The following is a 979,770-nucleotide window of genomic DNA, read 5'->3' as shown; positions in this document are numbered from 1 at the left end:
GTGCCCTTCTCCCCGACCGACAGCCTTCGCATAGCCCTCCTTCTTGGGAACCTGCTAGGTGAAGGAGCCCGCAAGCCTGGGTGGGAGGGCTCATTGGAGGAGTGGAGAGGTGCAGTCGCACGGGCACCGGCGGGCCCAGCTGTCTCCCCCGGAAGGGAGAGGAAGGCTGAGGTGCAGCCTGAGCAAGACGCAGGGGTGCCAGAGCCTGGAAGTAGTGGCACCCCTCGGAACGGTAGTTCCAAGCTGCTGCAGAAATGCGCTGGGCGGAGAGGGGTAACGGCATGGCACGCAGAGCCCGCGGACCTGCCACCCGACCCCTTCCACTCAGGTATGACCACTGGGGGGCAGTCTTTGCTGTGCTGGGCAGGGTGAAGGGCCTCCTGCCAGGCAGCAGGCCCTCGAGTCAGACGGTCCATGCGGGGTGGAGGCTCTTTGCTTGAAACAACAGCCGAGGCTGGCCAAGCAGTGCATCCCTAAACGGACCGAGAGTACCCAATCGATCGGAGTATGGCCAGGGCCTCCCCTGGCAGGCCGCCCTGTGTGTGGGATGCTGGCTTCACATCCCTGCCTGCTCCCGGGGTGAGCAGGCTCGGAGGAAAGTCCCATCGGGAAGAGGCTGAGAGGCAGGCACGGACCCAGGTCCCTGGGGGCCCCGGCAGGCAGGCCCGGGTTCTGCCTTCCCCTGTCTCGGAATCGCCAAACCTCATGGAGGTCTGACTGACCCTTTCCCTAGTAATCCAGAGGAAAATTACCTCCCTTTCTTGTAATCTGTGCACACAGCGTGACAGAGGGGACCCAATGTTCCCAACCTCCTGGAGCCCTCGCTGGGGTCGGGGAGGCAAAGGAGCCCTCATCGGGACTTCCAGGGAAGCTCGGCCATCTGGTTGCACCATTGGAAAGCATTACGCGCGACCACATGGCCGAGGGGAAAGGTGCTACCAGATGGCCCTGCTCGGGAGGGCGGCCATCTGGTCGCTCTATGCCCTAACAAAAGGGCGAGCGGGTCCCGAGGCATGGGGGGGCTGGAGACCTGGGGCCCCAGCTGGGCCTCAGCCATGAGGCTGCAAGGGGGGGAGCCAACAGGCCCTTCGACCCGGGGCCCACGGACACTTTGACAAGTAGGCGAAGCGGGGGAGGTCTGCATCAGACCGATGGACCCCCGTCCCAGGCCCATGGCATAGAGGCAGGCTGGGGGATGGGGCCCAGATCTGGAGCATCCGACCTGGGGCCAGGCGGGGCCCCTACCCCCAGCCAGGGCTCCCAGGCCGAGAGGCACAGGGGAAGCCTCCCCGGGGTCGTGGGACCCTGTCCCGGGCACCGTGCCATGCAGCAGGCTGAGGACAGAGCCCGGGGTGGGGAGCCCGCCTTCCCCGGGGCCCCAGCCAAAGCTCCTGAACCCAGCCTAGTAAGGGGGGCTCCCCAGGCATGACAGAACCCCATCTTGGGCCTTTGGCATAGCGGCAGGCCGGGGAACGGGCCCAGGGCTGGAGCCCCTGACCTGGGGCCCAGCGGGCTCCCAGGCCCAGAGGCGCAGGGGAAGCCTTCCCGGGCCTGTGGGACCCCGTCCTGGGGCACTCTACCACACGGCAGGCATGGGGACGGTGCCCGGAGTGGGAAGGCCGCCCTCCCGTAGGCCCTCAGGGGCCACGTCCGGAGCTCCTGAACCCAGCCAAGCGAGGGGGGCTCCCCAGGCACGACGGAACCCCGTCTCAGGCCTTTGGCATAGTGGCAGGCCACAGGACGGGGCCCAGAGCTGGAGCACCCGACCCGGGCCCCGGCTGGGCCCCTGGACCCAGCTGGGGATCCCGGGCCCAGAGGCACATGGGAAGCCTCCCAGGGACCGCAGGACCCAGTCCCAGGCTCCCTGCCACGTGGCAGTACCAAGGATGGAGTCCTGGCCCATCCGGCTGCCAGCTGAGGACCGCTAGGCTGAGAGGGGTTCTGGAGTACCCGGTCCTTAGTAATCCGGAGGAAGGGTACCCACCTTTCTGGTAACTCATGCACACTGCGAGACTGAGGGGACCCTAGGCGCGGACATGCTCGACCTCCTGGAGCCCTAGCTGGGATCGGGGAGGCAATCGAGCCCTCATCTGGACTTCCAGGGCAACCCGCCCATCTGGTTGCCCCATTGGAAAGCATTGCATGCGACCAGATGGCCGAGGGGAAAGGCACGACCAGATGGCCGGGCCCAAAGGACGCCAATCTGCCCGCCCGAGCCTTCACGTGAGGGCTCCCACCTTCCCTTGCAAGGCTTGGGGCTCTGCGTCCCGGGGGCTCGCAGACCGCAGCTGGGCCTCAGGCACCGCGAGGCCCGGAGGAGCTCTCGGGCCCGGACGCCCAAGGGAGGACCATCCGGGGCCCAATGGAGCCTGTCCCGGGCACTTTGCCACGTGGTGGGCCGGAGGAGGGAGCCCTGGACAGGGGAAAAGGTGGTGCCCGGGCCTAGCCCATCTGGTCCCTGGCTGAGAACGCCCAGCCCGAGAGGGGTTCTGGCATACCCTGCCCCTAGTAATCCGGAGGACAGCTACCCCTCTTTCTGGGAACCCGTGGGCACCGAGTGACGGAGGGAACTCTAGGCGCTGAGGTGCCTGACCTCCTGGAGCCCTGGCTGGGATCGGGGAGGCGGACGAGCCCTCATCGGGACTTCCAGGCCGGTCCGGCCATCTGGTCGCCCCATTGGAAAGCGTTGCACGCAACCAGATGGCCGAGTGGAAAGGTGCGACCAGATGGCCGGGCCCGAACAACGGAGCCCTGGGTGGGAGCACTCGGTCAAAGCTCTCGGGCCCGGACGCCCAGGGGAGGACTGCCCAGGACCGATGGAGCCCGTCCCGGGCACTTTCCACGCGGTGGGCCGGTGTGTGGAAATATGCCTTTTTAGGTGCACACCGGTGCAGGGGTCACCCTTATCTTTGTCCACAGGTCCATAGACCAACAAAGAAGAGATTGGCACTGAAGCTGAAATTCAAAATAACAACTTTATTCACTCATGAGTGAGACCACATCCATACAACACCCTCAAGTGTTCCAGGAGGTAGTGGCTTGAATACACAGACCATGGTGATTTTATACAGAGTTTTCTGCACTGGTAAGCATGGGGTTACAAATAGAAGGTACAGGCCTACACAGGAATAACTACAGACAAACATGGACAAATGGGAAATCCTTTAGTCAGCAAAGTGGGAGGGCGAGCAGGAGTGCTTATGGCAGCACTAAGAGATTGACAGTTGAGTCTGAGACCAGGTGTTCTGGCAGCTACAAACTCTTTAGCATGCATATTGCTAGAAAGGGGCGTATCTTGTAGGTCAACCCTTTGTTTGTTCTTCAGTAAGGGATATACAATTATGTAACTCCTGTGACTGAGACTGAGTGGCTGGAAATGGCAATAATGTAGCAGGATTCAGAGTCAAACATCTTTTCAGTGTGATATGAGGAGCCAAAAGTGTCAATTCATAGCCTGTCAAGCACGCACTAGTCAAGTGTTGTGTTTTCATTTGATTTAGCAGAGCATCAACTGAGTGGGGTACTAGCACAAGCAATCTATGTGACAAAACTATTCCCTCACTCTGACGTATGGACACAGCCGTTGCCACCACCGCTCGAAAACACCCTGGCAGTGCACGGGCGACTGGATCAACGAAAGCTGAGAAATATTCCCAAGGACGCTGCTTATCACCGTGTGTCAGTACAAAAACTGAGAGAGCACAATCGTCCCTCTCGTGTACAGAGAGTGCAAAAGCCTTTGTGTAGTCTTGAGTTCCTAATACTGGTGCAGAACAAGGGGCTTGACGTAACTGTTGAAAAGCATTTTGGCATTCAGTAGTCCATGGGAGGGGCATCGGAGTATCTTTAGTCAAAAGGGCCAACAAGGGTTTAATAATGTACGAAAAGCTAGGAATCCACTGCCTACAGAAAGAAGTAAGGCCAATCAGTGCACGAACATCCTTCTGAGTACGGGACACAGGCGTGCCTAAAATAGCTTGAATGCGGTCTGGTGTAAGTGCACGTCCCTCCTTAGACAGGAGGTGACCTAAGTAGGTAACCTGCTGTCTACAATATTGCAATTTCTTCCGAGAGACTTTATGATGATGAGAAGCAAGGAATGAGAGCAATGACAGTGTACTTTCTTCACACTGTTCAGGGGTATCGGCAGCCAACAAGATGTCATTGACGTATTGAATAAGAGCCACCCCTTTCGGTACAGGAAAGGAATCAAGCTGTCTTTTCAATGCCTGTCTATAACTGCTAGGACTCTCTGTATACCCTTGTGGAGCTCTACATAATCTGAAGGATCGATTATTCAAAGTGAAACCAAACAAATAACGGCTGTCAGGATGAATAGGTATTGAGAAAAATGCATTTTTCAAATCGATTTCACTAAATGTAGTTGCAGTAGGAGGAACCATAGTAAGAAGTGTCGTGATGTCAGAAACTACCAGGTATTGGGGCACTACAATTTTACTGACTTCTCGTAAGTTAATGATGAATCTATAAATTCTAGTGTCAGTGTCTTTTTTCAAAATAGGAAGAATAGGGCTATTACAGGTATTGTAGGGGACTTCTTCCATAACCCCCACTCTGATCAAATCCTGAACGATATGTATTCATGCTTCTTCGCCTTCCTGAGATATTTTATATTGGGGCAGTTGAGGCAACGAAGCACCTTCGTTCACTTGAATATGTACTGGTGGGATAACCATTTGTCCTACATCAGTATCTGATGTAGCCCACAAAATACTAGGTAACGATGCCAGAGCAACATCCTCTTTAATGAGACAAGACCTCACAACCATTAGATAGTTATCATTTAAAATAACACGCACACCTTCTGGGGAACAACGTATTGTAGCACGGAAATGTTTAAGCATATCGATACCCACAATGTTATCCGACGTGTTAGGGGAAAGCAAAAATGGACATGGTGCAGTGAATTTATCAAGACTAAATGCAAGTGGCTGTGACAGTGGGCTAAGTGTAGGTGTCCCATCGAATCCTATCGATGTTATCATTGCGCCAGACAGGGAATCCCTCGGAACCAATTTTTTAGACAGAGCACTACGAGTAGCTCCTGTATCAACCAGAAACTGATCAGTAGAACCCAAAACGTTTGCATCAACATAGGGACCCTTCTGATCTACTGGGACCTCAACCGGTTCCTTACCCCATCCTAGGAATTCCTATGCATAATCAGAATCCTTAGGACCAGCAGCCGAATAATCAGACATTTAGTATTGGTTTCGTCTATCAAAGGTAGTAAAAGAATTTGGGTTGTTTTCAACTGCCTCAAATCTGGTACGATTATCCAAGCCTCCCCTATTTCTCGTGTTCCCTGGGCGGCCTCTCATGCTTCCTCTACCTCGTTGATACTGCTGACCTCACAAAAGGGGGCACTTAGAACGCCAATGTCCACTCTCTTTACAATAAGTACACTGATCAGAAGACAAAGTTGCTCGAGGGAAAGGGGGTACACCAGGGCGATACATCACACGTCAACCTCTTCCACTACCTCTAAATGGTGGACCATAGACTTGAGCCAACATAACTTTCGTTTTTAAATCCTTAACCTTTTTATCTTCCTTGCCTTTTGCATCCAATTCCTGACGCTCATAATACTGGGCCATTATCAAAAGGGAGACTGGGGAAGACGTAGTCCATGAACTCTCGCTGGCCTTTAGGTGACTAGCTATTTCTGGCAACATGTTAGCGACAAATTTGTAGACAAACAGATTCTTACCCATGTCATCTGTCAATCACTGCCCACTAAAGTCATGGAATGTCTCTTCAAATCGTGTAAAGAAATCGGAAACTGACTCATCCGCTTTCTGTTTACAAGATGCTAACGTAGTCCAATCTATTTTCTTAGGGGGTATAAGAGTTTTGAACTTAGTTACAATAGCTTTGGGAAGATCTAATATTACCTGTTGTGGTTTCTGCACAGGCTCTCTAGCAGCATCTATTTCCTTTAAATGCACCCAAGTATCACCATAAGCTGCAATATCGTCTACCTTCCGAATTGTTCTCCACATATCAGGGGGCAAAATAAGTTTCAAAAAACATATCGATATGTGGCAAAGTCATAGTACAGGAGCTAATAGCTCCTTCCACTTCTTCATAAAAAGCGGCCGGATTTTTCCGTGGGTCGGGTAAAGCAGCTTTAAGAGCCATAACATCTGCTCTACTGCAAGAGGTATAAACCCAATTATAAATAAAATATCCCTTTGCATCATCTGAAGTTTTATCGTCTTCTGTGCCCGCACCCTTCGGAGGAACATACAGAGGCACAGCATCGCGCATTGGTTTCACAGTAATTACAGTATCACTACTGTCTTTATCTGTCCCTGCAGCTCCTTCTTGTCACGCCGGGGACTGAACTGTTTGTTCAGTTCTGGTTTGCTAGCTGCTTTTTTTTCCTCTCGCAGGCGGAATGTGTCAGTTTGCAATTTAACCACTCCCCTAATTAGATCAGGCACCTGTGAAGGAAGAAAGGTGCCATCACTTAATTGTTTATAATCAGAATGTATATCAGAGGGCTCTAGATCATCAGAATGTTTTCTAAAACTGAGTATTACTTCCCAAGTAAATGTCTCTACAAAATATAACTGCTCTAAATCTATACACTGCTGAACCATTGCTACGAGTTCTGGAGCAGAGGCACTCCCACGAGCTGCTTTATGAGCAGCGGATCTAAGAGTGGCCTTGCATTCAGTAGTTAAAGTACAACGAGTCAGGCGCCCATCTTGCTTAACTATATCTTTCTCATCTGAGGACAAATGCTCCTCATCAGAAACCTCATTCTCAAGGGCACTAGGGAATTTATACGGGGGTGGAGGTCTATCCAACAAGATGGAATCATCCTGAGGTCTATTAAGTATGGGATAAATAGGGCGCCTAATAGGGTACTGGCCAGTTACCTCTAAACGACGCTCCCTTTCCTCTTTTTCTTTTATTTCCCTCATTTCCTTCTTTTTCAATTCCAACTCTTTTTTATATATAGTTTTTCGCTGTTCTTTTTCTGCTATAGCTTCTTCTTTCCTCACTCTCTCATGCACTTCTTTCTCTCACATTCGTACACAATCAAACATATCTTGTTGACTCTTTCTTTTAAACAGACACTGCTCAACATACTGAATCTTTTTGAAATGTCAAATGACCCATTCACAGGCCATCGTAAATCAGGATCCTTTTTCATATATTTGTTCCACAGTGTACTATACATTATGGAAGAAATACTGTATTTAATATACATGTATCGATTAGGTGTCCCCTCTAGGGGAGCCGGCTGACTTCTTTCTAAATCCATTTTGGTACCTCCAAGATAGCAACACAACCTACGAGGTGCGCTAGGAGCAGGCATGCTGCCAAATTATAGTAAAATATTGCTATTCAAAAATCTTCAAACGCAGAGAAAAATCTCCACATTACCTGCCTTTATTTATTGCAATAAATAAACAAACAAACAAAACCAGAATCTTGGCCAACCAAATCCAAGATCAAGAGTGCCGCTTCAGCGACCTTACCAAACAAAAGTCTCCAACCTCCAACTGCCAATCTCTTGGTCGACCTAATGGTCACTGCAAAACTTGCACCAATGGAGATCTCAGTCGAGACCGGCCACCACGTGGAGGGTCAAATCGGGAAAACCGGAAAAGCACTTTGGTCTGCAAAGACAAGGGTCTCCTCGTGCAGGACGTCTCCTCAGCAAAATTCCATTCCTCCGTCATGACCACTCATTCGGGCGGCTGCGTCTCCGATGAGCCCCACGAGTCGGGTGCCAAAACTGTGGAAATGTGCCTTTTTAGGGGCACACCTGTGCAGGGGGTCACCCTTATCTTTGTCCATAGGTCCTTAGACCAACAAAGAAGAGATTGGCACTGAAGCTGAAATTCAAAATAAAAAGTTTATTCACTCATGAGTGAGACCACATCCATACAACACCCTCAAGTGTTCCAGGAGGTAGTGGCTTGAATACACAGACCATGGTACTTTTATACAGAGTTTTCTGCAGTGGTAAGCATGTAGTTTCAAATAGAAGGTACAGGCCTACACAGGAATAACTACCGACAAACATGGGCAAATGGAAAATCCCTTAGAATTCCATAGCTGATAAAATGGATGCCAGAAACAAGATGGTTTCAGCTTATGCTAACAGAGATTATCTGTGATTTCCACAGGTGGAAGGAGCCCCGGGCAATGGGGAGGTGTTGTCCGGGCCTGGCCCATCTGGTCCCCGTCTGAGAACAGCCAGCCCGGGGGGCCTGTTCTGGCATACCCTGCCCCTAGTAATCCGGAGGAAAGCTACCATTCTTTATGGTAGGCCGTGTGCACCGAGTGACGGAGGGGCCCCAGGGCACGGGGGCGCCCGACCTCCTGGAGCCCTTACTGGGATCGGGGAGGCAAACAAGCCCTCTTCGGGACTTCCAGGGAAGCCCGGCCATCTGGTCACCCCATTGGAAAGCATTGCACATGACCAGATTGCCGAGGGTAAAGGCGCGACCAGATGGCCGGGCTTGAAGGACGCCATTCCGCCCGCTCCGAACCTTCACCGGAGGGCTCCCGCTTGCCCTTTAGAGGGCTCAGGGGCTCTGGACAAGGGACCCTTGTCCCAGACAGAAGGACCCTTGGCAGTCTGCACGACGGGGGCGCCCACACCCCAGCCCCTGGCAGAAACCCAGGCCCCGGGCCCGGTCCCTGCTTCTCAACCCAGCCAGGCCGGGGAGAACTGGGAGCCTGCCAGGGCACGAGGGAACCCGTCCCGGGCACATGGAACCTCGGCTGGCCACTAGACGTGAGCTCCTGTTCCACAGATTTTTTCCATAGCTCCGTGGAACACCGTGTAGTGGCACTACGCCAACTCTGCCCACCCCTACTTTCGACGTGGTTCAGGACTTGACGGCCCGTGACCTGGAGGAGAATCATACAGATTTCATCCCAGAATGCATGAGCAATCCCAAAACAAGTGGAGCATGTCTGCCTGGGAGGCACGGCATTAAAAGCAATTCAGCAATGCCACAGGGTAGATTTTGTGGAGCTTACCCGGTGTCAATTAGGTTCTGTGTACGATATGATGACATATGTATGTAAGACATCTTACATGGGTATATGAGTGCCCTATCCCATGCTTTGGGTTTCAGGGTCGACCATAATCTAGTTCCCACTTCTGTCGGAGCGGGGCCAGAATATCCACAGATTTATCTGGTATGGCTTTGCCAATTCAAGAAATGTCTCCATCCAGAACCTATTGTGAACATAACTTGGGTTAGCGGATGAGCATGGGGCTCAGAAACCACAATCCCCCAAAGGCGCTCCATTTCATCTAAGTGCCAGGAACTGTCCCGCCAAGAGGCCGATCTGCTTAGTCAGTAGGTCGAAGGGGATCAGGGAACTTTCCTAAAATAGGTCACCAAATGTGCCCATTCCCACAGACTCCAAGTACTCCATGCCCTCGCAACCCACCACGATTCTGAAGGCACACATAGATCTCAGGGGTATCTCAAGTGCATAAGGTGACACCCCGGGAGAGGTTTACAGTGCCCATTTGTAACTACCATGAGCTATACAAAGCAAGTTACTGGAGACTGCAGGTAGAATCGATTTTGGTAGGAACAGTTCACGAACTTTGTGTAATGCACTCTGCTCATTCCCTGTGCATACCTCCCTAAGTTGCGGCCAAACAGCCAACGAGCTGGCCATTGGAGTTGCATGACCAGATAGTAGTTCTCAAATATAGGGTCTCCCAGTCCTTCTCTGTCAGTTGTAGCTCTGCTCTATGCAACTCTACTCCCATCTTTATTCCATATCAGGTCACCCAGCATGGTGTTTGATGAACGAAATGTGCTGCGAGGTATCATAATGGGGAGTGAGTGCCAGAACATGATTTCAGGGCGGAGTGAGGAGACTGCCTTCATCAGGTTGCTATTTAGAAGATCCTGGGTGGTGTGGTAGATGTTGATGCCCAGGTATCGGGTGAGAATTGACTATTATAGTATGCATCGGGCAGGTGGGATGAATCTGGAACAGATGGGTTCTACCCTAATTGACCCCTAGGCCCGAGACTGCCTTGAAAGCACACAGTATATGTGCAATGTCGTCTTTGCCCTCATGGATGTCTCTGACATATATTTGGCCGTTATCTGAATAGAGGGAGGCAGTGTGCATCTCGCCATTGAAGTACTCCCCAGGTTCTTCCCGACTGATAGAGGTGCTGAGTCAGCCGCTCCATCCCAAACTCAAAAAGTAGAGGCGAGAGCAGGCATCCCTGGAGCATGCCGCAATTCACAGGAACCGGTTTGGAAATCAGTTGTCCAATTGGATCCCTGGCCATCGGTTCCTGGTAGAGGAGTTTGATCAGCTGTAACATCCTACTGCCTATGCCCATCTTTTAGAAGACTGTGAACATATACAGTCGTAATCAAGCATGTCAAAAGCTTTTTCTAGGTCCAGTACTAAACAAGCAGAGTGGGGCCAGTGAGATTGTGCCTCCTCGTTGCGCTTGTGCAATCTTTGTATATTGAGGGATGTAGATCTGTAGGGTGTGAAGTGTTTTGGTCAGAATGAACTGATATGCAGTAGATGTGAACTAACCCCCAGACAGTCCTCAGACAACCAGAGGATGTTGCTGCAGGTGCAGGTCCACCGCCAGAGCTGAACAAAAGCTAGATGTGCTAGGTGAAAAGGTGTTCTCTGTTTCTTCTGTGGCCATACCCTTGACCTCCCCTCTGCTAAGTGTAAAATTCTTGCAGGCCATAGGCTGACCTTATGAATCTTTTTACAACAGTCGCCTAGACACAAAAGATCTACCCGCTGCTTGTGGCTTTTGTGGACCCAACCAGACACACAACGACCGAAGCTACTCAGTTTTCAAAATAAATGGCATTCCGAAGTTTCTGAATCTAACTGGTAACTGTTTTTCATATTTAGAAAACTGACTAGAGACTGTTTTCCCCAGGATCACAGGTATTCCTGTCTTCTTTTCTATGTGAGACTCTGGGACAGTTTTTTTCTAGCAATCTCCTAATTTCGACTGTCTTCCTGTGCCTCTGCCAATAATATCCGTCCCTCACCCTCTTTAGTTGTCTCTACACCTCTTCTTATAGTGTTGTACCTTTCTTCATCTATCCACCAGCAGTGACACAGCTTTAAAAACCGAATGGTAAAAGAGACTTAATGCTGAGAAATATGTTAATACTCATTACATTTTTTTTGTAAAATAAGACAGGAGTATAACCCATAAACCACGTTGAGATGTGGGTAGGTGCGAGAGAAATAACAACAATATCTCAACTGGTATAATTATGGAGGACAGTTAGAAATGCATGTCAAATACATTGCAATAAAGAAAGAGGAAGACTCTTGGCAAAAATGTATTTGTTTTTTTGTAAGGTGTACTAGGCATCGTATATTTTCAAAGCATAATCAAGTACAGTTGTAGCAGCACTGTAGGCAAAGAATTGCATAAAAACAACCCAAAATTGGACTTGGTGCTTAATTGTGTAAGTGACACAACAAGTGGCGACGCAAGTGACAATGTGTATTCAGCGGAAAACGGCGCAAAGTGAAATTGGTGAACTAATATATACAGTGAATATTGGTGGTTCCGATAACGATTTCAACACATTTGTAAATAGAGGCAATTGTTCGATAGAACCACAACGTATAGTGCGCTATTATTTGCGCTGAGCGGTTGACGACGTTTCGATCTCTATCTCAGGATCATCTTCAGGACCGGGTTGTTGGTTTAAAGCGGTGCTGTACAGGGGGGGAAAGAGAAGACAGGAAAGGGGATCAGGGAGGAGGGAGAGGTGTTGGTGCAGCGCGTGCAGATCAGCGCCGAACGAGCATGAATGTCGTGGGGGTTAAAAGGTGGGTGAGCATTAGAGCAAGGGGAGAAGGGGTGGGGGGGAAACGCGCTTGGATAGGAACGTGGCTAGGGCGAGGAAAATACTAATGTGGCAGGGGTAGCTACCTGGAATGGACACGATCCCGTGTCCAGGTCAGATGAAGGGTAGTTGGGGTACTCCGGACTCCGGATAGGATGTCCTGGGGAGAGTAAGTGAGGAGTGCACGCAGGTAGCGGGAATTACCTGGAAGTACACGCCGAGACGCGTGTTTTGGTGTATGCCGGGTTGCAGTCAGGCATCGGCATGAGGCGAGGGCGAGAAAAATCACCCAGTCATCAAGGTACCGCGAATCGGTGCCGGAGGTGGAGAGCTGGGGGAGAAAAGGAGGGATGCCGGTCGAGGGCGGTGGTACATGAATAACGCAAGGATACCTGGGTATGAGTTAAAAAATCAGAGAGGAGTGCACGCAAGTTGGCGGGAATTACCTGAGAGTACACGCCGGGACGTGTGTTTAAGTGGAAGCCGTGTTGCAGTCAGGCATCGGCATGGGGCGGGGGCGGGAAAAGAATAAACCCGTCTTCGAGGAACCGCGAATCGGTGCTGGAGGGGGAGATCTGGGGGAGAGAAGGAGGGAAGACGGTCAAGGGCTAGCCGGTGGGTGGTGGTACCTGAATACTGCAAGAATACATGGGCAGGGCAAGGACTTACTTGGGATGCAGGAATGAATCCGACCGACCAGGGGTGCCGGGGCTGGCGACTCTCCGCTGCGAATGAGTGCAGGTGGACGAACTAAGCGGCCACGGTGGTGTTTAAAACCAATACGCCGTGCTTCTGTGTCATGTGACCACGAGGAGCTGATGAGTGTGGTGAAGCCCCGTGATTGGTGGCTTTGCGGCGTGGGGGGTGGGAGTAGGGCATGGAAAGGTTGGAAAAGGAAACAACTAGAACACATATGTTTGGTAACTAGCGGAAATGGATGTCATGACAATCCCTATTTAAAAAGAAAACCATATTTAGAAAATCACTCCTGGTATAAAAAACATGTACAGATGTCATGAATCTGTTGGGTGGCAAGTGGTTAGAGGGGGAAATTCTGACACTTGTCATGAAGGTACAGTCCTGCTGGGAGACCTATATTACATTTCTGCCTGAAAACAATAGACCGACTTAACATGGCTAACAAAGTATACAGAGTGTGACTAAGACGAGTAAATAACATGGAAAGATATGTGAAAGTTAAGGGGGTAAGTCACGAAGGTACAGTCATGCTGGGGGACCTATATTACATTTCCGCCTGAAAACAATAGATCGACTTAACATAGGTGACAACGTTTACAGAGTGTGACTCAGACGAGTAAATAACTGGAAAGATATGTGAAAGTTAAGGGGGCTAGTTTGTGACGGGATAAAGTACAGGTAACAAGGTTACAACATATGAATGTTAAACATGAGAGTCAGGAAGGATGAGAAACAGTACGACAGAGGCGAGATCAGGGGAGGGCAGGAGAAGGTTACAGATCTGCCGAGGGTACTAGGCCCCACTTGTGTGGAGTAGATGGAGCATGTAGCGTGTGGGTGAAAAGATCAAGGGATAGTTAGAGTGCGATAGTACTATTCCATTCGTCTATGGTGTTCAGGCCCATGTGAACAGAGTCACAGATAGTCATCCATTTGCATTCGAATTTATTGAGCAATGCTTTCATGTTGCCGCCTCTGATCAGGAGTGTGGGTTGGTCTATCACTTGCCAGGAAATGTCTGTTTTGCAGTGATTCTTATGAATGTAATGTGCGACCAGGGGAGCGGTGAGTGCTTTGCAATGGATTCTGCTTTTGTGTTGGATCATCCTTTCTTTGATCATTTGCGTAGTTTGTCCAATGTAGACAAGGTCGCAGGGGCAGCGGATCGCATAGATGACATTTTGGGATCTGCAGTTGGTGAGGGTTTTCAGTTTGTAGGTGCAGTTGTTGGTTTTGAAGTCTTTAGTATTGACTGTGAGATCACAGACAATACATGCTTGGCATTTGTAATGACCCATAGCAGGCGGCCGTGATCGTGATCGTGTTCCTGCCTGGTGCTTCTATTGGCCATTTGATGGCATGGACAAGATGAGTGGCCAAATTGCTGCCTCGTTGGAATGAGAAGAGAGGAGCTTCTTTGAATGTTTCAAAAGGTTGTAGCAGCTGCCAATTGCATTTAATTATCTTGTTGACTTTGTTGCTGCAGGGGCTGAATTTAGAAACAAAGGGGATCCTGGTCATAGTTTTTTTGGGGTGTGGTGTGAGGAGATGTTCTCGATGGCAATACCAGGCTCTTTTTCAAGCCCCTGCAGCAACAAAGTCAACAAGATCATTCCAGTTATTTACTCATCTCAGAGGATAGCTGTTCTTTCCTTACTTGGTACAATCCTTCCCCCCCTTCCTCCTGCTCCCTTGGTACATTCCTATAGAGTTCACGATACAATGTTGACATCTCTGTTGTGGAGAGTGGATGATTGGAATAAACAGTCCAGCATCTTACCTTCGTGTAATTTGCCTTCTTTCTTTGGACTACAACACTGGCGACGAACTGCGAAGGGGGCAGCCGATCATCTCCCCTTTGTGTACTCTCTCCTGCTTAAGAAAGATTCACCTTGAGAGGACTTTGCTTCCGTCAAGATTTCACCGCGTCGGAGGAGCTGTCTGTCCATATGGAAGTGCCACCTGCCACCTGCCCAAGGCTAGTCTGGTAAAAGAAACCCTTACTCAGGGCTAGTCTAAGATACTGGTGCCACTAGCTCCTTCATTTACTCGTTCTTCGAGCTGTGATCAGGGTGTTGTGAGTGCATACAGCCCGGTTCCGGTGGTGTTTCAGCGTCAGCATTCTCAAGCTCCTTGGTCCTGTGTGGCACTCTTAAGATTACTGTATATTTGACGTTTCAGGATTCCTGGCTAGAGTGCTGCGCGGCTCGACATTGTGCGGTTGGACTGCGGGGTGTTTCCTCAGAGGTGTGGGGGTGGTTCCCACCTCTGCTCAACGTCTCTGCTCCATTGCCTAGTTGTGTGGAGTTCGGAACACTCCTGTCAGCGGCTCCTCTAGACTGTTACTACGGGCGGAGGTGCATTCCTTCTGCGGAGTGCGTTGCTCCGCCTACTGGCTTCCTGCCTGCCCTGGAGCATTCCCGGCGCACCAACCTGCTTCGGGCCGGTCCACTACAATCAGTCTCCTTCGCACAAGCTTCCTGCCTGCACCGGTGCGTCCCGGGCGCACCAACCCACAGAGGACCGGTCCTCCTGAGTCATTTCTGCCGGCTCACTGCTACGGACCTTCGCGTCGACCCCTGTGTTCCTGTGCCTCCCTACCAAGTAAGATCTTTCCTTTCTGCATTATTCTGGGGGTCTAGAGATACCGACTCAATCACCGAGTATCCTGTACACTGTGACACGCTCACATTGTGCGTCTCATCCTAGGGCCTCCTCTACTTTCGCCTGTGAGATGCAGGCGCATGATACTCAGCACCCTTGTGCAAGTTGTAGCCATCAGGGAACGCGGTGACACACTCACCTCCTTGTATGTTACTCTCTGTGACACACACACACATCTTTTCCTTACTCATCCTTCATCAGTTCCAGTGGCACGCTCTGCAATCATTTACGTTATCCTATTCCTGTTGAGTCTCTCGCGCCACCCTCATTGAGAGCCCTACCTCACACGCTACTATGGGCACTCCAGATATAAGCCAACCACCGTCCTTCTTAAATGAGTGCGGAGGCCCTGAAATCCACTGGAAGGATTGGACTAAGTTGTTTGAATCTTACCTAATTGCGATGGGGGGTGAAAAGTTTTCAGCTTTGCGCAAACAACACATTTTACTACATAATTTAGGTGTTCATGGTCGCAAAGTTCATGAAACCTTACCTGAACCGGATTTGGAAGATGATGATGATGCTGATGCTTACGAAATCACACTCATGAAATTAGAGACTCACTTTGGTGATAAAGTCAATGTGGTGCTTGAACGCCACAAAATCTTCAGCAGAGTACAGGGAAAGAGTGAATCCATTAATAATTATATTGCGGCTCTAAGAGGTCTCACTCAATTGTGCGAGTTTAGGGATCTCAACGATTCCCTCATAAGGGATCAACTCGTTAGATACACTCACTGCAGCAAAGTTCAAGAGAAGCTATTGGCAAAAAACCCCACTCTAAGAGATGCGATTTCTATTGCACAATCGATTGAACATACTGCTAAGTGTGTAAAGGAGATAAAAATCAATGAAGAAGTAGTGGCATCTGTTCAGGTTGAAGCGTCCAGTGGCGAGGTACTCAAAGTAGCTAACAGAGTGAGCACTAAAATTGTACCAACCAATAATTCTACTAAGGAGGGCCATGGTCTGAAATGTTTTAGGTGTGGCAGCAACAACCATTTGGTCAACAGTCCCTTTTGCTCTGCACGAAGCGTCACATGTAAAAAATGCAACAGAAGAGGACATTTAGCTAGAGTGTGCAGAGATGGTATGAGTAGTACAATAAAAGTAGTCAGCGTTAGTGAGGAACCACAGGCTAGATTCATTTTTCAAATAAAAGACACTTATGAATCCTCCAAGCCTATCTATCCAAAGTGTATAGTACTTATAGACAACAAACCCATAGAGATGTATGCAGACTCATGTTCCCCATTCACGTTGGTAAACCTAGAGGACTTTGAGAAATCCCTGGGTCGCAACAAGTCTATGTTAAACCCTCCTGATATTTCGCCCGAAGGATACACCAGAGATCCCATTCCCTTAGTGGGCATGGTGAATAGTCACATAGACTTTAAGGGGAGATCTATTGTGGGTAGCGTGTATGTTGTTGAGAGTGGGGCGAACCTTCTGGGTTGGCAACACCAGAAGAAATTGGGAATCATTCTGGACCCCAATGACAAAAACCAAGTCATTTTAGATATTCCCAACAGCAACAATCTCCTGCGGGATGCATTTCCTAACCTTTTTACTGATAAGTTAGGTAAATTAAAAGACTTCCAACATAAAATAAAAGTTAGGCAAGGAGCGAAACCTATAGTGCACAGAACACGTCCTGTACCTCTTCGTCTAAGAGAAACCCTCAAAGCTGAACTGGATAAACTGTGTGACATGGGGGTCATCCAACAATACCCTCTGTTTCCAAGATGATATACTTATGTATGGTTCGACGGAGGAAGAACACGATGTCATCCTTAACACTGTGTGCCAAAGACTCTCTAGAGCAGGGTTAACTGTGAAACTTGACAAATGCAAGATCAAAGTCACTTCAGTAGACTATTTGGGTCACACCATATCCAAAGAGGGTTTCAAACCTAAATACAGTCTAATCCAAGCAGTCAAGGATGCCCCGTATCCTTCTAATAAAGAGGAACTCAAACCATTCCTCGGACTGGTAGAATACATGTCCAAGTTCATAAGAAATTTTGCCGATTTATGCGATGGGTTACGTGACCTCCTAAAAAAAAACAAGGAGTTTGAATGGGAGGAAAAACACAACGAAATGGTTGAGACAATGAAAACAACGTATTCTTGAATCTCCAGCTTTAGGATCTTTTGACCCCGAGAAAAAAACCATACTAACAACTGATGCATCCAATAAAGGGTTGGGAGCGATGCTTTCTCAAAAAGGAGAGGATGAAGAAATTGTAATCGCATTCGCATCACAGTCCCTCAGCTCATCAGAAAGAAACTACTCGGTCATTGAGAGAGAAGCGTTAGCATGCTTCTGGGCAGTGACCCATTTAAAAATTTTCTTATGGGGTATACAATTCGTTATTCACACTGACCACAAGCCTTTAACTTTCATGTTCTCATCCAAAAATACTCAAAACAAGTCTCCTCGCATAACAAAGTGGGTTCTTGGCCTAGAGAACTACTGCTTCAAGGTGGAATACCTTCCAGGGCCAGAAAATGTAATTGCGGATTACCTATCCAGGTCCCCACTCTCGACCAACCATAGTGAGGACCAGTTAGACGTTCCAATTTTAACCATGCACCTACCCTCACTAACCAAAAAAGAGTGGGAAGAGAATATGAGGAATGACAAAGACATGAAGGTCCTCAAAGACCTCATTCTCAATGGATGGCCCGAGAGTCGGTCTGAAGTTCCAGATTCCGTTAAAGACTTTTGGAAGGTAAGGTATGAACTTTCTCTGGTGTCTGGTATGATACATCGTGGGAGGAGAGTAGTCCCACCTAAGGATTTGAGGAACAAAATAATCGACCTAGCCCATGAAGGACACTTAGGCAGGAGCCTCACAAAAAACAAGGTCAGAGGTTGTTTTTGGTTTCCAAGAATGGACTCTATGGTAGAACTCAAGGTCAAAAAATGCACTAGCGGGGGCGTGGCCAAGATGGCGGGGTGAGCGGACGCTTCCTCCCGTAGCTCCTCCGGCCCGGCCAAGCTTGAGCCCTTTTCTTATGCTTTTCTCCCCCCGCTGAGGCTCAGCGTGGAAGAGGAGCGTGGCGGAGCACCTGGTGCGCACGTTGTTGCCGTTTTGGTTCTGATCGCCTCGGGGGAAGCCCCCAAAAAGTCCGATCAAGCTCGAGGAGCGAAGGAGGGCCTGAGGGGCGGAGCGCATCGGAGTGCTGTCCGGGCGCCTCGGCTGGGCCTGGTGCTGAAAGTTGCGATCTGGAGGGAATCTGGCCCGTCGTTCGACGGAGGGTGAAGGAGCCCTGCGGGAGGGGACCCGACGGTGCGGAAGACTTCGGACGGGTGCTTTGGCACTCAGACCTGTGTCGGCGACGCTTCGCACTGTGTAGGCCCCTGTCCCTTGGCCGAGGTACGGCGGACTCTCTGTTGGGGTCGGACCATCTGGGCCCCTGCGTGTGATAGACTGAAACCGGCGGTGGAACCTATTTGATTGCTGTGCGTTTTGGGGGCCCCGGTGGTGTCGCCGGGCCTGGTCGCTCTGCCCTGCCTCGCCCTGCCGCCATCTTGTCCCCGTGGGATCAGTGGTGTTGGCCTTCACCGGAGCCCTTGCTGGTGGATGTATGTGACCGCCGCTGCTGCCGGGCTGACTTTTTGGGGGATGTGCTGATGAGGAGCCCCCCACTGTAGCTTCCATTCCTGTCTCGGATGGGCACCCGCGGCTGGTGGTGACCGGGCTGGACCGCCATCTTGTCACCTGTGACGCAGCGACCCTGCTTGTGGGGGACACCCACGTCGAGCGCTTGCCAGCAGCTGGGCACCCCTGGGGCGGCTGGATCAGTGCCCGACCGCAGTGCTTGCGATGTCTGGAAGAGGAGGCTCGAAGAAGGGGGACCGCACCCTGCCAGACATGCTTGGCAGGGCCCAGCAACTGCGGGACAGAACACAGCCTTCGCCGGGGACCTCCCGGGCCTCGGCGGACGTGACTGGGGGGGAGCCACCCGTCACGAGGACCTTTATGGAGGAATTGTTTAGCTCCCTCAGGGAGGACTTCCAGACACTGAAGCGGGAGGTGGCCAGCGAGGTCCGGGAAGTGCGCAGGGAAGTGGAGGGCCTTGGTGAGCGCGTTGAAACGGTGGAGACGGAGGCCCAACGCCGGGAGGAGGAGATAGTCCATCTTCAACAGGACGTTCTCCGCCTCCGGGAGCAGTGTGTTGAGCTCCAGGCCCACTCTGAGGACCTTGAGAACAGATCACGGAGGAACAACATTCGAGTGCGTGGTGTGCCGACTGCAGACGAGGGGTCCGATCTGGGGAGCTACCTGCGGGACCTGTTCCGAGAGATCCTGGGGGAGGCTGCGGACTTCCCCATTAGCATTGATAGGGCACATAGGGTTGGCCGGCAGCGCCAATCATCGGCACCTCCACCGGACATTCTGGCCTTCCTGCCCGATTTCCCGCTGAAGGAACGCATCATGACTGAGGCCCGCAGGAAACAGCCCCTGACTTTCCGGGAGCGGCCGGTGGCGCTTTACCAGGACCTCTCCGCCATCACGTTGCAGAAACGCAGGTCCTTCAGGATTGCCACTGACTTTTTGCGCGAGCACGAGACGCCGTACTCTTGGGGTCATCCCTTCCGCCTGATCTTCCGATGGAACGGGGTGCTACACCAGCTACGCTCCTTGCAGGACATTTGTGGAGTCCTGGGGCTTACGGCGGCGGAGGAGGAAGGAGCTACACCGTCGTGGAGGGCCTCGGAGAGACGGAGCCGGCGGAGGTCGGCGAGGCGACGATCAGCGGCCAGCGCAGGGCGTCCTGATTCCCCTACCATCAGGGCGGACATGGCCGACGCTTTGAGGGCGGCGGCCAGGGACTCGGCCGGCTCCACCGGCGTGGCCTTGACGGCCTAACACTCACTCCGGGGGGAGATGCCTTTAGCTTCTTTAAATGCTGGGTTCGGGGCGGGGGAGTCGGGGGGGAGCGGCTGGAGGTGAGTGGCTGGACGTCCACTTCGTTCCTTTCTACGGACTTGCCCGTTTTGGGGCTTGACTGGGACAATGGGGTGTTTGAGTTTGCGTTTGGCTAGTTGCCAGGGTTGTGTTTCGGGTGGGTGTAGGGGTTGTTCTGGGGTTGGGGAGGTCCCGTCCGACGTTGTCCATGCCCACGCTTGGTCTGTTATGGCTTGTCCTGCGCGGCTGCCCCGCGCGCCCCACCCGCTGAGCCCCTGCCCATTGCACGGCGCTCCCGATCCCCGAGAGGAATGTCGGCCCTAAAGGTAGTGACCCTTAATGTTCAGGGTCTGAACAACCCCGTGAAGCGCAGAGCGATCTTATCTTTGCTGGAGGGGACGCAGGCGGACATTTGCCTTTTACAGGAGACCCACTTATTGTCCCGGGATTGCCATCGACTGCGCTCTGCTAAGTTCCCTACCCATTTCTTCTCCTCGGCAGCGAACAAGACGGCGGGGGTAGCCATTCTTCTAGCGAGCTCCTTTAGCGGGGAGGTTTTGTATAAGTGTGCTGAACAGAAGGGGAGGCTTCTTGCGTATCGCATGCGCTTAGGAGGCATAGCGTTTACGGTTGGCTCCGTTTATAGCCCAAACGACCACCAAGAGCGTTTCCTAGACTCCGTGTTGGTGGATGTCACTGCTTCCCCCGACCGCCACGTCATTCTGGGGGGAGACCTTAATATTGTCTTCGATTCTGTGATGGACAGATCGGCGCAGCGCTTCCCGCAGACGGGGGAACTGTCCCAGGCTGTGAAGGCCCGGATTGCGGAAATGGACTTACACGACCTTTGGCGCTCCATGCACCCCACGGATAGGGACTACTCTCACTTTTCACACGCACATCGAACCTACTCACGGCTGGATTACCTTCTGGTGAGTGGATCGATGCATGCCGCTGCCACGGCGGCGGACATCGGGGTCCTGACCTTGTCTGACCATTCACCAGTCACCGGCGTTTTCCAGTGGCCGGCGGCCTCCCCCTCTCGGGGGGTGTGGCACCTCCGGGATACCCTTTTACACAAAAAGTCTGTAGTCAGCGCATTGGGGAGGTCATACAGGACTACCTAACTCACAATAGCAACACCGACACTTCGCAAGCGACACAGTGGGCGGCATTGAAGGCAGTCCTCCGGGGGGAATTTATCTCTATCTCCGCAGCCGAAAACAGGGAGCGGCAACGGAAGAGGGACGAGCTGACCGTTCGGGTCCGGGAGCTTGAGCAGGTCCACCGCCGTACGGGGGCGCCAAGGGTGTGGAGGCAGTTGAAGGCTGCGAGGAAGCTCCTGTCGGCATTGGATCTTGATAGAGCGGAGTATGCCGCCTTGCGCTTGAAACACGCCTTCTACACTGGGGGGGACAAATGTGGCAAGCTCCTAGCACACAGGCTCCGGGTCACGCAGCAGCGTGGCATCGTGAAGGAACTGGTGGGCACGGACGGGGTGGTCGTCTCCGGGGACGCGGAGGTAGCGGAATCTTTCCGCGGCTTCTACGAAGTGCTGTATGCGGAGGAACCCTCCTCGCCACAGGACGCCGAAGGCTATTTGGAGTCGGTGACCCTTCCGGTGCTGGATCCGGCTCAGGCGGACCACCTGGAGCGGGATATCCATGTTGAGGAGGTTATTTCCGCTATCGCGCGGCTGAAGCATGGTAAGGCCCCGGGCCCGGACGGGTACACGTCTTTGTTTTATAAGACTTTTTGCACGGCTGTGGCCCCTGTCCTTACTCGGCTATTTAATTCCTTTTCCGAACCGGGAGCCATCCCACCGGATCTCCTGAGGGCGACGGTCGCGGTAATTCCGAAACCGGGGAAGGACCGGGCCCTCCGCGGTTCGTATCGACCCATCTCGCTCTTAAATGTCGACCTCAAGTTGTATACAGGGATTCTAGCGTCCAGGCTGGGTCCACACCTCCCCGGATTGGTGGAGGCGGACCAGGCTGGCTTTGTACCCGGCAGACAGACGGTTGATAATACCAAGCGGGTGGCGCATGTTCTGGAGAAGGTCTCGCGGATCCCGGGGGAGCGGATGTTGCTGTCCGTCGACGCGGAGAAGGCCTTCGACAGAGTTCACTGGCCGTATCTCGAGCTGGTTCTCAAGAAATTGGGAATCGGGGATAAGTTCCGCACCATGGTATTCAACTGTTATAAGCATCCTTCAGCATCGGTGCGGGTCAACGGGTGTAGCTCCGGTGGATTTGCCATCGAACGCGGCACAAGGCAGGGCTGCCCCCTCTCGCCGCTCTTGTTTGCCCTCTACATGGAGCCGTTTGCTCAGAGGATTTGCGATAACCCGGATGCGGTTGGGGTCCGGATGGGCCAGTATGTCCACACTGTCAGTCTCTACGCGGACGATGTCCTGTTGACCTTGGACGACCCTAGGAGGTCGCTGCCTGCTTGCCTCCAGGAACTAGACGCCTTTGCCTGTGTGGCCGGCTTCAAAATGAATATGAGCAAGTCGGTGGCGTTAGACGTGTCCCTGGCTGCGGACACCAGGAGGGACCTTCAGCGACTCTTCCCCATGCAGTGGTCCTCCTCCACGGTGCCATACCTGGGGATTCTGCTGGCGCCCACATTACCGGAGATGGTCACGGCTAACTATGCCTCCCTCAGCAGGAAGATCAAGGAGGAGCTTGGTCGCTGGAGCAAAGGCCTACTGTCCTGGCTGGGGCGAATCGCGGCGGTTAAGATGACGGTGCTGCCCCAGATACTGTATCTTTTCCGGGCCCTCCCTCTCCAGCCCCCGGTGGGCTGGATACGACAAATGCAGGCTGACATCTCCCGCTTTGTCTGGCAGGGCCGCAAGCCACGAATGAAGAGGGTCCTCTCCACGCTTGCTCCGGAGGCGGGGGGCCTCGGTATTCCGGACCTCCGTAGGTACTTTCAGGCGGCACAGCTGCGATATTTGGTGGAGTGGAGCAGGTGGGAGTCCGACAAACACTGGCTCTTTCAGGACCAGGCAGTGGCGGGCCGCACTTTACAAGAGGTTCCATTCTTGCGCCGCGCGCACCGCCCCCCTAACCTTTACGCTTCCTTTATTACGCGGGTCCCCCTGCGGGTGTGGGACACAGTCTGTGAGGCTCGGGGCCTCACCACCTTCCCTTCGCCGTTCACACCTATAGCGGGCAACCCGGACTTCTCCCCAGGGATGGAGCCGGGAGTTTTCTCCCATTGGGTGCAGGCGGGCTGCAGGGCGCTCTTCCAGATCTATGGCCCGGAGGGAGTGACTCCGTTTCAGCAACTCCGCCAGGAGTTCGGCCTGACGGAGCTGGACAGATTGCGCTACATGCAGGTTCGGCATTGGGCCCTCCAGCCCCAGGTGCGTGACACCGCTGCTCGTCAAATTACACCGTATGAGAGGTGGCTGGCTACCCGGACCTCCGACGCTAAGCTAATTACCGATCTGTACAAGTACCTACAACCCCCGCCGTTTCACTATTACAACCCGGGGAGGGAGCGCTGGCACAGGGAATTGGGTAGGACACTCAGCCACAAGGAATGGGACAAAATGGCGTATCGGGCGCGGCACTCTGCATATCACACGGGCCTTACGGAGACCTTCACTAAGGTGTCCACTTATTGGTATTACACCCCGGAGCGACTGTATGAAATGCATAAACACACTGACAAGGGGTGCTGGCGGGGCTGCGGGCAGGAGGGTACCCTCTCACACATTCTTTGGGATTGCCCCGTGCTGACCGCTTACTGGAAGGAAGTTTTGGACGAGGTGGATAAGCACTTTGAGATAGAGCTGCCGCGCTTCCCGGCGTATGTTCTGCTGGGCCTCCCCAATGACTTAATGTACCCACTGAAGTCCCGCAGGGGTAGGCAGATCGCGATTGCGCTGGGGTCTGCGGTCCAGAACATCCTTATCCACTGGCGCACCAACACTGTTCCCTCCATCACGGGTTGGTTGCATAGGCTTTGGCATGTGCTGGGAATGGAGAAGTTGTCGCTCACGGTGGCGGGGGAAATAGACCAATTTGAAGAGCTGTGGCAACCCTTTCTAGCGCTGCTGTCCACCGAATTCCGGGAGCTCACCTGTCCGAGGTATCTTAGGCTTCTCAGGCTGACGCCGCCGGTGATCCCGGCGGACTAGATCACATGTGAGACAGAGGCCTCCGGGGGGGGGGGGGGGTGCGGGGCTTTTTGGGGAGGACTAATCTGACGCGGGACCATAGGACGGGGGGGTGGGGTATTATTTTTTCTTTCTTCCTTTCTTTACTGGGGGGATGGGGGATGGGGGGGGGTGGAGTGTGCTTTGTCGAGTTGCTGCTGGCTTTCATTGCTCAGATTTGGGGTGTTGGATATGCACGCAGGGATTCCACAGTTTGCATTTCTAGCCTTTCGTTTACTGTGCCTTTCCCCTGGCCCATCGAGCTATCCATCGCCAACCCTCTTGAGTTGCACCTTTTTTCTTTGATTGTATTAACTGTACCCTAACCTCCTACCCCCCTCCCCCATGGTTTGTTTTGTTTCAATAAAAACGTTTTAAACATAAAAAATGCACTAGCTGTGCTAAAAGTGACAAAAGCAAAATTCCACGCAAAGCTCCTCTATCTCCGGTCGAAGTTCCGGACGTTCCATGGACAAAACTTGCAATGGACATCATTGGTCCTATGGAGGTCATGGGCCCACAAAAAAAGTTTATGTTTGTACTTGTAGATTACACCTCACATTGGGTGAATTTTAAGTTCACATCCTCCACCACGACAAACAACCTCATCTCGTTCTTGAAAGGTGTCTTCGTCTATGAAGGAATTCCTGCCACATTAGTGACTGACAATGGGGTGCAATTTACGTCAGAGACAATGAAGGCATTCTTGGAAGATCTTAACATAAGACATGAGAAAACTGCACTCTATTGTCCTAAAGCGAATGAGCTAGTAGAAAGGGCGAATCGCTTAGTGAAAGACCACATTCAATTGGCCATCACCAATGGGTTCAATGTCGAAGATTCCCTAAGAGAGTGCATCTGGGCATACCATACCACACCCAATTCTATCACGGGACTATCACCTTTTGTTTCCTTGAGAGGGAGGGAACCCTGCACTAAAATGAATCCACATTGGTTGGGAGTTGGGAAAAGTGTAGTGCCTGATCTAGAGCGGAGCAAGGTGAAGATCAATCAACACCAACAAAAATATAAGAGTTGGTATGACCAAAAACACGGAGTCAAGGACCACGAGTACCAAGTTGGTACCACGGTGGTTGTCAAGAAACCCACTCATGTGCAACCAGGCTCAAGCAAGTATCATGATCCCCAACGGGTGGTAAGAAACGGAAAGAATGTGGTTCGCCTAGAAAATGGACAGACGTGGAGTAGTGACAGACTGGTGGACTTATCCTGAGTTAGTGTACCTCTGTCCTTTTTGTTCTCCCCTATATAAGGAGATGTGTTGTAATCTCAGAGGATAGCTGTTCTTTCCTTACTTGGCACAATCCTTCCCCCCCCTTCCTCCTGCTCCCTTGGTACATTCCTATAGAGTTCACGATAGAATGTTGACATCTCTGTTGTGGAGAGTGGATGATTGGAATAAACAGTCCAGCATCTTACCTTCGTGTAATTTGCCTTCTTTCTTTGGACTACAACAATGTTTTTTATACCATGAGTGATTTTCTGAATATGGTTTTCTTTTAAATAGGGATTGTCATTACATCCATTTCCGCTAGTTACCAAACATATGTGTTCTAGTTCTTCCCTTCTCCAACCTTTCCCCGCCCTTCTCCCACCCCCCACGCCGCAACGCCACCAATCACAGGGCTTCACCACACTCGTCAGCTCCTCGTGGTCACATGACCCGGAAGCACGGCGTATTGCTTTTAAACACCACCATTGCCGCTTAGTTCGTCCACCTGCACTCATTCGCAGTGGAGAGTCACCAGCCCCGGCACCCCTGGTCGATCGGATTCATTCCTGCATCCCAAGTAAGTCCTTGCCCTGCCCATGTATTCTTGTAGTATTCAGGTACCACCGCCCACCGGCTAGCCCTTGATCGTCTTCCCTCCTTCTCTCCCCCAGCTCTCCCCCTCCGGCACCGATTCGCGGTTCCTTGAAGACGGGTTTATTCTTTTCCTCCCCCGCCCCATGCCGATGCCTGACTGCAACACGGCTTCCACTTACACACGCGTCCCGGCGTGTACTCTCAGGTAATTCCTGCCAACTTGTGTGCACTCCTCTCTGATTTTTTAACTCATTCCCAGGTATCCTTGCGTTATTCATGTACCACCGCCCTCCGGCTAGCCCTTGACCGGCATCCCTCCTTTTCTCCCCCAGCTCTCCACCTCCGGCACCGATTCGCGGTACCTTGATGACGAGGTGATTTTGCTCGCCCTCGCCTCATGCCGATGCCTGACTGCAACCCGGCATCCACCAAAACACACGTCTCGGCGTGTACTTCCAGGTAATTCCCGCTACCTGCGTGCACTCCTCACTGATTCTCACCTATTGATTTTAGTACTCACGCCCACCTCCTCTCCCCAGGACATCCTATCCGGAGTCTGGAGTACCCCGACTACCCTCCATCTGATATTGGACACGGGATCGTGTCTGTTCCAGGTAGCTACCCCTGCGACATTCGTATTTTCCTCGTCCTAGCCACGTTCATATCCAAGCACGTTTCCCCCCCACCCCTTCTACCCTTGCTCTAATGCTCACCCACCTTTTAACCCCCCACGACATTCATGGTCGTTCTGCGCTGATCTGCACGCACTGCACCAACACCTCTCCCTCCTCCCTGATCCCCTTTCCTCTCTTCTCTTCCCTCCCCTGTACAGAACCGCTTTAAACCAACCACCTGGTCCTGAAGATGATCCTGAGTAAGAGGATCGAAACGTCGTCGACCGCTCAGCGCAAATAATAGCGCACTATACGTTGTGGTTCCATCGAACAATTGCCTCTATTTACAAATGTGTTGAAATCGTTATTGAAACCACCAATATACACTGTATATATTAGTTCACCAATATCACTTTGCGCCGTTTTCCGCTGAATACACATTGTCACTTGCGTCGCCACTTGTTGTGTCACTTACACAGTTAAGCACCAAGTCCAATTTCGGGTTGTTTTTATGCAATTCTTTGCCTACAGTGCTGTTACAACTGTACTTGATTATGCTTTGAAAATCTACGATGCCTAGTGCACCTTAAAAAAAAAATTTTTTTTTGCCAAGAGCCTTCCTCTTTCTTTGTTGCAATATATTTGACATGCATTTCTAACTGTCCTCCATAATTATACCAGTTGAGATATTGTTGTTATTTCTCTCCAATACTCATTACAGGCAGTATAAAATGTGACATATAACTTGTAGCATAATTAATGATTAGTGGGTTTGTGAGTTGATTTGGAGCGGGAAAGCTCATGACAATCACAATGTAGGATTAAAGTACCAATAGAGTGGGATATAGGTAAGCACAGAGACCATGTGCAGCAAAATAATAGTGTTGAAACTGTATGCAGAGATGGACCTAAGTTTTGAGAATTACCATAGCATGTAGTTAACCGTAAAATAATCTGAGAATTTTGAAAGATGAACTAAGAGAGAGTAAGATAGTTGTAAATAGTCAGTGGGAGTAATGGAGAGACCTGGGAAATAGAACCTGTGACAGGTAGGAGGATGGAAGTAAAGGAAAAATTGAGAAAATGGAGGTTGAGAGTGGAGGTGGTATATGGCGAGATAGGAATAATGGGATTAGTTGTTGGTGTCACTGAAGTTTGGAAAAGGGAGGCAGGGTGCTAACAGGGGTAGAGGACACTGAAAGGGTAAACCCCATGAGATCAGAAAAGTTATTAGATGTTATGTGATTAGGTAGTTTTAGGGAATTTGCTGAATAGTGCTAGGGAGGGAGTTAGTCGGATCTGAGTTGAAAGGGAATTCTAAATCTTAAGGCTGCTATTTGAGAAATCTTAAGAGTGCTCCCTCGTGGACTTTTTCTTGAACTGTCTGCAGCCACAAGATATGCTGAGGTTTGTACTTGCTAAGAGGCAGTGGAAACAGTTGCCAACATACTCAACTCCCTTAAAGCCATTTCCTATGAAGATGATGTCTTGACCTCATCTATAATCAGAGTTCCATCCAGGGATGTTCTCTCACCATTACTCTTCAATGTCAATGCCTCCCTCACTCAAGGCATCTTCCCAGAAGCTCTCATGACAGGAAGACCCTCCCACTCCAAAAGGCACTTACACTAGACCCAGATCACCACTCCAACGACCGGCTCATCAACTCACCTACCCTTTATTGGCAAGATCATACAAAAAGCAGTCTATGTTCAACTCCCAGATCACTTCAATTCTACCCATTCCCTGCACAACTACAAATCTAGCTTCAGATCATGCTGCAGCACAGTAATCAATACCATACATATCATAGATGATGCCCTCCTGACCACAGATGATGATCCCTCGCTACAGATATTGATGGACCTCTCCGCTGCCCTCAACACAGTCGACCAAGCCACCCTCACCCACACCCTGGAGTCTCAAATGGGATTCACTGGCAATGTTCACTGGTTCTCCTCCTGCCTTTCCAACCAACCAGTTTATTCAGATGGGCACCTCTCATCTGCAACATATCCAGACCTGGCTGTTAGGCACCTATCTAATGTTCAACCCCACCAAGGCACAATTCATGTAAATTGCCAAGAACAACCAGCAAGAAGTAATACAAACCTGGCTCAATGACATGACACAGGAAGGCACTTGAATCACTTAGATTCAGCCTAGACACAAACCTCCGCAACAAGGAGCACATTGTCAAAAAACATAGACAAACTAGTACTAGCTCTCTCTTCTAAAGAAAGTGAAAACAATTCTTACAGAAAGCGACTTAGAAACTGACCATCCAGCCCTTGTACTCATGCATCTGGATGGTGGAAATGCCCTACTCCATAGCCCCACAGACTGCACATTGAAACCCTTAAGGGCACCCTACATGTGCTCAGGCCCATTTTCTTGTCTGCCAATTATCTACAAGAGCCCACTCTGGTCGGATGGAACTTTTTACTTGCCCAATAGCGTGGAGGGAATAAACACAATTATCGAAGAATGCTGTCCGCAATTTGTCATAATCAAGGACTCGAGACTTAATCTCTTGGCTCTCTGGCTTTTATTATCAACATAAAAATTTGAAGATACAAACTCCTCAATACAAGGCACAACAAATACATAGGCACTAACACAAATGCTACTCTACGAAGAATCCGCATACGACTAAAAATAACCAAAAGCACAATTTCTAAAAGCATGAGGTAGAAAACTACCAAGCCAATGTCGATATTAGGGACACTGGACCATACCATCTCTGTCCCTACTCTGTACTAGATGTCATCCCTACTTAACAATCCCTTGAGACCCTCAAATCGAGAAAAAGGCGTCAGAGTGAAACTTCCTAAGAAGTCTTCACTTGGAGAGCTTGATCTATAGATGCCCCCTCTAGCTCCTCGCCTAACTCTTCTCTGCTCCAATCTATTCTGTTCTGCCTCCACCCTCGGGGCGCTTTCCCTAATACAGAACCCCAAATCCTAGAACACGCCCTTTTGCACCTCCTCTCTAGCCGGGTCGTCTTTCAGTAATTTTCCATTGAGCGCTGTCCAGTTCCATCGTCCATCAGCTTGGCCTTGAGTCCCAGACACCATCCGCACTAGGAGTTATGATTGGCACATTCCAATGCACTCCCATGTCTGGCTTTAACTACATAAGTCAATGTGTGAACAAAGAACTTCTCTACTAACGAAGCAACTGTCCTTGCACCTGGAGTGAGATCATGGAATGCAGACATACTTCACATCTTTTAACTTTGCCATTTACTACAGCCTAAAACCTCTACTAGAATAAATCCTTTTGGCCTATTGCCCTCGGCTAACATAAGAAAATAACAGGCCTTTCTCCTTAACGATATATGTGAATTCTGGCCACTACTCGGTTACACAAGCATGTCTAAATCAAGCTATTGACATTTACGTCTTCCCTTTCATGTATGTTTTAAGCAATCTTCATGAACGTTTTCTAGGTTACACGTTTAACTTCACATTGCGTTCATATAAACTAAAACTCTATGCATTTCTCTAAATACATTCACAATATGCTTGTACATTGCTGACACTTCTAATTTAAATCGATACCTTATACATCTCTTAAAACATTTCACACACAAAATACCTGAGTACACATTTGATTATATGCGGGTGCCAACTAACAGTGAATATGACGCACCCCTACAATTTTCAACCTTTTAAGCGCTACATCAGTTCCCCCCTTTGATGACATCTGTCATCACACCATTACAATCTCCCTTCTTTAGAGACTGATTTAGACGGTACTTGTCATTACCCTGCCATGTCGAATTCCCTCCATTCTCTTAAGATTCTCATATTGTTGATCCTGAAATTTCGCCATTCTCTGCTCATTTGCTCTAAGAGCTCTTTCAACCTTGCCTCCTTGATACCACTTCCAAGCTTTCACACATCCCCACAAACAAATCACACAAACCACAGCAATGATAATTGGCTTCAACACCGATCCAAGAAATCCCTTCCCCAAATTCGCAAACCATGTTCCCACTCTACCAAATCCCTGTCCAATCTTTTCCCACACATTCTCCTCCGTCAAATCCATAATTTCCTTGTGAATAGTTGTGATGTTGTCTATGTACTTCCCCAACTCCTTCGTATTGTCTGGAATATATGTGCAGCATTCTTGAACCTTCAGCAATTTACAGACTCCGCCCTCTTTTGCTAATAACACGTCTAACGCAAGACGATTCTGCATAACCATATTCCGTATCGACAACATCTCTCCAGTCACCAACAACAAGGACCTCGCTGTATTCATTGACAGCTCATCAACTACTGTCGCCAACCTTCTGATCTTCACGTCATTCAAAACCACACCCATACTAGGTATCATTGCTCCATATAGATCACCAATCACTGCACCTGCATTTACAGTCCTACGTCTCCTAGAATGTTGTCTCGTCTCTAACAGCTCCAAGTCCTCCGTGTGATAAATCTTCGGGAATATAATAGCCAAATAACATATGCCATACCAATTTGCAGGCAATCTTACATAAGCATTCTTCCCACATACATAATACACTGTCGGAATCACTTGTACTGCACCTTGCATAAAGTCCTTAACAGAAGTCTCCATAGTGAAGGTATGGGAACAGGTGCTATGTCCCACTGAAACCTTCTCAGTAGCTGATTGAGGACGTCCAATACACAAATTCCCTTTCTGCGCTTCATCTAATGCAATTGGTCCATAGCTTCCCTTGGACTTGTGAGATTTCTCCTCATCGGTCCAATCTACTGAACTATCTCCGGTATCTCGAGTCTGGGTCAACTTTCTATATCTGTCCTCTACTTGGTCAATGAATTTCTTCTCCGTCTAGGACAATGCACATGTCAGGTTATGCCTGTGAGCATGCGCAGTATCCAACCTCACAGTTGGTCTAAAATACTTCAGGAGTCTGTCCTCTTTCTTATAATAATCGTACTTATTCAAATGCTTGATTGCTGGAACTTCAGGAAGTACCGTATCAAAATTTGAAAAGAAATACTCGAACTGCCTCCTGTCGTAAAATAAACTAAGCAACAAACTACAAGAAATCCCATACATCAATGGGAGATGATGATACTTGATACCCTCATCCACTGAAGCAGGCAACTGCATACACACATAGCAATCCTTCACATCCATCGCATCAACATACTCGTACAACAACTTCGCATAAGCATTGAGTTTAAAATCGCCCTTCGACAAATCCATGTGGAGTCTACGATCCTCTTTTAACTTTAATGTTCTCTGATCTCTAATATTAACACCTCTCTGCCCTGGAGTAGTAGGTGTAGGTGCTCCCTGAACCTCCCCCTCCTGCCGGTGGGCCACCATGTACGAACTTATCACTACTGCAAATATAGTAGCTATCACTACCCCTACCAATGTGCCTACTATTAATCTAGCCCTACGATGTGAGTTTCCAGGATTTGCCATCTTTGGAATATACTCAATGTTCAATACAGTCTCTGGGATGGTAAGTCTCTTTCTCATTAATGTCTCTTTATGAACTTTGGCAGACCTCCCTAACTTTTCTTCGTTCTACAACGGAAGGTCCCTAATTTTATTCTTCTTCCCCTCGGATCTAGGTTATCTTCTTTTTCCTGCTTTACAACACTCTTGAATCAGTCCAGAATAACTGCTGGTCCCAACAGTTCTAGGACCCCCTGCAATATTTCGAGCTTAAGAATGGTCAGTTCTTGTGGAGGTGGCGCAACTGTGAATGTCGGGAAATCCAAGGTATCCAAGATCAGACCACGAATAATTCTTAGAAATGGCGGATTCGGGAAGTTGATGGTCAGGATTCCATTGATCTCCAGTCCTGGAATTCTCAGCAACACTTCCACTCTCGGAAACGGAGCACTGCTGACCAATGTCATTGACCTCAATCTTCCCGTGCTCGGTAAACCTGGCATCACTCACTGGATATGCCCACTCCGGTGAAGCGTACTTCTGACTTGGCACTCTAGTTCTCTTTGACCTTCTCAGAGTACCTTGAGGATGCTCCTCATCACTCGATTCTGCTTCTGGCTCCTCCGAAACTGGTGCAAGATCTGTGCTCGGCGCCAACCCCAAGTTTACCCGTTTCTGTCTCGCGGGCCAAACCCTTTCTGCTTCTGTGGCACCTCTGGTCTCTCCCTCGATACCCTGTGCACTGCTCTCTCCTTCTTCGGCAGAACTCGATTCAGTACTGCCCACTGGCCCTCTTACTTCTTCCCCTGTTTCTGGTTCTGGGCTTCTCTCACGTTCTCCTTCAGCTTGATTCAGTGCACCACCAGCTGCTTCAGCAACCCTTACAGCTTGACTTGCCCTCTCAGATGGCTCGGCCACCTCAGCTGGATTTTCGTTCTCGAGAGGGGCTGTATCTTCTAAGGGTGCTGGAACTCTATGGGTATGGGAAGCATGCACCCAGTTCGGTAAACCTCCACACTTGACTGCTGTGTTCGTGATGAGGATCACTTGAAACGGTCTTCGCCACCTAGCATCCAGGCAGCTCTTCCTCACGTGCTTGCGAACCAGGACCCAATCGCCTGGACATAGGTCGTGGCACAGGTCACTCGCAGCTGGAACCGTTGCTGTCTGCACCTGCTGAGACACAGAACGGACCACGTCAGCAAGGCCTTTACAATAGTCCAGGATCATATCATCAGTGATATTTATCAGAGCAGTGGCAGGTATTGCTGGCAAATGCATCGCCCTCCCCATAAGGATCTCATGGGGTGACAATCCAGTCCTTGTATCAGGCACACTTCGGAGGCTCATGAGAACTAAGGGTAATGCGTCAGGCCATTTCAGGGACGTCGACGAACACACTTTCGCCATTCGGGCTTTTAAAGTTCCATTCACTTGCTCCACTATCCCTGAAGCTTCTGGTCTGTAGCTACAATGTAACCTCTGATCTATTTTTAGGGCGGCACAAAGCAACTTCATGACTTCACTGTGGAAATGAGTTCCTCTATCTGATTCAAAAGAGGTCGGGAAACCGTACCTCGGAATGAGTTCTCTCAATAATAATTTTGCTACCGTGAGTGTGTAACATCTGCGTGTAGGGTATGCCTCCACCCACCTGGAAAAGACACATACTATGACTAATATGTACCTCAACCCATTACACTTCGGCATTTCAATGAAATCCAGCTGCATCCTATTGAAAGGTCCACCTGACCTCCCTATGTGACTCAACGTCACAGCTGTCCTCTTCCCTACATTCATCTGTTGACAAGTGACACACCTCTGGCACACGGTTTCGGCCACCGCCCGAAACTTCGGGTTGTACCAAGTTTGACGAAACACTCGCATCATTGCGTCTCTACCAAGATGTACAGCACCATGTATCAACCTCGCCATGGGATTCAACAAACATTCTGGCAACACCGCTCGTCCATCATTCGAAACCCATATATCCACATCTCCTTTCTCACATCCAGCTCGTATCCAGCTGTCTCGCTCCTGATCCGAAACCCCTTCCTGAAGCTGTTTCAGTTCCTCCCATGAGTCTGCCATTGCTAACATCTGATCATACACCGTTATCTCCACAGTTTCCACAATGTGGTTCTCCGTGTAATTACATCCCTGTTCTGCACAAAACCGGGCAACTTCGTCAGCATAATTATTACCCAGTGAAACAAAATCATTTCCCTTAGTGTGTGCAGAACATTTAACAACAGCAATTTCATCAGGACCTTGCAATGCTTCAAGCAATTTTAGCACATAGTCACCATTTCTAATGGGTGAACCTGAAGACGTCATGAACCCTCTCTGGGACCATAGCTGTCCAAAGTCATGAACCACACCAAACCCATATTGGCTGTCTGTGTAAATAGTTACACGGATCTTATCAGCTGCCAAACAGGCACAAGTCAATGCAATAAGCTCAGCCACCTGCGCGGAGTGTACTCCTTCTAGACAAGCGGCTTCAACCACCCCCGTGATGGTACATACAGCAAACGCTCCTCTTAATCGACCGACACTGTCTCTTAAACATGAACCGTCCACAAAGAAAATCTCATCTGAAACTGGGAGCGGTTCATCAACAATGTCTGGTCTCGGTTTGGTGCATAGTTCAGTCACATCGAGACAATCATGGTCCTCACAATCTTCATCATCATCTACATTTGGAACAGGTAACAATGTAGCAGGATATAAAACAGCACACCTCTTCAATATCACATTATCTGCTGCAAGGATGACTTGCTCATAACGAGTCAGCCTATTATTCGTGAGGTGCTGTGTTTTAGTCCTAGTCATCAACAGTTCAACGGAATGTGGCACATGTACAGTAAGAGGATGACCCATCACAATGCTCTCACATCTCTCGATGCTGACACCTGTTGCCGCAACGGATCTGAGACATCCGGGCAACGCAGAAGCTACTGGATCTAAAGTAGCTGAAAAATAGGCAACTGGTCTACGGACACCTCCATGATTCTGAGTTAACACTGCTAATGCGCAACCTTCTCTTTCGCAGCAGAATAAAGCGAATGCCTTATTGTAATCCGGCATTCCCAACGCAGGAGCGCTACATAAGGCTTCTCTCAGCCTCAGAAATGATTTCAAACAGTCGTCGTCCCATGGTACCGGATCACTTACATCCTTTCGCGTCAGCCGCTGTAAAGGCTTCGCTTCAAAGGAAAAGTTTGGGATCCACTGGCGGCAATAACCCACCATTCCCAAAAACATTCTAACCTCCCTCTGCGTCGAGGGAACTGGCATTCTCAGAATCGCATCAATGCGATCTGGAGACACCTTTCTTTTACCTTTCTCAATTCTGTGCCCCAAATACTGTACCTCAGGCAAACAGTATTGCAGCTTGTTTGGGGACACCTTGTGACCATTTTCTCCCAGGAAATTCAACAACGCAACCGTATCAGTTCTGCAAGCGTCTTCTGTTTCCGACGCAACAAGCAGATCATCAATGTATTGCACTAAAACAGAGTTTTGTGGCAACACGAGACCTTCAAGGTTTTTCTTCAAGAGTTGATAAAAAATAGATGGACTCTCGGTATACCCCTGTGGGATACGACACAACGTTAATACACGGTTCTCTAACCTAAATGCAAAAAGAAATCTGCTCTCTTCATGTAGGGGAATCGAAAAAAATGCTTGACACGGGTCAATCACTGTGAACCATTCAGCTTCACATGGGATCTGAAACAGGATCACAGATGGATTCGGTACCACTGGACAACATGGAACAACTATGTCGTTTATTTTTCGCAAATCCTGTACAATCCGGAACTTCCCACTTGGTTTCTGCAGTCCCATAATGGGCGAATTACATGGACTACCCATGATTTCCGTCAGTATTCCCTGCTTAATCATAGACTCGATCACAGGTTTTATCCCTGCAATCGTCTCAGGAGATAACTTATATTGAGGTGTCCTCGGGAACTCCGCATTTGGCTTGATCTGTATCCTCACTGGATCCACTTCCCTGACTAAGCCAATCTCTTCTCCACTTAGGTCCCACACATCGATGGACACTGAGTCCCTCAGGTCGGGTGGGAGCTCCTCCACCGTCAAAGCTGGGTACATTTCCACACACACCCGCTGATTCGCAACCTTAAAGGTCGTGTCATCATCTCTTGTCTGTACCTCTACTCCTCTCGGGGTACAGTAAATTGTGCAATTGAGCTTGCACAATAAGTCTCTCCCTAATAAACAAACAGGACTAGAATCGCACACCACAAACTGGTGTCGATCCCTAAAATTTCCTATCCTAATTGGAATCGGTTCTGTCAAAGGGCTAACTAGCCTCTTATTCGCCACCCCAACAACCTGTATACTTTCCCCCGAAAGCGCTACCCCCGGAACTACTGCCGATCTTATAGTCGACCTAGTAGCCCCCGTATCGACCAAAAAGGTAGTAGGGTGTCCGTCAAGCTCTGCTTCCACAAAGGGTCCTCTCTGATCTACCTCTAAGATGGCCCTAAGTATGCAGTCATCGTCTTGGCTTAAACTCAACCGGGCCAGCAAATCCGTATCCTTCTCCTCGCTTACTTCAAACATGGGCATCTGCAAATAAGTTCGAGCTCCCTGCTGTATGTTCTGTATCCTGGGTGGCTGGGGAACCTGCACCTGTGGGACGCCTGTCCCCACTTTCATCATTCTCGGTGTAGTCACCGTCTGTACTTGTTCCGCCCCAGGGACCTGAGCTATTCCTCCCTCCGTCTGTGGCTGGTTCCAGGGATTCAGGGGACACTCGCGTCTCCAGTGTCCCACCTGGTGACACTGGTGACAAGCAGTCGTCCTTTTCAGTATCGCTACATCCATGCCAGTCCTAGGGTCTATAGGCCTTGGCCTCCCCTGCCCCTGTACGTTCTGATTTCCTACTTGATAGTTCCCCTGTCTCCTTACCACTGGTCCCCCATTCGGCGGTCCCTGCGCAGCTTGCATCTGTATAAACAACAAATTGTCCTTTAGCTTTTTATGTTTCGATTCAATCTCATTCGTGCAGTACCTGGCGTACCGTAAGATTTCATCCACGGGCTTATTCTGCCAACAGATTAAATGCTGCTGTATCATGAGACTAACCTCTGGCTTCAAACCCAACACAAACTTAGAAACAAACTGTCCCATATCTTTCGTTTCCAGCTCGTCTAGGCCACTGTACTGCTTAAAAGCCTTTAAGAGTCTCTCATAAAACTCATGTACTGTCCCCTTTGGTTCCTGCACTGTCCTGTCTATTTTCACCCAATCAATGTCTTGTGGTGAGACCTTCGATTTCAACCAAGTAATTACTTTATCATATAGCCTCATCACCACTGGTGACGGACCATTCGTAATCGAGTTCCTATCAGGCTCATAGTCCGGCCAATCAACGGCAACCTTGCATGCGTTCCACAAATCTCCCGGAACCACGATATCAAAAAAGGTATTCAGATCGATCCATAATACCTTCGAAATCTTAACAAAGCTCTCAACTTGCTTGTACCACTCTGCAGGCTTCTCCCTGAGCCTGGGGAAATTATTCGTAAATGATGACAAATCACCCCTGCTCCATGGTACATGCACGTATCCTCCATTCGCCACTTCCCTCAAAGGGAAGGTCTTTGCCAGTGGCAACCCTCCACCCGGGGTTCCTCCTGCCGCTCCCTTAGAGTTCTTTTTCTTAGACCATTTCTCCTCCCATTTATCAAGCATCAGCCATATTCGCATGGCTAAGATCAGTTCTCTGGTATGTGATCTTAAACCAACAACCCTTTTCTCCTCCAACTCCCGCTCAGTATAATGCATCCTATGACTCCCTTGCAACGTTCTAGTTTTGGATAGATCCACCTCATATTCTTTCCCCAATCCCCTTAGTTTCTCGTGTGCAATTCGTGCTTTGCGAGTCACATCTTTCGCTACAAAGAACAGCTCATCTGGGTTGTATGTTACTATTCTCTCAAGAGGTAGAGTTCCAGCTATTATTTCATCTACCTCTGCTTTGAGCCTTACGACATCTATCGTCCCTACTTTCAGAGCTCCCTTCAACACTTGACAACTCGCTCCATGTCTCTCATCATACTCGCATTCCAATTCCTTCCCCCTACTCTCTTCTGGTGCTTCCCTCACCCTACTCTCTTCTGGTGCTTGCATAGGAGCAGAACGGTTCAAAAAATCAATCCGATCCCTCTCCAATTGTGCCATACTTGGGTTCCGGTGCTTCTCGGTTGGTACCCATGATCGCAACTCTGATTCCGACCCCATCAGATTCATCGACCTTTCGGGTCTCCGTCCACCTTCGCCCCTAGATGAATCTGATACCGCTACCAATGGTGTGCTCCATTGTACAGGGCTTGGAGTTCGGGCCGTTGCCCCCTCCAACCCACTTTCCTCGCTTTCCCTCCTCGTTCTTTCAGCTACCCGTTCGGACCTCTCCATCTCCTCCGATTCTGGACTATAAATCGACACAATCGGTCCAATGGTAACCGGTACCCTCAGTGCATCCGGTAACCTCATCTCTCTCTCGATCCTCCCACTAGCCTCAGACTGACTCCGTGAACTCTTTGTTCCGAACGAGACCATCCCTTCTACTCGAGTCTCGGGTTGAATTGTTACCCTTCTAGTTTCCCCTCTCTCACCCCACCTGTCCTCTGTCTCTTCTGGGTTGTAAGGAGGTGGTCTCTCCTCCAGCATTCTTTCCAATACTCCATCATCGGAATCACTTTCCTCCTCCTGTGCCTTCACATGCCTTATCCCCGTCGAGTCTATTAATAAGGGATACAGTTTTTCTTCCTCTATCGCCTGCACTCTCCATCTTTTCTCCGCTGCATCCCACCTAGCATCTTGGAATGCCCTAATCGATTTTCTCACCCTTTCCTGATTTCTTCCCTTTTCCTTATCATGCGCTGCTCTAATCCACGCATGTAGTGCTTCGAACTGTGTTGGCCTTGGCAAGGGTCTTAAGGACGCCATCACAGACTTCTGCTGATACAGCACCGCTAGTCTGAATGTGCCGTACCTCGGGAAAGCTAGTTCCCCTTCACCTTGTGTAATCTTATGCCAATTCTCGATCCAAACTATGGTATGTAATCCCACATTCTTTGCCATATAATGTGCTGGGGTATCCTCGGGAGGGGCTTCTTCTCCCTCTCGAGTAACCACATGCTTGTCACCTCTACAAAATTCTCGCAAAACCCTAAACCACTTATTTATTTATTTATTTTATTTATTTTGCACATTTGTAGAGCGCTCTGATACCCGGAGGTGTCCTGGCGCTAGAAAGATAGGCTGGTAAGTTGAAGCGTGCTTACTGAGTGAAGAGCCATGTTTTTAGAGCTTTTCTAAAGGCCATCAGATTCTGGATTTGTCTAAGCGCAAGGGGAAGTTTATTCCAGGCCTCTGCGGCCCCAAGAGAGAAACTCCTGCCTCCCCAGCGAGCTTTTTTAATTCTGGGGACCGTGACCAGCGCCAGTTGTCCTGACCTCAGAGTTCTTGCTGGTTTGTGCCAGCGAAAAAGGGATTTCAAGTGCCGAGGTCCCGAATCGTGGAGGGCCTTGAAGACCATACAGACTGCCTTGAAAATGATTCTTTTACGGACCGGCAACCAATGAAGCTTACCCAGCTCCTGAGAAACTGAGGCAAATTTGGGTGTGTCAGTGATAAGACGAGCGGCTGCATTTTGCAGAAGCTGGAGTTTACTTAATACGCTCTGCTGGGCGTTTAACATCAGGCTGTTACAGTAGTCTAGGCGAGAAAGCACTAGACCCGTAACTATTGTTTTCCTGTGTTTCTTCTCAAGATAAGGTAGTATTTTCCTGATGGTTTTGAGAATAAAATGGAGGGAGGAGGAAAGAGCATTCACCTGGGCTTTAAAGGTCAGGGAGGTATCCACCAGAATACCGAGATTTTTCACTTTGTCCACCGGATCTGGGAGAGGTCCCAGTTCGTCTGGCCACCATCTCGGGGACCAAAAGTTGTCTCTGTCACCAAAGAGCAGAACCTCGGTTTTTGAGGAGTTCAGCTTGAGGCAACTTTGTGCCATCCAGCGGCCGACTTCAAGCATGCAGTTTCTGAATCTGTCAGCGGTATTTTCTGTATTTCCGGGAAGGAGGGACACCACGATCTGTGTATCATCGGCGTACGCCGTAAGTTGAAAGCCGAATGATCGAATCACCGGGGCGAGGGTGGACACATATACATTAAAAAGGGTTGGGCTCAACGAAGACCCCTGGGGAACTCCGCAAGGGAGCACAAAGGAGTGAGATTCGTGGCCGCCCAGCGCCACTGTCTGAGATCTGTCAGACAGGCGAACAAGTTTGATCTCGCGCTCTGTTTACTTCTTGCTCTTAAATCCTCCAATAACAGCGCGACTCACACCAACCGGCCTATCACAGCGCGACACTCTCTGACGTCACCTTCCTTCGTTCGCAGCGGTTCCCTTCACCAGACACGTTTCACGCCTACACTCGTCCCATTCGTACACTGAAATAACCGATTAAGTTACTTCTCTGGCTGTCCGGCCACAGCCTCTGACTGTTCGTCCACAGTCTCTCGACCTTGTTGACCTCGATTGGCGACCGTCTGCCCCCGTCCGGCCAGACAGGTCGCCCCTGATAGGTTACTAATACTCCGATACACACACAACAACCCACGACCAGCGTTAAGTTGCCATACACACACACGTTCGCTCCCCCTATCTCGGTCCAGGTGATCGCTGGTACCTCACAATCTCCTTTGGGTGGTCAACAAAATCTATCTCAGGTGTCTTCTACACCACAACTCCCGGGCTGCGCGCGCTCACAGCCTGATCTCACAATCACTCGACATACACATCAACTCCGCAAGACATCACACAACAACTCAACACCGCAACCTACAACATCTCGTTTTGTTCATACTCACTCCTGGAACTGCTGCTTCCTGCCGCACTGCTACTCGCCGTCGATGCTCATCTGCCGCCGTCGTCTCCCGCTCACCATCTGATGATTCACCATCACTTATCGTCTATGGGCCTCAAGGATCACTTATCCTTATCTAATATAATCGTCCCTCGCTATCGAAAGTAACCATCCGTCTCTGCTACCAACTGCTCAGGCCCATTTTCTTGTCTGCCAATTATCTACAAGAGCCCACTCTGGTCGGATGGAACTTTTTACTTGCCCAATAGCGTGGAGGGAATAAACACGATTATCGAAGAATGCTGTCCGCAATTTGTCATAATCAAGGACTCGAGACTTAATCTCTTGGCTCTCTGGCTTTTATTATCAACATAAAAATTTGAAGATACAAACTCCTCAATACGAGGCACAACAAATACATAGGCACTAACACAAATGCTACTCTACGAAGAATCCGCATACGACTAAAAATAACCAAAAGCACAATTTCTAAAAGCATGAGGTAGAAAACTACCAAGCCAATGTCGATATTAGGGACACTGGACCATACCATCTCTGTCCCTACTCTGTACTAGATGTCATCCCTACTTAGCAATCCCTTGAGACCCTCAAATCAAGAAAAAGGCGTCAGAGTGAAACTTCCTAAGAAGTCTTCGCTTGGAGAGCTTGATCTATAAATGCCCCCTCTAGCTCCTCGCCTAACTCTTCTCTGCTCCGATCTATTCTGTTCTGCCTCCACCCTCGGGGCGCTTTCCCTAATACAGAACCCCAAATCCTAGAACACGCCCTTTTGCACCTCCTCTCTAGCCGGGTCGTCTTTCAGTAATTTTCCATTGAGCGCTGTCCAGTTCCATCGTCCATCAGCTTGGCCTTGAGTCCCAGACACCATCCGCACTAGGAGTTACGATTGGCACATTCCAATGCACTCCCATGTCTGGCTTTAACTACATAAGTCAATTCGTGAACAAAGAACTTCTCTACTAACGAAGCAACTGTCCTTGCACCTGGAGTGAGATCATGGAATGCAGACATACTTCACATCTTTTAACTTTGCCATTTACTACAGCCTAAAACCTCTACTAGAATAAATCCTTTTGGCCTATTGCCCTCGGCTAGCATAAGAAAATAACAGGCCTTTCTCCTTAACGATATATGTGAATTCTGGCCACTACTCGGTTACACAAGCATGCCTAAATCAAGCTATTGACATTTACGTCTTCCTTTTCATGTATGTTTTAAGCAATCTTCATGAACGTTTTCTAGGTTACACGTTTAACTTCACATTGCGTTCATATAAACTAAAACTCTATGCATTTCTCTAAATACATTCACAATACGCTTGTACATTGCTGACACTTCTAATTTAAATCGATACCTTATACATCTCTTAAAACATTTCACACACAAAATACCTGAGTACACATTTGATTATATGCGGGTGCCAACTAACAGTGAATATGACGCACCCCTACAATTTTCAACCTTTTAAGCGCTACATCAATGCTACACTACGTCTCATTCATGGCTTAATGAAATATGACTATATCACCTGCCATCCCGATGGACATCCCTTGTCTCTTGTTAGCCTATATCTCCTTCAAAACCAGTGGCATAATTTACAAAGCCATTACGCCCAGCACCTCAGCTTATCTTACATGCATATTCACCATCTTGGGCGGCCCTCAGCACTCCCACAGTCAGGACACCATCAGACTGGAAACATCTATGCACCCAGGATCTGAAACAATATTCTTCAATCCATCAGGACCACCCCAATGTGGCTTCAATTGAGGAAAGAGCTGAAGATTCCCCTCTTTAAAGACCATTACATCACACTGCAGTAACAGTACACTTCTGCTCCTACAATCCAGCACCTCTCCTATCACTTGTTGACTATATGCTTGACTGTAACCATGTACAGTGCCCTCCTGATTTTTAGTTAGGTTTGCGCTATACAAAACTAGCCACAAACATACATACATACATTTGAGACTGGAGTGATGTGATTGAAATTCCTGGGCCAAGAAGTAATTTTGGTAGTGGAAGGTAAATCTGTTTTGAGAGGGGCAAGGCACGCATTGGTGAAACCAGTGACCACAGCATTGCCATAATCGATTTATTATATGACGTTGGTCAAAACTGTAAGCCTTGGATCCACTTTCGAGAGGAATGTGCTTTGTATGATTTATCGTTGAAAATTGGCACTTCCGGCTATGATTTTGACATGAGACTCAAAAGTGAGTTTTGGGGCAACACTGAAACTCAGAGATTTGGCAGAAGTTATCATTTTAGCTCAGAGATCTAGAAATATCATACGGTCAATCTGTTCTGTGCAACAGCTATATTTGTGGTTATGGGGAGAAGAAATGTGGGCTATTGTGGGTTACTTTTTAACTTAATTTCACCCATCTATGTGTGTATCTCAAAAATGAAAGTTCTCAGGGTGTAGAGGCTCAAGAGACCTAGGTCGGAAATGCAACTTTGTTTTCCTTATTGCTTATTTCTGGAATCTGGTGCCATGTGTCTCTCTTGGAGTGTCCCCCCTTCCCAAGTAAATGTTGTGATGTAAGTTCACAACTGAGGCTGGATGTAATCTCTGGGTGTATTTCAAGTAGTATTCAATTTGTTTGTTGATTTTTAGCTGCACGTTTTACTTACATGTTAATAAACTCAAATGTCTGTAACATTACAATTCTGTATGCTGTACTTGAGTTGGCTACACCTCCCACCTCCTAACTAAAAACGGTCCTCTTTACTTTGCTACTCCTGGATAGTCGAGAGTCCAAAGGTAAAACCGTGGCTATCCAATTGGATTGCAATGCTATTGGCAACTTTGATACACTGTAGTAAATGAAATAACTACTTGCTGCCACAGGCTCACCAAAGTAAAAGCCTAACATTAATTATCAAAGTACTTAATTGTAATAATAATTTCATTGTGCCCTCTTATCCATGGTCACGTTACTTGTGTTTCCATCATTTCACTTCCTGTTGTCATATTATCAATGAGATTGATTGACTTGTTTATTTAATAGACCATGTGAATGTTAGGACAGGGAACCTGTGCTCCATGAAGAGGAGGGTTTCTGCATTTTTATTTGGAAGAAAAGAAAGGATGTTTGTTTCCTGGGTAACTGTTCCTCATTAAAGTGTGGCGAGGAAGCGAAGAGTTACTTGTAACATACATTATTAGTAAGTGATGACAGCATTACTTTCACGCACTGTTAATCTATGACTGAACTCAGCTACCTGTATTTGAAAGACCCAAGATCCAAGGAAAATATCCATAACTTTGCACTTCTGAGAACAAATACCCCATAACCCTCCAGGCAGAGCCCACAAAAACTATGAGCATGTAATAAATGAATGTCAACATGACTGGAAAATAATGGAAGAATCATACCATGTACCTAATTTGTTCATGGTATGCTTCATTAAGTGTAAACATTTCAAGAAAAACACAATAAGTAATACTCTTTTAGATCAAAACCAATAAGCAAAAAATACAGATGCAGTCTTTATTGAAAAGATGTAGAAGCCTGTTGGGACGGAAAAGTCAGCTGCATGGTGATGGACGTGTACCCCTGATCTGAGTGCCCCAGCTGCATAGATATCCGGCCCCTGGTACTGCTTTTTGGTCATAGGCAAACATGGATCGTGTGTGCTCCATAATGTAGGCATGTTTGATAGTAATGCGGTCTTGTTAAACAGGGAGGAGCGCACCAAGAGCTACCATCCTTGTGGTAGAGGGTGTGGCATAAGTGAGGGGGTGGCATTCCAGTTTTGTATCTCATAAGAGTCAGTGGTGAACAGGTCATTTTACCTGTATCACTGGAGTGGCGCCTACCGGCCCACTCATGTAAAGGGATGTATGTCGTTACAACGCACACTTTTACAACGCATGCACTTACAACGCATTTTTTACAACGCACAATCCATTGCAACGCATGACATTACAACGCAGGACACTACAACGCATTTTTAAAAACTACCTTTACAACGCATTTCCATTACAACGCATACTACCTTTACAACGCATACCATTACAACGCATAATATTAAATTGCATTTAAGGTAAGTATTAGATAGTATAGGGGTAAAAATTACTATTCTAACTCCAGGGGGTGCAACAGTAGGGTAAGTGTTGGATAGTATAGGGTTAAAAATTACTATTCTAACTCCAGGGGGTGCAACAGTAGGTTAAATGTTGGACAGTATAGGGGTAAAAATTACTATTCTAACTCCAGGGGGTGTAACAGTAGGGAAAGTTTTGGATAGTATAGGGGTAAAAATTACTATTTTAACTCCAGGGGGTGCAACAGTAGTGTGGTAAATAATTTAATTACCGGGACTTAATTTGATACAGAAACATAATAAAATAGCTCAGTAAATAAGAGGCAGAATCCGTGGTATTAGAGGTTCGGAATGGGCTTTATTCCAATGATCGATTATAATCGGTTGCTCCAAGTTCCATCACCACGGAGGTTCAGGAAGTGAAGTACATACATTATTGACAAGAAATGACTTTTATAGAACATACATTACAATGAAGCAAATGCGGTAGGCGTAACAATTGATAAGGAAGATGATAATTCACATACGTAACCGAAAATGGGCGTAATGAGGAATAAAAAGGAACATAATTGGTTATGATGTCATATATAGGTGGATCTATAAGATTATACTTGGCATAGATGCGCGCGCAGCAGCATGACGTGTGATTGACGTGCAACTAGGGGGTGAAGGGGACTTGACATTTAGCTCTACATGTGGAGACAAGAAGTCTGGGGGGTCAAGTCAACCTAATCCCAAATCATATCTAACATCCTATGTTTAAAGAACTATGTTATCCACAAAGGAAGGACTCTTGTACAAAATCTATTCTATACTGACTGTGTGTGCGTGCACAAGCGTCTAAGTGTCTATATGAGATGCAAGGGGCAGAAACTTTCCATGGTAACAGGGCTACGAATTACTTGCATGAGGACAGAGAGGCCGGGCCCTTTGCTCGGTAGCTGAAGGAAATGTTTACCTAAACTACTAGACAGGAATGCATCGGCTGAGGGGCGAAGCAGATAACTCGAAGGTGAAATACAGTTTTTGGCAGGCAGGCAAACCGGCCGAGGCAGGCACCGTTAGCCGCACAGGGAGTAGGACAAAGTTCATGGATACAGATGCGAGCTCAAGCTGAAGCTGTCAGAGGCAGAGAGCAGAGAAAAGCTTGATGGCAGAATCGGGCCTACTCGCCTGAACTGCAAAATGGAGTAACTGAGCCATATAAGGTCGATGGCCTTTCGTACTTAGGAATCGAATATCCAGCCCATTCATGGCGGATCTGACAGAGGACATGTTGACGGTGGACGCACATGTGTTTGCGTCTTCAGAACTGGAACTGGAGAGAACATACATGTACTTGTGATTCATACATGGAACCGTTGGGGTCCAAGATAGGGGACATAACTGATCAGAAAAATCCATATTTCCACATTCCCTCCTTGTCCCCTACTTGCCCGTTAAGAGATATCAATCTTCATCAATCCATTGATCTGTTCATATAGCATCATTTGTTCTTCTTTCTTCTTCCGTGATGAATGAAATCCTGGTGGTGGAATACACGACGTGGCACACAGACCACAGATCGCTGGTCCACATTGTAGACATAGACAGCAACTGAATAGTATGAGAAGGCCAATACCTAGGAAAGATAGGACCTTCCATCCAAAGGTAGATAATACACTCCAAAACCAACCGGACCAAGTCCAGGTGCCTGGGTTCTGGTGTATCTGGCTTACAATCTTATGAAGGCGAGTTATGGCTTTATATACAGATGGCGAATTTTCTGGTATGAAAATGCAACAGCTTGATCCGATGACCCTACAAGCTCCGCCCCTATCAGCCAGGATGACGTCAAGGACAAGACGATTTTGAAGCACAACAATCCGCATAGCAGACTGTTCTTCTGTTAAATTGCCTAAAGCGGAAATAGTTTCATTCACTACTGCTTCAAGGGTTCTAGTTAATCTACGTATCAGCTTACTATTAGTAACAGTACCTATATAGGGAAAGAGACCTTTATTGAAATCTGTGTATTTTTCCCATGCTGTTTCAGTGTAATCGACTATTGGGAGATCTCTCCTTACTCTATTATTTACTAAATGAGTGTTTCTGTGATAATCAGGAGGAGCTAGAAAAACAGGTGGCAAAAGGAATCCAATGTAGCAAGTACCATCCCAGTCTAGAGGTAAACGTACATATGCCGTCTGACCACATATGAAATAGGAATGGCGGGAAGCTCTAAATGTGGACTTGCCTTGATCACTAAATTCTACTACAGTCGTGCATTTACTATGGCCCATATGTATGGAACCATTTTTCCTTACACATAGTTCACCCTTTACTGGAAATATTGACATAGCGGGCAAAATTTGAGTAGCTTCGGATTCGATATTTAGGATCATAAGATTAAGCGTAAAATTACCTAATCCATACACTTCATTTTCTAGATCAGTTCCTGTTCTCTGGGGAAGTCCCTCCTTGTTGGGGTAGCAGACCTTAAACAAAACTAAGTTCAAATTTCCCCATACCCAGTTATCTTGATAAACTGCAGAATTCGAATCTAGAGAATTAATTAAACTAAACCATGCTCCACAGGAGCCGTTGTGTGTGAACGGGTATGGAAAGAGAGGTAAAATTCCTTTATAATTCTGGTAGGGAGGGAGTCGGCCACATATCCAACAATTTGTAGCATTGCTAACCTGATGGGAATGATGTAACATACTAATAAAAGTGTTATTGCGCAGCGCAAATCTATAAGACAACTCAAGCGGAGGTAATTCACTAAAAGAATGTTCAGCAGTAACATTGTAAACATGTCTAGAAATAGGATAATATATGTGCAACAATATACTTGCAGTAATTATTAAAAGACTCAAGAAGAACAAAATTAATAACGTCACTATGCAATGACTACGCAGTGATTTACAGTACGCCTGTCGTTTCAACATTTTTCTGGTGCTTTCTCTATTCAGGTCCAAGGGATACATGTCAGAGACAATTCAACCGCTTCACCTTGGAGAGGACTTAAACAATCAAATTGCTTGACTGGTTGGACCTAAGCTTTAGTTTATAAAGTTCAGAACTACTCTTTTCAACAAAAGGAGGTTTTGAGTCAATGGGTGAAGACACACGAGGTGCGATATTCACATCGGCTGGTAGTCCATGAAATTTCTTGATATGACTTGAATGAATCCAGCCTTTCCTGCCCTCGATCTTCACGGCTGTTCTTGTGGTGAGCAACACCAGCTGAGGTGACCTCCACCTAGGTTCCAGCTGAGTCTTTCGATCAAAGTTCCTCACGAGGACCAAGTCTCCCGGAACTACGTCATGGGGTTTCACCTCGGTGTTGTCGGGAAAGGCTGCAGCTACCTGTGAACGACAAGATTGTAGTGCAGACATCAAGGAAGCCAAGTAATCTGTCAGCATGTTACAGTCAATATCAGTTATTTTGCGTGGCATAGGCGTCCCCCACATATTTGGCGGTCTGCCGAAGATCACTTCATACGGGGATAGCCCTGTTCGAGAGTGTGCTACCATTCTCGTGTAAAAGAGTGCAACTGGTAGTGCTACTACTCAGTCGACACCTTTCTCCCTGCATATTTTGGACAATCTAATTTTCAGGGTCTGATTATGTCTTTCTACGAGACCTGCTGCCTCAGGGTGTCGGACACAGTGGAATTTCCACTGATAACCTAACAAAAGTGAAACATGTTTCATTAATTCGGATGAGAACGGCTGGCCATTATCTGAGTGAACAACACGTGGTAAACCGTATCGTGGGAAGAATTCTCGAACCAACTGTTTGGCAGTAGTCGGGGCAGTGTAATCTGAAACCGGGTATGCCTCCGTCCAACGGGAAAGAGCACAAACAACTACGAGAACATATTTAAATCCTCGACATCGTTCCATCTGGATATAATCCATCTGGAGGACTTCAAAAGGGTGATCAGGAGGATGAAATCCACCCTGTTCTACGGGAACGCTTTTTCCTGGGTTGAACTGGCAACAGATCATACAGGTACGGACCTTTTGTTTGGCTGCTGCTCGTAAATGTTTATTGAACCAAATGTGTTGAATGCTATCTAGCATAGCTTTTTCTCCTAGATGTGCTGGACTATGTATAGTGTTAATTATAACTTGGACCATTGAATCAGGAAGGAACCACACAGACTTTTCCTTCATCATCCATCCTTGATCCGTTTGGATCCCTCCTAATTCGGTCCATTTCTTTATTTCATCTGGTGTAGCATGTGTCTGGATGTCAATTACGTCAAGAGTAGGATCTTTAACTGTCATACAATGTGTCGGCGTCAGGACTATTGTCTTTGTCATGTCGGATGTTTGTGTTTGAGCAGTCTGTTTAGCTGTTCTGTCGGCTAGATCATTGCCCTGAGAAATGATATCAGTGACTTTCGTATGAGCTTTACATTTCATAATTGATATTGCAGTGGGTAGATGTATCGCATCTAATAAGGCATGAATGAGGGGTCCGTGCTGAATGTGGGCACCGTGGGAAGTTAAATAACCTCTCTCTCGCCACAGCACGCCGAAGTCATGTACAACTCCGAATGCATAACGTGAATCAGTGTATATGTTGACTTTTTTATTTGTGGCTTGAATACAGGCTTGTGTCAGAGCGATGAGCTCTGCGGCTTGAGCTGACAAAGTATTTATACGATTTGTTTCAATGACTTCAGTATCTGTTGTGACTGCGTAAGCAGCCACTAACTCTCCTGTATTTGTTCTCATACATGAACCATCTACATACAACGTCAGGTCTGGATCTGACAATGGGACATCGGTTAAGTCTTGTCTGGGTTTCGTCGTTATTGTAATAACTTCAATACAGTCATGGGCTAGTGGGTCTGTTCCGATTACAGGTAAAAGTGTGGCAGGATTCAATGTGTTACAGCGTCTGATTTCTATATGTGGCTGGAACAATGTAAGTTCGTACCCTGTAAGTCGCGCTATAGTCAAGTGTTGTGTTTGCGTTCTATTTACAAGAACCTCTACTGCGTGTGGTACTTGAACTGTCAATGGATGTCCTAACACTATCGCATCGCTTTGTCTGATTGCTAAAGCTGTCGCTGCTACTGATTTTAGGCATGCAGGCAAAGCCTGAGCTACGGGATCTAATGTACTAGAAAAATAAGCACATGGTTTGTGTGCTCCTGCTTGTTCCTGTGTGAGTACTGACAAGGCAGTACCTTCGCGTTCTGTAACAAAGAGTGTAAACTGTTTTCTGTAACATGGCGTTGCTAAAACAGGTGCTTGACATAAAGCTTTCTTTAGGCTTTCAAAAGCTTGGGTATGTTCCTGAGTCCAAGGGAGAACAGTCGATGTGGCTGCCTCCTGTGTTGTCAACTGAATGAGCGATTTTGCTAGAAATGCATACTGAGGGATCCACTGCCTACAGTATGAAGTGAGGCCTATGAAAGCTCGTACTTCCTTTTGTGTCTTGGGTATTGGCATGTTAGCTATTAACTGAATGCGGTCGGGTGTAAGCTGCCTTCCCTCCTTGGACAGCGAGTGTCCAAGATAAACAACTCGCTGGACACAGAATTGCAGCTTAGAAGGGGACACCTTGTGCCCTTTTTCGGCTAGAAATTGTAAAACTGTCAGTGATGCTTTCTCACATTCGGGTTCGCTTCTCGCGGTGATCAGCAGATCATCGACATATTGAAGCAAGGCAGTGTTAACTGGCATGTGGATACTGTCAAGTTCTCGTTTCAGTGCTTGGCTATAGATGCTGGGGCTTTCTGTAAATCCTTGAGGTGCGCGTGAGAATTTAAAGCTACGTCCATTTAAACTAAATCCGAACAAATATTGGCTTTCCGGATCTATTGGGACGCTGAAAAAGGCATTCTTGAGATCAATTACAGTAAAGAATGTTGCTTCGGAATCAATGGCTGTCAATAATGACGAGATATCTGGGACCACAGGGAATTGTGGCACAATGCACTTGTTTAATTCGCGCAGATCAATAACCAATCGATATACTGGCGGGGCCTTCGGATCTGTTCGTTTAAGAATCGGAATTATCGGTGAATTACATACATTGGAGTCTGTTTCCACAACTACTCCTTGGGCAATGAGCTCGTCAATGATTTGCAGCAAAGCCACTACAGCATCTGGTGGTAACTTGTATTGTCGCATTCGTGGTAGTACCACTCCTGCCTTTAATGTGACTCGATATGGTGTAATATTCATGCAACCAACGTCAGTAGGGCCTTGTGCCCATAGATGTGTAGGTAAGGTCTGCAGTCGGGGATCCATGTCTCTAGACACATAGTGACCTTTAAAATCACGTAAAAACAATCTTACTCCTTCCGGAGAACAACATATAATAGCTCCTAGAGCTTTCAGTGTTTTTATTCCTAACAGATTTTCTGGACATGATTTAGTAAGCAATAAATCTGTAGTACGGGTCAAAGGTCCTATCGTAAGTGGAAGAGGTTGTGATACCTCATTAACAATAGGTTTTCCTGAAAAACCAAGGGAAATATTCTGTGAGCCTGAGAGGGGTGCCCCTGGAACTTCACTACGTTTTATGGTTGTTCGACTTGCCCCGGTATCGAGTAAAAATTTTCTGTCTTGGCCTAATAATTCACTATGTACATAAGGTCCTTCTTGGTCTACTGGGATCTCGATAAGGGGTAAGTCAACTTCCCTCTCTAGGCTGGTTCATGCGTATCGCTGATAATCAGGATAGTCATACTGTGCGGTCTGGTACAGCTGTCGTGTCGTGGTTTGTGTGGCAGCAACAGGCAGCGCTGGTGCAGCTGGCACAAACTGTATAGACTGTGGTGGAGCTGGCATGGACTGTGCATGCTGCGGGGCTCCTTGTTCATTCTGATCCTGTCTAGGTGGCCGTGGTCTTTCTTTTGTATTACCTATGGCGATATTATGTTTCAAAACTGGACAATCGTGTACGTAATGACCTGGCTTTTTACAATAGTTACATGTCCCTTTTACAGGTCCTGTTGAATCACCTGAATGTGTCATACCCTTTTTATGTCCTTCAGCCGGAACTGTCTGAGAAACTAGCATTTTCATTTTCGTGTCTTTCATGCGTCTGTGTTCATGTTCTTGTTCCTCTCTAATTCTATTGTGGTGGTACTGTAACATTTGTAACATTTGTGATGGAGTGTTACCTTGCCAGGTACTCTCGAATTTTAATACTCTGTTCTTCACTTGAGGCAAGGCATTCTCTACTAATTTTGTCACAAACAGGTGTGGGTATGATTCGCTACTTGCTTTTATGCCACTATTTATACCAAAACATTTTTCAAATCGGGCATAGTAATCACTAGTGTCTTCGTCTTGCTTCTGTTTACAGGCTGAAATTGTACCCCAATCTTCCTTTTTTGTAGTTAATAGACGTGGCAGTACCTGTACTAGTAGACCTGGTAGTGCTTTAGTTTTATCCCCAAGCCCTGCTCCTGCAGTTCGGGCTCTTTCTTCTGCTTCTAATGCTGACCATTCTATCTTTTGGTCTCCTACCTCCCACTCTTTTTCCCTGAGTTTTTCGTAAATGCCAGCAGGCATCAATACCTTTAATATTGTCATAATGTCGGGATAGGTATACTCTCCCATGAGTAACATGTCTTTAATTTCTCGGTGAAAACCCGCTGGGTCTTTGTCATGACTGGGTACCACTTTCTTCATTTCTAACAATTCTATTTTCGATATGGGCGTGTATACAAATACGCGTTTAAACTCATTGTCCTCGCCCTTTATTGGGTGTACTTCTCGTAAAGGATTCTGTCTGTCCATGTAATACGTGGTTCTTTCCTTAATGGGTAGTGAGACATGTTCTGAACATACAAAAAGAATGTACTGCTTTCTTGATTCTAGTATTTCTTTAATTAATTTAGTACCTGAACCTCTCCATCTATTCATGAGTAATTCAGTCAATATATCAGGTAAGGGACCAGGGTCCGAATGTTGACTCTGATATAGTATAAGGAGTTGTTGAATCATATAAATCCCAGCTAAACGCTGTTCATCTGGGGTGAGATTCAAAAACGTGCGTGCTACTGTATCATCACTGTACTTTCCGGGACTGTCAACCCAATGGACAGCTGACCTGGCTAATTCTTGTTCATCCATAGAGTCGAGAAAATGATAACCCCTTCGTTCTCGGAGTAATTTGTCAGCGGCTTGGAATGAATGCTCGTTAGACCTTATATGGACTATGGGTGTTGGGAAATTTCTGTTATTATCTGGACATATCGGACGTATCGGGTCAATAAGACATCTATTACTATTACAAGATCTTCCTCTACCTACATAGGCTATGGTGTCTGACTGTCCTGTGGACAGTCCTGATCCTTCTTCCTCGTTTTGTTCGAACTGGTCTACCGTTAATCTTTCTTCGTGTAGGCGTTCTATTTCTTTACGGATCTTTCGGCACATGGCTATTATACAATTTTGCTTATCATGTCTTCCTTCTGATATATTCTGGCTCCATCTGGTAAGAATTTGCATTGCTTCCGGGTCTACCCCCGGTCGGTCCTGATTTCTGATCACACAATTTATGAGGAAACGTAACAGTTCCCCCTGTATCTCCACTTTCTGATATTCCATAGCTCTGTTAATACATTCAGAATCTCGCCCTGTTTGAACAAAATGGTATATATTATCTAGATGCGCAGTCATTCCTGGTAACTTCCCTAAATACACCGCGGCTCGTCTGATACGTAATGATGCCATGATCATTTCGTCCTCTTTGCCGGGCACAGGGTCATATCTACAATCTACAAGTAGTTCCTTAAGCGTACGGGCGTTTATGAGTTTGGGGGTACGTGAATGTGCTGACTCTTGAAAGGTAAGTTTATTTATTCTGGGTGGCGTAGAAAAAATGTTGGTAGCACCTCCCGTAGCCCCGTCTGGGGTATCGGGCGTGAAAGGATTCGTTGAACGCGATACAGCAACTATAGGTGTGGACACAGCTATAGAAGTAGCTGTAGGAGCAGAGGTAGAAACAGATGTGCTTGCCGGAACTTGTGACAGGATTTGTTGCTGTAGAGATACGGGTACTGGATCTTGGCGTTGAACCTCCCTGGCAGGCGGTCCATGTGGGGCGGAATTAGCATACTCGGGAGCTGCGTCATCTAAATATGAGGAAAGAAAAACATCTTCTGCGGTTCTAGGATGCCCCTTAGGGTGTACCTTTATTGGAAATAATGGGGGTGGCAAGTCTTTTGGTATCTCTGGAGTAGCCTTAGGTAATCCTTCGGCCAGAAGGGGATACATACCATTCATAAGGGCATTTCTTTGTCTGTCTACTTGTTCTGATTTCACTCTTGTACCTTCTTCAATTAATAGGTTTTCTCGTACTTTATTTGAATTCTCTCTATTTCTCTCTTCCTGTCGGAGGGCCTTTTCGGTACGTCTATGAGATTCTTTACGCCATAACTCAACGGCGTCTTTCTGTGACTGTCTGACTTTCCTTTTCCATAACTCTTCCTCTACTTTCATGATGCACTCTGCATCCCAGGTTCCCGCTGTGGGCCACCTCTGACTTTCTGGTAATCCCTTGGTGTAGTCTACCCATAAATCAAGAAATAATATAGCGTCTAAGCCATGTTTATGATACATGAAGTACCCTGGAGTGTCCCTAGGAGGAATAGGAACGGCTTCTTCGAGTACCCCTTTTCTTGTTGTGATCTGTCTTAGTTTCGAAAAGAGCGGCATATTGAGAACTGATCTGATACTTGATTTTGAACAAACTTAATACAGTAAACACGATAATGAACAGTCATTCATACCACAATATGCAGAACGTACTTAAAACATTTAACATTTAACATTTACCTGAACAATCAATAATGATGACGGTCTAAGGAAAACTTAATCACTAAAACATAATACTCGACTTTAACTGAATTATTCTGAATTTATATACTTGATATACTAGATATACTGCTAAACAGTACAGATACACTGCTGAAACAGTGCAGACCGGGTTTGTGTACCCAAACCCGTTTTGACCGGCACAACCTATGTGCACGTCAGAATGCCTCCCCAGTAATGGTACTCACCGGGTAGCTTCGGAAACGGAAGGCCTCGGAAACTGAACTGAACTTGAACCGGACTGGACTCGACTCGACTCGAACACTTCGGAAACTGGACTCAACTCAGAACTTCGGGAACTGGTGGGCCTCTGTATACCTCGGATCTTGCTCTCTCAGCTAGGCTCTGGTCGGGATACTTCGCACTTCTCACCGCCTCGTCTGGGTGTTGATCGCAGCCTCAGTCGCCCCCGCTTGACCGGAGGGAGATACAGGAAATCCTGCTGGTACGCGTAATTGTCCGTCCAGCTGTGGCAGGAGACCGGGCCTGCAACTCACCGCCGGCGCGTGAGATGAGAAAGTGTCCCTATTCGGGCGCCATTCATGTGGTAAATAATTTAATTACCGGGACTTAATTTGATACAGAAACATAATAAAATAGCTCAGTAAATAAGAGGCAGAATCCGTGGTATTAGAGGTTCGGAATGGGCTTTATTCCAATGATCGATTATAATCGGTTGCTCCAAGTTCCATCACCACGGAGGTTCAGGAAGTGAAGTACATACATTATTGACAAGAAATGACTTTTATAGAACATACATTACAATGAAGCAAATGCGGTAGGCGTAACAATTGATAAGGAAGATGATAATTCACATACGTAACCGAAAATGGGCGTAATGAGGAATAAAAAGGAACATAATTGGTTATGATGTCATATATAGGTGGATCTATAAGATTATACTTGGCATAGATGCGCGCGCAGCAGCATGACGTGTGATTGACGTGCAACTAGGGGGTGAAGGGGACTTGACATTTAGCTCTACATGTGGAGACAAGAAGTCTGGGGGGTCAAGTCAACCTAATCCCAAATCATATCTAACATCCTATGTTTAAAGAACTATGTTATCCACAAAGGAAGGACTCTTGTACAAAATCTATTCTATACTGACTGTGTGTGCGTGCACAAGCGTCTAAGTGTCTATATGAGATGCAAGGGGCAGAAACTTTCCATGGTAACAGGGCTACGAATTACTTGCATGAGGACAGAGAGGCCGGGCCCTTTGCTCGGTAGCTGAAGGAAATGTTTACCTAAACTACTAGACAGGAATGCATCGGCTGAGGGGCGAAGCAGATAACTCGAAGGTGAAATACAGTTTTTGGCAGGCAGGCAAACCGGCCGAGGCAGGCACCGTTAGCCGCACAGGGAGTAGGACAAAGTTCATGGATACAGATGCGAGCTCAAGCTGAAGCTGTCAGAGGCAGAGAGCAGAGAAAAGCTTGATGGCAGAATCGGGCCTACTCGCCTGAACTGCAAAATGGAGTAACTGAGCCATATAAGGTCGATGGCCTTTCGTACTTAGGAATCGAATATCCAGCCCATTCATGGCGGATCTGACAGAGGACATGTTGACGGTGGACGCACATGTGTTTGCGTCTTCAGAACTGGAACTGGAGAGAACATACATGTACTTGTGATTCATACATGGAACCGTTGGGGTCCAAGATAGGGGACATAACTGATCAGAAAAATCCATATTTCCACAGTAGGGTAAGTGTTGGATAGTATAGGGGTAAAAATTACTATTCTAACTCCAGGGGGTGCAACAGTAGGGAAAGTGTTGGATAGTATAGGGGTAAAAATTACTATTCTAACTCCAGGGGGTGCAACAGTAGGGTAAGTGTTGGATAGTATAGGGGTAAAAATTACTATTCTAACTCCAGGGGGTGTAACAGTAGGGAAAGTTTTGGATAGTATAGGGGTAAAAATTACTATTTTAACTCCAGGGGGTGCAACAGTAGTGTGGTAAATAATTTAATTACCGGGACTTAATTTGATACAGAAACATAATAAAATAGCTCAGTAAATAAGAGGCAGAATCCGTGGTATTAGAGGTTCGGAATGGGCTTTATTCCAATGATCGATTATAATCGGTTGCTCCAAGTTCCATCACCACGGAGGTTCAGGAAGTGAAGTACATACATTATTGACAAGAAATGACTTTTATAGAACATACATTACAATGAAGCAAATGCGGTAGGCGTAACAATTGATAAGGAAGATGATAATTCACATACGTAACCGAAAATGGGCGTAATGAGGAATAAAAAGGAACATAATTGGTTATGATGTCATATATAGGTGGATCTATAAGATTATACTTGGCATAGATGCGCGCGCAGCAGCATGACGTGTGATTGACGTGCAACTAGGGGGTGAAGGGGACTTGACATTTAGCTCTACATGTGGAGACAAGAAGTCTGGGGGGTCAAGTCAACCTAATCCCAAATCATATCTAACATCCTATGTTTAAAGAACTATGTTATCCACAAAGGAAGGACTCTTGTACAAAATCTATTCTATACTGACTGTGTGTGCGTGCACAAGCGTCTAAGTGTCTATATGAGATGCAAGGGGCAGAAACTTTCCATGGTAACAGGGCTACGAATTACTTGCATGAGGACAGAGAGGCCGGGCCCTTTGCTCGGTAGCTGAAGGAAATGTTTACCTAAACTACTAGACAGGAATGCATCGGCTGAGGGGCGAAGCAGATAACTCGAAGGTGAAATACAGTTTTTGGCAGGCAGGAAACCGGCCGAGGCAGGCACCGTTAGCCGCACAGGGAGTAGGACAAAGTTCATGGATACAGATGCGAGCTCAAGCTGAAGCTGTCAGAGGCAGAGAGCAGAGAAAAGCTTGATGGCAGAATCGGGCCTACTCGCCTGAACTGCAAAATGGAGTAACTGAGCCATATAAGGTCGATGGCCTTTCGTACTTAGGAATCGAATATCCAGCCCATTCATGGCGGATCTGACAGAGGACATGTTGACGGTGGACGCACATGTGTTTGCGTCTTCAGAACTGGAACTGGAGAGAACATACATGTACTTGTGATTCATACATGGAACCGTTGGGGTCCAAGATAGGGGACATAACTGATCAGAAAAATCCATATTTCCACAGTAGGGTAAGTGTTGGATAGTATAGGGGTAAAAATTACTATTCTAACTCCAGGGGGTGCAACAGTAGGGAAAGTGTTGGATAGTATAGGGGTAAAAATTACTATTCTAACTCCAGGGGGTGCAACAGTAGGGTAAGTGTTGGATAGTATAGGGGTAAAAATTACTATTCTAACTCCAGGGGGTGCAACAGTAGAGTAAGTGTTGGATAGTATAGGGGTAAAAATTACTATTCTAACTCCAGGGAGTGCAACAGTAGGGTAAGTGTTGGATAGTATAGGGGTAAAAATTACTATATTATGCGTTGTAATGGTATGCGTTGTAATGGTAGTATGCGTTGTAATGGAATGCGTTGTAAAGGTAGTTTTTAAAAATGCGTTGTAGTGTCCTGCGTTGTAATGTCATGCGTTGTAATGGATTGTGCGTTGTAAAAAATGCGTTGTAAGTGTAGTGCGTTGTAAAAGTTGCGTTGTAAAGGTTGTTCCCCCCATGTAAAGTTCTACAGCTGTGTACTTAACGCACCCTACAAGATATCTGTACGTAGGGCCATGCAGTGTGTGACGCTTGAGTGTACGTAATGTATTGTATGTGTGCCTGTGGTACATAACATGGAGGCCTGTGGGTTCCATTTTGGAAACAAACGGCCAGGAAAGAGTAGTTGGGGGTGAGGCCTGCAACTCTAGACAGGAGTTGTGGATTGCTGACATTCCAACACACTCACTGGAGAAAGGGATGCAGAGCTACTTCTGTGCACATTAAACTTCACTTTGATTCACAGAAGAGGTACTGGTCAGTGGGGCCTGGGCTTGTTGCCAGGCGAGATGGTGGTTCTAATAAGGTTGGCACTGTAGGACCATAGAAGGCTAAGGCCTTTGAACCTTTGTGATGCATGCTTGAGTGGAGGCTGACAGCCAGGTGGTACACCAGTTGCTCCCTTGGCCAGTGTTGTGGGTCAACTAGAATTGCAGATGCTCCGGCTGTGGCAGACTGCTTGACAAAGGACAGGACACAGGAGAGAGCACCTCGAAGGAGTTGACACCCACAACACCAATGTTAATGGCCCAGACACTAAAGCACATTTATAGGATAGGGAGTGTAAAGGTTTTTCATCAGCGTGGACAAGATCATCATGACTTTGATCTGCTGCAAACAGGACAGGTACCAGGGTCTGCGATTCTCCCAGCCCCCTGAGGGGCCATCAACCAGAAAGCAAGGCGCACTTGCTATGTGCCTAGAGCACCAGCCTTCTACATGCCAAGACCAATGTGCCCTGTGAGGAAGAGGAGAGAGCCTGGAGGCAGCGGGCCCAGCAGGGATACTGGCAAGTGGACCTGGTGAACGAAGTGTGAGGTGTCCACTTCAGTCAGGACTGTTGTTGCAAGAAAGAGTCGCCACCCTCTGGTGGAAATCTGTAACCTTGTTGAGACTGACGTGAAGAGTGGGGCCATCACACGTGACCGCCTATGCCGGGGGGAGGGGGCACGAGTGTCGCTGGGGCTATTGTTCTTTGAACTGACATTGTTTTTTTTTGGTTTTTGTTGCCAATCAGCAGCAGTACATTACAAACATATATTATCATTCCACATTTGGTTACAAATCTTATCATCAGATGTTGTGTTCTAATACAGACATCAGCTACATATCATAAGAACTTCACAATAATCTGATGAGCTTGTTATTACTATTGAGTGCTACTTAGTGGAACTCTTAATCTGATGTGATCTATTGTACAATTATCTCCGCTCTCCGGGTACTCTACCGTCTCGTCAAGTACCTCTCTTCGTTATGCCTCCTGAGTACTCTCATTAATTCAGGGTCCTACTTGCATTGTGTGTAGGTATTGTACTAGCGGTTCCCAGAAGTCACGAGGCCTAGAAGCCTGTGGTATTTCCTCTGCATGGGCTTCCAGTGTCTCTTTGCAATAGGTCATGTCAGTAAGCCAACTTTTAAATCTGGGGGGTCTTTTGCTGCCCCATCGCATAGCTATGCGCCGTTTAGCATGCCACAGCCCAAAAAATTAGTCTCTTGGCTATTGAACTGACATTGTTGCGGCCGCCACTTGTGCCCCCCCCCCCCATATGTAAGGAGGAGGCCACCAGGGCAGTTTGGAGGACTCTCCTTGACCATCAAAGGAACTTGAGATTAAGAGCAACAGCCACCCTGCATCACTGCTCTGCCCCATCACCTTACCTGCACGAACTGCGATGGAGAAGCCACCTGCTGCACCCAGAAGAATTTTTCGAATGTGACCGCCTCAGCGTGCCACTCCCACTGACTACGTGAAGATGCAGTGTATCTCACTCATCACAGAAGCATGGTAAAATGCACCATGTCTCCTGAACACTCCTATAGGTCACAGTTGGGTGAGACTGCAGCAGGACCGGCAGGCCTTTTGAGACTTGCACAAACTCAGCATATTAACGCCATAGTGAGCTGAACTTTCCAGGCCAACGTAAGAGCTTGTTGTGCGTTGCTAGTTTAGTGCAGGCTCTGAAAATGCCAAGGAAAGTGCTAGAGTGCTCACCTTGAGAGACTGTGATGTGTATTATTTAGTGCGCGATAGTGTACTTTGCATGTGTAATAGATACTTCTTTTCTTACCAGAAGTAACTGTTGGACTAGACAATCAGATTATTGGAGCTGTTCTTTGTATTTTGAGTCTAGTACCTTTGCTTCCCTGCACCTACCGCTCTCTGAACAGCCTGGGACTGCTCGGCTCGTGCTATCACTATGAGTCACGTGCTGAAGATGCAGTACTTAGCCCAGCTGCTCAGAACCCATAGTAGGTCGGGCCCTGGGACATTAGGAGTAACAGGCCACAACCACCATCGTTGAGCCCAGTAATCACTGCATGCCCTGTGGTCCTCTGAAAGGGACTGTGATAAAGCCGAAATCCACACTACAGAAAGACAGCTGAGATGAATGAATAGTGAGGCAAGCAGCAGATCAATTCGCTAAGACCAGATGTGAATACACTTGACATGGGAGAAAGAACGCATTACAGTGGAGAATGATAACTGCAAGATGCCCAGAGTCCCCTGCACCATCGCCTCAGGCAAGACTGGCCCTGAAGGGCAATGTTTGTATCAGTTTTGAAGTGGGGATGCTATTTTTCCTCTAAGCCCTTTACCTCTGTGCCCTCCAATAACTTCCCTCATGCCTCCTTCCCCCGTCCCTCCAAATTATATCTTACGTTCATAAATATTTTTTTGACTTTCAAGGATGCATGCCTCGGATTCCACAGCAATACAGAAAATATGCAAGTCTCACAGACAATGGTTATACGAGGTATGATGCCCCCTGGGTGGCGCATCATTGCCTCCATCGCGCCTTTTCACATCCTTGAGTGTACTTGTACTAAATATACCTGTTGTCCAATGTTTTACTCAATTACTGATGATGTTCAATAATTTATATACCATTATTGGGGCTACCTCCACGGCTTTGTAGTTATATTTTGAGGTTGTTTTTGTTATATAAAAATGATAAACATAATTTCAGCTCCTCTCTTAATTGGCTGAAGAAATCAGCACTCGAAAAACACATAATTTTGTCAAATAAATCTTCCTTCAGCAAGAAAGTGCCTTATATCTACCCAAGGGTAGCCTCCTTGTAAGGACCAAAGTTTTCAATTTTTTACCCGACCTCCTCTTACTTTGAGGATAATCTCCACTCAAAATGAGCAGCTGTTATCTCTGCTAATGTATATTTCGTGGGGAAGGGGACTATCAGGTGAAAGACTCGTGTCATCAATTGGGGCATTTAATGCCTTCATTAAACTTCAAGAAGTTAAATCGAAAATATAAACATCTCATTTCATACAGCTTATGATCACTGGAGGTGTTAATGAAGCTCTCCGGCAGTAGTTAATTGCATACATCCATTAAAATGACCAAATGGATGTCGGAGAACAAGAACTGGTAGTGCAAGAATATCATGTATTAACCCAGCCACTGTAAACTGAGCTTAAAAATGGCCCAGTCTGTGTTTATTTTTTTTCCAAAATAAACTTTATTGAGTTTTGTGGTACATTACGTCCAGCAACGATTACATACATTCCAGATACAGTAAATCACAGAATAATACAGACACATCCAAACAACAATACAGCCTGTGAACATACAGACTCAGGGGTCGATTCCGATACCGGGTCAGACAGCTCTCTGAGAGATGTCCGTAGCCTTACCGTGAGACCGACACGTACCCGTAGCCAGTCCGTCCTGTAGAGGAAGTACGATGCGCATAACTGCCAAAAACACGACCGACACGTAGGCTGTGATTCAAGCTCCATTCTCCGTCCGAGCCGTAACTCCTAACGCCGAAACGAGTCGCCCGGAAGCAGTATCCATAGCAGTTTCCAGCCTGACAAGTACGATGCGTACTTCCTACGCACGGGACGGGTCGCCACGTACGGCATGTCACAGCATCTGGAAAACAAGCATATCAGCTACGATTCGCGCCACAACTCAATCCACGGCTGCGAGACGGAACAGCTTGCAGAGGGAACGAGACGGAGCAACAAGCAGCGTGTACGACACGAACACATCATGAATCCCATCGCGCAGGTCCTACCAGTACTCTACATCTATAACCGGATCAGGAACCGACGCCGACGGCGCAGGCGGTAAGTCAGACACCTACCACACAAACAAACGACACGTACCCGCAAAATGGCACACACACACAGGGGATCCATATCCTGGCCACTAACAACAGGCCATCATAGGGGTTGCATGGCCAGCACCACTACCACCCCACCCATAGGGCTTATGTTCCCCAGCACCCCTGCCCCCCCAGCCATAGAGGACCTGTTGCCCATCACCACTGCCACCCCCACTCATAGGGCTTATGTTGCCCAGCACTCCTGCCACCCCCATCCATAGGGGACCTGGTGCCCATCACTACTGCCACCCCCAGCCATAGGGCATATGTTGCCCATCACTACTGCCACCCCCACCCATAGGGGACCTGTTGCTCATCACTACTGCCACCCCCACTCATAGGGGACCTGTTGCCCATCACTACTGCCACCCCCACCCATAGGTGACCTGTTGCCCATCCCCCCTGCCACCCCCTCTCATAGGGCTTATGTTGCACATCACCCCTGCCACCCCCACTCATAGGGGACCTGTTGCCCATCACTACTGCCACCCCCACCCATAGGTGACCTGTTGCCCATCCCCCCTGCCACCCCCTCTCATAGGGCTTATGTTGCACATCACCCCTGCCACCCCCACTCATAGGGGACCTGTTGCCCATCACTACTGCCACCCCCACCCATAGGTGACCTGTTGCCCATCCCCCCTGCCACCCCCACTCATAGGGCTTGTGTTGCACATCACCCCTGCCACCCCCACTCATAGGTGACCTGTTGCCCATCATCCCTGCCACCCCACTCATAGGGGACCTGGTGCCCATCACTACTGCCACCCCCAGCCATAGGTGACCTGTTGCCCATCACCCCTACCACCCCCACTCATAGGGGACCTGTTGCCCATCACTACTGCTACCCCCACTCATAGGGCTTATGTTGCCCATCACCCGTGCCACCCCCAGCCATAGGGCATATGTTGCCCATCACTACTGCCACCCCCACTCATAGGTGACCTGTTGCCCATCACACCTGCCACACCCACTCATAGGGGACCTGGTGCCCATCACTACTGCCACCCCAGCCATAGGTGACCTGTTGCCCATCACCCCTGCCACCCCCAGCCATAGGGGACCTGTTGCCCATCACTACTGCCACCCCCACTCATAGGGCTTATGTTGCCCATCACCCCTGCCACCCCCAGCCATAGGGCATATGTTGCCCATCACTACTGCCACCCCCACTCATAGGTGACCTGTTGCCCATCACCCCTGCCACCCCCACTCATAGGGGACCTGGTGCCCATAAACTACTGCCACCCCCAGCCATAGGTGACCTGTTGCCCATCTCCCCTGCCACCCCCAGCCATAGGGGACCTGTTGCCCATCACTAATGCCACCCCCACTCATAGGGCTTATGTTGCCCATCACCCCTGCCACACCCAGCCATAGAGCATATGTTGCCCATCACCCCTGCCACCCCCATTCGTAGGGGACCTGGTGCCCATCACTACTGCCACCCCAACTCATAGGATGGGTGATGCGCCACACATCCATCATACTCCAATATTAGATATGTCAGCAAAATACATCCCCCCTAACATCATGACAGCAGTGTGTAGTCTGTGACAAATGCCCACAACAGTGATCATGACTTCGAACATACAATGTAACTAACAGCACATGTGTGACCAACAAATGAGTGTGCCATACACAAGGCAAGCATCACCATAGCACTGTGTCAATGTAAAAAGAACACCCCCTCACTGTGTAGAGCAAAAGTTAAGTGTGGGCTTCCAAACTGCAGCAGATGTTGAGCATTGTGCTGATGGGGTCTAAACCCCCCCTCATCACAGTGACCAAAAGGTAAGTGCCATCATGGTCAAAGCTGCAAATAACAAACAGCATGTATGATCCCTGCTCCCAACACATTAAACACTTCTGGGGCGCAGTAGTGGTTGTGTCCCATTCCCACAGAGATGTGGTGAAGCTAACAGTGCTGTGAAAACATAACACACTCTCGGCCATGTGCAGACAGGCACCACACATGGGGGCTGACAATGCATACAGTGCACAATGACACAAGAGCAGAAGTGACCATCACAAAGCATACACACATCTCGAAAATAGACACACTAATCAAAACAATCTGTGTAGACTGTAGGTGTCAGCTCACAAACTCCCATTCCATGCCAGCAATGGCACCTAACAACCAGGATGAATGTGCACAATGATGTGGTATGACTCACAGGGACAGCAGGGAAAATCACAGAAACAGCATCCAGACAATGGCCCACAACAGCAATACCAATGCACTGATGCAGCTGCCACAATCACAAACAGGCAACCTCACACTGCACATCTGACACAACATGTGTGTGTGTGTCTCAGTATCCCCAGGCAACTACACAACATATGAGGGGGGTTGAACCACAGTGACACAGATGTGGACACAGTGCCATCCAAGAGTAAACCATCATTGGGACACCCTTAGTGGGCAATCAGGCATTGTGAGATGAGAGGGAGCACAACAGACACATGTGACACAAGCTGGAATGAACACCAACTAACACAGCAAGAGACTGACACACAACAGCACTACCCCCAGTGACCGGGGTCACACATACACAAACACAATTCACTCAGCATGGCCCCTCATCCATGGACAAACGGGAGCTCGGGGACCATCCATGAAAACATTTACATCAGTCCACCCTCAACACCACACACCCTGAACTGCAACAATGTGCATCTGTGAAGCCCACATGGACAGGTGACATTGCACATGCACCCATGACAAACACAGGAATGTTGGGAGGAACTAAGGTGCACAGACTCATCACACAAGGACAATTTACAACCCTGGGGAATAACAGACATACTGCACAGTATGCGGTACGTGGCCATGACGTCAAAGCTCACGTAACCTTCTTAATACCTGCCACAGTCCCAGGACAATGGAGAAGCCAAGGAGAACCACAAGGCACACATGCTGACACCTCCCAACATTGCAGCCATGAACCCGACATGTGGGAGCAGTCACACACACATACACATGTCTCAATCACTGAAAGGTACCACCTAGGGACAACTACATGACAGTGCCTTGGGGAACCCTGACTGTGTCAAATCTGTGTCTGACAACATCATCACCACTCAGAACTGACAAATCCCAATGATGATTCACCAATTAACAGTAGTGTGTCATGCACCCACACATCTGGTAGCCCATGGCAAAGTAGTGGGATGAACACAGTACCACTCAGCAAGCATCAACAACAGGAACATATCAAGGGAACACTGCCTGTGTATGAAAAGGGATGTGGACACACACACATGCTCATACAACACACACCTTCAGCCCAGGCTATGTCACGGGACACCACACTTACTTGAGGGGACCCAACTCCTGTGGAAGCCCAGCTGTGCCAAACATATTCACAGCACGTCTCACTCATGTCAGCAGAACACTTGGTCAGTCAGCCATCAGTCACCACACAATGAAGGCTCTGGTCACAACAGCCTGGGTACGTGAGTCTCCCCTAAGTCATCTGCACATACTCAATACATATGTACAGCAAGTTGCACAGAGGACCCAGTTGCTCCTATACCAATGATGCCCACACCGGTAGGTCCAGTGGTGATGTGCACAAAGTCTGTGAAATTGACAAATTGGACAATGGGAAGCACATCATGTGTGCATGGGTGCAAGCCAGAGATGTGACCATGCAAATGAAATGTTCACAGAGATGTCCACAAATAGTTGATCATGACACACCCAGGTAGCTGCAAAGGATGACATGGATACCCACCAGAATAGGATACATATCTCATAGACCACATGGAGTACCTCACATCAACACATCAGTATTCTACATTGGAAACCAAGCATTACAGGTGCAAGGGCATGTTAAACATCATTAACATAATGTACAGCTAAAGCAAGTGCACAGGGATTAAGAACAAAGCTTTATTCAGCATATTAAAAGTTAAACGTCCGTTCAAACAAAAGGCCAATGGCCAGTCCATGTCCAAATGCCAAGGAGTGAACTAGAGTGACAACTGTCACACGTTGCTTGTCTGCACTGCTAAGGACCGGGGTCATCCCCTCGGAGGGGCATACATGGGGGTAGGCCAGGCACCGCAGGGACAGGATCAGGGCGCAGCAGATGGAGGCAATGAAGAGGTGCTGGATGCAGGCGAGACACTTGCAACTGTAGTGGAGCTGACTTAAGTGGTGGGTGCAGTCACAACTGTGGGGCACAAGTCAGATGGGGTGGGTGCCGGCACAACTCCAGTGGGCAGGTCAGATGGAGTGGATTGGGTCCCCACTGCAGTGCCCAAGTCAGACGGGGTGGTCGTGGACTCCACTGCAGTGCCTACATCCATGTGAGCGGAATGGGGTGCAGGTGAGGTGGACAGGACGGGGGGGGGGGGACACGGTCCCCACATCAGTGGCACTAACCGTCTAACCAGGTGTGGAGGAGCAAGTGGTAGGGTGGGAGGGCCTTAGCATTTTGGGGATGGTGTATCTGTGGGTGGGGGAACCCGGGGCAGGGAGTGGCGGGGGGACCTCTGGAGTGGTGGCCTGGGGGATGGAGGATGAAGACTTTGCCTTGGAGCTGTGTGGTGGCAGGGGGGTCTTGCTCTTCTGGCTCCGGGGGGACTTGCGGGTGGGGGTCTCAGTCTGACTGCACCTGGGGGAGGGTGTCCGGGTGTGAGGGGCACTCCCCTCTGTGTGTGGGGACTTCCTCTTCCCCTTGTAATCATGATCTGCGGGGTTGGTGGAGAAGAGGCCAAGGTCACAGAGAAAGAGCTTCTGGAGAGATGGGGTTGCAGGTGAGGCAAGGGAAGGGGGCTGGGAGGGAGAGCTTACGGAGGACTGCGGAGTGGTTGTGGATGACTGTGTGTGTGTCTGCAAACCAGCCCCTGTGAGTGTGGTATAAGTCCCCTGCGCTTGCTTGTGTGCACGTCTAGACATTGGTTTGGGTGTTTGTGTGCTGCCCGTGTCTGTGGCTCTGGGAGAATGTGCAGGTGTTTGTGTGCTTGGGACAGGTAGGCTGCTAGGAATCGTGGGTGGTGCAGGGGTAGGAGGGGTGCGGGACTGTTGGAGGAGGGACACTGCTGTCATCAGGGAGGAGGCCATGGACTGATTGGTCCTCTGTAGGGCAGACATGCCCAATGAAATGCCCTCCATGAACGACACCAGTTGTGTCAACAGACGTGTGTGCATGGAGGACCTTCAGCATCGACGTCTGCCCTACATGGATCTGTCTAAGTAAGTCCACAGACTCCTCACTCAGGGCAGCAGGGGGTGCGGTGCCTGGCACAAAGGAGACATGCTCACGAACACGGGCGCCTACAGGGACCTCTGGGATGGGAGCCAATGGGAGGGTGGTGATGGTGGTGGTGGTGGTGGCAGGGACAGCCTCACTAGCTGGGGTTTGGTGGCTGCTGACACCCGCCTCCACAAGGGAGTCATCCTCAGAGCTGCTGTGGCCCTCAGCTGGGGGGGATGGTGCTGGCGACTCCTCTGTGTGGCTCCACTCGCCCTCCGTGCCACTGGGTCCCCCCAACTCCTCTCCTTCTGTCCCTGTCAGGCTCTGTGGCTCCTCCTGGTCTGTGGAGCTGTCCCCTCCTGTGGCCGTGGATGTATCTGGATAGGAATAGGAAGTAAGAGAATAACATCAGTCACCTGCACCGACTGCACACACCACAGTGAGAACATCACATCACAGGGCAAGCCCTGGCATCATCAGCTGAACACAGCTCAAAGTGCCAACACTGTTTAGAATAAGCCAATTGTCATTCTCAACATCAACCATGGCACACATATCCCTCCTTGACTTGCACACATATGTCTGTTGCATGTTGGATGCTAATACCCCAATGTGTCGACATGCACCACCCACACATTAGTTGGACATGCAAGTGAACATGTAGGAGTGTGTCACTATACACACAGCACATCTCTTGCTACTGACTCAGTACAGGTGTCCGGATGAAGGGATGGCCAGAGACTCATTTCACGTATTTGTGATGCATGCCAGCAACACACACTATGATGTTCTCATGTCCTGATGGGCAATGCCACAATGGGGTGCATGGTGCACACTTGAACACAATGGAGGATTACTCATAGCAAGTTAAATGCCATGGCACTGGGATGCCCTGAAAGTCAGTCAACACTGTCTCCTGTCACAGGGGCAGGGCATCCAGATAACAACAATATGCACTAACTCACAATCCTAGCTCAGGGGTAAAGCTAACTCTGCAGACGACCGGCGCACTTGTCCATCCCCTGCAAACAACATATACAGGACCCAGAAAACCCCACATCATGCAAATCAGATATATGAGTCTCTGCAAACACAGCTCCCTGTACATTAACACATCACAGTTTGCCATGCATGTAACCCAGCTGCATGAAGGACAGAGTTGCATACACCATTGTGTGCTGTCAGATGATCACACACCTATATGTCACACAGGTTTTGTCTCTCACAGTCACATCTCAGATGTCCTGCTGACCCTCTGGATCATGGACACCCAAGTTGTACGTAACAACAAGCCACACCCTAATGACACAGAGGCAGACACCTGAGGGCACATGTCACTAAGCACAGCCTGTAATTTAATACACAGGAGTGGGATTACTGAGTGTTTTTAAATGCCCTTGAGGAGGCATGACTGCCCAGGTCTCCATGAAACAGTGTTTGGCCCTGGACAGTAGTCAGGTGGCTAAGCAAGTGTGACATACTTGATATACATACTCCTGAGGCCCCAAAATTGGAGTCCCCTGCTGCATGGGTTTGTTTGGAATACCCCAGCCACATGTGGCGAGTCAGACCAGCAATTGGAACACATCTCATGGGCACACACAGATCACATGTCAGATCTCAGGCATTGGCCAAACAATTGACCCACCCATGAAACACACAACAGAGTCATGGGAACAGATGCTGTCCAGTAGATGAAGCCTAGCTGACTGCAGGGACACAGTGCCCTAGTGACACAAGCAACAGACTGTAGGGACCACACCTGTGGAACAGATGAGGAGGGTGCATCACACAATTGAGTATTGGACTACAAGACCTACGTAATGTGGAAGTGTGATCAGGCCAAAAGACTTCAATTAGCATGTCAGACATAGTACACAGATTAGGCATGGGCTTACCCCCTTCCTGCTGCTGTCTGGCCTTCAGCTGCCTATCCAGGTCCGGGAAGACCACCGCCAGTATCCAGAGCATGTGGGGGGTTAGGGTCCGGTGTCCGCCCCTCCTCCGCGGAGGTGTCAGCTTCAGCTGGACTCTAGCTATCCTCCGGGTCCAGCCCCGAAGGTCCTGCCACCTCTTCTGGCAGTTGCGGATCCGGCGCTTGTAGACCCCCACCGAACGAACAGCCTGGGCGATGGTCAGCCATATCTCCTGCTTCTGGTGGGCATCAACCTGTGAGGATGACAAAGTTAAAAGTACATTAACAAACATGCCCCATATTTGTGCTGCACACATTTGGATATACATGTCATCATCACAAAGGGAAATGAGTTACACAGGTAGTGCAACCATGGGGAAGGACAAATCACCTGCATGTCTGACATGTTAACAATGCCTGGGAAGTTTAAGCTTTCACTAATGCACTTTAGCAGCAGGACACCTGTTCATTACATATACTTACACACTTTGGGGGATGAAAGTAGTCAGTGAGAATGCTTGCCACTGGTGCACACACTGCTAGTACTGCTAGTCAGATAACATGCATAATTAGTAAGGCAGTGGACTGCACACTCACCTGCTCCCCTGGTTTCCCATAGAGCTTGCTGTACTGTGGAAGGAGCCCGTCCAGCAGGGCCTGGTTCTCCTCCTCAGTGAAGGCTGGGGCCCTCTCCAGAGTACGTACCATAGCAGGAGCCAGAGGATGCAGAGACAGCAGCAGTGGTAGCATGGATGTGGTCCAGTAGCATGTAGTGCAGGCAAGTGAGCTCCCTAGGGTCCAGCCAGCCTTATATCTGTGCTGCAGAGGCAGATTCTGTGCCATGTGTCCTAAGTGATAGGTCCAACACGGTTGCATTCTATAAATCTTCCCAATCCATGGAATTGTACGACTCGTACACGCCTTCCGCATCGTTCAAATCTTCACCTTCATGAAACACTTGAAAGTGCAACATTGTTGTAGGCATCCAACTGAATTTCCAGTGCACAACTCGTACAAGTTTTGAATCCGCATCCGTCTTCAAGACAGTCCAGAGCAAAAGGGGTGCGCACGGCTCGGTCAACTGACTGTACAACGCATATTTTGAAAATACACAATCCGGCAGGGCCTGGTTCTCCTCCTCAGTGAAGGCTGGGGCCCTCTCCAGAGTACGTGCCATAGCAGGAGCCAGAGGATGCAGAGACAGCAGCAGTGGTAGCAGGGATGTGGTCCAGTAGCATGCAGTGCAGGCAAGTGAGCTCCCTGGGGTCCAGCCAGCCTTATATCTGTGCTGCAGAGGCAGATTCTGTGCCATGTGTCCCAAGTGATAGGTGCAACACGGGTGCATTCTATGAATCTTGCCAATCCATGGAATTGTACGACTCGTACACGCATTCCACATCGTTCAAATCTTCACCTTCATGAAACACTTGAAATTGCAACAATGTTGTAGGCATCCAACTGAATTTCCAGTGCACAACTCGTAGAAGTTTTGAATCCGCATCCGTCTCTATGACAGTCCAGAGCAAATGGGTGCGCACGGCTCGGTCAACTGACTGTACAACGTGTATTTTGAAAATACACATGCACCCGTCTCCATACGATTCAATGGCCAAGGCGTACGCCTGTCTCGGACCATGCCTGCCCGACGTGTATGCATGATAGTCACCTGCGTCGGACCTCATTGCATTCAATGGCAAAGCGTACGCACGGCTCGGTCCTGAACCGTGCAATGTGTACGCATTGTCACCCACGTCGGACCTCATTGCATTCAATGGCAAAGCGTACGCACGGCTCGGTCCTGAACCGTGCAATGTGTACGCATTGTCACCCTCGTCGGACCTCATTGCATTCAATGACAAAGCGTACGCACGGCTCGGTCCTGAACCATGCAATGCGTACGCATTGTCACCCGCGTCGGACCTCATTGCATTCAATGGCAAAGCGTACGCACGGCTCGGTCCTGAACCGTGCAATGCGGACGCATTGTCACCCGCGTCGGACCTCATTGGTGTGACTATTCTACGGATTCAACACACAATTACTAGCCAAGGACACCTGTGCACACCTACCACACTACAGCATTGGCCACACAGTGTCCCATGACATGTAAGGCTGCATTCCCTGGGTGTTTGGGGGGGCACATTTGGTTTGTTGGGTGGCACTTTTGTGCAGCCACTCCCAGGCTGTGCACGTGTACATGGGGGCAGAATCCCTTGAGTGTCGTGCGCATTACCACTGTGATGTGCAATTGTACATTAATGGGCATGGGTCACGGACACAGTTTCATATTGGATATGTTTGGGGCATGTCACATACACCCTGAGTCCAGAGGATGATGGCATGTACATCACAGTGAGACCTGTAGCCACAATACTGATGTGCACCCACAGTCTGTGTGCATGTTGTGTCTCAGATGTGTCTGATCAAATGTGCCCAATGGGTGACAGTCTCCACATCCATGTGGTATATGCATCAACCTTGATGGTGTGTGTGTGTCTAAGAGACGTACATGTAGGGCCTGCAGGAACAACATTGGCCACTACCTGTGGGTCTTACGCTTGCCTTGTGGTGTGTACGTGATACGCTATGTCCATGCCAGTGTCGATGTGGCAATACAGGGACCCTGGGTTTCTGCATGGCAAAGATCTGTGATGCCTGGGAGACATCAAGCCTCACTTGTCACTGTGGTGTGTGTTTGGAACGTCACAGCAGTACATAGGTTGGGTGACACAGCCAGATGATTGGCCATTGCACTACATGGGACTCATGTGGACATGTGGAATTGAGATGTGAGGTAATGGTCATGTAGGTGACATGTGTCCATGCCCAACAGCACACACCTCAGTACATTGTGTAATGTCATGATCTATCATGTGATATTGCGCCTGGTCATGGCCACATGGGTGGATGAACTGACAATCTTCCTTTGTGCATCTCTGTACTGCAGGGCGCCAGCTATCCATAGACCATTCCCAGACCTTGCGACCATGCAGGAATGCGACTGCATCAGACGGTACCGCTTCACCAGGCCACTGATTGAGGAGTTGGCGGAGCAGTTGGCGCCACATCTGCTACCTGGCCGGACATACCCTACAGCACTGACCCCAGAGGTGAAGGTGATAGCAGCCCTGCACTTCTTTGCTACTGGTACCTTCCAGTACACTGTGGCTACTGCTGGTGGTATGTCGCAAACAGTGTTTAGTCGGGTGCTACGCAATGTCTTGGAGGGGATGTTGCATTTCATAGACCTGTACATCACGTTCCCTAGCCCAGCTGAACTCCCTGAAATAAAGGATGCCTTTTATACACTGGGGTGGATGCCGAACGTCATCGGATCTATTGATGGGACAAATGTGGCCCTGATACCACCACAGGCACATGAGCAGGCATATCGGAACAGGAAGCACTACCACTCCATCAATGCTCTGGTGGTATGTCTTGCTGACATGTCTATCACACATGTGTGTGCACGGTTCACTGGTTCGGCGCACGATGCCTACATCATGAGGAGTAGTCGCATTGCAACACTGATGTCACAGATGCCAGATCAGCATGCCTGGCTTGTCGGTGTGTACTGACTGTTTCTCATTGTGTGTGTTTGGCAATGTTGTATTCCGCACTCCTACAAAACTCGGCTACTTGTTCATTTTTGTGTGTGTAGGTGACTCCGGATACCCCAACATGCTGTGGTTGCTGACACCCCTCCGGAACCCTGTGACACCAGCCGAGATGCGCTACAATGAGGCACATGGTTGGAGCAGGAGGGTGATCGAGCGGACATTCGGCCTCCTGAAAAGCCGCTTTCACTGCCTGGACAAGACCGGAGGGGCCCTCCCATATGACCCTGCAAAGGTGTGCAAAATAATCCTTGTATGCTGCATGCTACACAACATGGCAGTGCGGAAGGAGGTGCCTCTCATCCAGGATGACGATGACGATGACCAACCTCTGGCACCTGTGGAGGATCCCGGCCTGGGCCAAGATGCCAGTGATGATGAGGATGAGGGTGACGTCCGCTCACAGCTCATCAACAACTTCTTCACCTGAATGTGAGTTTCCAGGGTTATGTCAATGTATGGAGGTAGCCTGGAATATGTTGTGGCTGCTCTGTTGTTGTCTGAGTGTGTCTGTGTGCCACTTGACTGGATGCGTGCAGTGATGTGTCCATTCAGGTGGTGTGGACTCCACAATAGGGTAGTACTGCTAACTTGTTTTTGTGTAGGTTTCTTGCGACATGTTTGGTGCATGTGTATTGCATTTCTCTCCTGTTCTGCTGTGCTTTTGACTGTGTCTTGTGTCTGTCCTTCCCAGGGTACTTTACCTGTTGTTTGGTCAACACTAACCCCCAACACCCAGAATCCGACACCAGTGTGAAAGTTGTCAATTCTCATCAACTGATGTACCACACATCCCTGGACTTCAATTCTCCAACACTTTGTGAGCGTGTGTCCACTGTTACGTAGAATTACCGTGCAACTATTGTGGAATAAACATGTTGCTGATGTGCAATGAACCTGTGCCATGCTTTGTTATGTGCGTTGTCTGTCTTCCCACATCTGACTGACATCTTCTTTCCTCACCTGTGGACTTGTTACCACTGACTGGGGTTGGTGTTGTGTCTGTGCATGCCAATGTGTTTCAGGTCAACATCATTGTGTGGGACGAGTAACATGGCCATGGTGAGTTTGTGTTGTGGTGCCATAGTGGTGTGTCTCCCTCGCATGTGTCACATCACCATGACTCATGTTACGTTGGTCACATTGTTGCAGTATTTGGCATGCACTGTGTTGTGTAGCAGATCGACATCTCCATGACACATGACAAGTTGGAATCACAGCAGAGACAAGTATGGTGTACTGGTGAGTTTATTTTCAAACATGTGTGAGGAAAGTGCACAGGATGGTGGGTGCTGTACATTGGTTTTGGAATCCAAAGTTCACATTAGAGTTGGATGTGCTGGTAGATGAAATGTCCAGAGTAAAGTCCACAGTCATCTGCTACATTGGCCCAACATGAACACTCCATGTCATGTGGGCGAGTTGTGTGCGATTGGGCAAGGTGAACGGGTTGCTCACAAAGAACATTGTCCAGAAAAGGTTTAGAGGCCCTAGGGGATGTGCTGGGACATCTGCCTCTCACATGTCCTTCTTCGGACGACCCATCTTCTTCCTGGGGAGGGATCCTCAGGTGCAGGCTTCTGCGGTGCAGGGGACTCTCCCTCCCTGTGGCGCTGGCAGATGGTGTTGCAACAGATGTTGTGGCCACACGGAGGTGTGGACAGGTTTGTGTTGATCTGGTGGAGACATTGGAGTATGTCCCGATGCACCGCAGTAAGGGCATCCCACTTGGCCTCCATGCGGGCATGGTGGGCAGCCTGCTCCTGTTGCATGTCCTTGAGGATCCCCACTACCTGGCCAAATCCTCCGGTGCTATCCTGGTACGCATCTATGATGCGTGCCAGGTGGGAGTCATCATGCAGTCCAGACCCCTCTGCAAGGCGCGCCCTCTGCCTCCCACCCCTCCCAGCAGCCCTATCCAAACGGGCAGGACCAGTGGCGGGACGCACAGGTGACACTGGGACCCCTTGGGTGGTGTTGCAGGTTGTGTTTGCTGTAGCTTCCGGGGGTCCTGTGTCCCTGTGCTGTGGGTGTTCAGTGGCCTTGGTCTGTCCGTGTTGGCGGGAGTGCCCTGTCGGTTTCCAGATGCTGGAGGCGTGGGTACAGGGGGTGCAGATGTTGATGCTGCTGGTGCTGCATGATGCCTCACACCGGAGAGGCCAGGCTGGTAGTCATCATCCGAAGAGGACAGAGACAGAGTCAAACCAGAGAGCTCAGTGTCCGCCAGAGTCTGGAACTGGGAATCCTCTTCATTTGGTGCTGGGTGCCCAGCACCACCTGTGTTTGGAAGAGACAAACGATGTGAGTTATGTTTCTACATGCATCGATGGTTAACAAACATGACATTTTCTACTTTACGAACAGATGCCTGCCTGTACACTGCTTTTTCCCAGCTTGTCACGGACAGAGTTTGATATTGTTGTTGCCCATTTCCCAGCATGGCCTTGTGCTCCCCACAACAGAGCCCAGTGTCAGACATCCTGTCAGTCCCTTCCCACTCCCTGTGGGGCGAGTATGGTTCAGTTAGAACTTGCTGGGCCATGTGGAGGGGTGTAGATTGTCTGTGACTGCGACTCCCATCATACTCTTGGCTACAACCCCCTTCCCAGCATGCCCATACTTCCTTCCTCTTGGCTCTGCTTCCCTGTGAGGGGGTGTGACAGCAATGGCAAGATGGCTGACTGTGAAGTCCTGGTGTTTGTTGTAGCCCATTTCCCAGCAGGGCCTTGTGCTCCCCACAACAGAGCCCAGTGTCAGACAACTTGTCAGTCCCTTCCCACTCCTTGTGATGCGAGCATGGTTCAGTGTATGCTTACTGGGCCATGTGGGTGGGTGTAGATTGTCTGTGACTGCAACTCGCATCATGCTCTTGGCTACACCCCCTTCCCAGCATGCCCATACTTCCTTCCTCTTGACTCTGCTTCCCTGTGAGGGGGTGTGACAGCAATGGCAAGATGGCTGACTGTGAAATCCTGGTGTTTGTTTGGCTACAAGTCCAAAGAGAGCCCCTGTGCTTCACACAGCAGCACCCAGTATGGTGTATCTTTTGCTGATATTTCACAGAGGTGTGGGTCAATGCATTCTACCCGGTGAGTTGTGTGGAGTTTGTGTTGAGGGGTGTGTGTGTCTCCACATGCTGGTAAGTATGGTCAAAGCTGTCAGTCCTCCTTCCCACCCGGCCAGACATCCCACCATGAAACGTGCTTCCATTGTGGGGCGTGCAAGTTGTCTTTCAGGATGTCTGTCAGTGGTGTCCTGCTTCTGATTTGTGCACATGCCCTAGCAGGGCCTTGTGCTCCCCACAGCAGGACCCAGTGTCAGCCATCTTATCAGTCATTTTCCACTCCCTGTGATGTGGGCATGTTTCAGAGAAGTCTTGATTGGCCAATCAGGAGGGGGAGAATTATCTGTGACTACAGGCCCCCTCATGCTTTTGGATACACTCACTTCACCTGCATCCCCACTATTCCTTCCTGTCAGTCAGCTGCACTGTGAGGTAGTGTGTTTGTGGTGGCAAACTGTCTGGCAGTGTGTGACGGGACACTAGGGGCGGCTCAGGGGGCCCCGGAAAACGCTGACCGGTGGACTCCCGCGTCACGGGCTTCTAACCTTTTCCCCTCTCAACAGGACGAGTGGGCATCGGATACCGAAGATCACCTCCTGTCTGCCCCTGCGGTGCCCTGTAACTGGGAGGCTCCGCAACCGCAAGGACTGCCCCTAGATGACGTCACGGAGCTCGGGTCGCCAAAAAGGGGAGGAACCAGGAAGTCGACGGACGGCAATTCCAGGTGGAGACCCAGAGACGAGCGGAGCGAGGAGAGAGACGAAGAAGCAGACGAGACCAGAAAGCGAGAGCAGGAGGAGAAACGAGGAACGAGAGGCGAGAGGACCCTCGGCTACGGATACGGCGAAGCGCCCGGCCACGTTCCCAGGGGAGGAGCGTGGCTTGGACAGGTACGGGACCGGGTAGCGGGGTGGATAGGGAGGAGGGAGTGGCCGCGCTAAACCACCCGCTTCTCTGTGTACAAACCCTCCCCGTCTTTCTTCCATTAAGTCCCTCACCTTTTTTCAGACACGCGAGTAGACCTGTTTTGTTACACGAACGGTGATTCCTCACTCCCTGGCCCTGGTGATAGGCGCGGCGCGCCGCTATAGCCAACCTAATATCGTCCCTTATTCTTTTTCTTCTGGGGAACACCGGGAGACGACCCCGAGACCAGAGTGGAGGCGGACCCCGGGAACCTGACGAGCCAAGAGGCCCACGGAGCTCTGAACACCACGGATCCCGCCCACTTCGCAAAGGAGAGAATAACCAGCCGGACTAAGCGCAAACTTATTTCAATAAAACCCAAGCTACCCAGAACTCGCGTAGTGTCCCTCCTTGAGAACCCGTCACACAGTGTCTATTTAGCTTTGTGCCACTGGCTTGCTCTATTTGTTTGTAGGTTGGTGCATGTCATGACACAGTTCCAAGTCACTATGAGATGGCAGGTATTGTGTTTGTCTGCCTGGCATACACATCTTGGTATGATTATCTATTGGTTAGTGTAGCTTTGCTTGCGGTGCATGGTTTCGCTGTCCCCTTGCCACACAATCTTGGGTATGTTGTTTGTGTACTCACCAGGCTCTGGTATGCCTGCTAGCCCATGTACACTCTCTGGTAGTAGGATGACCTGCACCTTCTCCTCCCAGGTCCTGAAGTAGACTGGTTTGGCAGGAGGGCCACCGCCTGTGCACTGACTCAGGGCGTGATCTTTTTAGATTAGTTTCTTGATCCTCCTGCGCACGTCATACCACCTGTTCTGGATATCGTCCTTTGTGCGCCTTGCTGGTGCTTGAGCGTTCACCTTGTCCACAATCCTCGCCCACATCTTGGTTTTCTGTGACATGGGAGTCCTTTGGACCAATGTACCAAACAAATGTGGCTCTACTCTGATGATCTTGTCTACCAGCACTTCTAACTCACTATCTGTGAACTTTGGATTCTTCTTTGGGGGCATGGTGATGGGTGGTGGTGGTGAGGGATGTGTGTGTGAGGGTGCAAGTGAGGGTGGGTTGGTGTTGGTTTTGCTGGCTGTGTGTGTGTGCTTTTGGATGAGGTGCTGATGGTGTGTGGGTTGTGTGATGGGTGAGTTGTGAGTGTGTCTGAGGTTGCTGTGTAATGGTGTTTGCTGCTGGCTGTGTCTCCTGTTTGCAAGGGATGATGGTAGTGATTGTAGTCCTTTATATAGTTGGAGTTGGGGGTGTGTCTTTGTCCCAGTTGTTTTTTACTTGATATTTATTCTCTTTGTCATTGCTTCTTTGGTCCTTTATTTGTCTTTTTTCGTTTGGGTTTTGAAGGCATGAAGGAGACGTTCATCTGACGGAAACGGACGCTGATGTTGTCTCCTGCGGGCTTCTCCACCTCGTTCACGCTGCCTATCTTCTGTGTTTCATACGCGTCGGTCGTGAAGGTCTCTATTGCTTGTGGGCCCGGTTGTCTGTGCGTGTCGGTCGTGCGGCTTGGTCTCCGTGCGAGTCGGTCTGGTTTTACACGCATTGCATCGTACTGCGCGGATTGGACATCGCGGGTACGTGTCGGTCGGGTTCATTCCGGGTTCGTGTTGGATTGGTGAAATTTGCGTCGTTTTTCTGGCCGGATCACTATTTTCCCTACGGCTTGGTCATACGGCTTGTATTCCGTACGTGTCGGTTGTAGTTCACACGCGTTGCATCGTACTGCACGGGTCGTGCGGCGCTGTTCCGTGTCGGTCGGTATCAGGTCCGGGTCCGTGTCGGTCGGTTCGTTTAGCGGCCGGAATCGGCCCCTCAGTAGTAAACTTGGCACAAGCTACACAGTGTTCCCCAATGCGAGAAGTGTCCACTTGGTGTACGTATGTGGCCGGGATGTTTCGTCCTGTGATTATGTGTCTTTCACTGAAGGTGCTACCTGAATATGAAGGGTTCTTCTGGGATGGTAGGGGGACAGGACTATCCCACGGTATGCTGCCCAACAAGACCACATTTTCCTATGTTTTTGCGTACAGCGTCATGCTTGATACACAGCCATCTCTGTCCCCATGCAGTCATCCATGGCCTTCTTCCACCTACCTATTGGCAGCGGGGAAGTCCCCTTTCAAGATTGGGCAAAATCCTGCTTGGCCGGTGTGAGGCCCAGAAATAATAAGTGTTGTTTATAATGGTTCCCCCGACCCCTTCTGTGCTGTGTAGGAGTAATAACTTGGGTTTATGTGCCAACTTCCAGGACAGGACCCACTCTAGAAAGGAGGATACCTTACGCCAGAACGGCTGCAGTGCCCCGCAGCTCCAGACTGTGTGCAAGAAGGTCCCCTCTGCTTCGCCACATCTTAGACAGGTAAGGGATGGAATGACAACCATGAGCCAGAGGTGGGAGCATGTATAATAAGCCCTATGAAGGTATTTAAATTAGATTTAACGGTATCGCGTGCCAATGGTGGCACCCCGGGGACTGGCTAAGGCTTCAGTCCAACCATCTGTGAGGTCCGGGATGTCAGCCTGCCATGCAGCTCGTGTGGTATTTAGTGTAGTTTGGTTGTGGGTGATCAGTGTCTGGTAGATTTGCCAGATGTTGTGGGCGCCAAGGTCACCCATCAGTAGGCATCCCTCGAGAGGCTGAAATTCTGGAAAACTTCTAGAGAGCGGATCAGGGGGGTAAGAGCGTGTCTTAGCTGAAGGTATCAATAGAATTATGTGCGGTGGATATGATATTCGGTTTGCAACTGTTGGAAGGATTTGAGTGTGTACCTATGCATTATATCACCTAACGTTGAGATACAAATGAGATACCATGCCCGGAAACCTGGGAGTGCAGCGATTGGTCGTAGATAGGTTCCATGCCATAGAGGGGTTGTCTGTGTTAGGTGCCCATCCCAACCCATCTTCTTCACTGTGTGGCGCCAAAGTTGTATGACGACTCTACAAGCTGGGGGTAGATGTTCCAAGTTGGTGCGTCTATAGAGAAAACCCAGGAGGGGGGTATTACCCATCACAAGTCTTTCTACTGTGTATGCTGGGTCTGTGTGTGAACCGTACCACCACTAGTTTATATTCAGCAGATGGGATGCTGCATAATATTTATATATCGGCGGCTGCTATCCCGCCACAATATGTCGATTGAGTGAAGCTCCTAATGCGAGGCGAATGGCACCTCCCCCCCATAGGAAGCAGTTGAGAAGTGCATTTACCTGGACAAACCAAGCCTGTGTGATGGTGTATGGGAAATTTTGGAGCCTGTAAAGAATACATGGTAGAGAGACCATTTTAAAAGATTACTGACCGCCCAAACAGACAAAGGCAGGGACTACCATCCCCTTGTCTCTTCCAGGAGACAAGAGTGGGTTGATATTATGTAACCAGGATATTATTGGATTTGGTGAAATGTAGACCCCAAGGTATTGGAAGCCATCATTTGCGTGGGACAGTTGTGATGCCCATGTACCACGCCCCTGGTCGCCGCACACTGGAAACAACACCAATTTCACTGGGTTAGTTCCAAGGCCAGAGGTTTCCCAAATACGTGGAGTATCTGGAGTATTTATGCACCAGAGAATCCAGGATCAGTTAGGAAAAACAGCACATCATTTGCGTACAACGTAATCCTATCAGATCTGTCTGCTGACCAGGCGTATCTCCTTACCAAAGGGTCCCGCCTCACCCACGCCGCCAGTGGCTCTGTGGCTAGCGCAAATAATAGCGGGAAAGCGGGCATCCTTGTCTCGTACCCCGACGAATTGGGAAGTGCACCGACCGTGTCCCCGCTACAAGCACTGAAACCAAGAGCTCTGTATATAATAAATGTATATAAGACAAAAAGCGAGGGCCAAAGTTGAGGGCCCGGAGGAGCTGGAATAGATAGGTCCAACTTAAGGGGTCGAACGCCTTGTCTCTGTCAGCTAATATAAGGGCCGCGGGGCGACCCAATTCTGGGGCTTTAGCAATGGCGTTATGGACTGGCCGGATTTATGACGGGTGGAGCGGTGTGGCATAAAGCCGGCTTGGTCGGGGTGGACAAGCTCATGAATGCATTTGTGAAGGCGGTCAGCGAGAACTTTGGCCAGCAATTTAGATTTGAAGTTCAAGAGGGAGATTGGGCAATATGATGACAGCTCTTCCGGCAGACGTCCACAATTTTGATGTGGCACCAGTTGGGAGGTAGAATGTGTTGTTCTAAGGCTTCGTTGAGTGCCACCAGGAGGTGTGGATCTAACTGGGACACATGAGAGCATAAAAATTCACTTGGAAATCCATTAGGTCCGGGTGCGTAGCCAGGGGGTATGTTTGACAAGGCTGAACCGAGCTTTTCTACCGAGCATCCAACTGCTCGGTAATAGGACCAGGTATCTTTTGGGGTGGTGTATCTCTTAGGAATTCCCATATTAGCTAACTCGATATGAGTTTCTTCTGGTCATATAGGTATGTATAATAGGAAGCCAACGATTGACCCACCGTGCAAGGGGTAGTGTATAGGATCCCTTCTGCGTTTGTCAGCACAGCCACCTGGGTGGGGGACAGCGTAGCTTGACAAAGGCAGTGTAGCATCTTACTCGACTTATCACCCCATTGATAAATTCTGTGTTGAGTCGCTAACCATATCTCCCGGGCCTCGTTAGTAAGGTGTTGCTGTGTTTGGAGGAGGCAGCTCTGTGGCGCTGGGCCTTTGTCCTCCATTACCTCAGCTTCCAGAGCCCGCTGGGGATTTTCAAGGGTTTCATGACAAAATATCGATGTTAAAAATGTAGAAGTAAAAAATATCGATGCAAAAATATTGACTCCCTATACTTAAACAGGTAAGTGCAAAAATATTGAGAGAAAAAATATTGATATGAAAAATATAGTTGTACAAAATATCAAATTTTATATATATACAAAAAATAATATTAAATATGTTAAATAATAAAATTAATATAAAAAAGTAGATTTAATATAAATTTAAAAAAATACATTAAATAAACTTAATTAAAAAAAGTTACACTCACATACATAATACTTTCTTCAAGGACACATAATAATTCATATATATTTACTTTAAAACAATTAATAAACAATTATTTTAATGTGTTTTATAATTGTAAAATTATATAAAATGTACACATACGTATATATGTATAGAGATATATGTACCGATAACATAAAATCAAATTTAAAAAAACATTCTATAAAAAAATATAACAAACTATTTTTAAAAATCTTCAAACTGAAATTTCCCACTGCAGTTAGTACAACAGTGGGGAAAGTGTTGGATAGCGAAGGGGTAGAAATTACTATTTCCACTCCAGTGAGTGCAACAGTAGAGAAAGTGTTGGATAGTAGCGGGATGAAATTGACTACTCCCTCTCCAATAATTGTAAAAGTAGGGAAAGTGTTGGATACCGGAGGGGTAAAAATTACTATTCCCACTCCAGTGAGTGCAACAGTAGGGAAAGTGTTGGATTGCAGAGTAACAATTAATATTCTCACTACGGTCAGTTCAAAATTAAAAACAAACAAAATGTTAACAACAATAAAAATATTTAAAAAACAAAATAAATGTAAAAATATAGATGTTGAAAATTCAAATACAAATATATTTAATATTAAGAAAACAAAAGCATATTATAATGTTTAATACAAAACAAATACCTACAAATATTGTATTACATAAAATAAGAAATTATTTCCAAACAAATATTTTTATTTAACAATTATTTAAGAACAAAAACATTATTACCTAATGGATTTTTTTATTTCCTACCCTATAACACCACACAATTCACAACCCACATCTACATTAAAAAAATGTATTTCCTCACCTAACAAAATTAATTACCAATTAAAGAAATATTATTAATTAAAAAACAAATTAAACCTCATAAAAAATATATAACTTCCCACACTTTACCCCTATAATCCCCACAACCCACAGCTAAAATTAAAATGTAAAATAATAATTACACAATTAAAACTTATTTTCAATTAAAAACTAATAGTATTTAAAAACTAATTATAAAGTAATTAAAATTAATTTACTCCCTACACTGTACCCCTGTAACAATAATACCCACACAGAAAAATATAAACAAATACACTAATTAAATATAAATCAACTAACTAATAATAATGATCAACTCATTTTTAATTATTTAAACAAAAATTACTTTGCACCTTTTACCCCTATAAACCCCACAATCCACACCTAAAATTATTACACTTTTTTCATATTCAATTTTCAAGTAATTAATATTAATTAACAACTAATTATTAATTAAACATAAATTACTTCCTACCCTTTACCCTATATCCCTCACAACCCACACCTAAAATATTCACACAATTACCATAATTAATTATCAATTAATTAGTGAATATAAATTAACAGCTAATTATTAATTAATTAAACATAAATTACTTCCCACCCTTTACCCCTATAAACCCCACAACCAGCACCTAAAATTTACCCATTTTCCGTAATTAATTGTCTATCAATTAATACTAATTAAGAACTAATTATTAATTAAAAATAAATTACTTCACACCCTTTACCCCATAAGTCCCTCCACCCACACCTAAAGAAAATCACACAATTACCATAATTATCAATGAATTCATTAATATAAATTATCAACTAATTATTAATCAAATATAAATTACTTTCCAACCTTTACCCCTATAAACCCCACAACCCACACCTAAAATGAATAACACAATTTCCATAATTAATTTTTCAATAACATTATTAATATAAATTAACAACTAATTATTAATTCATCAAAAATAAATTACTTCCCACCCTTTATCCCTATAAACACCACAACCCACACCTAAAAACAATTACACAATTACCATAATTAGTTATCAATTAATTAATAAATATTAATTAACCAATTAATAATGAATTACTAATACATTTCTTCCCACAATTAACGCTATAAAATATAAACAAAATAAATAAAAAATAATCAATAATTTATTATAATTAAAATTACTTCCCACCCTATTCCCCTGTAAATCCACAACCCACTACGGAACAAAAAAATGCAAAACTTAATTTAAAAAACCTCATAACTACTAAAAATGTAACACATATATTAAAAACAAAAAACATACATCACATAGATTTAAAATATAAACTAAAATACATAACACTAATTAAAAAAACGATATTTTAAACATCTATATTTTTGCAAACAATATTAATGACTTCTATAGTTTTAAAAATTATATTTCTTACCTTAAATTCGATATTCTTGACCACGATATTCTTGCTGTTGATTTTTCTGAATCACGATATTTTCAACTCGATATTTGTGTAAGTCGACATGTCCAACTCAATATTCTGCCTCAGCACCATTCAAGGGCCACCACTTGGACTAGGTAACAGCGTTTTTCACCTGCACAAAAACTGATATATACGCCATGGATAGTATGCTTGAGGGCTTCCCACAATATTATACTGGAGGGGTGGTTGCTACGTTGGATGTCAGATAATCTGTGATCGCCTGCCGGAGGGCAGTTTGACAGACAGGGTCACGTAAGTGCCAGGGTGACATTTGCCATCTGAAAGGTTTTTATCCGACCCAATACTTAATTTGAGGGTGACCGGGTAATGGTTTGAGAGACTTCTGAGGAGGATGGAAACTGACGAAGCCCTGTGAATGTAGCTGCGTGTAAGAAAGAAGTAATCTAGCCTGGATAGAGATCCATGTACTGCAGAGAGGAAGGTGAAGCCTACCTCAGCTGGGTGGTGTGCGCGCCATGCATCAGCCCACCCCATGGTAGCGACCAGCTGGTGTAGTGTTGACTCTCCCACTTGGGGGCTGTGGCCTGTCTCCCGCCAGCGATCTTTGAGTTCCATGATGTTGTTCCAATTGCCACACATCACCGTAAGACCGACTGTGAGTTTACCCCAAAGTCATGTAATTCTGTCTACAAAAGTATGCCCCAGTGAAGGGGAGCGTAGAAGCTACCTATTGTCAATGTTTCCCCATGCAGTGTGCCTGTCGCTATAGTGTAGCACCCACCGGGGTCTGACCTTAGTTTGGACATAATGTAAGGGATCCTACGGTGCATAAGGTTGCCCATGCCACGTGATCCATGAGCAAACCCTGAGTGGTACACTTTGTGGTAGCTGAAACGGGCCAGGCATGGGGCATTGTTTCCCAGCAGGTGAGTTTCCTGTTCTAGTAGAATGTTGGCCTCGAGTTGCTTGGCCTGCCTCAGAACGTCACCTCTTTTCATTTTATCGAACCCCCCCTGGACATTCCAGGTCATAATGTTGAGCCCTTCAGGCAGGGAATTGATATTGTTCGTAGCCATCTATCCCTTAGGGAGGATCCCAGAGGAAGTGCGCGTGTGGAAATGTAATGAAGTCACTGTGCCAGTGCCTAAACTGAAATAACTCTTGCACTAGCATGCCTAATGCCCCTCCCCTCCTCCCCCCACCCCAATACTTCCACCAACAAGGAGTATCTGTCGCGGTCGGAGGGTACCCAAGGTCATAACGAGGGACCTCAAGGTGCCTTCACCAATGGTACCTCAACTTTCCAAAGTACTTAACCAAATTGTTCAGGGCGTACAGTGGGCACTGAGCCTAGACGCACAATCCAGCATTGCACTACAGACAAACCATAATCATTAACAACAGTGAGTGTCTGTGTTCAGAGCCACAGACAGGGAAACAGTGATGTACTAACTGCTTTCAGGACTCATTACCCTGCGTCTGGGAGCGCCAGTTAGACCTCGATCTGTGTCATCTTTTGGAGGTTACCTTTTTTGGGGCGATTTCTGGGGATGCTCTGTGAGAAATCAGATTCCAGAGGTGGTGGGCATGTGGTCTGAGATGGACCGCCACCCAAAAATCGCCTCTGGTGTGTCAAAGAAGAGGGACTTGGAGTCATAAATGATTCTCATATGGGCTGGATAGAGCAGCATATATTGGATGTTCAGTTCTCTGAGTCTACTCTTGGCTGCGGTGAAGGATTGACGTTGTTGTTGAACTAGACGGGTATAGTCATGGAAAATCATGATAGAGTTCGAGTTGTAGAGCAATTTGTCCCTGTGGTTTCGTGCAAATTGAAGGATGGTGTCTCGGTCCATATAGTTTAACAGTTTAGCTATGACAGGCCTGGGGCGTTCTCCGGAGGAGGCTTCCTTGTCAATGCCCAGTGGCCTCTTTCCACAATGAAACAGGGGGACAAGGAGTCCTCGGCAGGAGGGATTTCAACTATTGCGCGACGAAGCGTTCCACAGATGAACCTTCACACCACTCAGGAAAGCCAATAAGGCGCAGATAATTTTGTCTGGAGCATTCCTCTGCATCTACAGCCCGGGAAGCCAGCTCCTGTGTTACGATAGAGCGTTTGTTCACTTATTGTTGCAGGGTTGCTACTGTGTCTTCAACCAACGACACACAGGTTTCTGCCTCTGTGATGCAGTCGACGGCTTTCCTGAGGTCCTGCCGCAGGAAGGAGACCTCCGATCCCACTCGCTGATCTTTGCATCCAGCGTGTCGTGGGCGTGGGTGATTGCGGCCAGCAGGGCAGCATTTTCAGGGACGGAGCATCCGCTGTCTGCATTACTGGTGTCGAAAGGGACCGTAGTAAATTGGTCCAGTGTGCTTTGCTTTGTAGTGGCACCTGACGGTTTGTCCTTCGTCATTGTAGCTGAGAGGGCCCGCGGCAACGTGTACACTGCTCCTTCACTCTCTGTCCGCCTTCACCCCGCATGTTTATCTTACATGCTGTTTCTTGGGGTGTCCCACCTCCTCTGGCGTTTTTTCTGTAGGGGTATCCGCGTGAGCTACTGTGGGCTGGGCCTCACGGATCCAGACCGCCCTAGGCCGCAAGCCGCACCAGGCCTAGCCTGACCGCTTCTGCAGCCCAGGGGAAGCCTGCCAACTAGGCCAACCCTAGCGGGACCCGAATCGCTGGACCCCCAGCCCACAGCCATCTTCGCGCCTTGGCCACCGACTCTCACAAGATGCTAGGGGAAGGGGCCGGGGCTCACCGATCCCACAAGAGACCGACATGGGTCAAAGGGCCCCCAAGCGTGAGACAGCCCCCGGGTCTGCACCAAATGTCTGGGATCCCTCCACATCCAGAAAACCTCAGGAGAGGGGGGGTCCCACACCGCAGGCCTACCTTGCAGTGCTGGGAAAATCCAGGAGGCAGGTTAGGCCCTGCCCGAGGCTCTGGGGAAAGCAGCGGCCCGCACCTCCAGCAGGCCCAATTAAGGATTGTACCAAGATGGTGCGGCCAGCGGAAACAACCGCTCCTGCTGATCAGGACTCCAGGGCTCGCCGCTGAAAGGCAACTGCATTTGGGCCACCGCACCATCTCCTGCAGCCCCCAGAGGCGTCACTGGGCCCAGGAGAGACCCAAATTGTGTGCCGGTATGTAATGAATCTACTTTTCACTAAAAGAACACACCCAACCCCTGCACTCCCTTTCTGGGAGGCAATTATACCACTGCACCTTTAAAAATACACTTTGAACAGCACTTCCTAAAGACGAGGAAAGAACACAGCACTCCCTTTAGGCAAGGCAAGGCAAGAAAAACAAATTCTGGTGCATTTAAAATAACACACACAAGTTTATTAAGGCAACATTTTAAAAAGACAGGCCAAATATATCAATTATGTCACGCTCAAAAAATGCAATGTTAAAAAAAAGTAAGCCAAATATATCAGTAAATGCAGATTCTCAGATGTCAAATGAATAATCAAATGAACAATTGAAATAGAATGCAATATATACAGATGGCAAAGAGTAGAAAATATATATACAAGAGAGAGAGAGAGAGAGTGGTTAGGAACACCTCACCGACTGACTCTGCAACATCCTTGCCCACTCTTTAGCTGGGGAAGCCCTTTCATCAGCCCAGGTAGGGGTGTCAGTCAGGACTCAAGTTCCATCACCATTCCACAGCAATACGTCTATTCTGTGGTGAACTTCCACCTGGCCTACAAAAGCATCCAGCTTAAATATCATTATTCAACGTGAGGCAACTTTGTAGAAAACCCTGCCCCTTTCACATTGGAAAAAAACGAGCAGGCTGTACCAGTCTCCGTCAAGGCCAAGATAGTGGCTGGTCAAGCCTCTGAATTTTGACTCTGAGACAGGAGTGTACATTCCACAGATAATATCCAGTTCACTCTGGTCAGTGAGATGCGAAAAACAAGTGAGGAGCAGAAAGACCTTGAATATGAATCGCAAGCACTGCTGTGTAGACAGGAGCAAGGCAAAGTCAGACATGAGGCCATGTCAAAGCCAATAGTAAGAACTCATAATTCTGTGCAGGCAGAAGCAAGGCAAAGCAAGATGACATGAGACCATGTCAAAGCCAATTGTCAGAGTCAGGAAACAAGATAATATGAAGCCATGTCAAAGCCAATAGTAATTAACCCAAACAACTTGCAGGCACTGCTGTGCACACAGAGAAACTGCAGCAAGGCAAAGCCAAGGGAAAAAGATGACATGAAACCAAGTTAAAGCCAATAGTAAGCACTTATAATATAAATGTACTGTTCTACTCCATGACAGCTCTCACTAAAAGACAACAGGATTACAAGACAGAAGAGAAGCAGGCATATGCAGGACCGTCTCATATATATAGGCTAAGGTAAAATAACATACTAAAGTCAGTTAAATGGTGGTGGTTGAGGGTCATCATTGGGTGCCAAATCACAAGAGTGCCTCTCTTATTACACGGTACTCCTGGCCACATTGCGCGGTGATCTCGCTGGGCAACATGCTGGTCCCTGCCCACGTTCTCTATCGTGCCCTCTGGAACGCACGGGCACCCGCCACGGGGCTGGGACCCGACCCCGGCGAGACAGGATACCGCAGCCCTTTCGGTGCCCAAGCCCTCGAGCTCCAGTGACCTGCTGTGGGGCGAAGCACTCCGGATCCACGCGGGCCTCGCCTACGGCTCCAAGCGCCCGCTCCCGCTAGGCTCCGCTGGTCGGCGCGGGCCCTGACCACCAGGCCACAGCTTCTTCTGCCCAGGCCTGTGGTCACATCGTCCCGGAGATGGTCACTGCACCGGAGTCCGATCCGCAGCTCAACTGCAAGGATCATTGTGTCCTGGTTTGCCTGGGAAGAATTACGGAGGATTACCACGGATTTTGGGCTTGGGCAGTCGGAGCTCCGCTAAGCTGCGTCCACCATGATGGCTGTCCTAGCCAAGGCCTCCGCCCTGACTGAGTTTTTAACAGGCCATATGCTTTAAGGCCATCACAGAAGAGTGTGTGAGAGTTATTTAAAGAAAAGGAAGTCTTTCCTTACCAGCTTCTAGGAACGCGGTGCCATAGTGAGGGCTAGCATTGACCAGTACATCTTATACAATACTTTAGGTGGAATACATTTTTGTATATACATTTCCTTTAAGGGCCTTGAGGTGGTACTGTTTGCAAATCTTTACTATGCAAGTCTTTCACTTATTCATCCACTCTCCCTTCAACTTCACAAAAATCATAGATCTTTTCTTCTTCCAACCAGTTTTTGGAGTCAAATCACAGTTTTAGGAGTAAAATAGTGAGATGGACAGCAGTATGCCTATAGATTGGGGCGCCGATTCCGATCCTGTAAAACCCGGGTACGAATGGTCGTACGGAGCGTATTCTCCGTACGACTCGTACTCGGGAAAACCACCTTACAAACCCGCAACTACGATTCGTACAGAAATACCATTTCCGTACGAGTCGTACAAAACACCGCGTACGTGACGTCCAGACGGAGTCAGGCAGCTTTTTACGGACCAGCAAGTACGATTCGTGCCTACGTCACTCCGCATGGACCATTTTTTATGGCAGCCAAAAACTGCCGGGAAATTGAGGACGAAGCGAAGAAGGAGCACCGGTACGTGACGGACAGCCATGGACCCCATCCTACGTGTCATCCCGGCCCTCCTGGCCTACGACCTGGTGCACAGAAACCGACGCAGACGCCGCAGAAGGTCAGAACAACACCCAGGGGCAAAGGGGTGGGGGGGCGAGGGGCAGGAAACATAACCCCCCCAGGTTAAAACATATCTATCCTGCACATAACTTACCCCCATGGTCTGGTCACTTCGGGGGGCGTGTCCACCAATCCCACGTACCGCCACAACGGAAGTGGACGTGGACGCGTACCTGTCACCACTACAATGGTGGTACGGGCCGTACCCACGCTCTGGGGGGCGTAGGTACGGGCCGTACCATCATTGTAGTGGTGATGGAGGGGTACGCGCCGTACCCATGCCCTCACAGCGTGGGTACGGCGCGTACCCCTCCATCACCACTCCACTGGTGGTACGGGCCGTACCCACGCCCCCCACAGCGTGGGTACGGTGCGTACACCTCCATCACCACCCCAATGGTGGTACGGCCGTACCCACGCCCCCCAGAGCGTGGGTACGGCCTGTACCACCATTGTAGTGGTGATGGAGGTGTACGCACCGTACCCACGCTGTGGGGGCGTGGGTACGGGCCGTACCACCATTGGGGTGGGGATGGAGGGGTACGCGTCGTACCCACGCCCTCACAGCGTGGGTACGGCCCGTAAACCCTATGAATGCGGGTTTAGGGTCCGTCCCACCTGTACCCCTACGGCACCAGTACAGAATGGATACAAGGCGTACACACGCCACGAATGTTGGCATAGGACCTGTTGCAGCATATAAGCAGTATATTGGTGTGTGTGTATGCACAGGACAGCAGTGTACTGCACCAAGGGGGCGGGTGGGTGGGTGGCTGCAGAGGACTCCCAGCAGTGGACAGAGACATGGGGGAGGGTGCATATCACTCCCAGCAGTGCCCAGACATATGAGGGGTGGGTGCATATCACTCCCAGCAGTGCCCAGACATATGAGGGGTGGGTGCAGAGGCCTCCCAGCAGTGCCCAGACATATGAGGGGTGGGTGCAGAGGACTCCCAGCTGTGCCCAGACATATGAGTGGTGGGTGCATGTCACCCCCAGCAGTGCCCAGACATATGAGGGGTGGGTGCAGAGGCCTCCCAGCAGTGCCCAGACATATGAGGGGTGGGTGTAGGGGACTCCCAGCAGTGCCCAGACATATGAGGGGTGGGTGCAGAGGCCTCCCAGCAGTGCCCAGACATATGAGGGGTGGGTGCAGAGGCCTCCCAGCAGTGCCCAGACATATGAGGGGTGGGTGCATATCACTCCCAGCAGTGCCCAGACATATGAGGGGTGGGTTCAGAGGCCTCCCAGCAGTGCCCAGACATATGAGGGGTGGGTGCAGAGGCCTCCCAGCAGTGCCCAGACATATGAGGGGGGTGCATGTCACTCCCAGCAGTGCCCAGACATATGAGGGGTGGGTGCATATCACTCCCAGCAGTGCCCAGACATATGAGGGGTGGGTGCATATCATTCCCAGCAGTGCCCAGACATATGAGGGGTGGGTGCAGAGGACTCCCAGCAGTGCCCAGACACATGAGGGGTGGGTGCATCATCCTCAGATGACCACAACTCCATGGGTCCATGAACGCATCCCCAATGTGTGACTATGTTGAGAGTGCCATATCAACACATCACTGACAGCAGTGTCCCACTCCCATGAGGATGGATGTCATTCCCCCACTACATGACACACCACATGTGGGTGCGATGACAAATGACACATGCATACCCACCCCTTGCGGAGGCTGCACAATACACACACTGAGATCATTTCACAAGACTGTATAGTCATGTGAAACCCACTAAACTAAGAGAGCCAAAGGGAACACACACTGTCACGCACATTCCAGGACTGATAGGAATGTACAGGTGCTGGCACAGCCACCAAGTTGTTGTCTCCCATGGAAAGAATAGGGTGGACTTCCCACAGATACAATGCCCACAATTGTCAGTCAGGTGACCAAATACCCGGCAGAACAAGTACCATATGTGTGCTAGGCTGGGAGTACACACATGCATAGTGCGGAAAAGGGACCATTTCCCCATGGAGGCATGGCAACATACTCCATACACAAGTACAGTGACTACCAAGGATGGCACAGACGATGCAGATCAGGCATGGACATAGTTGAAGGGATCCATCAGCCACCAAGGGAATGTAGACACAGGTCAGTACAACAATGGTGCAACATCCTGCAGGGAAGATGTCAGGTGCCACAGAGGAAGGAACACTCCTTGAGACAATGTCTCAAAACACAAAGAGCATACACGACCAAAGAATCATTGCAGAGACCTTGTGATGCCACGCAGATACCAGGGTCCACCCCATGAGCAGCAGACTACTACATTTCCCAAAATAGGTTCTGTGAGGGGTTTAGTTAATGAAGGAAGAATGGCGCTCAAACATAACACACCAAGGGTCAGAAATTGGACTGGTAAGTACGGTGCTGCAAGATCAGGGGAAAACAAACCCTGGCAAGAAAAAGAACCCCTGCGATTTGGGGTGTAGGAGACACCCACTACAAATGAAGACAGGTTCTGCGCACACGTTAAAGAGTAAACACAATGTGGTGGGACCGGAGGGTAAGGTCGAAAGTACGAAGAAGGTCTACACCAGAAATGTCTTTGTAGATTTAATCGTGCGTATCATCAAATGAAACAAGGAACATGAGAACAACCAGCCGACACGTGTTTCGTCAACGGGAAACAACCCGTGACTCTTCAGGGCTGAAAAGAATAAGGATGGCAGGTAGCCAAGAAGTAGTCTCGATGGGTGGAAAGAGGTGAGGACATCACCGTATCGATCGCGGTATGCAGGAGAGTGGAAAGCTTCGGAATTGGCGCGTAGGCGCAGTAAAAACACCAAGAAGTCTCTTGCTCAGTTACGGCAGAGACAAAGAGCGGGTAAATCCGTTGGGATGTGTGGATGACGGGTAAGTCACTCCACAGTGAAATCGTGAGGTCCGGGCAGCGAGCTACATTTCCCAGATACCCAACACATGATCACCACCCCAACTCATGGAGCATCAGCACCAACATCAATACCTGAAAAGCAATTGTGTGCAAAGGAAAAACAAAATGCTTTATTCAGCATGAAACAAAAAGTAGAAAAGGACACTATTTACAAAGACCATAGGCCAGTCCAGACACGAAGTCCTGGGGGAAGACACATGGCCATGCGTCTCCCCTAGCTTGCCTGCACATTAGATACCTCTGGTTGATCGACTGGGGTGGGGGCATCATGTGGGGAAGGACCAGGCACCGCAGGGACAGGAGGGGGTAGGGCAGGTGTTGGGGGTGCAGGGACGGAAGACTCCACCACAGGGGGTGGGGCAGCGCCAAAGGTGGAGGTCAGTACTGCGCTGCACACGTCCGCAAGATCTTGCAGCGTCTCCCCTGCACCCGAAGGAACCACAGGCCCCAAGGAGGAGGGGGTCGGAGGGATGGGTCGCAGCGCTACTGGGGGAGGTGGTGGACAGGGGGGGGACTCTACTCGCCTACCCGTGGAGTGCCTTGCCCGTTTGTGCGCAGGTAAAACAGTGGGGCTGAGGCCCAGCACAGCCAAGTAGGTCTCCTTCTCAGACTGTGGGGCAGGGGAGCCGAGGGGAGTGACATCGGAGGGACTGGGGAGTGAGGCATGCGGACTCCTACTGTGTCTGCGTGTCTGCCTGTGTGCCCTAGACCCAGTGGGTGTGCCTTCTTCCCCCTGAGTGTGCGTGACAGGAGGTGTGCGCTTGCCCTTCCCTGTTGGTGTGCTGCCTGTGTCTGGTGTGGTGCCTGCCTGGGAAGGTGTGTGTGTGCTTGGGACAGGAATGGGAGTGGGAAGTGTAGATGGCGCATGGGTAGGTGGGGGGACGAAGCGCTGCAGGAGACTCACTGCTGCCGTCAGTGACGAGTCCATGGACCTCAGCAACATCCGTTGGTCAGACATCGCTGATGACATGCCCTCCATGTACGACACCATCTGTGTCAGCAGTCTCGTGTGGCCATGGAGGACAGTCAGGGTCGATGTCTGCCCAACCTGCAACTGCCGCTGAATGTCCACAGACTCGGCAGTGAGGGCAGCAGGGGAGACAGGGGCAGGGGGTGCGGTGCCTGGCACGAAGGAGACACATTGTTGCCCTACACAGACAGAAGGGACCCGAGCAACTGGGAGGGCGGTGATGGGAATGGAGGGGGCGGTGACAGTTGTAGTGCTGCTGCCAGCTGTTGGAGCCGCCCCCTCAGGGAGTTCAGCCTCGGACCCGTCTGCGTCGTAGTCGGTGGTGGTACTACCCAGGTCCTCCGCCGCACTCCCCTCGCCCTCCGTACCACTTGATGCTGCCGACTCGCCAGGAGTGGTGGCACTGGTGCTGGATCCCTCCTCCACGTCCGTGCAGGTGTCTCCCTCGGTGTCCCCCGATGATGCTGTGGGCAAGGTGAAGAGACAGGAAATAATCAGTCACCTGTGTACATCTGACACATGAGTCAAAACTAAATAGGTCACAGTGCATATCATGAAAAGCATCATGAGGAACATCTAGAATACCCAGCACATATGTAAGCCCTGCACTCCCCAGTTGGTTCACCTAACATGCCCCCTGAAATAATGAAAATCAAGACACCACAGCAAATAACTGGATATCCAATTATACAGAGAAGCTAGTGTCTGTGAACAGTGGAGCACAGGCAGACCATGACGGCATGCCACCTCCTGGTCACTGTGAACAAAATAGTATTGGTGCACCCAATGCCAAATAACAGACGCCAATGCTGAAGGGGTCCCCACACTCATAGACCTGTGAGTACTGTAGAAAAGCAAATGTAATAGTATCTGATCCATTGGGAAGCACAAAAATTTACACAATTGACATATTTGGAATGTGTGAATGTTCCACCTGTGGAACAGAACACACATGTGCATGAATATCAGAAGTCACACAAGGAGGTGCACACAAAACTACATTTACACAGTCATAGTATGAGCTTCCCGCCTAATGCCAAGAAGCCAATGTTAAGAAGAAATGTGGTATCAGGAAGTACACATACATGGCACCACGGTGGTCGGGATGACTTGACACCGGTAAGTTGCCTTCAGCAACAACCAAGGACTAACCCAAATGCTAACACACTGTGGGAACATGGATATGCATAAATCCTAAACAACTTTTGGCCTGCAATGTGACCATGTTCTAATTGTGCCAGCGTGTTCCACAAAAGTGTAAAAGTGGTACTTGTGCACTCCCTTGGGAGACATCTGTCATGCATGCACATCATTGTCCTTCACAAAAATCAAAGTGACGCATATAAACTATTGGGACATGTTGACAAGTGTGAGTGCCAGGGCACATGCCTTCTTGAATAACAACTTAAAACATGCCACCTGTCACATGGCCATCCGTACCATGATGACACATCTGACACACTACCTGTCATGTGGAGTGGCACACATGTCCAGACACAGGACAATGCATTAGCAAATGGCCCTGAAATTGTGTTGGAATAAGGAGCACCTACACTGAGGAGACACCCTGATGTGAACGAAGAATGTCCACACAGATGTCAGCACACACAGACCAAACCACATAGCATCTGGAGCACACACCCGTGCCAATAATGGATGAGCAGGAAACATGTTTTTTAACTTGTGACACATGCTGCAAAGCACAAACATGACACCCTGCACAACATGCCTGGGTCACTGCACGTTGAGTGCCTGTCCAGACAATCATCACACACTGGTCAGACCTGGCAAGGAGACATAAGGTATGGACATGTAGTCCTTGCCCGCAAAAACAACCCATACCTGAGACAATGTGATTGAGACAGCTCAAAAAGTGACACCTCTCAATCTGGGTTTACTAAAAAGTGCATCAGGAAATCCTAAATGTACTCCACATCACCTTGTGAGGCTGCCAACACATATTTGTGACACAAAACCTCAATAGATTGTTGTACATAGACACACAGGCACTGGCCAGTGTGAGGATGCAGAAGCAAAATGGGGTCAGCCTGTACAATGGGCACATGTAGCACACTTTAGATAAATACAAATGAGGCCAGGGAACAATGCCACAGAGGGAAAACTATGCTGAACACATTGAGAATGGGCACAGTGTTGGATGACACACATGATACCGAGGCAAGGGTGTCTTAGGGTACTGAAGTGGGCACACTGCTCCATGGGCCTGGAATTATCTGACTGTAACATGAGCTACCGTCCCGGCACTATGCATATCTCCCACTCATGCACATCATGTCTGAGGCCACAACATCGGTCATGCATGCTGCAAGTCTGTTCATTTGAACACTCACACTCCTATGTTGAGACTCAGCATCATGCCAACTGATATGGACCCCCAAATGACTGAACAGGACAGGGCACAGGCAAGGTAACAACACATGTCTCCGACCCCACCCCCACATGATGCAGACAGCAATGTGCACTTGGATTAACCGCCAGCCTAGATGACCATGTGCAATGGTGATTACACACAGACCAGGGAACACATGTCAAGGAGGGGAAAGGAGGAAGAACAGCAGCGGATGACTTTGGGGAACAGAAAATGCAATGCACATATTAACCCTGCCAGTGTATCCATGCGACTGGGCACTTTCCAAAGCTGGTGACACACAACAAACACACATGTACCTACCCCCTTGCTGCTGCTGCATCGCCTGTAACCGCCTATCCATATCAGGGAAGACCATCGCCAGGACACGCTTCATTTGGTGGGTCAGGCGCCGGCGCCCGCCGTGGGGTCGTGGTGGTGAGTCCCCCAGCAGGACCCGGGCGATCCTCCTGGTCCAGCACCGGATGTCCTGCCAGCGTTTCCTCACCTGTGCCAGGCGCCGACTGCGACCCTCCACAGATCTCACGGCCCTGACGGCCCGCTTCCATATCTCCCCCTTGGCGTAGGCAGTTACCTGTGAGGATGACAAAGTGAGACAACATCACTACACCTGCTCCATGTCACAGAGACACACATTTGAACATCTTTGATATGTTGAACAGGGCATAGTATGCTGCCAACGAATAGCACCTTTGTCATAGGGACATTAGGCTCTGTGGAAGCCCCAATGCACTACATGGCATTGAAAGTACACAGGTGGCATGAGGGGTGCGACACACTCCCTGATCATGGCACACACTGGACATCACAAGCAACACAAAGCTGATGGCCAGCACCTCCAAGCAGTCACATGCCCCAGGCCACTGACCCAACAACAGCAGACTACACAGACACACACAGGCACAGATCATTCACCTGCCAGTGGCAACAGCCGATACAAACCTCACTCTGCACATGTGCCACTTGCCTGGGGGGTGTCACAGGCGTGGGGCTAGCCCAGCAAGTCAGACACACAGCACGGATCACTTCTCACATCAAATGGGTCGAGCTGTTGCCTCCTCCATGCAGCTGTGGTGCAACACTCCACATAGACACTCACCCACATGACAAGGAACATTCACACACATCAATGTCCAGATCATTTGGACACTCTCACCACAGCTCCACTCAACTCACACACATCTGTGGGTACAGTCACCTGTCACACAGGGGGAACACTGAATCACCTCAGGACTATAGAACAAGAAGGGCCAAGAGGATTAGCTATGCTGAATGTGCCATGCAGCATGCAGTGAATGTCACAGTAAGCACAATGCAAGTGAGGAGTGCACACATGACCCACTCTAAACAACATTTCATGTCTGTCACACCTGGACACAATGCCAGAAGTGCCAGTCACAAAACAGAAGGGGCACAGTCAAAGGTAGCGGAGTCAGCACTCACCTGCTCCCCTGGTCTACCATGCAGGCTGGGGTACTGTGGGAGGATGACGTCCAGCAACGTCTCATTCTCTTCCTGCGTGAATGGCTGGGCCCTCTCCACAGACCGCGACATGGTGCCAGAGGAATCACAAGCAGCACAGTGGTGTCGAATCAAAGGTTGTGCAGGCAAGTGCCCTCTCATGGGTTCTGCCTGACTTATATCTGACTTGCTGGCCTACTTCAGTAACAGGAGTGCAGAGTGATTGGTCAGACTCCTTTGCATCCTACGTTTTCTCCAATCCCTTTAAACATACACCAGTGATAGCATTAGCATTTTTTCAAATTTGCAGCATCATGTCAAGTCAACAACCACTTTGCAACAATGTATAATGTGGCCAACTGCTTTTTCCAGGCCACATGATGGAAAAATGTGATCTTCAAACTGGGTATCCATGACAACCAGCATGCATGTAGGCCCTAATACTTGTCCCTTATGTGTCCCCATTGTAAATTTCAAATCCCCACACAGGTACGGTGCGTTTCACACGTACCCCTAGGGCACCACTACTCTAGTGCTACGGGCCGTACACGCGTGTGTACGGCCTGTAGCACTATGGTAGTGTTGCCGTAGGCGTACGCCATAGTGCTACGGGCCATACAGGCGTGTGTACGGCCCGTAGCTTTATGGTAGTATTGGCGTAGGCGTACGCCATAGTGCTACGGGCCGTACCCGCGTGTGTACGGGCCGTAGCACTATGGTAGTGTTGCCGTAGGCGTACGCCATAGTGCTACGGGCCGTACCCGCGTATGTACGGGCCGTAGCACTATGGTAGTGTTGCCGTAGGCGTACGCCATAGTGCTACGGGCCATACACACGTGTGTACGGCCCGTAGCACTATGGTAGTGTTGGCGTAGGCGTACGCCATAGTGCTACGGGCCATACACACGCGGGTACGGCCCGTATCTCTATGGCGTACGCCTACGGCAACACTACCATAGGGATACGACCCCTACACACGCGTGTACGGCCCATATCTCTATGGCGTACGCCTACACCAACACTACCATAGTGCTACGGGCCGTACCCACGTGGGTACGGCCCGTAGCACTATGGCGTACGCCTACGCCAACACTACCAAAACCCCATATAGTGATACTACCGTACCCACGCCCTCAGAGCGTGTGTACGGTGCGTTTCACAGCTTACACTGGTGATAGGAGGCGCACAGGAAAGGAATGGAGGTGTCTGACTCGCACAAGGATGGACATCAAGTCATTGTCAGTGCAGTGCTTCATGTGTAGGGCCTAGGTGTGTCAGGCAGTGAGCTGGCACATGTCTCCTCATGTTTTAACCCAATAGTTGTGTAATGACCTGTGTACACATGTCATGTGTGATGGGGCACTATGTGGCGCACTTCCCCTTCACACCTTTTACATGTGTGCATGTAGTTCAAACTTGTCAAGCACTGCATCACTGGCATGGCACAGTCACCAACACCCGCAACTGTCCCCTGATGCCAGGTACACGGATGATGACACCTGACATCTCACTACCAGCGTGCCCCGATGTGACTATGTCATGTGTGTGTCATGTGTTCCCATGATCTTGCTTTTGGTGTTCCGTCAACGGCATCTGCTGTAGCTGCATCCAACATGTGTCTGTGTGTAGATGCCCATGTCACACTATTACGCACACCAGGACACATGTGGAATAACACGTAACATGTGTCTGTATGCATCGAACAGGGACTTGCAAGCTTAGGACATATCTGCGTAGTCTCAATGTCTGTGTGATCATTTTTTACATGTACCCCTTCATGGCAAGGTGTGTGGTCTGTCCTTTTTCCATGACATGTGACCTGTGCGTCTAGCTTGCCGGCAGCTGTCTGTATGAGATAACATCCTTCAAATGCACATATGTGGATGTATGTCACTCCTGTAATGTGTCTGGCTGTTCACTCACACTGGCCCACAGCTACTTTCATGGCATGTCATGTAGACCTTGACAATCCACGTTTGTAGCTGGCTCTTGGTAGGAGTATCACCTGGCTGGCATACGTGTGCAGGATGTATTGCACAGACCAGACTCTGTATGTAGCATATGTGTATTAGCTGTTGAACATGTGCTCAGTTCATTGACATTGGTGTAGTAATGTACTCAATCTTCGTTATTCCTTCCAAATTTCTGCAGGGCACCGCCTCTCCCCCGACCAATGCCAGACTTGGCTGCCATGAGGGAACGTGACTGCATACGCCACTACAGATTCCCCCAACAGTTAATTGTGGACCTGACAAACAGGCTGGCCCCACACCTCCAACCGCAACACAGTTATCCGACTGCGCTGACCCCAAAGATGAAGGTGATGTCAGCCCTACATTTCTTTGCCACCGGTACGTTTCAATTGACCATAGCTGATGTGGTTGGCATGTCCCAGACCATGTTCAGCCGTGTCCTGCATGATGTTTTAGAAGCCATGTTGGAGCACCTGGATGAGCAGTTGACTGGTATCAAGGGTGAGTTCTATGCCCTGGGAGGGATGCCCCATGTAATTGGGTCCATTGATGGGACACATGTGGCTTTGGTACCACCACAGGCACAGGAGGTAGCCTTTCGTAACCGTAAACATTACCACTCCATTAATGCCCTTGTGGTGTGTCTTGCTAACATGGTGATTTCCCATGTCTGTGCACGTTTTCCAGGGTCAGCACACGATGCCTACATCATGAGGCGTAGCAGGGTGCCAGAAATGATGCTGCAGCTGCACAACGAATGAGCATGTCTTGTTGGTGGGTAGACTCTGTTTGTCCAGTATTCAGCGGTATCTTAGTATGTGATGGCATCTCCTGACCCACTTCTTTACATGATGTTTCCATGTAGGGGACTCTGGCTATCCCAACATGCCATGGCTGGTGACGCCTCTCCGCAACCCGAGAACAGCTGCAGATCACCGTTACAACAACGCCCATGGGCAGACCAGGCGAGTGATTGAGAGGACGTTTGGCCTCCTGAAGAGCCGATTCCAAAAGACTGGCGGGTCCCTCCCATATGCACCGGTGAAGGTCTGCAAAATCTTCCTCGTGTGCTGCATGCTGCACAACATGGCAGTGGAGAAAGCTGTGCCACTCATCCTGGATCCCGATGAGCAGGAACATCCACCCGTGGAGGATGACGGCCTTGGTCACGAGGCAAGTGAGGAGGAGGAGGAGGAGGAGGACATCCGGAGTCAGCTCATACGCAACTTCTTCTCATAATGGTGAGTCCCTGGGTCTGAGTGTGCACGCTTGGAGCCTTGTGTGGCATGTGTTGCAATGTGTGTGTCCCGCTGACTGTATGCTAAGTGACTTTGAGGTGTGTGCTGATGTGTCACTCAAGTGCTGATGTCATTCCACACATTTTAGCTAACACACTCAATTGACAACTAGCATGGTGTCAACCTTATTCATGTAGAGTACATGACCATGCATGCGGATGACTATGTTTTTCCTGACTTCTTGTGTGTCTCTCATCCCCAGGTAGTTGCGCATGCTATCTGCTCGTGGCATCGTTGTGCTCCTGCTATTCCTCATGAGTAATGCAACGTGTGCTGAATCAGCGTTACATGCACGGACATGGCGAAAAGTCTCCTTTGGGTAAGGATTGCAGCAAGGCTTTTTGGGTGTGGTAGTTGTTTGTAATGTGTGGGCACTGCTCCTGTGCAGGTTTTGTTACTATGCATACATGTCGACTCACCATGGGGCACATGACATGTAGCATGACTCACATGAATTGATAGTCACACTTCGTGACAGCCATCTGTTATGGGATTGTGGATTTTGATGAAGGCATCACTGTGTGTACAACTTCCCTCGGAAACATACGGGAGGCTACAGGTGGACATATTGCGGGACATCCCCATAAGAGGCTCAATGGGGAATTGCAGCCTCTCCGTGTGCAGCAGGGGATGTTTGGCTCACCCCCTTCACTTGTGTGCCACTCCCATGGATTGACAGCATCTGTGGTGCGAAGGGGGTGTCCAGTGTAGGTCCCACATGTTAATCCAAAAGACCTGTGAGTCTGTTAATATTGATGCATTTCCATAGGTGTGAGCCTGAGTAATAAAGGTGTTCCTCAGCCTCCAAGGGGCCTCATCTCTGTCAATGCAGGTCTCTTGCCACTGTGCATGCGCCATCTCTGGCATGGTTGTCAAGGATTGTGCATATGAGTCTATGTGCAGATTAGCAACCTGCATCCTGTTCTACATGTATTTGATTCTCTATTGTGCATGAAGTCCATGGCTGTGTAGGTGTTTTGGTATGTTGGTCCCCACAACGGGCCGTCAACACCTTCTGGGGTGTGTTTCCTGTGCGCAGCTTGGCCTTCAGTTTCATGATCCGGTGTCAGTCATCTTTGGGGATTGTGCATCCTTTGTCTCTGGGTGTGCCATTGAAAACCGGTCACTCCTTCCTTGACATACACCTGTTGCAGTAGTCCTTTCTGACATCCTAGTCTTTGTGTGGAAATTGTGGCATAGTTCCCAGGACATGCCGCCTGCTGTTGCAGCCACTGCAGCAAGGGCACACAAAGTTTCCTGATTTGGCAACACACACACATCAAAGATGCTCCTCCCTTCCTCCATCAACCCATTCATTTGGCTGTCATCAGCTTGTCTGTGTCACAGTTGCGGCCACACGGTGCCAAAGGCTGGACCGTCTGCACATGCAACATGCACATTGCACGAGCCTCATGTCCTTGCATGACCCACATCACACTACAGTCTGATGCTGCAGCCACCCTCCAAGCAATGTCCATCCACACATCTGCCGCCAACTCTCAGGCATACACTAAGCGCACACACAACACCTTTGCATGATGAGTGTGCAACTCCAACTGCCTACACAGCGTTGCCACACCTTCCAGGCCCTGTCACACCCACCAGGTCATGTCCCTCCTACTCCCAACCGGCTCTGTACCCCGGCAAGGCCATGGGAGTGGGACTCAAGGCTTCTGCATGTAGTATGCTGTTGTTGTGAGGCACATGGCACAGGTATCATCTCTCAGCGTGTCAATCTACAATGTGTCCAGGACCCCCCTCTCCACCATCACATGCGCACACAACCTCATCATCAACTCGTATGCCATTGAAAGCCAGGTGCTCCTCACCCTCACCAAGGACGCAGACATTGCCAGTTCCAATATTCTAGATTGCATGATATCCATTGATGAATGGCAGAACAGCAGCCACCTGAGGCTGGACTTGTACAGGACTGAGGTCAACATCTGAGGATTATCCCCTTACAGCTGGGTCAACTGCTTGTGTCCCACCCGCAGAAGCCCCGCACAAGCACCCAGTGTCCATGCACACAAGATGGTGTGCATCATGGATTGCTTGCTCACATTTTCCATGGTAATCACCAGCATCTGTGCCTCAGACTGCAACACCCTCTGCATTATGCACATGATCTCCAGATAGATCCACTCCAAGGAAAGACGGACCATCCCCCAGGTCCACGACAACATCCGTGTCAAATACTGCCCTGCCCTCTACGGGGCAGCCACATCCAAACTCCCAGGACACTTGTCCACATCCAGGCTGCATCTGCACACCTCAGCTGCAACATCCCGCGCCCCAGCCACATCACCGTCCAGCAGAGATAGCTGCAATGGATCACTGTGTGCTGCAGGATGACCTTCAGACTCCCCACCCACACTCAGGAGACAGGCCACAACCCCGACCCAACACCAACCTTGTACCACTGTCATCCGAGAACCCGTAGTGCCATCTCCGTGCATCCAACCTTGACCTGGCCACCATTCTTCAGATCCACCGTACTCCAGCATGCAGGACATAGTTCTCCCACCTGGGAACACATACCTGGGACTCCCTCCCCGGGAACCTCCGAATGAGGCATGACCTCTACGCCTTAATGATACTCTTCCAAATAGGTCTGTCGGCACAGTATTGCATGCACCCCCTCAGCAGCTTGAGGCCATCACAGGTGAGTATTGTGCTCCATGTCTGCATTGAATGATACATTGTGACCCATGTGTGTCCTGTACCAGACTCCGATCCCAGGGTATGGATGTGTGGAGTTAATTCAACACTCAGGCATAGTTTGACATTTACACACACATATGTTGGGGAATAATGCCAAATGACAGCAACATCTCATGACAAAATAAAGTATTTATTTTTGGTGGGGTAAGTCTTTTGGTAGATGAAGTAAGGTGCTCTACCGGGTGCATAGAATCCAAAGTTCACAGGGGGAGATGGCATCCTTGTCAGTTGGAGTCATCAGAGTCCAGACCACAGTGTTGGTCATCAATGGTCAGACTGTGACCAGCAAGCCCATGTGGCAGAGAATGTAATTGGGTGAGGTGGTGCTGTTGCGCCAGAGGGCCAGGTGCCAGGCCAGGTGACCTGGGAGATGTGGATGGTCCGCTGACTCTCACGGTCTTTTCCGTGGACGACCCACCTTCCTCCGGGGTCCCTCAGATGCAGGCCTTGACGATGTCTGTGATGCTCCGTCGGACGAATCCTCCTCCTCCTCCCTCCCTGTGGCTGGTGCTGGTCTTCGCCTGGTGGCACAGGGAGTGTTGCCCATGTTGTCGGCGATCCGACGGAGTGAACGGCTCATGTCCGTTTGCACCGCCAGGAGCTCAGCCAGTCTTGCCTCCATCCGTCCTTGGTGTTGTTGTTGACTGGCATGTTGCTCGGCCTGCAGGTTCTCCATCTCGTCGAGGGTCCCCTTCATCTCTGTGAGGCTCGACACTACCTGGCTGATGCCCCTGGTGTCACACCGGTATGTGTCCAGGATGTGGCGTATGTGTGACATACCGGTTCCCTCAGCTGCCTGGTCAGGTTCTCGCCTCCGCCTGCCTCCACTCCCACCACCCCTGCCCACACGAGCCTGGCCTGCCGTTGTGGGAACATCGGGTCTACGGGACCCCTGAGGGATGGCATTAGCTGGGTTGTCTGCCTCCTCCTGGGTGCCCGGAGAACCTTGTCCCTCCTGGTCAGACTGGCTGTGTTGTTCAGTGCGAGCAGGGCTCCTGTGTGTCTCCTGGGATGTGGCAGGAATGGGGGTGGGGGTTGGCACAGATGTACCTGACGCAGGTGCTGCAGGGGCTTGGGCACCAGAGGGGCCAGGTTGGTCGGGGTCATCCACGGAGTGGCGAGAGTCGTCGCTGCCGGTGGAATCATCTTCATGCTGAGCCTGGGACTGTGATTGTTCCCCCCCATTGTTGGGGGGAGGTCGATGACGTTGCCCTGTGTGTGAGAGAGAGACAATGTTAATGCTGTTTCATGCCACATCCATGTTTCATACATATTCAAGTTGTCACAGTTCCCCCAGGTAGTTGGATGTTCCTAGCATTCGTCTCAATGTACACTTGGGGATGGGTATGTTGCGGGGGACAGATTGATATGTTCTCCTGAGTGTTTGACCAGTAGATTTTGGGCTAGGATGCTTATTTGGCTATGGATTGGTATTGTAGTGTCACATGTCCATTGTGGGAGTGGGTAGATCCGTTGCCTGCCCAGGGGGTGTGTGCTTGTGTGAGGGTGGGTGTGTGACCGGGCCTGCTGTTGTGTGTAGTGTGATTTGTCATTGGGTCTCCCAGGTGATGTGTCTGTCCCCTCATGGTGCATGCTGGCATGACAGTGAGTGTGAGTTCCTGTGCTAGATATCTGAGCTTGTGGAGTTGGTATTTGAGTGTACAGTGGTCACAGGAGGGCCTTGTGCTGCATACAGCAGGGCCAAGTGTCAGCTACCTTGTCAGTACTTTGCCAGTCCCTGTGCATTGGGCATGGTGCCTGGGTATGTACCTAGGCCATATGGGCTGAGGGCATTGGTGTCTGCTTCTGAGTTGCACAATGTGTTGTGTGAGCCCCACCCTCCCAGCATCCCGGACATCCAGTCTTGGCTTTGTGGTTGGTGTGGCCTGGGACATGGCATTGCCTTTATTTGTGAATGGGGCATGGAGACGTTAGTGGCATGAGCGTGGTTTTTGAGTGTGGTTGTGTGCGGTGAGGGCTTGGGGGAAGTTGCGTGCATTTGGTGTGTTTGTGGTGTGGATGGCATTCCCCCCATGTTACGTGAGGGATGGTAATGTACGGGTCTGCGGGGCAGCCCACCTCCAGTGATGTTACTCTGGGCGTATTCCTCGTTCATTTTCCTCTTGACTGCCCTGCGCAGATCATACCACCTGGCTTGGCATTCATGCCTGGTTCTTCAGATGGGCGCAACAGCATTCACCTTATCGACAATCCTCTGCCACAGGCTTGTTTTTTGGGCTATGCTGGTCTGTCTGACCAATGTTCCAAACAGCTGTGGCTCGACTCTGATGACTTCATTGACGAGGAGGTCCAGCTCCGCCCTTGTGAACTTTGGATTCTTGTCTGTGGGCATGGTGTGGGGTGTGGGTGTGGATGGTTGTGGGTGTGTGGGTGTGAATGTGATGGTGTGTGTGTGAATGTGAAGAGGGGGTGTTTGTGAAGGAGGTTGTGTGAAGGTGTGTAAGTTAAGGTGTAGTTAAGGTGTAAGTAAGGTGCAGGTGTCTGTGGGGTCTGTCAGCAGTGAGTCTGTTGCAAAGGCTCATGGGTTGTGTGTGTGGGCCCTTTTTATTGGTCCATTTGTGGGTGTGGCTGGGTTTGAATTTGTAGTGGGTGTGTTATAAGAGGTGGTTGTGATTTAGGGCCTCTGTTTGCCTGTTTGGATGTGCCAGGTCAGTCATAGAGATGTATTTTGTCATGTTGACATGTTTTGTGGTGTTGTGTGAGTCGAATTGACCCTCCTTGTGCTGTTTTACTGTGTCCTGGTTCTGTACGAGTATTTTTCGCGTAGGTAAGGTCCGTACATACGCGATGCTGGGTGAGGGTGCTGGGGTACGGTGCGTACAGGTGCGGGGTGTGCTAGGGTGTTGGGGTACGGTGCGTACAGGTACGGGGCTGTGCTACGGTGTTGGGGTACGGTGCGTACAGGTACGGGGCTGTGCTACGGTGTTGGGGTACGGTGCGTACAGGTATGGGGCTGGGAGACGGGCCTGGGGTGCGGCACGTACAGGTGGGGGGCTGGGGTACGGTCCTGGGGTACGGGGTGTGCAGGTGCGGGGCTGGGAGATAGGCCTGGGGTGCGGCGCGTACAGGTGCGGGGCTGTGCTATGGTGTTGGGGGACGGTGCGTACTGGTGCGGGGGATGTGCTACGGTGTTGGGGTACGGTGCTTACAGGTGTGGGGATGTGCTAGGGTGTTGGGGTACGGTGCGTACAGGTGCGGGGCTGTGCTACGGTGTTGGGGTACGGTGCGTACAGGTGCGGGGATGTGCTAGGGTGTTGGGGTACGGTGCGTACAGGTGCGGGGCTGTGCTAGGGTGTTGGGGTACGGTGCGTACAGGTACGGGGCTGGGCTATGGTGTTGGGGTACGGTGCGTACAGGTACGGGGCTGGGCTACGGTGTTGGGGTACGGTGCGTACAGGTACGGGGCTGGGCTACGGTGTTGGGGTACGGTGCGTACAGATACAGGGCTGGGAGACGGGCCTGGGGTGCGGCGCATACAGGTGGGGGGCTGGGGTACGGTCCTGGGGTACGGGGCGTACAGGTGCGGGGCTGGGAGACGGGCCTGGGGTGCGGCGAGTACAGGTGGGGGGCTGGGGTACGGTCCTGGGGTACGGGGCGTACAGGTGCGGGGCTGGGAGATGGGCCTGGGGTGCGGCGCGTACAGGTGCAGGGCTGTGCTACTGTGTTGGGGTACGGTGCGGAGTGTGGGGTACGGTGCTGACATACGGGGGTACGTTGCTGACATGTGCGGGGTGAGGGGGGGCTGTACGACTCGTATCCGGGCACAAGTTTACCCATGTACATGTGTGCTACAGTGTTCGCTCCATACGGGGCCTTTTACATGCGGTTGTGTATTCGGACAGGCGGTACGGATCGTACTTGCGCGCTCGGAATTCTGTTTTACGATTTGCACGTAAAAGTGTCCGGCTCCCTATCGGACACTTTTCCCGACACTATTCGGACGTAAAAATTTACGCCTCCCTCTCGGACCATTTTCCCGACGCAATTCGTATGTATTTTTCACGTACGAATCGTACTTCGCAGTTTGTACGGTACTTGTTCGATTCGTACGTGAAAATATACGGATACGAGTCGTACGCAAATTTTTTTACCCGGATCGGAATCGCCACCTGGATGTCAAGAGGAGTTGATGGCATATACTAGTGGGTGAGCAGGCGTAAGTTTAATTCCATTACACATGGCATATATGATGCGCATTCCAGAAGATTTGAAAGGGGATGTGGTGTACAGGCTCAAATGCCCACCACAAACAATAAGAACTACAGGGCGAAGTGATTGGCCGTATAGTTTGCTATCTGATTTGGTCTCATTTACATGTTCCTCTTGAGCACCATCACATCATATTGTCTCAACAGGAAGGCAGCCATTCTGTGAACTGCAGGTTATGTTTCAAATGCTTCAGCTGTGATAAGTTTCTCTGTACTCTGTGCTCTTTGCACTATTTGGAAATAGGTTTGGGATAGGTTAGGAAAGCCCTACATTGTTGGTCAGTGAAGAAAAAGGTTAAGTACCTATTCACACACCAAAGGAAATCCTTCTTTTTTATTTTTTAAAACAGCATTTAATTTATTTTATACAAGTTAGATACATCCGACATATACACAACTGAGCGTGCAGGGGAAACGTCTTTTTGGAATGAAGACAGAATCATGCTGTGCCAACATAGTGGCGGCAATGGAAGCAACACAGCATTTTCTCGCATTTGTGCAGCACGCATGTCGTAACAACGACTTGCTTTTAGGGGAGTGCGTAGGTGGAATGGTGTTGGATTTAAAGTCCAACACCTTCCCTACTGTTGCGCGGACTGGAGTTGGAATAGTAAATTAAACTATTCCAACATCTACCACCACCCTAAGGCAAGTCATTAAAACAACTTGGGTGCTGAACACATGCGTCCTAAAGATGCGTTCGTACAAAAGACTGAGTTCAGTACGCATGTGTCCTAAATGCATGCAGAATACAGTCATACATTCGTGTGCAGAACAGCAACTGTATGATTGACTGATCCAGTGATGTAACCTTGCAGCATATTAGATGTGAACATAAAGTCCCCCTCCCCCAGATCCAAACCACACTTAACAATGCGTCCCTCATCAGTCAGCTCCCACGCTCTTGTTGCCCCGGCTCAAAACTTGTCTGTTTAAGTTCAAATTTCATCATCCATGGAAAGGCAAGGGTTTTTGACTTTCTGGAGGAGATACCTCGAAATTGACGCCAGCCAGCCCATATTTTATCATTTTTTAAGAGGGCAACCCGTAGCTTTGTAGATAGGAGTTTCCAGGTTCATGCAGCGGTCCAGCCCAGCCTTCCATTGCTCCAAGGATGGAGGGTCACCATCCTTCCATGCCCTTGCAAATGTTTTTTTTCTCTATCACTAGCTATCTGGACATATCTCTCTGTAATATGGAGGAATGGCCAGTTTGGGATCCCGGGACAGCGCCCCCCCCCCCCAGAACTCAGTCTAGGCATGACAACACCTCCTCCTAGAAAGGGGTCAACCTTTCACATGTCCAGATTATGTGGAGTAGGTCCCCTGTTGTGAATAGCAGCACAGGCAGACCGGTGAGGCCACAACCCCCGTATTACATAGCCTCTCCAGAGAATAGTACACCCTGTGTAGGTATTTCAACTGTATAAGATGGAACTGTGAGGCAATTGAAATTTTGGGGAGGAGGGTGTGGGAGGGGGAGGCGCCAGTATCGCTCCAGTGGTCATCGGTGAGGGGTCCTTCGTCTCCTTCCCATGCTTTCCTCAAAAGATCAAAAAGGTCAGGAGTGTTCACCACCAAGGAGTGATATACCTGTGAAATTCTGTGGTTGTCAAGCCACTTAGGAGTATTTTGGTCTCCAGAGTGCTATGGCCTGGTAGGTCTGTGAGCCCCTTCATGTATTGGGTGAGAGCGTGCTGGAGCTGCAGGTGCCAGCAGAATGGTAAACAGTGCACGTCGTATTCAGCCTGCAGCTCAAGAAAGGAATTCAATGTAATAACCAACAGGAGGACCCCAGTGTCCAAATGCCTATGGTGTCCCAGGATTTGAAGCCCTCCAGGGCTGTAACTTGTGGCAGCTGGGTTCCATGCCACGGTGGGGTTTCTTTCATCAAGCGTTCCGCCCACATAGGGCCCTATGTGTGTCCCTCCAGATCTGAAGGGTTATGTTTGAGGCCGACGGGCGATCATCCGGAGGGATACCCCCTCTCCACCCTTTACAGAAAGTGCCAGAGGGGTGTCTTTTGCTTTGCCTATCTTTCGGTGGCATATTTAGGATTTGGTGCACTGTTGAACCACTACTCATTTACAACAATGAGGTGAGGGGCCTTGTAGTAAGAGAGTATGTTAGGGGTTGCAATGCCTCCATCGTAAGAAGATTTACAGCATTTGGCGAGGGGTATCCACGGGGTGTAGTGTCTCCACAGAAAGTCCTGCAGTTAAGAGTTCAGTTTCTTGAGGGTGAGGTAGTTTTGCAGCTGATATAGCAAGCGGGTAGGATGACCATGTTATAAATTGCTGAGGGTCGGAGTATGGATTGCGGTAGTGTCACCCAAAACCCCAAATCTCAGGATATTCGCTCCAGGTGAGGCTGTATATTAGGTGACCAGGCCCGGTCAAGGTCCTCGGTCAGTTATACTCCACGATATTGAAAGCCCTCCCAGAGGATCGTTATGCCGCCTGCCTTACCGAATGCCAATGGGGGGCACACTATAGGGTAGACCTAGGATTTGCTTTATTAATAGTAAGCCCAGAAAAGGCCCCAAAGACCCCAAGGATCTGGAGCACTTGGGAGGGTCATCTAGAAAAATGAGACTGTTGTAGGCATAAAGTGCAATCCTGTCAGAGATCCCAGGAGCCCACTCCAGGCCCCTACCAAGAGCATCTATCCTCTGCCACCCCACCAGGGGTTTGATTACTACTGCAAATAGTAAAGGCGACAAGGGACATCCCAACCTTGTCACCCTGTGTAGCAGGAATGAAGTGGACAACAAACCTCCCACCTTCACCCTTGCTTCGAGGTTAGTATACAATAGTCATGTCCAATTGAGAAACTTGGGTCCAAAATTCAGTTTGTGCAGAAGGCAGAACAGGTCATCCCACCGAACTGAGTCAAAGGCCTTGTTGAAGTCCACCAGGAAGAGTGCATGTGCTCACGGACGTTTGCCAGCCAGTACCAGTGCACTGTAAAGTAGCTGGATGTTGTGCTGGGTGGTCCTCTGAGGCACAATGCCAGATTGGTTTGCATGAACCAGGGTAGAGATCAAAGGGCACAGCCTGTTATCCAGGTCCTTAGCCCATATTTCGACCTCTGAGTTTAAGAGGAAGATGGGGTGGTATGAGGAGCAGTAATCTGGTGGGTGTCCCCCTTTGGCTATGACTACAATTTCTGCCAGTCGTAAGTCAGGGGAAAGCAATCCTGGTCCTGCGCATGTCGGAACACCTTACAGAGAGGTTCCATGAGTAGTCCTCTGTATGATTTGAAAAACTCCACCTGGAGGCCATTAGGGCCCAGAGCTTTGCATGATTGGAGCTGGGACAGGCTCTCCCCAGCTCCTCGCAAGTGAAGTCCCTGTCCAGCGACTCCCACTTGAGGTCCATCTTGTGAGTAAGTCGTTTACGATCTCTCGGAGGGTCTCGGGGTCCACCTCCAGCAGCGGAGTGTATGGCGCGGCATAGTAAGTGGCAAAGCAGTGCGTGATGGCCTTGCCCCTTGCCGCACATCTACCCCTACTCTTGTCCATTGATATATTTGGCTCTGGGTAGAGAACAAAGCGTACCGAGCCTCATCTAGGAGCAACTGACAGAGTACCTCCTTTTGGTGGAGTGAGTCTTTTACTGCAGTGAAGGTTCTGGACACGGCATGAGCCGTCTCCAATTCTTGAATGCAAATTTCCAGGTCAGTAATTTCCTGCCTACGTTTCTTGCACCTGCCGGTAATGTAGCTGTTAATCTGTACTCTGATGGTGGCCTTTAATTCCTCCCAGAGAATCTCAGGGGATTCGACCATGCCATTGTTTGTGTCTACGTAGCCTTTTATGGCTGCATGTACAGGAGTATTGATCTCAGCATTCTGAAGCCACCACGCGTTTAAGTGCCATTCCAGCCACGAGCGCCACGGGCCTAGTTGCAGCCCTATTTCCAGAGGAGAGTGGTCAGAGAGGCCATGAGGGTGTATGTGGGCTTCTTTAACCCAGGGAGAGTCTGAGCTGGGTAGGATAATGTAGTTTATTCTAGACAGAACTTTGTTAGCCTCAGATTAAAAGGTGAAACCCCGGTGCCATGGAAACAAGCTATCCACGCATCTACCAAGCCCATGGTCTTAATAAACCGTACAAACCGGTCCGCAGCCGGCACTCCCAGTCTTGGAGAACCTATGTAACTCCCAGTCCGTAACCCCGTTAAAGTCATCCGCCAGGACACAAGGTGTCACTAATGCCCCCAGGGTTTTTAGAAAGTCTTGGGTCAGTGGTGGAGGCGCCAAGACACTTGCTATCGCTATAGGGTGTAGGGAAAGGAAGCTGGATATTGCTGTGTATAGGTAAAGATTGTCATGCCAGACCTTATCGCCAACTAAGGGAAAATGATGGTGTAGCAGCATGCCCGTCCCCCACGACCCTCAGGTAAAACCAGTGTAGTACACCTTTGTGCATCCCATGTGGGTGAGGAATGGGCATCTAGTGCCCACCAAGTTAGTTTCTTGTAGAAGGAGAACGTCTTTAGAGTATCTTTTGGCCTGTTTCAACACCGCAACTCTCTTGACAGGATTGAGGATGCCATTAATGTTCCATTTCAAAAGGCAGACCGTGCCATGTGCATTGGCATTAGCCTTGTTAGTCATGGGGCATGTCGGTACAGTGTTGGTAGCCTAGTGGGAGAGGGAGTCTAGACCCCGTATCAGCCGCATCCATGTGTAGTGTTGTCTGGTTTAGGTACATGAAAAAAAACATTCAAAACTATAGCATCCCCAACCCACCCCCACACCTCGAAACCCTAAAGTACCTGTTGTGGAATAAACTAGGAACTGTCACCAACCGGGCAACCAAACCCCAACATCGTTCCTTTTTAGCATCCCCTAAAGCAATCCCAATAGGGCAACTCACAAGAAAGCAAAGTGGAAAGAAGAAAGAGAAAGATAAAGAGAGGAGTACACATAGGTGCCGATCACGATCCGGTAAAAAATGTCCCCGTACGACTCGTATCGGGTCTTTTTACCGTACGAATCGTACAAGTGCCGTACGAACTGGCAATCACGATTCGCATGGTAAAAAGTCCATACGAACCGCACTGGGAATATTTCCCCACACGTCCTCGGGTCGGAAAATGTGTCCGACACGTCCTCGTACGATTCACCGTACAAACGTGAAAGGTGAACTCCGACCGGGGAATCACGATCCATCCCGGGCGTCCGAATGTACAACCGTATGGTTAAAAGACCGTCCGCACCGAACTCCCATAACAACCATGGAGACGTCCAAACAGGTGCCCGGTACGTGCCGTACCCCCCCCAGCCCCCGTAGGTACGCGCCGACCCCCCCCCCAGCCCCCGTAGGGGGGGTCGGCGCGTACCTACGGGGGCTGGGGGGGGGGGTCGGCGCGTACCTACGGGGGCTGGGGGGGGGTCGGCGCGTACCTACGGGGGCTGGGGGGGGGTCGGCGCGTACCTACGGGGGCTGGGGGGGGGTCGGCGCGTACCGGGCCACCTACTCTGGTCGATTCGCGCCGTACTTCGCTTTTGCGGCACTTTTTGGGTGCCGTGAAAATATTGCCGTCCGGACTGCTGTCGGTTCGAATCGTAATTCCTGGTTCGTGAAACGCTGCCTGACAGCGTCCCGACGTCACGTCGCAGCATTCCCGGATCACATTCGTATGTATATTTTCGTCGGTCGGTGTTTTTTACGATTCGTACGGAAATGGTGTTTCCGTGCGAATCGTAATTCCATGTTTGTAAAGTTTTACAACCGGGTACGAGTCGGACGGGGGAATTCGCTCCGACCGACGGTTCGTACGCGGTTTTTAACGGATCGTGATCGGCACCCTAGTCTTCAGTGAGCCATCCGCTTAGTGGGAAAGATAGTGAGTTCCGTGAGGGTCGAGGTGGAGAATGGTGTCAGGGGGTCGGATAGCCTGCCACAGTTGGACAGAAACATGACATGCCATGTGTCAACTGCAGAGCCATGGACCTCAAGCAGCGGGGACCTGGGGATGGGGAATCCACAAAATTGGTGGCCAAGTGGTACAACCACCGCATCTGCCGAGGCAGCTGCCCCCAACCTCGGCTCGGACCTGCATCGCCTCCAAGGGTAGGCGAGGAAGGGGCAGTCTACCGAAGGGAAGGTCTCTTCTCCAGCCATGCTCATGCCGCTTTGGGTGTGTCAAAGCTTTTTATTTTGGAATATGACTTTCAACGGAGCTGGGAAGAGCCACATATATATTGGATTTGGTGCACTTATAAATTCTGCCAGAAAAGTATGTCGTCGTTGCTGACCTTTAAGTGTCTAGTCGAGAAAGATCATTACCCGAGCAGATTCACAAGTCAGGGTCTCCTTCAGCTGAGACGCTTTGAGGACCTTGTCCTGATCTGTGAAGTTGAAAATGCAGGCAATTATGAGCCAACTTTAAACATATATGTACCAAGTAGGTACATATACATGTAGAATTAGGTATAGAAAATCTAGATTAATTTACCTGTTGATATTTTATTTTTGATACTCTCTACATAGTATGTTGCGTAGACTACCAGAAACATTTGCTGCCAGGCCCCAGCCAGTGTAATGGGTTTGGAAAATATCATGTGGCTCAAACTAGTCCTTACCACCCAATGCCCTCAATTGGCCTCCTGGGATGTCTGCTCTTCTGCAGCATTTTGGGCTCAGAGAAAGCTACCACAACCTATCTCGATCTCCTTCTGGGTAACACTCCCATGTGGACACTGCCTTAACCCTCCCATCAATTTCCAGGGTGTCCTCCGTATAAGGGGAATCATTGGAGGCTACTCAGAGGAGTCTACTTCCAGCTGGATAACTGCTAAAAGGAGGAGAGGTGTTTGTCACTCAGTGGTCATCCCTGCCCCAACCAAAGAACTCTGTTGGGCCGAGAGCAACATACAGCACTGCCACTTTATGGTGCAGTGGTTTAGCATACAATATGCCTGTGCACCTAAGTACAACCTGATACAAGCCTGTAACAAGTCACAAATCACATTTACAAACCGTTATGCATATAAGGCATGAATAGAATGCCATTAATCACAATGCTCTTTTCTGTTCTTTTCCTCTGAGCCTGATGTTCAGTGGCGGCCGGCATGGCTGGTCGGTGGTGAGTGGGCACGGGGAGGTCTCAGTAGGCGGGGTTGTGCAGGGGATCTAGGGGGTTCGCGATTGCCGCTGGGTCCCACGTGTCTGCTCCTGCTCTCCTCGACAAACAGGAACCAGGATGCTCAAAACCAATCACAGTGCTGCAATGCAGCATTGTGATTGGTAGGCACCCATGCTCCCCTGACCAATCACAACACTGCAATGCAGCGCTGTGATTGGTTTTGAGCATCCTGGTTTGACGCTCAACCAGGGAATGGGGGCCTGGGCATGTTCGCCGAGCAGGCTGTAATGCAGCCTGCATGGAGAATGGGGGAAGTGTGCATGACTGGTTTGGGAGGCCCGAGAGGGGTGACCAAACAGTCATTGTACACTTACGAGTGGGCAAACCACTCCTCGTATGCCCTGCTCTGAGAGAAGGGCAACCCCGCCCACCCGCCCGCTCGCAAAGCAGCAGCACAAACATAAAATGATAATAACTGAAAGTTATTGTAATTTTATGTGTCTACTTCTTGCACTGCTTGAAAGCAGTGGGGCGATGCTCCTCGCCATAGCGGAGGAGCCACCACTGCTGATGTTCAATGCCAAGACAGTTGATCCCTGGCTGACAATGGAAAATCACACTCAGGCAGGCATCTAGAAATAAAGCCCCATTCCATTTGCACTTGGCATCAGAAAGTCTTTGCATCACAACAAAAATACATGAGAATACCTGATACTTACCTTGCTGCTGAGCAGAGAAGAAAGAGGAATTACTTCACAATTCTTCATTTGTTTTGGAGTGTGTTAGGCCTTTGATTTGTTCAAGCTCAGGAATGCTCCATTGGTGTTCATGGGAACTGTAGCTTTTTTCATGTTATAAAAGGCTGCTGAGTAGTAATAAAAAAAAAAAAAAAACATAATCTGAGCTTCCGGATCCTAGCATAACATTTTCAAGAAAAGGATGTTAAGGTACTTAACACAACAGCTCTGGAAGGCTTCACTAATGGCAATACAGTGCATTATAAATCTTTGTTAACATTGCATCCGCTTCAAATAAAAAAAAGGCAGATACAGGTTGGGCTCACACTCACAGCAGGCTAATTTTCACACCTAGTAAAAAGAATTAGCATCTGATCTGCAAATGCGACTTGGTTTAGACCTCTGCTTTCCAGTGAGCAACTCCAGGGAGTTGTAAAGGTTTCAAAAAGCTATCTCGCCACAGTGGTAGCTATCATCCAGGGCTCTTATGTTTCCAAGACCCATGCGTGAACAGCTCATCCAGAACAGGATTTGTTTCTTTATATTCTGGGAACTGTGGTTCATTTACTTGCCATTAAATCGGGGCTACAAGTCCCAGAATTCAAAGGAAAACCCTGATGTGGATTAGCTACTCTCACATGGACCTGGGAAGCTTGAGAGTCCCTGGTGAGGGAGTGGGATAGGAAAGGAGAGGGAGGGAGACGTGGAAAATTGGTTGTCCAGGAAAACCATAATACACCTCGCAAGTTTCCCTGGTCCATGTGTACATATGGTACATAAAAGGTGATGGGAGGAATGCTTGGAAATAGTTTAACCACTAGCAATTGCTCAGGATAGTATTCCAGGCCATTGTTCTTTTCCCATTGTGCCACTCTAGGCAAAGACCCGCCTTATGAAAATCCATACTGACCCAGCTTCTCATTGGGATAGCCAATTCACCAGAGCCCCACTCCATAGGGCAACACATGCAACCCCAGACCGTTTTCTGCCTTATCAGGCTTGGGTTGCATGTGTTCCAGTTCGTAGGGGACCTGGATTGGCAGTTCGGGCTGCACTGTTCCAATTGAAGCAGGATAAAGGCAGATTAGCATATGACTGGGTCTAATCTGCTGGGGCATCACTGGCAAAAAAATTATGGTTGGAATGCTATCCCAAGCGATTGCCAGTGGCTACACTATTTGCAAGTATTCCTCCCATCACTTTTCGTGTGTCTGATGTAATACTAATGGCCAAGGGTATGCCCAGATGTAGGTCGGGTGCTCACTTTGCCACTGAAACCAAGCTGCACCCAACTGAAGAAGTCCAACCAGCATGAAACCACCTTGGGTTGCTTGTGTTCCTGTTTGGAAAAGACCTGGCTTGGCAGTTTCCATTGGAGTATGAATAAGTTTGATTTGCACACATTTGGGTCTCATCTGAGGCGGCATCGTGGGCAAAAAAAAATTATGGGTTGAAATGTTACCCCTAGCGATTGCCAGTGTTTTTTTTTTTTTTTGAAAAACCTTTATTGCACATAAAAACTCAATACAAACATGGGCCTACAACCACCAGGGCCGGCCGCTAATATACACATGTTCAACAAGATCAAGGAAGCAATGGGCCCCCTGGGGCTCAGCCGAATTGTCAAAGTACTGAGTGCACCTCAGAAGTTATCCGGATACATAAATTTTAGAAATACAAACAAAAAAGGAAAAATAAAATAACACCAAAAGACAAGGCGGAAACCATCGAAAAAGAGGCGTCTAACCACGGCTGGGGGACCACACAGTACCAACTCCACCCTCGGGTGGTCAATGAGGATGATTAAGGGGGAGGAGGGGGGCGACGGGAGAGCCACAACCATCTACAGGTGAATTGCAATAGTCCGGGAACCTCAGGATCAGGGGGACAAGGCAGCATCAGATGAGTCCACGAGGGGGGTGTGCAGATGTTCCCACGGTACGCGTTCCACTGGCCCCAAATTCTACCCCACGCCCCCGGCTTACCCCGGGCCACATACACAGTCTTCTCTCTGCACATGCACCAGTCCATGTTCTCCTTCCATACTGACACGGTGGGAGGCCGCCGGGAACCCCAAAGCTGTGCGATGTCCCTCTTAGCAACCATGTTCCCAAGGGCCGCCCACCGAGTCTGGGCCGCATTATAATCGTTAGGCTCCCACACGTTCAGCACACATCGGCGAACCTCAGGCAACAGGGCGACCCCAGTGACACATTCCATGACAGCATGCACCCGGCGCCAATACTCCGCAACCTTACGGCACTCCCAGAGAACATGGAGAAAAGTGGCGCTGAGCCCACAGCCGCGCCTACAGAGCCCGTCTTCAGAGAAACCCATCAGAACTAAACGAGGGCCCGTCACGTAGACACGGTGGAGAATTTTAAGCTGGACAAGACGGAGACGCGCGGGTATGGCCACCTCCTTAGGGGAGGACAGCGCAGACTGCCAGTCCTCGTCGTCCAGTTCCACCCCATCCCCGATCCACGCCTCCCGCAGACGCACGAGGAGATCCGCCCGAATGTTTATTAGTTTTTTATAGATAAGGGAAATAGTACTGTCGGGCAAGTGACCGTCGAGTAAGCGGTCCTCGAGTGGCGAAGACACAGGGACTGCAGTCCCCGCCCCGATGGCCGAGAGCAAAGCGTGGCGAACCTGAACGTACCGAAAGAACTCCCTCTCACTCAATTCGTACTCACTCTGCAGCGCAGCGAAGGATTTAACCGCACCCTTCACCCAAAGGTCACCTACTCTGCTGATGCCAATCGTGTCCCAACGCTCGAATCCCTTCGTCGTCCAGAGGCTTCCCAATCTTTCAGACGCAAACAAGGGGGTCGCGCCCGTCAAGCGATCATTCCAGCCCATGGCCACATTCGCAGCCTTCCACAAGCGTACTGCAATCTTAGTGGGACCGGTTAAGGTCCTCCCAGCCGATCGAGAGTAAAGCGCTCTGTTAAAGCTGCCGCCAGGCAACAAAAATCTATCCATTTCGAAAGCCGGATTCGGACCAGGTGAGTACGTTGCATGGTTAATAGCAGATAGCTGGGAAGCCCAATAGTACCTCCTGATGTCCGGGAGCGCGATGCCCCCGTCGTACCAGGGGAGAGTCAGTTTTGCAAGAGCAATACGTGCACGACCACCCCAAACAAGTCTCCTTTGTAAGCTCTCTACTTCCGCCGGAATAATATCAAAGGAGTTCTGAAGTGCGTAAAGAAATCGGGGAAGAGACATCATTTTAAAAAGTGCCGCACGACCGAGGGGAGACAAGGGAAGCTTACGCCAACGGGCCACGTCTAACCTCAATCTCCGAAGTGGAGAGAGGAGATTATGCTCGTAGCGGACAGCAGGATCCAATGAGACGTACACCCCCAGGTACGTAAAGCCGGAGCTGGACGCCTTAATGGGAAAACGAGAAGGCAAGAGAGGAAAGCCACCGGATATAGCATAGACACAAGATTTGGACCAGTTAATGATCAAACCAGAGTTCTTGCCGAAGGAAGTGAGGATGTCAAAGAGCACATTGAGTGACTTACGTGGTGAGGTGAGGTACAAGAGAATGTCGTCCGCGTACAACGAAACACGATCCTCGAAGCCAGGGGCCCACTGGATTCCTCTTATCGACGGTTCCCAACGGAGCCAAGCAGCGAGCGGTTCCAAAGCTAACGCGAAGAGCAGGGGAGACAACGGACACCCCTGCCTAGTGCCCCTCCCAAGAACGAAGGGCCGGGAAACCCTCCCGTTAACGACCACCTGTGCCAGCGGGGCAGCGTATAAGAGTTTAACCCAATTAATAAATCCCGCCCCGAAGCCAAACTTTGCCAGGGCGGCCCAAAGATACGGCCATTCTATCGTATCAAAGGCCATCGTGGCGTCCAAGGAAACCAAGATGGCCGGCTCTGAAAGATATTCCACCCTTGCAAGTACGCCATGTAGGCGCCGCAAGTTAAGGGCCGTATTCCGGTGAGGGATAAAACCGGATTGGTCCGGATGCACCAGATCGCAAATAACAGTAAGCAGGCGGTTCGCAAGAACCTTGGCAAGGATTTTCGGCTCTGCGTTCAGCAGAGAAATAGGCCTATACGAGGCGCAACGGTCCCGAGGCTTACCGTCCTTGGGAATCACGACTATAGTGGCCAGGCGTTGGTCATCAGGGAGAGAGCCGAGTTCAAGCGACTCCGAGAACATACGACGGAGAAATGGCGCAAGTTTATCTGGTTGCAGTTTATAGAGTTCAATCGGGAGTCCGTTGGGGCCCATAGCCTTGCCTGAGCGAAGGGAACGAATCGCGGTTGCAATCTCGTCAACCGAAAGTGGGGCATCCATCTGCTCACGCTCCTCCACCGACAAGCAGGGCAAAGCAATATCCTTCAACAAGTGACGAGAGTCAGCCTCATCTCTAGTAGACACCGGGGAGTACACAGCAGAGAAGTAGTCCGCAAAACACTCCACAATCTCACCAGGGTCAGTCACACTCACTCCCTCCGACGTCTGAAGCACGGGGACCACTCGATTCACTCTCTCCTTCTTATCAAGCCAAGCAATCAATTTACCCGCCTTATCCCCAGCATCATACAGTCTACCCTGCTGTTCCCTATACATTGTCCGAGCAGCATCCGTAACAAGGGACTTATATTCGAACTGCTTCAGGTTGAGGGCATGGAGCCCGTCCTGAGTGACACCCGTCTCCAAGGCCGCCTCCAACCCCGATATCTCAGCCTCCAACGCAACCACCTCCCCGTTCTTAGCTTTCTTGGCCTCCACGATCAGGGATAGGGCGTGTCCTCGGAGGACCGTTTTGAAGGCCTCCCACAGGGACACTGAGGACAAGACGGACCCCTCATTCTCCAGAAAATACTGATCAAGCGACTTAATGAGACCCTTGCGAATCTTGGGGTCACGCAAGTACCAGGGGTTAATGGGGGCGATCCGCCCGGCGGATCGCATCCCGGTATCGAAGAGGAGCCACAATGGGGAATGATCGGAAATGCCCCGGGCCAGGTGCTTAACCTCCCGGACCCGGGTGGTCTGGGCCGCGGGCATTAGAAAATAATCTAGTCTGGAGAGACTCCCGTGGGCCCCGGAGTGGAATGTGTACTGACTCTGTGTCGGATGTATCAACCTCCAGCAGTCCACCAGACCGAAAGTGTCCAAGAACCCGCCGAGCCACGCCTGGGCAGCAGAGAGGGCCCTGGGAGGGTAACGATCTAACTCGCCAGAAATCACGGAATTAAAATCCCCACCCACAATCAGGAGACTATCAGGAAGTTCAAGTAACATACGACCCACATCAGAGAAAGTGGAGGTCTGGAGGCCCGGGGGAACATAGACCGAAACCAATGAAAGAGTTTGCCCCTCCCACCGCCCAGTCAAAGACGCATAGCGCCTTCTATCATCAAGAGTAACTTTGTCAATCTCAAGCGGGAGGGAAGAGCGCAGCAAGATGCCCACCCCTCTGGAGCCAGTGGTGAAGCCAGAGTGTGCGACCAGTCGGTAGCCCCCCCTGTTCATAGCATGACATACATTTCCCACCAAGTGCGTCTCTTGAAGAAATACCACATCAGGGGCCAATCGACGCAAATATTGCAACACAACCCCACGTTTGATACGGTCCCCCAATCCGTTGACATTCCAAGACATCAGTTTCAACCCGTCCCCCCCCATCCCAACACAAGAAGCTGGAGTCCCCGGGCACGCAGCCAGACACCTGAAACTGAAAGAAAACAATAACACCGCCTTGAAAAGAAAAAACACACAACCCATCCACCACTGCCACCCTCCCACCCCCACACCATTGCCACCCCCCCACCCTGCACCCCTGCGGACTATACAGCCCCCCCAACTTGCAGTGTGCCTGTCGCCCTAACAATCCCATGCTACAAAAAGACCCTAGAGGAGGAAAGGGACCCGTCCCCGCCCGCACCCAGACGAAACATTAATAAACAAAATATACAATTGAAGTAGAACCTGGCTGAGCACAGAAGGAAATGTCAAAGTGGAGGACCAAGAATTATTCCTGCAGAGGCCCACCGCCCTCGGCACCGCCAGTACGCCCAGTTCGGTCTCCCGGTTCCGGCAGGGAATCCAACCAGTCACTCACTGTGTCGGGGCGTTCAAAAAAGAGAGTCCGATCTTCATATTCCACACGAAGCCTGGCAGGGAAAAGCATAGAGTATTTGATGTCCAGATCTCGAAGACGGCGCTTCACCCCCTGAAAGCTCATTCTCTGTTTCTGAACGCGTTGGGTGAAGTCCGGGAAGAGGTTGACGGAGGAATTCTCATATTCAACTGGGCCGTGCACCCTCGAGGCCTGCAAGATCGCATCCCGGTCTCTGTAATGAAAAAGTTTTGCAATGATAGGCCTCGGGGGAGCGCCTGGTCGAGGCCTACCGCCCGGGACACGATGGGCACGCTCCACGGCGAAGAACTTGCTCAGGCCTGAAGGAGCAAGATGATTGAGGATGAGATCCTCAACCATAAGGTCCACCGGACGATTGTTGGAAGTCTCCGGTACACCTATGACACGGATATTATTGCGTCGTGCCCGACCTTCGAAATCCTCCAGCCACCGGGACATCGCGTCGTTTGCAGACTTTAGATCGCCAAGAGTTGCCTGGAGGTCTGATACATCCGTGACAAGAGTGGATGTCCTCAAGTCCAGCGATTGAACCCTCTCGTTAGTCTTAGAGAGATCCGCCCGAATTAACGTAACATCTATGGCCACCGTGTCAATTTTACGGGCCAGAGCCTCGTACTGCTGGGCGATGGTCTCCCTTATGCCGTTGATGGCGCCCATAACGTCCTGCAGCGACAATTCCGTGGGGACGGACGGACCCCCACCGGAGTCCTTCATGACGGCACCCGCCGGCCTGGGGGTCCCTTTACCCTGGGTATAGCGATCCATGATGTTACTCTGGACTGGTCCTCCACGCAGGGATGTCTTGGCCTTCCGTTTCTCGGGATTCCCCTTGCCCCCCATGTTGGGCGATGCTCACCGGTGGGGTCCGCCCGGACCGATAGCAAAGGGGCACCAGCAGATCAGACACAGACTGTCCGAGAGCCCGCTCGGGAGAGTTGAGAAAAAGCCACAAATCAGTCCAGTACCAAGGCCGGAGGACGCCTCAGCCGTGCAAAGTAGCTCCTCGATCAGAACATGCAGAAGTGCAAAAGCGAAACTGAAAGTGGGTGCGCGGTCATTGGCAAGGCTCCGATGCCGTTGTTGTTCAACTACTCCCCGGCCCCACGGTTCACCAAAGCACCGGGCACAGCTTCCAGGTGGGCCTCCAGAATGCAAGACGCTGTATTTCAGGTCTCCCCGGTCCGATTTTCGTTCTGAGAAGAGTTATGGATTCAGCCAAGGTTCATCTTCCAGAATCCGTCCACAAATCCAGGATAATGTCAGGATAAGTTGCGAGGAGCGGCAAGGGTCCGTGGAGCCCTGTGCTCACGCGACCATCTTGGATGCGCGCGAAGCTCCTCCCCCAGCGATTGCCAGTGTTGGGACTATTTGCAAGCATCCCACTCATTATTTTTTGTGTGCTTGATAATGTTCTATGTGGCCAAGGGTATGCCCACACGTGGGTCCATGCTCACGTTGCCACTGGAACCTAGCTGAAGAGGTCCAAATATGCCAAAACCGGTCTTGGGTTGCTTGTGCTCCAGTTTGGAGAGCACCCGGTTTGGCAGTTCGGGCTGGACTGTTCCCGCTGGTGCATAAACAAGGCTGATTTGCATATGACTGCGTCTAATCTGAGGTGGCATCGTGGGCAAAAAAAACAATATGTTGAAATGCTATCCGAGCGATTGCCAGTGTTTAGACTATTTGCAAGCATTCCTCTCATTATTTTTTGTGTGCTTGATGTAACGTTCTATTTGGCCAAGGGTATGCCCACACATGGGCTTGTGCTCACGTTGTCACTGGAACCTAGCTGAAGAGGTCCAACTATGCCAAAACCGGTCTTGGGTTGCTTGTGTTCCGGTTTTGAGAGAACTTGGTTTGTCAGTTAGGGCTGGACTGTCCGGACTGGAGCAGGTTCATGGTTGAGTGGTCTAATCAAAGGTGGCATGTGGGCAAGAAACTATGGGATGGAATGCTACCCAGAACGATTTCCATTGGTTAGGCTATTTGCAGGCATTTTTTTCATCATTTTTTGTGTGTTTGATCCATGTGTACATAAGTCATTTCGTCCAGCATGTTGCTTTGTATTCAGGGGTTTGTCTCTCTGATTTTAGCTCTGCTTATCGAGGCACTTCCCTGGATGGGTGTAGCGCTGCTCTCTGCCTTTGGTCTACTTTTGTGAGGTTCTTGAGTTGTTTCATTAAATTCACATTTATTTAGAATTCTTATTCTTACAATGATGTCACTTACTGTGTTATGATTGCTGTAAAATGTTGTGTGACATCACTTCCTGTGATCAGTGGTCAAAGTGGGAGGGATCTGAAGGGCACAACGTGCCCACACTTTTTAATTTAAGAAATACAGTTCCCCTGCTTTTTGTGCAAAGATGAGCATCCCAGGCAGTTAATTTCAAGAGCTGAAATGCTTTAGCTGAAGTTGAAGGCAGGGAGTCTCTTGTGCATTGAAACTGCAGGAGGCGCAGACAGCTAAATAAACCTTCCTGCCTGGGTGCCTGCTTCTCTGATTGAAATGTAAATGTGCGCAACTGGTCAGTCTGCAAATGTAAAGGGTGCTTAGAAGCCAGCATTGGTTTTAATTGATGGAATCACTTAAAGCTTCCTGATAACACAGATTTATTCTTTTTGAGTGATATAGCAAGGAAGGTACCAACTGAGCTGTGAAGTGTGTTCTTTTAAAGGACATGTCTAGAAAAATTGTCCTATATACAGCCTTGATATTAATAAAATCTATATGTTTGATGCAATTTTTAATCTTAAACCTTTTTGAGCATATTTAAGTGGCCTATCTTATACTGTGTGTAATGCAAGTTTAAAATAATGACATATATTGACAATGCTTTCTATCACAGACTGGGACCTCGTAGCACTATACATACATCAGTCACTATTCTCCACCGCACCAACCAGACTTCAACTCTGTGGCTCTCTGGCTACAGACACAGACCTCAGCAGTGCATTGACTAATAGAGGTTTCATAATGTATAATAGTCCATTTCCCACTGATTAACTTAAATTGCATTTATTTTTAATTTAAGCTGTGCCTTATTTTATATGTAGTTACCTGAAGATGAAAGACTGAAAAACGTTACAGAATATTGTATTTTCTTAGCCACGCCTTTGACCCCGCCCATACGCTCACTCATCCCGCCCCTATTTGCGCACAGCATCAAAGTTCTCATATATATTTTTTTAGGTCTCGCTAGCGTCGCAGCGCAGGCGCTGCTCGCTTGTGAGATCTATTGTCGTTGGTTTTCTTTTGGAAGTGGGATGGAAGCTCTGCCTCTGCTTCTCATTGGCACACCTCAAACTTTATGTTAAACACGCGCCTTTGATTTGCAGTGAGGCTTTTTGCTCCCCTCCCGCTCTCTTTTCTGGCTCGCCCACCGGAATGGATATTCTGCATGCGCACGGCACCAGTCAGTGCAGGCACGAGCAGTGTCTCTCTCTGTTGGCTTTCATTCCCCGGACTGGATATTGTGCATGCGCACGGCACCAGATTATTTTTCTCTCTCTATTGTTGATTTAGATACCGTGTATAGGTTTCCCGATTTATGTCATTATATAGGCACAATTTGTATTGCCCATATTTAGGAATAGAAATCCTACCCTTATTTAGGCATTATCCATGCTAACCAAATACAGGCATGGCCACCTACATCTGTTCATCTACGTCACAACGAGTTCTTGGAAAACCAGACTCTTAAGCCTTTAGGACTTCCCCTTGCTTGGATATTGATTTCTCTAAGAACTCATTTATTATGCATGAACATCTATTCCTTAGGGGTTCATGCATGACGTTCTTCTGCCCGACTTTTACGTCAATACTGGCATTCCTAAACACCTTCAATGTATAAATATACCTTCACTAACCATGGCACACCACGGTTCAGCTACCTACTTGCACGACGCGGCTCGCCACGACAAGTTCGGAAGGAAGTCAACTCCCTGCCTGATGCACTGACCAGACGCTGTCATCCTCCTCGCAGAGAATCCAGCTCCAGTGTTTCTGACTGCTCTTGCGGGGTGTTAGAGATCGAGACTTGACAAGAGATTCCAACCTCACTCACTCTAAGGTATGGAGCGGACTAGAACCTAGAGGGACTTTTGGCAAATCTTGGCAACTATAGCTAAACTAGACTATAGACAAACAGCACCTACTTCTTAACTTCGTACTAGACTTATGTTAGGTACACTGGGGTAGAACTAGCTAGAAGCATCAGATGAGTATTAACATTTTAGCCTGTGTTATTTATGTATGTATTTTTATGAATATCTGTCATAGCTACAAACCATGCTATTGCAGTATTATTTTATCTTACTACTAACGCTGTACATATTTTACTTCGCATTCTGTCTTACGATTGTAGAAGTTCATATCTCTTGCACGAGAAATAAGACTGTTCAATAAACCCTTTTTATTGAAACGCCCGTCTATCTATTACTATGTAACTCTGTAGAAACGATGCATGCACGATTGACTGAGTGAAACTGTTATCTATTGTTTCCACGATTCTGAGACTGTTCCGATTCTAAGGGAAACAAAGTGGTCATATTTATGCGGTTGTCAGAAACTAATCCCTTCTTGATCATTCGAGAAGTTTTCTAGTGACCTCTGAGTTAGCTGGCACACACAAGTAATTACGTTTAATGTACTCAATAGAGACATACTGACCTCAGTCCTATGTCAAAACTATAGTGTATATTATTCCAATGCGCAGAGCCAATCAGGGATATAGGAACTACACTACATGGCACCCAACGGTTTGGTAAGGCACTAATTTAACGCTAGATACTGAAGTAACTCAGCCGTGCTTTTCTCAGAGACCCCTACTCATAATACTCCATAAAATGTCTGGAGTGGGTAGGGATATTATCTGCCATAGATGAGTAGGACAAAAATCCTATGTATTAGCTGTTTGGTTTGTTCAACGTTGAAGGATACAGTGTTCCAAAATACTGTGTACCTTATCTTTGGTCCCTTAAAATTTGCTCTGCAATTTTCATTAAACAAATGTCCCAAAACGAGGATAATAATACCGGAACCGGTGGAGCTGTACCCAACGATATCGCAGCAGCTTTTGATTATACAGGTTTTAATGAAACAGATGAAAATGCGAAAATAATCGCTCCAAATTTATGGAGAGCCATCACTCTAAAACGTATAAAACATGGCCTAACACCAAGAGGTGGTAGAGCAGTTTTTGTGATAGAATCACATGAATATCACCAGACAGAGGTATTCTATTCATGGATAGTATTCCCAGAATCAAATCCAGTAACTAAAACATTTCACTTCTACAAAGAAGATGAACCACCTGAGGAATATATTCCTTTCGAGGATATTGAAATTCCACTCACATACCAGGAGCATGATCTCTGGTTTAAAGGCGCCCTAAAACATTACAATCACATTACCAGGCTCGGTCCACTAGGTAGACCAGGAGCAACATGGACGATTTTAGCCGGCTACACACCTCATCCGGACATTGAAGAAATGTCAAATGAAGAATTGCTTTCTCAACTCAAGGAGTTAATCAAAATATATAGACAATTGGTTTAATATGTCATGCGAACTTTCACAGTCCAACCAACAATAGCCATTCCAAGACAAACCTCTCACCAGGGGAATGCGCTAAAAATCACACCACAGACTTTATATGCAGTCATGGGTAAAATGCCCACAAAACGTGAACAAATTCCGTTCTGGATAGCTCAAAAAATTACTCAAATCGAAGCGGTATTTCCTAATACCAGCCCTTATGAGAAACATAGAATCCTAAAAATCTGTTTACCAATGGGGATAACACCACATCTGGAAGACTGCACCACTTGGGGCACAGTCTTTGCTGCTTTCAACACTAAAACACATGGTGTTCCGTCTATGGCGATAATACCTGATGTCCTGAAAGAAATTAAAAACGAATACAGGGCAGAGCCTGCTCTAAATTTAGGTATGAAGTAACTGAAAAATTTCGACCAGGTCTCAACAATAATATTATCTAATATTAAAGGAGAAGCAGCATCAGTGGCAATCTGCCAGAAATTAAGGGAACAACCACAAGAACTAGCCAGAATAATTGAAAAATCCTATGAAGAATTAGGCCGAGACAGTTTGGGAGTGAAACCAGTTAAACCACAACTGTCTGAAAGTCCTGAAAAGGCCTTTACTAAAAACAATCCTACCTCTTCTAAAAAAAAGTGGGAAAATAACAAACAACATTCAAATGAGAAAGATTCTAAATCCCGAGGTAGGTCTCCTCAAAAGGTGCCCTCTGATAGGAGGTATAACCTCAGGAATAGGGATAATTTGAGAAAACCTGACAGGTATCAAGATACTGATACACGTTCCTCTAGTACCTTTCAGATATCGTCACAGATATCCGAAAGAAGAGGACGGTCAGATCAAAAAGAAGAACGTGTAAAGTCCAAAGATGATCAACACGTTCAGAAAAACAAACCAAAACCTCAATTCTCCAAGAAGAGAGTAGCAGGTCTGAAGATCAGACATGCCAAGGATTCTGAGAACACAACTCGAATGGAGAATGGGCTCCGACAATGTTGGACAGTGCAGCAGAAGTATCAATAGCTCACCAGAACCTGAAGGTACTTCTAGAGACAGTGGACCTGAATGAAGACATTCGAGTTGAAACTGCAGACACTAGGGTTAGTTCTCCACAAAGGTTATATGAAATAACACTCCGAATGGAGGGAGACATACCAAGAAAAGTGAAAGCACTCTTTTGGGAGCAACTTTCAAAGGGTTATGATATACTTCTAGCAGAACGGGACTGGCCACCAGAATTTGTCAGAGAGTGCCCACATGGCGAAGACATCATTATGACAGCCTTCTCTAACCATGTTTCAGTACATTTAAAATATACTTATGCCAGGAAATGGGCAGTGGCCCAAGCCCCAGCATTATACAAAAATCATGTAGGATAGGATGAGGACTCACCTCACCATAAGATCCAGTTAAAAAATCAACCAACTGCACAAAGGCAGTATCCAATTAAACAAGAAGCTAAAAACACAGGTCAGGGAGATCTTAGATCAACTTGAATACCAAGGGGTGATTGAAACATGCACCTCGTCAATGAACAATCCTTTGTTTCCTGTTTCCCAACCAGACAATACATATCGTCTAGTTTTGGATTACAGACACCTAAACTCTTCTTGTAAAACATATGCAGTGCAAAATGCACATAGTACAGCATTAATGAATAACATTGTGCGTAAAAAATATAAAACCACATTAGATATTTCTAACGGTTTCTTTTGTTAAAACATAGCACCTGAAAGTAGGGATTTGACAGCTTTCTCAATAATGGGGACCCAGTGTCAATGCTGTCGTCTCCTTCAGGGATTCAAGAATAGTCCAGGGTTATTCTCAGCAAGGGTAACAGAGTTACTACAAATTTATGATGACAAGGCATTGTCATATGTCGATGATATCTATCTGATAGATGATGACCTGAACAAGCACTTGAACAGGGTGAAAACCATTATACTGGGCTTCACCTCTGTAGGTTTTAAATTCAACTTAAAAAAAATCAAGAATTGCCCATCTCAACATCCTTTTCCTAGGATATGAACTATCAAGTGAAGGAAAAAGCCTGGCAGCCAACTTTTGAGAAAAGTTTGCGCTGCTCCAACCTCCAAAAACAATGAAAAACTTACAGTCGATTCTAGGTTTCCTAAATTTTGGAAGAACATACATTCTAAACTACGCAGAAAGGGTTAAACCTCTCTACGAATTAATCAAACCTGATTTTAAAATCACACATTGGACACAGGAACACACAGATATCCTGCATTCACTTCAAGCTGACATGTTAGCAACAAAACACTTATAAACACGCGTAAATGTACGCATCTTAGTGAGCCAAATCATTCTGGGTCAATGCGGATTCACCTACTTAACTTTTAACAAATGTGAAAAAGTACCAATTGCATACAAATCACATTTGTATATGCAAGCAGAAACAAAATTTACATCGACAGGAAAAATTCTGACAGCAGTTCAAACCGCTGTAGCAAAAGAAAGAGCCCTAGCATAGGGGAAACGCATTATAGTCGTAATCCCTGGACCAGCCTTAGAGACAGTTACAGAAGCGAGTATTCCGAATGCAAAAGCTTTACATCCAAGATGGATACAGTGGGTTAATTCTCTTGCTGCAACTGATGTTGAATATGTTTTTGATCCTTATTTAAAAACATAAGCATTCCTGCAATACGAACACAAATTTCCTCTGCCTACTCAAATTCTCCCTCTTGACCAGTACGAATTTATAATTTATACTGACGGATCTGCACAACCCGCGACGTTGGACAAGCAAGCTTATAGCGCAGCATGCGCGATCGTTAAAGGTTGTATGCTTGATGGCAAATTTAGACCAATGGTCACAGAAATGCAATCTCTAGGAGATTGTACAGCTCAGCGAGCTGAACTAAAAGCATTTAAAATGGCACTTGAAAATACGGATCGCAAATTCTCCACACTCATAGTGTGCGATTATTTTTATTGTGTTTAATCATACAATGAATATTTACAGCATTGGCTTCAAAATGGTTTCAAAGATGCAAAAGGTGGTACAATCAAGCATAAAACGCTTTGGGAACAAGTAGTTTAGTTGCGAAATGGACTACAAAACACTCACGTGATACACAAGCCGAGTCATCAACGTGATGGTGTTCACGTTGAAGGGAATTTATTGGCTGATGAAGCAGCGAAAGGGGCTGTGCAAACGGCTTCCGTAGCTGCAATCACTCACTCAAAAACGAAAATAGACAGTGAAATAATACTGGCTGTCAATGCTTCGAGCAAAGGCAGCGGTGCAGCGTTACCTAAAAGGTTTCCACTCAAATACTCCTATATAATTGATGCGAACAATGTTTCGTTTGCTCGAATCCCTGGAGTGGGGGATAGGGTAATACCAAACATGGAACGAAGAGCAGCTTTGATTTACGAAGCACATCTGGGAGAGGGTCTGCCACATCAGGGGATCTCTAAAAGAATGTTAAAACTAAAAGAGATGTACTGGTGGCCAGGAATGAATACACTGATTCACACGTTTATCAATGAATGCATAGACTGCAATAGAGATTGCAGTACAGAACGCCACCAGGCACCTGTATACAACGTAGCCAGCCCAGTACAGACACCATTGTTAGACAGCATTAGGCTATCTACATGCAGCCATCCCTGTGGACGGATGCAGTCCCACAAACACTAAATCATGGTTCCTTTGGATGTAGCCTCAGCGCTCGGCGGACGCTCGAACTGTTATAAAAGATTTGCGAGTCTTTATCGGCACATACGCAATTGACGCACTACATTCTGACCAGGGTCTTGCGTTTAGCTCTCAAGCTTACAAAGAAGCCATGGCCAGTTTGGGCGTAGCATTGCAGTATTCTTCTCCATTCTATCCTGAGGGAAATTCTGTTATGGAAAGAAAAAAACCAGGACCTAAAGCAGTCTATAACAGCTAGGGTATTAGGTTCGAGTGATGGGTGGGTCAAACATCTTTATGGGGTCCAACGCTCATTAAACAATTTGCCAAGAAGTTCTCTAGGGGGTGTCACTCCATGTGAAGTCCTATTTGGAACTAGAATGTTGATTCCGGACCTTGACCTGAAAGGCACAGTGGTGGAAAATAAAAAGTTTGATATCAAAGATCGTTTGGCTGTTTTACAGGACTTAAATGAACTAAGATCGAAACAAAGCAACGTGTTCCTGAAGCCAACCACCACTGGGGAAAAACCAACCGTCCCAGCAAGGCCTGTCTGGATCCCAAAGCTTGGTGATCTAGTCAGAGAAAAGATCGCGGACAAGAAGGAATTTGGGCCTTCTTACAGACAACCAGTACCTGTCCTAGCAATCCACGGATCGAGAACAATACTACTGCCGCCCCTTGCTGGTAAAAAGGAGAAAAGATTTGTGTCCATCGACCTGATCAAACCACACTATGTGGCTGATACTAAGCAGTAGGCCAAGTGGACTCCGACAATGTAGCAGGCGCACTCCGCTAGCTACAATCCAAGAGGTTCAAACTGAGAGACTCATCACCTTTGAAGATTCTACAGTGAGAAATAAAGGACTAAGCAACAAAGCTATGGAACTCGTCCCTCTTGAGACCCAAATAACAGTTGGTCCTGATACACATGTCTACAACGAAGTTACAAGTGATCAACTGGTTCCAGCTATTTCAACAAATCCTGATGCAATTCCAACCATTGACAGAACTGCCTCTGGCTATTTCATTAACTGTGATACGTTTTCTGAGGATCCCAGTGAACCTGAAACGACGCCAGCACAAATAACTTTAAAAAAACAAGCAACAGACTTTTTTCATCTCCTGAAAAAGACTTATCTGGTTTCACCATGGATTGAACTATGGATTGTTTTGGGAATATTCTTCTTTCTACTCTGGTTAGCTCTGGTAATAACTCTGGGTATGCTGATAAATGGAAGATGTATTCAAATGGACACAGCAAGTAGAAGAGTGATCTTACTTCTCCAGCCACACAAATCATCCCATCGTGAAGCAAGAGACTTGTCAACAGTGAACATCACAGCCGTTCCTATACCAGAGGGTATAGTTTGGGACAGAACTGAATATGACATTTTTGGCCCGTCGGAACATTTGAAGATAATAATAATAATAAGGCCATTTCTAAAGCGCCTGGCTGCACTAAAAATAGTGTATCCCTCCGCTAGAATACTGCTATATCTCAAGAGACAGAAGTAGGGGAGAACGAAACAAGGGTCAGAGGGAGGAGAGAGAATTAGATGACTGGAAACATGAGTTTTAAGTTTGGCCCGGAATCTAGTTTCTGAAGGTTCCATTCGAAGATCGAGTGGTAGTTCATTCCAGTGTCTAGGGGCCAGGTATCTGAAAGAATGGCCACCCATCTTGGCTCTGCGGGTACGGGGGAGTTTAAACAGCATAGCTCCGGCCGACCTCAGGTTTTTGGTGGGGCAGTGAATTGTGAGGAGTTTTTGCAGATATCCTGGGCCTTTGCCCTGGGCGATGCGATGCGTAAAGCATAAGGCTTTAAATTTAATGCGTTCCTTGACCGGAAGCCAGTGAAGCTTCGCTAGAGCATTCTTCCCAGATGCTCTACGAGGCAGGTTGAGTACCAGGCGGGCAGCAGAGTTTTGCACGCACTGCAGTTGGTGTAGGCCTTTTTTACTTAGACCTAGGAGTAGGACATTGCCGTAGTCAAGATGGGGTGTGACTAGGGCATGGACAAGTGTCTTTCTGGCGTTGATGGGGAGAAGGTCAAGGATTTTACGGAGGGTTTTTAGTGTGCTGAAGCACCTGCCCGTGACTTTATTGACCTGAGACCTGAAAGAGAGATCCGAGTCGAGCATAACTCCAAGATTTCTGACAGAGTCCGCGGGAGAAGGAAAATTGCCCAGTTCCGCCGGCCACCACATGTGCGACCAGGCAGAGGGGGATTTACCAACAACCAAAAGTTCAGTTTTTTCGCCATTCAGGCGTAAACAGTTGTTATTCATCCATAATGCCACTGATGACAAGCATTTGGAAAAGTTACTGGCATCTTCCGTATGGTCGAGCGACAGCTTGATCATTAGTTGGGTGTCGTCAGCATAAGTGACAATATCCACCCCGAAAGCTTCAGCTATATGAGCCAGGGGTTCCATATAAAGGTTGAACAGGGTAGGGCTTAAGCTGGAGCCCTGTGGAACCCCATGGCTCAGCTTCCGGGGGGAAGATTTGAAAGGGGGACAGTGCATCTGGAAACTTCTGTTAACCAGGAAAGATTTTAACCAGGCATGGGCAGGTCCCTCCACTCCCATGTCAGAGAGGCGAGACAGCAGCGTTGTGTGCAGCACGGTGTCAAATGCTGCACTGAGGTCTAATAAAACCAACGCTGCTGTCTGGCCTTCGTCCGCCATCTGTCTGAGGCACTCAGTGGAATAGAGGACGGCTTACTCTGTCGAGTAGCCGGCTCTAAACCCCGATTGAGTAGGGTGGAGGAGGGATTCCTTCTCCAGGTATTTCATGAGTTGCCCGTTGACCACTTTTTCCACTATTTTTGCACAGAAGGGAAGAAGGGAGATGGGACGAAGATTTTGAAGTTGGGAGATGTGGACGTTAGGTTTTTTTTTCAAAGGGATAACCTGGGCTGTTTTCCATGCATCAAGCACATGGCAATCTTGGAAAGAGAGAGTAACGATATGAGTGATCTGATCGATCATACTCTCCAGGACTCCCTTACAGCGATTGGGGGGGCACACGTCACAAGGGGAGCCAGACTGTATGCTTTTAGCAATGTTCAGCAGTTCCTGTCTCTCAGGTACTTTAAAGCATGTCAGACGGGGTTTAACAGTGGAGTTATCTTTGACTACCATATGTTTACTGGAGGAATCAGCTCCGTCTGTGAAAGTGGCATATATTTTGTCGACCTTGCCGACAAAATGATCGGCTATGGAGTCGCATAGCTCGCTGGAGTAGGTGTCTTGCGCTTCGAGTCTGGTCGGGACCGTTAACTCTTTATAAATGGCAAAGAGTTCTCTGGTGGGGTTATCGGCAGATTCTATTCTGCCCTTAAAATAGTCACCTTTCGCTGCTCTTACAAGTTTGTGATATTTTTTTAGTTCTGTTCTATAGTGTGACTTACTTTCTAAATTGTAGCTTTTCCTCCATTATCTTTCCAAATTTTTGCATTTTGCTTTAGCTCCTTTGAGTTCTTGAGAGAACCAGGGGGCAGTTTTGGTCAATCTTGCTGGAGGTTTGAGTGTCCAGGGTACTACTGTATCTAGTGCATTGGACACCCAACTTTCATAATTGTCCCACGCCTCCTGCAAGGTATTGCTAGGGGGCGGGGATGTCTCAAGTAGGGCAAGCCTAAATGTCTCCTGCTTGAACTTTTTCCAGTCTCTACGTTTCTGGGGTAAGGGATTGTTAGTTCTGGTATCAGAAGGAATACCTTCTATTTCAAATGGAATGATGAAGTGATCGGACCAAATTATTCTGATCGGGGCAGAGACGTTGACACCCTCCCAGTTAGCAAATATGTGGTCCAAAAGATGCCCTAATTGGTGCGAGGGGGATCTGGATTGAAGGTTAAGCTCTAGAGATTTCAGTGCTTCTGCCACAGCCTGAGCCTCCCCACAATCCGTATTATCAAAGTGAAGGTTGAGGTCACCTAGGATGAGAAATTTTTTGTACCGAAGTGCTGGCTGGGTTATCAGTTCTGTGAGTTGTTCGCCGAACTGTGCAGCCCCTCCAGGCGGGCGGTATATAAGTAGTCCGTTTATGATGCTTTTGGATCCTGCTTTTATTGTGAAAAAGCCGCTCTCGCTATTAGGTAGCGTAGCCTTCAGTAAGGTGCACTCCAACTCAGTTTTATAGATAAGAGCTAACCCCCCACCTCTCTGTTTCTGTCTATCTAATCTGAGTAGGCAATATCCTTGAGGAGTGGCTTCGAGAGCTTCAGGCGACGAAGCAACGTCTAGCCACGTCTCGGTTAATAAAAGTACATCAGGACTTCTTTCCGTTAGTAGATCATAAATCTCTGTTTTATGCTTCTTCATGGATCTGCAGTTTAGTAGCAACATTTTTAATTTAGCTGTCTCCCTCTTTCCTTTCTTCAAGAATTGAGGAGTGTATTTACAGGTCTCACAGAAGAAAGGTAAAGAGTCAGCCTGCAAGGTGTGGTAGCAGCTATTTTTAAGTTTCGGGCATAGAGATAGAAGTTTTTGTCTAGAATAGTGTGTCCTATGCCTGTGAGTTTCCGTTCCCGTCATGTCCAAGGGTACAGATGAGCGAGGGGGTAGAGCTCCGAGCCCCATTCGCGCGCGGACGGGCGCAGACGGGCTTGCCTTAGGCGCGCCTTCGGCGCGCAGACGGCGCACCCGCTGCGCTCGTCCGCTGCGCGTCCGGAAAATGCCCATGATTTATAGGGATGGAAGACGGCGGTGGGGGGGGGTGGCCTCAGGAAAGGGGCGTGGCCTGATGTTTCGCCGGTAATGGCGGCAAGGTGATTGTTTGGTATGCTCCGCGGCAGCGCTAAGATCCGCTGCGCGGGCTGGTCAGGAGCGTGCTAAAGCCCTGAAATTATGCCAGGAGAGGATGTCAGGTGAGTTAAAAACACAAAATCGTGACACTCAAATTTTTTAAAAAGTTAAGGGGTCGAGCTCTCGGCTTCAGCCTCAAGAGATAAGCGTTTCTGAAGGGCGCTCGCAATCAGCGTCCTTTATGTAGTCTCGGCGGGGGGCGTGGCCTCAGGCAAGGGCCGTGGCCTGACGTTTCGCCGGTAATGGCGGCAAGGTGATTGTTTCGGTATGCTCCCGCGGCAGCGCTAAGATCCGCTGCGCGGGCTGGTCAGGAGCATGCTAAAGCCCTGAAATTATGCCAGGAGAGGATGTCAGGTGAGTTAAAAACACAAAATCGTGACACTCAAAGTTTTTTTAAAAGTTAAGGGGTCGAGCTCTCGGCTTCCGCCTCAAGAGATAAGCGTTCCACACTTATTTAAAATGTCATTAAGTGACTTTATTATCTCTAGTACCTTTCCAGATGATTGTGAGTTCGAAACTGTTAATAACATGATGTCTGATCTAGAGATGTCTGCAGTATTCACAAATCATGAATATTTAGAGGGTTCATCAGACTATGAACAAATGTATTGTTATAACCACTATGGTCATCATTTCTTGCATAAAACTGCATCACCTAGAAATGTATTTGTGTATAACCAATGGGAACATTGTCCTACACCTCCAAAGGGTAGCTCAAAAACTTTTGCAATGAAATTTCCCTATTTTTCAGGGTTCAACTTATCAAATCCAGAATCGTTTTATTTTAAGTATATGAACAAGACAGGAATGAAAAATATGTTAACCAGTACGAAACAGATTTATTCTGCAGCCTTTATTGCCCAACTGTCTAGACAGGGTTTCGACTTTTGGAAAGACATCATTGAGACAAAATCTGTCTGGGGTACAAGAGATTGGCAAGTGCAGGGGGTAGAAGCTTTGTTTAGAGCCTGTATCATCCCTGAGCAAATTATGTTTTTGAATGACACCGTCCAACAAACATCTTGCCTTGGGTTAGCCAAGATCAAAGACATGAACACACCGATCATACCTATACCTGCAAGTAATAGCACTACACAGGGGGAGGGCGACGTACATAATATTTTGCATCACAACAGATTAGATCCAGAATGGAAAAAATGGATGCTCTGTCCCACAGACACAAACAACTGTCAAGATTGATTCCTGAACAAAACATAGGGTTTCATTATGTTCAAAGACAGCATCCAGGGGTAGTAACAACATACAGTGTAGGGAAACTCTGCCTTGATTGGCTACCGAAAGCTACACTGCAGGATGTAAAACAACACTTATCTTTACTTAAAGAAGGTGCAGACCTTAGGGAATTCTTGCTAGGACCAAGAAAACCGCGTCAAAAACGTTTCATATATGCCGGTATCTACGCTGCTTATAATGAAATATGGAAGATTACCCAAGCAGAGACTGCAGAACGAATACGAGAAATTGATCGTATTAATTTAGAGAAATCTCTCCCTGTAGTAGACAATGGGTTAACAACTCTGTCGTCCAGGATATATTCATTGGACAGCATTGGGTCTTCTGCCATAGACATCATGGACAAGACTTGGTCATGCTGCAACATGGTCAGTCTCAATTGTGTCCTATAATGCTATTAGGCTGGACGATCCAAAACTTGCGTTCAGGCTATGTGCCTTGGTGTTTAATCAACACTACGTCACTGTTTTCAGAATTCAATCTCACTGATAAACAGATCAGACTGGCACAAAGGGGAGCAGACTATACGGTGCTGAGCATTGAAAAACTGAAAAAATTACCATTCACGGTAGCAGAAAAACCAGCTACTGAGTGGATCATACATGGTAAAATTACTCTGCCTGTTACAACTTTCCATTTTCATATACCAGCAGGCAAATATGAAAGGTTGGGTAAAGAATACATCAAGACATCCTGGGATTTACCTTACACTCATTGATGTTGGAGTGGGGGACGTGAAGTGTCCTGGAGGGTACGGGATGGGATCCGTCTCGACTCCCGCTCCATGTCGGAGAATTGAGTGATTAGAGGCTTGCTGCACACGCCAAAATCAACCCAGATAGGAGATACCGACTCCTGAGCAGTTGGGGAAGACCTTGGGGCTCTGCGACCGCGTCTCCATGATACGGTGAGACTGCTTGGACTCGCCGGGGCTGTCCGCGAGATCACACAAAATGGCGGCCGCCTTAAGATATCGGATCAGCGGTCCGCCGCGAGCTCTCCCCCACAAGAGATCAACTGCTACTGGTGCCCTAGACCACGGCTATACGATCCTGCTGCAGCCCATTACTTCTCATGCGGTAAGCAAACGCCGCATAGCGCTAGAGATACAGGGGGACCTCGGCGGCCAGCTCTGGAAGAGCCCCGAAGGAGCTGTGCCATCACGGCCAAGAGCATTAAAATGGTAGCGGGGGCCAAGGCGGGTAGCTGAAACGGTGGCATACCAGGAGATGTGATCCACAAGGCGCACAGACAAAACCTTGGCGCTTGCCGGCCCCGCGCCTGATCTTGCCTAATCATAAAATGGCGGCCCATAATTAAGTGAGCAATTGAGGGAAAAGAGGCTCACAAAACGAGGGGTTTCAGATATAGCCAACAGGAGTGCACCCCTCCTGCATGGACACGTATACCTGCTGATACCCCCCTGGGCTATACGAACCCTTTGATGCAGCTCTGCATACCTGAAGCTCTCAGTAGGGGTGAGATTCCCCGTTCTTTTCCTGCAGCACCATGCCGCCGAACAGGGCATGAAGGACTTACAAAGCCTCCATGTCACCAGCCTACACTGAAGGTGCCCACTACGATATTTATAGACATTCCTGCTCTGCGTCACTGCTGCCACCACACACAGCACGCAGGGCGCAAAGGAGCCCACACTTATGTCGCCAAAGAAGACCCCACCTCTACCCAAGGTCACCAGCTTCTTCCACCCCCCAGACAAACGACAGCCGCTTGACCAAGGGGAGTCGACGAGCGTCATGGCCCTCACCAAAGATGACTTATCCTCATTGCGCTATTTTATGGCTGAACTATGCGCTGAGCTAAATCATGACATGAAGGCCTTCAACGACCAGCCCGGACAGATCTGACCAAGCGCATGCCCACGCTCCAACAAGACGTCGATTCGGTAGACACGAGAGAGATGGACCTGGAAACACGAGCTTCTGGAATGGCCTGTGCTAGGTTTTTACCTTAGAGATGGGGCAAACCCATAGCCACAGAGAGAAAGCAGTCTATTCCCCAAATTGATAGTGTTTGTTCCCATTTAGTACTCTTTTCTTTGTCTACTTCCTTTGCTCCTATCCCCTCCCCCCTAAATCCCTCCCCTTGCCTGCTTCACCGCCCAGCCCCCTGTCCTTCGTGCCCTTTGACTAAGCACTCCTTCTCCCCTTGTTGGGGAAAGATCCATTATTTATACTCTGGAGTCTCAGCGAACCCGCTGAGAGAGTCCACAGCGCCATGGGAGCCACTCACAATTGAGGTATGGTATGGCACCCTTTGCCAAAGCACTCCCTCTCCCCTTTTTGGGGAAGGATCCAGTATGTAGACCTTGGAGTCTCAGAGACCCCTCTGAGAGAGTCCACTGTGTAAAGCGAACTTCTCCCAATAGAGATGGGGAAATGATACCACTTTCCCCGGGATCACAGCGTACTGGTCTTTGGACGCAGCTTTGACTCGTCTACGGTTTGTGTCCCCGTCACCCTCCCCCTCCTCTTTCCACGCTGTTGTCTCTCACTCTCCCCTCCTCTTTCCCTTCTTCATTCTCTGTCTAATTCCCCTGCTCCTACCCCCCTCCCCTGAATCTCTCCCCTTGCCTGCTTTTCCCTTACGTATATGTCCTTATTGTCTATCTTGACCTTACATGTAACTACATGTATTACATGTGTAACCTTTATAACGATGTAACCTGCAACTATGGTCTGATGCTCATGTAAAGTGCTCTGATACCTCCGGGTCTAGCCAGCGCTATATAAAACCTTTAAAATAAAAAAATAAAATAAGTGTTTCTTAGCGGTACAAACTGTGAAGACGCACTAAGTGGTTCTCTCCTTTGTCAGGGTATTAATTTACACGGGGCCTGCGATGGTTCCACTACAAACTTATCCTGTCACCTGCACGGCTCACCAGCTGCAGTGATTACTCCCATTTTTGGACTACTTTCAAATGGAAGTTACCTCATGTTGAATGATCACAGCTGCTGTGGCATCCCATATCTAGTAATGGTTACATCCAGGGTCACTTGCTGTATGCAAGTCTTGTTTCCACAAATACAGACAGTCAGGGAGTCGCCTCTATGGCCTTCACTGAACATCTCTTCTATACGAATTGATACTCTAAGCAGAATGAAAGCCATTCTTTTACAACAAACTGTGCCACTGACCTCGGCCAAAGAAACCTATGATCTACAAGTCGCAAGGGCTTCTGCCGAGATACATGCCCTTTTAAATACAAACTGCCCTATACATTTCTCAGAAATGTTGGAACGTATCTTAAACATGTCTGATATGAGTGGTATTGTACATGTATTTAAGACCGTGTGTTCAGGACTGTTAGCACCTTTTCAAGCAGTCCTCGGAATATTCCTAACTTCGTGCACTCTGTGTTTGGCGGACTGACACTACTTTTTGGACTTCTTGCAGGGATCTTATTTTTGCTCCTACTGCTCCGATATGGCAAGCCAAATCATCAGCGTCACTCCGAGCACCATAGAAAGAGCTCTATTGGAAATGAAGTGTCGTGAGCGCATCGTCCAAATTTTAGGTTTACCTCGTCTACGAGAATTAAATACTACATGGTTTCTGTCATTCAGACCAATCTGGCAAGATTGCACCTTACCTGTTCCACGCTGCCTGCTTTGCGGTGAAGAATGCGTGCTAGACATCTGTCTAACACTCCCATCAGTCATGCCAACGGATATCGATACTCTGCTGGACCCGGTAACGGCCCATGCTGTGTGTTGTCCCCAGCGGTTACCAATCCTGATGACGGCATTTGCTGAGATCTCACAGACGCAAATTGCTACTGCTGAGGTACGAGAGGAAATAACAGGAACGCAGGTAACAACTGAAACGAACATTGCTGATGCGACCAATGCTGGCAGCGATGCTTCTCATCTATGTGCGGTTAGTCTTCTAAACAAGGTAATCCAACTTTCACCTACTACGGCAGACGACTTTTTGTCTACAGGGTTAATTTTTTGCCAAATTTGAATTTTTATTTTTATGGCGCAGTAATCTGCTTATAGTACAACTATTCATAGAGAACAGAATTCTTTGATACACGTTCAGAGACAATATGTCACCTTGTCAAGTGGTTTCAGCCTTTTTTCTTCTGTGTTTACGAGTCATTTCATAATGTGTATTTATCTGTATGCTCATTCATTTTGCAGTCAATATAAATATATGCTTAGAATGAAACATTGCTTTAATATGTACAGCACCAGTGCATTTTATGCATGGCAACAGTTTTCATGCATTTTACAATGTATTTTTAGACATGTTCTTAGCCATCCATATGTAGCTATATTTTAGATATGTTTAGCATGTTTAGGATTTAGTACTGTCGTTCATACGAAAGTGGAGTGGGTGTTGTGTGTCGATTAAGATACCGTGTATAGGTTTCCCGATTTATGTCCTAATATAGGCACAATTCGCATTGCCCATATTTAGGCATAGAAATCCTTCCCTTATTTAGGCATTATCCATGCTAACCAAATACAGACATGGCCACCTACATCCGTTCATCTACGTCACAACGAGTTCTTGGAAAACCAGTCTCTTAAGCCTTTAGGACTTCCCCTTGCTTGGATATTGATTTCCGCAAGAACTCATTTATTATGCATGAACATCTATTCCTTAGGGGTTCATGCATGACGTTCTTCTGCCCGACTTTTACGTCAATACTGGCATTCCTAAACACCTTCAAGGTATAAATATACCTTCACTAACCATGGCAAACCACGGTTCAGCTACCTACGTGCACGACGCGGCTCGCCACGGCAAGTTCGGAAGGGAGTCAAGTCCCTGCCTGATGCACTGACCAGACGCTGTCATCCTCCTCGCAGAGAATCCAGCTCCAGTGTTTCTGACTGCTCTTGCGGGGTGTTAGAGATCGAGACTTGAAAAGAGATTCCAACCTCACTCACTCTAAGGTATGGAGCGGACTAGAACCTAGAGGGACTTTTGGGAAATCTTGGCAACTATAGCTAAACTAGACTATAGACAAACAGCACCTACTTCTTACCTCATACTATACTTAGGTTAGGTACACTGGGGTAGCACGAGCTAGAAGCATCAGATGAGTATTAACATTTAAGGCTGTGTTATTTATGTATGTATTTTTATGAATATCTGTCATAGCTACAAACCATGCTATTGCAGTATTATTTTATCTTACTGCTAACGCTGTACATATTTTACTTTGCATTCTGTCTTACGATTGTAGCAGTTCATATCTCTTGCACGAGAAATAAGACTGTTCAATAAACCCTTTTTATTGAAACGCCCGTCTATCTATTTCTGTGTAACTCTGCAGAAACGAAGCATGCACAATTGACTGAGTGAAACTGTTATCTATTGTTTCCACGATTCTGAGACTGTGCCGATTCTAAGGGAAACAAAATTGTCATGTTTATGGGGTTGACAGAAACTAATCCCTTCTTGATCATTCGAGAAGTTTTCTAGTGACCTCTGAGTTAGCTGGCACACACAAGTAATTAAGTTTAATGTACTCGATAGAGACATACTGACCTCAGTCCTATGTCAAAACTATAGTGTATATTATTCCAATGCACAAAGCCTATCAGGGATATAGGAACTACACTACGCTATGTCACGTCTGATCGTTTAAACCCCCGAAATTACGGTAACCTCTTAGCTATCTAGAGTTCTGTTGTCTCGGGAGCTCTTGTAACCGACATCCTTTGTGGTGTGTTTTGTCGCATGTAACAGTGAGTCATTCGGCTAATTTATTAAGGATTATGTTTATGAAAAAAAAACGTTTTTAAGGTGAAACGAAAGCGGCATATTTCACGCAGGACCGTGCGTGTCATTTCATTGTTACCATTGGTTTTGGTGGACTCTGCAAATAACTAGTGGCATTTTATTTCATCTTTATTTGTTATATTTGGGCAGTGCTATATACTTTTTTGTACGTTGCACAACAAGTTTGTGGCAAAGATGTGTTTGGTTAAATGCACTTACTGCTGTGCGTTCGAGAGGGGTGTACTCTATGTAGATGAAGCACTGGGAGTAATTAGGAAGTGGAAACAATTTGAATGTGGATATAGCGTGGTCGCCCCACTCAAGCTGAGTGCGGACACTGAACCAGCCATGAACTTCAAACAACAAATCATTGATTTCAGTCTAATCCGTTCATCTGAAGCAAAACAAGACTATGACACCCAGAATGCATTAGGGTCGCGGATGTTACACAAAATCCATTAATCACCTGTGGGGAAGTGTGTGAGGTCTGTGAGACTGCAGGCACTGTGATGTCTGTTGCACCAGTGTACTGTCTTGAAGTGGGTTATAGATATGTGCTTACAGGGTATTGGACCGTGTGAATGGGTATAGGAAGGGCCCAGGGCTCGAATGCCTTTTAGTCTCTAGCATTTTAGAAGTGACCTTGGAATGTATTGATAATGTGAGACACGTAGGGAGGGATATTACACCTGTATGCAGCTAGTGAGGTGCTGGCAGCAGTAGGGGCTGTTTCTTTGTTAGAAGAGTATGAAAGGTCCAGGCGGTATAAGCCTAGGGGCTCAGCTGAGAGAAGTTTTAAAGTGCAGATTAGACGGCACTGCTGCAGTGACTGTTTATCCTGGTCGAAAGGTTCGGGTGGTGCATGTATTGTGTCGGTCTGCCCCCTAGGGTCGAAGAATTTCTATGTGCGCAAAGGATACGAGGGCCGCTATCTCCTACAGGTGGAAATGTGTGGGTGCAGTTTGAGATCCGGAGGCACGGGCAGTCCCTCTCTAAGGTTTAGGATCTCGCGGGGTGCTGGTAGTATGAGGGCCTACAAATCCCTCAACAACATCGGACCCAAATACCTGAACAACCGAATGAGTTTCCATGCACCCAAGAGGAACCTCCGCTCAGCCGACCTTGCCCTGGAAGAGGTCCCCCGCATCCAATGAAGCAGAGCTGGAGGGAGAGCTTTCTCCTACACCGCAGCCACAGCATGGAACACTCTCCCAGTAGAACTGAGACGCTATCCAACCCTGAACACCATCAGACGGGCTCTCAAGACCTGGCTTTTCGACTGACCGGAGCAGTCCCGCTTTTCCTCCCCCAGCGCCTTGATACCCTCACGGGTGAGTAGCGCGCTTTACCAACCCCTAATTGATTGATTGTTAAACAGACAAGGAGTGTGACGGCCTTGTACAGGGTGTCGGAGTGCTGTGGTAAACAGTGTGGCACTCTAAGGCATGCAAAGTCTGCCTGCCTCCCCATCTCGTTCCTACTCCACAGCAATCCAGAACAGACTGCGACAGAGACGGTTTCCCTTGCCCAATTACCCTCTCACCCCCAAATCCCGGCAGTGCATCGGGGTTGGCCTGGCGGTGTAGATAGACCTTTAGCTCCAGCATTATGCCTTCTCTGTTGAAGGCGAGAGCCCTGTTCAGAGAGCCATCTTGGCGGTCCAGTCGCCTGCACCTTTGCAACAGGGATACTGTTTCTTCTTTAGAGGAATTATTGCTGCCCTTTGCCATGGACTGTTATATGTGCGTCTCGGCGAAAGGCAGCCCATAGCCAGACCATACCACTTCTGCTTGGAAGAGGGGAGCATTTCCTGCTGAAGCACAAAGATGTTTATAATTTGTTATGCTTTTCATTGGCGCGCGTCACACTTTATGTTAAACGCGCGCCTTTGATTGCAGTGAGGCTTTTTGCTCCCCTCCCTGTCTCCTTTCTGGCTCGCACACCCGGACTGGATATTCTGCACGTGCACGGCACCAGTCAGTGCAGGCACGAGCAGTGGCTCTCACTGTTCGCTTTCAGTTCCTGGACTGGATATTGTGCTCACGCACGGCACCAGTCAGCGCAGGCACGAGCAGTGGCTCTTTCTTGTGCCTCTCAGTCCGTGGCACAATTGGACTGATTGAAAAGGAGGGGGTGGGTGTCAATCTTTCGCTATCAGAGCCCGCGGCCACCCTTGCCAGCTTTGTCATGGTCTCAGAAACCTCGCAATGTTTACGTTCGATCTTGGGTTCATGGCTTTCTCCACACACTTGAGAGAGGGGCTCCGAATATGTGTGTTTATGCATTCAGTGATTGCTGCATTGGGCTCGTACAAGTGTCAACAGCGCAATCACACCTTCCGTTGGTATCCGCGGTATGCACAACGACGTGGTATTCATTTGGGGGCGGTATTATTCGAGTGGAGAAGGAGGTGACAACCCCAGCTTATAATGGCGATATCCAGTTGGAAAATCTAAAGCGTGAAAGGGGTCACTAGATTTTGTGTGGCGCCTGTTTCCAGATGGACTTCATGGGGCAGCACTTCCTACCCTCTAACCACAGGCCTCGTCCATACTCCTACATTGGGATATGTCACTGTTGTCCCTCATCCTGCTTGGCAGCGGACCCCTCTGAGATTCCAAAGAGCGCCGTCTCAGGACCTGTGGGGAAAGTGGCTTGTGTAGTTTACTTAGCGAGGTGCTGTCTAAAACACTGCCTATATTTGCCACCTCAGGCTTGTTGGCGATTCGCTCACTGCGAGGTATAGCTGGGCTTCTCTGCACTGTGACTGGTTCAGTTTTGCAGTGTTCCTGTTGTCCACTGTATACAAGCGAGGACAAGCACAGCGCTCTAGAAATGGTGACGAACGCGGATGATGAACAAGGGGTGTGACTAACAGGAATATGCACCGTGCATGTAAATCACAGACAAGGCATGCGCACTGTCGTGGGGGCTCGTCTGTATATGACAAACTGGGCCTGTGGTTCAATGAAAGTAAAGTGCGTGGCTCGCCACAATGGCCTCTCGGGTGCCTCTCCTCGCTTCAGCCCTCTCCCCTCGCTCCCCCCTTCCTCTCCCCTCTCCTTCCCTTCCAGCACTCGTGCAAACCAAGGAAGAGAGCAACAGCGCTCTGAAATCGGACACTGCCAGCCTGCAAAGACACTGACAAGTAAGGCTGCTTTTTATTACTCAGTGCTTTTTTTTCGCTAGCACACTGGTGGTAATGCACAACGGCCGCTCGGGTGCCTCTCCTCGATTTGTGCGCTGGTCTGTACCTTACAAACTGTGCATACCCTTGTGCATTAATTGCTAAGCGGCATATCCGAAAAATAGTATTTATGTATGGATGGCATGTTTTCAAAAGGGACATTTTTACAATACACATGTTTAAGATGTTTCATGTACACCACGTTTTGTAAACACTCTTTAGAAAGTTGTTATGGTTCAAGGGGACACGTGGTTAAAACGTGCAGCGCATTCTTAACAATTAGAAAGGGCAGAGCTGTCCTGGGAAAACCTATGCATATAATCCATATATTCCATTTAGAGGCATGGTGCAAGAAGCCCCCAATATTCAGGGAGGCCCCATTCCTTTGAAGGCCTATGAATATCTGAGATATGGGATGCTGTGGGGACCCACATATTAGGCAGGGAAGACCCATGGTTTTGTGTTGTGCCACTGGTCCCATTATTGTGAAAACGAGAGAGCAATGTTCTCCTCTTTTATACAAATTTGTTTGTGTGAACACACATTCACATCTGCTTATATATTAAATGTATTCTAATTAAGGACACTCCGACCCTCTATTATGGGGTCTATTTCGATCCTGTATTTTTTTTTCCCGTACGACTCGTATCCGTATCCGTATTTTTTTCCGTACGAATCGTACAAGTCACGTCCGACCCGTGAAGTACGATCCGTACGGGAAAAAGTACATACAGATCGGCCCGATCCGTACGAATCGTAGCGGGAAAATTAGTACGAGACGGACCCGGACACTTCGTACAAATCGTAAAAATGAAGTCCGACCGTACTAGTGTGATCCGGACCGGCGTTACAATCAACGATTCGTATGGAAAACGTCCCGTACATGGGGAATGACTTTGCCCGCTATGAAACGAAGTTTGTACGCACCGTACCCCCAGCGCGTAGGTATGCACCGTACCCCCAGCGCAAATGTACGGTGCGTACCCCCAGCGCGTAGATACGCACCGTACCCCCAGCGCGTATGTACGGTGCATACACCCAGCGCGTATGTACGCACCGTACCCCCATAGTGAATGTACGGTGCGTAGCCCCAACATCGCGTATGTACGGTGGATGATGCGGGTACGCGATGTTGCGGGTACGCACCGTACATTCGCTATGGGGGTACGGTGCATACATACGCGCTGGGGGTACGCACCGTACATTCGCGCTGGGGGTACGGTGCATACCTACGCGCTGGGGGTACGCACCGTACATTCGCGCTGGGGGTACGGTGCATACCTACACGCTGGGGGTATGCACCGTACATACGCGCTGGCGATCTACACACCCGCACCATACGGAAGCAATGGGGTGTACGCACCGTACATAGCAATGTCCGTGTCGTACATACACAACACATGGGGGTGTGTGGCTGTACGACTCGTACCCCAGTACCGTACTGAACCACGGACACTGTAAAACAGCACAAGGAGGGCCTATACGACTCGCACAACACCACAAAACACGTCTACACTGCACAAGAAATGAAAAGGACTGACCTGGACACATCCAAACAGGCAAACAGAGGGGCAACCTCACAACCACCCCTTATAACACCCACCAAAAATTCTAACTGAGCCCCACCCACAAATGGACCAATAAAAAGGGCCCACACACACAAACCATGAGCCATTGCAACAGACTCACCACTGCTACAGAGCACACACAAACCACTGCACCCATCCACCTAAACATATACACCTACGCACACACCCCTTCACACATATCCCCTCTACACATTCACACACACACCGTCACATTCAGATCCACACACCCACAACCCTCCACACCCTCACCCCACACCATGCCCACTGACAAGAATCCAAAGTTCACAAGGGAGGAGCTGGACATCCTTGTCAATGAAGTCATCAGAGTCGAGCCACAGCTGTTTGGAACATTGGTCAGACAGACCAGCATAGCTGAAAAATCACGCCTGTGGCAGAGGATCGTCGAGAGGGTGAATGCTGTCGCACCCCTCAGAAGGACCAGGAATGAATGCCAAGCCAGGTGGTACGATCTGCGGAGGGTGGTCAAGAGAAAAATGAATGAAGAGCACGCCCAGACCAACATCACTGGAGGTGGCGTGCCCCGCAGACCAGTACATTACCATCCCTGGGAGGAGAAGGGGATGGCCATGCTTCCGCCGGTGGGAGTACATGGACTCCAAGGACTTCCAGAGCCTGGTGAGTACACAAACCACTTACGTAACATGGGGGTAATGGCATCCACACCCAAACTACACTTAATGCACGCAACTACCCCCAAGCCCTCACCCGCCAGAACCACAGTCACAAACAACGCGAATGCCAATAACATGTGTTTGCCCCATTGAGAAAGCAAGTCCATGCCATGTCCCATGCTACACGAAGCACCAACTCAAGAATAGATGTCCCGTATGCTGGGAGGGTGGGTGCACCAAAACGCATTTTTGAATTCCAAATCAGCCACAATTGCCCTCATCCCATATGGCCCAGCTACATACCCATGCACCATGCGCAATGCACAGGGATTGGGAAAGTACTGATAAGATAGCTCACACTCGGCCCGGGTGTAGACAGCACAAGGCCCTCCTGTGACCACTGCAAACACAAACACCAAGACAACCAGATCAGATATCTAGGACAGGAACTCACACTCACTGTCATGGCAGCATGCTCCATGGGGGGACAGCTACATCACCTGGGAGCCCCAGGGCCAAATCACAGTACACCCACCAGCAGGCCCTGTCACACACACCCCTTACACAAGCACACACCACCAGGACAGGCAATGGATTTACCCACTGCCACAATGGACATGTACCACAACAACACCAATACCTAGCCGAAGAAGCATCCAAGCCACAAATGGACATGTCAAAGACTCGGGCGAACATATCAATCTGTCCCCCGCAACATACCCATACACAAGTGAACATTGAGGAGAATGCTAGGCACATACAACTACCTGGAGGAACTGTGCCAACTTGAATGTGTATGAAACATGCATGTTGCATTAAACAGCTTTAACATTGTCTCTCTCTCACACACAGGGCAACGTGATGAACATCCCCCCAACAATGGGGGGGAAGGATCACAGTCACAGGCTCGGGAGGAACCAGATCCCACCAGCAGCGACGCCTCTCAACACTCCGCGGATGACCCCGACCAACCTGGACCCTCTGGTGTCCAAGCCCCTGCAGCACCTGCTTCAGGAACATCTGTGCCAACCACCACCCCCATTCCTGCCACATCACAGGAGACACCCAGGAGCCCTGCCCGCAGTGAACAGAGCCAGTCTGACCAGGAGGGACAAGGTGCGGCGGGCACCCAGGAGGAGGCAGACAACACCGCCACTGCCATCCCTCAGGGGTCCCGTCGACCCGATGTGCCCACAACTGCAGGCCCGGCTTGTGTGGTCAGGGGTGGCGGGAGTAAAGGCAGGCGGAGACGAGAACCTGACCAGCCAGCTGAAGGGACCGGTATGTCACACATCCGCAACATCATGGAGGCATACCGGCGTGACACCAGGGAGATCAGCCAGGTAGTGGGGACCCTCACAGAGATCAAAAACCAGCAGAGCAACACGCCAGTCAACAACAACACCAAGGACGGATGGAGGCAAGACTGGCTGAGCTCCTGGCGGTGCAAAGGGACATAAGCCATTCACTCCGTCGGATCGCCGACAACATGGGCAACCCTCCCTGTGACACCAGGCGCAGACCACCACCAGCCACAGGGAGGGAGGAGGAGGAGGATTCGTCCGACGGAGCGTCCCAAACATCGTCAAGGCCTGCATCTGAGGGTCCCCGGAGGAAGGTTGGTCACCCACGCAAAAGACCGTGAGAGGCAGCGGGCAATCCACATCTCCCAGGTCACCTGGCCAGGCACCTGGCCTTCATGTGCGACCGCATCACCCCATTGACTGACATCATCTGCCACATGGACTTGCTGGTCACAGTCTGACCAATGATGCCAAACACTGTGGGCTGGACTCTGAGGACTTCAAATGCCAAGGATCCCATCTCCCCCTGTGAACTTTGGATTCTATGGTCCCTGCATTTCCCCTTTTTCTGTGCACAAATCACGCCCCAGAGTTCGAAATTAAATATTTAATCATTGAAATTTCATGTTGCAGTCATTTAGCATGAGTCCACAACCTACGTGTGGGGATATGTTAAAGTATGCCTGTGTGTGGAACTAACTCCAGCCATCCATACACTTGGATCTGAGTCCGGTCGAGGACACACATGGCTCACAATGTATCACCAAATGCAGACATGGAGCCGAACACTCACCCGTGATGGCCTCAAGCTGCTGAGGGGGGGCTTGCTATATTGCTCTGACAGACAAATTTGGTAGTGTTACATGAAGGTGTAGAGGTCATGGGTCATGTTGATGTGCCCGGGGAGGGAGTACCAGGTCTGTTTTGCGAGGTGGGAGAACTATCTCCTGCATGCAGAGGTCATGTGGATGTGATGAATGGTGACCAGGGCAAGGTGGGCTGCATGGAGTAGGGCCAACGGGGTGTTGGATGACACACGTCCAAGGTCGGTTTGGGTCAGGGGTTGTGGACTGCCTCCTGATTGTGGTTGAGGAGTCTAAAGGTGATCCTGCAGCACACAGTGAGCCATTGTACCTATCTCAGGTGGACGGTGATGTGGCTGGGGCGGGGGATGTTGCAGATGAGGTGTACGGATGCACCCTGGATGTGGATCAGTTCTCCTGCATGTTTGCTGTTCTCTGTAGAAGCCGGTGCTGTATTTGAGCCGGCTGGCGTCCTGGACCAGGGGGACGGTCTGGCTGGCCTTGGAGTGGATCTATCTGGGGCCATCAGCAGCATGTGGAGGGTGTTGCAGCATGAGGTACAGATGTTGGTGAGTTGCATGTTAATTGTGAGCGATGGGTCCATGGAGAACACCAGCTTGCCTGCGTGGCCACTGGATGCTGGTGCGGTGCACACACCAGTGGGACGCAAGGAGTTGACCCAGCCGTAAGGGGACAATCCTCAGATGATGACCTCTGTCACGTCCAAGTCCAGCCTCAGATGGCTGATTTTCAGCCATTCATCAACGGATCTCATGCCTTTGTGAAGTTTGGATCTGTCAATGGCTGGCCCTTTGGTGAGTTTGAGGAGCAGCTGGGTGTCAATGGCATACCAGATGATGATGAGGTTGTGTTTGCATGTGATGGTGGAGAGGGGGGTCATGGAGACATTGAAGATCGTCACGCTGAGAGTAGAGCCCTGTGGCATGGGCCAGATGCCCCCAGTGTACTACATGTTGCAGGGTGGAGGCAGACTCCCTGGCCCTTGCTGGTGAGCTACTTCCTGAGTGAATCCTGGGCCCTCCTCTGGATACCACTGTTGGAGATGTGTGAGCTGACAGTGTGGTAGCACATGGTGTAGAATGGCGTTGAGAGGACAAGGGTGGTGGGCTCACCATTGGTGAGCAGGGCAAAGTAGTCGTTGGTGTTCGCAATGATGACGGTTGCAGTGGTGTAATTACTGTGTAAAACGGTCGGGTGCCAGTTGGCTAGAGCTGGTAGCATGTAGGAAATTGGACAGTTGCTAGTAGAGTGTCTTCCTGGTGACATTTGCTGGGTAGGGAAGTAGGCTGATGTACCAGGAGATCCTGTGGTACTGCCGTCCGTTGTTTAAGAAGGGCATGGGGCTCTGCATGCCTCCTGCAGCCATGGAATTTGGCTAACTCAAAGGAGACATTCATGACGCGCAGGACGTGGGCTTCAAGGATGGCGAATGATGTGGTTGAGAAGTTGTGTGGGAAGGGGCCTGATGGAGAGCCAGAGTGGATGGTGCACATGATCCCGGTTGTGTACTTGCTGCTGATGGGAGTCCCTGACCTGAGGGGGGCTTGTCCAGCGGAAAATAGTGCTGTCTGCCTCTGTGTGCCAAGGCTGTTGTCCATGGCCATGAGCTTGCAGTGGTACAAAGTAGCAAGGGATGGGATCTGCCTTGCAAGGGTGGAGTGTCTTGGATGGAGATCTGCTGTCAGTTCACTCACAATGCTGAAGAGCTCCTTGATGTCGTGTGTTTGGGTGTCTCGGCACTATCTGAAGGATCTCCACTTGTCCTTGCTGAAGATATGGTGATGGCTGTGTGTGGTGTTTTCCAGGGCTGTAAGGAAAATGATGGCTCTTTGTGTTGCAAGGTTCGAACAAGAGTCTGGCTAGGTCTGTAGGAGTCCAGTAGGTCTGCCTTGTCCCAGGTGCTTTAACTGTCGTTGTGCTTCACAGGAAAGTCCGTCAATGTGGCTAGATTGATGGATCAGTTGCTGATCCAGTGTGTGAGTTTGCAGGGTGTGGCGGTGGTGTTGTTTTGAGTGTCCCACACGGCTTGTCTGTGGCGACTTACAACTGGCATCTGTGAGGGATCGGTAGCGGGGTGAGTGGCACTGTGTTGCTTGTTGGAGACGTGGATTCAAATGTTGATGGACCAATGATGGATGGTGGTGTGTGTCCCCTCCCGCAAGAAGTTACGGGCCCCCAGCCACATGTAGCCTGTGGAGGTGAGGGCCTGCGTGCAGATGTACGTGTTGATGGCTTAGCGGAATTGTGGATGTAGGCCTGCAGATCTGTAGATGAGTGTTACTCCGAGGGTTGCTAGGGAGTTGCTGCAAACCCGGACTTGTGATTCTGAGGGTGTACTTGTCAATAATTACCTATTCAGCCCCCGTGAGTGGTGTTGGCGTCCCTGCGGGTGATCTTGGATCCGTCTGAGATGGCAATGAAGACGTCATGTGCTGAGGATGCTTTTGTCCAGGTTACTGTCATGAAGGTGATGTGTGGGGCTGCAGTGTTGAGGAGGTAACAGTGTCCAATGGCGTGCTGGTGGATGGAGCGGGTGTGGAGTAGGAGGCACCTAACCTGGTTGGAATGACAGGGTCTGGGAGGCTGGGCAGCGCTGTGTAGGCAGTTGGAGAAGCACACTCAGCATGCGAAGGTGTCGTGTGTGTGCTTAGGGGTTGCCTGATGGCAAGAGGATGATTGTCACGAGGACATTGCTTGGAGAGTGGCTGCAGCATGAGCCTGTTGTGTGATGTGGGTAATGCAAAGACTAGAGCAGGGGTCGCCAACCGGTCGATCGCGAGCTACCGGTAGCTCACAGGTGCCCTCTCAGTAGCTCGCGATCTGACTTCCACTTTAGTAGCCTATCATTGTCGTTTTGTTTGTTTTTTAGGTCTTTTGTAGACGCTTCTCTCCCGCCGTAGGAAGCACCTGCTAATTGAGCCAATCTGGGGCGGGGTGAAGTGGTGACGTCAGCCAGCGCATGGGCAGTGTTTGCTGCCCTCGGAGAACCATTATGCGCGCCTTTTGCTGCATGTCTCCCTTCTATGATCCTGTGCACTTTTGCGGCCGGAGCGGCAGCCTTGAAGGCATAATTGGATCTCCATGCTGAAATACAGGAGATGCGGTGTCAGCCACCTTAAGCAGAACCATACAGACAGCAGGTATGTGGGCAAGAGGCGCTTTATTTTTTTTTCAATAGATGCCTGTGCATACTGTTATTCAAGGCATCTAAAATAAATAAAATATGAGCAGTACTTCGAACAAGTCAATGTGGACAGAATTCCTTCCAAATGGCTTTGGCTGCTGAAATAATGTAGCTCTTGTTGAGGTAAATTGTTCATTTTTAGCTCTGCTTTGCCGCCTTATTCTTAGGGTGATAAGACTGAGCATACTATCTCCCCATGCGACTTTCCACAAGGAGAAACGGAAAATCCAGATTCCTCTCGGGCTCGAGATCGCGGGGTGCCTTTTCGCAGTCTGTCCTACTCCTGACACGAGACAGGGCTTATCTGAAAGTATCTTGTCAGCATCTTTCATTTTGCCGGGCGTGGGATCCCCTCGCTATATTTTATTTATTATACCCTTTGTTATTGTTTATTAATTTCCCAAGCCGAAAGCTCAGATCTGCTGCTTGGTGGCTCTTTGCTACCAGATAAAGAAAACTTTTCTTATGAAACCAATCAGAGCACGAGGGAAAGGCCAGCTTGCTGTGATTCCTGAACAGCAGCTGAGGAGCAAACAGCGAGTCCGCGGCTGTCTTCACGGCGTTCCTACCTTGGGATGCAATTTGTGGGGTCTGTGAGCTGAGGGGAGAAGAGAGCCCCAGTCTTTGGCAGTTCTGCCTCCCCTGGCTCTCATTGGGCAGGCAGCGCCTCTCTGCTGGGATGCAGCAGCCTCTGGGTCTGGCTGGGCTCACTCCTCCCTCCCACCTCCTTCCTCGGCCACATGGGAGAGCGAGCCTGTCAGTGAGCACAGGGAGAGAGGGGCTGGGGCAGGAGATGTCACCACCAGTGAGAGACCACATCACCACCTGCTGCTGTGAACAAGGCATAGAAAGGCGGCAGAAGCAGATGAGGGGAACCAGGGCTTGTCAATTTTACAGCATTAACACATGGCTGCGGGGTTCTAGTGCTCAAAGATTCCCTCCGCAACTTTAGGTTCTTGCCGCTGGCATGGCGTGCTAGAAATAATTCATTTTCAGAATCAGAGCATGGAAACTGATGATTTGTTGGGTCATTCAGAAACATTTCTACCCACACTGTGCACCGTGTGCATGGCGCCCATTGATACAGATGAAATATGTACAGTGTGCTGTGTAGCATTCAGATCACTTTCCGATCTATGTTGGGTCGTGCTGGTACATTCTTAGAGTAACTATGCACGTTACAAATTGCTATCATCATCTCTCGTGTGCATGTTCCTACCCAACCTTCCCCAGCATATCCTGGTTCCTGTAATCCAGTCCTGACCGGGCCCCTCAGACCCCGCCGTTCTGTTCTGTTGTGTGTCCTGCGCTGTTATTTCGAGGGCCTCCTGCTACTATAAAAATCCTGTTTGTAAAACACAAAACCGATTCTTCACCTCGCCTCCAGCTTATCAAATTCACATAAAGTACATTTAAATCTAGTTTTTGCATCACTCACCCATGCATGTTTAGGTAGGCTCCCAGGTGTAAATTGCTTCTGTCTTAACATATGCCTGGAATATACATCTTATGTGAATCTGGCACTTAAGGTCACCTGAAGCAGTGTGTATTTCTTTGAATCTTGTATCAAACCTTCTAAGGTAGTTATAAACGTATTTTGGTGCCATGCCCATTCAGTCTTTGGCCTTTCTGCTAAGGTAGCTTTCATTTACAGAGGCAACCACTTGCCTATTGGTTACTGGAAACCCTAGATACCAATTCATTTCACACAGGTTTTCCAAACGTTTAGAGAAGAGAATAAATAAACGTAGACTTTTTTTTTATCATTCAAACTCTTTGTATCCCTGTCCTGCACTATTGGTCCACCCAGTCCCTATTTTCTTTTTTTCTATTAACTGATAAGTATCACAATTGGTCTTTGGCAGATTATTACACTCTGTTCCGGAATGGTTATGGAGCAGTTTATTATCAGATGATGTGGAGTGGATTCAGGATTTCCTGCATCCCAAGTTCATAGTTATATTTTAGTGACCATTTTATTGCTCAAGAACCAACTTTTATAATCAAGCTGGTGAGTTGGTTGAAAACATTTTACCAAATGAAATTTAAATATGATTTAAAGTAAAATTTGATTCTGCGCCCAGGACCAGACATCCTTAAGCAATATAATATATTTATTTGCAGCAATGTACACTGTTTCTGTCCATTTATTATTTGATGGGCGGAAAGTGGAGCCATGAGAGTTCAAGACAAATGCACCTTGTTTCGAATAGGAAGCATTTCATACAGCTGTATGTTCAGGACTCTGGTGAGTGTCCTGTGATCCACTGACCAGGATTTGAAGATTAAGAGGCATTTTTAGAAGTAATAGCTTTTAATCATGAAATAATCATGGACTCCCACCATCCTTGATGACAATTCTATGATAATGAACTTAGTGGCAAGTCATGTGAACCATACATGTGGAATAGGTTATTATGACATGGAACACATTTATGGTCTGTTAGGAGAGAATGTGTACAGTGCAAACCCTGAACTCATGCATTTCAAGGTCTAGTCATGTGATAAAGTAGAAAAAGTAGGTATGATGTAATAAAATATTTGTATTGCAGCATTTGTTACTTTATACTGCTTACTACCCTGCAAGCCAATCCATGTGTAGGGTTTGTGGAGGGAAAGGTGTTGTCTTTATTTTGTGAGCCTATGTGGGAAGTGTTCCATGTTGTGCATGATGACCACCGAGGTTCGAATACCGAGTTATGGAACGTACTAGTTTGGTGGATGAAAAGATGTGAGAGACAGATGTGCAGGTGATGGTTTTTAGTATGATTGCAGCTTTGAACAGCACTGCACGTCCATATGATTTCTTATGGTTGTAGTCTTCTTAGCTGGTTATGGCAGAGGTCAGGAGTATGCAGTTTGTTGAAGAGGAAAGCCAGGACTTATACTGGGCTCTCTGGTTTCATATTGTGCATTACAGACACTAAATGGGTATCTGTTTATCCCTCGTCAATGAAGATGCGTGTGAAGAGACTTTGGGAACGATTCACAAGTTGCTTGGCCTTTAGTAGCTCACAATCATTTTCACGGATCAGAAGTAGCTCTCACTGCAGAAAAGGTTGGAGACCCTTGGACTAGAGGGTCGTGCACTGTGCATGTTGCAGGCGCAGACGGTCCGTCCTTTTGCACGGCGGTGGGGCTACAGTGGCACAGAAAAGCTGCTGGCTGCATTACAAATGGGTGGAGGGGGAAGGGCTGAGCATTTCAGAGGCGTGGGGGTTGCAGAATCAGGGCACTCTGAGTGGCGGGCCGCAGGTGAGGCTGCAGCAGGCGGAAGGGGTTAGAAATCCTGCAAAAATCAACACACAAAAACAAGGAGGTCTGCAAGGCACAGTGCAACAGGTGTATGTCAAGGAAGGAGTGTTAGCTCACTCATGGGTCACTCCCAGAAAGTTTATGATCAATCACCATAAATGACAGCCACTGTGTCAGGCAACAAAATGCGGAGATGCGCAAAGGAGACACACCATCAGCAGCCATTCACGTCCCGTTGTGGGCAGCAACCTGCACAAATACATACACAACCAGGCACATCATGCACAATAGAGATCATTAGCCATGAAGCACTGCATGCATGTTGCCAAAGTACACATACACTCATATGCCCAATCTTTGTCAAGTCTGCCATAGATGACGCATGCAAACTGGTAAGAGATCTGCAGTGACCGAAATGAGGCACTTTGGATTGTGCTGAACACCTTTATTCCACATACACACACAAAGGGATATGCCTCCATATTAACAGACTCACAGGTCAGTTGACAGAACATGTGGGACATACGCTGGACACCCCCTTCACAACACGGATGATGTAAATCCCAATGAACTGGCACACAAGGTAAGGGGATGAGCAGAACACATCCTGCTGCACACTGAGAGGCTGCAATTCCCCATAGAGCATGTTGTTGTGATGTCCCCCACTATGTCCACCCGCAGCCTCTGCAATGTTTCAGAGCCAAGGTACACACACATTGAAGCCTTCATCAGACGCCATATTCCACTACAGATGACTGTCAAGAAGGCTGACTATCATGTCACGGGAGTGATGCTACATGTCATATGCTCCATGGTGAGAAGACATGTATGCATGGTACCACAACATGCACAGAAGCAGTCACCACACATTCACAACCTGTATCACCACAAAAAAGCCTTGCTGCAATACTCACCCAAACTGACATTTCCACATGTCCGTGCATGGAACGCTGATTCAGCACACGTTGCAATCCACACGAGGAATAGCAGGAGGACAACGATGACACAACCAGACAACAGGTGCCAAATACCTGGGAATGACAGACACACGAGAAGTCACCAAAAAATGATTCTCAACGCTCACATGGAAGTGTACAAAACAGCAACAATGTTGGACACATGTAAATTGCCAATCAAGTCTCTCTGCAAAACTGTGTTGCATGACATCATCACTCGAGTGACACATCAGAACACATATCCAAGTCACTGTGCATTCAGTCAGCTGGACACACACATTGCAACACATGCCACTCAACGCTACAAGCTTGTACACTCATAGCCAGTGACTCACCATTATGAGAAGAAATTGCGTATGAGCTGACTCCGGATATCATCCCCCTCCTCCTCATCATCACTAGCCTCGTGACCAACTCTTGATCCTCCATGGGTGGATGCTCCTGCTCATCTGGATCCAGGATGAGTGGCACTGCCTTCTCAACTGCCATGTTGTGCAGCATGCAGCACACAATGAAGATTTTGCAGACCTTCTCCGGGGCATAAGGGAGGGACCGCCTGTCTTGTCCAGGCACCGGAATCGGCTCTTCAGGAGTCCAAACGTACTCTCAATCACTCGCCTGGTCTGGCCGTGTGCATCGTTGTACCGGTGATCTGCAGCTGTGCTTGGGTTGCGGAGAGGTGTCAGCAGCCATGGCATATTGGGATAGCCAGAGTCCCCTACATGGAAACATCATGTAAATAAGTGGGTCACGAGATGCCGTAAGAGACTAAGAAACCGCAACACATAGGACAAAAAGACTACACCCACCAACAAGACATGCTCGTTCGTTGTGCAGCTGCAGCATCATTTGTGGCACCCTGCTACGCCTCATGATGTAGGCATCGTGTGCTGATCCTGGAAAACGTGCACAGACATGGGAAATCAGCATGTTAGCAAGACACACCACAAGGGCATTTATCGAGTGGTAATGTTTGCGGTTGCGATAGGCTTGTTCCTGTGCCTGTGGTGGTACAAAAGCCACATGTGTACCATCAATGGACCTAATTACATGGTGCATCCCACCCAGGGCATAGAAATCACCCTTGACATCCCTCAAACCCTCTGGACTTGGAAATGTGATGAATTCATCAAGGTGCTCCAACATGGCTGCTAAAACATCACGCAGGACACGGCTGAACATAGTCTGGGACATCCCACCCACATCAGCTATGGTGAATTGAAACGTACCTGTTGCAAAAAAATGTAAGGCTGCCATCACCTTCATCTTGGGGGTCAGCGCAGTAGGATACCTGTGTTGTGGTTGGAGGTGTGGTGCCAGCCTGTTTGTCAGGTCCTCAATCAACTGTTGAGTGAATCTGTAACGGCGGATGCAGGAACGTTCCATCATGGCACCCAAGTCTGGCATTATTCTTGGGACAGGTGGTGCCCTGCAAAACATAGTTTAGAGGAATGAAGATTGAGAGTCGGCAAACATCAATGTCAATGAACATAGCACAGGCTACACTGCTAATACACATCCGGTAACTATGGGGTCTGGTGTGTGCAATACATCCAGGACACAGATGGCAGCTTGCTGGCAATCCTACAAAATGCATGATACACCTGTTGATTGTCAAGTCAACATGACATGCCCTGAAAAGATTTGGGGGCCAGTCTGAGTGAAGAGCCACAGATATGACCGGAGTGACACACAACCACATAGCTGCATTTGAAGGATGTCATCTCATCCAGACAGCTGACTGCAAGGCACACGCACAGGTCACATGGAATGTCAAATGTACATGTCAAACACAGTGCGATGAAGGGGTACACGTGACAACACAAAGACACAGACATTGAGACGACAAACACATGAATGACTGAAAATATATGATGTTGCATGCACACAGACTCTACAGCCTTGGGAATCCACGTGTGGCATGGTGTGCGTAGATGTGTTACATGCCCATCTCCACACAGACTTCTGTTGGATGCACCAACAGCAGATGCCGTTGACGGGACACTGACATGAAGCTCATGGGAACACATGACACACAGCCGACATAGTCCCAAAGGGGTACGCTGATCGTGACAGGTCAGTTCATAAGTGTCCATGTCCCTGGCATCAGGAGACAGGTGCGGGTGTTGATGACTGTGCCACCCACTGCTGCTATGCATGACACAGTTGGACTACAGACACACATGTGGCACATGTCAAGGTGATGTGTGCCACATCGTGCCCCATCACACATGACATGTGTCCACAGGTCAGAACACATCAATTGTGCAACTAGATGGAAGGACCTGTGCAAGATCACAGGCTAACACACCTAGGGCCTGCACCTGAAAGTATGCAATGATAAGTACTTGATGGACATCCATGTGCGACTCGTAGTCCTCCATTCCCGGAATGTGTACGGCTCTATCACCTTTGTAAGCGTGTGAAATGCGTACACGTCCGTGTACGCACCAGTGGTACAGGTACATGTACAACTGGTACGTACAGGTACGTGTACTACCAGTGCCTACACGTACCTGTAAACGTATGTGTAGGCACCAGTATAACACGTCCGTGTACGCACCAGTTGTACACGTATGTGTACGACTGGTGCGTACACGGACGTGTACAGGTACGTGCAGGCACTGGTAGTACACGTACGTGTACGCACCAGTTGTGCACGTCTGTGTACTACTGGTGCATACACGTACGTGTACTACCAGTGCCTATACGTACTTGGACACGTATGTGTATGCACCAGTTGTACATGTACGTGTATGACTGGTGCCTACACGTACGTGTACAGGTACGTGTAGGCAATGGTAGTACACGTACGTGTAGGCACCAGTTGTACACGTCCGTGTACGCACCAGTCGTACACGGACATGTACAACTGGTGCGTACACGTATGTGTCCAAGTGCGTGTAGGCACTGGTAGTACATGTACGTGTACGCCCCAGTAGTACACGGATGTGTACAACTGGTGCGTACACATACGTGTACAGGTACGTGTAGGCACTGGTAGTACACGTACGTGTACGCACCAGTCGTACACGTACGTGTACGACTGGTGCCTACACGTACGTGTCCAAGTACGTGTAGGCACTGGTAGTACACGTATGTGTACGCACCAGTCGTACAGGTACGTGTACGACTGGTGCCTACACGTACGTGTACAGGTACGTGTAGGCACTGGTAGTACACGTACGTGTAGGCACCAGTTGTACACGTACGTGTACTAACAGTGCCTACACGTACCTGTACGTGTAGGCACCAGTAGTACACGTACGTGTATGCACCACGTGTACGACTGGTGTGTACACGTACGTGTACTAACAGTACCTACACGTACCTGTACACGAACGTGTAGGCACCAGTAGTACACGTACGTGTACTAACAGTGCCTACACGTACCTGTACTAACAGTGCCTTCAGGTACGTGTCACACGCACAGTGCAACTGGTGCCGTAGGGGTACGTGTGAAACGCACCGTACCTGTGTGTGGCTTTCAAATTTACATAGGGGACACATAAGGGACAGGTATTAGGCCCTAATTGCATGCAGGTTGCCATGGATACCGAGTTTTGACTTCAAAATTTTCCAGCAGGTGTCCTGGAAAAGTCAGTTGGCCACAATATACAATGTTGCTAAGTGGTTGTTGATTTGACATGATGCTCTAAATTTGAACGATGCTAATGCTGTCACTGGTGTATGTTTAAAGGGATTGGAGTAAACATAAGATGCGAATGATTCTGACCAATCACTATGTACTCCTCAAAATGAATGGACCATGTCTCGTGCTGTGGAGAGGGCCCAGCCATTCACCCTGGAGGAGAATCAGGCCCTGTTGGACGTCCTTCTCCCACAGTACACCAGCCTGTATGGGAGACCAGGGGAGCAGGTGAGTTCTGAGTCCACTACCTTTGCCTATGCACCTGTTGTGTGACAGTCATTGTGTCCAGGTGGGACTGACATGCAATGTTGTTCAGAGTGTGTCCCGGGGGGGGGGATGCTTATGTCACTCATGTAGTGCATCATGTAGTTCCTGTGTGCACTCCTCACTTGCATGGTGCTTACAGTGACTTTCACTGCATAGTGCATGAGACATTCAGCCTGGATAATCCTTGGGGGCTTTTCTTCATGTTGTCCTGAGGTGATTCAGTGTTCCCCCTGGTGTGACAGGTTACTGTACCCACAGATGTGTATGAGTTGGTTGGACCTGTGGTGAGAGTGTCCAAATGACGTGTACGACCTCATGGACATTGACGTGTGTGAATGTTCCTTGTCATGTGGGTGAGTGTCTATGTGAAGTGTTGCACCACACCTGCATGTTGAAGGCTACTGATCTAACCATCTGATGTGACAAGTGAGCCGTGCTTTGTGTCTGACGTGCAGAGCTGCCACGACCCCTGTGACTCCCCCCTGGCAAATGGCACATGTGCAGAGTGAGGGTTGTATCCAGTGTAGTCAATGACAGGCCAGTGCTCAGTGGCTGGGTGTGTCTGTCTAGTCTGCTGAGGGTGCGTCAGTGGAGTGGGACGTGTGACTGCATGGCACGTGCTGCCCATCAGCCTGCTGTTGCATGTGCCGCACAGTGTGTGGCATGTGCATTGAGTGTTTTGCACCCCTCATGCCACCTGTAGACTTTCAATGCCATGTACTGAATGGGCGCTTGCACACAGGCCACTTGCATGTTGTGAATGAGGCTATTCCTGTCAACCTCCTTTGCCCTGTTCAACATTTCAAAGATGTTCTGATGTGTGTTTCTGGGACATGGAGCAGGTGTATTGATGTTGTGTCACTTTGTCATCCTGACAGGTAACTGCCTACGAGAAGGGGGTCATCTGGACCAACGTCGTCAGGGCCGTGAGGACTGCGGGGGGGCGTGATCGGCAGCAGGCCCAGGTCCGCAAGAGGTGGCAGGACATCCGGTGCTGGACACGGCGGATCGCCCGGGTCCAGCTCAAGCTCTCTCCACCTCGCCGCCACGGCGGGCGCCGACACCTGACCCTCCACATGAAACGTGTCCTGGCGGTGGTCTTCCCTGACCTCGATAGGCAGTTAGAGGAGGGACTGCAGCAAGGAGGGGGTAGGTACATGGCTTTTTGTTGTGATATGTGTCGCCAGCTTTAGGAAGTGCTATTTTGCATGAATACACTCCCAGAGTTCATATGTGCAGTGCATTTTCTCTTTCTAAATGTCACTTGGCCATCTTTTTCATCCCTTCCTCTCCTTGACATGTGTCCCCTGGTGTGTGTGTAATCACATTTGCACATGGTCATCTATGGTGCCAGTACATCGAAGTGCACATTGCTTTCTGCAACATGTGGGTGGGTGGTCTGTGACTTGTGTCGGTACCTTGCCTGTGCCATGACCTGTTCACTATGTAGGGGGTCCATAGTTGTTGTCACTGATGCTGATTCTCAACATAGGAGTGTGAGCCCTCAACTGGACACCCTTGCAGCATGCATGTGCAATGTTGTGGCCTCAGACATGATGTGCATGAGTGTGAGATATGCATAGTGCCATGACGGTTGTACATGGTAGAGTCAGCTCAGTCCAGGACCATGGAGCAGTGTGCCCACTACAGTCCCCGGAGACACCCTGGCCTCCTAATCATGTGTGTCATCCAACACTGTGCACATTCTCTGTGTGTGCTGCATAGGTCTGCCTCTGTGGCATTGTTCCCTGCCCTACTTTGATTTGGTTAATGTGTGCTACATGTGTCCACTGGACAGGGATACAACATTTTGCTTGTGCATACTCACACTGGGCATTGCCTGTGTGGCTATTCACAACAATCTGTTGATGGTTGTTTGTCACAAATATGTGTTGTCAGCCCCACGAGGTGATGTGGTGTCAATGAAGCAATTTTGCAAGCACAGTTGTAACCCTGAATAAGAGGTGTCACTTCTTGATCTGTATACATCACATTGACTCAGGTATTGGGGGAGAGGGGTGCGGGAGAGGCATACATGTGCAACTCAGATTTTTAAGTGGCAGGTCTGACTTGTGTGGGAGAATTGGCTGTACTAAAATACACTGGGCAGTGCCCCTGTGATGCTGGCCAGTGCTCAATGTACGCGCTTTGCAACCTGTGTCTATGTACTTTTGTATGCACTGCCTTGTGCAACATCTTGCATGCAGGCACATCAGTGTTCTATTAGCAAAATGGCCAATTGGCACATCCCAAACATGTAGATTGGTTGAAGTTGTGTGAGTCCCAGGGTACCAACATTTGTTCGTTTTGTGTTCCAAGGGACTTACAGGTCTCTCAGTGTGGTGGCACCTTGAGTATTGAGGTGTGTAAGTTTACCTTGAGTGCACCACTCCTGTTTATTTCAGGGTAAACAAGAGGTGTCATGACTTCATTGTATTGCTGTGCTCACCGGTTCACAGACACTAGCTTCTCAGTGCATTGCTCATTCAAGTAGTGGCCTTTTGTGTATTGAGTTTCCTGGTGTCAAAGTGGCATGGTGGGTCTACCAACTGGGCAGTACAGGGCTTACATATGTGCAGAGTTATCCAGCTGTTACTCATGATGCATTGCCTGATATGCACTGTGGCCTATTGTTCTTGTGCTCATGTGTCTGATGTATACAGGTGACTGATGCTTTCTGGTTTCTTCTCCTTGCCCACAGCATCATCATCCACACGCGAGGGAGACACCGGCATGGACCTTGAGGAGGGACCCAGTGACAGTGCCACCAGTGCTGTGGAGTCAGCAGGAGACAGTGGCACGGAGGGCGAGGGGAGTCAGTCAGAGGACCTGTCCGGAGGCGAGAGCATGTACGACACCAACGGGTCCCAGGCTGACATCCTTGAGGAGGCGGAGGATGCAAAAACATCTGGCAGCATCCCACCATCTGTACCCGCCTCCTCCATTGACATCTCCGCCCTCCCAGTTGCTCCCATCCCTTCTGTCCGTGCAGGGTCCCACCGTGTCTCCTTCGGACCAGGCACCGCACCCCCTGACCCTGTCACCCCTGCTGCCCTCAGTGAAGAGTCTGTGGACACACTGCACCAGTTGCAGGTTGATCAGGCATCAATGCTGCATGTCCTCCATGAACACACTAGACTGCTCACACAGTTGGTGTCGTTTGTGGAGGGCATGTCATCAACGATGACTGAGCAACGCAGGTTTCTGCGGTCCATGGACTCTTCACTGAAGGAAGCAGTGTCTCTCCTGCGGCGCTCCGTCCCCCCCCTACTCCGGACCCATCCACACTGCCCTCTCCCATGCCTGTCCAAAGCACACACAGACAGTCACAGGCACACACCACAACAGACACATCCAGCACACCTCCAACTAGGGCACAGCGCACACCTCCTGGCACGCACACTCAGGGGGATGTAGTCACACCCACAGGGTCTGGGGCCAAACGGCAGACACACAGCCACAGTCAGAGTCTGCAGTCCTCACGACCCACTTCCTCCAAATCCACTCCCCTTAGCTCCCCTGGCAAAATGTCACCCAAAGAGACCTACATGGCTAGTCTGTCCCTCAGCCCCACTGTGACACCACCCCGCAAGCGGTTGAGGAAGTCTCCGGCCAGGGGAGTTGAGTCCCCCCCCCCCCCATGTCCACCACCTCCCCCGAGAGCGCTGCACCCCATCCCTCGGACCCCCCCCCCCCGTTGGCCCTGGTGTTCGTTCCGGTGCAGGGGTTCCTCTGGACGCCCTGGCTGCAGTGTGCAGCGAGCTGCTCACCACCACCTTTGGTGCTGCACAACCCCCTGTGGTTGATACGTCCAGCCCTGCACCCATCACACCTACCCAACCCACTCCTGTCCCTGCGGTGCCTGGTACTCCCACTGATGATGCCCCCCCCAGTCGACAACCCTTGAGGTGACTTTGTGCAGGCAAGGTAGGGGTGGACACACTCGCATCAGTCCACTCTTGGACTCAAACTATGGACTGGCCATTGGCCTTTGTAAATAGTGTTTTATTACAAGTTCTTTTGTTTGTGTGCTGAATAAAGCCTTTTCTTTTAGTTTCCACACTATTGCATTTCAGGTACTTGATGTTGGTGATGAGGCCCATGAAGTTGGTGTTCTGGTAATGTGTTAGGGTTCTGAGAAATGTTTTAGTATGATGGTCATGAGGTGGACCATGGTGTTTGTGTGCCATCTCATTGTCTGTGAAAATATTAATTTGTAGTGTGTGTTCCTTTGGATTGTGAGACATTGTCCCAGGAAGTGTTCCTTCCTCTGTGGCACCTGACATGTTCCCTGCAAACAGTTGCACAATTGTTGTGCTGACCTATGTCAACATATCCTTTGTTGGTGACGGATCCCTTCACCAATGGCCATGCATGCTCACCAATGTCTCCTGCTAACTCATCTGTGCCATCCTTGCCAGTCACTGTACTTGTGTTTTGTGTATGTAGGAATGGCATCAGGGAGCAATTGGCCCTTTTCAGCACTATGCATGTGTGTAATCACGGCCTAACACACAAATGGCACGTGTAATGCAGGGTATTTGTGCACCTGACTCACAATTGTGGGCATTGTATCTAGTGGCAGTGGACCCTATTCCTTACATGAGAGACATCATCTGGGTGGCTGGACCAGCACCTGGACATTCCTATCACTCCTGTGATGTGCGTGACAGTGTGTGGTCCCCTTGGCTAACTTATTTTAGTATGCATTTCCATGACTATACAGTCTGTTGGCATTAAATCCGGGTGTGTATTGTGGGGCATCCGCCATTGGGTGGGTATACATGTGTTGTATGTCCTCACACCCACATGTGGTGTGTCATGCAGTGTGTGAATGACATCCATCCTCCTGAGAGTGGGGCACTGCTGGGAGTGATATGCACAGATCCCTCATATGTCTAGGCACTGCTGGTAGTCCTCTGCACCCACCCCTCATATGTCTGGGCACTGCTGGGAAGGCTCTGCAACCACCCCTCATATGTCTGGGCACTGCTGGGAGGCCTCTGCACCCACCCCTCATATGTCTGGGCACTGCTGGTAGTCCTCTGCACCCACCCCTCATATGTCTGGGCACTGCTGGGAGGCCTCTGCACCCACCCCTCATATGTCTGGGCACTGCTGGGAGGCCTCTGCACCCACCCCTCATATGTCTGGGCACTGCTGGGAGGCCTCTGCACCCACCCCTCATATGTCTGGGCACTGCTGGGAGTCCTCTGCACCCACCCCTCATATGTCTGGGCACTGCTGGGAGTGATATGCACCCACCCCTCATATGTCTGGGCACTGCTGGGAGGCCACTGCACCCACCCCTCATATGTCTAGGCACTGCTGGGAGTCCTCTGCAACCACCCCTCATATGTCTGGGCACTGCTGGGAGGGATATGCACCCACCCATCATATGTCTGGGCACTGCTGGGAGTGATATACACCCACCCCTCATATGTCTGGGCACTGCTGGGAGGGCTCTGTAACCACCCCTCATATGTCTGGGCACTGCTGGGAGGCCTCTGCACCCACCCCTCATATGTCTGGGCACTGCTGGGAGGGATATGCACCCACCCCTCATATGTCTGGGCACTGCTGGGAGGGATATGCACCCACACCTCATATGTCTGGGCACTGCTGGGAGGGTGTGACGGATCCTTTCCCCCGGTCCCCAATCCCTCACGCCCACCACCCGGACTACCTCCTCTCCAGAACTGTCCCTTCCCGGACTCACAATTCCGAAGGATCTCCAAAGCGTCCGTGACAACGGAGTCCCCACCCCTCTCTCTCTTTCAGGGTCCAATCAGGAGTGACGACGGAGCGGAAGGAGTCGCCCGGTGCCCCGGAAGTCCCGCCTACCTACAACCAGACGCCCACAGAAAAAGCGGATCCGAAGAGACTGGAGTGGTCGAAAGATCGTGGCAGGAACTCTCGGCTGGCGATAACGCGGAGAACGAAGACGGAAGCGGAGAACTCGAGGAGTGGTCGGAAGAGTGGTGGAGTCCCACGGAGGAAGCTGAAGAGCGGCCGTAACTCGGAGGAGAGTTACGGCGGAGTGCGTGAGTACCTTCCACCATACCCTCAGTCTGTTAAAGTACTCTATGTACCCACGTAATCTTCCCTTGTATATAGCGTCTCTCTCTTCACCATCCCGTCCCGCCACCTTGTAAATTGTGTACAGCACCCTACACCGTGTACAGAGCCTGGTCTCACGAACCTTTCCGAGCACTCTTCCTTTATCAACCCTTGCCTTTCCCCCTCTTACCCTTTTCCCACACAGTCTGCTTTCTCCTCTTCACCTTTTGGTAACGGGGCCAGCGTCTTCATCTGAGTCCCAGCAGGACTAACGGCTCCTCTTTCTTTCTCTTCCGGTCCTCCGAGGAGCACCCACCCTGTCTACTGTCGCCGGTTACAGCCAAGAACGGAGACGTCCCTGAAGTACCGACCCCGACGACCCGACCCCGACGACCGCGACGAGGGATTCTTCCACAGCTACCTCCAAACCTTCCACCCGTGTAAACAGAACTTCTGCTCAATAAAACAACACTATAGCCCACTATATCTGGCCTCCTCGTCTGACTTTCCGGCCCGCAATACCCACACGCCGACAGGGGGATATGCACCCACCCCTCATATGTCGGGGCACTGCTGGGAGGGATATGCACCCACCCCTCATATGTCTGGGCACTGCTGGGAGGGCTCTGCAACCACCCCTCATATGTCTGGGCACTGCTGGTAGTCCTCTACACCCACCCCTCATATGTCTGGGCACTGCTGGGAGTGCTCTGCAACCACCCCTCATATGTCTGGGCACTGCTGGTAGTCCTCTACACCCACCCCTCATATGTCTGGGCACTGCTGGGAGGCCTCTGCACCCACCCACGCACCCCCTTGGAGCTGTACACTGCTGGTCAGGACCTACACACACATCAATTTGTAGGTAACATGCAGGGCCAGTCCTCTATGCCCACATTCCTGGCGTGTGTACGCCTCGTATCCAAATTTTCCTGCTGCCATAACGGGGTATGTGTGGTACGGACCATACCCACGCATGTATGCGTGGGTACGGTCCGTACCTGAGGACTCATGGGGCCGTAGGGGTACGCACCGTACCTACGCATTCATGCGTGGGTACGGTCCGTACCTGATTAATTATGGGGCCGTAGGGGTGCGCACCGTACCCACGCATTCATGCGTGGGTACGGTCCGTACCTGAGGACTCATGGGGCCGTAGGGGTACGCATCATCTGGGTGGCTGGACCAGCACCTGGACATTCCTATCACTCCTGTGATGTGCGTGACAGTGTGTGGTCCCCTTGGCTAACTTATTTTAGTATGCATTTCCATGACTATACAGTCTGTTGGCATTAAATCCGGGTGTGTATTGTGGGGCATCCGCCATGGGTGGGTAAACATGTGTTGTATGTCCTCACACCCACATGTGGTGTGTCATGCAGTGTGTGAATGGCATCCATCCTCCTGGGAGTGGGGCACTGCTGGGAGTGATATGCACAGATCCCTCATATGTCTAGGCACTGCTGGTAGTCCTCTGCACCCACCCCTCATATGTCTGGGCACTGCTGGGAGGGCTCTGCAACCACCTCTCATATGTCTGGGCACTGCTGGGAGGCCTCTGCACCCACCCCTCATATGTCTGGGCACTGCTGGTAGTCCTCTGCACCCACCCCTCATATGTCTGGGCACTGCTGGGAGGCCTCTGCACCCACCCCTCATATGTCTGGGCACTGCTGGGAGGCCTCTGCACCCACCCACGCACCTCCTTGGAGCTGTACACTGCTGGCCAGGACCTACACACACATCCATTTGTAGGTAACATGCAGGGCCAGTCCTCTATGCCCACATTCCTGGCGTGTGTACGCCTCGTATCCAAATTTTCCTGCTGCCATAACGGGGTATGTGTGGTACGGACCATACCCACGCATGTATGCGTGGGTACGGTCCGTACCTGAGGACTCATGGGGCCGTAGGGGTACGCACCGTACCTACGCATTCATGCGTGGGTACGGTCCGTACCTGATTAATTATGGGGCCGTAGGGGTGCGCACCGTACCCACGTATTCATGCGTGGGTACGGTCCGTACCTGATTAATTATGGGGCCGTAGGGATACGCACCGTACCCACGCATTCATGCGTGGGTACGGTCCGTACCTGAGGACTCATGGGGCCGTAGGGGTACGCACCGTACCCACGCATTCATGGGGCCATAGGTCCGTACCACTGTTGTCATGGCGCCATAGGGGTACGTGTGGTACGCACCGTACCCACGCATGTTGTTCTCACCTTCTGCGGCGTGTGCGTCAGGTGCGGTGCACCAGGTCGTAGGCCAAGAGGACCGGGATGACACGTACGATGGGGTTCATGGCTGTACGTCGCGTACCGGGACTCCGTGGCGTTGCCGTTCGCGTCGGACTCTGCTTTTCCGGCTGTGTTTGGCTCCCGTAAACAAAGAGCCGTACGGAGTGACGTCGGTACGAATCGTACTTGCTGGGCCGGAAAATGCTGGTGAAATACGTACGGACGTCGCGTACAAGCATTTCCGGATCGGAATCGTGGGTATTTTTTTGCTGTACGGTCTTTTGTACGATTCGTACAGAAAAAGGCTTTGTGTACGAATCGTACTTCCTAGGTTGTGAAATGAGTTTACCTGGTGCGAGTCGTACGGAGAAAACGGTCCGTACGACTATTCGTAGGGCCTTTTTACAGGATCGGAATCGGCCCCTATGTTGTATTATTTTTTTGATGTGTTGTCTCTATGGCCTACTTCGTAATCACATATCTTTTGTTCACCAAATACGTACTCCCATTGTTCTGTCATCTGTGTGTGCATTTTGTGCCATAGTGGCATGGTTAGGTCTCGCATTACTGAAAATAAGAGCTATTGTTGCATTATTTGCAACGCCAAAAGCTCAAACTTTTGCTAATGCGAGACCTATTACATTGCAAATGCTTGTTTATGCACTTCGACAACTGCCTGTGATGGCATGAAACATGCGAAGTATCTATCTATGGCTCCTGAAAACGTTAAAAACTTCAGAATCAGAGCTCTAGGACATCCAACTTTTTTTTACATTGTGCGACAGCGCATCCACCAACGGGAAAACAGACGTTTACATCCTTCCTTAAGAGCCAAAAGCATTCATTACAAAAAAAAATGCCAAACCCTAACATGTTTTTCGCGGTCAGTCCTCTCTCGTTCATGCACAGTCTGCTCCTCGATCTCTGTAATCCGCATTTCTGGGGAGGGATAACACGCTCTGCCACATTCACCCTTGAAGGTCCCGCCTACATCTGAAAAGAAGGTGTTCATACGTCATTAGGGGGGGATTGCCGTGTTATTTGATGCTGCAAACCTTGGTTGCCAAGCTGGACAGGAAGTGACGTATAGTCAGCTGGGTATGCGGAAGTGCGGGTGTTGTTGAACTGCGTCACTGTGTCCACGGCTGCACCGGACCTGTCGACCTTGCCGGAACTCTGAGCTTTCAGACTGAGGTCCGGCCAAGGGGTGAGTGAGAAGAACCTTTAACTTGTGATATATGGTGCTGTGCGAAGCTCGGCTAGGAGCGTATTTTCTGTTTTAGCTGAGGGGGCGGGTCCTGGCAGGTGAGATTCCGCTGTCAGCTCCTGTCTTGCTGCTCTTTCTTGACAGCTGCATTGTGACCTCACTCACACGTAATACACAGAAAAAATCGCTAACCAGACCGGGATCTTCTGCCGGGCTTGAGATTGCGACGCTTCCCATCGAAGACCTGCGCGCCATTCGTCTTCGGTAAAGCTTGCCGACTACTGCGCAGAGCCAGCATTGCGGCGTGGTGTTTGGACCCTTCTCATGTGGCTACATTTGGAGGTTTAATGGCCTATCCCTGCAAATATAGTTAAATGTATAGAATCTAGTATAAAAAAGCAATTTAAGTAACGTACTGGTTACAAAACGTACCCGCCCCCCCCCCCCCCCCCACTCGTAATCTGACAATTATGTTTCCGTAAACAAATGTAACTCGAAACCCCTTTGCGTGCGTTGCTCATGCACGGTCGTACACATCATGTCACATATGATATAATCCGTGACATCGTCACCATCTAATATAACTAATGTGCTAAGGGAATACCACATTTCGTCCAAGACCCCAGTCGACGACAAAGTAATAAGCTCATCCTTTAAATGCCTTTGTAATGGATGCTACTGCGATAACTAAACAGTCGCCATGGCTGACTCTAATATATGGAGTATGTATACATATAAACACCCACCTTCCTTTGAGGAACTGAGCTGTGCTCCAACAGCCGCGCACTTACCGCCCCTCCAACAACACTCCTGCCCGATCACAGCAGTCTGTACGTGTTCAACGCTTGGCTAACCGCCCCTTTATAACACTGCGAGACAAAAATATTCAGTCCACTATCGTAGCCCAGCGGATAACTGCATTGGTGTATACACGTTTATTTAGTAAGCAATATATACCATGTAATACCGATGGGTTGCCATAATTGTGCATTTAGCAGTAGGTAGTTTCGCTTTCGGTGAGAAGTTTCGCGACTTAAGCTGCAGCGCGCACTTTGTGTTCAGTCAGCTCTATATTGATTGACCTACCAATCGTTTCTTGGAATGTGATAGCCATATTAGGCTGGTGATTAAGCATCCCCTTCAGGTGTTTCTATCAAAGAATGGTTGTTTCATGTCTCTCCGAGGAGGCTGGCGAGCTCTTGTGTAGAACTTTATAACGTGCTGCGGTGTTACGGTCACTGAACGTTTTGAGCCATTCGGGAAATGTCGGCGAGTGTTTGTTTCCGGTTAAAGAGACCGGCAGTTTCACTACTGGAAGTGCTCCAGGGACATTCCTGGATAACATCACCAGTCTAAGACTGTTGAGATGGTCGGTCTTTTTACTCTTCACGACCTTGGGTTGATTTAGCAATTTCTTTCCTTCGGTGCGCAGATATGTGATGTGGCTTCCAATATATTTCTGTTCTGTTTTGTCATAACTGTCATTGGAGCTCATGACAGTGGTGTAACGAAAACTATGCTGAGAGGGCCCCCTGGAACTTGGGGCGCCCCCCGCACCGCGGGGGCCTGTGTTACGCCCCTGGCTCATGACATTTAGATCAAATATCGGGTCTTGGGCATACAGTGTCTTTCATTTAACTCTTGGTGTTGGTTCCAAATAGTATCATGCCTTAGTGGAGAAAGAGATGTAAGGGAGATAACGATGGGTGTTCTGATTTACCGATCCTAAACATGCCACGTACTTAGTTGTATGATTTTTCACACCTCTCTGGATGTGAAAAGGACATCATAATCGACAAAATAACGACTAAAGCACTTTCTTTTTAGGCCTCCTACTGGGTAGTGGAAGCTGTATGGCTGCGAAAGAGCTCTGACGGGCTTACCAAGAACTTATAGTGGGGCTTACAACATGCCCATTACTTACGACTTGTTGACTTTGTTTTTAATTGATTTCTCGTTTGCTTGCTTTGTATTCAATGGCTTGCCTGCCTCTTCTAGTGTTTGCCCATCCACTTTAGCATCCTTTTGAGTAGATGACTTGTATCCTTCCACTGCTTTCCTTTAGGGGGCTAATTTTTTCCGATTGTTTAGGCACTCCTAGTGTGCTTCTCTCCTACCAAATAGTTTCCTCACGCTTCATACCTTTCTCCCTGTCGCATGTAGTATTTTTATTTAATTCCCCAGGGTTTGTTTTATGGATACGATTTCAATTATACTTTACAAACAGGACACGCCCTTTACCTACCTCTTATTATTATTGCTGTCGTGCACAGAGAAATGAAAGCAAGGTGATTTCGTTATTGGCACCTATGGTTGGTTATAGCTAAACTTTCTCTGAACACACGGAAAGTAATACTACCACAAACTGAGTGAAAGAGTACCTACAACAGAAGATGGTGGTTTCAAAGATAATGCATACATTCTGAAAACAAGGGTGTGTCTCTGGGATAAATATAAGTTTGTTATATGAAGATAGATTAAGCAAAACGATTGGTGTCTGCAGTTCTAGAAGTCATGAGGCATTGACCCAAATTGTTTTTGTCTGTTGGTTTAGTCTAGGGTTGTTCAAACGAACCTCTTTACTTTCAAGAAGGAAATTTAGATTTTTCACAGCCTGGTGGGCAGAAAATCTGGATTTTATTAAGGACACGGAGGCTAAGATTATGCAAGTCTCCTTTATTGCCACAACTCAGCAGTAACAATGAAAAGAATATAGAACTTTAAAGAACATTCCATTATAGTATATAAAGCATGAGCACACATCCATCTTCCTTCTTTGTCTTAGTCCGATGCTGCGAACAAGAAACATAACTTCGAAAAGAAGTGAAGCAGTGGCGTCACTAGGGGGGTGCGGACCTCACCGGGTGACACCCTCACATGGGGTGACACCAATCTGGTTACGCTGTGTTGGCTGCAGTACTGGCCAAACTTTCTCCACTCTATCAATAGACAGCTCTCTGCAGCGCAGCCTCGCCTCTGCTTTATAATCAAGACAGGAGAAAGTGAAACCCCTTAACCGGCCGCCGGGCCAAGATCATTATCCAATTAGGCTATACCGACGTGAGGTGATGTCGACGTTCGAAACACGTCACTCACGTGGCTCCCGCTAGTCCTTCCGGGTGTCCTGCCCAGGGTGCTTTAGTTCCTTCAGGTATGGATAATGGCTCGGCTCCTTCTTAAAGATGGCCTTTTTAATCTATCTATGGTTGATCGTTTGTTGCTCTGTTCACTGCCGCCGTTGGTTCAGCCCTGCAGTATCCCCAAGGTACAAGTTTCCACACAGTGAAGGTGAGGGGGGGGGGAGGCTGCCGCACTTCAGCGAGATCTCACCGCCCCCTCCCACACGTAATTCCCAGTAAAAGCAGCTGCTGAGGATAAAAAACGCCGGCGGCTCCCTGTTAGCACTCCGGTCGGGTCCCTTGCTGGCAGGGAGGCTTTAATCCACAAAGAAATACCCCCACGACTCAGGCCCGGTTCTAGACCCTCACCCTGGCCCACCCAAACAGGAGCCTTGGCCCTCGCAGTGAGGACTTGAAGGCAGGCGCGCAGCTTCCTGGGCGCGCACACACACAGTTTTAGAGATTATCGCAGCCGCACCCGAGTACTTCACAGGTCTTTAAAAGACCATTTACATGTTAATGAGGCTTTGTTTATTTTTTCACCCCTTCATCTCCACATGGCAAAGGCGACAATGTTCTGCTGCGTGGATATTTCTTTTATTATGCAGCGCAGGAGAAAATAAGTTTCTTTATTCCGATTCACCTTTCCTGACCCTGCAGCTGTTTATCACATCAGGCTGTGACACAAAGTTTGACTAATGGAGTAGGTAAGAGAATGTGTTACTATTTAGTTTTTTTTTTTTTAAATGTGCACAGGCCCAGCAGGACACATACTTCGTGAGTGCTTCGTTTAAACAGTTTTATCATTATCATGGCCAATGCAGATGCAGGACAGCAATAAGACAATACAAAATGCCCAGATAACGCTGGTGATTAATGATCCTGCTGGAGAGCAATCATTTGTCTGTTAGTTTTTAAATGCAGATGAACTGTATTTTATGTGGAAGCTCAGTGGGTTATGTCTTTGTCACAGAGATCCTTGTGCTACTTGCAGTTCAGAAGTTACAATTCTAACGTAGGACAGTGACCAATGAACTGTCATCAAAGAGCTGCAGACCAACAGGAATGGTATAGTTAGAACTTCGCTTTCTATTGTTGTGATATAGTTAAAACTTCCCCAGTCTTTCATTATTCTAATGTTGCTAAAATGAGTATGTTTGGGAAGATATACATTTTTATCAGTAAAGCTGACCCCTATGGAATACTCTTTAAATCCTAAGGTTGTGTTTCCCCAGACCAATCCCTCTTAAAATATACTGCCCACAAGTATGGATGACACGTGATTCATACACCTTGTAATCCTCATTGGTTTATGTGGCATTCCCTATAGACTGATTTACATACTTGTATGATTCATTGTCTGTATAATGTGTGCGTGTTGTAAAGTACTGACACACACGACACTGATATGAGTAGCGCTGTACAACAAATGAAATGCATATGAGAGAGGGGCTATGTAAAGATGAGGGGCACTGTTGGAGGGTGGCAGTGAGGGAATCCGAGGAGGAGGTCAATAGGGGAGGGGCTATGGAGCGATGAGGGACACTGTTAGAGGGTGGCAGTGAGGGAATCCGAGGAGGAGGTCATAAGGGGGGGGGGTATGGGGAGATGAGGGGCACTTGTGGCATGTGGCAGTGAGGGAATCAGAGGAGGAGGTCAATAGGGGGCCATGGAGGGATGAGGGGCCCTGTTGGAAGGTGGTAGTAAAGGTATTTACAGAGAAAGAGGTTTTTAGTGCGGCGCCAAAAAAGACTTTCGCATCAGCGCTGATGTCATGGCCTTTCTGTTTTTGTTTATTTAATTAGCAGTCTGGCCGTTAGGGCAACTGTGGAACATACTTTAAAGTGTGTGCTAATTATATTTACCGCTATATTCAATGTTTTAAGTTTGAAGGTGATTTTACTAATGTTCTTAGAGGGAAAAATGAAAGTGGAGCCCGATGGTGCCTGATATGGGGCTGGGGCCCAAGGTAAGCTGTGAGATAAGGTGCACTGGAGAGGAGTAGTGGATAATCAAGCCTGTAGGGGAGTGCGTTGCAGAGTCCGGGGTCAGGTGGAGGTAGTAATGAAGAGGGATTCTCCGTGAACGCTCGCACAGAGGGAGCCTGTAAGGGAGTGCGTTGCAGACTCCGGGGTCAGGTGGAGGTAGTAATGAAGAGGGATTCTCCCTGAAGGCTCGCACAGAGGGAGCCTGTAAGGGAGTGCGTTGCAGAGTCCAGGGTCAGGTGGAGGTAGTAATGAAGAGGGATTCTCCCTGAAGGCTCGCACAGAGGGAGCCTGTAAGGGAGTGCGTTGCAGAGTCCAGGGTCAGGTGGAGGTAGTAATGAAGAGGGATTCTCCCTGAAGGCTCGCACAGAGGGAGCCCGAGAAGTGTCACTTGCCTGGTACTCCCATCTCAGAAACCTCCTCTTCCCATCAAAGGGACATTACATGGAAAAAACACTTTTTGAGAGTGATAATATTTAGAAAGAGATCTGGAAAAGAGTGCGTTTTACTGGGCCTTGTAAGACTAAGAAGAGATAAAGGAGGGCCCTGAAGCAGGTCTGTCTAGACATGTATGCGACAAATCGAGCCCGCAGTGGCCCACCCAAATGCACCTTTGTCCCACCCAAATAAAAATTCCTGGAGCCGGGCCTGCCACGACTGTAGGCACCCTATGAGGGTAAGAAAACACAAAGGATCTCACCTCTGGAGATCAGCCTGGCGGAAGGTCTGTATGCCGCCACGAGCACGTCGTTCCTGGGTGATTCCGAGTGAGCAGGACAGCTCCTGCACTGGAAGTAACCTATTATAATATCAGCTTGGCTGTACTCTGTGAAGCCTGTGGGGAGATGATATGTGCAGGGGGGGGGGGACCAGGAGTGCATACATGCCAACATTTCAGGAGAGCAAAGTGGGAGTTTTTGGGAAAAAATCGGGAGAATGTGGCCTTTAATCGGGTTACTGTCATATATGGGCTTTGGAAGTGTGCTGCTGCAGGATCGGAAATTTGAAACGCAATTGTACGTTTTATTCTTACCTTTCAGAAGCATGGAGCGCAATGGCAGGCAGAGAGAGGGTGATGCAAGAGTGGTGCACTGGCCTGGCAGGTTGCTGGCAGTGCATACACCAACCCCCCCTCGTGTGTGGCAGCCTCATCCGAGTACTTCACAGGTCTTTAAAAGACCATTCGTTTGTTAATGAGGCTTTGATGGTTTTTCACCCCTTCTAGAGCCCCTGCATCGCCACTGACTATTGCTGGAAGAATTAGCACGTTATACAATACCAAGCCCTGTCAGCTGAAACGCCGAGGAATCTGGTTTCTGGATGCTTGATTCGGGAGGCGGGAGACTAGCCTTGAAATCGGTAGTCTCCCGCCTGAATCAGGAGGGTTGGCATATCTGCAGGAGTGAGTGACAGAGATGGCAGACATTTCGTTCAAAATGGAAGCTTACACAGATCTGTGGCCTATCTAAACCACATTAATAACTTCATTTCTAGACATCAGAAGAAATTAGTTTCAATTGCAATTATGTAAATATGTCTATACATGTAGAATCATGTGTAAGAATGCATAGTACACGTTATTATTGAAACATAACACTCGAAAAACCTTTCCACAAGTGCACATGTAAGATGTTTACCTATAAGCCTCCCGATTTGGGAGTCCACATGTTAGATAAATCCTGGAATGAGCGCATTTGACCAACCTGAGTTTCCTGTACTAAAGGTGCCTATGGTAGAGTTTACTGTGTTATTATGGATGCTTGTGATGCATTTTTTCTATAGACATCTTTTATTGGTTTTTATCAAAATAACAGTAACAAATACATAAACAAAAGCCATCTCCAACCATTTGACATAGAGAATCAGGTCATCACAGCTCTTCTCATATAATAACACTGGAGTATTACTCCCAGGTCAAAAGTACGGAATAAGTCAGCAGGCATCTGTATCATTAGATTTCACTCTCTGCCTTCTCATCACACTACATTTTGTTAGGTGCGCCTCATCTTCCACAGCCCATTCAATCACATCCTTCGCCCATCTTTCCACACTGGAACCATCCAGGTAATTGCAACCCTTCTCTTAGCCAAAAATAACAACAGGTGTAAGAACGTATCCATCTCACAACAGGCAATCAACCAGATTCGTCTCTATTGGCATTCTCACTATGGTCCCGTTATTTGTCAACTGTGTCCACTGGCGGACTCGGAGCGGAGGAGGTCCATGTGGTAAGTCATGAGGGGTGACACCATGAGTTACCCGCACCGGGTGACACCAACCCTAGTGACGCCACTGACGTGAAGGACTTTCTTTAAATAAGAGTAATCCATAGGGGACTTATTCTGGAAGAAAAAGACACAATAGGTCAAAATGAAGAAACCCAGGGAGGGTTAACAAGTGGTGGGATAATCTTAGCCTCTGTGTCCTTAATAAAATCCAGATTTTCTGCCCACCAGGCTGTGAAAAATCTAAATTTTATGGCATGACACAGAGGCCAACATTATGAAAGTTTAAAGTGAATTAAGCACATTGTCAATCACATTAATGATTGGTCTAAAATAACATTTTTTAAACATACTTTCATTTGACCAGTCAGCGGCTCTAAGAATATCTTGGAGTCCTCCTCCTAACATAAATGTTTTAGAAGCCGATGTGCCTCTAAGGGAGTGTACTCCGAAGATAGACACATCAACACCACTCTCGCTCATCACTTCTTTTATCTATCTTGCAAGCGTGGGAGATGAAACTGCTTTATAGGGGGGATCTGTGAGAGATCAGTAGTTGAGTTCCAACACTTCTCAAAGAGGCAGTTCTCTTTTTATACTCTTTCAGGCATTTAACAACACACAAACTTTCATTCAAAGAGAAGAAAGGGTAGAACATTGAAGATGACATAGTTTTTGTCCTTTTCCTAAGATAAAAACAAACTCCCTCAGGCTGATAAGCTCTGCTAGAAACATCTAAAGCCTGAACATCAGATGTTCGTCTGAAAGAAACTAAGCAAAGCAATACAGTAAGCTTGTATGAGATACGTTTAAGAGAAAGGTTAACATTGTCTCCCCAAGAGGATATGAGTTGTAAAACATTTCTTACGTCCCATAAGGCCGTATATTTAGGGGTTGGAGGGTTAAGAACCCGCATACTTCTCATAATTTTCTTTGTTAAAAGGTTTTGTCCCACCGAGACGCAATCAACTAAGGAATGACCTGCAGCTATTGCTGATCTATAGACATTAACCGTTCTGTGAGATAGGCCAGAAGCAAACAGTTCCGATAGGAAATTAACTACGTGAACTAAATCAGTTGAAACTGAATCGTAGTGTTGTTGAATACACCAGCGAACCCATTTGTTCCACGCCAGTCGATATGCCTTCCTTGTTCCAGATGCCCAAGACTCAGATACGAGTTGCAAAGCATCCTGCGAAAGCCCCGGGATTTTCCATTGTTGCCTGAAATCTTCCATGCCGTCAAAGTAAAGAGACCCTGGTCTATGAGAGGATGAGATTCGCCCTCTGGACCCCGAAGTATTTGTTTGAAAGGTGGTATTAGGATTGGAAAGTCTACAGTCATTTCTAGAATGACTGGGAACCATGCCTGCGACCTCCAAAGAGGGGTTATCACTACCATGTTCTGTAAGTAGCGACAGGCATGTAAGAGGAGACGTAGAAGCATGACAAACGGCGGGAAGGCATATGGCTTTAAGCCCCGCCAGTTCTGGAGGAAGGCATCCCACTCCTGATTCTTGAGGGTCCGACTCCCAGCTGAAGAAGTTTTTTAGCTGGGTGTTCAGTCTGTCCGTGAACAGATCTGTCCCGAACGGACCCCATCTGTCTTGGATTATCATAAATACTCCTTCGTCTAGTTTCCAGTTGCTGGAATCCTTGAAATTCCTTGAGAACCAATCCACTACGCCATTGTTCAAACCAGTAACAGAGAGTCCCTTATTCAAGCAATAGCCCCAGAACCCTTTCGCTAGCTCCATAAGACCCTTTGAGTGTGGTCCCCCCCATCTTGTTGATGTATTTCACTGCAGAGACATTGTCCATGCGTAGCATTATGCAACATTTCATCGAATTCTGAGTGAAGCTTTGAACCACAATAGTTCCAAGCTGTTGATATGTAGTTCCTACTTGAGTTGTCCAACGACCCCCTATTGATGAGTCGCCAAGTGTGGCACACCATCCTTCTAGGCTTGCATCTGACTCTATTATTAATTCTGGGGCTTCCCCTAAAGATGGCCTTGCCATTCCAGGCTTCTGCATTCTTTAGCCACGAGTCAGTTCTTTCTTGGAAACCTGGTCTAGACAGGTCATTTGTGAGTAGGAGAGATTCGTTCTGAGAGCTTTCGCATTCAATCGCTGAAGGGCTCTGTAATGTAGAGGTCCTGGAAAAATTGCCTGGATGGTTGAAGAAAGGAGGCCCATGATCCTGGCCAAAAGTTTCAGGGGGAAAAATTCCATTGATAGTATTTTACTGAGCTCTTTCCGAAGTTTCTTTATCTTTTCCCTTGGTAATTTCAGTTCTGCATTCAGTGTGTTGACCATGAAACCCAGAAATTGAGTTTCTTGGCTTGGTTTTATACATTACTTTTTTGTGTTTATTACGAAGTCTAAATGTTGAAGTAGGCGGATAGCGAGATCCGTGTGATGACTCGCCGTCAATTTGGACTGACCCATTATGAGGATATCGTCCAGATTAACCTTACCCTCTTTCCCTTAGCCATGCTACTACTGGATGCAATACCTAGGTGAAACACCAAGGGGATGAAGAAAGCCCGAAGGGGAGGGTGCAAAATTCCCAAAGTTTTCCTTCCCATGTGAATTGGTGGAATTTCCTGTGTGGGTGCCAAATCAGGATAGTCAGATAGGCATCCTTTAAGTCTAGACGTGTTAACCAGTCTCCCTTTCTCAAAACGTCCCTTAGGAGGTGTATTCCCTCCATTTTGAAATGGTGGTACGTTACCCATTCATTTAAGCTTTTACAAATTTACGATGGGTCTCTGCCCTTTGTTTTTCTTTTCCACTAGGAAAATGTTGCTCACAAAATCTGTTTGGGAGATTTTTTTATTGCCTCTTTGGCTAACCGATATTTTACTTCTTGAGAGACAAATTTTCTCTGTTCCTGAGAAAAGGTTCTTTCTCTCGGTCTTTTTGTTTGAATGGGGGTATCGAGGAACTCTATTTTGTAAACTGTGACTGTATCTAGAACCTACTGGTCTTATGTTATCATAGTCCAATTCCCAGAGAAAATGGCTAGTCTCCCTCCCACCTTTATAGGGGTATCTAAAGGGTCTTTCAAGGTTCTTACCTGTGGAGAAACCTCTGTTTCTTCTCTCTCCCCGGAAGGGTCTTGTACGGTTTCTCTGTCTTTGCGGGAAGAAAGATTGGCCTCCATAAAATGATGTCGGTTTGAATCTTGAGCCTCGTCCCAGAAAGGGTCTAGCGGATGGTTGTCCACAGCCGGGGAACCGACCCCGCATTCGCCCGGCCCTTCCAAAAAAGTTGTTTTGAAAAAATACTTTTTTGATGTCGCGTTGTGACTTCTGGATAGAACTAAAGGCCCGACATATATTTAGCCATGTCGCAAATAAACTCTTCACCGAAGAGGAGTCCTTGAGAAGAGGGTCCTCCTTCTTTACTCGCTAGCTCAATTAGTTTTGGGTCAATTTTCAGGAGAATTCCTTAACTCCGTTCATTAGAAATAGCAGTATTAGCGTTGCCAATCCAACAAATTGTCCTTTGGACCCACTGCCGTAATTTTTATGGCATGACACGGAGGCCAATATTATGATTTCCATATAGAGGTCTGCTTACTCGTCTAGAGCAAACAATGTACATGGTGGACTTTTCCACTGCAGTAAAATTAAGATTGGGTTCAGGCAGCGGGTTGGGATGGTCACACAAGGGTTGTTGAAACCCCTATAAAGACCTTTTGAGATTCACACACATTGTGCAAGTTTTCCTCTCTGGGCACATTTGTAAATGCGCACAAGCCAAATATCAGTGTATTTTATAGATTCAAAAGCTGAAGGTACCATTCAAGTTGTGACAGTGAAAGGGTTCTAGAGGAAAAAAACCTTTGTGCTATGTAATGCTTGGCAGATGTCATCCCATATCTTAATAATTGTTTTGTACATATTTAGGATTATAATATTTGATGAAACGTTTAATGCCAGTGAGGGACCCATTTGTGATTGGGTTCCCTGTACCTGCCTGAAATTGAATTGAGGTCGGGCAGTGTATATCCTCCAACTGGTGTTAGCAGGCTCATGCACTTGCATTTGATTTCTAATATGGATCTAACTGTAAAACTCCTGCATTTGCAGGGGCACACTGGCAAGGATTGCTTCGAATAAATATAAAAATGTAGGAGGAATTGTAATTTAAATTTGCAGGGAAGTGCCCTTTTTGGATGGTCACCCCCCCACACACATTTTGCTCTGGATGCTGTTGTTTTAGAACTGAAAGTGCATTGGGACCTGCTAACCAACCCCCAGTACCAGTGCTCTTTCTCTCAAAAGGTATTGTGAATTGGTACACCCAATTGGCAAAATGTTTTAACCCCCTTTTGTAAGTCCCTAGTATATGCTACCAGCAGCACCCAGGGCAAGTGTCTTAAAGGGGTCACCAGGGCTGCATCACTATTTGCACCAGCCTGAGTGGCCCGAGTAAAAGTAAAGTCCGCAGGGTTGCTACTGCAGCCTGCACAAGCTGCTTCTCTGCTTGAGTCCATCTCTGCACGCACCATGTGTGACAGTCCCCTCACTGCCTTGATATATGTAAGTCACCCCTAAGGTAGGCCTCCTAAAGCCCAGGAGGCGGGGTGCATTATTTCTATGGGGAAGGCATATATGCTGAGACATATGTACCTCTACAGTAACATTGCCATTTAAGTTTACTGTGAGTGAACGGCGGTCCATAGGTTAAAATGGACTGGCTACCTGACAAAACAGATAGCAAGCTCCAAGATAGTATCACCAAATTTAGTCATGTTTGGTATCAGGTGGTGAATTAGGTATACGGGAGGCGTACCCTCCCTCTGCCAAAGGCTAGCCACACCTCTAGGGTGGGCTAGTGGGTCTGTACAGCAGAGGATGGCTCGTGCCATCCTGAAAGCTCCTATAATAGTGTGTTCTGGGTAGTTTGATGAAATAACACCCCTTATACGGTCACCTCAGTGGCAGATTAGCTGCAGGACTAGTTGCCTATTAGCTACTACCCCTCACACTCCCTAAATGCCCCCTAAATCCAGGATTTAAGGGGCACCCCTGACACTGGATCTCCAGATCAGCTCTGAAGAAGAAAAGTGTTAGAAATGGGGGTCTCTAGTTGATAGGTTGTTACCCTGTTGAACTAGGGACCCTTCTTCCTAGTCAGTATAAGGGAGTTACACTTCTAAGATAACCCCTTCTCACCCCCTTAGTAGATTGGCATGAACAGTCAGGCTAATCTCAGAGGCAGTGTGTAAAGCATTTGCACATAACAAGCAGTAATACAGTGAAAACTCTACAAAAGGACACCACACCAGTTTTAGAAAAATAGCCAATATTTACCTGTGTAAAACCAAAACGATAAAAATTCAACATACAGTTATTTCAAATACTCAAAAAGCAAAAATAGACTTTAAAAACAGTTCCTTAAAGTCGATAGCTCTGTGCAGGGCTATCACGGCGCAGTGTACCAACAAATTCAACAGTTCTGGCTGACCGCTGCATCGCGGGCCAGCTGCAGTGTCGGGAAGACCCGCAAAACAGTTCCTTTAGAAATGTAGGGCATCGGGGACCTCGCGGTGAGCTCAGATGAGTTGGCGTCAGCAGGCATCTGTTCCGTAGGTCAGTGCAGAAGTCATCGGGCCCTTGAAGTTGCACGCGTTGCAGGTCGAACTCCGTTTGGTTGAAGTCGGGAGCGCTGGTGGGCATCGGAGCAGTGGTGCGAAGTGCAGTGGTGCGGTGTCCTCAGGTAGCGGTGCAGGCAGCGGCTCGGTGACGGCATCCAGTGGCGTCGGTGAGACCAGGGCTGCGGTGCGAAGTTGGCCGGTGTTCGTTGCGGTGCTAGCATTTCATGGTGCAGCAGCGCCGTCGCTGAAGCGCGACCTTCAGCTGACTAACTGGAGTTGATGGCATCGGTAGGCCATGGCTGCAGTGTGGGACGGGGCGGTGCGTAGTGTAACTTATGAGCGGTGCCCCCAAACCACAGTGCAGGCAGCAGCGTTGATGTCAGCGTGGAGCATTGTCGCCGGTGAGACCAGGGCTGCGGTTCAAAGCTGAACGGTGCTCAGTGTTTTCCACGAGCAGTGTCCACAGGTCAAGGTGCAGACAGCAGCGTAGGTGCCTGTGTCGGTGAGACCAGGGTTGCGGTGCTGTCTGCAGTACCTTCAGGTCACGCAGCCTGCAGCAGCGTCATTCATGGCGTCAGGTTGCGTTTTCTTCGGTTGCTGCACAAAACACACATTTGTAGATGAGCTTGAATTCTTTGTTGTCCCTGAGACTTTTTGAATAGAGGGCAAGCTCTACCTCAAGCCCTTGGAGAAACTCGGGGGAAACAGATGCCAAAAGTCCAGTCCTTACACTGCCCAAGACAGAAGCAGCCACTGCAGGCCAACACAGCAAAGCACTTAGCAAACTGTTGGTCTCTCTTCACAGCTTCTCCAGCTCTTCTTCTTGGCAGGTTTCTTGATCCTAAAGAGTTCTGAAGTTCTGGGGCCAGGGCCCCAATATTTATACCACATTTCCGTTTGAGGTTCGCTCAAACAAAGTTCCACGAGCATACATAAACCAGTTCTGCCTGGCTCAGGCCAGGTTCACTCCATGAGGGGGAGACCGCTTTGTGGAAGGCAGCCATGGTCCATTCAGGCGTAAGTGACTACTCCTCCCACTACTCTGAATGCAGCCAGGTCTATTCAGCCTGGCTATGAGTCACCCAGGAAAGGCAGAGCATACCTCGCCCCCCCCCCCCTGTATCTGTCTAGTGTGAATGCACATCCCTGCTCCTGTCACTGTGAACCCAGATGGTTAATACACAAATGGCAGAGGCATACTGGATGGTTAAGCAATAAAATGCCCTCTTTCTAAAAGTGGCATTTTCAAACATTCAACATAAAAATCATATTTACTAAAAGATGTATCTTTACATTCTGAGTTCAGGAAGCCTAAACTCTGCTTCTCTATCTTGTCCCATTGGAAAGTTATGCTTGTAAGATATTACAAAGCAATTCCCATGTTAGCCTATGGGACAGATGGCCTTTCAAGAGTGAAAACAAAATTGTCAGTATTTCACTGTCAGGACATGTCACACACACCAGTACATGTCCTTCCTTTCACATACACTGCACCATACCCAGGGGGTACCTTGGTCCTACCTGAGGGGTGCCTTACATGTAAGACAAGCAAAGGTTTGAGCCCAGCAATTGGGTAAACTTGCCAGGTCGACATGGCAGTGGAAACTGCACGCAGAGACTGCAGTGGCAGGTCTGAGCCATCTTTGAAAGGCTACTTGTGTGGGTGGCACAACCAGTGCCACAAGTCCACTAGGAGCATTTGCTTTGCAGGGCCTGAGCACACACCGCGCACTGTACTAGGGACTTACTAGTAAATCAAATATCCAAATCACGGAAACACCAATCCATTAACACCATTCATAGTAGTAGCACTTGTACTTTATTACACCAAATATCCCAATCATGGAAACACCAATCCATTAACACCATTTATTGTAGGAGCACTTGTACTTTAGTACTGATCAGCAATATTACACCTCCACAATCCAAAGAAGGCCTGAGGCTCAGTATTGGACAGGCCCGAAAGTAGCTGGCCAGTTGTCTTCTGGGAAGCATAGTCCTGAGCCTCAGAGAGTCTCAGCCCTCTATAGCGTTCCCAGGACCTCTGGAAGAAGATTGACTCAGTCGTGACCTTTGCTGGGACCAAGGCTTGGTGGTCCAGCTGGGTACTAACTGCTAAGCTCGAAGCCCCTTGTTGAGGGAACCCTTTGCATCATCCCCCCTCGACTCATGTGGTTCAGTTGTCTAGTTCATGCATCCCAAAAACAGCTTCTTTGGCACACCTGGTAAAGTCAGCACCCACAGTCCTGTTCAGCACCACAGACAGCCAGACACACCTCTGCACCCGAGACACCTAAGCTAGGTAGAGCTGTTCTACCTGGTGATTTCTGGTCTAGGGGACCCTCCAAGCTTCTCCTCCAAGGGGCTTCTCTAAACTTAACCTGCAAGTCCTGTTTTGTCAAGTACTGTTTTTGATGGCTCCGGTTTAGCACCAAGGACAGCCAAGTGATGTCTGCACCTAGACTCCCTTTGCAAGGTAAAATTGTTCTGACTGTCGATGCTTGGTCTGTGGACCCTCACGACCTTAACTCCAAGTGGGCTCCGTTGAACTCTCCCTGCAAGTGACTGAGTGTCACCTGAGATATTCCCTATTGACCGCAATGGTAAAGTTTGACAGCTCTGCAAAATATTGATTCCTTGAACACTTTAAAATCGAGAACTCCGGTTATCCACCTTGTATTGATTTAACTTTGGTATCGAAATTTATATACAAATAAGTTCTATTTTTATAAATTGGTGTCTGATTTCTTTCGAGTCATGTCAATTACTTATCATCAATGTTGGTACTGTAAAATGCTTTACACATGTTACTCTAAGAAAGCCTGTCAGCTCTTTGCCATTCTACCAGGCCAGGATTACTAGCGTGAATCAGAGATCCACTTTTGGGTATTTTGTCAGTATTACATGGTAAGGCCTCCTAGCCATACCACATAATATTAATATCTTGCTACATTGGAGTTTCAGCGGTGGGATCTAAAGCTTGTGTTTTGCAGTACCAATTGACTTTAAGTAAATTGTTTTGTGCATGAAGAAATCCTCCAAATTGTCTTTAGAAAGCTTTTGTTAGGTTTTTCTAAAACAAAGTTTTGTTGAAATTGTTGGGGCCCTGTGTGAACCCCCATTCCAAAAGCACAAGTTAATTCTCCAGTATTTTAGGAAGTTTAGATAACTATGTTTGAAAAGTTCCTAGTAATTTTTAATAACATCCCAACTTCCTATATAAAGTAAGCACAATGGAGGATGGACAGAATCTCATTATGCATATCTACACTTTCAAGATAAATGACTTGAGAGCACTATGTAAGTTAGAGGCGTTTGCTTTAGATCTACTGCCAAAAAGGAGGACCTTGAGAAGGCACTTAGTACATACGAGGAAGGGCAGGACAAGGAGAGTCATACCTCTGAGGTCGAGATAGAGGAAGAGGTTGACCTCCTAGCCAAAATGGACAATAGGGAAGAAGCTGAAGACCAAAAGTCTGCACCCTTCACCAGACCCCCTCTTCACCAGTGGGAAGTGACAGAAGTCACTCTAGTATGCCCTCTAATGGAAGGGTGGTAGGACACCTCAATGACAAGCTTGCCAAAATCTCCTTGGAGGAGAGAAAGCTTGAACTATAGGAAAGGAGACTAGCCCTTGAGATAAGAAGGCTTAGGTTGGGCCTAGTTCCCAAAGATGGTGGCAGCAATTCAAATAGTGAAAAAGAGGATTCTTTTGACCCCCAAGATCCCCAAAGGGTTTATCCCAAAGTACAGTGATGGGGACAGCATTGATAAATGGCTTGCAGCCTTTGAAAGGGCTTGCAAAATGAGGGGGGAGTAGGTCGTCAACCCTTTGTGCTCTCTACTTTGGGAGGTATTCTCAGTGAAGGGCAGAGATGGACTTCTGACCCGTAATGAGGATATGGCTGAATCCTACCAGCTCATGAAAGATACCCGCATAGAAGAGTTTGGACTCACCACAGAGGAGTACAGTGTCAAGTTTAGAAAGCCCCAGAAAGGCCAAATCTAAACTTGGGTAGACTTTGTTGACTCTTCAATCAATTCACTTGAGGACTGGGTTAAAGGTAATAAGGTGGACACTTATGAAAGGCTGCATATCTGTTGATGGAAGGGCACACCCTAATTGAAGTAGAGGCTCTGAGGGATGCAGGTGCCAGTGTCAGTATTGTGGCAGCCAGACTGTATTCCCCAGACCAAATGATCCCTGGTATTAGTCATCAGATTACCAAAGCTGACAATTAAACTAGGCTTCATCCAATGACTTTGGTGAACTTAGAGTGGGGAGGACTTACTGGCCAGAAGAAGGTGGTTGTGCATCTTGCCATACCTATAGAGTGTTTATTAACAATGACCTGGAGACTTCTGCATAGGCCGAAGTAGAAAAGAGGGCTCATGCAGAAATGCTGCGTCTCCCTGAATGGGTGTGTAACAGCTAGGGCACATAGTGTACGTCAAGGGAGTCGAGAAGAATTGGAGCCTGAAATTATGGCCCGAAACTTCAGAAACTAGGGGAAGGGCAAGAAGATTGGTGATACAGCTTCTAAGAGGTCAGAGGATCAGGGAGAGAAATCTCCCCAGAGAGATGCCCTGATATCTCATGAGGAAACTGCTGCTAGGAGCTTGGGCCTGACCTGGCAGAGCTTCTTGGTGCAGGGGGACCCTTCAGAGAAGACCTGTGCCTAGAGCAAAAGAGATGCCCTACTCTTGAGGAGGGCCTAAGGCTGCAAGCTGCCAGGCAAGGAGAAGATGCTAGTGGCACTCAGGATTTATTGGGAGGATTGGCTCCTGTATACTGAGGCCAGGTACCCCAAACCAGGGCCACCATGAAGAGTGGTGGTCCCTTGTAGTATACAGAGTTCATTTTAACTTTAGCCATGACATCCCCTTTGCTGGACATCTGGGACAAACCAGGACCTGGGACAGGTTGGTTGCACATTTTAATTGGCCCCAGATGTCTGAGAAAGTAAAGGAGTTTTGTTGCTCCTGTGCGATTTGTCATGCCTGTGGTAAGACTGGCACAAAACCAGGGCTCCCTTAATCCCACTACCAGTGGTTGAGACTCTTTGAGAGGGAGGGATCAGCATGGTTGGTCCCCTTGATCCTCCTCCTGCATCTGAAAACAGTTTTATTCTAGTAGTAGTGGACCATGCCACTAGGTGTCCAGAGGCAATTCTCCTCAGGCCTTCAACTGCTCTTGGTTGGCATCTTCACCAGGGTTGGGTTTCCTAAGGACACGGATGATAGAGGGACACACTTTGTCTGCATACCTAAAAGCTATGTGGGAGGAATGTGGAGCGAGTTATGAATTCACTTCCCCCTACTACCCCAGACTAATGGCATTGTGGAGAGATTCTACAGGATTATTAAGGGCCTGATCATGGGACTACTAGTGAAGCTCAGAAGGAGATTAGATGTTCTTGTACCATGCCTCGTGTTTGCATACATAAAGGTTCCTCAGAAGGTGGTTGACTTTAGCCCCTTTAAATTTCTGTTTGACCATCCTGTAAGGGGTCCTTTAAGTCTAGTTAGGAAGGATGGGAGAAGCCTCTCAAACAACCCAAACAAGACAAAGTGGATTATGTGCTAGGCCTACACTCGCCCATGGCAGAGTACATGAAGAAAGCAAACAAGAATTTGCCGGCCAGCCAGGAACTTGTCAAGTCCTGGTATGACCAGAAGTCAGCCATGGTTGAGTACCAACCAGGTCAGTTGGTGTGGGTGTTGGAGCCTGCAGCTCCCAGGGCCCTCCAGGACAAGTGGACTGGCTCCAACCCCATTTTTGAGACAAAGGGGGGAAGTCACCTATCTGGTAGACTTAGGCACTCCCAGGCGTCCTCACAGAGTACTCCATGTGAACCGCTTAAGCCTCACCAAGACAGGGCTGACATGATCATATTGATGGTCACTGATACAGGATAGGAGGAGGAAAGGGAACCCCTCCCTGACCTGTTATAAACCAACTCACAAGATGGTACAGCAGTGGCTGTAGTCTTGTCTGACGCTCTTGCTGTACATCAGCAGACTGACTGCTGCCAAGCCCTCAACCAGTTTGTAGAGTTCTTTTCCTTGACCCTGGACAGACAACCTGGTGTACCCCTGATGTGGACACTGGGGACAGCCTCCATGTCAAGAACAAGATTCATAGACTGTCTGACCACATTAAGGCAAGTATCAAAGCTGAAGTAAACAAGATGCTAGAGCTGGGGAGGGTGGTAGAACCTTCTGACAGTCCATTCTCCAACTCAGAGAGACACTTTCAATTTAAAGTGATGCCTTTTGGATTAAAGAATGCACCTGCCACTTTTCAAAGGTTGGTGAATCGAGTTATGTCAGCCCTGGATGACTTTATTGCTTCATATCTGGACGATATTGTTGTCCTTAGTTCCACCTTGGAGGATCAACTGGTCCACCTGAGAGAAGATTTGCAGGCCTTGCAGCAGACAGGCCTCTCAATCAAGGGCATTAAGTGCCAAATTGGGCACAGTTCTGTTGTCTACTTGGGCCAACTTGTAGGTTGAGGCCCATTTTTAGATAGTTAACCCCCACTTTTCGGTCTAGATGCTGTAGTTTTTTGAACTGAACGTGCACTGGGACCTGCTAGCCAGGCCCCTGTGCCAGTGCTCTGTCCCTCAAAAGGTAATGTGAATTGGTATACCCAACTGGCAAGATGCTTTAACCCCAACCCTTGTATGTCCCTAGTATATGGTACCAGTGGTACCCAGGGCAAGGATGTTAAAGGGGTCACCAGGGCTGCTGGACTATGTGTGCCACCCTGAGTGGCCTGAGTAAAAGTAAAGACTGCAGGGCTGCTCCTGCAGCCTGCATGACCAACTTCCCTGCTCGATTTTGACTCTGCACACACCGCGTGTGACAGTCCCTCACTGCCTTGTTACATGTAAGTCACCCGTAATGTAGGCCTCCTAAAGCCCAGAAGGCAGATTGCATTTTTTCAATGGTGAAGGCATATATGTTCAGACATGTATACCTATACAGTAACCTTGCCATTTAAGTTTACTGTAAGTGAACGGTGATCCATACGTTAACGTGGATTGACTACCGGACAAAACCGAAATAGCCAGCTCCATGATGGTACCACAGAATTTAGTCGTGTTTGATATCAAACACCGTGCTTTTTTTACCCCTGACATAATTCTTGTGTCGAGAGTGAGCTGGCATGCCCCCAGGTGGGACCCTCAGAGGGTGCCCACCGAGTTACTGAGTTCCCTTGTGCCTTGGTGGATTTTCGGAGCCGTTTGCCGCCAAGACAGAAGTCTGACCTCCTGCTAAGGAGTGCTATCACTCCCAGGGGACGTGAGACAAAAGGCCTGGGCAGGAAGGAGGTAACACCTCCACCTGCCCAAGATGGCTAGTGAAAGACCCATCAGGGTGGTGAGCCTCAAAGGTGAGCCTCAAAGGCTTCACCACCTCTGATATGTAAGTGATTTGTCTCCCTGGGGAAATACGCCCCCCTGCCTCCAGCAACTCGTGCTTGCGAGCACGCGGGAAATTAGGTATTCAGGAGGCGTACACACACTTAAAACAGACCCAGCCAACGCATTTCATCCTGTATAGGAACTTCATCAGGGCCTAAACAAAAAACCCAAAATAAAATGTAATACTTTTCACTTATTAAAATCAACAATTCTGGTTCTTATTTTTACATAAAATTTTCTAAATTTTTCGTTTTCTGTGTGTAATTTTTAATCTAACATAAAAGCACTTCCATTTCAAGGAGTGTATTGATCAACATTTCTGTACCACCTCTTATCAGATATACAGACTAATGTTTGCACACCATTCACAAAAATTAAATTGATCTGTGTATTTCTTAAAACAAAAGACGTCAACTTTCTAAAGAGTGAATGCAGTTACCAAGTGCATACTGCCAAACTAACACCTCTAGTACTCCTTAAATGCCATGCAAGAAGATCACTACTTTACTTACAATTTGATTTATCCTCTTTCTCCAAATTCTTCTTTTCCATTCATTCCCTGTTTAAAAGCTTGGGCTCCTATTGTCAAGAAAACAGTGTCATGTCAATAAGCCTATAGCCTTTCCATCTCTTCCTCTTGTTTATTAAGTTATGTTTCTCCTTCTCCTGACTCAGTGTTAGCGAACCATCCCCTGATTAATTTCCAACCCCTACAACAGAGTAAACGTAGATTCCTGGCAGAGCAAGAATTCCCCTTTTCTCATATTCTGAATCATTTCTCCAACATATCAGTAAATTATACCAGTATCATCGTATACAGTCCCTTCAGACCCCATTTTCCTCCTTCTGGTGTTTGTTTTCCCCAGGTTGTTTGCATGCTGACATATTGCTGAACCAAGTAGATATGTCAGTATGTGCAATTCATTGTTGATTTTTTTGGGGGGAGAATTTTGCTGTCATCAGCAAATGCTGCCAGCGAACATTTTCGTCCATTTGCTGCGAATAGAGAAGTAAAGCAATTCTATTCCAACCTGAGCTTGACAGATTTTCTATAGAGAGAAGAAGAAACTTGAATGACATGATCTCTGACAAACGTGTCAATTAATAGGATGAATCTCAGCAATGGCTGGGTCTAGTTTCATGGCGTCTGGTATATGCACATGTTTTAAACTGAATGGAAAAAAAGCTCTTGGTGAATGAAAGATGTCAAGACTGAGATTCTAGCAGTAGGGGATTCTGAGCCAGATGAACTAACATTTGACTGACCCATAGGCCTTGGTTCCTCCACTTGACTTGGCAAAAATAGAAATCTGAAAATTCTTGCTGATGCTGCTCTTACTTTAGCACCCTAAGTTAACAGAGGGGCAAAAGTTGTGTCCATACAGCTCTCTCTTCCTTATACAAATTACAATTTCTTTTGCACACTTTACATAGTCACGTTGACGAAAACCAGTGTCCTGGCATGCTTTGACCATGGTCATATCTTCTATCTTCGTCTTGTCAATAAACTAATTGCAAGGGTCCGAAGACATCAAAACCAGGAAGCCAGAATGTGCCTTAACCTCTGTAAGCATTCCATCATCAAACGTGCCTTCTAAAGTATTCCATTGGCTCCCAGTTGATGCCTGAATTGCATTTTTGCTTAGTGAACTATCCTTAAGGCATTTTGGAGCAAAGGTCCTGCATTCCTGAAGAAAGTGACACTTTAGTGTATCTCAGCCAGAGTCCTCTACTTGATGTCCGCCTATCTGGTTAAGCAGCTGTTATTCAAAAAAAGAGTAAATAAAGCACAGATCCAGTTCTCTAGACTCTGGAATCCACCTGGAACCACTTTCAGGCAACATTTGAAAATTAAACTATTCAGACTGGCTTTTAACTGAACTCAACACGGAAGAGCAATCACCAGTGAAGAAAGTTTCTGACCTAGTCCAGCTACCCTGTTCGATTGGACTTAAAATTTCGTTCCTATCATAAGCTGTATCAGCTCTTGGGAGCAACTGAAAGGAGACATACAGTACTTTATGAAACCTATTATTATTATTTTTTTTAATTTATTATCAAGTTTATTGGTTTTAATACAAACAGTACAACCACACAAAAGACTGACCGAGTACTTCTCAATCCAGTATATGAAGTGTGTTTTACAAACCGCATCAGTTAAGGACACTGAGAAATATAGATGCATTGCCACCAAAAACATATTTAGCACAGTTTCATTTTACTCGTTCCATTTGACCCAGCACAGGTTTCCATGGGCAGCTCCTCGTTTCATAAACTGGTTTCTCTTGCATCGTACACCAATCCAAACCCCTGTGTCACTGTGGGGGGCGTGTTTCGATTTGGTGGCTCTATCTCAATACCATAAACTTGAAAACAAACATAGAATCCATGAAATATGGTGGACTGCAATTTGTGTCTCCAAAGGGCTTGGCCCGTTTAGCGGTCTGGCCAGCAGTCAGACTCACAGCTCAAAGGCGGTTCCCTCTTACCCCTTACCCCCCCCTCCCCCCAAGCATTTCAAAGATTAGCAGGGAGTCCCATACTGCAGTTAAGTTCCATCCAGTGCGATGTTGGGAGCATCAGTGTGGGCAGTCTTGGCTTGGGCGACTGTTCTCCTTAGTGAGTTTATCCTGGACTGCCTGCCTTTCTTGTACCATCGTGTGGGGGGTGCACAGACCTTTCTGTGATCTTGGGACCCGTTGCCTTCTGTGGCTGCACTGAGAAGTGGTATCACATGTTATTTTCAGGCTCGTCCTCTGAGATGTCAAAGACTCGACGAGCCTCCACCAAAATTCTAATCTGATGCAGTTTGTCTTTGTGGAGCAGATTAATTAATAACCTGCTGGTGCAGGGATCACCACTTCGCCACAGGTTCTGATCAAGTAAGGAGGAATCAACAGTGGAGCGAAGTACAAACCATAGGTAATTTATTAAGCTTTCAGAATGGGTCTCCATCCAACGAGCACCATGGAGTTACTCAAGGAAAGGAGCACACTTGAACAATGGCTACATGGGTTTTGATAGGGGAGATCACAAACCAGGAACGCCCAGAGGCAAATAGAACTTTGGAAAGAACACACAAATGAGCTAAGGCAAGAATATGACAGCCGAGGGAGGAGCCTAGCGCGCAACCAAGATGGCTGCGTAGGTGCGAGGCTCCCGAGGACCTCCGCAACCTCCTACGTTTATCCTGTCTTCATCCTGCATCGGTTGAGGGGACTGTGTCGGTGAGCCTGAGCCGAGGTGGTACCCGTTTCCCGTTCTCGAATCGGACCTCGGGTACCGGAGTGAGCACCGATTGAAGTTTGCGGCCTGCTTCTCTCCTGACCCCGGACTCGCGTTTGGGGGCGACCCGGTGGCAAAGTTAACAACAACGGCGGGCTGGGCCTGGCGAGTTGCGTACCCCGCACTTTCACTTTTGCGCCCCCTTGCCGTCTTCGCGGGCGGGGTCGCGGCGCTCTTAGTGTTGGGGTGGCCTCGCTGGGGGACCCTGCCTGCCTGCTGTGGCCCGCTCCGCCGTCCTGGGGTGACCCCCTGGAGCCCGTGGCTTTGATTGCTGGCCTTTTACTGCGTGGCTGGTGGGGGTGTGAGACCCGCGACGATGGCCACGAAACAAGATGGCGATCGGTCGAAGGCTAAGTCGACCCGGCGTGGCGCCGCACATCAGGCCAACGTCATGGACCGCTACACCCTCCCGAAGGGATCTCCCGGTGGACCGCACAAGTTCTCTGAGTGCCCCCCGGATGGCCCGGCTTTGCCCACAGATCTGACCCTGCAGGATGTCATGGGCGCCATTGCTGAGATGAAGGCCTCGGTGGGCCAGCGGTTTGGCACCTTAGCCCATAAAATCGACGCGGTCCTCGTTGATGTCAACCTGGTGAGAGCGGATCTCTCGAAGACTAACGACCGGGTCGATTCTTTGGCCCACACCGCGACGGGCCTCACGACTGAGGTGGCGGCCCTTCAGACGGAGGTGCGCCGGCTTCGTCAGGCGAGTGCGCTCATGGATCGGCGCCTGGAGGATTCCGAAAGCCGGGCCCGGAGGAATAATATCTGCATCATCGGAGTACCTGAGGGACGGGAGGAGTCGGCGGCGGATCTTTTTGTGGAGGACCTGATCACTACCCATCTCCAGCCTCGGGGACTGAGTAAGTTCTTTGCCGTGGAGAGGGCTCATAGGGTTCCCGGGGGAAGGCCGAAGATCGGAGCCCCTCCGCGGCCGCTTATTGCCCGTATTTTCAATTTTCGGGACAGGGACGCGATCCTGCAGGCCTCCAGGCTGCAAGGGCCGCTTAAGCTGGAGAACATGGAGGTGAACTTTTATCCGGACTTCACCCAAGCGGTCCAGAAGCAGAGATTGAGCTTCCTGGGCGTCAAGCGGCGGCTTCGGGACATGAACTTAAAGTACGCCATGCTCTTCCCGGCCAGGCTGCGGGTGGAGGTAGATGGTCGCACTCATTTTTTTGACCGTCCTGAAACGGCCGGGGACTGGCTGGACACTTTGCCTGGGGGTCGGGATCGGGATGGCGGGGGGGGGGCTGCGGGAGGAGAGGGCCCACTGGACCGGGACTGAGGTGCTGATACTGGGACTCACTCTGGACAAAGATGCGGCCACTCTCGGCCAAGCTTAGGGTCTCGTGTTGTCTGTACTTGTACTCCCTCCTTTGTAGGTGGTGCGGGGTCTCGAAGGGGTACTCTTTCCTCCTCTAGGGGGTTTACCTAGTTTCCATTATATAGGGGCGACAGGCACACTGCAAGTTGGGGGGGCTGTCTGGGCTCATGCAGGGGTGCAGGGAGGGGGGAGTTTTGTTGGGGCGGTTGGGTTGGGGTGGGGTGGGGTGTTGTTTAGTTGTACCACAAGGCCACAGTATTACTGTGTCATTCCTAAAGTGCTCTCGGGGGGGACGCATGATTGCTATCGTTTATGATGGGGGGTAGGGGACTGAGTCTTTTGTCCTGGAACGTTAATGGACTGGGGGACAGGATAAAACGAGGTGTGGTCCTGCAGTTCTTGAGACGCATTTCACCAGATATAGTTTTTCTGCAGGAGACGCACCTCATTGGCAACTCCTTTCGTGCTATGAACCGACGGGGCTACCGCCTTCTAGCCCATTCGGGCTTCACGTCTGGTTCAAGGGGTGTGGGCATCATGGCCAAGACCTCGCTCCCGCTGGAAGTTGATGAGGTGATCCATGATGACAGGGGACGTTACACGGTTCTGGTGGGTAGAATGGAGGGCAAAGTGATTGTCTTTGTTTCTGTTGATGTCCCGCCGGGGTTGCAGGCGACCACCTTTGCGGATCTGGGGCGCCTCCTCCTTGGCCTTCCGGAGGGGATTCTAGTGGTTGGGGGGTATCTTAACGCTGTGGTTTCCGGAACTGAGGATCGTCACCCCCCTAGGGATCTCCCCCGTGCCCAGGCGTGGTTGTCTGGCCTCTTGGACACCTTGGGGCTGGTGGATTGTTGGTGTTTGAAACATCCTACGCAGATACAGTACACTTTTCATTCCGGGGCCCATGGCAGTCTCTCGAGGCTAGATTACGTCCTGGTGCCGGCGGCGCATGCCGGGAGGATCGGGGAGGTGCGCCATTTAGCTCGGGGTATTTCAGACCACTCCCCGCTCTTGTTGCACTTCGATATTCTTCCGAGGGGAGAGGGTAGGGTGGTCCTGATTAATCCCTGGTACCTGCGTGACCCCACCATTCGCGCAGAGTTGGTTAAGTCCCTTAAGCGATATTTTGACGATAACGTGGGGTCTGTATCATCGGCGATATCGCTGTGGGAGGCGTTTAAGACGGTGATCCGGGGGGATGCCCTGTCCCTTATTTCCTATTCCCGGAGGCGCGAGCGAGAGGAGGGGACCCGTATTGAAACTGAAATCACTGAGTTGGAGGGTGACCTCGAATGTGGGGTGACGGATGACAAACTGCATGTTCTCCGACTCAAGCAGGCGGCCTATAAGGCCCTCGTCACGGAGGCGGCCAGGGGCCTTAGTAGAGAGCAACAGGGGAGATTGTATGATGTGGGTGATAAGGCTGGGAAATTGATTGCGTGGCTGGATAAAAAGGAGAGAGCGAGTCGAGTTGTCCCGTCGATTGAGAGGCCGGATGGTGTGTGTGTCACTGAACCTGAAGACATTGTAGATTGCTTCGCAGACTATTTCCGTAGGGTGTATTCCCCGGTGTCCTCCCGCTCGGAGGAGGATTCCCATGCCCTGCTTAGAGATATCGCGCTGCCTTCCCTTTCGGAGGAGGACAGAGTGTCGTTGGACGCCGCCCCAACCCCTGAGGAAATTGCCCTCGCCATACGCTCGGTCGCTTCCGGCAAGGCCATGGGTCCTAATGGTCTTCCCATCGAATTGTACAAGCTGCGACCGGATACGCTGGCGCCACATCTCCGTGCGATGTTCCTCGCGGCCCGTTCGGCGGGTTTCCTCCCGCTAGACCAGCGTCTGGCTACTATTGTGGTTATTCACAAGGAGGGGAGGCCGCGGGACCGGGTCACGTCCTACCGGCCTATTTCGCTGCTGAATGCGGAGCCCAAAATTCTCGCCAAGGTGTTCGCTAATCGGCTGGTTGGCGTGGTGTGCGATTTGATTCACCAGGATCAGTCCGGTTTTATCCCTCATCGCAACACTGCGCTTAACCTGCGGCGCTTGCATGGGGTGCTCGCGCGTGTCCCGTTTATACGGGAGCCGGCCATTTTGGCGTCCCTGGACGCCACTATGGCGTTCGACACGCTTGAGTGGCCATATATTTGGGCGACACTGGCGAAGTTTGGGTTTGGCCCGGGATTCATCGGTTGGGTGAAATTGTTGTACTCTGGACCACTGGCGCAGGTGGTTGTGAACGGCAGAGTGTCGGCTCCGTTTGAGCTGGGCAGGGGCACGCGGCAGGGCTGCCCATTATCACCGCTCCTCTTCGCGCTTGCCTTGGAGCCCCTGGCGGAGTGGCTGCGGTGGCATCCTTCTATTCGTGGTCTCCGATGGACCCCCGAGTATGAGGACCGCGTATCTCTATACGCGGATGATATTCTCCTGTACTTGGCTTCCCCACGTGAATCACTGATAGTACTGGTTGATGTATTGCACTCATTTGGCCTCAACTCTGGCCTGGTCATCAACTGGGCTAAATCGTGTGTGTATTTCCTCACGGGGGAGGATCCTATCCTTCCGCGGGGTTGCCCTATCCAGATCGCCCCGCGGGGATTTAAGTACCTGGGTGTCTTCATTACCCTGGACGCGGAGGCCCGATACAAACAGAATTTGCTTCCCCCCCTCCAGCGCCTGAAGGAGGACGTCGCGCGCTGGGGCGCTTGCCGCTCTCGCCGCTCGGCCGGGCGGCATTGTTTAAGATGATGTCGCTGCCACGCTTCCTGTATGCTTTACAGAACACAATGGACGCTGTCCCGGCGCGCTACTTTCGTGAGGTGGAGAGCTTGCAGCGCCGACTGTTCTGGGAGGGCAGGCCGCGTATCGCCCTGGCGAAGCTGACGCTCCCGTGGTACGACGGGGGGGTTGCCCTTCCTGATATCAAGCGATATTACTGGGCCTCCCAGTTGGCTGCGATCAATCACAGCCTTTACGGGCCAGCTCTCAACCCTGCCTTTGAGATGGATAAAATGTTATTGCCGGGTGGTGACTATAATCGGGCGCTTTATTCGAGCTCGCTCGACGCACGTCTGACGGGCCCCACGCGGGTCATGGTACGAGTGTGGCACGCGGCTAATGTGGCGATGGGGTGGAAGGATCGCTTGACCCGGGCGACGCCACTATATGCATCCGAGAGGTTGGGCTCCTTGTGGACCTCGAAGGGCTTTGAGCAGTGGGACATGATAGGCATCAGCAGGGTGGGCGATCTCTGGACGAGGGGGGGATTCAAAACGTTCGACGTGCTGCAGACGGAATTCCAGCTGCAGGACAGGGAATATTTTCGATATCTGCAGGTCCGTCATGCGTTGTGCTTCGTATTTCAGGACGTCGCATCCATCCCGGAGTACTCCCCTCTAGAGGATAGAGTGCTAGATGGGCATGTCCCGGACGGCACGATTTCATTAATTTACAAGAAGCTCATTAATGACCGTTCGGGACTGCTGACTGGCCTTCGCGAGGCGTGGGGGGCTGATGAATTGGAGCTGGATGACGAGGACTGGGTGTCTGCGGTGGCCTCCCCGAAAGAGGTGGCCATACCGGCCCGCCTTCGCTTCGTCCAGCTCAAGATACTCCATAGGGTCTATGTTACGGGACCGAGGCTGATGCGTCTGGGCTATGCTGTGGACGGGTTGTGCAAGCGTGGGTGTGGTTCTTTGGGGACTTTTCTCCATATTTTGTGGGAATGCCCGGAGGTGGAGCGATTCTGGCGTGGTGTGCATGAGGTTTTACAGGTAGTCACGCATGTGCAGCTGCTGCCTGAGGCGAGGAGATGTCTTTTGAACGTGTGGGAGCCAACCGACTATTCAGTGCCGCAGACGTGGTGGGCGACTCTGGGATATATGGTAGCCAAACGTGACATTGCGCAATTGTGGGGCTCCCAGAGGCCGCCGACCGTCTCGGCGTGGAAGGACAACATGGACTGGTGTATGTTTCGGGAAAAGGTCGTGTATGTTGCGAGAGGTAAGCCTGGGACATGGATGAAAGTGTGGGGCCCCTGGAACGCCTACCGTGGGGGAATCTGTACCCCGCCGCTGTTGCCTGATTCGTCACCGGCCCCGTCCCCTTAGCTTGTTTGTCTCCCCGGTGCTGGGCTGTGAGTCTACTTGGTCCCCGTCCTGACCTTTCCCCCCTTCGATATCCATACGTGTCAGTGGGGTCCCCACCCTAGGGGAGCACATGCTGCTATTTCTGACTGTGGGTTGCCTTGTGGACTTGTTTTTTGTTGATTATTTCTATGAAAATGAAGCCGTTGTGTGGGGTCCGGATGGTGTGGCTACCAACGCCTCTTCAATTACTGTGAATTTCCTTCTGCCGCAGCGTGCGTTCTACTGTCTGTATTATATGCTCCTTCTGTGTGCTAGCTGCCGGCCTGGAGGTTGTAGGCCCATCTTTGTATATTTGTTGGATTCTGTAATAAACGGCTTCAAAAAAAAAAAAAAAAAAAGAATATGACAGCCTCGGTGTCTTTTGCAATTTCTACGTTTTAAGGCTGAACAACAAAATGTGCTTTACTTAAAGATTAACTATTGCCTGAAAACCTTCGAGCAAGCTGACTCTGCATGTTTACGCAGCCTACAATGTCTCAACTTTAGCTTCGTGACCTAATGTTTATGCAGGTAGCGTCAGGGACAGAATCAGGCTGAAAACAGATCAAAGGTGAGTATGAATGAAGCACAGCTGAATCAGAAAACGAGAGATTCCGATTTTAAGGTTTCACATCTTCCTAGCGATATACGAGGCAGAGTGTGTGGTCTCGGCTACAGCCTATGTCTTTACTTATAAGGTGGTCTGTGGCAGGCTTGAAGTCTCTATGCTTCTAGAGGGTCTTCATGGAGAGGTCCTGGAAGAGTGCTAATATATGACCCGGGAATACAAGGGGTTGAATGCACTGTCTTCCAAAGGATATATTCCTTGAGTTGAAAATTGGGGACACAGGTTAGGATGACTGGCGACCGCCTGCAGTTCTCTCCAGGGCGACCCACTCTAAGAACCCCTGTCCAGTTGAATGCTGGTCTCCAAGCCTGGGCCATGACTGAAAAGCGCCTTCATAAAGCTGGCAACATCCGTTCCCCTCTGCCGCCAGTGGCACTCCCCTTATCCAGATATTATTCCTGCGTGAGTGGTTTTTCAGGTCTTCAGTGTGCACCTGAAGGGCTGCCTGTTGTTCCTAGAGACGTAGTACTTCTTGGTGGAGTTGTTGTAGTTCCTCGCCTTGTGTGATTTTTGTTGTCTTCTAGCATGGATACTGTGGCCCCTCCACCGCCCAGTCTTGCTTCACTTTGCGTAGATCTTGGTAGAGCTTGTGTTTAACCTTTTAAAGGTCTTTGCAGCAAAAAAATCAAAAAGTGACTCCATAAATGCTCACGTGAGGGGTGTGGTGTCGTCCCAGGGGTCTTTTACAGAGAGCCCCTCTGCATGGTCGGGCTCTCATTTGAGGTCGTGTTTGCAGGGTGCATGAGCGTGTCTCGCAGGTTGTGGTCTTTCTTGCTTTTAGGCACAGCCGTCATGGACGTGGCAAGCAGCTGACCCAAACACATGTTTACAGAAGGAGAGATATCCCCCGTGTCCCACGCGATTCATGGCGCAATGCTTTGCAAATATGCTGCTGCCCTAGAGGAGGAAGGGGGGCTCTTATCTCTGTCTCGTCAGTGGTCGGTCATAGCCACTGGCCACAGGCGCTTCATGGGGTTCACTCTGCGGAGTCTCAGTAACTATATCAGGGGAGGAGGGGAGGTCACTCTGCACAAGCACATCCGTATGGCAAGTTATAAAGGTAGCAGGCGCAGGCTGTATGTAGTGCTCATAGATGCTGTCTGTCGGGAACGCTGTCCCTCATCGACCAGGTCGTACCACTGAATGCCACCGGCACTCCGAATGGGGCCCTCTGCAGTCACGCCTGAGTAAGTTTGGTGTAGGAACAGACAGCCGCTGAGTGAAAATGTAGGGGGTGTGTCACACATCAGGAGCTGTTGGGTGGCACCGCTCATCTTTCTGGCCGTGCAATGCTCTGTCTGAAGGGCACTGAATCCACACTTAGTGGTGAGGGTTCCGGTGGCCCCCTCCTGCTGCTCAGCTAGGCTGCAAGACACAATCTTGTTGCCATGCAGGCTGTGTCTAGATTATTACCTCCAGTGCTAATCGCGGCTCGCACCTTGAATATCTTGCTGCCGAAGTGTTGCTATATTGGGGCCTGCTTCTCGTGTCCACGACTGTCTGTGTCTCTGTCAGCCTGACTTTAAACTCCGGGCACCTTCACATGCCCGTTACTGTGTTTCTGGACCTACGATTCCCTTCATGAGCCACAATCTCTGTGGTGGGCGGGTGGAGGACAGCGAGGCACCTCTCACAAGGCCACCATCTTGGCCACGCCCGAGCACTTTTAATAATGTTACGGTTTCCGGTTTTAATGGGCCTTAAGTTTTAATCTCAGAAGAAGGGTAGACTTTCTCAGTCATGGCTTGGTTTAGACTTATGGCCTCTCAATCACTGCATGTTTCACCAAGCTGCCCACTACCAGAAAACACTGTTTTCTGACATTATCTTAGAGTTGACAGAAAGTGAAAATGTGCTACTTTATCCACTAGTGAATCACTAGAGAGGCAGAGCCCTATGACGTTATTGTTGTTCCACTTCTTAGTGTGCCCTCAAGGGTGTGGACATCTAACATTAAATGGGGAGAGGAGTTGGCCTAACGTCTAGGGCGGTCGACCTTGAATCTGGGGAACCTGGTTCGAGTCTCTGCAATGACGCTGAACATCCTGTGATTCTGGGCAAATCCCTTAATCTCCCAGTGCCTAACAAAAGTGAATGTGTCGTCATGTAACGCAACTGGTGCCATGTAAAGCGCACTGATACCCGATACCGGGTCAGGTTCGCGCTATATAAAACTCCGTGATAAAATAAATTTAAAGCAACATGGTATATACTACTCCAGTAAGCTGTGCTTATACATGAGCAATTGGTGGAACCAAAGTAGGTTACAAGTACCCATTATATTATCACATTTAGAGATGTCATCTGCAATATGTTATGAAAATATCAGGCCCATGGAGTAGCACACATTTTTAACATGCTGGAACAATTGAACCTGTTTATCTCAGACCTTTCTAGCCTCTCTCTGTGTCCATATTCAGGGACCCAATTAGGGTTTTTATCAAAGGTAGAGATCCAGTACTATAAGATCAAAAAGATGCAGTGTTCAATCCCTTTTACACTTAAAAAGAGGGGTTCTAAGCACTTTAGATAGTGGTTCTATACTCAGAACCACTAGAGTTTTGTCCCATAAACTGTAAAAGCAAGAGATTTGCAGTTGTACGCCGTTAATGCAGCTGAGATGCTGCACCCCTTACACTTCTTATTGAAGTTGCCCAAACCAACGGAGGCAGATGCTTCAACATTTCTAGATCTCTGTGTCTGTTGAGACCCTTTCCCGGTAGCTGAGAAGTGGATCCCTGAATAACCAAACTGTGTAATTTGCTAAAGTTGGTTTGTATTGAGAAACCTACTGTTTTTTTTATTGTTCGTCGGTTCAACTATACAAATCTCACACTTGCTTTAATTAGTACACATTATTTTCATGCATTGTCTGCATAATGAAGCAGCGACCTACAGATACCACCTAGCATAGTAACATCTACCGAATAAAACACAATCTAAAGTGTTAGTAAAAGTTATCCAAAAGAAAACGGCTCGAGAGCACAGCCCTGCTATACCCTCTGATATTTTAATGACATTAGTTAGCTTCCAATCTGGACTGTAGTTTTATATGTGCACCAATATAGTATTAGCACCGTTTGCCTGAACCTTGGTAGATTCCAAGATGTAACAACCCTTTAATGAGTTTTCCATGGTAGACCTCATCAAAGGCACTGCTGTTCAGCCTGTACAGAGAACATTTCTTAAGATGGAAATACTTCAGAGTAATTCACTTGCTGGCAAAGGTCTGATCAATTGCGCCGACCTTTGTGAGAAACCCCGCCTGAGCATTACTTAGTACTTTTTGTTCGGTTAGTCGCAACTGGTGTCTGGTAAGGGTTAACTTGCTGAAAATTCTCCCCAATGATTCTGGAAGACAGGTGGGGTGTGTGCTATTTTCCTGAATTCAACGCGGGGTGAGTAGGGCTTTGGGACAACCAGAACAAGAGGTTTCCTGTGAACACGGTTGAAATTCCTACATTGGTGAGTTCAGATGTGTTGTATACATTTCATTTGGGATATTTTTTTATATGGGATGGATAGCGGATATTTATTTTATTCTTAAATATTTACAGAATGAGTGACTCGCTCTAGCAGGAGAGCAACTTGGATACTGTCAGCAAGCATTTTCTAATTGTATTGTAATTTTGCCCATATATTGCTGTTCATACCCTGACGAAATTCTGAAGAGAATTTGTTGACAGCGCACTACTTTGTGGGACTGCTATGGATGGAAGAGTGTTCATTTGTCAAGTGCCCTATATATGTGGTAATTCGATGTCGTGCCTGAGGATCACAAGTGCCTTCTCGGGTTTTGCTGCTGTGCAACTGGAGGTGCTTGAAGAAGAAAGAAGTGCGAGTCTGGACTCCTTAGGTGCTAGCTGGAGATGTGAATAGAGGTGCTCTGAATTGGGGCCCTGAAAGATGATAAATATTCTGCCGAAGGACTGCCATTCTAGAGTTTGGATAGTTCCAAACTTAAGCGGGTTCCCTCTATGAATGTGGGGAGCCGTCGAGTGTTCGGAGTACTGCGAACACTGTGCTGCGAGGGACTGCCAGCAGAGTGGGCTGGTGAGATGGGGGGTGGGGGTGGGGGTGTAGCAGTTGCCGCCTGCCTTAGAGAAACAACTGTGTGGCGCCAGCCCCTGCTTGCAGGTAGTTTGATTGAGCACTGACCCCTTCCCCCCCCCCCCCCGCGCCCCCCTAGATCACAGACCGCTCACTCCTCCCTTTGCCTAAAGTACCTTCTGTACGACATATGGAACAAGCATTGGCATAGCCAATAGGTCTCGCCTTTGAGACCTTATAAGTGTTTAGCCATGCAACAGTTGATGTTGTTGCACCAAGGATATTGTGCTGCATAACTAAATACGTATAAGGTCCCAAAAGCGAGACCTTTTGGCATGTTCAGGGGTATCATCCAGTATCTGGGCAAAACTCCCAGATAACCCCTCACCTGAAAGCGAGACGAATGGAATAGGTTCATAACGACTATCTTTAGCTGCTTGCATGGTTTCCTGTCTTTCTCTGAATACCTGACCAGGAGCCAGAAAGGGTAGGTACTTCTGGTTCTGAAAGCACTTGTGTGGTACAGCTTCCACTTATTCCCTGAACTACATCTGACCCACCAAAAATAATCAAAACAACCAAGACTTCTGTGCTCTGTCCTCGTTCTAGTCCCTTAGGTGCAATTGTTTCTGGGCTGCAACGACTGCACTAGATAACATTCGAGAAGCCTTTAGATGTCAAAAGCAACAATGAAAAGAAATTTAGCCTGGGTTTCCATGTGTGCTAGCAACTGAGATCAGTCGTCATTGACTTTGAAAAAGCCTGTATGTCTTGGACCACGGACTGCGACCCATACACTACACTAGGTTACAGCCTGTAGAGAGAAACTCCTTCCAGCGCAGGATCTCGCCAGGGAAGATTATAACTATTTATCCACTAATTCTGTGAACATATTCAGTGAGAGCCGTTACCTGCCTGTCAGGTTAGTAAGCATAGGATCTAAGGTGTCGGGACTGGCGTATCCATGTAACCCTTGGTCAAAGGATAGAGTTTATCCATGAACTGACTGAGGGACCAATGTCCTAGTCTCATCAGCTGCCCAATAGCAGTATTTACAGGAATCTTAGAAATAGTAGGCCTGTGGAATGGCCTGAACAATTCCCGAGTGCTAGCTAGAAGAGTCCCAGGCTTCTTAAATATAAGACCATAAATAGCTCCTCTGGTGTTGTTTTAGGTGGCCAGCTGCTTGTATATGCCACCTATCCCACAGATCGACAGTCCATAAAACAACATTGGCAAAGCAAAAAATAACACTAGCAACAGAAAATGTAGCATAACCATGGAGAGGATGCTGCCTCTGTGGCACAGGAGTTCCTCCAATCCTCGCACTAAAAGATGGTGGAAAGCGGGCCAACCAAACCACTGCTGCTGAGTAGGCGTATCTTCCGCATGCATAATACACAAGTACTTCTGGCCCCCTTTGGAGTACAACACAGGCTACGCATCCCATGTGCTTCCATCGTCCTTGCTGGAACCATGTCCCGATGGAAGCAAGGCAAGTTCAGAGAAGGGACGGCTGTGAAAGAGCCACCAAAATAATGACCATTGTCCCTTGAACCCACAATGATTGAACTCTGAACCAGCCAGCGTCAAAGATACATGACTCTCCTGTGGGCACACGAAAAAAAACAGCAAGTCCTTTTGGTGCTGTTGCCCTTTGCGGGCTAGCGGTGGACAAGACTGGTAAACGGAGTATAGAAAGCAAAGAGGGACAAGGGGTTAGAGTTTTAGTTACTTATGACTGAGTAGTGGCTTTCTCTTCATAGAGCAGGGAAAGGGACGAAGGAAAGGATGAGGAGGCAATGCGGTCCTACGCAAATGTTCATCATTTCTGATTTGCGGCGCCAAGTATTGTTCCTATATTATCCACATAGAAACATTACGAATAATCTACAGAATGCGAGCACATGCGAACTCCGTAAACAAAATCTGATCATTTATTTGTGCTCCTGAAAATTGGCAATGACCGCTGCAAAAAGAAAGGGAGAAAAACAGCACACACTCCCAATTTACAAATTGATGTTAAATAGCACCTTTGCGCGAATAGCACCCCTGGAGCAATTTATGTGAGCAGGCGTCCTTGTGATCAAAGACAAGCCAGTTTGACATTTGCTGTGCAGTGAAGCCTATCTTAGTAAGGCTGTAGGCTGAGCAGGGCGTACTCACCTGAAAGCATTGTTACAACCTTCCTTGGCTCAATATTCCTAAAAATGATACAATGCCTAGTGAGTAAGGCTCTGTTATGGAAGTCATGCTGATGTGAGCGGATGGTGGGGAGAGCAGGTTCATAGTCAGGCCCACGGCTTCTTTTTCAGATAGCTTTAAGGAGCTGATCATTCATTCGATTGCGTAAAACTTCGACTTAATTTTGAACGTTCCCGGCGGCCAGGAATCGCTTTTACCGCAAGATAGCGATTAGAACAGATTTATGGACTTGGACGTACTAGTAGTAACATTTCCTATTGATCCAGGGCAGCGCCCTCCACAGCCATCTCTTTTAATTGCGCTGTGACTGAAAAACTGACACCCGGGAATGGTGTCCTGACAAAAACAAGACCGGGAGCGAGCAGCAGCCGCGGCAGAAGTGTCATGTGACACGGCATGGCCTGATGGAGTGGGAGGGGAGGACTGCAGTCCTAAGGAGCTCAGGAGCGAGCAGCAGCCAGCTGGCAGCCAGTGCCCCCCTGCTTAAGGAATGTGAGGTTTGCAGCTGGCACCCGGTCACACTGCTGCTCGCTCCCTAGGCCAGGGGAAAGAGAAGGCGCGACATGCACCCGCCTTTGGCCAATTGCGTGCTGCATGCGTGTGGTCCCAGTTGAAAGTCCTTACTAAAGCCTCGCAGAGCAGTGCATGCGCGATGGCTCAGGCAAGACTTAAAAATGTAAAAATTTGGCAGTAGACTGGAAACTTGTTTAAACATAGAGAGCAACACAACCGTTATTAAGGGAATGCTCTGTTATGCGCTGCATACGTTATATACTCGTATAGAGATGATCTTTTCCACTACACATCTCTGTGATTCGATTATGGGGATCAAATACTTAGCAAGAACCCTTTAGTGTTACAACTCATTGAAATTAACCCTGTGATGGGCGAATACTTCAGCCATCATAAGTTCGTGGTGATTTCAACTGACCACATTAGATGATTCAGCCTAGGTGATTCAGCCTACAGGCCCTGTCAAATGCAGCCTTCTGTGGCAACACGCTGACAAATGGGAGACTTTCAAAGTCTACATTCAAGACATAAGTATTGAGATAACGGTATGGTTAAAATGGCACTATGAAGGCAAATGGACACATTGGAGAAAGACCTTTGCACAGCGGAGAGGACACATGCAATCTTCTTCACATGCAACAACAATTCGCAGCTGACGTAGCAAATCTCCACTTGCCACAGCAACACGCAGAGCTCCATAATAGGTTGAGCTTACACGGCTACAAAGAGTATACTGCATTGAAACATGCTGAAAGAGATCTATAATATTACCTTATAGTCAGGCTGCTTAGAACAGAAGTTCAGCATATAGCCATTTTTGCAATAAACCATCCCAAGGTATCTACCCTCCTTGTCCAATACATTAGTTATGAGTTTTTCACCGCTTGGTATAGACAGATTTAGGAACTAGGACAAGTTGCCCACACTTTGCTGCAAGATGCGTATGTACAATCGGCAATATTACCACAACTAACAATGGATCAAAAGACCGATCTAGACAACACGTTTCACATTGAGTGAGATCGTCCTTGCTGTCGATCAGTTAGCTACTGGTAAATCACCGGCCAGGGATGGCCTTCCTATAGAGTTATATAAAACCTTCTGAAACAAATTAACACCATGCCTACTAGATTTACATTTATCAACCGGAGAGAAGGCTATGCCTCCTGTTATGACTAAAGTAGCGATCATTACAGTGCTACCAAGAGCAGGTCAAGGCATGTGGGATATGACTACCTCCAAACTACCCCTTTCAACACTACATTTGGACTAAAGGCTGCCCATTGTGATGCGGTTGGTGACGTTTCGCCTAGGAAGACGTTGGCCACAGAACCACAGAAAAGGGCGCAGCCCCACCATGTCCTGTGCTCCCCTCCTCCCAAGTCTCCTGAAGGCGGTAAAACCCGGGACATTACTCCGCAACCTAATGGCACCGGCCATGAGGTGGCGACCCTCTGGGAAGGCCAGTGGGGCTTGGGGCTGGCCCTGTAGGTGCTGCGCATGCCACACTGCAGCTGCCCATCCTCACCAGGTGCCACGGAGGCTGAGCGGGGGTCACATACCAGAGGCTGCATGGTGCCCCTCCGTAGCTGATGATCTGTGAATCCGATCTGGCCACATGTTTGCTTGGGCATCTGCACCCATCAGGAACCCTGCAGGAGAGACCAATTTCTGACCTGAGACCACTGAGTTGCGGACCTTGCTTCCAAGGTAAGCGCTGCATGCTCCACTCCTGAGACTTACTCGAATTGGCCCTGCTTGGTGCCTCACCACCTATGAAGACAGTAACGCAGCAGACCACCCTTACAGATTCCCACAAGGAGGAAGCACTACGGAGCAGCTGTCAGGTGACCCTCACCATATTACCCATGATTAGGCGAACACGCCATACTCGACAATTGCGGTCCGGAGGGAGAGGGTTGTGACTCAGACTCTGACCACACTTGCAGTCTGCCATTCACCAGAGCCTCGCTAAACCTCAGCAGGCGGTGCCTGGGGGAGGGGTCAAAACGAGTGGGACCAGGGCCGCATACCCACACCCCCACTCATACTTCGGACTGCTCTGAGCAATGACACCTGAACGGAAGAGCAGAGGAGTTTGACTAGTCGGCAATAACCGAACAATTTTGAAGCGAGAGCACCCCATTCGTACAAGGGGGGGCCGCCTATAAGCACAGACCATAGGACTCTGTCGCCCTGGGCCCTCGACACGGAAATACCCTCTTGCAGCCATGGTAACGCAGCGGAACCGGAAGAACTCCACCCTTTAGGACATGCTTACCAAAGCCACGTCAAAAAACTCAGATCTGACCAGCGGAGATGCGCTGAAAGATTGCACTCCCCCCACGAGAGGCTCACCCTGAAGTCTGGCATGTGGGACGCCCCATTGCCGTTATCCGAGTGTGCATTGAATCCCTGTTTGTCAAATAAGGGAAGATCTCGTGGTTCTCCCTGACAAAGTTACCTCTGATATCAAAGAAGTAAATAACAGACGTTGCGGAGATGGGCCACCTTGTCACCACCTTCTAGATTAACAATGATGCCAAAGAGGAGGAACTCGACAATTACCAGGTTAACTCCTGTAACTCCAGACCACAGTCACAAATACATCTGGAAGACCAGGACAACCTCTCACGTCGCTCCAATATTAAGGGGTCCCGCTACTTGTGTATTCAGGAGATTTAGAAGGTTATGTTCCCTGACTCTTTCTTCATATCCTCTCGCAACTGGATGTGAAAGACCTAGTCCTTGACTTTACTCACAGAGAGGGAAGGTGACCCGCTGCAACAGATTCCACGCAGGACAGTGTCACCTGCATCCACCACTGCAGAAAGAAAGAAGCCATCATGCGGGCAGCACGCGACCACTGTCTAAACCTATTGGAGGGCACAAAAATCTGGCTATACCAAGACTTGTCTCCGATCACACTCCAGCGGCGCCACCTGCTCAAACCTGCCACTACGCTCCTCCGTGACAAAGGTATTAAATACAAGTGTGGTCACCCGTTCCGCCTGACCTTGTGTGGGACAACAAAACACAATTGATCCGTACTGTGGCTAAAGCCAGGTTGGTCTTGGGCTTGACCAGCACTCCGGAGGAAGAGACACGGCCCACTCTATCACGGGAATCACTGACACTACAGACCTCCCTCCCGCATCCAGTAGTTGCGTTCCCCTGCCCTCCTATGCCTGGACTATCCGATATCCTCAGCGATATGCCACTAGACAGGGCTAGGGCACACAGCAGGCTGATGACCCCCCTCCACACTCTCCATAGGCCAATCTCCACATGCCACAAGGGACATGATTAGAAAACATAGCCTTAATGTCCATGGACTTAACGCACCCACGAAGTACTTTGTGCTTTTATCCCTGCTCCGCACCTCTGAATATGATATTGGCCTCCATCAGGAGACGCACCTTCTGAGGATGGATTGGGACGGCAGTAATCCTGCAGGTTTGACAGCCAATACTGCTCCTCAGGACCAGGCAAGAGAATGGGTGTGGGCGATCCTGCTGCTACTAAGTACCAGGGAAACGTCACCCAAACACAGGCAGAGACAAGAGGAAGACTCCTTTCATGACATATCTCCGTACATTCCTACACTTTAAGACTTGCCACACTGTATGCACCAATCGACCATCAACAGCAATTTATACTCCATGCCATAGGCCTAGTTACCACATCCATTGATGCCGACCTTGTAATAGTGGTAGATGTTAACCTTGTGCTCCATACCAACCTGATCAGATCGACCCAAAGACTGGGACAAACTGGGGCTTTTACACCAGAAGGGCTGCCCTGGCTAACTGAACTAATTGACGTCTGGCAGTCGCAACACTCTGCTGATAGGACATGCACCTTTTTCTCGGCGGCACATCAGACATATGCCCATATCAACTGCTTTCCGGCCTCACGCTGTATTTTTGCGGCCAATGTGCAAACGGAGGCAGGTTTCTCTGCTCTCTCTGGCTATTTCCCCATCATTGTCTCCTTTCAGATCCGGGGACTGCAGCACCTTCCCAGACCTGGTGCCTTAACAATAAACTCCTAATATACAATGCCACTGTAAATGAGATTAAGGAGGCGGACCAACAATTCCTCCGTGACAGCAGTATCCCAGGTACCCCCATCTCCCTATTACGGAATGCATTGAAAGCATCTCTTAGAGGCACGTTCATAGCTATGTCGTCCTGTCTCAATAAATTGAGATGAGAGAAACGTGCCTCCCTGGAAGACTGAATATGAGCTCTTCAGAGAGTCCACAAGCAGTCTAGCGCCCATAGTGTGATGACCGCTGACCCTAGCCAGATATGCACTGGGAGGAGTACGCCTTTCTCTACATGAAACCAAAATATTACGGAGTGGGAGGACAACAAAGCGGGCTGACTTCTTGTCCACAAATTGCAGGTCATGACTCACAAGACTAGAATAACAGAAATCTACCCAGAAGAGGGAAGTGAGGTCTACACAGATCAGGACATTGCACACACCTTTGAACGTTTCTATGCAGACCTCTACACCTCCAATTCCACTACCACTTCTGAGATCACTGTGTATCTTGATTATACTTGTATTTCACGTCTGCCACCCTGAGAGGCACTTCTTTTGGAGGCTGATATCCCCCCCAGATGAATTTCTCTCTACTATAATCGCCTACAGACCGGTCAAGTGCCCGGTTTAGATTACTTTACGCCTAGTTTTTCAAAACCTTTGGCGCCCAGCTGGCCCCGTTCTCGCTCACCTCTATAACCACGTTGGTGACATGGGCACCCACACTGATTCAGTGAAGGAAGCGGTGATTACCCTTATAACCAAACCAGGGGAGGATCCCATAAAATGCTCGTCATTGTTTGCATGGTTTCACACCCCCTTCCGTATCCCCCCCCCCCACCCACTACCCAAACCTCCTCCACTCCTCTCTCTTCCCCACTCTACCCTACCCAGTGGTATTTTGCGACTTCCAACTGCAGCACTGTTTTGTCAGGCAAGTGACAAAACATCGGTATCGTACAGTCCAAACCACTTTGAATATCTACATGAAAAATTGTTAGAGGTGAAGGGTGCTAGCTTTGTGAAGTGCAGTCTTCCATTATTGTATTGTATTGTATTGCATTGTAATTGCATTTCTATAGCGTTTACTACCCCTGACGAGGCGTCCAAACGCTTTTTGGCGAGTAGCATGCTACTCTGGAACCCAAAAAGGATTAATAGTGGTTTAGTGTAGTGAAATTTGAATTAATTTGAGCGTTGGACATGTGAGTCTGTAAATTGAAATGAAAACGATAATGGGGAGGGATAGAAGAGGGCAGAGTCTAGAAAGTGTTTATTGGGCGATCATAGTAATAAGATGAGGTTTCGGATGAGTATAAGGAGAGATGGAGGAGGGGAGAATCTCTAGATATGGATTAGGGTGATCATAGTAGTAAAATGAGTTTTTGGATGAGTCAAAGGAGGGATAGGTGAGTGAAGAATTTAGATGAATTGTTGGTAGATCATAGTATTAAAATGTGCTTTGGGGTGACCCAAGGAGGAATAAAGGAGGGTAAAGTATATAAACAGTATTTTGGGGATCATAGTAGTAGAATGAGGTTTGGAATGAGTCAGAGAGTGGAGGTAGAAGATATATTGATAGAGGTATAGGGTAGTGCATTGTAGACCACATGGCTGAAACACATTCACAAAGACTATCTCTTGGATAGGCGAGACCTATTGGCTTTGCCTGTGCTTGTTTTAATTTAACTTTATATATACCATTAAATTATACGAGGTGAATGTCGCTCTCTGCTTCTCTAATGTTCTTCAGAACAGCCAGCAGGGGTTATTTACTGCCCACTCGTCTACTTTCAAAATTGGTAAGGTCTTTCAAATGAGGTGGGAACGAAGACTGATGAACAGTAATGCGTTTATGAAGAAGTTGACACCTCTGCATAGGACTTCAGTGGACAAGGCAGAGGATTTAAAACACCCTCTGTTGACAGAACAGCATTTCATGGAGTGAAGGTGATATCCTGCTCCCAAGTGAGAAAATATATGCTCTCCAGTCCAGACTGGGGTGGCAGAGGATCAACACATTATGCAACTAGCTATAACATATGCTCAGAGGAGTCCACCCATAGCCTAAAGGAGCTGGGTGTTCTGCAGCCGAACATGGGAAATGCTCTGAGGCAGCTGTTCTTAAACAGCTGGCCACAGACCAACTCATTCCCTTGGGGTCCACGGGCTTGAGTGCCTAGCGCTATTACAAGCTGTCTCCAGCCAACGAAGGCATTCTCATTAGTGACCCTGCGTACATTTACGTCACACAAGGATTGTGAACGAAAGTGGAGGGTTGGCTGGAGTGAACAAATTAGGCCAAACATCATTAAGCCATATGTACGCCACGGTAATCAGTCTTGTTCTGCTGTCTCTGTGCTCATTTCATTTACTTGTCCGCTCCGATAGTGCAGTCCGAGGCGAGTTGCGAGGCACTATTACTTTGCTCGGAGCTCGTGCTGCGGTCTCTTGATCAGCAACAAACAGACCCACTTGTTCTCCCTTCCAGTACTGGCCACGCCTCTCCCCCACACAGGACAGCGGTGACTCCTTTCTTGTGTTTTGAGGCTGAGAGGCGCATGCCCTGGCTGCTCAGGGCCTGGGTAAGCGGGCACTTTTGTATTCCATATGGAGTGTGTCCTGCAGTGACCCCCTCATCCTCTGCAGCCTTGTAGTCTCATCCTCTCATCAAGTGAGTGTTAATTGAGATCTTGCGAAACTGGGGTCAAAGGTCAGTAGTAACATTTAATCAATATGGAGTCAGTGAGAAAGCTCTTTTTTACATTTCTCACGTGTTACTTAATTTACTTCCCAAAGGTTATTTGCTTTTTCCAGCACGTTGTTTTCCTGTAATTTTTTTTCATACTGAATATTATATTGTGCTTGTTGTGGACTGGGTCGTTTGGGATTGTCTCTGTGTTCTGGTTGTGGGCGGTCTTTCTAACGGGCCGTAAGTGAGAGGTTTGGCGTTGACGGTGAAGGCAGTGCAAGTATCTCTCTAACTGCCTACTGACTATCTGTGAGTTATTAAGGTTTTCAGAGTACTTCAACATCCAATCCTTGGCCTTCCTGCATGTGCACAGAGCTGTACTGGCATGTGCCATCTGTGATTTTATATGAAAGTGTGTGAAGGAGGGATAAATCTGCAGAAATATTGATCGATCCCAAGTGTTTACATTTGAATGGATATATTGTGTGTGTGGGGAGGTGATTAAGTGCGTGAGATGCAATTATGTCCAGGAGTGAAAAGAGTGCAGAAGAAGAAAGAGCAAAAATGGAGGGTTTCAGAATGATGTATGGAGAGAAAAAACACTTGTGGTGGAGGGGTGGGGGGTGAGAGGGTCCTGGCTTCCAGTAGTAGGTTAAGAACCACTGCTTTGCAACATCCACTTAGGGGGTATAGGGAGCAACCGATAGGAACGAGAAATTAGGAATAGAACGAGCAATTAGGAATGAGCATAGGAATTCAGCAAACTGTTAGCAGTCTGATTGTCCTAGGAGCGAAATGGAGCAACCCATATGAATGGATAAATGTAAAGTTAACCATTGGGTGTGTCCTGGAGCGGCAGGAAGTGACATATCGGAATGGTCAATTTGTTCATCAAATAGGTGGAGTGACCTACAGATGAGGCAGCGACGTGTAGAGGCAGCAATCAGAAGAGGAATGAGCAGGATGAAGCACATCGATTGGAAGCAGAACGGTTAAGCAAGTCAAGGTACCTACCAAGCATGGAAATGTAAACCAAACACTGGGGAAGGTGGAGAAAATAATCAGCTGCAGACTATAAGAACTCTTGGATGGTGCATGGTCTTGGAGGTGCACCGCCTCAATGCGCTTCCTCTTCTCTGCCTACTCTACCTGTATGATGCCCGTACGAAAAGACATTCTGCTGATTAATCCAGACAGAAAGCCACTCCAGTCAGGGGTTTACCCCTTCTGCACTTATTCGCCCCACAGAAAGAACTTCTTTTAAGAAAATATTTCACTTGGAAACTGACTCGGGCACTACTTCTTCCTTTAACTCAGTCATTAATAAGTCTGTTTGATTATTGCAAAAATACTTTCTAATGGGTATCGTTGCTATGTTTTCTATGTGGATAACTTCTGTCTGTTATTGACCTTAAGCTTAACGTGTTTGGAGGGTTGGCAGGGTTTTGTCTTGGGTTACGGAGCAGAAACTGTGAATTGGCAAAAGTCCTGCTTGATCAACTTTTAATAAAGTGGTTAATTTAATGTGAGGTATTTCATCGCGATGATATTTAAATAAATGCCAATTTTTTTTTTTACTTTGAATCAATTGTCAAAATTGAATGTTAGGCCATCTTATATCTTTGCAGGTGGAAAGACCCTAGTTTAGACCTTTCTGTAGTCGTCCTTGTGTCCATCCTGTAAGATCTGACCAACACATCTTAAGTTTTTGTTCAGCTTTAAATCTGAATCCTAGAAGGTTTTGGAGCTCTTTAAGAAGACCATGCTAATTCTATATGTTAAATTATGTTCTTTTGAATTTGTGTAGATTCTTGATGAGAAATTCTAATCGAAGTTATTGAAGTTTTACCTCATTTGTTTTTTTCTTTATTTATTGAAAAGCCCTTTAATTGCATTTAAAACTTGTGGTATGAGAAACTGAGCATAATATTGAGGGACTTGAAATGCTGGGACAATACAAAGCCCTGCACCTCAAAGCTGCTTAAAATGCTATGGGCATCATTACGATGTCGGGCGGACACAGTTGCGGTCTCGGAACCAACCGACCTCCGGTCCGCTGTTCTGACACTGCAATTACAATGCAGCCACACATGGTGCAGTCGCATGCTCCCATTTCCCTATGGGAACATGTGCTGCGGTTGGAAACCGTCCGCAGCACAATCTCTCATGGAAAAATGGGAGCTTCTGTTAATCCCTGCACCATGTGGCAGGCATGTTGAACTAACTATCTTATGATATTTTAAATGCCAATAAAAATCTTTGGAACAGGAAGATTCAAAGGTCTAAATCAACATTTGCTCTCCTCTTGTGTGAAATCGAGAACTGGTCAAAGCACGGCTCTTAAATGCCATTTGCATCTAAGAAGGAATGATGAAGCTGTTTCTTGTGTGTGGAATTATTTATCTAGCCATACATTTGAACCACTTGGACTTATTGTTATTGACCAGTAAAAGAGTGTTGTAGTCAAGGTTCAGAAGGTACTTACATCGTAAGAAGTACATCATCCTTTACGTATCCATATTTGTTGTGATTGAGCATTTTGGTTTGGCACATAGGGGCTGGTGGTTGAAATTAGGATTGTGGGTAGGAATTTAGGGTGGATTTATGGGAGATCACTATAAAAGCAGTGGCTGTATTAAGTTAGAGTTGGTGTTAAAGTACATGCAAGAATATATTAACGATGTATGACATAGGTTCTTAGAATCGGCTGTTTCCGAAATGTGTGCTTTTGGTGAAACCTTTTTTGCGTCTTTGGGCCCTATGTCGAACGTGTCAGAAATGATCAGGGGATAAAATATCACAGGGAAATTTCTTTGATGCATGCCCTTAGTATTACTTCTGGTGGTTTTACATTCCTGATCCAGGTTTAGCAGGTTGGATTCAGGAATAACATGTGGTTGTGCTTTTACAAAATGGTAAAAGGGCTTGCAGTTAACATTTCCGACCTGTTCTCAGCATACAGATTCCTCGAAGTAGTACCTGGAGAGATTTGCCTGGGAAGGAAACCACTGTTCCATGCAGAATTTGCACCTGATTTGGAATCTGAAATCAGGATCGAACACAGATTGTGCCCAATTTCCAGATTACCCACGGAACGCGGGATAAACTTGTTCTTTTCCTGCCTTCCACTCCAGTTTTTAGGTCTTGCCTACACAGTGCATGTGCTGTGCTGCAAGGCTTACAACCTGCCCACAGTGGCTTACGACAGGCCCACAGCATACCATTGGCTGTAGGCTCCCCTTCCTTTGTTGTGTTCGCTCCTTCCTGGAGCATGGACAAGTACATGTGTTCTTCCTCGTCTTTATTCCTTCTCCTCTTTTTCCAACACAGTATATGTTTCATTAATTTTATAAGCGTTGTGGTATTATTCCTGGACAAGCAATGTGCTTTCCTACTTTTAACACTGGCATACAGCTTCTTATTTATGTTGCTTTCCCCCTATGTGCCATCTCTGTCAATGCTTTAGTGATATTGAAACACCACTCTGGCACATTAAATTAAGGTCTGTAACTGGAAAAACAAGGTTGACAAATGCTTAAAAAAATGTGCTTTTATTTTGAAGAATGCTTTTAAAAAATGTGCTTTTATTTTACATTGGATTTATTTCCTTACAATTAATCAATTCATGTACACTGCATGTATTACACGTTTTCCCTGCAATTTCACATTTTCAGCAGTGTTGTTTTCACCCTATCTGCTGTCTCTTTTCACGCCATTACAAAAAATGGGGTTGTCCCAAAAAGTCAGGGACCTGGGAATCGAATTATTACAACAAACAATGATCCTGACTCAATACTTAACAAACCAGCAGTATGTCATCCCGTTAGTTCTTTGTTAAATTTAGAGCTGAATTACATTTAGCATAGCTCAAGAAACTCAATTTGACACTTCACCATGAAGCGATGCAACATCCACTATTTGATTAAGCGATATTTATTTATTTACAACAATTTTTTGATTATATAAAGTTCGGCGCATGGTTGCTCCAGAGGGAACGTGCATAAGGTAAGGGTGCTGAGAGGTGAATGTGTGAGGAGAGAATTTTCAAAGAGCAATAGAAGAATTAAGATAAGTAACAAAATACACGGTTTACAATTCACCGTACAAGGTGTCCTGGTCACGTATCAATGAATACAGTCACTATTTTTCTGTACAGAATCCAATTCATATTTTAGCACGTTGGGTAAGGGACGTGTACCAGGCTCATTTATAAGGGGTTGTCGACGTTTCGACCCGTCTTAGGGTACAAAGGTAATTTGATGCCTTGACCATGCGGGTCTTCTTCAGGACAACAGGGGAAGAGGGGCAACCTGACGAAGTCCTCAGCTTGACTTAATGGTCTAGGAAAGGGGGCAAAACAGATGATCAGGATGTTGCATAGCTAATGTGATTAACACCTGCCAGAGCGGGTGTATGCTTACCTAGCGTAAATCCAGGAGTGGCTCAACCATGGATCACTAGTGGCAATAATTCAAAGACCATGTATGTGGTCTGGTCGGTTATATTTCACAGACACTCGAACTGAAAATAAACAGAATTGAACAGTGTGAGGGCCGGGTCGGCGATCTGCTCGCTCTGATGCGAGGATGGGGGCATAAAATTATATAAAAATCACAGTACATGCAACGCGGACTCAATCCGTTCTGCAGTATATCTCAAAGGAAACGGAATTCAATTTGGGCTTCTCATTTCCAGGACACTGGCCGTTCTAGGGGGGAGCAAAGTGAGTGATATAAGTACCAAATAGCCAGCGTTGTATGCTTAATCACCGAGAAGAGACCTCCCAGCGTTCTTACCTGCCTCTAATGCAGAGCGTGCTTCCCGTGGCGTCTCAACCGGAGGAAGCGGGGGCGCATGCGCTCTAAGTATATAAAGCGCACCGGGTAACCGTACACGTCGTGACGGTGCGTCGGTAAGAGTCAGAGTGGAAAGACTCACCGAAGCGTTACACCTGTAGTTTCATCGGGGCCTGCGATGTCTATCTGTGGTCCTACGGAGCCGTGTAATTGGACCATAGTCTACAGTGCCAGGAGTTGCTGGACACAATTGCGAATAGTGACTTAAAAACAAGGGCAGAACTCATGGTTCAATAAAATCAGTAGGCACACAGCAATTCTTAATTGTGTCATGCAATAAATGATTATGACAACCAATAATCCATTATAATGAATATACAGTTCATGGAGGAACATCATTTCTAAAATTACAATGAATGATTACAAACAAACACATGACAGGCAATAGAACAATTGTTCCACGTGTATACAATTCAAACATACGTACAATTAAACATCCATAGGCTGTCAATGTAAAGGCCAAATTATACAGTGTTGACCAGTTGTAATCAAGGGCAATCTACCTGAAGCGAGAGATTAACAAACAAGGCCACATTGTACAGTATTAATCAGTTGTAATCATGAGCAATATACCAGTGGCGAGAGATTATTACCAAAAAACATACTAGCCAGTACTCATAATGGAGATCTGTCTATTAATCTCCTCCAACTCGTTCAATCCTCTATGGATAGTGTCCAAGGAATCTATCCATCTGCATTCCCTTCTGTTAAGTGTCATACTGAAGTCCCCTCCCCTGGGATTTGGCTTGATCTTTTCAAGAACCCACCATTTTAAACTATCAGCTGCATGGCCAAACTTCGTAAAATGGTCAACCAAGGGTGCTCCCACTGTTTTGCAGCGTATACGGCTGCAATGCTGGAGGATGCGACACTTGACTTTTTGAGTCGTCTGACCCACATACATAAAGTCACATGGGCAAACAATTGCGTATATGACCCCTGACGAGTTGCAATTACTGAAACCCTTCAGTGTGTGTACCTTTTCATTGTGTGTGAATGCATTGATTTCTTTGGTCAAAGGGCAGGCTTTGCAGGATCCACATTTATGGTGTCCCGTGGCGGACGGAACACCCCATAAAGTGGTCTGACCGGTATTGGGGGGCATAGGTAGTAAAGATTTAACCAAGTGATCTCGTATATTTTTCCCTTTCTTGAATGCATGTAAGGGGATTGGTGTGTTACCCAATTCGTCAGACACTAGGTGCCAATGTTTATTGACTATCTTTTTGATCTCATTGCTCTTTGTGCAGAATGTTGTGACACACACTAAGCGATCTTCCTTAGGGATCTCCTTAGACTTAGGGGTCAAAAGAAATTCCCTGTGGTTATGCCATGCCCTTTTGCGGGCTTTTTTAAGGAGCCTGATAGGGTAGCCACGCTCCAACAAATGTGCTAGAAGTCCGGCAGACTCATCAAAATAGTCTTCCTTTTTTGAGCAATTCCTGCGTAACCTCAGGAACTGTCCAAAGGGTAAGTTATCTCTGAGGTTACAAGGATGGTGGCTCGAGTAGCGAAGTAGAGTGTTCCTTTCACTGCTTTTTCTGTAGAGATTCGTGTGGAGTTTGCCCTGCTCGGATATTATAAGGATGTCAAGGAAATTGATCTTTTCTCTATTGTATTCAATGGTGAATTGTATATCGGTCGAACATGTATTGAGCCAATGATGGAACCTTTGAAGGTCTTCCACATCACCACGCCAAATGATGAGCACGTCATCAATATAACGTCGCCAGAGTTCTATCTTCGCCCTATATGGGTTAAGATCGCTAAGGACATATAGCTGTTCATAGTGACTCATATAGATAATGGCCAGATTCGGCGCAAAGCTAGCCCCCATTGCTACGCCCTTTGTTTGATTGAAAAACTGTCCCTGAAAATTAAAATAGTTCCTGGTCATTGCAATCTCAAGGAGTTTGATAATGAATTCTGTGGGAACTAGGTGTGGTGCCGGTCTCGTGTCAAGGGCCTGTTCCATACAATTCAATGCCTGGAGTTGGGGAATGTTGGTATATAAGGCAGATATGTCCATTGTCGCAAGTATTTGGGCATTGGAGTCAAAAGGATAATCATCCACTAATTGAATAGTCTGCATGGAATCCCTTAAATAAGTGGCAGTGTTCTCGGCTAAAGGTTTCAAGAAGACATTGATATACTTACACAGAGGCTCCAGAATAGAACCACAACCGGAGACAATTGGTCTTCCCGGAGGGTCTTTCATCCGCTTGTGTATTTTGGGGAGGGTGTAGATGGTGGGTAGTCTGGGATGTTTGTTGTTTAAATATTCATACTCCAGTTTACTCAAAAAACCTTCACCCAATGCATCTTTTGTAACTTTACTTATCAACTTGCCTATGTCCTGCGTAGGGTCTTTTTTGAGTCTAGAGTAGTTACCTTCCACAATTAATTGCGACTGGATCTCCTTCTTATAGTCCTCTGTGTTCTGCAGGACAATGGCACCCCCCTTATCAGCGGGTTTGATTACAATATTGCCATTTGTCCTCAAAGATTCTAGGGCATCTCGTTCCTCTTTGGTTATGTTATACCTAACATATTGTCGTTTTGAAGTGGCATTCACCACATCCCTCATCACCACTTGCTCATAAGCCAGTATTTTATGTGGTACAGCGTGTGTTGGGGGATTAAACTTGGATGGTGGTCGGAGGCCACTGCCTGAGAAGACAGGTTTATAAGGAGTTTTGAGGAAGAACTGTTTTAGACGGACTTTCCTAAAGAAATGGTGTAATTCAAGTTTTAAGTTGAAATCATTGGGCATACATGTGGGGACAAAGGAGAGACCTTTTGAGAGAATTTCCTGTTCATTAGGAGTGAGTACATGGTCTGATAGATTGACTATGGGGTTGTCTGACTTGTGAATCACCATCTGTAGTGCTGGCGGCGTGTTTGAATTTCCCCGTGTGACTCCTGAAAGTGTGTCTGTTTCTTGGATTGGCCTCTCCCTTGATTCCACATTTGTCCTCTGGAACCCCCGGGTCTCCCCCAGGGGCGGCCCCGTCCTCGCTGACCCCACCATGGTTCCTCTGCTAAAAAAGGTTGCTGATTGGGGTAGTTGGATCCAGACGTCGAAGGTGCTACACTTGGGCCCGGACGTTCCAAGTCACTATCTGAACTGCTCCCTAGTGATGAACCCGAGAATGTGGTATACCTTCTGAAGCCACTCCTCCCTCTGCTTGCAAAGGTGCCCTGTTGTTCCCTTATGTAGTAGCCTTCCTGGAGGTAGGGATAGGTTACTTTTTTATCATAAAATTTGATGTCCTTGGCTACCTTATCAAGCTTAGTTGCCTGTGTATAGACGTCAAATTCCTGTATGGTCTTTTCTAATCTGTCAAGGGCTTCTTTAGCATTAAGCAGTGATCTATCCTCGATTATCTCCTTTTTTTAAATCAAGGATCTCCTTAGTCAACCGACCCACTTCCTCTACAGCGGTCTCAACCCCTAGGACCATCCAATGTCTGGAACAATTGTTTGAAACAAAACTGAAATTCTCCTTGAATTTGGGGTTGTCAAGGAAGATGGCGGGTTCGTTTCGTACTTGTAACCCTACAGGTATTACGTTGGATTGAAGATACTTAGCTAAGGTGTGTCCGTGCAAGCGTGTTCTAATGAGTTTTTTTCTCAAGACGTTCCAACTTCGATATCTTCTCATTCAGGGTTAAGTCTACGCTAGTTGTTGTGTTCCCCAAAAATGTATTAACTCCTTGTTGTGGTAGGAGTTTATCAATATAGTCTTCACTGGAGGACAAGGTCTCAGACATAGTCTAACCTAATCCTCTACAAATACAAACAAATTTTACAAAACAACATAAATTTACATATAAACCCTCGCAGGACTTGCCTGCACAAAGGTAGCCATTACAAAAAATGGGGTTGTCCCAAAAAGCCAGGGACCTGGGAATCGAATTATTACAACAAACAATGATCCTGACTCAATACTTAACAAGTAGGATAGATCACTGCTTAATGCTAAAGAAGCCCTTGACAGATTAGAAAAGACCATACAGGAATATGACGTCTATACACAGGCAACTAAGCTTGATAAGGTAGCAAAGGACATCAAATTTTATGATAAAAAAGTAACCTATCCTTACCTCCAGGAAGGCTACTACATAAGGGAACAACAGGGCACCTTTGCAAGCAGAGGGAGGAGTGGTTTCAGAAGGTATACCACATTCTCTGGTTCATCACTAGGGAGCAGTTCAGATAGTGACTTAGAACGTCCGGGCCCAAGTGTAGCACCTTCGACGTCTGGATCCAACTACCCCAATCAGCAACCTTTTTTAGCAGAGGAACCATGGTGGGGTCAGCGAGGACGGGGCCGCCCCTGGGGGAGACCCGGGGGTTCCAGAGGACAAATGTGGAATCAAGGGAGAGGCCAATCCAAGAAACAGACACACTTTCAGGAGTCACACGGGGAAATTCAAACACGCCGCCAGCACTACAGATGGTGATTCACAAGTCAGACAACCCCATAGTCAATCTATCAGACCATGTACTCACTCCTAATGAACAGGAAATTCTCTCAAAAGGTCTCTCCTTTGTCCCCACATGTATGCCCAATGATTTCAACTTAAAACTTGAATTACATCATTTCTTTAGGAAAGTCCGTCTAAAACAGTTCTTCCTCAAAACTCCTTATAAACCTGTCTTCTCAGGCAGTGGCCTCCGACCACCATCCAAGTTTAATCCCCCAACACACGCTGTACCACATAAAATACTGGCTTATGAGCAAGTGGTGATGAGGGATGTGGTGAATGCCCTTTCAAAACGACAATATGTTAGGTATAACATAACCAAAGAGGAACGAGATGCCCTAGAATCTTTGAGGACAAATGGCAATATTGTAATCAAACCCGCTGATAAGGGGGGTGCCATTGTCCTGCAGAACACAGAGGACTATAAGAAGGAGATCCAGTCGCAATTAATTGTGGAAGGTAACTACTCTAGACTCAAAAAAGACCCTACGCAGGACATAGGCAAGTTGATAAGTAAAGTTACAAAAGATGCATTGGGTGAAGGTTTTTTGAGTAAACTGGAGTATGAATATTTAAACAACAAACATCCCAGACTACCCACCATCTACACCCTCCCCAAAATACACAAGCGGATGAAAGACCCTCCGGGAAGACCAATTGTCTCCGGTTGTGGTTCTATTCTGGAGCCTCTGTGTAAGTATATCAATGTCTTCTTGAAACCTTTAGCCAAGAACACTGCCACTTATTTAAGGGATTCCATGCAGACTATTCAATTAGTGGATGATTATCCTTTTGACTCCAATGCCCAAATACTTGCGACAATGGACATATCTGCCTTGTATACCAACATTCCCCAACTCCAGGCATTGAATTGTATGGAACAGGCCCTTGACACGAGACCGGCACCACACCTAGTTCCCACAGAATTCATTATCAAACTCCTTGAGATTGCAATGACCAGGAACTATTTTAATTTTCAGGGACAGTTTTTCAATCAAACAAAGGGCGTAGCAATGGGGGCTAGCTTTGCGCCGAATCTGGCCATTATCTATATGAGTCACTATGAACAGCTATATGTCCTTAGCGATCTTAACCCATATAGGGCGAAGATAGAACTCTGGCGACGTTATATTGATGACGTGCTCATCATTTGGCGTGGTGATGTGGAAGACCTTCAAAGGTTCCATCATTGGCTCAATACATGTTCGACCGATATACAATTCACCATTGAATACAATAGAGAAAAGATCAATTTCCTTGACATCCTTATAATATCCGAGCAGGGCAAACTCCACACGAATCTCTACAGAAAAAGCAGTGAAAGGAACACTCTACTTCGCTACTCGAGCCACCATCCTTGTAACCTCAGAGATAACTTACCCTTTGGACAGTTCCTGAGGTTACGCAGGAATTGCTCAAAAAAGGAAGACTATTTTGATGAGTCTGCCGGACTTCTAGCACGTTTGTTGGAGCGTGGCTACCCTATCAGGCTCCTTAAAAAAGCCCACAAAAGGGCATGGCATAACCACAGGGAATTTCTTTTGACCCCTAAGTCTAAGGAGATCCCTAAGGAAGATCGCTTAGTGTGTGTCACAACATTCTGCACAAAGAGCAATGAGATCAAAAAGATAGTCAATAAACATTGGCACCTAGTGTCTGACGAATTGGGTAACACACCAATCCCCTTACATGCATTCAAGAAAGGGAAAAATATACGAGATCACTTGGTTAAATCTTTACTACCTATGCCCCCCAATACCGGTCAGACCACTTTATGGGGTGTTCCGTCCGCCACGGGACACCATAAATGTGGATCCTGCAAAGCCTGCCCTTTGACCAAAGAAATCCATGCATTCACACACAATGAAAAGGTACACACACTGAAGGGTTTCAGTAATTGCAACTCGTCAGGGGTCATATACGCAATTGTTTGCCCATGTGACTTTATGTATGTGGGTCAGACGACTCAAAAAGTCAAGTGTCGCATCCTCCAGCATTGCAGCCGTATACGCTGCAAAACAGTGGGAGCACCCTTGGTTGACCATTTTACGAAGTTTGGCCATGCAGCTGATAGTTTAAAATGGTGGGTTCTTGAAAAGATCAAGCCAAATCCCAGGGGAGGGGACTTCAGTATGACACTTAACAGAAGGGAATGCAGATGGATAGATTCCTTGGACACTATCCATAGAGGATTGAACGAGTTGGAGGAGATTAATAGACAGATCTCCATTATGAGTACTGGCTAGTATGTTTTTTGGTAATAATCTCTCGCCACTGGTATATTGCTCATGATTACAACTGATTAATACTGTACAATGTGGCCTTGTTTGTTAATCTCTCGCTTCAGGTAGATTGCCCTTGATTACAACTGGTCAACACTGTATAATTTGGCCTTTACATTGACAGCCTATGGATGTTTAATTGTACGTATGTTTGAATTGTATACACGTGGAACAATTGTTCTATTGTCTGTCATGTGTTTGTTTGTAATCATTCATTGTAATTTTAGAAATGATGTTCCTCCATGAACTGTATATTCATTATAATGGATTATTGGTTGTCATAATCATTTATTGCATGACACAATTAAGAATTGCTGTGTGCCTACTGATTTTATTGAACCATGAGTTCTGCCCTTGTTTTTAAGTCACTATTCGCAATTGTGTCCAGCAACTCCTGGCACTGTAGACTATGGTCCAATTACACGGCTCCGTAGGACCACAGATGGACATCGCAGGCCCCGATGAAACTACAGGTGTAACGCTTCGGTGAGTCTTTCCACTCTGACTCTTACCGACGCACCGTCACGACGTGTACGGTTACCCGGTGCGCTTTATATACTTAGAGCGCATGCGCCCCCGCTTCCTCCGGTTGAGACGCCACGGGAAGCACGCTCTGCATTAGAGGCAGGTGAGAACGCTGGGAGGTCTCTTCTCGGTGATTAAGCATACAACGCTGGCTATTTGGTACTTATATCACTCACTTTGCTCCCCCCTAGAACGGCCAGTGTCCTGGAAATGAGAAGCCCAAATTGAATTCCGTTTCCTTTGAGATATACTGCAGAACGGATTGAGTCCGCGTTGCATGTACTGTGATTTTTATATAATTTTATGCCCCCATCCTCGCATCAGAGCGAGCAGATCGCCGACCCGGCCCTCACACTGTTCAATTCTGTTTATTTTCAGTTCGAGTGTCTGTGAAATATAACCGACCAGACCACATACATGGTCTTTGAATTATTGCCACTAGTGATCCATGGTTGAGCCACTCCTGGATTTACGCTAGGTAAGCATACACCCGCTCTGGCAGGTGTTAATCACATTAGCTATGCAACATCCTGATCATCTGTTTTGCCCCCTTTCCTAGACCATTAAGTCAAGCTGAGGACTTCGTCAGGTTGCCCCTCTTCCCCTGTTGTCCTGAAGAAGACCCGCATGGTCAAGGCATCAAATTACCTTTGTACCCTAAGACGGGTCGAAACGTCGACACCCCCTTATAAATGAGCCTGGTACACGTCCCTTACCCAATGTGCTAAAATATGAATTGGATTCTGTACAGAAAAATAGTGACTGTATTCATTGATACGTGACCAGGACACCTTGTACGGTGAATTGTAAACCGTGTATTTTGTTACTTATCTTAATTCTTCTATTGCTCTTTGAAAATTCTCTCCTCACACATTCACCTCTCAGCACCCTTACCTTATGCACGTTCCCTCTGGAGCAACCATGCGCCGAACTTTATATAATCAAAAAATTGTTGTAAATAAATAAATATCGCTTAATCAAATAGTGGATGTTGCATCGCTTCATGGTGAAGTGTCAAATTGAGTTTCTTGAGCTATGCTAAATGTAATTCAGCTCTAAATTTAACAAAGAACTAACGGGATGACATACTGCTGGTTTGTTAAGTATTGAGTCAGGATCATTGTTTGTTGTAATAAGTCTCTTTTCACGCGTTAGTTACGTACACCCAGTGCTTTAAATGGGCCGGTACTGAGTAACGGCACTTCAGAATTTTTTTGCCGTCAGTACCGGCACTTTTCTGTACCCAGGGAGAGTACCGGTACCCTGATCCACAGCACGGCAGGCGCAGGTTAGGTTTCTCCTCCAGGACACATCGGCAGACCTGTAAGGGGAGGACGCAGACAAGTGATTCTTAAGTGTATGTTACTGTGCGCTGCTGAAGCCAGACTGTGCCCTCCATGTGCAACACATTCTAGTCCACCCTGCCAACTTTAACAGCAGAAGTGTCCATCCCGCTCCTTCCCTGAACTTTGCACTCCTGCTTGGGCGCACCCTTCTGTTAAACCCAAGATAATAAGGCTCCTCTCAGCCTAGTGTTCGTGCATATGTTTTTATAGACGTTTCGCACGCATGATCTCCACACTCCTGTACCAGATGATCTATTGCTCTGTATTTCTTTAGAAACTTCTTACAATTTGACTCCTTGAGGTCTGATTGGTACGATGAGATGTCTGTGTACTTCACAACATTTATCGTAGAGAAATTTGTTGGAAAACGGATTGATTACAAGGTCACCGTAGTCAGAATTTTAAATGTATTTATTATTTTGTAAATATATTTACTGGTCCAACAATGACTAAACATGTTGCAGTGTATTCACTACCGTGGCTGAGTGGGTGAGTTTGGAGCACGCAAATCAGGCCAGGTGACTGTGTAACATGTCGATTATTACACCTGGCAGAATCAATGTATAACTAAATCCTACAACATCGAAAGCACAGCCTCCGAAGTACTTCCAATAACAGCTTTAAAATAGCAAGATCGTGGATAGGTATAATGAGGCCTGGGACAGTAAACATCATTCATTCAAATCTTTTTTTATTTACTTCTTTATATAGCAAGCACCTGGCTGCGTGGACAGTGTGGTGCTTTACAGAATACCTGCTAACCGTATTTTGAAAAAATAAGGTAGATTAACGGGGAAACATGGTCAGCATGGGTTTAGAGAGAAAAGAGTCCAAGAGCAAGAAAATATAGATAATCTTTGTATAGGTGATTTTCCACCTAAAGTGGAGAAGGTCCTCCGCTCTTCAAACAGGTTAATCTAAAGTCTAGTGGCCAACATGAGAGGGCCTGGTTCATAGTCTTGGATTTTTTTTTGTTTAAGAATTTCTACTTTTATTTGAACTTGGTTCCTGGTATTTCTCTTACCTCTGGAGGCCTGTGTTTGTTGTTCATGTAGGTGTGTGGCTTTAGGTGCAGGACTTTATAGGCGGTGCAGGCAATTTTAAAGTGAATTCCAGCATCTAAGGACTACCAATGCCGGTCTTTCAGAATTTAAGTGATGTGTCTAGATTTGTTTGCGCCTTTAACGAGGCGAGCAGCAATGTATAGGATGTTCCAGAGAGGGGTGAGAATAGCCTTTCGGATGTCTGCAAGTAGGTCACTGCCATAATCAAGATGAGATGATACTGGGGAATGAGCCATGGTTCTGAGATATTCGGAGGGATGGAGTGTTTAATTTGCCTGAGGTGGTGAAATTGGATTGGATATGTGTTTTGCCATGAACTGCTTTGGTTAAGGGTGAATCCTAAAGATTTAGCACAGAGTACTGGTGTTGGTGTGAAGCCAGCTCAGTTTGTTTGTGAAGCCAGTGATATACTCGGGAAGGAGTGTTCCATGTGTAGCAGGAGGAATTCAGTTTAAGAGGTGGTTATGTTTAAGTGATAAAGTGCTGATCCATTTTGTATGTTTTCTATGAACAGTTTGAGAGTTGAGATGTCTGCAGGGTTCGATAATCTAGCTAATAAAGTATATTTGGGAGTTGTTGGTGTATTGAATATAAATTCTCTCTGTGTGAAGCATAGTACCAAGGCTTTCCATGTAGAGGTCAAATAGAAGCGATCACAGGAAATATCCTTGATGTACAGTGGAAAAAACTGGGAGAGAACGTGATCTGAATGTGTCCATTTTCACCGGCTATGATATGGAAGTGATCAAGGATTGGATCTAGTTCAGGACTGTTGCCCTTTACTTCCGTTCTTGATAGGAGTATTTGTAGGGGGTTCTGTGTTTTATTGCATTGAATGCTGCGGACAAGTAGAGCAGCACTAACACATGGGCTATTCCTTCATCCATTATCCATCGGACCTCACCAACAAATTGAAGGGTGTCAGTTTCTGTGAAGCATTAGGGTGGAGCTCAGATTGGCAGGCATTTAAGAGGTTGTTGTTCGAGGTATGATTGAGGAGTAACTGGCTACAGATTTTTCTAAAACCTTTCCCAGCATAGACTGTGGATGCTGGTCTCATGTTCTGAAAGGCAGTGGAGTCCCGATGAGGTATTTTCAAGAGTGGGGTGATCTAGTAAACTTCAAAGACAGATGTTTGATTATACACCTTCACTAGGAGATAAGTTGATGGTCTTCAGGAAGAGGAAGGTGCAATTTTCCTGCTCTCAAGGATGTTCTTCTGACAGGTCATCATTGAGGTTTACCTTTTCCGAGAAGTTTCCATCTCCTGCTAAAGAGCTGATTCTGCAACTGATTCTAGGGCACCGCATGTTTATTTGTATATTGCTGACATCACAACAGATTGAGGCCTTTAAAGACGCCATGTTGAAGATGTTAGCAGCTCTCCAGCTCCCTCTTGTGCTCCTTTGGGCCCCGAGGATGCGCAGTCAGGATGTCGCAGGAGTGGCTGACCTTCGAGTCTGCTGTGCCTCCAGAGCCTGCCTCGGGTTCTGTTTTGACACTGGAGCTGACTACCATTATGCACCAAAATCCGCACGGTCCATGCATCATTTACTCCTGCACCGATGCTGTCGGTGCCAGAGGATGACCCCTTTTGTGTCATCCTCTCTAAAGCCAAACCGAATCCATGTCCGCCTCAACCGAGCTTGTGCCTCAACAACGTACTAACACACCCGGCCCCAGTTCATTCAGACACAGGCAGAACCATGCTTTTTTTTCAGAGCTCTGCCACAGAACTCTAGCAACTTTTTGGTTCAGATTCTGATTACAGCACACAGCCTTTGGGAATCACCATGGTGAGGACACTTCCCTCAACACTTGGATGTGATCTCTCCCGGACCACCAACAGAAGTGAGTGCCTCCTTCGTAGAGAAGGTGCATGGCAGAGCTTTTGGACTTGCAGTTAATTAGCGTTGATGTCAAAACCAGAATCGTAATAGGTTTTGCAACTGAGATGAACTTACTCTGAATCACTACTCCCAATTAATTATGTTGACTGACTCTCATGGGCACCTGATCCAAAGCCCTTCTCCTGTTCTCAGATTAGCAGGTTGTTTCCAAGACTCCACAGGCCGGTGCCAGGTGACCCTGATTTTCTTTTAGAAATAACATTCTACACCAGCGAGTTTGATGGTTCAAGCTTTAACCAGTAGGGTGAACCCTAATTATTTTCCCACAGCACCATACTGACAGAGAATTGATATGTCAAGAGGCTTTTGGAACGTGGTTGTTTTGCTCCACCAGTGTGGTCTTGCTATACCCAACCTTTATGTAACATGGTTGGCGAGACATTGCCTGCAGCCTTTGACGAATTTCGGGACAATTTAGCTCAAACTATTCAGTAAAGTCAGGACACCACAAAGTACATCATCTTCTCTGGACTGGCCACTACTGACTGCTTAGGCAGATCACTTGGCAGTAAAGTGGTGCTTCAGCAGCATGCTTGAATGAGGTCCACGGGTTTCATTGGTGATGTTAAAGCCTCTTTAATGGACATACTCTTTGCTGGGTCTCGCACATTTAGTGAGAAGGCCGATTCAGCATTGGAAAGTTATAAAGAAAGTCGAGTTACAGCAGGTTCTCTCAAGGCTTACCTTTGTCATTCATTTCATTTGTACATTTACCTGCATGCTGCCCAATTGCCAAATTTATTTTCCGATGTTTGCACGTGTTAATGGGGAATTCTCCTTGGGTTGAAATTAGATCTAGAGGTCACTTCATCTTCTTTCCGCTCATGTGAAGTTGTGGCTAGTTGTTTTTGAAGATGTTAAGAATTGAATGGTAACAAAATACAAATGTTAGTGTTCTGGGTTAATACTTGATGGAGATGAGAAGATATCTGGACTTCTGAATGTTGTCTTGTTACTCTGGCACAGTACTCTGTGCTGGCTCTAGTAGCTCATAGCCTGGGCTTCTCTACTTGGCACTTGTGCCTAGAAGGGTTTTATCCATCTAGAAATTTCTTCAGAGGAAACAACACTCCCTAATCCCCTTCAGCTGTTCCGACCTCTTCAAGGTGCACCATTTGGCAGCTATATTTTGATTTGTCTGATTTGTCTTTTTAAAGGTGTGCAATCAGTAGGACTGCTTTGAGTTGTGAGGTTTGGGTGTATTAGACTAGAGACCAGTACCAAATTGCTTGGGAATTTCTCGGGTTGTTAGGAGTGTGATTTGACATAAGCACAGGTGTAGCTGTCTTTTTGCATGACTTGATGACTTGTTATGCAGTAGTATCCGGAATAAAGTGATAAGTGTGTGTATGTGTGTGTATATATATGTATGTATGTAGAAGTGCCGTGCTTGCAGTATTTGTGCATGACTTGTTTATGAAGTTTTATCTGAAATACAGATGTGTGTGTATATATATATATTTTTTTATTACAGGTCTGTTATGGCAGGGTTACAAGAAATTCCATCTCCGGATGACGCAATGCTGGCCTCAAATTTCGCACATGTGATTTTTCAGAATGTTGCAAAAAGTTATCTTCCTCACACTCAGCTTGAATGCCACTATACTTTGACTCCTAATATCCAACCAAACCAAAAAGATTGGGTTGGTATTTTCAAGGTAAGGCGATTGTGTATTCATGTAATTTGTGATTTGAAGTCAAAAAAGTGTTGTGTGATCACCGTTTTTAAGCGGTATGATTTTATACGAATGTTAAGTTTCTGGAATACATATTTCCAAATAATTATTTTTTTCGACGTATGTAAGAAAACTGTTCTGATTTCTTAAAGTGTATGTCGTGAAAAATGGCATGCATAAATAAACGAAGGGAAAAACGCACATGACGGTTGAATGTTCGAGAGAGCAGAAAGGTGATAGAATCCTGGTGATGACGAAATCACTCGGTGTTAAAGATACTGGAACAATAAGAGCAATAATTTAGTTCTGGAGAGGGGTTGGTGGTCATATATCGAATTGAGTCAAAGCATAGGGCAGGCAAAGGAGCTGGCGATTGTTTAATTTCAGAACTGCGTCGCTGGGGGTCACTGAAAATTTGAATGATTGATGCCACTTATACACCCCTGCATTGATCTTGTCGATCTTTAAATTTGTACTTCATATAGAGCTTCAGTAGCCTTGTGAGAGCTATGAATTTTTTCATGGTTCTTCACTCTGGGATGACCACAAGTTTTCTTATTTGTTATATTTAGTCTTTGCACTTTTTTCCTAACAATTTCTTTCTAAATTGCAACATATAATTGTGAAACGTTTTTGTGTTGTGCCAGAGTGACAACGTTGGTGCTCTTGCCTGGGGCCGAGGGCCTATCGGTATGAATGAGGAGGTTGTGTGAGTGACAGGCATGTACATTATAATTATGGTTGGGGCTAAAACTTTTACGTAGCTTTACAGTCAGATAGACAACAGAGCGTGTGTGTGTATATGCACCAAACAAGCACTGGCAAAGCCAATAGGTCTCGGCAATGCGAGATCTTTTGGCTTTTTTATTGTCTTTCATCCATGTTATACAGCAGCGTCATAGCGCTTCTTTGCCTGACTTTCAGCCATGTTGAACAGCAGCCATGCTAACAGATATTGTCAAAGCCAATTGCCCTCGCATTGCACTTTTTAAATCTGTTTTAGCTACATTGAAAAGCATCTGCGCTGCTGTACAGCATAGCTACAAAACATTGCCAGGTCCAATAGCTCTCATAATTCTGGCCTATTGGCTTTGCAAGTGTTTGTTGAGGACTGGGGCTTATTTTTTATCATCAGACATTGACCCAGGGCAGGAGCAAGGAAGCGGGAATAGAAAAAAAAGAGAAAGATAGAAAAACTGTGACTAAATGAGAAAGCAGAGATGAAAAAGAACCTAGAGAATAAGATAAATGGGTAGGAAATGTGGAGGTGGAAGAAAGCGGTATAAAATGACATTAAAAGTAGGCATTCTTGGTATCCGGTACCCCAGAATTCTGCAGCGGTTACAATGGCCTTCTTAGAAGAGAAGAAAGGAAAAATATGCCCCTCAAATTATTATTTTATTTCTGTATGTACTTATTTATATATTCACACGTTAAGCAGTATATAAATTTAACACTGTGCTCAGATTTTTGATTTATGTCCATTGTCCTTCTTTCCCTCTCCTTTCTCTAGTAAAGCAGCATTCTTTGCATTTGGTTTGAAAGCAATGTTACCATGTACAGCCATTTGCTATGGTTTTAACCTCCAGTACAGCCTGTTTGTTCCCAGCAGCCTGTTAATGATGGTTATCTCTATAAACTGGGCTCTGCAATTGAAAGCGGTTCCTTGGCAACACCTTATCTTAGAGGTAGAAGAAAGAGATGGGAAGCCACATTTCGTCAAGGCTTGAGATGCTTCGAAGATAATTCTTTGACACATGTGTAAATATTGTTGAACAGTTTACTGATCTATTGCCTAGGAGTTGATTTGCACACATTACAATAGTCCCACATCGCAAAGAGCCCTACCAGAGCTGCTTGCAGCAGCTTGTCATTATTTTTTATTTTTTATTTTTATTTTTTCCCAAAAAAACCCCCTTTATTTGCGTATAGGAATTGTACTGGGCAAACTGCCGTTTAACCACACAGCAGTGGGAGGACCCTGCCGACCAGTCGGGCAGTTAAGTTATCTCTTACACGGCCATTTAGCCGACATCCCGGAGGACCGGCGGCGTCTCAGTAAAACATCATATACAATAGACCAGTCATGATTGCAACTGCGATTGGTGGCTGCGCTAGTCCCCAGTCTATGTTACAGCCTCACGTTTATGAATGTGAAGCCTAAAATGGTCCGCCTGCAAATCTGGCGTAGTTCCTGTAAGTTTTAATCATAACACTAACCCCAACCACCCACCCCACCCACTGCACGCTAGCTGTCTCCTCCTCCCCCCCCCATCTACACGCACACGTGTCCTCGATCCTTCCGCCCAGCAGTAACCAGTGATAGCACCCCCCCGCACTCAGACTGTATGCAACCGTGCGTTACTCATTCACACCCCGAGTGACCCCGTTTAGAGCGCGACAGTCAGATCCGAAGTGCACCCGTCCACACTCTCCACGCGCAGGCGTCCATCCCCGCTGTCACACCGACATCCCTCACAATCATGCGCCCGTAGGGTCCTGATCTGGTCCCGTGCCCCCCTCGGTCACATTGTATGTATTGGATTCCTCACTCTGTGTCTCCCCCTGGCCAGCCGACTTGGTGACCCCGGTGGTCAAATACGTTCTATACAATCCCCAGAAGTTCTTGGGACGACTTTTCGGGGGCAGCAATTCGCTGTATGTCTCCGCCTGTGTGCTACAATACAGCATATCCCTGGCCCATCGTTTCTTAGTGGGAAGTGGCCCTCTCATCCAACATGTCGCCACAACTCGTCTAGCTATTAACAGCGCTATATCTGTCAGACGACGCAGCGCTAGTGGGAGCTGCCTGGAATATCCCAGCAACGCCAGCGATGGGTTGGGCTGTATCTCTGTTTCCAAAATCTGGCTCAGTTCCTGAAACACCTCCGTCCAAAACTTAGATATTCCCGGGCAGTACCAGGCCATATGCATGAAGTCCGCCGTTAGGAAGTGACAGCGCTCACACTCCGCTGTGAGGCGGGACCCCGTACCTATGCAGTCTCTCCGGGGTATAATAGACCCGCTGTAAGTACTTAAAGTGTACCAATCTGTGCCGACCATTGAGCGACACCTTCTTGGTGCTAGCGCAACAGTATTTCCACATCTCATCAGTAATATCCATTTGAAGGTTGGTCTGCCAGTCTCGCCTCGCTGTGGAGCACTGGTGCGCCTTGTGCTGGTCTCCGATTTTTTTTTTAAGGGCCGTAACCAGTTTGGACGGCGCCACGGTTTTAATGACATAGGTACGTTCCGGGATTTCCGGAGGTTCTGCCATGCCCGGCCCCAACAGCACCGACAGTGCACTACGGACCCTATGAAATTGAAAGCGTTGGAGTAGCGTGGGCTCAGGTCGCGACGAGCTGATCTGATCCCATGTTTTGACTACCCCATCCAGAAACAGATCAGCCATTCTAGCGACGCCCAGAGCGCCTAACGCCTGCAGCACTCCTGCCTCTCGCAGTGGGGGGAGCCAAACCGCCCATTCACAGTCTTGCGCTCTCAGCAACGCATGCCAAGCATGATTTGTGGCTTTTAGCGAGTCCATTGTTCCTACGCTGCGATCAAAAGGCTGGAAGACAGTCGCCGGCAGAGGGAGTGGGTCTGCAAACAGTTGTTCTAAGATTACGTGTGGGACATCAGAGTTGGCATGTATCCACGTGTGCAGGTGGGCCGCCTGCGCTACCCTAATATACCTTTCCAGGTCCGGGGCTCCAAGCCCTCCCATCTCATACGGCAGCATTAACACCTTCCACTGGACTCTGGGCTGTTTACCCCCCCAGGCCAGCTTAATCAGGGTTTGGGTCAGCTGCGCGAAAAAGGCCTTGGATAGCACTATAGGGATGTTATTGAATAGGAACAAGAATCGTGGTAAAACCATCATTTTCATGATGGCTATTCTGCCCAGCAGAGACAGGGGAAGCCTATTCCACACCTCTACGAGCAGCTTGTCATTATTAAACAAGCATTGGCATAGCCAATAGGTCTCGCCCTTGGGACCCATAGCCAATAGGTCTCGCCCTTGGGACTCCACAAGTGTTCAGCCAGAGCAACTGGCTCGGAGAGAAGCCTGGCTGCTGTGCCTCATGTTGAAAAGTCTTAACAGAAAAAGTGGTGTAAGTATTTTGTGAACGGCCATATTAAAATAACATAAACAATGTCATCATTTCACAGTTCGGAAAAAATGTCGGCACTGCCCCTGTCACCAAAGCTAGGAACTAACCGAGTCGTACACAGAGTACACCTCATAGCGCTCCGAATGGGCTGCAAAGCCCCATGTTTTAGGGCTATACGAAACTCCTGGTCTAAGTAAGAATGAAACCTAGAAATAGTGACGCTGGAGCAAAACACTGAGCCTTTGCAGACGCATCGTGACTGTGACGCTGTTTAACTTAAATGTGTCTGAAACCTCTCAATTTCTCCACATGGAACAAGACAACCTTACATGTTCCCTGAAATGCACTTTCAGATGATGTGGTGTTTTGCTTACTTTTATGGGTGTTATTTCAGACGTTGCGCTTTGTTCTGCTCACCTGCTTGTAAACGGCGGGGCTCAGTCACAGGAACACAACCCTGTGGTCAGTGTGCCTACTGCAGAGAGGTGTTTGTGCCCTGCAGTCGCAGAAAACCGATCACGAACACAGTTTGCCTTCAGAGAACGCACTGCACATTCGAAGCTGTTTTGCACCGTTTTTTGCACTCAGGACCTCGGGATGTGTCTTGCGTGAATAGTTTTTGTGCTTTTTTTTTGTTCAGTGCTTAAAACTGGGAATTAACCCGGGTTAGCTGCCTGAAGCACCAGACAAACCCAAGGGGCTCATTGTCGAGAAATCAGTGGTGTGCGCGCTTTCTACTCCAGCGTCGCAAGTCCAGATACGGTGTTCAATTCACAGCAGCGCCCACAGTTTTTAAAAAATTTCGCCCGCAGGGTTTTTTTAATTAATTTTTTTGCAGTTTTATATAGCGCTAACTCGACGCAAATGTATTGGAGCGCCTTACATGAGCACCAGTTGCATTACAGACGGACTTTTTTATTTCTAGACATGGGAAGAATAAGTGATTTGCCCAGAATCACAGGATGCGTGAGCCTCCCACCAGACTCTAACCTGGTTCCCCAGCTTTAAGGTCGACCGCTCTGGTCGTTAAGCCACATCCTGTCCCCAGAGTTTAACCTCCTTGAGTTATAAAATATATTATTTGATTATTGTTCGTTCTCTACGTAATGCGGTTTCTTCTGTGTGTGATTATCTCTGTGAAACTTACATGTTGTACGTTAGGCAGAGCACTGAAGGATTTGAAGACTAACAACTGTCAATTACAATGCCTAGAAATGACACGGTGCCGCACGATGCTATGTGCAAAGCTAGTGTGGTGTGTCCCTGCACATGTTGAGTCTCGGGAACCAATATAGTGTGTGGTAGTGCACCTAAGAACTGGAAGACACCCCTCACCCAACCCGCAGTGTTTCCTTGTCGGGGGGTGGGGGAGGTGCACAGTGGCGTCATGCAAACTGATGCGGCCACAATTGCAGAACGCGGTGGGGAGCCACGGGTCTCCCTTAAGTCACAGATTTTGATTGGCCCTGTGCTAAGTGGTGACCCCTTGAAATACTGTGGTCTCCTGCAGGTCAGGGGCTGCAGAGGCCTGCGTTACACTGGTTTTCCTGTAGGATGTGCTGGCTGCGACATCGCACCCGTCTCCGGTCCTCGCAGCGCCGAAAACTCAAGACTTTTTAAACATCAACTACATTGTATCAAACAAAGAAAATAAACCCGAATACAATGACGGATACCCGGAGCAGGAGTCGACTTCTCCGTGTTTACATTTGTTTGTTTTTGTGTGTTTCATCGCGTAGCGTTTCTGTTAAAATAATCTACGTCCGTGCACATCATCGTCGGGCACTTGGAGCCAAAGATTGTCCACCGTCTAAGGATGAAGTCCTCTGAGGCGAGCTCACGTGGTTGGAAAATCACTCTCTTATGGCACATTTTTTAATACTTAGTAGTTGAACCGGATTTAAGGCTGACGTGTTTGTAAACCAGATGGGTTTAAATGTGTGCAATATGAATGCAGAAACTGTTGTGGAAGAGGCCTGCTGGTGCAAAGAGTCCTCGTGCTGCGTATGACTCAGGCTGCGTTGGCAAAGAGTGGAACCTAGCCAAGGCTTGCTCAAGATCACACATGTATGTGAACTGGTGGAGAAGCTGGGAGTACAAGTCGGTTCTCCTGGTCACAAAGTGAACAAGCGCGGTGCACGCGCACTGCAAGGAATGTGAGGTATGCAGCTGGCACCCGGCTGCGCTGCTGCTCGCTCCCGAGCTGCCTTGGCCAGGGGAGAGAGAAGGCGGGACATGCGTGCTGTCTTTCTTAGAAAGACGCACGCAAAGGCCAGTAGCGTCTGAGCAAAAAAAAAGCGCACGGGCTTTTGTGGTCCCTGTTGAAAGTCCTTACTAGAAGCCTCGCAGAGCAGCGCATGCGTGCTGGCTCAGGCGAGACCTAAAAAGGAGAAAGCAGCGTGTGCATAATTCTTGAAGCCTCGTGTATTTTGAACTTTAAAGTTTGTTGGGGCGATACACCTACAAACAATGTACTTTCCATATTAACACACACCTTTGAGACGATCGCTGACTTTTGTATACTTTTTTTGCAGTGTTACCACCTGTGTGAATATTGAAGCATAACCTAATTTTACTGTGCTGTTCTTACTGTGCTTACAAAAAATGCAGTAAAAGTGCCGAGATAAGAGAGTGAGGCTAAAACGGACATGCAGGAAAGATTTCTCAGGGCGGGGGAGGAGTTTGTGTGGAGAGGGCCTGGAGGTGACAAGTCCATTCTTGGTTTCAATTATCTGGTCAAGTTTGCGCTATATTAAAAAGTAAAAGATGAAAGATGCCAGAAACTGCAATGTTCACAGAAACGTGGGTGGCGGGTGGGGGGGTGGGGGTGTTAATGAAACCGGGATTGGGCGGTTGAGAAATTAGAAGTAACCGTCTGGGCTGGAGGGGAAAACGCAATCACTCATATTGAGTGCTAAAACCCACCCAAAAAGTAGCTCCAAAAAAGGGAGCAATGGACGGACACAAGTACTTGGTCCATGCTATTGGGGAGGGCCAAACACAATAAGAAGACCTGACACAGGCCTGCCTTGACAAACCAGAACAAGGGAAATGAGAATGACGTTGAAGTAAACCAATGATAAGCTATGGGCGGGCTGTAAGCCCACTGTGTGTAAACAACATGCGCTGTCTAGCCGAGACCTAAAAAGGGGGCATGGGGTGATCTGGCAAAACCTAGTAATCTACATTGCACATGCGCAAGGCATAGAAGCCATGATGCCAATCAATCACTCAAACATTTGCAGCAAATCACCTGTGAGTGTCTTAAGGCGATGGAGATGTCAGCTGCTGCGAAGTTGGGTTGTTCATTCGAACATCCAGTTCTTGAGTTCTCTCCTGAATTGTTAGCATGATGGTGCAGTCCTGAGGTGCAGGGGAAGCTTTTTGCATGCCTTGGCTGCCAGGTGCGAGAAGGAGTGTAGTCCTCTGTTGGTTCAGCGGATCCGTGGGTTGTCGGTGAAGGAGAGGAAACCAGATCAAAGGTGTCTAATGGGTTGGTGGATGGTCAGGCATTTGTTGATGTATGCTGGTTCCTCATTGTTGAGGGCATTGTAAGTGTGGGTCAGCATATTGACTGGTATCTCTTCTGGATTGGGAGCCAGTGTAGTTTCTTGAGGTGCTGTGTGATATGGGTCCTTCTAGGGTGGTCGAGAATGAGTCTAGCTGCTGAGTTTTATATTGTCTGGAGTCTATTCAGGAGGTGTGCTGTGATTCCACATTAGTGTTTCAACAATCCAGTCTGCTGGTGAGGAGTACCTGCGCGACGGTCCTTCTGGTGTTGACTGGGAGCTACCTGAAGATCTTGTGGAGCCTGCGAAGAGTGTGGAAGCAGGTGGATGAGGCTGTGTTGATTTGTTCCTTAATCGATAGCTTGCTGTCAAAGATGATGCTGAGGTTGCGGGCATGCTCTGTTGGGGCTGGCCGAGTTCCGCGGGCCACCATGCATCGTTCCATGAAGAGGTGTATTTCCCAAAGATGAGTACTTCTGTCTTGTCTGTGTTGAGTTTGAGGCAGTTGTCCTTCATGCAGTCAGCAATATTCATCATGCCAAATAGGCCAGAATGGGAGTTGGTGACATTAGCAGTAGCCATTCATCTTTTTAGGTCTCGCCTTGCGTTGCAGCGCGTATGCGCCTCTCGCTCTGCGAGGGCTTCTTGGAATCATACGGTTTCAGAAGCTCGCTTTTGGCTCCGCCCCTAATTTCCATTGGTGTGCGTCATTTTGCGTCACCAATTATGCTAAACGGGGTGTAATGATCGTCCCAGAGGCTTTTTAGTCCCTCCCGGTTACCACCCTGTCCACTTTTTGCCCTGCCCACCTTGACTGGGATTTTACTGGCGGCGTGACACGGTGGGTTTTATAATGAATATCGGCACTTTATTCTCACCATTTCTTGCGTGTGGGCTGTGCGTATCGTCTCATGATGAACCAGGCTACATGCTTTGATCTGCGCTGCTGATGGCAGGGCACTGGCCTGTGTTGCTCTGCCCCTGTATCGATCACCTCACCTCGGTGACGGCCGATACCGGCAGCACAGTGACGGCCGATACCGGCAGCACGTGTTGCCCCATCACGAGACTCCTTCTTCCTGGGTCGGGATTCTCCAGTGTGTGAATGTCTGCTGCGTCACGGAACGGCCGGCCCCGCGAGAGCAGAAAAGGAGGAGCAGAGACTCCCCTGGGTCAACCAGGAGAGAGCACCGCGAGCTACAGGAGAGTCGGCTGCCGGGGAGCACAGGCGAGAGTCTGGAGCACCGAGACTGGAGAGCAGACTGCTTGGGGAGCACGGTCCGCTGAGGCAACAGCCACTGTATCCCACTCAAGGTGTCCGTGAGTGCTGGCTCCTTCCCTTCTATAATGTCCTGGGTGTACTGCAGACAGAGGAAGCGTCGTCATACTTTGTCTATTCTCGTTAGAAACTTGAGTTAGTTTGCACAGCTCACTTTTTTAGAAGTTTATCATTTTAGGAGTGCCTCATCATTTGCACATGTTTGTCTACACTGTACACTATTGTGAAGTTTCACTTCCCAAAGGGTGTCTGTCTGCACTGTGCATTCGTTGTGATGTTTCACATTACAGACGGATGCCTCTCTCCATACACACTTGTTTAGAGGCCTCGCCTCACACACCTCTCTTGATGCACACACACCGTGACGTGCCGCAAACCTGCCGGGCACAGCTGGGGTGCTTGTCTGCACTGCACACTCGTGATGTTTCACATTAAACAGGGATGCATCTCTGCCCACACACTCGTTTAGAGGCCTCACCTCACACAAAATACTTTGTCTATTCTAACTGATCCTATTGGGCCTAGATAGCGCAAGGGACATGTTATGTGGTAATTTAGGTTCTATCAGCCTAATTGGAAAGCATCTGCATAGTTTGCTGGAAGCAATTGTTTACTTCACTTTTAACAACTCACAAAGTTAGCCCGCTACTGAACGGAGTAAAGTATCTTGCTCAGGATCACACAGTGTGGTCACTGGTCCGAGAGACAAGGTGGGGGTTGCTCGTTAATTTCACCACTGCTAGACCTAATTCACCCACCCAGGCATCTGACGGACACACGGTTTCTAGCATGAAAACAAGAGGTTGTATTTAAACTTTGGGGATTTAAGTGTGTGCATCGGGTCTCCGTGCTCTGGCTGCTCACTTACCCCACTGTACGAACACACGTGCCACAGAGCGGGCACTCGTTGTATTAGCGCTGGGACGCACTGATCATGAACAGTGACAATCAGATACCCCGGTCTTTGGTCAAGCTGTTAGAGGGAAGTACTAGAGAGAGCTGGCAGGAACATGACTGAGTACATGGCCCGGAGAGGGGGCCGTTTTTTCTCAATTCTGTGGAACTAGAAACCCTCTTGTGCAGGCTGCAGCCCCGAACAGGGCACATGGCGCCCTCGGTATAGGTCCACTCTCTCCCTGCAGCTCTGCTGTGCCGTCTCTTGCCTCCAGACCGACCTCCTCCTTGGGAGGTTCGACGCTGCTGTCTGCTCCTGCTGCCCGCTCCAACTGGGACCAGACTGCCTGCAACCACCGTAACCTTTCTCGGCCGTTTTTTTCTTCTTAATTTTTCCCTGTTGTGCCATGGTTATTGTGCCCGTCTGTATCTTGCTCTAATTCCACCACTGTTTTTATTTTCTTAGGCCTGCCTGTTCCTTTCGCCGCTGCTGCCCCTGTGCCCCCCCCCCCCTCCCCGGAATTCCCCCACTCCAGCCTCTCCTCCCTCCCACCTCCCCTACTTAATGGCGGCCGCTGCGCGGTTGAGCAGTAGGACCTACCACTACCCATCGCTACAACACCACCATCCTCCTCACCCTTAACCCTGGAAGACTTGGAGAATGCCAACAGGCCTCGCTGAACACAACCCATGGCCAGTTCTCCTGCCTCCACTGCCGCCAGACCCTCACCACCACCCCGGCCTCCAACACTGCAGACGCCAGCACCGGCGACACCCTAAAATGCTTCCTCCTCAACGTACACTCCAACACAAACACACCATGGGAATCTGGAACCTACTATACTCTCCCGACGTCGCCTTCTTCACAGAGACCTGGACCAACGCATCCTCCGCCCCCGACATCAGCACTGCCATCCCAGACAGATACAAGATCCAGAGGAAAGACCGCCCCAACCATCCAGGAGGGGGCCTCACCATCGCCCACAAGAGCACCCACCACCTCCAGCGAAACCTTCCCCTCCGCCAAACACCTGCACTTCCAGATCACCCCCCAAAGCCACACTCCGAGGAACCCTCGTCTACAGACCCCCCCGGCCCCCGAACTTCCTTCACCATTACCATCACCGACTTCATCGCACCCCAAGCCATCGCCTCAACAAACTCCATACTCATTGGAGACCTGAACTTCCACCTCGACAACCCCAGTGACCCCCAACTCCACTATCCTTCGTGACAACCTTGCCAGCATCGGACTTAAACAACTCGTCAACACACTGACCCACAGAGCAGGACACACCCTCGACCCCATCTTTGCCCCAGGAAACAGCATCCAATTCAGCCAAACATCGCAGCCGCCATGGACCGACCACCACTGCGTACACTTCGCCATCAAAAAACCCAAGGCACCCAAACCAGCCCCATGCCCACCACGAAGGAACTGGAGCAAGGTTACCGACGAGCAACTTAACTCCACCTTTACCCGAGACAACCACACATGGGCACCCGACGCAAGCGATGCAGCCAGAGAACTCCACTCCTGGATCTCTGACTGCGCAGATGATCTCGCCCCGCTACGCAACCCCGACAGGCAATGCCCCAGGAAAGCCACCTGGTTCATCACGGCTCTCCAAGAAGCCAGACGCACCTGCAGACGCCTGGAGAAGAACTGGAGAAACACCAAGAGAACTGAAAACCACACCACCTACAAGGAGGCCATGAAGGACTACCACAACCAGATCAGAGCCACCAAGAGGAACTTCATCCACAACAAAGTCCTGGCCAACTCCAAGGAACTTTTCAGTGTCATTCAAGAATTCACCAACCCACGCAGCGAAGCCACAGACATCACCCCATCCCAAGACCTCTGCGACAAGCTGAAACCTATTTGACACCATCTCTCACAGAATCCTTTTGGATAAACTGCGAGAGATTGGTGTCAGAGGGATGGCACTAGAGTGGTTGCATAGTTTTCTATCAGACCGATCTCAATGTGTACAATTGGACACTTTTGTGTCCCAGACTACAATTGTGAAGAAGGGGGCACCATCCTAAGCCCCACTCTGTTCAATATCTATGTGTTCTCCCTGGCCACCATCATTAGAACTTGCGAGTTTCAAACTATCTCGTATGCGGACGACACTCAGGTGATAGTCCCCATAGAGAAGGACCCCGGGGTGACCAGAGCAAGATTCAAGATCTGCATGTTAAAAATAGCCACATGGATGAGAAAGAACTTCCTACAGCATAACTCGATCAAAACTGAGATCTTATTGTTTGGGAAAGCTGAGGATTTATGGACTGAGTGGTGGCCAGTGGAACTAGGAGAAGCTCCTACCCCAAAAACATGGGCGAAAAATCCGGGCATTGCAATTGATAACAGTCTCTCTATGGAGGAGCATGTAAAGACCTTATCAGGCAAGTCCTTTGGACTGATGCGCATGCTAAAAAGGATCTTCCCTTGGATCCCTCTTTCCACCAGAAGGGTCCTGATTCAGGCGCTTCTAGTCAGCAGACTAGATTATGGAAACGCTCTACTGGTAGGGATTAGGGAGGACCTGCTCTCAAGGCTACAAGTCGTTCAGAACACTACTGCACATTTAGCATTGAATAAGCCAGCATGAACCCCATCTCTACCTCTGCTGAGAGAGTTCCATTGGCTCCCCATAAGGAAAAGAGCAGTTTTCAAAACTCCTATGCCTAGTGTTTAAATCTCTCCACGGGCTGTGGCCAATATACCTAACCAAGAAATTAGAATGGTATACTCCGGCCCGCCAGTTAAGATATAGTGGCCAGAAGGTCCTTCGAAACCGGAGAATCAAGAAAGTTAAAATGGGAGGCCGTGCCTTTTCCTACCTAGCCCCCAAGTATTGGAATATTTTGCCAGAGGACCTGCGGGCATGTCCCACTCTGGCTGTCTTCAAGAAACTTCTCAAAACGTGGCTATTTTAATGAGCATTTCTCACATTAGGCTGCCTGCTTCCCGGGCGCCGAGAGATCCCCTTGGGGACGATTCGTGCGCCATATAAATAGTAATAATAAATAAAATAATTTCTACCTCCAGATCAAAAACCTCGATGACAATTTCATCGACCAGGCGCCACAGACGGCCCCCCGCCCCCAGAAACACCAGCCAGCCCACCATCTCCAACTGGACACCGATCACTGCCGAAGAAACTGCCACGACCATGAAAAGCATTCACTCAGGGGGGCGGGGGGGGCCCACCGACCCTTGCCGACCCTTGCCACCCTCACATCTTCCACAGAGCTGCAGCTGCCATCGCACCCGAACTACAACGCACCATCAACACCCCCTTCAAAACAGGCACCTTCCCAGATGACTGGAAGCGTGCAGAAGTCAGACCTCTGCTCAAGAAGCCCACAGCTGACCCCACCGACCTCAAGAACTATTGGCCCATCTCGCTCCTCCCCTTCGCAGCCAAAGTTGCAGAGAAAACAGTCAACAGGAAACTGACACGATTCATTGAAGAGAACGCCGTCCTCGGCCCGTCCCAATCCAGATTCCGAAGCAACCACAGCACAGAGACCGCTCTACTTGCCGCCACAGATGACATCCGCACCCTCCGGGACCAAGGCCACTCCCCAGCCCTCATCCTACTTGACCTATCAGCAGCCTTCGACACCGTCTCCCACCGCACACTAGTCGCCAGACTACACGACGCAGGCATACAAGGAACGGCCCTGGACTGGATCCGATCATTCCTCACCGGAAGAAGCCAAAGGATCAGACTCCCACCTTTCCTCTCCGACACCACGAAAATCACCTGCGGAGTCCCACAGGGTTCATCCCTGAGCCCCACCCTCGTCCACATCTACATGACCCCCCTCACAGCCATCGTCCGACAACACTGCCTCAACATCGTATCCTACGCCGACGACACCCAGCTCATCCTCTCCTTCACCAAAGACCCCACCACTGGCAAACTCAACTTCCAGAAAGGAATGCAAAATGTTGCAGTCTGGATGACCAACAGCTGCCTGAAGCTCCACGCCGAGAAGACAGAAGTCCTCGTCCTCGGTACCACCCCTTCTGCATGGAACAGCACCTGGTGGCCGACTGCCCTCGGAAGCCCACCTACCCCCTCAGACCACGCCAAGAACCACGGCATCGTACTCGACTCATCACTCGCCATGAACCGACAGGTCAACGCTGTCCCCTCCAGCTGCTTCAACACCTTCCGCATCCTCCGCAAGACCTTCAAGTGGATCCCCCTGAGTCAAGGAAGACAGTCACCCACGCACTCCTCACCAGCAGACTGGTCTAAGGAAACTCACTGTACGCCGGCATCAACAAGTCCCTACTCCGCAAACTCCAGATAATACAGAACATCGCCGCCAGACTCATCCTCGGCATCCCCCGACACGAACACCTCAGTCAACAGCTACGAAGTCTCCACTGGCTCCCCATGGAGAAAAGAGTCACTTTAAAAATCCTCACTCACGCCTACACAACAACAAACCCAAATACCTCAACGACATAATCAAGTTCCACGTACCCAAAAGAAACCTCCGATCTTCCAACCTCGCATTGGCCAAAACCTCGCGCATCCACAGAGCCAGAGCAGGCAGAAGATCCTTCTCTCACATGGCAGCCAAGACCTGGAACGAGCTACCGGCAGACATCAGACACGCCCCCTCCCTGAACACCTTCAGGAAGACCCTCAAGTCCTGGCTCTTCGGCTAAACAGATCTGCGGACCCCCTCCTCAGCGCCTTGAGACCCTCACGGGTGAGTAGCGCACTTACAATTCCCTGATTGATTGGTCTCCCCGTGCCTGGGCATGTTGTGTTCAGCCTGTCTATGGGAAGTAGCCCAGACACGCGGGGCACCAGGAGGCTGGTTGTGTTCCGTTATAGCACCTGGATCAGGCTGTGAGCCCAGGCTCTGGCAGGGATTTCACCCATGACTTACGACTGATCCGAAGGGGCATCCTGCCCAGCTGCCCTTAAGTGTGAATGTTGTAGTATGTAGGGCACTGTTGTGATGAGTAAACCCAGCTGCTGCTCCAGCTGGTGACAACATCCGGCTGTGCCCTGGGGCCATGAACTCCGCAGACCTGCAAGGGCCCAAAACATTTTTTGATAGGCAATGTTGATGTTGCCTCACTACGTTTTGGGCCCTTGCCTGTCGCGGGTAATTGGGCCTCCCACACAAGTGAGGCACCATTTTTATCAGGAGACCTGGGGGAACGCTGGGTGGTGGGAAATTTGTGTGAGCCCGGTGATGCCACAACTTTCCCACACAAAAATGTGTGAAAAAAGTGATTTTGTTAAGCTAAAATTGAGGTTTCAGGGGATTCTGGGTAAGGAAACGTTGGGGGAGCCACGCAAGCCATACCTCCCTGGATTCCCCTGGGTGTCTAGTTTTCAAACATATATAGGTGGGTGTCACGACGGCTGGGAGCCGTCATGAGCACACGCCCACTGTGTGCCATGACGGCTCCCAGCCGTCGTGAGCACCGAAGGGGTTAATGTCTTTATTGGTGTCCTTCCGCTGCTCAAGCACGTATTGAGTTACTTTTTTTTTTGTTCTTGCCCATTCGTCGATGCTTCTCATCTTTGATGCTTCCTATTGTTGGCTTACTCCGTTGTTGCTTGTTCCCCCTCCCCCTTTTTAGGTCTCGCCTGAGCCAGCTCTGCGAAGGCATTTAGTAAGGGCTTTTAAACTCCAAACACACGCTCGTGCGTGTGCTTTTTAAAAAAAAATATCACTTGCTATTGGGCTTTGCATGCGTCTTTCTAAGAAAGACAGCATGCAATGGCCCAAGGCGGGTGCATGTCCCGCCTTCTCTGTTCTGTGGCCTAGGGTGCTCAGGAGCGAGCATTAGCACCATCTGTCTCCAATTATCGTGCCCGTTAATTGGAAACAGATGGCGGTCTTCTCCTGCAGAGGCGGGCACAAGCGCGCTCGCACCACTTCCGGGCTTGAGCTGCTGCTGAGCTGAGAAAGTCAGCAGCCAGGTTTGATCTGCTGCCCCATGGTGCAGGGCCCTACGTGAATGTGAAGTTTTTTTCTCCAGCTGAGGAGGCCTCCAAATAAAGAGCAGCCGCGGGTCGCCATATTTCTCCTTCCCAAAGCAGCTCCCGGGGCGCTGCCTGGGGCAGTCCGGCTGAAACCATTTTAGACAGCCGCCGCTAATGCTCCCCCCCCCCCTCCTCCCCTGGCAGGAGGGCGGAGCGTCCTCCGTCTGGGAGCCGCGGGTTTTGCAAAAAGAGAACCGCGGCACGGTTTGCCGAAAACTGGCACCGGTTCTGGAAACCGGAGTCACAACCAACTATTTTGCTTCCTATGTTGCGGCTCGACTCGGAGGAAGTGGACAGTAATAAATAGACCCCCCCCTAGCTCCTTGTTTTCTTTGTTGGCTTCTTTGATCTACCTCGTGTCGGGTAGCGGTTTTCATTGTTCCCGTGCTTCTGTTTTTTCTGGCCCAGGTGCTTTAATGAGTGCCATGATAGTATTTAATTCCCAAGCAAAGGCTGTGTGGGGTAGTGTTACTGGACTCTCACGGAATACATTTTTTCAGATTCTATTTTAAACTGACTTTCAAGTACCGCCTCCATTGCACCTTTTTGGTACGAGGCAATATTTTAAGTGCACATGTCTGTAATTAGATAGTGTATGTTTAAAGTATACTTTTTCTACGTCAAATGTATTGATTTGTCCCATATATATTTTTTTCTTTAGATTATTTGCTTGGTTGACCTAACCAGAATGAAGCTGCACTGCTGGCTTTAGCTTGGTGTTGAACTGTGGAGTAAAATTATTGTATTGACCATAAGGGTGTTATAAAGCACGATTCTTCAACCTTTTTGTGCACCTAAGTTTACCTCATGCACGTCATCTAAAAGCACTGAATCCCATTCGTGAATCACAGTCAGACATTTTCCCTTCACAAGTGAGTTCTACTCACAAGTAAATCCTGACGACGAAGTGGTATTTCTGTATGAGCAAATTTATGACTAGCTGAGCAGTTTTTGGGGCGGTCCTTTGGGCAAGTTAAGGGACATTCAAGAATGTTTTCTAACTCTTAATACCTATGTAAATGACCTTTTAATAGCAAGAGTAATTTAGCTTTATGGGGTAGGAATTGGGATAGACATTCCCAAAATGGATGGGGTTGTTGGAAACGGGTTTTCACCATATAGAGTAGGCCTGGGCAAAAATTTCGTTCCGTTCGCGGAAATTGCGATAATTTGACATTTTTGCGTTCCGCGGAGAGCGCGAAAATGTCAAATTCCGGTTTCCGCAGCTTGGCGATAATTTGTTTCTTGCTCGCGCTGTAAAATGATACATTCTCGCGCGATCGCCTTACCTGAATCCCTGCGTTCGCCGACAAGTTTTCTTGATCCGGTCGCGTTCTCCATGAGATGTTGTATTGTTTTTAGCCATTTGCGCTGTCTCGCGACAGTTCGCGCCCGCAGTGACGTCATGCGTCGCGCGATCACGTCTTTCTTCTCGCGATCATGCACCGCGAGAACAACTCAAAACAAGATGGCCGCGCCCGCAAGCAACCACATGGGTAAGTTGGCGACCCGCAACCATGCAGAAAATCTCGCGAACATGCCGGAAAAAAACTTCCGCATCTTCGCGATATTTCTGCTTGTTTGCGATAATTTTAAACATTCTCGCGATAATTTGCGAAGGTTAATTCCGCAAATTCCGCCCACCCCTAATATAGAGGCCATTTTATCAACTGCGAAATGCGCTTTTGCATCACTTTTACACATTTGAAAATGTCTACTTGAGCACGTGTTGCTATTTCCGATTGAGGATTGCCTTGTGGGTTTGTTTTGTATTTGTTCTTTCAGTTTAAAATGGAACCGTATAGTGGGGTCTGGATGGTATGGCTCGCAACGCTATTAACTCCTATCCATGCTCTGCCGCAGCACCATGTGTTTTATAAATGTATATCGTATGCTCCTTTCATTGCTAGCGGCCGGCCGGAAGGTTGTAGGCCCATATTTGTATATTTTTTAATCTTGTAATAAACGGTTTAAAAAAAAAAAAGAAAATGTCTACTTGTTTCACTTTGCTATGTCAAAATGTTTTGATAATCTGTGACAGCCACTTTATCCGAAGAGTATTCCAGGAATTCTTTGTAAAATCCTAAAAAGTTAGATATGAAATTCAAGCATTCTACTAAGCCTGCAGTTGTCAATTTCTTGCTTTTGTCCTTGGTCGTTTGTGAATTAGGTCCACAGTTACTACATGGTATGGTATGGTGTGGTATGGTGTGGTATGGTATGGTATGCTGTGTTATGCTGTGTTATGTTAATTTGTAGAGCACGCTATCACCCAGGAAGATATACTGGTGCTGAGTAGGTGTGATTCTAGTCTCGCTTAGGGTGGCTGGAGGGACTATTCGGAGAGCCAGGTCTTCAGTTTCTTCCTGAATTCAAGAAATGAAGAGGAAGCTCTAATGTGTGGCTGAAGGATGTTCCATGCTTTGGGGGCGATGTAGAAGAAGGCCTGACCTCCTGCTCTGGTCCTGTGTATGCTTGTAATGTGTGCAACTAGGAATCTGGCAAAGCGGAAATGTCTGGATGGTTTATGAATCTAGATGTGTGTGTGTTGAGGTAGGCTGGGTCAATGATGTATAGTGCTCTGAAAAGGCGAGGAGGATAATTGTGCTCATTTGTGTATTGGAATTCAGTAGAGGTCCTTAAAGAGCAGTGCGACATGTGCTTTATGGAAGGTTATGAGTGATTATTGCAGCAGAGTTCTCAATGGTTTATTTACGTCTGGTGAGTTATTTGCTCATCCCGGATTATTCCGTAGTCCAACTTGCGTGCGAGGAGTGCATGAATGACTGTTATGCATGTGCTGGTAGGAAGCCATTGGAAGATTTCCCTCCGCATCTTCAGGGTATGGAAGCATGAGGCTGTCACAGCTTTGACTTGGGTGGCCATGTTGATATTGCAATCCATTACGATCCCAAGGTTCGCAACTGTTTTTGGCTAATTTTGGCATTGTCATTGTATTGCAGCTGGCGGCTTACTTGTGCTTCTGATATTTTGTTTGCCATTAACTTTTTTACCGGCATTTATTTATTTTGCCTCAGCACTGCTTTTATCATTATCATTGCATCGCATTTGTCGCTGTACTGGTGCTTGTGAACTTGTTTGGGACAACAACTGTTTTTGACAAACTTTGGTTTTTAGAGTTTCACATCTGCATTTTTTTATTTCACATCGGGATTGCATTTCTCCTTGGCATTGTATCACTCGCTAAATGCTTATTATAGGCACTACATTTATTTTCTTTCACGGCTGGACTACGCAAATGCAATCTATCTGGGAGCGCCTTTAAAAACCACACAGATTCTTCAGACCGTTCAAAATTGTGCAGCTCGCCTCCTAACGAATGCCCCGAAACGCAGCTCGGCTAGGTCAGCCATTAGGCAGCTGCATTGGCTTCCAGTTCTGGAAAGAATTAGGTTCAAGGCTATGTGTATTATTCACAAGTCACTTGGAGGTGCCGGCCCCCCTATAATTGAGCCCATGGTACACTTATATTGGACCGATAGAACTCTTAGATCCAGCAACAAACGACTTCTTGTGGTTCCTCTGATTAAACGGGCAAAGATGGGGGGGCGCCGGTTTCCTTCCCATGCTGCAATGTTGTGGAACCGGCTCCCACACCATATTCGTCTGGAGAAGGACTATCTTGGATTTAGGAGGCAGTTGAAGACCTTTCTCTTTCCGTAAGTAGTAGTGAGTGATAAGATGTCACAGGAAGCGCTGGGATGCCTTCGGGTAGCCATGCGCTATACAAGTCTGTATTCATTCATTCATTCATTCATTCATTTATCCGTTTGCACAAAGTTCTTTTAACAGCGCTGACCAGCGCCGACTGGATATCTATGCTGTTTGTAGTGTCTAAAATTCAATCGTTGTTCATCTTAGAGCACTTTCAGATGGACTCTGCCTCTCTAACAATGTAATCCGTGGGAAACGCTTTAAAAGCACCATCCAGTTTCCAGCACTACTGTTGCATGGCACATGTAGCAACATTTACCATGTATTTTATATTTACCCTCCCTCCACCATCAAGCAGTCTGTCTTGGGTTGGCACTAACCTGTGTAAGTGCGGGCACACGTTCCTTATCTGATGTACAACAAATCCAACATACATTATTTACTCGCATAATAGCTTTCTCAGACACGTGCCATGTTTTAATTACACTGCCTTTGTTTAGTCTAGAACTTACTTATGCTCCACGCTGATTCAGATCAGACGGAAAAATAGAATTTTCCTCATAAGGGGTAATGCCAAAACAATATATTACCTTGGCATATACTCCTTTGTGACTCACATTCACAGCAGAGAGGTGATGTTTCCAACATCTCTTTCCCCAAGATTGGTAGAGGGTGGCACGTCCCCTCCCCCCCCAAACAAGATGTGCTATATCAGCTCCCCCTACCCTCTACTGTGGCTTTAGCCCCCATCCCACCCACTGATGTGGCTAAAACCCTCCATACCACCCACTGCTGTGGCTAAAACCCTACACCCCACTGTCTGTTTTAGGTATATATCCCCCCCATTCCCCATCCTGCCTGTTTTGGATATATCCCCCCCCCCCCAATTCCACCATTCCCATGTGTGGGCTTTCTGCTTGTATGCCACTCGTTACTTCTCTGCTAGTCTCTGGCAAAACACTTATAAGGTCCCAGAGGCGAGACCTATTGGCCATGCCAATGCTTGTTGTTTTTCTTGCCTCTCCGTCCCACAGGGTTTGATGCTTGCCCCTACCCCCTGTATTTTGTGCTGTTTGTTGATTGTCCCCCACACGTTTGATTGCTTGCACCCCCATCCTGTGGTAATTCTTGCATACCCTGGACGTCCCGCGTTCTTTGTTGTTGGCTACAAATCATTCACAAAGCCAATAGGTTTCACATGGGTGAGACCTATTGGCTTTGTGTTCTCTTCATAACCTAATTGCAGTAGATGGCGTAATTAAAGTATAGTTCTGGTTCACAGCCTGCCTTCCCTTCAAAAGGCCTAATACATTGATCATTTTCTATTTCATGTTGCATCTTGCTCCTCCCTTAAGTTGTGTGTGGTGTGACCTGCTCCCAGCCTCCGTGAAAGGAATTTCGAAGGCCTAGGCATAATTTCAGTTTACTGTGCAGGTGTTCACCTTTCTCCTACGAACAAAGACAGTTTGCAAATCCGGTGTTCACCTTTCCCCTACCAGCAAATTCTTTTCCAAGCAATTTATCGAAGTTTGTCGCCCTCTTGTAGTTAATTATGGTGTAAGACAGCTGCCTGCAGTGGCCTCGGTGTAGCAGCAACTATGCTTACTCCTGGATTTGCTCTTGTAAGATTTGGGGAAAGAAAGATTTGTTAATTGGATCTAAAGGCTGCCAAAGAACGCATTTTGCGAGTGTGGACTAAGCCGGCTCACCTTCCAGTTGCCAAAATGTTTCCATGGTGCTTGGTCCTTTCATTTGCCAAAATAAATTTAGAGAGAATAGTATAAAACCTATAAAAAGAAAATGTCAAATATGGATCAAAGGCACGTGCTGTTTGTATGGAAGGAGCTTGGAGCCCACTAAAACGGACCACACCACCTTATTTGTGTATTCAAAAAGAAAAATATTTTATTATTGAAGCCCGCAGTTCTTTTTACCTTTAAATGGCATGAATATTTTTTAAGGAGGATCACTCCTCTTCGAAAATTGAACTCGAGAACATTTTGCACTAATTTATTAGAGCGACCCCTTGGAATTAATTGATCGCTGCTGATATCTTTTGTGACGTGAAGGTCCCGAGTTAAAATCCTTGCAGGCCAAAGAAAACCTTTCATCCTACTGCGGTTGTTGATACCAAAAAAATGTGTTTAGGGAAATTGCAAAGCTGTGGGGGGAGAGGCCAGATATGCCGACTTTGGAACTGGGGAACCAGGTTCGAGTCTCGGCGTTGGCCCTACATCTTGTGATTCAGGGCAAATCACTTCATCTCCCCGTGCCTAAAAACTGTATGGGATCTTGTGTAATGTTAACTGATGTTCATGTAAAGCGGTCTAGTCCAGTTTCCACTATATAAAACTGCAAAAAATAAAATAAAAAAAATTATCTTTATGAAACAATTTACTATTCTCATGATTGAAGAATTTAAGCCAGTTAAATATTAATTGGAGTTGCAGTTTAGAAAAAGTGATTTATTTTTGTTCATTTTGTGACTGTATCGTTTATAGGGTAGACTTACGCTTGACAAAACCAGTTGCTCTCTTGTAGGCGAGACCTATTGCCTATTCCAATACTTAGTTTATTTAAAATAATGTGCATAGCTCTGGCGCTTTGTTCCACTTTATGAAGCCCGTTTTATTTTTTTGCCAATATAGAATTTGTTCCCCTCACTCTGCACACTTGAAACGTATTGGTGTGCATGCTTCTCCCTGTGTCTTCAGGGTCCATGGAGTACGTAATAGGCTGGGCCTGGACGAATTCTGTTAGATGCAGGCCACCCACATGCCTTTTTATATGTGGCTACACACCGCTTTCATTTTTGGAATGTCAGCATGTCAGAAAAGCACACAACACACACATGATAATGAGGGAAGCCTCTAGGCAGGGGTCTTCAGCCATTGGCTTGCCTGAGTCATCCACCGTCAGACATGGGCTCGATAGGCTGTGCCCTTCGTGTTTTGGATTACCCACGGCACAAAAGGGACACGTACAATTCCGGTAGTTAGTTTTAGGTAGTTATTTCTAGGTTAAATTGCTGATAGTGTAAAAAGTACCTTACTCTGTTGTTTGTGTTGTTAAATAGCTGTTTTGTAAAACGTTGTTGGCGTGCTGCTTCGGGTGCTGGTTGCATGATGTGTTTTTGGAAAGTCAAAAATATTTATAGTGTTTGAAGCTGCAATTTTCAAGTCCCAACATACCAAGTCACAGTGGGGGAAAAAAGACCTTTCATGGTCATTCAGAACTCTCGTTGAATGAAAAAGGTTATGTCCCTGTTCTAAAATTGCTGCTGCTCGAATATGATGACGTGGCAGTCTTAGATGATGAAGAGTATTTTGTGTTTATTTCCTATGTATTACTGGTTGTGCTTGGCTCCTTAGTCAACCCCTCTCGCCATTCAGAAAATTCATAGTCTTCTCGACCTGCTTATTTAAATGTATAGCGTCCAGCACCTTTGGAGCTGGAACTGGGAGGCTTAGTGCTCACTTCGCTCCAGGGCCAGCCTCTACCTCCATGGAGAGTGGTCTCTGGCTTCTATACTCCCTGGGCTGATTCTTTGACATGCATAGTGCTTCATATTCCTACCCTAGGACAGCCCCTCCCTTCATTTCTGACACCAAAAGCGGAACCCTCCTTCTTAGCAGATACAAGTTTCAGGGACTGCAGAGAGCATTTGCCTTAAGAGGTTGGTTTTATGCCCAGATCTGGTAAGTTCTAGAAATCCGGTAAATTTTACTAAGGAGGTGTCCTGTTAGCACTGAAACATTTCATTCAGATTCATTTATTTTTCACCCCTACTTTTGAGAGCAAAGGATTCCAACTTCATAATGTAGGCCCATCACCCTAGTATAGTCTTTGGGTATGAATGGATCTTTCAGGATCTCTCATAGTCACAATCATTTTTCGCACAAACATTAATATACGGGATTGAATAATACCCATAGAAATCCATTTTCTTAAAACATTGTAACCTCTTATAACGAACTTTCTTGTGGGATTTAGTCAGCCTTAAAACATCACTTATGTTATTCCCTTAAAATCAAGTTCATTAGGTAATTCTTATAAGTTCCTGACAACTCAAATTTCGTATGAAATCTAAACATGTACTGTACAAAATAATATTCATGCAGATTGGGAAGGTCTAGGCCACCTTCCTCCACATCTCTATATAAAGTTCTAAGTGGTAATCTGGCACTTTTAGTCTGCCAGATTAAAGATGAAAACATAGATTTAACACCTTTAAAAAAAAAAAAAAGGCAGCCTTCAAAGCACACTGTATTGCAGAAATAAAAAAACTAAACCGAGGTAAAATCACAATTTTATCAATGCCACCCTTATTCCATAACACAAACAGGACTTAGGCATTCAATAGCAATGGAGAGAAAGTTAACACAAACAAATCTTCAGTTTTGGATGTATAGCTAATACCCAAATAGCACTCAGGTTGATTGGGCATGCAACCGGAAAAATCTGAGAGCAAAATATCCGCCCCACTATTCCATATAATGACTTTGGTTTTTGTTTTTTTAATTCTGTAACCTCCAAGCCCCTGAAACATAGGAAAAATCTCAAACACTCTTTCCCACCTAATCTTCCTAGTATCTAAGAACAGCATTATATCGTCCGCATAGAGATTTATTGCATCCATCTGCACTAAAGGGGGGGCGGACCTCAGCATCTTTCCGTAGTGTGGTCACCAGTGGTTCGATGAAAAAGACAGAGGACAGGACAACCCTGTCTAGTTCCTCATAATACTCGCACCATTCGTGACACATTAATAATTATCTTTGCCTGTGCACTCTTATTCATTTTCTGTATCAATCTTGTGATCTGGAATGGTATCTTAAATGTCTCTTAGATGCTAAAAAGAGTCTCCCAGATCATGAGATCAAAAGCCTTCTCGGCGTCCAATAGAAAAATTGCAGCAAGTATTTAATTTACAAATTAATAATAAAGCGCGTCTGCCGGATAGTGCGTGTTTGTCCCGTACGGTCGCCCTTTGATAAAGCCAATCTAATTGTAATGTACCAATTTGGAGGCTATGCCATTAAATCTGTTTGCCAACAGGTACATAATTATTTTATAATCCGAAATCAATAATAATGTATTTAGATCCTCCACATCCTTCCCTTTTTAAAAAAAATTTTTTTTAAGAAAGGTGACTACATGACTTAAATTAAGAGGGTGGGATAGGGCCTCCCTCTAAAATAAAATTGGCCACTAAAAGCATATATTCTATTAAAACATCTAAAAATGTCTTTATCAAAATCTGGTGGAAAACCATTGGGGCCACAGACCATATACTGTTTGGCAAACTGCGAACCACCTCCTGCAACTCTTCCTTAGAAAAGGTGTTGATTTGAATTTTTTGCCTCTCTTCTTTTGAAAGTGTGGGCATATTTTAGCCCTGCAGGAATGCCCCCAATGCATCTTTATCAACTACCTAAATGTCACTGTAGATCCGATTATAATGTTCAAGAAAGATTTAATTTATCTTTCCCAGTTCCTTACTGCGAAACCGTGTTACAGGACATTTTCAAGGAGTGTATAGCATTTTTAACTGCTTTATCTTTTGCTTGCCAAGGCATAAACTTCATGGTATAATTATTCTCTTCATATATCTTCTACATATAAGCTTTGTTGTTTACATATCACTTGGCATAATAAAAATTGATCAGTGCATGTTTGGCTTTCTCGAGCACCATTCTGTTGACTTCTCTATATTGCTGGAAACGTTTATCATGTGCTTCTATCACAAGTTTTACCAAAGCCCATTTTTGCTCTTTAGCTTTCCTAATGGCTACCACGTCTAGCTATCAACTGTCCCAGTAGATAAGCCTTTAATGCATCCCAAACTATATTTGATGGAGCCGACACATGGTTTCTAATCAACAACTCTTGAATATCATCCTAACCTACTCTGACCCAGTACTCCTCTTGTACATATCGCTTATTAAAAATCCACCTCTGAACTTGGGGCTTTTGCCTCTCATCAACAATAGCCAAATTGTCAGTTTTATTCTCCATCTTTGTTTATCCTGATTTTAATCACTAAAAGCTCTATGGTCCGGATAGGAAGCATGAGCGAGAGCAGACATCCCTGTCTAGTTCCCATTCACAAATAAATCTCCTCTGATTGGTAGCCATTTATTGTTACCTTACTGTTGGTGTTTCTAACGTGCATGATCCTGTCAATGAATTGAAAGCTCAGATTGAGCTAATGCAGGTTTTTTACTAACATCCTGAGGCTTATTTTCTGAAAAGCTTCTTGGAATTTTCAAGGTTGTTTGTTGATCTGTTGGACCAGATGTACCAGACTTTGTATGCTGGCTGATGCCTTCCTTCATCTGTCAAATTAGCCTGATCAATTAGCATAGAAAAGAGCAGCTAAAGACTCGAAACCTGATTCTTTATACAGATGTTGGTATCCATATTGAGGAGCACAGTGAGCTTTTATGTAAAAGGCTGGCTGTCTGTCTCAGGTTTTGCATTTACCACTGCTTCAACACTAAATACTGATGGCTTAACAACCTTTGTATGTCTAAACAAATTAAATAAGGATATCACAGGTCAACCAGTATATTCACAAAAGTTTTGCAAAGCTGCTAGTGAAGCTGTCTGTTCTGGGGCCTTGCTGGACTTTAGTATCTGAATCTCCTCCCACCTCCTTATCAAGGGCAGTCTATCACCAGGGAAATCAGTTGTTTAGGGATATCTTGGGAATTCTAGTCTGTCCAAATAACCACATTTCTGCTCCTGGCTCTCTCCATCTGATGAGAAAGGATCCACATAGAACCCCCTTCAAAAGCCTGCTTTACTTTTTTCTCCAGTGATTGATGCACTGTTTTTCCCCCCACTAATGATCTTCCTGGATTGAGCACCATTGATACCCTGTCTAACTGCACATTCAATTGTTTTTGACCTTCATAAACTCTCTGTAGTCTCCTCTGGGATACCGGGTTACTTTTCTAGTGCAGCCTGCATTGGCATTCTTGTTTTCCTTATTTTGGAGGCAATCAGTTTACCTACTACTGTTGCCTGGAGATTGTTTCACGTCATGGGAGGTGTCATCAACCCAGATACTTGCCTATGGCTTCCCATATATATGCCCTGTTGAGTACATAGTTATCTAACATTCATGGTTTTCATTTCCAGAAGTGCTTGTAATAAGCGGTCACTGGGACTTGATCTGAAAACAACGATCACTTCATTGTCGCAATGATGGCCAGTTCTCATCCAGCTATTCAGGAAATCCATTTTTTCTCTCTCCTCTTATATGATCCATGAACCGAAAGAAAAATGTGAAGCTGTAATGGTTAGTATGGTATGTCTTCCAAACCTCTACCAATCCATGGACCTGACTTAGTTTGGCAGATGCGCACTCTATCACAAACGTGATGGGTATCTCATCCTACTTATCACAAGTGTTTTGTATCCTAAAGCACTTTTAATAATTCAGACAGGATATCCATCCCCTTTTAGGCAGAATACCTGCCACCAAACTATAAATCAGGCCCCATACTTCTGAAGTTTTTTTAAAGTCTTTGCAATTTCCTTAAATGCTACTTAGTTTCATGATCCGCCTTGTTAGGTGTCTGGTACTTGACGGAAATGTCCAGTCAGAATTAACTGTTATTCTACAAGTCTCAACAAAGTCCTACTAATCTTCTAGACAAACTGATGTTGATTCTGATTGGGTGCATAAATGTTTGCCACCGTCACCTCCCCAAATCTTTCCTTCAGTGACATGAACTTTCCCTCCCTATCCAGACATCTGAAATTGAGAGTCCCTGTGTACGATCATGCCCACTCTGCTAGTGGGTGTTCTTACCCTCTCATGTATTCACAACAGGTAGATTCTTGATTTCCTTCTGGAGACATCCTGTTGGAGATGCTGTCTCCCCTGGTGTAACACCAGGTATGTTCTACCTTATTAAAGAAGATATCATCCTGCTCTGTTTTGCCCAGGACTTTACATCTTTGAAGTTCAGCTTTTTGTAACTGAATATTTGTTAATTCTAGAATTTAATATTGCCCACGTGCATCCTGCTGAGAAAAAAATGCATACAACACTAAAAATTGTAGCAAATAAGAGTTAAGAGCTAAGGGCTATGATTTCTAACTCCCCCACCTTTTATGGGTCGCACCAACTCAAAAACAATGGAGCTGATTTAGAGTTTGGCAGAGAGTGTACTCTGCGACAACGTTGACATAGTACCCTTGCTGCCAAGCTGTTGGTCCGCCAATCTCATTTAGAAGCAGGCAGACAAAAAGCATGTCGACCATGGAGCCTGCTCCGGTTCTGTTACTGAACTACTCCTACTACAAATCAATGGATTACAGGCTGTCGGAGGTTAGCCATCAGAACACCCACCCTATTTAAAGTGGGTGGTCATATGGCCTTTTGTGTTCTGTCACCGTCACTTACAGCATCTAGCTCATCTCCACCAACTCCCCACACCCCAAATTCTAACCAGGCTACTCCCTGATCCATTCCAAGTGTGCTTAAACTCCAGTTACAACACCATTGGTATATGCAATGATGGAATGTTGAAACACTAGGATCTACCCAAGCCACTTCCGAAGAAGAAACTGTTTTCATCCATTTTCTTTATCTTACCTTCATTTCTTAACATTGACCAGTCTGTAAGAAAATTGAACCCCCTGTTCATTCCTCAAATATCTCACTTAGTTGCATGTTGTTTAACTTCCTTGTGAGATGCCAGAGACCAGTAGGTGATATCTCTCATTGATTCTAGGGTCCTTCCTTTCTTGGTTTCTTGCCCTGCCCCTTGATGCCCGGTATCCAAGGGTGTTTCAGAAACAGCAGTGAGTCTGTCTCCTTCATGTCTAGATGGAACTTTCAGAGGCTGACCCTCAAGTGGTCACATGAAACTCCCTCTCTCCTCCAGCAGTGCTGGAGTTTCCGGTCCAAAATGGCAGTAATATGCATTAGGGCTGTTCTTTTCAGTAATGTAATCTGAGCGAGGTCTTATAGTGCAGTGGCCAGTCTATTCTGAAAGAACAGCTGTTACTCTTTCCTAGCCTATCTTGTCAGAAATTCTCTCTATTGGTACAGGTTTTTTTTTTAATTACGACACACTTCGGTCACAGGTTCTTGTTTCTTTTGGAGCTCACAGTGGTTCCTCTATTCCCACGTCATCAACCTCCTTGATGGCTTGAATTTGGGCTGATAGTGCTGATAATTCATTAATATTAGAACTTCTTCTGCCTCTACCAAATTCCTCATCATTATGATGTGACACCTGGTCCTGTTTTACAAGTCTAAGTATTTCAAATATGTGTACAGCATGCAGGCTTTTGCCTGGCCAGATGCCGTTTGGAAAGAGCTAGTTTCCACTGTAGATTGTATTTTCTAGCTGCATCTTGCTTTTAGTTTATTGCTTCCGTGCTGTGTTTTTCACTACCTCTAGTTCTAACTTTAATGTTTTTTTCCATTTTGCTTGTACCTCCGGTATAGGATGCTTTCTGATCATCTCTATTGAGTGTAGAGTTGAGCTTCTTTGTTGTCATGTTCTTGAGCTTGGTGGTGCCTAGTGGAGCATTCTTTTGTTAATGATGTTGGTTACGTATAGGTATTTAAAAATGTTGTTGTGGGTGTTCTGTTTGTCCCTCTGATTCACTCACATGGTTGATCACCCACCAGGCCTGCAGCTCCATTCGATTGTTCTTCACGGTGCGGCTTCCTTACTTAGGAGAGTTATCTCAAGTCTTATGACCAATAGAGTCTCATCACAGTTCAGCCACTCTGAGTCGAAATTTGGGGCACCCTCTGATATGATTATTTGCTGCATCATTATTGTATTCCAGCATGAGCACACCTTAAGTTCTGTATCTACACCATGTGCTTTGGGTAACGGGGTGGGGAACTGGGGGGCACATCAACCATACTAGAGTCATTTAATGTTTCAGTTGCGAGAGCTCCCCCGATAAATAGTCAAGAGGTGTTGCATACCTAGTGATGATGATTGGGCCGGGATGGTGGCCCCTGGTGTGGAGGGCAATGAACATTTTTGCCCTTGGTGACAAAAGGGATCAAAGCTTGTGATCCCACATCTCAAATCATTCACTGGGCAGTACTATCCCAATCCAGCATTCCACTTAGAGGGAACTCAGGCTATCTACTGGAGCAATGTTGTATGCTCCATCTGTATAGGATTAAGCAGATGCTGGCCAAAAAACTCTAGGTCCATGTCTAATGTGAGCGAACATCCACATCCCTCACAAGCATCAACCGCTGAGCTAGTTTCAACATTTAAAGCACCTTTGTGTATTTTTGCACTAATCAGCCATCCTATAAATGTTCATGGAGAAACTTCTTTTGACGATGGCTGCATGGCTGTGCCCTATCATTAAGATCTTTAATTTGCAAAGGTGAGATGACCATTGGCCCATTACATTATTTTTTTTAATGTTTTTCCATGTACCATTGCCATTGGTAAAACTGACTTGTTTGTAATCTGTTGCCCTACTGATTCCTTCCTTCTGTACTGCTATAAAATGGGGGGAGGATGTAGCCTAACGGTTAGGGCGGTCGACATCAAAACTGAGGAACCGGATTCGAGTCTCGGCAACGACGCTCAACATCCTGTGATTCTGGGGAAATCACCTAATCTTCCTATGTCCTCATGTAACGGAACTGGTGCTCATGTAAAGCGCTCTGGTACCTGATTTCGGGTCAAGTGTGCGCTATATAAAACTTTGGGGGGAAAAAAAGAAAAAAATAAACAAACGAATTTGCAGTTGCAGCTTTCAGAAATGCTTTCCACACACAGGAAAACATATACTACCGTTTCAAGGGTGAGTTAATGTTGGAAAAGGTTTAGAAATGCACACAAACTTTCACTATTGTGGTTGTCCCCTAAGATTCAAGGGCATCCTGACCCTGGAACACCCACAAATGCCTCTGGAGCTGGAGAGACGCATGTGCATTATTACACTATTGTGGAGTGACATTGTGCATGAGTGAATCGAACTGTGTGCAAGTTCACTTTTGGTAAATTCCGTGCACTCAAGACATTTGTGTGTTAAAGTTCAGTTTACTGGTGCAAATAACTTTGAGTCTAGTCATCCAGATCTTAATAGACCCATTTAAACTTGCCAGTGGTTATTCTGAAAATCTGGCATGAATCTGGACCTTTGTTGGGCAGGCCTTCCAATCTAGAGACCTCACTAAACAGGGACGTTCAATACTTTCTGGTGATGGCATAAAAGTAGTATGTATGCAGCTGCACAGATCAGTCGTATTATTAGCACTTGTTTTTACATCAGTAGGATCCCTGAAAAAGATCTTTTCTTACATTCCATTGGAACTGCACCAGACAGTCATTATCGCTCTTGTTACTTCACGGTTGTAGTACTGCAATGCACTTTACCCTAACATCAATAGATCCTCTCTGAACAACTTCAGGTCCTACAGAATGCGGCAACTCGCCTTATTCTGAACATCTCCAAACAGCACTCTGTTAGAGACTGGATTCATTCCCTTCATTGGCTCCCTATCTGGAGGCGAATTTCTGTCAAGGCCCTATGCTTAGATTATGCTCTTTATCACACGGGCCCCATTCAAATGAGTGCTCTTTTTCATTGGTACACCCCTGGCACACCAGTTAGATCCTCATGCTGTAAAAAAACTCAGGTGCCCCAGATTTCAGAAGACTAGATTGGGTGGGCGCTCCTTTTCGGTAGCTGCCGCTAAACTATGGAACACTCTGCCTACCTATATCTCAGAAGCAGATTCTCTTATGTCCTTTAAAAAACATCTGAAAACCTGGCTCTTTTCGTTTTTGAAACTTTGATTCTTAGTGCGCTGCTTTTGCTGACTCATCTGTCCCGCTATAGAGCTTTTGCACCTTTTGAGTTTTAGTGCGCTCTATAAATTCTATCCTATCCTAACTTGTCAAGTAAAATCCACATTATCTTGTTACTATGCATGTGAAAGAAAATCTTCCACCTGCATAGTAAAAGTCAACAAAACAAAAAAAGTTTTCATTGTTACCCTTTCTAGGTGGGGAACAAAAAAAAGAAATATCTATTGCAGAAGAGGAAGCTACACTGAGCTTCTCCCCCAAGTGGGAAGCGTGAGTGCTGCCTTATCCCAAGCTGTCAACACATACCCGATGGCCACCTGCTCTCTTCCCTCTCAGCGACTTTCCTGCTTGGCCTGACCATCCCCTTCCCCCTCCTTATCACCCTTCCATCTTCCCCCATCCCTATCTCATTCACCACTCCAGCTTGCTCCCACCCGACACTTAGGTCTACCCTTCTCCCCATGACCACCAGAAGTGCTCCTGTCTACACCACCATCCTCTTGGAAGCACTGATGGTTAGCAAGAGCTAGCCATGTGAGGGCGGGGGATGGCAGTCTGGAGGAGCAACAAAGCAAGAGTTAGGATAGGTGAGTTAAACAAAAGGTAAGTGTACTATGGAAAAAGTTTATGCTGTGTGTGGGCTTGCATGCAAATTTTTGTGGGTGCGGATTTGGTCTGTAGTCGCATACAGGAGGAGTGTGTGAGTGTTGTGTTCACTGCACACCATGCTAAAGTGCTAGCCTCGGTACAATGTGGTAACTTATATCAACTTCTGGGCACACATGTGATACTGTTTATTGACCACCCTGGTAAAATGGCGGCCCTGGCACGGTGGTAGTAATTCTTGGCACTTTGTAGACATCCCAGAGAGGATACCCTTTGCCCACCTCAGATTTTTTTTTAAACAGTTGCCCCTTGCATAACATAGTTGTATCATTTCTTGGCAACTTGTGAGCATCCATAATATGATGCCCAGCGCTGGTAGAATTCTTGTCCTGGCATAATGGTTGTTATTCTTGGCAACATTTAGGTATCCAGGGCCTGTTCCCCACTAACACCCTGTTACAGTGCTGGCCCTTGTATATAGGTAGTATTGCCATATTGTGTGCGACCATTGCATAATGGTGTCCATCTCGGCTCAACGCTGGCCCTCCCCGAACAGTATTAATTGTTGACATATTGTCCGCATTACATGCACTGTAGTGCCCACCAGTATCGTAATGGAGATCCTGGCAGTATTGTGGCAGTTCTTGGCTTATTGCAGACATCCTTTGGCGATACTGCCCACATGTGGCAAACGGTCAACATTGCACATTGGTGGTAATTCTTGACTGAGGACATTCACCACTGCCATAATGTTGGGTCAATCACTATAGTGGTCATTCGTGATATATTCCAGGCACGCATGGCTTGATAATGGCCACCATAGCATAACACTGGTCCTGGCTTAGTAGTGCTAACACCTTGCTAATTGTGACCAGCCAGGTTATAAATACATCAAAGTTCAAGTGGCGTAACATTGGCCTCCACAGCCCCCTCGGTGCAGGTGGGCCCCCTAAGCACAGGGGACCCCTTCCAGCACGGGCGGCAAGCCCCGGGCCTCAAACCTCCTGAGTGTGGGGGGCGGGAAGGAGATCCTCCATATACTTTGCAAGGGGGCACCCTCAAGTTTCGTTGCACCATTGAGAAGACTCGAAGAAGAAAGGAACCACTGCAAGTGAGTTTATGCAATGTACGCTTGTGTACATGCTTAGTCATTCGCTCTCAAATCTTGGGCAGATGTCTTTGCCAATTCATGGATTTTGGGGAGAGGTTCGGACAAGGCAAAACCTATCTGGTTTGTAAACACAGGTTTTTTAAATGGTAAAGCTTTTTGGTTCCCCTGATGTCATAGAAATGCATGGGTTTATATTACGTAACTGCAATTCTAATTTTGTTGGACCAAAGTTCTTTCTTCTATATTTGAAAATCTATTTTCCAGACTCTTAAAAAGGACACCGCTGTTTCCATAGTTGTTGTATTTCCAGTAACTTTGTTGGAATCATTTTTGCTGTTAATTTTCGAGATACAGACTTTAAAAATATGCTACACCAGTATGATGTGCTTTTGTGTTCCATAATTCCCACTTTCATTTTCCTTTCTGTTTTTCCCCACATACATCAAGTCACATGGGCATTTGTTTGCGTATTACATTTTGTGTGTTGCGATCCGACGTGTCTCAGTTTGATAAGTAGTCCTGTTTTAGGATGAGATACAGTGCTGCCTACAATGACATTGCTGCAGTGAATACAGTTTAGAATTGTTTTCATTCCTTTGTGAGAGTGGTTTGGTGGAAGACAATATCTTTCATTTTTCTGTTACGCAAGTGTGCAAAAATGGGTTTGTTAGAAAGACCTTTGAACTCTGGTTCAAACAGAAGTCATGCCCAGCATTGACTGATGATGTGTTTTATTAATAGAGATCTTGTGGAAAATTTAGGTACAAATACTTCACATGATGATTTCTCTGTGGTTTTGTGCTGCAACAAAATTGAATGATCCATAGTTTGCCGTCTTAACGCAGAGTTCGATACATGTTCAGGATAACCTCGCTGACTGAACTGTTTTTTTTTTTAATGCCGACATGGTCTGGGTGCAAACTTCTTTATCTGCGGTGATTCTTTTAACACGTATACACTGTGAAAGCGGTAAATGTTATTTTAATTATGGAGTGTAGAAACTGCTGGAAAGTAGAGTGTTATTGCAGTCCCTAGGTTTCCTATATACTATAGTTAGGGTTACTCCTAGTTCATTCCAGATATATTTTCAAAGAATGTTGCAAAATTGGTACCGTTGACAATTCCATGTCCGCCCCTCCATCCCCCATCTCCAATATCTTGAGCCTCCCTTTCTTGATTTCCTGGTCTAGGGGAAACACACAGGGTTTCCTACCTGAGCGACCCACATAAGGGCTTGCCTGATCATCTGTTTGAAGGTTATAGTGACCACTGCCTTGTGTGCTGTGAAAAGAAACTCAGTGGACAGTAGGCGTGCCTTAGAGGCATTAAAAGCCTGGGGAAAATTCAGAAAAACAGATAAGGCCCTTTACCCCTACCCTCCTAGCCTGGTCGGGACCAGAGGACATTCAAAACAAACTCCAGATTTTGCAAAGTCGTGGTGTATAAAACATAAGCTTCCCATTTTTGCAGAGCAATTGTCAGATTATGTTGGCCCATCGCATTTTAGTCTAACCTGGCCATGGGTGGGATTTTTTTTCCTCTTCACTTCATGAGCTTGCTTATGGGCCAGTAGGGATGTTTGGTGCCCAACCTTGCCTTCTACCTACTGTGGCCACTGGCTGTAGGGCAGAGGGATTTATACACTTTCCCCTACCTTATTAAGGGGCTGGAGGGGGGTTTGTTGCACCACTTCTCAACACATCATCAGATCCATTGGGGATCGATTAAGCTATGTTTCATGAATATAGTTCTAAACAGAGGCATTGAACAAAACCACAAACACACGGGGTTAAATTCATGCAGTGGGATAGAATAACGCTAAATATACCTTGCAGGTATAGGGCCTGTTGCCTTCCCTTTTAAAGTGGACAAAACGGTGGATTTAGGAGTGATAAAAGAGTAATTTCTTTTCATGCTAGTCCAGCTAGTCCAGTATTAAGGTAATATTCTCAATTGATTTGCGCACTATAATAAGTGTGTGATTATGTTTATGAACTTTTTAAAAATAAACATGTTTTATTCTGCTAGATATGTTTACACTGGCACAGCATACATGTATAGATTTGTTTTGGTTATTCCTGCAGAGAGGGTTCTGGGTAGTCCTACAAAGGACGCGAGATAATTTGTTCTGGTCCTTCACATTTCCTCACGTTTCAGTTCTCGTTAACAAACAAGGTGTAACGTTCCGATTAGTGTGCTTAGCAAGCCACTAAAGTTTGACACTGAGGTACATAGGAAAGAGGAAGGTCTGTCTGGTTTCTTGTACATTACACCATTTATTATCTTTCACAGAGCATCCGGGTTGTCTCAAACCCTATTTGGCAGCTGCCAGTATGTTAAGAAATTGAGACAAAGCACGTTTTACTTCAAACTTAATTCAAGAATGATCATTTTGAGGTCTCCTCCACTTGTACCATCTAATACGAAGGATTATTACTTTTTGTACTTTTAGTGGTGTGTTATCGCATTCTGGGTTACACGCTGCTTGAATCTGTATCATCTACCTGCAGCTAAACAGACGGAATGGAAGACTGCATTTTGTGTTTACACCAGCAAGGAAGATGCGCAAACTGCAGTTTGTTTCGTCTTATGAACCCTACGTTGGTAGTTTATCTTGCATTTTCTTCGTGATTTTCTACAAACGTGTAACTTGTCTTGTTCGAGGCATATGAGCTGCAGATTGTACACTTAGCATAGATCGCCATCTGGTGTTGGGCCCGGATGTTTGCAGTTTGTTTTTCTTCTTGGACAGTGTTTGGAAGTCACGAGTTTGGTGACTCCTCCTTCGGTCCGTACTGCGCATGGGCTTCGGCTCCATCCTCAGATTGTTTTTTTCCGCCATCGGGCTCGGATGTGATACTTCGTGCTCCGGCTTCGAACTTCTACGGTTCCAGCCTCGACGGAAAATCCTCGATTCTTCGAGTTCCTTCATCATCTTCATCTCTCGAAGCGGCACTTTCTCCATCCCGTTCATCGACACCGGCCTTCGGGCCCTCCGCGACTCCGGTCCCGGCCGATGGAAAGGACTCCGTTCAAAAAGTGCCCAAAATGTGGGTCTAAATTTCCCCACACCGACCTCCATCAGGTGTGTAACCTTTGCCTCTCTCCGGAACACGAGGCTAGAGACTGCCCCGCCTGCAAGTCTTTTCGATCGAAGAAGACCATCCGAGATCGAAGAGCTCGACGCACCATGGCGCACTCATCCTCCGCAGCACCACCGGACATCTTCGGAGACGACGCCGAAGCTTCGGGGCAAACACACACCGAACAGGAGGAAGACGTCGTCAGCGCTTCCGAGGCCGACGACTCCGACGTGGAGGACATTACACCAGCGCAGCGGGCCGTGAGTAATATGCCCCCTCCTACCCCCACGCCGAAAACCAAAGAGACTCAGGTTACTCCCTCGCCTGCCGGCCTGGGCAAAACCAAAACCAAAACTTCGATCACCCCACCTTCGGGCCCGGTGTCGAAGCTCCCAAAGTCTCATGGCAGCTCGGGGTCGAGCCAGCCGACACCCGGTGCCGAAAAACAGCATCCGGCACCGAAGACTGCAAAATCCAGCTCGACTACGAAACCACCGGTGCCGAAGCCTGGACACTCGGTGCCGACCAAACACAAACACAAATCTGTCGGCACCGATGCTCCGGCGCCGAAACATCATTCGACGCCGAAACACCCGGAGACCTCAAAAAAGCATGGCGCACACAGACCATCGAAACCCCCGGTTCCGAAATCACCGGTGCCGACAGACGACTCGACACCATTGGCTCTGTTTACACCAGACCCTTTACAAAAGACTTTGTCCAAAGATCCTAAGACTGGGCTTTTGACTTTAACTACCAAGAAAAGACGCCTTGATGCTCCGGCTCCTCCTCCTCCACCCAAAAGGAAGGACTCTGCTACTTCTCCCCTCAGAGTGCCCTCCCCACTACCGCCTCCCCTACCCCCTCCACCTCCTCCACCACCTCCACCTCACAGGTCTCCGCCACCTGTACCTCACTACGATCCGACCCCATCCCCAGATCCGGATGATGGGGATCCGGACAATTACCCGGCGGACGCCCCAATGGATCCCACTCCACCAGGGACCCCAGATCCATGGGAGGATTACAATAACCCTGATATACCCAATGTACCTCAGGACGACTTATACCCATCAAGACCGTCTCCTCCAGAGGACTCCTTAGGGTTTCACCATTTAGTGCAGAGAGCAGCACACTACCATGGGGTGGACATGCACAGTGAACCAGTAGAAGAAGACTTCCTACTGGATACATTTGATATACAAGACAAATCCACTTCCATTTTACCCATGCTTAAGGGTGTCACCAAGCACGCTACAGAGGTGTTCAAAGACCCTGTCAGAGCCAGAGTACTGAACCCTAGAATAGAGAAGAAGTATAAGGCGGCACCCACAGACCCTGCTTACATCAAGGGCCCTGCTCCCCTAGATTCCCTAGTTGTCTCCACAGCTAGAAAGCGGGCTAACTCCCAGTCCTCAGGAGATGCCCCACCGCCAGACAAGGAATCCAAACTTCTAGACGCGTCTGGTAAACGCACCGCCTCCCAAGCTGCAAACATGTGGCGCATTGCAAACACACAAGCACTGCTTGCGCGATATGATAGAGCACACTATGACGAACTAGAGGCTCTTATGCAGCACCTCCCAGAAAAATACAAGCACAAGGCTCATGACCTGATACAGGAGGGTAAACTAATTACAAACACCTCCATTAAGTGTGCCCTCGATGCAGCCGACACTGCTTCTAGGGCCATAAATACCAGTGTCCTGCTTCGTCGCCACGCCTGGCTCAGGATCTCAGGTTTCAAGCCTGAAGTCCAGGCATCCATACTCAATCACCCCTTTGACCAGGAAACTCTCTTTGGGCCAAAGGTAGACGAAGCGCTGGAAAAGATGAAAAAGGACACAGACACAGCAAAGTCTATGGGGGCACTCCAAACACAAGCCTCCAAACGTTCCTTTCGACGCTCGTCCTTTCGTGGCACAGGCAGAGGCTCCTCCACCGATAACGCCTCTACCTCCTACAAGTCCCCTCCTCAAAATACCTTTTCAAAGGGCAATCAGAGAGGTGGTTACAGGGGTAACAACAATAAGGGCAGGGGCAAAACCAACAACACCCGTTCTGCCACCCCCCCCCGCACAATGACTCCCCTCCGCTCCCCCCAGACCATTCCACTCCGGTCGGGGGCAGACTACAAAACTTTATCCACGTATGGGAGTCCATAACATCGGACAAATGGGTAACCCAAATCATTCGGTCAGGGTACTGTCTCGAACTAACATCTACCCCACCCAATATCCCACCAAGGCACCGTCCAATGTCTCAAGAACATTCCACACTGCTCAAACAAGAGGTACTCTCACTCCTCCAAAAACACGCTATAGAGCAGGTCCCCGTCAATCAACAAAATCTAGGGGTCTACTCCCTATATTTCTTAATACCAAAGAAAGACGGGACCCTCAGACCCATTCTCAACCTCCGGCCTCTAAATGCCTACATACACTCAGACCATTTTCACATGGTCACCCTACAGCAAGTCCTCCCACTCCTCTGCCAGGGAGACTTTCTCACAACCTTGGATCTGAAAGACGCATACTTTCACATTCCAATACACCCCTCTCACAGGAAATACCTCAGGTTCGTGGTGGACGGGCAACATTACCAATTCACGGTTCTCCCCTTCGGGGTCACCACCGCACCGCGGGTGTTTACCAAATGCCTAGCAGTAGTAGCAGCACACCTCAGACGTCAACACATTCACGTCTTCCCTTACCTGGACGACTGGCTGATAAAAGCCGCGTCCTACGACCAATGTGTGCAGCATACAAACAGCACCATCCAACTGCTCCACCAGCTAGGCTTCACGGTGAACTACCAAAAGTCCCACCTCATACCATCTCACACAAAGCAATATCTCGGGGCCACTATAGACACCTCCAAGGGTATTGCCTATCCAAACTCAGCCAGAATCACAAGCATTCAAGCCTTACGCAAAACATTCCTTCCTCAACACTCTCTTCCAGCAAGAGTGTTTATGAAGCTCATAGGAATGATGGCGTCTTGCATCTTCATAGTGCCCCATGCAAGACTCCACATGCGTCCACTTCAAGAGTGCCTAGCACAACAGTGGAACCAGGCCCAGGGTCAGCTGACGGATCTGGTGTTGGTGGACGGCCGCACACATCACTCTCTGCAGTGGTGGAACACCACAAACCTTTCCAAAGGGCGGCCGTTCCTGGACCCGGTTCCTCAGGTGATTCTAACAGCGGACGCATCGCTCTCCGGCTGGGGAGCGCACCTCCTACACCTCACCATGCAAGGTCTATGGACGCCACAGCAAAAATCGCTCCACATCAACCACCTGGAGCTCTTGGCGATCTTTCTAGCCCTAAAATCTTTCCAAAAACAGATTTCGGGCAAAGCAGTCCTCATTCGCACAGACAATATGACTGCGATGTATTATATACAAAAACAGGGGGGGACACACTCTCCCCAGCTCTCCCGCTTAGCCCAGAGCATATGGAGATGGGCAATTCCCCAAAACATCTTTCTCCTGGCACAGCACGTTCCAGGCGTACAAAACACCATGGCAGATCTGCTCAGCAGACAAACACAACAACTACACGAATGGGAACTGCATCCACAAGTTCTTCACCCATTCTTCCAACAGTGGGGGCATCCTCAGATAGACCTCTTCGCCACCCACGAAAACAAAAAATGCCCAAGCTTCGCCGCCAGATACCCACACCCATTGTCCAAGGGCAATGCGATATGGATGAACTGGTCAGGCAGATTTGCATACGCCTTTCCACCTCTCCCACTAATTCCATTAGTGGTCAGGAAGCTACAACAGCACTCCCTCACACTCATTCTGGTAGCTCCGACGTGGGCCAGGCAGCCGTGGTACACCACGCTACTACAACTGTCAGTGGTACCACATCAAAAATTGCATCTATCCCCATGCCTCCTAACCCAGAACCATGGAGAAATCAGGCACCCGGACCCAGCTCAGCTCAACCTGGCGATCTGGCTCCTGAAATCCTAGAATTCGGATACCTTAACCTTCCCCCTGATTGCATGAACATCATCATGGAAGCCAGACGTCCTACCACTAGAGCATGCTATGCCGCAAAGTGGAAAAGATTCGTAATTTACTGCCGTAACAATACAATCAACCCTCTAGATGCATCCATACAGCACATAATATGCTATCTGCTCCATCTTCACAGGTGTAACCTGGCATATTCATCCATACGCCTACACCTAGCAGCGATCGCTGCCTATCTACAAAACAGGCAGCATTTATCACTCTTCAGAGTGCCCGCTATTAAAGCCTTCATGGAAGGCCTTAAACGAGTAATTCCTCCCAGGGCACCACCTTCCCCTGTATGGAATCTAAATTTGGTTCTTACACGTCTAATGGGTCCGCCCTTTGAACCAATGCACAAATGTGAGCTACAGTTTCTCACCTGGAAAACAGCTTTCCTTGTAGCTATCACTTCCCTTAGAAGGGTTGGTGAAATACAGGCGTTCACCATACAGGAACCCTACATACAAATGCATCACAGCAAGGTCATACTTCGCACAAATCCGAAGTTTCTGCCCAAAGTCATTTCCCCCTTCCACCTCAATCAATCAGTGGAATTACCTGTCTTCTTTTCGCAACCCCAATCTGTTGCAGAAAGGGCCTTACACACGCTTGATGTAAAAAGGGCGTTACTATACTACATACAAAGAACGCAACCCTTCAGGAAGACTAAACAATTGTTCGTTTCCTTCTCTCCACCACATAAAGGCAACCCCATTTCAAAATCAGGGATAGCTAGGTGGATTGTAAAATGCATACAAATTTGCTATCAAAAGGCAAAGAGAACATTATCTGTTCCCCCTAAAGCCCACTCTACAAGAAAGTTAGGGGCTTCTATGGCTTTTCTAGGGAATATACCCTTAGATGACATCTGCAAGGCAGCCACATGGTCTACACCGCACACCTTCACAAAACACTACTGTGTAGATGTGCATTCCAAGCAGCAAGCTAGGGTGGGCCAGGCTGTACTAAAGACACTTTTTCAAACAGCTGCAACGGATACCGGTGGTCGCCGCTAGGGTTGGGTACTGCTATATAATCTATGCTAAGTGTACAATCTGCAGCTCATATGCCTCGAACGGAATATGCTACTTACCAGTATGCATCTGTTCTTGGCATGTAGAGCTGCAGAGTTGTACACGCCCACCCGCCTCCCCGGCTACCTGTATCCGTTCCAGTACATCTTATTTAGATACAACACATGGGTTTCTCACTGTTATTACTACGCTCCATCATTTCCCTGTTGGCGAAAAACAATCTGAGGATGGAGCCGAAGCCCATGCGCAGTACGGACCGAAGGAGGAGTCACCAAACTCGTGACTTCCAAACACTGTCCAAGAAGAAAAACAAACTGCAAACATCCGGGCCCAACACCAGATGGCGATCTATGCTAAGTGTACAACTCTGCAGCTCTACATGCCAAGAACAGATGCATACTGGTAAGTAGCATATTCCTTTTTTGCTTTCTTTAAACGAATCTCCCTTTTGTGGACGTTTTTGAATTTTTGATCTGCCCTGTTCACTGAATGAATTGAGCACCATTGTAGATAACCACCGGAATCACTAGTGACGGAAATGAAAGGGTTCACTAATAAATGCTTGCTAGCAAATACATTTGGGTGCTAGAGCAATTAAAGTTTACCTGACGTCAGGGTCAGCAGATGGGAACAGATGGGGAAAGGAGCATATATGGTAGAGAAAAATTCACAGACGACATTGACCAAACACACCAAACTTGAGAAAAAGGATTTAAAACATTGCATATTGAATGCCTCTACTTGGTCTTTTTAAACGAGTACAGGGGTATGCGTTAACCAAAAATGACACAAACACATGGTAGCCATGGTGCATTGGAATAACAGTCTATGAATATGACCGATATCTAGTTGTCTCTGCATATTCTTGTGTGCCAAACTTGGCAATGTCTTCAGGCTCCCCGCTACATTGCTCACGGGGTTGGCTTCCATTTGTTGCTTGGTAGGTGGGATTCTGTACGCTAATGTTACTCCGCTTACTGTCTTCTGCTCACTGATGGTATTTTTGCAGTCTAGGCATATATAGCATTGTTCATTTTTCAGCCGGCTGTTACATTGCAGTTCGCTGTCCTTTTTAGGCCTCGGCTGCGTAGGCTGCGCGCATACGCAGTCTCGCTGGCGAGATTTAATGAGATCTGGGTATTTCTGTAAGGGGCATTGGGCCCCGCCCCTCTTTTCCATTGGATGGCGTCACGGTTTATGCTAAACGGTGGCCAGCCATTGGAAAAGAGGTGTTGGTGACGTATTTGCTTGGCTTACTGAGCCGTCCCACTTGGTCGACCTGGCCTGCTTTGCGTTCGTCGCAAAAGGTTTCTTATCTTTATGGGGCCAAACACATGGCCCCATAAAGACCAGAAAACCATTAACAGGCAAGGCCGTTCAAGTGGCTCGGCAGAGAAAAGCACGAGCAAATGCGTCATGGCGATCTGGTCCGTGCCCGCGATCGACACCCTCCACAAACCGCCGCCGCCATTTTGAACAGCAGCTGCCTTCTTGGAGGAGCGAAGAGCAGCGCCGTGCTGCAGCTGAGCGTGTGCTGCGGGGGGCCGCCCCCCCCCCCCGCTCGGGGAAGCAGACTGCGGGTGTAGCGACGGCTACAGCTCAGACTCCAATTCCAGCCCCTGCAGCCCGACTGCGGAGTCTCCACGCCTGCCACCACTGGTGTAATTTAGGAGTCAGTGAGTTCACAACCACCACGGAGATTGCCTTGAATCATGGCTTTCACACCTGAACTTATCTTTAGCGGTGATGTGTGCGTGCTCTTACACAAAACATCCCCAAATCCTCTGTGGGTGAGCACTGCATACATACATTTCCCCCCCCCCCCCCCCGGAGTCATTGCTGGGTGCACAAACACTAATATATTTACTGTTGTAAAGAGTGTGTTCACACGCATTAACATCCCATTGTCCCCAGAGTGTGCGCTCCTACAATAAAAATCTGTGTTTCCACTAGCATGAGGTCACACTATCACCCAAGAGCCTCCTGAGCCGGAACGTGAACTCACACCCTGCACACCCACGAATCTGTAGTGACTGTGTTCACGCAGATCGTCTAGGAGCACATACAAGTGTTTGTTCACACTCAACATACAAGGGCATGCAGTGAGTGTCTATTGACAAGCTGAGCATCTGCAAATACTTAATGAATGTGAAATCACACAAAGACCATCAAAGAGCCCGTTGTGAGTGCCTGCTCACAGTGAATCTTCAAGTGTCTGTAGTGTGTGTGTGTGTGTGTGTGTGTGTGTGTGTATGAGTATGACACTGGATGTTGAGCAGACGCCGTGCCGAAGTCAGCAGCTCTAACTGTTACGCCACACCCCCCCCAAGTAAATATGCTTAGTTAATAATCCCAACACCCCGTCCCATTTGAATATTGCTCCAGAGAGCTGCTAGAAGACATCTTATCTAAGTAGGCGCTTGCAAGAAATTGTATTTGTATCTAGCGCTTCCTATCCCTGAGGAGGCGGCTTCGATGCACCAAGCCTTTGTTCCAGAGCCGGAATCCCCTCTCTGCTTGGTCCTCGGGAAAGGATGGTGCCCTCGTACAGCACCGCCCAGCAGCCTCTTAAAATGCACGGATTCTGCAAGCAGCTGAACTCGCACTGCTTCAAAGAGGGGCGCTGAGGGTGGTCAAGATCCCGTTTTCAACCCGGTGGTTAGAATCCCATGACGTCACAGCCACACCCCCGGGTTATCTTCGTAGTTCTATGTCTTTGCATGGGGTTATTTGCTGACCCGCTGTCTCGAACATCAATAACGTAGAGAGCTTACAGGAAAAGGTGCATAAGAAGGAACTGATGACAACCAAGCACATGAAGACACAGGCACAAGCACAGCCAGGCATACACACATACGCTCAGCACACAAACACACATGCACCCAAAAACATGTATATACCCTTAGCGCAAACACAGAAGCATGCGCACAGCCATGCACACAAACACGCACAGATGCAAACACGCATGCACAGTTTGACACAAACTCACACACGCGCACAAAACGCTCACCCAAGGCGGATTTCCTTTGTGCTGTCAAACGGGCCTTCCTTGTGAATGTCTGCATTGTCAGCATTCCGCCCATCATTTGTTTGTTGTAACGCTTTTCGCCCTAAGTGGGATGGGTATTCCCAGACGTGGGTCCCGTGCTCACTACGCCACTTGAGTCAAGCTATCCTGGCTGATGACGGCTGATAGCCAGAAACCGGTCCTAGGATGCTTGATTCCGGTCCAGGGAAGACATGGCTTGGCAGTTCGGGCTGGACTGTTCCCATGAGGCACAGGGTCAAGACTGATTTGCATATGGCCATGTCTAAACTGGGGTGGCGTAGTGGGCAAAAGAACGATGGATTTAACCCAGATCTCTTGACTGGGGGAGAATGTCTGCATTGTCAGCATTCCGTCCATCATTTGTTTGTTGTTCCTCTCCCACAGCGGCACACAACGGGGCCTTTCAGGGGTAAATAATATGTGTCAAACCTACGCGGGAAAGTAGGCCACAAGCCGCCTCACACTAGCCACTGGTGCAGTGTCTGATCAAACACATGCCATCTTGGGTGACTAAATATACAAACACAGGGCAGGCTGTGTTGGAGCTCTCACTGTATTTTTACTTGTGACATTTGACACCACCAGCTGGAGTAGCGTCCTATAAATGGAAGAACCAATAAATAAAACAAAAGACACTCCGTGCACTGGAAATATTAATAAACCAGCACTGGCACAGCTAATAGGTCTCGTGTTTAGAGAGAGCAATTGGCTTTGTTAACGTTTTTAGTATGTGTTGCAGAGCATTGTGAATGTTACGCAGCATGTTTAAAAGTTATAAGTAATAATTAAAAAAGTGTTATAACCATTTGTCACTTTATATATGACCTAGAAAACATTATATACAACTGAAGTATCCTAATACAATACAAGCATTTGCAATGCAATAGGTCTCGCATTTATGCGAGTTTAAGCTATTGGCATTGTAAATGACAATGCCTTTTATTTATGTTTAAAAAACTAAAACAAAAATAAAAGGCATCGTCATTTGCAATGTCAATAGCTCAAACTTGCGTAAATGCGAGACCTATTGCATTGTAAATGCTTGTTTTATTATGCACTAAGTGTTGGAATCTACTTCAGAGCCAATAGCCATTTTGTTCAAGCCATTCTTTGAAATCTATTTGGTGAAAACTTTGGTCAAAACATCAAACTGTTTTATCGCTAGAATTCTCCTGCCCTTGTGTGTTGGTTTGTAATATTTCCACTGTAAAGGATAAAAGGAGGGTGTAGCCAAGACATAGAAATAATTATGAGTTGTATACTGTAGTGTCTATTGCACTCCTAGCTCTCAGGCCTCTCTTCCTTCAGATGGCCCACCCACCACCCCATTTCTTTCTTTTTACATTGGTGTAGATAAAGAGGAAAAATAGGGCCAGATGTAGGTGGCCAAATAGCGATCGATAACGCTGAAATTAGCAGAATTTCTGCGTTACCGATCGCTAAAAAAGCATGTGAAATGTAGGAGCAGAAACACCGAATCGCTAAATAAGGAATCAGTAAAAATAACGGAAATCAACTACCGATTCCTTATTTGGCGATTATGCCACACCGACTCACTATTTAGCTACTCGCAAAATAAGGAATCGGCAAAATAATTCGCAAACCTATGTATACAAAATCGCTATTACCGATTCCTTAAATAATCGCTAATTAAGAGTCGCAAATTACCATGGACTCAAATCGGGTGGTAACCAGGTGCACAGCATATAAACAGCCCCAGAATGCATCATTGTCAGGGCTCGACAAATCCACTCGCCCGCTCGCATATGCGAGGTAGAATTAATAAGGACGAGCTATTTTTAGGTCCTACTCGCCCTTTCTGGCGAGTAGGAAAACAAACTAACTTTTATCCTCTGTCTTTAAAAACGGAGCAAATGTGACAAGTTAACAAGATTTAAAGGCATTTTTATTGCTCACAAAGCTAATGAGCAATAAAGATGCCTTTAAATCTTGTTAACTTGTCACATTTGCTCCGCTTTCAGAGACGGAGGTCAAGTAGGGTGAAGTTAGGTCGAGGAGATTTTTGAAGGTACTAGATCTGCAGGACTAGTACCATTTTTCGGATTTTTCGAGCCCTGATTGTGGACACAATGGCGGCCCTCTACGTCATTGCAAGGCGGTTAAGGATACGAGCTGCAGCACAAAGGATATGGAGGCGACAGGTACGCGTCTACAGATTGCGCATCACCTTATTCCAACTCACAGAGGCTGAAGTCCATGAGAGGTACAGGCTACACCCAAACACCATCCTGGACCAGATACGGAACCTGCACCCATTCCTGGAGCACCAATACCTACTCATGTACAGGTACTCTGTTGCCTGCACCTCCTGGCATCTGGCAGTTACCAAGGGGTAATAGCTGCGGCAGGTGGAGTCTCACAGAGTTGCCTGTCGCGTTTCCTCAATACATTCCTGGACGCCATGTTGCAAAGGATGCCACACTACATCCAATTCCCCAGCACACAGGCAGAACTGCAGAAGACCAAGATGGACTTTTACCAGAAGGCCCAGTTCCCACACGTCTTAGGTTGCATTGACGGGACACATATACCAATCTGCCCCCCTGCTGCGACAGAGTACATCTACTGCAATCGCAAATTCACACATTCTATAAATGTACAGGTGATATGTGACGCCTCTTCCATCATCACTGACATAGTTGCAAAATACCCAGGGAGCACGCATGATTCATACATATTCAGGCGCAGTGGGATCTATACCGTCTCGTTGCGGGTGAATGCTACCTGCTAGGTAAATACATGTTACACCCCCTGAAGTATACACCTGTTGCTACGATTGTTGACTGTGAATAACTTACTTTCTTCTCACACTTAGCTGGCAGCGCCTATGCTGTGCGATCTTTCATCTTGACTCCGTACCTGCACCCATCCACCCCAAGTGAAAGGCGATATAATGTTGCTAATAGATCTACGTGTAATGTGGTTGAGCGAACATTTGGAGTCCTCCAAAAGCAGGTTCTGCTACCTCCACAAAAGTGGAGGTGCACGGCAGTACCGGCCCTTGGTCTGCTGCAAAATCATAGCTGCATGTGCCATGCTGCATAACCTTGCCACAAAGAGCGGAACACCCTTGGAAATCAGTGAATCCGAGGAGGAGGATGAGGAAGGTACACAGCCACAGCACAGCACAGCGCAGCAGGCGGCGCAGATGGGAGACAGAGACGGTCAGAGATCACACAGAATTATTTCTGAGTAAGCAATGAGACAAAGCCAGTTAATGCAATTGTGTCAGGGTGTTTAATTGACCTTTCCACAGGCAATTGTACTGCACACCGTAACACTAATGATGGCCGCACAGTGCCTGATCAAGCACAACATGGCATAGTCACTCCCCCAAGTAAAATCACTAGTCCCATCATTGTGTCCAATGGGTTACGTCACCAGCGCACCACTGCTGCGTTCAGCAGGAACACTGTTCTCACCAGTGCTGTGTCCTGCGGCAGGACCATGCCTGACACTGCGCCTCCTGTTCTCTGGCAAGGGGGGTGTTATGCTGCTGCGACTGGTTGTCTCCTCACTCTCAGCCCCATCCCCTGTACCAGTGGCAACAATTTGGTTTGTCTGAAGCACCTCTAAAGCACTGGTGACAGTTACCAGGGCCTGAGTGACTTCACGGCTGCACTTTGCCATTTCCAGTTGCATGGCCACAGAGCGACGACTGAGCACATGGGTTGCATTGCACAGCCTGTTGACAGACTTGGTATACCCTTCAAGTTTCTGCCTGTCTCTGCGCCTTGCAGCACGGTCACTATCACTTCTGCTGCATAACAGCCTTACTGCATCCGACATGTCCTTCATGCCCTCTGCCACAGTATTGTTGAGGCAGTATATGGCCTCCGTCATGTTGTCAATATTCCTGTTGTTTGCCACCATCTGCCGTTGAATGGCCCTCATTGTCTTTCCCTGCAGGCGCTGCACTTTGAGCATCTGCCCCTCCAGACCAGAGAAGACACTGGAGTTATCAGCGTCGGGACTCTGTGCCCTTTGTCGCCGTCTACGGGCACCTGTGTTGCCATCCTCCACGCGGGACTGTGTCAAAGATGCCTGTTTCATCGTCTGATGCGGTCTGTGGTGCTCCCTGGCTGGCATCCTCTGTGCCATCTATCTCCTGGAGGCTAGCCACTGTATACCTCCTTCATTGTGCTGGTGGTGATGGTGGTGTGATGTCAGCAGGTGTTATGTCTTCCTCTGCAATAGTGTTTTCCTCCCTGGAAGCCTCGCAAGTCTCCCCCTCTGCAGCCTGGGGCGATGTTCCGCCTGTGGATACAGAATGTACTATTACTCACTTGTCTGCCAGAATATTTCTGCAAATAAATGTCATGACTGACAATCTAGCTGTCTGTCCTCCGCTAGCTCATCTCTTGATGTGTGTGACATGCCTATGCTTTTTGGGGACTGACTGATTTGCTAATAGTTGATAGGGACTACATCTCCCATGATGCATTCTGAATCTAAACAAAACCTGTTCTGGAGTGGGATTCTTGCAGGGGGATTGGGGTTAGGGAGGGGATACAGCATGCTGTGCAGGCATCTTACCTTGTCTGTTGGATGCTGTTGCTGAGCTGTCCACGTCCCCAATGCCACTGACGCTCTCCGGCTGGAGGGTGGACTCAACCGTTTGCTCTAGGGCAGTCGGAGCAGGCGCAGATGAGGTTCCCCCGTCTGTCTTCCTGGCTTGTTTCAGCCGGTCAGCCACACTCTCCTCCGATCATACCATCGCTTCTTAAGCTCATCTGTTGAGTGATGTGTGACGCCATGGCATTGAACTTCTGCTGGATCCCCTGCCAAAACCTCCTTTTTTTGTGCCTCAGGGACGTGAAGAGATTTCTTGCCAAAGAGCGGATTATGATCTTTGACTACCTCCTCTATGAGGATCTCCCAACTCCCTCTCACTAAACTTGTGCTTGCGCTTTCTGTCGCCAGCATCCTTCCCCTTCTCCTGTGAGGCCATGGTGCAGTTCCTCTGTGTTTGCTAGGTGGTAGCTGTGCAGCCCCTGTGCTCTTGCTCTTGCTCCCTGCCTCTTCAACAGTTTCAGGATCAGTGCAGCTGCATGGGTGTGGCCACTTCCTGGTTGTGATGTCATCAGGAGGCACAGGATTGGCTGAATCTTGTAATTGCGATTTTTCTAACTCCCAGAATCGCCAATTACCCAATCGGTATTACCAATTCGGTAATACAGATTCAGTATTGTGGATTCGGTATTTGTAATAGCGATTTTTACCGATTCGGTAATTTTTACAGTTTTTTTTGTTGTTTTTGTTTACCTACATCGGAAATGGCGAGTTCCTAATGGCTATTAAGGACTCTGTATTTCGGGTTTACCTACATAGGGCCCATAGTGCTTTTGTGAATAGCTGAGGGTCTCTCCCTCACATGGTGCTATACATGAACAACAGAACCTCGAGTCTCCTGAGGCGGAAGCCGGGAGTGAGCCTAATTCTTTTTAAAATTGTTTGTGCATTACTTTGTTTTTTAAACATATCTACTCACCTCCTGGTCACGAACAGCGTCTTCAGCGCTGCAACGATTCCGATCATCGCCATTACCGAGGGCGAGGCGCTTCCTTAGACACGCCCACCTCAGCTGGCCACGCCCCCTGATACCGGCTATAAAGTGCGCGCAGCTGACAGCGCGACACAACAGAACCTCGAGTCTCCTGAGGCGGAAGCCGGGAGTGAGCCTAATTCTTTTTAAAATTGTTTGTGCATTACTTTGTTTTTTAAACATATCTACTCACCTCCTGGTCACGAACAGCGTCTTCAGCGCTGCAACGATTCCGATCATCGCCATTACCGAGGGCGAGGCGCTTCCTTAGACACGCCCACCTCAGCTGGCCACGCCCCCTGATACCGGCTATAAAGTGCGCGCAGCTGACAGCGCGACACAACAGAACCTCGAGTCTCCTGAGGCGGAAGCCGGGAGTGAGCCTAATTCTTTTTAAAATTGTTTGTGCATTACTTTGTTTTTTAAACATATCTACTCACCTCCTGGTCACGAACAGCGTCTTCAGCGCTGCAACGATTCCGATCATCGCCATTACCGAGGGCGAGGCGCTTCCTTAGACACGCCCACCTCAGCTGGCCACGCCCCCTGATACCGGCTATAAAGTGCGCGCAGCTGACAGCGCGACACAACAGAACCTCGAGTCTCCTGAGGCGGAAGCCGGGAGTGAGCCTAATTCTTTTTAAAATTGTTTGTGCATTACTTTGTTTTTTAAACATATCTACTCACCTCCTGGTCACGAACAGCGTCTTCAGCGCTGCAACGATTCCGATCATCGCCATTACCGAGGGCGAGGCGCTTCCTTAGACACGCCCACCTCAGCTGGCCACGCCCCCTGATACCGGCTATAAAGTGCGCGCAGCTGACAGCGCGACACAACAGAACCTCGAGTCTCCTGAGGCGGAAGCCGGGAGTGAGCCTAATTCTTTTTAAAATTGTTTGTGCATTACTTTGTTTTTTAAACCTATCTACTCACCTCCTGGTCACGAACAGCGTCTTCAGCGCTGCAACGATTCCGATCATCGCCATTACCGAGGGCGAGGCGCTTCCTTAGACACGCCCACCTCAGCTGGCCACGCCCCCTGATACCGGCTATAAAGTGCGCGCAGCTGACAGCGCGACACAACAGAACCTCGAGTCTCCTGAGGCGGAAGCCGGGAGTGAGCCTAATTCTTTTTAAAATTGTTTGTGCATTACTTTGTTTTTTAAACATATCTACTCACCTCCTGGTCACGAACAGCGTCTTCAGCCTTTTCATTGCCCTCAATGCAACTTCACTCTTCCGCCCTATCCTTTTCATTTTCCTTCTCATCCCACGCCGCAGCTCCCCGTATCTAACCACCGGATGCTGAAAGCAGGCTTGGTCAACTGCCGGTCTCTCCCCCGCCATGCCAACGACATCTGGCTGTCGATTTCCTCCGACGAGTGGGATATTTTATTTCTCACTGAGTCCTGGATAACTGATTCCTCCTCTCCGGACATTTATCTGGCCATTCCTCCAGGCTATGACATAAAATGTATTAACCGGGCTGGGGGTAAATCGGGAGGCGGACTAGCAGTAATTTTCAAATCCCGTCTTCAGCTGACCACCACCAAACTTACCAACATTGGTATAATTGAAGCCCTCTACTTCTCTGTATCAGATTCTGCAGCAGTTATACTGGCTGGTTCACTAATCTATAACCCCCCCACTGCTGCTTCCTTTTCTCTTACCGCTCTCACCCACCAGCTGGCCGACCTATCTCTTAAACATCAATGCTTTCTAGTTTTAGGTGATTTTAACCTCCACGTTGACAACCCTCTCTGCGCGAAAGCGAATAATCTGCTGGAAATCATGGGTAGTCTTAACCTCACTCAACTAGTCACCGGTCCTACTCATGTGGCTGGTCACACCTTAGATCTTATTTTCGCCAATTTCTCCACTATCACTGTCTTCCCTCCCCTCCCCCTTACGTGGTCCGACCACTACCTCATCCCCTTTTCTTTGGCCTTAGACCGGAAATCTGTTCCTCCTGCACCCAGGAAGGAGCTGGGAAGGAAGTGGCACAAAGTAACATGCGCCACCCTGGACCCGGTATTCCACTTCCAGACGGATCATCTATCCTCTGATATCGACGGAAATATCGCCAGGCTTAATACCGCCCTCATCAATGCCATCGACCACATTGCTCCCCAGAAAATCATTGCCTCTACTAGATCTCGCCCCTCTGCTCCTTGGTTCTCCACCTCTCTCCGTGAGGAAAAAAGCAGATGCAAAGCACTCGAACGGAAGTGGAGACTAAATTACGACCCTGAAGCTAAGCTTGCCTACAAAGCTGCCCTGAAAAAATTTCTCAAACATAAAAAAATCACCATGAAAGATTATTTCTCGCTTCAAATTGCCAAGGCCAAAAACTCTTCAAAAACCCTCTTCACCATCGTTAAAGATTTCATCAATCCTCTGGCCAGGGCCACTCAGAACTCAGCTAGTCAGACCCTGTGCGAAGGACTGTCGGACTTCTTCCTTGAAAAAATCAACAAGCTATGCATCTCCTTCCCTAAAGGGCCAATATCCCGGCCTCCGTCCACAAGTCCCCCTGTTTTACCGTCCTTTCTCGCTTTTAATAAACTCACCCAGGAGGATGCCATCAGACTACTCATTCATTGCAAGTCTGGTGCACCCTCTGACCCTGTCCCTGCCAAACTCATGGGTGAGCTGGCCCCCTCGTTAGCCGACTCTTTCCTCACCATCTGGAACGCCTCCCTGCACCATGGCCTTTTCCCTACCACCTGGAAGGAAGCCTCGGTGATCCCCATTCTAAAAAAGGCAGATGCTGATCCCACTGTCTTCTCCAACTACCGCCCCATTTCCCTTCTCCCCAAACCCGCAAAGGTCTTGGAAAAAGCCGTGCAGTTGCAACTCACGGAGTACTTGGAAAGCAACTCACTACTGCACGACTCACAATCTGGATTTCGGGCGGGATACAGCACAGAGACGGCTCTGCTGGAAGTATCGGAGATAATCCGGGAGTGCGTAGACAGGGGCGAGGAGGCCATGCTAGTCCTCCTCGACCTGTCCGCTGCATTCGATACGGTATCCCACCCCATCCTCCTTGACCGACTAAAACAGATTGGCATTGGCGGCACTGCCTTTAGCTGGATCGAGTCCTTCCTCTCAGGAAGAAGTCAGAGGGTATTGTTGCGGCCTTTTAAATCGGAGGAAAAACCCCTGTCTTGCGGTGTGCCACAGGGCTCTGCCCTCAGCCCTCTGTTTTTTAACATCTATCTTGCCCCACTGGCCGGCCTGGTGGAGTCCTACGGAGTCAGGGTGGTCTCCTATGCTGATGATACCCAGCTAGTGTTTTCCTTTAGAGACCACTCTGACTCCGCGTTCTCCAACTTCCGCCTGTGCCTCAACAACATCAGTGGTTGGATGTCTGAAAACCATCTAAGACTCAATGCAGACAAGACAGAGGTGCTGTTTTTTAACCAGAAAAACTCCATCCCATCCTCCTGGTGGTGGCCCGCGGCACTTGATCCCGCTCCCTCTCCCGTCCACTCGGCCCGCAACCTGGGTTTCCAGTTTGACGACTCCCTCTCATGCAAGACTCAGATTAATAAAGTGACCTCTGCCTGCTTCCTGAAGTTGCGCATGATTAGAAAAATACTTCCCTATCTCCCTCTGGACTCCCGCCGTACAGTTACCCATGCCCTCATCACGTCCCACCTGGACTATGCTAATAGCCTCTATGCTGGTGCTCCCCAATACCTGATTGACCGGTTGCAGATTATTCAGAATGCGGCGGCCAGACTGATTGGCAATATTCCCTACCGTCAATCAGTAACCGCATATCGTAAGGAACTGCACTGGCTACCTGTGGCCAGCCGTATCCAGTTCAAGGTCCTCACTCTCACTCACCGAGCCATCAACGATCGCGGACCAAACTACTTGAAAAAACGGTTCTCAATATCCCGTTCCATCAGATCTTTGAGATCCAATGACCTACGCCTTCTGATTTCTCCCCGTTTCAGACTATCCAGAATGGGTGGCAGAGGGTTCAGTGTAATTGCGGCAAAACTATGGAACGCACTGCCAGTCGATCTTAGACTCTGTCCCTCCGTATCCATCTTCCGGGCCAGACTTAAAACTTGGCTCTTCTCTGGACTCTGATTTACTACGCTACTTCCCCTTCTTGCTCCTCTCCTCTCCTTTGGAGGTTCAGGTTCTAGCGCCGGGACACCCCTTCGGGGGTAGCTGTGCGCTCTACAAACTACATAAAATAAATAAAATAAATACATGCACTTGGGCTCCCAATGTGTTTAATGTATTCTGCCAAAAAGTGCTTCAGTCCTGTTGGGCAGAGTGTCTCATGAGATTAGAAAAAGCTGTAGGACACAGTAGAATAGTTACTACAATGAGTAATGTGTACTGTTTTGTATTAATTTAATTCATAACAAATTGTTATTTCTAACAGAAGTCTTCCTTTCAAGAACCATGGTCCTTAGTAAAATAGGGATTTGCTTCCTGGATGGACAAAGGAAAATAATGAATGCGTGTCGCCTTTTCCAGTTGAGTTCCAAATGCCGTACGAACTACCAGACAGTCCCTGATGTTCAGAGTCTCACTTAGTGCTCCCTGAAGCCACCTGCGACCAATTACATAGGTCACATCAACACTCACCAAAAGGCTCACCACTGGCTTCATTTGACCGCTGGTCGCTATAATGACCATAGCAGCTTTTTTTGGTTTCTTTTATTTTGCCATGCAGCAAAGCATTGGAAACGTTCTCCCGCTGGCTAAACATTAGCAAAGCCAATAGATCCCAAAAGCAAGACCTACCGGCTTTGTCAATTCTTGCTTTTTGTTTGATCAGTGGTATGTGGCACATTGTCAAGCTGCCTCAAAGTATGCATATGGGTTTGTGAAGCCATCCTTCTATAGAAAAGACTTTCTGAAGTAATTATAAATGCATCCTGTCCAAGTCATTGTGCAGTGAAACTTGTCAGTTAGACTTGTATGGCAGTTTTGTTAGTTCCCTTTCCTATATTTTCTGTGTGAGCCTCAGTTGAGGCTTTGTTGCTCATTATCAGGTTTACAATACAATCCGCTGTTATGCTCATGGCTATTCCATATCTGCTGTCAATGTGAGTTTCCAGCGTGCTCCTCTTGAAAATAATAACATCTCAACACATTTTTCAGAGTTTGCACAGTATTCCAAATCACGATTATGCCCAATTGGAGTGGAAGGGGAAAGGCATGGTTGGACTTGTTTTGTACAATGGGTTTAGACTCTTCTACGAATAGGATACGCTGTGGTTCTAGTTTTTGTGGAAAGGAATTTAGGTAGTATATCTATTTTTACGTTCCACCAACTTCCTTTGTATGAAAATTGATTGGTGTGTGAACATTTTGCAACCGTTATGTGTTGTGACTAGGCCAGTGAATTTTAATTACGTCGTGAGAGTTGGTGTAATTTTGATACATTCACATAAGAAAAATGATGGGAAGAAATTCTTTCGCAAGCTGTACCTTTCTGGTAATTTTCGAATGGGAGTGACATTTCAAGGTAGATTCTTTTTACCTTTGTGAGCCATTCGGATAAATTTAAAGCACAAAACTACAAATCTGAATGCGAACGACAATGTTTTGAATGTGTATAGCAGTTCATTGAACGTGGGTGGTCAACACACATTTCAGTTAGACTTTTTATCTGAGCTGATATTTCAGGTCATTTTTTAATGCAAAACTTCAAATTGTGACGCAAGTGGCAGTGTCCTAAACGTGAGCAACCGGAAATCAACTTAAAATTACTTTTTTGAGTACATTTTGTACCCAAACTGAATTTGTAAGTAAAATTTTGAGTGCGATATGCATTTTACGTAAGATTCGTAATTAAATGTCCTTTTTCAGTAATTTTGTGTAATTACGCTAAAGTAAATTACACAAATGTTGCACACCTCTAGCTGTGACTTGAGTTTTTCCTAGCAAGGAATTGAGGGCCTTTCTCAGCTTGTAAAAGGTGTAATATACGAAAAAATTGGATTCATTATCATTGCCCTGTTGGTTTGAGGGCATCCAGATATATTGGTAGTTAATTACTTATGCTGCAGTGATCTACAAATAGATGTCAGTAAATAAGCAAAGAAATCTACTTCCAATTGAGAACACTTTTTCGAAAATTCTAGTGTTTTTTTGTTGTTTTTTTTGTTAATTAAATGATGTAATTACGTGTCTCGTCAGAGGGGCAATGATGTCTAGTGGGTATATTGCTTGCATGCTGCTGACCTTAGTTACAATGCCAAATTTAGCACTGGACCAGATAATAGTTTTGCGCTCCAGGACTGTCACAATTGCGCATCCTGTTTTCTGTTATCTTTTCGTATCTGATAGAGACATCTAGCCACAGGTTTCTTACCTTAGAATTATCCCCAGGCATCAGACCTGATCCAGAAATGTTTTCGTGAGCAGTACTCCTGCACACCGGTAGGTAGCTGCGTTCGTCTCCAAGTAGTGTCTTAGGACTCACTGCACCGAAAGTGACGTGTGCAGCGCCTGTATAGGTGCCCCCCCAGCATGCTGATTTCAGTTCTTTTCTTTCTGCTCCGGTTAGCGCAGATATGGGAAGATCAACCCCTTAGTAATTTTTTGACTAAACTTTTATCGAAGTCTTTTTGAGTTTTTTCCTCATGGGGTGGCAGGAAGTCATCTAGGAAGGCCAGCTACAAGCCCTGTGGTGCCTTTCACCGATTGATGTCGGTGACTGACCCACCTCTGGTACCTAGAGTGTGGCCACAAACCGAAGGCCTCAGCCAATTGCAGCACCATGAACCCAAAGGCCGTGAGGGAGCGATCCCTCAAGCTCCTGGCGGCTCAATGTGTGACACTACAGCAATCGAGGTCCCAGTCAAGAGGAAGGTCCCGGGAGTGGTTGCGTAGTCCAAGATCCTTGTTGCACTAGTTGTCGGGTGATTCAGGTAAGTCACACCACCACAAGAAGAAGCCTTCAAAGACCCCTTCAACTTCGCCATGTCCATCTGCTGTCGAGACGGAGTATCCACATTCGAGGCCTGGCTCCGCAGTTGAGCCAGGGCCTGGGCCGTACCCAGCTGTCTCTTTGGAGACCAGGCAAATACACCCCCTGGCAGTCGCAGTCTCCAAACCCTCCTAATCTGCCCTCTTACTGTCATGGGTGCCTAGTGGGCAGCAGGATTCGCAAGCGTTGTTTACGCACCGCTTGCAGGTTTTCAAAACGCATAAATAAAAGGCATTATCATTTCCTGTGCCAATAGCGCAAACTCTCGCAAATGCAAGACCTATTGCATTGCAAATGCTTGTTTTTTTGGTTTTTGCAATTTTCTGTAGTATAAACTTGACCCACTTTACATGAGTACCAGTTACATTACACAGGGTCAGATTAATTTTTGTAATTTTCTGTCAAGGCACAGGAAAGTTAAGTGATTTGCTCAGAATCAAGGGTTGTTGAACACGTGCTGGGACTCGAACCTGGGTTACCAGTTCCAGATTTCGCAGCTCTGGCCGTAACGCCGCATCTGTTTCACGTTTGAGATGCCTTTGCCCTTATTAAAAACATTCTGGGACGTTTACCGCTTTTCGTTGTATTTAGGCATGTGCTAAATCACATTCCTAAAATGTTTAAATTGTGTTACAGTTGGCTTTTTTACAGATTTAATAAGAGATACCAATGAGAGATTCTCGAGTGACTACTTTGTAATGTGGACATTGTACGGCTGTGAATTATTTCCATTTGTTAGCGTGGCTCTTTGCAGGGTTTTATGTGGTACTTTTGTTGGGGTGTTTGAGAAGAGAAAGAAGCAGGGCGACATTGCAAAAGCTAACACCCACATTAAAGATTCTTTTAATGGCTTAAGAGAAGATTAAAAAAGAATGTATGTGTTCAGGTTGTCAAGTGTGTAAAATAGTAGAAAAGAAGTCAGTCTGCCTTTGATGTCGGGTAAAATTTAAATGGGTCGTGCGATTTTCTCGCGAGAGGAATGTCAGTGTGGTCTTTGTGATTTAAAACAAGCATTCGAAAGTAGCCTTTTACTATTAAGCCATAAATTGTGGCGGTATTGTGAAGGGAAAAGGAATCAACATTTCTCCTCATCGGGTAGTGTTAATGGGGAATCTTTCCTTTTTTTGTCTCGGCCTGATAATTGGTAGGCAATAAGAAAACATCTCGCATGAGTGGTGTTTGTTTGAAACGTATTGTTTGCATGCACTAGTTTGGTTATGGTGCAAAAGAAAAGGGTTTCTTGAAAAAAATACGTCTTATCATTGTGCGTTTTGTAAGCACAAACAAAGATGGTATGAGTTACTGGTCTTGTGGCATGGTTTCATGTCTTTAATAGAGCCTGTTCTTGTCTTAGGCCATTGTAAATAGAAGATATCTTTTGGCGCTTCCTCGCTAGCGCTGGACACCAACAGCGAACATCTTCATGGGTGGCATGTCTGCATCTGGACCCCCTACTTGTAGAGCGAGTATTTACAGGACCTCTCTTCATTAAAACAGAAGGCAGCAGAAATTCCAACTAGCTAAATCTCAACTCTTCAACGTTCCTTTATGTTTAATTTTGACTATGTACAACGTGTTATCAACCCACAATTGTTTTTCTTGTTAACAAAATCCAACGTACTTATCAATTAATGACAAAGGTTTTCCTACGATTTTTTCTTGAACGCTTTGTCTTTTTTTGGATTGCAAACTTTTCCTAATTTGGTGCATCCTAAAACTGTGTTTCAATTGTATTTGCACAAGTTTCGGTTTTTTTCAAGTAAATCTGTGTGTGTGTGTGTGTGTGTGTGTGTGTGTGTGTGTATGCATATGCATGTGTGTGTGTGTGTATATATATATATATATATATATATATATATATATATATATATATATATATATATATATAACGAACTACGAGCAAAATTGAGTTCATTTAGTTTGTTTCCACTTGTATATTATTTCTGTTTAGGTACATTAACTTTGATGCATTATGTCCGCATAGATGTCATTTAACAACATATGTCATTTTTTCTTGTTCTTGAGGTGACACCATCAATACACGATCGAACACTGTATATTTATGCACCATACACCCACACACGACTGCCTCAATTTGTACTTGTACACCCCGTACTTTAAGCCTTACCCTCACTCATTCTTATTACTTTAATTTTCCTAGTGGCGAGCTAACTTGCATTTAAGCATTTTTATTTTTTTCGGTTATCATGTCTGCATCTCAATAGTCCTCATACGGTTCCACGTGACAATGTCATACCTATTACAGCCTGCGTACCCGTATCTCTACGAGGTTCACCGCTGATCACCATTTATTTGATCTCCGCTCATTACACACAAGTAGTCAATATAATTCTCTCAATGCATGCACATTTTGGCGCCGCTACGCGTTAAAGCATGTACTGCGGTCTCAGAAGCTATGGCGATATGTTCGCGCTTCTATGAGCTTAATTTATCGGATTGTCCTCGTTTTCAATGCACAAATTGTTATACAATGACCTGTACACCAGTTGCTATGTACACTTACTGTTTTATTTGGACACGCCGACCCCGCGCGCACACAGCTACTAATTTTTGAGCACACTAGTGTTGAACATAGTCTGTTCACCATGTTAATGTATTTCAGCATCTGTGATGTCATGTTGCCTGTCAGCAGTAAAGTAAGGATTTACCAACAGTCAGTACATGAGGTAAAATGCCTAGTCATGTTGACTAACAAGGAAAAAATACTATCGCTGCCACTTGTATTTAAATGCACCATTTGCCTTCAGCACGCCATGTGAACAAGGCCGCATGTCTAGCGACCGAAACGCATCATCTGGACCCCTGATGTGTGAATAAACTACACTCTTGATTGAATTTGCCTATGGAGTCTGTATCTTGTGTTGTGCCATTCCTGTGGATGGTTTTAACTCTTGGATTTCATTTTATATATATATTACCTACTGGCGGTCGCCAGTAGGTAGTTATAGTTAGGACCCTGTTTCCATAGGAAATCCGCAACATTCTATTTGGAATAACTTTGGCGCCGGTCGACGAATCCTCGCGAAATTTTCAAAACTAATGGGGCGCTACGCTCCGCTCCTACCCTGAAAGTCTCGGGGGGGATTCGTCAAGCGGGGGCTGAGAAAAAAGGGGGGTCCCAAAACGCGTTTTCCCCATGCATTTTTCCATAGGACCTTTAGACACAGCTACAGCCCGAACAGGTGAACAGAATTACTTGTAATTTGGCAGAGAGATAGTCCTCAGGTCAAGGAAGTGCCTTTTGTAGGTCTGGTGTAAATCTGTTCAGTAGTTCCTGAGAAAATAGCATGTAAATCAATATATATATATCTGTAAGCGCGCTCCGAGCGCGCACCGTAAGCTTACCGTACGCGTACGGTGCCGTGCGCGAGCGCGATTCTGATTGGCTGTTAGATCTTAGTAAACATTCGAATCGGTCGAAACCAGGAAGTGTCGGCCGCCATTTTCTCTCTCGCACTCTGAGAGGGGGGGAGGAAAAACAAAGTTGAAAAAACGCCGAATACGCTTACCGTACGCGTACGGTAAAAAATAAATAAAAAAACAAAATCCACATTTCCCCCCCCCCCCCCCTCGTGTGCAACAAGTGCCCGTAGGGCACCATTTATTCATGGCATATATACCCGTTGAGCATTTAATAGAAAACCTTTCACAACGAAGCGCATAATATGTCCTCCGTGTGCGGACTGTGCGCGAAGGGCATCGTGCGTACATGGCCCATCCAGCGTAACGTAAGTGGGCGCGCGGTGCTCACTGTGCGCGCACGGTGCGCAAACGAAACTAACTGCGTGAAGTGGGCGCGCACGGCACAAACGGCGTAAAGTAACTTAGCATTTAAAAAACCGTACAAATTCACTGAAAAAAACATAGGTTTCACACACGTTATAGTTAGGAATTAGCATTTAAAAAACCTTGCAAATTCACTGAAAAAACCATAGGTTTCACACAAGTTATAGTTAGCTGTACATTTCACTCGTAAAAAACCAATGAAATAACACGTTATAGTTAGTGCAGGCAACTATAACTCATGCGACCGCAATCCTCTGCTGATGCTAATACTGTATTTAGACACTTATTTGCCCATGTCTTCTTCCATTAAATTTTAGCTATACATATATTACAAATATTTTTTTTTCATAAAGACACATATGTCATCAGTGATGTAATATCTGACGTCATCAGCAGAGGATTGCGGTCGCGTGAGTTATAGTTGCCTGCACTAACTATAACGTGGAATTTCATTGGTTTTTTACGAGTGAAATGTACAGCTAACTATAACTTGTGTGAAACCTATGGTTTTTTCAGTGAATATATATATATATATATATATATATATATATATATATATATATATCTCCGGCTCACAGTTCCGTCACGCCCCTTCACTCGCGGTCGGGTGCTTTCTCTGCGGCGACGGACACCGCACTCAGTCAAAGCTCCGGGTACAAAGGCACCAGCACTCACGGGAACAGTTGTCCAATTTTATTTTATTTGGACCAGCTTACAGCAAAACGCGTTTCAGCTATCGCCTTCGTCAATTGCTAGAGGCAACAACTTCTCAGTGGGCATAAATACTCCATTTACAAACATAGATATCAACATAGGACTTACTCCAGTCCACATTGGCGGCCATTACTAAACATGCAAACAACGTTCTCAGTTGCAATACAATTCTGCCCTGGATGGGCCTTCCAAAACATCACACCCTGAATGGGTTTTCCAAAACATCACACCCTGAATGGGGTTTGTTCTGCCACATGTTGAAAAACAATTTCAATGAAAACAATAATAATACTGCATAATCAGGATCGATACATAGATACTCCAAACTACAGGTGGACAGCCAACTCCTCCCCACTATTCAGACCAAGTGGCATTTTGGTCTGTACATCAATAATGTACCTGGATTCCAGTTTCCTTAATTGTAACTGTCTGTCACCCCCTCTAACATTTAATGGCACGTGATCCAGGCAGAAAAAACTTAATAAATCCCTATTGCTTTGGTGAAGGGATTCAAAGTGTCTGCCACTGGATATGACACATCCTTATTGTGAATAGCCCTCATATGTTCCAAAATGCGTACCTTGGTTGGGTGAATGGTGCTCCCTATGTAATGTAAACCACAAGGGCAAACCAGGCAGTAAACTGTGAAACTGGTATTGCAATTCATCAGTTTATTAATCTTTCTGGGGGACTTAAGACCTGGGACTTTATAGTGTGTTGTTTTCTTGCTATTTCTACAGGCCCTGCATTTAAGGCACGGATAAAATCCAGTTATTCTCCCAAAGGGTGGTGTTATCCTCTCTTTATTGCAATGGCTTTGTACTAGGTCCTCACGTAACGTTCTAGCTCTTCTGAATGTCAATGGTGGTGCCTTAGGTATATCTTTTCCTAAAACTGAATCCGTTTTCAGAATATACCAATTCCTTCTTAGTATGTTTCTGATGACCTGAGCATCCTCAGAATAATCTATAATTATCCTGAATTTGTTATCAATCTTACTTGCTGGTCTGGTAATGTGATCCTCATCTTTGATCAAATCCAGTCTAGACTTCATTTCTGCTTTTCTGACGGCCTCATTAAGGATGTCCTGATGATAACCTCTCTGCTTGAACCTATTCATGCTTTCTCTCGCTGCTGCTTGATAGTCACTATCTAAGGAGCAATTTCGCTTAATCCTAAGAAGTTCCCCATAAGGTATACTACTTATGGTCTTCTCAAAATGGCAACTTCGGGCATGCAATACAGAATTCCCCGCGGTCGGTTTTCTATGCAAACGAGTGCACAGTCTGCCTTCCATGGGGAACACCACTAAGTCCAAGTAGTTCACACATTTGTTACTGATATCCCCTGTGAACTTGAGGTTAAGGTCATTGTTGTTAAGTATCTCAACAAAATCATTTGCCATACGAAACTAACTGCGTGAAGTGGGCGCGCACGGCACGAACGGCGTAAAGTAACTTAGCATTTAAAAAACCGTACAAATTCACTGAAAAAACCATAGGTTTCACACACGTTATAGTTAGGAATTAGCATTTAAAAAACCTTGCAAATTCACTGAAAAAACCATAGGTTTCACACAAGTTATAGTTAGCTGTACATTTCACTCGTAAAAAACCAATGAAATAACACGTTATAGTTAGTGCAGGCAACTATAACTCACGCGACCGCAATCCTCTGCTGATGCTAATACTGTATTTAGACACTTATTTGCCCATGTCTTCTTCCATTAAATTTTAGCTATACATATATTACAAATATTTTTTTTTCATAAAGACACATATGTCATCAGTGATGTAATATCTGACGTCATCAGCAGAGGATTGCGGTCGCGTGAGTTATAGTTGCCTGCGCTAACTATAACGTGGAATTTCATTGGTTTTTTACGAGTGAAATGTACAGCTAACTATAACTTGTGTGAAACCTATGGTTTTTTCAGTGAATATATATATATATATATATATATATATATATATATATAATATTCACAGAAAAAACCATAGGTTTCAGGGGTGTTATAGTTAGCTGGACTTTTCACTTGTACAAAACCATTGAAATTCCCCCGTTATAGTTAGTTCAGCTAACTATAACTCGCGCGCCCGCAATGCACTGCTGATGACGTCACATATTACATCACTCATGACATGGTCAGTGACATCACTCATGACATCACTGATGACATCATCCAGTGAATGTGTGTTTTTCTGAAAATTAAATATGTTTTATATATGTATATCTCAAGGTCGATGGAAGAATAAATGGGTATATAAGTGTCTAAATGGATGATTTGTTTTTGAAAAATTGTGTAACTGACTGGTTAAGTGTATCATAGTGAATACATGGCTTAGTGAGTAATGTTTAAATATGTAAATATCTGTATCAGTCTCTCACTTTGTGTATAAGTGGCTGCATGGGTTGGTGAGTAGCTACATGGGTGTCTATATAGGTTATTAGTTGGTTTTTTGAGTATCAGTCTGAGTGTCTGCATGGTTCGGTGGGGGTATTACGTAGTGCATAGGTGCATGAATGAGTGACTCACTGTTTGTATGTGTTGAAGACAGCATGTGTGCAGGACTGTATGGGTGGATGAGTGTGTGTATGGGTGTGTTAGTGAGTGAATGACTGTCTCAATAGTGTCTTTATGAGTAACTACATATGTTTTAAACTAGTATATGTGACTATTGGTGTATATAAGCGAGTATATGTGAGAGTGAGAGATTGAAAGAGTTCCTGTATGAATAAGAATGTGTTTCTATAAGTGATTGTTTAAAAGTATGTGTAAGTTTCCGTAGAAGTAAGTGTGGTGGTGTGTGTATAACTGTATATGCAAGTAAATGTATATTTGATTCTTTATTAGCATGAGTGACTGTGTGTGAGTAACTCTATGGATGAGTGGCATTGTGTAACAGGATGTATAGGTGTATGAGTACATATGATGAGTGAGTACATGTATGAGTGACTGTATAGGACTGTTGGTGAATTAGTGGATGTGTATGTGGATCTTAGAATTACTGAAGAGGTTGTTGTAACTAGTATTGGTATGTCCATTGTTTTGAAAATTTTAGTCTCTATTTTTGAATGTGTGTATCAAAGGTTATATTAGGGTGAGAGGAGGTCTGCCACTCTATCACAAGGATGATGTCATCAGTGATGTCATTTGAGATGTCACTGACCATGTCATGAGTGATGTAATATGTGACGTCATCAGCAGTGCATTGCGGGCGCGCGAGTTATAGTTAGCTGAACTAACTATAACGGGGGAATTTCAATGGTTTTGTACAAGTGAAAAGTCCAGCTAACTATAACACCCCTGAAACCTATGGTTTTTTCAGTGAATTTGAGGTTTTTTAAATGCTAATTCCTAACTATAACGTGCCTGAAACCTATGGTTTTTTCTGTGAATTTCAAAGGTTTTTTAAATGCGAATTTCTAACTATGCCTACAGAGATAGGACATGTGAAGAAAGAAGAAAAAATGCACAGAAAGAAAAAAAAGAAGTGCAGAAAGAAGCAACAGAAGTCCTCAAAGACGAAGAAAAGTGCAGGAAGAAGGATAACGTGCAGAAAGAACAAAAAGAAGAGCAGAAAGAATCCTTGTTGCAAAATCATCCTGTACCCTCAACTTTTTCAGATGGATACTGGTGGTAACTGAGTCTGACTAACCAGTCCTAGAGCCAGTGCTATGTTAAAAGACACTTAGAATACAGTGAAAACACCTACATACACTAGGGAACATTATGCGTTGGGGTCCCCCTGTGATTAGCATGACCTCCTCTGTAAGCCCCTAGTATATAATAGGGCAGGGGGATTAAAACTACCTCTTAAAACAGGCCACAGGGCGTTTTTGCACACGTTAACTCAGGCCCCGTCCCCTCCCTTCACCACTGTGTAAACACGCCCTGTGTCCGTTTTTAGTTGGGAGATTAAGTTCATTTGAATCCTGAGGGTCCCTAGGGTCCAACTAGCCCACTAGGTACCTCCAGTAAGTGCCACAGAGCTGCGTTGCAGAGAGGTGTAAAAAGTGGCTCAGCCTGCACCCCCTCTCTGCAATGCAGCTCAGTGGCGCTTACTGGAAGCACTTGGTGGGCTAGTTAGCCCCCAGGGGCCCTCAGTATTGAAGGGAAATTATATCCCCAATTTAAAACGTGCCATAGTGCGTGTTTGCACACGTCACCTCAGGCCCCGTCCCCTCCCTTCACCACTGTGTAAACGTGCCCTGTGGCTGTTCTAAGTTGAGAGATTAAGTCCCCTTGAATCCTAAGGGTCCCTAGGGTCAAACTAGACCACTAGGTACCTCCAGTAAGCGCCACAGAGCTGCGTTGCGGAGAGGTGTAAAAAGGGGCTTGGCATCCGAACACCTGTCTGCAGCGCAGCTCCCTGGCGCATACAGGAGATGCCTGTTGGGCTAGTTGGCCCTCAGGGACCCTCAGTATTGAAGAGGAATTAATTCCCCAACTTACAACTCGCCAGGGGGCGCGTTTGCAGAGTGCTGCAAGGAGGGGGCGTGGCCTCCGGCACGATGCCAGTCTTTTATTTATTTTAATTTTTTAAGAAGGGGGGCTGTGTGGTTCTCCTTCTTATTCTAATTTATTGGCCCTGATGACCCCATCCCCCAGGGCCTGTCTCCTAATTATATATTTTTTACCCCAATCCCCAGGGCCGGCCACTGTTTTTTATTATTTTAAAAAAATATACATTTATAGACACACCTAGGACATGCTGGACAAACCGTACGTACCTATCACCATGACGATTTGAGTGATATTCATTAAAAGGCGACTATGCATACAATGAATCCACGTGGAATGTATTTACACCACTAGTGAAGCTCTGACATGTCTGATGCCCTACCGTGCCTAATCCCGGTAGACACCCTTGTCGTTTATTTATACAAACATGGGTAGCTATTGACGGGCACATTTAATACACATGCACACCAAGCCATTCAAAGGGGATTCAACAAACATTCGACCAAAACTATGTAAGAAACCCCCCTCACGGTTAAGAAAACACACATCCACTGCCGGATGTGTAATTCTTTTTATTTTACTCTATGGAAAGGGGACGAACATCACTTGAGAGTCACAGCGCGCTCCTGGCAGAGCCCAATGCTGTGTTACACCCACCATTGCCTGCCGAGTGCCACACACCTCTGTGTTGTATTCCACCAGCTAGTGCATATGCTATGACACTCTAGCCCATGTGCACTGTAACACCACCCCGTGAATATGTCATGCCACACTTGTCTTCGCACGGGTTATATTGCCCCATCTAACGTACCTTCCTCGATGCCTATGTTATAACGCACAGTGCTATGCCATACATATTACAATCTGGGATCCATATCTTTGTCACAGTGCATATGCAACGTTACACTCCCCAGCACATATTTTATATTACAACTTTAGAGACTAGTTAGGTTACACAACACTGCCCTGTGCATATTACACTCCAAGGCGCACATCGCATAGCACGTGCTAGTGCCTGTGCTATCTCGCGCTCTCCAATGAATCTGTCATTGCGCGCAATGTATTGCATATTATATTTCACGCCCGGTTCATCTTATATCACACTTTTTGGTGCATAGTTTATACCCTATACTATATCTAGTTTTCATTTTCAATCTTGCTCTCAGGACTATGTTCTATATAACACTGTGTTCACCTACCATTTTCACAGGCATTACATTTTGCGATAGGGGGTGGAGGGTCAGGGGGTGTTTCTGCCAAGTGAGCCCGGAGTCACAGTCACAAACGTCCTCTTCTTCCTGAATAAAAGTGAGATTATGTTGCATACTTGTTCATATTTTAAGTAGTTCGCACAGACACACGTTTTAAAAACAATAAAGTTCCTAATACCCGCCTTCTCTGAACAGTTAGCTTGCTGCCCCATCCCCCTCCTCCCTATCCTCTGTTGTGTGAATCCATAGACTAGCCTCCTCCCTCCTGCCATGCATGGTCTGATGTGCTGCCACTGCCCTCAATTTAGTATGATGTACCAGTCCCCTCCTCCTGCCCTCCATTGCCCAATTCTATGCCCCATCATTGACCTCCTGCTTAAACTCTGTGCTTAGCTTGCTGCCCCTATTCTCCTTCCCCCTGCCCTCCGATGTCTTTGTGCATGCCCCTGCTCCATCCTTTTGGCCCACCATGTTCCATGGACATTCCATGGACCTGCCACTCCTATCTACTCTGAGTGTTCTGTTGAGCTGCCACTCCCCTCCCACCTGCCTAGCATTGTCAGATGACTGTAACCTGTCCCTGCCACCTCCACCCTGCCTGTCCACATGCCATGCCCCTATCCTCTTCCTCCTGTCCTACATGGTCCATTGTACTGCCACACCCTTCTGCCCTCCCTGGTCTGTTGTGCTGCAACTGCTCCTCCTGCCTGCCCTGTGCGGTCTGTTGTGAGGCCTGTTGTGAGGCCCCTTCCCCTGAACTTTCTTGTCTGTGCACAGGTCCTGACCCTCCCTTCTATCCTCCATCGTCCTTTGTGCATGCCCCTGCACCCTCCTTCTTGACCATCATAGCCATTGTGCTGCCGCTAACCCTCCCACTTGCCATGCATGGTCTTCTGTGCTGCCATGGCCCCTCCCACCTTCCCTATGTGGTCAGTTAGCTGCCCCTGACCCCTTCCCACCTTCCCTCCATGGTCTGTGTGTATGCCATCACAGTCTCACTGTTGCTCTTCATGGTGTGTCTTGCTTCTAGTGCCCATCCTGCCTGACCTCCATGGCTATCTTGCTGCTCCTGCCCTGCCCCCTTGCCCCCAGCCCTCTGTTTACATGTGCAGACCCCTACTCTCTCCCTCCTGGCTTGTCTGTTCCATTGTAATGCCCCTGATCCGTCCCCCTGCCCTTTATGGTCTGTTATGCTGCAGCTTTCTCTCCTGTCTGTCCATTATGGTCAGCTAGCTACCATTGCCTCTTGCCCCTCTGTTCTCTGTTGTCCATGTGCATGGTCCTGTCCCCTCCCTCTTGCTTTCTATGGATTGTTGTGCTGCACTCCCGTCCCGCATGCCCTGTGTGGTGTATTGTGCTGCTGCAAACCCTGATGCCTGTCCTGCAGGGTCAGTTTGGTGCACCTCTCCATGTCCCTCCTGTCCTCTGTTATCCAAGTCCATGTCCCTACCCCATTTCCTTCCATGATCCAATGTACCATACTTGCGAACATTTTGAACTTGGTAAGAGGGAGATTTTGAAAAAAAACTGGGGTATTGATTTTCCCCTTTGAGTTACGTTGAAAAAGAGGAGATTGTAGACAGGAGACGTTTCCTGGATGAATCGGGTCTGTTGGCATGTATGGTTGTACTACCATTGCCTCTTCCTTCTGCCCACAATGGTCTATTACATTGCCACAGCCTCTCTTGCAAGTCCTGTATTGTTGGTTTGTTGCCCCTGCCCCCTTTCCACTGCCCTCCATAGTCTGTTGTGCTGCCACAGCCCTTCCTGCCTGCTCAGTGTGGTTAAATTGTTGCCTTTGCATCCTCCTACCTGCCTTCAATTTTCAGAGTCCGTGCCCCTGGCCTCTGCCCCTCAACAGTATCCCAATGAACAACTATATTGCTAACATTCTATATTTATTACAAAAGTGTGGAACGCCTGACGTCATCTTGATGTAATCAAACTGTAATACCTAGAGCATTTCCTTTAGAAATTACATATATGAGAGGGTCTTATTGGCATCAAAATTATGGTTAGTGCTCTAAAAGACTAAAATAAGGACATATTTTCTGAGTTTTCAAATAGCGACAACGCACTTTTAAATTATTTGTTATCTTTATGTTTTTTTATCCAATTGACCACTTGATTAAATGTTGCACTTAGGGGAGAGGATGTGGTGTTACTTCCAGAACTGCAGACTTTGCAACTGGGGAACCAGGTTGGAGTTTCTGCTTCAGCTCGACATTCTGTGATTCTGGTCAAATCACTTAGTCTCCCCATGTCTACAACCAAAATGAATTTGTTCTTGTGTGATGTAACCAATGCTCATTTAAAGCACTCCAATACCTGGCAAGTCTGCACTATATAACACTGCAAAAACAATACAATAAGTGTTTTGCACACTTCTGTCATTGGGCTATATTTGGGCTACATCTGGGTGATTTTGGGCTACATTTGGGCTCTTTGGTCTCCGGTGGCCATCTTGGGAGATTTATTTGTTATGAAGTTTCCTAATTTCCTCATGTACTGCAGTCTCCTCAGTAGGAAATGCTTTCAGTTTTTTACTTTGATTCCATCATGAAGGTATTCAGATATGTCACACATTTGCCATAAATTCTGAAAGTTAGCACTCTAGTTGCTCATTAGATCACTGTAGTAAAACTACTGTCCACCATGGAAGTCTGCTCCTGGTATTAAAAGTGCATGTTTCAGTCTGCATGTCAGAATTTTTTCATGAAATAGAAGAGGATTTGAGAAGTCACTCAAAATGTGCCCTCATTTTCTTTCTTCAGCATTAATCATAATTTCTATGGCAAAATGAACCCCCTCATTGTGTTCCTTTTTGAATTAAATGTTTTAAGTGTTACCAGTTTATTCCAATCAAGATGGCTTCAGGTGTGCCATACTTTTGTCATAATGAAGACAGTAAGCGCTCTAGTTGTTTTTAAGAACACTGGGACATTCTGTCATTGGGCTATACTTGGGCTACATCTGGGTGATATTTGGGCTACATTTGGGCTCTTTTGTCTCTGGTGGCCATCTTGGGAGACTTATTTGTTATGAAGTTTCCTAATTTCCTCATTTACTGCAGTCTCCTCAGTAGGAAATACTTTCAGCTTTTTACTTTGATTCCATCAAGAAGGCATTCAGATGTGTCACACATTTGCCATAAATTCAGAATGTTAGCACTCTTTTTGCTCATTAGATCACTGTAGTAAAGCTACTGCTCACCAGGGAAAACTGCTGCTGGTATTGAAAGTGCATGTTTCAGTCTGCATGTCAGAATTTTTTAATGAAATAAAAGAGGATTTCAGAAGTCAAAATGTGCCCTAGTTTTTCTTTCTGCAGCACTAATCATACTTGTTATGGAAAAATGAACCCCCTCATTTTGTTCCTTTTAAAATTAAATGTATTAAGAGTTACCACTTTAATCCAAGCAAGATGGCTTCAGGTGTGCCATACGTTTATCATAAGTAGGACCGTTAGCGCTCTAGTTGTTCTTTGGAACACTCTGGGAAGCTGCAGTAGAACACAAAGGAATCAACTGACAGTCACTGCCCTTGTTGGATGTACATGTTTTACTGAGAATGTCAGACTTCATTCTCACATGACTGAGAAAGATAATGTGAATTTACAGAAAATAAGCTCTCAGTTTAGCTTATAGATCACCTTCCAAACCTCTGTGGGAAAAGCATGAGAAAATATTTTTCTCTCAATCATGATATCCCAGCAGGAGGCTTTTTCACATGGTGAAATCACCTTAGAACATACCACAATTCCTAAAATGAGTATGGTACCATCAACAAATGATTTATAATGTAACTAAAGTCTTAAAACCTTCTATTAACTGCAATGCTTTTTAATGAGGTGCTATCATGTATATTGGTCCCAAGATGGCTGCCAACACTTCTTGGATGAAGTGCTGACAGCCAATCAGATCTCAGGATGAGATGTGTGGTTAGGCTCCGCCCACATATGTATATGATTTTACTTTTGATTTTCTCAGGAACTACTGAACAGATTGACACCAGACCTGCAAAAGGCACTTCCCTGAGCTGAGGACTACCTCTCTGCCAAATTTCAAGTAATTCTGTTCAGCCGTTCGGGCTGTACCTTGGACTAAAGGTCCCTATGGAAAATCGCATGGGGAAAACGTGTTTTGGGACCCCCTTTTTTCTCAGCCCCCGCTTGACGAATCCCCCCCCGAGACTTTCAGGGTAGGAGCGGTGCGCCCCACCTATATTGAAAATTTTGCGAGGATTCGTCAACCGGCGCCAAAGTTATTCCAAATAGAATGTTGCGGATTTCCTATGGAAACACGGTCCTAACTATAACTATCTACTGGCGACCGCCAGTAGATTATTTATATATATATATATATATATATATATATATATATATATATATTCGTCAAACGGCCCCAAGGGAAACTCTGGTACATAGGAAGCACCATTTGCCCCTTGAAGAAAAGAATCCTGGAACATCTGAGGGCGGTACAAAATGAAGATACAAACTATGCAATTGTGAAACATCTAAAAACATGAAACAGACCATAAAATACTTTGGATTAACAACAGTCCCTAAAAACGAACGTGGAGGAAATAGAACATTGAAATTGAGAAGATTGGAAAGCAAGATGATAATACGCTTTAAGACGAAGGCCCCTTTTGGCCTTAACGGCGATGAAGAGCTACACAGCCATCTATGAGCCTGCTAATACGACATGAATGAACAATGAACTAATGATCAAGGGGCAATTATACAAGATATTTATATCCGCAATTATCTGAGTAAACCAACATAAGATTCCCGTATGGGGGGGAGGAGCCTAGCCTGCAGCCGAGATGGCCGCCTAGCTCTTCGGCTCCGCCGACCCTTTCGCCCTTCGTCGATATCCTGGCAAGAATCCTGCGCCTCCGAGCCCTACGCTTACCTGCGCCACGTCCCTGACCACGATACTTTGACTCCGGTCGAAAACGGAGCTGCCCCGGCGGAGTTGGGCCCCGGTTTCCATTCCGGCCTTCCAAGCGGTCGCAGCCGGGCCATTGTTTAGTGGGGACGGCCGGCGGCGACAACGATAGCAGCGGCCGCTGTGGAGAGGGAGGAGCCGGTACACCGGACCTGGAGCGCGGCGCTGGGATTCTCACAGCAGCCTTTTTCATGCTCGGCTGCCCAGCGCGCCCCGCTCGCAACATTGTATCCAGCTCCCGTACACTGTATCCCGGCCCAGCTGGGAGAGGGCCCGGATCGCTTCTTTGTTGCAGCCTACAGCAGCGGACGCCATCTTCCGCATCGGAAGCCCTGGTCTCGCCGGTGGGTTTCCCTGCACCACAGATTCCCCTGTCCTTGAAGCCTTTCCACGACCGGCTGCCTCCACGTTTCCTGCACCACCGGGGCCCCGCAGAGAGCTTATCACCTTCCAGATACCGATGGTTGGTGAAGGGGGCTTGCTTCCCGGGGCGCTCGATGGTTGCTTGCCTAAGATGGCGGAAGCAACAGCACCCTCCATCCTTGATCCACCGCTGGGGCTTCGCGACATCCTGGCAGCACTGGAGGACCTGTGGTTGGCCTTCCGCGACTCTGCCACTGGTTTGGAGGACCGGTTTGATCGGACTTTTTCAGCTGGCCATGATGACTCTCCAGTGCGGCATGTTAAGCCACGTCTTCAGTCGACTGTCGGTGGATCACTCGAGTTGAGGTATGTGGCGGTGACGGGGGGACGTGTCCCAGTGCCCGCTGCGGTACTCCTCGGCTCTGCCCTGGAGGAGTCTGACAATCCTGCTCCCTTGGTATGGCCGGAGCTTGTGCCTCAGCCGCCGTTTTGCCCATCTCCTTTGTCCTTTGGTGCCACGTCTCTGAGCGTCCTCCTGGACTTGCTTCCTGTACATCGGTCGGCCGCTACTCTGGGATTTATGCATCGTCCTGCTCCCTGTTGTGCTAGCCACCGCATAGCAGTGGCGCATTCTGTGGTCCTTTACTATCGAGCTTCGCTCCAGTTTGACTTGTCTCTTACCCCTCGATTGCTGCAACGGACTCCATGGTGGCCCATCCCGTCCAGGTTGGCTGTACTGCAATTGGACTCTGTTGGACTGCAGATTCGAAGGGGCCAAGGCTGAGGAAGGGGGTTTTTCTTGTTGCACATTGATACGTATATGGCTGGGACTGGGACTTGTGACTGTTGGAGGTACATGTAGCAGGGTGTTAGGTCGGGGCCTGGGGTTGGGTGACCGCGGGTAACGATTTTGCTTGTATTGAATAGATCCTTGGCCCTCCTCCGATCAACCGTGACATTCTTCTTCTTTTTCTTCTCTTTCTCTTCTCCTACATTTCGGGTACTCTTTTGGGGCGACAGACACACTGCTAGGGGGGGTAGGCCGTAGCCTCTGCATGCGTGTAGGGTGGGGGGTATATTTCCTTGTTGTTTTTTTTTTTTTTTCTATGGGCCTCCTTTTTCTTTCTTTCTTTTCTCTCTTTCTCTTCTCCCTTTCTACTCTTTACCTTTCGCGTTTGTTCTTTCCTTTCTTATTTCTTGGGTCGAGGGGAGGATTGGGAACTTGTGGGTAGTGCTTGGGGATCGTCATGTGATATGCTTCTTTTCTATCCTGATTTTATTGAGTGCGATTGATTACCTTACGGATAATGCTTGCTGACTCTTCTGATGATCGTTGCTCACTATAGTCCTAACTGCATTGCTCTGATTCGGATCCTTCCAGACCTGTCGCTATGGACTTATTTCAAAACTTTATAAAACTTAAACCTCATCATCCTGGCGCTCGGCGGCACAATTGTGTATAACGTAATCTGGTCTATTCGTGCTTGTATTGATATGCTGCTGAATCGTATAATTGCTTGCTGATGTGCCCTTTTTGTCGAGGCCGGCCTGAGGGTTGTAGGCCCGTATTTGTCTGCACATACTGTTAAATAAAGGTTTTCCAAAAAAAAAAAAAAAAAAAGATTCCCGTATGGGCACTAAGCCTAAATCTTTGGGAAAGGTGCACTAAGCAATTACCTTACAATCCAAGATTGGAATACATAATAATTCCATGTAGAACATATCACAATTATGTAATACAATCAGGCAAACTATGTATGTTTACACAATGTATATACTCAGTATGCACGGATATAACGAACTCCCCAAACTAATATATTGAAATAACATCCATCAATATATCGCACACATGTCACAATGATATTTTTTGTAATGGAACTACAATTCCCATAATTCCTCTTAAAGGTTAATATGGGTATCACTATAAATAGAGAACATTGAAAAAAGACTCACATACCGTGAGCAAGACCGATTGTGGTTGAAACGCGTTGGTGGTGGAGTTGGTGACAATTTGCACGCAAGAATAAAATCCTAAATCGTGATAACCTCCTTGGTGTGCAGTGGTTCCTTCTTTGAGGAAATTGGTGAAAAAAAAATAATATATATATATATATATATCACGGCCTCTGAAGAGAAGCGAAAACGGCTTCGAAACGCGTCAGGCCAGGACTATGAAAAGGCGATACAAAGCGTCAGCATGTTTGTGAATAAAAGGTTGTTTCCTTACCTGCTACGTGTGCGGCCTCAAGCTTCTGGGCTAAATTTTGGGTGATATATATATTTTTGCCAAAGTCTTTCGCACCATGAGATAAGTGCACTCTCGGGACACAATCCACGTCCGCTTCGAGCGAAATAAACTTCCTGAACCTGACGTGGATTGTGTCCTGAGAGTGCACTTATCTCGCGGTGTGAAAGACTTGGCAATTTGAATACCGGGTGCTCCCCCGGAGCGTGTACCAACTCCTACGGGTCATTATTCCTGCTAGGAGCAGTTTTCGTGGATATATATATATATATATATATATATATATATATATATATATATATATATATATATATATATATATATATATATATATATACACACACATCTCCCAGCAACGTTCCACCAGGTGGCCGAACTCTCAGCGGGTGTCTCCGTGCGACTGGTGAGGTCATTTGTTGCACAACAACTACGGTTATAAAATGGAGCACTCACGGGGTCTTTCAAAATGGTTTATTAGGCAGACGTTTTTCGGTATAATACCTTCCTCAGTGCCTTCAATGATTTAAAATTTCTGCACAGCTTACGGTCCTTTTAACAATGTCCACCCCATTGGTGGGGCTGCCTCCAATCAGGAAACACCATTCTTTGTGCATTGGCATATGTCGCAAGAGAAAAGAAAGGAGCCTCAATGTCCCATAATGCACCATCAGTTGATTGAAAATATTTGGTTTGTAGCCACTTTTCTTTTCATGTCATTTCCATTGGTAGCCACTTGATATCACGTTTCACAGCTGTGCATCTCTCCCTCGCTACCGCTGTTTTAATTTCTCACAGCTCCTGCTGGTGTCCCCCATATGGTCGGTGCACCACAGACTTGTATAGTCTGCACCCCTCAAAGCTGGCAGGCTCTGGAAGCGGCGGTACAGGCACGCCAAACACATCTCAGCAACGTTCCACCACGTTTTTTTCTTTTCTCAAATTAAATAATACTGTGGATTGTGAAAGCCACCGTGTGGCATTGTATTACAATGCATACATCATCAGTACAGTTATTTCCAATACTTTATTATAAAAATACATATATGTGTGTGTGGGCCCTCATCAGGCCACTTCATCTTACGCCACCCAATGCCCCTGGCAGGGTTGCCAATAACAGTACAAATACAACTACTAAGCATCACATTCCTTCAAGTGTGACGACATGGACTAATCAAGGTCCCCAAAGCTATAATAATGGCTTGGACTGAAGGTATTAGTCCTTTTTAATGTATATTGATGTAATCAGGAACTGTTGTTGTGCATTTCAAACAACGCCGCCTTGTCGCAGACTGTTGTAAGTGCTGGTGTTGACAATTAAGTGCCGGTGCTGAGCACCGGAAACCACTGGCTCAAATTAAGCATTAAGAGTGCCTAATTTGAGGCAGTGGCTGAAGGTGGGGCCCACAGGCACTCATTTTTGGGGACAGCACTCAAAAGTTTTCCTCATCAGATTTTGACCCAGATTAAGAGACCGAAGGATCAAAAAAGGAGGAAAGGTGGAGGAAGAGAAAAACGGAAAAGCATTGACGAAGGGAGAAATTAGAGATTAAAAAGAACCTGCAGGAGTGAAATAAAGGGGCCGAGAGTGTATCGTGGTGATAAAAAAAGAGGCATGGAGTGTATAGTCTTTATATTCTGCTATCCAGATATTTGTCAACGCCAGCTGCGGACTTTTGAGAAAAACTTGGAAACTAGCACTTATATTTTTACAATTAAGAACAGGTCACATGTCTGAAAAATGTACCTCCTGGATGCACGACACCACTAATATTCACCTTAGCATATGAATGGTAAGCCCAATTGGAGACCTGAGTTTAAAAGTTAAAACTGACTTGATTTGGTTACGCTGAACAGATGGGCAATAATGCTCCAGTGAGAACACAAAATTGCAGTAAGAAGTAACTCATAGCTATGGCTCTCCTCCTTTGATTAAGCCCAATGTTAAGTCTATTTTAATATCCCCCTGGAGTTTCAGCAGTCCTACAGTATGCCTACCGTTATCGTGTGTGCTGTTATGGGATGTCCGTGTGCCACCTTATTCTTGTTTTGTATCTCAAGCTCGAGTTAGTTAAAGATTTCGCAGCCCTCTATTGTCTTCCATTGCAGTGTGCTTTCACACACCTCCCACTTCCTAGTTTCTGATTTTCAATTACTTTGGCAAGGTCCCTTTCCTGCTTTCCAACTAGTCTGTTTTCCTGTTTGCTAACATGGTGGTGAGGTCTGCAACCTTATTAGTAGCTTTTTTGGGAGAGGAAATAGACTCAGTAAGGCTGAGCAGGCTGCTGGTATTTGCCCTATTGTCTACCTGTGGGTTTCTTTAGAATTGGGATCACTTCCCTCCATTATGGTTCAAAGTGTGGAAAATCCCAGATGTTGTGGAAAAATCCTGCACTGTCATCCTTGTGTCTAGGACATAATACTGCAACGTCGAATTTGTCAATTTTGCTAGGTATGAAGTATGGCATTTGCACAGTGTTGAGCTGTTTGAAATGAGCGTTCCTAGATACCTTTGGGCTGGTGGGTAGGGTGGGTAGAATTTAAGATCCTACCTCAGTCTATTCGTCTGCCGTAGGATTTTCAGTGCCAGTTGCCCATTTGTCGCCTAGGTCATTTAGTATGCTTTTTGATTGCTCCTGGAGTGCTCAGAACATTAGTGACACTGTTCTCCTCTCCTTCCATGTGCAAAGTAGCTGCTGTTTTGTATTTGGGAGCCTCTAATTTTGATCAATTCCACACTCTTCTCACTGTCGCATCTAGATAACTGTAACGGACACTGTCCCCCATGAGTGTCCTACTTTTGTATAGATTTCCATCCAGAGCTGTCGCAACGTTTTTCCACAGTCCTGTGTCTCGTGCCCTCATTAGATTGGAACCATAGTCTCCCTATCTGTGGAATTTAAGGTGTATATGGTGTCAGTGCGTTGGTTTCGTTGAAGCTCTCCCACCCAGCAATGCCACAGGACCCCAGCCTGTCAAGGCAGGGCTTCCGTTCTACCCCAGGCCCAAGTAGGATTTGCATTATCTTCCTTACCTTTGAGGTCCAGGTACCAATCCAGCATCATTCTATTATGTTCCCCCACTGCCATGTGCTTGAGTTCGGCCTCGTAGAAAATGTGTGATTTTTACATGTACACTGTTCTTTCCTAAAGTTGCCTTCATTTTGTCACATCTACTTATGACACACATTTGGATTAGTGACACTTGAGTTTGTTTCTTGGAAATATTGACCTAGCTAACAGTGAGAATATCGTAGAAACACTATCACACTGCCTTGGCATTGTGTGGCCCTCTCGTGCGTTATACAAATGTTTGTTATTACATCCATATGGCAACATGGCTATCTGTGGAATACAAACCATGGTAGCCTGATCACTATCTAGGCTCAAGGCAAGGATTCCTTTTTCTATATTTAACCTTTTGTTTCCCAAGTATAATCAGAGGAGGCACTTTTGCTGACTTTGAGGGGTCCCTGCATGCTGAAGCTTTCACCCAGCAGCTTACTGACATCTCCTTCAGGGGAGTCCAGTTCGTGATTAAGACTGGGTCAGGTACCCATCAGGTAAAGGGGTTAGATCATCCAGAAGGCGGTTTCTTGGCCAACCATACATTTACACCTTAGTCACGTAGGTTAGAGTTTGCATCATAGAACTACTCTACACTGTTATAATACTGTATATGAATGCATATATAGCTTGTCTCAACACAATCTTGGAACTTTTTTTTTTTTTACTGCCTTGACACTTATTGTAACTTTTGCCTGCTTTTGTCTATTGCAGCACATATTTTCTTTACAATCAATTTGGTTCAATAAATATTGAAAAACGTCCCTTCGTGTATTCTTTATATATTTCTCTGAGTGAAAGAGAGCACATGTGTCTGAGCGAAAGGAAGGGTTCTAGATCTGTCACCACGATTCCTGAGGGAACAGGGTTGTCATGTTCATTGGTTGCCAGGACTGTTTGTTCCTTGTCTAGGTTATAGGGGGTGTAATGGTGGCGCTGAGAGCTAGCCGGTCCTAGGGACGACATACCCTGCAGAGGTGCTTTGAATTAGTCTAGCACCATCCTAAGTTTATGACGTCCACACACATGCAATTCATACTGATTAGTGGAAACTTCACACCACCACCTAACTATCTAATGCAGCTACGCAGTTGGACAGTTCAACTTCTAGTCCAGGAAACCGCCTCCTCCTTCCAATGGCAGCAGTCCAAGTTTACTCCATGCCACCCTTTGTTTTCCTGAGCCTCATATGAGGTCAACTAACACTAGATCCAGTTCCAGAAAGGTTCCCCATGGAAACCGTAACTGTAGGGCCGAAAAGTAATAGAATTTCCTAGGGAGCATGACCATTTTGAATAAGGCAATCCTCCCTGTCACAGATAATAGCATTGGCCTCCAGAAAGCTACGCTGCCTCTCTAGGCTGCCAGCTCCATTTTGATATTCCCATCAATTAAGTGTGACTTCAAGTTATAGATTTGCACTCCCAGGTAACAAAATGTGTTGGGTTTAAACTTCAATCTTTGGTATACCGTTGTGAATGCCATTTTGCTCATACCCCCGTTTATGAGGCATATATAAGATTTATTCCACTACAGTCAGTGGCCTGATGTCTCACCAATGTCTTCTTGTGCCTTCATAGTACGGTCAAAGTCAGTGTGCACAACTTTAAAAAAAAATATGTTGTCTGCATGAAGCGTGACGCTGTGCGTTTGCCCATGTACCAACTTGCCTGGTCTTCAGAGACCTGTTTAACATTATAAAAGCAAGTCCCTCCAACAACCCATCTAGTTCTAAAAGGCAACAGCCTTCAGTCTGGCTCAAAATACATATTATAGATCGTCTTTGAGTCCAAACGTACCCCTCTATTTAGGTGCAATGTGTTTTGAGGGTGGAAGGGTTCATTTGTAAGTTGTTCTACACATGGTGTTTGCCGGTTGCACCCAAGCATTCGGGAAAGATGTAAGCCACCTCCATCTCCTGGTCACAGCCTCCGTTTGAAAAAATGTTAGCATTTGCCATTATCAGCAGCCCAAGCTCAGGTTCTTGATCATCAGATTAGGTCATCCGCCAATCTTAGGGTCATTGTCGTCAGTGCCCCTCCCTTTCTGTGAATATTGTTGAGTCCTGTTCTGTATTTGAGACCTCTCCAGATGTCTATTGTTCCCTCCAATGCAGTTTTTTCTCATAGTCCTGCCGCAGTTGCCACCACCGGTTCCCTTTCTTTTGTTCTTTTTTGTTTCAACTGTTTCCTTGCCTGAGACCTCTTGTTCCTGGGTCTGTTTGGTCATCGTTGCCGCTTATGACTAGCAGCATTGAACATTTTGGCCCAGGCCTCTTGTGGTTTAGTGAAAAATTGCATATCATGATCCACGATCACCTTTAATTAGGCAGGAACGATCAGTGCATATTTCACATTCAGTTCTCTGCACTTTACTGCCAGGAATTACGCTGTTTTCTGTCCCATGGTTGCCATGCAATCCAGGAAAATCATGATCTTGCTGTTTTCCAATATGTAATGGCCATTCTCTCTTGCTTTTTGAAGAATAAGAACACTATAATTCAGGACTCTGGCCACTAGGGGCCTCGAAGGCGCTCTAGGAGTTGGTGGTCGCAGTGGCACTCTTGTGTATTCTTTCCAGTGTCAAAACAGACAAACCTTCCTGCGTCACCGTTTGTACCAGCCATGTAAGAGCCCTTTATGCTCTCTGGCATATCTAGTACTCTGATATTGTTCCATCGGACTCTGTCTTCCGAGTCTTCCACTCTGTTTTCAAGGCAATCAGCTCTGTGAGGTCTAGCATCTGTTTTCACAGGTGTTCTAATGCCGGTTTAATTTCCTTCCTTCCTTTTCTGCCTGGTCTATTCTGACATTTTCTTCTGGTCTTTCCATTAAAAGACAGTTTGATATCCTTCCTGCCAGCCAAGACACCTGCTTGGCCACATCCTTAACTCGCAGGGGAGCATCAATTACCCTAAGGAAACATCAAGGGGATGCCCAGCACACACAGGCTTGCAGCACGCACCTTCGTAGTTAACCACACCTAACATAATAGTTAGTTGGGCTCCATAGTTTGGATGAACATTGACTACAACCTTGCCCTCATAACGTTATGCACACCACAGTTGAACCCCTAGTTCTAATTATGTTTTTCACACCCCATGAAGCTCCAAATGGCAATCTGGACCCCAGCTACATCTCCGCCTCCCCCTACACATGAGGCCACATTACACACTCCTGGCACAGACCAATATCCTTACATGGAATGTGAGGGGTATGCACACTCCTACTCGCAGAAACTCTATATACTCATACCTCCAACGTAGACACATAAAAATAGCCTTTCTACAGGAAACATACCTCACCCAGATCAAAGCTGACCGCCTCTGCAAATGCTGGAGGGGACAAGTGTATAGCACTGACTAATCCTCCCAGGCACGAGGGGCATTTATATGGATCAAAGTTCCATACGTGGGAGAGGAGGTGGACATAGATTCGGAGGGGTATATATGTTTTTTTAAAAGGCAAACTGAACGGGCAAACAATCCTCATGGGCTCCATATACGCACTGAATGTGGAGCAAGCTTCATTCCTTAGAAAGCTCTCCGGAGTGCTGGTCAGATGGAGTGGGGTCCCATGGCTATTAGTCGTAGATCTAGAAAGGCAAAACCCCCTGCGAACTACAGCAGCATCCAACACACAGGTGCTCATTATCAAGTAGCAAGGATCCATCATTGCTGCTCGGAGCTTCTGCTCCGTTGAAGCCCCACGTTCAACAACCAAGCGCGACGCTTAAACTCCACTTAAACAGCTGATTGAGCCATCTCCTGACATCGGAAGGTCGGGAGCGTCTGCGGCTGTGGACGCCCTTCCAACCGGATGCTGCAACGCCAGGATATCGACAAAAGTCTTGCCAGGCGACATTGCCTTAAGATGGCGCCTGGGATGAAACTGACCCGCTGTTAGAAGTATTGGAGCGGGGGCTGCGTCATGGGGAGCCGATCCATGGTAACCTATTCCTGATTAGCGGCGTTATCAGGGGCTCCGCTAACCGCTTCCCCGGTGGACGCCCGCAGCTGTAATTGACCAGTTACACATTAGGCACAGCCCTGAACATTGGTCCTGCCCACAACTCGATTCTGACTTATGGCAAGCCTCCATCTGCCCGTGTCCGGTTGTGTGGCCCGTCCGCTGCGTGTGAAAAACATCCCTCGGCTGCAGCGGACATGCCAGATAGTTTTCCCGGAGCCCAGAGGCACCTGTTGCAGAAGATCGAGATGAGTGGTCCCCCCTCAGCGTGAGGCAAAATGGCGTCTCTCACCGCGCTGCCCACCGTAATGGGAGATGTGTCGCAGCGCACTTTCAGGGACTGCGCTACGCCTCGAGCGCCTAGGGACACCGGGGAAGATCTTGTGTCCTTTGTAAGAACTAATGGGAGTCTGACCCGTACCTGCCTACAAAGCTCTGTCGTACTCGGCACACTCTTGGTGTGGAAAAGGGTCCCAGGATGCCTGACCCCAACATGGCTGACAATGGTGACTCCCCCCCCCCCCCCCCCCTCCTTGCTGAACTTTTACTTACTCAACCCTTCCAGGTCTGTGCTTGACCTCAAGAGGACGTCTAGAATTCTTTCAAACCATGGCTCACCCCCCCCCCCCCCACACACACACACACTACTCTGACAATCCCTGAGTACACATGACCTCTATCCTGACAGCAGAGTCCGAGCATTATGTCCGACGCCCGGTGGAGCTGCTCTGTTCAGCTCATGAGGAGATCGGACTTGGTTCACCCCCTGACCGTCACCTGCCCATCCGGACCTTGGGCACAGTTTCTCCCCTTCTCCCTGTCTCGCCCACCCTCCCCCTTCCCTCTCTACTTGTCTCTCCTTCTCTCTATATGTGTCTCCTATATTTGATGTAAGGTGTAATTGTTATTATATTTTTTTTTTTTTTTTTTTTTTTTTAAAAACCTTTATTAGCATTTCAACCAATAACAAGTATGGGCCTACAACCCCCCGGGGCCGGCCGCTAAGCAGTCAAAGCAACAGAGATCCAATGTTAACACAGGCAGAACCTCGGGGAGCAGAATCTCCATGCTAATACCTTCTCGGCCAGTGAACGGCGCAAGTAGGACACCAGGATTAGGAAGGCTTTCATTTTATAATAGGGAAAGACAAAAGGATCAGGTGCCAAACAATTTCCCAGCAGCGAAAAATGGCAGGCAGAATAACAAACGTAAACAATAAACGGCAATCTATCGAGTCAATGTCGCTAAGACAGGAAGTGCAGGATGTAGAGAAGTATCATGACCAGTTGCGCCTGCAGTCCCATGCCCTAAAGCCCAGAAAAAACACCCCGGAAATTGTGGCACACATGAAAAAGCAGTGATTCACAACAAAGGAGTTGTACCACGCTGATCCCAGAAAGAAAAACAAAGAAGAATCAGAGAAGAAAAAGAGGCCATGGAAAAAAAGGGGTAAAGACTAAAGAATCCCCATCCCCAACCCCCCACCCTGCACCTCTGCAGATGAGTACGGCCCCCCCCCCCCAGCAGTGTGCCTGTCGTCCTGGAACTAGACCCGAAATATAGAAGAACAGAGAAAAGGGAGTAAGAAAAGAACCCCACCAGACGGGGGGGTAGAGAGAGTATTAATAAACTGGAGGAGGGCCTTCAAAACATGCCCCCGGCTTCTCCCTCCCGCACGGTAAGCTTCCCCCAAAGCAAACAGTAAGCAGCACAGAATCGACCATGTCAAAGAAAGATGGGGAGCATTATGCACCAATTATACTAATAGCTATGCCATGAGAGCACGCAACCCCTGAGCCCGCCCGTGTACTAGATGACCACCCCTGAAGGATCAGCCTTATCCTTGACCACTCTTTGCAAATCTGCCCATGCATACCCCTCGACCCAGCGCCATGTCCAATATTATAAGGTAAAGGAGTGTCAAAAAACGACCGGGAAGCGACGCACACAGGTGGGGTGGAAGTCTCTGAGTACCAACACAGTCCGCATCATGGAGGGACGTCTTTCCCAGTGTTGCCCCAGGATCTGCACTGCACACAAGGTCCAGGAAGGCGGAATCAGCCAAAGTAGACAACTGTTGCTTGAATTTTCCCTGGGTCGCCGGAGGCCGTGCACGGGACGAGGCCACCACCTCCCACTCGGGTCCAATACCTCCGGAACAGATCAGACCCACAGCCAGCCGATCACACGGAAGCATACTGTCCGGAGTTTCCAGCTGTTCACTAATCTCAGGGGTGGCCGCGACATTGTCCTCCTGTGTGCAGTGTGGGAAGTCCCTGTGTACCTGAGGACAGGCAGGCCGCAACCGTCCCGACGCTGATGCCACACCATCGAGCTTACTCCCCAAGACCCCGATGCCATGAATCAAGGTGGAATGAAGGGCACCGAGAGCCTCGAGGAGGTCGCCGTACCCGAGCACAGCTCTCTGCGATCGCTCCGCCACACTCCCAAAAGTCACACACTCCCAATCCTGCTGTGACCCGGTGGACAGGATGGTAGGCTTCATCATAACAAGATGGCCGCCGGGTAGGCCCGACCCGTATTGGGACCGGGACCCAGGGACAAGCGCCTCAAGGTCCACGTCGCTGGAAACAGGGTTCCGGGGGCAGGCAAAAAATGTATCCGTTGTATGGTCACGGGCAACAGTCGTCCCCACCACGGACCAGCGCCCGCGAAAATCCGGGAGCAGCCCGCGAGAATCGGGCGAGTTACGGGCGGCGTCCGGGCAGCTCACCGTCGAAGGCAGGGGCAATCGCCGGAGAATCTCAGAATTGCCACCCCGGGCATGCACTCGGTCCGCTATGCTTAGCGGTAAGAACGACCACGGCGAAAGGTAGGCCGAGGTGTGCACCGCTCCGGTGGTCCGACTCCACCCAGTCACCACAGGCCGCTGTTGTTGAACTGCCACCCGGCCAAGGCGTCCACTCGAGGTCCTGGCTCCGGGGCTGCACGGGCCGCAAATTTCAAAGGCACATTTCTCCGGCGGTACCGCCGCCAGGAACTTCGGAGTCACACGGTCGGTTGCCACTCCCATTCACAAATACGAGCGCATAGCGCAGGCTGAGGATCTCATGCAGGATATCCGTGCGGGATGCGGAGGTTCACGGAGCCGGGAGTCTACGCTGCCGTCCCGGTTGCCATCTTGGCTCCTCCCGTAATTGTTATTATTGTTGTAACTTTGCTGACCTTATGTAAAGCGCTCTGATACCTACGGGTCTAGCCAGCACTATATAAAATTGTTTAAATAAAGATATGTGGTGTACCCTTAACCCCAATTCGCAAATCTATTCATTTTACTCCCCAGTGCATGTCCTGCACCTCCGTATGATTGGGTCTCCCGCCCTCTTCTCACTCTTCAAACACCCTGAATACCTAGGCCAGACACACTCTGACCAGAACCCCCAGCTTTTTCAGCTTACATGGGATGTAGGACCTCCCCCGATCCCCACATGGCGGCTTGAACCAGCAGCGCTAGAAGGTCAAGCGTTTTGCTCCTCCCTAGGGACGGCAATACTTGAACACTTCAAGACAAATGACCAATCCACAGGAGACAACCTTTTAGAATGGAATGCCTTTAAAGTGACCTTAATAGGACACTGCCTGGGAACTACATGGAACATACGCAAACAATTGAATGTTGTGCTTAGTAAAGTAGAGCGTCAGCTTGTAAGCCAGGAGACTGAGTCGGCAGGTAGTAGGGACACCAGGCGCCTAGACGAATTATAGGCTGAACATTTTGGATCTGTTAGAACAGCTCCGTTATCACAACTACACACCACACTCTGCATGCATACATTCAACTGCTGATCGGGCGGGCAAAACACTAGCGTCGCTCCTGTGCCAAGAACCAGCTCGCCAACCCATAGGAGCCCTAAGAACCGACACAGGGCAGGATATATACACGCAACATGAAATACACACAGCAATGACCAGTCACTACACTACACTTTATCAATCTGTGGGGAACCACGAGGAAGGACCTCCAGCTACGTTCTTAGACTATGTGCACCTGCCTGAAACAACGCTGGAGCAGATGGAGCTGCTAAATGAACCTATAACACCTGAGAAAATCTGATGTGCGATAACCGCACTAGCAAATGGGAAAACGCCCAGCCCAAACGGGTTCCCAGCGGATTTCTATAAGGCATACGCCACATCATTGATCCCTCAATTGTATGCATTGCGCGCCACGGCTCTGAGCGAGCAGAGGCTCCCCCTGTCCATGCGAGAGGCAAACCGAGTGTCACTGCCCAAGCACGATAAAGATCCCACAGTTATGGGATCATACAGGCCTCTAGCCCGTCTCAATGTTGACTACAATATATTGGCGAAGATTCTGGCTGACAGGCTTGCGCATGTGGTCCCCACCCTGGTCCATACAGACCAGAATGGATTTGTGCCCTCCCGGAGCACCTCACTAAACTTGAGGCGTTTCTTCAGAGTTGTAACTTACTCATTAACTCATTGGCAATACTCAGGATGCTTAATATGAGATCTTGAGAAAGCTTTTGTCTGTCTGGAGTGGGGATTTCTGTTTGCCGCATTGGCGAGATATAACCTGGGAGACTGATCCATACACATGGTACGATTACTACATACCGCGCCATTGGTTCGAGTAAAAATGGGCCCCTACATATCCGACCCAGTCCAGGTGAAGAGAGGAACCAGGCAGGGATGCCCACTATCTCCCTTGCTCTTCTCATTAGCTATAGAACCGTTGGCCGAGGCAAGCCTCGCCGAGATGATGGATAACATCGCACTAGAGGATGGCACACACAATATGCCTGTATGCAGATGATTTATTATTGTACATAAGAGATATCAGCCAAATCCCACAACAGCTAAAACGCACACTGCGAGACCTTGCCTCTATATCGAGGCTGAAGGTTAATGCCTCCAAGTCCTGTCTCTACCCTTTCAGTGAACAACACGGGGACACGGGCTACGTCCTCAATGAGGTGCTCATGTTGGAGTGCAGATACATTCCGCTACCTAGGAATTCGGATATACAAGAGCCCAGAGATGGCAACCTCGTCAGAGCCCTGGCCACTGTCCGCTCTCAGATGATATTCTGGAGCACGCTCCCAATTTCAGTAACCGGCAGGGTGGCCCTCACAAAAATGGTGATCTTGCCTCGGTTCTTATATTACTTCATGAACCTACCGCTATATATCCCTTTTTCCTTCCTTCCGCCCACTGGAAAAACAGATTAAAGACTTCATATGGGGAAACTCCAGGCATCGAGTGGCGATAAACAAACTTTATCTACCCACAGATCAAGGAGGCCTGGCAGCCCCAAATTTAGAGCAATACTACTTGGCTGTACAACTACAATGGGTGGCTAGATGGTTGGCTGACCGCCATAGAGGAGACACTGCGAACACAATACCGCCCACTGAAGAACCGGGATTTAATCCCAGCGGCGCAGGGGACACGCCCAAAGTCTTCGGGTTCACCTGTCTTGGAGTACAGAGACACGGGATTCTTCTGTCGAGATCAAAGATCACATTTATTAGCTGCAGCCAGTAACAGAGGTCCTAGAAGTACAAAACACGGTGTATGTTCTCAGGAGACTGCTCAACCTAATAGAGCGGAGCATCGTCTTTTATGCCAAAAACCACATTCCTGGCTAACATCAATTACTCACAAACTTGACCAATCAGATGACGATATTTACAGAGGCATCACATAACGACAAACCCACTTTCAGTTATCCAACCCACCGTCAATGACACGGCATAAATCCAGCATTCTTGCTCAAACAAGCCGGACGGGCCCATCATAAAAGCCCTCAACCCAAATCAATAATTAGGCCATAAGGCCATAAAAGTAAGGAGCAGAAACAGATGAGGAGAAAGATAGAGGGGTGTGTGCGTGTGCCATAGAATCAATAATGTCCTGCTCTTTGATCTCTATCCGACCAGCTGCTTAACAAGGTACTGGCTCAACAAGTTTAGCCTCGGGCAACAGGGTCCGTTGACTCAGGTCAAACAGAAGTCAACACGAATTCAAAGTAAGGTGTATGCGTCCCTAGAGGCTCGCTTGGCCACAGTCATCCTATAGTCATCATGTAACGCCCTGAACGTCTCAGGATCGTTTAACAGACACGACAATGAGGACGCAACCACTTGTGAAGGGTTAGTTCTTTTAATGAAGGCAAATAAAATACAAAGAACAAACAAAAGTTATAGTCACTGGAATCCTCCAGGCTAAGTACGTTACCAGCCCACAGCACGGATGGTCCTAACCGTCCTCTGCATATACGCCGATCCCGGCGTATGCCAACAGAGGGCAGAAATGAAATGGCCGACAATGCCAATCGGTAGGCTGTGAGGGGCACGAAGAGTGTTGGGGAGAATCGAGGAGTCAGGGAAACACCCAGCCGGGGTCTCTACCTGAAGGGAGCAGCCGCTCAACCTCTTCCTCAGACTGCACCGGGACGCGGAGTCACCTCCTGGTGATGCGTCACCGATACCCCAATCACAAGCAAGAAGACTGAACCGAGAGCAGCCGCTCGATCGATCGATCCTGTGGACTTCCGAGTCTGTAACGCGGCAAACACCTCCTGGTGTGCGTTACAGCTGGCAGTCCCTGTGTCTCTGGTCGGGCTGGGAGTTACGACTCCAACCAGCAAAAGCGCCACTGCACTTGGACTCAGCCGAGTCAAAAAGCGAAGCTCAATGGTTGACCGGTAGAGCTTCCGGGTCCTTCACAGGTGACGATGGGGCAAGACACGGCCCAGGGAGTAACGACTCGACCTACCTCCGTTCTTGCCTTACTGGAGCACCACTCCGGAACACTGCTCTTCACGAAGCAGGTACGTCGGTGTAAACACACTATCCGACAGCCTTGTACCTCCCGGTTCCTCCCTTTATAGGGCGTGTTTTCCTTGAGTTATGTAACAGCTCTCCTGTTTACATAAGGGCGTGTTTCCCTTGAGTTATGTAACAGCTCTCCTGTTTACATAAGGGCGTGTTTCCCTTGAGTTATGTAACAGCTCTCCTGTTTAGATAAGGGCGTGTTTCCCTTGAGTTATGTAACAGCTCTCCTGTTTACATAAGGGCGTGTTTCCCTTGTATGACAGGAATTCTTGACAGTACATCCTCCCTCTCAGCGGCTCCCCACGGGTCCAGCGCTGGCAGGAAAACGCCGATGGAACAAGGAGACCAAGCGCGGAGCATGAACCCCTTCAGCCGGTTCCCATGAATGCTCCTCCGGGCCATAGCCTTTCCACGCAACCAGGTACCACAGCTTCCCCCTGCGCCATTTGGACGCCCGTATGCCCGACACTTCATACTCCACCTCCGACTCCACGCATACCGGCCTAGGTGTCCCAGACGGCTTGGAGGGTGCTGGTTTGAGCAATGATACATGAAAGACAGGGTGTATCCGCAATGACTGGGGCAAGCACACCTTCACGTTCACGGGACCCATACACTTGGTAATTCGATAGGGGCCCATGTACTTGGGATGGAACACACTGTTCTTTCGAAACCTCATGTTTCTTGTGGATATCCAGACGTAGTCTCCAGTGCGGTACAGTGGCCCGGGCCTTCTCTTCCTATCTGCCGCAGCCTTGTATCTTCTCTTGGCCTCTATTAGGACAGCCCTTGAGCGCATCAACGTGTCTTTTATGTGTGCCACCCTGTCCGCTGTGGCGGGAATCCTGTCCTCTCTGAACGGATGTAGAAATGGCAAGAACCTGGGATGTTGGCCATAGTTGCTATAGAACGGAGATGACTGTGTGGAGCTGTGAGTGGCGTTGTTATAGGCTATCTCTGCAACCCATAGCAAGTCGACCCATTCTTCCCTGCCCTGGTCCACAAAACATCGCAGATACTGTTTGAGCGTTTGGTTCAGGCGCTCGGTTTGGCCGTCCGTTTGAGGGTGGTAGCTGGTGGACAGGGCGGTCTTAACATGCAGCGCAGTGCACCAAGTCTTCCAGAATTGTGCAGTAAACTGCGACCCCCGGTCCGACACGATCACCCCAGGTAATCCATGCAGTCGTACCACATTCTTTAGAAGTAGTGACGCCAATTCCCCGGCCGTAGGGACTCTCTTGCAGGGGATGAAGTGCCCCATTTTCGTCAAGTAATCCACCACCACCAGAATTGCCGTCATCCCCTGGTCTACCGGTAGGCCCACCACGAAGTCCAGTGATATGCTATCCCATGGTCTATCCGGGGTCGGAAGTGGATGTAAGAGCCCTTGGGTTCGGCCATGGTCGGCCTTCATGGTAGCACACGTAGGACACTCCTGTCCCCACCTCCTGACATCCACTCTCATGGTTGGCCACCAGAAATGCCGTCCCATGCTAGCCACCGTTTTTTCAAAGCCCAAATGACCTGCGCATGGAGAGTCATGGCACCAGATGAATGCTTGTTTCCTTAGCCTAGGCGTGGGTATCAATAGGCACCTGCCCTTCAGGGGTATCCCGTCCTTCAGCTGCCATTCTCTGTGACTGAGGAGCCACCTCCGCCATGCGAATGACCTGATCCCTCTCTTTATTCCCCTCAGGAAAGTATCCGGTTGGATAACCCCCAATACCATCCTCGGGGAAATGATGGAACGCTCGGTTGCAGGCAATGGTTCCTTAACTGCAGATTGACGGGACAGGGCGTCCGCCTTCCGGTTTTCCGTCCCCGGCCGATATGTGATGCGGAAGTTGAACCCCGCAAAGAAGATCATCCACCGCAGCTGCCTGGGAGAAAGGTGTCTAGTGGCCGTCATGAACTGTAGGTTCCGATGGTCCGTGTACACCGATACCACATGTCTTGCCCCCATCAACCAATGCCTCCATTCGGTGAAGGCGTCCTTGATTGCGAGAAGCTCCTTCTCCGCAATATGGTAGTTGCGTTCGGCGTCGTTGAGTTTGCGGGACATGTACGCAACGGGATGAAGCACCCCTGTGTCGTGGTTGCGTTGGGACAAGATAGCCCCCAGCGCCACATCTGACGCGTCCGCTTCCACCACGTAGGGGAGATCCGGATCGGGGTGAGCCAACACCGGCGCCTTACCAAAGGCGCTTTTCAGGGCCTCAAAGGCTTTGTTCGCTTCAGGGGACCAGACAAACTCCTTGGACTTCCTCAGTAGCTGTGTGATTGGGGCCACCACTCCTGAAAATCCATCTATAAACCGCCTGTAAAAGTTGGCGAAGCCAATGAAACTTTGGACGTCCTTCACGCTTTGGGGCACCGGCCATTCTTTCACCGCCTTGATCTTTCGTTCTGCCATCTCCTGTCCCTCTGGACTCAGCATCACTCCGAGGAATTCCACGGATGTGACGTGGAAGTCACACTTGCTGAGTTTACAAAACAGCATGTTTTCCCTCAGCTTTTGGAGCACAGCTTTGACGTGGTGTACGTGCTCCTCCACACTGGACGAATAGATGAGGATGTCGTCGATATATACGACCACGTAGATATCCAACTCCTCTCTGAATACCTCATTCAAAAAGTACTGAAAGGCTGCCGGGGCGTTGCACAGACCGAACGGCATGACGAGGTACTCAAAAAGGCCGAACCTGGTCTTAAAGGCGGTCTTCCACTCGTCTCCGTCCCTCATGCGCACCAGATGGTATGCCCCTTTCAAATCCAACTTGGTGTAGATACGAGCTTTCTTGACCTGTTCCAGAAGTACACTGATGAGAGGCAAGGGGTACCGATTTTTTATGGTTATCGCATTCAATGCCCTAAAGTCCACACAGGCTCTCAGCTCCCCATTAGCCTTCGGGATGAAGAAGAGTGGTGAGGCGGCCGGAGACTTGGACGGGCGGATGAATCCTAGCTTGAGGAGTTTATCCAGGTACCCCCGGAGATGCACGTTTTCAGGCTCCGTCAGGGCATACAGCCTGCCGCTGGGAACGCTGGCCCCTGGCACCAGGTCGATCTGGCAGTCAAACTGTCTATGTGGTGGTAGCACTTCCGCCTTCACCTCATCAAATACATCCTCAAAACTGTGATAAGCCTGGTGGAGAGCCACATCTTTTTCTGCCGCTGTAGCCACCGTCTGACTCCCGCTCTCATCTGCGTCAAGGGATTCCGTTCTTATTCCACAATGCAGGATGCAATACGGTGACGTCATTTCGATGCGATGTGTTGGCCAATCCACAAAGGGGTTGTGTTTCTGTAGCCACGGCAATCCCAATATGACGCCATATTGGGGCGCTCGGATGATGTTAAAATCGATTTGTTCCAAATGGTTCCTCCCATATCTCATCGGAAGGACCCCCGTGTGCTGTCCGATGGGCCCCGTCACCAATCGCCTTCCGTCTACCGCATAGACGTCTTCGGGTACTGCTTTGGGAAGAAGCACTAGCCCTAGCCTGCATGCCTCGTTGTGGTCCATAAACATGCCAGTGGCCCCTGAATCCACCATGGCCACAACGGGTATCCACTGGTCATGCACTCCCACGTGCACCGTGATAAACAGGTGTCGTTGTCCCTTAGTGACCGAGTTGGAAAGTGAAGGGATGGATGAGTGACTCCGAGATGCCCCTTCTCTGGTCTTGGAGTCCTCTAGTTTTCCGCCGGTATGTCCACCACGGCTGTTACCGACCGGTTGGCCCGATAACGTGATGTCTTCGGTTTGGCAGGGCATTCACGTACGTAGTGGCCTTTTTTGCCACAATATAGGCACAATCCTTGTTTACGGCGTGACTCTTTCTCCGTGGCTGTGAGGCTCGCTCGTATTGCGCTGATGTCCATGGGTTCTCCCTTGGATGCGGTGGAAGTTTCAGGACTTCCCACCGTCACATAGGATGGAAGGGATTTTCCTTTTCTCCCATGATCCCCCTTTCTTTCACTTAGCCTATGTTCCAGCCGTAATACCAGGTTGATAAGGCCCTCACATGTCTTGGGTTGAGGGTCAATATGAGCCACGGCGTCCTTGAGCTCATCGCACAGCCCTTGATGGAAGAGCGCCGTCTGTTTAGCAACAGGCCACTTGGTTTCCGCAACCAGCCTTCGGAACGCGTTGAGATACTGCACCAGGTCGTTGGATCCCTGTCTCAACTCAAGCATTTCACGGTCCGCCGTGTACGAGTCAGCCCTTCTGTCGAATACCTTCAGGAATTCCTCGCGAAAAGCACCCCAATCATATAAGAGGGGGTCGTCCCTGCTCACCAGAGGTACGGCCCATTGTGCCGCGTTTCCAGCCAAATAGGATATAAGGAAAGCCACACGAGCCTGACTCGTGGGGAACGCCTTTGGTTTGCACGATAAATGTAGCGCCACTTGTGTGAGGAATACCTGCACTGTGTTAGGATCCCCACTGTACCTCTCTGGTGTTGCCAAGGGGATGGCTACCGGCATTTCCACTACTACCGCAGGGGTCTGGTTCGTGAGGGAGGTGCTGGGCGTGAGCGGGTCCAATTGGATAGCATCCAGTCTGGCTTTTACATCGGCTGTTTCTTGCCTAGAGGCAGCCACTTCAACTTGCATGGCCGCTAAAGCAGCCAGCACATCATCAAGTGTTGCCATGTCTGTTATCGACCGGGAGACAGTTAGTGTTATTAAGGTCGGATATTTTGTAACGCCCTGAACGTCTCAGGATCGTTTAACAGACACGACAATGAGGACGCAACCACTTGTGAAGGGTTAGTTCTTTTAATGAAGGCAAATAAAATACAAAGAACAAACAAAAGTTATAGTCACTGGAATCCTCCAGGCTAAGTACGTTACCAGCCCACAGCACGGATGGTCCTAACCGTCCTCTGCATATACGCCGATCCCGGCGTATGCCAACAGAGGGCAGAAATGAAATGGCCGACAATGCCAATCGGTAGGCTGTGAGGGGCACGAAGAGTGTTGGGGAGAATCGAGGAGTCAGGGAAACACCCAGCCGGGGTCTCTACCTGAAGGGAGCAGCCGCTCAACCTCTTCCTCAGACTGCACCGGGACGCGGAGTCACCTCCTGGTGATGCGTCACCGATACCCCAATCACAAGCAAGAAGACTGAACCGAGAGCAGCCGCTCGATCGATCCTGTGGACTTCCGAGTCTGTAACGCGGCAAACACCTCCTGGTGTGCGTTACAGCTGGCAGTCCCTGTGTCTCTGGTCGGGCTGGGAGTTACGACTCCAACCAGCAAAAGCGCCACTGCACTTGGACTCAGCCGAGTCAAAAAGCGAAGCTCAATGGTTGACCGGTAGAGCTTCCGGGTCCTTCACAGGTGACGATGGGGCAAGACACGGCCCAGGGAGTAACGACTCGACCTACCTCCGTTCTTGCCTTACTGGAGCACCACTCCGGAACACTGCTCTTCACGAAGCAGGTACGTCGGTGTAAACACACTATCCGACAGCCTTGTACCTCCCGGTTCCTCCCTTTATAGGGCGTGTTTTCCTTGAGTTATGTAACAGCTCTCCTGTTTACATAAGGGCGTGTTTCCCTTGAGTTATGTAACAGCTCTCCTGTTTACATAAGGGCGTGTTTCCCTTGAGTTATGTAACAGCTCTCCTGTTTAGATAAGGGCGTGTTTCCCTTGAGTTATGTAACAGCTCTCCTGTTTACATAAGGGCGTGTTTCCCTTGTATGACAGGAATTCTTGACACATCAGCCTATGTGAGGGCAACCACAAAATGGAGGTTATGCACAAGATGGAACCCACGGGTGCAGACTAGATCGTTAAATACACAGTGAATCCATCGATGTAGTATGACGAAAATGCTTACGCATACCGCACTTGTCAGTCGCGGTTCGCTGATACCAAAATCATCACGATACGACAACCTTCATTGAATGGGTTCAGAATTCACGGAACCACACCCATCCCCTTCAGATTTGAGAGGACCATTTCACTCCTGTGCAAAAACAAAACCATCAGATTTGCTGCTGCTCAGCGTAGCGTACAGATTCTACTGCAGAATGCTCTTTATTACCCGTAAAATCACTCCAAACGCACCTGCTTTGCCACTGGAGGGAACGCTCAGAGGCACAGCAGTTATCACAGCTGCTGAATTGCAGAGCTGGAGGGAAGCAGGAATACAGGATGTGGGAGATCTATACTGAGAGGGCGCGCTGTTCCCATACACAACATTAGTAGAGGAAGAGAACTTGCCCCTGGTTCGGTTTCTACTTCATCGCTCACAACTGGCCACTCTCTCTGCCAGATTGGGCGATTTTAACCATTGAACCAGTAACCCACTTTACCATACAATATATACATGTTATGGGGCTGGGGGCACTTAATGAAATGGTTTGCCGCTTCGCTAAGGCACCACACAGCAATTAACCTATCACCGCTCAGGCATCACTGGGAAGAAGATATGGGCCTCCAATTTACAAACACCCGAATGGTCTGCAGTCCTATCAAGCCCGGTACAAATCCCCAGGAATGCACGCTGCATCAAATTCAATTTTATATCACACACAGATCGTACTACACGCATGCAAAGACCTATCAGTACTTTAAGCTCTGAGATGCCGCATGTCCCTGCGGACCAGCTACATATGCTATTGGGATGCCCTGTCCTGCATGAATATTGGAAGGAGGTGGCAGACACACTGTCTCGATGTACGGATCGAGTCCTCCCAGCCGAATGGCACACATACATCCTCCACTGTAGAAACCGAAGCAACATATTAACCTCCAGGTTCTTAGACTTGGGGAGGGCAGTGGCAAAAAGTCTGATCACCATGAGGTGGAAAGCCCCTGACCTAATAACGTGGAGACACTCGCTGCTCACTTGGGCCAAAGCGGAGAGTGTCGCACTCCACCGTGAAGACACTTAAGGTGAACGCAAGGTCCCTCTCGCCACCAGCTGGGACGCAATACTGGCTGCACTAACACACATTCACAATATTAGCACGACATCCCTAAACCCAGCCAACACTACACCCTAAAGACACACAATAACGGAGACCGGGAACACAGGGAAAGACATGGAGTCAAGATAGCAAATGGTGTGTAAACCCACACTCAGATCCACAACATGTTATGAACTAACGCTAAAACACTTGCCAGCTGCGCCAACATAATGGATATATCACTTGAGGGAACCAGGAACAAGTTCTGTTTTCTGTTGTTATAATACACAACCTGTTCTATTTTAATTTGTCCCTGTTTCGTTATAAACCACCTCCATAGATAGTAAGAAACTAGATACTACTCAACCTCACTATTGACACACAGCACAGACCTGGACAATACTGAATACTTGCATTAGCCAACGACCAATGATATAATTTGTCGTTTGCAAGAGATATGGTACTGCATACATTATTGCCAAGAGCTCAATGATCAATTATTTGTAATATTGGTAGCTGTATGAATACTGTCAACACATTCATCAAATGCTCTCTGTAAGATGCATCTGCAAAATAGAAAAAGTCAGAATAATTGTACAACCCTTGAAAATATGAAAATCTAATAAACCGATTTTAAAAAAGACACAGGTCGATGGCCACCGTATTGATTTTGTGCTCTGGGGCATCTCTTGTATAACGACATCCATTTTATCTGCCTTCCTCTCCACTGTCATTTTTGTGGGGCCACACATTGTTTGGGGGGCTTTTAAGTAGCTTTTAAGTTAGCTATGTAGGCATTTAGCTCTGTTGCCAAATCCTTGGTGTTCATTGCTCTCCCCATTCAGGCTTCTTCTCACACTGCCTGCATTTATTCAACGTGAAACAGGCTATTGGCTTGATGTTTAATTGATGAGTGTCTTGGGTGTTTTCCATCCACCCTTCTGTGCCTAACAGATCATAATCAATGTCTTGGTGGAGGCTTATGACAATGAATGCTTGCATCTTATTTGGCAGCAGCAGTTAGGTAGTGGCCTCTCAGTTCCTGAGGCACCATCGCTGCACCATCTCAATTTTGTGCCCTTCAGCACTCATTCAAGACTCCTCATATAGTGCCTCTTTTAGGAGGCTGTTAAAAGCAATGGAAGTTGTGCTATATAAAAGTATTGCAACACGACATACCCTATTAATGAAATCCACATAACTGTCTAAATTTAAAAACCTAAATATGATTCATTAGATATACCCATTCCTTCCTTTGCCCCATTTTTTCTTGTTTTGTCATTTTAGGTCTGTCTTAAGGGAAGCTTTAAGATTTTTTTACTAGGCTCACATAATAAATCATAAATACCTACATGTATGCATTCACAGAGAGGTTTGGGGTCATCTCTCTTCATCCATTGGCATGTACAGATCTCTTTTACAGTTTGCTTCTGCACAATGTGGCATACAGCATGGGGGCAGCTGGTCAGCCCACTACAGCGATTTGATCTTTTGTGCTGTGTGTGACTGCTGCTTACCTGATCACATGCACTTCCACCTATAGTGAAAGACACTTCAGTGCAATACATGGCTGTTGGCCCAGTGCTTTTTGTCAATGCTTTTTCCTATATATTCTTTCACTTTAAAAAAATATATATATTTTAGGCATCCTTACATGCTTAAATTACACCTTCCGATTACAGTAATGCAAACCTAATGGTAATTTTTCTTTATACCAACAATTTCAAGTGTATGGTCTCTGTTTAGGCACCAGCATGTTTATTTTTTTGCGATTATATTTGTGACATGCCTGCAGTAAAAAAAAAAAAAATCTCAAAAATAGCCACCCAAATACCCTTACTCACCCTAAAAATACCCTTATGAACCAAATACTCTTACCCACCCTAAAAATACCCTTACCACCCAATACCCTTACCCACCCTAAAAATACCCTTACCACCCAATACCCTTACCCACCCCTAAACCCTAAAAGGAAAAAAATATATGTCTATATCCACCACTTTGAAGAACGCTCCTTCCGGGAACCGGAGACCCTGGGGAGGTGACCCAGAGCCACCGGCAATCATCCGTGATATAAGGCAAAACAAAACACGCTCTCAGGAACCACAAAACATCGATACAAGGTATGATAGCTGCAGTGCTCTGTTGCCACCACATGCACCAACATGGACCTGTTCTATGTCAACATATTTAAGCTTGGACCTGTCTGAGTAGTGATGTGATTCGAAATGTCTCGTAATGGGGTAGTGTGAGTCTTTGTTGACTATGGCCTTCATGTGTTCTAAGACTCTTTTTAGCCATGTGTTTCGTACTGCCCACATAGCATAGGTTGAAGGGACATTCGAGTACATAAACCACATATGTAGAGCTGCAAGTGAGAAATTGTTTAATGTGTGTGGTTACTTTTTATTGGTGTTAGTGTATTCCTTTCTCATGTTGCTGTTGCGACAAACCTTGCAATGACTGCAAGGGAAAAGCCCTTGTAAGTTCATGTTGTTGGTACTGGCATAGGTGGTGATATCGCTATGCACTAGTGTGTCTTTCAGATTACATCCCTTTCTATACGTCAGTCTAGGTCTCTCTGGGATAGACCTGCCAATGACTGGATCCTTGGTTAAAATTTCCCAATTTATTGGCCAGGATCTTCTGGACGTCTTTGGCATTACTGTTATAGGTGAGAATGACCCTAGTTGTGTCACTGTCTTCATGTGTTGTGTTTTCAGAAGCCTTGTCTTCGAAGGTAGCGGTCCTAGTGACCAACTTTGCTTTCTCAACTGCTCTACAGAGAGCCCATCTGGGATAACTGCTCAGTGAATCTGGTGAGCATGGTGTCTTGCTCAGAGAGGACTGCTTCCTCAGTGCTGCAGTTCTGCTTGGCCCACAGGAGTTCCCCATAGGGGATGCTCCTTTTGAGATTGTCTAGGTGACTTCTCATGGCATGCAGTAAACTGTTGCCGGCTATTAGATTTGGGGGTCTCTAGTTGGCATAGGTATGTACCTGTGACAAATAGAGACCCTTGCGTCTAGTCGGGGTAAGGGGCTACACTCCTAAAATAACCCCTGCTCACCCCCTTGGTAGCTTTGCACGAGAAGGCAGGTTTATCTCGGAGGCAGTGTGTAAAGCATTTGTGAACACATACAGTGACAACACTACAAATGGACACCACACAGGTTGTATTATAATAATAAGTATTTTTATATAGACTTAACACAGGACCAAACAACAAAAATCCACAATACTGTACTCAAAAATAGTCTCTCAAATGTTATAAAATAGCTCAGTTCTCTCAAGTTGTAAATGCAACACTTTACTTTCAATGTACCTTAGATGCGTAGCGCAAAGAAAACAAAAGGGTTGCAGGAAAAGTGATGCGTCAGTTCCTTACACGCAGGGGAGTGGATGCGTTGGTTCCTTACTACTGCGCAGGGAAGAAGATGATGCTCGCTTCGTTACTGTGTGGGGAGTTGATGCATCTGTTTCTTGTTGCTCTCCGGTGCGATGCGACACGCTGGCACCTCGATGCGATACTCTTCTCTGGTGCGATGCGACAAAATGGCGTCTTGGTTGCGATGCAACAACTTTGGTGTGATGTGTGCACGCCCGACGGCCGTGCGGCCACTCGATCTTTGGAGCCGCGACAGGCCCTGCGACGCACTTTTCCGGTGATGCGACGATGACCTCTGTGGCAGCGTCCCGCTTCACCGGCTATGCGCCGATGGCAGCGGCGGCTCGCCTCCTCGGCGATGCGATGACAGCGGCTGCGGCGGTGACACGCTTCTCATTGTTGCATCGCGCTTCCAGCTCCCAGCGACACGCAATCTCTCAGAAGGCCCAGCACAACAGCAGGCACTTCAATTCCCAGCAAGGGAATTCAGGGGGGAGCTGGTTGGTGAAGTCTTGTATCCCTGAGACTTCAGGCAGGAGGCAAGCTCTATTTCGAGCCCTTGGAGCTTCTTCTTCAAGTTGATAGAAAGCACACTCAGTCCTTTTCTACTCTCTTTGGTAATGAAGCAACCACTGCAGGCCAACCCCCAAACACACACCACAGGGGTAGTCTCCTCCTTCAGCTTCCTGGTTCTTCTCCTCAGCAAAGGTTTGTCTTGATTCCCAGAAGTGATCTAAAGTTCTTGGGTCTGGGTCCCAATATTTATACTCCTTTTCCCTTTGTTCTCTGAAAGCAGAGAGGACTTTGCCTAGTCCAAAACAGTTCTGGTCACTCCTGGAGCACTTTGTTGACATGTCTCCTACTTTCCTTTCACAGTGCAGGGCAGGGACATCAGACACACCACAGGAGGTAGAGCCAGCATTGTGGAGGGAAGACCCAGCCCTATTCAGGTCCCAGGTGCAACCCCTCCCACCCATCTAGATGCAGATCTCTCTATTCAGCCTTGTGCTGACTCACCCTGTCTCCTGGAATCCCCCAGCCCCTGTCACTCAAACTCCAGACAAGGAATACACAGCCTAGCAGAGGCAGGTTTCTAAAAGTGGCATTTTTAAACACAGAATGTTAAAACCAACTTCACTAAAAGATGTATTTTATCAATCTGAGTTCAGGCATAGTAAACTCCAATTTCTACCATGTTTCCTGAGTCAGTTAGGATTATAAAATGTAATAATCAAACTGCCCATTCTGGCCTATGGAGAACAGGTAGCCTTGCAATAGTGAAAAACGAAAATGGCTGTAATTCACTATTAGGACATGCCACACACACCAGGGCATATCCTACCTTTTACTTACAATGCACCTTGTCCTTGAGCCTACCATAGGGGTGACTAATATGTATAAAAGGGAAGGTTTAGGGACTGGCAAGTGGGTGCACTCGCCCAGTCAGCATGGCAGTACCAGACTGCACACAGGCTCTGCAATGGCAGACCTGAGACACACTTTACAAGCTGCTCCAGTGGGTGGCACAATCAGTGCTGCAAGTCCAGCAGTGGTTACAAGCCCTGGGCATACACAGTGCACTGTACTAGGGTCTGACAAGTAAACCAATCAAGCCAATCATGGAGACACTAATCCATACATCAATTTTCCATAGGGAGCACTTGCACTGTGGCACTGAACAGCAGTGGCACAGTGCCGAAAGCATCTATAACCAGCAAAAACACATGCGGCAACAGCAAAAAAATGGAAGGGAGACCCACGCCAATGGTGCCAGGTCTAACGCCGGCTGTGGCTTTTCAGAACAATCTGATATGGATATGATTGTTGGTGATTTCAACTTTAGCATCAAGAAATTTAACAGAGATGTTCTCCATGTTGCTGGTTAGTTTAAAATTGATGTTGTTGAGGCTTAATCTTCTAATAAAATCTGTGGCTTCAGACTCTGTGCCATTCCAGATGACAAGCAGGTCATCTATGTATCGGAGCCATATGATGACCTGTTCGATATCTCTCTTGAAGTTGGGGTCTTTCCTAATCTCCGCTTCCCATGCCCCCAAGACCAGGTTTGCAAAACTAGGGGCAAAACAAGTGCCCATGACAGTCCCAAGAGTCTGTCTATAGATGTTGCAATTGAATAGAAAGCAATTGGTGTGTAGACCATATCGTATTATTTCTAGGAGCATGTTGGTGTGTTCCAATAAGCGTAAGGGACGTTTGGTTAATACCAATTCAGACACTCCCAAACCCCGGAAGCCACAGCCACTGCCATCCAGACCCCCGACACGGTACAGCCTTCCGTTATACAGGCTCCCAAGACAGTGGATCCTCCACTACGACTCCCTGTGCCACCCCCGGACCAGGCGGGTCCGTCTTCGCCCTTCTATCACACTCAACGGCCCCCCACATTACTCCACACACCAGCCTCCCCTTAGGCCAGCAACAGCTGCACTGTCGAGTAGGCAATAATGGACCCATCACGTACGCCCACCCAAACACTACACACCCCATGGCACATCCCAGTTCAGTCTCCCCCCAGTTTCTTTTACTGGCAAGGCTCTGCTACAACACAGACCACATCTTCACTGAACACGATAATGATGTACTCCCTATTTTGTTAATGGTCTACTCTGATACCTATGAACCACATTTCCCTCTGCGACACACGTTGTATGTACGTTTAATCCTTAAAATGCCAATAAAAAGAATTTTCAAAAAAAAAAAAGGGACGTTTGGTTAGATATTTTGCGCAAGCCTTGATGCCTGCTTCATGCTCTATAATGGTGTAGAGAGAGTTGACATCCATGGTCACCAACAGAAAAGTTGTGTGCCACTGTATTCCCTGTATTTTTGTGAGAAAGTCTTTAGCATGCGATGGTAAGGTGATGACTTGGTTCTTAAGGAAATTGTCCACTTACCTTGAGACATTTTCAAGCGCACTACCTCTGGAGGATACAATGGGTCTACCTGGAGGATTGTTCGCATTCTTGTGGATTGTTTTAAGAAGATAGAGGAATAGGAGCTTGGGAAAGTCTCTCTTGAGGAAACTAAATTCCTCCCACTCCAGCAGACCTTTGTCCTTCCAATCGACAAGGAGGCTCCAGATGTCTGTAACACTTAGTGTATTTGTTTTTGTCGGTCTGGATATAGAACATGAGATTGCAGAGTTGGCATGTAGCCTCTGCTATATATATATGTCCCTACTTAAGATGCCCACATTCCTTCCCTTGTCAGCAGGTCTTATGACAATGGTATTGTCATTGGCAAAGTTCTTATTGCCATCTTTTTGAGTCAGCGTGAGATTGTGTTGTGAGTAACGGGATTTGCTGAACCAGGATACCTGTCTGAAGAGAAGAAGCTGACTAGACACAATGTCCTGGAAAGTGTCTATACCATAATGTGGCATGATAAGGAGAAAAGTAGATATAGGTTTCAATTTAGAGGAGGCAGACCTGTCATATACAACCTCCAAATGATCAAGACTCTCATGTATATTCACATTGGCATTATTGGCACCACCTTCAAGTGTATGCATTGTTATAAGAGTGTCAATGTCACTGATATTCAGTTCTTCACTGGTACTTGCCCATTGTGTCTTCCTGTCTTCTTTGTTGTCAAAAGGTTTTACTTTGTGCCATTTCTTCAATTTCAATTTCCGGCAAAATTTGAAAAGGTCAGTGCGGGTGTTCACATAGTCTAGGGGTTGCGTGGGGCAGAACGATGAACCCAGGCAGAGAGTTCTTTTATCGAGGTCACTAAGGGGTTTAACAGTGAGGTTAATGATGGTTTGATTTTCCTTATTTTCATCCATTACAAGGCTATTTTTGAGCGAGTTGATGAACTTCCCACGTGCTCCTCGTTGTTCCCTCTTCCTCCACCTCTGCTTGTGTCTCTTCCTCCTCTTTCGCTGGTGCCCCGGCCTCTCCCTCTTCCTCGTTGGTTGGAATTCTTGATCTTGTGTTTTGGTGTTGCCCTTGTTGTTTGACGACCCCGGCGAAGGAGCCAATATTTGTCTAAAAAGAAGTCTTGGGTCTAAAGTCAGTTTCACTGCCTGACGTCGTGCTGCCCAGATGTAATAGATGTCGCTGGTGTGTCAATGTCGGCTTTGCTTGATGTTTCCCTGCTCTCCTCTGGTGTTGTAGTCCGTTTGTTAGGATGGTATGTTTCATACATGTCATCATTTTTACGTCTGTAGGTTAGAATCATTCCTGTTTAATAGTCGACACAGTCGCAAAGAAGTTTTCTCTGATTCCTTGCCTTAATGTCATCTTCATAGTTGACTAGTCTTGTTTTCTTTTCATTCAAAAATTTAGAGATGATATCTTGTTTGTTACTCTTGGTGAGGTCGTCTCTCAAGTGCTTGATATCCATCATAGTTGTTTCCCTGTACTGCCATGCGTACTTGATCAGTATTTCCATCATGGTCCTGGAACGTTTGGAGGAATTTGCAGCCCATTCCTCAAGCATGTCGGGTTTGGGTGACTCGTAAGATGGAGTAATGTATATCCTTAGTCCCTCAGAACCATGTCTTTATCGATGTAGTCCTGGAGGGAGAGGGCCTCCCACCATTTAGATATTTCGTTTTTGCTTAATTTTTCTTAGCCTTCTCAATAGGTCCATGATTGTTGGTTCATGCGTTGCCTGTGCACTGGTTGTATGCCCTTTTCCCGGGGTCCGTGAAAACAAAGTATGAGCCCCAGCACGCCTGTCTGTATCATCTTCCATAATTCTTATTTATAGATCCTTCTCGTAGGTGTCCCTAGAAAAATACCTGTATCCCTGGTGTCCCCCTTGATATAGATATCAAGTTCCGCCTGTCGCCTCAAAAAGAAGTGTTATTTGTGCTCGTGTACCCAAAGTTTAGAGTGTTGGGATAACTATTTCATGTCTGTAAACCCAAACGCTTCTAAGCTAGTTCAGTACAAATGCGAACTCCGGTCAGAGCCGTGCGTGTCATGCAAAATCAGCCGTAGTTCGGCCTCTTGTATCCTCCGACACCGATAGGCCCACCAACCTTCTAACATACGTAATCGCTCACCTTCTAAGACGCGTCAACATGGTCTCCAACGGCAGGAAATTCTTTGTGGAAGAGGCTGGTCTCCAAAGCAGTAGACAGCTCCCTCCGTAAACGTCCACCGCTTTGAAGAATACTCCTTCTGGGAACCAGAGACCCTGGGTAGGTGGCACGTGAACTGGCAGAGCCGCCGGCAATAGTCTGTGATATAAGGCAAAAATAAACGCGCTCTCAGGAACCACAAACCTGCAATACAAGGTACGATAGATTTATTGCCTCATAAATCCAAGTTGTGATGCCTTTCGACCGTCAAGCGGCCTTGATCACACACAGTGCAGTATCAAACAAAGCGTCATATGTACAGGTTAGATGAAATTGATGTAGGACTGAAATAACAGGCGCAGTGTCCCGTTTCAACATGGTGGGGACCATCATGGAGTGGGTAATATGTCAGAATAGCATGATCATTGCGCTGTTTAGTGGCAGCACAAGCATGACGTAAGTACCAACAGTATATTGACAGTGATATAGCAAGGAAACAAACAAACGTTTAGTCCATCATAATATATATCATAACACTGTGCCTTTTACTTCGGTCCTACTTCGATTTCACCTAACCTGTACATATGACTCTGTTTGATACTGCACTGTGATGTCAGATATTATATCACTGATGACATACGTGTCTTTCTGAAAAAAAAATATTTGTAATACATGTATAGCTAAAAATTAATGGAAGAAGACATGGGTAAATAAGTGTCTAAATACAGTGATGTAATATCTGACATCATCAGCAGAGGGTTGCGGTCGCGTGAGTTATAGTTGCCTGCACTAACTATAACGGGGGAATTTCAATGGTTTTTCACGAGTGAAATGTCCAGCTAACTATAACTTGTGTGAAACCTATGGTTTTTTCAGTGAATTTGCAAGGTTTTTTAAATGCCAATTCCTAACTATAACGTGTGTGAAACCTATGGTTTTTTCAGTGAATTTGTACGGTTTTTTAAATGCTAAGTTACTTTACGCCATTTGTGCCGTGCGCGCCCACTTCACGCAGTTAGTTTCGTGAATGAATATATATATATATATATATATTCAATAAAAAAAACGTAGGTTTCACACACGTTATAGTTAGGAATTAGCATTTTAAAAACCTTGCAAATTCACTGAAAAAACCATAGGTTTCACACATGTTTTAGTTAGCTGGACATTTCACTCGTAAAAAACCATTGAAATTCCCCCGTTATAGTTAGTTCAGCTAAATATAACTTGCGCGACCGCAATCCACTGCTGATAACGTCACATATTACATCACTCAAGACATGGTCAGTGACATCTCAAATGACATCACTGATGACATCACTGATGACATCATCCAGTGAATGTGTGTTTATCTGAAAATGACATATGTTTTATAAATGTATATCTAAAGGTTAATGGAAGAATAAATGGGTAAATAAGTGTCTAAATGGATGGGTTTTTTTGGTAAAATTAATTGTATAACTGACTTATTAACATTATCTTAGTGAATACAGTGATGTAATATGTGACATCATCAGCAGTGGATTGCGGTCGCACGAGTTATATTTAGCTGAACTAACCATAACGGGGGAATTTCAATGGTTTTTTACGAGTGAAATGTCCAGCTAACTATAACGTGTGTGAAACCTATGGTTTTTTTTTTTAGTGAATTTGTAAGGTTTTTTAAATGCTCATTTATGTATGTATTATTATACTTTTTATATATTTATTTTACAATAAACTACCTATGTATTGACTGTATCCTGTAATATGGAATGGCTCGTTTAAAATGTTTTTTTTTTTTTTTAAGGGTTTTTCACCGTGCGCCCACCGTGCGCGCACCCCGCGATTTTTTGAAAAAAAAATAAAAAAAATGTTCACCCTTCGGGGTCCTTCAGGGACCCCCTGACAAAGGCTAGGGGGTCAGGAACTCTCTACCCTGCCCCCTTTTCACGTTCTCCACCTTTGTTTTTCACTGCCACACACAAAATGGCGTCTAACACTTCCTGATTTCGACCGATTCGAATGTTGACTGACATCTAACCACCAATCAGAATTAGGCTCGCGCACGGCACCGTGCGCGCACGGTGCGCGCCTATAGATATTTATGTACTTTTAACTGCAATTTTTCTCAGGAACTACTGAACAGATTGACACCATATATGCAAAAGGCACATCCCTGACCTGAGGACTACCTCTTTGCCAAATTTCAAGTAATTCTGTTTAGCCGTTCGGGCTGTACCTTCGACTAAAGGTCCTATGGGAAAATGCATGGGGAAAACGCGTTTTGGGACCCCCCTTTTTTCTCAGCCCCCGCTTGACGAATCACCCCAAAACTTTCAGGGTAGGAGCTGAGCGGAGCGCCCCATTAGTTTTGAAAATGTCGCGAGGATTCGTCAACCGGCGCCAAAGTTATTCAAAATAGAATTTTCAGATTTCCTATGGGAACTCGGTCCTAACTATAACTATCTACTGGCGACCGCCAGTAGATAATAAATATATATAAATATATATATATAAGACCCAGGTGCATTGGGACAAGAGGCAGTTACCGCCCACTAGGGTAGTACTAACGCTGTTTGACTGCTTTTGCGAAAACTCGGAGTGCCGAGTTTCGAGACACTCCCTAGTACCTGCCAGATGACTTCAGCCAATCGCAGTGAGACAAGCTGGTTTAAAGGTGGACATTTGCGAGCATTCATGATTTGAAGGCATTTGAAAAAGTTTTATTACGAAATGCGTCATGCCCTGAATAGCCGAATAAAGCTGCTGGACCTGCTGTTCTTGTGTGGCTCGTTCTTCTTCCTGCTGAAGAGAACTTGGTTTTGGATATGGATATGGATATATATATATATATATATATATATATATATATATATATATATATATATATATATATATATATATATATATATATATATATGTACGATCATCACCAAGAGCAGAGTGCAAACAAGGCACTTTTTCTTCTATTTCATCATAATCATGGCAGACGAGTTTATGAAGGGGCGTGAGGAATCCGCCAAGGCAATCTTCAGCAAAACTCAGTCCAATGTACAAACAGGTAATGCCAAAACGGACACCATACAAACCAACCTGAAACAAAAAATCAATATCTTGGAGCGTCTAAGACGGAAAGAGATTAGTAGATGGTGGGAAGCAACTGCCTTGCAGAATTATGTGGATGTTAACCGTATTCCCCGGGGACTGCGGATCTTTATCACCCCCACGCTGTCAATACCCAAACCACAGGTATTAAAGGACTGGGTCGATAACACAACAGCCTGCTCAAAAAGAATGATAGAGATACTGATCATGAATGCCTGGGATGAACATAAAGACTTACTGAAACAAATCCAGGATCTTATGGAGGATTTCAAAAAAGAAAGTAATCAAAAGGAAGTTGATGAAATGATCAAAACAGTCGATGACCGCATGAAAAACTTTGAGAAAGACGTCATAGCAAGAAAACAACGAAAGTTTACACGAGATGAAAGAGACTATGCGTCAGGACGAATACTGACTTTCGCGAGGAAATTTGACAAAATAAGAACAAACCTTGCAAAAGATCAAACACTGAGTCTCCTTGAGTCAAGCAGGGAAGGATCAACGACCGATCTCAGCTCAGACCTTGAATCCTCGGACAGTATCGCCTCAATGAGTACCGACCAACAGGTTTTTTCCAAGGAGTTACGGCTTCTCCAGAAAGCAAAGGAACAATCAAACCGTGGGAGACCGAAAAGAAAAAAGCAAGAAAACACAGACAAAACCACAAGAGAAACATCAGACGCAGGAAACTCAAGGACAACTGGAATGGGAACAAGAGGCCAGAAGACATCAACACTATAATGGAGGACAATACATCAAAAATGACGGTAATTAATTTAACTAAAAAAGTACTTAACAAAGATGAAATCAATGTATTAGAATTAGGCTTATCCTTTTGTCCAGACATGCGTTTTGATTATGCACAGGCACGTGTTGACTTATATAAATTTGAAAGGAAGTTGAAATTATGTATAATGCATGCTAACAAAAAGACCGAAACAACATTAAGAGTACCAACTACTGACAATGAGGGTTTATCGATTGGTGATATACCTACATTACATGCCATAACCACCCTGGGGGAAACAGAATCTTCGGTGGGCACTGATAGGATTGTTGACCCCCTTGAATGCTCGCAGATATCCCAGATTATTACTACCCTTGATTTAGACACTAGGGAGACCACTAGTACAGCATTCAAAGCCAAATCTAAGTACATTCCAACATTGGCCAAAGACAATATTGATGTTTTTAGTGACCTAGTGGCACAAGATTTCCTTGATCTTCTCAAAAAGGAAAATCCACAGAGTAACAATCTGACTAAGAACCAGTGGGGGGTGGTCAACACTCTACAAAAAGATCAGGAAATAGTGATCAAACCCTCCGATAAGGGAGGTAATGTTGTCATTATGACAAGATCGATGTATACCAAAGAGGCATTACGCCAGTTGAATAACCCTACATGCTATTGTAAAGTAGACAGGAAATATACTAGTGACCTAAAAAGAACTTATCATGACAAACTTCAAACTTGGCATGATAAAGGCCTACTTTCATGGGACGAGAAACAATTCCTCACAAACAATACTCCCACAACCCCGACACTTTACCTTCTTCCGAAGGTACATAAAGACATGATCGAACCTCCAGGGAGACCTATCGTCTCATCAAAAAACAGTCTGCTTGAAAATACTAGCACGTATGTGGATCACTTCCTTTTTCCCTTTGTCAAAGATCTCTCATCCTATCTTAGAGATACCACAGACTTTCTACTGAAAATCAAGGATGTTAAACTAGGAACAAATCATTGGATGGTTTGTCTGGACGTAGAGGCATTATACACCAGCATCAGACATGATGATGGTGTGAAAGCCTGTAAATTCTTTCTCAAAAAGCGTAGAATAGAACTGCTGGAACACACACTCATGCTTTTGGACATGATTAATATCTGTCTAAAGGAGAACGTTTTCATGTTTGAAAAGGAATTCTACAAACAACTACAAGGCACTTCCATGGGCACCTGCTTCGCTCCCAGCTATGCCAATCTGATGGTTGGCTGGTGGGAGAAGCAGGTGCTCTGGAACGAACAAACTGAACATTGGACTCTATGTGTATCAAAATGGCTCAGATACATTGATGACATCTTTTTTGTGTGGGAAGGAACAGAGGCGGAACTCAATCTGTTTATCAATTGCCTTAACCAGAATGATGTCAATCTTAAATTTACTAAACACTACAGTCAAGAATGTGTCGATTTCCTTGATCTGAAACTCAGTAATGATAACGGCAGAATTAGCACTAATCTTTTTAGGAAGAAAACAGCAGGAAATTCAATCCTGCATGCTGCCAGTGCACATCCACCGAGTTTCAGGTGGGGAATCCCCTATAGTGAATTTCTAAGAGCTAAGCGTAATTGCAGTACCAACCCAATGTATGAAAAAACGAAGCAGGAAATGAAAATGAGATTCAAGGAAAGAGGGTACCCCAGAAAAGCGATACTGCAGGCTGAAAAAAGAGTGGATAGTCAATCAAGGGATGAAATTCTCAACAAAACCAAGCAGACTGTAATTACTCAGAACAGTCCCAAAAAAACAGTAAGATTCATAACGAAATATTGCAGTCAATCCAATCAGATGCGGAGTATCCTCAAGAACAGATGGGACATCCTTAGACAGGACCCAATTTTGAGAAATGAAATAGGGGCCACCCCATCAATTACATACATGAGAAGTCCATCTCTCAGAGACATGCTGGTACATAGCCATTTACAAACGAAAGAAACAAGCTGGCTTCAGCAAATGAAGGGTTTCCGGAAATGTGGGAATTGTAAGGCTTGTAAAAACAGCAATAATGTATCAGAAGTCACACTCAAAAGAACGAAAACGCTCTGGAAAATACCGAAACTCATTACATGTAATACTGACTTCGTGGTGTATGCAATAGTATGTCCTTGCCAGCTATGGTATATCGGATCAACCACCTTTCCGATTAAAAAACGTATCCTAGAACACTGGCGAGCAATCACGAATTGCGACCAAACTTACAGCACGGCAAGACATTTCTCGAAGGAACATGGGGCGGACTGGACCAAAGCCAAATATTTTGGATTGGATACAGTCAAACCCAATACGAGAGGAGGGAACCGTATTGCTTCTTTACGCAAACTTGAATCACGTCTCATCCTCCTGGCAGGCACCAAATTCCCGGACGGCCTGAATCAGGACGAGGAACTTTATTCCCACCTATAATGAAACACCAATTGATACTGAAACATAAAGACCTTGGTGGGCTACTCATGCCCTGCCCATATCTCTCTCCCCCTCTGAAAACCCCACCCCCCCCCAAAAAAATTGCACTTTTGTCTTTATTTGATCATAATTTATTGAATGTACAGGATTTAGGAAATTACATGTAACCAGTGAATGTGATATATAGCTATGTCCTTGAACCATGGTTGTGTTAAACTATGTTATTAATTCAATCTGTCTTTTTGATTCTATACAGGAACATCACTATGAATTCACCTGTATCTCACATCAATGATAGAATTACGAGCACCGGAGTTCTCCCTACTCCAAGTCAACATTTGGATAAGATGTTCAAAGGGCACTAGACCCTCCATCACATTTTTTCGCTTTATGTTTGTGAGAACAAATCTCTATCACATGATTTTGAAACCACACCAAATTTGATTACATAGTTTACCAACAGGCACTAGTCCTCCATGACATGTAAACAGATGTGAAACCACACCTTTGCATACTCACCATGGTTACTGTCACAAACATACAATGAAAAGAATTGTATTGTTAAATTACTTTCTGTACTTCTCTGGAATTGTAATTCCGTAAAATTTGCAATTACACAAATTTGTGGTTTATTTATTATTATTTTTTCTATGTGTATGCTTTTAAAAAAAGTGCACTTACCCTATTTAACTGGTGCAAATGGAGACTATGGTCATGTGACCAAGACCACGGACGTGGTCGAAACGCGTCGTCCTCTTCTGCCCTGTGAAGAATAAAGCTGCTTTGATGATCGAGTGGGCTCGTGTGGATTCTTTTCTGGCTTGGAATCAACTGTTTCGAAATATATATAAATATATATATATATTAGAGAAGCACCTACTCTCGCCGTGACGAAAATAAACTCGGACTCCGAAGTTGCATGCAGATTCTTTAATATCCAAGTGCAAAACGACGCGTTTCACCTTTACGGCTTGATCACGCTCGAAAATGCAACAAACCACCATGTTTAAATACATTATTAGTTCATTAAAAGACGGACTTTCACATAACAGCAGGCTAGATGTTTCTTAGGCGGCCATCTTGTAAGGTTGTCTTGATGCAATTAATCCATTCAAATAGTAACATGATAATACAGTTTCAAATAAATGCATATTCACAGACAAAAAATATTTGATTATGGTGGTAATTACAAGAAGTTATCTATAATATCGCCCGAGTGGGCGTGAACACGCAGTAATAACCCACTCATTATCGGATAGCCTATCATATGGCTAGTAACGGATGTATGACGTTACAACGCACACTTTTACAACGCATGCACTTACAACGCATTTTTTACAACGCATAATCCATTACAACGCATGACATTACAACGCAGGACACTACAACGCATTTTTAAAAAATACCTTTACAACGCATTACCATTACAACGCATACTACCTTTACAACGCATACCATTACAACGCATAATATTAAATTACATTTAAGGTAAGTATTAGATAGTATAGGGGTAAAAATTACTATTCTAACTCCAGGGGGTGCAACAGTAGGGTAAGTGTTGGATAGTGTAGGGGTAAAAATTACTATTCTAACTCCAGGGGGTGCATCAGTAGGGTAAGTGTTGGATAGTATAGGGGTAAAAATTACTATTCTAACTCCAGGGGGTGCATCAGTAGGGTAAGTGTTGGATAGTATAGGGGTAAAAATTACTATTCTAACTCCAGGGGGTGCATCAGTAGGGTAAGTGTTGGATAGTATAGGGGTAAAAATTACTATTCTAACTCCAGGGGGTGCATCAGTAGGGTAAGTGTTGGATAGTATAGGGGTAAAAATGACTATTCTAACTCCAGGGGGTGCATCAGTAGGGTAAGTGTTGGATAGTATAGGGGTAAAAATTACTATTCTAACTCCAGGGGGTGCATCAGTAGGGTAAGTGTTGGATAGTATAGGGGTAAAAATTACTATTCTGACTCCAGGGGGTGCAACAGTAGGGTAAATGTTGGATAGTGTAGGGGTAAAAATTACTATTCTAACTCCAGGGGGTGCAACAGTAGGGTAAGTGTTGGATAGTGTAGGGGTAAAAATTACTATTCTAACTCCAGGGGGTGCAACAGTAGGGTAAGTGTTGGATAGTGTAGGGGTAAAAATTACTATTCTAACTCCAGGGGGTGCATCAGTAGGGTAAGTGTTGGATAGTATAGTGTAATATTATGCGTTGTAATGGTATGCGTTGTAATGGTAGTATGCGTTGTAATGGAATGCGTTGTAAAGGTAGTTTTTAAAAATGCGTTGTAGTGTCATGCGTTGTAATGGATTATGCGTTGTAAAAAATGCGTTGTAATGGTAGTGCGTTGTAAAAGTTGCGTTGTAAAGGTTGTTCCCACTAGTAACTGTTTATCACAACTTATCATATGGTCGTATGCCCGTACACTTTAATAGCCCAGATAGTCTGTATATATACCATTATAGGGCTAAAGAGAATGTGTCAAACTTCGTGATAACGTGAGTTGCATTATCGTCTGTAATCCAATCGCCCGAGTGGGCGTGACCAAATAGTCCCTGCTCCCATATTACCAAAATACAAAATTCTTAGAGACCCTTGTGCCTCCCTATATTAAATAAAACGGGACTATAGTTCATGTTATCAACAAACCCATCATATATCCAAAGGAGAGGCCCTCAGGTAGGAATACCTCCCTTTGTCAATTTAATAAAGTTACATACTCTAGTAGTGCCCAAGTGGGCCTAAAGGCAAAAAACGATCAAAAACGACATCATGTTAAATTAGAACCCTAATCCCTACAAACAGATCCTAGAACTTGATACATGTAATCATTACATTAAATGTGACTTCCTTCCTCAATGTTCATGTGACACCGTCTGAAATACAAACAAATACAAAATTCAAAATTTAAAATGAGTCTTAAACAGCTAGAGCTAAACCATCAATATACTTTCATTCATGCAGATGTACGGCTAATTCCTCGCTCATATTTAGACCCTTAGGTGCGAGGCTTTCAAAATCCACAATGTAACGGGATTCTAATTTCCTCAACAATAATTCCCGGTTACCTCCTCCTTGGTTTGTTGATAACATGAACTATAGTCCCGTTTTATTTAATATAGGGAGGCACAAGGGTCTCTTTAAGAATTTTGTATTTTGGTAATATGGGAGCAGGGACTATTTGGTCACGCCCACTCGGGCGATTGGATTACAGACGATAATGCAACTCACGTTATCACGAAGTTTGACACATTCTCTTTAGCCCTATAATGGTATATATACAGACTATCTGGGCTATTAAAGTGTACGGGCATACGACCATATGATAAGTTGTGATAAACAGTTACTAGCCATATGATAGGCTATCCGATAATGAGTGGGTTATTACTGCGTGTTCACGCCACTCGGGCGATATTCTAGATAACTTCTTGTAATTACCACCATAATCAAATATTTTTTGTCTGTGAATATGCATTTATTTGAAACTGTATTATCATGTTACTATTTGAATGGATTAATTGCATCAAGACAACCTTACAAGATGGCCGCCTAAGAAACATCTAGCCTGCTGTTATGTGAAAGTCCGTCTTTTAATGAACTAATGTATTTAAACATGGTGGTTTGTTGCATTTTCGAGCGCGATCAAGCCGTAAAGGTGAAACGCGTCGTTTTGCACTTGGATATTAAAGAATCTGCATGCAACTTCGGAGTCCGAGTTTATTTTCGTCACGGCGAGAGTAGGTGCTTCTCTAATATTAGGAAATCCGGTTTCCTGGCTCGGACCGCCCGTGACAGATTGATCCCATTTTAGCCTGTTCCCTGGATGTGCATGACAGTGCGGAGGATTACGGAGTAGGGCACGGTTATCCAACAGTGAGGGCAAGTGGCAAACCGAATGCGGGTAAGAACGGAGAAATGCAGGCTTTTCTTTTTAACTGAGAGTGTAGGTGCTACATTTCTGAGACATTAAACAGCGCGCTCGCAGCAGGCTGGAAATTGTATTTTCACAAAGACGCCAGCTTGTCAGTAATTGAACGGAGTGCTGTTTCCTCATTTTTACCAAAATGAACTTCATATTTCTAAATACTTACCTGCACGCTCTTGAGAAATCCAGTTTGATAAAGGCATTTTAAGTGTTGAAACGCGTCTCTAGTTGTAACAAGCAAACTTTAATAAATTATCATTCTTGGCCACACCCTTGGAGTGACAGGACTCTTTTGGAGTGGGAAGGAGTTTGTTTGAATATTTTGGCGCGGTAGCACCACCAAGTGCACCACCTACGTTCAGGTGCTGAGAGGCAGACCGCAAGGAGAGTGGAAGGCGATTTGAAGCAACCTCTTAGCCCCTTTACCTAGCACTGCGGCATGTGTAAAGGGAGAGGCTGGAGGGGCTCGCCGCGGGATGTGCAGGCTCCTCATACTGAAGCCTGTGCCCTGGATGTGCATGACCGTGCGGAGGATTATGGAGTAGGGCACTGTTATCCAGTAGTGTTGGCGAGGGCAAGTGGCGAACCTAATGCGGGCAAGAACGGAGAAATGCAGGCTTTGCTGCAAGATCTTTTGAACTGAGAGTGTGAGTGCTACATTTCTGAGACATTAAACCGCACGCTCGCAGCAGGCTGGAATTGTATGTTTACGAAGACGCCAGCTTGTCAGTAATTGAACGGAGTGCTGTTTCCTCATTTCTACCAAAATTAACTTAATATTTTTAAATACTCACCTGCACGATCTTGAGAAATCCAGATTGAAAAAGGTATTTTAAGTGTTGAAACGCGTCTCTGTTTGTAATCAGCAACCTTTAATAAGAAATTATCGTTCTTGGCCACACCCTCCCTTGAGTGACAGGACTCTTTTGGAGTGGGAAGGAGTTTGTTTAGAAAAAAAAATTTAAAAAATAAAAACACACACACGCACACACACACACCCTCTGATATATACTTACTATTTTGTTGTAAAGGCTTACTTGGCCAAGACTGTGTGGTAAAGGCATTGTGTGGTAAAGACCACGTTCTAAAGATTGTTTCCCACATAAAGCCACAGAAATGAGTGATTGTGATAGGAAATCAATTGGAGTGCATATCTTTGAAGATGGACTTATATTTTTATCCGTTCCACTCCGTTGTCTGATTATAAATTCTCATGGACGTTGTAGAAAACTGCCCGCAATGGTAATTCTGGTATTCACTCTCCTTTTTATGCTCGCTTATATTACAAAGGCTGCCTTTACTCACCAAAAGAGTTCGATCAGTTGTTGAAAAGCTTTCTAAGCATGATTCAGATCAAACCGGTTTCACAGACAGTTGAAGCATTGTCCCGTGCAGCATCTACGTGGTGGTTGTTCCCCACATCATTTCAGTCCCTTCGTAATTTCGATGGGGCGGTAATGCAAAGTTACTAATCCTGATGGAATAACCAGATCTGTGCATTTTACTTAAATATTTCAGTCGAAACCGCCCGGTGAAACTCCAGAAAGAGGTGAGGAATTACTTGGCGACTCAGGTGTGGCATTCCTGACTCTCTTAATTATATATATTTTTTTTTCTTTTTTTTTCCCCAAATGATCTTTATTGAATTTTATGGAAAAGAAGGCAAAAAAAGAAAATGAGAGGATCTAACAGGAGGTGGTAACATGGCCAAGTATCACAATGTACATAATATGATACTTCAAATTATCATAAAGCAATTACAGGCAATACATGTACATCTTGACAATAAAATAACCTCTTAATCACCAGCTCAAGAGAAGATGAAAAAATAGAATGAGGAAAAGAAAGAGGAAAAGAAAATCAGAAGGGGAAGAGAAAAGACAGAAGAGACTGTCCAGAACCTCGAGCCCTATACTTAACATAACATAATACAGTAAATATCTGGCAAGCACAATTTTCATAAATGTAAGTGTCTCATTGCAATTATCGTTCAAAATAAAGAGTTCATGGCGGTTTATGAGAAGCAAAGTATTCGTCCAGGGTAGACCACATTCTCCTCATTGAGGGTTTCCAGGGCGAATTTTGCAAGGCAATGTTATCTGCCCCCCTGAGGTGTATGACCCAGTTCATCCAGCAATTGTAGGAGGCCTTGCTAGTATCGTTCCAATTGGTGAGTACCATTTTAACTGCAGAAATCAACAATAGATCAAGACGAGCTCGGTCAACCTCCAACTGCAAATCCACCTGTAAAAAAGCAGTTACCACGGTTGGCAAATCCCTGGGAAGCACACACATAGTTTATTCAGAAACAAGTAGACCTTATCCCAGAAGGGTTTCACTACAGAACAATGCAAAATAAGGTGAGCCATATCTCCTCTGCCTTGATTACAATTCCAACACATGTCATCCTCCCGGATCCCCATGGAAAACAGTCTAGACAGTGTCCAAAAATCCTTATGTAATAACCAGAATTTAGTTTGATATAGAACTGGGGAAATCTTATTATGTGAAACTGAACTCCATAATGAGGACCACGAGTCTTCGGCTAACTGAGTAGACGAAAGCAAGTTCCAGTAATCAACAATCTTAACATTAAGCTTTGAGGATTTGGGACGCAAAAGTTTGTAGATCTGGGAGACCTGATGGCCAAACTTATTTATTTTTGTTAAAAATGTGGGCAACAATGGGGAACTAGGGGACAGTCTGGATTTCGCAACGGCAGCCCTCACTTTCGGGAAATTATAAAATTCTATATCAGCTAATTGATATCTAGTTTGAGGTTCCCTGAATGTCATTGGGTATGCAGTATTTTCCAATTGGTGGAGAAAAAAAATACCTTTTTAGCATCAGAAGTCAAGGAATAGGGGTTTACCATTATAAAGATTTTTGGTGTTTAACCAAACCGATTCCATGTTGGAACCCTTCATACTGACTTCCATTGTCCTATCTATTTTCAAGAGAGCTATTTTAGTGTTCTTAAAGATGGACCTAGAATGGGTGGTGACAAGACGAGCCAAGAGCCAAGACGATTGGCCGTGAGAATCGAAAGGTGGTTTATATTCTTGAGGAGAACCTTTTCCACTTCCAACCACACTGGTGTATTGTCGCCAGGAGGAGAAACTCAAAGGAAGCCTTGTTTCGCCAAAAATTATATATTTCTGAGGCGACCCTCGGGGTCCCAGATGTAATCTCTGGACTCCCTCTCGAGTTACTAGTGCATCCGATATCCGTAACTCTGTTCACATGGGGATGGGTTCAATACAGGGAGGAGTAACAGGGCAGTTGGAATCAGGTCCCTGGTTATTGAGATGCAATCCTTTCATAGGCACCCACATTACAGGTAACGTTTCCTGAGTTGCTTGGGTCCTTGTGGAGATATGGCTTGGTAGAGCTAGCCACTGGCCCTGCAGATTACTTGTACAGTAATTTATCTGCCGTTTGCAATGCCTCTGTTGTGTACTTCTCTTACAGCGTCATTATCGTAGGTAATAACTTTAGGATTTATATCCTCACTGTTTTATAAAACTTCGCCTTACGTTTCCACCCCCGTGTTGTCACTGTCTCGTAAGCTATGTGTGGCTTTGCACTATGTTGAGTTGAACCTGAGCGCGCGCGCTCTCTCTCTCTCTCCCTCCACTGTTGATCTCTCGCTCTCTCTCTCTCTACTGTGGATATCTCTCTCTCTCTCTCTCTCTCTCTCTCTCTCTCTCTCTCTCTCTCTCTCTCTCTCTCTACTGTTGATCTCTCTCTCTCTCTCCACTGTTGATCTCTCTCTCTCTCTCTCTCTCTCCACTGTTGATCTCTCTCTCTCTCTCTCTCTCCACTGTTGATCTCTCTCTCTCTCTCTCTCTCTCTCTCTCTCCACTGTTGATCTCGCTCTCTCTCTCCACTGTTGATCTCGCTCTCTCTCTCTCCACTGTTGATCTCGCTCTCTCTCTCTCTGCACTGTTGATCTCGCTCTCTCTCTGCACTGTTGATCTCGCTCTCTCTCACTCTCTCACTCTCTCACTCTCTCACTCTCTCACTCTCACTCTCTCACTCTCTCACTCTCTCACTCTCTCACTCTCTCTCCACTGTTGATTTCTACTGACCTGTTGCCCTCACGCAAACATGCTACCCTGATTTTTAATAAAAAGTTACATTGGCACGAATTCAGACATCGCACTTGTTTGTTTAGGGCTCCCGGTTTTATGGTATTTATTTATTTGCCATTTCCATCTGTATTTATTCATATTTATTTTTTGCTAATTTTATCTGTATTTATCCATATTTAGTTTGGGTTGGAAACATTAAGCTGAAATTAGTATATTTCCACATTTAACTGATAAATATGCTTGAATGTCTGCCAGGTTTCAGTGCTGTGAACACCAGCAGAAGATAAATCAGTGCACTTATATGAAAATATGCACTTTTCAGTATCAACCTTGTGCATGTTTACTGCTGTTAAAGCTTCTTTACTAAAATGCCTTCCTTTTTAGGTCTCGGGACCATCCGGTCGGCAGACCGGAAGTCCGGAGATTTAATGTCTTTGAGAAGAGGGGCTTGCACCCGCCCCTCTTCTACCCTGTTCTCCATTGGCTGGCCTAGTAAATGCTGGCCAGCCATTGGAGAAGAGGTCCCGTCACTCCAATCATGCCCCGTCCTTTTCGGATCGGGGGGCGTGTTTTTTGCGAAAAGTCTCAGGGAGGAGACAACAGCAAAACACGCCCCCCAATCCGAAAAGGACGCTGCGTTTCTCCGAGGCAGTTCTTCTCAGCCTCGGAGAAAGGCGGTGGTGTCCCGGCGTTGCTCCCTCACCTGATCTCCTTGTTCAAGAGGCCTGTGGCTTCTCTACCAAGGCATGTAGAGTCTCCAATCACCGGAACAACCCCAGTCGCTGCGGAACCCGTATTTTTCCCGCCGAGGCTGCGAGAGTAGATGTTTTTCTTTTCTCAGAAAGTATCATGGCTGTGAGCTTGGCAGGCACCTACTCCGCTGTAAACACCGCACCAGTGTTCCAGGTGCCCTTTCAGGGATCACGCATCAAACATCAAACACCCCGAGCCAGCGCAGACCGTGGCACTGAGGTGCCAGCGCCACGCCGGAGAAGGGCGCGGTGTGTGATATCAGACATGAAAGGCAGGGGAGCGCGCTGGCGGAAGTCACTTAGCTCGGGCCTAATCCCACAATAGTGACTCGGCTCTTTTCATGTCGGGGCTCTGTGTAGTTGTAGGGCTTCGTGCCTGCTTCACAGTCTTCGTGGCACCTTAGTTTCTAATTTAACTGCAATCTGGATTTATCAAAGGGCACCAGTCTGTCTTTCTTTGGCAAATGGCGCCTGACAGATCTCGCCTCGTACCTCCTGTTTTTTAGGGAATGTGTGCATTGGCTATTCCAGACTAGCAGCTGCAGCATTGATCTGGCTTCAGCCTTGGGAGTTGCAAACAACTTTTTGTGAAGTGTCTTTATACCATTGAGCCACAACTGGGATCCCATTTCTTAGGATGCGGTCGCTAGGCGCTATATCAGGGCTGTGAGCTTGGCAGGCAGGCACCTACTCCGCTGTAAACACCGCACCAGTGTTCCAGGTGCCCTTTCAGGGATCTCGCAGCAAACATCAAACACCCCGAGCCAGCGCAGACCGTGGCACTGAGGTGCCAGCGCCAAGCCGGAGAAGGGCGCGGTGTGTGATATCAGACATGAAAGGCAGGGGAGCGCGCTGGCGGAAGTCACTTAACTCGGGCCTAATCCCACAACAGTGACTCATGAATTACCGCCAAAAAGCAGGTTTTGTGACATTAAAAGAAAAAAAAACAGAGCAGGATTTTCAAGGAATTCAGGCCCTAGACAAGGAGAAGAAAAGATAAGCTGTGCAAACAGGCAGGCATGTCTTGTAAGACGCATGCCCCTTTAAAGTGCCCAAGAGCAAACATGCTGGGGGTATTGTGAAGACACAAAGCGCACAGGAAGGCCGGCTCCTGCCTGAGCCCGGCTGCCATTAGTCACCGCGGGGGCCAGTCCTCGGAGCTCAGGGGCCCACCTGACAATGGCTTCTGCAGCTGAGGTCAGCCCCCAAGCCCCCTGTTTGTTCAACAGGGCAGGCCGAGCCGCAGGGAGGCTCATTTAATGCATCCCCCCCCCCCCAGGGTGGTACACAAAGGGTCTAGATTGGAGAGGAGGGGATGTGTGGGGGGTGGGGGGGCACTCACCTGGTTCTGCTGCTCTCTGACAATGTACTGGGGTCACCGTCTCAAAGACGGGGTGAGGGCGGCAGACCTGCCTGGGTGGCATACTTACAGTTACCCTCTAGCGCTTGTTAACTCTGTATTTTTTTCCTGGCACTATAAATAGCTGATATTGTTTTTCTACTTTTTAATGACACTCGGGGTCTAAAAGCTTATTAAGTGGAAACCCGGGGAGAGAAACACGGCCCTTTATAGGCTATAAAGGACCGTGTTTCTCGAGCTCAGGTTTCCATTTAATAAGCTTTTGCAACCCGAGTGTCATTAAAATGGAGAGAAACAATATCAGCTATTTATAAAGCCTAGAAAAAAACACTGAGGTTACAAGCGCTATAGTAACACAATTTATGTTTAGTATTGTTAGTATAAATGCTTTTTTATTACAACCTTTATTGGCATTATTAGTTGTAATCCTGTCTCACGTCCATTGGCCTGACTGGGCAAAAGCACCAGGACACACGGTTTGTGAGGGGAAAGCTCAGGAGTGGAGGGGCACGTGGAGTCGCGGGGGGCAAAGGATTCAGCTGGTAATCAAAGCACTAGGGTTTCAATAGAAGCCCCTCCAGTCCAGTCCATTCGAAGAGAGATGGGGGCCTGGGGAGGAGAGAGAGCAGATAAACAAAGAGGCCAAACAGTGAATGTGCATAAGATTGACACTGTTTATTGATTGAAAACGACCCCTCCGCAGAGGGGCAGGCAATTAAATGGACAGGTGGGTAGAACTCTGCTGCCCTCACGCCCAAGGGTAATCCTAGAAGGGAAAGGCTAAAGAAAGAAAGAGCACAGGCGACAAGCTCGCACCAAAAGGAGAGGCCAAGATTTGAATGTGCATAGAGCACAACCACCCCCTGCAACTAACCATGACCTGGGCACCTCTCGGCATTGTTAAAGTTAGAGCTATTGACATTGTAAATAACAATGCCGTTTCTTTAAATGTTTTAAAAACAAAAACATAAACAAGAATAATGTCATGAGCAGTGCCAATAGCTCTAACTTTACCAATGCCGAGACCATTGCATTGTAAATGCTTGTTTAACCCCCTTATCTATCAATCCACACATCTATTGGCCTACAGTCATGGCAGACAGTATTTAGATTTACTCAAAAAGCAACCTAATTTCCGTTTTTAAACACATTTAAAAATAAATACAGACAAGAAAATGAATGTTTTCGGTCTGTATTTATCTGTGAAAATCAGTAAAAGCAGGGAGCCTTATTGATGTTGTTTGACGTAGCAAGGCGCCTGCTAATTTTGGATGTACGTTGCTAGTGCAAGTAGAAGTGTTCGGCCGAGTAGTGTTAATTATAAGCAGTTTAAACGTGGGAACCTAACGATCAGGAAATGATTCTGAGGTTGCACTTGTTGATGAGACGTGTCGTGCTTTGTGTACTCATAAAGGTTTGTCTGAGAAAAAACTAGGAAATCCCTTGTTGGTTGGTGCGAAGTCCGTGTCTGTACCCAATCACAGCTGCCTGTCCTTCTCTGACAGAGGAAATGAAAGTAGCTAAGGGTCTGACTTCTTATCTGCGCCTAAACGAAAGCTTGCATTTTGTCGTGCACCCCCGTGACTCTCAAAACGGGATGCTGTCATTCTGACCATGGACGCAACATGCCTGAGTCTGTTTCTTAAAAGGTACATACTTCTCGTCTGATAAACTGGTGTTTTGTTTACAGGTTGGGTGGAGTACTGCTCGGGATTACTACACTTTTTTATGGTCGCCTCTGCCTGAAAACTACGTAGCAGAATCCACAGTGAACTGTGTGCTGTCTTTTCAAGGTAAGGAGATCATATTTGTGATTGTGTACATAAAGGAAGATACCATAATAATTCGAGTGCACGTTTTTTAATTGCCATCTTTCTGTTTTCGTCACCCCCCGAAGCCAGAAAGCTTCGCGTATTTCTAGCCATCATGTACTTGCCAATTGTGTGATGCTGAGCGGCTTTAAAGTCGGATTTATTTCTCACTCCACGTTGACCCATGTGTGGTGAGTTCAAGGGAATAACTAATGGGTAATTCTAGTCCATTTGTACAAAGATCAGGTGGTAGATTTATCAGGTGCCTGCCAACCATTTAGCTAGCACCTGCTGTGAAAGATCGTTGCCCTTACTTCTACCAAGTGAGAGTGTACGTTAAAGTCGTAAAACACGTTTTCTCGACAGTATGATGCGACAGACATTTTTTGTCTACTTGAAGACACTCCCCAGTTGTTTTCCTCGATTCTGGCTTGTGAACAGAGACCTTTGTGGTTCGGAATGTTAGAAACAAACCTGTGTGAAGCCCTAGTAAATTTAAGGCTAAAAAAAGAACAAAAAAACACACCTGACCTTTGCACATTCCCCCAGCATTAATAAGCCTTACCGTAGTCGTTTTTCACACACTTTTTAGAATGGATTTTTACGGCACGTGAATATACGTTTACAGTACAAATGCTCAGTTTTCTGATGATTTAGTCGCAACAGTATAAAAGGTATTATCATAAACTTGACTTTCATATACTTTGTAAACCATTGACACAAGTCTTCAGTTTTACCTCAATGCAAATAGGTTGAATCTTTTTTCTGGAGTTGATATTTAAGCCTAGTTTCATTCTTTTACCTAATTAATCAGTGTTAATAGGAATGGTGCTATTAGTTCTATTTTGCTTTCACTTTTTAACCAGACCATTTATGGGGTTTGGCCTTTGAACTACTATGTCAAGTGGTTTTGCAGCATGATTTTTTTGTATAAATTCGCATACCTTGCATGATTGTGCGATTTAGTACATGGATACATCATTTTCAGTTCGCCACACAAAGCCAAAAAACAGTTGAAAATAAACAATATGTGCTAATGTAATGAGGCTACTTAAGGGATTCAGCTGTCCTCCTTGATGCACATGCATTCACAGTCTGAATTTTCTTTCATTAGGATTGATTTCAGGTAGCTTCACTTGAAATTTTCAATGGAAAACATTGAAGAGAGTTAAAGGTCAACATAATACAAGCCTTATGTGACTTGGTTCCTAAAGGGCAGGTTGTATGAAATATTGCAGGTATTGACTAATTTCAGCGTTTATTTAACCTTTTCTACATTGTTCTATAGATAACAAGCATCCTTTGTTCCTTAGCATTCAAAACAGCTTCACAAAGGTTACAAATTATCTTTTAGTTCAACACCTGGCCCTCTCTATGGTCTGTACATGAGGAAAGTAAGAGGAAAACTTTATTCAGTCTTACCCAAGTTCTGAGAATCACCATATCCCACCAACCCAACCCCACTTTGAAAACATGAACACTTGTACATCAACAAGTTGATTGTTATGAATTAATTTAATTAGCACAACTTCACAGAGAAAAGGAAACGGCATAACAAAGTTTCATAAATACAATTTGATTGTATTCAACACATCAACAAATGACATAATTTATTTTTTGTAAAATGTAGTCCAGGATCCTGCCTGCCAAGATAGTCATCCATCCGAAAAACAATCACAATACTCTAGCACTCCTACATTTATTCTTCTCCCACATTTATTTTCACCTGGCGTACATAACGTGTGTTATTCATACAGGATATTAATTGGTGGATATTCTAAGAAACATCTGCAGCATTTTAGTGATTCCAAGGTTTTCCGTTTGCTCATGATGTATGGAATAACATATAATTATATCCTCTAAGAAGGAAGAGTAAGTAATTTACAATAACCCTCGGAGTATAACTATGGGTATGAAATCATAGAAAGTATACCTTTCCTAGCATTTGTGAAGCAAAATTTAAATTCTGTTTCGGACACAGAGGCTAGGATTATACATTAACATTTAATACTCAGCAACATTTGAAAGCCGAAACATCAACATTTCTAGCAAAATAATATAACTACCAGCAGATTCCATTGCCACTTCCTACAGCCAGTCACAGTCAAATAAGTCCATCTCATAATGTGTTTGAGCCGAGCACTTCCTCTTCTTCATGCAAAGTCAGCCAAGCTTTCAAAGGAGCCAGAAATGTACTTCTTCTTTTTAGGTCTCGCCTAGGCAGCACTTGCGCTGTCTCTTCAAGACATGCTACATTCAGGATATAAGCTTTAAGCTCCACCCACTTTCGGCCCATCTTTTTAATTCGATCCTGTCAATACCCTATCGAAATGGTGACTTTTCATTCGTTGATACGCTTAGTAGTCCCTCCTTAGTACCGCCTTTTCTCTCATTGTGACCTCCCTTAAGGACTGTCCCTTTTACATGTCCTGTTACACCTTATGTTATTAATTAGTTCTGGGACTCTTTTCTCCTTTTTGCTTTTTTAACCATAGGATCTGCAGGTAACCACGCTTCCTCCTTCTCCCTGGCTGCAACTGGCTCCTCCTCCTCCACCCTGTTCACTCCATCTCTTCGGCTTTAGCTGCTTCTCCCTCAGCTTCAATAATAGCTGGCCCACGGCTCACCAAAATCCTTTATTTTTTTTGTAATTACATTTTTTATGCAGCCCGGCACGCCAAGCTTGATATTCATGGATGATGGCCGTGCCCCTTTCTTTTTACTTGTTTTGACCTTAAATAATGGCTTCCGCGTAACTTCCTCTAGTGCAGCTCTCCCAAATCCTTTTTTTATAATTATATTTTTCATGCTGCAAATTGGCAGTCTGCCTGTGGTTGTGGGGAGGGTTTCTTGGGTCAAAAACACTTGTTTAATTATTTTGGCACGGCAAATTCGGTCTGATTTTTTCTATGTGATGTAACAGGAGAGCCAGGGATTTTCACAAAATGCCTGTTCACTTTTCCCTCAGTGGGCCTTGATAGTAAATGCTGCATGCTGGGGCCTAAACTACCACTTTTTTATCACTTCCCCTTCACATCTTTCATATACCCACTCATGTTAAACAGCAGGAGCCAAGCACGGCCACTTACCAGGCTCACAAGATCAGCATCACATGTTGCTTTGGATGTCTTCCTATTGTCTTCTATTCTGCGGGTGGAGGGGGTTAACTCAATGCAACCTTCATCAGTGGGGTTTGTTTATATTCTCTGGTGCAAGGCTGGTTATTTGCGGACTCGTTGCGCTTTATAAAATGGATATAATATAACATTAAGATAATCCAGAGGACAGCTTTTTTTGTTGTTTAATTTACTTTCACTCAACTATGGCAGCCAAGTGCCTTTGTTTATGCGTGGCTCACCGTATGTACATTGTAAAACACACAAGTCCATTCACGGGCGCCATGCACCTAACTTTTACATGCATAGCGCAGTCTTTCTAAAGAATGGTTTTCAGTTGTTTGTTTCTGCTGCTGTCGTATTTTGTGAGCGGAAGGTGGGTGGTTACCCCCTTTGCCCGCCCCTACCACTTCGGTGCTGCCTGTGCCCCTCCCCTCCCCCCTCCCTGGGCTTTCACTTGTTGCTGATAGTTTGCAGTTGCATACACTTGGACAACACTAATTGGGGCAGGTGGCTCTCACTGAATCTAGAATCAAAAAGAGGGGACTAGGAGCCAGATTAAGGTCCAGTACCCGTGCTCCTCACTATAATTGACATGCCTAATCAGTGTGGCTACTTGTTCCTATGTGGAGAGGGTATAGAAAACGTTAAAGCAAAGGTGTGGTTGGAATAGATGGTTCCAGGGGGATCTTATTTGGAGGTGTTGCCCTCACCCTTGTGGGTTTCATGCTTCATCATCGGACGTTATGCTCCTCATGGGGCCGGCGCTACAATGCCCCCCGGACCCGGCAAGAGGGCTCTTTGTCAGAGATCTTTTCTTGTATCAGCCGGGACGGTGCATGCTGGTGTGTGGGGTATAATTTGTATGGTGAAGTGTGATTTTAAAATTACCTAAAGGAGATCAAATTTTGATTCAGCGACCCTTCGGTAAGGCTAACAACTAAGATGCCGTAGTGTTCAAAGGTTATGGTACGCCATTACTCAGTGAGTGTGTTGTAGTGAACTATTGTGGTTTCACTATTCAGGTCGACATGTTTTCACGCTATGTTGGTCCAGTACTGGATCCCTCGCATTTCTTCAGGACCAAAAAATATGTTCTCTACCCTGAATTAGGGTGGGTATCTAGAGTCTTATTAAACTTAATCCCTTGTAGTGATACAGTAGATCCTAGGTATCTGTCATGCTCACCTAAGTATGAATCCATAAATCAACCCCAGGCAGGCAAAGGGGTAGGTGATGGGCTGCTGACCGCGCATGGAACTTAACCGCAATAATCTTGCGGTTGACCTAGAGCACATTGTGGCCTATGAGTAGGGGTTGATTTATGGAATTTCTGCTGTACGTGGCTCAATTTATTCAGTTTTTAAGGTATGTACTTCTGCAAAGGCTAATGTGAAGACTTCACACAGGTTAGATTAATATTACTTGAAATGGAATGGTGCACTGGGAAGGTCCTCTTATCCAAATGATCATTCAAACAGTCTTTATAAATATTCCTTTTTATTTTGTTTTTTCTTCTTTCATGTTTAGATTTAGTTCCTCATATGAAATCCATGCATATACATAAAACATCCATCTAACGCGTTTAGTGTAAAGGATCCAACTTGAACTTAATCAGGGCTGTGAACAACATATACAATATGAATGTATAAACAAGACCACAAATAAAAACTGTCCTTAGTGAACAATAAAGCAAAAAGCACAATACTGGCACAACTGAAATAATCCTAATATAGCATTGCAAATTGCACCATTGTATTAAGGAGATCCCGCATTCCCCCATGTATATATAAACACATAAAACATATAACACAGGAAAAAAAGGGTCACTTAAAATAACATAATAACAGGACACTACTAAAACTACATGACAAGCCCCAACTCCACAGTAATGCTTGGTTTGCCCCAACAGGCTAATTTGTAAACCTATTACGGGGGGGGGGGGAAAAGTATGAGCATTACTCTTGTATCAAATATAAAGGGTGTTTCCAAGATTGATTCCAATTAATCAGTATGTGTATGGATGCATAAATACTCCTCCTTGAAATTGATCTTATGTGGCTAAGCCCAAGTACATATAACACTCTTCAAACATGTTCAACAAATTGGATAATGAGGAATTTGGAATACCAGCAAACAGAAGGATCTAATCTGTGTTCTGCCATCGAACACTCCTTGTTTTGCCTAATATAGTTTGCCAGCGGATCTGTCCGTAAGTTGAATGAGAGCGGGGATAGAGGGCTCTCTTGTCAGGTTCTTGTATTCAATGCATATTTCCTAGATGGATGTTTATTAACTGTATCAGCTGCAGTTCCTATTGTATCTATTAGGGTGATGCTTGAGTGGAAGACTCTGCCTATATCCTTTTACATCTGACGATGTATTGAACTGGCAACAGGATGTGCTATACATTTGAGTCAAAAGAGTTCTCAGCATCTAACAACGATATTACAGGCTAATCCACAAGTGTCGCTGAAAGAGCTTTGCAGTAATGGAAACACCTAAAGTTTACTCTTGGGGATCTTTGTAGAATAAAATCAGAAAGCCAGGCTGATCGAGATGTAGTAAAATGGAAAGAAGCAGATGAAGGTGATTTTGATTTGCCAGGACTTTCACTAGGATTTTTGTTTAATTATCGGTAGAGAGATCACTCTATAAGATGAACAAACCTGAGTTGGTTACCCTATTTTATGTGTTAGTGTGATAGTCATGTGACACATGTCTGGAGACATTGTCCTCTCACCCTTCACATCCACAAATATTTTAAATGGCTCCAGACCCCCATATTTTGACAATTGTTTATGCAATTTAATCAGTTGAAAGTTTTTGCGTGACACAGCTACAATAATTTCTTCAATATTGAAGTATTGTTCTAAGAGCTGGTTAACCTCCTCAGACACTTTGGGTAAGATGATTTTATTAAAAAATTGCTCTACATTCTTGACGGAAAGTCCTAATTTAAAACTGCAGCGTATCATAGTATGGGTTGAATACACTGGATTTCTCTACATCTTTCATTGATTTCTTTCCGTAGGTGCTACTAATATCTTCTGCCCATCTAATAGTGTAATCATCCAATCTACTAGCATGGCTCCCTGATATCCCCTTCCCTGTCTATCCACGTTTTTGGCATTACAGAAGCCAGTGATTTCCTCAGATATAGCAACCCCTTATGGTCATAAAACCGACATGTGCCGATACGGTATAATTGCACATACCTGCAAATTGGCGTTCTGTAACCATCAAGTGTGTTTACTGAAGCAACAGTGAATCTGGTTTGTGTCTCAATAAGAACGAGATGACTTTCCCCCTCTTTAGTTTGTCTTATGTTGTTCGCATTCCAGGAGAGCCCTATACTAAGAGTTTGAGGTAATCAGTCTTTGAAATCAGATGTTTGAAATATAAAACAAAAAAACAATCTTCCCAATCCCCCCCCTCCCCACCCCCTTCTCAATTCACGAAGTCAATGTCGCCTAATTTTAAGTAATTAACAAGTAAAACTTTAAATTGGTTACGGATTGTTAGAAGTGATGTCTTCAAGAGTCTACTGATAAGTCAGAAACGTATCCTTTTGTTGACGCACTGATGGGTATTCATTGCACAATCCAACAGCACAGGCCCTGTGTATCCAGTGCTTTTTGCCCCTGCCCCATCAATGTTCACTAACAGTTTTATAAATCCGAATTTTGCAACTCACGCATTCACTTTTTAAACTTGAATGAAACCGTACTATGATAATTCCATTCTCGATGCAGTTGGCGTGCCAGCAGAGTTTAGGAAACTTGCTGCGGTTACACATGCTGGTTTTTCAAGAGCGCCATCATCTGGCATTGTCATTTGAATTGTGTGATTTTCAGAAATCCCATCGTGAAATTCTTTGCTGAGCAACAGTTTGGCAGATTCAGTACATTTTTCTGTATTTTCAGTGTTTTCTGTGTTTGGTATTGTGATTAAAGCAGTCACTTCTTTTCCACCCCTGTCTCTGCCATCTGTCTAGCGAGTCCCAAACTCAGTCTATCTGGCAGTGCCATGTTTACCATCCACAATAATCTAGACTTTTTCTGTAAACAACTTTATATATTTCAGCTCTAATAGAAGCAGATTATTTTTACCATGATCAAATTAACTTCTTTGTTTGTTGACCTGCTTGATTTAAATCATAAAACAGTAAGATTGTGGTACCTTTTTATGAAGTTTGATCACTTGTCAAGCAGGTTGTATGATGGCAACTCTGTCTCCGTAGTTTATTAGTCTAGCAATTATTGCTCTTGATGGGGCAGAGGGAGTGGATGACCAAGAACCCTGCTCATCCTTTTGACTGAAAAGAATATAGAGTGACCCTTCAGCTTCAGTACAGTTTGAAATCAGTCCTTAACAGTTCTGTTTGGGGGCTTGATATTCCCAGAAAGCTTACATTGTTCCTTCGAAAGCATCCTACCACATCTTTGATCCTTTGTGTTAAGTAGTATGCATCTTCACTTACGGGTTTTTTCTTTTATTGATTAATATTGGAGGTCAATTCTTTTTTGTAATTTAAAAAAAAAAACTTTTTATTGATCACAAAGACAGCGAGCATAACAGATATATTGACAATGTGCCAATGTCTACCATTACCAGTTCATCTATTTCCACGCCCGCTTCACCACACCGCCCACCAGCATCGTTGCGGTCCCCATTATAAGAAACTCCCCCCGAGGCTTCTGTGTTGTTACACCATCTATTTAGCCTGGTATCCTCCTGACAAGCGGACTCCCGGGACCCTTTACTCAGTGTTATGCTGATCCGACGCTGCCCCTCCCAGCATCCGCCCCCTCTCATTCCTGAGTTCAATTGTCGGAGAGATACAGATGTTGCCTCTATGTTTGTTCCACTTTCCCCATTTGTGATCCCATTTGCGCGGGCACCCCCTCTCCTTGACCAACGTTTTCTCCGCTAGCATGGCATAGTCCATATCCTTGGCCCAGTCCGCTAATTTCGGTGGGGTGCCTACTCCCCATCGCTGAGCGATGTTCCTCTTGGCTATCCCCCAACCCCCATTCTTGCTCAATTTGTGTGAGGTCCGTCGCTACCCAGATGTTCAGCAGGCACTGCGCAGGTGTCGGGTGTATAGTCTTGTCGCAGGCCCTGGCCATTTGTATGGTGACATTGACCCAGTATTCCTGTATGCGGGGGCATTCCCATAGTATATGAAAAAATGTGCCAGTCAGTGCACTTTGCCGGAGGCATTGCGAGTCTGGTCGCCTGTTGAGTCTGTGCAATAATCTGGCGTTGAAATACACCCTATGGATGACTTTAAGTTGCACCAACCGTAGACGCATAGGGATAGCCACCTCTCTGGGCGAGGCCAATGCCTCCCTCCAATCTTTGTTGGGCATGTCCCGCAGGTCGGCCTCCCAGGCCGCTCTAAGCTTAGTCATTGGGTCACCTCTATTAATCCGCTTCTTGTACGTGAGCGATATGGCCTTACAGTTCATGGGATCCAACAGGAGTCTATCCTCCAAGGGAGAGGAGTCCGGGAGGGGTGCGTCTTTGGGCCAGGCCGATTCTATGGCGTGGCTAATCTGTAAGTAGCGAAATCCCTCTGACGCGGCTAACTGGTACTTGGCCTGAAGTTCCGAGAATGATGCCTTTCTCCCTTTCACCCACAAGTCGCCCACCCTAGAGATTCCGATCAAGTCCCATTTATCAAATCCTGTGTATGAGCGGAGTCTCCCCAGTATATCCTCCCAAAGTGGGGTGGCCTTCGTCAGGCGACCCGTCCATCCCATCTGATTCTGTACCCCATGCCACACTTCCACCGCGCGCGCCGTTGGGCCTGTCCATCTCAACTTCCTGTGATTGGTGTATAGGGCTCTGTTGTAACCCCCTTTTCCCAACAGCCAGTGGTCAGTGCGGAAGCTCGGGTCGTCATGTCTCCCGAACACCCAACTGTTTATGGCCGCCAGCTGCGAGGCTTGATAATACCGTCGCAAGTCAGGCAGTCCTATACCCCCATCGTAGCATCCCATTGTTAGCTTCGCCATTGCGATACGGGGCGGCTTATTGTCCCAGAGCATTTCACGTACCGCGGCCTCGATCTGCGAAAAATAGGAGTTGGGAACCGGGTTGGGCGTGTTCTATAACGCGTATAAAAAGCGGGGCAGCGCAAGCATCTTATATACGGACGCCTTCCCCAACAACGTGAGAGGAAGGGTTTTCCAGTGTGACACGTCCGCGCGAAATCGCCTTAATACCCCCTGGAGATTCCTCTCCTGAAACAACCCAACGTCTGTGGTGATGAACATCCCCAAATAGAGGAACCCCTGATGGGTCATCGGGGTGGTGTAGCCTCTCGCACTCAAGGGGGGATCGCCCCAGAGGGGATACATCTGGGATTTAGCCCAGTTTATTTGGTACCCTGAGTGCTCCCCGAAAATGTGGAAAATATGGAGAACCCGACGGAGCGACCGAGCGGGGGAAGCCGAAGTCAATTCTTTTAAGCCATGATCAGTCGCCCTCACTCTTTAAGAAGTCTTGCTCGTTTCAGATTGTAGAATGGGAAGGTCTGTACTCATGCAGTCAATTTTATGTTCCAACATCAGTTTGGTACTCGATTACCGCAGGACTTCCTTGAAAGTAGTTTCTGGTTCCTCATTGTATTGTGAGCAATGTTCGAACCATGCTTCTGTGTAGTTGTGTTCTCTGTTACCAATTCATTGAGAGGCTACAGTGGATGCGTTTTTATGTAAGCCATGAGATGGTTGTTGTTTCTTTTCCCAAATTGCAGCTTGTTACAGTTTGTAGACATTTAGTTAAGTTAGTTGGTATTCAAAGACCGACTCTCTCTCTACATTATTCAATTCAACAGATTTTGGAGCTGGGGATTGTGCTCTCGGAGAGGATTGGTGGGATAATTCTGAATTTTAATTGAAAAGACTGAATGTTATGTTGCATCAGGTGCATGCATATTTATCCAGTGAAAGCTAGTAAAGAGCACCCAACTCCTGTTGGCATTTTCATGTTCTGGAACGGTATTGCGTTTCCATTGTATGTATAGGGCCAAAAAAGATGTGTCCTTCCACTTGTTATGACAGCCGTTTTCAGTCCATTGGAAGGTGTTACATCCCAGCACTGGAAGGATACGCAAATGTCATGCACTCTATATCATTTCATTTGTTTTTCCTCAGCTTGACTGTTATAGTCGGCAATATAAGAAATAAGGAGGGCACTACCACCACTGTTGTTACCTAGACCGGGTCTCCTGCACTCTCCTGGTCTGATAAGCAAGCCGCAGTTACATTTTCAAGTCGACACTTTCGGCGATCAATCAGGCCATGTCACTGTTACCACGAGTATGCTGAGTTCCTCAAGTGTTGTACATCTAGAATCCGATCACGCAGCTCCGTGTGTGTTTTGGAGCAGCTTCTTAGTGGGAGTGTGTCCCACCCTGCAGCACTTTTCTCTAGTAAGATCTGGCTCATACTGCTTTAGTGGTAGTGCCGATATAATGTTTAATTAGTGGTGCCATTAAGTATCAAGCTTATCCCAATGTACGTTGCTTCGTTGATTCAGGGCGCTTTTTTGCAGTCAACTACTTTAATGTTAGGGGCCAGAGGATGTTTCAAGATATTTCCTACTCAGCAGGTGAGAGCTCAGTCTTAAGTGGCTGTCTTGCCTGTGCTCCTCCTTGGGGACCCCTTTCACAGCCTCCAATGGAGTTCAAATTTTGACCTAACAGGTCGTAAAAAACTACCAATGATGTCCAGACATATAGACATGTTTTTTACGCATTAAACCTTTAAACCGCCTTCTTAATTGCAATCCCATCATTAAGAAGAGTTGGTGAGTTACATACATGCTTTAACTAGTCAAAAACTCCATATGTAGTTATAAAATAGTCATGAGAACCAATTCACGTTTTGTGGCTACTGTTGTCCTTTCAATGTTAATTTAACAATATAGTTAACTTTTTTTCCCTCTCCAATTTCCATCCAATTCAGCAGAAAGAGCTTTGCATACATTAGACACAAGCACAGCAATCATGTACCGTATGCAAGAGACACTGACTATATGCACATTAAAACAGGTTTGTTTCACATTCTCAGCAAGCTACAAGTTTCCCAGAAACTGTGGGAACCTTGCAAGTGAGATTGTACGTGCAGTTCATTTGTTTGCCCTTAACTAAAAGGTTACTTGATACTAAAACAAAGACCTCCCTCCACATTGAAGAAAGAAGCTACATTATCATTTATGAGAAATGTTTCCTTAAATATCACGTGTATAGCCATGTCCTGGTCTTCAAGACTTCGGTCTACAAAGTAGTATTTAGAGTAGCTCTTCTGATAGTCTATTAGCTGCAGATTCCTCACCTTTTGAATTTTCCTAAGGCCCCAGACTGGATCTGTACATTTTTCAGCAGTTCCTCTGCCCACCAGAAGGTGGGACCTTGCAGCTCCACACTGAAACCAGTGTGCTATGAAAAAGACATGCAGGGCCTATCTAGACGCGACTCCCTCATTTAAAAAACTATTTTATTAGTTTTACATGGGAAACATCCTTACCCTCCATGCGTTACACCGCGTGCCATTTCCCCGCATTTTGTACCCCGCAAAATCTTTTACAGCGAAGGGCTTTATACCGCAAACTATTACAACGCGTTCCCCAAAGTAACACCCTGGTGGAGTTCGAATAGTAAATTGTGTTGTAATGGGTAATGCGTTGTAATGGATTGCGTTGTAAAAGATTTTGCGGTGTAAAAACTGCGGGGTAATGGCATACGGAATAAAAGTGTGCGGGGTAACGTGTCCTATTCGTTTTACATCCATTGCGAGTTCTACAATGCAATTCAAAGATTCATCATATAACTCGTAGAGTATACAATCTAACCGGGTAACTGTGAACCCCCAACACCCTTCCCACCCCATCCATTGCAGAGCAGTACCATAGGCCCAAAGTGAGCTCAGTGTTGTACAAAGGCTTCAGTATGATGTAGTTCCATCTGTGCTGCCTCCCTTTCTGCTTCTCAGATTATTAGTTAGTTTCTTCCCTATCTAGGGTGGCTTGGAGTCTGATTCCCTCTGCACCCTGCTGTGTTGGGCTTCTCTGGTCCAGCTGGAGTGGATTCCCCTGAACCGGGTTCTGGGTCTTTTGCACTATCCACCAATGCTTCCCAGGCCCTCACTCTCTCAATAGAACTGATGCCCTGTTGGGCATTTCTAAGGAGAACCCTCCCCTCGCAGCCCATTCAATTTTCAAATTATTTTTTCCATGTTGAGATTCGGGGCGCCTCCTGCGCTTTCCAATGCCTAGTTATTTCTCTTTTAGCCACTATCGGGGCCAAATCCAGAAATCTGTCGGTGACCCATGTTTTGGAGGTATGGGGGAACAGGCCCAGGAGGCAGTGTATGGGGGCACAGGGCACTCCATAATCTTCTCAAGCGTGTCAGTGATTCGTTTCCAGTTAGCCCGCAACTCTGGACACGGCCAAAGCAATTAGAAGATTTCTGCTCCCATTTCTCCACATCTTGGGCATTTAATGTCCTCCCTGTGGAAAAATGTGTTGATTCGTCTGGGGTGAGGTACGTCCTATGTAGTTTGAAAAAGTTAATTAATCGGAAGCGGGCATTCCTCGAAATCCTAGGGGTCCCGGTCAATATGGTTTCCCAGTCTTTGTCTTCCAGTTCACGGATCGTGCTACCATCCACCCCATGCGGTAAGAAGTGACTGTAAGGAAGATCAAAGCCCTCTCCAAAGTCTTCAAATTGGAGAAGTACCCTGTCTCTGAATAGGTCTCCCAGGCGTGATGCCCCCGCTTGCATCCTAGGCCCTCCCATTGACTCCCATGTGGTAATAGTTGCAGCAATGTTATAGGGAGGTCAGGAGAGTAGGGGATCCGCCCCTGCGTCTTTTGGAGACTGCGTCTCCAACAGTGTTGCAACATTTGCATTTTGCCGGAGTCCTCCGCCAGTGGCCTGCCTACCCGCATCAACATCCTCAACAGTATGTTTAAATCTGGTGTGAACGGCCTGCTTCTCGTTCCGGCGACTGCTGATCTGCCAGCTAGCGGGCAAACCATTGTAGTTGGCCAGCTAAGTAATATCATTCAAAGTCGGGAACTGCTAGGCCCCCCTCCGCTGTCTGTCACTTCAGTGTTTTTAGGGCAACCTGCCTGCGTCCGTGCCCAAAAGGAAACTCGATACTAGGGAATGTAAGTCGGTATGCCACCTTGGAGGTATCCATATTGGGAGTGCCTTGAAGAAGTACAGTAGGCGCAATAGCGAAACAATTTTTAAGAGGGCCACCCTCCCTGCTAGTGAAAGCAGAAGCCCTTTCCAAAATTCCTTGCTGGTCTTTAAAGATCGTATGACCGTCCATATTATTTATTTATATATATATATATATATATATATATATATATATATATATATATATATATATATATATATATATATATATATTATTTTTAAACATATTTTATTAGTTTTTCAGTGCTGTTCTCATGTACAGTAGTATTTCTACATCATTCGATCAATAATGCTTACATCTTGGACAACATATTGTACATGTTGATTTGTGTCTGTACAGATATAGGATACAGTAATTATGGCTTATGTAGAGACATAGATATTTGACATCTGAAACTTGTTATAGTAAACATACGAGCAACCCCTTCCCCCTACCCCCCCACCGAAAACTCACTTGTGTGGTCTGGTTGAGCTGCTATGTATACCTCACATGAAGGGCCCATGAACATATGGGAGGGAGGAGGAGGGGAGGGTGGGCGGAGGCCCCAAAGTGAAGCCTCAACTGCCAACTTCCCAATGGGTGGCGGTCTGGTATGATCAGGTGGCTCATTACATGCATTCACTAATCATTAGTGGAGTAAGCTTTAAATTGTTCTAATAGGTGTGCCCTCTCCATTGAGATTGGCTTTTTCCAGAGCCCTCTGTATTCCTCCCGCTGTAGGGTCTCCCTTTCTGCTGTGGCCCAACGAATAACATCCTCCCCCCATGTTCCCTCGCTGTGTGAGCATTCTTTTGGTCAGTATTAGGGAGAGATCGGTGAAGCAGCGCAGTACCGCAGCTTTTTTCAGAAGTGGGGACAGGCCCAAGAGACGCACCTTGATAGTGGACCAAGAAGGTAATTCGGATAGGTGCGACAGGCCCGCAGTAACCACCCTCCAATACCCTTGTAAGGCGGTACATAACCAACGCATATGGATTAAACTGGTGTCAGACAAGTGATAGCGAGTACATTCTGAGGAGGCAGATGGGTACATAGTATGGACCCTAAGTGGGTTTAAGTATGCCCTTTGTAATAATGAGAGCTGTATACATTTGAATAGGACATTGCGAGACACTCGTTTAGGGTATTCAAGGATAAATGCCCACTCTTTGTCCGTAGGAACCCTTGCAAGATTCATCTCCCTCTTCTGCCTAAGAGATAATAGTGGGACTTCTAAATGTTCCCTTAAGCCCCAGTACAGCTATCTAACCAAGTGGCTCCCATGGCCCATTATGTGTAATGCTTGCAACTATTTAAATGTAGGGGGCTCTTGCTGCTCCCTGAACCAGTGTCGACAGATAAATTGTATTATGCTGGCATGGGTTAAAAAACATGTAGCAGGAACTTCATGGGTGTGCACAAACTCGGCATGGGGCATTAAGGTTTTGTCAGTAAACCTATGAGCTGACAAAACCCCTTGTTGGTAGGCTGCAGAGGGGGATGATTGGGGCGTATAGGGTAGGACTATTAGTGTACTTAAGTGCTACCTTCCAGTAGTGTATCGCAGTCTGGAGAAGTAGGGGGATTTCCCTCATCCTCCAGGGTTACGGGCAGAGTAGTGCCTGTAGTGTCCTGAGCTGTAATTACACATGTGTATATCCAATCTCGAACAAGTTATGGCCAGCTAGCCAATATGCCAGCTCTTGTAACTTTCCAACTATGCAATACGCCTGGACGTGGACAATTGTAGTTTAATGAGGCTTATCCGGTGGCGTCCCAGGCCCCATATCAATAAGGAGTCTAGAATTTTTTTATATCCAATCCGGAACTACCACCGGGAGATTAACAAAGTGATATAAGAGCATTGGCAACATCTTAGCCACTGTAAGGTGTCCCGCCGTAGACAATGGCAATTTAATACAGAAGGCCACCTGTGATTTTAGGAAGTTTATTGTATGTACCAGGTTTCCTTCCAGTGTGTTGTGGGTGTCTCTGTATATCTGGATGCCCAGGTATTTAAAGGTGACCGGTTCTACCCTGGGCTGCACCTGCCCAAATTGTAAAATGGGCAAATTGTAATTATTGTAAAAGGAATATGCTATAGATTTCAAGGCATTCAGGTGTAGCCCCGATATAGAATTGAATCTGGTCCGAAGAGCGGGTGTAAGTCCATCTGCATGTCTTTAAAAAGCAACAGCATATCTTCGGCATAGAGAGATACCGAGTGTGTAACTGGGCTTGTTGATATGCCATATGTTCTCATTGCTTGGCATATATTTTGGGAAAGGGGCTCTAATGCCAATACAAATAGTGTGAATTGGGACAGCCGTGGCGTGTCTCTCGGAATATGTGATATGCAGGGGAGATGTTGTGACCTGTTTAGGTCGAGCCTAGAGCAGCGCATGCGCTGCTTGCTCGACTTTTAGTAAGGGGGTTTTCAAAGTGCTACCCACAAGCTTTTCTTGGCCTAAAGCTTGCCTGCATGTGTGCGTGAACGCCCGCAGCCGCCATCTGCCTTTCTTATCTCATGAAGCCTTGTTTTACAGTTACGACCCGTCATGGCTCATTAAGTGCTATTGCGCGCAGCGCGCGCGCACACAACTCCCTCCGCCTCTCTCTCCCGCTGTTGCCCCCACCTATGTATTCGGCGCGGCCAATGTTTATTTTTCTAGTCGACAAGTTAAACAATTGTAGGCATGTTTGATTGTCGATCACCACTGCAAGCGACCAAAAAAATAAGAATTCTGCCTGTTACATTCTGCCAGAAAATGCTATCCACACCTACGTGTATGTCACTCATTGTCCGTGCCTCTCAGTAACCGCGTCACTATCCATGCCGCTCAGTGTTCGTGTCTCCCCATGTCAGGGTGTTAATACATTCCCTTGAGTCTCGCGGTCTCTCCCTTTCCCGGTGTCTGTGGCTTTTCTGTGTCTGCCTCCTCCACTCTCCCATTACTAGGTTCGTGTTTTCACTTGCTAGTGTCTCCATGCTCGTGTCGATGTCTTCACTATCCGTGGCTCTTGAGGGGCATTTTGTGCAGGCGCCCCTGAGGTTGGGAGCAATGGGGGTGTCACGTCAATGTAGAGAGGATACCGTCAATACTCGGTGACACACTAACCGATGCAGTCACTACCACCAACATACAAACGTACACATTATAACAGTATACCCACTCTCACGCACCTTGTACAAAATAAAAAATTATAGACTTCCACTAAAGCATCACACTATTTCAAAGAATCTGGATCAGAATGCACAGGCAGTCTGGCACACAGGGCCTTCACGGGAGACGCACTTTTATAAGGAAAGTGAATCCACAAGGCCACACAATCACAATACGTACTACAGGCACGCGGTTTCGTCAAACACAGAGCACCCCAAATAAACTCAGTAACAAACCACGAAAAGCATACATTTGGAAATATGTACACACACACTACTCACTAGGTTACGGAATACTACACACAATACAACACAAAGTAAAATATTAAAATTGCACATTATTGGACAGACTATCACACACGGACACAATTAGTACAACACACACAAATACATACTTTATCACTCCCATGCGTACCTGATTCCCACCCTACTGCGCAAAGACGCTTTCGTCTTTACACACACACACACGCACACAACAAATATATGATCTTTATCTCTCACACACACAGCCAGTCACACACAGTATTCCAGATGCACGCTATTCCGAACACAAGTCTGTGGATCCTTTTTAAAAAGAAAAATGTGCCAGTGTTTACCGACACCATCACATTGCTTTCAGAGCCAAACACCTCCGTGATCACATTTATTCCTCAGGCAGCACACTCTTCGTATGCGTGCCCTCGCACATGGTCTCACTGACACAATATCAATTAGCGGCCGTTAATTGGTGATTATGCTGCAGCGTGCGCGCGCTGGGCCGCTGTCGTAGGCCACTGCGTATAACAAGGGGGAACCTCTGCGACCCGGGCGCGGCTTCCCTTTCTGGAAGGCTCGGTGCGCCGGTTCTCCTGGACGGACCTGGGCCCAGGGCCGCTTCGCATGCTTATCACTCGCCTTCGATTGAGCCGGCAGAAAAGCAATCTAAAGAGCCTCGGGGCACCGGCCGCCTCCCCTGGCACCGGCATGCCAAGCACCGGCGCGTGATGAATGAGCGTGCGCCTGCCACCGGCCGCTCGATAGCAAGCAGGGGAGGGAAGAGCGCGGGTCACACAGCGGCTTTAGCCGGCTCCCCCACACCTTAACCACCACAGGAGCAGCCACCGCCTCACACTTACCACAGTGGCAGCTACCATCCCTGGGCCAGCCTCCAAACTCTAAACCATCTTGGCTAACTCTAGTCCCTCTATCAGGTTAGGGCAACCACAGAACAAGACTCTGGCTTCTTGACCACTGTCCCATCGGGCGAGTCACCAGTCTCAAGTCTAAGGGTTCTCAACTTCGCCCTATCTTAGATCAGCCTCTTCTCAACAAGCATTGGCATAGCCAATAGGTCTCGCTTTTGGGACCTTTATAAGTATTTAGTTATGCAGCACCATATCCTTGGTGCAACAACATGAACTGTTGCAGGGCTAAACACTTATAAGGTCCCAAAGGCGAGACCTATTGGCTATGCCATCGCTTGTTTTGCTTGAGCTGTTGGCATGGTGTAGAGTAATTTTACCCAGCGGCAATAATTGTGGGGGATCCCAAATTTTCTCAATGCTGCAAGCATATAATTCCAGCTCAGGGTTTCAAAAGCTTGCCGGATATCTAAGGACAGACATCCTGCTTAAGGGAAGTGGTCCTGGTCCGTGTTAATTAAGCTGGAGAGGAGACTTGTATTTAGGGAAGTGCTTCGGTGGGTTATAAAGCCACTTTGGGCGGTATGGATCAGCCCGGGAAGGAGAGGAAGGAGAAGCAACGCGAATATCTTACTAAGTTTCTTGTATTCTGTATTGAGAATGGACAAGGGCCTATAGGAGGAGAGGTCCACGAGGTTTATCGGGCTTTAATAAGGAAGTCACCATCTCCTTACTGGTCGTGGGGGGCAAATTTCCCACCTCCAAAAATGTTTCATAAATTTGTAGCAGCTTGCTGACCAACTGTGTTGCAAACGTGAATTAAATTCCAATAGTAAGCCCAACGGAGCCCTGCGTTTTATTGCGGGCAAGCTCTTTGATGGCTCCACGAATTTCTGTTTGGGTAATTGGAGCCGCTAAATCTGCAACATTTGCATGTGTGATAACAGGAAGCGGTTTGGACGCTAGGAACTAGTCTGTAGATTATAAAGAGGGCTGGAAAGGGGCCGCGTATAAGTGTGTATAATAATCCTGGAATGCCTCATTAATCCCAACCTGCGTGGTTACCAGTTTGATTCCCAGTGTGTACAGCTAATATGGACGTAGGGGAAGGTAGAGGCAGTATTATGCGAGCCAGCGATATGCCAGATCGATCAGCCTCTTCATGCGAACGAGTGCGTCAGTCTGGGCTGCCACATCCAATTATTTATTGCAATGTCGCATAGAATTCTGGGTTGATTCGGGTGACCACGCACCTGGCACCGACCACCGCCCCCATTGTTACTTTAAAGGCTTTCCATTCCACGGATCTTGTTGTGGCTGTGTAAGAGGTGATTGACGTGGCTATAGTGTTTCTAAACACAGGCTCTTCTAAGAGTGAATGCTGTAGGTGCCAAGTTGGGATTGGGGATGGAACCCGGCCCCAGCTAACAGTCAATTCAAGCGGGTTGCGGTATGAGGTAGTCTTGCCTAATAGGTGGTATGTGATATAGATCGGAGTAAATTGGGTGTGCATAGAAATCTATCTAGGCGTGAGTGCAAGCCTTGGGGGTGTGGGAAAAAGGAATATTCACGCATGTTCATGTTTCGGAGTCACCAGATATCTTCTAGATTCCACCCTGCCATCCATTGGCGTAAGATCCTAGCCTGCTGGATCGTTATTGTTCCCAGTAGTGGGGGTGCGATCGGTCAAATCCCCTCATCAAGGACTGCAGAAAAATCTCCCCCCCTACAGCCATAGATACTGTAACCATTCCGCTAGGGGAAGTGACAGGCGGGATAGAAACGCCTCTTGGTTGGTGTTGGGTGCATAAATAGATCCCAATACCACCTGTTTCCCATCTAACCTGCTGTTTAATAGTACATATCTGCCTTGTCAATCTTGTTATCTATTAGGGAGAAGGGAACCCTGCACGTATCCACACTGCTGCTCCATGCGAAAAAGCTGAATAAGCAGTCGTATGCACTTGCCCCCTCTATCTTCTATGTAGTTTGAGGGTTTCAGTAAGTATTTAGTTTGTTTTCTGAAGGTATACAATTTGAGTGGGGCGTCGGTGCAACTGAGCCATGACCTTCCCCATATTACCCTCGAGTACATCAGGGGGAGAGTGGTATATTTTCACATTGTAGGTTTCCCAGTTCAGTTGGGCGGTCTCTGTCTCTTGTCAACGGGAAAAGTCTAGACTTTTGCCAGTTAATATGTAAACCCAACATTTCCCAAACATCGGTTGTTAAGTCCCTGGACCCAGTCAAGTCTTCGTCTGTGTTTCCCAGGAACACCAGTAGGCCATCTACATATAACGCCTAGGCGTATCCCTCGGTACTTTTTGTCTGTCTGGGCCAAACAGGCCATTGACTTCATAGCCAAGACAGACAGGGGGGAGAGGGGGCACCCCGTCTCATGTCTCGCTCCACTTGACACTGTTCCGTTCAGGCCCCTGCCTGTATAGACCAGCTTGACCCATTTCAGGAAGCTTTGTCCCGGTCGAATTTGTCGCATGACGCCATACACTCCATGCTATCAAATGCCTGTTCAATATCCACGGCGAAGAGCACCCCCTCCCCCCTTCCCCATCTTGTCATATGCCTCCATGATCGCCAAGAGGCGCCATAAATTGAGCGCAGTGTTTCGCCCTGGAATAAATCCCACCTGACCAGGGTGTATGAGTTCAGTCATTAACGACTGCAGCCTAGTTGCTAATATCCTGCTGAGGATCTTAAAGTCTAAATTAAGCATAGATAAGGGCCTGTGAGCTACGCACTCCAGGGGGGGATTTACCTGGTTTGAGGAGAGGAACTATCATCGCCTTGTGGGTGGTATTGGGGGATAAGGGCCTGTGAGCTACGCACTCCAGGGGGGATTTACCTGGTTTGAGGAGAGGAACTATCACCGGCTTGTGGGTGGTATTGGGGAGGTGACCTTCATCTTATGCTGTTCCAAACAAATCTACCAATCTGGGGGCCAGTTCCTCTGCATAGGCATCATAAAATTCTACAGGGAACCCGCCCGGGGTTTTGCCTCTAGCCAGTCCCTTGATAGCTACTCGTATCTTATGTGCGTCTATGGGGGCTCTTATCTCCTTCCGCTTCCTCTTGCCCTAGCTTGGGGAGTTGGATTGCCATTAAATATTCCCAAATAGTTCCCTCGCCCAGCAGCGGTTTGCTGCTTTAGAGGTAAATATAGAACTACAGAAACTTCTGGTTTATTGCCTACTGTCAATATAATGTATTCCCTCCTTAATCCCCAACGTCGAGTTTCTGGTTCTCCCTCTGAGCTGGGTTAGCCAGTAAAGCCAGTAAGGTCCCCACTCTGTCCCCCTCTGCATGGGTGCGCGCCATATATTTCTTATAGTCGATGCACCTCAATCGTTCTGAATGCTTAGCCACTTCTTTTTTAGCATCCAGGATGGCCTGACCGAGCTTAGGATGCCATGGTCGTTGTATTTCTAATATACGGAGTACCTGATCTGCGGTCTCTATGTCTGTTTCAAGTGAGCGCCAGACCCCCACAGTGGCTGCCATGCACCAGGCCCTGAGCACTACGTTGAAGGCATCCTACTCAGTCAGCCTAGATGAGGTTGTATTTGCGTTCTCAGCTAAATAATTTGTGATGTACCCCCTAGTTTGTTCAAGGAATACCTGCTCCTCTAGTGCTTCCATTCTAAAATGCCAGGTAGGTATATTCTGGCGCAGGTGTCCCCAGCGGATATGAAGGAGGGCCGGGTTATGGTCAGATATCATGAGCGTAGAGTACTCCACAGTATGAATCTGGGCATGAATATCCGGAGCACAGGAATGTGGCCATCCTAACATGGAAGTTATGAACTGGGGAGTGGTAAGAGTAGTCCACGCCATCAGGGTTCAAGCCTCTCCAGGTGTCTATTAGGCCCCATTTGCTCTGCCAGTCATTGAATGCTCGTGCCGTTCTGTGGCTGGTGTGCCCCTTAGTGGGGGATGGGAGCGGTTCCTCTGAGGGTCAGCTGTACAGTTATAATCCCCTCCAATGATTACAGATTGGGGGGAGGTAGGCCGCTAGTGTGTGGGAGAGCCCTGCTAGAAATGTCCCCTGTTCTGCATTGGGGCCGTAGCTGCTGGTTATAGCTATGTCCCTGCTGTTTAGTCTGCCTGTGATTGCCACGTATCGTCCATTCAGATCTATAAGTTCCCCAGTACTTTGGAATGGGAACCCTGACCTGATCCAAATCATAACCCCCCCCCCCCCCCCCCCCCCAGCGAAGGCAGAGTACGATGTGTAGTATGCTTGACCTTGCCATCTGCGCTGGAGAGCTGCCCCCTCCTTTGCTAGCAAGTGGGTCTCCTGAAGGAGTGCTATAATAATCCTGCGCTTATTCAAATAGGATTTTCTTTTGTATCGTTTGGACATAGTATGCATCCACCTGATATTCCGCTGGCGGTGGTCAGCTCTCAGCAGTCCTATTTCTTCTTTTACAGTGTCAATCTTGGCTTCGACAGATGCTCTTGAGGTAATTATAGCTTGGAGAATGTCTTGCAGCATTGGGCCCGTTTCTTAGTCTTCCTGTGATGGGTTGGTTGGGGCCATTGAGGGGTAGGGTCTTCTGTGTCCGTCTGCCTCTGAACCAGGGGCTCTAGGTCCTGCCTCCTGACCGTCTTCCCCATTGCATCAGCAGCGGCTGAATAAGCTATTGGAGATGTCTCTGTTCCTGTGGGTAACCCCCTCAGTAAGGCATCCTTATCTACCTGACACTCCTGCGGCCGCGGGAAAGAAATCATTGTAGCTTCTGAGGTAGGCTTCCTTTTGTTGGGATCCTTCAGCTCCCTGGGCCGCATCTGCTCAGAGCTTGTATGCTGCCCATTTGGAGGCCGTTTCTGCCAGTTATGCCGGTTTCAACGCTAGGGTAGGGCAATTCCCTATTGCCACATCCTTCCTTCAGCTATGAAGTCTACTGCCAAGTCCCTTTCCAGTGCCTTCAGTTGTGTTTTCTGAATGACTCTACTCCAGTCACCTCACCTATGGAAATGTGGTGGGTTCAGTGGCCCAAGCCACAAGCATGACCTCTGTATTGCCTGTAGTTCTCCTGCACCCATACGCTACGAGTGTTTTCACAGGTCCTGATCCCCTTGGTGTTGGCAGCTTCTCCCTCGGTCCTCCCGGCAGTGCTTGCTCTCTTTACGAGCCCTTCAAAGGTGTCCAACGCTCGCCGCAAAGGTAGAGCAGTCCTGTTCTATAGGGAGGGGCCCCCTATGCACGCACGCCGCTGTGAGCCATGGGATATCGGCCTCCGGCCCTTCGTCGCATATCTAGGGACACTGAGGGGTCTCACAACCCTCCGCCTCTCTTGCCAGATCCTCTGCTCGTTGCGATGGCCTAAGGGGTTGTCTGTGCCCCCGGCTGACTTTCCGCACTCGAGGTAAGACACTCGGTCAATGTTAGGGGGCCATCATTTGCTGCTAGGGACGGCATCCTGCAGCCCCTCAGTCAGGGCGGAGGTCTAGTCCACAGCCCGGGCCCGCCTTCGTCTCTTCTCTGCTCGCGGCCTGCACCGCTGTCTGTGATCAGGCCACACCTCATCTCAGGTCGCACCACTCCTTCAGGGTTGTCAGGGGCGAGGAGGCCCTCTTGTCTCCAAGTTTTTCGAACGTGGGGCGGGTCACCACAGGTTTCCCTCACCTCTCCGCCCTTCGCTATTGGCAGCTGGTTACACCAACTCTTCCGGCAGATTCTCTGGGGCAGTCTGATCTTTCGTCTGTGGGGAATGTAGCCTCCCCCTGATGTCAGGTAGGCTTCACCTCGCTACCGACCCCGTATGGAACCCAACAGTACGGGGACTCCTCTGGTCTCCACGATCAGTGGCCACTGCCATCTTGGTGCTTGGCCTCATTTTCACGTCCACCTTATGATCCCTCGTAAACTTCTTTTTCAGCCGATATGCCAGCCAGGTCCTCTGTATTATGAGGGACACCGGGCGGCATACTTTCAGAGCCGATTCTGCAACTCGTGCAGACACAACCTGAGCTTCCGGGGCTGAATGTAAGAGTTCTGCGCAGCCATGACCTGGCTCTTCAGATCCCTTCTGATTTCCTCTGGCACCTCAAGAAGCCGCCAGGCCCTCCATCTGATGTACCACCAGCATGTTTACCCTTGGAGCTATTTGGACCCTCTGAGCCCGTCTTCCCTCTAGCTCCACTGTTGATCCGGCTTCTGGCCCAGAGACCTGTGCTTGCCCCGTTCCTCAATGCCTATGCCAACTCTATTCACGCTGGTGGAGGACCGGCACCAATCCAAAGTTGCACTCCAATCTACCAGAGATTCCTCTTTCTCCATTGTACAATTTTACATTCTAGACCATCGGGATGGAGTCTATTTTGGAGTCCCTCTTTGGCACCGATTCGAACCACTATGGCCAGGTTGATGAGCTTGTTCAGTCTTACAATGATGACAGTTAGTGCAAGGATTTGCAGGAGGCTAGTGGCCTCAACTCTCCAGAGCCTGCTCTTTTTTATTTTTTTTCTCCTCCTGGACCTGCCACAGAAGAATCTGCTTCCTATGCTTTGTTATGCGTAGGGCAGCCGAAGTTCTCGACCTCCAGCTCCCCACCATGTAGGTAAAAACCAATGTTCCTAATGAGGTCCTGCAGCCAGGACACACTTCTGCTGAGCCTCTTCTCCTCTTTTATGAGGCACTGATGGACACTTTATTAGAGGTCCTGGCCAAACCTTGCTCTGGTCCCCCTGTCAATGAACAAATTGCCAGGCACCATCGTCCTGCTCTGGGCGACCCTGCTTTCCTGTAGGAGCACCATTCACTCGACTGCCGTGTGGTTCAGGCCTCCATGAGTCATTCCAATCTGAACACGTTTGCTACCACTTTCCCCGATATAGAATCTCAGCAAGTGGAAACATTATGCAAGAGGTTCTTATCCTCCACCAGCCTAGCAGTCCACTCTGTCACCATCAGCTGCTTGTTGGGGGCGCTACTCCCATGCCCTTTAGAATTCCACAGCGCAAATCTTACCTGATGTGCCTGATGACCTTCGCCCTGTCCTGGTTCAATTTGGAATGGTTTGTTGTGTCTTGGACACCGCCCATTTCATCGGTGAGCTATTGACACCAATGATGCCATTCGCTGCCATGTGTGGCTGCGATCAACTGTGCTTTCTGGAAAAGTCCAGTCCTACATGATGGACATACCCTTTGATTGGAAGTGCCTGTCCTCGGACAAGGCTATTAATGCTCTTGAATGATTTAAAGAGAGTAGTGCTTCCGCTCGCTCTCTGGGCCTCTCCGCCCCTCGTTGTCAACGGCCCCAGTTTCAATGCTCCTTTCATGGTTTTGGACAAGACACCCCTTCCCGCCAGACTGTCCAACCTCCCCCAGGGGACCCTGCAATTTCACTGTTGTGACCAAGGTACCCACGCGGCCAAGGGGAGTGTGCCACATAGTAACTTCCCCCCCTTGCAGCCCCACCTTTTATACCTCTTTAGGGTGTCCTTGGTGGAACACAACCACCCAGTGGGAGGCGAAATCGAGCGTTTTTTTTTCTTTTTCTTTTTAGTTGGCTGGCAGTCACTTCGGACAGGTAGTTCCCGCAGATAGATCACAGGAGGTATATTCTCCTGTTCATTTCTTTCATGCCACACCTTTCACCGTCTTCACCCCGTGCTCCCCAGCAAGTGACGGTGGACCATCTCCATTTTGTAGGAGAAAGTGCAAGATCTTTTGGCCTAAGGGACTGTAGAGAGGGTGACTATGCCAAAAGTTGGGCGTGGTATCATTTTGTCACATTTAGGCCCGGGCAGGAACACCAGCATTTTACATGCTCACATTTAAACTTGACATCTTTTATTGAACATTGACACTCAACACACTTTTTGCTTGTGCGCCTGTATGGATAATGTTCCATGAAATAACTTTGTTTACATTTGCACATCTTCGTAGGCACATTGTCAGAGCCTTGAAAATTCTGTACAAGAGGATAGTTTTTTATTGTTCGCTCGACAACAGCTTTGTCAAGGTAGAATCAATAATGGCAGCCTAAATGGGACTTCGACACAGCAACATTGGTGATGTTTGTTATATAAACAACATTACTACTTTATTTAGTTAGAGAACCATTTTGCTGGCACTGTGAGGTTGCCCTATGCTGGAATTCTAGCCCAGCTGATTCCTGTTTACCTCCTGTTAGGGATGAAACCCAGCTTTCCACCTAGAATGGCTCTCTGATGACACTTACCCACAGGTAACAGGGGAGTTAGATCATCCTACAGGGATTCTGGCACATTCACCCAACCTAGGCACACTAGGATAGGTAGCGCCAGGTAGGAGTACAAAATATAAAAGTACTTATATTCAGGCATATATTATCGGTAACAGCACTTCTAGGTACTTCGTCGCTTTTCCTGCTCTTTTTCCCCCCTACCCGCCCTCCTCCCGCCTCCCAGCTTTCCCCGCCTCCCCGGCTACCCCTTATATGGCGGCCGCGCGCAGCGGGCGCGCCGCTGGCGCGCCTAAGGCAAGCCCGTCTGCGCCCGTCCGGGCCTGGACCGCGCCCAGCACCCGTACCTCTGGCCCCCGCGCTCCCCGCCAGACCTACGACTCCGCCTTCCTCGCCAACCTCAACCCCGGCCGCACGCCGGGCTGCTACTGCGCCACCCCGAAACGTACCCACGGACCCTTCACCTGCAGCAACTGCCGCTTCACCTGCCTCCGAACCCACTCCGCTCCCGCCAAGAACTACTCCCCCGGAAACAACCTCCACTGCATCCTGGTCAACACCCGATCCATCCACAGGCACGCCATCGAACTGTGGAACCTCATCAACTCTATGAACCCGGACATCGCCTTCCTCACCGAGCCCTGGATGAACCCCTCCTCGGCACCCGACATCGCCATAGCCATCCCCGACGGCTACAAAATCATCCGGAAAGACCGCACCAACCACATCGGAGGAGGCATCGCCATCGCACACAAAAACTCCATCCGCATCTCGACCGACACCGACAACTCACTCCCCGACGCCGAACACCTCCACTTCATGATCCACAGCGACCCCAAAACCACCCTCAGAGGCACCCTTATGTACAGACCACCAGGACCTCGCACCAAGTTCAGCGAAGACATCGCAGACTTTGTCAACCCTCACGCACTCTCATCCATCGACTACATCCTCCTAGGAGACCTCAACTTTCACCTGGAGAACCTCACCGACAACAACACCACCGCCTTACTGGACAACCTCGCCAACCTGGGACTGAATCAGCTAGTCAACACCCCCACCCACGACGCCGGACACACGCTCGACCCCCATCTTCTCCTCCAGCAAACACATCACCTTCAGCCACACCACCGAACTCACCTGGTCGGACCACAGCTGCGTCCACTTCATCTTCAAGAAGACCACCGTGCCCCACCACACCCAGCAACCACCAAGAAGACACTGGAATCGTATCACCACGGAACAGCTCACATCAACCCTCTCCCAGATCCAACCCACCAGCACCACCGACCCCAACGTAGCCGCCAACAACCTCACAAACTGGATCTCCGACTGCGCCAACCTCCTGGCCCCCCTGAAGACTCAAGCCAGCACCAACAACCACAAGGAAAACTCCTGGTTCACCCCGACCTCAAGAACTCCAAGAAAGAATGCCGCGCCCGCGAGAAGACGTGGCGCCTTAACCAGACCGAAGAGCACATGTCAGCTCTCAAGGACGCCACCCGCCAACACCACCAACACCTCCGCGCCGCACGAAAAACAGCCTACCGGAACAGACTTGACAACAACGCCCACTACAGCAAGGAACTATTTGGCATCGTCAAAGAGCTCTCCAACCCGGAAGCAGAAAACAACTCCATCCCTCCCTCACAGGACCTCTGCGACTCCCTCGCAACCTTCTTCCACCACAAGATCACCGACATATACAACAGCTTCCCGACCGCCGACACGAGCCCCCCTCCGGAACCCGCCACCGACACCACCACCATCCTCACCTGGAACCCTACCACCACCGAGGAGACCACTCGCATAATGAACTCGATCCACTCCGGATCCCCATCGGACCCCTGCCCGCACCACATCTACAACAAGGCCGACGACATCATCGCACCGCACCTCCGAGACGTCATCAACGCCTCCCTCACCGCCGCCACCTTCCCGGAGAGCTGGAAACACGCAGAGCTCAACGCCCTCTTAAAGAAACCTACAGCAGACCCCACCGAACTCAAAAACTTCCGGCCCATCTCTCTCCTGCCGTTCCCCGCCAAAGTGATTGAGAAAATCGTCAACGCTCAACTCACCAACGCCCTGGAAACCAACGACTCCCTCGACCCCACACAGTTCGGTTTCAGGGCCAACCACAGCACCGAAACTGCCCTGATCGCAGCAACGGACGACATCAGAGCCCTGACCGACAAGGGAGAGACCGTGGCCCTCATACTCCTGGACCTCTCTGCAGCCTTCGACACGGTCTGCCACCGCACCCTGATACGCTGCCTCAGCAATGCCGGCCTCAGAAGCAAGGCCCTGGAATGGATCGTCTCCTTCCTCTCCGGAAGGACTCGGAGAGTCTGCCTTCCCCCCTTCAGATCCACAGCCACGGAGATCATCTGCGGCGTACCTCAAGGATCCTCCCTCAGCCCCACTCTCTTCAACGTCTACATGAACCCCCTGGCGAACATCGCACGCAAACACGGACTCGACCTTATATCATACGCCGACGACACCCAGCTCATCGAAGTGGCGAACTGGATGACAGACAGCCGTCTGAAACTGAACAAAGACAAAACGGAGGTCCTCATCCTCGGCCCCACTCCCACTGCATGGGATGACTCCTGGTGGCCCCCCGCCCTAGGCAGCACTCCCCAACCCACCGACCACGCGCGCAACCTCGGCTTCATCCTGGACTCTTCCCTCACCATGACCAGACAGGTGAACTCGGTGACCTCGGCATGTTTCAACACCCTCCGCATGCTCCGCAAGATCTTCCGCTGGATCCCCACCGACACCAGGAAGACCGTCACCCACGCACTCGTCACCAGCCGCTTGGACTACGGGAACACCCTGTACGCCGGCATCACCACCAAGCTGCAGAGGAAACTCCAACGGATCCAGAACGCTGCCGCAAGACTCATCCTGGACATCCCTCGCCACCACCACATCTCCGGACACCTGAAAAAACTCCATTGGCTACCCGTCAACAAGCGGATCACCTTCTGACTACTCACCCACGCACACAAAGCCCTTCACAACCTCGGACCCAAACTCATCAACAACCGCGTCTCCTTCTAGGCCCTGGCAGCCGTACCCCGCATCCGCAAAGCCACCGCCGGAGGAAGATCCTTCTCTTTTCTAGCAGCGAAGACCTGGAACTCTCCGCTCAGCCACCTTCGCGCCATACCTGACCACCTCTCCTTCAGAAGGCAGCTCAAGACCTGGCTCTTCGAGCACCGACCCCCCCCCCTCCCAGCGCCTTGAGACCCTTGATGGGTGAGTAGCGCGCTTTATAAATGCGATTAATTGATTGATTTATCTTCCTCGCCATTCTCATAATGCTGATCACTCTATTCGGTTTCCTTCTATTGATTATTGCAGTACACTTACTTTACACAAGAATCCTAATGCGTCAATAAATATTGAACCGCCATTTTGTGCATTTCTTGTGTATCTCTTTGGGCATGCATGAGTTACCAAACGAAAAAGGTTCTAGATCTGTTACCACGATTTCCTTGGGGAGTCAGGGTTGTGATGTTCTGTGGTTGCACATTCCACCTGTTACCCTACTTGGCTAGGGGTACATCTGGTGCATTGTAAGCTAGCAGGACTAAGGCCAACATATCCTGATGGTGTGCATAGAAACAGTCTTGCATAGTTTTGACGTTTATGTTGTCCAACAAATGCACAGTTTTACTGAGAAAGTATAATCCGTATGACAGTGGTTGTTATTCCTGCTACTTTCTGGTGCCCAGGAAGGGTGAAAGCCTTCAGCCTATATTAGACCTGTGCCCTCTCAACACCTTTCTTCGAAAGGAGAAGTTCAAGATGCTTAGCCTGGCCCACATCTTGTCTGACCTCGACCTTGGAGACTGGATGTCTGCGTTCCATCTGCAGGATGCCTATTTTCATAGTCCCATCCTGCCTTCTCATGGATGCTACCTGCATTTCATGGTGGGGCAGGATCATTGCTAGTTCGCTGTGCTCCCCTTTGATCTCACCAGTGCCCCTTGTGTGTTCACGAAAGTGATGGCAGTGGTGGCACTTCATATCCGTGGTTCTTGGGTACCAGCGTTCCACTACATGGACGACTGGTTGTTGAAGGCAGGCTCGCCCCTGGCAGTCGTCATTTACCTCCAGACTATGGTGAACCTCTTGTTATCTTTGGGGTTCACTATCAACGTGCCAAAGTTTCACCTGACTCCTTCTCAGATGCTTCTCTTCATCAGAGCCATTCTAGAGTCCAGGACAGTCAGACTATGATCACGATCTTTAAGCCTCTGTCCTGGATTTCAGTGAGATCTACGCTGAGGCTGCTGGGAGTGATGTCCTCCTGCATCCTGGCGGTCGAGCACTCCAGGTGGCATGTGGACTCTGGTATGTGATCTGAAGTCCCAGTGGGCCCGACATTCAGAGGACCTCTATGACCAAGTTGAGATTTAGGAAGAGACTGCAAAAGATCTGCATTGGTTGTTGCCAGACCGCGATTCGATCAGCAGCAGACCCCTCTCTCTTTCCCACTCAGAGTGGACAGTGGTAACTGATGTATCACTTTTGGGTTGGGGCAACCATCTGAGAGAGGTGGCGAGGAGAAGCATGTGGTGTCTGACGGAGATCTGGATCCGGATCCACATCAACCTTCTGGAGCTGAGGGACATCAAGGCTTTGAAAGCCTTCCTGCTGTTCATCAAAGGAAGGCTGGCACACATGCTCACTGACCACACCACTGCCATTTGGTACTGCAATAAAAAGGGTAGGGTCGGGTCGCGGACACTGTTCCAGGAAGCCTTGCGCCTCTGGAAATGGCTGGACCACTGGGAATTTTCCTTGTGGTGAATCACCTGGCAGGATCCTTGAATGCCAGGGTGTACGAACTCCGCTGTCGACGCCTAGTGGATCACGAATGGCAGTTAAACCCGGAGGTGGCATAAGATCTCTTCCACGAAAGGAGATAACCTTGGCTCAATCGGTTTGTCACTGCAAAGAACGCTCAATGTCAGCACTTCTGCACATTAAGTTTCCAAGGAGTCTCTCCCTCTGAGACACATTCCGCCTTGAAGGGAACTCTGGCCTTCCGTATGCTTTCCTGCAAATACCACTCATGCCCCAGGTTTCCAAGAAGATCAAGAAAGACCAGGCCCAAGTCATCCTAGTGGTTGTAGATTGGGCACGGAAAGTATGGTATCCAGAACTCTTGAGCTTGAGCATATGTCCTCCAATCAGGTTGCCTAACCGAGACGACCTACTGTCTCAGCAACAAGGCACCCAGGCCTTCACAATCTTTACCTTCCTGCTTGGTGATTGAGAGGCGACTCCTAAACACCTTCGACCTTCCTCCGGAGGTGATTGATGTCATCTTGGCAGCCAGGCGTCACTCAACGAAATCTATGTTGTTGGACAGATTTGTGGCTTAGTTTGGCATACACCATATTGACACACGCCCCCACCCCCCTTTAGGCTAACTTATCTGACATTCTGATGTTTTTTCTATTTCTTGCCTAGCAAAGCTTTGCTTTAGGAATGGTTAAGGGGTTATCTTTTGGCCCTTTTGGCCTTTTTAGGTTTGACAGATTAGCCCTCATTGTTTAAGTCACCAGTTGTGATGCGATTTCTGAAAGGGCTTCAACATATCTTTCCCCCTTTTCCCTTTGTCATGCCCCAATGGGACCTCTGCATCAAGTTATGCTATGCATTGACAAAGATGCAGCCTCTGGGGGGACTGCATGTTCAATTTACCAGGTCCAAAGCTGCTACTACTACATTGACATCCAGAGTCCCTGTCCTAGACATTTGTCAAGCAGTTACGTGGGCGTCCCTCCGTATGTCACGAAGTACTGTTGCCTGACTATTCAGGTTCGTTGGGAGGGGTGTTTTGCCTGCTTGGTCCTGCAGGACTTTCTGGTTATAGTCCATGCACAGACCCACCTCCCAAATAGTTACTGCTTTGGCATGATTCATAAATTGAGGAATCTGTGGCTAAATGTCAAAAAACCAAGTTACTTAACATTGGTAACGCTCTTTCTGACAGCAACTTTATCTACCACAGATTCCTCACCAACCTTCCAATCCTCCCCCTTCTGTGGTTGACCATTATCTAATAATGAGATCCCAAGTCTAGGAATCTGCACACTGTCTACCAGTTTGCTTTTGTGATTCTGCATCTGGGGCTGCGGACAGTCTTGCAGGCAACTGACGTCCAAATGCGGGATTGGTACCTATGTAGGCCCTGTATGTCATTTCCGGAGCGAAATGGCATCTGTGCAGAGGCACAAGGAACCACGTTCTGGTGCGGAGATGTACTGCCGGAAATTTGCCTGATCTAGCCTGACGCCTGAAGAATATTCATAAGGTGAGGAATCTGCTGCCAGATAGTTTCAGCCAGAAAGAGGGTTACCGAAGGTAAATAACTTGTTATACAATCATATCGGGGAAACTAAAGTAGGTCAGACTGTATAGATATATATGTTTGCCACTACTAAATCTAAAAACCCTTCTCCACAGGGGAAAAAGTATGCTGTAATTCATGTTCAATGTGCAGCATGTGAATTTTGAGTACAGAATAGGTTGATACTGCCAAACAAAGTAGTTACCTGGATGTAATAATAGGTTTTACAGTCTGAAATTCTTCTAGAATTCCTCAAGAAGAAGGCAAGCTTGTGCTAAACAGTAAAAATAATGAAAAGTCAATGTCTTATTTTTTTTTTTAGGTCTCGCCGAGGCAGCGCTTGCGCTGTCTCTTCGAGACATGCTGTATTCATGATATGTTTCAAACAAGGTGTGTGGTTTAGATTAGTGACACTTATACAAAAACCACCTCAACTACTAAAGTGGTTTGGTGTTTGTATTATACCTTCATGAGTTGATCAACTTTCAACATTTAAATCATGTCAAGACTAAGAAGAACAATTAATTAAAGGCAATGAACAAAACATACATAACAACAGCACAATTGACTTTAGACTACTAAGAAAACAATAATACACAGCACATGAAATTGCGTCGACCCGACCCAGCTAGTCACAATCCCTATTTGAGCCATCGAGTAACACAGTGTGCAAACAGGGCAATCGGCCTGTTGTAATTATAATATACATGACTAGCTGCTGTTGACAGGTTGCAGTTTTGAGAATTGTAAATAATCTGTGCCGCCATCTTTTTTTGTATAATTGAAGGACTGGTCATTTCATTTTGGTTTGCAATTTCATGTGCTGTGTATTATTGTTTTCTTAGTCTAAAGTCAATTGTGCTGTTGCTATTCATGTTCTGTTCATTGTCTCTAATTAATTGTTGTTCTTGGTCTTGACATGATTTAAATGTTGAAAGTGTATGACAAAATTTGATCAACTCATGAAGGTGTAATAAAAACACCAAACCACTTTAGTAGTTGAGGTGGTTTTTGTATAAGTGTCACTAATCTAAACCAAACACCTTGTTGTTTGAAACTATTGTAGAGGCCCAGTTTGGGTGTCGTTTAGGGCCCAACCCCTTTTTGTTCAAAAGTATTCAGGATATGGGCTTTAAACTCCGCCCATGTTCCACCCATGTTTTTAATTGGCTCCTTTGACTGTCTTTTCCAAATGCTTTTGTTTCTTTGGTTAATCTCTTTTACTAGTCCCTCCTTAGTACCGCCTTTTCTCCTGTTGTATCCTCCCATAAGGACTGCCCCTGTTACATGTGATGTTACTCAGGATCTGGTTTTTACAGTTTGCGAGCACTATTTTGCTAATTACTGTATCTGAGCAAAGCAGCGTGTCACGCCCACTTCACCTTTAACAATAGCGGGTGTGCCTTCTTTTTTTCTTTTCTTATGCGCGGCTCACCAAACTTTTTGAAGCAGACGGGCATGCCCGCTTGAGCTGGAACAATGACGGCGGCGTACTTTTCTTATAGCGCAGCTCACCCAATTCCTTTTTTTATTGTATTTTCTTATTCGATGTGGCACACTTCGCTTGATCTTTATGGCTGCTGTGCGCCTTTCTTTTTTAAAATTTTTTTTTTTTTTTTTTTTACTGTCTGTCTTCGAGCCTAGCAGTGCATCACCCCATCTTCAGCTTTAAGAATGGCGGCCTTGCCATTTTTTTGTTTTCTTATGCACGGCTCGCCAAATTTTCACAAGCACACTTGCATGCAGCGTTTGAGCTGGAACAATCGCGGCTGCGAGCCTTTCTTATAGCGCGCCTTTCTTATAGCGCGCCTTGCCAAATCATTTATTTTTTAGTTTATATTTTGTTTTGCTTCGCAGCACACCGTGCTTGATCTTAATGGCACCGCATGCATTTCTTTTTTTCGGTACACGATGTTGACTTTGTGAAACGGATGCAACTGCATCACCCCAAGATCGTGGCTCTTCTCGGCAGACCAGTAGTTCAACAAGGGCATTAGGGAAAACATTTTAACATCAACAGCCCTACCCCTCCCCTTAATATATTCACCTACCCCTGAGGCTCTAAACCGCTCTACCCCCGTTATTTTATCCAACTCCACATAAACCAGCACAGCCGTTTCTGACCCAGGGCTGCCTCCTAACTCTTTCACAATGCACTCCTCCCCCTCCCAACGTGTCTGCTATGTCAGTTTGCTTGCTCTGAGTTCTCATCTCCATTAGACAAACACCTCTGGAGTGTTCTTTCTGTCTGCCCTACTTCCCTTCCAGCCCACCCTTGTACCAGCTTCATCCCAGAAGCCATGCTAGCTCCCTCACGGGGTGACTCTCTACGCCAGTGGCACTGTGGACTAACTCTCCTCCAACCTGTGCTGTCCTGACTCCAGGGCCGGCTTCTAAACCTTTGAACAACAAAGGGACCTCCCAGTTTCTCAGTGCCATCTTCATTGTCCACCACACAGCCCAACAACTGTCTGGTGGCCTTCTGTGATCCAGGTCCTTTACCCCAACACTAGGCGCATGATCCGTCCTGTGCACCTCCACGAAACCTCTCCCCTTCATGTGCTGCTCTGACCACATGTCTGTACTGCTCCACGTGGCCCTTCAGTTCCCCTGCGCATCTCTCTGGATATTTCGCTTTTCACCAATCTTCTTGAAGTGGGGAGTGCTCTTTCTGTCTCCATCCTCTCTGCCCCTCATCAGTCGATGGGACCATGCCACCAGTCCTGCCCCAAAGTGGTGGGGAGGTCCCCAGCAAGGGACCTGCTCCTTCTAACTGCGGGCATACAACTGCCTCCGAGGCTCTCCTAAGGCCCCCCCCTCCTGAGGTGCCCACACCCTTCCTTGCATCCTTCCTGTTCACAGCAATTCAACATGCAATTCCTTTATTTCACCAGCAATATGCAGAGTTTACCTGACCTGGTAAATACTGCAACCTGTGGTTTCTTTATTTAGGTTTCTCAAAGGCAGCTCCTGTGCTATCTGCGCCTTTGATCATGAGCAGTGAATCTTTATGGGGAATATAAGGTCTTTTAAACTGGTAATTGCATTTTTGCACAGGAGTTGTGTTCAATGCTCCGGGGGGCTGCTAAGCTTTCATGCTGTTTTTATAGTGTGGTTTTAAAATGTTAGTATTACCGCGATTGTATTGCGACTTTGCACAGGAAGGAGCTGCGTTTAATGCTCCGGGGGACCATGGACTAGTGAAGGGTAGAAGACGCAGGTCAGCGTACTAGACTCCAGATGCAGCCACACTCGCTCAGCCTCATAAGGCGCCGATGACGTGACGGCACAGCGGACGCACCACTGGCACGCCTAAGGCAAGCCCGTCCGTGCCTGACTGGGACCAGGGGCCAGAATCCCTGCGGGTTTGTCTGGGGGAGAACACTCTTATACCACGGAGCAGCTTAATTTCTATAGAGGAGGGTTAAGAAGTAAGCGCATACATTCAATGCCACCGGATAGCTCTATTAAGTACTGTCGTACTTGTCGTTTTAAATTTTGCCCCGTGTTTGAAACATTCACACACCCGCCTATCAAGGAGGCTCTTAAATAGTTTTTATTGAATTGCCGCTCAGTCTAAACATGCATTGGAAATTCACCTGTTACTAGAAGAAGATAGTCCTGATGTACTATTTTTAACAGAGACATGGTTGAATAAAGATGCTGACCCTGCCATCGTTCAAGCCCTCCCTCTGAGTTATGCAATACAGAGGCTTGACCGGGAGACAGGTAGAGGAGGTGGAATAGCCATTATTTATAAGAACAAATTTAGTTGCCGGTCCACTATAAATCCTCTCCCCGACTGTGAAAACATCTACTTTACCATCGGCATATCCCATGTTAGTACTTTTTCAGGGATCCTGGTATAGCGCCCTCCAGGCCTTTTAGGCAAATTCTGTAAGGATCTTCCCGATATTGTAGTCAGTCTGGCTAGTTCTGTTCCCAATTTTACCCTACTAGGGAACTTTAACCTTCATTTTGATGATACCTCACTCCCACCTATACTGGAATTAGTAGAGAGGTTGGAGATGCTTCAACTTACTCGATTAGTTGGCAGTCCCACCCATTGCAAAGGCCATTTACTTGACCCCATTTTTTAAACATTCTAAATCTTCTGGTCAAGGACCCTATTCCATTGCCTTGGTCGGACCACTCTCTAATTCCATTTACATGGATAGCGCAGGATGTCACTATTCTGGCCACGAGAAGCATTAGACAAGTACACGTTTGGTCAAAACTGCCAACAAAATCTTGGGTGACTATTTTAGAAGATACCATTCCCACCTTTGATACTAACCCGGTCACTGCAAATGATAAATTTAATAGAAGGCTAGAGTCGTCACTTGATACTATTCTACCGAAGAAAGGGACTCACAATAAAGCTGGATCCAATCAAAATCCCTGGTATACGCCAAAACTTCAGGAGCTCAGACAGTCCAGCAAGAGGCTGGAAAGAAACTGGAGAAAGGACCCCTCAGTAACTAATAAAATTAAATACAGAGAGGCGATAAAGATCTATAAATCTGAAATAAAAGCTGCCAAAGCTCTCTATTATGAAGAGAGAATCACTTTGGCGGCAAGCTGCCCACGCAAAATCTTTCGGATTGAAAAATCACTCCTAACTCATCCCAAACCCCCCATTGTTTTTGGTGATATCCCTCTACGCTGCAACCAAATCGCAGAATTTTTCTTTGATAAAATACAAACTATCTATAAGTCCTTTCCTCTAGCGGTGGCCCCACAAACCTCATCTTTACCGGACTTGATAGCCCAAGGTGGGGATTGTCTGCTGGAGGCAATCCCTCCTTTGAACTTGATCTCCCTTTGAGGGATTTTGAGTCAACTTAAATCTGGAGCACCTACAGATGTTGTCCCCCTAACATTTTAAATTTAATCTCTGAGACTGTATGCCCAGTGATCTTGGATGTGATAAACGCTTCGCTGGTAACCGGACTAGTGCCCTCCCGCTGGAAACAGGCAATGGTTAGAGCTCTTTTAAAAAAACCTAACGTCGATCCTGACGTGTTGGCAAACTACCGCCCTATCTCATTATGACCAGCAATTGGTAAAATAGCTGAGAAGCACGTACACCATACTCTCTCAACCTTTCTTGAAAATAATAATTGTCTTCATTCCTCACAGACTGGGTTCAGACCACAGCAATGCACAGAAACTGTACTTGTGACAGTGGCAGAAGAATTAAGAAAGATTCTGGATGGAGGGAGCTGCGCTGTTCTTATTCTATTAGATCTCAGCGCAGCCTTCGATACGGTGAACCATCATTTGTTAATTCAAAGACTTAGGAATGCAGGAGTTGCCGGAATAGCGTTAAAGTGGCTACAATCCTGTTTAGAGGACAGATCATTGAAGATGAAACCACCTCAAAGCGAATGCCCCTTAGATGTGGGGTTCCTCAGGGATCCTCCCTGTGCCCCACTCTATTTAGTGTCTACATGAGCCCCCTGGCGAAAGTAGTAACACCTTTTGGCATTCAGATCATTACCTACGCTGATGATACTCAGTTGGTGGTCTCGCTTAATCAACTAGATAACTCAGGCTCGGGGTTAGCCTTATGCCTTGAAAAGGTGTCAAGTTGGATGGACAGCTCTTGTTTAAAACTTAATGGAGCTAAGACAGAGCTGATGCTCTTGGGTAATTCCACTACATTGAGCATAGGCTCATTTTGGCCTAGCTGCTTGGGGCTACCACCCTCCCCAAAAGAACAAATTAAGAGTCTGGGTGTATGGCTGGACCGCAATCTTGATTTTAAGGAGCAAGCTCGCAAGGTTGCAGCTTGTTGTTATGGGATTTTAAGAATGTCAAGAAAGATTCTCCCCTTGCTACCTTTTTTGCAAGAAGAGTGCTGGTCCAAGCGTTGATCTTGTCACGCTTTGACTACGCTAATGCCCTATATGTGGGAACCCCACTTACTACCACCAGAAAATTGCAGATAGTGCAAAAGTGTGCAGCATGTCTGCTCACGAATACTTCTAAATGCCTCGCAGCTAAGCCGACGCTTGCTTCGCTTCATTGGCTCCCTATCCAAGAGAGAATCCAGTTCAAGGCTTTGTGAATTACACATAAAGCACTCTTAGGTAAGGGCCCGCCTATCATTAGGTCCGTTATTCAACTCTATCGCTCTAATAGGTTTTTAAGGTCAGATAATAAACAACTGGCTGTATTCCCAAAAATAAGAAAAACATGAAGCGGAGGGCGTCTCTTCGCGTACAGTGCCGCTAAATTGTGGAATCTCTTGCCCCTCCGTATTCACCTTGAACCAGACTACCTGACCTTTCGGAAACAGTTAAAAACCTACTTGTTTCCCTAACACTGCCCTAAGTTGAAGCTGGAATGCCCCCGGGTAGCCATGCGCTCTAGAAATGCCTTTCATTCATTCACTTAATTCTTCAACATGCTGTATTCAGGTATGGACTTTAAGCTCTGCCTACTTTTCTAATTTTCTCCTGTTACTGTCCTTTGTAAATGTTGGCTTTCCTTTTGTTGTAACCTCCCATGAGGACTGCCCCTGTTACATATGTTGTTACTCAGTATGATGCATCTACAGTTTCTGAGCACTATTTTAGGAATTACTTTCTCCTAGCTGCTGTTGCAGGCAGGACAAGCCCTCCCACTTCAGGCACCCACCCTGTGGTTTAACTGCACGGTAATGCTGCACACAACCCATCATCTTGAACAATGTCGTCCGTGCCTTTTTCTTCGTGTGCGCAGTTCGCCAAGCTCAATTTAATTATTATTATTATTTTTTTCTTTTTTAGTAGTGCGGTACCCCCTCAATCTCAAACAATGGCTGCTTCACTGCTCGCGCCTATATTTTTTCATTATTCATTTTGTAGGCAGCGCGGCACGCCTTCTAATCACCAACATAGGCAGCAGCGCATTGCTGTTCTTTCTGGGCGGTTCGCCGAATTCTTTTTTTTTTTCAATAGTCTAATAGCGCGGCACACCCCCTTTAATATTAAACATTGGTGACCCTGTGGCTCAAACAACTCTATTTTCTCATCATTCTAACTTTTTTTGTAAGCAGCCTCCCAATCACCAACAATGGGTGCAAGGCGGGCTCAAGTGACTGACGGGACCCTTTTGCCACATTACACTTTTTGAAAACTTCTGAATAACGCAAAGGAGCATTTAAAAATGAAAGCGATTTACAGAATACTCCAGAAGCTCATCGGCAAAGGGAACAACTTTAACATTCGAGGAGAGGATGTGGCCTAACCACTTGGGCGGTCGATCTCAAATCTGGGGAACCGGGTTCGAGTCTCAGCAATGAAGCTCAACATCCAGTGATTCTGGGCAAATCACTTAATCTCCCCGTGGCAAAATGAATGTGTCCTTGTGTAACACAACTGGTGCTCATGTAAAGCGCTCTGATACCCGATACCTTCGGGCCAAGTTCGCGCTATATAAAACTCGGGGGGAGGGGAACCTGTTTGCTGTTTAAATTGCAGTCCGTCTTTTCATCGCAATGGACTCATGTGTCGGTTTCATAAAGGGGAATGGTGGCATGCTTCCTGCACAAGGAGCCACTGTGTCCCCTCCCCACAAGAAACCACGCTCTTCACCCTTAAAACTTCCCCCATAGTCAGAAAGTTTACCACATGTGCCACACACACCCTAATTACTAATACATCTCAAACACCAGACCCAGATATTAACTGCACTTGACACACACACACCACTCATCAGATGCCGCCGGAATTATTAAAGGTGATCTTCAACACATTTCTTGAAACACACCACCGTCATTACTAAACTTCATGCTCATTTGCTTCCCATCTTTAGCCTGCTTCAAAGGATTTTTTGTTCATTGGCGGATTCCTTGAGGCCGTCGCACTGTTTGGTGCACCTTAAATTTGATGCACGGCATGTTTGTGCGAGATAATGGCGGTGAGCCAAATTGCTTTGTTTACCCAGTGTTAGTGGTAGGACATACCCGGGCAGCAGTGTAAGCCCTACTCGTACCACCTCTGCTTTCCTCTCCATCCCCTTTCCTTCCTTTCTCTTTAGAAGGGTTAAATAATCAGTCCCCTGCAAACATAAAAACGTAACTAAAAAACATTATCTTTTTGCAACACAAATAGCTCTAGCTTTCACTAATGCAAGACTTATTATAATGTAAATGCTTGTTTCTCTCTATCTCCAGACTGCAATCGTGGTAACACAATCCACACAAATACACTTCACACCATGCCACATAATTCCATTCACCTTATTTTCACTCCATGCCACACAATTTAGCTCTACACATTTCCATTCCATACCACACAATTAATCAACAACCCACATAATTCAATTCAACAACACAATTACACAACACACCTACACAACACACCACATACTACCAATCCACATCACAAAATTCCACATCATGCCACAAAAGTCAACAGTACACCACATAATTAAACTCCACTTCATACCACTCCACAATACAAAATACCATTCGACATAATTGCACTCATGACACACAATCCCACTCCACATAATTCCAGTACACTCAATACCACAAAATTACTATCCATATAATTCCACTGCACACCATGCCACATAATGCCACTGCACAAATCTACTCCTCTCCACACCACACTATCACCAGACACAATTCCAAAACTAACAATACCAATCCATCCCACATAATTAGCCATAGTTTGACAGTAATCTGGAATTCTGTGTAATGAAAAGTAGTTGTGAATCGATACAAAGCAAACCTACCTGGGTCACCAGCTTTCGAAAATGTCTGGGGTTGGTTAGAATCCCTGGGTACTTGCCGACATGGGCCTAAATCCTGAAGCCATCTCTATAGTAATTTCCTCAGAATTTTTCACCTGACAAAGTCTTTCAATATTAGAATTATTGGGCCGCTGCTTTGCCTGTACAGTATGCCCACCTTCATTTCTATTGGAAAGCATGTAGCAATGTAGGATGGTAGGCCGACAGCTATTATGTGAGTTTAGAAAATTATTTGACTATGCTTTTTAAGTGAGTGGCCGCAAAAATACGATTTGCACGAATCTCTCACTATTGCATGGTACCTCAAAGTATTCCAGAATTTTTTTGGTTCAGGGGACGCGTTTGCCTGTACTCATTTTGATAGTTTTGTTTAATGAAACCGGGACTAATTCACACAAATGGCCAAATGCTGAGTTTATAAGTGAATATTTTTCACAAATGGATTGCTTTCGGGTTTTCCCTCTCAACCCGTTTCTGAAAGCTGGCAAGAAGGTAGAACAGCAAACCTTTTGATTGCTGCCTTTGGAAAATAAAACTCTGTTCACATTCTTGCACACCTAAAATAAAATATTGCCATGTTCGAGGCATGTGGGCTGCTGAATTCATATCTGTGCATATTGGGTCCGGATGTTTGCACGTTGTTGTCCTGGAAGAGTCTTCGAAGTATCCTGGGATAGGTGACTCCTCCCCTGGACTACAGTGCGCATGGGCATCCTCTCCATCCTCAGATTGTTTTTTTCCGCCATTGGGTTCGGATGTGCTTATCTTGACTCAAGTTAGGAAAAACTTTTTACAGGCCAAAAGGCCTTTAGTTCGCGTCGGTACTGTTCCCGATCGGTATCGATAGTTATTTGTTAGTTTACTAACTTCCAGAAACCAACTTTTTCGCATCATACCCCACCATCGACCCGACATCGACGATGGAATCGAGGACGCCTTTCAAGCGGTGCCCTGTATGCAATGCGAAATATCCCCATGTCGACGTCCACCCGGTGTGCAACAAATGCCTTTCACCGGATCACGACGAGTCCACATGTATGGCCTGTGCCCGATTCCGATCCAAGAAGACTCTCCGGAATCGTCGAGCAGCGAGGCTCGAAGCGCAGCAAGCGGCACCGGCCCCGACTGACATCTTCAACGCCGAGGACGAAGATGTGCAAGACGTGGAGAACCTACCCTCCAGCCCCGCTTCCGAACACGACTCCGGATCGGAAGACGTCGAAGAACAACTCTTTCACAGAGACAAAGCCGACACCGAGGTAGGAGACTACAATGAGGCCTTAGGGGCCGAAGAGAGTAGCTCCGGTGATGAGCAAGGCCTACCCGAACAGACTTTGGATATCCCAGTGCGTCAGTCTGTGGCTCCGGTCGAGGGATCGCCTTCGGGCTTTACCCAAGACCTATCCCGCATCCATTCGGCCCCGTCCTCTGGCCCGGCCTCGGACATTCAGCGGCAGCCTATACTACCCAAAACGGCTGGTTTCCCTTCATCGAAACCGAAACTGAAAGCCGTCTCGGTTCAGCAGAAACCGAAACTGAAAGTCACACTGGTCGGATCGAAGCCCACCACACCTTCGACGCCAGCCAAACCCGTCGGCACCGACCGCACCAAACGGGACTTCGGTGCCGAGCTTGCAGCAGCCGACGTCGGCGCCGACGCACGGAAAAAGACCATCGGTACCGCCAAGCCGCCTCGGCTCCCGGCACCGAAACAATCGGCTCCGACCACAAAGGTCAAAATGGCTGCTGGATCTCACACCACTTCGAAAACAGCACCAAAGGCACAATCATAGACGCCGTCGACAGCTACTACCTCTCCTCGACTCGATGACCCCGTGGCACCGAAGAAGTCCACGCCTGCCTCAACGGAACCGGTCGGCGCCAAAGAACCGTCGGCGTTCCAGGTGCGGCAAGTTTCAGCATCCTTGCAACGCATCAAAGATAAGGCGGCCCTCCAGGACACATCAAGCTCCGAGCCGAAAAAGGCTCAAAAAGCTTCTCCGGCACCAGCCAACATCACTTTTGGCCTGCCACCATCCACGGCACCAAAACTGTTCGAAATCAGAACACGTGTCACCCACACCAGGATCACACCTGCAGAACACTCTCCTACGGAGACGTCGCCTTCACACATCATCGATGCCGCAACAGGCAGAATGATGCTTCACAAGAGGAAGATAACTTCTGAGCCAGCTTTGGACTCCTACCGGATCCCACTAAAGAAAAAGCTGCCAATGGATTCGGAACCACTTCTTTACGAGCCTCTCCATGCCGCTTACCAAGGTCCACAGTCCTTCTCTCCGACACACTCCGACACAGACGTTTTGGAGGACTACATGGGTGACCACGTCCCCTACCCCGGAGAAATGGACCCTGAAGGCCAACAGGACCCTGACCAAGCTTGGGATGACCCTGTGGACTCAAACGCACCTATGGATACGCAGGACACGCAGCTATATGGTGCAAAAACGTCTCCCACAGAGGACACTGCCGCATTCAACGCCCTCATTGAACGTGCTGCGGCCAATCATGGTGTTCAACTCCACTCTGACACCATCGAGGACGATTTTCTCATGGACACTTTCGCATCCTCAGAAAAACATGTTAAAACTCTACCCATGTTGAAAGGTGTCCTCAAACCAGCAAAGGACATTTTCAAAGAACCCACCAGGGCCAGAGTAATAAACCCCAGAATCGACAAAAAATATAGGTCAGCGCCTGGGGATCCTACCTATATTAGAGGACAGTTGCCTCTGGATTCCATAGTAGTCGCGAATGCTCGTAAACGGGCGCACTCGCAGACGACTGGGGATGCCCCTCCCCCGGACAAAGAGTCCAAGGTGTTAGAGACCTCCGGCAAACGGGTTGCAGCCCAAGCAGCTAACATATGGCGTATTGCCAATACTCAAGCGCTCCTGGCTCGCTACGACCGAGCGCATTATGACACACTAGAAACATTACTACAACATCTCCCTGACCAATACAAAGAGGGAGCAGAGATCCTCATCAGAGAGGGACAACTCCTCACAAACGCATCCATCAAGTGTGCACTGGATGCCGCAGATACAGCTGCCAGAGCCATAAACACTAGCGTCATGTTACGACGACACGCCTGGTTACGAATCTCCGGATTCAAACCTGAGGTGCAAAATAACATCCTCAACCAGCCGGTCAACCCAGACTACTTATTCGGGCCAGAGGTTGACACCACACTAGAAAAAATAAAAAAGGACACAGACACTGCAAAGTCCATGGGGGCTCTCCAAACGCAGACCTTTCGGAGTGGCTCCTTTCGTCGCCCCGGTAATAGAGGAGCAGGTAGAGGACAGGGGTCACAGCAAACCTACAACAAGGGCAACACCCAAAGTACCTACGATAAAAACACCAGGGGTGGATATCGTGGTTCAAGCACAAAGGGCAGAGGACGCGGATACGGCAATACCAGATCCTCTCCCAAGAACAAACAGTGACGCCCTCTCCCTTCCTCCCGACCACACAACACCTGTCGGGGGAAGGTTGCAAAAGTTCCTGGCCACGTGGAACTCCATCACTACGGACAGGTGGGTCAAAGATATTATCAAACACGGTTACTGCCTAGAATTAACCTCTACTCCACACACAATACCCCCAAAACACCGTCCTATGTCCTCAGAGCACTTAGCGCTATTACAGCAGGAAGTGCTAAGCATGATGCAAAAAGGCGCAATAGAGGTCGTACCCGTCCACGAGCAAGGTACAGGGGTGTACTCCCTGTACTTTTTAATACCAAAAAAGGACGGGTCACTCAGACCTATACTAGACCTGAGACCCCTCAACCGCTATATTCTTTCGGAGCATTTCCACATGCTCACCCTGCAACAAGTCCTCCCACTGCTCAAACAGGGAGACTTCCTGGCCACACTAGACCTCAAAGATGCGTATTTCCACATACCCATTCACCCATCACACAGGAAATATCTCAGGTTCACTATTCAAGGGCAGCACTACCAATTCAAGGTTCTTCCCTTCGGCGTCACAACAGCACCCAGAGTTTTCACAAAGTGCCTAGCTACTGTGGCGGCACATCTACGGAGGCAGCACATACACGTCTACCCTTACCTGGACGACTGGCTTGTTCAAGCAAAGTCAGCCCAGCAATGTGCCAGCCACATGTCCCGTACCATTCACCTCCTTCACAGTCTGGGGTTCTCACTAAATTACCCAAAATCACATCTCCAACCCGCACACGTACAACAGTACCTAGGTGCGACCATAGACACTCTGGCGGCCACAGCTCAGCCAAATTTAGTGAGAATCAACAGCATGCAAATGCTGATTTCCAAGTTCAAACCACAACACTCCCTTCCCGCGCGAGTGTTCATGCAGTTGATAGGCATGATGGCCTCCTGCATTTTCATAGTCCCACACGCGAGACTACATATGCGCCCGCTTCAGGAGTGCTTAGCACGTCAATGGAATCAGGCTCACGGACAACTAAAAGACCTAGTGTTGGTGAGCGGTCGGGCATACAACTCTCTGCATTGGTGGAATCCACAAAACCTTTGCAAGGGCCGACCGTTCCAAGAGCCTGTTCCACAGATAATACTGACACCGGACGCGTCTCTCCAGGGATGGGGAGCTCATGTACTCAACTACACAGTGCAGGGACTATGGACAACACAACAAAAGAAGATGCACATCAACCTTCTAGAACTGATGGCAATCTTCCTGGCTATGAAAGCATTCAAAGTACACTTGTGCAACAAAGTCGTGTTGATCCGGACGGACAACATGACCGCCATGTACTACATACAGAAGCAGGGAGGAACACACTCTCCACAGTTGTCTCATCTGGCTCAGAGCATGTGGAAGTGGGCCATTCAGAGGAACATGTTCCTCATGGCGGAACACCTCCCCGGCAAGGACAACCAGATGGCGGATCTGCTCAGCAGACACAGCCACCAGATGCACGAGTGGGAGTTACACCCATCAGTACTCCAACCGTACTTCCAGCAATGGGGTCATCCAGAGATAGACCTATTCGCCACAAGCGAAAATGCAAAATGCCAAAGCTTTGCCGCCAGGTTCCCACATCCACAGTCGCAGGGCAATGCGATATGGATGAACTGGTCCGGCAGATTTGCGTACGCTTTTCCCCCAGCACCGTTGATACCGCTGGTGGCTCGCAAACTCAGACAACACTCACTGACACTCGTCCTGGTTGCTCCAACGTGGGCACGCCAGCCATGGTACACCACTTTTCTCGAACTTTCCGTGGTGCCGCATCAAAGACTGCGGATCAAACCCGCGCATTTGACGCAGAACCATGGAGAGATTCAGCACCCAGATCCGCAACAGCTGAACCTGGCAATCTGGCTCCTGAAGTCCTAGAGTTTGGCTACCTAAACCTGCCACCTGACTGTATGGACATCATTAAGGAAGCTAGAAGACCCACTACCAGAGCTTGCTATGCAGCCAAATGGAAAAGATTCGTCATCTATTTCAATAATAATGACATTAACCCGCTAGATGCATCCATCCAAAACATAATTTGTTACCTCTTACACCTATACCGATGCAATCTGGCGTACACCTCGATACATGTCCATTTGACCGCAATATCAGCCTATCTCCAAAACAGGCAGCACCTCTCTTTATTCAGAGTGCCTGCCATCAAAGCATTCTTGGAAGGACTCAAACGAGTCATTCCACCTAGCCACCCACCAGCCCCAATGTGGAACCTCAACTTGGTCCTCACACGCCTGATGGGTCCACCCTTTGAACCTCTACACTCATGCGAGATTCAATTCCTTACCTGGAAAGTAGCTTTCCTAGTAGCGATCACTTCTTTAAGAAGAGTTAGTGAACTCCAGGCACTAACCGTTCAAACCCCAAATTCATGCCCAAGGTGATATCGCAGTTCCACATGAATCAAACTATTGAACTGCCTGTTTTCTTTCAAAACCCACAAACTGTCGCAAAAAGAGCACTCCATACACTAGATGTGAAGAGAGCCCTCATGTACTATATCGACAGGACTAAGATCTTTGGGAAGACTAAACAACTTTTCGTTGCCTTTGCCCCACACCACAAAGGTAACGCTATCTCCAAAGCAGGTATAGCCAGATGGATCGTTAAATGTATTCAAATTTGCTATCAAAAGGCTAAACGCACATTAACGATTCCCCCACGAGCCCACTCAACACGCAAGTTAGGGGCCTCCATGGCTTTCCTGGGAAACATCCCTTTGCATGATATATGTAGAGCAGCCACCTGGTCCACTACACACACATTTACCAAACACTATTGTGTAGATGTGCAATCAAAACAGCAGGCAGCTGTAGGACAGGCTGTTCTCAAAACTCTTTTTCAGACCGCTGCAGCTGGCACTGGTAGCCGCCGCTAATAAGAGGGCACTGCTATATATTCTATGCACAGATATGAATTCAGCAGCCCACATGCCTCGAACTGAATATGCTACTTACCAGTATGCATCTGTTCTTGGCATGTAGGGCTGCTGACATTCATATCGCCCTCCCTCCTCCCCGGCGCCTGTAGCAGCTGCAGCTCTCAGAATTACTGTAAGCATGGTCATCACTTTCTATATCTACTCCATCACTGCCACAATGGCGCAAAACAATCTGAGGATGGAGAGGATGCCCATGCGCACTGTAGTCCAGGGGAGGAGTCACCTATCCCAGGATACTTCGAAGACTCTTCCAGGACAACAACGTGCAAACATCCGGACCCAACACTAGGCGGCGATCTATGCACAGATATGAATGTCAGCAGCCCTACATGCCAAGAACAGATGCATACTGGTAAGTAGCATATTCAATCTTGGCTTTTTTTTCAAACCCCTCCAGAGTAAATTACGAGAATCGTCATAATTACAAATATGTGGGGGGGGGGGGGAGGTCAGACATTTGGACTGGCTATCATTTGTGGAAAAAACTTTATAAAGCCTGAAAGGATGCTTGCCCTAAACGTGAAAAAATACTGAGGTGGTCTGGAAGGAAAAGTCACACTTCAAGTTAATGAAAATGCCCATGATGAAGCAGGATTGCAAGTAACATTTTCGTGGTTCATGTTCTTGCAATTCCTGATATCATGTTAGTAAATAGTTGAACTTTCGGTAGAACACTACTTGCAGAAAGCTGATTGCACTTTATTGTTAGTAAATCACTTCTTACCTAAAACATATTAAAATCTTTGTACTACTACCAACTCAAGTTTACTATTTTGATGTTTGTTGAAATATGGTGCAGCTACTATAAGTCACGAGGCCTTCATCACAATTATTCCAGAACTGCTGTAAGCATAGTTATTTATCTAGTCATATAACGTTAAAGCCACCTCTTTGTAAACATAAATCATTTAACTATACATTATGTTTTAGTGAAATGTACTATGCCTAGTTTTTGTGAGAAGAACCTTCAAAGTAAGAATAGTAATTTGCCTAGTGCAAGAATGTTTTGTCTGTACACAAGTAATGTTATCCAGATGTACTAAGAAATATGAGTAGTCTGTTTTTGATAAAACTAGTTTCTGTCAATAGTAATTTTTTCGATTTAAATTCACACAAAATAGCTAGATAGATGATGTGACCGATTTTATCACATGACAATGATGAATAGTCTTCCATTTTAAATATCCTGGTATCTACCCTATAACAGTTTTTTACAGGGTAGTATTTTCTTGTAAAGGAAAGCTAAGATCATCTGAGCCTAGAACATTATTTTCATAGGCTTCTGAATACAAGTGAAGATTGGTTTGTTTTCTTAAGACCAAATCTGCATAATTCAGTGTTAAATGCATAATTATAAAAATTCTACAAGTTGCGGTTTAATATTGAATATATTATCTTTTGTTTGTAAGGCTATTACCTTCCAAATGACGATGGAGAATTTTACCAGTTCTGCTACGTTACTCACAAGGGTGAAATTCGTGGAGCAAGCACACCATTCCAGTTTCGTACATCCTCGCCTGTAGAAGAGCTGCTCACAATGGAAGATGAAGGGCAATCCGACATGTTGGTGGTGACCACAAAAACTGCATTACTTGAGGTTGGTGTAAAGTACTATATGGTATAGAGCTAAAATTAGTAAGTGGGGTTGGACTGCAAGGTTAAAAGGCACCACTTTTCTAAATACGCAACTTAAGTAATGTTGAAATAGGTTAACACGAGATTTAAAAAAAATTGAAACCAAGTTAGCAGGCTCCATTTTGGGGACCTTGTAAAAAGATGCCATGTTTAGCTCCTAGAGTCAGTCAAATGGGGGCAACTAAACTCCTTAATCAGCAGAGCCCAACAGAAGGCAAAATTGCGCTGTAGCTGTGGTCCTATCATTGACAAATTGTTTTCACTTCCCTCAATTGTGTCTACACTTTCAGAGGGTTTACCAAATGTCCCAAACAACAAAAAAGATACCGCTTACTCAGAAATAATTCACACCCAAGAATGTAAGCACAGAGGAACTCGCCTTTAAAAACCATACCTCTACAAATCCAGCAAGCTTCCCCGGGCGCACCCTGGCCACTGCGGCAAATCAGTTACAAAAGATACCAACTACAGCTCAAAACATTAAGCAACAGCACCTACTTCAGAGAAAAGGCTGCAATAAAACAAAAATCCTCAGCCACACAGCAGTATACCCTCTCATTGACACCAAAAAACAACCACTGGCGCAACAGCACATGAATCAATATCACACGAATCAACAGATCAGCCATTGGAAACTCTGAAAGCGGATCAACCGGTAATAGCTCCCTCCCGGGCCGATACAGAGGCCCTGGGCAGCTCAACTGGTACACTAGCTACCAAAAATACAGTCACACAGGCTCAGCAAGACAGCAACCATAGCCGACTCCTTTCGGCAACAGAAGAAAGGGAGACATCTCTCACGCAGGAACTTAAGCAGGCGAGGGCACCAAATGAAAACCATACGGAACATGGGTCCAACTCACGGGACAAGGCGATCTTCAACTTAATCCCACTACAACCACAGAGCATTCACCACAAGATAACAACTATGTTAATGAGCCCTCAGCGCTCCCCCCCCCGAACAGCCATCCACTCTTGAGACATTCACTATCTTCCATAAAGTCTGCGAAAGGGATCAGAGCTGTGTCAAAATAACATTCCCCTACAGTCTGCAGTCCAGCATCCAACCATCTGGCCAGTTGGGCGTCCATGAATACAGATTGAGGGTCGCCGTGTGGTAGACCCACCAAAGGAATCAAGGGGGTGTACTTTACAGGTTGTTGCCTACCGCTGCAGCATAGTCTCCACGCCTGGAAGGACGTGCGCTGCAAAAGGGAGCAGGAGGGAGGGGATGGACGTAGCTGGTAATAGGAGCTTTGCCATCACTAAACCTCGACTAGATACCGGATCAGTTAGGCACATTCCCTCCTAGTTTACTCCCTCCACTCATTGTGCCAACCATTGCAGTTGGGCGGCCAACATATAAAGTCAGAAATTTGGCAACCCAAGTCCGCCTTCCGACATAGGGCGCTGTAGGATTTGCAGGGACACCCGCGGGGGCCATCACCCCAAACCAATTGCTGCAGAAGAGCGTGCAGAGGTCTGCCCTCAATGCCAACCTTAAGAGACATCAGCACAACTGATCCCCTTTCCATAGAATTTATAAAGGCAGACAGGGCCCAGGGCCACCTGGGGCTCAACTAAAATCGCAAAGAAAGCTTTGAATGAATGGGAAATCTTCAAATCATGGGGCATACGAGCCTCAACGCATCACCACATTGGATACCCCCTCCAACTACTTGTCACCAAGCGGCAGGGATCCATCGACAACAGAGAAAAAACATCCTCTGTGCTCAGGGGTGCTCTAGGCCGGTCACCCCAAAGGGAGCCGGCACCGGGCACCTAAATAGGTCACAATCACCATCATCCCACGCTGCCTGTATATGCCCAGATTCTCAGAACTATCAACATAACCGGACCGACACAATGACAAAACGTTGTGCATGGAATATCAATGGGCTGAACAGTAAGGTAGCTGATGCCGAATTCCTGGCATATTTAAAAACCTTTGACATTGTCCTTCTGCAGGAAACGTGGTCAGTGGATCCATACCAACTACAGGGGTACACTTGCTTCCATACTCCAGCACTGAGGAAATCCAAATATGGTCATCTTTCAGGGGGCCTATCCACCTACGTTGCCGTAACAAAATTTGACATGGTACAAGAAATTGAATCTCCACTACCATCAGTAAACTCAGTCAAGATCCACTTAAACCTCAAAGGCTCCAAAGATGAGGTGCTAGTGGTCAACACATACATAAATCCGAAATGGAGAAAACAAAAGTCAAAACTTATAATTGAACACCTGCTCACCATTATAAGCTCGCACAAAACCTCTAACATCATCCTCTCTGGGGATCTAAGCCAACAAATCCTAGGTACATCATCAAACGACTGCATACAGGTTCAGTCCTTCTACTGAAACATACCAGCCCAAACCAAAAGCAATCACGGCAGACCGACCAAGACAGGGATAGAGCTGCTAGAAGACCTGGAGCACATCAGTTTAAGCTCACGAAATGGAAGATTTATTGATGACTCCTCTCCAGCCGCCTCATTCTATTTAGAATCTGCAAACCCCACTATAGACTATACTCTAGTCTCCCTTCCACTCTTTCAATACTTATCAGAATTTTGCTTAGGAGACCAATGGGACAGTGATCGCCGGCCCCAGGAAGTTTTAATCCAAGCATTTCCACTCACACTGATGCCTAATCCAGTTGACAGGCACGCATGCCACACAATACATTTCTAAAGAATCTAGCCGTCCCTAATAAACTCCGGGGAGGTTCTCCTGGCTGCAAAAACACTGCTACATGGTCATAGCAATTTCACTGACATCCCGATCAGCTCATGGGAAACCTTCACAGTCACACTTGCAAGTTCTTTTTCAACTAAAGCCAGATATACCCTGCCAAATGATCCAACGGTCGAGGGGAGGGCCACTAGAGCACAGCGGACCGAATTGAAATTACTTAAAAGATCGGTAAATAAACTTCTTAGATCTTTAAGGCTTTTACCCTGGGGACGAGGACCTTCACCACCTTCTCCTCCAAAGGAAAGCCCAAACCAAAAACCTCAAGTGGGACATCAAAAGGTCAAATGAAACTGCATTTTGGGCAAAACTCTACCACGACTCCCAAGCAACCAACAGTGCGTGCTTCTGGGCTACCGTTAACAATATTCTACAACCGGCAGAGGGAGGCCTAACATCAAACATCACAGAGAATTCATGGACAACTTTTCTAGAATCCCATTTCAACCAACAAACATCTGGGTCGCAAGTAATGCTTGAAAACCAACTGACCCATTTCCCTCAAGCTGAAAGGAACTCGGAAGAAGAGGAAAAAGGACAATAATTAAGAATCAAATTTGAAAAGGAAGGAGGGAAGGGGCCCCGGGGCTAAACGGGATTCCACCAGCTCTTTAAACAAGACCCCGAGTACTGGTCAGAAATACTGGCCCCCTTCTTTCATACCATCAGAGAATCCGGGCTTCTACCTGCTTCATGGAAGGGCTCCATAATTACACCAATCTACAAGGCCGGCGACACAACCTCACCAAAAACACTATCGTCTGATTGCATTACTAGATATAGAGGCAAAATACTTTGCCGGTACCTTACTGACAGAGCTCCGGGACTGGGCAAAAGAAAAGGAAATAATACCCCCTTACGAAACAGGATTTTGCAAAGACACAGGAACATCAACCAACATACTAACCATGTCATTGCTTATTTACAAGGCAAAATCATCCAAATTGGGGATTCTCTTTTGCTTCATCGACTTCAAGGCAGCCTTCGACAACGTTAACCGAGCAAGACTGTGGAGAAAACGTTCCTCCTGGGCAATTCCGTCATCTCTATGGAACCGCTTAATACACCTTCACTCCAATACAGGTAAAACTAGGTAATAGCTCCCATCTTTCGAGGCATATACCAAGTACCAAACGACCTACAGGGCTGTGTACTTGCTCCAACAATGTTAAATCTGTACACAGCGGACATGACCACATTCCTCGGCACATGTAACGCACACGCTCCACGTAGGGGGTAAAGCTATCTCCAGTATCTTGTATGCCGACGATGTCGTACTAGTAAGCCACTCCACTCTGTTGGCTTGCAACGCCTACTCCACAAAATGCAAGAGTACGCAGTGGAAAACCATCTAGAAGTGAACACCATCAAAACAAAAACTTTTGTCCATAAATGGCAAACAATAGACCCACTCTTAGTACTTGGAAAAAACCCAATTGTGAATACCTGCGCCTACAAATACTTGCAATAATAGCAACAACACTAAGGCAGTTAAGAACAAAGCTCACAGGACCTATCCTTTCACCTTTCCTCAGGGTAGCCCTAGCTAAAATCTTACCCTCCATAACCTATGGCAGCGAGGCTCTGAGGGGTAGGGACGCAAAACTGCTGGACACCACCATGGCCAGGGTCTATAGAGTTATGCTTAACCTGCCAACCTATGCCTCACCTGCAAGGTTCCTACATAATATGCTGGCACAAAATTAAGAACTCTCCCCGGAATACACTGAACCATCGGCAATGGCAAGAACTTTGCAACATATCCAGCTTGCCAGCCAGGAAGTACTTGGAAGACTCATTTGCTACTACTGGGTTAGTCGATCTATGGGAAACTCAATCTTCCCATTCACTCTTTAAGCAAGTAGTAAAAAAGTCATCAAAAAAAATCTCCCTTGTCGAAGACAAAGCCGTCTTTGCTCGCAGGAGCCACGCGTGGATGACTCTGAGCTACAAATTACTTGGGTCACAGGCATACTTCAATCACGGGACTCCAGGAAGATCAAAGAACAATTCCTAAAATACAGGCTAGGAATCCTGCCAACCATTCCTCACCTCCCACCCTGGCAGAGGGGAAAATGTGGAAACACATGCAGACTATGTGGGATCGGCATTGAAGACATGGAACACCTAATCTGCTCATGCACCAAATTAAAGGAGGAAAGGGTAGGATTACTCAAAGCACACGTCCATGAACGAGGGATCAGAACCCAGAGACATTCTTCGACCCCAAGGACCCGCAGCTGAATGGAAAGCTAGTGAAATTCTTGTCACTAGTAAAAAAGAAGCAAGGAAGAGCTGCACACTTTACACACAGACCTTTGAACATCAGAAGAAGCTGAACAAAGGTGCTTTTTCATCAGAGACTTTTAAGCTTTTAGAACTGCATTTCTCTTATCTAAATACGTATGAAACTTTTTTAATGTGTATTTTTGTAATGGTTTTAATTAACCAAAAACAATAAATTACTTACTTTCCTGTCAAATAGGATTTTTCAAGACTTGCATGTGGGTTAGAAATGTGAATTACTTCCCCACGCCCTTCGCTAAATCTTTTTTTCACTTTTAGAGTCAGTGGAAATAGGGAGTGAACACAGGCTTCTGAACTGCTTCTTTGCTGCCAGGACAGCCACCTCTATCCATACTCTCATGCCGACCTGGTGAACAGGGGAGCACGTCACGCGATGCTGTCCTTAGAGTGGGGGATGGGGAAGCGGTGGAGTGGGGTTGGCAGGGAGTCTATGAGGTCTCTCCGATACAGACGTCCCTTGTCTTAGACTGCATCACTTGAGGCAGACCTGCCTGTGCCAAGGTGAATGAGGGTAACAAGACTGCTGTGAGACAGTCTTTGTTACAGACTTGGGCATGAGGTATCTTCAGAGGACCCCAGAAACCTACGAAATCTTCTCAGATGAGCGGATGTGGTGGTTGAGCGCTGTTTCAAAACAAATTAAAAAAATAGGAGTGTCCATTTAAAGTGAGCAAATACAACTTGTCCATGTTTTTTTTTTAAATATTAGGGGTCCAGGTCAACCAAATGTGGAGTTCAAGCAACAGACAAAATTAGTTAAGTGTATTTGACAGTCATCCAGGCTGCCTAATTTCCAGATTAGCTAATTGTAATTTTTTTCAGACAAGCATATAGCATTCGGTTTCTTTCTCAAGGGATTATCATGTTGCCAGAGGCCTAAAGTCAGACTTTTCATGCTCACCTCCAACACATACCTTTTAACATCCTTTGAACTACCTGGAAAAATTCAGTTTCTTTTGCTATATCAGCACTTCCATGAAGTATCTGTTATCGTTTCCTCAGGCCCAGTGTTTTGCCTTGCTATTTAAGTACCTATAATAGTCAGGACACTTAGAAGGATTTACAAATATAATTTTTACATTAGAGGAGTAACAGTGCGCATTACCCAAACAAATCAGTGGCATCACTTTAAAGCTTTTCTCGTTCATAAACCAATCTGCATTTCATTGAAATAATGTGATAGTGACTGACTACTCTGTGAACTACTTGACTGCAGAATAAGGATATAGCTTTAACAATCAACGTTTATTTAAAACAACTCTCATAATGTTTTGCTCCACTGAATACTTGCTACTTTGTTTGATCCCCTTGTTGTGTGAGCTCTCTCTTCAAGTAAAGGGGCCTTTTTCAGGCTTTGTTATTTTTCCTGTTCCTTTGGTTTCTTTACCTGAGACCATTTCAGTAGCTTTTTTTGTGTAAGGGTTTGTGTTAATATTTTTTACGTTTAGCATTTGTGATCTTGGTTTAATCTCCTGATCATTTTCTTGATACCTCTGTTTTCCTATTTAGCACTTCCTTCTTTGTGAGTGGTAAATGTCACATTAAGATTATTTTTGCATCTGAATTGCCTGCTGTTTTTCATGTCATAGATTGATGACTAGGCTAGTGAAGCGGTTACCCTCTGACTTTTGGACTCCTTGTAAAAAGCAAAAAAACAACAAAAAACAATATGTATTGTTTGACTCTTGGGCATTTTAAATGGTAGGGTATTGCAACCAACATAAGTTGAGTCACTGATAGCATTGTGAATGGATAAATTCACAATAAAGTGTATACCAGCTATAGGTTTTGGAATGATGTAGACTCCGATGCAGCATAAGAGCAGGAACATACTGAGCTTAGACTGTTTGAGCCTTGCTCTAAATGTGATGTGGCCAGGCTTCAGATGAAAGAGAACTGGAACTAAGTAGGTTTCAGAGTCTAGTACCTAAAGTTGCAAAGTGTTCTACCACTTAGCTGGACCGACCACAGCGCCATTATCTTTGAGTTTAATAACTCAGACATGGGCCAATCTACCCAACCCAAACAGTCAGCTGGATTATACCGAAATTGGAAACAGGTTGACAATAACCAGCTCAACATCCAGCTCACAAGTTCATTAACTAAATCACCGCAACTAGTGGAATATGCCTCTATCCACTTCAATCAATAGCTCACTACAACTGCAAATATGATAGCACCCCATAAAAAAATCATCTAGCATCAGGACCACTCCCTCAGCCCCCTGGTTCTCTAACACTCTCAGACAAAAAACACAAGAGTGCAGAAGACAGGAGAGATGCTGGAGAAGTAACTACGAAGAACACATACTCTTAAAATACAAAATCTTACGTGCAGATTATAAAAAACTGATAATTTCTGAAAAAAGGTTCCTATTTCTCTAATCAAATTAAGGAGGCAGAAAGCTCCTCCAAAGAGCTCTTTCGTGTGATAACTAAACTGTCTTCTCCTCCCGAAAGAAAAGGAAATGATCACTCTCAATAATTCTGTAATGCACTCGGACAGCACTTTCAAAACAAGATGGAGCAAATCTTCACCACCTTCGATAACGGGGAAAAGTCTAACTCCGACTACACCAGAAGTCTACAAAATTTGAACGACCCCACCTTCGCAGAATTCAAAGCAATATCTATTGATGAGATAATCTTCCATATTTCTAAAATAAAATCGGGCTCTCCCCATGATCCTCTCTCTCTCATGATATTTAAACAATATCTGGTCTAAGTCTTACCTCCATTTTTAACTCCATGTTCATTGAGGGGGTCTTTCCCTCTATTTGGAAAAGGGCCTCAATTCTACCACTTCTGAAAAAATCCAACTTAGATGCACTTGACCCAGGCAACTATAGGCCTATCTCGCTCCTCCCAGCTCCAGCCAAATTGGTAGAAAAGGTTATGAATAACCAGCTCACTTCATATCTATATGAACATAACCTGCTAAGTGAATCGCAATTCGGATTTAGGGCTGAACACAGCACCGAAACAACGCTTATAAAGGCCACCGAGGAAATAAGAGCAGCAATGGATGCAGTGGGTGCAGCGGGTCTTGTCCTGCTTGACCTGTCGGCGGCCTTCGGCACGGTCGACCACAAAACCTTGCTTAATCATCTGAACTCTCTTGGTATCTCTGGAAAAGCACTGGCATTGATTTCCTCCTTTCTTACAGATAGGTCACAATCAGTCACTCTTGGTCTCTTCACCTCCTTGACCTTCACACCGCCATGTGGTGTCCCACAGGTTTCCTATTTGAGTCCCACACTTTTCAATGTATCTGAGCTGGCACTAGAAATTAGATCCTTTGGGATGGAAATAACATCCTATGCAGATGATACCCAAATTGTTGTATCCATCAGCAAAAAATACCCAACCTCCAGTACAAAGATTTAGGGACTGTATGACAGCTGTCAGCTCATGGATGAGTTTGCACTATCTTAAGCTCAATTCTGGGAAAACTGACGTGATTTTGTTTGGCAACTTCTCCCCTTCCTGGTCTCAGATCTGGTGGCCAGATGACCTGGGAACAGCACCAATCCCAGTCCCCAAAACAAAACATTTAGGCGTGATGATAGACCAAAAACTGGACCTTGAAGCCAAGTCAAGACAGTTACAACATCAAGCTTCTTCATCCTTAAAGCAATCAAGAAAATCCTGCCTATGATTCCAACAGAAATCAGGAAAACTGCAGTCACATCCTTAATCCTGTCCAAACATGATTACGGTAATGGACTATATCTTGGTATACCCATAAAGCAAGTACGAAGGCTCCAGATGATCCAAAATGCGGCTGCAAGAATCCTCCTGGGGATTCCCAAATTTCAGTTGGTGGTCAAACACCTCCAGAGTTTGCACTGTCTGCCAATTCAAAGTCGTATCAAATTTAAAAACCTTGTGCATTACATACAAGGCACTTCACCAGTCCTCAGTTTCTGAGGCGGTCACTTCATAGGTACTCTCCAAACAGATGCCTCAGCTCTCATGGGGCAAAAGTGGTACGCCCACAAAGAGTCTTTAAATCAATCTGGGGGAGTAGAAGCTTTGCGGTAGGAGCTACAAGGCCCTGGAACTCCCTCCCTCTTACCATCAGAAATCTTCCCTCCTTGACTTTGTTCAGGAAGGCCATTAAGACCTGGCTGTTCCTCGAATAGTGTTCCGGCTCGCCCCTTCTGGTTCTGCTAGCGCCAAGACACCGTCTGGTAGTCGTGCGCTGTATTCATTTTTTAACATAACTTCTTGATACAAAGCTGCAAGCTTGGTACTGCTAATTAATTTGTGCATTCTCAGCTGACTTCCTCGCTAGTTATGTTTGAAGGGATTTTAGCAGGTGTTTGGTCTAGGAGTGGAGACTTAACATACATCCATGTCGCATTCTATTGCCTATCCATATAGTTACCAATTGCCTACTCTGGCTGGCACCTTTGCAAACGTTTTTCCAGCATTTGCTCTTTTTCATAGACTCACATCCTTGAATCTTCACCGCAGTCCAGCTAGAAGTCTTATCGTAACATTACCAAAACATTAATAATGTTCACCAGCCATTGCAATTCTTCACACTTGAGCTATTAAAACTAAGAGATTGGGAATTCTAGGGGATGTGATCCTCATTGTGCTCCCACTTCTTTGGTTGAAGTTTAGCTTTTTGAAAAAAATGGGGTGCTTAGGGTACTTGGGTGACAATGTTTAGACTAGGAATAGTTGGCCATCAACTTTGTTCTAGTTGGCTGTGAAACTGTTGATAAAGTTGTCTAGGTCCTTCTTTGTTGGTCTTCTGTCTCTGCTGAAAATGGTTAGCCATCTTCTTTCTTATCATAATCCTGCCATTTTTTACTTTAACTTCGTAGGACTGTAGGCTGGACCACTTGGACTCTCAGTTCAAAAAATCTTTGTTCAGTGCAAACAGGTTGGCCATAAAAAACCAGGATGCAACATTAATAATTTAAAAACCTTCAATATAAAGATCAAAAGAATTCAAGACAGATAAAAACATGAGATAAGCATTCTTTAAACAGTGGCTATTAGAAAAGTCCCAGTCCCAGGTTCGTTGTAAGGGGGTATAATACATGACCTAGTCCTACCACAATCAGTATAAAAATAGTACCAAAATAAGTAAATATAGCAATACAAAGATTTAGTAACACTCAGTTACATATACAACAGACTTTAGGGACAACCGTAAACTCTGCTTTGTGGTCCGTAGGAAAGATCGTTCTAGGTGGTATGCCTTCAGCTCATCATGTATTTCTAAAATCGAATAAAAGTGCATCAAATACACATGGTCCATGTTAACTAAAAGGTAATGTTTTTCCGAATGCGAACTGCATCCCATATATATGTGGCAATACTAAAACATAGAAAAGAGTCTGTCAGGGCGCACAAAAACTTTAAGGTAGCCTTGTGATCCTTGATATAATTTGGGATAAAAAAGTAGTTTCAATTAAAATCTCCAGAACCCATCATAAAAATTACAAAATAGAATAAAGTGCTTAGTGCTCTGCTTTGAAGTGCCATCCCATGGGCATGGGATCATGTCACCAGGTTGTTGCTTCATAACTAGAAAGGCGACAAAAAAGTGCAATATACCCAACCACAGCCTGGTTAAAACAAATCAGTGCAGGGAGTGTGAGACCGTAGACCAATACGAATGGAGAGCATCCCCAAATGATATCGACATATATAAGGCGACCATAGGTTGGGAACCGTAGTTGGCTCTGATTCCTAAGCAACGTATTCTATACTTGGGGATGGAGTTACCAACAGAGAGCAGAAAAGTACCTGATTAGCGGAAATCCAGTCAGGCAGACAAGTTTAGTCTATTTTCGACTTCATGGCCTTATGGGTCTCCATTGGAAAATAGATCTCGTACAAATACCTACATATGCTAGACCTGTGGGGGCAGTACATCAGGCTCTCAGATCCTTTTTTCCAACATTCATGAACAAACAATGAAAGGAGGGATTCAGACTTCACACCCAACAAGTTCAGGTAATGTTACTTTGTCTTCCGGTGAGGAAGACACCTCTTGGCTGTTTGTTACAAGTCTTTAGAACACAAACACAACGAAATTAGGCTTCCATATTGCAGATCAGAACAAATGGGTCTTAAAAAATGATGTGTAATCAAAATGTTTCTTCTGTTGGGGGCAATTAGGGATTGATCCTTTCTCTACAAAAAGAATCATCACCTGCCACGATTACACCTCCAGGTTCCCAGAACCTCGATGTTTGGGGAATGTTTTTCAGAACTGGATTGCGATGCTTCTTATATATTTTCTGCCGCTCCATCTGCATCCAGAATTGATGGCCAAGTACATGCCAGCAATTTTAAGATTATTCCGATAGCCACAGACTTGTCATGTCAGTAGTGGCACCTCAACCATTTTCAGATACCCATTAAGCCACAAAAGAGGCTTTTATACGGACCAGATATGCTGGCCAGGATGCTAGCAGCTTCCATTAAAGGCATTTTATTTGCTATTACTGCTTAATGTGAATCTCCTTTATAGGCACCTTTTTTCACGTTGCGTGTGATGAAAATTTTCCGGAAGGCTTAAGGAACCCTCCGGTTAGGAAACCATCTCCTTGTGAATTGAATATTGCCCCCTTAGAGCGAATTGGTAATGCTAACTCTTAATATCTTATTTGTTTTTCCCCATAAAACCTACTACTTTGATGGAAACTTGTTTGCGTAACTTGATGTTAAGACATTTGCGTTTTTATTATCTATCAATCACTAATCCTACTCCTAAAGATAACTAGCTTTTTGTTAATTATAAAAAGTAGAGAGGTGTAGCTTATTTCAAGCAGGCTGTAGCAAGATGGATAGTCTCTTGTATTGTCACATTATGAAAAAAGCTAATAGCTCTTTACAAGGTAAGCTGAGACACATGCCACTGACCAATCTAAAGCTGGGTAGGGCTTTCTATAATACAAAAAAGTCAGGGCTCGAGGACTGCCTTGGTTACGGATGACAGAGATAGATTAATGCTCAGTTGATTCTGTAGGAGCAGAAAGGCATGGCTAAGGTTGTTTGGCTCAGATTGAGTAAAGATACGCCAGTAGCAGTTTTCTGAACCTTCAATATTACTGATGCTGCTGAATTGCAGCTTTTATTGTGAGAGCGATGCAGTTCTTGGTTGCTATATATCACCTAACTTCTAGCTCTTAAGACACAGAAGAATCTATCCTTTGCTCCAGAAGACTAACTGGGCAATACTTCTGACTGCTTGGGATGTCTAGCTTGGAGTGCTTAAAGTAGCCCAGAGAACATTGTACATTTTATCCAACCTTATTTTCTCCTGCAGAATTTCTTCATATTGTGCTTGTTGCTGTAGAATTGTAGATTCGAAGCACTCATGTTTACTTCCAAATTAACTCTAGTTAAGAATGGAGAAGACCCTCAAAGAAAAAGAAGAGCTATTGAAGTTAACCGCTATTCTGGAGAAAGAAACTGCACAACTAAGGCAGCAAGTTGAGAGACTGGAGAATGAACTTCTTCACGAGAAGGACAAATGCAGCCAGCTACAGAAGGAACACAAGGTGAGTTGTAATTGTGATTGTTTCTTGTAATTTGTAGCCCTGCAAATTACCATATAATCCTCAAAATTCTTTAAAGTATATGTGTGTCCTTTGCATGTTTTCATGTTTTCTGCCTTATTGAACATTTCAGCTTTAATGTTTTCGTTAAATGCAAAAACATAGCATATTCCTCCACATTGATAATTAAGTTCAGTGTCGCAAATGTTCTCAGAATCAATTTTTTGTTATTTATTAATTTCCTTAGAAAACAAGTAGCAAACCTAACAAGCCATGTCATGTATCCCCGTTACAGCACACAACTCTCATATATCATCTTTTTACTTGTGCGTCTTAAATCTTAATATAACTGTCTTTGTCTGGAACATTTTACGTTTGCGTATCAATTGTGTCCAGGATATCAGGGTGATCCCTCAAATAGCTTATGAGTGGTTCCCAAAAGTCTTTAGGCTTTGATGCCTTAGGTAATTCCTCTTCATACGTTTTAAGCATGCCTCTGCAGTATACCATGTCCATTATCCAGCGTCTGCAAGTGGGAGTTACTTTACTGTCCCAGTGCATTGACACTCTTCTTTTTGCTAACAGTAGCGCCACTGCACTACATTCTGTTATGCAGCATAACGTTTTCATGACTTGTTCCCAGTATAACTTAACCTTCCTACAATTCCATGCTAAGTGCAAAAAGTTGGCATCAAACATTCCACATCTTCGACATTTTGCCTCTCCCCTGCAACCCATAATCTTTGTAATTTTACAGATGTATAGTACATCTGGTGCAAATATTTGTAGTGTATAATGTGAAGATTCCCGTTTGGAGTTAGCATTTCTGTTAGTGTGCAGCAGAATTGCCATTCGTCTGTGCTTAGAGTAGTATCTAGTAGAGTACTCCATCCCTCTCGTGCCTTACTAGTACCTCTTGCTATTTCAGTTTGCATCGCTTTATACAATTTTGTGACCGTGTGTGTATCGGCTGAGTAATTTATTATCATTTGTAATGGTACCAATGTGAGTGGTTCATATGGAAAAGTTGGGTATAGTTATTTGATTGCTGCCTGCAGTCTATTGTATGTGAATTTAAACAATAGCGATTGGTTGCTTACATAGGCCAGATCAGCAGTCTCAAGAAATGTACCATCTTTGTATAAATCTCCCATTGTCCCCATTTCCACCTGCTGTAGCATTTCCATACTGCCCCAATCCTGCTTTACGGAGAGAGATGGGTGTTTTTCTAATGGCTGAGCCGGCGCATATAATGGTAGCTTGCATGCCAGCTTTCCCTTATGATGCCATGATGTGACTGTCGTTTGTATTGTGTTTATTTCATTTTTGGTCTCTTGAACCCGTTGGTGTGTCAGAATGCTGCTGAGTGCGATAGGGTATGCATCTCCATCCTCCACTGCCAAGTGTGTCATACAGCATTCTGGGTGGTACCAGTAGTGCGCATATTGTTCTTGTGCACATAAATAGTAACACCACAAATCCAGCGCTGCAAATCCCCCCTGTGCATACGGCAGTGTTAAGGTTTTCAGATCAATACGTGGCTGTTTCCCAGCCCAGATTTGCTTAATCATGCATGTTTTTAGTCTATTGAAAACTGTGGTCGGCGGGATGATCGGGATGTTAGTGAACAGATATAAGAATTTGGGTAATACAACCATCTTTATGATGGACACTCTGTCTGCCAGGGATAGCGGCATCTGAGTCCATCTACTGACTTGCGTTTCTAGTTTATCTATCACCAGCCCATAATTTGCTCTTACTACTACAGCGGGGTCTCTGTGGATCCATATTCCTAAATATTCAATCAGGCCCTCCTGCCATGTTAGAGGGAATTCCATAGAGTGCAGATGGGGGGTCTCAGTCAACGGGAGCCCTGTAGATTTGCTCCAGTTTATCCAAAGTCCAGATTGTCTACAGTATTTAATGTATTCTCTTAATAGTGATGATAGGTTATATTTAGGGTCGCATACATGTAACACCATATCATCCGCGTATAGGAAAATGCCTATGGGGCATAGGCGGAATTTTAGTGCTGTGGCTGCATGTTGTTTTCTTCTTTTGCATGCAAGGGGGTCGAGTGCAAAGGTAAAAAGTAAAGGGGAGAGAGGGCATCCTTGCCTTGTTCCTCTTTGTATTGCTTCGGATATGTGTCCGTTTACCTTGATTCGTGCTACTGGTTTGGTGTAAAGGAGCTTTATCCATTGTACCAATATACCTGGCATTCCCATTCTTTGCAATGTCGCAAATAAATGCGTCCATTCTAACTAATCGAAAGCTTTGGCAGCATCCAGTAGTACTGCCGCTGCTTCTATCTTAGGGTTTAGTTGGTGCTGCAAAGCAAAACTGATGCGTATATTGTGTGATGTGGGCCTTGCTGGTATAAATCCAGACTGGTCTGGCAATATAATATTTTGCATTAATGGTTGCAAACTCGTAGCTATGATTTTAGCTCGTATCTTAGCTTCTGTGTTAATGAGCAACTACTGCCCGTATGAGTCACCTCTCTGGGTCTTTGTCAGGTTTTAATAGCGCAATTATAATTTCTTCTCACATTGTGGGTGGTCAGATTTTTTTGTTGTATGCATCCTCATACATTCCCACCAGATAGGGGCTTATCAACTCCGCATATTCTTTATAGAATTCTCCTGTGAACCTGTTAGGTCCAGGAGCTTTGCCATTAGGCAGCGCTTTGATGACTTCTTGCACATCTTGTATTATGATTCGCTATGATAAATATTCCCTTTGACCCTCTGATAGCCATGCTATGGCTATGTCATCGAGATATTCTGCAATTTCTTGCATTCCCGCAGTGTCACAGGATCCGTAGAGCTTGCCATATGTCTCTACAAACACTCCTAGTATCCCTTTAGTGTTGTAACGTGCTATATCGTTCGGATCGGTTATTTTTGTTTTTTAACTTTATTTACCATTTTTCATTAACAATGTACATAGCATTATGCTGATACATGCAGGTACAGTTCACGCAGGTTTGAAGAGAAACACGGATAATAAAACAGATATACATGAGCTGAAACATTCCCTTTTCTGATATGGCTAATGAGCATTTTGAAGCGCGTTTCATGATCCCTACTTCCCCAGTCCCACAACCCCGTTGATAGACCAGTGCCATCATGGTTTCCCAAGCGCATCCGCAACTTCTTTAGGCTCCTCATCATCACCCCTCGGACTGTGCGTTGTGACTAATTCCCTGTCCCTCTCGACTAGGTGGTATATCCGGTGTCCCTTGTAAACAAAGGTATTCCCTATGGGGTTGCCATATATCCTTGGGTCGCGATGTGGGCGGTTGTAGTTCTGCGTATAGTTCACTTGTGGAGTCGCAGTATTTCATGCTCTTAAGCCAACTCTTTGCCTTGGGTTTCTGCCTGGTGCCTCAGCGCAGTACTATTTCTCGATTTGCCAGCATCATGGCAATTGCTACACATCTAGTGTGCCTTTGGTTAACTGATCTACATAGCCCATCAATGCTATCAAAGGTGAAGTTGCTAGCTGTATCCCCACCATCTGCTGCACTAGTCTGTATATTTCTTGCCAATAAGCGCTTATTACGCTACAGGACCAGGTGATATGAAGTAGAGTGCAGAGTTGTGAAAAGAAGAGGTTGGTCAACGGGATGGGAATGTTAGTGACTAAGTAGAGAAAGCGAGGCAGTACCTCCATCTTTATAATGGCTATCCGTCCGGTTACAGACAATGGTAACTTAACCCACTGTTCTACTTGGGCCTGTAAGCGGCTCAATGCCGGGCCGTAGTTTAAGCGTGATACCTGGTCTCGGTCTGTATGTAAATAAATTCCCAAATAATTGGTTTCCGCTTCGTACCACTGTCCCAGAAATTCCCTGCACTTGCATTTTTGTGCATCTGTCAGGGGGAACAGTTCTGATTTACCCCAGTTGTTTTTGAGGCCGGACAATGCTCCAAAACGTTCTATTTCAATTAACGGTTGCAAATTGTCTTCAGGCTTCCTAACATATAGTGCCACATCGTCTGCATATAATATCACTACCCCAGGTCCATGTTGAATTTGGAGACCTCTATGTAGATGGTCCTTTTAGAAGTACCTTATTAGGGGGTCCATTGGGATTATAAAAAGTAATGGGAACAGAGGACAGCCCTGTTGGGTGCTTCTGGACACTTTGAATGGTTTTGTTATTGCACTATTGAAACGGATGCAAGCTGATAGGCCAGCATAGAGTTATTTCACCAGATCCGTGAAGCTCTTTGGGATACCCATCTTGGCCAGCACTGCATGTAGAAAGGGCCATTCCACAGAATCAAACGCCTTTTCAGCATCCAAAAAGGGAGCGATTGCAGGTGTGGAGGGGCTTATTCTGTTTACTACTGGAAAAAAAGGTCCGGAGATTAAGCGCAGTGGATATGTGCCACACAAACCCAGATTGGGTGGGCGCTATAATCTGTTCCATTAAAAGCGATAATCTGGTCGCCATCATTTTGGTTAGTCAAAATGCAGAAGTGATAATGGACGATACGATCCACACTGCTCGGGGTCTTTACCAGGTTTAGGGAGTAGCACTAATACCACTTCCCTGAATGAAGGTGGAAGAGTGCCGGTTTCCAATGCTTCAGCATAGACTTCCAAAAGGTGTGGGGCTAGGAGCGTTTTGTAAGTCTTGTAAAATATGCCAGGAAACCCGTCTAGTCCGGGAGCTTTAGAACCATCCATTGCTTCAATGGCTACTTCTGTATCTTCGACTGAGTAAGGTTCGCTCAAACTGCCTGTGCGCATCAGGAAGCCATACCATGGCAATCTCATCCAGGTACTCCTTAATCCCGGCCATGTGGGTTTCTGACTTAGTAGTATATAGTTCTGTGAAGTATTTCAGAAGCGTGCGCCCGATAGCGGCATTCCCCACTATGATCCGCCCGTCCTCATTGCGCAACTTGGTGATGTAGTTCTGAGTATAGTGGAGTTTGACTATCCTCGACAAGGTGCGGCCAGGCTGTTCCCCTTCCCCTTCCCCGTATCTTAGTATCTGTTATTTTTATGATTGCCGCATCGCAGGAGGCGTAGGGAGGTCTTTGCTTGTGTGGAGTTCAGGAGAGCCGAGCAGACTACGAGACCCAGCAGCCACTCGCTCCAGCCCCTCCCGCCAGTCACTACTTCATGCCTCGCGGCACCCGCTGTGCGGGTGCCGCATCGCAGGAGGCGTAGGGAGGTCTTTGCTTGTGTGGAGTTCAGGAGAGCCGAGCGGACTACGAGACCCAGCAGCCCCTCCCGCCAGTCACTACTTCGCGCCTCACGGGACGCGCGCGGGTGTGCGCTGGGCGAAGCCCGGACAAAGGGCTGGCCCGTTTGAGCTCGTTCGAGATCGGGAAAGGTCGGGTCGGGCCCCCCTTCTGACACAACTACAACCATAAGGTCAGTGTTTGTGACTTGATTTTTTTTTCGTCGTGCTATCATCCGTCACTTTGACTCAAGGTGTAGCTGTAGTGCTGGTTTCGCCTATGGCCTCTAAAGGAGGTAAGGGGAGGATCTTTGTCACAAGGGGGGTCAGTGTTTGGGTCATTGGACCAGTTCATTACTAGAGCTACTTCAGTACTGGACCACGAAATTGCCTTGACTGAGCGGCGTCTATCATTAGATCCCACGTCCTCAAAGCGATCATCTCTGGGCGAGATCATGCTTGTTAGGTCACCAGAGCAACATACCGCCATGAGAAGTCATCAGCCCTCACAGGCCCTAGAGAGTTTTACCATCAGTTCGAGGCATGTGGGCTGCTGAATTCATATCTGTGCATAGATCGCCGCCTAGTGTTGGGTCCGGATGTTTGCACGTTGTTGTCCTGGAAGAGTCTTCGAAGTATCCTGGGATAGGTGACTCCTCCCCTGGACTACAGTGCGCATGGGCATCCTCTCCATCCTCAGATTGTTTTTTTCCGCCATTGGGTTAGGATGTGCTATCTTGACTCAAGTTAGGAAAATCTTTTTTCAGGCCAAAAGGCCTTTAGTTCGCGTCGGTACTGTTCTCGATCGGTATCGATAGTATCTTTGTTAGTTTACTAACTTCCAGAACAAACTTTCGCATCTTACCCGACCGTCGATTCGACATCAACGATGGAATCGAGGACACCATTCAAGAGGTGTCCGGTATGCAATGCGAAATACCCTCACGTCGACGTCCATCCGGTGTGCAACAAATGCCTTTCACCGGATCACGACGAATCTACATGTATGGCCTGTGCCAGATTTCGATCCAAGAAGACTCTACGGAATCGACGAGCGGCGAGACTCGAGGCGCAGCAAACGGCACCGGCCCCGGCCGACATCTTCAATGCCGAGACCGAAGAAGTGGAGAACCTACCCTCCAGTCCCGCTTCCGAACATGACTCCGGATCGGAAGACGTCGACGAAACACTCTTTCGCAGAGATGAAGACGACACCGAGGTAGGAGACTACAATGAGGCCTTAGGGGCCGAAGAGAGAAGCTCCGGTGACGAACAAGGCCTACCCGTTCACACTGAAGAAAGCCCAGTGCAACAGTCTATGGCTCCGGTCGAGGGATCGCCTTCGGGCCTTACCCAAGACCTATCCCGCAGTTCTTCGGCCCCGCCCTCGGGCCCGGCCTCGGACATTCAGCGGCAGCCATTAATGCCCAAAACGGCTGGTTTCCCTTCTTCGAAACCGAAACCGAAAGCTGTATTGGTTCAATTGAAACCGAAACCGAAAGTGGCGCTGGTCGGATCGAGGCCCTCCACACCTTCGACGCCAGCAAAACACATCGGCACCGAGCGCACCAAACGAGACTTCGGTGCCGAACTCGAAGCGGCCGACGTCGGAGTCGACATAAGGAAGAAGGCCTTCGGTACCACCAAACCTGCTCGGCTCCCGGCACCGACGCAATCGACTCCGACCCCAAAGGTCAAACAGCCTGCTGCGTCTCACACCGTTTCCACGGCAACACCAAAGCCACACTCATCGAAGAAGTCGACGGCCATTCCCGCCCCTCGACTCGATGACCCACCGGCGCCGAAAAAATCCACGACCGCCTCGACAGAACCGGTCGGTGCAAAAGAATCGAGGGCACTCCAGACGCGACCCATTGCTGCGCAAAGCACCAAAAAGAAAATGGTCCTCCAGGACACGTCGGGCTCCGAGCCAATTAAAGCTCCAGCAGCCTCTTCGGCACCAGCCAACATTACTTTTGGCCTGCCACCATCCACGGCCCCGAAACTGTTCCAAATCAGGACACGGGTCACCCACACCACGATCACGCCTGCCGAACGCTCTGCCGAGACGTCTCCATCGCATCTCATTGACGCCGACACCGGCAGGATGATTATCCACAAAAGGAAAATTACTTCGGAGCCGGCTTTGGACTCCTTCAGGATTCCACTTAAAAGAAAGCTGCCTGTGGCTTCAGAACCAGTTCTTTACGAACCTTTCCACTCACCCTACCAGGATCCACAATCCTTCTCTCCCACACACTCCGACACGGATGCGTTGGAGGACTACATGGGTGACCAAGTCCCCTACCCCGGAGACATGGACCCTGACGGCCAACAGGACCCTGATCAAACTTGGGATGACCCTGTGGACCCAGGTACACCTATGGATGCACAAGACCCGCAACTCTATGGAGCAAAAACATCTCCCACAGAGGACACTGCAGCGTTCAACGCTCTAATTGAACGTGCTGCGGCCAATCATGGGGTGCAACTTCACTCGGACACCGTCGAGGACGACTTTCTTATGGATACTTTCGCATCCTCAGAAAGGAATATAAAAACTCTACCCATGTTGAAGGGTGTCCTCAAACCAGCAAAGGACATCTTCAAGGAACCAACCAGGGCAAGAGTGATAAACCCCAGGATCGACAAGAAATACAGATCAGCGCCTGGGGACCCTACTTACATCAGAGGCCAATTACCTCTGGATTCCATTGTCGTTGCGAATGCTCGCAAGAGGGCACACTCACAAACAGGTGACGCTCCTCCCCCGGACAAAGAGTCCAAGGTGTTAGAGACCTCTGGCAAACGGGTTGCCGCCCAGGCAGCCAACATATGGCGCATTGCCAATACTCAAGCGCTCCTCGCTCGCTACGATAGAGCGCACTACGACACATTAGAGCAACTACTCTAACATCTCCCTGACCAATACAGAGAAGGTGCAGAGATCCTCATCAGGGAGGGACAGCTCCTCACAAACGCATCCATCAAGTGTGCGCTGGATGCCGCAGACACAGCTGCCAGGGCCATAAACACTAGCGTCATGCTGCGACGACATGCCTGGTTACGAATCTCCGGATTCAAACCTGAGGTGCAAAACAACATACTCAACCAGCCTGTCAACCCCGACTATTTATTCGGCCCGGAGGTTGACACCACCCTAGAGAAAATAAAAAAGGACACGGACACTGCAAAGTCCATGGGGGCTCTCCAGACTCAGTCCTTTCGGAGCGGCTCCTTTCGTCGCCCCGGAAATAGAGGAGCAGGTAGAGGACAGGGGTCACAGCAAACATACAACAAGGGCAATACACAAACCACCTACGATAAAAACACCCGGGGTGGATATCGTGGCTCCAGTACAAAGGGCAGAGGACGCGGCTACGGCAACACCAGGTCCTCCCCCAAGAACAAGCAGTGACGCCCTCTCCCTTCCTCCCGACCACATAACACCTGTCGGGGGAAGGCTACAAAGGTTCCTGTCCACGTGGAACTCTATCACCACGGACAGGTGGTTCAAAGATATTGTCAAATACGGTTACTGTCTAGAACTAACCTCCACTCCACCCACAATACCTCCAAAAAACCGTCCTATGTCCTCAGAGCACTTAACGCTCTTACAGCAGGAGGTGCAAAGTATGCTTCTAAAAGGCGCAATAGAGGTCGTACCCGTCCACGAGCAAGGTACGGGGGTGTACTCCCTGTACTTTTTAATACCGAAAAAGGACGGGTCACTCAGACCTATATTAGACCTGAGACCCCTAAACAGATACATTCTTTCCGAGCATTTTCACATGCTCACTCTACAGCAAGTCCTCCCGCTGCTCAAGCAGGGAGACTTTCTGGCCACACTGGACCTCAAGGATGCGTATTTCCACATACCCATTCACCCCTCACACAAAAAATACCTCAGGTTCACTGTTCAAGGGCAGCACTACCAATTCAAAGTCCTTCCCTTCGGCGTGACAACGGCACCAAGGGTGTTTACAAAGTGCCTAGCTACTGTGGCGGCACATCTACAGAGGCAGCACATACAAGTCTACCCTTACCTGGACGACTGGCTCGTTCAAGCGAAGTCAGCCCAGCAATGTGCCAGCCACATGTCCCGCACCATTCACCTCCTTCACAGTCTGGGGTTCTCACTAAATTACCCAAAATCCCATCTACAGCCCGCACACGTACAACAGTACCTAGGTGCGACTATAGACACTCTGGCGGCCACAGCTCAGCCAAATTTGGTGAGAATCAACAGCATGCAAATGCTGATTTCCAAGTTCAAACCACAACACTCCCTTCCCGCGCGAGTGTTCATGCAGTTGATAGGCATGACGGCCTCCTGCATCTTCATAGTCCCCCACGCGAGACTACATATGCGCCCGCTTCAGGAGTGCTTAGCACGTCAGTGGAATCAGGCTCAAGGACAGTTGAAAGACCTAGTGTTGGTGAGCGGTCGGGCATACAACTCTCTGCATTGGTGGAATCCACAAAACCTTTGCAAGGGCCGACCGTTCCAAGAGCCTGTCCCACAGATAATACTGACGGCGGACGCGTCTCTCCAGGGATGGGGAGCTCATGTACTCCATTACACAGTGCAGGGACTATGGACACAACAACAAAAGAAGATGCACATCAACCTTCTAGAGCTGATGGCAATCTTCCTCGCTATGAAAGCATTCAAAGTACACTTGTGCAACAAAGTCGTGTTGATCCGGACGGACAACATGACTGCCATGTACTACATACAGAAGCAGGGAGGAACACACTCTCCACAGTTGTCTCATCTGGCTCAGAGCATGTGGAAGTGAGCCATTCAAAGGAACGTGTTCCTCATGGCAGAACACCTCCCCGGCAAGGACAACCAGATGGCGGATCTGCTCAGCAGACACAGCCACCAGATGCACGAGTGGGAGTTACACCCATCAGTACTCCAACCGTACTTCCAGCAGTGGGGTCATCCAGAGATAGACCTATTCGCGACAAGCGAAAACGCAAAATGCCAAAGCTTTGCCGCCAGGTTCCCACATCCGCAGTCGCAGGGCTATGCGATATGGATGAACTGGTCCGGCAGATTTGCGTACGCTTTTCCCCCAGCACCACTGATACCGCTGGTGGCACGCAAACTGCGTCAACACTCACTGACGCTCGTCCTGGTTGCTCTAACGTGGGCACGCCAGCCGTGGTACACCACCTTTCTCGAACTTTCTGTGGTGCCGCATCAAAGGCTGCGGGTCAAACCCGAGCATTTGACGCAGAACCATGGAGAGATTCAGCATCCAGATCCGCAACAGCTGAACCTGGCAATCTGGCTCCTGAAGTCCTAGAGTTTGGCTACCTAAACCTGCCACCTGACTGTATGGACATCATTAAGGAGGCCAGGAGACCCACTACCAGAGCTTGCTATGCAGCAAAATGGAAGAGGTTCGTCATTTATTGCAATAATAATGACATTAACCCGCTAGACGCATCCATCCAAAACATTATTTGTTACCTATTACACCTATACCGATGCAATCTGGCGTACACCTCTATACGTGTCCATTTGACCGCGATATCAGCCTGTCTACAAACCAGGCAGCACCTCTCTCTATTCAGAGTGCCTGCCATCAAAGCATTCTTGGAAGGACTCAAACGAGTCATTCCACCTAGCCACCCACCAGCCCCAATGTGGAACCTCAACTTGGTCTTCACACGCCTGATGGGTCCACCCTTTGAACCTCTACACTCATGCGAGATTCAATTCCTTACCTGGAAAGTAGCTTTCCTAGTAGCGATCACTTCTTTGAGAAGAGTTAGTGAACTCCAGGCACTAACCATTCAAGAGCCATTTATACGGGTTCACGCCAACAGGGTCGTACTACGTACCATCCCCAAATTCATGCCAAAGGTGGTATCGCAGTTCCACATGAATCAAACCATTGAACTGCCCGTTTTCTTCCAAAACCCACAAACTGTCGCAGAAAGGGCACTCCATACACTAGATGTCAAAAGGGCCCTCGTGTATTATATCGACAGGACCAAACCCTTTAGGAAAACACAACAACTTTTCGTTGCCTTTGCCCCACACCACAAAGGTAACGCTATCTCCAAAGCAGGAATAGCCAGATGGATCGTTAAATGTATTCAAATTTGCTATCAAAAGGCTAAACGCACTTTAACGATTCCCCCACGAGCCCACTCAACACGTAAGTTAGGGGCCTCAATGGCTTTCCTAGGAAACATTCCTTTGCATGACATATGTAGAGCAGCCACCTGGTCCACTACACATACATTTACCAAACACTATTGTGTAGATGTGCAATCAAAACAGCAGGCAGCTGTAGGACAGGCTGTTCTCAAAACTCTTTTTCAGACCGCTGCAGCTGGCACTGTAGCCGCCGCTAATAAGAGGGCACTGCTATATATTCTATGCACAGATATGAATTCAGCAGCCCACATGCCTCGAACTGAATATGCTACTTACCAGTATGCATCTGTTCTTGGCATGTAGGGCTGCTGACATTCATATCGCCCTCCCTCCTCCCCGGCGCCTGTAGCAGCTGCAGCTCTCAGAATTACTGTAAGCATGGTCATCACTTTCTATATCTACTCCATCACTGCCACAATGGCGAAAAACAATCTGAGGATGGAGAGGATGCCCATGCGCACTGTAGTCCAGGGGAGGAGTCACCTATCCCAGGATACTTCGAAGACTCTTCCAGGACAACAACGTGCAAACATCCGGACCCAACACTAGGCGGCGATCTATGCACAGATATGAATGTCAGCAGCCCTACATGCCAAGAACAGATGCATACTGGTAAGTAGCATATTCATTCCGTCTCTATTGGAGCCTGCTCCTACCGTCGTCTGTTGACCCGACACTCAAAGAGCCTGTTTCTCGCTCACCCCCCCATCCATTAACAAGGTCAATCTTTAATACCTCCACCCAAGTTGTGGTCCAACCTAAGGAACCTGCCACAAAGAGAAAGCGGGGTGGGGGTTCGCAGAGGAATACAAACTGACGGAGCTTATAGCATCACCCCCTGGAATGGTGGTTCGACCATCTTCTCTTTTGACAGGTCCATTAAACTCTGTTACAATGGATCCCCTTGCACATCTAGTCGGAGAGGATTTCTTGGTGAAAATGGGAACTTTACTTACCTCTTCACTTCAACCACTCCTTGAAAGATTATCTCTAATTGAGGACAAACTCTCATATTTAGAACTATCTCTTTCAAACAATCATTTGAACAATAATTTGTCACGGGGGGGACATCCTGGGTCATCTGATGTAACCTCCAATTTAATTGCTAATCTCCCTACTCCATCTAGTTTATGCCCCCCTTTGCCTCCCAATACAATATTAGCCCCTTCAAAGGGGTCTGTCGAGTTGGGCACCATTGGCAAATTTGGCAATGCAACACATGGTGAGGGAGCTTCTAATAAGGTTACAAATCTAGCGACTTCTACCCAGGGGGGTGGTCCTATGTTAGGCTCATCGAGAAATAATAAAGCTGATGAATCCGGTAGGTGCCCCCCAAGTTGTGATCCAAAGAGCTCTAGTTTGCTATGTGTAGATTTGCCTCCAGAATCAATCCTGTATGTTGTTGTCATGGCTGGTGTCCCGGGATTGGATCCAGGTAAAGAGGAATCGTATTCTGATTTGAAAAACAAGTGCACCCACTGGTTAAATATCAATAGACCGCTACCACCACAGGTGTAAAGTGAAACTTTATTTGCCCGTAGAGTAAGTTGGGTAGGGCAAAAAAAGAAACGCATTGAGGGCGATTGCATTCTGATTAACTTTAGAGATAGTCGGATAGTTGATCATATATGCGATTGGCATCTGACGTGGGTGACTAAAGGGATACGGTCCCTTTCTTTAACTTATTTCTATCCCCCCCTCACCCTCTCCATCTACCATCAAATAGTTGGGGGCAACAAAGGGAAGGGAATGGAGAGAGTAATCAACAGACGATGTAATTATGATAAACTCCCACCTTTTGTTCTCCCTCTATCTAATAGATTTAGTTGTCTAGATCATGTAGATTAACTGACTTTGAACAGCCAAACTTTGCGAATTGATGAGGGAGATGTGGTTAATGTCCAGACATTTACTTTGAACAGGGAACCAGTGAACAAAGAAACTACCAGGGAAAATATTGGTGATTTCGAGGGGACTGTATATCGTAGCCCACCTGGTAGGATGGGGAGTCAGCAGGATATTAATATTATCATGGGCTAGCCTACCTTTCCTCCCCAGGCTATAATAGCCCAATTATCCCAGGGAGTTATGGCGCTTGATAATTCTCCATTGATAAGCAACAATAGGGCATTTAAGGAGTATGCTAAAGGGTAATTAGTTAGTCACCAGGATGCTACTGTGGAAAACTTTGGTAGCTATGAGGAGATGACCCTGTCTGTGGCCCCTGAAAGAGGGATCTCTACCATGGGCCTGCAGAGTTCTTAGGCAGCCTCACCATCAGGGCTAAGTATGCTGTCTTGGAATATAGCTGGGTTAACCCCTAAAATGACTATTCCTGAGTGGGTTGAATTCATCGATACCCATGAGATATGTTTATTTCTGGAGACCTGGGCATTGAAGCCTTTGCATAGAGTATTGTAAAGCGGCAGTTCAGGGGCCTAGGGGCAGACCATCGGGGGGCCTGGGTATCTGGATCGGTACACATCTCGGCTGCCTAGTTAAGCCGATAGAAACCCACTCCCCTGATATCCTATGTATTATTCTATCTCTTAATGATTTCCCCAAAGTGGCTATCATTAACGTTTACTCTCGTCCCGTAAGGTATGGGCAGACTTCACAGACGTTAGATTGTCTGTCAGCCTTTCTTGCGTCGTTGCCTGAGCAAGTTCTACCTATTATCGGTGGAGACTTCAATTGCCACTTTGAACCCTTAAACGGGTTATCCCACCCCATAACTGGTGATGAGGATTCAACGTGGGGAATTCCAACGTGTAATCATTATTCGTTGAGGGGCTGGACTCCCCTAGCCCTACAGTTGACCTCAGTCATTATTCGCTGAGGGCATGTAATGGTCGAATATATGCAGACAATCCAGGGAAACACACCTTTGAAAGAAACGGCCAGGCATCCACAATTGATTATATCTTGGTGAAGGTGGATATCTGGCATAGTATAGTGAACTTCCTGGTACAGTCTTGTCCTGAAAGCGATCACAATCCGCTGGTTGTTACCCTGAATTGGTGTCAATTGGGAGCCTACCAACCTGAGTCTACCGCGCCCCTTCTAATTTACTTGTAGCAGAGGGAGGTAGAAGAATCCGATGGGGAACTTTTTTACAAACACCGGAGGCAAAGGCTGCACTGTATAAATCTATTATACCCTTTTTGGTAAAGACCAGCTCTATTACAGATAGATGCGGTGGTACTGATTTTTCAGAGGAGTTGGGGGACAACCACCAGGATCTGGTTGAAACCCTGGCAGAGTTCTTCTATACTACCTCAACCCACAAAAGAAAGGAACAAAGAGGCGTTAGTCCCGGGTATAATAGGGCCTGCAGAGATGCAAGGAATGCTCTGTTGACTCATCCACGCGAGGGCGATATTTCACGCATTAGGGAGGCAAGGGCTTTCTTTAAGAAACTCATATTAGAAGCAAAATCTGAATGGGAAATCGACAGGTAGCAGGCCATCAAGAAAGCCTTAGACGTTGGGGACCCCAGAGGGTTCTGGAATTTGGTGAAGACAGGCAATCCCGACGGTAAGAACGCAATTGAGCCAAACTTCGGGGAGGAAGTCTGGCGAGCTCATTTCCAAGTGTTATACACTAAGTCCCAAATAGGAACAGCTGTAAATGGGCTGCTAGTAATTGATTGTATTTCCGTTCCACCCACAGACATCCCCTTTGTTCCTTGGCTGAGGTGAGAATGGCCTTGGCCAAAGTCTTGCCAAACAAGGCACCTGGATTGGATAGGGTCCCAGGAGATTTATTTAAATCTGATCAGGTAGTCTGGGTTCCATACCTGCGGGATCTTTTTAATGCAATTCTTTTTGGCCTGTCACCCCCCAAAACGTGGGTGGGTGCCGAGATTATTCCCATCTACAAGAAAGGTTCTCCTATAGACCCGGCAAACTATAGGCCTATTAGCCTAATTGATGTATCCCAAAAGATCTTCGCACGTGTTCTTTTGGGAAGACTCCAGACTTGGATGGAAGATCATAATATACTCACCCCTCTCCAAGCTGGTTTTAAATCCAAAACTTCAACTATGGTTCAGTTGTTTAGATTACAATTAATCTATTGGAAAACCATCACATTGAAGGGTGGTTCGCTCTACCTCACTTTTGTGGATCTCAAATCAGCTTTTGATTTGGTAGATCGAGATCAGTTGTGGGACCTCCTGTTAGAGATGGGGCTCCAGTTTATCTCCGTCTACAGATAAAACGCCTCCATGAAGACAATTTTGCTAAAATTAGATTTGGGAATAGAGGGGAACTCTCTGCTCTGATTCCTGTAGAGAAGGGCGTGAGACGAGGTTGCGTCCTCGCACCAACTCTCTTCTCCCTTTTTCTAAATGGGTTAATTGAGGATCTCCTATCAGTTAAGGATATAGACTCCCCTAAACTTGCCAATCGTAAATTTCCTGCATTAATGTTTGCAGATGACACGTTGCTCCTATCTAAAACACCTATGGGGATGCAACGTGTCTTAGAGAAGTTTGGCTCGTTTTGTAAGAAAATGAATCTTGAGGTAAATATAAAGAAAACAAAGTATATGGTTTTCCATGCCGACTCCACAAATTGCCCACACCCCAAAATGGACGAAAGGCCTTTAGAGAGGGTCCCCGTCTTTGATTACTTAGGCCTTACCATAAACGATAAAATGGACTGGGGGCTGCAGATTACTAAGGCAAACTTAAAACTTATTCAAGTTAGTGGGGGGATTCTAAAAGTCCATAGGAGCTGTGCCGTAAGGGTTATTGGCCCCCTGTAGAAATTTATAAAGTCCAAGCAAGGGGTGCCACCCTTTACGGAGCTGAACCATGGGGTCACTGCCAGACTAAAACCCTGGCACTGACTGAAAATAATTTTTTAAGGCAACTCTTGGGTCTCCCTCAAAGTACCCCCTTTAGTCCCTCTAAGGATGGATCTGGGTATTCTTCCCATTACCGAAGTGATAGCCTCTCGCCCACTATTGTATTTGCGACGGCTATGGAGTACCCCATAGCTGGTTATATACAGAGAGGAACTAGAATCAGTTATGCACATCCGGGGGACGGAAAAAATCCCTTGGCTGTCCTATATTCGGGATACCTTTCGTTAAATCGGGAGGAGTGACTTGTGGTCTTCTCCCGAGGAATCTTGTCTTGATATCTCCAAACAGTCACTAACCACTGCTCTAAAAGAATACCGACTGATGTGTATCAGTAGGGTGATTGAGACATCTAGATTAACCTCCAGGTTTTTAGATGTTAAAATAGTTTATAAATTGGAGCCAGCTCTAGATCTCATTCAACCCTTTTTAGCCAAGAAACTCTTTCTCCAATTCCGACAAGGGACGCTCCCTCTTTATGCATTTACTAATAACTGGGCGGGGGCCAACAAACTATTATGTCCTGGGTGTAATGAGACAGATGAGACTGAGACCCATGTGATTTTTTTTTTTTGTCCTGCATAAAAGGCTGCTAGATCTAAATGGGTTTTTCAACTCTGCAGGAATTTGGGAATCAGAAATTTTGGAGAGGTTTTTAGGCTACTAAAGTAATGATACACATCCGGTCCTGTTGCTGCTATATCCAAATTTCTTTTTGCTTTGTGGTGCAAGCGCAGATGTTTAGTGAAAAGTTAGGGTTGAGATTTGGATGGTGTCATTTTAATCGATTCTGTTAGCTTGATTTTAAAATGTTATTACTGACGCCTATATTTTAAATCATGTTTATCAGCTTGTTTATATTTTTTAAAGGTATTGTGCAAGAGGATGATATTTTTCCTTACATGGATGAAAATTGCTCCATTTAACATACCGCTGGTTGTCCAAAGATTGTAACGACTTTTTATATTTTTGTGGGAGTGAGAATCTTCCTGTTAGCAGGGTCTAAAATGTAAAAAGCACCATTATTTGTTCCTACCTCTTATCTTTTTTATTTATTTTAATTTTCAAGTTATATTACGATGCTGTATTTTTAATCCTATCTTATTGTGCTTTTATGACAGTAATTGCCGAAATAAAGTTTTACTGATTGATTGATTGCCTGTACTTTATTTTCAGCTCATATTTTTTGCACCAACGTGCGGACAGGCCTGCCCCCCACACCATAGGCTCTAGCTTTCTGTCGATGCGCCATGTATTTATTTTCGCTATCTGCAAGTTCGTTATATAGAGTGAGTTGTTCCCTAATGGCACCTGGTGTAGCTGCAAGGTGTGTGCGCTCATATTCTTCTTCCAACTTCTTAAGGGTTTTTTCAAAGTTCCGCAACTGTGTGCATATGTCTCTCAATATTCCCACATTTGTACTAATGCAGTCCCCTCATATGGTTGCTTTAAATGCTTTCCATAGTATACCAGCATCCTCTACTGAATCTTTGTTCAATTGGAAGTATTCTAACAACTTCCCTAATTTTTTTACTGTATATTGGGTCTAGTAGAGCTGTGACGTAAAACCTCCATATGTATTGTGGAGGTGTATATGTTGGAATATCCAGGGACAATAGTACTTGCTTGTGGTCTGATAGTATTTTAGGAAGATGGTGGATAGCATGTGCCAAATTGCTGGCCACATCTGACACTAGCCAATAATCAATCCTGGACCAGCTTCCGTGTACTGTAGAGGTGTATGTACTTTCTTGTATTTGCGGGTTGCACAGTCTCCATATGTCAACCATATGAAATTCTTCCATGCCATTTAGTATTGCCGTAGCTGCTTGTTTGTGATGTTCTATCGCTGTGCGACCTGTCATGGGCATCATCAAGTGCCACATTTAGATTTCCTCCCCACAGTATTTCCATCTGTGGTAGCTCTCTGTTTATTCCAAATGCTTATATAAAATCCCGGATCATCCACATTGAGCCCATATGCGTTAATTAACCCTATTTTGGAGCCTCGTAATATTCCAGTAACGATTATGTATCTACCTTGATCATTTGTTATTGTGTGTTCTATCTTAAACTGCACCCCCTTTTTTATTAGGATCATGAAACCCCTTACATATGAAGAGTAGGAAGATGTTATTGTTGATTCTGCCCATTTATTTCCTATACCAGCTTCAGTGGACTTTAAGTGGCTTTCTTGAAGCATAGCTACCTCTATTTAGTGCCTATCCAGATATGCCAACACTTGCAGAATTTTTCTAGGGTTGTTTAGCCCTCTCACGTTCCAGGTGATTAGGTACACCGGTGTTGCTTGGTCTTCATTATGTATTCATACATATATGGTGCATAAGTGTGCACACTATCAGACTACCTTGTGTGTGTGTTGTGTTATCGTCTGATCTGTGGGTATGTACGACAATGACTAACAATACAATCAGTCCCCCCCCCCCACACACTCCCGCATCCCAAACATTCTGGAGAAGATCCCATAAAAGAAAACCTAACTTATCCACATGTTGAATAAGATTGCAGCGTTAAGGATCCATATCAACTGGTAACGAACAGTTCGGGGCATACCCATTGTGAGGGGCATGCCAGAGTCCCAACATACACCCTTTCATGGCGAGGAGCGGGTCATGAGCGATATTGGAAGTAAACAGCAGACATCGCAATATTTGACAAATCACTGTCCGCATTTTACAGTTTCTGCAGCAGGTTACCAGTTTATCGACTGTTAGCCAAGTGTACTCTTTCCTTGTGTGTTGTGACTTTTTCCCAGCTTTGTCCACTGGAATCTCAGGTAATCCAGACAGTCTTCTTCAGTAGGTTGTCTTCTTTGCATGTTGCTAGTTGTCAGCATGTCAGTATAAATAGCTGCTTTTGGCGTTTAAAAATAATGCATAAAGGGAAGGAAAGAATTTTTCAATCTGGCTGGGTATAGCATGGCATATATTTCTGCTTGCTTTAAACGTTTCTTTACTTGGAGGTATTCTTTCCTGGCCGCTTGTACGGCTAGTGTAAAATCTGGAAAGAAGAGCTGTGTGTTTCCCTGATGATGGATATCTCTTTTCTCCCTGGTCATTCACAACACCGCATCTCTATCTCTAGAATTTAACAGTCTTGCAACAATGGGGCGTGGCGTTGCTCCTGGAGGTCTGGGTGTCAGGGAGCGGTGCACCCTTTCCAGTATAAACATGGGTGACAGGGTTTCTGCTCCAAATATATCTTTCAGTAATTGCTCCAAATAAGTCTCCATTGGTCCAGTATTTGTCGATTCTGGTACGCCCAGGATGCGTATATTATTTTGGCATGATCGCACTTCCAATGCAATTTTTGGCTTGGATTACTGCTATTACTTTTTCCATATTTAGACTTTTTGCACTGAGCTCCTTTGTGTTATCTTTAGTGGCAGATCACCTGTGTACCACTTCATTCAGTCTACCCGTTTGTTGTTCCATCTTGGCAGTTAGGTGCTCCATTCTGAGATTCATGCTATCGATTTTACCATCAATGGATTGCAGACTGTGCTGCATGGCCGCTAATGCATCCGAGGAGTGACTCTGATCATCCATGTCTGATGCCGTTTCCCCGGCTTCCTTTGTGGTTTTTCTGGGCTCAAAGTTCAGTCTGGGTTGGACTTTGTCAGTTTTACCCATCTGGTCAGCAAGGAGTGAGAGGGACCTTCCCAGCTAGATGCGTGAATTTGGGTTGCGCGTTCACCATATGCTTTCCGCGCTGCCTGGGAGCTCTGTGGGAACGGTTATTAATAATAGTTCTTTCGGCCCCAGAGACTTAAGTTAATCACAAATATATAGTTCCTTATGATTTACGGCGAGGGGGTGTTCCGCTCTGTACGTTATTTCTGCCCCTTAATTTTGTGCTGCGTAGAGTCAACTTATCTCAGTTTCAGTGTTTGCAAGTTTCTTTATCTGGCACCCTCTATTGTGTAACTGGTCTTATTTGTTTTACTGCGGCGCATATACGGGGCCTCATTACATACTCACAAGGCGTTGCGGCAGCTCTTCTTCCCTCTTGAGCAGTGCGGTATTTCTATTGAAGTTAACTGCACCCTCCGCGCTGCACAAACAGGGACCCGTGCCCGCCTAGGAGCAAGCCCCGTGATCGCAATCTGATGCTCACATCGAGTCGCGGTGTCCGATATCTCCTGGGTTCACCACAAGATAGGTAGGACGCTCCTACAGTATCGTGCTCTCTTCGGCAATCCCAACCTGCTAGCTTCGCATTTCCTCCTGTCGCCGTAGGCCCAGCTTTTATGTGCCCTTCCCGGGCCGACATCCGGCCGCAACACAGCGCCACAGCGTTCAATCAATCAATCCTCAATCAATCCGGGGATTGTAAGCGTTCTACTCACCCGTGAGGGTCTCAAGGTGCTGGGGGGGATGGAGGGGCGGTCAGCAGGTCTGTTTAGCCGAAGAACAAGGACTCGAGTCTTCCTGAAGGTTTTCAGGGAGAGGGCATGTTTGATGTCTGCCGGTAGCTCGTTCCAGTTCTTGGCCGCAATGTGAGAGAAGGATCTTCCGCCTGCTCTGGCTCTTTGGTTGATTGCTTCCACCAATTGCGGCAATATGCAGCGGACAGAAAGAGGGTCAGTTCAGGCAAAGCAGCGTTCCGCACCTACATGTGGCCACTATGTTGGTGCTCCGGCAAGCAGCTCTGAGGGCGCTTTCCCATTACAAGCGTCTTTGCTATCAGGGCGGTGCCTCCATTTTCTCCAGCCATACGCGTTGCGACTCGCACGATGTTTTAGGACATATATCTGCGATACCACAAGTTTGTTTTCCTCTGCTTCCTGTTGCCGCTTATCTCACCTGCGATATCCAGTGTTTTAGTCCATTTTTATCAGCTGTGGGCAGGATGCTGACGAATTATATGCTCACAGCCAGATGAGCTACCCTCTCGTGCAGCCATCTTGCCATGGGCACACTAGTGCCACCCAGAATCCATGCCACCTTTAGGCATTGCTTACACTTCAAGAGTGATTGTCAAGGTGATGTTCTATAAAAGCTTAAAAAATGAAGAAAATGAAGCATGATGGTTTCATTGAAGTTGACAATGGCATTGATTCATATAATCCCCTTTAAAAATGAAGAAACATGCATACTTTTGCTCAAACTTTTCAAATCGGATGGGTGTGGCGGTCGACCTGGCCATGCTGAAAGTATGGTTGTGGAGCGAAATGTATGATTTTGCTGTTGCAGAGATTTAGATGAAGACCAGCTCAATTATTGTGCTTGTGTCCCAGTGAAGGCCTTGATGGTGTTGAATATCGGACCTTATGAATGTTCTGCTAACCAGAGTCCCTGAACCCCTAACTTCCTTCCCAGGGCTGCAAATAGTATGTCTTGTACCTTTCCAGCAGGGTCCGTTCCAAGATGGCATAGAATAACTTTGCCTCATGGTTCGGCAGTAAGAGGTAGAAAAGAGGAAAGATGTAGAAGCCTGATATGTGATTTACCCCAGCTCCCAGACCTGTAGAGAATGTCAGGGGCTGCCATTAATGAGTTGTCTTATAGATGTTCTGTATTGGTGAGGGAGACTGACATCATTCTAGGCCCACAATAGGAGGTAGGAGAGGATTCATGTGCTGTATACTCTGCCTGCGTGCTCGTACGGAATGGATTCAGTAAAACGTGGCTACTTGTTTGTCCTCTAAGGCTATATTTATGGTGGATGGGACGTCCTCCTAAAGTATCTGGTTGTATAGGGCTACTATAAAGGGATACCTATAGTGCTCCCCCCCCCCCCCCCCCTCTCCATTGTAGATGTTTCTAGTCGAAATGCTGACAAATATCATTAGATCAAATATACCAATGAGTCTTTTGGTTTTTGAATGCTGAAAACAAAGTTTTGATATTTGTACGCAATATGATGTTTTCTCTTTAAAAGCATAATGGCTTTTTTTCTGCCCTGATGAAGAGGTTTATTCATTATGGCTCATTGGTAGGCTTAAAGATCAATGTTGGATAGTTCTACTGGATTGACCTCAATTTTTGACTCTTTCCAATTATTTAGACGATTTTGAAGTGGTTAATTCCCTGCTCTTGATGGCATAGGTTTAGTCATAATGAGTCTGAAACGTGAGTCTTTTGGAGAACTAATCTGAAAGAAACACGTAGTGATAGATTCCTTACCTTAGAATTACCCCCAGGCGTCAGACTAGATCCGGAAGATTTTAGTCAGCAGTACCCCTGTGCATCGGTAGGCGTCGTTGGCGCTGTCGGCGCCGCGATGACATCGCTGGAGCTACTTAGACGCACCCACGCACGCTGACGTCAGTTCTTTCTTTTCCCGCGCCAGCAAGCGCAGATCCGGGAAGAGCAAGTACCCCCAGTCAATTTTTGACTGAGTTTTTTCGCTGCCATTTGTCTCATTTTCTTCGAGTCGATCGACTCCTGGTGTCGTAGGGATGCCCCCTTTTAAGAACCGTGGGGACTGTCACTGCATGATGTCAGTGACTACCCACACTGCGTGTGTCTCTACTGCCTGGGGCGCGACCATGACTCCAAGTCGTGCCCCGACTGCCGGTCCCATGGGACGTCGAGGGACTGGTCGTGGAGCAGTCACCATCGTTCCCCTGGATCGAAGTCTTCGCACTTGTGGGGTCAGGTAAGTCACAGCATTTAAAAAAGAAGTCGAAGAAGCATTGTCGCTCCTCGACTTACCCTCACCCATCGCGTCTGAGGGTGCGGGTGGTGCCACCCCCGCAGCTCCAGCAGAGTCTGCGATGTCGCCACCGGCCTACCCGCCCTTTCCGGGTCATTTGACGCCTGCTCAGGTGCAAGAGTTTCTTGCTGCCATGGCCCGTCTGGCCCCACCGGTCTGCCTACGGGCCCGACTGGAGGTCCTGTCCTTCCATCGCCGCCGGCCCCGGCATCGCCGACGGTTCCAGCTCTGGTGCCAAAGGACCTCCTGGGATTGGGCCCCGGTCGACGCCGGTTGACCTTATAACGCCTCCACCGACGTCGACCCCACCGGCACCACCTCCGATGTCGCCCGCTCCTCAGGACAGTTTCAGCCCTGAACCGGACATGGTGCCGGATCCGTGTCGCTCGGCGCCAATTCTGACGCAGATGGGGCCCTGTTTCCCCCTATGTCCGTCCTCCTTACTTGCAGCCTGTGTGATTATGATCCGGCCTGGGCAGAGGATTTGGGGGATGCCAGTGGTCTTGACACTTCACCTGACCTTCGCATGCTCTCTCCTCCTACCGTGACTAGGGAGGAGGGAGCCAGTTGCGCATTGGTAGTACGTAGGGCATCAGCCGGCGGCAACCTCTTCAGAGCCCTTGCTGCCGTTTAATGATGTACTTTCTGACTTCCTTTTGGGCACTTAGTCCAGGCCCAACACAGGGACTCCTGTGGACAGGAACGTGGCCCGACGCCATCGCCCGGCTCCGGGTGACCCGTCTTTCCTTCCCAACACCCCAATCCCGAGTGCTTGGTTGTCCAGGCCTCTACTTCCCAGAGCGCTTTCCCTTCGGCTCTTCCGGATAGAGAATCCAAGAAGCTGGAGCAGCTTGGCAAGAAGCTGTTTTCATCTGCCAGCTCAGGGCTGCGGTCGGTGAACACCGCATGCCCCTTGGGCCGTTATTCCCACTCTGTGGGATACGGTTGCGCAGGTGCTGCCCAACTGTCCGGAGGAGGCACGGACAATGCTCTCCCAAGCTGTTGCAGCTGGGAGAGACGCAGCGCAGTTCACTATTCGTTGCGGGCTTGATACCGCCAACTCGCTGGGCAGGGCGATTTCCACGACGGTGGTGCTTCAGCGCCACGCCTGGCTGAGAACACCTTGATGGACATGCCCTTTGATGGCATTCGCCTTTTTGGCAAGAAAGCGGATAGTGCATTGGAGAGCTTTAAGGACTCACAGGCTACGGCCAAGTCCTTGGGCCTGTCGGCCACTCGCCCTCCTCCGCCTTCCGCGTTTCGCTCCTTTCGTGGCCACGGAAGCGGTGCCCCAACACGTTCGTTCCAGAGCCACAGGCCTGTGCAGCAACATCCTCAGCGTGGCTGTGGACGTGGGAACCGTCAAGGTGATTCTGGGGGCCAGCGGGCTGGTCAGTCCACCTCCACCCCTGCAGCGTCCACTGCAAAGCCTTCCTAGTCTGACCTTTCAGGCCCATCAAACGCCAGTGGGTGGCAGGATTCGCCATCATCTCCCCCACTGGCGCAACATCACATCGAACAAGTGGGTGCTGCAAATTGTCTGAAGGGGCTACTCGCTCTCCTTCGAGACTTCCCCTCCAGCCATGCCACCTCAGGACCACCGCATGTCGGGGGACCATCTTGTGCTTCTTCAACAGGAAATCACGGCCCTCTTGGCCAAGGGGGCCATCCAGCGTGTTCCTCGGCCAGAAGTAGGTTGTGATTGTTATTCCCACTACTTTCTGATCCCAAAGAAGGACAAGGGCCTCCAGCCTATCTTAGACCTTCGGAACGTCAATCGCTTCCTCCGAAAGGAGAAGTTCAAGATGCTCACACTTGCTCAAGTCTTGTCTGCCCTAGACCCTCAAGACTGGATGGTAACGTTGGACTTGCAGGACGCTTACTTTCATATCCCCGTCCTGCCGGCCCACTGGCGTTACCTGCTGTTCACGGTGGGCCACGAGTACTTTCAGTTCACCGTGCTCCCCTTTGGCCTTACCAGTGCTCCTCGGGTGTTCATGAAAGTGATGGCGGTGGTCGCAGCTCATCTGCGCAGATCAGGGGTTCCGGTCTTCCCCTATCCGACGACTGGTTGTTGAAGGCGGGCTCGCCCCAGGCAGTCGTATCCCACCTCCAGACTACGGCCTACCTCCTGCATTTGCTGGGGTTCTCCATCAGCGCACCGAAGTCGCACCTGATTCCCTCTCAGAAGCTCCTCTTCATCGGAACAGTTCTGGATTCGGTGCAGTTTCGGGTTTATCCTCCCGAGCAGCGATTCATAAGGTCCGATATTCGCCCTATGATTCCGATCTTTCAGCCTCTATCCCAGGTTTCAGTCAGAATGACCCCCGGCTACTGGGCCTGATGGCCTCCTGCATCCTGTTGATGGATCATGCTAGATGGCATATGCGGGCTCTGCAGTGGGACCTGAAGTTCCAGTGGGCACAGCATCGGGGCAACCTATCTGATCACGTCCAGATCTTGGAGGGCACTGCACAACAATTGCAGTGGTGGCTCACAAATCGCAATTGGGTCAATGGCATATCCCTCTCCCTTTCCCTTTCCCAACCGAAACACACAGTGGTGACAGACGCGTTCCTTCTGGGGTGGGGCGGCCACATGGGAGAGGCAAAGATCAGAGGACTCTGGTCTCCGGCGGGGTCCCGGATCCATATCAACCTTCTGGAGCTTCGGGCGATCCGACTTGCACTGAAGGCTTTCCTTCCCTCTGTCAAGGGGAGACTAGTGCAGGTGTTAACAGACAACACCACCACCATGTTATACTGCAACAAACAGGGCGGGGTGGGGTCGTGGACCTTATGTCAGGAGGCTCTGCGTCTCTGGACATGGCTGGAACATCAGGGCATTTCCCTGGTGGTTCAACACCTGGCAGGTTCTCTGAATGCCAGGGCAGACAAACTCAGCCGCCGGTGCATGATGGATCACGAATGGCGTCTGCACTCAGACGCCATTCGTGGCAAGGTCTCTTTCAGCAGTGGGGAGAGCCTTGGTTAGATCTATTCGCCACTGAAGAGAACGCGCAATGTCATCAGATCTGCGCGTTGGAATTTCCAAGGCAGCACTCGCTAGGCGGCGCTTTTTGTCGCGAGTGGAGTTGCGGTCTACTGTATGCCCTTCTGCCTATACCACTTCTACCCAGAGTGCTGAAGAAGATAAAGCGCAACCGGGCCAAAGTCATTCTTGTGGCTCCAGACTGGGCTCGAAGAGTATGGTATCCCGAGCTACTCAGCATGGCTATCGATCCCCCGATCCGACTGCCTCTTCGGGAGGATCTTCTGTCGCAGCAACAGGGGACGGTCCTCCACCCGAACCTGTCCAGTCTCCACCTCCTTGCGTGGAGATTGAGCAGCAGCAGTTGATGTCTTTTGACCGGCCTCCTGAAGTTTGTGATGTAATCTTGGCAGCCAAGTGTCCCTCCACTAAGTCGGTATACACCTGCAGGTGGAATAATTTTGTGGCATGGTGCACAGCAAATGCTGTGGATCCCCTTTCTGCCCCTCTTTCAGAGGTCATTTTATTCCTCCTTTCTTTGGCCCAGCAGAGCTCTGCTCTGGGCACTATCAAGGGCAATCTCTCAGCCATTTCAGCCTTTATACGGTTTCCAGATCAGCCTTCCCTTTTCAAGTCCCGATGTTGTAAATAGATTCTTAAAAGGCATTACTCATCTTTTCCCTCCTGTACCTTTCATAATGCCTCAGTGGGACTTGAACCTGGTTCTGACATATCTGATGTGTGCTCCCTTTGAACCACTTCACAACTGTCCTCTTCGTCTTCTCACTTTAAAGACAGCTTTCCTAGTGGCCATCACCTCTGCCAGAAGAGTGAGTGAACTCCAGGCTCTTTCTTCTAAACCTCCTTTTCTCTCTGTCCATCTGGACAAAGTGGTTCTAAGGACTCGTCCATCTTTTCTGCCAAAGGTTGTCACTGCCTTTCAATCCGGGCAGACCATCACTTTGCCCACCTTCTTTCCGCCTCCGCATCTCTCAAAAGAGGAAGAGAGGCTCCACCGTCTGGACCGAAAACGTGCGCTCTAAATCTACCTGAACCACACACAACCGTTCGGGGTGAATGACCAGCTCTTTGTTGGCTACCTGGGCTCCAAGAAAGGTTGGGCCGTTCACAAGCGGACCATCTCTCGGTGGGTTGTTCTGTGCACAAAGGCTTGTTATTCTTTGGCTAAAAAGGAGCCTCCGGTGGGGCTGCACGCCCATTCTACCAGGGCGACTGCAACTACTACTCCTTTGGGACGGGGAGTTCCCTTGCATGACATCTGTCAGGCAGCTACGTGGGCCTCGCTGCACACGTTTACCAAGCATTATTGCCTGGACAGCCAAGTCCGGAAAGACTGCCTCTTTGGCTGTTCTGTTCTCCAGGATTTTCTGGTGTGATCTTGGTTCGCAGACCCACCACCGTGGTTGGTATTGCTGGGGTATCTATTCTAAGGTAAGGAATCTATTGCTACATGTTTCTTTTTAGATGCACAAGTTGCTTACCTTCGGTAACGATATATCTGTAAGAAACATTAGTAGTGATAGATTCCTTACCGCCCCACCCATCCTCCCCGTTCTCAGAACTGATTTCTAGGGTTAAGGTCATCCCTTTCAGGGCCCTAGTTTCATGGCACCAGTGGTCAGTTTCTTGCATGGATCTGCTTTCCTGGCGCGGGAAGTCGTGTAGAACTGACGTCAGCGCGCATGGGCGCGTCTAAGTAGCTCCAGCGACGTCATGTCGGCGCTGGCGATGCCAACGACGCACGCGTAGCTGCACGACGATGCCTACTGATGCGCAGGGGTACTGCTGGTGTAAACTTTCCGGATCCAGTCTGACGCCTGGGGGTAATTCTAAGGTAAGGAATCTATTACTACTAATGTTTCTTACAGATATATTGTTACCGAAGGTAAGTAACTTGTGCGAGAACAGCATGGAAATGTATTTGTCCTTTTGCTGAGAGTGAAAATGGCCTTAGGCAGACTTAAGGATACATGCCCTCTAGACTGGGGGCCTTGCCATTGTTTGAGCGTGATATTTAAGGAGGTACCCTTTCAGAACTGAAGTTCTCTGTGTATGGGTTACATAGGGTAGCCAGGTTTTTTAAATGTATTTGAGGGAAGGTTGTTGGCAGGTGAAGGTGTCCAAGGTAAAGGGAATGACCAGGAAAGTTGGTTTGAGATTTTGACAGCAGTGCAACCACTTTATGGTAATATTACACTTTTTGTACACTAACCCCTCAAAACGAGATGAAAATTAAAATACTAATGTTGGTCTGCAGTATAGTTTAGAATCTCGGAGGTAAATAAAATAAAACAAACTGCTCCCTTTCTGAATCATGGAATTTACCTACAGTTTCATTAACTACATCGGCGAAGTTGAAATATTTGACAAACTGAGAAATGGCATTGCAATCCTAAATAATTCCACTTTATGCTAGAGCTTATCCTTCCGTGGTCTTAATACTGGTGTGTCTATTACCCTTATTCAGGTTTCCTGTCAAGCAGGCCACAACAGGAGATATTTTTTAACTTGCTCATAATGAATTGAGCGACTGTTCACATGCGAGCTACCCTTGCCCTAGCTCCAACTCCTCCTCCTACAGTGTGTGCTGGATTCCAGATTCCCCGCCTCTGTCCCCACATGGGTATGTGCTGAGACATACTTGTTCAGCTCTCGTGCACACCTGTACCTTTGTTCCCTCGTTGTGGCTTTCGATATGAATGAAGGACCCTTCTAATTCTTCTTTCTAGGTAGAAAGTGAAGATTATTTCCAAATAATCTCCATGTCTCTATTGAGCTTTCTGCCTGTAACCAGTGCTATTCCAGGGCCCTCTAGGCCTTTCTTGGGTTGTTTTTACCAACAGGGGGTGTAGACATTTTCACTAGGTCTTTGGACCCAGTGTAACCTCCATGGTTTAACTGCTGAGTTTCCCTACTGGTTCGTCAAAATTTGTGTGTTGCAAGCAATATCCTATTCAGATTTCATGCAGATGTGGATGAGCACACTATGAAGTCAGATTCCTACACCTTTCATTTGCTAGGGCATGGGAAGAAGAAAGAATATCCTCCACTACATCGTGATCATTGCTTTCATCATTCCTACTGACAGCAGAAATTTAAGTAGCAGTAACAAACGCATTGTGTTCCATGAGGGGTGACCTTCAAGGGAGAGAGGAGACCCCCTAGCTGTCAACAGTAAAGCATCCAACAATGAAAAATGACTTCTCTATTCTTACTGTCAACATCTCCACAGGAGGGATCATTGCCAATTACATGGAGGATGGCAAAACACCAAAAGACCGATGGGTTGTTTGGTGTGAAAACTCTCCAAATGTGTTTCCACTTAGACCTTCGTCTACATGAAGCCTTCTAACTCCACTGCAACGTGCCACAAAAAGAAATAATTTTTTTTTTAGGCACATCCAATTGCGAATTAAATGCTAAACAAATTAGTTCAGTGCTACCTTAGAACAGTTCAGTGCTACCACAGAACAGTTCAGTGCTACCTTGTGCTACCACAGAACAAGAAAATAGTAGATAAAACAAGATGCAAGCATTGTGCTTGCTCCGTCTCATTTTTCTGCGGCTCGGAAGTTAGCTCTGGATGTGTGCAATAGATCTACAAGACACACATTTTCACATTTGAGTTGCTTACAAACACAGACAATGCAGACTATTTACAGTGCAGAAACTGCATTTCCGATTAGAGTTTTGCCATTTCACATAAAGACCACCAAAAGTCTTCTACATGTATGTGGCAGTATTAGTAGTGCTTATTAGTATAAAAGTATTGTGTGCCTTACTTTAACCAGACATCTGATTGCTGAAGACCCGCCCATGAGAGAGGTCATGAATATCTTTAAATTACATTTTTATTAAGTCACCCATGGCTAATTTAATTATGTGTCAAATCCAAAATAAGCAGTACATTGCTCAATGAACGCACATGAAAAGAGATCAAATCATTTAGAAATAATTTGTAAATGCATCCTCTCGGCTGGTAAAATTAATTGTTATTTGGGATGATCAAGCATTAGGAATAGGGACCAGTACAATGATGATCTTTCACTAAAGTTCGACTCTCTTGACTTGATTTTCGGTTCATTCAGAAAAGAAAGAGACAAGGAGCTTCTCTGTTAAGTCTGACCTATGTTAGCAGGGCGATCTCCGATTTATGTAATAGGGTTGAGATTGTTCATGGCCATACTGATCTTAAATATATATGCATCTGCCTGGTGGGGTCCACATTTTCTTCAATAATGGGAAGCAGAAGCATATCTCTTCTTAATCCTGTTTCACTCACTGGGCGGAGGAGATGGCTTTTTCTTTGATCTGTGTAGAGGGAGCAGAAAAAGAGAAATGTTGAACTTTCGTCAGCCTCTGATGGAGTAAGCATAAAGTCATCTTAGATGATGGCCAGTCATTTTTAGTTTTAGCTAGCATAAAAAAGGGCAACTTCCTATGGTGTTCTGATTGAAGATGCATGTTTTAAAAAAAAAAAAACTTTATTTAATGCTTTTTCAATTAACAGTCAGGCAAGCATTTCAATTTCTGGGCAATGTGTCATAACAGTTACAGAAGTTTATCCACAATAGCACATACAGTATGGACAGAGTTAAACCCACCAATCTCCGATACCCTCCAACCACATATCTTCCATTCCACACTGTTTTGCGCTTTATACTATTGCATAGTGACCTTATAATACTGCATTTAAATTCTTAATCATTCACATTTGCTTCAGATGCGTTACCTTCCCCATCAGTACCTCCTGTTGTTTCCGGGTCTGCTGCACCCTTTTTATCATGTATTTCCTATATGGGCTCCATATTTTCTTAGGCCTGCTCTTTTCCGGCATGAGGGTGTTCTAATTATCTGTGTGCGTGGAACAGTGTGCTACGTCCGCAAGCCAGTCTGTGACCTTTGGCAATGGGCCACGCATCCATCTCATGGCAATTCTCCGTTTCGCCAGTAGAAGGCACATAGCCGCCAATCTGCATCCCCCTTTCGGTATATCTTTATCATACCCTAGTATTGCTCCCAGCGGCGTCTCTGGAATTGGGAGTGCAACCACCTGCGTTAGTGTGTAATATACAGCTTTTCAGAATTCCCGTATCCCTGGGCATTCCCATGCTAAGTGTATGAATCCTGCGTTCGCCATCTTACACCTCTGGCATCTATCGTTCTCTAACAGGCCATATTTATATAATAATCTGGCAGACGTGTAATATACTCTGTAAATATTTGTAGTGTATAAGTTTGTGTCTCCCGTTTTGTGATCTAGTCTTTGTGTTAGCATAGCATCTATCCCACTGTGCTTAGGTGATTTCCACCCCCAGATCCACATGCCATTCCATCTGTGTTTTGATAGTGGGGCGACCTGGGACGCTATGCTTAGTGCATATAGTGCAGTGACCCCCCTTTGCGGGGTATTGGTTTGCAGTAAGTAAGTTAGTGTCTTCCACTCCAGGGGTCCTGCTTCCCTTTTCCCAGCAACACATGCATAGCCTGGCGCAGCTTATGGTAATTATATGCATCTAGACTATTAGCTTGGGGGGCTTGAGCGAGTACTTGCTCCCATTTCTTCATCACTCCCTCATGGAATAGATCCCCTATGCGTTCAATTTTTAATTTGTGCAGAGTTTGCTTAACCACCTTTTCCTCTCCCATTGGCATCCAGCCATACAATTCTACATGCCATTTAGGTGTGTACATGAGTTCGATCTGTTTGAGTCCTAGTGCAGGCTGTCGGGTCTATTACGTGCGGGGTGCCCTATGCCCCCTCCATTAGCATTCTCGGGAGTGGGCTAGGTGCTACCGCATTTCTTTCAATGTGTAAGTGAGGCAGATCTCGGAGTCTGTGTATCCACTAGTGGGCATGCAACACCTGAGCCGCTCTGTAGTATCTTTCCAAATCAGGAGCATTTAGTCGTCCCCCCCGCCCCCCCCCCCCCCCCTCCAATGTATGATTTGGTGAGAGTTTCCCACTCGACTCAGGTTTTTCCCGACCCAGGCCAATCTTATTATTTGGGTTCTAATGCTTTGGAAAAATGATTTGGTCAATGCCAATGGTATGTTGGCAAACAAAAACAGAAAATGAGGCAATACAATCATTTTCATTATAGCAGTGCGAGCCAGAAGGGACAACGGGAGCCTTATCCATTTGTCAATGGACTCTTATAGCTTCTGAGTTGCGTGGCCATAATGTTCCCGAATTATGATGTCCGGGTCTATGTGTACTTGTATCCCCAAATATCGCACCGCTTCAGTGGTCCATTCAATGGGATACTCTGTACTAACCTGCGCATTTAGCGGGGTAAAAGGGAACGTAATTGATTTATGACAATTAATCTGTAATCCAGAGTGATGACCAAATAGTGTTACTTTAACAGGGGATGACATTTTGTTCTGGATTGCATATGTATAACAATGTGTCGTCTGCATAGGCAGATATTACTAGATTATACTGTGGGGATCTAATCCCTGTGTGGTAGTGGTATTCCCTCATCGCACACATCAGTGGCTATGCCACTAAGGCATAAATTAACGGCGAGAGCGGGCAGCCCTACCTGGTGCCTCTAGTGATATCAACCCATGAAGAAAGAACTCTATTTACTCTGACCCGATACCTGTATGAGTTTAGGGAAGACTTCTCCCACTCCCACCCTATTAAGGACTGCATAGAGAAAGCACCACTCTATAGAGTCAAAGGCCTTCTCTATATCTATAAATAATGCAGCCGCCTTTGTCTATTTGTCACTACGGGCTAAGGAATAAAAAAAACGTACGTACGTTACATGTGAGAGAGCGGCCCAGGACAAAACCAGTCTGCTCAGGTCCGATCAATTTTGGTAACAGTCGGGCCAGTCTATTCGCTAAGATCTTTGCATACAGTTTAGCAACTGTATTGAGCAATGGCAGAGGCCTATACGAGGCACAGTGGTCCGGTTGCTTTCCAGGCTTAAGTAGTGTGATCAATATAGCCTCTCTCCTAGTTGGAGGCAGGCAGCTATCTTTTGCTATTTCCTCAAATAGGTTCATCAAATGAGGGATGAGTTTTTCTTGGTAAGCTTTTTAAAAAGCCACGGTCAGGCCGTCAGACCCCGGCACCTTATCGTTTGGCATGTCTTTCAGCGCTGCTATTCTCTCCGTCGGGCGGAGCGGTTCCATTAGCCTTTCCTTATCTGTATTTTCCAGCCATTGCATTGTGATACGAGCTAGATATTCCTCATCCGGTTCTTCTGTCTCAGAGTCACGCATAGCATATAATGTTATATAATAATCTCTGAACACTTCGAGTATTTGAGGTGTCTCCCCAACTAGTTCGCCATCAGCTGTGCATATCTGCATAATCGCATGTCCTCCCCTGGAAGGTCGTGTTAGTTTGGCGATTGTCACACTAGGTCTTTCCCCTTCGGCATATATACGTGCGATTGCATATTTACCGAGGTGCGTTACTTCTGCAGCAGCAAGATAATTATAGTCGTTTATCTGCTGGTGTATTTGTGCTAGTACTTTTCCCCCCCCCCTGCTACTTCTTATCCAAGGCCTTTTCTGTCTTCTCCAGTTGTGTCCGAATTGCCCTGAGAACCCCGGCGTGCTTCACTATTTTCATGCCCCTAATATAGACTTTGAATGTCTCCCATACGGTACACATCTTGGGCACACTACCGAGGTTTGTGGCAAAAAATCCATCTATTGCGTCCCCCAGCTCTGTGCGATTCACTGGGTCCAGCAAAGAGTATTGTGGGAATCACCATGTACATTCACTCCACTGTAGGTCATCTATGGCTATGTTGATCATTAGAGGGGAGTGGTCTGAGAAAGTGCGTGCCATGTGGTAGCAGTCGCTTACGCTGGACATGATTGCACGGGAGGCAAACCAGTCATCTATTCTGGTGTGGGTGTCGTGTACTGTGGAGTAATGTGTATAACTGCGACTTGTGGGCGCTTTAGTTCTCCAGGCATCCATTAGATCTTCTGCAATTGCAGCTATTGTCCTGGCTGCCTTAGAGGGCTTTCTAAGAGGCCCTTTGGATCTGTCTATGTCTGGGTCCTGGGTACAATTAAAGTCCCTGCCCCATAATTGGCGCATGTGTGAATATGGTGCTATTTTCGTGTGCAATGCCTGGTAGAATTGGGGGTCATCGTGATTTGGCCACATACTCCTACCAATAAGATATCAACATTCTCTTTATAGCATCTAGCTTTGACAAACGTACCATCTTTATCAGTTTCTATTTCTTGCAGTCTCTTAGACATTTTCCCCGCCCACACCAATACCCCTCTTGCGTGGGATGTGAACCCTGAGGCTATACATGTCCCTCTCAGTCTTCTGGGGGATAGCACATTTGTTACCTGTGGAAGATGCATTTCCTGCAGTATAGCCACATCTATGCTATGTGTCTCTAAATATGCGACAACTTTACGAATTTTTCTATTGTCGTTAAGACCTCTGACATTCCAGGTCAAGAACTTAGCCTGCTTTCTGGGATTGGTTCTGTTAGTCAGTCATTATCAAATTGTCTGTCCCAATAGTTAACACACACTGTTTGTAACTTTCCTTCTGAACTGCATGTATACGCGTAAAAATTACACATTTCGCTTCCTGTCAACTTTTTCCCCCACCCACGCCATAGTCCGTTCCCTTTGACTTGGCAGTACTTCAAAAAGTTAAAGCTCCCCCCACCCTTTTTCCAAACATAACACCCAGTGTGGATTACACTCCAGGGCAGTGGAAGCCATCTCCCAGACTTCCCCCTATGACCTATTCCGCCCGACTTCTCACACAATCCAGTTTAACTGAACTTTATTTCTGTCTCCTGTGATGAGCCCTAGCATGCATCCCCTTCTGCATCAGGCGAATCCTGTAGACCTGCAGTGTCACATTACCCCTCGTTATAGACAGTTCAATAATATCCCATGAGGTACGTTGCTATTGCCCACGCCCCACAGTATCTTAATTTCCTTTATATGTTACTGCAGTCTATTCTAGAGGCCTTGCTCTCTTACCACCTTACTCATTCCGAGTCCACTTGTGCATCGCCTTCTATTACTGTCGTCTTCTGAGCCATTTTTTCCGTTGTTCCTTACTACACCGGTTAAGTTCCTGTTGGTGTGTCTGCGGATCATGATATAATTTGGTCTGACCGTCCATCTTCAACGCAGTCTAGCAGGGTATAACATTGAGTATTCGAACTATAGTTTGCAAAGTTTCCTTTTCATAGGTGCAAATTTCCTCCACGCCTCTTGAACCATTGGTGTGAAATCAGGCAATAGGGCAAGCTCAAAACCCTCATACTTCAGGACTCGTAGCTTCCTCGCATTCCGTAGGGCCGCGTCCCTGTCGCGGTAGTTCAGTAATCTTGGCACCTCTGGTCTGCGTGGGGCTCAAGGGGGCGGTTTAGGGGCCAAAGATCGGTGAGCTTGCTCCACGACGAATACTGTTGAGAATGTCTCGTGGTCCAATATGAGGACTAGCAATTGTTCTATTAACAGTTCCATTTTTCCGTGGATTCGGGCAGGCCCAAAATTCTTGCATTATTGTGCCATGAGCGTGCTTCTAAATCTTCTGCTTTGTCTCGCAGTGCTGTGATTACCTTATCCATCTGTTTCTGTGCAGAAACGGCCTCCGCCTGCAGGTACTCCGCCTCCAACACTCTGTGCTGTACCATGTCCAATCTCTTGGCATGTTTATCAACTCTCTCAGACATGCGATCCATTCTGTATGCCCGCGTATCAATTTTTCCATCTATGGAGGTCAGACTCTGTTGCATGGATGCCAGTATCTTCTTCAGATCTTCCCCTGGGACACTATCTGCATTCTCTTGTTCCGCTGTAGTGGAGTCTATTATCATCTTGCATGCCCGCCGTTTACCGCTTTTCAAAATTGAGTTTGGGTTGCGCCTTATCCGTTTTCCCCATATTGTGAGATTAGGTATTTGCTGCAGCGACTTGGCCTCTAAGGTGGTACTCCCTTACTCTCCACCCTAGTCTTTTGCCACGCACAATGTAGAGCGTCGCTAATGCTTCTCAGCGCCTGCTGTAACAGTTAAATGCTAAGTTTCCTTGAAAGGGAGGGGGGGGCCACGCTCTCACTACTGCAATGAACTCCTCCACCGTTACCGACGCGCAGCACAGTTCGCCATGTCTCTCCCAGTTCTTTTAGGCTGCTGACAGTCTATTCTGGCTGCTGGCCCAACAAGTACTTCACAACACCACCACTCCGCCGACCTGATGAACACTTAATGCGCATTCTCTAAGGGGTGCAGCTCAGAGGAACATGCGATCTGCATTATTTATGTCCTCTCGGTGTACCTCGGGCTGTGCTGCCCTCCGATGCTACCTTGGTGTTGTTCCGTTAACTGTAGACCACACAGGCCCCCTCTGCAACGCACCCTGCGAGTACGATATCCCCACTCCATATATTCCTGCAGGCCTTCGAGCCCACTGTCACACCGTACTCTCACCGCCATGGCCGTTGGGACCTCCCATGTATGCAGCAGGGCCACCTCGCCCGCGTCAAGTATTGTGGCAGAGCTCGTCAATGTAATCAGGCGATGCAACGCCACTGTACTTTCCGATTCTGTGCACATCAGTCCGCTTATCCCTTCCGGGCTCGGCGTGCTGTTAATTCAGAGCAGGGGAGACCCCAGCAAGCTGGCTCCTCTGCTCAGCTCCGCGTCCCGGACTCAATTTATTATGCCTCCTGGCATCCTGCGCACCCATCCACGGGTGGGCGGGCCCTCCGCTATGCCTCGCCGCTGATCACTTTTGTGGTTCGTCGCAGCCCCCGCCAAGACAAGGGACCTCCTCTGCCTGGCGCGGGCATGCGTTGCAGCCGCTCTGCTTGACTTTCGCTGGTGCCACCGCCGGGGCCTTCCGTCTCTGAGTAGCGGCTGTCTCGCAGGCCGTGCCTCCGCTCCGCTCTTGGCCGCATATGTCGTCCAGCCTCTCCCAGTATCAGCACCGGCCCAATCTCGGGCAGAGACACTTTTTCCGGTAGCAGAGTGACAGGCAATCACTCGCTGCTGGGTTTTAATGTTTTAAAACTGGGGATGACACCTGCAGCATTAATCAGGCGGTCGTCGGAGCTCGTTTAATCCGCGGCCATCTTAGGTCCCAGCTAGCTATATAAGATGCATGGTTGTGAGTGGATGTCTGTTGTGGAAATAATCTTCCAAGCTATTGCTTTTTCCATGGGGCCCTAGTTCATTTTTAATGATTTTCTATTTAGCCTTTCTTTTTTTGGCCAAGATAGTTCTTGAGGGAGTCATCAGTTGAGTTGGCTGAAATGTTCTCCTTAATTATAAATAATATATAATACAAATAATTTTCTGAGCTGCTATGAAAGCATCGTCTGAGAAAGTCTGTCAAGATTTCAGCTTCATTTGCAGAGTCTGGAGCTGCACTTCTATTTCTACAAGTCTGAAGTATCCCTGCTGCAAATGTTTTGCTACCCAGAAGCCCAGATTTAAAAAAAAAGAAAAAAAGCAGCCTTTTTTTGAATAAGCGATTGTGTTCCCACCTGGAGTGACATATGTTTATGCACATCACGTTTCGTCCAACTGTAGCTATGACAGTCTTTTTTTCTGTTCATATTATTCAACACTTTCATAGTGCCATTTTTAGGCAGCATGTGAGACCTTTGCAAACTACTCAAAGGAACAATGGATTCACCACTCGGATAGTGTGGATAAATCGGCATCTTTGAAATTATTCCTCCTGTGGATGAAGGATGACAACATGATGAGATTAATACCTTTGCAACATCCACTCTGATCAGTGACTTGTACTCCCTACCATGGGTGAGAGTGCTCTTTGTCAAACTGCAGATCTAGGGCATTGTTCCTCAAAGGATTCCTAAAATAAATAGGCCAGAGCTCAGTGTTCAGCTCCTTGTCACTGGCTTAATTCCTGGGTAACTCCCCACCATAGTACACTTTTTGGGATTACAAAACAAGCAAACTTATACTTTCAACAGAGTCTCAGAAATGTAAGAGCTTGGTCCACCACAAATAACATTGTAGCCCTAATCGTGTTCCTTTCTTTGAAACCTTGGAAAGATTTATGCTTAACTGCCAAAAATGAAAATTCCTAAAACTGTGTCATGGTAATGTGGTCTGGCTTTCTTTATTTTGTCGTATTGTATTGTATTATATTGTATTATTTTGTAGCAGTTGTATAGCGCTTACTACCGCTATAGGTGGCGATGAAGTGCTTAACCACATGGGTAGCAATCTACACTGTGTGGGGTGTGTGCTTGAGGGTGTATTGTTTTTTGTTTTGATCCTATGTGTAAAGTGTTTTCATGTTGTTCGTGATGACCACCAAGGTGCTGTGAAGCAGTGTCTGGTGGTGTGATGCTTGAGGGTATGTGAAAGATAGAAACACAGATTATAAATATGTTTAGGAACAGCCAGCTTAGCCACAGGAATAGTAGAATGCTGTGTGCCTGTCCAGCAGAAGGGCGGGGGAGGGGGGGTCCATCAGAGAAGGCCCAGTAATGCATACAGGGACATGCGTAAGGCAGAGATGCTGTTGAATGACTAACAGGCTACCAAAAGGGAAAGAATGGGAATTTGTTATGAAAGTGGTAGCAATTCAGCATTTTATTTATATATATATTATTTAAAGGCAGGGACACTCTCTTCTGCTGAACATATAAATCCCATGGAGGGGGGAAGTATGTTGAAGAACAAGCAAGGCTGGCAAGCTGAAGAGAAATTTCAAACATTTTAAAGACGTACATTACACCTACTCTTGCTTGGTCGAAGAAAGACAAATGTTAGAGCAGCGGTTGATGCCCGAAACTAATCTTAGGCACTCGCAGGCGAGTAATCACAGGTGGGATGAGTCCTAGTTGGGGTCGTACCTCAGACCGTAGCTAGGTAGGCATGCTGCACATGCGAGGGTGAGATCGACGCGCTTGAATATGTTGTAGCTTTGACAGCTCAAGAGTAAATTAGCTTGCCTTGTTTTACCCTCCTGTCTAAATGCCTCCATGCACACCCAATACTTTTCTTGGATCCCAGAGACCATTATTCTTTCCGTTTTACACAATAGGGCACCCTCCCAACCTTCTCGAAATTTCAGATCAGAACAACTTACACTTCCAGTGTTAAGATTCAGTGGCATTTAAGGATAAAAAAGAGGCAATTTGCTGAAAACAGACTTAAAACCTCCTTCCATTATTTCGGTTAGGACAGCAATTTGTTCTCAATCTTAGCCCAGCTGTTACCTGACCTGACTTCTGAAAAATACTTTTTATAGATGCCTCAACAAGCTAACACCCCTCAGAACTCCTATGTCTAGCCCATTCCCACTCTAACCCTCTCCCCGCGCTCATTAACTCTGCTCTCACCTCGAGCCAGAGGCGTTTGAACGTAAACAATAGTAGCAAATAAGTGTAATTTCCTGTCTTGCACAACTCCTAATTCAACCCCTCTGAGTGCTGGCTCCAGCCTGCAGGGTGTGTTGATTTGATTCTGCTGAGTACTGCAGTGTTGGTCTACTCTGGGAGTGCAGAGGCTTTGTCTGCCTAGTGTGCCAAAGTGTGATGGCTCTCTTTTGGGCCTTCTTAACTAAAGTGCATTTAAACCTCCAAGGTCTTTCACTGTGAAAGAAACATGTGGCACTATGAGGTCATAATAATGACAGATTGTGCACTATATATGTGGTGATTAACGTCATCTGCAGTTGTTGTGGAATGAAATGTCTTACTAAATCAAACAATTTCCTTATTGCTCCCTAATTTTTAAAAGGTGCATTTTTGGTAAAGAGTGACTTCTAAATGCACTGATATATTGAAGAAATTCTTATAAGCATTTACTAGTGGAATGTATTTTCTAAACGTGCTTATTTTAATTTTTTGGGGTTGTGTCCCCCTACCTATGGAAAAAATATTTTGGATCATCAGATTCTATGCTACTAAACTACAGCAGTCTCTAGCCTTGATTGGCTCCATTGGGAAAACATGAGCCTCATTTAAATGTGTACTGGTTATAAAAATGAGAACATTTGACGTTTCCTGTTGCTCTTTTAAATAGGTCTGTTGATATTTAGCTGGTTATGCCCAAGTGAATGTAGCCATCATAACTAGTGATATTCCAGCATTAGATGTTTCATAGATTCACATGGCTCAATCATTCTCAGTCGTTGGTCAGGGAATCTCCAGTAATTTTAAACAACAGTGAACATTGTTAAGGTGGTCATTGGCTCAACAACAATGTATGTTTAGTTGTCAGTCAACTCAGACTTCAGGCTATGAGGTGGAAGTACTGAGTTATTTATTTACCATAAGGGCCACCATAGTTAACATTTTCTACTGCATATCCTTAGCGGACAATGTCTATATCCTGTATGCGACATATATTGGACCCCAAAAAATAGTTCTGCTCAAGTCATGCTCACACTGTGGACAAATAAAATTTATCAATCAGTGCATTTATTGACTTCATCAGTCTCACAAGCCATCACCTTATGTCATCTGCAAGATGTGTCCCTCTAAAACACATATACACAAGGAAAGAGTCCGAGCTTTGTTTCTTCCAAAAAGGACAACTTTCTCCTCCAAAAGGGGATGCCCCCCTCCACCCCCAACGGGGATAATTCTGTGAAAAGTGCTCCTCCAATTACTTTCGGGAAGGTGGTACAAAAACTGGAGCATATGGAGCTCCTTCAACTTCAACACTGACATGGCTGCATCTGCCTCCACTAAGGGCAAAACTAAGCCTTCTTCGGAAAAGGATTTAAAGAGAAGAAAAGCCTGCACAGAAATTGAGATTAAAATCTAGCTTCACTGACCGCTCCACTGACATCCGGTTACTACTCCCAACTTAACAATTATCAAAAATCCTTCCATGGGGGGCGTGGTCTCGCCGCTGACGATGTGAGACGCGCATTGCCGAGGCTCCGGGCCGCCGCCGATGAAAACTGCATTTAAAGCAGGGTAGCGGCTGTGGAGACGACCTAGCTGGGGGGGACCGGCTGGTCACAGAGTGCGGGCAGCTGCCGGGCGTTTTGGAGACCCCTGGATTGAACGGTTACGAGGCGGCCGAGGAGAGGCACCGGCAAGAGAGAGCGCGGCCGCCATCTTGGATGCCCTGACCCGCCGCGCTGCGGTAGGGCTGAGCCTCGCTGCCCCGGGAAGAGAGATGCCGGAGAAACAGCACGGACAGGTGGCGGAGCGGCGAAAGCGCCGAAGCGTGCCAGCCCCTTGACCCCATGGGCTCGACAGCAAGAGAGGCCAAGCTTTGTGGGTGGAGACGGCCATGGCCGCCATCTTGTGGTCCGCGTCTGGCCCTGGATCGGGGCTCCGGCTGCATGCTGCATGACCGGCGGAGCCGAGGCAGAGGTCGGCGACACTGGGGCGCCGGACGTGGGGCAGATCGCTGATGCTGGTTTGGGAGTGCTCTGCAGCACACATTGCGCCTCGCTGCCCCCGTGGAGCTGCTGTCGCGCGGAGGCGCTGCTTGCCCTGCTGCCTGTGCCCCGTGTACCTGGAGAACCTGGTTTGGACTTGCCGGGCCCGTGCTGGAGGGTCGTGCCTCCAGCTGGCGGGGAGACTGTGCCTGGGTGCGCCAGGCAACCACGAAGTGCGGAGGCGAGGAGCCATCGGGAGGCCGTGAGGTGTGCAGCGGACGCCTCCTGCAACGCCCAGACCTGGTAGGCCGGGACCTTCCGGGAGAGCTGTGTGACTGTTGGGGACCGGTTCAGTGGCAGGGCCCGAAGGTGACAGCGGACGGCGCGGGGTGTGTGGGACGGCCCGGTGAGGAGGATCATCAGCGGTGGCCTGGCGGGCGCAATCGGCGCCGGGGGCTGAGGGACGCCGGCCGCCACCCTGAGGGACTAAGTGGGAGAGGCCTGGTCCACGCGGTGACTAGACGAGGGAGGCGCTTGAGGGAGAGTTCTGTTCGAGGTGCGCCTGGACCCCAGCGAACTGTTGCCTGTGCCCCTCTACCTGCATCCCCAGATCAAGAGGTGGTAGGCTGGGTCTGAATCGAGTGAGGTCTGTTCCCACGCCTCGGCCTGGGACCTTGCTTTGGGCCCGCACTGCGGGCGAGGCAGCCATTTCTCGAGCTGTAAGTCGCCTCTGGAGTTGATTTGCGGCCCTCGACGCGCAGCGGGGGGCCTAGACGGCGTGGGAGCTCGGACCTGGAGTTGGCGGTGGATCCCGCGGAGGAGTGCAGCTTAACGGCCGCATTTGGCGGGCCTGTGCCTCGGCTCTGTCGATCCTATAGTAGACAGTCGATTGCGGAGTTGTTCTGAACTGAGACTTGGCTCGCAGGAGGGGAGAGCCTCGAAATACCTCGCTGGGTGCGACCTACGTTGCCCGCCGCCTCTGGCTTCCCTGCACTGTGGCGTCTCTCCTGGTCTCACCTCCACAGCGCTGTGCCTAGAGAGCCTTGTGGACTGCGGCGCCCTGGGCCACGGACTCGTCGAGTGCGTTCCCTCTTGCGCCCCCCTGTCTTCGGGACTGGGGGATCCAGGCTGTGCACCCAACGTACGACTGCGGGGCTCGGTGTTGCTCAGTGTTGTTGCACCCCCACGCTGAGGGGCGGACCCCAGGCGCTGTTACACCATGACCCGCACGAAGCCGGGGAAGGAGCCGCCGGCGACCCCCAAAGACGCCTCTGTCAAAGACTTGTGGAGCAAGCCTAACCATGCATCACTGGACGCGGGGACATCGGGAGCAGGTGTCTCGGCGGAACCCGTCACGCAATCCTTCAAGACTGCGTTCATGCAGGAACTCAAGTCAGAAATTGGGTCCCTCCGCACGGAAGTCCAGGCGTGTGTAAAGGAGCTTCGGAGGGATGTGGGGGAGCTGGAAGGCCGAGTGGATGACTTAGAAAAGACCCTGGATGCGCGTACAGAAGACCAAGAGCATTTATGGCAGAGGCTGGCAACCTTGGAAGAGCAGCATGTTGAACTCCAGATCAAACAGGAGGACTTGGAAAATAGGGGGCGCCGGAACAACATACGCATCCGGGGGGTGCCACCTGGGGCGGAAGGGGCAGATATCATGTCCTTCGTGGCGGACCTACTCCATGACATCCGAGGGGATGATGATACTTCGCCGCCCACCCTGGACCGCGCACATAGGGTCTCGGGGCCGATGGGGAGGCCGGGACTTATCCCTGACATCTTGACACGGGTCCATTTCTTTGTTGAGAAAGAAGCCATTCTGAAGGCGGCCAGAGGCAAATCCGAAATCCTCTGCGGAGGAAAGCCCATTCAACTGTTTCAGGACTTGGCCCCCACAACTCTCCGGCGACGGAGGGACTTCAGACCCATTATGGACAAATTGAGAGAGCTCAACATCCGCTATCAATGGGCCCATCCCTTCGCCCTCATGTTTCAGTGGGAGTCCAAGCGGCGGGTGTTGCGATCATACCGAGAGGCGGCTCAATTACTGCAGATCCCCGATACTCCACCGGCCAGCCCTTCGCGGCGCCCTGTCAACCTCAGAGTCCCGTTGAAACCGCAGTGGTCCACAGTGCAACGCCCTCGACACCCATCGTCACCGGAGGGCAGCAGAGCCTCCCGAGACGAGCAAGACATTATTGAACATATAAAATCCCTGGAGAGTGCCTCCTCGCCAGCCGGCTCGCAGGCCTCTGCCCTTAAATAAACTCTAACATTGCGGATCATTCAACCTGATTATGGCTTTACAACTGAGACGACTGGTGGTGCGGCCGGTCCTGGGCTGCGTTGATCTCCCATGACTAGACGTCTTTGACGCCTCCCTTGCCTTTTCTACGGTGCGCTGCCTCCCCGGCTTGGGCGGCGGCCCGGGAAGGGCCCTCGACGCCATAGCTTAGTGGTTCAGCGATGGCACACCCCCACTTCTATTTCTGGGAGAGTGACATCTCCGGGACAGCCTGTGCCGTGGCGCCTGGCTACTCCCTTGACTGGAATAGGCTCTACTGGCCCTATTGGCCGATTGAATGTTTCCATGGTTTTACTTTTTCCTAACCATTCCCCTCAGTGCCCACTCTTATACTCTCCTCTTGGCGGGGGGGACCAGCACATGGGTGGGATGGCCACACGGGGGGCACCCTACTAGAGATCTTATGACCATGAATACCACATCTTCCTGGAAGATTCTCTCCCTCAATGTGAAAGGGTTCAATTCTCCCAACAATAGACGCCTAATATGGCGCTACCTGCTCCTACAGAATCCCGATATAATCCTCCTCCAAGAGACCCACCTCCTTAAGTCTGATGTGGGCCGGATGGCGCACCCACGCTTCCCCCTTCAGTTCTGGTCCTCGGCTCCCTCCAAGACGGCGGGAGTGGCGATTCTGTGCAGGGCAGGGATATCCCGGGGGGACGCCAAAGTTCATAGGGATGCTGAGGGGCGGTTTCTACGGGTGGAGGTCCGGCGGAGAAACCGCGCTCTGACGCTGTGTAATTTATATGCCCCCAATCAGGGTCAGGATGCCTTCTTGCGTAGGATAATCAGGGAACACCTTGAGCCAGTGAACACCGACCTCATAGTCGGAGGGGACTTCAATTGGGTGTGGGACGCGGAGCTCGATCGCTGTGGGGGCGCTTTCCACGGGGTGGGAGCCATGTCCGCGGTGGTGAAACGCTCCCTAACCGCCTTAAACTTAGTAGATGTCTGGAGGTATCACTCCCCGGGGCTGCGAGACTACACCTTTTACTCCCATGTACACCGCTCCTACTCCCGCATCGACCTCCTCCTCATATCACACTCTTTGCTCAAGGACTCCATCTCGGTGTCCCACTCCACCATTTCGGTCTCCGATCACGCCCATGTTGAGCTGCTTTTACGGGAGGGTCCTATCCACCCACTGCGGGCGAGCCGCTGGAGATTCCCGGATCACGTTCTTCGGGATCCAGTAGACAGGGAGGAAATCCAGGCAGCCATCCTGGCATATTTCAAAGACAATGACTTGCCGGGGACCTCCCTACCCCTTCTCTGGGATGCCTTCAAAGCCACTATACGGGGTACTCTCACAGCCTTGGCTGTCGCTAGTGCGCGAGAGGCCCAGCTTTACGGGACGAAACTTACGCGGGAACTGCAGATGCTTGAGCAGATGGACAAGGAGCGCCCGCTGGCGACGCACAAGCGCCGCTTGGCCGTTCTTAGGGGGCAGCTCCGCGCGCACAGGGTCAACAAGGCTGAACGCGCTCTGCTTGCGCTCAAGCAGCGCTACTACGAGGGGGGCGACAAGGTAGGCACTGTCCTGGCGCGATGCTTGCGGACACGGGCGGCTAAAGCACATATAGCGAAACTGCAAAAGGCGGACGGGTCCTGGGCTGTTGCGGAACCGGCAAAACTCCAAACGTTCCGCGACTATTATGCGGCTCTCTACAATAGCGACCCACCTGCGGCGGAGCTGATCTCCGAGGCCTTAGACTCTTGTCACTGGGACCCGTTGAGCGAGCATCAATCTGGGCTCTTGGAAGACTCTATCACTCCGGCAGAATTAGCTGGCGCCCTGCGCGACCTTCCGCTTGGCAAAACACCTGGCCCGGACGGGCTCCCGGTGTCGTTCTATCGCGCCTTTCTGCTGCAATTACAGCCGTATCTCCTGCGCCTCTTTAATTCCTTCGCGGAGTCGGTTGGACCCTCGGCAGACATGGCAATGGCCGACATAACCCATATTCCGAAACCCGGAAAGGATCATACGCTGTGCTCCTCTTACCGGCCCATCGCCCTGTTGAATACGGATTTAAAACTATACACTAAAATCCTGGCTAAACGACTTAGCCCCCACCTACCCAATCTCATTGAACCCGATCAGGTGGGGTTCATTCATCAGCGTCAGGGCGCGGATAATGTGCGTCATATTGCGCATATCATTGGGAAGGCTAAGCACTGAAGGATTCCGGCCTGCCTACTATCGCTTGACGCTGAAAAAGCGTTCGACCGGGTGGACTGGAATTTCCTCCGGGCGGTTCTGCGGAAAGTGGGCTTGGGCCCTAGGATGGTGGTGCGCATTATGGCCCCATATATTTCGCCGGTAGCCAGGGTAAGAGTTAACGGCCAGCTCACGCAACCTTTCCCCATATGTAGAGGCACCCGGCAGGGATGCCCCCTGTCACCCCTGCTGTTCGCCCTTGTGGTGGAGCCCCTGGCCATTATGATCCGGCGGTCCCCCCGATATCTGCGGTATATCTCTTCGCGGAGTACAGCATAAGATCGCTCTCTTTGCAGACAACCTTCTCCTCACCCTTTCTGAGCCTCTACGCTCGTTGCCGGCGGTGCACTCGCTACTCCGAACCTACGAACGCACCTCCGGGCTTAAAATTAACCATGCGAAGTCCTGGGCCCTCAATATTTCGATCCCGGACGGGGAGCTTCCGGCGATCCAAGCTTCGGCCCCGTACCAGTGGGCAGACGCATCAGTGCGATACCTGGGTCTTAATTTGACTCCAGACCTGGCCACCTGGACGCAGGCCAACTGGCAGGAATACAAACTCTCTGTCCTAGCCGACCTACGGGCGTGGAAGGCCTTGCCACTCTCCTGGCTTGGCCGACTCAACACAGTGAAAATGTCGATATTGCCAAAGGTCCTTTATCTTTTTCAAACACTGCCGACTCCAATACCGGAGCATCAAATCCAGGGGCTCCAACGCGAGTTCACTGCATTTGAATGGGGGGGGAAGAAACTACGTTTTTCGAATAAAATCTTGAACCTCCCCCGGGATAGGGGTGGCCTGGCCTGCCCTAGTCTTCTCGATTACTACTGGGCGTCACATCTCCGCTGTGTCCTGGAGTGGGGGGCGTGGGAGAGTGAGAAGGTGTGGTTCCACATGGATAGGGCAGTCACCTGTCGCCCACTGTGGGACCATGCTTGGCTGCCCCGGGAGGCACGTCATCGTAGCGCTTACATGGCCGTCCCTACCAAAACGGTCCTGGAGATCTGGGATAAAGTGGCAGTGAGTAGGGGCCTGACCACCTTTCCATTCCCACACACCCCGATTGCTCGAAATCCACAATTCCCGCCGGCATGTTGCCCGCCCCACTTCGCAAACTGGACAGAGTCAGGATGCAGGACGATACGGGACCTGTTTCTCGGTGACTCTCTCAAATCCTTTGCTCAGTGCAAGCAGGAGTTCGGGCTCCTAGAAGGTGACAAGTTCCAGTATATACAACTGCGTCACTGGATACAGGGCTCATCCCGGACGCAGGCGGCCACGCGACCTTGTACGCAGTTCGAGCAGCTAGCGCGTGACTTCGGCAACTATAAGGGGCTGATATCTCGCATATATAAGGTGCTTCAACACTCGCGCCGGCCGGACCCCCACCCATATCAGTCGAAATGGCAAACTACTACTGGCTCAGGTGTTACCCCTGCCCAATGGGCCAGGCTCTGGGGCGACATCCCCAAAATCCTGCGCAGCATTCCCCAACAGGAGTCGGCTTACAAAGTGATGACCCAATGGTACTACACCCCCGCTAGGCTTCACAAAATGTTTCCCAACTCATCCCCCCCTATGCTGGCGCTGCGCCCAGGCGCAGGGAGACTTCACACATATTTGGTGGACATGCCCTCTTCTGAAAATCTTTTGGAAGGAGGTCCTCAGCCATATAAAAAAGGTGCTTGGGTACCCCCTTCCGGAGGATCCGCTGGTAGTTCTTGTGGGCATTAGACCAGCAACCCTGCGAGCCATGACGGGCCGTGATCGACACCTTAGTCTCCACATGCTGGGTGCTGCAAAACAAACAGTAGCTCTATATTGGAAGAAATCAGAGTCGCCTTCCGTAAACGTGTGGTTTACCCGTCTATGGCATGTGGTGGCGGTGGAGTCCCTCACGGCACGTCTGCAGTTCCGAGACGCCAAATTTAGGAAGCTCTGGAAGCCTCTGGTTGATTACCTGGGGCGACTGGAACATGCTCGTCTACAGCCGCCACGGCTTCGGGCCTTGAAGCTTTTTGATGATGATAGATCCCACAGACCCGGGGGGGCGCTGGTAACCATGTGGAGAGTGTATAACATATGTCCCTAGCGACCGCGCTCCTGGAAGAGAGAGGACCCCGCTTTTAGTGGACTAAACCCCGTAGCCTCCACTTGACGACGACAGTGGAGCATACACCCCTTCCTCCCCGCCAAGCTTGTTGCCTTTTGTATTGTTTAACCCCCTCCCTTTTCCCTTGTTCTGCCCCCCTGGTTGGTTGGTCGCCGCTTTGGCAATCTTTGATACAGGGACTGGGGCGGCCTATCTACCCTGGCACGGCCGTAGGGTATTGAGGGTGGAGCGCTCAATCCCTTGTTGCTCTCTTACAGTGGAAGGCCTGCTGGTGGCAGAACTACATAGCACCCTGTATGTCATCGATGAAAGTTACTGGGCCTACACAGCGCCTACCCTGGCCGATATTAGCCATATTAAGCTATGACTGTTGCATTGCACGATTGGGGCGCCATTGAGGACTTATCTATGCGCTGCCCGTCCGGCTGGCCCGTGAAAACTGTGATACACTATTAGCCATGATTTTCCTGTCCTCCATGCTGGATAAAGTCGATGCCTGAGATGTATATGATAAGGGGACAGGGACCCGTGAGGGTGCGGCGGGTGCAGTCCATTCCACTCCGGCTAATTGAACAATAATACAACTGTATAAGCGGGTTGGCCGGGCGGGAAGTCTACTGAGGGCATGACGCCGCTACGGCGGGAGACTCTGATGGTAAATATCTCTATGGGGGCTGGTTTATGGGTTACAGGTAGTTGTACTCGTACTCCTCTATGTGCCTTTGCTCCTGGCAATGAGTAGTCATCCGCTGCCGGCCTTTATGGTTGTAGGCGAATAAGCTGTGTATGGACTCTTGCACGACCCTTAAAATCAATAAAAGTTGGTTATATATAAAAATCCTTCCATTGATGGTAATGAAACTATTGTCAACGACCTATGCACATCTGTCTCACTGGCGAAATCCTCCAGTCACGTTCCATCGTCTAAGAAGATTCCATTGATGATGGTACAGTACGGTCACGAATATAATTTCCGACTACCTCAATGAGGAGTTTAAGAACCCATTGGCAGCACATCTGTCCTCATCAACGACAACAACCACATCATCTACGGTAATTGTACCATTGATGACCCAGCAGCGATAAGTCTTACCTCCTTTACTGTCCATGCTGCACCACCAACCTATTCCCAGCCACCAGTGAAGATCCCTGTTCATTTAACTTATCTTGGACGCTGAGCATATGGCTGACGTCCGCAACTAAGATCAAGCATTGGATATGGAATATAGTGCTGTGCAATCGGATTTATGCTACATCCCAAAATACGAAGAAGCTCTACGAAAAGGAGGAAGGAGACACAGACTACCAGTAAGGCTATGATTATTATGAGCCCCAAATCTTTTCACCTAAAAGCTGCCCATGAGAGTAGGGCTCAACTCACGAACCCAGGCATCACTACATTGCACCTACCATAATTCAGGTGCCACTTACCTTCATGACCACGGTGCAGTAAATGATGAAAGTATTCCAAAAATATATTTCTCTACAGCAACATCTTTCCCCTTCTCAGGGTCCTCTGGCTGGACCGCCATCACCTCCACCATGTCAATCAAAGAGGCCACTGATGCCCCCAAAAAACCTTAATTGCAAGGACCTTTACGACCTCTCGCATGCCCACCGGTGTCACCCAGCACCCTGCCTGCTACTGCTAACACCAGGGGATGTCATGGAGGAACACTTTCTCGATAGTCATCAGGAATATAATCTAGATGAGGGGCAAGGCAAGGTCATGGACGAAGGGCAAAAGGAGAATGGTCATGCCCAGGATGTGGAAGAACGGAGAGACTTCATCTTAACATAAGAATGAATACAATCCCCACTTCATTCCACACCCTCCCCCAAAAAACTAAACTCTTCATTGGACAACATAGCCTACTTTAACGTGCAGCAAAGTTTAACCTTCCCTTCCAATGGCTTCGGTTGAGAAGTAGTTTTTTTTGTATGACTTCAAGGAGCAACCAAGAAGGACCCCGAAGTCTATCCCTATCCTGGATCATATCTGAAAAAAAGGTTTCATGCTCATGCAGATGCCAGCTGTGGTACAAGAATTAGTGCTGCTCCTCGGAAATAGACACAGGGCTCCTGACTCCGCACATTTAATTGGCCATTGTAAGCAAGACTCTCTTATTGCAGCAGCTGCTCGGAGGTGCTCAGAAGATCTAATGCGGTCCTCCACCCCTCCGGATGAAGATAGGAGGCATATTAATAGTTTAGGCTGCAGAGTTGAGTTTTATGGCTGGGACTTTCATAAAGGCAAAAAATTCACTTGCCATCCTAAGCCAATATGACCGCAAAATGTGGCATTATATCTCACAGTTTTTAGACTTAAATCCTCAAGGCAAGAGACTAAGACCATAATGAGAAAAAAGGCTAACACTTTGGCTTTTTTTCATTGATGCAGCAATGGGTTATTGAATCCTGCTTATCGTCAGCCTGCAGAAGCAGTGGTGCTTAGGAGGTAGTGTTGGCTCAGGTCTACTTTTTTCCACCCTGAAGTGCAGGCAAAGATCCTTGATATACCTTTCGATGTACACAACTTATTTAGCAAATATGTAGACGATGCCTTGCAAAGCAATAAAACTGATATGGAAAGCTTGCTAGGAGCCCAGCATTAGACATGCTCCTTCCATTTCCTTTCATGGCTCCAGGCACTTCCAAGTTTACAATGGAGATTACAACCAATGCGGGAGACTGTGTTGAAAGTTCCTCCCAGCCACACAGCCTGGTAGCGATCAGGGTTACTCATCCAGCAGAGGGGAAGGCTGTCAAGACTTTAACACGCCAGCATTAAAAAGAGAAGTGCCCCTTAACCCTGCTTACAAGATGCAACAAAGAGAATGATTTGCCAACAGTGCCACCCATGCGAACTGCCATATGGTTGTAGGTGAAGATTTTTTTTTGCCTCCTCATGGACACAAATTACCACGGATTGCTGGGTGCTCCAAACTGTAGTTAACACGCTTGAATTCCTGGAAAGACTTCCCAATCATACAGCTGGGAAAGAGCACCATCTGCTCCTGCAGGTATTCCTCCTTCTCAAAACACTGATACAAAATGTGCAAAATCTCAAAGAAATCTGGGCTTTTATTTCAGGTTTTTTCGGTCAAGAAGATCTATCCTTGATCTCTGAGAACTAAACAAGTTTCCCCCCAAAAAATTGTTTCTGATGGTCACCTTACAGGAATTCATCCAGTTGCTTCAGGAAGGGCAGTTCCTAATCTCTCTGGACTTGGAGGATATCTTCTTCCATGTCCCTTTAGAGACGCACCTCAGGCAGTACCTCATGTTCTCTGATAAGGGGAGCAATTCCAGTTAGAGCCCTCTCATTTGGCCTACAATCCATCCCCAAAAAATTCACAAAGTTTTAGCCTCTATAGCACCCTTTTTATGGAGCCAGGGTCCCCTTGTACAAATGCTTGGTTGACTGGCTCCTCAAGGCTTCTTAGGAGGAAGAAGCTCATGTTTCTGCAACTGCATGCATCCTCCTTTTCCGTTAGCTGGGTCTGACACTAAATGTGCCAGAGATTACTATCTGTTCAATGACTCCACAGCAATTTTTAGGAGCAATCTTTGACAAACCACTTAGCAAAGCCTTTTCCTCAATGGGAAAGTTTCAAATACTCAGAGCATTGATGACGAAAATCTGTTGCAGTCACTCAAATCCAGTCAGGACTTGCAGATCATTACTGGTCCTGATATTACCTTGCATGGGACTAGTACCTTTCTTCCGGCTCCAAAGGAGTCTGAATCAGCTGCAGCTTGTCCAACAATGACGACAGTCAACAAAATGCTTGAATGACACTGTAGTGATCTCAGTTACAGTTCTGCTGTGGTGGAATTTCCTAGATGACCTGAAACTGGACCTTCTGTTTCAAACCACCACGTCCAGGGTTATTAGGACAGCAACTGTTTCAGTCAAAGTCTTAGAGGCTCATATGCATGAACTGTCAAGAAGAGGCCCCTGATTGGACAAGGACACATCGCTCCATATGAACATCTTGGAGCTAAGGGCCATCCTGCTAGGACTGCAAGCATTCATGCTGCGAATAGTGGTCCAAACTTTTCCGGTCAGAACAGAGTACATGACCTTGAAGTACTACATTGTTCAACGGGGAGACATGCAGTCTCGCTTCCTGTCAAAGGAGTTCCAAATGCTGTGGGACTGTGCCATAGCAATCTGGGTGTACATTACCTTGGAGCACTTTAAAAAAGTTCAAATCAGTGCAAAAGATGCACTCAGTTATGCTGTTAGACTGCCACAAATGGGAACCTTACCAGCAGGGTTGGTTCCTCCGCATTAGCGGATGAGCATCACCCTACTGGCTCAGAGCCAGCAGGTGAATAATAAAGCGATTACCTATGATCATTTTAATTTTCATTTGCCGACCCTGAGCGAGTGTGTGCAGAGTGTGGCTGGACAAGGGCATGGGAGGGGAGAGAAGAAGTGCTAGGAGCACTTTTAAGTGCACATGTGTGTTTGGCCGGCCGTCTCAGGCCGGCCAAACACACATGCACACTTGGGTTTCTTAGTTGTATTGAACAGCCGTGTTGAAGAAACTGCACAGACTACCTGGTCTGAGCAGAGCATCGTTTCACCCTGCTCAGGCCAATCCCCGCGCTGCTCTCATAGCATAAGAGCAGCGCGGGGATTGTACAGGGATGCTAATGCTGCCCCAGTACCTGCTGGGACCAGGAAGACTGAGGCGCGATGCCGGAGTTGGCCGGAAGCTCCAGGTAAGTGTTTACATTTATTTTTTATTAAACCCCCCTCTCCCCACGTGCTCAGACCTCCTGCGCTCCCCGCATTCACTCCACCCGCCCACCACCTCTTCATTGTGTCGGCTGCCACTGCTCACCAGAAACCAGCTGCATTATGTCTTCCAAAAAGGGGGTCATCTAACTCTAGAACTATTTGTCACCCTGCAGAATAAGAAATGCCTGTACTATGCCAGGAGGTACTGGCAATTGGGGTCCTAGTGCAATGGCTTTTCGAGAGCATGGTTAAACTTCTTTACTTATACCTTTCTTCCTTTTCTCCCTCATTCCCAAATTGCTGTGAATTGCCAAGACGGTCCACTTTGAACTGATACGTTTTGCCCCAGTGTGGCTGTGCCAGTTTTGGTACAGCAACATATTGAGACTGTCACAGTACCCACCAATACAGTACAAGAAATGTTCTATCCGCCCTGGTGGCCCGATAGAGTTTAGTGACAAGTTTGTGCCTGGTGGGGCTAATTAGCAAAGTCTGTAAAGCCATTAATGCTGGAGGTTCCATGGGTAATGTAGGAAAATGGACCCGTGCTGCCCCTCTCAATCTGTGCAATGTAAAAGTAAACAACAGGGTTTTATTTTGTATATATTCCGTATCCGCTGAGGTAAAAAACAAGCCTTCACAAAATAGATCCTGCATCTTTTCAATACCCGCCTGTGCCAAAATGCGCATAAGGCCTTCCTCATGCGTTACCATGATGGTTGCATGATGAGCAACTGGGAGCAGTGGCGAATATAATGGTAATTTGCCAGCCGGCCGGCCCACCGTCTGCCACGCCGCGATTGTCGAGTTGACAGTATTTATTTCGTTACGGGGGGTGAGGCGACGACTATGAGTAAGGAGAGAGTTCAATGGAATGGGATGTGTGTCCCAGTGCTCCACCGCTACATGAGGGATGAAGTTGTGAGGCGTGAACCAAAAATGTGCGTAGTGCGCCTGCGCACATAAGTAGTATAAATAGAAATCAGGTGCATTAAAGCCCCAATGTTTATAGTCCAGCAGTAGCGTCTGCCAGCTCACTCGCACTTGCTTCCCACCCCAGACCAAGCGAAGCAACAGCGACCGCAAGGTTTTTAAAAAGTGTTGCGTAAGAGGAATAGGTACGTTATTAAATAAATATAAAAATTTGGACAGTATCACCATTTTTATCAGCGCAAGTCGGTCCGCGAGAGAGAGTGGAAGGCAAATCCATTTGTCTGTCTGGCATTCCAACCACGTAATAGCCGTTCCATAATTCTCCCGGAAACCTATATCTGGATCGCGGTGCACCCAGATTCCCAGATACTTGACCGACTCCAACGCCCACACAAGAGGGAAGTTCAATTCAAGCGGCACCGTGCATGCGGTCAAAGGCAGTACCACCGATTTGGTCCAGTTTATAGACCGCCCCGAGAAACGCGCAAACCGCATATATTCACGTAGCACCGATGCTAGATGATTGCGCGGTTCACAGATAAAAAGCAGCATGTCGTCTGCATAAATCGAAATGATAAGAGGCTGATGATGCAAATTTATAGCCGCTTGTTTGTGGCATTGTCGAATAAGACAGGCCAGAGGCTCTAGCGTCAGGGCAAACAGCAGCGGTGACAAGGGGCACCCCTGCTGAGTGCCCCTAGTGATGGTAATCAGGCTAGAGGTATGACCCCCCACCCTGACCTGGGCCGTTGGTCGCATATACAGTAGTTTGACCCAATTGATAAAAAAAGGGGAGAAGGCCATGCGTTGCATGATGAAGAATAGATAGCTGACACAAAAGTATCCGAGATCACGGATGAAGAACCTAGCTGTAGAGGTAGATTTATCATCAAACGATGGATGTACTCTTGAAAGGAAAGATGTCCTTTCTTGAGTCCCCTCACTCACTGGAGTTTCCTCACGGTGACATGCTTCATCATAGGGGCCATCTCAACCCGCTGTGGGTTGAGGCGTGCTGCGACTTGCGAGAATACGTAGGAGCACTTTAGTGAGGAACTATGTGTAGTGCAGTGGTGTATGTGGAGTGTAGTGACTTAAAAATATCTAGCTAGTGGGTCGAATTACTTTATTCTTGCCCCTAGTTGATATATTAAAAACGGGGTGGATCTCTAGGTCAACCTGGTTTGCAATGAGTCAGGGGTCCTAGTAGAGTGCCAACATGTTTCGAGATTACCCCCAAGCTCCTCTTCAGGACACCACAGGGTCCAGCCCTGTGTGTACCACTCCAAGGTGCAGTAAAATGGTGATACTTACAAATGCCGGTTAATGAGCATTATTTGAAAAATATACATACGACATTTAATAATGTTCGGTAGGTATCTGCAATGAAGGAAAACATCGATGTTCAGAAATAACATCCGGCCATTAGCCGGTCCGCTAGGAAATAATCATGTTCCCCAGTTGTAGTGCCTAGAAAGGACAGAAACCGTTTCTTGCACCAGGCTATATGAAAATACGTAAATACTCGTTGTGCCAGTTGGAAAACAATTTCTCACGCGCCTGTAATCCTAGATAGGAAAAAGCGCTGTGTTTTGGTGCACGGTGTCCCAGAAGTGAGTTTAAAAAAAGGGAAAGAACTTATCTAGCAAATGACCAATACTCGTGAAAGGGCTACATGTAAAAACAAGACAATCACAGAAATTACACATAAACAAATATACTTTTCAAAAGGCCGTATTATGCCTCCTGGTCGAAACGAGGGGCCAAGAGAGTTCCACATGAATTCTAAAATGGAAGAGAAAGGTTGGTTACTTTTCCGTATGTAGTGGACTCCTCTCAATTGTCAGCGCGTGCAGTGCTGTGTATTGGAAGACACAGTTTGCCCTGGTTTTGATGCCTGAAAAGGAACAGACTTACTTCAAAGGCTTCTCTCCTGGCTGGATACCAGCTGGGGTTCCCTCGAGACCGGATGTTAGTGTCTCACTCGCGGGACCGCTCTAAGAGGAAGTGCTCCCGCCTAGTCATGTTAGAATGACTAGAGCGGAGATTTCCCAAAATGGCCGCCGTTAAACGGGCTGAAGGTGTATCCCTATTGGAATTCTCGCTATTTGAGACAACGAACAATAAACAGACAATACACGTGAATTTACTGTGGCAAAAAATTGTAAGACCAAGGTTTTAAAATGGTTTAAAAATGATGATGGCAAATGAAATTTTCACCTTGTATTATAAATGTCTTTAAAGAAGGAGCGCGCTATGTGTCCTGATGATGTCGATTGCAAAGGTCACATGCGAAATTAATTTTACCGGCAATCTGAAAGTAGACTATGTATTACGAGGTATTGTTGTGATGTTAAATAGCTACGTGTGGGTATCGTTACTATATGAGGTGGTACAGCACTGTTCATGCTAGGTATTTTGGTCACTAGATGAAGGTGGTGACAGTATGCAGAGACCTAGTTATTGGTTCATTTGGAAAACTGTCCCCACAGGATGGTATCATTAAGACCTTGGCTGTCAGTGCGGAGCTTGAACACCCAGCGTTGCTCCTTTTCCAGGAGACGTTGTTCAAGGTTGTCAATGTTCTTCATGTGTTCAAGGATGACCTATTTCATATAATTTGGAGTGTGTTGTTTCTCTATGAAATGTGATGTCATTTTGTTGGTATTCCTTTTGCACCTATAATTACTACAGTGTTCTACAATCCTTGTGCTTGCTTTTCTTGTGGTCATCCCTATGTAGTGTAGGTTGCAGGTACATGTGATCATGTATACCACCCCTGTTGTATTGCAATTGGTGAAATTACGAATTTCCCAAATCATTTTATTGTTGAATTCAACTTTCTTTGTGGCTTTAGTCAGGTGGCAAACACTGCAGTTACTGCATGGGTAGTGTCCATTAGGCAAGGTTTGTAGGGTTCTTTGTCCATTCCTTTTTTGTTCATTCCTGGGGCGAGTGTGAACTAGGTAATCCCTTAGGTTTCTACCTTCCCTGTGGCTAAACATTGGCTTCGGAATGTCGAGGTTTCTGCTGTTCAGCGTTCGCCAATATTTTTTTATGATTTTGGTTACTTTATCAGCTGCGATGTTGTAGGTGGTGATACATATCGGTCTTTTGTCAGTTGTCACCTCTTGTTTGTTCCTTGGTTCTAGAAGTGCCTCTCTGTAATTGTTGGCAGCTCTTTTCTTGGCTTTGGAGATTCGTTTTTTTGGATATTTCCGTGCTTTAAGTTTGTCTGAGAGATCCTTGGCTTGCTTGTTGTAGTCTTCTTTTGCTGTGCATTTGCGTCTCAGTCGCAGAAATTGTCCGAAAGGCAGATTTTTTCAGTTGTCTGGGGTGGAAGCTGTCCAAGATTAGTAGACAGGTCCTGGCTGTCGGTTTAAAATGAGTGGTTGTGTTCAGCATGCCATCTGTGGCTATGATGTTAAGGTCCAGGAAGACTAACTGCGACCTACTCATAGTATAAGTGAATTTTAGAAAAGGGTCTTGGAGGTTCAACCAGTTGATGAAGCTTTTGGCTTCTATTTCCGTCCTTTCCCAGATCAATAATACATCGTTGATGTATCGTTTCCACAGTCTCAGATGTCTATTGTAAGGGTTGGACGCATTCAGGATTTATTGTTTTTCCAAATGATGGACAAAAAGTCCTGCCACACTCTGCGCGAAAGTGCTGCCCTTGCTGGTACCATGCACTTGCCGGAATAAAGTATCTTCAAATTTGATTTTTTTTTCGGTCAGGGCCAGGCGGCAGCATTCCAGTATCATGTGTCTCAGTGTCTGGTATGCCCATGGGTTTTCAAAAAGGACATCTTCAAGTATTTGTAGTGTCTCTTTGTGGACAAAAAATGAATGGACAAAGAACCCTACAAACCTTGCCTAATGGACACTACCCATGCAGTAACTGCAGTGTTTGCCACCTGACTAAAGCCACAAAGAAAGTTGAATTCAACAATAAAATGATTTGGGAAATTCATAATTTCACCAATTGCAATACAACAGGGGTGGTATACATGATCAGATGTACCTGCAACCTACACTACATAGGGATGACCACAAGAAAAGCAAGCACAAGGATTGTAGAACACCGTAGTAATATCAGGTGCAAAAGGAAAAGCACCAAAATGACATCACATTTCATAGAGAAACAACACACTCCAAATTATATGAAATGGGTCATCCTCGAACACATGAAGAACATTGACAGCTTTGAACAACGTCTCCTGGAAAAGGAGCAACGCTGGGTGTTCAAGCTCCGCACTGACAGCCAAGGTCTTAATGATACCATCCTGTGGGGACAGTTTTCCAAATGAACCAATAACTAGGTCTCTGCATACTGTCACCACCTTCATCTAGTGACCAAAACACCTAGCATGAACAGTGCTGTACCACCTCATATAGTAACGATACCCACACGTAGCTATTTAACATCACGACAATACCTCGCAATACATAGTCTACTTTCAGATTGCCGGTAAAATTAATTTCGCATGTGACCTTTGCAATCGACATCATCAGGACACATAGCGCGCTCCTTCTTTAAAGACATTTATAATACAAGGTGCAAATTCCATTTGCCATCATCATTTTAAAACCATTTTAAAACCTTGGTCTTACAATGTTTTGCCACAGTAAAATCACGTGTATTGTCTGTTTATTGTTCGTCGTCTCAAATGGCGAGAATTCCAATAGGGATACACCTTTAGCCCGTTTAACGGCGGCCATTTTGGGAAATCTCTGCTCTAGTCATTGTAACATGACTAGGCGGGAGCACTTCCTCTTATAGCGGTCCCAGCAGTGAGACACTAACATCCGGTCTCGAAGGACCCCCAGCAGGTATCCAGCCAGGAGAGAAGCCTTTGAAGTAAGTTCGTTCCTTTTCAGGCATCAAAACCGGGGCAAACTGTCTTCCAATACACACCACTGCCCGGGCTGACAATTGAGAAGAGTCCACTGCCTACGGAAAAGTAACCAACCTTTCTCTTCCGTTTTAGAATTCACGTGCAACTCTCTTGCCCCCTCGTTTCGACCATGAGGCATAAAACGGCCTTTTGAAAAGTATGTTTGTTTATGTGTAATGTCTGTGATTGTCTTGTTTTTACATGTGGCACTTTCACGAGTATTGGTCATTTGCTAGATAAGTTATTTTCCTTTTTTAAACTCACTTCTGGGACACCGTGCACCAGAACAGAGCGCTTTTTTTCTATCTAGGATTACAGGCGCATGAGAAATTGTTTTCCAACTGGCACAATGAGTATTTATGTATTTTCATATAGCCTGGTGCAAGACACGGTTTGTCCTTTCTAGGCACTACAACTGGGGAACATGAATATTTCCTATCGGACCTGCTAATGGCAGGATGTTATTTCTTAACATCGTTGTTTTTCTTCAATGCAGATACCTGCCGAACATTATTAAATGTCGTATGTATTTTTTTCAATTAATGCTCATTAACCAGCATTTATAAATATCACCATTTTACTGCACCTTGGATTGGTACACACAGGGCTGGACCCTGTGGTGTCCTGAAGAAGAGCATGGGGGTAAGCTCGAAACATGTTGGCACTCTCAATAGGACCCCTGACTCATTGCAAACCAGGTTGACCTAGAGACCCACCCCGTTTTTAATATATCAACTAGGGGCAAGAATAATGTAATTCCGCCCACTAGCTAGATATTTTTAAATCACTCCACTCCACATACACCACTGCACTACACATAGTTCCTCACTAAAGTGCTCCTACGTATTCTCGCAAGTCGCAGCATGCCTCAACCCGCAGCGGGTTGAGATGGCCCCTATGATGAAGCATGTCACCGTGAGGAAACTCCGGTGAGTGAGGGGACTCAAGAAAGGACATCTTTCCTTTCAAGATTACATCCATCGTTTGATGATAATCTACCTCTACAGCTAGGTTCTTCATCTGTGATCTCGGATATTTTTGTGTCAACTACTGGAAAAGGAGGGTGGACCTAGCATATCCCTCTACCTCTCCCTCTCTTTTTTTGAATTCGAAGAATAGATAGTCCCATTCAATTGAATCAAACGCCTTAGCGGCGTCCAGCATAACAGCTGCAGCAGGTAAGTCAGGTGAGAGAGTGTGAAACAGCGCAAACAAAGTACGGAGGTTGTAAGATGTAGAACGTGTAGGTATAAATCCTGACTGATCTGGAAGGACCAGATTCTGCATTTGTGGCTGCAGACGTGTGGCCAGGATTTTCGCTAGAATTTTTACATCTGTATTAATTAAAGAGAGCGGCCTAGAAGAGTTGCAATACTCAGATTTATCTTTTTTCAAGAGCGTGACAATTAAGGCCTTGCGAAGAGACGGAGGGAAGATACCCGAATCATATGCCTCCGCATACATCTCTAATAAAAAACGGGCAAGCTCTTCCGCGTAAGCTTTATAAAATTCAGAGGTAACACCGTCTGGGCCCGGGGCCTTCTTAATAGGTAGAGAAGCAATGGCCACACGTATATCCTCCACCGCAATAGGACGACCCAAATATTCCCGCTGCCCGTCTGACAGCCAGGCAATAGCTACCTGTGCCAAATATGCATCTGATTACACCTGGTCAGTCTCGGCTTGAGATGTGTAGAGTGCCTCGTAGGTCTGCCTAAACTGTTCCGCAATGGCAGGAATGCTATAATGATCCTGCCCTGATTCATCTGTAATCTTGGTGATGATGTCGCGGTTCATACGGTGTTTTGTTTTTCTGCTAAATGATGCCCAGGGCGTCCGCCTTCTCCGTACGAGCGAGCTACATAGCGCTTGGATATATATCTCATTTCTTCCTCCGCCAACTTCACATGTTCAAGTGTGGCTTCTTTAAGAGACGCCAGAGTCGATTTAGTGGGCGCGCATTCGTAATCGCGTTCAAGCCGAGTGAGCGTAGCTTCTACCTTGGCTATCTGACCCCGAAGATCCTTTAATATGCCAGCCGTCGTACAGATGCATGTGACCCGAATGGTGGCTTTGAAACCCTCCCATAATACTCCAGCACTATCTACCGTCCCCGTATTACGCGGTAGATTCTCCACCTCCAGCACCCATCCCACCACCCCGTCTTTCACCAGCCAGTAGTCAAGGCGCGACCAACTGCCGTGCACAGAAGAAATATGTGTGCCAGTAAGGGTGTCCATATGCCTATGTCGCCAGATGTCTAACAAGCCAAATTCTTCCAATCTGGCCTTAACCACCTGTGCTGCTCGCGGTGACTGCCTATCCCTGCCACTAAACTTATCTTTCCTGGGGTCTAGGTGCATGTTGAGGTCACAACCCCCCCCCCCCCCCCCCCCCCACGAGATCGCCGCTTCAGGCCAGTTGCGCAGTAAAGCTAAAAGGGTCATTTATAGCCCAGGGTCATCCATATTTGGACCATAGCAGTTGACTTTTGTGACCAGTTTGCCTGCCAATGTAGCATGTACAATAGCATATCGCCCCTCCGCGTCAATGTGTGTGCGATGGGCTGTAAAAGAGAGACCTTTCCCAATTAGAGTGAGATCCCCTTGACTATATGAGGAATAAGAGGAGGCAAGGCGAAAGCCAGACCAGCAGGCCCCGACTTGCTGATCCGTGTATCACGTCAAGTGAGTTTCTTGTAGGAGAGCAATGCTGATATGGTGCCAATCTAAATGAGCTAGCACTTGACGGATCTTTCTCGGTGAGTTTAACCCCCTCACATTCCATGTTAAACAACGAACAGTCACCCCACTACCATGCATGGGAAAAATGAAGCATATAATTGACGGAATCTACCATTTGTCCGGGATGCATAGAGAGAAACACAAGCAAACCTCGATGTAATGACTATTTGTCCGGCCAAAGGAACTACCCAAACACCCTGCCCTCCTCCCACACATCCCCCCTCCCACTTTAGCAACCCCAACACGCCAAAGCCATCCCGAACACCCACAACCACATCCTCTGCAGAGGACAAAGGAAGTAACCATTGGCGGGGAACACCCATATAGGGGGGCGCCAAGCGCAAACTCCCTCCCGGTGTAAGCAGGAGGTAGCCAAGCTATCGTGATCAATCGGCCTACGATGCATCAAATAGGTAGCCACCCAGTACAGGCAGTATAGTCATGTCAGCCCAATATATCTTTTGGGCTGCTGGCCAACGTTCCTGCCATCAATTCCGGAGACCGCACCACCCTCCAGCAGTCCCAGCAAACATGTACATAAGGCAACAACAGGGAGGAGAGAACAATGACAGAGCAGTCGTGCAAATTAGTGGTGTCAGCGTCCGCCATGTGCTGCAGCCGTATCTCCAGGGGCCCCAACAGCTGAATCTCCCGTTGCCTTGGGGGATCGATGGCGCCGGAACACAGTCTTTGCAAAGTCTAGAGCTGCCTTAGGGCATGTGAAGAGCCTGTATTTCCCGCCATCTTCCATGCGCAACCTGGCGGGGTAGAGCATGGCGTACGGAATTTGCGCAGACAGTTTCCTTACAGGCTGATATTCGCGGCGGGCCTCCTCTGCTGCCACTGTAAAATCGGGATAAAAAGCAAGGGTGTTGCCGTCATGGGTGATGGTACCCTTCTCCCTGGCAAGGCAAAGTATCACATCCCAATCTCTATAATTTAATAGGCGGGCAATAATGGGGCGAGGCGGGGCACCTCGGCGAGGGTCGTGCAGCCAGTGAGCGATGCGCACGCTCCACAATGAAGACCTGCGAGAACTGCTCCCGACCAAAGATATCACTGATGAGCTTCTCCATGTAGGGCTCCATACGTCCCGTATTCGTGGATTCTGGCAGGCCCGTAATGCGCACGTTATTTCGGCGCGATCTAGCTTCCAAATCCTCATTACGGGCCTGAATGACGGCAAGGACCGTTTCCATAGAAGTCGTCTTCTGAGTAACCTGCTGTAGCCCTTCTTCTGCGTCTGAGATGCGCGTCTCCGCCTCCCCCAGACACTGCGCATGTTTGTCCTGCTTGGATGACATGTGATCCATATGGCGGTTAAGATGGTCTATCTTGCCATCGATGGATTGGAGACTCGCCTGCACCGCAATGAGAGTCTTGTCAATGTTTGTCAACCGATCTCAAGAACTTCCGCCCCATCTCGCTCCTCCCTTTTCCTTTTCCTGCCAAAGTCATCGAGAAGACCGTCAACAGACAGCTGGCCGCCTTCATCGAGACGAACGGATCCCTCGACCCCTCGCAGTCCAGCTTTCGTGCCAAACACAGCACCGAGACCGCACTGATCGCAGCCACCGATGACATCAGAGCCCTGCTCGACAACGGAGAAACTGCGGCCCTCATCCTCCTGGACTTCTCCGCAGCATTCGACACTGTCTGCCACCGCATCCTAGCGCAGCGCCTCAGCAACATCGGGATCCAGGAGAAGGCACTGAAGTGGATCATCTCGTTCCTCGCCGGAAGAACTCAGAGTCCGTCTCCCCCCATTCAGATCCGAGGCCACCGAAGTACCACAAGGATCATCCCTCAGCCCAACCCTCTTCAACGTCTACATGAGCCCCCTCGCAGCCATCGCACGCCAACAAAACCTCAACATAATCTCCTACGCCGACGACACCCAACTGATCCTCTCCCTTTCCAACGACCCCGCCACCGCCAGAACCAGCCTCCAGGAGGGGATGAAAGACGTAGCCGAATGGATGAAGAACAGCCGCCTGAAACTGAACTCAGACAAGACGGAAGTCCTCATCCTGGGATCTTCGCCCTCCGCCTGGGACGACTCCTGGTGGCCCCCTGCCCTGGGCGCCACTCATAAGCCAGCAGACCACGCACGCAACCTGGGCTTCATCCTAGACTCCTCCCTCTCGATGACCAGACAAGTCAACGCCGTCTCATCATCATGCTTCAACACCCTAAGCATGCTCCATAAGATCTTCCGATGGATCCCCACGGAAACCAGGAAGACGGTCACCCAGGCACTCGTCACCAGCCGACTGGACTACGGGAACACCCTCTACGCCGGAACCACAGCCAAACTTCAGAAAAGACTCCAACGCATCCAGAACGCCTCCGCACGACTCGTCCTGGACATCCCCCGACACAGCCACATCTCCAGCCACCTGAGAAACCTGCACTGGCTCCCCGTCAGCAAGAGGATCACGTTCAGACTCCTCACCCACGCACACAAGGCTCTCCACGACCTGGGCTCCAAGTACCTCAACAACCGCCTGACCTTCTACACGCCCACCCGCCAGCTACGATCAACCAGCCTCGCCCTCGCCGCCGTACCAAGCATCCGCAGAGCCACCACCGGAGGAAGATCCTTCTCCTACCTGGCAGCCAAGACCTGGAACTCCCTCCCCATCCACCTTCGGCTGACCAAGGACCATCTCTCCTTCAGGAAGCAACTCAAGACCTGGCTTTTCGAGCAGTAACGGACCCCCCCCCCCGCGCCTTGAGACCCTCCGGGTGAGTAGCGCGCTATACAAATGCCATGATTGATTGATTGATTGATTGTGGGAAGGTCCGCCTCCGAGTCTGAGGCTGCATGCTGAGCCCCTCTCCCGGCCTTCCGGGGCTCAAATGTAAGGCGCGGTTACCTCTTTCCCATACTGCACACCTAGAGTAACACGCCCCGCAGTTGGATCAGTGAGAGTCTGTTGTCCAGATGGCAGCCACGCAACAGCGACTAACACCACAGCACCGCCAGAAGCGCACGTTGTCTCATAGACCGCAACGTGAATGAATCACCAGCTTCTCACAGGTCAAGCCCCTGCAGCACCAAAAAATACCTCCAAAGGCTCAGCTAGCAGAGTGGTTTTGCCGCAGCGGTCTACAGGTGAGAAGATTACATAGCAATGGTAATGGCAAAGTCAGAGCAAGTGGCCCGCACCTCAGGTCTGCGCTGTTCCAAGGAAGCGCCAGAGCACCAGGCCTCAAAACTCAACCTGCGCCTGTGTGCGGATGTCGCTATCTGTAGTGCTGGTGTGGAAGGTAGGCCCAGACACGGAGGGGTGGACACTGGCCGTTAGCGCGCCACACAGACAGCGCCGCTGAAGCGGACACAATAGGTGGAATGTCGCAGGCTGGTATCAGGGGTCTTGTAGTTCAGCTGCGACCTTCCTGAGTGCACCGCAACTGAAGAGGAGAAATTGTGGCCGCCCTCATACAACTATGACCTCCGCTGTCGCAGAATATTCAGGGCCGATGGCAGCAGGAAGAATCTCCAGCCAATGCTAAGGCGATGCGCAGGCCAACCCCACTCGCTAAGCATCAGCAGCCCAGCCGGACTCTCGCTTCACCGAGCAGCTCGCAGCATGCTCGCAGCTCCGCACCGGCGGGACACTAGGCCCGGAGAAGCGGCACAGATCAATACTTGTCCCGCCGTCGGCAGGCCGCACGGTATATGCCTCGAGGTAGCACAGCCCCCAACGCATGGTATACAAGCAGCTGAGTGTCGCCGCCCCCCCCCCCCCTCCCCCCGGAGCCGCTGCACTGCACACCGCAAGCCGGACTAGAAATCCGTACCCAGCCCCGGCACCCCTGGCCTCACCCAACGCCAGCCGCGGCCTACCTTAAGCGCCAAGTCCGAGCGCGCCCGGAGCCGCAATGCTGTCCGCGCCGCCTCCAGAGCTTCACACACCAATATCGTTTGGAGAGACACTGCGATTCTTCCAAAGCTCCAGCCACTATAGCGTGCCGCTGTTAGGGAGGCTAATACATCAATTGGAGGCAGATAACGGCCAAGAGTGCAAGGATAATTGCTGGATCTGGAGCTCGGCCGGTGGAGCAGCTCTAAAGAGTGGCCATTTTGCGATGCGCCCTCTAGTGCCTCCCTCCCCCAGTTTGAATATTGATTTCTCCAAGAACTCATTAAGTATGCATGAACATCTATTTCTTAGGGATTCTTTCATGACGTTCCTCTGCCCGACTTTTACGTCAATACTGGCATTCCTAGACACCTTCAAGGTATAAATATACCAGCACTTGCAGTTCCCGGAGGATTCGATCCAACCCAGACTACATGGTTTGCCATGGCAAGTTCAGAAGGAGATCGAGTTCCAGCCTGATGCACTGACCTGACACGGTCATCCTCCTCGCAGAGAATCCAACTCCAGTGCGCTCTGACTTCCCTTGTGGGGGTTAGACTATCGAGTCCAGAAAAGAGATTCCAACCTCTCGAATTCTCAGGTATGAAGCTGACTAGAACTTAGAGAAAGTTTTTGCAACTCTTGGCTACACTAAAATGTAGCTAGCTATACTTTAGAAATAGCACCTACTTCAAACCTCGTACTGCACTTAGGTTGGGTACACTGGGGTAGAACAATTTAGAAGCATCAGATGAGTATCACATTTTAGCATATGTTATTTATGTATGTATTTTGATTAATATATGTCATAGCTACAAAACCATGCTATTGCAGTATTATTTTATCTTACTGCTAACCTCGTACATATTGTACTTCGCAGTCTGTCTTACGATTGTAGCAATTCATATCTCTTGCACGAGAAATAAGACTGTTCAATAAACCCTTTTATTGAAAACGCCCGTCTCTGTAGAAACGAAGCATGCACGATTGACTGAGTGAAACTGTTACCTATTGTTTCCATGATTCTGAGACTGTTCTGATTCTAAAGGGAAACAAAGTTGTCATGTTTATGCGGTTGTCAGAGACTAATCCCTTCTTGTAATTTTGAGAAGTTTCTAGTGACCTCTGAGTTAGCTGGCACACACAAGTAATTAAGTTTAATATAATCGATAGAGACATACTGACCTTAGTCCTATGTCAAATCTATAGTGTATGTTATTCCAATGCGCAGAGCCTATCAGGGATATAGGAACTACAGTACAAGCCTGCTTTCCCCTTTAATCTATTTTAATGAACTGCTTGGTCTTCTGATTCAAGCATATGAATCTATGAAAGATTCAATGCTGGAGAAGAAATTAGTTACCTGTTCTTCAGCATTGGCCAATTTCAGATTCACGTGCAACCCTCCCTTCTGCCCAGTCCAACATTCACTACCTGTTATGTGTATCCTTCACCCTTGTGCTATGAAATCTGAACACAGGTGGCCTCTAGGGGGAGTAGAGAGCTCAGCAAAGTGTCATCAGAAGTTTGGGTTGTTTCAAATGAGGTGGATGTGCTACCAAACCAACACTGTTATTGGGCCTAGGGCCTTTCATAACAGTACACTGCTGTTTAAAGTTACTGAGTTTCCCCAACCAGATGATGGAGTATGATTCAAACATGTAAATCTAAGAAAGATACCACAGCTGGAGAAATTGAGTTACAGGGAAGTAATACATTTCTTCATTCAATTAAACTACGTTTGGGATTATGTTGATACTATTTCTTAATGGACCTGTTGCACTAAATATTTACCCTTTAACTCCTTTCATTAGGGGCAGGGTGGATAGATTCAGGGTGGAAATTTGAATAAGTCATAGGGAGGCGTGGCTAGAGCACTTCCATCTCTTTCTCCCAGCTATGCACAGTACTGTACTGACTACTCTTAATCAGTTTTCTGCACCATTTGGTCAGTTTTTTTATTTTGGCTTAATTAGTGTCTGTGACAGTGACTTTGATTTTGCATTTATTGACTTCACATCTTTCAAGGATTTAATTAATTAAAAATGTAGGCCTTTGAGAAGTAGTTGTTCTTGTAGTTTTTCATGTCTTTTCGGTCCTTTACCACCCTCTAGTGGCTAATGCAGCACTCGCATAGCCTTGCAATAAAGTGAAAAAATAACTTGGCGGAACTTACTTTTCCTAGCCCAGCTTTAGAAAGTAAATCTTTTCTCAGCTTGTTTTATCATTATTCAAAGCTTTTTTCTATCCGGTTTCGGTCATGTAAAACACCAGCATAAATAAAAGCACGGACAGATTTATTAAGTTAATAACGTTGTTCTTGTAACCGACCTGACAATTATTATGTTTTACAGTTAAGTGTGGAGTTTATTCATTCACAAAGATTTATCCTTTCTGCGTGTACAATTCGAAACTCGGGAGCATCGTCATAAATAGAACTGGTGTAATGACAAGCTACTGCGCTAGTAGTTCTTAATCGGTGCCAGCCACATGTCAGGTATTCATTTAATTGTACTTCAGTGCTGCGGATTTGAGGAAGACGCTCTTATGGCGAACATATGGCAGAAAACGTATTTATTTGCTTTCACCCGTGTGGGTAAAGGACCAAACAATTACATTGAGTTAATCTTGCCACTGGAGCTAAAATGTCAAGACCTATTTAATACACTTTAGATGCTATTAGACCAGTTTGTTTTTTACACACGTGTAAGTCTGATATTGTAATTGTTAACCTAATTTTGTTACCATTTTAATAACTTGATCTTTTTATAATTGTTTTGGTAAGTGTATGGGCAGTAGAACGTGTATGCTGGCAACATTCTTGATGAATTTGGCGTGAACAGCAGGCAACTACATTGACCTTCTAACTCCTCCACCTCTTGTTTCATGCCTCACTTGATACATATCCCCGACCTCATTTCCGATCATTTGCCTCACCTGCCTGCAATCACTGTGGCTTGGTTTGACCATGCCTCTGTGCCTTATTGAACCGGTGACCCGACCCACCCTCCGACTGCTGCATCCCGCCAAAAAATAGGGTGCTTGGTAGAAGGGGCGGTGTGGCCTTGGTGCCCACCATTCATTCTCTGGCCATTGTTCTGATCTATCGAGCACATCAAGCCCCTGTTATTCACGGCGGGCCCTAGTGGAGCCGCATCTCCTGTGTGTTCGGCGATTACTGTGCTCCTTAGAAAAGTCTGTCTACTTTTCTTTCTAACGTCGTTGCTGAGGCCCAACATACACGTTATCCCTTCCGATGAAGCCTGACTCCGAGTTGCTGAGGAGGTTATCCAGTTCAAAGTGAGAAACAAATTGGCAGGTGACCACTGTTGCGGGCACCTTGGCAATACAGAGTGAGCCAGAAGTTTATCTATAGTCGGAAATATTAGGCAACACTGGTGAAGATGTCCACAAGATGGGAATGATGCTATCATTCTTGAGATCTGGAGGTATTGATTCATCTGGCTATCGGTGGCAGAATTGAAAAACTCAAACCAACAACTTTAGCCTTGCAAACATTCCAGGTTGAGCAGCATTTTTGAACGGGACCATGATTTTCTTAATGTCACCCCTGCTGCTCGTGTAAACGTAGGACAAAGTTGGATAGGGCGGAGCCGGGGAGAAAGACCTCTTATGAGAGCTGTGATCTTGTTGATAAAGAAGAATTGGACATTGTCACAAAGTTTATTGACACTCTCCAGAATGCTTGCTGTTAGTTTGGCTGGGGTATGAAATCATTGTTTGGTCGAGTTGTCAGTCTGAGGAGTATGCTTTTTGGCTACAGTGCATTCTAATTTGTGGGTTCTTGAGTGCACTTCAGATTGATCAGACTGCATTTTATTGTAATTGCATTTCTATAGCATCTCATAGTCCTGACGAGGCACCGATGCACATTATTGGATGGGTAGCACATAAACCAAAGCTGGGTTGGGTGCTTGCATGGAAGAATGTTGGACTCATAGGAGTGTATATTCTGTGGGAATCATGCCAATTGATCATATTCATTGTGCTCTTAACTTAGCTCACAGAGCCAACACGTTTTCTGGCAGGAACAGGAGTGCGTTATGGACCTGAGGCACTTTACATTAATTTAGTTTTTATAAATAAATTAATGAGTCTGTATATAATCTACTCATTCATTCATTCATCCACTATACCCAGTACTGGGTATAGGCATTCATGGCAGATACTGTAGAATAGGATAGGATAGACATTTATATAGCGCAACGAATGCCGGAGCGTCTTGGCGCTGGTAGAGAGAGAGGGAGAAGCGTCGTCTTCATCAGCGAGTCTCATTAAAGAGCCATGTTTTTAACTGTTTTCTGAAGCTTGATGATTGCCTAATGATTTCATAGAGCAAGGAAGCTTATTCCAAAGACTAGCGGCACGGAAAGAAAAGGCTCTGCCACCCCATCTGACTTTGCGTATCCGATTTATCTTGATGAGGCTTTGTGTAGTAGACCTTAAGACCCGGCCGGGTACATAAGGAATAAAAAACCTCTGAACATCCTTGGCTCCTCCTCCAAATATAGCCTTATGTACTAAACATATAGCCTTAAATTCTATACGTTGCTGGATCGGGAGCCAGTGTAATGTTTTAATGCCACCAGAGATAGATTGGTCTGTGGGGACAGCTATCAGAAGTCTTGCAGCAGCATTCTGCAAAGTCTGCAACCTCTTCATCTGGGTCGTATTTATCCCTAGCAGCAAGGTGTTGCAGTAGTCAAGTCTCGATAGTACAAGAGCCACCACCACCGTCTTGCGAAGGTCAGGTTCGATGAAAGGAAGGACCTTCCGCAGGGTCCTTATTACAAAGGAACATGATGAAGCAAGGTTGCTGACGTGTGCTGAAAAATTAAGTTGATTATCAAAAAGCATACCCAAGTTCCTGACTTTATACACAGGACAAGGGCACTCCCCCGCCTCCGCAGGCCACCAAGCCCCGTTCCACACGGGGCTGCCCAGGCCAAACTCTATGATCTCCGTCTTCTCTGTGTTAATTTTCAGGAAGCTCTCCCGCATCCAGCTCATAATCTCAGACAGGCAGCTATGAAACTTAGAAGCCACATCGTGTGATTGTTCCACAGTCGAGACTATGAGCTGGGAATCGTCGGCATAGGAAATTATGGTAAAACCATATTTACTAATGAGCTTGGCCAGGGGGGCTACATAGATGTTAAAAAGCGTTGGTGATAAGGCAGAACCCTGCGGTACCCCACAGGGTAGATGGAAAGTTCTAGACTGCAGACCATCCCATAGCAGACTCTGCTCCCTACCTTCCAGAAAAGAGGAGAGGAGGGACAAAGCGGTTCCCTGCACCCCAATCTTCTGAAGCCTGTGCTTCAACACCGTATGGTTGACAGTGTCGAAGGCTGCTGACAAATCTAACATCACCAGCACTGCCCTGCCTCCCCCGTCCACAATGCCACGAATTTTCTCCACTGCCACCAGGAGTGCTGACTCCGTGGAATGCTGAGCGCGGAAACCGTGCTGAGAGGAGTCAAGCTGATCATGGGAGACAAGATATTCTGTTAGGACCCGGTTTAACTCCCTCTCCATGACCTTAGCCGCCAAAGGAAGTGCAGCAATTGGACGGTAGTTCTTCAAGATATGAGGATCCAAAGTAGTTTTTTTTTAACAATGGTCTAATTATTGCCCTCTTCCAGCTTGAAGGGTAACTACCAGACTCGATTACTTGATTGATCAACGGGGACAGCTCTCCTGCAATAACCTCTGCCGCACGATGGAATACAGAAGGGGGGCATGGGTCCAAAGGTGATCGTGATTTTGTTAAGGTAATCAGCCTACACGTTTCCTCCACCGAAATGGGAGGGAAGTTACCAAGACCAGTGTCATCCTTAGGACTGGCTACCTTCTCCTGGCCGCAACAGTCAGAGCTAGTAGGGGAGCTCATGAAGTCGTTGTGAATTGTCTGAACCTTCTCCTGAAAGTACAGAGCCAGTTTTTGACATGTTGCTAAGTCAGGCCGATATGCGCTGTCTTGAGGAGGCCTAGAAAGAGCAGATATGGTCTTGAAGAGCTCCTTTGCCGAGTTGCCGGCTTCCCTGATCTTGGTGGCAAGAAAATCGCCTTTAGCTGCGATTATTGCTAACCTGTAGGCTGTAAGAGTACGATTGTAATGTTCTTTGCCCTCAGCACTGTAATCCCTTCTCCACATACGCTCTGCCCTTCTACAGATGCCCTTCTGGGCCTTAAGTTCTTTGTTATACCATTGCGCAGATGGTTCAGTTCTCCTGGAGCCAAGCAGCTTCTCAGGTGCTACCTTGTCCACCGCAGCCGCCAGCCATCCCTCAAAGAGCAAAGCAGCCTCCGAAGAGTTTATGCTATGGGTAAGACGTAAACTTCCCAGAGCAGAGCAGAGATTGTCAGTGGTCACCTGAGACCACTGTCTAATCTTCTGCTTACCTAGTCTGGGGCCCTGAGAGCAAGCTGGTGCTCCAGTCACAGTGCTAAAACAATTCTGGCCCACAGATTCTTCATCATCTTATCAGCCCCTACAAGGCGAACAGAGAACTGAGGACTTCAAAATTAGACCATCTCGCAGTTCCAAGAATCAAGAGGGCCAGAGGTGGCGGACTCTTTTTCATACCTAGCTCTGAAACTTTGAGACTCCCTGGCTACTAGTCTGAGTCTGAATGATAATCTGTCAAACTTTAGGGAGCATCTGAAAACTTTGTTGTTTACTTAATTGGTTAGATCTCCAGCAGGATTGGGTAGCTCTGGGTAGCCTTTTTCTGGTAGGCATGCAGTCAATAAATGCTATAATAATAATAATGTAGGCCCCATCAACAGCCTAATCCACAAAACAGTTCAATTGGCAGTGGTATCTGTGACCCCCGATCCATGCCACTTAAAGGCAACAGCTCCTATTCCTTTGGTGCCCTCTGCACTTTTTTGAACCAGGAATGGTCCTTTATTCTCATCTGTGAAAATCTTCTGATCAAGACTGTTGACTATCTAGGTAGGAGGATGGGCAACCATTCTCCAATTCAGCTTACAGTGAGTGGATGCTTTGGGTCTTAGGCAGGTGGAAGCCGAATGCTTAGAACTTTGATTCATTGAGGGAAATGAGAACACACTTAACTTGCACTCCCCTCATTTGGAACCAGTATTATGAGGCCAGGTGCTGTTTAGTGCCTCATCAGAAATGGTGGATTTAAAAATAGAGATTTCGAAATCACAGTACTTGCTGGAGAAAGGAGTGAAACGACTGCATGTGCACAATGAATACATGTTCATTGTACTGTTCAAAGGCTATACATAGGAATATTGCAAGGGATGTCACCAAGACAATAGTAGCTGTGAGAAAGAAATGATTTTAAGTATTGAACAAGGCTGGAAGCTTTTCAAATGGTTCCCAAAGGGGAAAAAGATAGCACGATGGAAAGGGACTGTGACTGACTCATGCAGTATGATTGTCTGAGGTCAAAAGGAAAGCTAGTGTGTTCCTGTTATAGAATAGGGAACTACACATGTTCCACCTGTTGGATGATGATACCCTCATTAATCCATTTATGGGAACCTTGGATCTTACAAGTTGCAAGAAATCGACACATTGTGGGTTGATGAGATAATTTGTGCAGGGGTTTGCATCTTCCCTTACATAGGTTCAGTTGTCAAGTAACGTTCCTGGCATGCCACTCACGTTGTTTAAACACTTCTAGTGCCTGCTCAGTTCGAAACTCCTGCAGCTATTTAAAATAGCCCATTCTGAGATTTTATCCTTTTGCCTGATCTGGAATTATTTCTACGCAAACCTGGCAAACAATTGACAGGCGTCAATTCTATCATTCATTATCCCCCTCTTGAATGTAGACTGCAACTTTCTTGTCAAAATACTTCAAAATAAAATTTTACCTACAGTCTCCTTGATCCTCCCTGACCAATCGGCTGTTATATGCTGAAGATCTGCGCATCTGAATATCTGCAGGCGGTATAACTGTTGAGTTGTTGCAGAAATACTTGAAGTTCCTGTGGCAATATTGTCACTTGACACCGCGATGTTGTTTGATTGCATATAATGGATCTTCCTCTTGGAATCTTACAAAAGATGGGCTTCGGCCTTATGTTGATCTCCTGGTTCAACCTCCTATATCGGGAGGACAAAAAATGTTGTATTAGAAAACTTCTGGTTCTGGAGAGATATGAGGCTGGGCAGTTTTCTCACCTCTATGATTTCTGTATTGGCAATTTAGCACCTGGGCTGCCGGGTTCAAATACATATACTAGTCAATGGGTTTTGTTAGGGCAGCAGCACTGAGGACCTGAAATCTTTGCATGCAGGTGATAGCTTTGTGTCTATCGCTGATCTTATGGGACACACTACCATAGCAATTTACGATGTTTGTTGAATTCAGATCTCTTATCAGACATAAGCTTAAACTGAACTAAATCTAATTTGTTTCTCTGGCAACTCGCATCTAATGTCTTCTTGGTGAAATACCATCTCTATATTGCAGAGTTGGGCTTCCAATACTTTGGTAAAAGGGTCACCATAAAGTGTGACAGATTCAGAGACTGTAAACTCATGGTGCATCTGAACAGATCTAAGGGCCACATGGCTTAACGTGGCAAACCCCGATTGGGCCTGGGCTGGACCACACTTTTTTAAAATAAACTGCCCTCTACCTTTCCTGTAAACCTTAGAGTATAATAAGTTGGTCCCTATTGATTAACTTAGAACAAATCATTTCTGCAGTAAGGGTTATGCTCTGGGGCCATAAAAATCCACACATTTTCTCACAACTTTACAATGGCTGGTATTTCAAGGAGCCTTTTCGATTCCTTACCTGCACTCTGACTGTTGGTCAGCTCATTTATTTTACATTAGTAATTTGGCATATTTGTCACTAGGGAGCCCTTAATACGCCATGGAAATCCATGGTCTTTATGGGGGGATGGTGCTGACATTTTGCTCCAGACCATAAAGAGTACTTGAGGCCTGTGCTGCAGCAACAAAACCAGTGGACTGAAATAATTAGGCAACAGAGTAAGCCTCATTTTGAGCTTGATCTATGCGAGCGGAAGTTAGGAAACCTGGCGGTTACAGATTAGGGTGGCCTGAATTACCCACTTGGATGATATGAGGTAGAAAACCAGATTGAAAACATTCTTTGAAATGCAGAGAGAACATGACCTGACCAAGGTTGGGCATTTTTGCTACTTCCAAAATACAGGTATGAAAGGAGCAACAAACACACTTATGCTCCAATAGAGTCTTTGGCCCCCATGGATTATTTGAACACCTTGGTCTCAAACTCTGTAGCATGCATTTTTTCTGCACTCCAGGAATCAATTCCTAATGAGACTTGATACAATGCACTTTACCATTCCAGGGAGGCAGCCATCCATTTCAGCTTTAAATTCATCTAAATTAATATTTTACTTAAAGTGAACTGCTACACATTGAATCTTTGGAAATGGACTTACTGATAACACCCTCCTGTACACTCCACAACAAAAAATGCTTGCACTTTCAATCACGTAACATGAGGCTTGCAATGTAAAAGCCTGCCCTGCTGTTTTGCCCCCCTCACCCCATACTGCCTTTAAAAAAATATATATTCTATTCCACAGTGAATTCTATCCCAATTGCTCATTCTTCTAAGGAGTTTTTGAAGAATTAACATTTAACCATACGTCAGTACTCAAGTAGACGTTTAGTGTTTATACAGTGAGTAAAGAGAAATGGCATGAAAATTCATTGAACGAAGGCTGATTTCATGTGATGCATCACAGGATGGAGGCCCTGAGGCTTGGAGAGATTCTCACATAAAGGGCTCTGTTTTATTTAGTGAGTTTTGTCTTTGCTGTTGTGGAGTGGTGTTCTGAAACAATTGTGAAGAATGGAGAGTAATGACTAGAAGTGCCTGAAACACTGTAGGTAAATTTACATTCTCACTTAGTAAGCATGAAAACATCATTGGTTTGCTTTGTATTATTTGGGTTATGGTGAAAATGACATGTAGTTAGGAAGTAAAATGTGGTTCAAGTGAATGATTATGCATTGCTGCTTTCAAGGCTAACAATATTGTTTCTGTTTAAGGTTTTGTTTCAAACATCAGAAGCCTTTAAAAGTGAGAATGAAGAACTGAAACTGAAGTTTGGGGAGTCTAATTCCAAAGTCCTCCAACTTGAAGAGGATATTATGATTGTTACTCAGAAAGCGATCACAAAAGAAACTGAATTGGACAGGTATATCTTTGCCTTTCACAACTTGTCTTTTTTAAAACAGACAATTGTTTACATTAGATTCATCAGAGATAGGCATACTATGTTCCTTTTTCGTCACTGAACACCATGTAATCTTTCTTTAGTCTTAAAGACAAGCTGAAGAAAGCCCTACTTGAAAAGGAACAATTAGAATGTCAGTTGAAGATTGAGAAGGATGAAAAGGATCTTTATAAGGTAATCCCATATTTTCATAGTGTTTTATCTTTGATCCCCGAAACTAACAGTCTTGCAACCAATACTTTAATTATTGAGGTTTTAAATTGTTGAGAATTCTTTCATTTAAAACAGTTTAATCTAAAGACCAGAGCCCAACATAAATTTATATAAAGTTTGACAAAGTAGTTATTTAAAAGCATTTCTTATCTTTTGGTGAACAAACTAATATTTGGAAGTATGGTTGTTTCCCTTCTTTTGAAGAAGGCATTGTTGACAGTTTTGACTGGAACATGCATTTATGACTTTAGGTTATTTCTGTAAAGGTAGACCTTTTGGTCTCAATCATAATATAGTTGTTTGCCATTAGACAATAAAGAGACCCAACTTGACTGAGCACCTCTTGTGTTTACTTTTTGCCTTGTGTACCTCTATAGGGTACTTCAACGTTTTTGTTTACTCATTGATGTATTATAGTGCCTTTATCCAAGGCTTTTAATATACAGTAACCAAAACAGTACAATGCATAGTAATTATGAAAATTCTCAAAAGACAAACCTGAGTACCATCACCCTGCTACAGTGAGCAAGGGTTCAGTTTAAAGGTTTCCAAAAGCAAATAGTTTTGGAGCTCAGCGAGTATCAATAGTAAGATTGTTAGAGATGTGGTGCAAGGAGTGGGAAAAAGTAAAGGCGTGAAGAAGCACAAAGTGGGAAATATACATAAAGACCGAATTGCATGCCAGTGAAGAGAGCAAGAAAATTCATATAACGAGATATGTTGTGGAAAGTTGAGTGTAGAACTTTCATTAGCATGATAGTCGAGACAAATGAAAAGACTGATAAAAAAAATCTGTAATAAACTGAAGCAGAGTAAGAGGATAATTAGGAAGACCATTCTGAAGTGAAGACGAGTAGTTGATGCGAGGAAAAAAAACCTGGTATTGAAGGTACAGTTTAAGAGAAGACCTATAAAGGAAATATTTTTTTTGTGCATATTAGATGAATGAATGTGACCATTCTTAACCAGGATTAAGAAGAGTTTTGGAAGATTCAGTCGAAGATGATTTTAAGATTTCTTGCTGAAAGAGGACACAGGATAGAAATCAAGGAAAAGTGAATAGAAGATAGTGGGTAGCTAAGCAGTTGAGGCAGCAGAAAAGGTTACATTATAGGAAATGCTGTGGCATTCAGTTTTCAACAGGAGACAGACGGTGATTTCATTACAAATAGAATGAGAAGAGGAACAAAATGGGAAATAGCTCTGAGAATCATCAACATAGAGGTGTGAAATAAATCAAAAGGAAGAGATAATGGAAGCTTAAGGAATTATAGCGGTGGTAACATTTTGACTTTATATTTAGTAAAAGAATATAACATTTTCAGTCCCCAGGCCAATAACCTGTAACCTCCCAAAGAATTTGAATGAGGTAGTATACTCTACCTAGATATCTTGGTCACACCTTGAGTTAGGATAGCTCAGGTCCGCATTATTTATCAGGAGAGATATTAGTCTTTTTAATAGGAAATTGTAATACTTGTGCAGAATTAGCTTCTGCTTTGTGTAGATTGACTCTTGTTTAATTGTGACAGTCCGGTGGTGTGGATGACCAATCTGTGTCTTGCTCTCATATCTCTTGGTTTTAGATGGTACTATTTTTTTAATCTCCCTTTTTAATGCCTGCTGTTAGACGGTAATTGATTTAAACTAGTCCACATGGACTGCTTTCTTTTGTAGCAAATATATTCTCCACTAGTGTAGCAGAAACTCACTCAAATAATGGCTGCAGTGTACAGCAATCCATTAATGTGTCCGGACATTAAACCTCCAAGATAATTTTGCTTCAGCTATGTCTGAAAGCTTAAATCAACCAAAGTAAACACAGGCAATGAGTTTCTGGAAAAATATATTCTATATGTGTAAACCCAGCGCTAGTACAAGACAAACAGAGGGAAAATTGAATTAAGGAAGCATACATAGGAGTAAAAATGCAAGCTCAATTTACAACCCAACCTCACTGAGCCCTTGTTGGATCCAAGACACGCAGGCCAGGTACTTCACAGAATATATCCTTCCTTTTCAAAGACCAAGAAAGCCTCTCCGCCCTGCAGAAGAAGGGCCTGATTTAAATTTGGGTGGATGTGGGACATCCTCCAAGAAGTGTTGTATGTCTTTTCCACTCTATTTAGAGTGAATATAAATCAGTACACCGACCTTTTACTCTATATCCGGTTCTAGGTTACACCCCCTGGGATGTCCACCAATCTTCCCGAGTAATGCCTCCCTGATTGAGTACCCACCCCATGGTTGTTGCATCGTAGGGTCTTCATTGCTAGTCGTAGACGTTACAATAGTTCCCCCACTGTGTTCAGGGGCCCCCCAAACACTTTTTGTGCAATATATGACTGAGATGGTGAAGAGTCCATTGTGGGCAACTGCAGAGCATCACTCTCACAGAGCCACTTCAGTCATTATTTTCCACATTTTTTGTCTGTTTAATAGGTAAAAAAATAAACCTTCTCAAAGTATCTTGCAGCACCTAAAGCATAGCCTCCCACCTAATATGTCTAAATAAATAGGAGGGTACAGTCTGGCACCCTAATCCTTTGAGTCTATATCCTATGATCTCCTTGTACTGGCATTTGCCTCGCAGTCAGTTCTTGTTTTTTGGTCTTATGTGAATGGAATCCTGGAACGCAGTGGGTGTTTTTAACAAAACATTTTCTACAAATTGTCTCTCAGACTACATATCTTTTTAATGCCACTCAATGCCTTTGATCCCCTGAAAGCGTGTGTTGTTTTTCCATCCATTTCCTGGGATTCTTCTTGTCATAGTGCCTTCACTATTTCTGCAGTTCACATCCTGTGGAAGAAAGAAGGTTGCTACTGATCCACTACATAAAGGAATGTGAATTTTGATTTAAAAAAAAAAAAAAGTCTTTAAGACTAGGCAGGCATCATGCTTTGTGACTAAGTAGAAGAAAAAGTGCATTGAGTCCTCCAGGGAGCATCCTGTTGCTACGGGCACAGTGCTTGCATCTTCGAAGGTCTCCCACAGAGGGAGAACCCGGGAGAGAGGGCTTTGAAGGAAAGAAAAGCAAAAACATCACCACTGCTATTGATGTTGATGTCAACCACAGTGGCTGTTTGATGCTTTCAGAGACGCTGAAGTCATAGTTTCAACTTGCTTTCTGTCAAGAACAGGTTTTCTTTCTACCTCGAAGGATCAATATCTACATGATGCACTACTGTATGATGTCAGCTTTTGATCCACTCCGCATCACCTCATCAATTGATGTGGCTATAATGCTGTTAATTCATGAATCGTGCCACACAAATAGACATTGAGCTTACCACCTGAGACGGCTTTTACTCCCAAGGCCAGGTTGAGGCATTCTCCTTCCCCTGATCAATCTTCTCAGCCACTGCGACCTCCACAATTCCTCACCCCATTGGAGGATCTTGTTCAGCCACCGGTACAGCCTATAAATCTGCCAGCACTCCACAATGAATTCTAGGCAAGCACCCTTAAACTCCTAGGAGCTCCCAATCTCCTCAAGCACCTCCTACTCCATGGTGGTATGTTGATCTACCACATACTAGCTCTCCCTCTCGTTATCCACCTTCCTCTTTTATGAATAAGAGATTCATTGTTTTCCTACACACCTATTTCTTTGATGGGATCTCCTTCAGGGTTCTCCCCGGTGGACAACATCATTTTCCATGATGCCTTCTCAAGAGGTGTTCTGAAGCTGACCATCCCTATGGAAACTCCATAGGCATCAGTCACTGTCAAAGTGGAGAACTTGTAAAACCAGAGCTTCATCCTGTCCTCTTCTCACATTGGTGCCAGGCTTGATAGAAATGATGGAAGACAAATTCCTTACCCCTCCTATGGTGGCAGAAGCTACTCTTTGCTCATCAAAGACATATTACCTTGCACAGGATGATGCTGACTTTGTAAAAACCGCTCCAAGCTAGATTCTTTGATCTTTTGACATTAAGAACAAGACACACTTATGTCCCAGTCATTGGCACCTTCTGATATGGGAAGTCAGAGAATTGACACTGCAGGCAAGAAAATGTGCACAATCGAATCCATAGCGCTAAATATTGCGAGTTCTACTGAATTGGTTGGTTGATAGTCCGATTTGAGATGAAATTACGTTTTTTTCTAGAGGACCTACTTAAACAGAACAGGGAAGGTGTGAAAGAGATAGCTCACTTCTGAAGGATGTCTGCTTTTGTCGTGTAGTTCCTATAAAAAGTTTTCAGGATCTGCACGTTTAGACAACATACACTGTAGGATTAATGTCATACAAACTCTGATCACCCCCACCGGCTATGTTGGCCTTTTGTACCAACTAGCTCACAGTGCCACTAGAATCTCCTCTTACCAAGGAGAGAATAGTTCCTGGCAACCATCGAACATGACAACCCTGATCCCTCAGAACCATAGAAACCATATACTACCTTTTGCTCAGTCACTCGTGCTTACTTAGTCCGTCTTAGAGAAATACACAGAATAAACAGGCTAGGTGTTTTCAATAAGCATTTATTGAACAGTTGTTATTCTGGTGTAAAAAAAAAAAAATAATAAAAAAAAAAATGAGCTGCAACCACCGTTAGGCAGTAGAAGATAAAAATGATTAGCAGTACTATAAATGTAAATGATATAGCTCTACCATCTTACAATAATCATGAATACATCCGAGTATATAAAACACAAGATAAAAAGATGCGTACTCCTACAATGCTTCCCTAACTAGATGTACCCAAGTGTACCTAGCATGGTGGTAGGTGTTAAACCAAGAATCCCTCTAGGATTTAGTCAACCGCATTACCTGAAGTGACACTGTGGGACCCCGTCCTGATCTCGAGTTGGACACTCTGCAAAGGATGTTTTAAACCACTGGGAGCTGGAGTGTCTGCATGCAGGAACCTCAGCGTCTCTGGTCAGTGTGTCAGCTGGGAAGTCTCTGTCGACCTCTGTCTTATCTTAGCAAGATGTGTTGTATATATACCCATAGGTCTCCCCGGTGGTCCTACCTTGCTTTGTTACTGTGTGGGCCTAAGGATGACGTTGGGCATGAACTTTGTACATAGATTTTATACAGGAGATGGTAGTTGTGCTTCCAAGAATCCTCATGAATAATGTATGAGATTTCCAACTAGGGAAAGCCCACATTCTGAATGCAGTGTAGTATCTAGGTAAAAGGTCAGTCCCTGTAAACCGTGACAAGTGTAATGAAGGGAAGAATATAGGTGCAGGGTAATGAAGTTACCGAGGCCTATATTATGGTAACTATATGGAATATAACACTTTCACACCTATTTATTTGTGCTGCAGCAAATTCAACTGAGTTGGGAAACAGTCTTTACAACGCAGGCTGATCCATGTGTGCTGTTTCCATGCAAGCAGAACACATATGCTTCAACCACGCATATGCCTCAACCACGCATATGCCTCAACCATGCTTATGCCTCAATCACGCTTATTATTTTTGAAAATATCTTTATTGCATTTTTTTTAATCATTTTCCCGATACAAACTGAGCATTGAATCATATCGCTTTTTTTTTTTTGTAACATCATTGTTGCTATGCCATTATAAGCACTATTCCAGGTGTTTCCATCTGTTAACCATAGCACAAGTAGCATCTGTATCGCAGGAGTGAATGTGTATGTACAAATTGGCATGGGTGTTTGTAGCCCACGCGTACTGTCACCTTCAATCAAGGGGCAGGACTCATTCATCACATAGGCCTCCCAGAACAGTAATTAACCATATGCAGCCATGACAATTATTATAGGGGTGCGTGCCTTATATGTAATTCAGCTTTAGGATCACAATAAACAATGGTGCATTGGCGATAAACAGTGAATATCACAACGGATGACAAGATATCTTCACTTATAACATTTTAACCACAACTAACGAAAATAAAGTAAAAGCAAGAGAGATATCAATTACTTAAAGGAACGTGTATTTAGCATGCTGTGCGCCTTCCGAGTGAGGTCGTGCCGAGGGCCTTGTGTGCATAGCGGATACGGATTTCTCTTCCTGTTTTGTGCATAGGCATACAGGCAGTAAGGTATCGTGTGTCTGAAGTTATGTCTGTGGAGTGTCATGATGGAATGTGGGGTCATTGCCTAACTCGACAGCCGTGGCTGAGGCGTCTTGCGTGTACAGCCAGTCTATTCGGCCCAGGCTACAAGCTAGCCATCGTCTCCCGCCTGCTGTGTGGGAGGTGTATGTGGCGCAGCATTAGTTTGTGTAAGAGCTTTCAGAATATCATCCCAGGCCTGTGCGATGGGGAACTTGCGCAACCCAGCAGTTTATTCCCTATGAAGAAAAGTGCTCTCCGCCTGTGCCCAGGTCTCTAGGGATTTCAACCAGTGGGATGCCTCCGGAGGGTCTTTGTGTTTCCATCTCTTAGTTATCAATCGTTTCGCCGTTATTAGGCCTAAGTCCCGAAACCTAGAGCTTACTTTGTTTGCTTTTGTTCGTTTGTAAAGTCCTAAAATACAAACCTCCCATGTATTCGGTACCTCGGTGCTAGTGCTGCTTGTGAGTGTTTCCGTTATCTTGTGCCAATAGGACAGAAGTAAGGGGCAGGACCACAGCATATGTAGCAGGTCAGCGTCTAAGAGATGGCATCTCGGACAATCAGAGGTGGTGATGTTAAAGTATTTATTGATCTTATCTGGCGAAAGATACGCTCTATGCAATATGTATGTTTGTTTAAGTTTAAATCGTGAATTGCGTGGTATGTGTGTGGCACTGGCTAAGACACATTCCCATTCTTTATCAGTCCAGGGCCTAGCCCTGTCCTCAGTCCAGCGCGCAGGGAGTCGTTGTGGCGGTTTTAGTACGTGAGTAAGCAGGGCCTGCACCAGCCAGTGGACCACATGCGACCTCTCACCCATCACATGCAGATACTGTAAGAACTGATGTGTCGGCAGGTCAATTGTCAAGTCTCCCCATGTTAGTGTCAGCGTACGCATGATGGCTGCATGCAGGAGGAACTGACCCACCGGCAAACCAGTATCCGTCGACAGAGTTGCAAAAGGCAGCAGGGCACCATCCGCGAATAGGTCTCCTAGCATCTCCACTCCTGCTTTGGTCCAGGGCGTCAGTACTATGTCTGTTACAAAATCCCTGCCTCTGGGTGTCCCGATAAGTGGTAGTATTGGGGCATAAGGAATGACGTCTTTTGTGAGTTGAAGGCTCCTTCCATAGCATCTGTGGGCTAAGTCCATATGTACCTGTGTTGGACGGGGAAGTTTCGCCAGTGGGTGAAATAAGCTATAGATCTGAGTCTGTGTCCATTAGGTTCTTGCCACTCAGCCACTTTGCAACCCATTGCACCTGTGCAGCTAAGTAATATAATTCTACATGAGGAACTGCTAAGCCCCCACTTTCCGGTGGTGCATATAATTTCTGCAATGCTATCCTGGGCCGTCCTGTATTCCAATCAGACCTCTAACTAATCCCTCTAGCTCCCGAAACAGTCGCACCGGAACATATACTGGGAGGTTTGCAAAATAATACAACAGTCTCGGCAGTATAATCATCTTGGTCAGAGTGATGCGGCCCATGACATTTAGCAGTAGAGTCTTCCAGAATTGTATCTGCGCCCTTACGGAGGAAATGGCACGTACCAGGTTACCTTCCAGCATATCTGCCGGGGACCTGTAGATATATATGCCGAGGCATCTAAACGTGTTCGGGTACCAAGCAAGCACAGTCCCATTAATAACTGTCCTTCGCGGCCACATCCTCGTGAAAAGTATAGGTGCCCGATTTAGCCCAATTTACCCTAAGGCCTGACACTTCCTCGAAGTTACGGAATATCTCAGATATGGCCGGCGGTATAGCATGCAAGTCTCGTATGTTCAACAACAAGTCGTCAGCATACAGGGACACCGTGTGAAGACCATCATCCAGGCGGACACCCCAGCCTGCGCCGCTCTCCCGGAGCAGAGCTGCTAACGGTTCCATGGCAAGGGAGAAAAGTAACCAGGACAAAGGGCATCCCTGCCTAGTACCACGTCTGACCCTAATTGTGTCAGATGTGAGTTTACCTGTGCGGACCCGTACTGCGGGTCGCTGGTATAGCAATTGCACCAGTTGGAGGTACCCGCCCCCAAGTTCATATTTACGCAGAACTGCTGCAAAATAGGGCCATTCCAACGAATCGAAGGCCTTTTCTAAGTCCAGCACTAAGCATCTAGACCGTGGCCAGTTCTTCGTTGCGTACTTCTGAACTCTAAATAATCTGCGTACATTAAGAGAGGTGCTCCTGGTTGGGACAAATCTGTTTTGATCATTATGGACTAAAGCTGCTACAAATGGGGCTAGGCGTTTGGCTAGGGCAGAGGCAAGTACTTTATAGTCTGTGTTCAGCAGAGGCAGTGGGCGATAAGAACCAAGGATGTCGGGGTCCCTGCCTGGCTTCAAGAGGGAGATCAACGTCGCCTCATTTTGCGTGACTGTGAAGGCCGAATCATCTAGGGCCGCTGACTATACCCGCAACAGCTCCGGTATTAATATATCCGAGTAGGCTTTATAAAATTCAGCCGGTAGTCCATCCGGACCCGGAAATTTCCCATTTAGAGGGAGTAAATACCATCACGCAGTTCTTCTGGCAGCAAAGGAGCTCCCAGTTCCTCCTGCTGATGGTCTGTCAGTTGCGGCAGTGCCAGGGCTGAAAGAAACTCCTGTATGTCCGCGTCTGTAGCTAGCAGGCAAGACCTGTACACTGTGGAATAGTGTTCTACAAAGGCGCTGTGTATGCCTCTCTGGGTATGTACTATTTCTGGGTATGTACTATGTCGCCGTGTGCGGTTCATATGGACGTCACGGGTGAGGTGATTGCCTCCTGTCTTACCAGCCACAACAGCAGCTTGCCCGGTTTGTCTCCCATATGGTGGGAGCGTGCCGAGTGTGCTGCATAGTTCAGATTACGGAGCCGGTCTAGCAATCTGGAATGCTCCCCTCTAATTTGCACCAACGACCCATTGTCGCCTTCCAGTGCCGCCTCCTCTCTTTGGAGCAGTTCATTTTCAAGGTGTGAGAGTTCAGTCTCCAACTGTCTCCGCATACCCGCTTGTGTACAAATTCACCCCTAACCACTACTTTAAATGCGTCCCATTCCACTTGAGGCGTTGTGGCTGTGCCAGTGTTCTCTTCAAAGTATTGTGTAATATTCGTGGCTAGGAGGCTCCGGAAGGGTGCGTCCAGTAACACATCTGGCTGTAACCGCCAGGTAGGAACTGGCGGCCAGGGGTGCTCCCAAGACATCTCTAATACATGCGGGTTGTGATCTGAATGTGTCCTGCCTAAATAATATACTGCAGACATATGTGGGAGCAACTCCTCCGAAAGCATGTATCGGTCTAACCGCACATGCAATGCATGAGCACCGGAGTAATAGGAATACACCCTGTCATGGGGGTTCCGGCGCACTAGACATCTCTGAGACGCCATTGCCTTGCCCAACAGGTTAGCGCCTTCATGGCAATGTGTGTATTTGTGCCTGGAAGGGGTGGAAAGGAGCGTTCCAATGAAACGTCAAGTACGCAATTGTAGCCTCCCCCCCCGCCCAGGACCATAGGGATATCATGCCATGGCGCCAGAACGCGCAACATATCATCAAAGAAAACAGCCTGGTCCGTGTTGGGAGCATATAGTGACGCAATTACCACCTGCCGACCATCCAATGTCCCCTGACTACCACATATCTGCCCTCCATGTCCACCAATGATTGTGTGATTTTAAGTGGGAACCCTGGCCACACCCAGATTAGCGCGCCTCGCGCATAGGCCGAATACCCCGTGGCATACAGTTGGCCACGCCAGCGGCGGTGCAAGCGTTGGATTTCTGATTTGGCCATGTGAGTCTCTTGCAAAAGAGCTATTTGTATGTGATGTCGTTTGAGGTACGAGTATATCTGGTACCTACGTGACGGTGTATGCCTGCCCTGCACATTCCATGTACCAATTTTAAGTGCAGACATAGTTTTTACAGTGTATTAAGTGGCCATGCATCCGTAGCAGCACAACAAACCTATGCAGTGTAAATGGCCCAGCAATGTACTACTTCCCCAGCACAGTAACCCATGGCATTATGGGTTGTGTGTAAATAGTATACAATAAAGGATATCTCATAATAAAACCAAAACAAGAATGTAAACATGAAAAAAATTCCAAAAGGGCGATAATGCAACCAGTAATTGTCCAAACTCCCATTAGAGGCAACAGCAACAACCAATCTGGGGGGATCCGCTTATGCCTCAACCACGCTTATGCCTCAACCACGCTTATGCCTCTACCACGCATATATCTTTATCATGCATATGCCTTTACCATGCAAATGCATGGTAAATAAAGGCAGTTAACTGTCTAGCATTGCAGTGAGTGGGTGGGGGAATGGGAGACTTTCTGCAGTCAGCGGATGGAATGACGGCTTGGTGAGTACTTTTTTCACTTTTTATTCAGGTTTCAGGGCGGGGGGAGCTGTTTTTAGTGCTGGGGAGGTTTAAGGCTCAGGGTGAGGCGCCTGGGGTTGGGGTAGTTAGGGCAGGGCCTGGATTTTAAGGTTCAGGGAGGGGAGGGGGGAAGGGGCAGTTCAAAGGGCTGGGTGTCGGTTTAGTTAATAGGGCTGAGTTATAGGGGGCAGGGGAAGGGGCAGTTTTCAGGACTAAGGGCAGTTTTAGGGCTCCGGGTGAGTTGTCGTGTGGGTTTTAGGGCTGGAGCGGGTTGTTTGCAGGGATGGGGCTCGGGGAGTAGGGACCTGATGTGTGACCTTTACTACGCATATACCTTTACCAATCAGGCCTACACACCGAAATGTGTTGTAAAGGCATGCATGGTAAAGGCAAGCGTGGTAAAGGAATGCGTGGTAAACGAATGCGTGGTTGAGAAGTATTCATTGTTGCGACCGTGTTCTTGAGGCACGCGTGTTTTAGCCATGTGTGCTTCTGTCATACAACCAGCTGGGGTTGGCAAGCAATTTACTGCCATTAAATCAACTTACGCTTTGTCATAGTTACGTCTGACTTTGTTAAAGCCAGATGCACTATTAAAAATCTTATATCTTCCTGTTGCTGGCTCTTCCCTGTATGGCCCTCATTCAGAGGAAGAATTTACCAGAATGTGGCTGAAATGTTGAAAGTGGTTGTTCTGAAAGAGAGGATGAAATTCTTCAGGTCACAGTGCATACACAGGTGCTGTGTCTACTTAACAAGACAGAAGCTTCAGTCTCCTCGTTGGTCCTACCATTAGCAACAGCAATAGGCCCAAGGGTATTACCAAACAAAAAAGGGGATTTATAAATAAATCAACCCGGACGCCAGTGACTTGTCATTCCATCCTCCTTTGTTAACTACTCCAGTGGGACAGTGCTGAAATGAAACTTCTAAAAGTGTGGTAAAAGACAAATGACAACTTGCTACTGACGAACTGTGCTTCCAAGTTCCTCCACTATCTGTTCCATCAAAGCAGTAATCAAAGTTCCATCTAACTGATCTGCACAAGGAGGCTACAGCACTGATTCAAAAATGAGCAATAGAGGCAGTTCCTCTCCCCTCAAGGGAGAGGAACTGGTAAGCATTATCAAGATAGTTCCTTAATTGGAAAATGGGCCAGAAGAAGGATTTTGGACCAATCCTAAGTTTGTGCTTTTGAAAAAAAAATGAATCAAATGAGAAACTCTGCATGCTAGTGCACTACCAAATCATTCTGCTTCTCAAACAGGGATTGATTGTGCCTAGTGAATGTCGGTGCAGGATGCCGACTGCCACATTCTTGTTGCCAAGAGAGGCAGAGTTTCTGTGATTTGCAGTAGGTAATTCCCACTCCCTGTTCTACTGAATGACCAACAGCTGCTAGGGAGAATATTTTAACCCTGCAATTCTATTCAAATGTTTAGGACTATCAATGAACGTCCTATGATGCTGAAGAAATGGTTACTTTTAGTCCTGGTTATGCTTCATTACCATATTCATTGAAGTGATAAACTTCACTCCTCTGCTTTGTCTTGGTCATGCATCATTAAGTCTTATTTTTTTTAAAGTTCTGTTTATATAACCTTTTTCTTAGGTACAGTACAAAGATTTATCAATCATTACAGTGAACACAGGGCCTAGCACATCAGCAAGTGTTGGGTCTTGAGTACCAAAATCCCCATTCTGGTCTACATGTAACAGTGCATCAAAGAGCATAGGGACCATTCCCAGCCCCTGGGCAGCCCCGCTAATTCCCACTGTATCCCTCCAACTGCCCCCGCACCTTCTCCCATTTCCTGGGGCAACCTCTGCTTTTTTATGACTTTTTCAGCTTGACTACACCAATCAAGGGAGCAGGTCTCATTTTTGAGTCTCTTAATGTAAGCCTACCATGGTGTGTTTTCCCTCTTTATTTAGACATGTAGGCCATCTGTTTATGCTATAGGTGCTGCAATGTAATTTTGGGAAGATGTATATTTGCATATTTATTCATTTATCCGGCTAAAATATAAGAATATATTAGGTGTTCCAGTGTCCCAGCATGCAGCAGGGAATTTTTCTAATGTTTATGGCTTCAATATCGATGCCCATGATGTGGATTAGTCACCATTTCTTCCAAATGGAGTGGGACCAGACCCTTGCTTATGATTCAAGGGTGGGTATGAGGGCGGCAATAAAGAACAACCCCCTTGTCAGAACTCCATCTTTTCTGCATGGTCATCCATATTCTCACCTTTAGCTGGACTCCACATAATGGCTAGTTTTTACACTGCGCCCTGGGGCACTGTTGGCCAGTGCCCAGTGTTTGTGCTCTGACCCCTAAAACGTAGAGAAACTGGTTGATCCCTGATTGGCGTATCTACCTTTTCAATAAGGCCATATTATATGATTTGAAAATACACTCTTGGAATGAAAAGTTAACTGTCACCCGTGAACTGCAGCATTTATTGTGTCATCTACAAGTGTGACAAAAAAAACGTAGCTTCAGGCCTACCTTTATAGTGTGTCTGCAGTGTGAAGCCTGCAGTGCGACCTGTGAAAATAACCCTTTTTGACAGGTAAAAAAAACCGAACCCGTTAAATATTAGCAAGTCAACCCCTAGTTAAGTGTTGGAGCCCACAAAATAGGATGCATGATATTTAAAGGTGGAACATGTAGAAAATTAATGTTACCATTTCCCTACAGTTAAAAGGCCCTAAAAGCTATTTTCACTGTGGCAGGCCTAGCTGTTCTATGTAGGAAACTACACTACCGATTAAAATACAAATACTGTATCTCATGAATGGGACCAGCTAGAAAAATAATAACCACACATAATTATAAAAAATCCAATTCAGTGCTTACATTTTATTTTTACTTTTTATTAAGGAAATGTAACTTTTAGAAAGTTACCTTTTACCAGTTTGAACTGTCCGTAGGCTAATTTGCAGAAGCCTCTGCCGGATCTCCGCTTGTGTTCAGCCTTGAATAGAAGGGAATGCAGATTGAAATACCTCCTAGGAGCAAGCAATAGACTGACCTGAATGGGCACAGAGGACTCCTCTGAACTCCACAGAATAGTCAGAATTGTGGCTGCGGACATCTTGTGACACCACACTGTCAAATCCTGCTTGACAGGTCGGTTTAGCCACATGTAGCATTTGGGGCACACTTGATAGGGAGCGAACAGGATGACAGTTTAATTCTTGTGTATCCCCTGCATGGTTGCTTAATGGGCCTGCTTTTGCCTTACAAAATTTGTCTCGAGGTTTTTGTGGGTACAGTGCCTGCTTCAAACTGGAGTTTAATGTTAGATGTGGGAGGATGCTAGGATTATCATGGTACACTCTCCGCATACATCCACAGCCCTCCGAGCATATGATCAGTGTGACTGAAGACTTTCACCATCTTAAATGCTGACAGTTATCATTTTCAGCTTGTTTGCAGTACAGCAAAGTGGAACTGCTAAAGAAGTACTGTAACTTTTACCCCATTGGTTAGGGCATGTCCAGGAGTCACCCCGGCCCACTAGCTGGAACCACGCATAATTGTGGCATCCTGTTCAGAATACTTTCTGGACCTGCCGAAGAACAGAAGAGGACTGGACCTGCTATCTGTGACCTGAGAGGAGCCCAGAAGGATTGGGCCTACCTAGGACAAAGAAGTGGACTTTAAATGTCAGTTGGCTGACCTCCTATGCAGCTACAGGGGGGGCTTTTACGGGAGGCACTCACCTGACCAGTGACAACTAGACCTGAACTGAATCCTGCTGTTGTCCTCTGCCTCAACACCATGTGAGTCTCTAAGTGCCTCCTCTGTAGTTTTATGGACTTTAAAAGTGCACTCTTGTGGTTGTGTGAGCACCAGAAGAAAGCTTGGAAACTTTTGAAAGCTATCATCCTGAACCAGTGGGACTTAAAAACATGTTCAAACTTTCTGACTTCCAGGCTTTCACCTGGACCAATCCACTCGTTGTATCCGACCCAAGCTCATCACAATTCTTACTATCATTCAGCCCTTAAGTTTGCTAGGTGCGGTTTCAACTTTAAACTAATAAAAGACAAATCGGATCTCTGGTTACCCATATTGCATTTTTGTTATTTTGTTTATTAAAGTTTACTTTATTTTTCTAGTCCGGCTTGAAATTTGTATTGTTTTGCAATTTATCTTACCGTCATTACTGTTTTGGTACTGCATATAAACTTTACGCATTGCCTGTCTGTTATGTTCCATGGCTTCCAGGGGCTTTTGCTCAAGTTAAATTATTAAGTTGAGTGTTCATGCTGATAAGAGGTGTGATTATTCCTTTAGGTTGTTAGTTACACACCAAAATAATAATCCAATTTCTTACATGCACTGCAAGATGAAAAATTCTGTTATCCATATGAATGCCAACTGTTCCTGTACTGACAATTTCTAATTACATTAGCAGATTGAGTTCATGAATTCCACAAAATAATGCCCTTGTACAAGATAGTTCGTAATAATAGTGAGCTTAGATTCGTAATAATAGTGAGCTTAGATTTGTAATATTGGCACTGGGACGAGGAGTTATATATTTTTTTTATTTTTTACTTTATTGAAAGAAACTTGACTGATACAAGCTGTGAGCACATATTTACTCCATGCATAAGAACATAAAGCACGACCAAAGATAACAAGGTAAGACGGAATATCATTATAAACCCCCTGGAGAGCAAAATGGTCCATGCGTGCGTGGGGAGTCCAGCAGGAGGTACCTGCTCCAACATCGGATGATCTGTCAGAGTCCAGGAAGAGAACAGTAAAGGACCCGCCTGCCCCTTTTACAACCAGAGTGTGGGAGCGGCCAGCTGGGGGAGGAGGAAAACGGGAGGAAGCAATGCATGGTACAAAAATAACAGTCTGTTTGAGCATCAAGATTTTGGGGGAAGTGGATGGGGCAACAGGCAGCAGGTGGAAAGTCCAAGTATTCCACAGCAGGACATCATGTCAGTGGGACGGTACAGCTAGGAGCCTGTATGGATTTGCTGGGTGTTCCAGGTACCACAAAGGACTCTCCAGGTATTCAGGGCACACAGATACAGTAGGGGCAAGGCAAGATATGCAGAGGGTGGTTTGAGTTGTGGGTCAGGAGATGACCTGGGTGATGTGAGGGTGTGGAAGGCATACAAGAAGAGGGAGTCAGACCGTGGTAAATGTGCGGGTCAGGAGTCGTGGAGAAAAGCTCCCAATGTGTCTAAGAAGGTGTCGTAGTGGTCGGTGAGTGTGGCAGTGATCCGCTAGAAAGTAGCCACCTGAAACAATTTTGCAGCCACTCTTCTGGTGTCTAGCTTGTGGGTGATGCAGATCCTGGTGATAGCCTCGGCCGTGGCCAGCCACCTGGACTGTTGGTTTGTGATGGCAAGGCATTGGGCCAAGTCGTGGAGGAGAACAGTTTGTACCTTCAGGGGCCTTGCAAGAGGCCCAGTCTATCTGATGTTTACAGTGACAGTAGGTCGCCAGAGTAGGGCAGTCCCAGAGGAGGTGATCAATGTCCCACTCAGGGGTGTGGAATTAAAAAAAAAAAAAAATCTACTTTTCCATGGGGCAGGTTGCTTCATAAATCTACTTGTCCTGTAACAAAATCCACCTGTCCCTTTGGTGCCATGTTGTGTGGTGACAAATTATGGCAGCAATCTCCTTATATAAGAGCTCTGATATAGCCTCTCTGATTATGCTGGGGCTCATACCATAGTATTGTTTGAATACTAGCAATGCCCTTATGTTGCCACATTTCCGCACATCTTCGTGCTGGGGCTGAAGGCAGTGGTGAGCAAAAGTTCCAGGGTTGAAATGCCCTTTTGAGTCAGTGCAAATCTACTAACTTGCATGTTTTAAGGGTTTTCAACAACTCTTCTCTAATCTTTTCTCATACTGAGAAATGTTGGAAATTTACTCCTGACAATGGCAGACGTAAACCTTCTTTCAGAGTTGGAAAAAAGTGGTTGGAGGAAAAGAACGTGCAAACACTCAGATTTTCGTATGAGCAAATCTACACATGCCCATTTGCTCGTGCTAAAATGCAGTTCACAAATATTTTCTAGGAGTACTATTTCTTGCCCAAATTCTGTAAATTCTTGTGAATTCATGAAAGCCTTATAGCTGCACTTAATGCAAGGATACATACCATGTGTGCACTTCTGAGTTTTTCTTTAATGATTGGGCCCCTAAATTTGGTCGGGTGTTAACCATGACCTTTTGTGTTTATTAAAATTCTCTCTCTCTCTCTGTATCGTCTCGCTTCACTGTGAGTTGACCATATTCTGCACTTTCAAAAGGAGTAATATCGTCACAAAGTAGTTTTGTTCATTGCCAGTAACTACTGTGGCAGTGTGTGCTTTTTTTTTTTTAAAAATCTTTTTTTATTTTATTTTGGAAACCATAACATCATCAAGGCAGAGTTTTTCCCATTTGCTAAACATGCATAGTATTAAGCAGTAAACCACAGTTTCGGCTCTTCGTTGCGTTCAAACATAATATATCAAATACAGACCCCTTAGCTCACATTAAACCTCCTTCTTCCTCCCTATTGGTCCTCATCCATGCTCTCCTCCGCCCGTTCTCTTGGTGGGTCACAGATGTTGCCTCTATATTTATTCCACGCCCCCAGATCTTGTTCCATTTTTGGGGGCAGCCGCAGCTAACAAATACTGTTCTTTCCGCTACCACGGCCGTGTCCATATCTTTACACCATACGCTAAGCGATGGCACCTCCACCGCCCCCCATTTCTGTGCTATGTTGCGTTTGGCCATCATAATCCCCAGCGTTGCCCAGTCTTGCCCCAACTTTGTTAGGTCATTTGAGTCCCATACATTTAGCAGATAACTCTTGGGCTCTGGCAGGAGGGACACTCCCTCTGTCTGCGAAATCGTCCTCATCACTTTCACCCAATAGACCCTAATCTTCGGGCATTGCCATATCGTATGATAAAAGGTACCCTCCTCCCCACACTGCCGAAGACAATATGGGTGCGAGGCTCTGCCCATCTTAAACATAATGCATCTGGTGTAATATGTTCGGTGCAGAATTTTGAGTTGTACTAATTTGAGTCTCGAGGGTATACCCACTTCCCTTGGTGAGGACAGTGCCTCCTGCCATTCTGTGTCGTCAAGGTCACCCACGTCATGGATCCATTGGTCCCTAAGTGGCGTTGTGAGGTCCGGTAGGTTATTAACTAACTTGCGGTAAGTGAATGACGTAGCTCGCTTATGCATATAGTCTGTCAGTAACCTGTCCTCCAGAGGGGAGGCTTCCGGGACCACAACACCAGGCGGCAGGGCCGTTGTAAGTGCATGTTTTATCTGTGTGTATCGATATATTTCAGTGGGCGCTAAATCATACTGTTGCTGGAGGCGCTCGAAGGTGGCCACTCCCCCCTTATGCCACACGTCCCCCACTGTGGATATGCCGATGGCATCCCATTGATCAAAGCCCTTACTATTCCTAAGTCGTCCCAGTCTCCCCGTGTCCCATAGCGGAGTGAGTTGGGTTATGACCCCTTGCCAGCCCAGCTTTGCCTATGCTGCGTGCCATATGGTTATAAACCAAAACTGGGTTCTGGCTCCAAAACTCAGCTGGACTGAGCCAAATTAACCAAACCAACAAAACATCTTGTCCAAACTGAGAGCTATTAGACAACAATCCCTTTTCAACAAAAGCCTATCATGAAAAGTGAAACAAGAAAGGAAGGCTTTAAGAATTGCCTTTTACTCAGAAAAACATTTATTTATTTCACATTTTTCTTTTTTGTGCGGTCATCAATTATTCATTGCACATTTACATTTTACAAAATACGACAAAATATACATACAAATATATTTAGACAGAACGACACAGAACTATAAATGCCCTAGGGGTTTTTAACTGCATTCATTCATCGAACATTCTTGGCCTATCCATTCATACATGCAACCGCCATACACTAAACAAACCGGTCCTAATGACACCTCTCCCTTTGAAATGAATTATTTTCCAAGCTTTATGTGTGTTCCGACATTTTCTCTTTTTTTCATGTACAATTAAAGCACCAAAAGCACATTTAGGGCAGAGCTTTCCAAATGGGTGTAAAAAGGGACCGAACTGGTCGACGCGTTTCGAACCTCTATCTTTATGAGGTTCTCCTCAGGACCAACCAATTTCTGTAACAAAAAACAAGAAAACACAAGAACCCTCTTTAGATAGGTGAAACAACTTAACTCTCGCAAGCCACCACCAGCGGCTGAGCAAACCCACCTTACGAAAGTGTGTCAATATGGAACCTTAACCTTCGTTAACCATCAATAACTCTACCAGCTTGCACTGGGGCTGTAAAAACAAACAGATAATTCCCACTCATATGATCATTCTTCCTATCGTATACATAGAAAATGACAAACATAAAAAACATAAAAACAGCTTGATTTCCATTTTGCTCACCCTTCAAAGTAAATCCGTTGACTAACTGGGACAGTCGAATCCTATAAAAAATTATAGAATAGCATCACCAAGACATATATGGATCACTCGACTCCCTCTTTAAAAAGCATCCAGCTTTGGCTTACCTAATTGGGAGACGACTGTCTCCTTAATCGGCTCCCTCAGTAAATCAAAGTCTCTTTTCTTCCTAAGGGGGAAAGTGAACATTTTTGAATCCCTCCTATAGTCTAACTTAATTCATGGGCAGATGGAATATTTACGTCCCGGCGTGGTCGCTTACCTTTGTAAGTTTGCTGGGTACGTAGTCGTGTCTCTTTTCCGTCTCGTGCCGGCAGCTGAAACCGAAGGCGAAAAATATCGCCATTAGTTAAACTCTGCTTTTTCTATCTACACAGTTAACTACGATGTAAAAAAAGGGGATCCGTTGCCCGCTTACCGAGGTTTTTTCACTGTTACAGCATGCCACGATCCCGTTAGTCTACGCAAAGCACGTCAAACACGAACTGGATGAAGTAGCGATTGATTTCTCCCGGGTCATAGCACCCCCATTGACTCATGGGAATTGTAGTTTCTTCCAAAAGAGGTGGGAGATGTAGTTTCCTATTGGAAGAATGCTAGCCTGGCTTTCTTTCTACATAATTAATTAGAAGGATACCGTCATTACTTCATTAAAGGGTACACATGGTGGAAGAGAACCTGATATGCTTCTATGGTTTAGTAGCACAAATCTACGCATTGCGTGTAAGGACAGTCACTACTCAGGACATCTTCATGTGGTAATTGGTCTGAAAATCTCTGCTGTCTCATTAAGTCCGTTGGTTGTCGTGTTAAATTTCATAATGAGAAATGCCTCACGTTGGCTCAAGAGCCTCTCCAAATCACCCCCGCGGCGGTCTTTCTCAATTTTGGACAACACTGTCCATTTGAAGTCTTCCTCATTATGTGTTTTTGTGACCCAGTGGCTAACTAGCGGAGCATTTTCCACTCTCCGTCGAATCCTCGACTTGTGCTGAGTGATGCGCTGCCGAACCTCTTGAGTCGTCTTTCCAATGTAAAGTTTTGGACATGGGCAAGTTACTGCGTAAACGACATTCCTGGTTCTGCAGTTTGTAAATATGTTGTGTTTCCAATTGATGTTGTTAAAGATAAAGACATCTCCTTCTATGGTTTGCTCACAGCAAATGCAAGTCCCGCATTTGTGATGCCCTACAATTGGTGGTAGGGCTAGCAAACTTCTCAGAGTAGGGGTCTGCTGCTTCGGTAAAGCTGCTCTAACGATGAAATTGGCTATGCTTTTTTCTTTTTTGAACGCAAAAAGGGGTGGTGTAGAAAAGTCCTCATGGAGTTCTTTAATCAAGTGCCAGTTGGTAAGGATCAGTTTACGAAGTTGGTGTGTGTTCGGGCAAAACGTTGTGACGCATACAGGCCTATTAGCCACCTTCTTTGTTTTTTGCTCCAAAAGTGTTTCCCTTGGGGTCCACCATGCTCTCTTAAGGGAGTGTTTGAGTAACTTTTTCGGATACCCCCTTTCTATTAAACGATCTTTTAGTTTATTCGCATGAGCAAAATATTCCTCTGTTTTTGAACAATTCCTGCGGATCCGCAGGAACTGGCCATATGGCAAAATCTGTCTCAGACTTCGAGGATGATTGCTGGTGTAATGGAGCGCCTTATTTCTATCGGTTGATTTCCTACAAAGTGTGGTTTCTAGCTGCCCCTCCGATGCCTCCACTTTTACATCCAAGAATGTAATTGATTGATTTGATGCCGAACAACTAAACTTTGTCTTTAGATCGTTCATTAAGCCATCCTACAAACTCGTCTAGTAGCTGTTGTGTGCCAGACCAAATTAAAAAGATGTCCTCTATGTACCGCATATAGCTGGAAATATTTGCCGAATACGGGTTGTTGTTGTATATGAAATTGTTTTCATATAGGCCCATGAATAACACCGCTAATTCTGGGGCGAAAGGCCACCCCATCGCCACGCCTCTTGTTTGGAAGAAAAACTGTGAATCAAATGTAAAGTAGTTTTTAGACAATGAAAATTTGGCAAGTGCCAAGATAAATTCCGTAGGTACTTGAACCGGCTGTTCTCTTTTGCCTAAGAACCACGCTAATGTCTCCAACGCTTGGTCTTGGGGTATTTGGGTATAAAGCGACACCACGTCCAGTGTAACCATCAACTGCCTTGTGTTGTCAAACCGGACCGGTGCTATTCTGTTTAGAAAGGCTGTGGTGTCTTTAAGATGGGCAGGAATTTCACTGATGAAAGGTTTTAAAAAGAAGTCAATATATTGAGCAACTGGTTCAATAAGTGATTCACACCCCGACACAATAGGTCGGCCAGGGGGGGTCAAGTTCACTCTTATGTAATTTAGGCAGAACATAAAAAACAGGCGTTCTCGGATTCTTATTCTGTAAAAAAATCCGTTCTTTTAGACCAACAAAACCTTGTGTGAACCCTTCCTCGATAATTAGGAAAAGTTGATTTTGTAATTCCTTTGTTGGATCCTTGGAGATTTTACGGTAACATTCGGCATCTTCCAACTGGCGCAACACCTCTTTCTTGTATTTATTCACGTCCCAAATTACCACTGCGCCCCCTTTAACCGCCTGTTTGACCACTACAGATCTATCATTCTTGAGGGCCATCAAAGCATCTTTCTCTTGTTTGGCTAAGTTGTACTTAATATAGCCTTTTTTCTTTTCCATTGCCTGTATCCCAGATAGAATGGTTTTTTCAAAGGTACTGATTTCCTTGGGGATTTTGGGGCCTGATGGACAAAAAGAAGATTTTCTCCTCAACCCTGTTATCTCTGTTGTAGCGACTTCGGGGGAGTCCTGAAAGAACGTTTTAAGCCGAATTTTACGACAAAACTCCATTGTTTCCAGCTTTAGTTTCACAAAGTCGGTTTGTCTAGATGGCACGAAACTAAGTCCTTTCGCCAATATTGACAATTCAGCTTCTGTTAGGATTTTGTTCGGACAAGTTAAACACCGGCGAGGGAACTAGCTCCTGTAGTACTGTCGGCGCGTTCTCATTTCCCATGGTTGGGAATAACGTAGGCGTCCTCTGCCCTGCCGTTGGCCTCGCGCTAAAAAATGTGCCCCTTGCCTTTATCCTGACCACGTACCTAAGGACTGCAAGATATGTAGGTCTTTACCTCACAAGACCTTGAGGGACAGAGAAGGTAGTCTGCTCATCTGGCTGGACAGGCATAAGGCCAGGGAGAGTGTGGTATCCTCAGAGGGAAGCTTTTCAAGGACCTCTGAAGTCTCCCTGAAGAGGCCAAGAGTGGCGTCTCCTGGCCCCTCAGACACTCCTCCTATGAAGGCACAAAAGAAGTCTTCAGAGGCAAGATCGTCAAAATCTTCAGTGTCTGAAAAGGATTCTCAGACTTTTAAGAAGCCTACCCAGTCGGCCAGCAAACTTGCGACAACCTCCTCAGCGCAAAAAAGAGTTGGGGCGCCAGTTTATATCTCCACAGCGACGACAACTGTGTCAACGAGGATCGCGTCGTCAGTCTTCTCGTCGACGACGACCACTCCTTCATCGTCGTCAGCAGGTAAACCTATCCCATCTGTAATACTGCTAAAGCCGTCGTCGACGTCCAAAAGCTCGTCGACGACGAAGATTGTCCCGTCGACGACTACCTCGTCGATGAAGAGCCCCTCGTCGACGGGAGGGTTGAAGACGTCGACGACGTCGACGACTAATGAATCGTCGACGAGCGCATCGTCGACGAAGAAAATATCGGCGACGGGGGCACCGTCGACGAAGGTCATGCCGTCGACCATGGGTATTACTGAGCCATGGAAGAAATCCAAGCTGATAGAAACGTCGTCTATGACCCTACCACCGTCGACAACACCACGGACGACGGCAGGGGATCCTGCAAAAGATTCGGTGTCTGGCAAACTGACCAGGAAGCAGATTACACCAGAAACAACGTCACCAAGTAAGGTGCAAACTCATTTGCCTATGGAGATTCTACAGAGTGAGGAATCTGAAGAAGAACTCCTGGATCAGGCTACTTCCCCTTCAGAGCTGCACGTCAAATGTCAGAGCACGGACGAAGAACAGGAGGAGATGAGCTACCAGGAACACTCTTTCCGGGATCAGGTTCGCACGGAGGTCACCCCGATGGTATGCCTTCCTGTGTCAATTGTAAATGACCTCAAATACCTTATCCGGGACTACAAACAACGTTTCCCGGAATCACCAGCCATTGAGACAGGGGGCCCGACGCCTACTACAAATACACCAGCGACAGCCCCAAAACAGACACGGCCAACTACTCAGGTCCGCCAGGAGAAAGTGCCACCTCAGGTGATAGAATCATCAGATGAGGAGGCTGAAGAAATGGAAGAGGGGGAAGTCCAGGAGGACCAGACGGATCACGATGAGGAGGAAGAGTATGTGGCATCCTCCCCAGCTTCGCCCTAACCGCACCAAGCAGATTCACCGCCAGTGGACATTGGCGGTTTCCATAGGATAGTGGAAAGAGCAGCGATGCGGTTTCATATGGTGATGGAATCGACTGAGACTGAGTGCTTCTTACATGACTTCAAGGAGCAAACAAAGAAGACAACAAAGTCGATCCCAATAATAGACTTTCTCTGGGACCAGGGAAAGAAACTGATGCTGACCCCGGCCTCTGTACCTGTGGTTGTTCCACACCTGGATAAAAAGTACAAGGCTCCAACCACGGCGCCAGCTTGCCTTAATGGGCACCCGAAACCGGATTCGGTCGTAACCCAGGCGGCCCAGAAGAATTCTCGCAACCCTTCCTCTCCTCTGTCAGCCCCTCCAGACAAGGAAGGCAGGAAGTTGGACACGATCGGTAAACGGTTTACTACGACATCAGCAATGACCATCAAGGTGGCCAACTCCATAGCCCTGTTAGGGCGTTATAACCGCCAGCTTTGGGAAGATATAGCCCCATATATAGCGGAACTGCCAAACACAGTTCAGGAGGAGGTCAAGTCACTACTTACGGAGGGCCAAACCTCGGCAGCTGAGATCATCGATTGTGCCATAGATGTGGCCATGACGGGCTTTCGACAGCTAGCTGGTGCAGCATTCCTGCGCCGTCAGGGATGGCTTAAGGCGACATCATTCAGGCAGGAGGTGCAGACGAAAGTGCTGGACATGCCCTTCGACGGCCAACACCTTTTCGGGGACAAGATTGACGAGGTGCTCCAAGCAATCAAGAAAGACACTGATACTGCTAGAGCACTTGGTACTTTACAGGTGAGGAACCAGTCCTTTCGAGGCAACAAATCCAGGGGCAAGTCCTCCTACAGGGATCCTATCAAACTAGGTCCTCGTATTCCTACCAGAATAAATCCCAGTACCAACAGAAGCAGCAACAAGGTCGTCAGACTTCTTATGGGAGATCAAACTTCAGGGGTAAGAACCAGAAGAGGGGCACCGGCGGACGCCAGTGACCAATTACTCCAGCCAGTCCAGCGACTATTTCCCTCATTAAAGATTGGAGGAAAATTGACCCATTTCCTGGAAAATTGGCATCTCATCACCACAGATCGCTGGGTACTTCAATTAATAAGATTCGGCCATTCACTGGAATTCACCACCATCCCACCTGCAACCCCTCCCCGCAGGCTTCCACACAAACATCTGCGACTGCTGCTCCGAGAAATATCTGCGATGTTAAAGAAAGGAGCGATCGAGCGAGTTCCATCGTCTCAAAGGGAGAAAGGATTCTATTCCCGCTTCTTTCTTATACGCAAGAAGGAGAAAAAGTGGAGGCCCATACTAGACCTCAGGGCACTCAACTCTTTCCTGAAGAGTCAGTCGTTCAGGATGGTGACGATCCAAGAAATACTAGGCATTCTAGAAAAAGGAGATTTCATGACATCTTTGGATCTTCAGGATGCCTACTATCACATCCCGATACTCAGGGGGCACAGAAAGTTTCTGAGATTGGAGGTGGCAGGACAGCACTACCAATTCAAGGTCCTACCGTTTGGCCTCAAATCCGCTCCGCGGATTTTCACCAAGTGCCTTTCACCTGTGGCAGCTTTCCTGCGTCAAATGGGTCACCAAGTCTTCCCCTACCTCGACGACTGGCTGGTATAGGCACCTTCAGCTGCAGGCGCGACCGAATCCTCCAACGCCTGCACCAATCTTTTTCAACATCTAGGATTGACTCTCAATCACGAGAAATCCTACATGTCCCCAACAAGAAGCATCACCTTCCTGGGGGCGACCTTGAACACGGAATGCGCAAGGGCATTTCCTTCAGAGGAAAGGAAAAACAAAATAATATCTTTGGCCACGGCTGTGGCATCAAGGAAGTCCCTAAGAGTTCGAACCTACAAATCACTCCTAGGAATGATGTCTTCTTGTATACTCCTCATCCCTCACTGCAGACTCCGGATGCGTCCATTGCAAGAAGCCCTCACGAACCAATGGACACAGAGTACAGGTTCGTTCGAAGACATTGTGAAAATAACACCGCAAATATCCAAGAGCCTGGAATGGTGGAGAAATCACAGGAATTTGTCTATAGGACTGCCATTCCTGCTTCCAGCAGCACCGCTGGTGATCACCACCGATGCATCCCTGGAAGGCTGGGGAGCCGTCCTACAGGACCTCCAAGTAAGCGGCAAATGGACAGATCAGGATAAGCATCTCCATATCAATCTTCTGGAACTGAGGGCTGTGTATCTGGCGCTGCAAGCCTTTTTACCACGCATCCAGAACTCCCAGGTGCTGGTCAGAACGGACAACACCACGACGATGCACTATCTCAACAAACAGGGAGGAACGCGTTCGCTCACTCTATCACGCGAATCGCAAAAGATCTGGAACTGGCTTGTACTCCATGGGATCACGCTCAGGGCGGACTATGTCCCGGGCAAGGACAACACCATTGCGGACGCCCTAAGCAGACAGAAATCCCTCTCCCACGAATGTGAGCTCGACAAGAGTACGCTGGATCACATATTCTCAGAATGGGGAGTCCCAGGAATAGACCTGTTTGCCACCAGGGAGAACGCCAAATGCCCAATCTACGCAAGCTGGCGTCCCCAACCAAGGTCACTCGGAAATGCCTTTTCCATAGGTTGGTTCAGCGTATTTGCGTACGCTTTTCCACCGTTTCCGATGATTTCCAGGGTTCTCAGGAAGATGAGGTCGGAGCCCTGTACCCTGATCCTAATTGCCCCGTTCTGGCCGAGGCAGCACTGGTTCTCGGATCTTCATCGCCTCTCCATCAGGACACCGATTCGTCTGAAGCAGCACCCGAACCTGCTGACAATGTCCAACGGGCAGGTGCAATACCCGAACCTGCAATCGCTCAGGTTATCGGCCTGGCTCCTGAGCACAGAGTTCTGTCATTTAAACATCCCGCAGGAATGCAGGGACGTGCTGGCAAAAGCAAGAGCGGTCAGTACCAACAAAACGTACTCTAAAATGGAAACGATTCTGCACATGGTGTCTGGAGAAAGGCCTGAGACCACTCCATATCACACCCGAACAGATATTGCCATATCTACTACACTTGGCACAGTCAGGATTGGCGCACGCATCCATAAAGGTGCATCTGGCGGCCATTTCACGTTTCACCAGGACTTACAAAGGACCGTCTCTCTGGTCCACTAGGCTTATCAAGCAGTTCCTAAAGGGACTATATAGGTCCTTCCCAAGACCTAGACGAGTCCCACCGACATGGCACCTTAATTTAGTCCTTAACCAACTCATGAAGCACCCTTTTGAGCCCATTCATCGAGCATCCATCAAGTACATCTCATGGAAAACGGCTCTGCTGCTCGCTTTAACATCTGCCAGGAGAGTCAGCGAGCTACAGGCTCTATCCATTCAGGAACCCTTTATGCAGTTCAAACAGGACAGGGTGGTGCTGAGGACAAATCCCAAGTTCATACCGAAAGTGCCTTCAGACTTTCACCTCAATGAACCGATGGTTCTACGTTCCTTCTTTGCAAACCCTACCACCGCAGCAGAAAGGACGCTACACTCCTTGGACCTCAAAAGGTGTCTAAAGTTTTACATAGACAAAACAAAGAGCTTCAGGAAGTCATCACAGCTATTTGTGGCCTACAGTAGGCCAAGGATGGGTATGCCTCTAACGAAACAGAGCATCTCACGGTGGATCTCCTCAGCGATAGCATTCTGCCATGACGGGGCCGGACGGCCTTTGAGAGCTAAAGTGGAAGCGCATTCCACCAGAGCGATGTCCACATCAGCAGCGCTGTTCGCGGGAGTGCTGATTTTGGACATATGTAGAGCGGCGACGTGGAAGTCACCGCACACCTTCTCCAGACACTACTGCCTGGATGCTGAACTTATGAAGGATGCAGCAGTGGGCCAGGCGGTGCTTCGCCATCTATTCCAGTGAGGTGAGCCTTCCAACATCCCGCCATCCTGGTATGCACATCTCTTACTGCTATGATATATTGATGTATGCCAATGTTTCAAACTCGCATGGTAATATGTGTATTATCTAAAATGACTATATGGCATGATTACATCAGAAATGTGCATAATGTATTGCTGACTACTCTGATTCAGGCATGTGAATCTATGAAAGACACCCCTAATACTGGATAAGAAACGCGTTACTTACCTGTAACAGCAGTTATCCAGTATTGGTGTCTTTCATAGATTCACATGCAACCCTCCCGCCTCCCCTGGAAGGACTCACGTCTCTCTCTAACTGTATTACGCCTACCTAGCTTAGTGCGTACGAAAATCTGAGGGACTGAGGCTCCTGTCAGGAAGGTTCTAGAAGGAGGTGATGGCTGATTGGCTGGCTCTAAGAGTTTGGTCCTTTTTACATAAGGACAAGGATAGGCCACTAAGGGGAGGCCCTTAGGCCTATTTTTCTCTATGTATGTCTATAGGACATTACTTTTCTATGTACCGGAGGCTCCCGTCTCGACGACGGGGAATGATTCAGGCATGTGAATCTATGAAAGACACCAATACTGGATAACTACTGTTACAGGTAAGTAAAGCGCTTCTTTTCCAATACATATAGGAATCGAGGGAGCGCCATCATTTTAAAAAGCCTGCCCTCCCTAGAAGAGTCAGCGGTAATGACCCCCAGAGTGTTGTGTCCCTTTTTAGGCACTCTAATGGAGGCATTAGGTTTCTTGTGAAGAAGTCATCAGGGTCAGCCGTGATGTAGATACCTAAATATTTAAACGTGTCGACCGCGATCTGTAACGGGCAATCTAAAGGTAGTTGTGGTGGGGGGCCGTGCAGCACATACAAGGTAGATTTGGACCAGTTAATGGTGTACCCCGATGCCCGTCTGAAGAGTTCGCATATATTAAGGAGGACCAGTATGGAACACCTGGGGGAGGCCATATATAATAAGATGTCGACCGAATACAGGGAGATGCGGTCCTCCCATCCTGCTGCCCACCTAAGTCCTCTTATCATTGGTTCCCACCTTATCCACGCCGCCAGTGGCTCCAGTACCAGGGAAAAAAGCAGCGGGGACAGGGGGCAGCCTTGATGCGTGCCCCTTGCAAGAGGAAAGTCCTTAGAGATGTGCCCATTCGCTGTAATATGCTCTACTGGCTTGGTGTACAAAACGCGGACCCATGCACAAAATTTAGGGCCGAAGCCCATGTGGCGAAGGACTGCGAATAGAAATGGCCACTCGACCATGTTGAACGCCATTCTGGCGTCCAGGGAGAGTATAACCGCTGGTTCCTGTAGAAATGGGATACGGGCCATTAGTGCGTGCAGGCGCCGCAAGTTTAATGCCGTACTTCTGCCTGGCATAAATCCGGACTGATCCGGATGGATCAGGGTCAATAGGTGCGGCGTTAGCCTAATTGCCAATAGCTTTGCCCGAATTTTTGCCTCTGCATTAATTAATGATATCGGGCGATACGAGGTGCATTCCTCAGCAGGTTTGCCTGGTTTGGGTAGTGCCACTATTGTGGCCATCCGCTGGTCTAGTGGTAACTCGCCCATCGTCAAGCAGTCGGTGTACATATGTAACAAGTGCGGGGCTATGGTTTCTGCTACAGTTTTATAGAGTTCAACTGGTATACTGTTTGGTCCCATTGCTTTGCCGGATTGTAATGATCCAATCGCCACCTGCAGCTCCTCCACCGTGAGGCTCGCCTCCAGTGTGAGGACCGCCTCCGGAGTGAGCTTGGGCATGGGAATATCTTGTATATATGACAACGCTACTTCAGGTGACGCCTCCGAAGATGTCTTGTATACCTGCTGGAAATGGGATGCCAGTGTGTGTATTATTGTGCGTGGGTCCGTTGTGATTTTTCCCTCCCTCGTCCGGATCCTCGCTATCCCTTTACTACCCCGTTACCGTCTATCTAGCCATGCCAGAAGTTTGCCGGCTTTATCCCCGGTTTCATATATCCTAAGTTGCGTGGCCGCTAGGTGAGACCTGGTCATTTCTTCAAGGTATCCCCTGTGTTGTTGCTGTTTAAGATGCAATATCTGAGCTGTATCTGGCGTTGGGCTGCTGGTGTGTTGAGCCTCAGCGTACTGCAACTCCTGCTCTATATCAGATAGCTCCTGCTGCTTCTCCCGTTTATGCCTCGTGATCAAGACTATAGCCTGTCCCCTAAGGACAGTCTTATATGCCTCCCACAAAATTGTTGGGGAGTCTACTGCCTGGATGTTCTCCTGAAAGTAGTGTTTTGTCACTTTAATCACCGCCTTCTTGATCTCTGGGACCTGCAAGTAACCAGGGTAAATGGGATAGGTACGTCGCCGAGCTGTATGGTGATGTGTACGTCATCTGCACTGGGGAGTGATCGGATATCCCTCTGGGCCTTATCTCGATATTGTCAACGTGTTGCAGGCAGTTCGCTGGAGCTAGGAAGTAGTCTATTCTGGATAAACAGTGGTGCACCCTGAGTGGAAGGTAAACTGCCGCATCGTGGGGTGGTGCCACCTCCACACATCAGAAAGTCCGAGAGCCTCCAGAAAGCCCGCAAGGCGGGACGCGCCCGACACGGGCGCCCCCTCCGGGTGGCGGTCTAGGGCGCCATCTATAGTTGCATTGAGATCCCCCCCCCCCCAATCAAAAGTTCCCCCTCCGGGAGACCAAGCAAGAACTCGCTGAGAGCCGGGAGTGCCACCGCGTGTAGCGCAGGGGGAATGTAAACTGATACTATATTTATAGACCGCCCTTCCATTGACCTATTATGGCCGCAAAACGGCCGTGGTCATCCGTTTTAGTCTGGTGTACTATCAATGGTGATTTGTTTTTTAATTAGGATGCCCACGCCCCTAGAGCCTGAGGAAAACTCAGAATGAACTACCATTTTAAACCCCCATCTGTCCATTGCCCTACATGCAGCCCCAGTAAGGTGTGTTTCCTGCAGCAGGGCCACCGTTGGGGAGCACCGCTTTAAGTACTGTAGAATCAATCCCCTCTTTATTTTGTCACATGGACATTCCAGGTAATCGTGGACAGTGGTGTCACTTGGGCCATGGGATACAGTTCAGGATCAGGGGTAGTCCAATTTTGTGCTGCTATACTTGGTGTTAAGGGTTTGTGAGATCAAATAATCACCTCTATGTGCTGCCTCTGCTGGGTATTGTGGAAAAGTGCCCTCTGCCTAAGAGCTTCCTTAAAATCAATCACAGAATAAAAGCAACGCCAATATAACATATTCACTCCTACCTCCCCAAACCCTACCCCTTTCCCCAACGAAACATACCAACTTTCCCTGTTCTTCCCTTCCTCCCTCCTCCCTAACCCCGGATCAACCCTTAAGAAAGAATAATTTGCAATTATACAATCATCATAAGATAGTGTTCGGTACCCCCTAGTATAATCAGGATCCACAGGAGTTACGTGCCTCTGACGCCTCACCCACAGTAAAGGGCGAAGACAAATCTCTGTCTTGTGCATCTGTGTCTGCACATTCTGTTCCACCAGGGTGACCGTCAAAATAAGATAATAACCATACATAATCAAAAACATAGAACTTCCCCTCTTACTTACCCCCCTCCCTGCCTCCCTGCCAGACGGATCCCCAACTATCCGCCACCCCAACATAGCAGAGTGCTTCAACCCCTGTAACAGTACTTGCGTGTGGGGAGGGGAAGAGAAGTCCGTGGGATACCGCAGTCTATCCCCTCCTCAGAGACAGTCTAGTAGTCGGAGTACGTGTCCTTGGCCGGACTCACCACTCTGGGCCAAAGCCCAGCATCTCCGAGTGGGGGGGGGGGGTGAGTACATCGTGTGCATCACAGCCTTTAATTCAAGTCCCCTCATACTTATGGCCAGATCGTGTTAGCCGCGCCCTAGCATAGCGACTCTTGATCTGGTGACGCCGCTGCTTCTCATCCCTCTTCTCCTTCAGTCCGGTGTGCATCTGCCTCCTCACGTCCTGGGCTATGTTCCAAAGAGCCGTTGGTGAGCCCAGGGCGCCGCTGTTGTTTCTCTGTCCGTCGGGATCCCTCCGCTCTTCGCCATCCTCCAAGCCAGTCGTAGGCCTCTTCTGGTGATTCAAAGAACCAAGTTTTTCCATCCGCTACCACGCGCAGTTTTGCCGGGAACAGCATGGAGTATGGTAGTTCTCTACGCCTAAGTTCCTTCTTTACTTCAAGAAAGCTCCTGCGGCGTTTCGACACAGCTGCCTGGTAGTCCGGAAAAAAGGAAACCACCGCGTTCTGAACTCGCAGTGGGGGGGGCCACCCTCGCCGTTTGTAAATGCGGGCTAGGACCGGCCGGGGGGGGGAACTCCGGGTTTGGGCTTGCCCCCTGGCACCCTGTGTGCTCTTTCCACAGAGAAGAAATGCGAAAGCCCTCAGGGCTGGAGTTTGGCTTTTATGAGCTCCTCGACATAGAGATCCATGGCCGGATGCCCGTCGCTCTCTGGAATGCCCGTGATTCGTATATTGTTGCGTTGAGAGCGCCCTTCCTGATCGTCCAACTTCTCTGCCAGGACCCGATTTTCTGCTTCTAGATGGGTGACCCTACTGAGTAGAGTGGCAGTGTCTCGCGACAGCGATTTCGTAAGTTGCTCCACCTCAGTGACCCTGGCGGTCATTTTCTGGAAGTCTGCTCTCAGGAAGGAAACATCCGTGGAGATGGTGCCCACTGTTGATTGCACACTGGTAAGGGCCTCCATGATAACTTCTAGCGTCACTTTCGTTGCCCCTGGTGGCTCGGAGTCTTTTTGAAGGGTGTCCCTGCGTTCAGGCTCCACAGGAGCAGTCTTATTATAGGCGTACTTGTCCAGTTTGGCTTGTGAGTTTGTGCGCGGGCCCCTGCCCCCCATCTCTGCCACCGGGACGCAGCTCCGACTGGTAGTCGTCGCCGCTGCCTGCCGCAGGAGCGCACTCCACGCGCAGCCTGTCGGTTTTCCCGCCGCACCGCTGACCCCGTGTAGGTGGGGCGCTTTGTCGCTAAAACTGGACCAAGAACGTTGCATCGCGGCTCCAGGGGCACCACACCACCTTGTCCTGCTTTAACCCACGACAGCTGCTCCGCGCGTCAGCCGGTAAATTCGCTGGGGGGAAGTGACGACTGCACCCTCGCCGCACTCAGTCAGTCTAGGCTTTAAGGCCTGATTAACCTTCAATCACTCCTTTGAGGCCGGGGGGGCTCCAGCCGCCTTTACTTGTCTCCCTCTCAGCCATCCATGGCCCTGCTATAGTCCTTAATCAGGCAGCGTTAATTGGTATTGAGCCCCGCTGGCCCCAGACATCCAGTGCTCCTGATATGGCCCCTCAGACCTCTCTCCGCACCGGCGGCTCCCAGAGTGCACAAAACTGAGCTCCCCTGCTCCCCGCTGCTCAGTTGTATCGTGCTGGCATCAGCTGGGTTCGAGTCCGCACTCCACCCCCACCTCCGCTTCCCATGCGCGCCTCGAGGCCTGAGGCGCGCACCTGTACCGCTAGCGTCTTGTGGGGGCCCCCGGGGGCGGGGGGGGAGAGAGAGGGGCGCAGGGACACTCACCGGGAGCGCTTACCGGTGCGGGCCGCGATCCTCCTGCAGCGCCAGTCAGCAGCTCGGGCGCTCGCCGTATCTTCCGCCGCCGAGTACAGGCACTTCCGGGCGTTCGCGTCCTACGGCCACTCCCCGGCTGCCAACGCTCCGTCGGGCCGCACTTCGCTGTGTTCTTTCTTCGGCGCGTGATGCGCCTTCGCCGGATCTAGAGCGACGCAATCGATGCTCCCAGCGTGCCGCTTGAAGTTGGTATCTCTGAGGCACAATAAATGTTCGGATGGGTGATCGGATGCTTTAGGGATTCCGCGTCTCTCCCCGGAGCTTCTCTAAAGTGCGGCCATTGAGATCGGCAGTTGGCCACGTGTGTGCTTTTTGAAACTAAATACACATTTTGGTTTTGCCAGTGTTTTAATGGTGAGGGCCCAGCAGCTCTCACACCAATACGGTTTTACAAAAACCATGCCAAAACAAGTCACACATTGACAAAACTAAACAGCTGACCCCAATTTCAGATATTCTTGCTTTGCCAATGCTTGTTTATTTTTTATGTTTCTCATAATGTTATTAAAACTGGTTACACTGATTTTCCATTATGAATATTTTGGGGAAATACTAGCATACATCAACACATTTTACTAAATGATGCTGCAAAGAAATTATACCTATAATTTTCCGGTAGTTTAGCTAAATGTTTTTTTTCCTACTTCATTTCTTATGAACATTTTATTTTGAAAGTAAAGAATCATCAATCTTGCTTTCATGCTTCTGCAAATATTTGCATCTAATCAGAGCATTCTGGGAGCATTATACATAGCCTCCTATTGTTAAACTTTGAAAACGTGTGTACGCGTTTTTAACCCGTTCCGTGCTCATGACTGAACCACTCCATCATGAGCCACGGGCGCCGTGTGCTCATGACGGAGTGGTTCCGTCATGCTGCGGCCGTTGGCGGCCGCTCCGCCCACGCGGCGCTAATTCCCCGCCTGTGCGGGCGATTAGCGCAGTGGGCGGAGTCGTGACGGAACCACTCCGTCATGAGCACAGCTCGCCCGTGACTCATGACGGAGTGGTTCCGTCACGAGCACGGCGGCGCCGCTCGGCCCCCAAACCCCCCACTATTGTCAATAGTGCAGTCGGAGCTTACAACATTTACTTAGAGTGCTCACCCTAATAATAAAGGCTTTCAATTAGTGATCAATAAATACAAGTTTGAACAGCATTAATATATGTATACAAATAGGACCTTAACTCTAGACAGTGCCCTTCCCAGGTCCATAATGTGGTACTGCAAACTGGCAGCCAAAGGGTTTGTGCTGCAGGGGGTTGGGCCTACTTGTCCCTGCCCACTACAGTGATCCACACCTCCAGCATGTACCGGATGAGAGAAGGGAGGACCTATGGAGTTCGAGGGGTGACCAATGGCAATGATTTATTTCCTCAAAAGAACTGAAATTGAGGCTGGCTTCCCTAAGGGATCTATTGTGATCCCCCGAGAAGATCTCCTCAGTCAGCCTTGGAGTATGTGACCTGCAACCTGTCAGTCCACTATTCCTGCAGGTAGTGGGTCAGCGTAATAGAATAGAGGCCGTCTATCAACATCTGGTACAGCCCGGATACTGTCCCTTTATGGGTACCCTTCTGCTGCAGGTAGTCCATCAATGGTGAAGAGGGCAGATCTAGCGGGAGAGAGCCCAAGGCGCATTGAGTGTAGGTGTTGGTAGTCCTAAAAGTGGCTCGCAAGGAGGCTGTACTGTTCCTAAACCTCAGCAAAGGATTTGAAGGCCCCGTCATTGACCAGGTTGGAGAGACAACGGAGACCCCTGGATTCAAACGCTGGCAAATTGGGCACTGCCCCCCATTTAACAGGGAGGCGTTACACCACAGGGGGGCCTTTGCATAAACAGTGGGCTGGATCTTCAGCAACTGGGTTGCCATGCTAAGATCGTGGCTGCCAAAACGGGCTAGGACATGATCAGTTTGGGTGCCTCCAGTATGCAACACTTTGAAGCCCCCTCAGGTGGCCCAGGAATGAGTGCTTCATCCGCACCCAACTGGGTGTGCCCAAAGTGATATGTATAATGTATTTAAGGGGCGTCAACTAGGATGCCCACCAGTAGCAACAGAAGTTTGGTAGGTACAGGCTGCCCTACTCAGTTGTGACTTAGAGCTTCTCCAGCTATAGGAGTGGCTTCCAGTCCCCCTCAAAAAGGTTTTCAGGGATTTGTCGAGAGCGTCCATCAAGCAAGCTGAGATGGGGAGTGGGAGCATGGTAAACACCTAGTTCAATCAGGGCATCACATTCATTTTCAATTCTTGTGTGTTCCCCTAAAGGGAGAGGCTAAGTTCATGTGGAGGGGGTCCAGGTTGCATTCCACTACGTTATAGAGACCCGGGGTGACTTGCATTCCAAAGTATTTTGTGGAGAAGGAACACCATTTAATAGGCAGGCCTGCAGTGGCAGTCGCAGGTGTGTGGGAGGACCTCTCTTTTACCACAGTTTTCCCCATACCGCTAGAGAGAAGAGAAATGTGTGATTTGAGTGATAAAAGCCCTCAGTGAGGGAGCGGGATGGTTGAGGGCCACCACAATATCATCCTCATACATAGCTAGTTTGTTCTCCACACTAGGGAGAAGAAAGCAGTGAATGTCATGGTGATTGCCAGGGGCCCCCTGGTCTAGTATAAAGAGAAGAGGACAAAGAGCAACCTGTTCTAGTACCCCTGTGGACCTCAAAGGGGCAGAGGCAGGTAACTTACTGTAGGGCATTAATACAACCTCCGCATCTGGTTTAGAAACACCTGCCCTATTCCACAGCGCTGCAGCACCTAAAAAGGTAATCCTACTCAAGCCAGTTGAAAGCTTTCTTGGCATCCAGAGATGCCGCAAGCTTTTCATCCTCTTTGTGCCGAACAGAATACAGAGATGGAATGGTGATGGGTGATGGTGTACAAACCCAGCTTGGTCCTTGTGTATCAAGCAGGGCATTACCAGCTTAAACCTGTTGGCCAAAACTTTAGCTAGTATTTTGGTGTCTACATTTAGCAGTGAGGTAGCTGGAACAACTCAGCAGGTCTTTGCCTGGCTTAGGGAGAAGGGAAATGGAGGCTCTGTTAGCTTTAGTAAGGCTACTGTGTGGCGGTGCTGCCACACAGTACACACCTTGCAAAGCAAGGTAGTCTGCATGCCCATGTGGACCTTGTAGTATTCAGAGGGATAGTCATCCAACCCCAGGACCTTGCTATAAGGTAAACCATCAAGGACTTCTTCTGGGGTGATGTTGGCATATAAATCCAGTCTGGTCAACCGACAGGCGCAGGGTTGCATTCTGGGTCAGGAAGGCCCCAATATCGTCGGGGGTAAATGCGCTGGACCACATAGTAAGCTCTAGAGGACTCTAAGATCTTCCGCTGGTGGGTGAGGAGCTGGCCATCATCCTGCAAAATGGCCGGTATTGCACGCGAGGAGTCCTGCTTCAATAGCTGCAGCACCAGGAGACAGCCGGCCTTCTCACCACACTCTTAATGGTGCTGCTTAAGGCAGAACAGAGCTGTTTCTTCCTTAGAGGGATACAGTGTGTTGTTTTTGTGTTTTGCCTGCAGTAAGGCTTGCAGTGCGGCCCATGAGTGGGACTGGGAATATTGGGCAGTAAGAGAGGCGAGGATAGAATCCAAGGAGATCTGTTTGCGCAAAGCCTTGCGCTCCCACTGGGGGGTGTAATGCCTTAAATCCCCCTAGACTGCGGCCTCAGCTGAAGCCCATAGGGTGCCCTGTGAATCTATTGACCCTCCGTTGGTGTTGTAGAAAGATGTTGAGGTAAGATCGCAACTGCTTCCTGTCTGCAGGGGCCTTGTAGTACATATGTTTTAGGCACCAGTTTTATTGCGCCCAAATCAAGGCTGAGTTGGATCAAGTCTTGATCCAAGATCCTGGAGGGGGAATCATGGCGGCATCTACCAAGTTGCCTACCAATGCTGCACTGAGAAAGAGGAAGTCTATCCTAGACCTGGTGCCATGCACTCCGGAGGTATAGTATTGTCCCTCGAAGTGTGGTGGGACAGCCTCCAGGGATCCATTAGAGAGAACTGGGACACCTAGATCACAGAGAAGGCCCCTTTCCATGGTGGTGTGGTGCAAGGACTGATTGGACATGTCCATGAAGAGGTCGGGGACCATATTCCAATCAACCTCCACTATAAGTTTTCTTTTAGGGTGCTGGTGGATGATCTTGGTTAGAGCAGCATAGGTAGATTTCTTGGAATGGGTCAGAGCATATATGGAGGTGATAAAGACATGTCTTAATGAGGATAAAGTGGACATGTGGGTCACACCAGACCCGAAGGGTCTTGGCTGGTAAATGCTTAGCCAACAATATGGTGACGCCGCCCTTGCGGTAAGGTTTGTTAAAGAGGCCCTCACCCACCCCGGGCTGAACTTTACACGCATGGTATTCCCGTCCCACCTAGTCCCAGAGGCTGTTTTATTTTATTTATTTAAAGAGTTTTATAAAGCGCGGAGTTGACCCATCCGGGTTTCAGAGCGCTGATCAAATCGTAGACAGGTTATGCAAACAGAGTAAATGGCAAAGATAGTTGTAAGGGAGAACAGCATGACTGCAGAGCATACATCTGGTAAGTTGAATCGGGATCAAAAATTGTCAACATTAGATTGATCCTGAGTTCAGTAAAGTTGTTAATAGAGATATTTGTTCATCAGAAGTATTTTAATTTCTATTTTGAAGGTAGTAATCGAGGTATTGGTCATGATAGTGGGTGGCAGTGAGTTCCAAATTCAAGGAGCTAGGCCAGTGAATGAGCGGTTGTATGTTGTCTTCTTTTTGAGCTTCTGCGGTTTCAGTAATAGGGAATTGGCACTTCTCAAGGAGCGACTGCTCCCTGACCACTCAAGTTATTGGCCAGGTGAATGGGAGTGTTGTGGTGTATAGCCTTATGAGTCATGCAGGCTATTTTCAGCTGGATCCTTGCTTCAAGCGGGAGCCAGTTTAAAAGTTTTAGGTCTGGACTGATATCAAAGTTCCTGGATCTCGAGACTAGTCTAGCTGCTGAGTTCAGCACAGCTCTTAATGGTGCTAACCTTGTTTTGGGAAGGCCTACTAGAGTAGCAATCCGTTAGTGTAATCTGGAAATTACAAGAGATTTGTACTGCCATGCAAAGGTTGTCAGGGGGCAAAAAAGGTTTGATTTTCTTTAGGATGCTCAGCTTATAGTTGGCTCCCCTGATTGTAGGCCGGTCTTAAAATAGGACAGGTCACTTCTATACTCAAAAAGCCTAATGCAGATCGGTCTCACCTCACCAACTTCCGTCCCATTACCAACCTCTCACCCGAGTAGGTGTTAGGGTTGTGGGTTGCTTGATAAGTTCAAATAGTTTTTTGGGTCTGTTTTTGGCTGCACCTAGTTGTATCTTAAAGTATTATTCTGCTTTAGATTTATGAATGGGTTTACTATAGGCACATCTCGTCTACCTCAGATGCTTTAGGCGAGAGTGGAAGAGAGAGATTCTCCAAGCTCTCTCAGCAAGTCTTAACTTGTGTCTTTCTTCATTAACGTTGCAGTTGAACCAGGGCTTGGATGGTTTGCAGGGGAGTCTTTTTAGCTGTTTCGGAGCAACTACGTCGAATATCTGAACTAGACTGGAAATAGTGATCTGTGAGATTGTTAACATTCACCATGTTTGTAAGAAGATAGCTCAGTAAGGTTAATATTTCTCAGGTCTCTGGTCCATTGTGTGGTTTTACGTGGTTGCCCCTGTTGCACAAGTGTTTCCCAAGATAAGGAAGGAAACTTGATAGTGATCAGACCAGTCACAAGGGGATATAGGTTCCATTCGTATGACATTGTCTTCGGAGATAAGGTCGATGGTTGCGCCTCTATTATGTGTAAGCCCATTATATGATTCGGTGAGATTGAGGTCTAAGAGGAAGGCTTTGAATGTGTTCAGTAGATGGTCATTAGTGTCATTCCAGTGAATGTTGAAATCCCAGAGGACGTTCTGGTTGGTGATTTGGTCTGTGTTACATACAATGGTCTCCATTAGCTGTTCAATGACATGAAGATTGTTGCCTGGGGTGGTATAGAGTGTGTAGAGTGCATACTATCTTGTTGTTATTCCATATATCAATACCTAGATATTCACAAGAGGGCATTGGAGCAGTGTGAGCTTGTTCAGGGTGAGCGAGGAGTGGAAAATAAAGGCTAAGCTGCCTCCTACTTTTCTTGGTCTATCTAGTCTGATGATGTCAAAGTTGGGTGAAACTAGAATGTCCATATTGGCTGAGGAAGTATCATTGAGCCAGGCTTCCTTTAAGATTAGGAGGTCAAGGTCTTGAGCAAGGAGGAGATTAGTGATGTCTGCAGCATGTTTAACCACTGATCTGTAGTTGAGAAGCATGGTCTTAATATGAAATGTGGTCGTTAGTGGCTCATGATGAGTACTTGGGACCTGTAGAAGATTACACCTGTTCAGAGTTCTAAGGTTAAGACTAGGTTCCCTGAAAGGGTTGGAGGGGATGGTCTGGATAGTGAACTGAAAAGGGGCAGAGTCCACAGGAATGGGGTTGTAGGAATCTAGTAGGGAGTACATTTAATTGTCAGAAATATGTTGGGTGATTATTTGAGGTCTCATAGAAGCATTGGGATGGGGTCATGATCTCAAAGGTATAATAATAGGGTTTTTAGTGTTTGAAGTCATATGCATTAATACGTTGAAACATCTATCATTATTTAGGGTGTGTTGATTAGGGTCTGTTGTTCTGTTACCTTTGTGTCCCTGAGTGTGGGTCCAGAAATTCTCCTGCTTTGAGTTGGTGAGTATAGGTTTCTGGAGGTCTGCTTTGATAAGCTGGAGATCTCTATCCATGGTGTTAAGTTTGCCCTCCAGGGTAGGGTGACTGATGCTGTAGGAGCAAGCATGGCTTGGACGGGGGATGGAAGTCATGGACAAACTCTCCGGGGTGGTGGAATAGCCGGGAGGGACTTGTTAGGAGGCAGTAGAAGTGGGGGGAAGAGGGAGGGTAGTGTGGGCCAGAGTTTTGGGAGCTGGGGGGGATGGTAGGTAGAGGAGATGGTAGGGGTCTCCATGTCTCATCAGTTGCAGGATTTAGGGGTTTCTGCTCAGTGAATGTGATCATGTTAGTGGAACAGGTCGAGTAAATATTCAATAGGTTATTCAAGCAAGTGAGGAGGGAGCAGCTGTACTTGGATGGGCGAATAGAGGTCCTGGGGCCATTCAGTTTGAGGTTTCTGACAGGATTACAGTCCTGTATAGTAGTTTCGCTCCTCTTGTGAGATACCAGAGGAGGCATGTGAGATGGGAGGATGGTGGAAGAGGGAGAAGAGACCACGCTATGATGTGATGGTCTGCATTTAATAGAGTCAGTTCTGTTGTTGTAGGATAGGGAGTGGTCGCAAGGTGAATGAGGTGGGAAGGTGGCGGAGGAAGAGGGGGTGACTGTGATTCGATAGGAAGATGTTAGGCAGAGCTACTAGGGGTAGGAGGGGGTATTGTTCGAGACCGTGTTTTTAATCTTGAAAAAGATTTTGTGGAATTTGTTCTAGGTTCCTGCCTGACGTTTGTATGAGTATGTTTCCATTATTTTATAATGAGATGGTTTCTTCGGCCTGGAAGATAGGTGAAGGTACAATGGAAATGTGTAGTCTGTGGGGTGTTTTCTTGAAAGAATGAATTCAGAGTGAGGAGGTAATAGCTCTCCTCCATTGTGCTCTTCTGTTTGTGAAGAAGATAGGATATTAACTAGGGTGCCTTTTTTTGGGACACTAATGGGAGTTGGAGATCAGCGTTCCAGAGTTCTGTTTGAGTAATTTATGTTTGAAATTCTTTGTTGCATTTTTTGGAGGGTAGATGATCATGAAAGTGTTGTAACCCACCAAGCCAATAAGTTATTGTTAGAACTTTGTGTGTATTGTTCCATGATGGATAAAAGTACCGGAAGTTAGAGGGGTAAAATACTTGTAAAAGAAGTCAAAGGAAACTTTGGGGAATACAACTATCTGCCGACTAAATAATTGCTGGAGAAGTAGGGAGTATAGGCAGAATGGGTGGAGGATAGAGCTAGAGATCATCATCAGTGATTTTCCAGATAAGGAGAGCTAGATTAAAGCAGCAATGTTTATTCTAACTTACCATTCATTCGTTGTGAGAAGTTTGTCCATATAGGACATTTAGATCTCCTTTAATTAGGTGGTGGAGATCACTGTGTCCATTACAAGATGGCTGCCCTGTTCGGAAAACTAGTGCTATGTAATCATAGTCCTTCTTTCCTTTCCAGAAACCTGAAGGGAGAGGTCAAGATTTGTTTTGACCATGAAGTGTTTATAGGGACGCCATTTTGTGGGAGAGGTTTCCAGGCCATTGGGAGCCCTAACATGGTGGTCCAACAGCAAACACATATCGTCTGGTGCAGTCGATATGCAGGGGGGGCGCTATCAAAGTCTGCTGCTGGTCAGACCACATGTCGGCAAGGAGCGGTCGAGCGCTGTAGCTCTGCTCACCAGGGAGAGTCAGTGGAGCACTTTAGACTCCTCCTCTGATATTTGGGTTTTTATACAAGAAAGCTATGTCAGGCTTCAGGGAACGAGTATAACTAAAGATCTTCCATCGTTTCGTGTAATGGGTGAGACTGTTCATGTTCAATTAGATCACTGCCAAGTGAATGGGCCAGGCCATGGACTCCCACAGAGTGTGACTATGAAGAAAGCTTAAGTGGAGGAAGCCTGTGGCCGGGGGTGTTGCGAGGGTGCATGAAGAGGAAAAGGGGACTACGGGCAGGCACTGTGTGATCCACTGTCTGGGGAAGGGAAACTTACTTAGGTTGGGGCAGAGGGGCTTGCCAGGGTGCAGAGGTGCAGCAACCTGGACCTTCTTAACATGAAGGTTATGATGTGAGTGGTGGTGGCCGCCGTTTCTCGGGTTCCATTGTGGGGCCAGCGGAGAGAGGGAGGGGCCATTGGGCGACCGTGTGTTTTCGATCAGCAGTGTGGAGGGTCGGGTAGAGTGGTGTGCATCTGACTGACCTGACCCAGCTAGAGCTCAAGAGTGAGATGTCGCTTCAGCAGAGGCAGAGGACTTTAGAGGGGACCGGGATTTGTCCCTCAAGTGTGGTTCCTTGTGGGTTAAGCTTGGCTTGCGGGGGCCCCCAACCACTGTCTGGTGACTTTCTCCAGCCACTGGCGTTGGCCCCCAGCGGGCCAGCCAGTCTAAGTAAAGGCACAATGTCAGTAGGACACATGTCGGGAACCAAGTCCTTATCAGTCATCATAGCTTCATCCAGATACCCCTCAAGTTGACCATGATCGTGGAATTCCGTTGTTTTGTTATCATGGGTGAACAGCATAAGTGCAGGATGCAGGAGACCACAGCGAATGCGATGTTGGCGAAGACGGGGTCGCAGCTGGAGAAATTGTCTGCGGGTGGCCTGTGTTCTTGGGGTAAAGTCTTGGGACAGGAAAATCTTATGCCCTTCATGATGAAAGGGACCATTCTTTTTCGCCGCCTGTATCACTTGCCTGGCCTTTTGTTGTCTCAGGAAGCATGCTGATGGTCTTCCCCGTACTGTCATTGAGCTGTGGTCTGCGCTGACGGATCTTGTGAATCCTCCTGGACTCCAAGAGAGGGCTAAAGGACAGGCTGGTGAGGGCCATCTGGAAGTGTGCCAAGAAACCCATGTTGTAGTCTCCTTCTAGCTTTTCCAGCACACCTGAAATCTGAATGTTGTCCCAGTGGGACTGGTCTTCCACCACTACAATTTTCTTCTGGCGGTGGCAATGATCTTGTTCCCAGTTGATCGAGGCTGCTAATTTTACATTGATCTTGTCTAGGTGGGATTCAGCCATGGTTAGCTGGCATTGAAGGAGGCAATGTCTTGCTGAATGCTTTGCATGTCTGCTGAAGTTTTGGAGGTTTTTTCCGCCACTTCCATGAGTGTGATTTTAAGAGTTCCATGTTCCCTCAGAATGACCTCTTCAGGGCAGTCTAAGGAAGAGTCTACATCCTTATCCAGCTTAGGCTGATTCCCAGTTGCCGCCTCCGTGAACAGGAGATACCTAGTGGACTTTGACATGGCGGGGAAGGCCAAGTGATCAGGGATGATCAAAATACAAGACTCCGCAGGAAGGAGGATGTGGGACCAAGTTGGTGACCCAGTATAAGTCTGTAGATGAGCACAAGCATGGTGGTGCACAGTGCTTAAGTGAAACTGGCATGGCGGTGCCCCTGGGTCTCGTCTCAGAGGTGGGGAAGGATCAGCACCCCATGGGGTGGGGGATGCTCCCTCCAGACCCTTGAACACGATGGCACCAGCACTCCCCTTTGTACCTGGCAGTTGGCCGCGCCACTGCTTCTCTCAGTTCCTCGAGGTGGTGTAGGAGCTGGCAGCCAGGACCCCCTGCGGGGCAAGGAAGAGCAGGCTGCGATGTCTGCAGGGCAACACTCCAGAGGAGAGGGGGGGGCCTAGGTAGCCTGGGAAAGACCAAACAGGGGAATGTGTAGGGTCCACGGCTTGTTGACAGTCATCTCTGTCCCCTCATCTCCGGTAGGGCGAAGGTAAGCTTTAGGCCAGTGGGGGCTGGTGCTCCAACATGGGTCTTCACCGCTGTAAAGGAGATAGCTGCGGGCTGAGGGCATTCATGCCCTGACTGGGGCTGCAAGGGCAAGAAGATGTGTTGATCACTGCTGCTGCTGGGTCCCGCACTCTCCGTCTGCAGTAGGGAGGGTGTTGTTACAGCCCAGGCCCATCGCGGGTCTCCGCATTCTTGAGGCCACTATCCGTGTTATAGGGCATGGTCCTGAGACGTGCTGTAGGCGGTGCTGTTGCACCAGGTCTCTTCTGGCCCTTGGACAGCCCAGCTTTCTACCGCTGTCCTCTGGTGACCGGGTTGGGGAGATGTCTGCTCCAAAGCTGCTGTGCAGGCGACAGAACCGTGGGAGGATGCCGGTAGGCCCAGTCGTGGGCTCCAGGATCCCAAGGTCTGCAACTTGCATGCCCCATTGACCTGTTCTCTGGCTCCCACAAGCAGGGGCAGCCCTCGCCTATTTCAGGCTACTGCACCACTGGATGATGATCGGAAGGGGACCGGTCGCTCCATTCTGGCGGGAGCTCAATTAATGAGCTACTATCTTGCCCAGACGTCAGGCTCCGCCTCAGTTAGATTTTCTAAAGACCAGAAGCTCCGGAGACTTGTATTACCACAATCCAGAAGTCAATAGGAAAGAAAAGAACGTTCACAACTTTCTGTCTCATTATGTAAATAGTATGCATCATACACATTGTTTATAGTAAGACTCCCTATCCTGTTGTTAAGCAGTAGTAATTCTTTCTCAATTGCATACCGTCCGATTTCCTTTGTCTAAGTAGTTCTTTAGAAGCAAGCATTGAAAGACAGTTGGAAAGTGATGACAATCCCATTCTGATTTTCCACCTTCAGAGCCCAGTTGGGAAATGAGAATTACACTTAGAAGTGATAAATAACCTCCAAAATATGGACTAGAATATGTTGCAAGTGGAAAGGAATACATAATGAAATACTTTAAAAATGTATAATAACAGTAACATGTAATCTACAGTTGAACTTCTCTGCTCCAGTGCTTTTAAGAACTCCTTGAGCTTTATAAACTTGGTTTAACTGAAAATGAATCAGTTTAGAAACATCACACCCAACCTTAACTTGAGGATAGCAAGACAGCTAAGATCTTTTGGCACTCACCAGAAATCACAGCATCAACACAGGCCATCTCCAAGCATTACATTGAATGGATGCTGAATGTCTGGAGATTAACGCTATAAGAAAGGTCAGACTAAATTCAACAACCACAAAAACCCTAAGCGTGGTAGTCGTTGAACGAATAAAATCATAAAAAAGTGGAAGCCTAGCAAAGAAAGTGAAAGAATTTGGAGGTGTCAAAGAACTATGACTCCCAACGTTTCTGAAAATTGGTTGCCGGGGTCTTACTTTAAAATGAGTCTGCCTCTGAACATGTCCTTCCAGATGCTTGGCCTGATCACTTTAGCCTGCTCTGTAATCATGCTCAAAATGAGGCACAAGTTCACCAGTCTCAGCACAAAACTATCAAATGATATAGGCTCCCATTGAGGCAAGGAAGAAGAAATCCAGCACTAGTTTCAATAAGAACTATAGTAGAGATGATCTCTGCAGTGAAGGATAAAAAAAGAGCCTGTTCCTAACTTACAAACAAACACTTTTTGAGGTGCCTGGTTCAATATTATTGTTTATTAGCTTACAGGGAAATGCAAACTTTATTTTGCTATGTATGTACTTCATACATAATGTGCATGCTTCACTCATTATAAATTAAAAGTAATCTCTTTAAAATATAATAATGTGTCTAAAGATTAAAACAACAAAATATTGTCCTATTACCACTGCTGTGAATGATTCTTGCTGCAAAAGCTCCACATTTTCATTAGTCTCCAGCATGTCTTTAAGGATTAGTAGTTCAACACAACTTTCTTGTACTTAACAGTGTAATCAATTGTAAAACAACTTTACCAGTCTGTGCACTTGGGTTACTTGTGTTCCATCCTAAACACAATTTCATGGCCTCTTCACAAGTAGTTACTTGGTGCTTTTTTAAGATAAGCCCAGAAAACCTTTTCTTAGATACATAAGGCCTTGAAGGATGGTATTGATTTGAGCAATGTTTTGGCTAGTTGACATAATCTGAATAAGTATATCTGAGTTTCTTGCCCTGTGAAGTGTAGGCATAACACAATAGATTAATTTGTTCAAGCGGAACCTTCAGTCTAACATTCAAGAACAAATACTCTTCAGGAGTCAAAGAACCATAACCTTCTCTTGGGAGTGAGCAGATTTTAAGTTTCAAAATCTATTTTTATCATAATTAAAGCTTTGATGATACATTTATTTTGTTTTACTATCATTTAACTAATTTATCACTGTAATCAGTATTCCAGTCTGATAGCAAACTATAGTTCGACAAACCTCTATTGTAATCAAGCCTTGTACGAGTTTTAATTCCCTCAAACTCCTTTCAGATGAAAGCAGCTAAAGCGTTGATAGTGCTGGATCCACATTTATTTACGTACTTAATTAAGACCCATCCACTTGCTTAGAGAATGTGTGAATGCCCAATCCCAATTCAAGCCTCTCAAAGCATTGGGGGAATGAAAGGATTGCTGAACAGTAATTTCTGTACTCTGTTGCATTGCACATGATAAAATTTTGTGCAAAGGCAAATGTACAATATAGTAGCGATCTTTGCTTCCAAGACTTTCAAACGTAGTCGATTTTCATTATACTGACATCAAGTGTGCAGCAGTCTCTGCAGTCAAATGGGTATCTGATGAAATACATTTAGGTCATTTACATATGCTAAAATACAGATCTGAGTGATTCGTACATGAGTCTCTCCAACCCTACATTAAAGTCCAGATTTCTGAGTAAAACTGCATATTCTAAGAATAACAAATCAATTACCAGTTTTATTAATATCTTCCACAGTACAGATGTGCCTACACAAGTGCCAGCCTCTCTGTAGTCAACAAAACAGTGCAGCTTCTGAAGGGCAGACATGTAATAGATTGACTTAGAAAATAAAACTGTCTGTGGTTGACATGCCCTTGAGAAATCTGGTTTGAATCAATCCCTTTTTGCTTCAGTTCAATCTTCCTGCTCTAATAAAAGGGCTTTTGATAAGTTTGTCACCAAAAGGTAGGAATTAGTTTCATTAATACAACAGGAATCCCATTCGGACAGGGTGATTTGGAATGTCTTGCTTACTTTATTAGCGCTTCCAGATCCTTGACCATCCAGTATTAAAAAAGGCACCTTCACATGAAATCTCAAAGGCAATTTGAGATTTACTACCACAGAAAGATATCTGATCGTACCACACTGCTTGGGTGATATTGTTATTGAGTTCTTTCGGTTATGGTTTTAGTGATCTGGTGCTGACTGATTTCCCAAACCCTTGGATAGCTTTTCGTTTGAGGACTTCGGACATGACTGCCCATTGGTGCTACTAGTGTCAGAATCACTCGCATGTTAAATGGTGGGCTCCAGCACTTTACCAGCTATTCTTGGTGTCAGTTTACTACCATACATCAGGACACAAAAACATTACCATTCACATTTATGAAAACGGAAACATGATTGTTCAAAGCTAAAACACACCAAATGCTTGATCATGCAAAGGGCAAAATATTTACATAGGCATTTACATAGATGTTTACAAAGATTATCTGAAAAGATGCACAAAAGTAATTGGAGGTCAATAAAGCCTCCATTTTGCAATGTTTCATACCAAAACTACTGTATACAATAAAATCTAGAACAAAACTACTTTATGCAGTAAAACCTAGAAAAATCTTAGTTGGAATTACTTTTCATCTTACAAAGTGCATCCAGGAATTCAGCCATTGAAGCAGGATATAACACTCATGAACAGTTGACTGGTGTGAAGCAAGGATGCCTTTCAGTGCTTCCCAGCATTTACCTGAGTGACCTATCAAAAATACTGACTAGCGCTCCTTGGAATTTCTCAAAAATAAACTTGAAAATTGCAATGCTTCTACACAGAGATTACCCTGACCTAACTAATAGAGTTCCCTGCAGTGCCTTCTGACTCCTGCAGAAACAGAAATTAGAATAATAACTATATAACGATCAAATAAGGAAAAAGTTAAGAAAATGGCATTGAGAATTCTGAACTGCAAAACTGCAAAAATAAAAAAGTAAAATACAAACTACTGAAGAAAGTCAGTTCCTTCACATATGTGCAGGCTTAACTTTATGTTCTCCAGCACCTGTTCACTTTCAATAGCCATAACTAAGGCTCAGATTTGTAATGAAGAGAATTGGTTGAAAATTTCCCCTTTCTTTTTGTACAGGTAGATTCACTCACTTTGCAATAATAATGAAGGCAAAAGTGGACTCTGTATTATCAAACATAGCTGAGCTGTCGGCTTTTGAAAACTATCTAAAAATGCTGATTCTCCAAAAGCACAGTGTGAAGGAAACTGTCATATCTCCCCAAGTCAACTCCTACACTGACCCTGACAGCAGAACGTGGGCGTCAGCAGATCAAGCTACAGTGACACTCTATTAGCTTAAGGCATGCTTTCAAAAGAACTTGCTGTGAGAGTGGGAATTTTAATTGACAAGTGTACAATGGAGCAAGTTGACTCCCAGACGTTAAGCTTCTTTACAGCATATATAAAAGAGGAAGCCATGTGCATGAACCTGCAGATCAATTAGTTCATTTAAACAAACAATGGTGATTAATTCATTCAAACTAAGAAGATCTTAAATAAAACCTTTGATACTACAGGATGTTTGGACGGGTAAGAGCAAATTAAAAAGCCTCCAGGAGAATCGGAGTGTAACCGATGTGCTACTGAAGGAACTTCAGCGATATCTGTCTCTCACCTTTGAGTACCCCAAACACAGGAAAGGCTTTACTCTAGCAGGATCCACCATTATCCAAACCTTAGCCTAAACCAAAACAAAAATTATTAATAGAAGAGAAGTGCAAATGGACTAGCCTTCAAGGAGAGAATTTGCAAAATGTTCTATACTTCTTGGTGAGTAAGTGACTGCCTTTTTGTAGGACATCCGATGACGAGAAATTAAACTGTCTTTGAAGTGGCTCTACACTACAACTGATATATTTTTAATAGACAGACATAAGAAATTCATTAAGTATAATGATGCAGAAAAAAGTAATCTGTAAACAAGGGCTGATCGACAAAGGGAACAGTGACCAACATTTTGGAGAAAAGTCTAAAAAACGCAAAATGATTTGTCCATCAGTGAATCCCACCAAAAACACAAAAACAAAGGTCATGCCTTTTATGTCAAAAACATGTTTTGCACAAGTAGAGGCGTTATCTTAATGGAGCAGAACACTATTTTTGTGAGTGGCTCATAGTCCATGCAGAATTTGTGTGCGCTATTTTCAAACCAATGTGCTAGTAAGTTAGATTATATAGAATATGACTAACTCTGGTCATGATTGTTTAAAGATATCGCAACCTACATCCATTCAAGATGCATTGTTTAAAGAGTATAGTGTTTATTTTGAGCTTCAGCCCAAACAGATGTCTACAAATATCTTCTTTAACTCAAGGCAAAACTGTATTATGTTATTTTATCTGATGCCACAGTCTCATTATCGTTGTTACAATGATCAGATTTCATAGCATGCAAGGTGTTTCCCCATTCCGTTTTCTTCTTTCAGTTGTATAATGTTGTTAACCAACTAAAGGGCCATTTATCTCTGTTTTACCCAAGAGCAATTTCTCACCTATGATTTGACCGTTCACCCTCTTGAATCAATACATTTACTTAACTCATAGCAAGGATTGTGGCATTTTCTTGCTACCTGTTTATTCAACCACTACATTTATTTAAATCCGCTCTCAATGAAGGCCCAAATAGATTTTTAAGTTAAATAGAGCACCCATTGGTGTCAACTAAAGACTGATATGCACTTGATATATTTGGGAAGTTTTTTTTTATTAACTTAAATTTCCTTTTCATTTGTATTAGAGAATGCTTCTTTACCTCTGTTAGGGAGAAAAGCGATACTAAAAGTGTCTGTTTAGATAACAGTCCAAACAAACTTTGGAGCAAACCTAACTTTCCAAACAGTATATACATAAAATCATTAATTGTACCAGCCTTGGTGTGTTGTCCAAAGGCATGCAAGCATTTCAAGGTAAACCCAAGTTCCTGTATTTCAGAGGTAAAACTGTTTCTGTTTTATTTGGATATGGCATCATAGACCACGTGTGTCTCCTCGACCAATCCTGCATGTTGCATAAGTTCCAATTGTCATTGAAAAGCCAGGCATGACTGAATGCGTTACTCATTACATGGGTCTACATGGCAGCTAGGAATCTGTACATGACCACTTTTCTAAGGTTTTAGTAAGTCTTGCAAGATGGGTGACCTTTTTAGGTCCTACTTCTAGACCAGAGGCACTCATTGGTAAAAGTTATTTGACTTTGCCCTCATGGTTACATGACTTTTATTGCACCACCTAGTTCGAAGGATGCACTTGCTATTCAGTTCAACATTTTTTAAATTTCAATGAAGGTCCCATGATGAAGAGAGAAAATATACTACTTTACTACACTCCTAATTGCCATTCATTTATATTTTTTCAATTGTCTGCTAAACTAGGAGAGCCAGACTTTGTAGTGTGGTTCTGACAGGGTTTTGTGGAGTGGGAACTTGTGCTATCTGGTAGTATGGATGTGAGTTGGTATATTTGATTTGGTTGAGCAGGACAAGTATGATGCATGTTTGGTGGCTGTAATATGGCAGTTTATTGCGTCTTTGGGAACAGTTGTTGACTGTGTAACTGTCTGTGACTGTAATATGGCAATTTATTGGGTCTGTGGGAACATTGGTTGGCTGTGTAACTGTCTGTATATATAGCAAATGGGTGTTTGTCCTTTAAGTTAGGTAGTGTATGTTGGTGAATTTTTTGTGTGGGTTGATGTAATGTGGCAGGGTTGACTTGTTATGTGTGTGTGTTTCATGTAGCATGTAATGCTTGCATTTGGCCTGTATTATTTCTTGTACCTTCCGCCACATATTCTGTGTTTCTCATGCATGTTACTCATAAACCTAGAAGAGAACTGATTATCCAGTGAAATGTCTTGCTGTTTAATTATTCTGATTGCCTGCTAACAATTTGGATTATTGTTGCAGGTTCATTTGAAAAATACAGAAATCGAAAACACAAAGTTGATTACAGAGGTTCAGACACTAAAGACTATGGATGCTAATAGAGAAAATATGATAACTCACTACAAAGAGGAGGTTGGCAGACTCCAAATGTGCATGGCTGACAAGGAAAAGCTTCAGAGAGACATAATACTGAATTCTTCAAACAAGGTAATGTAGGTATAACAACACCTGCTATCATCATGATCTTTCTGGATACTTTACAGCATTTTTTGCACATGACTTGCAACATGGTTGGGTTCCAATATTGTGACATCGTTTTTACAACACTGCCAGCATTATCTAATGTGAAAAGAGAGCAAGGTGTGTATATTGTACTGCAGTAGTATTCAACTCCTAATTGTATATTACGGACTCCCCACATTCGCTTAAGGGCTTTATTATTGAATCCAACATTCTGAGTTCAGTTCAATTGCTTATTGCTGGACACAAGATGAAGAAGAGGCCATGCTTCCCTTGGATTTAATTAGTGTGCTGCTAGAGAAAGTGTTTTTATTTCATACTCTTCCAGTCATCACAGCCTCCTTATATCAAATCATTCCGGGCCATTACTTCAGTTGGCTATGCTCATGCTGTGAGACCTATTATTGAACTTGTAGCAGAATGGATCAGGAGACACATCGTAAATAAAAGGTATCATTGTGGGTCCAGCTATTAGTCATGTCCGTTAAAAAGCAGAACACCAAAGTGTGGTTCAATTAAGGCTTCCAGGCCAGCAAGTCTCAATTTCCACCATCGTGCTGATTAGTTTATGAGCTTGCAGGTGTGGTCTTTAAAACCGCCCTAATGAGATTGTTCTCCTCTAATGTCTTCCTAAATCTAGTGCACACATCCCAGAATCCAGCTGCAAAAGGGCTCAGTTTTGATGTTATCCTGCAATAATCCCCCGTCAAACTATTATTTAACCCCTTCGATGCTGCGCAGATTCCGCCGCAGTGCTGACGGAATCTTGCGCGGGCGTGGTCATGACGGAATGGTTCCGTCATGAGCACAGCTCAACCGTGGGTCATGACGGAACCATTCCGTCATGAGCACCGAAGGGGTTAATAAATATTTAGAGTTGCACCTAAATACTCTCCAAAATTGAATACTTAACAGTTTTCCTTTTGTGTTAATTTTTCTTTTAATCATAGTTCACGTATCCAGTCAATGCATTTCTTTCCCAGCATCAGGACCTCTTCAGGGCTATTTTAAACTCCTGTATCAGCTATGATTCATATTTCTTCATCAAAACCTCAGATATCTATAGTATTGTTTTTACCCACTTCCAGTCAGTATCAATATTTCAAAACATTGCCAGTTACCAAATTTGTTCTATACAGGTTATTGTTAGCCTTATTTACAGCTTGGATACACATGTAGGTGGTATTCCACCACCATGGGATCGAACACCTACCCACTTTTTTATGCAAGGAGTGTAGTCCAGCGAAGGCAGTCTACTCGACCTTATTCTGTTGCTCAAGTAGATTTACTAGGCATCAAGGTATTTCTTTTGCACCATCAAACACTTCAGTGTCCTTAGAAAACAAGCAAGGAAGTGGCTTGTCTGTCCTGCTATTGTTGTTCGAAATAGATCTATGGAGCCCGATGCTAAGCTATCGCATCTCCTTGGTCTTTGTCTGGTGGAACTCAAAACATAGGGATGAACAAGGTTCCTAAACTTCCTCATGAACCATGTGCGGGTCCCCACGCCAGTGGTGTCAGATTGGATCATAAGCAAATTGGGACCATAACACATTAGATAGTTCAGCACATAAGTATCCTGCATGGGCAGACGTGATGACTTTCTCACAGTTGCCATATTTCTGAAATGTTAAGGTTGAATTTTGTGTCCTTGTCCACTTCACCTTATTCTAAAAGGGATTCACAAACTCTAGCAAAGCATCCCATGCAAATGGTACAGAGTTCTGCTTTGTACATCAGACAGATCTGGTTCTCCAATTTCTTGTTCTTGGTAGTGGTCTGATCCTGCAACACAGTGGGTATGAATCTTTCTTTGCCAGTGCAATCTACTTTTTAAATGTTTCCTTACTGATGCTCTACAATACACCCACCTAAACATTGTCGCCGACCACGTAGTAATCATGCAAACAATATTAAACAGTTTTGCTTTACTTTTTATATTGTGCATTGAGACAAAGTAACCAGTCCTTCCCCCACCTCTGCTACAATTGCTCTCTAATATGAATTCGCCATTAATACTAAAGGTGATGTTTACTCATTTTTTTGTACAGTGATTTCCGCTGTGCTTTGATGTATTTGGACATTTTTTTTTGTTTCTTTCACATTTCCCTTTTTAAGAAGAGAGCATGCATACAAGGTTGGACTGGCCTATGGGTCACTCTGCAGTGGCAGAATGGTGGGTCTGATAGGTCAATGTATCAGCCACTTTTTAAAAAAAATTGTGGGCTTGTTTTATGTTCTGGTGGGACATTTGTTTTCCTCTTAATTACACTAACACTGCCGGCAGCAATCGCAAATGGCATGTACTCTCTCATACCTTGAAAACACCTATAGAGTGTGTTTTTACAAGTTTAAGACTTCCCAGATTTGTAAATGTGGGCCATGTTTTAGCTGTCTGATCTGGTAATAGAGGCCACCTTTATTTTGGTGCCTGGGCCTGTTGTCTGTCTCAGTCTGACAATGCATTCATTGCAGGATCTTGAAAATTATTACTGTTATATTGGCTAAACTACCTTGCAAATCAGTGCTTTCTAGTAACATTATTAGGGTTCCTGGAAGACTGTATTTTTATTTACTGTGGTCTCAACCCAATGAATGAAAGCTTCAGTCAGGATCTACTTCTGAGCAGTGTATTTGATATCTGATAGAGACTTCTAGCTGCAGATCCTCACCTTAGAATATTCCCCAGGCTGGATCTGCAAACCTCTTGAGCAGTACCTATTCATGCCGGTATTTGGTGCCGAATGGCTCTACGTCTACGCTGGATGTGACGTGTAAAGTGTCTATGTAGGCGTCACACCAGACCGCTGGACTCAGTTCCTCTCTTTCCGTGCCATCAGCGCGGATCGGGAAGAGATACCTCTGTCATTTTTTTACCACATTTTTAACATTTTGTTAACCGTTTTGAGCCTTTTTGCTACTAGTGTGACTTAGGAATGTCCTCTAGGAACCTGTGGGGTTTAACCCTTGTGGAGCCCGTCACAAATAAGTGTCTGTGACAGACTCCTACCTGGTTTGTTGTGGTGTTTGGAGCCAGACCATGACTCCAGGGCCTGTCCCAACTGCTGTACGATGAAACTAAAAGGGGGCTATGAAGCTCCTTGCTGCTCAACACCAGACGACTCTGCATCACTCCAGGTCCCGGTCACGCAGAATGTCCTGGGCCTACTCTTGGAGTTGTTTCCACTGGTCTCCGTTGAAATCAAAGTCATTGTCTGGTAAGTCCCACAAAAAGAAAAAGACCTAGATGTCGAAGTGCTGTTTGACATCGCTGTACTGGTCCAAGTCATCGGAAGAGGTGCAAGAACGGCATCACTAGTTGAGGCCCCGCTCCCACATATCCCTGCGGAGCCTGAGTTTGCTCAGTGCCTCCCTGAATTTCTTGGCACTAGAGCAACCCTCGCCCAACTCAATGAGCTCTATGAGGCCATTCACCTTATCTTTGGGCGGCAGGACCGCTCTGGAGTGCCCTCGGGCCCCATGGGTTCGGGAGGTGCCCCAACTGGGTAACCACCGGTGGGTTCATTCTCTGTGGCAGTTGGGCCTTCCTAGATCTGGACTGACTATGGTCACACATTCGCAACCTTCGCAAGGGTCGTTCGCGTTGCACTGCCACCGGTGTGCCCATAGTTATCCTCAACTCCTATATGGAGCCAGACTGGCGTCATCCAATGTCTACTCTGCGGTCAAGACCTGCTGGGTTGGAGGCAGTGCCTCCTTTTTCTGAAGGGCCCTGTGAGGAGTATTTATGGGGTGGATCAGAGGGTCTTTATAGCTAACCTGACCATGTGGCCGAAGACAACTGGTATCAGGACCTAGTTGATGGCAGTCGTCTGGACAACTAACCAGACACTGGCCTGGTCTCTCCTCTTAGTGTGGCAATAGAAGAAGAGACCCCCTTTGCTATGGTGGTGCGGTGAAAAGCTGAGGTCCTTTACCCAACGCTACCCTCTGTGGAAGTCAAGACCGGATTCTTGACTGAGGTGCTTCAGCATGAGGTGTCCAAAACAAAACCTCTCCTGACCTTCGACAAAATCCTCTCTGATGTACTGCTTGTGGCCTGTGCCAAGCCCTGCACATGCACTCCTCTCCTCAGAGCACTCACACTCCACCAGCGCCTGCTTCTAGGGCCTAACATTCCTCCCCCTCCACCTTCCCCACCACCCGACCCCTGAGAGCTTGGTGGTGCACGCCTCGTTTTTTACGGTTAATCCAGTTGCAGCCCCACCACTCCACCAGATAGTGAATCAAAGAAGCTGGATACCTTTGGGAAGAGGATTTTCTTTTCCACCAGCCTTGCAATGCCGTTGGTGAACACTGCATGCCTCCTTAGCCGATATGGCCACACAGTGTGGGACTCTGATGCGTAAGTGCTGCCCATGATCTTGGAGGAGGCCTGAGCCCTCCTGACTCAGACTATTGCAGACTGCAGAGTGGCAGCCAGGTTCACAATCAAATGCTGGCTGGGCACAATAGACTCACTGGGCAGGGTCATTGCTTCATCAGCGGTGCTTCGTCACCATGCCTGGCTGAGATCAGCTGGCTTCTTGGGTGATGCCCAGGCATCCCTTATGGGTATGCCCTTCGATAGGTCTCGTCTGTTTGGCAACAAGACCAGTTTGGCACTTGAGCGCTTCAATGAGAATAGGGTCACTGCCTGGTAGTTAAGGCTCACCATGTCCCTACACCAGTTGAAAGTCCTCTTTTTGCTCCTTCTGTAGCTACGGTAGAGGCTACTATATACAGATACAGATATCTGCCCAGTCCGCCACCCCTTGACAACCGCTGGCTCCAAGCCTTTTTAGTATGTCTTGCACCAACGCAGCCACTCTGTTGGTGGCAGGATCAAGCACCACCTGCCCCAATGGCACGCCATAACTTCAGACTAGTGGGCGATTCAGATTGTCTGGTAGGGTTCACTTTTCCATTTATGGAAACCCGGCCGTCCCTGCCACCGCCCTCAGATTGGCTGACGTATTACGCCAAGTACAGGCTATTTCGGCCAAAGGAGCCATTGAGAGGGTGCCAGCCTAAGAAGTAGGTTGTGGTTGTTATTCCTGCTACTTTCTGGTGTTCGAGACGAATGGATGCCTCAGCCCTCTCCTAGACCTGTGCCTTCTCAGTGGGTTCCTGGGGAAGGAGAAATTCAAGATGCCTACACCATGTCAGGTTCTGTCTGCGTTTGTCTCTGGAAACTGGTTGGTAGTGCTAAATCTGCAGGGCACCTATTTTCATATCCCCATCATACAGGTCCATCTGCGCGCTACCTGTGGTTCACAGTAGGCCAGGAGCATTTTCAATTTATTTACTGTGCTCCTGTTTGGCTGAATCAGTGCCCCTCGGGTGTTCAGGAAAGTGATGGCAGCACACATACTTTCGTAGGTCGGGAGTTCCAGTCGTCCCCCTACCTTGATGACTTGCTGCTGCAGGCGGGCTCGCCACAGGTTGTGGTCACCCACCTCCGGAGTACATTAGACCTCCTGCATTCACTAGAGTTCACTATCAACGTCCTGGAGTCTCATCTTACTCCTTCTCAGACATTGCCTTTCATTGGAGCCTTGCTGTACACGGTACAGGTCTGTCCTTTTCCACTGTAGTCGTGAGTCCTGGACATTTGAGCTATATTCCCGATGTTTCAGCCTTGATCCTGAATCTGAAGTCAGACTGACTCTGAGGCAGCTGGGCCTGATGGCCTTCTGCGTTCTTGCTAGTGAAACATGCCAGGTGGCACATTCAGGTTCTACAGTGGGATGTGAAGCCCCAGTGGGTGCAACATGAGGGGAATTTCTCAGACCTAGTCATGATATCTGAGGAGACTGCACAAGATCTGCAGTGGTGGCTACTGAACAGAAATATGAGTCAGTGGCAGACCTCGCTCCCTTCCCCACCCAGAACTGACAGTGGTGACCAATGCATCGCTTTTAGGACTGGGTGGCCATCTGAGAGAGGTGGAGATCAGAGGCCTCTAGTTTCCAGCAGAGACTCCACTCCACATCAATCTTCTGGAACGGAGAGAGATTCGCTTGGCATTGAAAGCTTTCCTGCTTCTTCAAAGGGAAGCTGGTACGGGTGTTAATGTACAAAATCACCGCCATATGGTACTGCAACAAAAAGGAGGGGTGTAGGTTGTGGACCCCTGTGCCAGGAAACTCTGTGCCTCTGGACATTGCTGGAACGTCAGTAGATTTTCCTGGTTGTGCAGCCCCTGGTGGGATCTCTAAATGCCAGGGCAGACAAACCCAGCAGTCGATGCCTCGTGGCCCACGAATGGCAGCAGCATCTGGAGATCGCTCATGGTCCGGTTTAGGTCCAGGGAGAACATGGCTCGATCTTTTCGCCACCAACGAGAACATACAATGTCAGCAGTTCTGCACATTGGAGTTTCCAAATCTGCTCTAGCCTGTAGACTCATTCTGATTAGAGTGGAATACAGGACTCCTATATGCCTTTCTGCCAATACCATATTGGGTATGATATCTAGAGCTCCTGAGCATGAGAATCTGTCCTTCCTTCAGGCTGCCCTTTTGGGAGGATCTCCTGCCACATTAACAGGGTAGGCTTCTGCACCCAAACCTGGGCACTCTCCACCTTCATACCTGGAGACTGAGCGGCGGCAGTTGCGGGTATTCGACCTTCCTCCCAAGGTATGTGATGTCATATTGGCTGCCAAGTGTCCATCAACAAACACTGTATATGTCTGCCGTTGGGACAAGTTTCAGGTTTGGTGTGCCGACAAACATCTTGCTCCACTCTCTGCACCCTTTTCTACAGTGTTATTTATTTTGTCCTTAGCCCAGCAAGTACTTGCTCTGGGCACAGTTAAGGGGCATCTTTCACCAATATTGGCTTTCTTGTGGTTGCCAGATCTACCAAGCCCCCCCCCCCCCCCCCGTTCAAGTCACCTGTTGGGACACATTTCATGAAAGGTCTTCAACATGTGTTCCTTCCAAAACCTTTAATTATGCCTCAATGGGATCTTAATTTGGTTTTGACCTCCCTGATGTGTTCCCCTTTCGAACCTATGCATAGTTATCCTCTCCAGCTTCTGACATTCAAGACAATCTTCTTGGTGGCCATCACATCAGCCATTTTCTCGGTGGCCATCCCATCTGCCAGTTGGGTCAACGAGTAACAGGCTCTGTCTGTTCAGCCTCTATACACCAGCATAGTTGTCTCTTTGTAGGTCTCGCCTACGCAGCGTGCAAGAGTTGCATCGGGGTGACCTCTTGCAATCACTGTACTTTTTTGGAAAAAAGTGCATGTACTGCACTGTTTCCAATTAGTACTCGTACATGTATAGCGTTTACCTTGCGGGAGCGAGCAGCAGCTCCATCTGTTTGCAATTATCGCGCCTGGTGCTGCTCGCGCCTGCAAGGTAAAGGCTGTCCATGGACTTCCGGCCACGCTCCACTGAAATTCCTTTGAGTGGTGAATACATGTCCCTAGTCTGTAGACTTCAGACTTGTTATAACAACAGATAAACGTTGTGGGATAACTCCGTGCGGACTTTGTTGAGTTTCACCACAGACACACCCCCCTCGCCTTAGGCTATTTGTAGGCAGTCAGACGCGGTGTTTGTAACCAAGGCCGCATTTCCTATGGTACGTTTAAAATGCACATCGGCTGTTTGTGTTCACGCTGAGTAGCTCTGCAGGTATTGACCTTTCCCCAGCCCTACCTTCCACTAGGTTCTTTCGCGTTACCCTTTCTCTCACTTCATTCGCCGACACTTTTGCACCACTCTGCAATACGAAAAGCTAAGGAGCTGTGTTATTCTGCCAACATACATGTTTTGTGGAACATGACCTCCTGGTTTCTAAAGCAGCTAGTTTTTAGTTTAAAAGTAGGAGCAGAAAGTACACTTGTGTATCTTTCTCACGTGCAAGTACGTGTTGGAAGACAATTTCAATAATATTGAACGGATTCTCGGTTCCCAGATATCCCAGGTATGGTTTCCCTTTCGCACAGCAGTAAAGTGAAACAAGCATTTACAATGCAATGGTCTCGGCAATATTATAGGTAGAGCTATTGGTATTGATCATTATTTTTTAATCATTTTTGTATCCCTAAATAAATGGCATTGTCATTTCTATTGGCATTAGCTTTTTTTTTTGCATATGTGATACCTATTGCATTAGCAGAGAGAGAGTGAGGTAGTGAGAGAGAGTGAGGTAGTGAGAGAGAGTGAGGTAGTGAGAGAGAGTGAGGTAGTGAGATAGAGAGTGAGGTAGTGAGATAGAGAGTGAGGTAGTGAGATAGAGAGTGAGGTAGTGAGATAGAGAGTGAGGTAGTGAGATAGAGAGTGAGGTAGTGAGATAGAGAGTGAGGTAGTGAGATAGAGAGTGAGGTAGTGAGATAGAGAGTGAGGTAGTGAGATAGAGAGAGTGAGGTAGTGAGATAGAGAGAGTGAGATAGAGAGAGTGAGGTAGTGAGATAGAGAGAGTGAGGTAGTAAAAGAGTGGAACAATAAACTGCCTCAACTGCCGCTGCTCGGCTTCCAGGAGCAGTGGAGCTCTTTGGAACCTTAAAGCGGCAGTGTCAAATTCTTGCTTATGTCAGTATTCGCCACCTACTTACAGCATTTTCTGAAGATCTTTTAATCTTCAAAAAGCGACAAAAATGCGATTTTGCCGCATAAAAAGCATTTAGGGGGGGGGGAGGTGTGTGTGTGTGTGTGCGTGCGTGTGTGTGTGTTTTCTCCTTAAACTGAGTTTTAAAGGGACATTTGAAGTGTAAATGTGCTCTGCGGTCCCAGCACATAGGCAGAAATACCATAATGTTTAGGAATGACAAAGAAGATCCTGTGACCGAGAGAATATTATCAGAATCGACTTTTAACTGCAAAAAATACATTTAAAGTGATGGTTTCTATGAGACTGAGCTTGGGGTGGGGGTTAGCGAGGAGCCATATAAAATGCCTTCCATGATTGACCAGCTGACCCATGATGTGCTTAAGAGATCCTGTTCAGGAGTGACTCAGACCTGTCCAGACGTGACTCCAGTCATCTGGGAGTCAGGCCTGTCCATCAGATGTGCACTGGACTGTAAGCCATCCTCGATTACTCTTCCAAAATACTCAGGGGAGAGGCTGCACGGGAAATTTCGTAGATGCGATTTCCAGAGCAATATAACCAGGGCAGCAGGATTCTGCACTAATATATATCCTGTGGTCACTTTTATCATGCTCAATTGTAAAGAAAGTATGTGTGCTTGTCTCACACTGCGATAAGGTCCCAGTTTGGCTGACACAGCACAACTACATCCTCTAATAGAAGGTACTGCTAACTGCAGTCATTGAACCCCACACAACCTGCAGTGGACCTCCAAAAAAACACACACTGATACTGTGCCTCATTCTTCTGCAGGGCCCGCTCCCATTAATATATTTGGCACCCATCTTTCTCCACTGGTCCTTCATGTTATCTTACAACGTACCCCAAATTGAGTTTATTAACCCTTAATACTACATTAAACTGCGCCTCATGGTCTCTCTACACTACCCCTGAAGGTCCACCCAAGATCATCTCCATTGGCCATGCACACTAACATCAGAAACTCTGCATGGCCCTCACACTTCCATAAGAGCATACATCGTTCCCACTAAGGCAATACTCTACCTTACATGCACGCCCACAGTCCACTACATAGATTATGTAGATTATGCACGTTTAATCAAAATACACTTGCCAAGAAATCTCTGTTCTCCCAAGACATTCCAATGGTGGTCCAATCTTCGACAGACCTGCGCAATGTCACAATCTGCCCCACCTGCCTCCATGGGCTTTTCATACTACTTTACAGTGTGCACCCAGTCATCCCCCTGCACCAGTGCACCACTATGCACTGTGGCTCCCATTGCGTTCACTACAGCCTACACATAGCCGTACAATGCGTTAACCACTCTGTGCACAATATGCCACCGAACTCTGCATTGTCACAGAATGTGCCCTCAAGTACACCACTAAATAAGGTCTAGACTTCAAAACAAAAAAAAATGGCACATGGTTCAAAACTCAAATCACCTGAAAAGAGGTTGAAGGGTGGAAACATGTGGGTACTAGTCCACAGGATGGAAACTTCAGAAGCGGATACAAGGCCAGGCACACCATGGACTGCAAACATCTTTCAGCTGTCGTGCACTCTAGCATACGGCTCTAGGCAAGAGAAGGCCCTCAAGAGAAACTTAAAATATTTGCAATATTTCTTCGCAGAAAGACTGGGCAAGGTACAGAACTGCCTTCAAGCAAGGTGGCGGTGACATAGTGAGTTCAAGAAGGTCAGAGACACCACAGGGTATGGTAAAAGAGGTAAATCTGCAGACTGAGAGGTGAACAGAGAAGGCGATTCAATAAAACATTATTACTCTAACTTTGCTTAAAAACCACAAGGCCAGTCGGACATGGGTTTGACTAGCTTGGCACTACAAGGGAAGAGATGGGCCTGTCCCGCATAGCATTACTAGGTCAGTATGGGCCTCTCCAGCTTGGCACTACAAAGATACACAGAATGGGCCTGTTCAACTAAGAATCATGTGGTAGCCAGAGATGGATGTGTTTAGCTAGTCACTAGAAAGAGAGTCGAGAGGGGCCTGTCCAGTGAGACACTATACGGACCACCAGAGATGGTCCTGTCCAGTTCAGCACTACAAGGCCAGAGATAGGCCTGGCACTACAAGTTCAGTATGGGCCTGTCCAACTTGGCACTACAAATTCAATATGTGCAAAGATCGTCAGAAATGGGCCAGTTCAACTAAGCATCCTATGGTAGCCATAGATGGGTGTGTCTAGCTAGCCACTCCAAAGGCAGTGAAGAGGGGGCCTGTCGAGTGACACACGAGGAGGACCACCAAAGATGGACCTGTCCAGCTCGGCACTACACGGTCAGAGAAGGGCCTGTTCAGCCCGGCACTACAAAGGTAAGTCATACATGGGCCTGTTCAACTTAGCACAGGATTGTCAGCGAGAGATGCACATGTCTAGCTATGCGCTACAAGGCCAGGCAGAGATACACAAGTCCAGCTAGGCCCTACATTGCCAGTCGGGGATGGGCCTGTCCGGATTTCTCATTCACCCCTGTTCTCCAAGACACAGCTCTCCCCTTCTATTCCATGATGTCAGCTCTCCGAATGAGAGTGCGCTCCGGCTTGTTCCTAAGTAACAGCCGCCCACCTCCGCGTGGAGATGTATGCGTCACCAGAGGTGGGCGAGCGAGAGCCTGGCGGTAGGCCTGGCGTGCACAGTTTAGATGCGCGGGACGAGACACCCCTCCCCGCTTCCACCCCCCCCCCCCACCCCCCCCCTCCCGCTTTGGGATATTACTAGACTGGTCCAGGAGACATCGGCAGTAAAGAGGACAAAAAACAGCTGCAACCAGCGGCCGTTAAAAACCAAACGTAGGCCGCCTCCCTTCCCACTATCTCTCTCTCTCTCTCTCTCTCTCTCTCTCTCTCTCTCTCTCTCTCTCTCTCTCTCTCTCTCTCTCTCTCTCTCTCTCTTTCTCTCTCTCTCTCTCTCTCTCTCTCTCTCTCTCTCTCTCTCTCTCTCTCTCTCTCTCGAGACCTCTCTCTCTCGAGACCTCTCTCTCTCGAGACCTCTCTCTCTACCTCTCGAGACCTCTCTCTCTCTCGACCTCCTTTCTAACCGGCACATCCAAAACCGGCACATCTGGGGTCCATCAGGCCAGAGCTGCACGGGCAGCCACCCTCTCCCTCTCCCTTATCCGCAAACTCTGTTTTGTTTGAAATTACACAAGAGATGGCAGACCAGTGAAAGATCTGTCCCAGCCCTGAAAGGCAAATGTGCTTTCCCCGGAGTCTGGGGCGTCTCCTATTCTCTGGGGCCCTTGAGGCCTGGTCAGTGCTAGACAAAACTGCAATATTATACACCTATTGCCCAACAGCCCTTGGTTTTCGATTAACAACCTCTGACAATGCTTTGTAAAAGAAAAGCCCAGAACTGGAGCACTGCTTCTTTGCCGACAGGGTACCGTCTGGTAAATCGAGAGAGAGGCCAGGGAATGTATTAGCATACATGGTTCAGATCTCTTTTCCCATGCCTTGTGAGTTCGTCATTGGTGCAGTGTTGATTCTACACAACGGTCCTGCTATAGCGCCACAAGACCCAGTTGGTGTATTTTTTACGCTCTTTAAAGCCATCTATAGGCAAGCAGATACGGCAGGAAGTTCATACAAATGTGGGGGCCCTCATGCTCCATTGTGGACCACCTTGTACATTTCACAAGCACCAACTCTACATCCCTAAACGTGCTCACGTGATCCAGCTTGTGGTGCAGTGTCCATAAACAGCAGCATATCTCTGGTTGTTCACCACTGCTAGCAGGAGTGGTTGTGAGCGCTTTCTTGCACGACCAATACACAATTGTCGGTAGCACCCACGGGAGTTCACAGTTGCCTTAACGGTTTGCTTTACATTTAGTGATGAATACTGGAAAAAACCTGTTCCTCATTAATCCCACTTTGAGCAGATACCAGAAATGGAGCTTTGAATTCAAATTTCCGGGTTTCTCTAGATTAGAACAAGCACTATTAGATATTTTCGAGTCTCTGGGTTTTGTTAAGCCCCTAGCCCTTTGAGGCGGAAGTTCAGAAGCTCAACCGAATCTGGGACACAAAGAACGGAAAAATACGCAAAAGCAACAATGTGAGATAAGATCAGTGATGAAAAAGACACCCTAGTGTGAGACATCTCCTAGCCAGAACGAATCTTTGAAGATCAACACCCCTGGCTCCAACACTTCCCTGCACATGGCGCAGACCCCAACAACAACCGTAAAACTCGATTTAACAGACTTCACACGAGTCCGCAAAGATTGAGGTTCTAGGAAGCCACAGCAAGCTAAATACAGCACCGCGCTGGACCGCGAAGACAGGAACAAACTGCTTGTGGACAAAACTCTGTCTAAAAGTGCAAACAAATTCAGTCACAGAATTCTAGGTACTTTCCTTCAAAACTAAACAAGCACACCACTGCCTTTCTCCGAGGCGAAGCAGAAATGCCTCGGAGAAACGCAGCGGCGTTTTTCAGATTCGGGGGCGTGGCTAAAAAGTGGAAAGAAGAGCACGGAACACGCCCCCGAATCTGAAAAAGACGGAGCCTATTTGGAGGGACGGCTCTCTCCTCCAATGGCTGGCCTCCGTTTAGGAAGCCAGCCAATGGAGGAGAAGCAAAAAGAGAGGCGGGCTAAAGAGCCACTCTCAGAAACATTAAATCTCCGGACTTCCGGTTCTGCCTTCGGCAGACCGGATGGTCCCTCGACCTAAAAAGACTTCTGCTGCAGGTCACACAGTTAAAAGCACCATGGTTAAACTTTCTCAGTCCTCCGTGGCTTTTTCTAGGGGCGTGTAAACTTGCAATGTTTTTCACTTTGCCGCCTGTGTGTAAAAATCAAAATGGTTCTGCTCAAGATTTGCTTTGCCCAAACCAGATAGTTTGCACAGGCGCGCATCACCCATTGAGCTCATAGGGCTTCAGCCCCCTCCCCCCACACCCCCCTGCCCCTCGTGTGTGGCAGCCCGGGCTGAGACAGCTTCACGGGCACACACACAGCCACACCACAGCAGCTTTTTTTGAGTTTAAAAGTAGGAGCAGAAAGTACACTTGCATATCTTTCGCACGTGCAAGTACGTGTTGGAAGACAATTTCAATAATATTGAACAGAGTCTCGGTTCCCAGGTATCCCAGGTATGGTTTCCCTTTTGCACAGCAGTAAAGTGAAAACAAGCATTGGCATAGCCAATCGGTCTCGCCTTTAGGACCTTATAAGTGTTTGGTTATCCAGCGCAATATCCTTGGTGCAACAACATCAACTGTTGCATGGCTAAACACTTATAAGGTCCCAAAGGTGATCCCTATTGGCTATGCCAATGCTTTTTTTTACTGAAGGTGATGACACCTTTCCATGTTGGCCAAAGCAACACATTGGCAACCTTTTTCGCTCCTCCACCCCACTCCAAAGAGACAGCGGGACTCCACCGTCTGGACCCAAAAAGTGTGTTGCCCATCTATCTCGATAGCACCAAAGAACATCGGGTAGGCTATCAGCTCTTTATGAGGTTCACCTGTACAAAGAAAGGGAAAGCAGTGTAGAAGCGGAGCATCTCCAGATGTATTGTACTCTGCATTAAGATTGGCTACGCACTGGCCAAGAAGTAAACTCCTGAGGGCTTGCTGGCTCATTCTTGCAGAGCCAATACTGAGACCACTGCGTTAGCTCACCGAGTTCTGTCCTAGACATCTGTCAGGCTGCTATGTGGGCTTCTCTGAACCCATTCACTAAATAGTGCTGTCTCGACAGTCAGCGCCCCATTGGGCCCTCCAGGGATTTTTAGTTTGAATCAGTTTGCAGGCCCACCTGGGATTGTTTTAGTATCTATTTTAAGGTAAGGAATCTGTGGCTAGTCTCTATCAGATGACCAAGTTACTGTCAGTAAAGCCTCATCTTGTAGACTCTTATCTAGCTGCAGATTCCTTACTAACTCTCCCTGATCTGCGAACTGAACTTCTCCACCTACAGAGTTCCTGTCAGCCCAGTTTTGGCACTCTAGTCACAGCACCTTAGTGTAGCTCTGTGCCTCTGCTGTGGAAGCAGTCACATAGAAACTGAGGTCAACACTCAGGGGTGGCGCCTATATGGGCACCGCGCACGTCACATCTCGCGCGACGCGTGATACTATTTGGTGCCACCTACCGGCACGTAGTGGTAGTACTCAGGATTTTTCAGATCCAGTCTTGACTCCTGAGGGAATATTATAAGGTAAGGAATCTGTGGCTAGATAGTCTCTACCAGAGGCATTACCAAATGTAAGTAACTTGTTCTTCATTAATAATCCTCCCTATTTTGGAACAACTCACTGAATTCATTAACTACCAGGCGTTGTATCTTTCATCCCTATATAATAGAAAGCAACTTTTGTAGCCATGACATCAGAAGTGTTTTGAGGTTTTGTTTGTATAAACTAGAGTACAGTAGGATGTCTTCCAAACTTTATTTTTGGAAGGAATACATTGGCAAATAGTCTGCAACTTCTCCTGCATGAGCAAATAATACTCCATCCTTGGGACCTCCATTCCCGAAGTCGTGCATGTTCAGGGTAACAAATTCAATGTAGGTTAAGATTATTTCCAGCCAACAATAAAAATAGGAAGAAGTATTTTTTTAAAATATATATAAATATAACAAATAAAGGTATAAAAATCACGCAAGTCCGTATTGCCTATATTTATCATAATGTGCAATTCTTGGACACCAATTCTAAAACACACGTAGTTTAAAAAGACATTCCTATAGAATATGTTTGCTAGTCTATACTGCTCATCACTGTAGTAATTGTCTTGGTTTCCATATTCTTGATTAAGGGTATGGCAAGTAAAACAAATAAGCTGCTCACTTGTCTTATTAATCTTGGTGGTGGGACTGCCATGGCCCCTACTAACTTTTACAGCCCCACTGCTCATGCCAACTTTAACTATCATCTTTCTACTAACAAAAGTGTTTATACTTATGAAATGCTTTATTGAAGCCGGCGACACATGGAAGGTCAATATCTGGGTCTTTTAACTGATGCATGTATTTATTTTATTGTTGCAGTTTTATATTGCACACATAAGATCAAATTGGCATCTCAGCGCATCACAGAAGAACTATTACATACCGCAAAAGAGCAATTTGCATAAGAACAGTTTCAAGAATATACAAATAATTTTAAACACTCATTAAGAAGGTTTCCTGAGACAGTTGAACATAAGGGTAAAAACGTCATAAATCAAGTATAAACGTCCATTAGTGTATTTTGGCGGTTTTACTTGGTCATCACTCAAAATGTTCACCAATAGGTTTAGCAACAGTTCGGCGAGTTTGGTTTCATTCCTTCCTGGAGGACATCTTTTTCTAGCGGAGTTCAAGTTTGCCACTTTCAGTGGCAAATCCCAGCATATGATCCATTGTACCACTTGAATTCCCAGCACTATTTCCTTGTCTCAGACTGCCCACTCCTTGAGGATCTCGTTGTTGCAGATGGTGAACTGCAGGTGCCTGGTGATGATGAGTGCCTTTTTTCGTCACCGTCTGTGTTGCCAAACCGCTCCAGAATGTCAGCAGTTGGGTACTCCAGGACTGCGGCCAGATAGACTGGAGCTCCAGTAGCTTCCATCCTGGAACCACCTCTGTACAATGCCCACAAATTATCTCATGTGGAGAAAGACAATGGTTCTTAATGGCCTAATTGCGATGCCATGTCTTTTTTAAGTTCACCCTCACCTTTCACGTCACGCTTATTGTCACTGAATCTGTGAGCACTTGAATTCTACTTGTGTATAATAAATATCTGTCATACTTTTGACCTTCTTGTCCCTCCTCTATATTAATTATCGCTCTCTTATAAGATTTTAGTTCTAAATACCTTTACTAAACTTTTTACCCTCTCTAGGGTATTTTTCTTGTCCTGGACCTTTTTAGGCCATTAAGAACCATTGTCTTTCTCCACATTGTACTACCCCTGGTTCGCATATTGGGGTACCCTTGTTCCAAAATACACACACAAATAATCTCAGGCATACTCAGGAAGAGTCTTAGAGTGCACCTTCCCTCCTTGCTTATCATGTCTAGACATGGCAACCACTGCAAGAACTCTCACTGGGATAATGCAGAAAATAATTATCAAATTACTTGCATCTGCACATGTTTATAGCATGGTCTACTAGAGCCTACACATTATTGTTCTTCAACAGGCTGTTCATGGAGGATACTTAGCGTTTTTTTTGTAGTGATACTTTTTAAAACCATTATCATTTTCAATCAAAAACATGTTCAACATTGAGTGATTATAATGATAATACAATTACAGAAATATATTCTATACTACAGCAATTTTCTAGAATCCCCATTCCCTCTCCCTAAACCATCTATTATTCTAATTAAAGTAAACCAGTTCAAGCATAATACAATAAAGAAGAGTCATGTTGTGATAAGGCTGGGCACAATCCATATATTTAACAGGATACGACATTTTACATGAGGTTGAATTCGGTTTGGTTTCATTTTATATTGTTTCTTTTCTGTTAACTCACTTGAGGTAAATGATGTCTAATGCCTTTCAAGAATGTTCATTAGTTCTTCTTTGTGATCTCTTGTTAGATAACCAGAATTTGGCAATGTCTAAACCTGCTATGCAGTTCTTCACATGTCCGGATGTGGTGTGTGCCTCTGATAGATAGACAAGCTCCTCTGAGTCTGTTTATCCTTTTAAATATTACAGGTTAAAGACCTTATGGGTCTCGGATGATTCTTTCCTATATTTTACCAAAATGTGGCCAGCTGATCGTGTAGTCTAGCCATTATTTATTTATAAGAGCCAACTTTATGCATTTCCTGCATCCAGGAGACCATTCTATGGCTGTCTCCTGATCTTTACAGGTACTTGGAGCATTAACATCCGGAGATTAATCTATTTTTCACTGTGACTTTTAGACCAGATACATAGTTGTTAACTTGAGCGAAAAAGTGATGTAAAAGTTGAGAGTATCATGTTAAGTGAGCAATTTCATTCCTATAATAATCTTGATGAAGGTTGGTTGATGTAGAGAATCAACTGTGTAATAGATCTGTTATAGTTACCAGACCGGTTAAGCTATGTTCCATATGGGTATGAGTCGGGATAAACTGTATTTGTATATGATTGGTTCATGCTTGAGGTGACCCTGTCAGACTAAAAGCTGTATTATGCTTCAAGCCATTCTTATTCGTTTTGAAAGGTACACTCCATTATTTTTTTATTTTACTAATTGGTATGTTCAATCGGTAGAAAAGGTAACTAGAAGCTTTAGATAGTCTTTGCAAATTTATTTGAGGTGCCAGTCTATCAAAAGTCGCCTCAGTTGTTCCAGATAGGCTCCACATTTGGCTATCTAACAACATGGAATGGGCTAACTTCACACCCTTTCAGGATCAATTGGGCAAGGCAGGATTGATGCTCATTGGTTTGGCAGTGTGGAACCCTTCACTGCCCACTATTACTATGCAAGCAGTAAGACATTTGTAGTGCTTGGATTTCAGGGTAGTCACTCTAACACTCTCTGTAAGTAAATAATTGTAATGTTTTTGAAAGGTTAGCTTGTTTTTAAATCTAAAGTATCAGTTATTTTGGATAGTAATTATAATCCTATTATACCTTTTTCCAATTTGGCTATCTTTCAGGAGGAGGCCACATTTTTAAAGGAACAGCTTCGAAGAGCTGAGGAACAAATTCAAGCGAACAGACAGGAAGCAATATTAATGTCCAGGGAATTCAGTGATGTAGTAAATATGCGAGACAAAACAATGTCTAATCTCCATAGTGCTCGTTTGGAAAATGAAAAGACTAAGAACCAGCTAGCCGAGGCTGTGGCTGCGCTCAAGTCACAGGAGCTGCAGTTTCACAAGAGTAAACTGGCCTTAGTAAAACAGGCACAGGTAAACCACATAATAAAATCAGTGTTTAAGATTTGCTAATGTCATGAATAGAAGTTAGCTTTCTGTTGTTCTTGCACAGTACTCATACCTCGGACCCTTGTTCCTAGATCAGTCACAGTTGAAGATATGACTGAAAAGTTTGTTTTTCTGAACCTAAGCTCTTAGTTTGAGGTCAAATATGTTCCAGGGTCCAGGTCCTTGCATGCCCACATATCTGTCACCATGTTTCATGATCTTGAAGGATCATTGGTTGATTCGATGGGAAGAAGTTGGGCTTCTCTCTGGTAGGAAAGTAGCAAGGCGTCCGGTTCTGCAGGTATGCAGGGCCTTTGTTACAGTTAGTTTTGTGGATGGTACATAAGACCTCACATTTAATCCTCGCCTCTTCAGGAATCCGCAACGAGCTTTAAGAGCGAGTTTAATGTGCTCTCACTTTGTGAATTTTAGGGATCTTCTTGCTACTTTTTTCTGCAGTTTTTGGTGTATGGCAGTGCGTTTCTTGAGCAGATTAGAAGAGCTTATGCTTCAGTGGTGTAAGCATGTCACGGAGAGGGCTCTGGTCAGTCTGATTTTGTCATCAGTGTGAAGGAGTGGGAGAATGGTTTGTGGAAAGGAAGTATCATCGCACCCTTTGCCACAGTGCTCAACATTGATTTTAGGGTGAAGACATACAAAGGTGAATTTTGTGTCGAATTTCCATCTTCTGATGAAGTCAATGGAGGTGTTTTAAGGTTTTTGGGAGTGGCAAACAGTGATGTGTTAGTCTTAGGATCCCTAATCAATATGATTGCTGTCTTGGGTTCATCCTCGCTCCTTTATCCAGTGGCACTAATGCTCCATACAGATGGATTTGTCAGTTGGATTCTGTTTTCCTTTCCAGAAATTGAGCTAGATTTGAGCATTGTCCGTGTACAATGAAGGAAGTGTGTTTCTCCTGCAGTGGCGGAATAAAACATTGGTTCAATGGTTCTTGCAACTGGTTTGTTCAGGAAATTCCCTGCCTTTTATGGGAGATCCCACATCATTTCCATCCTCATCTTTCCCCCTTCTCGCATGCAAGCATCTTGATGAACAAAGTAGCTTCGCTCCTGTCTAAAGGGGCATTGGAGATAGCTCCTGCTGTTCGTAGGGGGATGGGAGGACCATGCCATGTCTTGAAGTTGATTCCTAAATAAACTCTTCAAAGTGCTCAATCCTATGCAGGTTTTGGTTGTGTTGAAAGAACAGAGTTAAGTTGTCTCTTTGGGCATTCAGGACTCATATTTCCAAGTTTCTGTTGAAAGCCACAGAATCTGTTTCATGTGGGAGAGATGCAGTTCTGTGTTCACTTCCCTTTCATTTGGCCTGACCATATTGCCTAGAGTCTTTAGAAAGTTGAAACGGGTTGGGCTTTCATTTGCACTGCAGATGCATATATATTTTTCTGAATCTGTTCAACTTGTTTTTAAAAGCCTCCTGCATTGAGATATCGTAGAAAGAACTTTGTAGCTACAGCAATTCATTTGTTCAATCTTGGGTTTTTAGCGAACAACAGAAGCTATTCCAAATGCTTACAAAGGAACTTCATTACACAGGAGGCGAACTCAACTGTACTAATACATGGCAGATCCTTTGATGGAGAGGCAGTATTCTGTTCATATAATGGTCTCCAGATTTTCGTTCAAGTCCTAGCAGGAAAGAATAAAATGTCTTAAAGTTGTTGGTGCTCATGGCTTCATATTCCAATGGGAGTTGACATCCGAGTGAAAACAGTTTCACTGCAATCTGACGGATATCATTTATATTTATCATGCACTTGCTTAATCTCTACAGTGTGGACCCCATTGCTTGAATCTTCTGGAAGGGGAAATATATTGAGCTCCTTAGCCTTAGGTGACGCTGACAATTGACTCCATCCTAGAAGCTTGGGGTGTCCACCACAGATATCTGACGGTTAGGACACCATTGTCACTGAGTTATAATCCCTTATCATCCTTTTGGAATTTTGAGCTATAAGGTTGTCTTTACACTTGTTTCTGTCTGAAGTGCTTAGATGTCAAGTCCAGGTCTTCATATACAACAGCCCAATTTATATCCTGAAAGGTGACTTTCCTTGTATTGGTAATTTAGCAAGATTTGTTAGTAACCTCCAAGTTCTTTCTTCTCTTTTGTTCCTTTCACACATTATCCAGGGACACACTCTGAATTAAGCCATTAAATTCCCAGAAGGTAGCCTCTGAATTTCCTGTTCGCAGTTCATTTCCGATAGCGCTTTCTTTGCTGCTTCTCATCCTTCGAGGATTTGGAAAGATTGCATTATTTAGACCCCAATAGGATTATTAGACATTGTATTCACAAGACTCCATGTTTCATTATAAAAAGCAATCTTTTTGTAAGTTTTCTAGGTGCAAAACTAGAACATGGTATCAAAAAACAGATGTTTGCTAGGTGGGTTTTGTTGTCAAGCAGGCAATGCTACAAGTAAGCAGACCTGAATCCCCTGAGGGTTTTCAAGTCCACTCTTTCAAGAGGATTATGGCCACCTGTATCCTTTTGAGTGTGGTTTTAGTTTATTCGAGTAGCTTACTAGCTCAGTATCTTCTTTCTGCAAAGATTGCATTAATGCAGTGGTTCCCAAACTTTTTCGACCCACGGCTCCCTTGACATATTGGCTGTTTGCCACGGCTCCCCATTATGTTCCTTTTTTTTGGGCGGGTGGGGAATGTAAATCCAGCCTTGGGAGTACCTCCATTTTTCTCCCTGAAATAACTGTGATGAAGCCGATGCAAGTATTAAAATCATGAAGTACTGCAATGATGCAATGTGGATAAAACAAAGCTATATTTAGGATGGGTAGCATATATATATGTATATGTATATATATGTGTATATATATATATATATATATATATATATATATATATATATACCTTCTGCACCAGATATATATATATATATATATATATATATATATATATATATATATATATATATATATATATATACCTTCTGCACCAGAAAGAGCAACTTAAACACAACGTGTTCCTTAACAGGCCACCAATGTAAGGAAGAAATTTGAACCCATTTCTTTGGACAAATTGCTATTTTGGCAGCACAATTTTGCACCATTTGTAGCTTCTCCTCAGTGAATTGAACAGATGCAGGTAGAATGAATAAAAATGGTCCAGACCGTTCCAATAAAAGCTTTCAGAATTTGCACTTTTGTGGAGAAAAAGAACAGCTACAGGGTAAGTTTTTGAGTGCAAAGTTGGAAAAAACAAGTACTGATGACAGTACTGATTTGACAAAGCATACAAAGTTCAGGGTCGAATTTATTGCACTGTTTTTTCACATGAGGGACAGCGACGGGCTTTAGGCCAAGGTAGGAGTGCCAGATTGACAATTCCTAGAACTACACACAATAGCGTAACCGTAGGACCTCCGGCTGCTCGCCATTCATCTATTTAGAACATATTCTTAGTCAAGCAATTGTGCAAATGTGAGACACAACTGGTAACATCGCCTAAGAGTTTAATTTAATTTTGATTATTAGTGCAATGAATGCGTTTATAAATTGAAAAACTCTGATGGAATTTAGAAAATACGGGCAGGCACAAGAAATGCATGAACATTTTGAAGAGGTCTCTGAAGCGCCAAGCGCATGTGAGACAGGGTACTTAAATGTATTCCTGATTTTCAGAGATTTGTGTGATGTAATATCAGAAAAAAAACTCTGGGACCCTAAATCGGCAACAAGCATTCATCTGGAGTCTCCTGGAAGTCTTCATATTTTTGTTGCCCTTTGAGTTCAAGCCAACTTAAACTTCAGTTTTTCTGTGTGCTCAGACAATTACATATATTGCGCTTCCATAATGGACATTTGAATGTGGTCTTCATACCTTTGCAAAAGATGGGCAATAGGAGCCGAGTTTCTAGCCATAACACCCTATTTATACCCACAATGTGTTTGCAGGCTCCTACCGGAGAAGCTCACCCTAAGTTACTACATACACTATTGTAGAGCTTCGTGGGTGCACACTGCACAGAAAATTAGCAGTGAGTGTATGCTGATATTTTTGCAACAGTTATTTCTTATGACTTTTTAAAATGTCATTGTGGCGCTATCCTCTCCCGCTCCCACTCAGATTTTTCACACAGAACATTCCAGGAAGGTGCAGGTGATAAATACAGCAGACTAGACTTGTTCACTAATAACTCCTTTGTTAAATATGGTTTCACCAAAATTCCTAACTTGTAGGAGAACCTGCCAGTCCTAATAAGTCGCAAGGCAAAGGCCGTGAAACACAGAGGTGTTTGCATGCAATCCTTGGCAGGCAGTCGTATAGGGGAGGGGGGCCTGTGATGAAATGCAGCAGGTCACAAGCATAGCTCATGGCGCCCCTGGCTAGTTTTGATGGCGCACCGGGGTGCCTTGGCGCACAGTTTGGGAACCATTGCCTTAATGCAAAGGCTGTACTTTGGTAGGGTGATGTTCCAGTTCTTATGAGCATACCTGAAGACCTCAATCCTCCTGAGTTAGATTATATGTTAGTGTTTATAAAAACAGGCTTCTGCTTTAACTAGTATTCATTAAAAGAAAAAGTAACTTATCCTAGGTAACCGTCTTTCTTAATCGATGTGGCAGCTCCCACCGTTACTTAATATCCTCCTACTTACCCTGTTGAGTATGTATTTGGTCTTTTCTGTTTTCATTTTTGAATACTTCATGCCCTTTACTGCCTTTGGGACATGGAAAATGGATGAAGATTATGCCGCCTACAAGGCTGTTGTATCACTTCTTGTGAGGTTTAAATGTGCCATCTATTACCCAGGGTAGCTGCTGGTGACTTGGCATTTTAAGTCTTTTCCCGGATCCTGTCTTGCACCTCAGAAAACGGTTCAACAGAAAGAACGTTACTAAATGTAAGGAGTCTGCTTTCTCTGTTTCTCACTCTATTTTATTTAGCCATTTCTTCCCTGTCTCATAGCTTGCATCTCTACTCTCTGGCAACTGGTGGTTTGATTAACCCCCCACCTCAGTGCCTGGCCTATTCAACATGGTGTGCAATTTGTGACTGCACTGCAAATGCACCCGCAGGCTTGCCCCTGACAAGCCAGTCTGTGCTTGCTGTGGGTCTTGCTAATGTTAAGCTCTCTATAACCTCTGGACTCACCTTGGCTCCTTTACCTGGTGCTCTAAGATGCACTGTCAACTTAAAGCCCAATCCCCATTTTATTTGGCATGCAGAGATTCTATAAAAAAAATATTTTATCATGTATTCAGTTTAAACCATCTCCATCACACACTCCTTGCCAGACTACACACAGTGGGAACACAAGCTCCAGCTCTCAAATGGATTGCATCCTTCCTCTCTGGAAGAACTAAATGAGTCACGCTTACGCCTTTCATATCCGAACCCAACTACATATTTTCTGGAGTCCCACAGGGATCATCACACAGCCCCACACTTTTTCAACATGTACTTGACTCCTCTCCCTAATATCATTAGATCCCACAGAATCAACATCTCCTATGCTGATGACAGCCAGCTCATTTTCCCTCTCAGATGACACTGTCTCCACCTAGCCAAACTTCAATAAATCCTTGACCAGCGTGGCCAATTGGATGAAAGCAAGCTGTCTCAAGCTCCACAACGACAAAACTGAACTGCTGATGTTCAAATAAGAGCTCACCTGGGGACTCCACCTGGTGGCCCGCCGAAGTTGAACCCACACCCGGTAAACTACCTTCACCCCACATCCGCGACCCAGCATGCTGTCACAACGCGGTCGTAACAACAACCACGTTGTGATAATGCATACCATTATCCGCAAGTCGTTACAACGACTTGCGGAGGGGGGAGAAGGTGTTGGATTTAAAATCCAACACCTTCCCTACAGTCCACACAGTCTGGAGTTGGAATAGTACATTTTACTATTCCAACATCCAGCGCCCCCCCTCTGCAAGTCGTTGTAACAACTTGCGGGGTAATGGTATGCGTTGTCACAACGCGGTTGTTGTTACGACCGCGTTGTGACTGCTTGCGGGATAATGGTATGCGGCGTGAAGAGGCATATTCCCCACACCCACCCCAACCGACCAAGCTAGGAACGTAGGTCTCCTCATGGACACCAACCTCACCATGAACTCCCAGGTCAACCGTTACCTACTCATGCCTCCACATCCTCTGCATGTTATGTAAAATCTTCTACTGGCTCCCACTGGAAACCAGACATCACAAGCACATTGGACTACGGCAAAGCACTCTAAGCCAGCATCTCAACCCATCTTCTTCCCAGACTTCAAAAAATCCAAAGTGCCGCCGCCAGACTTGTCCTGGATCCCCTGGGCTGAACTCACACCACACCACTCCTCAGGGAGCTCTACTAACTCCCCAACCAAAAGCACCACCAGTTCAAACTTCTCACACACTCATTCAAGTCACCATACAACATGGGACCCACATACCTCAATCACTGGACTACACTTCCACCAAGCCACCAGACAACTTCCCTCAGCATTACCCTCACTCCCCCACACACCTCGCATCCACAGAATCAGAACAGAAGGTCGATCATTTTCCTATCAAACTGCCAAATCCTGGAACAAACTCCCCTAACGCACCAGGGCCTCCTCCTCACTTCTTGAAATCCACAACAAGCTGAAGGCATAACTTTTCAATTAGTCATCTTGCAGGACTATCGATGCTGCCTATACCGAGGCCCAACCTCTCCACATGCCTACATTCATGTATTCCCGCACCTGAATACCCTCACAGGTGGCAACCAGCACTCTACAAATCCTCCCTATGACATTACAAAAGTTTAACTATAGCAGCTACACTATAATTCTGCATCAGCAGAGTATCACCCTAGACTTTGGTACATGAGTTACATAAACACACAACATCAAAACAGTAAGACAGTACTTTTGTTAATACTCCACATTCTTGCAGTGCTACCTTAACGTAGATATTGGACGTGGCAAACTGCATACACATAAGGTTAAGTAAATCTGAATTAGGATAGGGATATCAATATGGATGCATTCCTCTAGTGAGTAACGCTGCCTATGCTCCAAGATTGGTAAAATATTTCTGCCCAAAAATGACTCATTGTCTTTGCTGCATTCTTGATTCTTCTCGGATCATACCACCAGAAATTAAACATGAAGTGGTTAAACAGCTTCTCAAAATTCCAATTTTTTACAACTCTTGACCTATTCAGATATCAACCAGTATAACATTGCTGTCTGTTTCACTCCAATTCACAGAACAGCAGTCTTCTGGATGATCTTCAAGTAGGGTTTTCTCTCCATTGCTGGGCTAAGTTGTCCAGCCTTCTGGTATTGTATGATATTTGTCACACAGTGTAGGCAGTGTAAGTGCCCGGATACTTCTGGATGTTCATTGCACTTGACATCATGAATTATACCATCCTGTTGTATGGTTTACATACTGTAAGGAGTTGTGACTCTGCCTGCAACTGGTTTCTGTCTTGCATGTTTAACAGAACCCACTTTTTCATAGAGTGTGATGGGATTACTCAAATCTTTATGTATGAGTCTACTGCATTACAAGCTGCAAACCAATTTTGACCGGTAAATAACAGTTTGCTTCTTTGCATTAGTTACCTCTGGAGTCTAGGAGTCAATTGAAATTAGTTAACAAGGTTATAATGTTGATGCTGCCTTTGCATCTCGCCCGTCAGATGGTGCATTCTCCAGTTTCTTGCATAACAAGATGAAGTATCTTGGGCATCATCTGATTCCTAGAGTCCGTGAGACAGTGGCTGTGCTACATGCTTTCTCTGTGGTATCAATGTGTGTGTGAGGGCCTCCTTTGTAATTTATGCTCACCTCCCTTCCTATTAAGCTCCAGAAAGGATCTCAAAGATATTTTAAATCGGTCTAGTAGACATGCCTTCTAACTCGGTTTCTTGAATTTACTGTTGTAAGTGTATGTTTTTGAAACTTCCTTAGTGCTTTTATTTGATTCCATGTCGTGTGACGTAGTCACTTTATTAAAATAACTTACAGCAAATAAATGCTTAAAGTGGGTGATTTGTTTTTAAATGTGAGACATCCAAATTTGTTGTCTAGTCAATGTAATATGGGTGTGCCTTGATTTATTTCAGGAGGATGCTGCTTTTTTAAAAGAACAACTTCGGAGAGCTGAGGAGCAGATTCAAGGGAGCAGACAGGAATCCGTTTTAATGGCCAGAGAGCTCAGTGACGTAGTAAATATGCGAGATAAAACAATGTCTGATCTTCATAATGCTCGTTTGGAAAATGACAAGGTGAAAAAGCAGCTAGCTGAGGCTGTGGCTGAGTTTAAGTCACGGGAGATCCAGGTTGAAAAAAGTAAACTGGCTGTATTGAAACAGGAAAAGGTAAATGACGTAACCAGATGGCTACTTTGCGGGAAGGGAATTTTCTGTGTCATAGAGAGAAACGTGCTCCAGTTATTTTTTCATATAGTATTCACCCTTCTAACTACCATTCCTGTTCACTTGAACCTCTGCATTTTACTGTCCTACTATTTGATTCTGTCATCTTCTACCCCTAGACAAAACAGATGTTTTGGTAACAACCTTAGTGATTTTGATATAAATTGTGATGTGGGGTCTCCTATCCTCCCTCCCCTCTACTCTCCCCTCCTCTCCCCCTCCCCCCTATGTGTATACTGTGCAAATAGTCCAGGTATTCCCTTATAAGTGGACAGGGCCTTGCTGTAGCAATCCAAAGGTGCTCTCTTAGGGGCTTGTGTGGTCCGGCAGCCTTACGCTTGCCAGAGAGGAGTGTTCGACACCTGCAATACGCACACAGTCAATAAATGACGCACACGTCTCAATAAGGAGTTCCACACCAATTTATAAAAATACCTCTGATCTTTATAGAAGTTTTGGCACCAAAATCAGGTAAGTACATTTTGAGCTAGAAATAATTTTAGGTTTCAAAAGTCGACTCTTGGTGCAATTTTCAGAGGTTGCAATGTTATCCTATGGGGGAAAAACATACACTACATACAGGTACTTCACAGTGACTTGCGGGACCAGTCTCCTGGACTTAAGGTAAGTATGGGGCAAGGTCCAAGGCAGCACTAACGGGTCACCTCTCGGGGCACTGCGAGTCTTGGGTGCAGAGGTGCTTTTCAGCATCGGTGGCCCAATGTTATCCCTTCGGGAAAAACATGTATTGCATTCGGGCCCTTCATAGTGAATTATGGGACCAATCTCCTAGACTTAAGGTGAGGATGGGGCAAGTTTCAAGGCCACACCAACAGGCAACCTCTGGAGGCTCTTGGGTGTCCAGGTGCATAGGTGTGTTACATGGTCAGGTGCCCAATGTTAGTGAATGGGGATCGGTCCTGTCAGAAAGAGGCTGCAGATTTGAACTGGGAAACCAGTCAAGCTGAACCAACAAGGGGGCTCAGGTGCTCTTGCTTGGGGACGTGGGGACACTTTCAGTCCACTTCCGCTCGGGCACGGGGCAACAGGTGCAGAGGTGTCTTGAGGCATCTGGTTTTTCACAGCCGTGTCACTCGCAGTCAGGAGGGGCTGCACAAAGAGGCATCAAGGAGTCCCCTCCTGGAAAACCCAAGGTGGGCTTCTTCTCTGGAGTGCTGGGGGACCATGCTGGCACAGTTTGCCCACTTCATCTCGGACTTGGAATGATGGGTGCAGTGGTGCTGACTGGTGTCGGGTTTATGCATTCCAGAGGCCTCATAGTTCTTTCTTTGGTACCTGCAGGGAAGCAGCTCCGCTGCTCCATGGGAGTTCTGATTCTTGGCAGAAGTGCTGGTGGTCCTTTCAGGCTTTTGGCGGCACAGCAGCTTACAGGGTGAGTCAACCTTGGCGCAATCGTCGGAAACAGCGAACAGCAGGGTGAGCGCCAAATCAGTGGGTCATTCCACAGTTCTTGCTTGTAGGTCCTTATTTTTCTTTCAGGTCAGCAGGGTCTGATTTCCTGGTGCCAGGGACTCCTCTAAATACTAGCTTTATGGGCGTTAGGGGAGTTTAGTGAAGTAGCCAAAGGGCTACTTACCCCTGGAGTCACTACACCCCTATATGCCTTGACTCGCCTTTCTACGTGATGGAGGTTGGAGATTACGCAGAATGCTGCTACTCAGCTTCTTATGAATGTCCCCAGACATCAATCTGCAAGAATTGTCCCAAAGGACCTACACTGGCTCCCATTCGAGCATAAATTCCAGTTGACGACCCTTTGCATTTTGCATAAGTCACTCTACAAGAAAGGTCCTGTCATATTAAGATCACTAGCCACTTCCTACATTCCTGGAAGGTCACTTAGATCTTCCACAGCAAACCTATTGCAGGACCCTACATTTATCAAATCTCGTTGGGGTGGCCTTTCATATTTATATCAGGCCCCCAAACTTGGGAAACACTCTTCACCTGGAACTACGTTTGCTTTCCAATGAGCTATCATTCCGTAAGGCCCTGAAAATGTGGCTTTATAGTAACTTGTCCTGTCTGAAAGCTATGTTCTAGCGCAGGGAGGCCTTTGTGTAGCTATGCGCTAGATAAGACTCCGAATTGAATAGAACTTCCTATGGGAAGTGGGCATCACCCTGTCCCAGAGTTCCTAAGTTTGTCATCACAAACAAACATAGTAATTTAAGTATTTGCTGGAGCCTCCTTACTGCCCAGTAGTTCTCTCTAAATGCTGCATTAAGGCTAATAAATGCAGCTGAGTATGTCACACACACAAATTTAAGCTAAACGTAAAATCTAATAGACCTACATGAGGAAAAATGTAGCTGTTTCCTGATTACTCAAATGTTTCTTCGGGAACAAAGTAAAACCATTATAATTAAGTCATGTAGTGTATGGTTCATTGATTGAAAGTGTCAATGAAGTTGGGTCCATGCTTAATGAACTACTTTCATTTTCAGTCTTTCATTGGTGTATCAGAGAATCCTGTTGATTGCTTGACAGCTTCCTCTGTTTCATTGTACTATTCTTTTAATCATTTGATTGATCCACAAGCATTCTAACTTACAGCATGCCCCTACATGTGCTATTTTGATCAGTTGCTGTGCTGCTTTTGTCTCTTTTCAGTTGCTTACATGGCCCCTTTTGTCTGCGAATAAAACTTCTGAGCCACAAATCCTTCTTATTGTTCGGTTGTACATCCAAAACAAAGAATGTTGTATATATCTGAGTATACATAGAGTGCCTCTCTTTTTTTTTTTTTTTTTTTTAGGAAACCGTAAACCCCTTAGTGGAGCAGGAGTTGCGCAGGGAAGTCGAGGACCTGAAACTTCGGCTTCAGATGGCTGCGGACCATTACAAGGAAAAGTTTAAAGAGTGCCAAAAGCTCCAGAAGCAAGTTGTGAAACTCTCAGAGCAGTCGGTAATTATGATGTGAATTCCTTTCAAGGAGCAATATGCCCTATTTTTCCACTGACAATGTTTGAATGCTATTTTCTAATGCAATCTCTGAGATTAATAAAGGTTAAAAATAGCATAATTGTAATTTTTCTTGCTGAAACATATGCTCTCTAATGGATCTTCATTATTGTTTAGAATCATTCACTAGCACCACCCATGTACTAGATCCTGGTACACTCTTGATAACAAGCAGGCCAACAGGTCTGGTACTGACTTCCAGCCTTTTGGCCTTATCAATTCAATGCTTATTTTATTTGGCGGGGAGGGGGGAAGAGGGGTGTGTGTGTGTGTGGGGGGGGGGGGGGGGGAGTGGTTGCGTGTGTACGCACGCACGCACTCACTCACTCACTCACTCATTCATTCATTCCATGGCAGTGAACAGAATTGCTGCATGTGCGGATTAGCTTCTTGTTAAAGAGCAGAATGACACCAGTGACATTCGCTAGTGGGCTGACCTATTTGCCCATCCTTTATGCTGTAGTGGGTGAAAGAAAGTTCTGAATGATGCAAAAGACCAATTGATTGAGAGCTGGCTGACATCCCCAGTAAGTATATTGTGTGTATATAATTTTAGTAAAACCAAAAAGTCTTGGCTAGCGCCAGACCTAAAGAGAGAAAAACTTCCCCTTAGAAGAACTGAACACACTGGTTATATAAAAATAACATTTGCTTCAATTGTTAGGTCTGAAGTTTAAGGTTTTTTGATTTTACTAAAATGATATGTATAATATACTTATAGGAACTTTCAGCCAGCTGTGTTCATCTGTTGGTCTCTTATTGTGTCATTCACATTTTTGGTCCTCCCACTACAACATACAGATGGGGACCAGTGAGTTAGCCCACTACAGTTATTAGCTAACTTCATTGTGAGTGACTGCATTTCACCTTTTCACAAGGAGCACATCCACACCCAAAGTAGTTACCTAAAGTGCCTGAGTGTAATATTGCAAAGTGTGCTTTTTTGAGGGCAAAGCCTTTTTTTTCTCTTAAGCAGTGTTTTTTTTTTAAGATTGATTAGAGTGCAGCAGCGGGCCCAACAATATCTTTGCTTAAAACAATACAAAACAAGCACTGACAAAGCCAAAAGACTAGCGGCCACACCTATCGGCTTCCCCAGTGCTTGTTATCTTTGAATACAACTCTATAAGAACCCATTAGAGCTGTTAAAAAAGGAGTTCAAACCCCATTTAGAATTGTTGCTGACCAAAACTCTTATTTGAAAATAAGGCATCCCTTTTTTTTTTATATATATATATTTTTTTTAATATAAACTTTTTATTTTATTTTAACAACCAGGTACCGGTACATTCAGAACAAATTCACTGTAAGAAGTCCCCTCTCCAATACATACATTATCATAGTGACATTTACCCCTTGATAAGATAGGGATCCGTGCAGAGCAATACGTTTATATAATTTCCAGTCAGCAATAAGAGACAACGCTATCTAGAGAATACAAACATGTTGCAACAGGCGGCTGGGGGCTGAAGAGAACAAGAACACCACACCTAAGGCGAAAAGCCTGCACCTCTGCCGTCAACTGGGCCATCAGTGTTCGCCTTTCTTTATGAAGCTCCACCGTCGGGGAGATGCAAATGTCCACTCTGTACTTATTCCATTTCCCCCCATTTCTGATCCCATTTCTTGGGGCAACCCCGTCCCTTGAATACTGACTTTTCAGCAACCATGGCGGTGTCCATATCCTTTGCCCAGTCAACCAGGAGCGGGACCGCCTCCACACCCCCCATTTCTGTGCAATATTCAGTTTCGCAATAATGAAGCCCATAGAAACCCACGCCTGTTCAGCATGTGTGAGGTCAGTCGCCCCCCAAATATTGAGTAACAATAGCTGGGGAGATAACCCAAAGGATTTGCCTCCCGCCCTCTCAAGTTGGCGGGCAATTTTCCGCCAGTAATCCTGAATACGTGGGCAGTCCCATTAAATGTGAATGAAAGTACCCTCTTGATTACAGTGTCGGAGACAAAATGGATCGGGGCGTCTACCTAATTTGAACAATAATTTAGCATCAAAGTAGGCCCGGTGGAGGATCTTGAACTGGAGGAGCCGCATGCGCATGGGGATGACTACTTCTCGAGGTGAGGCTAATGCGTCCCGCCACATGTCGTCCTCCATCTCTCCCAGATCCCTCTCCCCCACCTCAATTTCAGCATCGGGTCAGCACGGTAGTTGACCAGCTTCTTGTATGTAAGTGAGATGTCCTTGCGGTCCATGGGATCCAACAACAACCTGTCTTCCAGAGGGGATGAGTCAGGGGGAGGGGGCCATCCTTCGGCAGGGCGGAGGACACAGCGTGACTAATCTGCAAGTATCTAAATGTCTCGGACGGAGCCAATTGGTATTTTGCTTGAAGCTCTGTAAACGAGGCCAGTCTCCCTTTAACCCAGATGTCTCTAACCGTGGAAATTCCAATTAAATCCCGTTTGTCAAACCCTGGACAAGTGCTAAGATGACCCTGAACATCGGGTTCCCATAAAGGGGTCGCTTTCGTCATACGCTTTTTCCAACCCAACTTTTGGTGACACCGTGCCAGATCTCGACCGTGCGTGCCGTGGGTCCTGTTAAGTTACGTTTGCGGGGATTGGTATAGAGCGCTCTATTATAACCGCCCCGCCCCATGAGCCAATGATCCATGCGAAAATTCAAACACCCATCTATTGACTGCGATCAACTGGGACGCCTGATAATATAGTCTGAGATCCAGTAGACCGATGCCCCCGTCATACCAACCCATGGTGAGCTTATTCATTGCTATTCACGGCGTACGGTCCTCCCACAGCAATCCCCGCAATACACCGTCAATTTGGGAAAAATAAGAATCTGGGATGGGGATGGGGGTATTCCCTAAGACATTGTTGATCATAGTGAGCAGCACATTGAGAACCCTGGAGTTATTTAATTTCCTTTTAATAGGATCTCTTAATACAGGCCTAAATTCAATTACCTTTGGGAATTTAGCTAGTATCTTCACCTGTTTTGCATGCCATTCTATCTAAAATACCATAAAGAGGCTATTCCACTATTATTATCCAGACCCATCCATCCCAATACTTCACAAAAGGTCTCTCAAAACATCTCTGCTGTTTCTTTATACCCCTTGTCAGAAAAGGCCTTATCGGTAGAAGCCTATGTCAATGGTTATAGACTCAATGAGGAAGCTCTGCATGTCCGAGATGGCAACTTGTCTGCAAGATTGTTTTAAGAGGTAGTTTTTGACCTGCAGAGATTAAAATTATTCAGGAGGGTGCATTGACCTTTGCAGCCAATAGGAATATGCCTTTTAGGCAGGCCTTGATGAAGTTCCCACGATATAATGCCTTGCTTCACTTGGGTAGTCTCCACAACTCGCTACTTTGCTCTAATCACTGAAGAGCATCACAGTTGAGTATAATTCCAAGAGGAGTTTCCCACCCAAAAGATTACACCGTGGATCATATAGCCTGAGTGCTTTGTCCCATGACATGCCACATTATAGTACCTTCGCACTTCAAAGGAACAACTCCACTGGCAGACCACAAAGCTAAAATAGTAACAAGGATGTCTGTTTCCATAGAGTTATGCCAGAGAGCTATGGCAATGGAAAGCAAAGCCAGCATCAAGTTACCCAACAGACGTCTATGGATCTTCAGTAGAAATTTTCAGATGAAATACTCCATAAAAATATGTTTAATGTCCCATATTACATGCACCACAGATTATAATGCACTTCTAATACAGCGGACAGGATTTTCGCCACATTTGTGTTGCAGTATTCCATCTGGCAAACTCTAAATAATGCCCAACGTCTGCTGAGTGCAACTCCTGTAGCCAACCATCTAAGTAGATTGCATGCAGGGTACACGTTTTTGATGACCGTGGTACCAGAGAAGCATGCAGCAAAATTCTAGAGCACTTGATGATTCAGGTTCTCCAAGACAAATGAGTGCCAGGCATATGTGACAACATCCTGCAGCTGATTAATTCAAACAGTCAATATTATATAAAGGTGCAATTAGTAAAAAAATCGAATTGTCCTTGGCTCAGGTAATCCTTTGGACTTCAAACAGCCTTTTTTGACTAGTTCAAATGCTATTGATTCATATGCATATGAAATTAAGACTTGAGAGACTTGCATTATTTTAGCCAAGAAGCTTTTTTAGATCAACTAAGATCGAAAGAGGGTCATGGTTGGAAGAGTCCAAGAACAAAAGGCAGTCAGGATTTTCAGGACAGGGCTCATTCATGGCACCAGATTAATTCAGTTTCCTTATAAGTTATACTTAAAAAGATATCTGTCATGAAATTTGAGATGCATTCTGTCTCAACATAAGGGACCTCACTGTCCTGTATTATTTAATACCCCTTCTCCTTGCACAGTCAGCTGTTGAGCTAAGCAAAGTGAAATTAAGGTTCGAGAGAACCTTATGCTTATTATTCAACCTCTGCTTCGGCAAGAGTTTTGTTTCTGTAAGGTCTAAACTCCTGTTTACTAAGAGTTTACTTACATTTTCAAAGAATATGTTTGTAAATGTTGCATAGCAGGGAAACGCCTTCAAACAGACTTTAATATCAAGAACACTTCCTATAATGGATTGTAATCTATCTGGTAATCTATCTTTGCTTTTCGAGTCATGCTTTCAGTGTAAGGCTTCTACATCCTTCAAAGGCATTGCCATATAATTTGGTAGCTTCAGAGCATAATTTAATGTTGTCGCTGTGTCATTTAGATATGTCGTTCCCTATAAGGGCTCGCTGTTAGATATTTATTTTTTATTTTACAGCATGTTCATATTATCACCCCAAGGCTGGCTGCTGTTTCTGTTTAGTAATGAGTGAGGTTTTGCAGATTCCCATTAGCATTGTAAGAAACCTACTTCTTAATTGCAATTAACAGACATTTGGAACCCCCCTTCTTGTTTTTTTCTGTGATTCACACTGGGATCTATACAGGATGTTATATCTGATAGAGACTGTTATTTGTAGATTCCTTACTTTAGAATTTCCCCCAGGCGTCAATCTGGATCTGGACATTTTTTCTTCAGCAGTACCCCTGCGTGCAGATCCAGAGAGAGCTACCCCTAGCCACTTTTTGGCTAAATTGTTTTGTCTTTTTGTCAACGTCATTTTTGAGTCGTAAACTGCCTACTTCTAAGACGGCTCCTCGCCTCCCTCCCTTTCTGGGAGCTGGAGCGTCTCCTGCCCAAAAGCCAGAAGTTCTATGAGGCCTTGTACCTCATATTTGAGAAGCCTGGCTCTGCCGGCACTCCCCGCAAAGTCGGTCTGAGGCCCTGGTAGTTTGACGCCAGCGGCTCAGGCCCTGGCTCCGGAGGATCCACGTGGATCCAGACCTAGATCCGGATCGACACCAGTCGATCTCACTTGAGCTTCACCTACGTTGATACTGACGATGATGCTTCCGGCGTCAACGATCCACCGGGACAGCACCAACCCCATCCTCATCTCCGAGGTGGACACGGAGCTGGACTGAAGTCTATTCCGATACGGGAAGGGACTTTCGTCCCTGTGTTCATTCCTGGCATAGCTTTTGGTCCAGTAGGTGAGGAAGAGAACTGGAAGGGGCAGCTGGACCCTTTAACTGACCAGCTTGAGGAACTGGACTGGAGAATGGACCTGGGTGATGCCAGTGGTCTAGACACTTCTCCTGTCACTGGCCTGCTTTCTCCCCCCTACCGGGGCTATGGAGGAGGGAGCTTCCTATGCTGTGGTGGTGAGGAGGCTGGCTGAGGTCCTCGGCCCGAGCTCCCTGGCCTCGAGCTCCCTACGATGGCAGTCAGGACTAATCTCCTGACAGAGGTGCTTCAGCCTGTGTCATCCTCTTCTGAAACACTTTTGCCATTCATTGAAGCCCTCATGTACGTCCTCCTGGGCACTTGGTCTTAGCCCTGCACAGGGGCTCTGGTAGATGGGGAGATTGCCGGGCGCCACCGCCCCGGGTGACCCAGAGTTCCTGACCAGACACCCCTCCTCTGAGAGCTTGGTAGTCCATCAAAAGGCGCATTCACTTCTGCTCCCCCAGATAGGGAATACAAGAAGCTGGACCACCTTGGGAAGAAGGTGTTCTCTTCCTCCAGCTTGGCCTTGTGGTCTCTGAATACCACATGCCTCCTGGGCCGATACTCCCATACTATCTGGGATACGGTCGCACAGGTGCTGCCTCAGTGCCCGGAGGAATCCCAGGCCGTTCTCTCTCAAGCAGTAGCAGACGCGAGAGACTCAGCCAATTTGACAATACGATGTGGACTGGCTGTTAGACACTACACCTGGTTGAGGACTTCTGGCTTCTCAGGGGATGTCCAGTCTTTCTTGATGGACATGCCTTTTGATGGCACTTGCCTTTTTGGTGACACAGCGCTTGAGCACGTCAAGGATTCTCAAGCTACGGACAGATCCTTGTGCCTTGCGACTTCTTCACATCCTCCTTAGTTTGCCTTTCATCCCTTTCGTGGCTACGGAAGGGGCGCCCAGCCACATCCTGTCCAGCCCAGCCACAGAGTCGCGCAAACTGTCAAGCCTCTGCGTGGCTGTGGATGTTGGACCCAGTGTCCTTGTGGGTCAGGGAGCCAGCTGGTGAACCAGTCCACCCTTCCCCAACCCCCTGCCGCAGCCTCCAAACCTTCCTAGTCCAGTTGGAGGCAGGATCCACCTCCTCTACTGGCAATCCATCCCGTTGGACAGGTGGGTTCTGTAAATAGTCTGAAGAGGCTACTCCCTCCCCTTTCGGACTACCCCTCCCTCTATGGCACCTTCTTGCAATCGAATGACGGAGGATCATTTGGCACTTCTCCACCAGGAAGTATCGGCTCTCTTGGCCAAGGGAGCTATAGAGAGGGTCTCTGTCCCAGAAGTAGGTTGTGGTTGTTATTACTGCTACTTTCTGGTTTCCTAAAAGGACAAAGGCCTGTGTCCTATCTTAGACCTCTCAGCCCTCAAATTCTTCCTTTGGAAGGAGAAGTTCAAAATGCTCACCCTAGCCCAAGTTCTGTCTGCACTCGACCCAGGAGACTGTCTGGTGACGTTGGACTTTCAGGATGCTTATTTTCATATCTCGTCATGCCGGCCCACAAGCCTTTCCTTTGGTTCACTGTGGACCATGAGCACTTTCAGTTCTTCGTGCTCCCTTTTGGCCTTACCAGCGCCCCTTGGGTGTTCAGAAAGGTGATGGCGGTGGTGGCAGCTCATCTGCGCAGATCAGTGGTTCCAGTCTTCCCCTATATCGACGACTGGCTGTTGAAGGCGGACTTACCCCAGGCTGTCATCTGCCACCTCCAGACTATGGCGGACCTCCTGCATTTGCTGGGGTTCACTATCAACTTGCCGAAGTCACACCTGACACCCTCTCAGACGCTCCCTTTCATCGGGGTGGTTCTTTTACACAGTGCTTTTTCGGGCCTGGATATTCGGGCTATATACAGATGTTCCAGCCTCTATCCCAGATTTTGGTGAGAATGACGCTGAGGCTGCTGCGCCTCATGACCTCCTGCATCCTGCTGGTGGATCATGCCAGATGGCATATGCAGGCTCTGCAGTGATACCTGAAGTTCCAATAGGCACAGCATCAGGGGATTCTTTCTGACTACGTCCAGATCTAAGAGGGAAGTGCGCACCAACTGCAGTGGTCGTTCACGAACCAAGATTGGGCCAGAAACCGATCCCTCTCCCTTCCCCAACCAGACTGAACAGTGGTGACGGATGCGTCACTTCTGGGATGGCACACCCACCTGGGAGAGGCGGAGATTAGAGGGGTCTGATCTCTAGCACAGTAGGCCTCCATTTCAACCTTTTGGAGCTCTGTTCGATCAGACCGTTCCTGAAGGCATTCCTTCCCTCTCTCGGGGGAGGGAAAGTGGTGCAGGTGTTCACCGACAACACCACCGCCATGTGGTACTGCAACAACCAGGGTGGGGTGGGGTCGTGGACCCTATGTCCGCCTCTGGACTTGACTGGAACATCAGGACAGAACCTGGGTGGTTCAACACCTGGCGGGCTCCTTGAACGCCAGGGCAGTCTAACTCAGCTGTCGGTGCCTAGTCGATCACGAATGGCATCTCCATATGGAGGTGGTGCAAGGTCTCTTTCAGCAGTGGGGAGAGCCTTGATTAGAACTGTTCGCCTCCGAAGAGAACACGCAATGTCACGCAATGTTTTGTGCGTTGGAGTTTCCAAGGCGGCGCTTGCTCAGTGATGCTTTTCGTCATGAGTGGAGCTTCGGCCTCCTGTAAGCCTTTCTGCATGTACTACTTCTGCCCAGAGCGCTCATGAAGATCAAGCGCGACTGGATTCAAGTTATTCTTGTAGCTCCAGACTGGCACGAAGAGTCTGGTACCCCGACCTTCTGAGCATGGCCATCAATACTCCAATCCATTCCTTCTCCTAGTCCCCCTTGTGTGATGACTACATTTACAAGTGTTATACCATGATTGTAATTGGATATATTTTAATTTTGTTATACTGCAGCTGTATTCTTGACTAGATTTTACCAAGTTTTCAAGTTGTAGTTTTCCAGTTGTAGTTTTCCATTAGGTCACCTCAACAAAGGATTCACTCTCTTTTTAAGATAGGACTCATAAAGTCTTCCATGAAGTCGGGTGTTCTAGCGGAATCCCAGATTGGTGAATCTATAATATAGTGTTCCTAATTGAAGTCTAATTTTGTACCATATGCTCGAAATGTTTTATGACACAGTTATCTAAAGTTTTTTAGTGGTTCAAATTCATAAAAGTATGCTCCAGCTTCACATACTATTTTGGAAAGGGATTGGAGCAGCTGTCCTCTTTAGACTGATAGGGGGTATAAAACTACTTGCTACAATTCTTTTTTTCGTAGCTGAAACACCCAACAATCGAATAAGATCTGGCATATGTAATCTACCTTCACCTTATTTTCTCCTCAGTTTCTTTCAAGAAAGCCTGACTTCTTTGCAAGCCCCTATAAAACTTGACAGGTTAATTTGAATTGGAACATTTATTTTTTCTCCTACCTTGGTTAGATTCCTTGATGTATTGTGATCTAAATGCTGCGATATACAGATCCCAAGATATCTTATTTCTTTAGAAGCCGGTTTTTTGCTCTTCAGTTTTTTTTTTCTTTGTTTAAATGGTATTCCGAAATCTGCCCAAATTCTCTAGCTAATTTCTCTACCAGTTTTTTTTATCTTGTTAAGTTTAGAAGTAGATAGCTAAGTCATCCGCAAACATTGCAATTTTTATTTTCAAAATCATTGCAAATGGTGGAATAAGAGTCCAGTCTTGCTAACAGTGTGAACGTTTCTAAGTATAAATAAAATAAGAGGTGGGAGACAGAGCAGCCTTACCTCCCCAGTACCCACCTACCCCCACCCAGTGCCTTGCTTTACAAACCCTGATTGATTGATTGATATACCTCTGCCTATCATGATTTTATCTGTTGAATTGCCATTCACTAGCACTCTTGCTGAGGAGCTCTATATACCGACGGAATTACATGAATAAACCTAGGGGAAATCACTGAATTGGCTCTACGTTCCTATAAAAAGTCCAATTTACACAATCAAAAGCCTTTGCGGCGTCTAGCGTTATCACTGCTAGTGGTGTGTTGTAGGCTTCAGCTACATCGATAGAACTGATGATTAGATGTGTATTTTCTTGCACTTGCCTGCGTTTTACAAAAAGCCCTCCTGCTATTGACGCCAGCGATTTTGCCATTACCCTACAGATGATCAGTGTTGAGTAATGAGATGGGGTCTGTAAAACTCACACAATTGGAGTTTTTAGGTCGAACCTAGCGGCAGCGCGCATGCACTGCTTGCTCTGCGAGGCATGCTGTGTTAGGGTATGCACCAGAAGCCCCGCCCACTCTCCACCCATATTTGTCATTGGCTTTGTGTCATTGTCCTTCTTAAATGCTGGCTAATGATTCTTAAATAGGCTTGTTAGTCCATCCTTGGTACCGCCTTGTCTCCATTTTTTACCGCCCATAACAACTGGCCCTTTCATTTGGCTTGTTACACGGTCTCCGTTTTAAGTCTGTGAGCACTATTTTATTTTGAAACTAACTAATGGGGACAATGGCGGCTGGTTCCTGCATTTGCAGCACGCCCACACAGGACAATGGCGATCCCTTTTTTTTAACTTTATTACTTTTGAGATGAATTGTATGCTGAGCGTTGTCTGCTTTAGGGACACCGCGCTCGGTTTCCTTTTTTTTTTCCCTCCAACTATAATGTTTAACACTGCGCCTGGTTCTGCATTTAGTTCCTGCCAGGTTTGGCCCTGAGGCAGGAAGATTCTGTCTTGTGACTGGAGTCTGCACCGTCTGATCCAGGTTGGAGGTGGGTGACATTGCCTCGGTGTGAGGGGATTAGCAGGCCTTTCACTCACAGCCTATCAATCCGGCTTCGGTTCCTCGCTCCACTGTTTCCCGATTCATAACTCTCCCTTTCTGTATAGTTGTACAAAAGGCCCTGCGAAGTGCAAGTGTCTATAGTAACAAGCGTGTAACATGAAGCTAGCAAAAACTGGGTTACATTGTACGACAAAATATTGTACCTCATTAGTCCATCTGATGTGTCACTATGCTGTTGTTCGACTTAGAGTCTCCAGTAACAATTGTATTCACTTATGCCTCACAGCTTGTATTTCTGCTTTGTCTGTGTCCACTCTGTTGAAATCGCAACATATCATCAAACAAGCACTCTGGCTCCTTCGTGGAAGGCAGACAAAGCAATGCCATTTACCACAGTTTGGTCAATATCAAACCCTACTCGTTTTATAAAACAAGTGCTATATACTTTTTCCTCTTCAATGCACTGCAATACATTCGTTATTGTGACATAGTCTAATGCTACGCAATTGTTCGAATTGTAGACATGAGAAAAGTTGAAACGGACCCGCCCGATTCAAACTTGCAGGATGCAGACAAAATATAACAAACAAGCCCTTGATTTCCCGAGTCATCTTGCCACCTTTTTCGCCACACAGAAGCGGGTTTAAAGGAGGGTATTTTAGGGTTTTTTAATGGCCCAGTTCCTCCTTAGAATCAGGTGGATTTCATACTACAGGTCTTCCACTCGATGGCTTTTTCTGTCCGAAAACATCTATCAGTTATGATTTCTGCTCCCGGTTTACATGCTTGGAAATTCAGTGCCTCCTTTATATTTCTTTTGACATGATCACATTCCCCTTTTTTAATGTCTTTCAATAAATTTACAATAAAATTAAACTGTTTCTAAAAAGTCACACATTCATCCTTAGCTAGTTTATGGGCTCCTTATCATTTCAACTAGCTCTTTCTTTGGTCTCACTTCCTCTGAAGTTATAAAATGCCATAAATAACATAGTTCTCTCTGTCCAGATTTGTATTTAAATGTCTTCACTGTCAAACCATATTTTTTTTATCTCTCTAGTATTTTCTGACACTCTCATTATGCCCACTCGTAAAGTACTATGTATTAAAACATGATTGTGAAACTATCTGCCCACGGCCAGATCTCCTAACATCCTTATTGCTCTCTGCAATATTGAGACTGCTGATGCCAGATTGAAAGATGGTTTTACAAATTTTTAAGCTCCTATAGGAGTTAGAAATGCTGTCAAATCTTGTGACTTGCTATGTTTGCAAATCTAATGATACGCTAATGCTAAAGAAAGCCACAGTGGTGAAAATTGTGGCCTTTGTTAGCATAAACATTATCTCTAAAATGTTGGGTAATGGATACCTGTCCACAACATCCTCCTTGTTTTGGACTCTAAAGTCCACACAACAGCGTGTCTCATTCTGTTAACCCTCTTTTTATTTCCAGTAACATCCTGTACATATTCAAACCCCAGTTACTGCAATTAGCTAGGTGTAATGCACATGTGAGATCTTTCAGCACATATTTCGCCCTTTCTAACGTTAGGTGTACCTCGGGGCTTACCTCCGTTTAACAGAATATAAGGTGGTGCTGCCATTTATCAAATTTAAAAAAACAAGACAGACAATATTTAGCCTTAAAGCTATTCACACTTTCCTTCACACCCAGTGTGTAGTAATTGTATAGCTCATCAGTCCCTGGCGGCATAGCACACAGGATAATGTGCTGCTTGGCTAAACACTTATAAGGTCATAAAGGCGAGGCCTATTGGCTATGCCAATGCTTCTTTATTTAGTTTTAGCAGAAGAGTAATTGTTGCCTCCGGCCAGGAGGGTGGTATACTAAGATTTGATGCTAATATTGCATTAAATAGTTGGATGACCTCCACCTTTACCTTATTATATAGCTCTCCTGGTAGTCCATCAGGACCTGCTGCCTTTCCATTCTTGAGTTTATTAATATCACCAGTCTCTAATTCCATAATCTCTTGATTCATTATTAGTCTGTTTTTCTATTAATAATGCCAGTTTCATACTTGGCAACAATTTCTGGAGATTGTAACAATGTCTTCCTCATAGAGATCCAGGGATAATTTTTGGAAGACCTGTGACTTTTCTATGTTGTTGGTTTCAGGCATTCCCTTTAAAATATTTTTTATGCTAGCAATATGAGTCCTGACCCTCTCAGCTCTGCTAATCCAGGTAAGTGTTTTGCAACTTTTCCCCCTCATATTCTATGTGACAATTTTTACTTGCTTCCGTTCACGCCCTGTTTTCCTGCTACTGTCTCATTTTAAGCTCCCTTTGGGCCTTCTCCCGCTCAGTATCAGGATAGTTGTTTGCTGTAGATCTTTTCTCTTAATATTAATTTAATTCATCCAGTTTTTTGCTATATAGACTGTTCATCTTCTCGCTCCATTTTAACCATCCTTCTGGTGCTTTTGATATCTGAAAGAGACTATTAGTTATAGATTCCTTACCTTAGAATTACCCCCCAGGCGTCAGACTGGATCTGGAGAATTTTTTCTCTAGCAGTACCCCTGCGTGTCACTAGATGGCATCGGTTGACTCCGTGTCCGTCATCGGCGTTGTGATCGCCGGGATGATGTCGCGGTGTCTATATAGCCCTGAGGCGCTACGCCTGGTTGGGGACGTCTGGTTTTTCTGGGGTTGTCCAATCCACACTGCTGGACATGACCTTTGATGGGCGTCACCTTTTTGGTGATAAGGCAGACTCTGTGCTTGAGCGCTTTAAGGACTCTAGGGCTACGGCCAGATCCTTGGGCCTCGCTTCGACCTCTCGCCCCACACAGTCTGCTTTTTGCCACTGAAGGGGTGCCCCATCACGTTTGTCCCCCTCTTGCCACCGGTTCACGCAAGCTGCCCCGCCTGGGGGGGGCAGCGGACGTGGGACCCAGCGACGCGGGTCTGGGGGCCAGTGGGTGGGCCAGTTCACCCATAACCCCCCTGCAGCAGCCTCCAAGCCCTCCTAGTCCGACCTTTCAGGGCCACCCCAGGCCAGTGGGTGGCAGGATTCGCCATCACCTTCCCCACTGGCAAACCATCACGTCGGACAGGTGGGTTTTGCAAATAGTCCGAAGGGGCTACTCCCTCCCCTTCGAGATTACCCCTCCTTCCATGCCTCCATCCTTCTATTGCATGTCAGAGGATCACTTGTTCCTTCTCCGCCAGGAAGTTGCAGCACTCTCTGCCAAGGGAACTATCAAACGGGTCCCAGTGCCAGAAATAGGTCATGGTTGCTACTCCCACTACTTTCTGGTACCCAAGAAGGACAAAGGCCTGCGTCCTATCTTAGAACTCAGAGCCCTCAACCGCTTCCTCCGGAAGGAGAAGTTCAAGATGCTCACGTTGGCTCAGGTCTTGCCTGCCCTTGACCCAGAACACTGGATGGTAGCGTTGGACTTGCAGGACGCATATTTCCATATCCCCGTCCTGCCAGCACACAGGCGTTACCTACGGTTCATGGAAGGCCACGAGCTCTTTCAGTTCATGGTGCTCCCCTTTGGCCTTACCAGCGCTCCTCGGGTGTTCACGAAAGTGATGGCGTTGGTCGCAGCTCATCTGCGCCGATTAGGGTTTCCAGTCTTCCCCGATCTTGATGACTGGCTGTTGAATTTCGGCTCGCCCCAGGCTTTCGTCTCACACCTCCAGACTACGGCGGGCCTCCTGCATTCTCTGGGGTTCACTATCAACGTGCCGAAATCACACCGGACTCCCTCTAAGAAGCTCCTTTTCATCAGAGCTGTTCTGGATATGGCACAGTTTGGATGATCCTCCTGAACAGCGATTCCGGGATATTCTGGCTATGAAACAGATGTTTCAGCCTCTATTGCGGATTTTGGTGAGAATGACTATGAGACTGCTGGGCCTTATGGCCTCCTGCATCTGCTGGTGGATCATGCCAGGTGGCATATGCGGGCTCTGCAGTGGGATCTGAAGTTCCAGTGGGCGCAGCATCAAGGGAATTTCTCAGACTACGTCCAGATCTTGGAGGGTACTGCACACCAATTGCAGTGGTGGTTGATGAACCAACAGTGGGTCAGGGGCAGACCCCTCTTCCTTCCCCAACCAGAGCTGACAGTGACAACCGATGCGTCACTCCTGGGATGTGGTGGCCACCTGGGAGAGGAGGAGATCAGAGGACTCTGGTCTCCGGCGCAGTCCGGACTCCACATCAACCTTTTGGAGCTCCGGGCGATTCGTCTATTACTGTGTCGTGAGCCGTGGTTAGATCTATTCGCCACCGAAGAGAACGTGCAATGTCAGCAGTTCTGCGTGTTGTAATTTCCAAGGCGGCACTTGCTCGGCAACGCTTTTCATCATGAGTGGCACTGCAGCCTCATGTACGCCTTCACGCCTGTACCACTTCTGCTTCGAGTGCTGAAGAAGATCAAGAGCAACCCTGCACAAGTCATTCTTGTGGCTCCGGACTGAGCACGAAGAGTCTGGTACCCCAAGCTCTTAAACATGCCCATCTATCCTGGGGATTGAGCAGCGGCAGTTGACCGCTTTTGATCTTCCGCCCGAAGTCTGTACCGTCATCTTGACAGCCAGGTATCCCTCCACTAAGATGGTACACTCCTGTAGATGGAACAAGTTTGTGGCATGGTGCACAGCAAAGGCTGTGGGTCCCGTCTCTGCCCCTCTTTCTGAGGTTCACTTGTTCATTAGCCCAACAGGGCTCTGCCTTGGGCACTCTTGAAAGCTACCTTTCGGCCATATCTGCCTTTCGTTGCCTTCCTGATCAGCCTTCTCTTTTCATGTCCCCTATTGTAAATCGATTTCTAAAGGGCATTACTCATCTCTTTCCTCCTTCTCCTTTTGTAATGCCCCCATGGGACTTGAATCTTGTCCTCACTAACCTTATGTGTGCTCCCTTTGGGCCACTACACACATGTCCTCTTCAACTCCTTACTTTGAAGACTGCCTCAATGCTCGCCATCACCTGCACGCAGAGGGAGTGAGCTTCAGGCTCTGTCCTCAAAGCCTCCTTTCCTTGCAGTTCATCCAGACAAAGTAGTCCTTCGCACTAGGCCTTTTTTTCTACCCAAAGTGGTTTTCCACATAGGTCAGACCATCATTTTGCCCACCTTTTTCCCACCCCTGCACACTTCCAAAGAGGAGGAGAGACTCCACCCTCAGGACCTTCATTGGTTATGTGGGTGCCATGAAGGGTCTGGCCGTACAAACGTACCATCTCTAAATGGGTTGTCCTATGCATTAAAATTTGCTACTCATTAGTGAAAAAGGAACCTCCAGTGGGACTGTGCGCCAATTCGACAAGGGTGACTGCAGCCACTACAGCTTTGGGGCGTGGAATTTCGCTCATTGACATCTGCCAGGCAGCCATGTGGCCATCTTTGCACACGTTCCCCAAACATTATTGCCTGGATAGCCAAGTCCGGAGAGACGGCTATTTTGGCCATTCTGGTCTCTGGGACTTTCTGGTGTGAACTTGGTTTGCAGACCCACCTCCAGGTTTGGCATTGCTGGGGTATCTATTCTAAGGTAAGGAATCTGTAACTAATGGTCTATTTCAGATGAACAAGTTACTTACCTTTGGTATCAATATATCTGTAAGAGACATATATTGGGTATAGATTCCTTATCGCCCCACCGACATCCTCTTCGTTCTGTGAACTGACTTCTAGTGTAAGGGGCTCCTTTTCAGGGCCCTAGTTTTGTGCACCAGTGGTCAGTGTTTTGCATGGTTCTGTGCTTCTGGCATGGAAAGTTGTGTCAGAAACGATGTCGGCACGGTGTGGCGGCGTCTTAATAGACACCGCAATGTCATCCCGGCGATAATGACTCAGACGATGGGCGCGGAGTCAAACGACGCCACCTAATGACGCGCAGGGTTACTGCTAGAGAAAAAAATTCTCCGGATCCAGTTTGAAGCCTGGAGTGATTCTAAGGTAAGGTATCTATAACTAATATATGTCTCTTACAGCTATATCGTTACCGAAGGTAAGTAACTTGTTCGATTATACCAATCTGATCTGCCTTATATGCATCCCACACAATGATCAGGTTACAACTGTTCAGATTATAGCCAAAGAATTCACTATTATCTCATTTCAGTATCTGGAGTATTTCTTCTTTAGCTAATATTTGTGTGGTGAGTGTCAATCTTCAACAAACAAATTGTATTTGAAATTTTAGTTACATCCTCACTAAAGCGTGGTCAGAGATGTGAGCAGTAATATGCATTACCTCTACTAGTTTATCTTTCAATTCTAATAAATAGTGTTCTATCCTGGAGAAGTGAATATACTTCTTGCAGAAAAAAGTGTAACCTTTCTGCCCCTCCCCCTCTCTACACCAGATGACTACATCTTTTGGGGAGTTTCTAGGAGGACATTTGGTAGATCTATCCAGCTTCTTGACTAACTGCGTATTAAAGTCTCCTTCCACTAAAATTGGGGCTTTACAATTAGATAATTCTGTGAATAAGTAGCTCAGTGGGCTTGGATTGTGTACTTTCAACCCATAGAACCCTGCACACTCAATGACTGTATTGCCCACCTTAATTTTTGCAATAACCCAACTACCCATCATATCGACAAATGCATGCGTAACGTCAATATTAAGCCCCCTTTTATTACATTGCCTTTGTTGAACATGTCTGCTCGATGCATATTACATGCTGAATCCACCTTTCATTGCTCAACAATGCCTTGCTTTCTTGGTTAGTAAGGTGTGTCTCCTGAAGCACTATTACATAAGCTTCACATTCTTACCTTTGCCTCCTCCTACCTTGTAGTACTTTCGCATTCCATGTTAAAAAATGTATTTATTTGTGATTAGTCATTAGTTTTAATTCTTTGTTCATATTGGTTTTTGCAATCGGTGCGTGAGGTTTTAGGACTAAACCAAATTGGAATATGGAGCCGGAATTGGACTCCGGTCCGCAAGTCCTCCACCTGTAAAACTAACTACAATGCTAAACAGGGGGAAAATGATCTTAGCGAGCCATCAAAATACCTGTGGAAGGACAGGAAGATTGTATTCCACCTGAAAAACCCCAATGCTCAAGGGGGGGGAAGCATAATAAAGATGGCGGATGCTGTGTGTTACTGGTTGAAAGGTGTGCAGTTTCTTGCAGCTGGAGAGGGAAGCAACTCTCCGAATCCCTTGCTGGGGCTGAATTTACACCGTCAACTTTACCACATTCTTTCTAATGCAAGCAGAGAAATTGGAGGAAGTCGGGATGAACTCATGCCTGCACCTTCGGGTAATGTCTAGGAACCCTGAGGAATTGGAGATAGGGCGATATCAGAAGGTAACTACAGAATTACAGAAAAATGGGCGCTGCAAAAATATAATAAAATAGCTAAAGTCATGTAAGGATATATGGTGCAAGGTTTCACTTCAGAAGGCAGAAACCTGGAAGAAGGAAAAAGCCAGATGTCCTTACATATATATTCACAGTGTTCTGGGAAACTAAGCAGCCCCGTTGTGAAAGTAAACAAACAGAAAGCAATGTGCATTAAAAAAAACTGTAAAGACAAAGACCTCAGGAAATAAGCCCATACATAGAATTACATCCTCAAATGCTGATTACAATTCAGAATTTTAAAAAAAAACCTAGACCTAAACCTTACCTTAGGTCCTTTTCTAAAATGATCTCCAGTGAGAAACTACACGGACAGGCACTATTAGTGCAAGATACAGAGAAAGAAGAAGTTAGTGGTTTGGGTAAAACAAATATTATCAATAAAGAAAGTGAAGAAAAGGGCCCCCAGTAGTTCACAACTTTCTCTGCAACGGGAATGAATGTGACAGATAATAGAGCTAGACAAGAGGTTCAATCAGTATATGATGCCTTTTATGATCCGACAAGCAAAGTGATTGCAGAGAAAGGAGGACATTTTCTACAGGTACTATTAAATGGTATAACAAAAACAAGTTTGATGGCCCCACAAACCGAGATGGCTCCTGAAGGGATATACATTATAGTTAAATCAACACATAAAATATTAGAAATTCCCAGTGATTCCATAAATAACTAGTTTTAAATAAGCCAGGAAGGGGATTAACATTGGACAGGGAGAAGTGAGAGCAGAGGAGAAATGTTTCAAAGAATTGCTAGTTGACATAAAGAAAGGATTTGCTAGCTCTGACAGAAATCAAAAAAGCATACAAGAAACTTGCTTAGAGTTGGCACAGAAGATCGATGATTTGGAAATCAGAACTAAGGTTCTAGATTAGAGATTGTCAACTCATTACCTTTTTTAGGTCCAGCTTCCAGTGGTATATCCCCTTTATGAATGTAGTGCAGTCTGAGGCAGACTTCCTTAATTAGGGGATGGACTATAGAATTTATTGTGAAGTACTATTGTTACATTTTAGGTAATGTAACATTAAAGACGATGCTAACATGCACATTAGAAGTCTCAGGAGAGTAGACATGATCCCTCTCAACTTAAGACACCTCTTCTCGCTGTTGTATTGTGAGGACCTTGAAAAAATGAATGGCCTGGAAAACTTTTAGGAAAGAGAACGGACAATTTTTAGTATTCTTTTATTAGGTTTTCATTGCACAATGTTTTTTATTGGGTGCAGGAACAATCAAATACAAATAATATGGAATGGTATGCTTAGTGCTTGTCTCATCTTAAAACTAAAATAATTTGTGCTCATTTGGTAAGCTAGTTAATTGTCTAATTGAAAGCCATCTGCATTACGGCTTGTAGCATGTACGTACAGCTCATGGCTCTTATGTTTAGATGAAACATATTTAATTGGATGAATTGAGGAAATCCGAATAACTTTATTGACAGATATGAGAAACAATAAAATGTATTAATGGTCAATGCTTATTCGTCCCAATACATTGTAAGCATTTTGCTGGGATAATTGTTACTTGACACGTACCGTGTTCATAGTCACTAAATGTACTCTTGTCCTGTTTAATTGTTATTGTTGTTGCGTAGCATTCCAGAGCCTTCAGCAATAACTAGAGCCGTCATGGTAGTGGCTCAAAGGGAGATTAATGCTTTCAAAATTGATAAAAGATCTAGAAATTACTTTTTTCTTGTGAAATGCAGGAAAACTGTTTATTAAAATTGTGCAGTTAAAAAAAGATTGCATTATGCAGTATTAGAGCATATTTCTCAATTGTGTGCTATATGTTGTCTTTCTATTCATTCTGTTCCCAGCTTATTTTAAGTATATTTCTCATTAACATTATTTTGAAATGTTGCAAATATATTTTAAAAATTGCAAAGTTTCTCAGATTCAATTCTGCAAAACTAAGAATTGTAAGTTTCTTTTACTTAGGATTTATTAATGTTGTTTCTTACTTTAGAAAATTGCAGCGAACCAGCAGTTGGATGAGTCTTCAGCAAGTAAGGACCATACTCCAGTACCATTTGCTGAAATACAACAGCCTGTGCTTTCAGGTATATAAATAAATTATGTATATTTTTATCTATATATACACACATTGTCTGCTTGTTGTATCAATTTATTTGTGCTTTTTTTGTATCAACTGTAGTTTTGCAGGGTTTAAGGGGGCAGTTGGGAAAGTAAGACATTTTGAGCTCCTTTTTTAATGTATGTAGGCTGGCCTTCCTTCATAATACCTACAAATGTAGCGCCCTATTTTATTGCTCTAATTTAGTTTCTTTTGAACCTTTAACATTGTGCTCATTATCAGATATGCACTGGCTGTTATAATGGTGAAACAAGGAACGATCCTTTGCTATAGCAGAAACGTATAAAAATATGGTCTACTAAAAATGTGGATAAGTTAAGGAGACAGAATGATTGGTCCCTATCCTACTAACTTGCCAAAAATTCACTTCACAAGGCTGGCATCTACGGCTAATGAGATGGGTATCAAAATAATGGGTGAAATGTTGGTATTTTGTTGTACGACAATCGCATAACTTCAAAGTTGTCACATACATAAAACAGATTTTGAAGATTACAGACATCCTTTGTACCCTTTATTGTTTGTCCTGTGCCTTTGGATGGCTTGAAAGCAGATCGTGAAGGAGTTCAATTAAATAAGGAGGTTTATTCTGAAATCCCAACAAAGGTTGTGGCTCTTGCAAAGTAAAAGGCTAGATGTGAGATTGTGCTTGCTATGATCGCTGATCACTAGCCAAACCAGAATCCAGAGTAGGGTGTAGGCCCATCCTTTTTAGGTTCTTAAACATCGTGGTGTACTCTCTTGGGCAATAGTAGGAAAGCATAAAGTGTATATTTTGAGGTACAAAGGGGGGTGGTGATGGACGGAGCATCAGAACCAATCAAACACTCACACCCAGTCAACAGATCTGGGTTTGATCCATCACCGTTCTTTAGCCCACTCTGCCACCCCAGTTCAGACATGGCCATATGCAAATCAGTCTGACCCTGTGCTTCATGGGAACAGCCCAGCCCGAACTGCCAAGCCATGCCTTCCCTGGACCGGAAACAAGCTTCCTAGGACTGGTTTCTGGCATTTCAGCCATCTTCAGCCAGGCTTGCTTGAATCCAGTGGCAAAGTGAGCAAGGGACTCAACATCTGAGCATACCCTGCCAACTTATGGCGAAAAAAGAGGTACAAAAGGGGGTGGTGATGGACGGAGCATCAGAACGAATCAAACACTCACACCCAGTCAACAGATCTGGGTTTGATCTATCACCATTCTTTAGCCCACTCTGCCACCCCAGTTCAGACACAGCATATGCAAATCAGTCTTGATCCTGTGCCTCATGGGAACAGTCCAGCCCGAACTGCCAAGCCATGTCTTCCCTGGACCGGAAACAAGCATCCTGGGACCGGTTTCGGGCTAACAGTCCTTTTCAGACAGGCTAGCTTGAATCCAGTGACAAAGTGAGCAAGGGACCCACGTCTGGGCATACCCTGCCAACTTAGGGCGAACAAAGCAAACACAAGGAGATGATGGACGGAGTGCTGAAACTTTTCAAACACTCATCCCCAGTCACAGCTCTAGGGCGAACAAAGCAAACACATGGAGAGTGAAAGCGCAATGTTGCAGGAAAGCATGCTGTGCCTGCAGTAGGAGAAACCCATTAAAGAAAATAGTGCTTAAGACATACCTTGTAACAACAGAAGTAAAAGGGCCAGTCCTCATGGGAGGTTACAAATGAAGACAAGGCGGTACTAAGAAGGGACTAACAAGCCTATTAACGAACCATAAGCCAGCATTTCCAAACGACAATGACACAAGCCAATGAAAAACATGGGCAGAGTGGGCGGAGCTTCAAGTCCATACTTAAACTTAAAAAAGCACGTAAAGTTCATTTTATATACAAATTGGATACATCGAAAGATCTTTATAAAATTCTCAAAACCCTTACTCATCCGAAGGCATGTGTGCAGGGGATCGCCCACTCGCAGGGGCTGTGTGATAACCTTGCTTCATATTTCAATGATAAAATCACCTTGATCTACAAGCAATTCCCTCTGGGGAGGGATCAAGGGTCTTTGGTTAACTCGGACTCAGTTTTGCGATCGGACTCAGGAGATGGGTTGAAACGATTTGGATCTATGGACATTGCACAAGTGGAAGCTATGCTAAAAAAGGCAAAATCTGGTTCGCCCTTGGATATTATGCCCGCACATAAATTCGCTCTTTTAGCCTCATCTTTGGGCGTTCCCATTGCTGAGATTTTGAACTCCTCATTATATGAAGGCAGTGTGCCTTTAGACTGGAAGGCAGCCCAAATAATTCCCATCAAGAAGAAAGATCAGGTGGCGAATAATGTGCTCTCCAACAACCGTCCCGTTTCACTTCTTCCTTTAATGGGCAAAATGGTAGAGAACCATGTTAACGGGCAGCTAACGGAATATCTGGAAATCAATGGCATTCTTGACCTGTCACAGTCCGGTTTTCGATCTAACCATTCTACAGAGACAACCCTTATCGGAGTTACGGATTATATTAAAATGGCCTTAGATGAGAATAAAGGAGTGATGCTGGTCTTATTAAACTTAACCGCAGCTTTTGACACGGTCTGTCATCAGAAACTGATATCTCGGTTAAAAGAGATCAGTCTGCAGGAGGTGGCGCTTAAATGGCTTATTAGTTTTTTTGGATCAGCGCACACAAACTATTAATCTAGGCCCATTTCGCTCATGTACGTTGAAGCTCAGTAAGGGGGTGCCCCAGGGCTTATGTCTAAGCCCGACCTTATTTAATAATTATGTGGCTCCCCTTGCTAAAACTATTTGAAAGTTTGGCTTTGAGCCATTCTCTTATGCAGACGACACTCAATTACTCCTATCTTTTGATAAAGATAGGGAGTTAGTGGATCAACGTTTTGCGGAAGGCGTCATGCCATAGCAGAATGGCTGACGGACCACTTTTTGCAGCTAAATGCGTCCAAAACTGAAATTTTGCTGTTTGGTCCTGCACTCACCTCGTGGGCACCTGGATGGTGGCCGGCTGTGTTGGGGCCCGCCCCCTCTCCTACTTTGGTGGCAAAAAATGTAGGAGTTCAGTTGGGCATACGGTTGTCAATGAAAGATCAAGTTATGACCACTGTTGGGACTTGCTATTGCATCTTGAGTATGCTGCGCAGAGGGTTCATTTGGCTGCCTCTGACAGTACGCAAAACCTTAGTTCCGGCTCTGATAATCGGTCGCCTCGACTATTGTAATGCATTATTGGCATCTGCAAATGAGGCTTTCCTTAGTAGACTACAGGTTGTCCAAAACATGGCCGCACGCTTAGTTCTTAGTAAATCACCTCGTACCACCGCCGGACCACTTTTGAAGTCACTTCACTGGCTTCCTATTTGCCAGCGAATTAAGTTTAAGCTCTGTTGCTTTGCACACAATGCAGTCTTTGGCAAATGCCCTAGCTATATGGCGGATAAGTTTAAGTTGTATCGCCCGAACCGGAATTTGAGGTCAGAAAATAGAGGTTTTCTGGTGGTTCCTAGTTTTAAGAAAAGTCGAACTGGAGGCAAAACAGTCACCTTCCTGGCCTCTAAACACTGGAACTCCCTGCCAGAGGTTCTGCGGAATTGTTCTAGCTTGATGCGTTTCAGAAAACTCCTCAAGACTGATTTATTTAAGATCTGAGCCTTGTAAAGCCATGTCAGCCTGCACTGTTTGTCTATGCTAGCGCGGAGATACCCCTACGGGGGTGATTCCTGCGCTTTATAAATCTTGTACAGACATACATACATACATACATACATGCCTACATGCCTCGCAGAGCAGCGCATGCGTTGCCCAGGCTCGACTTAATAACTGAAAGATGAAGAGAACAGTTAAATTAGAGAGGTGAAGTAGAGGGAGATGGACTGATGAAGATGAGATAGATAGATAGTGAAGGTGGAGAGAGATGTAATGGAAAAAAAGAAAGTGGAAGTAACCAGAAAGAAAGGTACCAGGTTGGTGGTAACAGGAAGATAAATATAGATAAAGAAATGTACAGAGTTAGGAAAGGCTTTAGAGAAAGGTAGGGAGAAGGAAATGTAGAGAACACAAGAAGGGTAGGATATTGCTAATGGTGAGGTAGGGGCAAGGTTAAAAGAGGTGTGTTAAAAATATGTGGATGCAGAGAGAGAGAGAGAGGTAGGGCGAAAGGTGAGTTAGTGAGAGGAGTATAAAGAGAGCAGTAAAGTGCAATTTTGTAAAAACATAGGGTGGCTGGTGAATGTTCTAAGTGAAAGGGGTATAACAACCACACCGAAACATGTGTTCGAGGCATATGAGCTGCAGATTACACACTTGTGCATAGATCGCCATCTGGTGTTGGGCCCGGATGTTTACAGTTTGTTTTTCCTCTTGGAAAGTCTTGGAAGTCACAAGGTTGGTGACTCCTCCTTTGGATCGTATTGCGCATGGGCTTCGGCTCCATCCTCGGATTGTTTTTTTCCGCCATCGGGCTCGGATGTAATTTTCGCGCTCCAGTTCCGAACAGCTTCCAGTTCGACGATCGACGCGCAATCCTCACCCCAATTCGCGGTATTGTTTCGATCACGATCTCCCCACTCGACGCGCCTCTCGTCGGCAATACCTTCCGTTCCTGTCGTCGACGGCGGCCTAGGGCCTACACAAGCTCCGGTCCTGGCTAATGGAAAGGACTCCATTTAAAAAGTGCCCTCGATGTGGGTCCAAATTCCCCCACACCGATCTCCACAAGGTGTGCAACCTCAGCCTCTCCCCGGAACACGAGGCTCGAGACTGTCCGGCTTGTAAATCCTTCCGGTCCAAGAAAACGATTCAGGACCGAAGAGCCAGAAGAACCATGGCACATTCTTCGGCGATCCCGGACGACATCTTCGGGGAACGCGTTGACGCTCCAGAACATCACACAGACGAGGGACTCGTCAGCGCATCCGAAGCCGACGATTCAGATGTGGAGGACATCACTCAGGCACAGAGGGTCGTGAGTACTAGTCTAACCCCCCCTTCCCCCCCCCCCCCCCCCCCCCTCACCGAAAAAGGCTTCAGTCACGCCTTCGGGCCTAAGCAAGACCAAAGACACTGCTTCCCACACCGCACCTTCGGGGCCGGTAAAGAAGCCAATTAAGCCTTCAGGCGGCTCGGGCTCGAGCCAGCCCACCGTCGGAGCCGATAAACACTCTTCGGCACCGAAAAAGAAACCAGCCTCCATCTCGACACCGAGCCCCACACCGAAACACTCGGGGTCGAGACCCAGCTCCTCGGCACCGACCCCATCTTCGGTACCGACAAAAGCCCACAAGACCACCGGCACCGACACTTTGAAGCCGAAATCCATCTCGGTGCCTACTAAACAATCGGAGCTTTCCAAGCATGGTTCCAAACAACGAACCAGCACCGACAAGCCTAAGAAACCAACGGCCCAGACGCCTTCGGCGCCGACGGACCAGCCAACTTCTCCAGAACTATTCGCACCGGATCCCTTACAAAAAAATATTAACTAAGGATCCCAAAACTGGACATTTGATGCTCTCTATCAAAGAGACAGTTAGAGAAACCTGCTCAGCCTCCACCTCCAAAAAGGAAGGACTCTGCTAAATCCCCTTTCAGACTACCTTCCCCACCTCCACCACCTCCTCTACCTTCCCCTCCTACACCTTCTCCACCCCCACACCTTCTCCACCCCCACCTCATCATTCCCTGACCCCATACCCGAATGATGATGATCAAGGGGATCCATACGATGACATAGGGGATGTGCCCCAAGATATACCTACAGGGGACCCCACTCCCACAGGATCCCCAGACCCATGGGACGATTATAATATCCCTGCTATCCCTAACGTCCCACAAGACGATCTTTACCCTTCCAGACCTTCTCCAGCAGAAGACTCCTTGGGGTTCAACCATTTACTGCAAAGGGCGGCACACTACCACTGGGTAGATTTACATACTGACCCAGTGGAGGAGGATTTCCTCCTAGATACGTTTGACACCACACATAGGACCACCTCCATATTGCCTATGCTTAAGGGTGTTATAAAACATGCGCCGGAGGTCTTTAGGGACCCAGTCAGGGCCAGAGTCATTAACCCGTGCATTGAGAAGAAATATAAAGCCGCCCCAACAGATCCCTCCTACATTAGAGGGCCAGCGCCACTAGATTCCTTTGTAGTATCCACAGCACGGAAAAGGGCCAACTCCCAGGCGTCAGGTGACGCACCACCTCCTGACAGAGTCTACACTCTTGGACGCATCAGGCAAGCGTACTGCATCTCAAGCGGCCAATATATGGCGTATTGCCAATACACAAGCACTACTAGCGAGGTATGACAGGGCCCATTATGACGAGCTAGAAACCATAATGCACCATCTCCCTGATAAATACAAAGCTAGGGCCAATGAGCTAATTCAGGAGGGCAAAACAATTACCAATACCTCCATACGTTGTGCCTTAGATGCAGCAGACACAGCCTCTAGGGCTATCCATACTAGTGTCCTCCTCCGTCGCCATGCCTGGCTAAGGATATCCGGTTTTAAACCGGAGGTACAAGCCTCCATCCTCAACCATCCCTTTGACCAGGAACATCTGTTTGGCCCCAAAGTGGATGACGCCCTAGAGAAAATGAAAAAGGACACTGACACGGCAAAATCCATGGGCGCCTTACAATCTCACCCTCCCAGACACTCCTTTCGCTGCTCTTCCTTTCGGAGCACATCCAGAGGCTACTCCTCAGACACCGCTTCCACTTCATACAAATCCCCTACTCAGTCCACCTTTACAAGGGGTTACCAAAGAGGCGGCTACAGAGGCAACAATAACAGAGGCAGTGGCAAAACGAACTCTGCCACCGCGCCTACCCAATGACTTCCCTCCACTTCCCCCAGACCATCACACTCCGGTCGGGGGCAGACTCCAACATTTCCTTCCGGTCTGGACTACCATCACCTCAGACAAATGGGTAACGCAAATAATTTGGTCAGGCTACTGCCTAGAACTAATATCTACCCCCCCCCCCCCAAACATTCCACCCAGACAACGCCCAATGTCACCAGAACATCTACTGCTACTCAAGCAGGAGGTAATCTCCCTCCTAGACAAAAAGGCCATAGAACACATTCCTACCAACCAACAAAATATGGGGGTCTACTCCCTATATTTTCTTATACCAAAACGGGACGAGACTCTACGGCCCATCCTAGACCTTCGGCCCCTAAACAAATACATACACTCAGACCACTTTCATATGGTGACGCTTCAGCAGGTACTTCCGCTACTTTCCCAAAACGACTTCCTCACCACTTTGGACTTAAAAGACGCTTATTTCCACATTCCAGTGCACAACGCTCACAGGAAGTACCTCAGATTTGTAGTGGACGGCCAACACTACCAATTCAAAGTGCTCCCGTTCGGATTCACAACCGCACCACAAGTATTCACCAAGTGCCTAGCAGTAGTGGCAGCACATCTGCAAAGACAACACATTCATATCTTCCCATACCTAGACGACTGGTTGATAAAAGCCAGTTCAAACAATCAGTATGTACAACACACACACACCACGATCCAGCTACTTCACCAGCTGGGTTTCATGATAAACCACGAAAAGTCCCATCTACAGCCATCACACACAAAACAATATCTAGGTGCCACTATAGACACCTCAAAAGCGCTCGCCTACCCCAATCCTGCCAGGATTGCAAGCATTCAGGCTCTACGCGCAAAATTCATAGCACAACACTCCCTTCCAGCTCGGGTGTTCATGCAACTAATAGGGATGATGGACTCTTGCATCTTCATAGTACCTCACGCAAGACTCCAGATGCGTCCTCTCCAAGAGTGCTTAGCGCACCAATGGAACCAGGCTCAGGGTCAATTAACAGATCTGGTGTTAGTAGACGGTCGTACCCATAGCTCTCTGCAGTGGTGGACCACCACAAACCTTTCCAAGGGTCGACCATTCCTGGACCCGGTTCCCCAGATAGTATTAACAGACGCATCGCTCTTCGGCTGGGGAGCGCATCTATTACATCTCACCATGCAAGGCAAATGGACACCTCAACAGAAGCTACTCCATATCAACCATCTGGAGTTACTAGCAATCTTCCTAGCCCTAAAATCCTTTCAAACACAGATTTCAGGCAAGGCAGTCCTAATGACAGACAACATGACAGCCATGTATTCTCTTCAAAAACAAGGCGGCACACACTCTCCACAGCTCTCTCAATTAGCACAGAGCATATGGAGATGGACCATACCCTAGAAAATCTTTCTCCTAGCCCAACATGTCCCAGGAGTACAAAACACTATGGCAGATCTACTCAGCAGACAAACACAACAATTCCACGAGTGGGAACTTCACCCACAAGTTCTTCACCCATACTTCCAAATGTGGGGGCATCAACAGATAGACCTCTTCGCCACCCACGAAAACACAAAATGCCCAAGCTTCGCCGCCAGATACCCACACCCATTGTCCAAAGGCAATGCGATATGGATGAACTGGTCAGGCAGATTTGCGTACGCTTTTCCGCCTCTCCCACTCATTCCACTAGTGGTGCGCAAACTACAACAGCACTCCCTCATACTAATATTAGTAGCGCCAACTTGGGCCAGACAACCGTGGTACACCACACTGCTGGAACTATCAGTAGTACCGCATCAAAAATTACACCTCTCTCCACACCTCTTAACCCGGAACCATGGAGAGATCAGACACCCGGACCCACCTCAGCTCAACCTTGCGATCTGGCTCCTGAAATCCTAGAATTCGGGTACCTAAATCTTCCCCCTGACTGTATGAACGTCATCAAAGAAGCTAGGCGCTCTACCACTAGAGCGTGCTACGCCGCCAAGTGGAAACGTTTTGTTGTCTATTGTCATACCAACACCATTGATCCCCTTGATGTGTCCATTCAACACATCATAGGCTACTTACTCCACCTACAAAGGTGCAATCCAGCCTATACGTCCATTCGACTACACCTCGCAGCCATAGCAGCTTACTTACAAAACAGGCAAAATCTCTCACTCTTTAGAGTACCTGCCTTTAAAGCCTTCATGGAAGGCCTTAAAAGAATAATTCCCCCCAGAGTGCCACCCTCACCTGTGTGGAACCTAAATATCGTTCTCACCAGACTAATGGGACCTCCTTTTGAACCACTACAGAAATGTGAACTTCAATTCTTAACATGGAAAACCGCTTTTCTTGTAGCCGTCACTTCCCTCAGAAGGGTCAGTGAGATACAAGCACTTACTATTCAAGAACCTTTTCTACAAATGCACCATAATAAGGTGGTTCTCCGTACCAACCCAAAATTCCTCCCGAAAGTCATTTCTCCTTTTCACCTAAACCAATCTGTAGAACTACCAGTATTCTTCTCGCAACCACAAACTGTTGCAGAAAGAGCTCTTCACACACTAGATGTCAAACGAGCCTTACTCTACTACATCGAGAGAACACAACCTTTCCGTAAGACCAAACAACTGTTTGTCTCTTTCTCTCCACCACACAAGAGCAACCCCATCTCCAAGTCGGGGATAGCTAGGTGGATTGTCAAATGCATTCAGATTTGCTACCATAAAGCAAAACTAACGCTATCCGTTCCCCCTAAAGCCCATTCTACACGTAAAATTAGGGCTTCAATGGCTTTTCTAGGAAACGTCCCATTAGATGATATCTGCAAAGCAGCTACATGGTCAACACCGCACACTTTCACCAAACACGAGTGTGTAGATGTGCAAACTAAGCAACAAGCTAGTGTGGGCCAGGCTGTACTCAAAACATTATTTCAAACCACTGCAACAGATACGGGTGGTCGCTGCCAACGGTGGGTACTGCTATATAATCTATGCACAAGTGTGTAATCTGCAGCTCATATGCCTCGAACGGAATATGCTACTTACCAGTATGCATCTGTTCTTGGCATGTAGAGCTGCAGATCTACACACGCCCACCCGCCTCCCCGGCTACCTTTATCTGTTCCAGTTTATCTTATTTAGATAACACACACATGGGCATCTTCACTGTTATTACTACGCTCCATCTTTCCCTGCTGGCGAAAAACAATCTGAGGATGGAGCCGAAGCCCATGCGCAATACGATCCAAAGGAGGAGTCACCGACCTCGTGACTTCCAAAGACTTTCCAAGAGGAAAAACAAACTGCAAACATCCGGGCCCAACACCAGATGGCGATCTATGCATGTGTGTAGATCTGCAGCTCTACATGCCAAGAACAGATGCATTCTGGTAAGTAGCATATTCCTTATTGAGAATGAACCCATGCTCCAAGGGGAAAAAGGTAATAAGTAGATTAATTGATGGGACATTAGCCCTAGCTAAAAGACAGGTTTCAATGACATGGTAGTCGCAGGTGGGACTCAGGATGTCTTCATGGAACGGTGATGTAGAAAAATGGGCGGAATACGAAGGTTTGGCACTGGCCCCTGATGCTAAGTGGGACAAGGTGACTACTCAAATGGCTAAAGCATGGGAACTAATCTTAAAAGCCTTCAGAGACCCATAGAAACCTCAGGTCAACCGGCCCTCACCAGTACATTAGATTGTACCTCGTCCGCAGTGTAGATGAATTTCACTGGCTACGTTAACCTTTGTGGGACTGATTACGTATGTAGCCCATAGAATGTCACAGATAAAGAACGCTCTAGGGCTACTATGGCCAAAGTGTACTGAACTGAACAATGCCTTGTGAAATGCCTACCTTTGGTTAGGACTGGGTTTGGCTTCTGTTTGCCGATAATCTCCTGCACACTGACTAGAAACGGAAACATACCATGCATAGATTAAAAGTTATATTGAATACTCTAACTGAATGGGTGGAGAGGACCGTAAAGCAATTTTACTATGGTGAGTTCAAGTAAAAGCTGCACCCTATTGTAACACCTTTAAGTGGTCTCAAAGACATGTTGTGAATGGCGCAACAGAGGACACAAACATTGGAAAAAGTACCTGTTGAAATCCAATAAGAAATCTTTAATCCATTCCATTACCTGATCATGAGTACAGAGATCGGAGAGGCATCCAAACGGAATCTGATGATCAAAAGTGTCGGAAGCATCCAAATAGTTGAGAATGACCAGAGCCACTGTCCCAATATAGTCACAAATTCTCAACCACTGTTCATGCTACAACCTGGGGCCTCATACATGTTCGACAGCTTTCTTGAAATGGGTGAAATAAGCCATTCATTAGTTATTACAAAAAACACCTCCGGCACGTAAGATGTTATGAAAGGAGAGTTTTGAAATTGGCAGCAATTGGCCAATTCCTCTGAAACCAGTAAATGTTTTTGCAACAAAGGTACCAACTTGTCAGTTTTAATAAAAGAAAATCTGCATAGAATGTAATCAATATTCTGACATTCACTTGGAGGACATTTCAAGGCACAGCCGTATGAAAACAGTTACTGACACATTTAAGACCTAGTTTAGAGTGTAACTGCACCAGTGCCCAGCGGCCTGAGGGGCCCACTAAACCCTGAATTTTGCTGCATTTTATCCTTCAAACCTCAGTCAGTGGGGCCATTAGCCCTCTGTGCAACATATGAGTCAAATCTGTGTCTTGAGATAATCACAGATCTCTCCACCAAGCGCATTAACCATCAGAGTTATCTTACCAATATTATTACTATCTCCTGAAATGTGTTACCCACTCAAAGATCTTGGCAGCAGGTATGCTAACACCATAAGTTGTTTTAAAATGCGCCACTTTGTGTGACTAATTAAGTGAGCCAAACAATAAAAATGTACTTGCACAGTGTTCTTGTTGCCAATTTATTTGAGGCAGGGTATTTTAAAAAAAATAAATGTATACGTTGACTGTCAGACTCGCTTTCATGGCCCTGCTGCTTGTGGCTTCACCTCCTTTCCGCTGCCACACCTTGACTGCTATTGTGTGTGTTCCCGGACTATTGTTTTCCATTTCCAGCACTGTCGCTGTCAGGGGAGGGACTGGCCCTGGCTGCCGCCCTTGAACTAGACAGGTGGTACTGCTATACTGATATGGAAGTGGACTGTCGCCATCTTTTGTTGGCAGATGTCCCTATACCACCCCCTGCAAACACAGCACTGTGACTGCTAGAATTGTCCGCATGGGTGGATGTTATCTATTCTAGAGGATGTCTTGCTGGTCTAGTAGCACCGCGCTTCTCGGCGCGCGCACTTTGAGCAGCTCATGACATATGTCACACATATCGCATGAAAGTTATCCCACTCTCCCAGCTGGACCATTCTGAAATGTGGTGTTGATTTAAAGACTTCTCTGTTCCCATTCTCTGGCGAGCCCTGCCAATTACAGAAATCCAGCTTGGCCCGAGCCCAACTCCCAAACAGTGCCCCGGAGGCACGGGCCAGGAATGCACTCATTTCCTCCAGTGTGCGATCGGAGCAATGTGATGTCACGCACCACATCTGAGGAGCGGTGGTGGGGGTGAGGAGCAGAGGTTACGTGTCCCATGTGGGGAAGGCGAAGGAGGCCGGGTTCGAAAGCCGGCCAGGACTTCGCTGGGCTCTGGGTTTACCTGCTGTGGGTGGGACGAAAGCTGAGATCCTTAAAGAGTGGGTGGTCCTCCCGAAATCCAAGCTCTAAAACTACACACAGCATGCGTCCGGGCCGGCAGTAGCTGCTAGCCAGACCATCTGTTCTGCTGGGTCCTGCATCCACAGCTGCGCTGCTTATTTACTTTGCACCTTCCTCTCACCCTCACGTGCATGTGTTTGTGGTGCTTTTTGAAGCATGACATATAATGAACATGTTATTTATGTACAGACTTTAGATGCCACCGATTTGTCATTTGATAGTGGTACATGCAACAAGTGGAACAAATAAGCCACTAAATAGTATTTATGTTATCGACCTCAGAGGGATGACAAGCGGTACCAGGGTCTGCTCCACGGAGTGGGTCTTGATTTAAAGTAAGCGCGCCTCTCCTCAGCATGTGCAGCCGGAACAGCAAGCGCACCTCTGGCCAGTGAGCGACACGCACCGCAGCCAGCCACCGATGGGGGAAGCAGCGCCACTGCTGAGCAGTGTGCGCCTGAAAGAAAATAGTGCTCACCGACTACATAACGCTAAGCGTGTAACACAGCAAGTAAAAGGTCCAGTCGTTATGGGCGGTCACAAAAGGAGACGGGCGGTAAGAAGGAGGGACAAAGAAGCCTCATATTGAATCGGAAGCCAGCATTTACCAAAGACAATGCCACCAGCCAAGTAAAAATATGCGCGGAGAGTGGGGAGGCTTCCACAGCACTGCCACATGATACCCTACTGCAGCATGCCTCGCAGAGCGAGCAGCGCATGCGCGCTGCAGCGCTAGGCTCGACTGAAAAACCATGAAATTACTCCAGATGTATATATTGTATTTCTCTTCTTGTAAAAATAGCCCTGTATGATCTCTGAGCTAAATGTTTTTCTTTTAATTAGCAGAGTATTTTAAACTAGTTCTGTTTTCTTTTATTAATTACACGACATGCTTGTCTAATGCTCTTCCCGTTTTATGTATTTTAGCTTTATATTTGACTTTTGTTGTAAATAAAAACCTTAAACTCCTCCAGGGTAATATACATTATAATCCTAATCACTGAAAATGTAGAAATGGTGTAACTGTAAATAACAATATTTCAAGAAAATTAATTCATAAATCTTTTCAAATTAACTGTGAAAGGTAACTGGGGAATATAGCCTAGCAGGGTGCAGCCTGAAAGACTGGGGAAACTGATGCTATTCCTGTAGAGTATAGTACACCACCAGTATTTAGTGGCAGTTAAGCAAGTTCTGTTTTCTGGCTCCTGGTGAGAGGCTCCTGAAGCACTGAACTTTACGATTTTACGTTTTTTTTTATTTGAAAAACTTTCCAAACCTTCAGAAAACACTTTCACTCTGCATCTTTAAGGACACAGTATATTTGTTTCTGTTTTCTAGCAGGAAAACAATTCCTCACTAAATGACTTCCCTTTTTGTGATGTGTCCTGTTTTTGGAAGAAGAAATACCCAAACAGTTTGTCACAATACCCATATTGTGAGCCATCCAAGCTCCCATAATCTGGGCTCCTCATATGTTTGCCAAAAAATGTCCACCAAGACTCTGAAGGACAGGGTAAAGTTCAGACTGCATCTATTGCAGGACGAACTGCACAGGTAAGAAGATTCAATGTCTGGAATATCTATGTGTTGTGGAGAAGTATATCCATCTACCGCAGCTTCTTACACGAGTTCCTGGGGCTCCTTGAGAGGAAGATGTAAAGAAAGATCTCACAAGGAAAAATGTGAGAGGGCACCACTTCAAGATCCATGATGTCTATGGTGGGCTTAGTAATACACAGTCAAGACATCTCTTGTGGTAGAAGGAAACAGACATGTTGGCATCAAAATCTGGGTAGACTATGTTGAAGGCTTTGTTGACCCCAAAGATTGCATTGACGACAAGAGAGACAACATCTAATTTATTTTCCATCTATCTGTGTATTGGCTCTGCAAGATGTAAAAGCGGAGATTGATGCATATGATGGGTTCTGTCTACTCCAGAACATATTCTTCAGTTTCAAGCAGTCTCTCCACTGGTAATGCTGTCTTATACCTCTGCATTTAGATCGCATTCCCCAGAGCAGAGGAATGGTCCACTTCTACTACCTGATGTAATATTCTCACCTTCTCCTCTGGATGTTCCTCAAATTGTGATGGATCCTCAGCCAACTTTACCTCCTAGGGCATTAGGAAGGATGGGGTGCCAGGGCCCAATGGGCTGCTTAGATATATTTTCAGGGAAGATGAATGAATACTGGGCACCCCACATTCAGTGCTTATTCAATCATTGCTATAATATTTCTGCAGTTCTGGATTCATGGAAAGGCTCCATTCTACAACCCATTCACAAAAAGGGGGATGCCTCCGACCCGGGTAACTATAGATTGATTGCACTACTGGACGTGGAAGGAAAGGCATTCGTTAAAATCATGGATCACGAAAAATCACGTAATCCCGCAATACCAGACTGGCTTTCGTCCGAACTCGTCGACCATGGACAATGACATCGCGCTTTCATATCTGGCAACCAAGGCAACGGGGGCCACCTCCCCTCCATTATATGCATGTTTTGTGGACTACAGTGCCGTCTTTGATGGTGTTGATCGAAATATACTGTGGGCAAAATTGGCTAAGTGGGGTATACCGAGGTCATCTGATCACTCTACACTGGCACCTGGGTGCGAGTTAAGCTCACTAGCTCATGTGCAACTGCCAAGATCTTCACGAACAGGGGGCTAAAACAGGGTTGCGTGATCGCTCCCACCCTGTTTAACCTATACACCGCAGACCTGAGAAAAGCACTGTTAAAAACTAACATCTTGGAGGAGCCTAGCGCGCAACCAAGATGGCCGCGTAGGCTTGTGGCTCCCGAGGGCCTCCGCAACCTCCCACGTCTATCCTGTCATAATCCTGATTTTTTCGACGGGCTTTTGTCTATGATCTTACGCTAAGGTGCCACTCGTTTTCCAAATCGAAATTGGACTCCGGGAACCGGGTTTTTTGGCGACCTGAAGTTTGCGGCCTTCTCCGGCTTTGGTCCCGGACTCGGGTTGGTGAGTTGCCCGGCCGCAAAGTGAACAACAGCGGCATGCCAGGCTGGGCCTGCCCTGGAACTCGTACTTTCACTTTCGGTTTCGAGTTGACCGACCGAAACTGTTGAGGAGACATCGGGAGAGCTGCACCGAGTGCGGAGTGCCAAGCCTGGACATCAGCTAGCGGCCCGGATCCCCGGGCCTTCCTCCGGGTGCTGGAGGGTGCTGACCTTGCGGATCGCCAACGATGACGACAAGAGTGGATGGCGACAAGCTAAAACCCAAATCTACCCGGAGGGGAGCCTATTCTCAGGCCAACAATATGGACCGCTATGCTCAGCCAAAGGGATCCCCTAGTGGATCACGTAAATCGCCTGAGCCGCCCAAGGAGGCCTCGGGCGCATCACCCGAACTGACTCTGCTGGATGTCATGGGGGCCATCGAGGAGATGAAGGTGACCGTGAACCAGCAACTGGATACTCTGGCCAACAAGTTGGACTCGGTGCTGATCGATGTCACCTTGGTCAGAGCAGACCTGTCGAAAACCAACGACCGGGTCGACTCGTTGGCCCAAGCGGCGTCGAGCCTAACGGTGGATGTGGCCGCTTTGCAGACGACGGTGCGGAGGTTGCAGCTCGCAAGCGACCTGACCGAGCGTCGCCTCGAGGACTCTGAAGGCAGGGCCAGGCGGAACAACGTCCGCATTATCGGCGTGCCCGAACGATCGGAGGAGTCTGCTGTGGACCTCTTTGTGGAGGATCTAGTGGTGACTCATCTAGCACCCAAAGGGCTGAGCAAATTCTTCGCCGTGGAACGGGCCCACAGGGTTCCAGGGGGTGCGCCTAAGGTGGGTGCCCCCCCGCGGCCGATCATTGCCCGACTTTTTAATTTTCGGGATAGAGACGCTATCCTGCAGGCGTCGAGGGTGGCGGGGCCATTACGATTTGAGAACTCTAATGTTAGCTTTTACCCAGACTTTACGCTATCGGTTCAAAAGCAACGGATGGGTTTCTCGGCCATCAAACGGCGCTTGAGAGACATGGACTTTAAGTATGCGATGCTCTTCCCGGCTAGGCTGCGAGTCGAGCTAGATGGTCGCTCACACTTCTTCGACCGGCCGGAGGCGGTGGGAGAGTGGCTGGATGCCCTGCCCAAGAGTCGGGAGCCGGAGGGGCGGATGACGGAGAGCGGAGAAGGTTCGCCGGAGTAGGAATGGAACTGTGATTCTGGCACTGGACTGCTTTGGTAACGTTTTGCGCCTATGGCTGCACCGGACTCCAGTTGTTGACACTTTGCCCCGTGGTGTTTGGAGGTTGCGGGGGGCTTGCTGGGGCCCTTTCCTCCTTCTGGGGTTCTTTTTTGTCCTTTTTGTAGTGAATTTTATAATGGGGCGACAGGCACACTGCAGGTTGGGGGGGCTGTTTGGGCTCACGCAGGGGTGCAGGGAGGGGGTAGTTTTGTTGGGGTTGATGGGACGGGGTTGGGGATTGTTTGTTTGTTTCACAAGGCGGGATAATATTTCATGCTGTTCTACTATGATTGTGCCACCCGGGAGGGGGATGTTCTGTGCTGGGAGGGATGGGGGGTAGGGGGCTGAAACTTCTTTCCTGGAATGTGAATGGGCTGGGGGACAGGATAAAGCGGGGGGTAGTCCTGCAGTTTCTGAAACGTTTCTCGCCAGACATTGTGTTCCTGCAGGAAACACACCTCATAGGGAACTCTTTCCATGCCATGAACAGACGAGGGTATCGCCTTCTGGCCCATTCTGGTTTCACCTCTGGCTCGAGGGGAGTGGGCATTTTGGTCAGGACCTCTCTCCCGTTAGTGGTGGATGAGGTGATCCACGACGACAGAGGGCGCTACGCTGCGCTGGTGGGGAGGTGGGAGGGTAGGTTGATTATTTATTTATTTATTTATTTATTTATTTATTTATTTTATTTATTTGAGGTATTTGTAGAGCGCAGCATTCATCCCAAGGGATATCAAGGCGCTTAATGAGAAAGGGCTGCTGAGGTTTGGACCGGGGGTTTATTATTTGGGGAAGAGATGAGTTTTGAGTTTTTGCCTGAATACAAGGAGGTTCGTGGTGTGTCTCAGATCCGCTGGTAGTTCATTCCAGCGTTTGGCCGCCAAATGCGAGAAGGCTCGTCCTCCTGTTCTTGTTTTGTAGATACGCCTGGGTTTTGCTAGGGCTGAATTAGTGGATCTTAAGTTTCGGTTTGGAATGTAAAATTCAATTTTCCCTTGCAGGATAGTAGGGCCTGTTTTATGGAGGGTTTTGTGCGCATGACAGAGTAGTTTGAATGTGGCGCGCTGGCGCATCGGCAGCCAGTGGAGTTGTTTTAAGCATGCCGATGCTGAGTCCCTTTTGCCTTTGTTACATACCAGCTTGGCAGCCTGGTTTTGCAGGACCTGGAGGCGAGAGAACAACTGCTCGTTCATTCCTTCGAATAGAGCATTGCCGTAATCCAGGCGGCTAACTAGGAGGGCCTGTGTGATTGTGCGACGACAGTCCAGTGGGATCCATTTGAAGATCTTGGCGAGGAGTTTCAGGATTGCAAATCCCTTACCCCAAAGTGTGCGTACGTGGTCCTTCATGGATAGTGCGTCATCCATCATGACACCCAGATTCCTGGCGTGTTGTTTCGGGGCGGGGGCTGTCCCCAGAGCCGGTGGCCACCAAGAATCATTCCATGATAGTTTAGCTCCTCCGAACAGTAGAATTTCGGATTTTCCGGCGTTGAGCTTAAGACAGTGATTACGCATCCAGTCGGCCATTTCGGAGAGGCAGCTGTGGAGTTTATTTTTAGTTGTTTCTAATTTCTCCGATCTTTCATCCAAGGTCACCATCAGCTGCGTGTCGTCGGCATATGAGCAAATGCCGATGCCCCACTTTCTCCCGATGTCGGCCAGAGATGATACATAGGCATTGAAGAGAGTGGGGCTTAGGGAAGCCCCTTGTGGGACTCCGCAACTGATGGGGCGGGGTTCAGAATGGAATTGGCCCATGTGCACTGCCTGGGTGCGGTTGCACAGGAAGGATTCGATCCAATGCAACGCTGTGCCTTGTATACCTTTGCACCGGAGGATGTTCAGTAGGCATTTGTGTGAAACAGTGTCGAACGCTGCCGACAGGTCTAACAGTATCAGAGCCACCGAACCCCCTTGGTCAGTGATGCATCTGACGCTGTCCGACACTGCCAGCAGCGTGGCCTCGGTGCTATTGTTGGATCTGAAGCCGGTTTGGGTAGGGTCCAGAAGCAAGTTGTCCTCAAGATATTTGGATAACTGTGAGTTAACCATCTTCTCCAATGCTTTGGAGAGGTAGGGGAGTTGTGAAATTGGCCTATAGTTCTCTGGGTTGAGAATATCGGCTCCAGCTTTTTTCAGGAGGGGGGTTACAGATGCGTGTTTCCAGCAGTCTGGAAAAGACGCAGAGGTGAGGGATTGATTAAAAAGTTTGGTGATGATTGGGCATAAGGTTGGTGCAATTTCCGAGAATACAAAGTGTGGACAGGGGTCTGTGGGGGAGCCAGATTTTATTGCTCTAAGGACTGTTAGTACTTCCTCTTCAGAGAGCGGTTGGAAGTTGGATAAGCGAGGGGAGTTGCCCAGGTCTGTGCGATCATTGTCATTGTCGGATGTAGGTGGTCGTGCGTCAGAATTATCATGAGGAGGGACGGTTTGGGGGAGAGTAAAAGTTGAGTAAATTTTATTGATTTTTTCAGAAAAGAAGCAGCTTATCCGTTCGCATGCTTCTGTCGAGGGGGTAAGGTTTTGCGAGGTGCAGGATGGATTGCTAAGCTCCTTCACAATTTTAAACAACTCTTTTGCCGAGTTGTGGTTTTCGTTGATTCGTTGCACGTAAGATGCCTTTTTTGCCTCTCGGATGGCAAGGATGTATTGTTTCCTTTTGGCAGTGTAATTGACTCTGGTTGTGGGGTTTTTCGCTTGTCTCCATTGGTGTTCCATCTTTTGGCATTCCCTTTTAAGGCTCTTGAGGGAGGGGGTGTACCATTTTTCGTTGATGGTTGTTTTTTTTCTGACGTCTCGCAGTGGTGCAATTTTGTCTAATGTTTGGCGGATGCTGGTTTCTAGCCGGAAGGCGTTATTCCCAGTAGGTTCGTTATCTGGAAGGGAGACATCTGTCACGTGAAAATGATTTTGGAAATTGGAGTCTTTGATTAGTTTCCAGACTCTGTTGGAGGTGAGGGGGGAGTATTTGATTTTTACGGGTTTGCCAGGAAGTTCAAGTAGAAATGAAAGCATAAAGTGATCAGACCATGACAGGGGGAGAATTTCCTTGAGAGTGGTCCGCTCGATGTTTGTAAAGAGGAGATCCAGGGTGTGCCCTGCTGTATGAGTAGGGTTGTCGATCAGTTGTATCAGTTGGAGGATTTCCATGTCGTATTTAAGCTGAGCGACTCCAGGGGCATTGGAATTTTCGTAGTGGACGTTAAAATCTCCGATGATCATGTAATGTTTGTGTTTTAGGCACAAAGGGAGTACTTGGTTCAATAGTTTCGCACTGAGGTTAGTTTGTTGTCCAGGTGGGTTATAGATGACTGCACCCGCTAGCATGACATGATTCTCGGCGAGGATTCTAAATGGTAATAGCTCATGCTCAGGCTCCGCATTAGTTGTATCCGTTAGGCAAGTTAGGTGGTCCCTAAAAATTACGGCTACTCCACCTCCTTTTTTGTTATTTTGTCTGTTTTGTGTTATTATTTTATAATTGGGGGGGAGAGCGTTAGCTAGATCCGGGGCACTGGCATCTGATAGCCACGTTTCGGTGACGAAAACCAGATCTGGCGTTTTAGAGGTTAGGATATCCCATATGTCAAGTGCATGCTTGGGTAGTGATCTAGCATTAAAATATAAACATTGTAGTTCATGCTGAGGGTTGGTGGGGGTCATATGAAGATCCGTTGGAGATTGACCTAAGCTGGTCCAATGACAGGAACGGCATGAGATGGGACCGTAGGATAGACCTGGGCCGGTTAGAATACAATTTGATGTTTCAATAGGTTTACGTAGGGCTAGTAGGTCGGTGCGGTTATAGCGAATGATGGTTACCTCGGGTGTGCTGGGGCTGGCAGGGGGTATGGCCCCTGGTCCCGGTCGGTCGCGGACGGGCGCAGACGGGCTTGCCTTAGGCGCGCCTTCGGCGCGCAAAAGTCGCGCCCGCTGCGCTCGTCCGCTGCGCTTCCTCCCAAGACACATACTTTATACCAGTGGGCGAGGAGGTTGGGGGGGGTGTGGCCAGCCGAGGGGGCGTGTCTCGCCTCGCCCTCGTGAATGGCGCCTGAGGGAAGAGTTCGTTGCAGCGCGAGGCGCTGTTCTGAGCTGCCAAGATTCAAGTGAGGGTGGATAGCAGTTTTAAAATCACGTTAAGTAAATGCACACAATACGATTTTTAAAATGTCCCTGCTCCCGGCTTTCCGCCTCAGGAGCCAATTAGCAATGCAGCGCCTGAGCTGGCGCGCGCTATTTGTATTCGCGGCGGGGGGGCGTGGCCAGCCGAGGGGGCGTGTCTTGCCTCGCCCTCGTGAATGGCGCCTGAGGGAAGAGTTCGTTGCAGCGCGAGGCGCTGTTCTGAGCTGCCAAGATTCAAGTGAGGGTGGATAGCAGTTTTAAAATCACGTTAAGTAAATGCACACAATACGATTTTTAAAATGTCCCTGCTCCCGGCTTTCCGCCTCAGGAGCCAATTAGCAATGCAGCGCCTGAGCTGGCGCGCGCTATTTGTATTCGCGGCGGGGGGGCGTGGCCAGCCGAGGGGGCGTGTCTCGCCTCGCCCTCGTGAATGGCGCCTGAGGGAAGAGTTCGTTGCAGCGCGAGGCGCTGTTCTGAGCTGCCAAGATTCAAGTGAGGGTGGATAGCAGTTTTAAAATCACGTTAAGTAAATGCACACAATACGATTTTTAAAATGTCCCTGCTCCCGGCTTTCCGCCTCAGGAGCCAATTAGCAATGCAGCGCCTGAGCTGGCGCGCGCTATTTGTATTCGCGGCGGGGGGGCGTGGCCAGCCGAGGGGGCGTGTCTTGCCTCGCCCTCGTGAATGGCGCCTGAGGGAAGAGTTCGTTGCAGCGCGAGGCGCTGTTCTGAGCTGCCAAGATTCAAGTGAGGGTGGATAGCAGTTTTAAAATCACGTTAAGTAAATGCACACAATACGATTTTTAAAATGTCCCTGCTCCCGGCTTTCCGCCTCAGGAGCCAATTACGCTGGTCACGGTCTACGTCCCGCCGGGCCTGCAGACGGCCACCTATGCTGATTTGGGACGTCTGCTGCTTGGGCTCCCGGGGGGGTGGTGGTCCTGGGGGGGGATTTTAACGCTGTTGTTTCCGGAGTTGAGGATCGATACCCCCCTAGGGACCTCCCTCGGGCCCAGAGTTGGTTGGGGGGTTTTCTGGATGCCCTGGGACTGATAGATTGCTGGCGGTTGAAACACCCTGGGCAGGCGCAGTATACCTTCCATTCTGGGGCCCATGGTAGTCTTTCGAGGCTTGACTATATGCTAGTTCCTGCGGCCCAAGCTGGGATGATCGGGGAGGTGAGTCACTTGGCACGCGGTATATCAGATCACTCCCCCCTTTTGTTGCACCTGGATATCGCCCTGGGGGCGGAGGGGAGGGTGGCGCCGATCAACCCCTGGTACCTACGAAACCCCACGATTCGTGCAGACTTGGTCAAGTCTCTGGAACATTACTTTAAGGACAACGTGGGGTCGGTGTCTTCCGCCATCTCCCTTTGGGAGGCCTTTAAAACGGTGCTCAGGGGACAGGCCCTATCTCTCATTTCCTCCACCAAAAAATGCGCTGCGCAGGAGGTTGTTCGGCTAGAAAATGAGATTACTGAGTTGGAGAGTGAGTTGGAGCAAGGTGTAACGGATGACAGATTGCATATCTTGGAGCTCAAGCAGGCCGACTACAAGGCGCTGGTTACTGAATCTGCTAGGAGTGTGAGCAGGGAGCAACAGGGACGTTTGTATGATATGGGTGATAAGGCCGGGAAATTGATTGATTGGTTGGATAAGAAGGAGAGAGCGAGTCAAGTGGTACCGGAGATTGAGAGGGTGGACGGTGTGCGTGTGACGGACCCCGGTGATATAGTCGATTGCTTTGCGGAGTATTTTCACGGGGTCTACTCTCCGGTCTCGGAACGCTCGGAGGAAGACTCTCGACTGCTGCTTCGAGACGTAGCTCTGCCCTCCTTGTCCGATGAGGATAAAGTAGTGATGGATGCGGCCCTGACGCCAGATGAGATTGCTTTGGCCATCCGCTCGATTTCATCGGGCAAGGCCATGGGTCCTAACGGACTCCCCATTGAATTATACAAGTTGCGCCCAGATGTTATTGCGCCTTATCTCAGGGACATGTTCCTTGAGGCTAGGGCGGCAGGCTCCCTCCCCTCTGACCAACGTCTCGCTACTATTGTTGTTATTCATAAGGAGGGGAAGCCCCGGGATCGATGTGCTTCTTACAGGCCCATCTCCTTGTTAAACGCGGAACCTAAAATCCTCGCCAAGGTACTGGCCAATCGTCTGATCCGGGTTGTGGGCGACCTGGTTCATCAGGATCAATCCGGCTTTATACCCCATCGCAATACCGCTTTGAACCTGCGGCGGTTGCATGGCGTCCTTGCTCGCGCACCATTCCTTCGTGAACCGGCCATCTTGGTGTCCTTGGACGCTACCATGGCGTTTGATACCCTGGAATGGCCATACATCTGGGCAGCATTGGCGAAGTTTGGTTTTGGCCCGGGGTTCATCGGTTGGGTGAAATTGCTCTATGACAATCCGCTGGCACAGGTAGTGGTCAACGGACGGGTATCGGCTCCCTTTGTCTTGGACAGGGGCACCCGACAGGGTTGTCCACTGTCGCCTCTCCTATTTGCGCTTTGTTTGGAGCCCCTTGCGGAGTGGTTGCGATGGGAACCCTCGATGCGTGGTCTTAGATGGACGCCGGAATACGAGGACCGGGTCTCCCTATACGCGGACGATATACTTTTGTATCTTGCATCGCCGTGCAAATCGCTCATTGTGTTGGTGGACGTTTTGAGCTCCTTTGGTCGCAACTCCGGATTGGTCATCAACTGGGCTAAGTCCTGTGTGTACGTTCTTTCCGGGGAGGCCCCCCCCCTTCCGCGGGGGTGCCCTATCCAGATTGCAACGTCGGGATTCACTTATTTGGGTATTTTTATAACACTGGACCCAGTGGCCCGCTACGAACGGAATCTTCTCCCCCCCCTCCAGCGCCTAAGGGCGGATGTGGCGGGTTGGCGGCGGCTGCCGCTCTCGCCACTTGGCCGAGCAGCGCTGTTCAAAATGATGTCGCTGCCACGCTTTTTGTACGCCCTACAGAACATCATGGACCTGGTGCCGGCCCGTTATTTTCGGGAGGTGGAGTGTCTCCAGCGTCGATTGTTATGGGATGGGCGGCCGCAGATTGCTCTTGCCAAACTAACCCTGCCATGGTACGATGGGGGGGTCGCCCTCCCGGACATTAAGCGATACTACTGGGCCTCCCAGTTGGCTGCCGTCAATCACGGGATGTATGGCCCCGCTTTGAACCCGGCTTTTGAGATGGACAAATTGCTATTGCCGGGCGGTGACTATAATCGAGCATTATACTCGGGGTCCCTCGATGCGCGGTTGACGGGCCCGACGCGGGTCGCGGTACAGGTGTGGCATGCAGCAAATGCGGCGATGGGGTGGAGGGATCGCTTGACTCGGGCTACACCATTGTATACATCTCAGCGCTTGGGCTATCTGTATACTACGAAAGGCTTTGAGAAGTGGGATACGATCGGTATCAGCACGGTAGGGGATCTCTGGACGAAAGGGAAATTCAAGACGTTCGACATGCTGAAAACTGAATATCAGTTGAATGATAGGGAATACTATCGGTATGCTCAGGTTCATCATGCCCTGTGCTCCGTGTTTCCGGACGCGGCGGCTATTCCGGAGAATTCCCCGTTGGAGGACAGGGTCTTGGACGGCCATGTGCCGGATAGCACCATTTCGCTGATTTACAAGAAGCTTATTAATGATCGGGTGGGTTTGCTGGCCTCATTGCGGGAGACTTGGATTGCCGACGGTTTGGAGCTGGACGACGAGGATTGGGTGTCAGCGGTGGCCTCCCCGAAAGAGGTGGCTATCCCGGCCCGATTGCGGTTCGTCCAGCTTAAAATACTCCACAGAGTGTACGTCACGGGGCCTGGTTTGATGCGTATGGGATATTCGGTGGATGGGTTGTGTAAGCGAGGCTGTGGGCTACTGGGGAGTTTCCTCCATATCCTGTGGGAATGTCCGGAGGTGACTCGGTTTTGGTGCAGAGTGCATGCGGTGTTAGAAGAAGTCACGCATGTGGCCTTGTTGCCGGAGGCACGGCGATGTCTGTTGAATGTCTGGGAGCCTACTGATTACAATGCGACGCAGACGCAGTGGGTGACTCTGGGCTATATGGTAGCGAAGCGTGACATTGCACAATTGTGGGGCTCCCAGAGGCCGCCCACGGTCAGCGAGTGGAAAGAACACATGGACTGGTGTATGTTCAGAGAAAAAACGGTGTACGTGGCGAGAGGCAAGCCTGGCAAGTGGAGTAAGGTGTGGGGTCCTTGGAACTCCTATCGCGGGGATATATGTGCCCCGCCTCAGACGCGTGAGATAGATGCCGCGCTGTCGCCCTAGCCCGCGCATTCCTGTACGCTCCTGCGACATGCGAGTTTGGTTTCTTCGGCCTCGCCCCCCTCCCCCTCTGTTTACCCGGGTTGGTCTACTCCCTCGACACGATGGGCACATGCTACTGCTCTAAAATTCCTTGCCTTGTGTGTTTGTTGTTTTTCGTTTCTTAAAAATATGAAACCTTTGTTTGTTCATGGACTGCAACTGCGGCCGACGGCAAGGATTTACTCTCCAGTGACCCCCTTTTATGGCTTTATCGACGTGAATGTTCCAGTTGTACCTAGGGTCACACTGCATGTTAGCGGCCGGCCTATTGGTTGTAGGCCCATATTTGTATTTCTTTGAAATTGTAATAAAGGTTTTTTAAAAAAAAACAAAAAACAAAAAAAAACGAACATCTTTCCTCCAAAATTGGGCCACCTCAGACTGCCAATAATGCAGTATGCGGACGATCTCGTCTTACTGGATCACACAGGAATAGGCATAAAAAGGGCATTAGAGACGCTACATAATTACAACATGGAAAACAAACTTATAGCTAATGCTTCTAAGACTAAAATGTGTTGATCTTTGGCTACAAGTTAAAAAACTAACATTGGTATGGCAGCTGGGCCCTCTAAGGATAACCACGACCAATAAGTACACCTACCTGGGAGTACAAATTGCAGATACCTGCAGACCAGCACTGCAGGTTAAAGCACTGGAGGCAAAAGCAGCTAAGCTAACATACGGCTTGTGCAAATTACACCACAAGCTTGTAAGCCACTCAACGGAAGGGATCTGACGAGTAATGCAAGCCAAGCTAATGTCTACACTCAGCTATGGCCACCTTGTCTTCCCTGGTTTGTTGACCAAAAAATTGGAGGGCCTATACATAATGGCATATAGAAAAGTCTTCAAGCTCCCATACACGACTAGGTGCTCACTGATCCGACTAGACTTCAACATCACAGCAATGGAAATTGAATGCAAAAAGACAGTCAAATTTCAACACAACGTGATTAATGCATGTCTGGGCACAATCAGGGCAGCGCTACAGGTGGTCTTTACAGATAAGTCGCTGGGCGAGGTATTTCTTGATGGTCAAAAAAACACTGGGACTATCAATCGAACCCTCAACAGACATATAATTAACAAGGTGTAGTCTAAAGACCTGCTAACAAAGCGTGGCAAGAACATCTCGAGGCAACAAGACCTTGAACGGATCAGATCTGTTCTGGGTGCAGAAGGTCTTATTAATTCACATGAAACTACTGTATGCCAACCCTATTTAAAAGCAAGTCTTGGAAGGCAAGCCCTATAAAATGTCATGAGGGTGAGGCTCTTAACTTTGCCGTACAAGACTATAGAGCCCACTGGAAAATCTGGTCGTCAAGTGGGTCCAGTTGTAGTCTGTGCCAACACCACACAGAATCCGCAGAACATGTCATTTGCTGCTGCCCAGCTTTCCTGTCCCCAAGGCGCTTGTATTTCAGAACCATGTTCGTACATTACGGCGTAAGAACATGTAAGGAGGCCTTAAGGCACATTTACACCACCATAGTCCCGATGGAGCTGGCACTAATTGGGAAGTTTTATGCGGCTGTGGAATGTTATTACAATCGGCCAGACAATTGAATAAATTATGTTTCAAGGACCACTTGCACTTGCAACTGCTTAGTATCGCATTTTTAATACTTTCATCGTCTATACTAACTTTTACTAGCAACAGGATGCCCTCCGCAGTTTTGCATACCCCCCGCATGTCAAATTCTTCATGTGTTGTTTTTAATCGGACCCTTTTTGCACAAAGTTACTTATGTACAGTTACCTTATAGTAGCTTTGCATTTTAACCTCTTTTTTTAGATGTTATGTATTGCATTTTAACCTTTTCTAACTTTTATTTTCTTCCGCTTTTGTATAGGATTTTAATTAATCATACAATAAAGTTGTTGTTGGATGTGGATTCTAGAAGGAACTTTACATCCTACACAAACTGAGGGCCCCGTATTGCCACTTAAGTGTCAGGACCTGGTGCACTAAGAGAGAGATTTCAAACTCGGAGGCCACTTTCCAGGCATCCTCAAAGGAGACATCACCCTTCCAGGACTTGAAGGTGTAGCATCTCTTTTCACCGGTGTTCTGCACAGGCCGAATATTTTACTGGTTTCCTCTCGGTCTTGGCAAAAACGTACATAGAAAAAGACTCTGTATTCTGGGTCCGTGCAGTTATTACCCATTACTGGGAGAACATTTTTAATCAACGAGATTTGGTTTGAAGACTTCAGCCGGCTTAGAAGATTCTGGTCCGGGAGTACCCAATCACCAAATTCTGACATACTCGTCATGTGTGTCTGTGTTTGTTAGCAATAGGCTTGTTTGGCAGCTGCACTGTCACACCAAGACCTAGACGCCATTAGCAAAGCCAGTAGGTACAGCTTATATTTGAAAATTATTTTTCTGTCTCTGATGATTTTAAGCATTTACTAAATCAACATAAATGCACTTTGTCATGAATCCTTGCACACATTCAACCACCCACTAAATCATTCTTGCATTCACCTACATACCTATCCAAAATAAAACGGACACACAAATTCAACAAGCAAATGCAAAATACATTTTAAAAAATAAACTTATTAAAAAGAAGACATGCCACCACTTAAACTTAGTTTGCACACTTGCAATACAAAAATAAAATCAAACTTTCCGGTAGGCAGCTGTTTTTCCAATTGCATTGTATACAGTCAATGAATGTTTTAAAGTTCCATCATAGCTTCTATGTGTTGAAGCAACGTGTTGGCCATCTTGAAGCAGTAAAAGCAATGGTACACTATGTGCAGCAATCATCAACACACTAATACAACCTGGGTCAGAAATAGAGCCAAAGAGTTACACAAAGACGTCTAAGTAGACCCCATACTCAAAAAAGACAACTCTATTAGAGAGCACTCCCTTCAACAGGACCCATCAATCACTTAAGGTGGTTAATTGTTTTTATCATCTGGGTCTGTATACTCCATCCAGCCGGACCAGTTCATAAAGCAGTGATCCGGTCACTAGCATAGAAGGAGCATCAAAGGAGGATTGTCACGTGATCTCTCACAAATATTGTCTTGGATGAGGTACTACCCATAGAACAAGGTGAGAAATCCTAACAGTCAGCAGTAAAATCATATGTGTGAGTTAAAAATGGCTAAGGGTGCCCAAAAGTTCTTTAATAGTAGAGAACCCCTGTCATATTTAAAAAGCAAGATGGCAATATTGCATAAATTAAATTGACATTATGCTATTGTCCAAAGCAAGTACGGTCAACATGTTTCTGCCCTTGGACGATCGATAGTATCTGGGCTTTCATCAGGACCTAGATTACTGCTGTGGTTTTCAGTGAGAAAAACGTGTGTGTAAATTATACAAAAGTGGGGTGCAGATAAAAATTCCTACCGCACCGGTCAAGTTGTTCCAGCAATCAAAACCGGATACCCATAAATAGTGGGTACAGCCCTCACCTCAACCTGGTCTCAACTCAGGGAAAGGGGCCCCGCTCTATCCGTCGGTACCCCAGGGCGGTCATTGAGGTAAGATGTGCAGCACCTTTCTAAGGTGGTTGCTCTGTAAACATCTCACTTGCCCTATAATTGAATGCCACAGATTTTAATTGTTGTACCGATCCAAGTTGGCCAGCATAATGCCATCTTGGATCATTAAACCAACTATACACTACGGCTAGTACCATTCCAAGATGGCTAACCAGTTTTGAAGCAGTAAGACGGTCTGGGGAGCTGCAGAAGGCTCTTACAAAAAAAAAAAGGAACATAAAGAAGAGACATTTTAAAAGTAAAATATTTGAAACTTAAAAACCTGGCCCACTAACCCAGGCACTGCCACACACTCTTTTTCAGGCGAATGTACACATGTAAACAGGCAAAACGGCAGCTATTAAAAGGCAATAGAGCCGGTGGCCAAAATTGGCCAGCCTCTGCCCTATGAAGTATGCCATCATGTGGAGAAGCAGAATATGAATGACATCAAACAGACAAGAGGGCTTACCCATAGACCCTCCATGTTTCTATTTTGTCATAGTTTATATCTATTTATTTATTACAGTTGCACCTGTTGGGCCCTCCGGAGAGGATCTAGCAAGGTTTATCACAGTGCAATTATGAAGTAATTAAACTATAAATATGTACAAAATTGCAATTGACAAACCAATATAGAACCACTATTAAAAGGTGTTAACAGGGATTAGCAAATTGCAAATCTTCGACTCCCAGGATTTTTCAGAGCGTGGGACCAACACTAAATCCTTGCCTACTGCAGTAATCTGTGAGAGTCCTTGTAACTCAATGGCAGTTGACGGATTTTAAATCTACCATCTATTGGCTTCAACATTTGTTTTTCACAATAAATAAGTCAGACCTACTGTTTCTGTGATAATTTTTCTCAACAGATCAGGCCTATTACATTTTCAAAGTAACCAATCATTGGAATGTCGCCATCACCAACTCAGGCTACTCAGTCTAAGATAAGCTTTTTTACAAGGTAGCCATAAGGCTAAAAATCACCGAAATAATTCAAAGTACAACTCCACTGTGAAGGGTCTTACAAGGATTATTGAAATTGTATTTATTTATCGCTTACTACCCTTGATTAGCTCTTGACGTTGTTTTTGGCAAGCAGCATCCTACTCAAGAACCCAAAGTGGATTAATGGTGGATTAGGTATAGCAGTTATCACGTTACAAATCCAACTCTCCATGTGTTTTTGTCAGAGGGATAACCAAAAAGAAAAACCTGGGCTCCTATGTTAACTGGTGATTTCATGTAACAAAATATCTGTCTGCAACCCTTAACACAGTATTATGACAATCCTTCCTTATATGCCTATTGAACTTAACAAACGCTTTTCACAATAGATTGGCCAGGTTTACTGAGTTTGTTGTTACGTTTCATATGGAACAGGTTAGATCTATAGCATCTGACACAAATTATCATTGGCTTGTCACTATAACTTACTGCTTTCTGCATAAGCTTTCTCACAAGGCAAAGTTCGGGCATACAGCCAGAAAATATAAATATATACAGTTACAGTTAGCAGAACAGTATCCAAGCCATCTTAAGAAGGTTAACAACGAGCAAATAGTCTACCACCAATGTCACTGACTGCAAAGCCAACACCAAATCCCTTGCCCATTGCTGTAATATTTGATAAATGATGTCAAAACTTTGCGTGTCTTCAGGAATGAACATGGTGGAGACAGACAACTTATATCCAATCAATTCTGGACTCAGAATCTGAATACTGGGGAAATCAACATTTTAGTTGGAGCGAGTAGGCAAAACAATTTGACCGTTCATAAAATGGCATAATAAGAATTCCCAAAGTGCAAATCTTCTACCCCTAGAATTTGTCACAGTTGATAACCAAGTCCAAAGCAGTTACTACTACTGTAATCAGTGAGAGGCCCTGCAACAAAAGACTGTAATGATAATCCTTGTTTAACAGCTTATTTGGTTTCATCAAATATATTTACAATAAATAAGTCAGGCCTACTACTTTTGTCATAATGTTTCATTATGGGAACATCAAGCCTAAAGACTTAATGATTGGCCTGTCACTATTACCAGCTCACTCCTGCTGTAATGAACATATGCTTTGCCACACGACAAAAAGTGCAATAAAAGCACTGTTTTCAGTGGAGGCACTTAAAGTCAAAATTTGTACTCTAGGGAATCACCATTTGGGCAAAGCCCAAACTCCACTCTCAATAGTGTGTTTTTTAAGCAGTTTTTCTGTTGCTCACAAGGTCTGGCAACAGCTGCGCTATAAAGTCAGACCTAAACAAGCATTTGCCATGCAATAGGTCGCGCATTTACGCAAGTTTGAGCTATTGGCATCGCAAATAACAATGCCTTTTGTTTTTGTTTGTAAAATATAAATAAAAGGCATTATCATTTACAATGCCAGTAGCTTAAACTCGCATAAATGCATTGCAAATGCTTGTTTTGCATGGTATGGCAGTGTCCTTCTGTGGGATGCTATTGGAAGCTAATCGCTCAAATTGTATCTTGAGTGCTAGATAGATTGATTGAGCTGACATTCAAGGTGGCTCTGTCGGGTCTCCTAGATGAGGTTGGGAGAGTTCGAAGGGACTAAATGTTTGTGAGCATTGCCACAATAGTTGCTAAAAGGGATATTGCGCGCACGTATAAATGTCAACATCTTCCTATGCTATTGGAATGGAGGGCTGTCATGGACTGGTGTGCCAAGCAGGAAGAACTGATTTATATCTCCAGGGGTTGCCCCCGCAAATTCACTAACATAAGGGAAAATGGGGGGACTGCTATGGTCTATCGATACTGTCTGGGGGCGCAACGCCTTGTAGTTGGTGGTTCCATTTACTTTGTCTTGTTGTACTTATGCTTTAAAAAACAATAAAATATGCTTCTTAAAAAAATTAACTCTACGAAATTTCTATGTGCAGCACACCTGTGCCCCTTTTTCAATTTGAGTAGCTCGGAATTCCTCAGTTGAATTTCGTTCTGCAGGGTAGTGCGAGGGCCCCTTCACCATGCATAGCAGAGGGCCCCCATGAGGTTTCCTTACGCCACTGCAGCAGACTTGCTGCCGGCTTCCAGAGCAATTGCGCCTCAGGCAGTTGTGGAGGGATGGTGATTGGCAAATACCTGGAAGGAGGCAGGATAACTTAGTCTTTATTAGCGGGTCTTTCATGAAATACCCTGACTTTTAGCCACCAATGCACTAGCAGCAGAGGCCCATGGGAGCACAGAACAGCTGGGAGACACAGAGGACCCCGTGGAGCGGGAGGGAAGGGGGGGATATCTGCAGCATCTCTGCACTTGGTATATCCTCGGACTACCTCAGTCACAGAGATGAGCAAAACTGACCCAGTGCTGTACTGAGTAGGCTCTAAGCAGCCATGGAGTTCGCCTTTTAGTTCTAGGACTGGCCTACATCTCGGCATCAGTTACTGAGCCATCTTGGCACTAGTACCTTTCACACATATATGAAATACCCTTTACTTTTTATTGGAAGTGAAAGTGAAGAGAAAGTAGGAGGGGCTTTGCCTATTCAGCTCCCCCCCCCACCCCACTGACGCTAGGTATCACCACAATGAAAGCTGCATCATTACATTTCAAGACTGTGTTATTCTGCTCCGAGAACCATAACATATTACAAACATACTTTTTCAATTTTGTTGACTCTCCTTCAGACTGATAAAAGCTTGAAGTCCGCTGCAAAGCTGACTGCCACGTGCAGGCCTTTGAACGGAGGCTTGCATGGTCCAGGTGGTGGATGAGTCAGACAGCAGAGCCCTTGCTGTGTGCTGCTCCACTTTCATACTTGGTATTCTCTTGGCCCTCCTTTCAACCTTTATTATTCAAACCTCACATTTTCTTTATATTTATTTTATTAAAAATTGCATTTAACGTTGCTTACAGACTTGAATAAACATGCAATAAAAGTTATTAAAATTGCGATGAGCCCGGTTGGTGGTTGTCGTGACAACCCCATGAGCTGCCCATTGATGTGAGCTGAGTCTAGATGTGTGTTAGGAGCCGACAACTTCAAGATTGGTTCAGTGCCTGTATATCACGTTGCCATGGTGACCAAGCATAATAACCGGGCCAACCAAACGGATTCCACCCACAATGTATGCCAGCGGGGGCCATTTTACTACTCAGCGGCGCTTTACAAAAAGACAAGAGCTCACCGAAGAGAGCTTGCCTAAGCCAGGAAGACCAGATTAGAAAGGAAAATGAAACTGGAAGGGCACAATAACGTTTGTTAGCTTCAGGTTGCAGCATAAAGCAGAGCTGGAAGAGGTAACTAGGAATACCAGCGCTGTTCACCCCTAAGCTGGATGCCCCCCTCGACCATACCTCACTCCCGGGTGCCTCCTGTTTGCTGGCTTGAAGCAGTGCTGCCCCTCCATGAAGTACAACCTGGCAGAAGCCCATGGCAGGCGAGCAGCAGCAGCTTGGGTAGGGTCATGGTAAGTTAGTCAGTGATTGTGGCTCATGTGGTCTCTCACTCTGATTCGTAGCAGAAAGACCCTTCTGGTTCCGGGTCTGCCCCGAGGGTGAGTAAAGGCGTCTGGGACCACCCTTTAAAGGGGCTGTCGGAAATATACAGAGCCTGAAAGGAGCTTCCCCGTAAACCCTCTGGTGTAAGTTTAAAAAAAAGAAAAGCAAGAGCGAGATATCCCAGAAACGGGCATCATGCTCAGTATGACATTAAAAAAAACAACAACAAAACAAAAACGAGCGCAGTGTCCCTGAAGCGGGCGCCGCGCTCGGTATTACATTTAAAACAAACCTCTCTTTACAATTTGATCCTAATAACATTTGCATCGCGTTTTCAAGGGTGGCCCCGTGTTTATATTTGCATCGCGATTTCAGTTCAAAAGTAAACACGGGCCGCCCTTGCCAAAGTCAAATGAAACAAGCCGTCGCCATTACGCAAATGAAAAAAAATAGTGCTTACTCATTAGTTAAAGGAGAATGTAGAACGCCGCAAGTAAAACATCGTCTGGATGGGCCGTCCAAAAAGGAGACCGAGCGGTAACAAAGAGGCCTCATTTTCAATCGGAGGCCAGCGTTTAGCATAAATGATGACGCCAGCCAATCAAAAAATGGGCGTGGCTTCAACTCCACTACAGAAGTTTTATCGATTACAAGACGCCTCGCATGCCCTCTCCAACGCTAGGCGAGAGCTAAAAAGGTGAAACTACCAAAAAGGTTTGTGATTCAGTATTGCAGGGGATGCTCTAACACATCACAATTCTAGTGATGTGCTGTTCCTAAAAATAACGAAAGAAAATATTGCGTTTTTATTTTGTATGTTTCAGTCTTGGGGTTCTCATTAACATTTATAAATAATATCTCATTCCACATGTACAGTCACTAAAAACTTTGGGAACTGATAAAACATTGCTTTTAAACAAATGTAACAAATAATGCTCATGTAAAAGCAGGGATATTTTTTCATTTTTCTGTCTTCTGCACGTATATAGAGATATCCGTATATCCAGTCAGATACATGCCTTGCTTATTTTTTGATTGTCCTCCTTTCAAACAAGTAAAAATAATACTTACATAGTCTTGCAGCCTCACACAGAACTAAAACTGAGTTGTCACTTTATTTATTTGAGGTTTTCTACTGTGCTCCACACCCAGCGGGTACCAGTGCACCTTACCAAGAAGGAAAAAAAATTATTGGTTATAGAAGATGCATATTAAAGTCTGTGTGAGCTTTCTGAACAGTGTCTCTGGAATAATGTGCATCTGCTGCATAATTATGAATTGCCACACAACAAAACAAAATTGTTTGTAGCTCAAGATTAAACGTTTTTAAAAACATGGTGACGTGTTTGTGTGTAATGGAAGGCCTTTCGCAAGGGTACTGTTACTAAAGAGATAGAATCTTTGCTCAGACAGTATTGCAAAGTGTAAAAATGACAATATAATTAAGTAATTCTATAAAAAATGACCTGCATTATGCAACATAATTTTCCTTTTCTTGCTTCATAATTTAGTCAACCTTTCTGCATAAATTGGTACTCCCCTTCTTGTTTTTTTTCATGTGGATATCTTTGATGGAGCAGAAGTTTATTTCTCCTTTTTAATCTTGTCCTGATGCTACGGTTTAGTAAATGTGAAGGTGAACAGCGGTGGCTCCTCCGCTAAGGCGGAGGAACTCTGCCCCACTGCTCTTTAAGCAGTAAAAAACATAAAATGACAATTACTTAAAATGACAATAACACAATGTGTTATCATTTTATTTTTCCATACTGAAGCAGGTTTATGGGGCACGGCGAGGTGGGGCTGGGCTGTCATCACACCCAGCAGGGGAGGTGTGGTTGGGTCACTTAAGTGCGCATGACAGTTTGGCCGGCCGCCTTGGGTGGAGAACATGCACAGGCTCCCACTCCCTGTCTGAGCGCTGAACCACGGCGCTCAGATAAATCTCAACGCTACTGTCATGGGTGTTAGGTTTGAGAATCAACTGACCTTTGAATGGCACGTAAATTCAATAACGTCTACCTCCTTCTTTGCTATGAAACTTTTAAGAAAGACTTCCCCTTTATTCCGAAAGACCTGCAAAGAATGATAATTTCCACTCTGATACTCTCAAAAAATTGACTAGGCTAATGCTCTTTTTGCAAATATCAGAAAGAAAAGTCTCAATAAGCTACAGTCCTACAGAACTCAGCTGCTCGCCTTCTACTTGGCATATCTAAAATAGAATCAGTCTCAGCTGCCCTTCCGCTTCTCCATTGGCTACCTTTTGAGAAGCGTATACAGTTTAAGGCCCTGTGCATTGCGTTCAGGGCTCTTCAAGGGGGAAGGCCCCCAATTTTTTAAGCTTATGCTTCTTTGGTACATTCCGCCAAGATCCCTAAGCTCAGAATCTGCATGTAATATTGTCCGTAGAGCAAAAAGAGCACAATGGGGCAGGAGAAGCTGTATAAGCAGCACTTCCCGTGTCTGGAACAGCCTTCCCTTATTCCTAAAAAAGGAACGGACCTCCTCTCTTTTAGGAAAAAATTTAAAACTTGGCTCTTCAATCTATAGGGAGCATCTTAGCGATTGCCAGCCTCTTAACATTGGTCAGCCCTGTTAGCAAGCTTACACACCTAGTCACCCCAGGGTAGTAGTGTGCCTTTATTTTAAATGTATAATTCATTTCATGCTGGTGACCGCAGTGTCATGATTGACTTGGGGGAGCCTGTGTGTGCTTCCTTCTTTCAGCAGGAACCAAAGAGGGCGGAGATAAGGTGGCGGCTGACAGCCAGGTATGTTACTTTTATTTATTTTTCTACCCACAGCTGCGGCCTCACCTTTACTACTCGGTGGTAGCCGCCACTGATGGTTAAGGGTATGATGAAGTGGTACATCTTGTCCAGGGCTATAGGTTTCTGGGATAGGATATGAGGTATCGCTGTTAGGATGAGGCCTAGTGACTTTGGGAGTGGGTTGAGTTATTGAGGAGTTGATTTATGTCCAGTGTGTTGAGATGTGTGTATAAGGTTTCCTTCATCTATTTTGTGTTGAAGTTGAAATCTCTGAGGAATGTGGGTTTGGAGTGTTGGTTGGAGGTCGAGGTGATGAGGTCTGAGATTGAGTGCTTGTTTATACTTGTTGGAAAGAAGGCTGCTTTGGAAGTTGAGAGAGGGAAATGGTAGGGGTGCTCAGCTAGGGTGTGTCTCTGTTCAAGGCTTATAGACTACAAAAGAAAGATCATATTGCATCAAGTTCTTGGCGCTCAGAGCAATCCACCTAGCTCTCAAGGCATTCCAGCCATCTCTGACAATGGATCAGATCTCAATTCAAACAGACAATACCAATACGATGCACTACTTAAAAAAGTGAGGTGGCACCTGGTAAAGACCTTTGTAGGTGGAAGGTGGGAAAATCTGGTAATAGTTCAGATCTAGGCACCTTGCCATAAAACCAGTGCATCCCCTAGAACAACAGAATAAAGAGCAAATTATGCTCCGAAAATTATGATTGACTTTTAGGTGATGAAGTATTGCAGGATATCTTCCTGGCCTGGGGTTTTCCAGTGATGGATCTGTTTACTAAAGTTCGACATGCAAAATGTTGAAGAATTACCTCCAAGAGATGTGAGCTGGGGGTCTCTCAGCAAAGCCCTTTGGATAAACTGGCCAAAAACATTGCTTTGTGCTTTTCCTTCTGTCGTTCTGGTACCACCAGTGACTGAAACTGAGGCGCTCCAAAGCAGCATGGATACCGATACTCGCCGAGTGGCCCAGACAATGATTGCTCATAGACCTACTGTAAATGACTCTGACCGCATGCAAGAGACTACCATGCTGAAGGAATCTGCTGACAAGACGGCCAGGGAGAACATCTGAATCTGACATCATGGAAAATGGTGGCATGGCTCCTTAGATGGCATCAACTACAAGGTGCAAATCCTATTGTTTGTTATTTTGTAATTTCAGTTACATCTGGGTAAAGATAAATTATAGTTTGTCTCAATCAAAGTTTCCTGTACGGCAATAACAGAATACATAAAAGATGCAACACAAGTCTCCTTTTACCTTTTGAGGTCGAGCCTGGGCAGCGCATGCGCTGCTCTGAGAGGCATGCTGTATTTGAGTATGGACTTGAATCCCCGCCCACTCTCCCCCCATATTTGTCATTAGCATTGTCCGTCATAAATGCTGGTTTCTGATTCGTTAATAGGCTTGTTAGTCCCTCCTTAGTATCGTCCTGTCTTCATTTGTAACCTCTCCTGAGGACTGGCCCTTTTACTTCGGTTGTTACATTACATGGTACGTCTTATTTAGTCTGTAAGCCCTATTTTCTTTAATGAATTTCTCATACCTCAGGAACGACATGCTTTCCTGCAACATTCAGCATGCCAAGCGTGCTTTCACTTTCCAAGCAGCCCGGGACGATGGCGGCCGCTTCTTTGAAGTGCATAAGGTCTTGCATTTACCAGAGTTTGAGCTTTTGGCATTGTAAATGACAATGCTTTTTATTTGTGTGTTAATTATCAAACCAGATAAATAAAAGGCGTTGTCAATTACAATGCCAATAGCTTAAACTCTCGCAAATGCGAGACCGATTTTATTGCAAATGCTTGTTTCAAACTGTCTGTGGTAAAGAACTTTCTTGAAAAGTTAAAGTAAGTCTGTTCTCCCATAAGAGCACCTACTTCTCCATGAGAGATAAATGTTGTACTTTCTAAATTAACGGGGCTTCTGTTGGAAACCCTCCACAAGACTTCATTGCAGTTTATTTTTTGGAAGACAACTTTCCTAGTTGCATCTGCATGTTTCAAGCTCTATTGGCTTTCAAGCCCACTGTAGATTTCCATTCTAATCGGGTGGTTATAAGAATGCCCCCTTCTTTTCTTCCAAAGGTAGTCTCAGAATTTCATATGAACCAAAGTATTTCTCTTCCTGTATTCTTCATCGATCTAACTACAGCAACTAAGCACTCCTTACACGCATTGAATTTCAGGAGAATTAAAAAAAAAAATTCAACAATAGCAAACTAGTTAGAATATCTAACCCACACCAATAAGAAAATGTAACCAATTACTTCTCAATACAGTCCAATAAAGACCTGTTGGATTACTTTGATGTGAACTATTGCCTGATATCTCTGTTAACAATTGGTGAATTAAACCTCTTCCTCTCAAACTTGAAGTACATGCCACCAGAGGCAAAGAAGCCACTACATCCTGGATGAAAAACATTCTACTGACTGAAGTTTGCAATGTGGCGTCCTGGAAATCAGGGCACATGTTTATGAAGCACTATTACCTTTACTCGGACATGAAGGCTTACCGTACTGTCGGTAAACCAACCCTCAAACATCTATTTGATTAAATCCATTGCATTCTGGAATTAGAAACATTTAAGATTCTTAACCATACACATAGCCTGTGTTTCTGTTGTGCTAATGTAACTCCTATCAGGCCTCCGTTTACCTTCATTCAGCATATCTTTTTGCAGCAGTTTCATATGCTACAATATCATTTTGTTCCGATATTAGTGAAGAACTCTGACTTTGGGGGCAAAATGTGGCATTAATAGGCTATTTAGAGGTTGCCCTATTTACAATGGAAGTGTTTATTTTGCACACCCTCTGTGGGGATTATTTGTGCTCCAGTTTTGCCATATGCAGCAGGGAATTAGTCTGACGTTTATGACTTCAGACTACAATAATTACAAGGCAAAGTTAGGACTACAGGTCAGTATACATTTTTCCGGAGTAGCTAGCCTATGGCAGCTTTGGCCTCCCCGCATTGAACCAGGGGACCACAGGTGACCGCCGAAAGGTTTTCCAAAGAGCATAGTACACAAGCAAATGATTGAGATTGTGCCATTGGGTCTCTTCAATGTAATTAAGCGGTTTACTTGTTCTGTGGCTGCCTTTTTCTTGTCAGTGAGCTGAATTGGGTGTGCAAGCGGCCGCCTGGAAGACAAATCTAGTGCGACTTTAAGCCTATCAGAGCAGCTCTCGGAAGTCCTCCTCAACTAATGACGCTTTCAAAATACTGGTCTAATGCCATTTTCTATAATCAGACAATGGAGCCTTTTGTGACCTTATTCTTTTCTACCTAGCTAGGCAGCTAAATATTTTAAGCCATTAGCTCTTCAGTCCTGAGATTAGGGTGCTTGGTTATGAGTGTGATGGTGCCCCTGCAAGAGCAGGACACCCCTACAAAACCCTGAGTGGATTCTCCAGGCTTTGTAAATGCGGTCCGCCATTTTAATACATATAGTGGACATCAGTTATTACGAGATGACTATCTAGTGGCTGCACTGAATCTGGTTATGTTTGGTATCAAACATGTTGGAATTATACCCCAACACTGATTCTAGTGTTGGAAATATGATCCCATGTACTGGGAAACCTCCCTTGGGGTACCCCCGTACTACCGGTAACAGCCTTTCAGGGTCTTACAGACAGCTAGTGCTGACACCGACCATGGTCACAATTCTGCCCTTCTGCTGCTGAGCCAAGCTCAAGCTGGGAAAGGTAGAACAATAGGTTTCCTGTCGCAGAGAGGTGTGACTACCTCCCAGACAGGACTTAGTGTATTGGACACTTACCAGCGCCCGCAGACTGATTTGAAGGGCACATTTGGTGCCCTCCTTGCGTACTCCAGTTTGAGCCAGTTCAGGGAACCCTTGGCTCCCGCTCTGGCAGGAAACTGGACACCGGATATGAGAGTATCCTCCCTGGAAGGGACCCCTGAGTCGTTCCAACACTTTCCCTAGTGTACTTAAGGCCTTACCTGTGGGTGGCTCTTCAGATGTGTCAAGGGACAAGACTCAAGCCTGAAACCACGTCACTCTTCGACCCTCTGGACACTGAAACCTCGCCTGGAACCGAGACTACGCCAAGGAAGCCCTTGTTGCTCCTGTACTCTCAGGGGTTTCTTCAGGGTCCACTGGGAAGGGTCCTTCTTAAAAACTGCAACCGCGACTTCCCGGTTGACTTCTATTGTGCATGCAACTGTGTTTCCACTCTGCACCCAGCCTCAGTTGGGATCCTGGGTACTTATCTTGGGTGGTTCCTTGTGTTCCCAGCTCCCCTGAGTCTCCTGGTCCAAGTTCCGACTTCGGTCGCATTCCACTTTTTTACATATGGTTTGGTCTCCCACTGGAGAACACTGTATTTTTATGCTATTTACCTTATTGTAATGGAAGTATTGTTGTGTATCAGTGTTGATATCTCCGGGTAGGAGATATACCAATATGTTAGTGAGTGTTGTGTAATAAATAGACATATTTTTATATATACACTGTGTGATTCTTTTTTGTTTAACCTACACTACATGATTAAACTGGTAAAACAAGCTGCTTAACACTCCTTCAAGATGAGCCCGAAGGCTGCTCTCCACAGCTGCCACTTTGACAGCTTTCTATGGTTATCAAAGACCACTAAAATCAGCATAAGTGTTGCCTGGATTAGTGCAAGGTGCATCACTTAAATAAGTGAGCACCATATACTAAACCACCCTCCTACACCAACGTTTTGTGACCTTTGCAGCCATTGATACATTGTAAGTGGCTGCTAAGGAAATATATGTACAGGTAAAGAATATCGTGGTAAAATGTTATGGAAAAAATATCGAAGATCAGCACATAAAAAGGTAAGTGCATATAGATGAGGTATAGATTTAGTGTGCCTAACTCTGCAGTGTAAGTATAAAGGAAAAACTAACGCCTAGGGATTAATAATATTTCTACGTTCTGGTGACGAGAAAGATTAATTATCTCCTCCCTTGAGTTATTTTATCCTCAATGTAAACTATGTTATCATTATTCTTAATAGTCATACATGGAAAATCCGACCCAACAATGAGTATATCTTTCCTTAGATCTGTGTCTAAGTATATTTATTGTTTTGTATTTCAACATTAATATATAGAGAGATTAATCTTTCAGACATATATACAAAAACATTTATAATATTTACAATCTTTACTTACAAAAAATCAGAAATCAATAAACATATACATCTATGAAACCCTATATTTCAATTAGGATGCTTATAGGATTAATCTACTCAAGCATTCCTTTCTAATGAAGATCAAACCTATTCGAGAACTTTTGAGATCTTTTTTAATTATGATCTCTACTTTCATAAAAGTACTCTGCTAACGTGAATCCAAAATAATCAATAATTCAACTGAATGTCTTCCAAGTCGTTGTCGACGCGTTTCAGCCACAAAACTCTTAAGGCCTCATCAGGACTAGGGTACATGTATATATAACTTCTTCAAATTTCACCTATAGATACAAATTCAATATTTCTGTATTACTAATTTTATATGTACAATATAATACAAACATATATCATTATTTACACTGTATATACACATCGGAGCATAAGACCGGGTCATATGACCCCAACATTACAAACAGAAATACATTCCAAGAGAAACACTGAAGTGGCGGGCAAAACATATCAAAATTAAGTGTTGTAAACATAAACCTAATAGTGCACTAACACCACTGTGTACCGGTTATCTCTGTTACTACAATTGATAGAGGTATATTGTGCATCGGCTTAAATCAATATGTATATACATATCAGGCCTCCCTATCAACTGAAAGGAGTATGGCCTTACGATGTATAGTATCTCTTACCAAGGCGGGTATTATGGAGCGTACGGCTATTACATGTAGTCCCGTCGGATCCCTGATCCTCAATTCCATTAATTGGGAATGGTATGGTCATCTAAATATCCAATACACGGAAATTTACTAAAGCCATCTTAACCCTGATACTTAAACATTCAAAACTTACTAATAGAAGTCGTGCTGCCGAGGTGTCTTGTAAAGTGTTCGTAAAATATTTCTCCAAATCTCCATCCAATGTTGTTTATAACTGCAAAACAAATCAACCGATGCCTAAACATAAACTGCCTCAATCTATTCCTACTATCTACATCAAGGAAACATGGAGGATAAATGGTAGATCCTACCTTGAAAAATCTTCAGTTTTTCACCCGTGAATGCCTTAATTCATTACACGAGAACCGTGAGAAACAATGGAAAACCGCAGACGTCGCCTCTGTCAAAATAACGAGACGGATAATTACACTAAGGACCCACTTTTATAACTCAAAACCCTAATAATGTTACGGGCAATTTCTCTAGCGACTCTCACCTTAATGTGCAAGTTCTTATCGTCTAAATCCCTCGCGCTTCCGGCATCAGGAAACACGTGATGCGGAAGCGGGAATATATCCGGATTGAAAGGTAATAGAGCTAAACAACGGACTCTGTTCCTAAATCAATGAAACTCGAAGGCAGACTAATCGCTACATCAGAGTGGCCTGTGGTCGTCATAAATGACCAAATGTTTCTACAAACACAACCAAAAATGGTAATGCCTAGTGCCAAATAAAAATAGTAAAATAAGAATAAGAAAAAAAAAAAGGAGAGTGAATCATAAAGACACCACCTTATAGCCCAGTGTATACCCGCCACTCCTTACAGTCTTTATAACACATAACATTTCTTTATCTGACATTTTTTATCAAAAAAAAAAAAAATAATTTTTGAAGCCTGTATTTGCGAGGTAACACAGAACAACTCACATACTCAATGTCTTTTAATCATTAAAGTTGTTTTAATGTAATAAAGACCATATTTCATCTCTGTCATTCAGTCCCAAAACTGTAGTGTGGTATTTTTCAATTAATCTGGCTTCCAATCTATTCAACCTTGTCTGAAGTTGTGTTTTTTCCAAGTTGCCAGCTAAACAAAGTACTGACCATTTTAGATCATTTTCCGAGTGATTTAAAGTCTGGAAATGTTGTACTAACGGGGCTCCTTGGACCTTGCATTTTATTCTCGATTTGTGTTGTAATATTGGTTTTTTATTGGTTGTATAGTCTGTCCAATGTAATATTTATTACACGGGCATTTAATGCAATAAATTGCATTTTTGGAATTACAATTAGAAAAAACTTTTTGGTAATGTATTTGGTCGTTGATAGTCAATTGTTTGGAATCCTCTGTTAAACTACATGCCAAACAATTCTGGCATCTGAAATGGCCCACTATAGGTGGTAAATTCAAAAGATTTCTAAGATCTTTTTTAGGGGGTACAGTTTGTCTAGTTGCCTTAACCAGTTGTTGCCGAATGTTTTTACCTTTTTTAAAGGCAAAAAGAGGTTTGGGGATTCCCAAGGTTTCAATCAGTTTCCAATTCTTTTGGACAATCTTTTTTATTTTATTTGCTTTGGGGTCATACGTCAACACACAAGTCAAAGGAGTATTTGTATCTTTTTCTTTTGGTATTAGTAATTCCTCCCTTGGGGTGTACCACGCTCTTTTTAGTGCACCTTTCACAAGTTTTTTGGGATATCCTCGTAATATCAGTTTGTCTTTTAAGATCTCCGCATTCGTAAAATAATCTGATTTATTGGTGCAGTTTCTCCTTACACGGAGAAACTGCCCATATGGCAGATTCTCCTTTAATGTCCGCGGATGACAGCTTGCAAAGTGTAGTAGGGTGTTTCGATCTGTGGGCTTTGTGTATAGACACACTCCTAGCTTATCAATTTCTTGTTGGATGAATACATCCAGAAAGTTGATCTTCATATGGTCAGAGCTCATTGTGAACTTAAATTCCGCTGTCCTAAAGTTCAACCAATTGTGGAATTTGTTTAATTGAGAGTCATTTCCTGCCCAAATCATGAAAATAACATCTATATAGCGACACCAAAACCCAATATGATGTTTGAAGGGATTGGTGTCGCTATATATCCATCTTTTTTCAAATTCCGCCATCACCAGATTGGCTATTTCTGGCGAGAAACTGCAACCCATAGCTACTCCAGATATTTGGAGGTATAGGTTTCCTTTAAAGTTGAAGAAATTGTTTTTTAAACACAAGGTAGCTAATGCTACTATAAATTCAGTAGGGACTTGATGGGGACGGTCTCTTGTGTCAAGTTGATATTCCATCACTGCCAATGCCTCTTCTTGGGGTATATTGGTATATAAAGATTCGATATCAAAGGATACCAAAAGTTGTTTTTCTTTATCATAGGGTAACCCTTCAACCTTTGATATCAAATCCATAGTGTCTCTTATGTACGATGGAGTCTCTTTCACCAAGGGAATTAAGAAGGTATCAATATATTTGGCTAGTGGCTCTAAGATAGACCCACAAGCAGACACAATCGGTCTGCCTGGTGGATCTATCAAAGTTTTATGAACCTTGGGCAAAACATATATGTTGGGTGTCTTAGTTTTGTCATTGTTCAAGTATTCAAATTCATTTTTACACAGCCATCCTTCTTCTAAACCCTCCTTGGTAATCTCCATAATTTTAGATTTTAAATCAGGTGTGGGATTATTGTCAAGTGCTCTATAATGCAAGGGATTAGATAGTTGGCGAATTATTTCTTGATCATATTTTTCTGTGTCCCACAGAACAATTCCTCCCCCCTTGTCAGCCGGCTTGATTGTAATAGCCGGATTATTGGACAAGTCTCTTAGGGCTTGAAATTCATTTTTAGAGCAGTTTGCATTATAGAAAGATTTCTTTTTCTGTAGTGCGTCTAGTTCACGTAAGATTTGTTCTTCAAAGATTAAGATTTCCGCTGGTAAGAGTATACTTTCTGGAACAAAGTTTGATTTATTACGTAAACCACTTATGTTAATTTGTTCATTTCTTTCCCTTTCTAGGAAAAATGCTTTCAGCCTGACTTTTCTAAGGAAGTGTAGGATTTCAGTTTTTGTATCCACTGGATTTTGTAAAGTAGTAGGGACAAATGATAGGCCTTTACTTAAAATCATCAATTCAGTTTGAGTGGGAGTATATTTGGACAGATTATAGATGGGTATAGTTTCTATTCTGTCTGATTTCGTAGTATCACATATATTTAACGCCTGTATGTTTTCTTTCGGGTTCTGAAAGTCTCTGAATCCTGATTTTGATACAGATCTGGGGTCTGGTATTGGCCCTGCTGTTGATACTGGCCTACTTGAGTATTGAAATTTCGCCATCTTGCTCCTCCTCCCCTGCCTCGATATCTGCCTCTGCCAAAAAAAGGTTGGGATCTAGGGTACTGAGAATAGTTATGATAATTATTGTATGACCCTTGGTCTGAGTCAGAAGATGTGTCTGAAAAAGTGATGAACCTATTTCGTGACCTACCTCTGTATTGTGAATTTATTGAACTTGGATTATTATTTTGATAGAAATCTTCCTTCAAATAGGGATATGTCTCTTCCAGTTTAAAGTTTTTGATATCTCTAGCTACTTTCGTGGTTTTTTGATTTGTGGTGTGTATCTTGAAATCCGCAATTGTTTTTTCGACTGATTCAAGCAAGGATTTGCTATCTTTTATAGTTTTTAACTCTGCAGTGTAGTCATTAATAGTAGGCATCCAGAACTGGCGTACCGGCTGATTGGCTCTGGGTTTACGTTAGGGCCCTGGACTGGTTGCGTGAACTCATCCATTAGAATTGTTCCCCTGGGCTACTTCTACAAACCAAGCCCAATGAGTCTTATTTTCCCAAACTGGTCGACTGGCAAGGAGGAAAGGAAGAAGTTCCTGTCTGGATCTCTTTGCTGCTTCATGCATTACTAATTCCAACAGACACTCCACACCTACAGGTTTGGAAACTAATGACTGACTTGCATTAACCCAGATTGCACAGAGGGAGTTCGGACACTGACTAATGAAGAGGCTGAACCTGGCCCAGTGACTGCCACAAATTCCCCGCAGGTGGAATACAGTTTAAGCTAATTGGAAGTCCTTAGCGAGGACAATTTGTGTCAACAAAATAAGTATAGTAATCCGGGACTGGTAATATCTGCTACTCCTTGTGCTTCCATTGGTCCCAACTCCATTGACTTGTTGCCTCCTTCGACCAAGCTTGTTTCTTGGAACCTAGCTGTTATCAATAAACAATTGGTCTGCCCTGGGTGGTGTCGTTTTGTGGACTAGTTTGATATATGCGTGTTCCAGGAAACATGGGCTATCTTGCCATAATCTCAGCATGGGTTTGTTTGTTATGATCGACCTGCTCAATCATCAGGAAAGGGCAGGCCATTGTACTTCCAAGCAGATTGATCTTCCGTCCCCCGATGTGCTATTTGTGCATTTGCAATTTGCAATTTTCAGAGTATTTTTCATTCTGACTGTATAATGTCTATTGTAGACACGAGGGCAGCATGTCTGTTATATCTGCTATAGATGTTAACGAGCACCTTTTGTGTCTCCCTGTAGATGCCTATAGAATTGTGGCCGGGAATTTTAACTGTAACTTTGAGCCTTTTGGTATTGCCAGTAAAGTACTTAGTGTAGAAGAGGATGAAGCATGGGCAATTCCAGAGCTCACACTCCAACCGATTAAAACATGGTCAGCTGCAGTCCTGCAAATTAACTCTTTTACCCTAAATAATGGCCTTCGAGTCTGTAATATGATATGTACCATGAAGATATATATATATATATATATATATATATATATATATATATATATATATATATATATATATATATATATATATATATATATATATTCCAACGCAATCCAGTATAACAGTTGTAAAGAAAACTCACTGGTGCCGTGGCCTCTATTTTCAAGACGTGCTTTATTCAACGGATATCCCTACGCGTTTCGGAGTTTCAATCACTCCTTGATCACGGGCCTATATATATATATATATTTACCTACTGGCGGTTGCCAGTAGGTAATTATAGTTCGGATGTAGTTACCAGAGGAAAATCGCAACATTCTATTCCCAATGACCTTGTCTTTTGTTGACACCAGGCACTTTATTCACACCTTTTTATTGCAAATCTGCACATTTTTAATTGTCCTTTGAGGTAATCTGTGCTTGTTGCTGCTATAACTTTGTCTCAGATCAAAATATATACATTTTTGGAGGTGACTCTGTCCTGTCCTCCCGCATATTCTAAATTTCGTCATTTATGCCAACGGACTATCATTAATTTCCACTCTCTGGTCCGTCAATGCATTTTTGCATTCTCCCGTTCTGGCACTTTGCACTTTTCGCACCTTATTCACTTTGCCAAACTTACGTATGGGCTAACTCAGTTATTTTAACTTGGAGTTTTACATAATATACCTTAGCCACTAGGTTCGTATTTTGTTACACATCTCGAGTAATTTCTTTTTATTAATCTTGTTATTTCAATATTATTTTTGTCCCCCCTCTTTTATTGGTGTTGGCACTTTCCATTCCATACGTAAGCCCATCCACTTTCTAAGCCCACGCAGTAATGCCTGCAAATTTCCTATTCCAACTAGGTACTTAATTGATATACTGCCTTCGATACCTTTTGACAATTTCAGTATTTTATGTATATGCATTTGCATACGATTTATATTAGGCATGTTATTAATGTGAGTAACTTTCTGCATTTAATTTCCTCATAGCCAACTATACCTGTTTGGTTGCAGATAATACGTATTTTACAATTATTCATGAGCAACAGAAGGTTTGATATCAAAATGAGTATTTTATTTACATTTTAGTCGTAAGTTGGTTTTAAGGCTCTATTTTGGCAATTTTACTGTTTCTATTTCCATGGCTTTAAAATCATGTGATGTGGCTACGTAATTGTATTTGCACTTTAAATAACTTACACGGATTGGCTCCGACATGTCATGTGAACAAGGCTTTGACGAGCTGAAACGCGTCATGGCGATGAAGGAGTAAACAACAAATTGAGCACTTACTTTGGGTCTGTGTCCTGTTTTGTTCGGCGGAGCATTGTCACCGAATTGGAATCGAAGTAATATATATATATATATATATATATATTTTACCTACTGGCGGTTGCCAGTAGGTAATTATAGTTCGGATGTAGTTACCAGAGGAAAATCGCAACATTCTATTCCCAATGACCTTGGCGCCGATTGACGAATCTTCTCGACATTTTCAAAACTCGTGTGGCGCTCTGGTCCGCTCCTATCTTGAACGTTTCGGGATGATTCGACAAGCTGGGGTTGAGAAAAAAGGGGGGTCCCAAAACGTGTTTTCCCCATGCAATTTTCCATAGGAACCTTTAGTTGCAGCTACAGCCCGAACTGCTGAATTACACCAAATTTGGCAAAAAGGTAGCCCTTGGTTCAGAGTCGTGCCTTTTAGTTAAATGGTGTAAATCCGTTCAGTAGTTTTTAAAATATTAATGGAAAAATATATATATATCTGGGCGGAGCCTAACCACACATCTCATCGTGAGATCTGATTGGCTGTCAGCTCTTCACCCAAGAAGTGTTGGCAGCCATCTTGGGACCAATATACATGCATTCCAGTTAATAGAAGGTTTTAAGACTTTAGTTTAATTATAAATCATTTGTTGATGGTACCATATTCATTTTGTGGTGTGTTCTAAGGTGATTTTACCATGTGAAAAAGCCTTCTGCTGGGATATCATGAATCCTGTTTGAGAGAAAACTATTTTCTCATGCTTTTCCCACAGAGGTTTGGAAGGTGATCTATAAGCTAAACTGAGAACATATTTTCTGTAAATTCACATTATGTTTCTCAGTCATGTGAGAATGAAGTCTGACATTCTCAGTAAAACATGTACATCCAGCAAGGGCAGAGACTGTCAGTTGATTCCTTTGTGTTCTACTGCAGCTTCCCAGAGTGTTCTAAAGAACAACTAGAGCGCTAACAGTCCTACTTATGACAAACGTATTGCACACCTGAAGCCATCTTGATTGGAATAAAGTGGTAACTCTTAAAACATTTAATTTAAAAAGGAACAAAATGAGGGGGTTCATTTTACCATAGAAAGTAGGATTAGTGCTGCAGAAAGAAAAATTAGGACACATTTTGAGTGACTTCTCAAACCCTCTTCTATTTCATTTAAATATTCTGACATGCAGACTGTAATATACACTTTCAATACCAGCAGCAGACTTCCCTGGTGATCAGTAGCTTTACTACAGTGATCTAATGAGCAACCAGAGTGCTAACATTCTGAATTTATGGCAAATGTTTGACACATCTGAATGCCTTCTTGATGGAATCAAAGTCAAAAACTGAAAGTATTTCCTACTGAGGAGACTGTAGTAAATGAGGAAATTAGGAAACTTCATAACAAATAAGTCTCCCAAGAAGGCCACCAGAGACAAAAGAGCCCAAATGTAGCACAAATATCACCCAGATGTAGCCCAATGACAGAAGTGTGCAAAACACTTTATTTTTTGTGTTTTTGCAGTTTTATTTAGTGCAGACTTGTCCGGTATTGGAGTGATTTACATGAGCATTGGTTATATCACACAAGAACAAATTCATTTTGGTTGTAGACATGGGGAGATTAAGTGATTTGACCAGAATCACAGAATGTCGAGCTGAAGCAGAAACTCCAACCTGGTTCCCCAGTTGCAAAGTCTGTAGCTTTGGAAATAACACCACATCCTCTCCCCTAAATGCAACATTTAATCATGTGGTCAACTGGATAAAAAAACATAAAGATAACCAATAATTTAAAAGTGCTTTGTCGCTATTTGAAAACTCAGAAAACATGTCCTCATTTTAGTTTTTTAGAGCACTAACCATAATTTTGATTCAAATAAGACCCTCTCATATATGTAATTTCTAAAGGAAATGCTCTAGGTATTACAGTTTTGATTACATCAAGATGACGTCCGGCGTTCCATACTTTTGTAATAAATATATAATGTTAGCAATCTAGTTGTTCATTAGGATAGTGTTGAGAGGCAGAGGCCAGGGGCACGGACTCTGAAAATTGAAGGCAAGTAGGAGGCTGCAGAGGCAACAATTTAACCTCACTGGGCGGGAAGGAAGGGCAGTGGCAGCACAACAGACTATGGAGGGCAGTGGAAAGGGGGGCAGGGACAACAAACCAACACTACAGGACTGGCAAGAGAGGCTGTGGCAATATAATAGACCATTATGGGCAGAAGGAAGAGGCAGTGGTAGTACAACCATACATGCCTCAGACCCGATTCAGCCAGGAAACGTCCAAAGTTTTTAAGCCCAAATGGGCTTTATTTGATCTGTCTCCTGTCTACAATATCCTCTTTTTCAATGTAAGTCAAAGGGGAAAATCAATACCCCAGTTTTTTTTCAAAATCTCCCTCTTACCAAGTTCAAAATGTTAGCAAGTATGGTACATTGGTTCATGGAAGGCAGGAGGAATTGGGGTAGGGACATGGACTCGGATAACAGAGGACAGGAGGGACATGGAGAGGTGCACCAAACTGACCGTACAGGGCAGGCGTCAGGGTTTGCAGCAGCACAATACACCACACAGGGCATGCGGGACAGGAGTGAGGCACAACAATCCATAGAAAGCAATAGGGAGGGGACAGGACCATGCACATGGACAACAGAGAACAGAGGGGAAAGAGGCAATGGTAGCTAGCTGACCATAATGGACAGACAGGAGAGAAAGCTGCAACATAACAGACCATAAAGGGCAGGAGGGACGGATCAGGGGCATTACAATGGAACAGACAAGCCAGGAGGGAGGGAATAGGGGTCTGCACATGGAAACAGAGGGCTGCGGGCAGGGCAGAAGCGGCAAGATGACCATGGAGGTCAGGCAGGATGGGCACTAGAAGCAAGACACACAATGGAGAGCAACAGTGAGACTGATGGCATACACACTGACCATGGAGGGAAGGTGGGAGGGGGTCAGGGGCAGCTAGCTGGCCACACAGGGAAGGTGGGAGGGGCTGTGGCAGCACAGAAGACCATGCATGGCAAGCGGGAGGGTTAGTGGCAGCACAATGGCTATGATGGGCAAGAAGGAGGGTGCAGGGGCATGCACAAAGGACCATGGAGGATAGAAGGGAGGGTCAGGACCTGGGCACAGACAGAGTTCAGGGGAAGGGGCCTCACAACAAACCACGTGGGGCAGGCAGGAGGAGCAGTTGCAGCACAACAGACTAGGGAGGGCAGAAGGGTGTGGCAGTAAAATGGACCATGGAGGACAGGAGGAAGGGGATAGGGGCATGGAATGTGGACAGGCAGGGTAGAGGTGGCAGGGACAGGTTACAGTCATCTGACAATGCTAGGTAGGTGGGAAGGGAGTGGCAGCTCAACCGAACGATCGGAGTGGCAGGTCCATGGAACATGGTGGGCAAAAAGGATGGAGCAGGGGCATGAACAAAGACATCGGAGGGCGGGGGAAGGAGAATAGGGGCAGCAAGCTAAGCACAGGCTAAACAGGAGGTTAATGATGGGGCATACAATTGGGCAATGGAGGGCAGGAGGAGTGGACTGGTACATCATGCTAAATGGAGGGCTTTGGCAGCACATCAGACCATGCATAACTGGAGGGAGGAGGCTAGTCCGTGGATTCAGACAACCGAGGATAGGGAGGAAGTGGATGGGGCAGCAAGCTAACTGTTCAGAGATGGCGGGAAGGCCAGTGGCAGAACATCGGCCACACAGGGCTGTAAAAAGGGAGCAGAGACATGGACTTGGACAATGGATGGCTAGGAGGAGGGAAGGCAGGAGCAGCAAGCTTGGGTGGGGGCAGCACAATGCCAGGCCCTGCTTCCAACCCCCCACCATCCATTGTGATATGCATTTTACTTACCGTTAAAAAGAAAACTAGAAATTTGCTGAAAAAAATAAAGATTACAGGGACGGTATAGTTAGACTCGGATTTCACTCATACACAACCAGTGAAATTCAGCAATAATAGTTACCCGAGCTAACTATAACTTACGCCCCCGCAATGTACTGCCAATGACCTCAGACATTACATCATTCATGACATGGTCAGTTACATCACTCACGGCATCACTCATGACCTCTCAAATGAGCTGTGAATGGAATGGAACTATAATCGCTAGAACTTTATTTAGGGATAGTGTGTGTATATTAACACCCCTTTATTTCCTTTTCTTTCGTGTAAGAACCATTATAATACGCAACGTGCCTAGATTAATATGGCCGATACCCTTTCACTTTAAAGTAATGTGTAGTCCATTGTTTATGTTGATGTTTGCAATTCTAAGTATGTTTATTATGAATAAGTCACGTTGACTAACATACAGGTATGGCGGTCACAGGGCACGATATGCTGAAATGAAACTGTGTGCATATTAACACTTGTTTTCTTTTCTTTATTGTATCAATTCCTGAATTTTCACATCGTGACCAGGCTAATATGGCCGCCAGCTTTTTGGATTAAAGTAATATGTAGTCCTTTGTTAATGTTGGCAACTGTAGGCATTTGTACATTTAAATAAGGATGCTACAATGACGTCTTGTTTCGTTATCAAGGTTCGGACGAGCTGAAGCGCGTGGATCACGTCCTTTGCAGATTAAATACTTCCAAATTACAACCTGAGTGCTGATTCCTTCCTTGTAAGAGTGAGAGGAGATTAAATACATATATATAAAATTCACTGAAAAAAACACAAGTTTCAGGGACATTATAGTTAGAAATTAGCATTTAAAAAACCTCAGAAATTCACTGAAAAAACCACAGGTTTCATGGACTTCATAGTTAGTTGGACATGTCACTCGTACAAAACAAGAGAAATTCGGCCGTTATAGTTAGTTGTGCTAACTATAACTCGCGCCCCCGCAGTGCACTGCTGATGACGTCACATATTACATCACTCATGACATGGTCAGTGACATCACTGATGACATCTCAAATGACATCACTGATGAGATCATCTACGTGATCATCTGATGCACCTCCTCACACCCTAAAATACAGACTACCATTTTCGAAACCATAGAAACACCAATACTAGTACATCTACAATATTCTGTGCACTATGCATGTAGACCTCTAATCAGCTATATAGCATTGATACAGTCTTTTAAATACTCAGTTAGTACCTATGCAGTCTAGAAATCCTTCTGTCTGTCCCATGCCCTTGTCCATTCACCCATCCAGCACTATGTACGTATCCTGTCACTCTGCCAATACCTAAGCACTTATGAAATTTAGCATGCACTCTCTTTGCAGCACTGAAATTACTCCAGTTATTAGTCATATACTTAAGGAATGGCCTAGCCACTAACCCAAGTACAGGTACAGTGTTTTGTACACTATGCATGCAGACCTCTAACAAGCTACATACTATTAATACGCTCTTCTAAATACCCAGTTAATACCTATTCAGTGTTGGAATCCTTCTGTCTGTGCCATGTATTTCTCCAATCACCCATCCAGCACTATCTACGTATCCTATCACTCCGGCAATACCTAAGCACTTATAAATTCAACAATCTGAAAGAAACACGTTAGTTGGATTCCTTACCTTAGAATATCCCCAGGCGTCAGGCTGGATCCGGAAAGATTTTTCGTCAGCAATACCCTTGCGCGTCGCTAGGCGTCGTCTGCGGCTCCGCGTCCGTCATTGACGTCTTGATCGCTGGGATGACGTCGTCGGAGTACTTAGACACCGCCCTCGCGCGCTGACGTCAGTTCTTCTTTTTTCCGCGCCAGTAAGCGCAGATCCGGCAAGAGCATACCCTTAGTCACTTTTTGACTAACTTTTTTGGACTTTTTTGGTCTCTTCTTTCGAGTCGACTCCTGGTGCCGGTAGGGATGCCCGGGTTCAAGCCGTGTGACGCCTGTCACCGACTGATGTCGGTTACCGACTCCTATCGTCGGTGTCTCTACTGCCTTGGGGCCGACCATGATGACAAGTCAAGCCCTGACTGCCGGGCCTTGACCTCGAAGGCTAGGCGGGAGCGGTCCCGCAAGCTCTTCGAGATCCGGCAGTCGGCTCTGCGCTGCTCGTGGTCACGGTCGAGGAGGAGGTTGAGGGACCTGTCGTGGAGCCAAAGTCATCACCGCTCGTCTGGTTCAAAGTCTTTGCATTCAGGTAAGTCGAGGCACAGTAAGAAGTCGAAGAAGCGACACCGCTCTTCTGACTCCCCTCGCCGGTCGCGCGACTTGGTCGAGGGTTCGGGTGGCACCACCTGCGAGGCTCCGCCGGAGTCGCGTCTGGCCCCATACCCTCCAGTCCATGGGCCTAATGCGACTCCGGGTGAGATTCAGGACTTCCTCGTGGCCATGAGGTGTCTTGCTCCGCCGTCAAGGCCTGCCGGTGCGCCTCCAGGCCCCGCAGGTCCGACTGGGGGGCCTAGCGAGCCGGCGGCTCCGGCGTCTACTTCAGTGCCGACGCCGCAGGTCCTCTTGGGATCCAGGCCTGGATCCCGGCCAACGCCAGTTGACCTTACGACCCCTCCGCCGGTGCCGACACCTCTGGTGCCGCCCCCGGCGCCATCTTCAGACGACGCCGTCCCTAGTTTCAGCCCTGGTCCGGGTCTGACGTCGGAACGGCGCAGACCGGCTCCGTCTCCGTCTCCGTCCTTTCTACCTGAATACCAGGAGACGGATGAAGGGGAGGACTGGGAGGGGTCTGAGGACCCTCTGGTACAGCAGTGCCAGTTAAGTCAGGACTGGGTAGACGAGCTGGGGGATGCCAGTGGTCTCGACACCTCGCCGGACACTGGCTTCATCTCTCCTCCTTCCGTGGCTACGGAGGAGGGTGCAACTTATTCTGTGGTGGTGCGCAGGGCTGCCAAGGCCCTTCACCTGGAGCTCCCTGCAGCGGCCGTGAGGACTAACCTCCTCACTGAGGTGCTTCTACCGCCAGTAAGCACTTCGGAGCCTCTACTGCAGTTCAATGAGGCCCTCACTGACGTTCTGATGGGCTCTTGGTCCAAGCCCTCCACAGTCACTCCTGTGGATCGGAACGTGGCCCGGCGCCACCGCCCTGCTCCGGGCGACCCCAGCTTTCTGTCTGTACACCCCACCCCTGAGAGTCTGGTTATCCAGGCCTCTACGTCCCAGACCGCCTTCCCATCCGCACCTCCAATCCAAAAGGTTGGAGCAGTTTGGGAAGAAACTGTTTTCCTCCCTCAGTTTGGGGTTGCGGTCCATTAATACCACGTGCCTTTTGGACTGTTATACCCACTCCTTGTGGGATACGGTGGCGGACGTGCTACCCCAGTGTCCGGAGGAGGCCAGGACACGGCTCGCCCAGGCTCTTGCTGAGGGGGGGGATGCAGCACGGTACTCCATTCGATGTGGACTTGACACCACGGACACGCTAGGTAGAGCGATTGTGACGACTGGCGATTCGTCGTCACGCCTGGCTGAGGTCCACAATGGCCTTTTTGGTGACAAAGCGGACAGTGCGCTGGAGCGCTTTAAGGACTCCAGGGCTACGGCCAAGTCCTTGGGCCTCTTGGCCCGCACCTGCAAACTTCTGCTTTTCGCCCCTTTCGTGGCCAAGGAAGGGGCGCCCCCGCACGTCTGTCCAGCCACAGGCCGCAGAACCACCCTCAACGCGGTCGCAGACGTGGATTCAGCCGTGGCGGAGCAGGGGGGACAGAGAGCCGGTCAGTCCACATCTGCTCCCACAGCATCTGCCTCAAAGCCTTCCTAGTCCGAGCTTTTAGGTCCATTCCACAGCAGTGGGAGGCAGAATTCACCATCACCTGCTCCACTGGCATACCATCACGTCGGACAGGTGGGTGCTGCAAATCGTCCGAAGGGGCTACTTCCTCCTCTTCGAGGCGACCCCTCCAGCCATGCCACCGCAGTACCACCGCATGTCGGGGGATCACTTGCAACTTCTGCAGGAGGAACTTACGGCCATCTTGGCCAAGGGGGCCATCGAGCGCGTACCTGGGCCAGAAGTAGGTCGGGGTTGTTACTCCCTCTAATTTCTGGTTCCCAAGAAGGGCAAAGGGGGCCTACGCCCTACCTTGGACCTCAGGAGCGTCAACGCCTTCCTCCGGAAGGAGAAGTTCAAGATGCTGACTTTAGCTCAGGTTCTGGCTGCCCTAGACCCTGGAGACTGGATGGTAGCGTTGGACTTGCAGGACGCTTATTTACACATCCCCGTCCTGCCGGCCCACCGGCGTTACCTGCGGTTCACGGCAGGGCGCGAGCACTTTCAGGTTACTGTGCTCCCCTTCGGCCTCACCAGTGCCCCTTGGGTGTTCACGAAAGTGATGGCGGTTGTCGCAGCTCATCTGCGCAGATTAGGGGTTCCAGTCTTCCCCTATCTCGATGACTGGTTGTTGAAGGCGGGCTCACCCCGAATAGTCGTCTCCCACCTCCAGACTACGGCCGACCTCCTGCATTCGCTGGGGTTCTCTATCAACGTGCCGAAGTCACATCTGAGTCCCTGTCAGAAGCTCCTCTTCATCGGAGCGGTTCTGGACTCGGCGCAGTTTCGTATCTATCCTCCCGAACAGCGGGTTTGGGATATTCAGGCTCTGATTGCGATCTTTAAGCCTTTATCCCGAGTTTCGGTCAGGTTGACTCTACGGCTGCTGGGTCTGATGGACCCCTGCATCCTGCTGGTACATCACGCCAGGTGGCGGATGCGGGCTCTGCAGTGGGACCTGAAGTTCCAGTGGACTGAACATCGGGGCAACCTGTGCGACCACGTCCCGATTTCAGAGGGCACTGCAAAGCAGTTGCAGTGGTGGCTCACGGACCGCGATTGGGTCTGCGGCAGATCCCTCTTCCTACCCCAACCGCAGCACGTAGTGGTGACGGATGCGTCCCTCCAGGGATGGGGAGGCCACATGGGAGAGGCTGAGATCAGAGGCCTCTGGTCTCTGGCGGAGTCCCGGCTCCATATCAACCTATTGGAGCTGCAGGCGATCCGGCTTGCACTGAAGGCATTCCTTCCCTCTGTCCGGGGAAGTGTAGTGCAGGTGTTCATGGACAACACCACCGCTATGTGGTACTGCAACACATGGGGTGGGGTTGTGGACCCTTTGTCAGGAGGCTCTGCGCCTCTGGACATGGCTGGAACATCAGGGCATCACCCTGGTAGTTCAACACCTGGTGGGCTCTCTGAACGCCAGGGCGGACAAACTCAGCTGCCGGTGCATGATGGATCACGAATGGCATCTGAACTCGGACGTGGCGCAAGGCCTCTTTCGGCAATGGGGAGAGCCTTGGTTAGATCTATTCGCCACCGAAGAGAACGCGCAATGTCGTCAGTTCAGCGCTTTGGAATTTCCAAGGCGGCACTCGCTTGAAGACGCTTTTCGTCGCGAGTGGAGTTTTCCGCCTATACCACTTCTGCCCAGAGTGCTGAAGAAGATCAGGCGCGACCAAGCCCAAGTCATCCTTGTGGCTCCGGATTGGGTACGAAGATACTGGTATCCCGAGCTACTCTGTCTGTCAATCGATCCCCCGATTCGACTGCCTCTTCAGGAGGACTTTCTGTCGCAGCAGCAGGGGACGGTCCTCCAACCGAACCTGTCCAGCCTCCACCTCCATGCGTGGAGATTGAGCGGCGGCAGTTGATGCCATTTGACTTGCCTCCTGAAGCCTGTGATATCATTCTGGCAGCCAGGCGTCCCTTCACTAAAACGGTATACGCCTGCAGGTGGAACAAATTTGTGGCATGGTGCACAGCAAAGGCTGTGGATCCGCTTTCCGCCCTTCTTTCGGAGGTTCTCCTCTCTCTTCTTTCCCTGGCCCAGCAGGGCTCTGCTCTGGGCACCATCAAAGGATATCTTTCAGCTGTTTCTGCCTTCTTACGGCTTCCTGATCAGCCTTCTCTTTTCAAGTCCCCTGTTGAAAATAGATTCTTAAAGGGCATTACTCACATGTTTCCTCCTGTCCCCTTTGTAATGCCTCAGTGGGACTTGAATCTGGTGTTAACCTATCTGATGTGCGTTCCCTTTGAGCCACTTCATAACTGTCCTCTTCGCTTTCTGACTCTCAAGACTGCTTTCCTGGTTGCCATCACCTCTGCCAGACGAGTGAGTGAGCTCCAGGCTCTTTCTTCTAAACCTCCTTTCCTCTCTGTCCATCTGGACAAAGTTGTTCTAAGGACTCGTCTTTCTTTTCTTCCTAAAGTTGTTACTGCCTATCACATCGGCCAGTCAGTTACCTTGCCCACCTTCTTTCCGCCTCCGCATCCCTCGAAAGAGGAAGAGAGGCTTCATCGCCTGGACCCAAAACGTGCACTCTCCTTCTGTCTGGACCGCACAAAACCGTTCCGGGTGGACGACCAACTCTTCGTTGGCTACGTGGGCGCTAAGAAGGGGCGGGCAGTGCACAAGCGGACCATCTCTCGGTGGGTCGTTTTGTGCCTTAAGGCCTGTTATTCCTTGGCTAAGAAGGATCCTCCTGTGGGGCTGAGGGCCCATTCTACTTGGGCCACAGCGGCTACTACTGCCTTGGGACGAGGAGTCCCTCTGCAGCCAAGTCTGGAGAGACGGCTTCTTTGGCCGTTCCGTTCTCCAGGACTTCCTGGTGTGATCTTGGTTCGCAGACCCACCACGGGGTTGGTATTGCTGGGGTATCTATTCTAAGGTAAGGAATCTAACTAACGTGTTTCTTTCAGATGAACAAGTTACTTACCTTCGGTAACAATATATCTGTAAGAAACATCCGACTATGTCATCAGTGATGTCACTGACCATGTCATGAATGATGTAATATGTGGCATCATCAGCAGTGCATTGCGGGCGCGCGAGTTATAGTTAGCAGAAATTAACTATAACGGAGGAATTTCTATGGTTTTGAATGAGTGAAATATCCAGCTAACTATAACACCCCTGAAACCTATGGTTTTTTCTGTGAATTTCTAAGGTTTTTTAAATGCTAATTTCGTCTCTGAAACCTAATGGTTTTTTCAGTGAGTGAATAGATTTATAATATCATCCACCTCATTTTCTTTAATTCAAGGATTGAAGCTTGAAACTTTATTTAAAAAACGAGATGATTCACCTGGGTTTAACAATAAGCATTGTCATTAGCATTGAATTTTTTGAATAATTATATTGGTTTGGATTAATTTTGATTGGGTGATTGTTATAGAACCATCATAATATGTCCAACATCTAGAATTATTGTAATGAATTGTGATGAAAACGTCTGAGGACAAAACAAACGTACAATGCCTTGTAAATAGAATTTGATTTGCACATTCAAAGATGGCGACCAAAATGACACTACTGGGTCCCTCGTCTATGTCAATGAAATACAATGTATATATGAACTTCCGCCCCCAAATGCGAGCCGACACTGACGAAAGCTACGGCTGAAACGCGTCTGTTTCTTTATTTGCACTAATAAATCCGAACTGGGATTTAACCTAACCCGAGTGCTGGTCCTTCTGTTCTTTGAACACTGGAGCGTCATATATATATATATATATATATATATGTATATATATATATATATATGTGTGTATATATATGTATGTATATATATATATATATATGTATCATGTGATGTGTTCATAGACTTAAAAGAAAAGAATATATACACAGTTGCACAGTTATTTGCATGATGCTTGAAAATTTTAATCAATTGGTTACAATATAACAGTCACGTTCAGTATTGTAATTGCCTGGTTTACCACAGCGATAGTGATACAGATTGACACAGCAGTTGCATGGTCGTACTGCATGTAGTATTTGCATCAAGTTACCCAGTTTAAAATCTTGCCAACTTGATAAGGGTGTTAGTTAACTGACATGTGGTGATGGGAGATATTATAAGACAGAGTAAGTTCAGTTTTAGCCATATATAGGGTACAGTACCCATAAGTATCTGTTCTGTGTGACAAAACACCTATCATCTGTGCAAGAGTTTCCTTAGTGGAATACATTGCTAAAGGAGGAGTGTGTCTAATACAAAAATAACAGTCTAGTACCCCATTTCACATGTTTCAAGTATATAATCCACAGTTCCACAGTAGGGCTACCCGGCATACCAGGTCATGCAAAGACAGTTCACTATGCGTAGTCTAGTGATCCAATCAATAATGGAGATGGTGTGGATAATCCCTGCATGACTATAGTGACTAGTAGTAGTGAAGGTTCACTGGAACGTCCATCCACTCCTGTGCGCATAACACTAATGTAGGTGAGTCAGTCCCATCTTTGCTGTCTGCCACATGTGCCTGTAAGAAACAAATTTACAAAGACAAGTATTAGCAACCAGATTACCATGATGACAATAATTATTCACATGATGTGCATTACTAACATTGTAACTCAAGACAAAACCATAACATGTGATTAAGGCATCATGAAATCTCCAGAGTGTATACAAAAATAAATGAGAGGAAAAGGTGGGACGGGTGGATTCTGCCAAGCAATCTCAGTTTATCTGAATTATATCTAAAGATGGGAGTATATCTCCTCATCCAGATTTAACCCTGCAAGATGAAGCAGGATTCTAACCTGCGTAAGGACGCCAGACGGTTGACACCCCCCCCCCCCCCTCCCCCTCTGATTCAGGCTCACTGAGTCTAGGCCAAAGTACTTGGCCTGTGTCCAGTCTCCTGCATGTTTTTCTGTGAAATGTTTAGCTGTACCGTAGCTATGATCTTTATTAGTAATGGCACTCCAATGTTCCAAAATCTGCTTCTTAACCAGAAATGTGGTGGAGCCGATATACCACAGCCCACAAGAACATACAATAGTGTAGACTGCATAGTCAGTGCTGCAGGTGATCAGTTTAGGACTCTTCCATTTTGTCTTTATCCTATCTAGGGTGACTTCAGATACGTTACTGCTATACCTGCAGGCCTTGCAGTTACCGCACCTATGGAAACCTTTGGTTGTTTGAGCCAATTGGTTTCTTTAGTTTGGAGATGGCTGTGTACAAGAAGGTCTTTAAGTGAAGAATTTCTCCCATCGATGGATTAAGGCCTACTTTGTTTCTTCGAATATGATCCTGTCTTAGAATGCCCCATGTAGATTTGAGTATTTAGCAAAGTTAGTCCGCTTGGCTGCTAAATTTTATGATGAACTGAATAGGTTCCTGTGTGGCATCTTTGGGGATGCTTTGTGAGGATTGTCTAAAAAGAATCTCATTCCTTGACTGTTTTTCAACTCGTGCCTCAGCCTGTTAAAGGCCTTTGTGCAAATAGCCTCTATCTTTGAAGCTCTCTATCATGTCTTGTTTGGTTCGCTCGTAGCTAGCAGTAGAGTTGCAGTTAAGTTTGGCTCTTAAGACTTCGCTATATGGTGTGCCCGATCTAAAGCTGGGTGGATGGCAGCTGGATATATATATATATATATGTGATCAAGGCCACCTTGTGGCCGAAACGCGTAATGATGTGCTGTGTTGGTGCTGGTTCTAATTAAATTCCTCTGAAGCACGACTGGTGTCCGTGTGCTTTCTTCTTCGCCTGTCTGGAAGTGGGAGAATGCGCCTGGTGTTTGTATGTATATATATATATATATATATATATATATATATATATATATATATATATATATATATATATATATATATATATATATATATATATATATATATATATATATATATATATATATATATATATATATCTTTATATCCACATATCCACAAAATCGCTGTACTTAGCAGTTCCCTATCCCGCGGTGTCGGTGCCAGCTGATGGTGACAGCAGCTGTAATTTATTTCCAAAAGTCCTTAGTTAATCCTTGAATGAAGAACACAAGGAGCGGCACACCAAGAGACTGCACAATTCCTTTATTGGAAGGAATTGTGCAGTCTCTTGGTGTGCCGCTCCTTGTGTTCTTCATTTGAGGATTAACTAAGGACTTTTGGGGATATATATATCGTGCCACGGTACTTTCCTTTAAAGTTAGGTATACAAACACTATACTTAATTCTATATTTTGGATTCAATAGCTTGTCCTCAATATTTGCGTCCCTCTGTATTCTGGCTTTGATATTTAGATTGCACACCACATAGATTATGTGCTGGATCTCCACTACTACACTATATAAGGCTGAACTAACATTGATTCTTCATGGAATCTCGAAGAAGTGTAAGCAAGCTTCCTAGTATTCTCTACCAAGTATGAGTTAGAGACACATATACTGGGGAAACATCAGCTGCCCCACACACGTTTGACATGAACTGGAGTGATGCCAATTTTGCCTAGATTTATGCTCATTCTATTTGCATAGCCCTAAACTACTTGAAGCTGCCATCTGTTCATCCCTTTCTTGTTTTGAATATCTTTGGAATGTATTCAGAATGTTGAGAGTGGGAACGAGCTAGTATATACCAGTTGGATAATGTTATGGTAATAGTAAATGATTCTTAGTTTTTTGTCTCTTTCCTTTTATTAGGGCCTTTCCTGTGACGCCCCTCAGCTTTTGCAAAGCACATACTGATTGACTCCTTTTCTTAAAAAACAGAATAGGTTAGGCTGTGCATTCACACACTTAATAGGTGGAAAGAACGGACTATGACGTATACCTAAGTACGTGATAACCATTTTGCAAAGTTCTGATGTTACAGCTTCTTAAGCAGTGTTTGATGTCACCACTTGGAATTGGACTATCACACAACCGTGTTAATGATATAAAACTTCCACGCTAAGAAAAAAATCTTCTCATTCTTTCCTCATGTACTCAAGCTGGTAACTGGGTGGATTCTAACTTATGCATTTTTGTACCATACGATAGTCATTAATCTGAAGTTATATTCAAGAGCACTTACATTTCAATTAATATGCATTTTCTATTTTACTTTCAGCTATCAATTTTTCATCAGACTCCGTTTCTGAATGCATGGTAAAGGAGCAAGTACGTGAAATGAGTAAAGAAATTACAGAGAAAACCAAGAAGTACAAGGAATGCAAACAGATGTTGGCTGTAAGTTGATAAATTTGTTGACAGTTATGAATAATTAGATGTTTTGCCATTTCTGCTTGGGCTTAAATATTTTAAGGATGTTTTAAGTGTCTCCAGTTTGTCAATTTACCCAACATGGGGTCTTGTGTAGAGTCAAAGTTTAAGATATTCTCAACTTTATTTAGGATTTCACAGAACAGGCCTTATAGGTTTCAGTGTTGTCTGATATCTTCAATAATCTCAACACCAGCCTCCTTGGCAACCTTTTTTGACTCAACTATAAGGTATTCTGTAAACAACTGCTCTTTATTATGTCTTAGCTGTCTTTATGAAGGCCTTTTATGTCCTATTCTTAGGGTTATTTATTATTTAATAAGTGACTTTATTAACATTTTCAAAAATACTAGCCACATAGATACAGCACATGGAAAATGCAGAAAGGTAATCCAGTTAGCAAACAATTTACCCACTCCTCATATCCTCATCTATGGTAATCCATGTATCATCCAGTCACATCCGCCTTCAACCTTTTTGGTTGCCCATGAATCATTCATTGTTCTCTTCTAAAGTCTGGTCACGGAGGTCCTAATAAGTTTGGCAACTTTTAAGTGCATCCTTCCCCCTTTTGCCTAGCTCTTCATTCAAGAGGTGATCTCTGCATTTTGCTGTGGGCAGTAAAGGGGCTCCTAGTCTCTTGCTATGTCTCATCTGGTAACTTCATCCTGAGGTGCCACCCACAGTTTGGAATACCTATCCATATCCGTCTCCCTGATGATCCCCAAAATTGCTAATTTGTTCTCTTATCTAACATTTGAATGTTCTACCAACCCCCCCACAACACACTCTTTCTCTCTCTCTCTGTTGTCACTTAACTGCACCACTCTCAGGTTTTCCTGTTTCATCTCTTCTCTGAACACAGCAGCGTATAGATCTTGTTAGCCTTTTCTGCAGTTTCTACTACTAACTCCCACCTCTTTCTTAGATTTATAGAGTTGTTGAGCTTATTCAGAATAGGGGATCCATATATGCATGGCATTAGACGATATGTGATTTTCTCTCTCACAGCTTACGCTTCTAATATGGGAGCTTTGGGACCAGTGTGTCTCCCTTTAAGTTTTTTCTCAACGTTTGTCAAAATTGACGGTACTTGTAGAATTCCTTAAGTCTCATGTGATGTTTCCTCCCAAGACTGTCAGTTGGCATGACTGTTTTATTCTATCAAGTCCCCTTTTGAGGATACCCATCATGCCCAACCTTTGAAACCTCTCCAAACGCTTCACCTTGCGGTGTCCCCGACCCTCCGACCCCACCAATTAGTCTGTTAATTCATGCTCACAGCAGCCTTGTGGCCTTGAAGCTGCTTTGTCTGCTCGGAAAGAGGGTCCTCACCTTCTGCCTATGATGGTGCAACATGTTTCCCCATTATTAATTTATTTTAAACCGCTCTTTCATCACTACAAGCTGTGAAGTACAGTGATATCTGCGAAATTACAGTCCTCTCCCTCATCTTGTACTGTTCTGCATAGTGCCTTCAATGGTATATGTTGTAACACTATTTCTATAATGACTTCCTTGGTTCACTGTCCACCATTCCAAAAACCCCTCCTGGACTGGTCAGTTCTGGTCAATCTATAGGAATTTTTGAGTTAAGGAATCTGTAGCATGTATGGCTGTAGATACATTCTCTGCATACTACTGTCATCTAGTGTTGGGCTCAGACGTTTGCAACTTGTTTCTCTTTGAGGAAGTCTTTTGAGTCTCCTCCCTTAATTGGTAATGTGCATTGGAAACATCTCCATTGTTAGATTTTTTTCCCCTGCTATTGGGTTCATACATGTACGGATCGGGCTCCATGTTCTGCCTATACTGTTGGGCCTCCTCGACTCCCGTTGTCATGGAATAGTGTTAATGAACCCAGGATCCCATTTCATTGTCGTTTGATGAACTTCGACAACTGCACTCACTTCTTTGCCTTACGGTTGGGCCAAGGCCCTCTCTAGGGTCGCGTCGCAGTTCGTCTATGGTGCCTCCTCGATAAGAATACCCTTCCAATACTGCTTCCATTGTCACCCCAAGTTCCTCTGGACTGACCACCATCAAGTCTGCAATATCTGCCTCTCCTCTGAGTACTACTAGGCTGCGTGTCAGGCCTGCCTAACGTTCCGGTCGAAAAAGACCCTTCGATACCAACACAAGTGAAAGTAGGCCCATCAGAAAATACAGAGGCGAGACAGAGACGACACCCTCATGTCTTAGAGGGAGCGCACCGTTGAGGTGGTGTAAAAAGCCCCTCTTCCGAAGCCCAGCTGGTGCAGTCCAGTTCAGAGGCGAACTCGTCCACTGAATCTGAGGGGGTGCATCATTAAGATGCTGAGGTTCAACATCTCCCAAAGACTTCAACCGCGAGTATGGTCACTATTCAGTCACAACCCATGGCTGTACAACAACCTGTGGAAATGACAGACTCCATCCCAGTGGAGCGAGGGGAGGTCATTCACTGAGCGTAGAGGCTCAATAACAGCCTACTGGTCCATCACTTCTTTTTGGCCATAGTTGGCATTGACAGATGTCTCCAGAGCTGGCTCTGCTCCTTTCTACTGACACAAAGGCCCTGACTAAGCCACAGCCTTCCTCGAGCCGACTGGCTCATCAACTCTAGAATTGAAGGTGATACTGAAATCGACACCAGCACCAAAGCCAACCTCGGCAGCAAAGTCCACATCGGCATTTCAATTCACATCAGCATTAAAATGTAAATGTGTTGTACTTGTATAGCGCACTGTTACCCTAGGGTGTCCTGGCGCTGTACTCATACTGCTGTGGAACCCTTCCTGGCTTTTTTCCCTGTGAAATGTCCACTCCTGGGCACCCCCAAGGTGAAGCCCGTCATCCCAGCGCTGTTGGGGCCGTTATGGAGATTAAGCAAGCTATTGCCCAGAGTTGCAGAGTGGGACCCATGAGTAGAATAGGCACCGAGGCGAGAATTAACAGGTCTGAGGAAATTGAGCCCAAGACCCGCCGAGGCGGGAATTGAACCCTGGTCCCGGGCCAGACCTCTGCATCAGGGTCTGCCGCTCTAACCATTGAGCCACACTTCTCCATTAAAGCCACCATTTCCCCTTAATGTCGAAGACATCATCTGCGCCAAAAACCCCCTCTGTGTCAAAAGCGTCATTGATGGCTAGCGCCAGTGGCTTGGAGCAGCCTATTCTCCAGCACTTGCAGGAGGAAATGGATGCTCACCAAAGCGGCTCTTCATCCACCCACCAAAGGGAAAATAAGTTGCCACTGATGCCTATTGAGACTGTCAACTAAGAGAAGTTATCTATTGAGGAGCAAATTCCCTAGGAACCCGCACCTCCTCCAAAGCATAAGACATAAGGCACTAGCCCCCTCCAGCTTGATCTCTTCCATCTCCTTCCCCTCTTGCTCCTCCTCCTCTTGCTCCTCCTCCCTCACTGCCATCACGATATGTGCCAGCCCCTCCAGCTTCATCAGAGGGGTCACAACACTTTTCCTATGGGCAGGGCAGCCCATTGTCTCCACTGGAACCTTACAATGCCCCCATCATCCTGAACCCAGGGACGACCCATGGGACTACTACAAAGTTAATCCCCAGCTGATACAAACACTGATCTATACTTGGTAAAACCTTCCCCACTTGCTGACAGTACCTCGTACCAGGAGGTTATACATAGGATGGCTACTTTTCATAAAGTATATATGCACATTATTCAGAAAGACAAGGACCTCCTAGTTGAAACAGTTTCAGAGACCCAGTGTACCCTCCAGTTCCTCCCGATGCTGAAAGGGAAGCTCAAGACAGCACCAGAGACCTTAAAAAAGCGAGGCAAGGCTTGGGCCACCAAACTTGTGGTCAACAAAAAATCTAAATCCTCACCCAATGACCTGCCTTACTTCTGTGGCCACGTTCTCCCGGACTCATCATGCTTCACATAGCGCAGAAACATGCTAATGCACAGGGTACCGGGGATGCTCCATCTCCTGATAAAGAGCGTAAAAAGATTGAATGCAAGCGGGTAAGAGGGTGGCAGTTTAATCAGCCATGCACTGGGGATTGCTAACTAGTTGGCCTGCTCTCCCGATACTAGATGAGTGTATTGGGGTGAGATGAAGGAACTCCTACAACTAAGTCCTGAACACTATAGGGAGTGTGGGCAAGAGCTGGTTACGGAAGTCAAATCCATCTCAAAGGCCACCATCTGCTGCGCTCTTGATGCAGCTGACACTGTGACTGAAAAATGTTAAAACCAGCATCCTGGTCAGGCGGCATGCCTAGTTCTGTGTCTCTGGCTCTAAGCCAGAAGTACAGCATCATCCGCTGAACCTGCCATTTGATAGTGAACACCATTCAGACCTCGGGTAGGTCAGATGCTAGAAAAACCAAAGCAAAAAAGACAGGGATACAATCGAGGCAATGTGTGCCCTTAGGACTTGCAGCCCTCGAGGGTCCTTTCACAGGCCACAGTACAGGGGATGCCGCTAGACCACTTCCTGTTAGAGGCAGCAACAACAGTACTACCAACTGTAAAAACAAGCGTATTCACAGGGAGGTTACAAGGGTAACGCCACCAGAAGGAGGGCTCAAGGAGTTTTGGACGAAAGGAGCCACCTCTTCCAAGCAGTGATTCCCTTCCACTCTGCCCCCTATCATACTGCATCTGTCAGGGGAAGTCTACAGGTGTTTCTCCTGTACTGGGAAGAGACCTCCGACCAATGGGTCCTCTACATCATAAAACATGGTTACTGCCTGGAGCTCACTGGATCCCCACCAAACATCCTAACCTGCAGACATACCCTTACCACCAGTGCTTTATTCAGGAAGACGTTCTGGCTCTTGTCCACTAAGCAGCAATAGAACCAGTACCAATGCAACATCACTGCAAGGGTGTGTACTCCCTGTAATTTCTCGTTCCCAAAGAGGACAGGTTTTGATGGCCAATATCGACCTGAGGCCAGCAACTAGCACATCCTCTCAGAACATTTCCACATGGTTGTTCTGCCAGATGTCATCCCTGTGCTGCAGTAAGGTGACTTCATGATGTCCAACGTCTCGTGGTAAGTGGTCAACCTTATCAGTTCAAAGTGTTGCCATTCGAGGTCACCATAGTGTTCCTAATGCCTCGATGTGGTAGCCATCCTCTTCATAAGAAGCAGCATTCACATATTCCCCTTCTTAGAAGAGTGGCTAATCAGGAGTGCAAGCAAAGAAGTGTCTCGCTCTCACCCACATCACTATGTCCCTCTTCCACAATTTAAGCTTCACTATAAATTCTTCTGCCCCTCCAGATTCAAGCCTTAACTAGGAGCAGTTCTGAATACAGTCACCGGCAAGGCTTGCCCCAGTCAGACAAGAGTACAAGCATTCCAGCAGTTACTGCTTCTTTTTTGCCAAATTGTCAATTGACGGTCAGAACATTTATGCTCCTCCTAAGAATGATGGCCTCATGCATAGCCATAGTTCCCTAAACATGCTTCACATGCATCAACTCCAACAATGCTTGTCCGCACAATGGGCACAAGTGATGGGTTACTAGGAAGATTTAGTCCTGATACCTACCTGCTGTCTGCTGTGGAAGTTACATCAGCAGTTTGTTGCAGGGAAGCTTAATAGAAGCTGCTCCGCTGGTGATCATCAGCACAGGCACCCCGCTCTCAGGGTGAAGAGCGCATCTTCAGCAACTGACCATTCTGGACATGCCATCACCACAACACAGGGTAGTCACGTAATGGGGTATCTTTATGAAAGGAAAGGGTTTGTAAACCCGAAGATTCTCCGGTCTCGGCTAATGCCAGGTTCAGTAGGTTTCTGCGGCTTTTGGCAAACCCTTTCCTTTCATAAAGATACCCGATTACGTGACTACCCGCCCTGAGGAAGCCCTAGGCCTGATGGCCAGTTAGGGGGCGAAACACATGTTGGCTGTGCCATCCCTTTTTTTTTCTAGCAGATGAATAAAAGCACGAATATCTTACCATTACCATCGGATCTATTTGCATCAATTGGATATTTCATCCTAATTAACTTAAAACTTATACTCTTGCCCCGATACACCTACAAAATCCTACTTCAAATTAGGGGGATAGGGGCCTCTCCCCCTGTTTCTGGGCCAGAACCAGTACAAGAAGGATACATGCTTATTACATGACTAGTAAGGGATGAGGATCTTTTTCCCCTCACCTACATGCAGACTCCATGATAGAGATACCCCTTTTCCCTACTGCCAACAGTCTATAATTTGCGACTTTCACTGGAGCATGAAGAGGCACCTTGCATTTCCTGCCTCACCTTAAAGCAAAGACACTCCAGTACCAATGGATTGGCACCTGTCTCAGAGTACTTTGTTGCCGGAAAGAAGATGCCCCTGATCTCTTTGGGAACCAAGACGTTGAGGTAGAGCCACAGCCAGAGACCTCGGGCCACCTGGCCCTTTACTTCAGCCGAGAATCAGGCTCTCACTCTGACTTCGAGGCAGAAGAGCCTCATCTCATCCGACTGAAAATGTCAAATGTGAGTACCAATGCTCCCCCTCACCCCCCCTTCCGCCACCACCCCAGCATCAATGGGCCAAGCCCTGCCCTAGAAAGGGTCAGACATTGATCCCCGAAGCCAACATTCAGGCTTCCAGTCTGCCACTGACTTAAGTTCATGGTCAGCACAGAACAAAGGGCTCGGAACAGAGTCCGATCCAACCACCAGCACAGAAGCAGCCGCTCCAGACCCAGCCATTAACACCCACAGCGCCTTTTGAAGCTGGCACCGAAACATGTCTCGGCTCCCAAGACTACTTCAACGTAGAAACAGAATCACCCTCAGTGTCGAAGCAGTTGGTGCCCAAAGCCATGTTGCCTGCGGGCCCTGAGGACCAAGAGCAGCCCATCCTGCTCCTGCTCCAGGAGTAGGTCATGCTCGACAACGACGCCTCACCATCATCCCTCAGACCAAGCCACCTGTGAAGGAGCAAGGCTTTCTTTCTTGCAAATTAAAGCTGACTTTTGAAGAGGCGCTTGCTTCAGAACTTTCTCCTTCACCCAAGTTGAGGAAGCATCATAAAAGGGCACTCGTCCAGCAACTGCTTCATCACCCTGTACTTCCTCCATCTCTTCCTCCCCTACCACCCCCTCCACAACCCCCTCCTCAAACTCCCTCAACAGAGTGATCACCATGCTTCACCTATAGGAGCCACTCGTACCGCCTTGATACGTACAAGTCACTGTTTGACCCAGATTTCAAGACGACGCATGGGATTAATTTGCCAGCAACTCACCTACAGATACAGACCCATTCCTCTACCCCACAAAGCCATCCCCTTCCGATGATACTACTCGTATCACAAAATCATTAGCAGGGCTGCTTCCTTCCGCAAGGTATAGTTATCTAGGGTTCAAGAGGATGAGTGCTTCCTTATGGAGACACTCTCCTTAATCCCAAAAGTTGGTGCTTTTAATTTCAGTGCTGAATGGCATGCTAAGACCTGCACTCAAAACCTTTGAAGACCATGTAAAAGCCAGAGTAGTGACCTTGAGGGTTGATGAAAAGTACCCTCTGACCTACCCTATATCCAGGGCAAACATCCATCACGGTTTCTGGTGGGTCATACGGCATGAAAGCGCACAAATGCACAGGTCATTGTCGATGCTCATCTGATAGATAAAGAGAGCAGAAAATTGATGTGGCAGGGAAATGCATCACCGCGCTAAGGACAAACCAGTGCAGAATTTAAAAATTCCATTGGGCTGCTCTCATGCTATGACCGAGGCCACTGGGATGAGATGGAGGAGCTCTGCCTACATCTCCCAAATAAGCTCAAGAAGCAGAGTCGCATACTTGTCTCGGAAGGGAAGCTTCTTTCCAACACACCATCTGCTGTGCCCTAGACACAGCTGTAATGGCAGCACGGTCATTAACTCAAGTGTTCTGATTAGACGCCAGGCCTGGCTGCATGTTTCTGATTTTAAACCAGAGGTACAACAGCCTCTCCTCAAACTGCCTTTAGATGGGTAGCACCTCTTTGGACCACAAGTTGATGAGATGCTGGAATAAATCAAAAAGGGCATGGACACCGCAGCAGCGATGAGAGCTCTCCCAACACATTCTCCACAGGGCTCCTTTTGAAGGTCTCAATATAGAGAGGGCTCCAGACAACCTCCTCCGAGGCATCTCCCTCCTTATGGAGACAGCAGCACAAACAAACGCCATTACGGGGCTATTCCGTGGGAGGTTATAAGGTAAGTAACTCCAGAGTCACAGATAGAGGGGCCACGGCTAAAGCATCTCCCCCATGCCCCCCCAGCAAAGCAGTGACTCCATCGCCGATCACATTATACCGGTCGGGAGAAGACAGAAGGGGTTTCTCCCCGATTGGCGAAGGATCGCCTCTGATCAGTGGGTTCTTTCTATCATCAGCCTTGGATACTGCTTAGAACTCAGTGCAGCCCCACCAAACATTCCTCCCCGCAGCCACGCCCTTTCCCCAGAACACCAGCGCCTCCTTCAGGAGGAAGTATATTCACTCTTTCGCAAAGGGGCCATAGAGCCCGTGCCACTCCACCACTGCAGCAAGGGAGTGTACTCCCTGTACCTTCTCTTCACCAAAATGTACGGGTCTCTCAGATAGATCCTGTACCTCAGGTCCCTCAACAAATACTTCCCGTCATAGCACTGCCACATGGTGACTCTCCAAGATTTCATCCCTCTACTGCAGAAAGACGACTTCATGACTGGATCTTGACTGAACTAGTAATGCTGGCCACTTAACAGAGACCAAAGTACTGCCCTTTGGACTCACTGCTACGTCCTGGGTTTTCATAACTTTTCTTATTCTGGTAGCTGCTCATCTCAGCAGACCTGCTCAGCAGGATGCAGCAACAAGTGGGACCTCCACCTGCAGATCCTACTTTCAAACTTCCATTGTTGGGAGTTTCCTGATGTAGACCTCCTTGCCGCCACCAAGAACACCCAAGCTTTGCTTCCATGCACCCACACTCCATGAGCAAGGCACTATGAATTAACTGGTCAGGCGTATTTGCGTATGATTTTCCGCTTCTCTTACTTCTTCTGTTTGTGGTTTGAAGGCTTCAGCAAACATCCCTCAATCTCATCTTGGTTGCACCCGCCTAGGCCACACAGCCACTGTTGACCACTCTCAAGCAGAGCTGGGTACTCTCAGACACCCGAACCCCAAGGAGCTAAATCTTGCAATTTGTTTGAAGGTAGGTTGAGGTAGCCAAATTCTGAGTGTATGACCATCCTTAATGAGGCCGGCAGGCCTACAATGAGCACATGATATGCAGCTAAATGGAAGAGGTTTTGTGCACTACAGTAGTCCCAGCCACACCATCCCTCTCAATACAGCAATCCAAGACATTGTTATCTGCTTCTCTTGCTAAAGTCAGGCCTCGCTTATACATCCATTAGACTTCACTTAGCTGCCATTGCTTACCTTGCTGCTTACAGATGACATACTTCACCCGTCAAAGTTCTAATCATTAAGGTCTTCATGGAACAGACAAACAGATGCTTACAGGGTAAGTACCGTTTTCCTTATTATGTTAAAACTTAATATAAATTCATTTCCTATATATTTATTTAAAATGTACAGAAAATGCTACAGCTCTATTCACTTCATTTTGAAGTATATCTTTGCTTTAAATATATTAAATAAAAGGCCTTTTTTTAAAGTGTAAGTGAAAAAATAAATTTCGACCTAAATAAAAAAATGATGCATTCTATTATTAATAATTAAGTGATTAAAATTATAATTAAAAGTAATATAATTATATTTTATTAAAAATTTACCTCGATTTATAAATGCAAAATAAGGCTGATACTAAGTTTGTTTTTGATATATATATTTTTTTATAACATTGTTCTATTTTCCCTACCGCCATTATTTTCCATGGTAGTGTGTTGCAGTACCAGTGATGGGCATGTGTAGTGCTGGATTAGCAGCTATTTCCGTTTTTAGGTCTCGCGCCTAGCGTTGCAGTGCGTAGCACTGGTCGCGCAGCGAGAGACCTCTTGCACGGGGTTTCAAAACAGACCTAGGAATCGCACACGCTCGTGCATGTGCTTTTTTTTTTTGTCCACGCTATTGGCCTTTGCGTGTGTCTTTTTATCAAAGACAGCACGCAATTGGCCAAAGGCGGGCGCATTGCTCCGCCCATGGCCTATTGGTGTCTATTACGCGCACCACCGCCATGTGGTTTCAATTATCGTACCCAGACACGGGCGCGATAATTAAAACCGAATGGCTCGCTGTGGCGCGCGCATGCGCACCACTCGTGTTTTTTAACTTTCAGCGTGTCGTAATTGTATTTCTGCCAAGTGCGCTGTCCAAGCAAGGGCCGGCTCTGATAGCAAGACAGTTTTTTTTTTTAAATGTACGAGTAATATGATATAACGTTGGTAACAAGCCACTGGTTTCGATTCCGTGCTTGTTAATTGTGTGTTTGCATCTCTGGCTTTGCATGCAGTTTACCCGCGGAGGCAATGTATCAACTGTGAACTGCTGGAAATGCAGTGTGGGAAGTACTGTTCACTGGGTGCTTTTGTGGTTTTCTGAGCATCAGTGACGTCTGCGTGGTGTTAGTCTGTTGCGTACAATGTACAGAACGGCACCAGGCGCCGAATCGGTCTGTCTGGCTCCATGTTAACTCGTTTGATTAATCGGAAGCAGATGCCCCAGCTTAACAAGTTAAAAGGCAAGTAAACGAAGCAGGACACCTCAAAAACCGGTACTCTTATAGATGGAATTGCCGCTAATGGATCACCTCCGGTGTGAAAGGTCTGTTAATGTAGCTGTAGCCTCTGCATAGGCCTGCACTGAAACTGACGCGTCGAGGGACACTGCCACCACATCTCAAGACGTCACGAGAAGAGTAAGTAGGCGCCAGATATGCTAGAGAAAAGAGATGGGATTGTAGTACTGAGCACCACTAATCACGCTGTGCGGATGCTCGCGCTAGCACGTTTAGTGCTATGTAAGTGTGAATTTATATTTCTAGAGAAATCTTTCTTTGTAACACACTTGTTTATTTATTTTTCATATCCAGTTTTCCCCATGAATCTTCTGGCCTACTAAAAGCGAAAACACATTTGGGGTGTTTGAGTGAATGCCCCTTTTTCGGAATAAAGGACCACATTTAATGGTTTGGGCTTGTGTTGACCTGATTCCTAGTGCGCCCTGTGAAATATTTAGCTGTAGATATGTGCCCGCCAGTGCTTTCTGTTTGCTAGCCTGCCTGCTGATGTTCTTTGGATGTTGATTTTGGTAAAGAGGGTTTCACAACATTTGTTAATGAAAAAGTGGATGCGTGTCTGTGGGGGATTGTCGGTGGTTTTGGTGTTTAGGAGGGTGACAACGGAATTTACCTGTGCCTTAGTAGCAGTTGGGTGCTTCGAGGAAGTTGGGGATTCTTTTTGATAAAGAATGCTGTTTTTGGTGGGACGGGGTGAATGGGGAGTTCCGATGAATGCAGCAGTGATTTACAATCCAGGCTGAATCTGGTTTTATCTATTTATATAAACGTCTGTCTCTGGCCTGGTTTCTCTTGGCTTCGAATTTTCTAGTTGCAGGCTTTTGCACACCATTTAAACTGCTAAAGTTAGGCCAGACTGTATTTGGAGTGATGTATGTTGGTCCTTAAGAACTGTGCTATGGTTTTGTAAATTAACAATGCTTCAGCGAATGTGCCGTTGGTGTGTTGCTACACTGGGTACATTATAGAGGTAATTCACTGTGTAAAGTTCGCAGCCTGCAAACGCTGTGATTAAATGAAAATTTCATCCGCCTCCTCTGACCAAAGATGAGATCACCTCCTCTGTAGTAGAATCTATAGCTTTCCACGTGCCTGTCGGGGATCATGGCTGTACACAGGCCTCTGAACGGATCCTGGGGCTGGCCTGGTAGAATTGCTCCTTGACCTGTTGATATGAGAAAGTACATCGGTCTCCTCCCGAGAGTCTCTTCCTCCTGCAGTCTCGTGTGCAATGAAATAATTTTCTGCAGTGAATGCAGAAACCACTCTTGCTTGGGCATACGCCGTCTGCGGCATTGCAATAAGAAACTGTATCCAGTGTGACACCGGAGCAGGCACCGTGGAGTCACTTTGTTTCTTGCTTTATGGCGCCATGTTGTATTGGGCTCTAGTAACTAATTTCATGGCGTGATGAACAATCCTTCTTTCTACACATCACTTGTTCACCAGTGTGGAAGAAGGGACATTACACGTCTACCTCGGCAGATGGGAGAGTTTCCTCGAACCAGTGCTTGTTGTATTTTGCACTCTCTGTTCCCAACGTTATCCTTTTCCCCTTCCTTCCTTCCGTGCCTCGTCTCTCTGTTTTACTTTCATTTTCAGTCGTTTTCTTTCATCTTCATTAGACTATATCAAGGTCACGTTCAGTCCATTTCACAGCAGAGAAAGGTGCGATAAAAACAGAAAAGTAACAATATGCAGCAGACCCGCTGTTAGCCTGCTGCAGCAGAGAAGTCATAGATTGTATGGGCATGGACCCTGGATTATGTCCCCTTCACGGAGATCTGGTATATGGCTGTCGGTAGTTGAGCGACAAGGTAAGAAATGTGGGGGCGGTATTCCAGGTTAAAGGTTGTGCTGTTAGTGCTCGGGGGTCGGTGGGGGTGGTGTGGGTGTCTGTGGGGGGGAGGGGGCGATGTCAATCCGTTCAGGATCTGACGGTTTTTCTACTAATTAGGCCGATAAGATAGCTGGCGTATTCAAGCGCCAGGTATACATCTCTCACAGATGCACATTTCACGCGGACTGGCCGTCGGCGCGCACTTCTTGCATCCTGATGGGCTGTCGCTCCAGCTCACATTCATCTCGGCTGTACAGCGCACTGAAGCATGACGAGGCGCTGCTCTTCGTGAAGCAGCTATTAACTGAAGTTCACTCCCTCTGCCAGGCAGTTAATGTTGCATTCCAAGGGCTGGGAGATGAAAGGTGTCTGCAGATGCTGGACAGGTAGGGAACTCTAGGGTACTCAGAAGAGGAGGGCAGCGTGGTCCATGTAGGGAGCGCAGGGCCACCCACCTTTCTTTTAAGAACAGGCTTTCTCTAGCCTCCACTCTCTTCCACGTGCCCCTCGCCTTCTCGCGATGCTGGACAGGTAAGGAGCTCTAGGGTACTCGGAAGAGGAGGGCAGCATGGTCTATGTAGGGAGAGCAGGGCCACTCACCTTTCTTTTAAGTACAGGCTTTCTCTAGCCTCCACTCTCTTCCACGTGTCCATCGCCTTCCAGCCCATTGTCTCCCTCTTTCTCTCTCCCCCTCACTCATGTATCTTCTTATTCCGTCTCCCTTGCTCTCTTTCTCGTGATCTCCTTCCACAACATTTTCTTTCCTCCTTTATCCCCATGTCCCTTTTGCGCTTTTCTTCTCTCTCGCCTTTCCCCATGACTATGCTCCTCTCTTTCCAAGTGGTTACTCCTTGTCCCTTCCCCTTTCCTCTGCTTTTCTCTACTTTTCCTAGGCTTTGTGGCTCCTTTTTGTAACCTGAATGTTTGAGCTATTGGTGTTGCATTATTATTAGCAATGCCAATAGCTCAAACTTTAATTATGCGAGACCTATTGCATTGCAAATGCTTGTTGTCAGTAGTAATTTACACTCATAAGTTTGGCTCCTTTCCCTTTTTAGGTTGAGCCTAGCGCAGCGCGCATGCATTGCTCTGCGAGACTTTATGTAGGGACTTTAAAAATCTCACCGCACGCTCGTGCGTGTGCTTTTGGTTTTGTCCCAGGCTATTGGCCTTTGTGTGCGTCTTTTGAACAAAGACAGCACGCAATTGGCCAAAGGCGTCTTTTTGTCCCACCTTTTTGTCCCAATGTTCACGCCCACGGCCTAATACTTGCGGTTACGCGCAGCAGCAGCAGCATATGTTTCCAATTATCGTGCCCAGACGCGGGTGCGATAATTGGAAACATATGCTGCTGCTCGCAACCGCGTGCGCACACCAGCAGCTCCCGCATCTCGTTTCGTTCCTCTGAAGAATGTCTCTGGGAAAGGCAATGACCCCCTCTTCTTCCGCCATTGAGATTAGCCGATAAGGTCTCCTCTGTACTTCTGTTCTTTCCACCGTCTCCACACACTGGGTACGGGACAGACTTCTCAAACGTGCCACGGACTACTCTCCACATCTGATGGCATACAGTGGTCTGGATCCTCCTCCGCCATATTGGAGTGGCGTTTGTTTAATGTAAGGCAGTCAGGTGTTCTAGTTAAAAGAGTATGTGTAATAAAAATGTGTAAGTAAATGTTTTTGTAAGTATGCATATGTTTATAAATTAGTAGTAAAATGCGTTTCAACAAATACTTGCTTAAAAGTAAAAAGTAGGCTTTACTATTCGATAGCGCAAGTAAGCTATAACCCCGACTGTCTCATACTTTTGTGTATTAAAATTATAAATAAAGATGCTGTTTTTTGCCGCAGAATTTCTGCCGGTCTAATAAAATTGCTGTTTCGCTATGGTCGCCGTGCTCTCACAACGGGGACCAATCCTCCGTGGGTTCTTTCTATTTCTGCTTTAGTTAACGTTTGACATTGTGCAGATTGCAGAACTCTGCTTAGCGGATTTGAGTCATTGTCTAGCTGCAGTCACCGTTCAAAAAATAAACGGCCCCAGAGTGCGTCAGAATTCATAAACCTGGATGTGCTGTTTTTTTTTTTTTTTTACATGTCCCAAAAGGGGAACGTCTGACGTGGCTTCAGAGAGGAAAGGCTGGTGCCGACAGAGATGGCGCCGCTCATAGTGAACACGTTATCTGCAGCAAAAGTAACTGTTTGTAAGAGGGAGCGGTATAAATGAGCATGATATGAATGGCTCTTCCTATGATAGTTCCCCCCCCCCCCCCCCCAACGCTCGCACACCGTGCTTCCGGTACCCCTGCTTGCTCCCTATCTCTACTCTTTGCCCCGCTCTCACCCCATGCTTCCGGTGCCCTCTAACTGTCCGGGTCTATGCCACTGGACCCTGCTTGCTTCCTGTCTCTACTCTCTGCCCCCCGCCCCTGCTCTCACCCCGTGCTTCTGGTGCCCTCTGCCTGTCGCCTGTCCGGCTCTATGCCACAGCACCCTGCTCCCTAGCTCTACTCTCTGCCCCCCTATCCCCCGCTCTCACCAACTGTTTCCAGTACGTTCTACCTGCTCAGCTCTATGCCATAGCACCCTGCCTCTACTGTCTGCGCCCCAACGCTCACACCCCGTGCTTCTGGTGCCCTCTGCCTGCCCGGCTCTACGCCACAGCACCCCGTTGCCTGTCTCTGGTCCAAATCCCTGCTGCATACCCATGCTATTGGCCCTGTCTGCTGTCTCTGTCTCTCCTTTCCTCATTCCTCCCCGTGCTTCGGTGTCCTCTGCCTATCCGACTCTATGCCACAGCACCCTGTCTCTGTCCCACCCCCTACTGCATTCCCATGGCTAGGCTCCCTGCCCCTACTCCCCACCATAGCTACTATCCTCTATCGCTGCACTCTCCCCCTATCCCTTGCTCTGCCCAACATATCAACCTTCCTGCCACTGCTCTGTCACTTCCCCTGCACTCGGTCCTCGCTTCCTGGCCCTCTCTCTGCTACTACACATTGGCCATGCTCCCTGCCCCTTCCCTCTACCACTACACTGCCCTTATCCTGCCCTTGCCCTGTAGTCTGCACTCTGCCATAATCCCTGTACACCGTCTCTCCCTCACTCTTTCCTTGTGTCACGCCCCAACGCCCCCCCCCCCCCCCCCACCCCAATTAATATTTCACTATCTACTGTACAATCATTTGCTCCTGGGTTATTTAGGATTCCCGTCCTAATTAGTATGAAGCTTGGTAACCTACCCATCATCATTAGGGGCCTGAGTCTGAGTCACAGTTTAGCAGGGTCTAAGTAGCCTCACCTCATAGCTAAAAGGGAGAGGAGTTGGCAAAACGGCTACAGCGGTCGACCTTGAATCTGGGTAACTGAGTTCGAGACTCGACAACGACACTGAACATCCTGTGATTCTGGCCAAATCACGTAATCTCTCCGTGCCTAACCAAAAAACATTATCACGGAGATTTTAAGATATTACAACAGAATAATTTTATTTTTCTAAAAATTGTATAACTGTCAAATATAACTGTTTTTTCCCCTGCACAACTTATTTTGTAATTCAAATGTTGCCAATAATTTTGCCAATCATATTTTTTAAAGATGAACAAATTGGTCCATTATTCCTATACATACTATTGTTGATATCTTGCACAAATACTTTCACAAGTGACCAACAATAAAACTATTTTACCAATACCAACACTTACACAAATATTACCATAACCAATCCGTATCACCTTTATAATCTTAATGTTTACTTCGCTTTTAAAGTACAACTATGTTAAGAAATGATTATTTCACATGCAGATTTAGTGAACTATAGTGCAAAGTAAATATAAACAATACTAATAACAAGGTAATAAAATCATGGAACAAAATGCTAAAGTGCTATTACAAAAACAGTAGGTTGCATTAAAAAAAATATTCCTACACATACACAATCTTTGCTTTACATCTATTTGCTATACAAAAATAGCCAATAGGTATCAACTTTAGGACCTTATAAATATTTAGCCATGCAACACTTTGTTACTGCACATAAGAATATCTGCTAGATAACTAAACACTTACAAGATACCAAAGGCGAGACCTATTGGCCATGCCAATGCTTGTTCACTAAGTGGAGATGTGTAATTCTACACTTTTATGTACAAGAGTAAATTACACATGTAAATTACTCACAAGTGTAAGTTATAATTGTTAATAGCCCCCCAAGTGGTGTTCTGAATGGACTCCCAGGTGAGCCAGAGATTATGAAGAGACTGTGCAGGGTTGATGAGATGGCCAGGGGAAGATGGGTAATCCCTGTGCGATAGGTAAATCCTCTTGAACCTGCAGGTTCTTGTAAGAGGAAAAACATAGATGGGTTTCATTCTATAGTCAAAAGCCACTTTTCTGAGCCTTCCCGTTTCAGAATGAAATATTCCACTGTTCTTTATTGCTTTCAAAATTAAATTTTCAGTGGCTTCCCATTGATGCTGAAGGGCCAAAACAAATTAGATGAGCCTGATCATGTGAACAGACAATAAATGTATTTATTTTCAGTTACGTGGTCTTTTTTTTAATGTTCCTGGAGCCCATAGGTAGCAAAGCGCTCCAGAAAGGTTGGGACTGTAAACTAGAGAACTGTGGCTTCTAGTAATTAACTTTAATGCATACTTTTCTTAGGAAGTGAAGACAAAATGCAGTGGGTATGCCGATGAGTTGGCTAACATGGAGTCAAAATGGAAAGAACAAATGAAACTTACTGAGAACTTACAAATGCAGCTCAAGGTAGTACAAGAAAGTAAGGTATGTGGGTCAATTACTTTATCAACTGGGTATGAAAAAGCTACAGATTTTTTAAAGTTTCTTTGTATTTATTAACGGTCTGTGTAGCATGAGTAGCTTAAAATAACAGACATTCATCTAGTGTCTTGCGACTTCATAAAGCATTTCCTAGGTTTGCTCTATCATATTTTATTATACTCCTAAATCTAAAAGAAACAAGTTAGTTATAGATTCCTTACCTCAGAATTACCCCCAGGCATCAGACTGGATCCGGAAAGTTTTTTCGTCAACAGTACCTATGCACGTTGGAAGGTGGCGTCGGTAGGCTACGCGTCCGTCGTTGGCGTCGTGGTTGCCTGGATGACGTCGCGGTAGCTACTTAGATGCCACCCTTGTGCGCTGATGTCAGTTCTTTCTTTTTCCGCGACAGCCAGTGCAGATCCGGGAAGAGCGGTACCTCCAGTCACTTTTTGACAGACTTTTTCTCGACTTTTGTTGATTTCTTTTTTGAGTCTTCGACTCCTAAGGTGCACGAAGGATCCCTGGCTTCAAACCATGCGGTTCCTTTCATCGGATGATGTCTGTCAGATCCGCACCGCGTGTGTCTCTTTTGCCTGGAGCGCGACCACGACCCCAAGTTGTGCTCAGACTGCCGGTTGATGGTGCCGCAGGCTTTGTGGGAGCGGTCCTGAAAGCTGCTCGAGCACCGGCATTCGTCCAAGTCTTCGAAGTCTTTGCACACTGGGTCGGGTAAATCAATGCATAAGAAGAAGTTGAAGAAGCATCGTCGCTCTTCGACTTCTCCTCGTCGGTTGGCCGACCCGACGAGGGACGCGATAGTGCCCCTCACACGGCTCCGCTTGCGGAGCCCGAAGAGTCGACTCCGCTTTTCCCTCCCTTTCCGGGACCCGGAGCGACTCCCACCCATCTATGTACATTCTACGAGGTGATGCACGCCATCTTTGGGCGGCCTGAACCCGCTGTTGCGCCTTCAGGCCCTGCGGATTTGGTTGCGGGGCCTATGCCTTCTCCCCCGGCGGCTCCTGCTGCCGCGGCTCCGGCCCCCCATGGATCCAGACCTGAATCCGGTTCGGCGCCGGCTGACCTGATTACGGCTACACCGGCGCCGCTTCCACTGGCACCACTACCGCGTTCGACGGCGGTCGGCCCCCCGGCTGGTGTCGACCCCGGCCTCCATCCCGACGTGGAGCCGGACCGGCGTAGAGTGGGCTTTTTGTGCCCCTGTTCACTCCTGGGGTTCCTTTTCCACCAGAATGGCACCCAGAGGATGAGGAGGAGGACTGGGAGGGGTCAGGGGACCCTCTGACTGACCAGTTGGACAGTGAACAGGACTGGAGAGAGGAACTGGGGGATGCCAGTGGTTTGGACACCTCCTCTGACCATGGCATGTTGTCTCCTCATACCGTGGCTACGGAGTAGGGAGCGTCATACGCAGTGGTGTTGCATAGGGCGGCCAAGGCTCTCAACCTCGAGCATCCTACGGTGGTGGTCAGGACTAACGTCCTGACAGAGGTGCTTCAACCGGCTGTGAGCTCTTCGTAGCCCTTGCTGCTGTTTAATGAGGCCCTCACTGATGTCCTTTTGGGCTCGTGGTCCAGGCCCAACACGGGGGCTCCCGTGGACAGGATGATTGCCCAACACCACCGCCTGGATGCGGGCGACCCCCACTTTCCTCTCCCAACACCCCACCCCGGAGAGCTTGGTGGTCCAAGCCTCCACTTCCAAAAGGGCATTCCCTACCGCACCACCAGAAAGGGAATCCAAGAAGCTGGACCACCCTGGAAAGAAGATTTGCTCTTCCGCCAGTTTAGGACTGTGGTTGGTAAACACCGCATGTCTCTTGGGCTGTTATTCCCGCTCGGTGTGGGATACGGTCGCGCAGGGGCTGCCTCAATGTCTGGAGGAGGCACGGGCAGTGCTCTCCCAGGCTGTTGCCGCTGGGAGGGATGCAACAAAGTTTACCATCCATTGTGGGCTGGACACCGCTAACTCTCTGGGCAGGACTATTTCAACGTCGGTAGCGCTTCGTCGCTATGCCTGGATGAGATCGACTGGCTTTTTGGGGGATGTCCAGAACACCTTGAAGGACATTCCTTTTGATGGCTGTCCCCTTTTTGGAGACAAAGCAGACAACGCTCTAGAGTCTTTCAAGGACTTGCGGGCTACGGCCAAGTCCTTGGGCATCCCCACCCGGCCTGCACAGTCTGCTTTTCGCCCCTTTCATGAATACGGAAGGGGTGCCTCCCTACGTCCCACCCAGAGCCACATGCCGCAGCAAGTTACCCAACCTTTGCATGGCCGAGGACGTGAGAACACCCGTTGTGGATCCGGGGGCCAGCGGGCGGGCCAGTCCACCAGCTCCCCGCCCTGCAGCAGCCTCCAAACCCTCCTAGTCTGACCTTTCAGGCCCATCAAACGCCACTGGGCAGCAGGATTCGCCATCACCTCCCCCATTGGTGCACCATCACGTCGGACAGGTGGGTTTTGCAAATAGTCCGAAGGGGCTACTCCCTCCCCTTCGAGACTACCCCTCCAGCCATGCCACCAAGATACCACAGCATGTCGGAGGATCATCTGGCCCTTCTCCAGAAGGAAGTTAAATCTCTTTTGGCCAAGGGAGCCATTGAGCGCGTTCCTGTCCTAGAAGTAGGTCATGGTTGTTACTCCCACTACTTTCTGGTCCCAAAGAAGGACAAGGGCCTGCGTCCTATCTCAGATCTCAGGGACGTCAATCGCTTCCTCAGGAAGAAGTTCAAGATGTTGACGCTTGCTCAGGTCTTGTCTGCCCTGGACCCGGAAGACTGGATGGTAGCGTTAGACTTGCAGGATGCTTATTTTCACATCCCCGTCCTGCTGGCCCACCGGCGTTACCTACTGTGCTCCCCTTTGGCCTTACCAGCGACCCTCGGGTGTTCACGAAAGTGATGGGGGTGGTCGCAGCTCATCTGCGCAGATCAAGGGTTTGTCTTCCCTTATCTCAACGACTGGCTGTTGAAGGCGGGCTCGCCCCAGGCAGTTGTCTCTCACCTCCAGACTATGGCCAACCTCCTGCATTCGCTGGGGTTCTCCATCAATGTGCTGAAGTTGCACCTGATTCCTTCTCAGATGCTCCTCTTCATTGGGTGGTTCTGCACACGATGCGGTTTCGGGTCTATCCTCCCGAACAGCGAGTGGGATATTCGGGCTATGATTCTGATCGTTCACCCTCTATCCCGTGTTCCGGTCAGAATGACCCTGAGGCTGCTGGGCCTCATTACCTCCTGCATCCTGCTGGTCGATCATGCCAGGTGGCATATGCGGGCTCTGCAGTGGGACCTAAAGTTCCAGTGGGCGCAGCATCAGGGGAATGTGTCTGATTGCGTCCAGATCTCGGAGGGTACCGCACGACAACTGAAGTGGTGGCTCACGAACCAGGCAGATCCCTCTCCCTTCCACAACCAGATCACACGGTGGTGACGAATGCATCCCTTCAGGGATGGGGCGGCCACATAGGAGAGGCAGAGATCAGAGGCCTCTGGTCTTCGGCGGAGTCTGGGCTCCACATCAACCTTCTGGAGCTCCGGGTTATTCGTCTTGCACTGAAAGCATTCCTTTCCTCTGTCCGGGGAAGACTAGTGCAGGTGTTAACGGACAACACCACTGCCATGTGGTACTGCAACAAACAGGGCAGGGTGGGGTCGTGGACCCTATGTCAAGAGGACCTCCGCCTCTGGACATGCCTGGAACATCAGGGCATATCCCTGGTGGTTCAAAACCTGGCAAGTTCTCTGAATGCCTGGGCGGACGAACTCAGCCTCAGGTGCATGATAGATCACGAATGGCGCCTTCACCCAGGGGTGGTTCAAGGTCTCTTTCGATAGTATGGAGAGCCTTGGTTAGATCTATTCGCCACCAAAGGGAACGCCCAATGTCAGCAATTCTGCACGTTGGAATTTCTAAGGCGGCACTCGCTAGGCAACGCTTTTCGGCGCGAGTGGAGTTGCGGTCTGTTGTACGCCTTTCTGCCTTTACCACCTCATCCCAGAGTGCTGAAGATGATCAGGCGCGACCGGGCCCAAGTCATTCTTGTGGCTCCGGATTGGGTACGAAGAGTCCGGTATCACGAGCTGCTCAACAAGGCCATCGATCCTCCGATCAGACTGCCTCTTCGGGAGGATCTTCTGTCGCAGCAGCAGGGGACGGTCGTCCACCTCCTTGCGTGGAGATTGAGCGCCGGCAGTTGACGTCTTTCGACCTGCCTCCTGAACTCTGTGACATAATCTTAGCAGCCAGGCGTCCCTCCACTTAGACGGTATAAGCCTGCCGGTGGAACAAGTTTGTGGCATGGTGCAAAGCAAAGGCTGTGGATCCCCTTTCTGCCCCTCTTTCTGAGGTTCTCTTGTTTCTTCTTTCTGTAGCCCAGCAGGGCTCTGCTCTGGGCACCATTAAGGGCTATCTTTCAGCCATCTCTGCCTTCCTTCATCTTCCAGATCAGCCTTCCCTTTTCAAGTCCCCAGTTGTAAGTCGCTTCTTGAAAGGCATAACTCATCTCTTTCACAACTGTCCTTTAAGCCTCTTGACTCTCAAAACTGCGTTCCTGGTGGCCATCACCTCTGCCAGACGAGTGAGTGAGCTCCAGGCGCTTTCTTCTAAGAGTCTTTTTCTCTCTGTACATCCAGACAAAGTTGTCCTTAGGACTTGTCCATCCATCCTGCACAAAGTTGTCACTGCCTTCCACATCGGGCAGACTATTACTTTGCCCACCTTCTTTCCGCCTCCTTTGAAAGAGGAAGAGAGGCTCCACCGTCTGGATCCAAAACATGCGCTTTCTTTCTATCTGGATCGCACATAACAGTTCCGGGTGGATGACCAGCTTTTTGTTGGCTACGTGGGTGCCACGAAAGGTCGGGCCGTCCACAAGCGAACCATTTCTCGATGGGTCGTTTTGTGTATACAAGCATGCTATTCTCTGGCTAAAAAGGAGCCTCCAGTGGGGCTACACGCCCATTCCTCAAGGGTGACGGCAGCCACTACTGCTTTGGGAAGAGGAGTTCCTCTACATGACATCTGTCAGGCAGCTACGTCGGCATTTCTGCACACATTTACAAAACACTACTGCCTGGACAGCCAAGTCCTGACAGACGGCTTCTTTGGCCGTTCTGTTCTCCAGGACTTTCTAGTGTGATCTTGGTTTGCAGACCCACCACTTGGGAAGGTATTGCTGGGGTATCTATTCTAAGGTAAGGAATCTATAACTAACATGTTTCTTTCAGATGAACAAGTTACTTACCTTCGGTAACGATATATCTGTACGAAACATTATTTAGTTATAGATTCCTTACTGCCCCACCCATCCTCCCCGTTCTACGAACTGATTTGTAGGGTTAAGGATGTCCTTTCAGACCCCTAGTTTTGTGCACCAGTGGTCAGTGTCTTGCATGGCTGTGCGTTTCTGGCGCATAAAGTCGTGTACAGAACTGACGTCCGCGTGCGAGGGCAGCGTCTAAGTAGCTACCGTGACGTCATCCCAGCGACCACATCCCGGCGACCACGATGCCAACGACGGACGCGGAGCTGACCGACACCACCTTCTGACGCGCAGAGGTACTGCTGCTGAAAAAACTTTCTGGATCCTGTCTGACGCCTGGGGGTAATTCTAAGGTAAGGAATCTATAATTAACTAATGTTTCTTACAGATATATCGTTACCGAAGGTAAGTAACTTGTTCGTCACAATATTGGGGTCAGCTATTTACCTAAAAATATTTTCAACCAAACTCTACTTTTTGAACTGCTTTTGTCATATCCAGTGGACTGTATGTGAAAGGTATTTTTGATCATTTTTTTGTTCGGAAGCTACGGCTATGCCACATTAGATTTCATTATGATTGTGGTGCATGATTGATTTCTGTGTTGGCTATCATATTTCTGGAACTGGAAATGTTTGACAGATACAAGTAGTTTATAGTAGGGAAGGGTGTAATTTTTTATCTACTTTCCTGGTCTAAGTGTTTCAGTACTTTTCTGTGGGTGTTTTAGGTCCAGCTAGAGATATCTATAGCTAGTAAGGACCTATTGTTACCAATACTTTAACATATAGGACTAATTAGCTCCCACTTTATACTGTGGGCTGTGTGGATGCATTTCTCTGCCTTTTATTGCAATGCATGAGGAACTAATTCCCCTCTTCAGATTGCACTGCATCCTCACATTCAATTATTTATCCTCTACATGCATTCTATAAACAAATCTTTTTTTACTGCTACATGCATTTTCTTTTTTTTATTAGCATTTTGTGCAATATGCATTTAAAGTACAAACAACATAAAGCCAAATAGTGCTGCATATACCAAATGGAGCATGTAATCTGTGTTTCACATATACCACGAAAAAAATCACTACAACAGTATGATCTAGTAAAGTTAACCACACTCACACTCCACAACCATAGAAGTTCCTCAGCATATAGTTCCAATTGCTCTTTGCGGTATACCATATCCGATAGCCATTGTAGTTTAGTAGGCACGGCATGTTTACTCAGTATATTGCAACATTCCTCTTAGCCAGCATCAGTGCCACTGCTATAAGTCTACAGTTTGCCAGCTGCAGATCGTTAATTAAAACAAGCAAGCACTGGTGCTTGCAACACCCCACCGGCTCCAGCACCATGTCAGCTAGGGCCCCCTGACCTGCATCCAAAAGCACCATATGGGGAGGCAGGACCACTCCAGATGCAAGAAGTCCACATCAGGCGTCCTGCCTCTCAAATAGTTAGCATCTTCTCTTGGACCACATTTGGTGGAAGCATTTGAAGTAAATTGTACTTAGATTACAGTTAGGGGTGATCATGCTAGTTTGTGCACAACAGAGCGCCCAATCATTCAGCTCTAACAAAGGGTCAAGTACCACATTCCATTTCTCCAGTTCTTGAGTCAGGGACTGTAGGCCTATCATTCTATACCAAGACATACAACTTGGTAATGACTCCCTTGCCCATGGTGCTAATCAGCTATTCATGTAGTGCACGGAGTGTAGGGGGTTCCTCCAGGAATTGAGGGTATAGCTCTTGTATGGCAGCACAGACACAGAAGTATAGGAAAGTCAGGATCTGGGTATGGCGTTGCGCATGTGAGATGTCTTCTTGGGCGATAAAGGTCCACCCCGGAGTAGACGTTTCCCATGGTTTTGATCCCTGCCTTGCCAATGATCTCCAGAGCTTGTGGGGCCTGTGTGACAGATAAGACCAGTTGGTATAACGGGGGGAGTTTACGGGTTTCCTGCAGACGCATGCCCCAGGTAGGTTCCACGCTTTCCTTGTGCAGGGAATGTTGTTGAATTAGGTCCTAGTAACATGAGTGCATTTGTATGATAGGATGGCATTCAGTGGGAGTGGGCAAGCATCATCATGTTGAGTTGCTAGGTGTGGAGTGTGAGGGGAGGTCAATAATGTGGGAAATAGGCTTGCGCACGCAAGTAATAGAGCTCCAAGTCTGGTGTGCTGAAACCTCTGTGCATGTATGGTGAAATGAACATGTTCTATCGAATCCTGGGTTGTTTCCCTACCCATCTCAGTGTTAAGTGTGTTCTGAGTGTTTTCATAGCAAGATAGGAATGTTAGTAAACCGATAAAGAAACTTAGGTAGGATCAACATCTCCATTGAAGCCACTCTGTCTGCCATGGAATCCGGTAACCTAGACCAATGCACCTGGTCCTCAAGCTGTGACATAGCTCTGTTGCTATTGTATTGAAGTATCTAATTCAGCTCTTTATGTATCCAGATCCCAAAATATTTCATAGGTTCTGTGCTCCACAGTAAGGGTAATTCCAATTAATGAGGTTTGGCGTTTGAAGTCAAGGGGAAAATAATGGATTTGGATCAATTAATACTCTGGCCTTCAAAATGACCAAAGCAAATGTATTCACATATTATGGGCGCCAAGTGAGTGACTGGGTCTTTGACGTACAACACCATGTCATCCACCTACAATGAAACACTTTCGGGACACCGCATAAATTGTAATGCGCAGGTTGCATGTCAATGCTGGAGGGCGCTCGCCATTGGCTCCAGAAAAATTGCAAATAGTGTCTGGGATAAAGGGCATCCCTGCCGAGTGCTCCTATTGATGTGTACCACCTCAGACTTCTTCCCATTGATATGTACCAGAGCAACCAAATTGGCGTATAACAAGCTATTGAATTGCAGGAAGGTCTGTGGAATCCCGATGCGACTCAAAATTGTAAACATATATTCCCATTCAAGGCAAAGGAAAAGGCTTTAGCGGCATCCAGGAGGACTACTGCTAGCTCTAGGGAGGAGCTCACTTGATACAATAATGCAAACATTTTGTACAGATTATTTTTAGTGGAGCGAGCTGGGACAAATCAAGACTGATCCGGCAACACCAAGCTAGGGAGGAGTTGCAGCTGGGTCTCCAATATTTTAGCAAGGGTCTTTACATCTGTATTGATTAGAGAGAATGGTTGAAATAACTCGCAGTACTCTGGTACCTTACCAGGTTTTAGTAGTGCACACATTATTGTACTGCTCTTCATATAATGCAAGGAGGTGTAGTGCAAGGTTAGTGGCAAACTCTTTATAGAATTCACTCGTCAAGCGACTCCCCCACCCAGCCCGGAGAATTTTGGTGGCTTGTGTGCCATGCCAATACATTGATGCCGATCAATTACTGGGTCCAGGCATGTGCTCCGGTCCCCTCCCCATATAATGTTGGGTAATTTTGAGTTTGAGGAGGTGACGCCATAGCACTGTGTAAAAATCGAGGTTATCTATGTTTGGTCTGTATTTATTCACCAAAGGCACTGGGGTGCCACAGAGGACTCCCTGTATTATCGTGTATTAAAGGGGGTGGTGATGGACGGAGCATCAGAACCAATCAAACACTCACACCCAGTCAACAGATCTGGGTTTGATCCATCACCGTTCTTTAGCCCACTTTGCCACCCCAGTTCAGAAATGGCCATATGCAAATCAGTCTGACCCTGTGCCTCATGGGAACAGTCCATCCTGAACTGCCAAGCCATGCCTTCCCTGGACCGGAAACAAGCTTCCTAGGACCGGTTTCTGGCATTTCAGCTGTCTTCAGCCAGGCTTGCTTGAATCCAGTGGCAAAGTGAGCAAGGGACTCACGTCTGAGCATACCCTGCCAAATTGTGGCGAACAAAGCGGTACAAAAGGGGGTGGTGATGGACGGAGCATCAGAACCAATCAAACACTCACACCCAGACAAGCTTCCTAGGACCGGTTTCTGCCATTTCAGCCGTCTTCAGCAAGGCTTGCTTGAATCCAGTGGCAAATAGTGTATTGGTCATGATCATCCGTTAAGGTGTGGGTAATAGAAAAAGAGACCCTGTTTTTAACTAGGATCAAGACATCCCTCGAAAAGGACAAGTAGGAGAAAGCTATCTTGTGTGCCATCCAGCATGTTCCTATGGTGTGCCCAGCCTGTTGTGTTAAATAGTTTTCCTGCAGAAGGGCAGTGCGTGTATTGTGGCGATCTAAAAAAGCTAGCTCCTGCCGTGTTTTTGTGGTTCATTATAAGCACGAACATTCCATGTTAGGAGCAAGATATAACCCTGAGGTGGGACTCTTACATTAATGCAGTCAAGGGGCACAAAATGAAGCACCTCATTTGTGAAAGTACAGTTGCAAGGTTTGTTACAACAGTCAACAGTGTTAAAATGGCAACAAAGACAACAAAAAAACACCCCACCCTAAACCCACGTTAGTATCTCAATCATGCTAACGACCTTTCCACAGCCCACAAATAAAAACAGAAAAGGATACATGGAATCATGTGTTCAGCTAACTACAAATTCCCAAAACATCAAGAACGTTTGGGGTGCTCTCATAATTCACCATACAGCAGCTTTGGACCCAGTATTTTTTGTGTGGGTTCTGCAATTACTCTGTTAATGTGGTCCCATCTTTATCTGGTAGAGCCTCAGGGGGGCTGCTAATTTGGCTAAGGATGGACTTATTTCCAAGAACCAGGTTGGTCCCATGTAATAGTAGGGATTTTTTATGCCTGCAATTAACAGTAAAAACATCACAGTGGAGAGACAACGATATATAGGAAACCTGTATATTAGTTCAGTCCCCCCCTAATTTATTGTCCACAACAGTCGGTCACCTTAATGATCTGTTGCTCAAACTTAATCCGGCTACACTAAAAATAACTGCAGGTGATTGTAATACCAGACTTTCACATGGAGGGCTGAACAAGGTAGGTGCCATAGAACCTGAGGAGCTAGTAGTTGCAGGAGGAGTGGGGAAGTGGTACAGAAACAGATGGCTGTTGCCTCGCAGCTAGCAGAACTGGTTGTTGAATTTGGTCTTAAAATTGCCAGTGGTAGCACCTGTTCTGACTGATACCCCCCCCCCCCCCGCCCTCCCTCCGTTTAACTTTTAAAAGATGCATTTCAACTTGTCATATTGACTGTATGTTTATTTATCAGGTGTTGTAGCCAGTGCTAGTTGACATGGCCATTATTCAGAGGCAGGATAGTGAACATCAGTTGCTATGTTCCAGTTTTAATCCGATGGTTTTTATGAGTAAAAATCTGGCCCCTCAAATTTTTTCAAGTGCCCTCGAGACAGCTAATAATTGGTGTAATGTTAAGTGGGTAGAAGTATCCTCTAATGTAGTGTTCCAGATGCAAATCTACAAGGCCCTCGTCCATGTCCTTTAGGCTTGCTATGCGCATAACACTGCTCAAGTTCAGTGCAGCTTTGTCACTACATAATGCCAATTCCTGGATCGTATAAAGCCCTTCTTCCTAAAGGCAGAAACAGGGGAGGTATTTTAAAGAAAAGACCAACTTGGTTTAATAATAATTGTAAAGGGAAGAAAAAGGCCTTGTTAGACACTTTAAAACTAGGCAGCAAACGAGATATCTCTGGCCAGGAAAAATGATAAGTCTACCTTGTTCCCGCAATCAAATGAAGGAAGAATAAAAATGTTCAAGACAGATGGGCTATATTTAATGAGGTCCAGTATACAGGCCCTGAAATAGTTACACGGAAAGGGTATACAGTTCCTCTATTGGTCAAGGAGAGTGTGGGGCATACTCTCCTTGGAATTAGACTAAGTGGGAGGTAGTGTTCAGTAAGCCTGAAGGGTAAAGGACTGTGTGGGGTGGGGGAACCCACATTGGTGGAACTAAAACCCTCACACACCAAGCAAGCTAGGTGTCATGCTTCATCATCTGGGTTTTGCTCCTCGTCGGGTCGGCGCTGCAATTCCCGACGGGCACCCAGGGATGGGGCTCTTTGGCGGAGATCTTCTGTTCCTTGCCGAGGGTGAGTGCAAGTGAGGGCCAGGAAGGTGTAGATGTTTGTGAGTGTGGTTAAAAAGGGTTGGTTAGTCTGAATAAATGATTTTATTCGGTCAGTAAACCACCCTGTTAAAAATGAAAAGAGAGGCGGTAGTCTTGACTAGATGGGTCAGGGACTACTCTACTCTGCTCCGGTGGTCAACATGTTTCATGCCTACAAGGTCAGGGGGATCCAGCGGCAATTCATCAGGACCAGTGATTACAACTATCTACAAAATTGTGAGGGTGTGATACTAATTATTTACAGTGATGTATAAAACTACCCTAAGTAAGTGTCGGAAAAACTAGAACTGTTCCATCAATGCCAAGGGACTTCTATGGGCAGTACTTTTGCCCCTAGTTTAGCCTGCCTTTATATGGCAGCCTTCGAGGAGGAAATCATTCAGTGCCCAACCAACCCCTTTAATGAGAATCTGATTTTGTGGAGGCGATTCATTGACAACATCCTTATCCTTTGGAAGGGCCCTATGAGCAGATGTGAAGAGTTCTGCCAATGGATTAATATCCAGAATCCTTACCTGAGATTTACCAATCACGTCTCCCCCTCACACATTGCCTTCCTGGACCTAGATATCAGACTGGAGTCAGGAGTCTTAACCACTAGTCTCTATAAAAAACCAACGGACAGAAACAGCCTGTTGTTGTATAGCAGTCACCATCCCAAAGCACTGAGGGACAACCTTCCGTTTGGCCAGTTTCTCCGATTAAGGAGAAATTGTAGTTCTGTGTTGGACTACAAGAAAGAGGCAGATAGCCTGGCCAATAATTTACAAGAGAGAGGGTACCCCCCCGCTACTATTAATAACGCCATGAAACGGGCAAGGAATAACCCTAGAGAGGTTTTACTGGAGACTAGGACCCGTGAACAAACCGATATCTTGACCTGTGTGACTTCTTTTACCCCATCTTCCAACAACATAAAAAAAGTCATTAAGAAACACTGGGGGATTTTGGCGGCTGGGGATCTAACTCTACCACAGCCAAGGTTTGCCTTTAAGAGAACGCAAAACCTTAAAGATATTCTGATTCATACTAGACCCAAAAAAGCAGCGCAGAACACCCAGGCGACCCTGTGGGGTCTTCCACCGGTCACAGGACATTTCCCGTGTGGCAGTTGCTCATCTTGTTATCAGACGATGACCGTAAAGGAATTGGCCTTATCTGATAATTTGACCTGGAAATTGGGACGTCACACGAATTGTAATTCAAAGAATTGCATCTATCTATTACAATGCCCTTGCGCTTTGTATTACATAGGGATGACGACACGATCAATTAAGACACGCATCACAGAGCACAAAAGTAATATCAGATGCTCCAAGGAGACCACAAAATTGTATTGTCATTTCAAAAATCTCCACCACACAGCAGACTCCTTGAGATGGGTTGTCCTTGAATCACATCCAGGCATGCCACCACAATCTTTGTACAGACTGGAACAAAGATGGGTCCATAAACTGTCCTCGGATACACGGGGTCTTAATGATGACATACCATGGGGTTCTTTAACTCACTAAAACCCATACGATACCTACATTTCATTTCAGTCCCTACTAGCAAGTTTGACCCAAGCAAGGGAGGAACGTCATCCCATAACACTGATAGTGATAGGGCATCTCCATAGACTCCCTTGATTCCTATATTCCACTGCAATCCTACCAGCGAGTAATACCCCATCAAGGGAGGGGCACCATCTCCTAATTAGTGACAGTAACTGGGTAATTCTACTAATACCTTACAACACTTCTCTGGTATACACCGCCTGGTCGGAGTAACCTCACATATTTTACCAAGCGCGTTTCTCCCATGACATCAACACACTAGTCGTGATTTTTACATCGGAGAACGACGTCCTGTAGCGCCTTGCTACTTGTTCAGGAACATCACATTACGCATCTTCCCATCCCAATATGGCGCCTATCATCATCCTCGATGACGAGACTGCCGTCGGCAGCATCATGTCAGTCCCTAATACACCTACCATTACTTACAGGTCTGACGGTATTGGCTCTAGATGACAAGTGATAACATTAACTCGCCACACCTCTTACATCACTTTGTTATAAGACATATTCTCATATATGTGTCCGAGTGTCATCCATACGACCATACACACGAGCATGACTATACCAATCTGTTGAGAAGGATATATTAGATGATTATATGTTATAAGCAAATTGTTACTAATATTTTTAAGGACCCCTTGACCCCATCACGCCCTACACACTATCCACTACTTAGTGACATACCCCTCTCCAAGATGGCACCCTTGTTTACCCTGGAAACTAGACTGCCTGGTTATTCTTTCCGGCGGCGTCCGGTGGCCAATCAGTACCCGCCTAGCCTCACGGGATTCACTCTTAACTGAACAGCGGGAAGCAGACTTCACTTCCCGGTTTCGGCGGAGCGGGGTAGGTCTACAAACCACCCTTGGGCGACAAAACTGTGAGTAGTTACATCGCGTTCTTTAAAGACTCCACCTCTTGAGCTGAGACTCGCTCGGTCTCGGTGATCGGCGCACCGCGGCTGTGGAAGCGACCCGTCCCCAGTCTCCTTCCTGTCTCTCCGTGAGTCGCCTGGGACGGGGGGACTGTGCGTTCCGCGGTCGTGGTTCCTCCTGTCACGGGCCCCACGGGGTAATTTGCCACCTTTCGTCCTGATTGGACATAGCGATTAGGCAGTATGCATCTTATCCGAGCATGAGCCTCCCGCTTGTCACGGGACCTGAGGATTAGCTTGCCACCCCTTCTTTTGTACATAACGAATAGGGAGTATGCATCTCCCTCGAGCATGAGCCTCTCGCCTCTTTACTCTGTACCCTTATCTACAGTAGGCAATCTCGCATTCCCAAGAGGCTCGCCAAGTACCGACTGGAGTGGCACTTTCTAATACGTTAGGTGAGCATTACCGCACTTAAACGTAAGATTCTGAGTGATTTTAAATTTATTCACCTGACACGTTCCTGCACCATGCATCCACCTGTGCATGATCACCAGTATGTAACGCAAATTGTTTTTCTAGTGAAAATGCATAGGAGGAGTCTCTGGCTCCTTGTTCATCTCTTTAATGTATAAATTTGACTAAGTGTGCGTCTTAATGTACGCTGGTGCCTGTTTTGTTTCCTTTTTCCCTTCTCTATAGGCCGGTCCAGCATGTAAGAGTCTAGTTTTTCCGACACTTACTTAGGGTAGTTTTATACATCACTGTAAATAATTAGTATCACACCCTCACAATTTTGTAGATAGTTGTAATCACTGGTCCTGATGAATTGCCGCTGGATCCCCCTGACCTTGTAGGCATGAAACATGTTGACCACCGGAGCAGAGTAGAGTAGTCCCTGACCCATCTAGTCAAGACTACCGCCTCTTTTCATTTTTAACAGGGTGGTTTACTGACCGAATAAAATCATTTATTCAGACTAACCAACCCTTTTTAACCACACTCACAAACATCTACACCTTCCTGGCCCTCACTTGCACTCACCCTCGGCAAGGAACAGAAGATCTCCGCCAAAGAGCCCCATCCCTGGGTGCCCGTCGGGAATTGCAGCGCCGACCCGACGAGGAGCAAAACCCAGATGATGAAGCATGACACCTAGCTTGCTTGGTGTGTGAGGGTTTTAGTTCCACCAATGTGGGTTCCCCCACCCCACACAGTCCTTTACCCTTCAGGCTTACTGAACACTACCTCCCACTTAGTCTAATTCCAAGGAGAGTATGCCCCACACTCTCCTTGACCAATAGAGGAACTGTATACCCTTTCCGTGTAACTAAGTCTACCTTGTTGGCAGCGGAAAGAAATTGGGAGTGGGGACAATGGGCAAATCTTATAGAGGCACTTGATAAAAAAGACTTCAGGTCATTCTGGAAACTAATTGCCGAAAGGTATACAGGTACTGTTGACGATTACCTGGAGGCTGTAGTGCAGCCAGATAAATGGGTAACCCACTTCACAACACTATATAGGATGTATGTACAAGGTGAACAGAATGGGGGAGCCATAGGAACTTCTAGCTGATTCTATACATACTGAACTTCCTAGCGACGCACCAAGCGAGTCCTGTTCAATAAGGGTTTCCCCCTAAGCAAAACTCAGCACGCACTTAAAACAAATTAAAAAAAGGTAAGGCGCAGGGCTCGGATGGTATCTCAGGTGGCTTGTTTCTAAACCAGAGTTCTGGGTTCCTTACCTTAATCAATTAAGTAGTGCCATTATGAGTGGTAGTAAAATTCCACCGTCGTAGCAGGGCGCGCGCCACTATTGTTCCAATTCATAAAAAAAGGGGCGAGGGACAAATTATAGGCCTATCAGCTTACTGGATACAACCCAAAAGATGTTTTCTAGGCAGATACTAGCTAGGCATGCATGCATGGCTTGCTGACAATCACGTCCCTGAAGATGCCCAGGCAGGGTTCAGGAAAAAATAAGCACCATAGACCAGGCCTTCCTCTTTAACGTGTTGTGCTGGAAGTACGTAACCTTAAAGAAAGAACATCTATATGTTGCTTTCATTGACCATCAGTTTGCCTTCGATCTAGCCCCAAAGGATCTGCTATGGAGGGTCTTGGGAAATTACGGGATGCCTAAGGACCTACTCTGGATTCTCAGAGTATTACATACTGATACTTATGCACAAGTAAGGTGGAACAATACCGGTGAACTGACAGATAAGATTCCCACGAGAAGGGACGTCAAACAGGACTGCTGGCTGGCCCCAACCCTATTCAGTATGTTCATCAATGGTGCTGTGAACTGGGTCTCTGCAATCAAACATGATGCCCCAAAACTTGCTGGCACTCCGGTCCCTGTCTTAATGTTTGCAGATGACACCTTACTCATCTCCAGAACCTCGGTGGGTCTTCAGAAAGAACTGGACTCATTTGCAGCCTTCTGCAAAATTAGAGGCCTAGAAATAAATCCGAATAAATCTAAATTCATGGGGATTAACCCCATAGAACTTTCAGAGGCAAAATGAGATTAGAAGGAGCACTGATAGAACAGACTACATCTATTCAATTCATCATCTTAATTTGGTCAAAATATATTTAGACTATAATAGCACATCAAAACAAGTACATATGTAAAATACAGAATACAGTACAAAAAAAAATCCCATTTCATTTATCAATAATACATATTTTAAAACAGCTCATTTAATACTGGTCTAAAATTTATCTATACCATATTTTTTAATCCTCCCCACTAAAATTCTATGCGTGCTATCGATGGTGTACATTCCGGAAAATAACCTTGTCTAAATTCACCATATAATCCTAATCAGCTCTCTTACCTTGAATCATACTAATATATTTACTTTATTAATACAATTTATTAATGTTTTCCATATACCAAACACGTTAAACTTCCTTCATAATTCATAAAAACACTTTTCCCCTAGCTGGCTGAATTATTCATATACTCTATCGTAATGTTCTTCCTGACCTATAACACACTCCATAAAAAGGATGCCATTCTTACACAAATATCAACAGTAGGCAGTGTCTGTAAAAAAAGATACGCCGGTCGACATTTAGTAAACGATAAATGTTTTAAAAGACTTAAAATATAATGCTTCCTCCACTTTTTATAGAATTTAGCAAAGAGAACAACATGCATTGTACTCTGTGTCTAGGTACTGTCACAAGGACATTTACATAAGTTTGAGGACCAACCATTCAGTTCGGGGAAGGTGACCATACGATGATAAATGTCCATTCTCCTATCTCGTTGGATGCTTTTCTTCTCTCTCTACAGAGTATTCATACTTTCATCGTTTTACACCGGCCAATGATTGTAGGTGGCGATTTTTTTAAACCTTTTAAAAATTAAATAAAATATTTAAACCATAAAACTCAATTTGATTACCTGGGTATTAGAATGTCAGACTCTCTAAAATGGAGGAAGCAGATTGATAAAAGCAAGGGCCGTCTCCCATTAGCATGGACTTTTAATTAGTAGGAAGCATAAGTCGACTGCTGGTGGAGCCGTGTCTCCGGCTATAAAAATCTTTTTAGCCACAACAGTGTTGGCTGCCCTCTATGGATGAGAGAGCTGGAGGTACAGAGATGCATCTACATTAACCGTTGAGGAGAATACACTTTTTAAAGGCCTTTTTTTAATTTGCCGTAAAGCGCATCATTGGTGCCGGTAGGATTTGATCTAGCCCTCTATCCCATCCATCTGGTGTCCTTTCTTAAACCACTGTTAGACTGGGTGAGGATATGGACCACCCCGGAATTACCCAGCACTTGGGGATCTGGTGAACTGTGACACAGCCACCCATACCCCTTGGTGAAAACACGTTAACAATTTGCTTGAATCACTTAAATTAGGAAACATATGGGCTATACCGGATGTTTCCAAAGGTGATAAGCTGCTATTAAATAAAAATTACTTGGAACGCAACCTGACCAGAATCTGGGCTGAGCATAGGGAGAGCTCACTAACAGGGCAATTTCTACTTCATAAATGCTTGCCTAGCTTTGAGCCCTATTTGGACAGAATATACCCAGCAGGGGTGAAGCGAGTGTACCTCCAGTTCTGATTCGGCACCCTTACCCTAAGAAGCCGTTCATCTACATGGTGTAAAACAAATTGTGATCTGGAGAGTTGTCCCTTCTGCCCATTAATAAAGGAAACCAAGGCTCACTTCATGCTATTTTGTCCCATATATTCCATTCTGTGGAAAAAATGGATTTTAGCATGGTGCAAACTAAAGATATAAGGCTCTACTGGGAGACAATTCATATTCTGAAAAGGGATACGAACGAGCCATTAGTAATTGCAGCTGCATGATTTTTAAAGGGGGCCTTGGACATTGCGCATTTAAAGTTTAATACCGGTGAACCTGTAATTATCATTGCTGCTATGTAAATATAGGTCATGTCTTTATGAACACAGCATCATTAGCTAAAATCGTTTTATGAATTGCTTCTTAGGTGTTTTTCTTACACACAATATATTTTATTTCTTTTTAACACTTTTTACTCGTAGAATAGGACACTTACTGTTGAGGGTTGGAATGAATGGTGGAATACCTTTGTTATACGTTCCAGATAGCGTAGACTGGGCTATCAAACAAGGCGTTGACATGAAATTAGGTCACTATGGAGGTTTATGTTGATAGGGGTAATTGTTTCCCCTGAGGTCTCCCATCATGCACATCCTATGGATTACATGCTACTGTAATATTTGTATGCATTCTTCCCTTTTTACTTTTACTCTTAATATGTATTTTATCATTATGATGTATTTATTGCAATTGCACTTTAGTGATCTCTGGCTCTAAATAAAGTATGTGTGTATGTGTGTGTGTGTGTATATATATATATATATATATATATATATATCTCACTGCTCGCTGTGCATCAGCCTGGCGCACTCGAACGGTGCCTGTCACGGCGGGGTGCTCCCGCCTTCGTATCCAGCTGACACTGCCACTAGGTAATCGTACCTTCCCACAGAAGACAGCACTCACGGGGGAGAGTTCTTCACAGGAACTCGGGGCGCACAGATGCGTTTCGGCAACCGCCTTTATCGATGTTTGCACAAAACGCCAGCGTCGCTATTTTTTCCTCCTCCTCCTCCTCCTCCGTGAATTGTGGTGTACCAAAAACTCACCTCAGAACCCCTATCCGACTAGCATCAGTGTCTCATTCGTTCTCCGTATCACCTCGAAGCTACCAATGATTAGACAACCCAGAACATGCAACTTAGAATACTCTCAGGAATGGTGGGAATCAGAAACACCTTTTCGTTATTATTCTCATATCAGTCCACAGCAAGAGTAATCAGAGACACGATAAAGTTTAAAATGTTTATTTTTAACTACGTGCTCTAAGGTGCAGTACTTTGGCTAATACAAGCAGGCAAATGATTAAAAATAAACCATCAGCATTGTTACAATACCATAAAAAATGAAGGGAGAAATCATATTACAAATGGTAGTGGAAAACAAGTTCTATAATACTTTGTGAACTACCCTCCCTTCGCTAGTAAACTAGTTTTATAAAACTAATAGAAGGTCTCTTGGTTTGAATGGGGAACCCCATACCTCAAAGATCAGCTTAGGTGAATCACATCACAGGATCAGCTCTGCTCTCTGTGTCTGGAAAGGTTTTCTCCAAGTGAATCATGCATGCAAAATGCAATATTAAAGGCACCCGAGTTTCAGATATTTGCAGCTGTGTGCGTGTTGTCTAGAGCGTGGGCCGATCAACCTGAATTAAACAGCATACATTATTTGACCTTGACGGCTTCTGCACACAGTGTTCAGACTAAGGTCGCGGTGCACGTCTAGGATGTGAACAACAGACCGTTCTCATGTGGAAAAAAAGCAAGCAAGCAGTTTTACTTGTAATAACAGCTACCTGCAGTGTGCAAAAGCAGCAAAGTGTCAAGATGGCGTTTTACATCTAAAGCGCTTATGCTAACATAGCAATGTGTCTATATAGAACCCCATCTCCACTACACCCTCCCTTGATCGGACCACGAACAAAAAGGGAATCAATGTAGGAACGCAGAGTTCAAGTTCGAGTGAGACAGAACCAAGATCGTATATTGCCAATCCATATAATTGGTAGTGAAAGTTCTAAAAAATTGTTGGGAAAAAGACAAATTAAAACATCTCTCAGGGACGGTATACATCCCAATGTGGAGTGAAAAATAAAAATAAAAAATCTGGATTAGGACGTGCGGAAGATGGACAACTGCCAATTCAATCCATCAACGTGTTGGCACAATAAGTTGCAACTGCCTCCAAGAGGAAGTCATTATAATGTTCAGTAAAAGAGTCAGCCATCCAGTCAAGTAAATTAAATGAACATACATGTTCTTCGATAACTGGAGCCTCTAGCACAATCAGAGGACAACTTGCGTGTTCTTCAAGATAACTTCTCGCCAAGAAGTCATATGCTGCCGCATATATATCCCAATTCCCTAGGACTCCATGCTCTGCTCCACAGGCCATAATCCCGATACCAGAACAGTCCAACTCATGAGCCACTAAGGGACTCATTAGTCGATCATAATCCGGAGCAGGAGACACAGAGTTCGACGGACACAAATCCAGAGCCCATTCGAACGGACAATCTAGGCAATGGAAAACAGGTTGCACGCAAGTAAAGTATGAGAACCGGAAGGATAATCCATAGGCTACGCTTAAAGTGGCCAGTGGTAATGTTCCATAGTAATCAAGCATCCGGTTGTGCAGTTGAAGCAGCCCGGACAGACTGTCGTGTGATACAGATCGTACAACCATTGCAGGGCAAGCAAACCAACAGCAGCACACCAGCAGTCAAGGCAAGAATCAACAGAAGCCCGCCGAAGACGCTGGAAAAAATAGAATGAAAAAATGCCGGTATCACACCTAATATTGTTTGGAAGGAGGTCACAAGGCCAGAGACACAACTTTGAAAAAATGCACCAAGCCAGTTGTTGACGCGGCATTGAATATAGTATGAATTAGAGCACCGAAATGAAGGGGGAGATCAGTATTTAAAAGAGCATGCTCCTCGTTGCGGGTGTTTGCTACGTGAAGGACAAATGTTTCACAGAGAAAGGTAAAGGTTCCAACTTTTCGATATGCAATAATGAGTATGTTGCATCCTTCATGGACATGAACTGTTGGTTAGCAGTCAGATTAAACGGCAAGAATAAAGACGATGTGTTCATGTAGTCCCAGGGAACTTTCCCAGCCTTCAATGTTTGCAAAGTCCATGCAAACTGCATTATAGAACGCAATTGGTTTTGACCATGGTATAAAACAGACATATCATCCTGAACAATATCCACAACAGATGAAACAATATTCTCGAACGTGTAAATTCTGGAAGAAAGGGTGTTAATGCTATTATCGATGACAGCACTTTTTCTAAATTGGCTTGATCAATAGCCCTTAATCTAGAAGCAGCTTCAATATGGGATAATTTCCAAACTTCGTTGTAAACAGCATACACCCACCTTTTGGACCTGCCACCCACAAGGCCTTTAACAAAATCATTTAAATCTACCTTGTCATTCAATTTTGATAAATGAGGTTTAACAGATGCCAAGGTGGAATGTTGCAGCCAGGTTTCACATAACTTTCCTACTGAATAGGTAGTAACAGAATGGGAAGATTCAAACCGGGGGTCCACCCTAACCTGTGTATAGCCGGGGTACAGACCCAGAAAACGATGTTGACAGGAATCTGAGTTTTTCTGTCATATTAACAACCCTTCAGGGTCTAGGTTGGAAATGTTGAAGGATGTATTAGTAATAAATGACTGCAATGCATCAAGGGACAGATCTGTGTGATTATCCCATCTTGGATAAGCGCCCAGATCAGGAATAGTAGGGGAATTCATTTTTTTAGAAGTAGCCAATCCAAAGCAGGTGGTTTGAAAAATGGTAGAATTCAAATACAACATGTGGTTTGGGATAAGGCAAGCACGATGCAGAACTTCCATACCTTGTACCTGCCAGGCTTTAGAACCCCAAACAGATTTAAGATCAATGGTATCTTTCCACAGCTTATAGCCCCCTATAGCTAATTCATCCATAAAGGACTTGTAATACAATAATTTAGTGTGGGTCAGTCTAACTTTGGAAGCTGACTCTGCAGCCAATTTAAAACAAAAGGATTCAGGTTTAGATACGCTGAAGTCAGTAAAATATGTACATTTGTTCACTAGAGTTTTGGAGCTGCCTTCAATGGGCACTGAACAATGTTCCCATTGTGTAAAATTGACGATATTTCTAAATGTATTTGCTTTATGCAGAAAATGATTGCCATAGTGTTGGTAGCAAAACAACTCTCCATAATTTGCTGTATCTAAATACGAATGTTCAGCATCAAAAGCAGCATAATATTTCAAATCAGAAAAAAGAGCCTCTACGGCTTGGACATCCCAATCATCAGAGCGAATATTTTGTTTCACAACATCCCCCATAGAAACACAAAGTACATTGGGAACATTTATCACCTCTGTGGGACCATGAATTTGAAATTTGACAGCATCCCATACAATCCCATCCAACACAGGCCAGGCAGTAATATTCACAAAAGCCTGGTCCCTTTGCATGATGTGTGATGAGTAGTGGGGTGCCAAAGTTCCATCAATTAATCTAATTGTAGATCTTTCGGTGAGATAGTGTCCATTTAATAGACGAAAAAATACAACCACAAATCCAATTGACATAAACAAAAAAATAGATATGAGCACCAGCCAAATGGAAGTCCAAGGGGGAATCAAAAAATTTCTTTTAAACCAAGCAGCAAAAATAGAAATTTTCGATGGGGCTTTGGAAGTCATAGAGTTAGTGTCAAATGAAAAAGTGACTGGTCAACTGCACTTGATTGTAAACCAGGCAATGACACATCTGTGAGATAAGTATACTCAGTATCTTCAAAGGATTTACAAAAGAGGTCTAGGATATAGGTACAGCACTTATCCCTGTTTCGGGAATGTCAGTAAATTTATGGTGCAAGGATCAGAGAAGCAAGACCCCTCCGCTTCCCAAAAAGTGAAAGAAAACTTTCACTTCAAAGCAATAAAAAAGATTTTGATCCGCACTCATACGCAAAATACAAGTCCATCCAATTTGTTTGTTTTAAGATTGTTCTTTATTCTTTCTTCTAGTAGCCAACGCGTTTCGTCCTGTTTCGTCCTGTTAAAGGACTTCTTCAGGGCTCAGCAGTTGATTTCCTTATCAGTGTTTGCGCGTGCATTAGGATGATGGAGTACCGGCTCCCAAAGGACTAGACGTACGATCCAGAAAATAGCGATGACCTAAAGGCTATTAAAGGATACATCCCCCCACATATGGGATATATAGGAAAATCACCAATTCCAACACGGATTTAATAATACCACCGAACAGGTCTCAAGAAAGAAAAGCGAGGTAGAACCAACGTACTGAAAATCATTTAAACACTGATAAGGAAATCAACTGCTGAGCCCTGAAGAAGTCCTTTAACAGGACGAAACGCGTTGGCTACTAGAAGAAAGAATAAAGAACAATCTTAAAACAAACAAATTGGATGGACTTGTATTTTGCGTATGAGTGCGGATCAAAATCTTTTTTAATACTCAGTATCTTCAACTGGACCACCAGCCAGTGGAGGCAATAAAGGATTAGTAACTGTATGCATCTCGATGGCAATGTCAGGCCTGTTGGTAGTCGCCGGAGCCAAAACAGAATTTCTCAGCATTGCTGGACAAGAGACCGCTGGAGTAATACTAAGAAGAATCGGTCACTCGTTGTAGTTTGACATTGTCAATGGAGATGTACCTTTTCTCTTTGCGACCAGGAAGTGGAGGTAAAATGACTGTTCTTGTACCCTGCATGCCAAGCACTGGAACTGGAGCACGATAAGAGGGGCCGAACTCCTTCTTGTTCTCCACCTTCTCACGGACCAGGTCACCAACTCGAGGTAGCCAGTCAACTACCGGAATCTAAAGCGCCACATCAGTTGTTGGGGGCAAGTGTTCCTTTGCAAGACTGTCTCTGGTCTCTTGTAGATTCTGTAATATAGCAGAGTGATCATCTACGTCAAAGGGTGCGGCCGACGCCGCCATGTCTAGACCATCAAGGTCCGGGTCAAACATCTTTATGCCAAAGAGCATTTCGTATGGGGTCTGCCCACCCAGAGACCTTCTAGGGAGATTATTAAGTGCACGGTATACAAATGGGCCAACCAGTTCCTGCCAGTACCTAAAACCCTAGCTGTCAGGGATTACTTTAGGTCACGATTCATTCGTTCCACAACGCTATTGCCCTCAGGCCGGTATGGAGACAAAAATTTGACCTGGACCCCCAAAGATCTCATGGCATCTTTGTACGCCTTAGAGGCGAACGCTGGACCTTGGTCAGAATGGAGGGTACCACACGCAAAAATTCCCACAAAGACACACAAATCCCTGGTGACAGTTCGAGCATCAGCACTCCGTTGTGGCCAGACCCATAGAAAACGTGTGCACGAATCCACTGCAACTAAGATGTACTTATACGCAGTATCAGAGGAGAAAGGACCGCAGTGATCTAAATAAACGCATCCAAGTGGTTTATTAGATATGCACAACTGTGTTTGTGGTGATCGCGCAACAGTCAAAGGTTTAATCTGCTGGCAAATGTCACAATTAAGGACATAAGCCCGAGTCTGTTTATACAATACGCGCCACCAGTAACGTTGTTGTACGATAGTAACAGTAACCGAAACGCCGGCATGGGCAGAAGCCATACCTTCGTGAGCTGCTCTTATCAAAGAAAGTCTGCAGTCCGCGTTGGGAATCAATCTGTCACCAACGTCAATTCTCACATAGGGAGCTTTATCAGGACTTAAATGATAAGAGTATTTAGAAGGGAAACCCCAAGGGTAATTATCACCCTTCTCTGTTGCAGCAATTGCTGCCAAGATGTCATCATCAACCTTACTTTTGGATCTTGTAACTGCTGCTACTAGATATGTTGCCACTGCTGTTTTTGCTGCCTCGTCAGCTAAACTGTTGCCAACAGCGTGGACACCTACGCGCTAGTGCCCAAGAGTGTGAATTACATTCATGAGCGGCAGACGTTGTTTAAGTTCTGGGACTTGAACCCAAAGCATTTTATGCTTGATTGTGCTACCTTTGGAATCACAATACTCATTTTGAGACCAAAAGAATAAATTGTCGTTGTAAGACTGAACACAGTAAAAAGAGTCACTCACTATAAGTGTAGTCACACGAGGATCAGCAAACTCTAGTGCAAGCACCAGAGCACGAAGCTCTGCCAACTGACCCGTACAATCACCCAGTGTCTGCGTGTGCACGACATCAGATTTGAATTCACCATTCACGAAAGTACCAGCCACAATTGCGCAGGCCGCCAAATAAGCATGCTTAGAATCTGTCGCCGGTCGCGCCGAAACGTCAGTGTAAATGACACAATGGTAATCCTCAAGCGGGCGCAAGGGCAGAGGAGCTGGATGACCATTTCATACTGCAAGTACTCCTGAGTCTGCAATGAGGCATCAAAGATGTAAGTGACATCCGGCGATGTCAAAGAAGTGGCCCATTGTACCCACGCGGATGCAAAGCTTTAGAATTTGGTACACTGGCTTTCGTTACTGCCTCTAGGGCAGGATATGGTGTGACAACCAACATGCGTTTCCCTTGCGACACCGCTCTCTCTTTCAGAATCGCCATCTGCACTGCAGTCAAACTTTTTCGACAGTGGAAAAGCGCATTTCAGCCGAATTGTACAAGTGCGACTTGTAAGCAATGGGGACTGTGTCGCCTTCATTGAACATTAAGTACCTGAAACCCACTGTGCCATTCACAATTCTTATTACCATTTTAGTGTGGTTATCACGCGTCAGTAAGTATTTAGAAGCAAGAAGATCAGCCTGCAAAGATTGCAGGATAGCTGTATGTTCTGGCAGCCAGCTCGATTTGGAAAAAGTAGGTTGTACCAAAGCATATATTGTGGCTTGATACGGAAATTCAAAAAACCCAGCAAAGATTGTAGTTTTTTCAGGGTAGTGGGAGCGAGCAAACCTGCGCATTTCTCCAGGAAGTGAGGTGCCAAACCTCGACCTTCGTTGTTGAGTTCATAGCCCAAAAACAACACTGTATACTCTGCAATGTGTGATTTTGCAAAGTTGAATTTGTAACCGAAGTCCGCAAACATAACAATGATGCGGTCAACGCGACACAGATGCGGCCATAATTCGTCATCTGTGAGATAGATTTCATCAACATACGAGTACGCATCAGGATCAATGCTCTCTAACAGAGAGACTACACGAGCGGCAAAGACACCTGGACTGTTTTTATAGCCCATGGCTAATCTTTTAAACTGTTTCTGTTTGCCGCCTGAAGTAAAGGCTGTCCATTGACTACTAATAGAGAACAGGTTATGGCTATAAAAGCCATTGGAGGTGTCAAGTGTGGTCTTAAACCTTTTTCTCACGAGACTATCAACGAGGGCACAACTGTGGGTATTCTGTACGGCACAGGTCCAACAATGAGAGTTCAAATGTCGGTAATCCAAAACCAGGCGGTACGACCCATCAGGTTTGGTTACAGTGAAAAGAGGATTATTCATGGGTGACACACATGTTTCAATTACACCTTGATATTCCAATTGTTCAAGGATTTCTGCGATGTGAGATCTAGCTTTGCGGCGCATATTGGGGTTGTGGCTGTGGCATAGATCGTAATGGAATCTCATGGCTAGGCGACAATTTATGCCACCCAACCGGAGTACGGTACAATGCTGGAGCAAGCACTTGTGCCCCCTCTTCTGCAAAGTTTTGAGCTTGCTCTTTTGGCACAGTGTGCGCGAAAGATGGGAGGATTACTGGGAGCTGCCAAAACTAAAGCTGGGGGCCAGTCCGCCACTGCTAACAGAATGTCATATGCAGAGGTCAGATTTTCCCAAAAAATCCCTTTTATGGTACGTTGTATGTCACCTTCTATTAAAAGGACTATGTCATATAGTCTGTCAGGGGCAGCCACTCTAGTGTCAGCAGTTTCTACAGTAATGAACGTATCGGTTGCTGTTGCCTTCAGATATGGACGCAGTACTTGCCGCACTATTGTAACTTCCGCCGCGCTGTCTAGCAGCGTTAGTGCCCATGTCAGGTTCCGAAGCTGGGTTCTCACTATCTGTGGCATACCTTGCTGTTAGTGCAGCAACCTTCTTTTTCTGAAATGGGGGTCGCTGACGTGCAAACTCTTCCTGCTTGCCTTTACCGTCAACCGGGCGGGTCTGCTCACGTCCTTGTTGGGCACCCCAACCTTTGCCACGTTCTCCTCCACCGGACTGTGAGACCGATGTTTCCTGTGAAGAACGAGGAGAACGTTGTTCAGGAACCTGAAATCTATCAGGAGACCTAATTCTAGTGCGATCGCGCAATTCATATGTGCGTTCAGCAGTCACTTGTACTGGTGACGTGGGCTGAGACCCCTGTTTCTGTTGCTGCTTCCCCCGTTTCTTAGTTTTCCTATTTTGTTTAGGAAAAGCTGGACGGTCGTCTTTAGGAGGCGTAACCGTCTGAGTTTGCGGTTGCGCTATTGTTTTAGTAAAAGGCTTAAGCCCCAAACTATTGCGGCCAATGGTCTTATAAGCCTCCGCAATAATTTTCGGTAACTGTCGGGGTTTATCGACGTCTGCGACGAGGCGCAGTTCATTCGACACTTGAAAGTTAACCGCATCTCCCTTGACGTTAGCAAGGATGAGATCAGCAACTATGTCGAACACACCGACGAGCCTCATTCCTAACTCGACCGCAGCCTCCGGACCGTGTTGATCTTGAACACGCTTGATCACGGAGGGCAGTACAGTCATAGACGGTGTGCCGAAGCACTTAGAGTAGACTGCTGCAAACACTTTACCCCAGTTCTGACAATCATTAACCTCTGAGACGAAGTCTTTCTGCAAACTAATGGTAAGGATCCTGTGTTTTTCCACAGGAGTAGAATTTGGAAATACTGCTTCCAGCTGGTCAAATTTCTCAGCAAGCCAATAAGTCATATCGTCCTTATTCTGAGGGCGCTTGCCCATTACCGAATTAACCATGACAGGACTATTAGTAATCCCGGCCGGGCCAGTTCGTTGCGCCGCAACTCAAGGTGCTGCCACCTGGACATTGCGAGAAACGTATTGCACTAAAGCCCTATGTACCGTAATCAAGGCGGTATGGAGTTGACGTAAGTCACCCAGGGGGGTTTGCAAATAACGTGGATGTGGTGTAAACCTGGCCAAGTGGCCCCTGGAATGGACAAGGGACCCAAACGAATCGGTGTAACCGTGTGGGGGAGGGCGCCATTGAACCAAATATGATGCTGCCAAGCGGAAATAGGAATTTCCTGCGTCCTATACGGCGTGTAATTAGCTGGGACCGCCGTAGGAGTGTGTGTGTGAAACGTCTTATCGTCCGCATTCACCTCTGGCAAAGTAACCCAAGAGTAAAACAACTCATAAGGAAACGATGCATCGGCCCTCACTACAAAGATAATCACCATCCCATCGTCCGGTACCCCGAACTGCGTCAAATGTCAACGGAAAGGTGCCCGACTATGTGTGCAATAGCGACTTCAGCCATAAGGATACAGAGAAGAAAAACAATCTATATTAACTGTAGCACAATTGGGTAGAATTTAAAATGAAACCTTTTTAATTGTCAAGCCTGAGAGAACCGAGATATGGCAAGACACGGGTGATGGACACGACGGATGGAGCACCGCCCCCCCCCCCCCCCCCTCAAGCCACTAGCACCGCACTAGAGGTGACGCCGCAACTATCGTTCGCTCGGACAGACCTGTGGGTGCCAGCAGAGCAAGAGCCACTAGCGAGTGGACTAACCTGTGGTTATTACAGACGACCTCGCCGCCGAGAGAGAGAGTGACGAGGACCCTAACAGGGAGGGACATTTCTGTGTGAAACGCCTGGAGGGGGTCGGAGAGACTGAGGCAGGCCCGCTCGGACTGGGAGAGTCATGGGGAGCCGCTGGAGGATCAGGCCTGCGAACTGGTAAGGTGGGACTCACTGGTTGATTGACGAGTCAGACTAACCGTCTCCCCCCCCCCTCTCCCCCCCCCCCTCTCCCTCCCGACCCGCGTCCCCGCATGTCTGCTTGACCCTGGCTAGTTCCATCTCAATGCCGGGACACTGCATCCTTGAGGAGGCGCCCGCCGGTGGACACGGCGCGCGACCGCCACATGCCCTGCAGGCGATCTGGCCTAATGCACACGCGAGGGTGGAGGCTACCTACCATCTGCGCCTGCCCAAGCTCACCATGGGTAAAGACAAAGATCCGAAGCCGCCGCGCAAGGCCATAATGGACCAGTACGCGAAGGTTATCACCCTCCCCCCAGGAGGAGCGCCCAGGCGCCCGATCGGATACGGACACCCTTCTACAGGCAATCCAGGCATCCAGGACGGCGCTAGAGGGCCAGATCGGTGCAGTGGGATCGGAGGTGGCGCTCTTGCGCCAGGACCTCAGGAGCCTGGCTGGACGGGTCACGGAGGCAGAGACGCGACTGGGCAAGACGGAAGACTCGGTACATGATCTCCGCAAGGAACTGCGGGAACTCCAATCCTCTCATAAAGACCTGCTGTGGAGAGTAGATGATGCGGACAACAGGGCCCGACAGAACAATCTTCGTTTTGTGGGCTTTAGAGAAGGAATTGAAGGGACGAATATGCCGGACTTTCTCTATGACTGGCTGCGGAACACCTTCCTGGCGGACAAGTTCTCCTCCTGTTTCGTCATAGAAAGAGCCCACCGGGCACTGCTGGCCCGACCACCGGCGGGGGTGCAACCCAGGCCCGTAATAGCACGCTTTCTAAACTTCCTAGATAGGGACATGATACTTAAAGAGGCCCGGAAGCTGGGGGAAATACGACATGAGAATACCCGCATCATGATCTTCCCGGATTACAGTAGAGAGGTGCAAAGGCGCACTTTTGACTCCGTTAAAGCTAAACTGCGAGAACGCAAGATACAATACATGCTGCTTTTCCCTGCGAAATTGAAGGTCCTTTTCTTGGGCAAATCCCACTTCTTTCAGACACCGGAGGAGGCTTGGCAGTGGCTGGAGGAACGTCCCCCCGAGGCGCCCCGAAACACAGATAGGTGGTGAGTCGCCCCCCGGTGCAATGGGCGGCCAACCCCTGAACTCGCATCGCATGCTTCGGCCCCGACACCGGCAAAAGGGCCGCACCTTGGAAGCCACTCTGTATGCCCCTAAGGGTGAGGGCAGACGAAGAAGGCGCACAGGTGGATCTCTCGATTCCCGACTTACGGCGAGCGCCCGTGCTCTCCCTCCCGATGGACGGCTTCAGATGGGCAATGATACTGAGAGGGACGCCGGAACTAAAAGTAGATACTCATCCCCCAAAAGGGACGAGGTGGTTGATCCTTCGATGCACCCATTGGCGGCTGAAATATTGGCATTGGAGCAGGCAACATTGACTGAGGCGGGGGCATCACAGAATGAACCCCCAGACTCCAACTCTTGATCAGGGGACTGCAGGAATGACCGTGGTTGGGACTAATTCTGCTGGAGCAGCCACACTAGACATGCAAACCCTCTTTTTCCTCATATTTCTCATCTTTTTCTGTGGATTTTGACTTTTTTTTCCCTATTCTCCTTTATTCCCTTCTTTTCTCCACAACTGTCTTTGCTGTAACTATTCTTTCGATTTTGTTTTGATGGTTTTGGGATAGCCGCAGGAGTTGGTGTCTGTGGCGTAGGTTGGGTACGGGAGGGTGACAGACCTCCGCCTACCCTAAAGTCCACTCCCTGACATATTGCCAGGAAAGGGTCATGGGGGAGTGGGGTGGGGGGAGAGGGGCAGGGGGAGGGGGATGTGCTTGCTTTCTGGTTGGGAATGTTTTGGTTTAGGTTTTGTTTTATGGTTGTTCGGCACACTGACAGCAGGTTCACACGGGTAGGTACATATACCGTCCACCCCCCACCAGGGATGACCTGGACACGCACCACTACATGGCCTCCATGACGATGCATAGGACCCCCGAGCATGGACTAGTGACCGGCCCCTACAAGGTTCTCACGTGGAACGTGAATGGTCTCTGGGACAAAATTAAGAGCGGACTGGTGATGGCATATATTAAACGGTTACACCCTGATGTGGTCCTCCTCCAGGAGACCCGCCTTAAAGGGACACAGTGCGGATTTCTTTCAAGGGGAGCTTGCAAGGTATTGGCGCATGCAGGTTACACGATGGGCTCCCGGGGGGTGACTATTTTGATTAAAAAATCCCCGCCTTTTGCAGTGACCCGGACCTGGACGGACCCCCAAGGGACTTACGTAGGGGTGTCAGGAACATGGGGATGGCAGAGGGTCACGATAGCCTCGGTCTACGCACCACCGAAACTCCAAGCCAGAACTCTCTCCGGGCTGGCCGGAATCCTGATGGATACACAGGACACGCTACACATCATAGGTGGGGACTTTAATGACGTTATGGCCACTCCCTTGGACGGCTCCGGGACCCGTGAAGACTGCTCCCTGACTACGCCCATGGCCAGGGTTATGACCACACTTGGCCTAACAGACGTGTGGCGACGGCTGCACCCGACCCCCAGAAGCTACTCATATTACTCAGGGGCACACAAGGTACATTCTAGACTAGACTATGTTTTTCTCCCCAGATGTGCACTTGGGGCTGACGACGAAGCAGAATATCTGGCGAGGGGTCTTTCGGACCATTCGCCCCTACTGGTTCGGCTGGGTGGGAGGCCTCGAGCCAGTGGTAGAGGTTGGAGACTGACGCCACGGGATCTACAGAATGGTGAGGTAATGCATGGCATCGGGGCTGACACAAAAGTGTACTTTGCAGAAAACGTGGGCTCGGTGCAGTCCGGAGTGACCATTTGGGAGGCCTACAAGACTGTACTCCGCGACAGAGCTCAAAATCGAATATCCTGGGTGAAACGGAAAGCCCAGGAGGAGTTCAGTTCCCTGGAAACCCAAATACTCGACTTAGACCGGCAGTACCTATCGGAACTTGACCCTCAGGTGCTTCGACGCCTGACGGATACCCAACAGCAATATAAAGACCTAGCGACAGATGAAGCCAGGGCACAGGTGCTTGCGACCCTGCATAGGATATATGACGTTGGGGACAAGTCCGGGAAGCTACTGGCCTGGCTAGGCCGTAAGGAACGGGATGCCAGACGGATTGAAGGGGTAATGGATGGGCAGGGACATTTACAGAGAGGGGATGCCCAGATCGCCCAGACGTTTGCTTCCTACTTCCGGGACTTTTACAAAGCTAGTGAATTGGGTGGACTGACAGAAACCATGGCCTACCTGTCTACAGTCCAAACTCCGGTCCTAACGGACAGGACAGGGAGACCCTTGAAACTGAAGTAACGGCCACGGAAATTAGGGAGGCAATAGCCAGACTCAGACCGGGGAAGTCGCCGGGTCTGAACGGGCTCCTGGCAGAATTCTTTAAAAAGGTGCAGACCTATTGACGCCCCACCTCCTGGCACTCTTTAATGATGTAGCCCAGGAGGGTCTCCTCCCGTCAGACCTACGGATGGCCACGATCGTACCTATATATAAACAAGGCAAGCCTCCTGAAGACTGCGTGTCCTATAGACCAATCTCCCTCCTGAATGTGGAGGTTAAGCTCTTGGCGACGATCTTGGCCCTTCGCCTGCGTCAGGTGATTTCCAGCCTGGTCCATCAGGACCAGACGGGATTCCTGCCAGACAGAGCGACTAGACAAAACTTACGACGCACATATAACTGGCTCATGGAGGTGAAGGGATGGGAGGAACCACATATGTTCCTCTCCTTAGACGCTGAAAAAGCGTTTGATGCTGTACACTGGCCCTTCTTGGAGGAGGCAATGGTCAAATTTGGTATCGGCCCAAACTTTAGGAAATGGGTGGGACTACTATATACAGATCCCAGAGCCCAAGTGAAGGTGAACGGGATCCTATCGGAAGATTTCCCTATCAGGAGGGGGACCCGGCAGGGCTGCCCCCTGTCCCCTCTACGGTTCGTTCTCATCATTGAAGTGGTGGCCTGTGAGGTCCAGCAGACGGCTAAGATACGGGGATTTCATATATCACAAGCCGACGTACAGGAGGAGAAAATGTTGCTATATACGGATGATATTCTTCTATATGTGGCCCACCCGGCATTCTCGGGATATACGATAAACTGGCATAAATCGGTCCTGTATAGCCCGCGCGAAGAGGAGGAGTGGCCCTCTCTGTCTGCCACACTCCAAGTTACCCAGACGGGGTTTACTTACTTGGGGATCTATCGGACTACGGACCAACACGTCTCCTATCAAAAAAACATCCAACGGGTGATTAGGAATTTTACAGAGGATGCTCTGAGATGGAAGGCACTCGCTCTCACGATCCTAGGCCGGGCTGCAATGTTTAAGATATTCACGCTGCCCCGTTTCCTGTACGCCCTACAGAATGAATATTTCCCCCTCACCAGGCAGATGTTCAAGGGGATACAAGCGGAACTACGCTCTCTACTGTGGTTAGGGAAACAGCCGAGAATAGCCCTAGATACATTACAGAGAAACCAGTACAATGGTGGGATCTCTTTGCCAGATGTGGAAGCTTATTACTGGGCTGAACACTTGGCACCGATAAATGACTGGCTTCACGCACCTGCAGATCACCCGACGTATAGGCTAGAAAGAGATACGATGGCACACCGCACTAGTCTCCACTACTTCTATGGGGTTGGTTGGGGCTGGGAAGAGGCGATTACTCCCAGCTACGCAGATAACCATAGAGGACTGGGACAGGGCGACAAAGATGATGGGGTGGTCACAAAAACCTACCAAACAGACACCGATATGGACCTGTTCATGGCTAAAGGAGCTTCACAAACTCACAGGTTTTAGGGGATGGGACAATATCGGGATCTCCGTATTAGGGGACCTGGTAGCAAGAGGGAAATTTAAACCTTATGGATCCCTGGTGGAGGAATATGGTCTGCGTCCTACCCAGTTCCTCAAATACGCGCAACTACGCCATGCATGGAGGGCCGAGGTGACGCTGACCTCTGCGCTGACAGACTATGCCCCGCTGGAGCGCCGTCTGTTACAAGAGCGGGTGCCCAGTAAACTAGTGTTACTGACCTACAAGACCCTGAATAATAACACGCCGGACAGATTGGGGAAACTGAGAGCAACATGGCAACAGGACCTGGGCGAGATGGACACAATAGACTGGGAAGTAGCCTTGATGCATCACAGAGAAGTTGCGATTAAATCCAGACTCCGACTCATACAATATAAGATACTACATAGGGCGTATTAAGATAGGGTCAGACTGCACCACATGGGTAGAGCTACTGACTCCTGCTGTCTCAGATGTCGACACCCGCAGGGGGCCTTCTACCACATTATCTGGGACTGCCCTTCTACCACACTTATTGGACAAACATACTGGGGGAACTTAGTGAGGTGCTAGAGGTGACGCTCCCAATGGAGCCAAAATTTGTTTTACTTGGAATATCTACAGATACAGATTTGACCCGCCCGCATCTGATCTTTGCAATGTTGGCTTTGGTGGTAGCGAAACGAGATGTTGCACGAGCATAGGGTGCTCCAGCCCCCCCCCCCCCAGGTTGGGGAATGGAGGAGGGGGATGGATATGTATATGGTGGCCGAGAGGGTCACATACAAAGCTAGAGGATGTCTCCAAATATTCCGTAGAGTATGGGGTAAATGGAGAAGGTATCATGGTCTCGATGGAGGTCTGGGGCTGGATTGACACGCTAAGAGCCCTAAAGGCTACAACAGGGTTACGGGTGGTCGAGGGCCGAGGGACAGGGTCGAACATTATGGAGGATTATTGGGGGATCACAGACTATAGAAGAACTATGTCCTGTAAGAAATGGCTAGAACTCATGGACTTAATGCTCAAGATGTCGTTCCTGCGGGTGGAGGGAGGGGGAGATGTCTGGGTGAAGGGTTAACTATCTATGACTTGTCAGCTGTGCTTATGTTGGTTGAAAATGCAAATAAAAATAATTTTCAAAAAAATAAATAAATAAAACCATCAGCATTGTTACAATAGCATAATTATCATATTTTACAAATGATAGTGGAAAACAAGTCCTATAATACTTTGTGTACCACCCTCCCTTCGCTAGTAAACTAGTTTTATAAAACTAATAGAAGGTCTCTAGGTTTGAATGGGGAACCCTTACCTCAAAGATCAGCATAGGTGAATCACATCACAGGATCAGCTCTGCTCTCTGTGCCTGGAAAGGTTTTCTCCAAGTGTCTGTATCATGCATGCAAAATGCAATATTAAAGGCACCCGGGTTTCAGATATTTGCTGCTGTGTGCGTGTTGTGTCTAGAGCGTGGGCCAATCAACCTGAATTCAACAGCATACATTTGACCTCGACGGTTTCTGCACACAGTGTTCAGACTAAGGTCGCGGTGCACGTCTAGGGATGTGAACAACAGACCGTTCTCATGTGAAAAAAAGCAAGCAAGCAGTTTTACTTGTAATAACAGCCACTACAGTACTTTTTCCATATTCAAGCATTTATTTGATGCCACTTTTTGGTCGTCCTCTGTGGTGGGATAGGCGTTTTTCAGCTGTTGTGATTTGGCCTGTTTATCTAGTTTTGATGCACAGGTTTAGTGTGTCGATTTTCCCAACAATAGATGGCGGGCTCTTTTGCATTTCCTGCAGCATTGGCTTGAGTGCTGTCGCACCTGGGAGTGCAGGATCCTCCTCCGAGTCTGCCGGGTCTTCATGCGGGGGCTTAGTGGCATGTTTGCCTTCAAATGTTAGGCGATTTTGACCCTTGTCTGTCTTCCCCATGTTGACCTATGCCCTCAACCCAGCGCAATATAGAGCAGGTACTCGGCGCATGCAGCCAAGCCTAAGCTTCACCCAAGTGGCCCAGGTGCGCAACACCAATTGGGCTCACCGGGCTTCAATCCCCCCCCCCCCCCCCCCTCCCCCGTCGTGTGTCTGCCCGGGCTTAGACAGCCTCGCGGGCTGGCGACCGTCTAATTGCAGCCGCACCTGAGTACTTCACAGGTCTTTAAAAGTACTTGCTACTGAGGCTTTTGTTGTGGTTTCACCCCTTCTTAGAGGAAGTCTGCCTATGGCTGGAAGAATTATCCCCCCTCCCCCCAAGAAATCTTTATCGGACTCCCCCCCCCCCCCCCCCCCCTGAAATAGAGGCCTAGTAACCCCAAGCGTTATCAGTAGGGTCACCTGAAGAGCGCAGCAATGTCGAGGCAGTCTGCCGAAGGTCAGGGACACTGCAAATCTCCTCATGGCACCTCTTGGAGGACTCTTGCTATGGGAGGCCCAACCGGGAGGCCTAAGCAGCCAGGCAAAGTCTGCTGACTCACCACGGGGCAGGGCACACAAAGCATACTACCTCACCGCATCGGACGACTTGGCTCATGCCCTTGTAGCCCATCCGACACTCCAGGTCAGTCCTCTGATGGGCCACTGCAGCACACTCAGCCGGTTCGGGACTCAAGCTCTCCCTCTGTCTGAGGTCCACTCTGCCCAGCAGGCGCAGAGCAGGTCGATCGCTTCTCCTTCTAAGTGCGTAGCCCGCGTGGCTCACCACACGCCACGCAGTAGGCCCAGGCCGGCGCAGCAGCCCCCTTCACAGCCCCAGGCTCACCTCCCGGTCGGTCAGTCTCCTCTCCCTGATCCGCAGCACCGGGTAATCAGCGGGGAGCATAGGCGTTCGGAGAGTGGGCCCCGCCAAGGCATCCTCCACACAATGGCTTCTGCCCCACCCTTCAGCCAGTGGTGCAGTCACGGGCTGTGATCTTCATGGGGGTCCTGTAAAACCCAGAAAGTTCAGGGCACTTAGACCCCTGCTTGCTCCTCTCACACAATGTCACCCAGAGGTAGGGTGTCGATGGGCCGAATGGCAGGATAATTTGTGGATATCATTTCCCGGCCGGAAGAGCAGCACTAAAGTGCAGCCATTTTTCTGCGGGCTCTCTAGCAACCCCCTGTATGTATTTTTTTCTTTTCATTTTGTCAGTGTTCTAGCAGAAGTTTGTCACGCCCTTTCCCCCTCCTGTGCCGGGCGTTACATTAGTGGGCAGGTTTCATGACGAGATAGTCTCGTCATGGGCACAGCGCGACCGTGCTCCATGACGAGACTATCTCGTCATGGGCACAGAAGAGGTTAAACGGCTACAGCTAACCCTAAAATAACAGCTCCTAAGTCTTGGTTAGCTTACTTTTGGATGATAATCTTCTTTTGCCCCCCAAAACCGAAGGTCAAAAATGGACTCTTGGGATCTGTGTATGAAGTGTTTTTGGATGCATCATGACCGGAATAAATTTCAAAGCCCTTTCAATTAGTCTTTAAAGGCTTGGTTCTCAAGTGAAAGAAAACTTTGATAGCAACTACCTAAGAGTCAAGATTATGAAGGAGATAAGGTCCTCCTCCTTCCCCACCTTCCTTATCCTATTCCTTCCTCCCTCCTCTTATTTCCTCACTCTTCCTCATCCTTGCTTCATCTCCCTCCCTTCTTCTTCCTTCCCCTACCTCCCTCCTCCTTTCCTTCCCAGTACTTCCTTCCTCCTTCTTACTGCCTTCCTTTCTCTTTCTTCCTCCTCTCCCTCCTTTTTTCTTTTCTGCTTCTTCACTTACTGGAAAAGGAGAAATGCCCCAGCCGCTCAGGGAGAACACTTACTGCTCTTTATACACATTTGTTTTTGGTAGTTAGAAACAAATGTCTAAATGTTGGCAGGAGAGATGTTGTGAAAAAAAACAGCCAAAGCAGCAAGGAACTCAGAATCTGGTGGGCTATCCACTGCCAGGCTGGTGGAGTGGGTCCGATGCTTCTGAAGCACATTGGCGGTCCACATACTATATTCTGAATGACCCTGTGAACATATTCAAAAATGCTAATGTTTACAAATATATATTTTCTTCCTCGCTGATTCCGAAGTTAAATAATGGATGACTAGGTTTATGTTTTTGGGATGTCTTCAAAAGATTTCATAAGCTATGCATATGTAAGTGTGGCCTCCAGGTCTTGTCATAAATATTTTTTTTAACTAACCACATGGTCTTTAATGTGCGTTGGGAAAAATACTCTGCTTAGACTTACTTGTTCTGTTTCATTCCATTTTGATTCTATCAACACCTGTGATTGAGGGGGTTTCTGATTTAAACTAGGAGCGAAAGGAATAATACAGAGCATGTGCTAATAATACTTAGCTAGACAAGTATTTTGTTTGTGTGAATTCTAGGTTCATATATCTTTAAGATTTGTTTTGTATTTGAAACTAGTGGCAGAAGGCGAACTGGGAAAGCGGTGGGACATAATAGTCTTTCTCAGACTGCACCCAAGTTGCAATCTCAACTTTCCTTAGAGCTCCCCACCAACACCAATTAAAGGCTTGAAACAGCACTCATGAATTAATTAATTAATTAACTGAATAATCTAGTAAGGAATCCCGGCATGCCTGTTGTGAGGTTCCAGCTCTGAAAATGTTCAGAAACATTATGATAAAAACTATTTAGTTCTTTTACTTTCACAGTGTAAAAGGTTTACAAGAAAATTATTTTGCAGGCAGTTGAAGGTATGCGTTTTGATATGATCTATCATTTTTAAAGATGTTTTCAGCATGTTTCTTCACTTCTGCTTGCCTCATTTATTTTTCCATCTTCTTCTACACAGTCCCCTTTTTCCTAAGCTGGAAACAGATGGCCTGTCACTCATTAAAGAGGTTTTACAGGCTCGGACACAGGGGTTACCTCACAGGGGTTACCTCACAGGTTACAGAAGCCTTACAGCTTCTGACCACAGTTTTATACCTTGGTTAATACCAGCCTTTCATGGCGAGGCCTCAGACACCAGAAGTGGTGATAACATCAGAAAAGCTCAATTAATATGGATGATGAAATGTGTCTGAGTCTATCACAAGATAACAGCCATCTCCGTAATGGTTGTATGGCACCAAGTAAGTCACATTAGCAATAAGTATGTAGCATACAAATGCAACAATTTATGCCCCAAATACTACCTTGTAATGTTCTTAAAATATACAAACTTCAGCCTCGAATACTAGCTTTTTGTTTTCGAATAATGTATGTTTCTGCTTTCAAAAAAATGCAATTCCTTATGCGTAAATACACCCGCTTCCCTAAAAGTCATGTTTTTGGAGGTCTGCAAATAACCAGTTTGGTCCCAAATGCCACCTTTTTTATTTTTTGTCAATATTTGTGTTTTGTTTCCAAATATCATCATGCCAGTTTCAGCAATTATTGACATGTATAGTATTTCACAGATATTCCACCGAAGTTCGAAAGTGAGGTGTTTTCTTTTGAAATCAAACTCAGCCATACATACTTATTAAACAGGCTTCTTTTCTATCGCCTTCCAGGCCCTAGAACCAATTTTACACAAGCTTTTTGCCAGCTACTAGAATTTAAGGTCAACTTCCAGGGTTACTCTGTACTAGGCGATTTTAACTTTCACTTCGATAATTTACAGGATAAAGAGTCAAGTGATCTCCTGGAGGTAATTACCAGTGAAGGTTTGGAACAGGTCATTAAGGGCTCCACCCATATGGCAGGGCATCTGCTTGATTCCATTTGTACAGATAACCCAATTCTACAACCTATGGGTTTACTCAAATTATCCTGATCAGATCACTCTGCTGTTTTGTTTAACCTATCTGTACCTAAAGCCCCCTGCAAACCGATTATATCAGTCAAAAAGCACGAACGTCGCCTGTGGCATAATACTGATGCCATTTAATTTAATTTAATGCTTTGCTAGCAAACAGTAGACCTGTAATCTCCAGTGATCTGGAGACTGCCATCCTGGATTATCATGCCTGGATTGGCTCTGTAGTAACTACTTTAGTACCTTCTAAAACCGGTAGGGTGAACAGAGTTACTATGTCTGAACCTTGGTTCTGTGAGGAACTTAGGCTTGCAAAACAGGAACGACGTTGGAGGCACAATTATGCCACAGCCGAGAAAGAAATCTACAGGAAGATGATTTCAGAATATAAATAACTGATCCATAGCACGAAAACCATCTACATTTCAGACCAAATTAAATCAGCAAATAGCACTAAAGAATTATGTGCCACTGTTCAGAAATTAAGCAGGATTCCAGAGAAAAAGAATTTGTCTATTAATCAAACCTTTTGCAATGCTGTAGCATCTATCTTTCGAGGAAAAAGAATGTGATATCTATGACGCGTTCTCTATGAACCAGTCTTCTGAAACTTGCACCCCCTCCATTGATGGCACCTTTTCGCCCACCTCATATGAGCAAATCCTTAAACTCATCACAGTGAAATCTGGCTCTCCAGCTGATCCTTGTCCAACAAGAATAAAACATCTGGCTTCAGATCTCATAGGAAAGCATTTCACCTGCATGTTTGATCTTATTTTTAAAACCGTAGTATTCCCTAAACCATGGAAAATGCCTACCATTCTTCCTCTTTTATAAAAACCCAATCTGGATTCTCTGGATTCCAGTAATTATTGCCCGATTTCCCATCCGCCCTTGCCGGCAAAAATGCTTAAAAAAAATGGTAAAACGAGAATTGACCACCTTTATTAATAATTATAATATATATATATTATAATAACCATCTCTTAGATTCGAGTCACAGCTTAAGGAGGGAGCACGGTACGGAGCTAGACCTGATTACCCCTACCGAATAGGTCAGACGTGCGTTAGATAGAGGACATAATGCTGCATTCATTCTTTTAGACCTCTTTGCAGCATTGGATCACAGTTTATTGATAAGTCGTCTCCAACATTTAGGCATAGGTGGTTCAGCTCTTTCTCTCCTAAAATCTTTTTTAGCTGAGCGAGAGCAATCTGGGGAACTAGACAATTGTGCGTTGCATACCTTCCAACTTCCTTGTGGCGTTCCACAGGGCTCCTCGCTCAGCCCCTCTCTGTTTAATTTATATATCACCCCCATGGCAAGTCTCATCAAATCGTTTGGTTTCACCATGGTGTCCTACGCTGAGGACACTCAGATCAATGTCTCAGTGACCAACAATATTCAGGACACAGCTGCCAGGTTTCAAAACTTCATGCAATAGTTTAGTAAGTGGATGATGGAGAATTGCCTGAAATAAAACTCCAAAAAGAACAATTGATGGACAGAATGCAGAATAATGTTATACATTCACCCTAGTACAGAGATCTGGGCCTAAATCCATCGTTGTTTTGCTCACCATGCCATTCCAGTTTGGACCCAGCCATATGCAAATCAGTCTTGACCCTGCACGGTGAAGGTGAAACTGAAATGAGCAGATCGGCTCATTTCAGTTTCAGTTTCTCTGAAATAACGTCCGTACGTCATGCGCACTGATCGTCTTTTCAGAGAAACCAAGGATACCGCCTCAGGAGCGGGGGAACCTCTTCCACAGCTCCTGAGTCTGTTGGGGGGTGGGTGGGGAGGAAATCCCTCTGGTGCGTGCACCAGAGGGATTTCCATTGCTATGTGCACAGATGGAGACGGCTTGGAGCTGTCTGACGCACACGAGGGGTTAAAGTATCTAAAAATAATTTTGTTGGCAAAGTAGCTGGATTTAACTGCCATTACTTTTTATACCTTATAAGTGCATCTTTTAGCTGAATTTTCATGACCAGATCATGCCACGGGTGTTCAACTTCCTTACATTTCAATGTCCCTATCTTCAGCTTGTCAGTGTGGCAAGGTCAGGAGGGCCACTTGCAACAAGTAAGTCTTGGGTGTTACCGATGCTTATGTGTGCTGAATTTTGTTTTGTCTTACTTACGAAATGCCAATAAAAATTTGATTATCAAAAACAAAAAGTCTTGGGTGCAAGAAATTCAGTTATTGTACTTATTCACCTCTTGCTCAAATTCTGAACCTCTAATCCCCGCTCAGCGAATGTACCTCAGCACAGAATGTGCCATACAGGCTTAGCATTTTTCCTATGAATAAAATTAGACCCCTAAGAAGCATAAGCTGGGGTCTAATATAAAGAGAATTACATGGTGATCATTCTATGCTTGGGAGGATGGGCACCTCACAGATAATCAAATTCGATGTAAAAAATTAAATCTTATGAGTGCCCTCCAATATGGGTGGTATCTGTGACCAGTTGTGACCGATCCAGACCTGCCAATGACTCAGTAACTAAAGGCCCTGCAATATTTTCCACTTTATTTGCCCCACCATTAAAGGCAGTCAGAAACCTTAGAGCAGAATGAGATGACTAGTGGGTATAGAAAATCTGCCAAAGCCTGACCAAAATTGGGGTAAGCTCCCGGGAACCATTGACCAAGAATGCCTGAGGTAGTACAGTTGAAAAGACCAGTTTATGGAAAAGCCCATCAATTATACTTTTGAAAAAGAATCCAGCTGTCATAACTTTAGCTTGAGCTAATTTGTGAAAACAATAGCAAGGACTTCACATTTTTTATTAAGTTGTGGCACATGAAGACTTTTGTAACTAATGGGGCAGGTCAAGGTAAAATGAGGGCCAGATCCTGTATTAGTCCAAGATTCAGTAACAAACAATACATGTAATTACAAGCTTATTATAGTATAATGAATCTCAATTGAGTGTTTTGATAATGGCGAGCGTATACTTGTGAGCATTTAAAAGATCACCCAAAATTGTTATTTCTGTAACCTTGCATAAATGCTAAAGAGTTTGAATTCATATTTTATTTATTTATAGGTTTTATGCCGCGCCTGAATCTGTGCTAAGGATTTGCACTAGCCAGGTAGACAACCTTAAGGAAATAGGGCAGTTTTAAGAAGTTTTCTAAAACGCAGATAGTCAGGGCATTGTGTCAGGTCGATTGGAAGGTGGTTCCAATAGAAGGGAGCGAGGTAGGAGAACAACTTCCCACCTAACCTAGTTTTCCTCACCCGAGGGACCACAAGGAGAGCCTTGTCTTCCGACCTGAGTGACCTGATAGGGACATAAGGTTTAAGTTTCTTGGCAATGTAAGAAGGACCCTTATTATTCAAGGCCCTATAGACAATGCCGCAAACGTAAAATTTTGACTGCTTGTGGATGGGCAACCAATGTAGGCGTTGAAGCAAGGGGAGAGAAGGAGTTCTTGGCCGCCTTCTCCCCCCCCAAAAAAAGAGAGCAGATACTCGCAAACAAAGTAGACGTAGTCCCTACCACCAGGAAAAACCAGTATGTAAAGTGTGAGAGCTGGAATAAGAAAGTTACTGAGGAAAAATGAACAAATGATGTGCGCAGATAGATCACAACACAATTCGTGCTAAGTAAAAAGTAAAATTAATAAATATTAAAATATTAAATAAAAAAGCAATTTCCTTAATTCTCCTGGAATTTACCGATATCCTTCACTGGTTTTCATGCTTCATATCCGGCCAACACGATTTTGTTCACATCATCTACAAAGTTATCTGTCCAGTTTTCCTAAATATATTGCCCTGACATAGGAAGTTTCCTGTTCTATTGTTCGTTCATGAATTCAGCAAATATTCATATAACGGGGAATTGCAAATATGTTCCCCAAGAAATCATTTACCCTACTTGTTTCGGCTTAATGTCATGTTCTCCTTTATGAAAGGGATCTAGCTTTTGAAATAGGACTTCAATATTTCAATAGAGGTGCACTTGCATCTCTCCAGAGAATACGTTTAATGGACTGTAATGTGTATTTCAAATGTTTACGGTTAAGCATTAAATGAGTGCAATGTGTGTGTTATCCCTTTTTGATGCTTTACTAATGAGCTTCGCTGCCACAAGCCAATGGGCCTGCAGAACATAAATCTCAGAAAAAAGAGAGGAACACTACCCCATTAAAAAACTGAGTTAAGTTACAAGATAGTGTTATGGACATACATTCTTTTGAACATACTATTGGCATTTTAATTTACTTATTTCATTTTCTCATACATAATTCTACTGCTACATTACGCATATAAAACCAAAATTAGATTTTTATTGAACACAGTGGAGCATATCTGTCCCATTGGACGCTTGCTTCACGTAATCTAATAAGTTAAGAAATCCTGAGAATCCTTTTTCAAATTAGTAATAGTTTCTTAAGCTGTGTTAGCAAAGTCAGCCCTTTCTCAATATGTATTTTACAGCATCCAGAAATTTCTGGTAGCTGCTCAGCCGAGGACTTCTATTGGTCACCAAAAATGGTGCCTGTGTAAGAGCGGTGCAGCATGCACTTATTATTATTATAAAGCATTTGTATCGCGCATGGATACTCAAGAGTATCCCGGCGCGGAAGCCAACTGCGAAAAGCACAGCTCATGGAGCAAGGGGGGGAAACCAAGTTAGTTAAAAAGCACGGTCTTTAACTGCTTTTTAAACAGTCTGATATCCTGAGTGTTTCACAATTCATAGGGAAGGGCGTTCTATGGTTTAGCTGCCCTAAAAGACAAAGAGCTGCCCCCCATCCGTGTAAGACGAAATCGGGGGATGACTGCAAGACACAGTGCGGCTGATCGCAGTTGTCTTCGGGGGACGTAAAAATCAAAGCTTCTCCTGAGATAAGGGGGCCCAGATTTGTATCGGCCCCCGCGGGCAAGAGTGAGGGCCTCAAACTGAACACGTTGCTCCACGGGAAGCCAGTGCAGATCTCGAAGATGTTGCTTTATGCTAGATCTGCCAGAGATGCCCAGCAACACTCTTGCTGCCGCATTTTGAATAATTGGCAGCTTTTTTAGCTGGTATCCCGGCAGACAGATATATAATGCATCAGCGTAATCTATACGCGACAGAATGAGGGCACGAGTCACCGTTTCCCTGGCCGGTCTAGGCAATAATGGCAGGAACTTCCTGAGTGCCTTCAGTGTGCCAAAGCACACTCCGGCTAATTTTTTTATCTGCACAGAGAACCGGAGGTCCTCACAAAACCAGACCCCCAGATCCTTGACCGGACTACCAACTGGGGAAGTCTGCAGGCCAGAGTTCTTCCCTAAATTGAGGGGGAAAGAGCCATACAGGAGAACCTCAGACTTGTCCTCATTGCATTTGAGCTGAGTCCTTGCAAGCCAGTTAAAAACGGCTGAGAGTCCGTTCCTATCTAGATCAGGGGACAAATTCCTCTCCTTCCATGTAAAGAGGAGCTGGGTGTCATCTGCGTAAGCTATAATCTTCACTCCCAGCTCCTCTGCCAGATAAATTAGAGGTGTAATGTAGACAATAAAAAGGAGGGGGCTCAACATGGAACCCTGCGGAACTCCCGTGATCACCTTTCTAGGGGCCGAGGAAAACGGGGGCAGCCATACCTGCTGTGTTCTGTCCTCTAAGAATGATTTAAGCCAGTCCCAAGCTAAGCCTGAAATTTCAATGTTTGAGAGAAGGGCCCAGAGTTGACGGTGAGGCACCATATCGAAGTTGGCAGAGAGATCCAATAAAATCAAGGCTGCTCTGCCGCCTGCATCCAAACATTCTCTTATAGCCTCCGCCATCTCAACAAGGGCAGTCTCTGTGCTGTATGTAGCCCTAAATCCCGACTGGGCTGGGTGGAGGGCACCAGATGATTCAACAAAATTGGAAAGTTGTTTAAAAACTGTCTTTTCACACACTTTTGCCACAGCCGGGAGGAGAGAGATGGGCCGGTAGCTAGCTAGCGTAGCAGGATCTAAGGAGGGTTTTTTTTAACAGCGGAAGCAGTTTAGCCTGTTTCATTCGAGTGGAACTGTTGCGGTCTGAAGTGACAGATTAATGATTTTGTTGACTTCAGAATTAACCACCACGGCCGCTGCTGCCAATTGTTTAGCTAGACGGGGATCAGCTGGTGAACCCGATTTCAGGGATTTGAGAATGGCCAGTGAATCACACAGGGGAATGGGTGAAAAATCTGTCAGAGACCAGGGCATTCTGAACTGGGAACCCCACCTGTCCATCGGTGCTAGTCACAAAACTGTCCTGGATCTTTTGGATCTTATCTATAAAGAAACAGGACAGCTTCTCACACCAGGAATTGGAAGCAGGGAAGGTATCCCGCTCCGCACAAGGGTTCAGAAAGCTCTGGACAATCGCAAAAAATTATTTTGAATTATTTTTGGACTGAACAATGCGTTCTGTGTAGAAGTTGCTTTTAGCCTTCTTAATGGCAGCGTAGTACTCTTTCTGAGACTTCCTTAGCACTGTTTTAGCTAATGGCAATTAGCCATTCTCCAACTGCGCTCCAGTTTTTTACAGGATTGTTTTAACTCCTTAAGCTCGCTAGTGTACCAAGGTTTGGAGGGGACGCTTCTTACTCGCTTATTAGCGAGAGGGGGGGAAAGGTGATTACCCCCCCCCTCCCCCCCTCCAATTGTTAAAACATCCTTAGGGCGCAGACCAAATCCTTGGAAACTGAAGGGCGAGTGTCAGACAGGACTTTGCAAAGCGCGGAGGGCTCTATTCTTTGAGATGGTCTACTTTGGAGGGAGCGCGTGGCAGAGTTCGACACCTGAATGGTCCATGAAAAGTGGATTAAGTAATGATCCAACCACGAGACAGGGAGAGGTTCCTGAACACGTAGAGGGAAGTTGGAGCATACAGGATCTAAGATATGTCCACCCCTATGTGACGGGGCACTGTTCCATTGAGACAGTTGAGCCAAATTCAATGAATCACTAAACTCTTCTCATTTCTTAACCCAAGTTAGGTGTATTGTTGGAGGGAGGGTGTAAGGGGTTTGGGATTTAATTAGGTTGAATTCTGGCCCTACATCTTTATTCGTAGAACATAAGGGTATTCTTAGATGGTGAATTTTTGTGGTTGTTTTTAAATCTTTGTCATGTTGTCTGTTACATTTTTTGACATGGCAAGGGAGGTGTGTTTGATATTGAGAAGTAGTGACAAAGCAGACATTTCTTTAAGGTGTATGGAGTCAGGGATTGCTACTATTGTCTGAGTGAAAACTCATGTTGACAATGTGTTTATTGTACAAAGTAGTGTGGCGTATCTAGGCATAGTTTGTCGACAGGTCAGTTTTCTGTAAATTGTATTTCATTGTTAAGAAGACCAGTGAGGGTATGAAATTTGTAACTTCTTTGAGCAAATGGTATTGGTACCGTAAGGTCTCTAACATAATCGTACCATCTTATATGTGATTGAACGGGTTGTTGGGCATCGGGGGGAGAAAGTGTATCAATGCAAGAAAAATTTAATTTGTCTCTTTTGGAGGCTATTTTGGTGATTTCATTTTATTTTTAGCTATTTGTGCATAACTGCAAATCTCTAGCTGCATTTGTTTGGTCTGTTAAGAATGTGTGTGTGGCTTAGCTTGAGATGGTAGCTATGTTCAGGCTTTGAAGACTTTCATTGCTTTGTGGAAATTTGTAAATGAAGTTGTAGCCTTGGTTTATATTGTCTAATCTGTGATCATGCGGTCTTTCCCCCTTATCCTTAACATTCTTTTTATATTCTTAGTAAGCCCTCCCAAACTAATCCGGTTTCTCCTCCATTTTGCTGGAAACCCTAAGGCACACTTCTACTTGTGCACTGTTACTCCGACATGCTCCTCAAAATGGTTTTCCCTTCATCTGTTCATGGAGATCTAACTCTGACTTAGTGATCTTTCGAAGGCACTCTTCCACCATTACTGCCCATTCCAAATTGTTATGTGTAGTCTCCCATTTTATTAGTTAGCTATTGTTTTTGTATGTCCATATTATTGATTAGTGAATTGCTTAGACTTTGTACTGAGTATATTAAATGAAAAATGTAAATCTGGTGTTGGGATTGCTTTGTAATCGTAGACTCGCTTTTGTTATAGGGTTATTTTAAAATGGTGTACCTCTTTAGTCCTTTGGTGGAAAATATGTATAATTGACAAGCTAAAATGAGCACATAGTTTATGAAAGCACATTGTAACGCCCTGAACGTCTCAGGATCGTTTAACAGACACGATAATGAGAACGCAACCACTTGTGAAGGTTTAGTTATTTTAATGAAGGCAAAAATAATACAAGGAATAAACAAAGGTTATAGTCACTGGAATCCTCCAGGCTAAGTACGTTACCAGCCCACAGCACGGATGGTCCTAACCGTCCTCTGCATATACGCCGATCCCGGCGTATGCCAACAGAGGGCAGAAATGAAATAGCCGACAATGCCAATCGGTAGGCTGTGAGGGGCACGAAGAGTGTTGGGGAGAATCGAGGAGTCAGGGAAACACCCAGCCGGGGTCTCTACCTGAAGGGAGCAGCCGCTCAACCTCTTCCTCAGACTGCACCGGGACGCGGAGTCACCTCCTGGTGATGCGTCACCGATACCCCAATCACAAGCAAAGAAGACTGAACCGAGAGCAGCCGCTCGATCGATCCTGTGGACTTCCGAGTCTGTAACGCGGCAAACACCTCCTGGTGTGCGTTACAGCTGGCAGTCCCTGTATCTCTGGTCGGGCTGGGAGTTACGACTCCAACCAGCAAAAGCGCCACTGCGCTTTGACTCAGCCGAGTCAAAAAGCGAAGCTCAATGGTTATCCGGTAGAGCTTCCGGGTCCTTCACAGGTGACGATGGGGCAAGACACGGCCCAGGGAGTAACGACTCGACCTACCTCCGTTCTTGCCTTACTGGAGCACCACTCCGGAACACTGCTCTTCACTAAGCAGGTACGTCGGTGTAAACACAATATCCGACAGCGTTGTACCTCCCGGTTCCTCCCTTTATAGGGCGTGTTTTCCTTGAGTTATGTAACAGCTCTCCTGTTTACATAAGGGCGTGTTTTCCTTGAGTTATGTAACAGCTCTCCTGTTTACATAAGGGCGTGTTTTCCTTGAGTTATGTAACAGCTCTCCTGTTTACATAACCTCTCAACCGCTAAGCATCCTAGGAGATGTAGTCCGTTTTCGCTGGTTACCGTTTTCCTCCCCTCGCCTGACAGGAATTCTTGACACACATGCACTGATAATAATAAATCCAGCAGCTGAGCTCAAATCTCCAAACTCTTTTATTTTTTATTAATCTTTTTATTGTGCAGCTTGTAATAGCAAAGTAGAAAGCCCCAGCGGGACCTAGCAAGTTAATGACAAGAAATAGGCAATACAAGCGTTTTTAACGTGAAAACCAATGCCCAACCATAAAACAGCCCCTCAACCTTCCCCACCCTAGCACCCGGCACTGTTTGAGTTTCATGAACCTGACTTTATAAATGACCTGTAGACCCAGAACCCACTAAAAGACCTCCCAATCCCGTCATTATGAATAGGCTGTCCGTTATTTCGACCGTCTATGACAGATCTGGGTTGCTGAGTGGGTACACTTTAAATGGGGCCCAAAAATCCTCTGGCCTCAGGCAGCGCCTCAGCATAGATCCCCAATTGGTCCATACAATACAGCAGATCACGCATCCCTTTTTTCACTGTGGGGAGAGTTTTAGCCCCCCAACATTGCGCAATTGCCCGCTTGGCAAAGAGAGTGGAGATTTTATTTATTTATTTTAAATCTGTTTTATTGAAATTTTGAAGGTTACAGATACTTGTAAGGCATCATTAGCAATGTACACTCCATGCATGGTGGCACTGAATCGCTATAGGTACCAGTTCTCATCGCACACATGTGTAGCCTCGTACCCATCCATGGCACAACCGCCGTACCAGATTGGATACAAGAATAGCATTCAGTTCTTGCCCTGTATGGGATGCATACCCTACTCAGCAACTGCATAGTTTCGAGAGTCCCATGTAGAAGTCCTTCTGTTATTTCCTCATGGACTGTCAAACAGACATAGCAGAATAAAAACAGTTAACACTCAACAATCCCAACTCAGACCGGCGCTAGTGACGATGTCCCCATTCCACCCCCCATCTTGTCTTTCCCAGTAGCCTTGCCCAGCATTACAAATAGGCTATTATCCCCCTACAATGGCACTTATCATTTTCTCCACTGATGATGATGCGAAATGACACATATATGGAGCATGAAACCTGGAACAACACGGTCACACCCGATTATAGACTCTGGCGTCTACCCTGGACCTACGTCTCTCCCCTCAGGTTGTCCCCTCATATGTTCCTCCTCACCCCTCTGGAGTGCCTGGAGTAGACCTTCCCATTGAGCCGCTATTGGCTCCTTCCTTAATCCCAACGTTCCTTCCTTCTGATGGGGGTCCCCTCTCCCCTAGCCCATGCATAGAACAAGTGTCTCCATGCCTGCACGTGGGGTGGGTCCTGTGCCTTCCATCGTCTGGTGAGTAATCATTTGGCAACCGCTATTCCCAGATCCAGAAACTGAGATGTCACCTTCATGGCTGGGGTTCTGCGAAACTGGTGCAGCAGATACACCTCCCATTCAAAGGGCAAGTTACGACCAGTACTAATATGTAGCAGTTCACTGATCGCGCTCCAGTAAGTGCGTATCCTGTGGCAGTTACATAGCATGAGGACAAGACCCACCCCAGGCTCCATGCATCTGGGGCACACCGCATCTTCACGGTGGAAATACCTATTGATAGCCTCCGGTGTGAGGTATGCTCTATGTACTATGAACAACTGAATCAGTCATATTCCTGGGAATGCACACTGGTCCCTTCAATACCCGTTCCCATTCCCTGTCTTCTAATGGCCTCCCCAGATCAGTTTCCCACTTGTGTCGGAGTGGCTCCTGTGTAATCGCTGCATGTGTGCATAAAGACGCTGCAAACCAGCGGACCAGGTGTCTACCGCGCCCCATAACGTGGAGGTATTGTATGGTAAGGTGCTGGTTTGGCTCCGTGGTCATGTCCACCCATTTAGCAGTCAGAGTTGCAACTAATGAGCGGTGCATGAGGAATTGCCCTGGCAGAAGTCCCTCTTCCTCCACTAACGAGTTGTACGTTGCCAGCGAGCCATCTCGATACAGGTCTCCTAAAGTCTGTATGTCAGCCTCCCTCCAACGCGCCAGGGCTAGAGGGGTAAGTGTCTGTATCCTGCTGGGGGAGCCCTCTAATGGTAACACGGGTGCATACGGGATCAGAGTTCTGGTGAGAAATAGGCTTCTGCGATAATATTTATATGCCACCTTCAGGAGGAGTGGTGTTGGCGTCGTGCGTTTGACAGCTGGAAAAGCATAAGAAGCCGTTCCAGAGAGTACGGGGCAGCACAGTCGCCGTGTCATCCCGACCCTTATCTGCAAACCAGCGAGCGATCCATTGCAGCTGCGCTGCTAAGTAGTAGTGCTCTAAGCAGGGCGCCGCCAGCCCCCCTTGATCTGTGGCTAGATATAATTTCGCTAGTGACCGCCTGTGTCGGCTACTCCCCCATATGAAATCCCGGAGCAACTTAGAGAACGTGGCAAAAAAGGCCGGCGGTATGTATAATGGCAGGTTGGCAAAGTAGTACAATAGTCTGGGAAGGATCACCATTTTGGACAATGCCACCCTGCCCGTGACAGTCAGCGGCAACGTGCCCCAGAAACGCATCTGTGACTTAATAGCCGTAACAGCTCTACCCACATTTCCGTCAAAGAGGTCCAGTGGAGATACTCTCGCTGGTCTGATGATAGCCAACCTAGTGCTACGTTCTCCAAGTAGGAGTCCACTTCAGCAGCTGGGGCGGAAGGCCGCTTCTCATAAAGGGCGGAGTAAAAATCTAGTACCACTTTACTTAATGCTGGCGTGGTGAAATGCGCCCCCTGTCTCATCTAGCATTTCAGTGATGGACTCCTGACTCCAGGGCGCTGCCAGCTTCTGCACAAGAGAACGGCTGGGCCTTTCCCCGTAATAGCGCGCCGTACTTGGGTGTGATCTATGGGCCATTTCCTGATCCACAGTTTCAGTGTGCTCTGAAACCAGGTCTCGGATCGCGGCCAGTGTCCCTGTATTGCGGTTCATTTTGTAGTCCTGTTCCAAGGTGAATATTTTGGTGGCCAGCTTACGAATTCTACATTGCAGATCTTTCAGGACCCCAGCCTGCGTGCCTATACACACCCCCCGAATCGTAACCTTGAAAGCTTCCCACAAGACGCCCGCGCTATCCACAGTGCCCTTGTTTTCTTTAAAAGAAATCCCAAATGCCTCGCCTACCATGCACCTGAAGACCTGGTCAGTCAATAAAGACTGTTGCAGTCACCAGGAAAATGGGTGATGGGTACACTCAGGGACACACATTTCAGGCAGCACAGGGGAGTGATCCGATGGCGTCTTTGCCAAATGGCGGACGTCCACCACCCAAGTGCACGCAACTTCAGTGAGGAGCCAGCAGTCCAAACTAGACCACTTGCCATGCACGGTAGGGATCAAGGTGCCTTCTCCCACCTCATCCGCCAGATGTCATGTATGTTCCCGGCCTCTAAAAGGGCAAGTAGAGTATCTGTCACCAACCTGTGTCTCGGAACCCCACTTCCCAACTTATCTATAGTTACATTGAGATAAGTGTTTAAGTCCCCCTTCCCCCCCCCCCCCCCAAGAGAATTTCAGAAGGAGGGAACTTAGATATACGGCGCCACACATCAGCGAACGAGTGGTCATCCACATTTGACCCATACACATTGACTAGCAACACTCCCGCACCTCCAAGCTTTCCATGCACTAGAGCCAGTCTTCCCTAATCATCCGTCTCTGAGCTTAGAACCGTAAAGCGAACTCCTTTCTTGACACGTATTAGCACCCCACGGGAGTAGGAGGAAGCCATCCTAACACTAGCCCACCGTGTGCCCCCTGTTTTCTCAGAGAGTTGGGTAAGATGCATTTCCTGCAGGAGTGCTACCTTTACATCAAGCCTGTCCAGGTAGGCCAGTACTGATCTGATTTTCTTGGGAGTGTTTACTCGTGCATGTTCCATGTGAGGAACTTTATATTACCACCAGTATCTTACTGTTGTGAAGATCTGCACAGTAGTGTTTTGACGGTCTAAAGTGGTACGGTGCCTGGGATTAGAGTCAACATGTGGTCTAAGTGCCTTCCATCGCCCCCCTTCTCCCCTCCTCCCCTCCAACCTCCCATCCACTTCAGCGGCCCCAACTTGCCAAAGCCATCCCTTCCCTGAATAAGCAATTCCAAACACCCGGAACAGAAATTGTATAACATGTGGGGAACTCCCATATGGGGAACACCAGAGGGCTACTAACCTCCCACGAAGTAGGAGGTGGCTGATCAGGTCCAATTACTTTGCAGGATAAAGGAACATAAAGCTCAACACATCGTATCAAGAACATTTGACACCAGAGAACCAGCGCCACTGCAATAAATCTGCTGTGGGGAGTCGTAAATGATTATACGTGAGTTTGGGGCACCTCCCGCGTGTGGTATATTTAACTAGGAAATACAGCTCGTCACCTCTCTACTAGCTGGCACCTGATTGAGGGATAAAGTAACACATGCTTGAATATGGTACATCATAAACTTCTGTTTCAGACAATAACCTCCATCATGACAGCCTTCTGGGGAAAGACATAGGTCACCGACTTCAAGTCCGGGTCCGAGTGTGCAAATGGGACAAGGGACAAGGAACAATAATACTACTTGGTGACAAGGCCTGACCCACAGTACAGAGCGCCATTTACAAATATCGTTCGTCACCACTCGTTCAGCTACTGTGCCTCCTCGTCTGACTCCACCTGTGTCTCGCGGCGCCGTCTCCTCTGCTTTTTCACGTGCTCCATCGCTGCCTTGGGGGTTGTGAAAATTTTAAAATTTCCCTCTGGACTAATCCGTAAGCGGGCAGGGTACAGCATGGCGTAAGGGATGCCCTCGGATTGCAGGAGTTTCTTCACAGCGCCAAACTCCTAACGTGCCGACTGAACTGCAACAGTAAAGTCAGGGAAGAAAGACGGCGAGTTCCCCTGATGGGTGATAGTACCCTTTTCCCTGGTGAGTCTCAATATAGCATTCTGGTCCCGGTAATTTAAGAACCGAGCTATTATAGGGCGAGGTGGAGCGCCCGGTACCAGCTTTGCAGCCAAGGTAGCGGTGGGCCCGCTAGACTATAAACATTGCGAACAAGTTCTCAGTACCAAGGGTGTCCTTGATCAGAGTCTCGATGAAAGTCTCCATCCTGCCAGTATTAGTGGACTCCAGCAGGCCCATAGTTCGTATGTTGTTGCGACGGGACCCAGACTCTAAATCTTCATTTTTCGCTTGTATAAACGCCAGGACTTTTTCCATGTTTTGTCTTGCCCGCAACCTCACCAATACCGTCCTCATTGGTGGAGACCCTCTGCTCTATCTCCCCTATTCTCGCATTTTGCTTTTCCAGCTGGGAGGACATATAGTCAAATCTGTGGTTTATGGCCTACATGTTCCCTTCTATAGCTTGAAGACCTTTCTGCATGGTGATTAGCGTTGTCTCAAGCGTGGAGAGACCATCACCCGGAGTGTCCACTTCAGAGTCAGAGGCCGCGTTTTGATGCATTTAATATTTTTGCGCGCCTCAAACGTGAGGCGGGGCTGTGATCTGTCAGTTCCCCACGTAGCCGAATAATCAAGGCAGGTTTTCCAGCAGCAGGCTGTGATGAGGCACGGCACAAGTGTGAAGGTCCCTGGGCCCCGTGCTATTAGCGAGTTCCAACAATCAAGCATTGTCGTGATACCGGGGTCCAATGCAGCAGTCTTACAGGGTGCCTAGGTCTATCTAGCGCTACATGTGACAGCCTTCAATGCTATTAGCACCTCCACTGTGATGCTGCCCGATGGCACCAGCGTCTCCCAGCTGCCAGTTATTTTGTGCAAGAATCCTTTTTCGAAGGGTGCCCAATATGGAGGGGCGCTCTCCGCGAGAGAGGGGCTCGCACAGCCACTCCAGTATGGATCCCCTGGCCGATCGCTGCGTGTTACCAATGCAGGCCCTGCGACCCCCGCAGACCATGGCGTAGGGGGAGTGCAAAGTCGATGTGGGCAATCTGTCCCAGTATTCAGTTGCAGGCCCACCCCACACGGGCCCGATGGGATACGGCCCTCACCGCCACTCACACCACATGCAGGCCGCAGCTCGCAGAGCATGGCCCAGGCCCACACCCGCTGCCGCAGGCCATAGCAGGGCCACACCACACTCACCACAGCCTGCTGCAGACGTTCATAACCTCCAGGGCGGTGATCCAGTCTCTCCAGGGATCCAGCGGCAGCGAAGCTCCGTCCCACCTCTCTCCTGGTGTCATGGCAGGTGTGTCAACAACACGTGGGGCGCCAGCCTGCCGCATAGCCGAGATCCCGGGGCCAGCCGCACAGTCCGGCCCACGTAGTCACCAGCAGCCAAATGTCACCACTGGACCCGCCGGCCCCCTGCCAATGTGGCAGAAACACGGGTCGAGCACTGCTGGCAGTAATAGAGCTCCAACACCAGCGGTAGCCCCGCGGGGGCTCGCAGCCAGGCACATATACCTCCAGCCGGTATCTGGGAATCGCAGTCAAGCAGCCGCTGCAGCCTCAGTTCGGGAGCCTTCCCCACGACAACACTCCGCTGCGATTTCATGTCTCCGGTCCCCCGCACTCCGGCCAGCCGGCCGATTTAGCTCCGGACGCTGGCGGTCGCCATGTTTGCCGCCAGTAGGGACTTTTCTTTGCCGAAAACGGTCGCCGCAGAGGCCCCCAGGTACCCGCTAGGCTCCCACTGGAGGTAGGGATATTGAGGCCTGCAGGGCGATCGTTTTTTTCTAAGGTGATACGTTATATTGGTGCGGATACTGGCTGGATGAACGATCAGCCAGGCAGAGCTCCACTAATGTGTGGCCATCTTGCCTGGCGCCCTCTAGCGCCCCCCAAATCTCCAAACTGTTAAAAGCAAAAATGACAAAATGGCGAACAAAATTAAGGTACAAAACAGCACTGTGATTAAAGGATCTTAATATATCAAATTTGTCAAATTCAGATTATAAAAACTAGTGCCAAATGGCCCAAGAATAAAATGTCCTTGTGTGATACCTGCAATTACATGCACAAGACAGAGTACTAAATTAAATGTAATAACTAGTATTCCGAAAGAGTGTGCCTGCATGTTTACTTTACTCCTGCTTGTCAAATAATTTATGGACAGGTTGGAACAAGTGTTCCATCATGCACCCAGAGGTAAGTTGGAAACTCTCTTGGTACTTTACCCCAAATGCGGTTTTGACTTTCAAGTTTTTTTTTTTAATTTTTTTTAGAGAATATGGTTGGAATCAAAGCAAGGAATTGGTGTTTCAGTGTTTTCTGTGTTGCATCTAAAATAGACAAAATTCACTTTTGGCCTTCTGACAAATGTTGGCCATACCTCCTTTGACACAAAACTCTTCTTTTGAGTATCTCAAAAGATGGGACATGGCCTAAGTCGTATAGCATGTCAGCAAGGGCCCACGTTTTTTTTGACTCATGAGAAAGGCTCCAGCGAAATTTCTTAACATTTCGTAGAATCGGATTCAGGATTTCACTGAAAAATAGACAAGTGTGAGAGTGCTGGGGAGTTGGAAAGGGGGAAAATGGCCTTATCACAAACAAATGACTTTCTCCCTGATCACTTCTGTGAAGAACAAATGAGAGCCTGTCTCTTCCATATTAAACCACGCCTTGATGAAGATCCTAAAAATACTTCTCCCTTTTTCCTGAGAATGAGGGCTTGATCGTTTTTTACAGGAATATGTTTAAAGGTGCCCAGGAGAGTGGTAGATTCCGGGATAGAGGGCTTTGATAAATGCCAGAATTTTAAGATTGAGCATAGAAAGGAAAGCAATCATCATCCACAGTTAACTAACCTTAAATGGTTGCAGGAGGAGCAGTGTACTGACAGACCTATTAAATATTGTAGAGATCACAATAATGGAATTGCGGATTATCAGACAGACTGGAAAAGTAGTGGGAAAATCCTTTGATTATATCTATTTTACTAAATATTACTGAGGGTAGCTACAACTTGAATGCAGTGAAATGGGAAAGTGTTTAACTTTCCTTCTATTAGGATATCTAGTTTTAACAAAAGTAGTCCACCTGATAATTATTGGTCGAAGATTTTTTTACACTTAAAACAAAGCTTTTAAAGCAGATAATATTTTTATAATTAATGAGATGCAACTGTTAAAAAAAGAACAAAGTGCTGCCTTTTGAGAATTAAAACGTGAACAGCAACAATATCTCTGAACGGAACTTCATGACTCTTATAACAAAAAAATAAAAAAATAAGTTCTGATCTCTAATAGATTGTGGTCAAGATAAGAACTACTATTTTGGGGGCCCATCATCTAAATTCTAATACATGGAACCTTTACCTTACTGGATTGTAAGGTTTTGGTGATCAATTTGTAAAGAAGGCAGTTACTTAAAATGTCACGTGCCCCTAGCCCTAATGGGATCTCAAATGCTATAATAATGAAACAATGTAGCAAATTGGTCTATTTTTCAATATCCACTTTTAACTGTTTGTAGTTCCGGTATTATTCCGCCATCGTGGATAGGCTCTTCTTTACAACCCCTTTATAAATGGTGTCCTAAATCAGAACGCAGCAGTTATCATGTGATTACATTACTGGATACAGACGATAACATTTTTAGAGAATTATTGTTGGAGGCTGGCTTAGTTTATGGTGCACACTTATTTAAGTGAAGCACCCTGCACTAGTCCAGACAACCCTTATGTTGATTTTAGTGGTTTTGGACAACCATAGAAAGCTCTCTAAGTGGTACCTGTGGAGATCAGCCTTCAGGCTTAGTCCAGAAGGAGTGTAAAGCAGCTTGTTTTACCAGTACTAATCATATTGTGTAGGTTAAGTGAAAAAGAACCACACAGTGTAGTTATAAAAATATGTACTTATTATAAACACTCACTAACACATTGGTATATCTCCTACCTGGAGATATAATCACAATACACACAATACTTCAAGAGTAGAACAGGTAAGTAGCCCAAATACACAATGGTCTCCATGGGGAGACCAAACCATATACTAAGAAAGTGTAATGCGATCCACGGCCATGGTCAAGACTGGACCCAAAAGACTTAGAAGAGCTGGGGACCCAAGGAGCACCCAAGGTAAGTACCCAGGAACCGCACAGAGGCCGGGTGCAGAGTTGAAACGCGACCTTGTACTCAATACAAGTCAATTGAGAAGTCGCAGTTGCAGTTTTCAAGAAGGATCCTTCCCAGAGGACCCTGAAGAAACCCCATGGAAGATGGACGGTTGGAAAGTCACCCCACCCGTGGATACCCCAGAAACCAGGGAAGCTGCGTGCATAGGTATGACGTCGGAAACCGCCGAAGGCCACAATCTAGGACTTCAGTGAAGATGCTGCTGGTGAAGAAGGTAAAAGAGTACGGTAGAATCCAAGGGTGGATTCTTGAAGAGGGTTACCTGCAAGCATAGGGGACAGAGTCTATGCCACTCAGGAGTGACCAGGAGGCACGGTAGACCAATGACCACCGATGAATGAAGATGCAGGAGAGTTGACGGTGACCTTGTTGCTGCAGCTGCGAGGACCAGGCGATACTGTGAAAGACCGGTTATTGTAGCCCAGCAGGACCCACCCAATACATAGTTGAAGTAGTGTCTGTGCTTTTGGGTTACTAACAAACCCTTATCAAGGATTCGGGGGTGTTGGGGTAGTTAGAGAAGCCCAATTTTGCTCTTTATAATATCTTTCTCACAGACTGCACTAAGAAAAAAACACAAGCTACAAAGCATTTATTTTTTTATAGTTTCAGCCTGTCACTTAGTACATCTGTAATAACCACACAGAATATTATTAAAACTGCACAAATGTTAGTTGAGAATAACAAAAATAATAATATTTCTACCATAGATAAAATGTTCTAAAACCTGCTGGTGTGCGATACACTAGGAGATCATGAAGCAGCGTAACCTGCATCTAAAGTTTCTTAGGGAGAATTAACGCACTGAATACCTGTTTACAACAAAATTTTGTAGTTGCAGCAGTCTTGGAGAGAGAGTTCCTCGAAAGGAGAACACACATCTCGTCAGCTCCTCTCCTCCTGGACTTGGCTCGGTATCAGCTCAGTATCAGGTGTTCTTATCAATGTCATTGTCTGAGAGGCTTGACCCTTTCGTGGGTTCTTGGAAAGAAAAGGTCAGACGACATCTGCGTCAAAGGCAGACTTGTCAATCATTCTGCAAAAATAGAGAAAATAGAGTGTCAGTCTGCTCAAGAAAGAGTCGGATCTAAGAGACTTTACATCAGGGAAGGGTCTTGGGTCCTGTGCCAGGAGGCACTTTGTCTCTGAAGCTGGCTCTGAATACCAGGGCTAGTTAACTTAGTGATGCCATTCTGGTACTGACCACACCTCTTCACCAAAGGCTTTCCCAGACACTCCACCAGACCTGACTACTGATCTGTTAAAGAAAGTGAGAGTACCTGATCAAGCTCGTCCTAGCTGGTTCCAGATGTAAGGTATAGCAGTGGATGCAGGGCTTCAGAGTCTTTTTGGGTGTAATTCAGATCTTATTCAGCTGCCCATTATCATTTATCATTTCAGTGATTACAGTAGGCAATCTCCATCTCTCTCTCCCATAATCACAGATAGCAGTGACTAGCACTGCAGAATGCCAGTTGTGTGGATACTTCTCCTAAAGTGGACTTGTGACCTTTGGGCCACCCCACAAAGGAAGTTGCCTCTTTCATGGGTTTCCTGTGCAAGGTAGTGGTGGTCCTTTAATAACTATTAATGGGGAGGTAAAATCACGCTGACCTGATAGAAACCCTGCAAACGGAAACCTCTAAAATGGAGCCACAGCTCTGCTTTTATGAAGCTCTGATGGAGCCACTTTTAGTCGCCTGGAGCCAAACCAGCTTCTGCTCTTGTGTTGAACCACTCCTGGGGACCTGAAGTTGTTGATATCTCACCCCTCTCCTGAGAGACTTGTTGTTTAGACTGCTTCTTCATAAAAAAACAGAACCCTGATTCTTAATACTACCTCTACAGATAGGTAGTTGAAAAGGATTGAGGTAATGGGGAAGGTCTTCTCATCAGGTAGCCTTTACCATAGTTCTGGGAAGGTGATTTGCCTTCTGGCCTGTGGTTACTTCATGCCGAAGTAGGGGATGATGCAAATGGTCATTTCAAACCTCATCAACCACCTTTGTAACCCTTTTGCAGAGGTCATCCGGATGGCCAAACCGATCCTCTGCTCAGGTCTGGGCAAAGTGGACTTGGTGACATGGTCCATGGGCTCCTCTGTAGCCATCTGCTTCCATTCCTGGATGTTTTCCATCAGTTTTTTTGGGTGATGTCCACGCTAACCTTATGGACATGGCTTTTGGTGGAGCTCCCATATTTTATCAGTAGGCTGTCTTGGTCGGTTATGACTCTATCCTTGAGAGTGGCTTCCCTCTTCTTGCCAGCAGCACCACATGTTCAGGAGACACTCAAGAGGCCTCCTCTTTCGGTGGTGCCAGTCCTTGTATTCAGTGCAACAGCTCAATGAGTTTTGTCACAGCTCTTCAGGGCATGGCTTCTCCAGTGGTTGGTAAGGGCAGCAGTCTTCTTTCTCCTCCTCCCCATATTCTTCCACAGAACTACTATAACTCTCCTTTAATTCAGCACTTTCATCCTCTAGGAGGGTGTCCGTCCTTGCCTTTACATCACCATGCACCATTGGGTCCGCCAGGTTGTTGAGCAAGGCTGCTCCCTTCCAGGATGTGTCCCCTGTGGCCTCAGCAGCCATGGAATTAGTCCCAGAGAAAGAGATCGGCCCGGGATGCTACTCCTGTTATTTTCTTCTTGCAGTCCATCCCATTTCCATACTTGTGTTCTCAATGTCTTCCTCTGAAAACAGAAGTTGAATTCTTTTTTCCTTCTGCTGGTCCTTTTAAGTGGCGCTGGGAGACTCCATGGTATCCCTTGAGATGCAGGGCGTGTCATTTCATATCCTGATGTCACACAGGAATTACCTGCATTTAGTGACCGATTTCTCCGACTATCAGCTGTCAATTTATGGTACTTTCATTTGGGCTAATATCAGCCTGCCCCCCGCCGCCCCTTTCCAAATCTTCACAAAGTTGGTGGCGGTGGCACATTAGGTTGGAAATCTCAGACTTTCCATACTTCGACGACTGATCACCACATCTAGTGTTGGACCAGCTACAGTTTGTGATGTCCCTGCAGATTGACCTCATATTTTCAACAACCCGGAGTAACAATTTCTGCCCTCCCAGTATTTTCTATTCTTTGGGGTACAGCTGAATACTGTCTCCTCATGGCCTTCACACCTTCTGTGTGAGTTTGGAATATTCAGGCTATGATCAAAATGTTTTGGAAGTGAACTCTTCTCCTGACTTGACAGTCCTCCGCTCCAACAGTGTTTGTTTTTTTTCAGTGCTCCAAGCTCTATTTAATCCTGTTGGGCAATGTTGAGGTTGTCTGGTGATCAGGCCCCCAATGCCTGGATGGTCTTATGGACTCACTGAAAGTTCATGCCAGTGATGACCATAACTGCTAAACTAACTTGCAGATTACCCGGAGGTAGTTCATTCCATTTTAGCTCTGAATCCTAACTTGGAGCTCACTTTCTTGATGCGTTCATCTTTTGGGCCTATGCTCAGTTGTCCTTTACAGCTGGCTTACCTTGAAGACTGTGTTCGTGATTCCTGTTACCATCGCACATTAACTATCTGCAGGCTTAGTCTGTTGATCCTCCTTTTACCATATTTTTCCACAACAAATTAGTCATTTGGACTAAGTCTCCCTTCCTGCTGAAAGTAGTTTACATTATTCATGTTATCGCTCTAATGACATTCTACCCACCGCCTCATTCCACCAAAAAGGAGAGACTGAACTGCCACTACAGTGACGCATATAAGAAGGTCTGGTCACACCTATGGATTCACGAGTCAAGATATCCTCCAACCACTGCTCTACATGCTAAACCCATGACAAACAGTAATCTACTGTCAGTAAACGAAGGCACGTTTGGTGCACCCTTCCAGATCACAGAACAGGTCCATAACCACGCTCATTTCAAAGGACAGGCCAATTCATGGGGGTGGGGGGACCAACCACACACACACACCCTGCCCATCCAAACCCCCCCACCCCCTGTTGGGCACTTGTGGCATGGAAGCATGACTGTACAGCATGCAGTGGATATTCCCATCCCAACACAACATCTAAAGCTTAACAAGAAGATAAAATATTAAGTGAAAGTATGATACCCAACTAGTAAGTGCAGACTCACTTGATGTTACTATGTATAAGAACCAATTCGTATTGTAAGCCCCTATTTTATTAGTTCTGCCTATACAAACTTAATCAGCTTCTCATATGAACCCCCTACTTTATCAATGTTATTGCTTACTCATACACAGCTGATCCATAGCCTGAGAGATTCAACAAACTTTAATGCTTCTTCTGCGACTTTGAAAAAATCTCTTTCCTTCTATATCAATCCTTTAGCTTAGAAAGATCCTGCAGTGCATACATGATATTCTTACCTTGGAATTTGTTTTACATTATCTTATGTTATCCTCCTTTTCTGTGTTTGCATTCTATAGTCCAGATCGAAGAAGATTCTGTTTCCATTTTAATGGATTTCTTTCTGCAGATAGGCCAATTTCAGGAGTTTTGCTTTGTCCCTGTATTGTTGCACACGTATCATTGTCATATTTGAAGGAACTCCAAGTGGTAGTCTCTGTGTTGGCGTTCTGTGTCTGCTCGTTTCCTGCTGTGTTTCGAGAGCGTCCTGGCCATGGAGTTGTCATGAATGATGTAATGTATGCGGTTATAATTCGTGCATTGCAGGGTCGTAAGTTCTAGTTAGCGCAGGTAACTATAACTGCTAAATGTCTATGGGTTTTTTACGAGTGAAATCTGAGTCTAACTATAATGTCCCTGTAACCTTTGTTTTTTTCAGTGAATATACACACACACACACGCGCACACACACACACACACACACACACACATACATATTTATATATAAATCTAACAGCGATGGGGATTGTTTAAAAGCGGTCTCTCTTGCCTCGTTACTCTATTCTGGGACGATTAAGCCGTTTTTGCTATGCCTTTTATTCCGTTGTGTGCATATATTTGCAACACTGTGTACTTTTTATGCTTACTCAACATCAGAAGAGCATTGTAAATCTGTGTAGTCCACTTTATACTTATTTCAGCCGAGCCAGGGCCTGGTTCAGCGACTAGTCTCTTTAACACAAGTTGGGGAAGCAGTCCAATTCCGTGCAATTTATATTCTTCAATAAGCCATACCAAAGATCATTCAGCTTAATTAATTAAAATCTCATATAGTTTGCATTTCCATTTGTTCCATATTTGTGCGAATGTTCAGTTCAACTTCTTGTGTGTTTCCTCCTTTACAAAATATTTATCTTGTGGGTTTCCTTCTGGTTATTCATATGTGGCTTTTATCTGCCTCCTACTTTTTTCTTTATATTGATTGGTGGGGGTTGTTCCTTTGACGCATGTCCCTGCTCACAACCCTGGTGCCAAGATGTTCTTCCTGGTCTCCAGACACCTTAAGGGTTGGGGCTGTCATGCACCCCAGTCCCTGACTTCACCCAGACCATCACACCCTAAGAGCAGGCCTGGGCGTCTTCATTCCTCACTCAGGACTTGTAATCCTGCAAAAGCGGCCTCTGCCCTTGGCTGTGGGAATCAAGTGATTTTGTGTGTGATCAGTTGCAGCTTGTCCCACTCTGAGGGTCCATCCAAGCCCCCCCCCCCCCCCCCCATCCCCCCAGTTTCTAGCATCTGAGGCGAGCTACCAAGCCTCATAAGTGATTTTCACTCCCCAGTTGCTTGTTTCAACAGATTTGAGAACTTATGTGTAGTGGTTTGGCAGAGTTTCTCCTCCGTATGTTTGTTCAAGCCGCCATCGTGATAAACTTTCTTGTTTTGTGCACGCAGTCGTCCCATTTAGGAGAGAGTAAAAGGCTCTCCTCTTTAAGGATCACTACCTCAGGGGAGTGACCTGTCTGGGGATGGGGAAGGACACTGTTCGCCCGAGCTCCATATCCCTGTGGGCCCTAAAGCATTGTACAGCTGGACACGACCTCTTGTCGTGGGAGGAGGTTGGCTCTGTTGATTGACTGTGCTTCAGTCTGGAGGCTGCTTGTGAGAGAGACGAGTCAGCCGTTTTCGTCTCGGAGCCTGCAGCTCGAGACCAACTGCCATCTTGTGGGGTAGGGCTGTGACTAACTCCCTGAGGCCCCGGCCACGCTAAGTGGTGAGCCGATAGCCAGCAGTGGTATCCTACTGGAGGGCAGCATGGAGTTGGCCCAGATCTACCAGGTGACTCCAACTGCAGAAGAGAGCGAGCGCTTCTACCCCCGAGTCCAAGCACCTGTGGGCCGAGGGTGCAGAGAACGTGCAGTGCATGTTGCTACGGTGCAGCCCTTGCATTGCGGCTGATTGTACTCAGGGGGGCCTGGACCTCTGCTGTGGCTGCTGCAGGGTGCTAAATGGAAGAATCCGATCTAGTGTGGCCCCTCCACTCCTGCAAAGTGTGTGTAGGGGTGGACCAAGGGTGACCAGTAGTAGCGCAGATTCTGGGGTGGGGGCTCCTGGACCTGACGCAGCACACAGCTCTGGGGGACCCAGAGAAGATTGGGTAGCCCAAATACATTCCTGCTTCTCTTGCCAGACAGTCCTCTGCCTGGTGACCTCTCAACTAGAGACTTCAAGCCTGCCCTGTTAACTGTCAGCCCTCTCTTAATGCAACAGCGACCTCCTGCGCACAGAGGGCACTACTAACCCACCCGGTGGGGCTCTTGGTGGACTGGTATAAGTGGGCTGCTCTCTTACTTTGTTGCAGGGGGGTTGCTGGCGGTGAGAGGGTAGTGACTGCCATAGAGTGAACTGTGATCAGAGACCTAAAGAAGCCCTGCCCTGCACCCTAGCCGGGCACCCTGGTGTGGTTGTGTGAAACGACTGCCCGACTGTGCTAGGAGCGACCCCTACTGACACCGATTCTCCCCCACACACACGTGACCGGAGCCTTTGGACCATTGACTGCCATCCTGTGTTGCTTGGGTCCCCATCACCCCTCATACCAGTACACCTGGCTGAGACCTGAGGTCCCTGTAGAACTATTGCCTCTAATAACTCCTGAGCGGCTCGAGAGAGATTTATGGTGACCCACACATTCCAAGTGCTGAGGACTCGGCTGGCTTGGGAGCCCCCCCTCTCAACTTGGTATGCCCAGTGGCAATGCCTCCAAGTATAATTTGGTTACCTCCCTCTGGGCTAAAATCTCACACGTGACTTTAGGAGCTGTATTCAGGATCTTCACACCAACATCACCTCCGTAGGCGTGATAGTGGTCGATCTGGAATGCACAATGGACTTACTTGCGGAGGCCCAGGCTCTGGTGCCTTGTTGCCGCTCTGGAAGAGTAATAGATCACATTGCAGGCCAAACAGGAGGACCCTGAGAACCTCAGTCACCGTAACAATATTCACACCCAAGGAGTCTCCCCCAGGGTGCTGAGACAGAGGAAATCATGACCTTTACCTGGGACCGGCTTCGGCCATTGGGGGGTGGGGGTCGAAGGAACTGCCACCCATCTTGGACAGGGCACATGATATCACATCTCCTGCTGGCCGTTCAGATGGAACTCCCGACATCCTCACCAGGGTCCACTTCTTCCAGTACAAAGATCCCCTCCCCGCTGATGCTCAAAAAGAGGAGAGACTTTAAGCCTGTGACCGAGAAACTGCATGACCTAGGGCTCAAGTAGCAATGGGCGCACCCCCTTTGGACTCCCCGTCCAATGGAACAGCAAGCTATGCATGGTGAGATCGCTGACTGAGACTAAATGTTTGCTGAGACTGCCTGATGTATCACCTAGTCAGAGCCCTCGCCAACCACCTGAGGCCAGATGGGTGGTGTCCAGCATGGTGGACGGTCCGAGGACGGACTGAATTGCGACTCCAAAGTCTCAATTCAAAGATATTTTCTCGCATCTGCAAAATATGAAGCAAGAATGTTTGCAGGTATCCTCTGATGCTCCATGCTGATTGCCGAACTTCTCCTGTCCAAACAATCACAGCACACATGGGTTGTTATATCCTGTTAACCTGATGTCCCTTCACTTTGCAGGGTCCACGGACACGGAGCCTGACGCTTTTGAACATTTTTTGCCTTGTCCAAAACATTGCCCATACTAGCCCTGCCCACATACCACTACACCCTTTCCCACAAGGTTTGGTTGTTGTGTTGGCAGTCACCACTTCCCCCGCCTTTATTGGGCCTTACTCTATCGAGGGTGATGGCTCTTTGGGAACGGATCAGTCTTCTTGCCCGTCTACCAATGGAGAAGTCCATTGCATTGGGCCCTGTTGTCCCGCTTGTTTCACCCTAGTTTAGTTCCCGCTTTCTCCCCCCACCGCCTAGCTGTGTTCCTCCTGTGATTTGGAGAGGAGGCAAATTCCTGGTCTTACATTTAATGGGTCATGTGTGGTACCTACTCTGACTTCTAGCAGCGCCGCCCACACCCTGTAGACCATGTGGTTCTTGACCAACATTTACCTTTTGTCTCTAAATGTCAGAGGGCTCATTTCTCCCAGCAAGAGGAAGCGAATCTGGCGCTATCTTCAGCGGGACCCTGAAATCCTTTTCTTCCAGGAACCCCACCTGCTTAGGGAAGACGAAGACTGCCATCATATGGATCATCCACATTATCCCTGGCAACACTGGGCGTATGCCGACTCCAAAACAGCGAGGGTAGCTATTTTCTTTAAGAAAGGTTTCTATTCCAAGTTACTGAAAGTTTCCCGGAACCCAGGAGGATGGTCCTTAACCCTAACGGTTGAAAGTGGGAGATCAATCTTGACCCTACTCAACTCATATTCCCCGAATCACGCTCAAGAAGCGTTTCTACGCTGGATACTTAAGAACCAATTGGGCTCAACTAGAACGGACTTAATAGTGGGCAGTGTCTTAATCTAGTTTGGGATCCTGACTTAAGACAGTGCCACAGCACACTTTCAGGGCCCGGGAGCCATATCTGGACAGCTCCAGACTGGGAAAAGGACAAATGTAGTACCCTACAGGACCTATTTCACAGGTTGACCATTCAGGGGTTGATCATTCTGAGCAATGTAAACTTGATTTCGCAGTCTCTAACAAAACCTGCCATCAGTACTTTCAGCTTCATCACTGGACCCTATTTCCCCCTAACGCAGCAGGTACCACTCGGTCTCTCACCCCGTTCGAAATCCTAGTGCACGTTTTTTTTAGAGATCTATGGGTCTTATTTCCTAAACTTTTAGTGTTTTACAACAGTCCCTCCTCCTCCCACAGCACCCCTATCAAACTTTTTTATTTTTTATTATTTGCGCTAAATCACAGCTGATTACAATCGTGTTTATCTTTTGTTTATTATAAGGTCTAATTTTATCCACATCGGTGCCACAGAGTACATCATATACATGCACTTTCGTTCCTCCACAGTACCTATGACCATTAACTTTCCAATACATAAAAACATCCCCAGTAGAGCAACCTCTGTGTTTGTCATTCGCTCAGTTCCGGATCGGATTCCTCTGGAGGTGGGGCGCATAGGTTCCCTCAAAATGTGTTCCATTTCCCCCACACTCTCATCCATTTACGTGGACACCCTCTATGAATGAATACTGCTTTTGCCGCTATCATAGCGCTGTCTAAGTCACGACACCACTGTTGGTGAGGAGGGACCGTCTGTGCCCCCCAGTGCTGAGCAATATTCCGTTTGGCTAGTGTGATACCCAGGGTCGCCCAGTCCTGCTCCGCATGGTTGAGGTCTGTTGGTTCCGACACATTGAGTAGGCATCTCCTCGGTTCCGGGGAGACATTGAAGCCACTCACTCGAGTGATCGTAGCCATGACCGCCCTCCAATATGGTGTGATGCGGGGACAATCCCATAGTATATGATAAAAGGAGCCCGCTAACCCGCACCCCTGAACGCAAAGCGGTGTATCAGTTCTCCCTATTTTGTAAAGTGTAGTTCTGGTGTAGTACGTTCTGTGCAATATTTTAAGTTGCATGAGCTTTAGTCTAGATGGGATCGCCACCTCCCGCGGGGACGCCAGTGCCTCCTGCCAGTCCTGCTCGTCCATCTCACCCACCTCGGCTTGCCACCTCTCTCTAAGATTGTGTGTGGTATCTTTTTGGTTATTGACCAAATTGCGATATGTTAAAGAAATTGACTGTTTGCTGAGATAGTCCGTTAATAATCGATCCTCAAGTGGCAAGGACTCGGGGAGGTCAGTTCCGGGAGGTATGGCCTTTGTTAGTGCGTGTTTTATTTGAATGTATCCGTATTGCTCCGTCCCTCCGTCCCTGCCATCTGGTATGTTGCTTGTAGCTGTGCCAAAGGGACTACTCCCCCTTTTTCCACAGGTCCCCAACCGTGGATATGCCTATTAGATCCCATCGGGAGAAACCTTTACTAGTGCGCAGCTTGCCCAACCTAGGGGTGTCCCAGAGTGATGTATATTGTGTTATTACTCCCTCCCAACCAAGCACGAGCTGTGCTACAAACCAGACATGCACCGTGTGTGTCGTGGGGCCGATCAGTGCACGTTTCTGCAATTTATTGTGCAGGGCGCCCAGGATTCTGTCTGTGCCTAGAGTGTGCCTGTTCATATGTAATGCTGGTTCCTCCTGCGGAGGGTGGAGCCACTGATGGATCACTGTAAGCTGAGAGGCCCAATAGTATAATTGAATGTTGGGCAGGGCAATTCCACCAGCATACTAACTCCGTGTAAGTTTACACATTGCTATTCGTGGGGGCTTCCCCTCCCACAGGAGGTGTCCCACCTCAACAAACTTGAAATATGAGTTAGAGACTGGGGCAGGTGTGTTTTGTAGGGCGTATAAAGACCTGGGGAGAGCCATCATTTTGAACAGGGCCGCCCTCCCCAGTAGTGTCAGCGGAAGGGAGTGCTACCATTTCACATCATTGCGGAGTCTCTGCAGGGGGGGCAGGAGATAGCGCTCGAAGAATTGTGCGGGTGTGGCGTGACGTGTATGCCTAGGTATTTAAACCCATTTTTTGCTATTGGTATCTCGACACCCTGGGGCAGGCGTGGAGGAGGGCCCTTAAGTATGTATAGCACCGATTTTGCCCAGTTAATGTGTAACCGGAGACTCTGCTGTAGGACTCGCAGATGTCAAGCAGGCAGGAGAGGGACCGTCGAGGGTTCGCCATATATAGCAAGATGTCCTCTGCATAGAGGGAAATGCGGTCTTCCCAACCCTCTGCCCACCTTAACCCGCGTATTACTGGATCCCTCCTTATCCAAGCCACCAAGGGCTCGAGCACTAAAGCAAACAGGAGGGGGATAGGGGACATCCCTGCCTGGTCCCACGCCCAAAACGAAAGTCCTCTGAGAGCCGTCAGTTGACTACCACTTGCTCCAGCGGTTGTGCGTAGAGCAACCGAATCCAGGCACAAAATTTGGGCCCGAAACCAAAGTGCTGCAGCACCGTGAAAAGAAAGGGCCAATCTACAAGGTCAAAGGCCATACTGGCATCCAGCAAAAGAATAACCGCATCCTCCTGGATGGTGGGTATTCTGGCCAGCACGCCATGGAGTCTCCGGAGGTTCATTGGCGTGTTTCTACCCGGCATAAAGTCTGATTGGTCGGGGTGTACCAGGGTCGTGAGATGGGGCTGTAGCCTGGCCGCCAGTGCTTTCGCAAGGATTTTTGCTTCTGCGTTAAGGAGCGAAATCAGACGGTAGGAGTTACACTCCTGTGGGGGTTTACCTGGTTTTGGAATCTCGATAAGTGTTGCTACTCGCTGGTCTCTAGGGAGTGTTCCTGTCTCTAGGCTGGCCTCATACATTCTCAACAGGTGGGCACCAGCATGTCCGCCTCATTTCTATAAAGGTCCACGGGAATACCGTTGGGACCCAGTGCCTTCCCTGACTGAAGCCCCTTAATGGCTGCAGTGATTTCATCTATCGTGAGATCTGCCTCCAGCGCCTGAACGTCCTGTGGTAACAGCCTATGCAGACGTATGTCGTTGATATAGGCCAAATTTTCTTCTACGAATGTCGTTGCCACGGGGTGTATACCGTTTCGTAGTGGTGTGCAAGTAATGTGACTGTCGTTTGGATCCGTTAATGTCCCCCCTCGAGGGCAGGTAGAGCTGGCTCGTTCTTTTTTATCTAACCAGGCTAGGAGTCTGCCCGCCTTGTCCCCAACTTCATAGATTGTGTGTTGTGTTAATGTAATTTTCCCCTTAGCTTCCTCCCATACGTGATCCCTATAGGCTTGTTTTGCCAGGTTGAGGGAGTGGGCCGTGTGGTCAGTAGAATCTGCGGCATGCATGCTCTCTGCCTGGCTGACCGCCTGTTCAAGTTCCAAAATCTGCCGTGTTTTGCCCCGTTTGTGGACTGTGATTAGGGAAATAGCTTGTCCGTGGAGGACTGCTTTATATGCTTCCCATAAGGTGATGGGGGAGGTCACTGATTGCATATTTTCTCGAATAGTATTCAGAGGTCTTATGTAGGCGTTTCCACATTTTTGGCTCTTTGAGGTACCCAGGGTATAGGGGGTATGTGCGTCTTCTTCCCATGAGGTGTGATGTATATGTCATGAACACGGGGGCATGACCCGATATATCTCTGGGGAGGTGTTTGATCTCTAGCATGCTTTACGTACTTGTGGGGGAAGTAAGTTTATAGTCAATTCGCGATAAGCTATTATGTGCCCCCGAGTGGTAGGTGTACTGGCGTTCTTTGGGGTGGCATGTGCGTCGCATGTCCACCAGCCAGAGTGCGTCCAGGAATTCCCAGAGGGGTGATGAGGTCGTCCCTTGTTCCCTATGTGGGTGTCTGTCCATTGTGGCATCTATTGTGGCGTTAAAGTCGCCCCCTATTAGCAACTCCCCAGGCGGTAGTGCTAGCAGAAAAGTACCAAGGGCCGGGAGGGCGAGATTGTGGAGCACTGGAGGAATGTACACAGTGACAAGATTATATGTACGCCCTTCCCATTGACAGGAAGGAGAGTGCTGCGAAGCGCCCCTGATCGTCTGTCCATATCTTGGTTATTACCAGAGGGCAGCTTTTCCTGATCAGGATCCCCACCCCTCTGGAACCCGATGTAAAGTCGGAATTAATCGCCATTTTAAACCCCCATCTATCCAACGCCTTAGTGGCCGTGCCTACTAGGTGTGATTCTTGGATGAAAGCGACTGACGGAGTGTGTCTCTTGAGGTATTGTAATACTAATCCCCTCTTTATTTTGTTGCACAAACCATTCACATTCCAGGATATTACAGTTAGGGGGGAACTCAGTGTGTGCGGTGTCTTCAGGCTGTGAGTGCGAAGGGCCAGGCGTTCTGGTCCCTTGGGCATGTGAGTGATCGATCGACATTGGAGTAGTTTTGGTGGGGTACCACCTCTGTGTATCACCGTCCATGTGGCAAATTGCATCAGCTGTGAGTGATCTCTTGTAAATAGCTTAACATCAACAAATTCAAACTTGAACTGCAACCCTCCCTCCACCACCATCCCTGCTCCCCTGCAAGACTGATTCCCAACTACCCGCCACCCCAACAGTGCAGAGTGCTTCAATCCCATGAACAGTACTTGCGTGTGGGAGGGAGTGAAGTCCGAGACGCCCCTTGAACTCCCCCATTGCCCAAATATGTGTAGTACATAGCAGGACGTGTGTCAACGAATTTCCATTCTAGCGCCCCAGTCTCTGACCCGAACCAGCCGACCTGGTTTAATTGCTTGGTGCTGTTCATATTTGGACATCAAGTCTCGCCACCCACTTCCAGCAGATCCCTCTGTTGATGTGCGACCTTCACTGCTGGATGTGGCCTAACTTCATCTTCCAGCCTCCTCCTGTGGTGGGTCTCGTTCCTCGCCGTCGTCTCTCTCATTTAGTGGGGCCTCCCCCATCGGACGTCGTTGTTGTCTCGCCAGTCGTCGCAAGCTTCCCACCTACCGCCAGCCCTCCAGCCAGCCATGGGCCTCCTCAGGCGCATCAAAGAACCAGGTTTTGCCCTCAGCCACCACCCGCAGCTTTGCTGGGAACAACATTGAGTAGGTGATTTCTCTGCGCCTGAGTTTTTTTTTCACTTCAAGGAAGCTCCTGCTCTTCCTGGTGACTGCTGCTGTGTAATCCAGGAAGAATGAGACCACCGAGTTCTCTATACGCAGCGGAGGGGCCACCCGTGCCGTTTGCAGAATGGCATCTCGGTCGTGGAAGTTAAAAATACGAGCCAAAACTGGTCTGGGGGGAGCCCCTCGCTTGGGCCTGCCCCCAGTTACTCTGTGAGCCCTCTCGACCACCCCTATCAAACTTAATGGGAACTGGATAGTGCCCTGGGCATCTCCCAGAAACAATGGGAGATCCTTTGGCGTGAGATCCCCAAGACCCACAGGAGCATCTCCCAACAGGAGCAGACAAATAAACTAATGCTGCAAAGGTACTATACTCCTGTATGCTTACATACCATGTTCCCTGCAACCCCAGCTACTAGTTGAATGTCTTGCATGCAGGTCGTGGACTTCCAGCATATCTGGTGGTCATGCCCTTTCCTTACTCTATTCTGGAAAGAAATACTGGGGCATATCAATAACACACTGGATTTTCCCATACCTGCGGATTACTGCACAATTATTCTGGAGGACAGACAGTTCACACTTGATGCAGTGGCTCATGCGGACTGTTATCTTGTCTGCCACATGACTGGGACAGCGAAGCAGCTTATACCCTTGGTCTGGAAAACCACATCCGCTCCCTTGGCAGTGGCCTGGTTTACTTGGCTGTGGCATACCATGGCTATGGAGCACAAGCTGGTGTTTTACTGAAAAGAAATTCACTCACCTCTGGCAGCCTCTGATTGATTATTTGTCACACACATAATATCTATGCTTCTGCCCTTAAAAATTACGCGCCCTCCATCTATCCGATTAAAGGCCTCCCCTGATAATATGGTGAAACCTTAGACGTTGATGGGCAGCTGCAGGGATTAGGCAAGGGGGACTTTTCATCATAGAGTGACTCACATGATACTGCCAATGATTAGATGCATAGACTTCCCACTCCTTGAATTTAACCTGCAGATAAGGAGTGTCTTCAGTTTTCTTCTCTTATTTGATCTGATGCCTGATTAATAGAACACTGTACTTAAACTGGTATAGGACTTTGCATGGAATTTCATTTCTTTCTGTTTTGTTTGTTCTACTATGTACCAACCAGTGTTATGAACAGTCATAAATAATTTGCCAAAAAGAAAGAATTGTGAAAGACAATTTCCCTCATTGGCAGATGTGAGGACGGAGACATTTAAATGTCTGCAGTGTCCTGATTGTTACACGTATTCAACCAGAAGTTATAAGATTTAAATTATTATTAGTGTATTTAAAAGAATATATAAATCATAATTACAGTGATACCTTCCATCTCTAATCTTGGTCTACATAGGTCATTGATGGCCTAAAGGCTCCTCCTTGAACCATGTGTGAGATACTGTATATATATCCATTAGGATAATGTTACCAACATGTTAAAGATAACTTAATATAGATTCTGATTAAAGGTGTAAAAACTGGATCTTCACTGCACATGGAAGTCATTCCTGAATAACAAATAGAAATTAAATGTTCCATCTTTTTTAACATTTAAAGCAGCATTGTCTCCTGTTAATTTTGTAATTTTCACTGTTTGGTAATTGTAGATTGTTTTGCAAAAGTATGTTTTGTGTATTAATTTATTATCAATGTCCATACTATCATGTGTTTTTTTATTATTCAGGTACTTGAACAGAGAATGGATAGTCGAGAGGAAAGTGTACCTGAAAGTCACAGTATTCGGGGACCTCCACATGGAAATAACTTTTTCAACCCCTACTCAGTTGAAGATGGGATGATGGCACCAGTTCCTAATGTACTACCTGAACTAAAATTTGGAAATCCATATGTGACAACTGAAACCAGAGGTGTGTACATAATTATCTTTATTCATTTTACTGTAGAGGTCATCAAAAAATGGAGTGTATCACTGTTTACAAAAAAATATATATATATATATATAATGTAAGATCCAGGGAGCTAAAACCTTTCCAGAATGGATTATAAAAAGAGAATCTTACTAGATAGCTGGACAGACTGACACAAAAGGTAAACAGAAAGCGAATGAAATGACAATAGGAGAAACAGAAATGTGTGAAAATATTTAAAACCGGACTTTAAGCATACAATTGACAGAAATAATCCCATATTTCATCATACATATCTTTCAAAGTACATTTTGTTTTTTTATTTAATACATTCTTTGTGTGCATATTTAATAGTGTACAAAAAAATAAACAATACAAGATGCAGCTCTACAGTTGTCCATAATGACATAATCAGGGGTTTGGAGACATGCAGACTCTACGAGTCTATGTAACATAGAGTATAAAGAGGCTGTACCCCAACGCTATAAGCCGATAGGACCTTGCGTCCTAGGTCAGAGCCTGAGCCATTTCCTGAGGGGGCTAGGCATGGGAGGAGAGTGGAAGGGGTCACTAAACCCTTTTGAATACCAGTTAGAATGTGATATGGACTGGTGTGAGGAACGCCGGGTAAACACTAGTATGCTTTCTCCCCCTTCCTTGGCTATTGAGGAGGGAGCATCTTATTCCATGGTGAAAAAGGCAGCTGAGGTCCTGGATGTTGAGTTGCCCTCTGTGGCATTCAAGAATAACATCTTGACAGAAGTGCTGCAGCTAGGAGCTTCCTTTTCAGAACCCTTGCTCCCTTTTTATGAATCACTGATGATGTCCTACTGGGAACCTGGTCCAAGCCCAGTACAGGGACTCCTGTAAACATGACAAATGCCAGCCACCACCACCCTGGTGACCTGAGTTTCCTTACTTAACATCCCACCTTGAGAGCTTGGTAGTCCAAACCTCTACGTCCCATGGCGCATTCCTTGCTGCACCCCTGGACAGAGAATTTAAGAGGCTGGATAGTTTGGGGAAGAAAATGTTTTCTTCCATCAGCTTTGCATTGCAGCCGGTAAATACTGCATGCTTATTGGGCTGCTACTCCCACAGTCTGAGGGACACGTTACACAGGTGCTGCCACAGAAGCTCGGCCGTCCTCTCCCAGGCAGTACAACGTGGGAGAGATGCAGCAAAGTTTACCATTTGGTGTGGTTTGGATACTACCGACTCACTGGGCAGAGCTGCTTTGACGACAGTGGCGCTTTGCCGACACGCCTGGCTGAGAATATTTGGCTTTTCAGGTGATGTCCAGGCTTCCCTCATGCACATGCCCATTGATGGCAATCATCCCTTTTGAGACCAGGCAGACTCGGCGCTGGAGTGCTTTAAGGACGCTAGGACTATGTCCAAGTCTTTGGGCCTCCCAGTTGCCCCCCATCAACCCCAGTCTGCCCATTGCCCCTTTCATTGCTAGGGAAGGTGTTTTTTAACCACACCAACCCTACTCCAGGCACCGCCCCATGCAAGCTGCCCAGTCTGTGCGGGGGTGAGGACGAGGCTCATACTGACTCCAGGGCTCGGGTAGCAGGAGGTCAGCAACAACCATCAATCCCCCTGCAGCCGCAGCCTCTAAGCCCTCCTAATCTTGCCCTACAATATCATGGGCAGCCAGTTGGTTGCAGAATTGGCCATTATCTCCCCCACTGACCGTCCATAACATCGTACAGATGGGTGTTACAAATTATTCGAAAGGGCTACTCCCTTCCCTTCAAATCCACCCCTCTCCTTTGCCTCCTACTCATGATCGGTTGACGGAGCATCATTTGGCCTTGCTCTGCAAGGAAGACACAGCTCTCTTAGCTAAGGGAGCCATAGAGAGGGTTCCGGTTTCAGTAGTAGGCAGGGGTTGCTATTCACGCTACCTTCTGATCTCCAAAAAGAACAGAGGGCTTTGCTCTGTTAGATCTGAGAACCCTCAGCCTCTTCCTCTACAAGGAGAAGTTAAAGATGCTCACTTTGCCTCAGGTATTGTCTGCCCTGAACCCAGAAGACTGGATGGTAGCGTTGGACTTGCAGGACACTTACTTTCATATTCCCATCCTGCCTTCCCATCGGCGTTACCTACAGTTTACGGTAGACCACAAGCACTTTCAATTCCTCGTGCTCCCCTTTGGCCTTACCAAGTGTTCACCAAGGTGAGGGTGGTGATCCCAGCTCATTTGCACAGATCAGGGGTGCCAATCCTCCCCTTTCTGAATGACTGGCTGCTGAAGTCAGGATCTCTCCAGGCTGTTATCTCCCACCTCAAGACTACTCCAGACTCCTGCATTCGCTGAGGTTCACGATCAACGTGCTGAACTCACATCTGACTTTCTTTCAGACACTCCCATGTATCAGAACTGTTCGGGACACAGTGCAGTTTCGGGCTTATCCTCCCGAGCAGCGAGTCTAGGATATTCAGGCTATAATACCTATGTTTCAGCCTCTATCATGGATTTCATTGAGAATGACTCTGAGGCTGCTGAGCCTCATGGCTACCTGCATCCTACTAGTGACTCATGCCAGATGGCATATGTGGGCTCTGCAGTGGGACCTGAAGTTCCAGTGGGCGTAGCATATGGGGAATATCTCCGTTTTGGTCCAGATCTCGGAGGGAACTGCAAAATATTTGCAGTGGTTGCTAATGAACCACGATTTGGTCAGAGGCAGAATGCTCTCCCCTTTCCCAACCAGATCTCACAGTTGTGGCAGATGCATCACTCCTGGGATGGGGCGGCCATATGGGAGAGGTGGAGATCAGAGGACTCTGGTCTCTGGCGGAATCCGGACTCCAAAGCATCTTGATGGAGCTCCAAGTGATTCGCTTGGCGTTGAAAGCTTTTCTTCCCTCCATCAAGGGAAAGCTGGTTTAGGTGTTCACAGAAAACACCACCGCCACGTGGTACTGGAACAAACTGGGCAGGGTGAAGTCCTGGACCCTTTGTCAAGAGGCCCTTCGTCTCTGGACATGGCTGGAATAGCAGGGCATATCCCTGGTTTTGCAACACCTTAGAAGTTCTCTGAACACCAGGGCAGACAAACTCTGCCGTCCATGCCTAGCTGATCACGAAGGGCTTCTCCATCCTGAGGTGGCACAAGGTCTCTTACAGAAGTGGAGAGAGCCTTGGTTTGATCTGTTCGCCTCCACCAAGAACACACAATTTTTTTAAAAAAAATTTTAAACAGACTTTTATTAAATATCAGAAGGTAATACATTCAAACCCCCTGCCCGCTAACTGGCTACCCTGATAAGCCAGGATGTAGGATAACGACCAGCCCGCCAATCGGGGCACAACGGCATACCTCTCTTCTCATAAGGCGTCCGTGCAGTAATGCAGCCCGTCCACAAGGGTGATCCATTACCACGGTGTAACACAATCAAAAGACCCCTCTCCCCGTCAAAACTCCCCCAACGGAACCCCCCACCCCAACCACCCTCCCAAAAATGTCGCCAGTGTTTAATGTAGTCAAGTGGACAATGAAGCCTCCCGTACCACCTGTCTGATTCCCCTCGCACAGGGCACAGCAGTGAGTGTATCAAGAGCACAGGAGGAAGCTGCTTATCCCGGGTCCAGAGTCCTCCCCTCGCCCTGTATTCCCATGAACATGGAGAAAGTCTCAAGGGTATCGTGCCATATCCCCCTCCTCAGGATCCCCCTCGTCGTCTACAGCTGGCTGTTTGAACAGTTCCAGGAGTCCCACCCATGCCCGGGCCATTTCTTGTGATTTCTCACTTCCGTTACGCCGAGCCATACACAGTCTATAGTTCCCCTCGCTTCCTGCCCACTTCACCATTTCCCTATTCCAGCGCAAGAGATAGGCCCTTGCCTCGCCTTCCAATGGGAAGTAAGTTCCCGTTTGGCCAGGACCAGCCCCAGGTCAATGAATCGGCTGGTGACCTTAGTCTTAGTAGTGTGCGGGAACCAATGAAACAAGCAGACCCCCGGTACCACCTCCAGCTCCCTCTCTGTCACAGTCCACAGTGCAGTCGTCACCTCCCGCCAAAAGTCTCCCACCCATGGGCAGTCCCAGAACATGTGGAGAAAATTCGCCCCATCATGGTCGCAACGGGGGCAAGCATCCGACCCCCCAAAATACTCGGCTATTTTACTAGGCGTGAGGTATGCCCTATGAAAGACATAGAACTGGATGAGCTGGAAACGCGCATTTCGGGAACATTTCCATGGCCGCTCCATGATTTCTTCCCAAGTTTTTTCCGCAATGGGTTCCCCCAGATCCGCCTCCCACTTGAGTCGCAGTGCAGTCAGGGGTTGACGCATATCACAGGTAATTCGCCGATAAAGGCAGGTCACCGCCTTAAAAGTCCCCGCCGCCATCACTACATAATGACAAGCGAGAGATGTGTCCGGCTCCACCAGTCCCTGTCGCCAGTGTTTCCTGACAGCCGCAGTCAGAGCTGCATGCAAGAGGAAGTCACCCAACGGGAGATCGTGACGCTCTCTAAGGTCATCAAAAGGGAGAAGATTAAAGGTCACCTAGTGCCATAACTCCCGCCTCTTCCCAGGCCAACAACCGGCTCCAATCTCCCCCGTGAGGCAACGCCTCACACATCTGCAAAGGGATCTCGGGCGCGTAAGGAACTGCGACATGCGTCCTCCTGGCTAAGCGCACCACCAAGAACACCCAATGTCAGCAGTTTGGAGTGTTGGAGTTTCCAAGGCAGTACTCGCTCGGCAATGCGTTTCGTCTCCAGTGGAGCTCAAGCATCCTGTATGCCTTTCCGCCAATACCACTCCTGTCCAAAGTGCTCAAGAAGATCAGGAGCGACCAACATCAAGTCATTCTTATAGCTTCGAACTAATCACGGAGAGTCTGGTATCCTGAGCTTCTCCAACTGAGCATTGATCCTCTGATCAGGCTGCTCCTTCGAGAGGATCTTGTGTCACAGCAGCAGGGGAGGGTCCTCCACCCAAACCTGTCCACTCTACGCCTTTTTTGTGTTGTAATTTTTGTTATTGTAACAACTTTACATAACAATTGCACAGTGTGGTATAACAGTTTGAGAGCATCAGACAATATAATGCAATTTAGGAGCATCAGTCAGTATAATGCAATACAAGTCAATCAGGGAGAAGGGGAAGGGGGAGGAAGAGGATACGGAGGGGAGGTATGGTACCCGTAGTACATAGCAAGCCCCCCTCACAACGTTGTGATGCGTCCCTCTAGATGTGAAGGGTCGATGAGTCATCTGCCTGGGCCTGCTATGAAGGGGGGACAATGGGAGCCAAGGTTTCCAGTCTGGGTAGGGGTGGGGGGGTAGAGGGATGTGCTCCCTTTGGTTAATGATGGAGTTAAAGCGGGGCGGGGGGGGGGGTTTACGCTAGATGGAGGGGGTAAGGGAGGTTGGACCCAGATGGCTGGACCAGCAGGGTCCCCTGCTGTCTAGCGGGAGGGATATGATAGACTCTGCTTCGCACAGTAGAGCAAAGGGTGACTAGGGTTGCCTTGGTGGTTCTCCCACAGAAGGAGTGGTTTGTGTATATTATAGAGTATCAGGGCGGGGGCATGAGGAATGGAAGGAAGAGGGATGGCCGCGATGAGGAGGAGGGGTGGGGGGGGAGAAGACTGAAGCAGGGAAGGGGTCCGACAAGGCACTGACTAGTGGGCAGTGGAGGATGGGGAGGTGGGCCTCCCATGGGCGTGTTGTGGATTGGCTGCTCGGTGTGCAAGGACGCCTATCGTGGGGCACTGGGGGGCATGCAGAAAGATAAAAAAGAAGGGCGAAGGTGATATCCAATGCTTCAGGGATCCACTTGTAAGAAAGGAGTCCATGTCTGCGTGAACACCACTGCCTGGTTTTGTAGGTTGTAGGTAACTAGTTCATGTGACGCTGTTTGCATCATTGCCACCGTCCAGTCCTCTGGGGATGGGGGCACTGACAGCCTCCATTGGCGGAAGATATGTATCTTGACTATGGCCAAGGCCACATGGAGGATGCGATGTTGCAGGTGGGATAGGTCTGTGAATGTCCCGGTGTCGTGGAGGAGGATGACCGTAGGGAGAGAGGGAGTCATATTGGCATGGATGCTCCAAGGTATCCCCAACATATGACCAAAAGGAGCGGATTGAGGGACACTTGCAAAGGACGTGAGAGATATCGCAGCGAGTATCCTCTCATCTCCAGCAGCTCGCATGGGGAAGGATTCCTACCCTGTTCAGTTTTGTCTGTGTGCGGTGCCACTCATGGTTTGTTTGAAAGAGGCAGAATTTCAATCAGACCCTCCAGGGTGCCCCTGTCTAGGGCGTCCAGGATGTCCGACCAGACCTCCTCCTCCAGAGTGATCTGGAGAAGGGCTTGCTATTTGATGCGGAGGCTGAGTAGAAGAGGTTGGCAGAAGAGGTGTCCTAAGAGTATGCCATATTGCCCCGATATCGCCCCCCCCCCCTCACCCCCCTGTTGTCGGCCCCACGTAGTCCGCTATCCCACCAGAGGTGGTTATAATAGGGACCAGGGGTGTGGGCTCAAGCAGTGCCACAAGCAGGACTGCAGATGCAGGTAGTGCCATGCTTGCCGCGGCTGGAGACCGAATTACTCCCTCAGCCGGTCGAAGGATTTCAAACCCTTGTCATGCAGAATTTGGTCCAGGGTGTGAATGCCCTCTTCCATCCAAGAGGTCCAGTGTAGAGGTCGCCCATCTATACGTAGACCCAAATTGTCCCACAACGATGCCTTAGCATGCAAGTGGGGGTCCATGCCGAAGAGGCATAGGGCACGTAGCCAGGCCTTTTGTGTAGCTTGTATTACAGGGTGTGGGGGTGCGGCTGAGGGGTTTGACACCCATAGAGGAGGCTCCCTCCCTCACCGCTAGAGAGGAGCAATCTCTCCGTAAGGGTCCAGTGTAGGGGATCTGGGGCTCTGGGAAGCAGGTATGCAAGTTGTGATAGGTTGATGGCTAGAGCGTAGTGCTCTACGGATGGTAGATTCAAGCCTCCACATGAGCGGTGTGCCATGAGCTTGGATGCAGCTAGCCAGGGCCGCCAGGAGCACCACACGAAGGACCCAATCAGCAAGTCAATGGTGCGGAGGGAGGCTAAATCACCAACATGGGGAGCATGCCCAGTGTGTAAGTGAAGCATGGTAGGGTGACCATTCTCACTGCTTGTACCCTGCCCCTCATGGAAAACCCCAGAAGGGACCATTTCTCAAAATCCCTTTTCATCTGGGCTATCAGGGGGTCCATATTGTCCGACTAGCCCTTTATTGACCAGGATCCCCAAGTATTGGAAATGTGAGGGCTGCCAGCGGAAAGGTTAGCCGTGGATTGGCGCTTTCATGGTGCCGGAGGAGAGCGGCAGGGCCACGCTCTTATCCCTGTTTATTTTGTAACTGGATAGTGCCGTGAAGCCGTCTATCACCTTCAGGAGGGCCGGCAGGGAGTGTTGGAGGTCTATGAGGGTGAGCAGTACATAATCAGCATATAGGTACATTTTGGGCAGACTGCCCACAAGGGAGATTCCTGTAATAAGATGTGATTGGCGAATAGCAGAGGCAAGGGGTTCCATAGCCAGGAGGGAGGAGAGTGAGTGCCCCTTTGGATGGGGAAAGGATCTGAGATGAAACCCCCGCAGTTATCTTGTGATTTCTAGAGGAGTGGCCCGGTCCAAAGCCAACCTGTGTTGGCTTTGGACCGGGCAAAATCATACCTTCAGGAAAGGTATGACTTTGCAAAGGCATGACGCCAAGACTCTGGCAAGCATTTTAATATCGCCATTCAACAGGGAGAAGGACCTGTAGCTGCCACATAATAACGGGTCCCTCCCTGGTTTGGGGAGGACTGCGATCATCGCTCTGTTGGAGAGAGGTCCCAATGAGGCGTCTGTTCTGCCTCCTGGAACACAGCATGCAGGGAGTCGACTCCCTCTTTGCCCGACCATCCATAGAATTCCGTGGCTGAAGCCTTCTTCACCCGGGGCCTTGTTGTACGGCAATTTGGAGATGGCTAGCTCTATCTCTTCTTTGTTAATGTCCCCAGTCAGTAGTTCCCTAACCTTGTCCGATTAGCAGGGGAGGGCACGCTTTCAAAGAAGGCAGCCACGCGGTCCGCAGTCGCCGGTACCTCTGGGGAGTACAGTGTCTTGTAAAACGAGGCAAATTAATTGACGATGTCCTGTGGTTGGGTGAGGGTGTCTCCATTCTTCGAGCATATGGCCTTGGCGGCCTTCCCTTGTCTCAGTTGGGCCGCCAGTAGGCAACCCGCCTTCTCGCCTTGCTTGTAGTGTTGCCCTTTCAGGCGCTGAAGAGCGTATTCAGCCTTCAAGGTGAAAAGGCTATTGATGGCTATGCGCGCTTGTTCCAGGCGTCGGCGGTTGGGCAGGGTGTAGTGAGAGGAGTAAAGGCGGGTAAGTTTGGCTATCTGCCCCTCCAATTCGGTCAGACGGAGAGTCGCTTGCTTATTGGATTCCGCAGCATCTCTCATAAGTTGCCCCCGTATTGTTGCCTTCGCGGTAGCCCACAGGGTTCAATGGGAGTCTACCGAGTCCCTGTTGTCTGACATGTAGGTGGAGACATGGGCTTTAAATTGAGATTTGCCACGGGGGGTGCAATAGCGCCGTATTTTCAGGCGCCTTGGTTTGTGTCCTGGTGAGGCTAGGCCCACATCAAGAGAGGAGAACTGGGGAGTGGTCAGACAGCACAGCTTCTAATATTCAGGACTCTGACGAGAGCCACTGTTCCTTCTTTAGGAGATGAGGAAGTAGTCCAGCCTAAATTGTGTGCAATGGACCGGTGAGAGAAATGTGTACTCCTTGTCTCCCGATTGACACAGATGCTAGTGGTCCACCAAACCATGGTCCGAGGTCACGTCTCCCAGGATGACTCTGTCCAAGTCATTGTTTCTGTCCAGGGGTCCTGTCCTGTCCAGAACAGCGTCTAGGGTGAGGTTCCAGTCCCCTCCAATGACATACTGCGAGGCCCAATCTCTACAAGCAGGCGGTTTATTTGGAGAAGGAGGGGGAGTTTTTTCTCCGTTGGAGCGTACACCGAACCTACACTGAGGGACCTGTCCCCAAATTGCGATTTGGCGAACGCATATCTGCCAGCCTGATCCAACAATGTTTTCTTGACTGTGATAGGTAGGGATTTCCTAATGAGGATGGCTACCCGCGCTTATGAGGCATACCACTCTCAGTAGTTGACGACGCTGTAATGCTGCTGTGTATCACTCTACCCACCCAATCACGCCGCAGCTTTTTGCATTCCAGGCTAAGTGGGTCTCTTGAAGGAGAGCCACAGCCACCCTCTTCACCTGGAGATGAGAGAGCACTTTTTTCCAATTGATGTAGTGTGTGAGGCTGTTGACATTCCACTAGAGAATGCTTAGTGGGTGGTATGCTGGGGAGACAGACATAAGTGTTCAGAAGGTCCATAGCAATAGTGGGTTACGGTGGGACACCGAGGGGTGGGACCAGGCACGAAGAGTGAAGCGGGAGAAGCATGGGTGGAGAGGCGTTCAGGGGTGTAGAGGGTGTGTGTGTGGAGAGGCGAAGTGGTCGTTGGGCGGTATCAGGGTGTGGAGGAGTGTGCAGGGGGAGTTAGGACTAGATGGAGCCCTGGGGATGGAATCGGGTGGGTAGATAGTGATGGTGGGGAATGGATAAAGTCTGGGGGGGGAGGGCTTTTAGGTGAGGGGGGAGGGCGGACAGTCAATACACTGGCACGCATGGGGGCTCCCATAAGGGTTCCATCCGACACGGGTCGCGTATTGCTAGTGCTAAGTATGTGAGCTACAATGGGGCGAGGTGGGGTGGAGAGTGATGAGAGGTAAGGGGAAGGAAAGGCTGATACAATGAGGCGCAGTATAAGGAACACTGAGTGTGTACCGTGGGTCTAGATTTGCAGAGACGGTGCATCAAGGGAGGGGGCCCCTTCTGGCAGGCAGGGCAGTCCGGCCGGGAGCCGGATACATGTGTGGGTGGGCGGGGGTATGGTGTGCTCGCTGATGGAAGAGAGCAATGATAGTTAGATGCTCTACGGGAAGACCCTGGGTGGGGGTAGCAGGTATGCGCATGGCCAGTATGCCGTGGGTGTGCTAGGATACGAAGGTGCACTGTCCTTGTAGGAGATGGGGCTGCACAGTAGAGCATGGCTCCATGGCCAGAGGGTGCTTTGGATCAGATGAACAGGGCACATGGCGGTTGCTAGTAGCAGGATTGCAGCAGTGTGGGTGAGGCATCCCCGACAGTGGGAGGGTAGTATGCGCGGGCAGGCTCGAATGGGGGGGACGGGGGAAGTGGGGGTACTCGGGGTCTGGACGGATGCACGGTTCCAGGAGCCAGGGACTATGGGACAGCAGAGCTCCCAGCAGGAAACAAAGCGACAGTGTGGCCAAGAGCAGAGGAAGCAATAGCAGGCTGGCCGAGCATGTAGGGTGGTTGGAGAAAGGGGGGGCCTTAGTGCCGCCCCGGATTGCCAACCTGTCCCTGCAGCATGCGTTGAAGGTAAACATTGCACTCGAAGGGAGGGCTGTGACTAAGGGGTGTATAGCACATAGCGTAAATGCAGAATTAATCAACAGTTAACACATTTAGAAAGCCCCTATAGCCTTGGCAGCGTGCCGCCCTGTCTCGATCCCAGCCCTGGTGTCGAGATCCACTGTTGGTCCGCCGTTGCCCACCGGGGGGGTCGGATAGGAATGCCTGTGCCGAGTTGTGGGTTCTAGTGGCTATGGTTGAGGCAGAGTCCATGTCCTGTTGAGAGAGTCTGTCGAGGCAGAGGCGCAGATCCTCTGGGTCAAAGAATTCCTTTGAGGCCCGTCCTTAGCTGGAGGGAGAGGAAGGCCTTGTGGCGGTTATTGGTCTCTTATGAGAAATCCGCTGCAATTCGAACCTCTTGGCCCTTGTGGACATTAGGACCATGCGAGCCGGCAGCTGACAGTAGTTGCTGGGCTTGTGCGTGCCACAGGAAGCATGTGATGTGAGGTCAAAGGCACGTAGAGGAGTCCCTGTGTGGTAGGCCGATATGGTGGGCCTGTTGTTTCTCGGGGGAGGGTGGGCGAAGACGAGAACAGTGAGCTTCGGGAGAGTCTCTGAGGGAAGACTTTGCATCAGGCCCCTCTGTGTTCTCAGGAAGCAAAAAAAACCTGGCATTGTCCCCCAGCTCCGATTCTCCAAGTTGATGAGTTTACTATGCTTGATAGGAGTTCTTGGTCCCGCTACGGTAGGGTATTCAGGCGTTCTTCAACTACCTCACTACACTGTTCCAGCCGCACTGCGTGTGCCTAGAATCCCGCAATGTCCATGCAGAAATGTTCACGTCCATGCCCTCCAACCGGCGTGCCACTGCTTTGGTTTCCTGGAGGATGCATTCCATGGTGGTATCCTGTGCACTGCTTGTGGGGGGGCTGAGGCTGGCTGGCCTCCGGGAGCGCATTTCCCCTTGGGTTAGCCATAGGCGAGTCTGGAGGAGGGCTTCAGTGAAGAGGAGTTGTTGTGCTGGTTTGCCCTTGGACTTGCCTGAAGACATCCTTCCACAGTTGGAATGTACCTCCTGGTTCACCCGTGTGCCAGATCCAGCCGGGGTGGGGGGCTTGTGGGCAGTGCAGTGCTGGCCCCTGCGACGCTTTCCTCGTCTGTTCCCAGTTGGCCGACGCACGTTGGCTTGCAGAGACTGTATGACAGTATGCCGGGAAGAGACCGGAGACCTTGCAGTAGAGGGGCTCGTTAGTCGGGGTGTTCAAGTAGTGTGTGGCGCAAGGAAGAAAGGTCAGTCTGATCAAGCACAGTGTTAGGTCTGAAGCGTGACCCGGGGGAGTGAGGGTGAGCTCAGTGACCAAGCAGGTGACGGTGTAGAGGAGTGGGGTGTATCCAGTGAGCCGTAACTCTGTTCAGAAAAATTTGAGGCGGCTCAGCCTCACTCCAACTTGGGTAAGCAGGTCCGGGAGCTGACCAGGGGACTGAGTGGTCCTGTCGGGCTGGCGCAGACAAGACCAGACCATGGAGACTCCATGTCGACCAGGCCTGACCCTCTAGGCCTTCCTGCTGCAGTATCCGGAGTGGACCGCTGCGTCAGGGAGTGTCATGGGGCGGCCATGGCATAGAGTTAAGTGGTGCCCACTTGGCAAAGGCCCCGGTTGTTGCAGGTGATGAGGTAGTCATGTCACGTAGGCAGGCCAGCGAAGCCAGGCGCTAGGCCCGTCTCATCCAGAGACCCAGGAGGGGTCAGGAGGCAGCTGTGTGGTGGTTTCCCACAAAGGCCCCTGGAGCCGGGGACACCACAGCTCCGTTGGCCGGGGCTTCACACAGGGCTCCAGACCCAATGACCATGCGCGGATTTCGCTGTGCTTTGTTTTCCAGGGACTTTGGCTTCCCCTGTAGCCAGCGTTGCGCCGGTTGGCAGCTGAGGAGGAGAAGTGGTCCGGGGGCACCGCAAGTGTGATAAAACCCCTCGGAGGCCCTTTGTGTCTGATGCACAAATAATTCTGTGGGCTGGGGCTGCACAGGTGGCTCTAGGCCCGATGGCAGTGCACCTGGATCGCTGCGTCACGGGTATCCAATTGCCCTTGTCGTCAGAGTACGGCCAGCCGTTGGCCAAGGTGTAGGTCACTGCAGGGGTAGAAGCAAATCGAGAGCGCTGCGTACCACAAATCGTGGCTCCTCGCCCACCTCTAGGCCTGCAGCGGCACACCACTGTGAGCCATGTTGGGAGATACTGGTACTGCCATTTGGGCTTCAGTGGCTGTCGAGGGTCAGGGAGCAGGATTCCCACGCTGCAGGTGAGGCAGGGAGGCAGGTCATCGAGCCCCCGCTATGCTATTGGTGCCGTTACCGCCGTGCAGGACCCGTCTCCGCGCGGAGCTCTGGGATCAAGTGGCTATCTTCCTTCGTGGCCAGACCATGCCCCCAACTCAACGCCTTCTTGCATGGAGATTGAGTGGCGGCAGTTAACAGCATTCGATTTTCCTCCCAAAGTCTGTGATGTAATTTTACCAGCCAGGTGTCCCTCTACCAAGACTTGAACGTGTGCCGGTGGCAGAAATTTGTAAAATATTGTACAGAACATTCTATTGATCCTCTTTCTACTTCCCTCTCTCAAGTCCTTCTCTTTATTTTGACCCTTGCCCAGCAGGGCTCTGCGCACTGTGAAAGGGTATCTTTCGGCCTTGTCTGCCTTCTTAAGGGTGCCAGATCAACCCTCTTTATGTAAATCCCTTATTGTAAACAGATGTTTGAGGCATGTTTGCTGTAGATACACATGCTTTGCATACTCATGCCATCTAGCGTTGGGTCCGGATGTTTGCAAGTTGTTTTTCTTCAAAGAAGTCTTTTCCAGTCACAAGGTAAGGTGACGGACTCCTCCTTTCGGTGATAGTGTGCATGGGCATCGACTCCATTGTTAGATTGCTTTCTTTCCGCCATCGGGTTTGGACGTTTACTGCTGCGCACCGGTTTAAAACCATCCTTTGGGTTCTCCTTGGTGCGCAATCCACTGTACCCTCGATGGTATTGTTACTATACTCATTTCCCTAGCCTCCGCGTATCGAATCGATAGGGAAACTCTCTTTCTTTGGCCAAAGACATCGTGGGTGGCTTTCGGGCCTAGCCGTGTCATCCAGCCTTCTGCCGATGGAACGGACTGCTTTTCAATTTTGTCCTCTGTGCCACTCCAAGTACCTTTGCACCAATCTACATAAAGTCTGTAACCTGTGCCTCTCACTGGAACACAAGGAAGAAGATTGTGAGGCTTCTCGGTCGTTCCCATTAAAAAGACTAAGGGATCGTCCGGCTCAACGAAAAGAAATGCAGCGACAAAGCATCCAACATACTCTGGGTATCTTTGGAGAAGAAACCGAACATGAAGAGGTTGAAGTGTCGGCAGCGGAAGAAGAAAAAGCCTTCTCTATCCCAGAACCGGATTGCGAGCTGGAAATTTTGTTGGAGTCCGAAGACCTTTTACCGGGACTGGGTACCGTGAGTACTAAAGCCCCTTTACCCGACAAACTCCCTTCGACCACCGATATGTTTCCGACGCCCCTCCCTCGGACCCGGCACCGAAACAACCATTCAAGCCTTCTGGCTCGGGACCGAGTCGAGAAATGTCGTCTTCGGAACTAAAACATTACACTCCAAAAGTCAAGTCAGGTTCTGAACCGAAACCTTCCGCTCCGAAGGACAAAAAAGAAAATTCTGCTTCGGCACTGAAATTCTGTGCCGAAATTAAAGAAAAGGGCCTCCCAAAGCCACCTGAATCGATCCTAGACCTTATGAAAGAGAAATTAGACCCTAAGCAGAAGAAAATCTACATCAATCCAGATACTGGACATATTTTAGCAAAAACACCTTCCAAAAGGAATTTTAGTTCAGAGGACCCTAGTTATAACATTCCTCTCAAGAAAAAGTAGGACATGGCTACGAGCCCTTTTCATCCTAATCCACAATCACCTCCACCATCTTCTCCACTACCACAATTGCCAGTCTCAGATCCTGTAAGCATAACACCTCAGGGGTCTCCTCATACACAGCATGATATAGGGGATGATGATGACAATGGCAATAGTCATTTACAGGTAGATCAATGGGATGACTATAATATTGATCCACCCATGGATAATGATCCTGATTTGTACCCTGCAAAGCAATCACCTCCAAATGACAATGTAGCTTATCAAGAGCTGATTTCAAGAGCAGCAGCTTATCATGGAGTTACATCACACAAAAATATAACCCCCCCCATTATCTGATCCCATGTTTTCTAAGTTACAGTTGCCTTTAGACTCACCAGTAGTCTCTAATGCTCGTAAGAGAGCAAACTCACAGACCTCTGCTGATGCACCTCCCTCAGACAAAGAGTCTAAATTGATCAGTGCATTAGGTAAAAGGGTGTTAGTACAAGAGGGCAAACTCCTATCTAATTCCTCCATTAGATGCTGCTGAAACTGCAGCAAGGGGAATTAACATCAGCATTCTCCTAAGACGACATGCTTGGCTTAGAATTTCAAGTTTTAAACCGGAGGTTCAGCAGTCTATTTTAAATACCCCTTTCAATAAACAACATCTCTTTGGACCGCAAGTAGATGAGACCCTATGAAAAATGAAAAAAGACACAGATGTGGCGAAATCCATGGGAGCGCTACAGTCCCCATCAAACAGAGGCTCCTTTTGCTGCTCGTTTTATAGTGGAGGGTCCAAAAGTTCATCCCCAGACCCTAATGCTTCCTCTTATGAATCAAACACACAACCCTCTCCCTCTAGAGGTTTCCATAGAGCAGGGTACAGAGGAAACAATTTCAAGAGTAGGGGTAAGAGCATTACAACGCGCAACTCCCCTTCCCCTAATAAGCAGTGACTTGCCTACATTTCCCCCGATCATTTAACACCTGTTGGGTGAAGACTTCAAAAATGTTTCCCCATTTGGCAATCCATAACATCAGACAAATGGGTACTAGACTTTATCCAACATGGTTATTGCCTGGAGCTCACCAGCAATACTCCCAATTTTCCACCTCGCACTCACAAACTCTCGTCGTAGCACCTACAACTCCTCAGACAGGAGGTACTAGCTCTTTTAAGAAAGGGATGCAGAGAACAAGTTCCATTACAGTACCAAGGTTCAGGGGTTACTCTTTGTACTTTCTAATCCCCCAAAAATACAGGTCCTTAAGACCAATTTTGGACCTAAGGATGTTAAACCTCTACATACTGTCAAAACATTTCCATATGGTTGCGCTTCAACAAGTGCTTCCTTTCTACAACAAGGCAATTTTATGTCCACACAGGACTTAAGAGGTGCATACTTTACATTCATGATCACCCAGCACATCGCAATTATCTCAGATTTGTGATGGCAGAAAAACACTATCAGTTAAAGGTACTCCCATTTGGAGTAACTACTGCTCCCAGAGTGTTCACAAAATGTCTAGCAGTAGTGGTAGCTCATCTCAAAAGACCATAAATTCATGTCTTTCCATATCTAGACAATTGTTTTGTCAAAGCCAGCACACACCAAAAGTGTTTACAGCACACTCAGACTTAATTAGACCTATTCCACCAATTGGGTTTTACGGTCACCACGCAAAAGTCTAATCTTCAGCCTCTGCAGATACAGTCCTATCTGGGATCGACTCTAAACACTCACACAGGTCTAGCCTCTCCCAATACAGACAGATTTCGAAATATTCAAACTCTGTTACTACAGTTTCAAACCAACCAATACTTGGCAATCAAGACTTTCCTGCAACTATTAGGAATGATGGCATCATGCATTGCAATAGTGACTCATGCAAGATTACACCTGTGTCTCTTACAAGAGGAGAGGAGTTGGCCTAACGGCTAGCGCAGTCGACCCCTGAATCTGGGGAACTGGGTTAGAGTCTCGGCAATTGCGCTGAACATCCTGTGATTCTGGGCAAATCACTATTTCTCCCCCTGCCTAACAAAAAAAATTTAATGTGTTCTCATGAAACGCAACTGGTGCTATGTAAAGCGCTCTGATACCCTATACTTTCGGGTCAAGTTTGCGCTATATAAAACTGTTTTAAAAAAAAAAGTGCTTAGTACGTCATTGAAGTCAGTCTCAGGGTCAATTAATAGATCTAGTGTTGGTAGACAGCCGCACTCATCGCTCTCTGCAGTGGTGGAACATGCAAAACTTATCAAAAAGGCCCTTCATCAACCCTGTTCCACAGATCGCAGGTTGGGGTGCCCATGTCCACAATTTAACAATTCGAGGTCTATAGCACAGCAAGTACAAACATCTTCAAATCAACTATCTAGAGCTTCTAGCTGTGTATCTAGCACTAAAAGCTTTCCAGTCGTACCTCAATGAGAAAGTTGTCTTCGTCCGCACGGACAATATGCGCGGACAATATGACTGCTATGTACTGTGTACGAAAACAGAGGGGACACATGCTCTGCAACTGTCCCGCCTCTCTCATACCATTTGGCGTGGGCAATCCATCTTCTGGCAGAGCACCTCCCAGGAGTGAACAATCAAATTGCCGACCTCATCAGCAGGATGCAGCAACAAATAAACGAGTGGGAACTTCATCCCCAAGTTCTCCTTCCATACTTTCAAGAATTGGGATTCCCACAAACAGTTTGGGCATTTTGAGTTGTCCACCACAGGGGGACAACTCAAAATGCCCAAACTTCGTCTCTAGGTTCCCACACCCTCTATCCAAACAAAGGCAATGCCCTATGGATTAATTGGTCAGAGATATTTGCCTACGCTTTTCAGCCTCTCCAACTCCTTCAATTTCTGGTTCGTAAGCTCAGGCAAACATCGCTCACACTAATCTTAGTGGCTCCCACATGGCCCCAGCAACCATGGTTGACCACACTATTGAAACTATCAGTGGTTCCACATCAAAAGCTGCATCTCAATTCTAACCTTCTCACTCAGAACTATGGAGAAATCAGACACCCAAATCCCAAGGAACTCAATCTAGCAATTTGGCTCCTGAAGTCATAGAGTTTGGAAACGTAAATTTGCCACCAGATTGTATGACAATTCTTAAAGAATCAAGAAAGCGTACCACTAAAGCATGTCATGCAGCAAAATGGAAAATATTTGTTGTATATTGTAAAAGCAACAATATTGATCTGCTAGATGCCTCTATCCTAAATATTATTTGTTACCTTTTGCATCTACAGCGAGCTGGCCTAGCTTACACATCCATTCGATTGCACCTTGTGGCAGTAGCCACATACTTGCAAAACAGACCACATTTATCTTTATTCAAGGTTCCAGTAGTTCAAGCCGTTATGTAGGGCCTTAAAAGAGTAATACCACCCAGAGTACCTCCTGCACCAGTTTGGAATCTGAACATTGTGCTTACAAGACTCATAGGTCCAACTTTTGAGCCATTACACAATTGTCCATTACAGTTTCTTTCTTGGAAGGTTGCATTCCTCATTGCTATCACTTCATTAAGGAGAGTTGGTGAAGTACAAGCATTAACCTTAGAAGAAACCTTCTTTCAGCATAATAAAGATAGAGTAGTTCTTCGCACCAACCCAAAATTCCTTCCAAAAGTGGTTTCTGCTTTTCATAATCAATCAGTTAAGTTACCAGTCTTATTCCCTCATGCCAACAACAGATGCTTACTGGGTAAGCAACATAATACTTCTTAAGGGGCTAGTAATAATGTTCCTACCTGCCCTATTTATAATACCTCTGTTTGTGACTGGGGGTGAATGTTTGCATTGTCCAGCATTCCGTCCATCAATTGTTTCTTTTGAATATGTCACCCTAAGTGGGAAGGGTATGCCCAGACGTGGGTCCTGTGCTCACTACACCACTGGATTCAAGCTAGCCTGGCTGATGACGGGTGATGCCCAGAAACCGGTCCCAGGATGCTTGTTTTCGGTCCAGGGAGGACCTGGATTGGCAGTTCGGGCTGGACTGTTGCCACAAGGACCAGGGTCAAGTCTGATTTGCATATGGCTGGGTCCAAACTGGGGTGGTGTGGGGAGCAAAAGAATGATAGATTTAACCCAGATCCTTGTGACTGGGGGTGAATGTTTGCATTGTCCAGCATTCCGTCCATCAATTGTTTCTTTTGCATATGTCGCCCTAAGTGGGTTGGGTATGCCCAGACGTGGGTCCCGTGCTTTCTACACCACTGGATTCAAGCTAGCCTGGCTGATGACGGGTGATGCCCAGAAACCGGTCCCAGGATGCTTGTTTCTGGTCCAGGGAGGACCTGACTTGGCAGTTCGGGCTGGACTGTTCCCACAAGGAACAGGGTCAAGACTGATTTGCATATGGCTGGGTCCAAACTGGGCTGGTGTGGTGAGCAAAAGAATGGTGGATTTAACCCAGATCCTTGTGACTGGGGGTGAATGTTTGCTTTGACCAGCATTCCGTCCATCAATTGTTTCTTTTGCATAATACATCTGTGGGACCTTCATTTGGTTCTCCCCTTCCTGATGTGCGCTCCGTTGGAACCTCTGCACAACTGCCTGCTCTGGCTGCTTTCCATCAACACAGCCTTTTAGTGGCAATAACGTCTACCAGGAGGGTGAGTGAATTGCAGGCTCTGTCATCCAAGCCTCCTTACTTGACCATATTCCCTGATAAGTTGGTGCTTCACACTAGGGCTTTATCTTTACCAAAAGTGATAACACCATTCCACATGAGGCAATCAGTCACCTTGCCCGCTTTCTATGCCTCTCTGCACCTAAAGAGGAGTGACTCCTCCGTCTTGACCCAAAAAGAGTGTTGTCGTTCTACCCTGACCGCATTAAAGAGTTCCGGGTGGACTACCAACATTGCGAGGGGTACATTAGATCAAAGAAAGGTTGTGCAGTGCAGAAGCGATCTATCTCGTGATGGGTCGTCCTTTACATCCATATTTGCTACACTCTTGCCAAGAAACAGCCTCTTAAAGCTTAAGAGCTCATTCCACCAGAGCTAAGGCTGCGACCACAACATTGCAACGTGGCGTTCCAGTACTTGACATTTGTCAGGCAGCAACTTGTGCATTTTTGCTCACGTTCACTAAGCATTAGTGCCTGAACAGTCCAGTCCGCAGGGACAGACTTTGTTTGACTGCTTTGCCCTGCAGGACTTCCTGGTCTAAACTTGTCCGCAGTCCCTCCTCCACAGATTGTATTTCTGGGGTATTTTTTCTAATGTAAGGAACCCGGGGCTAGATGTCTGAATCAGATTAACAAGTTACTTACATTTGGTAACGCATTATCTGGTAGAGACGTAATCTAGCCGCTGATTCCTCACTGACTCACCCAGCCTCCCCGCACTGCGTACAGGATTTCAGGGGGCCTAGCTGTTCTAAACGCACAACTGTCAGTGCACTTCATGGCTTCCCGTTCCTGGTGGGAAAAGTTGTGAAAAGCAAGTGACGTCAGCACGCCGAGGTGGTGCCTATATAGGTGATGCGGATGTCACTATGGCGCGTACAACGCTGACAAGTCACGCAGAGCCGACCGACGCCACCTATTGGCCCGCAAAGGTATTGCTCGAGTAGAAGTCTTTCGGATCCAGCCGTATCAAGCCTGACGCCTAAGGTAAGGAACCTGCGACTAGATTATGTCTGCGACTAGATTATGTATCTACCAGATAAGGCGTTACGGAAGGTAAGTAACTTGTAAGTAATCAAAACTTCTGCGTGTTGCAGTTCCCAAGAACATTCTCTGTGGGAAATGCATTCAGGCTCCTGTATGACTTTCTGTCCCTACCTCTCCAGCCCTGAGTTCTGAAGAAAATAAGGATCCACTGGACCCAAGTCATCCTAGAGGCTCCGTATTTATTGGGCCCGTTGAGTGTGATACCGGAACGTTTGGGCATGAGCATCTTTCCTCTAATCAGTCTAGTTCTTTGGGAAGATTTTTAGCTGCAGCAGCAGGGCACGCCCCTGCAACCGGACCTGCACAATCTACATCTGTATCCGTGGAGATTGAGTGCAGACAGTTGAATACATTTGATCTACCACCTGAGGTTCTGAATGCCATCCTTAAATCCAGGCATTCTTCTATAAAGTCCATTTATACTTGACACTGGGACAGATTTATGGCTGGGGTGGAGTTTGCAACGAAGAACCCTTACAAGCCAAATTGTCGGATGTTTTACGATTTGTTTTGTCATGCAGTGGGCATCGTTAAAGGATATTTGTCTGCCGTCTCTGCCTTTTTGCATTTGTTGAACTAGCCTTCCTTGTCACCTGTAGTGAACCATTTTATTGATGGGTTAGGTGTTGTAGAAAAGGACATTGTCAAAGTGGATAAGACACTGGGATTAACATTAACAATATGTCTCGTATCTGGTTTGACACTCTAATATGGTGCCCAACCTGATAAACTAAGTCAGCGGACTTATACTGGCTTCCCGTCACTTGTCTGTAATTTCAAATAGATGGGCGCAACAGTCTGATGTCAGGTTACTTAGGCGCGTAAGACGCTGAACCCTGCGATGAGTGTTTTTAACTATGGCTGTTAAAGCAGGTCAGTGAGGCCCCAGTGTCTACTAAATCGATCGTTATGTATGATAATTGTGGTTCAAGACACCGGTCTGAATGTGACATATTCAATGGTCCCCGAGATGCGGATGATAATTGTCAGAGTGTTGAAATGTTTCCCCAGGGGCATGATGAGCACCGATTGGGAAGGCACTTCACTGTATCCCGAGGTGTGGACAGTAAGTACAGTATGGATGGGCAGGCACCCTGTTGATAAAGAATATCTATATGATTGTGAACAACGTAGGTTGGAGGGCCCTAGGGTCTTCTAAAACGACCAATTTGTATGTTAGTTCCAGTTACTGGTTTGAATTTGACAGGCATTTATAATGTGCCCCGATATGTGGAAGGTAATTGCAAATTGTTCGAATGTTTCCCCGGGGACATGATAAGCACCCAATGGGAGGGCACGTCATTGTGCCCCAAGGTGCAGACATCAAGCTGAGAACAGATGTGCAGGCAGGTGTGGGTTAATGTGCACAAGAAAAGAAAAACCCTTTACCTTTTACTGAGCAACTTCTCAATGATAAACATGGGCCGTTAAGCTCTAAACTTTGCATTGGCATTTCATTTTCTAGGCACCTGAGTGTAGACTTCTCCCTGTGCTCCTGCATGTGACCTGCTGGTAGGCGCCCATCTGGGAGCCACATGATAACTGTAACATACATTATGTGAAGTAACCTTTTGGTGAAAGAACGTTTCATATTTCTGTAAAGTTTGTTCTCTTGTTCTACTCTTTTCATTCTCTATTCTACATGTTTTCCCCTCTTATTCCTTTTAACCTGCAAGCCTGGTGCATTTCAAAGGTGGAATGGGGTTCCCCGTGCCCTGTTGAATTTGCCAAAAAGTGAAGTGGCAATGAAACATGTCGGCAGTTCAGCTTAAAATGGTCTAAACGGGGTATTGTGTTTATTATGAGTGCGGCCCTACAAATTAAAGACAGCTGCTGGGTGCTTTTCCGTAACTCTTTTTTCACATTTTGTAGCACTTGTGAGGAAGAAGCTCTCCTCCCTTGATGGGGATCTATAGGGAACACATATGTTCAGATGTGTACCATACACAGTTAGTAGTTAGTTTTAGGTCACATACATATTAGTTTTCCCACACAAGTTTTGGGTGTTGGTTTTAGTTGCTTTTTGGAAAAGTGCCAATGATATGAGAGAGAGCAATTTGGTGAGAACCTGCCGATCGCTCCTTGATGGTTGCTTACATGAGGCACTTCCTAAACACACGCTTTTTATAATTTTTCTCCACACGTGTAAGAATCACCTATTAACACAAGATCTGCTTCTATTTCCAAATGCACACATGGTTGGGTTCATAAGTAGGTACTAGACCAGTGATACTCAAAGTACGGCCCGGAACCGCTTGCGGCCCTCTTGACCTTTAAATCTGAAAGAGACACGTTAGTAATAGATTCCTTACCTTAGAATATCCCCAGGCGTCAGACTGGATCCAGAAAGTTATGCTAGCAGTACCCCTGCGCGTCAGTAGGTTGCGTCGTGCGGCTCCGTGTTCGACGCTGGCGTCGTAAGCGGCAAGATGACGTCACGGAGACTACATAGCGGTACAAAAGGGGGTGGTGATGGACGGAGCATCAGAACCAATCAAACACTCACACCCAGTCAACAGATCTGGGTTTGATCCATCACCGTTCTTTAGCCCACTCTACCACCCCAGTTCAGACATGGCCATATGCAAATCAGTCTGACCCTGTGCCTCATGGGAACAGTCCAGCCCGAACTGCCAAGCCATGCCTTCCCTGGACCGGAAACAAGCTTCCTAGGACCGGTTTCTGGCATTTCAGCCGTCTTCAGCCAGGCTTACTTGATTCCAGTGGCAAAGTGAGCAAGGGACTCACGTCTGAGCATCCCCTGCCAACTTATGGCGAACAAAGCGGTACAAAAGGGGGACTACATAGGCGCCACCCATGCGCTGACATCAGTTATTTCTTTTTCCGCGCCAGACAAGCGCAGATCCGGTTAGAGCACGTACCTTAGTCACTTTTTGACTACACTTTTGAGAATTTTGTTTCCCTTTTTCTCCTTGGTGCACGTAGGGATGCCTGGATTAAGTCTTGTGGGGTCTGCTGTCGCAATATGTCGGTGGCGGACCTCCACGATGTTTGCCTCTACTGCCGGGAGACCGACCATGACTCCCGCTCCTGCCGGGACTGTCGGGCCGTGGCCCCGAAGGCCTTGCGAGAGCGGCACCGGAAGCTGCTGGAGGTCTGGCACTCGTCCCAATAGCGTTCCAGGGACCGTTCCCGGGAACGCTCGCGGGGCCGCAGTCGTCGCTCCTCGGGCTCCAAGTCTTCGCCCTCGGATTCTGGTAAGCGACGACATAAAAAGAAGTCGAAGAAGCGTGTTCGCTCTCCGACGTCCCCCCATCGGTCCTCGGATGCAGACGAGGGGGACAGGGTTCTGCCCCTGCGGCTCCTTTGCAGCCTGGGAGTCCCGCGGCCTACCCGCCTTACCCGGGTCCGTCGGTGACTCCCAAACAGGTGCAAGAATTTCTCGCCACCATGGATCGCCTTTTTAGGCCTTGGGCTCCCGCCGGCGCACCTTCGGGCCCGTGTCCAGATCCTGTTGGGCCGTCGGCGCTGCTGGTGGATCCAGCTTAGGCACCACAGGATCCTGCGCCATTGGCTCTGGCCCCAGCACCATCCTCAGCTCCTCCTCCGGCGCCGCAGTGGGCGCCGTTTGTCCGGTTCCAGGATCATTTCGTTCCTACCTGGGATCCTCATTGGGACACAGCGCCGTATGTTCCTTCTCCAGCTCTGCCGATGCGGTCTGTTCCCCCTGCAACACAGAGGTGGAGGATGACTGGGAGGGGTCCGAGGACCCTCTTGCCCGTCAGTGTGACTCCGAGCAGGACTGGGTGGATGACTTGGAGGACGCCGGCGACCTCGATGTCTCTTCTGACCCGGGCTTTGAATCTCCCCCGCCTACCATGGAGGAGGGCGCCTCCTACACGATGGTGCTCCGTTGGGCAGCTGAGGTCCTCAACCTCTATCTTCCTACGGTGGCCCTTAAGACTAATATCCTCACTGAGGTGTTCCAGACGGCGTCCCCGTGGATAAGAATGTCGCCAGGCGTCACCGCACGGTGCCTGGTGACCCCGCGTTTCTGACCACTCATCCTACGCCTGAGAGCCTGGTCATCCAGGCCTCGATGTCGCAGATTGCTTTTCCCACGGCTCCGCCGGATAAGGACTCTAAGAAGCTGGAACAGTTCGGAAAGCGGTTGTTCTCTTCGGCCAGCTTGGGGTTGCGGTCGATGAACACCGCCTGCTTATTAGGCAGCTATTCCCACGCGGTGTGGGATACGGGTGCTCAGGTGTTGCCTCAGTGTCCTGAGGAGGTCCATGCTGTGCTGTCCCAAGCAGTTGCTGAGGTTAAGGATGCGAATAAGTTCGCCATTTGGTGGTGGTTTGGACACCGCTGACTCTCTGGGCAGGGCGATTTCTACGACTGTGGCGCTTCGTCGCCACGCCTGGCTGAGATCCACCGGGTTCTCGCCTGATGTTCAGAGCTCGCTCATGGACATGCCCTTTGATGGCTCTCGCCTGTTTGGTGATAAGGCCGACAGTGCACTGGAGCATTTTAAGGACTCCCGTGCCACGTCCAAGTCCTTGGGTCTTTCTGCAAAAAGCCCGGCCACTCCTGGGTTTCGTTCCTTTCGTGGCCAAGGCAGAGGCGCCCAGGCCGGTTCCTTCAGCAAGCCTGTGCAGAACCAGCCTCAGCGCGGACTCTGCTTCCCCAGGGGTGGGTCTGGGAATCAGCGTGGGGGTCAGTCCACCTCCGCCCCCGCTGCTTCTACCTCCAAACCTTCCTATTCCGAGCTTTGTGGAGCAGCCCACGCCGGTGGGTGGCAGGATCCGCCATCACCTCCCCCACTTGCGCGATATCACATCAGACAAGTGGGTGTTACAGCTCATCCGCAGAGGTTACTCTCTTCCCTTTCAGTCCTCCCCTCAAGCCATGCCACCTCGGTGCCACCGCATTTCGGGAGATCACTTGGTACTTCTCCAGCAGGAAGTCACGGCCCTCTTGGCCAAGGGTGCCATCGAGTGCGTTCCTGGGCCGGAAGTAGGGAGTGGTTGTTATTCCCACTACTTTCTGGTCCCCAAGAAGGACAAAGGGGGCCTGCGCCCCATCTTAGACCTCCGGAACGTCAATCACTTCCTCCGGAAGGAGAAGTTCAAAGTGCTGACTCTGGCTCAGGTCCTGGCTGCTCTCAACCCTGGAGACTGGATGGTAGCGTTGGACTTGCAGGATGCATATTTTCACATCCCCGTCCTGCCGGCCCACCGGCGTTACTTGCGGTTCACGGTAGGCCAGGAGCATTTTCAGTTTGCTGTGCTCCCCTTTGGCCTTACCAGCGCCCCTCGGGTGTTCACGAAGGTGATGGCGGTGGTCGCAGCTCACCTGCTCAGGTCAGGGGTGTCAGTCTTCCCTTACCTCGACGACTGGTTGCTCTAGGCGGGCTCACCCCAGGCAGTCGTCAACCACCTTCAGACTACGGCTGACTTCCTGCATTTGCTGGGGTTCTCCATCAACGTGCCAAAGTCGCACCTGAGTTCCTCTCAGAAGCTCCCCTTCATCGGAGCGGTTCTGGATTCGACGCGGTTTCCGGTTTATCCTCCTGAGGAGCGAGTCCGGGATATTCATGCTATGATTCCGATCTTTCTGCCTCTGTCCCGGGTTTGTCATGATGACCCTCTGGCTCCTGGGCCTGATGGCCTCCTGCATCCTGCTAGTGCAACATGCCAGATGGCATATGCGGGCTCTGCAGTGGGACCTGAAGTTCCAGTGGGCGCAGCATCAGGGATACCTGTCCGATCATGTCCAGATCTCGGAGGGCACTGCACGACAATTGCAGTGGTGGCTCACGAATCGCGTTTGGGTCAATGGCCGATCTCTCTCCCTTCCCCAACCGGAACACACAGTGGTGACTGATGCGTCCCTCCTGGGATGGGGAGGCCACTTGGGAAAGGCGGAGAAAAGAGGACTCTGGTCTCCGGCGGAGTCCCGGCTCCATATCAACCTTTTGGAGCTTCGGGCGATCCGATTTGCACTGAAGGCATTCCTTCCCTCTGTCCGGGGCATTGTAGTGCAGGTGTTCACAGGCAACACCACCGCCATGTGGTATTGCAACAAACAGGGTGGGGTGGGGTCCTGGACCCTATGTCAGGAGGCTCTGTGCCTCTGGACATGGCTGGAAAATCATGGCATTACCTTGGTGGTTCAACACCTGGTGGGTTCTCTGAACGCCAGAGCGGATGAACTCAGCTCCCAGTGCTTGATTGATCACGAATGGCGTCTGAACTCTGACGTGGCGCAAGGTCTCTTTCCGCAGTGGGGAGAACCTTGGTTAGATCTATTCCCCACCGAAGAGAACGCGCAATGTCATCAGTTCTGCGCGTTGGAATTTCCAAGGTGGCACTCGCTAGGCGACGCTTTTCGTCGCAAGTGGAGTTGCGGTTTGTAGTGCGCCTTTCCGCCTATACCACTTCTGCCCAGAGTGCTGAAGAAGATTCGGCGCAACCGGGCCCAAGTCATCCTTGTGGCTCCGGATTGGGCACGAAGGTACTGGTATCCTGAGCTACTCAGCATGGCGATCGATCCCCCCGATCCGACTGCCTCTACGGGAGGATCTTCTGTCGCAGCAGCAGGGGACGGTCCTCCACCCGAACCTGTCCTCCACCCGAACCTGTCCAGCCTCCACGTCCATGCGTGGAGATTGAGCGGCTACAGTTGACAGCTTTTGATCTTCCTCCCGAAGTCTGTTATATCATTCTGGAAGCCAGGCGTCCCTCCACTACAACTGTATACGCCTGCAGATGGAACAAGTTTGTGGCATGGTGCACAGCTAAGGCTGTTGATCCCCTTTCTGCTCCTCTTTCCGAAGGCCTTCTGTTCCTTCTTTCTTTGGCCCAGCAGGGCTCTGTTCGGGCACTGTCAGAGGTTATCTTTCGGACATCTTCGCCTTTTTACGGCTTCCAGATCAGCCTTCTCTTTTTAAGTCCCCGGTTGTTAACCGTTTCCTAAAAGGCATTACGCACACGTTTCCTCCCGTGCCGTTCATAATGCCTCGATGGGACTGAAATCTTGTCTTGACATATCTGATGTGCGCTCCCTTCAAGCCCCTTCATACCTGTCCTTTGCGTCTTCTCACTCTGAAGACGGCTTTCCTGGTAGCTATCACCTCTGCCAGAAGAGTGAGTGAGCTCCAGGCTCTTTCTTCTAAACTTCCTTTCCTTTCTGTTCATCCTGACAAGGTGGTTTTAAGGACCCGTCCTTCTTTCTTGCCAAAGGTTGTCACGCCCTTCCACATCGGGCAGACCATCACTTTGCCTACCTTCTTTCTGCCTTCGCATCCTTCCAAAGAGGAAGAGAGGCTCCACCGTCTTGACCCAAAACGTGCGCTCTCGTTCTACCTGAAGCGCACACAACAGTTCCGGGTGGATGACCAGCTCTTTGTTGGCTATGTGGGCGGCAAAAGAGGTCGGCTGTGCACAAACAGACCATTTCTCGTGGGTCATTCTCTAGCTCAAGGCATGTTACTCGTTGGCTAAGAAGGATCCTGCTGTGGGGCTGCATGCCCATTCTACCAGGGCAACGGCAGCCACTACTGCCTTGGGACGCGGCGTCCCCTTGCAGAACATTTGTCAGGCAGCTACGTGGGCCTCGAAGCACACGTTTACCAAGCATTACTGCCTTAACAGTCCGGTCCGGAGAGGTAAGGAATCTATCACTTACTTGTCTCTTTCAGATGCACAAGTTATTACTTGTGCAACGATATATCTGTAAGTGACATTAGTTAGTGATCTCCAACTTGATGTGTGACGTGCAACAAGGGTTTTATGTATAGGATATGGATAAAATAACCATAGATTTCTCATTGCCCTCCCAACTCCCTGTTCTGTGGAGTTGCTTTTTTTTACCATCTAAAAAGTCTTCAAATTGGAGGCCTACATACTACTACCTCTGATTGTTTTTGTGCTCCCCGTCCTATAGCAGGGAAAGAATCAAGCAAGAAACTACTGTCAAGGTGCTGCAATGACACCAATAAGCATCTCTACTCTATCGCTTCTGCTGCAGACTGAGGCCACCGCTGAGCTGCACAGCGCCACCTAGCGGTGTGTGGTAACTGCTGTGAAAATTTCTGGATCCGCCCTCCTGCCTGGGGAGCTTTTTAGGTCTCGCCTAGCGACACAGCGCATGCACTGCTTGCCATGGCGAGACCTATTGTCGTTGGTTTGGTGAGCAAAGGAGGACAGGAGTTGTGCACGCACGCGAGCAGAGGACAGGAGTTGTGCGCGCGAGCAGAGGACAGGAGTTGTGCACGCGTGCGCAATGTTAATAGCTGATAGCGGTGGCTGCTGTCTCAGGGCTCTGGAGCAGTGTCCTCCCATCGCGGCTTGGCTGTTGCAGTCGTGAGGAGAGACTGCCTGTTGGCTCGAGCCGTGCTGCTGACATGACGTGCTGGCTCGTCACTGCAGAGCAACACGTGTATTGTGGGCAAAACTCCTCAATGTGGCACACCGACGCTGGCTCCAAACTTTTAAACCCCATAATGGTAGGCTCAGATTGACTATTCTTTTAGGAGTACTCTAGTGCGACACAAAGCAGAACAAACACCAAAGTCGAGCAATTTTCAAACAAAAGAGAGGTTTTGCGATGGTTTGGAGGGGGAAAAAAGCAGAAATACGCTCCGGGATCGAGGAGCGTGACCGCCAACTTGAGGGTAATCGCAGGTCAGCGGTATAGTTGTTAGACCCCTGACACTACTAGTGGAGGCACAGACGCGTCCGCGTAGCGGGCGCGCCGAAGGCGTGCCAAAGGCAAGCCCCTCTGCGTCTGTCCGGGCCGTCGCTAGTCGCCAGAACCCCTGCCCATTTCCCGGCTGATCCTCTCATATTCGCGTGCTCTTGAAGTTGGAGATTAACTGCCCCTCTTCACCATGGGCTCCCCTGGACCTAAGTGCCGCTTTTGACACTGTCTCCCATGAGATGCTTCTAAAGCGCTTACAGGATATTGGACTTGGGGGGTTTGGCTCTGACCTGGTGTCGGTCCTTCTTGGAGGGTAGATCTTTCCAGGTCCTGGTGCCTCCTTTTCTGTCGCAGGAGTTTGCCTTGAAACAGGGGGTGCCTCAGGGCTCAATACTGAGCCCCCTACTGTTCAATATTTATAAGCAACCCCTTGCGTTGGTGGCTAAAAGAAGAGGGATGTCATTGGTGTCGTATGGTGACGATACCCAATTGGTGATCGCCTTCTCTAAGAGAAGTAGTGTCAACCTGGGAAAGTTTAAGGAGGACCTGCTAGAGGTTGCGGACTGGATGGCTCCAAACTGCTTGCAGTTGAATGCCAGTAAGTCGGAGGTTCTGCTGTTCGGGAAGGACCGGGATATGTGGTCCGAGCAGTGTTGGCCGGATAGTCTTAAACCGGCTCCCTTGCCCAAAGAGGAAGTAAAGAACTTGGGTGTGTGGATCGATAGTGGTCTCACCTTCGATACACAATCGAAAGCTGTGGCAGGGACCTGCTTTGGGCATCTGCAAGGCTTGAAACCTCTTCTGGGTTTCTTTCCTCCCAAAGTGCATCAAACCATTATCCAGGAGACAATTTTATCTAGACTGGATTATGGTAATTCTCTTTATCTTGGGGCCAATAAGTCCAGCATTAGGCACCTGTAGAGAATTCAGAACGCTGCCACACGTATTTTGGTGGCACTTACGAAATCTTGCTTTGTTTCCCATGTTTTGCCTAAACTATATTGGTTGCCTGTTGAAAAGCGAATCCAGTTCAAAACACTTTGTGTGTCGCACAGGATTCTGACTCACCAGGCACCTCTGGGGTTGTCCAACCTGCTACAGTTCTATGTGCCGCGGCGCACTCTAAGGTCTGCTGACCAAGCCTTGGTTAGCATCCCCGTGTCTTGAGAGCTAGGCCGCTCTTTCTACAGTCTTGCAGCGAAACTCTGGAATTCGCTTCCTGTCTCGATCAGAGGGATCCAGAACCACTTTGCTTTTCGCAAAACCATAAAGACCTGGCTTTTCCCGGTCAAACTAAGATTCTTTCCTCCTTGGTCACTCTCACTGTCTTTGTAGGCGCTGGGTCGCCCCGTCGCTGGGGCAGCCATGCGCAATACAAATCCGACAAATAAATAAATAATTTGAAGCAAAATGACTGGCTCTGTATTGCATAGCAGCAAGCCCCCTCTTAATGTAATACAGCGGGGACATATCAGGGCGGGAACAGCGTTTACATGCAGAGGCAGATCTACTAACCTAGCACAACGTGGCTTTGCGTGAAATCCTAGCAACAATAAAAAGCAGTTGCATGAAATGGCAAAAGAAAAATCCTGTGCTTTTTCTACATGTAATATGTGTAATTTATGAAAAATGACAAATATCGTGCGATTAACCCATAGGTGATTGCTTGCCAATACAAATTTGTACTGGAGGGTGTCTCTTAAATATAAATCTCATCTCATGGTGCTGTAGAAAGATGACTTATCTGCATGAGCGCTGTAGGTGGCATCAGCAATTTTTTTTAACTTTTCGCACAGGGCAGTACTGCAAATGTTCATGCGTTGCTTGCTGTGCTGCGTGAATTATGGTAAATCTGCATTGAAGCTTTCTTAAACTAACCTTTGGTCACAAGACTGCGAATGTTTCGGTTATACAAATCTGAAACCAGGGGTATAGACAAAACAGACTTCGTTGACCAATGATTTTGACCTAAAAAACAAGCATTTGCAATGCAAAAGGTCTCGCATATACGCAAGTTTGAGCTATTGGCATTGTAAATGACAATTCCTTTGAATTATGTTTGGTTTTTAAAACACAAATAAAAAAAGGCATTGCCATTTACAATGCCATAACTTAAACTCGTGTGAATGCGAGACCTATTGCATGGCAAATGCTTGTTAAAAAGGTAAGGAATTTGTGGTTAGAGTTACCACCAGAAAGAACATTACCAAAGGTAAGCAACCTGTTCTTTAGTTTTATTTATGTATTTACCTACTAAAATGTGGAATTGGGGTTCAAGTGCATACAAGCTATGAATGCTTTCAAGAATAATTTTGAGACTGTTCTGTTTTAAAAAACTTAAATATTGGGTAGGTGTTAACCTGGCCTGCAACTTCTTTCTCGGGACACTGTTCATGGTTGCTGAGGTCTTGAATGGTGATATGCTTGTATTATTGCTTGATAAAATATTTGTTAATGAAATGTTTAAATCTAAAGCTGTGCAGTTAATGAGCGTGTATATTTTTTAACAGAAACAGAATATTTCCAAATTTAAATGAAACCTATTCCTTTCACTTCATTAGAATTTTAACACCATTTCCTAACATTGCTATTCGTTGTTTTTATCATGAAATGTTATGGTTTCTGTGCCTCTGTCTTATTGTTAAATAAGTACTACACCTATCGATGCTCCGAGAACATACATTTCACTTAAAAAAACTGTTGGTGTGGTCCTATTCCAAACAGTTTTTGGGGATGCCCGTAGTGATACAAATTTTACATATTTCTTCTTTCCATTAGGTTTCCAGCCCCATATTGAGATCATGAATATTAAGCACACAGGTATTTTTGTCATGTAATATGTTTTATGCATCAGCAGTCTCTCAATATCCACAAATTCTGTACGAGTAATATTTCTATAGCGACACAAGCTAACTAAAGTGTCACTCCCACACCACCTAAATTTTAGAACGTGTGGATTTTGAAATGAGGAATATGGCAAGTCTTAATAGCACAGGGTATTATCTTGTAGAAATCTCATTGTCTTTCGTCCCTAGTGGTAGGGCTGGGGTACACATTTAAGATGGTACAAACTAGTTTGTATACAAGAACATTAGGTAAGAATGATTTATTTTTCACTGCTAGGTCTTCAAGTTCTACCCTGCTACAGCACTCCTGACACATAAGCATCTGCTAGGTCAGCACAAAGGGCTACTATGGAAACAGATAAACCACGTAACTAAACCATTGTTTCTAAGTGCAGAACAGAACTACCCATGAGTAGATATTGGTTCATGGTGCCTCTGATGTCATTATTTTAGATTTGTACACTGACTTGCCTCATCTGGGCTAGAAAAGATGTTCAGAATTAAGTAACTCAACTGCTGCCGCATGGAGCATCTAAACTCGCCCTGTTTGCTTTTTCATCTAGATGGAGCAGATGGGGCATTTTACCCTGATGAGATTCAAAGGCCACCAGCAGGAACAAACGCATGGGGCTTGGAAGACAATGTAGTCTGCAGTCAGCCAGCCCGCAATCTCAGCAGACCTGATGGTTTGGAAGACCCTGAAGAGAGCCATGTAATCTGCATGTCCTTCATTTTACTTTACTTTCTGCACGCAGCATGTTTTAATCAGTTGTGTAGCTCTGGCCAAGTTTCTAGGTTGATGCCTACCAAACAGCACAGCTGTCTGTTTACAACAACATATTTAAGACATACGGAAAACTTGCCTTGGAATGCATGCCGTCCGTTACTTACCATTGTCTTTGCATTTAATAACTCATATTTGCTAGCATTCTGTTTGATGGCTTTGTTTTTTAGGCCGTCCAGTATATCTTTGTCTGTCCCGTGGAGCATAGCCTCTTAACCCCGTCTCTGACTGGCTGCTTGTTTTCTTACACGAATGCTAGCTTTTCAGTGTGGCACTACTTGAGGGTAATTGTATTTTGAGCTATCTACCTTGCATACTAGTTCACGGAGTAGCTGTTGCAGCTCTGTGGGTTGTAACAAGTGTACTATATTTCTCTGAAAATATTTCCTACATCCTATGTGTGTTGCTACACTTTTGGCTACAAGGATGATTTAATATCCATCCCACCACTCATGGCAAGGCACTTAAAGTTTCTGTCCACCGTACATACTCATCTCGGTTGTGTTCAAGCAGTTCTCTTTTCCTTGGAGAATTATCTTTCTGCATGACTGATTATACTTATGTCTGGCACTGCTGGTTCATCAATCAGACATGCTTGTGACCATGCTGGAGTTCAGAACGTGAATGAGCAGTAAAGAGCCCTTTAAATTTTGTTTTTATCTTGGCATATTTGCTGTGCGATGAAAGACAGAGGTCAAGTGCTAGGCGATAACTTATGACTAATTGCTTGTTATTCTTTTAAAAGGGAGGTTGTTGTTCCCTTTTGTGTCTCTGACTGCAAAACGAGAGAATTTTGTAAAGTGAGCTACGCAACATTTTTGATGGGGATCAGGTGGTGTGAAAGGAAAGGCTGCAGAATGTAATTTTTTTCTAGAACAAAATGTAAATACCTGTAAACGAATTGTACAGATATTTCGGAATATATTAGCAGTTATGAAAGCATCCATTTTTTAATAGGATCAAAACAAATAAATACGCTTGGTGATGCGGAAATGAAATATTAGCTATAACCTGATTTCCACCCATTCTCATTGTGTGCGCCGCATAGTTTTATTGGTAAAATTTTGACCGTGTAAATTTAGTGGCTATTTCCGTGTAAAGTGTGTTTCCTGTAAATGACAGTGTGCTACCTCACTTTCTCTTGTAATATATTTGCAACAGTGTGGGCAAAATGTACCCCCAGCTATATACTACATACTTTCCACTCTCCTACTGAAAATATTTACTACACTTGTTCTTTGTATGAGAAATGGATTCTTCACAATCCCTATGACTTCAGTGATGTAACATAATGGCAACACCCTTTTTTTTTTTTTTTTTTTTTTTAAAAAAACCTTTATTATTTGCAGTTGCTTCATCTTACAATGTACAGTCACCGTCCAGGAGGCGAATCAGTTAAACAAAGCTCACGTTTCCTGATGGTGGGACACAGCCATTCAGCCGGCAACCCGGAGGTCCGGCGGCGTTGTGCAGGTTAACATGTGTACAGGAATGAGATGCGTACATTGTTAAAACAACAGATACATGTTTTTTTTTTCCTTTTTCCGGTGTAGTTTTGTGGTGTTCCTGATGTGTGCGACAGAGGATGGCGCTGTGGTCCAGCCCACTCCGCGGCTATGTCGGTGGCTACCTAGGCCCTGACCTGGAGTCTTACAGGACATCGCTATTACCCCAAAATGTAAAGGCCTCCGGGCTGCCTAGCGTCAGCGTCGTGCTCATAGTGTAGGCTGAAGCGCGACAAGGATGCTGTGGTATAGCTCACTGCGACATATATGACTACGTGTAGGCCCGGCGAGTCTAGTGTGCAGCTTCGTAGCCCATGGTTATGAGTGTGCTACGCGGTGCGCGTCCGTCCCTCCAGCGCCGCGCCTCCCAAGCCGCCAAGTGTCGGCGTACACCCGGCATGGCACATAGTGCGCCTAGGGCAAGAGTTTGCCGCGCTCTCCGGGCGTATCCGCCCCAGGTAGGGAGTGCGTGTCTACGTCGCTTTGTCATCTGTAAGCGGGGGCGCGCTAGGGAGGGCAGCTCCCCGGGGGTGCCGCGCGACGCATCCATCGTTTGTTATCTGTGGTGAAATGAGGATTCGATCCGGGAACTTAACCTATATATAAACTATTCCCCATGTATGTGTGGCAATAGGGGGTGTCAAGGTTAGGGTCGTAAACTCAGGTGGGGTCAAGGGGAAGGGGAGAGGAGGGAGGAGGAGATCATTTTGCGATAGAGCAGGGGGGCCATCATCCGCCAAGCGGAGCACAGTGGGACCGCGCAGTGTGTACGGGGAGCCGCAGGCCGGGGGGGGGGGGGGGGGGGAAAGAGGGCCGTCGAGAGGGCAATAGTCCCAGAGCTGCCGCCATCCCGCTAGTAGGGAAGTGATAAGCCCCAGAGATTCATGTTATCCCTCGGTCCTGGCAGGTCCTCTGAAACGCTGCGAGGAGGTTATCCTAAAGCTGGGCGATGGGGAACTTCCGGAGCCCTGCAGTCTCCTCACGATAATGGCAACACCCTGACTCTGAAAATCATTCCAGCACCTCCGATGCAAGACCATTACAAAATATAATTTGCACATGAGCCATTGCTGGTCCACTTCTTTTCAACAATCCTGTTTCTACGCGGGTCTTGAAGAAGCAGTGTACTGTAATTTGAATCTGATTTTCTCATCTATCTGATGCACACTTCTCCTTTTTTACTTCAGTATTAAGTGTTAACTCGCAGTTGCTGAAAAAGACTAGTCTTCATTATTAAGCATATATACAAGTTACTGTATTAACATCGGTAATTCCCATCTCAACAAAACATAACATATGTTAATTGAACCACATGAAAACAATGCAGTGGCACATTCAAAGGACTTTTCACAAATACATACACAGTGCTATTATAAAAAGCAATAAAGGTAGTGTTTTCACAGACATTACAAAGAACAATTAGAAGAATCACCCAATATGCTCCTTTCACGAGCAACGCTAAAAGTGCAAGTCTTGACAAAGGAGTGTCCTTGTCAAAGAGTTTTTTAAAGCACGTGCTACCTTAACTGGGCCTGTGCCTAAGCATTCTTTTTTTTTTTTTTTTTTTTTTTTTTTTTTTTTTGAAAACCTTTATTGACAGTTCAATCACGAACAGGTATGGGCCTACAACCCCCCGGGGCCGGCCGCTAAGCAATCAGAGCAAAAACAGGCAAATGTAAACACAGGCAGCACTTCGGGGAGGAGAATCGTAATGCTAATAGTGTGAACAGCGTAGGTAGGGCACCAGGAGAAAAAGGTTTTCATTTTATGATAAAACAAGGCAGAAGGATCAGGTGCCAGACAATTTTCAAACAGCAATTACAGTTATGCAGGGTAATAGACAGAAACGATTTACAGCAATCTGTTAGGTCAATGGCGCAAACACAAGAACGTCAGGATGGGGAAGAATATCGTAAGCAGTGGCGCCTGCAGTCCCCCGCCAGAACTCCCGGAAAGCACCCCGGAATTTGTGGTACACATGAAGCGGCAGCGAGTCATAGCAAAGGAAGTGTATCACGCTGATCCCAGAAAAAGAAAAACAGAAAGAAATAGAGAAGAAAAAGGAGGCCATGGAAAAGGAGAAAAAAGACTAAAGAATCCCCTCCCCCAACCCCCCACCCTGCACCTCTGCAGATGAGTACGGCCCCCCCCCCAGCAGTGTGCCTGTCGCCCTGGAACCAGACCCGAAATATAGGAGAATAGGGAAAAAGAAGTAGGAAAAGAACCCCACCAGACGGGGGGGTAGAGAGGGTATTAATAAACTGGAGGAGGGCCTTCAAAACATACCCCCGGCTTCTCCCTCCCGCACGGCAAGTTTCCCCCAAGGTGAACAATAAACAGCACAAAATCGATCTTCTCAAAGAAAGATGGGGAGCATTATGCACCTATTATGCTGTTAGCTACGCCAGGAGAGCACGCAACCCCTAAGCCCGCCCGTCCACTAGATGACCACCCCTGAAGGATCAGCCTTATCCCTGACCACTCTTTGGAATTCTGCCCATGCCTACCCCTCGACCCAGCACCATATCCGATGTTCCGAGGTAGAGGATTGTCCAAAGACGTCCGAGAAGCGACGCATACAGGTGGGATGGAAGTCTCTGAGCATCAACACAGTCCGCAGCGTGGAGAAACAGGCTTCCCAGTGCTGCCCCAGGATATGCACTGCACTCAAGGTCCAGGAAGGCAGAAGCAGCCAAAGCAGACAATAGTTGCTGGAATTGTCCTTGGGTCGCAGGAGGGCACGTACGGGACGAGGCTACCACATCCCACTCAGGGCCAGCGCCTCCGGGACAGATCAGGCCCTCAACTGGACGAACACACTGTAGCATACTGGCCGGAGTGTCCAGCTGTGCACTAACCTCAGGGGTGGCCGCCAAAGTTTCCTCCTGTGCGCAGTGTGAGTAGTCCCTGTGTACGTGCGGACAGGCGGGTCGCCATTGCTCCAACGCCGACGCCACACCGTCGAGCTTACTCCCCAAGACCCCGACACCATGCATCAAGGAGGAGTGAAGAGCACCAAGGGCCTCGAGGAGGTCGCCGTACCCCAGCACAGCTCTCTGGGATCGCGCCGCCACACTCCCAAAAGTCGCACTTTCACAAACCCTCTGCGACCCAGCGGACAGGATGGTAGGCTTCATCGCAACAAGATGGCTGCCAAGTATGCCCGACCCTCACCGGGGCCGGGACCCCGGGACAAGCGTCTCGATGTCCACGTCGCCGGCGACCTGGTTCCGGGGGCAGGCAAAGATTATCCGTTGCGTGGTCACGGGCAACAGTCGTCCCCACCACGGACCGGCTCCCGTAGAAATCCGGGGGCGGCCCGCAATGATCCGGGCAGGATACGGGCGACGGCCGGGCAGCTCACTATCAAAGGCAGGGTCAGCCACCGGAGGATCTGAGAGCTGCACCCCCGGGCCTGCACCCGGTCCGTTACGCTTGACAATAGAAACGACCACGACGAAATGTAGGCCGAGTTTGGCACCGCTCCGGTGGACCGACTCCACCCAGTCACAACAGACCGCTGTTGTTGACCTGCCACCCGGCCACGGCGTCCACTCGAGGTCCCGGCCCCGGGGCCGCACAGGCCGCAAAGTTCAGATGCTCATTTCTCCGGCGGTACCGCAGCCAGAAACCTCGGAGTCACTCAGTCGGGGGCCACTCTCCTTCAGAAACACGACCGCGTAGCACAGGGTGAGGATCTCGTGCAGGATATCCGTGCGGGATGCGGAGGTTCACGGAGCCGGGAGTCTACGCTGCCGTCCCGGTCGCCATCTTGGCTCCTCCCGCCTAAGCATTCTTAATATAAACAGATAAAAGACTAAAGGAATAAGGAGATTGTGAGGACTAAGATTATGTTACATTTCAATTCAGTAATCAAGTTATTTCCTTTGCACACTTGACTTACTAAAGGTAGCAATTGCAAGCAGAGAAGGCTTACCCCAGGGTGGGGTGGTCGGATAGCAGCTAAGATACGGCATGACACAGTATTGTCAAATCTTTTTCTAGGCACATAGTTTAGTCGGCAGCATGGGATGAAACCCTTAAAATAAATCTAGAAAACTGTACATGCTTCGCTCCAACTACGTCCACCGTACATCCACCTCTCCCTGACCCCCACTCTGTTGGCATCAGTGCGGCTTCGGTACACCACAGACCATATTCTTTGGCCCCCGGTAAATTATGAATGACCATGGTGTACAGCAGTGGTTCTGCTTTTGAATTCTGTTCCATTTAATTATTACTGGAATCTGAGGATCCCCACTTAATCATTATTTCATTCAGAGGACCCCCACTGAGTCATTAATTGATTCAGAGGACTCCCACTGAGTCATTAATGGAAGCTGTGGACCGCGCCTCAAGCAATTTTAATGATTTGAATCTCAAAACAATACACAAATATTCCATTTAAATTCCAAACAAATATAAAAAAAAAAAATTACTGGAAGGCTGGAGTTTTTCTAAATTCAAATGAAGTCACCTATCGTCCATATTATATTCTGTTTGATTCACTTGCACTGCTCCCACCAATGACGCTGAGGATACTAACTAAATTTTTCGGCTCTAATTTTAAATTCTTTCAAATTTACAGAACGTTTAAAAAATTTCAATTTTGCTTGTCTTTTTATCTACACTTTATTAATCTGTTGATATTATTTAATTTTTGGAAGCAACCGCGGGCCCCCTGAGTAAGTGTTGCGGACTCCCAGGGGTCCCTTGACCACAGGTTAAGAGCCCCTGGTGTACAGTATCACTAACCATTGGCAAAGTTCATAGGTCCCAAAGGTGAAAACTGTTAGCTTTGCCAATGATTGTTGTAATCTGCTTTTAAAATTCTGAAGTATTGCTTGAAAACAGGGAACTTATTCTATTTGCATGCAATTTATTGTCTATCCTTTTTGCTATGTAAATTTCTCACTGAAGCCAACCCATAATCATGTAAGGAGAGCAAACTATATTTAAGAAAAGTTTAATAACGTAGTAATATGAAACGTATTTCTATTTAGCGATATCTTCCAGCCCAGCATACATCTCTTGACATTGGCAGGAAATGTTGTTATAGCAGTTACTGTCTATGTATTAAAAGTTTCACGGATGACACAATTCATCAAAATTGTAACATTTTTTGTATTTTCAAAAACAAAGCCTTAATGGGGAATTTAGTTTTTTAAAGTACAACTAAGATCGCTCATCATGATAGTTGTCTCCCATGATATGGGGTCATTTTGCCGTTTTCACTGACCCTTACCAACGGGTTTAACCTGTCAGTAAAGGGTAATGAAAACTGGTCATTTGACCACACGCTCTAAATCGGGTGGACAGCCGACGCCAAACCTCTGATGGCCATTACTCTGTTGGCCATTGGAGGAGTATATCACTGACTGCAAACCAGTCAAGCAGACCTTCAGTTTGGTGCAGAGAGTACTTTATCGATGTTGCGGCGGAGTACTCTCTTTGCAAAACTGTAAATCAGCCCTGAAGTGTTCTTGGTATCCCATGATCATCTTAAGCAGTAACATTCTGTGGCAGATCTGCAAAGGGTTAGACAAATCCTATGTACATTTCTGAAGAAAACTGTGATATTTTTAGGTCTGTCGTTAGCCAAGACCTTTTGATTTTACTAAAATTATGTGTATAATGTACTTAAAAGGACTTTCAGCCACCTCTCATTCACATTTTGATTACACCAACTATAGCAGACCACATGAGGCAATGGGTTAATCTACTTCAGCTACTCGTTAACTTCACTTTGAGTGACTACATTTTGCACTCCCACAATGAGCACATCTGTACATAGTTCCCTTCAGTGCCCATGTTTTTGTTTTTATTTAATAATTACTTTAGTGTTGCCTTTGTGTTTAGAGCCTAAGGTGAAAGCAGGATGCTTTATACCAGATGATAGCAAAGGCCACATTTTTTAAAAACTGTTATTATTTTCAAGAAAAACATACGGTCACATCAATACAGTTACATATTAGTGAGGTCAGCGGTAGTGTATAAATGCAGCAGTGGTGCAAAGTAATACACAATAGCCTGTAAACGACAATTCATTAGTAACCCCATAAGTAGGATCCGCACTTCCAATAGGGCGATGGCATAGCAGTTGTATACGTGCCTTGTGCTTGCAAGTCTGAGAGCGAAACTAGGAAAAAAAACAGAAGCACTAGAGGGGGGTGTACGTTGGGACCAGGCATGCGAGGTTGAGGATTAGCGTTGGTGGGGTGACGAAGGCTGGGCTTTGGCGTGAGATGTCACTAGGGTCCCAGGCACCAGGCAGGGGACGGTAGGGAATGCATCCTACTTGGGCACGATGGTGGAGGATTTGCCATGTGCCAGTTATGTGCAATGTGGGACTCTTATGACATCAGAGGCAAGGTCGGGATGACAGTGGCTGGGGCCTTCCGATGGAGGGGCAAGGACTCTATGGTATGCCGAGGGGGGGGTGTGTCGGAAGAGGGACGCATGGGTGGGGCAAGCTGGTAAAAGTGGTCAAGTAGGGTGTCACAGGCATCAGCAATTGGAATTTTGCTTAATCAATGAGCTTCCTTAGTGCAGGGCATCACCCTCAGCCCTCCCTCACTTGCACACCGCCTGTGCCATGCCTCTGGCGCCCTCCAGTGCATAGTCAAGGTTCTTTTCGCCAAGCTGGCCTAGTGGGCATGCACCCTATGTCATTTCCAGCAGTTCAAAATGTTCAATGCACTGGCATCCTGTGTGGAAATATCAGGACGCTCCGTGACATCGTGAAGAGTCACGTGTATGAAAAGCCAATATGAGAAGAGGGAGGCACAGGACCAGGGCATGTGTGTACAGATTGGCTGATGCTGATTGGCATTGGGAGCAGCACAGACATGCATGAGAGAAATAGCAGTTAAGTTGGTCAAGTGCAAGGTAGGCCCAATGGAGGATGGAAAACTGCATGTTTTTAAACTGTGCGTTCTGGGAGACTATCTGGACGAATTCCTGGGCCTGCCCCCCCTCCCTGTCGTGTAGCACCCTTCCAATGTCATCCTCCCACTTGCGTAGTGCAATGAGTGAAGTCGGAGCATGTTCCCTGATCACCTTGTATATCCAGGTGATGAGGTGCCTTCAGGCTCCCATTTGGAGCAATGCCTGTAGAAACGCATGTTTGGGGGGGGGGGGGGCTCATCGGCCACTGTATACCAAAGAGTTTGGCATGTGTTGCGGAGTTGTCCATATGTAAGAAATTGGCCTGGGGGCACACTGTACTTTGCGAAGAGTTGATTAAAGGCGAGCAGTCGCCCATCTGCAAAAAGGTCTCCTATCGTGTCTAAGGAGCTCTGGTACCATTGTCATAGGTCTAGCATAGTGTATGTCCCAGGGGGCGCGTAATGCCTTGTAGTGGAAGCAGTGGGGCGTACAGCATGATGGGACTCATGAGGAATTGTTCCCTGGCCATACAGAGTTGGGCTAACTTTGTTTGTATGGACCATGGGGATGAGGGTAACTGTCTTGGGAACAAAAAAGCCTTAACTGCGGTTGTGAGAGTGTGCATCCCCTGACCTGTTTCGCCTAGGTTCAGTCCCGCCAGCCAGTGAGACAGCCACTACGGTTGAGCTACCAGGACGTAAGCATTGTAGGAGAGAGCACCTAGCCTGCCCATGCTAGTCGGTAGCTGCAATTTCACCAGTGCCATGCGGTGACGCTTGTGACCACATATTAGTTCTCTTACGAGAATGTGTGTCTCCAAAGAAGGATCGGGGAGGTACAAAGGGGAGATGAGTAAAATAATACAGGAGTTTGGGAAGGATGACCATCTTTGACAGGGAAATTCTCCCCTTTATGGCTAAGGGGAGCTGCTTCCAGAATCGCGCCAGTGACCGCAGTGATGACTAGGCCCTCCCCAGGTTCCCGTCAGAAACATCGGTGTTTGAATGGTAGAGGTGTACCCCGAGGTACCGGACAGTGTTGTCCCGGCAGCTAAGTATGTCTCCAGCCAATGATGCTTCTCGAGGAGACACACCTGGAAACTAGATTTGGCCCAGTTGACGTCGAGGCCCACCACCCAGGCAAACTCGTTCAGCGTAGCTGCAAGGGTAGTAAGATTTGAGCGCACATCGTGGAGGTAAATCAGCAGGTCGTCTGCGTAAAGGGACATCGCATGCAAGTCATCTGCCAGGGGAATTCCCCAGCCCTGTCCCTCTCCACGAAGGTGGACAGCAAACGGCTCCATTGCGAAGAGGAGGGGCGACTGGGTGCATCTCTGCCTAGTCCTCCTGCTGACTGAAAAGGCTGTCGAGATGAGCCTCCCAAGTCTCACCTGGAAAGGGGATTTTGTGTAAAGAAATCTTGTGTACTGTTGGAGACGGCTGCCTACTACAGTGAAGGTCAATACCTGAAACAGGTAGACCTACAATAGCGTATCAAGCACTTTTTCATGGTAAACTTAAGCAGGCCGCATGTGGTAGGCGGCTGGAGACTCTGTCCTGCACGTAGTAGAGACGCCGAATATTTTGGGAGGTGCTACGTCCAGGCACAAAGCTGTTCTGGTCGGGGTAAGTGAGTCTTGGGAAGACTTGTGCGTATCTGTCTGCTAGGATTTTACCCAATATTTTGTAGTCTGCACCAAGGATAGCGATCGGCCAGTAGGAGGACAGTAGGGTGGGGTCCCTGTCACACTTGGGCAGGGAGACCAGGTAGTATTCGCGGAGGGACGGCGGTTGCTTCCTCATGGTCATGGCCCCATTATATATTTCCATTAAGCGGTGCATAAGGCTTGAGACAAAGGTGACATAATATTAGACGGGCAGGCCATTGATGCCAGGGGTTTTGTTCCTGGCTCTGTCATGGATAGCTTGTTTCACCTCAGTGGTTGAAATGGGGACACCAAAGGCTTCCGTAGGTCACTGCTGCGATATGGGGGGGGGGGGGGGGCTAGACTATACAGAAAAGCATCCATGGTGCCGTCGGCAGGCGGGGAGGATGTCTGGTACACAGGAAACGCTCCCAGGATGTCGGACTGTGTGTACAAAATTCCCCAGGCTGTGTCAGAAATTTCCAATATAGACCTAGGGAGGGAGTCGCAGCGGATTAGCCAGGCTAGCAAGCGGCTGTACTTTTCATCCTTATGGTGAATCTTGGCAGCATAGGCACAGAAGTTGAAGTATCGTAGGCACTCAAAGAGAACAGATTTTTAGCAACATGCGAAGGCCCCCCGATTTCATTGCTGTCCACTTTCCGCTCCAGTGCCGGAAGTTTGCGCTCTATAGCTTTGGTCTCGCTATATAGGGACCTATGCACTCCTGTCACCTCTTGTAGGCATATCCCCAGCGTTACCACCTTGAATCCACTGCCCTGTAAGATGCGAAGTCATGATTTTTGGTTAAGTTTTGGCGAATATGGGATTCTTGTGAGTCTCAAAAGATTGGGTCCTCCATGCCTGCCTAGGGAAACACCATGTGTATGTTGGGGGAAGTGTGGTATTCCATCGCATGTCAACCTCATGGGCGTCATGATCAGAAAGCACCCGCCCCTGGTACTCCGCGTGGTGCACCAAACTGAATATGGTTTGGGAGCAGAGTATGGTGGTCCAGGTGCACATATAAAGTACAGAATAAAATGAGTAGACTCGAGAATGAGGGAGATCCCTCCCGACCGCACCCCCAAGTTTCGTGGCTGAGGGAGCAGGTGAGAAGAACATATTCTTAGGCCTAGATAGCCCACCGGCGTTTGGTATGGAGGTAGGGACACGACCTCATCGCTAGTGCCACATGCTCACCAGGTGTAGGGGTACTGTCTGGCGATGTCCTGTCTTTTCCCAGCCTGTGCGGCCATGTCAGTGCTAGACGATCAACTGGTGTTTTCCACGAGGGGCTGAGGTCTTGCAGCTAGCATCGCTGTATGCCAGACCTGGAACACTGATTTTCAGGTCGACCCACCAGGCCTCGCAAGTCAGACAGGGTACTGCCAAGCAGGGGGTGCCCTGTCTGTGGCCCTGATGCTGAATCCCCCACTTCTGCTGTTGGTCTCAGAGTCCCCCTATCCGCTTGACCGTGTGTCTCTATGCCGGGATCCTCTTACCTCAAGGGTCTCCGGTGTCAGCTCAGACGAGGCAGTAGAGCGGGCGGGTCATCGAAGCTCCTTGTCGGCTGTGTGGGTGTCTCGCAGCCCGGTTGTGTTGCAGCCCTCGCTGGACTTCTCTGGGAGTTGGAAGGACCGGTTGTTTGAGTCACAAGCCAGTTCCTTCCTCTTACCACTGCCGTTTTAAATTTCTTTTGGAGGATCCTTTGTTTATCTGACTGCTGGTATTTCACAGCATAACAAATTACATCCATGTGAAACAGTTCTAAATTAAGTTATTTTCTTTTTCTAAACATGCAGTACACGAACTGAAAGCTTCAATATTATATGTATGAATTCATATGCAGACAGTTCTTAGGAACAGACTTATTTTGGGCTCCGTTTCACCAACGGTTCTGTAATAAACGTTTCCCAGGAAAAAACAGCCCTTATCCTGTTTAATTTGGAGCAGTTGTAACACTTTTTTTTAAATGTATTTCCTTCTTTCCTTCCTTCCTTTGTTCCTTTCTTTGCTTCCTTCATTCCCTCCTTGCTTGCTTCTTTATTCCCTTCCTTCCTTCTTCTTTGTTTCTTTCCTTCTTACATTTTTGCGTCTTTCTTTCTTTGTTTCTTTGTATCTCCCTGGATTTCTTTCTTTCTTGCTTTTCATTTTTCTTTCATGCTTTCCATCTCTCTGGCTTTCTTTCCTTTTTCTCTGGATCTTTCTTTCTCAGAGGCAAGAGGCTATCAGTCAATGGCAGAAAGATTGCCTTTTTTTAAAGTCTGTAAGCCAAGACCCTTTGTTTTTACTAAAATTATGTATGGCATAATTTCTCATAGGGGGTTTTAGCCACTGTTCATCTATTTGTCTGTTGTTGTGTCATTTACACTTTTCTCCAACCCACTTGATCATGCACCAGGTTATGGCAAGCTGCCCTTTCACAAAGGGTGACAACTGCAACAACAGCTAGGTGATGGATGGGGTGCTTAAATTAATCTCAGCCACTGGCAATCGCTCGGGCTATATCCCAATGCATCGTTTTTCACCCAGCATGCCACCGTTGTTTGGCCCCAGTCATATGCAAATCAGCCTTAACCCTGCGGTAATGGCAACAGTCCTGCCCGAACTACCAGGCCAGGACCTCTCTGAACCTCCATCATTTTTCGAGGACCATGCCACCTCAGTTTGGATCCAGCCAAATAAAAATCAGTCACTGGAACCAAGGTATACCTGGCTGAAGAGCTCATAACAAAGGCGAAACCGGTGATCCAGTGGAAGTGGTGTAAAAATTGTGAAACATAAATCAATAACCAGTTCTCAACAAAATTAAGTTTGGGCTCATAGAGCCTATATGAGGTCCTCCGATAGATCTTTGTAAGAGCTAATAGGGACTCAGATAATTAGAGATGGAAGCCGCTCCTTCATGAGGAGCTGTAATGAAGAAATGCCTATCTAACAACAATAATCAATAACCATACACCGTCAGTAATATTATCAATAAGAAAGACAAACTCTTAATACTTATCAAGGTATCTTTAGCTAAACTTCAAGATGAAAAGGTCAAATGGGAAAATACATTGGAATTCATTCATTACTTGGTTATTCAAATGCATACAAGTAGATCACAGTTCCTTTCCATACAGTTAAATTTTCACTTGCTGTGTATAAAAAGTGGCAACCTTGTTGCAAGTCAACTTGGAAGCGGGCGCATGGACGTGTTCAGTTGCCAGTGTGCTTCCTAGTTCTGAGGTGAACAGATATTTCCATATTCTTAGAAAATAAATAGACAAAGGACAATGATGTTATGTGAGGTTCCAGACGATAAGAATGATCATTCCACGATCACACCATAAACTTAACCAATAGAATCTGTACAAACTGTGCAAAGGATACATTGTGGGCAGGAACTAAGAACATTTGAGGTATAATTGCCCCGTGGGAAAAGGATGTGTGCCAGCTATTTTCCTTGCAATTCCTGGGTATGACATGCTGTCAGTCTGAACTCGGATTTCCCTCGAACTGAACTCTCCTGATTTCTCCTGCACTTCATTGGCTGGTGAAGTTGAGCAGGTTAAACCTTTCGGCTGAAGGGTTGAATACTCTGGCTATTGCATGCTGTGCTCTAGACTATCATGCGTCTCGGTCCTGATAAATCTACAACCGATTTTGGTTTGTATGATTCCTGAATTGCATACTGTAGTTGCAATATGTGGTTTTCTATCTCTCTCTCTCCCCTCTCGCCAGGCATTTGATTTATAATGTATCTCGATTTTAAACTGTGGTTAAACTTCAGTTATAACATTCATTGCTAAGTAATCGAGTCAGCCTTTCTAGTACATTGAAAGAAATAATGAAGGACAATATACATTTCTGAGGCCTGCATGGAAAGCCACACAAAATCACTATTTTTTTTAAGAAAAAAAGCTTACTAACTTTAAGGCATTTTGGAGAAAAATATAAATACATAAGAAAGTAATGCTCTTACAAGCACTGTCAAATTTCTTCTCATATTTCATTAAATAAGCAAAACAGCAGTCTGCCGTTTCATATTTTTACTGAAAGAAAAACATTTTAGCAGAAAACATTATTAAGTTTTCTTCTCTCCTTTTCACAAGTGACTCAAGCTCAAACCGAATTTGCAACCTTCTGCATGCTTTTACGATGCAGTTTTTAAACTCTGTGTTCAACAAATTTTAGTCAGGTGTCTTAAGTACATTTAGTAATATCACACACAATGACCAAGTAGAATCATACTCAAATAATCATGCTCCATCACCGGTCTTGGTTTGCTTGTGTTCTGGCTGAGGCTAGACCTGGCCTGGTAGTTTGGGCTGGACTGTTACCATGAGGAACAGGGTCAAGACTGATTTGCATATGGCTGGGTCCAAACTGAGGTTGCATGGTGGGTGAAAAATGATGGATTGGGATGTGACCCGAGTGAATACCAGTGGCTGATATTAATTCATCTGACTCCTTGAGTGTGCCGGGTATTCTCAGATGTGGGTACAGGGCTCACTGTGCTACTGGAACCAAGCTATACTCAGCTGAAGAACGCATAACCAGGCCGAAACTGGTCCTGGGTTGCTTGTGTTAAAGTTCATGGAGGACCTTACCTGGCACTTCGGGCTGGACTGTTAACATGAAGACCACGTTCAAGACAGATTTGCATATTGCTGAGTCAAAACTGACGTGGCATGGTGGGTGAAAAATTATGTATTGGGTTGCAGCCCGAGCGATTGCCAGCGATGGAGATTTAATCAAGCTTTCAATCTATCACCTTGTTGTTTTTACGTGGAAAAAGGTGTCCATCTTTCCCCTTCTAAAGATACCTTCACTTGATTGTTCTGTGGTTTAGAATTACAGCCAATCTCGCAGTTCCCTCTTCCTGCCAAGATCCTCGAAAAAGGCATGAACCTAGAGACATGACTTTTTTTGAAACCATCAATCTCCTCGATCCGTCACAGCATGGGTTCAGACCCAAACATGTGGCAAGGCGTCCTTGTTCTTCCTTGATCTCTCGGCCACCTTTAACACGGTTGACCATTCTACTTTGGTTAACCGTCTTGAAATCATCGGCATTAAGGGTATGGCTCTAAAATTCTCTCCAACGAGGAGCACGCGGTTGCTCTGGGAGATATTACCTCTGCCCATTTTAGGTCTCACTGAGTCAGCGCGCAAGCGCTGCTCGGAGAGACATTTTGTATGTGAGATTTCAAAAGTGCTGCTGGCTGGCCTAGCGCTTGCGTGCGCCTGAGCGTGCACGCGCGCAGCCGCCATGCGCAGCCGCCATGTATCTTTCCTCCGCCCGAGGTGCCATCTGGAGCGCAATCACTTTCACTTCTCCACTTTCACTTTCGCGTGCGCGCACACAACTCCCGGTCGCGGCCGCACGTCTTGCTTGCTCTCTTTTGCTCTGTTTATCGTCTCCATCCCTACCCTTCACTGTTTCCATTCCTTATCTTCTTGTTTCTGTTGATCGTACTCTTTCATTTTGAGTCTGTCTTTCTCTATTCTCTTTCTGTTTTCACCATCTTGCACTTTGCCCACTTTGGATTTTGCTCTCATCCCCGTCTGCCTATCGCACACCACAGCTCTTCCACATGTTTGTCCTTCCTGCTCTTTCTTTCCCCAATTGACTTACTTGCATTATTTTGCTTCCACCACCTTGCCATTATTATCCATTTGCCTCGGATCGGGTCCAATTACAGTTGTGTTTTGTTTATACATGCATATAACTACTTCAATATGGCGGATTTGTAATTTCTAAACCGCCGTCTATTTCTATGATCACGCCGCGTATGCAGGTTACGTGACCAATGACCGCCATTAAGTTTATCATACCGCAGTTTGAACTGTTGGGCGGCAGGAGAACGCCACCTACAATGCAGCATTGGATTATACGATAGCAAGTAAGTGGTGCTGTTTGCACTCAGGCGGGCTCCCTGGGTTGCCTTTATGCTGCACTAAGATGGGCATTAGACGGGACAAAGGGATTTCAGCTTTTTCAGTGCATTGTATGACCCAAGCGCCCATTATACCACTATGGGCGCAGCGTATGTGCCTATAACGTTAACCAGCATTGGCATAGCCAATAGGTCTCACTTTTGGGACCTTATATGTTTAGCTATGCAACAGTTGCATAACTAAATACTTATAAGGTCCCAAAAGCGAGACCTATTGGCTATGCCAATGCTTGTTTTCCTTCCTTGTGTGGTTCCTCAGGGCTTCACTTTGAGCCCTATCCTTTTTAATGTGTATGTCACTTGACACCTTTGATCAAACTTATTCAAGCATACTTGATCGAAGTATTTTCCTCTGCATACGACCCACAAATAGTGGTGTCTGTCTCCTAGGAACCAGAGAAAGTAGCCAAACAATTCAATATCTGCATGAGTACTATCACTGACTGTATGCAGAAGAACTGTTTAAAACTAAACTCAGAAACAATTAAGTGTTACTCTTTGCCAATGACACATCTTATTGGAACACCACGTGGTGGCCCTCTAATCTTGGACCTCTCACACTGCCTGTCCAGAAAGCTAGAAACCTGAGGGTCATTTTTGACACTTAGTCAGTGTTCTATGACCAACCAATCAGGTAACTTCTTCCTGTTTTCTCTCTCTGGGAATATTTTAAAAATATCTTCCCTTTCTCCGTATTGAGCTAAGAAAAACTGTTATAATTGCCCTAGTTGTGTCCAAATTAGACTACTTCAATGCCTTGAAGTAGGCTCCAAAATTTGTGTACAACATAAACTGCAGACTTTTCAAAACACTGCAGCCTGGTTACTGATGAAAATCCACAAATTCTGTTCAGTTTTGCAAACCCTTAGGAAATTGCACTGGCTACCAATTAAGTTCAAGGCCTTATGTTGGGTCCATCAAGCCCTTCACCAGGCTGGGCCCCCCTTTTTACAAAGCGTTTTTAAATGGTGTGTGCCTACTCGGTCTCTGCGGTCCAGCGCAGCAAGACAGGTAAACATTCTCCGAATCAAAAAAGCGCATTGGGGAGGGAGAAGTTTCTCCCATTCCACCTGTAATTGGTGCAACTTAATGCCTGACCATCTTAGAGCATAGCCTGATTTTCTAAGGTTTAGGAAACAACTGAAAACTTGGATTTTTTGCTCTCTGTTCCCTGCATTTGTTCTGTGTCATCACATTTGACACAAGCACCAAGACGCCTATAGGCCCATTTGCGCGCTTCATAAAATTATTAACATTTACATTTTTTGCATTTGTCGCTCTAAGTGCGCCGAATATACCCAGACGTGGGCCCCGGGCTCACTGTTCCTCCGGAGCCAAGCTAAACCAGGCCGAAGACCCCATAACATGGGCGAAACCGGCCCTGGGTTGCTTGTGTTCCAGTTCAAGGAGGACCTGTCCTGGAAGTTCGGGCTGGACCTTTCCTATTAGGAACAGAGTCAAGACTGGTATGCATATGGCTGTATCGAAACTGAGGTGGCATGGTGGGCGAAAAATGATGGATTGGGATGTGGTCCGAGCGATTGCCAGTGACTGAGATTTATTCAAGCATTCTATTCATCACCCTGTTGTTTTTTCCATTTCACTAGGTCTCTTCCCTTCAGTGTCGGGAAGAGACCTAGAAGCATTTTTGTGTTTAGTCAGTGCTTTTGTTTTTCAGATTAAGGAATGCCCGGCAGCTTCCTGAACAATAACGTTTTGCAAAAACCATGACAGAACAAGAATTGCCAAAAGGCTGGCAGATGACGCCAGACCTATTGGCTTTGCGAGTGCTTGTTTAAAAAAAAAAAAAAAAAGGTTTTGTAAAGTTGGGTTTATTAAGATTTTGCAGTAGATCGAATCTGTATGCTATTTTGATTGACAGTCATTGATTCAATGAAGGAGTTAGAAAGGCCTTCCCCCATTCTTCTGGAATATGCTCAAACACACACCTCAAACAAAACGGGGATTACTTCCGATAATTTTTATCAGACCGTGGTTTGTTGGTCATGTATAACAAATCTAATCACAGTTGCATTAGTGCTGTAGGATTATTGCTTGACAACAAATTGTTTACAACTACTAGAACCCACCAGTATGTTTTACATGATTTTTCATAGAATGCATATTCTGCTCTGCAGACACTCTGCAAACTATTACAGAGGGACTAATGCTGTTGGGCTGAAGTCATGCATGATGATGACCCGGACTTTTAGTACATTATTACTCTGTGATTTGCAATGATGGCATATGCTTTCCATTTGTAAGCATGGCTCCTGCCACTTTGCAAGAACATGGCCTTAGTTGAGCTATACAGCTGTTTGCATCCTGATGTCTGTAGGACTAAAGAACATGACATTCTTCTCCTTAACTTTCTAAATTAAATATTTAGCTCAAAGTTAGATGTAAAGAGTTAGTAGATTTATGAAGTCAGACTTCCAAGATATGATGATCAAAAGCCAAAAGAGTAGAAATGTTAAACAAGGGGCAACATCTGTTTTTAGCTTTCGTATTGCTTACAGAGTTGTTTGAATCGCAAAGAGTCTTATGTGTCTCCATCCAGGATAGATTGAAATAAAAAAGTCTCATGCTTGTTAATTTCCTTATTGGGGTTTCAAATAATTTATACATGACCGGAATCTGTAGCCCTCTGTTTAACAAAGCAGCGACAAATCCTCTTTAGTTCTTGGCCTGTAGACAAAAATGATAATGGCGTCTTGGCTTAGGCTGAACATTAAGCCATACCCTTTATGTTGAATAAAAAGAATGACATATTCAGCTACATTTTTAATGTTATGGGTAGTTTAGTTGCTTCCTCATGGTTTTCATGGTGTTCAAACCTTGGTCTTTGTGACTTTGAGACTCAGTTCATGAGAAACACTTATCTGTAAAGTATTGTGCTCTTTACAAGTGAAGTAGGATCATGACCTGCTTCTCACTTAACCTAGTTTGTTGCATTTAATTAATACTAACCTTTGAAAAACAGCATTGCTCAGGCAGGTATGGATTGAGCTTTGGTGCGAAGAACCCTGTAATGGAGAAACATTTATTTCTCTATCCTTTTCCATATGCTTATCATGTAGACTAATTAGGAACAGAGTCAAAACTTTCTCATCCTACTTAGGACTGGAAAATTCACTATTTGTCGCACTCCACCATTACTGCATATTATGCCATATCCAATTAAACTCTCACAAACTTGTGACAAGCTTTTTTCCCCCTCTTCGATTGTCTGCAGTAGTTCTTTTAGCAGTGTTTTTCGGTCTCATCTGTATAGTACTTCTCCCACCATCCTCTACATGCAAACTCAAGACAATATGCCTTATGCTAAATTGCTGAAGCTGCTTGATTTTGTTTAATGAGGGAAGTTTAGTATTCTGTCCTTTTAAGAAGAAACCGAGCTTGAACATCTCGAGAGTATGTTTTATCTGGAGCCAAGGTCCTTTTTTAAAAATCAGTTAAGAGGTTTGATTTTAGATATTGCTTTGTTTCTGATGAATACGTCTAACTGCAAATTCCTTACCTTGTGAATACCCCAAAGTGTGGCTAACCTTCATCTCACCCTAGAAGTGACACTGAAGCTACATATGGGTGACACCCTTGCATGCTAATGTATGTTCTTTACTTTCTGTGCCTTTGGATGTGGATCTGCGGCTTGCAGCCTCAATTTCTTTCTTGTCATATTGCTGAGTTTTTAAAATATTGTTCTCTACAGTGTGCAAGGGACCATGTCCCCTTTGAAGACTACATGGTTCAAACCTTGCAAGGTCTGTCGAAAGCAGATGTTTTTTGACAGATCTCTCCCTCCACGCCACTAACAATTGTGTCTGGGGCCTAGGGTCTTCTCATACTACGAGACTTCCGGGCACCGTGCCATCCCAAGGCAACCCGGGACAGCAAAACTCACTGAACAGTCTTAGACAGTGCATAAGTGCTGGTCCCGGTTGACGGTGCAGACCCCTTCCCATTCTCTAGGCTGTTTTCACAAATTGTTCTCTTCCTATTCTATATCACCAGGTAACTCCAAATCATAAAAGAAAAATAAGTCATCAAAACGTAACTCTTTTCCCAGCACTCATCAGGAAATTTTGTGTTGACGTTAAGGTGCCTCTTGATCTCAGGCCTGGTATCCTTCCATGGAACTGGTCCCACTGCTTGTACGGGACGAACCCGAATTGCTAGGTTAATCAACAATGCTGCAACAAGTTGAAGTCTTCAAGGACACCATGTTGCACATCTTTGGCTCTGTTCTGGCTCTCTCTAATATGCGTTTGGACCCCATGTTCTGAGGAGGCCTTCATTGAGATCGGTCTTCAGTGCGGTCTGTGCCTCTTGACCCCTCTGCCGGGTCTGCCCCGAATCCAGGACGGATGCCCAACCTGACTTAAAACCTGGCCCCCTGATCTTTACTCGTCTCCCACTTATTAGCGCTGGCACTTTCGAAGGAAAAACCCATTGTTTATCATACTCTGAAGCGAATCTGACATGACCAAAGTTGCCCACAACAATCTTCGACGCAACCGGTTCAGTCTCATTCTGACTCAGATGGAACTCTTCCTTTGTCCAGAACACTCCACCTGCCTTCTAATTCCTAGCACAGTCATGATGATGAATCGTTCCACTATTATATAAATAGACATAAAAATCTCTTTATGGATCTTCAACATGCAAGTGGGTTAGACACCTGCCCAAACACTTGGTTGAACTCTCCCCCCTGGCCCTTCCACAGAGGAATCCACTTTTGTTGCTGTGGTTATATGGAGGGTTGCTTAAGTTTCAGACCTCCAACTTCCGTCTGTCAAGACTAATATCCTGAGGGAAGTCCTGCTGCCTGGACAGACTTCCACAAAACAAGTTATTTCATTTAATGAAGCCCTGACAGACAAGTTAACAGACAGATTACCATACAGCAAAGACCTGCTGATGGGATCCTGGCATTCTTTCTGCAACACCCTATGCCATGAAACTATGTGGTCCAAGTGTCGACAAGCAGACTCCACTCGAACTCATTGTGTCCAACGCCTCTCGATAGGGGGTCCAAACGTATAGAGGCATTTGGAAAGAGAATGTTCTCCTCAGCTAGCCTCCGCTCAGTGTATGCCAATTGCGTCTTGGACACTATTCACTTATGTTGTGGGATCTGATCACCGAGATCTTACCCACAGTCCCCAAGGAATTTAATGCCAACATTGTGCACATTATACAAGACATAGAAGACACAGCGAAATACTTGATTTGCTCTATGCTGGACCGACTGCTTGGGCACAGCAGTTGAAACAATTATGGTGCTTCTTTGCAACGCGTGGATGAGATCTATGGGCTTTTGAAGTGATGTTTAGGCTTCAATAATGAACATGTCATTTGATGCCAACCGTGTCTTCGTAGACTAGGTAGACTCTGCCCAGGAGCACCTCAAAGAAAGCAATATGCAAAGAAATTATGTATTATATGCTTTAATAAATCTTAGCCACTGGTAATTATGCAGGATGCATCTCAGTCCATTGTTATTTTGCACGCTAGGCCACCTCAGTTTGGACTCAGCCATATACATTGACTCTGCTCCAATAGGAACAGTTCAGCCACAACTGCCATGCCATGTCCTCCCTGAACCGGAATACCAGCAACCCAGGACCGGTTTAATCTTAGTTAAGACTCTAGGAAAGCAAGGCCACTGTTCGCCCCTTCTGCCGTTCTGCGCCCATGCGGAAGTATCCCCAGCAGTTTTACCTCTTTTGAGATTTCAGAAGAGGATTAGGAAAAAGACAAGACCAAGATCCGCCTCCACAAAAATAAAACTCCCCAGTCTTTTTGAGACTGGAGTCTGGGATCGGCTGACATTGTCCAGGCCTTCAGGGGCAAATTACTGCTCAGTCCCCTACCCCTCCGTAGACCGCCACTAAACCACATTAGCTTGCCCTTTGTAGCGTATGGAAATCCTGTTAGAGGCAGAAATAAGGGATCTGAAAGAGACTGTAGTTATAGATTCCTTACGTTAGAATTACCCCCAGGCGTCAGACTGAATCCGGAGAAATGTTTTCGTAGTAGTACCCCTGCTCGTCGGTAGGTGGCGTTTGTCAACTCCGTGTCTGTCTCGTGGTCGCCGCAATGACGTCGCAGTGTCTACTTGGACACCACCACTGCGCGCACATGTTAGTTTTTTTTTTCCGCACCAGCCATTGCAGATCCAGAGTGAGTGTGCCCCCGAGTCTTTTTCGACTCCTCCTGGTGCATGAGGGATGTCCCATCGTCAGACCGGCTTCAAGCCCTGTGACTTCTGTTACAAGTTGGTGTTGGTCACCGATATGCACCTCGTGTGCCTTTGGTGCCTGGAGCGCGACCATGATCCAAATTCGTGCTCCGACTGCTGGGCCATGAACCTGAAGTCTTAGTGGGAGCAGTCCTGAAAGCTTTTGGAGGCCCGGCAGTCCACTCCGTGTCGTTCGAGGTCCCGTCGAGAGGAAGGTCGCTGGACCGGTCGCGGACTCATCACCATTCCTCCTCGAAGTCTTCGCACTCCTCCTGTAAGTCGAAGGACAAGAAGAAGGCGCAGAAACATCGTCGCTTTTTGCCTTCTCCCCGTTCATTGGCTGACGCAACGCCGGACCCGGAGCGTCATCGCTCTCCGGCTCCATCTTCGGAGCCCACTGAGATGGCTCCGCCCTTCCCTCCCTTTCCCAGAGCCAGTCCTCTGCCCAACTTCATTACTTTTACGAAGCGCTCCATAGCATTTTTGAGCAGCCCGACTCCGCTGGTGCGCCGCCGTGCCCCGTGGACTCGGATGACGGCGGCTTCAGCCTCGATGCCGGAGGGCACCCATGGATCCATGCCTTGATCCATATCTGCGCCGGTCGACCTCACGGTACCTTCACCGGCGCCGATTCCAGTGACGACGCCCCTGATGCCGGTTGAACCCCCAACCGTCGCCAGCCCCAACCTCACCCCCGACTTAGACCCGGTGCCGGACCGACATCGGTACCGGAGGGCACTTTTGTAACGCTGTTTTTTTGGGTTTTTTTTACAGACTTTTATATAGTGCGAACTTGACCCAAATAGGGTATCAAAACGCTTTACATAGCACCAGTTGCTATGGACACAATTCATTATTGTTAGGCAGTGGGAGATTAAGTGTTTTGCCCAGAATCACAGGATGTTCAGCGTCATTGCAGAGACTCAAACCCAGTTCCCCAGATTCGAGGTCGACCGCCCTAGCTAGTTAGGGAACGCCAGGGATGAACAGAGGAGTTGGCCTATCGCCCTTAGTGGCAGCCAGAGGAGGGTGAGGAGGACTCAAGGGTGGGGGGGGAAGGGGGGGGGGGGGGGGGTTAGTTGACTCTCTAGCAGACCAACTTGAGGAGCCGGACTGGTGAGAGGAGTTGGGTGATGCCAGTGGTCTGGATACCTCCCCAGACCTTGGTATGCTTTCTCCCCTTACCGTGGCTATGGAGGAGGGGGCTTCCTATGCTGTGTTGTTGTGTAGGGCAGCTGAGGCCTTGAGCTTCCTTCGGTGGCTGTTAGGTCTAACCTCCTGACTGAGGTGCTTCAGCCAGCAGCAGCCTCCTCTGAACCCTGCTGCCTTTTAATGAGGCTCCATTTTTCCTCTCCCAACCCCTACCCCTGAGAGCTTGGTGGTCCAAGCCTCATCCTCAAAAGGCGCGTTCCCGACTGCTCCCCCAGATAGGGAATCCAATAAGCTGGACCATCTTGGGAAGAAGATATGTTCGAGGCATAGGAGCTGCAGATTACACACTATGCTTAGATCGCCATCTGGTGTTGGGCCCAGATGTTTGCACTTGTTTTTGTCCTGGAAAGTCTTTGGAAGTCACAAGATAGGTGACTCCTCCTTAGGATCATAGTGCGCATCGGCTTCATCCTCAGATTGTTTTTTTCCGCCATCGGGCTCGGATGTGTTTCTCGCGCTCCAGTTCGGAACCGTTACCGATTCCTGTTTCGATGCGCAATCCTTCACCCTTTCTACGGTATTGTCTCGATTGCGAACCCTAATCGGCGCGCATCTCTACAAGTCTTCGATTCCGGTCGTCGAAGAAGGCCTTCGGGCCGACCTGAGCCTTGGCATCTGGCTCATGGAAAGGACGCCTTTCAAAAAGTGTCCTCGATGTGGGTCGAAGTTTCCCCACACCGATCTGCATGAGGTGTGTAACCTCTGCCTCTCTCCGGAGCACGAGGCCAGAGACTGTCCAGCTTGTGCCTCTTTCTTCTCGAAGAAGACCATCCGGGATCGACGAGCTTGAAGGACCATGGCTCGCTCGTCGACTTTGATCCCCGACGACATCTTCCAAGAGGTCGTCGATGTGCCAGAGGAGCGGGTCTAAGAAGGCCTAGTCAGCGCCTCCGAAGCTGATGACTCCGTCGTCAAAGAAGTGACTCCGGCATAACGGATCGTAAGTAGAGACGTCGACCCCGACCCACTCCCTACAGCAAAAAAGGCTTCGGTCACACCTTCACGATCAGGTGCACACCGACACACTGCTTCCCAAGCCCCGCCCTCGGGCCTGGCAAAGAAGCCTACCAAGCCTTCCGGTGACTCTGGCTGGAGTCTGCCTGTCACCGGCGCTGAAACCCAATCATCGGCACCGAAAAAGAAGCCGCACCCATCCTCCGGGCCGACCGCTACTTCCACCCGAAGCCCTCCGCACCGAAGACACCAAGCAGTGACTCCCCAGCACCTAAAAAACACTCTGAGCCGACGAAGAAGCTACTCCCCAAAAGTTCGGACTCACACTCTTCGGAGCCAAAAAAACCATTGACACCGAAGAAGCACACACAGACTGGTAAATCACATGGCTCCAAACCCAAAACCGCTCCGGAGCCGGCGCCGAAAAAGCCCTCGATATCAACACAGTCGACACTGAACACCCAACCTTCTTCAGAAGAGCTTTTTCGACCAGACCCTCAACAAAAAACTCTAACTAAAGACCCTAAGACTGGTCAATTGACTCTGAGTTCCAGAAAAAGACCACTGGACATGCCTGCACCAGCTCCTCCACCTAAAAAGAGGGACATAGCCACATCACCTCTTAGAGTCCCTTCTCCACCTTCCCCTCCCCCACCACCTCGTTCTCCTACGCCATCCCCTACACCAGTAGACGATGACGACACATATGATGACACAGGGGACGGTGCGGACGACCTGCCACTAGGGGACCCCAGTCCACCAACTTCCCCTGACCCCTGGGATGACTATAATACGCCTGATGTCCCTAATGTCCCGCAAGATGACATCTACCCCTCTAGGCATTCCCCACCAGAAGACGCCATGGGTTTTAATCAGCTGGCACACCGAGCTGCCCAGTACCACTGGGTCGACCTACATACTGAACCAGTTGAAGACGATTTTTTAATGGACACTTTTGACACCACCCAAAGGTCCACATTCACTTTACCCACGCTCAAAGGGGTTATTAAACATGCTACAGAGGTATTTAAGGACCCTGTTAGCGCTAGAATCATCAATCCTAGAATTGAGAAAAAATACAAAGCTGCCCCTACAGACCTAGCTTACATTAAGGGCCCTGTTCCATTAGACTCTATGGTAGTCTCAAATGCTAGAAAGAAGGCTAACTCGCAAACATCAGGTGATGCAGCTCCGCCCGACTAAGAATCTAAACTCCTGGACGCCTCTGGCAAAAGAACAGCGTCACAGGCAGCTAACATTTGGCACATCGCAAACACTCGGGCCCTGTTAGCCCGATACAATAGGGCTCACTATGATGAGTTGGAGTCCCTACTACAACACCTGCCGGACAAATACAAAAATAAGGCCAACGACCTCATACAGGAGGGTAAAATTATCACCAACACCTCCATCCGGTGCGCTCTCGATGTGGCAGATACAGCATCCAGAGCAGTAAACACAAGTGTCCTTCTCCGCAGGCACGCGTGGCTACGCATTTCCGGTTTTAAACCTGAGGTGCAAAGCTCTATCCTCAACTAACCATTTGACCAACAACACCTTTTTGGCCCTAATGTTGACACATCCCTTGAAAAGATGAAAAAAGACACGGACACAGCCAAATCAATGGGAGCCTTGCAATCGCAAGCTCCCAGACGTTCCTTTTGTCGCTCATCCTACAAGGGCAACTCCAGGGGCTACTCGTCTGATAACCAATCCACCTCTTACAAGGCTCCCATCCAATCCACCTTCACAAGAGGTTATCAGAGAGGAGGATACAGAATCAACAATAACAAGGGCAGAGGCAAGACTAACAACACCCGCTCTGCCTCCACCCCTGCCCAATGACTTCCCTCCGCACTATTCCACTGCTGTCTACAACAGTTCCTTCCTGTCTGGATCAACATCACCACAGACAGGTGGGTGCGACAAATAGTGCAATCAAGTAACTGTCTCGAACTTACCTCTACCCCCAAACATTCCAATCCAATCCAAAATTTCTTTATTTCGGCCGATTAGGCCATAAAAGATAGAATCACACAATACATTTAAAACGGTCACTAAAAATACAAGCATGATAAAACCAGTAAAATCAATATACAAATGTTACGGACATCTAGACAATGGAATTCATTAAACAACACAGTTCTTATTTATATTAGACCTTATGTGCCACATAGCCGTTAAAAATTTTGCAACTGCAAAGACTATGTGCGGATCAGTGTTCGTTTTCAATATTCTGTACACCTGCTGATGACTCCTAATGCCCAGATTTCTGCATAGCGGGACTAGCCAGTATCTTCTTGGTCTATTGTAAGCTGGGCAAAAGAACACAATGTGGGTTTCTTCCTCATCATGATTGCAGCAGCCTGGACAGATTTTATCATTCTTTATTGTCCAGTTGTGGGTAAAAATTTTGATAGGGAGAGTCCCTAGCCTCCATTGTATGAACAATTTTCTGGATAAGATGGGAAAAATAATATCCATAAATCCCTCAAACTGGTAATGGTCCTTGAAAGTCAGAAATCGATCAGTCAAGGACCCTTTGTTAGATGCAGAGACCAGGGAGGCATAACGTTGCTCCCTATATATACCCACAAGGCATTTGCGGGAGACCCCAAGACAGCCTTGCTCGGGCGATTCCCATAATTCGGGGAGCCCCAGCCGATAGAGTTCTTTCTTAATCGAGGCTAGCCAGGTAATTTTATCGCAGGAATTCAGATTCATAACATGTACAAGCTCTTGCCTATAGTGTAGAAGCTCAACAGTGGACCAGAGCCTATGCCAGAACCTTAATGGCATAAGTTCCAGGTCCTCTTTTATAGAGGGTAGACCCATATCCATTCTTAGGGGAAGAAGGGGTGTGCACCCAAACAGCATCCAATGTCAACAGAACATTTGACACTCCTGAAACAAGAGGTAATTTCCTTACTACAAAAAAGTGCAATAGAACTGGTTCCCCTGCATCAACAAAACACGTGAGTTTACTCCATGTATTTTCTCATACCAAAGAAAGACGGCTCTCTGAGACCTATTCTAGACCTCAGGCCACTAAACCTATACATACAATCAGACCATTTCCACATGGTCACACTTCAGCAAGTCCTCCCTCTGCTTTCACAGGGCGACTTCCTGGCTACCTTAGATCTCAAGGACGCCTATTTCCATATTCCCATTCACGCAGCACACAGAAAATATCTCAGGTTTGTAGTGGACGGGCAGCACTATCAATTCAAAGTACTCCCTTTCGGAGTCACAACAGCACCACGGGTATTCACAAGTACCTAGCGGTAGTCGCAGCCCATCTAAGAAGACAACACATTCACGTCTTCCCATACCTCGACGACTGGCTCATAAAAGCCAGCTCGTACAACCAGTGTGTTTATCACACTCACGCGACTATCCAATTACTCCACGACATGGGGTTCTCAATAAACCACACCAAGTCTCATCTGCAACCCTCTCCCACGCAACAGTACCTCGGTGCCACAATAAATGCCTCAAAAGCGCTAGCCTATCCCACTCCAGCCAGGATAGCAAGCATTCTCGCTCTCCGCAGCAAATTTCAGCGGCATTACTCTCTTCCAGCTCGAGTGTTCATGCAGCTTATAGGGATGATGGCCTCTTGCATATTTATAGTGCCTCACGCAAGACTCCAGATGCGTCCCATACAAGAGTGCTTAGCACGTCAATGGAACTAGGCTCAAGGACAGCTAACAGATCTGGTGTTGGTAGACTGTCGCACTCATCGCTCTCTGGAGTGGTGGAACAGCAAAAACCTACCCAAAGGGCAACCATTCCTCAAATTGTCATGACAGCGGACGCATCGCTCTCCGGCTGGGGAGCTCACCTATTACATCACAGCATGCAGGGCAGGTGGATACCTCAACAAAAGTTGTCATCAATCACCTGGAATTACTGGCCATATTCCTAGCCTTGAAAGCATTCCAAAAACAAATATGAGGCAAGACTGTCCTAGTCCGCACGGACAACATGACAGCCATGTACTACATACAGAAACAAGTCGAGACACACTCTCTGCAGCTCTCTCAGCTAGCACAGAACATATGGAGATGGGCTATACCTCAGAACATTTTTCTCCTAGCCCAACATGTCCCAGGAGTTCAAAACACCATAGCCGATCTGTTATCAAATGCAACAGATCCACGAGTGAGAACTTCATCCACAAGTTCTTCAACCATTCTTTCAGATGTGGGGGCAACCACACATAGACCTCTTCGCCACCCACAAACGCCAAATGCCCAGGCTTCGCCGCCAGATACCCACACCCATTGGCCAAAGGCAATGCGATATGGATGAACTGGTCAGGCAGATTTGCGTACGCCTTTCCGCCTCTCCCACTCATACCACTGGTGGTGCGCAAACTACGGCAACACTCACTGACTCTCATTCTAGTTGCTCCAACTTGGGCCAGACAACTGTTGTACACCACAGTACTGGAACTGTCTGTAGTTCCGCCCCAAAGATTACACCTCTCACCACGCCTCTTAACCCAGAACCGTGGAGAGATCAGACACCCGGACCCAGCTCAGCTCAACCTTGCGATCTGGCTCCTGAAATCTTAGAATTCGGTTACCTTAACCTTCCTCCTGAATGTATGAACGTCATTAAGGAAGCTAGACGCCCTACCACTAGAGCCTGTTACGCAGCCAAGTGGAAACAATTTGTGATATATTGTCGTAACAATAACATCAGTCCCCTAAATGTGTCTATTCAACACATCATTGGCTACCTACTACACCTACAAAGGTGCAACTTAGCCTATACGTCTATTAGGCTACAGCTTGCTGCCATAGCAGCATATCTACAAAATAGACAACATTTATCACTATTCAGGGTACCTGCCATCAAAGCCTTTATGGAAGGACTCAAAAGGAAAATTCCTCCCAGAGTTCCACCATCACCTGTATGGTATTTAAACATCGTTCTCAGAAGACTAATGGTGCCTCCCTTTGTGCCTCTACATAAATGTGAGCTACAATTCTTGACATGGAAGGTTGCTTTCCTAGTGGCCATTACTTCTCACCACCACACAAAGGCAATCCCATATCAAAGTCTGGGATAGCCAGATGGATAGTTAAATGCATACAAATTTTCTACCACAAAGCAAAACGTACTTTAACTGTTTCTCCTAGAGCCCACTCTACAAGAACAATAGGGGCTTCTATTGCATTTTTAGGGAACATTCCCTTAGATGACATCTGCAGAGCAGTTACATGGTCTACACCGCACACGTTCACAAAACACTATTGTGTAGATGAGCAATCAAAACAACAAGCTAGTGTGGGCCAAGCTGTACTCAAAACACTAGTTCAGACTACTGCAACAGATACTGGTGACCGCCGCTAAGAAGGGAGACCACTATACAATCTATGCATAGTGTGTAATCTGCAGCTCATATGCCTCGAACGGGAAATGCTACTTACCAGTATGCATCTGTTCTTGGCATGTAGAGCTGCAGATCTACACACGCCCACCCGCCTCCCCGGCTTCCTTTATCTGTTCCAGTTTTATTTAGATACAGCATACAAGGGCATCTTCCTGTTTCTTACAAAGCTCCATCATTTCCCTGCTGGCGAAAAACAATCTGAGGATGGAGCCGATGCCCATGCGCACTATGTTCCTAAGGAGGAGTCACCTATCTCGTGACTTCCAAAGACTTACCAGGACAAAAACAAGTGCAAACATCCGGGCCCAACACCAGATGGCGATCTATGCATAGTGTGTAGATCTGCAGCTCTACATGCCAAGAACAGATGCATACTGGTAAGTAGCATTTCCCTTTCTTCCGCCTACTTAGGACTGCGATCGGTGAATACGGCATGTCTCTTGGGCCGTTATACTCACACGGTGTAGGGTACGGTCGCACAAGTGCTGCCACAGTGCTCGGAGGAGGCCCGGGCCGTGCTCACCCGTGCTGTTGCTGAGGGTCGAGACGCAGCTAAGTTCACAATCTGGTATGGGCTGTATACCGCCGATTCGCTGAGTAGGACAGTTTCCTCGTCTGTAGCCTGGCTGAGAATGTCTGGCTTCACTGGGGATGCCCAGTCCATACTTTTGGACATGCTCTTTTATGGCCGTTGCCTGTTTGGTGACAGGGTGGGCAATGCGCTTGAGCGCTTCAAGGACTCTGGGGCCACAGCCAGATCCTTGGGCCTCGCAGCAACTTCTCGCCCCATGCAGTCTGCCTTTCGTGGTTACGGAAGGAGTGCCCCACCACATTCTACCCCGAGCCACAGCCGCAGGATACCCAACCTATGTGTGGCCGGGGAAATGACCCAGCCCACCAATGCCCCCCCTGCAGCAGCCTCCAAACCTTCCTAGTCTGATTTTTCAGAGCAACCAGTTGCCAGTGGGCTGCAGGATCCGCCGTCACCGCCCCCACTGGCACAACATCACGTCGGACAGGTGGGTTTTGCAGATAGTCCGAAGGGGCTACAACCTCCCCATCGAGACTACCACTCCCTCCATGCCTACCCCTCCCTCCATGCCACCAACACTCCATCGCATGTCGGAGGATCTCTTAGCCCTTCTCCGCCAGGAAGTTACGGTTCTCTTGGCCAAAGGAGCTATCGAATGAGTCCCTGTGCCAGAAGTGGGTTGTGGTGGCTACTCTCACTACTTTCTGATATCCAAGAAGAAGAAAGGCCTGCGTCCTATCTTAGACCTCAGGGATGTCAACTGCTTCCTCCCGAAGGAGAAGTTCAAAACGTTAACCTTGGCTCAGGTCCTGTCTGCCCTCGACCCCAGAGACTGAATGGTAGAGTTGGACTTGCGGGACGCTTATTTTCACATCCCTGTCTTGCCTGCCCACCGGCGGTACCTACGGTTCACGGTAGGCCATGAGCATTTTCAGTTCACCATGCTCCCCTTTGGCCTTACCAGTGCTCCTCGGGTGTTCACGAAAGTGATGGCGGGGGTCGCAGCTCATCTGTGCAGATCAGGGGTTCCAGTCTTCCCCTATCTCGACAACTGGCTGTCGAAGGCCGGCTCGCCCCAGGCTGTCGTCTCCCACCTCCAGGCTACGGCAGACCTCCTGCATTCACTGGGGTTCACTATCAACATGCCGAAGTCACACCGGATTCCCTCTCAGAAGCTCCTTTTCATCGGAGCTGTTCTGGACACAGCATGGTTTCTGGCTTAACCTCCCAAGCAGCGAGTCCGGGATATTCGGGCTATGATACCGATGTTTCAGCCTCTATACCGGATTTCGGAGAGAATGACTTTGAGGCTCCTGGGCCTCATGGCCTTCTGCATCCTGTTGGTAGATCATGCCAGATGGCATATTCGAGCGCTGCAGTAGGACCTGAAGTTCCTGTAGGCGCAGCATCAGGGCAATCTTTCAGATGTCGTCCAGATCTCGGAGGGGACTGCGAGTCAGTTGCAGTGGTGGCTAACGAACCAAGACTGGGTCAGCGGCAGATCCCTCTCCCTTCCCCAACCAGAGTTCACAATGGTGACGGATGCGTCACTCCTGGGACGGGGCGGACACATGGGAGAGGTGGAAATCAGGGGTCTCTGGTCTCCAGCGGGGTCGTCTTGCACTGAAGGCATTCCTTCCTTCTGTCAAATGAAGAGTAGTGCAGGTGTTCATGGACAACGCCACCTCCATGTGGTACTGCAACAAAAAGGGCGGGGTCGATGACCCTATGTCAGGAGGCTCTTCGGCTTTGGACATGGCTGGAACATCCGGGCATATCCCTAGTGGTTCAACACCTGGCAGATTCCCTGAAACAAACTCAGCCACCGATGCATGATGGATGACGAATGGCGTCTTCAATCTGAGGTGGTTGAAGGTCTGTAGTGGGGAGAGCCTTTGTTAGATCTATTTGCCACTGAAGAGAACGTGCAATGTCAGCAGTTCTGCGCGTTTCGAGTTTCCAAGGCGGCATTCGCTCGACGACGCCTTTCATCACGAGTGGAATTGCGGCCACCTGTACGCCTTTCTGCGTGTACCACTTCTACCCAGAGTGCTGAAGATGATCAATCGCAACCGGGCCAAAGTAATTCTTGTGGATCCGGACTGGGCACGAGGAGTTTGGTACCCTGAACTCTTGAGCATGGCTATCGATCCTCCAATCAGACTGCCTCTTCGGGAGGATCTTCTGTCGCAGCAGCAGGGGATGGTCCTCCACCCTAACCTGTCCAGCCTCCACCTCTTTACATGGAGATTGAGCGGCGACGGTTGACCGCTTTCGACCTTCCTCCCGAAGTCTGTCATGTCATCTTGGCACACAGGAATCCCTCCGCAAAAATGGTATACTCCTGTAGATGGAACAAATTTGTGGCATGGTGCACAGCAAAGGCTGTGGATACCTTTTCTGCTCCTCTTTCAGAGGTTCTCCTCTTCATTCTTTCTTTGGCCCAGCAGGGCTCTGCTCTGGGCACTCTTAAAGGCTATCTTTCGCCCATTTTTGCCTTTCTTCGCCTTCCTGATTAGCCTTCTCTTTTCAAGTCCCCTATTGTAAACAGATTTATGAAGGGCATTACTCATCTCTTTCCTCCTTCTCCTTTTGTAATGCCCGAGTGCGACTTGAATCTTTTCCTTACTTATCTTATGCGTGCTCCCTTTAAGCTACTACATAATTGCCCCCTACGTCGTCTTACTTTAAAGACTGCTTTCCTGCTTGCCATCACTTCTGCTCGCAGGGTGAGTGAGCTTCAGGCTCTGTCTTCCAAACCTCTCTTCCTGTCCATCCGGACAAAGTGGTTCTTCATACTAGGCCCTCTTTTATGCCCAAAGTGGTTACTTCTTTCCACATGGATCAGACCATCACATTGCCCACCTTCTTCCCACTCCCCTCCAAGGAGGAAGAGAGACTCCACCGCCTGGACCCAAAACGAGCGCTGTCCTTCTACCTTGACCACATTAAAGACTTCCGGGTGAACGGTCAACGCTTCGTGGGTTATATGGGTGCCAAGAAAGGTCGGGCCGTACACCAATGTACCCTCTCTCGATGTGTTATCCTGTGCATCAAGGTCTCCTATTCTTTGGCAAAGAAGAAATCCCCGGTAGGACTGCACGCCCACTCTACCAGGGCTACGGCAGCCACTACTGCATTGGGACGTGGAGTTCCCCTGGTTGACATCTGCCAGGCAGCCACTTGAGCATCCCTGCGTACGTTCACAAAACATTACTGCCTGGACAGCCAAGTCCTGAGAAACGCCTTTTTCGGCCACTCGGTTCTCCAGGACTTTATGGTGTGAACTTAGTTCGCAGACCCACCACCTGGGTTGGCATTGCTGGGTTATCTATTCTAAGGTAAGGAATCTATAACTACAGTCTCTTTCAGATGAACAAGTTACTTACCTTTGGTACCGATGTATCTGTAAGAGACATATGTAGTTATAGATTCCTTACCGCCCCACCCAAGCTCCCTGTTCTGCTAAATGACTTCTAGGGATAGGGACTCTCTTACAGGGCCCAAGTTATTTGCACCAGTGGTCAGTGTCTTACATGGCTCTGCACTTCTGGCGTGGAAAGTTGTCTCAGAACTGACGTCAGCGCGCAGGGGCGGCGTCTAAGTAGACACCACGAGTTCATCCCGGCGACCCGACACGGAGTCGACAGACGCCAACTACCAGCACGCAGGGGTACTGCTATGAAAAAATGCTCCGGATCCAGCCTGATGCCTGGTGGTAATTCTAAAGCAAGGAATCTATAACTACATATGTCTCTTACAGATACATCTTTACCAAAGGTAAGTAACTTATCCATTAGCTCCATGGGTGGCATTACTTATGACAATTGGTTGTTTCAAATAGTGCAGCAAGGATATGCCCGATCATTCCTTTGCTGTTAAAGAACCATTTGTTCATCTGACAGCAAGAAGCCCAAGCTCTTATGGACAAAGTAGCCATTGAGAGGGTACCAGCAGGGAAACAGAAACAGGGACTGGATGTTATTCCTGTTATTTTCTGGTTCCAAGGAAAAATAGAGGCCTTTGCTCAATTTTAGGTCTTTGCCCTCTCAGTTTCTTCCTTAAAAAGCAAATAAATGATGTTCACATTCCCCAAGTTCTGTTTGCCCTGGAACCAGGCGACTGGATGGTAGTACTGGTCCTGCAAAGTGCCTATTTCCACTGTCCTGCTGTCCCACAGACGTTAAATGCAGTTTAAGGTGGGCAAGAAGCATTTTCAGTTTTCCATGCTCCCTTTCATCCTTACCAGTGCCCCTTATGTGAACACAAAAGTGATGGCAGTAGTTGCAACACATCTTCAGATGTTTGAGATACCAGTCTCCCCCCTACATCGATGACTGACTGTTGAAGGCGGACTTGCCACAGTCCATCGTAGACCACCTCCATATGATGTCAAGCCTCCTAACATCTTTAGGATATTCGATTTAGTGTACTGCAATCACACCTGACCCCTTCACAGGGGCATCTATACATCAGAACTGTTCTGGATATAGTGCAAATTTGAGCCTTCCCTCCAGATCATCAAGTTGGAGCAGATTCAGCATTGATCTCGATGTTTCAGCCTCGGTCCTGGGTCTCCGTTAGAGAGGTTCTGAGACTTTTTTGCCTTCAGCCATAAGGGAAAGAAGCAGAAGACTTTTCAGGTATATTTTAGATTATATGCAGTGAGTAGCAGAGTTGTGCTTGGGCTGTAGGAGTAGATTTAACTGGTTATTTTGTGGTGTGTATATTGTCGGTGTTCAAAACTCATTTGCTGCATCTTTATAGTATCAGTTTATTGCTTGTACTTTTATCGTCTTGCAGATTCATGTCTATTTACCACTCTCCAAAGATTGTGCGAGACTCAAAATGTGTATATATATAGATATATAGATATAGATATAGATAGAGAGAGCAGCTCTACTGGATCGGGAATCCAAGAGGCTGGATACCTTAGGAAAGAAGATGTTTTCTGACACCGGGTGTCTTTTAGGCCCACTATTCCCACACTCTGTGGGATACAGTTGCACAGCTGCTGCCAATGGTCCCGGAGGATGCTTGAGCCGTATTCTCCCAGCTTGTTTCAGACAGGTGGCACACAGCAAACTTCACAATATAATGTGGACTAGACCCAACCTACTCATTGGGCAGAGCAGTTTCACTGACATGGCTTTACGCCACCACGCCTGGTAGAGGATGATTGACTTTTCTGGTGATGTCCAAGCATCACTTATGGACATGCCCTTTGATCGCTCCTGTCTCTTCAGCGGAAAGGTGGATTCAGCGGTGGAGCACTTTAAAGATAACAGGACTGCGTCCAGGTCTTTGGGCGTATTCATGGCCCCTTGCCACCCCCAATCTGCCTTTTGCTCCTTTTGCCCCCCCCCCCCTTCCCCCAGCTACTGCACCGCACACTCTTCTCAGCCTCTGCGTGGCCGTGGTACCTACAGGTCTGTGGATCGGCAAGCCAGTGGTCTGGTCAGTTCACCATTCCCCCCCCCCCCCTCCTCCAACAGCCTTCAAACTCTCCTAATCTGCCCTCTTACCATCATGGGTAATCAGTTGGCAGCAGGATTTGCTATCATCTGTCCCACTAGTGGACCATGATATCGAACAGGTGGATTTTGCATGTTGTCCGAAGGGGCCACTCCTTCCCATTCATGACTACACCACCTCCCAGACCACCATCTTGCGACAGGCTGACGGAGGATCACCTCTCTTCTCTACCAGGAAGTGATGGCCCTCTTGGTCATTGGAGCCATAAAGAGGGTGCTGATTTCAGAATTAAATAGTGGTTGTTATTCCTGCTACTTTCTGGCGCTCAAAAAGGTCTGATGCCTTTGTTGTGCCCTAGACATGCACCCTTTCAATTTCTTCCTCAAGTAGTTAAAGTAGTTAAAAATGCTCATAATAGCTCAGGTCCTGTCGGCCCCAGATCCGGAAGACTAGATGGTAGTGTTAGACTTGCAGGACGCATACTTTATCCGTCCTGCCTGCCCCCAGGCATTAACTGTGGTTCACGGTGGGGCACAACCACGTACAATTCACCTTGCTCCCTTTTGGCCTTAACAGCGCCCCTTGGGTGTTCACCAAGGTGATGGCGGTGGTTGCAGCTCATCTGTGGAGATCAGGGGTGCTAGACTTCCCTTATCTCAATGACTGATTGTTGAAGGTGGGCTCACCCCAGGCTGTCATCTCTCCCTTCCAGACAACAGCAGACCTCCTGAACTCGCTGGGATTCACTATCAACGTGCAGAAGTCACACCATACTCTGTTTCAGACGTTCCCTGTCATCAGAGCTGGTCCGGGAACTGTCCTTTTGGGCTTAACATCCTGAGCGGTGAGTCCAGGGTATTCAGGCTGTGATATCCATGTTTCTGCCTCCGTCCGAATTTCGGTGAGAATGACTCTGAGGCTGCTGGACCTTATGGCCTCCTGCATCCTGCTAGTGTATCATGCCAGATGGCACATGCGGGCTCTGCAGTGGCACCTAAGGTTCCAATGGGCGCAGCATCAGGGAAATCTCATAACCACGTTCAGATATCGGTGGGCACTGCGAATGATCTGCAGTGGTGGCTGACAAACAGCGATTGGATCAGAGGCAGACCCCTCTCACTTCCCCAGGCAGATCTCACCATGGTGGCGGATGTGTCGCTTCTGGGATGGGGCGGCCATCTGGGAGAAGTGGATATCAGAGGACTCTTGTATCCGAAAGAATCCAAGCTCCACATCAACTTGTTGGAAATTTGTGCAATCCGATTGGCATTGATGGCCTTCTTACCATCCCTCAAGGGGAGGCTAGATCTGAAAGAAACACGTTAGTTATATTCCTCACCTTAGAATATCCCCAGGCGTCAGACTGGATCCGGAAGATTTTTCGTCGGCAATACCCCTTGCGCGTCGCTAGGCGTCGTCTGCGGCTCCGCGTCCGTCGTCGGCGTCGTGCGCCGGAATGATGTCGTCGGAGTACTTAGACGCCGCCCTCGCGCGCTGACGTCAGTTCTTCTTTTTTCCGCGCCAGTAAGCGCAGATCCGGGAGAGCTACCCCTTTAGTCAATTTTTGAATAACTTTTTTGACTCTTTATGGTCAACTCTCGACTCTGGTGCCGGTAGGATGCCTGGTTTCAAGGCCTGTGACGACTGTCACCGACTGATGTCGGTGACCGATCATCACCGCCGGTGCCTGTACTGCTTGGGCCTCGACCACGACGCGGCGTCGTGCTCCGACTGTATGGCCCTGACCTCGAAAGCTAGGCGGGAGCGGTCCCGCAAGCTTCTCGAGCTTCGCTACTCGGCTCCGCGTCGCTCTCGATCCCGGTCTAGGAGGAGGTCCAAGGATCGGTCGCGGAGCCGCACTCGACATCGTCACATGGCTCGAAGTCTTCGGGTAAGTCGAGGCACTCCAAGAAGTCCAAGAAGCGACACCGCTCTTCGGACTCCCCTCGCCGGTCGCGCGACTCGGCCGAGGGTCCGGGTGGTTCCACCCCCGCGGCTCCGCAGGAGCCGCAGGCGCCGCGCAAGTCCCCATACCCGACGGTCCCTGGGACTGACGCGACGCCGGCGGAGGTCAGTGCCTTCCTCTCGGCCATGAGGAACCTGGCCCCGCCGTCGACGCCCGCTGGCGCGCCTTCGGGCCCCGCGGACTCGACTGGGCGACCTCGCATGCCGGCGGCTCCGTCGCCGTTGGAGGCTCTGGCCCCGCAGGTCCCCGAGGGGCCCGAGCCTGGGCTCCCATCGACGCCGGTCGACCTCGTTTCGCCTCCTCCGCCGACACCGACACCACCCCCGACGCCGGCTCCGGTCGACGTCGATCCCCGGTTCAGCCCCACGCCGATGCGGCGCCGCCCGACGCCGCATCTGACGCCACTAGAGACACATATTGTCTATCGACCGGCTCCGATCATTCCTCCTGTTTACCAGGAATCGGATGACGGGGGCGACTGGGAGGGGTCTGATGACCCTATGGCCCTTCAGAGCCAACTTGCACAGGACTGGGCAGATGAACTGGGGGAGGCCAGTGGGTTGGATACCTCACCAGACACTGGATTCATCTCTCCTCCGACTGTGGCTTCGGAGGAGGGTGCAGCCTTTTCTGTGGTGCTGCGCAAGGCGGCCGAAGCCCTTGGGCTCGAGCTGCCTGCCGTGGCTGTGAGGACTAACATCCTCACTGAGGTGCTTCAGTCTGCCGCATGCTCCACTGAGCCTCTGCTGCCATTCAATGAGGCCCTCACTGATGTTCTGCAGGGCACCTGGTCCAAGCCCTCCACAGTCCCTCCTGTGGATAGGAACATTGCCAGGCGCCACCGCCCTGTTCCGGGCGACCCCAGTTTTCTGTCCCAACACCCCACCCCCGAGAGTCTGGTTATCCAGGCCTCTACCTCCCAATCCTCCTTCCCGTCCGCTCCTCCGGACCGGGATTCCAAGAGACTGGAACAGTTTGGTAAGAAGCTGTTCTCTTCGCTCAGTTTGGGCCTGCGGTCTTTGAACACCGCCTGTCTCTTGGACCGTTATTCCCACTCTCTGTGGGATGCGGTGGAGGACGTGCTGCCACTGTGCCCGGAGGAGGCCCGGGCACGGCTTTCCTCGGCTCTGGTCGATGGGAGAGATGCAGCGCGCCATGCAATCCGATGTGGGCTTGACACTACGGACTCGCTGGGTAGGGCGATTACTACCACGGTGGCGCTTCGACGTCACGCCTGGCTGCGGTCCACGTCCTTTTCAGGGTATGTCCAGAGCACTCTCGTGGACATGCCTTTTGATGGCGCTCGCCTTTTTGGTGAGAAAGCGGACAGTGCTCTGGCTCGCTTCAAGGACTCCCGGGCTACGGCCACGTCCTTGGGCCTCTCGGCCCCGCGGCCACAAACTTCCGCTTTTCGCTCCTTTCGTGGCCAAGGAGGGGGCACCTCCTCACGTCCGCCTAGCCTCCGGCCGCAGAACCAACCTGCACGCGGTCGCGGACGTGGTTTCCGCCGAGGCGGTACTGGAGGACGACGCGGTCAGTCCACATCCACCCCGGCAGCATCCGCCTCAAAGCCTTCCTAGTCCGAGCTTTCAGGCCCATTCCACGCCAGTGGGCGGCAGAGTTCGCCATCACCTGCTCCACTGGCGATCCATCACATCGGACAGGTGGGTGCTGCAAATCGTCCAAAGGGGCTACTCCCTCCCCTTCGAGACTACCCCTCCAGCCATGCCACCGCAGCACCACCGTATCTCGGTGGATCATTTGAATCTGCTCTACGAGGAAGTTTCGGCCCTCTTGGCCAAGGGGGCCGTTGAGCGCGTTCCGAGCCCAGAAGTAGGTCGTGGTTGTTATTCCCACTAATTTCTGGTTCCCAAGAAGGGCAAAGGGGGCCTACGCCCTATCTTGGACCTCCGGAACATCAACGCCTTCCTCTGGAAGGAACGGTTCAAAATGTTAACTTTGGCTCAGGTTCTAGCTGCCCTAGACCCTGGAGACTGGATGGTAGCGTTGGACTTGCAGGACGCCTATTTCCACATCCCCGTCCTGCCGGCCCACCGGCGTTACCTGCGGTTCACGGTGGGTCAGGAGCACTTTCAGTTCACCGTGCTCCCCTTCGGGCTTACCAGTGCCCCTCGGGTGTTCACGAAAGTGATGGCGGTGGTCGCAGCTCATCTGCGCAGATCAGGGGTTCCAGTCTTCCCCTATCTCGACGACTGGTTGTTGAAGGCGGGCTCGCCCCAGACAGTCGTCTCCCACCTCCAGACTACGGCGGATCTCCTGCATTTGCTGGGGTTTTCCATCAACGTGCCGAAGTCACACCTGAGCCCCTCTCAGAAGCTCCTTTTCATCGGAGCGGTTCTCGATTCGGCGCAGTTCCGGGTTCATCCACCGGAACAGCGGGTCCGGGATATACAGGCCCTGATTCCCATCTTTCGGCCTCTATCCTGGGTTTCGGTCAGGCTAGTGTTGCGGCTTCTGGGGCTGATGGCCTCCTGCATCCTACTAGTGCATCACGCCAGGCTGCGCATGTGGGCTCTGCAGTGGGACCTGAAGTTTCAGTGGGCCCAGCATCATGGCAACCTGTCCGACCATGTCTTGATCTCGGAGGGCACTGCACAGCAGTTGCAGTGGTGGCTCACGGACCGCGATTGCGTCACGGGCAAGAGCCTCTCCCTACCGGAGCATGTCGTAGTGACGGATGCGTCCCTCCTGGGATGGGGTAGCCATATGGGAGAGGCGGAGATCAGAGGCCTCTGGTCTCCGGCGGAGTCTCGCCTCCACATCAACTTGTTGGAGCTGAGAGCGATCCGACTTGCACTGAAAGCCTTCCTTCCCTCTGTCCGGGGAAGTGTCGTGCAGGTGTTCACGGACAACACCACCGCCATGTGGTATTGCAACAAGCAGGGGTCGTGGACCCTTTGTCAGGAGGTTCTGCGCCTCTGGACATGGCTGGAACACCAGGGCATCACCCTGGTGGTTCAACATCTGGCGGGCTCTCTGAACGCCAGAGCAGACGAACTCAGCCGCCGGTGCATGATGGATCACGAATGGCGTCTGAACTCCGAGGTGGCGCAAGGTCTCTTTCAGCAGTGGGGAGAGCCTTGGTTAGATCTATTCGCCACCGACGAGAACGCCCAATGTCAGCGGTTCTGCGTGTTGGAATTTCCAAGGCGGCACTTGCTCGGCGACGCTTTTCGTCGCGAGTGGAGTTGCGGTCTGTTGTACACTTTCCGCCTATACCACTTCTGCCCAGAGTGCTGAAGAAGATCAAGCGCGACCGGGCCCAAGTCATCTTGGTGGCTCCGGATTGGGCACGAAGGTACTGGTATCCCGAGCTACTCAGTATGTTGACCGATCCTCCGATACGTCTGCCCCTTCGGGAGGCTCTTCTGTCGCAGCAGCAGGGGACGGTCCTCCACCCGAACCTGTCCAGCCTCCACCTCCATGCGTGGAGATTGAGCGGCGGCAGTTGATGCCATTTGACTTGCCTCCTGAAGTCTGTGATATCATTCTGGCAGCCAGGCGTCCCTCCACAAAGACGGTATACGCCTGCCGGTGGAACAAATTTGTGGCATGGTGCACAGCAAAGGCTGTGGATCCCCTTTCCGCCCCTCTTTCTGAGGTTCTCCTCTTTCTTCTTTCTTTGGCCCGGCAGGGTTCTGCCCTGGGCACCTTGAAAGGTTATCTTGCTGCTCTCTCTGCCTTCTTACGGCTTCCAGATCAGCCCTCTCTTTTCAAGTCCCCTGTCGTGTCACGCTTTCTTAAAGGCATTACTCACACGTTCCCTCCTGTCCCTTTCGTAATGCCTCAGTGGGACTTGAATCTTGTCTTGACATTCCTGATGTGCGCTCCCTTTGAGCCTCTTCACAATTGTCCTCTTCGTCTTCTAACTCTTAAGACTGCTTTCCTGGTAGCCATCACCTCGGCTAGACGGGTGAGTGAGCTCCAGGCTCTATCGTCCAAACCTCCTTTTCTATCTGTTCATCCGAACAAGGTTGTCCTTCGGCCTCGTCCTTCCTTTCTACCGAAGGTGGTGACCCCCTTTCATCTTGGGCAATCTGTCACCTTGCCCACCTTCTTTCCGCCTCCGCATCCTTCCAAAGAGGAAGAGCGGCTCCACCGTCTGGACCCAAAACGTGCGCTCTCCTTTTATTTGGACCGCACTAAACAGTTCCGGGTGGACGACCAGCTTTTCGTTGGCTACGTGGGTGCAAAGAAGGGTAAAGCTGTACACAAACAGACAATCTCCCGGTGGGTCGTTTTGTGTATAAAAATCTGTTATTCCTTGGCAAAAAAGGAACCGCCTGTTGGGCTGCGCGTCCATTCTACTCGGGCCACAGCGGCTACTACTGCTTTGGGACGGGGGGTCCCTTTGCAGGACATCTGTCAGGCGGCAACGTGGGCTTCGCTGCACAAGTTTGCCAGGCATTATTGCCTGGACAGCCAAGTCCGGAGGGATTTCTTCTTTGGCCGTTCTGTCCTCCAGGACTTTCTGGTGTGATCTTGGTTTGCAGACCCACCACCGGGGTTGGTATTGCTTGGGTATCTATTCTAAGGTGAGGAATCTAACTAACGTGTTTCTTTCAGATGAACAAGTTACTTACCTTCGGTAACGATGTATCTGTAAGAAACATTAGTTAGTTAGATTCCTCACCGACCCACCCATCCTCCCCGTTCTGCGAACTGACATCTAGGGTTAAGGCTATCCTTTTCAGGGCCCTAGAATTTTTTGGCACCAGTGTCGGTATCTTGCATGGCTCTGCGTTCCTGGCGCGGAGGGCTATGTACAAGAACTGACGTCAGCGCGCGAGGGCAGCGTCTAAGTACTCCGACAACGTCATTCCGGCGTGCTACGCCGACGACGGACGCGGAGCCGCAGACGACGCCTAGCCACGCGCAAGGAGTATTGCTGACGAAAAAACTTCCGGATCCAGTCTGACGCCTGGGGATATTCTAAGGTGAGGAATCTAACTAACTAATGTTTCTTACAGATACATCGTTACCGAAGGTAAGTAACTTGTTCTTCAAGTGACCACACTACCGGCATGTGGTACTGCAACAAGCAAGGTGGAGTGGGGTTGTGACCCTCTGTCAAGATGCCCTGCTTCTCAGAACTTGGCTGGAACAACAGGGCATGTCCCTGGAGGTTCAACATCTGGCCGGTTCTCTGAACTCTAGGATGGACAAACTCAGCCGTCGGTGCCTAGCGGAACACAAGTGGCGTCTGCATCCGGAGGTGGCGCATGGTCTTTTTCAACAGTGGGGAGTGCCTTGGAGAGATCTCTTCGAAGGCGTACAGAACGTGAAACGTCATCAGTTTTGTGCGTTGGAGTTTCCAAGACGGCTCTAGTTCGGTGACGCTTTTTGTCTTGAGTGGAGCACAGGCCTTTCTGCCCTTACCACTCCTGTCCATAGTGCTCAAGAAGATCAGGAGCAACTTGGCCCAAGGCATTCTTGTGGCTCCGGACTTGGTATGGAGAGTTTTGTATTCCGAGCTTTTACAGATGAGCATCGATCCTTCGATCAGGTTTCCCCTTCGGGAGGATCTTCTGTCGCAGCAGTAGGGGAGGGTCCTCCACCCGAACCTGTCCACCCTCCTCCTTCTTGCATGGAGATTGAGTAGCGACAGTTGACAGTTTTCGACTTTCCTCCCGAAGTCTTTGACATTATTTTGGCAGCCAGGCGTCCCTCCACAAAGTTGGTGTATGCCTGCCAATGGCAAAGATTTTGTAAATGTTGTACAGAACGGTCTATTGACCCCCTGTCTGCCTCCCTTTCTGAAATTCATCTTTTCATTCTTTCCTTGGCTCAGCGGGGTTCTGCTCTGGGCACTCTGAAGGTTTACCTTTTGGCCCTTTCTTCTTTTCATGAGTTGCCAGATAAACCGTCACTTTTTAATTTGCCCTATTGTACATAGATTCCTGAAGGGGCTTCCTCATTTGTTTCCCCCTTCACCATTTATCTTGCCCCAGTGGTACCAGAACTTGGTTCTCACCTACTTGATGTGTGCACCTTTCGAACCATTGCACGATTGCCCCCTCCAGCTGCTTACTATCAAGACAGCCTTCTTGGTGGCAATAACTTCTGCCAGGAGGGTGAGCAAATTGCAGGCTCTATCATCTCTGCTTCCTTACCTGACCGCCTTTCCGAACAAAGTAGGGCTCTGCGGGCTTCTTTTTTGCCTAAGATGGTGACAACTTTTCACCTAGGGCAATCTGTCACCTTGCCCACCTTTTATGCTCCTCTGCATCTTTCTAAGGAAGACGAACGTCTCCATAGTCTGGACCCAAAAAGAGCGTGAGCATTCTCGTTCTACCTTGCTCGCACTAAAGATTTTCGAGTGGATGATCAACTCTTTGTAGGGTACGTTGGAGCAAAGAAGGGACGTGCTGTGCAGGAGAGAACCATCTCACGTTGGGTCATCCTCTGCATAAAGATATGTTACACTTTGGCGAAGAAACAGCCTCCTCAAGGCCTTAGAGCTCACACAACCAGGGTTAAGGCAGCCACCACGGCTCTTCAGCATGGTGTACCGGTTCTTGACATCTGCCAGGCGGTCACGTGGGCATCCCTGCACACGATTGCCAAGTATTATTGCCTGGGCAATCAGGTCTGCAAGGAGGGCCTCTTTGGCTGTTCTGTCCTACTAGACTTTTTGGTTTAACACTTTACTGCAGTCCCTCGTCTGGGGATGGTAATGCCTGGGTATCTGTTCACAGATGAGGAATCTGTGGCTAGATGTCTCTATCAGATGTACAAGTTACTTACCTTGGGTAAAAAATGATCTGGTAGAGACATGATCTAGCCTCGGAATCCCTGAGCGACCTATCCATCTTCCCTGCACTGCGGATCAGTTTTTAGTGTCCGGGGTGTTCCTCTTCAGGGCCCTAGTTGTTTTTTAACACACCATGGTCATTCACTTCATTTGTCTGCGCTTCTGGTGTGGAAAGCTATGAAAAATGCTGACATTCGCGCGCCAGGATGGTGCCTATCTAGACGACGGGGACGCCACGATGTTGACAAAACAGACGCCTGCGATGTGAGGTGGAGTCGACCGACACTACCTATCAACACACAGGAGTACTACTATGAATAATCTTCGGGATCCAGCCTGGCGCCTGGAAGTTAACAGGTAAGGAATCTGCAGCTAGATCATGTCTCTACCAGATACGGTGTTACCGAAGGTAAGTAACTTGTCCTTCATTTACATTAAATACCGCAAAGTAGATTACCCAAATCTTATACTTCTGTTCCGCAGCTTGACATTCTACCCCACTCTCTACAATCTCTCCACTGCCAGCTCCTAAATGCACCCTTGGTTTCCAGCCGTCATGTTGACTTACTGTATTTCACCACATTAGACAGGCTGGTCACCTATATAATCGCTATACTTGTTGGCTCACTGTACCATATCGTACTATACATTACCAGACAATACAATACTATACAATAACAGGCCCTATCATAGAAAAGTTATCAGTTAATCATATAATATATAATAATCCTTTTGGACAAATGATGTATAATATGGCTAAAGAAAAGGCAAAATCAAAAGATCTCACATAGTCGAGACCTATTGGCTTTGCTAATGCTTGTTTGAGACTGCACCCAAAGATGATTGTTGTTTGACAGCAGTAGTTAGCAGACCCCAGTGATCAGTGCCAGTCATCTGCGCTGTCTCTAGGGGTGAAAGGAAAACTTAGGAGCAATATTTCAAAGGAATGGTGGCCAACATGATGGGAAGTAAAGGTGAAGAGACTACACCTAGTAGAATATATCACAGACAGAATAGACCATTTCATTGGCTGCATGACTAATGTAAACATTCTTTAAGATCTAATTTGTACATAATCTAATTGACATTATCTACTAACTAATAGGAACAGTCGGCGAGGCTCATTAAGAAGGGCTTGGTGATGTTGCAACATTGTCTGAAGCCAAACTTATTGCGATACTACTACTGCTGTTGTATGCCTGGTATTACTTAGACCATTAAGAGGGTTCTTTTGTCTTTCTAAATCACAGCACTGACACCTTTCGCTTCTTAAACAATGTGTAAGGGTTATCACATCCAGTTGTGTCAAGGGACTGTTACTTCCCCTTTAGTTTAACATGTAGGGATATTTTTGGGCTTATTTAAGAGCAGTACATGTATGTTTCATAAGAATATGTGGCAGTGCAAGTGCTATCCGTAAAACATAATGATAATTTGGTATCTGTTATTTCCCGAGTTTTGTAAAAGCCATTAAAATGGGGACTGTCCTAGTCATGGGATATTTTCCGATATACTTAAAGACTCAAAATTACTTTTCCCCCAGACCTTTCCCATTGTTGTAGCAGGGGCTTGGCTATGCGTTTTTTACCCTAAAGCTGCTCTAAGAGGCAGCTATATTTGCATGTATGTATATATGTGCTATTTGTATAGTGAAAATACAGCTGAAAGGAAGCAATGTATTTTACAGGGTCAAAGAGTATTTTAAGAAGTAGCAAAGTTGTTAGAGTGGAAGTGGATTGTGACAACACTGTGAAGCAGTGTTCTTTAAAGAGTTGTTTCTAAATTTGAGCAGGGATGGACAGTCCTGGTGGATATGGTGTTGTCTTTCCAGATCCTGGGTGCATAGGTAAAGAAAGGGCAGTTGCATTTGTTTTTTTAATATATTTGTTGGGTTATAAACTTTTTTTGCATTTCTTAGTCTCCCATCTAATGGTGTCCTGCTGGCTCCAGATTTGCTAAGAATGAATGCAAAAGAGGGTTGGGCCCTTGTAAGCAGGAGGGGCGCCCCCCACTCCCCCCCCCCCCCCCCTTCCCCCCAATGTTTTGAGACTATGGAAAGAAACTCTACCTGGTAATGATCTAAACCTACCTAGAAAGCACTGCTGTAAAAAAACACCAGCGCTAATGCATTTAATGCAATGACGTGTTAAATGCTTATCCCTGTGATTGTGAGAGAGTTTATACTGCCCTCGCCCATATTTTTGAGTTCCTTCAACTTAAAAGGGTTGCATCTTTCCTGAGATTAGTATTGACGTGTTTACAACTCTTCTCGGACTTTTAGGTTCTCGTCAAGACTTAAACTTGGGAGTAGGTATTCATGACCCTTTGAGCACATATTTCTGTTGGAGTTCATTGCAAGTAGTTTTGGAAAATTTGATTTTAATAAGAGGTTATGTTTTTTACTGCTTCTTGTATCTTTTCGTCTTCATTGGTCCACTGTAATGGGAGCATCTCTTGGTCCATGGAGCAGGACTGGTCTAATCTGTTGCGTTGCAGGCTTTTCTTCTATGCATCAGCAATGTTCATGTGACCCTGCATCACCATGAAATTTAGCAGAGGCAATGTTGTATACTTGTCAAAGAGCACCCATAGTACTTAACAAAGTGTCACCTGAATGGGCCCTTGAAATGTGCCTCAAACGAAAGCATAAGATGCCCCAGACAACCCACCAGTGGTCAAAGGGACTCTGGAAGTGACTCCCTTCTCTGCATAGATGTGAGAGAACGAGGGCTTGAAAAGCGGTTCCCTATCATGGGATTTTCTCTGATATCGATAAACAAATGTAATATCCCCATACATGTGCAGCCTCCCCAGAACACAGTTGAAAATCCAATCTAAGTATACAAAGCATGCCTATAAAAGGCAACATTTTCTACTGCCTGTCCTTTTTTTAATTTTAAAAAGGAGAGTCTCAGCTGAAAATGAAAGTATTTTATATTTGCCTGAATTACTCCTTTTTTAAAGCCCACAACTATAGGGAAAGTGTTGTCTCTAATACGTGCAGCACAAGCCGTGCCAAACTAGGACACTGCACTGTTAAGAATTCCAGAGTGCGGGGAATTCCCATCATGCAGTGCAGACTGTGAGACTGTCCTTTTTTTTTCTGGCTCACCAGAAAAGGATGCCTGAACACTGTTGCTTTTTTTCAGGCTTATTTTGGCTTAACATCTGTGATTTTTATGGCACGGGGTATGACTTCACTCAACATTGTTTAACGTCTTCTTTACATTCTTTTTGTAAAATGTATTTATTGGCATTTTCATAGTTGCAGTACAGAAACAATACTCAACATAGGTTAGAAGACGTTTCAATACTAATATCTCGACATCAGATTTTATACAGCTGTAGATAGTAAGACGGTGGCTGCCTGTCCTTTTGGCTCCCTTCAGGCCCACCCCCCCCCCCCCCATCTCCTCCTGCCCCATCCCAGGACATCACTGGGAGTCAGTAAGCGTAAGTCCAAAGTGTTTAAGCCATGGCTTCCATATTCTCCAGAACTTTTTGACACATCCCCTTGCCTGATAAGTCGTTTTCTCCCCAGCATATACATATCCATGTTTTTCTTCCATTCAGTCAGTGTTGGGCATAGCACTGCCCCCACGTCTTGGCCAGATCACGCTTCGCCACCACCAGCCCTAGCTGGAGTAGTAACACTTTTGTCCTAGGGAGGTCAACTTCCGTGGAAATTCCAAGCAGAACTAACTGCGGGTTCCTGGGAATCTTCCCCTCTGGAATGGCCCTTAGCTCCTCCAGCAAGTCTCCCCAGTATCTCTGAATCTGGGAGCACTCCCAAACCGTGTGGAAGAATGTACCGTCCAGCCCTCAACTTCTGCAGGGAGTCTGGCTTGTTATTGATGATGGTCCTATATGTCCAGGAGACTGCCTTGTCTCCAATCTCTCCCATCAAGAGGCGACCCTCTAGTGGTGCTATTCCGGGATGTCTGTCCTGTCAATACGTTGTGCCCGACACGCATGTGCCAGCTGTAGATATTTATAATGTTGGGATTTGGCCATAGCATATTCAGTCTGGAGGTACGAGAAAGTTACCAGTTTCCCTCGACACAGTTAATCTTTCAATTGTGAGATGCCCAGCAGGTCCCATTTCCGGAAACCTCTCAGTTTCGCAATTTCTTTGAGTCTGTTGCCTACCCATAGTGGGGTTTCCCTTGTTATTTGACCTGCTCATTTAATCTGCCTTTCTGCCTTTTTCCATATTGCTATTACGATCTGTGTGGCTGTTAGGAGATGTGTGGCGCCCTTTCCACCATAAATATAATGTGTGTAGGGGTGTTCATTGAATTGCGTGTGCTCAAGCGCATTGGTGGAATGGTCCCTATCTACATGGCCCCATTCGGTCAACACAATGAGGTGGGTTGCCCAATAGTATGCCCTTAAGTCAGGCAAGGAAATACCGCCATTATATTGGTTGCGTTGTAATGTCGCCAGCGCTATCCTTGGTGGTTTCCCATCCCAGAGGAACATCCTTAGTGTACCCTCTATGCTGGTGAACACCTCGTCCGGGATCCATTGCTATGTATTTTGCAGGACATATAGGAACTTCGGGAGCACTATCATTTTATAGAGTGGAGCCCGGCCCAGCAGGGTAAGTGGCAAGGTCTGCCACCTGTCAACATCTGCTAGGAATTCCCTATGCACCCTATAGAGGTTTTGTTCTGGTGTCGCCGTTGCGTTCGTCGTAACATAAATTCCTAAGTATTTAATACCCTCTGGGCCAATTGGAGTTGCTTCGGGCACACATCACACCCACTACTTATGCCCACCGGGTAAAGACAGGATTTCTCCCAATTAATCTTATATCCCACGTGTGCTCCGTATGTTACGCAACTGTTAATTATATTAGGGATTGATGTCTCCGGCTTTGTGACGTACATCAGTATGTCGTCCACATACAATGAGATGCGTTCATCTGGTCCCTCCTCTCCTGGGCCTCGAAGTGGACAGTATCAAACGCTTTTTCGGCGTCCAGAGACAGGATATGTGTGTGTTCCTTAGGTTTGCCACCTCTAACCAGTTATGTAACCTCCGGAGGTTGAGCCTTGTCGACCGCTTGGGCATAAAGCCAGACTGGTCCTGATGTATGAGTCCCGCTATCACCCCCGTGAGTCTGTTGGCTAATATTCTGGCCAGTATTTTAGTTTCCATGTTGATAAGGGAAATGGGTCTGTACGAGCTACACTCCTGTGGCGGTCTGCCCTCCTTGGGGATCACTATGATTGTGGCAGTCCTCAGATCTCCAGGGAGACTGCCTGTCTCGTGCGCCTCCCGGTATAATTGGGGGAGATGTGGGCAAAAAAGTGTCACATTCTGCTTAAAAAATTCTGGAGGGAGCCCGTTGGGGCCTGAGACTTTGCCAGTCTTCAGTTGGCCGACGGCTGTGACAATTTCCTCCATGGTGATTTCCCCATCTAGTGCCTGCAAGTCAGTATCTGTCAGCTTTGAAAGTTGTGTGAGCTGGAGGTAGGCCTTTATCTGTTCAGGTTCCGCCAATTCGCGGTGTGTGTAAAAGTCTTCATAATAATCTGCGAATGCGTTGGCAATTTCTATAGGGGTGTCATGTTTGGCCGGTGTCTGTCTGAATCTGTGTCACCCACCTGCTTTCTAGCTCCCTCTTATTAAGCCATACAAGCAAACGGCCCGTTATGTCCCCTGCGTCATATAACCGTCGGTGCATGGCTTGTATTGCATGATGCGCATCCCTTTTAGCCAACGCAAAATATTCCCATCTGAGAAGTTGCATTCTGCGCAGCAATGAGGGGTTACTACTTGTGCTGACCTGTGTTTCCATTTGCAGTAGCTGGGATTCAAGCCCCGCAATCTGTTCGCCCTCCTTGCCTTCTTTACATTCTTATACTTTTTTTGATAGGAACTGCCTTTTCCCCTCTTTACCTGAAGTGTGAATTTTTGCACCTCTTCAAGAGAGTGTCATGCCTCCTCTTTTTTATTGATGCCTTGTGCATGTAGGAAGTGCTGGAAGGATGAATACTAGGTTTGTGTTGTCTGCCTTCCAGATTCTCACTCATCATGAAGTGTAGTATCTGTCGGGAGATGCCTTACAGGCACCTCGAGGATAAGGTGGGAGTTTGCCTCAGGATGAAACGGGAAGTAATGGGCAAATCTGCCTAGAACTGTCCCTCCTCCAATGGGGGACAAGGGACCTATCAATCTCCTCTTCTGCCACTAATGTGATCGTGTCTGATTATCTCTCAGGACCCTAAGGCCACTCCCGTCGCTCCTGATGGAGACGGTCGATGTTGAGATGCTAGTCACTGAAAAGGTCAACCTCTAGAAGGTCACCATTAAGGCCCTCAAGATAAAGGATTTGATGGGTCTGCCTCTCAACATCTAGCCGTTCACCCTCGGTGATGTCTGTCCCCACATCTGGTTTCACTGGCATGATGATAGAGCCTCCTATTACACCATTGGTGTCTTGAGGTTTTACACCAGCCTCCAGCAAGAGGATCAGAAGCTGACAACGCATCCTCAATGTCCCAACTTAGCTGGAGCTGCAAAAATTCAGGTGAAGAAATTCTTCCTCATCCTGCTGAAGCATGATTCCATGATGAAGGGAATAATGCTCATATGCCACTAACGTCTGCCCCAGTTCGGAGTAATTAGCAGAAAATAAATGGCCATTGTGCGCCTCCTCAGCTGGGACCTTGCAAGGAAAACAGGAAGGAAGAGTGTGACTACAGAAATTTAGGGGGCAGAAACTCAGAAAGATCATCCAAGCATATATACTTCAGACCTGCAAGAAGAAGAAGCAACAGCCCTTCCTCATCTTCTAATATGAATTTTAGCGGCCTCTCTGCCAGATCTTCACTCTTCATCTCCTTGTATCCCCCCAGTGGATGATGTTGTTGCTTTTTACAAGATAACAACAAAGCAGCAACAAAGCAGCCCAGGAACCTAAGATGGAGACTGTGACTTCTGTTTATGAAACATCTATCATCTTTATACCATTAATTCTGAAGCCTTTTGACTGACCTATGTTGGCACTGATTCCATCTCTGATCGAACCAACAATGCACACTTTTCCGACACTGGCTTCTTTTAAAACATGCTACAAACCTCTTGATCAACCTCATATACACCTCCACAAACCGCAAGCAAAGGAATTGAGACTTGATTGGGAAAAAGTTTTGTTTGCTTCACCTACTCAACAGCGCTGAGGGTTGTCAGTTCCACAGCTGTTTTTAGCTGATACAGCAGGAATGTATGTGCCTGATCTTGGACAAACTTCCTGCAGAAGAGAAAGCAAAATTCAAGATCAAATTTGAAGAGCTCACTGCTGTTTCTTCATGCTCAACAAAAAAAGTTTGGCCATGTCTCTTGCTGGAAATTTTCTGTTCAGCTCACATGCTCCAACGAATAAGACATGAGTCAGAGTCCCTCAAGTCAGTTGGGTTGAAAAAGAAAGATTTCCCAAAAGTTCTGCTTAAGGGTTATGGAAAAGGTCAAATGCATTCTGATATACCTTTTTAAATAGGCAGCAACAATTTCAGCCTCATGAACAACAACCGCAAAAACAGTATTTTCAAAAGAATAGTAGTCCTCAACAAGCTCTCCGAGCGAAGCTGGTTACACTCCATCTCATTTAGACCAGAGGAGCAAAGCAGGATTCTAGAAATGCCCTTTGACGAAGAGTCCTTGTTTGGGTAACACGTTGGCTAAGCTCTCCAGTCTTAAATCAGACATGGACACAGCAGGATCTTGAAGAATCCTTTAGCAAAGGTGACATGGGGTGTGGCCAAGCGGCGAATCACGATGGCCGCAGGTTAGGGTCTCTCTGCAACTAACACTTCCTTCCCGCAATCATCCAACCTACTAATCCATGCCCTGAGGTGGGAATCAGCTAGCAGAGACACTGTGGAGCAGATAGAGCCCAAAATCGAGTCCCAAGGACCGGGGACCCCGGTGTTTCGGCCGCGAACAGTACAGGCCTACAAGTCCATGTAAGCCAGGACCTCGAGTGACTGGGCGGCCCAAGGTAGTGCAGCGACTGGTGGACTGCGCCCCACACTTGCCCGGGAATCGGACAGGAGGCCTACCAACTGATACAACGGGACTTGGCAGCAACGTGCCGAGTCCTCAACTCACCGTGCGGGTGGACTCTACTGCCTGCATCGGAGCAGCAATTTACCCAGGATCTGCTGCGACACGATCAGGGGGTGAACTCCGTCACCGGGAGGTGTAGGCTGGAGAGTTGACCAACTTAGGAAGACCTGAGCCCCGTAGGGAATATCAGCTGGTATACGCGCAGCGGGAGAAGGTGAGCCCAACAATAGACCTGCCTGCTAAGACGGACTGAAATTTCGGCAAGGGCGATCCAAGGTCTGTAAGAGCCTGGTACGCGGAAAGGGCCCGGGGCGGTGCAGAGACTGGTGAGCGACTCACTGCGGCTTATCCGGCGGCCAGAACCGAGATTCCCGGAGAGCAGAAAGGGGGGGACTGGGAGCGGCGCACCCATATGCGATCCCCTTAGAAAGTGCAAGAAACATTACCTGACTCTGCATCATTACGGAGCGGTGGCCTACTGAGACAGGGCAAACACCGTGCAGTCAGACACCAACGTGAGCGTGCCGGTTGGTGGGGCCAATAAAGTAGAAACTTTGGTTGCGGGGCAGGAGGCCCTACTTTACTGAGACTTCCTCAGACAAGTGCCACACCGGGGTCCGCAATTGAGAAGGGACGTTGAGGAATCGCACTCCCCAGCGACGAAACACAGCCAACAGGAGAGGCCGCCATTTTAGATCCGCCCTCCCTTAGACATGCCCGGCGGCCGCAGCGCTCATTCAGAGAAGACCCTTTGAAGGGACAGTGACAGTATCACGTTAGTACACTCGACAGGAGGAGACAAGGACCCCTGTAGTGGGTTAAAAGTGGAACTGAATCGCGGGACCTACCGGCACGGATTTACCTGGTCCTGGGAAACCACAATCAGCATCCAAACGCCGGTGTGCAGGTAATAAAATCGCGAGACCATGACGCATCCAATATCTGCCATTATGTCGAACGTTAGAGGTCCCATGAATGCCCAAAATAACAAATTGGACAGATACACCTGCCCGAAGACGGCCCTGACCGAACAGCAACCGCCCAGAGACAAGTCGACGGGAGGACCAGAAGGGGGTGCCCCAGAACATACCTTGAAAGATGTCCTAGATGCGATTGGTGAAATTTGCACGTCCCTGGAGCAGAGGATGGACACAATCTCCTCGGAGGTCATGTTAATCAGGGCGGACCTTGCTACAAATAGGGAGAAGGTTAAGCAACTTGAGGTTACTACAACGAGCCTTGTAGAGGACACTAACCAGTTACAAAACGAAGTTAGGGAGCTGCAAGCATTCCGTAAGTTCGCCGAAGGAAAGCTGGATGACTATGAAGGTCACACTAGACGGAACAACGTACGTATCCTTGGAGTGCTTGAAAAAGCAGAGGACCAAGCGGCGGATCTCTTTGTGGAAAACCTAATCACCACCCAACTGCAACCGAAAGGCCTGTCCAACATCTTTGTGGTTGAAAGAGCCCATAGAGTGCCGGGGGGACGACCGATACCAGGGTCTCCCCCCCCCATCCCATACTGGCCAGACTCTTGAACTATCATGATAGAGCTGTCATCCTGCAGACGACCAGAGGAGCACCCCCAATACGATTGGAGAACTCAGTGATCTCATTCTTTCCGGACTTTACTCAGGTGGTTCAGAAACAGCGCAGATCGTTCTTAGCGGTCACGAAGAGAATGAGAGACAAAGGCCTGAAGTATGCTATGCTGTTCCCGGCTCGGCGTCAGGTGGAGGCCGGGGTAGAGACCAGGTTCTTTGATGCTCCGGAGGACTCAGCCGAATGGCTGGAGGGAATCTGCAGAACACAGCTCCCAAAGAGACTAGGAGGTATGGAGGCACCCAAGATGCTTGAACTGAATTTGAAGTCCTTGCAAACCCGAGTCCCGCATGAACCGCCACTTGACTTATATGAAGGACAGATAAAGCATGGTTGGGGCGCAGTCAGCCTTGGGGGCTTAGATCGGACACCACATACCAGTATGAGTCTGGTCAATCCCAGGGTCAAAACTTAACTGTGTATTTGGGAGGGGGTGGGGAGGGTGGAGTGACATTTTCCCCCCCCATTTTCTTCTCTTAGTTAATTTTCGGGCGACAGGCACTCTGTATTGTGTAAGTCATGGGCAGTTCCAAGCCCAGACTGCAGGGGAGCAGGGATGGGGGGGAGTTGGGAGGGGTTAATGTATTGTTTGTTTTTATTGAATCAACAAGGTACCATAGATCCGTTGCGAGAAAAGATTGGTAACACATAACTATTTATGAATATGCAATGGGATCAAGGGTTTAAACTGATGAGCTGGAACGTAAATGGTCTGGGGGACAAAGTGAAGTGAACTGTGGTAATGCAACATATCAGGAGGCATGCCCCCGATGTAGTGCTGCTCCAAGAAACGCATCTGGTGGGAAACACTTGTAGAGCCCTTAACCGGTGGGGATACAAGCTTGTAGCGCATTCGGGCTTCACCTCGGGCTCGAGAGGTACAGGTATATTGTTGAGGAAATCCTTTCCCATGATGGTGAAGTCCACTTGGGTGGATGCATGGGGGAGGTTCATAGGCGTCACGGGACAATGGGAGGGAAACATGTTGACTCTTATGTCATTGTATGTGCCACCGGGCCTTCAGGCATTCACAGCACTGGGCTCTATACTACTGACGGTGCCAGACTGTCTCCTGGTAGTGGGGAGGGGATTTAAACGCAGTGGTTTCTGGGGCCCTACATAGAAACCCTCTGCGAGAGCTCCGTCCCTTTAACCGTTGGCTCCCGGATTTTCTGGAGGCTCTGGGGTTGCTGGATGCCTGGCGATCATATCACCCTGACACCATCTAACACACCTATCACTCGGGCGCTCACAGCAGTCAGTCGAGAATAGACTATTTGCTGGTCCCCCCAGACCAACTAACGCACGTTCGTGAAGTCAGACACATGGCTAGGGGTATCTCTGACCACTCCCGCTGTGGGCCCAATTTGTGCTGGGCCAACACAGAGTGGGAAGGATCACCTTCATTAGCCCCTGGCATCTCCGAAATCCGGTGGTTCGCGAAGCATTGCAAACCTCAATAGAACAATACTTTCAAGACAACGAAGGATCGATGCGCTCCCATCAGACACTGTGGGAAGCGTTCAAAACAGTGGTAAGGGGACAAGCGCTCTCCCAAATAGTGGGAGTGCGGAAGGAGAAAGTGAAAGATGAGATTGCACTAGAGGAATAAATACTCTGTCTGGAAGAGGAAACAGCAGGGAGACCCAATCAGGATACGCTTCATGTCCTACAGTTGAAGAGGGACAGCTACAAAGCTTTAGTGACGAACAGGACTAAGGAAATGGGAAGAGAGACACAGGGCAGAGTGTATGATCAAGGGCACAAAGCGGTTAAACTGATTGCATGGTTAGATGAACGGGAGCTTGCAAGCAGACTGGTGCCTGAGTTGACAGATAGGGCGGGACGCACGGTCTCTGACCCCCAAGAGATTGCAGACACATTTGCAGCCCACTTTGAGCAGGTATACTCCTCAAAAAAAACCTACACGCTACAAGACTCCCTTGATCTTCTACACGATATCACACTACCAAAGCTTTCAGCTCCTGAATTAGTTCTTAGAGGGTGCACTTACAACAGATGAGATTGCTCAGGCAATCAGGAGCCTTAATTCTGGGAAGGCATCGGGACCCAATGGCTTACCAATTGAACTCTACAAACTAAGGCCAGATATACTTGCCCCTCACTTGCGTCCGATGTCTGAGGAGTGTAAAGAACAGGGGAAACTGAGAATAGCGACTCTAGTGACGATACACAAGGAGGGCAAGACTTGGACGGACTGTGCCTCTTACAGGCCAATCTCTCTCTTCTGAATGCTGAACCTAAGATTTTGGCTAAACTCCTTGCCACTCGACTGGTCATGGTGATCAACAACTTGGTACACCCGGATCAATCAGGATTTATGCCTCAGCCTAACACTGCCTTGAATTTGCACAGAGTACATGGGGTATTAGTATGGGTGGCCTCCATACAGGAGGCGGCAGTACTGGTGTCATTGAACGCCACAATGGCGTTTGATATGCTCGAATGGCCATATCTCTTTGCTGTTCTTGAGACAATGGGATTTGTCCCCCGATTTATCAAGTGGGTACAGCTCCTCTATTCGAAGCCTCTAGCCCAGGTAGTTGTAAGTAATAAAAGAATCGGAAGTCTTCAACCTGAGTAAAGGAACTCGGCAGGGATGCCCTTTCTCCCCTCTACTGTTTGCGTTGGCCCTAGAAACCTTGGCCTCCTGGGTGAGGAGGGACCCGGTGATATGTTGACTAAAGTGGGCAGACACGTGGGAAGACCGTGTCTCGTTGTATGCGGACAACATTCTTCTGTTTCTGGCCTCCCCAAAGGCATCCCTCATAGCTGTACTGGATATTTTAAAAAATGTTGGCAGGTACTCCAGATATTCGATAAACTGGACTAAATCTGTGCTGTACGTCCTTCAGGGCCTCCTTCCTGATCTCCCCAGGAACTGTCCGGTAGGACACCACATTGGGCTTTACATACCTGGGTATCTATATCACAGCTGACCCTGCGAGTAGATTTGCCCACAACCTCCTCCCACCCCTGCAGAGATTGAAGAGGGACTCAGAACGCTGGAAGGCACTCCCACTTTCATTGTTGGGAGGGCGTCCTTATTTAAAATGATGTCCTTACCTTGTTTTCTCTATGTATTGCAAAATTCATTGGACCCAGTCCCTGCGAGTTATTTTAAAGAAATTGGAAGCCTGCAACACAGCTTGCTTTGGAGTGGGAACCCATGCATAGCGCTTTCCAAACTGAATCTCACCTGGTAAGATGGGGGTATTGGTCTCCCTGACCTCAAAAAATATTACTGGGCAGCGCATCTGGCAGCCATTAATCATGGCATGTATAGACAAGCGGACGACCCGGGCAATGCAATGGATAGATGGCTATTGCCAGGAGGGAATTACAACAGGGTGCAAGTTTGGCATGCGGCTAATAGAAGTCTGGGATGGGAACGCAGAGCAACATTGGCCACCCCACTGTGGGATTCGGACCTGCTTGGCAACTTGTGGACATCTAGAGGCTTTGACAAATGGGACCTTATAGGTACCTCAAAGATTGGTGACCTCTGGGTGAAGGGGGAGGTTAAATCATCTCCCACCTTGCAACAGGAACATGACCTAGCCCCCACAGAACACTTTAGATATACTCAGGTTTGACACGCACTGCAGACATGTCTCCAGAAGGGAGAACCCCCCCCCCCCCCCCCCCCTTCCCCCCCTCCCGCATCCTCGCCTCTTGAAGACAGAATTTTGGATGGATATTTTCCAACAAAGGCCATTTCACTCACTTATAAAAAGCTGGTGAATCACTCCGGTGAACCCCTTCAGAAGATGCGGGAAAAATGGGAAAGGGATGGCATTATACTTGATGAGGAAGATTGGGTAATAGCAGTCACCTCACCTCAGGAAGTGGCTATCTCAGCTAGACTGAGGCTGGTGCAGCTTAAAATACTGCACCGTATCTATATTACAGGACCCTGTTTAGTGAAAATGGGGAGAGCAGAGGATGGTAAATGCAAAACGGGGCTGTGGAAGTTAGGGAACATTCCTTCATATACTCTGGGAGTGCACATACATACAGAGATACTGGAAGAAAATACACAAGGTAATGGGCGAGGTACTTGCACACAATATCTCCTTGAAGACCAAACGCTGTCTCCTGAATGTGTGGGAACCCACTGATCTGAACAACAAACGCATCACATGGGTTACGCTGGGATTAATGATAGCGAAGCGAAATATTGCACAGAGATGGGGCGCAGCCCAGGCACCGTCTGTGTTCGCTTAGAAGAGGGACATGGATTGGTGCATGTTCCGTGGGAAGACTGTATACGTGGCCAGGGGAAGTCCGAAAAAGTGGTCTCAAATCTGGAATGACTGGAATGTATATAGAGTTAATATCTGTACCCCACCAGCAGTACCAGCTCAGGTTGAACACATGATACCAGCTACCAAATAATACGTTATTATACACATGTACCTGGAAACTATTGTATCGCGCTGAAAAGAAGAATGTATTGAGACATGCCTTGTGATGTTGATTTTTATTGGTTAATAAAAAATAAAAAAAACAAAGGTGACATCAGCCCATTCTAGGTGCCCATGGATGAAGCTAATAATGTTATGCAGGATTTTGCCAACCATATAGGTACCAACCATACCAGCTGTCTCAGCAGACCTACCGCCAAAGTTATGCGCAACTGGGTTGGGCGCCACCACCAGCATCCTTTCACAAACAGGTTCCTTGTAGAAGAGCTGGAATTCAGTCACTGGGCCATGAGGGCTCAAAACAACCGAGAAACTACAAAGGCGACAGCTATGAGCAATTCAGACATCCCTGTATGTGGGAAAATCTCATCTTGTTACAACAACGGATTGTTGGGTATTGCATCTCACACAGTTTGGTCATACACTTGTATTCATCCAGATACCACCATCTACACCACCACCAAAAATGCACCCATCCATATCTTCATAGTTATAAGCTTAGATTTTCACCATGTTCAAGAATACCAAGATGTAAGAATTCCCTCTTCTTCCAAGGCCACATCACTGTCTACCCGAGACTGTCAACAGCTATTCAATAGGTTGGGCATTGTTCTAAACAGGGACACATCATCTCTAATTCCTCAAAGAGAAAGACAATTTATAAGAGCTATACTAGATAATGATATAAACAAATCTTTTCCACTCAAAGAGAGAATAACTAATTTAACTATGTTGTCCAAACAGCTGAAGAAAAAACACTCACCATCCGGCTCTTCAAGACTTTTTTATGGATGATTACGTCCTGCATCCCTTTGACCTCCACATTGCCATCTTCACATGAGACCTTTTCAGGACGGGCTCGACTAACAGTGGCTACAACCCTAAGGATGATTCGACAAACTTGTAACAGTCACAAGCCTTACCTTGGTGGACACAAAACAAAAACATCAGCAGAGGATTGTCTTATACCCAAAAGCTAGCAAGCATTGGCAATTGGTTTCCTAATGAGGCAGAACTTGATCTCAATGTCTTAAAATGAAGAGCTAAATGAGTGGGCCTGCCCTCCTTCCTTCCAAGAATAAAAATAATCCTCAATGTTGGTACGTACATACAACATTGAGTATATACTACGTCAACAAGCAAGGAGAAACAGAAAACACGTTCTCGCCCACTTTCGAAGGAGGTGCATCACAAAATGGGACTGGCTATACAGAACCATATCCAAATAACTGTGGAGAATTTACCAGGCATAACCAACTCCTGGACTGACAATCTCAGCAACACTCCAAAAGAGTTCCATGAATGGGAGCTGGAACAAATGCAACAGGACCACATCCTTTATCACTGGAGCAAATCTTGTCTGTATTTGTTCGCAAGAAATCAGAACCGGAAATGCCAATATTAAGTCAGCAGGCATGTCCATGCTGGTTCTTGTATTTTTAGTTAGTTGTTCAGAAACTTTTCCAAACATTTTTCCTCCTGCCATACTGAGGAACATGTAAACCCATCACTCCTTCTTCCAGTTAATGTCATTGAGGAGTACGATTTGACACCAGTCTCTCCAGCAAAACAGTTTGGCTCTCAGGCATCCAGTCCAGTTTCAGCAGCCCAGCTCTTTAGGACACAGTCCCCTGTAGTTGTCTATCCCCTATAATTTGTGGGCTCCATAGTAGAAAAGTTAGATTAATGTGATCCTTCAGACCAGGATCAACTGTAAAAGAAGTCACCTCCCTTCCAGACTGCAGGGGTTTTCAACATGTGTTGATCCTTCACCTAGACTTTCTTGGATATTCTGCGTGCACTCTACTTAAAGGCTAGGCTTTATTTTTCATGTTTCTAAGGCATGTGCTTTTCAGTGAGATACGCTGGTCAGTTTTGTAGGCTGTGGGTGCTCCTGTGTTTTTTCTGACGGCACAAAACTTTTTTTTTTTTAAACAAACTGCTCAAATTTCTTTCCAATATATATGTTCGGAATTCTTCCCCCCCAAACAAGTTCTACTAAATTAACCCAGAAAGTACTGTACTGTAAAACATTTCTGCCTAGACTCCGGTGCCGAATGCTACCTTGTTTTTCCGTTTTGCGTTTTCTTTTCTTACTTTTAACTGCTTTGTAATCTGATGAGACTAGGAAAGTGCCTGGGCATATGACTTCGAATGGTGGCTCAGTACCTTTAAGTCTGTAGGCTCTTTCCCAGTATCAAAACCCTTACTCTGACCCCTCTGTAATCAGTCAATGCAATCGCACTGATTAACCACTGTTTTCAAATTAAAGGTATGAGAAAACAAGCTTTTTGCCCCCTTTTGGAGTACTATCTGCTGGTTTTCGACTTTGAGATTGCACTGCTGTCCAGACCTCAGTGACAGTGTTCTTTCCTTTTCAAAATGGTATGTTTAATTGGATGTAAGATTGGCTGTCCTCTCAAGAGCTGCAGCACTGGTTGTGCCAAAGTGAAAACATGACTTTCAGCTGCCATTGCAGATTTAAGAGGCTGTGCATGCACTGCACCCATGACTATGCCACTACCACTAGTTTCAGATTACACAAGTCACTTAACTATACATATGTGTGTGTGTACACACACACCCACACACCCACACACCACCACCACCACCACCACCACCTCCTCCTCCTCCTCCTCCTCCTCCTCCAATGTGTCTAACTAATGACAGAGGCTACCTGACCATGCCATGTAAGGTATCAAATTAAACGGAACTTGCCCAACTAGTCCAGTGATTTGCATAGGCACTGGGACTGAAACAGGGTTCTGCCCACCTTGAGAGATGTGTGAACAACTCCCAGTCCGAGAACAAAGGCTGTTGCCACATTGTAGGTATCCCCATCCCCACAGGATGGGCTGCAAAGGGTGTTTGCCCAAAAGGCTGGCATTAAAGGTCATGCCGCCTTGAAGGACCGCTGAGATAAAACTCCGGCACAGGAAGCCTTTTGTTTCCCCTAGACAAGGTTTGGCCAAGGAAGGGAAAACGGGTTTCTGAGCCAGTTTTCCGTGGGCGTGCAGCCCATGGTAGTCACACCCCCGGAAGTGGGCTACCAAAGTCCTTAGTCCTAAGGAAGACTTAAGCCATGTTGTTTGTGGCATTCAATTTGCACTCTGAGATAGCCAGATGCCACACATCACTGTAACTGTGTCACCAGATAGAAGGGGGCCTACTATCTCATTGACTAGTGAACGCATTGTCCCCTTGGGGCACATTACTAGGATATAATGGGCACCCTTGGCATGCAAGAAGTTAGTACTTGCTGGATTTGGAATAAGGACAAGAAGACTACTACTTTGCACCCATTGGAAGTGCACAAGAAAAGGCTGCGATGTGTGTGCAACTTCATCTGCTGCACTTTAGGCTAGCGGAGTTTGGACCCTGGATCGAGGGAAAGTTGACTCCCAGCCCCAATTCAAAGCAGAGACACCAAGGATTAGTTGCTGGCCCCCCAGAATGGCACTGGAGAAATTAAGGCTGAAAGAGCCTAAACCCCATGTCTGGTAGTCACTCATCTGTTCTGCTGCTCCTGGATGCCAGGCACTTTGACGGACAACTTGGAGAGAGACAAAAGTTGCACCCAAGCGGGCTGGACCTATGGGTGTTGGTTGTGACCGGATTCATCCACAGTGGCCAAGGTCACACCCACTCACCTGTGGACCCAGAACTCAACAGGACTACACCTCCGTGGACCACAAACCATCTGGAGCATTCCTTGAGCATCTTTAAGCCTGCATCCCTCAGGATCAGGACCACTCTGTAGAAGTCAATGGCAGTTGTCCTGTAAAGTTTGAAACTCGCTCTAAAATACTCTGGTGGCAAGGTAGCTGTCCAAAGATTTCTTTTAGGATCCTAGACCTCGATTCTGTCTGGTTTGGTTGCCGAACTCAGTGTTACAAACCCTCACAAACTTTTTTAAAGTTTACAAACTTTTGCCTTGCCAGTGCTTGTTTGCAGATGATGTCGAAGTTTTTAAATGCTTTAAAAATCATATCTCTAGAACCCTATGGTGGATTTTGGTCACCAAGGACGCTAACACTTTATTAAAATGTGCTCAATTTGTATAAATTGTTGTCTCTTTCTTGTTGTGTGACTTTCTTTTGCTTTACACATTGTTCCTTTGCTCCGAGACAGAGCTACACAGGTTGAGCTTAAAGTTTTCAAATGATCCTTACTGGACCCAACTCAGATTTTGTGAGTGTTTTGCACGTTAAGGCCTCACAGCCATATCATATAGTACGAGCAGATCATCACAAAAGAGAACTAGTGAGGGTGCACATAGGTTCAGAGATGAGGCTGTGCTGCATATAACATACCAATGTGTACATAGTACCAGTGCTCAAAAGCACTATATTAAAGCACGTGGCAGTGATGCTTATACATATTAGGCCTAATGACTAAGAATAAAGGAATTCACATAAAGATAACATCTTTTCTATAGCACATTGCTATTTCTTCAGTATCTTCTTAGTGCTAAATTCACCAGTTAGGAGGATTAGGTCTTAGAAATGCGTAGAAGAATTCCTGCCCAAGAAAGTTAGGGGGTAGCAGGATTTGGCCAGCCTTATATACTTTTCCAAGGAATGCACTACTACAAAAATGATGGGGAACATTGAAGCTGTCATAAAATGATGGCATGAGCAAGAGTTGCATCGAGCTTAAGGAGAAGAAAGAAGAGGAAAGACCAACATTGATCGCTCGCCTATCAATAACCTCTCTGATTTCTCACTGTATAGGAAATGGAAAAGACAGACCAAGGGCAGGATCGTTCAGTGTCTCCAAAGATCCTAGGCAGAATTAGAGCTCCTAGTGGGGTTTTATGCTTTAAAACTTCTCCTTTTTGGTACTTTACTCTGGATTGTACTAATGAGCACAAGTCTAATTGGAACAGAAAGATTTTGGTGCAGAATACACATATTACTTTACATGAACCACATAGAATAGTTTGAAAAACAAAGGCAAAACATATGCACTCATCATTAACCTGGCTCAGTTTTGATATGCGACACATTGGGCTACGGTTCCAAGTAATTAAACACATATTTGAAAATTCTGCTACAGTTGCTGGCATTTTGAGTCCCATTAAATTCTTAGTGGTAACTTCATCATGGTGAGTCATTAATTACACAAAATGGGATAACTTGTATGGTGTAGCAATTATTTATCATGTTGGGGAAAATTGATAAATAGGAATATGTTTCTGATTTTTCTAAAAACAAGCACCATGGATCCTTACCAAAATTGGATGTTTACGAAGATGGTCTTGTTCCATTAGATGTGCTTTGAGTTCACATTTGAATATCTAGAACAAGTTTAAGAAAAGGTTTTCTAAAATGTGCATTCCAGTAACTCTGAAGACCACAATATCAATAGGGTGCACAAGGGATCATTTGGGACAGAGGGGAGACTTCATTTAGAACAGTTTGCTGTAAGGGACTGGGTGCAGTACGTAATGAGCTGTGAATTAAGAAAGAGTATCTTTTTTCAAGTAACTGTGTGAGTAGTTTGTATTGTGGTCCTTATTTGTTTGAGAGACAATTGCTATGTTTCTGTAGAGGGAGGTGGGTGTGTGGCTGAAAAGGGTCCTGTTTGCAAAATTGATTATACTCTTTAAGGGAGAGAACTATCGGGGAAGGCGGGGCTGAATAGTAAAAGTTACAAGTCTTGAGTGTTTCAAAAAATGGTTTTGAAGGGATCAAGGAAGGTGTTCACAACTCCTGGGGAGCAATTAGCATCACCCCAGGAATCCTTGGAGATGTGTTAAGTGTACTGGGGGTAAAAGATAATCGGAAGAATGATGCTTTGGGGTTTGCTAAGTAGATGACCTTTTAATGTGGTGAAATAAGACGAGGGACCAAAGAGAAATTTAGGGTCGGATTGCTCTAAAGCAATTAGTGGTTTTGACTGTGTTGTGTGAATGAGGCCTAACAAAGTAGAATCGGTATCATCTGCATATATAAGGAAGTAAAACCCAAAGCAAAAGATTAGACCTCAAAAAGAGTTGGAGATGGTTGTGATTGTGGAGAGAGAGAAAAGAGGGCCCAATAGACATCCTTCAGAAATGCCTGCAAGGAAAGGCATAGGTGTAGACAGAGATGAGCATCAGAAAGCTGACAGTGACTGCAAGAGATAAGAGACAAACAATTTGAGAACAACCAAGAGAGGCGAGAGTGGTAAGCAGAATTTGGTGCTATGTGTTGTTGAATGGTGCATGCAAACCATAAGGATGAGTACAGAGGATAGATAATTTTGATAAGCAAAAGTTATACATTTTAAAAACATGGCCATAGTCTGACTCTGTCAAGTAAAAGTGGCAAAGCCGGAATGGATTGGTAGGGCTGTGGACGATAGAAAGTTTACTAGGATGTTACAAGAATTGTCGAAAAATAAAGGGGCTAAAATATAGGGCAGATATTGGCAACACTGAAATAAGATCATGACTGGAGGAGCTTATAAGGGCAGGCAGCCCAGTGTCACAGCTCAGAAGAACTGGGTGTCTGCAGTGTTTTGCAATCTGATTGACTTCTAGCTCCAGATTCCTTACCTTACAATTATCCCCAGGCGTCAACTACTGGAACTGGAAATTTCTTGTGAGCAGTACCCCTGCATGTTGGTAGGTGTCGTCAATCAGCTCTGTGTGGCGTTGTCTGCGACACAAATGACATGTGGTTTGACTATACGGGCGCCAATCCTTCACGCTGATGTCAGTTCTTTTATTTCCGCTCCAGTAGCGCAAATTTGGAGAGAGCTACCTGCCAGTCACCTTTTGACTGAGCTTTTCCCCACGCTTTGTCGAAGGTTTTTTTAGAGTTATTCTCCTGGTTTGGCAGGGATATCCACTAGGAAGACCAGCTTCAAGCCCTGCGGTGTTTTTCATCGGCAGATGCCGTTGATGGACCTGCATCTTGTTTACCTCTGGTGCCTGGAATGCGACCAAGACACAAAGACCGATTGACGCGACATTCACCCCTAGGCCTTGAGGAAGCGGTCCTTCAAGCTCCATGCTGCCCAACAAGCGCTGCTGCATCGGCCTCTATCCCGGTCGAGAGAAAGGTCCCGGGATTGATCGTGGAGTCCAAGATCTTCGTCGCATTCCAAGTTGCCGTGCCACCCCTGTAAGTCCCACAAGAAGAGAAAAAGTAAAACGTCAAAGCTGTCTTCGACTTTACCTCATCCGGTGAGACGAGGAAGCATTTACATTTGATGCCTGAATTCGACCGGGTCGGCTCCGCACTTTACCAAGCCAAAGCGACCCCCTGCTCACCTCCAGGAGTTTTATGAGGCTTTGTGTCACATATTTGCGTGGCCCATCCCCACGCCTTTGGGTCCCATGGGTTCGGGAGGGGCCCAAACTGTTTCCATGCCAGCAGCGCCCGTCCCGATGCCAATGCTCCTCGTGTTGCCCTCATTCTGATCCCCGACTCCAACACAGCCAATGGGACATTGTCTGACACAGACTCCGGCACCAACTGAAGCCATGCCTTCCAGGCTGGAGCCTGAGCCCTATTCCTATGGGCTAGGACTTGGGGAGGACTGCGAGGAGTCGCTCGATCCTGAAAAATATCAGCACTTTGATCTACAAATGGACTGCTGTGAGGACTTGGTGGAGGCCAGTGGTCTGGACACTTCTCCAGATACTGGCAAGCTTTCTATCCCTACCGTGGCGACACAGAAGGGAGCGTCCTTTGCAATGATGGTGAGGATGGCGGCTGCAGTGTTTGACCTTAGCCTGACCTCAGTGGCAGTCAAGACGAGCATCTTGACAAAGGTTCTTCAGCCTAGATAGAACCCCTCAGAACTGCTTCTCCAATTCAATTAAGCTACTACTGAAGTCCTGATTAGGCCCTGGTTCAAGCCCAGCACAGGGGTTCCTGTGAAGGTGACGATTGGGGTCCCCTGGGTCGGGGAGTGGAGGGCAATTTCCTCACACAACACCCCACCCCAGAGAGCTTGGTTGTCCAAGTAACTACCTCCCACGTAAATCCTGGCACATTCTCTGCTGCTCACCCTTTCCCAGGAGACTAGACACCGTAAGAAAGATGTTTTGTTCCACCAGCCTAGACTGCGGTTCGTGAACACTGCGTGCCTTATGGGCAGTTACACCCATGCTCTATGGCTTTTCAGGGGATCGCTTATGGACATGCCTTTTGATGGCTTCCTTCTCTTTGGAGACAAAGCGGATTCAGCGCTATAGTATTCAAAGGGCAGCAGGGCTATAGCAAGGTGCTTGGGCCTTTCCAAGGCCTCTCGCCACCCCCAATCCACCTTTCATGGCCACAGACGGAGCTTCCAGCTGCGTCTATACCTGCACTGCCACAACAGCACGTAATATCTGAGCCTCTGCGTGGCCGAGGATGTGGTACCCACAGACCTCGTGGGTTGGCCTGCCTGAGGCAAGGCAGTTGACCACCCCCCTGGCAGCCACAACCTTAAAACATTTATAGTTTGCCCCTTCCTATCATGGGCACCCAGTGAGAGGCAGGATAAGCCATCACCTGCCCCAGTGATGGTCTATAACGTCAGACCAGTGGGTTCTTCAAATTGCCAGAATGGGCAACTCCCTCCCCTTTGACTTCCCCTCCACCCATGCCACCTGCTTGCAACAGGCTGATGACGGGGCCTTACTCTGCCAGAAACTGATGGCTCTTTTGGTCATCGGAGAGATAGAGAGGGTGCAGGTGGCAACAGTAGGTCACGCTTGTTATTCCAACTACTTTCTGTTGCCCAAGAAGGACATAGGCCTTCGTCCTAACCTAGACCTGTGCCCTCTCAATTTCTTCCTCAAAAAGAAGTTCAAAATGCTCACGTCCTGTCTACCCTGCACCCTAGAGACTTGATGGTAGCATTTGACTTGCAGGACACATACTTCCACATTCCCGGCCTGCCTGCCCCCAGGCATCTCCTGCGGTTCACATTGGTCCACAAGCACTTGCAGTTCGCCGTGCTCTCTTTTGGACCTACCAGTGCCCTATGTGTGTTCACCAAGGTGATGGCAGTGGTTACAGCGGAGATCAGGGGTGCCGGTCTTCCCGTATCGCAACGACTGGCTGTTGTAGGCAGGCTCTTCCCAGGCTGTTGTTTCCCACTTCCAGATTATGGCAAGTCTCCTGCATTCATTGAAGTTCAGTATCAATGTGCCGAAGTCACACCTGACTCCCTCTCAGACACTCCCCTTCATCAGAGCTGTAGGTGCAATTTTCGCCTCATCCTCCTGAACTGCGAGTCCAGGATATTAAGGCTCTGATTCTGATATTTTAGCCTCTAACTTGGATTTTGGTGAGACTGACTCCGAGGCTGCTGCGCCTTATGACCTCCTGCTTGTGACACATGCCCACTGGCATATGCAGGCTCTGCAGTGGAACCTCATGTTCCACTGGGCACAGCTTCAGGGAAATCTCTGACATGGTCCAAATCTCAGAGAGGTGCCAAGATCTGCAGTGATGGTTAGGGAACTGTCATTGGGTCAATCAGATCTGACATTGGTGACAGACGCATCACTCCTTGGATGGGGTGGCCATCGGGAGAGGTGACGATTAGAGGCCTCTGGGCTCCGGTGGAATCTGGGCTCGATATCAACCATCTGGATCTCCAGGCGAACTGGCTGGAACTAAAAGCCTTTCTACCTTCCATCAGGGCATTTCCCTGGTGGTTCAACATCTGGTTGACTCTCTGAACACCAGGGCTGACAAACTCAGCCAAAGATGCCTAGTAGATCATAAATGGAGTCTCCATCCGGAGGTGGTGCAAGGTCCATTTCCACAGTGGGAAGAGGCTTGGTTAGATCTGTTCTCCACCGCCGAGACTGTGCAATGTCATCTGTTCTGTTCGCTGCAGTTTCCAAGGCGGCTCCTGCTTGGAGACTGTTTTCATCTCGAGTGAAGCTCAGGCCTCTTGGACGGCTTTCCCCCATATCACTTCTGCCCAGAGTTCTCAAGAAGATCAGGAACGACCAATCCTAAATCAGCCTTGTGGCTCCAGACTGGACTTGGAGAGTTTGGTATCCCAAGCTGGCAAGAATGGCCATCGGTCCTCCGATCAGGGTGCTCCTTCGGGAGGATCTTCTGTTGCAGTAGAAGGGATGGTTCTGCACCCGGACCGGTCTTCTTGTGTTGAGATTGAGCAGCGACAGTTGACCGCTTTTGACCTTCTGCCATGCAATGTTATTCTGGCAGCCAGGCAGTCCTCCACCAAAACTGAATATGCCTGCTGTTTAGGCTAGTTTGTGGCATGGTGTGCAGAAAAAGCAGATTGACCCCCTTCCTGCTTCCCTTTCTCAGGTTCTTCTCTTTATTATTTCCTTTGCCCAGCTGGGCTCTGCACTGGACACCTTAAAGAGCTACCTTTCCGCTCTATCAGCCTTTCTGCGGTTGCCTAACCACCTATCCCTTTTCAAATCCCCTATTGTACATATGTTTTTGAAAGGTTTGTGAAACGTTTCCTCCTTCTCTTTTCATCGTGCCTCAGTGGGACCTTAATATGGTCCTCAACTTTCTTGATGTGTGCTCCATTTGAGCCCTTGCACAACTTAGCATCAAGCCTCCCTGGTGGCTATAATATCTGCCCGAAGGCCAGTGAGCTCAGGCTTCATCATCCAGGCCTCCCTTCATAAACATCTCCCCAGAAAAGCTTGTTCTACGAACTATAGTTTCCTTTCTGCTGAAAGTCATCACTCCCTTTCATGCTGGCCTGTCCATCACCTTGCCTACTTTTTACGCTCTGCTACATCCCTCTAAAGAAGGGGAGCAACTTCACCGACTGGACCCCAAAAGATGTTTGTTGTTCAACCTTGACCTTTTGAGAGAGTTCCGTGTTGATGACTAACTCTTTGGGGGTATGTCGGAGCACAGAAGGGAAGGGACGTGCAGAAGAAGACTAGCTCCCGATGTAACGTGCTCTGCATTAAAATCTTCTACACAATGGCCAAGAAGCAACCCACTGAGGGATTGCATGCACATTCCACTAGGGCTAAAGCTGCGACCACTGCATTAGCACCTAGAGTACCGGTGCTGGACATCTGCCAAGGAGCAGCATGGGCTTCTCTGTACACATTCACAAAACACTACTGCCTATACAGTCAGTTCCTTCAGGAATGGCACTTTGCCTGTTCAGCCCTGCAGGACATTTTGTTAGGAAAGTGTTTTGCTGACCCACCTCCAAGGAGGTATTGCTTAAGTATCTATTCTAAGGTAAGGAATCAGTGGCTAAAAGTCTCTATCAGATGAACAAGTTACTTACCTTCTGTAATGCCTTATCTGGTAGAGACTCTATCTAGCTGCAGATTCATTACCGATTCACCCACACATCCTACCCGCTCTGCGAACGGATTTCTAGGAACAGGTTTCTCCTTTGCAGGGCCCTAGTTTTCCACAACAGTGGTCCGTGTTCTTCTTGAGTCCACGCTTCTGGTGTGGAAAGTCGCTAAAAGAAACAGATATTAGCTCTATGGGGTGGCGCCTATAATAGGCACCTCACATGTCACACCTAGCACGGATGACTCCACATGGAGCCGATTTACACCACCTTCCAGCATGGAGGATAGTACTCATTAAATATTTCTGGATCCACTCCAACATCTGGGTATAATTCTAAGGTAAGGAATCTGCAGCTAGATAGTCTCTACCAGATAAGGCGTTACCGTAGGTAAGTAACTTGTTTGTAAAGTGTTTGCCAGATTGTAGACCCCTGACTTAGCTGTTTCTACTATTTGAATCTCAAAACAACACAGAAAATACAGAAACAAGTATACATTAAACAAATGCACAAATGATAAAATATTTTATTTAATTAACAAAAATTGCAGGCAAAAATCGAAATTATAGTTTTAATGAGAGGATTGCAGCTTTTCAAAATTTACTTTAATTTCCAAAAGATGAAGTGATATGCTAGACTCTAGCTCCTAATGTGTTCTCTCTTTTTGTCTGCACACACCAGTGCTTCAATGTGGTGATATCACATCTAGCCTGCCCCTTACCGCCCTCTTTAACCCGAAGTGTGAATTTCTCCTGTAGACAGAGCAGTGTTTTTTAAAGCTGGAGAAATTCAAATGTGACTCATAAGGGAATGGTCTAGCTGTGATCCTCACATGGCTTCCTCTGCAGTGGAGGGGACTTTTTCGTAGCATTAAGGTGCTGGTCATTTGCAAAAATTGATTTTGTTTACCTAGCTGAGGCCAATATTTTTGTCACCCATGGCATTTAAATCTTTGCACTGTCACTAATTATCTTTCAACTGCCTGTGCACGGTGTAGCAGTATTTCCCCTTCTGTGTTCACTGCCTAGCCTTCAAGACAACCCCAAAGAAAATGATTCTTCCTTCCCAAAGTACAATGGCTGCCACAAAGTGAGACCTCTCATCCTTCCCTGTGTTAGTAGTTTCGGTTCACAAAAGCGAGATTTAAGATTTTTGTGATTATATTCAGTGGGATATCAAATGAGTGCCTCCATGAGCCAGAGTTTCATTTTTGTTGTGACTGAAATGTTTTTTTTATTTGAAAGGCTTTTTTGGGTTTTTTTAAGAAACCTTTGTATTGACGGAGCAAAATTCATTTTGTTGATGGAAAAGGTTTTACTTAGGCAGAATAGGAGCAGTGTTGGCCTGATTAAATGAGTGTGTCCCTCTGTGGGCATGAGAAGGATCTCTTTACATGCTGATTCATCCTTTACTTTGTCTCCCACCACAGTGCAGTTCAGTGTGATTGGTTTAAGAGAGGCAGGTGATTGTACACTGGGACAGGAGTACACTTTTGGAAGTTGTCCTGGATGACCTTGCTTTCAGAAATTACTTTAGGGACATTCATTATCCTATAAAATGTTTAAAAATGATGTTTTATATCTATTTAACTAGGATGATGATGACAACATACCTGCAACTCAAAATCCTCCAAGCATACTCCTGCATGAGCATGGGACAGGGTTCTGCTTTGATTCAAGGTAATGTATAACCCAGTTTGTATAGTAAATGTGTTGTTTGTATCATTATATTATAATTGAACACGAGAGCAGCAAATTTGATTTAGATCAGTCCGGTGGTTTATTCCAGAGTAATTCATTACTCTTCCACTAAGGAGGACTGTTAGTACTGCTCCTCATTCCAAACAGCTCAACTGCATCTTAGCGAACTTTAAAAGAGAAAGAACTATTTTTAATTTCCAAAGTTTTAGAGTGACACAACGCTTGCCAAGAATTAATAAGTTCGGAGAAGTGAATGACCTTACAAGAAATTGCAAGAGCATTTAGAGTATGTGCCTTGTGTGATGGATGTTAAATTCAACATGCGTGTGTGTGTGTGTGTCCATGTGTGTATTCCCACAACCCCAAGGAGTGAGTGACAGTCAGGGGCTCTCTTTCATCATATCCATAGTAATTTTGCCTAGTGAACTCATTGCTCAACTGTTATAGATCCCTTATATTTGACCTGTTTCTCGTCTTGGCAGCACATTGTAGTGATTTTCTTCTCCAATTTGAGATGCCACTCTTGGAAAGTGATTCATAAAAAGACAGAATACTTTTTTTTATAGTTCACATAGGTCAAATGTAGCTCCAAAGAGAAGCAGCGCACTTTACAGAGAAACATTTTATTGCAGCAGGTGTCTCTCTGACAAGAATGTTTGTATGCCATGCTGACCTAAGTGAGGTGACACATTATTCTCTTCTCTTATGATGAATGCAAACTAATAAAAATGGAGTTCTGCATTGTTAGGTCGTGTTCATTGATTCTCTCCAGAGGAGTGCCCTATTTCACCCTATTTTACCCTCTTATTTTTGTGTGTGCATAAATATTATGGTGGACTTTCGCATGTGTACCCATCCTGATATTCTACTCCTCTCTCTTCTTGGCTGTCACAGAAAACGCTATTCCCTCCCGTGCCCGCCATATCTCTTTTTTGATTTCTTGTAGGTTTTATTGGTTGCTTAAATGGGGAAGATTGTCCATGCACCCTTTTTTGTCTACAGTCTTAGCTCTACCGCCCTATACCACATCTTCTTTCTCCTTATGCAGCACCCACTCTTGCTCCCTTCTTTTGTCTTTTTTCCCCCCTTCCATTCCTTGCCCCCCTATCTCTTATACTACACTACTATTTTTCACTTTTCAAACCTAAATCTCTTAACACTCCCCTATCATTACATCCCCTTTCTTATTCTGTTTCACCTTTTTATGTCGAGCCTAGTGCAGCCCGCATGCGCTGCTCTAGGAAAACGACTTCTTGGAATCGCTCTGGGCTTTCCACATGCTTGTGTGTGTGTTTATTTTTTTCCATTATTTTCATTGGTCTTTGCGTGTGTTTGTCTAAAAAAGCACCATGCAATTGGTCAAAGGTGTCTGCACGTATCAGCCCACGGCCTACTCTTGCGGTTACTATTTTCTTGTTCTTTTATTTCCATAAACGCGCCCTACGCCTTTAAAAGTGAATGAGAGGCAGGAAGGGCAGGGCAGCCTTCTCAGGTGTTTGCCGAGCGCCGTGCATTGTGCTTACTCAGCTCCCGTTTCATTCTCAGGTGAGTCCGTTGTGAGCCGTGCCCAGCGCGTGCCTGCCAAGCCGGTTCCCAGGGAGCAGCCGCTATTTCATCGCTCCCTCCCCTCGGCGGGGAGCCAGTTCACCTAAACTCGCGCAGCAATAACCGCATTACATGACGCTTTTATCACCGCCCCACAGAGACTCCTGTCTGTTTGTGATTAATAATCGATCTGCAGCTGTGAGAAGGTCAAGGGGTTGATCACATGCAGCTGATTTGCGTGGCCGGGCACAGTTTTTTTATCTTTTATTTCCACAAACGCGCCCTGCGCCTTTACGAGTCAGTGAGAGGCAGGAAGGGCGGGGCAGCCTTCTCAGGTGTTTGCCGAGCACCGTGCATTGTGCTTACTCAGCTCCCGTTTCATTCTCAGGGGAGTCCGTTGCGAGCCGCGCCCAGCGCGCGCCTTCCAAGCCGGTTCCCAGGAAGCAGCCGCCATTTCATCTCTCCCTCCCCTGGGCGGGGAGCCAGTTCACCTAAACTCGCGCAGCAATAACAGCATCACATGACGCTTTTATCACCGCCCCATGGAGACTCCTGTCTGTTGGTGATTGATAATCGACCTGAAGCCGTGAGAAGCTCAAGGGGTTGAGCACATGCAGCTAATTTGGGCCTGTATGGAGGCCGGGCACGCATAAGTAGCGTGAGATTTAAACCTTCCAATGCTCAAACAAATGAGGAAAAAATACCTATTAATGAGCTCCTGTTTCATTCTCAGGTGAGTTTGTTGCGAGCCGCGCCCAGCACGCGCCTTCCAAGCCGGTTCCCGGGGAGCAGTCACCATTTCATCGCTCCCTTCCCTGGTCGGGGAGCCAGTTCACCCAAACTCACGCAACAATAACAGCATCGCATGACGCTTTTATCACCGCCCCACAGAGACTCCTGTCTGTTGGTGATTAATAATTGACCTGAAGCCGGGAGAAGCTCAAGGGGTTGAGCACATGCAGCTGATTTGCGCCAGTAGGGAGGCAGGGCACGCAGGAATAGTGCGAGATGTAAACCTTCCAATGCTAAAAAAAAAAATGAGGAAAAAAATAACTATTAATGAAAAAAGATCATTTAGTATGGAAGGTTCTGTTCACAGATGTACAACTAACTGGTCAGACAAGAAAAGCGTAGTAGGTACCAAGTGAATCTTTAGCTGCACAAGAGTACACTATCAAAAGAGTAGGTAGTTTGACGGTTTCCACCAACCGACATTTCCAAGGTTCCAGCTCAGCCAGTCATATACATTCCACATGACATACATTTCACAACAAAACACAGAATTAACCACAATAGAAGTTCTATTAGACTAACATTGAAAGTTGATAAAATCACCATTTAACGCTGAAAGACATTGGACCGCATTAAGAGTTTCCCATAGGCCTGTCCTTCTAAACGGCATGTAGCGATGGGGAAGAGTGTCATAGTAGTAAGGTAGTGCAGTGCCCCCGGTCAGAGTTGGTGGGCAATTTAACGTCAAATGCAAAAGTGGTGCAGATAAGCCTGACCATGCTTTAATCCATGGCGGCACAACACCCACGATAATGTGGTGCATGACTAGCCACTTATAAGGTCCCAAAGGCGAGACCTATTGGTTATGCCAATGCTTGTTAATCTTCTGTTCTATCCTTCTGTGCAGATCCCCTCCACCCCCCTTCATTTAACGAGGCACTGTTGGAGAAGTCAAAGAAGTGTACTCCCCACCCATACTCCTAAGAGTCAGATGTAACTTTGAGTTGTGGATGTGGGAAGCAGCAGGGGCATTCCACCATAGGGTTAGGGATTAGATGGTCACCATTGCAATTCGTGAACCTTGGCGGTGCTGCAAACTTTCACCCTTTGTGTCAACCATTGACTTCCTAAACATTGATGCAGATGTCGGTGACACTGATGGATTCTTCAAAATCTCAGTGTGTGACCGCTTATAAATCTATTGAGAAGATAGCGTCAGCAGCAGCAGGATTAGCACAAGCCATCCCACTTAAAGTATTGACTGACACTGTGCTGGGAATGGCAATAAAGAGTGTCTGAATATTTGTTAGATAATGAAGGCCCAAACGGAAAGATGACCACTGTTGGTCTTTTCCCATTTTACACATCATAGTTCTTGTTTTATAGACCTTAAGATATCACAGCCTATCCCTGTAATAGATGCGGTTTCATGAGAGTGAAGATTATGAATTGTTGCTGCCAGTGAATTCAGACATAGGTCTGTATTTGGACGTTTAGAATGTAATGGAAGCATGGTTGGAGTTATTTCAGAAGGGGGTTTCCTTTCTGTGCATGGTTCCTCCACCTAGGAAAATGCTTCATTTCCATCCTATTGTACTTACCTTTTTACTCCTAAATCCAACCGCATTACATTGATACTCTCAGAAACCTAACTCATAACCGCCTTAATGACCATAATTACATTTTCCTTGAGGCAAGCTGAAGTTACCTCCTTTGGTTTACTGGCAAACAGCTGGAAAACATCGGCCTGCCCGCAAATGACCCAAACTTGTTGGTGGCCCTTCACCCTCCCCCCCCCCCCCCTCCCCCCCCCCCAATAGTTGAATGTTCAAGGCTTGTTCCACAGTATGACTTGACAGTAAGGCAATGCAATTGGGGTTACAGGATCTTTGCCAGTGGTAGCTTAGTCAGTAGAACTTGTAATGCATCACGGACGCCTGACACTATGCCCCAAGCATCTTTTGCAATGGACAATAAACCGGCCTAGACATATCTGAGTTGTATTTTAAATGATGGAATACTTGCCTCTAAATAAGAACGGTTTACTGCACTTGATACAGTTGATTAGGTATATCTATGGGCAGTTACATTGTGTTATGGAGACATGCTTGGGTATGGTTCACCAGGTTTTGTGGTGATGATTAAGATATGCATGCTTTTCAATGGTCCCAAAAACTCTCTGGAGAGGTTTCAACAAGGCAATGCCTCTGTTCTCTCATAGGGTGTAGCTTCTCAATTTTGCCGGTTTCATTAGACACACTACACATTTTGTACTTATGGAAGGGCACCTAATAATAGTCTTATTAACTGCCACAGCAGTGGTACATGTTTCAGTGAAGATTCCTATGATGTAGAACTGGTACATGGTTCAGTGAAGATTCTTATGATGTAGAACTAGGACTGCAAGTAACCTTGTTTGCTGGTGCATTTAGTGCCAATGCGCTCTCTGCTCAACTAGGAAACCGTACCTGTCCCTGCACACAGACTCTGGCTGTGTTTAATGCCCTTCATAATACCACCAGGTTATCTGTGTTTTGAATATAATGCAAATTGGGCTTGATCGTAAATATAGTTGAAGTCAGAATGATAACAAAGCAACCAGATTTTATAATGTCAATTAGATGTGTCCTTAACCTAGCAGAGCAATATTTCACTTACAAAATTACTATCTCGCTCTCTTCCGACATCTAAGATCCAAAATTATTTGTTATGGGATCTCATTGGTTTTCATAAACAAGCATATTTTTTTCAAGGAGGAATATCTTACCCAAATGCATTTCAGAACTAATACATATGGGAAGACATTTCTGCATTTTGCCTAGCAACTTTTTATTATAGGGATATGAACAATTAAGAAACTGAAAGCAATGAGTCTCATCTTTGGGCTAAGATGAGTCCGCTAGGAAGGTTCACATCAAGAAGATGCCCTGTTCTATCAGTTGCATTGTCCCAACTCAGCACTTGTTGACACCTACCCAGCTATATCCAAAGTACTCTTAAGAGATGGGGTGCCATCTCTGGTCTGATCGCTTCAGACCAGGTCTAGTTTTCTAGAGCTGAAGAGCTTGGACAGTGACATGCTCATTAACAATTTGTCCTTCCAGGGTGAAGGCTTCACAACTATGACCGACTCCTACATCAAGATGTTAAACATTGAGATAATGAACAAAATTGATGGGCTATGTTCTCTGTGCCTAGCTAGAGCCAAGGATAAGGATCCTCCTGAGATGGAGTGGAGATACTGTTTATACTGAAACTATCCGACATGTTTAGGTACTTGGGCCTGATTTAGTTCTTGATGGATGGGATACACCATCACAAACATTACGGATATCCCATCCACCATATTACAAGTTACATAGGGCATAGTGCACTTCTGATAAAGCAGACGTGATATCCATCATGTTTGTGACTGAGTATCCGATCTGCCAATATCTAAAATCAGGCCCTTGGTAACAAACCGAATGATCAAACTATGCAAACATGCTGGAGTGAGAGCTACATACCTGGTCCACAAATCAATGCTGCTACCCTCCTCATCATCTTTAACAAAAGCAAGAACGGGATCCACTATCCTCTCTAGCAAAGCACAGACAATCTGCCTCTGGCTTCTAGAGCAGAGCATATACATAATAGCAATCCATCCCCAAGATGTGAAAAATGTGCAAGTGGATTACTCATGAGGTTCTAGTAAAAACATGTGTAACTTTGGAAAAAGCATCCGTTCACCACATCAGAGAAGGCAAATATGTTATGTATCCTGATATCCAGAACCCTTTCAGCTAACAGTCAGATACTTTTTTCTGTGCCCCCCCCCCCACCACCACTAAATGCCATCATTAAAATCAAACAATCCAACACCAGGATGTGTTTGTATTGCTCTATATGTTGCATGCTATGATAGTATTCAGGCCTAAATCTCTTATTGGACAGACCTCACAAGAGATTGATATGCAAACCAAATCTTCTATTCAGAATGGCTGGCTGAATCCTTAATCCCAGCCTTATACCCCTGTCTTGGGTGCCTGACTCCTGAATACCTCTAATACATTATCCCACACACTGCATAAGCATCCTAAAAGAATTGAAGAATTCAGTGTCAAGATCTCCCTCTAACTTCAGATCAATTATATTCCATTTTAAGCATCTAGAAAAATAAATTGACTCACAAATGTTTGGAAGCAACAGTACTACGTTCGCTTCCATTTATGCCTGAATCTGCCTCACAAATTTCCTCCATAGTAGTTCTTCATATAGCTGCTATCACATGATAATGTCCCTCTGAAATATCATATTTAATTAGCTCTGTGATAAATTATATTCAGAGGGTGAAAGGAAAGTCTGCTTGACCCACTGAGAGCTTAATCTTATTTTCTTCAACAGGGCTTCATATTATACTTTAGCATGACAGGCTACATTTTTGTGCTCTGTGTTTATCAGATATTGCTCTTAATTACAGCTGAAAAGTAAACGCTCCTGCAGTGGCGCACAATAATTCCTGTTATGTGAAGTCATCGTATCTTAGTAAGGGATAAACTGATACCTTCCTCATTCTTAAATATGTTAGCAGTCTAACTTTTTCGGCTTTGATCCAGCTGCTCATTAACATTGTAACTTGACACAATCTGATAGACTTCTAGCCGCAGATTCCTGACCTTTGAATTTTCTCTGGAGTCAGACTGGATCTGGGAGATTTTTCGAGCAGTACTCCTCGCACCGTTAAGTGGCGGAGAGCAGCTCTGCATCCGTTGTCATCTGCGCCAGAGTCACGTTGCTTTAACTATATCAGTGCCACCCAGGTGCTCTGACGTCCGTTCTTTTCTTTCTGCACCAGCCAGCACTGATCCAGATCCCTCTGTTGTGTTTTTACAGGAATTTAGCAACTTTCTGGCAACTTTTTTTTTTAGGTTTCCTCCTGGTGTGTCGAGGATGTCATCACGTAGGACAGATTTTAAGCCCTGTGGAGCCTGTCACCGGGTGATGTCTGTGACCAATGACAGCTGGCATGGATCTGGGGTGGCGGGGCGGGGCGGAATTGGGTAAATCAAAAGAAAATTTCACCTACCTCCTCACCGCGTCTCTCCTCCTTGTCCCTCTGCTCTGGCCAGAACAGGAAGCACCCAGTGTGAGAAGTTGGCCTGGTATATGCTGTTCACTAGTTCTAGTGACCACCTTGTACCATGCCAAGCAACCCTTATGGTGTGGTTGTAAGTCAACCTTTTCGGACTAGCTGCCCTAGTGGTAGCGTAGGCTAAGCAGTCTTTGAGGCTAAACTCGTGAAGCGTGTTAAGCCAGCTGTTTTACCAAATGCAACCCCCTTTTATACCAATGAAAGGACACCACACAGATATATATTCAAAATATATATGTATTTATTTCTCAAAGTAACCCCTAGTCTCTTTATGAGCACAGGAGCACAAATCGTCAAACAAGATTATCACAGAATACACAGAAGTTGCACTTTATATGGATAGGCCCTGGTGGCCACTCAAACCATATACTAAAATAGTGGTATAAGTACCACGAACAGAAAAGGGAAAAGGCCTAAGGCCTCTAGAATCGCTGGGCCTACAAGGAGCTAACGTCAGTTAGTGACCAGGAGGTCCACGGGTGGCGTGTGCAGAGCAAATAGTCACACGCGTGCTCCCATAGGTTTCAATGGGTGCGTAAAAAGTACAAAGTTACTGCAAAAGGAATCTTCCGGATGGACTAGGAACTCAAGATTTGGAACACAGGCACTAGAGATGTAATACTACACTTGGGCACAGGTGTGCCAGCTTTACCTCACCCACAGGAAGCGGGTGCATAGGCCTCGAAGTGCGTCGGGTTGCTTCTATCTGTTCCGTGGAGCTTGAAGACAAAGATGCTGCAGGCGGTCGGTCCGGGAGAGATGCAGTGGATCCAAGAGTGGATCGGAGATGTTGAAGACCTGTAAGCAGAGGGGACAGTGTTCACAGTCACTAGCCAGTGACCAGCGTGGCACCAGGTGGGTACCAGGCGATGTCGGGTGCAAACAGGTGATGAGGGGTAGCTTGTCTCCGCAGCCACGTGGTCCCTGAAGGTCGACGACGTCCAGGAGTCGGCTCACGAGCTGTCCCACGCAGGCTCTCGCTGTCGGCGGTGTCGGCGACTTGATCGAAGCAAACAAGCCTTGGCAAAAGCAATTGCAGGAGGATTCGGAAATCAGCTGTTGGTTCTGACCAGCAAGGTCAGAGGGATTGCTCCTTTGGAGGGGAGCAAGGGCCAGTCTGGAGCAACCAGACCAGCGGTGTTTGTCGTAGATTTCGTCGCCAAGATGGCCACTAGCCAGCGGGCCAGCAACCGGTTAGGCGCGTCGAGTGGCAAAATGCAGAAGGGCCCCACGCAGATCGTGGAGATGCTGGAGGGCTCACCTTTGGTGCAGATGCTGCTCGAGGGTTGGGCTTCTCAGGACCCAAAGCACAACTTGGAGGGAGCCTCGGTTGTTGCACTGGTCAGCTTGTCGTAGTCGTTCCAAGATGGCTGGCTCCACGTGTCTCGGTGCCTCCACGGGTCTCCTCTTTTCAGGGACTGTGGATCGGGCGGTGAGAGGTCTGGAGGTCCAGGTCTTGTCAGTCTCTGGGCTCGGGCTCCGGCGGGAGGCGGCGGCAAAGCAGACGTTGATTCGCTGGATGGTGCTTGCGTTAGCAAGGTGGTCACTCCCTGACCACAGGGGAGATTTTCTTCAGTCTTCTGTGCAGCAGAATGTCGAAGTTCCCGTCTTCTTCTTAGTTTCAAGTTGATTCCAGGATGTCTGAAGTCTTAGGACACAGCTCCTACCTTTATTCGGATTCTAGGGGCCGGACTACCTGCTAGGTCCCTCCCTATGGGTGGGACCAGGAAGGGGTGTGGTTACACCCCCAATCCTTTGTCCAGCTCGCCCCAGGCCCGGGACTGGTGTGCCCCAGGACCGGTTTGAACTGGCATATGCACCGAGGCTCCTTGTGAGCCACAGGCATGTCTGGTTTCTTTCAAGCCCTACCTGACCAATACACAAAATCCTGTCTGGGGTGGTGCACGCACCTCCCCTGGCAGGAAACCCTTTGTCCACACCTCCCAAGCTGAAAGGACTCCCAGCAGCAGGAGGGCAGACTTGTGTCTGTGGTGGCAGCATCCATTTTGTGGAGCTGAGGCTATGTCTGATTTTACCCGGGTTTCAGGCACTGTACATGTCGTGTCCCTCTAGAAGGGTGGAATGCTAACCCCGTCGCCAGAATTGGCGAGGGGTTAGTATTCCAATTCGTATGACACCTTACTCGACATGTTTTGATAAAGCCAAACCAAAGATAGCATTTAACCGCGAGGTTCATAATGCACTTAAGAGTATATGGTATGACGATATCTGGAAACAGTAGAAGGAAGTTGTTCCGACCACTGCAGACAGGCTCAGCTCATGCCAGAGCACCATCTCACATGGAACCAAGCACTCTGCCTTCAGGATTGTTAAGGCCTGCCATAGGAGTGACTTATAGGTTACCAGGTGTCCCATTTAAGGTTAGGTATAGGTATACTACACCTAAGTAAGAGGTGATTACACCAACTTACCCCAGCTGAGTGATCAGCCAGTTGTGTCAGATTGTTAGGCCAAGCCTGGGGTGGCATAATACATGCTGCAGCCCTTGGCAGGCCTTGGGTACACCAATGCCCTGGGTACCTAGTGTACACTGGTACAGGGGCTGACAGGGTGATCCAACCAATTGGGTATGTACCTAGGGTACATGGAGTCCATTTTAAAGAGAGAACAGCCAGGCTGAGATCCTGAATAGCAGGATCTCAGGCCAACTAAGTCGAAAAACCAGCTAGACACTAGGCAAAAATTTGGGGGTAACCATAGTCAGATATCCACCTTCCTACACAACCCCCCCCCAAACGAAGGGAGATAAGGCTGACCTTGACCAGGTAAGCCTATATTGCCCAAGTGGCCATATAAGGAGGAACCAGCACTGGCATGGTTACCCCCTGTCTCATGGTCCACTAAGCAATCCCTCACCCTAAGGGTATCAGAGGGTCTCCACCATAGGGAATCTCTACCTTTGGTGTGTCTTGGCAAAGTAAAAGGCTGGTGTTGAGATGGAGTACTGAAGTGAGTGTCCTCAAAGTGAGGCCTCAGCTTCCTCCAATCCCCCTCCACCATGGATGCCTTTCTTTCCTTAACTGAGTTGCACTGTGCTCTCAGGGTCAGCCTCTGGCTACCTAAAGCTGGAGGCTGGGTCCCTTTTGTGGGCTTACTGGAGGGACAGGTCAGGTTTGGGGCCCTAAGGTCCCAGGTTTGCCTGTGCCCAACAGAATCCCTCTGGGGGAGGTCCCTAACTACCTGTAAAGGAGATCCCTCAGGAATGTTTTTACCCATCCCCTGACTAGGGCTACTAGCCAGGCAATCCTCATTCTTTTGATGGGGGGGTTCTTGTGGACAGGGGCCCTCTGGGGGTCCACTGGCCTCCCTGACCTCTGCAGCCCTGGGCTGACTGAGGCAGGGTAGAGAGAGGCAGGCTACCTGCACCAGACTGGGTCCCACCTTGGAAGGGGCCACTGACATCAGAGGCTCTGCCAGGCCAGGCCTGGCTACCTCTGGGGCAGTTCCTTCACAAGGGGTGAGGTCAGATCCCTGAGGAGGCTGACCTTTTCCTAATGTCTGGGGAGAGGGAGACTTTTCTTCCTCCCCACTACTCTCAGTTTGTGTGGAGTGATCCATTGTTTCAGGCTTCACTACACCTATGTCAGTCTGAGTATAGGCTGAGACCATTACAGCCTTGCCAACCTTTTCAGGGGGGCACTCAGTTTGTGTTTGAGCTGTGACTGTCACAGCTCTGCCAGTCTCTACAGGGAAGTCTGTCTGTGCCTGGGCTGTGGCTACCACTGCCCTTCCAACCTTTTCAGGGAGGAAATCTATTTGGACAGGGGTTGTGAATGGCACAACCCCCCTACCCTTTTGTGACAGGCCTACCATTTTAGAATGGGTGTCTTGTTCAACTCCAGCCCAAGCTGAGAGTTCTAAGTCATTCCCCAGTAAGCAGTCTACAGGCAAGGTTGGGGACACTGCCACCCTTTTAGGGCCAGTGACACCTCCCCAGCTGAGACATACCTCTGCCATGGGATGACTGTTCTGTTTGCCATCAATGTTGGTCACCTGGTAGGAGAAACCAGGCAAAAGCTGCTCAGAGGGAACTAGCCAATGGGCCACCATTGTGATGCTAGCTCCAGTGTCTCTGTAGGCCTCAGCTTTTGTACCATTGATGTAGGGCTCCTGTCTGTACCTACCCAAAGTGTTGGGACAGGCAGTGAAGTTGGCAAACCCCATGCCACCATCACAGACAAGAGTATCTGCTGCAGGGGAATTGGCTAAGCCAGGGTCCCCCTGTGTTCCCCAAGTAAACCCACCCAGATTTCTGGGGGCACTCCCACCACCTGGGGGATTACTGCTGACAGTAATAGGTGGTGTGACAGGAGTAATTGGAGGAACAGTTTTGTTTTTAGCCCTTGGGCAACCGCTGTCAGTTTTCCAATGCCCAGGAGTTTTACACTCATGGCAGTAGGGCTTTTTGGCTGTGGTAGAGGAGGGAGCTTGGGACCCACCACCCTGTGTGGAGTTTTGGGGCCCTGAGGAAGGTTTCTCTTTTTCTTTATCCCCACCCTTCTCTTGAGGCTTGGTGGTATCTTTCTTTTGGTCACCACCCTGGTTTTTAGGCCTGATCCTGGTCCTGACCCATTTATCTGCCCTCTTTCCCAATTCTTGGGGAGAGGTCAAATCTGAGTCTACCAGGTGTTGATGGAGAAGCTGGTTTTGACAATTACTTAAAATCTGCTCTCTCATCATCAAATTGTACAATCCTGTATAATCAGACACCTTACTTCCCAGCAACCAACCCTCCAAAGCCTTAGTGGCACATTCCACATATTCAGACCAGTCCTGAGTCTGTGTCTTCTGGGTGTCTCTGAACATTAACCTGTACTGTTCAGTGGTTAAGCCTAACCCATCAACTAGGACACTCTTCAGGACTCTGTAATTTCTGACATCCTCTTCTCTAACAGTGAGGAGTCTATCTCTGCCTCTCCCCTCAAAGGAGAGCCATAAGATTGCTGCCCACTGGTCTTCAGGAACCTGCTGCACTTTGCAGGCTCTCTCAAGAGCAGTCATCCATTTGTGGATGTCATCCCCACTTTTGTAGGGGGGCACAATCTTGGACAGGTTCCTATTGTCAAAGACCCTATCTTTGTCCCTAGGGACATTGCTGCCACCAGTGGGTATAGACCCACTCTCTCTATGCTGCCTAGCCTTGCTCAGTTTTTCTTCCATCAGGGCTACTTCTAGCTCCTGCTTCCTGATCCTCAGCTGGGCTTCTTGCATCTTGGCCTCATGTTCCCTCCTCTGAGGGGTGGTCAGTCTCCTTCTGGAGTGACCTTGAGAGCCTCTAGAGCCATGGGAAGCATTGGAGTCACCTGAGCGATTCCTTTGCCTTCCAAGCCCTGTGTTAAGTCCACTGGGGAGATCCAATGGGGTGAACCCACTGTCAGTCCCCAATAGCCTTAGTTTAGCTGGGCCAAGTATAACACTTGGCACTGGGCTAGTTCTCCCTTCATCCCCACTCACATCTGTATCCCCATCACTTTCTTCCTCTGTGGTAGGCATCCCATCTAAGGGGTGACTATTGGGAAGGGGTACTTCAGTGGCATCTTCAGAAGGGGGGCCTCCTGTTCCTGTCCCTAAGGGGGCTAACTGGGAAGCTTTCTTGAGTGCTCTCTGATTCTCATCATTCTGTAAGAGCTCTCTGAGCTCAGCAGAGTTTGGGTTCTTGGGCTGTTTAAGGCCTCTAAGAGTTGCCAAATGCCTGAGCTCATTCTGATTAAGGGTAGCAAAGCTGGTTGGTGCCCTCTGGGGGTCACTCTCGACAGAGATGGGTACAGTGGACCCCTCTGCCCCGGCCATTGCTCTTAAGTGTGGGTGGATGTGTTGCAATCTACCTACACTTGGGTTTACCTACTAAACCTATCTAGTAGTTGTAGTCAGGGTGTGCTACTCCCTTTGCTCTACAACAACTAAGTTCAGTAGAACTTAAGTATATCTAATCTTGTTTTATATGTACCTACAGGTACCTATGTGATCTTTCAATTGGTAACCAAGAGATTACAATGGTAAAACACAGCAAGCTCAAATCCAACCGCTGCTCACCAATGTGAGAAGTTGGCCTGGTATATGCTGTTCACTAGTTCTAGTGACCACCTTGTACCATGCCAAGCAACCCTTATGGTGTGGTTGTAAGTCAACCTTTTCGGACTAGCTGCCCTAGTGGTAGCGTAGGCTAAGCAGTCTTTGAGGCTAAACTCGTGAAGCGTGTTAAGCCAGCTGTTTTACCAAATGCAACCCCCTTTTATACCAATGAAAGGACACCACACAGATATATATTCAAAATATATATGTATTTATTTCTCAAAGTAACCCCTAGTCTCTTTATGAGCACAGGAGCACAAATCGTCAAACAAGATTATCACAGAATACACAGAAGTTGCACTTTATATGGATAGGCCCTGGTGGCCACTCAAACCATATACTAAAATAGTGGTATAAGTACCACGAACAGAAAAGGGAAAAGGCCTAAGGCCTCTAGAATCGCTGGGCCTACAAGGAGCTAACGTCAGTTAGTGACCAGGAGGTCCACGGGTGGCGTGTGCAGAGCAAATAGTCACACGCGTGCTCCCATAGGTTTCAATGGGTGCGTAAAAAGTACAAAGTTACTGCAAAAGGAATCTTCCGGATGGACTAGGAACTCAAGATTTGGAACACAGGCACTAGAGATGTAATACTACACTTGGGCACAGGTGTGCCAGCTTTACCTCACCCACAGGAAGCGGGTGCATAGGCCTCGAAGTGCGTCGGGTTGCTTCTATCTGTTCCGTGGAGCTTGAAGACAAAGATGCTGCAGGCGGTCGGTCCGGGAGAGATGCAGTGGATCCAAGAGTGGATCGGAGATGTTGAAGACCTGTAAGCAGAGGGGACAGTGTTCACAGTCACTAGCCAGTGACCAGCGTGGCACCAGGTGGGTACCAGGCGATGTCGGGTGCAAACAGGTGATGAGGGGTAGCTTGTCTCCGCAGCCACGTGGTCCCTGAAGGTCGACGACGTCCAGGAGTCGGCTCACGAGCTGTCCCACGCAGGCTCTCGCTGTCGGCGGTGTCGGCGACTTGATCGAAGCAAACAAGCCTTGGCAAAAGCAATTGCAGGAGGATTCGGAAATCAGCTGTTGGTTCTGACCAGCAAGGTCAGAGGGATTGCTCCTTTGGAGGGGAGCAAGGGCCAGTCTGGAGCAACCAGACCAGCGGTGTTTGTCGTAGATTTCGTCGCCAAGATGGCCACTAGCCAGCGGGCCAGCAACCGGTTAGGCGCGTCGAGTGGCAAAATGCAGAAGGGCCCCACGCAGATCGTGGAGATGCTGGAGGGCTCACCTTTGGTGCAGATGCTGCTCGAGGGTTGGGCTTCTCAGGACCCAAAGCACAACTTGGAGGGAGCCTCGGTTGTTGCACTGGTCAGCTTGTCGTAGTCGTTCCAAGATGGCTGGCTCCACGTGTCTCGGTGCCTCCACGGGTCTCCTCTTTTCAGGGACTGTGGATCGGGCGGTGAGAGGTCTGGAGGTCCAGGTCTTGTCAGTCTCTGGGCTCGGGCTCCGGCGGGAGGCGGCGGCAAAGCAGACGTTGATTCGCTGGATGGTGCTTGCGTTAGCAAGGTGGTCACTCCCTGACCACAGGGGAGATTTTCTTCAGTCTTCTGTGCAGCAGAATGTCGAAGTTCCCGTCTTCTTCTTAGTTTCAAGTTGATTCCAGGATGTCTGAAGTCTTAGGACACAGCTCCTACCTTTATTCGGATTCTAGGGGCCGGACTACCTGCTAGGTCCCTCCCTATGGGTGGGACCAGGAAGGGGGGTGGTTACACCCCCAATCCTTTGTCCAGCTCGCCCCAGGCCCGGGACTGGTGTGCCCCAGGACCGGTTTGAACTGGCATATGCACCGAGGCTCCTTGTGAGCCACAGGCATGTCTGGTTTCTTTCAAGCCCTACCTGACCAATACACAAAATCCTGTCTGGGGTGGTGCACGCACCTCCCCTGGCAGGAAACCCTTTGTCCACACCTCCCAAGCTGAAAGGACTCCCAGCAGCAGGAGGGCAGACTTGTGTCTGTGGTGGCAGCATCCATTTTGTGGAGCTGAGGCTATGTCTGATTTTACCCGGGTTTCAGGCACTGTACATGTCGTGTCCCTCTAGAAGGGTGGAATGCTAACCCCGTCGCCAGAATTGGCGAGGGGTTAGTATTCCAATTCGTATGACACCTTACTCGACATGTTTTGATAAAGCCAAACCAAAGATAGCATTTAACCGCGAGGTTCATAATGCACTTAAGAGTATATGGTATGACGATATCTGGAAACAGTAGAAGGAAGTTGTTCCGACCACTGCAGACAGGCTCAGCTCATGCCAGAGCACCATCTCACATGGAACCAAGCACTCTGCCTTCAGGATTGTTAAGGCCTGCCATAGGAGTGACTTATAGGTTACCAGGTGTCCCATTTAAGGTTAGGTATAGGTATACTACACCTAAGTAAGAGGTGATTACACCAACTTACCCCAGCTGAGTGATCAGCCAGTTGTGTCAGATTGTTAGGCCAAGCCTGGGGTGGCATAATACATGCTGCAGCCCTTGGCAGGCCTTGGGTACACCAATGCCCTGGGTACCTAGTGTACACTGGTACAGGGGCTGACAGGGTGATCCAACCAATTGGGTATGTACCTAGGGTACATGGAGTCCATTTTAAAGAGAGAACAGCCAGGCTGAGATCCTGAATAGCAGGATCTCAGGCCAACTAAGTCGAAAAACCAGCTAGACACTAGGCAAAAATTTGGGGGTAACCATAGTCAGATATCCACCTTCCTACACCCAGGTTTTCCTAAGCCAATCACAACAATGCAATACAGCATTGTGATTGGTCTGAGTGCCATGGTTTGGTGCACAGACTGGGAATGGGAGCCTGAGCATGTTCTCCAGCCAGGCTGTACCAAGTTGTGCTCCGATTGCCAGACCATGGCACCAAAGGCGTTGAGGGAGAGAGTCCCTGAAGTCTCTAGCAGCCTGACATGCAAATCCACAGAGTCGAGGTCTCGGTTGAGAACAAAGACCCGGGACGTTTAACAGAGTCCAAAGTCCTCTTCGTCCCATTCCAAATTCGTCTGGACAGTCCGGTAAGAGGCACAAGAAGAAGAGTAAGAAGTTGAAGTGCTCTTCGACATCCCTGCCGATGTGACAAAGAAGGCCCGGCATCCGAAGATTGTTTTTTTCTGAAACTGTGCCTGGGTCGGTTCCTCGCCTCCCCGAATATCATGGAGCCGGAGCGACCCCCATCCAACTTAGTTTTATGAGGCCCTGTGTCTCATATTTGGGTGGTCCAACCCCGTTGAGGACCCTTCGGGCCACACAGGGTCAGATGGGGGCACCCATCTGTTTCCGCACTGGCTGCTCCGGCTCCAGTGGGTGGGCATCGAACTGGAGGGGTATCGCCCAGCGCCGATTCCTACGCCGGCAGGACCTTCAGGTCCTAGATCAGTTCCTGAGCCCTATTCCTATGGGCTAGGCCTTGGGTAGAAGTGGGAGGGGTCGCTATACCCTCTAGAATACCAGCAATATGAGCCTCCAATGGACTGTTGTGAGGAATGCTCGTGGGGCCACCATCATCACTTCTCGGGCTCCAAGTCTTCACCCTCGGATTCGGGTAAGAGACGACACAAAAAGAAGTTGAAGAAGCGTTGTCGCTCTCCGACGTCCCCCCGTCGGTCCCCGGATGCGGACAAGGGGGACAGGGGTTCTTCCCCTGTGGCTCCTTTGGAGCCCGGAAGTCCCGCGGCCTACCCACCTTATCCGGGTCCGTCTGCGACTCCCGCACAGGTGTAAGAATTTCTTGCTACCATGGACCGGCTGTTTAAGTCGCGGGCTCCCGCCGGCGCGCCCTTGGGCCTCGCGGTCCCGTGTCAGGATCCTGTCGGGCCGTCGGCGGGTCCAGCCCTGGAGCCGCAGGATCCTGCTCCCCTGGCTAAGGCTATGGCGCCACAAGGTCCCACGCTGCCGGCTCCGGCCTCAGCGCCACCCTCTGCTCAGCCTCCGGCGCCGCAGTGGATGTCATTTGTTCCGCCCCTGCCCAAGTTCCAGGACACTTTTGTCCCTACCTGGGATCCGCATTGGGACACGGCCCTGTCTGGCGCGTTCCTGGGTCTGTTTGTTCCTTCCCCGTACCTTGCACTGCCGCCGCCGTCTGTATCACATATGGAGGTGGAGGACGACTGGGAGAGGGGTCCGAGGAGACACTTGCTCGTCAGTGTGACTCTGAGCAGGACTGGGCGAACGAGTTAGAGGAGGCCGGCGGCCTTGATGTCTCATCTGACTCGAGGTTTGCCTCTCCTCCGCCTACCATGGAGGAGGGCGCTTCTTACACAGTGGTGTTCCGTCGGGCAGCTGAGGTCCTCAACCTTGATCTCCCTACTGTGGCCCTAAAAACTAATCTCCTCACTGAGGTGCTCCAGGCGGCATCCACTTCGTCTGAGCCCCTCCTGCCATTTAATGACACCCTCACTGATGTCTTACTGGTCACTCGGTCGCAACCAGCCACAGGGGCCCCGGTGGATAAGAACGTCACCCGGCGTCATCGCCCAGCGCCGGGTGACCCTGTGTTTCTGACCACTCATCCTATGCCCGAGAGCCTGGTCATCCAAGCTTCGACGTCCCAGAGTGTCTTTCCCACGGCTCCACCGAATAAGGACTCTAAGAAGCTGCAGCAGTTCGGCAAGCGGTTGTTCTCTTTGGCCAGCTTAGGGCTGCGGTCAGTGAACTCCGCCTGCCTCTTGGGCCGCTATTTCCACGCGGTGTGGGATACAGTTGCACAGGTGTTGCCTCAGTGTCCTGAAGAGACCCAAGCTGTGCTGTCCCAAGCTGTTGCCGAGGGTAAAGATGCGGCTAAGTTCGCTATTCGGTGTGGTTTGGACACCGCGGACTCACTAGGTAGAGAAATTGCTAAGACTGTGGCGCTTCGTCGCCACGCCTGGTTGAGATCTACCGGGTTCTCACCAGATGTCCAAAGCTCACTCATGGACATGCCCTTTGATGGCACTCGTCTGTTTGGCGATAAAGCCGACACTGCGCTGGAGCGTTTTAAGGACTCGCGGGCCACGGCCAAGTCCTTCGGTCTTTCCACAAAAAGCCCAGCCACTCCTAGTTTTCGATCCTTTCGTGGCCATGGAAGGGGTGCCCACGTTCCTTCAGCAAGCCTGTGCAGACCCAGCCTCAGCGTGGCCGCTGATGCGGTTTCCGCAGGGGGGGGTCTGGGAATCAGTGTGGGGGTCAGTCCACCTGCTTCTACCTCCAAACCTTCCTAATCCGAACTTTGGGGGGCACCCCACGCCAGTGGGTGGCCCGATCCGCCATCACCTCCCCCACTGGCATGCTATCACGTCCGACAAGTGGGTGTTGCAGATCATCCACAAGGGTTACTCCCTTCCCATTCAGTCCACCCCTCCAGCCATGCCACCTCAGTATCACTGCATGTCGGGGGAACACTTGGCACTTCTCAAGCAGAAAGTCACGGCCCTCTTGGCCAAGGGGGCCATCGAGTGCATTCCTGGGCCAGAAGCGGGGAGTGGTTATTCCCACTACTTTCTGGTCCCCAGAAAGGACAAAGGAGGTCTGCGTCCCATCTTGGACCTCCGGAACGTCAATCGCTTCCTCCGGAAGGAGAAGTTCAAGATGTTGACTTTGGCTCAGGTCTTGTCTGCTCTCGATCCAGGGGACTGAATGGTAGCATTGGACATGCAGGATGCCTATTTTCATGTTTCCGTCCTGCAGGCCCATCGGCGTTACCTGCGGTTCATGGTAGGCCATGAGCACTTTCAGTTTACCGTGCTCCCCTTTGGCCTTAACAGCGCCCCTTGGGTGTTCACGAAAGTGATAGCGATGGTTGCAGCTCATCTGCGCAGATCGAGGGTCTCAGTCTTCCCCTATCTAGACGACTGGTTGTTGAAGGCGGGCTCGCCCCAAACGGTCGTCTCCCACCTCCAGACTACGGCCAACCACCTGCATTTGCTGGGGTTTTCCATCAACGTGCCTAAGTCGCACCTGAATCCCTCTCAGAAGCTCCAGTTCATCGGAGTGGTTCTGGATTCGGCACAGTTTCGGGTCTATCCTCACGAACAGCCGATCCAGGATATTCAGGCTATGATTCCGATCTTTCAGCCTCTATCCCGGGTTTCAGTCAGGATGACCCTCCGGCTCCTGGGCCTGTTGGCCTCCTGCATCCTGCTAGTGCAACATGCCAGATGGCATATGCGGGCTCTGCAGTGGGACCTGGAGTTTCAGTGGGCACAGCATCGGGGAAACCTGTCCGATCACGTCCAGATCTCGGAGGGCACTGCACGTCACTTGCAGTGTTGGCTCACGAATCGCGATTGGGTCAATGGCAGATCCCTTTCCCTTCCCCAACCGGAGTTCACAGTGGTGACGGATGCGTCCCTCCTGGGATGGGGTGGCCACATGGGAGAGGCGGAGATCAGGGGCCTCTGGTCTCCGGCGTAATCCCGGCTCCATATCATCCTTCTGGCGCTGCGGGCGATCAGACTTGCTCTGAAAGCCTTCCTTCCCTCTGTCCGGGGACAGGTAGTGCAGGTGTTCACAGACAACACCACCGCCATGTGGTATTGCAGCAAACAGGGCGGGGTGGGGTCGTGGACCCTATGCCAGGAGGCTCTGCGCCTCTGGACATGGCTGGAACATCGGGGCATGTCTCTGGTGGTTCAACACCTGGCAGGCTCCCTGAACGCCAGGGCGGACGAACTCAGCCGCAGATGCATGTTGGATCCCGAATGGCGCCTGACCTCGGACGTGGCGCAAGGTCTCTTTCTGCAGTGGGGAGAGCCTTGGTTAGATCTATTCGCCACCGAAGAGAATGCGCAATGTCATCAATTCTGCGTGTTGGAATTTCCAAGGCGGCACTCGCTCGGAGACTAGGGTGACCAGATTCTCAAAACAAAAAACGGGGACAGGTCATAGACATAGAAGTAGGACTAAGGTTTGCAGTAACCATCGACCTAAAAGTAGGACTATTTGACAGCTGTCATAGACATAGAAAAGGGACTACAAGGACAGCTCCCTCCATAAGACCGAGATGAAGCATTACAGACGACAAATCAGAGGTCTTTTACCGGCAGTAACCATTAATTCCATTGAAACAGACTTTGCCTCAACATTTGCTATAGTTGGTGACCACCCTGTATTACAATATATCTTTCACCCAGGTCTCCTCTAGCAGAGCTAGTCAGACTTTATTACGATCACTTTCTCAAAGGTGCGTGCAGGATGTTTTCGGGTCCACAATAAACATGTAAAGTTCTACAGCAGTAATACTTGTCTAGAGACAGTCTAACCGAAGAGCAATGCACCCCTGGCTAGTCGTACCTCTGGCACCAGCCTAACTCTTGTCCAACACCATTACATAAATATGAGGCATGCAATAAGTGTGTGAGAGGGGATATATTGCCTTTAATGACTTATAAACTCTAATTGACAAATAATACTTTACACTAATAAAACAGTTTCAGACGTCTAAAATGGTAGAATGAATAATATTAAACTGTAATAATAAAGCACATGTGTATGAAAAGTTGCAAGGATTCTTTAGGTTAAGAGATGGTGAAGAGACAATTTTTAAGGTACATCAGACACTTGACATTCAAAAATGATGTGGAAAAGATTATCTAGGGGAGCTTTACACCTTTAGCAAGAGGAATTCTCTTTACGAGTCTATTTTAGTAACTTTAGCAGAGTTCAATATTATTTCAAAACAATTCTTTGTTGAATTTAAATTGTTTCAAGATTCATATTAGTTTTTGTCATACCTCATGTGGGCTACATAATGACAGAGATTGTCATCAGACTTGCAATTATACATCTTGGAAGATCATGAGGGGCCTAATTCAGAGTCCTGCGGTTAGGGTACTTCATCAGAAACTTGACTGACTACCTTGTCTGCAAAACCCTCTGCTTGCCCACTCTATTTTGATTAGGGCAGGCTGCCTGCGCTCCAACGGCATTGCCCCTTCAGGCTCTGCTCACGGAAATTTCACTTCGACCGCCCAGCAGAGTATGGGCAGTTAGAGTAAAGGCATCAGACGGTCTCAATTATTTCGAGTGAACAATATGATGTGCCCTTTTTTCCGTCCATCACTGCCCAATAGAATCTGGTGGTCACAAACAGAAAAACAAATAATCATACCCAACACCAAGATATAAAACACTCAGGGTGTGGGGGCATTTTTGTATTGTTTAGAATAATCTTCCACTTTAGAAGTTTGTTTCGAATAAACAAATATGTTTGGAGCGCGGTCATCAGAAACATGGCGGGCATGCACCAAACTTTTTGAGCAACAAAGATCACTGCAGGGCTGAAGGTGTTCTCTTGATAAGGTGTCAGGCCAGACTGATGGAGCAAATGACCGATGGCTGCCACGTCATGATGACGTAGGTTGCGCTGCGTGAACAAAGAGAAGGGAAATCCCGAGAGAAGATGTCTCTCTTCAAAGGATTTTCCTTCCTGCTACAGCGCTCACCAGGCGCGCAACACCCATTGAACTCAAATGGCTTCAGCCCCCCCCCCCCCCATCATGTGTGGCAGCCCGGGATGAGACCGCTTCCCGGGCAGACACAAAGCCGTGCCAGAGCACTTCACAGGTCTTTAAAAAGACCATTTGCATGTTAATGAGGCCTCGCTGTTGTTTCACCCCTTCCAAGAGCCCCTGCAGCTCCACTCTGCCTAGATTCAGCCCCCCCACCCCCGAAATCAGCGCCACTCTGCCTACTGTTTGAAGATTCAGCCCCATCCCCCCCGAAAATTTTACATACCTGGTCCACAAATCAATGCTGCTACCCTCCTCATCATCTTTAACAAAAGCAAGAACGGGATCCACTATCCTCTCTAGCAAAGCACAGACAATCTGCCTCTGGCTTCTAGAGCAGAGCATATACATAATAGCAATCCATCCCCAAGATGTGAAAAATGTGCAAGTGGATTACTCATGAGGTTCTAGTAAAAACATGTGTAACTTTGGAAAAAGCATCCGTTCACCACATCAGAGAAGGCAAATATGTTATGTATCCTGATATCCAGAACCCTTTCAGCTAACAGTCAGATACTTTTTTCTGTGCCCCCCCCCCCACCACCACTAAATGCCATCATTAAAATCAAACAATCCAACACCAGGATGTGTTTGTATTGCTCTATATGTTGCATGCTATGATAGTATTCAGGCCTAAATCTCTTATTGGACAGACCTCACAAGAGATTGATATGCAAACCAAATCTTCTATTCAGAATGGCTGGCTGAATCCTTAATCCCAGCCTTATACCCCTGTCTTGGGTGCCTGACTCCTGAATACCTCTAATACATTATCCCACACACTGCATAAGCATCCTAAAAGAATTGAAGAATTCAGTGTCAAGATCTCCCTCTAACTTCAGATCAATTATATTCCATTTTAAGCATCTAGAAAAATAAATTGACTCACAAATGTTTGGAAGCAACAGTACTACGTTCGCTTCCATTTATGCCTGAATCTGCCTCACAAATTTCCTCCATAGTAGTTCTTCATATAGCTGCTATCACATGATAATGTCCCTCTGAAATATCATATTTAATTAGCTCTGTGATAAATTATATTCAGAGGGTGAAAGGAAAGTCTGCTTGACCCACTGAGAGCTTAATCTTATTTTCTTCAACAGGGCTTCATATTATACTTTAGCATGACAGGCTACATTTTTGTGCTCTGTGTTTATCAGATATTGCTCTTAATTACAGCTGAAAAGTAAACGCTCCTGCAGTGGCGCACAATAATTCCTGTTATGTGAAGTCATCGTATCTTAGTAAGGGATAAACTGATACCTTCCTCATTCTTAAATATGTTAGCAGTCTAACTTTTTCGGCTTTGATCCAGCTGCTCATTAACATTGTAACTTGACACAATCTGATAGACTTCTAGCCGCAGATTCCTGACCTTTGAATTTTCTCTGGAGTCAGACTGGATCTGGGAGATTTTTCGAGCAGTACTCCTCGCACCGTTAAGTGGCGGAGAGCAGCTCTGCATCCGTTGTCATCTGCGCCAGAGTCACGTTGCTTTAACTATATCAGTGCCACCCAGGTGCTCTGACGTCCGTTCTTTTCTTTCTGCACCAGCCAGCACTGATCCAGATCCCTCTGTTGTGTTTTTACAGGAATTTAGCAACTTTCTGGCAACTTTTTTTTTTAGGTTTCCTCCTGGTGTGTCGAGGATGTCATCACGTAGGACAGATTTTAAGCCCTGTGGAGCCTGTCACCGGGTGATGTCTGTGACCAATGACAGCTGGCATGGATCTGGGGTGGCGGGGCGGGGCGGAATTGGGTAAATCAAAAGAAAATTTCACCTACCTCCTCACCGCGTCTCTCCTCCTTGTCCCTCTGCTCTGGCCAGAACAGGAAGCACCCAGGTTTTCCTAAGCCAATCACAACAATGCAATACAGCATTGTGATTGGTCTGAGTGCCATGGTTTGGTGCACAGACTGGGAATGGGAGCCTGAGCATGTTCTCCAGCCAGGCTGTACCAAGTTGTGCTCCGATTGCCAGACCATGGCACCAAAGGCGTTGAGGGAGAGAGTCCCTGAAGTCTCTAGCAGCCTGACATGCAAATCCACAGAGTCGAGGTCTCGGTTGAGAACAAAGACCCGGGACGTTTAACAGAGTCCAAAGTCCTCTTCGTCCCATTCCAAATTCGTCTGGACAGTCCGGTAAGAGGCACAAGAAGAAGAGTAAGAAGTTGAAGTGCTCTTCGACATCCCTGCCGATGTGACAAAGAAGGCCCGGCATCCGAAGATTGTTTTTTTCTGAAACTGTGCCTGGGTCGGTTCCTCGCCTCCCCGAATATCATGGAGCCGGAGCGACCCCCATCCAACTTAGTTTTATGAGGCCCTGTGTCTCATATTTGGGTGGTCCAACCCCGTTGAGGACCCTTCGGGCCACACAGGGTCAGATGGGGGCACCCATCTGTTTCCGCACTGGCTGCTCCGGCTCCAGTGGGTGGGCATCGAACTGGAGGGGTATCGCCCAGCGCCGATTCCTACGCCGGCAGGACCTTCAGGTCCTAGATCAGTTCCTGAGCCCTATTCCTATGGGCTAGGCCTTGGGTAGAAGTGGGAGGGGTCGCTATACCCTCTAGAATACCAGCAATATGAGCCTCCAATGGACTGTTGTGAGGAATGCTCGTGGGGCCACCATCATCACTTCTCGGGCTCCAAGTCTTCACCCTCGGATTCGGGTAAGAGACGACACAAAAAGAAGTTGAAGAAGCGTTGTCGCTCTCCGACGTCCCCCCGTCGGTCCCCGGATGCGGACAAGGGGGACAGGGGTTCTTCCCCTGTGGCTCCTTTGGAGCCCGGAAGTCCCGCGGCCTACCCACCTTATCCGGGTCCGTCTGCGACTCCCGCACAGGTGTAAGAATTTCTTGCTACCATGGACCGGCTGTTTAAGTCGCGGGCTCCCGCCGGCGCGCCCTTGGGCCTCGCGGTCCCGTGTCAGGATCCTGTCGGGCCGTCGGCGGGTCCAGCCCTGGAGCCGCAGGATCCTGCTCCCCTGGCTAAGGCTATGGCGCCACAAGGTCCCATCCCCCCCGAAAATTTTTGCTTAGTCCCCCCCACCACCACAGTGAAGTCACACGCAGTGAAAACAGAGCATGCGCGCAACCAGAACAGTAAAAAACCAGGACATTTCTGTGTTTAACCCGGACACTGTTCTAAAACGGGGACATTTGACTCACTTTGAGAGAAGTGTCGGGACACAGGGACACTTCTCCAAAAACGGGGACCGTCCGGGGAAAACCGGGACGTCTGGTCACCCTATCGGAGACGCTTTTCGCCGCAAGTGGAGTTGCGGTCTGTTGTACGTCTTTCCGCCTATACCACTTCTGCCCAGAGTGCTGAAGAAGATCAGACGCGACCGGGCCCAAGTCATTCTTGTGGCTCTGGATTGGGCAAGAAAGTATGGTATCCTGAGCTATTCAGTCTGGCAATGTGTTCTCCGATCCGACTGCCTCTTCGGGAGGATCTTCTGTCGCAGCAGCAGGGGACGGTCCTTCACCCAAACCTATCCAGCCTCCACCTTCATGCGTGGAGATTGAGCGGCGTCAGTTGACAGCTTTTGACCTTCCTGCCGAAGTCTGTGATGGTATTTTGGCAGCCAGGCATCCCTCCACTAAAACGGTATACTCCTGCAGGTGGAATATATTTGTGGCATGGTGCACAGCGAAGGCTGTGGATCCCCTTTCTGCCCCCGTTTCAGAAGTTCTTCTGTTCCTCCTTTCTCTGGCCCAGCAGGGCTCTGCTCTGGGCACTATCAATGGCTATCTCTCGGCCATTTCCGCCTTTTTAAGGCTTCCAGATCAGCCTTCTTTTTTCAAGTCCCCCTGTTAGTCGTTTCATGAAAGGTATTACACACACGTTCCCTCCGGTCCCCTTTATAATGCCTCAGCGGGACTTAAATCTTGTGTTGACTTATTTGATGTGCTCTCCCTTTGAGCCGTTTCACAACTGTCCCTTACGTCTTCTCACCTTAAAGACTGCTTTCCTGGTTGCTATCACCTCTGCCAGAAGAGTGAGGGAGCTCCAGGCTCTTTCTTCTAAACCTCCTTTCCTTTCTGTTCATCCGGACAAGGTGGTGTTAAGGATCCATCCTTCTTTTCTGCCCAAGGTTGTCACGCCCTTCCACATCGGGCAGACCATCACTTTGCCCACCTTCTTTCCGCCTCTGCCTCCTTAGAAAGAGGAAGAGAGGCTCCACCTTCTGGACCCAAAACGTGCGCTCTTGTTATATCTGAAGCACACACAGCAGTTCCGGGTGTATGATCTTTGTTGGCTATGTGGGTGCCAAGAAAGGTCGGGCTGTGCACAAACGATCCATCTCTCAGTGGGTCGTTCTGTGTATTAAAGCCTGTTACTCCTTGGCTAAAAAGGAGCCTCCTGTGGGGCTGCGTGCCCATTCTACTCGGGCGACAGCAGCCACTACTGCTCTGGGACCGGGAGTCCCTTTGCAGGATATAGGTCAGGCAGCTACGTGGTCCTCGCTGCATACATTTACCAAGCATTATTGCCATGACAGCCAAGTCCGGAGAGACAACTTCTTTGGCCGTTCTGTTCTCCGGGACTTTCTGGTGTGATCTTGGTTCGCAGACCCACCACCGGGGTTGGTATTGTTAGGGTATCTATTCTAAGGTAAGGAATCTAACAATAACGTGTTTCTTTCAGATGAACAAGTTACTTACCTTCGGTAACAATATATCTGTAAGAAACATTAGCTAGTGTTAGATTCCTTACCGCCCGCCCATCCTCCCCGTTCTGCGAACTGATTTGTAGGGTTAAAGTTATCCCTTTTAGGGCCCTAGTTTTATGCACCAGTGGTTAGTGTCTTGCATGGCTCTGTTCCTGGCGCGGAAAGTCGTGTACAGAACCGACGTCCGCGCGCATGGGTGGCGCCTAAGTAGTCTCCGTGGCGTCATCTTGGCGCATACGACGCCAGTGACGGATGTGGAGCTGCATGACGCCACCTACTGACGCGCAGAGGTACTGCTAGCGAAAACATTCCGGATCCAGTCTGACTCCTGGGGATATTTTAAGGTAATTAATCTAACACTAATGTTTCTTACAGATATATCGTTACCGAAGGTAAGTAACTTGTTCAAATAGCTAAAAAAGATCCTTTGGCTGATCCCCTTCACGGCACAAAGAACTGTGATTCAAGCTCTCATTATCTCCAGATTGGATTACGGCAATATGTTATACCTAGGAGCCGATAAATCTGCTATCCATCAGTTGCAGCTTTTGCAGAATGCAGCCATTAGGCTTCTCTAACGTTAACCCAAATTTGCTTCAGCCTCTAACCCTCTCGGCTAGCTGCACGGGCTTACTGTCTCCAACCGCATTAAGCTCGAAGCTCCATGCTACATGTTTAAGGCAAAATCCAGAGTTGGTCACAAATATATTTTGGACTTGGTCTATTCATATCGTCCATCCCGTCCTCTGAGATATTCTCAACAGATTCGGTTTATTGTACCAATTTTCTGCCTGTCCTGTATGAGAGGCCATTTGTTTGCCTATTTAGGCCCTCATCTGTGGAACTCCCTTCCAGTTCCTCTGAGAAACTCTGCGTCTCTCTCTCTGCTTTTTGTAGAGGTTTAAAGACCTGGCTCTTTTAACTCTCTCACTTAGCTTTTGGCATCCCCCTACTTCTGCCTTGTGCCGTGAAACTCCTCGGGGTAGCTGTGCGCATTATAAGTCTCTCTTAATAGTAATAATAGGCTGTGTTTGTTCCAGCTACTTTCTGGTCCCCAAACCGGACAAGAGTCTTCATCCGATCCTAGACCTCGGAGCCCTGAACCTGGTCCTCAAAAAGGAGATGTTCAAGATGCTCAAGCTAGCTCAGGTCTTGTCTGCCCTGGATTCAGAAGACTGGATGGTAGCGGCAGACTTGCAGGACGCTTATTTCCATATTCCCATCTTGACTGCCCACCAGCATTATCTGCAGTTCACTGTAGGCCACAAGCACTTTCAGTTCACGGTGCTCCCTTTTGGAATTACCAGCACCCTTTGGGTGTTCACAAAAGTGATGGAACAGGTGATTGCAGCTCATCTGTGGAGATCAGGGTTGTCAGTCTTCCCTTATGACTGGCTATTGATGGTGAGCTCGTCCCAGACTGTCGTCTCACACCTTCAGGCTACGGCGGACCTCCTGCATTCACTGGGACTCACTACCAACGTGCTGAAGTGGCACCTGACTCCCTTCCAGATGTTCCCTTTCATCATAGCGCAGCATCAGGGAATCTCTCCAACCTGGCCAAGATTTCAGAGGGGACTGCAAACGTTTTGCAGTGGTGGCTAACAAACCGCGATTGGGCCAGAGGCAGACCTCTTTCCATTCCCCAACCAGATCTCACAGTAGTGATATATGCATCACTTCTGGGATGGGGTGGCTATCTGGGCGAGAGAGGGATCAGAGGATTCTGGTCTCGGCAAAGTCTGGGCTCCACATCAACCTATTGGAGCTCTGAGTGATCCGATTGGCATAATAGGCCTATTTACCCTCCATCAAGGGAAGGCTGTTCACGGACAACACCACCTCCATGTGGTATTGCACCATATAGGGTGGGGTGGTGGTGTGGACCCTTTGTCAAGAGGCCCTGCGTCTCTGGGCATGGCTGGAACAGCAGGGTATTTCCCTGGTGGTTTAACACATGGCAGGTTCCCTGAACTACAGAGCATACAAACTAAGCCATCCATGCCTAGCGGTTCACAAATGGTGTCTCCAACCAGAGGTGGTGTAAGGTCTCTTTCAGCAGTGGAAAGGACCTTGGTTAGATCTGTTTGCCACCGCTGAGAACATGCAATGTTTGCATGCTGAAGTTTCTAAGCAGCACTTGCTCAGACGCTTTTCGTCTCGAGTGGAGCTCAGGCCTTGGGTACGCCTTTCCGCCCGTACCACTCTTGCCAAGAGTTCTCCAGTAGATCAGGAAAGACCAGGCCCTTGTCATCCTTATGGCAAGGGCTGAACACAAGGAGTCTGGTGTCCTGAGCTAGTGAGCTTGGTCATCGATCCTCAAATCAGGATATTCCTTTTGGATGATCTTCTGTCGCAGCAGCAGGGGAGTGTCATCCACCCAAACCTGTCAACTCTATGCCTTCTTGCGTGGAGATTGAGAGGCGGCAGTTGATAGCTTTCGACTTTGCTCCTGAAGTCTGCAATGTTATCTGGCAGCCAGGCTTCCCTCCACCAAGACACTGTATGCCTGCCTTTAGAAGCGATTTGTATTATATTGTACAGAAAAGTCCATTGATCCACTTTCTTCCTCCCTTTCTGATATCTTGCTTTTTATTATTATCATTGCCCTGCAGGACTCTGCTTTGGGTCCTCAGAAGGGTTCTCTTTCTGCTGTGTCTGCCTTCTGGCAGCTTTCGAATCAGCCCTCTTTATTTAGGTCTCCTTTTGTAAATAGATTTCAGAAGGGCCTTGTACATATGTTCACCCCTTCTCCTTTTATTATGCCTCAGTGTGACCTTAATTTGGACCTCACATTCTTGATGTGTGCTCCTTTCGAGCTTCTTCACTATTTTCACCTCCGGCTGCTCACAAAACAGCCATCTTTTAAAAAAATAGTTTTTTATTAATAACAAAACAGCAGCAATGATGACATTACAGAGGCATCTCAGCAGAGAATACAATTTTTAGCATCACTTTGCGACCCACAAACCAACAGGAGCACATAAGATAACATTCTGTGAATGGGTACATGGACACTCTGAGGGTTACAACTATATCTTCGGGTCAGGAAGCATCACTAATTATCAAAAACAGCCATTCTTGTGGCAATTACATCTGCCTGGACGGTGAGCGAGCTGCAGGCTTTGCCATCCAAGACTCCCTTTTTCTCTGTTTACCCTGACAAACCGGTGCTGTGCGCTAGGGCCTCTTTCTTGCCAAAAGTGGTCACACCGTTTCATGTGGGCCAATCTGTCACCTTTCCCACCTTCTGAGCTCTTCCACATCCTTCCAAAGAAGAGTGAGTAGACTGTCTGGACCCAAAAAAGCGGTGTCATAATACCTTGACGGCACACAAGCGTTCTGTGTGGATAACCAACTCTTCGTGGGGAATGTTTGCCCAAAGATGGGTCAGGCAGTGGAGAAGCGCACAGTCTCTTGATGGGTCGTGCTCTGCATCAAGATCTGTTACGCATTGGCAAAGAAGCAGCCTCCTGAAAGCTTACGAGCTTATTTCACCAGAGCTAAAGCTGCAAACACTGCATTAGCCTGCAGAGTTTGGATCCTGGATATCTGTCATGCAGCAATGTGGGCATCCCTGCACACGTTTACTAAAAATTGCCTGGACAGTCCGGTGCAAACACAGTTGATGGACAGAATGCAGAACAATGTCATACATTCACCCCAGTACAGAGATCTGGGCCTAAATCCATCGTGTTTTTTGCTCACCATGCCATTCCAGTTTGAACCCAGCCATATGCAAATCAGTCTTGACCCTGTGCCTCATGGGAACAGTCCAGCCCGAACTGCCAAGCCAGGTCCTCCCTGGACTGGAACCAAGCATCCTAGGACCGGTTTCAGAGTTTAACCCCTCTTCAGCCAGGATGGGACAGGTTGGCAAGGATGGGCACTTCACCTGTTTGGTCCTGCAGGACTTCCTAGTTAAAATTTGTCCTCAGACCCTCCTCCGGAGGGTGGTATCGCTTGGGTATCTATTCAAAGGTAAGGAATCTGCTGCTGGAAGTCTCTATCAAATGAACAAGTTACTTACCTTCAGTAACGCCTTATCTGGTAGAAACTATATTTAGCTGTAGATTCCTTACCGACCCACCCATCCTCCCTGCTCTCCTGACACATTTCTAGGGTCGAGGTTGATCCCATTGAGGGCCCTAGTCTGGACACACCAGTGTTGGTTCACTTCACGGCCCTGCGTTTCTGGCATGGAAAATTGTGAAAAAGTAATGGACATCAGCGTGGCTGAGTGGCACCTACATGGGTACTGTGACGTCACTCCGGCGCAGACACGACGGACGCTGAGACGATCGATGCTACTAACTGGCGCGCAGGGGTACTGCTCGAAAAATCTTCCCGATCCAGTCTGACGCCTGGGAAATTCAAAGGTAAAGAATCTGCACCTAGATATGTCTCTAACTGATAAGGCATTACCGAAGGTAAGTAACTTGTTCTTTAAAATGTGCATAGAGTGATGCAAGAAGCAAAATACACCATCTTAAGATTCAGTGGATTTACATATCTGAAAGAAACACGTTAGTTAGATTCCTCCCCTTAGAATTCTAAGGTGAGGAATCTAACTAACTAATGTTTCTTACATATACATCGTTACCGAAGGTAAGTAACTTGTTCATTACTATGTATATCAGATATCCATGAGTCCGCCTCTAGACCTCACCAAGTCCGAACGATGATTAAATCTATTTTTTGTGATAAATAACACACAGCTTTCATTATATATAGTGCTGCAATATTTGAGTGGTGTTCAAATTTGTGTGAAAATTATGCCACAAAATTAACTATTTGACCCAATTTTTCAAAGATTTGCTGGGGTGGGGGAGGGGGGGGTTGAGACCCAGCAACCCCTCCCTCCTTTCTGCCTTGAGGAAGATGGGCTCACTCACCGCAGTCTGTGCCAGGGTATTGTGTTAGTCAAAGAAGAAACAGGCGAGGTGTAAGAGATGGGCTTCTTTTAACTTGTGTGTCCTGGCTCCTTTTCTCAGTGACTGTGGTAAAGACTTAAGCTGGAAAAGGACAAGGCAGTTCACAAGAGGTGCGAGCTAGGAAATGTACCTGTTTAATCACTGCCACTGTGATGTCTTCATTCCTATCCCATTCTCATGGGGTGCATCAAAAGAATGGCTTTGTCTCTTCTCTATTTGTATTTCTTGACTGATAAATTAAATTATATGGCGCCAACATCAAGTCCTGCTCTACTGGTGGCACAAAACCTTTTTCAGGACACAGCCCTCAGTTTTATTTTCTTTGCCGTCCAAGTTTCGTGAGCTCCCCAATACGTGGTTTGAGAAAGCTAAGAAGCTGAAAGACAACCTAGAGCCATCTGCGTATTGCACTTTGGAGGACGGTTTGTTGTTTTTCCTTAGTTTGAGATGCTTGTTTTTTCTTTCTATTCACACGCTCTTAATTCTATCTTTGTCGGTTTGCTTTCTAGTTTTGATGTGCGCAAGAAATGTCCTCTGTGCGATGTGATGTTCCCTCCCAACTATGATCAGATCAAGTTTGAAGAACATGTTGACAGCCACTGGAAGGTGTGCCCCATGTGCAGTGAACAGTTCCCGCCTGACACCAATCAAGAAGCTTTTGAAAGACATGTTCAAACACACTTTGACAGCAATGTGTTAAACTTTGATTAGTAAAGTCATTTTAATGACAACTCCCAGGGCGACACTTCTCTCCCTTCAGTTCCCCTCAAATCCCTCCTCCCCCTTTGGAGGAAAATTGTATTGTAACAAATCTACGTAATGCAGTTTAAATAAAGTCTTTCTGGAAATTTCAATTACAATGCTTTCTTTGGTATATATGTTGAAGGAAGCAATTAGGTTTTCTAATCTGGTGTAATCAAACAAGAAGCATGTTAATAGATTATAATCAAGCACATGAAAAGTGGCATTTCCTGTGCATGTATTTGTAGTTATTTTATTGAGAGTGTAAATTGTAAGAGAAAGGGAGATGGATTATTTTTTGATATATAAACAGGAAAATGGATATAATAGAAATCTGGTTCGTAGTGCTTTGCAATTACACACGTTTTTTGGCTATTCTCTTGCTATCAATATATTATGAGTATGACATGGAACAATTGACATTTTTGCAATCTCTTTTTAAAATATCATACATAAACTGTTTTTGTTCAGCGTAGTTTCAGACAAAATTATGTAAATTCTTGGAAAATTTGTTATAATCTATTTAAGGAATGTAAGGCATGTTTTGTCAGACTACCTTCCACAAAAACACTATCGAATTCTCAGATTTTAAGCAATTTGGATGAAGCTGAAAAGAAAGAGCAATATATACTTTAAGTCTAAAATTGCGCCATCTTAAAGTAAAAGAAAGCCATTTGGATCATTAGTAGCTTGTGTGAGGTCAGTCTAAAATCTCCTACCCAGCGGCGGCCTGTGTTTCAATCACACCATATTCTTAGCACCCTAAATAGTGGAATGGCCTATTGTCACTGTTAATGTGTTGCCTGCTGCTGCAAAGTAATCACAAGTTGCTGTCTCCTCTCCGACAGCCATATATGCAACCCTTATAGAGGAGGTGTTTGAAATACAAAATATATGCATAGGTGCTGTCGCTACTCACCTCTATCCACTTCTTCTAGCTATAATGTTGGAGCTGGACAGCTGTGTTAAACTGGGGAGTTATTTCTAAAATACAAGAGTAGTGGAGTACGTCAGGTTTCCCAAGATACAGCATGTTATTAAACTTAATCTCATTAGATTTACAGGGAATCGAAATCAGAGAGTATGATATTCTGATCAATCATACAAATACTTTTAATTAAAGTGAACAGCTGCTAAAATATACTGAAAATCACCCAAATGAAGTATATGAGACAGATTGATTGCTATTGCCATGCTTTGTGGGATGGTTTCTTGCAGTTGGTTTCCAAAAGTAGCGATGCGAATGCCATGCGCCTTCATTTATGTCTCGAAACTCCATTAAAATCTGTTAAATGTGGTTATATATGTTATTCATTAGTTCAAAGTAATTTCCTTTCATTCTGTGTGTCCAATTAAATTAAAGAAAAATAACATTCTAGTTCTGTGCATATCTTTTTTCTACCATAAGATCTGTATTATGTGAATTCAATATTTTGTCTGATTATCCGCCACGTATGAGTTCCGCAAATGTAAAGAATGGCACCAGAAAGTCTCTCAAGAATATTCACCGGAACAACTTGTTTCCTATCAAACATGTGAAAATGATTTGTCTTCTCATGAAGATAATGATGATGTGAGTCCTGTGCAAACCTTACTTTATAGATTCTTGTGGCTCATATTTTCCATATAATTATGTTTTACACAAGGTTGATTGAACTTTCATCTTTGATACAGTTTTGAGGAGAATAGTAATATGTGGGGGTTAATATCTTGTTGCTCCTAATAAATGTTACCAATAACTTTTACTGACCTTAATTAGCAATTTATTAGACTCCATTTCTTCTAACTATTTTAGTTACTGTAATCAGCAGTTATAAATGTAATACAAGTATGATCATAGAAATACTAAATCTCCCAAACTCTGCCTTTTCATATTTTATTAATCACTAAATGCTCCTATCTCCATCATCAGTACATCCTTCATCATACAACAGCACTCCCACTACCGCAGTCGATACCTTATTTTGCCTAATTTATCTTTCATGTTCACTGTACCATCAAAGCTTTCATTCTACATTTTGTGCTTTCTAGAGGTGATCAGCCATGCAGCTTCCATTCATAGATCAGGTTCGCTCTTCTTAATCAGCACAGACCAGTTTCTAGGTTCTGCAATATGGAGACAAGTCAGGGGGTTAGTCAAGCAGCATGTGCTATCACAAGAGGTACATACACAGAAAAGTGGGTTTGCTCTAATGCTCACGTGGGAGCACTTTCAAGTGAAGTGAAATTATGTGTTTGATGTGAGAGAGGAAGGGTCAGAAGATAAGTGAGTTAAAAAATACCTGTCTGCATGGAAAACTAAACGTTGATTCTCCCTATAGCTGGTATTAAAAAAAGTGGGGAAAAGTGCTATAATGGGAAATTTCCTCACGGGTCTACATGTTTTGAAGCCTACCCCTAAACTTCTCTTCAGGACCTAGGATGTTGATCCCTTTTACCACTCTGACTGTTACCTAGTGTGGTCAGCCTAGTCAATGTCAAAGGCTAATATGCATCTTTGTCAAAAATGCATTCATCCAATACCTACTTGGTATTCTCTTTAAAAACGATCTGGAAGGACAGAGGAACAAAGTTAATAATCGTAGTATATACTCTGATCTACTCGAAACACCCCTTCACCACACTTGTGAGAGGTTTAAAAGGTGATATATTTTTCACTCCATGCACAATAGTTGATCGTAATTTTTACATGTATATCGTGCTGTCCTTTTGAAGTTCTGTTCAAGGCAATACAGTACATATAGCAAGAAACACACACTCTAAATGCACTCAGTTTGCAGAGATCGGTGCCCTTTGATAATGCATTAGTGCTGTGTGCCAGTAGTCATCTATACAGGAGAGAAAAAACATGATGTGACAGTTTCTCAGCATTTTATAAAAACTGACTGGGAACATACACATAGGTTGCCTAATTAGGGTCCCATGAGCTTCAGCACAGGAGGGGAGGAGCGCTTGTATTCAAACACTGTGGGTAGAGGAAGGATTCAGACACAAAGTAAAAAAAAAAAATATATATATATATACATGTACAGAGTAGAATGGTAGTATGTCTGGACATTTCGCTGTAGTCTACTTTGTTGCAGTTGTCTTTAAACTGTTTCTGCACGATGGCTACTCAGAAGAAGGCTGGTTTCAAACCCTGTATGGAATGTGGGGGCCATATGTCTGTCACGGACCCCCATGAAGGCCGCCTTTGTTGTTTATCGTCTGACCATGATGTTGAGGGATGCTTGTCATGTCGTCGTATGAATCCAAAGACCCTTAAAGAGAGAGAAGCAAAGCTTTTTATGGCCTGGGTGAGCAAAGAGAAGAGAGGTCGGAAGAGGACTAAGTTGAGGTCGAAGTTGCTGACTCTGCACACCTCGAGGACATCCAAAAAGCATAAGAAGTGGCGACATAGATAGATCCAAGCTTCACTCTGTGAAGGAGAAGTCATCAAAGGCGGCGTCCCCGGTTCAGCGGCGTCATAGGAAGGATGACATCTCACCTTCTCCTTCACTGCCAGTGACTCTGGAGCTTTCTTCAACGCCAAGGGGCTCTCCGGCACCCAGAGAAACGTCTCCTGTGCTTCGGACCTCGCTGATCCCACATCCGGTGTCTCTGGCGCCACAACCAGAACCCGCCTTACGACCTTGATCTGTCCCAGATAAGGCGGTTCCAGGTCCGTACCCGCCTTTCCCGGCTACAGGGGCAGATCCCTCGCATTTTCTTAATGCAATGTATAGCCTGTTTGCCAGGGCAGTTAACCCATCCAGCACGCCGGCTGGCCCGGTGGGTCCACTTTCCTATAATTCGGGTCTTCCCAAATATTATGCCCAGGTGCCCTTCATGCCGATGGCTCCGTCTTTGGTTCTCGACACCAATTCCAGGAGGGAAGGATGGACTACTCTCCGGGGCTATCGGGCTCCGGTATGGCACCATCTCAGCTTCGTGCTGCAACTCCGGCAGTGCATGATGGACTTGCATTGATGCCAGCTCTAAGGTCACTAGGGCCGTGTCTCGCGCCACCGACATAGATTCCTTAGTTGCGTTCAAGAAGGGAGTCTCAGAGGCTTCTGGAAGAGGAGGAATTCTTGGAGCAGTAGGAGCAAGCTGCGGAGGTAGAGATTCTTGATATTGTGGATAACTTTGAAGGCCTTCAAGAGGCCGGTGGGTTGGCCATTTCTCCAGAGTGGGAGCTCTCTTCTCCCAAAGCTCTTCCTTCTCAGGAGGTGGCCTCATCCCACTCAGTAATAAGGTAGCTGACCTTCTGGATTTACAGTTGTCTACTGCGGTCAAATCTAACATTCTTACTGAGGTTCTGCATGCCCCTTCATCAGCTGTAGACCCTTTGCTTCTGTTTAACGAAGCTTTGACAGAACCAATTTTGGAGGTCTGGCAAAAGTCAATGTCTGCCCCGGCTGTGTCCAGAATGGTGGTAAGGCTTTATAAGGTTGCTCCTGAGGATCCAGCATTTTTGTCGTCACACCCTTCAATCAATCAATCAGGGATTTGTGAAGCGCACTGCTCACTCATGAGGGTTTCAAGGCGCTGTGGGGAGGGGGGTTTCGAGCAGCTCTGTCTCATCCGAACAGCCAGGTCTTGAGGCTCTTCCTGAATGCTTGCAGTGTAGGGGTTTGTCTGATGCTGAGGGGGAGTTCGTTCCAGGTTTTGGCATCGATGTAGGAGAAGGCTTCACCTGAAAGCTTGGTGGTTCAAGCTTCATGTTCCTCTAAGCAGTCAGCAGGTTCCTTCCCCTCCATTCCAGGATATAGGGATTCTAAGCAGCTGGAACAGTCTGCTAAGAAGGTGTTTTCAACAGCTAGAATGGCTTTGAAATCTACAAATGCCACTTGCCTATTAGGCTGGTATATCCATGCTTTGATGGACACCACTAAGGAGGTGGCTCCTACGCTGCCAGAGGATGTTCGGGGTCACTTAATGTAGGGGCTGATGGATACCCAGGCGGCAGCCAGTCAGGTGATCCACTCTGGTCTCGATACGGTGGACTCAGTTGCCAGGGTGATGGGCTCTTCTGTGGCAACCAGGAGGCACGCCTGTTTGAGAGGATCAGGATTCTCTCTGGATGTTCAAACCACGCTGCTGGATCTTCCCTTTGATGTCTCCAGGCTTTTTGGAGCAAAGCCGAACTCTGCTCTGCAACTTTTTAAGGATAGCAGGGGTACCGCTAGATCCTTAGGCTTACAGTCCCAACCTAGGGGTTTTGGTTTCCGGAGATTTTGTGGCTTTGGTAAGGCGGGTCCATTTCGAGGCCATCTGCAGCAGCAACAGAACCTTCTGTATAAGTCATACAGAGGGAAGGGAAGAAGTCGTCTGCGAGGGGCTGCTTGCCAACAGGTCTCTAACTCCTCCCCCTCCCCTGTCCCTACCCCTCCCCCCCACTGGTTCTGTAGTAAAGCAGCTCTAGATCCCCCATCTTTGAGCATATTGGAACCATAGGAGGCTGGGTGTCCCATTTTTTATAAAAATTGGAAATCTGTTATATCAGATCTTTAGGTTTTAATCTTGTAGAAAATGGATAGGCCCTTCCTTTCCAGGAATTTCCCCCTTTTTACCCTCCTGGCTGGTGTTTGGAGAATCATCTATCCTGTCCTTGTTACAGAAAGGTGCGATAGAGATGGTTCTGGATCAGGAAAGGTCTCCGGGATGCTACTCCCGATATTTCCTGATCCCCAAAAAGGACGAACGATTGAGGCAGATCCTAGACCTCAGGATCTTGAATTTTTACCTCAAGCAGGAGAAGTTCAAGATGTTGACCCTAGCTCAGGTTCTTCTGGGGCTGCAGCAGAAAAACTGGATGGTGTCTATCGATTTACAGGATGTGTATTTTCACATTCCCATCCTGAAGTCACATCAGAAGTATCGCCGTTTTATGGTGGGGTCTCAACATTATCAGTTTGCAGTCCTTCCGTTCAGTCTTACATCCGCGACTCAGGTCTTCAGGAAGGTGATAGCTGTGGTTGCAGCGCATCTCAGAAGGTCGGGGTTTCCTGTTTTTCCCTATCTGGACGCCTGGCGCTTAAAGCAAAGTCACCAGAGATGGTGCTGCATCATCTGCAAATAACAACTCAACTGTTGTTCGACTTGGGTTTTTCGATAAATGTACCCAAATCTCATCTGGTGCCCTCTCAGCGCAACCTGTTCATAGGGGTAGTACTGAATACTACTCTGATTATTGCTTTCCTGCCTCCTCAGAGGATTCTAGACATCCAAGCTATGGTCTCAATGTTTCAAGATGGAGCAGGTGTTCAGTCCTGAAGGTTTTGAGCCTGCTCTGTCTGTTCGCTTCCTGCATACTGATTGTCAACCATGCATGCTGGTACATGAGGGCACTACAGTGGTGTCTCTGCAGGCAGTGGTTTCAACACAACCGGGAACTCAGGGAGGTGGTCAGGCAACATGTCTCAAGGGAAGCAGTTTCTACCTCCTTCACCGGTTGCCACAGTGATAACGGATGCCTCCACTATGGGGTGGGGTGCTTATCTGGGGATCTGGAGATCAAGGGCCTTTGGTCTCGAGAGGAGAGATTGCTTCACATCAATCTTCTGGAGCTGCGGACTATACGTTTGGCTCTCACGGTCCATCAGTTCAGGTCCTGACAGACAACACTACTGCGGTGTGGTGCATCAACAGGGAGGTGTAGGGTTGTATAGCCTCTGCAGAGAGGCTCTGTGACTCTGGTCCTGGGCTCAGGACCACCAGTTTTGCCTAGTTGCAAATAATCTGGTCGGGGTGCTGAATGTGCGTGCGGACAGTCTCAGTTGGCAATACTCGGCCAATCACGAGTGGCTGTTTGCCACTCACAAGAACACTCACTGTCCGTCGTTCTGCAGTCTCCAGTATCAAATGCGGGCAGCATTGGGGGACTCGTTTCAACTAGATTGGAGCTTTCAGCTTCTTTACACGTTTCCTCCCATACCCTTGATTCCTCGGGTTCTGAGGAAGATTCACCAAGACCGGGCCCCAGTCCTATTTATCGCCCTGGATTGGCCAAGAAGGGTGTGGTACACAAACCTTCTTCACCTCTCATCGCACCCTCCGCTCTGTCTCTCTCTCAGGGTAGACCTGTTGCAATCACTGGGGCACGTTCTACACTCCCACCTCCAGAGCCTGCACCTTCATGCCTGGAGATTGAACAGGGCAACCTGAGGTCTTTATCTCTCCTACTGGATGTGGTGGATGTTATTTTATCGGCCAGACTCCTCCACCAAATCTGTCTATTCCAGTAGATGGGCCAGATTTGTTAAATGATGTGGGGAGAGTTCAGTTGATCCTTTGAAGGCTCATTTGTCTGGTGTACTTGGTTTTTCTCTCTTTTGCTCATTAGGGTTGTGCCCTGGTGACTGTTGAGGCTAATTATCGGCCTCTTCAGCCTTACTTTGTTTGCGAAAACAGCCATTGTTGTTTAAATCTCCCAAAGTCATGAGATTCATTAAGGGTCTCACTAATAAATTTCCTCCCACTCCTTTTATTATGCCTCAGTGGGATTTAAATGTAGTCTTAACTTTTCTAATGGGGGTCTCCTTTCGAGCTTCTACATAGTTTTCCTTTGAGGTTTCTTTCATTAAAAACAATTTTTCCAAATGTGATTACCTCTGCCAGGAGGGTTAGTGAGTTACAGGCTCTTAGTTCTAAGCCTCCTTTCACCATTATCCATGCAGATAAGAACATTCTCAGGACCAGAGCTGCTCTCCTGCCTAAGGTGTTTACTCCTTTTCATCTAGGGCAGTCCATCACTTTACCCACTTTCTGTCCCCACCTTACCCTCCTCTGAAGGAGGAGAGACTTAATCACCTGGACCCTAAGAGGACAGTCAGCTTCTACCTGGACAGAACCAAAGATTTAAGGCTGGACGAGCAGCTCTTTATTGCTTACATGGGAAAAATGAATAGCAAGGCTGTCCACAAGCGAACGCTGTCCAGGTGGATCATCCTCTGCATCAAGATCTACTATGCCTTGGCTAAGAAGGAGCCGCCTGAATGTATTAGAGCTCATTCCACTATAGCTACGTCTTCTTCTTTGGCTAGAGGTGTCGCTGTTGTAGACATCTGTAAGGCAGCAACTTGGGCCTCCCTCCACACTTTTGAGAAGCATTACTGCTTGGTTTCGGAGGTGAGGAGGGACTGCCATTTTGCACGATCTTTGCTGCAGGATTTTTTGGTATAGTTAGGTGGACACCCTCCTCTGGTAGTGGGATTGCTTGAGGATTCTAATCAAAAGGTGAGGAATCCACAGACCGATGTATCCATCAGAAGAACAAGTTATTTACCTTTGGCAGCGCTTTTTCTGGTGGATACAGTATCTGCCTGTGAATTCCTCACTGACCCACCGCCTCCCCATTGTCTACTTACTTATACCGAAAATAATTTAGGATATGACTGTCTTGTATTTCTATTTCATTTGAAATATGATGCTTGTCGCTAGGAAATGTCTATATTTTGGAATTTCCAGTTTCCCTTTCTTGTTTGAATCATATACTGTGATATATTGTATACTGTGTGAAAATACTTGTGAAATGTTGTTGATTTGCCAATTTGCCTCGAAGGCACGTAAAGAATGGGTGGAGCTGACGTAAGCACGTCAATGAGGACTTCTTATGGCTCTGATGACGTCACGCGGAGTCGCAAGCGAAGCCGTGCTATTGTGACGTCCTCATCGACGTGGGAGAGCTAAGAAAAAGTTTATGTGGAATGCTGCGCCAGGGGTAATTCAAAAGGTGAGGAATCCACCGGCAGATGCTGTATCAACCACAAAAAGCGTTACCGAAGGTAACTTGTTCAAACAGAATACAGTTATTCAAAGGACACATATATACATACATTATGTACAATATTAAACGGACAAGACGGCAATTGTGCACTGTGTCCTAGTGTGAAAACACACAAAGTGTAAGTGTGATAGTCCTATATACAGCAGAGACTTCCCAATATGTGTTTCTGTTTGCACACATTTATTGTCCAGTATAATGGCATCTTGTCTGATAGACCCATCTAGCTGCAGATTCCTTAACTTTTTAATTCTCCCCAGGTATCAGACTGGATCTGGACATTTTTTGCTGTTCCGCTGTATGCCATGGGATGGCGTTGTACGGCTCCTTGATGATGTTGACTCAGGTTGTGACGTTAGTGGAGCCATAGAAGTCCACTCCTGCATGCAGATGTCAGTTTCTTCTTTTCTGCGCTGTAACGTGGATCCGGAGAAGCATATCTGGCAGTTTTATCCGCCTGCTGGGACGATTGTTTGTCAGAAATAGTGTGCTAGGGATCTATGCCTTCTGAGTTTCGATCTTGTGCTCGACAGATGTCTGGTACGGATCCTCATTCCATATGCATATGGTGCTTGTGCAAGCACTACGACACGAAGAGTGCGACACCTGCCAACAGTTGAAACCAAAGGCGTTGTAGGAGGGACGAGTAGAGCTCCTGACGGCACGGTTGTCGAGGACTTCCAGTTCTCCTAAATGTCAGTTGACTGTGGTTCGACAACAGAGCCGCTTCAAGGGCTGTTCTCGTGAATGGCAGAAGGGGTCCAAGTCATCGTGCTGAGGACTCCACGCAGGAGTCGCTCCTTTGCTCCCACACCTTTCTCTTGAGATGGCCACTCTGGCCCACATAAAAGAGAATTATAATGGTCTTCATATCATATTTGGGTCCTCACCTTCCCCTGGAGTGCCTCTGGGTCCCAAAGAGGTGATGATGCAATGACTGCATTCTCGGCGACAGGTTCATCCTCTACTGCAGATAGGCCCCTAGACTCGGTGACGCAGGTGCGCAGCCCTTCAGGGTTCACACCTGTGGCGCTGACTGGCTCTAGAGCGATGATGTTGTTCCTTCGGGATATGTTTCAATTGCGTCAGAAGGCTCCAAACCAGAGTTGGTGCTCGACCCCGCTGAGTTTTGAGACGTCGACATCCCCTTGACTTGTTTTGTCGGCGCCATCCGACACCCTTCCACTTTCTCATCCTGAGGTCAATACTTTGCTGTGTCGGCGTTGATCGATGTTTACGGAGTCGATAATTCATGGTTCTGTGGATGCTTCACACGAACAGTTTGTGAAAGGAAATGAAGGGGATCTTATGCATTCAGTGCTTACAGATCCTCCTATGATGGATAGCTAGATTTCTGAGTTAGGTGGAGCAAGCGGGTTAGAATCATCCCCGGCGTCTGGCCTTCGGTCTCCTCCTGGCCTTTCCTCGGAAGCGAGCTCTTCCTTGGCGGATATGGTAAAATTGGTGGATGATGTTCTACATTTGACTCTGCCTTCGGTGGAGAAATTTATAGACCCCCCTCATTGAGGTTCTTCACCCAGGTCAGTCGTGGATCGAGTCAGTACCACCCTTTTGTGAGGCACTATGATATTTTACTGGGAGCATGGGCTTGACCTGACACTGGTTCACTTGTGGACCATACTATTGCCCATAAGCACCACCCTGCCCCTGATTATCCTGCTTGCTTTTTTCGTCAACTGACACACCACACTTTGTGGTTCAGGTGCCACAGCTTTGCACGATGTCGATAGCCTTCCTCATTCTCCGATTGAAAAAGATTCCCAAAAGCAAGACTCTTGTGGAAAACGTATATGTCCTCTTTCAGCAATACGGCGATACGTTCCATGAACACAACTTGCGTCCTTGGACGTTTTTCTCATGTTTTATGGGATTCGTTGAGGCAGTTACTGCCATTGTTTCCAGAGGCTAATAGGAACAAACTGAGTCAGTTGATTTCGGATGGGCAACAGGCGACTAGGTTAATCGTTAGATGTGGAATGGACACTACTGATTCGATTGGTCGAGCCATGGCGTCTTCTGTGGCGTTACGCCGGCGAGCTTGGCTTTGTTCTACTGGATTTTCAGAGACAGTCCAGTCAGCTTTAATTGACATGCCATTTGATGACGTTCATTTGTTTGGTGCCCATGCAGATGCCGCTTTGCTTACGTTTAGGGGCAGTTGGGGTGACTCCGACCCTTAGCCCTGTTCCCTTCTTTCAACTTTTACTGTATTATAAGAGTGATGTTTATGTGCAGAAGGCTCCTTTTGGTTTGTAATTTGGCACAAGACTGCATTATGGTATGCTTTTTGCAGTGTAACGTCACCAGATGCGGTGTTCTTGCCTTTGCAGGCCTTATTTCTTATGTTATTTTTGCTGTTGATGACTGGTTGTTTTTCTTTGAGGCCCTACATGGGTTTTTTTCCTACCCGTACGTATGTTTCTTGGTTCTCTGCTGAGAAGATTCTCACTCAAGAGGTTTGGATCTATGGTTTCTTTCTCATGTGAAATTGATTACCTGTGTTACCTGCTTGTGGAAGCATTTGCAGTAGGTTTATTGCCTTTCCGTTTCACGAAAGGTGGGTCTCTGTTGGTACAGGACCTGACCTGTTAGTTCGTTGGAACTTCTGTTTCTTGGATCACGGTTTTCTTTCGATAACTTCTCGCCTTTTTTTCAGAAAGTTGTATCCCTTAGATGTGATTGTACACAGCTTTTAGTTCCCTCCTTTTGGAGTGTTTTTTCCTACGCTTGTTTCAGGGTGGTGCATTCTTCAATCGTTGCAGATTGCAATGTATTTATTTTTTATAGCTTCCAGTGTATGGTATCAAGGTATTTTTATTCCTTCAGGTTTACCATGCTACATCAGTAGGATAAAGGGTGTATCCATCTTTGTGGATTATTTGTGTCTCTTACACCCAAGTTGTTTGTGTTTCATTTTTCATCTTTTCTAGTGTTCTTCCTTTGAAATCACGTTACACTTATCTTACTCTTAAGTTTAAAAGGTTAGGTTGGGAAGTACTGCCATTTACCTTTTTTTGAGGTGGTAGGTTTTCTTTTTCCCCCCCATTCTTCTTTGAGTGATCCTCATCTGATTTACTGACGGGCTAAAGCCATTAGTCGGTTGAAGGAAGAACTCTTTTCGGTCCCTCCCTTCAGTGTTCTGTTATTATATCCTGTCTATTTGGGAGTGCGTATTTCTATTATGTACAGGTAGGTTTTCTGGTTGTACATTTTGGATATAATTCTGCGCTTTGTAAAGATACAGATTCTGTAGCAATATTTGTTTTTTACCATCTCTGGTTAGGAGACAGTGAGTATCTTCTTCACTGGTCCTTTTATGTATGGGGCCCAAATATTGATGTACACATTCATTGGCCAATGAATATGCAGATTTGCATAGGTGTTTTGTATTTATGTGTATACACATATTTATGGCAGATGTATATCTGTATGATTGTTACCTTTCTGTTTGGAGACAGTTGGTATTGGATTTTAGATTCTTCTTTTCTAGCTTGCAATGTATTTATATTTGCTGCTGTTCTACTTGTTCACCCCTGTGGGGTTACATGGTAGGTGAGCCTCTAAGTTCACTCTCTCGGTCATCCTTTTTATTCAAGGACAGGTCTTGATTTTAGCAGTCCTTGTTCTTATTTTTAGTCTGTCAGTAATTTCCATGGATAATTCTTTATCCATGTTCCACTATAACCTGGTTTAGAAATCCCTTGTGTTGGGGCCTTTCAGACTCATGGTCCTTTTATACTGTCAGTGATTGTTACATATGACCACATATGATTATTCTTCTTCAGCTGTGATTAAGTGGATACTTTCATTATGATACATTTTTGTGACAGTTCACAGTGTATATATACATTACATGTAACACATATCCATAAATTAGGAAAAAGGAAAGGAAAATAAAACACACCCAAGCGAAATTTCAATCGGTATTTTATTTTTTATTTTTTTAAAGGAATAACGAATAAACTAGGCTACAGTGATGCAATTGAAAGACTTGTGAAGAAGGAGTGACATGTAGTGGTAAATACAGACGATACACTTTGTATATGACAGAGAAATCAAATTTTTTGGGAGGGTACAATTTTTGATTATATCCATATGATTGTTCACATACGCTTCATGATCCTGTGTAAGTTAATTTGTGAACTGAGACGTTGTGTAGACTCCTAGTATGCGTCGACGCTTCGACCATGTGTAAAGCGCAATATTTAATAAGCGTCACGGCGGGTCTTCCTCGGGACAGTGGGGTAGGTATGTAGCCCTGCGCAGAATGTCAAGAATCACTGCGCGTGCGTTGGGCTTCTTAGTCCAGCAGAAATCAATATGATTTGACCTCAAAAGATACAAGAATCGTCGAGGTATAGGAATATTTTTCAAAAGTTAATCCTTGTGGGCCAGTCGGGTGATTTACACGATCTGGTTATGCACGTCTCTCCAGTTCTCAGTCCGATGCATCGTTGACGTGCATACACCAGATCGTGTAAATCACCCGACTGGCCCACAAGCGTTAACTTTTGAAAAATATTCCTATACCTCGACGATTCTTGTATCTTTTGAGGTCAAATCATATCGATTTCTGCTGGACTAAGAAGCCCAACGCACACGCAGATATTCTTGACATTCTGCGCAGGGCTACATACCTACCCCACTGTCCCGAGGAAGACCCGCCGTGACGCTTATTAAATATTGCGCTTTACACAGGGTCGAAACGTCGACGCATACTATGAGTCTACACAACGTCTCAGTTCACAAATTAACTTATACAGGATCATGAAGCGTATGTGAACAATCATATGGCCATAATCAAAAATTGTACCCTACCAAAAAAACTTTTTTGATTTCTCTATCTGTCATATACTAAGTGTATCGTCTGTATTTACCACTACATGTCACTCCTTCTTCACAAGTCTTTCAATTGTATCCCTGTAGCCTAGTTTATTCGTTATTCCTTTTTTTTGTTGTTTAAATACCGATTGAAACTTCACTTGGGTGTGTTTAATTTTCCTTCCCTATTTCCTAATTTATGGATAGGTGTTACATGTAATGTATATATACTGTGAACACACTAAAGCAATTTAAAATTCCCCGACAGAACCATTGTATCTATATAATACGTATACCCAGGTTCTGAGGGACACCGGGTCACCCCATTATTTTTTCTAAACATTTTTGTGACAGATATCATTGGTTTTTGAAGAAAATAAAAGGGTGACTATGGCGTCTTTCACTTTGTTCATTTTGTTCCTTCTGATTTCCCTTTAGATCAGCGGTCTGTTATGATTCCTTAGTTCTCACTGACTTGCTGTCAGGAACTTTACATTGGAATGGCATTCATTTCACCTTCCGTCTTCCTAATTCATGGTTTTACTTCATCCTTGGGGTCATGTACTTGTTGGTATGACTGCTTGTGTTTGGATGAACTTTCATCTCCTTCACTAGAGTCACATATTGTTTGCCTTCAGGAGGTTTCACTTTACTTTCCTGGACTCCTTGCCACGGTTCTTATAAATAGTCTTTTCTACATGTGTCTGGTCTCTTTTTAGTTCAGACTGGCTGGTCTTCTCTGAGACCTTTTGTAGCATTTGGCATTCTCTGGCCGGATTTTGTCCTGTTTTCCTTGAGGCATTGTTGTTTCTGTGCCTGCAGGGTTGTTTCTTATTTACATTGTGGTCATTGCCATGATTTTTATTAGGAGCCATTCTCTTTTTCATCTATTCCTACGTATGTCTGGTCTGTGGCTAATTTCGACCAGTTAGTTCTCTTTCGGGAATTTCGTAGGATTAGTTCATAGGCCTAGTTGGGTATAGCGATTGTACTGAATTCAAAAGTTAAGAATTCTGCCACTAGATGTCTCTATCAGATGGAAAAGTTACTTACCTTTGGTAACGATATCTGGTAGAGACATAGTCTAGCCGCAGATTCCTTAATGCCTCCCCATTCTCCCCACTCTGCGGACAACATAAGATGTAGGGGTTATTCTCCGTTTCCGTACTGGTTTTATACTCCAGTGATCACTGTTTCGTGTGGTGGTATGACTACACAAACTTCTTAAGTCTTGCTTCATTGGTCTTATTGGTCTTGTTCTGGTTTTACTATACCATTCATTTCCATTTGTGTCTGGTAGTGAGAGAGGTGTTTTCTTCTGCAAGGCTGGTTTATGCACCAGTGCGCAGGATTTCATGTAGCTTGTGCTTCGGTGATTCATTTGGTCTTTTCCTTAAAGTCCTTGACTTACCACTTATTGTTGCTTTCTAATTATTGTTTCAAAGATTTTTTTATCTTTATGGCACAATGTTTTCACAGCCAGTTTCTATAGTGGCTCCGTGTTCTGGCGTGGAAGGTTTTACAGAAGAAACTGACGTCCACGCGCAGGAGGAGACTTGTATGGCTCCACTGACATCACAACCGCAGTCAACATAATCAGGGAGCCATACGATGACGTCCCGTGGCACGCAGAGGCACTGCTGATTGAATTTCCAGATCCAGTCTGATGCCTGCGGAGAAATCAAAAGTTAAGTAATCATCGACTAGACTGTCTCTATCAGATGCATTGTTACTGAAGGTAAGTTACTTTTCCATTTAAGCTACACGATTTTGTGTATTGTGTTGTGTTATAATGTTGATTGTTTTCAAACTCTTTTTCTAATATTGAGTTCTCATCCAGACTTGTATAGGGCAGTCACCTACATGGGAAAATAGTAATACTAATTAAAGTTGGGCTAAGTAGTACAGTAACATTAAGGGCTAGTTTTGCTGCAGGAGTATTACCTGAAGGGTAGGATGGGCTCATGGTTGGATAAGAGGCTCAAATGATGCATGCTGGTGCAGTGTTGGGGTAATTAGAGCCATTGCTGCAAATGGTGATAATTTGAATGTCTTTAGAAGGTCAAACACTCACCTAAGTGTGTGAAAAAACGTGACACCTAATGTGAATTGAGGAAATGTACTTACTCAGTGGGTCAGAAAAACCTATAAAATAGCTGAGCATTTAATGAAACGCTTATGCCTGCCATCACATAGTTACAGCAGATTACTTGTTAATTCGGTATAACACTCTCCAAACGAGCAGTGTCATGTATGGAAATGGATGTCCCATGGGCTCCTCAGTTCTGCGCTTGCAATATAAATGTTGTTCTCCTGCGGAAGAGCAGTATCTCAATGGCATAGTTTGTATTGAATATCGAGATGGAACGTTCACCTGGCTCGCGCATGGCTGACAGTCTTAGTCGCGGTGCAGAGATCATCGCACCATCACGCTCGGAGTAGGAATCATCCACATCCCCCACAAGGAGGGTTAAAAAATGGTGGCATCCCAGAATGAGGCTTGAAACACGAGATTATCTCTGGTAAATTTAAACCCAGGCAACTATTTAAGTTGGATTCTACTTCATCTAAAGTTGCAATGTAATTAAAAAAATGAGTAATATCGGTGAAAACGGAGTCAGCAGTAGATATGTAAAAAAAGACTATTGGTATGTATAGGGAGTTCACCATTCCAGTATTAGATTATTCAGTGATTCAGTTAATGCATTCCAAACAGTTATTTAGGAAATAAAATTGATTGTAGTATACAAAATACAATTGGATAGCATCACAATATGACGATAATCACATTAGTAATCCAGTAATTATAGTCCTTTCATTGTTATGGCTCTGTGTATGCCCTTAGCCAATTAACACATTTCAGTTAGGATAGTCATAGCCCATCAATCACAAAAAGAAATGCAGCTTCTCCACTCCTCCATTGAGGTCATACCTCTTGATATAGTCACATTGTTCAATCCTTTGACATTCCAGTCATTGCCAGATCACAAGGTTACTCCTCTCTTTGGTAGGCAAGCCAACCCGATCACTTGCCAACTTATATCAGCACCATGGTTGTTCTGAAAGTGCAACACATTTGTATCCTTGCACTACATTCTGCTCCTATGTTGTTCTATAAGCAGCTTCACTCGCTGGTTGTTTGCCCAATATAGGTTAGGTCACAGGAGCACCGAGTGCAATATACCACTTTCGTGGAGTTACAGTTGGAAAAGGATCTCAACTACTGGTGAATTTAACAATTTATAAATGTATTGTGTTTGTAGTAAACCTTACAGGCAATATAGTTTGAACACTCAAAATGACCCGCTACTGGCCGCAGACCCCAACTGTCGTATAATGTGTGTCTCTATTGGATGTTTCTGCCTGCTGTGTGAACCAAAATAACTTTTATGTTCCTACCCCTTGTATGAAAATAAGGGAGGGGGCAAGAGCCAAAATTGTTAGTTTGTAGGATTGGTCAATGTTTTTTCTACATTTACAACTTTCTGGTTATTTTGTGGCGTGAAAGTGGTTACATATACAATTTTTTTATGTCTTCCCCAGTTTCAGTTTTAGAAGTTGCTTCCTAGTGGAGAATCAAGCCCTCTTCATTGTTGTCTTAATAAGTTTCCAAGGATAACTTCTCTCCTTTAATTGTTTTCCACAGAATATTGGCTTCAAAATTAGTCTGATGCAGTTACGACTTAATATGAGAAATTCTTCGAAAGATAGACTGTCTTTCAGTGCCCTTAAATGAAAACTGATATTTTAATTGAAATCTCTGTGCACTTTTTATAGAGGTTAGTGATCAATTTACCCACTTCTTGTCTAAAGATCTGGTCAAGAAAGGGTATTTTTCCAGTGTCCCAATTGTAGGTAAAATTACATTTTCTTGACTAGTATTGATATTCAATAAAATTGCATAATATGGGAGCAGAACTTTGTCAAAAATGTAAAATAAAATATAATTGATCTATTTTTTCCAGCATTTCACATGAGGTCTGAATGTATTACTGTCAAAGAATACAAATAGTTGTTCAAAGTGGTCAACATAGAGGGTAGCCAAATTTTGGCAAAAAGTGCCACCATTGAAGTCTCTTTATACTGTTGGTAGTGTTCACCTACAGACAAAAAATATTTCTCATTGAGGGCAACCTTTAGTTGTATTAGAGACTGTTGGGACCTGTACCAGATATGGTCTAGTGTCTAGTAACCTCTGAAGGACTTCTCTGCTCTCCATCTAGGGAATGTTTTTATACTGTGACTCAATGTTGAGTGTTACAAGGATGTTGTGTTCAGGGTTGAACTCCATATTCTGTATTAAGTTGATAATGTATGTACTGTCTCATACATAGTTAACTATTTCTGGTACAAAGTCCTTAATAAAGAGGTTGATGTATTCCGCCAGTGGTTCCAGTATGGAGCCGCAACCAGAGACTGTAGGTCTTCCTGGGAGATTTAGAGAGTCTTGGTGAGCCTTTGGTAAGGTATACAGGACTGGTGTTCTGGGGCTCATTTTATTAAAGAAAATGTAATCAATAAGAAATTAGAAAGCCCTCTTTGTTGCTGAGTTAGCCAGAATTTTATGCCAAATACAGATGTATAAAGGTATTTTTCTGTATGTCTTCATAGGTTATTCAAAACTGACTAGCTGAAATGTCAGAATCTGAAAGAAACACGTTAGTTAGATTCCTCACCTTAGAATATCCCCAGGCGTCAGGCTGGATCCGGAAAGATTTTTGTAGCAATACCCCTTGCGCGTCGGTAGGCGTAGTCTGCGGCTCCGCGTCCGTCGTTGGCGTCATGCGCCGGAATGCCGTTGTCGGAGTACTTAGACGCCGCCCTCGCGCGCTGACGTCAGTTCTTCTTTTTTCCGCGGCAGTAAGCGCCGATCCGGGAAGAGCTTACCCCTAGTCATTTTTTACTAACTTTTTGACTTCTTTTGGTCTATCGACTCGACTCTGGTGCCGGTAGGATGCCTGGTTTCAAGGCCTGTGACGCCTGTCATCGCCTGATGTCGGTGACGGATCACCATTGCCGGTGCCTGTATTGCCTGGGGCCCAAACCATGACGCGGAGTCGTGCCTCGATTGCAAGGCCTTGACGTCTAAAGCTAGGCGGGAGCGATCTCGTAAGCTTCTCGAGCTTCGGCACTCTGCTCCGCGTCGCTCTCGGTCCTGGTCCAGGAGGAGGTCCAAGGACCGATCGCGGAGCCGCAGCCATTGTCATCGCTCGTCGGGGTCTTCGGGTAAGTCGAAGCACTTCAAGAAGTCCACGAGACGACATCGCTCTAAGGACTCCCCTCGACAGTCGTGCAACTCGGCTGAGGGTCAGGGTGGTCCCACCCCCGCGGCTCCGTCGGAGCAGCAGGAGCCGCGTCCGTCCCCATACCCGCCGGTCCCTGGGACTGACGCGACTCCGGCAGAGGTCAGTGCCTTCCTCTCGGCCATGAGGGGCCTGGCTTCGCCGTCGACGCCTGCCGGCGCGCCTTCGGGCCCCGCAGGTTTGACTGGGTGACCTCGCGTGCCGGCGGCTCCGGCCCCGACGCCTCAGGTTCCCGAGGGATCCAGGCCTGGCTCTCGGTCGGCGCCGGTCGACCTCACGACGCCTCCTCCGCCGACACCGGTTACACCGCCGGCGCCGTCTCCGGATGACGCCGTTCCCCGGTTCAGCCCCGGTCCGGACCAGACGCCGGTACGGCGCCATCCAGCACCGCACCCGACATCGATGGATGACCAATTCATCTACCATCCGGCTCCGATCGTTCCTCCTGTTTATCAGGAATCGGATGACTGGGGCGACTGGGAGGGGTCTGTGGAACCTTTGGCCCTCCAGGGTCAACTTGCACAGGACTGGGCAGACGAACTGGGGGATGCTAGTGGCCTGGACACTTCGCCGGACGCTGGCTTCATCTCTCCTCCGACTGTGGCCTCGGAGGAGGGTGCAGCTTTTTAAGTGGTGCTGCGCAAGGCGGCCGAAGCCCTAGGGCTGGAGTTGCCTGCTGTGGCTGTGAGAACTAACGTCCTCACAGAGGTCCTTCAACCGACAGCTCCACTGAGCCTCTGCTGCAGTTTAATGAGGCCCTCATAGATGTTCTACAGGGCACTTGGTCCAAGCCCTCCACAGTTCCCCCTGTGGACCGGAACGTTGCCCGGCACCACCGCCCTGCTCCGGGCGACCCCAGTTTCCTCTCCCAACACCCCACCCCGAGAGTCTGGTTATCCAGGCCTCAACCTCTCCTCCGGATCGGGAATCCAAGAGGTTGGAACAGTTTGGCAAGAAACTGTTCTCGTCCCTGAGTTTGGGGCTGCGGTCTTTAAATACCGCTTGCCTTTTGGACCGTTATTCCCACTCTGTGGGATACGGTGGAGGACATGCTGCCCTTGTGCCCGGGCACGACTCGCTCAAGCACTTGCTGACGGTCGAGATGCAGCACGGCATGCCATTCGGTGTGGACTTGACACCACAGACTCGCTTGGTTGGGCGATTTCCACCACGGTGGGGCTTCGGCGTCTCGCCTGGCTGAGGTCCACGTCATTTTCGGGGCATGTCCAGAGTTCCCTCATGGACATGCCTTTTGATGGCACTCGCCTTTTTGGTGAGAAGGCGGACAGTGCGCTGGCTCGGTTCAAGGACTCCCGGGGCACGGCCAAGTTCTTGGGTCTTTCGGCCCCGCAGCCGCAAACTTCCGCCTTTCGTGGCCAAGGAAGGGGTGCCTCCTCACGTCCGCCGAGCCACCGGCCGCAGAACCAACCTGCACGCGGTCGCGGACGTGGATTCCGCCGAGGCGGTACTGGAGGTCAACGTGCCGGTCAGTCCACATCTACCCCGGCAGCATCCGCCTCAAAGCCCTCCTAGTCCGAGCTTTCAGGCCCATTCAACGCCAGTGGGCGGCAGGGTTCGCCATCACTTGCTCCACTGGCGCTCCATCACGTCGGACAGGTGGGTGCTGCAAATCGAGATGACCCTTCCAGCCATGCCACCGCTGAACCACCGTATGTCGGGGGATCATTTGCATCTTCTACGAGAGGAAGTTTCAGCCCTCTTGGCCAAAGCGGCCGTCGAGCGCGTTCCTGGTCCGGAAGTAGGTCGTGGTTTTATTCCCATTACTTTCTGGTTCCCAAGAAGGGCAAAGGGGGCCTACGTCCGATCTTGGACCTCAGGAGCGTGAACTCCTTCCTCCAGAAGGACCGTTTCAAGATGCTCACCTTAGCTCAGGTTCTGGCTGCCCTAGACCCTGGAGACTGGATGGTAGCATTGGACTTGCAGGACGCTTATTTCCACATCCCCGTCCTGCCGGCCCACCGGCGTTACCTGCGGTTCACGGTGGGTCAGGAGCACTTTCAGTTCACCGTGCTCCCCTTCGGCCTCACCAGTGCCCCTCTGGTGTTCACGAAAGTGATGGCGGTGGTCGCAGCTCATCTGCGCCGATCAGGGGTTCCAGTCTTCCCCTATCTCGACGACTGGCTGTTGAAGGCGGGCTCGCCCCAGCAAGTCGTCTCCCACCTCCAGACTACGGCCGACCTCCTGCACTCGCTGGGGTTCTCCATCAATGTGCCGAAGTCGCACCTGAGTCCCTCCCAAAAGCTCCTTTTCATTGGGGCGTTTCTCGATTCGGCGCAGTTCCGGGTCTATCCGCCGGAACAGCGGGTCCTGGACATTCAGGCCCTGATTTCCATCTTCCGGCCTCTGTCCTGGGTTTCGGTCAGGTTGGTGCTGCAGCTTCTGGGGCTGATGGCCTCCTGCATCCTGTTGGTACCTCACGCCAGGTGGCGGATGCGGGTTCTGCAGTGGGACCTCAAGTTTCAGTGGGCCCAGCATCGAGGCAACCTGTCCGACCATGTCTTGATCTCGGAGGGCACTGCGAACCAGCTGCAGTGGTGGCTCACGAATCGCGATTGGGTCAGCGGCAGATCTCTCTCCCTACCCCAACCGGAGCATGTCGTAGTGACGGATGTGTCCCTCCTGGGATGGGGGGGCCATATGGGAGAGGCTGAGATCAGAGGACTCTGGTCTCCGGCGGAGACTCGGCTCCATATCAACCTCTTGGAGCTGAGGGCGATCCGACTTGCACTAAAAGCCTTCCTTCCCTCTGTCCGGGGAAGTGTTGTGCAGGTGTTCACGGACAACACCACCGCCATGTGGTATTGCAACAAACAGGGCAGGGTGGGGTCATGGACCCTTTGTCAGGAGGCTCTGCGCCTCTGGACATGGCTGGACCATCAGGGCATCACCCTGGTGGTTCAACATCTGGCGGGCTCTCTGAACGCCAGAGCAGACGAACTCAGCCGCCAGTGCATGATGGATCACGAATGGCGTCTGAACTCGGACGTGGCGCAATGTCTCTTTCTACAGTGGGGAGAGCCTTAGTTAGATCTATTCGCCACCGAAGAGAACGCGCAATGTCAGCAGTTCTGCGAGTTGGAATTTCCAAGGCGGCACTCGCTCGGAGACGCTTTTCGTTGCCAGTGGAGTTGCGGTCTGTTGTACGCCTTTCCGCCTATACCACTTCTGCCCAGAGTGCTGAAGAAGATCAGGCGCGACCGGGCCCAAGTCATCTTGGTGGCTCCGGATTCGGCACGAAGGTACTGGTATCCCGAGCTACTCGGTATGTCCATCGATCCCTCGATACGACTGCCTCTTCAGGAGGACCTTCTGTCGCAGCAGCAGGGGGCGGTCCTACACCCGAACCTGTCCAGCCTCCACCTCCATGCGTGGAGATTGAGCGGCGGCAGTTGATGCCATTTGACTTGCCTCCTGAAGTCTGTGATGTCATTCTGGCAGCCAAGCGCCCTCCACAAAGACGGTATACGCCTGCCGGGGGAACAAATTTGTGGCATGGTGCACAGCAAAGGCTGTGGATCCCCTTTCCGCCCCTCTTTCTGAGGTTCTGCTCTTTCTTCTTTCTTTGGCCCAGCAGGGCTCTGCTCTGGGCACCTTGAAGGGTTATCTTGCTGCAATCTCTGCTTTCTTAAGGCTTCCTGATCAGCCTTCTCTTTTCAAGTCCCCTGTTGTCTCCCGTTTTCTGAAGGGCATTACTAGTATGTTCCCTCCTGTTCCATTCGTAATGCCTCAGTGGGACTTGAACCTTGTTCTCCCTTTCTGATGTGCGCTCCCTTTGAGCCCCTTCACAACTGTCCACTTCGTCTACTGACTCTGAAAACTGCCTTCCTGGTGGCTATCACCTCCGCTAGGCGGGTGAGTGAGCTCCAGGCTCTGTCAGCTAAGCCTCCCTTCCTTTCGGTTCATCAGGATAAGGTTGTCCTCCAGACATGTCCTTCTTTTCTTCCTAAAGTCGTGACTCCCTTTCACATCGGGCAATCTGTCACGCTGCCCACCTTCTTTCCGCCTCCATATCCTTCAAAAGATGAAGAACGGCTCCACCGTCTGGACCCAAAACGTGCGCTGTCCTTTTATTTGGACCGCACAAAACCGTTCCGGGTGGACGACCAACTTTTTGTTGGATATGTAGGTGCTAAGAAGGGTAAAGCTGTGCACAAGCGGACTATCTCGTGATGGGTCGTGTTGTGTATTAAGATATGCTATTCCTTGGCGAAAAAGGTCCTTCCTGTTGGGCTGAGAGCCCATTCCACCCGGGCCACAGCGGCGACAACTGCCCTGGGATGGGGAGTCCCTTTGCAGGACATCTGTCAGGCGGTAACGTGGGCTTCACTGCACACGTTTGCCAAACACTATTGCCTGGACAGCCAAGTCCGGAGAGATGGCCACTTTGGCCGTTCTGTTCTCCAGGACTTTCTGGTGTGATCTTGGTTCGCAGGCCCATCTCCGGGGTTGGTATTGCTGGGGTATCTATTCTAAGGTGAGGAATCTAACTAACGTGTTTCTTTCAGACGAACAAGTTACTTACCTTCGGTAACGATGTATCTGTAAGAAACATTAGTTAGTTAGATTCCTCACCGACCCACCCAGCCTCCTCGTTCTGCGAACCGACATCTAGGGTTAAGGTTCTCCCTTTCAGGGCCCTAGATTTTTTGGCACCAGTGTCGGTCTCTTGCATGGCTCAGCGTCCCTGGCGCGGAAAGCTATGTATAAGAACTGACGTCAGCGCGTGAGGGCGGCGTCTAAGTACTCCGACAACGTCATTCCGGCGCACGACGACGACGACGGACGCGGAGCCGCAGACGACGCCTACCGACGCGCAAGGGGTATTGCTACAAAAATCTTTCTGGATCCAGTCTAACGCCTGGGGATATTCTAAGGTGAGGAATCAAACTAACTAATGTTTCTTACAGATACATCGTTACCGAAGGTAAGTAACTTGTTCGTTGAGCAAAAGGGGTCTTTTCAAACCTTGCGGGAACTGTGATAAGAAGAGGCTGCACTTTGAGAAGCCTAGCAAGGACTGCATTTACTGCCTCTACCCTTGTCATAAGGTAAAGGACTGTAAAATTTGCCATACATTTTCCTCAAAAACCTTAAATGATAGAGAGGGGAGGATACTATTACTGCTTCAAAAGCTCAAGACCATAGATATTCCTCTATCTGAAAGGAGGGTGAGAATTCTCCTAAATCAGGTAAGTCTCAGAAGAGAGGAAGAGAGAGGGCTGAGGGACCTATGGTCTCGTGAGGCACCTAAGAAAGCTCATAACAAGACTCCTCATGGGTCATCTGAGGAACATGCTTCATCCTGTGAACACTTGCATGAATATTCTAAAGAGGATATCTATTAAAAAATCTCAGTCTGAGTCTACAATACCTTGTACAAGACTCTACTTACAGTTTGAAAAGCCCTTATCAGTGCCGTTGGCAGAGAAATCTGCTGTACAGAAGAAACCATTGACGAACCTGGTGACGACAATACTGTAGATGAAGGTGACTCAGTTTTCTCCAGCTATACTGTCGTCAAAATTAGGCCCAACAATAACACTGTCTACAACAACTGGGGTGACTTCGTCGGCGGTGATTGTACCATTGTCGTCGGTCATGCCTAGAATCTCGCCTACGGGGCTGCCATCGATGATGAAACCGTTAACAGCTTCATCGGCAGCGAAAATGCAACATCATTGACAGTGAAGACATCCATAGTGTCGATAAGGCCATAGTTGACACGAGAATCACTTCTTCTGTCATTAATTCCAGTAATGCCTGAACAAACATCTCTGAGCAAGGTGTCACGTCTTTCACCAACTCACTTATTAAATGTGGAAGATTCAGAACATGATGATCCTTGGGGCACAGTGCATAGTCCTTCAGAACCTCATGTCAGATATCAAGAGGAGAGTGAGGAATATGGTGAGGAAGATTATTATTCCTCAGTAACACAATTTATGGACATGTTTACTTCATATATAGAGCATTACCATCCCTATGAACATCATGAACCCCAAAAGGAGTTGTGCAAGTAATAAGAACTTTGGTTCACAACTTGCAGAGCACGCTACAGGACTACTATAGAAGATTTCCTGAGCCCTCTTGGGGAACATCACCACCACTAACAATTCAGTCTCCTCGAATTCAACCTGCTACTCGCACGCGACAACATTTACCAGCAGTGCTCACTCCAAAGAGAATGTCAGCTTCAAGCATTGCGGTTCCGCCTGCCTGTGATGTGCCATCCTCAGATAGCGATAGAGAAGAGGGGGAGGTACCGGATGACCGCAGTGTATCTAATAAATGGGATGATTACCTTGTTCCAGCTCCTTCACCACGAGATCCTCATCCGGTGGACTCTCCTCATGATGATATTGGGAGTTTGCATACTCTAATGGAGCGCGCAGCAAAATGATTTGATTTGCCAAAGCCAGTAAAACAATCAGATTTCTTTCTTTATGATTTTAAAGAGCTAGCTATAAAATCCGTTAGTGCTATCCCTGTGGTAGGCTATATCTGGGAAGACGGTGTGAAGAATCCAGCAGCAGTGTCTGCTGTCCTACCCAGGTTGGATAAAAAATACAAGGCATCAAAAAATGCACCAGCCTGTTTGATAGGGCATCCTAAACCTGACTGTATTATATTGCAAGCTGCTCAGTGCAGTTCCAAGAACAACTCTATGCCTATATCAACGTCATTGGATAGGGAGGGTAGACATCTTGATAACATAGATGTAGGAAAGTAGGATCTGCTTTCATGGTTACCCCCACTTTTAGCTGGTGTCAGTAGTTTTTTTTTTTGTTACTAGTCTGACTGGGATCCTGCTAATCAGGAGCCCAGTCACTGTGTTTACTCCCTAAATTGACCATAAGTACTGGTGTACATCCACAATTGGCTACTGGTGTACCCTTGTAAGTCCCTAGTATTGGTACCAAGGTTCCCAGGGCACGGGTACGCTAGGGGTCTTCCATGGGCTGTAGCAGGTATTGTGCCACCCATGAGAGACCACTCAAATTGTGAATACACGTCTGCAATTGCAACCTATGCGAGTTGGTGCTTGCACCTCTCACGACAGCTATGTTTTCTCATATCTGAGATCACTACACTTAAAATCTATAAGTCACCCCTCTGGCAAACCTTTCAGTCCTGAAGGCAGGGTGCTTGGTTATAAGTGTGAGGGTGTCCGTGCATGAGCAGGACACCCCTGCAAACCCCGGAATCAGTTCTCCAGGCTTTGTAAGTGTAGTCCGCTATGTTAATACATATAGTAGACATCAGTCATTACAAGATGTCTAATTATATAGTGGCCGCACTGAACCCGGTCATGTTTGGTATCAAAGATGTTGGAATCGTACCCCAACACAGATTCTAGTGTTGGAAATAAGATCCCATGTACTGGGGGCCTCCCTTGGGGTACCCCTGTGTACTCCCGGTTACTGCCTTTCAGGGTCTTGACTGCAAGTTAGTGCTGCTGCCGCCCACAGACAAATTCTGCTGCTGAGCCTAGTTGAGCAAGGGAAGCTAGAAAAAAAGGTTTCCTGTCCCAGACAGGACTTAGTGTATTTGGCTAGGGTGGGGGCGCCTACCAGCGCCACCGGACTGCTTTGAAGGGCACATTTAGTGATCTCCTTGCATACTCCAGTTCGAACCAGTTCTGGGACCCCTTGGCTCCCGCTCTGGCCTGAAACTGGACAGAGGACATGGGAGTATCCTCCCCTCTGTCCAGCCCCTCCTCTGCGAGGGACGGCTGAGTCATTCCAACCCTTTCCCTAGGGTGCTTAAGGGTTTACCTGTGGGTGGCTCTTCAGATTCATCGTGGGACAAGGTTAAGACTGAAACCACATCACTCTTCGACCGTCTGGACAATTGGACTTCTCCTGGAACCTAGACTGCGTCAAAGAAGACTCCTGCTTCTCCTGGTCTCGCTGTTCTGCCAGTTTTCTTCATCATCTGTGTCTATGCTTCTTCCAGGAAATTCAACAGACCTGTGGGCATCAAGGACACCCAAAGTAATCTCCCTTGGAATGAAGGAGTCACTCCCCTGCATCTGGAGGCATCGCAACAAAGTTGACCGGTCTGCTGCCTCTGCCGTCCCTCAAACGTCGAAAAGCTCCACAACACAGGTGGTGGTTCTGCAACTCTCTCGAGGCCTGACCTGTCCTCTGCAATTTTGAGGCCAGTATCCCTTGTCCGAACCGCATGGACCAAACCCCTGTGCACCACACCCCTGTGCACCACGTTGACTTGCCATTGCCAAGGCTTGTTGGCTCTGCACTCCAGAGTTCTTTGGGCTACAAGAAGCTCCAGCTTCGAGCATCTCTTCCTGTCAAGTACAGCATCCTGTGCACTGTGGGCCTACGTTCTTGGTGAGCTGCTTGAGGTCCTCTTGTGACTTCTATGCCTTTGGTCTGTGGGTCCTCTTGAGGATCTTCTGCTCCAGTGGACTCCTATGCTTGCTCGGGGCCTGCTTTGACTCCCCTGCATGCGGTGAGTCCCTTGAACCGTGCTGGTCCCAACATTGTTCCTTCTTTGCTTTCCACGCCTGCTGCAGCTGCCATGGCTTGTTGGTGCTCCAGACGGACACCAATCTCCTAGTTCTCAACTTCCATTGTGGGACAGCTTGTGCATGGCTCCTGGTCTTCCTCAGCATCACTTGGTCCTCCCAGCTGCAGCGACAAGGTCACCTCCAACTCTCCTGAACCTCCCGTCATCTGTGGGCATTGCTCTACCGTGCCTCCTGATCACCTCAGAGGGGCATAGACACTGTCCCCTCTACTTACAGGTTCTTCCCTTCAAGAATCCACCCTTGGATTCCACTGAACCCCTGCACAGTTTTCTCCAGCAGCATCTTTCCTGAAGTCCTCCATTGTGGTCTACGGTGGTTTCCAATGTCACTTCACACCTGTGCACCTGGGTTCCCTGGTGTCCGTATCTTGGTGCCTGGGGTATCCACAGGTGGGGTGACGCTCTAACCTTCTGTCTTCCATGGGGTTTCTTCAGCGTCCACTGTGACGGGCCCTTCTTCAAAACTACAACAATGACTTCCCATTGACATCTATTGGACATGCGGCAATGTTTCCATTCTGCACATGTTCTCCTTGGGGTTCCCTGGTGCTTACCTTGAGTGGTTCCTTGTGTCCCCAGCTCCTATGAGTTTTCTGGTCCAAGGCCCTACTTCGGTCGCAGTTCACATTCCTTTTTTTTAGTATATAGTTTGGTCTCCCCCTGGGGACCACTGTGTTTTGTGCTACTTACCTTATTGCAACTGAAGTATTGTATATTTGTTTCGATATCTCTGGGTAGGAAGTATACCGATGAGTTAGTGAGTGTTGTGTAATAAATAGACATATTTTATATATACATTTTATTGTTCTTTTTCATTTAGCCTACATTACATGATTACACTGGTAAAATAAGCTGCTTAACACTCCTTCAAGATAGTCTGAAGGCTGATCTCCCTGTTTACCCCTTTGAGAGCTTTTAAAAGGTTATCAAAGACCACTAAACACACCATAAGAGTTGTCTGGGTTAGTGCAATGTGCTTCACTTAAAGTGTGCACCATATACAAAGCCAGCCTCCTACAATGGAAAAGAGATTATCCTCAATTTTCCCGATAACGGTAAAAGCGGCAAACTCTTTGGCAATGCATGGCAGTTACGACTGGCAAACGTGGTCCGATATCGCGCCTTAGAGAATGATAGAACAGTGGCTAAAAAATGTTTGCAAGAAGGTGAATGAACCTCTTCAGAAATTATCCACTGTGCAATGAGTATCACCTCCACAGGTTTTCGGCAATTGACAGGTGTTGCTGTTCTTTGCAGGCAGGGAGGGCTTAAAGCTACGTCCTGCAGACCTGAAGTTGAGTAAAATTTTAGACATGTCTCTTGATGGAGATTATTTGGAAGACAAATTTATGAGGCGTTGCAATCCATAAAAATAGACACGGACACTGCTAAATCATTGGGTTTGCTACAAATGAGGCAAATTCTTTTTCACGGTGCAAGAGGCAGGGGTATGTTTTAATATAGAGGAGGATACCAACCTTATCGTTCACAAAAATACCAGCACTTCCAGCAACAATATAGGCGACAATACCCTCAACAACAGCACAGGCAACCACCATCAGCAGCTTACAGCAAGCAAACCACAAAGAGGAAGCAAACTGCCCAGGGAAGAGAGACCAGTATGAAACAGTGACAGGAAAAACTTGCCGGTTACTCAAAAGTATGTACCAGAAACAATTGGGGGCCGAATAACAAACTATCTGCCGCACTGAAAATTAATCACAGCAGCCAAATGGGTTTTAGATCTAGTTTCCAATGGCCATACATTGGACTTTACAAGAAGGCAACCACATATGCCTCCAACAGGCTCATCTTCTTTCCATCTTACACAGCTACAAAAATAAATCTTTAGGATGCTCAGAAGGGGTGCAGTAGAAAGCATACCACACAACCATAGGTGAAAGGAATTTTATTACTGCTTCTTCTTAATAAAGGAAAAGTCAGGGGAATGTAGATCCATTATAGACCTGCAGAGGTTAAGCAAGTATCTGAGAAAAAAAGTCATTTTCTATGGTCACTCTCAAAGACATCCTCTAGCTCCTGAACCACAGAGACAACATGACAACCCTCGACCTTCAAAATGCGTTTTTTAACATTCCCATTCGCCTAAAGCATCGAACATTCTTAAGATTCAGAGTAGCCAGCATTCATTATCACTTCAAAGTCCTCCCATTTGAACTCAAATCAGCCTCCCATATTTTCACAAAATGTCTAGCTCCATTGACAGTTCACTTAAGGCAGAAAGGGTGGGGAAACCCTGGTGAGTGAGGGGACTCAAGAAAGAAAAAATCTTTTTCTTTCTCTCTTTTTGGTGGACTTCAGAATCCAATAGATTTCTGACACCATTCTCTCTTCGGTTAGGTTCTTTTACCTGATAAATTCAGGTTGTTTATGATATATGTACTGTTGGAGGGTGAACCTAACCAAAAAACCTCTACTTCCCCCCCCCATTTTTTTGATAACCATTCAGGACAAAGCATATCTTACAGAACACAGACAAACCAGGCTAATGCTATGAGCTGAAGGTTATTGCAAAGATAATCAATTTTAGTTCGCCTATTCAAGTCCCTTCTAGGTATGATGTCATCATGCCTTCCTCTAGTACCATTTTGTCTGCTCCAAATGCAACCTCCTCAAGAGGAATTGGACAAACAATGGGTCCAAACTCATGGCTCTTTCGATGACCTCATACAAATTATGCCAACCATGAAGGAGTCTCTCCCTTGGTGGTCTGGAAAGGACAATCTTGCCATAGGAATGACCTTACTGCCTCAAATAGCAGATTTTGTGGTGATGAACTATGCCTCACTAGAGTGATGGGATGCACACCTTCGGGATTTACAAATCAAGGGGAAATGGGCTCCACTTAACAAATATCTTCACTTAAATCTGTTGGAGCTCAAGTTGGTTGCATTGAGTGTACAGGCCTTCCTTCCCGGAATCAAGGGAGTGTCAGTACTAATACGTTCAAACAATACCACCACGCATTACATCAATAAGTACAAGATCTCAACCGCTGTCTCAAAATGCTCAGAAGATTTGGAAGTGGGCACTAAAGCATCAGGTTCAATTGAAAGCAGAGCACGTCCCTGGAATAAAAAAATATTACGTCCCTGGAATAATTTTTTTTATAGTGGACACCTTAAACAGGACCAGGAAAAGATGCCACAAATGGGAGCTCAATCAAGTTGCCCTTGACAATATCTTCCATGTTTAGGGCAATCCATATCTAGATCTTTTTGCAACTAGTCAGAATCAAAAATGCCTACTTTACGCAAGCTGGGATCCACAACCGGGATCATGGGGAAATGCTTTTTCGATAAGATGGTCAGGGATCTTTGCTTATGCCTTTCCCCTGTTCCCATTAATTCCACGGATTCTCAGCAAGATTAATCGAGAACCGTGCAGGTTAATAGTAATCGCTCCAAAATGGCCCAGGCTATATTGGTTCATCGAACTGAACCTGCTCTCAGAGAAATATCATATTCAACTAAAGCCAATGACAACTTTATTTTCAATGAACATGTAGGAAGCTGGCTCTCTGTATAGTGTACTAAAACTAAGTACACTGTGTAGAGAGTAACCCTGGGCATAGTGTGCGTAGCAGGGCTATACGGAGGGCCACAGTGTTGGAAACAAACTCCATTGAGTTCCGCTACGCCGCCCACCTCCACCCCCTATTAAGATATGTTACCAGGTGTAGGAGAGTGGGATCTGCTTCTTATGGTTAGCCCCACTTTTTGCTGATGTTTCACTGTTTTTCGACTTTAGTCTGGCTGAGACCCTGCTATGCAGGGCCCCAGCCTAGATGCTGCTTCTCTAAATGTATTGCATGTACTTTAGGTACACTCCGGATTGGATTCTGGGGTACCCTTATAAGTCCCTAGTATATGGTATACTATGTACCCAGGGCATAGGTACCCCAGAGGCCTACCAGGGGCCGCAGCATGTATTGTGCCACCCCGGGAAGCCATCTAAAATGACAGCAGCCTGTGTAAGGTGGTGTATGCACCCCTTACTGAGATATAGGCTACCTATATCTCTCCATATCACTGCACATGTAAACCTATCAGTCACCCCATGGCAGGCCTTAACAATCCTGAAGGCTGGATGCTGGGTTTCATGTGAGATGGTGCCCTTGCATGAGCAGAGGCAGAGCCCCTCTGCAGCTTTCGGAACCTTTATTCCGGGGTTGTTTGTGATGCAGCTAAACCATATACTCTTAAGTGCATTATAACCTCGCGGTAAATGCTAACTTTGGAATGGCTGCATGGAAACATGTCGTGTTTGGTGTCAAACACCTTGGAATCATACCCCCACACCAGTAACTGGTGTGGGAGGTATGATTCCACCCTATTAGAGGGAGAAACATAACAGACCCGGTCTTACACCATCTATATGACCACTTCCGGTGGGAAGTGGGCATACCCTAACCGGCTAAATTTTTCCAACACAAGATGGAGGATTCTTAAAAGTGGCATTCACATCAGCTGTCCCACCTTAGGGGTAGAGCTGGCTAGGTATGGGCCCACCTCCTAATCTAACTAATTTTCCCACCTCTCCTCCTGTCAAAAAGTGGTGTCAGGACAGTGAGGTTGAAATCTTCCACTATCTGGAGAGGCATGGGTCACATTTCAAATTTGACATGGCCTTTGAATCTTCCCATCCTGGAAGGCGGTTCCTGCTTGGACTAGGAGCGAACACCTCCGCCCAGAGCAGGCTTTGTTCCTGGCATCTTGAGAGCAAAGGCTCTCATCCTAGGAAGCCAGAAACGTATCTAGTGATGGCAGGCTGGCTTAGACCAGTCAGCAACCACACTAGTAGTCGGTAGGGTTTCAGAGTGTTCCTTCATTAATAAATCTGACACTGGCATCAGTGCAGGTTAATTAAGATGAGATGTTTTGTCCAGTAAAGCCATTATAGAGCTGGGGAATTCGTAATGACGAGAATCCAGTCCATGTACTGGATATGGCTTCCTTGTTCACCTACAATGTCTCAGAATGACATTGTCTTTTGGGTGAGAGCAAGACTTCTCTGGAACAGTACCAAGCGCGTTTCTGGGCACTTCGAACCAGGCACTTCGGGTAGCCACGAGCTTTGAGTTTATCCGAAAGAACAGAAGCCTCTAGGAAGTAGTCTTCCTTAGAGTTGGAATTGCGTCTGATACGTAAAAATTGGGAATAAGGTAGAGAGTCCCGCAGGGCCCTGGGATGGTTACTCTCATACCTCAACAATGTATTACGTTCAGTAGGTTTTCTGTAGAGTTTTGTAAGGAGTTCACCATTGGAATGGTATATGGTGAGGTCAAGAAAGGGAATCGAGGACTGAGGAGTGTAAACTGTAGACCCAGGCAGTTATTGTTAAGTCAATGTAAAAAATGGTGTAGCGTGACCTCATTGTTATGCCAGATTAGAAAAACGTAGTCAATATATCAACGCCATAATTTGACCCCAGAGTAAAAGGGGTTGTTGGGTGCCAGGTCAGTGCACAGTTTTACCGGAATTTCTTCACTTTGGGCAAAGTTTAGATTTGTGAATTGCTTTACAGCTGTCTTCTCTGTTTTGACAGGCGTTCTGTGTTTCTTCAGGATTTTATAGAAGGTACCCCTTTGTTCGACTCCTTTTTTTGTACACCCGTTACATTGTTAGAGCACTGGTTTTACCACTGCGATTTATTCGCTCAGTAGCTTGTAGTCAGCTGTCTAAATACGCAGGGCATCGATATTTCTTATGGTTTCTAGTAAGTGGAACTTTTGATTGGTGTCGTTGAAGTAAGATGAGGTGCATGTGTCCTCTTTGTGTTACAATCACATTAGCATGATTACACCACACACTCGGGTCCAGTGGCGCTTCGGAGTGTATTGTTACAGTCATTCGGTTATTCCTTCTTTTTCTCTTTTTCCCTGCACTGGAAGAGCACGCTTTGTGATATACCGGATCACTTTACTAACTTGCAGTTCTCCCGTGTATTCTTTTTGCTGCAGCTCGCAGGGGTCTCGCTGGACGCGTTGGCTTTATGAATTTGTCTTTGCATCATTGTTTTAATCTTTACTTGTATTTGCTTACATTTACTTTCAGTGGCCCCTGAGGAAGGTACACGAGGTCCCGAAATGCATTGGGCTGAAGGTCACCAATCGCCACTTTCTATCTCAACATCGTAACAATGTTATAATTGTGAAACCATTTTGTGTGTACAAATTGTCATGATGCAATGATTTTTGTACTCAATTCAATGACATTATGAAAACTATTGCTGTTCGAAAGCTAATGAAAATTCATGGTGAAACCAATTTGAGTATTTTTTGGTTTTTGTTTCATTGTGCATAAAAGTTGGTAATATATTTAGCAGAACTTTTGGTGCAGTAGGTGTAATATTCACCAGCTGTGCACATGGTCCATTTCAGGCTATCGTGCTTGAATAACCCTATACATTAATGTTCACATGAGGGACGGGCAGCACTCTTACACCATGTAGCACGCTGCAGTTAGATGCATTCGTTCACATAAACATTCCATTCCACCAGATCAGTTTTTTGTACCTTTTGGTGTGCAAGTGCCAATCTTTTTCTTTGCACACAGGGTATATGCCATGTCGACTCTTCGTTTTTTTCTGCACCAAGACTCGCAGTCTGCAATGGCAGTTTGCATGATCCTGGTGAGGGGTCCTTAGGGTGACAAAATTCGTGCTGTAGCTATAGTGGACCCTCTTCAGTCCCAAGGCACCAGGGGTATAATTTACTAGGGACTTACAGCAGGCTGAAGTCGTGCCAATTGTGAAACAGTTTAGGGAAAGATCACTGGTGTTGGGAACCTAATTAGCAGGAACCCAGCACACACTCAGCCAAAGTTGCACAAGATACCAGGCAAAGAGTTGGGGGTACTGCAACAAAACCCCAGTTTCCTACAAAACCACAACCAGATAATTCATCTGGATCGAGCCTCCTTGCACTTGTCAGCATAGCTCCTGGACACAATGAATTTGAGTCTAAATATCCCACAAGACTGTAAAGAAATTCTTGCCAGAGCTGATTCTACTAACAGGAGTTACAAACTCCAGTGGAAACTCATTTGGTTGTGGTGCCAAAGATAACAAATTCATCCTCTTTCAGTCCCACCAGAAAGTATCTTGCCATATTTACTTAATCTAGCTAAATCGGGATTGGCTCATACTCGGGGCGGCTGGTACCCTTTGAAAGTGGTGGTTGAGGCAAGTATCCCACCACTTCCAAAAAAACAAAATCAAACAACCCCTCTGTCTAAAATCCCAAACTAAAACAGCCCCTCCCTCCAAAAGCCCAAATACAAACAAACCCTCCAAACACATGCATTGCACATTTAATAGAAATAAAAGTAAGTTATACTTACCCACAGGCTATGACGCGTCCTCCTCTGTGTTCTCCTACAGTCTGTGGCAGAAAGAGCTCCCGTAACCATGATAGTAACACCAGAATTGGATAGAGCGGGATGCACAGACGCTCCTTCAGGCCCTGGAAGCCTATGCTTGCTTTCCACCAATCTGTCTCAGGCAGCTGAATGGAGAGCTACAAAGGGCGCATGTCAAGCTGGCCGTCGTAAGACAGCCGGACAAACTGACATGCGCATTTTGCAGTGTCTGGCCAGTCCTCCATACTGCCAATTGGCAGCAGAGGAAGCCTCAGGACGCATCCATTTCTCCTTGCTTGGGGGCAGGCTGGCGGCTGCTGCAAGCCGCACTAAGTGTTAAAAAAAGAAAAATGGCAATGAAATCATTCCATTGCCATTTTATTTTAACACCTAGTGTGGCTCTCAGGGGGAAGGGGTGATGCTCCCCCACCCTCACAAAGAAATAGCCGCTGCTCATACTTCAATGAAAGTACACTTGTATCCAGATTTAGGAGATCTAGTTAATCATCCCTATAGTCAAATATACTTATCAGTTTCTTAACAGGCTTTTCTGAGTCTTTCCTCCAATAAAGCAGACTCCTCCATCTTGACAGCTCAATTTGGTCCTTTCACATTTGATGAAGGCTCCATTTGAGACAATTCATAGAGCTGATCTAAAGTTTCTCTCATGGAAGTTGGCGTTATTACTTGCCATGACATCTGCAAGGAGAATAAGTGAATTTCAAGTGTTCACAACTAAAGAACCCTTAAACAATTTAAAGAGGACAGGGTAATAATTTGAAATTAACCCCAAATTGATCCCAAAGGTGCCGACAGACTCATTTGTATGAGCGTATCGTACTCAAAATGTTCTTTTCCAAATACGCAGAACATAGCGGAAATATTATAAACACATTGGATGTTAAAAGATGTTTAAAATTGTATTTGCATCGGATGAAGACCTCCGCTGGCTCCCTGTCAACATAAGAATAACCTTCAAACTGCTCACACACGCCTACAAAGCCCTCCTCAACACTGGATCCCAATACCTCAATGACCGACTCCCATTCCACGCCCCCAAGAGAAACCTCCGCTCAGCCGACCTCGCCTTAGCCACCGACCCTTGTTTCTACAGGACCAGAGCAGGTGGAAGATCTTTCTCCTACCTCGCAGCCAAGACCTGGAACAAACTCCCCCTACACCTCCCACGAAGTCCGACACTGCACCGACCTGGCTCTTCGAATGACCCCAACCGAGCTGCTCACACCCCCCTACATCAGCACCTTGAGACCCTCACGGGTGAGTAGTGTGCTTTACAAAACCCTGATTGATTGATTGATGAAGCAATTTAGATAATCTGACAAATTGCTAGTGGTTTGTGATAAGTCTCAGAAAGGATCATATATCCAAACAAAGCATTGCTCATTGGATTGCTGCTGCTATCCAGTTTTGTCATTGTAAAGCTGGAAAACCTCTCTGTAGAGCAGCTTTGTGGGAGAGCAGACACACGTTTACCTAGCACTACTATCTGTATCCGGAAGTACAGAGGTGTGCAGCAGTTGGACCGGCAGTCCTTTGTCATTTATTCCAATAAGATAGGTAAGCCTTTATTTCTTTTATTATCCCACCGTCCTATTTGTGTGTGTGTGTGTGTGTGTGTGTGTGTGTGTATATATATATATATATATATATGTATGTGTGTGTGTGTGTGTGTGTGTATGTATGTGTGTGTATATATATATGTGTGTGTGTGTGTGTATGTGTGTGTATATGCATGTGTGTGTATATATATGTATATGTGTGTGTATATACATGTGTGTGTGTTCATTGTAATTAAAACCCGCATCCCGGTGGAAACTTATTTTATGAGGCTGGAACGTAAGGGGACCTAAGGAAGCGCTTTGGACATATACGGCAACCAGGACAATTCCATTCAGTCACCCATGTTTGTCCTGCACAGCACCAGTTTATGTGGATGGTTTTCATCTAATCCAGCTCCGAGCAACTTCCACCCAGGCAAGAAGAACTCTGTGAGATGTAGTGTTCATAACATTACGTCGTGAGGGGCGCTCGCATAATCAAGAGCTCTGAGTGCTCCCACCAATGGGAGGGATGCAGGACTGATTAAAACAATGGGTGGGGCAGCATCCTGGCAAGACAGCGGCACCTGAGGGGGGCTGATAAAGCCGAAATGCATCGTGCCTGACAGCTGCGTGAATAAAGGGCTTCCGAAGATATTTCCCCGTGTGGCCTTTTTCCTTTCAGCATTGGAGGAGTTTTTTTGCACATGTGTATATATATATTCACTGAAAAAACCATAGGTTTCACACACGTTATAGTTAGGAAATAGCATTTAAAAAACCTTGCAAATTCACTGAAAAAACCATAGGTTTCCCACATGTTATAGTTAGCTGGACATTTTACTGATAAAAAACCAATGAAATTCCCCCGTTCTAGTTAGTGCAGGCAACTATAACTCACGCGACCGCAATCTTCTGCTGATGCTAATACTGTATTCAGACACTTATTTGCCCATGTCTTCTTCCATTAAATTTTAGCTATACATATATTACAAATATTTTTTTTTCATAAAGACACATATGTCATCAGCAGAGGATTGCGGTCGCGTGAGTTATAGTTGCCTGCACTAACTAGAACGGGGGAATTTCATTGGTTTTTTATCAGTAAAATGTCCAGCTAACTATAACATGTGTGAAACCTATGGTTTTTTCAGTGAATTTGCAAGGTTTTTTAAATGCTATTTGCTAACTATAACGTGTGTGAAACCTATGGTTTTTTCAGTGAATTTGTACGGTTTTTTAAATGCTAAGTTACTTTACGCCATTCGTGGCGTGCGCGCCCACTTAACGCAGTTCGTTCCGTGCGCGCACGGTGCGCTTCGCGCACCGTGCGCGCACAGTGAGCACGCGGTGCGCTTCGCGCACCGCGCGCCCACTTTACGCAGTTAGTGCCGTGCACGCACGGTGGGCACCGCGTGCCCACGTTACGCTAGATGGGCCATGTACGCACGATGCGCTTCGCGCACCGTGCGCACATGGAGGACATATGATGCGCTTCGTTGTGAAAGGTAATATTTAACTTTTTCATTAATGTGATATGCTATGCACAAATGGTGCCCTTCGGGCACCATTTGCACATGGGGTGGGGAGAGTATGGTTATTTTTTATTTTTTTATTTTTTTTTACCGTACGCGTATGGTAAGCGTAATCGGCGAAATTATCGAAAAAATTAAAATTCCGTTTTTGGCCTTGGGGGATCTTTGAGGACTCCCTCAACATGGCTAGGTGCTTAGGAGCTGTCTAAACAGCCCCTTTACATGTTTTGGGGCTTTGTTTTTTTATCCCCTCTCAGACTGCAAGAGAGAAAATGGTGGCCGCCGCTTCCTGGTTTCGACCGATTCGAATGTTTACTAAGATCTAACAGCCAATCAGAATCGCGCTCGCGCACGGCGGCGTGCGCGTACGGTAAGCGCACCGTAAGCGCACCGTAAGCTGGCTCAGATATATATATTGATTTAAAGGCTATTTTCTCAGAATCTACTGAACAGATTTACACCAAACCTACAAAAGGCACTTCCTTGACCTGTAGACTACCTCTCTGCCAAATTTCAAGGAACTCTGTTCAGCCGTTCGGGCTGTAGCTGTGTCTAAAGGTCCTATGGAAAAATGCATGGGAAAAACGTGTTTTGGGACCCCCCTTTTATCTCAGCCCTCGCTTGACGAATCCCCCAGAGACTTTCAGGGTAGGAGCGGAGCGTAGCGCCCCATTAGTTTGGAAAATTTCGCGAGGATTCGTCGACCGGCGCCAAAGTTATTCCAAATAGAATGTTGCGGTTTTCCTATGGAAACAGGGTCCTAACTATAACTACCTACTGGCGACCGCCAGTAGGTAATGTGTGTGTGTGTGTGTGTGTGTGTATATGTATATATATATATATATATATATATATATATATGTGTGTGTGTGTGTGTGTGTATATATATATATGTGTGTGTGTGTGTATATATATATATATATGTGTGTGTGTGTGTATATATATATATATATGTGTGTGTGTGTATATATATATATATATGTGTGTGTGTGTGTGTATATATATATATATGTGTGTGTGTGTGTATATATATGTGTGTGTGTGTGTGTGTGTGTATATATATATATGTGTGTGTGTGTATATATTACCTACTGGCGGTCGCCAGTAGGTAGTTATAGTTAGGACCACGTTTCCATAGGAAATCCGCAACATTCTATTTTGAATAACTTTTGTGCCGGTCGACGAATCCTCGCGAATTTTTCAAAATAGGTGGGGCGCTACGCTCCGCTCCTACCCTGAAAGTCTCGGGGGGATTCGTCAAGCGGGGGCTGAGATAAAAGGGGGGTCCCAAAACGCGTTTTTCCCATGCATTTTTCCATAGGACCTTTAGACACAGCTACAGCCCGAACGGCTGAACAGAATTACTTGAAATTTGGCAGAGAGGTAGTCCTCAGGTCAAGGAAGTGCCTTTTGTAGGTTTGGTGTAAATCTGTTCAGTACATTCTGAGAAAATAGCCTTTAAATCAATATATATATCTGAGCCAGCTTACGGTGCGCTTACGGTGCGCTTACCGTACGCGTAAGGTGACGTGCGCGAGCGCGATTCTGATTGGCTCTTAGATCTTAGTAAACATTCGAATCAGCCGAAACCAGGAAGCGGCGGCCGCCATTTTCTCTCTCGCACTCTGAGTGGGGCAGCATAAATGAAGCCCAAAAATGTGTAAAGGGGCAGTATATTGAGATAATAATCACCCAGCAGTGATATTTTTTTTTTTTTTCGAAAAATCGCCGATTACGCTTACCGTACGCGTACGGTAAAAATTGGTTGAAAAAAAAAAATTATCCACCCCCTTCCCTACCCCATGTGCAAATGGTGCCAGAAGGGCACCATTTGTGCATGGCATATCAATTAATTGAAAATAATAAACAAAACATTTCACAACGATGCGCATAATATGTCCCCCATGTGCGCACGGTGCGCGAAGCGCATCGTGCGTACATGGCCCATGCCGCCCATCCCGCTGATATGCACACCAGCAAAGGAACCGCTCAATATCGCGGCGGTGCGCCTCTCAGCCGGGTCGGCCGTAGTGGTGTGCATATCAGCGGAATGAATCAGTCAAGCTCATGTTTTGAACTGGGAGGTAATGGAATGGTGCTCCCGTGATAAAGCTGATGATTTTACTGAATTGACTGCCTTCCAGCCCACTGGGGTATTATTTGAGACTACCGGTCCCAGAATGCATCTTGCTATAACATTACTCACCTGAGTTTGATTGTGAATAAATATGGGGTGAAATACCGTTTGTCTCTATGGTGGCCGTGATTCAGCAGCAGAGAGCCTTTGAGGAAGGGCGGAGCCCGAAACGCGTCAGGCTTTGCTGGCGCAGGTGGCACTTGATTTCTCCCCTACCTGGAGCGAGTTGACTGGGAGTGAGCCTCGCATTGGGGTGCTTGTGAAACTTGATATAGTACGGCCGACCCGGCCGGGAGGCGCACCGCCGCGATATTGAGCGGTTCCTTTGCTGGTGTGCATATCAGCGGAATGGATCAGTCAAGCTCATGTTTTGAACGGGGAGGTAATGGAATGGTGCTTCCGTGATAACGCTGATGATTTTACTGAATTGACTGCCTTCCAGCCCACTGGGGTATTATTTGAGACTACCGGTCCCAGAATGCATCTTGCTATAACATTACTCACCTGAGTTTGATTGTGAATAAATATGGGGTGAAATACCGTTTGTCTCTATGGTGGCAGTGATTCGGCAGCAGAGAGCCTTTGAGGAAGGGCGGAGCCCGAAACGCGTCAGGCTTTGCTGGCGCAGGTGGCACTTGATTTCTCCCCTACCTGGAGCGAGTTGACTGGGAGTGAGCCTCGCATTGGGGTGCTTGTGAAACTTGATATAGTACGGCTGACCCGGCCGGGAGGCGCACCGCCGCGATATTGAGCAGTTCCTTTGCTGGTGTGCATATCAGCGGAATGGATCAGTCAAGCTCATGTTTTGAACGGGGAGGTAATGGAATGGTGCTCCCGTGATAACGCTGATGATTTTACTGAATTGACTGCCTTCCAGCCCACTGGGGTATTATTTGAGACTACCGGTCCCAGAATGCATCTTGCTATAACATTACTCACCTGAGTTTGATTGTGAATAAATATGGGGTGAAATACCGTTTGTCTCTATGGTGGCAGTGATTCAGCAGCAGAGAGCCTTTGAGGAAGGGCGGAGCCCGAAACGCGTCAGGCTTTGCTGGCGCAGGTGGCACTTGATTTCTCCCCTACCTGGAGCGAGTTGACTGGGAGTGAGCCTCGCATTGGGGTGCTTGTGAAACTTGATATAGTACGGCCGACCCGGCCGGGAGGCGCACCGCCGCGATATTGAGCGGTTCCTTTGCTGGTGTGCATATCAGCGGAATGGATCAGTCAAGCTCATGTTTTGAACGGGGAGGTAATGGAATGGTGCTCCCGTGATAAAGCTGATGATTTTACTGAATTGACTGCCTTCCAGCCCACTGGGGTATTATTTGAGACTACCGGTCCCAGAATGCATCTTGCTATAACATTACTCACCTGAGTTTGATTGTGAATAAATATGGGGTGAAATACCGTTTGTCTCTATGGTGGCAGTGATTCAGCAGCAGAGAGCCTTTGAGGAAGGGCGGAGCCCGAAACGCGTCAGGCTTTGCTGGCGCAGGTGGCACTTGATTTCTTCCCTACCTGGAGCGAGTTGACTGGGAGTGAGCCTCGCATTGGGGTGCTTGTGAAACTTGATATAGTACGGCCGACCCGGCCGGGAGGCGCACCGCTGCGATACTGAGCGGTTCCTTTGCTGATGTGCATATCAGCGGAATGGATCAGTCAAGCTCATGTTTTGAACGGGGAGGTAATGGAATGGTGCTCCCGTGATAAAGCTGATGATTTTACTGAATTGACTGCCTTCCAGCCCACTGGGGTATTATTTGAGACTACCGGTCCCAGAATGCATCTTGCTATAACATTACTCACCTGAGTTTGATTGTGAATAAATATGGGGTGAAATACCGTTTGTCTCTATGGTGGCAGTGATTCAGCAGCAGAGAGCCTTTAAGGAAGGGCGGAGCCCGAAACGCGTCAGGCTTTGCTGGCGCAGGTGGCACTTGATTTCTCCCCTACCTGGAGCGAGTTGACTGGGAGTGAGCCTCGCATTGGGGTGCTTGTGAAACTTGATATAGTACGGCCGGGAGTACGGCCGGGAGGCGCACCGCCGCGATATTGAGCGGTTCCTTTGCTGGTGTGCATATCAGCGGAATGGATCAGTCAAGCTCATGTTTTGAACGGGGAGGTAATGGAATGGTGCTCCCGTGATAAAGCTGATGATTTTACTGAATTGACTGCCTTCCAGCCCACTGGGGTATTATTTGAGACTACCGGTCCCAGAATGCATCTTGCTATAACATTACTCACCTGAATTTGATTGTGAATAAATATGGGGTGAAATACCGCTTGTCTCTATGGTGGCAGTGATTCAGCAGCAGAGAGCCTTTGAGGAAGGGTGGAGCCCGAAACGCGTCAGGCTTTGCTGGCGCAGGTGGCACTTGATTTCTCCCCTACCTGGAGCGAGTTGACTGGGAGTGAGCCTCGCATTGGGGTGCTTGTGAAACTTGATATAGTACGGCCGACCCGGCCGGGAGGCGCACCGCCGCGATATTGAGCGGTTCCTTTGCTGGTGTGCATATCAGCGGAATGGATCAGTCAAGCTCATGTTTTGAACGGGGAGGTAATGGAATGGTGCTCCCGTGATAAAGCTGATGATTTTACTGAATTGACTGCCTTCCAGCCCACTGGGGTATTATTTGAGACTACCGGTCCCAGAATGCATCTTGCTATAACATTACTCACCTGAGTTTGATTGTGAATAAATATGGGGTGAAATACCGTTTGTCTCTATGGTAGCAGTGATTCAGCAGCAGAGAGCCTTTGAGGAAGGGCGGAGCCCGAAATGCGTCAGTCTTTGCTGGCGCAGGTGGCACTTGATTTCTCCCCTACCTGGAGCGAGTTGACTGGGAGTGAGCCTCGCATTGGGGTGCTTGTGAAACTTGATATAGTACGGCCGACTCGGCCGGGAGGTGCACCGCCGCGATATTGAGCGGTTCCTTTGCTGGTGTGCATATCAGCGGAATGGATCAGTCAAGCTCATGTTTTGAACGGGGAGGTAATGGAATGGTGCTCCCGTGATAAAGCTGATGATTTTACTGAATTGACTGCCTTCCAGCCCACTGGGGTATTATTTGAGACTACCGGTCCCAGAATGCATCTTGCTATAACATTACTCACCTGAGTTTGATTGTGAATAAATATGGGGTGAAATACCGTTTGTCTCTATGGTGGCAGTGATTCAGCAGCAGAGAGCCTTTGAGGAAGGGCGGAGCCCGAAACGCGTCAGGCTTTGCTGGCGCAGGTGGCACTTGATTTCTTCCCTACCTGGAGCGAGTTGACTGGGAGTGAGCCTCGCATTGGGGTGCTTGTGAAACTTGATATAGTACGGCCGACCCGGCCGGGAGGCGCACCGCTGCGATACTGAGCGGTTCCTTTGCTGATGTGCATATCAGCGGAATGGATCAGTCAAGTTTATGTTTTGAACGGGGAGGTAATGGAATGGTGCTCCCGTGATAAAGCTGATGATTTTACTGAATTGACTGCCTTCCAGCCCACTGGGGTATTATTTGAGACTACCGGTCCCAGAATGCATCTTGCTATAACATTACTCACCTGAGTTTGATTGTGAATAAATATGGGGTGAAATACCGTTTGTCTCTATGGTGGCAGTGATTCAGCAGCAGAGAGCCTTTGAGGAAGGGCGGAGCCCGAAACGCGTCAGGCTTTGCTGGCGCAGGTGGCACTTGATTTCTCCCCTACCTGGAGCGAGTTGACTGGGAGTGAGCCTCGCATTGGGGTGCTTGTGAAACTTGATATAGTACGGCCGGGAGTACGGCCGGGAGGCGCACCGCCGCGATATTGAGCGGTTCCTTTGCTGGTGTGCATATCAGCGGAATGGATCAGTCAAGCTCATGTTTTGAACGGGGAGGTAATGGAATGGTGCTCCCGTGATAAAGCTGATGATTTTACTGAATTGACTGCCTTCCAGCCCACTGGGGTATTATTTGAGACTACCGGTCCCAGAATGCATCTTGCTATAACATTACTCACCTGAATTTGATTGTGAATAAATATGGGGTGAAATACCGCTTGTCTCTATGGTGGCAGTGATTCAGCAGCAGAGAGCCTTTGAGGAAGGGTGGAGCCCGAAACGCGTCAGGCTTTGCTGGCGCAGGTGGCACTTGATTTCTCCCCTACCTGGAGCGAGTTGACTGGGAGTGAGCCTCGCATTGGGGTGCTTGTGAAACTTGATATAGTACGGCCGACCCGGCCGGGAGGCGCACCGCCGCGATATTGAGCGGTTCCTTTGCTGGTGTGCATATCAGCGGAATGGATCAGTCAAGCTCATGTTTTGAACGGGGAGGTAATGGAATGGTGCTCCCGTGATAAAGCTGATGATTTTACTGAATTGACTGCCTTCCAGCCCACTGGGGTATTATTTGAGACTACCGGTCCCAGAATGCATCTTGCTATAACATTACTCACCTGAGTTTGATTGTGAATAAATATGGGGTGAAATACCGTTTGTCTCCATGGTAGCAGTGATTCAGCAGCAGAGAGCCTTTGAGGAAGGGCGGAGCCCGAAATGCGTCAGTCTTTGCTGGCGCAGGTGGCACTTGATTTCTCCCCTACCTGGAGCGAGTTGACTGGGAGTGAGCCTCGCATTGGGGTGCTTGTGAAACTTGATATAGTACGGCCGACTCGGCCGGGAGGTGCACCGCCGCGATATTGAGCGGTTCCTTTGCTGGTGTGCATATCAGCGGAATGGATCAGTCAAGCTCATGTTTTGACGGGGAGGTAATGGAATGGTGCTCCCGTGATAAAGCTGATGATTTTACTGAATTGACTGCCTTCCAGCCCACTGGGGTATTATTTGAGACTACCGGTCCCAGAATGCATCTTGCTATAACATTACTCACCTGAGTTTGATTGTGAATAAATATGGGGTGAAATACCGTTTGTCTCTAAGGTGGCCGTGATTCAGCAGCAGAGAGCCTTTGAGGAAGGGCGGAGCCCGAAACGCGTCAGGCTTTGCTGGCGCAGGTGGCACTTGATTTCTCCCCTACCTGGAGCGAGTTGACTGGGAGTGAGCCTCGCATTGGGGTGCTTGTGAAACTTGATATATATATATATATATATATATATCACAAAGAAGCACAAAGCGTTCCCCAGTTACCGGAGCTCCTGGCCCTTCGGGGCGGCCTCACAAATGGGCATGGGGCAGCCCATTACCTTCTCTCAGCAGAAAACACACGAAGTGAGGCCAATACATTTGAAGACGCTTTATTTCATAATTTTCAAGCGCCTGCTTCCATTTGCCCAACGTTTCGGCGTGATGGCTTGTTCACGGACTGGAAACACAAGCGCCCAGGTACGCTTGAGCAGCTTTTAAAATAGTGCAGCACGTGACTGTAATTGTAAACTACTAATCCCATAGTGCTTTGTGCATATTAGTATAATACACGGTGAATGTCACAAAAGTTCTGATCCTTGGTGGTAATATTTATCACTTTACATAAGCACGATGTTACAGTGGAATTGCTTTCCCAAACAGTCAGGTGAGTTCGCCGCTGTTCTCAAGTGATTATTAGAAATTAGAAAAGACATCTTCAACTGCACGATCTCGACAGCCTGTTATGCTGCCAGAATCCCTTCCACGCACCAACCTTATTTGCACAGTGGCGATCCTTTGTAGGCTGGCAGGTGCGAGTGAGCCATATATATATATTCACAGAAAAAACCATAGGCTTTAGGGGTGTTATAGTTAGCTGCCCATTTCACTCGTACAAAACCATAGAAATTCCTCCGTGATGTCATCAGTGATGTCACTGACCATGTCATGAATGATGCAATATGTGACATCATCAGCAGTGCATTGCGGGCGTGTGAGTTATAGTTAGCAGAACTAACTATAACGGAGGAATTTCTATGGTTTTGTACGAGTGAAATGGGCAGCTAACTATACCACCCCTGAAACCCATGGTTTTTTCTGTGAATTTCTAAGGTTTTTTAAATGCTAATTTCTAACTATAACGTCTCTGAAACCTATGTTTTTTTTCAGTGAATTTCAAAGGTTTTTTAAATGCTAACTTTTAAGTGTGATAGTAGTTATATCTATTTTTTTGTACTGATTTTCCACAGTTTTTTAACTGTTTATTTATAAATATTTTATTCATTAAATAACATTATATATTTTTGTGAAAATTGCAAAAAAAAAAATTTTTTATTAAAACTGAAATATTGATTAATTTTCTTGCTTTCCTTTTTTATTTTAATATATTTATATCATTTTCTTTAAAAAAAAAATCCAATTTTTTCCGCAGTCGCACACTCAAAGTGTACACATCATGGTGGGTGCGCGCATTCTAGCCGCCATTTTAGAAAAGTCATGAAGGATCCGCGTATGGTGTGCGACGGCTGCGTGTTTTTCAGTTACATCATATACATTTAATATCACGTGATATGCGCGATTGGTATGCGACCAGTCTGCGACTCCTGCTCCCGCGCATTTGCGGAACATGCGCATTACAGTACGAGATGTTTGCGCGCTTGCTGGTCCCGTGTGACATCATATACGTGCTGGGGCGCGCTGGGTGCGTGACTCCCGCAAAAAAAAACATATTTGCCAAAAAGAAATGTATGTGTCTTTAATATACATATTAAGGCAAGAGATTATGTAAGATATTCATCAAAATAATATATTTGTACTTATAAGAAACTTATATTATTTTTAAATATATTTTCGCGAAGTCGGGTGCGTGCGTCGTGAGTGCAGAGAACCATGTCAGCAGAACTGCTTCAGAGCCATAGAACTGGGTCAACGGAGCTGCTTTAGAGCCAGAGAACCAGGTCTGTAGAGCTGTTGTAGAGCCAGAGAACTAGATCAGCAGAGCTGCTCTGTAGCATAAGAACTAGGTCAGCAGAGCTGCTCTAGAGCCAGAGAACTAGGTCAGCAGACCTGCTGTAGAGCCAGAGAAACCAGGTCAGCAGAGCTGCTTTAGAGAGAGAGAACCAGGTCAGCAGAGCTGCTTTAGAGCCAGAGAACCAGGTCAGCAGAGCTGCTCTAGCTGACACTGACTGACTGACACTAACTGACTGACACTGACTGACACTGATTGACACTGACTGACACTGATTGACTGACACTGACTGACTGACACTGATTGACTGACACTGACTGACACTGATTGACTGATACTGACAGACTGACTGACACTGACTGACTGACATTGACTGACACTGACTGACACTGACTGACTACTCTCTACTACTCTACTACTGACTCTCTACTACTCTCTACTACTCTCGCTCTACTACTCACTCTCTACTACTCACTCTCCACTACTCTCCACTACTCACTCTCTACTACTCTACTACTCACTCTCTACTACTCACTCTCAACTACTCACTCTCTACTACTCTACTACTCACTCTCTACTACTCACTCCCTATTACTCTCTACTACTCACTCTCTACTACTCACTCTCTACTACTCACGCTCTACTACTCTCTACCACTCACTCTCTACTACTCTCTACTATTCACTCTCTACTACTCACTCTACTACTTTCTACCACTCTCTACCACTCACTCTCTACTACTCTACTACTCACTCTCTACTACACTCTCTACTACTCTCTCTACTACTCTCTACTACTACTCTCTACTATTCACTCTCTACAACTCACTCTCTACTACTCTCTACTACTCACTCTACTACTCTCTGCTGCTCTCTAGCACTCACTCTCTACTACTCTATTACTCTCTCTCTACTACTCACTCTCTACTACTCTCTCTCTACTACTCTCTACTACTCACTCTCTACTACTCTATCTCTACTACTCACTCTCTACTATTCACTCTCTACTACTCACTCTCTACTACTCGCTCTCTACTACTCACTCTCCACTACTCACTATCTACTACTCGCTCTCTACTACTCTCTACTACTCAGTCTCTACTACTCTCTACTACTCTCTCTGCTACTCACTCTCTACTACTCACTCTCTACTACTCTACTACTCTCTACTACTCGCTCTACTACTCACTCTCTACTATTCTCTACTACTGACTCGCTACTACTCTCTACTACTCACTCTCTACTACACTCTCTACTACTCTCTCTACTACTCTCTACTACTACTCTCTACTATTCACTCTCTACAACTCACTCTCTACTACTCTCTACTACTCACTAAACTACTCTCTGCTGCTCTCTAGCACTCACTCTCTACTACTCTACTACTCTCTCTCTACTACTCACTCTCTACTACTCTCTCTCTACTACTCACTCTCTACTACTCACTCTACTACTCTCTACTACTCACTCTCTACTACTCTCTCTCTACTACTCACTCTCTACTATTCACTCTCTACTACTCACTCTCTACTACTCGCTCTCTACTACTCACTCTCCACTACTCACTCTCTACTACTCGCTCTCTACTACTCACTCTCAACTACTCACTCTCTACTACTCTCTACTACTCTCTCTGCTACTCACTCTCTACTACTCACTCTCTACTACTCTACTACTCTCTACTACTCGCTCTACTACTCACTCTCTACTATTCTCTACTACTCACTCTACTACTCTCTCCTACTCTCTACCACTCACTCTCTACTACTCTACTACTCACTCTCTACTACTCTCTCTCTACTACTCACTCTCTACTACTCACTCTACTACTCTCTACTACTCACTCTGTACTACTCTCTACTACTCACTCTGTACTACTCTCTCTCTACTATTCACTCTCTACTACTCTCTCTCTACTACTCTCTACTACTCACTCTCTACTACTCACTCTACTACTCTCTACTACTCACTCTCTACTACTCTCTCTCTACTACTCACTCTCTACTATTCACTATCTTCTACTCACTCTCTACTACTCGCTCTCTACTACTCACTCGCCACTACTCACTCTCTACTACTCGCTCTCTACTACTCTCTACTACTCACTCTCTACTACTCACTCTCTACTACTCTCTACTACTCTCTCTGCTACTCACTCTCTACTACTCACTCTCTACTACTCTACTACTCTCTACTACTCGCTCTACTGCTCACTCTCTACTATTCTCTACTACTCACTCTACTACTCTTTCCTACTCTCTACCACTCACTCTCTACTACTCTACTACTCACTCTCTACTACTCTCTCTCTCTACTACTCACTCTCTACTACTCACTCTACTACTCTCTACTACTCACTCTGTACTACTCTCTACTACTCACTCTGTACTACTCACTCTCTAATACTCACTCTCTACTACTCTCTACTGCTCACTCTCCACTACTGATTTTCTAATACTCGCTCTCAACTAATCTCTACTACTCACTCTACTACTCACTCTCTACTACTCTACTACTCTCTCTACTTCTCACTCTCTACTACTCTCTCTACTACTCACTCTCTACTACTCACTCTCTACTACACACTCTCTACTACTTGCTCTCTGCTACTCGCTCTCTACTACTCTCTAGTACTCACTCTAATACTCACTCTCTACTACTCTCTACTACTCACTCTCTACTACTCCACTACTTTCTACTACTCACTCTCTACTACTCACGCTCTACTACTCTACTACTCTCTACTACTCTCTCTCTACTACTCACTCTCTACTACTCTCTACTACTCACTCTCTACCACTCTCTACTACTCACTCTCTACTACTCTCTCTACCACTCTCTACTACTCACTCTCTACTACTCTCTACTACTCACTCTGCTACTCACTCTCTACTACTCTCTACTACTCACTCTCTACTACTCTCTACTACTCTCTACTACTCACTCTCTACTACTCTCTACTACTTTCTACTACTCACTCTACTATTCACTCTCTACTACTCACTCTCTACTACTCACTCTCTACTACTCACTCTCTACTACTCACTCTACTACTCTCTACTACTCACTCTCTGATACTTTCTCTACTACTCTCTACTACTCACTCTCTACTCTCTATTACTCGCTCTCTACTCTCTACCTCTCTGCCTCTCTCTCTACTACTCTCTACCTCTCTACCTCTACCTCTCTAGCTCTACACCTCTACCTATACACCTCTACCTCTCTACCTCTCTGTTCATGCACACATATGCACATATATATATGCATATATATACATATGCATTTATATATATGTATGTGTATATATATATACATATATAAACATATAAATATAATCTGCATATCTATATAAATATAAATTGATGCAAACCTATACATATACATATATGCATACATATGCATGGTATGTATATGAACGTTTGAAAAACTCAAATACAAGCAAAGCAGAGCTGCTCTAGAGCCAGAGAACCAGGTCAGCAGACCTGCTGTAGAGCCAGAGAAACCAGGTCAGCAGAGGTGCTTTAGAGAGTGACAACCAGGTCAGCAGAGCTGCTTTAGAACCAGAGAACCAGGTCAGCAGAGCTGCTCTAGCTGACACTGACTGACTGACACTGACTGACTGACACTGACTGACTGACACTGACTGACACTGATTGACACTGACTGACACTGATTGACTGACACTGACTGACACTGACTGACACTGATTGACTGATACTGACAGACTGACTGACACTGACTGACTGACATTGACTGACACTGACTGACACTGACTGACTACTCTCTACTACTCTACTACTGACTCTCTACTACTCTCTACTACTCTCTCTCTCCTACTCACTCTCTACTACTCACTCTCTACTACTCTCTACTACTCACTCTCTACTACTCACTCTCAACTACTCACTCTCTACTACTCTACTACTCACTCTCTACTACTCACTCGCTACTACTCTCTACTAATCACTCTCTACTACTCACTCTCTACTACTCACGCTCTACTACTCTCTACTACTCACTCTCTACTACTCTCTACTATTCACTCTCTACTATTCACTCTCTACTACTCACTCTACTACTTTCTACTACTCTCTACCACTCACTCTCTACTACTCTACTACTCACTCTCTACTACTCTCTACTACTGACTCGCTACTACTTTCTACTACTCACTCTCTACTACACTCTCTACTATTCTCTCTCTCTACTACTCTCTACTACTACTCTCTACTATTCACTCTCTACTACTCACTCTCTACTACTCTCTACTACTCACTCTACTACTCTCTGCTGCTCTCTAGCACTCACTCTCTACTACTCTCTCTTTACTACTCACTCACTACTACTCTCTACTACTCTCTACTACTCACTCTCTACTACTCACTCTACTACTCTCTACTACTCACTCTCTACTACTCTCTCTCTACTACTCACTCTCAACTACTAACTCTCTACTACTCTCTACTGCTCACTCTCCACTACTGATTCTCTACTACTCGCTCTTAACTACTCTCTACTACTCACTCTACTACTCACTCTCTACTACTCTCTCTACTTCTCACTCTCTACTACTCTTTCTACTACTCACTCTCTACTACTCACTCTCTACTACACACTCTCTACTACTTGCTCTCTGCTACTCGCTCTCTACTACTCTCTAGCACTCACTCTAATACTCACTCTCTACTACTCTCTACTACTCACTCTCTACTACTCCACTACTATCTACTACTCACTCTCTACTACTCACGCTCTACTACTCTACTACTCTCTACTACTCACTGTCTACTACTCACTCTCTACTACTCACTCTCTACTACTCTCTACTACTCACTCTCTACTACTCTCTACTACTCACACTCTACTACTCTCTACTACTCACTCTCTACTACTCTCTCTACCACTCTCTACTACTCACTCTCTACTACTCTCTCTCTACTACTCTCTACTACTCACTCTGCTACTCACTCTCTACTACTCTCTACTACTCACTCTCTACTACTCTCTACTACTCTCTAGTACTCACTCTCTACTACTCTCTACTACTCACTCTCTACTACTCACTCTCTACTACTCACTCTCTACTACTCACTCTACTACTCTCTACTACTCACTCTCTGATACTTTCTATACTACTCTCTACTACTCACTCTCTACTCTCTATTACTCGCTCTCTACTCTCTACCTCTCTACCTCTCTCTCTACTACTCTCTACCTCTCTACCTCTACCTCTCTACCTCTACACCTCTACCTATACACCTCTACCTCTCTGTTCATGCACACATATGCACATATATATGCATATATATGCATATGCATTTATATATATGTATGTATATATGTATACATATATAAACATATACATATAATCTGCATTTCTATATAAATATAAATTCATGCAAACATATACATATACATATATGTATACATATGCATGGTATGTATATGAAAGTTTGAAAAACTCTAATACAAGCAAAGCTAAAAAGCCACCTAATTACAAACAGAATTGCTTTAACTTAAACGAGGGTGAGACCTATTGCATTTTCAATGCTTGTTTACTTTGATTCCATCAAGAAGGCATTCAGATGTGTCACACATTTTCCATAAATTCTGAATGGTAGCACTCTAGTTGCTCATTAGATCACTGTAGTAAAGCTACTGCTCACCAGGGAAGTCTGCTGCTGGTATTGAAAGTGCATGTTTCAGTCTGCATGTCAGAATTTTTTAATGAAATAGAAGAGGATTTGAGAAATCACTCAAAATGTGCCCTAATTTTTCTTTTTTCCTCACTAATCATAATTTCTATGGCAAAATGAACCTCCTCATTGTGTTCCTTTTAAATTAAACTACTCACTCTCTACTACTCACTCGCTACTACTTTCTACTACTCACTCTCTACTACTCACTTACTACTACTCTCTACTACTCTACTACTCTCTACTACTACTCTCTACTACTCACTATCTACTACTCACTCTCTACTACTCTCTCTCTACTACTCACTCTACTACTTTCTACTACTCTCTACCACTCACTCTCTACTACTCTACTACTCACTCTCTACTACTCTCTACTACTGACTTGCTACTACTTTCTACTACTCACTCTCTACTACACTCTCTACTACTCTCTCTCTCTCTACTACTCTCTACTACTACTCTCTACTATTCACTCTCTACAACTCACTCTCTACTACTCTCTACTACTCACTCTACTACTCTCTGCTGCTCTCTAGCACTCACTCTCTACTACTCTACTACTCTCTCTCTACTACTCACTCACTACTACTCTCTCTCTACTACTCTCTACTACTCACTCTCTACTACTCACTCTACTACTCTCTACTACTTACTCTCTACTACTCTCTCTCTACTACTCACTCTCTACTACTCTACTACTCACTCTCTACTACTCACTCGCTACTACTCTCTACTAATCACTCTTTACTACTCACTCTCTACTACTCACGCTCTACTACTCTCTACTACTCACTCTCTACTACTCTCTACTATTCACTCTCTACTACTCACTCTCTACTACTCACTCTACTACTTTCTACTACTCTCTACCACTCACTCTCTACTACTCTACTACTCTCTCTACTTCTCACTCTCTACTACTCTCTCTACTACTCACTCTCTACTACTCACTCTCTACTACACACTCTCTACTACTTGCTCTCTGCTACTCGCTCTCTTCTACTCTCTGGTACTCACTCGAATACTCACTCTCTACTACTCTCTACTACTCACTCTCTACTACTCCACTACTTTCTACTACTCACTCTCTACTACTCACGCTCTACTCCTCTACTACTCTCTACTACTCTCTCTCTACTACTCACTCTCTACTACTCTCTACTACTCACTCTCTACTACTCACTACTACTCACTCTCTACTACTCTCTCTACCACTCTCTACTACTCACTCTCTACTACTCTCTACTACTCACTCTCTACTACTCCACTACTTTCTACTACTCACTCTCTACTACTCACGCTCTACTACTCTACTACTCTCTACTACTCTCTCTCTACTACTCACTCTCTACTACTCTCTACTACTCACTCTCTACTACTCTCTACTACTCACTCTCTACTACTCTCTACTACTCACTCTGCTACTCACTCTCTACTACTCACTCTGCTACTCACTCTCTACTACTCTCTACTACTCACTCTCTACTACTCTCTACTACTCTCTACTACTCACTCTCTACTACTCTCTACTACGTTCTACTACTCACTCTACTACTCACTCTCTACTACTCACTCTCTACTACTCACTCTCTACTACTCACTCTCTACTACTCACTCTACTACTCTCTACTACTCACTCTCTGATACTTTCTCTACTACTCTCTACTACTCACTCTCTACTCTCTATTACTCGCTCTCTACTCTCTACCTCTCTACCTCTCTCTCTACTACTCTCTACCTCTCTACCTCTACCTCTCTAGCTCTACGCCTCTACCTATACACCTCTACCGCTCTACCTCTCTGTTCATGCACACATATGCACATATATATATGCATATATATACATATGCATTTATATATAATTCACTGAAAAAACCATAGGTTTCACACATGTTATAGTTAGCTGGACATTTTACTGATAAAAAACCAATGAAATTCCCCCGTTATAGTTACTGTAGGCAACTATAACTCACGCGACCGCAATCCTCTGCTGATGCTAATACTGTATTTAGACACTTATTTGCCCATATCTTCTTCCATTAAATTTTAGCTATACATATATTACAAATATTTTTTTTTCATAAAGACACATATGTCATCAGCAGAGGATTACGGTCGCGTGAGTTATAGTTGCCTACAGTAACTATAACGGGGGAATTTCATTGGTTTTTTATCAGTAAAATGTCCAGCTAACTATAACATGTGTGAAACCTATGGTTTTTTCAGTGAATATATATATATATATACACATTATTTATAATTGTGATGCTATTTTGCTTACTGCTAGCTATTCTGATTTAGGTAGCACACAAAAAATGTTTGTCCGTTTCACTCAATATACATACAAAATAAACATTATATAAATATTCAAAAACACACACACGAGTCAAAAACCATCAATGACCGTTTATGGAAGTATTGCACCATTCAAATATACAGTTTCTGCTGAGGTGCTCCGTAATAAGTGCAAAAAGTTCTTGTGCAGTGCAAAAATAGGTGTATAAAATAGATACAATGGAAAAAGACAAAACAAAATTCAATTTATTTCATTCTGAAGGCCGGGTCCAAATCATCTCACGTATAAAGTCGCTATAGTTGGGACATTACTGATAAATTTCCAAGCATGGTATTCGTCCAACATAAGTCTTTAGATACAGGCCAAGTATATGGACACAAAGAAGTTTCGGCCCTCTGAAGAAGTGTGTAGTGGTGCATTACAGTGCGGTTTTCTTCAGAACAATAAAAAAAGAGCACCCTGCATGGCGAATGAACAGCAATCAATCTTGGGTGTGTGTGCTAACAAAATAGCTCATTAAAGGGGAAATATTGGAGGTTCACCAAATGATCTGAAAATATGACTCATTCAAGATTAAAATCTTTGTATGGGAACACCTAGTGCTGTCACATCCAGGCAATTCCTAAAGATAAAAGGAGGGACTTAAAAATCTAATGGCAGTTACAGCCATAAAACATAGGTGATTGGAAAAGTATCAGTAATGTCCCAGCTGTAGAGACTTTATATACAAGAAGATTTGGACTAGGTCTTCATATTGAAAGATATTGTATGTTGTTTTCTTTTTCAATCGTATATATTTCATACAACTATTTTTGCACTGCACAAGCACTTTTTGCACTTATCACAGAGTGAATTATGGTATATTTGAACAGTGCTAAACTTCCATAAACGGTCATTGATATTTTTTGACTACTGTATGTGTGTTTTTAAATATTTCTTTAAAGTATTTTTTACATATATATTGAGTGACAGAACCATTTTATGTGTGATACTATAATTAGAACCCAGGTTCTGAGGAACACAGGTTGATCCCATTATAAGTTGCAATTATTCTGATTCAAGCATGAGAATCTATGAACGATCCATTTCTGGAGAAGAAAATTGTTACTTACCTATAACTGTGGTTCTTCATTATTGGCATCTTTCATAGATTCACATGCGACTCACCCTCCTCCCCTATGAGGCTCACCTTCTCCTTGTATATTCAGATCTGATAGAGACATCTAGCCGCAGATTCCTTACCTGTGAACTTCCCTGGCATCAGACTGTATTCAGAAGATGTCTATTGAGCACCACCCCTGCGGGCCGATGGGTGGCGTTGTCCAACTCAGAGTGACATAGTTGACCGACTCCGAGTGATGTCGTTGACGTCATCCTGATGTCTGCATAGTCTATATAGGTGCCACCATGGCGAGCTAACGTCAGTTCTTTTCTTTCAGTGCCAGCTAGAGCAGGTCCGTTGAAGAGTGCTTACCCCTGTAATTTTTTGACAGACCTTTTTTCTACTTTTTGTCGAAATTTTTTCATTGGTGTGTAGATTTTACCATCATGTCCCAAAAGACCTCTGGATTCAAGCCTGTCACCGCACCATGTTGGTCACGGATCCCTACCGTGTGTGTTTTTGGTGCCTGGAGCGCAACCGCAACATGAAGTCATACTCTGACTGCTAGGCCATGGCTCCTAAAGCTTTCAAGGAGAGGTCCCTTAAGCTGCTTGCAGCCCGGCATCAGGTGCCTCAGAGGTCTCGTTCCAGCTTTCGTTCAAGAGGAAGGACCGAGCACCTTTCAGGAGGCTCCAAGTCTTCTTCATCCCATTCTAAGACCTCGTAGGGGTCAGGTAAGAAGCACCACAAAAAATACAAGAAGTCAAAGCGTGCTTCGACTTCACCCGACCGATGAGTCTTGACGTTCTAAGCCTCATTCTGCAGAATGTGTGCCTGGGGTGGCTCTGCGTTTCCTTCCCTTTCCAGAACCGGCAGCGACCTCCGCCCAGTTAACGGAATTTTATAACGCCCTGAGTGCCATATTTGGGAAGCCTGACCCTGCTGGCGTGACTTCGAGCCCCACAGACTCAGCAGTTACATTGGGGTCCGTGCCGGTGGCTCTGGCCCTGGCGTCCATAGCTCCTCATGGATCCGCCCCATGCTGGTCGTACCTCCCCGACCTTCCCTGGCGCCACATCCAATGCCGAAACTACTGGCACCGGCTGAGCCCTAAGAGTCTGTTGCATCTTCAGCCTTATTTTAAGAGGCTAGGATTAGAGGAAGATTGGGAGAGGACGCAGAATCCCTTAGAAGTCCTGCCTTATTCTGAAGTGATGGACTGGTATGAGGAACTGGTTGATGCCAGTGGCTTCGATATCTCTCCAGAGATTGGCATGCTTCCCCCGAAAGTGGCTGTTAGGCACCACGCCTGGCTGAGAATTTCAGGCTTCTCTGAGGATATCCTAGCCAACCATATGGACATGCCCTTTGATGGCTCTCATCTCTTCGGAGACAGGGCAGAGTGGCGTTTGAGGATTTAAAGGAGTCACAGGCTATGGCCAAGTCCCTGGGCCTCTCTGTGTCATCTCATCCTGCGTCCGCCTTTCGTGGCTACGGAAGTGGCTTCCAGCCACACCAGCCCTACCCTAGCCAGAGGACCGTGCAAGCTCTGCAACCTTCGTGCAGCTGTGGGCGTGGCTCACCCAGACCCCATGGGTTGGGCATCCGGAGGTCTGGTCAGGCTACAAAACCTCCTCCCTCCTCCGCCTCCAAATCCTCCTAGTACTATCCTCCCGGATCATGGTAATCCAGTTGGTGGCAGGATACTCCATTACCTTCACCACAGGTGAAACATCACCTCAGACAGGTGGGTTCTGCAGATAGTCCAAAGGGGCTACTCCCTCCCCTTCGAGACTACCACTCCCTCCATGCCTCCTACATACAATCGGCTGATGGAAGTTTACCTTGCCTTACTTAGAGGTTTACCTTTCGGCCCTTTCTGCTTTTTCACGGTTACCAGACCAACTGTCACTTTTTGGGTCTCCTAAATAGGCTTACACATTTATTTCCCCTCTCACCTTTTGCCATGCCCCAACTGGACCTTAACCTGGTCCTCATTTATCTAATGAGCCACTGCGCAATTGCCCCCTCCAGCTGCTCACCATCAAGAAAGCCTTTTTAGTGGCAATAACTTCTGCCAGGAGGGTGAGCGAGTTGCAGGCATTGTCTTCTCAACCTCCTTACCTGACCATCTTCACAGTCAAGGTAGTGCTCTGCACTAGGGCTTCTTCTTTGCCTAAAGTGATGACACCTTTCCACGTAGGGCAATCTGTCACCTTGCCAACCTGCTGTGCTACTCCGCATCCTTCTAAGGAAGAACGTCCCCACCGTCAGGACCCAAAAAAAGTGTTTTTCTACCTTAACCACACTAAAGAGTTCCGGATGGACAACAAAAACGTTGTGGGGTACGTTGGAGCAAAGATGGGACACGCTGTGCAGAAGAGTACCATCTCCCCTTGGGTTATCCTCTGCATTAAGATTTGTTACGCTTTGGCAAAGAAACAGCTTCCTGAAGGCCCCAGAGCTCATTCTACCTGAACTAAGGCAGCCATCACAGCTCTCCAGCATGGTGTCCCGGTCCTTGACATCTGCAAGGCGTCTACGCAGGCATCCCTGCACGTTTGCCAAGCATTATTGCCTGGACAATCCGGTCCGTAGGGAAGGCCTCTTTGGTCGTTCGGTCCTACAGGACTTACTGGTTTAAACTTTTCTGCAGTCCCTCCTCCAGGGGGTGGCATTGCTTCGGTATCTGTTCATAGGTAAGGAATCTGCAGCTAGATGTCTCTATCAAATGGACAAGTTACTTACCTTTGGCAATGCCTTGTCTGGTAGAGGCATGATCTAGCCGCATCAGTTCTTCATGTCAGGGCTTTCACCTTCAGGGCCCTAGTTGTCTAAACATACCATTGTCAGTGAGCTTCATGGCTCTGCACTTCTGGTGTGGAAAGTCGTGAAAAGTACTGACGTCAGCGCGCCGAGGTGGTGTCTACATAGACGACATGGACGTCACGATGACATGGCCAACCGATGTCCACTATTGGCGCGCAGGGAACTGCTCAAGAAAAATCTTTCGGATCCGGTCTGACCCCTGGGAAGTTAACAGGTAAGGAATCTGAGGCTAGATCATGTCTCTACCAGATAAGGCATTACAAAAGGTAAGTAACTTGTCTTTTATCACTAATGCTTGAAAATCTTAGGGAGTGGAGCTTCAGTGGGGAGTGTTCTAGAGGGTGCTATTGGCTTGAGTTTGGTTCTTGTGCATTGATAGAGATAAGTTAATGAAGGGTAATGATTCAAGCATGTTGATCAATGATAGATGTGAATACTGGGGAACACAGTTCGAGGTAAGTTACTTATTTTCATCCTAGACAACACCACCCATGTTATACCATTTCAATAAGTCATATACTGAATACTTGGAAATCTTCTTTGGCTATTTGGCCTCCTTTGTAAAATGGCCAAAATCCATTTTTGCACACACATTTACAGGAATCTTCCGCTAACCCTCTGTCTTTTCCCAGTCAGGAATAGCTATGCTTGCTCTCTACTCCCAGTGCACTGCCACTGAGGATTTTTTTTTTTAAACAAATTTTATTTGTCACTTTGCACATACATCGCAGAGCTCTGCACACCAGAGACATCGTCAAAATCAGACCATATATAGCCATGGGAGCAATCGATTTTAAAAAAGCATACCGTAAACATACAACCTATACAAATGATAGGTAAGCACCCCCCCAACTCCCTCCCACCCCCGCCCCTCCCCTGAGATCGCACACAGTCCGCATAGTCCTGTCCACAGCCCATAGGTATAACAAAAGAATCCTAGAATGCTAGCATACACCCCCCCGGGCCCCACCCCACCCAGCTTCCCCACCGGCCGACTGCCACTGAGGATTAACCTTACACTTTGTCCTTCTAGAAGTATGAGATCATGATAGTGAAAGTCTGTCAACAACCTCCTCGGACTCTCATCTGTGTTTTCTAACTAGTTATCATGAGAGTAGCCATGTCTTTTGTCAAATGTATTAGCTTTGTCTAGTACAAACGTCTTTCTCCACTGTTCCTTACAATCAGTTTATCTCTATGTAGTTTCTGCTACAATATTTGTAGGTGCCTCGTGAGCTGGACACAGGTCCACTGAACGCAGAACCAGGAGAACATTGCGTCTGGGTGGGGCAGAGGGTGAGAAAGACACAAAAAACTAGCATTGGCATAGCCAATAGGTCTCGCCTTTGGGACCTTACAAGTGTTTAGCCATGCAACAGTTGATGTTGTTGTACTAAGGATATTGTGCTGGATAACTAAACACTTATAAGATCCCAAAGGCGAGACCTATTGGCTATGCCAATGCTTGTTTGCCTGTAGCAACAGCAGTTCTTTGCCAGCAATATCCATGGCTTTTTGACACTGCCCCAGATTTTACGAGAAACCGTAAGTCTGAGGCAGCGCAAAAAATTCATACCTCCCCAGGGGAGGCGTAAGAGAGGCAGAACGAGGAGAAATATATTTATTTCTCTTCTTTTTTCCTCTTTCTATGTGTGCGGCATTCTACAGCACAGATAGAGGAAAAAGCTTCTTGAGATTGTTTTGGTGCAGGAAGGTTTACCTTCCTACACAAAAATAATCATCCTCGCAAAGCAGTCGCCCTTGCACCATGGTGCAAAGGTGCCTGCGTTGGCGCATGGTAGCCCATTGTACACCGGCACAGGGGAAAGGCCAGGAATGCGCTGTATCTAGTAGATACAGCACATTCCTGCCCTTTTCTTTTGACATAGGGTAGCACAGCAGCAAGGCCTGCTGCTCTGCTCTGCCCTACAGGCAAAAAACCCTTAAATGAGTCCCACAGGGTTTTGCGCCCTGTTTAATGTTGGCACTGCACAACGCGATCCAGGTGTGTGAGTAGCAAAAGTGGAGTATGCAACTGTATATAACCGCCTTTGCGGCTCATAGACATCAAAGCATAGACTGTGACGTTGATTTAGACCTAGCACGAACCAGAGCACAGTTCTTAGTAGCAGAAAAATGCAAGAGGAGTGCACAGCCACAGTCATAAGAGCACGGCTAGGAGTGCACATAGCAAGAGTACACAGAGGTTCGCACAACAGAACACACAACTCAAGAGCATGCATTGAAATAGCATTTAGTGCCAGCATTGAAGTAGGCAGTTGCGTGCAAAAAACGTAGTTTATTGGCATGAAAAGGTCGCTGTAAAACTCATCTTACGTGCTGCGGCATTGCTCTGATAAAAAGGAAATTAGATTTGTGCTGGCACAATCAGTAACTAAGAACATTTAATTAATATTTGTGAACAGTGATTACTAGAATAGAGAAACGTTGAGAACAAACAGAGGCTCTGGCGAACAATACAGCAATTATTACTGCACGGTTACAGTTAAAACATGCTAAAATGAAAATATGCATTAACATTGCGCTATAATGCTTTATGAAATCACTAGCAGACTTAGTTGTAAAGGAGAAAAGTAACATTTTCAGAACTCTTTTAGGTGGGTGGTAATTCCTGCAGCTGTTTTCCACATTGCTGTTTGTTCTTTACTGTGTGCATGGGGTCAGGAGATGGGCAGCGCAGGCCAATGAAACACACTGGACAAAATCTTTAGAAAAAAAAGCACACGAGTGGTGCATGCGCATCAGCGAGCCATGTGTTTTGAATTATCGCGCCCGTGTCTGGACACGATAATTCAAAACATATGGCGCCCGAAGGGACTTTCAGAAGCTCACCACACGCGGGTAACCGCAAGCAATAGGCGACGCTCGTGCGTGTGTGGCCTATTGCTTGCAGTTACCCGCGTGTGGTGAGCTTCTGAAAGCCCCTTACAATAAGTCTCGCAGGGCAGCGAATGTGCGCTGCTAGGCGAGACCTAAAAAGACTGAGGGGGGGGAGCTTGTCTTTAAGATTGAGAGCTTGCTGCGGCAGCAGATTCTTGTGCCTAGCATCCTCCACCATGTGCCCAAGAAGCCACCAACGTTGCTCAGAATCCTGGTTAGATCCAGAAAAAGTGGGACCCCCCACCCCCTCCATAACAGACTCACAAACAACCTAGGGTCAGGCTTAGAATACCAACAGATTAGGCAAGGCTTTCCTATTATCGAGTTCTTCAGTACAATTGGGAAGGCTTGTCCTTCAAACTGATAACCCCTACCACAAGGCATAAGGCTCGAACTCTCAGCCAAGGGAGAGTGCTTAGGTAGCATCTTGGCAACATTCCCTACAACTCTTTCTTCACTGACGGGCTCTCGAGGTAAATGTAACTATGAGGGATAAAAGCCAGGAAGACCTGTCCCTGTTAAGTGTTCATACGAGTGCTGGAAACTAACCCATACTGGGAGAGGACCTAAATTGAGACATAACGCACGTCTCACATGGTTCCACCAATTGTCAGGCAGAAAATGCACACCCCTCACTCACAGGGAACCCCTCTTCACTGACAGTAGGAAAGGAATTAAAAAGAATGTAAAAAAGATGTATGAAATACTATACTGCCTGTAACACAAAACGTATGCCTCACACAATGGCAACCCACCTACACTGACACAAAGGCAGAGAAGAAACATGTCTCTAGCATAAAAATGACACGAAACAAAAGATGCACTTTTGCGCTGTAAACAAATCAACACTGTCAAAGGTACCAGACTGACATTGGGAGTAACAGAGGCAGATATGCAAGTTGCCTATCTGGAAATCTTAATTGATGGTGGCAAACAATTAATTATCCCACCCATGTGTGGGATTCCAGATCACTTTCAAAGAGATTAAAACAATTCTGAACAGTGTTACATTTGAAGTTTTAATATCTGGCTATTTATTTACAGGCTTCATAACTGAAATCCATTTCCCCCAAGAAAACAAGCAAGTGCCTAGATGAGCTGAAGAGAATTAGATGGCCTACATGAGTCACAAATTAGACACTGTTTCAGCTCAGAGATCTGGTTTCAATGTTCGCATCTTATGTGCAACGACGCAGCGTGTTCTGAGGCCCAGAGAAGGGCACAGGTAAGGTAAGTCCACAGTAGCGTTGCCACGCTGCTTTTCAACAGTGTAAATAAAGTAAAAATAAAATAATAACTCAATGTTATTATCATTTTATTTTTTCCTGCTGCTGCAGCTTTGCGTGTTGGGGCTGCTGTGCTCACTGAGCAGGGGGAGGAGAGGTGGGCACTCTGTAAGTGCACATGAATGTTTGGCCGGCCGTCTTGGGCTGGCCAAACAGTCATGCACACTTTGCATTTTCTGCAGTACAGCCTGGGTGGAGAACATGCCCAGGCTTCCAGTTCCCATCTGAGCACCTCACCACGGCTCTCAGACCAATCACAACGCTGCATTGCAGTGTTGTGTTGTGATTGGCTTAGGGGAGCCAGGCAGGGTGCTTCCTGTTCTAGCCCGACGCAGAGGAGATACGCGCGATACAGTAAGTTTATTTTAATTTTTTTACACTCCCATAACCCTAACCCCCCCCCCCCCACTTGTCAGCAGCAAATTAGTTTCTCTAAGACAGGCAGACATGTTTAAATGGTTTCACACTCTTCTTTTCCTCTTCTTTTTCTCATCACACCCTCTTCCTTGTTTAACCCCGTTTCCCCTCATCCGCCTCCCTCTCCTAATGCTTCCATTCTTGTTTCCTTTCACTCTATGCATGCACAGCCTATTCCTGTACTCAACCCTTCTAGCTGTTCTCTTACTACCTAGTAGGACACTAAGGTATTTTTTTTTTTAAGTTCTTTTTATTGGCATTTATAAACATTACATACATTGGCACGTTTGGTAATGCAGTTGATGTGTAGGCTTACAAAGCAGGAACGCCCATTCGCACACTATGTGAACTCCTGATCTCGTGGGCCTATGGGGTGTGCGTCTCTGCTCTGTTTTTAAGCTGCAGACAGGTTTCCGGGGCCTGCGTCTGGGTATACCCTACTAGTACACGTGGTGGTCGCCGCGCCTTATGGGGGCCATGCAGTGTGCCTAATCCCCTGTGAGTGGTATCATAGAGGCTATGGGATTGCAGCCATGAACTAACCATCAACGAACTGGGGATATATAAACTGGGGGAGGATGCACTATGTCGCGGATAATGGGCAATAGTAATTTTGCGCCTGAGAGCTGGACCATCGTATGCTATGATATCGGGATTTTCGCAGGTGCGGGGGGGGAGTCGGGGCGGAAGGGAGGCTGGGGTGCTGATCACTGCCCATATGGAGGCATGATGATGGATCAGGCGTTGTCTACAGCTATGACCCGCCGGGTGCCTGGACTTCTCGTGTGTCTCCCTGGGTGGGCTCCTGGACCGTGGAGGTCCCTGGGGGATCAATCGTTCGTGGGCCCGCCACTGCTGTTGTTTCCTGCACGAAGGAATGCATTAACATGGCCCAGGGCAGGGAAATCGGGCGTTTGCGGATCCCTTGGGCCTCCTCCGTTCTGAGTAGTGTTTCCTCCGCCTTACCCCACTTTTTGACTGCACCTACCCATGCCGCTAGGGGGGGCCCCTCCGGTGCCTTCCAGTGCATGGTGATGCACCGTTTGGCTAGGAGAAGCACCAGGGAGGCATAACGTCTTTCCACCTTCTTATGCTTGTGCCACCTATGTATACCCAGGGCGCTCGCCTCCCATGTGTATAAGTCCTGTAACCCCATGACCGTGCGAAGGGCGGTGTGGATCGTGTGCCAGTAGCTGTGAAGTGTCGGACATTCCCAAAACATGTGTATGAACGAGGCAGCGGGCTCCAGGCACGCCCTGTGCAGGATGTACAGTTGTATATTCTTAAAGCGGTAATTGCGGGACACTCTTTTGGTATGCTCAAGGACCCTGGTCCATTCTCTGTCGTGTAGCGGTCTGTGGAAGTCAGTTTCCCAGTGTTCTCTGAGGGGTGCAAGTGTGGGTTGCCGCAAGGTCCGCATAGCTTTGTAGATCCAAGTGACTAGATGGCGTCCTGGCCCCATCTGTAAGATCGCATGGATGACCGGGTGCGTGGGGGGTTCCGTGTCAATCGCACGCCACTGCCTGCGGCAGTCCGTGAGGAGTTGCCTATGCCGTAGGAACTGTCCCCTGGGAAGTTCGAAGTCGTCGACCAATGCATCGAAGGCCTGCAAGTTTCCCTCAAAGAACAACGTCCCCACCTCCGTCACGGCATGATCCGTCCACGTCTGCAGCATTCGCTCCATATAATGCGTCCGACCCCTGGGGAATCCCACCAACGGCAGAAGCGGAGAATACAGGGGAGCATCCCGGCTAAGACGATGAACGCGCGCCAGACAGGCGCGCGCAGTCTTTACCTGGAGGGGCCTAGACGGCAGCGGTGCTGCACCTGGCAACAACATGCGGTGGATAATGGGGGTTTGGATGCGCCCTGTCACAGTGATCAGCTCCCCTTGTGCCCGACCCGCCGTCCAGCGTGACACCCACTGCAGTTGGGCGGCCAGGAAATACGCTTCAAATGATGGGGCCGCTAGCCCACCCTGGTCGAGGGGCAATTGCAGTTTTGCCAGGGCGATACGCCGGCGACCATTACACCAGATGAGGGTCCCTAGCAGGGTGTCTAGCTCGCGGAATAGGGATCGTGGGGGAACCACCGGAAGATTGGAGAAGAGATATAACAGGCGCGGGACTAGGATCATTTTTGCAACCGCTATCTTCCCCGTGACAGCCAGTTGGAGACCTTTCCAGAAATGGATCGAGGATCGAATGCCACCCATCAGTTTGCGGTAATTCCCCTCGTAGATATCTTGCGGCGTATGATATAGTCTAACGCCTAGGTAGCGAACCGCCTGGGAGCTCCACGAGATGTCAACATCCCCTATTCGTATTGGACAGTGGGGAATGACCTGTGTTAGGGGATAGACAGTGGATTTGGGCCAATTGACCCTGAGACCCGTCACCTCCGCAAAATCGTGCAAGATGCGCGATATAGGAGTCAAATCGGCTGTAATATCCCGGACATATATAAGTACATAGTCAGCGTATAATGAAACTGAGTGGATAGAATCACCTATTGGGATGCCCCACTCCTCGCCAGCCACGCGTAACAAGGTCGCCAGCGGCTCCATCGCCATTGCGAAAAGCAAGGGGGAGAGTGGGCACCCTTGCCTGGTGCCACGGCGGATTGGGAAGGAGTCTGAGATGAGGGGGCCTATACGTGCTCTGGAGCTGGGTGCGGAATTGCTGAGCCGAGTGTAGGCTAGCAGTTTGGGCCCTATGCCCATGCGTTATAGGACCCAAAACAGGTAGGCCCATGAGAGAATGTCGAAAGCTTTTTCGAGGTCCAGTACCAGACACGCTGCCCGGGGGAACCGCTCCCGTATCTGGTCCTGTACATGGAACAGCCGCCGGATGTTATAAGAGGTGTGCCTACCTGGCACGAATCCGCTCTGGTCCGGATGGATTAGTTGCGGGAGGATCGTGTTGTACCTGTCTGCCAGGACCTTCCCGTAAATTTTGTAATCTGCTGGCAGTAGGGCTATGGGTCAGTAGGAGCCCAGCTGATGCGGGTCTCTATCCGGCTTGAGAAGGGACACTATAACGGATTCGCGCATGGATTGGGGTAGGGCCCCCGCGCCTAAGGCTGCCTGGAATTGTGACTCTAGTTGAGGGACTAATTGAGACGCAAAGGCGTGATAAAATTCTAGTGGAATGCCATCTAAACCGGGAACCTTGTGGGTGGCTAGCGCCTTCATTGCATGCCTAATCTCGGTCGCCTTGATAGGGCTGTCGAGTTCTTGGCGAGTGTCATGATCTATGCGGGGGAGTCTGATGTGATCCAGAAACTCGGCGAGGACATCAGCCGATACCGGGGGGTGGGGGCTGGTATACAAAAGCGTGTAGTTCTCTTGAAAGGCCTTGAGGATCTGGTCCTGTGAATATACCAGGGTGCCTTCTGCGTTACGAATGGCCGTGATGGTCGGGAGGCTCGAATCCTGTTTAACGAGCCGAGCTAATAGCTTGCCCGCCCGGTCACCTTCTTTGTGGACCCGAGCTGCATATGCCGCGAAATTATACCGGCGCATACTTGCCAGCGCCTCTGCGTAGGCAGTCTCGGCGCTAGCTATCTTGGCCGGCGTGGCTTTAGTTGGGTTAATCTCTTTAGTAAGTTCGGCCAGCGTCTGTTCTGCCCTCTGGATATCCCTCTCTAGAACCCGCCGGACTCCCGCAATGTGGCGAATGCAGTTACCCCGCATTACGACCTTGAAAGCATTCCACTCCTGCGCACGTGTACTGGCCGTGCCTGTGTTCTCCTGGAAATAATGGCGGATGTGATCCTCCAGAGTTTGTTTAAAAACCGGGTCGTCAAGGCTATCCCTAGGGAGGTGCCAGGTAGGGACAGGAGGATGTGGCGGGCGCCATTGAATCGTTATCGTGTGGGCATCATGGTCTGATATGGTTCTGCCTAAATAATCAGTGTCTGAGACGGTAGGGAGGATGGTGGGGGAGCAAAGGAAACAGTCCAGGCGCACTCTGAGATCATGCGGTCCGGAGTGGAACGAATAAAGTTTAGTGGTTGGGTTCCGAGTTCGCCAGGCATCCGCCAGGGACCAGTGCCGCACCCACGTTGCAAACCGTTTTGCCTGCACCACAATGGGGGATGTTGGAGGGGGCGGGTGGGACCTGTCTAATGGTATGTCTTGCACACAGTTGTAATCGCCACCCAGGATCCAAGGTGCCTGTGTGTATGTGCTTAAGGGAGTGGACAGCACGTCCCAGAATTTATTTTGTTCTGTGTTAGGCCCATAGATGCTGCCCAGTAGTACTGTCTGACCGTCTAACCGGCCTAGTAGTAGGACGTATCGGCCCTCCGGATCTATTGTATGAGACAGTTCCTGAAAGGTAACCCCAGGGCGCACCCATATAAGGGTTCCTCGGGCGAATGCTGAATAAGTTGTGGCGTATATGGTTCCCCGCCATCGCCTGCGTAATTTCGCCACCTCCCCCGCTGTAAGGTGTGTCTCCTGCAGGAGTGCAATTTGTGCTTGGTGACGCTTAACGTATGCGTATGTGGAGTATCTCTTGCGTGCAGTATGCATTCCGCGCACGTTCAGTGTAAGAATGTGGTAGTAGGACACTAAGGTATGACAGGCACTTACACCACAAAACATTTTTTAAACATGAAAAAAGATAACCACTTGTTTTAAGCTAATACTCAATCATCAATGGCTGCTAGTCAGATGCGTAGTATAAAGGCTATCCCTGAGCAAGTCAAAACAACCTCATATGCCACATACACACTTTTCTCTGTTACCTGCTTTCTGATCCACAACACGCACGGGGGCAGATTTTCAAACAAGCATTTACAATGCAATGGTCTCGGCATTGTTAAAGTTAGAGCTATTGGCATTGCTCATGACATTATTTTTGTTTGTTTTTGTTTTTAAAACATTTAAAGAAACGGCATTGTTATTTACAATGTCAATAGCTTAATCACTCTCAAATGCGAGACCTATTGCATTTGCACCCACACACAGAGCCACACACCCAAAGCCACCCACACACACAGAGCCACCCACCCACACACACAGAGGCACTCACATAGAGGAACCCACACACAAATAGAGCCACCCATAGAGCCACCCACAGAGCCACCTACACACACACAGTTACCCATACACAGACAGACCCACCACGCATAGAGCCACCTACAAAACAAGCCACCCATACACACAGAGCCACACGCACAGAGCCACCCACACACAAACAGACCCTCCCCCACACACACACAGAGCCACCCCCACACACACACAGAGCCACCCCCACACACACACAGAGCCACCCCCCCCACACACACAGAGCCACCCCCCCCCCACACACACACAGAGCCACCCCCCCACACACACACAGAGCCACCCCCCCACACACAGAGCCACACAGTAACCGCAAAATTTGATACATATTTACTTTTTGCAGGATTAACTGACAAACCCCTCAACAGGCTCTATGAAGATTAAGGGAAACCTTCCCCCATCAAGGAGCACAGGGAACTGGGTTTGAGTCTCGGTAATCACACTGAACAGCGTTCTGATACCTGATAGGATTTGGGTCAAGTTCGCGTTATATAAAATAAAACTCTGCAATATAGGTAATCCAGACAATACTTTTGAAATCTATACATGCATCTTGCTTTTCTTAGGGTGACAGTTTTATCAGTCATAATATGTTTATTTTTTTTATGGTAACGCTCTAGTACCGTGCAGCTCGTTAAACTATTACAAAATAAGTCAAAAAGTGCCCAATCTAATAAATGGATTTCTATTGATGATAGATGATTAGATGAATAAACTGGGTATAACCTCGGCTAACTGAAAGAGAAAATCAAATTACTTCCAAGTCTATAAATCCAAGTTCCCAGATATAGTTAACATTTCCGCTGTATTTGCTGGGCCATATATAAACGTATGCAACATCACTCCAAAATCTGCTAATTCAGTATGACAATACCTTACTCCTGCATTCTCGGTCTTTATGTTGTGTCCTGCAGCCTCGAAAAACGGAGCAGTTCGCTGTGATCTCGCAAGTGAAAGCAGCTCCTGGCGTTGAATACATACCTTAAGAAACCTAGAAATGCCTGTTATGCACATTTCTTATGAGCTGGGAACATAGCTACACCTTATATTTACGAAGCTACAAAAGCTTACATGTGGCAGAAAGTACTGGAAAAATATACTATTGTTTGTAAATAAAGCGCACATAACCCAGCCGCAAAGTATGATATTCTCTATTTAGCCCTAATTACCCATGACGAGGCGTTGTTCCTCAACAGGAATTCCGGCACGGCTGTGGTAGGTTCAGTGGCTAAACCCTGCCACACAGTTGACCCTGCTCCGGACCTCCGTATTCAGAAGTGAACCTGCCGTACAAATTATTCTGCCAAAGCCCACGGCACGTTTAGAAACGCCGGTTTGTGTGTCACCAACTCTGCATCGATGACTCTGACGTAGAGGGCTCCAGTGATAAGGGGAGGAAGGGGGTCGACAGTCTCTGGCCAAAATAACTATTTTTGCTGAGAACTGTGTGTTTTCAGCCCAAAAACGCGTGGCACTAAGCCACTCTGTAAATGGCTATCGCTAACATCTTTTATCGTTTATATCCGGGGTAGCGGAAGGTGTCAAAAGGGAAGGCACTTCAAATCCCTCACCCCCATTCCTAATAATCACACTGTAGATACTTGTACATGTTAATAAGGCCTGCCAGTCCAGAACAGTATATTTGGCAAGCATGCATTTGAATGCGTTTTTTAAAATGATGATAGAACTTAACTACAATATTTAAATAAGTCTAGACCTATTTGGGGCGCGATGATTTATTTTTCTCACGGATGGGGAGGGGTGCGCATTAAAATGTCTGAAGTGCACTGGTCTGACGTTTCAGAGACTCTGTCACAGCTGATGCGAAAGAATCTGCCCTAATGCAAATGGCTTTTCAAAAAAAGACACCACTCCGTGAAACTGACTCTCCGCGGCCCAGCAGGCCTTTTCAATGTGAGGCCGAGACACAGAACGGATTCTGCCAGTCCCGCTGGCCCTTCAGAGGTCCATACTTGGCCGGCACTGTCCTGCCGTGTGACCGCCTCTGCCCTCGTCGCACTGTCCTTTCAGAGGCACTGGCGCGGCGCGGCATGACTGAACCAGCCCTGAAATCCATCCGAGAGTGACTGTTTGCTCGTGATAAGGGCAGTACTCGTCCGGTAAAAGTTGGCACCCTTGCTGAAAAAGGTGCGGGGCCTCTCCCTTTAAAAACACAGGAAATGCCGTGCTCAGCTCTTGCTCATTCAAAGTACCGGCACCTTCCAAACTCGTATACTCATAACCTGACTCTTTACCAGCCCAGTTGGAATTTTAGACACAGTGAGTGGTGCGATTCTCTCTGGCCGTGTCACTCCGCCTCTGCAAAAGATACAATAATTGGTTTCTGGAGCCGACAGCAGGGGGAGAGGACGCCATTAACGCTGCCGCCTTTCTCCGAGGCGAAGCAGAAATGCCTCGGAGAAAGGCAGCGGCGTTTCCGGATTCGGGGGCGTGTTTTGCTTTTCTCTCCTCTTGCCATTGGCTGGAGGAGATAATGAGAAAAGTTGAAAAAAACACGCCCCCGAATCCGAAAAGGACGGGGCCTGTTCGGAGTGACGGACCTCTTCTCCAATGGCTGGCCAGCATTCAAGAGGCCAGCCAATGGAGAACAGGGGAGAAGAGGGGCGGGTTCAAGCCCCTCTACTCCAAGTCATTATCTCTCGCGAGCGAGACTGCGCAAGCGCAGCCTTCGCTAGCCGAGACCTAAAAAGGCATGCAGCGCAGTCCCCATAGAGGCTGCGCTGTGTTGCATGACAGGGAAGGAGCAGGAGATCGACATAGCTACAGAGATATGGCTCTATCCTTCCCTTTCCCTAGCGCTGGCGCGTATTTCAGCTGCTGTGTGCCAGGCACACACCATAATGCCATAGCATTAAAGTGCGAGCCTGAGTCTAGCATAGGTTTTGTCAAAGAAAGGTATCCCTCCTACAAACTACTATGCCTATACAAGTTCAAACACTGTTTCCACTTTGTATGTGTGCTGCACAGTGCAGCACGCATGCATAGTAGGAAAAGAAAGGAGAAATTAAAACATTTCTCCTCATAGAGCCTCCTTTCATATGGCATTAACTTTTGGCGCTAAATCCTGTCTACAATTGTTTGTAGATAGGGTTTTGCGTCAAAAGGCATGGGTGGTTGCTAGGGAATGCCTTCATATCACCCATGTTGCTAAGCAACACAGAGCAGTGCTTTGCGTTACTTGTAGGGTGCTTTCTAATGCAAAACATGTTTTGGCCCGGATATTAAATTGTTAAAAAATATATTTTGTGCGGGTTTGGGCTAACCCTGCGCAAAATGTTTGAAAATCTACCCCACAGTTTCTTTCTCCTCTCTTTTTGTATGATCTTACATGCTGCCCCATCAAGGACTTTGTGGAGAAGGTAGAACGTTTACAGCATGCCTTGCTTGATTCTGCATCTATAGGTCTGCACAAGTGGAGGAAAGTAGGATCTGCTTTCATGGTTACCCCTACTTTTTGCTTGGTGTCAGGACGTTTTTGACTAGTCTGACTGGGATCCTGCTAATCAAGACCCCAGTCACTGTGCTCTCTCCCTAAATTGACCATGGTAAGTACTTCTGTACATCCACAATTGGCTACTGGTGTACCCTTGTAAGGGCCTAGTATATTGGGCTAAGATAACCAGGGCATAGGTGCACCCATGGACTGCAGCATGTATTGTGCCATCCATGGAAGCTGACTTAAACTGTGACTATAGGTCTGCCATTGCAAACCTGTATGAGTTGGTGTTTGCACCTCTCACGACAGATATAGGTTTCCTTATATCTGGGGTCACTACACTTAAAACCTATAAGTCACCCCTATGGCAGGCTCTTCAGCCCTGAGGGCAGGGTGCTTGGTTATGAGTGTGAGGGTGCCCCTGCAGGAGCAGGACACCCCTTCAAACCCCGGAGTCGATTCTCCAGGCTTAGTAAGTGTGGTCAGACATTTTAATACATACAGTGGACATTAGTCATTACAAGATGTCTAACTATATAGTGGCTGCACCAAACCCGGTCATGGTTGGTATCAAACATGTTGGAATCATACACCAACACTGATTCCAGTGTTGGAAGTAAGATCCCACGTACTGGGAGGCTCCCTTGGGGTACCTCCCGGTACTACTGGTAACACGGATTCCAGTGTTGGAAGTAAGATCACATGTACTGGGGGCTCCCTTGGGGTACCTCCCTGTACTACCGGTAACACGGATTCCAGTGTTGGAAATCAGATCCTATGTACTGGGTGGCTCCCATGGGGTGCCTCCCTGTACTACTGGTAACAGCTTTTCAGGGTCTGACAGCAAGCTAGTGGTGCTGCTGACCGCAGACACAATTCTGCTCTCCTGCTGCTGAGCCAAGCTAGAGCAGGGGAAGGTAGAACAATAGGTTTCCTGTCACAGGAAGATGTGAGCACCTCCCAGACAGGAGTTAGTGTATTGGGCCGGGGTGGGGCGCGTGGCAGCACCACCAGGCAGACTGCTTTGAAGGGCACATTTGGTGCCCTCCTTGCATACTCCAGTTTGAGCCAGTTCAGGGAGCCCTGGGCTCCTGCTCTGGCGCAAAACTGGACAAAGTACATGGGAATATCCTGCCCTCTGTACAGCCCCTCCTCCGGGAGGGACCCCTGAGTCATTCCAACCCGTTCCTTAGGGTACTTAAGGGCTTACCAGTGGGTGGTTCCTTAGATTCATCGTAGGACAAGATTCCATCCTGAAACCCCGTCACTATTCGACCGTCTGGACACTTGGACTTCTCCTGGAACTGAGACTGCACCAATGAAGACTCCTGCTGCTCCTGGTCCTTCTGTTCTGCAAGTCTTCTTTGTCGTCTGTGTCTGTGCTTCTTCCAGGAACTTCACCAGATAAGGACACCTGAAGTAATGTCCCTTGGAGTGAAGGAGTCACTCCCCAGCATCTGCAGGCACCGCAGCAAAGCTGACCGGTCTGCTGCTCCTGATGTCCGACAGACTTCAAATGGCGCAGCAATACAGGTGGTGGTTCTGCAACTCTCTCGAGGCCTGACATGTCCTCTCTGGAATTTTGAGGCCAGTATCCCTTTTTTGGAACCGCTGGGACCAAACCCCTTTGCACCGCGTTGACTTGCCGATGCCAAGGCTTGTTGGCTCTGCACTCCAGAGATCTTTGGGCTACAAGAAGCTCTAGTCTCCAGCATCTCTTCCTGTCAAGTACAACATCCTCACCACATTCTCTGCACCGTGGGCCTTCCTTCTTGGTGAGCTGCTTGAGGTACTCTTGTGACGTCTGTGCCTTTGGCCTGTGGGTCCTCCTGGGGGTCTTCTCCTGCTTTTGTGGGCTTCGCTGCTTGCTCGGGCCTGCTCTGACTCTCCTGCTTGTGGTGAGCCTCTTGGACCTTGCTGGTCCCAATGTTGCTCCTTCGTTCTCCATGCCAGGTGCAGCTACCAAGGCTTGTTGGTGCTCCCGACGGACACCGACCCCCTGGTCACTGACATCCGACAGGGAACATGGCTCCTCGTTGTCCTCGGTGTTGACTGGTCCTTACAGCTGCAGTGACAAGATCATCATCAACTCATCTGAACCGTCCGACATTGGTGGGCATTGCTCTTCCTTGCCTCCTGGTCACTCCTGAGTGGCATAGACTCTGTCCCCTCTGCTTACAGGTTCTCCTCTTCAAGAATCCACCCTTGGATTCCACCGGACTCTTGCACAGCTTCTCTGGTGACATCTTCGAAGTCCTCCATTGTGGTCTACGTCGGTTTCTGGCGTCACTTCCCACCTGCCCTGGTATCCTGTTCCTGTGGTATCCACGGGTGGGGTTACTCTCCAAACTTCTGTATTACATGAGGTTTCTTTGGGGTCCACTGGGAAGGGTCCTTCTTCTTAAAAACTGCAACTTTCCAGTTGACTTCTATTGGGCATGAGACTGTTTCCACTCTGCACACAGCCTCCGTGGGGTTCCTGGTTACTTACCTTGTATGGTTCCTTGTGTCCCCAGCTCCTCTAAGTCTCCTGGTCCAAGTCCCGACTTTGGTCGCAGTTCACATTCCACTTTCTTAGTATAGGGTTTGGTCTCTCCGTGGAGACCACTGTATTTTGTGTTACTTACCTTATTGCAATTGAAATATTATTGTGAATTTGTGTTGATATCTCTGGGTAGGAGATATACCAAAGTGTTAGATCGTGTTGCAGAGCCGGCTTTAGCACTGGTGGCGCCCTGTGCAACAATGTTTGTTGGCGCACCCCCAATGACCACCTTTACCACAGATTCCCTCACTACAGTGCCCCTCAAGTCTCCATAACCACTGTCTCTTAGATTCTTTTTGTTTTATAGCGCCACTCATGCCAGTTTAAGATGTCAAAAAACTTTACATTACACATGCATTGCACAGAGACAATCAATCATCGCTGAGAAAATCAGTATATAAGAAATGTTACATAAGACAGAGGCCTACAAGGGGTAGGAGACACATGCCATCCATACTGGTAGGCAGTATAATTTAAGAGTCCTTGGACAGGAAAATCACAAATTCTGAATTTAAAATTTAACACCATTGTTAGGGGTTTTCTTTAATAAAAATAATTGATTTCTACCGAAATGAACCCCTTTTGCAATATTAGGACAACGAAAGTCAGGGCAAAAAAAATATTGCTTTAATATTTTCCTTGCAGCTTGTGATGGCAGTTAATAGCTCACTGCTCTATATTAAGATTTTAACTTATAAACTGCAAGTAAGAAAAGGATCTCAGACAAAACCGGTAATCCATTGACCTATTTATATTATATTTATATTATATGCACTTTGTGATGTTAATGGGATACACTCTTTGTTAACCCTTTGCCCTATGATTAGTCAAATCTTTCAGTAGACAAAGCTTCGGACTCTCTCCAGGAAGAGCATTAATCACCGGAGTTGTCATTTTTATTGCGGGGACAAAGTACGCGGCATCCGGTGCTTTTAAAGCGATGTACATGGTGCCTCATCCCAAGTCAGCACCCGGTGCGGTGGCACCGATCGCACCGCCCTAGAGCCGGCTCTGTCGTGTTGTGTAATAGACATATTTTTATATAAACACTGTGTGTGGTTCTTTTTCATTTAACGTACACTACATGATTAAACTGGTAAAACAAGCTGCTTAATACTCCTTCAAGGTAAGCCTGAAGGCTGATCTCCACAGCTACCACTTTGAGTGCTTTTTATTGTTAACAAAGACCACTAAAATCACCAGAAGAGTTGCCTGGATTAGTGCAAGGTGAATCACTTACATAAGTGTGCACCATATACTAAGCTAGCCTACTACAACATGTTTTGATTGGGGGAGGGGTTCACTTTCTGCACCATGCTTGTGTTTGAACTGATCCAGCATCTTAAATGTGCTTTGGTCATGCCCCACACCATCTTCATCCTTCCTCCAAGCTCTGCCCATCTTTGCTGTAACTTTGATGTGGTAAGCCATTGGTTGCTCCTTCTCGCTTGCTCAACCAACTGTGATTACAGTGTGGAAGACAGTGTGGCTAGAGTCCTGTAACTATTTATTTGTTCCATATATCGAAAGCAAGCTAAACTTTTATATTTGCCTTCCACTTCTTGCTTAGTTTGAGCTCTTTGAATTTTTTGAGCTTCCTGCGTGTTAAACGCTGGTTATTAATGCTCTCCTTTACTTCCACCCTCGATCGGTGATATTTCATTCTTCTGATAGAGGCTTCGAACTGCAGGTTCCTCACCTTTTGAATATTCTCCACACGTCAGACTGGAACAAGAAACTTTTGAGGAGTACCTCTGCGCACCCGTAGGTCGCGCCAAGCAGCTCTGCACTGATGCCCCTCAATTAGAAATGACATGGGGGTGTATATAGGTGCCACTCTCGCACGCTGATGCCAGTTCCTTTATTTCTGTGCCACCAAATACGGATCCGGAGCTACCTCTTGTCTCAAAGACCTCTTTACCTCATGAAATTTGAAACATTCCAGTGTGCAAGGGTGTATGTCACGTCCCAAAACTACAGGTTTTTAACCCAGTAAAGGCTGTCGTTAACAAATGTCTGTGGCAGTTCCTCATCATGTTTGCCTGGGTGAAGCCATGACAGTAGTGTCTGCAGCTACACAAAGGCCACATGAGACTGCAAGACGAAACTCTTCATCGCCAAGCACAGTAAGACTCCGCAATGAGACTGATCCACGTCGAGAAGTCACAAGAGTCTTTCCCGAGGTCGGTTGTCGTCGCGCTCTTAAGTCTTCGGGTCAAGTTGAAGAAAAAAATCCATGCAGGACTCAGGCCCCTTCCTGCCACTCATGCACTCCAAAGAAGGCGCAAATTTGTTGCCATGCCTCTTGATCTCGCTCCTAAATTTGATCGACATCGGAACCTATCTTGCAAAGGGTCCCAGTACAACCAGGGTTTCCGGGGCCAATTAAAGCTCTGAGGCGGGTGAAAGAGTTCAGCAAACCCATTGACTCTTCAGATCCTTTCTGACTCCCTCTGATACGCCTTTGGGTTCCTTCAACTGGGCTACCGCCAGTGGCTTCATCTTTGTCCCCAGCTGAACTCTCTAAATTCACCACCTGACCTTCTCCCGAGGCTCGCATCCAGATTCCGACACCATGCTCCATGCCGTTTCCAAGAACATCGAGGCCGATTCCAACTCCATTGATGCCATTCAAATTCTGTGCCATTACAACCTCGACTGAAGTCGCACTGCTTCCATCGTAGCTCCGGCTCTTTCACTTGACTTGCCTACCACACAACAAAGGACACATTCCTTATTAGGCACAGCTTTGGGCAATGATGAAATTGAGGGACCATACCACGAGGAAAATTGGTAAGATGACCTTCAAGAAGCCAGTGGCCTTTATACTTCCCTGAGCTTCACCTGTTTGGTTCTGCCACTGAGGAGAGTGCTTCCTCATTGTCATGCGTAGGGCGACAGCACACATGGAAAGAGGCATTGTCCTCTAAGGTTTGTTTATGTGCAGTCATGCCGGTTACTCAGGCCTCTTGCTGTATGGTGTAATGGTGCCTGTATTGGCGCTAGGCAGCACACAGTGCACCAGCGCAAGGTGAGAGCAGAACAGCTCCATCTTGAGCATTTCGGCTCTCTCACTTTCAATGCTGTGCAACAAGTTCCCTTGCTACTCTGCGTTGTGTGAAATAATTAATGAGTCCCGTTGGTTATGGTACCACAACTGCTGAAAATCATACTAGGAGGAAACCAGGAAGGAGAGAGAGACGCGCAGGACCACAAGCTCTCTGAACCATCTGAGAGAACACAATAGACCTTGGATTTCTGATGCATTTATCTAAATACACATTCCTCACCTTTGAAATATCCCCAGGGGCAGGCTGAATCTGGATCATTAATCAGTAGCGCTCCTGCGACCCGATAAGTGATGCTGTGTGGCTACGCAGTGACTGTGTTCTGCCCTGGCAGTGACAGAGCAGAATCACATAAAAGCGCCAACCAGACGTGCTGACTTCAATAGCCTCCTTTGTGCACCATTTGATGCAGATCTGAAGCTTTACTCAACTTTGTCAGTCTTCAGATGACTTCAAACTTCTTAGGACAGTGTGCTAGGGAAATAATCCCCAGCAAAGACGACAGGACTGAAAACATACAGAGACTGCAGGAAGCAGATGTCAGTCATGGACCTCACAACGTGAGTTTGTGGTGCTTGGGTTGTGGTCACGAGAGCATATTTATCATTGACGTCATCCTTGCTGCCAAATGCCCTTCCTAATATTCAATCTGTGCTGGGTACTCGGAGAAATGAGTTGCCTGTTGTGGTGCTCTACTCAACCACCCTCTGCAGACCAAACTTGTGGATGTGTTCATGTTTGTTCTTGCGATGGTCCAGCAAGGCATTCCAGTGGACACAGTGAAAGTTTATTGTTCAGCCCTTTCCGCCATTTTGTGTTTACCTGACCAACTCTCTCTATTCATATCGCCAGTTGTGATGAATTTTTATAAGAAGTCTAGCTCAGGTTTCCTCCCTATGCCAGTTGTCATGTCACTATATAAATCTAACTTTACCATTTCAAACGAGAGCATCCTTTGAGCCGAGGCACAGCTGCCCATTGCGACTCTTGATGCTCGAGGCTGCCTTCGTCATTGCAATAATTGTATTGCGTCACATGAGTGAGCAGTAGGCACTTTCAGTAGCTCCTCCCCCCAACACAATCTTTTCCTTTACAAATTGGTGGCAGGGACCTGGGTGACCTTTTTTTTTTGACCAGAAAGTGTGACTCCTTTTCATGTCAGCTAACCTATTACTCTGCTAACCGTTTTCACACCACCTCACCCTCTAAAGAGGAGGAGACGCCCCTTCAGCTCGACCCTCAAAGGGCGCTTTGCTTCCATACTGACTTTACAAAAGATCTTTGCATGAATGGCTAGTTCTTTGTGGGATTTTCTAGAGCAAAGAAAGGAAAAGTGGTGCAGAAGAGGAAACTGTCAAGGTGGACAGGGTGCATCAAAATATGCTATGCAATAGTCAAGAAAGCAACCCTGTGAAGGCCTGTGGGCTCGTTCCACCAGAGCGAAGGCTGCTATGACAACGTTGGAGTGAGGGGGTACCAGTTTTTGACATCTGTCAGGTTGCGATGTGCCTGTCAGTACACATAATCAGGAAACACTACTACTTTGACAGGTCCTGCAGGACTTTCTGGTCGGAGTTCAACCCTAGACTCTCCACCTTTGAGAGATACTGCTACAAAATCTATTCTAAATGTAAGAAATCTGAAGTGTGTGTCAGAAGAACTAGTTACTTACCTTCAGTAACGTTGTTGCTTGTGGATACTCTAACCACAGGGTTTCCACTGGTTTGCAGTCTGGCAATTTATATTGTATTTAGCTTCGATCTCGTGACCCAGGTTGCAAATACATGCAAGATCTGTTTTTTTTTTTTTTTTTTTTTTTTTTACTTGAAAATGCTACAAAGCATTTTACCTTTATTTGAACTTAGTGTTCCTGTGGTCAACACACTTAATTGTATCCACCATTGATTATGGAAGTTCTTTATTCCTCGCTGCTCCTGAGAACGTTTCTGCAACTCACTAAACTTTTATGGCGAATGCGTTCCCATGGTGCAGACTCTCCAGAAACCTAAGATCCGAACAATTGTACTATCTTCAAATACTGAAAGTATGTACCAGAGCATTCGGCGAGAGATTTTTTTTATGGTGTCTGCTTCCCCTTCCTCTCTGTAAGCAATACTCTTTATCTTCTTTTACAAAGCCCTAAAAACATTTCTATTTATTTATTTACAATGATTTATAATTCATTAATATAAAGCTATCTAATAGTGACTTCTATTCACAGATTCCTTACCTTAGAATATTCCTCAGGCATCAGACTGGAGCTAGGAAAATCTTGAGCAGTACCCCTGCGCGCCGGTAGGCGGCATCCATGGGCTTCACATCGGTGTTGTCTGCACCGGAAGTGACGTATCCGGTGTCCATATAGGCACCACCTAAGTGAGTTGACATTAGTTATTTTCTTCCACTTCATCTGCACAGATCCGAAGAGAGCTACTCCAGTCGTTTTTTGGACTACCTTTTTTCACTTTTTGTCTAAAGTTTTTTTGAGCTACACTCCCTGTGTGCATTAGAGATGTCCACTAAAAACCTGTGGTGTTTAAACCCCGTGGATCCTGTTGCAGACAGATGTCTGTGACAGACCCCCTCCTGGTTTGCTTGTGGTGCCTGGAGCTGGGCTATGTTTCCATGGCCTGCCCGGGCATGTCGAGCGATGAACTCCTAGGTAGTCCGGGCACGTGCCCTGAAGCTCCTGGTCGTCAGACGAGTCCGAAGCGCTCCATGTTGCAAGTCATAAGACGAGATGCAGGAACGATGCCACAAATCTAGGCCAAGCTCCCACACCTCAGCCTCCCACGCCTCAACCGCGGAGTCTGGGTCAGCTCTGCGCCTCCCAGAATTTCCTGAAGGGACCCCCGTGCAGCTGAAAGAATTTTATGAGGATATGCACCTCATTTTTGGGCAGGCCGACCCCTCTGGAGTGTCATTGGACCCTACAGGATCAGCAGGTGCCCCAGTAGGATATTTTTTAGCGGGTTCACCCACTGCTCCAGTTGGGCCCTTTAGATCCTTACTTAAATCCAGATCGGCTCATGTCGCTAGTCAGCTGCATTCCCCCACACTCCATTCCAGTGGTGCGTTCCCTAGGCGACTGATACCTCTCGACAGCGCCAACCTGATTGTTATACCAGCCTCCGATACAGAGCCGGACTGTCACGTCCTACAGATTCCAGCATTGATCGGACGCAGAAACTCTGGGTCGGAGACAATGCTTCCTTTACAGACAGGCCCTGCGGGGAATACAATTGGGATGGGTGTGAAGATTCTTATGGTTATCCCAATCCCCTGGAAGAGCCCTTCGCTGAGGATAACTGGTGTAAGGAACTACTGGATGCTAGTGGTCTGGACACCTTTCCTGACACTGTCCTAGTCTCTCCTCCTAGTGTAGCTACAGAAAAAGGGGTTTCATTTGCCATGGTTGTGAGAAGGGTGGCCGAGGTCCTAGACCTTACGCTGCCCTCGGTAGTAGTCAAGAGTAACGTTTAACTTTTACTATTAACTTAATTTGGAATTTCAATTTTAAATGAATTAAATATATTAAGTTAAATCATATTATTTTTTGAGGTTTACATTAAAATATAAATTCCCACCAAAAGTTAAAGAAAATTTATGAATAATGTAAATTTATTTTAATACATCTTAATCTTACATGTATTTATAAATGTAAAAAGGTTATTAAAATATTTTATGAGATAATAAACCTTTTATTTTTACTTGTTTTCTACCTTACATTATATGTATCTACTCTACAACTAACTTAATTTAACATTATCTCCAATAGGGTTTTATTTCAAGTCACGCCGCCATTATTTTAAATGGGAAGATGTTGCACTACCAGTGGATGTGTGGTTGTAGACATACCCCAGCTCTGACCATTTTCAGCCCCTTTGTGGCTCTCGTAACTTTAGAAGTGCAGTTTGTGAATAGCAATGGACTTACTCTTTTGTAAGTGGGTGCTTGTCCCTCCCTAACCATTCTCATTTAGTACTAAGTCACTCCCCTGGTCCCTCCCACATTTACTACTAAGGGGCCAATTACGATGTCAGGAAAGCATTCTCACTGAACCGGGTTAGGAATGCTTTCCAGACGATTCGAATTCGGGTAGTCCTACCGACCAATTACGATATGGCTGGATGCTTAAGGACTCGGTTCGGTCGGAATCCCATTGACTTCAATGGGAGCCTGTGTTCCGGACGAGAACACAGGCTTCCATTCAAAAAAGGGGTTGGTGGGGAAGCCTTGCACCCTGTAGCGGGCACCACATGGTGCCTGCCACACTGTGCATGGTTGGGAAAGGGGGTCCCTTGGGTACCCCTACGAGTGACGGAGGGGCCTGCCACAGGCCCCCGAAGTCCGATTCCCACAGCCGTTTCGTCTTGGCCAAACTGATTCGGAACAGCTGTCCGAATTGGTCATTGTACTCGCTCATTCGGAAACCATCTCCATTGGGCTGTTCGATTCAGCTCCGAATGAATCGCGCTGCCTGAATCCCATTCGGAACCGATTCGGACAGCCCGCATGGCTCCCTTGCATCATACTTGGTCGTCTGGAAAGGTGACCGATTCAGTCGGAAACAAGGCTTCTGTATCGGATCCGACCAAATCGTTTGCTGTTTGGAGCCTTTCCTGACGACATTGAATTCGACCCCTAAGTGGTAAACTTACATGTATGAGGATCTACCCAATGAAAAGATAAGAGAGATAGGGGTGAAGATTTACACTTGTAGGTTTGTGAATAGCTTTTTGTAGTACTTTATCAGAACTATTGTAGTACTACTTAAACATATTGCAAAATGCAGCTTGGGAATACTCACAAATGTTTTGCAATGCTAAGTTATGTTTGTACAGGGAAAAAGGCTCCAAAATATGCAATTAAAACAAATGTAAAGTTGCAACAAAAATGTTTCTGTGTTGAACAAACGTTCATGCCTATTTACTTTCACTAAGAGCGTTGCCTTCAGTTTCAGTCCCTGCATCCTCAATGCAAAATGTAACTCAGAACAAGCATTTGCAATGCAATAAGTCTTGCAGTTACCCGAGTTTAAGGTAATGGCATTGTAAATGACAATGCCTTTTATTTATATTTTTAAAACGAAACCAAAAATAAAAGGCATTGTTATTTGCAATGTCAATAGCTCAAACTCGCATAAATGCGAGACCTATTGCATTGCACATCACACGTGTTCTTTAACAGCGACCATTTTAAAAGTAATTTCTAAAATCAATTAGCCGCGTAACAAGCAGTAAAGGTATCACGCCAGATTACTGGTTATTTAAATCATCACGAGGGAAGGGCACGCACTTCTAGGCGCTTTCAAATCTTTTTAGTACGTTTTACTGCAGGTTCTAAGCACAGCATTCGAATGTTTGTCAACACTAATCCGTCACGGACTGGTGGGCACATACAACCAGTTACTCACCCCAGGATCCCTCCACTTGCGATCAAACGGCAGACTCTGGGATCCTTTTTACAAAGAGATCTGCCTTCTGCGTCTTTCCGGCCATTTATCATTTGCACTTTTGCTGCAGTATCCAGGGGCCTGGGTGCTTCCTCTGCCACTCCACAGAACAAAATTGAACTATTCTCAGTCTCGGCCCGGGAATGTTTATTTAAAACACTTCACTCATTTAGCTGAAAAGTCTGCCAGGCTCCTGGGAGGCTGTAAGCCAAGGCCCAGTTTAAGTCTTTCACTTAAAGATCGCTGCTAGGAGAGGGTACTGGGCTCCTAATGGGGACCCCCGTGTCACCGGGCAGATTACAGCGCAGCGTTCGACAACGGCGAGGAGGAAAGCGCCAAGCTGTTTACACTTGTTGGGGAAAGCTGGATACTCGTGCACAAACAGTGCAGCATCATACATCCTGTGTTCCTCTATAATCCCACGGACAGGGGAGCGGTACAGCTCTGTGTCCGCTTTTAATGGGCCTTTATCTGCACAAACGGATCTGCGTCACCCACCACAGTCCACTTTTAATGGGCTTTATACACCAGCAGAGTAGCGCAGTCTATTTTTAATAGTCTACCCACGCACAGAGCAGCAGTTCCTGTATAAGAACAGGTGTCTTAGTGGGCTTCCCGTTCACAAATAGGAGCACACCATCCATCTCCAGCTGTAACTGCCTCCCAGTGCACACATTGAGCTGTGACAAATATAACAGCACAATGTAATGAAAAGGTTGGCAATGCCCAAAGTGAACGCGATCGTGAAAGCGATCGCCATTGCTCTACTTACAGAGGGAGGCAGGCATGGTGCGCATGCGGGTTTAGTTGTGTGTAGGTGAAGATTGGCATTCATTGGGAAGAAAGGAGGCAGTCACCCACACACGGGGAGCCAGATCCCAGCATTAATAGATGCACAAAAACAGACGGACGAAAATGTGGGCATGTATATGAGATATGAATGTTGTGAAAAGGTTGGTAATGTAAAGTGGGGGCCACTCGGCCCTCACGCCCACATGGCGGTGCGGCGCCTTTCGGAATTGGGGGTGTGTCGCGGGGCGATGACGCGCGCGGCGCGCCTCCAACCCCGATAGGCTGATGCCTCCCCCGTGACCCAGAAGCAGCTCTTCAGCTTCCGGGGCAGGGGGGCCGGACGGCCAGGGGGTGGGCCCTCTGGGCCGATGTACTACCCCGATATAAGGCGCGGGGAGCGAGCTGGGCGCCCTCTTGCCCCTGGCTCGCTCCCTGTGTCTCCCGTGTGCCCCACGCTCGGGGCTTGCTCATTTTCTCCTTTTGTTTTTTCAGGTCGAGGGTCGACTGAGGTGATCGGCAGCTTTGCGCCATTGGAGGAATCAGGCTGCGGGCGTTTTTTGTTCATGGGAAACACGCGTTAACAAGGGGGAGTGGAGTGAACGGAGGAAGCAGAGAGGTTTCAGTAAGCCGGTGGGAGATCGAGCCGGATAATCTTCACGGAGCGCTGCAGGTGCCATTCAGGACTGGGGAGAGCGTTGAGTGCTTAAAAACGACCGGTAAGGTGTGGGAGCTGGTGCCGGTCGAGCGGCGAGATAGGCTGCAGGCAAATGATTTAAACTGATATTAATTGAACTGGTGTCTGCTTGGTTTGTGCAGGTTGCGAAGCAGGATACAGCCGGGCAGCCACTGGAGGGGAGACTAAATAGTAAATGCTTGATTTTTAAATAGTTTGAAGCGGTTTTTAAGTGATTTCTCCCGACCAGTGCTCATTTCATTTTTTCCAGGAAGGTCTATTTGCAGGGCGGCTGGTGTTGAACAGTTTTTAACCCGGTTTTGAAGTAATTTAATGACATTGGTGTGAATTGTGGGTCTCGATAAGGGTTTTTTTGACTGCTACGAGTTTATTCCAGCCACTGGGATTGATTTCACAAAGTGTTTGTCCAGGCTATTAATATTTGTTTTTTCATAGGAAGCTTGACTCTGGTGCTTCTTTCCGGTGGCGGTCATCAGATCACGGGCGCAGAGCACAGCAACGGGCTGAGGACACACGGGTCTTCGGTGGTAAGGGGAGTGAGGCGGGCCTGCATTTCATTGCTTCTGGGGGGCCGCGGGGCTTGAGACCTTCCTACAAGGGGTTGGCGCTCGCCCACACGCTAAGACTAGCTTGGTGTGTTTTGCGGTCACATTTGCATGGTGCTTACGGCCATCTTCACATCCTACATCTGAAAAAGGTACAATCGCTGGTGTTTGGCTAGGATTAGTTTGCATTACGATTGTAGAAACATGCCGGGGGCACGAGTTAATAGGAGTTCCCGCATGGAGCAAATGATGCAGGCTATGATGCGCAGGATGACGGCGATTGATAGGCGCTTGGGTAAGGTGGATGAGTTGGGTAGGAATGTGGCAGAGATTAATCAGAGGCTGGACGGGCCTCCGGGTCCACAAGGCAGGCCAAAAAGGATAGTCAACCCACCACAGCCTAGAGGTGAGTTTGTCACCCCTCCTAAGAGGGGCAAGTCTAAGAAAACTGCGCGCACAACGCCCAAGAATACAGCTGAGGGGGAGGGTTTGCCAGGGGGAGTGCCTAAGGATGCTCCCGTTATGCCCCCATTGGCACCGGCGGGGCCAGCTCCGTTTATACCAGCTTTGCCGGTCGCCCCTGTCGGGGTCATTCCCCCTGCCACCCCTGTGAGCATTGCCCCCGTTGGGGTCCCGACCCCCCCGAATAATGTTGTCCCGGCGGAATTGGCATCCCAGATAGCCGCTGTTTTGCCCTGGTTAGAGTTGGGGGGGGTATTGCCATCCTCTCAGGATCATTCAGCAGAAGCATTGAAACTGGTTGAGATGATTAAGGTGGCCAGGGCGGGGTAAGGGGCACCATTGGCACCAACTACTCCCCCAACAGGTTCCGCCAGCGGGCAGACGGCGAAGAAGGATGGGGCGATGTCGCAAGGCATTGACAGTGGTAAGGAGGTGGCTTTGCCATTACTTAAAGATGGTGCTATGCCCTCAAGGAAGGAGAATTTGGGGCAACATGTGTCTCAGGCTGTGAAAGAGATGATCTGGGCGGGCAAATATATCAACATTTTCTCATTGCTGCTCCATAATAGGGAACTTGAATACGCCAAGTCAAAAAAGGAATGGATGTTGCCCAGTGAATGGAGAACAGAGTTGGTTAAGTTCAGAGTTGAGGAGACATTTGTTAACTGGATGAGGGCCTTTTCCGTGTTTAGTGCCATTACAGCTGAAAGGTCGCCCAATTTACAAGCTGAAATGGCCTGCTACCAGAGCAGGATTGCCATGTGGAGCGAGACACAAGTGGGGAATGGGTGGAAAGAGTATGACATTTCATTCAGGAAGGCTAAGGAATTCAATCCATCTCTAGCATGGGATGTGGTGGATTCCTTGTCATGGTACAATCAGATATCTGGGGGGGCAGCAGCGATGGGGGCAACCCCTTCACAGAAAATATACCCGGCCAAGCCGCAACAGCCCTTTCGGCATGCGCAAGGAAGTGAGGTACCAGGAAAGGGCAAGGGTTGGGGGGATAAAAAGGGCGTATGTTGGGATTTCAACAAACGGTCCTGCACTAGGGCAGCGGGCACATGTAAGTTCAAACACGCCTGTTCCTTGTGCGGGCACCCCTCACACCCGAGACCTCCTGCAGATTTAAGGGTGGCATCCAGGGCTCCAGGGGGAGAAGGAAACCTGAGTAGACTAGAGGAGGGTTTAGTATCGCACACTCCCATTGATGTCATGGCAATGATTCCCTGGCTGAACAGATACCCAGATCACGCAGCGTCTAAATTACTTCAGGAGGGATTTTCTTGGGGTTTCAGGATACCGGCAGGAGGGTACACGGGTAAGACTGAGTGCAGGAACCAACTGTCTGTAAAGCATAACCCAGGGGTAGTGGCTGCAAAAATTGAAAAAGAATTACGCCTGGGTATGTTAGCAGGACCTTTTGACGAGGTGCCAGTGCCCAACTTTGTTTGTTCCCCACTTGGTGTGGTCCCTAAGAAAGAGAAAGGCGAATATAGACTCATTCATAATCTCTAAGCCCCAAGGGGGGCATCCTTGAATGATGCTATAGATGAGAATATCTGCAGTGTAAAATATGCCTCTTTTGACCAAGCGGTGGTGTTGCTTAGGGGCCTGGGTCCAGGGGCATTGATGGCCAAGTCTGACATAGAGTCTGCATTTCGTCTTCTCCCCGTGCATCAGGGGGATCACCACCTTTTGGGGTTCAAGTTTGATGGGAAGTATTACATGGACAAATGCATGCTCATGGGTTGTTCGATCTCGTGTGCCTATTTCGAGACGTTCAGTTTCTTCTTGGAATGGGTAATGAGGCAGGCAACCGGGCATCAGCAGGTCATGCACTACCTGGATGACTTTCTCTTCCTGGGTGCGGCTGGGTCTCAGAAGTGTGCACGGGCATTGCAGGAATTTTGCGTGCTCATGCGGGCTTTTGGGGTCCCGCTGGCGCCGGGAAAGACAGTGGGGCCAGCTACTTGCTTAGAATTTCTGGGCATTGAAATAGACTCTGTGGAGGGTTGTTTCAGGCTCCCAAAGGAGAAGGTGTGTAAATTCAAGGCGGCATTACGCGCGTGCCTGGCCAAAGAGAAGGTCTCGTTACAACAGCTTCAGGAAACAGTGGGCCAGTTGAATTTCGCGTTGAGGGTGATACCAATGGCTCGCCCCTTTTCTCGCTCAATTGCGCAGGCTATGAGGGGCCTGCCAGAAAAACACCACCGCACTAGACTGTCGCTTGAGGTACGCCAGGACATGCAGATATGGATGGCATTCCTGGAGGACTTCAACGGCAGGGTTGTGTGGTCCGGCCCCCCCATTACTTCAGCAGAGTTAGGTTTATGGACTAACGCTGCTGGGAGTGTTGGGTTTGGTGCCATCCTTGGAAACAAGTGGGTCACCCACAGGTGGCCGGACGAATGGGTGTACAGTGAGTTGACAACCAACATTGGTTTTCTGGAGCTGTTCCCCATTTGGGTTGCATTAATGGTCTGGCCAGAACGTCTGCGTAACAAATCAGTGATATTCTGGTCAGACAACATGACGGTGGTGGAGTGCATCAATCAGCAAGCGGCACGCTGTAGGTTCATACTCCGCCTCTTAAAGGAGATTGTGTTGAGATGCTTGCAATTGAATGTTGTATTCAGGGCAAAACATGTACCAGGTGTCCTTAATAATGCAGCTGATGCACTCTCTCGCCAAAAAATGCAGGTATTCGGGGAACATCTTCCATCAGCAGAGCCTACACCGACACACTTCCCGTCAGCGCTCTGGCAGATTGGTGCCCCAAATTACAGGACCTCGTGGCTGCTAGCCTAGCCCCCAAGACAAGGACAGCGTATGAAGGGGCGTTTGGTTCATATTGCACTTTCTTGGGGCGTGATTGGGAATCCAAATGGGCTCTAGAGAATAGCTTTACGGATTATTTGGGTAGTTTGCATCAGGAGGGTCGCTCAGTGGCCACAGCTAACAGGCATAGGGCAGCTGTCTCCTTCTACGCACAGGCAAAGGGAGTAAAAGATCCAACCAACAGCTTTGCGGTGCGGAAGGGTCTGAGGGGTTGGCGCCGCTTACAGGGCAGCACGGCTGACACTAGGAAACCAATAGGCTTGGGGAGGCTGACGGCATTACTGCCTGCATTGCATGTCGTCTGTAGCTCAGGCTGGGTGATACAATTGTTTAAAGCAGCTTTCACATTAGCCTTTTATGGAGCGTTGAGGCTGAGCGAGTTGGTGGCAGCCTCCAAGGCAGATAGGCAAGGGGGTATCCAATTCCTGTACACAACAATACAAGGGGACACATTGTGGGTGACAATTTTGAGATCAAAAACTGATCAGGAGTCGCGGGGGGAGACTGTGGTACTGCACAGGGCGAGGGATAATCCTTGCTGCCCGGTACACCATGTAGAGACTCATCAGGCAGCGAGGTGGACTGTTGGGTGGGTCGCTCCTCCTACACGCTGACGGCACCCCTTTAACCAAATACCAGTTCAGAAGAGTCATGGAGTTGACTATTGCCAGGGTGGGCCTGGACCCGAAGGAATTTGGCACACACTCCTTTAGGATAGGCGCTGCCACTGAGGCAATCACAAGGGGTCTGCATGTGAACAGTGTTAGAAGAATTGGGAGATGGTCACCCACTTCCAATTGCTACAAACGGTATGTGCGGGTACACATGTTGTAAAGTACCTAGAGTTTTCTGACATTGGGTTGTTTTTTCTGGTTTTGCAGTTCCTTCGCTCTGTGACGCAGGCGGAGAGCTTGCTTCGGGTCATCATCAGGATTCATCGGCGACTCATCGTGGCGTGAGCAGTCAGGAACACAGGACGCGGTCAGGCAGGGTTTGGATTGTTGGTCACTCATATGTGAATCGTGCTAAAAATGTCTTTTTTGCAGGCAAGGGTAGAAGGGAGCTAGAGCACGAAGATTGGTCCATCTCCTTCTTTGGGGGGGGGGGGTCTCTGTCTCAGTTAGTTTCGGGGATTCTTTTCAGAGTTGGTCGCCCAACATACACCCCCACCGGCGGTGGTGATTCTTCATCTGGGGGGCAATGACCTTGCTAGACTGGGTAGGAGGGTCCTCCTGGGAGAGATCATTTCAGCAGCGGGTTGGGTAAGGAGGGTGTGCCCTGACTGCACTGTAGTCTGGTCCCAGCTGATACCGCGGCTGCAGTGGCGTGGGGGTGATTCTGTCAGGGCATTGAATCACTCGGTAAAGAGGATCAATGCCAAGTTAGAAAAGCTTTTCCGAACCACGCACTTACAGACCATCCCACATGGGACTATTTGGGGGGATGATTTGTACTTACAGGATGGGGTCCATTTGACGGAGGCAGGGAATAGATTATGGTGTGATAATATCATAGCTTGGTTGAAGGGCTCTCTGAGGTAGGGATGACCTTTAGGCAGGAGTTGTGGGGGGGGCCAGATCGTCGGGAAACAATGCTGGCCTGTGGCAGTAAGGTCATGATCGGTGAGCAGCAATTTAAGGTCCTAAGGGGGGCGTCACCATCCACGGAGGGGGCGGCCCAGGGGGAGGGGCCACTGGTCCCTCCTAGAACTTCAGGAGCAGAAGCTGGGAGGGGAGGGTAGCCAGTCACGGACCATGTGCCGAAAGTGAAAGCGATCGCGATTGCTCTATTTACAGAGGGAGGCAGGCATGGTGCGCATGCGGGTTTAGTTGTGTGTAGGTGAAGATTGGCATTCACGGGGAAGAAAGGAGGCAGTCACCCACACACGGGGAGCCAGATCCCAGCATTAATAGATGCACAAAAACAGACGGACGAAAATGTGGGCATGTACACGAGATATGAATGTCATGAAAAGGTTGGCAATGCCGAAAGTGAACGCTATCGCGAAAGTGAAAGCGATCGAGTTTGTAAAAATAAAAAAAACCAGCCAGCGTGCACAAAAGTCTCCAATTACAGACGCAGGCTACAGCGAGAAAAACAGATGGCACACTGCATTCCGATGAAAAGAAGTGCAAACAAAGCAGAATTAAACTGTAGTTAGGCGCCGCTGAAACGGGACTACACGGAAGTAAGCAAATGGCCAACAACCAACAGAAAGAGAGATTACGACAACAGTACCACAAGTAAGCCAATAGGAAGCGGAAAAACAGATTACATGAAGTTTAAGCCAATATACAGATTACTTTAAGTCTCGCTGAGACGAACAAGTTACTTACCTTCGGTAACGCTTTTTCTGGTGGATACAGTATCTGCCTGTGGATTCCTCACCTTGTGAATATCCCCTGCGCCAGCATTCCACTGAACTTTTCTTTCCCAGCACTCCACGTCGACGACGTCGCAATGCATCGGCTCCGCACGCGACTCCGTACGACATCACCGGAGCCATAAGAAGCCCACGTCGGCGTGATGACGTCAGTTCCACCCATTTTTTCCGTGCCTTCGAGGCGAACAGGTGAACGAACAACAACTCCAAGCATATACAGTATACCAACATATATACACAGCATACAAATAAAAGGAATGCTAAACAAACCAGCATTGCCTACAAATGCACAAGAAAATATCAAAACATTCCCACAAGACCTCTTTCATGGTATACAAAGGTGGACAACGGGGAGGCGGGTGGGTCAGTGAGGAATCCACAGGCAGATACTGTATCCACCAGAAAAAGCATTACCGAAGGTAAGTAACTTGTTCTTCTGATGGACACATCTGTCAGTGGATTCCTCACCTTGTGAATAGATTCCCACAGCAGTCCCCACTCCCGGAGGAGGGTGTCCACCTTCCTAAACCAGAAAGTCTTGCAAGACAGAGCGCGCGAAGTGGCCCTCCCTCCTCATCTCTGAGTCCAAGCAATAATGCTTTGCGAAGGTATGGAGAGAGGCCCAAGTCGCAGCTTTACAAATGTCTGCCACAGGAACACCCCGGGCCAAAGCAGATGTAGAGGACTTAGCTCTAGTTGAATGAGCTCTAATGCCCTCAGGAGGGGTCTTACCAGCCAGGGCGTAGCAGATCTTGATGGCAAGGATAATCCATCTCGACAACGTGTGCTTGTGCACCGCTCTTCCTTTGGAATGTCCAACATAACCCACGAAGAGCTGATCGTCCAGACGAAAGTCCTTCGTTCTGTCCAAGTAAAAGCTTACAGCTCTCTTTGGGTCCAGGCGATGAAGCATTTCCTCCTCTTTGGAAGGATGAGGAGGAGGATAGAAAACCGGGAGAGTAATGGACTGCCCCAAATGAAACAAAGTGACAACTTTTGGCAGGAAAGCAGCCCTGGTCCTGAGAACCATCCTTTCAGCATGCAAGGTTAAAAACGGGGGTATAGAACTAAGAGCTTGAAGCTCACTCACCCTCCTTGCCGAGGTTATGGCTACAAGAAAAACCACCTTAAAGGACAACAGCCTCAAAGGACAGCTATGTAGAGGCTCAAATGGGGACCCCATCAGAAAGGTTAAAACAAGATTAAGGTCCCACTGAGGCATTACAAATGGAGTGGGAGGAAACATGTTTGTAAGGCCCTTGATAAACCTCAGAACAACCGGAGATTTAAAAAGTGACGGTTGATCTGGAAGGCATAGAAAAGCCGATAAGGCTGAAAGATAGCCCTTGACCGTGGCCACAGCACAGCCCTGCTGAGCCAGGGAAAGAGCAAACTGAAGCACATCAGAAAGATGGGCTTTTAAAGGGTCAATGGATCTCTCTCCACACCATTTAACAAACTTAGACCACTTGTAGGAGTAAATGGACTTGGTGGAGTGTCGACTGGCCGATAAAATAACATCCACCACATCAGGCGGGAGAGAGAATGAACTCAGGTTGCCCCGTTCAATCTCCAGGCATGAAGGTGTAAGCTCTGGAGGTGGGGGTGTAGAACATGCCCCTCCGACTGCGAGAGGAGGTCTGCCCTCAGAGGGAGACGGAGCGGAGGGCACGAGGAGAGGTGGAGAAGATCTGTGTACCACACCCTTCTTTGCCAATCCCGGGCAATCAATATAACTTGGGCCCGGTCTTGGCGAATCTTCCTCAGAACCGAGGAATCAAGGGTATGGGAGGAAACGCGTAAAGGAGCTGCGAACCCCAACTCAACTGAAACGCGTCCCCCAACGACCCCTGCATCGGATACTGGAGACTGCAGAATGACGGGCAGTGCGCGTTCTCGAAAGTGGCAAACAGGTCCACCCAAGGAGACCCCCACGTCCGAAAGACGTGAAGAACCACCTCCGGATGGAGCCTCCACTCGTGGTCGGCGGAGAACTGCCAACTGAGACTGTCCGCACGCACGTTCAACACCCCAGCCAGATGATTTGCCATCAGACAAATCCGATGGTCCTGAACCCAGGACCATAGACGTAAGGCCTCTCTGCATAGACAAAGAGACCCCACTCCTCCCTGCTTGTTGACATACCACATCGCGGTCGTGTTGTCTGTCAGGACTTGAATCGACTGACCGCGAAGGGAAGGGAGGAAGGCCTTGAGCGCCAAACGAATCGCCCGCAATTCCAGAAGGTTGATGTGAAGCAACCTTTCCTCTGGAGACCAAAGTCCTTTGATCTCCAGATCCCCCAGATGCGCACCCCACCCTAAAGTGGATGCATCCGTTATCACTGTGGCCACTGATGGAGGTAGATGGAAGGGCTTTCCTTGTGACAGATTGCCCTTTACGCCCCACCAAGACAGATCCGCTGCAGCTTCTCTGGAGATCTTGATTGACTCCCTGAGATCCCCGTTGTGCTGATACCACTGCTTGCGGAGACACCACTGGAGCGCCCTCATGTGCCAGCGTGCGTGGTTGACCAACAGAATGCAGGAGGCAAACAGACCGAGCAGGCGAAGGACCTTCAGAACTGGAACAACCGCTCCACTGTGGAATAAAGGGACCATCTCCTGAATGTCGAGAATCCTTTGAGGAGGAGGGAATGCTCGACACACAGTAGTGTCCAGTACTGCCCCTATAAACAGGTTGCGTTGAGAGGGCACCAGGTGAGATTTGGGCACATTGATCGAAAAACCCAAGTCGAATAACAGCTGAGATTTCACCTGCAGATGACGCTGCACTATCTCTGGGGACTCTGCCTTCAGAAGCCAGTCGTCCAGGTAAGGGAAAACCGGAATCCCCGACCTCCTGAGATGAGCAGCCACCACTGCCATCACCTTTGTGAAGACTCGAGGTGCGGTAGTAAGACCAAACGGGAAGACCGCAAATTGGTAGTGTTGCGACCCAACCGTAAAACGGAGATACTTCCTGTGCGACTTCAGGATTGGGACATGGAAGTACGCGTCCTGTAAGTCGAGCGACACCATCCAGTCTCCTTGCTGCAACGCTTGAAGAACCTGCGCAAGGGTCAGCATCTTGAATTTCTCCTGACTCAGGTAAAAATTCAAGATTCTGAGGTCCAGAATCGGACGCAATCTGCCGTCATTTTTGTGAATCAAAAAATACCGGGAGTAGCATCCCTGACCCCTTTCCTGCTCCGGAACCACCTCTATTGCACCCTTCTGAAGCAAGGCTAGAACTTCTTTCTGCAGGAGAAGCAGATGGTCTTCCGAACAATAACCTTGGCAAGGAGGGTAAGGGGGAGGAAACTCCCGAAAGGGAAGGGCGTACCCAGTCTCTACGAGGTTCAAAACCCAAAGGTCGGTTGTAACAGATTTCCAACCCCGTAGAAAGTAGGACACCCGACCCCCCACAGGTCTTACATGATCCGGGATGGGGGATCTAGGGCTGCTTCCCTGAAGCCTCATTTGGAGCAGAGGAGGAGGAGGAAGAAGAAGGGTTGCGTCCAGAACCTCTCCGACCCCTTTGCTTCCCTCTATAGGACCTATAGAGGGGATTCTGCTGCTGTTGTTGCTGCTGCTGTTGGGGCTGTCGGAAGGAGCGAAAGGATGTTCTTCCGAATCCCCTAGACTTTCGAAAAGCTGTACCCCTAGCAGGAGCCTGCAGACCCAAGGACTTTGCCGTCAATCTGCTGTCCTTAAATCGTTGAAGGGCAGAGTCTGCCTTTTCCCCAAACAGTTTCTGTCCGTCGAATGGCAGATCAACCAACGTGGCCTGAACATCTGCTGAGAATCCAGAGGAACGGAGCCAAGCCTGCCTCCTTGCGGCTAAAGACGACCCCATAATTCTCGCCACCGAGTCCGCCGTATCCAGCCCAGACTGGATCACCTGCCTGGCAGCTGCCTGAGTGTCCGCAACAACCTCCAAGAAGGACGACTTATCCCCCTCAGGCAACTTAGGGGCCAAAGATTTAATAGAGTCCATCAAGGCATGAACATAACGCCCCAGCAAGCATGTGGCATTAGATGATTTCAGCGCCATACTTCCTGAGGAGAAGGACTTCTTGGCCGCCTGATCAATTTTCTTTGATTCCCTATCAGCCGGAGACTGAGGGAAAGCACCCGAAACATGTTTTGAACATGAAGCCTGCACAACTAGGCTCTCCGGAGATGGATGCGTAGATAAAAAATCTGGATCTCCTGGTGCAACTCTGTACCTTCTTGCCACCTGTCTGCAAACCGCCGGAGATGAAAGAGGTTTCCTCCACACCTCCAACACCGGTTCCAAGATGGCCTCATTGAAAGGCAACAAAGGCTCCGAAGCTGACGTCGGAGAGTGCAACACCTCCGTAAGCAGGTTAGACTTGTACTCCACAGAGGGTAGCTGCAGATCTAACAATTCTGCGGCTTTCTTAATCACCACATGGTAGGGTGTCAATTCCTGTGGAGGAGAAGATCTTGCAGAAGTATGCTCCCACTCTGGGGTGGTATCCAAACCACTTGCTTCTTCTATCCCTTCAAACTCATCCGAAGAAGAGTCGACTTCACCTTCTTCCACCTCTGCTCGATATCTTCCTTCCTCCAATACCCTTTGGGCCTCCCGTCTCGACCGGATCCGGGGAGCCGGCGTCGTCGACGTCGTACGCGGCGTCGGTGGAGCCAGAGGTACCGGAGTCGGAGGCGCCATAGGTGGAGTCGGCGGCGCCAGACGTGGCGCCGATGGAGTCGGCCTCAGCGTCGAGGAAGGCTCCGAAGACTGATGGTCCATCCGAGGTCGTGTCGGATCCCCAGCCGGCGCCGGAAACTGCCAAGAAGGCGCCATCGGCATAAAGGGCAGAAAGGCAGCCTGAACATAATGCTGCGGCACCCCTAGCGTATACGCCATCGGACCCACGGGACCAGTTGGTGCTCCGGATGGGAAGGCCGCCCTATTAAAAATACCATACATGGCATTCAGAAAGTTTGAGGAATCTGAACCTGGAGCGGGAATTGGGGATAAGGGACCGACCCTGTATCCCTTTGTGGAGTCACCGGCGTCGGCTCCGCAGTATCATCCACCGGAGCCGCAGAGTCATCCAGCACCGGAGCAGCCTCTTCCTGTTCTTGCTCATCCAAAGGAACATCAGACTCCACTCGACCCGGAGTCGAAGCCTTAGACGGAGCCGGTGACGGCGTCGGTGAACGAGCTGGAGCCCGCTTCGGCGAGGGAGACTTCGGAGACTTAGAAGGAGAAGGTGACAAGTCCTTGCTCCGACGTCGACGGGGCGAAGCCGACCTAGACTTCCTGGACTTCGAGGACCGACGCCGAGAAGAATGCTTCCTCTTCTTGTGGTGTTTCTTCGACTTCGACGACCTCGAAGTCGATGACTCCCGCCTCGACTTATCTTTTTTTCTCCCTCTCTTCTCCTCACCGATCTTCTTCATGAAGAGCTTAGTCTTCCTCTCCTTCAGCGCTTTAGGATTCATGCTCCTACAGCACCCGCATTCTTCCATATCGTGGTCTGAAGAAAGGCACCATAAGCAGTCCTGATGCGGATCTGTCATGGACATCAGGCCTCCACATTCCCTACAGGGCTTAAAGCCCGACTTCCTCGTCGAAGACATACTGAATTTTACACAGTAACACAGCTAAACTACAAAGTAGCTAGAGAGCACTGGAAAAAACCGTTGCGCAAAAAAGGGAACTGAAGTCATCACGCCGACGTGGGCTTCTTATGGCCGATGCATTGTGACGTCGCCCACGTCGACGTGGAGTGCTGGGAAAGAAAAGTTCCGTGGAATGCTGGCGCAGGGGATATTCACAAGGTGAGGAATCCACTGGCAGATGTATCCATCAGAAAGCGCACGCAGCGCATGCGCTGCCAAGGAGAGACCTAAGAACGGAAAAGCAGAAACAAAATCTGTGGGGGTGCATATGACAAACTTGGCAATTTTATGTTTGGAAAACTTTACAGGTGGAAAAAACTATGCACATGCCTTTTGTGGAGTATAAGTAAAGGACATCTGCAAGTTTGCAAGTTAAACTGAATATCCTACTCTTATTCATTTACCAATTACATTTGTATGAAGGGTGCAGTTAGATGGCTGATGTACCAGGTAGTGGTGGAAAGACTTA

At 47.2% G+C, this 979,770-nt stretch overlaps 1 protein-coding gene across 12 annotated transcripts; it reads left to right on the top strand.

Annotated features, from left to right (window-relative positions):
* The first annotated feature begins 171,681 nt into the window (after positions 1–171,681).
* Positions 171,682–884,281, top strand: TAX1BP1 (Tax1 binding protein 1). 12 transcript variants are annotated; one of them, XM_085631610.1, is made up of 20 exons: positions 171,682–171,818; positions 215,967–216,073; positions 233,015–233,198; positions 355,074–355,176; positions 403,973–404,160; positions 416,635–416,793; positions 491,985–492,133; positions 492,256–492,346; positions 542,929–543,114; positions 561,358–561,612; positions 569,728–569,982; positions 572,819–572,968; positions 592,686–592,779; positions 655,502–655,620; positions 672,884–673,006; positions 746,390–746,573; positions 778,089–778,130; positions 778,720–778,868; positions 850,461–850,546; positions 882,672–884,281. In XM_085631610.1, exons 3-20 carry the CDS (start codon positions 233,022–233,024, stop codon positions 882,871–882,873), a joined length of 2,712 nt encoding a protein of 903 aa, XP_085487736.1. In that variant the 5' UTR covers positions 171,682–171,818; positions 215,967–216,073; positions 233,015–233,021; the 3' UTR covers positions 882,874–884,281. The 12 variants fall into 12 exon arrangements, with proteins under 12 accessions (XP_085487736.1, XP_085487735.1, XP_085487741.1 ...); XM_085631609.1 differs by lacking the exon at positions 215,967–216,073; XM_085631615.1 differs by lacking the exon at positions 561,358–561,612.
* Positions 884,282–979,770: the final 95,489 nt, after the last annotated feature.

Source organism: Triturus cristatus, chromosome 10, assembly GCF_964204655.1.
Source record: "Triturus cristatus chromosome 10, aTriCri1.1, whole genome shotgun sequence".
NCBI classification, from domain to species: domain Eukaryota; kingdom Metazoa; phylum Chordata; class Amphibia; order Caudata; family Salamandridae; genus Triturus; species Triturus cristatus.
This window is presented reverse-complemented; position numbering and strand designations above follow the sequence as displayed.

Coding starts and splice junctions, on each gene's coding strand:
- TAX1BP1 (XM_085631609.1), top strand. CDS start 233,022: ATGGCAGGGTTACAAGAAATTCCATCTCCGGATGACGCAATGCTGGCC. Junction 569,983..572,818: donor CTGTATTGAAACAGGAAAAG/GTAAATGACGTA, acceptor TTTTTTTTTTAG/GAAACCGTAAACCCCTTAGT. Junction 592,780..655,501: donor ACAACAGCCTGTGCTTTCAG/GTATATAAATAA, acceptor TTTTACTTTCAG/CTATCAATTTTTCATCAGAC.